Raw genomic sequence first — 1,153,433 nt, 5'->3', positions numbered from 1 at the left:
CTGTATTCAGGAGATACCGCCCTCAGCAGAATCTTACTTTCATCCTTTGTCTTTCCGTGAATACGTTGTCACTTCTCCATTTTAAGCTCCTTCAGCATACCCTACAATAACACAAAAGTGAAGCCGAATATCAAGACGTACTTTCCATTTATACAAGGTACATTGAATAAGAAAATTTCAGCTGACAGCCTAGCAGGATGGCTGTCCTGAAGACAGACCTACGCAGGTGGTTACAAACAAAAATTTGGGACAGGAAGTGCATTTGTAGATGCTGGGAGTAATCAAGGAGGCAAACTGAAGCTCCCAGAACATGCGCCAATAGTGACTGCGGCACTCTTAGATTTTTTAGAGGGATTTCAATACGGAAAATAAGCGCAAGAAGAAAGAATCAGAATTTTATCAGATTTACGCTCATCATCGATCGCGTTAAAATGCTTTCATGTCTACAAAATAAAAAATATCATCTAGTACATCGCATTATAGAAGCAGCGAAGAAGCTTTCCCACTTAAATAAGATGACCAACGTGTTATTTTTGAAAGTGCGCAGCAGAATGAAGTCGAATGAAAAAGTAGATACTCTGTCAAAGGAACCTGTATACACTGGCTGAGTGAAATATGATAAAGAGCAACTGGACGATCATGTTCATATGTAAGGCCTACTATCAGGCCGTGATGGAATGGAAACCTTGAGTTGTCTTATGGAATGGACACTAAGCCGCAATGGTGCCTAATCTCCCATCACGTCCTTGGTACCAGAGTTTGTAGTGACAACGGCACCACTTCGATACAACTTGATCACATCTTCATGTGAACGCGATAGTGAGGGAGACGGTAATCACATTTTTCTTCAGTTAACACAGAATCTTCCAAGAAACTACGAAGCCAACACAGGATGTAGTGATCTATGGAAGTGCTTTACTAACAAATATTGAAACTCTTTCAGAAACAGAAGACATAAAACTGTGTAAGCTCACAAACGATTTTATAGCACAAGGTTAAATAAGAATATAGAAAAAGAGAGTTTTTCACATTATAGTATAGCTAATAAAGTAAAGACTGGATGCATGGGCGATGCCCAAAAGCCATTAATAAGTTTTAGAGAAAGTGGTAACACATTACGCGCCACATTTAGAAACATTTTGAGTGAATGGTTTATTTTGTCCTCGTCTAGTGACATTGCTCGATGTCACAGTTAAAAAATCGTATTGATACAATTACTCTGTTTAACTGGTGAATAAAATTCCTAATGTTTCTGGCTCTGACCGAATCCGTTCATTAAATCCTAACAATGAGTGCCAAACACAATACAAGCTCTGTGAAGTAGCTATGGGCACAAAGAGCTTCGAATGACGTGGTCTGAACAAGTGGTTTAAACAAATCTTGTATGCACTCAGATCTGACGAGAAGCACTGGTTTTGAGATCTGCATTTGACTGGAACTCAGCTAGAAGACCATAAACACTACTGAGCATAGGGAAAATCTAACGTGAAATAACTTATACATCATAAACCGCACAGAAATTGCTAGATCGTGAACCAAATACGTGAAAGTTTCGCGTGATTTTCAGAGCCCTATGACAAGCTCATCAGCCACCGTAGAAATATGTGTGTGAGTTGTGGTACATCAGTTCTCTTGAAGTACTTGCTGAAAAGGTTTATTGAAACTAATGTGGCCAGATGTAACCCAGATCGACGTAGATACTGCATGCAACATTGCCGGAAACCGCATACCCCCACAGCTTTATTTTTTGGTCATCAGTCTCCTAACTGGTATGACGCGGCCCGCCACGAATTCCTCTCCTGTGATAACCTCTTCATCTCAGGGTGGCACTTGCAACGTACGTCTTTAATTATTTGCTGGATGTATCCCATTCTTGGTCTTCCTCCACATTTTCTGCTCTCTACAGCTCCCTCTAGTACCATGGTAGTTATCCCCTCATGTCTTAACAGACGTCCTATCATCCTGACCCTTCTCTTTATCAGTGTTTTCCCCATGTTCTTTTCCTCTCTGATTCTGCACAGAACCCCCTCATTCTCTACCTTACCAGTCTACCTAATTTTCAGCATTCGTCTGTAGCACCACATCTCAAATGCTTTGATTCTCTTCTGTTCTGACTTTCCCACAGACCATGTTTCACTACCACACAATGCTGTACTCCAGACGCACATTCTCATAAATTTCTTCCTTAAACTAAAGCCGATATTTGATATTAGTAGATTTCTCTTGGCCAGGAATGCCCTTTTTGGCATTGCTAGTCTGGTTTTGATGTCATCCTTGCTCCGTCCGTTATTGGTTATTTTACTGTCCAGTTAGCAGAATTCCGTAACACCATGTACTTCGTGACCATCAATCCTGATGTTAAGTTTCTCTCTGTTCTCAGTTCTGCCACTTGTCATTACCTTTGTCTTTCTTCAATTTACTCTCAATCCATACCCTGTACTCATTCGACCATTCCTTTCAGCAGATCATGTAATTCTTCTTCACTTTCAAAATGGTTCAAGTGGCTCTGAGCACTATGGGACTCAACTTATGAGGTCATCAGTCCCCTAGAACTTATAACTACTTAAACCCAACTAAGGAAATCACGCACATCCATGCCCGAAGCAGGATTCGAGCCTGCGACCGTAGCGGTCTCGCGGTTCCAGAATGTAGCGCCTAGAACCGCAAGGCCACTCCGGCCGGCTCTTCATTTTCACTCAGGATAGAATGTCATCAGCTAATCGTATCACTCATATCCTTTCACCTTGAATTTTAGATCTACTCCTGACCTTTCTTTTATTTCCATCATTGCTTCCTCGATGTACAGATTGAAGAGTAGGGGTGAAAGGCTACAGCCTTGTCTTACACCCTTCTTAATACGAGCTCTTCGTTCTTGATCGTCCACTCTTATTATTCCCTCTTGGTTGTTGTACATATTGTACAAGACCCGTCTCTCCCTATAGCGTACCTCTACTTTTTTTAGAATTTCGAACATCTTGCACCATTTTACATTGTCGAACGCTTTTTCCAGGTCGACAAATCCCATGAACGTGTCTTGAATTTTCTTTAGTCTTGCTTCCATTATTAACCGCAACGTCAGAATTGCCTCTCTCGTGCCTTTACCTCTCGCAAAGCCAAACTGATTGTCATCTAGCGCATCCTCAATTTTCTTTTCCTTTCTTCGGTATATTATTCTTGTAAGCAACTTGGATACATGAGCTATTAATCTGATTGTGCGATAATTCTCGCACTTCTCACCTGTTGCCGTTTTCGAAACTGTGTGGATGATGCTTTTCCGAAAGTCAGATGGTACGTCGGCAGACTCATATCTTCTACACACCAACGTCAATAGTCGTTTTATTGCCACTTCCTCCAATGATTTTAGAAATTCTGATAGAATGTTATCTGTTCCTTCTGCCTTATATGAGCATAAGTCCTCCAAATCTCTTTTAAATTCTGATTCTAATACCTGATTCACTATCTCTTCTAAATCAACTACTGTTTCTTCATCTATCATGTAAGACAAATCCTCCCCCCCCCCCCATACAGGCTTTCAATGTATTCTTTCCACCTATCCGTTCTTTCCTCTGCATTTAACAGTGGAATTCCTGTCGCACTCTTAATGTTATGACCCTTGCTTTTAATGTCGCCGAAGGTTGTTTTGATTTTCCTGTATGCTGTGTCTGTCCCTCCGACAATCATTTCTTTTTCGATGTCTTCAGATTTTTCGTGCAGCCATTTCGTCTTAGCTTCCCTGCAATTTCTATTTATTTCATTCCTCGGCGACTTGTATTTCTGTATGCCTGAGTTTCCCGGAACATTTCTGTACTTTCTCCTTTCATCGATCAATTGAAGTATTTCTGCTGTTAGCCATGGTTTCTTCGCAGTTACCTTCTTTGTACCTATGTTTTCCTTCCCAACTTCTGTGATGGTCCTTCTTAGAGATGTCCATTACTCTTCAACTGTTCGTCATTCCTATTCCTTACTACTTCAGTATACCACTTCTCTGCATATTGATTCTTCCTGATTAATGTCTTAAACTTCAGCCTACCCTTCATCATTACTATATTGTGATCATATACTATATCTCCTCCTTGGTGCGCATTACAATCCAGTATCTTATTTCGGAATCTCTGTGTCACCATGATTTAGTCTAACTGAAATCGTCCCGTAACACCCGGCCTTTTCGAAGTATACCTCCTCCTCTTGTGATTCTTGAACAGAATATTCGCTATTACTAGCTGAAACTTGTTACAGAACTTAGTCTTTCTCCTCTCTCATTCCTTATCCCAAGTCCATATTCTCCTATAACCTATTCTTCTTCCCCTACAACTGTATTCCAGTCCGTCATGACTATTAGATTTTAATCCCCCTTTATATACTGTATTACCCTTTCAATATCCTCATACACTTTCTCTATCCCATCATTTTCAGTTTGTGACGTCGGTATGTTTACCCGAACTATCGTTGTCGGTGTTGGTTGGTGTCGATTCTGATAAGAACAACCTTGTCTCTGAACTGTTCACAGTAACACAATCTCTGCCCTACCTTCCTATTCATAACGAATCCTACTCCAGTTATCCTACTTTCTGCTGCTGTTGGTATTACCCTATCCTGATGTGACAAGAAATCCTTGTCTCTTTCCACTGCACTTCACTGACACCTACTGCATCTAAATTGAGCTTTTCCATTTCGCTTTTAAGATTTTCTTGTTTCCCTACCACCTTCAAGCTTCTGACATTCCACACCCCTACTCGTAGAACGTTATTCTTGCGTTCTTTTTCTCATGGTAGCCTCCCATTTGGCAGTCCCCTCCCGGAGATCCGAATGGAGGACTATTCTGGAATCTTTGCCAATGGAGAGATCATCATCACACTTCCCCAATTACTTGCCACATTTCCTGTGAATATACGTTACGTGTCTTTAATACAATGATTTCCATTGCCTTCTGCATACTCACACCGTTGATCATTGCTGATTCTTCCGCCTTTAGGGGCAGTATCCCACCCCTAGTAAAAGAGAGTGCCCTGAACCTGTGTCCGCTCTTCCGCCCTCTTTGACATGGCCGTTGGCAGAATGGGGATGACTTCTTATGCCGAAAGTCTTCTGCCGCCAATGCTGATCATTAATCAAAATTACTAGCAGTGGCGGGATTTGAACCCGGGACCGAAGACGTTTTGATTATGAATAAAAGACGCTACCCCTTATTTTTAATCACCTTTTGTTCTATGTTGTTCGTTTAATTTGTTCGGGACGGACGTCCGATGACACCCATTTTAGGTTCTTCGTTGATCCATTCACTCTGTTCTTTGTTACAGAGGGTAGTTAACCCTCTGAAGCTTTATAGGGCTCCTATTTCTATCCCTTGTGACTTATCGCGGAATAGGAGATTAACATAAGCTGCAGTCAAAGAATTGGTGATTCTGTTCTCTTGAGGAGGAGGCTTCACAGAGGAGGCAAGAGGTGCTGATCCGATCAGGAGTGAAACCAGCATTCGCTTTAAGATCCGTAATGACACCACAGCATTATGTGGGTGAGAGCTGATGATGCCAAGCAGGTCGCCCCAGAAGTGGGAAATGGCAGATGCCAACGACCTAAGCGGCCTGTCTTTGCAAACCAGACTACGAACGAAGGTAAAGTCGTGATTAACGTTATGGATAAAAGGCGAAGACAAGAATAAGTAGTGAAGTTCTTACATTTTGTACCGCAAGTACTTTAATTTTGTCGTAGAAATCGTAACAATTAACGAACCATTAATAAATAGATAGTGCGGTGGGAAAAATGGAACTTCATGAAAGGTGTTCTTGGGAAACTGATGGACATCGTCAAGTGGTAGGAATGGCCACTTGTCCAGCTGATCTGGAAGGAGGAGGACGTATTTTTGCTTTAGAACGAAAGCGTGAAGTCTGACTTAAACATTTTGGCAGTAAATCTGATAGGTTTGAACTAGACTCTCGCTAATCCGATCCTCCTTAGTCCGGCCTCTCAGTAATCCGACGCACATAGAAAAACACGTGCACAATGAATTACCGTGCGAAGCAATGCCTATAAACTGTGTTTGAAATTGCAGCTTTCTTTGGAGTTCTGAATCATGTCTTCTAAAAGGAAACAGGTTATGCTATACCTCAAGCAGAAACTCGAAATTTGAGATAAGTTAAATCGAGTTTCTTCGCAGAAAGCCTTTACTGCTGAGTTCAATATTGGACGAGCAACTATTTATGACATAAAAAAAAAGAAGATGTTATTCGATAGTACTCAACACGAATGGATAGTGAGTTTGTAACCTCCCCCTCACTTATCGACCTTAATGACAGTGGAAAATTAAACCGTGTGTACCTAATGGAAATTTGGGAAAAGCAATCGTCACCGAAGTTAATCTGTCGGTAAAGAGGGAGGAAAGGGTTACATCTAAATGAAAGGAAAAATGCAAATGAAACTGGTGGAAATTAATTTTAAAAAGGGGTAACGTTAATTAAGAGTAAATGTGCGGCCGTTACGTTAACAATTAACTAGCGGTAATTAGATATTTGGGATTTTGGGGAAATTACGGTCGCCAGTCCTAAGGACCATTACTACAGTAACTGAAAAAGAAAGTTTATTACACATATAATTAGCACTAGAAGCGTGGCAACTGAAGGTTGACACGTGTAGTGTGAAAATTGAATGTTTGTCAGAAGAAATAAATTTCGCTACACTCTGACTTAATTTAGCAGAAGAATTAATAAAACCGGAAAATCGAAAGTTAATTTAGTGACTGAAGTTAATAGTGAGTTTTCTTTCTGAAGCACATCGAAATTCAGTAAAATACGGTTAGTCTTGGACTACCTCAACAATCATTTCAAAAGCTACTTGAATCTACACAATTTAGAAATAAGAGATTTAACTTTGAACTTGAATTAAATGATTCTGATCAATTAACAATAGTAAAATTTAGTACGTACCAAGCTGAGCTGCAGTCACAGGTAAGCTAAAATACGGTAACAAAACTCGCATTCTTATATTGTGCTTGTGTAATCTAAATATTGTAGCCAGCTATGAATACCTTGACTGAACTTTGAAATTAAAGCAGTGAAATCGAATGATGCTGTCGTTTGAATTTCAACGACACTCGGGTTCATTCCGGAAAAGGAAGGGACCCTGCTTGGTAATGCAATTGGGACAATGAGCAACAAAGGTTCATGCTACGTTGCTGTAATTTTGTGATTTGAACAGTTTGAAAAGCTGAGGTCTGCCATACAGTTCTAAAACTTTACGTGCTTCCAGTCTTCCTTGTTGGTTGATTGAAGGTTTGAAGTCGTCGATCGAGGAGGTGGCGGCAGTCACTCATTGTCGGCCGTCGCTGTTGCAGAAGCTGGATTTGGCACGCCTTCTTCTCGACACGGTCACCAGACGAAACGGGCTCTTGATGTGCGCCAGCTAATGCTTCCCGTCCGCGACGCCATGTCAGAAACTATTATCGCAAGTCGAGCGCAATTACATGCTGCCAAACCCCGAAAGCGCGGCAACTCGCGGGAGCTTCACACAACACACCTGCTCCACTGCACCACCCCAGCCAGACTCTCTCTGCCCTGTCCGCGCTCCACGCGGCAGAGTTAACACTACCAAAGATCCTAAACACTTTGGTTCTCCACACGACCTATCGATGTAATGGTTCGATAGCATAGTTTCCCTAGGCCAGACCCAGCGTAAAAATACAAATAATCTTTACACAACAAACCAATTATCCATCGACATAAATGCATATATATATATACAAATAGTAAAACAATTACAATATACAAAGACACAGAAACGTCATATATTCAGGTAACAAAATAAGGAAAAAAAATTATAGTACAATAGATGGAAATACGGGGATATGCATTTCCGGCGTTACAAGTTGTGAAAACGAAAGGTTATGCGAAAGAGTGAGAGTGAACAACTGGACGTAGCTGTTTATAGATGGTTCATACAACAACGCAGTAAAGGAATTCCAGTCAGTGGGCCGATTATAAAGGTAAAGCAGCTGCATTTAACAGACAACTTGGCGGTAGTAACTTGTTTGCAGGGAGCGAAGGTTGGCTAGGAAACTGGAAAAAAACGTCATGGCATTTGGCAGCTGACAGTCACCGGGGAAAGTCGCTCACCTAACGGTAAGGATGCTGTTGAGTTTGGAAGCAAGATACGGAAGATAATAGAGGAAGAAGATTTAACTCCTGCTGCCTTGTACAGTGCTGGTGAAACAGGACTCTTTTACAAGATGCTTCCTTCAAATCAGATCGTAACATTAATGGAGTGTTGTAATGCAAATGGGAGTCATAAATTACCGCTTACGGTGATTGGAAAATCCCAACATCCACATTGTTTTCAACACACTGACATAAATACTCTACCAGCGCAGTATTGCGCTCAGAAGAAAGTGTGGATGGACAGACAAATGTTCTCTCGGTGATTCCATGAAACGTTTGAACCAGCCGTGAGAAAAGAGCTAAAGAAGTAAAGCTTCCACTGAAAGCTATCCTTATAATAGACAATGCTCTCAATCATCCGTCAGATGTTTGTCTAAAGTCCGATGGTATAAATGTACAAGCACTCTTTCTCCCACCCAATGTGACGGCTCTAATTCAGCCTATGGACCAGGGGATTTTGGAATCAATTAGGCGTCATTATCGCTATTCACTTCTCGTCTGCTTGCTCTACAAAGGGGAAAACTACTCAATCGAGACTATGCTGAAGGGGTGGAAACCAACTGACATGCTTGATTATGTTTCCCAAGCAGCCGGGCGTGGGGTAAAGTGGAGAGCGCCGCCATAATGAAGAGCTAGAGAAAATTGTGGCCATCCATTGATGCCGAGTTGGATGCAGCAGCGAGTGACAGCGATGAGCCAGTCAATTCGGAATTCTCAATTACTTTATACACTGACATGTTCTACAACCTTCCAGGACGAGAAGAAATTGACGATGAAAGTGTTACTAAGTGGCTGAATGAGGAAAACTGTGATATGGACCAAAATTTAACAGATGAAGAAGTAATCAGAAGCGTGCAAGAAAGTAATGATGAAAGTGATGAAGAAGAGGACACAGGAGGAGAGAGCATGAAGCTGAATCTGTCGAGGTCTTCCTGGAGTACATTATGCAACAACCAGATACATGCAGTACCGATGTAATGCTTGCAAAGCCGTTGCGTGATAAAGCATCCCACCATCATGGTATCATCATTGCGACAGTTAAAAATTAGGAACATATTCCATAGTGAGTGATACGACTGTAAAATTATGTACAGTATACACTCAAGGACCAAGTTTCCTTCGAAAATTAATGTATTTTTGGATTTAATAATGTATATCCTCTATGTTTTAAAATTGTATCCCTCGGTTTAATTAAAGTACAGTACACTCTATCCCCTACGTTTTCAAAATAAATAAAAAGCAAAATAAACGAATAAATTAAATTTCAGACACTCAATAATCCGACACTTCCGCTAATCCGGCACCCATACGTGCCAGGAATGGCCGGATTAGCTTGAGTCGAGTGTATATGATCCGATTAAGATACGTAATGTATTATAAGTTCTAATTGTTCAGTATACACTCCTGGAAATGGAAAAAAGAACACATTGACACCGGTGTGTCAGACCCACCATACTTGCTCCGGACACTGCGAGAGGGCTGTACAAGCAATGATCACACGCACGGCACAGCGGACACACCAGGAACCGCGGTGTTGGCCGTCGAATGGCGCTAGCTGCGCAGCATTTGTGCACCGCCGCCGTCAGTGTCAGCCAGTTTGCCGTGGCATACGGAGCTCCATCGCAGTCTTTAACACTGGTAGCATGCCGCGACAGCGTGGACGTGAACCGTATGTGCAGTTGACGGACTTTGAGCGAGGGCGTATAGTGGGCATGCGGGAGGCCGGGTGGACGTACCGCCGAATTGCTCAACACGTGGGGCGTGAGGTCTCCACAGTACATCGATGTTGTCGCCAGTGGTCGGCGGAAGGTGCACGTGCCCGTCGACCTGGGACCGGACCGCAGCGACGCACGGATGCACGCCAAGACCGTAGGATCCTACGCAGTGCCGTAGGGGACCGCACCGCCACTTCCCAGCAAATTAGGGACACTGTTGCTCCTGGGGTATCGGCGAGGACCATTCGCAACCGTCTCCATGAAGCTGGGCTACGGTCCCGCACACCGTTAGGCCGTCTTCCGCTCACGCCCCAACATCGTGCAGCCCGCCTCCAGTGGTGTCGCGACAGGCGTGAATGGAGGGACGAATGGAGACGTGTCGTCTTCAGCGATGAGAGTCGCTTCTGCCTTGGTGCCAATGATGGTCGTATGCGTGTTTGGCGCCGTGCAGGTGAGCGCCACAATCAGGACTGCATACGACCGAGGCACACAGGGCCAACACCCGGCATCATGGTGTGGGGAGCGATCTCCTACACTGGCCGTACACCACTGGTGATCGTCGAGGGGACACTGAATAGTGCACGGTACATCCAAACCGCCATCGAACCCATCGTTCTACCATTCCTAGACCGGCAAGGGAACTTGCTGTTCCAACAGGACAATGCACGTCCGCATGTATCCCGTGCCACCCAACGTGCTCTAGAAGGTGTAAGTCAACTACACTGGCCAGCAAGATATCCGGATCTGTCCCCCATTGAGCATGTTTGAGACTGGATGAAGCGTCGTCTCACGGGGTCTGCACGTCCAGCACGAACGCTGGTCCAACTGAGGCGCCAGGTGGAAATGGCATGGCAAGCCGTTCCACAGGACTACATCCAGCATCTCTACGATCGTCTCCATGGGAGAATAGCAGCCTGCGTTGATGCGAAAGGTGGATATACACTGTACTAGTGCCGACATTGTGCATGCTCTGTTGCCTGTGTCTATGTGCCTGTGGTTCTGTCAGTGTGATCATGTGATGTATCTGACCCCAGGAATGTGTCAATAAAGTTTCCCCTTCCTGGGACAATGAATTCACGGTGTTCTTATTTCAATTTGCAGGAGTGTATATTATATATATGAGACACACGCAGGGGACCTCGTCGGTGCATTGTAACAATAGTTCTCACAAATATTTGTATTAATAAATAGATTAGTCACTCGATTTAAGAGCGTGATCATGACGATTTATTCCATTGTGACTTTTTGTATGTAACCGTTTCGCCATGGGTAGAAGTGTAACGTAGCTTTGTTTCAAATGATGATCTCATACTGGGATGTATCACAGCGGCTACTTGCAAAGCACGTGATACGAATATTTGCACTGTTCGAGCAGCATTTTCCATGGCCACACCACCTAGTCCGATTTCGATATTCCCCTTAGTGGAGTTTTCGAATCTTGCGTCATTAACTGCAACCACAAAACCACCCATTTTCAAATAAAATGAACACTTTAGTTTATGCAAATGTTAGACTGTTAAAAGGAGGTCGCTTTTGTGCTGATTAAAATGACTCGAAACACATAATTATTCGTTCACCAGTATACTCAACATCGTTTATTAAAATCGGAAGCTATTTCGCCGTTACCACAAATTATTTCGTAGCGAATGGACTGTCAACACTAGTATCGAAAATTCGAGCTCGTAGATTTGTTCAACGACTGCCATGTATTCTCTCGCAACATTCACAATTGTAATTGGAAAGAGAGGAAATTTTTTGGGTAGCTCTGGAATGTCATCTTGAGGACAGCATGTTTTGCTGAGGCGATAATAACTAGAATGTTTTTGTTAGGCAGTAGTGAAATACTGTTCTTGAACGGACAGCTACATGTGAGACACGAGCTACACGTAGTTTATTAGCAGCAACAGCTACGTGAGGTCCAGTTAATTTACGACATTAAGGTACCTGTTGTAACATCCACAAGATGAATTTTAGCTACAGTGCGACGAGAGAAAATTATGCCTCTAACAGTTATAAACATTATCCAACCGACATATGAAAAAACAGTGAAATAAATATTAATTATTTGTATAATATTTTACGATGTAATTGGACATATCGATATGTATTATACAAAGACAATGGTAATTGTAAATTCATTTTATGATCTGCGTTTGTCTTCCTTTGTTTTTACCTTTCGTTGGTTGGCTTTTGTAGGTTACGGACGCAAAACGCATATCAAACTGAGGCCTGTTAAGAAATTGTAATTATTTGTTAATTATTACTTGAGAATAAAGTTCATTATTATTATAAATATGAGTGACTAATTATTTGTAACTTTAATTCCTCTCTCAATAAGCATTATCTGTGGTAATTACTTCTTTCCCCTGCAACGAGCGCAGCCATTGATGATAGCGATTTGTATCGGGTTTCTATCTGTGTTTCTTACGAAAGTATCAAAGGTTTGCTTGATGAAAATTAGTCTAAATAGTGCACCATATGAAAGCAAAGTTTAATAAGCATTTCAAATACTTATCCTGTTAAAAGGAAATTTGCTCTAACAATAGAAAGTCTCTATCAATTGTCTGCCGGAATCTTAACAATTATCTCAGCGTCAAATTCAAATCACGCAACTCTGCAGACATAAATGCCGAAGGTAATAAAAATGTGTAAAAATAAATGTGCATCGGTGGTCCCGAACTCATTTTAATTAAAATAATTCGAATCACATTGGTTCTTTAAAAAACAGTGCTCGTAGCACGATCCATATGACAAACTTTTCTTGCTGATGTATGGAGCCGAAATTAATTACACACGAGTTGCGAAGAATATTGTTTCAGGTAACATACGTCAGTGTTGTGCGCGGCTGATACGCGGTGGTTTTAATGATCATTTTGCTGAAGATAACTGTTTCCATCATAATCAGTTGTTGTATAGAATCTGTTGTATGAACTGTGATTTAGTGACACTTACACAACTTACAGACAACACCTTAACACAACGTTAACTTGCAGTTCTTTAGCAACTTGACCAAATCTTTAGCCAGGAGAAAAATTATTTAGCAATTACTCACTGTAATGAAGTAAGACTATCATTTTCATTTCCAAATTACTTAAATACCAAACCACTGAATAACACAGCGAACGCCACACTGTATCAAAGAGACACGCAGCTAGAGCACTCTCTTTCTTCAAGGAAGGCGAAAACTCGCCGAATTCGACTACAGAGGCACCCATATGTGCCAGGAATGGCCGGATTAGCGATAGTAGATTGTATATGATTCCATTGAGACACGTAATGTATTAATAGTTCTAATTGTTCAATATATATTAGATATATGAGACACACGCAGGGAACTTGCGGAGTGCATTAACAATAAAATAAATTGGTTGAGGAAACGAGACGATTAGCTATGTAACAACACATCACGGAGTGTCGAGGAAGCGTATCGACGGAGAGCATGCTGCAACTTCGCTGCCTACGTGCATCTGTTTGAGTTCTGCGTGGCTGTGCAGGGCACGCCAACGGTTTTGGCATTATGTGCGATATTGTCTGTCATACTGGATAACTTCCGCCAGCACACTAGCGTCCGGCCATCCTGATTTTGGTTTTCGGTCATTTCCCTAAATCATTTCAGGTAAATGCTGGGATGGTTCCTTTGAAAGGGCACTGCCGACTTCCTTCCCCATCCTTTCCTAATCCGGTGGGACCGATGACCTTGCTTTTTGGTCCCCTCCCCGAAAACAACCAAGTGTATTCGGCCTCTCACTCGCACACTGCAGCCGAATGAACACAAAGGGAAACGGGCACGCGCCTGATCTACATACGACAAGTGAAAAGACAAAGTTGTATAGGATGAAAAAAAACGTACCACTGCAGAAGAATCATCTTAAATTCAGCAAATAACATGTAAATCTTCTCCAAGAGCCTTTCTTAAGCTCGCAATGAGGCATCACCGACGCGTTACAGGCATGCACCAGATTATGTTTGCATTTACTTCCGTCGAAACTGTATTTGTATCTGTTCATGATTTGAGTCCGTGATAAAACATAGGGACTTCTCATGTCAGAACTGAATTGGAGTTCAGGACATGAGCAAAGAGCTATGCATATCACGTCAAGAAACAAAAAAGGGGTCACAGTTCGGGACCATATTAGCACCAAATTCGGTGAACACCTATCGCAGTGTCCATCGAACTGAACGGAAGTGGGACTGATAGGCACTGTTATCCAGAAGGCAAGAAGCTCAGTGTCCGTGTAGAGGAACATTATTTGATTGCGAGAGTGGAGGTAACTCCGCCTTCAAGGCGCAACATTTTACAGTATATTCCACATAGGAAGAAAAGTCAACTTTGAGATGGGAGTTTTTCTGAGCTGTCACAGACTTTGAATGATAACTTTTTTACAACCAGCAAGCCATAATGTCTGAAACACCTGCAGCTGACTTCATTAAATGTTTATTTCAGTAGCTTCCTGCAATCACCGATCCATTTTTTCAGATAGAAGACACATTGGCTATCGGATCGTTTTCCCTGATAGGTGGCGACCAAATTAGGTAAGCTGTGCCGAAGAAAGGGCTGTATCATTTGAGAGAGGCGAGAGAGTGTGTCGGCACTTACCCCAGCTCCATGTCATCATAAAACCCCTGTGCGTAGTATTGCACCATAATTTAAGGATGAAATCAAAAATTAGAGTTGCATTTTCAAACTTTGTCAACATATGCTCCAACATATTAATGTTTAAATTGCTAAATCTTGGACTGATCAGATGAATATGTTTCCCCAAATAGATCGTTTTAAATAAAAAGCAGGTGGTGGTAAATAATAAAGCTAGAAAGGCATGCTGCTACCGTTTTTCGTGTAACTGTGGAGTACTTATGGCCTGACGCGATCAGTAGTAATCGGCCATCTTGACCTTCAATAACTCATGTACTATTCAAGTCACATGCCTGAAATTCGTACCAATTCAGGTTTACACTAATAGCTTTCTAAAGACACGTCGAACGACAAAATCGGATGAACTGCTTAGACTTTGGAAATTCGTTGCTGGGTGTTACTTGTATAATTTACAGTCAGATACTAAACTTTCAACTAATAAAGATATTGAAAATCTGATTACACCATCAGAATCGTCGTGCAAATAATGGTAATGTTCCTGTTTTTTTTTCAGGTATCGTGATTCCTCTGGCTATTATTAATTTCTACACGAACTGTGAAATGTCTGCCATTAAGGTTTCACAAAGTCTGCCATCTTTGGCACTCCCGGCATACAAATCTCCTTCATCAACACAAAGCACAGTCCTCGACACAGTGTCATCATGGAATTCCCCACCACGCGGTCGGCCTGGGGCTACCCCTCCTGCTGTGGCTAATGTTCAGCACGACATGTTTGCTGACGAGCCCCGGCTTGCCGAGCGGTCCGTGTGGCCACGACAACTCCGAACTTGCCAGGTGTACCGGTATGAAATGAGCGTTATTTTGTGAAAATGAAACACTAATTTTGAACTGAAAAGTAAAAACATTTTATTGAAAGTACTGACCATTGCTTTCTATACATTTTGACCACCTTTCTGGCAATTTGTGGACACCCCGCCAATAGAAATGTTCGTCTTTTGAAGCAAACCAGACACCCAATTTTCGACTTCTTCATAGGAATCGAAGTGTTCCTCAGCCAATGCGTGTCCTATTGATGAAAACAAATGGTAGTCGGAAGGGGCCAAGTCTGGTGAATACGGCGGGTGGGGTAGCAGCTCCCAGCCAAGTGTTTTGATTGTATCCTGAACCAGTTTTTCTTTGTGTGCAGGTGCATTGTCGTGTAAAAAAATTACTTTGCCATGTCTTCCGGCCCATTCTGGTCTTTTTTTCGATCAATGCATAGTTCAAATTCGTCACTTGTTATCTGTAGCGATTAGTATTCACATTTTCACGGGGTTTCAGAAACTCATGATACACCACAACTTTCTGATCCACCAAACACAGCGCATTGTCTTCTTGCCGAATCGATCTGGTTTTGCAGTCGATGTTGATGGTTGTACCAGATTAACCCATGATTTTTCCCTTTTAGGATTCTTAAAATAAATCCATTTTTCATCGCCAGTAACAATTCGATGCAAAATTGATTTTCTCTCATGTCTTTGAAGCAAATTGTGACAAATGGTTTTTCGGTTTTCCATCTGTCTTCCTTTCAATTCATGAGGCACCCATTTTCCACACTTTTGGATCTTTCCCATAGCTTTCAAACGGTCAGAAATTGTTTGTTGTGCAACATTTGATATTGCTGCTATTTGCATCTGACTCAAAGTATCATCTTCATCCAATATTGCTTGCAATTCGGCATCTTCGAACTTTTTTGGTGGTCTTCCACGTTCTTCATTTCTTACATCAAAATCATTATTTCTGAACCTTTGAAACCATCTTTTGCATGTTGCTTCTGATAGAGAATGATCACCATATGCCTCGACAAGCATTCGTTGCGACTCTGCAGCAATTTTTTTCAAATGAAAACAAAAAATTAATGCTTTCCGCAAATCATCACTTTCTGGTACAAAATTCGACATTGTTAACATGATGGAAACATATGATGTTGTTTGTTCCATGACTTGATGTATACTAAATGTCTTTGACAGATGTCATACCAACGAAACAAAAAAAATTAAGGCTCGTTCACAACATATGTTCCCTATCGACACATTTGTATTTTAACGCTCATTTCATACCGGTACACCTGGTAGAATAGCTTCAGGGCGCCACAACGCACCCGTTACCTCACAAGGGCAAGAGACCATTCAATGGGAACTTACCGTACAGGTCGTCTCTGTATTGCTCATAGTGCTGTTTATGGTAGAGCCATCTTTATTATTATTGTTGTTGGGAATAACACTATGTTGTGCTTGTGAAATTTTATGAAATACATTAATTAGTTACAAGTCAAAACTTTCATAGTTCCTTATCCCGCTGAGTAAATAGAAAGTAGAAACGTTTCTTTCAGAGAGCAAAAGAAGACTGGGGATTTGAAGAGTGGAAACTATTGTCAATATGTTCTCCATCGCTATCTGGCTGACTGCAAAAATAGTTTTCGCGCTCTCGTATAAGATGGCGAACAAAATATATTCTCATTTTATTACTTACCCGCCGCCCTATATATGATTCGTATCGTCTCGGAAGTTGAACAGTGAAAGTGATCATCACAAAACAGCGAACTCGATAGGCACTAACAGGATACCGAAGTGAAGTATGTAGAAGTCAGTGCGAGAAGAGTGCTAACAAGGGAACCTCCCCATCGCACCCCCCTCAGATTTAGTTAGAAGTTGGCACAGGGATAGGCCTTGAAAAACTGAACACGGATCAATCAAGAAAACAGGAAGAAGTTGTGTGGAACTATGAAAAAAATAAGCAAAATATACAAACTGAGTAGGCCATGCGCAAGGTTCGCAACATCTAGGAGTCTGTCAGCTTACGAGCGCCATGGTCCCGTGGTTAGCGTGAGCAACTGCGGAGCAAGAGAGCTTTGGTTCAAATCTTCTCTCGATCGAAAATTTTAATTTTTTATTTTCAGACAATTATTAAAGTTCAGGCACTCACACATAATCAACTTCGCTTTCCAGAATTCCAGAACATGTTTAGATTTGCTTGGACATATGAAGGATTTGACGGTCTACACACGGAAACATTTGAAAACGTAAAAAACATATGTTTTGACAGAGCACAGGGAAAACTGTGCGACTGTGAAACTGTTGCATTCATTTGTTCAGTTTATGTGACAACCTCTTATGTTTTCATCACTTTTTTGGGAGTGATTATCACATCCACAAGAAAACCTAAATCGGGCAAGGTAGAAGAATCTTTTTACCCATTCGCCAAGTGTGCAAGTTAGGTGGGTCGACAACATATTCCTGTCATGTGACGCACATGCCGTCACCAGTGTCGTATAGAATATATCAGACGTGTTTTCCTGTGGAGGAATCGGTTGACCTATGACCTTGCGATCAAATGTTTTCGGTTCCTATTGGAGAGGCACGTCCTTTCGTCTACTAATCGCACGGTTTTGCGGTGCGGTCGCAAAACACAGACACTAAACTTATTACAGTGAACAGAGGCGTCAATGAATGAACGGACAGATCGTAACTTTGCGAAAATAAAGAAAATAAAATTTTCACTCGACGGAGGACGAGAACCAAGGAACTCTCGTTCAGGAGCCGTTCACTCTAACCACGGGACCACGGCGCTCCTCAGCTGACACTGCCCTGAAGTTGCCTATGTTGCACATGGACTACTCAGTTTGTATATTTTGCTTATTATTTCATAGTTTCACACTTCTTCTTCCAGTTTTCTCGATTTATCTGTGTTCAGTTTTTCAAGGCCTATCCACTGCGTCAATTTATAACTAAATCTGAGGGGGGTGCGATGGGGAGGTTCCCTTGTAAGATTTGCTCGCGAGTGTGGAAACTAAGCTGTGAATTTCAGCCACAGTAACCTTGATCGTGACGGTGGGAGGAAAGAAGACGACACTAGATCGTGGCTACCACGGGCCTGAGGTTAGAAAGAGACGGTGCGTCATAACGGAACTGAGTGGCCCAGCGAACTACCTAAAACCTATTGCGCGCGCTCATCGGTGCCCAGGCACCCCCGGAGCTACTGCAGTAGGCGACACTCGTCGCCATCCTCACCGCCACAGCTGCTGCTGTTGCCTGCATTAAAGTCGCTGCACATCGCATTACGTTTGCTGCTACGCCGCACCGTCATCGTTTGTCGAGGTCAAACAATTAAGCTAAGTCAAGAATATTTAAAATATTTGATAACTGTTTCCAACAGGCTACTAACAATGGAGAATACTAATGAGAATAATGTGAAAGTGCAGATGAAACCAGTCACTGATGACGCATCCTCAGAAGCAAAACCTGAAATTAATGAGGATGGTTCCGTCAAAGCAATAAATCCAAAATCTGAATATGATTTCTCAAAGGTAGAGTCTGAAATGAATTTCAACGTTACTGCAAAGTTAGAATCATTTTGTGATTGTGAAGTAATTGAATTGGAGGTCAAAAAGGAAAGAGTAGAATTAATAGAGTTACCAGATAATGAAACTGAGTTCAATATGTCTGAAATTCAGTCAAGTTAGGGAATGTTAGAAAGTCCTTTAAAAGCGGTGGAAATACCAAGTGGCAATCTAGAGGCACATGACTATAGGCAATCACCGTTTGCTAAACTTGAACTGCATCATAAAGAATTGATCAATAAGATTGAATCTAGTAGTAAAGGACTAACAGTAATAAAGAGCTAAAGGAAAATAATAAAGAATAGAATAATAAGATGGAATCCGTTAGTAAAGAACTAAAGGATAAAATAACCCCAAATCATCATAAAATTGATGATAACCACTATCATCTGCAAGTCAAAGTAGGGCAGTTGCATAGTACTTTTAAAAGCGAAGACAGTAAAGTTCGCATACATTTCGAAGACGCACATGAATTTACGAAAGGGAGGTTGTCAGAAAGAATAGGAAACGAATCCAAATTTCGCCTCAATCGATTTAAAAAAGTAACCAATAGAGTAAATGTTCGTCAAAAAGATATTAAGAAAGTGAAATCAGACTATGTGAAATTATGTGAGGATGTGGGTAAAAGATGTTTTGACTCAGTGAAAGCAGTAGAATAACAAGTTGAAGAACTAAGTACTAGCGTTACTAACATAGAAAACAGAGTAACCTCCAGCAGTTCTAGTAATGCTATTCTACAGCTTGTTGCTTCAGTTGATGCCGCTTTCATTAGATGTCGTCAGTTTTTACGTTTTGATCCAGACAAACGAATTGACCCATTAGAGTTCTGGAATGATTTTGAGGATGTTTTGCCCAATGCATGTTCGGAATGAGAGAAAAGTTCTTTCTTAATAAGTCATTTGTCAGGAGATGTCTTGCTGTGGTCAGCTGACGTAATGATTAGATTCCAAACTCTTTCTCAATTTAAATTAGCGTTTGTTAATGAGTACTGGTCACACAACAAACAAAACGATATCTTGAGAGAGTTTTGGAGTGATAAAAAGTTTTCTCCAGATCGTAAGTCAGTAAAAGAGTTCCCTACGAAGTAGGTTTCACGGGTGTCACATCTGACAGAAAAGGTGAAACCGGAAATCATTATCATTGGGCTCGATGGTAAGCCGCCTTAGTACTTGCAATGAAGAATCATTTCCGTTCCTAGAGATAATGTGGATAGGTTCGTTGAATACCTGGAGCGAGTAGAAAGAGCAGCTGCAGCCGAGGAGCAGGTGCTAAATAATTACAGGTCTTCTAACAGTCAAGTGAACAACAGAAATAATGACAGTGGGAACGTGAATGTTAATAGCAGCAGATTCAGAATACAAGATCTAACTACCGTAATCAAGGCCGTGATAGGGGAAGAGAGTGTAGAGTGCCACCAAGCTTTCGCAGTAATTATTGTGACGAAAGCAGAAATGTATCTAATGTGCCATTGAGAACAGACGTAGAGCGGTATGCTACCCTATCCAAACAACATGTCTTGTGTGGGAAACTAAGTCCCGTCTAGAGAAAACTGGAACTCACAAAGTGGAAACTGGAAAACGGCCAGCAACGAGAACTCAAATCACAATCCGTGAGCACACGAAACCGATAACAGGGGTGATGAAATGGGAACAGACAGTATTAGTGAAGTGCTAAACCACTTGCCTTACATAGCTGACAGCATTTTGGACACTTTAGAAAAATGTGTCAAGGAGGACAATGAAAACGCTATAGATAATAGGGAGGAAGATGTTATCAGGTTTGAACCAAGTAAGGGCGAAGATGAAATAAGGGCTTACATCTTCGACAATAATGACAGCCTGAAAGCTAAAGTTACGGCAGAGGGAGTAGAGTCAGTTTTGCAAGGTTTTGAAGAGGAGGAACTGATGGGTGAGGGGTGTAGCTATAATAATGAGGTCAATGAACCTATTGCAAGTAGGATGTTTAGGTTTTTATGTTGGTAACGCCATGTAGCGCTCTATATGAAGATCACTGACTGTGCTGTGTGAAGTCTGTGGCTGGTCTGCATTGTTGCAGTATTGCTATTGTAGTGTTGGGCAGTTAGATGTTAGCAGCGCGTAGCGTTGCGTAGTTGGAGGTGAGCCGCCAGCAGTGGTGGATGTGGGGAGAGACATGATCTGGACTTGTGCCCATCAGAAACAGTAAATTTGTAAGACTGGATGTCATGAACTGATGTATACACTCCTGGAAATGGAAAAAAGAACACATTGACACCGGTGTGTCAGACCCACCATACTTGCTCCGGACACTGCGAGAGGGCTGTACAAGCAATAATCACACGCACGGCACAGCAGACACACCAGGAACCGCGGTGTTGGCCGTCGAATGGCGCTAGCTGCGCAGCATTTGCGCACCGCCGCCGTCAGTGTCAGCCAGTTTGCCGTGGCATACGGAGCTCCATCGCAGTCTTTAACACTGGTAGCATGCCGCGACAGCGTGGACGTGAACCGTATGTGCAGTTGACGGACTTTGAGCGAGGGCGTATAGTGGGCATGCGGGAGGCCGGGTGGACGTACCGCCGAATTGCTCAACACGTGGGGCGTGAGGTCTCCACAGTACATCGATGTTGTCGCCAGTGGTCGGCGGAAGGTGCACGTGCCCGTCGACCTGGGACCGGACCGCAGCTACGCACGGATGCACGCCAAGACCGTAGGATCCTACGCAGAGCCGTAGGGGACCGCACCGCCACTTTCCATCAAATTAGGGACACTGTTGCTCCTGGGGTATCGGCGAGGACCATTCGCAACCGTCTCCATGAAGCTGGGCTACGGTCCCGCACACCGTTAGGCCGTCTTCCGCTCACGCCCCAACATCGTGCAGCCCGCCTCCAGTGGTGTCGCGACAGGCGTGAATGGAGGGACGAATGGAGACATGTCGTCTTCAGCGATGAGAGTCGCTTCTGCCTTGGTGCCAATGATGGTCGTATGCGTGTTTGGCGCCGTGCAGGTGAGCGCCACAATCAGGACTGCATACGACCGAGGCACACAGGGCCAACACCCGGCATCATGGTGTGGGGAGCGATCTCCTACACTGGCCGTACACCACTGGTGATCGTCGAGGGGACACTGAATAGTGCACGGTACATCCAAACCGTCATCGAACCCATCGTTCTACCATTCCTAGACCGGCAAGGGAACTTGCTGTTCCAACAGGACAATGCACGTCCGCATGTATCCCGTGCCACCCAACGTGCTCTAGAAGGTGTAAGTCAAATACCCTGGCCAGCAAGATCTCCGGATCTGTCCCCCATTGAGCATGTTTGGGACTGGATGAAGCGTCGTCTCACGCGGTCTGCACGTCCAGCACGAACGCTGGTCCAACTGAGGTGCCAGGTGGAAATGGCATGGCAAGCCGTTCCACAGGACTACATCCAGCATCTCTACGATCGTCTCCATGGGAGAATAGCAGCCTGCATTGCTGCGAAAGGTGGATATAGACTGTACTAGTGCCGACATTGTGCATGCTCTGTTGCCTGTGTCTATGTGCCTGTGGTTCTGTCAGTGTGATCATGTGATGTATCTGACCCCAGGAATGTGTCAATAAAGTTTCCCCTTCCTGGGACAATGAATTCACGGTGTTCTTATTTCAATTTCCAGGAGTGTATATTATGACTTTTGAACACTATTAAGGTAAATACATTGTACGTTCTTTATCAAAATCTTTCATCTGCTAACTATGCCTATCAGTAGTTAGTGACTTCAGTAGTTAGAATCTTTTATTTAGCTGGCGGTAGTGACGCTCGCTGTATTGCAGTAGTTTGAGTAACGAATATTTTTGTGAGGTAACGCATTCATGAAAGGTATAGGTTATTGTTAGTCAGGGGCATTGTTTTGTAGGGATTTTTGAAAGTCAGATTGCGTTGCGCTAAAAATATTGTGTGTCAGTTTAGTGGATCAGAATAAGTAAAGAGCGAAATGTCTGAGTACGTTCAGTTTTGCTCAGCTGTTTGATAATCAAATAACGTAAGGGGTTTAGCAGCACAATCATTCATAAATTTTTCTAAGGGGACTTTTCACTATTGGCTGTATTGACTTACCACAAACTGGTAAAGCCGACGACAGTGTCGTAGATAGCAATGTTGCGCAGGGTCGCAGTTGTTCTAGGGTAGAGAAGAGTTTAGGTGATGTGCAGCAAACGAAAGCAGAGTAAGTCATCAAGTGCTTTGATTTAAAATTGGCAGACTGGTTGAAAGTGGCACCTGACAATGTAGCGACTGATGACCCCGCCTGAATGTACTTGCAACTGAATAAAATTGCTTTAGCTATAACCAGATTGAAAAGAATTTTTAGAAGATTTTTATGAGGAACCTGTCCAACGAAAAGTAACTCATTCTATTACTGACATCTCAGGAGCAGCAAAGCGTGTCTTTCTTGATAACGGCAGTAAAGCAAGTGCCTTGTCCAAGAATTCTTTGATTCCATTCATGGAAGGAAGTGCTTTAAGAATAACAGCTGCCGGTGAAAAAAGTTTTAGACCAGTATACCACGAGGCTTTGGTACCAGTTGGTATAGCCAACATAACAATATGCTAAATTTCTGATAAACAGAGAGGCAGTAATAATAAAGCATGGGAACTGCCTATTACAGTAATAAGGAATAAGGGATACTTGCAGGAAGATACTGAATTCAGTAATAACATGCAACATGCTAATGTGGAAGGGACCTATACAGTGGAAGAGACAGAGGCAAAAGTACAGCCAACAAATCGAATTTTGACAAAAGAGCATTGGACAGAAAACGAAGGCATGACGCGAAATCCCTTGCTAGTTTTAGCATTGGTGAACTAGTGTTGGTCAAAACAAAAGAAAAACCTAAGGAAGTTTCATTAGGAATAAAGAACTTTATGCATGTTTATCAAGGACTATCAGGACGATAAATAACGACTCAAAAAAGACAGCAAGTAGTTTCTGTAGGGAGTGTGCCACTCTTTGGCTGACACACAGTTTGATGTAGTATGCGGTCCCGGCTGGATGGAACTTTATTTCACTTTAAAATTTCATCCTCTTCTTCAGTCCTATCATAGTAAGTAAGGAATATATGTCTTCATGTAGCGACTATGCTATTAGTCTGTAATGTTTCCTTAGTGAATAAGAACGATTTCCGAAAATGACTATACCTGAAAAGTGTCTTACATAAGACTGTGAGAGATAGTTTGCAGTAGTAAATTCTAAATTTTAAAATAACAATGGGTAACTTTTGAGCACCAATAATAATTAAATCATGGCTGAAGTATATAAGTAATAAATAAGATCCGTAAAAAGTGTTTAGTAACTACGAAATACGGAACACCTTGCATTACGAATGATACTGAAGTTGGAAATTTCTAAAATCTGAAACAGTAAAATCTATATAAATTAAAAATTTTCAGTTGGAAGTAAGGTTGTCTGAAGGTAAGAAAGGGTAATAAAATGGTGCTACTAGAGGCAAACCAAAGGGTTTAGACATTAATTAAGGGAGATGTGTGGAAGTGGTGTGGGGATCACACCAGAAATATGTCTAATAATGAGATGATTAGGCTGATGAAGATAAAATGGAGAAAGGGTCGTCGAAATAGATCAATGAAGGAAACTAGAGACAAATAGGAGTAATGAAGTCAGTAGGCTGACTATATGATGAAAAGGTGAAAAACTAATGAGTAATTCCCTCACGTCTCGTAAAAAGATTTGAGAAACGCGTAATCCTACTTAAGACAGATGGTCAATTAACAGATAAATACAGGCAAAAAAATACAGGTAAACGATTGTGACAAGAAATGCAGATCGTAAAGCATTGATATGTTATGATAAAAACAGCTTTATAATTAAGTGTGTAAAATAGGAAAGTAACTGCTGTCGAACAAATGACTTCTTTAACATACTAATCCGTAAAACAACTAAGCCATATCAAGATGGAACATACAAAGGTTACTCTATTTTCTAAGTAAATCAACATCTAAAATAATAAAGTAAATTGCAAACTTGTTCAATCTGTAACTATTTAAAAACCTACATCAACTTGAAAATAATGAGAAAGCCATAGTTTACAAAAAAAGGAATACTGTAAAGTTTGTGATTCAGTAATGAAGTAAAATGCTACGATTTTATGAAGCAACGTATTGTCAATAATGATTTTGAAAAAGTTAATAACAGTTTCCCAAATACTAAAAGAAAGGAGAAAATAAATTCTTTCCTGTAACTTCTTAATTCTTTATTTGAACTATAGAAAGAAAATAGAATATAGAATGTGTTTTGTCCTCCCTTAGATATAAGTGATAACAGAAGCTTAGGCGATGTTATCGGTTTCTCAGGGACATGGAGGCTTTATGAATGGCATCCTGCAAGCTGTAGTGGAGAAGGAAGCGAGAAGGACACAATCTACAGCGACTCCGCACCTTTCCCTTTTGTTAATTAGAAAACGTCATAAAATAACTTCCCATTCTCTACCTCTATTGTTTCTGTGAAAGTGGTTCGTACGGACGCTCACAGGGGTGCCTACGATTGTGATTAAATAATTTTTATGTGTTCCTCTTTCACGTAAAGACTGAAAAATTTATGTAAAAAAGTAATGGTGTAATAATCAAAAATTTTATTTCATTTTTCTGTGCAATCTATGTTCATAATTCATAAAAATCCATTACGTCATATTTTTCAGTGTTTATATATATGATTACTTTGTGAGTGTAGTATAAAGGAAAATTTTACCGAAATGAACTTTATTTAAAAGAAGGTCAACTATAGTACATCCATGTTTCTAATATTTAATTTTGTTTAAAAATAAAATTTTTAACAAAAATAAATAGGGAGTGATGCAGTGAAACAAGCGCTGTATCATTTGAGAGATACAGAGGCGAGCGAGTGTGCCGGGACTTGCCTGCTACTAGCGCCACTTCATGATAACGCGCCTGTGCGTAGCATACAGGTATTGCACCATTATCTAAGGATGAAATAAAACATTAAAGCAACTTTAACGAACATTGTCAGTATATGCTTCTATATATTAATGTTTAAACAGTTAACACTCAGAGTGACCAGGTGATTATGTTTCCCTAAATACGTTATTTACAGAAAAAATAAGTGGCGTTACATAATTGAGCTAGAAAGCCAAAAATAGTTCAGAATGTGTTAATGTGTGTCAAAATCAACTGTTACAAGTCTCACCTTGATCGGAGAAATAGTTGGTTCGAAATCGGAGTTTTTACGAAAATCTGAAGGCGCTAAATGTGAGACTTGAAAAATGAAAATTGTTATAAAGCGTCAGTTTGATATAAAAACCTTAACTACGTGACCCCATTAAGCTACCTCTACTAATTTTCAAGTAATTTACTAGAGACAAAATCTGAAACAAAATCGTCTGTATTTGTAATAGATTAAGTATCATTTATATTAATGATAGAAAGTTTCTAGTACATCACTTGATTACATCCATTAAATAGTGAAGATATAACAAGTTTCAAGATTTCGATGTAAATAAAAACAATACAAGAACAATTAAAGAAGTAGTTCAGAGGTCATGTTCTACTGTCGACTACGTTCTCAAAATTCTGACCGGAAAACTTCAAATGGAGTCGAGGTAAAATTTTTCTGTAATTAAAGCCAACTCCAGTAATCTAAAAATTACGAAGATTTTAAATTGATTCATGACCTACTTACTAAATAATGTGTGTCGGAGAAAGCCACCGTTTAGATGCTACTACCTGGGCTTAGAGCGCATGACGGCAGATGTTCCGCCCGGCCATCTGCTGCGCTCCGTAAATACGGCCAGAGAGGCAGTAACAGGCATACCACCCACCCAGCTATCACTGTGTTAGCGTCAGTGAAACGCCGCCTTACGCGCTGCCTCGGATGACGTCATAGCCAGGTTGCTACTTCACACGTTTTCTGTAACAATAGAAAGTGCACTCGCGAGGGCTGTACACCGTCCCGGATCGTTTGAAAGACACTCTTCGCACCCACTCTGTCAGCGTCACTCAAACCCCGTCATACGTACGGCCTCTGATGACGCCACAGCCAATCTGCTGCTGAACGCATGTTTTCGGTACAAATAGGAAGTGAAGTCGCGAGGTCTATACAGCATCCTAGATTGTTTTGATTCCACGGAAATAACTATCTGTGCGCTGCCCGTAATGTTAACAACACCGCGTGGCAAATGGTGGTATTATTTTCCACTTCTGTGCTTGTTAGAAGTCAGGGCGAAAGACCATCAACGGGAGCTTAGGGGAGAGGTCACCTCTGAACTGTTCATAGTGCTGTTTGTGATAGAGAATTACTACTACTACTACTACTATTATTATTATTATTATTATTATTATTATCAAGAATATTATTGTGCTGCGCGTGTGAAGGTTTACAAAATACATTAATCAGTTAGAACTCAAAACTTTCATTTATAATCATAGTTCTTGATCCCGCTGAGTAAATGGAAGGTAGAAACATTTCTTTCAGTGAGAAAATGAAGAATGTTGACTTTCAGGCTAGAAACAATGGTCAGTATGTTCTCGATCGCTTCCTGGTTGACCACAAAAATAGTTTTCACGCTCTCGTAAAAGACGAAGAATAAAATATGTTCTTATTCTATTATTAAGCAGCCGCCCCACTAAGCTAGTGTCGATTTCGATGCGGAACTGGCGATGGAGCAAACGGTAGTTGCAGACGGATTGCATGTTAAGGGAGAGAGGCTGAACCTTCTCGTATTTAAGGGTTCTAACGCGGTAGGACTGATTCAGCATATGGGAAAGTCAAAACAACGTTCGGTAAAATTAAAGCCAAGGGTGGTTGCATAAAGAGTGCAATCGGAATTCCACTGTTTAAGTGTAGAAAAGAGAGCGGGTACGTGGAAAAAGTACTCTGTGACCCTATGAGGGGGAGAACTTGTTTATGGTATGGTAGAAGAAGAAATAGCAGTCGACATGAAAGAGATAAGCTTTCCAGTATTAGAGTCCGAAATTTAAAAAGTCTTTGGTGGACTTAAGGTCAACTAATGCAGAAGGAATTTATAACATTCCATTTAAATTTCGAGAATCATTGTTGAAGTGGAAACAAAACGATTACCCACGTTGTTGTACAGAACATATGAAACTGGCGATATACTATCAGACTTTCTGAAAAATTTCATCCACTTTCGATAATAGCAAGTGCCAACAATTGTGACAATTATGGCACAGTCAGCTCATGCGTCCACATTGCTGACAAGAATAATATACAGAAGACTGGAAAAGAAAATTGAATATGTGCTGCATGACGATCAGTTTGGTTTCAGGAAAGGTAAAGGCACCAGAGAGCCAATTCTAACGTTGCGGTTCATAATTTAAGCATGACTGAAGAAAAATAAAGGCAATTTTATAGGATTTGTCGACCTCGAAAAAGTATTCGAGAATGTAAAATGGTGAAGATGTTTGAATTTCTGAGAAAAGTAGTGGTAAGCTGTAGGGAAAATCGAGTAATATATAATATGAAGTAGTGGTAATCGATATGGAAAGATGTGTAATATATAATACGTATAATAACCAAGAGGGGACAATAAGAGTGGGAGATCAAGAACTAAGTCCTCGGATTACAAAAGGCGTAATACAGGGATGCAGTCTTTTGCACCTACTGTTCAATCCGTACATCGAAGAAGCAATGACGGAAATACAAGAAAGGTTCGAATGCGGGATTAAAATTCAGGGTGAAAGGATATCGATGATGGTTCAAAAAACCATCATGAACTATAAATGAAAGCATCGTCTGATGAAACTGCTCTTCTTTGTGAAAGTGATGAAGAATTATAGGATCTGTTGAATGGTAAGAACAGTGTAATGGGTATAGAACAGGACTTGAGAGTAAAGACGAAAGTAATGAGGCGCAGCAGAAATGAGAACAGCGAGAAACTTAACAGCAGAATTGGGATCCCAGAGGAGATGTTGTTAAGAAATTCTACTAATCCTGATCTCGCCCAGTGACCACTGTTTCTGCAGAATCCCCATCAAACCTACAGCTTATCCCATCTGCAATAACAATGTCAGTCTTCAAATTGCTCTGAGCACTATGGGACTTAACATCTGAGGTCATCAGTCCCCTAGAACCTAGAACTACTTAAGCCTAACTAACCTAAGGACATCACACACATCCATGCCCGAGGCAGGATTCGAACCTGCGATCGTAGCGGTTGCGCGGTTCCAGACTGAAGCGCCTAGAACCGCTCGGCCACACCGGCCGGCAATGTCAGTCCTCACTGAAATGTGTGACCTCGTACTGAACACCTGAATATCATGTAGCCTGTGTGACAACGTCGCCCTAGTGCCTCCCTGCACCAACACCTAAGAGCTTGACTTCGGGTCTCTGAGTGGATGGCCTTATGTTGTAGACACAACCTGATTTCTTCCAGGCTGAACGTAACTGCCAGTACCTCAAGTTATGCTCCAGTGGTGTTAGTCCTCTATAAACATATGATCTGAACTTATCCCTTCTGGATACTTTTTAAGTAATTTAACGGCCATGCCGGCCACTGAGGGGTCTGTTTGCATGAAGAATTCTTTGTTAAAGTCTGGTATTGCTGCCAAAAACGCCACTGCCAAGGCCTGCTTCAAGCCTTCGAATATTGCTTATTGTGATTTGCCCCACTCGGAATTGCAACAATTTCTCCTTAACTCACTCGATGGCCAGGCCAGCAGCGCCATATTCGGTGCAAATTTCCTCAAAAAATTAAATGCTCTGAAAAATCTTGCTATTTATGTAGCATTTCTCGCTGTTGCTTTGGTGCATCTAGGATCAACTTTAATTTTGCCCGCCGACACGACATCCCCTAGAAACGACATGCCAGGGAACCCAATCCTCAAATTTTCGGTTTTGTGTGTCTGTCACACCTTCTTAAAGAGCGATGAATACGTCCCTCGAGTGTTCATATGCTCCTACCTATTTTTACGAAAAAATCACCGCATCGTCGAAATAATATCACATGACTTTAACTTGGTATTTGATACCAACGTATCCAAGATGTGGGATATCACTTCTGTACAAAAACACCCCATTAAACGCAAGCAGATTCCAATTAGTGGCAAATTTCATGACTCGCTTCCACTCCTCGTCCAACCGAATCTCATAATATTCCTGGTTTAAATCCAAATTAAGTTCTCTTTAATCTACTACCAGCCTCAATTTCCCAGACAATTTAGGCTCAAGAAATGTGAGAGCAGTGTAAGATGGTTTGGAGGGGTGAATAATTCCGTATTGGCATAACTATTCCACAGGGCCTTTCAATTTCTTCACGTCCAGTGGCCGTAGGTGACACGGTAGCCTCCTAAAAGACACAGAGTCCGTTAGTTCGTCACCGTGTTTAGTTAAGGTAGCCACCCCTAATCTCCCCGTTAGCATATTGTCAAGTTCACTGTACACTTGCTGTGCTTGTTCCCTGTGACTAGGTAATAGACGATCAAATTGCATCATATCACCTCCCCCTTCCCTTTCTGAACTGCCGCTAGCAGCGGTGGAAAATACAGGAAAAAAGAGAATGTCCCATTTCTGCAAAACTGGGAAGTGAAGTGATCTAGCGTCCCACTTCGGATTAATCCTATTGACCTAAATACATCGGACACCAGAAGCAGTTCAGCAGACAGCCCTTCCGCTACCCTTCACTTTATTTCCGATGTATAATCCCACATCGTCAACTTAGCAAAATCCCACCGCAACATTTACAAGGCACTAGAAGAGGGCGTCATATATGGCGTGTCATCCTAATTCATCTTCGACCACCTGCACACTACCTGGTGTGTGCGAAACCACTTACCACACACTACGTCGCTACCAGTGTCCAGTGGCCCACACATCGGTTCATGATGCATTTCGTAGTCAACCATCGGTCAATGTCACAGATGGACAAATTTGACCTAAATTCTAATAGGGACAGAAAAAGAACTGACACCTTTTCCTACACCATTAGTGCACCGTCAACTATTAATATTCAACCCCTTCTTCTGCTGTATGTATTCTCTCCAGAAATTTGCCACATCACAGAGGAAACAATCCTTACCTTTTGAACCTCATTCTCACGACACATTTCCATGTATTATACTTTCTGAGGGCTCGTATTGCCACATTTGGTCCATATAACTAAACCCTTTGATATTATGTACTAGTCCTTCCAAATCCATAAAGGTACAAGGGGGCTGAGTGAACAATCTGCTGGTATAGGGCTTTCTACGATAATGGCCGTCACCTTGTCCTCGGTGGCCAGGAGAGGAAATGCATGCTAGACTGTGCAGATCCTTTCAACAAAGTCTCCATGCGGCTCATCTATTCCCTGTCCGCGTCTGTAATGTAAATCAATGAGTTTTCGCATTGCCCGGAGAGGAACTGCTCTGCTACACAACCGTTTCGGAAAATTCGCCATGGTATCCATTTCAACTCTCGCGCTCACTACACCTAATATGAGGACACATTTTCCACTAAAGTTCCAAGTTACTTAATGCAAACACTGCCTTCTGTTCCTTCAATAATGTACGAGCACCTTACAGTATGAGATATTTGAAATTCCTTGTTACTAAACACCGCTGTTAATAGGTGGGGATTCCCAGCGAACTGCGTCTTCCACGATTTACCCTCACATTCTGACAGCTCAGTCTTATACTGCTGCTGCACCTCGTCTTCCAATACTAACAAGGGAAGGCCTCGAAGTTCTGATCACGGATTTCCTTCAAAATTTGTGCACTTCTATTAGTGTACACCTGTAATGCGCTAGTAGTACGACGTACTACTTAAGCGATCTTCAGGAATCACAAACAAAGTTTCAGAAACACTTGGTGTACTATTGTGTTGCGTCCCTGAACAAGAAATGGCGGCGGACATGTGGTTAGCTTTCAAGCCCATAATCAGTGCATCGATCGATAGAGTTCCGCTTACGCTTTTGTGATACTTAATTTTTTTCAATATTAGGCATATTATTCACACATTATACATTTCAAAGTTGAAAGGATGAAATGATAGGTGTATTTGCATGAACTTGTATTGAATTTCCAATGTTACTCTTTTGTCAGCTAATTTTTATTAACACAACAAATATTACATTAATAATAATCGACAAATGATTTACGAAATCCCTTATAAATGCAACCGGGTAAGCTACTGAGAACTGCTTTACACCTGAATATTTCCATTTTCAGACACAGGTTTTAACGACGAGCGACAGACTTGGAAACCGCAAGTCAAACAACGATAAATAAATGTGTAAATAAGATTCTTCAATACTACATTGAGTTGCAATAAGCCAGAATATGAGGGTAATGTACGATTAAATCGTTAGACGTGCTTTCCGCCTCACAAGTTGAAGGATGAAATTTTCGTACAGTCATGGAAAACATAAATTAAAACGGCATCCAATACACTGAATAAATGCAGCTCTAACGCTTGCACAAGGAATCTTCAGAGTTTCTAAGAAGAAACGAAGCTCAATGATAATTTTAAAAATTCCCATATCTTCTGTCCATTTGGATGAAAACCAGGCGTAACCAAACATTTGCCGAAAATTGGCGATGTACAATCGAATGTATTTTAACAGTATCGTCTCGAGAAGTAATTTGTCGTTCGCTGTCAGTCAAATATGCATGACTGAAAGCTTTTGATACAATTTTTAACTTAACTATAGAAATCTCCATATATCACATTACCATATGACTGCCATCGGCTCGTGCTCAAGTTCATAAGGCATCGGTACATCATTGACGCATAAAGTTCTCTTGCAGTTTTAGTGAAATGTCTATGTAGTACACCTTATTACTTGTACATTATGTTGTTCTAATGGACTATTAAAAGTGTACAAAGTCTGAAGTAAATCCGTGGTCAGCAAGTCGTGATCACCCTTTCTAACTTTAAATGAGTTCGGCCAAATTTCGCGAAAGATGTTATGAACAAAACATCAGTTATAATTACTAAATTTGTCATTCTGTCTCGTAGCTCATTCGACACAACACTAATCTGTCAGTCTACTACTTCAAACAAATCATTAATCCCATTCAAATAATGTGCGGTCCGTGCTAGTAACCCACGCATCTGGTACCAGAAGCGTGATTCACGATACAGGGATTGCACTACTAAATCCAATTCTGAGTACGCCCACCGTATAGTGCTGAAGCACATGACAAGGTAAGACAGTCTCACGTATCTGTTTGCTGATGCAATGCTGGCACAATGCACAAGAATGCTCTGCTTCGAATTATAACGTAGGATTTGCGAAGAGTGGGCATTGGGCTGAAGTTCGAGAGGGCGTTGGCTGAGTTTGACAAAGAATTTATTTAACATAAAAATATCCTTGACAATGGAAACATAATAAAAGAATAGAACTTAATTTGCAGTCTAATTCAGTACCATAAGACAGAGTCCAACAAAATAACAGCATGAAATACCTTTGTTATGATCTCCAGTCCAAAGACTGGTTTCATGCTACTCTCCATGCTACCCTATCCTGTGCAAGTCCTATCATCTTTGATTAACTGGTGCAATCTACAGCCTTCTGAACCTGCTAAGCCTATTCATCTCTTGGGCTCCTTCTACTATTTTTACGCCCCACACTTACCTGTAGTACTAAATTGGTGATCCCTTGACGTCTCAGAATGACTCCTGTCAGCCTATCCCTCTCTCTAGTCAAGCTGTGCCCCAGATTTCTTTTCTGCCCAATTCTATTCAGTACCTCCTCATTAGTCATATGATCTACCCATCTAATCTTCAGCAATCTTCTAAAGTACCACATTTCAAAGTCATCTATTCTCTTCTTGTCTATACTGTCTATCGTCCAACTCTCTCTTCCATGCATGGCTAAACGCTATACAAATACTTCCAAAAAAGATTTCCTTACACTTAAATCTATATTCGATGTTAACAAACTTCTATTCTTCAAAAACCCTTTCCTTGACATCGGGAGTCCACGTTTTATATCCTTTCTACTTCAGCCATCTATAGTTATTTTGCTGCCCAAATAGCAAAACTCATCTACTACCTCAAAACTGCCTCGTTCCTTAATCTAATTCCTTCAATGTCACCTGATTTAGTTCAACTACATTTCATTATCCTTATTGAAAGAATATCATTTTCATCGGGAAACCTCAAATTTGTATTTCTTCTCACTCGACTTTACTTTCTACTGCATTTTTTTTTTCATTTCCGTTATTGCTTGCTCAATGTACAGACTGAATAACACCGGGGATGGGCTACAACCCTGTCTCACTCCCTTCCCAACCACAGCTTCCGTTTCATGCGCTAGTCTCTTATAACTGCCGTCTGGTTCCTGTACAAGTTGTAAGTTGCCTTTCGCAGCCTGTCTTTTTGCCTTGCTACCTTCAAAATTTCGAAGAGGGTGTTCCACTTAACATTGTCCGAAGATTTCTCTACAAACGTTATAAACATAGGTTTTCCTTTCCTTAACTCATCTCCTAAGAGAAGACGTTGAAACCGTATTGCCTCATGTGTCAGTATATTTCTCTGAAATCCAAACTGATCTTCCCCGAGGTCGGCTGCTACCAGCTTTTCTATTCTCCTGTAAATAAACAGTTCGTGATAGTATTTTGCAATCACGAACTTTTAAAACGATAGTTCGTTAATATTGCACTTGTCACCACCTACTTTCTTTGGTACTTAAATTATTATATTCTTCTTGAAGGCAGAGGATATTTCGCCTGCCTCATTCATCTTGAACATCACATGGAAGAGTAATGCCATGACTGGTTCTCTCAAGGCTAGAAGTAGTTCTGACGGGATATCGTCTACTCTCTGGGTTTGTTTCAGCTTAGGTTTTTCAGAGCTCTGTCATATCTCCTGGCAATATCACGTCTCCCACCTCATCTTCACCTACGTTCTCTTCCCGTTCTATAATGCTGTCTGCAAGATAATCTCCCTTGTATAGTACCTCTATATACCACTCAGCTTTCCCTTCTTTGCTTGGGTCTGGTTCTCCATATGAGCTCTTGAAGTTCATACAGCTCGTTCTCTTTTCCCCAAATGCCTTTTTAATTTTCCTGTAAGCGTTATCTATCTTTCTCCTAGTGAAATACGCTTCTAAATCCTACATTTTTCCTCTAGCCATTCCTCCTTAGCTATTTTGCACTTCCTCTCAGTCTCATTTTCCCGATGATTCTATTCTCTTTCGCATGCTTCATTTACTCCATTTCTATATTTTTCTCCTTTCATCAATTAAATTCAGTATCTCATGCATTATCTAAGCCTCTAAGGATTTCTACTTGACTTGCCTTTTTACGTATTTCATCCTCTGCTGCCTTCCCTATTTCATCCCTCAGAGCTACCCATTCGTATTCTACTGTACTCATTTCCCCTGTTCTTGTTAAGCGTTCCTCTGAATCTCTAAACAACCTCAGGTTCTTTACTCTTACCCAGGTCCCATCTCCTCAATTTCATGCCTCTTTGAAATCTGTTCAATTTTATGTTACAGCCCATAACCAATAAATTTTGGTCAGAACTCACATCTGCCCCTGAAAACGTCTTGCAATTCAAAATATGGTTCCTAAATCTCTGTCTTACCATTATACAATCATTCAGAAACCTTCCGGTATCCCTAGGTCTGTTCCACGTGTGGAACCTTCTTTCGTGATTCTTAAACCAGGTGTGAAGTGTAAGTTGTACCTAGGAGCAGATGTAGAATCAGATCACAATTTAACAATGATGAAGAGCAGACTGAAGTTCAAGTGAATCTTCCGAACGATTTAATATGCAAGGAAGTGCGGAACTGAGGTAATGAGGTACGCATTCTCTGAAAATTATTTCGATAAATTTGTTCATGGGCCTACTCGAATAGTAAACGGTTATCAAAACACACTTGACCTCTTAGCAACAAATAATCCTGAGATAATTATGAGCAGTAAAATGGATACATGGATTAGTCAACACAAGGTTGTCGTAGCAAGACTTAATATCGTAACTCCTAAATCAAACAAAAATAAACAAAAATATATCCTTTCGTAAAAACCGAGAAAAATTCGCTTCAGGCCTACCTGCGAAATAATGTTCACTTCTTCCAGATTAACAATGTAAATGTACACCAGACGAGGCTTGAATTCAAAGAAATAATATCGACATAACTGAGACATTTATACCATATACGTTAACAAACGACGTGTCCGAGCCCCAATAGTATACAAAATAGTTGAAAACACTGTTGCAGAAACATGACCAATTTAAACGAACGCAAAACCCCCAAGATTGGCTCTCTTTTAGAGAAGCTCGAAATTTAGTACGGACTTCATTGCGAAATGCTTATAATGGTTTCCACGTCGAAACTCTGTCTCGAAACGTGGCGGAATGTCCAGAGAGATTCTGGTAGTACGTAAAGTTGGCTACCGGCAAGACACAGTCAATGCCTCCTCCGCGTGGTAGCAATGAAGATACTGTCGATGACAGTGGTGCTAAAGTAGCCTTCCGAAATTACTTCATCAAACAAATGGAAGTAAATATTCCAGAATTCGAATTAAGAACTGCTGCCAAAATGAGTAACTAAGAAATGGATAGCCGGCCGAAGTGGCCGTGCGGTTAAAGGCGCTGCAGTCTGGAACCGCAAGACCGCTACGGTCGCAGGTTCGAATCCTGCCTCGGGCATGGATGTTTGTGATGTCCTTAGGTTAGTTAGGTTTAACTAGTTCTAAGTTCTAGGGGACTAATGACCTCAGCAGTTGAGTCCCATAGTGCTCAGAGCCATTTGAACCATTTTAAGAAATGGATATCCTCGGAGTAGTGAAGCAACTTAAATTGCTTAATAAAAGCACAATAAAAGCAAGCCTTCCGGTCCAGATAGTATACAAACGTTAGGCTGCTTTCAGAGGATGCTGATGCAGTAGCTACATACTTAACAATCATAGACAACCGCTCGCTCGAAGAGAGATCGGTACCCAAAGACTGGAAAGTTGCACAGATCACACCAATCTTCAAGATAGGCAATAGGAGTAATCCGCTAAATTACAAGCCAATATCATTAAAGTCGAATTGCAGCAGGATTTTGGAACATATATTGAGTTCGAATATTATGAAATATCTCGAAGACAACAGTCTATTGACACGTAGTCAGCACGGGTTTAGAAACATCATTCTTGTTAAACTCAACTAGTTCTTTTCTCACATGAAGCGTTGAGTGCTATCGACGAGGGATTTCAAATTAATTCCGTATTTCTAAATTTCCAGAAGTCTTTGACACCGTTCCTCACAGCGGCTTGTAATCAAATTGCGTGCTTGTGGAATACCGTCTTAGATATGCGACTGGATTCCTGATTTCCTCTCAGAGAGCTTACAGTTCGTAGTAACTGATGGAAAGTCGTCAAGTAAAACAAAAGTAATTTCTGGCGTTCCCTAAGATAGTGTTACAGGCCCTCTCTTGTGCCTTATCCATATAAGCGATTTGAGAGACAATCAGAGCAGCCGTCTTAGGTCATTGGCACATGCACCTGTTAAAAAGAGCAGATAAAAATTCGCTTGACAGCTTCCTGAGAGACAATCTCAGTTCCTTCCAAATTGACAATGTAAAACACCAGTTAGGTTCCTTTCAGAGCATGTGATGCAATAGCTCCATATTTAACAATCGTATACAACCACTCGCTCGACAAAAGAGCAGTACCCAAAGACTGGAAAGTTGCATAAGTCGCACTAATGTTCAAGAAAGGCAGTAGAAGTAATCCACTAAGTTACAGGCCCATATCGTTAACGTCAGTTTGTAGCAGTATTTTGGAATATAATGTGTTCGAATATTATTAATTACGTCGAAGACCGGTCTATTGATGCATAGTCAACACGGATTTAGAAAACATCGTTCTTGCGAAACACAACTAACTTTTTACTCATACGAATTGTTGAGTGCTATTAACAACTGATTTGAAATTGATTCCGTATTTCTAGATTTCCGGAAGGCTTTTGACTCTTTACCTCACAAGTGGCTTGTAGTCAAATTGCGTGCTTATTGAATATCGTCTGACTTATGTGACTGGATTCGTGATTTCCTGTCAGAGAGGTCACATTTCGTAGTAAATGATGGAAAGTCATCGAGTAGAACGGAAGTGATTTCTGGCGTTCCTCAAGGTAATGTTAGATCCCCTCTGCTGCCCTTATCTATATAAACGATTTAGGAAACGATCTGAGCAGTCGTCCTAGGTTGTTAGCAGATGATGTTGTAATTTATCGTCTAGTAAAGCCATCAGAAGGCCAAAACCACTTAAAAAACGATTTAGATAAGATATCTGTCTGGTGCGAAAATTAGCAATTGATCTTAAGTAATGGAAAGTGTGAGGCCGGCCATTCATATGATTGCTAACGGGAATAGTTAAAATTTGGCTACACGATAAAGCAATCAAATATGAAACCCGTAAAGTGAACTAAATACCTAATAATTACAATTACGAACAACTTAAATTGGAAGGCACTCATAGAAAACGTTGTGGGGAAGGCGAACCAAAGACTGCGTTATATGCAACAGATCTCCTAAAGAGATTGCCTACACTAAGATTGTCTGTCCTACATTGCAGTACTGCTGCGCTTTGTGGGATTCTTATCAGATAGGTTCAACCGAGTATATTGAGAAAGTTCAGAGAAGGGTATCATACTTTGTAGTATCTAGAATTAGGGAAGATAGTGTCGCGGACGTGATACAGGCTTTGGGGTGGAAATCGTTAAAAAAAAATACCTTTGTCGTTGCAACAGGATCTTCAAGACATTTCAGTCATTATCTTTCTCCTTCGAATGCTGAAATCTTTTGTTAACGCCAACACACATAAGGAGAAACGATCATCATAGTAAAATAAGGGAAACCTGTGCCCGCACAGAAAGATATAGGTGTTGGTGTTTTCTGCGCTCCGTTCGAGATTGAAACAATAGAGAAATATCGTCAATGAGGTTGGATGAACCCCCTGTTAGGCAAGTAAGTCTGATTTGCAGAGTAGCCATCTAGATGTAGATGAGAAATAACGAGACGCATTTGAGGTTCGCTAAGGATGTGATACTGCGATCAGGCACCTCAGAATAGGCATTCCAGTTGAAGAGAAGTAGAAATCTCTGAAAGGGCAATCACAGTTGTAAGAAAGACAAACACAGGCAGTAGAATGGTAAATGCGAAGGATCTGTGGGTAACAAGTGGAAGAGTTCAGACGATCGACGGAAGGAGGAACTACAAAAATGTTCAAGGAGAGGCAGATACGGAGCAAAATATATCATTTAGGAATTATATATAATAGCAAGTGCAATGCAACCAAGGCGAAATGGAGGCAGGAAAGACGTGAAGAAACCGGAATAGAAATTATGGTCGGGAGGACTGACTCAGCATACAGAAAATTCAAAACAACTGCCGGTGAAATTAGAAGAAACGGTGTTAACATTAAGATTCAATGTGAATTCCAGTGTTAATCGTAGGAGAGAGAGCAGATGGATAGCAAGAGCACACGGGAAAGGCCTCTGTGAATGGCAGAACTCGTGTGAAGACCCGATAGGAGGAGAAACTGGAGTCGATATGAATGACGTGGGGGATCCATAGCAGAGTCAGAATTTACAAGAGCTCTAAAAGACTTGGAATCAAATAAGGGAGAGGGGATGGATAACATTCTATCGGAATTTATGAAACCATTGGGGGAAGTGGTAACCGAACGACTGTTAAATTTGGTGAGTGGAGTCTATGAGACTCGCAACGTACCATCAGATTTTCGGAAATATATAATCTTTTTTTTTCAGTTTCAGCATTCTGTTGACAGGAAACAAGCAAATTCATTACATTCCAGTTCATTCTGCTTGAAATCTGTCGATTGTAACATTCATTCTGCAAACATTTTACAAAGTTTGTGTTGTAACTTTGATTTTCATTAGTAAGATCAGATACATTGATTGCAGCCTCAGTAGACCAGGCTTGAGAATGAACCTGTAACGTTTGAAAGTAGTCGGCAGATATAAGTACTGCAACTATTGATAGGTTCGCTGATAAAAGCTTTAAGAAAAATGTCATCTACACAATTTTGAAGACAGCTGGTCAGGAACGTGCGAAAACTGTCGCACAATGAGCTTAACAAGTCATGCTTTGAAGCTGCTGACAAGAATAATATAAAGAAAACTGGAAATGAAGATTAAGGATCGATTAGTTGAGATCAGTTTGGTTTTAGGAAAGCTAAAGGTAACAGAGAGTCAGCTCCCATGCTGCAATTGAAAATGGAATCCACGCTGAAGCAAAATCATATCACATTCAAGCCATTCGTCTATCTGGAAAGCACGTTCGACAATATAAAATGGTGCAATAAGTTCAAAAATCAGAGAGAAATTGGAGTAAGCTATAGCGAAATACGGGAACGTACAAGAACAAAGAGGGTACAATAGCACTGGAAGACCAAGAATGGAGTACTCTGATTAAAAATAGCCTAATACAGAATCGTCACCCCCAACTGTTCATCGAAGAAGCAATGATGGATAAGAAAGAAAGATTGATGAGTGAGATTAAAATTCAGGGTGAAAGGAAACCAATTGTAAGGTGACACAGCAATCCTCAGTGAGTGAGAAGAAAAATTATAGAAGCTGCAGACAGGAATAAGCATTTTAGCGAGTACCTAATATGAATTGAGAGCAAACCGGAAGAAAACAAAGGTAATGAGGTGTTGCAGAAATGCGAATAGCGAGAAACTTAACATCGAAATTTGTGGTCACTAAACACACAGAGTTAGCGAATTTTGCTACCTTTGAAGCAAAATTACCCCTGACGGAAGAACTGAGGTGATAAACAGCTGGCTACCACAGAAAAAGGGGCCATTTCTGGACAATAGAAATCTACTTGTGTCAAACATAGACTTTAATTTCAGGAAGTAATTTCTGAAAATGTACGTTTGGATAGTAGGAAGACCAGAAGAGCAGAGAAAGGAACTTTGCAGATGCGATGCTACAGAAGGATGTTAAAAATTAGGTGACTGATGAGGAGGTCAACGGCAGAATCGGCGAAGAAAGGAACGAATCGAAAACACCGACAAGAAAAAGAAACAGGATGATGGGACCGTGTTAAGGCTTCCGGGAATAACTTCTATGGTAACAGGTAACAGGGGGAGCGGTACACGTGTAAAAGCTATATGGAAAGACAGAGACTGCAATACATCCAACAGATAATTGAGAACCTAGGGTGGAAGTGGTGCTGTGAGATGAAGAGATTGGCGTAGGAGACAAATTGGTGCGGACCGCCTCAAAATTGTCAGAAGACCGATGGCTAAAAAAATTAGCTCTTTCTCTCGCTTTTAGAACAAACATCCGCACGCCCAACATCCATAACAACAACAAGCATAACACGCAACTCTGCACCCATGAACCTTTCTTGTGTAACATTACCGATCATCCAATACACGCAGTGCACAGCGTGTGCTCTTCACTGTACACTCCGTTGCGTCACTTGACCGACCAAAACAAAAGTTGTCTGCCACTAAAGGGCGCAGTCAGTACTTCTCTTCCATCTTGAAGTCTCACTGGAATCGTCATCCCGTCGCCCAGGAAAAAAGACACACCCTGAGTGGCTGTGTTCTTGTGCCCACACAGTGGCCGTGCCCTGTGCGAACCAATAGAGAGGTCCCATACTGAGCCCCATGGAAAAGCCAGTTTCGACGACGCTTCCTGTTCTTGGCTCTCCACCAAATGTCGGCTCAATTACAGCTGCTTCAGCCTTGGCCCTAGCGGCACTCGCATCAGTCACGTGTGTGTGTAGCCCACCCTGTAATGGTAACAGCACGACAAGCTGCCTAGCATAGCTCTCGCACAATACGGCTCTGTCATATGACAGAACTTTTTGAAACGACGCACACGTGCAGAAATTTTAAGCACGAAAACATATATTTTCCTATATACACTGAAGAGCCAAAAGAGCCAAAGAAACGTATACCTACCTAAAACCGTAGCTTCTCCCCCCCCCCCTCCCCGAAAGCACGTTGAAGTGCCGCAACACGACGTGGCATGGACTCAACTAGTCTGAAGTAGTGCTGGAGGGCTCTGAAACCATAAATCCTGGAGGGCTGTCCATAAATCCATAAGGGTGCGAGGAGGTGGAGATCTCTTCTGAACAGCACGTTGCAAAGCATCCCACATATGTTCAATAACGTTCATGTCTGGAGAGTATGGCGGCCAGTGGAAGTGTTTAAACTCGGAAGAGTGTTACTGGAGCCCCTCTGCAACAACACAGGACTTATGGGGTGTCGCATTGTCCTGCTGGAACTGCCCAAGTCCGTCGGAATACACAATGGACGTGAATGGATACACGTCATCAGACAGGATGCTTACGTACATGTCACCTGTCAGAGTCGTATTTAGACGTGTCAGGGGTCCCATATCACTCCAACTGCACACGCCCCACGCCAGCTTGAATAGTCCCCTGCTGACGTGCAGGGTCCATGGATTCATGAGATTGTCTCCATACCCGCAGACGTTCATCCGCTCCATACAATTTGAGACGAGACTCGTCTGACCAGGCAACATGTTTCCAGTCATCGAAAGTACAATGTGGGTGTTGAAGGCCCAGGCGAGCGGTAAAGCTCTGTGTCGTGCAGTCATCAAGAGTACACGAGTGGACCTTCGGCTCCAATAGCCCATATCGAAGAAGTTCCGTTGAATTGTTCGCAAGCTGACACTTGTTGATGGCCCTGCATTGAAATCTGCAGCAATTTGCGGAAAGGTTGCACCTCCGTTACCTTGAACGATCCTCTTCTGTCGTCGTTGATCCCGTTCTTCAGTATCTTTATCCGGTCGCAGCGATGTCGGAGATTTGATGTTTTAACGGATTCCTGATATTCATGGTACACTCATGAAATGGTCGTACGGGAAAAATTCCCACTTCATCGCTAGCTCGGAGATGCTGTGTTCCATCGCTCGTGTGCCGACTGCAACATCACGTTCAAACTCACTTAAATCTTGATAACCTGCCATTGTACCAACAGTAACCGATCTAAGAACTGCACCAAACCCTTGTTGCCTTATATAGGCGTTGCCGTCCGCAACGCCTTATTCTGCCTGTTTAAATATCACTGAATCTGAATACGCATGCCTGTATCAGTTTCTTTGGCGCTTCAATGTATGTTAACTGCTATAGTAATGTTGGGTGATTAATTACTAAACCACCATCATATTTTACTGTCTCATCCATTTGAGAAAACTACCTGGACTCGGCAATTACCAAGGACAACGGTTAAGCAAACTGTACGATACAGTTTTCCTGCCATTTACTGGACATACTGATAGGAGTGACTATAAGGAGAAGTTATTTGACACGTCGCAGTCTATAGTCGCAATTGGTAAGAACCGATAGCAGAGGATCTGTGCTTCTAATGCGTAAATGGTGGTGGTGGTGTTGGTGGTGGTAGGGTGGCGAACGACAACATTTATGCAAGCGAAATAGGAATGCCCGCTACGTTACGACTCAATACCGTATCTAGACGTGGCCTCTGTTGTTACCGAACCCAGTAACAACAGAAAACAAGGCAACAGCCTCGCGGGCAAATGAATGCTGAGTGACGCTACAGAAACGCTGCACCGCTGGGAAGACGGGCGGACAATAAGCGGGTATGGAGGGGAGCGCCGCAGAAGTGGCCGGAGTGTGGGAGAAACGGCGCGTCCCGTGAGGCACCCCAAGAGTACAGTTGCGCAAACATTTATGTAGCAAACGCCACTAGTACCGGCTTGCGCAAACTAGCGGCGTTAACACAGGAGCTGCAGAGTCCGCTTTGAACTCGCTGCAGTGTTCGTTGTGTTTCCTCAAATTTCGGAGGCACAAAATTTTGTTAAATATGCTGACGCACGGAAACACAGACATGCAGACTGTAGAAAATTAATGCTAATGAAAAGCAGCGTCTCTGTTTTAAGAATTACGGCATTCGAGTATTAATCAGCTGACTACCGACACTGTACTCCGTGAGCAGTGTTTAGCATATTTTCCTCTGTTTTTACACGCACAACTGTGAGTTGGGTCTGATTTGCTGGAATTTCTACCTCTCTCTATTCTCTCTCTTCTCACTACGTATGTTTTTCAGTATTCTAATTTGAACGAAATCCAAACAGAGAAGAACCGTGATGTCTTCAAAGTAATTAATACAATAAATAAAAAGAAAGTGAAGTTGTTGTAGAAGTCGACTGTGGTATCGATTTCTTCTAGAGTCTTACAACGTATTTTGAGGTGAGGCATAATGAGACGTATCGAACTGACATCCTCCATGCCAACAAACATGGATTCCGAAAACATGCATCATGTGAAACCCAATTCGCAGTTTGTCATCTGACATATTGAGAGCTTTGATTCAAGCTCGTCAGGTAGATGCAGTATTTAGAAAGCTATTCGACTCATTAGAACATCTACGCTTATTATCAAAAGAATGATTATATGGGGTATGAAGCGAAATTTATGATTGAATTGAGGGTTTTTAGGTACGGACGAGGCATAAGGTTACACTTTCTTTGCAGATAATGCAGCTACCTATAACGAAGCACTGTCTGATAGAAGCTGCATGAATGTACAGTCAGATCTAGATAAGATTTCAAAGTGATGGTGAGATTGGCAGAGATGTAAAATTGTGCATTTCGGAAAACAAAAAGAAGTAGTATACCGTGAATGTAATATCAGTGAGTCATAGTTGGCTAAGTCATACATGCGCTGACTAACCGAAACATTATTACCACCTGCTGAACAGCTTGTTCGTCCGTCTTTGGAACGAAAGACATCACTGATACTGCGTAATAGAAATCCGAGAATTTGATGGTAGGTTTGTGGAGGTATGTGCCATTAGATGACTACGGACCGATCATGTAATTTGCGTAAATAACGGGCTGCAGATTCCTTGTAGGCCGTGATGGCGCCCGATAGTGACCCAGATGGAACCTGTAGGATTTACATCAGGAGAATTTGGTCGCCGAGACATCAACGTGAGTTCACTACAATGCTCCACAGACCACTGTAGCACGGTTGTGGCTCGGAGACAAGGACCATTATACTGCTGAAAAGTGACATCGCCATCGGGGAAGACATCAAGCATGCAGATGGTTCGAAGCTGTCAGCATTATTGCCACAGGTCCCGTGCAAACGCAGTTGAATGTCTCCCGTAGCATGATAGTGGACCCACCTTCCTGTGTCCGTGGCGCGCTGCACGTTTCGAGCCGCCATTCTCCTCGATGATGTAGTTTATGGAGACGATCATCGGCCTAGTGTAGCAAAATGTGATTCACCCAAAGAGGCAACACGTTCCCATTGATCGACGGTCGAACCCCGATGGCCCCGTGTCCACTGCAATCGTAATTGACCATGTCGTTGGGTCAGCATGTGAACACGTAGAAGTGGTCTGCTGCTTAGCTCCGTGTTCATCAACGTATGATGAACGGTGTGCTTTCAAATACTTGTGTGTGCACCAGCGTTGTGCTCTTTCAGCAGGGATGCCACATATCACCATCTATCCTACTTCACAGAGCAGACAAACTGTCGAACCTGGCGTTCTGTGAACAGTCGTAGACCTGCAACCCTTTAACGCCTAGTGGTAGTTATAGTGTGCTTCTACCTCTTTCCGTAGATTCTCGCGACAATAGCAAATGAACATTCTACCAGATTAGCCGTTTTTGGGATACTCGTTCGCAGGCTCTGCATCATAATTATCTATCCTTTCTCAAAGTCTCTTATCTCAATGGACATCCCCAGTTGCAGCACATATCTTCGGCTGGGGTGATCCCTCGTTTGTATCTGCTACGCTTACATACCTTCCTTGTGAGTCGTGTGCCCGGAACGTCACTAGGCGGCTTCCAGCATCGCGCTGGGCAGTGTCATAATGTTCTGGTTTCTCAGCGTACATCTGGATGTAACACTTTGCAGAGATACGAAATAGAATTCTCACATAGACTCACTCGTGGGTAAAGCGAATGATTGACTTTGGTTTATCGGTAGAATACAGGGGAAATGGAGCCAATCTACAAAGGAGATTGCTTTTAAGCAAACGGGATGAACAGGGGATATTGAACGTGTACAATGAAGGGCAGCGCGAATGTTCACAAGTTTATATTATCAACCGGAGAGTGTCACAGAGATGCTGGAGAAAGTGAACTTGCCTACTCTTGAACATAGATAAAAACCATTCTGAGAAGAAAGCCTACTTGCGAAGTTTCAAGAACCGGCTCTAAACGAGTTTTACACTGAATACAAAGGACCTGTCATAATTAGCCGAACTGCTCATGATAATGCTGTGGAACTAATGAACCCAAAAACAAGCAAAACCTTAGGACTTCACCATGTGAGCCATATCAAAAGGTTTGAAGATTAATTTTATTACTGGCAAATAATCAGCGCAATATTTCAAGATTATGTTGCAGATAAGATCGTCAGGAGAAAGAAGAATGAAGAGAGAGGAAGGTGGGAAAAAGAAAGTAGTTTGAATAAAAACAAAAACAGAAATAACACCAATAGTACCATAGATTAAGGTGAAGGGATAAAGCATAGATAGTCTAACACCATGAAATACTAAAATGCTATACACCACGACACTACACAAAAATTAAAACGAATTTGAGGTTTCTTGTATAAGTTAAGACTCAAAATATCTTAGAATTGTAACATGGAAAGGGTGCCAAAATTTGTAAAGCTTTTTAAGAAGGCGTAAAACAATGTAGGTATTAGACATGTTAGATGATTATAAGTAAAGCTTTTTGTAAGAACCATTGTAAAAACTCCAGCAAGGATGAGATGCAACGAACCACAAGTTGCAACGCGAGAAGTATCAAGAAAGAAAAGGAAGTAATTAGCAAGACACGATTCCTACAAGGCAGAAGTGTCGAGAGAAGGGAAAGGACAGCAAGACCAACAGAGGGTAGCTGAAGTGGGCTGTATATCTGCTGAACCACAGGGTGGCGGAACCCTGCTGAGACAGAACACGGAACCACAGAGTGTCAGAACACAGAAGGGACCGGTGCAATTACTGACAAGCAAACACCAGCGGACTTTCACCGCTTGTAAATCTCTGAGTGCTCCCACTCATCGGAGTGAACAAAAAACGGCCTGACGAGAAGACCACTTGGCCAAGCCACCACTGGCAAAAAATATGTGTAAAAGTCACACTACTGCTATTAAACAGCATGCTGATGCACGAAACTGAAGAAAACATCCACAAAGTAAAAATGACACGCCCAAACAATTTATCAAACTGTTACTAAGAGGAAAACTTCAAAGCGACTAGTTATCAATAAATATTTCCATATCCTGCCCAGAGAAGAATGAAGAATCAAGTAAGAAGCAGAGAAAAAGCAGGAAGAACAGAAGTTGAAGATTCGCAAGATTGAGACCAAGAAAGAAGATGGGTGAAGAATAGACGACATACCTTCCCAAATCCCTATCCTATTGTAAACTAGTCATGTGCGAAGTATTACAACGAAAAACGACCGCTTTCAGCGACACATAACGACGACTTTCACGCATACAAAGCCAGTAAACCACGAGATTCTGCACTCACAGCTCCATTCCATTATGGGACCTCCACAACAGCAATGAAATGAGTGTCTAGAAACAAAAACATTTTACTTGTACATGATATTTAGAAAATGTGTTAGGAATAGATTTTACTTAATTAATACATTTATAAAAACAATATTTCTAAGAAATTCGATGTGAAACACTCCTCACTTTCAATAACAAACTTCTTAAAAAACAAACTTCACACTTAAATAAAGAAAGAAAATAATTAAAAATTAATAATAGAATAAAAATATTCTTCTCTTGTCATTTTTAATTATAATGTGGAAGAATATAAAAATATAAATTAGTAATACAAACTAGCATGGAACCAGAATAACGTGGCTGAACAGTAGGCAACAAAATTTAGATAAAGCAATAGTTTTTGACTGACTTAGACAACGATTCAATCATTGCCTAACTTCAGTGCAAAAATTAAGTTCAAAGAGTGGTGATATGTAAGGTGTCAGGCAAATCCAACACCTTCCATGAAAACCCTGACATGATAAGCAAATCCAGTAGTATGTCACATAGCTCCGAATAAATCGTGACATTAAATTAACCAAAGTAATACGACTAACGAGTGAGCAAATGGAATACCACAGACTAACACAAAAATGCCTAAATGTATGTCATACCTTCCCACCGTGAGACAGACACAGTTCCGAGGGGAGAAACGAGAACAGAAGCCAAGTGCAGAACCGTGTTAAGCTGGAAGGCCCTACGATAAGGGACAGACGGACACCCACGTCGCCAGCTAACTGCTAGGACCACACCACCCGCAAGGTTAAGCGTGAGCATTTTCGCGTCTCTGTCACGTTAGGACCACCCGCCAGCCCATGTTAAAAGCTAGAGCCCTCCAGAAGAACAGTATCGATCTTACGATAACATGAAAAGGCCTACACCACTCGCAAGTTTTAGCGTGAGACTTTTTCGCGTCTCTGTTACGTTAGGACCACCCCCAGCCCATGTTAAAAGATAGAGCCCTCCAGAAGAACAGTATAGATCTTACGATAACGCTAAAAGGACCACACCAGCTGCAAGTTTTAGCGTGAGACTTTGTCGTGTCTCTGCTACGTTGCAAACTTTAAAAACATTGCCCCACCACAAAAAGTATAACGTTTCTCATTAGATGGACAGAATTTTTGTAGGTGGAGCTTAAGGTTAACATTGAGACCCTGATTGGTCAGATGAAAACACAGCCAGATAGTTTTTTTTTTCTAACCAACTTCGGTAAATTGTAGTAAGGAGAAGTTAGGAGGGAGTTGCTTGAGAGTTGCTTCGGAGATGGCGAGGTGAGCAGAGCTGTGCAGTCCGCCGCCCCCTGACGAACACCGACAAGGTAATGAACGCACGTGATGCCGCATTTTTGAGCGCATAAGGCTTCACTTAGAACTGCAGAAGTCTCATCTGTTACATCCCCTTTTTGCGTAATACTAGTGTCGGTCGTCAATTAAAGCTCATGGTGTTCACATTTGCCACTTGAAGTAAAAATCTGAAACGCAATGATTTTTCTGTTAGATAGTTATTGAGAAGCCACATCAGCCACTGTAATTTACGACAAGTTAGGTAAGTAATTAAAGATAATTGAGGGTCACTGTAGACCATTTTGATAGTTTTCTCTTTTGGGAAACTTAATTTAAACCTATATTATAGATGTGATATGGCATGGGTCATCCTTCGATCCATTGTAGAACTTGGAAACCCATTCGGGGAATATTCGTTCACATTTTTGTTGAACGCAGTTGGTTTTTGCCATCCTGTATTAAAACATTTCCTTTTATCAATAGTGCAATTTATAAACGATGTTTTGTGAGTAGAATAAAATTTCCAATGGTAAACTGCTTTTCGACGTTATTTTACCAGCTAACTAAAAATAGGAAATCCTTGAACCCCTTCCACTAAAGTTAGTTAGTATTAAGATTCCTTTACAGGGAGTGCAGTGGAGCTGACGCTGAAATCATTAAGTATTTGGTTATATCATCGCTAGTCTCACTGAACTCTTCTGAATTCTACATGTCATGTGTGGTCTGACGTCTCCTTACCAGCAACAGGTCCCAGGTTCAAACTAGCCAATTCCCTAAAAAACACGCTAAGAGCGTCGTTGCGCGAAAGTGGTAGGGAGACACGATGTAGAACAAACAGACACCACACAGAATGTTTAGAAAGTCTATATAAGGGATCTGAAGTGCAGCGTATTAGGTGCATTTGTCTCCTTACAGCGCTACAGACCAGAAGTATCTAACCACTATCGTTGACAGATCCGCAAACGTGCTTCTCTGTAGGGACCTGAATGCAACATATTTCACTTGTAATTATAAACGGAACTAGCATAAATGGGCAAAACTGTGCGACAGAGAAAGAAAGACTCATATAATTTTATACGGCAAGAAGGAACCAACACACATACACCATAACAGGGATTACTGGCCACATGTCCTTGACATCACAATTCTAAACAACCAGAAGTTTTAGCCGTGGCATAGGACAATAAATGACTTGACATCCGACGACTGCCCGATGATCTGGCGGACAATGAATGGAGCGAAACTACTGTTTCTCCAGAATAAGAAAGTCAGCAACTGGGACCACTTTGAGAAGCATCTAAACAGCAATATCAGACCTACAATGAATGTGGGAAACAAACGTGACACTGATGTAGCAATCAACTCAGTAACCAAGGAATCACGAAAGCTCGTCGACAGGGTACTGTACTCACAGCTCTTGAGTCACAATACCAAGAGGAATCTTTTCCGGTGATACAAAATTTAAAACCCTGAAGAGCAGAGTTCGCTAGCGGTGGTTACGGTTCGGGCATCCATAAGACAAGATGGACGTAAAACGTCTTACTAGGGAGTTTTGGAGACGGGCAGTCTAGTGGAGGAAAAAAATGAGGGAGGATTGCAAGGATTTTCTTTTTCCTAGAAACAAGTTACGACTGGAAGTTAGTAAGGTCATTAACTTGCCCAAGGTCACAAAAAATGGTCTTGTTAGCCAATTCAGGTCTAACATTTGAGCTATTTGCCAATACTTACGAGGCACAAAACAAGTTACATCCACGAAGGCCTCGGTATTGAAGATAAAGATAAATAGTTACCGTAGAGGTACAAAGACAGACTTCCACATATACCAATCCCGTACTAACAACGCCAGCAGAGGTACGTAATTCAATGTAGGGAAATTCAGCCCAGGGAATAAATTCAGCTTCAGATCCTGACGGAGTATCTAACGAGCAGCTCCAACACTTACCTAGGAGGCCCCGAGTATTATTAACCAGGGTATTCAACAGCTGCTTCCTGAATGCTTGGAAGGAGTCAAGCATGGTGCCAATTCCCAAACCGGAGGAACACCAAAGACTGCCGGTGAATCTCAAACTGATCAGCCTGCTGCAAACAATGTCTAAGACCTTTGAAATGAAACTATTATGCGGATTAAGGCAGTCACTTCCGGAAAATGCTATCAGAAGATCTGAACAGATGGAATTCCAGACACATTTGTCCTCGGAGTGACAACTACTGAGCCGGCGGAAGTGGCCGTGCGGTTAAAGGCGCTGCAGTCCGGAACCGCCAGACCGCTACGGTCGCAGGTTCGAATCCTGCCTCGGGCATGGATGTTTGTGACGTCCTTAGGTTAGTTAGGTTTAACTAGTTGTAAGTTCTAGGGGACTAATGACCACGGCAGTTGAGTCCCATAGTGCTCAGAGCCATTTGAACCAAGTCAGATCCTTTGGTGTCTTACTAGACAATAGACTTACTTCCAAGCAACACATATAAGCGAAGAAAGAGAAGATGATTAGACTAATTCATGTTTTGTATCAAGTACTAGAAGGCGAAAACATGAATGTCAACACAAAAATAAGACTTTATAAAGCACTCAGTATTTCTCCCACGACATACAGAAGTTCGTCTTGGGGCACAGCATACTAGGAAAATAAATGAACCCCAAGTGATACAGAACAGTTGCATGACACTCATTTCAAAGCACCACGATAGAATAGAATCAATGACCTGCACAATGAACTGAACATAGTCATGACAGGCGAGTTGATAAAACAACGTACCTGGAAACTGCATGTGAAAGTTATTAGACCAGTCTCACGACACTTAGAACAAAGGGGAACAGTGGATCCTGAAAGGTGGCACCGCGTAAGAGTTCCACGAGACTACATGCAGGAATTGATTGTGACCGAAACCACAGCAGGCAATAGGGCTGGAGCGTAATGTTCTGTTAACGTCCAACAAATGCTAAAACGATCGCGAGACATATCAATTAGAAGGCGACCCTTCAAAGAGCGCTGGATTTCTGTGTAACGTGAAAAAAAGGGTTCCTGTCACTCCAAAGTCAACTCGCCGGCGATTGGATTTACTGTAGATCTTCAATGTCTCGTGCTCTGACGAGGCACTGTGGCGTACGTTCGTCAGAACTCGTGGTCGTGCTGTGGCATCGTTTACCGGGTGTGGCAAAGTTGTCTCTGTGATATTTATGACCCATCTGGGACACTGTTGACTCCAGAAACCGGCATTCTCGTGTAATCCTCGTTTTTGGTCTTGTATCTATCAACCTGAAACGTTCGAAGTCAGTAAATTCGCAAGGTGCAGCATGTTCGCCTGTCTGTAACAGCCTGATCACATATCGTCACTGCACTCGAACCATACACCGCATTCAGCCGTAAAATTCAAGCGTCTACATGGCATATCCTCAAAGAGGAAAATCCTTCCAGTAGCTGTTCCCAGCAGCGGGATTTCACATGTGAAACCAATGCATTCGATAGTGCAACAGTGAATTAAAGCCACGTGTCACTGGCGGAAACGAGTTGCTCTCGACGTTCGGAAAAATATTTGCTTTTCCTGCGGCAAAGGTATACATTCTTGAGAAATCTCAGACACACATGCAGCGGGCATGAAAGTAGTGGAGAGCTTATGATCGGAGTTTGTTACTGTTGGTTTTACATTCCACGGGAAATACACTCCTGGAAATTGAAATAAGAACACCGTGAATTCATTGTCCCAGGAAGGGGAAACTTTATTGACACATTCCTGGGGTCAGATACATCACATGATCACACTGACAGAACCACAGGCACATAGACACAGGCAACAGAGCATGCACAATGTCGGCACTAGTACAGTGTATATCCACCTTTCGCAGCAATGCAGGCTGCTATTCTCCCATGGAGACGATCGTAGAGATGCTGGATGTAGTCCTGTGGAACGGCTTGCCATGCCATTTCCACCTGGCGCCTCAGTTGGACCAGCGTTCGTGCTGGACGAGCAGACCGCGTGAGACGACGCTTCATCCAGTCCCAAACATGCTCAATGGGGGACAGATCCGGAGATCTTGCTGGCCAGGGTAGTTGACTTACACCTTCTAGAGCACGTTGGGTGGCACGGGATACATGCGGACGTGCATTGTCCTGTTGGAACAGCAAGTTCCCTTGCCGGTCTAGGAATGGTAGAACGATGGGTTCGATGACGGTTTGGATGTACCGTGCACTATTCAGTGTCCCCTCGACGATCACCAGTGGTGTACGGCCAGTGTAGGAGATCGCTCCCCACACCATGATGCCGGGTGTTGGCCCTGTGTGCCTCGGTCGTATGCAGTCCTGATTGTGGCGCTCGCCTGCACGGCGCCAAACACGCATACGACCATCATTGGCACCAAGGCAGAAGCGACTCTCATCGCTGAAGACGACACGTCTCCATTCGTCCCTCCATTCACGCCTGTCGCGACACCACTGGAGGCGGGCTGCACGATGTTGGGGCGTAAGCGGAAGACGGCCTAACGGTGTGCGGGACCGTAGCCCAACTTCGTGGAGACGGTTGCGAATGGTCCTCACCGATACCCCAGGAGCAACAGTGTCCCTAATTTGCTGGGAAGTGGTCCCCTACGGCACTGCGTAGGATCCTACGGTCTTGGCGTGCATCCGTGCGTCGCTGCGGTCCGGTCCCAGGTCGACGGGCACGTGCACCTTCCGCCGACCACTGGCGACAACATCGATGTACTGTGGAGACCTCACGCCCCACGTGTTGAGCAATTCGGCGGTACGTCCACCCGGCCTCCCGCATGCCCACTATACGCCCTCGCTCAAAGTCCGTCAACCGCACATACGGTTCACGTCCACGCTGTCGCGGCATGCTACCAGTGTTAAAGACTGCGATGGAGCTCCGTATGCCACGGCAAACTGGCTGACACTGACGGCGGCGGTGCACAAATGCTGCGCAGCTAGCGCCATTCGACGGCCATCACCGCGGTTCCTGGTGTGTCCGCTGTGCCGTGCGTGTGATCATTGCTTGTACAGCCCTCTCGCAGTGTCCGGAGCAAGTATGGTGGGTCTGAGACACCGGTGTCAATGTGTTCTTTTTTCCATTTCCAGGAGTGTAGTAGAACTGGTCAGCGTTCAACGATTGCTTGGCCCAGCAGACTGCAGCAGACACTTTGCAGGCACAGGCAGGACAATAAATGCAACGGAACGTCGTGATGCACCATTCTATATTGTGACACAACTGGAATTTACTGTTCATAACTGTCTTTGTTTATTGCACATACAAAAAAGAATCTTCGATGTAATAACGAGTTAATTTTTCAATATTGACTGCTCATGCTGTCGAGAGCGACACCATGAGAAGTCAGAAATTCATTCTATATCTACGTCAACATTTACATAATTCTAAAGCCACCGTCAGCGAAGGGTACCTTCTAACACTAGCAGTCATACCCTTTCCGGCTAAACTCACAAATAGATCAAAAGGGAAATGGCTGTCTATTTACCTCCATACGAGCCCTAATGTCTCTTTAATCACCTTCGTAGTTCTTATGCAAAATGTACGTTTGTTGTAGTAAAACCGCCGGCCGGTGTGGCCGTGCGGTTCTAAGCGCGTCAGTTTGGAACCGCGTGACCGCTACGGTCGCAGGTTCGAATCCTGCCTCGGGCATGGATGTGTGTGATGTCCTTAGGTTAGTTAGGTTTAAGTAGTTCTAAGTTCTAGGGGACTGATGACCTCAGTAGTTAAGTCCCATAGTGCTCAGAGCCATTTGAACCATTTGTAGTAAAACCTTTCCGCAATCAACTTTAAATGGCTCTTCTCTAAATTTTATTGATAGTGTTTTGCGAAAACAGTTGCCTTCCGTTCAGGGATTTCTATTTGAGATCACGAATCATCTCCCCAATACTCACGTATTGCTCGAACCAACCGGTAACAAATCTACCAGCCTGCCTCTGAATTTCTTCGATGTCTTCCTTTCATCAGAGCTGGTGGGGATCCCAAAAACTCGATCACTACTCAATAGATGACCTACACTATGCTAGAATTCTCCCTCCACCCCTAACTGGACCATTCACCTTCCCTACTAATGTCTCTATGTTCTCATTCAATTTCATACCGCTTTGCAACCTTATGCCTAGACATTTAATGGCCATAGCAGTATCAATCGGAACACTACTAGTGCTGTATTTGAACGTTATGGGTTTGTTATTCCTACTCAGCTGCGCTAACTTGCATTTCTCTACAATTACAGCAAGCTGCCATTCATAACACCAATTATAAATTTTGTCTAAGCTACCTTGTATCCTCCTACAGTCACTCAACGACCACACCATCGTGTACACCACAGGCATCATCAGCAACCAGTCGCAGTTTGCCACTCACCCTGTCCGTCAAATCACTTATATATACGTAACAGCAGCGGTCCCTGGAGCATTCCTGACGATAACTTCTCTCAGGTGAACAACGTACTGGCATCTGTTACTTAGAGTCATCAAGCCACTGACATGTCGGGGAACCTAATTGTATGCTCGGACGTCCGTTAAAAGTAATCTGTGTTGCTAAGCTGTTGACGGGGTGATTCTCCTAATTGCATGTAGCCTATCACAATGATTCCAGGCGCAAAATAATATATTTTCCAAAATTTAAAATGCTCTCATAATCCACTCATTCAGAGACGTAATCTTATGTGAGAATTTTAACACAGTAAGTCACACATTACAGTTAGGCATTGTGTATACATCTTGAGACAGCATAGCTTACGGCACGCATATTATGCATACTATTTTAGTCCAGTATTTGGGAATAAGTGCACTTAGAGAGTCGCAACTACACAGTCACACCTTTAAGTAACTTTTTATCACTGAAGATCCACACAAAATGGTGAAAGAAAAAATGTTTGTCGCTTACTACAGTTTCATTGTTCATGAAGTAAAATTGCTGCGTGAAGCATGACATTTTAATCTATTATTTCCTTTCCTCAAAACATTTATTAATGGTTCTGTCAACAGTTGCCATCAATAAATACTGCAAAACACACGCTTTAAGGAATTTAAATGAAGTTGCTGTTCCCTTCAGCGAAATGTTGAAACTGAAGAAAAGTATTACTTCTATACTACTAAGTGTATTCGCAACATGTTTTTCAGACATTATTCACATACAGAACTGAATGTACAAGATAAATTATGTCATTGAACGACGCATAGTTCAGGAGACTTGTCATTGTAAACACTGAGAGCGTAAAAAACTGCAGCACCAAGCAAGATATTCGCAACATTACTAGACATTATCTGTATGTGTCATTGAATGTACCTATGAAAATATACCATTGTACGACACGATGTTCAGGAGATATGATGTCAAATACTGATATGTGTGAAAAACTGCCGCATCATGCATGACATTTCTGATTATTACTCCTCTACTACCAATTTTATTCTCAACACTTTTCGCAGAGAATGTCCATACATGACGCTGAATACGTATGCAAGTATATATCACTGCACGACACATAGTTCAGGATATATGACGTCAGCAACACTGAGACGCGTGAGAAACTAATGCCTCTTGCATGAGATTTTAATTATTACTTCTTTACTTCTGCATCCATTCACAACATATTCCACAGTCAGCAGCCACTTATACCACTGGATACACTTGTAAAATTATACCACTGTACAGCACATAGTTCAGGAGATATGAATTCATAAACACTGGGCTGCTTGGAAATGAAACTACACGACGAAATTCGGTAGGGATAAAGGTAAATGCGTGTACAAGTATGTGTAAAATAAGTTCAGCATGTGTAAAATATATTCGACATGTGCGTACGTGGGCTAATCGATGAGCATAAAGCTCATCCTAAATCCCTGGAACAATACCCATCAAATTTCGACACATTTTATTTAGGACCTGGAAAGAAATGTTGTGGGAGTAAGAATCATCAACCTCCTATTGGGTAGAGCGTGATAATGTGGAGAGAGAACAGGTGCAGAGGAGATGGGCAGACAGCCAAGGGGAAGGAGGAGATTTGTACAGATTTAGGGGAGGAAGGTATGGACAGACAGCGGGGAGTGGAAGTGGACAATGAAAAGAGAGAGGAGGAGATAGACAGAGGAAGAAAGGAGGAGGAAATGAGCAGGCGGAGTAGAGAGAGGGTAATGGATGGAGATAGGAGGAGGAGACCAGATAGAGGGGAGAGGAGGAGATAGACAGAGGTGCGAGGAGCATATGGTCAAAGGGAGGAGGAGCAGACTGAGAGATAGAAAGGGGTACGAGGAGATGGACAGAGAGAAGGGCAGAAGGAGATGAACAGAGTCGGGGGTGGGATTGTGGAGGAAGTAGACCGAGACTGAGGATGGAGGGGATGGACAGACAGTGAGTGAAAGAGGACATAGAGAGAGAGTAGATGAAGGAGGAAATGGACAGAGAGTGGGGGAAGGAGGAGGTGGACTGGTAGAAGATTGGAATAAATGATACCTGGGCAACGCCGGCTAGTGAGCTAGTAAACAATGAACTACCAGCAGATTACAGTCCTACGGAATAATCAGTGAGGCGCCCTCACACTTTAAAATGTACAATTTTTGTAATGTTGTCATTTAAACTTTTATTTGCCACCACTTTTTATTTTTTTATCATTTTCAACACTTTACAGGCAGACGATGCTAAGGGTGTAGATTGTAAAGCCATTCCAAATGCCAGCTATCTCAATCGCAACAAATTCGGGAGATTCATACAATTCAGTATGCACTCGTTACGTTTTATTACTGTCGTTGGTTGGGCCCAAAAGGGTTTTATTTCTGCTCTAATTGCTTATTACAGCAGTTCACATCTGGGTATCGTGCACGGTGGACCTTAGCAAGAGCGCAACAAATCTCTTCCATTAGAAATTATCTTAGAAAACCGTATTTCTTTAGATGCATACGTACCTATAGCCACTGTGTATGTGGATATCACTAGGAACTTTGGAGCCACATAAATGAATCGTTTTATGTGATATTCATAGTACATATTCCATCACAAAACAATCGATATGGATTACATCTGAACTCAATCCGCTGCGTATTACTAAGCGACATGTATTGGACAGTACACTCTATTGCTGCGAAACAGAAGAAGAATTCTGGTCACAGTCTAGCCACGGTACTTACAGATTTTCAGTGCCTCCGTCATCTCGTGTTTTATGTTTCAAGGAGAACTGTATCTACATCTACATCTACATCTACATTGATACTCTGCAAGCCACCCAACGGTGTATGGCGGAGGGCACTTTACGTGCCACTGTCATTACCTCCCTTTCCTGTTCCAGTCGCGTATGGTTCGCGGGAAGAACGACTGTCTGAAAGCCTCCGTGCGCGCTCTAATCTCTCTAATTTTACATTCGTGATCTCCTCGGGAGGTATAAGTAGGGGGAAGCAATATATTCGATACCTCATCCAGAAACGCACCCTCTCGAAACCTGGCGAGCAAGTTACACCGCGATGCAGAGCGCCTCTCTTGCAGAGTCTGCCACTTGAGTTTATTAAACATCTCCGTAACGCTATCACGGTTACCAAATAACCCGGTAACGAAACGCGCCGCTCTTCTTTGGATCTTCTCAATCTCTTCCGTCAACCCGACCTGGTACGGATCCCACACTGATGAGCAATACTCAAGTATAGGTCGAACGAGTGTTTTGTAAGCCACCTCCTTTGTTGATGGACTACATTTTCTAAGCACTCTCCCAATGAATCTCAACCTGGTACCCGCCTTACCAACAATTAATTTTATATGATCATTCCACTTCAAATCGTTCCGCACGCATACTCCCAGATATTTTACAGAAGTAACTACTACCAGTGTTTGTTCCGCTATCATATAATCATACAATAAAGGATCCTTCTTTCTATGTATTCGCAATACATTACATTTGTCTATGTTAAGGGTCAGTTGCCACTCCCTGCACCAAGTGCCTATCCGCTGCAGATCTTCCTGCATTTCGCTACAATTTTCTAATGCTGCAACTTCTCTGTATACTACAGCATCATCCGCGAAAAGCCGCATGGAACTTCCGACACTATCTACTAAGTCATTTATATATATTGTGAAAAGCAATGGTCCCATAACACTCCCCTGTGGCACGCCAGAGGTTACTTTAACGTCTGTAGACGTCCCTCCAATGATAACAACATGCTGTGTTCTGTTTGCTAAAAACTCTTCAATCCAGCCACACAGCTGGTCCGATATTCCGTAGGCTCTTACTTTGTTTATCAGGCGACAGTGCGGAACTGTATCGAACGCCTTCCGGAAGTCAAGAAAAATAGCATCTACCTGGGAGCCTGTATCTAATATTTTCTGGGTCTCATGAACAAATAAGGCGAGTTGGGTCTCACACGATCGCTGTTTCCGGAATCCATGTTGATTCCTACATAGTAGATTCTGGGTTTCCAGAAATGACATGATACGCGAGCAAAAAACATGTTCTAAAATTGTACAAGAGATCGACGTAAGAGATATAGGTCTATAGTTTTGCGCATCTGCTCGACGACACTTCTTGAAGACTGGGACTATCTGTGCTCTTTTCCAATCATTAGGAACCCTCCGTTCCTCTAGAGGCTTGCGGTACACGGCTGTTAGAAGGGGGGCAAGTTCTTTCGCGTACTCTGTGTAGAATCGAATTGGTATCCCGTCAGGTCCAGTGGACTTTCCTCTATTGAGTGATTCCAGTTGCTTTTCTATTCCTTGGACACTTATTTCGATGTCAGCCATTTTTTCGTTTGTGCGAGGATTTAGAGAAGGAACTGCAGTGCGGTCTTCCTCTGTGAAACAGCTTTGGAAAAAGGTGTTTAGTATTTCAGCTTTACGCGTGTCATCCTCTGTTTCAATGCCATCATCATCCCGTAGTGTCTGCATATGCTGTTTCGAGCCACTTACTGATTTAACGTAAGACCAGAACTTCCTAGGATTTTCTGTCAAGTCGGTACATAGAATTTTACTTTCGAATTCAATGAACGCTTCACGCATAGCCCTCCTTACGCTAACTTTGACATCGTTTAGCTTCTGTTTGTCTGAGAGGTTTTGGCTGCGTTTAAACTTGGAGTGGAGCTCTCTTTGCTTTCGCAGTAGTTTCCTAACTTTGTTGTTGTAGCACGGTGGGTTTTTCCCGTCCCTCACAGTTTTACTCGGCACGTACCTGTCTAAAACGCATTTTACGATTGCCTTGAACTTTTTCCATAAACACTCAACACTGTCAGTGTCGGAACAGAAATTTTCGTTTTGATCTGTTAGGTAGTCTGAAATCTGCCTTCTATTACTCTTGCTAAACAGATAAACCTTCCTCCCTTTTTTTATATTCCTATTAACTTCCATATTCAGGGATGCTGCAACGGCCTTATGATCACTGATTCCCTGTTCTGTACATACAGAGTCGAAAAGTTCGGGTCTGTTTGTTATCAGTAGGTCCAAGATGTTATCTCCACGAGTCGGTTCTCTGTTTAATTGCTCGAGGTAATTTTCGGATAGTGCACTCAGTATAATGTCACTCGATGCTCTGTCCCTACCACCCGTCCTAAACATCTGAGTGTCCCAGTCTATATCTGGTAAATTGAAATCTCCACCTAAGACTATAACATGCTGAGAAAATTTATGTGAAATGTATTCCAAATTTTCTCTCAGTTGTTCTGCCACTAATGCTGCTGAGTCGGGAGGTCGGTAAAAGGAGCCAATTATTAACCTAGTTCGGTTGTTTAGTGTAACCTCCACCCATAATAATTCACAGGAACTATCCACTTCTACTTCACTACAGGATATACTACTACTAACAGCGACGAACACTCCACCACCGGTTGCATGCAATCTATCCTTTCTAAACACCGTCTGTACCTTTGTAAAAATTTCGGCAGAATTTCTGTACCTATAACGATTTCAGCTTCGGTGCTTTCTATCAGCGCTTGAAGTTCCGGTACTTTACCAACGCAACTTCGATAGTTGACAATTACAATACCGATTGCTGCTTGGTCCCCGCATGTCCTGACTTTGCCCCGCACCCGTTGAGGCTGTTGCCCTTTCTGTACTTGCCCAAGGCCATCTAACCTAAAAAAACCGCCCAGCCCACGCCACACAACCCCTGCTACCCGTGTAGCCGCTTGTTGCGTGTAGTGCACTCCTGACCTATCCAGCGGAACCCGAAACCCCACCACCCTATGGCGCAAGTCGAGGAATCAGCGGGACCATTGCTGACAAGTATTTATTTTGAAAGGACACGCTCCACGGCTAAAATGTTTATGTTCTAGTTATTTGTCTATCGCTCTTGCTACTCATTCCGAACTTGTAGTTCCATTTTCAAGGAATCAGTCCTGAGATGCTGCCATCAGCTATCCGGAATCACGGCTGAACATAGCCAAACTACATTTACTTGGGGAGCAATCAGTGATGACTTCCAACGGCACGGCTGGTGGCAGCAAAAACAGAAGAAAATCGGGCAAGGACTCGATTACTAGTATCAAGAATGAAAGACATATAAATGAAGTAAAAACTGTGTAGGTATGGGGCGTATCCCTCCAAATCAGATTTTATAGGTTTCCCTACCGCGTCCTTACCAGTATGAGATGGCGCTCCAGCTATAGTCACCATGACTTTACTGACCATGAGGACAGCGAGATATTAATGCACGGTGTTCCTTTTCCCCTAAATAAATAAAGAATACATCATCTACGCTCAGAGCAACAGGACTAAAACGACGAAAGTGACAGTCGGCAGCTTTGCAAACTGGTGCTCGGTTCAGCTACATACAAGTAGGTATGTTGATTCGAAGAAGAGCATTCTAAGCCGTTTTAGTTTGGTTATAATATTCCAGGTACGTGGCCTGGCGCCTGTATTTAAGCTCACCAGCTAAAATATAAGTCTCTTCTACTAAATTAACACACTAATCACACTGGAGCTCTGTACCTGTCGTAGAGGTGGTACCAGGTGGTCGTGTGTCACTCCACCGCTGATTTAAGTCACGACAGTGAAGTTTTTAGCATGTGCCAGAAGGTTGCAGAGGATCAGTCACTAGGGCAGGTCGACGTGCAGACGTGGTAGGATGATAGAAGGGAGTTATCGTGTTTGGTCGTGCCCATAATCACACCGTGAATGAATTTGCCCGATTTTCTGGTGTATGAGGGCGGATTTTCCAACGTGTCTACGGGGAATGGTGTACCAGTAGCCGCATAAAAAAGTGATCGAGAAAAATCCTAACCAATAGTGTCACACAGAAGTGTGCTATCAAGCGACAGGAATTGCAGCTGTGTCTCAGTGCAGGTCCATCTCACTAGTCTCCGACGTAAACTACGCCTAAAGTACAACTGAAGTAGGGTACTTCACAAACCCCACTCCTCATACCGCCACATAAGGCTTCACGTCTGGAGTGATCCCTCATAATACAGAAGGTGGATAGTAGTCGACTGGAATTATTAAGTATCCACGTAGTTCTACATCTACACCTACATGGATACTATGCAAAACACAGTCAAGTTCCTGGCATAGGTTTTATCGTACCACCTTTACAATAATTCTCCGTTATTTCAGTCTCGAACAGAGCGCGGAAAAAACGAATACTTTTATCCTTCCGTGCGACCTCAGATTTCCCTTATTTTATGATGATTGTTTCTCCCTGCGGAGGTAGCCGTCAGTAAAATATGTTCACGTTCTGAGGAGAAAGCTGGTGATAGAAATTTTGTGAGAAGATAGCACCACAACGAAAAACATCTTTGTTTTAATTATGTCCACCTAAATCCTGTATCATGTAAGCGACAGTCTCCACCTATATCTCGATAATACAATACGTACTGCTCTTCTATGAACTTTCTCGATGTGGTACGTAAAATCTGTCTGGTAGGGATCCTACACCGTGCAGCGGTACTCCAAAAGAGGATGGACAAACGTCTATTTAGTGGAACTGTTGCATCTTCTAAGTGTTCTACTGATAAAACGCAGTCTCCTTTTCGCCTTCCCCGTAACGGTTTGTATGCGTTATTTCCTATTTAAGTTGTTCGTAATTGTCATTCTTCGGTATTCTTTTCAGTTTACGGGTTTCATATTTGATTGCTTTATCGGGTAACCAAATTTTAACGGAACCACTTTAGCACACATGTGAATGACCTCAAACTTTCCATTGCTTAGGATCAATTGCCAATTTTCACACCATACAGATATCTTATGTAAATCGTTTTATAATTGGTTTTCTTGTTATGATGGCTTTACTAGACGATAAACGACAACATCATTTGATAACAACTAAGACGGCTGCTCAGATTGTTTCCTAAATCGTTTATATAGACAAGGACAGTAGACGGGCTATAAAACTACCTTGGGGAACGCCATAAATCACTTCTGTTCTACTCGATGACTTTCCGTCACTTACTACGACCTGCGATCTCTCTGACAGGAAATCACGAATCCAGTCAGATAAGTCAGACGATATCCAATAAGCACGCAATTTGACTACAAGCCGCTTGTGAGGTAAAGAGTCAAAAGCCTTCCGGAAATCTAGAAATACGGAATCAATTTCAAATCAGTTGTTAATAGCACTCAACAATTCGTAAGGATAAAAAGTAGTTGTGTTACACAAGAACGACGTTTTCTCAATCCGTGGTGCCTACGTGTCAATAGATCGTTCTCTTCGACGTAATTAATAATGTTCGAACACAGTATATGTTCCAAAATCCTACTGCATTTCGACGTTAACGATAAGGGCCTGTAATTTAGTGGATTATTCCTACTGCCTTTCTTGAATACAGGTGTCACTTATGTAACTTTCCTGTCTTTGGGTACGGATCTGTTGTCAAACGAGCGCTTGTATATCATTGTTAAATATGGAGTTACTACATCTCATGCTCTGAAAAGAAGCTAACTGGTGTCTTACATTTTTAATTTGGAAGGAATGGAGATTGTCTCTCAGGAAGCTGTCAAGTGAATTTTTATCTGCTCTTTTGAATAGGTATATTTTTCGTTTATCTTTAGAAGATTTTGGAGTAACGATATTCAATCTCGCTTCGACAACCCTGTGTTCACTAATCCTTGTATCCTTTTCGATGCTCGTTATTTGTTGCTAAGAGGTCAAGTGTGTTTTCACAACCGTTTACTGTTCGAGTGGTCTCCTGAATTAACTGCTCGAAATCATTTTCAAAGAATGCGTTTACCAGAATTTCGGAAGATGTTTTATGCATACCTCCGGATTTAAACATATATTTTCGTCAACATATAACTGTATGAACGGGTACACGTTTGAAATTAAACCCAAATTTTCTTTCAACCTTCCAGCAGGTCGGTAAAAGGATCCCATTATTATTTTATTCCGGTTGCCTGGAATGACCTCTGCTCACACTATCTTACAGTAACTCTACTTCAACTTCCCTATTTGATAAACTATTTCTATCAGTAATAACAGCAGTAGGGCAAGGTTCGTGTGGCCCCACTCTGCATTGTTGCCAAATTTATTCAAGATGCGACGATGACGTCATCCAAGATGGCGGCACGTAGACCTGGCAACAGCGCACAACGTCATCACCGAGCGAGGTGGCGCAGTGGTTAGCACACTGGACTCGCATTCGGGAGGACGACGGTTCAATCCCGTCTCCAGCCATCCTGATTTAGGTTTTCCGTGATTTCCCTAAATCGTTTCAGGCAAATGCCGGGATACTTCCTTTGAACGGGCACGGCCGATTTCCTTCCCCATCCTTCCCTAACCCGAGCTTGCGCTCCGTCTCTAATGACCTCGTTGTCGACGGGACATTAAACATCACTAACCTAACCTAACAACGTCATCCAAGATGGCGGCTTTTGGCGGGAAAATAGGTCAATTGTGCTACGTCCACTAACCTAACCTCAGGAAAAAATGGCGGGAAGTTTGAATTTTGGCGGGAAAATAGACCAATTGTGCGATGTCAACTAACCTAAGCCCCCAGAAGAAAAAATGGCGGGAAGATTTAATTCCAACAGGATAGTGCATGCCAAAAACCGTACTTATCTTTATTATTATTGATTATCATTTATTAACTTTCATTATCATTTATTATTATTTATTATCATTTATTATTATTTATTATCATATATTATTATTTATTATTATTGACCTGCCTCCACTACAAAATTCCCTCCAAATTCAAATTCCAACACGATAATGGCTGCAAATCACTTCCTTTAGGTTAATATTATTCATTATTATCCATTATCATTTATTAACATTCATTAACATTCATTGTCATTTATTATCATTCATTATAATTTATTATCATTCATTATCATTTATTATTATTTATTATTATAGGCCTACCTCCACTAGAAAATTGCGTCAAATTCAAATTCCAACACGATAATGTCTCGAAAACTGTACTTCTATTTATTAATATCATTTATTATTTATTCAAGATGTCCGATTTTCTCTGCGAGAAAGCCATTTTCCTTACAATCATAACAAAAATCTATTACAAGTTCAAATCCCAACACCATAATTGATTACACGTACGAACTTTCTCCGCCACTTATCTTTTTTCACTGGTAGCCTATCATAATCGCATCAAATAATAGACTACACTTCTATTAACGTAAGTCACGTCCTTTGATTTTGCAGGGGGGAAGGGACTGAAGACTTTATTTCAAGCAGTACGGTCATCACTTGTTCTCCAACACAGTCAGCACACACATCTTTGATATCGCAGTGCAGTCACCACGAAGTCCGCGCACCAACTGAATTAGTTCAAATCCTCGCCATCTCCTGGCCAGCGCGCGGATAGACTGCCGCCGTCTGTCACGTGAGGCGGCCGGCCACTCGCGCTGCACTGCCAGTACGCTGGGGGCGAACCCAGCGATCGCTCCTACGTCGTAAACATGTTTTCGCTGGACAGGCTGGAACTTGCCGAGTTTGACGTCAAAGAGGTACCTTGTCTGCTCACCACGTGTATTCGTCGCCTCCGCACGTTTCTCGCCAAAAGTGTTTGCCTCGGAGCTGAATCACACAACGGTCAGCCGTTCCCTGCCACACTTTTGGCGCCAAAGTTGTTTTCCTGGGCACATTCAAACCTGTCGATGCCGACCACTCACCATCCACCACATGTCCTCGTGCGAGCGAGCGAGAACGCAGTGCTACACTTTTGGCGGCAAAGTTTGCTTGACAGTGGAATCTGCCATGACTACATAACAGCACGTTTGGTCCGCACTGGAAAGCTCGCTAATTGACTCTCTCTCACGCGCGCATAATAACAGTACAATTGCTGTGCCGCCGGCCTGCTTATGTCACACACCCTCCATACACGCAACGGACATAGTCTTCTGTAAATACCTAAGTACTTAATTCCATTTCGTTTTTTATCATATTAAATAATTCAATTTACAATTTCATATGCGTATGCGAAGGTGTTCAACTACTTCATTTCAATTACTGTTCGAGGACCAGACAGCCACCTCTCCCTAGGAACCAGCGCCGAGTTTGATTTCTGGCAGTAAAGAAATGTCACTTCTGCTTTCTCTCCCAACCTAACAAAATTGTTGGAAAGAAAGGGCACTTGTACTAACCTTAGCCACCCGATCGCCACTTCTTCCTAGGAACCAGCGCCATCTTTGAAATCTGCCATTAAACAAAGCTCACCCAAGAAAATTGTTGCAAACCAAGCTCATCACCGCTAAACTAAGCCACCAGCACTCAACCTCTTCATACACGTTTCTGGTAAAAGGACTCACTTTGCACTAGGTCCATGGATGGGGGAACCAATTTACTTTATTTACGAATGGAGTATATGTATCACACCTACATGTTCCAAACCATACAGACCTGCAAAACACTCCTACATAATTCATTTATAATGCTCTAGATACATGCTTGCTAATTGTAAACAGTTAAAAATAACTCATAGCACAGCCTACAGACATGCGAATCACTCGTAAATAATGCAAAACATTTACGTCCAAATAGCCAAACAACTCATACTTTTCGGAATTAATTTCAGTGCATAGGCTGATGGAAGGAGGAACGAGAGTACTTCATTTATTTGCGACATATTTTTTTGAAACTTTTGCTTCTCATAGGGTAAGGCTGACCTACGGAATGTTCTGAACTCCAGTACTGCACTACACTCGGCAACACAACCACACCAACTCCTTGGCCTCCCCCAAACATGCGCCCAACACCGTAGAAGTTGATATCGCCTTTGTGCCTTAGATTACGCTTCAAGACAGGGCCAGGCCGCGCACGCGCGTTGTCGGCTGGGGGAGGGTGTTCCAGAGCCTTCACTTGCTTGCAAAAGAGATGGTGACGAAAAACCAATCATTCTGATCTGTACTGCATGCGCGTGTAATCATTGAGAACACTCTATTTATTATTTCAAACAACTTATTTAACCATACAGTATATCTATCACGCCATAACAAAACACCCACCCAAATGTGCCCTGGGCCATGTTGCACAGCTCACAGACAAGCACCCAATCATTATTTTAGTTCACACTACAGCAAACTGCTACTAAATAATACTTCACGCAGATGTGTAGATCAGCTCAGTACTCGTAAACTATCCTAATAACGCATAGCAGAGGGTGCAGACCCGCTCGAAAATTTCTCACCAGACGTGCGCAGGTACCCCCCACCCCGCACCCAGCCCACAGGATCGTGAAGTCACCCATCCGTCTGATTTCAAACCTCACACAGCCCCTGCTCGGCTTTCGCAAGCGTGACTTGGCGCGGTCAACGCGCTCGTCAGTGGTTAAAGCACACACATACGTCCGTCCAGGACCGCGATCCCGAGCCGCTGCCACCAAGCGCGGGTGAAAGTTAACTTTATATCAACGTAGCATAATTATCAAAGCGCAGCCTTCATACGCTAGACACATCATAGCAGCACAGGTCTTTACCTCCTATGACACGGTTGCACACCGCATTGCTCCTCACACGACATTACACGGCCATTTAACTAAACATAACTACACATCCCTGCTCTCGCCTCGTCGCGTGACCAGCCATCTAAAACCTTCTCAATATAATTCTTACTTTACAACATTTTTTTAAAAATAAGATTTAATTTACACCTCCCACTGCACCTAACCTCACATCCGTCCCACAATCAACATACGCAAACGTCCTCAACCCTGTCTTGACACCCATACATCGCCCCACAAACCATGCCCATCAATCAATTTACCATTCTCATCGCCTCTTTTCGAATTCCGAAAGTAGCCTTTATCTGAACACCAATCTACTTGTCTTTCTCGCACTTTCAACACTAAAATTAATTTTTCACACATTCAGAAATACCAAAAGTAATTACAGAGGCAAACTTTTATACAGTGCATCAAGCACATAGGACACTCAACTAATATTTAAAGCCTGGTCCATATTTACCACCTCCACCTTGAATTAAATATTATTACCATTGCCGCAACATTCTGCCAGCGCTCGATTTGTACCTATTTTTTCCGCTCTTAACTGTTGTCACTAGCAGGCGAATATCACTATCTATAGATTGCATAAATTTCCACATAAAAAAAATCTCGCCCCGCCGTTTAGTGACTCCTATATACGAACACATAGCATCATTCAACAACTATCACTTGCTCTTATCTAATAACTCATCCATCAGGTCTGGGGGAAGGTACACTTTTCTTTCTTTCTTTCTTTCAGCAACAGACAGCTATTTTTTTACAGTGGTACCTAAATTGCGGAATCAACTTTACATCACCATTCGCAAAACATATCTTCAAATACGTAAACTGACTTAATCAACTACACAGCGGTTTCGCTGAGGACATGACCTTTAATATTACTGTTCTTAATCAATAATCAACGAAAAAGGACTAAATGCTCAAACTAATCACATAGCGCCTTACAAAGCGAGTGTCCGAGCGCCGGCGGCGGCATGTAAAAGCCACATAGCTGTCCATCTAAACAGCCATCCACTCAGCCCCTAGGACCAGAATGCTGAACTGGGCTCTCCCTATACCTGCTCTCCAGCTATTGTCTAACGACATGCAGTGCACAAACGGATTTCTGAATAGCGCAGATCTCTGTCTCCCCATTGCATCTCCAACAGGACATGTAAAAAGTATCTCCCCCAGTCAGCGAACCTGAGGTCATTCACCCTCTGCTGACAATTTCCACTCACAAATCTTAAACACGTGCATATATAAAACCATATTCACTCCTGCCAAAACTCAGTTAATAATAAAAAAGCATTCTCCTTTTCTAAGCATAGAGTATGTATTTATCTTCACCATTGTGGTCTCTGAAATTAATGTCAGAGAAAGACATATCTATTACCTTCTGAAACCTGTCTATAAACAGAACGATCTCGGTTACTACAACACGACCTTGTTATGACCATTCGCCGGAAATGCGTGCAATGTTGTACGCCTCAACCGAGGTAGAAGTACAACAGATCCTCAACACCCTGTCATCATTATCCTCTACCGTAAAACAGTGAGAAAGTCAAGAAGGTACCAATTCGATCCACCTCCAGCACGGACAAACGTAATTCACATTACTCCATCAGAATAACTCAGAGTGTGACCATCCAAGAATTCCTAACAGCTCGCCAAGTCCGACACATCAAACTACACATGCCTATATGAACAAGATCATATTAAATATATACACGCTGCAGAGAGCCCTTTAAAGTTTGATCACCCATACTCTAAGTGAATGAGAAGCTGCCTCTGGCCCTTGTTCAAACAGTGTTTTCGAACACGCTTTTGCACACTGAAGAGCATTTCGTCTTTCCTTCGCGACTTCGAAGTCATTGTCTGATTCTGAACAGACATTAACACGGACTGATGCACAGCATCTCACAGGAAACTATACCTTGCACCTTGTAAATCATATTCTTACAGTCGATAACGTAACATTGAATGATTTTAAATAAAGGACAGCCACAACACAAGGAAACTAGAAGAGCCTGATGGCGTTGTAGGGACTTCCCTGGAAAGTGATTGACCACCTCTACATTTAAACTCATATGTTGCAATGACCGAATAGTTTATAACTCTGCATTCCATTTCTAGTGATTGGTCATTTTTGGAAACAAGTATGGATCACCGTTTTCGGTGCTAGCATCATCGGAAGTTGCGGTCCATCAACCAAAATTTGTCCCCAAACTCAAGCAAGCATTGTCAGTCAATCATTATGTCGTACCCAATGCACAGATGCGATGGATAAGACACCACCGATCTACTGTAATACTATCCATCACAGCTGATATCGCAAAACATTTTACAGTACGTCCAGCACTGGCCAATCACGTGACAGCTTGTTTTCTTAATTTCAGAATCATAGCTAAACCTCACATCATTGCGAACATTCATAGATGACTGCTCAGCACGTCCCCCTTCACACTTAATTCTCGAACACATAAAGACGATCAAATTATTCCAGACAACGGTATACATACACTCCTGGAAATTGAAATAAGAACACCGTGAATTCATTGTCCCAGGAAGCGGAAACTTTATTGACACATTCCTGGGGTCAGATACATCACATGATCACACTGACAGAACCACAGGCACATAGACACAGGCAACAGAGCATGCACAATGTCGGCACTAGTACAGTGTATATCCACCTTTCGCAGCAATGCAGGCTGCTATTCTCCCATGGAGACGATCGTAGAGATGCTGGATGTAGTCCTGCGGAACGGCTTGCCATGCCATTTCCACCTGGCGCCTCAGTTGGACCAGCGTTCGTGCTGGACGTGCAGACCGCGTGAGACGACGCTTCATCCAGTCCCAAACATGCTCAATGGGGGACAGATCCGGAGATCTTGCTGGCCAGGGTAGTTGACTTACACCTAGTAGAGCACGTTGGGTGGCACGGGATACATGCGGACGTGCATTGTCCAGTTGGAACAGCAAGTTCCCTTGCCGGTCTAGGAATGGTAGAACGATGGGATCGATGACGGTTTGGATGTACCGTGCACTATTCAGTGTCCCCTCGATGATCAGCAGTGGTGTACGGCCAGTGTAGGAGATCGCTCCCCACACCATGATGCCGGGTGTTGGCCCTGTGTGCCTCGGTCGTATGCAGTCCTGATTGTGGCGCTCACCTGCACGGCGCCAAACACGCATACGACCATCATTGGCACCAAGGCAGAAGCGACTCTCATCGCTGAAGACGACACGTCTGCATTCGTCCCTCCATTCACGCCTGTCGCGACACCACTGGAGGCGGGCTGCAGGATGTTGGGGCGTGAGCGGAAGACGGCCTAACGGTGTGCGGGACCGTAGCCCAGCTTCATGGAGACGGTTGCGAATGGTACTCGCCGATACCCCAGGAGCAACAGTGTCCCTAATTTGCTGGGAAGTGGCGGTGCGGTCCCCTACGGCACTGCGTCGGATCCTACGGTCTTGGCGTGCATCCGTGCGTCGCTGCGGTCCGGTCCCAGGTCGACGGGCACGTGCACCTTCCGCCGACCACTGGCGACAACATCGATGTACTGTGGAGACCTCACGCCACACGTGTTGAGCATTTCGGCGGTACGTCCACCCGGCCTCCCGCATGCCCACTATACGCCCTCGCTCAAAGTCCGTCAACTGCACATACGGTTCACGTCCACGCTGTCGCGGCATGCTACCAGTGTTAAAGACTGCGATGGAGCTCCGTATGCCACGGCAAACTGGCTGATACTGATGGCGGCGGTGCACAAATGTTGCGCAGCTAGCACCATTCGACGGCCAACACCGCGGTTCCTGGTGTGTCCGCTGTGCCGTGCGTGTGATCATTGCTTGTACAGCCCTCTCGCAGTGTCCGGAGCAAGTATGGTGGGTCTGACACACCGGTGTCAATGTGTTCTTTTTTTCCATTTCCAGGAGTATATTTCTAAGACCTTGCGCATAGTACTCGATCAATCTCTCTGCGCATGGTGGTCACAGAGCTATATAGTCCTCTCACGTTAAAAGACCACCCTCACCTCGGCATTGACCAACCTACCCTGCAACATCGCTACCCAATTATTCCTCAACCGAGCATAAGAATACAGCTACACTCCACCTCCCTTGGCTGAATAGAGCTTTCATAGTCCTAACCCCTCCAAGTGCACCACATTTCTCGAAATGTAACCAAGTAACCAAGCTTAGCACACCATATCGATCTATAGTAACAGATCTCAAAGTGCTAGAATGAGGTTTTCACTCTGCAGCGGAGTGTGCGCTGATATGAAACTTTCTGGCAGATTAAAACTGTGTTCGTGTCTCGGTCCGGCACACAGTTTTAATCTACCAGGATATTTCAGATCTCAAAGTGCCTTAATTTAATAGCATAGAGTTAAGAAGAACAAGAACGGAGCGATATTTATACACAACGTAGTTCGATACATTTTTAAGTAAATCATCCAGTCTATCATGTGTGAAGTTTTGCTCTAGAGTCCATGATCGGTACATTGAAGGTTCCGGTAGGAGAGAGAGAGAGAGAGAGAGAGAGCGAGAGGGAACATAAACACACACACACACACACACACACACTTCTAAGGCTAGAACGTTCAGCACTTAAAAACTGGGCAATAACCTTAGATTTGTTACTTTTCCGTCCTGTCAGACATATATCCTTCTCCCAGGTCACCCTACGCTGAGCTATCTCTACCCCAATCGTAAAACTTTTCCTTTCTATAATACGAGCCCAATATAACCCTGCGGACACGTCTAGTGCCAATGATCACACCAGATCACGAGTCAGAAATGATAGTATTATTCCATCAGGTCTATATAAAAATGATAGTTATTACCAGCCGTTACATCCCACAAGCAAACAGATACAAATAACAGCAGCGTCCAACATGTGAAAATTACCAGTCATCCCGCCACCAACTCTGTAAACACCCGTCTGTCGGGTAAGTGTGTACACACTGATTACAGCCCCTCACAAATACCCACAGCTAACTTATATATGACGCTGAAGTCTCGATTTTACACCAAGCATACGACAGGGTGGGGGTCGCGTAAATCAAAGTGCGTTTAGAGGAATGTGTCAACTTTCATCACACATGAGATGGAAGTCCTCTGGTGACCGACGGGTTCACTGTTAACGATCGCAAGTAGACATTGCTTTAAACCACATACCGAACACGTAGCCGCATACGACTAGAACGCTGGCTATATCACGTGACTAAACCATCCAAATAGAATACTGGGAAAAAAAGCTACCTTCAACAACTTGTCCTTCTCTAAAATAAATGAGTCAACGGTTGAATCGTACGACGATAACTTATGTCGCGCTCGCATGGATGGATCTGACATAAAATCGTAAGAAATGCGAAAACTGATTAGCGCATAGATATAAACTAACCTAATATACACCGAAATGCGGTGAAAATGAGAACGTACTTGCTTATCTTCTGGTTCGCAGGGGGGGGATTTGTAGATGGAGTCAAGTATGCGGCAACAAGAGGAATGCAAGAAAACGATGACATCGAAGCGAGCGGAATAAGGAAGGCAGTCAATTTTTTCTTGTTGAGTTCGTATTATAGTGTATGTCTACTGAGCTAACAGTGATACACGCAAGTTGAATACTGTATTTGATGCTTTTCAGGAGGGAATGATTCACGTCTAAACTTACTATCATCTGTGTTAAATGATAACAGAGTGTGTACGGGGTGATCGATTGAAACAGAGCTGCAACTAGGTACGATTCAAACGTTGACTCATTTATTCTAGAGAAGGACAAGTTGCTGAAGGTAGATTTTTTTCCCCAGTATCCTATTTGGATGCTTTAGTCACGTGATATAGCCAGCGTTCTAGTCATATGCGGCTACGTGTTCGGTATGTGGTTTAAAGCAATGTCTACTTGCGATCGTTAACAGTGAACCCGTCGGTCACCAGAGGACTGCCATCTCATGTGTGATGGAAGTTGACACATTCCTCTAAACGCACTTTGATTTACGCGACCCCCACCCTGTCGTATGCTTGGTGTAAAATCGAGACGTCAGCGTCATATCTAAGTTAGCTGTGGGTATTTGTGAGGGGCTGTAATCAGTGTGTACACACTTACCCGACAGACGGGTGTTTACAGAGTTGGTGGCGGGATGACTGGTAATTTTCACATGTTGGACGCTGCTGTTATTTGTATCTGTTTGCTTGTGGGATGTAACGGCTGGTAATAACTATCATTTTTATATAGACCTGATGGAATAATACTATCATTTCTGACTCGTGATCTGGTGTGATCATTGGCACTAGACGTGTCCGCAGGGTTATATTGGGCTCGTATTATAGAAAGGAAAAGTTTTACGATTGGGGTAGAGATAGCTCAGCGTAGGGTGACCTGGGAGAAGGATATATGTCTGACAGGACGGAAAAGTAACAAATCTAAGGTTATTGCCCAGTTTTTAAGTGCTGAACGTTCTAGCCTTAGAAGTGTGTGTGTGTGTGTGTGTTTATGTTCCCTCTCGCTCTCTCTCTCTCTCTCTCTCTCTCTCCTACCGGAACCTTCAATGTACCGATCATGGACTCTAGAGCAAAACTTCACACATGATAGACTCGATGATTTACTTAAAAATGTATCGAACTACGTTGTGTATAAATATCGCTCCGTTCTTGTTCTTCTTAACTCTATGCTATTAAATTAAGGCACTTTGAGATCTGAAATATCCTGGTAGATTAAAACTGTGTGCCGGACCGAGACACGAACACAGTTTTAATCTGCCAGGAAGTTTCATATCAGCGCACACTCCGCTGCAGAGTGAAAATCTCATTCTAGCACTTTGAGATCTGTTACTATAGATCGATATGGTGCGCTAAGCTTGGTTACTTGGTTACATTTCGAGAAATGTGGTGCACTTGGAGGGGTTAGGACTATGAAAGCTCTATTCAGCCAAGGGAGGTGGAGTGTAGCTGTATTCTTATGCTCGGTTGAGGAATAACTGGGTAGCGATGTTGCAGGGTAGGTTGGTCAATGCCGAGGTGAGGGTGGTCTTTTAACGTGAGAGGACTAGATAGCTCTGTGACCACCATGCGCAGAGAGATTGATCGAGTACTATGCGCAAGGTCTTAGAAATATGTATACCGTTGTCTGGAATAATTTGATCGTCTTTATGTGTTCGAGAATTAAGTGTGAATGGACGTGCTGAGCAGTCATCTATGAATGTTCGCAATGATGTGAGGTTTAGCTATGATTCTGAAATTAAGAAAACAAGCTGTCACGTGATTGGCCAGTGTTGGACTTACTGTAAAATGTTTTGCGATATCAGCTGTGATGTATAATATTACAGTAGATCGGTGGTGTCTTATCCATCGCATCTGTGCATTGGGTACGACATAATGATTGACTGACAATGCTTGCGTGAGTTGGGGGTCAAATTTTGGTTGATGGACCGCAACTTCCGGGGATGCTAGCACCGAAACGGTGATCCATACTTGTTTCCAAAAATGACCAATCACTAGAAATGGAATGCAGAGTTATAAACTATTCGGTCATTGCGACATATGAGTTTAAATGTAGAGGTGGTCAATCACTTTCCAGGGAAGTCGCTACAACGCCATCAGGCTCTTCTAGTTTCCTTGTGTTGTGGCTGTCCTTTATTTAAAATCATTCAATGTTATGCTATCGACTGTAAGAATATGATTTACAAGGTGCAAGGTATAGTTTCCTGTGAGATGCTGTGCACCAGTCCGTGTTAATGTCTGTTCAGAATCAGACAATGACTTCGAAGTCGCGGTAGAAAGACGAAATGCTCGGCAGTGTGCAAAAGCGTGTTCGAAAACACTGTTTGAACAACGTAGAGTATGGGTGATCAAACTTTAAAGGGTTCTCTGCAGCGTGTGTATATTTAATAGGATCTTGTTCATATAGGCATCTGTAGTTCGAGGTGTCGGACTTGGCGAGATGTTAGGAATTCTTGGATGGTCGCACTCTGAGTTACTCTGGTGGAGTATTGTGAATTCTGTTTATCCGCACTGGAGGTGGATCGAATTGGTACCTTCATGACTTTTTCACTGTTTCATGGTAGAGGATAAAGATGACAGGGTGTTGAGGATCTGTTGTACTTGAACCAAGGTTGAGTCGTACAACATTGCACGCATTTCCGGCGAATGGTCAAAACTAGGTCCTGTTGTAGTAACCGAGATCGTTCTGTTTATAGTCAGGTTGCAGAAGATAGTAGATATGTCTTTCTCTGGCTTAAATTGCAGAGATCAGATGGGTGAAGATAAATGCATACTCATCTAAACTAACATAGGGAGAATGCTGTTTTATTATTAACTGGGTTTTGGCAGGAGTGAATATGGTTTTATACATGCGCGTGTTTAATATTTGTGAGTGGAAATTGTCAGCGAAGGGTGAATGACCTCGGGTTCGCTGACTGGGGGAGACACTGTTTACATATCCTGTTGGAGATGCAATGGGGAGACAGAGATCTGTGCCATTCAGGAATCCGTTCGTGCACTCTATGTCGTTAGACAATAGCTGGAGAACAGGTATAGGGAGAGTCCACTTCAGCATTCTGGTCCTGGGGTCTGAGTGGACAGCTGGTTAGATGGACAGCTATGTGGCTCTGACATGCCGCCGGCGGCGCTCGGACACTCGCTTTGTAAGGTGCTATGTGATTAGTTTGAGCATTTAGTACTTTTTTCGGTGATTATTGATTAAGAACTGTAATATCGAAGGTCATGTCCTCAGCGGAACCGCTGTGTAATTGAGTAAGTGTGTTTATGTATTTGAAGATATGTTTTGCGAATGGTAATGTTAAGTTGATTCCGCAATTTAAATATCACTGTAAAAAATAGCTGTCTGTTGCTGAAAGAAAGAAAGATAGAAAAGTGTACCTTCCCCCAGACCTGATGGATGAGTTATTAGATAAGAGCAAGTGATAGTTGTTGAATGATGCTATGTGTTCGGATAATAGGAGTCACTAAACGGCGGGGCGAGATTTTTTTTATGTGGAAATTTATGCAATCTATAGATAGTGATATTCGACCGCTTGTGACAACAGTTAAGAGCGGAAAAAACAGGTACAAATCGAGCGCTGGTAGAATGTTGCGGCAGTGGTAATATATTTAACTCAAGGTGGAGGTGGTAAATATGGACCAGGCTTTGTTTATTGGTGTGAGTGTCGTATGTGCTTGATGCTCTGTATAAAAGTTTGCTTCTTTAATTGCTGTTGGTATGTCTGGGTGAGTGTAAAATTAATTTTAGTGCTGAAAGTGCGAGAAAGATGAGTAGATTGGTGTTTAGATAGAGGCTACATTTGGAATTCGAAAAGAGGTGATGAGAGTGGTATATTGATTGATGGGCATAGTTTGTGGGGTGATATATGAGTGTCAAGATAGGGATGAGGACGTTTGCGTATGTTGATTGTGGGACGGGTGTGAGGTTAGCTGCGGTGTGAGGTGTAAATTAAATCTTTAAAAAAAAAAAAAAATGTTTGAAAAGTAAGAATTATATTGAGAAGGTTTTAGATGGCTGGTCACGCGACGAGGCGAGAGCAGGGATGTGTAGTTATGTTTAGATAAAGGGCCGCGTAATGTCGTGTGAGGTGCAATGCGCAGTGTGCTACATGGTGACAGAAGGTAAAGACCTGTGCTGCTATGAAGTGTCTAGCGTATGAAGGCTGCGCTTTGATAATTAGGCTACGTTGATATAAAGTTAACTTTCACCCGCGCTTGGTGGCAGCGGCTCGGGGTTGCGAGGGATTGCGGTCCTGTGTGTTGTGTGTGCTTTAACTGCTGACGAGCGCGCTGACCGCGCCAACTCACGCTTGTGGAAGCCGAGTAGGGGCTGTGCGAAGTCTGAAATCAAACGGATGGGGGACTTCACAATCCTGTGGGCAGGGTGCAGAGTGGGGGGTACCTACGCACGTCTGCTGAGTTATTTTTCGAGCGGATCTGCAGGCTCTACTATGCGTTATTAGGATAGTTTACGAGTACTGAGCTTATCTACACATCTGAGTGAAGTATTATTTAGTAGCAGTTTGCTGTAGTGTGTACTGAAATTATGATTGGGTGCGTGTCTGTGGGCTGTGCAACGTGGCCCAGGGCACATTTGGGTGAGTGTTTTGTGATAGCGCGATAGATATACTGTATGGTTAAATAAGTTCCCAATGATTACACGCGTCTACAGCACAGATCAGAGTGATTGGTTTTCTGTCACCATCTCGGTTGCCTGTGCGTAGTAAACGTTTTCCCGGCTGCATTAATGATGTGTGTCAACGAATTATGGGCTATTCTGACAATAGACTTGAAGGCAGGTCCAGACCTGAGACGCCAGCGGTATACATGAGAAGAACAATGCAGCTTTGACATGTGTCGGAGGAGAGTGCCCTTCCTGGTTGGCTGTCAGGACTGCTTGGAAGCTGAACTTGAGTGAAGGCTCTGGAACACCCTCCCCCAGCCGACCACGCGCGTGTGCGGCCTGGGCCTGCCTTGAAGCGTAATCTAAGGCACAAAGGCGATATCAATTCTTCCGGTGTTAGGCACGAACACGACTGTGTTGAGGTCATGTTTGGGGGAGGCCGAGCGGAGACTTTATAGTCGGTTTGGCATCTGTGGGTGTTTGGGCACATCTGTTGCACTATTTTGCGAGCATATCTGTGCTTTATTTGGAGAGTTTAAGAGTACAGAGCTCTTCTGCTGATATTGTGTACTACATTATTTAAGAGCTGTTTGCTATTGTGTGGTGACATTAGGAGCTGTTTACGTGTTTGTGGCCTGTGTCAGATGACCACAGTCGGGTCAGTGTGGGTGTTTTGTGACAAATTTAATGCACTACTAAATAAAAGGGCTCCAAATAAATAGAGTGCAGTCCTTCCTTACTTCCCCGAGCAGCACAGCGCAGTCTGAGCTGTTTTTGCGCAATAATCGCAAACTGGTCAGACTGTGAGTGAGTAGACAAATAACTGGACAAATTTATCTGTAGAGGAGTTACAGGTCTGGATTGAAATGAATATCTTGATGGGTGTGGTTGTGTTGCCAAGTGTAGCGCAGTACTGGAGTTCAGAACATGCCTTAGGCAGCCTTACATGTCAAAACCTATGAGAAGCAAAAGTTTAAAAAAAAATGGTCGCAAATAAATAAAGTACACTCATTCCTCCTTCCATCTGCCTATGCGTTGGAATTATTTCCGAAAATTATCAGTTGTTTGGCTATTTGGACGTAAACGTTTTGCATTATTTACGAGTGGTGCGCATGTTTGTAAGCTGTGCTACGAGTTATTTTTAACTGTTTACAATTAGCAAGCGTGTGTCTAGAGCATTATAAATGAATTATGTAGAAGTGTTTTGCAGGTCTGTATGGTGTGGAACATGTAGGTGTGATTCATATATTCCATTCGTAAATAAAGTAAATTGGTTCCTCTATCCATTGACCTAGTGCAGGGTGAGTCCTTTTACCAGAAACGTGTATGAAGAGGTTGAGTGCTGCTGGCTTAGTTTAGCGGTGATGAGCTTGGTTTGCAACAATTTTCTTGGGTGGGTGGCGGAAGCGACAGTGAGCTTTGTTTAATGGCAGATTTCAAACTTGGCGCTGATTCCTAGGAAGAAGTGGCGATCGGGTGGCTGAGGTTAGTACAAGTGCCCTTTCTTTTCAACAATTTTGTTAGGTTGGTAGAGAAAGCAGAAGTGACCTTTCTTTACTGCCAGAATTCAAACTCGGCGCTGGTTCCTAGGGAGAGGTGGCTGTCTGGTCCTCGATCAGTAGTTGAAATGAGGTAGTTGAACACCTTTGGATACGTATATGAAATTGTAAATTGAATTATTTAATATGATAAAAAACGAAATGGAATTAAGTACTTAGGTATTTACAGAAGACTGTTCGTCGCGTGTATGGAGGGTGTGTGACGTAAGCGGGGCGGCAGCACAGCAATTGTCCAGTTACTACGTGCGCTCAAGAGAGAGTCAATTAGCGAGCTTTCTAGTGCATACCAAACGTGCTGTTATATAGTCATGGCAGATTCCACTGTCAAGCAAACTTTGCCGCCAAAAGTGTAGCACTGCGTTCTCGCTCGCTCGCGCAAGGACATGTGGTGGATGGTGAGTGGTCGGCATCGACAGGTTTGAACTTGCCCAGGAAAACAACTTTGGCGCCGAAAGTGTGACAAGGTACCTCTTTGACGTCAAACTCGGCAAGTTCCAGCCTGTCCAGCGAAAACATGTTTACGACGTGGGAGCGATCGCTGGGCTCGCCCCCAGCGTACTGGCAGTGCAGCGCGAGTGGCCGGCCGCCTCACGTGACAGGCGGCGGCAGCGTATCCGCGCGCTGGCCAGGACGTGGCGAGGATTTGAACTAATTCAGTTGGAGCACGGACTTCGTGGTGATTGCACTGCAATATCAAAGATGTGTGTGCTGACTGTGTTGGAAAACAAGTGATGATCGTACTGCTTGAAATAAAGTCTTCAGTCCCTTCCCCCCCTGCAAAATCAAAGGACGTGACTTACGTTAATATAAGTGCAGTTTATTATTTGACGCGATTATGATAGGCTACCAGCGAGAAAAGATAAGTGACGGAGAAAGTTCGTACGTGTGATCAATTATGGTGTTGGGATTTGAACTTGTGATAGATTTTTGTTATGATTGTAAGGAAAATGGCTTTCTCGCAGAGAAAATCGGACATCTTGAATAAATAATAAATGATATTAATAAATAGAACTACAGTTTTCGAGACATTATCGTGTTGGAATTTGAATTTGACGCAATTTTCTAGTGGAGGTAGGCCTATAATAATAAGTAATAATAAATGATAATGAATGATAATAAATGACAATGAATGATAATGAATGTTAATAAATGATAATGAATAAAAATGAATAATATTAATCTAAATGAAGGGATTTGCAGCCCTTATCGTGTTGGAATTTGAATTTGGAGGGAATTTTGTAGTGGAGGCAGGTCAATAATAATAAATAACAATAAATGATAATAAATAATAATAAATGATAATAAATAATAATAAATGATAATGAATGTTAATAAATGATAATCAATAATAATAAAGGTAAGTGCGGTTTTTGCATGCATTATCCTGTTGGAATTCAAACTTTCCGCCATTTTTTCCTGAGGTTAAGTTAGTGGACATAGCAAAATTGACCTATTTTCCCGCCAATAGCCGCCATATTGGATGACTTCATCGCCGCACTCTTGAATAAATTTGCAAACAATGGAGAGTGGGGCCACACGAACCTTGCCCTACTACTAATAACCACCCCACTGCGAACTGTGTGTAGCTTATCCTTTTTTACACCTTTAGGTCCTTCGCAAAAATTTCAGCCAAACTTACCTCCGGCTTTAGCCAGCTTTCAGTTCCTATAGCGATTTGAGCATCAGTGCCTTCTATTAGCGCCTCCAGCTCTAGTACTTCCTCAACACAACTACAACGGTTTACAGCTGTTATATCAATGGTTTCTGTATCTACGTTCTTACTATGTTCGACCTGCATCCTTAGGGATTGAAGACCTTTCTTTGTTTTCCAGAGACCTCTAACCTAAAAGACCGCCCAGCCCACGCCACACAGTTCCTGCTAACCGTGTAGCGGCCTCCTGCGTCTATCGGGTTCCTGGCCTATTCAGCGGTAACCGAAACCCATCCACCTTACGGCGCAAGTCTAGGAATCTTCAGAACCATTTGATTCACACTCTTCACTCGACCCTGTAACAAAGCTCCGCAATCGGTTCTGTCGACTACGCTGCAAGACTGGCAGCCCTTACTTCCGGATATCTCAAGAAACTTGTGGACTGTCTTGCTTGCCGAACCGAGGGCAGTTTCTAGATAGAGACTATATTACGTAGTACCACCGTAATGTATCGTGGGGTGACTAATTTTTCTGTTTGATTTAATTATTTTCAATAAATAATGGTTAATTACTATACAGGCTGCTTGTTCTGACCTCTGTCACGATGTTGACTGTCTACATCTACATCTACATCTACATTTATACTCCGCAAGCCACCCAACGGTGTGTGGCGGAGGGCACTTTACGTGCCACTGTCATTACCTCCCTTTCCTGTTCCAGTCGCGTATGGTTCGCGGGAAGAACGACTGTCTGAAAGCCTCCGTGCGCGCTCTAATCTCTCTAATTTTGCATTCGTGATCTCCTCGGGAGGTATAAGTAGGGGGAAGCAATATATTCGATACCTCATCCAGAAACGCACCGTCTCGAAACCTGGCGAGCAAGCTACACCGTGATGCAGAGCGCCTCTCTTGCAGAGTCTGCCAATTGAGTTTGTTAAACATCTCCGTAATGCTCTCACGGTTACCAAATAACCCTGTGACGAAACGAGCCGCTCTTCTTTGGATCTTCTCTATCTCCTCCGTCAACCCGATCTGGTACGGATCCCACACTGATGAGCAATACTCAAGTATAGGTCGAACGAGTGTTTTGTAAGCCACCTCCTTTGTTGATGGACTAAATTTTCTAAGCACTCTCCCAATGAATCCCAACCTGGTACCCGCCTTACCAACAATTAATTTTATATGATCATTCCACTTCAAATCGTTCCGCGCGCATACTCCCAGATATTTTACAGAAGTAATTGCTACCAGTGCTTGTTCCGCTATCATATAATCATACAATAAAGGATCCTTCTTTCTATGTATTCGCAATACATTACATTTGTCTATGTTAAGAGTCAGTTGCCACTCCCTGCACCAAGTGCCTATCCGCTGCAGATCTTCCTGCATTTCGCAACAATTTTCTAATGCTGCAACTTCTCTGTATACTACAGCATCATCCGCGAAAAGCCTAGTGCCAGAACTGTCATCCAAATAAAAAATAATTGATAGAAAAAAATGTATTCCAGCCACGTTAGTATTCACCAGGATGCGTTACATTTTTCACCCTTACAATAAAATCGCCAGCTCGTAAATGTTGTTACATTTCGCCATATGAGATTAATTCTCGTGAATTTTGCAACCTGCCAATTTTTGTGACAATGATATGGTAAGATTCTCTGATGACATTCCTATCCTCAGTGAAATTGAAGAAGAATTTCAGGATGTGTTGAATGGCATGAACAGTCTAATGAGTGCAGAATATGGACTGACAGTAAATCGAAGAAAGATGAAAGTAATGAGAGGTACCAGAACTGTCAACAGCGAGAAACATAACATCAGAACTGTGTATCACAAAGTAGATGAAGTTAAGGAATTCTGGTAGCTGGGCAGCAAAAGAATGCATGATGTACAGAGCAAGGTGGACATAAAAAGGAGACTAGCACAGGCCAAGATGGCACGCCAACCTAAGGGGCGTCTACTAGTGTCAGACATAGGCCATAATTTCTGGTAGAAATTCCTGTGAATGTACGTTTCGAATACAGTATAGTATGATATTCAAACACGGACTGTGGGAAAACCGGAACACAAGAGAATAGAAGCATTTGAAGTGTAGTGATTCAGAAGAATGTTGATAATTGAATGGTCTGACAAGATAAGAAAACGAGCTGGTTCTCTGCATAATCAGCGAAGAAAGAAATATATGAAAAATAGTAAGAAGAAAGGACAGAATGACACGACGTCTGTAAAGACGTCAGGGGTTAACTTGTATGGTAATAGAGGGAGGTGTAGAGACTAAAGCTGTAGGGGAAGACCGAGAATGGAATACACCTCGCAAATAATAGAGGATGTAGGCTCAAAATGATTGGCGGAAGAGCTAACAAAAAGACTATTCACGTTAGTATGTAGAACAAATGAGTCTGATGAAGTACTAGCTGACTTTCGGAAAAATGTCATCCACGCAATTCCGAAGATTGCAAGAGCTGGCAAGAGCGAGAATAATCACACAAACAGCTTAACAGCTCAAGCATCCAAGTTGCTGACAAGAATAATATACAGAAGAATGAAAAAAGGAAACTGGAGATGTGTCAGATGACGAAATGTTTCGGATTAGGGAAGGTAAAGGCACCAAAGTGGCAATTCTGAAGTTGCCGCTGATAATGGAATCAAGAATAAAGGGAAAAAAAGGATCTCTTGACCTGGAAAAGCGTTTCACAGCCTCAAATGGCCCAAGATGCTCGAAATTCTGGGAAAAATAAGAATAAGCTCTAGGGAAAGATGGGTAATATACAATACGTACAAGAGCCAAGAGGGAACAGAAGAGTGAAAGACCGAGAACGAAGGGTGTAAGGCAGGTATGTAGTCTCTCGTCCCTATTGTTCAATCTATACATGGAAGAAGCAATGACGGAAATAAAAGAGAGGTTCAATAGTGGAATTAAAATTCAATGTGAAAGGATATCAATGATAAGAGACGCTGATGACATCGCTATGCTCAGTGAAAGGGAAGAAGAATTACAGGATCTCCTGAATGGAAGTAATAGTCTAATGAGCACACAATATGGTCTGAGAGTAAACAGAAGAAAGGCGAAAACAATGAGGAGTAGCAAAAAAGAGTACAAGAAGAAACTTAACATCAGTATTGGTGATCACGACTTAGATGAAGTTAAGGAATTCGGCTAACTGGACAACAAAATAACCAATGACACACGGAGTAACGAGGACATCAAAAGCAGACTAGCGCTGTGGAAATTGGCATTCCCCACCCCCCAAGTGGAGTCTACTTGTATCAAAAATAGGCTTAATATTGAGGAAGAAATTTCTAAGAATGTACGTTTGGAACCCAGCATTGTCTGGTACTGAAACATGGACTGTGGGAGAAACGGAAAGGAAGAGAACAGAAGCATTTGAGATGTGGTGCTACAGGTGGATACTGAATATTAGGTAGACTGATATGGTAAGGAATGAGAAGGTTCTGCGCAGAATCGGCTGGGAAAGGGATATATGGTAAACACTGATAAGAAGAAGAAACAGGGTGACAGGACATGCGTTAAGACATGAGGGAATAGAGGGGGGATTAGAGGGTGAAACTGTAGAGGAAGATATCTAGAAAATAACTAAGGACATACGTTTGCTAGTGCTGCTCTGAGATGAAGAGTTTGGCGCAGGAGAGGAACTTCGGACGGGCCGAATCAGACCACTTAGAAGACTGATGGGAAAAAAAGGTGCTAGAACTGGTCTGAGATGAAAATGTTAGCACAGGAGCTCGTGTTGTACCGCATCAAATCAGTCAAAACACTGATTACTATAGAAATTAAAAGAAATGGAAAATATCTACAAAATATGAAATTACCTACTGGAACTTATATCACAAAAATGTATGAAATTTGATTCAGTACGATTAAGTATTGGTAACATATCCACATTTCACCCAACCTTTATCCCAATGTAGGAAAGACCTCTCACAAATTTCCGTGTAAGTGAATGAAACCCACTGAAACAATACAGCCCACGCACGGCTCACAAATTTCCGTGTAAGTGAATGAAACCCACTGAAACAATACAGCCCACGCACGGATATTCACAACGGTGCACACTGGGTTCAAAATTTTCAAACGCCACGCACGTTTTTATGCCCAGTAGGCAGCAGGCAGCCGTCACCACCGAGCTCTCCGTGATTCATTAATTTTCGTCTGCAGTGAATTATCAGGGAGCGGATATATCCATTAGCGGCAGGGATTGTTAATGCGTGCGATCGCTGCGTGTGACAGGTCTCACGACGCTTTCAGGCCACCATCGGTTCAGAAATGTCATCCAGGTGGCTTTGTTTAGTCTGTTCGGTATCGCACAGCAGCTGGCCTTTGAACCTTTATTGGTGAATGCCCTTTGGCAGCGAATACTGGACGCGATGAGCATGTCGAAACTGTGCATCCTGATTTGTTTCTCTTGGCAATGATATTTCTTTAACAATTGTTATAAGGCATCAACGTATTTTCAGAAAACATAGCGTCAGACTGGTCACTCCAGTGTTGTAAGGTGAACGGTAAATCCCTGAGAAGGAGGCGAAACTGTTTACGAGCAAGTCTTAATCGAACGAAACGATGTTCTATGTTTTCTACTTTCGGAGAATACAGATCATATCTCTTCTTTTCGTCTGAGTGACAAACCGTGATCCAGTGCAACATGGTTTATTTCTTCTATCTCCAAGTTCCAATAACACTCGTAAAAAATATTACGAACTTTTCTAAGCAAACATCATGACATCTAATATCTATTGTGAGAATAACAACACAGAAAAGTACCTAATTGCTCCTTTGCTAGTTTTACTAGCCAGACGAGTTGTAGCATTCCTAACGACGTACGAATGCCTATATTCCACTGGCAGTTTTCACATTTAAGATAAATTTGAAATTCATCCAATATTGTCTTTTCATCTAGGTTCAGATATTTCAAAAACTGTAGTTAGCGTTATTTATGATCAACACACTATTCCATAAGAAAATGATTCAAAGAGTGATGAAAATTTCTAGAGTTTTTGGTTTAATGTATTCTTATTGTTCAGAAAGTTCCCCTCCGAAGTTAATTATCGAATTCGTATTTGTTAATGTCAATTTTATCAGTTTAATTAATTTTGGTGGAATACGAAATGTCTCAAAATTTTTAACAGTGAGGGTCTTAAAATCTATAAACGTACCTGAGAGAGGCTTGTTTCATTTGCAGTAATAAACCACAATTAATTTAAGAGTAGTTATTTCGATTTGCACAGCTTCTCCAAAGACTGAAGCCTCCCTAGTATTCCTCTAGTTCCTCATCCAATTGTTCTCTGATCCTACTGTGTAAAATCTTGGAAAATATCTTGTAGTTACAGTCCAAGAGCGACATAACTCTGTAGTTGTCTGGACTACCTTCGTCTACTTTCTTATGAAGTGCGTTAATTATAGCTGTGGTCCATTCTTCCGTGAATTTTTTTGTTGCCCAATTTTTTTTCTAAAATAATATATAAAGAGGTATGAGTTGTTTTATCAGCATACTTCCACATTTCCGCAAACGCTTGGTTTTCACCACATGCTTTGCAGTTTCTCGTTTCTTTAAGCGCAATTTCTATTTCTTGAACTGTAGGTGTGTTTTTATTTTCTGGTTTGCTTTTTATGGGGCAGCTTGTGTCTATCACTGAAAGCTTTTCAGGTTCATCACAGTTCAAGAGCTTGTTGAATGCTTCTGCCATTATTTCTGCGTTTTTCTTGTTATTATGGGCTAGTCTTACGTCTTTATTTGTCAGCAATAGCGTCGAAAGGTTGTAACTACGTAATTGTACATCAAAGGCTTTGAAATACTCTCTGGAATTGATTTTTTTGTATTTTTCTTCAATGGAACTCAATACATACTTTTGATATTGCCACTGTGTTTTTCCGATAATTTGAGACTATTCCTTTCTGATGTTTTTGAGGGTAGTTGGATTTCCTTCTGTTTTGTGAGTGAAATTTTTTCTACCTCGATGTCTTTCATCATGAATTTCGTCACATTCCGCAATCCAACATGAATGCTTTTTACGTTGATTTGCTGCGACCGTTTTTTCAGCATGTTTCAAAATTGGTATTAATTCCTCAAGATTATCCATTAATGTAGTACTTTGGGTGGTCTTGTGATGTTTGCCATTTCTGATTAAGTTATATAGGGCATACTTCCTTTTACCTTCAACTGCTCTGTCTTTTTTTCCTTAATGGTGTGAATTTGACCTTGATTTTGATCAAATAATAATCTGAAACTGTGTCTGTTTCTCTCAGTACTATAACATTTAGAATTTCTTTGTGAAAGAATTTGTCCATACCGACATGGTCGAGCTGCCACTCTCCTCCTGTTCAGTCAGGAAGTTTCCAAGTCACAAGTTTGCTTGGTTTTCTTTTAAAATACACTCCTAGAAATGGAAAAAAGAACACATTGACACCGGTGTGTCAGACCCACCATACTTGCTCCGGACACTGCGAGAGGGCTGTACAAGCAATGATCACACGCACGGCACAGCGGACACACCAGGAACCGCGGTGTTGGCCGTCGAATGGCGCTAGCTGCGCAGCATTTGTGCACCGCCGCCGTCAGTGTCAGCCAGTTTGCCGTGGCATACTGAGCTCCATCGCAGTCTATAACACTGGTAGCATGCCGCGACAGCGTGGACGTGAACCGTATGTGCAGTTGACGGATTTTGAGCGAGGGCGTATAGTGGGCATGCGGGAGGCCGGGTGGACCTACCGCCGAATTGCTCAACACGTGGGGCGTGAGGTCTCCACAGTACATCGATGTTGTCGCCAACTCTCAACAAGCATGTAGTGCCAAAATAAAACATAAACGCATTAACTAGATTGCAACATATACCATAAACTTTTCATTTACAACTGGAAAGCTCAAAGACCTCGCAAATGAATTGGACAGACAAAACATCATTATAGCGGAGCTCCAATAAATGACAAATACAACAGAAGACTCATTTGAATCTCAAGATTATAGAATTTATAATGGAAAACCAGAATAAAGAGTTCAGAAAGACTGCACACCATTCGGATAAACACAATCAAGACCTATGATGAAGGTCCATACCCCTACCAACGAAAAAAATGTTCTAACAAGATCAATGGTAGAAGTAGAAAAAGTTGAGATTTTTTTTGGATCAGACAGTAAAGCAGGTCAATAAAGGCAACATAGAGATCTAATTAGGGGATTTTAATTCTCAACTGGGAAAGAAAAAGAAGTGCAGATATATCACCATAAAATGGGCTCTACATAAACAAACTAATAGAAACAAACAAAGACTTGTTGAAACTTGCAGAACACATGGGCTCATCTCTATATCCAAATACACTCCTGGAAATTGAAATAAGAACACCGTGAATTCATTGTCCCAGGAAGGGGAAACTTTATTGACACATTCCTGGGGTCAGATACATCACATGATCACACTGACAGAACCACAGGCACATAGACACAGGCAACAGAGCATGCACAATGTCGGCACTAGTACAGTGTATATCCACCTTTCGCAGCAATGCAGGCTGCTATTCTCCCATGGAGACGATCGTAGAGATGCTGGATGTAGTCCTGTGGAACGGCTTGCCATGCCATTTCCACCTGGCGCCTCAGTTGGACCAGCGTTCGTGCTGGACGTGCAGACCGCGTGAGACGACACTTCATCCAGTCCCAAACATGCTCAATGGGGGACAGATCCGGAGATCTTGCTGGCCAGGGTAATTGACTTACACCTTCTAGAGCACGTTGGGTGGCACGGGATACATGCGGACGTGCATTGTCCTGTTGGAACAGCAAGTTCCCTTGCCGGTCTAGGAATGGTAGAACGATGGGTTCGATGACGGTTTGGATGTACCGTGCACTATTCAGTGTCCCCTCGACGATCACCAGTGGTGTACGGCCAGTGTAGGAGATCGCTCCCCACACCATGATGCCGGGTGTTGGCCCTGTGTGCCTCGGTCGTATGCAGTCCTGATTGTGGCGCTCACCTGCACGGCGCCAAACACGCATACGACCATCATTGGCACCAAGGCAGAAGCGACTCTCATCGCTGAAGACGACACGTCTCCATTCGTCCCTCCATTCACGCCTGTCGCGACACCACTGGAGGCGGGCTGCACGATGTTGGGGCGTGAGCGGAACACGGCCTAACGGTGTGCGGGACCGTAGCCCAGCTTCATGGAGACGGTTGCGAATGGTCCTCGCCGATACCCCAGGAGCAACAGTGTCTCTAATTTGCTGGGAAGTGGCGGTGCGGTCCCCTACGGCACTGCGTAGGATCCTACGGTCTTGGCGTGTATCCGTGCGTCGCTGCGGTCCGGTCCCAGGTCGACGGGCACGTGCACCTTCCGCCGACCACTGGCGACAACATCGATGTACTGTGGAGACCTCACGCCCCACGTGTTGAACAATTCGGCGGTACGTCCACCCGGCCTCCCGCATGCCCACTATACGCCCTCGCTCAAAGTCCGTCAACTGCACATACGATTCACGTCCACGCTGTCACGGCATGCTACCAGTGTTAAAGACTGCGATGGAGCTCCGTATGCCACGGCAAACTGGCTGACACTGACGGTGGCGGTGCACAAATGCTGCGCAGCTAGCGCCATTCGACCGGCAACACCGCGGTTCCTGGTGTGTCCGCTGTGCCGTGCGTGTGATCATTGCTTGTACAGCCCTCTCGCAGTGTCCGGAGCAAGTATGGTGGGTCTGACACACCGGTGTCAATGTGTTCTTTTTTCCATTTCCAGGAGTGTATTTTTGAATCCATTGTCTAACTGTTTTATGTAACAACAAACACTGGCACTGATCTCGGCTACCTAAATATTTTGTGCTGTCATGCACATGCAACTACTAATACCTCATACAGAGTTAAGATACGCTGAAGTAATAGCTGAAGTAGTTGAATCTGACGTAACGTTTTCAGTGAAAGGTCAGAGGAAACTGTAGAATAGGAAGGAAACTACAATATCCCTGTGGCTTTGGACGGCAGTTGACAGAAGAGAGGGCATATTTTTCAAAATATTAAGTTACCTTTGCCACCCACAGTGAAGTTGCAAGGTAGTGGACTGACAGAATTGTGATACTAGTAAAATAAATAAGTGAATAAGTAAATACCAACAAAAAAATAACATGAAGAATCAAGTTATGAATTGGATGCAGCTACTGCTACAAAAGATTTTAGCTGATCTAAGACAGAGAGAGGTGCGAGATACCCATTGTTTTCAGGGTGTAGTTACAGTGAAGCTTACAGCTTTGTTCTGGTTCTAATCCTTGTGGAGAATATAAAATTTGCAAATTTGCCGATCTGTTTTGGTCACACACAAAAGCGAATGAGCATTAGGAAACTGGGACAAGCAGTGAAACGTAATAAACCGTCTGATGAGAAAACACTGAAATGTAAGCCACCAAGTAAATCAACGGAAAAAAACTGTAGCCACGAATCAGAAACAATATCTCCAGTCGGGAATATCATTCCCCTGGCTGTCAACAGATTAAAACCCAAATCACGGTAATCGCCCAGTATGACTATAAATGTGGCGTAAATACACAGCAGCTAAAATAAGTGGTACAGTATTAGTACTGGGACGCTTCATTCCTCTGGCTGTGATTAGGTTAATGCCAACTCGATCTACCACAAAATCCAAATGAATAGTTCTATAATCTTATGTGTACTCCCGTACCCTAAAAATGAACATTGGATGTGAAAATACTGATGATGCAAAGTTAATGCTCAATTATAGTACTTTATTTTCTATTCCCTCCATGAACAAATCCGAATTTGTCACTAGAAGAGCACTGAAGGAAAGACAATAACGAGAACAAGATAGTCCAGGCGAAGTTTCCTGTTTTTGCTGTATAGCTCTAAGTATAGCCATCAGTTATAAGAGTTGAGGGGCATGAAAGGAAAGCAGTGGTTGGGAAGGGAGTGAGACAGGGTTGTAGCCTCTCCCCGATGTTATTCAATCTGTATATTGAGCAAGCAGTGAAGGAAACAAAAGAAAAATTCGGAGTAAAAATCCATGGATAAGAAATGAAAACCTTGAGGTTCGCCAATGACATTGTGATTCTGTCAGAGACAGCAAAGGACTTGGAAGAGCAGTTGAACGGAATGGATAGCGTCTTGAAAGGAGGATATAAGATGAACATCAACAAAAGCAAAACGCGGATAATGGAATGTAGTCGAACTAAGTCGGGAGATGCTGGGGGTATTAGATTAAGAAATGAGACACTTAAAGTATTAAAGGAGTTTTGCTATTTGGGGAGCAAAATAACTGATCATGGTCGAAGTAGAGAGGATATAAAATGTAGACTGGCAATGGCAAGGAAAGCGTTTCTGAAGAAGAGAAATTTGTTAACATATAGATTTAAGTGTCAGGAAGTCATTTCTGGAAGTATTTGTATGGAGTGTAGCCATGTATGGACGTGAAACAGGGACGATAAATAGTTTGGAAAGGAAGAGAATAGGAGCTTTTGAAATGTGGTGCTACAGAAGAATGCTGAAGATTAGATGGGTAGATCACGTAACTAATGAGGAGCTATTGAATAGGAACGGGGAGAGGAGAAGTTTGAGGCACGACTTGACTAGAAGAAGGGATCGATTGGTAGGACATGTTTTGAGGCATCAACGGATCACCAATTTAGCATTGGAGGGCAGCGTGGAGGGTAAAAATCGTAGAGGGAGACCAAGGGATGAATACACCAAGCAGATTCAGAAGGATGTAGGTTGAAGTAGGTACTGGGAGATGAAGGAGCTTGCACAGGATAGAGTAGCATGGAGAGCTGCATCAAACCAGTCTCAGGACTGAAGACCACAACAACAAACAACAAGGTCTAAAAGGGCACTGACGGTTGATGTCTCCTTGGAAACGGAAGATAATGCACGTATGGCGTGGCGTGCCTGCTCTCCAAACTCCAATCCTATAGCGTATATCCATATGCAGTAGGGAGACGGGGTGCTTCACGTCAGCATCCACTAACCACTCTCCAAGACTTCGTGCAGCTCTGCAAGAAGAGTGTGCGTTATTGCCTCAACAAGCGATTGATGACATCATTCGGAACTGCCAAACTGACCACACTGATCAGTTGTCAGAATGTGTGTGCATACCCGTTAAGTAGGAGAAAACGAAGAACCTTTTTGTCTACCGTTATGGATGTTCTGTATTCTTTATATTGTTTCTACGTTACGGTCACCTGGTTATACTGTTTTGTGGCAAAATACGCGCAACCTTCTAACATTTCGATTTAATGCTTTAATTTTGGACACCAGTATATTTTTTGTCTAAGAAATGTTCATCTTCATTGCTTCTTTCGGTTTCGTACTTCCTTCTGTGAACCATTAATTCCGACCTGGAAAACAGTTCTAGGGAAACACAGAGATGCAGCAGGGGGTGAAACTATTATGAGTAACTTAGTAAAGCACAATAAATATCAAGAACAAGAACAAGAACAAGAAATACCAAATTATAGGTTTTTTTTAATGAAAAAGTGGTTTTACGGAATTACAGCGAGCTATCTATGGAAAACAGCCTTATAGTTGGAAGAGTGGAACAAAATTCCGCATCGTTGTAACAAACTGCCAGAGATGGCGGACAAAGACAGCACACAAATATAAGTCTTAAGAAGCCTACATCAGTGCTAGAGGACAAAAGTTTAACAAGATCATCTTAGACAAGTTTCAGATGTGAAATGCTTTTTATGTCCTGAGAACAGTGTAAGAAAATATACTTCATCCTGATCACCATATCTGTAATAGGGATTAAATTGTTTTCAGTCCAGTCCAAGAACAGTGAAGTGTTTGCACTTAAAGAACACATCAGTCCAGTGCCATTACTTCAGTCAAATTGGGGTTGCTGTCCATTTGCAGTGTATGTATGTCCACACTTGCCATTTCACCCTCTTATGTTAGGAAAAGCGCCCACTATATAAGTAGGGTGAAGAGCTGGCTGGCACCCCAAGTACCATTATATAGGATGACGGTGATGACGTCATCCAAAATGGCGCCTTTGATGTCATCTGATGATGTCAACTAAAATGCCAACTTTTGGCGAGAATACTGAATTTTGGTGAGAAGGTAGGTCAATTGGGTTACCTCCACTAACCTAACCCCATACGTTCCCCTCCCCAGAAAATGTAAGGAAGTAAAATTCCATCACAACAATGCAACACACCACGGTTACCTCCACTAACCTAACAAAATGGTGGGAAAAAAGGGCACTTGGACTACCTTCACTAACCTAAGTCATCTGACCACCACCTCTTCCTAGGGATTTGAGGGAAAATTTAATTTTGGCAGCAAAGAAAGGCCACTAGGGCTATCTCTATTAACATAAGGAAATGGCAGGAAAATAGGTCATTTGGGCTGCCTCCACTAACATAAGTCATCCGACCACCACCTCTTCATAGAAAATGGCGGGAAGAGGACTCGACCTATGCTGGACATAAGTGATTATTTTCCATTCATTCAGTATTTGTTTAAACAATTTGAGGCAGTACAGAAATCCAGTGTGTTCACCATCAGGTCTGGAGTCCAACTGACCTAGTACACAGTACCACCACAAGAGGGTACTCTTGTCGACTCCAGGACATAATCCTAGATGGCAGTCTGGGGAGGGGGAAAATGTGGTGATACAGTGTGTTCGCCATAAGGTTCAGGCCTAGTACACAGTACTGCCACCAGAGGGTGGTGTCGTCCCTTACATGACGTTATCCAAGATGGCAGTCTGGTGGTGGAGAGGAAGGGTATCATAACAGGAAATTCAGGGGTATATTGTCTGTTTATAAAAAAAATCCATTTGAGGGGGTTGAATTTCTCTTGCTCATCATTCTCTGCTGTTTGGAAACATGTAGATCTTGTAAAAAGTAATTACATGGAGCAATCATGTTGCATAACCTAATGTTTGGCACTGTACTTTGTGTGTCTTAACTTAATGTTTGACCCTTTGTCAGCACATAACCTATTGTACTGTTAAGTGGTGTTCCATGACACCCCTAATTCGTTAAACTATTGTACCCCCTTTGATACCAAAATAAGTAATTAGTTATGTTCTCCCACCATTTTATAGTACACTTTCCGAATTTCACATGCTTTTGAACGCCGTACTGGCACATTCTTCTTTGTCACCCACTCCTAAAACTACTGTACTCCATTCTAGAATAAAATTATGCAAATAAACCTAGTGTTCTGCACTTAACCTGCTGCTCTGCTCCATTTCACCCACTCAAGCACACCCTCCTCTTATGTATTGTACTGCTAACAACACATTGACATAAAAAATTTATGCAAATTAATTAAACAGATATTTTTCACATATATGGATTAGTCTTTTTTAATTCGAAGCATCCTAATGGAAATCGATGGAATAAAGGTTTCAACGAAAGATCGCTACCACTCCCATCACTCGACACCCGCCGCCGCCACCGCCAATGTCGCCACTGCTGCAACTGGCCACCACCCTGCTCCAGATGCGGCCGCCACAGCATTGCTCTAGCATCCATGGGGTGCCCGGCCTCAGCTTAGTGGATTAGGGTTGCAGCAACCAAGCTGCTTGCAGTGGCCCAGTTCTGCAGTGTCTCCTCCTCTGGCGTCACATCCTTGCTGGTCATATGAGGTACAACACACACACCTGTCCACCTTGCCACAGAACTCCATTGCACACTCACACTGATCCCATATACAAAACGCCTCTCGGCAGCACATATGTTTACCAATGCTGACACTATACCTGTGGATACTGATGTCACAGATCGCGCTATAGAAATCTGTGTGAGAGTAGCACAGGTGGCTTTCTCCATAGCAATCCTAGCGAGACATACGAGATGCGTCCAGCCATGCTTAGCTTGTCCGCATGGAAATTCTTGTCCTAACACAACTGTTTACGAAAATAGTGCAGAATAACACTGAATGAATTCCTCCTGATGGTTCTAATGTGGCACCCCATCCATCATGTCTTAACCTACTTGTTTTGAATGTACACTAACGTTCACACCTCCGTGTAGAGAGTCCTATATCCCTGCAAAAAGGATGCCTTGTGAAAGAATGGGGGATTATGATTGGCTCTTATCAAATTTGCCCACCGAATTACAGATGCTGCCAGTGTGGAAGCACCATCACCGTTTTTTTTCTTTCTGCAGATGAGACTTTCAGCTGTAAAAAACTATTTTATACAAACAGCCATACTGTATCCACAATTAAAACTTGCAAAATGCCCTACAATTTGTCAAATATGGAAATACTCTTACTCAGTTACACTGCTATCTGACTGCGCACAGGAGCTCAAATATTAGAGGGCGAAACTGATCTACAACCCAGCAATATATCACTGCATACCGTGTCGATGTAGTAAACATAGAATTCATATCCTTCACCATACAAAATCGCCAGTTTTACATCATTCGTACATATACCGTGAACACAGACAGCATAAGCACATGCACCACAGGTATAATCGCCACACTAGATATTTCCCAGGAGGTCAGGTCGTTATCTAATCCCAATACATGACCACAGCGTCCATATTGGATCGAAGTCACTCTCAGAACTGTTGTGCAAAGACTGACTTGTTTTCTCCTCAGCACAAATGCGTTACTGTTTCTGGTCCAGACCTGCTTGCTTCCTTGCTTTCCTACACACGTCTCCAGACCCTGCAATTACAAGAACATATCAAACGTCACTTGGTTTGCTAGAATGTCATACCATTTTCTCGGTGCTTCTCGATATCAAACACATATCAGTATTGCTTGCATAGCAGTACTGCTCGTGCGATGTAATTCTGGATAGCCGGCCGAAGTGGCCGTGCGGTTAAAGGCGCTGCAGTCTGGAACCGCAAGACCGCTACGGTCGCAGGTTCGAATCCTGCCTCGGGCATGGATGTTTGTGATGTCCTTAGGTTAGTTAGGTTTAACTAGTTCTAAGTTCTAGGGGACTAATGACCTCAGCAGTTGAGTCCCATAGTGCTCAGAGCCATTTGAACCATTAATTCTGGATATAGAAACTGGAAGTTATTTCTCTAGAAACTCGAAACTTTAGCTAGGTGGAGCATGCTGTAAACCATAGAGTAAATAGAAACTTATCCCATCTGTAAAGACCTTTACGTGAAGACCTCGACAAAAAAAATTAGAGTAATGTAATATTCCCGCTTGTAAAGTCGATGTCAGTGACGTAACAGATTCCAAATCACCCCTATAATTTACAAAGTAAAATAACGTGGTTCTCATATCTAGAGAACCACTCAACACGTCTGCCACCTGCTAGATGCAAACAACACAATCGATGTTCTCTCAACAAAACAAAGACGCGAAATGTGAAGAACTAGTCAGCTGAACAATTTACATGGGCGGGAATAATGGCCCAGTGCAAACACACATCCATATTGAAACTTCTTAGGCTTTCACGCGGTCACAAAAGCTGTCCAACACATACTAACTAATAGTTCGCTATTTAGCCATCTAGAGGACTACACGGTATCGTCAGCTACATTCCTACACTCCAACAGGGTTGCCATTTGGACAACTCGTACCGTTAATAAGAAACGTGAACAACTCCCGTCACTGGCGCTATATGCCAAGCATGCATAAGCAGAATCATCCTAGAAAACCGGTCACATATATCTTTTATCATTGTACTTACAATTAAATTTTATGATCGCAGTCTCTACCGAACGACATTCGACAATGAGCGAAGTATCGGAAATACACCCTGTTGATGGCTGTGGGTCTGGTAATAGAAATATATGTACCATTCTTATGACATTACATACTCTTCCGTCTGCTGTCTCAGTATTCCACGTCAATTTCACACCTTCCTTTGCACATGTCTGAACACAAACACATACTTTATGAGCCTGATGCTCAAGGCATACCTATCACACATCTCCTACTACTAAGTATAATACCTCATCAATAACTGATTGTCAGTGATACGAAATAATACTGATCGAAAATGAACCATTTGTGGGCATGTCTCGTAAGTCTGTCTTGCGAGTGGACCACTGCGTCTTACAAAGAGAGGCATATCGTCTTACACACCATCAGAAGCGGTCGTGGTTCTACAGTTGAACACAAGTATCCGTGTTAAAAGCTTTACTCGCTTTATAAATCGAGGTACGGCTTTATTTCCGAATGAATTGGTTTTTCCAAATGAATACCAAGATGGTGATTGTAGGAGTGTATATTATCAGACCAGCAGTCCGGTTACAAGTAGCTGACGATGCAACCTCATGATAAAATCGCTGAATTTTGAAAGTGATTCGACTAAGGAACATGGTATCAAACTGGTATATGCAACTCCCTCACGCCACTACATATTTCTCCAGTATTCGTAACGCATTCTGTCTCAATACCATGTCAGAGGTTCGGTGATATATCCACTGAGTCATAGGCGATGACTGATTGAGAAGGATCACAAACAGTAGTAGATTTTGTGCTGATTGACGTCGTAAGACGTGAACACTAGCTTTTCAAGTCTCTAGTGTCATGCTATCCACTAGAAAATATGTCAATGATCTGGAATCAAGTCCCTCCATTCAAGCACATACCTGGGTTGGATCCTACAGAGGAGTGATTTAATGATTATAGCCACTAGTTAATCTGACACTTCCATATCTCGAAACGAGTCACCTCTCTCGAACCGATCTGCTACAGTAAAATTGCAGCCACGTTTTAGGTAGTAGATGTGCATCATCCAACAGCCCTCTGAGACGCTGCGCTACCACCCCTGCAGCTTTGCGCATGTGATCGTTCCAATGTAATTCGGAACTGAGTAGTAGTCGGTTGAAACTATGTCTACCACCATCTGCATACCGTGTAGAAACAGGCTAAGCTGCATTACTGCGACAGGACCGTATTTTGACCATTCTATGGAAACGGGAACTGAGAGAAGGAGGCGGATTTTTGCTGTTGTCCTGTGGTGCACCCCCAAACTACATACAAGTACTACTGATCAGCGTACATTCACATCTATCTCCTCAAAAGGCTATCTTCGGTATTCTGTACTATCCATCAGAGAAAAATTACGAACTATAAAAGCTTAACTAACTTCATTCGATAGAGAGCTAGATAAGATTTTTACCGCATCTCTCTCCTCCCATATATCGAAAACAGATACTGAATGTGTGCAGGCATCGAGGACATGTGACAATCGTATTAAATATACAGGTCAACTGCACAGACCAGTTTAAGGTTTCATCACCTATCCTGTTGGAGGATGATCGGATCCCGCAGACTATATTGTAGACAAGGGGCGCCTCCTGTGGCCCTGTCTTGTGGTTTGAAACATGTTTTTCTGCTCTAACACACTTTGTACATTGCCAAACATTTTGTTTATCTGCCACGAGGTCTGTGTCATGTTCTAAATTGACAATAAGACGTTATGATCCACGACCTCTCCCAAACAACAAGGACATCGCTCCTAAGTACCGTTATCCAAGACGCCACACTGTGAAGTGATTGACGTCATTCAAGACTGCTGCCGTGACATCAGCTGATGACGTGAATACCGTTACCCAAGATGTCTGTAAACTGCCACTTCCCGTGCCAAGTCCCCCTGGCCGGGAGTTCGAGTCAATTGGGTTACCTCTAGACGTCGTACGGTGTAAATCATATTGTTACTGCTGTTACCATAACGCACCACTCACACCGGATGATTTTAAATAAAAGAATTTACAACATAAGGTAACTGGACGAGTTTTGCGGGGTTGGCGTGGGTATCCAAACGACATTTAAACTCATCTGTCACTGTGATGGAATAGCTGATTGCTCTGCATTCCATTTCGACTGATTCCTCATATTACAGTCATGTATGCGATCACTGTTTCAGTGCTATCGATCCCCAGAAGGTGTCACCAGCCCACAAAACTCTTTCTCCAACTCAAATGAGTGTTGTCAGTCAATCATTATATGGTAACCAACAGCGCGCCAGTGGACGGATGGGACTGAAAAGACACCTCCGATGTATTGAAATAATAAGTTGATAGTGCGAAAATATTTTAGCAATTTTACAGTAATTTCAAGACCGTCCAATGATGTGACAGCATGTTTCCCAGTTTCAGTATCATAGCTAAACTATCACCTACCCACTTTGTGAGTATCACTGTAAATGTGGATCGATGACTGTGCAGTATGTCCATGCATTGTTAATTCTCGAACATATCCATCATCAAAGTAGATCCGACAGTGCTCTACATATTTCTAACATTTCGAACATAGTGTTTAATTGACGATCTATCTCTATGTTGATGGGAGTCACAGAGCGTTCTCACACTCTTAGGGTAAAATTAGAGACTGAAAGAGCCCCCTCACACTGCCATTGACCAACCAACCCAGCAGCACCGTTATTTAATCTGCAGTCGACCAGAAGTAGAGGGCTACATTCCACACCTCGTTAATGAATGGAGCTTGCCAAGTCCCCGCCCATCCAAGTGCACAAGGGTTCTCGAGATTCTCCCATGTCCAGGAGGTTAGTCTTTATCAATGTATAGCAACAGGTTTGAAAGTGTTGTGATGTAACGGCAGACAACGAAGAAGAAACGAATGATTTTTATGCGTGATGGAGCTCCAGACAGATGAAGTTCGACGAATTTTTACATAAATAAACCAAGCTATCAATTTTAAAGCATTATTCCAGAGTCTAGGATCAGCACCAGGAAGGTACTGGTAAGAGAGAACATAAACACATGCACGCCTAAGGCTACAACGTTCTGCACTTAAAACAGGCTATAATGTTAGATGTCTTCTGTTTCCGACCTATCAGTCGTATGGAATGCAGCGCTGTTAATATTCCAATGTAAGAAATAGATTTCAAATGCAAGACATACATCCTTCTTCCCGCTTTCTCTACAATAAACTATGTTATCGAACCGTAAAACGAAAGAATTACTTCCTTAAAACATTGGCTCTGTGTGATACCAGCACAATAAAGGGTTGGATTGGGTTGATTGGGAGGGGGGGGGGGGGGGAGAGGAGACCAGACAGCGAGGTCATCGGTCTCATCGGATTAGTGAAGGATGGAGAGAGAAGTCGGCCGTGCCCTGTCAAAGGAACCATCCCGGCATTTGCCTGAAGCGATTTAGGGTAATCACAGAAAACCCAAATCAGGATGGCCGGACGCGGGATTGAACCGTCGTCCTCCTGAGCGCGAGTCCAGTGTGCTAAACACTAGGCCACCTCGCTCCGTGAGCACAATATAACTTTCCAGAGATGTATAGCATCCACTGTTCACATCCGATCACATTTCAGAAATTAAACAATGCTTAAATCGGCCCTATATAATAGTATTATCAGTAACGGGGAATACCTCTTACAAGGAAACAGATAAACGCATAGCAGCAGAGTCCGACATGTGAAAATTACAAATAATTCTTTCACTAACTCTGTATACAGCACATCTGTCAGGCAAATCTATACACAGGGATTGCACTGCCTCACAAGCACCTAACGCTAACTTATTTATGAAGCTGAAGTCTCGATTTCACACCCAAGATGCGACAGGAGGATGGAGGACATCACAAAAATCATAGTTCGTAACATGTCACGTTTCGTCACACATGAGATGGAAGTCCTCTGATGATCGACACTTTTACCGTTAACGATCGCAAGTAGACAGTGCTTTAAATCACATGCAGAACACGTGGCTGTATACGAGTCGAACGCAGGCTATGTCACGTGACAGATGCATCCTGTCAGAACTGTGAAAGAACTGACCTAGAGCAAATACTCCCTCTCTAGAATGCATCATCAGCCTCCATGATTCCCTTCGCTTCCATGTCGATGTTTTCATTGATTCCTCTTGGCGCCGCATACTTTTTCCCCTTGTACAAATTGCTCAACACCATCCAGAAGATATGCAAGAATTTCCTCAATTTCAGTGAATCTATACCTATCCCCTCGTCATTTTTCGCAATTCTATCGGTTTTATGTCAGTTCAATCCATGCAGTCATGACATAACCTCTCGTTCTGTGTTCTAAAAATAATTGTAAATGTAGTACAGCTGCAACACCTAGCCCAAATGCACTGATCAGGGGAGGTAGTATAGCCCTGTACTTCATTGTATCCAGTCACCTCCACACTTGAAAAAAACGTTTGCTCTGTTTTCTGTATGTCTGTGTATATGCATGTGTCTTCCCTTCAAACTTCAAACATCCCTCCAGGGGGGGTTGGCAGCTGGGTGTGGACTTTGCAGCCATCTTAGGTAATACTACTCGCGTCACCTTCTGACGTCACTGCAGCCACCTTGAATGACTTCAATCGCATCACAGTGTGACATCTTGGATGATTGTACTTTGGCGTCATGTCCTTGTTGTCTGTGTGAGGCCATGGATGAATGATGTCAATCGTGTCATCACCTTCTGACATCACAGCAACCGTCTTGAATGACGTCAATCGCGTCACAGTGCGATGTCTTGGGTAGAGGTACTTTGGTGTGATGTCCTTGTTGTCTGCGAGAGGTCATGGATCAGAACGTCTTATTGTCAGTTTAGAACCTGACACAGACGTAGTGGCAGAAAAACAAAATGTTTGGGAGTCTACAAAGCGTATTAGAGCAGAAAACTAATGTTTCAAACCACTAGAGAGGGCAACAGGGGGCGCCCCTTGTCTACAATATAGTCCGCAGGATCCGATCATCCTCATACAGGACAGGTGATGAAACCTTAAACTGGTCTGTGCAGTTGATCAATACTTGTATATTTAATAGGATTGTCACATGTCCTCGATGCCTTTCAGTATCTGTTTTCGATATATGGGAGGAGAGAGATGCGGTAAAGATCTATTCTAGTTCTCTATTGGATGAATTGTATGTTTACTACATCGACATGGTATGTGGTGATATATTGCTGGGTTGGAGATCAACTTCACGCTCTGATGTTGAAACCCCTGCCCTCAGTCGGATAGCAGTGTAATTGAGTAAGAGTCTTTCCGTATTTGACGATATGTTGGGGACTCTGCAAGGTATGATTGTGGGTGCAATATGGCTGTCTGTATAAAATAGATTTTTGTGGCTGAATGTCTCGTTTGCAGAAAGAAAAAAAAGGTGGACAGAGCTTCCAGATCAGCGGCTTCAGTAATTCGGTGGGTAAATCATAGTCCCCTATTCATTCACAAGACATCTTTGTGCTGGGATATAGGAGTCTCTACATGGGGATGAGAGCTTTTGTGTATGTTGAAGCAGGAAGCTAAGCTGTGATGGGTGGGCTGCCACGTTAAGACAATTAGGAGGAATGCATTCGGCGTTATTCCGCACTATTTTCGTAAACAGGTTCTGTTACGACAAGAATTTCCATGCTGTCACGGTGGGACAGGTAAGCATGGCTGGACGCAGCTCGTATGTCCCGTTAGGATCGCTAGGGAGAAAGCAGCCTGTGCTATTCTCGAATAGATTTGTGATGTCAGTATCCACAAGTATACCGTAACCAGTAAACCAACGTGCTGCCAAGGGGCTTTTCGCATACAGGATCGGTGTGAGCGCGCCTTGGAGTTTTGTGGTGAGGTTGACAGGGGTGTGTGCTGTACCTCATGTGGTCGGGGAGGACGTGACGGCGGAGGAGGACACACTGTGAAGTTGGGCCGCTGCGAGCAGCCTGGTTGCTGCAGCCCTAACCCACCAGCCTGCGTGAGCGCAGCCCGTGGATGCCAGAGCGATGCTGTGGCGGCCGTGTCCAGGGTTGTGCAGGATCCGGGGGCAGCGACGGCGGATGTAGCGGTGGGAGCAGCGTCGGCGTCGGGCATTGACTGGTGTAATGTGCCTTTTATTAGCTATCTTTTGTTTAAACTGTGTTCCATTAACTTCATTGACCTGTGGGATGCAGCGAATTAAAAAAAAAAAACCAGCCCATACATGTGAAAAATATATATTTAATTAATTTGCAGGTTAAGTGCGGAACACTAGTTAATTTGGATAATTTTTTTTTTGTAAAACGCAGTATAATAGTCAAAAGTGTGGGTGACAAAGAAGAATGACCCAGAAATGGCGTTCAGAAGCATTTGAAATTCGAAAAGTGTAACATAAAATGGTGGCAGGACTTAACTAATTACTTAATTTGGTATCAAAGGCCGTACAATAGTTTTACGAAGTATGGGTGTCATGGAACACCACTTAAAATATCAATAAATTAAGTGCTGATAAAGGGCCAAGCATTAGGTTAAGACAAGCAGAGTACGTTAGGTTATGCAACATGTTTGCTCCATGTAATTACTTCTTACAAGACTTACATGTTTCCAAACAGCAGGGAATGATGAGCAAGAGAAATCCAGCCCCCATAAACTGTTTTTTTTATAAATAAACACTATACCCCTGAATTTCCTGTTATGAGGCCCTTCCTCTCACCACCAGACCGCCATCTTAGATTACGTCACAGAAGGGATGACAGTGCCCTCTAGTGGAGGTACTTTGTACAGGGCCCAGACCTCATGACGAACACACTGTTTCCCACAATTTTCCCCACCTCAGACCACAATCTTGGATTACAACACAGAACGGACGACTGTGCTCTCTGCTGGTGGTACTGTGTACTATGTCAGTTGGACTCCGGACCTTGTGGTGAGCACACTGGATGGCTGTACTGCCTCAAATTGTTTAAATAAAGACTGAATGCAAAATAAAGACTTATATCCAGCATAGGCTGAGTACTCTTGCTCCAATTTTCTAGGAAGAGGTGGCAGTTGGATGACTTAGTTTAGTGGAGGTAAACCAAGTGACCTATTTTCCCGCCATTTCCTTGTGTTAGTAGAGATAGCCCAAGTGGCCTTTCTTTACCGCCAAAATACAAATTTCCCTCAAGTCTGTAGGAAGAGGTGGCGGTCGGATGACTTAGGCTAGTGGAGGTAGCCCAAGTGCCCTTTTTTCCGCCATTTTGTTAGTTTAGTGGAGAGAGCCGTGGTGTGTTGCATTGTCTGGATGGAATTTAAACTCCTCACCATTTTCTGGGCGAGGGGAGGGAAGTTAGGTTAGTGGAGATAGCCCAATTGACCTATCTTCCCGCATTCAAACATTTCCCCAAAAGCCACCATATTGGATGACGTCATCAGGTGACGTCACAGCTACCAGTTTGGATGTCATCATCGCTGCCATCTTGGATAACGGTACTGGGGTTTGACAACCGCCAAATCCCCCTACGTATGTAAGGCATCAGGCAAATCGATATAGGTTCTCTTCGTTATACGTTTTCTTACCTGTATATATTCGGTACGATACCTAGTAAAATGAAGACTCAAATTATTTAAGCGACAACCTTCTGTGAACACCCATAGGGTTTCATTAGAGTAACCACCGTACCTCACACTTCCCTGCATATTTTATGTTTTGTGAGCGTTTCTGAAAGGCGACCCAGTAACGCAAAGGAGAACTGTTTCATGATTAAAATATGGAGTAGTTAAAAACTCATTCAGAATATTTTCAAAACCAGTCATATTGGTCAGTAACGAGTGTTAGTCGACCCCGTTACAGGAATTACGGCTACGTTCTTACGTCTAATTTACTAGTTTCTGGTACTTTCGTTCATCTTCGGATCATTCAACAGTTCTCTCGTGATTTTCAGCCGCTGCACATAAATCTGAAGGTCCTCTTGTACTTTTAGATAAGGCTTCTTTGGAGCCATGTGTAGTGTCTTCATCTACTCGCTTTGGGTGTATTATGATGTCTACTACTTCGTATATGAGCTCAAACTCCCGTGATACTGTTGTACCGAAAAGGATCCTCATAACCAAATTTGAAATTCGGCCTAGTTGACTTACGTAAAATATGTTTCGCTCTGCAGATTTATTTTTGTGAAGTCCACAATTATTGTACTGGTTCTTATTTATTGTGCTTAGTTTATGCTATAATCTTTGCGTAATTTGCCCCCTCATTTCGGTAGGTACCCCTTCGCTTTCCGGAACATATTTGGAAATTATTTCTGACGCTTCCCTTTGCATGTCAGAGTGACTTCTTTTTTTTTATTCTTTCTTTTTTAGTTTCTCAGGTGCTTCATTTGCTCTTCCAGCTTTGCTTTAGATTTTCTTAAAATTACACATGATACCTTGTTTCCTACGTCAAACTGATGCTGTTACCTGTTTCAAAACTCCCAGTTTTCGTCGCAGTTTGTCTTCGGCAAGTGACAGTCTGTTTAAAGTGATGAAAAATAACATAGTAGAACTGACGCAGAAGCTAAACAAGCAACTTCCGAAAATGTCTTCCTAGACTGGTCCTTCAGACGAGAGAGAGGATACGTTCAGCGTCTATAGGAAATCACTTTGATGTGCAACATTGCTCAAAACTGGAGAGCAAAATTTTACGCCTTGTGCAACAGCACCATCAGACGTTTTGAGTGTGCATATAAAAAATCCTTTTATACCTGTAGTGGAATCTCAGAAATATCGCAGTCTTTGTTTGTTCTAACTTTTAATTTAAAGGGACTGCATACAAGTATGTTTTATGCATTGTTTCTATAAGGCGTGATACTGTGCAGTAACAATTAGGAATTGAAAGCGTATGACAACTTCTTTAGTTTTGTTGTACCGAAACGCAGCCTTAGAAAATGGATTTATTGACTTTTTTCGTTACGTATTCCCAACAGATCTGGTCATTAACGATAGTGCTTGAAGCAGATAGAACTAAGTCAGTAAGAAAGCGATCTATTTTCACTCACTGTGTCAGAATATACAGTGCAGTGATGTCGATGGCATAGGCAGTAGGCGCCCGCCGCGACGCCCAGCCACGTCCTGGCGAGCTGTATTTAGCGCCGGCGTAACTGCGTCACTTGCCGGCTGCCCCGCTGTTGACGTGACGCGTCCATAAAAACTGTACGGCCGCCTGCATGCGGAAGCGCGCAGCGGCACTGGCCCGGAAGCTTGTGCTGACTGCAGGCTGCTGTTGCAGCGTGTGCTGCCAGCTACGGAACCTGCAAAGTGCGTCATATCTGTGAGACACCACACACACACACACACACACACACACACACACACACACGCCCACAGCTGTTACCACTCCACAAAGCTGCCGAAGTGGTTTAACATTCATGTCTAGAAAGTATCCAGGTGTGTATTGCGTACGACAACAACCAGTGGCTGTCATGCATGGCGATCTGTCTTTACAACTATACTTCAAAGTACTTGTTCTTACTACACGGCAGTCATATCAACAACTGACGTACAGGAACTGAACAAAATATGCAAACACCACGAACACAGTACATTATCATAATACAGTGTAGGAAAACCGTTGGCAGTCGAAACAGCTCCCTTGTTGTCTTGGAATAGATAAATTCAGGTCCAATATGGGTCTCAAAGGGAATCTTATACCACTCTTCATGCAGAATAGTGGCAAGTTCAAGTAACGATGATGGAAGCGAACGGCCATTGAGCACCCTCCTCCTCAAAGTAGACCACAGAGCCTCAGGAATATTTGGATCTGGTGATGCAACAATTCATCAAACCAGTTCTGGTCGATGCTAGCTGTGTGAACAAGGGGTCTGTCTCCTTGGAACACAGCATCACCACTGGGGGAGAAACATTCTACCATGCGATGGGCCTGATCAACTAGAATCTTTGACAGCAATGTGGCCATACAGAGGAACTGCGTGGGCCGTGAAATACCAAGATATCGCTGCCAAAATCATCACCGAACTCACGACTGTTCCGCTCTTCGGACGTAAACTTCGCCAGAATTTGGATACAATGTGAAAAAAGACTGTTACGACCTAATGACATTCTTTAATTATTCCAGAGTAAGATTTTATGGCCTCAGCACCACGTTTTCCCATTGCGAGCATTTGTCTCAGTGATGAGTGGCTTAAGATGGTTCAAATGGCTCTGAGCACTATGGGACTTAACATCTGTGGTCATCAGTCCCCTAGAACATAGAACTACTTAAACCTAACTAACCTAAGGACATCACACACATCCATACCCGAGACAGGAGTCGAACCTGCGACTGTAGTGGTCACGCGGTTCCAGACTCAAGCGCCTGTTACCGTACGGCCACACCGGCCGGCAGTGGCTTAAGAATCCTCAGCTTATGGATCTCCCTTCGTGTTAATTTGGTGCGCAAAGGATTCACGAATGCGAGAATCAGTCCTTCGGTGACTTTTGGAGCTGTCGTCCTCATGTTTTTCGTCAAAATCATCTTCGACGACCGTTTGACACCACACACACAATTTCGTCCACCTTGTAACTTAACGGATGAAGTTTCCTGCTTCCTCTGTATGCGATATAGAACTTCGATATCGTGCCTCTTGAAACAAACACTTAGGCTATCTTGGATTCGGAAGCGCTTCCCATACGAGCCTCAGCAATTTGCCCACGTTCGAAGTCAGTTACCTCCGGCATAATGCACCCACGACTAGACAGTACACTCTTCTGTCCACTACTGGCACTTAAAACGTATTGAGGACATTGCTTGCGGTAAAGTACAACAGCATAACCTGAAGACTTGGCTAGCATCTGCATTTATGTTCTCGCAGTGTTTCTCTATTTTTGTGCAGCCCCTGTAGCAAACTAACTGGGGTTAGGTAATAGGGTCAAACGAGTCGGGAAATAGGGTCTCATGTCTGAATCCAATTAAAATACTCGTGGACCAACTTACGTCAGGACGGCATACAAGGGCCTCGTGACAGCCTGCCCAATCGAATAAGTGTACGTACACGAGCCAGTGAGGTTGCCACATCGTACTCAGAAGTGGACGCTCATACTACACGTTCTTTGCAAATTTGTATTAAATGTATGTTTGACCACCAGTAGCCTTTTTATTTAGAACCCAAATATCTACTGGTTTCAGTCACAGACCATCTCCATGGATTAGGGTTAAAACAGTTTAAGCCACAACATTACACCTGTTATAATGACAGATGTAAGCTTGTGGCTTAAACTGCTTCAAGCCTAATCCGTGAAGATAGTCTACGACTGAAACCGACCGATATTTGGGTTTTGGCTGGTTCAAATGGCTCTGAGCACTATGGGACTTAGCTTCTGAAGTCATCAGTTGCCTAGAACTTAGAACTACTTAAAGCTAACTAACCTAAGGACACCACACACATCTATGCCTGAGGCAGGATTCCAAGCGGTGATCGTAGCGGTCGTGCGGTTCCAGACTGAAGCGCCTAGAACCACTCGGCCACTCCGGCCGGCATTTGGGTTTTAAACAGAAAGGCATCTGATGGTCAAACATGCATTTTATACATTACTTGATGGATATTAATACTCACCTTACAAAAATCTTGGCAAATATCCCTACATGTTGTTGTCACTTAAATGACATCACATATCTTCCCTATAGACGAAGTTTCATTTCGTTTCCTCCTCTTTTCAAGGCTTTTCAGCAGGCACTGTATGAAAGAGACCGTGTGCAGAATAACAGTGCAAGCCATTTTTTAGAAGTGCTCGAGCGTTTGGAATCTATGTCACATTAATGGAGGACACCGAAGCAATTCAGGGCGTGCTCCTAGATCTGTTACCCGCAGGCTGGACCATCATGTATATATTACATGAACACTCCGTGAACTGAAATGAGAACCCATTGGGGAAAGACGGCGTATTTTCGTGAAACACCATTGATACATGTTATTTTGTCTATGTTGGATCTTATTGAAATCCGAGGCCTTGAACAATGGTTGCTGAAGGGTGCCAACATCTTACAATATTTTAAAAAAGGTTTATTTTATTGCCGTAACTGGTTTCAGACTATCATGTCTATCCTCAGATATCTAACGTTACTAATTACTTTAATGTTTACCATCAGTAGCAAGTCGTCCAGTCATGCACTGCTCAAGAATATTTAAATATTTAACGGAACATTATATATTGCTTTGACAGCTTAATCATGTTAGAGTGCCTGCATTAGTTTAGGTATAAGGTGAAATAGTTGTGTACCTTTTCATATATTCCAGTGGGTGGCGCTTTTTCTCGCATCAGTCTCTGGGTTTTCAGTATCTCCCTGACACTCTGCCAAGATTAAACTATTCCGTAATCGATCATGCTGTCTATTTTGAGTATTTCCTATATCCCCTATTAGTCCTATTGTGTATGGCTACCACACACTAGAGCAATATTCTAAGAAGGAACAGACAACTGTTTTTGTAAGTAGCCTCCTTTACAGACTTGCAGCAGTTTTCCAGTATCCTAAAAATGAATCGTAGGGTGCAGAATGTTGTGTCTATCATTGAACCTAAAGATCATTTCAATTCATATTGCTAAGTTTTCTGCGTGTGCTTGCCGTAGCCATGATTTACACGGATTACACGAAGCTGAGAGTTTTCATGAAGCGGATACCTTTTTCGGAGTAATTCATCAACTTTAAAACCTGTTCAGCTGCACTCTAAAACGATGGGAATTTCAGGAACGGTGTGTTGGTGTTCTTTATACTCCATGTCTGATAACAGTTGGAGTGCTCTGGTTGCTGCTGTAAGACCTTTTCCAGTTCAGTTGAATAAGATTTCTATTGTTGTTGAAACTCTCTGTAAGTTAAATTTGCAAACTGAAACATGTTCCTTGACATTGGGTGTTCTGGATATTGTTATTGTTCAATTATGGCATCAATTTGACTAAAATTGCGGTTTTCAATTGACTACAGAGGCAAATTACGCAATCTCCAAATACTTCCATTGATGTTGACTTAAGAAACGTCGAGAGGTTATTAAATAACTTAACATATCTTGACCAAAATTGTGACACCATACTCTCTGAATCCAATGTTTTTGCCAGTGAAGTTAATATCGATTCTCGGTTTCCGGCGATGCACTCTAGAAAGAGGAAATCATTTCATGATGAAGCCATAAATGAAGTGACAGAGACTAATTCAGAAAATTTATGAAATAAATGATTTTTATGTTATTATTGTCATCTAGTATCAAACTTGAGTACCCGAAATGAAACTGTGAAGAATTTAGATGAAACATGTGGATTTTTATGGAAGTACTCAAAGATGGTAGATGACCAGGTCTCTGAGACATTCAACTTACTTATCAATGAGTACCATGATTTGTGAGAACAAATTTAGAACAAGGAATTAAATACTTGAAGAAATTCATACTTTCGACTTTGAAGACAGTACTTTGGAAACATTGCACTTCTTGATCAAGCACGAGTTTAAAATTTCAAACTAATTTCCGAAAGAATGTGTAGTTTTGCACATTTTCGCCTGTCTTTCAGTGACTGTGGCTGAAGGCCGGGGTGGCTGAGCGGTTCTAGGCGCTACAGTCTGGAACCGCGCGACCGCTACGGTCGCACGTTCGAATCCTGCCTCGGGCATGGATGTTTCTGGTGTCCTTAGGTTAGTTAGGTTTAAGTAGTTCTAAGTTCTAGGGGACTGATGACCTCAGAAGTTAAGTCCCATAGTGCTCAGAGCCATTTTAACCATTTTTTGAACTGTGGCTGAAGCACCAAGCACATACAGCTGTTTTTTCTACGATATTATGACAATCAAATAAAATGCCGAAAAAAATTAGTATACCTTGAAACATGAAGTCGATTTTGATCCGATGAAGGCATATGCCACCTGGGGTATAGTAGATGTGCTGATAATGGTTTTAACATTGTCAGCCAATAGAGAGCATAATGGCATAACTACCAGAGCGCTATCCGTGTCTGTCCAGTAATAGGAAATGCTCATAGTCAGAAGGCTCAGTGTGGTGCAAATGTGTGAAGCAAGCAGGCAACCGCGCCACAGAAACGCATTCGTGCTTCCTACAGCTAACTGAGCGAGTTTGAAAGGGGTCAAAGTGTGGCCTTTCAAGTGGCGTGGCGGTCCTTTCGGAAAATTGCCACAAAGAAGATACTGCCTGCACTCAAGTGATGGTCGTTCGTGCGTACGACGTAAGCCTGGTGAGAGCTGTCTCGTAGATTGCATTCGTCCGAGGCCCCATCCTAGGCATTGCGGTCTGCGGTGCAGTAAACTACATCTTTCTTTCAACTTTGGTGTTTCTGGAGGGGACGCTAACGAGTGCTCGATGCGTGCAGAACGTTGTTAGACCCGTTCCTTTGCCGTTCTTGCAACGGGAAGGTGATGTTTCAACAGGGTATGGGCGCCCACACATTGTCCATGAAACTCAACTTGCTCTGCAAAATGTGCCGCTACTTTCCTAGCCAGCACCATCTCCGGACTTGTCTCTAGCCCAGCATTTGTGGAGTATGACGGGAAGAGTAGTGACTCGTGCGACTCGTCAACCAAAATCTCTCAAGTAACTACGTGAACAGGTCGAACTGGAGTGTCATAATGTATAACAGGACACTGTTCGCCATCTCTACAATCGACAGGATGCCAGAGGCAACACCTAAATTGCCGCCCATGGAGGCTATACCGCTTATTAATTTCGTGTTTTAGCATCGGTAGACACCTGGTACCTTATAGGCACTTGTACTATTGACATGTAAATGTAATCATTTCATGTACCGCAAAAGCACTGTCGCAACAATACATGTTTAGTGAACTGGAAATGTCCAAAAGGGTGTACTATTTTTTTTTTCCAACAGTGTGTAGGTAAAATTGCAAGCATATTTATAAATACAATTTAATTTGATAGGTGCTGCCACATATTCTAATTTTGAGCAAAAATGTGTCTGAAAATCATAACCGCTAATGAAAAAAATGTGTTTGGAAAAATAATTATGTACTGAAGGCAGGAAATTTAATTTTCACTGTCAGTTCTGTTGTTAGTAATCCTACCTTTTCGCCCTTTCATAGAAAAACAATTTTATGCAGTTTAATACCCGAAACCAAGCAAACAAATTTTGTGACCTAACGTCATTAGCTCATTGTTTCCATCATAAGAATAACCCTGAACCAAAAGCATCTAAAATCCGAGTGATGAGCGTTGGCAGCTGCGGGCACTGCATTTGATAAGTAAAGTCTATGTTCAAGTCCTCTATGAAATCAGAAAATTAAGAATAGCTATTCCGATTCACGTCTATATAAAATTTCTGCACTGACTCGGAACGTTTCGCGTCATTTTTTGGAGGCGTCTGCTTTTCAAATACAATGCAATCACAACTCACAATCTGCATAATTTCCTCAAATGTTTATACGCTGTGCTTTACTGAATAACACTGCATCCAACATAAAAACTGAACTTTACTGCTATTAGTAGTGTCTCGGCGATACACGTGTGTACGGCACCGCGCCCATTGATTCGAGCTACTGTGCCATAAGCAACTGTTAGTTCGCTCGAATTCCTCTGGAAACATCTCATGCACAGTATAGTACGATAGCGGAAATAGCGTTTGTGTACAGATATTTATTGTTTAGTAAGAAAATATATTTATTCTATATTTCATGCTAAAAAGTATTTTTGTGTATTTCCAAAATTCCCAGAATTAGTTTTAAAACATGTCAGACTTTCTTTAAAACCAAAATTTGGATTTCTGTATCTGGAGATGGGGTCCAATCAAACATCTTACCTCGGACTTACTTCGCTACTGGAGGCGGCGTAGAGCGGAAAACGATTGACGGCATGGGCACCCAACTTTGTAGGAACGTAGTTGAGTCTGTAAGCTGATGGATCTGCGTTCTTAATATGTTACTATCATGACTTGCCGTTAGGAATTACGACTGGTACCGCAACGTGGGATTGAAACACAAACGTCAGTGCGCCAGCCGGTGTGGCCGAGCGGTTCTAGGCGCTTCAGTCTGGAACCGCGCGACCGCTACGGTCGCAGGTTAGAATCCTGCGTCGGGCATGGATGCGTGTGATGTCCTTAGGTTAGTTAGGTTTAAGTAGTTCTAAGTTCTAGGGGTCTGATGACCACAGATGTTAAGTCCCATAGTGCTCAGAGGCATTTGAACCATATTTGAACAATCGTCAGTGCGCATTACAGTTGCACAGAGCCGACTTGATTCTAGACAATGTGAGCTGGGGTTCACTCGTGAAACTGAGAAACATTTTTATCAAAACAACAACAGTAGCGCTGCTGCTCTTTCCGACTATCGACACGTTAATGAAATACGGAGACGTCATGTTTCCGCACCGTAGTTTAAGAACATGATTTGGATGTTCGAGTTTACTGGTGGTAAAGTGCTCTTGGAAGAAGTCGATGGCCAATTGAGCCACAAAGCGTTGAATAAGTTACTGTTCCCGTGGCTGAGAATGCCAGACGGAATGTGCGATCTCCAAGCAGTGCAGCAGTTGTTTCACAACAGCTGAACATTCCGTGACACTTTGTTCGAAAAGTACTCTGAAAAACTGTGAAACAGTATCTCTAATGTGGTTCCAGGCTGTCGTGGATGCGTATGGTGCTCACACTGAACAACGTTTTTGACTTGGAACGTAAAATCGGTACGCAAACAACAAATACTGCCCTCTTATGTGGAAATTACAATGTGTTTGATTCACAGGTTTATTCTTTATTTCTCTTCCTCGTGTCCTTACAAGTGTTTACAAAAGGTTTCATCGTCGACCGATAACTCGTTTCTCATCGGGGCCCTCTCTGATACGTCGTGTATGGGAAAACTTAACCAAAATGTAAGTAAAGCAGAGCTCAAAGGCTGCAGGGAGTGAAAGCGTAGACTCAAATGAAGTTTCAGTTTCAAAAAAAATTTAACTTTATTAAACATTAAAAAACACTTCTTCAGTGGTACATATACATAAAACACAATAAATTTTTTTATACTCCAGGCCTGAAGCGCCGCTGAACATTCACAACTGTAATGTCACAATGACAACCTTAAAATTCAACATAAGGAGATAATCACCATCTGTAGGATCCAACACTTTTAATTATTGACCAATACAATAAATTACTGAAAGGAATGACCTTAATCATTCGGCCAGAAGGGCCAATCAAATATAACCACATATGCTGTTTTGATAATGCTACAAGAATGCAAAACCAACAGTTAATTTACTTCGTCCAAAGGAGCAGTAAAGACCAACAGACAAATTCATATACCAAAGGTTTTTTTAATGAAACAAGCTAACAAGATAAAATTAATAACCAAAAAGCGGTAGTGATGTCGCCACTCGGCCTGAGGGGCCTGAATATCAGTAGTAATAAATATTTGAGAATGGTTGAAGTTAGTGAGTTAGCACTTAAAACCAGCCCGTGCTCCTCACCACCAGGAAAAATTTAAAGTCAGCTGTGCTAGCACTGCCTGCTTTAGCAATATGGCACAGACCAGCAGAACAACTAGAAACTTCACCAATGTGGTGAATCGTCCACATAGGTCATGACAGCAACTCTCTATAACACATAAAATAAAAATTACTAAACATTGAAACACATGGTTCAAAATATAACGCCTATCTAGGCAGGAACTGTTAATGATGCCCACTGGCCTTTGTAAATCTTCAACTTAGTAAATGTGACGGCCAGTACTAAATAATAATACCACTCAACAAATTGTAAACTACAAGATCGTTATTGCACTTGGGTCAGAGTAAAATTTCAACCACAGATAATATTTTAGGTTCAGTTATTAAGGCACGGAGAGTTATCACTCTTTTCTTGTGATAGTTACACTTGACAATATAACAGCATATCACTGAATCGGAATTTCGGGCGCGCCAGAGCCTACTAAAATTGCGAAACACCATGGCACACGACCTTAGAGCAAAACACACCCGACGACACGGGCAGAAATTGAGTGAGACACATCAAGTCAATAAATTCTCACCGTTTGTACAGAAGGCAGACAAGCTTCGGCGAGAGGCTGCAACCAGCACCAACTCGAGTTACGTCAATCGCCCCAGTTCCGCCGTAGCAACGCGGACACGCCGCGTCAACAGTTGCCACGCCGAGCTTCCTTATCACACAGCCCGTCCAGAACGACTGCTGCCGTCCTGAGTACACACGCTCGTAGCAATCACGTGCGTTCACAGGAAGTCATACCACCTTTCCCGCAACATTGCGCTGGCACACAACCGGAAACTAAACTCCCCGCCTCACTCCGGCAGCAGCACTCGATACTCTCGTCGTCAGCACGTCTCTCCCCAGAACGCAGCGCCCTCCGAAATTTAAAAGCAAACTGACCAATCGCGACAGAGCAAAGCCAAGGTTCCGGAAGACGACACACCACACCTAGACAAAGATGAAGATGATACGGTTCACTCTCAAGTAGTGGAAATTATAACCACCCTGTATACGAATACTAATGGTACTTTAAGTAACAACGAAGTGTGGACAAAACGTTGAGGAAATTACCAGAATGTTGTACGTACAATACAATCCTATCGACCTACAATGTGACATCTTTCCTAAGCGTTTGTTGGAACGCCTGTGTCTTGTTTAAAGGTCTGCAGCTGAAAACTGTAAGACGTCTTGCACGTCCAGAGTTTCTCTATGGGTAATATGTACAGCCGCACTCAATTTTACTCAAAGTGTTGAATTCCCTTATGTCTAAATGGGGTTTCGGTAGTAAATTTTTCAGCACAGAACTTTCTTTCTACGCGTGTTCTAGTATTTCCAAGATACGATCTAGGCATTTCGCTTGTAAAAGTTGCATTTGTCAAATGCCGCAGTAATTGTGCACAGCTGCTAAAATTCTCAGGCGCAGTTTTTCGGCGCCCTGCAGATACGCCGCGCAGCTGTACGCTTGTGCAGCATTACACCTGCGGCCAGCGTTTAATAACGTCCGGCGGCTCCCCGCCGTTACTGTGCCGGGCGTCACGTCACCAGAGTCACTTCCGCAGGCCAGTTTATTGGCTTTCCTCCGCTGTTTGCTTCTGCAGCATCAGTCAGCCCTCAAAGGCACTGCGCCCTGGTGCATACAAACAACACCGGTGTATGCGGCTCTGATCGTAGCCGCGATATTCTGAACTTCTACCAGAGACTAATTTCACACTAACTTCGCTGTCAAACTGGGACTACGGAAGCGAAGGATATGAGAATTTCACTGGCTACATATTAGCGCGAATCTTCACATCTAGTCCGACCACCTCCTCAACGGTTATGCACAGTCTATAAAGTCGTACGAGAGAAATAATCGCAGGCTGGTATAGATATCAAATTATGTAGATTAATAAAATTTTCTGCGTTAAAACAACGGTCTACTCCACAGTCAAATCTAATATAAACTGTGGACGATTGGAACGTTCAGAAAACTGCTCTAAACTCCTGCGGGCATTGTTCATTAACAAGGGTCAAACTCGCATGTAACAGTTTATGCATCATCCTCCACTTGCACTGATTTACGTTAAAAATATTGGTGCAGCTGCGGCTACCTTACCGGTTGTCATGACCACACTCCTCCCTAACGTAATGCAAGTCACACGAAACCCCACACACTACGTGATGGTATTTTTAGCAACTTTCTCCCCTCTCCCAGAGGGAGCACCTGCCCACCAAACGCATATACACATTTACCTAAGACAAGTCTCAGACCAACTGAGACAGTCCATAATGAATGTGCAGCAAAAATCGAAACATACACACAGGGACGATCGGACATAATGGCCAATGCGGACATGACTGCCATTTCAATTTGTGAGTTCTTATCGCGTTGTCTCGCAGTACTTTCTTTGTTGCTGAGACATGATCTATAGTAATTTCTCGCTTCATTTAATTATTAGAAATTTATATAACCAGTTAAATTTATGTAGTATAATTATGTTGAAAGAGTGGATCCTTAGCGACAAATTCCCCGTCGACGATCGTTTTATCGGAGACATCGCTAACCACGTAACTACTTCTTCTGAATGGCAGCTGGGCGGGCTCCATGGCCTTCCCAGAAATAAGATTTTTCTGTCTCTCACTTTTATTTATTTGAACAAAAGTTGAATGTATCTATCCTAAACGGTGAATCATAATAAATAATAGTAATTTAAGTGATTAATAATAAGTATCATAATTAGCCTTACTTTACTTTACTTTACTTTACACGTGGCTAAGGCCTTATCGACCATACACCTGCTCTACGAGCCTCTTTTCAATGTATTCTTTCCACCTATCTGCTCTCTCCTCTGCATTTAACAGTGGAATTCCCGTTGCACTCTTAATGTTACCACCGTTGCTTTTAATGTCACCAAAGGTTGTTTTGACTTTCTTGTATGCTGAGTCTGCCCTTCCGACAATCATATCTTTTTCGATGTCTTCACATTTTTCCTGCAGCCATTTCGTCTTAGCTTCCCTGCACTTCCTATTTATTTCATTTCTCAGCGACTTGTATTTCTGTATTCCTGATTTTCCCGGAACATGTTTTTACTTCCTCCTTTCATGAATCAACTGAAGTATTTCTTCTGTTACCCATGGTTTCTTCGCAGCTACCTTCTTTGTACCTATGTTTTCCTTCCCTACTAATGTAATGGCCATTTTTAGAGATGTCCATTCCTCTTCAACTGTACTGCCTATTGCGCTATTCCTCATTGCTGTATCTATAGCGTTAGCGAACTTCAAACGTATCTCGTCATTCCTTAGTACTTCCGTATCCCACTTCTTTGCGTATTGATTCCTCCTGACTAATGTCTTGAACTTCAGACTACTCTTCATCACTACTATATTGTGATCTGAGTCTATATCTGCTCCTGGGTACACCTCACAATCCACTATCTGATTTCGGAATCTCTGTCCGACCATGATGTAATCTAATTGAAATCTTCCCGTATCTCCCGGCCTTTTCCAAGTATACCTCCTCCTCTTGTGATTCTTGAACGGGGTATTCGTTATTACTAGCTGAAACTTGTTACAGAACTCAATTAGTCTTTCTCCTCTTTCATTCCTTGTCCCAAGCCCATACTCTCCTGTAACCTTTTCTTCTACTCCTTCCCCTACAACTCCATTCCAGCCGCCCATGACTATTAGATTTTCGCCCCCTTTACATACTGCATTACCCTTTCAATATCCTCATACACTTTCTCTATCTGTTCATCTTCAGCTTGCGACGTCGGCATGTATACCTGAACTATCGTTATCGGTGTTGGTCTGCTGTCGATTCTGATTAGAACAACCCGGTCACTGAACTGTTCACAGTAACACACCCTCTGCCCAACCTTCCTATTCATAACGAATCCTACACCTGTTATACCATTTTCTGCTGCTGTTGATATTACCCGACACTCATCTGACCAGAAATCCTTGTCTTCCTTCCACTTCACTTCACTGACCCCTACTGTATCTAGATTGAGCCTTTGCATTTCCCTTTTCAGATTTTCTAGTTTCCCTACCACGTTCAAGCTTCTGACATTCCACGCCCCGACTCGTAGAACGTTATCCTTTCGTTGATTATTCATTCTTTTTCTCATGGTAACCTCCCCCTTGGCAGCCCCCTCCCGGAGATCCGAATGGGGGACTATTCCGGAATCTTTTGCCAATGGAGAGATCATCATGACACTTCTTCAATTACAGGCCACATGTCCTCTGGATACACGTTACGTGTCTTTAATGCAGTGGTTTCCATTGCCTTCTGTATCCTCATGTCGTTGATCATTGCTGATTCTTCCGCCTTTAGGGGCAATTTCCCACCCCTAGGACAAGAGAGTGCCCTGAACCTCTATCCGCTCCTCCGCCCTCTTTGACAAGGCCGTTGGTAGAATGAGGCTGACTTCTTATGCCGGAAGTCTTCGGCTGCCAATGCTGATTATTTATCAAAATATAGGCAGTGGCGGAGATCGAACCCGGGACCCAAGACGTTTTGATTATGAATCAAAGACACTACCCCTTTTTTTTAAAAAAAAAATCTTATTTTGTTCGTTTAATCCGCTCGGGGCGGACGTCGTAAGACATCCGTTTAAGTTCGTTGTTGATCGATTAACTCAGTTTTTTTATTACAGAGGGCTGCTAACCCTCTGACCGAACACGCTGAGCTACCGTGCCGGCGAAAATAAGAAAAGGAAATTTAGGACCTTCTCATACTGTTTACGAGAGGATTATTGACAAGATACTTAAGCACGCGCGCTGTGCAGGGCTTTAACTTGCCGATACTTCAGAATTTTATAAGGAGCCAGAACGACTGGAAAGAGCTGTACTGTTGATCTCCGCAAAAGATTTCCTACATGAAGTTTGAGGTGAAGTGCCCAAGATGTGCAACATGGCTCACGAAATGTGCACGGCTATTGGTGAGAACGAAAATGATTGTTTGTGCGAAAAATATACCTAACACTTTGCGACTCACTTCAATTTATTTTTTCTCTTTGGTAATAATGAATTTCTTCAGGAAAAATTGAGAATTATAAAATGTACTTAATTTTTTAATCTCAGCATATAGTTTGTACTGTTAATACACTTTATCAAATATAAACGTGGCTTTCTCAATTTAGTTAGTCCTTTTCAGCCTATTCGTTCTGCCACAATGATCACTCCGACGTTTTTCCATATACTGATTATAGAGGTGTTTCCCTTTCAAGAGACTGAAAAAAAAAATCATGCAAATAGGAGGACAGTCTGACTGCACACCTTGTGACATTATAGTTTGCAGCTTAGCTAGAGAAATCCCCAGACCTTAGTATGGTCGCAATACCCAACTACCCTCTACCTATATGCAAACATACAAACATATAGCCAGCCGGGATGGCCGAGCGGTTCTAGGTGCTACAGGTCTGGAACCGCGCGACCACTACGGTCACAGGTTCGAATCCTGCCTCGGGCATGGATGTGTGTGATGTCCTTTGATTAGTTAGGTTTAAGTTGTCCTAAGTTCTAGGGGACCGATAACCTCAGAAGTTGAGTCCTATACCTATAGTGCTCAGAGCCACAAACATACAAATATTTCCAAATCCTATAAGGTGCCTTGTGTTCGTACACACACACACACACACACACACACACACACACACACACACACACACACACACACGAACACACACACGAACACAATAGTGCAGATACTGTGATCATTGGTGTCTGACTTAAGTGTGTTAGTTGTTTTTCTGTGCATCTAACAGTTGTCCTGCCAATTAACTGCCTAATGGTTTCTACGCAGTCGTAACTGCTGACTAAGTGGATTATCGAGATAACATAATCGTTTTAGTAAGACAAAGTACGCCAGATCGTTACGAATTTGCAAAATATTATGAGCATTCGGCCGCGAAATGGTCTGTTTCAACGTCCAGACTAGTCATACTGGATTACCGTTGCTGACCTACCATGAAAGTGTGCAAATTTAGCAATGCGTGAAGATTCATGACGAAATTCGGTTAAAAATCATTCAGTGCCACACTTAAGTCAGTTCAATTATTAACAGAAGCGGAAAAAGTAGGCAGTAACAAGTACGAAATTCTACAAGAGTTTCATATCGACATCCACAGGGCGCCGGTACAGAATAAAGGTAGCAATAAAACGTATTGGGGGCGCGCGAGTTCGTTAAAATTCCTTTACTGATAGTCTATCTGCCTCCATCGAGATTAGAACCTCCCTTGCAGTAGCAAACACCCTTTCACTACACCAGCAGACAACCCAGGCAAAAGGCCCTCTATTATTACCCCAGACATGAATAAGCCGGCAATTTCTCAATAAAATGGCAAAATGATCCGCAGTTTCTGTTGCATAGAGCTCTCTGGATTCAAAAACATGGATTGTCTACCTTTATGTCACCGCTTATGTGACAATCATTCGGGATGTTTATGGAAATAACAAAAAACTGTTATTAGCGAGTATATTTAGTAGGATAATTCTGCACCACCCCAGGAAATAAACGGCGACGTGGCTGTCAAACGTATTCTACAATGTTTCGACTTCTCCATTACACGTGCCACACCCGAAAAACGTTCATTAGCCGAAGTGTTCCTTAAGGTAGCTAGCAATGGGAATGCTCGCACATCTAAAACGCGGTGGCATTAACAATGGGATCTGAATTACCACGTGTATAGGGAAATGAATTTTATTTGCATTCTTGTAAACGTGATTTGGATCGGAAGCGTAGCTACGATTAATATGCTGCTGTATCGACTGCAACTGGAACGTTTCGAATAAAGAGTAGGGGAAATTATTATGCGGCCCTCATCTTCAGAAACTTTGGTAGCTATTTTCTGCCGTCCGGAGTGGCCGAGCGGTTCTAGGCGCTTCAATCTGGAACCACGCGACCGCTACGGTCGCAGGTTAGAATCCTGCCTCGGGCATGGATGTGTGTGATGTCCTTAGGTTAGTTAGGTTTAAGTAGTTCTAAGTTCTAGGGGACTGATGACCTCAGCAGTTAAGTCCCATAGTGCTCAGAGCCATTTGAACCAGCTATTTTCGTTGTTAGGATTTCATCACTTTCTTGACCGTCTGTATGTATACCCAACCATTAAAACCCGTTTACCTCGAGTACGGGTGGACATAAAAAGCGGAAATGTATCGCACTTCCTGCGGTATGCGGTCCCTTGGTGGTGTAAAAAAGTGAGCTATGTCAACGCAATCTAAACACACGGCCGATTATGTAAAGAAAATTTACGCGAAAGGTCAAAATCTGGCTCTGAGAACTATGCTACCAAACTGCTTAGGTCATCAGTCCCCTAGATCTAGAACTAGTTCAATACCTAACCTAACACACATGCATGCCCGGGGAACGATTCGAGCCGACGGCGCAAGGAGCCGCGCGGTCCGCGATATGACGCTGTTGAGCACACGGCTAACCCGCGCCGGCAAGCTGTTAATATCATCTGGTGTTACTAAAAAGTTATGCACTTCTGGTGAATGATTGTCTGCGCAGTTCATATTTGATGTTACGGATGAGGAAGGACGCCTAATTCATTTCCCCTTGTCTTTATTTGAGATTTTAGATTCTCAATCTCCGCTTACGTACTATCCATAACCACACTTTAGATCCAAGTCATAGTCACAGATATGCGAATATAACACATTGGCTTATACTCGTTTCCCATGAAGTGGTGGCAGACGATGCTGTGGCTTCTTCGAAGCGCGAGTTTCTCCAGTGCTAGCTATCTCAGCACATCAGCTGAGCGAACTTGCATAGTATGTTGGTAGCACTTTGTCGCATTGCCTGTTATGCTGTGTAGCAGACTTCAAAGCTGTGTGGATCAGCATAACGAAAAGGCGAGGGGTCTCGCTCGTTTTGTCCACGACTGTACATGGAGGTACTAACCAACCCAAAAGTCATACTACTTCTAATAACTACACCTACTATTTTGCAAATGAAGTAAATAGTCATGTAATGTTGTTCTGTATAGTATCGACAGTCATTTATAAAAAGAACTGAACTTAATCCCCTAAAACCCCGCATATGTATATGCAAAAAGTTAATTCCCATTCGCGATTCCATGTTGTGTCAACAGAGTCACTCGTAAAGATCCACGTGGATTAAACATATCGTCAGACTATGTTTACAAATGCTTCATTACTAACCATACCAGTCCTTCCAAACGTTGTACCTTTCCGCGTAATTCAAGTAAAATCACGGCTTGCTTCAGCATGAGGTACAAATTCATTCTACACATAATAACTTCCTCTAAAATCTCCAGTTGGGACCGTCATACCTTTAGACAAGTCCATGTCTTCGGCCTCAATGTTACTATTCTGATGGAGACTATTTTCATACCGTCCAATTGCTGTATGTCTACCACACTTCTATGTGACAGACGGTAGGTGGTGAGCTTTAGGTTCTAGAACTTTGTGTAGTCTGCCACCGTTTCCACCAGACAGAGGCTTTCCGGCAACGCTAGTAAATAGCGAGTGCGTGAAATTAGTGATGGGCCAGAGTCTGTCGAGTGAACGTATACTGAAAGAGTCGCGAGATAAGAATTTAATACTGCATTGAGAGGAGTGTCTAATTTAAACAAGAGTGTCCAATCGTGAATGGTGGCAGATCCTTTGGGCTTGTCTTTCTTCACCTTATTTAGTCAGTTCATGAAGGCAAATGTAGTTAGCGTAGTAATATCTAAATCTGATGACCCTGTGATCAATAAAACACTTATTAATGAGTGTTGAAAAAGTTGAGTTCAAAGTTCATTAATAATTTACTGCACGGATTAATTGGAGGTTTTGGGACAACGATTATGTCCACCTGCTCCCAGTGGAGCTTATGCTGGCAGACACAGACAGAGCAGCGTGGGGTCACAGAGCTTCGAGAAGACAAAGGCTCTTGGTGGGCCTCAATGGATTATCCCAGAGGCTCTAGACTGAATTTTTACAATGTCTTTAGTCGAGTCGCAACGGCCCGGAAGCTTGAGTATTTATCTAAATCTCCAGGTATCCAGTTGATGTTTCCTATGGATCTTCCTGCCGAGATCAGTATCTGCTAGGATCATGAAAAACATTTCGACACAGAGGCTGACATTGGCCTGCAGGGGACGACGTGCGACATAGAGTTGTGGGACGGCTCTTGAATTTTTTTGTTTGAGTCACATGGGTTCCCTCGACAAGCATACATACATACTTGGAAATACAGTTTCTTGTCTGGGACGCCGACAGTGACGTCAGAGAAAGTGTTCGTGGGCACCTATTCCTTGTCATGTATAGCGACGGGAAATGAGGAGGAAAATTTGTCCAACTTGCGGAAGGAGCCAGTAGAGACAGCGGAGAATTCTGCGATTGGGATGAGGATGCGCTGATGCATTATTACTGATCGTTTTAGATTTTGAGAATACTTCATATGGAGTGGTTTCGGAAAAAACTTAGTGGAGAGGTGCAGAGGATGTTTGGGCAGATGAGTAAGATTCGGACGTAGGTCGCAGAAGCTGTTGCATCGAGTTGTCAACCAAGTGTCACAGCAGACATTACGACAAAGACTTGGACGCAAAGAACGGGACAGTGGTCCAGCGTTTGAGTGTATGCAGACGCGTACTGCTCACCACATTGTTATCTCGAGCTTGTGACTGGTGAGCATTCTGCGACTCCAGCGCTTTCTGACAGCTACGTTCATTGTCCAGTTTGTACACCTTCCATCCAAACAGACGCACTTTAATCGTTTGTGACTTGTTCGGCGGGAATGAATTTTAGAATATATCACTTTCATCAAAGTGAGTGAGTACGACGCAGTTTGGTGTGTTTTTACACTGACGGAGAAAACCACAGCACCCAAAAATAATTAATCTAGAGTAATGAAATTTCGGGAATACATTTATCTAGGTAACATATTTAAGTGATTAATTTTGCAAGACCACACGTAAATGTAAGTGTCAGATAAGGTATTGCTAGTGTGAATGCTAGCACATTAATAACTGGCTGTGCACCTGATCGGTCAATACTGGAACGCTTAATGCTGTTTGTGGATGTTGCTGGAGCTCTCGACCGATGATGTCTCATATGTGCTCCATTGGAAACAGATCTGGTGATAGAGCAGTCAAAGATAACCATTTGACACTCTGTAATAGCATATTGGGTTATAGCAGCAACCCCTAGAATGCTTTTCACGAATTGTTGTCCAACTGGTCGAATCACCAGAGTGACGTACAGATTTGCATCAGTGTATGTGATATAACTACGAGGCTGCTAATGCCGTCACACAAAATTGCACCCCAGACCATAACTCCAGGTGCGTGTCCAGTGTGTCTTAACGCGCAGACAGGTTGGTTGCAGGACTCCAGCTAGCCTCCTTCTAACCAACACATGGCCGCCACTGGCACTGAGGCGAACCAGTTTTCGTCAGAAAACACAACAGACCTCCACACTGTCCTCCAATAGGCTGTCGCCTGACCCCACTGAAGTCGCAGACAGTGCAGGTTTGGGGTCAATGAAATACACGATACAGGGCGTCTGTTTCGGAGCTGTTCTTGAAGTAACCGATTAGTAACAGTTCTTTCTTTTGCTGTGGTGCAAACTACTGCCATACACCGAACACGATGGTCTTCACTCTTGGTTGTGCCACGTGGCGGTCCGGAGCCCGGTGTTTTGCGATCGTTCATTATCTTGACCACCACTGGCAGCAATCGTCTACTATGACTCCATTCCTGGTAAGTCTTTCTGCAATATTGCAGAAGGAACGGTGAGCTTCTAGCTTCTCATAATCGCATTTCACGGCCTCGTTCAAGATGTGTCGTCGATGGTCTCTGGGTTCCCTTAAAGGCATTCTTGAGTAAGATCAACCCACGACGTCCATTCTCAAACGTTACTAACGCTTACGACCATTAAAGCGCGCATTTAAAGCAAACCTGATTTGAATATTCATAGTGACGCAACAAGACACACCCTTATGCGACTGGCGGGAAATAGGAATAGATATCGTCTTTCTAATGTAGGAAAACGCCTACCAACTTTCGTTTACGTCGCATCACCCCTTTTTGGTGATACAAATATTTCCATGAGTATATATACAAATAAAAATGAAGATGTACGTCTGTTGAAAATGGTATATTTCCGAAAACTGTTCACCGATTGCTTGGAAAGTTTGACACAACGTTGTATTAAAAACATTCTTGTTTATACTGACCTACTGGAGTGTCATATGTTATATAAGTATACAAGATGTCCCAATGAAACACCTGCAACGTTTTGTAGGTTGTTTGAAAAGGCAAACTGATCGGTTTTGGAGAAGGGACCTATATCCAGAAACATACTGCTTGGGTGCTGGAGAGCGGCGAAGTCTGAGTACGAACGGTTGTGACAGTTTGTACAAATGAGTCTTGACGTCTGAATGCGGAAGGAATGCAACCGTTTAACCTTCCGTATACTGCCGGTGGACGACCGGAGCCTAATAACATTCCTGTCACTGCGGTACATTCTTCCACGCAGCCGCTGTGTGCATCTCACTGCGGAGCTCGGGTGGACTACCAGTGCAGTAACGTTGTTGACAGCACCTCGACATGTACCAGTACACTGCTGCTTGCATATATGGTGCTTGCATACAACAAAGAGCAATGCAGTGAGAGGGCTGCTGCTAGATTTTATACGGAACATTAACCAAACGGATGTAGGCCACATCAGTCCGCATTCGCCGCCGTCGATACACGCCTCAGAAACCAGGAAAATTGGATGTAGGCATTTATTGCCTGAGGAGTGTCTATTGTACAGTAAACTAGTCGCACTTTGTGTGGCCTAGGGGTAGCATCTCAGATTAGTCATGAAAACTCCCTGGGGCCCGGGTTTGAATCCCGTCACCACTAAATTTTGAATAAAAACCATTAACAATGGCGGCTCTAAACTTCCGGAACAAGAAGTCAGTCTGCTTCAGTCAACGGCCTTGTCAAACAAGAGGGAGGAGCGGACAGAGGTTCAGGATACTCTCTTGCCCTTGGTTGGGAAACTGCTCTTAAAGGCGGAAGCACCAGCAACGTTCAACGGCATGAGGTTGCAGAAAGCAGTGGAAATCACAGCATTCAAGACACATTATGTGTTTCCACAGGACATGTGACATGTAACTGAAAAAGTGTCACGATGAACCCCTCATTAGCAAAAGATTCTGGAATAGTCCCCCATTCGGATCTACGGAAGGGACTTCCAAGGGGAAGGTAACCGTAAGGAGCAGACGAAAAGATAACGTTATGTGAGTCGGGGAGTAAAATGTCAGAAGTTTGAAAGTGATAGGGAAGTTATAAAATCAGAAAAGGGAAATGCTTAGGCTCAATCTAGATATTGTGGTGGTCGGTGAAGTGAAATGAAAAGAAGACAAGGTTTTCTCAGACGAGTATACGGTAATATCAACAGCAGCAGAAAATGGCATAACGGAGTTCAAAATGGTTCAAATGGCTCTGAGCACTATGGGACTTAACATCTTAGGTCATCAGTCCCCTAGAACTTAGAACTACTTAAACCTAACTAACCTAAGGACATCACACACATCCATGCCCGAGGCAGGATTCGAACCTGCGACCGTAGCAGTCCCGCGGTTCCGGACTGCAGCGCCTAGAACTGCACGGCCACCGCGACCGGCCATAACGGAGTCACGATCGTTTATGAATAGGAAGGTAGAACAAAGGGTGAGTTGCTGCGAACAGTTCAGTGATAGGGTTGTTCTTGTCAGAATCTACAGCAAACCAATATAGACAACGATACTTCAGGTACACATGCCGACGTCGCAAGCCGAAGATGAAGAGATAGAGAAAGTATACGGCGATACTGAACTAGTCACTTAGCAAGTAAAGGGAGATGAATATCCACTAGTCATGGGGGATTGGAAGGCAGTTGTAGGGGAAGGTGTAGAATAAAGGGTTGCGGGAGAATATGGGATTGGCATAATGAATGAAGGAGAAAAAAGACGAACTGAGTTCTGCAATAAATTGCAGCTAGTAATAGTGAATAGTCTGTTCTAGAATCTCAAGATGAGGAAGTATACTTTGAAATACGTGAAGATTTCAGTTATATTACTATATTCAGAAATCAGATACTGGATTTTAAGGCATATCCAGAAGCAGAGGAGGACTCACATCACAATGTAGTAGTGATGAAGAGCAGGCTAAAGTTCAAGGGATTAGTCAGGAAGAATCAATATTCAAAGAAGTAGGACACTTAAGTATTAATACCGCTCTTGAAGTTTTCTGAGTATACAGGTACTGTGATAATGAATAGCTTAGGAGACAGTTCAGCCGAAGAGGCCAATCACAGATGCTGGAAAGAAAAGGAGAGGTACCACGAATGTAGCTGCGACGAAACCACGGGTAATAGAAGAAATACTTCAGTTTGTTGACGAAAGAAGGAAGTACGATAACGTTCAGGAAAATTCAGGAATACGCAAATATGAGTCAGGAAGGGCAGGGAAGTTAAGGCGAAATTGCTACATGGAAAATGAGAAGAAATCAAGAAAGAAATAATAGTCGGAAGTACTGGCTCATGCTGCAGAAAAATCAAAACAATATTCGTTGAAATTAAAAGCAATGGTGGCAGCATTAAGAGTGCAACGGGACTTCCACTATTAAATGCAGAGGACTGAGAGAATAGACGGAAAGAGTACATTGAAGGCCTCGACGAGTGGGAAGACAAGTCTGATGATGTGACAGATGAAGAAATTGAAATCGATATAGAATACATAGGGGTTCCTGTGTTAGAGTCAGAAATTAGAAATACTTTGAAAGACTTAAGATTGAGTAAGGCAGAAGGGACAGATAAAATTCCATCAGAATTTCTAAAATCATTTGGGAAAATGATAAAAAAACGACTATTCGCGTTGGTTTGTAGAATGGACGAGTCGGGAGATATACCGTCATACTTTCGGGAAAACATCATCCACACAGTTCCGAAGGCTGAAAGAGACGACAAGAGCGAGAATTATCTTACAAAGAGTTAACAGTTGTCGAAGTTGCTGACAAAAATAATATACAGGCGAAAGGAAACGAAAATTTATGATGTACTAGATAACGGTTAGTTTGACTTTACGAAAGGTAAAGGCAGCAGAGAGGCAGTTCTAACGTAGCGGTTGATAATGGATTCAAGACCAACAACATTTTACACACGTTCATAGAATTTGTCGACCTGAAAAAGGCGTTCGACAGTGTCAAATGATGTAAGAATTACAATATATGCCGCATGGAGTAAACAGTTTAATGAGTACAAAATGTGGATTAAGAGTAATCGAAGGAAGACGGAAATAATTAGAAGTAGCAGAAATGAGAGCAGCGGCAAACTTTTAACATCAGTATTGGAGATCACGAAGTAGATGAAGTTAAGAAACTGTGCTATCTATGCATCAAAGTAACCTTTACCGGATGGCGCTTGGAGGATAAAAAATTTGTCTACAGCTGACAAAAAGACATCTTTGTCCAAGAGGATTCCACTAGTATCGAATGTCGGCCTTAATTTTCCGGAAAAAATGTACGCATCGAACACAGCATTGTATGGTAGTGAACCATGGACTGTGAGGAAACCGGAAAGGAAGAGAATCGAAGTATTTGAGATATGGCGCAACAGAAGAATGTTGAAAATTAGGTGGACTGATAAGTCAAGCTTTGAGGAAGTTCTCCAGACGATTGAGAGGAAAGGTATATATGGAGAACAGTGAAAATAAAAAGAAACAGCATGGTAAAACATCTGTCAAGACATTGCGGAATATCTTCCATTATACTTGAGGAAGCTATAGACAGTAAACACTGTAGAGGAACACAGAGATTGGAATACATCCAGCAAATAATTGAGTATGAAGGTTGCGAATGCTGCTCTCTCAGAGTTGGAGGAGCGTGTGCTGATAACGTTCGAAGAAGACCCAGCTAGCAGGACTCGGCGGGTGAAACAGGTGCTGCCTATGGGTAAAAGTGCTGTGTGGCGTGTTGTCCATTAACACTGGCACCATACATACCATCTGTAGAAAGTCCAGCCACTGAGGGAGGAGAACGACCCAGAACAGGTTCAACTGGTGCAGTGGTCTTTACAACAACGCGTATGCCAGTCACAATCCCCGAGCTTGATGCTGTTCACAGATATATACATGTTTGCAGGAGACGGCATATTAACCCGCCAGGTTACCCGAGAGCACTAATGCGCTGCTTCCTGGAATCGGGTAGGTGCCCAGCCAGGTGGTATTAATGGCGAGGGACGGTGTGCCAGCCAGCCTGGATGTGGCTTTTACGCGGTATTCCACATCCCACTAGGTGAATATTGGGCTTTTACCCACATCCCACCTCAGTTACACACCTCACAGACATTTAAAAAATGTTTGCATTATTTCATGGTTTACTCCAGATGCAGACAGCCGGGGTACACTTATTCTGTCGGGTGGGGGAGGGGGCCCTTGGGGGGGAGGGGTTATGAGGTGGCGACAGGAAGGGCGTCTCGACACCCCTTAAAATTAACCATGCCAAATCTGACTTTAACCAAGCCGACCCTGCGCAAACATGCAGGCAAAGGTACTAGCAAAAGAAAAAGAAAATGAGACGGCATATTAAACATGCATAACATACATATTTTGATGGAAAATAATTTGAGTGTGCCGGTGATTCAAAATCAGCAACACAGGATCGATATTAATATCTGGACTGGGATAACTGGTGAACATCTCATTGGGCTATATCTACTGCCAGACATACTAAATGGACTGATCTACATCACATTTAGTAGAGACGTTTTGTAAGCTCTATTGGGTATAGTGCCACTAAATGTTTGGACAGACATGTGGCTGCAGTGTGACGGAGCTCCAGCACACTTTGATGTTGATGTGCAGAGTTACCCCAACGTCGCACATCACAATCGATGGATTGATGGAGGTGGACCAGTTCCACGGCCACTGCTGTCGCCAAATCTGACAACTCTCCACTATTTTCTATGGAGTAGTGTGAAGAATATTGTTTATGGCACACCTGTAACATCATCAGAGAACCTTATTGCTCGTGTCCATGATTGAAATACTTCAAAACCAATGGCATATATTGGCTCATGTACATGAGGCTCAGAACCGCGAATGTAGGTTCTCCATCAATGTAGAGGTACGCAGTTCGAAGCTTGTCTGTAATGTAGAGAGCACGATGTGTTACTCATGATTAGTTTATTGATGTAATGGAGCACATAGCCATTCCAGATGTCGACATTTTCCAGCGCTCAAGCGTTTCTGCACGTTGGTTCCTTCTTGAAACCTGATCATTGTGCTTTCCAGGTAAACATACTGTGAATTACCCTTTTACCTTCTTTCTTAGGTACCCCATACATATAATACATAAAGGGGATACGTTGTTAATAAAAGTCTCATGCATATTTTTTCAAAATCTTGTATCTCCTAAAGTTGTTAACCGATTCCCTTCAAACATAACGTTGTAGGTTTGCGCTTTTATATACCTACAGAATCAAAATATATTGTGTGCAAAGATATACACAGTATTATATTCTTATTCTGTATGTGAATGCACCACATGTTGCTCTCAAAGGTATAAAATGCCTGCTTATATTCGAGGCTTACATTGTGTTACTATTTCAAAGCAATAAGTGATGCACTTCTGGAGTTTTGAGTTTGACGAAACGAACCTATATGTTTGTATACATGAAAATGTAAATGTTCGCTTGTTTGTAAATCTCCAAAAGATCTTCAACGATAGTTTTGAAGCTCTGACACAACATTATATTTGAATACGTGCATGTTGGCAAATACCTATTTTAATATATATAATACATAAATAAATATGTAATATGTAAAGGGGAGCCGGCCGGAGTGGCCAAGCGGTTAAAGGCGCTACAGTCTGGAACCGCGCGATTGCTGCGGTCGCAGGTTCGAATCCTGCCTCGGGCATGGATGTGTGTGATGTCCTTAGGTTAGTTAGGTTTAAGTAATTCTAAGTTCTAGGGGACTGATGACCTTAGAAGTTAAGTCCCATAGTGCTCAGAGCCATTTGAACCATTTGTAAAGGGGAAAGGTTGTTACCAAAAATATCGAAGAGTTTGTAACTAATTTACTTCAGTTTTTCACACAATAGTCCATTTATCATTCATACAGACATAGGAGGAAAGCAAAACAAGGATAATGGAATGTAGTCTAACTAAGTCGAGTGATGCTGAGGGAATTAGATTAGGAAATGAGGCACTTAAAGTAGTAAAGGAGTTTTGCTATTTGGGGAGCAAAATAACTGATGATGGTTGAAGTAGAGAGGATATAAAATGTAGGCTGGCAATGGCAAGGAAAGCGTTTCTGAAGAAGAGAAATTTGTTAACATCCAGTATTGATTTAAGTGTCAGGAAGTCATTTCTGAAAGTATTCGTATGGAGTGTAGCCATGTATGGAAGTGAAACATGGACGATAAATAGTTTGGACAAGAAGAGAATAGAAGCTTTCGAAATGTGGTGCTACAGAAGAATGCTGAAGATTAGATGGGTAGATCACATAACTAATGAGGAAGTATTGAATAGGATTGGGGAGAAGGGAAGTTTGTGGCACAGCTTGACCAGAAGACGGGATCGGTTGGTTGGACATGTTCTGAGGCATCAAGGGATCACCAATTTTGTACTGCAAGGAAGCGTGGAGGGTAAAAATCGTAGAGGGAGACCAAGAGATGAGTACACTAAGCAGATTCAGAAGGATGTAGGTTGCAGTAGGTACTGGGAGATGAAAAAGCTTGCACAGGATAGAGTAGCGTGGAGAGCTGCATCAAACCAGTCTCAGGACTGAAGACCACAACAACAACAACAACAACAACAACAGACATAGGCTACATATTTTAATATACATAATAAATAAATATATATGTAATATATAAAGCGGAAATATTCTAACCGAAAATTTCATAAGGTATTCGACAATTTACTCAAAAATTTTGCATATTACTATAATAAACAGCCGGCCAGTGTGGTGGGGGCGGTTCTGGGCGCTTCAGTCTGGAACCGCGAGACCGCTACGGTCGCAGGTTCGAGTCCTGCTTCGGGCATGGATATGTGTGTGATATCCTCAGGTTGGTTAGGTTTAAGTAGTTCTAAGTTCTAGGGGACTGATGACCTCCTATGTTAAGTCCCATAGTGCTCAGAGCTATTTGAACCATTATAATGAACATGTGAACACCCATAGGCTATATTTCGTTATAACACACTACATAGTGGAAGTGGTACAAATGTGGAATAGGGGTAGTAATAATTAATACAACGACTTATTGCCTTGTAAGTGCTGTACTTTGGGTAGATGCTTAAAAATTAGGTTCACCAACTGTAGACTGCTTTGGGATGCATTTGTATTACATGTGGCAGCCATTGTGAGTGTGTAGCCGTTTCAGCGAATTCGCTAAGACGCAAAATTGTTGCAGTTTGCTGATTTTCAGTTTCATTCTTGTCATAACGCATAAATGATTAGTATATTTTGTAAACAGACGTTTAGCTAATACATTAAGCCGTAAAATGGCGTGTATTTAATTTTCTTTTTTATTTGTGCTCCTAAATATCATGAAGGCTGTGTCACTAATATGAAATACTAGTATTCCATATTTGTACCCTAGTATTCCATATTTTTCCGTACTTCGAAAACCTGTTTTACTTATAGGTATTGCTTCGGAAATAACTTCACGAGCTCGAAAGCAGTGGGAAAAGTCTGCTATGCAAACAGCAATTAAGAATGTTAGAGAAAAGAAATGGGCCACTACAGAAATCTGGACTTTATAAGTCTCGCACTCCGAAACCATGTTAAAACCTTGTGTCTGCCTCCTCATGCCACCCACAAAATGTAATCGCTGGAGAGAACTTTCATGAATCCTGTGAAATCCTCTTATTCTGAGTTGGTACCCGTGTGGATGAGGGAAAATGCAGGTCCAGTAACAAATACGGACATCGTCGAGCTGAATAGGAAGGTCTACCTCAAATACCGGACTGAGGAGATAGCAGTCAACGGATTTATGGTGACAGAAATATTTCCATTAAATCGTCGTATTTTAACGGATGCACATTTCATTGAAGCAATGAAGGAATAATTAAGGATTTACTAATCATCCACTCAATGAACCATGTGTAGGAGCTGTGGCTTCCAAAAGTGGAAAGGCTAATATTGAAGTCGAGGAAGGAACATCTGCTGACACATCTGAGATTACGTCTTCATAAATGAATAGAAGAAAAGCAGGTCCTTCAGCCGTCCTAATCCTGTCTCCAGACCGAGATCTCTTGAAGTATCGTTGACAGCAACAAATAAACCGGAGACAAAGATGCAGACACCACCAAATCCTGGGAACCAAGAATCATCTGATTCAGAGGATAATGTTTTTAATATGAGAGATGACTTGTCCACCATTAGTAGAGTTCTATACATCAGCGTACCCACTAATGAAGCTGGCTGTCTCTTTTACTCAGGTAAATTTTCGCAGATCAAGGTATGGGAATGCGCGAAATGTGGGGGCACACTGAATCTGCGCTTTATGATAAAGGACAATACGTGTGTGACTTCGGCAAGTGAAATTACTTGGAGCAAGGAATTTAGTAACTTAAAATGGTATAATTAGTGTGTTTTTCTGCTGTGGTATTATGTTTTATAGTGTTTTCTTTGACAATGCATGATTATATTTTCGTCATTTGTTTCAACTTAAGCAAACTTGAAAGGCGTGGAGTATTCCATGTTTGCACCTTATAATCTGAAAGGCCAAAAATGTCAGACTTTGTGTTAACCCTAATTTAGAAATGTTCCTAACGTTGTACGTATTGGGAAGCACAGGAAGCATTCCAATGTATGTGCTACAGATATTTGTTAGCTTAATCTGAAAAACAGAAATTTACGAACGGAAAAAATTTCTGTTCCATATACCACTTACTTTCTCTCTCTCTTTCTCTCTCCTTCTCTCTCTTTCTCTCTCTCTCTCTCTCTCTCTCTCTCTCTCTCTCTATATATATATATATATATATATATATATATATATATATATATCAAAACATTGTTAAGAAAGAGCAAATTTACATTTACGTTATGGCGTCTCAACTTATAATTGAAATACTACTACAGACATTGAATTTTGCAATTACAGTAAATAAGGCTCTAGGTTATAGAGAGAGGAGAAAAGGAAATGGACATAGGAGTGCTAGGAAATGAACATAGAAAGCGGAAGGGAGGAGACAGACAGAGAGGAGGGTATAAGGAGATGGATAGCGAGGGAAGGGAAAATGAACATAGAAAAGGAGGAGCATGTGAGGGACAAAGGGAGATGGAGAGAGGGGGTCATGAGAAGATGAAGTCGGAGGGCAGAGGAGATGATAGAGGGAGCAACAGAGAAGAGATGACAGGGAGGCAGGGTGAGAGAGGGATGGTAGGAGGAGTTAGAGAGAGTGGTGATGAAAAGATGGTCAGATAGTAGGGAGAGAGTTGATGGGCAGAGAAAGGAGGAAGGAGGAGGAGATGGACAGAGAGAGGTGGAGGACGGTATGGACAGAAACAGGGGAAGAAGCAGATTAGGATACATATCATATTCTCACACATAATAAAAATGTGTGCTTTCTCTTTTCTCTATTTCTCATTTATCCAGACTGAGCCACAGGTACACAAGGCTGGGAACAGCTAGTTGTAAAAAGATATTGTGGACACTGTGTATGTATGTATATATTGTTTATACAATTCACATTTTTGTTTGTGTTTATGTATGCTTTTTCTTTACTTGCTGCTGCAAATCCATGCATTCCCCATATATTGGGTATCCTGAGATATATAAGAATCAGCAAAGAAATTAATTAAAAGTGGAAATACTGTATATTGTTTCGTATGAAACAGACTCATAGTTAGTTTTTAGCTTGTATACGGAATTAAATGTAAATATTTAATATAATGAAAAGAGAAACATCGTTTTATTAGTTTTAGTTTAAAAAAGGTGAATACAAATTGTAAAATATAGTTCCTGATTAAATGAAATACACAGAGTATAGCATCTTCACTAGTTTTTGTTTTAAGAAATGTGTGGCGTATCTTTTACAAAAAGATTGTTAGTGATAGTCATTGGTTATTTTCTTATATCATTGTTATTGTACACAACAGAACCTAGTACCTAGAAATGACTGGACTTGTGTATTTGTTGAAATACAAGAGAGATGGAATTAATTTGCTAGAGCAAAACTATAAGAGGTGGCTAATAATTTACAGTGTGGAGTGACATCTGCTTTCCAGGCGAACTTTCTACAAGAATAGTTGCATTTACACATCAGTATAAGTAAATACCAAACTGCACTGCATAAAAGATTAAACAAATGTTTAATTATAACATTTATAGCTACAGCAACTTAATGAGTAATTTCCTACCTCTGATGTACAATGAGTGTAATTTTTCATTCCTTTTTGGAAAATGATTGCAGTTGCTCTGATGAGATGAAACCTAGCGGGCAGTGGTCCGAGGCTGGCACGTAGCCCACATTGAAATCCAGACTGTGGTTATCTCCCTACCAGGTCAGGTTGATCCTGCCAGCAGTGGCTGCATGTGGCTACTTGTGTGTGTAGCAGCAGTGTAACGGCGTGGAGTGAGGTTGCACCAGCGTCCATCTTGACGCCACCTGGATTTTGCAGCCCAAGGTTGGTGCGGTGGTGGGAGGGAGGGATTTCCCTCTTGCCCCACCAGCTGCACCATGGGTGCTGACTGTGGTGTCACCGCCAGACACCACACTTGCTAGGTGGTAGCCTTTAAATCGGCCGCGGTCCGTTGGTATACGTCGGACCCGCGTGTCGCCACTATCAGTGATTGCAGACCGAGCGCCGCCACACAGCAGGTCTAGTCTAGAGAGACTCCCTAGCACTCGCTCCAGTTGTACAGCCGACCTTGCTAGCGATGGTCCACTGTCTACATACGCTCTCATTTTCAGAGGCGACAGTTTAGCATAGCCTTCAGCTGCGTTATTTGCTACGACCTAGCAAGGCGCCATATTCAGTTACTAAAATTAATATCTTCAAGAATGTATTCTGAACAGATAATATTGTGAATCATGTACCGTCAAGAGCGACGTTCATTATTAATGGATTAAAATTTAGTATCAAACTAATTACGTCCGCTTTCTCAATTCTCATTCCTTGTAATGTTCCAGACCTCACGTCAGTATTGTTATTCCCTCCTCATGCCAGCCTGCGTGAGCTAAAACGTGTGGATTTTGGCCTCCACTCTTAACACGATGTTGGCTCTTCTGCTAACACAAAACTGACAGCTGCGCTACATGCTGGAGTGTTAGTCATACTAGTCAATCGAAGGGCACTGTGTGCAGAAGTGCACAACCTTGCGAGTAAGCTCATAATAAGCATTAGCAGTGACTGTTAGTATGTTTATGTCCATTTGAATGACGAAGACTGAGATGGTGTTGGAGAGAAGAGTAATTTTTGTATTGATTTATTCGATTTACAACTCTCATTGTATGTAAATTGAAGGTGGAGAGGGGAGAAGGGAAAGAAAGGGAGAGGCCACTGCTATCAGCTGCACCAGGGCATTACGTGGAATGCTTGGCAGGCAGGAGATCCCAAGTTTGGTTCCTGGTCCGGTACACATTTCCACTCGTCGGCGCAGATTCCGCGTAATGTCCTGATGCCGCTGATAGCAGTGATCCCCTCCCCTTCCTTTCCTTTCCTTTCTTCCCTCTCCACTTTCAATTTACATATGATGTGTAACAGCTGCGGATTCTGCATGGTGTCTGTTCTTTTGGACATGTCTGAAAGAATAGACTCTTGCATTCATTTAACTCTCATCGTGTTGAGCAATATTTTCCAAACAACTGTCTTCTATAAGCCTTAAATTCTGTCTGTATAGCATTCAGTCCAGCACCAGCCACAATGTATATAAGAATATCATCCATGACTTCAGCTTCAATGGACCTTATATTTATAGGTTCACATTTGTACACTTTGGAAGTGGCAAAATACATGCATTTACATAATTTTCTGATTGCTCAATATTTAGACTGTTCTCATGAATAATTTCACAAAATCACAATATGTGCCTCTGACATATGAACACCTGCATGTTGATTTGTCTGTGTCACTCATTAACATAAAGTATGGATCATTCAAATAAATTCAATAGTAGAGTGTTTTATGAAATTGTGTATGTACTCTGAAGTTAATTCAAGCTCAGCTTACCCATTTCTGTCACTACCGAAAACTTCTGAATTATCTGAACTCTAATTGGCGTATGAGATTGATCATAATCCTCTGTCGTCATCTTCCCTATTTACTCCTTTAACTTGTACTGATAATTCAGCTCGTACTATGAATACTGCACTTTAGCCCCAACACATTGCACAATTTCTGCCTCCATTACTGCTACAAAGTCTCTGACAGGTACTATCCACACATTCACACATTTTGTTCCACAGGCAGTCAAGTTATATGTGTTGAGGAATAGCAGTATTTTTGTGGACCTTAAATGAGGTTAGGTGAGTTGAGGATGCTCCACTGATTGGTATGGCGGTACAGAATGGTCGAACGACAGCATGTCCAAAAATTTGGAAGGCCATCTGTTGGTTACTACTGCATTTCAGCCTGGGATAGTTGTGCTGCTGGAAAGAAAAAGCCATGACCGGATATACAGATATTAATAATTGATGGATAAATTCTTACTTTCAGTTCTTGCTGAAAGCACCTCATGAAGATCCTGTCATTCTGTGTACGAACGTGGAGTGATCTTCATTGGGCAAAATCGAAGGGGGGTGGGGTGGTGAGGGGAGGGGAGAGAAGGAGTGAAGATGGAGGGGAGAGGAGGGAGAGGGGAAGGGAGGGAGAGGGGAGGGCAGGTGAGGGGCAAGGTTTGATTATAGCAAGTCCAGTTGCATATCAGCTGCAATATGACACCAAACCACCAAACGTCATTTAAAGGCTGACCAGAACCGACACTGCTACTTTATTTGTAGGTAGTTGCAAAGGCCGGCCGGGGTGGCCGAGCGGTTCTAGGTGCTACAGTGTGGACTGGGGCGACCGCTATGGTCGCAGGTTCGAATCCTGCCTCTTGCATGGATGTGTGTGATGTCCTTAGCTCAGTTAGGTTTGAGTAGTTCTAAGTTCTAGGGGACTGATGACCTCAGAAGTTAAGTCCCATAGTGCTCAGAGCCATTTGAACCATTAGTTGCAAAGAGTAATCGCGAAATACTTATTTAATGTAACTTACGCAAGATAAATAAAAATAGAAAATAATCGAAAGGTAAAGACCAGACATAACACTAAGCTGAGGCATAAGCATTAAAAAATCTCTGAATGATACCTTTGTAATTAATTAACTAATACACTACTGGTCATTAAAATTCCTACACCACGAAGATGACGTGCTACAGACGCGAAGTTTAACTGACAGGAAAAAGATGCTGTGATATGCAAATGATTAGCTTTTCAGAGCATTCACACAAGGTTGGTGCCGGTGGCGACACCAACAACGTGCTGGCATGAGTAAAGTTTCCAACCGATATCTCATACACAAACAGCAGTTGACCGGCGTTGCCTGGTGAAAAGTTGTTGTGATGCCTCGTGTAAGGAGGAGAAATGCGTACCATCAAGTTTCCGACTTTGATAAAGGTCGGATTGTTGCTTATCGCGATTGCGGTTTATCGTATCTCGACATTGCTGCTCGCGTTGGTCGAGATCCAATGACTGTTAGCAGAATATGGAATCGGTGCGTTCAGGAGGGTAATACGAAACGCCGTGCTGGATCCCTACAGCCTCGTATCACTAGCAGTCGAGATGAAAGGAATCTTATCCCCATGGCTGTAACGGATTGTGCAGCCACGTCTCGATCCTTGAGTCAACAGATGTGAACGTTAGAAAGAGAACAACCATCTGCACGAACAGTTCGATGACGTTTGCAGCAGCATGGACTATCAGCTCGGAGACCACAGCTGCGGTTACCCTCGACGCTGCATCAGAGACAGGAGCGCCTGCGATGGTGTACTCAACGACGAACCTGGGTGCACGAATGGCAAAACGTCATTTTTTCGGATGAATCCAGGTTCTGTTTACAGCATCATGATGGTCGCATCCGTGTTTGGTGACATGGCGGTGAACGCACATTGGAAGCGCGTATTCGTCATCGCCATACTGGCGTACCACCCGGCGTGATGGTATGGGGTGTCATTGGTTACACGTCTCGGTCACCTCTTGTTCGCACTGAAGGCACTTTGAACAGTGGACGTTACATTTCAGATGTTTTACGACCCGTGGCTCTACCCTTCATTCGATCCCTCGAAACCCTACTGTTCAGCAGGCCAATGCACGACCGCATGTTGCAGGTCCTGTAGGGGCCTTTCTGGATACAGAAAATGTTCGACTGCTGCTCTGGCCAGCGCATTCTCCAGATCTCTCACCAATTGAAAACGTCTGGTCAATGGTGGCCGAGCAACTGGCTCGTCACAATACGCCAGTTACTACTCTTGATGAACTGTGTTATCGTGTTGAAGCTGCATGGGCAGCTGTGCCTGTACACGCCATCCAAGCTCTGTTTGACTCAATGCTCAGGTGTATCAAGGCCGTAATTACGGCCAGAGGTGGTTGTTCTGAGTACTGGTTTCTCAAGATCTATGCACGCAAATTGCGTGAAAATGTTATCACATGTCAGTTCTAGTATAATATATTTGTCCAATGAATACTTGCTTATCATCTGCATTTCTTCTTGGTGTAGCAGTTTTAATGTCCAGTAGTGTATGTGACTAATAGAACAAACAAAACCTTTTAATTACTGATGCAGTATTTAATATTTGTAATTGTCAATACCTTCACTTGTATTTTTCTGAAAGCACTGTGAGCTGTTTTCTATTTGATAGAAAATGGAATCTTCACTGGAAGTAGAAGTCGCAGCCAATTTACTTAACTGCTGTATTGTGTACCTACGGAAAAATTGATGAGTTTGCAGTAGGATGAGTGGAGATTCCCTTCCCTCACGTGCCCATGAACCTATCAGTGCCGGTGACCCCAATTAATTTGACAAAGTAGTGGCGAGGTGGAGAAGCTGCTCCAGGCCTCCGCTAAGATGTATGCTCCATCGATTTCGGATCGTCGGCGGCGTAGAAGCGTAGGGGGACGAGGGTGCGGTACAGCCGAGCCATTATGAAGGAAGACACATAGCATGGTTTCCCACAATAAGGAGATAGTCATCAGCGATCTTCTTTCACATCGAAGAATTATCGTAGAGAGAAGAGGAAGTACTCTAGTGGGGGTGGGAGGGGGCGGGGACGGCACAAGAATGGCTTATAGAAGCTAGCACATTCTATGACATTTAAGTTGATGTCCCACGATTAGTTTGATCAGTGTCACTGAAGTGGAGTGAGTTACCGAAGGGTATCCAAAACGCTAGAATCATGTAAGTGTTCCGAGGAAGCATCTGCTAGAACGCGTGGTGTGTAAATGCCATTGCAGTGTTAGAACAAAATGAGAATACGATTGTTCAGATACGTGACAATTTTTACTTAATTAGGACTAGAGAAATGTATATTAAATCTTACTTTAAGATAGAAATATGGTGTAAAGCTCACATACGTGGGCTCAGGGCCGCTAGCATGGAAGAAAGAAGGTTTGAATATGTTATGAGAGAATGTTTTTCTATGTGGTACATACACAGACGGAAAAAAATTGCAGCGCCAAGAAGGAGTTGTGCTATTTAAACGACAATCGGTGATGTATTTCTACATCTGAAGGATGATCTCTAGGCCGTGCAGTTCTAGGCGCTACAGTCTGGAACCGCGTGGCCGCTACGGTCGCAGGTTCGAATCCTGCCTCGGGCTTCGATGTGTGTGATGTCCTTAGGTTAGTTAGGTTTAAGTAGTTCTAAGTTCTAGGGGACTGATGACCACAGCAGTTAAGTCCCATAGTGCTCAGAGCCATTTGAACCATTTGATGATCTCTATTCCAGTTTCTCGCCAGTCGCACAAGATTGGCGCTAGTAGTATCTCTGTTAGGATGAAAGTCAAGTTTGCTTTAAATGCACGTTGTGTCGGTCGTGAGCGTCAGTTACCTTTGAGACTGGACGTGGTGAGCAGATGCTAGTCAAAAAAGCCTTTAGGGGACAAAGTTGCCATTATCAACATATCACTAAGTTTGAATGAGAGCTTGTAATACGGATCTTCTGCAATAGTCTAGAAAATCTTGGAAGGAATATAGTCACTGTACAGGATTGGTGGCAGTGGTAGTCACGAGAATGTACAGTCGCAAGAAGACTAGACTCCGGACTGCCACCTGGTACCACCGAGAGGGAAGACCACCGTGTTCGGTGTACAGCTCTAGCGCATCATACAGCATTTACTGCATCAATCTGAGCAGCAGTTGGCACCGCAGAGACACGAGTCGTTACAAATCGGTTACTTCAAGGACAGCACCGAGAAGGATGCCTTGCAGTGTGCATTCCTCTGACCTCAAACCACTGCCATTTCTGGCTTCAGTGGTGTCAAGAGAACTCATTGGAGGCTAGGGTGGAGGTCTGTTGTGTTTTCTGACGAAAGCTGGTTCTGCCATGGTGCCAATGCTGGCAGTGAGTTGAGGACCTGCAAGCAACCTGTGTGCATGCTAGACAAACTGGGCCTACACCTGGAGTTATGGTCAATAGTGAGCTTTCATACGACCGCAGGAGCACTCTAGTGGTTATCTCACGCACCCTGACTGAAAATTTGTTATGTCAACGACTCTCTGTTATTCATCAACAATATTCCAGCAGACGTTTTCCCGCAGGTTAACGTTCGTTCATATAACGCTGCTGTAACTCAATTTGGTCTACAAAGTGTTGACATGTTGCCTTTAGATGCTCGATCGTCAGACCTGCCTCCAATCGAGCACATATGGGACATCATCGGCCGACAACTCCTGCGTGAACGACAGACAGCATTAACCGATCAAGAGCAACAGGTATGGAACGCCACCCGACAAACTGGCCTTCTGCTCCTGTACAACACAATCCATTCATGATTGGATGCTTGCATGCTACATCATGATGATTACACTGGTTATTAAAGCTAGGGTTGGAACTTCAATAGTGGTAACTATTTATTTACTGCTCGTACAAAATAGATACGTATTTCAAAGTTTCACTGACCTTCAAAGTAGTCACCAGCATTGTGTATAACCCGTTGCCAGCGATGTGGAAGTCGTAGGATACTCTTAGCACTGCCAGTTGTGTTGACACTTCGAGTGGTGCGGTCTATTGCCCGACGAATTTGTGGCAGTTCTGAAGCGAATACCGTGATGTGTTTCCTTCGGTTTAGAAATAGAGTTGAACTCACTAGGGCTTAAGTCAGGCGAGTGCAGAAGGTGGTATAGCACTTAGCAGCCCCATCAGTTAAACAAATCACTAACAGCTTGCACTGTACGTGCTTGAGCATTGTCCTGAAAAATGATGGTCAGGTCCTGCAGAAAGTGTCATCACTTCTAAGCTGGTCCTAGGTTGTGTTCCAAAAATGAACAGCAGAGAGACAGAAGTGATGACACTTTCTGCAGACCTGACATTGACTTTGCAAGACAATGCTCAAACACCTACAATGCAATATGTTTCTTTGACTGATGGGGCTGCTAAGTACTATACCACCTACTGCACTCTCCTGACTTAAGCCCTCATGAGTTCAACTCTATTTTCAAACTGAAGGAAACACTTCACGGTATTCGCTTCAGAACTGCTACAAATTCGTCGAGAAATAGACGCGCCGCTCGAAGTGTCAACACTACTGCGCTGCTAAGAGTATCCTACGACTTCTACATCGCTGGCAACTGTTTACACACAATGCTGGTGACTACTCTGAAGGTCAGTGAAACTTTGAAACACGCATCTATTTTGTACGAGCTGTAAATAAATAGTTACCACTATTGAAGTTCCAACCCTCGTATACTAGCGTTTCACATTTTGAGTGGCTTATCTCGCGCTTACATTAACCTGTGATCTTCCAATGTTAATCACTTAAATATATTACGTAGACAAATTTATTCCAGAAATTACATTCCTGTACAGTAATTATTTATTTGTGTTCCGACTTTTTTCGTCTACGTTTACATTTCTACAAGTCCTCAGCAATAATCCTTGCAAATCAGGGACCAACCATATCCGAGTTTAGTTGGGCTATGCATCAAAATATATACAAGCCAGTGTAGAGATGTTACACCTCGTTTCTCGAAGATAGATTCTATGATACTCTCCACATGTAGCTGAACCATATTTGGACTATGTGTCACAATACATGGAAGCCAGTGTAGAGATGGTACACCTCGTACTTTGAAGAAAAAGTCCATGATACTCTCCACATGTGCCTGAACATTGCCCTGCTGATATATGGTGTGGAGAATTTCCTGACAATGGTACAACACCTAGGGTTGTAAGATTTATTTGATGTAGAGATTGCACTTTGTATGTAAGTAGTATAATTAAGAATGCGAATTGTTCCAGTGGGCTCCTAAACCATCACATGTGTCGTTTGCCCTCCTTGTTGCTCAAAATGTACGCTGCGACACTGTGTGAATATGTCAGCATATCAATAATTGTGCTTCAGCCGCCTATTTACCGCTGTGAGGCATATCCAAGGTGCAATATCTAACCTCTGAGAATACTGCAGAAGGTCTTCTTGTAATCGTCATGGTATGCTGCCAGCGATAGTATTGGAAAAAACCAACAAAGTAACGTAAATAATTTTTGTATATTCGCAACGAAATGTGAGCAATCTTGACAAGCGTTAAAATCACAGTGTTGCAGTTGCCAGCACACATCTAGAAGAGCCGAATCAGAAGGACGCAGCCCACTGATAAAATGGAGTACATTGCGGTAATCTGATTTCTTCATTCCATGATGAAGAGCTTTGCAATAATGTATGAGTTTATTCATGGCTGTAATTTTCAACAACTGTAGGATTATTTTCTCAGGGTAAATTTCAGTCATCAGTTGCAAATAAATTTTAATTTATGAAATGACTGAAAGTTACATTGAAAAACTACATTAATCGTTATATTATTCGTAAAAAATTAGGTTCGTCAATATCACTTGTAAATTTTGTAATTGACTATCGGTTTCGCCAGATCTGTGCTGTCATCGTCGGATGTAGAAGTTTAATGAACAAAAACTCCAAGTCAAAGTGGCTAATACACATATGATTTAATTTAAACGTACCTCTTAATATATTAACAGAAGTTCATGATCTTTACAGACATGCAAGCCAAATAGCTATGTTGCGTCACTACACATTGAAAAAGTTGTTAAGAACATCAGCATGTGAAATATAAAATGCCATAAATTTAAAAGTCAAATCACTTTGTGCTGATGTCCTAGATCACTTAACGCCACAATGGTGTCTGAACTAGTAAGGTATTTGCACAGATGAGTGCGTATACAATCGTTAGTATTGCTGTTGTCGACTATCGATATGCACTCGTGTAAATTTCGCACTACATGTGCAAAATACAAATTTCTTCTTCACTACAGTCTCATTAAAATTACTTTTGACAGAATTAGGCAACGTTTTTTGTTTAGGGATTTACCATATTTTGAAAATATTGTATGTAAATTTACGGTAAAAATATAATTCACTATATTTTTTTAACCGCAGTATGTGCATCGACACCATTTGACAGAAATCGATAACTATTGTAACTGTATACAAAATAATATAATCACAGCTGCACAGCAGATTGAATACAAGATATTGCGGAGCTTGTGGTATAAATTCGATATGGTGCCTGATATCTACTCAAGACTACATCCACTGAAATATATGTACGGTATGGCAACCAGCATGAATAACGTAGAACCAAGTGGCGGACCATTTCTATATGAAGAACCGGGCCCAACAACAGAAGTGGAAGCCATGGTCCACGAAGGCCGTAGTATTACAATCGAACGATAGTGGAAGTATTAAAACCTTGCGCTGCATTTTCAACATGTCAGAGGCCACCACCCACTGGTTTCTGTGACTTCTCGCACCTACTAAAAGGGTCCACTGAGCCGAGGCAGCAGTGAAAATGTTGTAGGTGTGTGAGACCAGTCCAGATGACTGCTTTAGCCGCTTTGTCACCAGAGACGACCAGTGGCGCTATCACTATGAGAGGAAGACGGAAGAGCAAAGCAACCAGTGGAAACATGTGAAGTCACCACCGCCGAAAGAAAGCAAAGACCCAGCCTGCATCGGGCTTGGTGATTCTGAGTGTTTTTTGGGAATGACATGATGTGGTGCTAACGGGTAAAGCCTGTAAGGGGGCAAACCGACAAAGGATCGTACTATGGAAGTGTCCTACCTTCCTTACACGAAGATACCAAGAGGAAGCATCGCAGAAGACTGTCTAAGACACATTTCTGCTCACGAGCACAGCCCAGCTTGGTCTGCGCAGAACATTGTCGCAGGCGATGCTTCTTTGAGTTCCTTAATTCTGCCTCCAGAAAGTTGTTTTTCTTTCCTTGGGTGTTGGAACAATTGCGTGGGAGGCATGTCCAGAATGACGAGATGTGATTTTCGAGTTTGAACGTTTCCTAAACAGGTAAATGGCTGAGTCCTATAACCAAGCAATGTATCAAACAATGCACCGCTAGGGTGGAGGAGGATATTGGTGTTTAACGTCCCGTCGACAACGAGGTCATTAGAGACGGAGCACAAGCTCGGATTAGGGAAGGATGGGTAAGGAAGTCGGCCGTGCCCTTTCAAAGGAACCACCCCGGCATTTGCCTGGTGTGATCTAGGGAAATCACGCAAGACCTAAATCAAGATGGCCGGACGCGGGATTGAACCGTCGTCCTCCCGAATGCGAGTCCAGTGTGCTAACCACTGCGCCACCTCGCTCGGTGCACCACTGGGAATATGTGCCTTACTGAAAGGCGAGTCAGTAGAGAAGGACTAAAGAGAAGGACTAACAGCGTCAGCGAAAGTCATGTTCGCAACTTGAACTTCTCGAGGTGCCAATGAAAACCGTACCACTTAGTAAATAACATCGGAAGTTCCCTGAGACTTTTAGCGCATGCTGCTGTTGTATACAGAGAAACTGTATTGAAATACTGGAAGACTTGCAGAGAATCGCCGCTTGGTGCAGCGAATGACAATTGACCCTCAGCTTAAACAAAAGCAGCGTTTAAGAGTACATAGACAGAAATAACCTATACTGTATAATTATACGATCGCGAAACAATCACTGGAAGCTGTTACTTCCACAAAATACCTAAGAGTATCCGTACAGAGCGATTTGAAGTGGAACAGCCACATAAAATTAATCGTGGTTAAGGCACACGACAGACTGGGATTCATTAGAAGAATCCGCACGAAATTTAGTCCAATAACGAAGAACGTAACTTAGAAATTACTCCTTTGCCAATACTTGAGTTTTGTTCATCAATCTAGTATCCATTCCAGATAGGACTGATAGAGGAAATAGAGACGATTCCAAAAAGAACAGCAGGCCTCCTTGCAGGTTTATTTAGTGAGCGTGAAAACGCCACGGAGATGCTATGCTCATCCATCCCCAGTGGCAGACGTTGCAAGAGAGGTCTTTTGCATCATGGTGCGGGCAGTTGGTAAAGTTCTGAGAGCGCACCTACCTGTAACAATCAATCAATATATTGGTTTTTCCTATGTATATCTCGCGAAAAGACTATTGATAAAAACTTCTAGAGGTCCAAACACACATGGACGCTGACCAGCAACTCCATCACAAAAGCCTTGTAGTAATCGACTCGTCCTGCAGCGATACTGGAAAGCTAGAGACGAAGAGGAATGGTTCGCCACTTGTAGATAATATTTGTCTTTAACTGTCGGAACATGTGACTATAGGAAGAATAACTTTATTCATCAGTATTAACACATTATGACGGGATTTACATGGAGTACTTATACATGTATTCAAAAACCCTGTTTCATCCTAAATACAAGCTATTACACGAGATTCTGCGCAACATTGACGGAGGAAGCTACCACACATTTAGCGAAAGCAACGATATTCCACCACCACAGAAAGTAAGGCCAAACAATATGCATATTTGACATCAGAAGAAAACCAGAATCAGATGTGCAAATATTTTTGTTATGGGCATTATATGAGAACCTGTAACGTCCCCCCTTCTCTACTATCGACAATGTTATAAATACATGACCGTGTAAGCACGTGCCTAAACAATTGGAATAACATTTTGAAAACGCCATCGTTCCGAAGATTCAATATAAAGTCGATAAATGAGGGGGAGGTTAACAACAAGATGCCTTCTAGGATTACTTATTCTGCCTACTTAATTACTGTAAAATTTAGTATGGTTGTTCGAAAGGTTTGTGCTATCATTCACGTAGTGTGCCAACGAGAAGGGTAACCACGTGGATCGGAACAGAATAATAAGTGTTACTGAAATAATTATAGCTAATAAAAGTACGGTCGCCAGCCAATTGGCCGACCTCCCTTACCTAAACGCTCTCCTTCCCCTCCCCAGGGGGTGACCATGAATGTAGCATGCACAACTGTATCAGCTGTAATACGACACCAAAGGTCTTCTGAAGGTTGTCCACATCTGGCCCTGACACCCTACTGCTATATTTAGCTTAAGAAGATTAAAGCTCTGCAAAAATATTTGTTTGCTGTCAGGTTTGGAAAAGTGCCACGCTAGATAGCTAAAACGTAATGAATTCGAATCGACTGACGGATTGATATGCAGATGGCCACACATTGATGCCAGATTGTCGTAAGTTAATACAAAAAATTAATTACTAATGAAGTCACCTTGGGCGCGACGCCTAAATGTAAGTGTTGAATGAGCGAGTGACCTGCAAATAAACGGATCCTATGAGCAAAAATGTAGTAAAGTAATAAAAATGTAACAAATACATGGAAAGTTTATTATTATTATTATTATTATTATTCGTGGATAATCAATGCGTTTTCGAGTTGTCAAGAAGGCTGTAATCAAAGAAAGAAACCAGCTTGTTTGTAACAATACTTCCTGTACACTTTGGCCCAAATGTCTCCAGTTCTCTGGGGCTTCGTCTGTTGTCCGACGGTAATTAAACAGCATAATCCCTTCAGAGGAAGGCAAATACGTCAGCTAAACCATGGCAATCTGAATGTCAGGGAAGGTTCACTACGCAAATTTGCAGCTTAAGTGAAGCCTTTTTGCCCTGACGGGCTGGCGGCGAACTATTACGCAACTGATGTGTAGTAAGCTACGTGCAGCCGAAATAGATGATAAAAGATTTTAGTCCACTAAGTATTACTATAATCCCTACAGCACGTAAATCGATAGTATGACTATTAACTGAAGAAAATTGCTATAATATTATTATAAGCATGACATCATAATTACAATCGCCAGCGAAAATAAACGCGAGGAATGAACAGCACCTTTCTATCGCTTAAGATGTTTACTCGATTACGAAAATTATTTGGAAAATGGAAATGGAAGTTTTCCGTTTGTATTGTTAGACTTCAACCTATGCCTGGTCGCCTTCTCACACTTTTATTGCTATTCTTATAGTATTTGCTGGCATATTGACTATCTCCTTCACTCCCTCTTTAGTTTCAGACGATATCTGCTTTCTTAAATCAAATTTTTTCAGCGTTTAACGACATAAGTTGTCAGTGTGAAGTAATACCTTTTATTGCAAATCAGTTCTGATACTGGAGAAATCTGCAGTTACTTGAGCTTACAAGACCTCCTATATCTTGTTGCTCTCATCTCTTTGGAAGCTCCAATTTCGAAGAATAATCAGCTTTTCACACGGATCAGGCACGCTAAGGGCAATTCACCTACATTTACATCTACATCTACATGATTACTCTGCAATTCACATTTAAGTGCTTGGCAGAGGGTTCATCGAACCACAATCATACTATCTCTCTACCATTCCACTCACGAGCAGCGCGCGTGAAAAACGAACACCTAAACCTTTCTTTTCGAGCTCTGATTTCTCTTATTTTATTTTGATGATCATTCCTACCTATGTAGGTTGGGCTCAACAAAATATTTTAGCATTCGGAAGAGAAAGTAATAGATCTCGCTGCGACGAAAAACGTCTTTGCTTTAATGACTTCCATCCCAACTCGCCTATCATATCTGCCACACTCTCTCCCCTATTACGTGATAATACAAAACGAGCTGCCCTTTTTTGCACCCTTTCGATGTCCTCCGTTATTCCCACGTGGTAAGGATCCCACACCGCGCATCAATATTCTAACAGAGGACTAACGAGTGTAGTGTAAGCCGTCTCTTTAGTGGACTTGTTGCATCTTCTAAGTGTCCTGCCAATGAAACGCAACCTTTGGCTAGCCTTCCCCACAATATTACCTATGTGGTCTTTCCAACTGAAGTTGTTCGTAATTTTAACACCCAGGTACTTAGTTGAATTGACAGCCTTAAGAATTGTACTATTTATCGAGTAATCGAATTCCAACGGATTTCTTTTGGAACTCATGTGGATCACCTCCCACTTTTCGTTATTTAGCGTCAACTGCCACCTGCCACACCATACAGCAATCTTTTCTAACTCGCTTTGCAACTGATACTGGTCTTCGGATGACCTTACTAAACGATAAATTGCAGCACCATCTGCGAACAACCTAAGAGAACTGCTCAGATTGTCACCCAGGTCATTTATATAGATCAGGAACAGCAGAGGTCCCAGGACGCTTCCCCAGGGAACATCTGATATCACTTCAGTTTTACTCGATGATTTGCCGTCTATTACTACGAACTGCGACCATCCTGACAGGAAATCACGAATCCAGTCGCACGACTGAGACGATACCCCATAGGCCCGCAGCTTGATTATAAGTCGCTTGTGAGGAACGGTGTCAAAATCTTTCCGGAAATCTAGAAATACGGAATCAACTTGAGATCCCCTGTCGATAGCGGCCATTACTTCGTGCGAATAAAGAGCTAGCTGCGTTGCACAAGAACGATGTTTTCTGAAACCATGCTGATTACGTATCAATAGATCGTTCCCTTCGAGGTGATCCATAATGTTTGAATACAGTATATGCTCCAAAACCCTACTGCAAACCGACGTCAATGATATAGGTCTGTAGTTCGATGCATTACTCCTACTACCCTTCTTAAACACTGGTGCGATCTGCGCAATTTTCCAATCTGTAGGTACAGATCTATCGGCGAGCGAGTGGTTGTATATAATTGCTAAGTAGGGCGCTATTGTATCAGCGTAATCTGAAAGGAACCTAATCGGTATACAATCTGGACCTGAAGACTTACCCGTATCAAGCGATTTGAGTTGCTTCGCAACCCCTAAGGTATCTACTTCTAAGAAACTCATGCTAGCAGCTGTTCGTGTTTCAGATTCTGGAATATTCCATTCGTCTTCCCTGGTGAAGGAATTTCGGAAAACTGCGTTCAATAACTCCGCTTTAGCGGCACAGTCGTCGGTAACAGTACCATCGGCACTGCGCAGCGAAGGTGTTGACTGCGTCTTGCCGCTTGTGTACTTTACATACGACCAGAATTTCTTCGGATTTTCTACCAAATTTCCAGACAATGTTTCGTTGTGGAACCTACTAAAGGCATCTCGCATTGAAGTCCGTGCCAAATTTCGCGCATCTCTAAATTGTAGCCAATCTTCGGGATTTCGCGTTCTTCTGAACTTCGCATGCTTTTTCCGTTGTCTCTGAAACAGCGTTCGGATCTGTTTTGTGTACCATGAGGGATCAGTTCCATCTCTTACCAGTTTATGCGTTATGAATCTCTCAATTGCTGTTGCTACAATATCTCTGAATTTGAGCCACATCTCGTCTACATTTGCATAGTCAGTGCGGAAGTAATGGAGATTGTCTCCTAGGAAGGCTTCTAGTGACACTTTATCCACTTTTTTAAATAAAATTATTTTGCGTTTGTTTCTGGTGGATTTGGAAGAAACGGTATTGAGCCTAGCAACAACGACCTTGTGATCACCAATCCCTGTATCAGTCATGATGCTCTCTATAAGCTCTGGATTGTTTGTGGCTAAGAGGTCAATGGTGTTTTCGCAACCATTTACAATTCGCGTGACTAACTGCTCGAAATAACTTTCGGAGAAAGCGTTTAGGACATTCACGGAAGATGTTTTCTGCCTACCACCGGTTTTGAACAAGTATTTTTGCCAACATATCGAGGGATGGTTGAAGTCCACACCAACTATAACCGTATGAGTTCACTGCACCGGGAGTAATGAATACGAATCGGCCCTTCCAGTCTAACCCAGGCCTCGGGCATGACAAGAGCCTTCCGCTGGAGAGGTGGACTGTGGGTCAAGTTCAGACAACATGGGACGGGAGGCTTAGGAATATGGGGAGGAGGAAGCCTCTTGAGTTCCTGGCTTGCCCCAGGGGGTATGAGTGACCGCTTGCTGAAACTGCCATTTGTTCCTGTCGCTGAACAGCCCCCCAATTCTGATATATTGCCACAGCTACACGCGAGAAAATTTTCACTTCGTTTACCCGTGGGAACGACAGACCGAAAAATACATCAATTCACAAGAAATCCCAGAATGGTAGCTTGGCCTTGAGAATATGGTTTCCGGTCTTTCCAAAGTGTGAAACCTCGTTTCTAATAGGCGTTCTGGCATCTAAACTGTTAGTGGGAGACAGTGGCCTCGATTCCGGTCCCTTCTTTGGGGGGACAGCAGACCTTTTCGGTTAATGGCCGCATACAGAACTCTGAGTGGATACACCAACGTTTTAAAGGAAGTCAGAGTTTCTCTGAGAAGATTCACGGAGACTTCGCCCTGGGTACTACTCGCAGGACCACCGCGACTTCGATAAACAGATTTGGACTTTGGCCTTAAGCCAAGTGGCGTGAGTTGGATTTAGCAGTTCTCGGGACTCAGAGAAATTTCTCGCGATCGCGTCTGAGAAGATGTATACATCCCGCGGCAGCAGCCGCTAACAAAATGCTTTAGCACTACCGGCAACATAGCCTACGGCGACGTCTTTCAGATTCATTGCAGACACGTAAGACGTACTGCAAAGCGATCTGTCGACAACAGTAATTTCAGTTGTTTCAGGAGGGAGGGTTTCATTACTACCTTTTAGCTTCCGCTAGTCTTATAATGTAACATGCACTTCGTGCAACTGTTCGCATACTTCTTTCTTTTACTGTCATTTTAAATTAGGGCAGAAAAATTAACTAAGTCTCACACGAGTATCGCTTACAGTGATGAATAATTTCTTTGAGATCATGCTGTATTGATGATTACCTTCTTCTTACGCTCATAGAGATGTTGTGCACTCAGATGACGGTCTTGCCGTTTGTTTGATGATTTGAGTTAAACCAGGGTTGAACTGATTTTCTTGCTCTGGCAGTGCCTGAACGATAATTGAGATAGTTTTGTCCAGCAATATCCTGGTGGCGACAATAGTTTGAATTTTTGAAAAATTTTGCAACTTAGCTTGTGTTGTAAAGTCAATGCCTGAAAAACCTTTTTTCCTCGTGTTTTTCTTGTGTTCTTCACGAACTAATAAATATATGGTTTTAGCAGACCAAACTCTATGATTCAAATGTTCTGCCCACCGTCATAATTCAGTTCCCAACATCCTCCAACCACATACACTTAAGTGAGGCCTTCTGATGAAATCGGGGTTTAAAGCAACATTTCCTGCAAGCGCTACAGTTGTATAGATAATCACTCTTAGTGTTTCATTGGGATATGCTACCACTTTCTGATCTGCGATGGTAGTACTGGCAGCTCAATTTATTTGCCTACCCATGGAAAAGTTGCTGGTAGTATTTTCGAATAAGCCCAATTTCTGGCAGTATGGGGCTATATATGTAAAATAATTATGAAATGAGGCAAGAAGAGAAACAAAATTGTGATTTCACGGTGCAGTGTGATACCTGATGTTAGTATATGCTAGTCGACTTTGGGTAACAACCATGTCGGAGAGTGTAGCCCCTTCACAGTAAAGATATAAAAATTGTAAGAGTGTCAATGGGATGGACAAAATAAGGTGGAATAAGGAATGAAGATGAAGTATGGGATGTGAAAGGAGCTCGAAATTCCAGTGCTGAGAAAAATAACGACAAAACGATATACATTTGTGGAAAGAGTGGAAAACAGTCATCTATTATCAAGTAGATGTATGTAGAAATTTACGATGGCGACCAGAATGATGGCGAGAGACACTGCGAAATCTGAATAAGCAGATGCCTACAACGAAGTGGTGCTGATAGTGTTAAGGAGTGGCTGAACTTAGATTAGTCATGTTTACCCTTGTTTGGAAAGCAATACAATAATTAAAGTAACAACTGCAGATTACATTGCAAAGTGTCATATTGCCATATACGTCTATTTGAGTTTCACACAAATACAGGATTAAATATTATCTTAACGAGTCAACATAAGATACTTTAAGGGTGTGTTCATAAGTACCGCTAATTATAGGTCAGAGTTTAGCACTCTGCGTGATCCAGTCCCATATGTATGATGAGAACTATTTGGTGCTCTCTTACAGTTGCACCCTGTATCGAGATATCAGATTCCCGGCCTTGTGAGGCCAGAAACTTGAAAGCTTCTTTCTTCTCGTCTAGCGTATTTAACACCTAACTTTAACACACAGTGTGAGAGGTATCATAAAGTTTTAATCATCACCTCGGAAATTAAACAGTGGCCATGAAATTTGGTGAAGGTGTTACTCTTTCTACGTACATTTACCCTTAAATACGACACGTTCTTATGAACAATGTTTGACTTGGAGGAGACCCATTTGTGGAAATCCGTATTTTGTCTGTCCAGGGCAAGGTCGGCCTCGAAATTTACCTCGCCATATTTCTGGAAATCTCTGCCACAGAATTATTTTTTCGCACGAGGAAGAAGATACTGAGTGCTCTATCGGGAGAATAAGAAGGTAGGCAGGAGGGGTGCAGAGGTGCACATTTATGTTTCATAGCGTGTGTTCTTGTCCTGTGCAGAATGAAACTGGGTATTGTCCTGGAACGTAAATATCCCCTTGCATACTTTTCCGTCACGATTCGCCTTGACTACCTTTCACCGGGCGAGATGGCGCAGCGGTTAGCACACTGAACTCGCAGTCGGGAGGAAGACAGTTTAAATTCCCATCCCGCCTTCCAGATTTAGGTTTTACGTGATTTCCCTCAATCACTCCAGGCAACTGCCAAGATGGTTTCTTTGAAAGGTCACGGCCGATTTCCTTCCCCATCCTTGACACAATGCGAGCTTGGGCTCCATCGCTAATGACCTCGATGTCGACGGGACGTTAAACCTAATCTTCATTCCTTCTTTCTTTTGACTGACTTTCGTAAATTCTTCAAGAAGTTTCAATAGTATGTTTCCCTTACGATCGTGATATGTTTGGACCACAACATGGCAGTCCCAAGAGACACTCAGCATCACCTTGATCGACGATGGTTGGGTTTACGCTTGTTTCAGTGATGGTGAATTCACGTTTATAGTCTGCCTACTCTGTTTCTTTGTCTCTAAGTCAGTGGTAGTAAAACTACGGCCCGCCATCCACATGCGTCCGTAATCAAGTGCGCGCTCGGCCCGGGTTTTCCAGACGCATTTTGTCATACTATTCGTGCAACGACAAACAACCCAATCCAAAAACGCCAACTAACGTTGAGAGCTATTTAGCAGTGTACTTTTCCCGCTCAGTGAGTAGAAAATATAATTATAGGGGCAGTAATATCTGAAGACTGCTTTGTGGTGAATCGACCGTGAGATAAGTAATGATCACACTCTTTTACCTGGCCACTGAGCGGAGGAGTCTGGGAATGGGAGCTTGCGATCGTCTGGTAGTACACTGGCTGCTAATTGAAGCCCTACCTCCTCCTCCCAGAGTAGCGAGCTTATAGCTTATAAAAGAAACGAATATATAAACTTCTAATGTGTCACAGAAAGGCACGAAATTTGATGGTGAGTCGATATAAGAACCAGGAATTGCCACTAGCTCAAATGGATCAAATGGCTCTAAGCACTATGGGACTTAACATCTGAGGTCATCAGTCCCCTGGACTTAGAACTACTTAAACCTAACTAACCCAAGGACACCACACACATACATGCCCGAGACCGGATTCGAACTTGAGACTGTAGCAGCAGCACGGTTCCGGACTGAAGCGCCTAGAACCGCTCTGCCACAGCGGCCGGCCCTCCATTTCTTTTAAATTGACAGTGACTACGTACAACGTCGCACATGGATCATCACTAAGTTCCTCACAGATACTTACTGATACGGTGCGCGATATAGTTACGTAGCTAAGGTTACTAACGAGCGTAAATATTCTCGAGTGGCACGAAGTTAGTCGACTTGCACCGGTCACAGAGGGGCCAAGATAAAGTGTGTGGGCACTAAAGCTGCCCACTTACCTCTGAGACAGAGGGTTAGAGAATATGGGAGTGGGAATGTTTTTTTATTTGTCTTCCAGTAGTGACAACTCAAGGGTGTGGGCGAACTCGAACTGCTCAGTCGCTATTGCGTAAATATTGACACGGAAATGACATTGATTCGTGAGACGCTCATGTTTGATTCATGAATGCCCATTACAGAGATGCTCATTTCAAATGCGGTACTGATTTGTACCAGTAAACTTTCAATATATTTAGGTAGTTGTAATACAATGTAGTGAGCAGAAGGAAACTGACATCCATATCATTTATGAGTCCCATGTTCAACAGTGCATTTAAATATAAGTACAAATACCAATATTAATCAAAGTCATTCGCATACGTAGTAAAACTACAACCACCCACCTACAGTGTCACAACTCTCAGATCGCTGAGGGTGGGAGTAACATGAGTCACACATCTATCGACACGAATTGTTCAGAATGGTGCCGAACTTTAATGACCGGTACTTGGGAGCCAGCGGCAACTTACGGAGCCCGTACTATAGCTAGTGTATTGAGAGCTCATAATATATTAATTACCAAATAATGACAAATTTTTCCCTAAATCGCTTCAAGCTAATGCCGGGATGATTCCTTTGACAGGGCACGGCCGACTTCCTTCCCTAATCCGATGAGACCGATGACCTCGTTGTATGGTCTATTTCCCCAAATCAACCCCAACCCAACCCAACCAAATAACAAATTCCTCACAGTCGCGCCCCGAGGTGCCGCTACACGACGTCAGAGTTGCCTCTTGAAGAAAGAAGTTGACGACCAATGCTCTAAGTCATAGCGATAGACCAAGTATTCGTCTACGATGATCAGGAGTGGGCTCACACAACATCAAAATTCGAGTTCCTTCGTCGGTTCAGCGGGTTTTCAAAATGGGTGTGAGCATTACCGGAAGCAAGTAGGCAGAAACCATTTTCTTATTCAAAAAGCCGTTGAGAGAGTTGGAAACTAATTAATGACTGATCTTCAGTTTTTCCTAATCGGCTATTGTGATACGAATATCTACGATCACATGAACTTTCACTTCTCGTGTGATCCCCTTCTCTTCACAGAGAGATGGTCTGTCATTTTGTTCTGAGTCATTCAGACATGTCTGGCCACACTAGAAGCTAGTGCGCCACACCAACTCACCATGGATTGCTAGAACGTTAACCCCATTTAAAAGTAACAACGTCACCTCACGATACTCCACTTTGTCAATTGGCTGCAATATTTTGTTTGGGACGTCTCTAGTAGAGTGCTACTCCAGTGTGGCACGGGGAGTTTAATGTGTAGCAGGGCTACAGAAATGAACCTTCAACCAAACAAAAAAATTAACACCTACCTTTATGTTTTCAAGGTGATAATTAAGCCTTGGGTACTGCTACTCGTGTAAATGAATTGGACGATTAAATGGCAGATGCAGTAGGGCATGAACGCTTTTCTGAGTCAGGAAATGTATACCGATTTATTAATGAAAACGACATCGAGTCGGATTCTTTCTAATTACACGGCATCAGTGAAAAGTTAATTTCTTGAAATTCACAGCGGGAGAACTCATTACGGCACGGCGCAGCTTCGGCAGTGGGGGTGGAGGACGCCGGCGGCCTGTGTGGTCGCCCGAGCTGCGGGCACGGCGCGCCGCCTGCGTCAAACCGCTGCTCAGCCGGCCGACCGAGATCAAAGGCGCCCTACCGGAAGCCCTGGCCGTTTACCCGGTCGCGGCCGCTGCCGGTGCCGGCTCGCGTTTTGTCCCAGCCCCGATCCTCGGCAGCGCCACCGAGGCATTCACGGCACGTCACAATTGCCGAACACTCGGAATTCCGTCGGTAAACGTCATCGGCGAATTCCTCCCGCCACGGCAAAAGGGCTGCGCCGCCGAGTAGAGTTCTCCTCCAAGCAGCGTGCCTACGCTTGCACGCTATCGGCAGATCCTTCGCATTGACTGCATGCCACGATTTGGGATCTCATCTTGAAATTCAATACTCTTACGACCAGCGTTAACGATACATTGCTGACTTCATTCATTGAAAATCGTATTAATAAGGGTGGATTTTATATATATATATATATATATATATATATATATATATATATATATATATATATATATATCCCCCCATGAACCATGGACCTTGCCGTTGGTGGGGAGGCTTGCGTGCCTCAGCGATACAGATAGCCGTACCGTAGGTGCAACCACAACGGAGGGGTATCTGTTGAGAGGCCAGACAAACGTGTGGTTCCTGAAGAGGGGCAGCAGCCTTTTCAGTAGTTGCAAGGGCAACAGTCTGGATGATTGACTGATCTGGCCTTGTAACAATAACCAAAACGGCCTTGCTGTGCTGGTACTGCGAACGGCTGAAAGCAAGGGGAAACTACAGCCGTAATTTTTCCCGAGGGCATGCAGCTTTACTGTATGATTACATGATGATGGCGTCCTCTTGGGTAAAATATTCCGGAGGTAAAATAGTCCCCCATTCGGATCTCCGGGCGGGGACTACTCAAGAGGATGTCGTTATCAGGAGAAAGAAAACTGGCGTTCTACGGATCGGAGCGTGGAATGTCAGATCCCTTAATCGGGCAGGTAGGTTAGAAAATTTAAAAAGGGAAATGGATAGGTTGAAGTTAGATATAGTGGGAATTAGTGAAGTTCGGTGGCAGGAGGAACAAGACTTCTGGTCAGGTGACTACAGGGTTATAAACACAAAATCAAATAGGGGTAATGCAGGAGTAGGTTTAATAATGAATAGGAAAATAGGAATGCGGGTAAGCTACTACAAACAGCATAGTGAACGCATTATTGTGGCCAAGATAGATACGAAGCCCACGCCTACTACAGTAGTACAAGTTTATATGCCAACTAGCTCTGCAGATGACGAAGAAATTGAAGAAATGTATGATGAAATAAACGAAATTATTCAGATTGTGAAGGGAGACGAAAATTTAATAGTCATGGGTGACTGGAATTCGAGTGTAGGAAAAGGGAGAGAAGGAAACGTAGTAGGTGAATATGGATTGGGGGACAGAAATGAAAGAGGAAGCCGCCTGGTCGAATTTTGCACAGAGCACAACATAATCATAACTAACACTTGGTTTAAGAATCATGAAAGAAGGTTGTATACATGGAAGAACCCTGGAGATACTAAAAGGTATCAGATAGATTATATAATGGTCAGACAGAGATTTAGGAACCAGGTCTTAAATTGTAAGACATTTCCAGGGGCAGATGTGGACTCTGACCACAATCTATTGGTTATGACCTGTAGATTAAAACTGAAGAAACTGCAAAAAGGTGGGAATTTAAGGAGATGGGACCTGGATAAACTAAAAGAACCAGAGGTTGTACAGAGATTCAGGGAGAGCATAAGCGAGCAATTGACAGGAATGGGGGAAATAAATACAGTAGAAGAAGAATGGGCAGCTTTGAGGGATGAAGTAGTGAAGGCAGCAGAGGATCAAGTAGGTAAAAAGACTAGGGCTAGTAGAAATCCTTGGGTAACAGAAGAAATATTGAATTTAATTGATGAAAGGAGAAAATATAAAAATGCAGTAAGTGAAACAGGCAAAAAGGAATACAAACGTCTCAAAAATGAGATCGACAGGAAGTGCAAAATGGCTAAGCAGGGATGGCTAGAGGACAAATGTAAGGATGTAGAGGCCTATCTCACTAGGGGTAAGATAGATACCGCCTACAGGAAAATTAAAGAGACATTTGGAGATAAGAGAACGACTTGTATGAATATCAAGAGCTCAGATGGAAACCCAGTTCTAAGCAAAGAAGGAAAAGCAGAAAGGTGGAAGGAGTATATAGAGGGTCTATACAAGGGCGATGTACTTGAGGACAATATTATGGAAATGGAAGAGGATGTAGATGAAGATGAAATGGGAGATATGATACTGCATGAAGAGTTTGACAGAGCACTGAAAGACCTGAGTCGAAACAAGGCCCCCGGAGTAGACAATATTCCATTGGAACTACTGACGGCCGTGGGAGAGCCAGTCCTGACAAAACTCTACCATCTGGTGAGCAAGATGTATGAAACAGGCGAAATACCCTCAGACTTCAAGAAGAATATAATAATTCCAATCCCAAAGAAAGCAGGTGTTGACAGATGTGAAAATTACCGAACTATCAGCTTAATAAGCCACAGCTGCAAAATACTAACACGAATTCTTTACAGACGAATGGAAAAACTAGTAGAAGCCAACCTCGGGGAAGATCAGTTTGGATTCCGTAGAAATGTTGGAACACGTGAGGCAATACTGACCTTACGACTTATCTTAGAAGAAAGATTAAGGAAAGGCAAACCTACGTTTCTAGCATTTGTAGACTTAGAGAAAGCTTTTGACAATGTTGACTGGAATACTCTCTTTCAAATTCTAAAGGTGGCAGGGGTAAAATACAGGGAGCGAAAGGCTATTTACAATTTGTACAGAAACCAGATGGCAGTTATAAGAGTCGAGGGACATGAAAGGGAAGCAGTGGTTGGGAAGGGAGTAAGACAGGGTTGTAGCCTCTCCCCGATGTTGTTCAATCTGTATATTGAGCAAGCAGTAAAGGAAACAAAAGAGAAATTCGGAGTAGGTATTAAAATTCATGGAGAAGAAATAAAAACTTTGAGGTTCGCCGATGACATTGTAATTCTGTCAGAGACAGCAAAGGACTTGGAAGAGCAGTTGAATGGAATGGACAGTGTCTTGAAAGGAGGATATAAGATGAACATCAACAAAAGCAAAACAAGGGTAATGGAATGTAGTCTAATTAAGTCGGGTGATGCTGAGGGAATTAGATTAGGAAATGAGGCACTTAAAGTAGTAAAGGAGTTTTGCTATTTGGGGAGCAAAATAACTGATGATGGTCGAAGTAGAGAAGATATAAAATGTAGGCTGGCAATGGCAAGGAAAGCGTTTCTGAAGAAGAGAAATTTGTTAACATCGAGTATAGATTTAAGTGTCAGGAAGTCATTTCTGAAAGTATTCGTATGGAGTGTAGCCATGTATGGAAGTGAAACATGGACGATAAATAGTTTGGACAAGAAGAGAATAGAAGCTTTCGAAATGTGGTGCTACAGAAGAATGCTGAAGATTAGATGGGTAGATCACATAACTAATGAGGAAGTATTGAATAGGATTGGGGAGAAGAGAAGTTTGTGGCACAACTTGACCAGAAGAAGGGATCGGTTGGTAGGACATGTTCTGAGGCATCAGGGGATCACCAATTTAGTATTGGAGGGCGGCGTGGAGGGTAAAAATCGTAGAGGGAGACCAAGAGATGAATACACTAAGCAGATTCAGAAGGATGTAGGTTGCAGTAGGTACTGGGAGATGAAAAAGCTTGCACAGGATAGAGTAGCATGGAGAGCTGCATCAAACCAGTCTCAGGACTGAAGACCACAACAACAACAACATATATATATATATATAGCAGCCATCACGAAGTACCTGAAATGCACTCGCAGCTGCGAATACGTACAACCATCAGCTGTATAATCAAATGACGACAGTGACAACTTGTTCCGGACCGGAAGTCTTACCCGGATTTCCCGCTTATCGCGGGCGATCGCCTTACCATTAGGCTATCCGAGCACGCTCCACGCCCTGACGTACGGAATTTTGCGCCTGTCCACAGGTTAGAGTCCTGGACCGGCGCAAATGTTCACTGTCGTCATTTCATTACGCAGCTGATGTTCGCCCGTATTCGCAACTGCGAATACATTTCTCTTGTCTTATTATTTTGTTTCGTTAGTGGACGCCAGCAACTTGACACCGAACGGCTTATTCGTAGACGCAATAACTCGAAACAAAACCAAATACACAGTTCCATCTTCTAGACCGCGGCTACGTGTTGAAAGAAAATATCTGGAGCACCATCTTCCTTCTGAGGCCTTTACACTTCAACAATAAAAATAACATTGTTATGAGTTTGCAACTTTTAAAATTTCAGTTCTCTATGTACTTCTGGCGTGTTACCAGCTATGTATGAAATGTGTACTGTATAGACCCCTGAGGAGTAAAATGAAATTTTCTGATGGATAAAAGCAAAACGATTCGATTCCGTTTCAGTCACGAAACTAAATTATTTTCAAAATATCTTTACTATTATCACAATTTTGTAAGACTCTAATAGTGATTATATAAGTTATCAGTAATTGCTTTTTCTCAAATAGTAGCATTAATGCCATGGAGGTTATAGGTTCCTGACAGCACACATACGTTGTGCTTTGTCTCGTACATCCTTGACGATAAAAGTGAGACGTATATGTAACAAATGCTAAATATCTGGGGAAAGATCTCTTCTTCAAGTTGTAGATAGTACCCGCAGTACACCAGAAATTGCTTCGTCACTCGCTTCGAAACAGATAAATGTACTGATCGACAGCACGATATAGCAGTAACTACATAAGGACTACTATAGTGCTGCAAACTGTTTTATTATTATTATTTTTATTACTGGCGTAATAAACAGAAAAGGTCAAGGAAAGGAAGATTTTGAGAAAGATCATAGATCCCATTAAAGAGAATGGGGAATATAGAAGACGTCATAGTTATGAACTGTATTCCCACATAGAGAAGATAACCGGCACCATCCGAAAAAGAAGGATTATGTTTTATGGACATATGACTCGAATGAGCCCTGGAATCGTATGATCACCTACTTTCAGAGGAAGAAAACAAAAAGCGTCTCGTTCACAGAGGTTGAGAAAGATCTTAAAGAAGTGGGGATCATCCATGATGACATCTTGGAGCGTGGAGAATCTTATGGAGTGGTGGGATTTCCAAGAAAAGCCAAAACTAAAAACAGGAAAGGCTTGGAGCCAGTAGAGGAAGGAGAAACACCGAGAACGAATGCGGGAGCACGGGGCAAACATCAGAACACGTAAAGCAAGACGGTTAAAATAACGTGGTCCAAAGATGGCCTGTACGAAATGAATGAATGAATTATTGGCGTGGGTAGACACAAAGCATTAACAGCCGTCCAATTTCTGCCAGTTCGGAAGTAAAGAGTGCAGCAATCAAGTGATTTACGAAGAGTAAGCATAGTGCACAGATTTTACCCTGGCTGATTTTAAATGGGTGTGCAGTGTGCTGAATACTTAGTTTCCTCTCCTGAGAAGGAGTTTTGGGTAGCACTTGCGATGCAGCACGAATTCCTTCGTCATTCATTCTAACATACAAACACACACACACAAACTAAATAATACTCTTCTTCATCTTTTTAAAAATAACAGTATTCCAAGAAATATCTTTCATTGTACAGTTTATTTAGGCGCTAAAGTTGGTAAGAATGTGGGAGAAATGAGTCGGCAACAAATGGGAGGTTGAGGGGAAGGGCGAGGGTACCAGCTAATGTCTGATTATAAAAAAAAATCAAATGGCTCTGAGCACTATGGGACTTAACTACTGTCATTGGTCCCCTTGAACTTAGAACTACTTAAGGCTAACTAACCTAAGGACATCACACACATCCATGCCCGAGGCAGGATTCGCAACTGCGAACGTAGCGGTCGCGCGGTTCCAGACTGTAGCGCCTAGAACCGCACGGCCACTCCGGCCGGCTGTCTGAATGGACTCAGGGGTAATGGTCTAAGAAATATTGGGAACCAGTGGTACAGGCGTACGTACCACGCGAGTCTAGTGTTCTTTTAGAACACTTCATTGCCAAAATCGCAAGTTTTGTTACATAAATAAACAGTTTCAGCCAGTTTAATGGCCTTCTTCATATCCATAATCCCAGAAATTGCAACATACTGAATATTTTGTAAAGTACTGGGCACTGTCATACAGAGAGGAAAAAAAAAATTACGCTAGATACCATGCGTTTGCTGAGAATGCTCAGTGCTGTGTACAGTGTACAATATGTTGCACGTTTTGGGTCTGAAGCCGGCTGAAGTGGCTGAAACTGGTTATATGTGTTACAATATTTGCGGTCTAGGCAATAAAATGTACTGGGAGGATATCAGATTCTCAAAGATTGCCTCCTGCTTCCAGTGACGACATGAGGTAATTGTGTACTATTATTTCAATAAAACATATACATCTACATCTACATTCATACTCCGCAAGCCACCCAACGGTGTATGGCGGAGGCCACTTTACGTGCCACTGTCATTACCTCCCTTTCTGTTCCAGTCGCGTATGGTTCGCGGGAAGAACGACTGCCGGAAAGCCTCCGTGCGCGCTCGAATCTCTCTAATTTTACAATCGTGATCTCCTCGGGAGGTATAAGTAGGGGGAAGCAATATATTCGATACCTCATCTAGAAACGCACCCTCTCCAAACCTGGCGAGCAAGCTACATCGCGATGCAGCGCGCCTCTCTTGCAGAGTCTGACACTTGAGTTTGCTAAACATCTCCGTAACGCTATCACGGTTACCAAATAACCCTGTGACGAAACGCGCCGCTCTTCTTTGGATCTTCTCTATCTCCTCCGTCAACCCGATCTGGTACAGATCCCACACTGATGAGTAATACTCAAGTATAGGTCGAACGAGTGTTCTGTAAGCCACCTCCTTTGTTGATGGACTACGTTTTCTATGGACTCTCCCAATGAATCTCAACCTGGTACCCGCCTTACCAACAATTAATTTTATATGATCATTCCACTTCAAATCGTTCCGTACGCATACTCCCAGATATTTTACAGAAGCAACTGCTACCAGTGTTTGTTCCGGTATCATATAATCATACAATAAAGGGTCCTTCTTTCTATGTATTCGCAATACATTACATTTGTCTATGTTAAGGGTCAGTTGCCACTCCCCGCACCAAGTGCCTATTCGCTGCAGATCTTCCAGCATTTCGCTACAATTTTCTAATGCTGCAACTTCTCTGTATACTACAGCATCATCCACGATGATCCTGATGATCCTGATGATCACTGATTCCCTGTTCTGCACTTACAGAGTCGAAAAGTTCGGGTCTGTTTGTTATCAGTAGGTCCAAGATGTTATCTCCACGAGTCGGTTCTCTGTTTAATTGCTCGAGGTAATTTTCAGATAGTGCACTCAGTATAATGTCACTCGATGCTCTGTCCCTACCACCCGTCCTAAACATCTGAGTGTCCAAATCTATATCTGGTAAATTGAAATCTCCACCTAAGACTATAACATGCTGAGAAAATTTATGTGAAATGTATTCCAAATTTTCTCTCAGTTGTTCTGCCACTAATGCTGTGATAATAAAGAGTTCATCGTAAAACTGCCAGTATGTGATTGATAAAGACTTTCGAAAAGTTTATATTAGAGGAATTTCTGGCGAAATGGAAATATAGTTCACGTTTAAATATGAATGATGAAAAACGTGCAAGGAAATCTTTGTCGGTAGAATATTCCGCAATCTAGTGAACTAACATTAAAGAATTATTTTGCGGAAACGCAAAAACGTTTGTTGCAAGCAACTTTAAAGATAAAAAGGGGGCAGTCACGTACAGTAAATGTTAACCAATTTCTTGGGACTTAAACTTTACCTGTTGTTATACTCACGTTTTGGTTATGTAGGTCAGAGGTGCTGGGATTTAGTGGCTATGAAGATTTGGTTGATCTGGTGCACTGAATTTAAAATAGTCTTAGTGTGAAGAAGATTTAATGTTATAAAAAATCTACTTCCGTTTGTATAGCAGTTGAGACGGGTAAACAGGTTTAAAGATATCGTATGATGATAAGTTACAGAAAACGACAATTAAGCTGTTTCCTAAACTTCGTCGAATGAATAACATTGCATCTCACAGACAGCAATAGTCAACGAGAGGTCAGGCTATAACATCTCCGGTAAAGTGAAATTTCGATTGCCAGCAGGCCAATTAGTTTTTACGTGAGTTTAATGGGCACGAATCACCTTATTTAGGAAAAGCAGTGAACGAAGGAGACTGTTTAATAAGATTTACTATACCAATTAAGCGCCGACCAGTGACACATTAAAAGTCAATAGAAAAGAGGTTAATGCTGGTAATGAAACTGAAGCCATTTCTCGCGTTCAGATCTTCGCCGGCAGACTCGAATGTGCTAATATTCGTAATTATTTAGGATAGAGCGGGAGTAAGATTTCATGTAAGTGTAACATGCAAACTACATGAAAAGAAAGTAAGACAGATCAGCTACAAAATATTAACGCTTACGTAATTACACTACGTGGTCAACGACTTGTACCCTGTGTTAGTGTTCACGTAGTAATGTGGACGATTGGTCGTTGCACAGTGGCAATGTGCAGTGCACCACGTATCTCTCCGATCAGTAGAATTTTTCGTCGCGCCTATTTGTAGCGTGCGCCTTGGGGTGTGCGTACAATGTTTTTTGTTGATTTTTTAATGGTGGTTTAGGCTATTTAGCTACTTAGTGACCGTTATGGGTGACACATAACAATCACGGCTAGTAATGCGTTCAGAAGTAACAGCGATAGTTTTCCGAGGATACAGGACGAAAGCCAGCGAGTTAGGCCTAAAATAATTACTCATGGAATCGACTGATTGAGTGTACAATAAAAGGTCAAATTTACTGATCATCGGATTACATAACAGTGACCCAAAATATAAATAGCACAACTAGAACAACGTAATGACTGCAAGTTAATGTAAGAATGAGTAACAAAAGAAGGCTACTAAAATTTGATTTACCATCATGGTCATTTACAGAGGTAGATTTGTTGCAGCAAAATCTTATCTAAAGAAGTTTCTTAAACAACAAAAAAATCGTTCCCTTAACATCCATAATATAGTTTCTATTAATCGAAGACTATATAGCATGATCGCAAGACAGTAATATCTCAAAACAATAAATACTAAATCAAAAATTAGTTCGTTTATAAAACCATAATACGAGGGGCGTTCAATAAGTAATGTAACACATTATTTTCTCGGCCAATTTAGGATTGCAAATTTCTTGTGAGACATTGTGGGATATTCCCGCTTCAGCACCTACAGTTTCATGATACTCCCATAGATCGTGGCGCTATACGCAGCCTTCAAACTGGTATCTGTAACGCAAGTGCCTTCCAAGCAGAGACTTGTCACTGAGTTGGTTTAACGGAAAACCAGAGCATCGCCGATATTCGTAGGCACTTGCAGAATGTCGACAGAGACCTGTCAGTGTACAAAAACACGGTGAGTCATTAGGCGAGACGACTGTCACCATCGCAACAAGGTCGCGCAAACCTGTCTGATGTCCCGCGTGCCTGCTGGCAGCACACAGCTGTGGCTCCTGCTATGTGGAAACGTGCGGACACTCTCATTCGAAGTGACCGACGGATCGCAATGGAGCACATCGCTGCACAACTGAACGTCTGTGTTAGGACTACTGATACTCTCGTCCACCAGTTGGGTTACTCAAAGTTGTGTGCCCACAGGGATCCTCACAGCCTAACAGAAGACCATAAAGAGCAACGAAGGACCTGCTATGTGGAACTGCTTGCTTGTTAAGAGGCTAATCACGACCATTTTTGTCGAACATCGTCACAGGCGCTGAAACATGGGTTCATCTCTTCGGAGAAGAAACGAAGCGGCCTTTCATGGAGTGGCACCACAGAGCCAGTTCTCCGAAGGAAAAGTTCAAAGCTGCTCCCTCAGCTGCTCAACTCAGGGTGACGGTCTTCTGGGACTCTGGAAAGGTTACTCTGTTTGACGACCTCCTTCATCAAGAGGGTGCAAAGATGAACCCCGAACTTGAGGAAGCCACTTCAATGTGTTCAAAATGGTTAAAATGGCTCTAAACACTATGGGACTTAACATCTGAGGTCATCAGTCCCCTAGACTTAGAACTAAGTAAACATAACTAACCTAAGGACATCACACACACCCACGCCCAAGGCAGGATTCGAACCTGCGACCGTAGCGGTCGCGCGGTTCCGGACTGAAGCGCCTATAACCGCATGGCCACACCGGCCGACCAGACAAGACTAGTAATACGTTAAGAAACAATAGTGGTAGTTTTCCGCGAACGCTGAAACGGTTTTATATATTTACTAATACATAGCGGCTTTAAATGAAATCAGACTGAACACCTATCTCTGTGTACTACACAAATTAATACAATCCTGTAAGAAACCATGTATACCTACGCTGCATGCAACGATTCTATGTGAACCCCTAACACCACTTGAATTATTAAGATTATGACAACAGAATGTGATTTAACGAAGCCTGCAAGCTGGCTACTAATATTGTAGTTGAACTGCTACATTCAACAGAACCATTAAGCCCTGAATTAGTAAACTTATATTTCATTATAAATAACTTCACCCAATGAGCAATTAGCCAACGCTACCTGGCTACATGCCATCCTACTACCCTACATACAGTCGTGTGCGGCGAGTGGACACCTGCCTCAACAGCTCGCTACAGAGACTCTGACGATCGCAGGAAAACAATCCGACGTACACATAAACATGCGGGGATGTTTTCTCTCCAGTCTCGGGCGGTGGTCACTGTTCATTGACGAGCGAGCCTCACGAAAGGTGGCGCTGCAGACGCTGGTACTATATTGCTATTGCCAGTCATGTGTCTCCAAGCGCTGGTTCCTCTGTCCTTCCGAGACCCGACTATATAGGTCGTCGCATCGGCCGATCTACATCTACATCTACAGTTGCACATCGAGACTCACTGGGTGGACAGGCGCCAATCGTCTACGGTCCCTCAATACGGCACTCTATTCCTTCCGGTTTGACGATCGTCCGCTTCCGAAGACCATCGCTGGCTGTGTGTCAAACCGTTGGGCTATCACAAACTGCCTCCTGTGCACCACTTCGTGGGACATCACCTCCGACATGACCTCCTAGGCAATTCCTCACAGGTCCCCACATGCTAGGGACTTTGCACAGATCTAAAGACCATGGAGCACGTCGCAGGTCATGTCACCCACAAGGCCATGCCTCCTGTGCATCTCTTCGTGGCACAGCGCCCCCATCATAATCTCCAAGCTCTCTGACTTGCACGACTTCATCCAACCAGTGCTTGCGGCCATCTACAACGAGTTCAAGTACATTCCAGTCTACAACGACACAGTCGAAACCTGCAAGTTACCTGCCTAGAGAGTAATGTTACGTTATTCACTGTCCACTGTGTTGCGGACCAAGCTACTATTGCTATGTTTGTCTTAAAATAGATCAATTCTCTGGCTACCTGGGCTCATATCTAGTAGCGTGTCGTTTCCACTTGGCCACGAACACAAATGAATGAACTGAACTGTACACTAGTTGAGGTGGAAAGCACTAAGACATTAAGGCGTTTCTCGTTGCTGCAGGATTTTCTCACGATATTTCGGTCACCGATTTCTCCCCAAAGTGTGAAAATATTTTGTTAGTGCCTAGCTAGAAAGGGAGAAATAGTCACATAATCAAATAAGAGAAGTCAGAGCACGCACAGAAAGATTTAGATGTTCATTTATCTCTGTCGCTGTTAGAGACTGGAACAGTAGAGGAACAACCTGGTGGTGGTTCGTAACTGTAAGCCTATAGTGAATTCACAAAAACACAGTTTTCAAGCCTTATGTCTCTATAGACTGCTTAGCTGCATGAAGACACATATCTTTCATAGCTGAAAGACATGTTGCTTTTTTTCTGACCCGAAATCTTCCCACAAACACGTTGCATGATTTACTTCCTGATTTCTTGTGTATGGTCGTAACTGCAACAATAAACAGACTACGGCTGTCAGTATAGGTTAACCGTTTTGCTTCTGCAGGTCCACACTTCAACACCTGACCTGCAGCCTTAGGGTACATAAGCATTAATGACTTGCTCTTGCCACGTGTACTTGAAACTACTAACCAACCTAAAAACATACTATTCCTAACAGCTATAATCATTAGTCTGCAAATGAAGTAAATTCTAATGTAATATTGTTCTTTTAAAAACTGTTCTTATTCACCAATAAAATTATCTGCACTTATTCTGGCCACACAAACACAAACTACATATACTACTAAGGAAGTAAAAAGATAAAAAAATGTAAATTTGGATAATTGTTCTGACTTTCACTCACAACATACTTTTAAAAGAGCTTTGATGAGTAACTACAGTCCTGAATCTGGATGTACTGAGTATGACTTTCATTTTCAAAGTGGACTCTATTAGTAAGACTTAAATTTCTGGGCTAAGTTTAACTGAAATCTGTAAAAACATTTGTGGAATCTGGATGAAGAATTTGTTAAAAATAATAAATAATTTTTCCACAATTTCGTATTATAAGGTATCTGACTGTACTGCAATATTTTCAAAACGTGGACATAAAGTACCCTTCCCCCAACCCACAGATATTGCGAGGGTTAAAATAATTATTCTCAGCATCTCGTTGTAAATGTGACTCTGATGGTACAAACTGCTTCGACCAAATTACTATAAAAGTCCTACCATGTGAACACATTGATTGATGATAAATGAAAAATTCTCCATTGGGAAGTATGATACAAAACACAATTCATCTACATCTAAGTGATTACTTTGCAAATCAGAATTAAGTGCCTGGCAAGGGGTTCATTGAACCACCTTTAAGCTACTTCATTTCTGATCCACTCTCGAACAGCGCACAGGAAAAACTAACTCTTAAAATTTTCCCGTGCGAGGTCTGATTTCTCTTATTTTATCATCATGATCTTTCCTGCCAGTGTAGGTGGGTACGAACAAACTTTTTTGAAGCTCTGAAGAGAAAGTTGGTGACTGAAATTTCATGAGTAGGTCCTGCCGTAGTGAAAAGCACCTTTGTTTTAATGATTGCTACCCCAATTGGTGTATCGTATCTGTAGCATTGTCTCGCCTATTTCTTAATGTTTGGCAAGAAAACCAACATAATGAAAAGCAATTATTTAAACAAAGAAATTTTTTAATCAAATTTTAGAATGAGATGCATGTGGTCGAAGTTTAGACAATAACATAGCAAAATTGTGAGACATGAAACTGCGTCCTGGAAAATATGGCTTGCAGAGATTCGGGTTACCTCAAATATACATGACAACGAGTATTTAAGAAAGCTACCATAGCAATCTGGAATGGACTGATCGGATGGGATGTACACGACGTACTCAAGTCAGACCATGAAACTGGACCGCTGTCGTTAACAAAATCTCATTAAATAGGAAACATAGCTCCGCTTGATTACATATATTGAGACTATCGGCCTACTTTTCTGATGTGAACATATAGAATACTGTAGAATTATTATTATATTATTAAAAACCACCACCTGCTTCGTTGAAATTTCCTGAACGAGTCGTTCTCCGACACACAACTCCATTTATTTCAATCAGCCATGTGACCGGTAGAATGGCGAAGTTATTGCCACATCACAAAGACAATGTAGTAGTGAGTCAGAAACTCGTCATCGTCTGCCGGATTCGCACACATTAAGTGAGAGATGCTGAAACAGCAGCTACTTTTCAATAAAAATTTATCGAAGGAGAGTCAGAAGCAGGGACAGTGAACTGTACTGCCAGTTATCAGAGTAGGCAATGGCTGAGGGTGTGGTGTCGGGCGGTGGCAGGGAGACGGGCAGGACGCTGACCACACTCAGCCCCTCTCTCTGAGCGGAAAACCTCTCGCACCAGTCTTCACACTTGTACACCGTCATAAAAAGTTTTTTAGAGAACTTGTCGCTGTCACAGGACATTTATAATGTTTTTTACCGGTAACTTTCATCAGATATCCCTACAATGTGGAACATACTTCTAAGGGTCATATTTCTGTTTATGAAGGGCACTGCATAGTTTAATGCACCTAATTTCTCTGTGGCGATGAAGCTTATGTGATCAACCGCACTTGCACTGTGCTCTGGTAGAGATAAAATGCTTTTGTTCAAACTAAAACAAAGGACACGAAAGAACGCCTCGTAGAAACACAAAACATGGAATGTTACTGACAGTACTGTGTTTCACAACTGTGATTCAACTCGTACGTCGTAGAAGCATCGAAAGAAATATTCTGAACGGGAATATATGTTAAACGGTCACACATGACAGGTACCATCACCAATATAGTTTAGGTGGTACCGCAGATTGGTACGTAAATGAGGAAGAGGTAACTGAAACTATAGCTGTCCACCGCTGCATTTTACGGAAGGAAAATATGGACCTATGGAAATATGAATAAGAAGAAGACGGAAGGAAGGTTATGGTTTAATGTCCGGTCTACGCTGAGGACATTAAAGACGGAGCACAAGTTTGAAATGTTTCAAGAATGAGGAAGGAAATCGGCCATGCTCTTTCAAGGAACAAACCCCGCGTTTGCCAGGAGCGATTTACTGAAATCACGGATAGCTAAATCGGGATAGCCGCGTGCGTATAAACTGCTGTCATCCCGAATGCGAGTCCAGTGTGCTAAACACTGCTCCACCTCCTTCGGTGATAAGAAGGAAGTGGAAGCAGTGTACTTTCAAGAGAGCTGGCACAGTTTGTTGTCGTATTTACGCCAGCGTCGTCAAGAGGTGACCCTCTTTCACATCTGGCTTTCAAGCTTCCAGTCACACCTTGCCCCTCACCGGCCGGAGTGGCCGTGCGGTTCTAGACGCTACAGTCTGGAGCCGAGCGACCGCTACAGTCCCAGGTTCGAATCCTGCCTCGGGCATGGATGTGTGTGATGTCCTTAGGTTAGTTAGATTTAAGTAGTTCTAAGTTCTAGGGGACTGATGACCTCAGAAGTTAAGTCCTATAGTGCTCAGAGCCATTTTTATACCAGTTTTTAACTAAAAATTCGTCAATGCAACAGAAGAAACTCTCCAGGAGGGAAGATTTTAAATTGCACTTAAAACTTGCTTCGCTACCTGTCAGACATTTTATGTTATAGGATAAATGATTAAAAAATCTTTTATCGCTGTGTGTTGTACTCCTCTCTGAGCCCCTGACAGCTTTAACAATGGGAATAAAGGTCATTTTTACCTGTAGTGTTGTATGCATGTACACCAACGTTTTTTTATGAAATTGTGATGGATTGATTGTGACGAATTTCACTAGTGAACATATGTTTTGTGACGGCGCAATTAAAATGCTTAGCTCCTTGAAGAGGCACCTACAGGATGTCTGTGACTGAACACCACATACTACGTGTGAAGTGAATACTTTCATTTTAAGTGATGAGTTATCCCAGAAAATTATTCTGTACTACACTACTGAGTGGGTTCAAAATAACTCAGGAGATAGAGTTGTTTGACAGTTGTATGAAGAGCTCCTCCCAGTCCAAGTTTTTATCAGTATCCACACCTGAAAATTTGGTGAGTTTTACTGACTCATGCTCATGTGCTACATGAATTGTTGTTATGACTATTCATTGTACATGACTGAAAGTAGTATGTTTTTCTTCAAAATTTAGGGAAAATATTATTTACTAACTCATCTGTTGCTTTTGCTCAAATGATACTTATGATATCACTATAATTGTATGTAAAAAGTACCAATTCTGCATCTTGAATGTGAAGTAGAATGTCATTCACTTGTAGAAGGAATAGGAGTGGACCCAAAGTTGAATCATGTGGAACTCAATTTTGTGATGTTTTTACCCCAGTCACCAAAATTTTCTGCCTTTCCAACTTTCTTTGAATTATTCAGAACAACCTCTTGCATTCTGTTTCTCAAGTATGATTTAATTTGCTGAAGAGTTTCGACGCACTAACAGTTTCCCCACCACTCTGCCGTCACCCCCATCATCATCGCAACCCAGTAGACTCGAGATTCCACGCCTGTCATGTGTAATTTTCTTAAAATTCATCTGTGTTCTGCGAATTTAGACATGCTTAATGTGAAAAACGTGTATGTCACTTTTAAATAGTTGCTTACAATAACTAAATTAATACAATGAGTTACATCCCTTGTCCATTCCAATGTATTCTGTAAGTTAGATATCAAAATGCGAAGTTTTAGTGAACTCCAATCCAGCTGTTAGAACGATAAAGAGTCAAGTTTTAGTATCAGGGCATTTCACTGCCGAAAAAATTTTTACCAGAGCTTAAAGTAGATACCTGTTGTGCCATCGTTAAAATACAATTACTTAAGGTCTCACTTTCAATAGTCTGCTCCGTAGCTCAGTGTTCAAAGTGATTGACTGGCATGTGGTGGACCCACGTTCAGTTTCTGGAATTTCCAGGGATGTTTCATTGGTGGGAAAACTGTACCTAGGTCCACTCAGCCTTGTGGTGCCAATTGAGGAGTTAGTTGAGTGAGAAGTAGCGGCTCGTAAGCCGTAAGCCGGAAGAGCGGTGTGATGACACTATACCCCTCCATACCACAGCCAGACCACGTCATTGGCTGCGGATAACATACAGGTCGGTTGGTCCTGACTGGCCCAACTTAGATCAGAGGAGCGGAACAATATTTCACTTTATTTAACACAGCATGCTCGATAGGGACAACACCTATCCATGCAACAAAGGGAGGGGGTACTCGGGCTCGGGTGCTGTCACCGCCACTGACATCGCCACCAACTGATAAAAAATGGCAAATCAAAAGTGATATGAATTTCTATAAATTCGGATAACTTAGCAGTCCACTTTCAAAGGATCCAGTTTCCAGTAATTTTAGTGAGCAGTATTACTACTAATAAAACTATAGGGAAAATATTTCAGTTCTGTAAAACGAAATTTTAGAAAATTATCCTTTATCATGCTGTGCAGGGAAAATAAAATTGGCCACAAAAATTTCACGTATCTTAAGATAGGGAACCCAACTTACATCATCCTCGTAAGCTAACAGAATCTAAAACTCTACCATTCACAGTAAGTGCAAGCTTCATTCTATGCTGAGATCGGAAGTCAGCTTTTGTTATGGATTGGTCCTCAGTTTACTATGTATGAAGCCTGTTTCATCAGAGACGTAATACCAACAGCCACTATAATCATGTACGACCAGTTGGTAATCACCATACTGCAGTCGTGAAGAACTATCAACTCATTTGTAGTGAACATCTGAAGAGGCATAGTGAATGAATGGATAGCAAGCCCGTATGTGCTTCCCCTGCTCTTCGATATAACAGTGCACACTGTGCTTCTCAGAGGGATTGTTGAGACATCCCACTTGATTTTTAATTTTCTTTGCTCTAACATGACAAAATCCCAACTCACTTTACACATCTTTCTCATGAACTCTTGTGTGATGCATCCCATGACAGATGGACGAAGTAGTTCTATTTCATGCCCAGCCCATTCACTTCACCTGGTCATTTTTTATTTCTTCTTCTGAGGTCATATGAAAGTCTTGCGTACGAAATACATGACATGACAGGAAAAGGCGTCCTGTCAAGAGCTCTTGTTGTCTGTCGCATGGTTCGAACAGCAAGTAAACCCGAAAATTATGGTACTCTACATAGTCAAGTTAAATTATTCAGAGAATGTGTTCACATGTTTTTTTGTCAGCAGTAGCAGCAGCCAAGACTAAATTTGAAATTTTCTCGTTTTCATGTGCAAATTTCACCTCCTTTGCTTTCGCACCAGATTAATGAAATGTATCTGTAATAGGTTCATCCTCCGCTGTAGCCAGTGAGGGGGCTATACATGTGTATATGAGACACATATGTTAAAGTGCGCGTCATTTACGGTGGCGGCCGAGTTTAGGTTCGTTCTGCGCATCTGACGTCACAAAACACAGTCAGCCAATGAACAGAGAATGACGTTGCCACAGATTGACTGCAGTGCAGACCACGGACGAGTGGCTTCAGTTTTAGAAACGTTCAGTCATAAATAAAGTAATTGAACAAAAGAAATGTCTTGATAGCAGACTTTCTTTTATAGAAAGTTTGGATAAAGCATTCTTTATACGAATTGCTTCATATACTATTAATTAATTAAACCAAACAAGCAATAAGCCTCCTAATTCAGGCCATAGCAAGGAAAGGCGTTTGTATCATTCTCACGAACCACATTTTCGCAATAAAGAACAGTGGTAATTGTTTATTTCCTATTGTACTTCGACGAAACGTGAATAATTCATAGTCGTACCAACAGTGTTTGTCGGTATTTTGCGTGACATGTTAGACTCCTCCAGGAGTTTATTCGACAGACGAGCTGCGTTAGCGTAGTGGTTAATGTGTTTGACTACTAAGTGAAAGGTTCTGAGTTCATACCTTGATCGGTGCTCAATATTTTGTTTATTTAAAAACAATATTGAAGTGTCTTACTTCAGGAATTTTATTCGTTGGAATGTTAACTTTTGAAATTTCTAGTTCTTTGTCTCATCGTTATAATCATAATAAGTTTTCGGTTTTTCTAATTTTGTCCTCCAATATTTCTTTTAACAACAATTAAAAACAATGAAAAGGCACACATACAATATTCATGTTATCTGTTTTGTTTGTATATCTTCTCTTCCACAGTCGCTGTTTTACTATTCATATTGAAATATGTTCTTTGCGACAGTATTAAAAGTATTATTTAGATCAGAATTTTGGCTCGTACGTTGCCGAGCTACTTGATTGTCTGACGCATTTCTTTGCTTCGCTGCTTCGGCAACATCATCATATTCAATGTTTTCGTCAACTGATCTATGTTTTGACAAGTATTTGCTGTCCGTTGTGACAAACAAATTTTTTGCGCGTTGCGCCTCACTGTCAATATATTTTAGTTTCTATGTTTTATTACGTCCACAATTCAGTTTTGTGTTCTTCGCCAATTTGTTTTAATCAGAACTTTTTATAAAAAAGCGAAATGACTCTGGTATAAATAAAACTTTTATTAAAGTCGCGAAAGACGGAATATTTCTCAATATTACATACGACACCTATCTGGTTCTTAAATTAAATGAGATATTGTTATACAGTAAATTTTATATGAAATTAGGTATATTGTCCATATTTCATTGTCAACATTGTGGCAACTAAAATCGACCATACAGAAAGTTTACGCTATGGACTTTTACGTCTGCAAACTCTTCAAAATTTCGTGCAATGGTTTACTACATTTAATGCTGCACAATAACTGCGTTGAACATCGAAACAAAATTAAGTCATTTATGGGGGGAAGGTATCAGTCAAGAAGACGTGTAAAAATCAAATATTTGGGCCAAATAGATTTGTGAAATCGAATGATAAGTGTGTCAAAGCAGTCGGAACACCATGTGTCAGCACAGGCGAGCAGTGCAGTGATGACAAAATCGCACACAGCGCGGAATGCGGGGAGCACGTCTCTGTAGCAGCGAAAGGGTTAATGCGCCCGTGGTGGCTTTACTTCATAAACTGAGCGCTATGGCGCTGCTTCCCTTGGTGTGTGCGTCGTTTGCAACTGGCAACGTAGCAATCTCCCGCGTATGGGCGGGCACGCGCGAGCCACCAAGATAAAGGAATTCAACTGTAGCTAACATAGATAGTTGGTGTCACAAAGATTTTCAGTCACCACTTTAATTAAACCCAATTGCATCTTCGTTATGTGCAGCATGTAATAGGTCTACTAAGGATATGGTTCTTGTGACATAATGTCCAGGCATAGAGCACCATACCTGTAATCAATTTTGAACAGTTTACACTAGTATGCTGATGATTATATAGGGAAACAACACACTCACATATGACTCACAAAATTTCACTGACCTAATGAATTGTGCACGTATCCATGCGTGTGTAATATGTAGTGTTAATTTTGAACAGTTCAGTTCACATATTGACTTTGTAGCACACTTTAGGGGTATCATTCGCTTTTTGTACATTTACAAACAAATCCAATAATGCCAGGAGTAGGGTTTTCGCTGGAAACAATGACGCAAACTATCAAGACAGAGGCTAAATGATATATTCTGTGCTGTGGTAGATAATGCTTAACAAAATACGTGGGGTCTCAGCTTTTTAACACTACATATTACACACGCATGGATACGTGCACGATTCATTAGGTCAGTGTAATTTTGTGAGTCGTATGTGGATGTGTTGTTTCCCTATATAATCATCAGCATACTAGTGTAAAGATACAGTTAATATAATGAGTGTATGAGAAACACCTTCACAAGGACATCGTAGTAACTGACTAGTTGTGCAACAACATATAAGAAAAACACTAAGCCAAACGGTTCAGTTCTAGTGTTGTTAGTAACTCATCCTGACAGACTTCACTTTGAACACGTTAGCATTAAAGAAATTTTAATATTCCTACCCAAATATCAAAAATTACATGAGATACTGCCAGGTATTGAGGGCCTAACGTATAATGAATGTAAAAGTGATAGCATGTCTATGAGACTGCTGACGAAGTAAAACTGATTTTACGCTTTACATCTGATTTCATAGCTTCTGAAAAACCACAGCAAATAAGAAACTGTTTCCACTTTGTCGGACATAGAGTTATTGATGTATTCTATATTTTTAAAACATACTCATGTGTCGCTAAACCCGTGCGGTCTAAGGCGTTGCAGTCATGCACTGTGCGGCTGGTCCCGGCGGAGGTTCGAGTCCTCCCTTGGACGTGGGTGTGTGTGTTTGTCCTTAGGATAGTTTAGGTTAAGTAGTGTGTAGGCTTAGAGACTGATGACCTTCGCAGTTAAGTCCCATAAGATTTCACACGCACATTTTGTCGCTAAACAGATGGCGTTTGTTAACGCAAATCACATTATCGCCTTAAAACAAGGTGACATGAACATATAGCACAGTTTTGAAGGTTTTTTTCAGTAGATATATTTTTCAGTGCTTCCAGGGCATTTGTGTAGGTTATGGTTTCTTACTTAATGATGATACAAGAAAACTGAATGACTGGTGATGCAAAAGATATTTTGAGGATTTTTTTGGAAGATGATGTATTAATTTGTAAGTGTATTACACCATGGAAAAATATGGTTAATTAGCCAGAAATGAAATTTCAGTGTTAAATTAAGAAATATCCTTGTAGTTACATGTAAAATTATTAAAGAGATTAATAAAAAGCACGAATCTACGATCAGTACGCCACAGAAGAACTTAATGTGTGAACAGACCAAGTGATGGATCTTCAAATTAAAATTTATTATACATGTTGAAAAAAAGATATAATTACACCATGATACATCATACAATGCATGCACGTAGGATATTGAAACATAGAGGGTATATAGAGAGAATATCTGCTCATATGTAAATGCAAAAATTGAAACTATCAGCAAACGTCTCAAGGACAGAAATGCTCAGAAAGAAAGCCATAGTAATGCCGTTTTGAAGTTAATCGGTGTCTTAATTGCAATGACTTGTGTAATTGAAACCACACTAAAACAGCTGTAAACAAGAACCTCTTAATTTGAAGATGATATAGAACATGTACCAGACTGAATTTTCAGTCTGCAACAGTGTCTGCCTATTAGCAAGACCCACAAGTTATGTAGTTTGAGTTCAAAATTTGTTCGTTAGCTGCTATGCTTCTTCTATACTGACGTCATATTGAAGTTGTGAAATTTGTTCTTATTATATGAGTCTTCAAGACTTAATATTTGAACCGCAAATAGTCACACTTTTGTATCCCGCCTGGTAGACGGCGGTTGGGTTTGCTCCTGTAAACTGAAGGGTAGATCGAATGTAGGAAGGGAGTAGGAGCAGATGAGGTGAAAATCTCTCGTTACAGCTCTTATAAATGGCTTTACTATCTCGCTACACAATAACTTGAATTCATAAATTCTAACATAACATTGGCTAAGACGAGCACGTGGGTGCGAAGCTGTACATCAAATATAACATCGGCTAGAAGTCACAAAGGCAAAATCTGTAGTGGCTCGCCCACTATGAAATAGAAGCAATGTTGCTTGGTCGTCTACTCGGAATCAAATGGGCAGAATCTGGAGCGGCGCTCGTAGAGCTGCACAGGGCCGGCTAGAGGGCGCTGTCGTCGGTGTCGGTGTCGTAGTGCCAACCTACGAACTTGTACCTACGCCGTGGCATCGTAGTTATCGATACTACACGCGCAGTGACTGAAATCGATTTACTGGAATAAATGGTTTCAAACTTATTATGACGGATGCTGCCAGTTTTCTTTTTTGCAATACCAATATTGCCGTTACCAATATTTTGGTCGTTGAGCATGTGGTTCTTAATGGAATCCAACTCACACAAAATTGATTACACTTCATCAAAAACTTCCCAGTCACACCGATACTGACATTTCCAATAGCTGTGATACTTTATTTCAAACATTATTTAAGTTAATTAAAAGAATACTCCAGCTTTCAGAATGAAATTTAAGCGCACTACAAAGCAAAAATTCTAAGCTAAATTCAACTTGTCAGATAAAACTCCAGTTACCTTACGTCAGTTACCTTATGACTTAATTTAATGTCTACCATGGAAATAAAAGATTTCATTACCGAACTGTCTACACACATTTTTTCGCACAACTTACGGGAATTCAGCCAGGTAACATTAACAGCGACCGCCGATATTTCGGCGGAAGCACACCCCGCCATTTTCAAGGCAAGGCAGTTTCCCGTAAGTTGTTTGAAAATAGTATACGCGAGGAGAAACTCAGGTCTAACATAATCTACACAGAAGACCGACAGAGTCCCTCATAACGTAACAGTTGAATTCATTGCCTCTGGAAGACTAACATAGCATCAGTGAGAATTCCTGCTGTGTACACCCATATGTCAGAACCCTTCACAGTTCTCATTTCGTTTGTGTTGCCTTACTTCACACATATGATGGATGCATGTAGGAGAAACGCTATATTGAGGAGTGTACCGAATTTACGACTCTTTCTATGGCGATTTACGTTAGGTATCATTTTACTAGACTTTGAACAAGAGATCTCTGCATGTAATGAAACAAAGTTCGTTGCATCTCCAGAGGTATTCGACTGTGTTTGAAATTTAGGAGTTCAGCTTCAGAAACGTGAATTTGCTTTTTCTTTTATTTTTTCCGATTCGGTTACACTGCTCAGTTATATGTGGGAAAAAACCTGTCCATTTGTATGATACGCGAAGATTAAAGTGCATCCACATGTGTGATTTTTGCCTTCCGTTCAAACGTTTCCTGAAGCAAACATTCATTGGGAGCATATTGCCGTTCTCATCCCAAATTTCGTTATAGGCTTTAGTAATTAAGGAATAAATTGTATAAAATTCATAACCACACACTAGAGAAGTTTGTCGGAACTCAAAGATCTGGGGCTTCAAACAACACAGGTTGTATAATACAGATGACTGATTGAGAGGTAATTGCAACTACACACATACACAAACACACACACACACACACACACACACACACACACACACACACAGAAGTTTGTCACTAGATCTTGTGACATAACACAGTGAGAACTTCACCATGGAAATCACTTGCAACACAGTGGATCATTAAGAGGCGGAACTATTAAGTCAAGATATTAAGAAATTGAGGTTTCCTCCGCTCTATAAATTTAACAATCCAGTGGCATCCATTCTGTATCTCTGCTTGTAAATGGTCTGTATGATGCGTACTCAGATGGATTCTAAAATTCTTATGAGAAAGAAAAAGTTGAAGTCTGTATGTATGAATTCATAATATTAGTCAGTACTTAATAACAGTGGGTGTTATGGACTTGCTGATCATTCAGTGACCATGCGCATAAAATGAGCTAGTAACATTACGCAATTGATTGTGTTGTACAATATATGGTCTAAGATTTTAACTATCTAAAATATATCAAATTGGATTGCGCCCTCATTAAATTATCTTTGCGCTTCTTTTTCTTAGAAAATCTCACACCTTGACTGCCACCATGATTGTAATTTTTAGTCCATTTTGTAACCTGAAGTCATAGGTAACGCGGTGAAAGGAAGGCTGATGCCTGCTTAATATGGAGAGGCTGCTAGCTCTTACCCCTCACCCCACAATGATTCTTTCCAGACAGTAAGTGACATATGAACCACGTTTGGATGAAATTGGTCCAGTGATTTAGGAGGATTTGTGGGACGTAAGTACATACATACACCCAATTTTGTTATATGTATGGATATCTATGTTGCTGTATTTGTGGTGTTTTCAGACTGGAGACTGGTTTGAGGCAACTCTCCGTACTAATCTATCTGACGCAAACCTCATTATCTCTACTCAACTCAAGGGCACAGTAAGTTATTGAGATTTTGTCATTTCGCAGTGGAGTCTCTAATCTCATCCAGGAGCCAGATATGAACCTTCAGCGCACAATTTTCTACGTTAGATTCTCAAGATACGGTAAGATAAGTGTAAATAACAATGAAAAATTCGAATTCAAGCCAGCAACATAGTCACCTGATGGTAGGAGATGGCTAGGAAAATAACGTAATACAAAATAGAGATTAAAATGCTGACTCTTATGACACTGCATATGAGAAACAAGAGAGGCAAAGTTTGGTTTCTTTTTCATGTACAAAGTGCAAGTAAGTGAAATCTGGACAAGTAATATTCGTCTACAATAAATTTGAACAAACCATTCACAACACTGACGTAAATATCACATGTTACCTATCTTGAAACGTACTTGAGATTCTTAACTCACGGACAAAGAATGTTACGTGAAATGTGTTCCTATTCTACTGCTTAGTTTCTCAAATTTATAGGTACGCGCAGTTCATACAATGCAGCAACAGAGAAAATTTCCTGTAAGAAGAGGTTAGAGTCAGTTCTTGTTGTCATAAAAATGAACATTCTACACGCTATACCACAGGCCCGTTTACGGTTGATTCATTCTTTAAAATTAATACATTGTTTAGTGTAAGTAATTTGAATTCAAGCCACACAAGCACACAAAGGGGTCAATTATGCTGCCACAAAAATCTTTGGTCAGTTACCAAATAGCATTAAAAGTCTGACAGATAGTATTTAAAAAATCAAAAGAATTTCGCCGCAATCCGTTGAATTTCACCTCAGTAAACTATTTTTAATAATACAAAAATGAAAAAAAAAACATTGTAAAGTCCAGCGCCCTAGCTTACGAGACAGAGAGGCTCGTGATTGAGACTGGAGTCGAACCGGCGCGGCGAATAAGCGACCGCTGATTTGGTACGGCGGCCAGCCTGGGTGTGAGTTCTAGGCTGTAGGCGACTGTGTCTTTTCAAATGTCGAGCTACCAATCCACACCTGAGTCCACTGGAGGCCGAAAATTCAGAAAAATGAGAACAAAAATCCAAACGAAGATTACAGTGAACTTGTTGGTGTTTGGAATTCTGGTGGCAGTGGCTACACTGAGTGGAAATACATGGAAGGAGTGGTCCTTAAATTATTTTATTTTGTTTTTAAATGCTGGTTAGCCATCTGTCAGCCTTTTAATGCTATTTGGTAACTGACCAAAGATTTTTGTGGCAGCATAACCCATCCCTTTCTGAGCCAAACTCAGATTTAACACTCTTTGGCACACAAAGGGGTCAATTATGCTGCCACAAAAATCTTTGGTCAGTTACCAAATAGCATTAAAAGTCTGACAGATAGTATTTAAAAAATCAAAAGAATTTCTGAAGGACAAAACCTTCTACTCATTAAACGAATTTTTAGATACTTTCCACATAATTAGAAACGTTGTACTCATGATTAATGGAACAAGTATTAATTTAATGTAATGAGAATAGCAAGGTTATGCAAAGGCTGTAGGTTACTGAGCAGTCATCTAGCAGTAACTACGCAGGTGATATCTGCCCTGCTTACTTTGAAACACGTCGATAGAAGGGACGTCCTCACCTCGGAGCAGCAGTAACGCTGACGACAGCTGCCCTCCCTTGAGACACTATTTTGGCGAATTCAGCTTGTACGTTGTGAATGGGAACGCAGGAGAAATTACAGGTAAATCTGCACCTTAACATGTTTATTTAAATTCGCTTATATCCTGAAATTTTAGCAGTGAAGAATTACGATAGCTTAAACTTTTTTTTTATTTGAATAGCGTCCATGAACAAGTTCACTGTTCTTGATCCATAATACCTCTCAACGAGGCATTTCATTCTGGTTTATGATGAATTAAAACACCGCTGAAAGGCGGTAAAACATGGTTTCAACTGAGCACACTACCGTTTTTACGGCTTACAGCAACATCTTTAGGTCCAACGTACATATTTGAAAACTGAATTTTCTGCTATTGTAGATAATTATTTGAAGACCTATACTCAGAAATTGTTACAGCAATCTACCACAGGTCAATCCAACATTGTTAGTCAAAGCATTGCCATGCTGAGAATATTGTCACTATTTAAAATACTAGCCGAACGAAGGGTAATTGAGAAGGAGGCCCATATAACATCGTCTAAGAATGTATTTTATACATGCTTGCATTTGCAGGTATCTACAAGTGCAGAAGGCTACAACCAATTTCGAAGACATATTTCGTAACACGTGAACGGCGAAAATAGTGCAAGACCGTAGCTATAAGGTAGAATAACCTACACACGCCGCTTTCTTACCCATCTTAAACCAGACAATGAAAGTGCAACTTGCAAAAGTAGGTTCTACCTTCCCGAGCGACTGGGAAACTCTAACTGGTCAGATAGTTAATGGGTATTACGTGGATGTTGCGTCGCATGTATAGGTGACTAACAACAATGGGTCACTTATTTATATATAAATATAATACTGAATGTTCTTTGTTGTACATAGTTAATCGTACAAACAAATTTTGTCAGAACATTATGATGATTGACGTCCAACAGACTATTCAACATATTGTGTATACAATATTTTTCCCATCTAAATATTTTCACTTTCTGCAAAAGTTTCAAAATCTGACCTTTTTTCTTTTCTATAGAAGATTACAAGATTTTCACCAACACTTGTGATACTATGACCCTGTTCCCGTAGGTGCGAGGTTAACGTAGATTTGGAATTTGTTAAATGAAGATGTTCCTGGATTGTTTAACTGGAGAATCTACCAATTTTCCCTATGTATTCTTTCAGACAATTGCTGAATTTGACACAATAAACATCCACTGAGATATATTTGTTCCAGGAAGCGCTTTCTGTGCGTCTATGTTTTCAGTCCACGTTAGAACAAATGAAATATGCAGGAACGATGTTTCTGGATCTCATGGAACGGCCAATTTTCTCCGATAAGGACTAAAATTATGGGAGACATCAGTTTTCTTTTTTAATTTAATTGCGTTGATAAATTGTACTTCAAATCCATTTTGATTCTTAGTGTATTGTAAAGTGCGTATTCTTTGCTTTAGACCTTTAGGCTGTTTAGGTTCTTATATTGGTAACGCCACGTAGCGCTCTGTACGAAAATCACTGGCTGTGCTGTGTGCAGTCTGTGGCTGGGTCGCATTGTTGTAATACTCGCTATTGTAGTATTGGGCTGTTGGCTGTTAACAGCGCGTAGCGTTGCACAGTTGGAGGTGAGCCGCCAGCAGTGGTGGATATGGGGAGAGAGATGGCGGAGTTTTGAAATTTGTAAGACTGGATGTCATGAACAGCTATATCTATTATGACTTTTGATGACTATTAAGGTAAATACATTGTTCGTTCTCTATTAAAATCTTTCATTTGCTAACTATGCCTATCAGTAGTTAGTGCCTTCCGTAGTTTGAATCTTTTATTTAGCTGGCTGTAGCGGCGCTCGCTGTATTGCTGTAGCTTGAGTAACGAAGATTTTTAGTGAGGTAAGTGATTTCTGAAAGGTATAGGTTAATGTTAGTCAGGGCCATTCTTTTGTAGGGATTTTTGAAAGTCAGACTGCGTTGCGCTAAAAATATTGTGTGTGTCAGTTTAAGCACAGTCATGTATAATTGTTCAATGGGGACGTTTCATAGTGTTTAGAATATTATTCAAAATTTTTCAATTCTTAAATACATACATTGCTCCTGAAGATGCGGCTGCGAGCTTTGAAACAGGTGGTGTCGCCAGTTGGAACCAAGTTTTTCTAGCTACCAACGATGTTTTCATTCCACATGACCTTCAGCAGCTGCTGAGTCCCTCCATATAAAATAATTTGTGAGCTCTTGTTTAACTTTATTAAACGCTGTTTTCTGTGTATTCCTTCTACACACATGTTCTTTTTCCAGAAGAAACTTCATACTAGTAAATTCGCTATCGCTACTGAAACCTCATCATCCATGAGATTGCCAGTAGTCGGGAAACAGGCGTGCCCCCCTGCTCTGAATGTTGCCAAATTTATTCAAGATGGCGGATACAATATGGCGGCCATGGATATGGCAATTTTGCAGAGATGTCATGAGGAGAAATTCAAATTTTGGCGGAAAAATCGTTGATCGGGCTCTCTTCACTAACCTAACTCCATCTCTCTCCCCTTCTACCCTCTCCCCTCCACCCTCCCATCCTCTCCGCCATCTGGACGTTGGTGGGAAAGGGACTCAGTTTGTTCCAGGCTGCTGGATAGAATGTAAGTAAGTCTTTATTTTGTATGCATCTTTTCTAAACAATTTGAGGTGTCATAGACAGTAGCAGCACACAGTGTGTTCACCATGAGGCCCGGAGTCCAACTGATGTAGTTAAGAACACCACAACAAGGGGGCGCTGTCCGCCTTCCCACCTGCCCTCCTGTGGTGTAATTCACAATGGCGGTCTGAAGAAAAATTGGTGGAAAATTCGTTTATTCTGTGTCTAGCTGCTGGACTAGGAGATATATTAGCTGTAATGAAGTAGCTGAGGACGGTGTCTATAGCCACCTCGAAAATGTTTGGAAAGCAATGATGTTTCCTTTATGTGTCAAGAAGCCGAATACATTTCATCAAAGAATAAAAAAGTAGCAGGATGGGGCTAAATTACACTTCACAACACATGCTGGTAAACGCACGTCCTATAACTGTAGATTATTCAAAATGGTTCAAATTGCTCTAAGCACTATGGGACTTAACATCTGAGGTCATCAGTCCCCTAGACTTAGAACTACTGAAACCTATCTAACCTAAGGACATCACACACATCTATGCCCGAGGCCGGATACGAACCTGCGACCTAGCAGTGGTGCGGTTCCAGACTGAAGCGCCTAGACCCGCTCGGCCAGTAGATCATTTGATGAAAGTCCAGTCAGTCCAACAAATCACAAGAAGTAAGACGTTCACCCACTCCAGCACATGGCCTCTTCCAGTGGATGCAGAGACTCTTGGGAAGGGAGTGTGCTGGCCCACAACACCAGCACGTGGTACCCGCAGGACTGCCGCGTGCCAAGTACTACCTCACCCATTGGAAATACCTGCAGCTTCCCACCTGACTTCTCGCCCACGGATACCCTCTGTGTTGAACACGAACTGCTTCAGATGTTATTAAATCTGGTGTTGAAGCAATGTGGCGAATACTGTCACATACAGGGTGTTTCAAAAATGACCAGTATATTTGAAACGGCAATAAAAACTAAACGAGCAGCGATAGAAATACACCGTTTGTTGCAATATGCTTGGGACAACAGTACATTTTCAGGCGGACAAACTTTCGAAATTACAGTAGTTACAATTTTCAACAACAGATGGCGCTGCAATTGATGTGATAGATATATAAGACAACGCAGTCTGTGGGTACGCCTTTCTGTACGTCGTCTTTCTGCTGTAAGTGTGTGCTGTTCACAACGTGCAAGTGTGCTGTAGACAACATAGTTTATTCCTTAGAACAGAGGATTTTTCTGGTGTTGGAATTCCACCGCCTAGAACACAGTGTTGTTGCAACAAGACGAAGTTTTCAACGGAGGTTTAATGTAACCAAAGGATCGAAAAGCGATACAATAAAGGATCTGTTTGAAAAATTTCAATGGACTGGGAACGTGACGGATGAACGTGCTGGAAAGGTAGGGCGACCGCGTATGGCAACCACAGAGGGCAACACGCAGCTAGTGCAGCAGGTGATCCAACAGCGGCCTTGGGTTTCCGTTCACCGTGTTGCAGCTGCGGTCCAAATGACGCCAACGTCCACGTATCGTCTCATGCGCCAGAGTTTACACCTCTGTCCATACTAAATTAAAACGCGGCAACCCCTCAGTGCCACTACCATTGCTGCACGAGAGACATTCGCTAACGATATAGTGCACGGGATTGATGACGGCGATATGCATGTGGGCAGCATTTGGTTTACTGACGAAGCTTATTTTTACCTGGACGGCTTCGTCAATAAACAGAACTGGCGCATATGGGGAACCGAAAAGCCCCATGTTGCAGTCCCATCGTCCCTGCGTCCTCAAAAAGTACTGGTCTGGGCCGCCATTTCTTCCAAAGGAATCATTGGCCCATTTTTCAGATCCGAAACGATTACTGCATCACGCTATCTGGACATTCTTCGTGAATTTGTGGCGGTACAAACTGCCTTAGACGACACTGCGAACACCTCGTGGTTTATGCAAGATGGTGCCCGGCCACCTCGCACGGCCGACGTCTTTAATTTCCTGAATGAATATTTCGATGATCGTGTGATTGCTTTGGGCTATCCGAAACATACAGGAGTCGGCGTGGATTGGCCTCCCTATTCGCCAGACATGAACCCCTGTGACTTCTTTCTGTGGGGACACTTGAAAGACCAGGTGTACCGCCAGAATCCAGAAACAATTGAACAGCTGAAGCAGTACATCTCATCTGCATGTGAAGCCATTCCGCCAGACACGTTGTCAAAGGTTTCGGGTAATTTCATTCAGAGACTACGCCATAATATTGCTACGCATGGTGGATATGTGGAAAATATCGTACTATAGAGTTTCCCAGACCGCAGCGCCATCTGTTGTAGAAAATTGTACCTACTGTAATTTCGAAAGTTTGTCTGCCTGAAAATGTACTGTTGTCCCAAGCATATTGCAACAAACGGTGTATTTCTATCGCTGCTCGTTTAGTTTTTATTGCCGTTTCAAATATACCGGTCATTTTTGAAACACCCTGTACTTAACTGAAGATGTCATAGGAACTAATGGTACCACCGCACAAAGAGAGAAGGAGAGCTTTGCAGATGACGCAACAATATTTAAACAAATTGCGATGTAAATATACATTTTATTCCGAGGAATACCACCACCACACTTGAACACGGACTCTAAAATATATCGTGGCACACTTGTGAAACCGTCCCTGAGACAGTTCGCGCGCTTTTGTGGGAAATACCACATCCTTCCCTTACCTTTGAGCATAGGCTGTTTCAGGAGTTCATGTTGTCTCTAAAAACATTTTCAAGAAACGATCTCTGCACAGTAGATTGATTCAATTTTGCGATGTATGTCGCCACACTTGAACACAGACTCTAAAAAGGCCGCTGCATACTTGTAAAACATGCCTGAGGCACTTCACATGATTTTGTAGGAAATAGATCCCGAAACCGATTTCAGCTGCAATGTCTGATTTTACATAATAAGACGACGATATTTTGAAGTCGAAATGGACGTCTCAGTAACTCTAAACAGGACACTCACCGCTTTTCGAGTTTTAGCAGCTTGTTTGAAGGATCTGCCAAGGAGGCAGAAAAGTTCAGAGTCCTTCAGCTGCTGTGGTGTTCATCACTTTTCTGAAACGGTGAGTGGACTTACTTTATATTTTCTGCTGGAATCAGGGAAGCTATTTTCCTCACTTCTCAGAGCACGCATAGGTGTCTAAGTACAGTCGGGAAAATCAGAACAATTACACAAACAGAATTCGAAGCACTGCCCTACAGACAGCTGGAATTTCAGGTAAATCTTCAATACCCTACAGCTGCTGGTCTGGAAATGCTCTGAAGCCACAATGGCAGCTGGAAGACAGCATCCCACTTGTCCGAACCAGAGGAGGGTGGTTTGCTTCGACTTGTCTCTGAACACACAAACAAAGAGGACATCACGTCACTCTCAGATGTCATGGAACTTTCCGTACATACCTTGCCCCTGTCTTGTTCGAAGCCAGTCCGTAGAGGCTCATTGGCCAACACAAAGAATGTCTAGTGTTTCTAGAGATCTAATTTCCACTCCTTAACTTTGGAATTATACTGTGCAAGTGGTCAGTCACATACTGCTGTATGGCTGATATCGCTAACTATGGCTAACTATAGCATACCATTTGAAAATACATATCTTCTTGTAATCTCAGAGTCTGGAGATGGCTGTAGAAATCATGGCAGCAAGCAAATAAGCAGTTTGGGACTGGAAATCGTAATGCCTTTGTGCCTGGTGGGAATCAGCACAGCCTTTGTACGCTTGTTCGCAGAGTGACTACACTGAGCCGAGGGCGCTGTGGTCGCGCATTGGGCCAGCATATGCGGGGCAGTTGACTCGTGAGCGTTGGCTGCGGTGGATGATAGACCAACATCGAACGAAATATCTAGGGCTGCTACTGTATACAGCACACGGGTGTATGTTTCTTGTTATCTGTCTGTCTTCACAGTGTATGTATGAGAACCTGGTGGTCGATAGCTATATACAGGATACAGAAGTGATGATTTTGTATGACGTAAAATACTAATTATCTTTACTACATCGCTATGGAAATCGCTTGTGTTGATATAGCCTAGTTCGTGGTCGGCTTCACACCGAAAAATTTAAGCTTTTCTCGACACTATCAGAACAGTGTATTTGGCGATTATTTCCGTATTTCATGATCTGTAGACCACATTTGTAGGTTTTATCTGTCAGAGCAGTATGACTACTGCATTTTTTTCGATCTGTACATATTAGTTTTGCAGCAGAAAGTCTTGTAATTTATCCATCTCCAGAAAATGGCAGAAAGTGCTCCCACACTGGCAGCACTTTGGCAGGTAAATTCAGTAAGAACCAATCAGAATGCGCTATTGACGGAAAGTTCCATGATGTTAGAGAATCACAAGACATCCTTTGTGTAGGGAATAGGAGCCTCTACGGACTGGCTTCGAACAAGACAGGGGCAAGGAATCTACGGAAAGTTCCATTACAACTGAGAGTGACGTGATGTCCTCTTTGTTTGAGTGTTCAGCGACAAGTCGAAGCAGACCACCCTCCTCTGGTTCGGACAAGTGGGATGCTGTCTTTCAGCAGCCATTGTGGCTTTAGAACATCTCCAGACCAGCAGCTGTAGGGTACTGAAGATTCACTGAAAATTCCGGCCACTTTTCTTCCTCGTCTGTAGGGCAGTGCTTCGAAGTTTGTTTGTGTAATTGTTCTGATTTTCCCGACTGTACTTAGACACCAGTGTATGCTTCGAGAAGTAAGGAAAATAACTTCCCTGATTCCAGCAGAAAATATGAACTAATCCCACTCAGCGTTTCAGAAAAGTGATGAACACCGCAGCAGCTGTAGGACTCAGAAATTTTTGTCTCTCTCTGGCAGTGCCTTCAAACAAGCACTTAAAATTCGAAATGCAATAATCGTCCTGTTTAGAGTTACAGATACATTTATTCAGACTTCAAAATATCGTCGTTTCGTCGTGTAAAATCAAATGTTGCAGCTGAAATTGGTTTCGGGATCTATTTCCCACAAAAGCGTGTGAAGTGTCTCAGGAAGGTCACACAAGTGTGTAGCGATCTTTTCAGATTCTGCGTTCAAATGTGGCCGTATACGTCGCAAACTTTGGCAAACTACTGTGCAACGTTTTTTTTTGTATTATATTTAGAGACAAATTCAATTGAATTTAGTAACTCTTGAATTAGCCCGTTTTCAAAGACAAGGGAAGGCTGTGGTATTTCCCACAAAAGTGCGCGAAGTGTCTCAGTGATGGTTTCACAAGTGTGCCACGATAGTTTTTAGAGTCCGTGTTGAAGTGTGGTGGTAATATTCCTCGGCACAAAACGAGTATTTACATCGTAATTTGTTTATAAATTGTTGGTCATCTGCAAAAGCTCTCTTTCTATCTTTGTGCAGTGGTACCATTAGTTCCTATGACATCTTCAGTTACGTATGTGACAAAATTCCTCGCATTGCTTAAACACCAGATTTAATAACACTTGAAGCAGTTCGTCTCCAACACAAAGGGTATCCGTGGGCCAAGGGTCAGGTGGGAGGCTTCGGTTATTTCCTTCGCTTGGCTGCCCTGTAGCTACCACTTTTGGAGCTGTGGGCCGGCGGCGGTGGCCGAGCAGTTTTAGGCGCTACAGTCTGGAACCGCGCGACCGCTATGGTCGCAGATTCGAATCCTGCCTCGGGCATGGATGTGTGTGATGTCCTTAGGTTAGTTAGGTTTAAGTAGTTCTAAGTTCTAGGGGACTGATGACCTCAGAATTTAAGTCCCATAGCGCTTATGGGCCCAGCACGCGCCCTTTGTGGGGCGGAGGGTAGAGCTAATCATTTGTTTGTTCGCCGTCTTATTCAGGTGAGCTTGGCAACAAATTCTGTGGTCAGCCAGAAAGTGAAGGGAAACATACCGCCCTTCGTTTCCAGTCTTCACGGCCACGTTCTGCTCCCGCCCACTGAAAGAAATGTTTCAATCCTCCTATTTCTATGCGGGATCAGGAGTAGGATTTTTAATTAAAAGTATGAAGATTCAATCAAAAGTATATTGCATAAAGTTTGTCACAGACAGCACTTAGAAATTCACTATTATCAATTGAAACCAAGTCTTTCTATTCTAACAGCATCCTTAGCACTTCAGAGGCGACCTCTACGGTATATTCCTACCAGATTGTCTTTCGCCCGTACTAAAATTATTCAAATGGAAGTTTGCAATAAATGCTCAGTGTTAATGCTCGCCGTAGAAGTGGAGTTAAAGTCACCACTTACCACGCGGAATTGTAATTCACACGAACGGCTCACTAACAGTTACTCTGGCGAATTCTAAGCGATCCAGGACGGTGTACAGTCCTCGCGAGTTCACTATCCGTTTTTACCACAAAATGCGCGCTTTGACACAGTTCGTCTCTGACGTCATCAGTGGCAGAGCGCGATCCGACGTTTAACACACGTGGATCTTATAGCAGTGGAATGCGAACTGAACCTTAAGACTGCTCGCTCGCTCGCTGTAAAACACTGGCGACATATGCCAGGAGTAGAGGCAGTGTAAGCAGCGGAGTTGCTGTTCCTGCGCTGACCTATGGTGTTGGCAATGGGACCTATCTTGACGAGCTGTTCTCAGTGAGCGTCTCCGGCTGTAGTGAAGCCCTTTGTATCTTCATCGGGACTGCGGGAGAGCACTACTCCCGCAGTAGGTCGGCCAACGTGTTGTCGGCCTGTGGTGGACCTGTTGGCCCAGCCCAAGAATTAGATGGCTGTCAGAGTGTTCTGCGTTGTTGTAGAACACCCTGGCGATTTGCCGGAAGCGATCCCCCAGGAAATCGATGCCTGCTTCCTCATGGAGCAGACTCGTAGAGTAGCGAGGCGGCTTGTGGAGCGCAAGTCGCAGCGCCCTATTTTGGACGCGTTGGAGCGTCGCAGTATGCGTCGCTGCTGCGTTGCACCACACCACTGCCGCATATTCCAGAACTGGTCTTGCCAAGGCCTCGTACATGAAGAGGCCGTGGCTTGGAGGTAGTGTAGACGAGGAGTTGAGCAGCGGGTACAGCACACGTAGTCTCCCCACTGTTCAACCTCTGACGTCGCGGACGTGGGGCAGCCACGTCAGGTGCCTGTCCAGTGTGACCCCGAGGTATTTGCCGGTCCGCAACCATGGGATGGGGGCCCCCATGATCGTGACCGACGGCAGGTCCGGAGGTAGTCTCTTCCTCCTGAAGACGACAGCCTGGCTCTTGGCAGCGTTCTCCTTTGGGGCCACTTCGTGGACTGGGCGCCTACGACGTCACATCCGAGCTGGAGGCGGCGGCACATCTCGGCCGCATTCATGCTGCGGGTGAACAATGCAGTGTCGTCAGCATAAAGCGCTAACTCCACGCATGCCACCCGCGGGGCGTCTGCGGTGTACAGGGAGTACAGCAGGGGGCCGAAAACCGACCCCTGCGGCACTCCCGCTCGAATATGCCGGTCGGTGGAGGTGCCAGCATCTGATCGGACGTGAAATGTGCGGCCCGAGAGATACGAGCGCAATAGAACCATGTGCAACGTCGGTACTCCGTGTACAAAAAGTTTTTACACGAGGCCGTCATGCCACACGCAGTCGAAGACCTTGGAGACGTCGAGAAGCACCGCCCCTAGGTACTCCAGCGCTCGCATCCCCTGCTCCACGAGGTGGAACAGCTGCTGGGTGGTTGAGTGGCCGCTTCTGAACCCAAACTGTTCCTCCAGGATGAGCTGCTGCTCCGCCACTCGGCGTAGCAGCCGCTCCATGTACATACAGCCTCTCAAAGACTTTTGAGAGGGACGGGAGCAGGCTGATCGGCCGGTAGTTCGCTGCCTGACATGGGTCCCTGCCGCTCTTGGGGATGGCAACCACTTCCGCGTGTTTCCGCAGTTAATGACACCATTCGTGCCGCCTTCTTGGTGTTGAGGCGTCGGAGCTGCAGATCGACTTCTGCACCCGTGATTTCCTCTACCCTGTTGTCCTCCTCACGCGCAGTGAAACCGGGAGGCGCTCTTCCACAAGGCGGACGTGGTCGGCATCGAACACGCCATCGGCGGGCTGGAAATTTTCCGCGAACGTGTCCGCGAGAATGCTGGCTTTCGCATCCGGCTCGCAGACAACGTTCGCACCCACGTGGAGGGGCGGGACACGCTGTTGACGGCGAAGAAAGTGCCTGGCCGTCCGCCAAGCACTGCCATCTGCGTCTTTAGGGTGGCCACAAGGCCCGCCCAGTCACGATTCCGGTGATCACCTACGGCGGCCGGAATCTCGCGGCGCGCCTTGTTGAGACGGCGCTTCGTCTCGGGCAGCCGCCTGAGCTGCCACTCTCGAGGGAGGCGATTTTTGTTTGTGACCGCCTCAAAGAGGTGCGGCGGGAGTTGGCGCGACATCTCTCGCGTTTGATCGGCAGCCTGGGAGTGGCCGCCTCTGCTGCGCCGAGAGTGTGCCGAGTGAAGTAGGCCAATGCTGCGTCGGCTCCCTGTACATCCGGATCAGGCGCGCCTGCTAGGCGATCCAAGATCTCGGCACGAAATCTGCCGCGGAAGAGGCGGTGGTCGGTCGGAATAGAGGCACCAATGGCGTGCATGTCGAAGACCACCGGAAGGTGGTCGGACGACATGGCGCAGCTAACGGTGGCAGACGTGAAATGGCCGACACCTTTCAGTACGGCGACGTAGAGCACGTCAGGCTGGTCGCGATGGGGGAAGACGGTATGGTCGTAGGGCCCCAGTACTATCGCGCCAAGCCGTTGTGTGGCGCGAAGGAGTCGCCCACAATGAAGATCTTCCCACGCAACGCCAGCAGGCATCGAAGTCAGCCTCCTGAAGTAGTACCCTCGGCGGCCTGTAGGCCGCAACGAAGGTGATAACCCCCGCCGTAGTGGTGACAGCCACCTCAGTGGCCTCCACCGCAGTGAAGGGCGGTAGCTGGACTTCGTGATGTTTGAGGGACGCCTCGACATAGATGGCCGTCCCGCCACCGTGGGTCAGCATGTCGGTGCTGTAGCTCTGATAGCTGGCCGCCTTGACATGAATTCCCGGCTTCAGGAAAGTCTCGCACACGAGTTAAATGTCAATTGCCTCGTCGCGCAAGAACGCCCTGAATTTCCCTTGCTGGGGGACCTAGCTGTTCGCGTTGCAGGCGCAAACGGTGAGACCACGAATGAGGCGATTATCCATGGCGGGGAGAGGTAGCAACGCCGGCCGCGTTGACGAGCACCGGGAGTTCTCAAGCAGCTGGCTCAACGACCACAAAAGCGATCGGAGCTCAGCTGCGTCGGGAACCGAGGGGGCGGCGGGTGCCGCTGGGGCGGCCTCCGCTACGGGGACGGCTCGTTGCAACCCCTCCGTAGAAGACGTCTGCCGTGGAACGTCGGCAGCTGGTTGCAGTGGCGGCGCAACACGAGTTGCCGGGTGCTGCAGCGGCAGATTGGCGGCGGCAGTCCGTTGCGCAGCGGCAGGGGTGGCGACGCCTGCGCGGGGCGGCATCCCGCGCACCAGGCGTGGGTGTGGCGGTTGCCACCGCCCGGTCGAAGACGCGGACGGTGTAGTCGGATGCTGCCTTTCGCCAGCCGCCTGCTCCGTTCGCTGACTGGTGCCAACAAAGCTTGGTGGCGGCAACAAAGCTGGTGAACGGGTGCACTTTACGATAAGGAGCAGCCCTGCCCCGTTGCTGGTTTCTGCCCCGTTTGAAGGGCGAACAGTCTCTGTAACTGGCAATGTGCGGCGCCGCAGTTGCAGCACGTCGGTTTTTCTTCTCGGGTGAGCCCGTAGGATTTGCTCTGTCGCTGTCACGCGCACTTTACGCAGCGGGGCAGCATGGAGCAGTAGCGGGAGACGTGGTCCAGCCTCTGGCATGAGACACACTGGGCCCTCTTGTCTTTGGCCCGAAGCGGCTCCACCGCGACCTTGACACGGCCGACCCACTGTACCTGGAAAATCTTCCGGTTTCCCAGGTTCTCAACGAGGACAACCTGGTACAACGGCATGTCTCGGTGAGTTCGAGCGGATGTCAAAGCCCATGTCCTTGAGCTCCTCTCGGAGACAGTCCGCGCCAAACTTGAGGGGAGGTTGGCGGAAAACCACCTTCAGAAGTATGAGCGGCTTGGAAGGGTGCGTGAAGCACGGGAGGCCATCCGTGCAGATGGTGTCCATCACCGCGCGGTGTTCTTCATTGGACGTCACTGTGACCTGGTAGAGGTCAAGGCCGGTGGCCTTGACAGTAGTGGTCGTGGCCACCCTGTCGAGTTTCTGCTGGAAATCCTAGTAGACGCTATTCCATTGGATGACGACAGGCGGTGGGGGCGGCGGCTTCTTCTGGGGCGGCGCCAGAGGCGCGTCGCCGACCTCCGGCGCGTCTACGCTGGCGCCCACAAACGTGTTGGCGGTCGTCAGCGGCTGCGTTTGTTGCAGCGCAGCAGCTCTGGTGGTGTGCCGCCTGGGTGGGGCAACAAAGCCGTCCGCATCAGGCTGCCAGGAGACAGCAGGGGAACGAGGGGGTCACTGCGCCTTCATTGTCAATCTCGGCTTGGCGGTGCTCCGCGGGGAGCCTGCGACCGTCTTCTCAGTCTCTGTGGTGGAGGCACAGGAGGCCCTAGATGCCTTCTTCCACTGCCTCGCGGTGTCAGACGTCAGGGAGGAGTTGTCGGAATCGTCTCGCGTCGCAGCCCGGCGCCTTCTGGGCGGGTGGGCATCGTCAGGGTCGATGTCGGCAATCTCCTCAGCAAAATCTGCGTCTGGCAGTTTGATGGCATGCATCTCTGTGGCCTCTGCAGCTGATTGTGCCTCCGTCCAGGCCGCGGGGTTTCCCCTAGCGCAGAACGGGGCATCAACTAGCGCCGCCACGGGCCCTTCCTGTGTCTGTGGGGCCAGAGGGACAACCGGGGGTAAATCGACCTCTTGAACGGTCGAGTCCAGCGCCGCAACACCCGACGAGGCCGCCGCCGCCGGGCCCGCAAACTCTTGCAGTGCGCCCGGCGAGGCTCTCGGTGGCACACACGACTCTTGCTGCCTCGTGTGCAGTAGTGCAGCAACCTTCCGAATGTTACAGAAGGCGAGTATGGCCGCTTCATCATCTTCTCGGCTAAGGTAGGACCCCCCGTGAGCGAGCTTGTTCATCAGAATGAACGCTCGGTCACTAGAGTGCAAGTCAGAAGTAAAAGAGTCATCCTTAGCATAGTCAGGAGTCGGTAGCTGGTTCGACATAGTTGGGGGACCGGATGGGGCCGCCACCGGGATCAGCTCAGTCGCCTGAGCTGGCCCGGACGGACGACGATCCGCCACACCCTTACTACTGCCTCTCGGGCTGCATTTATATAGATGCCGGAGTGGACGACCCAGGGAACATCTGTTGTCTACAGCTATCTGCATACTGCAGCAGCCTGTGAACGACTCCTTTCTTGGGCACATGACCTTCAATACTATAGTTACAAATTACTTCAAAAGCCTCTTAATTTTTATTTGTTTTCAGTTTAGTTGTTATAAAGCATAGAACAAGTTTCAGCTTGCTAGAATGAAAACTTTGCCTTCAAGATTTTTTACAGTGGAACTAACGGTAGATCGTTACCCCTGAACCACATCTTTACTAGATGTTATGTCGACAATTATTAACACTACAACTCTCAAATTTGGTATAGCTCTGTCAATTGTTCTATTTTATCATCCACTTTAACCAAAATTCTCTATCATTGAAATTACAGGTACTTAATCTATAACAACTGGGTACATTTTATATACAAAACTGGTTTTTACTTACTTAATCAAAAACTATAAGACGTAGCATACCGCGCTCTCTTAGAGGTGAACTGAAGAATGAAACAAATTTTCAAGTTTCTAAATCCATTATTTAGCGCCTCAGATTTTTCCTATAAGCGTGGATTCTGGAGTCAATTTTTGTTTTATGGTTTTGAAAACCTGAACCACTTTCTTATGAGTTCTAAAGACACCTTCTGACCAAATTCTGGCTTTCTAGCTTTATTATTTAGCGCCACTTATTTTTCTCTTAAAATGACATTTTTGCGTAAACTATTAAGTCTAGAACATAAGGACTTGGTATTTGGAACATTACAACACTAAATTGTTGTTGTTGTTGTGGTCTTCAGTCCTGAGACTGGTTGATGCAGCTCTCCATGCTACTCTATCCTGTGCAAGCTTCTTCATCTCCCAGTACCTACAGCAGCATACATCCTTCTGAATATGCTTAGTGTATTCATCTCTTGGTCTCCCTCGACGATTTTTACCCTCCACGCTGTCCTCCAACACAAAATTGGTGATCCCTTGATGCCTCAGAACTAGTCCTACCAACCGATCCCTTCTTTTAGTCAAGTTGTGCCACAAAATCCTGTTCTCCCCAATTCTATACAATACCTCCTCATTAGTTATGTGATCTACCCATCTAAGTTTCAGCATTCTTCTGTAGCACCACATTTCGAAAGCTTCTATTCTCTTCTTGTCTAAACTATTTATCGTCCACGTTTCACTACCACAGATGGCTACACTCCATACGAATACTTTCAGAAACGACTACCTGACACTTAAATCAATACTCGATGTTAACAAATTTCTCTTCTTCAAGAACGCTTTCCTTGCCATAGCCAGTCTTCATTTTATATCCTCTCTACTTCGACCATCATCAGTTATCTTGCTCCCCAAATAGCAAAACTCCTTTACTACTTTAAGTGTCTCATTTCCTAATCTAATTCCCTCAGCATCACCCGACATTCCATTGTCCTCGTTTTGCTTTTGTTGATGTTCATCTCATACCCTCCTTTCAAGACACTGTCCATTCCGTTCAACTGCTCTTCCAAGTCCTTTACTATCTCTGACAGAATTACAACGTCATCAGCGAACCTCAAAGTTTTTATTTCTTCTCCATGGATTTTAATACCTACTCCAAACTTTTCTTTTGTTTCCTTTACTGCTTGCTCAATATACAGATTGAATAGCATCGGTGAGGGGCTACAACCTTGTTTCACTCCCTTCCCAACCATTGCTTCCCTTTCAAGTCCCTCGAATCTTATAACTGCCATCTGGTTTCTATACAAATTGTAAATAGCCTTTCTCTCCCTGCATTTTACCCCTGCCACCTTCCGAATTTGAAAGAGAGTATTCCAGTCAACATTGTCAAAAGCTTTCTCTAAGTCTACAAATACTGGAAACGTAGGTTTGCCTTTCCTTAAACTTTATTCTAAGATAAGTCGTAGGGCCAGTATTGCCTCACGTGCTCCAACATTTCTACGGAATCCAAACTGATCTTCCCCGGGGTACGCTTCTACCAGGTTTTCCATCCGTCTGTAAAGAATTCGCGTTAGAATTTTGTAGCTATGACTTATTAAACTGATAGTTAGGTAATTGCCACATCTGTCAACACCCGCTTTCTTTGGGATTGGAATTATTATATTCTTCTTGAAGTCTGAGGGAATTTCGCCTGTCTCATACATCTTGTTCACCAGATGGTAGAGTTTTGTCAGGACTGACTCTCCCAAGGCTATCAGCAATTCTAATGGAATGTTTTCTACTCCCGGGGCCTTGTATCGACTCAGGTCTTTCAGTGCACTGTCGAACTCTTCACGCAGTATCGTATCTCCCATTTCATCTTCATCTACATCCTCTTCCATTTCGATTTTGCCCTCAAGAACATCGCCCCTGTATACACCCTCTATATACTCCTTCCACCTTTCTGCTTTCCCTTCTTTGCTTAGAACTGGGTTTCCATCTGAGCTCTTGATATTCATGCAAGTGGTTCTCTTTTCTCCAAAGGTCTCTTTAATTTTCCTGCAGGCGGTATCTATCTTAACCCTCATGAGATAAGCCTCTACATCCTTACATTTGTCCTCTAGCCATCCCTGCTTAGCCAAACTACATCTTAACAAAGTTTTAAACATAAATTTTGATTTTTAATTTCATACTTAATTGTGGTGCAATACTTGCGCGCTATGCGCTGACGATTTAAGGTGACGTGGTGCTGCTAGCAGTGACCTGGGGTAAATCCCGGCACACTTGCTAGCCTCTGTATCTAACACATGATACAGCGCTTGACTTACTTCACCTATGATACAGCGCTTGACTTACTTCACCTTCCTAGAGTCTCTATGTTCACTGGAAGGAACTACGCGCTGGAATGAATGAATTTCTTCCCTCTTGTGCTTCGGACATTCATCGAATTAATTACTGTTACAGCACATGTATTGATCGGCATGGCTTGCGACCGGTAACTTAGCACCATCCTGCTATGTCTTCATTATTTGATGAAGTGTATTCGTTTCCTTCAAACGTGCACCAAATATCATTGCCTTCCAAACATCGTGCAGGTGGTTATGGTCACAGTCCTCAGCTGCATAATTAAAGCTAATATACCTGTTAAACTCCCCCTTTCTCTAGCACAGACCTCTCACCCATTGAGCACATAGTACACACAGTAAATAATTACGTCCATGTTATCAGTCCAGCAGCTAGACGCAGACTGAGCGAATTTCCAGCAATTTTTCCCCAAAATTGCCTTCTCGGATTGCATCACAGGAGGGATAAGGGGGAAGGCCGATAGTGCCATCTGGTGGTGGTGTTGTGGATAGGTCAGTTGGACTTCAGCCCTCATGGTGAACACTTTGGATGGGGCTACTGTTTAAACAAACAATGCATACAAAATAAAGACTTACGTCTGCCCTGTCCAGGAGCTCAGCATAGACTGTCCTTTTCCCACCGATTTGCTGGTGGGGATGCCCGCCGGTATGACCAGTCCGGCAGCAGAGTTTAATAGTACGCTGTACACTGTCTGTCCCCGAGCCGGGAAAGACAAAACCCTGTGGTGGACTACTCGCAATAGTAGCTCTGTAACACGCAATGACGAGAAACATATGTTAGCGATAAGAACTGCGGAATTCTCTTCTACTTCAGTTTAAGTTTCGTATATTGATCACGTTTTTATTAAATAGTTTTATTTATTTTGTTTAAATATAATCATTTTCTAATCCTGATTTATCTCATATACAGAGCGACACTTCCAAATATGCTGTTACACACTGCTTTCTAATTCCTGGCTTGGTACAGTAGCGCATGTATAGTAGTGACTTGCGTAGGATGCATACAGCACACAAAACTGACTGGTCTCTGTGCAACCACAATTGTTGTTTACAATCTTACATTTGGCACATATGTGCTTCAGATTAGTTATGTAGGGGCAAACTCAGCACGTCTTCTGTTGATTTAAGAAGTCTGTAAATATGCAGTGTCTGAGCGAAACCGGTAGTCATTGTAAATACATATGCCGCGATAGACAGCAATAAAAATACAGAATAATATAATGCATTACCGACGTAAATCACTTTAAGTTTAATACTTCGTTGAATAATTTTTAATGTTGTTCTTAATTCATTTTTCGCATCAAAATACGATGAAAAGTTGTCCTTTATTTCCGATGAGGGATACTTCTCGTTTGACCCTGTCAGACGATTGTCATTTACTTAAGGAAAATTTAGCAACTTAAAAGCCATCTTATTTCTGGGAAAATATTTGCTCAGTAAACACTCCAGAGGTTTTATTTCAATAATAACGGCTCCGTCTTAACTCCTCGGATGTAGAATACGTCCTGAATCTGATATTTCGCGCTGTTGCCCTACATCGTGCGTTTAAATTTATCTTGCCGGGAGCTTCCCGTTCCATTACGCTATGCTGTTCGTTCCGAGGAGACGATAAATGGAGCCACTTCTCGGGATAAAATCACTTCAGAGGTCGGGTGCCTTGCTACTCACAGCTATACCCGCTGCTGTGAGAAGCTTACGTCTCCTTTCCGGATATCTCTCGGAGTGTTTTTGCTAACACTATTTAGAAGCTTACGTCGAGGACTTCGTGCTCTACGCCGTTGAAAGATTTTTTTACGTGTTTTACGATTCTCAGTAGCAACGGCTGAACTATGGAGGATGCTTGAAGCCGAGATTAAAATGCCGTTGTCGCTACTAAGGAAATGGAAAAAAAAACAAAAACCAATGGACTGAAGTGGACTTGCCAAGCCCACTTGTAAGACGAAACATTGCTTCAAATTGCCAGTTCATTACTTCCTACCTACGGCCGGCTGGTGTGGCCGTGCGGTTGAAGGCGCTTCAGTCTGGAACCGCGTGACCACTACGGTCGCAGGTTCGAATCCTGCCTCGGGCATGGATGTGTGTGATGTCCTTAGGTTAGTTAGGTTTAAGTAGTTCTAAGTTCTAGGGGACTGATGACCACAGCAGTTAAGTCCCATAGTGCTCAGAGCCATTTGAACCATCCTACCTACGGATATGCTTTATTAGTTGCTTTGTGAAATGCAACATGAACATCCACAGCAGGAGGATAAGTAACAGTGTAGTCTATTGACTGACAGTTGTAAGGAATCTGAATGTCTTCATTAACTGTGTTGTCAGTGACTAGTAAATAAATCAACAAAAAATTATTACTCGTCACTTTAAATAAAACTGGCGTAATCTTACTTATGTTTTCGTTATTTTACAGTCTGTACTGCATTACACTTCTACTACAATATCTTCTACAGTTTTACGGTTGTTCACATTTTTCGATTACTATCATCGCCGATTTATTCTATTATTCACAGAGGATCCTATTTCCTGAAATTCACATTAATATCGAATTGTCAGCATAACATTACATATTTTAGAGCTGGTAGTATTTATATTTTAATAATAATAACTAATACTTCAGCTTCAACAAAACATAATCGATATGGGCTTTTGGAGCAGAAGACCGACTCGTGTAGCCTTGATGCCTGAAGACACAAAGCTTTACGCCTCGCCTGGGCCCGTCAGCACCGACATTGGCCTGTTAATGACTGGGAACATGTTGCTTGTTCGGACGAGTCTCATTTCAAATTGTATCAAGCGGATGTGACTGTACGGGTATGGAATCCATGGTTCAAAATGGTTCAAATGGCTTTGAGCACTATGGGTGTTAATACCTGAGGTCATCAGTCCCCTAGAACTTAGAACTACTTAAGCCTAACAAAACTAAGGACATCACATACATCGATGCTCGAGGCAGGATTCGAACCTGCGACCGTAGCAGTCGCACGGTTCCGGACTACAGCGCCTAGAACCGCATGGCCACCGCGGCCGGCACGAATCTATGGACCTTGCAAGTCAGCACGAGACTGTTCAAGATGGTGGAGGCTATATAATGGTGTGGGGCATGTGCAGTTGGAATGATATAGGACGCCTAATACGTCTAGATACAACTCTGACACATGACACTTAGGTAAGCATCCTGTCTGATCAACTGCATCGGTTCTTGTCGAGTGTGTATTCCGACGGACTAGAGTAATTGCAGCAGGGCAATGCGACACTCCACACGTCCAGAATTGCTACAGAGTGGCTCCAGAAACAATCTTCTGAGTTGAACCACTTGCGCTGGTCACCAAACTCCACAGACATGATCGTCATTGGTCGTATCTCGAATGCCTTGCAACGTGCTTTATATATAAAACCTGGTAATTAAGGAAGGCAGGATTGGGTTACGATTGTGGGCGGGGCCCGAATCAATTACTATTGGTTTGCTTTGCAATTTCACTCATTTATTTTAATAACTAATTTTTGAAAACAAGACAATGAGGTCGCAATCAGACTTTTAAGGCACATAACCACACCACGGCTGAAGACCTCTAACGCCCAAAATGGCAATTATTAAAATTTAACAAATACATAAAATAACAGACAGCCAGTAATTTTAAAGACAAGCCAATGTGGTTGCAATCAGAATTTTAAGGCAAGTAACCACAATCACAGCTGAAGACCTGTAGCGACAGAATGGCCATTATAAAAAATTTAGCAAATATACTGTCAAACGCCGAATGGCATAGCAAAAGTTAGTTAAAAAACAAACAATAGATCGCCAAACAGGTGAAAGAAATGATGGTGACTTAATAATTCAATAATAAAATAAAACCCAAGGGCCTGTGACAGACGGTGCTCCAGGAATCGACCTCTGAGTAGCTCACACCAAAATCACTTTCACAAGCGAAGAGAAAGGCAGCCAAGAGTTGCATTCAGATCACAAGATGGTAACTCGGATTAGTGGCAATATAACGAGCATCTAATGATAATCTTGGTGAGGCAAATTGACATCCAACAAAACAAATGCGAGATATAAAATTACGCCAAAGCCGGAACCCACGGTGTGGGCTCCGTCCACAGAATACTGTGCTTAGAGCGGCTGGAACAAGAGGGAATGACTACGACTAAGGAAGAAGAACGCCACGCAAACTACAATCAAGAAGCTGTCAAACTTACACGCCTCACCGGACACCGGACATACTTTAACTCCCAGGGCAGGTAACTGGGGCGTTAGCGGCCGCAAGGCAGAAAAATACCGCTGGTTGAACTTAACAATGTAAGAGGCTGAAAACAGTAAATAGTAATTAGAAGCTCAGGGAGGCTAATCAGATCCGCCTTCCCCAGGTACTCCACTCGCTGCTTTTCACCTCAGCGACACTGCGAGTTGCAACACGAACCCAGATCACCGGAGAATCGCGAGATTTCGCAATGGTGGAGGTTTGTCTACGCGAATTGCTACGCACTCAACTTAAAAATGCAGGATCCGGTTTCGATGAGGTCGTGCACCCTCGTGCCGACTGCCCTTCGATCTGGCAGTCCATACGCGCCTCCAGCGGTCCCGGCGTGTTGTCGCTCTGCGCGGACATCACAGCTCCTGTGTCCCCAACCGAACTCTACACTCACACCACACAGAAGAAGAACGAGGACGCCCCAAAGATAGGGCTGCAGAACTACATATCGATAAGCGCCGATGCTGCTACTAGCGTAGAGGCAACGCTAAAGAAACCGAGTGGCGCCAGTGAACACGAAAAGAAGACAAACAACGCAACCATGCCAACTAAAGAATACTTTCTGACAGGAACCTAGACAGGGCACCGACGCGAGCCGCAGCACGGCTCAATATATAATGAAAATTGCATCAGGTGAATGGACATGTATGGGTATGGAGACAATCTCGTGAATCCACGAACCCTGCATGTCAGCAGTGGCTGTTCAAGCTGGTGGAAGGTCTGAAATGGTGTGGGGCGTGTGCTGTTGGATTGATATGGGACCCCTAATGGGCAATTCCACCAGGGCAATGTTACACTCCACACGTTCAGAATTGCTACAAAGTGGCTCCAGAATTGTTACTGAGTGTTTCTCTAGAAGCATCTCACTTCTGTTCCACGAATTATGTTGTGGTGAGCCTGCGATTATGACAAGGTAGATTTTGTAACTTTTGAAGGGAGGTTAATATGGATGCTACTGGGGAAATGAAATACCCAGGGTGAACCAAATACTAATGCCTAAATTTATTAATGTTTATATAAAATTTTCACAAAATTTGATATAGCCATTGACTCGCCTTTCGTGCTCCACGCTTCATTCCCATTAGCGTATTGTGTGTTTTGCAATGAGGTCCACGTGGTCCGAAGTGAGGGAGTTGGGAGTGTCATCAGCGGTGTACTCATATCGTACTGGGTATGGGTTAGCAAATGTTTGCGTTACTGCTATTAATGGTCGCGATTTATCCACTATTTGCGAAACTTTGTTCATCTACCTTGAGTTGATACAGACAGGACAAGGTTAGCGGTGCTACAAGCCATTCTTGTGTAATTTTCAGGCGGTGTCCTGTGGTGTTATATTATTCAGTGATGCTCTTCATCTATAAACAAATCATTATCTTTAGTCGCTTAACTAAAATTTCCTTTAGTTTTGACTCTGATACCTGATACAAATACTCTCAAGTCTAACACCATTATCGTTATGAGTTCGAGATAATTACGAGAGGCCTTCAATAAGTAATGCAACACATTGTTTTTCTCTGAGAGTTTCGCCTGAGAAAACGTGGAATTTGTTGCGTGACGTCGTGGAATGCTTTCGCTTTCGCCCCTATAGTTTCATGAAGTACTGCTAGGTGGCGATGCTACATGTAACTTTCAAAAAGGCGTCTGCAACAGAGGTGTGTTCCAAGCAGAGAGCTAATATTCAGTTTCCTTTGGCGGAAAACCAGCGCCTCGTATATATTCATAGGCGCCTGCAGATTGTCTACTGAGATCCGACAGTGAACAAAAGCATAGTGAGTCGTCCTGGGAGGCGTCTGTCATAATCATCAGAATGTCGCGCAAACCTGTCCGCGTGCCCGGCGGCAGCACACTGCTCCTCCTCAATGCACTGTTCTTCCTCATCCACTCTGCATCCAGGATCTCGTACGTTCCCTATTCAATCTGTTTTAGCCGGCCGAAGTGGCCGTGCGGTTAAAGGCGCTGCAGTCTGGAACCGCAAGACCGCTACGGTCGCAGGTTCGAATCCTGCCTCGGGCATGGATGTGTGTGATGTCCTTAGGTTAGTTAGGTTTAACTAGTTCTAAGTTCTAGGGGACTAATGACCTCAGCAGTTGAGTCCCATAGTGCTCAGAGCCATTTGAACCATTCAATCTGTTTTACCCAGTGGAGGGCGGCCGCGGTGGCCGTGCGGTTCTAGGCGCTGCAGTCCGGAACTGTGCGACTGCTACGGTCGCAGGTTCGAATCCTGCCTCGGGCATGGATGTGTGTGATGTCCTTAGGTTGGTTTAAGTAGTCCTACGTTCTAGGGCACTGATGACCTAAGATGTTAAGTCCCATAGTGCTCAGAGCCATCTGAACCATCTTACCCAGTGGAGGACCAGTACAATGCGAGGATACGCACCCTTCCAGTAAGGTGACGTCAGGTCATCGCATTGAAAGGAAATCAGCTTAAAAAATAGGGTTTTGTAGCGGAAATAGTGGTGAGTAAATGTAAATGTCGTGTGACTCGGGCCTCCTGTCGGGTAGACCGTTCGCCGGTTTCAAGTCTATCGATTTGACGCCACTTCGGCGACTTGCGCGTCGAGAGTGGTGAGGAATATGGTGTATTGAAATTCTGAATAAAGCCACCTTGGTTCCAGGAAAAAATAAGTGTTTCGTTACTTATTACTTACTGAACGCCCCTCGCTCTACAAGCAATACAAATAAGAGAAAACTGAATTTTACGACGTATCCTTTTAGTGTCATCTCCACAGATGTCTGAGACAACGACGTAAACCACTGCCTATGTCATATAAGAAGTTCTGCCATCTCTCGCGATGGAGATGCAGCCCATTCACTGCGCAACGGCGACTGTGAGAGAATCCGCCAACAATAGCTGGAACGGAAGGGGGCGACTTGGGCCGTTGCCGGGCAGCAGTCCGGAGCAGTATGAGAAAGAGGTCGCTGCGTCTGGACAGAGTCTCTTCTTGCCTAAGCTATGAGGACATGAATTTAAGAGCGGTAAGCGTCAACGCTACTTTTTACATTTTCTACTTGCGCTACCTCTTGTTCCTGTTTCATACTGTGAGTGCCGAGGGCTGAAACGGAGGGATAAGAACAGCAGAACTCGCTGCACGAACACGACATAATTCATGGGCTCCTCTTAATGTCACGTAGATGACTGGCCGGCATTCATGCACACCCGTTTCCGTCTGTGATTCTATCGGGAGCGAGAGGAAAACCTCAAGAATAGGGTGCGATTTTGCTTTTGGACGCCGAGCAGTAACGGCGTTTTGGGAACTGTGACGGACAGCCAAGGTCCGGTGTCAGCCAGCAAGCAGAGCACGTCTGAAAGGGGCTATTACCCGGGTGGCGGCGCCGTGGCAAATATCGCCGGCGTGGAAAGCGACGTTACTGGGAAGCCGTTGGTGCTTTTTCCGCTTGCTACACGTCGGGATCTGCTGGCTTCGTCGAACAAGCAAGAGGGTAAGGGCCTTGCTTGTCCTGTAAATTGTGGTCGGATTCCACTACTGGATTCTGTGCAGCTGACTGTATTTTCTTGGGCGGCCGTTGCTACTCCTACTGAGTCTGGCCTTCAATGTGTTGATTTTAATTGGTTTAATACGTAATGTTTTAAGGCGTATGTGGTGTGATTAACATTTACGAGGGCCTGGAATGTTGAAACATTCCGTTGTAGATCCCTACTGCCAAAGTTTAACCACCACTGAAAGCAGTTTGCTGGCCCTTGTTTAAGTACCGCCTGGTTATTATATTTATATCACACCACGGAGTTAAGATGGCCAGTCGCTATTGATATATATAACATTACGTATCAGTAGTTTCCTAAATTCTTACCAGTTATTGAGAGGTCAGTTGTTACTGTGTGTTTAATAGCCTGAAATGGATTCTAATGATGGTGGTACTAGAATTCCTTCAATGACAGTAGATCGATATTGTAATTAATTTCATGTATTAATTTTACTGATGATGTGTTTAATGAGTTATTGTGTTTCTAGTTACTTAAGGCAGATGTCAGTCCGTTGTAGATACCCACTAATTCTGGGATTTTCTCGTGCCCATTCGTGACAGTTGCTGCTCCCGGCTGGGGGTCCATGGCGAACCCGTATTGGAAACAGCTGAGCGGGCAGGCGTCAGTTTTTCTGAGCGTAGTTGTTGAATCTCACGAGTTTGTTTGCTCACATGAAATTTTATATTTTATGTGCTAAACCATGTGGTGCCTACCATTTAAGTAACCTGTTGTGTGCCATGGTATCTGATTTTTACCTGAACTCTGAATTGTTTTGGTAATAACAATCACTGTCGTAATGAAAGAGTACATTAGCTAAATTTTAGTAAATTGTTCTTCAGCTTGATTACAATTTAGAGTATATAAAATTCAACTCATTTCAGTAAATGTGTAATAGGACATAAGTGCCACGTTTTTATGAATGTTTAAAATTTAAGTAATTTATTTTCACCTGAATGGTAATTTTTAAAGAGGTGTGGTAGTTTTAAACATGTGATGGCTTTATTTGTCAAGTTCTCTTGTTTAAAGGTACCAAATTAAATGTTTGGTGCAACTGTCGATGATGATTGCTGATGTCTTACTTTGGTCCAGTCCTACCACCCTACAGCCTATTGTGTTGAGTTTGTGTCGTTGCGTAAAAGTTGGAATTACATGTTGTTTCGACACTTCATATGCCTCTTTGATACTCTTTTGTTCCTGTCCACCGAACTAACAAGAATTAATAACACTAACTGTTCTCAAGTATGCCCAATAACTGACAACTTATCTTTCTGTGTTTGACTCTTTACAATGATATACCACAATAGAAACGCAAAGAGCGCGTTAGATCATAGCTTCTTCAGTAGGTTAACGCCTCTATAGAGAAAAACGTTACTTTAATAAAAATAGTAACTGTAAATTGCGTATCGGGCACTGTCTTTTTAGCCATCGCCATTTGTTACGTGGTGTTCCCCAACCACTTCGTGTTCATTGCGCTAAACCTTTGACGGTCCGCCATTTCCTGACAGAATGCCGTTTTTTTTTTTTAACCACTTGCGTTCCCGTTTGTGTTTGCCGTCTGAGTTATCGGTCGTTTTAGCGCACGACGCGCGGCCTGTCGACCGCGTTTTACCTTTTATCCGTTGTAGCAATATGATGAAAGACATTTAATTTTTAGTTCAGGACCTCCGTTTATCAATGGCGCATTTTATAGACATTTCTCCACGTCCCTGGTCTTAGCTGCCTTCGCTTCCGTCGATTGGGATTAACGTGTAGTCGTTTTTAACTCTTCTCATTGTCTTTGTGTTCTACTGTTCTGACACGGGCGCGTATGACCCGAGTTGTTTTCTCGCCCTAAAACAAAAGTAACAAACAAATGCTTCAATTAGTCATTATTCGACTGAGAGAATAAATTGCAAATGTGCCATTTTTATTCTTAATGCGCTTCCATACAGTCATTTCATGTGCTCAGTTTGAAACGATCATTCCACTGCGAAAAATTCCAGGTATGTTTAAGTTTTTCTGTCACACACTTTAATAAGGTATGTTATCCAACATACTAGAGATTGCTGCCAGTTGCCCGTCATGTGGAACGTGTGCAGGTATCTACTCCATCCCCACGGCAGTGACCATCCCCATAGTAGATACTGTCGAGCTAGTAGCGGCTGAACCAATCCGACACTGATTTTTACAGTTATACATCGAAGAGAAACACAACGAAAGTCATTGGGACCATTATGAAAGCCAGCTATATGTAGGCTGCTCATGCTCACCATTCCATTCTACTGTTCAAATGACGTTGCTTTTTGAACAAAATCTTCTCGGGTAGCAACCACATATAGTGTGGCTACAACTATGTGTTTTCGGTCGACCTCATTGTCAAGCATCGTAAGGCTTCGAGCATCATCAACGGAAATTCTTGTGTACTTTGTGACGAAGTTTTAGCGTTCAGTTTATTTCCTTTACGTCTGCTCTAATTGTAGTTGCGTAGCGACGACTGTCATTACTGTAAATGTCTTTCAACGTGTGGTCGCTGCCCTCTTCCTTCTACGGGCGTGGTGCTGGTTGTGATGCCATCGGCGCTCAGTCAATTTCTGTGAATTTTCGTTCCACATCTCCTGCACTCAATTTAACCTCGCAATGACCGACTACCTGGGTGGGTTGAGACTTTAGCCATCGTCTTTCCTTATGATGTTATCAGATATGTTGATATTTACAGCTTTATTAATTACGCTGTCCCAGAAACCGTTAGCCTTCGTGATGAGAGAGCGTTGTTGAAGGCAATTCTATGTCCACTTCCAACGCATGTCCGGCTACCGCCGGATTCTCAAGACAGTGTAAACGCATATTCCTCTCAACCTCAATCCGATGCTGTTTCATCGTGCGTACGATCTGCGTGAAGCATTTCTGTTCCCATTTTCGCAATTTTTATAATCGCCGGGATTACTGAGACCTACACTGTCGTCAACAGCATCCGTAAGCTACTGTATTTTAGCTGCAGCAGTGAAGGTTGGCTTAATGTTGCGTCTTTACAGGAGCCAATTATCCTTCCCTGTCACTGAAACATTCTGGGTGGTTATAATTAAAAGGCAGTTACTCACAGAGGTCAAATATGGACTGTGATTATCGTATGGCAGCGGCACTCGGTAGATATGGTAATTTGATAATGCGGAATCAGTTTACGCTGGAAAAAAGCTAGCTCCTCTTTTTGCCAGCAGGTGCAAAGCTGGTGTTGTGAGTATAAGAATGATGTATAGATATGATTCCATAGGTAATGGATAACGAACAGGTCGTGGGCAAAAACAGTGAGCAAGTAGGATTGCATAACGTTGATGTTATTATTAACAACCGCTCGCACAATTTGTTCAATATTGCCACCGGTAACATCGACGAATGCTGCATCCGTAAAAGGACATGATCAACAGTTACTCGCAGCACCTTCGATGGAAAGTAAGCAGCGTGTTCCCGTGTGCTGGCCTTCACATCAAGTAAATAGCGTACGTTTCCCATGTAAATGCGTTCATTTAGACATCCTCAGAGCCAAAAGTCACATTTATTCAGGTTATGTAATCTTGCAGACTATGTTTTTGGAAAACCTCTAGAGAGTTCGTGGTTGGTTGCATTAAGCAGATCTTTCACTCAGCGAACGACATGACGTGTTGCCGCATCTTGGGTGAAAACAGTGGTTTCCACACAGCTGCGCTCTTCCAAAGCACGAATCGCGTGTTATACGAGGTCTCGATAACGTGTAGACGTCAGGAGCTCTGGGTGTATTCTCTTCAAAGAACAGAACGAGAGTAACGCTGCTTGTAAAATCACACCACAGTCACAAACTGCGAATGCACTGGCTTTTCGTGCACAAGACGCAGTTTAACAGTTCCCCAAATTCGGCTGTTCCGTGTATTCTTTTGCATCCTGTAGAGTGAAACGTGCCTCGTCACTCCATAGAATATTTTCCGGTCACATATTGTGAACACACACCGAAGAACAAATTCAGGCCGTTGCTGCGGGTCATGAGGTTTCAGTTGCTGCACCATATGGATTTTGTACTGGACCAGTGTAATATAGACTGCTAAACTTTCCGTACTGTTGACCATGGGACGGACAATCCTCGTGACACTGCAATAGCACTAGCACTAGTCCAGACAAGTGCTGTATGGTAAGTAACACCAAAAGCAACCTCGTAAACAACTTCCAGCGGGGTAGGACGTCCTCCTCTTCCCGGTGCCACACCATGCTCACCCGTATTTCCCAAGGTCGTCATTATCTTCTTCAAGCCATTTAATGACATTGACCCTCTCGTCAGACCTTCCAGTCTGCGAAACTCTCTCAATGCAGCACTGTAACTGCTGCCGTTCACATAAAACAGTTTCACTAACAGCGCACGGTCTCTCTTCTCGCTAACATTACTGTTCACTCACTTTATGTCTTGTCAAACGACACCGTGGATGTTATACCCTCACATGAACAGTCCACAGCGCCGGAATTTCACCTGGTCGCCACACTGGAAGTAGTTTGTTTTCCAGCATAAATCGGTTCTTTATAATGTATTAGCATATCTACCAAGATCTGCTGCCATACGATAATTACAGTCCAAACTGGACTTCCTTGAGTGGCAGCACTTTAGTTATAATCACACGCTAGAATTACAAAAGCAGGAGCTCCTCTCCTTCTGGACTGGTGTTGTGTTTGCGGACACTTCCTGAAATTGACTGTGATATTTTTTGTTGTAGCCGTCCTCAGGGAAGATTTTTCCTGGGAGGTTCAGTTTTTGTCGCAAGTTTTTGGCACCAGAGACGACTTCGGCTCGATGGACTAAGGTCCTTAGAATAGCGTGCTTTTGGACCGGATGGTGAAGGCAGACAGCTTGCAGATAGCCAGCGTTTTCTTTGTGGAAGAGTCTGTGAGACAACCACTGGGTTTCTTGTGGATGAGGACGTCTGGAATGTGCTCAGCACCATCTTTTACAGCCTCCACCTTGAACGTGATGTTGTCACGGGTGTAGCTGAGGCGTTCCGAGAACTTTGCCAGCTCTACGCGCTTGTGAGGCTGAACAACGATGGCATCGCGGACACAGCGGGAAAAACAACTCGACTTTGCGGGCCCTGCATCCAAGGCGGAATCTCAAACTATTCCATCAGCGGGTTAGATTTTTGTTTGGGACTAATTGGCAGTACATGGCAACAACATGTGTTGTCTGATTGAAGCACTCTACGCCTTTTTTTAAAAAAAAAGGAACCATCGACGCCATAGTTTACTTGAACAGATCAACGGCGTCATGTTAAAGAACTAAGAAATTTTAGAAATTTGTGGTAAGGTCTTATGGGACCAAACTGCTGAGGTCATCGGTCCCTAAGCTTACGCATTACTTAATCTAACTTACACTAACTTACGCTAAGGACAACACGCACACACCTATGTCCGAGGGAGAACTCGAACCTCCGACAGGGAGAGCCACACGGACCGCGAAAAGACGCCTGAGACCGCGTGCCTACCCCGCGCCGCAAAGAAGTAAGACAGCAGATTTGAAGACAGTATGAATAATGATTTCACATCAGTACTGACCATGTCAACACCTTCTACCTTCTCCAAGATGAAGACGCTTCATTTGGCTAGCAGAATTATCTCAACGCGGTACGCGGAGTGGCCCACATGTCGAGTAAAGTAAACTGGTAGGAAATATTTCCAGGCTGTGCTTCGACGATGTTTGCTATATGCCGCAGCAGCAACTCTTTCATGGGTATCTTTGGCAGACCATAAACTGAAGGCAGGATCTCTTTTCTATGGACGATTCCTTGAGTAGCTGTGACGACTTCGTCATTATTCTTGAGATCGGACACGTTGAAATATTCGATAGTGTCTTCTTCCGGTATGGACAATATGGATAGAAGTTTGGATCATAATGAGCTTGTTTCGCAACAATGGCTGCACTGGCGTTGTAAGGTGGCAGGACAACGATGACAGGATCGTTGCGGAGTTTAAGGAAACCGACGTTATCAAATCTTACAAAGGTAGGAGGTGGTGGTTTGGCCTTTAAAACGATCAGGTTCGATTCAGCTTGTTCCGCAACAACGGCTGCACTGGCCTTGTCAGCTGCCAGGACAACGATGAGAGGATCGTTGCGGAGTTCAAGGAAGCCGACGTTCTCAAATCTTACAAAGGTAGGAGGTGGTGGTTTGGCCTTTAAAACGATCTGGTTCGGTTCAGCTTGTTTCGCAACAATGGCTGCACTGGCGCCATAAGCTGGCAGGACAACGATGACAGGATCGTTGCGGAGTTCAAGGAAGCCGACGTTCTAAAATCTTACAAAGGTAGGAGGTGGTGGTTTGGCCTTTAAAACGATCCGGTTCGATTCAGCTTGTTTCGCAACAATGGCTGCACTGGCATCGTAAGCTGGCAGGACAACGATGACAGGATCATTGCAGAGTTTAAGGAAGCCGACGTTATCAAATCTTACAAAGGTAGGAGGTGGTGGTTTGGCCTTTAAAACGATCCGGTTCGATTCAGCTTGTTTTGCAACATCGGCTGCACTGGCGTTGTAAGCTGGCAGGGCAACGATGAGAAAATCGTTGCGGAGTTTAAGGAAGCCGACGTTATCAAATCTTACAAAGGTTGGAGGTGGTGGTTTGGCCTTTAAAACGATCCGGTTCGATTCAGCTTGTTTCGCAACAATGGCTGCACTGGCGTCGTAAGCTGGCAGGACAACGATGACAGGATCGTTGCGGAGTATAAGGAAGCCGACGTTCTCAAATCTTACAAAGGTAGGAGGTGGTGGTTTGGCCTTTAAAACGATCAGGTTCGATTCAGCTTGTTCCGCAACAACAGCTGCACTGGCCTTGTCAGCTGCCAGGACAACGATGAGAGGATCGTTGCGGAGTTCAAGGAAGCCGACGTTCTCAAATCTTACAAAGGTAGGAGGTGGTGGTTTGGCCTTTAAAACGATCTGGTTCGGTTCAGCTTGTTTCGCAACAATGGCTGCACTGGCGCCATAAGCTGGCAGGACAACGATGACAGGATCGTTGCGGAGTTCTAGGAAGCCGACGTTCTAAAATCTTACAAAGGTAGGAGGTGGTGGTTTGGCCTTTAAAACGATCCGGTTCGATTCAGCTTGTTTCGCAACAATGGCTGCACTGGCATCGTAAGCTGGCAGGACAACGATGACAGGATCATTGCAGAGTTTAAGGAAGCCGACGTTATCAAATCTTACAAAGGTAGGAGGTGGTGGTTTGGCCTTTAAAACGATCCGGTTCGATTCAGCTTGTTTTGCAACATCGGCTGCACTGGCGTTGTAAGCTGGCAGGGCAACGATGAGAAAATCGTTGCGGAGTTTAAGGAAGCCGACGTTATCAAATCTCACAAAGGTTGGAGGTGGTGGTTTGGCCTTTAAAACGATCCGGTTCGATTCAGCTTGTTTCGCAACAATGGCTGCACTGGCGTCGTAAGCTGGCAGGACAACGATGACAGGATCGTTGCGGAGTATAAGGAAGCCGACGTTCTCAAATCTTACAAAGGTAGGAGGTGGTGGTTTGGCTTTTAAAACGATCCGGTTCGATTCAGATTGTTTCGCAACAATGGCTGCACTGGCGTCGTAAGCTGGCAGGACAACGATGAGAAAATCGTTGCGGAGTTTAATGAAGCCGACGTTATCAAATCTTACAAAGGTAGGAGGTGGTGGTTTGGCCTATAAAACGATCCGGTTCGATTCAGCTTGTTTCGCAACAATGGCTGCACTGGCGTTGTAAGGTGGCAGGACAACGATGACAGGATCGTTGCGGAGTTTAAGGAAGCCGACGTTATCAAATCTTACAAAGGTAGGAGGTGGTGGTTTGGCCTTTAAAACGATCCGGTTCAATTCAGCTTGTTTCGCAACAATGGCTGCACTGGCATCGTAAGCTGGCAGGACAACGATGACAGGATCGTTGCGGAGTTTAAGGAAGCCGACGTTCTCAAATCTTACAAAGGTAGGAGGTGGTGGTTTGGCCTTTAAAACAATCTGGTTCGAATCAGCTTGTTTCGCAACAATGGCTGCACTGGCGTCGTAAGCTGGCAGGACAACGATGACAGGATCGTTGCGTTGTTAAGGAAGCCGACGTTATCAAATCTTACAAAGGTAGGAGGTGGTGGTTTGGCCTTTAAAACGATCCGGTTCGATTCAGCTTGTATCGCAACAACGGCTGCACTGGCATTGTAAGCTGGCAGGACAAAGATGAGAAAATCGTTGCGGAGTTTAAGGAAGCCGACGTTATCAAATCATACAAAGGTAGGAGGTGGTGGTTTGGCCTTTAAAACGATCCGGTTCGATTCAGCTTGTTTCGCAACAATGGCTGCACTGGCGTCGTAACCTGGCAGGACAACGATGACAGGATCATTGCGGAGTTTAAGGAAGCCGACGTTATCAAATCTTACAAAGGTAGTAGGTGGTGGTTTGGCCTTTAAAACGATCTGGTTCGATTCAGCTTGTTACGCAACAATGGCTGCACTGGCATCGTAAGCTGGCAGGACAACGATGAGAAAATCGTTGCGGAGTTTAAGGAAGCCGACGTTATCAAATCTTACAAAGGTAGGAGGTGGTGGTTTGGCCTTTAAAACGATCTGGTTCGGTTCAGCTTGTTTCGCAACAATGGCTGCACTGGCGTCATAAGCTGGCAGGACAACGATGACAGGATCGTTGCGGAGTTCAAGGAAGCCGACGTTCTCAAATCTTACAAAGGTAGGAGGTGGTGGTTTGGCCTTTAAAACGATCCGGTTCGATTCAGCTTGTTTCGCAACAATGGCTGCACTGGCGTCGTAAGCTGGCAGGACAACGATGACAGGATCATTGCAGAGTTTAAGGAAGCCGACGTTATCAAATCTTACAAAGGTAGGAGGTGGTGGTTTGGCCTTTAAAACGATCCGGTTCGATTCAGCTTGTTTCGCAACAATGGCTGCACTGGCGTCGTAAGCTGGCAGGACAACGATGACAGGATCGTTGCGGAGTATAAGGAAGCCGACGTTCTCAAATCTTACAAAGGTAGGAGGTGGTGGTTTGGCTTTTAAAACGATCCGGTTCGATTCAGATTGTTTCGCAACAATGGCTGCACTGGCGTCGTAAGCTGGCAGGACAACGATGAGAAAATCGTTGCGGAGTTTAATGAAGCCGACGTTATCAAATCTTACAAAGGTAGGAGGTGGTGGTTTGGCCTTTAAAACGATCCGGTTCGATTCAGCTTGTTTCGCAACAATGGCTGCACTGGCGTTGTAAGGTGGCAGGACAACGATGACAGGATCGTTGCGGAGTTTAAGGAAGCCGACGTTATCAAATCTTACAAAGGTAGGAGGTGGTGGTTTGGCCTTTAAAACGATCCGGTTCAATTCAGCTTGTTTCGCAACAATGGCTGCACTGGCATCGTAAGCTGGCAGGACAATGATGACAGGATCGTTGCGGAGTTTAAGGAAGCCGACGTTCTCAAATCTTACAAAGGTAGGAGGTGGTGGTTTGGCCTTTAAAACAATCTGGTTCGAATCAGCTTGTTTCGCAACAATGGCTGCACTGGCGTCGTAAGCTGGCAGGACAACGATGACAGGATCGTTGCGTTGTTAAGGAAGCCGACGTTATCAAATCTTACAAAGGTAGGAGGTGGTGGTTTGGCCTTTAAAACGATCCGGTTCGATTCAGCTTGTATCGCAACAACGGCTGCACTGGCGTTGTAAGCTGGCAGGACAAAGATGAGAAAATCGTTGCGGAGTTTAAGGAAGCCGACGTTATCAAATCTTACAAAGGTAGGAGGTGGTGGTTTGGCCTTTAAAACGATCCGGTTCGATTCAGCTTGTTTCGCAACAATGGCTGCACTGGCGTCGTAAGCTGGCAGGACAACGATGACAGGATCATTGCGGAGTTTAAGGAAGCCGACGTTATCAAATCTTACAAAGGTAGGAGGTGGTGGTTTGGCCTTTAAAACGATCTGGTTCGATTCAGCTTGTTACGCAACAATGGCTGCACTGGCATCGTAAGCTGGCAGGACAACGATGAGAAAATCGTTGCGGAGTTTAAGGAAGCCAACGTTATCAAATCTTACAAAGGTAGGAGGTGGTGGTTTGGCCTTTAAAACGATCTGGTTCGGTTCAGCTTGTTTCGCAACAATGGCTGCACTGGCGTCATAAGCTGGCAGGACAACGATGACAGGATCGTTGCGGAGTTCAAGGAAGCAGACGTTCTCAAATCTTACAAAGGTAGGAGGTGGTGGTTTGGCCTTTAAAACGATCCGGTTCGATTCAGCTTGTTTCGCAACAATGGCTGCACTGGCGTCGTAAGCTGGCAGGACAACGATGACAGGATCGTTGCGGAGTTTAAGGAAGCCGACGTTCTCAAATCTTACAAAGGTAGGAGGTGGTGGTTTGGCCTTTAAAACGATCTGGTTCGATTCAGCTTGTTACGCAACAATGGCTGCACTGGCATCGTAAGCTGGCAGGACAACGATGAGAAAATCGTTGCGGAGTTTAAGGAAGCCGACGTTATCAAATCTTACAAAGGTAGGAGGTGGTGGTTTGGCCTTTAAAACGATCCGGTTCGATTCAGCTTGTTTCGCAACAATGGCTGCACTGGCGTCGTAAGCTGGCAGGACAACGATGACAGGATCGTTGCGGAGTTTAAGGACGCCGACGTTATCAAATCTTACAAAGGTAGGAGGTGGTGGTTTGGCCTTTAAAACGATCCGGTTCGATTCAGCTTGTTTCGCAACAATGGCTGCACTGGCGTCGTAAGCTGGCAGGACAACGATGACAGGAACGTTGCAGAGTTTAAGGAAGCCGACGTTATCAAATCTTACAAAGGTAGGAGGTGGTGGTTTGGACTTTAAAACGATCCGGTTCGATTCAGCTTGTTTCGCAACAATGGCTGCACCAGCGTCATAAGCTGGCAGGACAACGATGACAGGATCGTTGCGGAGTTTAAGGAAGCCGACGTTCTCAAATCTTACAAAGGTAGGAGGTGGTGGTTTGGTTTTTAAAACGATCCGGTTCGATTCAGCTTGTTTCGCAACAATGGCTGCACTGGCGTCGTAAGCTGGCAGGACAGCGATAACAGGATCGTTGCAGAGTTTAAGGAAGCCGACGTTATCAAATCTTACGAAGGTAGGAGGTGGTGGTTTGGCCTTTAAAACGATCCGGTTCGATTCAGCTTGTTTCGCAACATCGGCTGCACTGGCGTTGTAAGCTGGCAGGACAACGATGAGAAAATCGTTGCGGCGTTTAAGGAAGCCGACGTTATCAAATCTTACAAAGGTAGGAGGTGGTGGTTTGGCCTTTAAAACGATCCGGTTCGATTCAGCTTGTTTCGCAACAATTGCTGCACTGGCGTCGTAAGCTGGCAGGACAACGATGACAGGATCGTTGCGGAGTTTAAGGAAGCCGACGTTCTCAAATCTTACAAAGGTAGGAGGTGGTGGTTTGGCCTTTAAAACGATCCGGTTCGATTCAGCTTGTATCGCAACAACGGCTGCACTGGCGTTGTAAGCTGGCAGGACAAAGATGGGAAAATCGTTGCGGATTTTAAGGAAGCCGACGTTATCAATTCTTACAAAGATAGGAGGTGTTGGTTTGGCCTTTAAAACGATCTGGTTCGATTCAGCTTGTTTCGCAATAATGGCTGCACTGGCGTCGTAAGCTGGCAGGACAACGATGAGAAAATCGTTGCAGAGTTTAAGGAAGCCGACGTTATCAAATCTTACAAAGGTAGGAGGTGGTGGTTTGGCCTTTAAAACGATCCGGTTCGATTCAGCTTGTTTCGCAACAATGGCTGCACTGGCGTCGTAAGCTGGCAGGACAACGATGACAGGATCGTTGCGGAGTCTAAGGAAGCCGACGTTCTCAGATCTTACAAAGGTAGGAGGTGGTGGTTTGGCCTTTAAAACGATCCAGTTTGATTCAGCTTGTTTCGCAACAACGGCTGCATTTTAGTTGTAAGCTGGCAGGATAACGATGAGAAAATCGTTGCGGAGTTTAAGGAAGCCGACGTTATCAAATCTTACAAAGGTAGGAGGTGGTGGTTTGGCCTTTAAAACGATCTGGTTCGATTCAGCTTGTTTTGCAACAATGGCTGCACTGGCGTCGTAAGCTGGCAGGACAACGATGACAGGATCGTTGCGGATTTTAAGGAAGCCGACGTTATCAAATCTTACAAAGGTAGGATGTGGTGGTTTGGCCTTTAAAACGATCCGGTTTGATTCAGCTTGTTTCGCAACAATGGCTGCACTGGCGTTCTAAGCTGGCAGGACAATGATGAGAAAATCGTTGCGGAGTTTAAGGAAGCCGACGTTATCAAATCTTACAAAGGTAGGAGGTGGTGGTTTGGCCTTTAAAACGATCCGGTTCGATTCAGCTTGTTTCGCAACAATGGCTGCACTGGCGTTGTAAGGTGGCAGGACAACGATGACAGGATCGTTGCGGAGTTTAAGGAAGCCGACGTTATCAAATCTTACAAAGGTAGGAGGTGGTGGTTTGGCCTTTAAAACGATCCGGTTCGATTGAGGTCGAAATTCATCAGCTCTTTAAGTGAATGTAGTGCCAACTGCTTGTTTCATACTGCTGGTTTAAATTCAGCGTACAGAAAGCAATCCAGTTTTAAGAATTTATGAAAAAGTAACATCCGATGCTTGGGCTCCAGCTGTATAACTGAGTAAAATGTTCTCGGGTTTCCTACCGCATGAAGTGTATGTAAAGCCAAGAAATTTTGGCCTATCCGTGGCAGGGGTTCAAAGTTAAATCTTTCCTTAGACAGTATAACAGCACGTGCATCGACTCTCTGGCTGTCGAGTAGATAACGATGTGCTCTGATGATCCGCGGACGATACAGCATTGCTGTCGCGAAAGTCGTGCGCATTTCCGTTTCTGTTTATCTGTAGTGATATTTCTCGCACGCGTTTCGCCGCACTGATCCCGTCTCATTGATGTAGCATATTCACTCATAGAAGGGCATGGCTGGCACAGCGGAATATTCTTCTGGCCGCAGTAGTGCTGATATGATGGTCTACCAAAGCAAACCTCAGGAGAGGAAGAACTCTCGTGCACGTCTAACTACTTGACGCAGATGGAAGACCAAGAAGATGTTATTTAGTCATACTACAGTACCACAACTCTGTTAACGATCATACATATTCTACGTGTATTACGAAGTTTGCTTTATTAGTTGCGCTCAATATTATTCTTGCAAATATGTTGTCATGTTAGAAATGCTATTTGTTATTTAAGAAAGATAATACGCATGGAATGTTAACATTTTGTTAGTAGACACGCTGGCCTGGTCAGGGAAAAGATATTGCCAAAGAGTGTAATAAATTATAAATGCATTATCGCTGGGTATGTGAGGACCCCAACAAAGTGGCAGTTCGGGGTCGCGAGGTGACGGTTGGTGTCGTTGGTTTTGTGGTTGAGCTCATGTGGATATGCAAAAGTGCGGAGACAAAGAATCTGTTTCAGAAGGGCGGAGCAGTGAAAACTGAAATGGTTGATTTGGCGGATGTTTGATATGGGCAAGCTATAGCATTTATTGGGCTCAGTACTAATGCAGCAAGAGTAATTCACATAACTTCAGGAGTACTGCGGGCCCTTGTTATTGGCTATGGTTTGGCAAGAAGATCAACCGGTGCCCTATTTTACCGCTAAATGAAGCCACTGGACAAACAGCATCATAAAGTGAAGTAATATCTACACTTTTTATAACTGGAAGTGTAATAGGCTGACCAGCGTAGTTGGAATTTTATTACTTAAATAACATTTTTGTCTTGCATATTGTCAAGTAAATAATATTCCTAAGTCATCATCCAAGTTGTATCCACCCTACCCCTTAATATGAACCGAGACAATCAGAAAATGAACTGAAAATGAAGTGAATATTAAATTACTAGATTATCGAAACATAAAAACTTTTCGACAATTACATAATGATTAAATCTTTGGCTGTAGTATGGATAATGTCAGAAATGGAATGATGCAAAAGCCATTATTAATATTTTTGCTAGAAATCTCGTAACTTTCTTACAAAAAAAAGTGGTAGTAAAAGTTTACGTAACTTGGATGCTGAATTTCATTGTCAAAGCACAGTTCTAATTAGTATATTGTGGCATAATATATAACTTTTATTGCAGAGGAATATCTGAGGAGACTGTAAGAATAAATACGTAGGCTGTTAATAACATTTGTTTTATTTGAAAAGAGATTTCACACAAAAAATCGGAGGCATTACCATACAGCACGCCGTCGTAGTTTAGCTTTATTGCGAACCCCGCAACCCGTCCAGATAATCTAGTCATTTTCATTATGCCCATAGAATTTTAACCTCGGTTTTTCATGTACGATTAAATGTTTGTATACCTTTCAGTTTTCTTAGTTACTCTGAGTCTGCATGTTCGTTCTTCGGTGTAATTTCCACCTCAAATTATCCTGATTATTGTCGTTCTCACTTTTATGTTGTCTTTCTCTTGTTGATTTTCTCGGCTTTTATTAAAGTGACTGTTCCTCATTACATTAATTATTATAAATATGATCTACAGAAGCCATAACCAAGTAGACGGAAACAAACATAACATGGCAGCTGTTGTGAACCAGGTAGCATAAGCTCCGTAACGAGTTTTCAGTGGGGGTTCGCATTCTTTCTGTAAGACTGCCACATTCTTAATCTGATGACACCATGGAATTTAAAACGTTAAAGCAAAGCGTCGTCCTCATTCAACGCTTTTGTGTATGTGTGCTGTACCTAACGTACAATCAGCAGAATTTTCGCAGATAGTTGTTTACATCCTCATTTGGAAACAGTTCACGAGGCACAAAAACAAAATTAACTGCTCGCAAACACCATAAACGTGTTTACAGTAAACATTACCATAAGCACGTGTTTGTCTGTCGGGATGCGGGCGAGTTTTTGTTCGTCCCCGAACCGTTGTTTGTCACTGCGAGGAGCGCTCGTAAGCTGAAGCTGGAAAAAGAGCACGGTTCCGGAACACAAAAATATTCTGTTTGTTTCCATGAAATACGTGCGGCGTCCTACAAGCATTCCACTTGCGCTGCAACAGGCGCGACAGTCCCACGCTAGCTCTCCCCGGCTACCAAACACACACAGCAGCCCTCGGATGGGGGCGTGCATTCTGCAGCCGCCTTTGAGTGACCTGCGCCTCCGGTGGGCGGGGTGGGCTCGTTTTGTACTCAGGTAATTAAAGTAATCCACGCGCTTTGTTTGCGCCCGTGGCATCTGCGAGGCACGAGATCTGTCTGCAGCCGATAAAAGAAGCGGAGCCTGCATCGAAAAGCCCCTCCGTTCGTTTAGATAGCCACGGGTGGGCTCGCTGTGCAGCGTACACTGGTCCAGACAATGGCGGAACCTCGACCCGGCACGCTGCGGCAAGCAAGGCGCGGCATCCGATGTCCTGCACTCTCCTTGCTGAAAATTTCGGCTTTTCGCTGTCCGTGTTTCCCCTGTACGTGGTGCTCTTTCTAAAACAGCAGCAGTCAGATGGGCAGTGGCGGCTGAAGCAGTTCTTTGCACCTTGCTCTTCACAGTGAAACTGCAGCTCTAAATTACTGTTTCCACAGGGGGAAACAGATGACTTCGTCTCATTGGTCCCTAAAACAAAACAAAAAATTATTGACATTCCCTTAGCTGTAGTTAACGTATCTTAGTGATGTATCCGTCTTCTGTATTCTAGCCATATCCTAAGTTGGTCGAAGATGACCGCCATTATTGTACAGGTATTGGAATCTGATAAAGAATATAAGGTCACATACTGTACATTGAAATAAAAGATATTAATAGTGACTAAAACATAATCAAAATTCGTGGCTTCTAACCGTTCCAATTAATTTTTCACACTCACATTACTGTTCTAATCTGCACCCCCAACAGCACACTAGCTGAACACTCGGTGTCTTCTCCGTGCGTCCAGCAGACCCGATTGATAAACAGTCAGCCGGCCGGCGAGGCCGAGCGGTTCTAGGTGCTTCAGTCTGGAACCACGAGACCGCTACGGTGGCAGGTTCGAATCCGGCCTCGGGCATGGATTTGTGTTATGTCCTTAGGTTAATTAGGTTTAAGTAGTTCTAAGTTCTACGGGACTGATGACCTCAGATGTTAAGTTCCATAGTGCTCAGAGCCATCTGATAAACAGAGTCAGTGCGAACAGAACCAAAGATGTATGAAGTAAGCAGGCATAGATCTTGTAAAAGTATCTCCTTAGAGCACATTGTGGAGACAGCCGCGCGTTTCATTTTTTAAAATTTTATTTGCTGCCATTTATTAAAGAACTACGGCCTTGTTACTAAGACAGCTCGCATTTTCACAATAAGAAATTCTACGTGTGCAGTATGTGAAACTATTTTGATATTTCTTATTTGTAATAAGTATTAATACTATTTCCACTTTAAATACATCGAGAATTAAAAATAATTGAGATATGAAAATATTAAAATTAAAAACTTATGAGTGGAAGATAGGAATTTAGAAAGATAAAGAGAGTTTATGACATACCCACCAAGATAGCCGAGAACACCAACACGCTGCTTCCTGGACTCGGGTAGGCTCGCCGGCCCCGAATCGAATCCGCCCGGCGGATTAACGACGAGGGCTGGTGTGCCGGCTAGCCTGGATGTGGTTTTTAGGCGGTTTTCCACATCCCGTTAGGTGAATACCGGGCTGGTCCCGACGTTCCGCCTCAGTTACACGACTCGCCGGCATCTGAACATGTTCGCAGTATTCCATGAATTACATTAGACGCAGACAGCTGGGGTACACTAATTCCATCCCGGGGGGTAAGGATGGCGGCAGGAAGGGCATCCAGCCACCCCTTTATACTAACCTTGCCAACTCCGTTCCTAACAATGCCGACCCTGCGTCAGTGCGGGACATGGCACCAGTGAAAGAAAGAAAGAAAGAAAGAACGAGACTTTATGGCATATTATAACTTTATGACATATTATAACTTCGGAAAAAGTTTTTAAATGCCAGGTATTATTATCAGTGAGGCTGACAGCATCATCACAGTTAATTTGGTCGTCTGCGATACCTATCTCTGTAGGTTGCTTCAGCACTGAGTACCATATGGATGTTACGAAGCTCGAACCTTCGACATAGCTGTACCTCATGAAATGGTCCTTGGTGATATAGTGACTAGCATTGTTCGGTTGCAAGAGTAGGTACCCTATTATCGACAGCTTGCTACGACGATGTACATGTTGTTTGCCACATTTACCGGTAATTCTGCAGAAGCCTGTAACCGGGAAAAATATTTATTCAGAACATAGAAGAGCCTAAATATGAAAGAGAGGCTTTATGTGGTGTTTCTTAATTATTTTATCTGAATTCGAGAAAAATATCCTATAGACGGCAAAACAGGAGCTTTTCTGTTTTGTCTCTTGGGTACAGGGTCTTTGAGATGACGTATTTTTCTCAATAACTTGCAAAGTAATAAAAAAAATGGTTCAAATGGCTCTGAGCACTATGGGACTTAACATCTGCGGTCATCAATCCCCTAGAACTTAGAACTACTTAAACCTAACTAACCTAAGGACATCACACACATCCATGACCGAGGCAGGATTCGAACCTGCGACCGTAGCAGTCGCGCGGTTCCGGACTGAGCGCCTGAACCGCTAGACCACAGCGGCCGGCTGCAAAGTAATAAGTGAACGGAATATTTATTTAGATGGGTAATCGTAAGAAATGTTACTTTTTTCGAGGTGTTATGAATATATAGATCAGGTTAACTTACAAACATTCAAAGTGTCAGGGTACACGCAACCACGTGTATATAAAGTAGCTGGTGTAGCGACCACATTTCTCGATTCATTGTCTGACGTCATGTTCGGTTACAGTGCAGAATGTTCGCTCAAGATGTCATGTAAAAGGCAGGTCTGAATGCATCAATACGAGTAAATGATATTCGGCTTGCTACGGATGTCGACGTGGAATAAACATGGCATCCCCTTCCAACGAGTAAGCTGACATGTTGCAGGTGTTCGGCGAGTGCGACACTATGCCAATGAAGCAACGGTCGCTTATATTGTGAAATACGCTTGTCGAAGAGCTCCATCAATCATTACGGGGCCGGCCGAAGTGGCCGTGCGGTTCTAGGTGCTGCAGTCTGGAACCGCGAGACCGCTACGGTCGCAGGTTCGAATCCTGCGTCGGGCATGGATGTGTGTGATGTACTTAGGTTAGTTAGGTTTAACTAGTTCTAAGTTCTAGGGGACTAATGACCTCAGAAGTTGAGCCCCATAGTGCTCAGAGCCAATCATTACGGTCTGAAGTGTTGAATACCGACTTCAGGAAACAAGTATTTTGAGAAGGCGCCGGGGTAATAACCGAAGACCAGAAAGAAGTGAGGATACGGAAGTGTCTGCAATACAGAACATGTCAGCTTCAGATATGTTGCTGCAGTCACTGGTGTCATCCTTACTTCCATGTGGCGAACAGTACCCGGTCACAAGTTTCACATGTACCGTCTATCATACAGGAACTGCATCTGAACGATTTCAAGTAGTGAGTTACTTTCCGCGAATACGCCGTTAATAATTTCACTCTCGTGTCTTATAAAGTGTTATGTTCACTCGTGCATCCACATTCACTAATAATGGTGCAGTAAAATGCCATAATTTGCATTACCGGGCCACAGAAAGTCCTAGCTCGGTATGTGATGTCGTTTTTCAGAGTAAGTGATCCATTAATGTTTGGCGTATAGTAGCTGGATCTGAAATCATTAGTCCACACTACTTTACAGACACTTTGGCAGGTGAGATGTGTCAAGTTTTATTGCCGAAACTTTAGATAATCTCCATGTAAATGCCGATCGAGACCCGAGAGGACGTATGGACACCCAGTCCATTTTGCACGTATTGTAAAGCAAGAATTAAACAGTGCATTTCCTGGAAGATGATTAGAACGCCATGGTCCTCAGGAATGGCCCCCACGGTCCCTTGATTTAACATCAGCAGATTTCTTTTCCTGCGAATAGTTGACAAATAGTATTTATGCCACTGAACCCATAACCTCAGACGACTTCAGTAAGCAAATGCAGGAAACTTGTTACCTCGTATTGATACCAATTGTGCCTAGTGTTGTAACTGCGACGAGGACGGTGGCGGGGTAGCAATGACGGAAAGCGCGGCGGGACCGGCGGAGAGGCCGGCGAACAACAACCCAACGGGAGAGGACGGACACGACCGACGAAGGACAGAACGAACAACAACAAGATCGAACAACGGAGTCACAGGGAAACAAACACGTACACAGAACAAGGAAGTAAGCTGTCACGCGCAAAGCCAGGTGTAAACCGACATCGCGTGGTTAGACTGACTGGCTGAGCTTTTTTTTTTTTTTTGTCCTTTATTGTAATTCGATTCCCCCCGAAGGGGGCGGGCTGGCAGCAGCTTATTACGCTGCTCTGCAGCCTACGGACTTTTTAAAACGTAAGAAGAAGTTAAGAAACAATAAAAACAGGCGATAAAATGGGGACTTAAATTGTAAAACGGCGGAATATTGTGGAAAGTTAAAACATAAAGCAAAGGGTTGGGAAAGCGAATAAAATACACAGGATGCAGACAGGTAACATAGTAGACACACAATTAAAAAACATGGCGACAGTCCGGTTTCTGTTCGGAAGAGATATAAAATCACACCCAGCGACAGTATGATGGCCGTTCGCAACACTTCGGAAAAGACACACAACACTGAGCACTCACTGTAAATACTGCACTAAAATGTTGGCACAAAGAGGACACACCATAGCCTAGGGCAGTTGGGGGGGGGGGGGGTGTTGGGGGACGTGGACCTGGACAGATAAGGGGGAAAACAGGGAAGGAGGAGGAGAAAAACGAAAGGGGGGGACCAAAGGAGGGAGAGGACTCATAAGGAGGTGGGGAGGGGCAGGGCAGATGCGAGAGGGAATGGGGAAAGGCAGAGAAGGGAAATGCAAAAGGACTCAGGGGAGAGAAGGGGGGCAGAGAGAAGGTAGATGGGGAAAAATGAGGATGGAAGGGGGGGGGGGGAGAGACTGGCTGAGCTTTTTTTTGTTGTGATTTCATTCAGCTGCCCCATATGGGCAGGGGAGGGCTGTCAGCGGCACAATACGCCGCTCTTCAGCCGAGTGACATAACAACTGAAAATAAGAATAAAATTTTACATACATAAGGCGAGAAAGGGGAACTTAAAACGCAATAATGGGAGAAAATGGAGGTAAAAGATAAGAGTAACATGGAGACGTTCATGGAGGACAGTTAAAAAGTCACCAGAAAGTTAAAAAACACAGCTGGTGAGTCTTCAAAACTCAGAGAAGACACTGAATGGACAGACTGGCTGAGCACGAGGCAGGCGCTTAAGTACGCTATGGGGGCACCGCTAATGGCCGCTGGGACCATGTGTTCCACTGTGGTGCTCTCACACTAAAAGCGGGCCAGGAGGCGCGGGACGCCACAGCTTACGGCGCAATGGTGCAGAGACCTCTAGGGGTCTTCGACGTCCATGACGTCTTGTGCGGATTCAAATTCCGCGGCGCGCGGTACCAAACGTAGAATATGTTGCATCCACCCCTAAAACTTTGAACGTATCTAGCTCCATAACTAAACGTCATAGAATATTTTGATTTAAATTCATCCGTCTACAGTTAGTTTAAACACTTTTGATAATGATGGAAAACATTATCTCCTGATTAAAATATTATAATTCCTTGTACAGGTGTCTGAACAAATAAACTATAAAACTATGTGATCAAAAGTATTCGGACACTTGGCTGAAAATGACAAAACTTCCTTGCACCCTCCATCGGTAATGCTAGAGTTAATTATGGTGTTGGCTCACCCTTAGCCTTGATGACAGGTTCCACTCTCGAAAGCATACCTCCAATCAGGTGCTGGAAGGTTTCTTGGGGAATGGCAGCCCATTCTTCACGGAGTGCTCCACTGAGGAGAGAGCTATCGATGTCGGTCGGTGAGACCTGACAGGAAGTCGGCATTCCAAAACATCCCAAAGGTGTTCTATAGGATTCATGTCAGGACTCTGTGCAGGTCAGTCCACTACAGGGATGTTATTGTCATGTAACCACTCCGCCGCAGGCCGTGCGTTATGGACAGGTGTTCTATCGTGTTGACAGATACAATCACCATCCCTGAATTGCTCTTCAACAGTGGGAAGCAAGAAGGTGGTTAAATATCAGTCTAGGCCTGTGCTGTGATAGTGCCACGCAAAACAACAAAGGGTGCATGCCCCCTCTATGAAAAACACGGCCACACCATAACACCACCGCCTCCGAATTTTACTGTTGGCACTACACGCGCTGGCAGATGACGTTCACCGGGCATTCGCCATACCCACACCCTGCCATCGGATCGCCGCGGTGTCTACCATGATTCGTCACTCCACACAATGTCTTTCCATTGTTCAATCGTCCAATGTTTACACTCCTTACACCAAGCGAGTCGTCGTTTGGCATTTACCGGCGTGATGGGTGGCTTATGAGCAGCCGTTCGCCCAAGAAATCCCAGTTTACTCACCTCCCGCCTAACTGTCATAGTACTTGTAGTGGATCCTGATGCGGTTTGGAATTCCTGTGTGATAGTCTGGATTACACATTACGACCCTCTTCAACTGTCTACGGTCTCTGTCAGTCAACACACAAGGTCGGCCTGTACGCTTTTTTGCTGTACGTGTCCCTTCACACTTCCACTTCACTGTCGCATCGGGAACAGTGGACCTAGGGATAATTGGGAACGTGGAAATCTCGCTTACAGACATATGACAAGTGACACCCGATCACCTGACCGCGTTCGACGTCCGTGAGTTCGGCGGAGAGCCCCTTTTTGCTCTCTCACGATGTCAAATGACTACTGAGGTCGCTGATACGGAGTACCTGGCAGTAGGTGGCCGCACATTTAACTTAATATGAAAAACATATGTTTTTGGGATGTCCGGATACTTTTGGTCATATAGTGTATATTCTTAACCCTGTGGGTCGCTGATACGGAGTACCTGGCAGCAGGTGGCAGCACATTTAACTTAATATGAAAAACATATGTTTTTGGGATGTCTGGATACTTTTGGTCATATAGTGTATATTCTTAACCCTGCGGAGAAACCCACTTTCCTTTCATTTATCTGCTTAAATAAACAGCCCTTTCACTAAATATTTTTTTTATTTTACAAAGTTATATGAAATAACTTGCATAACCGCTTGCCTTTCTTTCCTGAGTGACATTCAGGGGAGCAGGACTCAAATCGCCATTCTGACCGTACTGCTTTAGATTTTCCGTGGTCTCCATAAATCGATCAAGGATAATTCAGAGCGGTTTCTTTGAAAGGTATACATCCATTCTCCTACTTTACCAATACGTTTCCCATGTTTGTGTTCCACCCCTAATGACTTTGTCATCTACAAAACCCAGAACTATGATCTTCCGTGCTTTGGACTCCATTTCTAAAACATTGCTTATATGACATGTAGATTTTTCTTTTCCTGCTACCTGTTGAAAGCTAACACTGCCAGTAATAGTGCTTACCACGTGTACCAGGATTGTGATCCGTATCGTGGCTAGATATCAGCTCCGACTCCGTGGGTGCTTAGGTAATCGTGCATCCTCCTCCCCCCTCCCCCGCACCACCACACCACAAAAAAAAGACTCTCACTCGAATCTGTTGAGGTGCTCAGCACCAACATAGGATTTTGAGAAAGAAATTAAAAAAGAGCTAAAAAACAGAGAAATTGGGGAATAATTAAAAGCTGTCATTTATGCCAATTTTGACGTTGCGCTCTTTCGTTGGCTCATGAAAGCACAGCCTGGCACTTGCCAGTCCTCCAGAAACAACTGCCAAGTTCTCAGCGCTATTCTCTCACGGACACGTCACGAAAGGTTTTGAACGTTCCGTCCAACGGGCAACGGCCGCAGAGATTTAGACGGCCTGCTGTGCGTCGATATTCTCTCACTCAGTACCGTTCTTTGTGGAGCGGTAAGTTTTAGATTCCATTTCCCCCTTGCGTAACACAGTATAATTTACAATCATTTATAGTTAACAATTTATTTTGACTATTTTTTTGCTGTAGTAGGTTTTTGTTATAGATAAATTCATTGATCGCTCGTCAGTGAAAAACTGTGATTTAGCAGCGACGTATACTGGTGACTGATTCAGCTGCTGCATCGAATGAAACAAAGAGAACTGATCATGCCGGTTTTCACCGTTCTTTTGAAAAACAGTGGAGAGACAAATATAAGTGGGCTTTATAGGAGGAGAAGTGTGGTAAAGTGTTTTGTTCTGTACGTAAGGAAATGAGTTCGTCTAGTGTGCCTAAAAGAGCTAAACAAGACGAAGGTAGGGTAAAAGCATTCATTAAAGTCATGTTTCCTTCTTGGAACAAACCGTTGTAAAGGTTTGATTATCAAGAAAAGTCGAATTATCATGTCTTGCTGTCGTAGGAGGCAACGGCTTTGCCGCAGTGGATACACCGGTTCCCGTCAGATCACTTAAGTTAAGCGCTGTCGGGCGTGGCCAGCACTTGGATGGGTGTCCATCCGGGCTGCCATGTGCTGCTGCAATTTTTCGGGGTGCACTCAGCCTCGTAATACCAATTAAGGAACTACTCGACCGAATAATAGCGGCTTCGATCAAAGAAAACCATCGTAACGACCGGGAGAGCGATGTGCTGACCACACGCCCCTCCTATCCGCATCCTTAGCTGAGGATGACTCGGCGGCCGGATGGACCCGATGGGCCACTTGTGGCCTGAAGACGGAGTGCTTTTGCTGTGTTTAATGTCCAAGGGTCAGAATCGAGAAATGACGTCTACAAGATTGGCTGTATTGAGAATGTTGCCTTCACTGTGTTATCTCATGGTGCAGAAGTCCGGGATCACACAGATAAAAATTCTAATTATAATGGATTGTCAGAGTTAGTTGCTGAGGATAACTCTAATTAGTCCTCTTAGCTTGAGCGTACAATGTACAGACGTCTTTCGTACGATATGCCCCATGAAGTAGCTTCTATTGTGGCTAATGAAGTCTTACATAGTTTGATAAAGTTTTTAAAATATTCCCAGTACTATTCAGTAATTGTGGACCTACAGGTGCCAATTTAGATTTGATTTCGTTGTGTCAGTGATGACAATTTTCTAATGATTGCATAATTTTTTTCGTCTCTATGATACTGAATGTACTACAACTGAATAACTGTTGATAGTTTTAATGCATGTTTTCACTTATTTTTCTCTAGATATCAAGTCATGCAGTGGCAAATATTACAGGAGCTTTTCCTGGGTTAAAAGCTAGAATCAGGACACTGAGTCGAGAGTTTTACATGTTCACTGTTTTTCCCATTCTCTGATCCTTTTGCCCCAAGAGGCAAAGCATAATGAGACCAGGGTGAGAGACGGTCTTTCAAATGTGAAGGAAATGTTCAATTTTGAACGGGGTCCCCCAAGCGACTGGCAAAGTCTGAGTCTCTACAACGTGCCCAGAGAGTTAGCTACATTCATCCTATAGCTCACATGCATTGTAGAATAAGTTTGTTGAAAACTATTTTGCAGAACTATGGACAGTTAATTCTGTTCTTCGTGGAAGCACAGCTCAAAAAATCTGATGCCAGTGCTAAGGCTACAGGTTTCTTAAATTTAATGTGTTCTTTTGAATTTATCTTTGTCACTACACTTCTTGCTAAAATTTTAGAGCCAGTGGAAATTCTGAACCCTATTCGGCGAAATTCCTCTCTACAGCTACAAAAAGCTATGGGCAATATTAATTGTGCCCGAGGTTATGTGAATTTATTTCGAACGGAGGAAGGTTTCTGTTGCTTGGAATTGACCAAATAATTTTATGTCGAAGATCGGAAACTTGCTAAAGTTCGAAAGATTTCTCGAAACCTTGATGACGACGCTGTACTCTACGATTTTGCCATACCGCGTAATTATTATCGCAGCCTTTTTAGACATTGATATTCAGCTACTATGACTCATTTCAGGTAAGTATTAACATTTCTTCTTTTCAAGACTGAAGACTGCATTGAAGGAGTAGAGTTTCAAAAGGATGACTTTGATCCAGAAAGATTAACTTTGCACAGAAATATGATGTTAGATGTATGTAAAATTAAAATTTATGTTGTTGGAAGTTAGGAAGTTTTAGCGCGTTTCTTTTCCTCAAAGATACACGTCGGCGAATTGATTTCACAGGTAACGAAGTTAATAACGATCGCTTTAACTATAACAGTTTCTACACGTGCAGCAGAACGTTCTTTCCATACTCGTAGAAGATTAAAACCTGCGCAACACCAAGATGCAAGAGGACTTGAACGACAATGCTACCATGCATGTCCATAAACAATAAGGAAAAAACTGGAACCTTGACACTGTGGTGAACGTTTTTATCAAATTTTCCGCTATTCGTAAGAACACATTCTTTATGAGTAACAAATAAAAATTACACCAAGATTTGAAAGAAATAGAACAGTTCAACGTGGATTGTTGTTTACTTTTGGTACTAATTATTTAGTGTGGTAAATGGACTTAATAAACAACAGTTTGCTTACCTTTATCAAGTGTTGCTCATTCAGAAATACCTGAAACTGGAATTTGAAGAGGGGTTGATTTCAACATTTGTGAAAACTGATTTAGAGCACCCACAATGATTTGCAAAAGCCAGTGCCCCTGGTTGTAAACCAGGAATACCTAATAGTATGGAGATCCCCAATTATCTAAAATTTAATTCTGTATGAGATAGACTCAAATGGGTATGTGTGTGTGTGTGTGTGTGTGTGTGTGTGTGTGTGTGTGTGTGTGTGTGCGTGTGTGTGTCTTTATGAGTAAGTGACTATTACCAATATTTTGGGGAAAGTGTTGCTTACGACATTTTCTCTGCACATAACATTTTACTGTTTTACAAAGTCTTATGGAGGGTGTTGTATTTGCGACAGACTGATTTTGTTTTTGGCTGTTCTAGAATATAAACACTATGGCGGACCATTCGTAGACTGTGTGGAGAGTCCAAATCTCTGGCAACGACATCTGAGTCCACACGTTACAAGAAAAACTAGGAGATTTGTCGAAGTACCTGAGAACGAAATTTCAACATTAGCTCACCTGCAAACACAGAAACTTACATATTATGCACTTCTGCGAAAGTGTCAAAACTCACAACTTCTGTCTATCCGTAGAACTACAGGTTAAAAGTAATTGTTTGTCGTGGGATTAAATACAAAGTGTAACCGAGGTACTTTACTTAGCAGTAATCTACACAGACACCTGTAAACGATGTTTAACAGTTGTTAATGGATTGTTTGTGATAGAACAAGCGTCAGAGAGGAGTTCAGTGGGTGTCGACGATGGGTTGCTATTGAGTGCGCAACTCGTTAGGTGATGCGATGCGTAATGGAACAGCAAATGGAGCTCGCGACCTAAATGCGAGAATTAGCACCAAGTGGACTATGATCGTAAGGGTACCCGATGGAGGGCCGTCCCTGGAATATGCTGACTAGTGTTGGATTCGTGCATACAGCAAGGGCTCGTACAAGCGCTGCGTTTGCAGAAATGCAGAGCTCCGTTCACGCAACAGCAGCAGATGTTACACAGACGTTCTGCTTGATGCGAGCACGCCCTTAATTTTCTGTCAACAACACTAGTGATCCAAATTTTGTTTCAGAACAGAGTTAATTTTTTTAAAGAATCCCCCAGAGAATTCTCACTGTCCTGTGGCTAACAAGGGTAGCATTCTCGTAACGGTAGTTCTTACGTTTTTCGCTCTTCTAGTACTTATTTGGATGTAACAAATGCTGCTATAGCACAGCTTTCAAATGTTTTTGAGAAATCATCCTTCGAGGCTCTACAATCCCGCTGAATAACACACGAGTGGGCCAACACTCGAGCACCGGCGTTTGCGCAACTGGCCAAGGCGTGCTGCGTTCCTGATTCGTCATATTGTTTCTCCTCTAATCTTGTATCGCTTGATGAGTCAAGTTTCTCTGGAAAGGTACAATAATATTAATCACAATCATTGCCGTACATTCTTTGGGAGGTATGATCAGCACACTAAGGGACAGTGGTGAAATGAGTATTTATTTTTCGCTGATTGAATGGCGTAACGCACTGAAGTGATAATCGGCTTTGCAAATACACTTTGTTTATTTGCTTCAGTGTATAATAAGTACTGAGTGATTCAAAACAAAGAACAGATTTCAGTTGTTTATTGCAGACAAACCATAAAAGACAGAAACACATTGCGCATGTAACTGGATAGAAGAAGGTTCAAAGTTTTGACAGAGCTGCGCTATTGCTTGTTTGTATGGACAGGGTGACTACACTGCAAGAGAAATAATTGTGTGTGTGTGTGTGAGAGAGAGAGAGAGAGAGAGAGAGAGAATCTGTGTGTGTGTAATGGAATTTACGCAAAGTCAGCCCATTGTTCAAGTACAAGAAACAAGAAGCCGCCTCTGCACAAGCAGATTTATGACTGGCGTAACAAATTCTTCTAAGTTGGTTGCATATGTAAAGGGAAGAGCACTAGTCGGCCACGAGCGTCTCATGAAAATGTCGAGCGTGCCTCAAATGCGTTCTCACGATGCCATCTGAAGTCCACAAGAGGGGCGGGCTACGAACTTCAGTTTCCTGAAACAAAGATGTGCCGTGTTCCGAAACCATGCCTACATATGAAGCCATACAAGTTGCTGTTACTGCAGCAATTTTGTCCCTGAGGCAATTACAGAAGTTACGAATTTTGCATTTCAGTTCTTCAGGATATGGCAGAGAATACTTTTTCGAACGGTTTATCTTTTCGGACAAATCGATTTTTAACTATCGAGTAAAGTATACCACCATGATGTACGAATTTGCGAGTCACAAAATCCTGGCGCCGCCGTCGAACATGAAAGAGGCTTACCGAAAGAAGAAGTGTTTAGTGCCGTTTCTGTGACAGAAATCTCACATCTGGACTATGTGATATTATTGGATTTCAGACATTTTGCATATGAGAAAAGGACAGCCGTCGAGCTGGAGTTTGTAATGATACTAAGCATGACAACGCGAGAGTAAAGAAACGAAATCTGTTTATAACGTGCGCCTATACCAAGACGCGCGGCCAGCGTTTAAAAGGTACTTTTAAACACAATGACTCGCTGGGCGCAGATATTTAAAATCACTGCCGCAGCGCTTGATAGCAAGAAGCTGCGAAACAGAAGAAAGAACAATTTATCATTTGTTAGGAAAATTCTAGAGTCTTTATAGTTAATTGTACTTCTGGTCGCCGATATGTTAACATGTACTTCATTACCTTTGATGTTTGGTCGCCGACTTGTTAAGACGTGTTGTGTAGAACCACTACAAGTTATATTTCATTTAGTGTGAAAAACCACGTTATCACCAAAAAAAAAAAACGCTTTTGCAAACCTTGTGACCATAAAAAAATACTTACGCGCACGCCAGGACATTTAATTTTTGCAAAATATCGCACATACAAAAGCAGCGATTGTTGGACTGCTCCATGTATGAGAAAAACATAAAAATGTAAGTTTTGTATTTATTGTAAATTTGTTAATGTTTATAGTTTAACGCCTTCGTTCTTTGAGAATATATTGATGCTTCACTGTACAGAAAATCTATGCTTATTCTTTTCTTTAAATTAACCACAAATAATGTTCATGTTTAAATGAACTTTGTTACAGGTTCGCTCTTTATCGTGGTGTCTCGATTGTATTTGGGAGACCATTAATGTGTTCAATTTCCGATCTGACAACATTTTTTACAAAATTTCACTGTTTTGCATTCATTTCCAATTTTTTTTTTTATTATTCAAACAGGTCCCTTAGGTAATTTCATTGAAGAGTCTGGTTGCGTGAAAGCAATCCGGGTTAAGAGGTCATTTGAGAAACTATTTTCGCGCAATCAATCTGTACGTCTCTTGAACACAATCGAGAACCGACGCATCGGCGATCATTCATTAGTTTTTCTCTGTTTCCAAGTCGTACCAAAAAAACGGCCAAGGAGAACTGCCGTGAGTACGCAATCTAGTGTTAAAGGTTGCATTCTTTATCTTGTCGGCAAACATTGCCATAAATTATCATCATCAATGTTATATTTGGTTAAATGTGAATAGCAAAACCATTTAACGCTGGAACTTGCTGTAAAATAGGTTGCTTCCTCAACTTCACGAAGATTCCAATGAGTTCATTTTTATGTACGATGGTGCCCCGCCTCACTTTCACCTTGAGGCGCAGTGTGATAAACCTTTTCCATTTCTTTTATGTTTTCGTCTTCTTTAAAGGCAAAGAGGGAAGATGAAGCGATAGCCCATCATAGAGCCTATGCCTACCGTCATGTATTTTTGACTTTCAGTTGTTAAAAAAGAGAGGAGATTTTCTTGTACCAGTAGGAGGAAAGAAGGATCCGCGCTCAGCTAGGGAACGAGTGAGAAGTACGCCATTTTAAGTGAGTAATTGTAGACCGCCATTTTGGGGTCGCTATGAATAAGTGAGGAATATGTATTTCATATGTGCACCATATAGAAAAATAGAGTATTGTTTCATTAACAGAAAGGCCGTATGAGTTTTTATTTCAAATAGTACGATAATTACAAGAACTGAAGCCCACCTGTGTACTTTGGAAAATTACGAAGATCCGATAAGCTCAATGGGAACCCGGTCAAGACTTCGAAGGTGAACACGGTGGCCAGACGTAGCATTATCAAGAAGGGTAGGCACAAATCTACACCGGAGAAAGAAACTACTTCCCCCTGCAAAATAATATGAACTAATACGAACTTATTTGCAGGCATAGTTCAGCTTATTGTGCTTGTCATTCATGCCGAACAATTAATCTCATTAATTCAATACATTTTAAAAAGCCACGCATTTCAACATTTTATTATCATCTATTCCATTATTTTATTATAACTGTTATCTTAATAGCAGCTCACAACGTTGGATAGGAACACCTTTCCGACCCAGTCAGAGGAATTTTCTATCCAACATAGCCATACGACATTTACTCGTACATCAACAGTACATGTTGGAGTAATCGTTGAATATGCTGCCGACCAACAAAACCCCAGACATATTTGATGGTCTGTATCTCAAGTAAATGGTGTATTGTGTGTATTATAGCGGGGACCTAGAAACGATGGAGAGGCTTCGTCCCGCCGTGGTCCTCAGTGGTTCACAACAGGTCACAGCAGTCCACTCACCCTACCGTAGCCCCACATCGAACCCTGAGTTATTGTGCACATTTGGCCCCCCACTAGACTTTTCACACAGGAGCAGAGAGACAGCGTACATATACTTGGAGATCGTTGGAACTTCCTAAGTGAAAAGAATCAAGACTCTTCTTTTTTTAAAAAAAAATTCAAGATATAGGACACGTTGTTGCTTTGAAGATCCTTACAGTGGGAAAAGATGATCAGTTTTTGATCTGCCACCAGTTGAAAGGAACGACAAAGTTTATGCATGGAATCATTCATCAGTTATCCAAGAAAGAGAACATATGAGCGAGCGCAGGCAACCAGTAACAGATGATAGTGAAACGAATAACAAATTCAACAATTAATTGACTACGCGTTAATGTACGTAAAATACAAATTTTACTCACGAATGTATGTGAAAATAAAAGAAAATTAAAGTTCGCAGGTAACTCATAGCTGATAAATTTGCACATATTTCGGTTCTTTAACTTACTACGGAAAAGGGCAGGAGAAAGTGTTCATGAAATGCGTGCTGAATGTCTTTTTAGTTCAATCATTAGTTTCTCTCACAACAGTATAAAATATGACCACTTTTAGAAGTACATGTGATCTGATTGAAAACTATTTGGAAATAGATGTCCTGTATAAGATATATCAGATGATTAGTAGTTATATTATTTGAATTAACAGCAAACTTTCTTCTCTAAGTACCATATGATGGACTACCTTTCCATGTTCCATGAAGATCCGTCACGCGAAGTGAATGGAGACATCCACATAAGTATTGAAAAATTTAATGTTCCGTGATGAAGTTGAATTACGACCACAAGAAGAGACTGCATTTTTGTCGCATTTTCTTTACCAGTATGTAAGTCTAAGCGTGATCTGATGCCGCTTCAGAAGCCAAAGCGCCATATTTGGATTTCAAAACGTATTGCACATTTATATTAGATCGTCAATAGCGATAGCAGCGTGTGGCTTTGCAAAAACTGGAAAATTATTGATGTTCCCTGTATCCTGTTTGCTTGCCTTAATCTTGCAAATCAAAAATGAAAACAGTTACTGTACTGAATCCTTAAAAACAACCAACAGACGAAAATATATAAGGATTCAAGTAGGAATTGATCAAATTCAAAAAAATATGACTAATGTGACTGAACAGTTCCTTTCCAATAAAATATAAGGGTCTTTAAACAAATGTGATTTCAGCGACAAATTCCTTAGGACAGATTATTAGCAGTTACATGAAAATGAATGTCATCATCGCTCTACACCTAGTTCTAAATTAAAGGTTGTAAATTATCTGGGCCTGTCAGGGACCAAGCTCATGGCGCACTATGATAAATGGTTTACGCAAAATATGGACAGGAAATATGTATATTTTGGGTTGTGCCCGATTACACTCGTAAGGTTCCAGGGAAAAAAACAGACTATTATTGAGTATGCTTAAAATACGCTGTTATTCTCCCGTCATATTTGCCTCACACTCTTAGTAAATAGTACGTTTGTAGATTGTATTATTAATGTTAATGGAGCAATGTGGCGTTAATAAGTTGAGAATAAAAAACTAATGTGTTAAAGAGCCACTTCTGAACAATGATATTAAAAATTATTAAATGTTATCTTGAAGACTAGTTGTTAAATCAAGCAGACGAAGCTTAATCTGTGAATATAAAACCAATGTATACTCATTTAATTGGTTAAACAACAAAAAAACTCTGCCTTGTGATAAATATGTGTTGAATAGCTAGTGAAAAGCCCTAGGGTTTCAAACCAGGTGGCAGTGTTAAAATATTGCGACGTTTTGACGAGTGCGATACTCATCATCTTCGGGCAAGATATCTAGATATGCGGTTTCTGCTATATTTATACTACTGGAGTGCCCCTATCCACCTGACTATGCGCGGCAATGCATTGGTGGACCGGCGGGCAGAGAGGGAATGGTGGTGGGGGTACCTGATGCTCCGATCCCATCTCTGTGTCGGAATTCCGGCCGCTTCCCGCTAATTGGACGGTGCTGGACGCGCTCTCGTGTACTGCCGCTAACGCCGGATTCCATGCCAAATTAAGTTCGGCACCCTTATTCTCTGTCGACAAGACTGTAGTGAACCCATACTTCAGTAGTGTTCTTTATGAACCTGTTCCAGCAAGCGATTGCCCAGCAAAGCACCTCGGTGTTTACAAGTCAAAGGTGTGGTCTTCATTGACGCTATGCTCTGCTATCGCTTCCTTTTTTTGTCTGTCTCAGTCGCACAAGCCTGATGTACTCCTCGCAGCGTTTAGAAATACAGTGCTTCGTTCGCCCTATGTGCTGTTGGCCACCTTTGCAGGCGATGGTGTATATTCCCCGTACGTTCAATTTCCGTGGGCCATTGACAGAGCGAAGCCACTCTTTCTTCTTCGGCGGTCGTCGGCAGACGACTTTTATATTGGATTTTTCGAGGAGCTTTGCATTCTTCACTGAGTGAGGTCCTAGGCACGAGACGAAAGCGATCCTATTGTCTTATTCTTCCTCTCCGCAGTTTTCAGTGTCACGTCTCTTCTTGAATACCCTACTAGTGTGCACTTCACTGTACCCGTTTTCGCGGAGTACGCCCTTCAGGTGTTGTTGTTCGTCAGGGAGGCTTTCCTTATCGCAGATTGACGTGCGCCCTATGTACTAGGGTCGTCAGTCTGTGTGCCGCTTAGCGCGATGGTGGCAGCTCGTTGCACGAAGTTGCTAGTTGAAAGGTCTCTGTTGGATTCCTTTCATGTTAATTTCTTAAATCTGTTGTCATTTACGGCATAAATTCCTCTTCTAAGTTTACTGTGGTGTTTCTGACTATCTGGGAGGACACTGAGCAGTGAAACGTGTTTCTTTTACACATAAACAAGAACGATCTGTCACACTACTACACTTTAAAACACAGTTTATATGTAATTCATGTCACACAGTCTCATACGGAACCTGCATCTGCTTTCTTTTATATACTGTATATGATAAGATACTGTCATCTCCCTTCCCCTCTGTGTGAGAGGATGAATGAGCAAATGTATTTCTAGTTGCATGCTGGATGGTAGCAGACAAGCCTGTCTGCTAGAGAACAGTAGGACCAACGTCGGAACAGGTAGCTACGCTTTCTAAAAGCAAAGAGGTTTCTGTTCTTAGTATGGTCCTGTCCGTCCCTTGTCATGTTAGTATAGGGAGCTGCCTCTCTGGTCACTTCCGTTAGTATTTGTGAGGCACCCTCAGGAAGGGACCAGGGCAGTCGGTCCGCGGCGAGTGTCTGAAGTGGTAAGATCTCCGGCTAAGCACATGTCTGCTAAGTCCGTAGGACAATGGATTTCTTAAGTTCTGAAAATTTAATCACCTTTATTTCAGGTTTAGCTCTAAAATATCTAATGTTATCTTAAATTGCAACGCTGTGTAATTCGAGTTTGAAGTTCAGAATATATTCCGGTAGTTGCTTTGTCACTACTTTGTGAGTAAAGTGGAACCACGTGTTGATCAGTAACTCTAACTAAGTTCATCAATCTTAAATGCGAATGTGCTTGAGATTATAACGTATCATCTTGACAATATTTTTCAATATAGCAACTTTTCTTTATGTTTTACCCACATGGGGTGTACTTTGTGAGACCAGTACCACGTGCTTATACAATTGTTTGACCCATCAGGTTAATAGTAAGACGATAGTAACCAGTTCGAGGTTTTTCTTTTGTAAATTGCTTTTCGATCTAATTTATTTTAATTATCAAAATTATTGTGGAGTACACTCTTTGTGTAAACCAAGTTGACCACGTGAAGCATGTGGTGTAATCATCAAAGTAGCCCTCAGCTATTCTTTTCGGGAAGATTTCACAGGGAGTTAGTATGAATTTAGTATACCAGTGTGTGGTAATTACATGACGGACAGGATTGCGCTACGAACGTAACTTCTTTGGGTGAAAATTGAATCGGTTGGCTGTGGTTAATTTCCTCTTGCTTATGTTTCAACGTTCTTCGTGTGTTATTTTATGAATGCAGTGTTGTATGCAGGCTCCCACTCTTGGCTCCATATTTGATGTGTTCCGTAAGATTACAATCTCACATTTTCGCAATCCTAAATAAGGCACCAGTTTAGTTATGAATCAAGTTTAAGATGCTGAAATTTCAATGATCAATGTTAAAATAAATTTTCAAATATAAACTGATTTATTTCTTTTTATTTAAATTCTCTTTATATATATATATATATATATATATATATATATATATATATATATATATCACCGGTTGTCATATGACTATTAAAAGATTATAATTAATGTTAGTCTGGTTGGGAATTTGGTAAGCTAGACTGGATACACAGGTGAAACAGTTGCGCAGTAATGCAAGGTTAACTTCCCCAGACAGCTCACAGCTTTTAACCCGCTTTTATTGTCTATCAGCACCGCTTTCATAGCAAATTATACCAATAACATTACAATGTCTGTGTGTGCCTTCTTCCTGTATATTGAATGGCCTAGCGTACCATCTGACTTATATGTTTCTAGCTTGTCCAGGAAAGGGAGATTGCCTTTCTTCCCTACTACCACAGTGAAAGTAGTGTCATGATTGATGCTGTTAAGGTGGTCCAGAAACTTTTACGGTGCCTGTCAGTTATGCTCCCATACGACAAATGTATCGCCGACGAGCGAAAGAAGTGCTTGGATTTCTGGTGAGCGGTTTGAAGAGCCGCCCCCCAAATTGTTCCATGTAGAGGTTTCGGATCCCTGGGGGACATTGGGTATCCCATAGCCATTCCATCTATTTGTAAATAAAATTCCTCGTTGCACACAAAGCAGTTGGTCGTCACTGTATGTTCAAAGAGTCTAACTATTTGCGGCCCGAAATACTGAGACAGTTGCGACAAGGAGTCTTGCATAGGTATTACCGCGAATACCGATTCCTTATTTATTTACACGTCAAGTTCCGTAGGAACAAATTGAGAATCTCGAAGGTCACGGAAAGTATCAGTACATGAAATTACAACATCTCAGAGGGCCATAGATACGGGTTCACAGGTAGATGCCGTGTTTCTTGACTTCCGCAAGGCGTTCGATACAGTTCCCCACAGTCGTTTAATGAACAAAGTAAGAGCATATGGACTATCAGACAAATTGTGTGATTGGATTGAGGAGTTCCTAGATAACAGGACGCAGCATGTCATTCTCAATGGAGAGAAGTCTTCCGAAGTAAGAGTGATTTCAGGTGTACCGCAGGGGAGTGTCATAGGACCGTTGCTATTCACAATATACATAAATGACCTTGTGGATGACATCGGAAGTTCACTGAGGCTTTTTGCGGATGATGCTGTGGTGTATCGAGAGGTTGTAACAAAGGAAAATTGTACTGAAATGCACGAGGATCTGCAGCGAATTGACGCATGGTGCAGGGAATGGCAATTGAATCTCAATGTAGACAAGTGTAATGTGCTGCGAATACACAGAAAGATAGATCCTTTATCATTTAGCTACAAAATAGCAGGTCAGCAACTGGAAGCAGTTAATACCATAAATTATCTGGGAGTACGCATTAGGAGTGATTTAAAATGGAATGATCATATAATGTTGATCGTCGGTAAAGCAGATGCCAGACTGAGATTCATTGGAAGAATCCTAAGGAAATGCAATCCGAAAACAAAGGAAGTAGGTTACAGTACGCTTGGTCGCCCACTGCTTGAATACTGCTCAGCAGTGTGGGATCCGTACCAGATAGGGTTGATAGAAGATATAGAGAAGATCCAAAGGAGAGCAGCGCGCTTCGTTACAGGATCATTTAGTAATCGCGAAAGCGTTACGGAGATGATAGATAAACTTCAGTGGAAGACTCTGCAGGAGAGACGCTCAGTAGCTCGGTACGGGCTTTTGTCAAAGTTTCGAGAACATACCTTCACCGAAGAGTCAAGCAGTATATTGCTCCCTCCTACGTATATCTCGCGAAGAGACCATGAGGATAAAATCAGAGAGATTAGAGCCCACTCAGAGGCATACCGACAATCCTTCTTTCCACGAACAATACGAGAATGGAATAGAAGGGAGAACCGATAGAGGTACTCAAGGTACCCTCCGCCACACACCGTCAGGTGGCTTGCGGAGTATGGATGTAGATGTAGATGTAGAAAGTAATAACATTTAAAATAAAATGCTTATGAAACTGAAAAAAGTCAAGCTATAAGTTTAAGTAAACGCAATCAACAATAAAATATAGGCCTAACCCAGACAGACTAGGAGTGACCCATGAAAATCTCTTCAGTTTCGGTTTGAAAGTGCATGGATTACTGCTAAGATCTTTGCAATCTTTGTGGTAGGTTATTGAAAACGGATGCAGCAATATACTGCACACCTTCTTGCAGAAGAGTTAAGGAAGTGCGATCCAAACGCAGACTGGATTTCTGCCTAGTATTAACTGTGGGAAAGCTGTTAATTCTTGGGAATAAGATGATATTGTTAACAAGAAACGACAGTAATGAATATATATAAAGGGTGGTCCATTGATAGTGACCGAGCCAAATATCTCACGAAACAAGCATCAAACGAAAATACTACAAAGAACGAAACTCGTCTAGCTTGAAGGAGGAAACCAGATGGCGCTATGGTTGGCCCGCTAGATGGCCCTGCCGTAGGTCAAACGGATATGTGCTGCGTTTTTTTAAATAGGAACCCCCAATTTTTTATTGCATATTCGTGTAGTACGCAAAGAAATATGAATGTTTTAGTTGGACCACTTTTATCGCTTTGAGATAGATGGCGCTGTAATAGTCACAAACATATGGCTCACAACTTTAGATGAACCGTTGGTAACGGATAGGCTTTTTAAATTATAATACAGAACTTAGGTACGGTTGAACGTTTTATTTCGTGATTATCTGTAAATACCACATTAATGCAATAAATGCTCAAAATGATGTCCGTCAACCTCAGTGCATTTGGCAATCCGTGTAACGACATTGCTCTCAACAGCGAATAGTTCGCCTGTAATAGTCACAAATGTATAAGTACGTGGTATCACATTCCGCCAGTGCGGTCGGTATTTGCTTCGTGATACATTATCCGTGTTCAAAAGGACCGTTTACCATTTGCGGAAAAGGTCGATATCGTGTTGATGTATGGCTGTTGTGATCAAAATGCCCAACGGGCGTGTGCCATGTATGTTGCTCGGTATTCTGGACGCCATCATGCAAGTGTCCGGACCGTTCGCCGGATAGTTACGTTATTTAAGGAAACAGGAAGTGTTCAGCCACATGTGAAACGTCAACCACGACCAGTAACAAATGATGATGCCCAAGTAGGTGTTTTAGCTGCTGTCGCGTCTAATCCGCACAGTAGTAGAAGACAAACTGCGCGAGAATCGGAAATCTCGAAGACGTCGGTGCTGAGAATGCTACATCAACATCGAACGTCGTGTACAGTTCTGCCACTGGGTACAAGAGAAATTACGGGACGATGACAGATTTTTTGCACTCGTTCTATTTAGCGTCATTCACCAACAGCGGTAACGTAAACCTGCATAATAAGCACTATTCGACAACGGAAAATCCACGATTGCTGCGACAAGTGGAACATCAGCGACCTTGGCGGGTTAATGTATGGTGGGGCATTATGGGAGGAAGGGTAATTGGCCCCCATTTTATCGACTGCAGTCTAAATGGTGGAATGTATGCTGATTTGCTACGTAATGTTCTACCGATGTTACTACAAGATGTTTCACTGCATGACAGAATGGCGATGTACTCCCAACATGATGGATGTCCGGCACATAGCTCGCGTGCGGTTGAAACGCTATTGAATAGCATATTTCATGACAGGTGGATTGGTCGTCGAAGCACCATAATACCATGGCCCGAACGTCCACCGGATATGACGTCACCGGATTTCTTTCTGTGGGAAAAATTGAAGGATATTTGCTATCGTGATCCGCCGACAACGCCAGACAACATGCGTCAGCGCATTGTCAATGCATCTGCGAACATTACGGAAGGCGAACTACTCGTTGTTGACAGGAATGTCGTTACACGTATTGCCAAATGCATTGGGGTTGACGGACATCATTTTGAGCATTTATTGCATTAATGTGCTATTTACAGGTAATCACTCTGTAATAGCTTGTGTTCTCAGAAATGATAAGATCACAAAGGTACATGTATCACATTGGAACAACCGAAATACCTGTTACCAACTGTTCGTCTAAAACTGTGAGCCATATGTTTGTAACTATTACAGCGCCATCTTTCACAAAGCGAAAAAAGTGGTCCAACTAAAAAATTCATATTTCTTTACGTACTACACGAATATGTAATAAAAACCGGGGGTTCCTATTTTTTTAAAAAACGCAGTCGATATCCGTTTTGTTCTATGGTAGCGCCATCTAGCGGGCCAACCACAGCGCCATCTGGTTTCCCCCTTCAAGATAGACAAGTTTCGTTCTTTGTAGTTTTTTCGTTTGACGCTTATTTCCTGAGATATTTGGCCCGGTCAAGATCAATGAAGCACCCTGTATAATGAGAGGCCAGTATCAGAATACTCAGAGTAGTGAACAGGGGTTGACAAGAGGTTCGCCAACTTACACCACTTATTGCCCGAACAGCCCGGTTCTGAGCCAAAAATATCCGTTGAGAGTGGGAAGTTACCCGAAAATATAATACCATGCGACATTAGCGAATTAAAATAAGTAAAGTAGACTAATTTTCGTTTCGAACTATGGAACCTCGAACCTTGCAATCATGTCAGCTCTTTGTAATCGTACATCCTTAAATATTGGCCAGGTGGAGGGAGTCACTCCACTGCTAAAAATATCACAGAGTCCGCGTATCTTATTTCTTTGCCAGATGATAATAATTAATGTGACGCTCGTCGAAACATCATGGTATTTCAACAATGCCACCCCACCCAGCGGGAACCGAAGAGCCTTGCACCAACAGTATATAGACCCAATGGCATGTGTATTGCCAGTCCAGGCCGCACACATATTGAACGTGTGCAGACGGGTGCTAAAGAAACATTAAGCGTAAAATTATAATTTAGTATTACGTTTAAATGAGCTTCTTCCAAAGTATATACTTCATGCAAGAAGTTTGGATTACTTTTGACTATTTTCCACGCCATCAACATTGGAGGACAGCAATTTCTTTCCGGTAATTACAGAATGTCTGCATTCTGATGTAGAAGAAATTACTGAGCGTAATTTGTGCTAATACTTATGACATAGAGATCAAATATCAACCGTCTAGCTCTGGTAGAGGTAATCTTCCGAATTTATTTCATCCTTCATAAACGGCTGTTCTTGAAAGCCTGCAACCACGTCAGTTTTGATTCAGATAATTAAATATAGCACCAGATACGTCTTTTTTATGCATAGAACAAAGTATTTCAGGAATTTATTCCTATTTGCTACTGCTGTAGGAGTTTTCATTAGTACCGGATGTGACGTCTGTGTGTGTATTGTCCTGTTTCCTCTTGTTTACAGTCATCTTTCTATGTTCTGCCGCGCGGGATTAGCCGAGCGGTCTGGGATGCTGCAGTCATGGACTGTACGGCTAATCCCGGCGGAGGTTCGAGTCCTCCCTCAGGCATGGGTGTCGGTGTTTGTCCTTAGGATAATTTCGGTTAAGTAGTGTGTAAGCTTAGGGACTGATGACCTTAACAGTTAAGTCCCATAAAATTTCACGCACATTTTTTCTATGTTCCCATTCGATTCGTATAACCAGGAAATATGTTTTGGATATTTAGATGCTGACTTTTTATGATGCGGTGGTATTTCTTGTACATCTTCTAGTACGTATTGTGCCTCCTGCTCCACACACAAACTAACACACGCGCCATACATCTTTCACATAATTTCGTATCATGTGGTATTAAAAAGACATTGTGACACTATTGTACACTAATAACAATAACTGTTTTAAATAACAATTATTATTCCTTTCTACTTTATGCCATTTTTTTCTCTTTTCTATTATCATACTTGTTAAATATCAGAATTATTTATGAACATTGAATATATTTATTGATTTATTCCAGTTATTGCATGAAAAAGAAAAATTTCAAATAAAGTCACTTTTTAGCATGACATAAAACCTTTGTTTCCCTTCACTGTTTGCTGCGTACAAGACCTGCTAATTCCTCCATTAAGTAACTTGTTTATGATTTCTGGAAGCGATGTCCTATTTAAAAACTTCTTCTACCATTATGAAGGTGAGTCCAGAGTTTCTAATCTGTGTTGCTGTGGTTCATTTTTGAATATGTCATGAGTGTAACATTTAATGGCTTCTTTTTATGTAACACCAAAATTCCTGGATGAATTCTTACCTTACAATGGGGCGTACATTGATTTGAAACTTCTTGGCGGAGTGAAACTTCGTGCCAGATCTGGAGTTGACACTAAGCACTTTTGCCTTTCGCGGGGAAGTATTCTACTGACTGATCACCGCAATCAAATCCCACAACCCTTCCTCGCAACTTTGCATCCACCTGTACTTTGTACGACCGAAGACTGATTTCTGTTTATTTGTCAGACTATTCTTATTTCTGATACATCCTGGCAGATCAAAACAGTTTTCCCGACCGGTACTCAAACACAGGACATTTGATTTTCGCGGGCAAGTCTCCTAATGACTTTTTATCACCAAATTGACTTAGTAAATCCATGAACATTCAGTCAACCATCGTCAAAATTATAAAGCAATATAAGCTGCACATTGAGAAAACCACGAACAACAACAAAACAAGAGAAAAAACTCCGAGTTTCTATCTCAAGAGCGGCATTTTTTAATTTAATTTTATTTTATTTTCTTTTTTATTTTATATATTTTCATTTTTTTGTGTATAAAGAAGAAAACTGAACAAAACAAGGTTGGGATTGGGTTGTTTGGGGAAGGAGACCAGACAGCGAGGTCGTGGGTCTCATCGGTTTAAGGAAGGACGGGGAAGGAAGTCGGCCGTGCCCTTTGAAAGGAACCATCCCGGCATTTTCCTGGAGCGATTTAGGGAAATCACAGAAAACCTAATTCAAGATGGATGGGCAACAAAACAAGGCTTCGCATTTCTGGTCACCAGAAACAGTTCGGAATCAAATACCACAGGGAAACTTAACCAACGTCCTGTCGATTAAACACCAGGAAAAGCATATTTGCATTAAGTGCCGATAATGTGGGAGCCGCATACATTTACGGTGCGTGGTCTCCGGATACTGGTGAAGGACACTGGGGTCAGTATCGTTCCCTCCTTGAACAGTGTAGTGAACCTAGTGACACAGGAGCCAGATGATCGGATTCGTTTTTGTCCGGGGAAGAAAGGAAACATCTGGATGAATAAGAAATTACTCTTAAAAAGTGTATTAAGACCCTCGGGAAAGGAAAGCCAACTGTCGACGAATGCGGAGCCAATGATCCCGTCCGCAAGAGACCAGCCTGCGAAACAAAGTATCGGTGTGATGACATTAGCCACATTGATCAGTTTGGAGAAGGCCTACGTGGAAAAGACGATCACCGGTCGGTAGTAAACGAGGAATAATGATCCTATACCAAGACTATGCAATCTCCGTTGGTAATATAAGACTATGATAACACCACATAGTTTTCCAGGATGTTAATGGGGACGCTGTTTCTACAGGCAAGAGGCAAGATGAATGACCCCAGCAGGATAACAAGTCTCCAGCCTTTGAAAAGATATCAGCGCTCAAGAAACATAATTGTAAAATATTCGAGGATATCGCAATTTAGGATTAATCAGCCAAACATCAACGGGAGGAGTCACACTGACAGGCTGGAGACAGGAAAGTAAACGAGATGTAATGAAATACGGTGTCTGTATACATGTTGAGACTTTGCGTAGTACAAACAAGATGGACACCTTCGGTATAATATCGGGAAGATCTAATTTTCCGAACTTGCAAGACGTGACCATCACTTCATACTGAACTTGAAAGATGTGTCGTTGCCACAAAAATCGACTGGACAGCTATTTGAGTCTGCGGGACATCATCGCTGGAAGCGGGAATATCTGCGAAATTTAATACACTTTACTGAATATATGGATGTCTAAAACCCGCACTTGATGAAGGAGGCTAAGAGAACGGCGTTCGTGTTCAAGAATCGCCTCCTTAACACCAGTCGTAACCTCTCTCCAGTCAAGTGCTGCCATTCTGGTAGAATTGCGATCTATTATGATCCCTAAAGTTCTGTGGCGATCGACCACCATTGCACAAGGAATTATCACTTGATTAAAATCCCGCAACGATAGGAATGTGCATTTGCGATCATGAACATGGACAGCAGCAAGGCGACAAAAGGAATCCTAAATATCCTTAAGCCCTGAAATTTCGACAGCATTTCGTGCTAAAATCATGACATCATCGGCATAAGAGCGGGTCCAAAATCATTCTCCCAATGAAGTCCAGCCACATAGTTGCCTGGTAATATGCCGAAGCACGGATTCTACGAACAAAACAAAGAGTGAGGCGGATAAGGGGCTTACTACGTGTGGACCCCCTTGGATCCAAATCCAGGAGAGGGGGAGTAAATTGGTCGTTCGCAACACCTGAGACATGGATACCAGTGAACACATTGGCTTGGACCTGGCATTCGTCGTGAGTAAAACGCAAAGTGGTCAATACACTCAACTGTCACTGGCGCGGTCAAATGCCTTGTGTAAGTCAAGAAAAAGCAAGGCCCCCGAGATATTAGACACCGCAGCCACAAAAGCAACATCTCGACATTCGATAACAGTATTGTGTGTCCAACCACACAATTCCCGGGATTTTCTCAGGTACCTTAGAGAGACGGGTGCTTATAGCTGGAGCGACAATTTCATAGTGGACGTTAGGAGAGTAATTGGACAAATTCGAAATTTGGAAATTGGAAATTTGTGGTAAGTACTTATGAGACCAAACTGCTGAGGTCATCGGTCCCTAAGCTTGTTGTTGTTGTTGTGGTCTTCAGTCCTGAGACTGGTTTGATGCAGCTCTCCATACTACTCTATCCTGTGCAAGGTTTTTCATCTCCCAGTACCTACTGCAACCTACATCCTTCTGAATCTGCTTAGTGTATTCATCTCTTGGTCTCCCTCTACGATTTTTACCCTCCACGCTGCCCTCCAATATTAAATTGGTGATCCCTTGATGCCTCAGAACATGTCTTACCAACCGATCCCTTCTTATGGTCAAGTTGTGCCACAAACTTCTCTTCTCCCCAATCCTATTCAATACTTCCTCAAGAGTTATGTGATCTACCCATCTAATCTTCAGCACTCTTCTGTAGCACCACATTTCGAAAGCTTCTATTCTCTTCTTGTCCAAGCTATTTATCGTCCATGTTTCACTTCCATACATGGCTACACTCCATACAAATACTTTCAGAAATGACTTCCTGACACTTAAATCTATACTCGATGCTAACAAATTTCTCTTCTTCAGAAACGCTTCCCTTGCCATTGCCAGTCTACATTTTATATCCTCTCTACTTCGACCATCATTAGTTATTTTGCTCCCCAAATAGCAAAACTCCTTTACTACTTTAAGTGTCTCATTTCCTAATCTAATTCCCTCAGCATCACCCGACTTAATTCGACTACATTCCATTATCCTCGTTTTGCTTTTGTTGATGTTCAACTTATATCCTCCTTTCAAAACACTGTCAATTCCATTCAACTGCTCTTCCAAGTCCTTTGCTGCCTCTGACAGAATTACAATGTCATCGGCGAACCTCAAAGTTTTTATTTCTTCTCCATGAATTTTAATACCTACTCTGAATTTTTCTTTTGTTTCCTTTACTGCTTGCTCAATATACAGATTGAACAACATCGGGGAGAGGCTACAACCCTGTCTTACTCCCTGCCCAACCACTGCTTCCCTTTCATGTCCCTCGACTCTTATAACTGCCATCTGGTTTCTGTACAAATTGTAAATAGCCTTTCGCTCCCTGTATTTTACCCCTGCCACCTTTAGAATTTGAAAGAGAGTTTTCCTGTCAACATTGTCAAAAGCTTTCTCTAAGTCTACAAATGCTAGAAACGTAGGGTTGCCTTTCCTTAATCTTTCTTCTAAGATAAGTCGTAAGGTCAGTATTGCCTCACGTGTTCCAGTGTTTCTACGGAATCCAAACTGATATTCCCTGAGATTGGCTTCTACTAGTTTTTCCATTCGTCTGTAAAGAATTCGTGGTAGTACTTTGCAGCTGTGACTTATTAAACTGATAGTTCGGTAATTTTCACCTCTGTCAACACCTGCTTTCTTTGGGATTGGAATTATTATATTCTTCTTGAAGTCTGAGGGTATTTCGCCTGTTTCATACATCTTGCTCACCAGATGGTAGAGTTTTGTCAGGACTGGCTCTCCCAAGGCCGTCAGTAGTTCCAATGGAATGTTGTCAACTCCGGGGGCCTTGCTTCGATTCAGGTCTTTCAGTGCTCTGGCATACTCTTCACTCAGTATCGTATCTCCCATTTCATTTTCATCTACATCCTCTTCCGTTTCCATAATATTGTCCTCAAGTACATCGCCCTTGTATAGACCCTCTATATACTCCTTCCACCTTTCTGCTTTTCCTTCTTTGCTTAGAACTGGGTTTCCATCTGAGCTCTTGATATTCATACAAGTCGTTCTCTTATCTCCAAAGGTCACTTTAATCTTCCTGTAGGCAGTATCTATCTTACCCCTAGTGAGGTAAGCCTCTACATCCTTACATTTGTCCTCTAGCCATCCCTGCTTAGCCATTTTGCACTTCCTGTCGATCTCATTTTTGAGACGTTTGTATTCCTTTTTGCCTGCTTCATTTACTGCTTTTTTATATTTTCTCCTTTCATCAATTAAATTGAATATTTCTTCTGTTACCCAAGGATTTCTACTAGCCCTCGTCTTTTTACCTACTTGATCCTCTGCTGCCTTCGCTACTTCATCCCTCAAAGCTACCCATTCTTCTTCTACTGTATTTCTTTCCCCCATTCCTGTCAATTGCTCCCTTATGCTCTCCCTGAAACTCTGTACAACCTCTGGTTCTTTCAGTTTATCCAGGTCCCATCTCCTTAAATTCCCACCTTTTTGCAGTTTCTTCAGTTTTAATCTACAGGTCATAACCAATAGATTGTGGTCAGAGTCCACATCTGCCCCTGGAAATGTCTTACGGTTTAAAATCTGATTCCTAAATCTCTGTCTTACCATTATATAATCTATCTGATACCTTTTAGTATCTCCAGGGTTGTTCCATGTAAACAACCTTCTTTCATGATTCTTAAACCAAGTGTTAGCTATGATTATGTTGTGCTCTGTGCAAAATTCTACCAGGCGGCTTCCTCTTTCATTTCTTAGCCCCAATCCATATTCACCTACTACGTTTCCTTCTCTCCCTTTTCCTACACTCGAATTCCAGTCACCCATGACTATCAAATTTTCGTCTCCCTTCACTATCTGAATAATTTCTTTTATTTCATCACACATTTCTTCAATTTCTTCGTCATTTGCAGGGCTAGTTGGCATATAAACTTGTACTACTGTAGTAGCCGTGGGCTTCATGTCTATCTTGGCCACAATAATGCGTTCACTATGCTGTTTGTAGTAGCTTACACGCATTCCTATTTTCCTATTCATTATTAAACCTACTCCTGCATTACCCCTATTTGATTTTGTGTTTATAGCCCTGTAGTCACCTGACCAGAAGTCTTGTTCCTCCTGCCACCGAACTTCACTAATTCCCACTATATCTATCTTCAACCTATCCATTTCCCTTTTTAAATTTTCTATCGTACCTGCCCGATTAAGGGATCTGACATTCCACGCTCCGATCCGTAGAACGCCAGTTTTCTTTCTCCTGATAAGGACGTCCTCTTGAGTAGTCCCCGCCCGGAATTCCGAATGGGGGACTATTTTACCTCCGGAATTTTTTACCCAAGAGGACGCCATCATCATTTAATCATACTGTAAAGCTGCATGCCCTCGGGAAAAATTACGGCTGTAGTTTCCCCTTGCTTTCAGCCGTTCGCAGTACCAGCGCAGCAAGGCCGTTTTGGTTTTTGTTACAAGGCCAGATCAGTCAATTATCCAGACTGTTGCCCTTGCAACTACTGAAAAGGCTGCTGCCCCTCTTCAGGAACCACACATTTGTCTGGCCTCTCAATAGATACCCCTCCGTTGTGGTTGCACCTACGGTACGGCTATCTGTATCGCTGAGGCACGCAAGCCTCCCCACCAACGGCAAGCTCCATGGTTCATGGACACACTACTTGATCTAATTTACGCTAAGGACAACACACACACCCATGCCCGAGGGAGGACTCGAATCTCCGACGGGGAAATCTACGCGAACCGTGACAAGACCCCTCGGACCAGTTCAGTCAGGGCAAGATAGACCACTGACTTTCGGGATGAGGACATTTTAACCTTCCTTGAAAGGAGCAGAGAGCGAGACACCCCGTTTCACCTCATTGACCATTGTCCTGCGTGACACACACCTGGTAAGGACATAATATGTAACACCCTCGTGGAAATTACTCGAAAAACGTAATCAATTCAGAGGTGACGACGCAGTCCAGCAAAGAGGAAAAGTCGTCAGGATAATTTTCAACCCGAACGTGGGCATCATACAGCTCACGAACGGCAAGGTCCATGGTTCATGGGGAAGTCAGTAATGTAGTTAGAAATTAAATTGAAAATGTCATGGTGAGACGCTGGCACTCTGTCATCAGCGTTAACGAGGGATGCAATGCAAACGGGTTTCCTGTACGCCCACATACGGATAACATGTTATAGTGAAGTCAGTTCATCTTGTAAAATGGAACGTGATTGAGATTATGCCCGGAGTCCTTCCATGTGAAATTGTTTTAACTGTATCGATTTGACTTTATTTCACCGTACATCCTGAATCCACAGGAGAGCTTGCCTAGCACTATCACAAAGCTGACGTAATACGGAGTAATAAAATTCTTGGTCCGCAGGACTTCTTCTTCCCTTGCGGCACCAAAACGCATGAGAGCCTAACGGAATTTGTGGCGTGGCTTGCAGTGTCCACCATTCCACAAAAGACGAGTACCGTGCTATAGCACGACAGCAACGGGTACGCACTTCTTGAATGACAAAACCAAGGGAATGGTTTTGTATATAAGATATACTGAGCATCTATGAAGGACGGTGCAGTTTTACAGGCAGCCGCACATAGTTAGATGTGTGACGACTACAGCACAATGATCACTAAAACAGGTAGGTGTCACGTCAGCTTCTAAAAGCTGCTCGCACAAGGAATCAAGAAGGTAAAAACGATCAAATCGACTGCTAGAGATGGCAGTAAAGTAAGTATATCGGACAAGTATAGGATACTGACAAAATCATGCGCCACGTAGGTCCAAAGAGTGTGCCATGTCATTGAGTTCTTTACTAAAACTAAAATTAAGAGACTGATCAAATGGTTCAAATGGCTCTGAGCACCTTGGGACTTAATATCTGAGGTCATCAGTCGCATAGAACTTGGAACTGCTTAAACCTGACTAACCTAAGGACATCACACACATCCACGCCCGAGGCAGGATTTCAACCTGCGACCGTAGCGGTCGCGTGGTTCCACACTGAAGCGTCTAGAACCGCTCGGCCACACCGGCCGGCTAGAGACTGATCAACCGCTGGTGAATACATTTACAATTTACGAAGTAGGTAAACAGCTTCCTCTGTAAAGAAATGCTAACTTTCCATGGAACGACCAGCGCCAGAAGGGACGTAGAGACGAAGTAAAGTTACATCACAAAAGATACATCGATGCCCCTACCACATCGACAATTCGTAAATCTTGTAAAGCAATTGCTTCCCTACAAATCAAGGCAGTGCCAGCAGAAAGTACGAAAGCCACATTAAAAAACGTTAAGTACCAAGAATTGAAAACCTGTCAGGTAATACTTCCTGTAAAAAAATTACGATTGCACCGGCGTCAAATACAAACTGTCGCAAAGCGGTGAGAGGGAGTTCAGAAACAATACTGTTAGTATTGAAAACGATGAAAGTATATGCTTTTTTAGACAATTGAACGGGAACAAAAACTAAAAAATAAGAACAGCATAATCGAATGGAGCTATGTACCAGTGTCGATGGCAGAGTCAATGGATGAAACGGCGGGAGCAGAAGTGTGAACATCTCCCCCATCTCCCAACGGTTTGTTCTTCTTTCGTGATGCGACTCTCTCAGGCTCCTTGGAATTTCCGCTATCTCATGAGGCTGTATGTGGGTCATACAGAAAATCCGTGTCAGACTGGGAGGGAGAGACCTCCGCTCCCCACACGTCGACGGACAGGGGATCGCGTATCGAGATTTGTTTGGTGACGATGGTGTCCTCCTGCTCTTGGGAATAAATCAAGTTATGCATATCAAGAGGTTGTGACGTGGAGGCCGCGAAAGAGGGCGCAGGCAAAAGTAGTTTGGGAAGCCGAGACAACCGGAAAGCTATCGACAGAGCAGGGGGAGACAAAGTGGGCTCCTGAAACAGATTCCCTAACAGGTGGCGCCGAGGAGGCGGCCTGGATGCCGGGAGAATCGCCAGACGACGTACCAGTAACCATCCAATCAAGCGCAGGAGCACCCACGGCTTACTCGCTCTCGAACTCATGCCGGAAAAGAGGGTTCTTCAACGGAGGGCTGTCCGAAAGGCGAGACAATGGAAAAGTCTCCACGAGTGCCCCATCGTCTTGAGTTCTGCGACGTTTGTTTTGAACAACCGGGGGCGGCACCGTGTGAGTAACGGCGTCAATGTTCCTATGCGTGGGCATCGGGAGAAAATCACAAACGTTGTCTCGAAGGTCCACTTTGATCCTTAATAACTGGGGTTAGCTCAGCTACAGAATCATATGGGAGAAGATCCGCTAGCGTCAATTTTTTACGCTGTTCGTATGCTGGTTTTAATGCCATGACACGACGCAAACAATTTGTATGGATGTGGCCGCTCTGATTACAAACGGGTTCCTTTCTTGCTGGTATGAGTAATATGAAGCTGATGATCCCGTATATGCAAGTGAGAAGGAATATTCTTTCTAATCACCATTGCCGGCGGATGTGGTCCAGCTGTTCTATACGCTGCACTCTGAAACCGCGCGACCGCCACGGTCGCGTGTTCGAGTCCTCCCTCTGGCATGGAAGTGTGTGATGTCCTTAGGTTAGTTAGGTTTAAGTAGTTCTAAGTTCTAGGGGACTGATGACCTTAGAAGTTAAGTCCCATAGCGCTCAGAGCCATTTGAACTATTTTTTAATCACCATTTCTACCGACTGAACACCACTATACACCTGTAAGCGGTGCTGAGCAGACCACCGTTCTCTTCGAATATGTCGTACATCCACATAACGGAGCAGGATGGACCTGAAAAAACTGTCATCTACCTTGGACGGAAGATTAAAAGCCCCAACATTTATAAAAACCACTTCTGCATTCGCCAAAAGAACCATGCTAGTGGAACCATCACCGTGACGTAAAAATATCCCGTCAGTCTGAAACGGGTCAAGAAATTTAGTAAAATACGCTTAAAATTCCGAATCAAAGTTCGGATTATGCATTTGACCTGTGGTAACCTTGATCTTGACCACCAACGATCTCTTCAGAACCGGGCGGGGATTTATCAAAACTGTAGCTGACAGTACCTGTTTGTGGAACAGACGTGGGAACCTTGTTGGACATCAAGGCGCGGGACAACGCAGTGTCAGGAAGGGCTCCACAAACACCAGACACTAGACGACAAACAGCAAAGCGATGCGCACGAGAACTCACACGACACTAAACGTAAGCAAGTAAGACGCGCGGTGCTAACGGTTCAAATGGTTCAAATGGCTCTGAGCTCTATGGGACTCAACTTCTGAGGTTATTAGTCCCCTAGAACTTAGAACTAGTTAAACCTAACTAACCTAAGGACAACACACACATCCATGCCCGAGGCAGGATTCGAACCTGCGACCGTAGTGGTCTCGCGGTTCCAGACTGCAGCGCCTAGAACCGCACGGCCACTTCGGCCGGTGGTGCTAACGGTAAGAGGTGGAACAGAACAACCTACTACCCGGCATGTGACGACCAATTGCCGACTGAGCTACTCAAGCACAGCTCACGACTCCTCCTCACAGCTTTACACCCGGCAGTACCTTATCTCCTACCTTCCAAAATTTCACAAAAGCTCTGTCGCATATTTTGTGGGACGAGTACTCTTGAAAGCAATGATATTGCAAAGATATGGCTTACCAAAGTAAATCTCGAAGGTAAGAGATGTACTGTGCAAGTAAAGCTATGAGGATGGGTCGACATAACGTTTCCTTGTTCTCCACCATGGTCTTTCCACTGCTTGTCTGTTTGTTGCTCAGCATCCTTCGTGACCTGGCAACATATTGGCATGTACTTGATGCAGCACTTCGTCTTTGAATGCCATCGGAAGCACTTTCCGTGGTCCACATTTAGTTTTAGTGCAGAGCAAGCCCTCATGCGATATGAACTGTTGTACTGGAGCGACTGACAGGTTTAGGTGGTCACTTGTGCTCTGTTCCACTGTGTTAAACTTTTGTGTAGTGCGTTTAGAACTGCAACTTTCCTGCTTGACGCATCTACATTTGTGTGATTTCTACCCGGTTTATGGGCCACCACATAATCAAACTTACTGTTTTTGAATGCCCATCTTGTTAACCTACTTGATGGCGTTTCAGCTGCAACAGTCATTTTAAGGAATAGTAGTTCTTGATAACCTTAAACTTCTTTCCATATACATAATAACGAATGTACGCTATACCATGTTTCATGGTGAACATCTCTTTTGTCAGTAAAAGAATAATTACACCCGGGTGTGGCTGGCACTTGGATGGGTGACCATCTGGGCTGCCATGCGCTGTTTCCATTTTTCGGGGTGCACTCAGCCCTGTGATGCCAATTGAGGAGGTACTCGATCGAATAGTAACGGCTCTGGTCAAAGAAAACCATGATAACGACTGGGAGAGCGGTGTGCTGACCACAAGCCCCTCCTATCCGCATCCTCAGCTGAGGATGGCACGACCGTCAGATGGTCCCGATGGGCCACATATGGCCTGAAGACGGAGTGCCTAATAATTACATTCCCCCTTGTTCAGTTGTCTTGATGCATACACCACTGAATGCTACAGTCCACCGTTATTCTGACTCAAAATATAACCTGGCATTCCATTTCCAGCGTGACAGAAGAGGATGAATTCCTTCTCAAAATCAGAAAGCACTAGTACTGGATAAGAAACTATGGTTCTTGTCAACTTGGATAACTTCAGTATGGACATGCTTAATCATAATGATTGCCACATTAGAACCATAAATTCACCACACACATGCTATGCTTCTTCACATGAAGTAATATGTTCTAGTTCTTCATTTTCCGTGAGTTATTTGACCACATGTAATGCTTCACATGGTAAATTAGCATCAATGGAGACCTACACTGACTTCCCCACACCTGCGGATATTTCACCATGTGATCGCAGTTTAGTCACAAGGACCTTGATTAGTTGTGAACATGTGACATTGCCTTGCTTGCAGCCGTACATCCCAATGAAAACCAAGTCCTAGTGATTTCTACTGTACAACGGGAAAAATCGATTTTGGCGTGATGTTTGTGTGACATTTCTGTTAGGAAGTCACGTATCCAATCCCACAATTGAGACATACTCCATAGGCATGCATTTTACAAGAAGTCGCTTGTGAAGAACGGTGTCAAAAGCGTTTTGGAAATGTACAAATATGGAATCAGTTAGAGAAATCTAGCGCAAAAATTGCTGAATACCCTTCACCAACGGATGGTAACAAATATAATCTCGGAAATCCCTAGTTCCCACACGGAAACTGAGTAGTGTTGTACCTGAGGACTCTACAGTGTTAACACACACTCGACGCAATTTATAACGTGGGGACCTCAGTCTGCTCCTGTCTATGAGGTTCAGGCTGGCAACTAACATGTGGGGACCAGTGTCATGAGAGGCGTGCTGACCAGTCAATCAAAGTAGTGTATACGTGTTTACTTTTGCGATTAAAGCTATCAAAACCTTTACTTATAAATTTAAGAAACTAAGAGAAATAACAGTAGGACAGAGAAACGGTCAAATTCAACTAAATATCTTGGAATCACAATTACGGACAACTTAAATTGGAAAGAACACACAGAATATGTTGTGGGGAAGACGAAAAAAAGACTGCTTTCTATTGGCATGAGCTTAGAAGATGCAACAGACCTACTAAAAAGGCTGCCTGCACTAGGCTTCTCCGTTCTCTTTTGGAGGACTGCTGCACGCTGTGGGATCCTTACAAGACAGGGTTAACGGAGTACATCGAGAAAGTTGGGGGAAGGGCAGCATGTTTTGTATTATCGAGAAATAGGGGAAAGAGTATCACGAACATGACACTGGATTTGGGGTGGACATAATTAAAACAAGGGTGTTTGTCCTGGACCCTCGTGAGCCTTCTGCCAGCTACTTATGTGTGATCTGCAGAGTGTCCATGTAGATGTAGATGTAGACGTACCGTTGAGTACCCGTAAAGCACTTCGAAATACTGCAAGGGACACCCTATATGTAATATAGAGTGTTTCAAAAAGTGCACTACAACTTCAATGTGTTAAAGCCACCCAAAGTAATTAAGATATTCACATCAAGTTTGGCTTATGTGATAAACAAGCTCACGAAGGTTTGTTTGTGTGTGTTCCAGGTTGTCGTGAATAAAGCATAATGACAACGGTTCAACAAAACTCTCGGTTTGTCGAATAGCATATTCAGACCAAATCGACGTTGCAGGTTGACTGTATCTCCAAACACGGCACAGGAAGCAACCACCCTCGCAGACATTTTATGCAGACAGAAAGCGTTGATGTGAAGCTTCGTGCTCCGTGGGCTGGAACAAACGAAGACGGCACAGAACTGAGGTACGGCCTGCTTTTCAACGTTCACCGTAGAAGTTTAATCGTGGGGCGTCGCAGGAGCTGTAGATCACCAGGGTTACCGTGTGCCTTCCCTTTCGGAAACGTTTGAAAATGAATCGAAACCCATTGCTACTTTTGCTTGCATTGAAACCAGACGATAAGCCACAATGTACGCAATTCGCTGTAGATGTTCTTCACCGTTTGGGCGAGGATGAAAATTTTCTAAGCAATCTAGCATTTTATGACGAAGTAATATCAGCGCGAATATAATTCAGAGCTTTTGAATACTTGTGAGCACTCTGTGAGGCACTTCGCGTGTGTGTGTGTGTGTGTGTGTGTGTGTGTGTTTGTGTGCGCGCGCGTGTGCTTGTGCGTGCGCTTGCGCTTGCGTGTGCATACTTACGAATTTTTCTTGTAAATACCATGAGAAATTAACGTGGATACTTCTGAACATGGAGGGCTACGACAAAAATTTTCCTGATATCACCAGCTCGCAATTTCTTTTATATTAACACCTACCGCAACTTTTAATTTTTTAAATTTCCTGCCATCTAGCATCTTGATGCCATCATTAACGAGGGGACGTGGCTTGTGACGTCACAAATGTAAACAAATTTAAAATTTTTCACTCGGTGATCCAAAGAATTGGTTGCCCCACTGTTATCACTCGTACGAAATTCAGCTTGCCTGTTTGTTGCACAATATCATGCGAATCATGGATCAAGCGCAAGAGACATATTCCATGTCCCAGTAGTTCCAGAAAGCGTTTGGTGGACTCCCCCGCTATAGATTGTTATCGACGGTTACAGTGAACAGAATAGGCTCTTTCGTACATGTGTGGCTCGAAATCTTCTTAAGTAACAGAATCCAGTACACACTGTCCTGGAAGGTAAGTGTTCACAAAGAGTCAAGCCTGTCGTCATGAATGCCACAGGGAGTTGTGGTAGGACCGTTCTTGTTTCCTATGTAAATAAACGAGGTACTAGATACGACGAGTAGCTGTAGTGTAAGAGCAAGTGTCATCAGTGAATCATTGTAAGAGAATACAGAATGATCTGGACAGAATTTCAATTTGATGGAATGAGTGGCAACTTGATCCAAAAGTAGAAAAATGTAGAAAAGAGTCGGAGAAAATTCTTTATTGGTGGTAAGCAGCGTCCCGTAATGTCGCTTAATTCTTTTTTGCAGTGTCTTTATTTTGTATTGTCTCTCGAATTGGATGGAAACATAGCTGAAGATCCACACCATATTAAATACATGAAATGTTTTCGCAAATTGCGAATACGATTGTGCATCAGCTGTACAGTTTACTAGAAACACGTGAAAATTTGCGTCGGACCGGGATGCGAATTCGAATTTCCCGCCTATCAGGGGCAGGAACCTTAACTACTTCGGTTATCCGAGCAAGCCTGCAAGACTGATCCAGACTCCCATATGTTCCAGTGTCTTGTCTTATAATGTGATTTTATGTTAGGTTTGCCTTTGCTTTGGCATGAAATACAATTATTGTAGTGTCTGTATTTTACAGTGTTCGATGCAAATACCGGAACGGACACTGTTGACCATCTACTGCCGTATTAAGTACACGAAATATACTCGCAGACTACAAATACGAGCACACATCAGCTGAAACCTGGTTCGAGTCCCAGTCCAGCGCAAATTATCATTTGTTATTAGTAAATTTCACAGCTGATGAATGACCGTATTCGCAATTTGTGAACGCATTTCACATAAATATTTAGGCGGCAATTTGCAAGGCGAAATGAAATGAACGAGCAGGTAAGGTCAACAGTAGTGAAGGCAAATGGTCGATTTCAATTTATTGAGAGAATTCTAGGAAATTTCACTCATTTATAAAGGGAACCGCGCACAAAAACTTGAACGACCCATTCTTGAAAGGTATTCCAAGTCGTGGAGTCCGCATTAGGTCAGTTACGCGAAGATATCGAAGGAATTCAGAGGCATACTGCTGGACGTGTTGCCGGTAGGTTCGATCAGCACGTGAGTATTGTAGAAATTCTCCGTGGATACAAATGAAAGTACGTCGAGGGCAAACGACGTTCTTTTGGGGAAACACTGTTGACAAAGGCAACTGTGCTGCAAAGTGGTTCTGCTGCCACCAACGTATTCTGGCATAAGGACCGCGAAGACGGGTCAGGAGTAACGAAGCCTCGTACAGAAAGATGTAGATCGTCGTTTTTTCCGTCGCTCCATTTGTGAATGGAACAGGAACCAGACATCGTACGTTGACTTGCCGATTATATGCGTAGATGCAGCTGCAGACTAGCTCAGGCATTTTTAATAAATCGAGAGGCTGAAGGAATGAAACAACACATAAAAACACAACACTGTTCCGGTGGCGCTAAGCTTCGGAGAGTCGTGGTCGAAATTTGTTGCGGAACAAAGGGAAAGCGGGAGGACAGACAAATTTTTGTTGATGGCCTCCCAATTACTCTCCTCCCCCCACCCTTTCCCACTCAGTTAATCCATTCAGTTAACTGAATGGATAGCGGTGACGAAAATAAGAGAGCGAATAAAGGGAGGGGTAATTATGTCAGAGATAAATAAATAAAGGGCGCTCAAAAACACGCTCCAGAGATCGAGTCGGCATTCAATTGAATTTTTCCGGCCCAGTGCAATCGAGATCTGTATTTGGAATAGGAATGAGGTATCCGCGTTTTTTAATTATTTTTAGCCATCGGGCGTTTACGCTTTCGTATGTAAGAGTTGTTTGGTTAATGATATCAACAAGTAAGTTCTACTTTTCTCATGCTGATCTACTAACATTTTTTGCAAAAATATGTAGCAGCATAGTCGTTCGCGTAACCTACTTCTAGCAATGGGTGAGTGTGGTTTCGAGTAAATTTTGCTGATTGCAAAATACTATTGAGTGTTAAATCCTTTCGATATTTTTCACGTTGTTGAACATAACTTTTAAAATAAAGTTTCATTTTTTTCCAGTTTATCACATTATTGTGTTAGACATGATGCCCTTTCAATTTAAGAACTATTCATTTCGTATTTTATTCTTTTACTAGCGTGAGTGTAATTTATAATACTTATTGAACCTCATCATCTCATTTTTATTTATGTGGCTTGTAACCATATATTTCACTGTTTTCTTTGCAATGCTGATGTTCATACTACAACTTCCTCTGAAGCCCCTATACATTCTATTCAACTGTTTTTTTCAAGTACTTTGCTGTCTCTGACACTGTTACAATGCCAACGGCAAACCTCAAACTTTTCATTTGTTCTCCTTGAACTTTATTTCCCACTCCAGATTTGTCGTTGGTTTATCTTACTTCTTGCTCAATGTACGAACTGAATATTATGGGGTAGCTAAGACCATGCCTCATTCCGTACAGAACCACTGTTGTTCCACAAATATAGCTGCCGTCGGTATTCCGTAGGAGTTGTAAAAATTCGTTTGCTCCCTGTGTTTTATCCTGGCTACCTTCAGACGTTCAAAGAGTGTATCCCATTCAACGTTGAGAAAATCTGCGTGTAAATCCACTGAAATTAGGAATGTAGGTTTGTCTGCCTTCAACCTATCTTCTAGGATAAAGTGCTTGGTCAGTATTATTTCAAGTGTTCCTATATTTCTTCGAAGCCTCGATATTCTATCAGTTTTTCCAGGCTTCTGTAAATAATTCGTGAAAGTTCTTTGCAACCGTGACTTTTGAAACCGATAGTTCGACAGTGTTTACACACAACCGCATGAGCTTTCTTTGTAATTTGAGTGATTAAATACTTCTTGAAGTCTGAGAGTGTTACACCTGTCTTATAGATCTTACTCACCAGCTAAATAGTTCTCTCATTGTTCGCTCTCCCAAGGAGTACAATAATTCTGAGTGAATGCCTTTTATAGGATCTTCATTCGACTTTCCGTAGGTCTTCCACTGCTCTTTGAATTCTTCTTGCTGCGTCATATCTCACAAATCATCTTCATCTTCTTGCTCTTCTACTTCTATGGTATTTTGTTCAAGCAAATTTCCCTTGTACACACACCAAAAAATGTTTTGCATCACGTTAGTTCCGAGAGTTCTGGAACCTCTACAGAAAATTGGAATAGAGATCAACATAAAAATAATTTCCGCCCTTTTTGTTGCTCATTAAAACCACACATTACGTGTTGCACCACCATACAGCGAGACCTTCAGAGGTGGTGGTTCAGACTGCTGTACCCATCGGTACCTCTAATGCACAGCAGCACGTCCTCTCGCATTGATGCATGCCTGTATTCGTCGTGGGATACTATCCACATGTTCATCAAGGCACTATTGGTCCACATTGTCCCACTCCTCAACGGCGATTCGGCGTAGATCCCTCAGAGTGGTTGGTGGGTCAAGTCGTCCATAAATAGCCCTTTTCACTCTATCCCAGGCATGTTCGATAAGGTTCATATCTGGAGAACATGCTGGCCACTCGAGTCGAGCGATGTCATTATCCTGAAGGAAGCTATTCACAAGATGTCCACGATGGGGTGCAAACTGTCGTCCATGAAGACGAATGCCTCGCCGATATGCTGCCGATATGGTTGTACTATCAGTTGGAGCATAGCATTCACGTATCGTACAGCCGTTACGGCGCCTTCCATGACCACCAGTGTCGTACGTCGGTCTCACATAATGCCATCCCAAAAGAGCGGGGGACCTCCACCCGGCTGCACTCGCTGGACAGTGTGTCTAAGGCGTTCAGCCTGATCGGATTGCCTCCAAACACGTCTGCGACGATTGTCTGGTTGAAGGCATATGCGACACTCGTCGGTGAAGAGAACGCGACGCCAATCCTGAGCGGTCCATTCGCAGGTTGTTGGACCCATCTGTACCGCGCTGCATGGTGTCGTGGTTGCAAAGATGGACCTCGCCATGGACGTCGGGAGTGAAGTTGAGCACCTACAGCCTATTGCTCACAGTTTGAGTCGAAACACAACGACCAGTGGCTGCACGAAAAGCATTATTCAACATGATGGCGCTGCTGTCAGGGTTGCTCCGAGCCATAATCCATAGGGAGTGGTCATCCACGTCAGTAGTAGTCCTTGGCGGCATTGCCGAGGTATGGTATCGACAGTTCCTGGCTCTCTTTATCTCCTCTATGTCCGATCAACATCAGTCCGAGACGCCTGGACACTTCCCTTGTTGAGAACCCTTCCTGGCACAAAGTAACAATGCGGACGCGATCGAACCGCGATATTGACCGTCTAGACATGGTTGAACTACAGACAACACGAGCCTGGTGGAATGACTGGAACTGATCCGCTGTTCTACCCTCCTCCGTCTAATAGGCGCTGCTCATGCACGGTTGTTTCCACCTTTGGGCGGATTTTCTGACATCTCTGAAGAGTCAAAGAGACTGTGTCTGTGATACAATATCCACAATCAACGTCTGTTCTCAGGAGCTCTGGGAACCGGGGTAACGCAAAACATTTTTTGATGTTTGTATATCACTTCTATGTAGTCCTTCCACGCTTCACTTCTCCCTTGTTTCCTTAGTACTGGTTTCCCATGAGAACTACTGATATCCATACAGCAGCTTCACTTTCCTCCAAAGCGTTGTCCGTATGTACTATACCAGAAAGAATGCATGATTTCTTATGTGCTGCCACTGGGGGTGGCCGCGCGGTTATAGGCGCCATGTCACTAACCGTGTGGCCCCTCCCACCGGAGGTTCGAGTTCTTAGAGTTAAGTTAGTTTAAGTAGTGTGTAAGTCTATGGACCGATAACCTCACCAGTTTGGTCCCTTAGGAATTCACACACACTTATGCGCATACGGACATTTCGAAAGTTAGTACACAGAGATGCTAACCGTTGGACAAACAGCGCCTTTGGCTATCTAGTGAAACTGAGCTTGGATGGGACATACTCGTTCATTGTTCCATGTGGTTTCAACTTTATGCCACATTTCGTCTATTGTATTAACCGGCGAGTGGTGACGTACATGTCTCTCGCCGGGAGATGACATGATATTTCCAGTGGATGAAACATCAGGAGATCGTGCTGTCCCAGTGAGCAGTCGAACATGTTTTATACCAAGGTCTCTGAAATCAGCAGAGGCATTACGGTGTCTTGTGTTATTTTGTTGCAATGTGAGGTGACGAGGACCCTAGAGACTGATCAGAGCTACCGGCCTTAATGCGACAATTACGTGACGCCTCCAGTCCTAATTATGGATTACGTGAAATGTAGGTGATCGTAATGTTTACCCAGTGGCAATCACAAATGAAACATGGCATGTTCGCTGCCCTCGAAGCCCCCACATGAAGGTGCTTTCAATACCATGCTGTAGTCAAAATGGGACTCTTGTAACCGGAGCGCCACTGCTGGTGCGTCTCTCTTTGAAGTCGCGTCACTGATGTCACAATAGTTGTTGCAGTACCGCCAGTTACAGTGTTCCAGACGCCATCGTACTGCCACCTTAGATACTTGTCTTACTGCAAACTATGTTAATTCCTAACTCAAAACAAGTGACGTGCACGGTCGAAGAAACATCATGTCCTATCGGGCCCTGGTCACGTGGAGCTGCAGAGATCCTGCACGGTATTGAACAGGGCCCTCTTCAATCTATCTGCTCCATGTTTTGTGTTGCAGACGTTGGGTCCCAAGTAATGCGAGCAACGGTATCGCGGAACGATACACCACTGTATCGATGGTACACGATCCTAGGGTTATCGAATTTCGACATTTGCTGATAGACGTTTCCCCTTCTCCGACGAGGTATAAAACAATATTCTCATGAAAAACCTACATACAAATGTGTTTTTTGAGTGAGAAATCTGGTGTGTAATTTTTCTTTATATACAGAACGTAGATAAAATTATTCCTACTTATCTTCCAAGCACCTGGTGTGATGGTTTGAGGTGCAGTAGTGTATACCTAGTGCCGTATTTGAGTGTTTCAGTTTTAATGGCCAGCTGTACATACGTAGGATGTAACTAATGCGGACAGTATGTCAAGCGATATCGAATATTTTCGTCTATGCGCAGATTAAAAAACTGTAGATGTTGGTCCATTATGGAATAGGAAGTGTGATTCAAAATAGGTTGCTCTCATACTTGAACACACAAGAAGAGGTTATCTCCCACATTACTGAGAACGACTGTGAGGTAGCGTCTGATTGGGGCAAGATTAAATGGAGAATGCCTCAGGGGTCAGTACTGGGGCCACTACTGTTTCTTATACGCAATCCAGTCACATTAATGTGACCACCGCCTGTGTTCGACGTCAGCGTACAACAAACAATGACAAACGGCAGATGGCAGAACAGGCTGCCGTACAGGGTATATAAAGCATGTCGTGGGGAGGGAGGACGTAGAAAACAGCGCAGTCGTTGCCGTAAAGCGGAATTAGAGCGATTTATCTGACGTAAAAAAGGACTTCATCATCGGCTTTCGGGCCAAGGGTGTAATTATTTCCGAAAAAGTTTATAAAGTGTTCGCGTGCCGTCGTGGTTAAAGTATGCAATGCACGCTATCCAAAACCGGCACCGACGCAACTGTAGTACGCCACTGGCGGTGTATGACAGGACTGACCGACGGCTGCAGAGATGTGAAAGGTCGAAAAGACGTGTAACTGTTGAGAATGGACCACCCAGATTACCCGAGGAGCCACGAACAGTGTCTCCTCAACGGCCGTTCAGCGAACATTGCTGTATGAGGGCTTTCATAGCAGGCACCCATCCTGATTGCTCTTCATCGGCGATGAACGATGAACTTGGCACGGCAATACCACAACTGGATCGATCTGTGTCTTCCTTCACTCACGTGACATGCTTCGTCGTAGTCTGAATTTTTTAAAAATCTGTTATGGTTCACCGTCATCTAAACGTCATACTTGCCTAATTTTCCGTATCGTTTTATCCAAAGAAGTATCAAGTGGACTGGATAACCCAAAGGCCTATTACGACTTTTAAATGGGTTTTCAGTCTGCACGTAGCATTACCTTTCTTGAATAAGATCAAAGAATAGCAGTACCAATTGTTATCTTATATGTGACAGCATCAGTCCTATTTACATTTATGTGGGTAGCCACATGATCTTTGGTATAGCAAAATGTTGACGGAGCACTTTCTACAGTTCATATTGCTGGATTATGGCTATATAGTTTTGCAGAATCCTTTATTTACACGATGTCTCGCTAGATGGTTCACCGAACACAGAGGCAGAATCCACCAGTTCAGAAATTACACTATTAATTTTGATAACATAATTTCCGTGTCGAATGTGAACTACGAATGACTGCTGAACGAACCTGTTCGACTCGTTAAAACTGCTTTGACACAGACATATTTTTCGAGAAGTTGGTAGCCAAACTTGAATTACTGTATCCGCTATTTGCTGCGAGAACTGTCATTCGACCTCCGTCATATGATAATTGAATAGAGTGGTTTACACGTCTAAATGACACAAAGTTTAAAATTTTAGTTGAATCTGCAGATATAATGGTCATTGTTACAGCTAAAATAAAACAATGAAGAATCAGTGTTACTTGTGTCACTACCGATGACTCAGTTTTTGACTGTAGTGAGCCATTTTAATCGTTACTGATTACTTGAGCCTTAAGCGTCGTCCACGCCGAGTACTGTTCAGGTCTGATAGGGTCACTGAAAATTGCGATATTTGACCAGTTAACAGTATTTTGATCATATAATAGCGTGGCCATGTGGAACAGTCGTCCATTACTGGTGACTATTCCATTTATGCAGGCATTCTAAAACTCTTGTATCTATAGCTTTAAAATTGACAATATTCTGAAGACAGTCCAGCGTTCATTCAAAGTGTGACCTCAGGGCGGATATAAATCCTTGAGTTTGTTGACCCACTCAGTTTTCTCAAATGTTAGTATTTATCGAACCAATTTTTTGAGCAGGCGAGTTTTTACTACTTCCCCCAATGATTGCACAAAACCCTGGCTTATTTGACCGTAAACACACCAGAGCCCTGTCAAAATCTGACTCCTATACTGAATCCTCTATATTATCCAAACTGACTCCCATTTCTTCCTCTGTCACGTCATCAGTCAGTCCTTGCCAGTCGTAGATGCCTTGAGTGTAATCTAACCACATATCCATTACGCCTCCAGCGTTTAAAAGTGCAGTTCCTTTTGCACGCTTCATGTTGACGCCTTTGATCTTAAATTCACAGAAGATTACTTGAACTTTTAATGGCTAAGTCTGTTCTCCTGACAGCCATTGCCTCTTTAGTATTCTTACGTTTTTCATGCAATCATTTCGCTTTAACACCCTGCACTTCCTATTGATTTCTTTCTCTGTAAGTTATATTTTTACTGCTGTCTTCTTCAGCTGCCTATTATGGTATTCGTTATCATAGTATCTACAGTCTCACAAGGGGACTGCCAGGGTTGAGAAATGAAGTTCGGAGTGGGATGGCGCGTGTTTGCAGCACTACCCCATAGTGTTACAATGTCCCAGCCATACGGCCAGATGGCCAGCCTTTCACGAAAAAAACACTCCGAAATTTTCAGTCCTGCAGTATATAATACCCATGCGTCTGCTCACTGAAACGAATGGTGCAGAGGCCGATGCAATATTGGTAACAATTCGTGCCTTGTAGTTTCAAAGTATCTATTTGCTTTTCCTTATTGAAAAAAAAAATACAATGATGTTCAAATTGAAAACTGTTGTTCTTTCAACATTTTCAACTTTTCCAACCAAATTATTTCCTTCAGATATTCGTTCGTATTGTATACTGGCAATATTTCATTTCTATCATGTATATTACACATAACATCCGTCGAACAGGAGCGTACGGCCTCTATCCAGCTAGTTCAGGTACACGATCGACTTCAGCATCATGAGACCGCTATAAACGAGGGTCCCCACAACGGGGCATTTGACAAGCTTGGAGAACGAAGCGACAGCCACTCATCCACGCTCCTTGCACTACAAACAGGGAAGAAGAACCTAGCAGTTGCTTTTGTGCGCTTGGAACGAGTACACGTGTGTGAAAGTTTTTCCTGTTGTTAACGTTTTGTGGTTACAATGCTTCGAAGTGAACACGTCGCGAGTTCTGAGAGACTTGTAGAAGATATTACCGACGATTCTCTATACAGCGAGAAATCGAAGTTGCGGATTAAAGATGCAGTTACCCATTTCAATGCACTGCTAGTTGAAAACGATTTACTAGCGTCAGAAGGTTCGCCGTCAATTCCACGCGAAGCTATGCTGATGGCACAGAAGTTGCACAACACTGTGATAGATTTCTTGAGTGAAAACACTATCGTTGTTGATGAAGAGTTACTTCACGAGAATGAAGGTGGTGAAGATGTAAGATTCGAAGAGGTTACAATAGACGACTCTTCGGACGAGTATGAACCCCCAGGGAAAATATCCAAAGAGACTACGTATATTCCGCTAGAATACAAAATACAATGCATCAACATTGCGAAAGCACATCCTCGGTGGAGTCTGCAGGCACTGAAAGGTAAAGGATGTCATCGTTTAAAAAAAAGGAATATTTATCACGATGGAATTAAAAAAGGTGGATCTGTATTTGACAAATACACAGCCATAGATTCGTGGCTTACGATCGTTTTGTCGAAGCTAGGCACAATTACCAGCAGGTTACCACTCGAAATATGCAGCAATGGGTTTTAGCAGCGGCCGCACAATATGAAAACTTTGAATTTAAAGCTTGTAGTCGATGGATGGCGAGATCTAAACAACGGCACAGAATTCGTCAACGGAAAGTAACAAAATTCGTATCACGAAAGGGAACAGTGACATTGGAAGAAACCTTGGTTGTTGCAGAAACTTTCAGGCTACAAACTCGAAATTTAATCCCACTTTTGACAAGGACTATATTATCAACACAGATCAAACAGGTATGTGACACAAACTGAAATCACATTCTATAAATGGTATTTGTAACAACGAATACCCATTTGAATGATTCTCTTATATACTCATGTAATTGTACAATCGTTTCGGTTATTAAATATCGTGCTGTTTCATTTGCTTCCAGGATGTCAGTACCAGTCTACTTTCAACCGGACTCTCACCCACAAGGGAAGCAAGTCCATACTGGTGAAGAGGGTGGACATGAAGAAAGTTACGCATTCATATACTGCACAATATGCTGTTACTTTTTCTGGACGTTTCCTGACGAGTGTTTATGCCTGCGGAGACAAAAGGTGCATTTTGACCCCGAGTCCAGAAGACGATCAATGAATACGCCAAAACATACAAGAACGTCATTATGACGTCATCAAAATCTGGAAAGCTGAATACAAACACTCATCCGCGCTCCCTGCACTGCAAACAGGGAAGAAGAACCAAGCAGTTGCTTTTGTGCGCTTGGAACGAGTACACGTGTGCGGAAGTTTTTCCTGTTGTTAACGTTTTGTGGTTACAATGCTTCGAAGTGAACACATCGTGAGTTCTGAAAGACTTGTAGAAGATATGTCCATGAACCATGGACCTTGCCGTTGGTGGGGAGGCTTGCGTGCCTCAGCGATACAGATAGCCGTACCGTAGGTGCAACCACAACGGAGGGTTATCTGTTGAGAGGTCAGACAAACGTGTGGTTCCTGAAGAGGGGCAGCAGCCTTTTCAGTAGTTGGAAGGGCAACAGTCTGGATGATTGACTGATCTGGCCTTGTAACAGTAACCAAAACGGCCTTGCTGTGCTGGTACTGCGAACGGCTGAAAGCAAGGGGAAACTACAGCCGTAATGCAGCTCTACTGTATGATTAAATGATGATGGCGTCCTCTTGGGTAAAATATTCCGGAGGTAAAATAGTCCCCCATTCGGATCTCCGGGCGGGGACTACTCAGGAGGATGTCGTTATCAGGAGAAAGAAAACTGGCGTTCTACGGATTGGAGCGTGGAATGTCAGATCCCTTAATCGGGCAGGTACGATAGAAACTTTAGAAAGGGAAATGGAGAGGTTGAAGTTAGATATAGTGGGAATTAGTGAAGTTCGGTGGCAGGAGGAACAAGACTTCTGGTCAGGTGACTACAGGGTTATAAATACAAAATCAAATAGGGGTAATGCAGGAGTAGGTTTAATAATGAATAGGAAAATAGGAATGCGGGTAAGCCACTACAAACTGCATAGTGAACGCATTGTTGTGGCCAAGATAGATACGAAGCCCACACCTACTACAGTAGTACAAGTTTATATGCCAACTAGCTCTGCAGATGACGAAGAAATTCAAGAAATGTATGATGAAATAAAAGAAATTATTCAGATAGTGAAGGGAGACGAAAATTTAATAGTAATGGGTGACTAGAATTCGAGTGTAGGAAAAGGGAGAGAAGGAAACTTAGTCGGTGAATATGGATTGGGGCTAAGAAATGAAAGAGGAAGCCGCCTGGTAGAATTTTGCACAGAGCACAACATAATCATAGCTAACACTTGGTTTAAGAATCATGAAAGAGGGTTGTACACATGGAAGAAGCCTGGAGATACTAAAAGGTAACAGATAGATTATATAATGGTAAGACAGAGATTTAGGAACCAGGTTTTAGATTGTAAGACATTTCCAGGGGCAGATGTGGACTCTGACCACAATCTATTGGTTATGACCTGTAGATTAAAACTGAAGAAACTGCAAAAAGGTGGGAATGTAAGGAGATGGGACCTGGATAAACTGAAAGAACCAGAGGTTGTACAGAGTTTCAGGGAGAGCATAAGGGAGCAATTGACAGGAATGGGGGAAAGAAATACAGTAGTAGAAGAATGGGTAGCTTTGAGGGATGAAGTAGTGAAGGCAGCAGAGGATCAAGTATGTAAAAAGACGAGGGCTAGTAGAAATCCTTGGGTAACAGAAGAAATATTGAATTTAATTGATGAAAGGAGAAAATATAAAAATGCAGTAAATGAAGCAGGCAAAAAGGAATACAAACGTCTCAAAAATGAGATCGACAGGAAGTGCAAAATGGCTAAGCAGGGATGTAGAGGCTTATCTCACTAGGGGTAAGATAGATACTGCCTACAGGAAAATTAAAGAGACCTTTGGAGATAAGAGAACGACTTGTATGGAGCTATGATGGAAACCCAGTTCTAAGCAAAGAAGGGAAAGCAGAAAGGTGGAAGGAGTGTATAGAGGGTCTATACAAGGGCGATGTGCTTGAGGACAACATTATGGAAATGGAAGAGGATGTAGATGATGATGAAATAGGAGATACGATACTGCGTGAAGAGTTTGACAGAGCACTGAAAGACCTGAGTCGAAACAAGGCCCCCGGAGTAGACAACATTCCATTGGAACTACTGACGGCCTTGGGAGAGCCAGTCCTGACAAAACTCTACCAACTGGTGAGCAAGATGTATGAAACAGGCGAAATACCCTCAGACTTCAAGAAGAATATAATAATTCCAATCCCAATGAAGGCAGGTGTTGACAGATGTGAAAATTACCGAACTATCAGTTTAATAAGTCACAGCTGCAAAATACTAACACGAATTCTTTACAGACGAATGGAAAAACTAGTAGAAGCCAACCTCGGAGAAGATCAGTTTGGATTCCGTAGAAACACTGGAACACGTGAGGCAATACTGACCTTACGACTTAACTTAGAAGAAAGATTAAGGAAAGGCAAACCTACGTTTCTAGCATTTGTAGACTTAGAGAAAGCTTTTGACAATGTTGACTGGAATACTCTCTTTCAAATTCTAAAGGTGGCAGGGGTAAAATACAGGGAGCGAAAGGCTATTTACAATTTGTGCAGAAACCAGATTGCAGTTATAAGAGTCGAGGGACATGAAAGGGAAGCAGTGGTTGGGAAGGGAGTAAGACAGGGTTGTAGCCTCTCCCCGATGTTATTCAATCTGTATATTGAGCAAGCAGTAAAGGAAACAAAAGAAAAATTCGGAGTAGGTATTAAAATCCATGGAGAAGAAATAAAAACTTTGAGGTTCAATGATGACATTGTAATTCTGTCAGAGACAGCAAAGGACTTGGAAGAGCAGTTGAACGGAACGGACAGTGCCTTGAAAGGAGGATATAAGATGAACATCAACAAAAGCAAAACGAGGATAATGGAATGTAGTCGAATTAAGTCGGGTGATGCTGCGGGAATTAGATTAGGAAATGAGACACTTAAAATAGTTAAGGGGTTTTGCTATTTGGGGAGCAAAATAACTGATGATGGTCGAAGTAGTGAAGATATAAAATGTAGACTGGCAATGGCAAGGAAAGCTTTTCTGAAGAAGAGAAATTTGTTAACATCGCGTATAGATTTAAGTGTCAGGAAGTCATTTCTGAAAGTATTTGTATGGAGTGTAGCCATGTATGACAGTGAAACGTGGACTATAAATAGTTTGGACAAGAAGAGAATAGAAGCACTCGAAATGTGGTGCTACAGAAGAATGCTGAAGGTTAGATGGGTAGATCACATAACTAATGAGGAAGTACTGAACAGGATTGGGGAGAAGAGAAGTTTGTAGCACAACTTGACCAGAAGACGGGATCGGTTGGTAGGACATTTTCTGAGGCATCAAGGGATCACCAATTTAGTATTGGAGGGCAGCGGGGAGGGTAAAAATCGTAGAGGGAGACCAAGAGATGAATACACTAAGCAGATTCAGAAGGATGTAGATTGCAGTAGGTACTGGGAGATGAAGAAGCTTGCACAGGATAGAATAGCATAGAGAGCTGCATCAAACCAGTCTCAGGACTGAAGACCACAACAACAACAACAACAACGACTTTCTTAAAACATCTTTGAAGCCCTATGTTGGGAACAAATGGTTTCTCCTCATCGTCGACTACTGGGGAGGGCAAACACAACCACAACTGTACGACGAGGTTTTCCAGGACGACGGACAACGTCCCACCTGTACCCTCAAAGTTATTCCACCGAAGTGTACACCACTAGAGCAGCCATGTGATGTTTATTTTTACAGACATTTGATAAATTTCATTAAATTCCTGCAAAATAGCGCCACGTAAATTGAACAGGCGCGAGAGATTAATTCACGAGAAAATTGTATTAAAATTCACTCGATCGTTCATCATCAGTTATCATCTGTTTTTCACAATATTATCCAATACGCATGGTTCGCGTGGAAACTAACCGCAGAAAAACACATCTTTAGAAATGTTAACGAGGTCTGCTTTTCGATAGATATCCTTAAAACTCGCTGCTCGTGTAAAAAATCTTCATTCAATCAAGGCGCATATTGTTCAAACATCTTTTGTTTCGAGTGTTTTTATGAAAAATATCGTTCTGGCTCTGGTGTAATTTCGGAATCCAGCTAATAAACATATCATTATTCGTAGTCTTCACAATATGAATATTATTCTCCCATGCACACAGTTTTCAATATACAATACGAACGAATATTTGCAGGAAATAATTTGAATGGAAAAGTTGAAAATGTTGAAAGAACAACAGTTTTCAATTTGAACATCATTGAATTTTTTTAATAAGGAAAAGTAAATAATACTTTGAAAATACGAAGCCCAAATTGTTACCAATATTGCACCGGCCACCTCGCCATTCGGTTCAGTGAGCAGACGAATGGGTATTTTATGCTGTAGGACTCAAAGTTTCGGAGCGTTTTTCTCGTGAATGGGTGGCCATCTGGCCGTACGGCTGGTGCGTTGTAACTATGGGGTAGTGCTGCAAACACGCGCCGTCCCACTCCGAACTTCACTTCCCAACCCTGGCACTCCCCATGTCAGATAATTTCAGATGCACGTAATCCGTCAGTACTGAATCATCACACTTCCTTACACAATAAAACTGTCTGAAGCCTTTAACTCCACGCTAACGTGCATTAATGACTTTCCGACTAGTGTTCATCATGGAGAAAAATCTCTCCTTGTTGATTACAGTAGTATTATAATCACTGAGAAAACAAGAGAACTCCTTGTAGAGAAACCCTCAAGGAAGTTTGCATTTGGTCTCTACGCAATAAATTGATATTGAGCACCGAGAAAAGAAATTGCATGAATTTCAGTTTGAAGAGAAATAATGACACTAGTCAGTAAAATGTAGGTGGCATCTCTACAGACAATGTAACAATTGCAGAATTTCTAGGAATGAATACTGATTCTCAGTTGAAGTAATGTGAAGAAACAAAGATTCGTTCAAACAGAATGTCACCACATGGTAGAGTACTGTCATCAGTTTGTGGTAGCTAATGTCTTTTAGTGAGATACTGTTCATATATACACTCAATATAGCTATGGCATAGTTTTCTGGGGATCAAATGCACAAAATATGAACACAATTTTCAACTACAGAAAATAGCCGTAAGAATAGCAATAAAAATAGATTTCGATCTCATCGTAAAGTACTGTTTAAAACACTGGCGATTTTAACGGCACAGTGAAAATACATTTACCAAACAGCTGAACGCATCAAAAATAACATTGGTAATTACAGCTCTGTACAAGACCATGGAACAAGATCTATGCTGAACTTACATTTACCAGGAATGAATAAACGTAATACTCAAAACAACATTTCTACCAGGGAATAAAATCACACCATATTTTACCCTCCCTTTTTTCCTCTCCGTGAAAATTTGCTCCCAAGCTATGCATATTACCGTCCTACTGAGCCCAACGTCTTACTCGTTATAGAGGGCTGCTGATTTAGTTTTTCAGGCGAGTAAATGGGATGTTGCGGTGATCAAATGGGTCCTGATATTAGCTGACTGTGTGTGTAGCGTTATGAAACAATGAGTGTGTAGTGGCTGGGAGTGAGAAAAGGATGAAGTGTAGCATTAGCCATTACTGAATAACTTATTTGTAAAATGGCATCGTACACTTTTTTAAACAGAGTGGCCGTATTTTCGGGAGGGAAGAGACTCCAGTCTTCATTCAGACATTTTAATTTAGGTTTCCCGAGATTTCCCTAAATTATGTCAGGCAAATGCTAGGATGGTGCCTACAGTAAAGCAAAGTCGACTGTCAGTCTGTTAATTTCTATGTATGTAAATTACTTTATTCTATTATTCCTGAATTGTATCCAGTCTCCTTGTAAAAGACATCTACAGATCAATGAAACATCCACAGCTATTACTACTACTACTACTACTACTACTACTACTACTACGCAAATCTTCAGTCTTAATCACTGCTAAATTGTTATCTCAATTTGTACCTGCTGCTACGTTTACCTTACAGTCCAGTGCCTGATTTCGGAATCTCTGTCAGACAAGAATCGCGTATGTCAAGGCATTTACAAGTACTACTCACGTGATTTTTAAACAGTGTATATGCTATTACTAGCTGAAATTTCTTGCAGAACTCAAGATAACTTCCGCCTCTCTCTTTCCTGCTACCTAGCACGTATGCTATCAGACCAAAAATATTCTTGGCCACTATGTAATGCAGAACTGACCACATAGCCGGCCGAAGTGGCCGTGCGGTTAAAGGCGCTGCAGTCTGGAACCGCAAGACCGCTACGGTCGCAGGTTCGAATCCTGCCTCGGGCATGGATGTTTGTGATGTCCTTAGGTTAGTTAGGTTTAACTAGTTCTAAGTTCTAGGGGACTAATGACCTCAGCAGTTGAGTCCCATTGTGCTCAGAGCCATTTGAACTTCAGAACTGACCACTATAGGTCACGAGAGAAGAATCCGCAACTATAGAAAGAAGCGGGGAGTACTGTACGAGGGGCGATTGAAAAATCCGTGCAAAAATAAAAACTACTTACGTGTTTGGGGTAAACTTTTTTTATTTTTCGACATAGTCTCCTTTTAGACTTATACATTTCGTCCAGTGCTATTATAATTTGTTAGTCCCTTCCAAATAATAGGCATTGTCCAAGTCTGCAAAATAGCTATTAGCTGTCGCAATCACCTTCTCGTTTGAATAAAATATTTGTCCTACCAGCCATTTCTTCAAATTGGGGAACAAATAGCAGTCGAGGGAGCGAAATCTGGAGAACAGGGGGGATGTGAAACGAGTTGGAATCCTATTTACATTAATTTTGCGACCAGAACTGCCTCGGTGTGTGCAGGTGGATTGTCGTGATGGAAAAGGTATCTTTTGCTGTCCAATCGCCGGCGTTTTTCTTGCAACTCGGGTTTCAAACGATCCAGTAACGATGAATAATATGCACCTGTAATAGTGTTACCCTTTTCCAGATAGTCAATGAGGATTATCCCTTGCGAATCACAAAAGATAGTCGCCATAACCTTTCCGGCCGAAGGAATAATCTTCGCCTTTTTTGGTGCATATTCTCCCTTGGTAGCCCCAAGAGTATAGTAATGTATCCATTTTTCATCCACAGCGACGAAACGACGCTTAAAGCCCTGTTGATTCTTCCTGAACAGCTGCAAACCATCCTTGCAACACTTCACAAGATTTCGTTTTTGGTCAAGCGTGAGCAATCGCGGAACCCATCTTGCGGATAGCTTTCTCATGTCCAAATGTTTATGCAAAATATTATTTATCCGTTCATTCGAGATGCCCATAACACTAGCAATCTCACGCACCTGAACTCTTCTGTCATCCATCACCATATAATGGATTTTATCAGTGATTTCTGGAGTCGTAACCTCCACAGGGTGTCCAAAACGTTCAGCATCACTTGCGCCCACATGGCCACTCCGAAAATTTTGAAACCACTTATAAACTGTTCTATAGTCTAATTTAAAGTAGTTGTCACTTGACGTTTGCGCTGCGAAGTTGCGGCGTTGTCACGTCAAGCACTGGCTGGAGGCAGCCGCCTCAGCGCATCGCTACCCCCGGCGATAGAAAATCGTTTTAAAGCCTGTATCTTCTACAAAAAGTAAGTAAAAAATATCTAACCCACATGTGATGTATATCTCTACAATGTCTCTCAATCTGTCAAATATCTATTCTTAATTTTAATTAGGACAAGAGTTACGTTAATTTGTTTGAAACCATATAAATTCTCGATTTCGCAAACAGCTTCTAACTTATCACGTCATTACTGAAAAGCTATTGGTGTCACAGCAAAATATTTTTTCCATTCATTACCAAAATAATGCACTCGGCAAAGAATCCTTAAAAGTTTTCGTAGTGCATCACGTTTCCTGTATATAAATTTCTGAAAACAGCATTTTTAAGCAACCCTATCAATACTGTACTAGAAACAAGTATGAGGTTTAAAATCTCTGTCTCCTATAAATATTATGTAAATATTTTGAAATTTACGTACAGTATCGGTCTCAGTGCTGCTTTAAGCAAATCAAATACCTTTTCTTAATTTTAATTAGGGCCGTTGTTACATTAACTATTGAAGTGTGAGAAATTTTCACGTCCGGAAAAGTTTTCTTCTTTAGATTGCAAATCTCGAAAACTATTACACACATTGAATAACATCTTGGTGTACATAAAAAATGAAATAGAGTTAAAATTCAGTCTAACTTACCGTAAGGAGATGACGAGAGCTGCCCAAACAGTATTTCTTAGTCTCACAACAAAAATAAGAATTAATCGAAATAAATTCACAAACACAATATTTAATGGCAGTAAGTACACTACACACTAATCAGACAATGCGAAAACACCGCTTAATTCGCCGGCCGGTGTGGCCGAGCGGTTCTAGGCGCTTCAGTCTGGAACCGCGCGACCGCAACGGCTGCAGGTTCGAATCCTGCCTTGGGCTTGGATGTGTGTGATGTCCTTAGGTTAGTTAGGTTTAAGTAGTTGTGAGTTCTAGGGGACTGAGGACCTAAGATGTTAAGTCCCATAGTGCTCAGAGCCATTTGAACCATTTTGAACCGCTTAATTCAGAGTCAGAGTCAGTGGAACTATCCGTCTCGCTGCTCGTATTGACAGATATAATTAAGTCTTCGACACTTTGTTGTAAGGTACCTTCATTGTTCCATGCGTCCTGCATCACTCCTTTCACGTGATGTACTACCTTCTGCCAGTCTTCCGGTGTCACAATTTCAACTGCCTCTTTCAAAAGGCGTTCCACTTGGGTTAATGTGAATTTCTTATTTTCTGCAGCAATATGCCGTTTAACGTGAGCCCAAATCAGCTCTATTGCGTTGAAATGGCAGTGGTAAGGAGGCAATCTGAGCACTTTATGCCAGTATTTTTTTGCTACTTCATCCACAATGTAAATCGGGTTCTTTGGCTTGTGCTGCGATACAAGTTCTAATAATTCTGCCCTTGTAAAATTACGATCGAACTGCACCTTATGTTTCTGTAACCAGCTAACAATGTCGTTTTTCCTAGTTGCCTTTGTGGGTGCTTTGTCTTGTATTAGTGAATGATAAGGAGCGTTATCCATAAAAATGATAGAGTTGGCTAAAATGGCTCTGAGCACTATGGGACTTAACATCTGTGGTCATCAGTCCCCTAGAACTTAGAACTACTTAAACCTAACTAACCTAAGGACATCACACACATCCATGCCCGAGGCAGGATTCGAACCTGCGACCATAGCAGTCGCGCGGTTCCGGACTGAGCGCCTAGAACCGCTAGACCACCGCGGCTGGCTCAATGATAGAGTTTTTTGTTAAGTTCTGGAGCACACAGTCTTCAAACCATTTCACAAAAGTATTGTGGTTCATCTCTTCGTGGTAGTCGGAGGTCTTATTTGAATAGCAGCAGACAATTTGGAATGAAACCTTTTGAATTTCCGGCACGTGTTACAATTATCCTTTTTCCTCTGCCGATCGGAGCTGCCATACTTCCGCTGATGGTACCGTCTGTCCAGCCTTTTTTTTAAACGCTGTCCTGCATTCACCCACGTTTCATCAAACCAAACGATATCATCAAAATTTGTCCCCACTAATTCTCTAAGAAAGCGGCATCGCCAGGCTGCAATATCTTGGCGTTCCATTAGTAACTTTCTGCCGGAGATGGATTTATAGCGGAATCCTAACATTTTCACGACTCGTAACAAAGACGATTTACTACCCTGAAACAGGTCAGCCGCTGTGAGGGTTGCATGTAGTTTTTTGAGTGTCGGATACTCCTTCCTCGAATAAAATGCGTATATTTGACGACGAATGTAATCTTCCTGAAAAGAGTCAAGTTTTGTGACCCTCCTCTCCAGTCGCCTCTTTTTCCCAGGTGTATCCAATTTAGATGATTCACTTGAGCCTTCTTTCGTGAATTTCTCCTTGCAGATTCTTATTACTGATCGTTCGCTAACTTGCAGAGCAGCTGCAGTTCGCTCCACCACCTTATCCAAAGGAATAAGAGGTCCTCCTGCATCCCTCTCTCTCTCAAAATACTCCCTTAAGGAACACACGTATTCACGCACCTGACTGCGTATAACGACGCCATGTCCGCCACTTTTTGGATCTTTCCGAGGAGTGTGCAGCCTCGGCCTCCCTCTCTTGCGACTGCTTTCACCAGACATCGTAAACACGTGAAGCTACAAGTCACTCAAATCTCTCATCCGGACGTCTACAACGGCTCGCTGAGGACTGGCTGGCACAATGCCTTAGTAAGCTCTGCAGAGCGAAGTGGCAACGCAGTGGCAGCCGACAGCGCCGGCTGCCATTGGTTTATTGGTGGCGGGAGCCCTGCAGCCCGTTGCCTGTCAATTTTTTTTTTTTTTTTTTTTGTAATTTTTATCACCTTACACAAGGCGGGCTGTCAGCAGCTGAGTACGCCGCTCTTCAGCCTTGAGATTTATAATAAGTAATAAATAGATGGGACACAGAGAATACAATCAAAAATGGCGGGCAAAACAATGTGGACACCAAAAAACAAAAAACACGGAGTCGTTCACGCCTGACGAGAAAACAACACACGGCGCACAAAACAGGGATGATGGCGATTGTATACGTGAACACTGGTGGCGTTTCGGCGAACTAACAGTAAACACAAACGAAGGCACACACACGAGACACTAATGGTGATGATCTCCAGCGCGCGAATGTTCACTATGCGTGTGCAAGTCCGGGGACCTGCCAAGAGAGGAGGAGGAGGAAGGGGAGTGGGAGAGCGAGAGGGGAGAGCAGAGATGCCACGGGCAGGGGAGATAGGGGGGAGGGAGGAAGGGGGAGGGGAAGCCCGGGGGAAGAGGGGTGGAGGGAGGGGACGGGGGAAAAGGAAAGAGAAGGGAAGGGAAGAGAAGGGAGGGAGGGTGCCTAAAGGAAAGGACACCGGAAGTGGGGGGTGGGGCAGGGTCAAAGTTGATAGGAGGGGTTGATGGAGGGGAGGAGGTCATCATCAGGGAGGGGGAGCTGGCGGAAGCCACCTTGGGAGAGAGTAAGGAGGGTGGAGAGATGGAGACCGGGTGGGATGTGGGAATACAGGCGCGGCAGCGGGCGGGGGTGAGAGAGGATCAGGGAGATGAGCGGGTGAGGAGGATCGAGTTTACAGGAGGTGTACAGGATCCGTATCCTTTCAAGGAAAAGGAGGAGGTGGGGGAAGGGGATGAGATCGTACAGGATCCACGTAGGGGAGGGGAGACGGATGCGATAGGTGAGGCGGAGAGCATGGCGTTCAAGGATTTGGAGGGATTTATAAAAGGTGGGGGGGGGGGCGGAGATCCAAGCCGGATGGGCATAACAAAGGATAGGGCGGATGAGGGAGTTATAGGTGTGGAGGATGGTGGAGGGGTCCAGACCCCACGTACGGCCAGAGAGGAGCTTGAGGAGACTGAGTCGGGAGCGTGCCTTGGCTTGGATTGTCCGGAGGTGGGGAGTCCAGGAGAGGCGACGGTCGAGGGTGACGCCAAGGTACTTAAGGGCTGGAGTGAGGGCGATAGGACGGCCATAGATGGTGATGTAGAAATCAAGGAGGCGGAAGAAAGGGGTGGTTTTGCCTACAATGATCGCCTGGGTTTTGGAGGGATTGACCTTGAGCAACCACTGGTTGCACCAAGCAGTGAACGGGTCAAGATGGGATTGGAGAAGGTGTTGGGAGCGCTGTAGGGTGGGGGCAATGGCAAGGAAGGCGGTGTCATCAGCGAACTGGAGAAGGTGGACGGGGGGTGACGGCGGCGGCATGTCCGCCGTGTACAAAAGGTACAGAAGGGGGGAGAGGACGGAGCCTTGGGGCACACCGGCAGAGGGGAAAAAGGTGTAGGAATCTGCGTTATGGATGGTGACATAGGAAGGACGGCGGGAGAGAAAGGAGCCGATCAGACGGATGTAGTTAATAGGAAGGGCGAAGGTTTGGAGCTTGAAGAGGAGACCGGAATGTCATACGCGGTCATATTCACGTTCGAGGTCCAGGGAGAGGAAGATTGCGGAGCGACGGGAATTAAGCTGATCGGAAAGGAGATGAGTGAGGTGAAGGAGAAGGTCGTCGGAAGAGAAGGACGGCCGAAAGCCACACTGGGTAACGGGAAGGAGGCGGTGCTGGCGGAGATGCTGGTGGATGCATCGGGTGAGGATAGATTCCAGGACCTTGCTGAAGACCGAGGTAAGGCTGATGGGATGGTAGGAGGAGACGGTGGACGGCTGTTTGCCAGGCTTAAGGAACATGAGGATACGGGAGGTTTTCCACAGGTCGGGGTAGTAACCGGTGGACAGGACTACATTGTATAGCCTGGCCAGGGTGGAGAGGAAAGAGACAGGAGCTTCACGAAGGTGACGGTAGGTGACACGATCGTGACCAGGAGCGGTGTTGCGTTTTGTGTGGAGTGTAGCAATGAGATCCTGAGTAGTGATAGGGGCATTGAGTTCCGTGTGTGCAATGTTGTCCAAGTACTGAAAACCAGGAGTGAGGGGAGGGACAGAGGTGTCAGTTCGATCGCGGATATCCGGGAAGAGGGAGTAATCGAACTGGGGATCATCGGGGATGGAAAATACATCGGAGAGATAGGAGGCAAAGTGGTTGGCCTTACTAAGGGCGTCAGGGAAAGGGTGATCATCATAGAGAAGAGGATAGTAGGGGGAGGGTTTAGTTCCGGTAAGGCGACGGAAGGCTGACCAGAACTTGGACGAGTTGATAGGTAGGGTAGCAGTTAAACGGGTGCATGTCTGTCGCCAGTCCCGGCGTTTCTTAGCCGCCAGCAAATTACGAATGTGGTTGCCTGTCAAGTGACAACTACTTTAAATCAGACTATAATCAAAGGTGCAGAGTCACCGTAATGTATATCAAGCTTCTCTTTAGTCTCCTGAGTCGTTTTGCCTTTAATAAATTAATGTTTAATCACCACACGAAACTCTTTTTCGTACATTTTTTTGACAATCACTCGATTTCCTTGATTCACACGTATGCCAAACACAAAGAAATACTAAACATGAGCTCAATACGCACCGGTGGTGCCATCTCTCGGACTTTGCACGGACTTTTCAAACGACCCTCGCATTGTGAGTAGAGTAGCAGCACCAACAGAATGGTTTGATCAGGAGAATTCAGTGACTTGGAACGTGGACAAGGACTGGATGTCACCTCAGTAACAAATCTATCAGGAACATTTCAGTCGTTCCAAGCTGCTCACTTCGACTGTTGGTGATGCGAAGAAGCAGAGACCAGGCAATTGTTATTCACTGATGAACAGGGACCGTCGAGCATTGTGGAGGGTGGTTCCAAATAATCACATGAAATCAATGGAAGAAATCACTCGTGATTTCCAAAATACTCTCAGAAGTCTAGCTAGCACAATAATTGGAAAGAGTGGCATAAAAAGCTCGAGCAACTCCTCTTCTGTAGTCAGAGTTAAGTGACACTTCAGGTGGTCTCAAGAGCGACGCCATTAAACAGTTGGTGACCGGAAACGAGTGATTTGGAGTGATGAATCACCCAGAACCCTGTAGCAATCTTGTGTAGAGGTTTAGGTTTGGTGGTTGCCTGGAGAACTTTACTTACCATCATGCGTAGTTCCAATGTACCTAGTCGTATAACAGTATCCGTTGGCAATGAGTTATTTACAATAATTTTTCTTGAAAGAACTGACCTACCCAGAGTCCCGACTTGAACCCAACTAAACACATGTGGGATGAGTGAGAAAGTCAAGTTCGTTCCACACACCTGTATCCAGCATCACTACCTTTCATAGTTTCGGGTTTTAAGTAGGAACGGGCTGTCATTTCAGATTAGGCATTCAGATACCTCATTGAAAAGGTCTGTGACAGTGTTCATGTCATTATAAGGGCGAAAGGTGGACACACGCGATGCTGATGTCCCCTAATAGGTGTCTCGGTACTTTTGATCAGATAGTGTGTGCGTGAATTATTGATGTAGGCGTTAGTTTCCTGTCGATACTAATGGAAATAAATCTATCACTGAAATTATCGCAGTAAGACACGCTACGCACAGCTTCCCTACTCATAGCAAATCCTACTTCAGCTGTATAATTTGTTTTTTTGTCTGATCAGAAATCTTTATCCTCTTTCTATTTGACTTCACTTACCCTAACTGCATCTTGACTGGGCCTTTGTATTTCACTTTTCAGAATTCAGAATAGCTATTACATTCGGAATCCTCAAATTTCACGCACCGACTAGTAAAATGTTATCCTTTCGTTTGTCATTACCTCACGAAAATCTGAATGTGGGGCTATTGTGAAATCATTTTCCAATGGAGAGACCATCATGAGAATTTTCACTTACAGCCCACATTTCCTGTGGATGCACCTTATTTGTCTTTAATTCAGTGGTTTCTACTGCCTTCTGCATCCTCGTGCCATTGATCATTGCTGATAATTCCGCCTTTAGTATCCGTTTCCCTCACAAGAGCATGATAGTGCCCTGAATCTCCGTCTGCCCCACTGTCCTATTTGACAAGGACGTTGTTAAAAAGAAAGTGACTCGTTATAATGGAAACCTTAGTTCTCCATTGCCATTGACTTTTAATCAAAACTTACATAGCGCCTGGGATTGCACCATGTACTATGGACGTTTTCATTAGTACTGCATAAGTTATGTTACATCAGGCTGACATAACAATACTTCAACGGTACTATAACTCGCTGGCAATGAGTGTCCTCGAAACTTTAGTTCACAGTGTTAATAATTATCAGTCTCCATGACTAACTAACAACCTCTAAGGACTACACTTCATAAAAATGCTGTTCCGGTGCAGTTCTGTCTACAGCCTTACTTCCATACACGTAAGCATTTCATTAAAAACAGCGAGACTCATAAGGTAAATATTGCATCAGAAGGATGTGTCCAAAACATCCACCATCTTCTGTTGACGAAATATGCCTTCAATAGGTTTGAAACTCGTTCACTGTAGAACGGCTGACATACGACTGTTAAACAACGTAATCGACCGGAACGGGTATTCTCATTTTAAAAAAAAATAAATAAAAAAAAATAAATAAAATAAAATAAAATACGCCTAGATCTGTTATACATTCTTACAGGAATTTTTGTTATGAAACCACGTCACCTGAAAATTTGAATGCTCAATCATCTAGTGCATAATCATTGTTGATGTGCATTTGCCTAGCGTTAATGCGTAACAAGGCACAAATATTTCAGTTAACAACACTCCTTGATAGACGTAATGCGTATGTGGTTTAAAGCTCTTACACGAATGAGGAAACTGTAATATGTTTGACGCGTTCTCGAATTTTGATTAAGTACCATCATTATTGTATACCTGACTGAAACTGCCTCATTACACATTTAAAGAAATCTTGGTCACATGTATGGCAAGCATACAATAAGAGCAAATGCAACGTAAATTAGGTCTTGAAACTTGTGGGAAGTATTAAGAATAGTCCGATCTGCCAGCTTTTTAAAGATGTAGTAAACGCAAATCAGAAACGAAGAACTACGCTATGTGATCAAAAGTATCCGGACACATGGTGTTGGCCCACCCTTAACCTTGATGACAGCTTCTACTATCGCAGGCATACGTTCAATCAAGCGCTGGAAGGTTTCTTGGGGAATGGCAGGCCATTCTTTACGGAGTGCTCCACTGAGGAGTAGTATCGATGTCGGTCGGCAAGGCCTGGCTCGAAGTCGACGTTCCAAAACATCCCAAAGGTGTTCTATAGGATTCAGGTCAGGACTCTGTGCTGGTCAGTCCATTAGAGGGATGTTATTGTCGTGTAACGACTCCGCCCCAGGCCGTGCATTATGAACAGGTGCTCGATCGTGTTGAAAGGTTCAATCGCCATCCCGAATTGCTCTTCAACAGTGGGAGGCAAGAAGGTCCTTAAAACATCAGTGTATGCCTGAGCTGTGATAGTGCCATGCAAAACAACAAAGGGTGCAAGCCCCCTTCATGAAAAACACGACCACACCATAAAACCACCGCCTCCGAATTTTACTGTTGCCACTACACACGCTAGCAGATGACGTTCACCTTGCATGCGACATACCCACACTCTCCTATCGGATCGCCACGTTGTGTACCTTGATTCGTCACTCCACACAACGTTTTTCTACTGTTCAATCGTCCACTGTTCACGCTCCTTACACCGAGCGAGACGTCGTTTGGCATTTACCGGCGTGATGTGTGGCTTATGAATAGCCGCTAGAACATGAAATCGAAGTTTTCTCACCTCCCGCCTAACTGTCATAGTACTTGCAGTGGATCCTGATGCAGTCTGGAATTCCTGAGTCATGGTCTGGATAGATGTCTGCCTGTCACACACTACGACGCTCTTCAACTGTCGGCGGTCTCTGTCAGTCAACAGACGACGTCGGCCTGTACGCTTTTGTGCTGTGCGTGTCCCCTCACGTTTCCACTTCATTATCAAATCGGAAACAGTGGACCTAGGGATGTTTAGGAGTGAGGAAACCTCGCGTACAGGCGTATGACGCAAGCGACACCCAATCACTGACCACGTTTGAAGTCCATGAGTTCCGCAGAGCGCTCCATTCTACTCACTCACGATGTCTAATGATTACTGAGGTCGCTTGTATAGAGTACCTGGCTGTAGGTGGCAGCACAATGCACCTAATATGAAAAACGTATGTATTTGGGGGTGTCCGGATACTTTTGATCGCATAGTGTATTACTCAGATAGCTTGTAATATGATTCTCTTTGAACTCTGCGTTATCTCTCAAATACCTGAACGACAGACTTTTAAAAGTGGGCGCAAGGATGTTCTGCATGCAGTTTAAGAAACTATATGGTTGAATCCGAGGAATAAAAATACGGATTAAGAAAACTGAAACTTCTGTTTAATGTATTTATTAAAGGAAATTCGAGAAGCGAGAAGAATGGACGAGATGAGATGGATAAAATCATTCATTGTTTTGAAGAGATACCTTTAATCGCGTCACTTTTATAGGTTACAAAGCGGTGGACGGATAAACACATGTAACAGATCCATTTAGTGACAGTTTCGGCCACTTTAAAGAAAAGTACAGTTCTTAAACGAAATAAGGTTCAAGCTTGTTCGTGTGATAATCATAACAGTGTAGGTCAATATTATTTACATCTAGCGGTTCAAAAAAGTGGTTGTAAGCGCTTTGAGACGTAACATCTGAGGTCATCAGTCCCCTAGACTTAGAACTAACTAACCAAAGGACATTACACACATCCAGGCCGAGGCAGGATTCGAACCTGCGACCGTAGCAGCACCGCGGTTCCGGACTGAAGTGCCTAGATCCAGTCGGCCACAGCGGCCGGATAACACCTCGCGGAAGAGACACGAGACATACAACTTTGTTGATGCTATGTTAGTTAATGGTATAAAACTGTGCAGGTGGACGTTCATCAAACAAGATCTGTACACACTTCTTTTCAATGTGTCCTCTGTTTAACCGGCTATTTAATGTCAAAGAGCACTTACGCTTTTCGTCCTTTGTTTGATCGGTAACGTTTTGTCAGAGAGCAGGCTGAAGTATGCCAGTGTGCATTCCATGTAAGCATAGTAATATGCAATATGAAATACGTAATATTTGGGGAAAATAATGTCTGTAGAGGAAGCGGAGGGAAAATTACATATAGACAGACATTTTGGACACGATCTACATATGAAAATGATCTTCACGTTTTTGTCCATAATGTTGTCAAAAAAACATACCATAGAAACTTTTTGTCGCTTTTTCATAGAGTTGACAAAAGATTTTATGGAAATCATAATACGGAAAAAGCTTTTTTGCATATTAGGGTCCCATATTGTTACAGGAAATAGTACAGGTGCACTGGTGCAAAACAGAAAAAGTGTTTTAGTAAAAATATTCCCAGAAACAAATACATGTCGACATATGTTTCATTCTGGCCTTGATAGCTATCTGTTTGTTGCGAGAGCAGGAGTTGCTGAATGTAGTTACGTCTCATTCCTTCAGCACTCTTCCTCAAAAAATGACAGACTCATGCGAGCAAACCTGACTGCCTCTAATTTGTTCACATGCATGGAGAACAGCCTTCTGTTAAGTCGATGTTGATGGGTGTGACATAAGCTAATTCTTCAAATGTGCCTGTTGCCAGAAATGTAAAGCATTAGTATCAGATTGACGGGGAGACCATGCTACTGGGATGCTGCCAGCTGTGCGAAAATCACATCCTCTGTTTTTTGGAAGACTGATGTTCGGCAGCAGGGCTGGTAACTCATACCACATAAACAGGCGATAAACAGTAACTGTTAATTTGCCGGGTAAAATATATAGTCGCATGAGTCCGTCACCCACAGTTCCTGTCCACACATTGACGCTGAAGTGGGGATGGTACCCAGCTTCAACGATTTCTGGAAGATTTGGATCTGCGCCCATGTAATTATTCTGGCAATTTATAATTGTATTTTGCGTGAACACTGCCTCACACACAAATGATATTGAAGCTGTGAACTACGGATCTCCAATGCTCCATCTTAAAATCGCTTAGGGGAACTGTTATATGGCGTGGTGGTCTTACTTATTTTGCACCCTGTAAGTGACAGAGATGAAATGGGAGATACGATACTGCGTGAAGAGTTTGACATAGCACTGAAAGACCTGAGTCGAGACAAGGCCCCTGGAGTAGACAACATTCCATTAGAACTACTGACGGCCCTGGGAGAGCCAGTCCTGATACAACTCTATCATCTGCTGAGCACGATTTATAAGACAGGCGAAATACCCTCAGACTTCAAAAAGAATATAATAATTCTATACCCAAAGAGAGCAGGTGTTGACAGATGTGAAAATTGCCGAACCATCAGTTTAATGAGTCACAGGTGCAAAATAATAACGCGAATTATTTACAGACGAATGAAAGAACTGGTAGAAGCCGACATCGGGGAAGATGACTTATCTTAGAAGAAAGATTAAGGAAAGGCAAACCTACGTTTCTAGCATTTGTAGACTTAGAGAAAGCTTTTGACAATGTTGACTGGAATACTCTCTTTCAAATTCTAAAGGTGACAGGGGTAAACTACGGGGAGCGAAACGCTATTTACAATTTGTACAGAAACCAGATGGTAGTTAAAAGAGTCGAGGGGCGTGGAAGGGAAGCAGTGGTTGGGAAGGGAGTGAGACAGGGCTGTAGCTTCTCCCCGATGTTATTCAATCTGTATATTGAGCAAGCAGTAAAGGAAACAAAAGAAAAATTCGGAGTGGGTACTAAAATCCATGGAGAAGATATAAAAACTTTGAGGTTCGCCGATGACATTGTAATTCTGTCAGAGACAGCAAAGGACTTGGAAGAGCAGTTGAACGGAATGGATAGTGTCTGGAAAGGAGGATATAAAATGAACATCAACAAAAGCAAAACGAGGTTAATGGAATGTAGTCGAATTAAGTCGGATGATGCTGAGGGAATTAGAATAGGAAATGAGACACTTAAAGTAGTTTTGCTGTTTGTGGATCAAAATAACAGATGATGGTGGAAGTAGGTAGAATATAAAATGTAGACTGGCAGTGGTAAGGAAAGCGTTTCTGAAGAAGAGAAATTTGTTAACATCGAGTATAGATTTAAGTATCAGGAAGTCGTTTCTGAAAGTATTTGTATGGAGTGTAGCCATGTATGGAAGTGAAATATGGACGATAAATACTTTCGAGAAGAAGAGAATAGAAGCTTTCGAAATGTGGTGCTACAGATGAATGCTGAAGATTAGATGGGTAGATCACATAACTAATGAGGAGGTATTGAATAGAATTGAGGAGAAGAGGAGTTTGTGGTACAACTTGACAAGAGGAAGGGACTGATTGGTAGGACATATTCTGAGGCATCAAGGGATCACAAATTGAGCATTGTAGGGCAGCGTGGGGGGTAAAAATCGTAGAGGGAGACCAAGAGATGAATACACTAAGCAGATTCAGAAGGATGCAGATTGCAGTAAGTACTGGGAGATGAAGAAGCTTGCACGGGATAGAGTAGCATGGAGAGCTGCGTCAAACCAGTCTCAAGACCGAAGACCACAACAACAACAAGAGACATGGACAAGCTAACTTTTAGTTCAAAACACACCATACAAGAGTAAACTGGAAGGAAAGAGCAAAATAAATTTTGTACAGAATTTTATGTATGTTTGTGCGTGAAACATTACTGAGAAACTTGTGAAAATGAACGAGGAAAGCAGTACATTCTATGAACGTCAATACCATTTTCTCAGACGCAAATGATATCGTTAATTACGTGTTGTAGAAGCGGAGATACCACAGCAATACTTGACGAGCGTCGCAGAATGGTTTATGTGCTAAAAAATTTAATTTGCTGACAAAGGGTCTCGATCATCTGGAGAGTTTTAGGTGTCAGATTATTACTGGGGCATTTTAAACTGTTATTTAGATATACAGAGTACTCATATGCGACCAGTTCTTATGTATTTAGCTGAATTTAATGCGATCGAAGTACTGCGTTTGATAACTTGTAATTTACTTAAATGGCGGCAATAAGAGAGCTGCTTGTGTTTTAATAGGCAATACAGACAGTTTAGATCCAGAAATCTTTAATTTGAAGATCCATTGTGCTTGCAAAGAGCGCGAAATTTACATATAACCCAATGTTATTTTGCGTTTAGCTATTGTCTTTTAATGTTTAGCATTCAACGATTTGCTGACGCTTACATTGACTTGCTGGATGCTACGGACTAGAAAAGTCTTTGGGAGGTTTCTGAAGATATGTAGCACCAAACGTCTACGCAAAAGCTAAACAATTTCCGTTAATTACGGATAGGAGTTTGTGGGCGTTGGTGTCCGATAGCGTCCCAGAGCTGTTTCAACGGTTTCAGATAAGAAGATTTTATGGCCAACACAACAAAGTGAGTCCGCTATCGTGCTCCTCAAACCACTGTAGCGAAACTGGGCCTTGTGACATGGGCAGTTGACTTGCTAGAAGATGTTATCATCGTCGGAAAAGACTTACAAGCCGCGCGGTGTAGCCGTGCGCTCTCAGGCGTTTTGTCACGGCTCGCGCGGTTCCCCACGTCGGAGGTTCGAGTCCTCCCTCGGGCATAGGTGTGTGTGTTATCCTTAGGATAAGTTAGTTTAAGTTAGATTAAGTAATGCGTAAGCTTAGGGACCGATAATCTAAGCAGTTTGGTCCCATAGTCCTTACCACAAATTTCCAAAGACTTTAAACATGTGGTTTGCAGTAGTGTCCACTTTGTCCACAACTGTCTTGCTGTCTTCTATTACTAGCACAGGCCTCATGGATGCCCAGGGAAATGCAACCCACTGCAAAATACTGGGCTAAGCAACATGCATCCATTTTGCAGTGCATGTTTCGACCATTCATTCGTTCTGATGACTACATACGCCGACTTGACCATCGACCTCGCGTAAGTAGGAACGTGATTCATCCGATCATGCAACAAGTTTCCATTGATCCAAGTCCTAATTACGATGATGCCGTACTCACTGAAATAGTAGTTGACGATGTTATTTGGGCGACAATGGAACACGCCGGGGTCGTCTGCTACGTCCCTCTATGATCAACAGTGTGCCCTGAACGCTTTGCTCCGCAACACCTTCTCCAGGTGTACTGCAGATCGCTACCTATCCCCACTTTGCAGAGAGGTCAAGCCTTCTACCTCCACGTTCTGCAGCGAGGCTAGAACGTCCGACACCCCTGTCGCCTACTTGTGGCTTAACATCACTCAAGCAATTTTCATAGATGCTCGCGACAGCATCACGCGAACAGCTGACCAGCTTCTCCATTTCCGAGATGCTCGTTCCAAGGTGTGAGACCATAGCCATCTGTCCTTTGTCAAAGTAAAGTAAGTCAACGGTTTCCCCGATTTGAGGCCAGTATCGTCGCTGGAATGGTTTCCCATTCATCACTGCTCCATGTACACACTTTTGTCTCGCGTCACGTGGTCGTAGCGCATCCAGGCTGCACACGGCTTATATACACGCTCGGCAGGCCATTTTACAGTGCGTGGCAGAGGAAGCTCCTCGTACAGCTATCTGATCCTCCCTTCTCAGCTCCATTCACGAATGGTGCGGGGAAGTATTAACTGTCGCTAAACCTCCGTATCCTCGCCTTTTATCAATGTCATCATTTTGCAAGGTGTACGGGGTGGTTCCGTGATGATGTCACAAACTTTCAGGGATGATGGAGAAGGCTAAATGTATCTGTATGAGGTAATGGCCCTGATGCAGGAACGACTGCGTCGTAAGTGATAAGCGAAGTCGTTCTGATACTGCTGACAGGGGAAAACATGTATCGGTTCTCTTGTCGCTAAAAATGTAAGGCAGGCTAGTTTCAGAGGTGGCAGTACCGACCAAAACAAACACGGGCACAAAACTTCATGCCTTAAGAACTACGACAACGCGTTCATCTTCGATACTGTGAAATACATCTCCTCTACTACAAGCTCTTTGCTTTCCATACTTTTGGAAGAGGTTATAGGGACCAAAACAAGAGAAAAATTTCCAGTAAATATTGGCTCTAAAATGTATACCTTAAGAGCTATGGGCATTTGTTCAGTACTTTCGCTGTAGCGTAGTTAAACTTCTAAAAGCTGCCTACCCTACAATCTTAGAGACAACAGCATCTGCAGATGTATTCCACTGCCAGAGGTTTTAGAAGGATTTTCCCTTATGACTTTAGACTCAGTCGTTTCTGGACCAGGGTTCCTAGCCTCAGATGGATACATACATGTTTAAATGTGTGTGAATTTATAAGGGAGCAAACTGCTAAGGTCATCGGTCACTAGACTTACACACTACTTAAACTAACTTATGCCACGAACAACACACACACCCATACCCGAGGGAGGACTCAAACCTCCGGCGGGAAGGGCCGCGGAGTCAGTGACATGGCGCCTCTAACCTCGCGGCCACTCCGCGCGGCAGATGGATACATTTACCCTTCTCCATCGTCTCCGAATGTTTGCATCATCATCACGGAATCACCTTCTGAAATGAAGTGATAAATTGTCCGACTCCTCCCCGAATGTATTCTATCGGAATTTCAATACCAAATTTCTCAGTGATGTAAAAGTCCTTTCTAGTTTCATCTGCCAGTGGAGTGTGTTGAGCGCCTCTGTAACGCTCTCGTGTCGATTAATCCATCCCGTAGCAAAACTCGCCGCTCGCCGCTCTCCGTTGGCTCATGCCTATCTCTCTGGTTAATCCAACATCCTAGGAGTCCCAGACGATTGAGCAGTCTATCGAACAAGTGTTTCGTAAGTCATGTAGATGAAGTTCCTGAAGACTCTTCCTATCGATATCAGACTGGTTTATGATTTGTGCTGTTTGTTTTATTTAGTCATTCCACGTTAGGTCGCTTCGGCAAGTTAATCCTAGGTATATTATTATCGTTGCTGTTTCCAGTGATTAGTTACCAACAGTACAATTGTAGAGTAGTGGATTTATTCCCCCGTTTACGAGTATATTATATTTATTTATATGCACGGTCAACTGCCAGTCCATGCACTATTCATAAATCCTCTGCAGTGAGATGTTGGCATAATGTTTCAGCGAAACAATGTAGGTTCATCAGCGCTCCATCAAACTTTTCTTGCAGTATCATATCTCCCATCTCAACTGCGTCTACTTCCTTTATCCTTTCTAAAATTTTATATTTAATTTTGTTCACCTTGTGAGCCTTTCCACATATTCCTTATACTTTGACCCTAGTTTATTTGCTTTTCATGGGCCTGTCATCTAGGCTCATAATATTCTTTTCTTACCTGATCTGTGAACACGCTTTTCTCCAAATATATCTTTAATTTTCTTAAAGACGGCATATGTCTTGCCCCTACTCATGTGTGCCCTTACAGATTTGTATTTCTCCCAAAGCCATTACATTGTTTTGCACTTTTCCTCACAACTTTCATAAACGACTGTATTCTATTTTACTTGCTTTATTTGCTGTATTGTAACTTGTTCTTCTTTCGGCGATTAAATTCCATATGTCGTGTGTTATTCAGGGATGTCTGCTGGTCGTTGTCTTTTCTCAGAATTGATCCCATGCTATAATCATTATTTCATTTCTCAGTGCTACCCATTCGTCTTGAAGTACATTCTTCTTCCCTGTCTCAGTCAATCGTTTCCTAAGGCCACCTTTGAAACTCTGAACAACCAGTTAAAATGGCTGTAAGCACTAAAGGACTTAACATATGAGGTCATCAGTCCCCTAGACTTAAAACTACTGAAATCTAACAAACCTAAGGACATCACACACATCCATGCCCGAGGCAGGATTCGAACCTGCGACCGTAGCAGCAGCGGGGTTACGGACTGAAGCGCCTAGAACCGCTCAGCCACATCTGAACAACCTGTGTTTCTTTCAAAATACTCCGATCTCACTTTTTAATAAATTTTGTTCTCCGCCCACATTTTCATCTGGAAATGTTTTCCAGTTTAAAATCTCGTATCGAAATCTGTGCTATACCATTACAGAATGATTAACTAAAACACTATGACCACGGCTAACAACGAGAATGAAAGCTTCCTGGTAACGCTGCAGGCACGCAACGCGCTGGGGTAAGTGCACAGAGTGCTCAGGAACAGTCTTAAAAGCTTGTAAGGACGTTTTAGAGAATGTTGTGTTCAGAAATAATTGTTCAGAAAAAAAATCGATTCGTTGCAAGGTTTCAGAGTTAATTAGCATTGAAGTTAGCCAATCAGGGCGTTGCACGCGTAAATTCAAGCGACCGGCCAGATACAATTGCTGTCACTTGTTCTCATAACGTAGATGACAGTGCAAGAGACTGATCAGCATTTGATGCTGCTTCGATCCTTACTACTGTCCTACATCCAATTTTTGTATCCCTCTCTTGTTCGGTGTAATGAAACCTAACCGAGAACACCTTTGGCGACATCGTCTCTGGTGGACCGCTTGAATCTGCAGGTACAACGTCCTGATTGGCTAACTTCAGTACTCATTAATTCAGAAACGGCGTGAATTATTTTAACAATCATTTCTTAGCACAACGTACTCCGCAACAGCCTTACAAGCTCACAGACTGTTTCTGACCACCGTGTATAAACGGAGCAGAGACGAATGGGGAAAATTTCAAGCGATGATAGGGGGCACAAACGGGGGAATCCACAGCCATGGGAAACTTTGACAAAGGACTGATTGTCATGTCCCGATGCCTGGGAATGAGCATCTCGAAAATGGCGGAAGTTTTTTGTGTGTTCGCGTGCTGCTATCGTGAGCATTTATAGAAAGTGGTTAAAGGGCAATGAAACCACGAGCAGGCGACAGGTTGTTATACATCTATGCTCCATCACAGAACGTGAAGATCGGAGAGATGCACCTTCTGTTAATAATGTTGGGCGGCAGTTGTGGCCGATCTGATGTCTGAGTACAATGCTGATGCTGGTAAAAGTGCTTTGGAAAACACCAGTCAGTGAACATTGTTAACCATGTAGTCACTTACAATTACAGAGGGCACGAGATCGTGCAGACTGGCCCACGGGTCAACGGACTCGCGTCGCATGATGGGATGAATAACGATTCTCGTTACATCAGGTCGACGGTAGTGTGTAGGTACGCGGTGGCCCAGGCTAACGGATACTCGAAGTATGCACCACGCCAGGGACAAGGGCCAGTAGAGGCAGTATTATCCAATGCGGGACATTTGCCAGGGCATCCATGGAACCTATGACAGAAACATATACATGATAGCTTTGCTGTGTAAAATTCATCTTGGACGCTGTCGGGCACAGGCCCATCGCTCACACACCATCACCCAGTAATTCGGGGAACTGTGTGACTTAGACATCTAGTACTAAATATCTCCGGAAAATTGCCGATGCCTTGTCCATCCACGCAATGTAGAATTGTCGCTGCACTGCTTGCCACATGTGGGCACATGCTATTAAGCTGATGATCGAAAATGTCTAAGGTTATCATTGTATAATCTGTCCGAAACCCTGCTTTGTTTCCAGGTCTCTTCAGGTGTACAACCTTTTTCCTTTTCTATAAATCAAGTGCTACCAATGACTAAACTGTACTCTGAGAAAATTTCTTCCATTCAAATTCCCATTTCATTCCTTTCCTCCAACCTACTTCCTCCTATTAAATCTCTTCCTTCCTTTTTATACTACTGAATTACAGGCCCATCACCACAGTTATATTTTTGTCTCCCTCAATGATCTAATATTTGTTTTCATTTCATCGGACCTTTCACCAATATCTTTGCCGTCCTGGGAACTACTAAACACACATACACACATCAAAAACAGTTTTTCATCGTCCCGGTTCCCAGAACTCCTGACGATGGACGTTGATTGTGGATATTGTATCACAGATACAGTCCCTTTGACTGTTCAGAGATGTCACTAAACCTGCCCGAAGGCGTAAACAAGCATGCGTGTGCAGCGCCTATTAGACGGAGGGGGACCGACATGCGATCAATTCCAGTCATTCCATCAGGAAGGAGGTACATGGCTCGTGTTGTCTGTACTTCAACCATGCCTAGACGGTCAGTACGGCAGTCCGATCGCGTCCGCATTGTTACTTTGAGGAAGGGCTCCCAACAAGGAAAGTGTCCAGGCATCTCGGAGTGAACCAAAGCGATGTGGTTCGGACATGGAGGAGATACAGAGAGACATGGACTGTCAGTGACATGCCTCGCTCAGGCTGCCCAAGCGCTATTATTGCAATGGATGACTGCTACCCACGCATTATGGCTCGGAGAAACCCTGACAGCAACGCCACCATGTTGAATAATGCTTTTCGTGCAGCCACGGGACGTTATTTTACGACTCAAACTGTGCATAATAGGCTGCATGATGCTTAACGTCACGCTTGACGTCCATGGTGAGGTGCATCTTTGCAACCACGACACCATGCAGAGCGGTACAGATGAGCCCAACAACATGCCGAATGGACCGCTCAGGATTGGCATAAAGCGTTCTCTTTGCCGATAAGTGTCGCATATACCTTCAACCAGACAATTGTCGGAGACGTGTTCGGAGGCAACCCTGTCAGGCTGAACGCCTTACACACACTGTCCAGCGAGTGCAACAAGTTGGAGGTTCCCTGCTGTGGTCATGGAATGCGCCATAACGGCTGTACGATACGTGAATGCCATCCTCCGACCAATAGTGTAACCACATCGGCAGCATATTAGCAGGACATTCGTCTTCATGGACGACAACTCGGACTCTCATCGTGCACATCTTGTGAATGACTTCCTTCAGGATAACGACATCGCTCGACTAGAGTGGCCAACATGTTCTCCAGACATGAACCCTATCGAAAATGCCTGGGATAGACAGAAAAGAGCTTTTTATGGACGACGTGACCCACCAACCGCTCTCAGTGATCTACGCCGATTCGCCGTTGAGGAGTGGGACAATCTGGACCAACAGTGCCTTGATGAAGTTGTGGATAGTATGCCACGACGAATACGTGCATGCATCAATGCAAGAGGACGTGCTATTGGATATAGGAAGTACCGGTGTATACAGCAGTCTGGACCAGCACCTCTGTATGGTGGTACAACATGCAATGTGTGGTTTTCATGAGCAATAAAAAGGGCGGAAATGATGTTTATGTTCATCTCTGTTCCAGTTTTCTGTATATGTTCCGGAAGTCTCAGAACCGAGGTGTTGCAAAACTTTTTTTGATTTGTGTACTTGTACTAATGTGATGGGTCTTGGTTTTACAGTAATAGTTTACAAATTTGGATTTCTTAGCTTTCTAGAATAAAAAAGATCCGAAAAGAAAGTGTATTCTGAATATAGAAAACTGGAAAGAAAGATTACTGGAGCAGAATAGATTTGGTCATATCTAGTTACAGCCATATAAGCTGAAAGCCAGTTGGCAAAGATAGGTAAATTAATTCTAGAAGTTATAGTACATATAATTCGCAGATAGCGTAGGTCATTTACATTCGTAGATACGGAAGACTGTGTTACTGAGGAAACTGATTAGCATCGGGTCTATGAGTTCAGTGAATCTAGTATCTCCTAAAAAAATTCTGTCTGACAGTAAATTTGTCATATGGACTTTCTGTTGTATTATAATTCGTTGTATGAAGGGACTATATAGAATCGTGTTACACATATTGCAGTGTATAATTCTTCAAATTTTCGAAGGTTATTGTGGAGTCTATACATATTTTGCGACGGTCAATTGTGCGAGACAACACATTTGATGTATTAAACTTGAGATCGTGAAACGAAAGTACACGGTTGTCGTATCTCATTTTGCTACGCAGAGAAGGTCCCCTATCGAACATAAATCACTTTCCTGTGCATGGATCAGCGGTGGTGTCGGACTATTCTAATTGTACTGCTACTCCTAGAAACAACCGTTCTGTAAAAGTCGATATCAAAGTCCGCTGCTGTATAAGTCTCGAGTTATTTGGGTTTGTTAGGGAAGTGATCTGCAATCCGCAGTGTATGCTGCCGTATCTGCGGATCACTGCGCCGGTTGGTGGTTGTCCAGCGCTCCCTGGTAGAAACTAGCTGTTTCGAAAATCTGTTCAAATGGTTCAAATGACTCTGAGCACTATGGGACTTAACTGCTGAGGTCATCAGTCCCCTAGAACTTAGAACTACTTAAACCTAACTGACCTAAGGACATCACAAATATCCATGCCCGAGGCAGGATTCGAACCTGCGACCGTAGCGGTCGCGCGGTTCCAGACTGAAGCGCCTAGAACCGCTCGGCCACTGCGACCGGCGAGAGTTTGTCTGTAAAAACAAACAAAGACTAATTGTTTGAGAGTCAGGTCACATACAACGGTGAAAAGGGGCTCTCTAAATGACGTAGCTGTATTGCATGCGATGTATGGATAGCCATTGCCAACCTCAGCACTGTATTCTGCCTGCTTACACATCTCTGTATTTGAATATAGATATATGTAAACAGGCAGAATACCGTGCTGTGGTCGGCAACGCCACCATACGACTCCAAGTATCTGGCGCATTTGTTACACCGCCTACTGCTGTTACAATATCAGTTTTCCAAGATTTAAGTGAGTTTGAACGTGATGTTATAGTCGGCACACGAGCTATGGGACACAGCATCTCCAAGGAAGCGATGAAGTGGAGATTTTTCCGTGAGACCATTTCACCAGTGGACGGTGAATATCAGAAATCCGATAAAACATCGAATCTTCGATGTCGCTGCGGCCGGAAAAAGATCCTGCAAGAACGGGACCAACGACGTTTGAAGAGAATCGTTCAACGTGACGGAAAACAAAAGTCTAGTATTATTTAATTATTTTCGGAGCGGTGAAGACATAATATCAGAGTTTTCACGTACAAACTGTCGGTATACGGACAGATGAAGATAATTTCACAGAGGTTTGCCTCAAGTTGCTACATAATCGTGACTTATTTAGTTTCATAATCGAAAACATACCTTTGACACAAATACATCGATCGAAATATTGTAGCACTGTAGCAGCCTCATTCTGGAGACTTGGAAATTCTACCTGAGGAATATATTTAGATATCCTGGACAGTCTTAACGTAGATATATCTGCCATTAAAACCAGAACTACTCTGAAGATCAATCAGTTACATCTGCACACCGCAGGAGCCCTTTCAATTTAAAAAGGCAAATGGTCTTGAAAGCAGGTTGGAAGCAGGTGTAAGACTGACAGTATTCTCAAAACCCTTATCAAACTATGCTTGTAATTCTTGCAAGGCCACAATGAATTCTTCAGACCTCGTGTTTTCTTTAATTCCAGTGATCTTAAGGAACTGGACTGTCTTTGTCAGGTTATATCCCTTCTACGAAGTGAAGCATCCCCATCAAATTATAAAGAAGTTTGTTTGCAATGTCTTACTGCAAGCAGGGTGTAGTCAGGTCCACTTAACATGGGAAGTCGGCAATCCATTCCAGATGCTCTAATTTTCGTTCCTGCCATCCTTTTTCCCTCATAATTTCAACAAATGAGAGTTATAAATCGAAAGATCGTTGCAGGCATGGCTCTTGACTTAACCTAAGTGCTTTGCAGTAATATATAAAGTCTCCACACTCTTTGTTCTGTTCCGTTGAAAACTGTTGCAACTGACATTGGAATAATCCGTGCGACTTCAGAAATTTTATTATTCGTACTACCAATGTGCTCCAGGCCCGTAAATTCGGCACAACTAAATCTTTTAATTCTTGCTGAATGGTATCGTAGTGTTTCATAGCAAATACGCAGTGCCTGTCGCTTATGCAAATTGAGAATTCTCATTCGTCTCTTCTGTCATTCCCATTCGTTTTAAATGATTTTGATGATAGACTGCTAGAGTGCTCCCTTTTGTACAAGCAGCCACTGTACCTTTGAACGTGTTTCATATCACAAAAAATAGAGAAGGGTAAATGACGCGGACAACACAGTTCTGCCAAACTCAAAAAGTTATTCCGACCGAAAAATGCCGCAACGCAGTGCTAAATGAAATGTTGGGCTGTTCCAAGTATTTCGGAGAAAGAACGAGCAAAGCCGAGTGACAGGCCGTGCCTTGTTCCGTCCGAAGTCCGGCCACGCTGCTGTCGTGAAGTTCGACGCGCTGTGGCCTCCCCTGCACAACAGCTTTCTCGCGCGAACACAGTCTGCAGTCTACAAATGTTATCTGAAAACAGAAATCATTTTATTAATCTATAGGATATTTCACATGGAGTAATAGCGCAGGTTTTATTCAGTTTTACAAAGTAATAAAATGTTAGACGTTTGAAACAAAGATTTAATTTAGTCACTTGTTTGTGGTCACTTTTTCTTGCAATGGTTAGTAAATAAACCGAAATAAAAAACATAGGCTGTTACTCCTTGTGGAATTTGAGATGTTGTACTTTCACACTGCCACAACGCGTCACATAAAACACTGATCTGAGCAATGAAAGAGGCGAAGAGCCAGTTATTTGCTTATGTAGGCTATAATATTTAACTACGCATTGTAATGATGTATTTTGACTATTTACAAGATGAAATGAATCAAGCGCCACTGACGCGCCTAAGAAACTATACCCTAATTCAGCGCGCATGTAAAAACATCGATATTAAACAGACTCTGAAGACATCTTAATATCTCCTGTATAATACGGACGCACCATTACATAAGCGTCATTATAAGATTTGTAATTTGTTTAGATCTACAGAGATATACTGTTATTTTGTTGCATGTCAGACTAGTATGTGTGAAAACCGCAGAGTGGTTAATGAATGAAGATTTATACGTGATTTATAAACTTTTCCAACCACTCAGGCTCTGTCATTGTTAGTGACGTAAGTGTTAACATGTTATATGTATTTTACATTCAAGCTCGTAATTATAGTATCAATTACTCGAAATTTGTGTTTACTTTTTGATTGTTGGACAACCTTAATAATTTGCTTTCTATGTGCCAAGATTTTTTTCACAGAGCCAACCATGTCCGAAGTGTCATTGTGTGGACAGAACAGTTGAGGCCGACGTTAACATACTACTTATATTCCCCCCTTGTAATATTCTTTGACCTCAGTTTTAAACTGGCACTTAGGTACATTTTCAGCAGGAGTGATGTCCGAGGATTTCTTAGCAAGCTTCACTTCTCAAATCGCACATCGCTCACACAAAGCCTCGCTGTTTTACAGTGGTACGCGGCACTTTCTAAACGGGACAGGGAGCCACACAAGTATTTGTTGCTTCCCTTTCTCAATCTGATGATTAATAATAATAATAATAATAATAATAATAACAATGATATTTCCGCCTGCTGTGTGGAGAGCGAGAACTCCTACTGGATTCTCGTGATCCACACGCAATTCCAGTGATGTTGTAGTTGTACACGGTACATGCCTTCATGTAAATTGTGAAAATCACAAATTGCCCAAAGAATAATTCAGCCAAATTTCAAAGAGATTAAGGAACCAGGTTTTAAATTGTAGGACATTTCCAGGGGCAGATGTGGACACTGACCACAATCTATTGGTTATGAACTGTAGATTAACACTGAAGAAATTGCAAAAAGGTGGGAATTTAAGGAGATGGGACCTGGATAAACTGAGTAAACCAGAGGTTGTACAGAGTTTCAGGGACAGCATAAGGGAACAATTGATAGGAATGGGGGAAAGACATGCAGTAGAAGACGAATATGTAGCTCTGAGGGATGAAGTAGTGAAGGCAGCAGAGGATCAAGTAGGTAAAAAGACGAGGGCTAGTAGAAATCCTTGGGTAACAGAAGAAATATTGAATTTAATTGATAAAAGGAGAAAATATAGCCCGCATCTCGTGGTCGTGCGGTAGCGTTCTCGCTTCCCACGCCCGGGTTCCCGGGTTCGATTCCCGGCGGGGTCAGGGATTTTCTCTGCCTCGTGATGGCTGGGTGTTGTGTGCTGTCCTTAGGTTAGTTAGGTTTAAGTAGTTCTAAGTTCTAGGGGACTTATGACCACAGCAGTTGAGTCCCATAGTGCTCAGAGCCATTTGAACCATTTTTTGAGAAAATATAAAAATGCAGTAAATGAAGCAGGCAAAAAGGAATACAAACGTCTCAAAAATGAGATCGACAGGAAGTGCAAAATGGCTAAGCAGGCATGGCTACAGGACAAATGTAGGGATGTAGAGGCTTATCTCACTAGGGGTAAGACCTTTCGAGAAAAGAGAGCCACTTGTATGAATATCAAGAGCTCAGATGGAAACCCAGTTCTAAGCAAAGAGGGGACATCAGAAAGGTGGAAGGAGTATATAGAGGGTCTATATAAGGGCGATGTACTTGAGGACAATATTATGGAAATGGAAGAGGATGTAGATGAAGATGAAGTGGGAGATACGATACTGCGTGAAGAGTTTGACAGATCACTGAAAGACCTGAGTCGAAACGGGGCTCCGGGAGTACACAACATTCCATTAGAACTACTGACGGCCTTGGGAGAGCCAGTCCAGACAAAACTCTATCATCTGGTGAGCAAGATCTACGCGACAGGCGAAATACCCTCAGACTTCAAGAAGAATATAATAATTCCAATCCCTAAGAAAGCAGGTGTTGACAGATGTGAAAATTATCGAACTATCAGTTTAATAAGCCACACCTGCAAAATACTAACACGAATTATTTACAGACGAATGGAAAAACTGGTAGAAGCCGACCCCGGGGAAGATCAGTTAGGATTCCGTAGAAATGTTGGAACACGTGAGGCAATACTGACCTTCCTACTGATCTTAGAAAAAAGATTAAGGAAAGGCAAACCTACGTTTCTAGCATTTGTAGACTTAGAGAAAGCTTTTGACAATGTTGACTGGAATACTCTCTTTCAAATTCTAAAGGTGGCAGGGGTAAGATACAGGGAGCGAAAGGCTATTTAAAATTTGTACAGAAACCAGATGGCAGTTATAAGAGTCGAGGGGCATGAAAGGGAAGCAGTGGTTGGGAAGGGAGTGAGACAGGGTTGTAGCCTCTCCCCGATGTTATTCAATCTGTATATTGAGCAAGCAGTAAAGGAGACAAAAGAAAAATTTGGAGTAGATATTAAAATCCAGGGAGAAGAAATAAAAACTTTGAGGTTCGCCGATGACATTGTAATTCTGTCAGAGACAGCAAAGGACTTGGAAGAGCAGTTGAACGGAATGGACAGTGTCTTGAAAGGGGGATATAAGATGAACATCAACAAAAGTATAACGAGGATAATGGAATGTAGTCCAATTAAGTCGGGTGATGCTGAGGGAATTAGATTAGGAAATGAGGCACTTAAAGTAGCAAAGGAGTTTTGCTATTTGTGGATCAAAATAACTGATGATGGTCGAAGTAGAGAGGATATAAAATGTGGACTGGCAATGGCAAGGAAAGCGTTTCTGAAGTAGAGAAATTTGTTAACATCGAGTATAGATTTAAGTGTCAGGAAGTCGTTTCTGAAAGTATTTGTATGGAGTGTAGCCATGTATGGAAGTGAAACATGGACAATAAATAGTTTGGACAAGAAGAGAATAGACGCTTTCGAAATGTGGTGCTACAGAGTAATGTTGAAGATTAGGTGGGTAGATCACATAAGTAATGAGGAGGTATTGAGTAGGATTGGGGAGAAGAGAAGTTTGTTACTCAACTTGACTAGAAGAAGGGATCGGTTGGTAGGACATGTCCTGAGGCATCAAGGGATCACAAATTGAGCATTGGAGGGCAGCGTGGAGGGCAAAAATCGTGGAGGGAGACCAAGAGAAGAATACACTAAGCAGATTGAGAAGGATGTAGGTTGCAGTAGGTACTGGGAGATGAAGGAGCTTGGACAGGATAGATTGGCATGGAAAGCTGCATCAAACCAGTCTCAGGACTAAAGACCACAACAACAACAACAACATCTTTATTAGTGTGCTCACAATCCACTCCATCAGCTTGACATGAATCTCAAGTTGAGAGAATGCTGACTGATAAGCATATCTATGTGCTGTTACTCCGAACACAATATGCTATGGATTAAGAAAATTGTTTTCTTTTTGATTTCAGATAAGATTTGCAGGCTGCCGGATTTCCATCACGGTCACTCCTAACTTTGCTTAGAGCAACTTTTAACTCGTCAGATTGGGGTTAAATAATGACTGAATTTCTGCTATGTTTGGTCGGTTTCTGATTTTTTCTTTTCAAAGCGTTTCCCAGATAACATCCGGAGTTTTATTGATAGGAAACAAAGTGAAATGACAGAAATAGAATCACTTCAATAAAAGTAAACAGCATAATAAAATTCATGTACATAAAGAAAAATATTGCTTCAGTGAGTTTAGGAATGAAGTGTTATTCTTTTACACTTTAGACCATAATCAGAAAAATTAATACAATCGTAGATGACGCAAGCTTGCATTTTTACAAAAAACACGTCCCACAAGAGCTAATGCTTGAGCAACTGACATGGCAGATGTTGATTTCAAGTTTCAGACATCACGACAACACCCCCTATTATACCTTCCTTACCCAAACCGTCAGCCATTGTTAAGACCATACAACCTACGCAAATCTTTGAAAAAGTTGCTTTGGATGAAAAAAGTCAATCTATGTCGAAGCCTAAAAATTCTATACAATCACTAGAAACCAGCAGACACAGAGACCAACATATTAACTACACTACATGAGGTGGTACTGCATACTACGTAGAGCCACCTGCTCGACTTGGGTGTCAGATAGCACTCCGTCTTCAGGCCACAAGTGGCCTATCGGGACAATCCGACCGCCGTGTCATCCTCAGCTGATGATGCGGATAGGTCGTTATGATGGCTTTCTTTGACCGGAGCCGCTACTATTCGGTCGAGCAGCTCCTCAGTTGGCATCACGAGGCTGAGTGCACCCCGAAAAATGGCAACAGTGCGTGGCGGCCACGATAGTCCCCCATCCAATTGCCCTCCACGCCCGACAGTGCTTAACTTCGGTGATCTGACGGGAACCGGTGTATCCACTGCGGCAAGGCCGCTGCTCCTGTGTGTCATATAAGCAACGATAAATGGCACCGAGCAGTCGGTAAACGATTGTTTGTGACTGGGCGCCGTCGACACCCCTCCCGACAACATACATGTCAATGGCTCATAAAGACACCACTGACAATGAGACTCCAAAAAGATACATCTGGGCAGAAAATGCAGAAGTTGAATCAAAAATTCAAATCTGGAAGCGATTTCACAATTCACGGTTATAATTTTTCTACACTTCAGCACACTGGCTGTTTCGTTTTGTTTAGTACGACGCCTTATATCAGGGCCTGCCATGGCGTGCCGAACTTCATGTGTCCAGCGTGTGCGGGCCGCAGGCGGGCCAAGGCCTTGCCTGTCACACGGCGTTGCTCTGTCCGTCTCGCAAGTGTCCCGGACAGAACGGCGCTCCACTTACCGCTGTGTTACGGCATTCTGCGATCGGTGCAGGTCTCTGAGTTCGGCAGAATCGTGGTATCAGCGCTCTTTACCCTTCATCATTTGTTCGTGGTTTAAGGACGCTCTCATGTCCAGTGGTTAATTCCACAAAAAAATGGACTGTCCAGCGATCTATCGTAACAATCCTTTAATGAATGGGAATGACAGAAGAGAGGCGTGAGAACTCTCAATTCGCATAAGCGACAGGTGCTACTTCCTTGCATGAAGCTACGTTATAGTACCATGCAGAAAGAATTTGAACTTTTAGGTAACAATGAAATTAAAAAGTTACAACGATCGACACGTGGGATTCACTATTCTGAACATCAAGAAGCACTTTGTGCTAAACTTGCAGGCACAGGTTACGTAAAGAAATTGATGATACAAATAGTAACATCTGTGAAGCTGCACCCATTATTCGATTTTCAGCTGCAACAGTTTTCAGTGGAAATCAACAAAGAGTATGGGAGAACCGTATATCACTGAAAAGTACATTGGTTAAGACAAAGTGTAACACGCCAGGGGGTGCAATGCGTGGGGTGGTACCTTTAAACTGTTTGTCGTTTCGGACTGTTGCTTGCCCGTGCGCCCTGTACACTCCATGTACCTGATAATCCCGAGACGGTCGTACTGTTCTGCTCCACACTGCTGCTGGCTTGCGTGAAATTATCTATCAAAACATGCAAGCGGGTTTAGGGGAGCCACTCAACGTCAAGCGCAACACTGTCCTACGTCTGGTATGAACATCCATATTCTGAGGCGATAAGGAATCACAGGTTGCACTGTTTGCATTCTAAGTCGTAAATGTTTATCCCAATTAACAATCTTGATGATTATCTGTCCACAATATCACTCGAGACGAGCGTACGCGTAACCGACACGACGCTGGTGATTGTTGATGATGCGGAAGCCGAATGATCGATCGAAAGTTCTTACGCTCGTCACACATACAGATATCTGGTAATAGTCCTCCTTGACACTAGTAATGATATAACACTGTTCGTAAAGTTAATTTTTTAGTTTCTTAGTTCTCACTTGTACGGGCGTCCGCGTAACCGTCCTCCGCGTAACCGTCCCGGCGCGGCTGATTGTTGACAAATGCGGAACGCGAGGACCGAACACACGTTCTCACGCCCGCTACAACACACTAGCACTTGACTGCACTCTTTTATGGTAACTAATTTTTTCTGATTCACATTAGTTCAATCCGGGAGACCGAATACGGCGCGGATGATCGATGCTGTGCGACACGCAACGAGAGGATACATAAATACATTATTGACGGTACTGCTCATTTTCAATTACTTCTTGACGCACTTTCCATATATCATCACTTAACTGTAATAGCACTTGTAGCAACACTTCAACTTCCATGCTAACAATGCCTCTCACATGCAGAGCTACACACTACACAACATAGCAGTCCCGTGTCCCGCGCTTGACTCTACAGACGCGGCTGCCCGCAAAGATATTCCACAACTAAGCCAGCGTTATGACAATACGCTTACAAAAGGGCATGTCTGGAACGATTTAAATCATGCTATTGCACAATTTACCAAGGAAAAGGAGTGCAGAAGCGAAAATTGGAACATCGAGAAAGGATTGCAGACTTCACATTTTGCGTGGACTTGACTGCACACTGACCACTGTAAGACACTGCCAGGTAGCTTCTTTCTAATTTGATGCAGAGACATTTAAAAAGAAAATCTGACAACGACAATCAAGTTCTGCAAGCTTACTGGCGTTCAAGAAATCGCAAGGTTTGAAGATTTCATTGAGGCGTTGCAAGAATTATGACGATAGTTTTATAAAAGTTTTGAAGACACTATCACACATCTGTTTCCGAGTGGTTTTCGAGGCCATTTGCCATTTCATTTGAAAGCACCCCTGTGCATGTGGAAATGTATCTGGTTGACCTGAAAAGTAATTCCACCTTTAAGTACAAATCTTTTTTTTACGTTAAAACTGTCCAATTAGGCGTAATTGGTTTTATCAGGTATATTTTACAGGTCTCCATAATGAGATTGCAAAAATTCTACAATATTTCGATCGACATATTTGTGTGAAGGACACTTGCTCCATAATGAAACTAAGTAAGTCACGACTGCGTGGAAACTTGAGGGCGGAACTCTGTGAAATTGTCTGTGTCTGTCAGTATGTTGGCCATCCGTACCCGATAAAAATTACAGTGTTTCTTTATGGAGCCTGAAATAATTAATTAATCCTGAAAACCTATTTTGATTGTGATCTGTGTTGTTGAGAAATGTGAAACATAAAACCAAGTCGTACACAGTACGACTGTACTGCCGTTTAAATTCGGTGAGTTCGCTACGTTCCACTGCACCCCTCCCCTCGCTAAGACAGCGTGCGTGGCGTTGGGGGAAACATGAAGTGAAAGTGAGCGCTTTGGCCTGGGTATGACCCGCAAGCCCAAACCTTGGTCACCCTTGCTATACATCGTTTGTGTTTTACTTTCGAGAAAATGTACGGATTAAAACAATCATATTAATCTGAAAATGTGAAGTCACTACTAAAAATGCATAAATAAACCACCTCCATCAACTCTACATCTAAATCTACATCTACATGGATACGCTGAAAATGACATGTAAGTGCCTAGCAGAGGGTTCATCCAACAAACTTGACGATAATTCTCTGTTATTCCAGTCTCGTACAGCGTGTGGAAAAAACGAACGTATATATCCTTCTGTGCGAGGTCTGATTTCCCTTGTTTTATTATGATGAACGTTTCTCCCTATGTACGTCGGCGTCAACAAGATATTTTCTCATTCGGCGGAGAGAAATGGTGGCTGAAATTTCGTGAGAAGATTGTGCCACAATGAAAATCGCTTTTGTTTTAATGATGTCCACCTCAAATCCTGTATTATTTTAGTGACATCCTCTTCCCTATTTCGCGATAATGCAAAACGTGCTGCGCTTCTTCGAAATTTCTCGATGTACTCTGTTAATACTATCTGGTAAGGATCCCACACGGCGCAGCAGTATTCTAAAAGAGGACGGACAAGCGTAGTGTAGGTAGTCACTTTAGTAGATCTGTTGCAGTTTCTAAGTGTCCTGTCAATAAAACGCAGTCTTTCGTTAGAATTCCCCACAGTACTTTCTATGCGCCCCTTTCTATTTAAGTTGTTGAATTTATGTGAATTTATGGCATCTAGATTTGACTGATTTATTGTGTAACCAAAGTTTAACGAATTCCTTTTAGCACTCATGTGGGTGACCTAACACTTTTCGTTATTTAGAGTCAACTGCCAATTTTTTCACCATACAGATATCTTTTCTAAATCGTTTTACAATTTGTTCTGATCTTCTGATGACTTTACTAGTCGATAAATGACAGCACCACGTGCAAACAACCTAAGATGGCTTCTCAGATTTTCTCCTAAATCATTTATATACATGAGGAACAGCAAATGGTCTATAACACTGCCTTGGGCAATGCCAGAAATCAAGTTTGTTTTGCTCCATGACTTTCCTTCAACTACTACGAACTGTGACCTCTATGACGGGAAATCACGAATCCAGTCACATAACTGAAACGGTATTCCATAAGCACGCAATTTGACTGCAAGCCGCTTGTGAGGTACAGTGTCAAAAGGCTTCTGGAAATATAAAGGTATGGAATTAATTTGAAATCCATTGTCAATAGAACTCAACACTTCATGTGAGTAAAGAGCAAGTTGTCTTTCACAAGTACGATGTTTTGTAAATCCGTGCTGACTATGTGTAAATAGACTGTTCTGTTAGAGGTAATTCATAAAGTTCGAACACAATACGTGTTCCAGAATCCTTTGCATATTAACCTTAATGATATGGGCATGAAATTTAGTGGATTGCTCCTACTACCTTTGTGAGTATTGGTCTAACCTGTGCAACTTTCCAGTCTTTAGCTGCGGACCCATCGTCGAGCGAACGGTTGTGCGTATATAATTGATAAATACGGACCTACTATATCAGCATATACTTAAAGGAACATAACTGAAATACAGTCTGGACCGGAAGACTTGCTTTTGTTAAGTGAGTTAAGTTGCTTCATTACTCCTAGGATATCTACTTCTACGTTACTCATGTTGGCAGCTGTTCGTGATTCAAATTCTGGAATATTTACTTCTTCTTCTTTTGTGATGGCATTTCGGAAGGCTGAGTTAGTAACACTGCCTTGGCAGCACTGTCGTCTATAGTAATGCGCAGAGAAGGTACTGATTGTGTGTTGCCTCTAGCATACTTCACAAACGACCAGAATCTCTTTGGATTTTCTGCCTGGTTTCGAGACAAAAATAAAATTCGGTGTCGAAATTATTGTAAGCATTTGGCATTGTACTCCATTTTCTCGTTGTTTCTGCGACAATGCTCTGACCCGTTTTGTTTACCAAAGAGGATCAGCTCCGCCGTTTGTTAATTTATTTGGTATAAATCTCTCATTTGCTGTCGATATTATTTCTTATATTCAAGCCACCTCTGGTCTACACTTACATATTTGATTTGGAAGGAGTGGAAATTATCTCTCAGGAAGGTGTCAACTGAATTTTATCTGTATTTTGAATAGGTGTATTTTTCGTTTATTTTTGGAGGATTAGGAGGTTACAATATTTAGTCTTGCTAAGACAGTCCTGTGTTCACTATTCCCTGTATCCGGTTTGATGCTTGTTATTCGCTGAGGATTATATTTTGCTAAGATTTTGCGTTCTTTTAGATTTGCTATGCTTTCTTCGTTGTTTCGGAAACCGTGCTCTAACCCGTTTTGTCTACCAAGGGGTATCAGGTCCGTCGTTAGTTAATTTATTTTGTATATCTGTCTCAATTGATAGTATTTCTTTGAATTCGAGTCACAAATGAGCTACACTGACAGTGTTCATTTGGAATGAAAGGAGTTCTTCTTTCTGGAAGCCATCAAGTGAAGTTTTAATTGCTCATTTGAATAGATATATTTTTCGATTATTTTTAGAAGATTTTGGATTTATAACATTTAATCTCGCTCGACAACTCTGTATTCACTAATCCCCGTATCTCTTTTGATGCTCGTTATTAGCTCGGGAGTATTTGTTGCTATGGGGTCAAGTATGTTTTGACAACCGTTTACTATTCGCCTGGACTCATGAACTAACGGCTCGAAATAATTTTCAGAGAATGTATTTACACAATTTCGGATGATGTTTTATGCGTACCTCCGGATTTAAACATGTTTCCGCCAACATAACGATGATACATTAAAGTCACCACCAAATGTAATTGTGTGAGTCGGGTACGTGTTTGAGATTAAACTCAAATTTTCTCTGAACCGTTCAGCAAGTGTATCATCTGAATCGGGAAGTCAGTAAAAGGATCCGATTATTATTTTATTCCGTTTACTAAGAATGACCTCTGTCCATATTAACTCATGGGAAATATCTACTTCAATTTCACAACAAGATAATCTAGTGCTAATAGCAACAAACACGCCATCGCCAACGGTTTTTAACCTATCTTTTCGGAACACTGTAAGATTTTTCGCAAAAATTTCACCCGGACTTATCTCCAGCTTTAGCCAGCTTTCAGTGCACCAAACATAAAAACTGTACGTAGCTTAGACGTATGATGTAGAATTTTGATGCAGTCTCCAGTTGAAACACGCGAGTGTAAGATTCCTTCTAGATGTTAAAAAAAACGAAAGCGTATTATAAAACTTTAAAATTAGCGTATTTAATCGTTTTTACCAGACTTGACGTAATATTATTAGAGGAAGTCACAAATGCAGGTATAGAAAAGATACCGGGCTGTTGCACTCACTGAAATGTACACCCGGAAATTAAATATGGAACTGGACCCGTGATTTTAGTGAAACTGGAGCTAGATGTTGCACGTGTAACCTACGTAACTACTGGCAGAGCGACTGCGCGTTGTTAACGTCCTTGCGCCCTCAGCACAGAGCAAACAAGCTCGAGATCGTTTCTTCAGTAGAGAAGTCTGCAAACTGCTTCAAAGCCACAATAAGCGAGCCATCGAAGGAGACGACTTTAGCTGTATGCCGTCCGAGGAAGACCAGAACCAAAAAGCATACAAATGTCGCGATATGCAAACTTTGGTGGACAGATTGCACGTGGCATACAAGTACCGACAGCTCCTCCTACACGACACAGAGTTCACCTTCCAGTACCCACAAAGGCGAAGCAGAATCGACCATTTCTAGGTATCACAATGGTGTTCCCGAGAAACATCCCACTGTCATATATTACCGGCTAGTACCTCAGATCACTGCCCACACTTCTGTCGTGTATACGTTCCTAGCACTGTAAATACCGCGAGCATGGAGTCTGCACAGTAAACATTCGACGTCATCAAGACGCTAATTTCCACAATTTGATTTTCTGTTCGTGGGAACAGACTTTTTTTAAAAAAAAAGGCGTGACATATGGCAGCTCTCTGAAGTGGTGACTTTTTGTGCGAAACTGGCCATACGACAAACTATTACCAACGACAGCGAAGAAAAAGCTTCTCGCGGAGATACACTTAAGGGTTGCACATGCAATGCCTGCGAGACGTACTAAAGACCCAAGCAGAAGCAAACACAGTTATGTTGACACAAAATAGAGACGGCCTAAGCAAAACTGATACACGATAGAGTTGTTTAAAAAGAACTATCGCAGTCTTCTAAAAAAAAAAAAAAAAACTTTTCGTAGCCGCATTAGTTGTCGTTAGTTCCTTTATGAAAGGATCGTACACAATTACTGTTGGTTTCGGGATCTTTTAATCGCACCCCTAGGTGCATACATAGCAAATTTAACATTGGTTCCTTAAAAATACACGGTCTCCCAACGTCCGGATGGCGTTCGAATGGCTAGAACTGCCTAAATTCAACGGTTACGAGAACTTCGGGGACCGGTAGTTTTAACGAACCTATGTGTAATTACTTACGTATTCTCCCGAGGATGCGATTAAATCATAGCGAAACCTGTTTTGCATGAGGTGACTACTAACAGCCAACGCGGCTAACAAAAGTTTCTTAGACGGTTTTAATAGTTTTTCAAAAACTTTTTAAAAACATTTACGTATCTAAACTGTAGGTGCCCAAACCGTAAAATCAAGTGAAACTATTCCATGTCAAACAATTGGATACGTAAGGGATGAGACTTAGAAGTGTATTGCTCAGTTCTTTTGACGAAGAAGACAAATGGATATACCACTTAGATCGCGAGAGAATGAGGCAATGACGGAAGAAAATCAAGAAGCTACGCAAACCGAACTGGGGAAACATCGAGACACTGTATGATGTTAAATATTAAATACAGCAGTAATTTACAGAAATCTTCCGGTGGAAGACCTATGAGAAGGAGGCGATTGCTCGTCTCCTTCGGGGCATGCCACCGATCCATTATGGACACGGGCAGGCTCCAACTCAAAGAAAGTTTCATTGACGTGACTTTCACCAAGTACTGAAGGCTAATCTAAAACGAAAGTCACCCGGTACTGACAGCCTTCCAGTGGAATCGTACGTAGAATTCTATGTCAAAATAAGTACGAAACACAAAAATTTCTGTCCTTCACATTTCTAAATTGCGACTGTAAAACCGTAGCCCCATGCTTTTCCCGACGTCTCAAGACTGCCATCAATAAAATCAACAAATACGAGCGAGGCTTGTGCTCTACTCATTAATACGCAAAATTTCCTCATCCTGCACGGGTCTGAGTGAGGGAAACTCACGCACAGGCTCTACCTTACGCAGGTGATGTGGGGATATTTATTACGGATTTCCATGACTTTGACAAACAAAAGTAGGATTTAAACAGATAAAAAGAGCATCATTTATAGAGATAAACTGTACGAAAACTGCGCTCATACCCGTAGGAAGAAAAAAAAATTCTAGCAGCCTTGGTAAGTGATAAAAGAGACTCATAAAATCCCGTATATGTCCAACCAAATGTTTAACAAATGGCTGCTTAAAACTGCCGAACAATATTATATTCTTCCAGAGCACTAACCAAAGGAAACCCAACGAGGAACCTAACTTTGACAGAGAAGTTAAATTTAGTAAACCTATATTTAATATCAGAATCTCGATTTATGGCCCAAATTCTAAACCTACCCAAAGAAATGGGTCTAGCTGTAATACAAGTGGTCTCCAGGCTACTGTGGCGTCGAGAAATATTTAGAGTTGCATACACCATATGCGCTCTAAAACCAGAGGCGGAACGGCTCGGCCTAATCTATTTGTATGTCAAAGTGCTCTGCTCTGCTGATACAAAGGAGATACAAAATCAAAGAAAACCCCCACCCAGTCCGCCAGCGGTCTTGTTCCACAAAAACAGACCAGATTCCGAACCTGCGTCAGTGTACCACACAAAGATTACATTTACAGTCGGCTACATGCGACATTACTATACACAGTAGAGCTGCTCTCTTAAAGGAGACTGCAAAGAAAGTATATCACACAACCAGATGCACTCCATTCAAGAATACCATTGAGTGCAAAATTTCCACAATACCGGCGGAACATCGTATGGCAAAAGTTCTCAGAGCAGTCACTGGAAGTCTGCAACATGTGGTACGAGGTTATTAACAGGATGATCCGACCAGTGAAAAACTAGCGGGCATACACTTTATGAAGACAGACACCTGCGGCAGATACAGTGAATCGGACACTCTGTAGCAAATTATGCGATGAACAGTCGCACACCGGAGTTTAGAAAACTAGGATACTAACACTCAGTCTTATAGACAGAATTGCGCCGACGTAGTTCGCCGCAATGAGAATACGGGCACCAGACTTTATAATCCCTACATTGCCTGCAAGAGATGTGCGGTCACATAGATCGTCGCCCACACAGCGCACTCCATCTGTCACCTGCGACACACTGAGGAATTACAGTTTCTAACTTGTCTACGGGACCAACACGAGAAAACAAGGAAAATGTCAAAACATTTTGTGAATTTTTGATTCTTTGCATTAGACCCAGTCTGTAGAACAACTGAAACTTTGTTGAACGTCGGTAATCAGGCCGGTCAACATACTGTTTGACAACAAGAACAAACCGACAGGAGCTTATCAACAACAAGACACAGCCAAAAATTGCATGCAGACTTGGGTAGGAAGGAAGCTGAACGAACGAGTCACCCCTTTACACAAAATCGTCCCCTCAGTAACATCCAGTACAAAGCACTGTATCAAGTGTCAGTTTATTTCCAGTATATAATGTTATACTATGCAGGTGCGGCTGATTGATTTCATTGTTTAGGAATTCTGAGAGCGGGCAAAACACAATCTGTGTTCCCTACATGGAAATCAGCATTGTAACCCGTATTGGAATCTAAAAACCAAGCAACAATATAACCACAGGAAGACTGCCTGAGCACACAGATCGAAGAATTCAAAATCAGCAAGAAGCAGCCCGAATACGGTGCACATATGTTTTCTCGTCTTGGAAAAGAAGTTCAGTATTATTTCAAAGCAGTAGACTGGAAAAGAGCATATGTGCACTGGTTCCGTCAAAGCAATGGCTGCTCCAGCGCGAGAATACTCGCGGTTACACAGCTAGTGCGCTGGCTGATATGACAATGGATAGGTGCACTCACCAGATCTGTTTCCCTGTCTTCCATTTTCCATAGAATGAAAAGGAACCACAGTAGGAAACTTTCTTAGAACCTGAAGAGGTTTAACAAATATCGCTGGCGGAATTAAGCAGCATATCTTCAGAAGGATTTGCAAATTGTTTCCATCATTAGGTGAGACTTCGGGATACATGCATTGCGTCAGATGGACCATATTTTGAGTATGATGTTTTATACAGGTTTGTCTAATACAAAATGTGTAACTGAATACCCTTGTAACAGTTTAGTGCCAACATGTATTATCCAGAAAACTACGGACATTGCGGTATTTTACGTTTTCGACTCATACCTATACAAGTACCATAGGCCTGGAAACCTTCCTCAATAAAACAATTTAGAAAATCATTTACATCGTTACCTTGTCAAAAGTCAATCTGTCTTCCACAATACCCAGAGCTAACCAAATTTTCCAACAATTTTGGCACTACTATCCACAGATGACTATGCCGACCGTCTAGGCATCAGGAAATAACGCCCTACTCCAGTTCGATATTATTAAAAGCTCTCTTTAAATGCAGTGTGATATTCTTTAATGCTAAAGACGATATAGCCATTTATACACGGATTTCTACTAAAAGCGACTGCCTTTTATTAACAGAATCTGGTATGCTAATTACTCGCCCGCAGGACGGACTGAAATTTGCATTAATTGTAAATTCCTAACCGTCGTGTAATCAAATTTCCTCCGTGTGTAAAGGGATTTGCAGTCTGCTTCCCCGGTAGTGAACAAACTGATTTCCTTTGCCGCACCCAGACGGAAAGCATATTCTTCAAAGCAAAATCTAACTACATTTACATACGAAACTACGTGTTTCACTGTTGACGCGGATCTCCATAATACAACCTGTACTCGCTGTAACTAACAAAACAAGGCCATAAGTCTGTTACAGCTAACTAAATATACTTCTCTAGGGGAAGTTGAAACGAAATGAAATATACATATGACTGAAATGTATTTACTAACACAAATTATTAAATGACCGTACACAAATGGTTATAATCATTAAAGTCTAGCATCTATGAATTTATGAATTCAGTACGGTATGTAGAATTTGGAATCTGTAAATGTTGTGGCTTATAATTAGAGAACGCCAGTTAAAGTTTCTGGGAAATCTTCAGTCAGGTAAATTGGTTTCAGTCAGCACAGGAGCACCACATGCTACTGTGACAAACTACAAGGTACTTAAAAATAAGAGATCTTATTTCTCAAGCCTCAAGCCTATCTGTTCTTTATGAATAAAGACAAAAACTTGAACTTAGGCATAAGAATACTTTTTCTTGTTTTTGTTTTCTGCGGAACCATTAGCTTTTACAAATATATCTCTTTTCATGCATGCCTGTACAACGTTGAGGTACTTTTTACTGTAGGGTTTAAGATCAAAGTTTTCATTTACCATTCGCATATGTTTAATGCGTGTTCCACACACACGACGTACACCTAAATGATAGTATGCGGCGCGCAAGTTGTTGGAATGGGAGGCACACACACAGAGTCTTCCACCAAGTCTCATAAGAAAGGCAGATATACGGAGTTTTCCATATAGCGTCATAAAAAAGGCAGATACTGGTACCATGGGATTAGGCAAACGTGAAGACTGAAGATGAAACGTGGTATCAGTATTCAGTACACTCCTTAGGGCCAGTGCGTCGTCAAGGCAGCGCACTGTTACAAAACGCTCTCGCATGCAGACACCATTGCGTTTCGTCGCGTCGATATATGAAATTTTCTGTATGTTCTCGCAAATTTGAATCGAAAAGAAAATATTTGTACTAGTTAAAAATATGAAATTTCGTTGCTCTGACGCCGAACGGAGTTTCTGCGGAGATTAGGACACGCAAAAACAAATACAATATATGTCTAAGAAACTGAGTTTTTTCAAAGTTACGAGAAGTTAATACCACTTTTCGCACTGTAGGTACCTTACTCTTAAATAATGGATTGTTTAACACTTCTGTCTATCCCATAACTTTATGTGTCTTATGGATCACTCTTACATTAGAAAACCACCAGCTACACGCTAGTGGGAACGGTTGTTGTTGTCGTCGTCAGTCTGAAGACTGGTGTGATGCACCTCTCCAAGTCAGTCAACTTCCTGCAACGCTTTTTATATCTGTACAGCTGGTCTCATTCTACGATTCCTATCTGCATTATTCCTCCCCATTACCAAAGTAGCTAATCCTTGAGACCTCGGATTGTGGTCTATCAACGAAGCATATAAAATATTAAATCATTTCGTTGATTTATTTACTTTTCTTGCTCTCTTTAAATAATGCTTCACATGGTGGTTCGCAGCAAATCTAGACCATTTATATGTTACGTCTTTCACTTCTGAGTGCTACATGATAGTGCAGACATTGTAGGGGTTCTACATACTATTATTTCTTCGTTTGTTGATTGTCCTCGGTGTCGACGTACTGCATTGTTACACTGGCTGAGAAATGGGGTTTGTAATTTGGACACTAACTGCGGTAAATAATGTAGCTGAGTGATACACAGTTACGATTCACAGTACTTTACTTTCACTGTTCACTACCCCCACAATAACACACAGTTATTTGGCCGGTGCACTGTTGTTTAGCTATCCATTAGCCTTATTAACAGTTAGCAAGTGAACCTCCACATACTGCTGCAATAGTTTACCATTGAACATCTACGAGCAGTGAAACCTAATGACAAAGTTCACAGTTCTTGAAGAATAATCAGGTATGTATGGAACAGACACTGTTACTGTTTTTACACACAGCCTAATTGTTTAACACTTATTCCATTGTTCTTGTTGTTCAAACAAGCACAGATTACTTGTCTGAAACTCGGCTGTGGACTGACTGTCTCGGAACCAAAAATCGGGCCCTTATATATCATCAGAATAATAGGTACTGAAACTACACATTGTTCAAAGTTTAATTTACAGAAATTCCAATTAAAACTTAACTCTTTAAATTACTTGTATACACCGAAAAATTCTGTCTTTTTAAGTTTTTACTGCTCCAAGAGGTAAGCCGAATTATTAGTTTAAGTCATGAAATTAACATATACAAGTATGCAAACAATACTTTGCAAAAACTGTTAATTACTTTCGAATTATTTAAGGGCTATCTCTAACATTTTTGTGAAGAGAGTCAAATGTTTGCAATTATTACAGAATTTGTATTTGTTTATATGGTAACAGTAGAATTTAAGTTACGAAACGATTACTGATTTCACTCTATAACAAAAGATACTAACTAAGAATAGTCGAAATAAATTAGAAGATTTATTACATACATACTGCTAAGCACTAAATTAGATCTGGTGTTATATTCTTTAAAACTGAGTGCTAGCCTTGCTCTATTATGAAACTAAGGATTATACTCACGTATGTTAATGGTAATTAGTTCAAAAATGAAGAAAAAAACGAATTTAAGTAGGCAGATGACAAAACAAGAGGGGAATTAAAAGTATCTCAGCTTGCTTCATCACATCACCCCCTCATTGGACTGATCAGGTAAATATTGCAAATAGCTATGGGGGCGATTCAATGACCACAAGTGACACCACAAACTGGGTATAAAATCTAGACACAAAAAAATTTACGTAAGAAATCTTATCAAAACTACAGTACACGTTTTTTTTTTTAAATTTATACTTATACTAACTGGCCATATGATAATCCTCATACAAAATATTTACATGCAATGTATTGTACATTTACACAAAAATTCTACAAGTTACACTTTCATTAAAATCTAGGCATCTTCGTCATAAGCGATGAACTTTTGGGTAAACAAAGATTACATTCAAAGATTCCTATCACTTTTTATAAGTCCTGTCTTGCTTAACAAAAATTAATCCTCATGTGTAGCAAAGAAGTTAAATTCCACTGCATATTGCAGTTCATGTTTAGAAAAAAAATTCACTTGCTCAATGTTTAGTATTTATCACAAGCACTTAAGCTTTCTGAACGAGCTTTAACATATTTTCTCACCAAGCTGTCCATGCCTTCAACAGGTCCAAGTAGCAGATAGTTAGGAAATGCACTGTGATCAGTTCCCTTGAAGGCGGTTCTCCTGCGCCACAGTACATGACAATATGATATAAAATGTCCTACTTTAGTACACTTACTATTTTCTTCTAACTTAAGTCTCAGAAGAATGTTTCGCTAATGGCAAATGATAGTCGTTACTTCATAAATGTATACATTACATAGTTCTTATAATATTACAATACTTAGCACTAAAATTGACTATAGTATGAAAGGTGTGGCTAGTCAAAATTCAAAATCTAGTTCACCTTACACCACAAAACTTTACTTTAAGTCATAATTGTCTGTGACTGTTAAACTTGAAAGACTTCTGTTTCTTCCCCACTTGCAAAATATCACCTAAAATATGTACATTATCTCTAGTAAAAACTATAGATATTCAGTAGTATTGATTTACTAATCATTACATTATGAAAAAAGAATAGAGTCACCATTACAGAGCTTAATTACTATTCAAATCAAAATTAAGGGGATGAAAGGTGTATCAATTCATAGCTGTATTTCTCTACTCAACTCTGAACACTACTCTCATTCAACTAAAAAATTACAGCCTCACCAAACCCCAAAATGTTACCAAACAGCTGAGCTGTCAGAAATATTCACTTCAGTCTAGCACCACAGTTATCAGATAATCAGCAAAATTATTGTTCTTCATCCCAGTGTTACCACTTCAAGCTCATAGTTCCTCAGAACACAAAAAGAAGTTATCTGATAACATATAGGTCCAATGATGCATCATTATATGACTTGTAAATATTGCTCTTTCTGTTAATCTCTCACTTTAGCTGCAGTGTCATGAACTGCACAGTATAAACAGTTTCTAGTGTGGCCCAGTTGAAAATTTAGATCTTCAACACAGTTATACCACATTTGTTTGTATACAATCATCTTTTACATTGATCATGTCTCTTAGTATCGTTATTTCATTTACATTTCTTACCTTGTTAGGTAGTGGTGTGCATTTTCAAAAAATATCCCTACTGCAGAGACAGGCTCCCTAACCATTAAGACCTTAACATTATTCATTGTTTTATTATTTCATTACTGTTTCACTATCTAATAAATAAACAGCTGCCCTGCTTATCTAACGCAAAATTGACTCTACTGAAAACACTTCACAGTAGTAGATCCCCATGCTAAGGCAAACTTAACTCTCATCACCGATCAGACAAAATTATCACATAGAAAAAATATTATTTCACTGTATTCTAGTCTGAAGGGTGATATACATACAAACTGTGTGTTATTTCCACACACATTACTCCAGGCGACTATGTTTGAAGTTGCAATTCCTTTATGGTAGGACAGGCTGTACCGTGACAGATAGTTATCTCCATGTAGTGAGTGCACAGAACATAAAAAAATCTATTATACCACAATTAATATTAAGATGTCATATTTACGATGGTTTTTTACTGCATATTGCCGCTGCTACTACAACCATGAGCTGATTACTCCAGATGCTACGTATCCTCCACATATGCTGACACCTTTCATTTTCTGTTTACCTTACCTCTTTGTTTGACTGAAATTCTTTTTAATCATTGTACCAGTTGACATTCTTCCATCCTCTTATGATTCTATTACTAATAATTAACACAATATATATATATATATATATATATATATATATATATATATATATATATAACACTAGAGAAACCTTTTCTACAATATTTCATACTAAATCATCCAGCTGTACAAATCATGTGACAGTCAAGAAACAATGTTTCAGATTCGCTTATAAACTACAGAGAGGGTAGGAGAAGAGTTTAAATGCCTCAAGAAACACGAAAAATGAGACAGACAGCTGGGGTAACCATTATCACCACATAATGAATCCATCACAGAATGTTGAACCCCTACTTGCGAATTGCACAAGAAATTAGTCCCAAGCACTACATCACTGCTGAAATTTTGAAACACCAACAAATTGCACTCTGACAGCTGTTCTGCCATTTTTTCACAATTAATAGTACCTCTCGTGTCACACACGGTACTAGCTTACCAGTAGCACTAATAATTCTTATTCCAGAAACATGCATTACTATTATACCCTCAGTGTTCTTAATAAATTCCAAATTTGCCTGTGAAATACCATTCAGGTCACTACCACTTTCCAGTAAACGCTTAACGTGTATACATTGTACACTTGCTGTTATTACAGGGTGATACACTTCCTTTTTGTTTACCATGTGATCTAGTTCATACATCAAATACTCATTAATCTTTTTCCTGGAAAAACTATCATCCTGCTCATAAAATTGATTATCAGACACAGTCAAATGACAGATAGCATGGTCCTCTTCCTTATTACCACTCTTAAACTTTAACTCTTCATTAGGGCTAACATTATCCTAATTTATTCTTTCCATAATTAACACACTGCACTCATTATCAATTATAAATTCAAACATCTCATACGTATCACTAATGGAATCGTCATTGCTATCATCATTACACTTATAGTCAGTATTAGACACACTTTCACTTACGCTATGCTCTAGATTTGGTACCTCTTCCACTTTTTTCCTCTATTTCAGTCAATTTTGAATCTACAATTTCACTTACATTTTCCAGTTTTTGCTCTACTATTACTGCACACTTGGTTTCTACCTCAGTTTCTGAATCATTTTAATCTGATCGATGTGTTTTTCAAGTTTAACCCTGTTTTCAGCAAACTGTTTCTCGTAAACCTCAACCTTCATACTTTTGTCATCACAAAGTTTCTCTCTCTCTTCTATACCTTTACTACTCAATGTTACTCTCTCATTAGTGTTATCACAATCTTTTTTTAGACTATTTTCTCACATCTTCATACTACTTCCCATCCTATTGGTAATACTCCCAATTTGTCTCAACATCGCTTCCACCTCTCCGTAGGTCAGAAAATTTTGCCCTTGACGATTTTCGCTATTAGATTCCTTCTTCTTAACCTCAACGATCTCATGCACATCAGTACTGTTTTTGTCCAATCCGCTCACCTCACCATACACTGAAGATGATGCTTTTATCAATTCATCTACAATACGACTTTCGTCCCCATCATTCAACGTTACATTCATATCAGATTTATAATTACTAGCGTCCACAGAACCAGTTGTACTTACGTCCTTCTGTTCATTTAACAACTTAACCTCTACAGCTTTGTCCTCAGTTTTGTTCGTTAAGGTCACTCATTATTCGTCACTTAATGGAAAACAGCTTTTGCAATGAATTACCTTATTTTTAATTACTCGTCTTCTGCCGCTCTGCAGCCGCTGTTGTTGCAGTTGTCATCTCGATTTTTCGTCTGCTGCGCGTTGTAATTCTCTCGGTGAAGCGTCTTGTCTATCCCGGTCAGGTGTATCCACCTGTGTGCTGGTTGGCTGCTCCTGTGCTCAATGGCTGCTTCCTTAGAACCCGCTCGCTGATTGGCTGCTGCTCCTTCTTCATTGTCAACCACTGTTGATTTCACTGTTCAAAGTTCACAAGTCCGTGTTTATTGTGGTTACGTGCAATAATCTTCACCCGCAAGAGCACCACATGTAGCGGTTCCACCTGCTTTATTTCCTCGTTTGTTGATTGTCCTCGGTATCGACGTGCTGCGTTGCTAACTGGCTGAAAAATTGGGTTTGTAATTTGGACACTGACTACGGTAAATAATGTAGCCGACAGATACACAGGTACGTTTCACAGTAATTTAGTGTCACTGTTCACTACTCCCTAATAATTCAGTTATGTGGCCAGTGCACCGTTGTTTAACTTTCGTAAGCCTCATTAATACTTAGCAGGCGAACCTCCACATACTGCTACAATGGTTTACTGTTGAACATCTACGAGCAGTAAAACCTAACCACAAAGTTCACAGTTATTGAAAAAAAAATCTGATATGTATGGAGCAGATATTCTCACCGTTTTTACACACAGCCTAGTGGTTTAACACTTATTCCACAGTTAATCTGGAGCATTGTTGTTGTTCTAACCAGCTCAGATTACTCGTCTGAAACTCGACGTGGACTGACTGTCTCGCGACCTAAACTCGGGCCATTATATATCATCACAACAAAAGGTACTGAAACTACACATTGTTCGAAGTTTAATTTACAGAAATTACAATTAAAACTTAATTCATTAAATTACAGTACACATCTAATAATTCCGTCTTTTTAACAGTCGCTTCTACTACAATAGTTAAGCCGAATTATTTGTTTAAATTACGAAATTAACATATATAATTACAAAAACAATACTTTAGACAAAATTTTTAATTACTTTCGACTTATTGAAGGGCTGGCTTTGCTAACATGTTATCGAAGAGAGCCAAAGAGATACATTAAGATGACTAGTATTTAGTCTTCCAAATGTCTACAATTATTACAATTTAAATTTGTTTGTATGTTAACAATAGAAGTTAAGTTACCAGACAATTACTGATTTCACCCTATAACAAAACATACTAACTAGGAATAGTCGAAATAAAATAGAAAATCAATTAATACATAAAACTAAACACAAAATTAGATCTGGTTTTATATTCTTTAAAATTGTGTGCCAGCCTTTCTCTGTTATGAAAATACAGATACACATATGTCAATGGTAATTAGTTCAGAAATTGAAAGACAAATTTAAGTAGGCAGATGGCACAACAAGAGGGGAATTAAAAATAGCTGAGCTTGTTTCGTCTCAATATCGGTGTGCGTTTGGGACGCACCAAGCAGAAGTGCCCGCCGTGCTGAGTATCATGTGGCACTAAGCGCTACAGTGCCTGCTGCGCTGAGACGTTATCATCGCGGGTTCGTCTTCACTTATTGCCACCAATAAGTTATTAAAATACACTACATTTGAATTTTTTTTATTGTTGAAGTTCCTAAACGTAGATAACATTACAAAGGAGCACATTTCAGTGTTTTCTTTGTTTTTTATGTACGAAAACTATCGAGAAAGTAACACACATTTTGAAATAAAAAGTTAGCAATAGAGATCAATCAAATTTTACTATAGACATTTTAAAAGTACACTCTTAAGGTATTTTTCTAGGTAATCGGTGTTCAAATTGAGGCAAAAGTTTTTCAGTACTCCCTGCGTAGAAATCTACCACCTTGCGACTGAAACTGCTGGTTTTTACCGGCATGCAATGCGGCGTCTATAGCACAGTGATGTGTAGCGAGCCATGTATTCGTTGCGGAAAGAGGTGATAGTCATTCGCTGCCAAATCCAGGCTGTAGGGTAGACGAGCAAACACCGTAGGCCCTGTCGGTTCGATTGTCCATGTTATCCTGGAAAACCAAAAGTTTTGCACTGAGTTTCCTCCGATGCTTTTTTCGTATCGTCCGGCTTCACTTTATCACTGTTTGACAATACCTCTCTGAGTTAACTGTTGCGCCTCGTTCAAGGAAGTCAACGACAATCACTCCCTTGGAGTCCCAAAACACAGCAACCACGTCCTTTCTTGCTGACAACTTTTGCAAACACTTCCTGGTTTCTTGGGAGATGTTGTGTGTACCCATTCCGTCGACTGCCTTTATGTTTCACAACTGACGCGCTTCACCTAGGTCTTGTCCCTACGTAGAATACGATCAACAGCTTTGTTACCACTTTCCTCTTAATGTTCGAGGAAAGTCAGTGGCAGCCAGCCTGTTCTTTGTGGTCTTCCGTTAGGATTTTGGGAAACCATCTCGCACACAACATGTGATAAGCAAGCTTCTTCAGCACAGTTTCATGCGCCAAACTCCACGAAATTTGGCGAAAATGTTGTGAAAGCTCTGTAATCATGTAACGACGGGTTTCACGAAATTGGTAGTTGATTTTCATCACCAGTTTTGACAGTCACAAGGCTAGGCCTACTACTGTGATCCTCGTTGTGAACAATGGTATGGACTATTAAAAATAAAAAAAATCTGTGCCCCGTTGCCTCACTCGGCTTCCACCGATTATTCCTGTTCCGTACACATCACAAATGTCACGATAAATTACTGCTGGTTTGAATTTTTTTCCAACAAAAACCTAATCACAGAACGAATCTCATAACTGGTCACAAACGGTGCGATTTTCTATGGCAGCGCACATTTGAATACGTTTCAGAAAGCAAATTCGTAGGGACACAGAACATAGGCTACCAACACAGCTGAATGCGTTCTGAGTGTACAAACGTTAAAGATGGCGCCTGCAGGCCCACGCACTGCCGCAATGGACCAAAATTTCTGTTACCTTGTGGACAGCCCTCGTATTTCGGAACAATATACATCAAACAGTCCCACATCATTATGTTTGCAGCAGTGATGCTTTTCTTTGCTTTTTTGTTTTTGCTGCATTTGGTCCCTACAGTTCCTTGTTGTTTTACTGACGATTCGACGGCGCTTGGAATGTGCCTTTCTCGAAGCTGCAATGTCTCATCAACTGCTTCTGATGCTTTCTTAGTGCCATGAGTGAAATGTTCCGAATTCGCTGAGATGAAATTCGGTGACTGAAGTATTCTTTCCGGTATGAACTTCCTAAATAACGTGGAAATTAGCACGAACATGACCAAGGGAGTATGACAGGGATGTAGTTTATCTATACGTAGAAAAAACTATAATGGAAGCAAAAGAAAGTTTCAAGCGCGGAATTTAAATTCAAGGTGAAATGGTATCAGTGATATGGTTCGCTGATGACATTGCTATCCTCAGTGACAACGGAGAAGAATTACAGGATCTGCTGAATGGAATGAAGAGTCTAATGAGTGCAGATACCGACTGAGAGTAAATCGAAGGAAGACGAAAGTAATGAGAAGTAGCTGAAATGAGAACAGCAAGAAACTTAACGTCAGGTTTGATGGTCACGAAGTACATGAAGTTAAGGAGTTCTGCTTCCTAGACAGCAAAATAACCATTGACGGATGGAGCAGGGAGGACATCAAAAGCAGACTAACACTGGCGAAAAGGGCATCTCTAGCTAAGAGAAGCCTACTAGTGTCAAATATAGGCCTTAACTTGAGGAAAAAACTTCTGACAATGTATCTTTAGAGCACAGCATTGTATGGTAGTGAAACATGGTCTGTGGTGGAACCGATAAAAAAGAGAGTCGAAGCATCTGAGACGTGTTGCTACAGACGAATGTTGAATATTAAGTAGACTGATAAGGTAAAGACCGAGGAGGTTCTGCAGAGAATCAGCGAGGACAGGAATACGTGGAAAACACTGACAAGAAGACGGGACACGATGACAGAACATCTGTTAAGACATGATGGAATGAGTTCCATGGCACTAGAGGGAGCTGTAGAGAGTGAAACCTGTAAAGGGAGATAGAGACTGGAATACATAGAACAAATAAATGGGGGCGTAGGTTGCTACTCTGAAATGGAGAGATTGGCACGACGAGAATTTTTTTTGATCATTTAAGTGCTTTACGAACACATTCCGCTGAGCTAAGCTGAATATCGTGTTTGTCAACTGCACTCACATACTTGCTGTAGTCCAGCGAAATTTTGTGAGGGACATTTTTTATCGCTGGCATGCGAGGAGTCGCGCTGTCAAGCCCGAGTGCGCGAATTTCGCTTCACCCTGTATACGTTGCCAGTAGCTGAAGGGTCACTGGCTGCTGTATTTCTTCTGTTTTTTTTTTCTTAGTAATTTTCACACTCCCTGACGCGGGACCCTTTGATCACAGAGTAGTAGCATGCTCACGAGGGCATTCCCCTGTTCTGTCAGCTGAGAGGGCGTGATCGCCAAGCGCGCTCTGTGCAGAGCCCGGAAGTCGGACATCACAAGGGAGGAGGTGGCTCAAAACGCGGCCTACGGACGTCAGTATTCGTCATGTTCACACCGACAGCATTTTGCTGACAGACGTGAATGTCGAAGTAGGAGGGCAGGAGGTGGCCGAGTTTGACTGGAAGCACACGATGCGGTGTGGTCCACGCTCCTGTGTGTCCGCTGCGAAAACATGCTGGCACCTAGTGAACATTTCACAACGAAAATCACAATAGAAATTGGGTGAAGCATGATAGCTGTGCTGTTATCACATGAAAGATCTCGACGAGACAGAACAGATAATCCTACGCTGCTCTTCGTAGTACAAATGGATTAGGACAGTCATAAAGAGTACGTATTATGGTTATTTAAGAAAACTAATAACCTTTATATTATTAACGGTGCAAAGCTGAACGACGGCTCAAAGTAAGAGCAATGCAACACGTAATGCCGCTACAGTACCAAAAGGCAGAAATTAGAATTTATGTTTAAGTTATTGGTATTGTCCACATTTTGAATAAAATTCGAGTAGAAACGTTGTTAACGTAAATAAGAAATTAGAAAACCGCTGCAACATGGTAAAGTAAAGATAAAAGACAATTTGATTGGGATGCGGCAATCTATATTGCAATCCCTCTGCCTCGAGAAAAACGATAATAAGGCGCATCCAAAATAACCTTATACGTTATTTGAACAAAAGTACCCGAGCACTCCTATGTAATGCAGAATTGACCACTAGATGTCACAGGAGGCAGAGCCACCAGAATAAAGGGATACGGTGGGTATTATGTTGTTTGTAAGAAACAGTGACAGCAAAATGTATCTTTCAGGAGTACTCAGTGACTTCGAACGTGGACGAGTTCTTGGACGTCACCAGCGTAACCAAAGCTTCAGGGACATTTCAATCCCTGTAATGCTTCCCGAGTCGTCTGCTGACGATATGATTTTGGAGTGAAGCTCCGTAGGAACAATCACAGATAAACAAAGACGGGTAGACCTCGTGTAGGCTTGGGTATGTCGAACACGGTGGGGGTGATTGTAATAAAATGCACGAACTGAGCAGAAGGAATCACTCCTGAGTTCGAAAGTATCATCAGCAGTCCAAATAGTGCCACTGCTGTGCGAAGGGAGCTACAAATGGCGGGGTACTACGGTCAAGCAGCTACCCACAGGAGACACATTTGTGTAGCCAGTGTTAAGCGACGTTTAGGATGACGTAAAGAGCGACACCACGGACAGTGGGTGACTCGAATCGGATAATTTGGAATGACGAATCACGCTAGATCCGTATCAATCTGATGGAAGGGTTTACATTTGGTAAATACCACCTGTAGAACATTATACAGGGTGTCCCAGCTATCGTGTCCACCCAAAATATCTCTGGAACAATGACAGCTATTGGGAAACGACTTTCACCGGTATCAGTGTAGGGCTGGGGTCCATGAATGTACATATTTGGAAACATTCTAAAACGAAAGCATATGTGTTTTTTAACACAAACGTATGTTTTTTAATTTTAAATGGACCTCCTATATTTTTTCTTCAGCAATCCATAGCATGACAAAGCACATACACAATGGCGTTGATTGCATCGCAATATTCCCATTACATCTTGAGATATTGACACGCGAAGTTGACGCTTGAAACACCCGACATGCGCTGCTAGCGCACGTCCTGAGGCTCAGGCGTGAACCCCATGCTGCCCGTAATCGCGAGGTGATTTACATGCGTAATCACACTTCCATACTTATCAAGAGGTCCGAAACGAATAATACGGTCTGCTGCCATCCTGCATTAACGTCGTACATTCCAGCAGGTATTTATCCCATAGGCTAGGGGTGATGCGGTTCTGTAACATATCTGTGTACCGCAACGTTAGTCACAAAGTTAACTTCGCTTATCGTTAATCCGTTACTAAAAAGGTAATGCCGTTCAACGTTAAAACTTTACTTTACTGTAGATCTAGCGCAAGTGACAGTTAATCATTCACTCGTAATAGTAAAATTCATGTTGATGGTTTTAGTGAAACGAGCAAGTGGACTAAAAGTTTTACCGTTGTTTAGGTAAAAATGTTTTGATTTGGGAAGTTCAGGTAGGACATTGAAGATGAATGTAAACATGTTTAACCAATTAGTTTTATTATCACATAATTATCAATGTTATGTTAATTAATGCGTTAAATGACAAATTGTTGCAAACAAATGTTTCTTAACATCACTGGGTAAAATGGCCCTTTGTAGAAACTTCCACTGTGATACCAGCACTACATACTAAACATAGCGTTCACATCTCATGCTCAAAGTGATGCCCATTGGCTTGCATACATAGGGTCACTCTGCGGATGAAGGATGCCCTACTTCGTGCTACTGTTTCCTCTTTGATGGCTGTACAAGCATCAATAAAGCGTTGCTTTATGTCCTCTGGTGTTGTTGGTTCATGTTGGTAAACAGCATCCTTCACTGCTCCCTAAAGAAAATAATCCAGCGGTGTAAGGTCCGGAGATCGGGCAGGCCACCTAACTGGGCCACCTCGTCCAATCCACCTACCAGGGAACTTACGGTTCAGAAGTCGTCGTGCTCGTAAGGCGTTATGTGCAGGGCATCCGTCATGCTGATACCACATGACCATTCTCTGGTTCAGAGGTACGGTGTTCAAGATAACAGGAAGATTGTGTCGTATAAATCTGGAGTATTGTCTGCCATTTTGGATGCCATTTATAAAGAAAGGTCCGATAATGGTATCTCCAATAATCCCACACCAAACATTAACTTTCCACGGACGTTGATTCTCTACCTAACGGAGCCATTTTGGATTGTCTGCGGACCAATAATGCATATTCCTCATATTGACAATTCCGTTGTTGGAGAATGATGCCTCGTTGGTAAAGAGAACATCTGCAAAAAAATTTGGATTAATCAGAAGTTTTTGCTGAGCCCACCGACAAAATGTTACCCTACTGCGGAAGTCATTTCCATGAAGATCCTAGTGTAAATGAACATGGTAAGGATGAAATTTATGACGTTTAAGAATACGCTGTGCACTTGATTTCGACACACCAACTTCACGTTCAATTTGACGTGTGCTGATTTGAGGATTCACAGCTATGGTAACGAGCACAGCAACTTCAGCACGTTCATCTGTGCGTGTTCTAGGACGATGTCGAGGTCTTGGATTTAAGCTTCCCGTTTCACGTAGACGAGGTGTGAGACGACCAAACATCCGGCGCGAAGGCGATGTCTTGTCAGGGAATCGTCTTCTGTACAGTCGTTCTGCCTGACCTACAACAGGGTACAGGACAGGTATGTAGAGTAGGGTAGAAAACAGACATATTAACTTAATAATCATAATGTTCGCTAACAGTACAATCAACAAAAAAGCAATCTCATAACGTATTTCCCGTCAACGTACATTCTCCATAGATCAGCAGCATTTCTACCATATCTTCATGTGTGTACATTATACTGTACAGTATAAGTTCCACAACACAACGTTTATTCACAATGTGTACTACCTCCGTGCCGTCACTAGATTACTCTGATGCACGACTACATTGGCAAGCGGTGTACTGCACGCCAAAGCAACAACAAATGGGATGCTCGGAGGGTGGTGGAGTACAGGAGTTTGCATCGGTCGCAAATCATAAACAGGGCGAAGTGGTAACTGTGGCAGTAGTGGGAACTACGTTGGACACTTGACTAGGTAGAGCCAGGCCCTGCGCGACAGGCACAATGGGTCATATAACGCAAATGGTTCAAATGGCTCTGAGCACTATAGGACTTAACACCTATGGTCATCAGTCCCCTAGAACTTAGAACTACTTAAACCGAACTAACCTAAGGACAGCACACAACACCCAGTCATCACGAGGCAGAGAAAATCCCTGACCCCGCCGGGAATCGAACCCGGGAACCCGGGCGTGGGAAGCGAGAACGCTACCGCACGACCACGGGCTGCGGACTCATATGACGCATTAGATAAACCTTATTTTGGGTGTGCAGGATAAATAAGACAAACTGACGGGTGTACACAGATCGGTACTGGTAGATACGTAGATACGTAAAACGTGCAAGAGGGAAACCATTATGTGCTTATGAGAGTTGATGGCAGCAGACCGTATTACTCGTTTCGGACCTCTTGATAAGCATGGAGGTGTGATTATACATTTCAATCACATCGCGATTACGGGCAACATGGGGTTCACGCCTGAGCCTCAGGACGTGCGCTAGCAGCGCATGTCGGGTGTTTCAAGCGTCAACTTCGCGTCTCAATATCTCGGGATGTGATGGGAATATTGCGATGCAATCAACGCCATTGTGTATGTGCTTTGTCATGCTATGGATTGCTGAAGAAAAAATATAGGAGGTCCATTTAAAAAAATAAGTTTGTCTTAAAAAACACATATGCTATCGTTTTAGAATGTTTCCAAATATGTACATTCATGGGCCGCAGCCCTACATTGATACCGGTGAAAGTCGTTTTCCAATAGCTGTTATTGTTCCAGAGATATTTTGGGTGAACAAGATAGCTGGGACACCCTGTATATCATTCTGATTAATGCCAACAATGAAGCATTTAGGAGTTAGTGCTACGGTAGGCGAGTATTTTCACGTCTACATCATTACTCTATAATTTAGAATTAATTGTCCGACAGACGGCTTGTTGAACCACCTTCAAACTATTTCTCAACCGTTTCACTCTCGAAGAGTGCGTGGGAAAGAAACGAACACTCAAATCTTTCCGTGCGAGCGAAGATTTCTCTTACTTTGTTACAATGATCATTTCTCTGCATGTATGTGGGCGACAACAAAATATTTTCACACTCTCTAGAGAAAGCTGGTGATTGAAATTTGGTTACAAAACTAACTGCCCTTCTTTCAACTTTTTCTATGTACTCCGTCAATCCCGTCTGATGCGGATCCCACTCCACACAGAAATATTCCAAAAGAGAGCGGATAAGCGTAGTGTAAGCCGTTTCTTGAGAGACCCGTTGCGTTTTCTAAGCGTTCTGCCTGTAAAGTGTAGTCATTGTTTTGCTTTTCACACAATATTCAAAATGGTTCAAATGGCTCTGAGCACTATGGGACTTAACATCTATGGTCATCAGTCCCCTAGAATTTAGAACTACTTAAACCTAACTAACCTAAGGACAGCACACAACACCCAGCCATCACGAGGCAGAGAAAATCCCTGACCCCGCCGGGAATCGAACCCGGGAACCCGGGCGTGGGAAGCGAGAACGCTACCGCACGACCACGAGATGCGGGCTCTCACAATATTATCTATGTAATCGTTCCACTTTAAGTTATTCGTGATTGTAATCTCTAAGTATTCTGATGAATTTTCAGCCTTTGATTGGTGGCGTTTATCGCATAACCGAAATTTAGCGGATTCCTTGTAGTTCTCGTGCGAATGAGTTCACATTTTGTATTGCTTGAAGTCTATTACCACTTTTCGCACCGTACCGTTGTCTTTAACCAGCAGTAAATAAACCAAACTCCGTATTTTCGTCTTTGTTCTTACAGAGGTAACCAGTTTCGGCATTTCATTATGCCATCATCAGGCCCTCAATGGTGACGCAGTGTCTGAGCTTGTATCGCCAGAGAAAGTATCATGCGGACGCGAACAAGCAGCCGCATCAGCGAATGTAACACGGCTGTACGCTCGTAAACATTCTGAGGACAAGGAGAGAAACCGGAGAGAAAGCTTTTCGTGAATGTTAATGTCTACAATGCGGGGCAACAGCACAGATAAATTTGCTGCACCGCAAGGTCAGCAGTTGTCAGAAGAACGAATAAATGACGCAATCTCACAATCGACGATGATGTGTTTTAGGCCCTGATGTTCTCAGATCCTTATTTGTATGTGCTGTATTGCATATTGTCATTTCTCAAAAAATGGCTCTGAGCACTATGGGACTCAACTGCTGAGGTCATTAGTCCCCTAGAACTTAGAACTAGTTAAACCTAACTAACCTAAGGACATCACAAACATCCATGCCCGAGGCAGGATTCGAACCTGCGACCGTAGCGGTCTTGCGGTTCCAGACTGCAGCGCCTTTAACCGCACGGCCACTTCGGCCGGCTGTCATTTCTCACTTGATTTTACTGGTGTCTCGTAAGTTGCATTCACCCGTAAAACTGAGGGAAGTAGGCTTACGGTAGTCGGCCAGTATGCAAGATACCTAAGAAAGAAGTCGAGAACATCAGTTATGGGGGCCCAATGGATACTAACTTATGTTTTACTAGTGAATATCGCTTGAGTTTGCAGTGTTAATCACTTCGTTAATTCGTCTGAAAATGAACGGGTGCCAGTAAGGTTACAGAAAGCAGCAGTCAGTGTCACTTATCAGATATGTGGTTGGTCGCCTCTGTCTTCTCTGGGGCGATAATACCTATCCAAGCTGAATTATTCTGGCGGGTACGTTTCTAACGGATGGAAATATCCATGGAGTGGTATCTCCACATCTGCCTACCATAGCGCACATATCGGGTCCATTGAAAACATGAATTGCATAGAAAGTCTTGCTGCAGTACAGTACAGAAAGTAATTGAAGGAAATACACTATGAGACGAACAAAAATGACTCTTTTACTCAAAGACAATTACTACCCTGCAATCACCGCGGTTCATAACGGTCCCTGTAAGCTATAAAAGGCGGGACTTGGTTTCCTTATAGAGTGTGTTACGCTCTGCTACGTGCTTCTATGATGGCCTCAAGGTTGTTAAGGGGTTGCTGAGGTTCGGCGTTTCGTACCTCCACCACCGCTGTTGACGACTGCTGGACGGCCGCAGCTGCGTGTGGGCGTGCTAAAACACGTCTGCCCAATGCATTCTACACATGCCCTATGAAATTTAAGTTAGGGAACGGGCAGGTCAGTCCATTCGCGAAATATTCTCTTTCCTAAGAGTTCCTCCACCTGCAATGTTCGACGAGGTCACAAGTTGTGATCCAGAAAAAGAAAGTCAAGGTCGAAAGGTAACTAGACGATGTACATGGGGAAGCAGTACAAAGTCACAATTACGCTGAACAGTCAGTGCACCGTGTTCAAAGACTGAGGTCAGCACGCCCATGGAACATTATGCCTCCCCACACCAGAACTCCTGGACCATCAAAATCAGCATCTTCGACAATTATCTTCGGTGGATAACGTGTTCTCGCTGCTCACCATACGAGGGTACTTCCAGCTTTGTCGAAAATAATCATTTTGAAGATCCAGCTGTTATGGTGCGGGGAAGCATAATACTGCATAAACGTACTAGCCTCCCAATCTTTGAAGACACCGTACTCAAGGGTAAACGTTATTGTGACACAGTACTCTTTCTCTGAGTAAGTATTTTCATGGAAATACTCGGCACTGGTTTCATTTCTCTGGATGACAATGCGTTCAAATGGCTCTGAGCACTATGGGACTCAACTGCTGTGGTCATAAGTCCCCTAGAACTTAGAACTTCTTAAACCTAACTAACCTAAGGACATCACACACATCCATGCCCGAGGCAGGATTCGAAGCTGCGACCGTAGCGGTCGTGCGGTTCCAGACTGTAACGCCTTTAACCGCTCGGCCACTCCGGCCGGCAGAAGACAATGCGTGACCGCATCGCACAGTGCAGGTGAAAGAGATTTTGAAAGGGGAGGATTATCGGGGAATGGACTGGTCTGCCAGTCCCCCTGACTTAAATCCCATCAAACTGTGTGGGAATGCCTTAGAAAGAAGTATTTTAATAGGTCTACAACTTTGCTTCCGCCGTTTTTTCTCGAAGTTCGGGACTTTATTGTGAAAAACTTACAATAAAATTATGATTCATAGTATTGCCCATCGCTGGCTACTACATACTCCCATCTTTCGGATAGCATACGAATCCAGTGGCGGAAGAACTGGGCGTCTATTGTGGGGATCCATGAATCGATTGAATTTGGCACTTGAGCATATGGTCGGAAGTGCTGCTCAGCCAGACTGTATGCCGCAGATTGAAAAAGGTGGTAGTCAGAGGGAGCAACGTATGAAGAATACGTCTCCATGTATATTTTGACGTGTTTTTAGACATGGGATCGAGCACTGACCTGCTGCAAAATTACCTTTAGGTGTCTATCGCTGTACTGTGGCCGTTTGTGTTTCAGTGCTGGGCTCGAACGCATCAATTGCTTTCGATAATGATGTCCTGTGACTGTCTTCGTCTGTTTCAATAGCTACGAAAACGATCTGTCTTTCACAGCCGTGCCGGTCTTCGACATCAAAATCACCGTTCTTAAGGTGTTGAAAACATTCTGTGCACGTTCTTTCACTAATAGTTCCCTCACCATTGGTCGTACCCAGCATTTTAAGAGCCACAGCCGCAGAAGATTTCTTCATGTTAAAGCAGAAAATTAAAACTTCCCGCAAATGGCCAGAAACGAGTACGTAAGTTGTCGTACTTCATAGAGAATAACCTCATGATTCAATCACAAATCGACTAATATTTTTATGGCATTATGTTTACAGGAGCCTAAACTTATTCTAATACAAATTTGACCAACCACCTGAACCCCACTTGCCACTACTGTCGTCTGTTGCAAAACGGCGGGAGCAAAGTTGTAGACGTAATAGCATATCTACATGTACAATTGACCATCCATCTGTTATCAACTGCACTGGCTGAGGAATGGGACCCTACCACTAGAACTCTTTACTATATATGTGTCAAGTGTGGGAGGCTGTTGAAGAGCCTTCATTGCCGTCCGACAATACCTTTCACCACGGACAACATGGTAGCCGACGACCTTCACTTAACGCCCGGGAGCAGCGCCCTTTGCGAGGAGTTTTCAGTGCTAACAGACAGGCAACAATGCGTGAAATAACTGCAGAAATCAATGAGACGTACAACGAACGTATCATTGAGGACCATCCGGCGAGCTGTGGCGTTAATGGGCTATGGCAGCAGACGACCAACGCGAGTACATTTGATAACAGTCCACCTGCAGTGCCTCTCCTGTGCTGGTGACCACATCGATTGGGCCTCAGACGTCTTGAAAACCGTTTCCTGTCAGATGAGTCCCAATTTCCGTTGGTAAGAGCTGATGGTAGGGTTCAAGTGCGTCGCAGATCCCACGAAACCATGGACCCAAGCTGTCAACAAGTGACTGTGCAAGCCGGCGGTGGCTCCACATTGGTGTGGGCTGTGTTTACACATAATGGGTTAGGGCCTCTGGTCCAACTGAACCGATCGGTGAGTGGAAATAGTTAAGATCGGCTACTTGGAGACCATTTGCAGCCATTCAGGGACGTCTTATTCCCAAACAACGATGGAACTTTTATGGATAACTGTGCACCTTGTCAACGAGCCACAGTTCTTTGCTAGATGTAAATTAAAGAGGATCACAGCTGTCAGCTGCAGCGGAACATTACGCGGAATCAGCAGCGACGAGGGAAAATGTGTAACGGACCGGGATTCAAAGCCATGCATCCAAACTCATACAATTCTTTGCTACTGGTTTGAAGAATATTTTGGACAGTTCGAAGGAACCACTTGGCAGCACATAACGCCTGAAGAGAATCTCATCGGACATCTAAGCGACGTAATCGAGAGGTCATTTGGTGCACAGAATCCTGCATCCGCAACACGTTCACAGTTATCGAAGTCTATGGAGACAGGGGACTTCCAATGACTTTTCCGCGGCCATCATCACAGTCCATAATATTTTTCTAGGTTTGTGACCGCACTGTCAATATGTAAAACTACTGAAGTTTCGGTCACTGCTGCAAGTGACTTTCTACAGGGTGTGTTTGTTTACTGATACTATGTTTCTTGTATACCTGCAGACGTGATTGTTATCTAATTCTGACAGGCTGTTAAGAATGAAGGGGAGGGATGTTAGAAGTTATTCATTGGTTTTTTTATTGTTTCTTTTCATTGGTGGGAACCCGGCGTTTTGATTGGTGTTTGCATTACTGCTTGTGACTGCTGAAAATGGTGGTGGTGGTGGTTAGTGTTTAACGTCCCGTCGACAACGAGGTCATTAGAGACGGAGCGCAAGCTCGGGTTAGGGAAGGATTGGGAAGGAAATCGGCCGTGCCCTATCAAAGGAACCATCCCGGGAATTGCCTGAAACGATTTAGGGAAATCACGGAAAACCTAAATCAGGATGGCCGGAGACGGGATTGAACCGTCGCCCTCCCGAATGCGAGTCCAGTGTGCTAACCACTGCGCCACCTCGCTCGGTTCTGAAAATCGGCGAATGGAAAACCGTGTGGCAGTTGTGGCGTGGCGTTGTTTTCCCGCTTTCTCAGCGCGTCAATACCTATGAACCTGCGGCCGTTACGGTCTCACGCGCGCCTGTGTGTATTGCTTCACGTGAGCTGTCGTCCCGTAACGTATTCAGACAGCCGTGACGTCGGACGTCGGACGTCGGTTCAAAGTGGTTCAAATGGCTCTGAGCACTATGGGACTGCTGAGATCATGTCCCCTAGAGCTTAGAACTACTTAAAGCTAGCTAACCTAAGGACATCACACACATCCATGCCCGAGGCAGGATTAGAACCTGCGACCGTAGCGGTCGCGCGGTTCCAGACTGTAGCGCCTAGAACCGCACGGCCACACCGGCCGGCTGGGAAGTCAGTACCCGTCTTCTCTGTTCATGTTGGTGGATGGCTTGGCTATTTCTGTTGTCTCTCTAATCTTCCTCCTGAAAGCAAGAGGCTGTATAGCCAGTACGCGAACTTCACCAAAATCATTCTGTTTTGCTGCACTCACCCTGGTGTTCTGCCACCGCTGACTTGGTGTGTTGTCTTAGATGGATACATCTTTTGTGTTCATATATCCGTGTGCTGATGGGTCGCCCCGTCTCGCCTACATACACTAATCCACATTCGTACCTTATTTCGTGAACTGCCCGCTACGGTCGCAGGTTCGAATCCTATGATGTCATTAGGTTAGTTAGGTCTAAGTAGTTCTGAGTTCTAGGGGACTGATGACCTCAGATGTTAAGTCCCATAGTGCTCAGAGCCGTCTGAAGCATTTTGTAATGTTTTGGAAACTATTCTAGCAGTAAACATTTGCATTAGTCTCAAAGTAATTCTTTGAGAGGTGGAAGCCAATGTTATCAGTAAGAAACACTCCCATGATCACACGTCTCTTGATGTCCATGGAACACAAGACTAACAACAAGTTTTTTAGTTTTTTTTTTTTGTTTAAATCAAGTAATCTCTTTTCGATGTTGAAAATTTTCGCCCCAGCAAAATCTCACTATCTCCCAAAGTAACAACAGTTTCGTTACAACATTGAACACACGCTAATAGAGCGATATTTTGTGCTTTCGTCTGCTCTTCTCTATTGCCTACATTCTTTGTCGCCATGGTTTTCTCATTCAGCAGTAAACGAAAACAGTCTGAAGAAGTTCACTTGAAACAGTGATCGTAACGTCGGTAGTTTTACATATTGACGATGCAGTAACAAACCCTAAAAAAATGGCCGGCCCGAGTGGCCAAGCGGTTCTAGGCGCTACAGTCTGGAACCGCGCGACCGCTACGGACGCAGGTTCGAATTCTGCCTAGGGCATGGATGTTTGTGATGTCCTTAGGTTAGTTAGGTTTAAGTAGTTCTAAGTTCTAGGGGACTGATGACCTTAGATGTTAAGTCCCATAGTGCTCAGAGCCATTTGAACCATTTTTGAACCCTAAAAAATGTTGTTGACCGATTCCATTGACTTGTTGAGTCCATGCCACATCGGGTTGCTGCACTACGCCAGGTAAAAGGAGTACAGACAAGATATCAGGAGGTACCCGATGACTGTTTTCACGAGAGTGTATGAAATGCTCTTTCTTTAAAAGTGCTGGATGTAATTGGTACCTTGGCCTCACCAACACGAGCGTGAATCGTTATGGGGAAGGCCGTGATTTGCAAAACGTTTCCGGTGTCGACAGAGAACCGCGGTCCTTAATTGGCCCCGTTGCCGCGGTATCGGACACGGCGGCCCGTGTTTAGCCCAAAGGGAGCGGCAGCGGTCGCGCTGTCCGGCAGAGCCTGGAGCTGGCTGCTGCTGCCGCCGCCGCCGTAATGGCCGGCCGCGCGTCCATTAGGGCCGGCGCGGCGGGGCCCGGCCAGGGCGGCTAACCTTATTACCGCGCCTCGGACGCCCCTTGCCGGCCTGCAGTCGGCAAAGAGCGGATCGCGGCCCGCCGCGCTCCCCAGCCTCCGCCACCCACAGCGGGCCGCTCCCAGCTAACTTCGGTAATTTGCGCCCCAGGTACACAACCCACACACGACTTCCGGAATCTGTAATGCGCTACCCCCCCCTCCACACCTCCCTGCGAGGTCACTGGTCTAGGCTACTTGCTTCCGGTTCCCGGGGTCAAGGATGCAATTTCCAATGTATCGGCACAAGCTTCTGCCCAGAGACGCTATGCAACAACGTTAACTGGGAATTCAGTTCAGTCACACTGTAACGGGACATCCTCCGCTAGCATTACTTCACGCCTACAGTAGTTTTCGATACCAGTATCATTTTTCGAATTTTGGACATGTCAATATTATATCAGTTGCTTTTCTGAAAACTTTCATATCATTTTATACACATTATGTTATATTTCAAGGTAAAATTTATGAAAAGGGATTACTTTATAAAATATTTTAGTTTTGATGTTATACTCATTAAGTATTAGTTCTGAATGTACAGTTAAAATTACTTTTTTTTACAAACATTTGAAATTACGAATTATTAGAACACACATAATTTCTATTATTAATTACACCTGTTCAGTTCGCATTGTTTATTTCTGAATTCATTATAAAATAATAATCTAAATTAATAATGTAACGAAAATTGGTTGGAATTTATTTGTTAAGAAAAATTGTAAACCGTTAGGAATATTGTTATTTCGGCAGAGTGTGAGAGATGTAAGCTTGCCACTGATGTGATCAGACGTATTCTTGGTGCAAACAATGTAATTTCGGCTTTTATAATGTGAGAAATCAAAATAATGTATGACATACTAAAATGTGAGATTATCAGTAGAATATATGTTTACGTAAAAAAGTCTCCAACAACAACTTCCAATCAATTTAGTTCAGAAATGTGAGACTATCAGCAGAAAATATGTTTACGTTAAAAATTCTCCAACAATAATTTCCAATCTATTAAGTTTAGACCAGCAGTGAGCACCTGACTTTAGATTTTCACCTTCAAGAATGAGACCTCTAGAAAAGAAGAACTGGAGGCATCTCAACATGACTAGCTATGTAAACTTCCAAATTAATTCTAATCTTTGCTCCTCTCAAACCTTCATAAAGGACTTTGCTTATTAATTACTTGGACTGGCCACTGTTTAATGTGGAGAATAGATGGAAGAAGGAAGGAGGGGGAGATTACAACATACCAACTGAGCTTGTAAGTATACTGATAGCTATTACAATTGCAACAGCAGGAAGGATAGCAAAAATTTGAAAAGTGCTTTTGCCTGTATACAGTACAGCAGAAAGAATACGAGGGATGTCCACAAAGTAGAACAGCATTCTCTTTCTCAGCTGAAAGCAGTACTACGAATGTGAAATGTTACACTTGTATTACTTTAACTCTCCTGACTGAGTGCACCAAGTTTCCGACAACTCCGACAGATAGCATAGGTGCAGGACAGATTCAAAATTGTAGTGGGAAGAAGTAGAAGGCACTGTATTAAAACTCGGCGAGAACTTTCCAAGTGATTCATTGTTTCCAACTACAGTGCCCTCGTTACTGTTGGTCTGTGTCACAGGGCCCCACATTGCTGAGGAAGCACCCCAGCAACCCGTGCAACACAATGCTGTGTCGTGCCAGCCTTGGACAGCTGCAGAATTGTGACGGAGTCAGGATGCTCTGACAGCTGGCTCAGGGGTCAGCATCCCTGCCAACTCAGCACTGCTCGGGGTGACCCGCAGGTGGCCAGCTGCTGCTTCTTCTCACCGGCATGGCGGGGATCACGACGACGACAGGCGCTGGCATCCAAATCTGTGGCCCCCGCCTCGGAATGCCTCAAGCGTGTGTTAGAAGCCAGGACAACTGCGCGCGGTAGCCAGCCCTGGAGTGGCCCGCTTCTGGCTGGCTGTCTACAGACCTTGCATCAGCCCCAGGGGGTTGAACCACGACCTGCTGTGGACTGGAACGCTGGCGCCCCATCTGCTGCTGTGTGTAGCCAGTGGCGTGACACACCCCACCATCCAGGAGAGCTGCCACACTTAAATGAATCTCATTAGAAAATTGCACCTATTTATACTTGGCTTTGCGCCTCTGTTTTTACAAGTGTACCGCTTCATGTCATGTACTCATAACACGCTAGGTTGGCTAGTGGGCCACTTCTGCCTGCGACTTGCGACATACAAAACAGCTATGTATAGTTTTTCAGCACTTTGAACGCCCTGTGCCCTACACAGGGTGATTCAAAAAGAATACCACAACTTTAGGAATTTAAAACTCTGCAACGACAAAAGGCAGACCTAAGCACTATCTGTCGGCGAATTAAGGGAGCTATAAAGTTTCATTTAGTTGTACATTTGTTCGCCATTTCAGCCAATAAAGTTTTTGGTCCCTTTTTCTTCGAAGGTGCTGCTGTAACTGGACTACAGTATCTGGAGATGTTAGAGAATTGGCTGTTCCCTCAGCTCGAACAAGAAGCACAACAATTCATATTTCAGCAGGATGGAGCGCCACCACATTGGCACTTATCTGTCCGTAACTACCTGAATGTCAACTACCCGAGGCGATGGATCGGCCGCCAGGCAGCCCGTGACAGAGCACTTCATCACTGGCCTCCAAGAAGCCCTGATCTTACCCCCTGCGATTTTTTCTTATGGGGGTATGTTAAGGATATGGTGTTTCGGCCACCTTTCCCAGCCACCATTGATGATTTGAAACGAGAAATAACAGCAGCTATCCAACTGTTACGCCTGATATGCTACAGAGAGTGTGGAACGAGTTGGAGTATCGGGTTGATATTGCTCGTGTGTCTGGAGGGGGCCATATTGAACATCTCTGAACTTGTTTTTGAGTGAAAAAAAACCTTTTTAAATACTCTTTGTAATGATGTACAACAGAAGGTTATATTATGTTTCTTTCATTAAAAACACATTTTTAAAGTTGTGGTATTCTTTTTAAATCACCCTGTATTCTACTTCGCAACTGTTGGTATGCTTAATTAACTGCAATCCGGCCTGCACCTGTCTGTAACTTGTGCTCTGAATACTGCACAAAACTAACTTTTCCTATCCTAAACGGTGATGCCGCTACAAAATGGTGTCTGTAGGTCATGTACGTTACCAGCAACGTTCTGTCATTTCATTTCTCACTGCAGAGAAAGAACCCACAAGGGATATTCACAAACGCTTTTGCCAAGTCTGTGGGCCATCTGCTATCGACAGAGTACAGGTAGTTGCTGGGTATGAAGGGTGAAGTCATCAGAAGGCGGTTCAGCAGAGATTCAAAATTTGCAGTGGTCAGGGAGACCATCCACGGCTGTCACATCTGACATGTGCAGCGATCTGATGTTGTGATTTGCGAGGACAGACGCATTACGACTCGATAGTTGGTGCTGCATCTGTCAGTCAGCAATGGAAGTGTGGGTGTAATTATCCAGTGTCTTAGATATTCAAAAGTGTGTTCAAGATGGGTCCAGCGGTGTCTAACGATGGACCACGAAAATATCATTTGTCTTAATTTGTTGCAACGTTTTGAAGCTGAGGGGGAGGCCTTCTTATTCCAGACTATAACAAGTAATGAAACCTGGGTTCACCATTTTGAGCCCAGGACAAGGATTGGTATCGAAAGGGCATACACGCCCTTGTTTCGCGCTGGAGGAAGCCTATATAATGGGATGGAGATTACGTGGGAAAATACAGTGTGTAGGTGAAAACAACATTCTTTTGTGTGTGTAATTCTCATTATGTTCAATAGAGATTTGTTGAAGAAAAAATACGGTGCTTTACTTTCTGTGCAACTCTTGTACGTGATACATAGGGTGAAACGTCTGAGATGTCAAAAGATTATTATGCTATATTTATTAAATTAATATATTGATCTCTGAGTAATTTTCTGTAACGTATGTAAAATCATGAGAGTTAACAATGACTGACCATACTCTGGGGGCCCTGATGTTTCATAGACCTGTACGACTTTATCAGCACATTGTTTTCTGCAGAGGAAAACGTTCGTGCCGTCGGTTACCTTGAAATGGACGAGCAGTATGTGGTCCTCCAATTACAACGAGATGGGATACTAGACATTGGGCTCTCATAGTGGAGTAACAATTAAACCAGATATTCCTCGACCGCTGATGTGGGCATGGCCTTCTTATAGCCCTACTTAACGCCAGCAGATATTGCTAACGCTACAACTCAACAGTCTATGCTCAGAAAACACAGAATCTGGCCAAGTTACGGAGGCAGATTACAGCGGCCATTCAACAAATCACTCTAGAAATGCAGCGAACACATAGCACAACATGGACACGAGATATGGTATGTGCCTCTTTCGTGAATGGCGTAGACTTTGAGTGCTAATGTTCTGTAACTGAAACTTCACACACAATGTTCGGGCTCTCTCCTACACATGGATGTATCACTAACCATCAATAAAATTACATTGTTTGTTGTATATAGTGGTGCACTATTCTCATATCTCAAGCAGATCACCCTGTGTTTCGTAGATTTGGGGGAAAGTACTGTGTGTGAAAATTAGTCCATAGTGTCGTGAGCGCTGGCAGCTTCGACGGCTCTAACGTGGTGAGGTATGGAACGGAACAGATCTCGGTGACAGGTACATCATCCCATGCTGCCTCAACTCTGTGCCATGGTGGTCAGCGAGTGGTGGCGTGTCAGTTTACTGGCAACAAATGTTTTCATTCATTGATAGTTCTGGAGTATACGATAGGGAGAGGGGGGTGGAGGGCAACAGTCAGACATTCTCTTTCTCCAGGTAGGCCAGGACAGGACCCATAAATGCAGCCTTGCGTTATCTTGTTGAAAGATAACCACAAAGGGACCTCGAAGATAAAGAACAGCCATTAGGCTTAACATCTACATCTACATACATACTCCGCAATCCACCATACGGTGCGTGGCGGAGGGTACCTCGTACCACAAGTAGCAACTTCTCTCCCTGTTCCATTCCAAAACAGAACGAGGGAAAAATGACTGCCTATATGCCTCTGTACGAGCCCTAATCTCTCTTATCTTATCTTTGTGGTCTTTCCGCGAAATGTAAGTTGGCGGCAGTAAAATTGTACGGCAGTCAGCCTCAAATGCTGGTTCTCTAAATACCCTCAGTAGCGATTCACGAAAAGAACGCCTCCTTTCTTCTAGAGACTCCCACCCGAGTTCCTGAACCATTTCCGTAACACTCGCGTGATTATCAAACCTACCAGTAACAAATCTAGCAGCCCACCTCTGAATTGCTTCTATGTCCTCCCTCAATCCGACCTGATAGGGATCCCAAACACTCGAGCAGCACTCAAGAATAGGTCATATCAGTGTTTTACAAGCGGTCTCCTTCACAGATGAACCACATCTTCCAAAAATTCTACCAATGAACCGAAGACGACTATCCGCCTTCCCCACAACTGCCATTACATGCTTGTCCCACTTCATATCGCCCAAATATTTAATCGATGTGACTGGGTGAAGCGCTACACTACTAATGGAGTATTCAAACATTACGGGATTCTTTTTCCTATTCATCTGCACTAATTTACATTTATCTATATTTAGAGTTAGCTGCCATTCTTTGCACCAATCAGAAATCCTGTCCAAGTCATCTTGTATCCTCCTACAGTCACTCAACGACTACACCTTCCCGTACACCACAGCATCATCAGCAAACAGCCACACATTGCTATCCGCCCTACCCAAAAGATCATTTATGTAGGTAGAAAACAACAGCGGACCTACCACATTTCCCTGGGGCAATACAGATGATACCCTCACCTCCGATGAACACACCATCGAGGACAACGTACTGGGTTCTATTACTTAAGAAGTCTTCGAGCCACTCACATATTTAGGAACCAATTCCATATGCTCGAACCTTAGTTAGGAGTCTGCAGTGGGGCACAGAGTCAAACGCTTTCCGGAAGTCAAGGAATATGACATCCGTCTGATACCTTTCATCCATGGTTCGCAAGATATAATGTGAAAAAAGGACGAGTTGCGTTTCGTAGGAGCGATGCTTTCTAAAGCCGAGCTGATGCATGGACAGCAACTTCTGTGTGTCAAGGAAATTCATTATATTCGAACTGAGAATATGTTCTAGAATCCTGCAACAAATCGATGTTAAGGATATTCGACTGTAATTTTGAGGATCCGTCCTTCTACCCTTCTTATATACAGGAGTCACCTGCGCTTTTTTCCAGTCGCTCGGGACATAACGTTGGGCGAGAGATTCGCGATAAATGCAAGCTAAGTAAGGAGCCAATGCAGTAGAGTACTCTCTGTAAAACCGAATTGGAATCCCATCAGGACCCGGCGATTTATTTATTTTCTACCCATTCAGCTGATTCACAACCCCAGGGGTGTCTATCAGTATGTCCTCCATTCGGGAATCTGTACGAGACTCAAACGGCGGTATGTTTGTACGATTTTCCTGCGTGAAAGATTTCTCAAATGCTAAATTTACAATTTCAGCTTTCGTTTTGCTGTCTTCCGTTGCCAGGCCAGACTGATCAGTGAGTGACTGGATGGAAGCCTTCGAACCGCTTACCGATTTTACGTAAGACCAGAATTTCCTCGGGTTTTCAGCAAGATCTTTTGCTAAGATATGATGGTGGTAATGGTTGAAGGCTTCTCGCATCGCTCTTTTTACAGCAGCGCGAATCTCTACTAACTTTTGCCTTTCCTCATTCTCCCGATCTTTCTTGTACCGCGAGTGTCCTTTCCTTTCCGGAAACGTTTACTTAACAACTAAGCGCTCTCTTACCTTTCTAAGTTGGCAAAGCCTCAATAATTAGCGACCATTTCCGACTCTACAGAAGTGTTTACAGCCATTGTAACAGCTGTGCTTTCTTTTCTCATGAAACAGCATCCGACACCCCATTTAAGCTCTTCTTTTTAGCACTGGCGAACCATCATCATTAGCGCTACTTTCAGCAGTGCTTGGGCCAACAAACTCCATGGCCTGGTGGCAGAGTGTCGCACACCAGCTTTCTACAAACTGTGGCCGACATTCCACAACTTTCTTGGACAACCAAACATTATAAGCGAAGACAGAGTGTTGTGAATGAAACTACAAAAAGGACAACTTTGTTTCCGCAGCTTTTTCCCCAACATTTGAGGCCTAAAAAAAAAAAAAAAAAAAAAAAAAGATTGGTTACACATGTATCATTCAAAGTATTTTCCATCGCTGGCCACTACCTGCTCCCATCTTTCGGGCAGTGTACGAATCCTGCGTCGAAAAAGTTGTTCATATTTTGAGCTATCTACGAATCGATCCAATTTGTGACTTCTTCAAGAGATCGGAAATGTTGGTCAGCCAGGCCATGCACCATTGATCTAAACTGGTGATGGTCAGAGGGAGCAATGTCTGGTGAATACGGCGGGTAGGGAAGGACTTCCAATTTTAACCTTTCCAAGTACCTGTTGACCTCTTTTGCAACGTCGGGTTGAGCGTTGTCGGGCTGAAAAATCACTTTATCGTGCCTCTCGCTGTATTGCGGCCGTTTTTCTTTTAATGCCCTGCTCAAACGCAGTAATTGCGTTAGATAACGAGCACCTGTGATTGTTTCACTTGGTTTTATGTCCTCATAGTACACAACGCCGAGCTGGTCCCACCAAATGCAAAGCATCATCTTGGAGTCGTGAATATTTGGTTTGGCCGTCGACACGGAAGCATGGCCGGGATATTCCCATTATTTTTTACGTTTAGGGTTATCGTAATGAACTCATTTTTCGTCCCGGTCACAACGCGGTGTAGAAATCCCTTCCGTTTTTGCCTCTGAAGCAACTATCCACAAACGCCGTTCAACGTCTCATGGTTTCAGCTTACACGGGACCGAAGTTCTTTCTTTCTAATTCATGCCCATAGACCTGAGACGTTTTGAAATGGCTTGCTATGTCTCTCCCACTAATCGTGCCAATTCTTCTTGAGTTTGACGTGAGTCTTCACTCAGCAATATCTCCAGTTCTTCATCTTCGAAAACATTCTCTCTTCCACCACTACGCCGGTCTACGACGTTGAAGTCACTGTTGTTGAAACGTTGAAACCACTCACAACACGTTCTTTCACTAATAGCGTCCTTACCATACGTACTTGAGAGCATTCGATGAGACTCAGCCGCTGTTTCTTTCATATTGAAATAAAACAGTAACACCTCCCGCAAATGACGAGAATTAGGCTCGTAAACGGACGTTTTCAATCAAGAACAACTTTATGATGCAGACACAAATCGACTAATGTTTGAATGAGGTTATGTTGACGGAGGTCCAAGCTAACTGCCTGACGTCTGCGATCTCTTTCTTTCGACCGCTACTAAACGTTGTCGCCACGTATTGGCAAACGGCGGAAGCAAAGTTGTACACCTTGTAGTTTCTTAACGTTAAAATTATATTTTGCACCATGGAAAATATTAAGTACAATAAGTAATTAAGGTACACAACATTACAGGTCTTTAGCACCATGCCCATGTAATATAAGGAAAGGCATGCAATAATCTTCCTTGAATTTATAAGGTCAATTGTATTAGTGACATTGTCCGTACAGTGAAATGTAAGTATTCACGGCCAAATATGTCACACACATTAAGATATTCTTGAGCATTACGCCACGGTTTAGTGAACTGCTTGGAGTAACACGACAGGTCGTCCCTTTCAGTCAGCAGCAAGCCAGGGTGGTAGTTGTATCTTCATATAAGCTACAACGTCTTCTCGAAAATTCATTTGTGTGAGGGGCAAAACATTTGATTTCTCCAAGAAAAACATTTGGCTGCAGTGTGATAGCCACTGATATTTTATAAGTGATCGTTCATACTAACAAGTTCGATCTATTTTAACAACTGCAACTGATAATTGAAGGGCGATGCACATTCTAAGGAAAAACAAAACTATGCACCACGAAGGAATCATCCGAATGGGACAGAAATCGGTTGATGCGCTGTACACGATGGAAGGCCAAGACGTAACTGGAGACCTCACGGATAGCGGTGGGATATCATCCTCACTGTCGCCCACCATATGGCCGGACAACCAGGACAGATGTTCTGGGTGCCATTTTTTTTTTTTTTCGAGCAGCATCTCTTTGGTTGTCATCCGCGACACCATAGTAGTACGTCGACTATATTCTATGCTCATTTTTGTTGCCCTTCGTGATCAGCCATCCTGAGCTTACATTTCAGTAAGATAATGCCCACCCCCAAACGACGAAATATTCTACAGATTTTTTTTGTGCTTGTCGAACCCTTCCTTGGCCAACAAGGTCGCCAGATTCCTTCCCACTTGAGAAAGTTTGGAGTATTATGGGTAGGGCCCTCCAACCACCTAGGGATTTCGACGATCTATTGCGCCAGTCGGACAGAATTTGACACGACATCTCTCAGCAGCACATGGAACAACTTTGCCAATCGGTGCCAAGCCGAATAACTGCTTGGTTAAGAGCCAGAGATATACCAACGCCATACTGTCTTTCTGAATTAGTGAAACTCTTTCTCGTGCATAAATCATCACATTTTCCTGAAACTGTAATCATTTGTTTCTCTGTAAATGTGCGTCACAGCTACCAATTTCAGTCCCACTCGGATAATTCTTCGGTTGCGTCTTTCTTTTAATTTTTGACGAAAGTTACACCACGCAGAGAGAAGTTACCACAACGGTTCATAACAGTCAGAACAGTCAGAATGAGGAGTTCTATGTGCCATAGAAGACGGGGTATTGTACTTCCATTCACATCAAAAGTCTCGAATAACTTCCGACGTGTAAAGTATGGATGACAGTTTTCGTTATCTGGAGCAGCTACTAATCTGTCAAGTAGATTCACAAACTGGCATCATAAGGCCGAGTGCGTCCCGTTCCAGTCCTCCGGCAATGGAAACATCCCTGGCAGTACTTTCACCATTGCAACACAATCAGCAATCGTGATAATCTAATATACAAGAAACTATCAGCCTCGATTGCGGTAATGCAACCAACTTTTACCTAGGTTTCAGCCCAAATAATTGAGCCTTCTAAGAAGATATACCTGAATCTATAATTTGTCTAGAAATAAGTTTTATTTCGAGACCATGCTCTCTTAGACAAATTATAGTTTCAGGTATATCTTCTAAAGAAGGTTCAATTATTTGGGCTGAAACCTACGTAAAGATTGGTTTCATTACAGCAGTCGAGGCTGATAGTTTCTTATATATCTCTGCCAGTACTGGGAATCGAATCCGGATCCTCCGCAAGGCAGTCAGCTGCGCTAACTGCTCAGCAATGGAGGCGGGCTGACAATGGCTAGAGTGTGGTGTGCTGACCTACACGCCTCCAGTGGCACCACTAGCAGAGGGTGACACGGCGATATTTCGGTTCCGATGAGTCCGTTACACAGAGAGTTTTAATACATGGGAGACGGTCTCGTTTTCTTGGGAGACGTCATCCTACGCCAGGAAAAATCTGCTTCTTTGAATAAATGTGATCACCTGAAGAAGATTAACAACGTTTAAGACTCATTTACCGCATCGTTGTGCTCCTAGGACCTATTAGGAAACAGAAGATATTGAAATTAGATCCGAAAAATCTGGAGAGTTGTGACGTTAATGATGTGAAGTACGATTTCAGAATTTATAAGGAACTGTCTGTGTCCGTTTGATTACGAAGCAATAAATTAAAGTCCTTGTGCAGTTATGTGTCTCTATTTTCTAAGATAATATATCCAAATGAATATAATAAAAAGCTAAATCCGCAAACTGTAGCTTCGAATTTGAAACTGAATATTACGTGTTGCATTTAAGTATCACCACTGGATGTTGTGTGATAAAGTACAGTTTTCCAAGTGATGATAAACAATCTACACTTTAGGAAAACGACGAAACGCCTTTTAATATAAGTCGAGGAGAGACGTTGGCTGCACTATACAATTTACCATCGCCTCTGGAGTCAACAGTTTCCTTTATTGCTGACTTTGAAAGCTGAAGGCACTATAGACCATTGCTTGCAAAAGGGGATCTGATGAGAGAGGGTACTCCTTTATGCTTTAGTGAAAGCCGTGCACACTCACTGCAGGGAACTTTGAGAACTTCCATACTTGTCCACCCAACAGCGTCACCTGCAAAGTACTGATAACAGCTGCGTGCTTGTGTGCGACTCCGCATGAATAGGTGGTTTAGATTTATAGTGAGCTCACATTCCGTGCTGAAAGCAAGTCTGAACCAAAAAGATAAGAGATAAAGCATAAGTACGTGCATCATTCAAAGTCTGTTTCGTTATCTGATTCTTATTAAGCGAAACTACACTGTAGCACCAAATCTGAGACATTCATGTCACGAAAGAGTTACATGTATCACTTTTAACATAAAAAATTAACAGCTTCTTTTCTAATGCACTTATTGTGAAGACAATTTCGCCTCATTAAATATCATATGATATATAATAGATAATTATCAAGTGAACTATACCATATTATTACTGATAGACAAAGTACCATAGTGAGTCTCATATTTGCGACTAGCATGTTTCTTGAAACCGTATTCATAATAGATGTCTTAATGCATTCAGCAAATTTAACCAACCTCCCACTTCTGTCTTTTCCTTCATCTATTCCATATTTATCTATAAATGAATCATCTTACTTGTACTTTCCAAGTTCGGCATTAAAGTCACCAATTATGAATTTAGCTATCCCTTTTTCTTTGAGAACCCATAGAACGATTGTATCTCCTCTTCCGAGATGCATATGCTTCAGCTATTTGGATTTTATACCTTTCTGGTATTTTTAGAACCAAACGTGCAATTCTGCCTGAAATTCCCTCTAGTACTGCTGTTTTGTCTACTATGATTATTTTTTACTAAAAATCTGCCTCCATTGAGTTTGCCATTTGGTTCACCACAGATGTCCTGAATTCAGTTGAAGACAGTCCTCACCGTTACCACCTACATCACTTAATCAATGCTCCAGTTATTTTATTCTCTTCTATTTCCTATTCTATTTCTGTCAATCTGTAGTTTCCCGATAGCCAACAACACTGTAAGTGCTTATTTGAATGCATTTCTTTTATCGTTTTTTACATTCTGGATTTTGTGATACTAATGCAACTCAAACCCGAGATTCAAATGTGGGGTTAGTTTATTTTTACTTTACTGTCGTCTGTTATTACTCAAAGGTGAGAATCAGAAGCGCCACATTTACTTCAGAACGGATTGCCGCTCTAATTTTCCAGATCACCCCTAATGTGGAGTACAGATGCCTCTGGTCGGCCGCTCCTCTGGAGTACACAAACCGCCTATGTTGCTAGTTTCGTTTCTCAGCGGGTGTTTCATTTCGTCGGTGCTAACCATATCTGGCAGAATTTCCTCGATCCGCCACCTACGTAGGTGGCCGATGGGTGACTAGCAGCACCGCACGAGAAAGAGGGATTTCAAGAAACAATTCACAGAAAATTAAAAGAATGTGAAATAGAAAAAGTAACAAAGGTACTGGTACTAATCAAAACTGCTGAAGAAGTGGATGGCCTGCGCATATCTCAAAATGAACCGAAGAAGAGGAAAAATAAAACGATAACTATAATCGACAAGAGAAGAAAAATGAAAGTAAAAATTGGCAAGTTAAGTTAGAATATACAGAACTGTGCAAAGCTCTGAGAAACAGCGTTAAAGAAAATATCAAGAAGTATGAAGAAGATACGCTAAAAGCCAGTCCTGACAATACACATGGTTTAAAGATGGCCAAGTGGAAGTTTATGGTAAGAAAGAATCATGTAATAGCGTTAGGCACACATCAAGGGCGAATTACAGATAAGAAATAAATACTCGAACACATTGGGAATTTTTACAGTAACTTGTACATTATGGTAAATAATGATACCTTGATCCTTGACACATTGGATGCTTCTGTCTCCCAAATCCCCGAAGAGCTCCCCTCAGCGGTCAAACCTACGACAGATAAGATGAACAAGAACTGCTCCAGGTAGTGATGACCTGTCAGTCGATATTTTGAAGCTGGTTGATCAAGAATCTACAAAACATGTATCTAAAATAATTTCAAGTGATCTGTAGAGAGGTAAACTACCAAGAGACACGAATAAAGCCAAAATAACAGTAAAATATTAGTAAGATAGTATCAAAGAAATAAAGAACCATCGCCCTAGAAAACATTTTGTCCATTCTGTAGGAAGTTTGTACAAGAATTTTGACTACCAGTTTAGGCACTCTGGCTCAACCTACTGAGCAAGCTGCGTTCCGCTCGTGATTTACCACAATTGACTATATCCTACCCGCAAAAGTTAGTAGAACAAGTCTCTTTGTCTCGCCTTTACAGACTTTGAAAAGCATCCTCTTCGGTGAGGCACTTTACTGTGTCCGGGGTTTTGACAGAACAAGGAATAGAACAGGGCTATATTAAAGTCTTATACAACACCTACAAAACCTCCAAAGCATTTATGAGTGTTGTTGAAGAAGCCAATACATTTCCCATTGAAATGGGTGTAAAATACTTGAAAACTATTTTTCAGCAGTCCTAGAGAAAGAAGTGTCTAAACTGAGTTGGAAAACAATGGTAATTCTAGTGCTGAAAGAGAGATGAAATAACCTGAGGACATGAAGTGGACTGTTAGAAAGCCAACAGTAACCCAATGAGGAATTGAGATATCATTGTTTAGCTACACAAAGAAAGACAGAAAGAAAGCAATTCATATCAGACCTAAAACAAAGGCCTGTGACATATTGGAAAGAGTGAATCCCTTGAAAAGGCAGTGGGATGGTTACGTCACTGGAGCAAAAGAGGCTGATGGTATAAAAAGAACTTGATTTCAGCCCACAAAAGACCAAATACCAATTTGAAGACAGATGAGATAGAGACTTAAGAATAACAGACCGATTGTATAGGTAAGGGGGAGCTCTAGATCGGTTGAAATGGAAAGAACCTGCTGGAATCCTAGGTTGCACGTCGCGCCAAAGAGTCTACGTCACCAACAGATCAAACTGGCTGATGATGATAATGATATCAAGAGAAAGAAATGTAAAGAAAATTATAGTTATTCTGTTTGCAACGGAATTCACAGATAATCACTTACTTCTGATACACAGTCGCCGAGTCCTTTTATCTGACAACCATTGAGCGAGTTGTAGAAATGGCTAGCACACTGGACTCGCATTCGGGAGGGCACTTTAGACCCGCGTCCTGCCATCCAGATTTAGGTTTTTCGTGATTTCCCTAAATCACTCCTGGCAAATGCCGGGATGGTTCCTTCCAAGAAGCACGGCCGATTTCCTTCCCCATCCATGACACAGTCTGAGTTTGTGCTCCGTCTCTAATGACCTCGATGTCGACGTGAGCTGTACCTAGGCTGATGAGCGCATTGACTAAGTGTAATAGCTGAGCATAATTTTGGCGAAACTCTTATTTGCAACCGAAGTAATGACTGTTTCTTAGAATTCCTCTAGGCATCAGAGATACTGCTCAGAATCTGGTGGTGTGACCATCTCAAATATTAGCTACCACTCAGCAATAATCTCTATGTACTTAGCTCCTAAGCTTAACTGAACTGTCGCATACAAAATACATATGCCATCTATTTCAATGTGAACAGAACTTGCTCTATGCGACTCTGAATCTGATCATTTGCCAACTGCCGGTCACGGTCTGACTTTACAGTAGAGATGAATGTTGTACCTAGAGAATAGTCTAGCTAGGAATGCATGATGTAGGTTTCGCCAGTTCTTCAGTATAGTAACTGGTTTTAAAATCGCACGAAGAAACGCGAAATAAAGCCCCCCACAAGGGCTTTCCGCCATTTTTTACAGTTTTTGTTATTACTAGTCATGAGGTTATCTTTCTTGCACCATTTTTAATATACACTCCTGGAAATTGAAATAAGAACAACGTGAATTCATTGTCCCAGGAAGGGGAAACTTTATTGACACATTCCTGGGGTCAGATACATCACATGATCACACTGACAGAACCACAGGCACATAGACACAGGTAACAGAGCATGCATAATGTCGGCACTAGTACAGTGTATATCCACCTTTCGCAGCAATGCAGGCTGCTATTCTCCCATGGAGACGATCGTAGAGATGCTGGATATAGTCCTGTGGAACGGCTTGCCATGCCATTTCCACCTGGCGCCTCAGTTGGACCAGCGTTCGTGCTGGACGTGCAGACCGCGTGAGACGACGCTTCATCCAGTCCCAAACATGCTCAATGGGGGACAGATCCGGAGATCTTGCTGGCCAGGGTAGTTGACTTACACCTTCTAGAGCACGTTGGGTGGCACGGGATACATGCGGACGTGCATTGTCCTGTTGGAACAGCAAGTTCCCTTGCCGGTCTAGGAATGGTAGAACGATGGGTTCGATGACGGTTTGGATGTACCGTGCACTATTCAGTGTCCCCTCGACGATCACCAGTGGTGTACGGCCAGTGTAGGAGATCGCTCCCCACACCATGATGCCGGGTGTTGGCCCTGTGTGCCTCGGTCGTATGCAGTCCTGATTGTGGCGCTCACCTGCACAGCGCCAAACACGCATACGACCATCATTGGCACCAAGGCAGAAGCTACTCTCATCGCTGAAGACGACACGTCTCCATTCGTCCCTCCATTCACGCCTGTCGCGACACCACTGGAGGCGGGCTGCACGATGTTGGGGCGTGAGCGAAAGACGGCCTAACGGTGTGCGGGACCGTAGCCCAGCTTCATGGAGACGGTTGCGAATGGTCCTCGCCGATACCCCAGGAGCAACAGTGTCCCTAATTTGCTGGGAAGTGGCGGTGCGGTCCCCTACGGCACTGCGTAGGATCCTACGGTCTTGGCGTGCGTCCGTGCGTCGCTGCGGTCCGGTCCCAGGTCGACGGGCACGTGCACCTTCCGCCGACCACTGGCGTCAACATCGATGTACTGTGGAGACCTCACGCCCCACGTGTTGAGCAATTCGGCGGTACGTCCACCCGGCCTCCCGCATGCCCACTATACGCCCTCGCTCAAAGTCCGTCAACTGCACATACGGTTCACGTCCACGCTGTCGCGGCATGCTACCAGTGTTAAAGACTGCGATGGAGCTCCGTATGCCACGGCAAACTGGCTGACACTGACGGCGGCGGTGCACAAATGCTGCGCAGCTAGCGCCATTCGACGGCCAACACCGCAGTTCCTGGTGTGTCCGCTGTGCCGTGCGTGTGACCATTGCTTGTACAGCCCTCTCGCAGTGTCCGGAGCAAGTATGGTGGGTCTGACAAACCGGTGTCAATGTGTTCTTTTTTCCATTTCCAGGAGTGTATTTTCGCGTTCTGCACATGTATGTGTTATATAATATGTTACAGTTGTTAATTCTCCAGGTAAAGAGTTTTATGGTGAGCTAAATGCGGTATACTACGAGAAATGTTTGTATAACATATGGAAAATTTAACAATACGTACTTTGTAGGTCGTGCACCTTTTGGTACTTTGAAACGGAAGGTCTATTACCTTCGATACTTACAAATGAAGAGAGTTTCTTTAAACTCTCAAAAGTTTCATGTGTCTTTAAATTAAAATCTGTCCTATTTTATAATAGATTTTGTTTCAAAATTTGTTTTAACTCTGTTTTTGATAATACCTCTCTTTAATTTGATTTCACTCACAGACTAATGGAGTGCAGCAGTGGTAATACACTGCGGTGCCAAGTCATGGGATAGTGTTATACGCAGACACAGATGGCGACAGTATCGGATACACGTGGTACAAAAGGACAGTGCACTGGCGGTGCTGTCACTTCGGGAGAAGAGCTTTCCGACGTGATTACGCCAGCACGACGGGAATTAACAGACACTGAACACGGAACGACAAACGGAGCTAGACGCACGGCAGATATAAAACTCGGAAATTTTTAGCGACTTCAGTACTCCGAGATCCACAGTGCCAACAGCGTGCCTGGAATATCAGAATTCAGGCAGTGCAACTCACTACGAACAACGCAGTGGCCGGCGGACTCCACTTAACAACCAAGAGCAGTGACATTTGTGTAGGGTTGTTTATTCTGACAGACAAGCAGCACTGCATGAAATAACCGCAGAATCAATGTGGGACGTACGACGAACATATCCTTTAGGACAGTACGGCGATATTTGTCATTAATCGGCTATGGCAGCAGTTGACCGACGCGCGTTCATTTGCTAACAACATGGCATCGCCTGCAGCGCCTAGTACGTGGCGTAATGGGCTGGTGACCACATCGGTTGGACTCTAGACGACTGTAAAATCGTAGACTGGACAGATGAGTTCGTAATGCATTTGGTAAAGGTAAAGGTTCGAGTGTGGCACAGATCCACGAAACCGTCAACCAAGTTAACAACAAGCCACTGTGCAAGCTGCTGGTGGTTCCATAAAGGCGTGGGCTGTGTTTATACGGAATGAACAGGGACCTCTTGTCCCACTGAACCGATTATTGACTGTAAGTGGTTATGCTAGGCTACTTGGAGACCATTTGCAGCCATTCATGGACTTCATGTTCCCAAACAACACTGGAATTTTTACGGGTGACAAAGCGCTATATCACCGGGCCACATTTGTTCGCTATTAGTGTGAAGGACATTGTGGACCATTCGAGCGAATGATTTGGCCACTGAGATCGGCTGCCATGAATCGTATCTAGCGATTTAGGGGACATAATCCAGAGTTTAGTTCGCACGCAAAATCCTGGACCGGCAACGCTTCTGCAATTACTGACGGTTATAGAGGCACCAGGGGTCACTATTTCTGCAGGGGACGTCACATGGTCTGTTTAGTCCATGACACTTCTTGCTGCTGCATTACACCTGGCAAACGGAGGTCGGACACGATATTAGGAGGTTTCCCATGATTTTTGTCACCTAAATGCAAAAAGCGAATACCATAATTTAAAAATGGAATAACGTAATATATTAAAGTTCTACTTCAGGGTGAAATCCTGAAATTTGTATCAATGTAAAACACTCTCTTTATCAACCAAACTATTCCTCTGTATACCATGTTCCTGTTGTCATCCTTTCTTGCCACTGGGAAAAGAAACTGAACACACTGCCAGACGATGGTGTCCACAGCTGCATAGCCATGGTTCGTGTCATTCATTGGTTCTTCGAATTGCGCGGCTCCACGGCGCTATCTGCACCGCTCGTTCCTTATAGCTTAGCTGCGGCTCACTGCGTACTGTTAATCCTGCCATACCCATGGCATAACGAGAGGGGCCTGATATCCACAACAGACCAGGCGCCACCTCCAGAGATGTCAGCTGGTAGCACCATAGTTCCCGGCGGAGGCTCTAGTAGTCGTTGCCGCATCGCTTGCTCCACTTCCCAACACTGCATGTCCAGTCGCTTCCGCAAACAACCTCGGCCTTCGACTCAACCTCAGACACCCTGCGAGTTATCGTCCAGCGACATGCTGCAGTTTTCACGGCCGCTCCACCGCAGGAGATGTTGATCATTCGTAGTGCAGCAGGCTATTGACTTTCCTCCATGCAACAAACACCACCTCAGCTCAGCTTCTACATCTACATCTACATCTACATTGATACTCCGCAAGCCACCCAACGGTGTGTGGCGGAGGGCACCTTACGTGCCACTGTCATTACCTCCCTTTCCTGTTCCAGTCGCGTATGGTTCGCGGGAAGAACGACTGTCTGAAAGCCTCCGTGCGCGCTCTAATCTCTCTGATTTTACATTCGTGATCTCCTCGGGAGGTATAAGTAGGGGGAAGCAATATATTCGATACCTCATCCAGAAACGCATCCTCTCGAAACCTGGCGAGCAAGCTACACCGCGATGCAGAGCGCCTCTCTTGCAGAGTCTGCCACTTGAGTTTATTAAACATCTCCGTAACGCTATCACGGTTACCAAATAACCCAGTGACGAAACGCGCCGCTCTTCTTTGGATCTTCTCTATCTCCTCCGTCAACCCGACCTGGTACGGATCCCACACTGATGAGCAATACTCAAGTATAGGTCGAACGAGTGTTTTGTAAGCCACCTCCTTTGTTGATGGACTACATTTTCTAAGCACTCTCCCAATGAATCTCAACCTGGTACCCGCCTTACCAACAATTAGTTTTATATGATCATTCCACTTCAAATCGTTCCGTACGCATACTCCCAGATATTTTACAGAAGTAACTGCTACCAGTGTTTGTTCCGCTATCATATAATCATACAATAAAGGATCCTTCTTTCTATGTATTCGCAATACATTACATTTGTCTATGTTAAGGGTCAGTTGCCACTCCCTGCACCAAGTGCCTATCCGCTGCAGATCTTCCTGTATTTCGCTACAATTTTCTAATGCAGCAACTTCTCTGTATACTACAGCATCATCCACGAAAAGCCGCATGGAACTTCCGACACTATCTACTAAGTCATTTATATATATTGTGAAAAGCAATGGTCCCATAACACTCCCCTGTGGCACGCCAGAGGTTACTTTAACGTCTGTAGACGTCTCTCCATTGATAACAACATGCTGTGTTCTGTTTGCCAAAAACTCCTCAATCCAGCCACACAGCTGGTCTGATATTCCGTAGGCTCTTACTTTGCTTATCAGGCGACAGTGCGGAACTGTATCGAACGCCTTCCGGAAGTCAAGATAAATAGCATCTACCTGGGAGCCTGTATCTAATATTTTCTGGGTCTCATGAACAAATAAGGCGAGTTGGGTCTCACACGATCGCTGTTTCGGGAATCCATGTTGATTCCTACATAGTAGATTCTGGGTTTCCAAAAACGACATGATACTCGAGCAAAAAACATGTTCTAAAATTCTACAAGAGATCGACGTAAGAGATATAGGTCTATAGTTTTGCGCATCTGCTCGACGACCCTTCTTGAAGACTGGGACTATCTGTGCTCTTTTCCAATCATTTGGAACCCTCCGTTCCTCTAGAGACTTGCGGTACACGGCTGTTAGAAGGGGGGCAAGTTCTTTCGCGTACTCTGTGTAGAATCGAATTGGTATCCCGTCAGGTCCAGTGGACTTTCCTCTATTGAGTGATTCCAGTTGCTTTTCTATTCCTTGGACACTTATTTCGATGTCAGCCATTTTTTCGTTTGTGCGAGGATTTAGAGAAGGAACTGCAGTGCGGTCTTCCTCTGTGAAACAGCTAGCTGACGACCAAACACCGCCGCTCAGTGGCGCCGAATCCCCAAAACGTTGCCACAGCCCCGAAAAATGAGTTTTCGATTCTGGGAATTTGGAGGGGTGAGTTGGGTAGGGGAAGGATTGGTGTATCTTAGCTCAAAAGGATGGGTCCCTACCTCCCATGCTTGCCGAACTACGTCAGGTCAAAGGCGACCTTGGTCGACAGCACACGCATCGCTGTGACAACTAGGCAAATTTAAGCTCAGGTACTGAGTGGATATTTACGTAGTGAAGTGAAAATCTTCAGTTCTACAAGATGTAAATGATTATTACAGGTATGTAGAACATTTTCATACACTAACGTAGTCCAAATCTCATGGTTATCCGATTTATATTATATCTTTTTCGACACTTGTACAAAACGCCCATGCTTTGCCGAGCTGCATTTTCAAAGGGAGCAAAAGTAGCATATACCACAATATACCGCGGAATTATAACTCTCAGACTATAGAATGGTCGGTGCCTGATGGAATTGACAAGAATCAGCTTCCTAAATCTGCCTATTCTCTTGTGTGATGCATGTTCCCTCGGGCCCGATATGTTATGAAATGTTGAAAGACTTGCAAGCAATATTGGAGAATGGAAACTGCTTGTTAACCTACAGCTACTCTTTGGAAGACATAGTGTGTGAAGAGAACGAATGTGTGACAGACGAGTGGCGTCTTATCATTCAGAGTTGCTTCCACGATAGAAATTTTGTCTCCCCAAACCTTGCTGATATATTCGACAGTCGGATGTACTATGCGAATCTACAGTAAATCAACGACAATGATGTTGACGTATAATTCTGTACACCATAACCGTTGCTTCACAGGGTTTTCCAAAAATGTTGCGACATACATGGAGGGGTTGTAGAGGGTATCTTGAGGAACAAATAGAAGATAGGAACCCGTGTCTGGAACCGTCATCCAACGAAGCTACAGGGCGTCGAAGTTGCAGGCTCCGGCGCATACTATTAGGGGATTCCTTCGGCCACAAATGCGACTTTGTACGCTGACGTATCGTAGACGGAACGTTTTGCAATGTTTTATGTTATTCAGTGATTGCGACTGATTACCAAGATAGTCAGTGGAGAAGATGGAGCTAGCTGCAGCATGCCTTGGTGAACGAGGGTTTCGGACACGGATTTCCACCAGCAGTTTATTTTTCTTCTACATACCGGAAAACATTCGAGATTTTAGAGAGTTACACAAGTAAAAACCCGTATCCGAAACAATTATCCACCGAGGCAACAGAGCATCACATTCTACGCAGCAGCTAGCTCCATCTTTACCATTGGCGATCGTGGAATCAGTCGCGATCATTGAATAAGGAACGACGTTGCGAAACGTTCTTCCTATAGCTAGTTAGCACTCAAAGTCACGTTTGCTGCCAAAGGGGTGGCCTTGTGGCAGGCGCCTGCAACTTCGGTGCTTTGTGTCGTCATTGAATGACATTTCCGGCCATGGATTCCTATCCTCCATTTGTTCATCACGACTCGCTTTACAACCCTCCTAAGTTTCCAGAACATTTCGGGGATACTTTGTCTATGGCAGTGATCTGCGATTCTTTACAGTTACATGGGCATATTCACTGAAGTAGAGTTTAGAATAAGATTTTCTGTTCATATACGAGGGCTATTCGGAAAGTAAGGTCCGATAGGTCGGGAAATGGAAACCACGGTAAAAATCTAAAATGTTTTATTTGCAACATTTAGATACACCTTGCAGCTACTTATCTCCATAGTCGCCGATCCGACTTAGACGTGTATCGTAGCGTTGTACCAACTTTCCAATACCCTCGCTATAGAAGGCAGCCGCCAGTGCTTTCCGCCAATTCTCTACGCTGGCCTACGGCTCGTTGTCTTGTGCCAAAATGTTGTCTTCATAGCCAGCGGTTCATGTGACCAGAGATGAAACTCAGAGGAAGACAATTACGGGCTGTATTGTGGGTAGTCAAACATTTCCAATTGAAAACGATGCAGGAGCATCTTCATTGCCCCTGCAGAATGCGGCGGAGAATGGTCTTGAAGAAGAAACAGCACGACAGTTATGTAATGTTAGCTGCATAGCTTCAGGCGAAATTTCTCACCAGGCCCTCGTACTTGGCGGCAGACACTATTTTCTAGACATCTTTACGCACTCACTGCGAGCTCAGAAATGGGAAGAGCGACGTGATGGTAACTACTGGGGTTATACTAGAGACACTACCCAACACATCTGTGCAAAGCTTTATCGGATTGTCATAGTCGTTTCCATTTCGCGACCGATCGGACCTTACTTTCCGAATAGCCCTCGTATATATATATATATATATATATATATATATATATATATATATATATATATATATATATATAAAAGGGGCTGGTGCAGAAGTAGTAGCCTTACCTATTGTGAGTAAACATTGCTTTATTGACTGTCTCGAGTGTCAAAAGTAGAATCATCTACGATTATCAGATACTGGTATTAGACGCGTCAACAACAGTATTCGACGACAGTGAAATGATGATTGATAAATCTTCGAAACTGTGTGGACGGTGCAGATGGGGCGGAGGGCATTACACACGACATTCTTTATGGAGCCATTCTAAAATTTACTGCGGTTTCTCAGTGCAGACGTGGGTGGGATGAATGAGGCCGACGAGATAGGAATCACAAACGAGGGCAGCGACACCTCGTTCGGCTGCGGGGAGCGTCCAGCCGCCGGCCACACGTCTGGCGCCGCTCAAGGGGCGACGTCGCGGCGGAGAGCCGATAAGGCTGTGAGGACGTGCCCAGAGTCGAAACGCCGGCCGGCGAGGCGCAGACTGGACCTCACCCCAACGTCCCCCGCAGCGCTGTGGTACGCAGTCGTCTCCAGCTGCCCTTGGCTGTCTCATCTCGATACACGGGCTGCTGGTGCTGCAGATGAGGCGTGACCCGTTCGCAACACAGGGCATGCCTAATTGCGTGTCGTGTAATCTCGATAACTAGGCAGCCAAAGCGTTAGGTACGATATTCGTATTTTATGATTACGGAGATGTGCATTTCGACAGATACGTATATTGGCCAGCATTGCAACTTATGCTGAAAAGATAATAAAGGAATTTAAAAGAGTAATCGAATTATTACACAGGAAGAAAAAAAATGTTCAAATGTGTGCGAAATCTTCTGGGACTTAATTGCTAGGGTCATCATCCCTAAGCTTACACACTACTTCACGTAAATTATCCTAAGGACAAACACACACACCTGTGCCCGAGGGAGGACTCGAACCTCCGCCAGGACCAGCCGCACAGTCCGTGACTGCAGCACCCTAGACCGCTCGGCTAATCCCGCGCGGCTACACAGGAAACAAATACCAGTTCTACGATTTGAAGGCGATATGGCCCTTCTGGACTTACCAAAGGCAGAAGTACACAAAGTTTGTAACGACATAGATATCAAATACAGCATTTGGAATTAGTTGAGGTTCGTCGAAGCAAAGATTATGATGAAAATTAGTAGCAATAAGAAAGACTAATCTGTTACCATGAAAATGGGTAATGACGTAGAAGTAAAAGAAGTGAAATGAATCATACACTTTGAAGGTCAGAATTTGTAGCGATGTCAAAAGAGAAATAACAGCCGAATTCCAAAAGAAGGATTCTCAACAACTTATCAGGAGAAAACAGTTAGTGAAAATATACATTGTAGTTTGAAAGTGAATCGTGAGGCACAGGAACGCTAAACAAGAAGAAACATGAAGAGTTTTCAAAGCTGATAGAGGAATGTTAAGGTTTAGTGGACTGGTAAAGTATGAAGTGAAGAGGTTGTGAGCGTGTGGATGCTATTCTGTCATTCTGCGCAACAGATTAATCTGAGATGTACCCTTTACCCTGTGGCTCCTGTAAGATGCAATTTCCACCCACCCACACTACTACAGAAGTCAGACAGACGCTTCTAAAGTTCTAAAGAGAAATGCCTGAAAAACTTTCAGCAATAAATATCTTCTGGAGTCGTCCGCTGTAAGGAAATGACACAAAAATTCACAAAATTTCTTACGTAACTGGTGGGATACTTGGGTACTGGAGTAGTGCTAATTAGTATAAGAAAAACACGAAACTAACGAAAATTAGTATTTATTTTGAAAAAATTCTGAGAAATCACAATGGCACGTTTAGTTATGAACTGAACAGGTTGTTTCCAGGATCTTTTTGGAATGTGAAGTTACCTCTTAAGGATAGGATTCCCTAATGAAATTTCTATACAAAGTTTAAGATTGTTATTGATTTGGCAGAATGGCTGAGAGCTGCGTCTACTCAACTTGAATAATTATCCGTTAGAATGTTGCTAGGTATGGTCGAGGCTGTCGTGTGTGAAATGCAGTGAAGTGTACTGTTGTGGAGGAAATATTGGGATCGCAAGAGCTGTAGTGCACAATACCATAAGCTGCAATGACTGCTGTCTGTGCCCCTCGCTGCTGACAAATGAGATAACTCTCGTTCTATCTGGATTGACCTTCGCCAACCAAATTCTCCCTACGCCTCGATGAAGTCAAGGGCTCCTATTCGCCCCTAGTCTAACTGTTGGCGTGGTACACCGGTCAGATAACCAGTCCACCGCGATGCCACTCAAAAATCCGCTTGCAGGCGTTTAACTATAACTCTGTCCGTTCACAGCGCACAATAAGTGTGGTGGCCAACACAGTGAACAACGCTTAATCACAAGGACTCAATATACAGTCGCACTCCGATTCGCTCTCGACAGAGGTGCTCTCCCAGTGAAGTAATGAGGAGAGACTTGTTCGTCGCTCTTTGAGTACACGTATGAGCGCACACGCTCTCGTTATTTGATCTCGCTCCAACAGCGACAACAGAACAGCCCCTCTCCATGCCAGACGTGAAGGGCTATACCTTTTGGTCTCTTCCATTACTCCTTCCGTCTGCCAATCAGCATTGCCCTTCTAAACTGGGAGAACGACGTTTCGTTTTTAAGTGACCAATCCAGAAATCTGTAACATCGGCGTTTGGCGTTTGCTGTTTCCCTGTGAAAACCTCTGAAACTGCATGCTATGTTTGTAAAGAATGCATAGGCTGGGCGCTCCCACACAATGTAGCGGAATTTGCTTTTAAGCCGAACACGGGGTCGTTCTCCCTTTCACTCGGGCAAACGCTGTCTGCTCTATGGGCGGTCGCCAGCTGACCTAGATAGGTTGACTCATCCTCTGAAGCGACCTGCCTCCTGGCATGCGGTTTGCCTCTCCTGAACTAAAGCTTTTGTGACAGTCATGTCTTGAATGTGTGTGTGTACGCCAGCCTCGAGTATTTCAATCTCGGTGCACACTTCCGATTTATTTGGTATTTGCATATCTTATACATGAATTCATACAACATTGAGTTTATCTTGCCGACTTTGGGTTCGAATGAAGCGTCTTGATGTGCGGAATATGATTGTGAGGACGGAATATGTAAGCAATGAAGGTCAGGAGACCACGATGTCTTACAAGGTGGCAAAAAGCAGTAGACCAGGAATGAAGTCAGTGGAAAATTGTCACTGGAAAAGAAAGCTAATCTAGGACGAGTTTTATTAGGTCACCAACGAACTGTTTATTTTTATTTGGAATAGGAGAGGGGTAAATAGGTCATTCTTGACCAAACCTAGAATATTCAAAAGAGATTACAAAAAATGTTGAGTGTAGTACCTATGGTTGCTTGAAGACAGCTAGTTCTAAGGATACTTTAAGTTAGTCAAAAGATGATGACGAATAGTAAAATATTCTTTTACTTTTATCAACGTGTTAATCCTAAAGATTTCTACTGGGATATTTTCATTGGATTCATGATAGAATACGTAATACAAGTTGGTGCTCCTGATGCAATTTAGTGGCCCCCAATGTACAACACTTTTCTAATTTACAAAAATTAAGGCCGTCAGATTTCGAATAGTTTTACTCAGTCCTCCATCTGCTCCTCTCATCCTTCTCTCCATATGTGCTACGCTCAACTTCGTCGGCATATTGAAATTGTTATCTTAATCTTCAATGGGTCTCCTTCCGTAGGACTATGCGAAATGACAGTAGAATGGTGAAATTTTCCTTGTATGTCATAGTACGTTACAAGAAATCTTAAATTTTTCCCATCCTTCTGCTCACAGATCAGCTTCCAACAAGAGATTTTCTCACAGTGCTGGGGCACATACCAACTTCTTGATGCCATAGTGTTTTCCAGCGAACGTTTCTTTTTTATTGTTTCATTATGTTTTTCCGTATATATATTCCTTCATCTTATCTTGTCACTTTGTCCGTCCAAATAATTGCTAACATTCCGCAGCAAGACATCTCCAAAACGTTTTTATTTTTCTTCTTCAGTTTTCCCGTGCTTCCATATAATACCGTTTCGCTTATGGAAAGCTGTGGAGAGTTTTCGCGTATTTCATCGAAAATACAGTTCAGTCTGAGATAATTTTCGATTAAAGAAATCTTTATTCTCCAGCTTTAGTCTCCATCTGATTACTTCCTTGCTTCAGTTAACATACATACTTTTCCTTCCACAACTGTATTATTCTGTCAGTCTTAAACTGTCCCCCTCCATTTTTATCAAAATCGGTGGTCCATGTTCTACAACCCTCTATCGATTTCCTCTTGGTAAAATGTACACTCCATTCAACATATTTTATATGTTCTCACTGCTGTAGGTGAGGAGGTCTATCATGCAGGTCTTTTCTTACATAGATATTCGTCTACATTTCGTTTTAATACCTGTCTAAAATTTTGCAACATTGCCTCTGTTTGGTTTTAGACATGGACATTGTCTGCAGTAACCGTATACCGTACTACTGTCTTACGTAGTTATTGACAGTCGTTACAATGCACGATTAATTACCACCAATACAGCGTACGAATGCACCCTGCATTACTTGCATATTCAAATTTTGAGACTACATAACTACCTAGTCACAGTAAAGTACAAAAATGGAGTTTTAATTCCTTCCTTCTCGTGCTCCAGTGTCATCCCCTGAGATCCATATAGTGTTGCGCTTATAAAAGGAACGTATATGAAACTACTCGTAACATGAGCCAGGTGCATGCAGACTAATATCCTTCAGTAAATAATACTAATATATGGACTTTATTTACTTACAATATTGGATTGTAAGTATGCATTGTAAGTGATGGTCACTCCTTTAAATGTGCGTAAAGAAATTCTGTGACTTCACGAGTTAGAAGAAAAGAAACTGTTGAAACTACAGAGTATTTGTTGACAGCATATACATTCAACTGCGAAAACAAACTTCCACAGCAGGGGAAGAATTGCTGTGGCAAATGCGCAACCACAACCGTAATAAACATACACGATAAAACATTTTAAAGGAGTGGTAGAAAATTGCACCTTTGAAAATTGATGCATAAAAACAGGAGTAGCTCAACCCACATATTTCGCCTGGGAACATCAAAGCGCACATCAAAGGTGCTGGATAGAATGATGGAGAGCTTGAAACAAGTCATTTCATCTATCAGTATGACTATAATTTCAAACGATCAAGCTGGTCCATAACAAATTTCTATTTAAAAATGGGAGTGAGTTAATTTACCTTATTTTACTTGATAATTCAAAACTGAGTGAGAGCAACACACAAGATAAGCTTGAGTTGATGTTCACCAAGAGCTGTGAGAGGTGAAGCGAAGATTGCACATCAGTGTTACCCTTTGGTCATCTCTTAAATCTTCCGCTTTGTATTTCACTTTCCTTTGCGTCCCATCCGCAATATCTGTGTACTCAGTGATATGTCGGGCGATGTAAGTACTTCGGCCAACTGTGTTGCCTCTGTGGTATCACGTGTTCCCATCTGATCGGCGACGTTAAGCGCTGTCGGGCTAGGTTAGCACTTCTGTAGGCAGCCGTCCGGGTCTGCCGAACGCTGTTGGCTGTGAGTGCGGTGTGCTAACCAATTGCCACTCCATATTCGCGTACGGTGACGCCTATGGCCTGAGGATCACTGGATGGTCCGTCTGTACCGTTGGGCCTCCAAGGCCTGTTCGGACGTAGTTTAGTTTTGGGTAAAACTGTTTCGAACAAGTAAGTATGACAAAAATAATGTTCTCACTGTAACGGCTCTAGAGCAGTTTCCTCTCTTCCAGATTGACTCTGTCAATACCGGCCACACTTTTAATGAATCGCTCGATACCATTATTGTCAATAATCGCGCAATTCTCGGCTTTTGCAGGACGTTGCTTTTTATTGTTTTTAATCATTATATGTATTCACACAGCGTTTTGGATAGTTATGGAAACATTCAGTGTGCTTTTGTACGAAAACAGGCGCATGCTGAAAAACTAGTCATCCCTATATTCAATTCAGAGAGAATTGGATAGAAAATAATTATTAATTTCAACAGAAGTTACATTTTATGATAATACATGAACTTCTATTTGTCTAATGTACAAAATTAGGCCCACGTCCTTGCTAACATTAGTTGATGGAAGATCACCGAGCTTAAGCGCTGTGCGGCTTGGTTACCACTTGGATGGGTGACAACACGGGTCTGCCGAGCGCTGTTCCTCAGCGGGCTGCACTCAGCCCTTGTAAGGCCAATTGAAGAGCTACTTGGCTGAAAAGTTGTTGCTCTGCTTACGAAAATGATAACTGCCGATAGAGCAGTGTGCTGAGCACATGCTCCCCCAATCCGTACCGTGTGATGCCTATCGGTTGAGGATGACACAGCGATCGGTCGGTACCATTGGTCCTTCAGTCGCCTGTTAGGCCTAATGTACTAATGTATAATATTATTGTCTTAGAATCGACCAATGTAACTTCTCCGTGTATCATTTTTGACATATGAGAATCCTTGGTTGTAATTTGACTTGATGTGCAGCGGTTTGTGTTTTGTCTCTGGGTCAGTCTGCCTTAAGTTACAGTTATGGCGACACTCTGTTTAGTTTCTTCTCGGTGTTGTGAATCTGATTTGAAGAAACTATGTTACGAAAGGCTTGACAAGTATTACGTTTGGATTTAAGAAAGTCGGAGAGAATTAAAGCAGCTACAGCGAAACACAGTTAGTGTTTGCCATTTCATAAAAAGACCGGACCTCATTTGCCGAATATCTGAATGGACTTTCACTGCTACAGAGGTAAGCCGTAATGATTTTTTTGTCTTCCCTACCACTGCTGCTGCTACCATATTCACGTTATTGCAATAAATATGGTTAATAAATAACACGCAATCCTAACAATTCTTCACAGCTGGTTACTAATAATAGCTCAGCATGTCCTCAGTTTTCTGTCTCTGCAACGGGCACTGGTCTCAGAAACCTTCAGTTTCATGTTGGCACTTGTCATTTGCTTCGCCATTCCTTCCATAACAACCTTTCATATCTCGTTACTGTAACTACTTTCAGAAATTCCATTTGCATGTGTTTATCATCAGTTTTACAACTGTCTCCGCATTTATCTACATTGCTTTTCACGTCTTTGTATAGAGTGAAATAAATTTTTACTGATTGTTTATTTTGCAATACTGCTTTTCTTAAGATCAAATTTCTCGAATAATCTTGATTGCTTTTCAGATTTTCAGTTTCAGTAAACTATTGTTTTGTGAAGATACCACAGAAAAAATTATTTTGAAAGGAATTGGTAAGAAATTAATTCACGCCACTATTACATAGTTGTGACAATCGGATTAAAATACTTCTATACTTCTATAAAAACTGAAGAATACTTTATAGAGTGCCAAATTAAAACTAAAAATACTCTAAGAAGCGAATGTAACTCAGATTCCTTTTGTTTCCTGAGTAGAAGTTAGGAGTAAGAAACCCAGTTCCGTGTGCACAAACATTAACAATTTTCTTATGATGAAAGGAAGAAGAAAGCTTAGCACAAGGGAAACAAATAATTTAGTCCATTTCTCGGTGAATCTCGAAAGCAAAATTTGTGTGATATTTTCTTATTTTTACCTATTCTTCCGGTATGTTGTTGTTGTTGTGGTCTTCAGTCTAGAGACTGGTTTGATGCATCTCTCCATGCTACTCTATCCTGTGCAAGCTTCTTCATCTCCCAGTACCTACTGCAACCTACATCCTTCTGAATCTGCTTAGCGTATTCATCTCTTGGTCTCCCTCTACGATTTTTACCCTCCACGCTGCCCTCCAGTAATAAACTGGTGATCCCTTGATGCCTCAGAACATGTATAGTTTCACAATTACAAACGAAACAGCAGGAGCTTTAGCGTTTAAGTCTATGGCTGCCAATACAGCTTACCGTATTGAATATTCATTAAGCTCGCTACAGAACCGTTGCCAGTTAAGTGACACAGATCAGTGACAGACTGTGTGGGATGTTGATATTGTAAGGTACACCCACTGTCCACTGCAATACACTGAAATGGTGTCCACAAACGTTTTGTACTGTGCGACTCACACGTATCAGTAATATCAAATATGTCGAAGTGTGACATGTGTAAAAGATGTATTAGAGACAAAGTCTAGTGGTGTTGACTCTGGGACGTTGTTATTACTTTCATCGCTCATTAAAACTGATTACTTATAGAACACTTACCATCAACTGAGTGAAACAGTCACAAACTTTTTAAAATGGGCATTCGGTGATGTGAATTTAGCATACTTGTAAATGGCTCTAGAGAAAGTATGTAATGAGATGAGTGGGTTGCTAGATTTTGTGAAGAAATCTGTGCAATTTTTAAGAAGATAATGCGTCATGTCACAAGGCAAAGATTGTGATGGAGTGATTCGAGGAACACAGTGACGAGCTACTATTTATGTGCTGGCCCGCCCAACCCACCGCATATGAACCCGATCGAACAGATCTGGGAAATGTTTGAACGTGGTATCAGAGATAATTGCTACCCTCCCCGGAATTTACGGGAATCAGGTGACCTGTGCGTACAGAGATGTGGTGCCAACCCCCTCCAACGATCAACCAAAGCCTCATTGTTTCCATGCCACGACGAGTCGCCCCTGATATGCGTGCCGAAGGTGGACATACCGGCTGTTAAAGAGATTGTCACAACATTCTGGCTGATCAGTATACGCGTTTGTGCAGTAACAACAGTAATCAGTTCCTATACTACGAACAGGGCACTCCTAGAGAGTGTAGCTTTAGAAACGACTAGTTTCTAGACCAGCAGCTGCACAAAATGTAATCAGAGAATGGAAAAACTCCAGGGAGTATGCACGCTGCGGCCCGTGCAGAATTAGCCAACACTGACGGCTTATTATATAACGCTCCGAAAAACACAATTAGGTTGTCTCAGATCCAGTTTACAACTACTTCGGGGCTGCAGTTTATGCTCTGGTAATATACAAAGGTAGGAAAAGTATCATTTTCAACACATTTCCTTTCTTTTGGCCTGAGTGGACAGACAGCGCTTTTTGCAGACTAAGAAAGCTATTGATATTTGCACAGAAGTTTACAAATTTTTTTGTATGATTAGTGGGAATGTAGGTTAGCGAAAGCCAATGCCAGAAGCAGGAGATATTTCTTTCATTTTGGGTTAGCAGTCGTAAAATAGCCCTCGAGATGTTTATTTTAGTTTTATTTTCAATTTCGTCGTAGCTAGAACTTAGGGCGGTGAACGTTTAGGATTCATCATAAACGAACAACGATGCTTAGTAAAATATCTGAACTTGTATACTATTGACTAAAACCAATAGAAACTAAATACTTGTTGACTTCCAGAGGAAGACGTTCGTCATTATTTACTATATTAAGAACTTTTAATTTTGTTTCCGATAAAGGCATTATTATCAGGAGTTTAAACTCAAAATTATTTATCTCTCATAAATAATTATCGTAGTTGCTAAGGGATAAGACTACGTATTTAAGGCCATTGGTTAATGACTAGCCGTACACTGTGGCATTCAGCAGAAACAACAGCAAAATTACGTGATCCCAAGGAGTACATGCGACAATTGCGAAAATCAATATCCCAACCTAAACATTACTGAAGAGAAAGCACTATTTAGATTACTGTCATAAGGACTGAAATAGAATAACGCCGTCACACACCACTTTTCTCAGATTTCCATTTAATTTTATATAAAATAACTGAGAATATTCATAAGGTACAGCCGGATGCGGAAATAGGACGACGAACAAAGCATGGAACTGCAGAAATACTCGTATTTCATTTTGTCGCCTCGAGTGAGACAGGACGTGGAACTAAAGAAATGCAACTAGACTGCGCAACGGAATTAGAGGATCACTTCTTTGAAGCCTCGTAACTTTTTCTCATTGCAACGCATAAGTTTCAAATTTTGTCCGAAAGTGCCTACAACTTTCCTCTCTAATGGCGCCACGGCGTGGCGTACTGCGACGCCACCCTCGGATTCTGTGACGCTTCAAACAGTAAGATGTTGATGTATGAAAACAAAGGCCAAAGCTCACAAATTCATGTGACATGTAAAATGGGTTAATAATGTACCATTGACACCAAATGTCATCAAATTTCTACCCAAAGCCACTGTGGACGTGGCACTCGATGGGACGGTCGATACACCCTGTCTTACCCACGTTTCACTCCTTCTTTTGACGCCTCTGCGACAGAAGTGAAAACCGCGACGCCCAGCGTTGAAATCACGTAGTTTTCTTATGAGTGGCCTAGAAAACTATTTCTTACACACCTCCGCTCAAGATCGACACGAAGAGGCTACAGGGGGGGGGGGGGGGGGGTGGCATAAATGGCACCAATGGAACCTTTCCTTTCCTTGGGACGTTGATTCCCACACATTTTGCGCTCGAAAACAACAGTTTGCAGTGAAATGAGCAACAAAAAGATCTCCTTGACAAACTTCGATACTGTTGATATCACTCTTACGCCTCAACACCTCTCTACGGACATCGGAGTGTAGCAGTCACAGTGAACGTGATCTCACCATTTCGGAGTGCAGTATGACAACAGTTTCTCTTCTGACATACAGAGTGGAACACCCGGGACATTTCAAAACCATTCGACAAAATTTGAACGTAATCCAAAGGAGCAAAGGATTCTTATGCTTTTACAGTGCTCCTGGTCACGCCCTCGTGTGGTGTGGTCGCGGAGGGCTGCGACACTGGCATAAGAGCGAACAAAACTGCAAAGAGTCACTCTAAAGCTCCCCATTTCGACAGTAACCACGGTGGTACCTTCCCCACCCCAATTTTACTATCGAATTTTTAAAAAGTGTCTTTACAGAGAATACTTTCGATGTAGTGCTAGGCGCTACAGCAAGGCATGTGGGACCGGACGTGTGCAACATGGTTGCATACCTTCAGGCACCAACCACTGTTTCGAAGTTTTTCTCTTTAAAGGCACATTCTTAAAATTCTCAATAAATATGGGCAGGTGCCACCGAGGTTCCTGCCTGACTGGGGAGCCTTAACAGTGACTTTTTTGCCGGTTTATTCAGTCATGTGTCAATGTGATTCCTCTCTGTGATCGCACCAATGTATGACGTAAAACATGAGCACTGATGACTGGGTGTTCTGTGATGTCCTTAGGTTAGTTAGGTTTAAGTAGTTCTAAGTTCTAGGGGACTGATGATCGTAGATGTTAAGTGCCATAGTGCTCCGAGCCATTTGAACCATTTCAACCATGAGCACTGAAATAGCATAAGAACCTTTTGTTGCTTTAGATCACGTTCAGATTTTGTCATATGGTTTTGAACGGTTCCTAGTGGTCCCACTCTCTACACCAGCCCAAAAATAGGGTCACACGGCACTCTGAAGGAGTGAAAATATGTTTATTCTGGTAGCCAAACCAAAATGTACTTAGAGATGGGTTGAAGCCTCAGGGAGATGTCAGTAGTATGAAAGAGTATCAAGAGAGTTTTCCTGTTGTTCATCACAATGCAAACTGCTGTCGTTTTCGACAGAGAAATGTGTGGCAATCAACGTCCGAAGAAAAGCAGTGGTTTCATTGGCGTCACCACTGAGGCCTTTTCACGTGGATTCTGAGCGGCGGCGTGTTTGAAATAATTTCCTTGGCCACTCATAAGAAAACCGCGTGATTTCAACGCTAGACGTCGCTGTTTTCACTCCCGTCGCAGAGGCGTCAAACACAGTATGAAAGAGTATCAAGAGAGTTTTCCTGTTGTTCATCACAATGCAAACTGCTGTCGTTTTCGACAGAGAAATGTGTGGCAATCAACGTCCGAAGAAAAGCAGTGGTTTCATTGGCGTCACCACTGAGGCCTTTTCACGTGGATTCTGAGCGGCGGCGTGTTTGAAATAATTTCCTTGGCCACTCATAAGAAAACCGCGTGATTTCAACGCTAGACGTCGCTGTTTTCACTCCCGTCGCAGAGGCGTCAAACACAGGAGTGAGATGTGGGTAAGAAGGGCTGTGATGAACTTCCTATCGTGTAACGCATCCATGGCAGCGTTGCGTGGAATTGTGTTCAAATTAGATGCCACTGTAACGTCATTAACCCACATTACATGCTACATTAACTTCTGATCTCTGATTTATTTCTCGCTTTTGTTGACACCTTGCTGTATGAAGCATCTTCGGGCCCAGGGATTACGTCGCAGGGCGCTACACTTTGGCGCCGTTATAGAGGAAGGTTGTAGACACCATCGAGCATTTCAAACTTACGCTTCGCAATGAGAGACCATTATGCGGTTTAGAGAAAAAATGATCCTTTAGTTCTGTTGCGCCGTGTAGAAAAAGAGGAAATACCAATTGCATTCATCTCAGAAATAGAGAAAAGATCCTAAAGGCACGAAAGAACTTGAAAAGTAGACGATTTTGGTTGTGTTGCACAGGGTGTACAGACAACATCTTGGAGAGCTATATTTTTAACAAAAGTTGACAATAGAGAACAGACAATTACAAGTTCTTATATCAGAGGCTTATCTCTGTGAGACTAAGCCTAAGTAGAGGCCAAAACTAAAGTAAACTCAGTCCGAACAGGCCTCGGAAAGCCTAATGGTACCGACCCACCACTACGTCACTCTCACCCGATAGGCGTCATTGGATGTAGATATTGAGGGGCATGTGGTCAGCGTACCGCTCTCCCAGACACCGTCAATTTTCGTGACCAGAGCCGCTACTGCTTAACCAAGCAGCTGCTCAGTTGATCTCAAAAGGGTTGAGTACACTCTAGCCAACAGTCCCAACGGTAACTCATCTAAGTCGTAGCCAAGCCTGACAGCATTTAATTTCGGTGACCCAACTGGAACCTATGTTACCACCCACGAAAGACCAATTGCGCATAAGTAGAGGGTACCTAACTATAATAGGCAAAGATGCTCCCGAAGACGGGAAGAAAGTACAAACTGAAAAACTCTATGAAAAACGCCGATGGGAGAAAAAACTAATATGAATAGCCACATAAAAATACGTGGAGATTTTAGTACATTAGTGCATGGGCGCCTAGTGTGGATAACCCAGATTCCCTGGACAAGCAGCTGGCACATTTTTACGAATTATTAAAACGTAGATAAAGGCCATTTGTTTGCTGAATTCACAGATGTTTTAGGGCAAAATGTGGACTCACCAACCTGTTATAATATCAGATTGAGTTGACACATGGTGTCACCTTTAAGAAGGCCACAAACAGTCTGTCAGCCCATGGGATGAAGATATTAGAGGTTCTTGTGGATTTTATGGTAAAATAAGCAGTAATTTGTCCTTACAAATCACCTTACGCTGTGCCGAAATTTCTAGTTCCAAAATCTAATCAATAGAATTTCCCAGTGGTGGACTATCTAAAATCTAACAAAAAAGTAGTGTTAAGATTTTTTCTGCTGCCCAATATGCACCCATGTTTGACTTATTGAATTGAGTGCACGAATTTTCCACCCTTGGCCTCAATCAAGCACACAATCAGATTCAGTCTGAGGAAGGTTTGAAGGCTGTTGAAGCATTTTTAACATATTGAAACATTTTTTAATTCAACCTGAACCTCTTTGGTTTGCTCACAGAAGCGGCTATGTTCTCCCAGTTAATGGACAGTGTGTGTCTAACGTTAAATTCCAGTACGTCTATCACTGGATTGATGACTTGTTAATACATACCAGATATACATATTCAGGAACATACACAATATGAGGATTCTAGGGAGTTAACGTTTCGTACAGCTGTCCACTGCAGATTTTCAACAGTGACCGGCAAGTGAACGTTTAAGCACATGAACAACTCATGAAAAAATTCATCAACAATTTGTGAGCATCCAGTTGTATTTGTGCTGCTATTAAACTGGCCCAAAATAGTGACAAAGGTTATTTAGCTTCCAAGCCGCTTCATAAGGCCTTTCAAAAGACGCAGGTCCGATGCCTAGATCAAAGTCACTACACTTTAAAACTGGGTACCGGACCGAGACTCGAAGTCGTGACCTTTGTCTTTGACGGACAAGTGCTCTACCATCTCAGCTACCCAAGAACGACTCACGACCCGTCCTCACAGCTTCAATTCAGCCAGTACCTCGTCTCTAACCTTTTAAAATTCACATAAGCTCTCCTGCAGACCTTGCAGAAGTAGCACTCCTGGAAGAAAGGATAATGCGGAAACATGGCTTAGCCACAGACTAGGAGATGTTTCCAGAATGGAATTTTCACTCTGCGGCGGAGTGTGTGCTGAAATGAAACTTCCTGGCACATTAAAACATGCCAGCGAAGGGCAAAGGTCCTGAGTTCGAATTTCGGTCCAGCAAACAGTTTTAATGTACCCAGAAGTTTCACATCAGCGCACACACTGCTGCAGAGTGAAAATTTCATTCCGGAAACATCCCCCAGGCTGTGGCTAAGCCACGGCTCCACAATATCCTTTTTTCTACGAGTGATAGTTCTGCAAGGACTGCAGAAGAGCTTCGTCGTGCATCGGTAGCTCAGATGGTAGAGAACTTGCCCGTCAATGGCAAAAGTTCCGAGTTCTAGTCTTGGTTGAGCACAAAGTTTTAATCTGCCCAGAAGTTTCATATCAGCGCACACTCAGCTACAGGTGAAGTTTCCAGAGACGATGAGCTCTGACGCCACATTTAGTCACATCCGAGATATGTTCGATCGTGTTCAGATCTGGAGAGGGGGAGGGGGTGGCGGCAGCACGTCAATTGAAACTCGCCACTGTGCTCTTCGGGCCACTCCAGCGCACTCCTGGTCTTGTGACATGGCACATTATCTTGCTGAAACATGCCACATGATTGTCATGATGGAGTCTACGTGGTCTGCAACCAGTGCGTGGTACTCCTTCGCCTTCATGGTGCCTTGCGCGTGCGCGTACTGAACCCATGGATGCCCATGTGAATGTTCCCCAGAGCATAATGGAGCCGCCACTGGCTTACAGTACAGGTATTAAGGAATGTTCCCCTGGGAGAGGTCGGACTCGCACCTTCCGTCGACATGATGAAGAAGATACCGGGATTCATCAGACGATGCAACTCTCTGCCACTGCGCCAAAGTCCAGTACCGATGGTCACGCGCTCATTTCAGTCGTAGTTGCCAGGTAATTGTGTTAATATTGGCACAGGCATGGTTAGTTGGCTGCGGAGGCCCTTCGTTAGATGTGTTCGGTGTACTATGTGTTCAGACACACTTGTACTCGTCCAGCATTGAGGTGTGATGATAGATCCTCGCAGTTCGCCGCCTGTCCTGTTTTACCACCTGCCAATCCTACAACCGCCTACACTTATAACTACGTAAACTTAACTCACCTAATGACGTCACATACATCCACGCTCGAGGCAAGATTTGAACCAGCGACCGCAGCAGCCGCGTAGTTCCTCACTGAAGTGCCTAGAACCTCTCGGCCACAGCGACAGGCCCCGTTCTACACACGGACAGCACGTTGACTGATGCTACATGTACCGTGCGAGTGCATAGCAGTCATTTGTCACCTGATGACGCTGCTGGCGCCTGGAAGAATTTATATCGATAGCAGGTTTTGGTCATAGTATTCTGGCTGATCAGTGAATGTCTCACCAAGACCGATGTTTGGATTTCCAGTCTAGGCACTATCAGATCCCGTGTAGCAGTCACTTCCTGTAGCTTACCAACCAGCTATACCCTTAATTTGTACTTTCGATTCTCTTGATGGTTTGGCTTCCCTTCGCCATTGGAGCTCAATCCACCCGTATTAAAAGCTCGGCGAACAAGGAAAATATAGGAGGGTGAACGACAGCCGGTCAGTCACTCAGTACATCCAGTGCCTCCTATGGAAAAGGAACTGGAAAGCGACTGGTAGCGTCCAGACTTATCTAAATGGCACCTGGGAGGAAGCTCGTGCGGCAACCGAGACCCTACCTGTACTACTAGCTATGCTGCTTCCGGCATAATCTTCAGCAGCTCCCACACAAAGTTATCCTCTTGAACAGCAGTAACGCATTACGTTCTAGCATATATGTACCACAATTCATCGTGGTTCGAAAAATGTAGTTCATGCCATACTCTATGGTTGTGGAAACTAGACTGTCCCTGCAAAATATTACGAAAGGTTCGAGTCACCTAAAGTAAAATCTTGAGAAATATTTTTACAGGCATCCACATTATATCATATCAGAAAGTATTGTTTAACAAACGAAAAATCCATCGGAATAGCAGACAGCTATGTACACGGTCAAAAGGCGAACTATAAGGGTCAATCAAATGGAGATCGAAAACCTGCCTAAATGGGACCATTTATTGGATTCATTGAAAAGTATTCTCTACACACGTTAAGACATGTATCCCACTGGGAAATGAGATGGTCAGAACCTGTTTCGTAGAACGCGGTCGGCCTCTGACAGATCCACAACCACATCCACTCTTGCACGTCTCCTCCAACTGAAACCGACGTCTACGCATGCCTTTCTTCACGTCATCACTTAGTGAAAGATTCGGGCTGTACAGAGGATGTTGTGATGTTTCCTAACGATTGGTGGTGTGGGGATGGGCGTTATTGTGAAACAATATCATTCCGTCCGACAGTGTTTCTGGACGTTTTGACTTTAAGACGCGTCACAATTTCTGCAGAATGTCTCATAGCGCTGCGTTTTGACTATGGTTTCACGCTTGAGGAACTCGATGAGCAGTGGGGCCCTGTAGTCAAAGAAAATCTTATCCTGACCAGATCGGAACTTGTGTGAACAGTTTTGGATTTCATTGGCTCGGGACATGTGGGATTTTTCCACTATTGGCTTTGTTGTTTGATTCGTTCTCACGAAGGTGGTACCACTTAAGATCATGAAGACCTTCTTCGACTGCAACAGCCCTTGCTCGTCGATTTCCTCGAGCGTGGAACAACAATCAATGCGCAGGGCTATGAAGACACTTTGCAGAAATTGTGATGCGCCATGAAGTCGATACGCTCAGGAATGCTTTTGAACTGGATCATCCTGTTATACAATAATGCCCGTCCCACATTTCCAACCGGACAAAGACTATGCTTAAACAAACTTCGTTGGCAAACACCGCAGCCTGGAACTCCCACCATGTGATTTACACGTCTTTGGTGACATGAGGAAAGTCATGCGTGGATGTCAATTTCAGTCGGACGATGAAATGAAAGTGTTGGTGCGGTTGTTGATCCGTCAGAGCCCGGCTCCGTTCTACGAAATAGGCATCTGTCGTCTCATCTCCCAGTGGTAAAAATGTCTTAATGTGTGTGATGATTACTTTTGAATGGTTCCATTGAGGCGGGTGTTAGGTTTTCATTTGACTGCACCTCGTATTTGCCGTTTATAGAAAAGCATAGCCATCGGCTGCCGAGCCACGGGCTTGGGCGGTTAGTGCGTTTACGTTCCAAGTGCTCGTAGTACATTCAAGTGCCTTGCACAACTTATGACAACTGTCATTGAGGCCGCCACCTAAAGTCCAAGAGTATTTCACAAAATTGTTGTGTCCCACCAAACAGTCCACTTTGGCCTAGACAAGGTTGCCTGGGCCAGACTGACAGTTAGGAATGGCAAACATAGGGATTGATACGTTTCGCTGATGACAGTGTTATCCTGAGTGAAAGTGAAGAAGAATTGCATGATATGCTGAATGGAACGAACAATCTAATTAGTACAGAATACGGATTGAGAGAAAATCGAAGAAAGACGAAAGTAATGAGAAGTAGCGGAAATGAGAACAGCGAGAAACTTAGCATCATGGTTGATGGTCACGAAGTAGAGGTTTGATGGTCACGAAGTAGACGATGTTAAGGGATTCTGCTACCTAGGTAACAAAATAACCAATGACGGATAGAGCAAAAGGGGACGTCAAAAGCAGACTAGCCCTGGAAAAAAAGGGCATTTCTGACCAAGAGAAGTCTACTAGTATCAAACAAGAAATTTCTAAGAATGTACTTCTTGAGTACAGTATTGCATGGGAGTGAAAGATGGACTGCGGGAAAACCGGAACAGAAGAGGATCGAAGAACATGAGATGTGGAGCTACAGGCGAATGTTGAAAATTAGGTGGACTGATAAGGTAGGGAATCTGGAAGTTCTTCGCAGAATCGAAAAGGAAGGGAATACGCGGAAAAATCAACTACAAAAACACGAATATTTTCAAATAGAAGAATAAGGCGATGACTATGGAAGTAAAGAATCAGACGGAGATACCCAAGAAATGGAAAAAAGAAGTAAAATCAGGCAAGACACAATAGCATTGGCATCAATGGGTGAGGAATTATTTACCATAGTCAAATACAAAAGTCAGCACAGAGCATGCGTACCAACATTTCCAACGAACGAGAGTTGCAGAAGAATAGGAAACAAGTGACAGGCTAAAACTCAGAATGTCAACTGCCACCTGAAAGAGGAACCAATAAAAGAGTAACACAAAACTCATATCACCAGTCACGAAGCAGAAGATGAAAACGCATCACAAAGTCGTGCAAGAGTACTATCAATCATACACTATTATACACAGAGATATACAGAACTCAGCGGAAGACTACCAGTCCATATTGAAGAACTAGTCAATGCCAACTTTCAAGGAGACAGAGTTGAAAATTACTTTCTCTGTTATCATCACCAGAAAAATGAGATTAAATTATTGAAACACCACAAAATCAACTGTTTTACGTATCAGCCACTGTAAGACAAATAACATTTTGGCTTAAAGGTCGTCCAGTAGAAGTCAAAGGAGATGAAGTAACTCCAGCAACATGAGAAAAGGGATTCCATGAAGCATCTGTACACCAGTACAAAAACAGAGATGAACAAACAACAGAATTAGTAATGTTGCCCATATAGGCCCATCTCACAGTCCTACCAGAAAACAAAAACAATGATAAAACCTACAGAAAAAGATAAATACTGTACACATGGGTATGGGTGTAAGACTACTTATCTAATAAGCGATCTCCACAAAGTAAGAGATGCCAACTGCATGGACACACAAAGAAATTTCCAGCGCAATGTGTTCAATCGCTGGATAAGGAAGAGTGTTCTACCTCAAGGATAGTGAGCCAAGTAACATATGGTGTTTCCTAGTCAGTGTTTCAGTCTGGTGACCGATTTTGGGATCACAGGTAGGAACGCACATTAGAAATCCCCATAAGCATTTTCACAAAAGAAACCCGTAGAAATGCTGTTTTTGTTGTTGTGAAATATGAGGTTGTGGATGTGTAACATTTGCAGGATTTACGAGTTCTACATATTTAAGTCGTGTATAATTTATTACAGCACACATCTCTGAGGGAACAGCTACTGCTGACCTACAGCTGTACGAAATAAAATAAAGAAATGTATTCGCAGTACATAAACGCATGTCTAAAGGACATTTCATAGTAGACCATTAAAAAAAACACAGCAAATAAAACAATATTTGCATCATTAGGCAAAGGCCACGATAATAATAAGTAATTAATGTAGATAGAAGGTGGAGGGTGAGAAACGAACTGGTGATGGTCAACTGGAACGGGACTTTATGCGGAATCAGTGGCAACGAGTCAAAATGTGTGCCCACCAATGTTCGAACCCAGGATCTCCTGTTTAAGAGGAGTTGCGCTACCTGGAGATACAGTCTTTTCTTTTTCGAACTGCACCGACTACCTCGACACGCCTCTTGTCGCCACTAATCCTCAGTCACTGTCCGTATCCTCCACGCTCGCTACTTTGAGATTCCCGCAGGACGTCAAATATAATTGTGCATCCACAGTGAAAAAGATAGATTCGTTGTCCACCGAGGGTAATCAGTTACACAGGATGAAGAAAAATAAGAGCACTCGCACTTCGCAGCGCAATTCCTCACATTTAGAAATAAAATAATATCTGTAAAATTTCGCTTTCGCATATTTCCGGGAGTAAATGGTCGTTAAAAACTGACAATCTGGCAACGTTGTAATCACTTGTGTGGTACCTATCTTTGCCAGCATACAGTAGTAGCCCCTTGCCGTTGGTGCAATGGATAGTGTTTTGGGTTAGCATGCCGGAGGTCGAGGTTTCGACTGTGTTTCGAAGCGTATTTGTTTTTATTTTGTAAAGAAAAATATAAGAGCGTGGGACAGTGCCTGGTGTCTGAAACGTGAGACAACGATTACAGTAGGTCTTCTACAAAACATTTGCACATTCATGCTATGAACACAGAAACATGTTTTCATTAGTCACCTTTTAAAGAAACATGTCACTGATGCGAATAATTTCGTGCTACTGGCCTTACTAGATTAGAAATATGTTTTCTGTGTACCCTTCCCCAATGGTCCCATCGATTATTGTTAACTATTATCCTTGCCAGGTTGCTCGTTGTAACATTTTTCATTGCGTTAGGCAAATGCTTTGAGACGAATACGTGATACCTTCGTGCAGTCAACCGGTCAGAGAACAAATAGGGACCCAAACTCCTGTCTCCCAATATTCCGACCCAGACGTTGGCGCCAAAGGAAACGTGGTATCCACGGTCGCGGGAGACATGCGGGTTAACGTCACACCACTGGTGGGAATTGTGCATATCGAAGGCACCCTCACGAGTGAACCCTGCTTCAACTGACGATATTACAGTGTTTACGTAGTCGTCATTGCCCTGCTGTTGTTGTTGAAACCAGACGGCGGTCTGCAGGACGCAGGCGTTGCGTTAAAGAGTAATGATAGAGGTGCAGCCCATTCTCGTGCAGTACGCCAACGGTGGTGCATTCCGAGACAAGCAGCTGCCTCGCTATGCTACGTGTACTTTGCTGGGAATCTTGCGTTTTTCTAAAAAGTGTGGCAGACGTGTGGCATACACAGACGATGAATATACTTGTGGTCTTTGTTCCATCTGATAACTGGGCTGGTGTTGTTTCTCGTGAATATGCTGTTAGAAATTCCGATCGACATCATCCAGATAAAAATGTGTTTCGTCATATGGAGCTTAGCCTTCGGGAGACAGTTTCTCTCCTTCCACCATCGCGTGACACAGGTCGTCCACGAACTCACCGTGCTCCAGCTACTGAGGAAGCTATTCTGAAGCTCATACACCATACATCATAGGCGCAGATCTCGAAAGTGTTCCATGATACATCCTTCTCCCCTTCCACCTACCATGAGACGGCACGATGCCAGTGACAGAACGACCAAATTCCAAAAACTTCGAACAAGATCGGCCAGTCTCTTGGGAAGGCTCCTCAAAACAACAAGACATTCTGATATAATAACAACGTCAAGCAAGCATGTAAAACCAAACATAGCAAAAGATGACAATAATACCACCAAACTGCAGAGAAGCATCACCAACAACCGAAGAGATGATGTAGCAAACTCAGCCAGTGCACCAAATTCAACAACCCCAATACCATCACAGGCTGTGTCACTACCACACCCCACGACCATGAAGGATATATGAACGTATAGTGAAAACCGAACAATATATAAGAAACTATCAGCCTCGATTGCGGTAATGAAACCAACCTTTATCTAGGTTTCAGACTAAGTGATTGTGCCTTCTTCAGAATATATACCTGAACGTAAAATATGTCTAAGAGGGCATGGTCTAGAAATAAAACTAAAATAGCCTGAATAGGCGTAGTGACATTTTAAAAATGTGGTACATAAGTACTAACTCAGCACCAAGACTTAAGCTCTGGCGTGCACCTTTCTCCATCTACACCGTGCGGTGGGCCTCGGGAGCCCTCTTAGACATATTATAGATTTAGGTGTGTCTTCTGAAAACGGCTCAATTACTTGGGCTGAAACCTATTTAAAGGTTTGTTTCATTACCTCTATCGAGGCTGATAGTTTCTTATATATTAGATTATCACGATTGCTGACCGTACTGAAATGTTGAAAATACAAAAATGAACAACACCAACACACAGCAAAACGTTACTTCACAAATAACATGGAACATTTCACACCAGAACTATCAGACATCACAGACTACTCATCAAGCCCCAACGGAAGGGTTTCAAGTACGCTAGCAGTAATAACAGGTATTGCGCCATTAAGTGGACATCAAAAGACGCACCGTCCTCTGACGTTTCCCCCGAACAATAGCACCACCACAAGGTATGTAGGTGCCTAACCACCAATAAGATAAAATAAGAACAAAACCGAACAAACAGTAAACACGTATACCCCATCAAAAGCGAAAATGACCCACCTGCGAGGCCGTCTGCAGTGAAAGTAAAGTAAACATTTTCACAACCAGCCCTCCCAGAAGCACATACCGCAAAGGGGCATCAGCAAATGCAGTGCAACACAAAAAAGGTCACCGTGTGACTGGGCAAGCCAGTCAACAACGACTGGCCAGTGACAGCGGCAGGCAGAAGACGACGGAACTGTCAGCTCCGCTTACTCCGTAGGCGCCGCCAGGGGCGAACAGCTGATCCCGAGTCCTCGCCAGATTTCTTGCGCCCACTGTTAAACTTGGTTCACACTGAGGCGATACGATATGCGATGCGACACGTCATGTGACTCACGATACGACGCAGAAGGTGCCCGCATCGGCGGAACGCATAGAAGCACAGTTGAAATGACTTAACCGGTTCACACTGAGACAAGATCGATACATATTTCCGTCCTACCGCTCGTGGCTGCCGGGACTACCTGCGTCGTACGATACATGAAAAGGGAAATTTCAGGTCATCACATTTCCCAAAAGAAAATGGCTTTTTGCAGATGAAGCAAAAACACATTCGTCTTTGTAGTTAGTTTCTTAGTAAAACTAGTACTTTTTGAGAAAAAAAATTTAAAACCACTGTTTTTGGAATCTCGAGTGTTCTCCGCTATCCAGTCTTCCTCTTTTGATTTTGAAGAATTGATTCGGTACAAAAAATTGTTTTGTCATCTTATAGTCTGAAATCACAGCTTGATAATGAACTTGTTTTCATTTCGTTATTGCTCATACTTATTTTGATACTTCGCAAGTAAGTTGAAGACGTGAACTGAAGTTTCTGTTAGGGAGGGCACTGGACCGGAGTAATCCGTGCAACTGCGTCAGCTCAACCGCTGCTGCGATGTAATGGCTAATACAACCACCAAGTAAGCAAGGAGACCAAGGTTCAACTGCCGGCCGGACTACAAACTTGATATCATTTCTTGAGCTCGTATCATTATATTTTCTAAAAATTTGCAGTGAATAACGTAATCGGCTGGCCAGTTTACCTATGGTGGGTTTTAGGTCTTATAGAACTGCGTGCGAAGTGTAGATAATAACAATTTATTAATTTCTGGTCATAATTTATATGTAACGGACAATCAAAATTTTCTGTTCGAAGGTCACACTAACAAGTTGCCTACGTGTCAGTGCTTATATGCTCCCATCGGAATCCTGTCGGGTTCCATATATGCTGCGGTAACGCTCCCAAATCGAAATCTTTTGGTCACCACTTATATGGTCCATTTTAGGAGGTCTTACAAAAACTAAACTTTTCATGAAGGCATTTTTAACGCAATTCACACATTTTCACCAACTTACTTTTCAGAAGCAGAAACAGCAATTTTGAAAATCTGGGTCGTGCTTTGTAAGAGTAGCTGATATTAGTTGCTCCAAAAACAAGAAAGTATCCACTAATTCTGAGGAATGAGTGGACTTCACGACGAACTACAGCCGAACTGTGTTTCACATTTATAGCTTTGTATGGATGCATCCAGGTTCTTTTCCACTTTTTTGAGCTTTAAATATGATCACAATAACGCCCCCTTTAGAAGAGCTCTAGAGTGCAACCGAAACTGAAACACAAATATAGTACGTTGTAGCGTCGTACGTCGCACGTCCTTTCCTGCAACGTGTCATATCGCATATCGTACCATCTGAACGTGATCAGCGCCTTAAGGATTCTACGAGACCGCAGCTTTGCATGTCGGCCAACTCCAGTTTCAAACTCCACTTCGCCGTCGGACTCTGCTGTGAGACGTTCCCTGGCCACTAATCTTATTCTTTTTCTCGTTCCACTGTCTCGCATTAGCAAAGGGTCAGCATGGTAATTGATGGGTGCATCATGCCTAATTTAAGGGATGCCCGGATACTTTTCCTGTCTCCATCCCGTTACTCCTCTGGACGGAACACAAGTCCCCCGATAGGCGGCAAATAATACACTACTGGCCATTAAAATTGCTACACCACGAAGGTGACGTGCTATAGACGCGAAATTTAAGCGACAGGAAGAAGATGCTGTGATATACAAATGATTCACTTTTCAGAGCATTCACACAAGATTGGCGCCGGTGGAGACACCTACAACGTGCTGACATGAGGAAAGTTTCCAACCGATTTCTCATACACATACAGTAGTTGACCGGCGTTTTCTGGTGAAACGTGTTGTTGTGATGCCTCGTGTAAGGAGGAGAAATGCGTACCATCACGTTTCCGACTTTGATGAAGGTCGGATTGTAGCCTATCGCGATTGTGGTTCACTGTATCGCGACATTTCTGCTCGCGTTGGTCGAGATCCAATGGCTGTTAGCAGAATATGGAATCGGTGGGTTCAGGAGGATAATACGGAACACCGTGCTGGATCCCAACGGCCTCGTACCACTGGCAGTCGAGATGACAGGCACCTTATCCGCATGGCTGTAACCGATCGTGCAGCCACGTCTCGATCCCTGAGTCAACAAATGGGGACATTCGCAAGACAACAACCATCTGCACGATTAGTTCGACGACGTTTGTAGCAGCACGGACTATCAGCTCGGAGACCATGGCTGCTTTTACTCTTGACGCTGGATCACAGACAGGAGCGCCTGCGATGGTGTGCTCAACGACGAACCTTGGTGCACGAATGGCAAAACGTCATTTTTTCGGAATGAATCCACATTCTGTTTACAGCATCATGACGGTAGCATCCGTGTCTGGCGACATCGCGGTGAGCGCACGTTGGAAACGTGTATTCGTCATCGCCATACTGGCGTATCACCCGGCGTGATGGTATAGGGTGCCATTGGTTACACGTCTCGGTCACCACTTGTTCGCATTGACGTCACTTTGAACAGTGGACGTTACATTTAAGATGTGTTACGACCCGTGGCTCTACCCACCATTCGATCCCTGCGAAACGCCACATGTCAGCAGGATAATGCACAACTGCATGTTGCAGGTCCTGTACAGGCTTTCCTGAATACAGAAAATGTTCAACTGCTGCCCTGGCCAGCACATTCTCCAGATCTCTCATCAATTGAAAACGTCTGGTCAATGGTGGCCGAGCAACTGGCTCGTCACAATACGCCCGTCACTACTCTTGATGAACTGTGGAATCGTGTTGAAGTTTCAAGCTCTGTTTCACTCATTGCCCAGGCGTATCAAGGTCGTTGTTACGGCCAGAGGTGGTTGTTCTGGGTACTGATTTCTCAGGATCTATGTACCCAAATTGCGTGAAAATGTAATCACTTGTCAGTTCTAGTAGAATGTATTTGTCCAGTGAATACCCGCTTATCATCTGCATTTATTCATGGTGTAGTAATTTTAATGGCCAGTAGTGTAGTATTCATGTAAAAGTATGAGAATGTTTTCTAAAAGTTTGCAAATTGTGTAACAGATGTGACACTGGGTACCAGCCCTGTATTCATGGAGTTGGATGTGGAAAACTGCCTAAAAATCACATCCAGGCTGGCCGGCACACCGTCTGGGCCGATTATACCAGGGGCAGGCGGACCTCCCCATCCCGGAAGCGACGTTTCAACGCGTGCGGCTCTCCAGTGGGGTCTCTACGGCTGTTAATATACCACGAATCAGGATAGCTAACAAGTTTTGAGTTAAAAAAATTGATTTGGCAAAGTAAGCTTCCTATGTTGCCCGTCAGCAAAGGCAATTTTTTGTTAATAACCGGAAGCTGACTTTGTAAGTTTTGTTATTTCTGGACACAGCATCATACATATTCCATATTTTGTCCCCAATGGTCTTCATCTCGGGCACAGACCACCTGAAAACTGTCGTTTTCAAATAGATTAAACTACAGCTGCTGTTCGACACAAATGTATTGAATTTCATAACTTGTTCAGTCTTCAAAACATGAGCATTCATCTCTCATAGCTCAAAACTTGTTGTGCTTGACCACCTGGTAATGAGCAAATGGGCCGCGCGGGATTAGTCGAGCGGTCTAGCCGCTGCAGTCTGTGACTGTGCGGCTGGTCCCGGCGGAGGCTCGAGTCCTCCCTCGTGCATGGGTGTGTGTGTTTGTCCTTAGGGTAATTTAGGTTAAGTAGTGTGTAAGCTTAGGGACTGATGACCTTAGCAGTTAAGTCCCATAAGATTTCACACACATTTGAACATTTGAATGACCAAATGGGATGGTACATTGATAACACGTTGTACTGACATTTGGGACAGAGGCTGTAACTCACTCCTGATGATACGGAAATGCTAGTTACAAACCCCCTACTGCAGTAGTCTCGATCGTGGATACTGCTTCTCTTTTATATAGTTTCCTCAGGTATGACTCGCTATGTTGAACGCAACTGAATCGTGATTAACTACGAAAGCTTTACCATGAGCGTAGTAATTCAGAGAGTATGTATTTAAAAGACAGATTGGAGCGCTGCAACATTTTATGATATCAAGATGTTTTCAAGCAACTGCAGCTGTTGTTTGATTACATCTCTCTTAACTCACGTGGGGTCGAATTACGGGAAGAACTACAGTCAGAGAATTGGCTACTAAGCAAGTCTATAAAAACCTAAAATGATTATAAAATCAAAATATAAAATAATGAACTAAAACGTAATCTTAAAGATAGCTGGTGTGAAGCCTACTATTATTGGTATCCTAACGGTGCCCACTCACAAAACAAAAACTTTTGCAAACTCCTTCTCAGTTGCCGCTGTCCGCCTCTGGAACAAACTGCCCCTTACCTTGCTCAAAATTCGATCTCCTGCTGCTTTTAAGAAGAAGTTGAAGCATTTCCTACTATCATCCTTACAAAGTTCTCCACAAAATTAATGTACAAGGACAATCCCCTCATCTGTCAAATAGCAAAGCTAGCGTCTCCTATCTTGCTCCTGAGATGCCTTCCTCTTCATCTATCTCTATTAGCCACGCAATCATCTTTTCCTTTATATTTCCTTAATTATGTTTCATCATGTCTCTATTCTTCTCCTCCCTTCACCATGAGTCTCCCTCATACTCCCTGCTGCCAGCACTCCTATCTAAAATCTGTCTCTTCAATAATGTCTAATTATAACAGTACTTGTGACCTAAGAATATAAACTCTATTTGTATGTATTTCTCCATGTGTACCTTTCAAATTGTTTATTTCACTTTTTGTACTAGATGTAGTTTAACATGCCTACTAAAACATATGAATGTAAAATAAGTAGAATGCCTGGTTAGATGTAAGAGAGGGCCTGATGGCCCTAATCTTGCCAGGTTAAATAAATAAATAAATAAATAAATAAATTATGTTTCAAAAGGCAAATTATAGGTTAACGGAAATTGAAGGTTGGGCCACCAGTACGAACGACGGAGGACGAATAAAAAAAGATCTTATACGTAGGTCGTTAAATTCAAGAAAGCAGAAGAAAACATTGAAATATTTTGGAAGAGAACTGATGGGTCAGCTCAGAGTTTGAAACAATATTGTACCATTTTACTGGCTGTGCAGGAGGATAAATTTATCGTCATGTTTACACTGCTAGTGGTATAACGTGAGGAAAATAACACGTTATTTTGCCACTGCCGGTTGAGCGCTTGTTTGCGAGCAACTGCGATGTAGCAGGGTTTGCAAACAGCCGCGGGTTACTTTGATGTAGCGAGCGCACTGCCGTAATATCGAGCCAACACGAGGAACGTAGCATCACCCGAAGCCTTGGTGTTTTGAAGTCTGCGAGAGCACTGCTGCCCCTTCCTGAGATTCGAAAGATTAAACTTGACTATGCAGGAAGAGTATCCAAGTGCCGTTTCGTGATATGATGCTGACCAAACTGCTGTTTCCCATAACTTTCCCCTTGAAACTATGTAAGGTACGGCCGAAAATACAGTGCCACAAACTAAACAACACAGTGCAGTATTCTTGAACGAAACGAGTAGCAGCATTGCGCTGTATAGCAAGCATCAAACTCGACGAGCAATCAGTTATATGCAGACAAAAGCTTTGCTCTATGCCTGTCATTGTGTGCCGATCTTACCATTAAATATTTCCCTCACTTAGTTCCTACAATAAGCTGAGCTACAACATTATGAGATTACATTTATTTTGCTACGAAATTCAGTTATAAAATAAAAAAGATAAAATAAGTTGGTTCCCGATGTGCTGGAGACGAAATTTATATGAAAATTACAGAGGAAATTTCAGGCCAGAATAATTTTAACGCAACGCCTTTCAGACTGTAATTATTGGAGGTCACAGAGACAGCGGTGAAAGTTATAGACGCTCATTGGTTCAAAGAAGAACGCCAGGAACGCAGGGATATTTTACTGAGAGGTCTTTGGCGGTTAGGACCAGTCACGAAATGACAACCTGAGAGATCTGAAGAGATCCCTCAGAACCTGCTGCTAAGACGGACATAGCGTTTTGTAGAAACGTCGCTTAGGATGAGAATAGTCAGCTGGTTCCTTACTGATTCCAAGTTCACGCACACCCTCAGTTTCGTCGCATCTTGGAGCAGTCATCATGTAGGGTCTGCGTAGTCACTGTGCTTCAGGCAGGACTTCTTGGTAGGCGCCATGTTGGTGCAAGTCAGGCTCTATACCTTCACACACTTATAGGTACAGAGAGAACCTTATTAAATTGAGTATAGCCGGTGTGGCCGAGCGGTTCTAGGAGCATCAGTCTGGAACCGCGCGACCGCTACAATCGCAGTTTCGAATCCTGTCTCGGGCATCGATGTGTGTGATGTCCTTAGGTTAGTTAGGTTTAAGTAGTTTTAGGTTCTAGGGACTGATGACCCCAGATGTTAGGTCCCATAGTGCTCAGAGCCATTTGAACCATTAAATTGAGTACGACGCTTTCTATTCGTGAGATGTAAATAATGTGCGTGGTACACGCGATCTGAAACAATCACGGACCGTCGTCTCCATAACACGGTGAGAAACTATGGCCAACAGGCTAGGTGACACGTCATCACGTTACAGTGTTATTCCTCACTGCCGACATTTCTCTCGCTCATCCTATAGTGACCTCTTTGATATCATGTTCTAACTTTTAATTTTAACTGATACTTAATCGTATATGAAACCTATTATGTAATATTAATTCACTCTTTCCTCCAAATTTGAATCTTAAGTGCAGAATAAATTACGTTATGAGACGAATTTGGGCTCCTCCCATTATTAGGATTATGGTTGGTTGGCTGGTTTGGGAGAGCGGACCAAACAATGAGGTTTGGGGAAGGTTGCCGAAGGAAGTCGGCCGTGCCCTTTCAAAGCAGCCATCCCAGCATCTAGGGAAATCAGGCCAAAACTAAATCACGATCGCCGGAAGCGGGTTTGAATCGTCGTCCTCCTGAATGCGAGTCCAGTGTGCTAACCACTGCGCCACCTAGCTCGGTTTTTGATTATGGTACGACTCTTCCTGTTAACCTATATCTACTGTTTCACTGCCCGATTCACGCCTGTCTGTATGACAGAGTCAGATGCTTCTCAGACCACACGGTAGGGTATCGCCTTCTGCGCTTGTGAGAGGACGCGGAAGGCAAGCAACGTGTACCACCACAAACGCCACTGTCTACGTAGTCGACCAATGTAAGACAAACGTCTCATCCAGATCTGTTACATGTTTTACTGTCTTCAGTTGTACACTTTCATATTCTTCCTACCAAGTTTTATAACGTCGTCTACTACCCTTCCATTACGTCGTCTTGTCGATCTTTCGCTGTTTCTTGGAAATACATCTAAGGTCCAGCATCAAATCCTTTCATCAGTCTATTTGTCCTACCCACCATTGCATCATTTTCATTACTGAAATAATTATGTCTCCCACTTCAGTCTGTTTCTGTTGTTTGTTTCCTCATGTCTCGCAGCAACTCCCAACTCTTGTCTCTTCATTGCTTATTGAACAGCCCTGAATTTTTGTGCAGTCTTCACATTTAAATTGTACGTCTATTCAAAAATGATGATACACTGGTACAGTAAAGTTACCGCTTCAGCCCTGATGATACCTCAATTTTTAAATCTTAATTTAGCAAAAGCACCCAAGGCTAATTTTGCTCCTCTGTTTATTCTGCTGCCCACATCCAGTCCCTCTATCCTGCTGCCCAAAGTTCACTAACTCCTCAAACAGCTCTTCGACCTCACTGTCGTTTAGCACTATTTTCTCTTGTATGCGTTACCTGTGCTTTAACTTACTCCTCCGATAATCGATTTCCTGGCCTTCCTTCAAACTTGTGTTATATGTTCTTCCTTGAGTTGCCTCTCACTTGACAACTCCTCCATACTTGATTATCTCACTATCGTGTTGAGGCTCAAGAGAATCTCTGACGCATTGTTTACCCATATTTCTGACATATGCAGAACCAAAAGCTTGCTTCTCGAGACCTGTTAGTGGATTTTGTAGAAACTGAATTAAATTCCTTCTCATTGCATACAAATATCAAGTAAAGTGATAATACATATTCACTGATCCGTTCCTAAATCTCTTTCACAGTTTCCAAATGGCCAATTTTGCTACAGCCTCTTCTCAAGTCAGATTGTTCCTCTACTTGATCAAAATGCGGTGTTAGTGCCGTTCAGATGACAGTTCTTTTAGTGACTCTCTTGTACATTAAAGATGGCAAGTTTGATAGATCTATAATTTTCCTTGAGTTTTTTCTATCTACCTTCTTCGGGCGACAACTGCAGCATTATTGCAATTTTGGGAAATTTTCTACTCTCGCAAATATTCTGTGAATAAATTTGTTTTGTATTTTGTTTCCTCATGCTTTTATTATTTCTAGCGGAACGTCACCTCGCAGTACTTACCCTTTCTATATATAAACATATTTTCGAGCCCACAGATCCAAAAGCTCTCAAATAAAGTAATTTAGGCTCCGATAGTGTATGTCGAATAACTTTGTTTTCACATAAAAACGACTCGCGTAGCCGTACCGTAAAACCCAGCAGCTTCACACACTAACTGCGACATCTTTGGATTGGATGGGCTCACGGCCGTCAATGCCGGCTTCAGAAGCAAGAACTCAAAATTCTTCTTCATATATCTCCTCGGTGGTCTTCACTCATGTACTATCATAACGGAAAAATCTTTAGCTGTACCAGTCGTCGAATCCGTGTCCTCCCTCTCTGAATCAGGTACGTTATCTGATCATAAATATTATTATTAAACGTTAATATCGTGTGTTTCAGTCCTCCCCCTTTATGATGGCGTGAACTGCGTTGCGAACACTTGCAGTGAGTGTCTGAACATCTGTGGATTAATGGCAGCCAGGTCTTTCTCAAGAGCCGAAACCAGGGAAGATAATGTCTGAGAGCTGGTGTTAACTCGACGTTCTGACTCATCCCGTATCTTTTCCTGTGGATTCAAGTCGGGACTCTGGGCAGGTCACTCCATATCAGGAATGTTGACGTCCACCAAACATTGCCTCACAGATGCTGTTTTGTGACAAGTACGTTGTCATGCTGATACAAACAATCATGGCCTCCGAGCTATTCTCGTACAGTACGCAATGCACAATTCTATGCTGGTGTCATTCTACAATGAGAGCTTCTTTAAGAACAACGAGGGGACCACACCAAATCCACGAAAAACAACCCTATTCCACAACATCACCTCCTCCGTACTTCACTGTTAGCGTGACACAGCGCTAACCTCCAATAATCAGCATAAAGTATGAGGTTGCTCTCCGTTGTTACCCATGGTTGCCCACCTATACCGACTGTAGTGGCTGCGGAATGTGAGTATGAAGACGAAGCTGCTGGATTTAATTGATGTTGACCTTGTGCTGCTGAAAATCATCTTCAGTCTTTCACTCACCACTTCAACCCTTCGCCATCCAATAGCTATCATGCTTTATGTCGTGTAGATGCGACATCTCTGAACTTTATTAGATTACGTATTTATAATGTTTCCACAAATATTGTGTTTTTGTTGACTTTTGTTATTTATGAATATGGGCATTTTCCCCTCTTATTTTTACATCTACCCTTTGACATGAGGCAATGAACATAGAAATAAAAAACATGGAACTTCACCCAAAATTAGTATATGAAAGTATAAAGGGTATCAGAGGTGAAATGGTCAATATTCAGGTTATGACAGGAAAGATCATTCGAAGCAAAACAGGCTACTTAACACTGGTTCTAAAATGCTCACTTTAAGAGCCATGACCACTTGTTCATCTTCACTACTGTGAAACGTCCCTCTAATACTGAGCAAGTGCTCCTCGTTCTTAAGGTATGCATTGTACAGCCCATAATTACTAGACAGTTTGGCTTTGAATGATCGTTCTTGTCATACTCTTGAACATTGATCATTTTTCCTGGGATACTCCGTCTTCCCGTTCTCATTAGTTCTTCTTTTTCTGGCATGTTTGTCCCATATCTGCGCAGGGTCGGTACGCTTACTTGCGATTTGGCATGGTTACTTTAAGAAGCCTTCGGATGCCCTTCTTGTCGGCACCGCTGCCGAACGCCTGTACTCCAACTGTTTATATGTGGTGATATTCAAGTGAAAGTGTGTGAAAGTTTTCTAAGTATTTGTGAATTGTGTAACAGAAGCAGGCTTGTGTGCCAGCCCGGTATTCACCTAGTCGGATGTGGGAAACCGCCTATAAATCATATCCAGGCTGGTCGGCACGGCGAACCTCGTCGTTAATCTGAAGGGTGGATTCGAGGTGGGGCTGGCGCGCTTCACACTCCCAGAAGTGTCGCTTTCATACGCATGACTGCCTCGGCTTGTTCATTCCCACCAGTACATTGCCATGAAATTGTACTAAAATGACCATTATCAGAATCCAGGGTGGTCACCTCGAAGAGTAGCTTTGCCTCTTCATAAAGCAGAAGTCAAGATCTCTACAACAAGCTACGGCATGTTGTATATACAAAGTAGGTGATTAAAAACTATAGCCTTCAAAGTGGCAGAACAGTAAATTGGTTGTGATCATGTGAACAGCACCAGTCATGTAAGCAAATTACAGTAATAACGTGGTACTGTGAACACGGATGGAAAGATTATATGACCATGCAGGCAGACGCAAATAAGGACAAGTAGAGATCAGTCGTAAAAATTTGCTTTCTACACAGTTATGGGGGGTGACCATTTATTTTGTGTAAAAATGTTCCTGTACCATGCCAACTTCTATAGCTAGGCAATATGTATTAATCATTTGTGATTAAATGGGTGAATGATGAAGAAATTCTAATGTCAGGTAGGCGAGAGGCTACTTCTTCGTAATCGACACTTGGTGTGGTTTTAGTAAATCTTAAATCTTTCAGTTATGAAACGCAAGAGGATGCAGTACTTCTCCACTGTTAGAGGTTTTCCTTGTGACAGCCAGAGCGAGAGCACCAGCAGCAGCGAGTACTGTTTGTATAAAGCGTTTGTTTTGCATTTTGTTTACGACCTTCCACTAAGGAAGGGATTCTATTTGTGTTTATCTTCTCTGCATAGTAACTAACAGTTCTTGATAAAACTTTACGTAGTTTTCGTGTTAGATTTCTTAGTGTTTTCTTGATCGTTTAGAACAGAAAGCGCCCTAAAACCGTCTTTTGTTTGTTTCGCGGCCGTTAGCCACTAGTCACTTGAATCAGCAGTTGTCTTGTGACAGCCAGAGCGAGAGCACCAGCAGCAGCGAGTACTGTTTGTATAAAGCGTTTTTGTACTTATTTGCTGCGCTTAGCTTTTAAATAGTTTTTCTGGGAAAACCTAGCGTAGTTTTCGCGTCTCGTATTTCAGTGAGTGTTTCTTGATTATCAGAGTAGCTCATCAGAAGATTATCTTGGGAATTTGTCACCGTATAGAGTAGGGTAAACATAGTCATGTGTAGGGACTGTGGTTGTTGTGAGCGGACGCAAGGAGAATTGGCCACTCTTCGGGGGCAGGTGGAGGCTTTGTCTGTTAGGCTCATCGAGCTCGAGGCGCAGGCGTCGGCTCGTAGTGGCGTTGGGGCAACTGTGGTGAGACCTATGCCAACTTCGGTGGCCTTGGAATCACATGGAACCCCTGATGTAGCTGCGTCTTCCGGCAGTGAGCATCTTACCGGTCAGCCATCACTCCAGGGTGAATGGCGGACAGTGGTGGGCTCGCGCGTGCCTGGCCGAAAGGCGGAGGTGGGATCTGGCCGCGTGGCAGCTGCCTTACCCAACAGGTACGGGGTGCTTCCTAGTGGTGATGACATCGTTTCCGAGCCACCACAGGATGCCTCGCCTGTTGGGCCAGTGGCCGATTCTCCGGCAAGGTCCCGACAGTCACAGAGGGCGGGCCTATTAGTTATAGGGAGCTCCAACGTTAGGCGGGTTATGGAGCCCCTCAGGAAAATAGCGGGTAGGTCGGGGAAGAATGCCAGTGTGCACTCGGTGTGCTTGCCGGGGGGTCTCGTCCGTAATGGGGAGGAGGCCCTTCCGGCAGCTATTGAACGCACTGGGTGTGACCGGCTGCAGATAGTAGCACATGTCGGAACGAATGACGCCTGCCGCTTGGGTTCTGAGGCCATCCTTGGTTCCTTCCGGCGGCTGGCTGATTTGGTGAAGACAACCAGCATCGCACGCGGAGTGCAAGCTGAGCTTAATATCTGCAGCATAGTGCCCAGAGTCGATCGCGGTCCTCTGGTTTGGAGCCGTGTGGAGGGTCTAAACCAGAGGCTCAGACGACTCTGCGACTATAATGGTTGCAAATGCATCGACCTCCGTTATTGGGTGGAGAACTGTAGGGCCCCCCCTAGACAGGTCAGGCGTGCACTACACACCGGAAGCAGCTACTAGGGTAGCAGAGTACGTGTGGCGTGCACACGGGGGTTTTTTAGGTTAGAGGGACCCCCCCTTGGGCGAAACGATAAAATACCTGACGGCTTACCAGAGAGGACATTATCATCGTTGATAAAGAACGTCCGTCCTCAGAGACGAAAAACAGGAAAAGTTAACGTAATATTGGTAAACTGCAGGAGTATCCAGGGCAAGGTTCCTGAATTAGTATCTCTTATTGAAGGAAATAGTGCGCATATAGTATTAGGAACGGAAAGTTGGTTAAAACCGGAAGTGAACAGTAACGAAATCCTAGACACAGAATGGAATATATACCGCAAGGATAGGATAAACGCCAATGGTGGAGGAGTATTTATAGCAGTAAAGAATTCAATAATATCCAGTGAAGTTATTAGCGAATGCGAATGTGAAATAATCTGGGTTAAGTATCAAAGGTGGGTCAGATATGATAGTCGGATGCTTCTATAGACCACCTGCATCAGCAACCGTAGTAGTTGAGCGCCTCAGAGAGAACCTGCAGAACGTCGTGAAGAAGTTTCGTGATCATACTATTGTAATAGGGGGAGACTTCAATCTACCAGGTATAGAATGGGATAGTCACACAATCAGAACTGGAGCCAGGGACAGAGACTCTTGTGACATTATCCTGACTGCCTTGTCCGAGAATTACTTCGAGCAGATAGTTAGAGAACCAACTCGTGAAGCTAACGTTTTAGACCTCATAGCAGCAAATAGACCGGAACTTTTCGACTCCGTGAATGTAGAAGAGGGTATCAGTGATCATAAGTCAGTGGTTGCATCAATGACTACAAGTGTAATAAGAAATGCCAAGAAAGGAAGGAAAATATATTTGCTTAACAAGAGTGATAGGGCACAAATCGAAGAATATCTGAGTGACCACCATCAAACGTTCATTTCTGAGGAAGAGGATGTGGAACAAAAATGGAAAAAATTCAGAAACATCGTCCAGTACGCCTTAGATAAGTTCGTACCGACTAAGGTCCAAAGCGAGGGGAAAGATCCACCGTGGTATAACAATCATGTACGAAAGGTACTACGGAAACAAAGAAAGCTTCATCATAGGTTTAAGAGTAGTCGAATCATAGCTGATAAGGAAAAGCTGAACGAAGCGAAAAAGAGCGTAAAGAGAGCAATGAGAGAAGCATTCAACGAATTCGAACATAAAACATTGGCAAACAATCTAAACAAGAACCCTAAAAAGTTCTGGTCATATGTAAAATCGGTAAGCGGATCTAAATCCCCTATTCAGTCACTCGTTGACCACGATGGCACCGAAACAGAGGACGACCGAAGAAAGGCAGAAATACTGAATTCAGTGTTCCGAAAGTGTTTCACTGCGGAAAATCGTAACACGGTCCCTGACTTCAGCCGTCGCACGGACGCCAAAATGGAAAATATTGAAATAAACGATATCGGAATTGAAAAACAACTGCTATCACTTAGTAGCGGAAAAGCATCCGGACCAGACGAGATACCCTTAAGATTCTACAGTGATTATGCTAAAGAACTTGCCCCCTTTCTATCAGCAATTTATCGTAGATCGCTGGAAGAACGTAAAGTACCTAGCGACTGGAAGAAAGCGCAGGTCGTTCCCATTTTCAAGAAGGGTCATAAATCAGATGCGAATAATTATAGGCCTATTTCGCTTACGTCAATCTGTTGTAGAATAATGGAACATGTTTTGTGTTCTCGTATTATGACGTTCTTAGATAATACAAATCTCCTTCATCATAACCAACATGGATTCCGCAAACAGAGATCATGTGAAACTCAGCTCGCCCTATTTGCCCAAGAAATTCACAGTGCCGTAGACACTGGCGAGCAGATTGATGCCGTATTCCTGGACTTCAGGAAGGCATTTGATACGGTTCCGCACTTACGTTTAGTGAAAAAAATACGAGCTTACGGAATATCGGACCAGGTTTGTGATTGGATTCAGGATTTCCTAGAAGAAAGAACACAACATGTCATTCTTAACGGTTCAAAATCTGCAGATGTAGAGGTAATTTCGGGAGTACCGCAGGGAAGCGTGATAGGACCTTTATTGTTTACAATATACATAAATGACTTAGTTGACAACATCGGTAGCTCCGTGAGGCTATTTGCAGATGACACGGTTGTCTACAAGAAAGTAGCAACATCAGAAGACTCGTACGTACTCCAGGAGGACCTGCAGAGGATTAATGCATGGTGCGACAGCTGGCAGCTTTCCCTAAACGTAGATAAATGTAATATAATGCGCATACATAGGGGCAGAAATCCATTCCAGTACGATTATGCCATAGGTGGTAAATCATTGGAAGCGGTAACGACCGTAAAATACTTAGGAGTTACTATCCGGAGCGATCTGAAGTGGAATGATCACATAAAACAAATAGTGGGAAAAGCAGGCGCCAGGTTGAGATTCATAGGAAGAATTCTAAGAAAATGTGACTCATCGACGAAAGAAGTAGCTTACAAAACGCTTATTCGTCCGATTCTTGAGTATTGCTCATCAGTATGGGACCCTTACCAGGTTGGATTAATAGAAGAGATAGACATGATCCAGCGAAAAGCAGCGCGATTCGTCATGGGGACATTTAGTCAGCGCGAGAGCGTTACGGAGATGCTGAACAAGCTCCAGTGGCGGACACTTCAAGAAAGGCGTTACGCAATACGGAGAGGTTTATTATCGAAATTACGAGAGAGCACATTCCGGGAAGAGATGGGCAACATATTACTACCGGCCACATATATCTCGCGTAATGATCACAACGAAAAGATCCGAGAAATTAGAGCAAATACGGAGACTTACAAGCAGTCGTTCTTCCCACGCACAATTCGTGAATGGAACAGGGAAGGGGGGATCAGATAGTGGTACAATAAGTACCCTCCGCCACACACCGTAAGGTGGCTCGCGGAGTATAGATGTAGATGTAGATGTAGATGGAATAGGAGAAAACTGAATCCACAGTCACGAATATGCACAGCACCTTGTGCCACCATGCACCTAAGTGTTGTCACATTCTACTTTCAAACATTGTTCCTCCCCTCCCCCCATTCAAAGATACAAAGACAGTGACTTCGTCACCATAGTTGTTCTTCATTCTGAAAAATGATGTGCTCTAGGTCTCCGTGCTAGTCTATCTCGTACAGGCCTGTTAGTCTATACAAAACTAGAGCACCCTACGTGCATTTGAACCCACCTACTGCAGCTAACGTTTGGTCTCCAATTATAATTTTTACCTCCCTCCCTGCCCATTTTTCTCCATAGACAAACTGACTATTTTCTGATCCTTCACGATATCACCTAAGAGCGGATGTGTTCTTTTAATCAAGTTGTACAATACATTTCTTTCCTCCACATTCGATTCAGTGCCTCGTAATTAGTGACCTTATCTGTCCACCTGTTCTTCAACATTCTTCTGAAGCACCACACTTCAACAGGTTTCATTTACTTTAGTATATTGACGACATCATCAATCTTATCAGTGATATCATCATCGCATGAAAAGCCACGCCCCCTCCTCTTTATTCCCTTCCCATTTCCCCATCCCCTTCCCTTCTTCAACGAATAACAGTGTTGCATTAAAAAGAGGCAGCAAAGAAATGCAACCGTGGCCACTCCCAATCACTGAATTCGACCCACACGCGCCAGAAAGCGAACCGTGTAGCCGCAACTGGGCAGAACATGTTATACAGGTATGCGGGGCTTTCCAATCACCGCATTATTTATTTATTTCATTAACAGTACAGAGTAACCCAGCGCCTTGAAATGTAAGGCGGGGTGGATACTTCTGAATCCATCAGCAAACATTTCTAAATATTACATTGTTATTGGTAAACAGTTGTTAATGCTTTTTTAAATAATATAAAGAACACAATATAAAAATTTCTCTAACGTTACAGCGAACTGAGTGCGTAACAATTGTTAAAATGGTTCTAACAATTTGTTTCTGCCTAGGTCATGAGAATATAATTTATACATGCAAATGTCAAAGAAAATTGAAAGAAAAATGTAATACAATGAGTGTGGTTGAAATAACTTTCATTGTGTAGGGGAAGTGATATACTCTATCTGTATGTGTAATATAGCCTATGTAGCATGTTGGTTGGTAATGGCCTATTTCTACCTATTTCAGGCAAGAAGATCTTGGTAGAACGTCGAGTTATTCTCATCTGAAATAGTTTGTGCTTATGTATGTTTACTGTGTTTGTGTGTATTGGTATATTACTGGGAGAGTTACCAGTCAGGACACTGCACGATATTCAACATCTCTTTGTTTGTCCTATTGTTGTTAGTTGCATTATATTCTATGTGATACCTCAGACACATACGCCTGGCATTATACAGATAAAATACTGACAGCATTTGATACGTGGAATAAATTAATTTTAGCTTTTCATGAGAAATACACTTATGCTTGTAAATCTGTTAGTAGAAAAAGAGTGTAGTTCATTGCTACTTGAATGCATTAGTCCTAAAATAACTTAATAGATTACATTTTTAATTTTATACGTACTTTATACAGAAAATACATTTGACGTAGAAAATTAATTCATTGTAGCTTTAAATAGATAAGAGAATGTACTTCTGTTTACACATAATAAGGCGAACAATACATTACAGCTTGTGTGCAGTATACTTTAAACACTTTGAAATATGTCGTTGGGGAGTAGGAACCTCGGAATAAAAGTTCTTCGACCCTTCTCCTACCAAGCGACGTTACGTTATTGCTAGAGTCTTAGTAAGTAGTGTCGGTGTTTGTTTGTTTTATGATTGTTACTGCCTGTTGTGTCTTTTGTGATTGTGTTGTGGCATGCAGTGTCGTGCGTTGTTGGTTTGGGTCCCTTAGGTGCTGATCCCTTTTGTGTCGGTTCCTTCCTCAGTTTCAGAATCTCTGGTCGTGCTTGTGTCCTCCCATGTGGTTTGTTGTTTGTGCTTGTCTACGCCTCTTTCCGTGTGGGTTTTGGCGCTTGTATTCTTCATGCAGTGTGTTCGATACAATACCGGCTACGCTATTTATTGTGTTCCAATCATCGGGATTACGTATTATTCTGGCGATGTCACTGTCGTTCTGTATAGGTCTCACTTGTGCAAGCGTATTGCATAGCAATGTAACATGTTTTGGTGTCCTTGTTTCTCCACAAACGCATATTTCATCGTTAGTTAGTCCCATGCGGTTTAGATGTACCAGATACGTCCCGTAGCCTGTCAGTAAATGAACCATCCCCCGGCTTGGGTCGACATGTTTCAGTTGTAATCTTTCTCGTATGTCAGGAAAGAAAGAGTGTAAAAATTGTTCAAATGGCTCTAAGCACTATGGGACTTAACATTTGAGTTCATCAGTCCCCTAGACTTGGAACTATTTAAGTCTAACGACACCACACACATCCATGCTCGAGGCAGAATTCGAACCTGCGACCGTAGCAACAGCGTGGTTCCGGACAGAAGCGCCCAGAACCGCTCGACCACAGCGGCCGTCCAGAAAGGGTGTACTCGACGACCCTCGTGGGATGCGTCCCACTCTCTCTGCCATGTTTGATTCTGCCATTGCTCCATTTGTGTTTTGTTTATAATGTTGGTTCCTGTAACTTCGGTGACCTTGTCAAGCCTGTCCCTCTTAAGCCAGTAAAGTGCAGCTCTATACCGTATTGTTATGTGTATAGGACAGGTCCCCATCACAACGAAAAGTGCCCCTAGTGACGTGGTGTTGAAGGCTCCGCTCATTCTCAGGAGTACGCCCCGTTGACCTCGTTTTGCAGTTGTCTTGTTAGTCTGTATGTTCAGTCTGTGAGCCCACGCACTTTCGGCGAAGCATGCAATGGATTCAAATATCTCAATGTGGTATGTCCTTATTGTGTTAATAGGTAATGTACTGAGTTGTGTCGAGTCTTGCTAGTTTGTGCATAATTTTGGAGGCTTTGTCAGTTGTCAATTTGATGTGATAGTTAAAAGACTGTTTTTCGTTAAGATGCTGTCCGAGATAACTTATGGCTTGCTTCCTCTGTATGCTTGTATAGTCTAATTTTAGAACTGGATTTCTCTGTATTGTCCCTCTGAGCAGTAAATATACAGTTTTGTTGGGAGCGATTTTTAATTTATTTTATTTGCACCAATTGCTAATTTTCTGAACCAGTTGCGTGCATTTTGTCTCTAGTGCTACTTTCGGGTTGGCTGACATCACTACGAGCAGGTCATCTACATACACCACAACACCTCTTAGCCTATCGCCACCGTCCAGAGTGTTCAGCAAGGGCTCAATTGCGATATCCCAGAATATTGGTCCGCAGATGGAGTCCTGTGGACATCCCTTCGTTATTCTCTTGACAACCTTGCGTGTAAGAGCCCTACACTCCGCCAGTCTGCCTCTGCAGTAGTCGAGGAGGCTATTGTAAAGAGAAGCTGACAGCCTCATTTCCCTTAACCTGACGTAGAAGGACGGCCACCACAGATTGTCAAAAGCCCCGGCTATGTCGATTAGTATGGCGGCCACGTATTTGTCAGTGCTTGGTTACGGCGTCTTTTATTGATCTACCTTCCCTGAAGCCGAATTGATGGGACGGTAGCCCGAGGAGGTTCTGTGCGATTGTAAGCTGTCACCCAAGTGCCTTTCCTGTATCATGGCGAAAGTGTTTAAGTGGCAGATGGGTCGGTATGTTTTGGGGTCTGTTGGCTCTTGTGATTTCCTGATTATTACTAAATTAGCAGTTTTCCAGAGGTTTGGAACTCTATCTGTTAGTAGTGCTTCGTTGAACATCTTAGTAAGAAATGGCGTGATTTGTGTTACTGTTTGTTTTAATGTTTATGAAAGTGTTTTGTCTGGGCCGGATGCTTTTCGGTTTTTAAGCCTCCTGATTGCCGGCGCGACTTCTTCTTGCGCGAATGGCGTGGTTACACTGTCACTGATGTATGGTTGCCTCATGCTCTCTCTTAGGTCAGGGTCGTGTCGCTTGTTTTGTGTGGGGTCGTCACCTGGGAAGAGCCTTTTCGGAAGATATTCTGCTGTGCTTCTCCAACCTCTGGTCATTGTGCCGTCAACTTGTTTTAGTGTTGACAGAAATGTCGCTGTCTTAACTCGTTCTGGTTCTATTGTCTTTAGTTGTTTTTGGTATTTCTGTTTAGCGTCATGATAAAGGCCAAGTCACATCTGTCTTTCAGGAGCTGTCTTTGCTTGTTGGTTGTTCTTTTGTCCCGTGAATCCTTCCTTAGTCTTGCCAGTTCTGTCAAGCACGGTTGTTTTCGTCTCCACCCAATTTTTGCCCGTTGTGTAGCTGCTTCCTGTGCTCTTTGTAGGACCTCTGTCAGTACTTGAGTTTTGTAATCTATACTGCCTTGAACAGTACGTAGCGACGACGCCTCAACAATATCTGGAACTTTTTGCCAGTCGGCTCTTCCTGTGAGTAAATGCTGCTGCTCATGATCCATATTATGTCTATTGACATATCTATCTGTGGTTATAACGGTTGGGTTATGGTCACTGTGTGTGACTATCCAACACTCTCCATGTGTTGACTAGTGGAAGAGATTTTAAATTCACTAGAGAAAGGTCTACGTAAATTATTCCACCGGCGTCTCGGTGGTAGGTAGATGGCTGGCCCTCCCTATTCAGTATGAAGAGGTTGCATTCATTTACCACGTCAACCACTAGTTGTCCTCTGTCGTCAGTTCTACCTGAATTCCACAATGGGGAATTTTGTGTTGGTTTCGGTTAGAATGAGTAGCCTTATTCTTTCTGGGTGTCGGGCAATGTCTTTTATTTTGTCTAAGAAAGGTTCTATATCATTCGAGTACTGAGGGTACATAGACGACATGAGCCATATCCTGCCCGTCTATTATTTCTGTTGTGGCAATGTGTTCGGAGCGAAACTGGGCGATCTGTGTTACTATGAGGTTTTTATTAACTACTATTATCGCGACTTTCACGTTTGTTGTGTCTGCTATTGAGATGTAACATGAGGCGAATCCTGAAAACTTCCCTCTCAGCAGAAAAGGTTCCTAAACGTAGGCGATGTCTGCTTTTGTTTCTTCTAAGAGCCTACCTAGTTCCATGTTTACTTGGGTACTGACCTGGCAGTTTAGTTTTATTACCTTCATAAGGGATGTCTGGTGAAGGAGAACCACTTGGGTGTGGTTTCTTTACAGTCCAGAAACACACGTCCATGTTCCCTCACGAAGTTCTTGTATACCTTCCCTAGGTTTAGGTACTTTCCCCTTCGCGCACATGCCTTCCCTAAAAGTTTATATAGTTCTTTGGGTTCGTTGGCAGATTTTCAACTCTTAATATCATCCTGTCAGTTTGTGCTGCTGTTGGGAATCATATTTTATCCCCGCGATACACCCTGCTAAACCCGCAGGACAGGACAGATAGTTTAAATTGTGGAAAGGAGCCAAAATAACAAGCTGTCAGTCACACTCGAACATACAACTTCATTTATTTGGCCAAACATTACAAGAGCCAAGAAAATTTTTTAAAAAACACAGCATTAATTTCTGGAACTTAATTACCGACTGAATGCCTTAATGGCAACACCACTTTAATTTAAAATCGGCTGAAAGCCAAAAACTTAAGACTCAAACCAAAATCAGAAATCTAAAAGGCAGAAGGCCTTATCTTAAATTAGTTCTTTCAATTAGGCTGAAGGCCCAAACAGCCTCACATCTTAAGAGCAAAACAACTTCAATTTTTAAAAAAAGTCGGCTGAAGGCCCATCTCTTAAGACTCAAACCAAAATCAAATTTTTTAAAAGGCAAAAGGCCTTATCTTAAAACAGTTCTTTAATGAGGCTGAAGGCCCAAACAATCTGACACCTTAAGAGCAAAACTAATTTAAAAATAGGCTGAAGGCCCATCACTTTAGACTCAAATCAAAATAAATTTTTAAAAGGCCAAAGGCCGTACCTTAAAACAGTTCTTTAAATTAGGCTGAAGGCCCAAATAATCTTACACCTTAGGGGCAAAACAACCTTAATTTTTTAAAAAGGTTAGAAGCCATACAAATACAAACAACAAGAACAAATAAGAAAAGTCAATACACCCAAAGGCGCTCAGAAATTTCTGAGGGCTGGCCTGGAATTCAAACACTAACACTCGCTTAGGTGAGACAGGCAGTCGGCTCAACCATCCTCGATCCGACGACAACCCAACCGACAGACAGTGAACTGACCCACCGACAAGATAACTTCCAATCGACCCAACCAGAAAACAACAGTGAGTTCAGTGTAACAACGTAGGAAGTATTGGCGCCCACAACCAATTATACGTTGAACTGTCAAACTACACACCTTGCTGGACAGCGACAACGCCATGAGGAACAGCGACAACACCATGAGGAAAATACACTTCCTGAATTTATGTCAATGGCCAGGGCAGGTAACCGGAACGTTAACGGCCACGAGGCAGAAGATCCCGCTGGTGCACTTCAATTCAAAATAATCAAGTACAGTTAAACTCCACGCGAGGGTGGCAAAATATGCCAACTTGAAAACACACGTTATTGCTCGCAGGAATGTCCGAACAGCCGACAACGACACACTGTGAACAGTCGTGACTTGCTGGTAGATTAAGTCAAAAGTCAATTTTCGTGTCCAGCATCAGTGAGCCACGGACTTCCTAGGAATGGGAACAGCACCACACACTCCGACCGCACGTAGACGCCGTCAGCGGCCCCAGCGAAACCACGCGCCACAGAGATTTCCTCGCTGCTCCACATCAACCGACCAACTTCCCAGACCTGGAAACGGTGAAAGGACGAAATATACGTCGGCCAATGAGACGACCAACCGAACGACCTACCAACGGCCGTCCCACTCCAATCTCCCTCCGTCAGACATATTACGTGTGTCGCCAGCGGTCGGCGAGCACTGGCTGTCGGCGCCTCACCGGCGCTCCGTCCACGACTTCACTGCTGCTGCGTCCCGACTGTACTGCTGGTCCGTCTCCAACTGACTGCCAGACATGCGACGACACGGAAATACTATCGGTTGCTCCAGAGGTGGTACAACAGCGCACTTATCGATACGCCGCTGCTGCCGCTCACAGGCAAGTGAGGCAGGAAGTTAGTGTCGCCAGTAAATGGAGTAAGAAAACGAGGTGGCAGTACGGTAATAGAAGATGACAAACAATAAATGGCACGAACATGAGCCGTGCACAACTCACCCCGTTTTCGTGCTTAATTCGTATTACATAGCGAAGAGCTGTTTGAAATATATCCTTGTGTCCTAGGCTGCTAAGCCATAGGTTAGCTTCTGGGCTTTCGTAGTTTACGTGATTTACGGTATTCAGCTGGGGGTCCTTGGTTGTGTCTGGCTGGTGTTCTTGACTGTTTGTTTGTTGCTACGTTTTCGAGTAATTCTGTAGTGCAACATGTTTTCCTGTCTCATGGTTTCTGGTAATGTGGAGTTTCATGTGTTTTCGCTGAGCATTTCTCCTGATAGTGACTTGTTGTTTTTGATCTCTTCTGTTAACTTGTTCGTGAAAAGTGATTGTTGAATGTCCGTTTCTGGGGTGGTTGTGACTGGTGTTGTGCTGGTGCAGGATGTGTCTCTCTGTTCAGCTATCTTACTGTTTTATTTTTCGTAGTGACTGTGTGTGCTACCCCTATAAACAAAATGAAATGGTGTAATATAGGGTCTAAATTTGGTTGTATCATATTCTACTAGTTATGCGAGTAGTACACAGTTGTCTTTGTCTGTGTTTGCCTGTGGTGTTGGATTTCTTGTGAACTCTGTGACATCTTCATTCTCAGAATGTTCAAGGATGTCGTTACATTTCTCTGAACTATTTCATACTATTTCGTCTTCCAGCTCGCCAACTCGCATAAGGAGACCAGCCTGGAAGATGGCCCAATCAAACATGTGATGTTTCAGGTGCCTTGCCACTTCATATTCAGTTGCTCCCTGCATGCGCATATCGTCTATATAGTCGGTAATGCTGAAGTACCTAAATTGTATTGGCCTCTCAGAACTGAGGCTCTACATTAGTATTAGAATCTGCGTTTGGTGGTTGTAATAACCCCATGTGTTGCCACCAGGCAGCCTCTCATCCTAGTCGACGGCGATTTGTACCTTTGCCTGTTTGCGTTATTAGTTATGTCTGTCCCTGCGTGTGTTAGGGGGGTGGGTTTCTGACAGTTATGGCAGCACTCTTTATTAATGTACGTTGTCCAGAACATCATACTCGGTGCGCCCTATTTGTCTTTCGTAGAGCTGTTTATGCGTAGGACACTCTGCCCCTCCCCCTCTCCCTGCCTTATCGCATGTTCTATTTCTGTGTTTGCGTGGTATACGGCCTACAGGATTCTGCTGCCTGTATTCTGATTTTTTGTGTCCCGGTTTTGCATATCTCGCGCATACTAGGTCCTTGTTGCAACACTTCGACGGGTGACCGAAGCCACATCAGCTAAAACATTTTTGTACAGCAACAAAGTCATTGATATACAAAGATTCAAATTGAAAAAAAAAGGACTTTCTTTTTGAAGCAACAATAAGTGTACTTTTGGCGACATGTCTAAAATATTGTTTACTTTCCTTTTGCCCTTTGGTCCTGTTTTAAATTTTCTTTTAACCTCGCTATCGAACTCGTCTTTAGTTATGTGCTCACTCAGGTATATTTCGTAGAGCTCTTTAAAGCGTTCCTGGTCAGTTTAATATTTTCAGACATGGTGCACTGAACTTCCTGGGTTCTTCTCACCTAATGTCCTTGAGCTGTGCTGTTTTTTTCTATTATCTTTTTCTTGTCTACTTGTGATTGCGGATGGCGGAACCGGAGGCGAACTCCACTCCCACAGCAGATAAAAGGCCAGGCGGGACGCAGACATCGCTGAAGGCGGCGACAGCAGCCATGCTGAGGCGCCTGGCATTCACAACTCGCCGTCCAGTCAGTAACACATATGCTGCGAGAAGTGATACATCAGCACCCTGGTCGCTCACAGGAATACTCGAACATAAAATTTGCTATTACTACTACTACTACTACTACTACTACATTCGCTGCCAGGCCGAGAAAAATACACTTTTCTCTCTTAAGAAGCTCTCCTGATCTTGTGACGTGGTGCATTATCTTGTTGACAAATGCCACTGCGTCGGCAAACGTTATTGTTATGAAAGTGTGTATGTGATTTGCAACCAGTGTACGATACACCTTGGTCTTCACTATGCCTTGCAAAATCGCCTCTAGACCCATGAATGCCCAAGTGAATGTAATGGAGTTGCTGCCAGCTTGTCACCGTCCTACTGTACAAATGTGAAGGAGCTATTCCCCTGGAAGACAACAGATTTGCGCCCTCCCATCGGCATGATGGACCAAGTATCGCAATTCATCAGACCACGCAACGCTCTGCGACTGCGCCAACGTCCAATGTCGATGGTCACGTTCCCATTTCAGTCATAGTAGCCGATGTCGTGGTGCTAGCACATGCATAGGTCGTTGATTGTGGAGGCCCGTCGTTAGGAGTGTTCAGATACGCTTGTACTCTGCCCAACTTTAATATACCATGTTAACTGCATCACATTTCGCGCATCTGTCCTGTTCTACCAATCTGTCCAGGCTACGACACCCGACACCTGTAATGAGGGGTGGCCACCCCACCCCACGACGTCTGGACATAGTTTCACCGTGGTTTCACCACGCGTTTTATACACTCACCACAGCACTCCTCGATAATCCGACAAGACGTGTACTCTCCGAAGTCCATGCGCGTCTTCCCCTACTTCATAAAAGTAGGCACATTACGTTGTTCTTTATTCAAGGGTCAAATATCATACAAAAGGGAATACGTTCAGGACGTATTGCTGGAGTCATAACTTTCTATGCACGAACAGGAAAACTCATAATGTATTGCTATGTTTCAATCTGGAAAGCAATATAATCTAAAAGTTTCAGATGTGGTGTTACACAACGATACTGAAACTTTGGAGCATTGAAACAAAAGAAAACGAAAAGGCTCTTTGCAGGATACTCGAGGAATGGAATATGTGGGAAACACTGATTAGAGGAAGGCATATGATGGCAGGCCATGTGGTGGGACGTCAGGTTATAACTTACATGGTAGTAAAATGAAGATGAAAGATTTAGGTGATGACTGGAATATCTCCAACAGATAATCGAGGAGATTGGGTGGAAAGCTACTCTCATATCAAACGAAGTCGTGGCCGGCCACATCAAACCACCCAGAAGGCTGATTATTGAAAAGTCGATTGCTTTTCATAGTAAAATATTTTCTATAGTCTAAAAGTTACATCATTATTTAAGGTGAAACGAGTGGTTGACTAGCTTATACTCCAACATGGTTGTTGCTCTTCTGGACATCGATTGCGTTACCACATCTTTAGTTGCGCATTTAGGCAGCGTACAGTGGCTCGTCGGCACTCTTTCAGTAAGGATGATTTTCTTTATTTCTTAGCGGGTTTAATTACAGAGTCATGTAAATTCAGTGACTAATGCAGCGTACTCGTACGGCACACGGTCTGCAGTCTGCTGACAGCAAATCGCTATACCGTGAGCTGCCGCAGAGCCTGGAAGCGACGACGACAAAGCGCACAAAGCCGAAGCGCAGCCCTGCGCTGTGTGGCGTGTGCACGTAATGCAGGTTAAAGGCAAACTGAGTACTGACAAAGGGGATCGAAAGGCTGCGAGGAATCTGGCACAGCACGTGTCAACATACGAGATTAAAGCGCATCGCGACTCCAATGAAGATGGATTTTCTCGTTTTGGAAGCACCAGAAGCCAATTATAACACATTCACGTACGATTCTGTGACAGGAAATAGTACGAGAAACAATTAGGATCCAAATCTACCTATAAATAAAGTTGACATTTTACCATTAGTAACACCGTCCTTTGCGTTACGTATTGTTTGTGAAAATTTGTTCGACATCTAAGAGTACTTTACATCAGTGTAGATACAACACCTGCTGCTTTCTATATCATACAGGATGACATAGATGAGACAGGCCACCACAAATATATCCAGGAAATAAAAATGTGTAGTGGTACGGTTTTCAACACGTTATGGAGAACAATGTGACATAAACCGAATTATAACTACGCCTAGTCTTAGTAGAACTATTTTTTTTTTTTTTTTTTTTTTTTTTTGTGGCACCAGAAAGAGCCTTCGATCAGGAACTTCAACTACATTAAGCTCTGTTGCTTGATCAAATAGCAACTAAATATTCATACGTCAAAGTACTGTCCCAAATTCAGGACAGGAAATCCCATAGCGGACTGCCATACAGTAGCAAATACAAGCAAACATGTGACAAGAACGCTTCAGGTGATTGTTATGACTGTCATACCAAGTGCTCAAAATGTGGGCCTTGAGCTGACTTACAACTATAAAATTATTCCAGCACACCATGCTCAACCTTGTATTCCATTTGTACTTACTGTAGTACACGCAAGTGTCATATCTTATTTCATTTTTTCAGGACAATTGACAGTTCCTGAACACCACTCGTTTTAAGATCCCACACGGATGGAAGTCCAAATGCGTTATGTACACTACTGGCCATTAAAATCGCTACACCAAGAAGAAATGCAGATGATAAACGGATATTCACTGGACAAATATATTGTACTAGAAATGACATCTGATTACATTTTCACGCAATTTGGGTGCATAGATCCTGAGAAATCAGTACCCAGAACAACTACCTCTGGCCGTAATAACAGCTTTGATACGCCTGGGCATTGAGTCAAACAGAGCTTGGATGGCTTATACAGGTATAGCTGCTCATGCAGCTTCAACACGATGCCACAGTTCATCAAGAGTAGTGACTGTCGTATTGTGACGAGCCAGTTGCTCGGCCACCATTGACCAGACGTTTTCAATTGGTGAGAGATTTGGATCTGGAGAACGTGCTGGCCAGGGCAGCAGTCGAACATTTTCTGTATCCAGAAAGGCCCGTACAGGACCTGCAACATGCGGTCGTGCATTATCCTGCTGAAATGTAGCGTTTCGCAGGGATCGAATGAAGGGTAAACCCACGGGGCGCAACACATCTGAAATGTAACGCCCACTGTTCAAAGTGCCGTCAATGCGAACAAGAGGTGACCGAGACGCGTAACCAGTGGCACCCCATACCATCACGCCGTGTGATACACCAGTATGGCGATGGCGAATACACGCTTCTAACGTGCGTTCACCGCGATGTCGCCAAACACGGATGCGACCATCATAATGCTGTAAACAGAACCTGGATTCTTCCTGAAAAAGTACGTTTTGCCATTCGTGCACCCACGTTCGTCGTTGTGTACACCATCGCAGGCGCTCCTGCCTGCGATGCAGCTTCAAGGGTAACCGCAGCCATGGTCTCCGAGCTGATAGTCCATTCTGCTGCAAACGTCGTCGAACTGTTCGTGCAGATGGTTGTTGTCTTGCAAACGTACCCATCTGTTGACTCAGGGATCGAGACGTGGATGCATGATCCGTGGCAGCCATGCGGATAAGGTGCCTGTCATCTCGACTGCTAGTGATACGAGGCCGTTGGGATCCAGCACGGCGTTCCGTATTACCCTCCTGAACCCACCGATTCCATATTCTGCTAACAGTCATTCGATCTCGACCAACGCGAGCAGCAATGTCGCGATACGATAAACCACAATCACAATAGGCTACAATCAGATCTTCATTAAAGTCGGAAACGTGATGGTACGCATTTCTGCTCCGTACACGAGGCATCAGAACAACGTTTCATCAGGCAGCGCCGGTCAACTACTGTTTGTGAATGAGAAATCGGTTGGAAACATTCCTCATGTCAGCACGTTGCAGATGTCGCCACCGGCGCCAACCTTGTGTGAATGCTCTGAAAAGCTAATCATTTAATATCACAGCATATTCCTCCTGTCGGTTAAATTTCGCGTCTATACCACGTCGTCTTCGTGGTGTAGCAGTTATAATGGCCAGTAGTGTACGATGAGTGTGCAGGCTATTCGTGTTTCCCTAGGGAAGGATCCAGCAACATTCAAAAGTTCCATTAATAGGGTGTAATTATTCGTAGGAATAGGCGAGACATCCGTTTTTTGTGCCATAAAGATTGCCTTATGCCCAACAAAATCCAAAAACTATGGCAGCAATCCGCTTCATTGGCAGGGTGATCATCTCGTCTGACTGCCATGTATTAGGTTCGGTTTCAATTCCCGTCTGGGTCGGAAATTTTACCAGCTCGGGGCCGGGTTCTGTGCTATCCGCATCATTTCATCATCAACAGCACTTAAGTCACCCAGTGTGGCATCATCTGGAAAGACTTGCAACTCAGCGGCCGAACAACCACATGTGCGGACTCCTGGCTTCAATGCCCTACGATCATTTCATTTTTATTCATTTATTTTTCATTTCACTACGGTAGCATATTTGTTACAAATTGCAGATACTGTTCAGCGTCCCATCAATATAACAGGGATACGTTTCTTGACAAGATCTCACCAAGCGTTGGCAGAAGATGACTGTCATTTAGCCGCCTCTCTCAGCCAGGACGTATTATCAACCGGATACAGGCGCATATTGCCACAAACTGCAGTGCACACATGTGGCGAAGTGGTTAGTATCACGGGCTGGTATGTCACAGGTCGTCAGTTCTAACCCGACTACCTGTTATTCACAATTTATCATTTCTGGAAGTTTCTTGGAGTATCTAATGTCTGTAGTTTTTGTGTAATCTGGAATATTCGATGTATGTGGTGTACATAAGAGCATTCTGGAATATTAGATATTTGTTCCTTCCAAGAGGTAAATTTTACTTTGACTGTACGTTGAATGTGTTTCTAGTACTAAGTGTTGAACTTCATTAGTGACCCATACAGTGGCTTTGTTATGATGTTCCTCGATGGAGACACCGGCTATCGATACCAGCGCCTCTTGCAAGCCAAGAAAGCGCTCTACCACCTGAGCTAAGTCCCCTGGCGACTGCGACAGGAGTTCACACGGATGCTGTCGATTTTAGAACAGGGGCAGTTCTAGGATAAATTCAGGGATGTGGTAAACAGCTTATGCTTCAATAGTACTCTCTGAGTTCGAAATGAACTACTCTACAGCCAAGATAGCGTGTGATGATGTTGTTTGGGCTATAAAAACGTTTCAGACCTATTTATTGGACAAACTGTTAACTGTTGTGACCCCCATTCACTCCGTTGGCTTCTTCGCCTGGAGGATCTATCTAGTCGATTGGTAATAATCGTAGTAGTAGCTTTATTTGTGCATAGATCTCTTTTTACAAGGATATAGGACATGTCAAAGTATTTACAAGTTTAGACCAATTTAAAATAAGCTAATTCGTATACACATACAATTACAGACTTCTAGTTAGAGACAATCATTAAATTTACTCCTGGTACACAATACCTTTTTTTAAAAAATAACTTATTAAATAATGTAATGCCACACTGTTCACTCGCATCTCACTGTTAGTCACTGCACACTATACACACATTGTTTCATAACACTTCACTCACTACACACAAAAACACATACACACACTGGTGATGTCTGCACCATTTTCTGTATCACAAATTCCCATTTGCTATCCTGAAAAACTGAGTCAGCATCCCTCTATAATGAATGAGATGTTGAGCTCAGAAAGAGGAAGAGGTGTTACTGTTGTGCTATGCACAACTTGGCGGTAAGTATTTCTAGACAGGAAAAAAAGAAGGAAAAAAGCATAATGTGAAGGTGTTATGTGAAATAATCATTATTATTATTTATTTGTAGAACAATTTTCTTATCAAACCCCTACTCTGTTTTATCTAAGTAATCCTTCAATGTCTAAAATGTATTGCATAACAGGTACTTTTTAGCTGCCTTTTTAAACAAGAGTATTTTTCCAGTTTCTTTAATCTCTTCTGGCAATTTATTGCATAGTTCTAGAAAATGCTGTTTTGAGTTTTATGTTTATTTTTTCTTGGTAAATGTAAGATGAGTCTAGCTCTTGTTGCATTGATAGAGGTGTTTGTGTAGTAATTACCAATGTTATTTTTGATGTGTACAACTGACTGGTAAATGTATTCACATGGTACAGTTAAAATCCCCAGTGTTTTGAACAGATCTTTACAATGAAATCGACTAGAATTTTTGCCTATTATTGTTATAGCTCTTTTCTGGAGTTTGAAAATTGTGTTCATATTTTGTGCGTCTGCTCTCCAAGAGAGAATGCCATAGCTAAGAACTGATTGTGCATATCAACAATATGTAACTAAAAGATACTGCATGTTACACACCAATTATAGGATTCTAAGGGCATAACATGCAGATGACATTCACTTTGCAAGTACCTTTGTGTGTTCACACTACTTCAGCTGAGAACCAATATTCATTCCTAGAAATTTTGCATTTGTTACACAGTCTATAAAGATGCCATCTACATTTAATTTAACAATGTAATTTTTCCTCTTCGAATTCATGGCATTAGTTTTCTTTTTGTTCATTGTCAGTTTATTGCTTATTGACCAATCACAAACTTCCTTGAGAGTGTCATTTGCTTTCTCTGCAAGGAGTTCTCTTGTTTTCTCAGTGACTATAATACTGCTATCAGCAGTGAAGAGAATTTTTTTCACCATGAGTAACACTACTGGGAAAGTCATTGATGTATATCAGGAATAGTGTTGGTACAAATATGCTAGCTTGCAGAACCCCTATAATAATGTATTTTGGTTCTGATAAGTGTTTTTCTAAATGTTTAGATCTATTTGAAGTGTTTGTTATCTCTACTGTTCGAACCCTATCTGCTAGGTATGATCGAAACCAGTCGTTAGCTACCCCTCTTATTCCTAATGCTTCTCATTCTGTAATGAATGAGATGTTGAGCTCAGAAAGAGGAAGAGGTGTTACTGTTGTGCTATGCATAACTTGGGGGTAAGTATTTCTAGACAGGGAAAAAAAGGAAAAAAACATAATGTGAAGGTGTTATTTGAAATAATCATTATTATTATTTATTTGTAGAACAATTTTCTTATCAAACCCCTACTCTGTTTTATCTAAGTAATCCTTCAATGTCTAATATGTAATGCATAACAGGTACTTTTTAGCTGCCTTTTTAAACAAGAGAATTTTTCCAGTTTCTTTAATCTCTTCTGACAATTTATTGCATAGTTCTAGAAAATGCTGTTTTGAGTTTTATGTTTATTTTTTCTTGGTAAATGTAAGATGAGTCTAGTTCTTGTTGCATTGATAGAGCTGTTTGTGTAGTAAGTACCAATGTTATTTTTGATGTGTACAACTGACTGGTAAATGTATTCACATGGACAGTTAAAATCCCCAGTGTTTTGAACAGATCTTTACAATGAAATCGACTAATATTTTTGCCTATTATTATATAATCTTGTGGTCGACTGTATCAGAGGCCTTAGAAAGATACCAAAAATATGCCCGTGACAAACTCATCTTTATCATGAGCATCAAGTACAACTTTTGTGAATTCTACTATGGCAGGCTCTGTATTGTTGTCACTTCGGAAACTAAACTTTGATTCGCTTAAAAGATTGTATTTTTTCAAGTAATTCATTAATGTGTCTTTCATAATTGCTTCTGTTATTTTTAAGAATGGTGACACCAGGAAATGGGCCGGTAATTTTCTATGTCTTCTGTATTACCTTTCTTAAGCATAGGTACAAATCTTGCTGTTTTAACTTCTCTGGAAATGTCCCTGATGTGAAGGATTCATTTATTATAATTGTTAAGGGGCCCTGTATAACGTGATACTGAGGCTTCAGGAGTACGATGTCACGGTGGTACACAAACGTGGATGTAATAAGAAGGACGTTGACTGCCCTACAACAAATCCTTTAATATTCAGTCGGTGTCCCCATGTTTCTGTTAGTTTTTATATGCCACTGCAGACAACGCTTGGGGGGAAGCTGCTATCGAACTGCAAATATTGTTTTACCTAACTGAGGAACATTGTAGAGTGATAGCCCTTCTCTGTCAACTTTCGGACACTTTCAAATGAGGAGTCGAGGGGAGACAGACCAAGGACCCCTGGTAAAAGACCATATTAATAGCGCAGATCAACCACTAATTAACTGGCCCTCGTATAACTTGGGTGCATCCATTCATGCTTTACTGAATGGTCGAGCAAAAGCCGATGTGTAGGTTGAAAATGCAAAGAATGCCGTCAGCTGTAATTTTATCTCCAGTTTATTTGCTGCTGGTTTGAGCATTACAGTAGGTCATCACCAGGCCCTTAAATAAAATTATTACTATCAGGAATTACATCCAAGAAAGGTACAAACAGTAGGCACACGAAAACATATTTCTGATTAACGATTCTATCAGAGCAAGTCTGAAAATAAGATCATCACAAGCGTGTGCTTGTTTGGAGCTTGCGGCAAGATCGCCAAGTGGAGATATTCCACAAGCGATGTTTCTCATCGTCTTTTTACATAAGGAACACAGTTAGTGAAATATGCATACGTGGTGTCCTTATTTTCAGACCTGCTCAGATAGGATCATTAATGACAAGTATGTTTCCATTTGTATACTGTTTGTACCTTTGTTTTATATAATTCCTAATATTACGGGGAGACGGTGGCAGAAATAGTGAAAAATTTACAAATTATTTTTATTTGCTTATTTGATAGAAAATATAATTAAGATTATTATCCCAAAATTTTTCCTAGAAATTCGAACTGCAAACGGCATAAAAAAATTAAAACCCTAAGCAGTGTATTGCGCCAAGCCCGCTTTTCAATGTACCAAATGGAGGAAAAATTTTATTGCAGAATTTGGCCTGTGAACCCAGAAAATATGGCTTTAGAAGGCTGTGATTTTTTGTATACATAACAGCAGTGTTGTAAAGAAGGCTGTGGAGACATTTTCTGGTTCAATCAGTTTGGTATAGAAGGCTGTGAACTGTTGTAAACACGTTTTGTGCTGTTCAGTGGAATCTGAATAATGCTTGATTTATTATGACATTCTTTGTGCAAGGTTGAATCTATTGATCCCTTTTTACAATGCCTAGGCCAGATAAAGTATTTAAAAAATATAGTAAGTCCAATATTTCCAATATAAAGCGAAAAACTGACAATGAGATTATGGTCAGGCCTGCAGATTCAAACATTAGCTTGTCTCCAAGTGCATCTAAAACAAAACTTGGAACAGGGATTGTGTCAGAAGAAACAAATCATGACAGAAATACGGGTTTCAGAATTGTGGATCTGGAAATGGTGGCAGAAGCACTTAGAAAAGCCTGCAAGTGCTCCGTTTGTGGAGGAAATGTGAATTTGGTTGATGATGGAAAGAGAAAAGGTTTGGTTTGCACATTACACATTTTGTGTCAAACTGGTGATGCTGACAGACCATTCAAGACATCAAAGGTCAGTAATAGAATTTATGAAGCCAATATGAGATTTGCTTATTGACTGAGATGTATAGGAATTGGAAGAGCTGGTGGAAACCTTTTATGTGGTATTATGAACATGCCTGGTCCTCCCCTAAAATTTTCTGCGATGAATACTGCTCTCCTCCATGCAGCTGCAGAAGTAAGTGAAGACAGCATGAAAATGGTAGTCCTGGGGGCAATTCAAGAACATTGTGAAGCAACTAATAGCAACGATATAACAGTTTCCTGTGACAGTTCCTGGATGAATAGGGGGCATACTTCACTGCATGGAGTTTCAACAATCATTAGTGTCGAGACAGGAAAAGTATTAGACTTCGAGGTGATGTCTAAATATTGTTCTGCATGTTCCTCGCACAACAAATATATTGATGCAGGTAAAGAAACCGAATGGGAAGAAGCCCATAAAGCTGTTTGTAGCAGAAATTACGAAGACTCCAGTGGTGGGATGGAAGTTGCAGGTATGAAATTCATTTTCCATAGATCTTTGCAAAAGTATGGAGTAAGATACGTACAGTATTTAGAAGATGGGGACTCTAGTGCTTTCAAGAATGTATCTGAAAGTCAGCCCTATAGAAAACATTGCACTATTGAGAAACTGGAGTACTTAGGCCATATTCAGAAGAGGATGGGTGCACAACTGCGACGACTTGTTGCAGACAATAAAGGCAAGCTACTAGAGAATGGGAAGCCACTGGGAGGTAAAAACAGACTAACAAAGAAGAGAATTGACAGCCTACAAGTCTATTATGGTGCTACAATTAGAAGTTGCCACACAAGCTTGGACAATATGAGAAAAGCAGTATGGGCCATTTGGTTTCATTACTTGTCGACAGAGACTACACCTCAACATGGCCTCTGTTCTAATGAATGGTGCAAAGTTTTGAAAAGTAAGGAAAGTGGGGAAGCTTATACCCATAAAAATAACCTTCCTTATGAGGTATCAATGGCCATTAAACCAACTTTTAGAGCACTGGCTTCACCAGACCTGCTAGAAATATGTCTGCATGGGAAAACACAGAACCCAAATGAAAGTTTCAATGCTCTTATTCGGAAAAGATGTCCAAAGACTGTGTTTGTTTCCAATTTGGTGGTGAAGATTTCTTCTTTGGAAGCTGCAGCAGTGTTTAATGATGGGAATGTGGCAAGACTTCACATCCTCAGCAAGTTGGGCTGAGGCTTCAGTCCAGAACATACAAAAAATTGCTAGACAAAGGAGCAGAGAAGCTAAAAGAGCTGTAGAGGATGAGGAGGAAGAAATAGAATATGGATATGGGCAGTTTTAGCTAAGGTATGGTCTTTTTTTTTTTTTTTTTTTTTTGGAAACTTTAAAATTATTTTTCTGCAACTTCAGGTTTTCTGCTTTCAGGAACACATATATCAGAAACTACTGGAAGGACTGCAATGAAATTTGGCACACCTGTTCTTTTACATTGAAGCAATATTTAAGTGGAACAATTTTAATCGAGACATTATACACAGTTTTGTGGTTGATAATATATTGAAAAGTTTGCTTGTAACAATGTTCAAATCCAAAATATCACAGAAAATAATAGCATTAATTTACCAAAAAGTTACTGCATTGTACACCTATTAGTGTAGATTATTTTCCCATTAAAAAAATTTGCCAAATTTGCCTCGAAATTATGAAAAAGTGTACCTTAAAATAATAATGCAATAAAAAATTCAAAATTTGTCTCACTGCATTAGATTGTTATTACAAATTCTGAATTTTTAAAAATCATATCAGATCTCTATACATAAGTGTGCAAAATTTCAATGAGATTGAACAAAAAATGGCAAAGATATGGATTTACAAAAATATCAGTGCAAGACTGCAAACGTTTCCCCTTAATATGGCTGGTAATTTTGTTGTTTAAGGGCCTGGTGTGTCGAACCGTAACGCTGATATTGGTAGCCAATAAACTGGGTATGGAATTACAGCAGACGACGTTCTTGTCATTTCTAACGAAGGCATACGTTGGCACCGCCTCAACGACAGATACACAGGGAGAATGTGAAGTTAATAATGCAAGATGACATTAATCTTTCAGAGAAACCTTGATCCTCTCCTTTGGCCCTTGTGAAAAAGAAGGGCAGGATAGTACGATTCTGTATCAGCTACCGACAGCTGAACAAAATCACAAAGAAGAATGTCTATCTATTGCCATATATAAATGCCAGCCTAGACTTCTCGAAAGGAGCAAAGGATTTTTCTGCTATAGATATGCAGTCGGTTACAGTCGTACCTGTGGTAGGTTGCCCACCACCGTACCCTGGACGAGGTCACTCCCCCACAAGCCATAACGTTTACCTATCGCCCTATGCAAGTACCAGGCTTTCGCCAAGCCACAAACTTCAGGAAAACTAAGCGAGACGACTATCTATGGAGATGAGGCCTCTACAGATCGAAACTCTCCATGGACGATAGTCTCAGAGATGTAATGAAATCTCATTGCATTTGTCATCGATGGCAAACTGTCCGGGTGCTAGTCGACTCAAGTGCTGCCTTTCCTGTAACGAGGCTTATCCTATTCAGTCAAAGAAAGATAAGTGACGGCGACGGTTTTGAAAATTGCGAATAGGAGTAGAAGAACATGTATTGCAAGAATAACTATCAATGGCAGAACACAGACCTTGGAATTTATCATTTTAACAGAACGCAATCGTAATGTTCTTCTCAGACGCGACTTCTTGGAGGCATCACAAGCTGTCGTAGATTGTGGAAGATCAGAGCTCCAGAGTGACGAAGAGGTATTCCAAGAAGCACACACAACACAGATTGCTATGGGTGGTTGTGTGGTTATTTGCCATTGAAGACGTTATACATCCATCATTATGAAACGTGTTCCAGGTTCTCTGTCAAACTGTCAATCCTTATACTTTGGCGAAAAGGTGCTCAAGCCCACAAGGGAAATCTACATGCCAGCAACAATCATAAACACTGTAGACAGTCAAGGGGAGCTTTGGAACAGTAACTGTCACAAGCAGACAAAGCTCATCTCTAAAGCTATCTGGAGTGAGACAGCCGACTCAGTCCAGGAAGAACAGCTTGAAACGGGTGTGTTTACCTCTTGATGGTGGTTATTTATCTTTGGCTGGTCCTCTACGATCGTTTGGGGTTGCATTTAGGTTCGTCTGCGTCACATTCACAATCCTCCATTCCCCTCACATTAATTAGGTTAATGTTACTGAACTGGCCCATTAATAAAGAAGTTTATTATTATTTTCATGTGCAACAGATAACTAGCACGGAACTTATTTATTTTTCGGTGTCATGGGGGAGAAGAAGAAGTTGACACCATGGATGATATTTTAGTTTTAAGTTCATTAAATCGCTTCTTAATCGTGACTGTTTCTCTATGCAAGGTACACACATGGGCATCACGAATAACGACATTTCGTGGCGTGCATATGGTACTGATTTGAAGTTCACATTGTGCAAGATGGACATACAAAGGAGTATAAACTACTTTCGTTGATCACAATACTAATTTATTGTGCAAGAATGAGAATTTGAGTCAATATGCCATCAGAAAGTCACCTCTCTGCTCAATACCATACATTTTCAGGATTGAGGTGGGTATAAGGATCAACTAACAAATGAATTCTATGACAAATTATTCTCTAAGCGGTCCCTTAATATGCACACTGGGAGGTAAAAACTCAGATCGGTTTAAAGAACTGAGAGGAAAACATGATAAGGGAAGCAGAAAACATACAGTCGACTTGTATACAGATGCATACGGAAACCTAACAACATCCACATCTACTATTTACTACCATTAACTTAATCAGAGAGCAACTGAGATTGTCAGTGGCGTGCACCAGGCCCGACGAGACGTGTCCATGGCCATCACGTAAAAGGGAACAAAAATATAGAAATGAGAAACTAAGAGATGTTTCTTGCACAATTAGTCAGTCATTATACTCAGGATTACACGTCTTATAATTTGATTTGCTCCATGTAACTGTAGTAACCAGTTTCGAGGCACATGGTGGGCTGAAGCCAAAACAATTTATAAGGAAAACCTGAAAACTTGATAAACCCTATGATATCCTGTTCGTGTATAGGCATTAGTTGGCTTCATTTCCTTGTGATCTATAACTTGAACAACACCACCTAACCCTAGCACCAAAGAATCTACATCTACATCTACATCTATACTCCGCGAGCCACCTTACGGTGTGTGGCGGAGGGTACTTATTGTACCACTATCTGATCCCCCCTTCCCTGTTCCATTCACGAATTGTGCGTGGAAAGAACGACTGCTTGTAAGTCTCCGTATTTGCTCTAATTTCTCGGATCTTTTCGTTGTGATCATTACGCGAGATATATGTGGGCGGTAGTAATATGTTGCCCATCTCTTCCCGGAATGTGCTCTCTCGTAATTTCGATAGTAAACCTCTCCGTATTGCGTAACGCCTTTCTTGAAGTGTCCGCCACTGGAGCTTGTTCAGCATCTCCGTAACGCTCTCGCGCTGACTAAATGTCCCTATGACGAATCGCGCTGCTTTTCGCTGGATCATGTCTATCTCTTCTATTAATCCAACCTGGTAAGGGTCCCATACTGATGAGCAATACTCAAGAATCGGACGAACAAGCGTTTTGTAAGCTACTTCTTTCGTCGATGAGTCACATTTTCTTAGAATTCTTCCTATGAATCTCAACCTGGCGCCTGCTTTTCCCACTATTTGTTTTATGTGATCATTCCACTTCAGATCGCTCCGGATAGTAACTCCTAAGTATTTTACGGTCGTTACCGCTTCCAATGATTTACCACCTATGGCATAATCGTACTGGAATGGATTTCTGCCCCTATGTATGCGCATTATATTACATTTATCTACGTTTAGGGAAAGCTGCCAGCTGTCGCACCATGCATTAATCCTCTGCAGGTCCTCCTGGAGTACGTACGAGTCTTCTGATGTTGCTACTTTCTTGTAGACAACCGTGTCATCTGCAAATAGCCTCACGGAGCTACCGATGTTGTCAACTAAGTCATTTATGTATATTGTAAACAATAAAGGTCCTATCACGCTTCCCTGCGGTACTCCCGAAATTACCTCTACATCTGCAGATTTTGAACCGTTAAGAATGACATGTTGTGTTCTTTCTTCTAGGAAATCCTGAATCCAGTCACAAACCTGGTCCGATATTCCGTAGGCTCGTATTTTTTTCACTAAACGTAAGTGCGGAACCGTATCAAATGCCTTCCTGAAGTCCAGGAATACGGCATCAATCTGCTCACCAGTGTCTACGGCACTGTGAATTTCTTGGGCAAATAGGGCGAGCTGAGTTTCACATGATCTCTGTTTGCGGAATCCATGTTGGTTATGATGAAGGAGATTTGTATTATCTAAGAACGTCATAATACGAGAACACAAAACATGTTCCATTATTCTACAACAGATTGACGTAAGCGAAATAGGCCTATAATTATTCGCATCTGATTTATGACCCTTCTTGAAAATGGGAACGACCTGCGCTTTCTTCCAGTCGCTAGGTACTTTACGTTCTTCCAGCGATCTACGATAAATTGCTGATAGAAAGGGGGCAAGTTCTTTAGCATAATCACTGTAGAATCTTAAGGGTATCTCGTCTGGTCCGGATGCTTTTCCGCTACTAAGTGATAGCAGTTGTTTTTCAATTCCGATATCGTTTATTTCAATATTTTCCATTTTGGCGTCCGTGCGACGGCTGAAGTCAGGGACCGTGTTACGATTTTCCGCAGTGAAACAGTTTCGGAACACTGAATTCAGTATTTCTGCCTTTCTTCGGTCGTCCTCTGTTTCGGTGCCATCGTGGTCAACGAGTGACTGAATAGGGGATTTAGATCCGCTTACCGATTTTACATATGACCAAAACTTTTTAGGGTTCTTGTTTAGATTGTTTGCCAATGTTTTATGTTCGAATTCGTTGAATGCTTCTCTCATTGCTCTCTTTACGCTCTTTTTCGCTTCGTTCAGCTTTTCCTTATCAGCTATGATTCGACTACTCTTAAACCTATGATGAAGCTTTCTTTGTTTCCGTAGTACCTTTCGTACATGATTGTTATACCACGGTGGATCTTTCCCCTCGCTTTGGACCTTAGTCGGTACGAACTTATCTAAGGCGTACTGGACGATGTTTCTGAATTTTTTCCATTTATGTTCCACATCCTCTTCCTCAGAAATGAACGTTTGATGGTGGTCACTCAGATATTCTGCGATTTGTGCCCCATCACTCTTGTTAAGCAAATATATTTTCCTTCCTTTCTTGGCATTTCTTATTACACTTGTAGTCATTGATGCAACCACTGACTTATGATCACTGATACCCTCTTCTACATTCACGGAGTCGAAAAGTTCCGGTCTATTTGTTGCTATGAGGTCTAAAACGTTAGCTTCACGAGTTGGTTCTCTAACTATCTGCTCGAAGTAATTCTCGGACAAGGCAGTCAGGATAATGTCACAAGAGTCTCTGTCCCTGGCTCCAGTTCTGATTGTGTGACTATCCCATTCTATACCTGGTAGATTGAAGTCTCCCCCTATTACAATAGTATGATCACGAAACTTCTTCACGACGTTCTGCAGGTTCTCTCTGAGGCGCTCAACTACTACGGTTGCTGATGCAGGTGGTCTATAGAAGCATCCGACTATCATATCTGACCCACCTTTGATACTTAACTTAACCCAGATTATTTCACATTCGCATTCGCTAATAACTTCACTGGATATTATTGAATTCTTTACTGCTATAAATACTCCTCCACCATTGGCGTTTATCCTATCCTTGCGGTATATATTCCATTCTGTGTCTAGGATTTCGTTACTGTTCACTTCCGGTTTTAACCAACTTTCCGTTCCTAATACTATATGCGCACTATTTCCTTCAATAAGAAGCCCTTGGTGGGCTGAAAGCCCAGAGATACACTTTCTTTGAGATATTCTAAAATTGCGAAATTGACGAAACTTTGCATAAGTGTACCAATACACTAGATTTGTTGTTTTGTGATCTATAGTTTCAATAACACCACTTAACCATACAAACAATGTGTGGGGCATATAGTGAGCTGAAGACCAAGAGTTACACTATCTTTAAGAGATTCTAAAATTCCACGCAAATATAGATCTACATAGGATTTGTTACTTTGTGATCTACAATGTGAATGGCATTAATTAAGAGTAACAACTAAATTTAGGGCACATGAGGGGGGGGGGGGAGGCTCATGGGTAAAAGTTACGCCACCAGACACAAAGATAACTCCATAAGGATATCCTTAAATGAAGACTCATAATTCAGCACGCAGACTGGCGAGAAAATCAAACCAAACCACCAATATAATCTGTGGTGTCACCGCCAGACACCACACTTGCTAGGTGGTAGCTTAAATCGGCCGCGGTCCATTTAGTACATGTCGGACCCGCGTGTCGCCACTGTGAGATCGCAGATCGAGCGCCACCACAAGGCAGGTCTCGAGGTACGATATAGCACTCGCCCCAGTTGTACGACGACTTTGCTAGTGACTACACTGACGAAGCCTTTCTCTCATTTGCCGAGAGACAGTTAGAATAGCCTTCAGCTAAGTCCATGGCTACGACCTAGCAAGGCGCCATTAGCCTTACGTAGTTTGATAGTTAGCGTATGAAATGTCTCAACAAGAAGAACGATGTATACAACAAGAAATAAAAGATAAGTATTCGAGGAGCTGCATACTTTTCTTATTAGAATTCACTACTTAAACTGTTCCAGAATTCACGCCCGTCTGCGTTAGATAGCGTGCCTTTCGGCCTCCTTTATCTACAAGGTATTGGCACATTTACCAACACATCATAATCATTGACGATACTTTAATTTTTGCTCAAGAACACACTCACAGTGGCTCCTCTACTGAAAAAAACGTATTATTCGAACTTACACGCATGCCTACGAAATTACGAGGAAGTGCAAGTAAAGGGGATCTCGTATCACTTGCCCGTACACTGCCACTGAAATAAATTAAATTAATCATCGTCTTGAGTTAAAAAATCTTTGTCGTATTACCAGAGGAAGGTCGTTCAAGTGTCGAATTCTTACAGAGCCTAATGTGAGGGTGCTTCGAGCTGCTCTCGTTCGAAACATCTACTCTGTATTCAGTGGTAAGGACTGTTCTCAATAGAGGAGAGACATACAGCCAACTATGTTCCTCTAATATACAAATCTATCTTCTGACCATTCACAGACAAAAATTTTTTGGTTCCTGGTTTTCCTATCTACAAAGTTTGATTGGTAATGCTATCCCTCTGCTCTATAAACTCTGGACACACCAGAGGCATTTTTGAAATTCTCCCATCCTCATTTTCAGTCACTCGCTCACATTTACAGTGCAGGGTATTAATTAAACTCGCTCACATTTACAGTGCAGAGTAGGAATTAAACACGCTGTGCAGAGGCGAATAAACAAACAGAACAGCTCCTCCCTTTTCCCAAAGGCTATGTGTAGCTGCCACATAGTTAAACGTCAAGGGGAATAAACACTGTCACTATGCTAGAGCGCCAAATGCACCTAACATTCATGAAACGGGTTCAGGTGACCTGTTTCAAGCTTAGTGTCATCGACAAAATACCGTTCTCCGCCAACCACTCTGCCACACTGCGTGCACCACTGTTTGCGGTACGGTATGACCTCGAAGAAAACGATTTACCGACACACAGTCAGCACGGTTTCAGAAAATGTCGTTCTTGTGAAACCCAACTAGCTCTTTATATTGATGAAGTAATGAGTGCTATCGAAAGGGGGTGTCAAAGTTATTTCATATTTTTAGATTTCCGGAACGCTTCCGATACCATTCCTCACAAATGTCTTCTAACCAAATTGCGCGCTTATGAAATATCGCCTAGTCGTGCAACTGGAGTAGTGATTTCCTGTCAGAAAGGTCACAGTTCGTTGTAACAGACGGAAAGTGATCGAGTAAAACAGAAGTAATACCCCCAAGGAAGTGTTTTAGGGCATCTATTGTTCCTGATCTATATTAACAACATAGAAGACAATCTGAGTACCCGTCTTAGATTGTTTGCAGATGATGCTGTCATTTACCGTCTTGTAAAGTCATCAGATGACCAAAACGAATTGCAAAAAGGTTTAGCTAAGATATCTGTATGGTGCGAAACGTGGCAATTGACCCTGAATAAAGAAAAGTGTGAAGTTATTCACATGAGTACTAAAAGAAATCCGCGAAGTATCGATTACGCGGTAAGTCACACAAACCAGAAGGCTGTGAATTTAACTAAATACTTAGGGATTGCAATTACAAACAACCTAAATCGGAACGATCATATAGATAATGTTGTGGGAAGAGCAAATCAAAGACTGCGATTATCGGCAAAACACTTAGAAGATGCAGCAGGTCTACTAAAGAGACCGCTTACACAGCGCTCGTCCGCCCTATTCTGGAGTATTGCTGTGCGATGTGGCATCCGCATCAGGTGGGACTGACGGATGACATTGAAAAATTTAAAGGAATGGAAGCTCGTTTTGTATTATCGTGAAATAGGGGAGATAGTGCCACAGGCATTTTTCGTTGCGACGGGATCTTCTCATGAAATCTCATTCACCAGTTTTCTCCTCCGATTGCGAAAACATTCTGTTGGCACCCACCTACATAGGGAAAAATGACAATCACCATAAAATAAGAGAAATCAGGGCTCGCACAGAAAAATTTAAGTGCTATTTTCTCCCGCGCTCTGTTCGAGAGTGGAACGGTAGAGAGACAGCTTGAAGGTGGTTCATTGAGCCCTCAGCCAGGCACTTCATTGTGAATAGCAGAGTAATCACGTAGATGTAGATGAATGCCGAGAAATACCTTCAAACTAGCGTTAGTGATTTTGGAATAGGGGGAGTTCTAGTGTGAGTTAAGGAAAATGCTGGGAATGTGAGAGAATATGCTTCCGTGGTACTCTCCAAGTATGAGGGAACAATTCTACTTGCAATTGTTTGTGCCACACCTTAGCTGTTTAGTGTGACGTGCCTCGTTTTCTAATTGTAACAGATCAGCTTGGGCGATTGGCATCATAACATATTGAACGGCAAAAACGTAGCTAAGAATCAACTGTATGCTAAATTTAAGTCTGGGTAGGGTATTTCTAGTATGCAAGGATTGCTTTGTGGAGAGCGAGCGTGCTACGTGGCGCGCGATTCGCGGAAGCGCGTGGCGCGCCAGCGCTAGCTTTGCTACGGTCGGTGGCCACTTGGCCCGCAGCATGGGGCATTGTTTGGTTTTCCACGCATTACGCGAGAACTATGTAACTTTACGGGGAAAAGCGATGCGTCAGTGGATTGTGGTCGGAAAAATGCACCTTCTGAAAGATCGATCTTTATTTCAAGTCACAAGACGCAAAAGTTATAGTAACCTCAAAATCTCTTAATATCACAAATACTGAAAGTTTAATAAAAATAGTAAATAACAACTTACAGGGATGAGCGAGCACTCATTAAAAACGTTTCGTCATAGCGGATCGAGTGTCGTAGTCATATGTTAAGATTCATAAATAATTAAGTCCGTAAAGAGAAATAAACAAAGTTTGAGGGGAAATTGTTTATGAAATTCAATACAAAATCCATGACGTAAAGAACGGCACTATATAATATTTTGGCTGGCATCACACGTATTTTAAACTAGTTAAGTTATACTATACTCTTAACTTTCAATGGTTTTCATTGTTTGCAAATTATTATTAACGTTTATCGTCCATAATTAATTAATTATTATAGATATGAAGATTTTGAGCAGTGTAATGTGTAGATCGCTATAGATTACGTCTAAAAACGGTGCTATATGCAGTTCTATGTCAAAACTTTGCAGCACAGATGTCAACAAACAATTTTCCACTAAATGGCGAAATTTTGCAAAAACTAAAACTTGATTTATGGGTCATAGAATAATCACAGAAATTAATGTAAACACAGTAAATAAGATGTACTTTTTAGCGCGGTTCCGATTTGTAACCTGAACTGGTGAGATTGGTACTTGCATAACCAGGGGGATAGACGTCCGAGCCTATATAGGCGGGTGGCCATCTTGGAAAGGGGTCAGTTATTGGTCAGTCGTTTTGGAGGGTGGGTGGCGAGCAAGCCCACTTGAGGGTGGCCCATGTGCTCATTTAAAAATTTTTTCTGTCACCGATTTATTTCGACAAAGAGTATTGTTTAATAGTGCAAGTGTGCAAGCATATATTTGGTGAACTGGAAGTGCTACGATCATTTGTGTGAGTGCGAATTACGAGGTATACATCGGGGCAAGTGAACATGTGGCGATCTGTGATTTCGCGCCAAAACTGCTAGAACAAAGAGGGCAGTGGGACTTGTGGTTCTGTTCGAGATGATTTGTGTATAGCAACCTACATTACTGTTATTGGGGGTTCGGAGTCAAATTATTATTAAAGTAAAACTGTAAACCATCTCACAAGTGCTAATTTAATTGTGTGAAGGAAAAGGACAACGCCAATAAATGGTGATTGAACTGTGTCAGGAAAAAACTGATTTTTCTATAATAATCGCCTAGCATAAACTGTACTCATGTCTGGGTGAATAATTAATTAAAAAACTATAACAACTGCGCGGTTGTGGAACAGTATAACTAATGCACCAAGTGTGGAAATCATCCACCGAGACTTACGTGAGAACCAAAATTTGCAATAACATCTTTTAACCAACATTTGTGTATGCACATTCGTGTGAACTCTGCAACCCCACTTCTTCATTATTTTACCGCCCCGTCACAGGTTGTTGTTACGAAACATTGTTTTTTCCTTGCTGTAACTGCTGTTTGTAATATGTTCTAGAGTAAAGAGAGCTGAGAACTGTGCGAGTGAACGTGGTGACAATGTGAAGTTCCCGCAGGAGCCCCATATCTGCCGAAGGAATAACCGAACAGGAGTTGGTCACAGAGAAAAGCATAGAAGACCGATTTTTACAGTATGGATATTGTTCAAGTACCAATAGCTGTTCGCTTGTCAAAATTTAATTGTTCTCCTTTCTGGACAGTGCGTATTTGAAGTTTGAAAAGAACAGATGAGAGCAAAGGTATTAAAGTAATAATGAAGAGTCACACTATTGAGTGCGCATCTATTAGCTGATCTCGTCATTGAAGGAAAGCGGTCCATGGTTAACAGTTAAGTGGTAATAGAAATATAAATCTTAATGGGATTGAGATTTGAATGTGAAAGTTAATCAGTTGGGTCTGTAATTGTTCACTGACTCTGATAATATCCCACGATAGTGGAATGACTGGCAGGTTAGCTTCACGATTGATAGTGGTATTGTTACTGTGTTTAGAAATCCGTGAGCTGTCTTATATATCTTGATGTCGTAAGCATTTTTGTTAGATTTTGGTAGACTGGATGTCCATTTTGTCGAACAGGGTTTCAGCTGAGTACGGGAGTGGAGTAGTTTGTGCCTTGACTGAACCACATTCATACTGAGTGCATTCTGTTTTCTGGGGTGTGGTAGATTATTACGTGTTGCACTGGGTGCTCATAGTAGTCTCAATAGCTATAGCCTTCTACTGAGCCTACATAGTGTTAGTTACTTTCTTATGGACTTTCTGCCGATATCTGGATGAAGACTGCTTATTGAACGAAACAGGTTTTTCCTGTATTACTGAAGCTATTAAATATATGAATACAGAACTATTAGTTTCTGTCATCGCTGGATCCAGACTACATTCTCACTACTTACTTCACATACATTAGCATAGAAAAATGGTAAGAACTCGAAGTAACAGTCCTGTAATTATATACATGTTCTATTAGTATAATGATAAATGATACTGGATGGATAGATATGCTCAGTTGACATTAAAGCATTTGATTTTGCAACGGAAAGTAACCCATATATATATATATATATATATATATATATATATATATATATATATATATATATATATATATATAGAGAGAGAGAGAGAGAGAGAGAGAGATGCAGGTGGTCGACTTTTATGCACATGAAATCCTACGATTTTGCTAGATCATGTTAAAAGCCACTTGTCGACTTTTTTTACAGCCAGTAAGATTGTGCTTAGCGACAAGAATAGAAACTCTGCACTGGGATTAGAGACACAGCAACAGGGAATATCGTCCAATCTACCAGGACAGTATAGAATTTCGATCCTGCTTTTACAGGATGTGTTTAAACAAAAATACATTCTGGTGGTCTCCTTAACTGTCAGTAATAGGACTCAGTTAATTTAACATTTTATTGTGTCATAAATACCAGTCTATGTAACCTTGAGAATACATAGATTTGCGAACTTTGCTGCTAGTATTTATACAGATATAATACAATAAATATTTAGTTGTATTTTCTGATGTAGCTTAGGAGCCAAATAGAGTTTCCACAGTCATGTTATATACGAATTTAATGAATAAGTTAGGACCGAGATTTGTTTAAATAAGATATTTTGAGCTGAAATGAGATGAAACTATAAGTTTTGTCCCGGATGAATAAGAAGAGAAAATGGCACAGTACTTTCAGAGCGGTTAGAACATCGAGGTGTCACAACTGAGCACTGGCAATACTACAACACCATGTATGGGAAGTCGAATTGACAAGTAATAATTATTCAGGTACTGGTAGGGGCATTTATCACATTCTTCTATTGTACAGCTGATTTGATCTTGTTGGGAAGGTAGCATATAGATATTTGCGGTCATAATCTATTAGTTGGGAATTATTTATTAGTAGCAAATTAGTAATAATGATTACATTTGTAGTTAGTATATTTGATGGCGGAAGGTGGAAAGAAGCATTTTTAGGTTGAGAAAATTTCTTATAACAGTTATTGATAATCGTTAAGAATACATTAATCAGTAGAAATGGATGAAATGTTGAAGGTGGAACATATTGTAGCAGGACAATGAGGATTGATGAAAGAGCTCCAGGATGATATGAAAAAGGTTGCAGCTGGGAGCAGGACCAGACAGGAGGAACGAAAAAGAGAGAGAGGAAATTAGGAAATATTGTGATGTTGTTAGAAGTAACATTCTAGCTTCAGACGCAAAATTGTGAGAAATGGATCGCTGGCAGGAGTGGCCGAGCAGTTCTAGGCGCTTCAGTCTGGAACTGCGAGACTGCTACAGTCGCAGTTTCGATTCCTGTCTCAGACAATGACGTGTATGATGTCCTTAGGTCAGTTAGGTTTAAGTAGTTCTAAGTTCTAGGGGACGTATGACCTCTGATGTTAAGTCCCATAGTGCTCAGAGATATTTGAACCATTTTTCAGAAATGGATTCACTTCCTGGTGAATGGACAAATGTCTAAAAGTCCCAGAATATGCCCATTGATCTAATGCAGATAAACATTACCAAGCAAACCGATAAACACTGTAATATTTTAGCCCAAAATATAACGTATCAGGAATGGAAGTTATCTCACATAGATGGGACTTAGAAACAAATGCAATCGCTTAACAACAATTTAGGTGATGTTGTGGAATGTTGAATAGAGGAATCCAATATGTGAATGATGAAGAGGATGAAACAAGGTAACATTTTCCTAGGTGAAGTTAATTTTTTCTGAAATGGAGAGTAATCCTCAATGTGATGATAATGCAAGTGGTGAAGATTATGTAGCTTCTACTCCATGTAGTATAGAGAAAAGTTGTCCTTGTAATAATAGTGCAAATAATTTTGCAGTGGTACACAGGTCACTGAATAGTAAGAGTGATCTGAATCAGGTAAACAAGGCTGCAAATAATAGATGGGACTAGGTGTAGGATAGTGGGAATAATTTCCCTAAGTTCAAATCGAAATGGTCAGTTCATCCAGTCATTTATAAAATCGTTACAAGAGCTCTTCTTCAGTCATGAGACAGCAAAAAAACTGTGCAATTCGTTATTAGTCATTCAGAGGAAGATGCTTCTCAGTGAGCTTCATTAAACTTCAGTCACATTACCACTATTGAAGAACTTATTGGAGCCTTCAAGGCCAAATATTGGCCAGCAAACACACAGAATAAACTGAGTCTTGAATTATTTGGTCCTTAGAGGTCAAGTGATAGTTGGAATCGTTACACAAACTTTGTTGAGAACCACCTGAATCAGGTGTTATATTTAGATAAACTTGTAAATAAATTTCACCTCATTGAAGTATTAATAACCAAATTACAAGATACTGTTATAGAATGTTTAGCTGAGAAAAGGTGGTTTCAAGTTCAGGCTTATTTGGAGTTACTACCTCAATAATGCCAAAGATAATCCTGAGACCAAAGTACGTAATTTGGTGGAGGTTAATAGAATTCGTAGGAAGCGAAGTCATGGGAAGAGTCGAATCAAAAGGAGAGATGATACATGATTATAATGGCTGCAGAGATTCCTATTAACTATGGTGAAGAGGTAGAAGAAGCCTTAATCGATGAAAATGTAATAATAATAACCATAATATCTCTAATAATAGCGATAGAAGAGATGGTACCAAAGTGCTTAATACTAATGTAAATGCTAATCAAGCCAGTCATCAAGTTGATGAAGTAGTATTTCTGGAAGTTACTGACAATACAAAGCTATTCCTGAATCTAGTACATAATAAAATGATTATGGATTCAGAAATGATACACTCCTGGAAATTGAAATAAGAACACCTTGAATTCATTGTCCCAGGAAGGGGAAACTTTATTGACACATTCCTGGGGTCAGATACATCACATGATCACACTGACAGAACCACAGGCACATAGACACAGGCAACAGAGCATGCACAATGTCGGCACTAGTACAGTGTATATCCACCTTTCGCAGCAATGCAGGCTGCTATTCTCCCATGGAGACGATCGTAGAGATGCTGGATGTAGTCCTGTGGAACGGCTTGCCATGCCATTTCCACCTGGCGCCTCAGTTGGACCAGCGTTCGTGCTGGACGTGCAGACCACGTGAGACGACGCTTCATCCAGTCCCAAACATGCTCAATGGGGGACAGATCCGGAGATCTTGCTGGCCAGGGTAGTTGACTTACACCTTCTAGAGCACGTTGGGTGGCACGGGATACATGCGGATGTGCATTGTCCTGTTGGAACAGCAAGTTCCCTTGCCGGTCTAGGAATGGTAGAACGATGGGTTCGATGACGGTTTGGATGTACCGTGCACTATTCAGTGTCCCCTCGACAATCACCAGTGGTGTACGGCCAGTGTAGGAGATCGCTCCCCACACCATGATGCCAGGTGTTGGCCCTGTATGCCTCGGTCGTATGCAGTCTTGATTGTGGCGCTCACCTGCACGGCGCCAAACACGCATACGACCATCATTGGCACCAAGGCAGAAGCGACTCTCATCGCTGAAGACGACACGTCTCCATTCGTCCCTCCATTCACGCCTGTCGCGACACCACTGGAGGCGGGCTGCACGATGTTGGGGCGTGAGCGGAAGACGGCCTAACGGTGTGCGGGACCGTAGCCCAGCTTCATGGAGACGGTTGCGAATGGTCCTCGCCGATACCCCAGGAGCAACAGTGTCCCTAATTTGCTGGGAAGTGGCGGTGCAGTCCCCTACGGCACTGCGTAGGATCCTACGGTCTTGGCGTGCATCCGTGCATCGCTGCGGTCCGGTCCCAGGTCGACGGGCACGTGCACCTTCCGCCGACCACTGGCGACAACATCGATGTACTGTGGAGACCTCACGCCCCAAGTGTTGAGCGATTCGGCGGTACATCCAGCCGGCCTCCCGCATGCCCACTATACGCCTTCGCTCAAAGTCCGTTAACTGCACATACGGTTCACGTCCACGCTGTCGCGGCATGCTACCAGTGTTACAGACTGCGATGGAGCTCCGTATGCCTCGGCAAACTGGCTGACACTGACGGCGGCGGTGCACAAATGCTGCGCAGCTAGCGCCATTCGACGGCCAACACCGCGGTTCCTGGTGTGTCCGCTGTGCCGTGCGTGTGATCATTGCTTGTACAGCCCTCTCGCAGTGTCCGGAGCAAGTATGGTGGGTCTGACACACCGGTCTCAATGTGTTCTTTTTTCCATTTCCAGGAGTGTATTAGTAGTATTTAAGGGCTGGGAAGATCACTTAGTACTTTTAGAATAGTTGTTGTAGAGATTAACGAAAATGGGGGTTACTACAAGGTTTCAAAATCATACTCTAGATGCAGTGAGATAAAATTCCTGGGACGTATAGTTAGCCAACAAGGTATTTGTCCAGATTCAGAAAAGACTGTTGCAACCGAAAACGTTCCACCTCCAAAAAGCAAAGGCAGTTAAAATCCTTTCTTGGATTACTTCGTTTTATAAGGAAGGAAATTCCATGTCAGGTAACGGTCTGCATCCCTCTTAAATCGCTGTTAAAATTCAAATCACGCTAGTCGTGGAATAACAAATGTCAAGAAGGATGGGATGCAATTAAAAGAGAGCGTAACAGCCCACAAATATTCAGTCATCAGCACATCCTGATTTCACTCTCCAGCCACTGGTGATGTGGATGTCTGTATTCAATAACCCTTTTCTGTACAATTCACAGTGTCCAGAATTATTGCATTGGATGTAATTTGTGACCGATTTGTGATTCAGAATCCACACCTTCTCTGCCAAACACTTTTCTGTTGCAATGGAACATCATAGGTTGCTATTTCCCTGTCAGATCTCTTCCTTTTGCCCTGGAACATTAGAGGTCGCTGTCTTCTCATCTGAAACATTGGGAGTCACGTTTTCCACGTTCTCCAGTATCACTCACATTCTTATACAAATTCTTGTTTGTGGTCGCCATTTTGTATCCATATTCCTCAGATGTTGCTATAAGATGTAAGAAACTCAGAGAATTTATCAGTAACTTTATTAGTCTTTTATACTGTTGAATTCAGTTTTCATATTCCCTGGATTATGCATTACCTTAAATCTCAGTTGAAATTCAAGTTTAACACAAGCTTTTGGTTTTCTTGTCACATTTCACTATTCTTACAACTACTATCATTACTGAAGGAAAACGCACCATGATTGTCTACAAAAACTCCGAAAAATCGTCTGTGTTCAGAGGGTTAGGCAGAGTTTTTTGTTGCACTAGATGTGTTGGGAGACGTAATTGGCTTGGAGGTGTTTCAAGAACTTTACAAATAAGGAGGAGAAACAAAATTTAACGCTATTTGCTAATGTATATTCACTACATGTGAACATAATTATTCTGATACAAAAAAGGGGACCTTAGTTGTAACTGTGCTGTTAAGAAGGTTAAATATTTATTTTATAGGCATGAATTATAGTGGCTCAGAGCATCAAGTCTTAAAGTTCTCAAAGACTAGACTGGATTGATGGATGCTCTTCTTATAGGATTATCACTTGGAGATCAAATGTATGGCATGTGACACTATTTGTATAGAGACAGGAAGAGAGATATCATTGTACAAGGTGAACAGCTTGGAATACGAAACGGAGCTGAAATGGTTAATGAAGAATATAGCAAAGGAACAACAAAATGGTCATTGGCTTGATAGCATTCATTATATACTGCTGTTGGTCAATGATAGTAGATACTGGAGAACATACTGTAGTTATTACAAAGGTGTTTCATTTAACAACTCTTATAAACACTCAGTTACATGCTGAGTTTGTGTACCTAAGTCGTATACCTACAAACTGATACGATATACTCATAATTCATGTGGTCATTATGGGATTAAGAAGTGTTTTTCCATATCCAGAATTTTGGTTTTTGTTGTGTGAAAGGAGTTAACAACTTGTAAAGGTGTCAACAAATGAACCATAACTTTGACAATTCGATGCTACTATACTTACAGGATTTATCTTCAATTACGTCTTTTGGATTTCACTCTGAGGAACTGGGGGTATTATTTATTTATATGGTCATTCTATTTGAAGTTTGGTCCACAATTCTGAAACTGTAACTGGTTGAAGTACGAAATAATGAAACAATCATAAACACATTAATTATGGATTATTTATTGGGCAGGGGTGGTTGCAAAATTTGATTACAGATAAGAGACAGCATTTTACATACATCTAATGTGCACCATTTACTGATGTAAGATACCATCAGCAAACAAATGTAGCGGCAAACCAAGGAAAGAGTTAAGACACATGGGAGGAACATACTGTTATAACAAACATACCAAGTGATCCCTATTTACAAAAGAATATCAAATTACCCCACTCATGACGATACAGAGATTCTCCCCAGGGAGAGCACTGAGGAGTTAGATTACTAGATAAGATCGAATATCTTCTCAGGAAAATGGTCTGGAGAGATAAATATATAAATTCATGAGCAGAAGTTTTAAGAAGAATGCTTTAAAAAGGTCAGAAATGTTCAGTGTATCACAAATCCTAATTTTCTGATAGGTGATCAGGTATTATGGTACTGAATGAACATTTTAAAAGAAAAAGGATGCTAAACGCTTCATTAAGTTTTTATTTTTGTGATAGGCAAAAAAGATACTCCATATCCTACTACAGTCATCTTATAGGTTCTTGATTCTGGTGAATAAGTAGGGATGTACCACGTAAATGACGTAAATAAAAATAACGAATGTTTTGTATTGGAACTCATTCTATGTGTGAGGAAACTTGAAGCAAATCCTTTGTTGGAAGAGACGAATCCTTATCAGAACTATTTCAAATGGTTACTGGTACGAGTTTATCTAATGATGTGAACATATTGGTTAATGCATATAAAGGATCTGTACCCATTATCATTGAAGAATTGGGTAATTCTATAATAGGAAAACCATTATGGTTATAGGTAGTGAAATTGGTGTCAACAGAGTGTGAAGTGGTTTTGAGTTGAATCCAGTGAAATTACAAATAATTTCATTGAGCGACATTTACTTAACGACTTTCAGGTCATGTGTGCACCAAAGACAAAATCAAAAATATACAATTAAAAAAAAGAAAAACACACAACATTTAATACACAGAATCATCACTCAATTAAAAAACATAAGGTCACAGCATTTGCAATAAATTCAATTAAGAAATATTGACAATGAAATATGTTTACTTTAAAACTATACTGAATGACTGTAATATTAGCATGCATGAGGCTGGTGGTAGAACACCTTTACATTTATGTAACTTTTATTCTTCAAAAGGGTCTGTGATCAAATTGCCACAAACGTTTACTAACAGCAGACAGCCCCAAAAATTTCTCAGTAAGCATGACCTCTTATATTTAGGATGAAGTTCCTATTGTTATACAAAATAAACAGTATTTACGACTTCCACCAAGACAATAAACATAGAAAGAACCTACCAGAACAACCATAAGACCAGAGTATACAACAGGCAATAAAAAGAAAACGAATCCTAAAACATTATATTAGTAACTGATGTTAATATATAATTACAAATTTTCGTTGAAAGAAAGCGACAATTTTAGTCTGATGGCAAACAGCAATAGTTCAAATTATTACTCTAATAATCGTTTAAAAATGCAATACCTTTGGTTAATAGGATTTCCAATACAATAATTTCTAATCACAGCCCATTGGCCAAGATGGTACATAGCCACATTTGACATAAAATACAGCATACTGAAAACGATTAAAAATGGAGTATCATTTTCTAAGGCAGCCTTACTGGTACACAACATAATATGTATGATCAGTAGGCCAAGGTAAGACATTAAGTAGTTCTGAAAATATTTGAAAAAAGACACTTGAAATTAATGATGTAGTTATAAATTTTAATACAGTTAGCAATTCAAGTGACATGATAGTTTAATTGGTGTGCCAAAATTATTATTATTATTACTATTATTTCTTTTCCACTAAAGTAAGATTATCAGATGTGCTTAAGTTTGACATATGGCAACAGTGACAAGACCCAAAGATAATCATGCAACAATTTTGCCATGCTTTCTGTGCGTGGACTAATTAGGTGGTAGTATGAATCATATTTGTTGAACTCACTACAATAGGTCACTTTGGCACCAGTGACTCAGTAAGTGCTATTAAAGCTCACACAATACAATCACAGAACCAGATGAATCTGAATCAAAGAATCTTATAGTAAGTTTCATAATACATGACGGGTACATCTACATCTACATGGATACTCTACAAATAACATTTAAGTGCGTGGCAGAGGGTTCATCGAACCACCTTCACAATTCTGTATTATTCCAATTTCGTATAGCACGCAGAACGAATGAATATCTAAGTCTTTCCATACGAGTTCTGATTTCCCTTATTTTATCGTAGTGATCATTCCTCCCTATGTAGGTCGGTGTCAACAAAATATTTTCGCATACGAAGGAGAAAGTTGGTGATTTGAATCTCATGAGAAGATTCCGTCACAACGAAAAATGCCTTTCTTCTAATGATGTCCAGCCCAAATCCTGTATCATTTCTGTGACGTTCTCTCCCATATTTCGCGATAATACAAAACATGCTGCCCTTCTTTCAGTTTTTTCGATGTACTCTGTCAGTGCTATGTGGTAAGGATCCAACTCCACAGAGCAGTATTCCAAAAGAGGACGGACAAGAGTACTCTAGGCAGTGTCCTTAGTAGATCTGTTACATTTTCTAAGTGTCCTGCCAATAAGACGCAGTCTTTGGTTAGCCATCCCCACAACACTTTCTATGTGTTCCTTCCAATTTACGTTGTTCGTAATTGTAATACCTAGGTATTACAACTACATTTCTTCAACAATTGACAAAGAGCAATGAACCTAAATACAAATAAGCTAATCACTCTTGCAGAGCTACAGCTGAACACAAGCAAGACTGCATATGTCAAGGTATTCCACCACCACCAATAATAATAATAATAGTAAATCATATAGTACTGACACTTATCGCCAGGAGAGAATGTGAACAGAATGACACAGAATGACTGTGCAACATTCACCTTTTAATCGACAGTGACTACCAAACTTCAAGCTCACACAAGAGGAATGGCGAAGTTGGGCCAAGAGATTACTCACCATTACAGTCCTTCATTCTGTGGTGAAATTGTGGTGTCCGCTTTCTTATGAAGTCCTGCCCAGCGCCGTATTATAGAATAGTAATTATAGAGCAGGTTGGATGGCTGATAACATGCACTGTCTCTTACGTTATAGCCAACGGCACACTGCTGGTATCAAATGTGTGTGAAATCTTATGGGACTTAACTGCTAGGGTCATTAGTCCCTAAGCTTACACACTACTTAACCTCAATTATCCTAAGGACAAACACACACACCCATGTCCAAGGGAGGACTCGAAACTCCGCCGGATCAGCCGCACAGTCTCTGATATCAACAAGCCACAGACCGTTATATAGAAATCAACTATTGATGGGTATGAAGCATTATGATATTTGTTATAAGTGCATTTATACTGGTATTTTTTTAAGTATTGGCTCAAATAAGTTAGGTTGCAGGGAGTGAAATCTGCAGTGTTTATGGTAGTGTATAAAATATTCAGCGGATAGTCGGAGAGAGGTAGCTGTATAGCGGATATCCAGTAATGATGTATCAGCGCTACTTTTCGGATCACAGTGATGTGGAGCTGGTGATCACCATTCTGTGGGGAAGATGGTCATATTTACTCTCCTGCTCCAGAGAATAACATTCCAGGGAGGTAGTCCTTGGAATGGGAGTAGGGATTGGAATCATTTTTTGTGGAAGTATCATCTTTTCTTCTTCAGCTCTACTCTCTTCCTCCCTATATTTCATCTCTTTCTTCCTCTATATTTAGAAGAACTGGATTGAATTACTCACTTCCCATCATGCAAAGTGTTATGGAGATAGCCCTCCTATTCCCACCTATTAAAATATCTCATAGCGAAGCTAATTAATGGAAGCGAGGCAAATATTTCAGCAGACGGGATGAAGATTTTTTTTTTTTTTTAGTGGTAGTGGGAATTTTTGGTTGTCCAGTTAATCTGACACCTAGTCAAGGAGAAACCTTCTGAGGTCGAACATCTGAATCTTAGAATTTAAAGCAAGAAGTAGGGGTTGATGGAGGTCACCCATTGTTGGTAATTGTGTTTAAATTTTCATATAATGGTAGTACTAAATTTAAACAATCCGTAATATATTATGGTGGAGGCAGATATGAGGTTTGTTAAAATGTATGAATTTGTAAGAGTTTGACCTCTGGACCTACTAGCTAAAAGTTGGCGTTAAAGGTGCTTCTTTTTCTTTCTAAAATTATTACTCGTTTTTTCATCTGTACACATGTTTCATAATCTTATCTCACAATTTTTTTTAGGAGGAGGCAGTTAAATTTAGTTGAGTATCACACAAAGTCTTCTTCTCAAACAGCTTATTTTGAAGAGAACAGTTGATATGAATAATAAAATTCATTTGATAACGTCGATGCTATGTGTATGTTAATGGCCTTATGGCCTGTTAAAATTAGGATTCATTGGCAGATGTTCCGTAATAAGTTGGGTTGAGGAGGAGGCTCTGTGAAAGTCTGAAATTGTGTGGTCAGCATCACAAAACATTATATCGCCCAAACGCAGTTAAGCATCGTCCGTATACTCATTTTAAATTATAACAGGGATGGTGTTACGCAAATTTATTTTTCTTTGTTATAATTTCTGTTTGTAATATGTTGTAGACAAAGTAGAGGTGAGAGCACCTTGTCTGAGTGCGGTGACGAATAGAAACATCATATGGACACCATGCCACTCACAGAATAAATAAACTGAAGCTGACCACAGAGAAAAGTTCAGAAGACCAAGGTTTACGATGTGGATATTATTCGAGTAGCAGAAGTTATATAAAATATACTAACTGTATTTGCATAAGGCTGATTTCCAAAATAACCCAGTTTTAAATCGAAAACACGGAAGAACGAAAAGAGGAGCTTCAAAACTTAGTAAAATGAGTAATTATTTTGTTGCCAAAATTTAATGGTATAGATCTCAGTAGGACTGTGAACGAAGATGATATGTAGTCACCAAAAGGGAGTATCGCCATATTGTGCTCTAATCACATCGTAGCCGATTCATGTCATCTAGAAAGAAGCAGTGGACTCCCTGCAACGTTATGTGTCATTCCGCAGCACTGATCGGAGGTCAGGGAGTTGCTGGGTCTAGCGTCGGCTGCCAGTGGCATCACAATAGAATCAGTTTTATCAGGGTGATGAAATGAATACAGTCGCTGGATACAAGTGTCTCCCTGTGGAATCAAACATAATGAAACTATTGCCTAGCTGGGCAAGTGCTACATACTATAAATATAAAGAATACTCGCTTTAAACGCTCTGGTTTAGTCTTTCTTGGTGTTTTAACTTACATTTTCTGCCCTGAAGAAGGACACACAGTTACTGAAATGTAGATATGCAACAAACAGCACTGCGACTGATTGCAGCACTCTTCACTACCTCATTTGGAGTGCTGCAGTGACAGAAAAGAACGCGTGCCTGTTGAAAGACGTCGCATTTTGTCCACCGAGGAATCGCGGTTGAGCACTACCCTGGATGACCGTTCGCAAGTATGGCAGCGGGCTGGGGAGAGGTTCCATTCTTCCCATATGTTGGAGAGGCACAGCTCGTAACTTCTCCTGGCGTCATGGTAGGGAAGCCATCGGGTGTGACGTCAGGAGACGGCTGGCGGTGACTGAGGAGGGAGCTGTGACGACACAGCAGTACGCCACGAACATCCTGCACTCTCGTGTGTTATCCCTCCTGTGGAAGTATCGTGGTGTCATATTTCAATTGGACAGTTCACTTCAGCACATAGTGCGTGCCTCCGTGAACAGTATATCTGATATTGATGTACTCTTGTGACCAGCAAGATACCCAGACAGTTCCTGACAGAACACAAGTGGCACCATCTCGGACGTCACCTTCGTTCCGGTGACAGTAGTCGAGGAATCAAGTACGTTACAACAGTTGCGGGCCAGCTTCCCTCAGGAGAGAATGCAACAGCTTTACGACACGCTAACCAACGGAATCTGTGGATGCATCCAGGCTAGAGGAGGTGCAATGTCATACTGACAAGTCTGACAAGTGGGATCATACTACCAAGTTCTCAAGTTCTTTTGATTTTGTGATCACTGTGCAACGTAACCTTCCAGTACTGGTGGTGGTAAAAGTCTACCTAAGTAGGTAGATTACCGTCGCTTTGACATGCCCTACCGCTCCTACAAGCTACCGTCTGTAGTAAATGGTTTCTCAAATTCGTGTGGTCCACGAAATTACTGTCCCCTGCGAGTTATTGCTGCGCGTTAATAATTTCTAGCGGAAGGTTTTAACGAACCGGTAAAAATTTGAACGCAACGGATATCGCATTTTTTTTAACCACTACAGAAGGCACCTATATAGGGCTTAATAGACAGTATATAGCTTTTATTTGCTTTCATGACCCAGAATTCGACAGTAGTACTGACTGCCACCTATTCTTTATGATGGATGGAGTAAATAATCAGTCGAGGGTAGAGATTAATTGATATTTACTCAGTACCGATGGTATTTCAACAACTAGTCGTGTTTCTCTTGCAATGTACATCATCAAAACCGGTCTCTAGTTAACATGGTTCAGTTTCACCACGTAATTATGGAATGGGACAGAGGAGCGCAGACCTGGCTTCAATGTAAATTTATACAACCGCACAATTATACCTAAACCCACGGTTATTACATTCAGTTGCTATAGATTACTCAGAACAAGTTCCGCAAAGACACTACAAGCAAAACTAGGTCAGGGTGGAAGAGTATTTCGCAAATCCTTATCAAATTAGTGGGCATTAAAATCCGATACTTTTCCTAGTGGCACGAGTATTTTACTTAACGCACAACATCGCCAACAAATCAAATCGTTATGGGGGTGCACAAGAAACATCACTTCAATGCTGTTCAACCCACATGGCCAAGTTTCAGTAGCCAACATAAACCCAGAAAAATGTGGACACACACGATTATTCCTTCCCTATTTTACACTCGCTCACTATCGTATGATTATTCATCGTGTACAATATATTTTCAGACCGAAACTACAATTTATCAATGCGGCGGTTGCTCCAACCGACCACGTGGCGCGAAAGCAAGTTCACAAAGAAAACATATGGAAAATAAATAAAAATCACCAAAATATTACTGTAAATGGAGGATCAGATTAAAATACATTGAATGAGTGGATTTCCGTTAAGCACAGAGCAATAACGTGACCGTGAGCTTAAGGCACATGGTGCGTTGCCTGAACAAGGCACTAACGCAAGGTCTACTGAAAATCGAGTAAATTAAGAAAATCAATTCCCTTATGGGGTTCAGTGGCAATTTCGCACCTGATTTCAACATCTGGACTTCATAACAGAGCAGATTTCAGACAATCTAATACCTATGTTAACATTACCAAAACGAGAGCTGCGTCTCCATGTCTGTCCAGCACCACGACCCAGGAACAAGTGGTCTTCCAACCGAATTCGCCTAACCGTTCTCTTACAAACGTGGTGGGGATGGCGCGCCAACCTGACAGAGCCAATTCGAGCGCCTATGTGTCATCTTTGCCCAGACCTGCAAACTTGGTCTCTGCTAAACTTGTTCACGCTTGTGGGGTTAGTACTACCCTACCCAAGAACGACCCTTCATGCAGTGTTACAATCTGTGCCTAAAGCTTTCTGCTAGTTCACACATTCACTCATTTATACCGTCCAGGCCGCACAAAGGAAAGGAAAATGGGAAACGTGGTACACAACAGAAAAAAATTCAATAAATAACACTGTTTAGTCCATTCTCTTCTTTTGGACACCAGCTGAGGTATTACCTGCAAGGGAAGAATTTAATAAAACATTGGAACGGTACAACAAGTTCCGTTTCGACTGAAATAACACGGCATACCCTTTCAGTTCGTAAAGAATCATTTGGTTCCCTCCTCCACTTTTGGTGCTTCTTTATCTCTCTCTCTCTCTCTTCCTTTTTTTTTTGTCGTGTAGCTTACGTTATGAATTCCTCAGAATTTTGTTAAATTAGACCTCAAGACACTTTATCTCCCATTCACAATGAACGAATAGAAATTTTTCTCTACGAACAGATAGCGTTAAGCAGGTAACACATAAAACATGTCTTTCGTTAAAATGTTATAATAGCTGTAGCTGCGTGTAGTCTGTAGCAGAGTCACCGGTGAGGCTGTTGAAAACTAAGTCATTGCTCCAGTGTGCTACACAAAAGATCGAAATCTAACAACAATAACCACAGTAATAATAATATATTCAAGAAGCTCTTCGGCTTGATATTGAGATTCTTCTTCTAAATCGTTTCGTAATTTCATCTTTTCAACACATCGACGGAATTTTGCTGTGCGTCTGCAATATAATACACTGAGATGACGGAAGTCATGGTACTATGTTATGCACTTATAGAGATGGCAGTAGCATTGCGTACACAAGGTATAAAAGGGAAGTGTCATTTGTACTCAGGAACTTAATGTAAAAAGCGTTCCCACTTGATTATGAAAGCACGACGCGAACTGACAGACTGTTGTGTTTACATAGATGGACCCTCTGGTCCAACTGAACACATCATTGAATGGAAATGGCTATGTTAAGCTACTTGGAGACCATTTCCAGCCATACATGGACGTCATATTTCCAAACAACGATACCATTTCACCAGGCCACAATTGTTCACGACAGTTTTGAAGAACATTCTGGACAATTCTAGCGAATTATTTGGGACCCAGATCGCGCGACACGAATACCATAGAAAAGAATGGGACACTTATTGAGATATCAGTTCGTACACGATATCCTGCACATACAACGCTTTATCAATTAAGGACGCTATAGAGGCATCACAAATCAAAAGTGGAAGAGGTATACTTGCAAAACGCTGGGAGGTCCAAAAAGACTTCGGTTAGATTACATCATGGGCGAATAGAGATTCCGAAAATGCTTTTTTATTCCAGTCTCTGATCACAAATGAATTCTTTAGACCATGACCGGTTTCAGTCTGTAATGAGCATCCTCAGATCATTTTTACACCATGTCCTAAAGTGATATGGCCATAATGGCATAACGGTCATTACAGACTGGAATAAAAAAGCATTTTGCAGTATTGGATCACTGTTTGTATACACGATTATGTCGCAGTTGGTGAGAGATTCCTAAATTACATACTGAACTGTAATGCGTAGCCAGGAGCACTTATCGTATCACAGTTTAGTAGTGCTGAAGAGTAGGCTGAAGTTTAAGAGGCTAATCAGGAAAAATCAGTGCCCTAAGAAGTGGGATGCGGTAGTATCAAAGAATAAAGATGTACGATTGAGCTTCTCAGAGGATATAGACACTGCGATAAGGACTAGCTCAGCAGGCAGTTAAGTTGGAGAGGAATGGACATCTCCAAAAAGGGAAATCACGGAAGTTGGAGAGATAAATATAGGTACAAAGAATGTATCGGCAAAGAAACCAAGGGTAACAGAAGAAATACTTCAGCTGATCGATGCAAGAAGAGAGTAGAAAAATGTTCAGCGAAATTCAGGAGTACAGTAATACAATAGGCTTGGGAATCAAATAAATACAAATTGCAATGTACCTAAGGCGAAATGTCTGCATGGAAAATGTGAAGAATTCAAAAAAGAAGTGATGGTATGACGGACTGACGCAGCACATACAAAAGTCAAAAAAATCATTGGTAAAATTAAAACAAAGGGTAGTAACATGAAGAGTGCAATAAGAATTTCACTATTAAATGTAGAGGAGAGGGCGTATAGGTGAAAGATGGTACTGACGGCCGCTCTGACAAGGAAAACGTGTCTGACGACACGATGGAAGAGGAAAGAGGAATCGATATAGAAGAGATAGAGTATCCATTATGAAAACTACAATTTAAAAGATCGTTGGAAGACATAAAACTGATAACGCAGAAGGGATAGATAACACTCTATCACAATGTCTAAAATCATTGGAATGGCAACAAAACGACTATTCACGCTATTGTGTAGAATGTATGTCAGGCGATATAGTATCTGAGTTTTGGAAACACATCATCCCACACAATGCCGAAGATTCCGAGAGTCGACAAGTCCGAGAATTATCCACAATCAGCTTAACAGTTCATGCGGCGAAGTTGCCGACAACAATAATATACACAAGAAAGGAAAAGAACACTAAGGATCTGTTAGATGACGATCAGTTTGACTTTAGGAAAGGTAAAGGCACCAGAGAGGTAGTTCTGACGTTGCGCTCGATAATGAAAACCTGACTGAAGAAAAATCAAGACACGATCATAGGATTTGTCGACCTGGAGAAAGCGTTCGACAAAGTCAAATGGTGCAATATGTTAGGAATTCCGAGAAAAAACGGGGAAAGCTATAGACAAGACGGGTAATATACAATATGCACAAGAACCAAGAGGGAATAATAATAGTGGAAGACCAAGTACGAAGTGCTCGGTTTAAAAAATGTGTAAGACAGGGAGATTCTCTTTCAACCCTAATTGTTCAGTCTATACATCGAAGAGGCAATGATGGATTTAAAATAAGGGCTCAAGAGTGGAATTAAAATTCAAGGCGAAAGGATATGAATGATAACATTCGGTTATGACACTGCTACCGTCACTGAAACTGAAGAATAATTACGGTATATGCTGAATGAAATGAAGTCTAATGAGTACAGAATGTGGATTGAGAGTAAATCGAAGAAAGACGAAAGTAATGAGAAATAGCAGGGATGAGAATAGCGAGAGAATTAACATCAGAATTGGTGATCACGAAGTAGATGAAGTTAACGAATTCTGCTAGCTAAGCAACAAAATAACACATAACGGACGGAGCGAGGAAGAAATAAAAAGCAAACTAGCGATGCCAAAGAGGACATTCCTGGCCAAGGGAGGTCTGCTAGTATGAAACATAGGTCTTAGTATGAGGATTGAATTTCTGAGAATGTGCGGTAGGAGCACAGTATTGTTTGTTAGTGAAAGTGAGAACACCGGAACAGAAGAGAGTCGAAGCATTTAAAATATGGTGCTACAGAAGAATGCTGAAAATTACGTGGACTGATGAGGTAAGGAGTGAGTAGAGTCTCCGCAGAATCAGTGAGGAAAGGACTGTATGGAAAACACTGACAAGAAGAGGGAACAGGGTGGCATGACATCTGTTAATGTAGGGAATAACTTCCATGGTACCAGAGGTGGCTGTATAGTATAAAAACTGTAGAGGAAGACAGAGTTTGGAATACATCCGGCAAATAATTGAGGACGTAGGTAGCGAGTGCTACTCTGAGGTGAAGATGATGGTACAGGAGAGCAATTCGTGGGAGCCGCATCAAACCAGTCAGAAGACTTATAACCCAAAAAATAATAAAAAGTAAAAACAAAGTAAATATAAAAATGCATCATGGCTCAATACTTCTGCAGGGGACTTCCAGTGACTTGATGAATCAAAATAAAGTCGGGTTGCTGCACTACGCCGGGAACAAGAAGGTCTAGCACGATTTTACGGGGTAGGGCATGGATTTTTTCACCTCGGTATACGTTAATCGTACCTGCACATGTATTGTTTCCATGTCAAGCATCGGTTCTCTGAAAGATGCTTTATCACTCCACGTCAACGTACGCCTCTTTGCGACTTATTCTCATGATAGGGTATAACTCTCTGTCGCGGGTAACTCGAGAGAAACTCCTTCTGTGGTTATCTGGGAAAAATGATGACATCTTCAGAACTGAAATGGAAAGATAGGGCGTACCTATTATCGTTAAACACAGTTTTCGGGGGTGAGTATATTATGGCGTATCTATTTTGATATGTCCTGCTAATTCATCCATTTCATCACACAAATATTCTCGCACCGACTGATAAGTCATGACTTAATGAAAAAGCACAGAAAGTTTTCACTGGAATATATGTGAGCAAGATTTGTATTTTTTTTATTGTAATAAGGAAAAACTTGTTGTTTCTCTACCTAGTACAACATTTTTCATGATTTTAACAACAAGGCATTTTAGATTTGGTAGCATTATGTAACCTTTCAACTTGAATATTACTAAAAGTTACATTTAATCTTACTGGGACATGTTTCCCGGTCGACAGACGTATTCATAAAAAAACTTCTACTCTAGATGCAAGAAGACAAACGACGTCATTACGTTTGAGGAAACACATTAAAGAAAGAGCGTTCCAGCCATACACAATACAGTATACGAAGTGGTGGACAAATTAGAGAATCACGTCGCTGACTGGTAAATACAGAGTTAAATTTTCTGAAATACCAAAACTACTCGTATACAGAGCATGCCTGATTTCTCGAACTACCATTTGGTCCTGTTGGTGACTGTTGGTATTCTAGATTATTAGCGTTGACGCCAAATAGGCAGATAGCCGTTAATTGGTTGTATAACCAGTGGTGAGTTAACGTAGAAACAACATCTTCCACTAGCGCAAAGGCCATTTGGAAGATTTTCTTGAAGCAGAAGACAACTCAGTTCATAAGGATTACTGAAGACAGCTGAGTCTCTAAATTCTTTTTCCGAACATGTGCTTGCTTTATGTGTATAAGAGTCAAAGATGTTGCAATGAAAGTAGGTAAGATGAGTCTGGTAAATCCATTAACTTCATGCCTCTTCATTTCTTGTCTTTTTTTTTTTTTACTGTACCCTCTAGGTAATATATTTCAAAGTGTGTGAAATGTAAACAGTGAGGAGATTGGCTACGAGGGTTTATTTTCGATATATCTCATATTTAAACCAACATTTTACCCCAGATATGAAAATCGAAACCGTATGTTACAGAGTTGTCATAAAGACATGAAAGAAATATAGTCGAGACTCAACGTGTTTGTATATTAGTTTGGGAGAAATAGTCCATAAGATGGCCAGAATCTGTATGATAGAGATACAAATCGAAAAAAAACATTATTTTACAATTAGTCATTTTATGGACAAGACGAAGTCATTAGAGGCGGACTGTGGTAGGCTGGGGAATCGGCGGTGGCCTAGTTGAAGATGGTGGTATGCCCTTTAAATGATTTGTGGAAATCAGGGAAGGCCTTCCAGGGATCTGAGCCATTCTTGACTCATTAGCCCACATCTATATCCTGGCAAATACTGCTATCTTTCTCACTACAGTACGTGAAACAGATTTCTCTCTCACTCCTGTACAAGTAAGGCTATAAAAGCTGGGACATGGATAAATTTCAGCTGGTATATTTAGTAATCCGTATGTTTTAGTGGCCATAAAGACTGTTAACGTCGCAAGGAATAGATCTACTTTCTCAATCAAGCTCTTCAGTGATTCTCATTTATTCTGCAATCTACATTATGTGCTTCTCCAACTGTTCCTGATGGAGGAACACGTACATCTGAAACGTCTGCCCTGCCATCCCATTCATCTGCTTGTGGATGCGTTCTTCTGTATGTTTATTTACAAATTAATCTAGTTTCTCAGATAACGTAGCTCATCAGGGAGGATGAAAAGATTAGCGTCCCATCTACGTCAATGACATTAGAAAACAAACACAACTTTTTTATGGATTTTCAGCATGCTTCAGTAATTGTAGGGCAGCAACTTGTGTTAACCAGTTCGATACATAAACAGCCAAAGTTTCAAGATTCACTTTTTATTTAATTGATGACTATTTGCGGTTACCTGGACCCAGTTTGAAATCATCCCGCGAGACGGCAAGTTAAAATACCATTTATCCAATAAACTGTTACAAAACCTGTTGTGTGCATGTAACAAGATTCAGAAAGTATAGTAACAGGATATACCTAACGGAAAGAAAAAACGGTAGTTTCCGAAATATCATGTAAACCTTGTCAAAATTATACATATAGGTGTAACAAAAATAAGTTTAACCATGAATTGTGACAAAACAAACGTATAACTTATAATCTACTTCCTCCGCTACCACAAGGAAACCTCAGGTAGGAGGCGCTCTGATAGCATGTATTGAATGCCTTTATTACAACTTCCAATCGTCAAGGATAAAACAATTAATGCAATAAAAGTACAACTCCAAAACCACACTTAAGATCTTTCAGGTTTTGCAAACTGCAGGGCACCTAAAACCATCGAACAGTAAACAGCACATATTTTGCGTATCTGATATATCTATTTTACTGTTTTATTGTATTAATGCATCAAGTTGTTAAGTGCCGTAAAGCAGCATTACATTTGACGCAGTGTAAGAGACAACCTAACGCTTTAATTTCTGTCTATACTTTTGAAGTTTCATTTAAAAGGGATTTTATAGATATATATACCCTTAGCTTTGTTTCTGATTCAGTATTTTACGAGTGTGATGTATTTCGAAAGGTAGTCATGATTTTTCGATGTCATACTATTTTGATGTCTTTCCACACTATTTTATGGTTCGTAATAAATGATATTACGTGTCACTATAGCCACGATTTTCATTTATGTACTTCTTTACGCCGTATGTGGCGCTGATGCTGTTTACTGTCTGTTGGTTTTCAATGCTCTGCTGTTTTTGAAAAATTTTAAAGAGCTTCAGTGTGCTAGCAGACTTGTGCTTTCACTGTATTTGCTGTTTTGTCATTAATGATTGGAGGTTGTAATAAAGACATTCCATACATCCTCATAGGGTGTCCTTACCTAAGGCTACCTTGTGGCAGTGGAGGAAGTGGACTATAAGTTATATGTCTGATCTTTCACAGTTCGTGGTTAAACATGACTTTCTGTTTATATACGAGGGCGGTTCAGAAAGTAACCTCCGATTGGTCACAGTGCAGGTTGTGGGGGGATTAGCGACGCCATCTGTGCGTTCACGCACTCAACAGGTCAGTCGGCATCAAGCCGTGGTCGAGTGAACGTCGTACCTGCGCTAGTTTAGTTTTTGTGGCAGTTTGAAATGTGTGCTGCAATAGAAAACCCCACCAAATGTGAAGTGCGTGCTGTCATAAGGTTTTTTACAGCCAAAGGATATTCTGCAGCAGCTATTCATCGTGAGCTTTGTGCCGTGTACGGACCAAGAGTTATGAGTGAAGGAGTTGTCCGTGAATGGGTACTTTTATTTAAAAGTGGACGAGAAAACGTTCATGATGAAGAGAGGAGTGGTAGACCATCATTGGTGACTGACGAACTCGTTCAGACAGTTGATGCAAAAGTTCGTGAAAATCGACGTTTCTCAATGTCGGAGTTGTCTACTGGTTTTCCACAGATTTTTAAGACTCTCTTGTACGAGATAGTGACAGCAAGATTGGGTTACCGTAAGTTCTGTGCACGATGGGTGCCCAAAATTCTTACCGACCACCACAAAACTCAAAGAATGGCCTCTGCATTAGACTTTCTGTCACGTTATGAGGACGAAGGAGAACCATTGTTAAACAGAATCGTGACCGGTGACGAAACCTGGATTAAGTACGTCAACCCTGAGACAAAAGAACAATCAAAGATGTGGGCACATTCAAATTCGCCTACCAAACCAAGAAAAGCCTCGCAAGATTTTTCTGCCAGAAAACTGATGGCAACGGTGTTTTGGGATGCCAAAGGGGTGTTGTTGGTTGAATTCATGGAACATGGTACGACCATTAATCAAGACGTGTACTGTGAAACATTAAAAAAGTTACGACGGGCTATACAGAACAAACGCCGTGGTATGCTGACTTCCGGTATCGTTTTTTTGCACGATAACGCCCGTCCTCACTCTGCTCGCAGAACAACGGCCCTTCTTGAGTCCTTCAAGTGGGACGTTATCAACCATCCACCTTACAGCCCAGACCTGGCGCCAAGTGATTATCACCTCTTCATGCATTTGAAGAAATGACGACGAAGAGCTCAAAGATGCGGTCACAGGCTGGCTCCAGGCACAAGCGGGTGATTTTTATGCAGAAGGAATTTCAAAGCTTGTGAAGAGATACGATAAGTGCCTCAATCGCTATGGAGACTATGTAGAAAAATAGTGCAAAGATGTAGTTGTAAGATGTATATATTAAAATATTTTTATTTAACTTGGTGAATTTTTTAAAATCAACCGGAGGTTACTTTCTGAACGGCCCTCGTATAATCTTGACTTTGCCTAATTGGTATTTGGGAAGATACTGTTTTGTCTGTCTGGTGCACATAGCCTAGTATTATACGTTCTGTATCCTGTAATATACCCTCAGTAATGTTAGTAACAGCTTATTGGAGAAATTGTAAGTTTAACATTCTGTCTCGCAGTGTAGTTTGAAAAAGCATTCAGGCAACTCGAATATAGTGGTCAACTAAATAAAAAGTTAACCTTGCAAGTTTGGCTGTTTCTATAGCGAACTGATAAACGGCAGCTTCTTCTGCACCGAGCTGCGAAAGAAAATCAGCCTTTCCTCAAACATAAATTATTCTCAATGGTCCAGTCATAGTAGAAGTCTTGGAAAGGCAATATTACAATGTTTGTCTATGAACTCGAACACGATTTCTCCCATCTATCTGCATTTTAATCTAGTATCTTGACCACAGAGGAGCGTCAGGTTTTGTTACAAGCGCAGCGTTCAAGCGTGTATGTTAATAGCAATTTATTGTAGTATAATAAAATTTCCGAGTAATGTTTCTATATTTAATTCATCTAAAGAGTACCAGAACGTTCCCTGAAATTACGAGAATAGACACAAACTCCGTTACATAAAGCTTATGTCTATGTGAATAAGAACCAGTTCACTATCGTGCGGAAACTGGTAGTTCCCTAAACGTGTGGTAGTTTTAAAAAGGTCAAGTACTATTACCAAGCTTCACGTTGTCGCGGATAGCGGCTTTCCTCATGGCGAAGGATGTGAGACGTCAATTCCTATTAGAGTTTTTCCTTATAGGGTATAATCTCGTTTTCCTCATTTTATATTTCAGTCGAAGAGCATTTCACTGAATGAAGAGTACGCGCGCTTCTATATAATCTCACAGAAATGGAGATGTTACTTTTGAATACCAAGGGTATCTACATTTATATGAGAAAAAGCAGTGAACGATTATATTTATGTTCAACGGAATTTACTGTCAAATGTGATTTTATGAATGTTTCATATTTGTGATAACAGTAACTAACATGATCTTGAAACTGCCACATTAAAGGCGGATAATACAAGAAGATTCCAAGCGTATTTCTCTTAACTACAATTTGCACTGTGACAGTAACGAAATTCTAGGTAGAAACAAACCTGTAGCTCCACAGTCTATAGTGCATAGTTGTAAGATTACAACGAAACTGAGATATTACAGTTTTTTTGGCTGAGTGAGAAATCAGATCGGAGAGTCACTTATCGCGGAAAATGGTCTTACCGACTCAGCTACCCAGACGCTAGTCTGCCTCTGCATTCACGGCTTTAATTTTGATAGGAAATCTTTTCTATTTTCCAAGCCCAATATACGTTTTGAATTTGGCAGTCTGAACTACCACCGAGGAGAACGTCTGTACCGCTTTCAAATATGAGGTATTTGCCGGTGAAGTTAATGCAGTGAAAGCAAGCGGGCTACACGTATCTGGGAGGCTGAGTCGGTTGAACACGAGCTTACCAGCAGCAGTACCTGCCCGGCACTCAATGTAAATTTCAAGAAATTTTGTTTCCTTGGTAGACCTTGACGTTACTGCAAAGGCTCTAATTTTCAGCATCCCATGACCACAACCTAGTTAAATTTTTAGTAGTGGATGCAAACCTTCGTCCTCGTGTGCAGAACAATGGCTCGTAACGGAAACAATTTACAAATATTTTCTCCGTAACTTTTTTCATAGCTTCATTTTCGACCTATTCTCCTCACCCATGATCATACATTCTTCCCAGGATCTCGATAAATTGACTAGAAATCTTCTCGTCATTAAAATTTTGTTTTAGTCATATTCAGTTATTCTGTACCTATAGAAACGTATAACGATTCTCTAATTTCACTGTACAAAGACATTCCATAAATCATATATCGTATCTGATATGTTACTACCGATTTTTACTTCCACTAATGCAATTATTGATTACAGTCTTTGTCTGTATCTTCGTAAACACAAGTAGGTAAGATTGACTGACTTGGATTATTCATTTCCTGTCATTAGTTAAGATGCTTTTAATCCCTGAAAACATATTTCACTGGTCACTTTATTTTTCTACGGAAATGTTCATTCATAGTCTTCGGATATTTATAGCGGTAAATTTTTAAATTTTCCAACGCTTCTCTCATTCAGCGCACAAAGCAAAATTCTCGTGCGTCACATTTATTGTATTCTTCACCTTAATCACACATAATACACAATAATTTTTTTTCTGCATTGATTAAATGTGTTGCTTTCAATACTATTAACAGCTTTCCAGATGAAGCAGATCTTAAAGTACGGCAAATGAACATAGGCCTTACGATCACACAACACTTCGTCCATAGAAAACAATACATTTCTTTTTCTTTAAAAATGTACATGAATAAAATATCAGCGACGTAGACGAGTTTAGCGCCATCATCTGCGGGTTGATTGTCGGCTCATATGTTTCCAAACGGGCCCTCCTATTCGTGAAAAGCAAGTTTACACTCGGCGACGTGGCTGACGGGAGCAACCGCAAACAGATTTCCCATTTATGGTCGCTCCCATCAGCCACTGCGCCGTGTGTCAACTTGGTCACGTGAATTAGTAATCAGATCCGCTACAAAGGGAATATGCGACACTGGTCTCCTCTGGTCTCGTGTAGTGAGATGCAGCAGACGAAATAAACACAATTATGTAGTTTCATCTGATAATTTGACCTTAATACATTAAAGATATTACGTAACTCACCTAACGTCACCCAGCTCTCCAGGATACTAGCGCGCCATAAATTTGGCACACTAAACTGGTACACAACTTTCTTTCGTGGTAATGATTAATTAGTCGTGGTATACTATTTTCTCCCTCAAAAGTACAATCGTCACAGCTTCATAAGGACAAATAGTAGTCGCACAAGAGTTGTTTAATGCCTTTGAGCATCATTCATGTGTACAGACAAATAACATTGTGAGAGATCGCAAATACCTTGTCGTTTCCCAAATATAGGAAACTCTCGGAAAGTAATCTACAGAGGTCACTCAGCTTCACGTTCGTAACAGTTCCTTGCTTTCTATTACTTTTCCGTCATTTGCGGTCTTGTAGTGTTTGTCGTGATAAATTGTACTTGATATAAAAATACTACTTCTTTCTTTATATTCATGACTGAATGTTCATTAAGGTAATTAAGATAACGGACACTGCGTACATCACATTCTTACTAAAATAACAGTCGATGATATTTCACATACGATTGTTTATTACTGTTTGTAACTAGATTTAAATCACTGTTTCCTACTGTCCAGCTTTTGCAAGAATCCTGATGTGGATGCTTTTTTGAATACTCCAATAGCAGACCACATAGTATTCCGAGATAGAGACTGGTTTGTAAATTCACCCTGTACGCTACTAGGCTAAGATGTGCGATCACTAACTGAAAAGCGATTGCTCATCGTTGATGTCATAGTGCCACAACACTCTTTACTTCTTTTTGTCGCGCTTCGTACCAGTACAGAGTAGGTCCTTGAAGTCTGCAAATTATCGTACTTGTTTCATGGGATTTACTCTACAAATGATTATATGTATGTTTGTGCAACCAGCACAAAGTCAGTAGATTGAATGAATAATGCAATTTATCATTACGCGTAGCATTCAAATCAACGTCGCCTAAGAACTGTTTTTATTTTTGCCTAGTTGCAGGTCCTCTAGCTGCAGTTTCCTCAGATTATGTTAGGTTCCATTTACACGAACTCATACTAAAATATTTAGCGAACACAGGTCTTGTAACACTGTATAAAGTTTCTGATGTAATCATGGCTTAATGTAATGTATACAAATTCACAATCACAACTGTTCATGTGTAAAATTACACCTATGAAGAAAGTTAGCATTAAGCCCTTAGTAATCTTCACTCGCGAAATATTGAAGTAGCGTAAGAAACTTGAGTGAAAGTCTAGTTTTTTTCTTTTTGTGCAGCGAACGTGACAAAATCCACATCACCCTCAGTGAATATGAAATCCCGCACAATGTTACAGGCTGTTGCCTATATTTTAGTTTACCCCTCGTGGAAATTTCAGTGTAGCATTCACGAGCATTGCTCTAAGCTCAACTTGCAAAAATTTATAAGATTAATGTCACAGGGATTCACTCAAAAGCTGACCTCGGTTTGAGGAAGGCCGGCGTGTACCAGATTCCGTGTCAATGTGGCAAGTCGTATATTCGTCAGACGATGCGTACCGTCGAGGATCGATGCCGTAAACACCAGAGGCACACTCGACTGATGTATCCGAGCAAGTCGGCGGTCGCTGAACATAGTTTGTCGGAAAATCACGCCATGGAGTTCTCGCGTCCGTCGGCCGTCGTAATTTAATGTATATATTATTATTGTTATTATTATTTTTTGATTGTTGCCGACTTACGTGGTGGGCCTTCATAAAAATGATATTTAAGTTGAACAATGTAATAAACTTTTCATATAAATTTCCTCGGCTAGTCAGTTGACGTTAAAGCAAAAGATCTTTAGTTATTAATTACAATTGCGGCCCACACACGCGCAAGAGTATTTTCTTACCTCCGTTAACCATTGTATTGTAGTCAGAGTCCTGGCTCTGGGTCTCGGCTATGCTTCTGAAAATAAGAATCTTAAAGCTAAGTATTTCTGCAACTTCGTGCGGCTGTGGAGAAAAATTAATATTATGCTAATAGCGGGCGAGTTTTCCGCTTCCGCTAATTTTTCATAAGTTAATATCGCCACGTAATGGCGTCGTTGGCTGCATCGGCCGCTGCGATTGTTGAGCTGTAAATTACTTGAATGCAGGTTAATTCAAGGAAGGCGGACATGAAATCGGGATCACCTCTTACAAATTAAAAGTGCACAATAATATTAAATAGTTATATTATATGTTTAACTCATACAAATATGCGTACATTTGTCAGCACACGCAAGATGTCCCTCTAGACACATTCAAGACAAGCGAAGAAGTAAGGTCGACTAAAAAAATTAACAAAAGAGTGTAACTTGTCGTCTTTTTAGATCATTCTGTCATAAATTATTTCTTTGCAATCTAAACCTACACAGAGAAATTATTATTTTACGGCTACATGATAAAAATTTGGCACTGGGGACGCTATATTGCCCCCCGAAATGTTTATGTCATAAAAAATGTTCGTGTTTTTTTTTGACATAAATATTTCCTCTTTCATGTCCACATTGTCCACACGCAGATTTTTCTTTCACAGTTTACATATGTCACATCGTATGTTGTAATTACTGAGGTGTGTTGCACACAAAGTGTAATACAGATGAAGTTATCTACATAACAATATAATATACAATTGGTTACGTATGCAGTCATGTACAAAAGGACATAGAATACAACTAGTTTTATTTTGGTTGCTTCTTCTTAGGGTTGCAACTTTTGCAGTGTTCAAAGGTATACAATCACGAGTTAGTCCATAAACTTGAAGTCCCAGGGGTGTCAACTGTTCGCTCCCCATTTGGCGCGGCCGTAGGGAAACCTGGGGAAAACCTCGGCGGAGCGACAGACTAACTACTTGGGTCACTTTCACTTAAATGTTTCTGGGATGTCATTGGAGTACAGGATGTGCAAATAATGGTTTGTTGCACTACGCAAATAAATGAGGTCATTAAAACAATTGATTGCGGTGTCGTTGATGATCTACGCCGCGACGTTTGGCTCGCGACGGCGTCGGTTGGTGTGTTCGGTGCTCGGCGTTCGCGGCGGCTGCGGAGAGGTCAACGCCAGCTCGACGCCAGCGTGTGTCTCGACGTCGCGGAACGTCAGAATCAGCTGATCGGCTGCACCGTTGGCGATGCGCTTCTGTCTCGGCCGGGCGTGGCGGAGTGGGATGATATCCGCCCCCCGCTCTTGTTGGCAGGAGTTAGCTCTGCTACGCATCTCCGACGTAGTACATGAAACACATACACAACCAACGTAATATTTGTTTCCCGCTGCAGATGGTTACGCTAGTGGGAAAGGAGCATTTATTAGTGCGGCAGTTGTTGTTAAGTTTTCGCCAGTTTCCGAGTGTCAAGCTAGCACTGTCTTGCAGAAAACATGACATGGACCTTCTCCCGTGAATGCAGTTTTGATGCAATACTGTTTCCATTACACATCAGTTTTTGTCTTGATAAAATTATTTATGTTTTCGCCGCACTCGCAGGCACTGGTGAGTGTCCCAATACGAGCTTAGCACAAACATTCGCCGTTTCTGCGGTCGCTGTTTTGCAACAGTCCACGCATCGCATTCCAATCTCGCATTATTGTGCTCACTGAAACTACAGTCTGTCCCAAAAATATTGACTGTGGGTTCACTTCACGTTAACAGTTCACATTTATAAGCAAATTCACAGTTTTTCGTGCGTAATATTGGCGTTTGGCGTCCTCACCGCTGTTGAACGTTCAATACTAGCACTTCACTGTCCATATCACAGTTTCACCTTCACAGTTTTTCACACTGCTTAAAGTAACTGTTTCGATTAGTTCACAAACATTAATGTATTTCATTCAGTCTGAACTGGATTTTGGCTAGTGCTGGATTTTACCAGTCTCTCGCACTAATTATCTCTTTTTATTTTCCACTTAGAGTCGTACTTGCCTTCAGATTTTTTGACTATACAATTGTATTTCCGTCTCATCTGAGGTAAGTCCCCATGTCATGTCTGCCCACTCATTGCGTACTTGCTCTCCAGAGCCAGGCTCGACTTTACAAAACTTTGCCTCTCGCATTATTGTAGACATTTTATAATGTAGGCCTAGCGTGCAAGTTCCTAGATTAATGTTAGATTTGTGACTTTTGTTTGCACTACAAATTCGTGCAAATCTCTGCCTTAGCAGATGGCAATATATTTTAACAGTGCTTAGCGGTAGTCGCGTTTATTGATTTGCTTTGTACCTTGTCCACAACACATGAGGTACCTTGGGTGATGTACACCCTGCACTCATGTTGTTTAGTAAATTATGATTGAGCATATTTCAAGATCGGTATAGACATAAATACGTGGAACAACATATACATTATAATATTAAATTTTCATAAGTTTCATTACTACTACAGTTCAAAAACATTCATAACACTAATGAAAAAATCTGTCATCATTACATGCTATGGAAATTTTTTTTATATATTTTTTTTAGCATTTTTCAACATGAAATTTTTAAAATATTCTTAAACCTACGTTCATTTTTTTCTTCAAAATGCAATTGCTTAAAAATACTATTATTCCTTAACATCTACAAAATTGAATCGCACTAATCTTGTGTGTCTCATTGTCTTTAAATATTACACTAAAATCTTAACATTTACACACAGAAAAAAATACACTATAAACTTAACCTACTACACACAAATGTAAACGTTGCTCTACTGAGCGAACTTCTTTAAGTCTTTGTAATTATTTTTCTTGTTTCTTTCGTAACTGCCTTCTTATTTGACCACGGGATGGTGTAGTTTGCGTGACAGAAAGTATCGTGAGGTACCACTTCGATGTTATAGGTGTAGCCCTCGATAACACCGGGTTTTTCCGAAAACACATTCTCATAATCTGTAAGTAGGTGAGTCAATTCGTTTTGTTGTGCTTCAGTCAAATGTTCTGACTCCCTAACTTTCATGGCTATCAGTTTCCTTTTTTCCTCTTTATCTTCAGTAATAAATTCTTTATAATACGCTTGTCTTGTACTTAAGTCAGAATATAAATTCATTACCTGTATTCCTTCGAATCTCGTTTGAAAGCTCCGGCAATATTTACCGTGCACTTCCCGTGTCCTCAACAACGGCAAAACTACACGTCTATCCTCATTCATAAGGCTTACTTTCCCGCACAAGAGGTCGATTTTTGCGTCCCTCTGGCGTAAAAATTCCATCCCCAGGATGCAAGCAACACCTAATCCCTTAACTACTAGGAACGAGCTTTTCATTGCTTCATTTCCTACCGTAAACTCGACTTGCACCTGGTGCTTTATGATATGAGATTGTGCACCTATTGCACCTGTTACACGACAATTCTTCACTGGCAATACTGGTATTCTATTATTTTGACTCAAGTACTTGTAAAAATTTGCACTCATGACATTGGTTGACGCACCGGTATCGACTATTATGTGTATTGGTGCTCCATACATATCTGCTTGCAATATAGCCTGCACAACACTTTTGTCGGTTCGGTTACATTTCTGCGGTATGTCTACAAGTTCCTTTTCTATTTTTGTTCCTTCATTGTATCTCAGCATACAAAGTTTATGGCTGTCATCCGTGAATGTGCCCTCACTACACCATCCTGCAGCCAACAACGGAGAGCGTATTGTGGCTGTCTTTAGTTTAACGGATGAGCATTAGTGGGTTGACAGTTGTCTGTCACTTCCACTAACCTCACATTGTGGTTCTGGTTGTTGTTGTTGCTACTGTTGGGTTGGCCGCCCTGCCTCCCCGATGGTGTATTTTGATATTGTGTATGGCTCTGGTTTTGTGGTGGTCGGTTGTAACTCCCTGACATGTTCTGTGACGGACCTGGGTTGGCGTTCCATTGTGGCGCTGTGTTTTGTTGCCACTGTGGTGTCGGTTCGTTACGACCACGCCACTGGTTTCGGTTGTTCCGCCATTGCGGATTGCCGTTACCATTATATCCATTACTCATGCGTCCATCATGATGTCTCTTTCGATTTTGACGACTATAACCGTTGCCGTTATAACCATTGCCATTGTTTGTGCCTCGATTCTGTTGCCGGTGCTCTTGCCTATTCCCGTTACCATTTGGTACTAAGTTACTACCGTTACTGTGGCTGCTATTGTAATCGGCTTTTTGTTGATTACAGCCTGCATGGTTCCACTTGTTTTCGGTTTTCATGTCTTCGATCAATAGGTCAACAGAATCCACTATTTCCATGAATTGTTCTACATCGTATTCCGGCACATTGATGAAATATCTTTTAATTTCACTGGGCAACTTCATTTTTATTAATCTGATTATGTCACGATCGGACATTGGCTCGTCCCAGTACCTGGTTTTGTTTATATACTTTTCGAAATATTTGCGTAACGTTCCCATCTTAGGATTGTACATTTCTGGACTGTACAACTCCTTTCGTAGTCTTTCTTGGACGCTATCGGACCAGAATTTTTGCAAGAATGCACCTTCAAACTGTTGCATCGTTAGACATTTTTCGGACACGTCGGTGGCCCACAGTGCCGCGTCACCTTGAATAAAGGAGACCACGAACTGTATCCTTTGTCTTTCCGTCCATGTCCTGGGAAACACATTCCTGAAGCTCTTAATAAATACAACAGGGTGGACATTTCGTTTTTCGCTATTGAAGGGTTGGAATGTCCTGTGTTTTATTACATTGTCCTCTTTTTTGCACGTCTGATTGCTACATTCTGGGACATTCATCACTTCGTGATATGCGCTGCACGGTATCGCATGTTGTTCGTGCTCATAATTCGCATTAGGTTGCGGTTGCGCACTCGCACCCTGCCCACCGTCAGCGTTATTACAGTAATCAGTACGCGGAGTCGGATTCATGATCTGTCCGCCACTGTTTACATTGCTTTCCAACGCAGACAGTCTCCGCGCGACCTCCTGTTGCCAATTTGGCAACTCCGCAGTCACACGGGACTTAATCTGTGTTAATTCGGCATGTAGTGCGGCAGCGCTGGCGTCAATATTTACACTCGCGGCCGCAGTCGCTTGTTCTACAGCTGTTTTTACGTCGCTTTCAATCTTTGCAGATATCTCGCGATCCTTTACTTCTAGCCATTCATTTAATTCTTTTTCTACTTTTTGAGCTTGCACTTCCAAATATGCGTCAATACTTTTCCGTGCATCTATCTCCACATTATCTACGCGGTTGGTTAAAATCTGGACATTATCTTCAAGCCTAGCCTGCGATATCTGTAATTTTTGCATTTCGCCGGCTAAGCTTTGCGCAAGATCGGGTATTTCTTTGCACGCATCCCGCATCTCGGCTAGTTCGCTTTGGATACTGTCGAGTTTTGCTTCACTGCGCTGCTCTTGCTCAATGAGCTTTTGCGTTAATTTTTTCTCCTGCTCATGCAACATCTGAGCCAGTTTTTCGTCTCTTTGTTTTTCCCTCTGTTCTGACATTCTTTCCTTTTCCCTTTCTTTCAATTCTCTTTGTTGCTCTTGCTCATGGAGCATCTGAGCCAGTTTTTGATCTCTTTCCCTATCTCTTTCTTCTAACCTGCGCAGAAATTCTGCAAATGGGTCTGCAATCGGTGAGCATACTGGTGCCCCGCTTAATCTAGCACTCGATTGGCCCCCCTGCCCAGGCAGTGGAGTTGTTACTCTATTCCCATTCTGCTGTGGAGCGTCATTCACCGTCCACAGATCCTCGCCCCCCCGCTCCGGAAATTATCCGAGGCGGTGGCTTGGGATTCGTTTACGTATTGCAAATGATCCTCACTTTCCATATTAACAGAATTTTGTTCTTTTGGTACGGATGCTTTAGGTTGTCCTATCTTACCCATACTAAATTCACTTTAAGCCACTGACGAATCTTTAACACTGATACACACACGATTAATTATCCCCTCCAAAAATAAACACATAAATACACAAAACGAATAATTATCCCTCCAAAAATAAACACATAAATACACAAAACACCGAAGGTATCTCATGTGCACATGGGTTCGATATTCCGCGCAGAGCAACACAGGATGCTTGCACAATAGGCCTTACCTTACTTATTTTTCTTTCTCGCAATCCTTTTTCTTTTCTACACTTTTTCCTCTCCAGATCTCCTCAGGGTGTGGTTTTGTTGTTGTACATGTAAAAGAATTCATACAAGCATTAATATTTTACAACAATTAGACACATACATAATTACATTCATTACAATAGAATCATATTAATCGGGCCCCAAAGTTGCGGCGCCAATCTCGCGTCCGTCGGCCGTCGTAATTTAATGTATATATTATTATTGTTATTATTATTTTTTGATTGTTGCCGACTTACGTGGTGGGCCTTCATAAAAATGATATTTAAGTTGAACAATGTAATAAACTTTTCATATAAATTTCCTCGGCTAGTCAGTTGACGTTAAAGCAAAAGATCTTTAGTTATTAATTACAATTGCGGCCCACACACGCGCAAGAGTATTTTCTTACCTCCGTTAACCATTGTATTGTAGTCAGAGTCCTGGCTCTGGGTCTCGGCTATGCTACTGAAAATAAGAATCTTAAAGCTAAGTATTTCTGCAACTTCGTGCGGCTGTGGAGAAAAATTAATATTATGCTAATAGCGGGCGAGTTTTCCGCTTCCGCTAATTTTTCATAAATTAATATCGCCACGTAATGGCGTCGTTGGCTGCATCGGCCGCTGCGATTGTTGAGCTGTAAATTACTTGAATGCAGGTTAATTCAAGGAAGGCGGACATGAAATCGGTATCACCTCTTACAAATTAAAAGTGCACAATAATATTAAATAGTTATATTATATGTTTAACTCATACAAATATGCTTACATTTGTCAGCACACGCAAGATGTCCCTCTAGACACATTCAAGACAAACGAAGAAGTAAGGTCGACTAAAAAAATTAACAAAAGAGTGTAACTTGTCGTCTTTTTAGATCATTCTGTCATAAATTATTTCTTTGCAATCTAAACCTACACAGAGAAATTATTATTTTACGGCTACATGATAAAAATTTGGCACTGGGGACGCTATAGAGTATGACCGCACGAGGATTCTGGTACAGACGTCGAGATACTGGGACAGCGTTGTTAGAGAGGCCATCGAAATTCGCACCAATGACGACCTCATAAACCGTGACTGCGGCTATAATCTTAGCAAGGCTTGGGAACCAGCGACTGGGTTAATCAAGAGTAAGTCGAGCAAACGTACAGTTGTGACGACCACGGCGGACAGAGCCATCACACCGACGTCATCTCAGACGCTGTCGCAATCTGTTCCACCGCGCGACCGTGGCGCGGGGCGCGGACGGCGGAGGGAGCGCGCCACGGGCGGAGGGTATTTAAATCGGCCGCCGCCGCGACCGAACCCAGTTCCCTCTGAGCAGCCATAGCGTACGGATCTCCGTGCCGGCACGTTCACAGGAGCTCAGTCCGTCAGTTCACCTGATGATGGCGACATGTATGATCGCCGAAATATTGTGTCCGTTGGACACTATAGACCGGCAGCACACCCGTGGATATTTTGATTATCAAATACGCCGGGAGAAACTCAAGAATCACATGACTTCTTATGTTTTGTAACTGACCAATGAGTGCCAATGATTACTATAACTAAGTGAATTATGCTAATACTATGCCATTCATAAGCTCCTGTTTTCAATGATGACTCCTGATTTCTGTAACTGACCAATGAGTGCCAATGATTACTATAACTAAGTGAATTATGCTAATACTATGCCATTCATAAGCTCCTGTTGTCAATGATGACTTCTGATGTTTTGTAACTGACCAATAAGTGCCAATGTTCTCTGTAAACTGATGATTTATGAACATTATTCTGTAATACTACATACATGGTACAGAAATGTTCAGTAACTGGGCGATGAGTGCCACCAATTACTCAAATCAGTTGTTAGACTAGTGTAATTCTCAATGAAGACTACTATGTGACTTAATGTCCTTCACCTTCTGACCTAATTACCAGAAATTACTGCACTATCCGTTTGTCCTGTCTATCCTCATGCTCATGGAGCACTATATTTGGTTTTTGCACTAATTCTACGTTGATGTACTTTACAAGAACATGGTGTTGACACGACATGCTGTCCACCACCTTGAGAGATGGAGATGTTATTATGGTCCCACTGTTTGGTGTACCTATTGTACCACCAAAATGATAGCGTGGAATATTATTACGACACTTCAGTGTTTTGGCTACACTGATTAATACCTCAAGGAAAAGAACTTCAAATTGTCTCACTTGGTGTTGTGCTTCTGTAGAAAGATATGGACTTTCAGTGCAGCTGCGTGCAACCTAAAGTGCTACAACCATGACGCATTCCTTCCCGTTCCTTTCCTAGTTCTTGTAAAATGGTAAACACTTATACAACGCGTTTAAATTCTTGTAAAATGATAAAGACTACTACAGTGCGTGTGCACTTTATTTCACTTCTTGATGTTTATTTGTTGTAAAAATGCTAGAGAGTTTTACAGTGCGTGTGCACTTTATGCCATTTGTTAATATGATTTGTACTCATTACGTATACATTTTGTGATATGTTCTGTACTACAGTGCGTGTGCACTTTATGTCATTTTGTTAACATGATTCTGAACTACAGTGCTTGTGCACTTTATGTCATTTGATTTGTACTCATTGTGTATACATTTTGTCTTTGCTTGATATGTTCTGTATACAGTGCGTGTGCACTATATTTTATTTCATGTTCTGCACTTATATATACGTAAATATTCTGTGATTGTAAATTTAGTTAATTAAGAAAAATTTGTTGCTCATGGCAAGTCCAATTGACTCACCATCGCTGCCAAATTTTTGGCCCCCCAGTGGAGGGTTATGTAAGACGTCTGCTTTGCCGGCGATGGGCGATGCATGACAGAGTCTCTGACCAGAGAGTAGTATGTCGTTAGTTGTTGCTTGTCGCTAGTCTGCGCTTGACTGCGCGAGTCGACAGTAGTAGTCGGTCGGCATTAGTAGCGAGTCGTAGTAGTCTGGTGTAGTCTGCGTGAGTCGGCGGGAGTCGGCATGCGTCGGCTGTGTGCTCTGCTCGGGACTCTGGTGGATGAGTATTGTTGTAGAAGGTAAAGAAGCAGCCTTGCGCATATTTAATAATGTATGTTAATTGTAATTTAATTTGTTCAAAAGAAATGCCCCAATAATAATTTTTATAATATAAAATATCTCGTGTACCATTGCAGGAATCGTTGTTGCTCATTAGCGAGAAGCTGGATGGGGAACTTTTAGAGTTATTCCAACATGTGATCACCTCGACATACTTTTTATTTAATGGACAATACTTTGAACAGTCTGACGGCGTCGCAATGGGTAGTTCCCTGTCACCCGTTGTGGCTAATCTTTTCATGGAATACTTCGAGGAGAGAGCGCTCCAGACGTCGGATTTGAAACCTACGTGTTTTTGGCGATATGTGGACGACACCTTTGCTATCTGGCCTCACGGCATTGCATCGCTGAATGTTTTTCTTGAGCATCTTAACTCGCTTCATCCCAACATCAAGTTCACGATGGAGATGGAGAAAAGCGGCGAACTTCCGTTCCTGGACGTGTTGGTACGGAGAAAAGAAGATGGCACGTTAGGTCACTCAGTGTACCGTAAACCAACACACACGGACTTATACTTACAGGCTACCAGCTGTCACCATCCTTCGCAACGAAGTGGCGTACTGAGGACGTTGGTCCACAGAGCACGAGCCATATCAGACTCAGACAGCTTATTCAATGAGCCACTCCATCTGCGTACCATTTTCCAACAAAATGGATACTCCGAACGGGAGATTCGTCGTGCCTTACAACCAAAGCGGGTTACCCAACGTGAGGAAGTGGAAGAAGGCGAAGAACAAAGGGGAATGGTCATCTTGCCATACATCGGCGGTGTCTCTTCAAAAATAGGGAGACTATTGAGGAGGCATAAAGTTAAATGTGTTTTTCGTCCGCCGGCAAAACTCAGAGCTCTCTTGGGCTCATCTAAGGACAGCCTTGGCCTAGGAAGACCCGGTGTTTACGAGATTCCTTGTAGCTGCGGCATGTCGTACATCGGACAAACTTGTCGCACTGTAGAAAAGAGATGCACTGAACACCGACGCTACACTCGTCTGGAGCAACCAGAAAAGTCTGCAGTGGCCGAGCATTGTCTCAGTACAGGCCATTCTATGAATTACCTACATACAAAAATTCTCGCATCGACGAGTTCGTACTGGGACAGTGTTATTAAGGAAGCAGTGGAAATACGTAGCTCGACGAATCTTGCAAACAGAGGCACGGGCTTTCAGCTTAGTTCAGCATGGGATCCAGCACTGGCCATATTGAAGTCGCTTCGAGCAGAGAGGAATACTATTGGTCATAAGACGGACGACGATTCGCCAGCAACATTAATATTCTGTTGACAATGGGAGGATAATCAAGGCGCCTACGTGGACGCGCAGTATTGCTTGCGGCTTCCGACAGAGGTCACTGGGGCTGCCGATGGCAGCGCAGAGCAGCGGCGGCAGCCTCCGCGCGTGCGCCGAAGTATTTGGTTCTCCATCCTGTAGGTGGCGTTACTGTCCTTCCAGCTATCAGTTGATATCGTCGCTATTGGCCATCGAATTTGGCGCCTCCACGCATGCGCACTTCCTGCCTGGCATAAATGGGGAGCCCTGGTCCTGCCATAGCAACACCGCTCCTGGTCACGATCGTGTCACCTACCGTCACCTTCGTGAAGCTCCTGTCTCTTTCCTCTCCACCCTGGCCAGGCTCTACAATGTAGTCCTGTCCACCGGTTACTACCCCGACCTGTGGAAAACCTCCTGTATCCTCATGTTCCTTAAACCCGGCAAACCACCGTACGCCGTCTCCTCCTACCGCCCCATCAGCCTTACCTTGGTCTTCAGCAAGGTCCTGGAATCTATCCTCACCCGCCGCATCCACCAGCCTCTCCGCCAGCACCGCCTCCTTCCCATCACCCAGTGTGGCTTTCGGCCGTCCTTCTCTTCCGACGACCTTCTCCTTCACCTCACTCATCTCCTTTCCGAACAGCTTAATTCCCGTCGCTCCGCAATCTTCCTCTCCCTGGACCTCGAACGTGCCTATGACCGCGTATGGCATTCCGGTCTCCTCTTCAAGCTCCAAACCTTCGCCCTTCCCATTAACTACGTCCGTCTGATCGGCTCCTTTCTCTCCCGCCGCCCTTCCTATGTCACCATCCATAACTCAGATTCCTACACCTTTTTCCCCTCTGCCGGTGTGCCCCAAGGCTCCGTCCTCTCCCCCCTTCTGTACCTTTTGTACACGGCGGACATGCCGCCGCCGTCAGCCCCCGTCCACCTTCTCCAGTTTGCCGATGACACCGCCTTCCTTGCCCTTGCCCCCACCCTACAGCGCTCCAAACACCTTCTCCAATCCCATCTTGACCGATTCACCGCTTGGTGCAACCAGTGGTTGCTCAAGGTCAATCCCTCCAAAACCCAGGCGATCATTGTAGGCAAAACCACCCCTTCCTTCCGCCTCCTTGATTTCTACATCACCATCTATGGCCGTCCTATCGCCCTCACTCCCACCCTTAAGTACCTTGGTGTCACCCTCGACCGTCGCCTCTCCTGGACTCCTCACCTCCGGACAATCCAAGCCAAGGCACGCTCCCGCCTCAGTCTCCTCAAGCTCCTCTCCGGCCGTACGTGGGGTCTGGACCCCTCCACCATCCTCCACACCTATAAATCCCTCATCTGCCCTATCCTTTGTTATGCCCATCCGGCTTGGATCTCCACCCCCCCCCCCAACTTTTATAACTCCCTCCAAATCCTTGAATGCCATGCTCTCCGCCTCGCCTATCGCATCCGTCTCCCCTCCCCTATGCGGATCCTGTATGATGTCATCCCCTTCCCCCACCTCCTCCTTTTCCTTGAAAGGATACGGACCCTGTACACCTCCCGTAAACTCGATCCTCCTCACCCGCTCATCTCCCCGATCCTCTCTCACCCCCGCCCGCTGCCGCGCCTGTATTCGCACGTCCCACCCGGTCTCCATCTCTCCACCCTCCTTACCCTCTCCCAAGGTGGCTTCCGCCAGCTCCCCCTCCCTGATGATGTGCTCCTCCCCTCCATCTATCCCTCCTATCAACTTTGACCCTGCCCCGTCCCCCACTTCCGGTGTCCTTTCCTTTAGGCACCCTCCCTCCCTTCTCTTCCCTTCCCTTCTCTTTCCTTTTCCCCCATCCCGTCCATCCACCCTTCTTCCCCCGGGCTTCCCCTCCCCCTTCCTCCCTCTCCCCCCCATCGCCCCTGCCTGTGGTATCTCTGCTCTCCCCTCTCGCTCTCCCGCTCCCCTTCCTCCTCCTCCTCCTCTCTTGGCAGGTCCCCGGACTCGCACACGCATAGTGAACATTCGCGCGCCAGAGGTCATCGCCATTAGTGTCTCGTGTGTGTGCCTTCGTTTGTGTTTAGTGTTTGTTCGCCGAAACGCCGCCACTGTTCACGTGTACCATCGCCATCATCCCTGTTTTGTGCGCCGTGTCGACTAGTGTCAGTGTTGTTTTCTCATCAGGCGTGAACGGCTCCGTGTTTTTTGTTTTTTGGTGTCCACATTGTTTTGCCCGCCATTTTTGATTGTATTCTCTGTGTCCCCTCTATTTATTACTTTTTGTAAATCTCAAGGCTGAAGAGCGGCGTACTCAGCTGCTGACAGCCCGCCTTGTGTAAGGTGATAAAAATTACAATAAAGAAAAAAAAAAGACCTGCCTTAGCAGTGTGTTCCGTCGCACCTGAAGATGTCGGCCAGTTGCGCTGACGAAATATTGTGGAGTTTTCACTATGACATCCGACGTCTCGCCCGAGAACCATATATATAAAATATTTCTTTTAAAGAAAAGCATTCATTTCAATTTAAAGAATTTTTCCAATGCATTATCATTGCTTCCAAGAATCAAAAAACATATACGCCAGCATTGCACGAAGCTGTGTCGAAAAATGACTAATTAAGAGCAGATATAATTGCAGTTTTATTGAGGTAAGAATTTTTGCTTTTGTTATTCAGAATACAGGGCCGAAGGTCAGCGGCGCTGTCCTTATAAATTCATTAGGTTACAAAACTCCTTTATTATTTTGGTGTTTACGAAATTTTCTGTTTCGAACTTGACATTAAATGAGAAAAGAATTTTGTGGGAATATTAAGTGTGAATCCATTTCTGTGCACAGACTATAAATCGGAGCCAATTTCGTTCAGAGGTCATAATATTAAGAAAAATTCATTTAATTACTATTATTTTGTGGCGAGTTTACGCTTGGCACCATTATTATTTTTATTTAACATTTCTGCGCACAGACTATAAATCGGAGCCAATTTTGTTCAGAGGTCATAATATTAAGAAAAATTCATTTAATTATTATTATTTTGTGGCGAAATTACGCTTGGCACCATTATTATTTTTATTTAACTTTTTTTTTTTTGTGGGAGTTTACACTTGGCTCCATTTCCATTCTAACATTTTCTGCGGGGAAGTTACAGTAGTGCGAATGCAAGTGGGTGCTGAAGTGTTTGACGTGCCATTTTTTATATGGATCTTCGTCGCTACTTTAGACGTATTTCAATCAAACAGCGTAAAATTTAGAAACAGCCTAGTTATTTAAATATAGGAAAATGAGGTTCAGTTCTGCTTCTTTTGTTCACAGTATTCTTGACTCACCTCATCCACTGTGTGACCCAATGTTGGAGATGCCTTACTTAATCTGACGACGGCCAGACCGTATATGCAGGGTATGTGACTGTTGGTTCTGTATTAACAACGCTTACCACAAAGCACGAGGAATTAACACGTTAAGCAGAAAGCGGACTGCCAAAGAAGGGATCCTGCTCCCTGAAGCGGAAAAATTCTCTTCGCACTTTATTTCTCACCAATCCATTTGCAGGAAAGCGTTCGCGTGACTACGCCATTATTCGAGCCAAACTCTCCTGAAAATCCTCGGTTTCCACCTCAGTTTCCCACATTATTCCGCTTTAAAATTCGTTTGATGTTTCATTTTTGCTACACACCAGAGATTGCTCTTCAGAATTCAGTCGGCAGGAAATTAATTAATGGCCGCGCTGGACGTTTTAACTTCCGGCTGACCGCTGGCGCTTTTAACTTCGGGAAACGACAATTAGTCCAGAGCGTGGAAATCGCTCTCTGTGGGAAAGCTGTTGGAGGGGGGCGTGGGGGAGGGGGTGAGGGCGGCACACATGCGCTGTCCGAGGATGATGTCAGCTGCACGCAGTGTGCGAGAAACTGTCACACGCTGTCGCTCTCCCGCTTCAAACTTTTCCATTAAACGTTTAACACGGAGATCTATCGGTGTGTTTCTTCTCCCTATGAATGTGCTTGTGATATTCATTCCACAGCATAAGACTGGCAGACGGCCTACATCTCAAAATACCGGCCTACTACTAGTGTTACCAGGCCTAAAGCAAGGTTTAGAATTGACTTCTCGTCGACAACGAGTTTTACATCTACGTCTTCTTCTATACTCTGTATACCACCTTATGGAATGGAATTTGTTTACTGGTGTCATTTACCGCACTCCCGGTCCACTCGCGAAGATTGTACTAGTAAGATGATTGTCGGTGTTTTTCAAAAATACTGGAAAAAGTAATTTACCTACGAATAGTCTCACACTTAAGTAGGAACAATTTGCGTAGCATATCACAGTGTGGAATCCAGAAGGGTTACTTGTCTGAGAACGCTATTTATACATTTACTCATCTTACAAGGTGTTTAATCGTGTAGATCATGTTACTCTCCGAGAAAAACTCAAGGTTTTTTTTTTTTTTTGAAACTTATATCTCTCTACACAAATGGTCTGAACCAAACATAACAAACAGAAAGCAAAATGTTGTGCTGAACAATTCAAGCAATGTTTGAAAAGTAGAACATTTTAGTGATTGAGGATAAAACACAAAGAAAGTCCAACAGAGTTCAATTTTGGATCCACTCTGTTCCTTACATAAATGTGGATGACCTTCCACTTAACATTCAACAAGCAGAATTCATACTGTTTGCAAATGACACTACTGTTATAATACACTAATGGCCATTAAAATTGCTACACCACGAAGATGACGTGCTACACGTGACAGGAAGAAAATGCTGTGATATGCAAATGATTAGCTTCTCAGAGCATTCACACAAGGTCGGCGCCGGTGGCGACAGCTACAACGTGGTGACGTGAGGAAAGTTTCCAACCGATTTCTCATACACAAACAGCAGTTGACCGGCGTCACCTGGTGAAACGTTGTTGTGATGCCTCGTGTAAGGAGTAGAAATGCGTACCATCACGTTTCCGACTTTGATAAAGGTCGGATTGTAGCCTATCGCGATTGTGGTATATCGTACGCGACATTGCTGCTCGCGTTGGTCGAGATCCAATGACTGTTAGCAGAATATGGAATCGGTGGGTTCAGGAGGGTAATACGGAACGCTGTGCTGGATCCCAACGGCCTCGTATCACTAGCAATCGAGATGACAGGCATCTTATCCGCATAGCTGTAACGGATCGTGCAGCCACGTCTCGATCCCTGAGTCTACAGATGGGGACGTTTGCAATACACCAACCATCCGTACGAACAGTTCGACGACGTTTGCAGCAGCATGGAACATCAACTCGGAGACCATGGCTGAGGTTACACTTGACGCTGCATCACAGACAGGAGTACATGCGATAGTATACTCAACGACGAACCTGGGTGCACGAATGGCAAAATGTCATTTTTTCGAATGAATCCAGGTTCTGTTTACGGCATCATGATGGTCGCATCCGTGTTTGGCGACATCGCGCTGAACGCACATTGGAAGCGTGTATTCGTCATCGCCATACTGGCGTATCACCCGGTGTGATGGTATGGGTTGCCATTGGTTATGCGTCTCGGTCACCTCTTGTTCGCATTGACGGCACTTTGAACAGTGGACGTTACATTTCAGATGTGTTACGACCCGTGGCTCTACCCTTCATTCGATCCCTGTGAAACCTTACATTTCAGCAGGATAACGCACGACCGCATGTTGCAGTTCCTGTACGGGCCTTTCTGGATACAGAAAATGTTCGACTGCTGCCCTGACCAGCACATTCTCCAGATCTCTCACCAATTGAAAACGTCTGGTCAATGGTGGCCGAGCAACTGGCTCGTCACAATACGCCAGTCACTACTCTTGATGAACGGTGGTATCGTGTTGAAGCTGCATGGGCATCTGTACCTGTACACGCCATCCATGCTCTGTTTGACTCAATGCCCAGGGGTATCAAGGCCGTTATTACAGTCTGAAGTGGTTGTTCTGGGTACTGATTTCTCTGGATCTATGCACCCAAATTGCGTAAAAATTTAATCAAATGTCAGTACTAGTATAATATATGTGTCCAATGAATACCCGTTTATCATCTGCACTTCTTCTTGGTGTAGCAGTTTTAATGGCCAGTAGTGTAAATACCATCAGAGAGAAAGCAAAAGAAGAGATGGTGAGTGATATTTTCGAAATATTTATAAAGTAGTACTAAAAACATGAGTAGGAATTAGCAAATAGAATAGGCAACTTAAAAATTTCTGAGTGTGCATATTTATGACGTATCGTACTGGAAGGGTATTACGGAGAACCGCAAACAGTTAAGTTCAGCTATTTTTCTCTTCGTGTAATTGCTAACCTGGTTAACAAACGAATTAACATTGCGCTAGATTTTGCCAATTTCCACCGAATGATGTTTTATTGAATCATTTTCTGGGGTAACTCGTCACCTGGAAGGAAAGTACTGATAGTATGAATGAGAACAGCAAGAATAATATATGGTGTTCACCCAGAGGCGTCATGAAGGCACGTCTTCAAGGAGTTAGATATCTTAACTTCGCCACCATAATACGAAATGAGATTCGTCACAAATAATTCATCACAATTTCAGTAGTAAAGTGATGTTCATACCTACAACACTACAGGGGAAATTACCCATCATTAAAGGTTTCAATACGTAGCAACAAAAATTTTTGATCATTTGCCCAATACCATAAAATGTCTGACAAGTTACAAAGCAAATTTTAAATCTAACGTGAAAGGATTTCTCGATGAATAGAATCAAAAAGTAATGTGTTCGTCAATGTTAACACTAATCATGTATGTATATCCTGTAAACTGACTTTCTCCGCAGCATTTCGACAAAAGAATCCCTCAAAAGATTTATGTAACTAAATAACTCTGCGTGAGGTGGAAGATCGATTTTACCTTTATGGTCTTTTCCTCAGACAAATGTACAATTTATTAACATATAGTATGGTTCATCCAAAAACATACGCTCTCGCAAAATTAACCTTAACTCATAAATGCTCCGTAACCCCTCTCTTGTAGCGTCTGCCACTGAAGTAGGATGATCATCTCCATGACGCTTTCTCTCTTACTAAATGAGCCTATGACGTAACACACTGCTCTTCTTAGGATCTTTTCTGTGTTTTCCATCGACAAAGAGCGTTCAAAAAGTTTTGCACAGTCGTCTCTAATTTTTTTTACAGGTTGAGAATGAAATATTTTGTGAACATTCTTGGAACATTTAGCTATACGTTGAGCCTACTCAATGTAGCATCCATCAGCTGTGACGCATCTGGCCCAACGTTCTATCCATGATGAAAATGCACTTTGGTAAAATTCTGGGGATTGACTTTTGCACCATCGCTTGGCACAAGACATAAGGTCTTTCTCACTATCAAATGTTTTACCTCCCAGGTGGGCCTTCAGACGACTAAAGAGGTAAAAATCAGACGGAGCAGAGTCCGGATGTAGGGTGGATGAGGAACCATTTTCCAACTCATTTTCCTGATTTTCTCCTGCGTCATAAGGGCTGCATGTGTCTTGGTTTTGTCATGGTGTAGTCTGATGAGCTGACCCTGAAGCTGCGGTCTGTGTATCTTGATGGCACGTCGCAGCGTGTCCAATAAACAGTAACGGTCCCGGTTACTTGTGGAGCCAGGTTCCAAAAAGTCAATGAAAATGGCACCACACTGATCCCGAAGAAGGAGGCCACCACCTTCCGCCTGCTGTTCGTCAAAGTCTTGGTTTCCTGTTCCGCGGGGAGCTCAGATGACGCCACTCCATGGAATGGGTATTGCTCTCAGGTTCAGACCAAAACAACCATATTTCATCTTGGGTAATGACGCCGTGAAAACCCTGTATCCACTCTTTAGGAAAGGTCTTCACGAGACCCTCGCACACACTCTTCCTCGTCGTTTTCATTTCTCTTGTCAATAATCTAGGCACCCAACGTACACAGATTTTTCTTTACGTTAGTGACTATACCAGTGATACTACACTACCTAACGACAAACGCGTCATTTCAGTAAGCTGTCGTGTCGTCACTCATCTATCATTTTGGATGATTTGATCAATGGTCTCCTTATTCACCTCACTCACTGCCGTCGATGGTCAACCGCATCGTGGATTGTCCAGTAGAGAGAAATCACCTTCTTTAAATCTCCGCAACCACCGCTGGATACTGCTGCGATCCACTGTGTCCTCCCTATAAACAGGGGGCAACTTCCTGCGAATCGATGTGGCAGAGTCATCGCCGGTCTTGAAGAGGAACTCCATCGACGACAGTTGTCGCAACCTGACATCTACTTCACGGTCCATTATGGCTCGCCTATAAGTAAAAGAAAATTTATATACCAACTTATAGCTAAATGTTCCAGGTTCACAAAAAATTACAAAGTCCTCCTGCAAAAAATTAAAAAAATTAGAGACTGTGCAAAACTTTTTGAACGGTCTTTGTACCTTACCTGCTAAGGGTCCCATATGCACGAGCAGTACACAAGTATCGGTGGAACGAAATCCTTCTAAGATACTTTCTCCATCGGTTCTACATGTTGTATGGAATTTTCTAATGAATATCGGTCTAGCATATATATTTCATGCAATAAATGCTATGGGACTGTTCCACTTTAAATCCCTTCATAAAAATACTCTTTGATATTCAATGCATCTGACTGCTTTTACTGATTGTTCGGCAATAGTATTGCCATATAGTAATTGGTCTTGCCGAATATTTACACGTGAGACGTTACGTTATTTATGTTGAACATCAGCTGCCAATTCCTGCACCAACCACCGATCGCCTGGAGGTCGTCCTGCATTTATCTAAAGCTTTGTAACGTTGTCACTTCTTTATACCCTACATCATCTGCCCTATTGATCGAAAGACATAACTGTACCATTTACGGGGCCAAAGCCAGGTGACGCTTAGAGGTGACGCTGTGGCTAAAATATTAAACCTTCTATGATTCACAGACTGTAGTAATATTTTCGAAGCACAGGACAGAAAATTCAAGACCAGCAGTGAACGACAGAAGGGGAATACGACTCGTGCCTATGACCGTCTTTGCTTGAAAAAATTTGAGCGCTATTCAATCCCATTTGTGATCTGCTGTTACTGCAGAGTGATATTGTCGGGAATGGTGCCTCATAAATGTACTAAAGTGAAGCGTGACCACTCACGAGAGTACAGCCCACAGTTCGGCGAGAGAAAGGACATTATATTCGGAGCTTAAACTTGTAATGTGACGGAAAATTTCCTTCACAAATGAGCCGCTGTTCAGTTTTCAAAGCATGGTCAGATATGCTCTAATTTATTGATTATCCGGAACAAGTGTGCATCTGTAAGAGCGACGATATGAAAGGAGATTTTGTCTTTGGGTAGTAAGTATTTAGATAATTTCAGGAACTTAAGTTTCGTCCATCTACGTACGCTGGTATTCAGGTATACATGGTCAGAAACAGTCTGAAAAGCTTGTAAGTGTGTTGTAAGGTAGGTTGTGCTGGGAGATAATGTTAAGAAAAATTTGATACGAAGGGCCGTTTCCAAGCTAATTAGCATTGAAGTTAGCCAATCAAGTCGTTGCACAAGCCAATTCAAGTGGCCCGCCAGATACAATTAATGTCAGTTGATGGGGCGGTGGGTTGATTTCAGATATTCGTCTCCACTTTTTAACAGCCTGAAAACTAGTTTTTTTTTTTTCCTGCCAGACAGGAAGCTATGGATGACACACTGATTGTGAACATTCTTCTTTTGCTCACTGAAGGAAAATGTCCCTACTGCTATTTACTCAATGTAAATAAAAATTTTGAGTTCTGACTGACTAATCTATTCGGTAGTTCACATGCATAAACATAATAATATTCCTGATAATAATAATAATTATAATAATGTCCCTATCAGAAAGAGCTCTATTAGCAGTTTAGAAGTGACCTCTATAGTAAGTTCCAAGTCTATCGTCCTGACTTCTAATCATCAAAGTTAACTGCTCGCAACAAAAGTGGAAAATAATTTCATCACTTTCCACGCTGCTTTGTCAACATTACAGACGGCACAAAAACAGCAACTTCCGTGAAAAGAAAGCGCTCCAAAACGGATTACGGACCTCGCGACTTCGCTTCCTACTTTTAATGGACGCGTGTTTGGTGGGTGCCAAGCTCTGACGTCATTCTAAGCAAAGCGTGTATCAGCGTTTGACTGACACTCACAGATCGGTAGCTAGGTGCGAAGTGTCTCTTTTACTGCCTCTCCCGTCGTGTTTATATATGGGCTCAGCCGACCGCCGAACGGAACACCTGCTATCAACCTCCCTAGATAACGGTAGTTGCATCTTAATGGCCCCTATTTCGGTCACATAGTAATTAATATCTCCTTTGTTCAGTAATTTACAATCTCCTTAATTTTATATGAATGGAGTTAAGTTGGCTTGACTTACTAAAAATGTTTTAGCTCAACTGCATTTAAACTTTTCCTGCTAGAATTTTTAGAACGGAAGTGACACTAACATGACTTCTGAACTTCAACTTTAGGAGACCTTGTATTGATTCTTATTTAGACTAATGGCTTGAAACTTGGTACAGCTGTATTGTGTAATGAATGTAATTAAGTAGTGTAATTATAACTTTCTATAACAGTTAAAAATGATACTTAAGCTATTATCAATAACTATGTTTTTCTTCCAAATTCAGTTTTCAGTAAATTATTTGAGAGCTATTACAGGTAGCTTAATGGAGCCACACAGTAAATGTTTTTATATCAAACCGAGTCTACGTACGAATTTTCATCTTTACTGCCTTCAATTTTTCGTAAAAACTTCGATTTTGACCAAAATGTTGCTTCGATCAATTTCAGGCTTGTAACTTTTGACTGTGGCATAAATGTGCACATTCTGAACAAATTTTGGCTCTCTACTTTCATCATTTATCGCCACTTATTTTTTCTTAAAATAGTATATTTAACAAAACTTTTCATCTTATCATTATGAGATTCAACAATTTTAACATTAATATATTGATGCGTACACCAACAGAGTTTGGAAGGCTGTTTCAATTTTTAATTTCACTCTTAGATTATGTAGAAATACTTCGTACGCAACGCACCGATGCACAGGCACATTATGATGACATGGCGCTGGTAACAGTGAAGCACTTGTTTTGCCAAATCACCTTCTAATTATTTTGTGAAAGAATTAATTTTTAGACAAAATTAAATATTAGAAACAAGTGATGTCACTATAGCCAAACTCTTCTAAATGAAGTTGATTTTAGTCAAATTTTCCTTAATGCCACACTTTAAAAAATTAACCTCCAATTTAGTTCATTACTTTAACTATTGCTTCGCTTCGATAATCGAGTAACCCTTGTAAGTTCTGCCTTCTTATGCCTCAATTATCGTACAGTTTAGTATACTAAAGAAGTCATTTGTTTGAAAACATTTACTTTCCTTTGTTACGCTCACTATTAAAAAGCTGTTTTGTTGTACTATACCAAAACTCTACAGTCTGCGTTTCTTAACACATCTGTTTACCTGTATTGCTGTCAGCGTGTTCAACGTTTATCTGTTAAACGACTGTCTGCCTTAAGCAAGATTACACGTTTCTCAATCGTTTTATGAGACGTGAGGGAATTACTCATAAGTTTTCCACCATTTTACCACAAATGTAAGCCTATTGACTTCATTACTCCTATTTCTCCCTATTTTCATTTATTCATATATTTCGATGCTTCTTTCTCGCTTTATTTCTTCTTCATCCCACTGACCTCATTACTGAAATTTATTTTTGTTGTGATCCTACACCACTTCTACATATATCTTTTAATTAATATCAAAACACTTTAGCTTTCCTCTAGTGGCACCATTTTATTAATCCCTCTTACATACAGACATTCTTATTTTCCACTGAAAATTGTTAATTTATGCAGAGTTTATTGTTTCAGAATTTAGAAATTTTCAGCTTGAGTTATCACTCTTATGGCAAAGTATCTGTATTTTACTGTTGCTAATCCTTTTAGTGGATTTCATTTGTTGTTTATTTACTTCAGTCATTACATTTCTTAAATTGATGCTTTGAAGATACCCACGGTTAGTTCAAGATTTAGAATTTTACCAGTACAAACTATCTCTCATATTCTCTCGTAAGTCATCATTCAGATATAGTCACTTTTGGTAATCGCTCTTCCTTACTAGGAAGACATTACAAGCTAATAGAATGTGTTCAACATGAAGAAATATATTACTTAGTGTAGACAGAACAGAAGAAGTGAATGAAACTTGAAAGGGAAATAAAGTTTCATCCTGTTTAGACCGCACGGTATGCCAAACTTTGTATCTGCCAAAGAGTGGCCAGCTCCTTACATAATGTAATTACTGTTATTTTAAGCAGGTTTCAGGTCTGCAATGTTTCGTGGAACTAGTTCATACTTACTTCTCGGGTATTCCAAACGACGTGCGTTTGCATGAGGCTTACTTATCACCCTGTTTGTCATTGACAAACATGCATAAATTTCTTTGTTTCTGCTGAAATTTTTATAGATTTTTCTTTAGTTTCATCTAACACTAGTTCACCAATGATAAAAGTAGTAGAGGAAGCTTTTGTGGCATGCCTTATTTTTCTGTCCAAGGCCTTTGCGAATGTTTGCCCTTGCCTGTGCCTTCCTCTCATCTATAGAGTTCTGAGATACGACTGGAAAATAAACTTGTTTGGAAGGATGTTATGAGGTTTCTGATTAGACATTGGTTCACAAGGAGCAAAGCCTGTTGCATCATGTTTAAGAGTATTGACGATTTCTTCAGTTTTTGGTATGACCGGCCCAAGTTGATTGCTTCCTGGCACAGTACAAACCGTACACAAACTATATAGGTCACACGTAACCCTCTCGCTCATATTTCCCAGTGGAAAATACGCCGAGATCCTTATATGGCAAATTCTGGTCTTTTCTTGTAGTGCTTCAAATTTCCCAGATACAAACCGCGGACCTTTATGCGATAAGAAAATCTTAGACTTGCCAATTTTTACAAAATAGTCCTTTTCCAGCTTGTCTACCAGTGTTTTGGCATTAGCTCTCTTTACTGGATACAGTTTGACATACTTGCTAAAAGCGTCAGTCACCACAAAGACATTGGTACTTCCCCCTTTAGATGTGGAAGGGGGCCAAAACGATCGGCTGCACATTATTCCAGCGATTCACGTGGTTCTACATTGTGCATTCTCCCTGCTTTAAACTATTTATTGTATATACTGTAATCTGTGGGGCACACATCACTCGTTAACGCCTGTGCTATGATAAGTCAGCGGGGTTCACCTTATGAGAAAGGATTTTCGCATAGTTATCGACCGCGTGAGCCCGAATGGTGGCAAATCAGACTTACATCCACTCTGTAATAACAATGATCCGTCAAGTAAGTTCGAAATGCAATTACACGTCAGGATGGCTCAAAAGATGCTACCAATGTGATAATAATACGGTCTCCAGCCTAATTAGGCGTTAACTGAGCTTCTTCCCTGTACAAGTTGGTATATATTCATGCGAAACAACAAGTTGTAACACTGCACAATATAGTAGAATTTTAGAACCAGAAAATCTATTGAACTGATAATTTCACGTTCTGTACTGATATGGAAAACCATGAATACCTAACACTACACTATAATGCATACTACAAAACTTTATACTGTCTATTAATCTGATTAAAATCGGGCATAAGTTATCCTAGAAATTGCACTTTCGTGCCACACACAAAATGTCAATTTTGATAAAGATAAAACACTGATAAATTTTGAATTTTATATTGACTTTAACTTTTGCTAGTCAAACCTATTTAGAACACTTCAGAATTCAAATGAATTAAAGGGGGGGAGGGTGCCTGAAACTGTTATGATCGCTGTATTAAAAAAAATTACTACTGAATTTATTATGCATTCAAGATTTCCAGTATATAAGTTACAACTCTTTTCATCTTATTTACTGCTCATTTAAATACCTTTATATCTCTCTCGAAATAATAAACTTCATTAAAGTTATCTTTCAACTTCGTTAGACCTTCGTTATTCACTTACTGGTTCATTAACAAAACATTTCTTTAAACACCATTCTACCTTAGCTAGGTCTGACAATAATTATTATTAACACAATATTTAATTTTTCATTTCGGGACACTCGGATTGCACAATACTTGGAAAGGACCCTGTCTAGGTTAGTTGTGAGGATAATTAAATGATGGGAAAGTTCTGGTGAAATTTAGGTTATTATTGCACAGTTCACTCTCTGATGATCGAATACAGTACCTAAAGTTTCAACCTGCTAGTATCGGTGCGGCGGTTGGCGAGCGGCGAGATGGCGAGGCACAGAGCACACATACAACCACAGCTATTGCTCTTGATATATCGGCACTTTAATTCTTCTTAGCGTCGCAATACTTTTCCATTTAGTGCCTATGGAATTTTGCCATGCTGTGTGGGCGTTGGAACGGCATACCCGGTGCTCTGTGAAGCTATGTCTTCCAGGAGAGACTCCTCGCTCCAGAAGGTGTTACTCAAACCAGTGCCAAACTCCAACTACTACTGCTGCTGAGCCCGTTGTGCCGTGTAGTGCCCGTGCGCATTTTCCCTCGCTCGCCTGCCATCCACCTTTTACCGCTCCCTTACAGACAGGGTATTCACTCGATGTTTTGCATTCTACATATCCTAACACATTGCCTACGTATGGACCACACGCACAGTTACAATTTTAAACATCTTACAACAGTTTCAACATTTGTTACATTTCAATTCTATTACAATATTGTTTGACATTTAACATAAACTTTAATATTCACATTGATACTTATTTACAGTATTCTTAACAAAATGACATGAAACAAAAAAGAAATGAAATCAGAACATCATTTACACAGGTTTATCGAAAAATCAGAAAAAAATTACTTATATGTACAATAGTACTTCGTCGTTGTTGTTACAATACCTTCTAACAAACAACACAGAATGCTAACCTTCTTGCTACTCTGCGATGCATTTTGTCGAAAATCAGTGTCCAACTGAGCTTAGCAATACATTTGTTGGCCCTATAAAGGCCCTATCGTAGATGTACGTAATCTGTCAACAGAGCCACATGCTGTAATGGAAAACGGAAGTTCGATTCAACAGAATGGAAAATTCTTTCGGAATAAAGTCCCTTTGTTTAGGCAATAGTACTGCGCTACTTTTTGATAATTGTTGCCCCCTCAACTGATCATCCTCAGCTTGCTACCTTCGTAAGTTTGTACATACTTTCTTCAAGGACTTTCCTCCTTGAGCCCAAGTATGGCCAACATGCACAACTGATGTCTGTCTACTAACGGAACTCTTGAAATGCTACAAGACTGCTCTTCCCTTATGTGTATTTCATCCAGAGGTCGAACTGCTGAAGGTTCATAGCCCACCTGGTTATTTTCGGACGTCTCAATCTGCGAATTTTTAAAACCGTAAGTTCCTTCTGATCACCATACAGGGTGTTTCAAAAAGGGATTTACAGATTTGAAAACTGATACAAATTAATTCGTAGTACCCTCAGGGATGGTTGTAGTGTCAATTTGCAGGGAAATGCATCAAGTTTTGTCTCGCGTACTTCGCTAGTGCCGAATCGCACCGTAAGGCGCGCTAGCGGGAACTGTGTTAAAGGTATCTGTCTTCACTGAACCTGACCATGCTAGCTGTGTGTTTTGGATTGAAGAATCGAAGTCGGCGGCAACAGTTCAGCGTAATTTCCGTACCAAGTACGCTATAGATCCTCCTGATAGGCCTACAATTTATGAGTGGTGTTAATGTTTTGTAGAAACAGGGTGCTCGATAAGACATGGGACATCATCAGGTCGTCCAAGCAGATCTGACGACGACGTTGAGCAATTGAGACAATGTTTTGTCCACAGCCCTACGAAAGCGACCCGACGTGCATCTCGCGAACTGCAAATCCCACAGACGACTGTTTGCCATGTGTTGGGAAATATTTTGCATCTGAAACCATACAGATTGACGATCGTACAAGCAATAAAAGTCACTGATAAAATTGCTCTCAAGAGCTTCTTGGACAAACTCATCTTTTCTGATGAGTAGAAGGTTAGCAGGATTTGGGGTAGCGAAAATCCACATCAAACATTGCAAATTGTTCGTGATGGCCCTAAACTGAACGTTTTTTGTGCATAGGGCAAGAACGAAGTGTACTACCCCTTTCTTTCCCATGAGAGAACCATCAATGGAATAGTGTACCTGGATACGTTACAACAATTTTTGGTACCACAGATCGATCAGGATGACCAACAACGATATGTTTACTTCGTGCAAGATAATGCACCACCCCATTACCTAGCTGACGTCCTGGATTTTCTCAGTGACCACTTTCCAGATCAATGGATCGGCCGTGGTGTGCCAACTGCATGGACACCACTGGACCTGTCACCACTCTATATTTTTTTATTGGGATTCATCAAGGGTATCGTGTTTGTACCTCCTGTGCCGGCTTCTCTAGCTGAACCTAGAGCAAGAATTTACGCTGCCACTGAGTAAGTTACACCTGCAATGCTACAGCGAGTTTGGGAAAAAATTGACTTCCGATAGGATGTGTGCAGGATAACCAACGGAAGCCACTTACAATATTTTTAGTTTAAGGTAAAAACAATTTCATGTGATTCCCAACAAAATAACACTAAACCCAGATCTATACCTTCTTTCAATAAATTTATATGAATTTCTAAAATTGAAAATTCTGTTTTGAAACACCATGTTCCCTTGTGATCTAACAAATAATGCTCAAACTTTTTCATACGAAAGATGAAAACCATTGTCTCTAGTTCCGAAATTCCATATTTCGCTCAGCAGGTTGCAGTGAAAGACTCGCAAACGCGATTGTTTTATGTACCTCTTGGCCGCCTTCTGCTTCCGTCTGAAGCACCTCTTTTGCAATTCCATAGCCATTTGCGTCAACTGACATGCAAAAGGGGTTCGAAAAATCTGGATGCTGTAAAATCAGATTACTCATCAAACAGTTTTTTAGTTCTTCAAAGCGGACTGGCACTCTTCAGCGAAAAACTATAGGGTATTCTTCTTCAAAAAGTGGAGCGAACAAGGTACATTAAAGAACTGGTTTTTAACAAAACGGCGGTAGAATCCGAATAAACCGAACATTGACCTGAGCTGCTTTTTATTTCTGGGCGCTTCAAACTTTTCAATGACTAGTAGTTGCGCAGAATCAATTGATATACCTTCCCCGCTAATTTCATGGCTCAAGAATTTTATTTTGTCTTTAACACGCTCAGTTTTGGCTAACTTTATTTCATACGTCTTTCTATCTATAGCTTCTAGCACCTTGTCCAGTAGACCGGTATGTTCTTCCCATGTGGAAGTCGCCAACGGTACATCATCTACATAAATAGTTACCTGATCTAACAGTTCCTGCCACAACACATGAGCCACTACTCTTACAAAGGCACATGCAGAAATAATTAATCCAAATGGGACTACATTATGTTGGTAGCAAACTTCCTCATAGAAGAAAGCCATATATTTATGTGAATCTTTTGCCAGGGGCAAATCCCAGCATCCGTAAGTTATGTTCAATGACGTAAAAAACAAAAACCCTCGGAACAACACTCCATGCCAACATATGCTGAATTTCTTTTTTATCCGCTTGCTTTATCGAAACATATATCTGATAAGGTTTCCTGAAAAATACCTGAACAAGCTTTACATTCAAATGGCACTCATACCCTTTTAATTCACCAGGCATATTCGAGAATAAGTTGTGGTGAGTTGTTAATACTTCCCTTTATTCCACTCTCTGTTTATCAGAAATTTTATTTGTTGACTGTGCTTTTGCCTCTATTTCTTCCAGAATGTAGTTCTCTTACGCATTATCATTTTGCACATTATTACCGAATTCAGTATCTTCGCGCAAGTATCCCTTATTACTTATTACTCTAATAGGCAGTCCCGGCCTTCATTATTACTGTTTATATAATTTCTTATCAAAGATTCTGTAATAACCTGAGAATCAGACGAAGTTAGTACTAAGTTTCTCTGATCAAAGTCAATCCTTCCTTGATATTTCGTTTAGAGTTCTTTCCCAGTTAACATCTTGACACTTAAACTGAGCTCGATTAAACAAGTATGAACTATTATTATGTCACCTGCACCAGTTGGTGTGAAATAGTTTCATGATATTTACGTCGCTCTTGTTAGAAATAGGATGCTTGGGGCAAACCACTTGCTTCATGCCACTATCAAGAAGACAACGCACTGTGTCTCCAGAGGTGTTAGTTTTTATAGTAGTATCAGTTATTCTAGTTTCAAGGGGTTCCTCTTTAAAGTTGTTTAATAAATCCTTTTTGAAACTGTTTCCAGCTAAAGTAATTTTGTTCAGTTGCAAGTAAATTTACACTCAGCTTTGCGAGCATCGATCTCAACATTCAGCTGACTTTCCTATACTTCCCACCAGTTTTAAATCAAAGCACTTGATGACTTCCTCTGCTTTCATTTGCTGCTCATAAGCTTAATTACTATCTACCTCTGAGGAACTGCGTCCCTGCGGAACATTGCTATCTAGAACATTGTCGTCTGCTTTTACAGTCTGTGGCAAGTCAACACAGCTAAGAGGTTCCTTGGCCTCATTATTATTGCTACCCCCTTCATCCATCAACTCCTCCTCTTCAGAACCTTGCAAAACTGAATCTAATTACTCTACCGAAACTTTAACCTTCAGATTGCCATTATTGTCGAAGATGTAAGGGCCTACTTCATCTTTGTCCTTGTCTGATTCAGACCCGTTAATTTGTTTCTCCCTATTATCTGTAGCGTTTCCCTTTTCCTTTTCAGTCCATTTTTCTAAATTGTCCGCAATGCTGTCCGCTACACTACTGGCCATTAAAATTGCTACACCACGGAGATAACGTGCTACAGACGCGAATTTTAACCGACAGGAAGAAGATCTCGATCCCTGAGTCAACAGATGGGTACGTTTTCAAGACAACAACAATCTGCACGGACAGTTCGACGAAGTTTGCAGCAGCATGGACTATCAGCTCGGAGACCGTGGCTGCGGTTACCCTTGACGCTGAATCACAGACATGAGCGCCTGCGATGGTGTACTCAAAGACGAACCTGGGTGCACGAATGGCAAAACGTCATTTTTCCGGATGAATCCAGGTTCTGTTTACAGCATCATGATGATCGCATCCGTGTTTGGCGACATCGCGGTGAACGCACATTGGAAGCGTGTATTCGTCATCGCCATACTGGCGTATCACCCGGCATGATGTTATGGGGTACCATTGGTTACACATCTCGGTCACCTCTTGTTCGCATTGACGGCACTTTGAACAGTGGACGTTACATTTCAGATGTGTTGCGACCCGTGGCTCTACCCTTCATTCGATTCCTGCGAAACCCTACATTTAAGCAGGATAATGCACGACCGCATGTTGCAGTTCCTGTACGGGCCTTTCTGGATACGGAAAATGTTCGACTGCTGTCCTGGCCAGCACATTCTCCAGATCTCTCACCAATTGAAAACGTTTGGTCAATGGTGGCCGAGCAACTGTCCTGTCACAACACACCCGTCATTACTTTTGATGAACTGTGGTATCGTGTCGAAGCTGCATGGGCAGCTGTACCTGTACACGCCATCCAAGCTCTGTTTGACTCAATTCTCAGGCGTATCAAGGCCGTTATTACGTCCAGAGGTGGTTGTTCTGGGTACTGATTTCTCAGGATCTATGCACCCAAATTGCGTGAAAATGTAATCACATGTCAGTTCTAGTATAATATATTTGTCTAATGAATACCCGTTTATCATCTGCATTTCTTCATGGTGTAGCAATTTTAATGGCCCGTAGTGTACATAATGAGAGTGGTTCAACACTTGACTGGTACTGTCTGTTTCCATTTCGTCATCCCTGTTATCCGTTCGCTTGTGCTTATGAACTGTGGTCTGTGTTTTTGTTCTTGGTGTAACTGTTTCCGCCAGGTGAGCGGCAGTCTCCTCATTGAAGGGACTTAGTTTTTCCACGGATGATCTGCTGTGTTCATTCGATACAGATTCAGATAGGATAGCATTATGCTCTCCATCTTGTCTCAACGGCTCGTTCCTTCCATTTCTGCTTTCGTCATAAATACTATTGCGAAGGCGCGGTTGCTGTCGACTCCCTCTTCCTCTACCACGGCCTCGACCGTGATAATTAGGTCTTATATTCTGAACTTCCATACTTCTAACTTTAATGTTCTCACTGTAATTAGTTGGGTTGTTTATGCGATTGTTAGACAGATTTTTTACCTGCTGGCGCCCGGGATTAGCCGAGAGGCAGCCGGCACGGTAGCTCAGCGTGTTCGGTCAGAGGGTAAGCTGCCCTCTATAATAAAATAAACTGAGTTAATGGACCAATAAAGTACATAAACAAGCGTAATGGGACATCCGCCCCGATCAAATACAACGAATATTAACGAACAAAATGAGAGGGGAAAAGAGCTGTCTAAGGCGCTGCAGTCATGGACTGTGCGGCTGGTCTCGGTGAAGGTTCGAGTCCTCCCTCGGGCATGGGTGTGTGTGTTTGTCCTTAGGATAATTTAGGTTAAGTAGTGTGTAAGCTTAGGGACTGATGACCTTAGCAGTTAAGTCCCATAAGATTTCACACACATTTTTTTCACCTGCTCCTCAACTGCAGATACTCTTTCCACTCGCTCAAGGTACTCAATGAACTTGTCCACATTATCTCAAGGTGCGGAAATGATTCTTTTCTGCGAATACCAAGGCAGCTTACCTTCTAGTCCCATGACTATCGTTTATGGCTTCATCTTTTCTGTCAGATGTGACAACCGTTAAACCCACTTTCTAGAAAACTCTTTTACTGACTCACTACCTGGAGTAAACTTTTAACCACTCCAAAACTCTCTCAAAAAACGTTTTGTTTGTTGTGTAACCAGTAATCGTTAATAAATGCAGTTTTAAATTGAGAAAGCGTTTTGTATCTGATGGTTACGTCGTCTGGCTATCGCAAAGCAGCTCCTGACAAATGACTTCGTATGAAACAAAATTTCTCTCGTTCTGTCCATATGTTAGGCAAAACATACTCAGAATCATCACGGATTAGTGGGTGAATTTGTTTGTGTGGATGAAAACGTAAAAATTGACGACATACGATGAAAGCGGCGTCAACTGAAGCAACATGTTGTACAGTAGTATTACAAGTGCTATCAGAGATTAATATATTTTCTATGTCAGTAATACTAGTATCTAGTCCTTCAACTTGTAGTTCTACTGCATCCACTATGTTAGAAATTTTTTATCAACATCCTCTTATAATTTAACACAGTCAGATTTTATTTTATTAATATCCTTTTGCAAACATTCAGTTTAGTACTTATTTCTTGAAATCGATTAGAGCGAAGTTTGGAGTCATTGTCTATTTTTCTGACAGCCTCCTTCCATAAGTTCATCTGCATCTATGAAATTTTTGCAAACTTAGCTAATTTGTGTTATGAAAAAACTATGTAACTTAGTTAATTGTGGCTTGCAGATCATGGTGGTTAGAGTCAGTTTTATAATCCAAGCTATTCAGTTTAGAGGTCGTTTCATTCTTTAGTTCTGTATTAGCATCTTTTAGTTCTTTATTAATAGGTTCAGTCTTACTGTTCAGTTCTTTGTGATGTGATTTAAGTTTTGTAAATAGTCATCATCAGAAACTGGTTCTAACTTGCAGTAAAATTGAAATTTACCTCCTATTATACTGTGGACAAGTCACCTTCAGAGTTTGGACTTATTGCTTTGACGGAACCTTCCTCATTAATTTCAGTTTCCATCTCTGAGTATTCATCGTCAGAGACTGGTTCCATCTTAACTTTCACATTATACTTTTCATCAGATTCCATTTTAATAGCCTGTAGAAGCAATCGACAAATACTTGAAATATTCTTGACTTAATTGCTTGATCTCACGACTGATGCCGGCGCGGTGTACCAGCAAACGTGATGCGGCACGTTGCGGTGTAAAGCAGGCAGCTCAGCAGCAACAACAGTGGTAGCGAGCACCGCCTCAAGCGATACCTCCGGCGGAGGTGGTTGTGGGAAGGGTGGGGGGGTGGGAGGCGTGCGGCTGGCGACCGGTGAGCATGCGCACCATCGTCTTCACTAGGGTCGTTGCCTTCCCTCCTTCCGTCACGATCAAGGTTTCTGCGGCTAACATTCACAGTTTAGTTTACACACTCGTGATCAGATCTTAGCACTATTCTCGCACTGGTTTCCGTATATTACACTTCAGTATCCTGTTGGTGCCAACCGAGTTCCTTGTTTAGTACTGATCGCTTTCACTGTTCAGTTTCCCGGTCGATGCACCTTATGAGGAACGGCGGGTGGATTTAAAATATTCGTCTCCGCTTTTCAAGGGCCGGAAATCTATTTTTCGTGTGCAATTAGAAAGAGACGGAGAAGATGCTGACCATAATTTCCATTCTGCTAGTCCACATTCTTTTGTGCTCACTCAAAGAGATTGTCCCTACTTGCTATTTACCCTGTGAAGTAATTATGCCTGTAGATAAAAGTCTTGAGTTTTAAGTGATCAATATATTCGGTAAAATTCACACAAACATACAGAATAATATTCCTGATCATAATAATACGCGTCAACATTACGGGTGTCACACAAACAGCTGCTTTCGTGAAAAGTAAGCGATCCAGGACGTTGCACAGTTCTCGTGAGATCACTTGATTCTTTAACCGAACACACGTTTGGTAGGTGCCAAGCTCTGACATCACCGAGGCAATCCAAATGCCGCCGTTTGACTGATGCGGACAGATTGACACCTGGGTGCGAAGTGGCTCTTTTACTGTCTCTATGGCTATATTTATATATGGCCGCAGCGGACCGGCTAACGGAACATCTGCCATCAATCGTAGGATCATTTAAATGGTCGCTAAACTGAAGAGCCAAAGAAACTGGTACACCTGCCTAATATTGTGTAGGGCTCCAGCCAGTATGCAGAAGTGCCACAACAAGACTGGAGGGAATTGACTCCATGAATTCTGCACAGCTGTCGATAAATCCGTAGGAGTACGAGGAGGTGGAGATCTCTTCTGAACAGCGAGTTCCTACACATCACAGATATGCTCAGTAATGTTAATGTCTGGGGATTTTAATGGCCAATGTGAATGTTTAACCTCAGAAGAGTCTTTTTCGAGCCAATCTGTAGCAATTCTGGACGTGTGGGGTGTAGCATTGTCCTGCTGGAATTGCCCAAGTCCGTTGGAATGCATAACGTATATGAGTGGATGCAGGTGATCAAACAGGTTCCTTGCGTACCTGTCACCTGTCAGAGTCGTATCTAGACGAATCAATTGTCCCATATCACTCCAAGTGCACACGCCCCACACCATTAAAGGGCCTCCACCAGCTTCAACAGTCCCCTGCTGGCATGGAGGGTCCATGGGTCCATGAGGTTGTCTCCATACCCGTACACGTCCATCACCTCGATACACTTTGAAACGAGACTCGTCCGACCAGGCAACATTTGTCCAGACATCAACAGTCCAATGTCGGTTCTGACGGGTCCAGGCGAGGCGTAAAACATTTTTTTATAATCCAGTCCCAATGATTCATCATCCTTCCTCCTAACCAACACGTAAAGAAAGGGAAGGCAAGCATCCTCTTCCACCTCCATCCTAAAACGAATGTTCGGGAGGATCGAGTTAAGATGTTCTGGAAAGGTATTGGAGTTGGCAACTTTGAAACCCTACAGTTTCTTTAGATATGTTGACGATACCTTAGTTGTTTGGCCTCATGGTAGGGAGAATTTGACTGCCTTTCTAGAACATCTGAACTCGATCCACCAGACCATTCGTTTTGCAATGGAGGTGGAGGAGGATGGTTGCCTTCACTTTGTTTACATGTTGGTTAGGAGGAAGGATGATGGATCATTGGGACATGCAGTCTACAGGAAACGTACTCACACCGACTTGTACTTACAGGCTAATAGTTGTCACCATCCGGCCCAGCGTGAAGGGGTACTTCGTACCTCGGTACACAGGGCACATGTCGTTTCTGACGCTGAGACTTCGGCAGCTGAGCTGTCCCATCTTGAACATGCGTTTAGTCAAAATGGTTATAATGCTAGACAGATTGAACGTACGTTGCGCTATCGACCAACTGTACATCGGGTGATTGATGATAATTCTGAGTCGACACCTAAGTCTACTGCCATTTTGCCTTACGTAGAAAACACTTCCACCAAGATCGGTTGTATTTTGCGGAAATACGATGTGAAATGTGTTTTCCGACCTTCTTCTAAAATTAGAGAACTTTGGAGTTCTGTTAAGGATGATCTTGGTCTGCGTAAGGCCGGTGTATATCGCATTCCTTGTAGCTGCGGCATGTCATATATTGGTCAGACTATCAGGGCCGTGGAGGACCGATGTACTGAGCACAAACGGCACATACGATTACAGCAGCCAAGTAGATCTGCTATTGCCGAACATTGCCTGGACACTGGTCACTCCATGTTATATAATAACACTGAGATATTGGCATGCACGTCCAGATATTGGGATAGTGTTATTAAGGAGGCAGGTTAGATTAAATTAGCGAGCAACCTCGTTAACAGAGATGGAGGTTTTTGTTTAAATTTGTTTGGAATCCGGCTCTCTCCCTTGTCAAAAAACAGAGGGACAGAGTCAATGTTACCTCGCCTGCGAGTTCGTAGCGTGACTATTGATAGCTCTGACTTTGGTCATCTTTGATGGCACTAGTGTTCAGTGTGTGTGTGTTATCTTTCCTGCATCAGTCCGAGAACAGAGTTTTTAAATTTGCATGTACGTCGCCTGTTCATTGCAGTTTGCCATGAAAATGGCGGGGTGTTCTCCCGCCGAAATGTCGACGGTCGCTGAAAGTGTTAGCTGCCTGAATTCCCGGAAGTTATTTGAAACATCACAGTGGCAAGAGCTCATAAAGGGAAGAAAACATTCCTGATCAATAAAGAACAACAAGTATAAAAACTAAAGATTTCATCTCCCCTTACATATCACAAAACTGAAATTTGATCCAGGAGCATGTTTTCAGATATACATAAAGAACATCATCAGAGACATCAAACACATACTCACAGATAAACAAAAACAACACCTCACACAAAATAATCCAGATGCACCAACACTCAGAAGCCAACCCAAGGGTCACAAACCCCTTATTGCATTGAGGCCTGTTATTAATTTCGTGAACGCACCATCATACCACGTGGCAAAACACATGAACGGAACCATAATGCAACATTATGAAATGAAGACTAGCGGAACAGTGGAAAACATAAATAAATTCATAACACAAATAAAAGACTTACACATCATACAAACAGCATCATTCATCTCTTGCGACGTAGAGAACATGTACATCTCAATACCCACTGCAGACACAATAAAACTAATTGAAGAAAACTAATTGACATACAACGAACTACCTGCAGACAATATTAACGAAGTGACTAAAACCCTCAAAGCAATTACATTCCAAAATTACTTCCAATTTGAAAAGGAAATTTACTTACAAGAACATTGACTTCCATTGGGATCACTAATATCAGGAATATTGACAAACATATTCATCAACGATATAGAAAACATAATTTTCGACACACTCATCACAAACAGAGGATACAAAATTGTTTACTGGTACAGATATGTGGATGACATAATGTGTACAGCAGACGAACCAACAGAGAAACCTGACAAACTTCATACAGACATCGCTACGGTCGCAAATTCTAATCCTGCCTTGGGCGTGGATGTGTGTGATGTCCTTAGGTTAGTTAGGTGAAAGGAGTTCTAAGTTCTAGGGGACTGATTACCTCAGAAGTTAAGTCCCATAGTGCTCAGAGCCATTTGAGCAATTGTATGTATTGTATGTTAACCGGGGACCTAGAAATGACGGAGAGGCTGAGTCCCCGTCGCAGCCGTAGTGGTCCACAACCCCACGATGACTACCACAGTCCACTTCACCCCTCCATCGCCCCACACCGAACGCAGCGTTATTGTGCGGTTCGGCTCCCGGTGGACCCCCCAGGGTACGTCTCACACCAGACGAGTGTAACCCCCATGTTTGCGTGGTAGAGTAATGGCGGTGAACGCGTACGTGGAGAACTTGTTTGCGCAGCAATCGCCGACATAGTGTAACTGAGGCGGAATAAGGAGAACCAGCCCGCATTCGCCGAGGCAGATGGAAAACCGCCTAAAAACCATCCAGAGGCTGGGCTGTTCAGAAGACCTCGACACAAATCCGCCGGGCGGATTCGTGCTAGGGACCAGGCGCTCCTTCCCACCCGGAAAGCCGTGCGTTAGACCGCACGGCCAACCGGGAGGGCCTCATTTGAACCATACAGACGTAAACAATTTACATAAAAGCAATCAGTTTACCCCAGAAAAAGGAACACAAAATCAAATACATTTTTTGGATACAACGGTAAAGATAGACAATAATTAACACACATTTAACATCTTCAGAAAGCCAGCTGCCACAGACACAACTATACATGCTTCATCCAACCACCCGCAAAATCGAAAATCAGCAACCCTACGACACAGGGCATCCCACTCTCAAAGAAAACTATGAAAGATAATTACAAACAATACAACTTATAGTCACAAACAATAGTTACAATACCCACATAATACAAAAACTCAACCAAAAAATTAAAACAGAACTAAAGAAAATGAAAACAGGCGGTGAACACAAAACCAAAGAATCCGACAGACATTACAGCACACATGGAAACACAAAACAGTAACACTCATGACAGGAGGAATAGAAAATATCGTACAGTTAAACATACAAACACAAAGCAACACACAAGATAGCAAATATATTAAAGAAGCAGAAATTATACTTTTCTTACAGAACAAAAAAAAAAAACACTCCAGTCACATTTACAAATAACAGACAAATCAGATAAATAGCAAAGAGCAGACATATACCAATTACAGTGCCAATACTGTAAATCAGTATATCTGGGGATGACAGGTAGGAACTTCAAAACCAGATATAAAGAACTTGTAAGAAGTTGGAAGGATGAAAATAGCCATCTACCTTGGTCGAACGAGTGATAAAACGTGGACGTGAACCATCTAACATGGAACAAGACGTAACAGTTATTAGAGTGAATAATCACAACAAAAAGCTCTTGATATTGCAAGAAAACTTTCACAGCCGTTGTAATGAAAATAAAGGTACTCAGTGACCAAATCCATGTAAACAATAACTCTATGATCATGTTAGCCACTAAAACAATAACAACCAGACGTAAGCAGAATAAATAATTAATGAATCTTCCTCCCCCAACTTCTCTCTCTCTCTCTCTCTCTCTCTCTCTCTCTCTCTCTCTCTCTCTCTCTCTCACACACACACACACACACACACACACACACACACACGCGCACACACACACACACACACACACACAGATATCAATTTAAAAAAAAACACACTCTCACAAAGGACACATTTACATACAACAAAACACATACACAAAATGAAAATATCACATACAACTCAGACAAAAGACGAGAGACAGACACACAGCGACAGTTGACAATGCTACACACCGAAAACATACAGCTGTTTAACACAAAATATATCATACAAGTGATTTACGCGATGTGTAGAATCAAATATGGGTGAAAGAAAGCCGGAAATCGGCCAGCTGTTGCTCGGAGAATAATGGACACATCTCCAGGATCTCACACATGGGCTGAAAGCGCTGGAAATCGTAAGTAACACGGAACGATAATTTCAAATGGTTCAAATGGCTCTGAGCACTATGGGACTTAACATCTGAGGTCCACAGTCCCCTAGAACTTACAACTACTTAAACCTAACTAACCTAAGGACATCACACACATCTATGCCCGAGGCAGAATTCGAACCAGCGACGGTAACGGTCGCTCGGTTCCAGACTGAAGCGCCTAGAACCGGATGGCTACAACGGCCGGCCCCGATAATTTCACGTCACGAAATTTATGCTGCAAAAGTTGATTCTAATCTAAAGCAAGAGAAAAACATGACATAAATTAATACAGCTACATAAAGCAAAGTACTACAAAATGCATTTCCTATATGTATAAAAAGAACCATGCATTACAGTCCAATGAAGATTCTTCACAAAGAAAAGAAGCGACACGCGTTTGGCAATAAATAAATTGTCTTCAATTAGCTGCAAAGACGGAACATACCTACACGAATTTTGAAGCAAGTAGGGAACGAAGGAAAACAGAGACGACGACATTTTATGTTGCTGTAAAATACTTCGGTTAAGTCACGCATCACGCTCTGAACGATTTTTCGATTTAAAACACGCAACTGTTGAATTTTCAAAGGAAAAACGAGCGCAAAAACGAAAATTAGAACATCCAGAGTTGATTGCATTCCTCGCATTTAAGTGAACTTACCTGCACAGTGCCCACAGTAAGACACTGCAAGGCGAGGAACAACTTATTTCTGATTTGATGGAGAGACATTTAAAAATATAATCGTATTTTAGAACAGACAAATTCTGACAAACACAGTCGAGTTCTCTAAGTTCACTGACGTTAAACAGAACGATATGTTTGAAGAATTCATTGGGGCTTTGAAAGAACTACACGGATAGTTTTCTAAGCGTTTTGAGGTCACTGCTAGTCTGACATTTGTTTTCGAGTGGTTTTCGAGAACGTTTGATATTTCATTTGAAAGAACCACTTTTCATGTGCAGATGGAGCTAACAGATCTGCAGTGTAATTCCCGTTTTAAAAACAAATCTTTTTAGGTTAAAACTGTCCAGGACGTCCACATCGTTTTCCACAGGTAGAATTTCTATTTGTCCGTAATGAAGCTACAAAAGTGCTCCTATATTTCGATCAACGTACATGTGTGATTGACTTTTTTTCGATTAAGATACTAAATAAGTCATAATTACGTGGCACCCTCAGTGCGAAAATCTGTAAAACTGTATCGGTCTACATGCCGACAGTTTGTAGCAGATAAAAATTATATTATGACTTGAACAACCCAAAATTAATTGAAGAATACTGAAATATTTTTTTTGTTTGTTTGTTGAGAAACTCGAAATCTAAGACCTAGTCGTATACAGTGCGTTACAATGCCATTTCAGTGCGGCGCATTTACGGTTTCCACCTCTTCCTCCTCTCCTCCTACTCGACCTCTTCCCTCAAGGTGGCGGAGGAAATGTGCAGTCACGCTGAGCGCTATGGTCATCGGGCCAGGACAGGGGTTGTGAGCTCAGTTGTCGGCCACTCCTGATCTATAAGCTACAGAATCCAGGTAGCGAGGAAACTTGTGGGAAAGAAGTTGTAAGATTGCTTTACCGATTGTCCATTTGTCTGGTAGTGATTATTTCACACAAGAGATATAAATTTGTCTTCAGATCTACTTCCTGGACTGGTTTCGGAATTACTCTGGTAAATTCATTCCATATTTTCATGTTAGTCAGATTAAGTGTTGTGAATGATTCTCACACCAGACATGACACAGGTCTAGCAAATTTATGTCTTTGGGCCCAGAGAGCTCGTTTCAGCAGACAATGCGTCTTAATTCGCCATATATGTTGCGATTTCTTCTTCTTGGCCATCCCTGTGATATCCAGGGAGCGACGTCTGCTAGAGTTGTATGTTACATTAGCGGTAAGCTGTTCGCCCTTCTGTGGAACGACGGCTATAGCTGTCTGTTATAATCCCTGTGAGACAATATCTGTACCTCTTCTATGAAAGAACCATTAGCATTCAGATCGAAAGTCAGTAAAGAAACCTTAAGGCAACTTCTCCCTCATAAGTTTTGCCCACCTTCATTCTGTACGCTGTAGATCTAAACGTGAAAATCTTGCTGAATTTCTATCTTGATAGTGTTCGATTTTGTAACGACTTAACTGTTGCACTCAGTTTATTTGTTAACTGGATTTCGTTATGTATTCACCGCTTTTACCACATTTGCGTACTTTCGGAGTAGTCCTTCATGTAACGCCACTTTAGTGTGACTGGACTGAACGTAGGCACAGAGCATTTTGGAGCCGAGAAGGCGTATTATCATCCTAATTGATGACAATTTGAAATACTTTGTTTTATTAAAAAAGTAAGACTTCTTTATAACGTAATCATGATCAGTTTTAATTAATTTGTATTATAGAGTGCTTATTAAATAGCGTTTATTTATTAGTTCATTCAATATAACAGATAAACGTAACAAATAAATAAATCAGCAGCCATATAGTGTGCCACAATATCTAAAGCAGTCCAACAGTACTTGGATAGTTTTGCGACTTCACACCTACACACACTACGTTGGTAGCACATCGCCGGCCGGAGTGGCCGTGCGGTTCTAGGCGCTACAGTCTAGAACCGACCGGCCGCTACGGTCGCAGGTTCGAATCCTGCCTCGGGCATGGATGTGTGTGATGTCCTTAGGTTAGTCAGATTTATTTAGTTCTAAGTTCTAGGCGACTGATGACCTCAGAAGTTAAGTCGCACTGAAGCTGTGCAGTTGAGCAAATCGATAAGGTGAAGGGTCTCGCAAATTCTTTCATCGACTGTACGTATTTTATTTTCTCTGTTGATACATCGTGGATACGGGACAGCAGTTGGTCAGATATTTGCCAAAGAAAAAGCACCAAAAAAATGCCTGTTTCCAGAATGAAATTTTCACTCTGTAGCGCAGTGTACGTTGATATGAAACTTCCTGGTAGATTAAAACTGAGTGCTGAACCGACACTCTAACTTGTGACCTTTACCTTTTGCGTGAAAGTGCTCTACCCATTGTGCTAACCCAAGCGCAACTTGGGACCGCTACTCGCAGCTTCAGTTCTGCCAGTACCTCGTCTCCTAGCTGTATGTTTCCAAAATTGTTATTTTATTTATAGGATCACTTTCGGCATCTCATTAATGCCATCTTCAGGTGTCTGTGCGCTCCATCTATAGAGAATCACATACATCCATACATGCGTAAGCACAGGTTTCAATACCTGGATTCTGTGACATTTTTGCAAAGTGTATACTTCGAATACTTGACAATAACTGAGCACTTTCTTGAACTGCTGGTGTGGTCAGTTGATGTCAAGTCTTCAATGTACACACTTCACAAAAAATTCACGGAAACCAGGTACTGATGGTTCCGGATATGCCTGCGTCGATGTATATGATTCTCTATAGATGAAGTACATAGAGGCCTAAGTATAGCATTAAAGAGATGCCGGAACTTGTCGTGTAAATAAAATAACAACGTTTGAATACATAAGGCTGTTTGGTGGTTTTTCCTTGGTAAATAAGTTGTTATAGTTCTCGTTACTTCGCCACACCTACCGTAATCCACTAAGAAATGTGGACAGAGATTGTAAATGAGCTGCACAAGCTGCGAATCTGTCGCTATACCTGTTTACTTTTCAGAAAATCAAGTGGGTAAAAGCAATTAAATACAGATGTTTAAGTAGTTCAGTTTGGAGACTTTCATGTCTCTCATCTGGAAATTCATTACGTGCCTCAGTGCGACAGCCAGCGCCTTTTGGGCGCAACAGCAATTCTTCATTTCCGCTCCCCCCCCCCCCCCCCCCCCCCCCCAACAGCCACGGCAAAGATGTCGCCATGTTTTTACGCGGCGCGAAATTAAAAAGCGACACGTCTGAGAAACCGTTGCGAGTGCTCTTTACAGCTAGGAAAGCGTCGAGAGACTAAAGAGACGTCAAAGTAATACACAAGCAAAGGAATATTTGTATTTTGCGCTTTTGTCATACAGAATTATCCAAGTTTCCCTTTCACCTGTCTCCTCTTGAGCAGTTAATAAAAAAGCGAGAACACACTAATATTTTAGAGCCCAGAAAGTATGTTAAATATTACAACGGAATGTACATCTACGTAGGTAGGCGGAAATTCACCGTACAGTGAGTGGCGGAGTGTGCCCTGTACGACTCGCAAATAGAGTGAGTGAAAAACAACTGCCTATACGCCTCCGTACGCGCCCTAAATTAGTGTACACGCGATGTATGTTGGCGGCAGTAGAATCGTTCGGCAGTCAGCTTCAGATGCCGGTTCTCTAAATTTTGTCAGTAGTGTCTGTCGAAAAGAACTTTGTCTTCAAGCTAGGGAAACCCATTTGAGCAAGCATTTGCCAAATTGTATCATGATGTTCACAATACAGAGCATTTGCTGAAAGCGCAGTGTGCTCAGTACCATCATTATATGGATCACACATACATTTTATGAGGAGATAATGATGAGTTCCTCTTACATTTTTAACGTCGGCAATATTATTCCAAGAATCTCTCTGATGCATACATGTCATACAGGACTGATAGACCGATATCTTGCACAACATTAGTACAGATGAAGTTCATTACACATGTAGAAGTACATTCTTCTGTCCATGCGTTTTTTATTTACTGTCATGGTTAGTTTTTCCGTGTTTCGTGGATTATTTGTACGATTAAGGGCAATGATGTGGAATACACGGAGTGTCTGTGTTCCGTTACGACTGCCGGGGTGATATTCCAAATTTCAGCGAGTTGTAGTTTCAAGAACAGCTGTGTAGGCAGTCAAAACGGTAACATTGCAGCAGCGGGCGTCCTGGACATCAACGTAACAGTGCGTGTCTGACGCTCATCGGAAAATGGCAGTGGGTCAGTGAGAAAGCATCAAGTTCCGTGAGTCCTCCAGCGTTTATTGAAGAGAATTTGACCAGAATAGCAAGAGGCAGATTCCTGGTTTCTACTTCATGAGGACACCACAGACCACAAAGTGAAGACTGAATATGAACTTTTGGCCAGCAAATGGACCATAGTTCCGGATGACCCACCGTATTCGCCAGATTTGATCGCACCCGACTTCTGATTGTTCTCCAAACTGAAGTTGGCAATGAAAATCCACCGTTACGACGCAGTGAAGGACATCCGAGGACATTGTATCCCATTAGCAAGTATAACTCCAAAACAACACTACCGTGGCTGCTTCAAAACACTTTTCATACGATTTCAGCTGTGTTTTCATTCAGGGGAACACTATTTTCAACAAACACAGTAATTTTGTAAACATCACCCATGATTTTTATTTTTCGTAGTCACAGTCTTAACGGAACTGCGACGCACTATGTAAGTAATCTTACATTCACATGTAGCGTATTGATTGTATTGGGTTAAAAACTAGGGCACAGCGGAAGTGTGTTGCAACAGATCCAGCCGCAGGCAGGGAAGAGTGTTACGCGTTGCGAAGCTAACCAGGGCTGACAGGCGTTGCATAGCTTAGCAAGCTGGTCACCGTACAGCAACGCCTGACGCTGCAATACACTAGCGGAAGGTCGGAAGCCTTTCCTCACTTGCCGCCGCAGAATTGTTTAGAGTATGCGCCTCAAGCCCTAAGAAAACGTAGTCTGGTACCCAGCCTTTCGTATACTAAGATATTCTCGTCTCAGTATCATGGCCGACACCATGTGTCTGCGCCACTCAGAGTGAAATCCTGGATCAATTCAATGATGGGACAGGGCAGCCTGCCCTGCGTCACATAAGCAACTGCTGCCAGAGCAGAGATCCGCTTGCTCTCTGGAGGGAGGTCATGGTCACCTCAACGGTACTACTAGCCGCGCTCCCATGCCGCCACCACGACCGCAGCTGGAGAAGTCACTGACAGTGGCATCGGAGCGCTGACACACTCGGACCTGCTCTTTGCACTGTTGCAGTGCTGTACGTCTATTGCTTTGCCTGAGAGGGAACTGGATGCCTCCACCAATCTGTTCCTGATGTACTACAGCCTAGGGCTAGAATAAGATAATTAAATAAATTAATTAAAATAATTAATTAAATAAACTCATGGGTCCTGTAACACTGGTGCCACATCATTGACGACGCCACTTAAAGCAACGTCTGAACCTACAGCCTGCAGTACTGAGTCCAAAAATTTTGATTGTATTTTGTTCATGGAGGAAAGATTTCATGGTCGGGTATTAAGATATTTCCACGTTTTAATAGAGAATTTGTTTTATCTTGTGATGCATCAAACCATGCCCTTGGCTCTGTATTTTCACAAGAGGTAGAGGATATACACTCCTGGAAATGGAAAAAAGAACACATTGACACCGGTGTGTCAGACCCACCATACTTGCTCCGGACACTGCGAGAGGGCTGTACAAGCAATGATCACACGCACGGCACAGCGGACACACCAGGAACCACGGTGTTGGCCGTCGAATGGCGCTAGCTGCGCAGCATTTGTGCACCGCCGCCGTCAGTGTCAGCCAGTTTGCCGTTGCATACGGAGCTCCATCGCAGTCTTTAACACTGGTAGCATGCCGCGACAGCGTGGACGTGAACCGTATGTGCAGTTGATGGACTTTGAGCGAGGGCGTATAGTGGGCATGCGGGAGGCCGGGTGGACGTACCGCCGAATTGCTCAACACGTGAGGCGTGAGGTCTCCACAGTACATCGATGTTGTCGCGAGTGGTCGGCGGAAGGTGCACGTGCCCGTCGACCAGGGACCGGACCGCAGCGACGCACGGATGCACGCCAAGACCGTAGGAGCCTACGCAGTGCCGTAGGGGACCGCACCGCCACTTCCCAGCAAATTAGGGACACTGTTGCTCCTGGGGTATCGGCGAGGACCATTCGCAACCGTCTCCATGAAGCTGGGCTACGGTCCCGCACACCGTTAGGCCGTCTTCCGCTCACGCCTCAACATCGTGCAGCCCGCCTCCAGTGGTGTCGCGACAGGCGTGAATGGAGGGACGAATGGAGACGTGTCGTCTTCAGCGATGAGAGTCGCTTCTGCCTTGGTGCCAATGATGGTCGTATGCGTGTTTGGCGCCGTGCAGGTGAGCGCCACAATCAGGACTGCATACGACCGAGGCACACAGGGCCAACACCCGGCATCATGGTGTGGGGAGCGGTCTCCAACACTGGCCGTACACCACTGGTGATCGTCGAGGGGACACTGAAAAGTGCACGGTACATCCAAACCGTCATCGAACCCATCGTTCTACCATTCCTAGACCGGCAAGGGAACTTGCTGTTCCAACAGGACAATGCACGTCCGCATGTATCCCGTGCCACCCAACGTGCTCTAGAAGGTGTAAGTCAACTACCCTGGCCAGCAAGATTTCCGGATCTGTCCCCCATTGAGCATGTTTGGGACTGGATGAAGCGTCGTCTCACGCGGTCTGCACGTCCAGCACGAACGCTGGTCCAACTGAGGCGCCAGGTGGAAATGGCATGGCAAGCCGTTCCACAGGACTACATCCAGCATCTCTACGATCGTCTCCATGGGAGAATAGCAGCCTGCATTGCTGCGAAAGGTGGATATACACTGTACTAGTGCCGACATTGTGCATGCTCTGTTGCCTGTGTCTATGTGCCTGTGGTTCTGTCAGTGTGATCATGTGATGTATCTGACCCCAGGAATGTGTCAATAAAGTTTCCCCTTCCTGGGACAATGAATTCACGGTGTTCTTATTTCAATTTCCAGGAGTGTAGAAACTTACACATCAAGACAACTACATTCTGCAGAAAGAAGTTATTCAATAACGGCGAAAAAGAGGTTAAGCCCTGTTTATGGAATTAAATATTTCAAATCTTATCTGCACGGTAAAAAGTTTAGAGCAATAACAGATCAGGCGGTATTAAAATAGTTATTGGGGTTCAAGGAACCTTCTAGTAGGCTGACGCGATGGCCGGTAAGACTAAGTGAATTTGATTTTGAAGTCATGCGTAAACCTGGGAAGAGGCACGGAAATGCGGACGGCCTTAGTAGAAAAATAGCAGTATTATATATTGGGGGTTGTGAGCATAATGAATGGCAAATTGCGCAGAGAGGGCATGAAGAATGTAGGCAGTATTTTAAGCATTCACAGTTTTGTATGCAAGATAGTTTGTTAAGCAGAGAAATGAAGTTCGAACCACTGGTAGCGGTACCAGTGAAGCTCAGGAACAGGGTGCTACAAGAAGCTCATGGTCACATATTAGTGATCATGGAGGTTGCACTTCTACCAACAGAAGAGTAACAGAAAGATATTGGAGATGGACGTAAACCAGTATATGATTGAATTTGCTTCGCGCAAGAGTTCCATTGCAGTGGTTACCTGAAGCATTAGCAACATTCGAATTTCTGGGAGCTGATGATTTAGGTTCATTCGATAAAACATCTTCAGGGAATAGATACGTACCCAAAACCACAGACCATTTTTCGAAATATTTAGAAACGGTCGCGATGCCAAACCAGCAGGCAGCAACAGTAGCATAAGCACTTGTGAATCATTAAAGTCTGGAGTACCTGAAAGAATAATAACTGACCAATGAACGAACTTCATGTCAGATCTATTCAAGGAACTGCGTAAGTTATGGAACGTGAGGAAGTTAAGCATGAGTCCTCGTCATCCACAAGCCAATGGAAGAACTGAATGAATGTATAGGACAATCGGAAAATTGCTTGAATGCTACGTTGACTCACATCACTGCGATGTATATTTGAAGTATTTTGTCCCGCCTGCAACTCAAAACAGCATATGAATACAGGTCGCAAAATTCCATCATCGTACAGTACAATGAAAAGGAAGAAAGTGAAGACTGGAGAGGCTGTTAAGGAATTGGTGAAAGTGATTAGTGAAATTTGGAATGGAGTAAGGATGGAAAATACACGAGCACTGGAAAAAGAGGAAGAAGCAATGGGCTGTTCAGCAAGAATACTACAGTATGAGGTTGGTCAGTGGTTTACGCAGTCAACGTCATACATGCAGAAGGGAAAGACAAAGAAGTTTTTTGCAAAGTATCGGGGGCCGTACAAACTGATAGAGACTACGTCGCCAGTAAATTTCAAAATCCAGTAGCCGACAAGAACGACAACTGTGCATGTAGGACGGCTGAGACCGTTTCAAATGAGTCCGGAAGTTATTCCAGGGATAGGAGACGTGGAATGCAAAGGAAGAATAAGGAGAAAGGCATCGGAGATAAACAAGAGGTTGTGAATGAAACGGTAACGAAGTACCCATATGGATTAAGGAGTAGGAGATAGCCATTTAATATTTTTTAGGTTACAGATATATTTAGGGTAATTAGTATAAGCAGCTGCGGAGTTGAAGCCTTAGATTGGGAAGTAGTGTTGACAAAATGGTTTCAGTCCGTAGAAGATAGTGTTTGGGAAGCACAAGGGAAAGCAACATAACTCCAGGAGGCTATGTAGAAGGCTGTAACAGGTTAGCTAGGGATAAACTTGCTGTCGCCAGAGCAGTATTTAGAGGGTCTAAGGAAAGTGCAGAAGCAACTACCGCCGGAGTTGGGGTTGGTTTCAGAACCCGAGCCCAAAGACTTATCTTTTTATTTCAAGGCAGCCGCAGTATTAATGAGAAATGGTGGAGTGAAGGTTTACATTTTCGTATCTATACCAGAACCAGTGGAATTAGCACGTTATGAGTGCTCCATAGTTCATGTGCGTCCAGTCAAGTGCACACTATTAAGGACATTTGTGAGAGTAGAAACGCAGCGACTATTATGAACTGCAAAACACAAGGGAAGATATGTAGAAATCGAGGAAGCAAAGTTACAAAAACGTTACTGAGGAGAAATCACAATGTCACAATATGGCAGTAAGAGAGGGACAGCATTCCTGCGCAGTGAAATTGTTAATGGACTAAAGGAGGTAAGAGAATGCAATAAAGAAGTGATCGAGCCCGTATAGTACTTTCAGTTGGTTGAGATGCGTTTGTTGTGCTATGCCTTTGACAAGATGGTAGTAGTGGCTAATTGTTTCGAGCAGGGGAAGCTGCCGTCATCAAAGAGGCTAGAATTACACGGGAGTGGTTTTCTATTAAATGGAATAGCGTGCTAGATAATGGGGACTACTTTCCATCTGCTCGCCGCGATTTCAGAGATAACTCAACTGAATATTTCACAGTTTCGTTTGTATTGGCCGCAGGAAACCATGGAAGTGCTACTTGCTGCATATCTAACCAGCTTAAATCAAACTCTAGAGCAAGAATTAATGCAGTCTATAACCACGCTTCTGAGCCATCAGGAGGGACAAGTCTCCGGGAAATCTGACTACAGCATGTAAATTTATATCGGGAAAATTAGTACTGGAAAGAGACAACACTGACTATTGTCATATCAGCCACCTGTTTTGCAGAGCCTAGTCCTGGTTTTGGTACGTAGAAGATGAAGCACAGACTGAAACCGGACCCAACCATTATTCTAATTCCAGCTGATTTATTACCCCGAACATAAAGGCAGCAAAAGAGGGTAATATTAGGATAACTGATTCATTTTAGCTTGTAAGCTTGGAATAGAGGGTTAGAGGTTGTTGTGCAAGAAGCCTAGCATTGAAATAAGTTTCATGGAGTTTGAGTTATGGAGCAGGGCAAGGGGCCCTGAAGAAATGTGTAAGATTAAGTGATGGGGTTAAGCGACCAATTATTAGAATAATTGTTAAGAGTTGAATCAGAGCAAGAAGGACCACTCACCAGGAACTCTAGTGTAAAGGATAATCTAATTAGGTTGAAATCAGGGACCAGATCTTGATAAAAAGGAGGGCAGTGCGGCATATCGACAGTATTCGGTCAAAAACTACGCCAAAGAGGAAGTCAGTCGCAACACAGCCAGCTGCGGGCAGGCAAGAGTGTTACGAACTGCGAAGAAAAACGCGACCGACAGGCGTTGCGAGACAGAGCCAGCTGGGTGCGGTGTAGCAACAGCCAACGCGGCAGTATGCTAGCAAGACAGAAGACTTCCTCACTTGCCACCACAGAAGTGTTTAGAGTACATGCCTTAAGGCCTAAACGAGCTAATTGGTTCGAGCAGGGGAAGCTGCCGTCATGAAAGAGGCTAGAATTACACGTGAGTGGTTTTCTATTAAATGGAATAGCGTGCTAGATAATGGGGACTACTTTCCATCTGCTCGCCGCGACTGGAGCGTGTAAGTACTCAGCTATTAGTCTGCTAAAACAGTCTCGTCCCAGTATCACAGCCTTCATAATGAGTCTGTGACACCCAGAGTGACATCCTGTTATGAACTTCGACGTCCGCTGTTTGACCACGGGTTAAGGCAGCCTGCCCAGAGTCACAAAAACAGTTGTTGCTGACGCTGATGTCTGCCGAATCGCTGGAGAGTGACACCACTCTTTGTGCTGTTAGCAATGCTGAATGTTTCTTGTTTTGCATGAGATGGAACTGGACGCCTCCACTAAGCTGTTCCTGGTGCGCTACAGACGAGGATCGACATAAAGAAGTTAAATAAACAAATCTGCTGCCATCTTGACATCTCGTTTCACTCTCAATGGGTGACAGTCCGTGGGTAATCTAACACATAATATACATTCACACATAAATAAGTATACATGCTGACTAACCAACACATTTTACGTATTACATATGTAGAAATTTTTTTACTAAATAAAAGGAGTCGTCAACAGAAACATTTGAGTTTATTTCCAGTAAATTTTGTTGTCTGGCAGCCATTTTATATTACTGGATAAGCGATCAAAACTTTTAGTGGCATCATTGAGCACACCTTTTTGCTAAAGATCTTAGTGGGAAATAACGAATACCATTTTTCCTGGTTTCGTAACAATGTACATAACTACTTATTTTGAACTGTAGTGGGTTATTTACAATTAATTTCGTGTGGAAACAAATATACTGTGAAGCACTTGCCAAATCACCTAATACTTAAAAGAGTTCTCTGCAACACAATTGTGGATAAGCACCACCTATTATTCTTACAGAATATTTCTGAGTAATTAAAACCTTCTTATTAAATGCGAGGTAGCCCAGATATTATTCCATAATAAATTATTGAATTAATATGTGCAAAGTGTATTAATATACTTATTTGTTTCTCCAAAGATTTTGCATGGTACGAAGAAAAGATGTGGCTGAACTGAATTTTTTTAGGAGTCCAAAAATGAGTCGCTTCCGATTCAAATTCTGATCAGCATGCACATCTAAGAATTTTAAAGTTTCCGTACTACTGATCATTTCCTCACAATCTGTTACATTTAACGTTGATGTAGTAACTCTAGATGTGAGGAACAGTATATGTTGTGTCTTTTTGAAATTCACACCACTCAATAAAACTATTAAGAACATTACTTACCACTTCTTCTGTCGCTGTATATATGTCTCGAGTGATTACAGTGCTAGCGTCATCTGGAAAAAGAACTAGTCTTGCTTGTTGTACGTTAGAAGGAAGGCCACTTACATATACGAGAAACAATATTGGATCTTACGTTGAGCCTTCTGCAAGCCCATGAATGATTTCTTCCTCGACCAGAAGAATCACCCCTGGGTACAGTGGTTGAATTATCAAGTCCAACTTGCTGCGTTCTTTTTGTTAGAAATGACATTACCCATTGGTTAGTAATAGCACCAATTCCATACAATGTATATGAAGACAGTAACTGTTCTCGAAAGAATAGATACCATTGATGACTGTGCAGCTTCTCTAGAATAAATTATAATTAATTGAAACCCTCAGCTGCCGACAGGTGTGTTGCTATACCTCTATGGGGACAGCTGAAAATGTGTGACCCAACCGGGACTCGAACCCGGGATCTCCTGCTTACATGGCAGACGCACTATCGATTTCTTTTTTTTTTTCTTTTTTTTTCGTTGCATCTGTTCTGGGCGAACGTCGCTATACATCCGATTAAGTTCATTGTTGATCGATTAAGTCAGATTTTTTTTTTAATTACAGAGGGCAGCTAACCCTCTGACCGAAGACGCTGAGCTACCGTGCCGGCAAATCTGAGCCACCGAGGACACAGAAGAATAACGCGACTGCAGGGACTTATCCCTTGCACGCTTCTCGTGAGACCCACATACCCAAATGTCCACCGTCTGTTGTAGTATAAGCCCGCTTATCAGTATATCGCTGCATTCTCTCTGCTCTGGATTTATGCACTGCAAATATCTATTATGAAGATTACGTATGTAGATTGTGGACAGTTGGGAATGTGCGTCTCACGGGAAGCGTGCAAGGGATAAGTGCCTGCAGTCGCGCTATTCATCTGTGTCCTCGGTGTCTCAGATGGATAGGGCGTCTGCCATTTAAGCAGGAGATCCCGAGTTCGAGTCCCGGTTGGGACACACATTTTCAGCTGTCCCCATCGAGGTATCACAACAACACCTGTCGGCAGCTGAGGGTTTCAATTAATTATTATTAATTCCATAAAACTTCAGTTTATCCAGGAGGCTAATGCGATTCAGTCAGATATCTTGGATACACCGCCTGGCAGGAAAAGGCGAATCACCCAGAACGGGAAGAGGAAACGAAATGGAATTTCAGGGATATTTGATGTTATTGCAGTGCCTACAAAATCGAATTCTGTTGTAGTGTAAGCCCGTTTATCAGTATATCGCTGCATTCTTTATGGTCTGGATTTATGCACTGATTCGGTTTGCAAGGACGTCATGAAGCTTTTATCGCCTCTCCTGAGAGAAGCTGGGCCGCAGCTGTTGTAATTCGTTCCACACATTTTCTATCAGGATCTGGGGAACATGTTGGCCACAGGATATCTCAAAATCCCGCAGACAGTTCATAGGGACACGTGCCATGTGTAGACGAGGGGTGTAGTGTTGAAAAATAGCACCACGATACTGTCGATCTGAGAGGCAGGACGTCCGTTCGTGCCATTTTGCCACCAGAGTTCGCTATATCACTACTAGCCGTCACCTGAAGTCATAGCTGATGGCTCGTCACACAATAATGCCAGCAATAACACGGCTCTGCCTCTACAAAACAATGGAAGAATCGGACCTCTCCCAGGCTCGCCGACGTACTAGCCGACGATGGTCATTCGGAATAGTACAGACGTGATTCATCGCTGAACACAATACAACGCCATTCAACAACATTCCATGCTTTACGATGACGGCACCACTCGAGACGCCTACGAAGAATGGGACGGTAATTCGTCGTCTGGCTGATGTTACTTTCCGACGAATGGTGCAGGGAGTCATCTACTTGTTCTCGGACGCCAGGTGCAGATATGAAGAGACTGTGGTGTGGCAATCGTCCCTGTAGTGGTCAGACGTGTTCGAACGGAACCTAGACGACTAGGATATCTACGCTAACGTTCCCTTGTAGTCCAATATCGGCTAAATGTCATATCCAGTATCGGGATATGTCACAACTGCATGCAGCACAAACCTGGATATTATACGGTTTGACCAGCCGGCCAAATCGGGACCCACAATGAGGCCCTTTTCAAACTCTAATAACACTGTCTCCCACTAGCACCACCTATGTGCTAGTCATTGTCATCACTCAATATCTGACGTTGTTCAAGCGCTTTATATACCTTACCAAGCCTGGTAACAACACTAAACACGAACAATACTAATGCACTGTGGAAACTGTTGTAGCACCCACAGAGAACTACAAATCTAATTGTTTACATACCCACCGATTGTGTGTATGTGTACCAAACTATGTTGACACACGACCTTGTCTTCTGGTTGCCTCACTTTTTTGCCAGACAGTGTAAATCCTAGAAAATACAAACCGGTGCTATTTCGTTATTTAGTGTTCGTGAAATTTGGTGAGTGAATATGTAAACAGCATTCTCAGTTGAGAAACTCTTCTGACCTGTAAACTTTTACTGAAGATAATGTTATTGCTCAGGTAGTTCAAATGTGTGTAAAATATTATAGGACTTAACTGCTACGGTCATCAGTCCCTAAGCTTACACACTACTTAACCTAAATTATCGTAAGGACAAACACACACACCCATGCCCGAGGGAGGACTCGAACCTCCGCCGGGACCCGCCCCACAGTCCGTGGCTGCAGCGCCCCAGACCGCTCGGCTAATCCCGCGCGGCTGCTCAGGTAGTATATGATTCTGGAGTGCATAACCTTCCCAAATGTTTTGGAAAATAATGTTAGTAGTGGAACAGATCGATAGTTATTGACCTCTCGCATGTTATCTTCCGTACACAGGGGATTCGCTATGGCGTATTTGGCTATCTATAAGATAGCGCCCCGAGTTAGAGAAGCATTACATAGTTTCGAAAATACAGCAGATAGTGTATAGGAACAAGTCTTTAGTACTCTGTTAGGAACCCATCAAATCCAAATGAAATTTTATTGTTGACAGGATACATACTCACAGAATGAGCGTAAGGGAGCAGGTGTGGGAATCCAGCATCACTGTTCATGAGAAGGTGCTAGAGGAGGTGGTTTTCCATTGCCTTGTGTCGAGCTGTTATGAAGGGCGGAGTGAGTATCTGTGTCGTGCGGAGAAGTGATGAGTGCTTCTATTGTGCAATTTGTGTAATGTGGTGTTAGTGTCATTATGGATGAAGGGAAGGGCACAAAGCCTACTTCTTTCGATTATCACCAAGGGAACTTCCGAGCTTAACGTCCCCATCGGACGTATGGGTCACCATCAACGGTGTCATATGTCCTTACTTCAGTAAACACTGCGGAGCGGTTTGGAATTTAACCGGGACATCAGCGCAAATATTGGTGATCAGGAACTGTATTCCAACACTTCTTCTGTCCTAGCCGGCAAAATGCTGGCACTGAAAATTTTCCACCAGTGTTCTAACCGGCATACCTACCAATCGAGTGCTACCGCATATGCTTGTGTGGGTTGTCTTCTAAACATATTTGATTGAGTTTTCTCTTGAACTTATTCCTTCTGTATCGTCTGCTACGTTTGAGAAATGTTTATTAAATATGACTGCCATCTGTAACTAATCATTTATGGCCCATACATCTAAACAAATCGTGACTTTATCCTGTTCTGTGGCCTTTTATCCTTTCTCTAGTTTCACTAAATTTCACGTATATTCAAGTCTGTCATCGTAAATACTGATTTCTGACACGGTGTGCATTTTTCTTGATTTTTAATAACTTTTATTAGTAGTTTTGAGTAGTTTTGTAGTGAATAACTACTGCAGGATCTTAATTTGTTCTTTCCAAAAGATACATTTTCCCTTTCCTATCACGAGATACTGTAATTCCTGTAGTGATCCATGGTTTCTTACATGCGAATGTCCAATGCCTTTTCTCTCTGGTTTATGACGGAATATACTGAGCTAAAGATATGAATTCAGTGCGAAATTTTTACTAAGACGTCAAAATAAATGGACCCTAAACATTTTTTGTAGCTATTTCCTTCTAAAGATACCTGAAAGTTTTAATACCATTAGCTAATTCAACAGTTTCGATTACATGTTGCTTTTTCTCTTGGAAACTAGCGACATGAAATTCTATTACTTTTGTACTGAGATAAAAGAAGAGTTGTTAATCATTATCGCCTGTATTACACTACTGTCTTCGTTGTTAACACTTTTTGCAATAGCGTTTTTTTTCCACTCTTGATATACTGTCTCTGCATCTGACGTCTAGCATACAACCTAAATCACACTAGCTATTGATATTTAATCTCCTCATTAGTACTCTCACTAAGTCATTACCGATCTGAAACGCCACTACTCAGTTATCTTTGTAGCATACACTGTCACAAATTACATACTCAGTGATCTGCATATTATGTACCTCAACCTTATACCTCGATGGTATTCCTTTCTCTTTCCATATCAGTGTTATAACAGCTTGCTAATAACAGTTCAGTGATCTTATAGACATGCTGTGTGCCGAGCTTCTGGCAACCTCGGAATAATGTTGGTAGGATATCGAGTGGTCAAATGTATCGTGCTGTATAGTTCCACAAGTGTTTAACTGGATAAATATGTGTTTTGGGGACACTCAGTCTGATGGAAGTGTTCCTTTCGTTCTTGAAAAGAGTTCTACGTAGGAGCAGCATGATGCTTAGGTGCGATTTAATCTTGGGAAACATCATCCCACTTTGGAATAATTACTGGCATGTTATGGTACCAGAATACGTTACACGTCAAGAGAGACAAAAAATAGTAAGGAGCAGTTCATGACTTACGACGCCGAGCTCCGCCTCCTCTGTGTTAGAGACGCGTTGGCGCACAGAGTTTCGTTGAAGTTCCTTGACATGGGTCTTCATTTACACTCTGCGGCTGGTTACATAGTGCAGCATACTTACACAGTGTAATATTGTTAGTATTGAACTTATTTTATGTAGCACAACATTTTATTTGCCTTCTCAACCGTCGCACATCAAAAATAACGTATCTACTTTAATTTATCGATTCTGAGTCTGATTAACGCTTACTGAATAATTGTAATCTCTGATAGAATCATAACAGGTCTGTATAGCCCACGTAAAAGAGTACTGGGAATTCTCGGTAAACTTAAATGACAATTTTTGGAAGACGTTGACGTAGTTATCGCGGAAGCGTGTTGGGTAAATTTAAAAAACACTTTTCTAGGAAGACAGTGCGACCATTACTGTACCACCGTCGTACACTTGGCTCAGGGATCATGAGAGTAAGATCAGACCGCGTCCAGAGGAATATAGGCGGTCAGTGTCCTCCCGCCCAATTGGCAAATGGAATAAGAAACAAAATCAGTGGTAAAAGTATGATACACCCTTCGCTGCGCACTGCGCAGTTGCAGACCACTTGAAGTGCATGACAGAGGGTACTTCCCACTGTACGAGTTATTAGGGGTCCTTTCCCGTCCATTCGCGGTCTGTCAAAGCATAGTTTTCCTCCAACCTCAGGTGTCTGCATTTTCAGTTTCTTCAGCATCTCTGTGACTGTCCCAGATGTCAAACAAGCGCTTGACCATTCATGCTGCTCTTCTTTATATACGTTAAATTTCGCAATCCTGTTTGGTGAAGTTCTCACAGACATGAACAATATTCTATTTTCAATATTCTTCTGTATCCCATTCTCATTTCTAAGATGGCCCGCACGAGCGTTTTGTAAGCCATTTCCTTTGGAGGCTGACTGCATGTCCATAATATTCTACCATGGAAGCCGTGTTTTACCTATTTATAAAGCTATGTGATAGCCACATTGCACATCCCTACAAATTGTTACATCCTGTTATTTGTATGAGTTGACCGATTCCAGATGTGACTCATTGAAATTGTAGTCACGGGATTCTTCGCTTTAACGTTTTGCGATGTGCAAAAAAATACTTTTACGGAAATCTAAAGCTTTACTGAAATCCTCAAACGTCTTTTATATCCTATAACGATTCGACTGTAGATCTGTAAATGCAGATGTAAATTTGATTCAAACCAGGACTTCGACGTGTCATGTTTAAGGGGGGTGGGAGTGTAGAAAATTTCCTGTTGGTTGGCTTTTACATTTGCTCGCTGCTCTTTGATCAACAAGGATCTCATTTCTAATGGGCGATCAAGAATATTCCGTTTGAGGGCGTTGCTTCAGTGGATACGGAACGTAGCGCGACTCCTATGTGGCTGTATAAGCATAGGTATAGTCGGCAAACGATTAGTGTGGCATTTGTGTCTCTCTGACGTGTATGTGATACATGCGGAACGTCAATTATGGCGAAATTATTAGCAAATGCCGTGCGTTGTAGCCGCGCGGTCTAGGGCGCTTTGTCACGGTCCGTCTGAGGTTCCATTCCTCCCTCGGGCATGGGTGGGTGTGTTGTCCATAGCGTAAGTTAGATTAAGTAGGGTGTAGGCTTAGGGACCGATGATCTCAGCAGTTTCGTCCCATTAGTTCTTACGACAAAGCAAAAGTATTAGCAAATGCGTCTGAAAGGGGCAAACGTACTGTTACTTTTTTCCTTTACGTCAAAGGACCAACACCGGTAGACATTCTTGGGAGAATGACGAATGAAAATGTAGTCAAGGCGAGAGGCCTGGGAAAACAGTGACAAGGGATGCTGCAGCTTCATAATAAATCACGTCTCCATATCGCAAATGTCGTAACGGAGAAGTTATGTCAAATCACGAGAGAGGCACACGATAACCCGCGCTGTAGCCGTGATGTCTCCCTATACAATTATCACACCTTTAGTAATTAGTGATTTAAAAAAAAAAAAAAAAAAACTCGAAGGATTGACGATTCCTGTAGGACGAGGGTGTGAAGCAGGCAGTTAGGGATTTCTTCGGGCAGCAGAACACGGTGTTTTACTAAACGGGTATCTTCAACCTGGAGCATCGGTGCTATGATTGCCTCAGTACTCAAGGCGATTTTTCCTGATCGGCGTACTGATTCTGGACTGTACGGCGTTCCAACCGAAACTTTATGATCGCCCCTTATACGTCCGTGTATGTCACATTCACAGCCCTGCAATCCCATCAGGCTAATTAGGTTCATTCTACTGCATTCTACTGAACTGACCCAATAATTAATTGTTATTAATTTTGTCCACTATGGGTATGTAGGATGCACTTGTCCGTTCTTCTGTAATCATGTGTGGCGTAAATATCCCCCCTCTCTTCATTAAATATCTTTTATAGTTTATTTGGCGGCTACTGGGTTATCATAATCAAGTATGGGAGCCTAACAGAGAGATCACACTTCGTTACATAATTAACATGACCACGTGCGTAAAACCAACACGTTTCTCATACGTTTTAAATGCAGAGGTTACTTGATTATAGAACGAAATACGCCAGTTTGAAATAATAACAAGTCAAGTCAAATTATTGGGTTTCTTTATGCTTTTGCAGGTAGTACACTTCCCTAACAATGCCAATGTTTATACAGTTTCTTTTAACAGTTATGATAGTATCAAATTCACAATGAAGTAAACATTGCTACGTTGCCTTTCTACATTAATTAAACACGTAATCACTGATCGCAAAAACCTTTTCATTTACGTTCTACTCTCAATATGTTTCACCATAACAATGAGTGATTATAAAACATGGTACAGTGCGACCCATGAATCCTTTAATTAACCTCGACCCTTTTTGGCGAATTAGCTGAAATGCTCTACTCCTACAAACTGACGCAACACTTTTAATTCCATTTTCTACCAGAATCTGCTTACTACTTAATCACGATGCGGCAGCGACCGACGGGTCCGTATGGAAGCTCAACAACAGCTCTTCTTAACCGTGCCATGACTGCGTATGACCACTAGTACCGTAGCATAATTGTCATTATATATTGAGTTGGCAAAAGTCATTGGATACCTTCTATTATCGTGCTGTACCTTCTTTTGCCCTGCATAGTTCAGCAGTCCGTCATCGCTTGGACTCAATAATTCGTTGCATAAATATTCATCCATGCTTTTATAGCCGTCCATAATTGTGAAAGTGTTGCCGCTGCCGTATTTTGTGGATGAACTGACCTCTCTATTATGTCCCACAAAAGATAGACGGGATTCATGTCGGGCGATATGGATGGTCAAATTATTCGCTCAAATTGTCCAGAATGTTCTTCAAACCAGCCGCCAACAATTGCGGCCCGCTGACGTGGAACATTGTCATCTATACAAATTTCATCGTTGTTTGAGACATAAGGTCCATGAATGGCTGCAAATGGTCTCCAAGTCAATGATCGGTTCAGTTGGACCAGAGGACCCTGTCAATTGCATGTAAACACATGATGGAGACCCTACCAGCTCACATAGTGCCCTCCTGACACCTTGCATCCATGGCTTTGTGGGGTCTGTGCCAAATTCAAACTCTACCATCAGCTCTTAGCGACTGAAATCAAGACTTACCTGACCAATCTACGGCTTTTCAGTCGTCTAGGGTCCAACCGAAGTGATCATGAGCCAGGAGAGGCGCTGCAGGCGATGCTGTGCTATTAGCAAGGGCACTTGCGTCGGTCGTCTGATGCCATAGCTCATTAACGCCAAGTTTCGGTGTCCAGTCCTAAGGGATGCGTTAGTCGTACTTCCTACATTGATTTTCTCGATTATTTCAAGCAGTGTTGCTTGCCTGTTAGCACTGACAACACCACGCAAACGCTGCTGCTCTCGGTCGTTAAGTTTAGACCGCCGCGCCGGCCACTGTTTTCCTCTTGGTGAGAGGTAATGTCTGAAATTTGGTATTCTCGGCACACTCTTAATGCTATGGCTCTCGAAATATTGAATTCCCTAACGACTTCCGAAACAGAACGTCTAGCTCCAACTACCATTCCGCGTTTCAAGTCTGTTTGATTCACGTCGCCCGGAAATAATTTATTCAGGAAATTGTCACATGAATCGTCTTAGTACAAATGACAGTTCTGCGGCTGCACTGTCCTTTGGTACCTTGTGTACGCGATACTACCGTCATCCGTATGTGTGGATATCGATATCGCATGACTTTTGTCACCTCACTGTACAGCAACACGATGCTTCTCAGAGATAAGGCGTGCTCGGCTGCGAAAGTTCCAGGAAACAGCGATTAGGTAAGGAGTACAAAACCGTTACGTTATGGCGTCGGAGGTAGCACTACTGCTTTCAGCGGGGAGAAAGGTCACGCTAGGTATAATGATTATATTTCAAGTGCACTAAATTACTTCCCAAGTATGATTCTTTACCTAATCCTGAGCATACACTTATGAGTCATGCATGTCAACGCTTTGGATCGTCATTTGGAAGGGATTAGGAAATGAGTTTGTGAAGTACGAGGTGTATTAAAATACAATGCGATTAGTTAATCACAATATGAATTTATTAAGCAAGAAAAAATAAGGACTTGCATCAATATATCGTCAAAGGATAGATACAGGAATGTAACAACATTTACATCTACACTATGCTGTACTTCAGAGAGATCAGAGAGCAATCGAAAATGCCAGAGATGCTTGACGGGCATGGCGAAACATGTAAGTGAACATCACATAAAATGCAACGAACATATACGAATCAGAAACACAGAGAAATTTTCCACTTAAGCTGGTACCCACTGCAGTCACGATTTCGCGCAGTCTAAATGGTCCCCTGACGAATCGCTCCACTCATGATTGGATTTTGCCTATATCTCCCATTAATCCAACGTAACAAGGGACACAGATTAATGAACAGTATTCAAAAATCAATGTATCGAGATTACTGTATACCACTTTCTTTCATGGGTGAATTACATTCCCATATGATACTTAAAATGAATCATACCTTGGCATTTTCTATTACTGCTACTGGCTGTTGTATGTGCTCAATTCTCCTCATGTCGCTCTGGAAGGTATCTCCTGGGTATTTCAGCGTATTTGCTGTATCCAGTGAATTGCGGCTAAGAGTGTATTGGAACGGTATTGAATTCTTTCGTTTGTATATGTTACACTTATTTATATATGATACATTTATTTACGTTAAGAGTCAACTGGCAGTTAAAACGCACCAGTCATGAAAACTCTGAAGGTATCCCGCAACACGCCGTGGTATCCTTGTGTTGTAGCAACACTGTAAACAAAAGTATCGTCTGCCAATAGTAGCGTGGAGCTTCCAAAGTTATCCACTAGATCATTGGCATGCATTGTAAACAGGCCCTTTCACGCATCCTTGAGGTACTCCTCAAATTACTTTTAGATTTGTCGATTTTCTTCCGTTGAGTGCGACAGGTGGAATCCCGAATTCAGTCACAGTAATCCGTTGAATTGTAGACCCATATTACCGACATCGATTGGCGGTAGGATTTAGGAACATATGAGGGGTAATCAAATGAAAACGAGACAGATGGAAAAATGAAATAAACCTTTCACTTGAGAGAAGGTGAACTTCTTAGCCAATATCGCTTGCAAACGACCTTTATTGTCGATTACCGACCGGTTTCACTATCATGATTACCATCTTCAGCTCTCGATAAAATATTGTTGCATATCAAGATCGTTGGTAACCATGCTCACCGAAACCAGTAATCCGAAATATACGTTTTTTACGAGCGACCTTGGCTAAGAAGTTCACCTCCTTCAAGTAATTATTACGCACAGCTCCTTACCACTCAAGATGAATAAATTAATGTTTATTATTTCAAATGTAATCATCATTACTGTTAATATATTTATTCCACTGTGAGGCAAAGTAGTCAATTCATCCATCGAAAAATGTTTGCAGTCACGTACTGAACCATGATTGTACACAAGCGTGCAACTCTTCGTCCAAAGCAAATCGATGGTCAAAAATGTAATTTTTCATGACTCCGAAAATACGGAAATCGCAAGTGGACCGATCGAGACTGTATCAAGGACATCTAATGGCTTCCCAGTCAAACTTCTGAAGTGATATCTGCCGTTCCCAATATAGTGTTACAGACCCTCAGAGGTTTATAATCTGTCTAAACAATTTAGGAGATAATCTGAGGAGCCCTCTTCATCTCCAGATGAAACCGACGTTTACCACCTGGTGAAGTCATCAGAAGATGAAAAGGATTTACAAAATACAGGGTGTTTCAAAAAGAATATACGTATTACAAAGTGTAATTTTGTCGTAACTATCGATCGCTGCGCCTCGGCTCAGCTGTTGGAAAAACGAATACATAGTCTAATTTATATTAATAGCTGCTATATGTCAGTTGTCTTCTTTTGTGTTCTCGAGTTTGCGAAGTGAAATTCCGTGATTACAGCGCAAAAGATGTCTCAGGTTGAGGTACCAAATTGATCCTCCAAATGGGTGGAACATTCGCAGATGGCATCGACAGTTTCTAGACACTGGATGTGTATGCAAAGGAAAGAGTCCTGACCGCCCTCGTGTTCTTGAAGAAAATGTTGCACGAATTCAAACTGCTATGCAACGTAGTCCTTCAAAATCAACTAGTCGTGCCAGTCGGGAGCTACAACTGCCTAGAGCAACAATTTGGCGTGTTTTGAGACGTCGATTGGTTATGGAGCCGTACAAGTTACAGCTGTTACAAGCTCTGCGCCCTGATGACAAACGCAAACGTGTGGCATTTTGTAACGAGATACTTGATGCTATGGTCAATGATAACACTTTCGCACAACGCATCGTGTTCAGTGATGAAGCGACTTTCCATGTTAGTGGTCAGGTAAACAAACACAGTGTTCGAATTTGGGGCCTGCAGAACCCACATGCAGCCACTGAACAAGCACGAGATTCGCCCAGTGTCATTGTGTTTTGAGCGATATCCCGATCATCTGTTTACGGCCCATTCTTCGTTGATGAAAACGCGGTTAACAGTCAGCAGTATCTCGCTATGTTACAAAAGTGGTTGTTTCCGAGACTGCACGAATACCACTTTTCAACAAGACGGGGCACGCCCCTCACCGGAGTCGCCAAATGCTTGAATATCTGAATGAACGTCAAGGAGCTGGTGACTTAGCATATCTCAACTGGGCTCCACGGTCACCAGATTTGACACCCTCTGACTTCTTCCTGTGGAGTTTCGTTAAAGACTACGTTTATATACCACCCCTCCCACAAAACCTGGAAGAGCTGAAGAACCGGATTCGTACTGTCATAACATCAGCGACGAAGGACATTCTCGCCCGAGTATGGGAGGAATTTGAGTATCGATGTGATATTGTTCGTGTCGGTGATGAAGGACATATTGAACATCTGTAATCTGAACTTCAGAGATTCGTAGATATGTGTGTAAAGTTTCACATTCGTATGTCTTAAAGTTTAATAAATATATGCTTTTGAAATTCGTATATTCTTTTTGAAACGCCCTGTACTTTAGACAAAACGGCGCCAAAGGAGGCAACGAACCCTAAGCAACAAAAAGTATGGAGTGTTCGACATAAGCACTAAAAATATTCGTAAAATATACGGTACTATTTGCAAAAAGTGAGTCACTCAGAAGCAATGATCTGTAAAACGTCACGATGAGAGCACGTGCAGAACAAAAGAACCATAGTAAGTGATTTAAATAGCAGAGAGCCTGCGTGAACGTAAGCCCAGCAGCGCTCTTTTGTGTAACTGGACAGTTCGATAGGCCAGTGGTTCAAAAATGGTGCAAATGGCTCTGAGCACTATGGGACTTAACTTCTGAGGTCATCAGTCCCCTAAAACCTAGAACTACTTAAACCTAACTAACCTAAGGACATCACACACATCCATGCCCGAGGCAGGATTCGAACCTGCGACCGTGTGATCTTGCGGTTCCAGACTGTAGCGCCTAGAACCGCTCGGCCACCCTGGCCGGCGATAGGCCAGTGTAACGCATCACTCAGACGGTGCGGAGCTGTCATTCGAAATGGAAAGTGTCAATATGCTTCGCGTGGAATATCTGCATGTGAGAACGATCGAACGGGGCGGAATGGTTGGTCTCCGAGAGGCGAGTTTGTCGTGCCGTGACACTGTGGCTCGCACAAGGCAAGCTGATTCAGCAGTGAGGCGTATGTGGATCCAAAGGAGAGAAAACGACAGTACACAACGCCGATAGGATGCTGGACGACACAATGTGATCACAGCGCGAGATCGCTGCTGTCTTGTCCGTTTGACTGTAATGGGCACAACAGCTTCGGCCAAAGTGTTGGTGCGACGTTGGCGTACTTTCGACGCCGTCTTCTGCGGTCTGCACTGATAGTTCGCATACCATTGCGTCGGTTTCCATTGACCAGAACCCACTAACACAGCAGGATACAGAGGGCACGTGAACGCCGACACTGGCGCACTGAGTTGCAAAATGTAGTGCTTGCGGACGAGTCCCGCTTCAACTTATCCTCCTGCGATGGCCGCATACGCGTTCGTCACCGCCGTTGTGAACGCAGTCAGGAAAACTGTATTGTTGAATGGCGTAGTGGGCAAACGCCAAGTGTGATTGTTTGCCTACAACACGCGGTCCCGCCTCCTACGTCTTGAGGGCGGTCTGAAGCTTAAAGGAGCACAGCACTGCCACTTCAAATGGTTCAAATGGCTTTGAGCACTATGGGACTTAACATCTATGGTCATTAGTCCCCTAGAACTTAGAACTACTTAAACCTAACTAACCTAAGGACATCACACAACACCCAGTCATCACGAGGCAGAGAAAACCCTGACCCCGCCGGGAATCGAACCCGGGAACCCGGGCGTAGCACTGCCTCTCCCGCAGGCGGTTCCACGTGACATATTTCATCAGGACAACGTCCAGTCGCTTGTGCCGAGGAATGTGCAAGCCTTCTTCGAGGAGCAGTGAGTACCACTGCTTCCCTGACGTTCCTATCCGCGTGACAAGTCGCCCGTCAAAAATATCTGTCGTATGGTCGGTCGGCAACTTCTTCGTTCAGGTCCTTCTGCAGCCACAGTTGACTCTTTGTGGACGCGCCTACAAACCGCGTAGCAGAGTACTCCCCAGCAGCGTATTCAGGTGCTCTTTGATTCCTTACCGCGAAGTCTAGCGGCTCTGGTAGTAGAACGTGGTGTCCGCTTCTCTGTACTTGATTTCCACAATCACGCTGATTGTACAGATCTGTAATGCTAATCATTTGTGTGGCGTCACATTCCCAATCGATGGAATAAATTTCATTGTGACTACGGCTCTCGATCTTGGTGTTTTACTTATTCCAAACAGTAGTGTAGATTGTGCGTCTAACGGCGCAGATATAAAGGACGTCGATTCAACTAAATAGCTAGGAATTACAATTACGAAAATCTTAAATTAGGGGTACCACACAGAAAATGATGTGGAGAAAGCGAACCAAGGGTTCTCTGTTATTGGTAAAACGCTTAAAAGATACAACAAACCTACTCAAGAGACCGCCTCCACTACGCTTGTCCTTTCGCTTCTGGACCATTGCTACACGGATTGGGATCATTACTGGATAAAATTGACAGAGGATATCTAAAAAGTTCAAAGAGGGAAAGATCGCTTTGTATTATCGCGAAGTATTCGAGAGTGTCACAAAGATCATTTCAAAGCTGAGAAAGCTGTGGGCCCAAGTAACTTCTCCGAATAAGTTTAAATATATCCTTCTAAAACACCAGGACATTTAGAGAAATTGAAAGGCTTACTTAAGTAAAATTGCAATATCTTCTCGGCTGAAGACCGAAGTAATATTTCTGATCAGCTTAGGAAACTCTTTAAAAGCCAAGCATTTACAAATTTTGGCTAGCGGTCATATTAAGGACAACTCAAATTAATTGTTTGGCTGAAAGCCCAATAATTTTTTTTTAACGTAATAAAAGAGAGGCTTTAAGGACAAACTTTTACACAGTACAACAGAAGAACATCTTAAGAAAACTTGGAGTATCTTGTCAAATGAAGTTCCAAACAATTACTCAAAATAATTAAAGGCAACCGTATGATAAACATTTGCAGAACGCGGCTGAACACCGTTTCAAGAAGGCTTACAGACAAGGATTTGCATATTAAAACCACAGATTCTGAAACAAATGCGGCTGAAGGCTTAAGTACAGAGCAACAAGAATTTTAAATAAAACACGGCTGAGGGCGTAAACTTAAAATAGTTGACATGAAGTTCGACTGAATGCCATATACTACATATAAAACAGACCAAATTTAATACACGGCTGAAGGCCTGGCACAGTATCTGCGACCAAATAAAATGACATTCACAAACAACAAACAGTGGTTCTCAGAAGTGTTCCAAGGGTCAGCTTGGGGAGGGAACTCTAACCATAGTTTAGGTGAGACAGACAGCCAAGCGTAACACTAAACAATCGGTTGGCAATACGACCTAGGGACGGCTGAAGAACCAACCAACAGCCTAATCGATTCTATCAATTCCCTTCCACTCGAGACACTCGCTTCTCTATTTCAACCGACCGACTGACTACTCCAGTACGCAGACAGTATTAATCTGCTCAGTAGAAATCACAGAAGCTGCACACGGTTCCACGTAAACACACTTGCACAAGAACTCGAACAATCGTAAAAGTAATCAATGTGGGACAAGAAAGACGAATGAATTCAACACACAGAGGGTCTCCACAAGCGGTCGGTGACGAAATACACGTCGTCCGATGAGACTGCCGACCGAAGGACCAACACGGGTCGTTCCCACTGAAGTTACGTGTGTCGACAACGGTGGGGCGAGTCTTGTCTGTCCGAAGCTGACTGCAGTTTCAACGTGACTTAATTCGATGCCCGTTCGGAATTCGGAGACACAGCGACCCAGCACACTCGCTCGGACCCAACCATGCAGAGGGATCACTTGCCCATTGAGCACCTGACATCTTTGCACAAGGAAGGAACCGACTCACATCCTGCAAGATGACCCACTGACGAGGCCCAGAAACGGTAAAAAGACCAAATACACGTCCCCCGATGACCGACCGAACGACCAACCAACAGTCGTCCTCGCTCCAGTCTCCTCCGTCGCACAGTTCATGTGTGTGGCCAGCGGTCGGCAAGTACTGGCTGTCCGCGCCTCACTGGCTCTCCCTCCCGACTGAACTTGGTTCAAATGGCTCTGAGCACTATGGGACTTAACTTCTGAGGTCATCAGTCCCCTAGAACCACTTAAACCTAACTAACCTAAGGACATCACACACACCCATGTCCGAGGCAGGATTCGAATCTGCGACCGTAGCGGTCGCGCGGTTCCAGACTGTAGCGCCTAGAACCGCTCGGCCACTCCGGCCAGCCCGACTGAACTCCCGACACATCACGAGCCGGAAATACTACCTGCTGCTGCCACTCACGGTCAGGTAAGACAGGAACTTAGTGACGCCAATAAATCGAATAAGAAAACGAGGCGGTAGAATCGTAAAGAGAAGAGGACAAACAATAAAGGGCATGACCACGAGCCTTGCACGGCTCAGGTATGACTCAATTATTAAGGGAAATTAGGGAGGAATGAATCATTTCACCATTCATCACATTCGACGACGGATGGAAGAGCACCTATGTGCTCTTGCTTCCGTGCTGCCGCACCAACTGTCTCTTCACTTCTCATCAACCTGGTAAGCTCAACGACTCCTCCAAATTGTCCTCCTCCAAGAGTTGTCATAGACAGAGTAAATTTGCAACGTCATCCAATGACTGATCGCCGTTTCGTGACAAGGCCTCCCACTGCAGGGTGAAAATTTCTTATCTTGCGTGGGCTCGTGTGTGAGTCGAGAATTGGCGTCCTTCTCGCATTTTCACTGTCAAGGCTGTTGCCAGCGTTGGTCCCACATTATTTCGACGTTTTGTGTGAAGGCAGCCACACAACACTTCTGATTGGGTGACGTCTGGACAGTCTTATGTTTGTGCACTGTCGAAGACTCTGCTGGTGTTCGTGACTTATAAGCAACCTCCTTCCTGTTGGGGGAGGAGGTACTGGCGGAATTAAACCTGTGGGGAGGGGTCGTGAGTTGTACTTGGTAGCTGAAATGCCGCCGGCTCGGTAGCTCAGCGTGTTCGGTCGAGGGCTGGTTGCCCTCTGTAATAAAAAATCGAGTAAAGGAATCAACGATCTCCTTGAACGGATGTCGTGTGACGTCCGCCCAGACCAAACACAGCGAACAATACCGAAAAAAATTAACAGAAGTGAAAAAGAAAGAAAAGATGGTAGAGCACTTTGCAGTGAAAGGCAAAGGTCCCGAGTTCGAGTCTCGGACCGGCACACAGTTTTAATCTGCCACGAACTTTCAACCTCCTTACTGTCCAGCAAACATTTTTTAAGCAGGCTGATTTCTTCCACAGGTCTTTTGTTCCACGCGCCTCCCTGTGCGAATTTTTGGTGCTTTGTGTATGTTCCGTCCCAGTGAGTATGGGTTGCTGGAATATTCGACTCGATATCGGTTTCTAAGGCAGACAATAACGGCTACTGCGAGTAAGAAGACCCACACGCCTCCACGTGTGCATTCTTGGTTCTTTTGGGTCTATTCTCCGCCCCAGTTTTCCGCACGCTTCTCATTTTCCGCCAGGCCCTTCGCAAGGTGTCCATTCGTAAGTGAGGCCCTCTGTACGGCCCCTGTACGTCCGCAGAATGCGTCTCTTACGCTCGCCCTATTGCGTTCGACTTTCCCCTTGTCCTGGGGCGTTCGAGCTGTGAGTTGGCGAATTTGGCCCCCGGAAGAGGTATCACAATATCTTATCCGATAACCTGTTTATGTTTCGATGTTCTTCAGTGACTAGATAAATAGTTTTTACTTTGTGTGGAGAAGATTAAGCCCAGAAAAGAGCAACTAATCCGCATTACTTACTGGTAGAAGCATTCTGTTATGGTGTTATATTTCCTCAATTATTACTCACAATCTGTGTTTAATTTGAATTGAAGTAAAGGTTAACGTACGCTGCAGCTCACGGTGTTTGCGTGTGTTGTGTGTGTCAGCCGGAGTCGGGGCTCCGCTCAGGCAGCCAGCAGAGCGCGGCAATGGCAGCCGGGCGCTCCCGGCGGCTGCCTGCAGGCAGGGGGAACAGACGCCGCCGTTGCTCGGCGTAAGCTCGCCGCCTTATCCGCTTACCGCCTACCTTCCCGCGCAACACAGCGCCGCCCTCGCCCGCCGCTCTCACACGTTTAGGCTGCTCCGTGTAGCGGCCCCTGCCGCTTCCCGCGTCTCAAATTTTCGACACGCCCAGCCCCTGCTGCGTCACTTCGCTGCGTCAGATGAGCCACTCACCTCTCTGCCTTTTCCACACGTGCGCTGCACTCTCGCCGAAGGAAATAATTCCCCTCCTTCCAGGGCAATTTCGGTCCACATCGACGTCCAGAGCATGCAGAGGTTACTTCTCATCCTACCATACGTTACGGTCACATATCGAGTGCCGTAAGAATGACAGACTAAACGCCTCTCTGAACGTTCTAATCTCTCTCCACCGTCCCCGCGGGAGATATAAATTAGGACCTATAGTGTATTATACTGACAAAAAAAGTGAAGCACCCAGAAACGTTGTCGGAGGTCGATGTAACTTCCAACACGAACAAACCAACGGCAGGTATTGGTTAATTTAGTTGTTTATTGAAAAATTAAAGACATGTTATCTGATATTTTAAAGCGGGACGTACATGTTATAGTTTTTGTTTGTAACCTTTTTATAAGTTTTTTGTTTGTTTTGTTTTATCTACAGTATGTGGTAAAGAATAACAATTTTCAAAATAACAATAATTTAAGATTGAAATATAAACAAACTTTTCTTCTTTTAAGAATAATGTAAAAAGATTGTAGGATAGAGGAGAGATTTGTTAGTAACGGGCGGTTTCTTCGAGAATGGTTTCTTCGAGCTATTGACCGCCAGTCATAACAAAAAGGTTTCGTTACTAGTAGAGAATAGTGCTGCTATTTCCATCTGTGAACATTAGGTGCTCATCCGTGTGAAACATTTTCTATTTTTCCTGTGCTCTTGGCTAGGTCGCCAACACCTTACGCTTGTTTATTTACTGTTACATCTCGTCTTCCGCCTCCTGTTCCACTTCAGTGTCATTGACTTCGCTGTTACTGTGAGTGTCGCTGTCCACCCTCTGGAGAGTATTGTTGCGTTGCATACAGGTATGTCCGTTAGGTTGGGTTCGCAGGTACTCTTCGTTGTTTTTGCAGTTCTGTTTGTAATTTAGTGGTACCCATTGTTCTTCGCCTCTTATTGCTGCGTATATATGAAGGGCTTCTTTCAATAGTGGTACAAGTCCATTACCTCCACTTTTCAGCCTATAATACTTCTCAAATTAATGATCCAAACAAACAGAAAGAAAGGTTCATCTCTAGCAAGAAACCATATGCTTGAATGTTCCTGGTATCTCAACTGCAGATTTTTGAGCGCTCATTTAACTTCAGGACTCTGTATCTCAAAGTGAACAAAAATGGACTTGTACCACTGTTGAAGTAAGCCCTTCATATGTACGTCTGTTTCTGTATAGCTCGATGCAGTGTATGTCTATTGTGCTCGTATTTCCCGCACAAGAAGACAGTGTGTTCTGGGGAAAATTCTTCCCCGCATGAGCATGTAGGTTTCTGTCTAAGACACGTGGTTTAAGTGCGTGGGATACGGTCTGTGTCCAGTTGAGAAATGTATCATACCACTGCTGGTATCGATATGTTTCATTCTCAACGCTCCCTTATGTCAGGGAGGGAGTCGTGCAGTCTACGTCCCTTATCAGTTACACGCCACTCACCTTACCATGTATCCGAATGCCAGCTTTTAAGGTGACGTGTAGTCTGTATCGGTGCACTAGTTATTGTGTGTTCGTTACTGTGTCTCCACATCTGTAACCACTATCTTGCAGCTCAGTATTTGATCGTGATATCTAGTGGACATATTCTGAGCAACACACACTGACGTGGTGCCGAAGGCTCCTGGTGGACTAGGTAGGACACTTCTCTACATTCGTCTAACTGATGCTTTGTTGGTGACCACGTTCAGTCCTTGTACCCACGTGCTGGCTGCAATGCTGAGTACTGATTCGAAGAGCGCACAGTGGTATATCCGTATGCCGTATGACTCATAGAGTTAGTCCGTACTGTTTTAAATTTATCCTCACCAGTTTATGAGTACTTTTTCTCCTTTGTCAATTGGTAGCCTTATGAGTTCGTGGAAATTGAATTTCTCATCTACGTGTACCCCAAGAGGGGGCATAAAATGTGCTCGTCTGATTTTTGTGTCTCCTATTTTAACTGAAGGGTTCCTTTAGGGTGATCCTTTCAGTAATGTATATTTTGTTTCGTTTCCGGCTATCCTGATTTTGTTGTTGTGACACCATTGTGTTATTATTTGTAGTATTCCACTAGGTTTCTCTTCTAGCTGGCCTCTGTTATCTGCAGTGGTTACAACTAATAAGTCATCTGCGTAAGAGAAAATTCCATCTGACCTGTCATATCCATCTATAAGTTGTAGTAGGTTCGATTGTTATGCCCCAGAAAATGGAGTCGTAGATTGATCCTTGAGAACAGCCTTTGGTAATTCTTTTAATTACTTTCCTACTGTCCATCTGCCATTCGACTACTCGGTCTTGACAGTGGCATAGGAAACTGTTGCACAGTGATTGCGGTACCTTCAGATGTCTTAACTTTTGGAACAATGCAGGCCAACAAAGGTTATCAGTTGTCCCGGCAGTATCAATTATTATTGTCATGCTGTATTTCAGTACAGTAGCATTAATTATGTGTAGGGCATGGTTGATGGCATCATCTATTAATTTGCAGTCTCTCAAGCCTATTTGTATTGGCTCATGCTCTTGAGAGCGCTGTGGGTTTGCAAGCCCTTACACAGTAGCTACTCCTGAATCTTTGCTAGAGTTTTAATTAGATAAATTTGCCTGCAAGTCTTTGGATTTGAAGGGTTCCTGTCTGCTGATTTATTAACAATGACTGCTTTGGAGGTTTTCCATTCTGTAGGTACCATGTTCAGCCGTAAGGCACCGTTCAGTAACATTGTAAGGAACGGCGTGATCTGCGATACTGGTTTTTTCAATGTTTCCGAGTGAATGAAATCTGGTCCAGGCACCTTTTTGTTTTTGAGCTCTGAGATTACTAGCGCAGTCTTTTGTTGGACAAAAGAACAGGTGGCAGTTGCAATGTTGCATTGTGCGTATACGTCTTCTCTTAATGTTGCATGATATTGTGTGTCTATTTAGATCACGTCGTCAGGGAGCAGTTTATACAGTAGAAACCCCGTTATGTTCTTCCATTCCCTCGTAATCATGCCGCAATCCTGCCTTAGCGTTCCCAGAACTAGTGGGGCTTTTATCTTCTCTGGCAGTATTTTGCATGACTGCCCGCATAAATTTTGCTCTGTTTCTGTTGCTACAAATCGTTCCCCATGTTTTTTACGCGTCTTGTGTAGGGCTGTCTGTATTATTCTTGTAGATGCCTAAATGATCCAAGTCATATGTGTCAGTCTCTATCTAGTTTCACCATTTTATATAATTTTTGTTTGCCTCTTGGATTCTGTTTGAGTCTCGTGAGTTTGGTGGTGGTACTGGTGAGCGTTTTGTGTTCTTTGCTGTGGGTATTGATGTGTTTTGTGCATGTTGTATTACCTGTATTAGTTTCTGTGCTCCGCAATCGATGCCTCCAACCATGTTTTCTAGATCGTGTTGTATAATTTCTGTTCATTTGTTCCACTCTGCTTTGTGGAACAGTAAGTATGTGGTATATGATTTGTTAGTTGTGTTTCGAGTGCGAATTAGTGTGTATGTTATGACACTATGGTCACTACTGGTTATGTTGTCATCGTACGGTCCAGTTTGTTACTTACGCCATTGCTTTATTATCTGCTACCGTAAAATCAATACTACTGGTCGTACCATCGAACCCTGTGTATGTTGGTATTGGTCTCACTGTGTTCATCACATGTAATTGTATTCCTTATATTAGAAGGAGGAGGAGTAGATAAGTGCTTAACATCCCATTGAAAACGGGGTCATTAAAGAGGGAGCGCAAGCTCGGATTAGGGAAGGATGGAGAAGGAAAGCAGCCGTCCCTTTCGAAGGAGCCATTCCTGCATTTGCCTTAAGCGATTTAGGGAAATCACGGAAAACCTAAATCAGGATGTCTGTTTTAGATTTGAACCGTCATCGTCCCGAATGTGAATCCACTATGGTTTCTTGTGTTAGATCGGTGATTACGCGTCCTCTGTCATCTGTTCTGTCTGAGTCCCAGCAAGTGTGTCTTGAATTAATGTCAGCAATTATCACTAACTTTTTACTTCTGGCATGCATTGCTAAGTCTCTGATGTGGCCTGCTTAAGGTTGTATTTGAGGGCTGTAATGGGCATAAATGGATGCAATCGCCCATCTAACATTCTCATTGATTATCTCTATGGTAGCTAATTGTTGATTGCATGACGTTGTTACCTTATTTATGTCATAAGTTCTATTTAAAATTGCTATTGCTCCATTACAGTCATTGCTGCCTGTTATTATGGTAGCATGTTTAAGTAGAAATATTAGTTGCCCATTTCTATTATAAGGTTCGTGTAAGCATATGATGTCTGCCTGCAGGTCTTGTGCTATTTTCGGGATTTCCGTGCTAATTGTAGTTCAAATGGTTCAAATGGCTCTGAGCACTATGGGACTTAACATCTATGGTCATCAGTCCCCTAGAACTTAGAACTACTTAAACCTAACTAACCTAAGGACAGCACACAACACCCAGTCATCACGAGGCAAAGAAAATCCCTGACCCCGCCGGGAATCGAACCCTAATTGTAGTACTGCGTAATGTATTATGTCGTAAGATACTCATTTTTATAAAGTGTTCTGGTTGTTTTAGATGTACAAAGTATTTACTGCTTGTCTGTCAGTAATCTAAATATGTCGTCCCTGTGCTCCTATATGATCTGTATGTATTTTGTCCAACTCGAATGATTCTGACGTGCGCAGGAAGAGCTGGAGTATGAGGTCGAGCACTGGCTTTGCTGATGTAGGAATATTCTCTGTCCTTGGAATTATTCCGCCTGTCTGCTCAGTTACTGGAAAACAGAGAGAATTACCTTTGAAAGGTACAATCTAACAAGGAGAGGCCACGACGTTTGGAACGCGGATTTACTGCAAACTTTGTACACTTGTAGTACTCCATTAGGACAACAAAATGTGTAAGCAGTAGCGCGTACTTCTCAAGCGTTATTGAAAAAATCGCAAGAAAATTTCGGGCGTCAAAATTCATGGCCATTTTTACCAGGAAGCACCGGCAGCCGAGTGGTTAGCGTTCAAGTCCCGCAATCGCTGGGTCGCTGGATCGAGTCCCACTAGTCAGTTTTGTTGTTTTTTTTTTAATTTCTAACAGTCATTTTCTTTACTATTTATATTACAATTGATGTAATGGGGAAAATACGTGTAATCGGATGAACTTTTATTAAAGTTACAATGTTGTTTGGCAGTCTACAAATTTGTATTATCACAAATAACGTAATATTCATAACTAACGACTAGTAAACGGCCAACCGCATAAAGTGATACTGAAAATGTATGCCTATGTAAGACAACATGCGTCTGGCACAGTTGTTAGATCGGTTACTGCTACAATGGCAGGTTACTAAGATTTAAGTCAGTTCTAACGTGGTGTTATTGTCGGTGCACGAGCGATGGAACACAGCATCTCCAATGTAGCGATGAAGTGGGGATTTTTCCGTACGACCATTTCACGAATGTAGCGTGAATATCAGGAATCCGGTAAAACATCAAATCTCGGACATCGCTGCGGCCGGAAAAAGATCCTTCAAGAACGGGACTAACGACGACTGAAGAGAATCGTTCGACGTGGCACAAGTGCAATCCTTCCGCAAATTGCTGCAGATTTCGGTGCTAGGCCATCAACAAGTGTCAGCGTGCGAACCATTCAACGAAACATCAACGATATGGGCTTTCGGAGCCGAAGGCCCACTCGTGTACCCTTGACGACTGCACGACATAAAGCTTTGTGCCTCGCCTGGGCCCGTCAAGACCGACATTGGAGTGCTGATGACTGAAACATGTGACCTGGTCGCACGAGTCTCGTTGTATCTAGTGGATGGTCGTGTACGAGTATGGAGATAACCTGATGAGTCTATGAACCCTGCATGTTAGCAGGGGACTGCTGGTGGAGGCTCTGTAATGGTATGGGACGTGTTGGAATATGGGACTTGAGATACATCTAGAAAGGACTCTGACAGGAGACAAGTACGTAAGCGTCCTGTCTGACCATCTGCATCTATTCATGTCCATTGTACATTCCGACGGACGCCGTCAATTCCAGCAGAACAATGCGATACCCCTCACGTCTGCAATTGCTACAGAGTGGCTCCAGGAACACTCTTCTGAGTTTAAACATTTCCGCTGGCCACCAAACTCCCGAGGCATCAACATTATTTAGCATATCAGATATGCCTTGCAAAGTGCTGTTCAGAAGAGGCCTCCAGGTCCTCGTACTCTTACGGATTTATGGACGTACCTGCAGGATTCATGGTGTCAATTCCCTCCAGCAGTACTTCAGACATTAGTGGCAGCTCTGTATGCTCGAGGGGGCCCTACACGATATTAGGCAGGTGCATCAGTTTCTTTGGCTCTTTAGTGTATTTACCAACTTGATAAGCAACAAACACGCTTCCACACATCAAGCCAGTTTACAAACAGGCGCGGGGATCCCTCACACGCCTTCGGGTCGACAGCGTCCTCTGCTATCGAAGCCCGGCTGGAGCTCACTTACTTGGGTTTCCTGCTAATGCGCGTCTAGCGGACGGTCTCTTCTCCAGGTTGCTGAACATTTCAACGTTATCGCTGCTGTTGCAGTGGCCCATGGCGCCGCCAAAAATTAATAATAAAATCTGATCATTTTACTCTCCTTTGTTTAGTTTCCTTCACGTAGCAATGATGTTAATTTTTATATGTCTGTTAGCTTAACTCATGACCCATGGTGTATTTTGTGTGTTAATGCTTTTCTTAATAATTTTACACGGTTTTATAGGGTTTAATGTGTACTTGCGCTTCAACTGCTGCAGACTTCATTACAGCTTGTATATACAGTAGCGGTTCCACTTTGTATATAGGCGTATGCAATACCCTTCATGTTACCAGTATGTTGACTAACTTTCGTCGCACATATTATGAACGATTTGGACGTTTCACAGTTCATTGTTTGCTACTCATCACACAGACCATATACTTTCAGCGATGTCACTCTATTTCATTGTTTCTATAGCAAAGGTATGTTGTGGTTCTCAAGGTAACCTATTTTACATTTCTTTTAGCAAACCCGTTTTACTTCTGCTGTTTGGTATTTGTACGTTTATTTTCAACATACTTGCTTTATGTGCTTTTTTTTTTTTTTTTTTTTTTTTTTTTTTTTTTTTTTTTTTTTTTTTTTTTTTTGCCAATTCTATGTAGGAGACTACTGTCCGATTCTTATTTAGACGTCAGCTTAACGATGATCTTCACTTCTGAAGATGACAGCTGAGACTGTTGAAGTTGATAAAGTGACCTTGTACAGCTGATGGCTGACTTTTCATCTTTGTTTTCTATTAATATCCTGCCGCTGTTGCACTACAGCTATGAACAACATTTTGATAACTGACTCTGGAGTAACGAGTAGTTTAGCCCTGATTGACATTTCAAAACTTCCCTTGCGACTTGTACATCGTCTTATTTTATGAGTGTGGCAGTGCAGAATATTGAACCGGGTCAAAAAATAATCGTGTCCGATTACATCTGCCAAGCAGCAGGTCGTCTAATATTTGTCTTGCTCTCCACACATCACAGGGAATATGTAGCATCTGGCCGCGGCTGCGAGTGTTACTCCGCGTGCGACACATAATCTCCGAGGACGAACGAAAGAGAACATATCTACTGTACCACCGTAACACTTTCTTTTGAGTTGTAATGAACTGAGGTAATGATGATTATTGAGCTGTTTCACTCCGTTGTGGACGTTACCCCGCAAATATTCACATTTAAAGTTAGCTTCCATTACGTACGCGAATTGTAAATTCTGTCTCAGTTGTTCCGAATATCTTTATGTTCATCCAACGAGCAATAACATTAACGCCGCCTTTTGCACTCTAAACGAACGATAAGAGAAAATGACAATAGTGCGAGGGGATCTCAAAAAGCAGTGAAAATCCTGTTCTTTTTGAGGGAAGCAGCCCAAAGCATTTCACCCATTACAAAAATTTGTTGCCCCGTTTGGAAGCGGCTTCCTGCGGTGGGCACGATGCCACAGTGAACTGAGAATGTATTAGGCAATTACCGGCCGGCGGTTATCTGTGTGGGGGTGTGCGGGGGCGGCAGAGGGCGGGAGGGGGAATTCTCGCGGACACAACTCGTGGAGCGGCTGCCTTTGTTCAGTGAAAACTCTGCCAGTAGGCGGGCGGACCGTCGGAGGGAGCAGGGGATAAGCGGGGCTCGTTGCCGGCGCAGGCACAGCTCAGGCCAGCTACAAGGCTCCACACATCCGCATGGAGTTAGTGGCGGCTGCGTTTATTCTTCCTTGAAACAACAAGACAAGTCAAAACAAACCACCTGTCATTTCATACAAAAAGGAACTTATGTGTGGACAGGTGTCACATATTCTGTTCAGGTGGTGCCTTGCACCTTGTAAATATTTGAGGAAAAGTCTGCTCATGTCACTATCCTTCGTATCACATTAAACGGCTGTGGAGCCAAACCAAAGTGACGTGTGTGTTTTTAAAGCCTTATGACAAAGCCCTACGATATTGGTCTACTACCTTCAATTATGCATGTTAAACATTGATATTTGTGTGTGACATGCAATGTACTACACAGGAGACTTATAGTTTCAAGATACGTTTATGTCAATATTTGGTTTCACAAGTCCACTTTCCTTCCGAAAACAAATTTTTATTTGTCAAAAACACGGTAAAAGATTAATAAACTTTTAATTCTGCGATTGGTTATCCGTCATTTTCCAGTCGTCCCAAGTTTATACTTGCACCGTTGCTGAAGCGCAGTCACGTTTAGGAAAAAAGGAAGGAAAGTCATATTTCAAGAAGACGGCGAGCTGTCTATGTTATATGTTGACTATCTGTTTCAATCTGCTGATCATCCTCAGGTAACATAAAACTATTTACAACTTGTTGTATGGCAACGTTCTTACCATGGCATCAAACAACATTAAACCCACACTGCTTTAATATTCAACAATATCAGATGCATCATATGGTTACCTGTAAGATGGACTGATATAGTTCACTAATCATATGCTCATAATCGGTTCCATTGTTCTGTGTTGAGTGCAGTTTACTTCCTAACAATTGCCAATAATAATATTGTTATAAATGCTGCTGCAAGTAATCTCATAACAAGTGAAGATGATCAGCTGGTGCAAACTAGTAATTGATAGTTATCAGCATTCTTGGTGATCTGAGTCATAAATTTTCAATCCCTATCATAACGAATTTCTGCTTTACACGTTTGTAGTTAATTCAAGGAGATCATTATATGTCAATAGATCAACAGCTACTGAATATATGCCGCCTGCTACCATCATACTTGTTAATTTATTTCCTACCTTATGAACTCCACAATACTTTCTGCAGTGAATACTGCACAGAACTTCGCTGACAGAAAAATTTGAAAACCACCAAACCTGTTATACATGGTGAACCACTATTAATAGCGTAACTGATACCAATGCAACTGCACGATAACAGAAGCAAAATCGTTGCGGCAAACACGAGTCAACAGGTCATCTGTGAGATAACTGTAAATGTGCGGCTAGCCACCGAATTCAATATCAAACATCGAGCTAGTAGTACGAATGCAGTTGAAATTAAAACCTTTCGTACACTTCCCATCTAATTCGTCTCCAATTTCATCCACAACATACCTTGAAAAGAAATACAATACTACTCCATCAGGTCACGTGTTACAATCTACAGTTCAATGTAGCTGGTAAATGAGGCGTTACATGTGTCGTCCTCGCATCTGAATGCAACACTGTTCTTGCCTCTGCAATGGGTTACAAATTCTTCGAAACACCCCCGAATTATCTCGGAAAGATCGACAAGACTGTACAACGTAATGGTGCGATGCTTGAACCATATAAACAGGAGTGCTATGCATTTATCTCTTGAGATGACCCCTGACAGAAAAACTTATAGACGAGGAAAATGATTTTGGGAGCGAAGGTACAATGTTGGTGCGTTAGATGTTCTGTTACATTAGCAGCAAAATGCACCGTTATACACAATGTCGGTGACTACTCCAAAGGTCAGTAAAACTTTGAAACACTATTCTGTACGAGCTGTATATAAACAGTTGCCACTATTAAATTTCTAACCCTCGTATTATACAAAGTCCCGTAATTTCATAAAAATTTTGCTGGCCGTTAATCTTTCTCGCTTCCTCGAAAGAGCCTTTCTAGTATCATCCATAGCAAAAGTTAAATAACTCGGTCTAAGATAATACGAAGTATAAATGCGGTACAAATTTTAGCATTCAAAAAAGAAACGGTAAACACACAATAAAAAATTTTCACACATAAAATTTCACATATAAAACACAATCCAATAAATATTCTCCAAAATACAGAATACAGAAAATACGAAAAGCGAAATGAAGCACCATATTCTCAACCCTAGCAGTGACTGTGCTATAACCGCTGTGAGATGCACAATCAAATTGTAGGAAAATATATGGTGGCTACAGCTCCTGTGCCTTACGATGCTTATCAGTGTGATGCTCTGACAACAAAACACATAGGCAACCAGCTAAAACTATCACGAAAGCTAAGGTCACCATAAAACTAATCTGCATTAATAAGAATTTGAGATCCGAAATAAAATCCTGTGAGTGCTGCAGAGCCGTCGCCACAATAGACAATTTTTAAGTCATAGAACAGTCCACTAATAATTTAGTCACTGTGCACAACGGAAACACAAACACACTGAACACAGCACGTTAATGTGTTCCTGATTATATTCGTTAATGAGAGATCGCCTAGTAATAGGAGAAATGAACAGGAACTAGGGTTCATAAATGAAAATCTGTTTCACAAGTTACTAAGTTTTTATTCAAATTTAAAAACAACATGGAATCTAAGTCCAACTAAGTCCAGTGCTAATCTTTGGAAACCAAAACACATACAATTAACACAAGAAAACAGACGCTAACAACATGGGACTTCGACTGACATCGTTAGGAAGACTGAAAGAAGAGTTCCTAATTTGAACCACTCTCATTTTCAAATTAACAAGAGAAATAACCCAGTGAACTCCGAATCCAAGATGCACAAGCAAGACAAATGCGAACTTCTCAGAGTTCGGACCCTGATGTACGAAACTATCGCCTCGTGCTATAGCAAGAAAGGAGCCTTACACTTTCAGACGCATAGTCAGCACGAGACGACAGCCAGGATGACAGATAGTTTTCCGAGGAAACGTATAATCAGAATGATAGGAAAACTAAATTCTCTGATATCCACCCAGCGTCCGTTGGAGGAGCGACAGCATGCTTGTAGCCAACATGAAGAACAAAAAAGTGCCTCAAAGACAGAAAATAGAGGTGATTGCCGCAAACACTTCCTTGACAAGGTGAACAAATACTCGTCAACAATTTACTGGGATGGTACCGAATTTTAACAGTATTTTTCTATTGGTTGAAGAAGCATAAACAGGGTCCAGAAGAGGAAGCAATACATAGGATTCGACGGACATAAATAATGTTAAGCGAAATACCTCTCCTGTCATGGGAACGGAAAGACAGGGTTCTTGTTGACATTAATGCCGAAAATATACTTGCTACATCTATAGTGGTCTCGAATGAAAAACAGCCCACAGTTGCACTAAATTATGATTATTTTACACCTTGACCATGGTTTCTGCTATAATAATATAGCCTTCTTCGGAAGACCTAAAAATGGACAAAATAACATCCAGACCAGAATCGAAACAAACTTCAAAATTAGGTAAATGATAACATATTACTTACATACACACTAATAAATAAAACATGTCTTAGCCTAGCGACTGGGTCGAGACCAATAAAATAAGTTCAGTAGACATAAGACTGTTTCAGACATAAGTAAAATTACATATGGCACAGTATGTTCTCCGCCACTACAGCTGTTATACTGAGCGCAAGGTCGTGACATGTGCTGTAAACCGCGCACCGTGGGTGGCGCTGACCACAGTGAGCTCCGTCTCACCGTTTATCAGACAGCTAGTCAGTATGTACAACAATAAATTAATAACAAGTCTACATGTGCAAATCAACGACCATATACTATTAATACGAATGTCCAACAGATCAAATACTGTTGCATACGATCACTAGTGTGCTAGAACATTAACAATTTCATATGATAAAGTGAGCTATATGATTGTATAATTATCTTTTGAGATAAACGGGGCGACGGAGCTCACTGTGGCGAGCGCCACCTACGGTGCGCGGGGTGCACCACATTTGACAACCGTGCGCCCAGCGTAACAGCGGTAGTGGCGGAGGACATACGGTGCCATATGGAATTTTACTTATTTAGAAGCCGGCTTATGTCTGTTGAAGTTATTTGGTCTTGATGCAGCCCCTGGGCAAAGACATTTTTCATATATTAGTGTGTATGTAAGTAATGTGTTATCATTTACCTAATTTTGAAGTTTGTGTAGATTGTATCACTGGTCTGGATGTTATTTCGATCATTTTAGGACTTATGAAGAAGGCTATACTATTATAGCAGAAACCATCGTCAAGGTTTAAAATAAACATAATTTAGTGCAACTGTGGGCTGTTTTTCATTCGAGACAATTTCTTAACGGTTGCTGTTGTCGCTGCCATGACGAAAATAATGAAATATGTACCTTACCAGGTAGTGAAGGCAGCATATAGGTATATGATAGTCTTCAAAAATTATACAAACAGATATGGCAATAAAATACATTAAACAGTGTTAAGAGAGAAGTGTGTTGCCTACCTTTGTGAAGGATTTCGTCAACTACAAACAGTCTTATGGGGCGTCTAACATAAGAGCTAAATTCGAGAATTTGGTTCTAAATAGTAGAATAGCTCAATTAAATATCGTTAAAGATGGTTTAAATGAAGTTTCATACAGTTTGTATTTGTCAGTAACGAAAGCTTTCAAGGACGTGTATAATTTGATAGTTTCTGGATTTTTGTCAATGAATGACTGCAGAATCGTAAGGAGGAAATCGCGATTCGCCACGAGAAAAAACTGGCTCAGTTGGTTTGTATAAAGGAACCTAGGAAGCCATGTAATGTACGGTGGAGTGAGATAAAGTTCTACGAAAGGATTGTTAATAAAACGGAAATTATGTTTTCTTCCACAGAAAATAACTTGTTAAACAATGGGCTTAAATATAACGCTACACCTAAGCTTGATGACGAACGGTCGATAGAAAATTTAGTGGTCGATTTGAAGGTTGGATTAGATTTTGCGAATGTTGAGGAAAGTAAACAGGTGCGTATTGCACATGGAAGTTCAAAATTATTAGAAAAAGAGCTTAAGAAGGCTAGCAGAAATAATGAAGAATACAGGAGCATTAATATGAAATTGAAGCAACACGGGGCCATTATCACCAAGGCTGACAAGGGAAACTCGATTGTTGTAGCGTATGTTAACGAGTATATTGACAAGATCATGCAATTTTTTTTTATGGGAATAACATTGTACAGCTCGAGGTAGTCCCCACGAATAGTTTGCAAAAATGTATCAGGGATACTCTTAGTAACACAAAGTGCCTTATAGGCGAATACAAAAAGAAGACTTTAATTAACACGAATCCCAAGCCGCCTAAGTTACATAGCCAATTTAAGGTTCACAAAAGGACCACCCGATTCGTCCCATCGTTGAGAGTCCCCATAGTGCTCATCATAAATTAGCTGGTTTTCTGCAAAATAAGTTCAAGGAAGTGTATGTGTTCGAACATGTTTACTCGATAAAATATTCTTTGGAGTTAGTAGAGAGGCTTAAAACTATCTCATGCTCATCTATGACTAAATTAGAGTCCTTTGACACAGTTAAGTTATATTCCAATATCCCAGTTGACATCACGCTCGACATCATAGAACGAAATCTGCGGTATCATAAAAAATAACAGCACAGGAAGCCAGTGAAAGAATGACGCTCTTACGTATAACGCTCAAGTACAATTATTTTGAATTTGATGGGAAGATTTATGAACAACCGTATGGCTTGGCCATGAGCTGCCTGCTTCCTGGGCTTATGGCCGACATTTTTATCAGATCAAAAGAAATCAGTTTTCTCAATAGCGCTATGGACGTCAAAGACAAAATTAGATTCTACGCACGATATGTTGATGATTTATTGTTTGTGATAGATTAATCCCGTAAGGAGCTGGAGCAGTTACATACTCACTGATTACAATTGGATGCATGAAAAAATGAAGTTCACTATGGAACTAGGGAATAATACTAGAGAGAGTAATTACTTGGATTTAACTTTACAGGTAGTTAGCGATGGGATAGGGTTTAATATTTATCGAAAGTCTACGTTTACAGATTGCGTCATTCCCAACAGGTCCTCGCATCCATGGGCGCAGAAAATGGCTTTTTTTCAGTTAGAGTGTACACAGGGAAATAAGTTTACCTCTTACCCAGCCTAACTTTCGGAAAGAAGTGTGTACCCTAAAACAGATTGCCGGTAATAACGGTTATAACCCCAACATAGTCGATAATATAACTGAGAGCAAAACAAAAAAGACAGTTTCCACGTTGATGAGGTCCGTGAACAACAGGGATGAACGTAAGGGAATTATAGCTATTCCGTTTCTAGCAAACATACAAAATGCAGCGAGTGCTAGATGAACACGACTGTAATGTATCATTTTCCACCAAAAATAGCTTAAAACGGAATTTTGTATGGTCCAGCAATAACAATTATAATAAGCTATTGCCATCAGGTGTTTATAAATTGAAATGCAATGGTTGCCAGCGTATTACATAGGACAAACGGGTAGGTCTAAAGCCATAAAATATAAAGAACATATGCCGTCGAGGATGGGTATGAATAAGAATGGGTCAACGTTTGCTGAACACATCACTGAAGAAGTACATACGCCCCAACCTGTTAACGACACCAAACCATTGTGTAAAGAAGCAAAGGGTATGAAATTAGATTTGTCGGAGGAGGTGCAGATATACAAGGACAAAAAGTTTGACAGTAGGAATTTACTAAATGACCAGTGTTACTTGAAAAATTCTAGCTTCCTTGAAGGTTTCAAGCCCGTATTGGGCGTAGCAGATAGGTACTAGTAGTTACTCGATTGTGCCATATTATTGTATGATTATCTTTTGAGATGAACTAATGTTTTAGGATAATACTCCAGTAGGAATTTGTCATAATGAGTCATGACTGCTTTTATGTTAACAGTGGTTTATGTTGAGACAGATATGTTAATGTGCCCTAGTCATCGTGTACAATGTTACCGCACTCATGCACTAGGGTGCTAGTCGTAGAAATAATGTCAATCATTCGTTCAAATGGTTCAAATGACTCTAAGCACTATGGTACTTAAACATCTGAGGTCATCAGTCCTCTAGAACTTAGAACTACTTAAACCTAACTAACCTAAGGACATCACACACATCCATGCCCGAGGCAGGATTCGAACCTGCGACCGTAGCAGCAGTGCGGTTCCGGACTGAAGCGCCTAGAACAGCTCGGCCACAGTGACCGGCCAATCATTGGTAGTGTGGCTATGTACAACGACTACGGTCGGCTGGCAGAGTTAGCCCTACAAGCTATTAGAGCGTATAATGTAAGATGAAGTTATATTTCCATATGATAGTCTCGTTTCTGGATCGTGCATCAAATAGTGATAGGACAAGCTTTGTCATATAAAATTGTTAATGCTCTACCACTCTAATGATCATATGCAACAGTATTTCATCTGTTGGATATTTGTATTAATATAATTTAGTGCAACTGTGGGCTGTTTTTCATTCGAGATAATTTCGTAACAGTTGCTGTTGTCGCTGCTATGATGAAAATAATGAACTATAGTCGGCACTTGGGGCTAAGGCACCGCTGTGGCCGTACCCCGCGTTTTAATTTCCGAAAAGTGAAACTTCAGAATGCACTCATCAGGCACTGGAAACCATCTCAGAATTCCGAAGGAGATAGAGCTGAACTTATACGGCACTGCGAAGCGATCTGTGCCAGTCATGTTACACACCTTATAAAGATAATTTTTCAACTCGAGGATGATCTATGATAAAAATTAGTCGTAAGTATTAAAATTACCTAAACAGATGTTCCACAGACCTACACTTCTCGTGCTGAATGTTCCCGATGGACATTTCTAGTTCGTAATAATTTAATACTTGATCTGTACACATAGGTTTTTACCTCTGTCTGTAGAATCGTATTTATAATGGTTCTACATTTCTTACCTCCAGTCTTTCATGCCTCCTGTTCGACTTTCCCAAGGCGCTGTAATCAAATCTTACAGTTTCCGTTCATTGTCTATGTTTAATTTAAAAAGAGTGGGTCTGATACAGAATGCTTCACTTATTTGTGCCAATCTGTTGTTAGTGCCTCCCTTACTTAAGGAGTCCTGCGTAAAGTTGCTCACTGAATACTAGAGGTCATTCCCAAATTCGATTATTACGAGCTGCATTTTGATGATTAGGAACGCATCACTTTCTTGTTAAAGAATCCTCATCACTTAATTCATAACAATAGGTATCATATTATTATTAATGTTATTGTTTCTTTTCGGCATATATTGTGTCCAAACACTTCTTGTAGTTGAAACTTCCTGGCAGATTAAAACTGTGTGCCCGACCGAGACTCGAACTCGGGACCTTTGTCTTTCGCGGGCAAGTGCTCTACCATCTGAGCTACCGAAGCACGACTCACGCCCGCTACTCACAGCTTTACTTCTGCCAGTATCTCGTCTCCTACCTTCCAAACTTTACAGAAGCTCTCCTGCGAACCTTGCAGAACTAGCACTCCTGAAAGAAAGCAAGGTTCGCAGGAGAGCTTCTGTAAAGTTTGGAAGGTAGGTGACGAGATACTGGCAGAAGTAAAGCGTGAGTCGTGCTTCGGTAGCTCAGATGGTAGAGCACTTGTCCGCGAAAGGCAAAGGTCCTGAGTTCGAGTCTCGGTCGGGCACACAGTTTTAATCTGCCAGGAAGTTTCATATCAGCGCACACTCCGCTGCAGAGCGAAAATCTCATTCTGGAAACATCTCTCAGGCTATGGCTAAGCCATGTCTCCGCTATATCCTTGTTTCAGGAGTGCTAGTTCTGCAAGGTTCGCAGGAGAGCTTCTGTAAAGTTTGGAAGGTAGGAGACGAGATACTGGCAGAAGTAAAGCTGTGAGTACCGGTCGTGTGTCGTGCTTCGGTAGCTCAGATGGTAGAGCACTTGCCCGCTAAAGGCAAAGGTCCCGAGTTCGAGTCTCGGTCGGGCACACAGTTTTAATCTGCCAGGAAGTTTCATATCAGCGTACACTCTTCTGCAGAGTGAAAATCTCATTCTGGACTTCTTGTAGTTTTTGCTAATGATTGTGATCTTCCCACCTGTTCCTTGGCTGGCTTATATCTCTTCTATCGCTTGACTGTGAAGTATGTTCCTTTCCAGAAATAAAACTGTGGCTCATATTAGATTACTTACTCACTTTTCTCTATAAGTTTGTATGTAAGCTGTTTTACTTTTTAGCCGTAATTTCGTCCTTATTCCTATCTTCTTTCTCTTCTTCAGCACCTTTCAAAGGGCACGGCCGACTTCCTTCCCCGTCCTTCCCTAATCCGATGAGACCGATGACCTCGCTGTCTGGTCTCCTTCCCCGAAACAACCAACCAATCTTCTTCAGCACCTGCCTTCTTTTCACGAAGATGGTTTCTCTTTAAAATAAGACTTTTTCATTCTATTGTTTGAATCCGTATACATTCACAAAACAGAATAGTGACAGCTACAGATTTAGTTTAATTTATCTTATTCTGTGGGGGTGTGCCATTATGAAAAGGAATACGAAGTTTTATTCCGAAATGTAAGCTATGACCCACGCAACAGAATTGTTCTGCTCTTTAAATATTTTCTGTTTATAGTAATATTGAGGAACTAACAGTCTTGATAACAATATGACCCATGTTCTAGGTGTAGCGTCTTTGACTAACTAGCAAAGCATCATGGGTCCTGGGTTGAGATTGCGCTGCTGCTTAACTTGTGAATAAAAATCATCAGCAAAAGGGTGGAAGATTTCCGGCATAAGGAGTCACCCTCGTTCTCGTTCTGTCAACGGCATAATCAAAGAGGGCGGAGGAACGGACAGGGTTTCAGCGTGCTCTCCTGCGCTTGCGGAGGGAATCTACTCCAAACAGCTGGAATAATCAGCAAAAAATCGACAGCATGAAGCCGCAGAAGGCAATGGAAAGCACAGACCACTGCATTAAAGACACGTAACACATCCACAGGACATGTAGCCCGTAAATGAAAAAGTGTCTTGATGATCTCTCCATTGACTAAATGGGGGGAAGGGACGCCAAGGGAGAGGTGACCATGATAAAAATCTGAATAACCAACGATGGGTATCGTTCTACGAATCCGAAAGTGGAATGTCAAAGCTTGAACGTGGTAGGGAAAACAGAAAATAAGAAAAGGGAAATGTTAATACTCACTCTCTGTATAGCGTGGGCCAGTGAAGTGAATTGTAAAGAAGCAAGGATTTCTGGTCAGACGAGCATAGCGTAATATCAAGATCAGCAGAAAATAGTATTACGGGAGTAGGATTAGTTATGGATAGGAAGATGGGGCAGAAAGTAAGCTACCGTGAACGGTTCAGTGATAGGATTGTTCTCATCAGAATTGACAGCAGACCAACACCAACAACAATAGTTCAAGTACACATTCCGACGTCGCAAACAGAGGATGAGGATACAGAGAAAATATGTGAATATACTGAATGGGTAATTCAGCACATATGGGAAGATGAATATATAACAGTCATGGAGGATTGCAGTGAGATTGTAGGGGAATCAGTAGAAGAAAGGGTTAGGGGAGAACATGGGCTTACAGACTAGGTTGTCAATCCCTTCATTTTTCTTACAAAGTTACAACGACTAATTTTTGTTATCGATAATGAGTATTAACGTGTTCTGCGTTCATCATTTTATTTGGTTCTTTGTCCTACTTCAATGCGGGGTTGGCAATGTTGGCGTCAGAGTGTGGCCACATGCTCTTCCTGTCGCCACCCCGTACCCTCCCACCGGGAGGGAATTAGTGCACCCCAGCTGTCTGCATCTAGTGAAAACCTTGAAACTGTGCGAAGTTTTCAAATTTCTGAGGCGGGACGTGGGTACCAGCCCAGTATTCACCTAGTGGGGAGTGGAAAACCGCCTAAAAACCACATGCAGGCTGGCTGGTACACCGGCCCTCGTCGCTAGTTCACGTGATGGACTCGATCAGGTGCCGGCGCGCCTACCCCAGTCCAGAAAGCAGCGTACTAGCGCTCTCGGCTAACCTGGCGGATGAATGTGTTCTGCATTACGGATATATAATTTATAGCTGGACTGAACTTCAAAATAGATAACGCCAGGTTTCTCTAACCGGGAAGATCTTGGCCAGGGTAATCAAGCCAAAGTTCGTAGTTTTGATTGTTTATTTATAGTTTTCATTGACTGCAATGCTTTTACACTTATTTAACATACCCGTAAACACGTCGAGTTTTGTGCCTACGAGCTACAATTTGCGGACAGCATTGGTTTTCTGTTGGCATCTGAACAAAACTTCTACACAACCGCATCGAATGCTTGTCGAATCTTTCGGCGAACATGCTCTTGGGAAAACACAGCGTTCCGAGTGCGTCAAAAAATTTAAAAGTTGTGATTTTGACGTGAGAAATGACGAACGCGGGAAAGTTCGAAGACAACGAATTGAGGCCTTATTGGATAAAGATGATACTCGCGGAACAGTTGAATGTGACGCATCTTTGGTTGAAAGCTATGGGAAAGGCACAGAAACTGGGAGAATGGGTTCCGCATGAACTGAATGAAAGACAGCAAGCAAGTTGAAAGAGCGCTTGTGAAATGCTGCTTGCCAGATACAAAAAAAGTCGTTTCTCCATCGAACAGTGACAGGTGATGTAAAACGGATTTAGTTTGAGAATCATAAGTGTCGTTAATCATGAGTGAATCCAGGCAAACCACCGATTTCCACTGCAAGAGCAAAACGCTTTGGAAAGAAGACAATGCTCTGCGTTTTGTGGGATCACAAGAATGTCTTCTGTTACGAGCTGCTAAAACCTGGTGAATCTGTTAACACTGATTGCTGCTAACAGCAAACAATCGATTTAAATCGAGCATTACGTGAAAAACGACCGGAATATGGAAAAAAGGCTCCATGATAAAGCCCCATCACGCACAGCATAATGGGTCAGACAAACGATGCGTTTAGTTGGGAAATACGAGGGCATGCGACTTATTGTGCAGACTTGGCTCTGTCCAGTTATCATCTATTTGCATCACTGGGACACGCTCTCGCTGAACAACGCTTCATTTCGTACGAAAATGTATGAAAATAACTCGCTGACTAGGTCTCTTCAAAAGAAGAACTGTTTTTCTGGCGTGGCATTCATGGCCTGCCAGAGAGTTGGGGGAAATTAATAAATAACAGTGGAGATTATTTTGGATAAAGTACTGTTTTCAAACAACAGGTGTGTAATTAATGCTACCAAATTCCGGTTTCATACTTCTACACCTGGTAGATCCCTTATTACAGCTCTTTCGTATTGTATAATGTCTCCGAAGTGAATACATCTATTAACAATAGGGACTCACGTTCCAATTTGTCCACACTCGCAGTTACTGTTAAGTCGTCATCCCATTCCGTATGCATCTGTTAATGTCAGTAGCATGTTCCTCTACGCTGTGCATAGCCTTTGATATGTGGTCACACAAGTGCAACGAACGAATCACGAAAGGATAACATATCTTTACGACACAATCTTTTGGCGTCTAGAGGTTATAGTTCATCTGGGAATCGAACTGTTTTTTGTTCTTATAGACGGGTTGCTTCTTTTTTCTCCTTCGAGAACCGTGTTACGTTTTATATGTGTCTATTTTCAGCTAGTTTTCTAAACTCTAAGTTGGACCAGTGCCATAATGTCTCGGCTATTTTCTTTCAGCTATGTTCTAGAATTCTTTGTCACTACAACTGTCAAGTTGTCGACGTATGTGAAGCATCCTTTGGCTTGCAGTAGGTAACCAGTACAATGTAATGAATTACCTATGCCAATATTTAAGAACTATTGTCCAAATAAATCACCCTGTGGACGAGATTTAGATAGTTGTCTTTCAGCCATTCTCATTACACAAACGGTCTGGCTACGTCTGTTATTAAGGCAGTTGCATACTTTAATATGTTAATCATTTTTAACGTCTCATTCACGGTGTCGTCTGGGGATTTGCCTTTCCTCAATCAGTCTAGGATTCATTCATAACGATTTAGTTTCTATAGCCTTTCAGTTTATTCCACAGTAGATATTCCTTTATTTTCCATAACGTATTTAAAAAACGATGGTCCTTTCATGAGCCCACTCGAAGCGTAAATGGTTGCGAAAGCATACTTGACCTTTTAGCAGCTAATAATCCTGGACAAATAGTGAGTGTTGTGACGAATACAGGGATTAGCGACCACAAGGCAATTGCTACTAGTCTGAATACCCGAACACCTACAACCATCAAAAAGAAATTTAAAGTGTATCTATTTAAAAAAAAAGCTGATAAAAATGCTCTTAACGCCTTTTTAAAAGTGAGTCTTCACTCCTTCCGATTTGCTCATGTAAGTATGGAAAAGTTGGGGAATGTTTTCAAAGAGATAGTATCAACAGCAGTTGAGAGATATATACTACATAAATTAATAAGTGATGGTACTGATTCCCCATGGTACACAAAACGGGTCAGATCTTTGTTGCAGAAGCAACGAAAAGCATGCCAAATTTAAAAGAATGCAAAATCCCCAAGATGGGCAAGGTTTTACCGAAGTTCAAAATATAGAGCGTACTTCAATGCGAGATGCTCTTAATAATTTCCACAACGAAATTCTGTCTCGAAATCTAGCAGAAAACTCAAAGAGATTCTGGTCATACATAAAGCACACCAGTGGCAAGACGCAATCAATACCTTCACTGCGCGATAACGACGGTGAAGTCACTGATGACAGTGCCACTAAAGCAGAGTTATTAAACACTTTTTTCCGAAACTCCTTCACCGAAGAAGTAAATATTCCTGAATTCCAATAAAGAACAACTGCCAAGATAAGGAACATAGAAGTACATATCCTCGGTGTAACAAAGCAGCTTAAATCACATAATAATGGCAAGGCCTCCGGTCCAGATTGTATATCAGTCATGTTCCTCTGAGAGCATGCTGATAAAATAGCTCCATATTTAGCAATTATATACAACTACCCGCTCACAGAAAGATCCGTGCCTAAAGACTGGAAAATTGCTGAAGTCACACCAATAGCCAAAAAGAGAAGTCAGAGTAACCCGCTGAATTACAGGCCTATATCACTAACGACGATTTGCAGTAGGGCTTTGGAACATATACTGTATTCGAACATTATGAAGTACCTCGAGGAAAAAGGTTTATTGGCACATAGTCAGCACGGATTCAGAAAATATCGTTCTTGTGGAACACAACTAGCTCTTTATACTCATGAAGTAATAAGTGCTCAGGTCAGGGGATGTCAAATTGATTCCATATTTTTAGATTTCCAGAAGGCTTTCCTCACAAGCATCTTCTAACCAAACTGCGTGCCTACCGAGTATCGCCTCAGTTGAGGGACTGGTCGTGATTTCCTGTCAGGAAGGTCACAGTTCGTAGTAATAGACGGAAAGTCTTCGAGTAAAACGGAAGTAACATCCGGCGTTTCCCAAGGAAGTGTTATAGGCCCTCTATTGTTCCTGATCTATAGTAACGACATGGGAGACAATCTGAATAGTCGTCCTAGATTGTTTGCAGATGATGCTGTCATTTACCGTCTTGTAAAGTCATCAGATGATCAAAACGAGTTGCAAAATGATTTAGATAAGATATCTGTATGGTGCGAAAAGTGGCAATTGACCCTGAATAAAGAAAAGCGCGAAGTTATTCACATGAGTACTAAAACAAATCAGCTAAATTTTGATTACGCGACAAGTCACACAAATCTGAGCGCTGTAAATTAAACTAAATACTTAGGGGTTACAATTACAAATAACCTAAATTGGAACGATCACATAGATAATATTGTGGGTAGAGCAAACCAAAGACTGCGATTCATTGGCAGAACACTTAGAAGGTGCAACAGGTCTACCAAAGAGACTGCTTAGATTACGCTTGTTCGCCCTATTCCGCATCAGGTGGGACTGACAGATGACATTGAAAAAGTACAAAGAAGGGCAGCTCGTTTTATATTATCGCGAAATAGAGGAGATAGTGTCACAGACACGATACGTGAATTGTAATGGCAATCATTAAAACAAAGGCGATTTTCGTTGCGACGGGATCTTCTCATGATATTTCAATCACCAGTTTTCTCCTCCTATTGCTCCGCCCCTGGTACCTGAGTGGTCAGCGTGACAGATTGTCATACCTAACGGCCCGGGTTCGATTCCCGGCATGGTCGGAGATTTTCTCCGCTCAGGTACTGGTTGTTGTGTTGTCCTTATCATCATCCTTTCATCCCCATCGACACGCAAGTCGCCGAAGTGGCGTCAACTCTAAAGACGTGCACCAGGCGCCAGGTCTACCCGACGGGAGGCCCTAGCCACACGGCATTTCCATTTGTTCCGATTGCGAAAACATTCTGTTGGCACCCACCTACATAGGGCGAAAATGATCATCACGATAAAATAAGAAAAATCAGGGCTCGCACAGAAAAATTTTAAGTGCTCGTTTTTCCCGCGTGCCGTTCGAGAGTGGAACGGGTAGGGAGACAGCATGAAGGTGGTTCATTGAACCCTCTGCCAGGCACTTTATTGTGAATAGCAGAGTAATCATGTAGATGTAGATGTAGACTTAATTTCCTTTAAATTTCTGTCTTCTCATTTACTTACAATGATATTACTTTTCCCTGTTTTCCACATTCGAGATATTCTTCCTTGCAGCAAGTATTCATCTATCGAGGGTAAGGAATAGGGCAAAGGATGCTCAGTGTTCTACGATCTCTTAAGCCTTCTCTGCCACCATTCATTTGTAGGTAGGTAGTCACAGTTCTGGCACCAAAGTAAACACCAGTAATGTTATCTATGACGGCATCGAAAAGATATCGTATTCCTCCGTTCACCTCCTCCTCCCATCCGACAAACACCAATTGTCCTATACACAAAATAGTGCGAACTCAAAATTTTGGGGGGGAAATTAAAAAATATCGCGCGTTTACCCCGATTTCTATGTCATAACTGTCCAGGTTTGGCGTTTGTTCTATGTAGAAACTGCCAGGGAATAGAAAAATCGAGGGTGAGACATTGTATGCTGGAATTAAAAATATCTGATATGAAATACTGGCACTGGTTCTATGACGTCAGAATCCAAGACAGTGACCCAGGATGGCGGACCTGGAGTACTGGCACAGTGTATCAGGCGATTCAGGATGTCTGACCTGGAATACTGGCACAGTCTCCAGATTTCCTGGCATTATCCTCCTGAGACAACAGATGTTTGTTTCTCCTACACTGATGCTGGTTCAAATGGCTCTGAGCACTATGGGACTTAACTTCTGAGGTCATCAGTCCCCTAGAACTTAGAACTAGTTAAAACTAACTACCCTAAGGACATCACAGACATCCGTGCCCGAGGCAGGATTCGAACCTGCGACCGTAGTGGTCGCTCGGTTCCAGACTGTAGCGATTAGAACCGCTCGGCCACTCCGGACGGCACTGATTCTGGAACCAGGGAAACGTCATGCTCACCCCCAGCCCCATACCAGTTTAACGACACGAAGTGTTTGTTTCCCTGCTTGTCTGGGCCTGTCTGTTAGACAAAGGATGCCAGTCTGATGACTTAATTAACATGTTTCCCCAAAGCCATTATTCACTGAGATCACTTGTTACAAGTATGGAATTCAGAATTACTATCGGACTCTCCCCTGATGTTACCCACCGCCTACCCCATGTTGAAGTACAACTGTCCAAAGTTTAAACAAATCCCCCTACCCCGTGACATCATGGTTTAAACAATTAAGTTTGGAGTTCACTTGCCTTAGATTTACTTCCACTCAGGATGCCGTTACGCCCAGCAGTCCAGTATACCACCAACAAGGAGCTGCATCACAGTCAGCCAACCAAGTCCGCATTTAACTCTGCTGGACCAGATTGGGTCACGAGCACTGAATCTCGCTCACCCTGCAGTCAAGTCAGCATCCACAGCTCTGTGCACAGAGGCGCCACATGCTTGTTATTGGTATAACTGTCTTAAGCAAAGTTTAGATTAGAACTTCTGATATTCAGTATTACTGTGCTGTTTTTGATAACACTGTAACCACAGTCCATATAAGGTAGGGTAAATTTGAAAGTGAGAGCGTCATGCATCTCTACAAATTGATTTTATCCACTGTGAACAAACTCTAGGACTTGATCGGTGAGAGGATACGGAAGAAAAGAATTATAACGAACTTTATGTCCGGAAATGCATGGTTTCCGCGCTAGAGACCATTTATTCAATCATACATTGTTACAGACAGTGCGATCTAATATGCGCTGTACCACGCAGTCACAGTTACAGTACGTGTTGAAAATGGTTTCCATGTGTCTCAACGCATGTGTGTACGAGGCTGCATCCAAACAGTGTCAAACGCAGAAAGAATACGCTGCTCCAGTGTCTCCACAATTGGAATCGGCTCTGCATATACAATACCTCTGAGATGGCACCATAACCAGATATGGCACGGGATGTGATCCGGCGAACAAGTAGGAAACGCAACTGGACCCTCTCGTCCGATCCATCGACCAGGGAAGACACGAACGAAATGCGTCTGGACGTTAATGACGAAGTGGGCTGGAGCACCATACTTCCTATCATCAGTGGCATTTATTCCTGCACCGAAGGCAAAGTCACCCGCAACAAACGCCGATAGTTCCAACCTATTCAACAACGTGGAAGACTGGTCCCAAAATACAGTGGCCAATTACCCCGGCCCATCCATTCTGGCTTCACCGAAGCTGATGATTCGCTGTCTGCATATTATACTACATATGACTGTTATTAAACTTGAAGATACCACTCCGCATGAAGGTGGCCTCATCTGTGAATAGGATGGATGACGCAAGTCCAAGAATCGTGGTTGCCTTGTGAAGAAACCAGTGACAAAACTGCTCCTGATGAGGAACGTCTGTCGCTTCTAAGCTCTACATCTACACCCACACTTCGCAAGCCACCCAACGGTGTGTGGCGGAGGGCACTTTACGTGCCACTGTTATTAACTCCCCTTCCTGTTTCACTCGCGCACGGTTCGCGGGAAGAACGACTGCCAGAAAGCCTCCGCGCGCTCGAATCTCTCTAATTTTACATTCGTGATCTCCTCGGGAAGTATAAGTAGGGGGAAGCAATATATTCGATACCTCATCCAGAAACGCACCCTCTCGAAACCTGGACAGCAAGTTACCCCGCGATGCAGAGCGCCTCTCTTGAAGAGTCTGCCACTTGAGTTTGCTAAACATCTCCGTAACTCTATCACGCTTACCAAATAACCCTGTGACGAAACGCGCCGCTCTTCTTTGGATCTTCTCTATCTCCTCTGTCAACCCAACCTGGTACGAATCCCACACGTATGAGCAGTACTCAAGTATAGGCCGAACGAGTGTTTTGTAAGCCACCTCCTTTGTTGATGGACTACATTTTCTAAGGACTCTCCCAATGAATCTCAACCTGGCACCCGCCTTACCAACAATTAATTTTATATGACCATTCCACTTCAAATCGTTCCGCACGCATACTCCCAGATATTTTACAGAAGTAACTGCTACCAGTGTTTGTTCCGCTATCATATAATCCTACAATAAAAGATCCTTCTTTCTATGCATTCACAATACATTACATTTGTCTATGTTAAGGGTCAGTTGCCACTCCTTGCACCAAGTGCCAATCCGCTGCAGATCTTCCTGCATTTCGCTACAATTTTCTAATGCTGCAACTTCTCTGTATCCTACAGCATCATCCGCGAAAAGCCGCATGGAACTTCCGACATTATCTGCTAGGTCATTTATATGTATTGTGAAAAGCAATGGTCCCGTAACACTCCCCTGTGGTACGCCAGAGGTTACTTTAACGTCTGTAGACGTCTCTCAATTGAGAACAACATGCTGTGTTCTGTTTGATAAAAACTCTTCAATCCAGCCACACAGCTGGTCTGATATTCTGTAGGCTCTTACTTTGTTTATCAGGCGACAGTGCGGAAGTGTATCGAACGCCTTCCGGAAGTCAAGGAAAATGGCATCTACCTGGGAGCCTGTAACTAATATTTTCTGGGTCTCATGAACAAATAAAGCGAGTTGGGTCTCACAGGATCACTGTTTCCGGAATCCATGTTGATTCCTACAGAGTAGATTCTGGGTTTCCAGAAATGACATGATACGCGAGCAAAAAACATGTTCTAAAATTCTACAACAGATCGATGACAGAGATATAGGCCTATAGTTTTGCGCATCTGCTCGATGACCCTTCTTGAAAACTGGAACTACCTGTGCTCTTTTCCAGTCACTTGGAACCTTACGTTCCTCTAGAGACTTGCGGTACACGGCTGTTAGAAGGGGGGCAAGTTCTTTCGCGTACTCTGTGTAGAATCGAATTGGTATCCCGTCAGGTCCAGTGGACTTTCCTCTGTTGAGTGATTTCAGTTGCTTTTCTATTCCTTGGACACTTATTTCGATGTCATCCATTTTTACGTTCGTGCGAGGATTTAGAGAAGGAACTGCAGTGCGGTCTTCCTCTGTGAAACAGCTTTGGAAAAAGGTGTTTAATATTTCAGCTTTACGGGTGTCATCCTCTGTTTCAATGCCATCATCATTCCAGAGTGTCTGGCTATGATGTTTCGATCCATTTACTGATTTAACGTAAGACCAGAACTTCCTAGGATTTTCTGTCAAGTCGGTACATAGAATTTTACTTTCAAATTCACCGAACGCTTCACGCATAGCCCTCCTTACGCTAACTTTGACATCGTTTAGCTTCTGTTTGCCTGAGAGGTTTTGGCTGCGTTTAAACTTGCAGTGAAGCACTTTTTGCTTTCGCAGTAGTTCCCTAACTTTGTTGTTGAACCACGGTGGGTTTTACTCGGCACGTTGCTGTCTAAAACGCATTTTACGATTGCTCTGAACGTTTTCCATAAACACTCATCATAGTCTGTGTCGGAATAGAAATTTTCGTTTTGATCTGTTAGGTAGTCTGCTAAACAGATAAGCCTTCCTCCCTTTTTTTAAATATTCGTATTTACTTCCATATTCAGGGATGCTGCAAATGCCTTCTGATCACTTACAGAGTCGGAAAGTTCGGGTCTGTTTGTTATCAGTAGGTCCAAGATGTTATCTCCACGTGTCGGTTCTCTGTTTAATTGCTCGAGGTAATTTTCGGATAGTGGACTCAGTATAATGTCACCCGATGCTCTGTCCCTACCACCCGTCCTAAAGATCTGAGTGTCCCAGGCTATATCTGGTAAATTGAATTCTCCACCTAATACTATAAAATGCTGAGGAAATTTATATGAAATGTATTCCAGATTCAGTTGTTCTGCCACTAATGCTGCTGAGTCGGGAGGTTGGTAAAAGGAGCCAATTATTAACCTAGCTCGGTTGCTGAATATAACCTCCACCCATAATACTTCACAGGAAGTATCCACTTCTATTTCACTACAGGATAAACTACTTCTAACAGCGACAATCACGCCACCACCAGTTGCATGCAATCTATCCTTTCTAAACACCGTCTGTGCCTTTGTAAAAATTTCGGCACAATTTATCTCTGACTTCAGACAGCTTTCCGTACCTATAAGAAGCTGTAAGTGATTAGGGTAGTAACAACAGTCATGGAGAATGTTCTTCTGCACGGTCGTCTGGCTTACCATGTACTGGCGGGCGAACTGCCTCGTGCTGACGCAGCGGTCACCGTGCACTGTGTTAACCACTTGTTCCTCCAAGTCTGGTTTCCGAACATTTCGGCTACGTCATTTATGATTGCCTTCTTTCTGAAACGACACTGTCTTAGACAAATGGCGAAACACTGTTCCAAACAATAAATGCTGTTGTTGATGTTGGCCGGGGTGGGATCAAAAAATGGTTCAAGTGGCTCTGAGCACTATGGGACTTAACTTGTGAGGTCATCAGTCCCCTAGATTTTATAACTACTTAAACCCAACTAATCTAAGGACATCACACACACCCATGCCCGAGGCAGGATTCGAACCTCCGATCGTAGCGGTCGCACGGTTCCAGACTGTAGCGCCTAGAACCACTCGGCCACCCGGCCGGCTACGGGGGAGGGGGGCTTCCTGATACAATCTTGCTGCCCGCCGCCCGTTGCCATTTGCCTTACCGTAAGTAAACACCATGTCGGCAAGCTCTTTATTTGAATACGAAATCATTCTGTACAACGCTGTATCACATCCACTCACAATGTGAGTCAGCAAGAGAATTGAATCGAACACGTTACTAATTACTATGGGAGATGAGGGTGCTAGGGCATGATGTATGAGAGACAATGCCACCTTGTAGGAGGAAACCATGCATACTATAACTGTAGATGCATGGTATAACGAGTATTAGACCGCATTCTCTGTAACAAAAGATGATTGAGCAAGTGATCTGTATAATGAAAAACATGCATTTTCGGTAGTAAGTTGATTATAACCGTCTTGGTCCGTATCGTTTCATAAATGAATCCCTATAGTTTGTACACGGTGGAAAAAATCACTATACTTATCCACATCTACATCGATATTCCGCAAGCCACCATTCGGTCATTCGGTGCACGGAGTACGGTGTCATGTAACTTTACATTTCATTCCCTCCTCTGTTCCACTCGCAAATACAGTGGGGGGAAAAACGACTGACTATATGTCTCCATAAGAGAGCGCTAATTTCTCCTATGGTATCTTCTCGATCCTTGTGTTGCGGGCAGTAGAATCGTTCGGCAGTCAGCATCAAATGCCGATTCTCTAAATTTTCTAAATTGTTCTCCTCGAAAGATTGTCGCCTTTCCACTCAGGGTGCCGTTACCGCCTCGTAGTGCAGTACACCATCAGCAAGGAGCTGCACCACGATCAGCCAGTCAAGTTCAGTTACCCCACACTGAAAATGGCGGGAAAATTCAAAAATGGACTAGATTTAAAATGAGCTGTAGCCCACACATATGTGTGCATACATTCCACATGAAAATTCACTTGTCTTCTCCGAGAACTAGTGCAAATGGCTTTCAAGCCAACATAACAGATTCAAGTACTATGCTCGTAAATTTCATTACAAAATGTTTGTGTTTGAGAAGGGTGACAGCTATAATGATAGCTATGGTCGCAGCCTGCCTAGTTCTCGACGTTGTTATATGTAACAGCCACGTGTAAGCAATCTGAGACTCAGACAAGTTTATACTTACAAGTTGAATCGGAACCATCTAAAATGCGGTAAGCGTAGACGATAAAAGAACACTGATTCTTACGTGAGTAAATGACCCATACCCTTACTATCAACAGCATCTCAACACGAAAAACTCTCACCAGTATCAGACACTAGACCACAGCACATCCTATCGACACCGTTTGGAGATTGTAGGTGAACAAAGGACCCAGTCATCCGTCTAACGGCCAATGACGCTGTCACCATAGAGAGGCTATGATTTAAGCAGCTCGGGCCGATGTGCTGGTAGCCCGTGGCTGTCGACAAGGGAGCCCTACACAAACCTGCGGGCCAGCAACGTAAGTGGCGCGGCTCCCCGGTGACGTGCACACCGTTCCAGTCATGAAATATTAATGCAAAAGTTTACAGAATGTACAGTTGCCACAGATCAGTTGGAGGCAAACATGTGAGTACTGCATGTGTACCAGACCTTCCTCACAACGTAGAAAATGTAATTTATGGAAACACAAAGTCGCTTCCCTCCCACCCTTCTCCCCACCACACATCACTTCATCTGGGAGGACTAAGAAAAGGAACAACTATAACTGTAATACGTTGTGCTCCATATGCACTGCATAAAGGTTTTCAGAGTACTCATAGTTGCTTTTTAAGGCTTATAGTTTGCTACTGTCACTTTTAAGGTCTTTAAATATTGGAATAACACATGTTCCTTAAACACCATTAAGCTGTAGATATGCCTTGGTGTGATGCAAATTTGATATCGATGTAGACGGAACGTTACAATATTCAGGACAGATTTGGTTTCTCATAATTAAGAACAACATGCTATTTGCTAAGAATCCTTCAATTCAGTCATCAATCCCGCGTGATATTCCATGTTTTGGTCATGTGGTAACATCTTTGAACTATCGAACACTCACCAGAAATTGGGGAAACGGTATCTACCACCTTCTGGGTCTCGTGGACGAACAGAGTGAGCTGAGCTCTACACAATCATATACGTATGAAACGATTGTTGCCTTCCTTTCAGCTACGTAGTTTGAACTACTGTTCATCATAAATAATTACTGTTCACCATAAACAGTAGACATTTTAGGGTATATGGGCAGGATATAAAATACGAAACAAATACTTTTGTACAAAATCTGTATTAGCTGGCCGCGGTGGTCTAGCGGTTCTAGGCGCGCAGTCCGGAACCGCGCGACTGCTACGGTCGCAGGTTCGAATCCTGCCTCGGGCATGGATGTGTGTGATGTCCTTAGGTTAGTAAGGTTTAAGTAGTTCTAAGTGCTAGGGGACTGATGACCGCAGATGTTCAGTCCTATAGTGCTCAGAACCATTTTTTTCAAAATCTGTATTAGTTCCTGCATACACGTTTACACACACAAAACAATCCCTTATTAATTTGGCATAGTTTGAATGAAATCCAGCTCAATTCTTAATTTATAATTTAAATCCATGTCTCAATTGCATGTATTTCCTTTTTTCAAGCCAGCAACTGACAAGTTCATAGAAGAGATATACTCTAATTAGAAAACGAATTTTATCTTTTCTCCTGTAAACTATCTCTTTTATGGCTTTAACAATCAGTTCTGTTACTTCTTGCAGTTCTTCTAGGTGAGAGCAAGAGCGGATTTTAATTTTACCTCTTATTTCTTGCATAATACTGTTGTTGAAACACTTCACATGTTCGTGCGCGTACACTACCATCTCTTCTGCTACACTTTCGTGAGGAATCCCCATATGAAACTCTAATTTTACAATTTTTCCTCATTAAATTTTGTTATTGTATCGGTTTTAAACTCTGAAAATGGTTCTTTGTTTCTAGGTGCAAAACATCCAATACACCACGTTTATATGAAATGTAATCATCCTTTTCAAGCAGATCCAGATGAGGTTAGAGCCTTATAAACAGAGTTTTCGTGGTTCCCTTACTGTAGTAGACTTGCTGAAGTTCATAATTTTGGCCATTAGGTTACTTCTACGCATGGCCAATTACCATTTCAATTAACAGTAACTGCAATATCTTATATTCTCCACTTCATGCAGATTTCTCCACCCACTGTGTTTTAAGTGATTTGTAAGTTTTGGCTGTACACGTGCAATGGCTTCCGCCTTTACCAGCAGCAGCCCGTATTCCTCCTTGACTGCAGTTCTTTTTGCTGTGTACTCCAGTTTTCAATTTTTCGTTTCATTTCTTCATTTTCAGTTTTCTTTATCGCACACATAATACACACACATCAAAAAAAGCTTTGCATAACCTCGGTTTCCAGAGTTCCGGAACCTCTACAGAAAACTGGAATAGAGAGCAACATAAACATCGGTTCCGCCCTTTTTATTGCTCATGAAAACCACACACTATAGAGCGAGACCTTCAGGGTGGTGGTCCAGATTGCTGTACACACCTCTAATATCCAGTAGCACGTTCCCTTACATTGCCTGTATTCGTCGTGGTATACTGTCACAAGTTCATCAAGCCACTGTTGGTCCAGATTGTCCCACGTGTCAATGGCGATTCGGCGTAGATCCCTTAGAGTGGTTGGTGGGTTACGTCGTCCACAAAAATCCCTTGTCAATCTGTCCGAGGCATGATGGATAGGGTTCATGTCTGGAGAACATGCTGGCCACTCTAGTCGAGCGATGTCGTTATCCTGAAGGAAGTCATCCACAAGATGTGCACAATGGGGGCGCGAATTGTCGTCCATGAAGACGAATGCCTTGCCAATATGCTGACGATATGGTTGCACTATCGGTCGGAGGATGGCATTCACGTATAGTACAGCCGTTACGGCGCCTTCCTTGACCACCAGCGGTGTACGTCGGCCCCACATAACGCCACACTAAAACAGCAGGGAACCTCCACCTTGCTTCAGGCATTCAGCCTGACCAGGTTGCCTCCAAACACGTCTCCGACGATTGTCTGGTTGAAGGCAAATGCGACACTCGTCGGTGAAGAGAACGTGATGCCAATCCTGAGCGGTCCATTTGGCATGTTGTTAGGCCCATCTGTACCGGAGTCGTGGTTCCAAAGATGGACCTCGCCCTGGACGTCGGGATTGAAGTTGCGCATCATGCAGCCTATTGCGCACAGTTTCAGTCGTAACACGACGTCCTGTGGCTGCACGAAAAGCATTATTCAACATGGTGGCGATGCTGTCAGGCTTCCTCCGAGCCATAATCCGTAGGTAAAAGTCATCCACCGCAGTAGTAACCCTTGGGCGGCCTGAGCGAGGCATGTCATCGACAGTTCCTGTCTCTCTGTATCTCCTACACGTCCGAACAACATCGCTTTGGTTCACTCCGAGACGCATGAACACTTACGTTGTTGAGAGCCCTTCCTGGCACAAAGTAACAATGCGTATGCGACCGAACCGCGGTATTGACAGTCTAGGCATGGTTGAACTACAGACCACACGAGCCGTGTACCTCCTTCCTGGTGGAACGACTTGAACTGATGATCTGTCGAACACCCTCCGTCTAATAGGCGCTGTTCGTGCAGTGTTCAAAAATGGATCTGAGCACTATGGGACTCAACTTCTGAGGTCATCAGTCCCCTAGACCTTAGAACTACTTAAACATAACTAACCTAAGGACATCACACACATCCATGCCCGAGGCAGGATTCGAACCTGCGACCGTACCGGTCCTGCGGTTCCAAACTGTAGCGCCTAGAACTGCACGGCCACTCCGACCGGCTCGTGCATTGTTGTTTACATCTTTGGGCGGGTTTAGTGACATCTCTGAACAGTCAAAGAGACTGTGTTTGTGATACAACATCTACAATCAATGTCTGTCATCAGAAGTTCTGGAAACCGGGGTGATGCAAAGCTTTCTTGGATGTGTGTTTAAACTGCACTTAAAATAGCTTCTTTAATGGGGATGGTTGAATTCTGTGTGATACTTTTATTCTGTATCCTAGGACTTTCGGGATGGCATTATTCATGGAAACCAGATGTAATTAGGAAATATCTAGATCTGGTTTTACTGTGGAAAAGAATGTCTTGTGTTGTGAGAAATATACCTGCTTTAATACAGCTCATCTGTATAATATTTACAGAGAGGTGATGAAAATCGTAGGACAGCGATATGCACATTTACAGATGGCAGTGGTATCCTGTGCACAAGGTACAAAAGGGCAGTGCTCTGGCGGAGCTGTCATTTGTACTCAGGTGATTTACACGAAAAGGTTTCTGATGCGATTATGGCTGCACGACGGGATTTGACAGACGCACGGGGCATTCCATTTCGAAAATCGTTAAGAAATTCAATATTTCGATTCTACAGTGTCAAGATATTGTCGAGAATACCAAATTTCAGGCACATGCTCTCAGCATGGGCGACGCAATGGTCGGCAGCCTTCACTTAACAACCGAGAGCAGCGTCGTTTGCCAACAGACGAGTAACACTGCGTGAAATTACCGCAGAAATCAATGTGGGACGTACGACAAACGTATCCATTAGGACAGTACGATGAAATTTGGCGTCAATGGGCTATGGCACCAGATGACCGACACAAATGCCTTTGCTAGCAGCACGACATCGCCTGTAGTGCCATCCTGGGCTCGTGACAATACTGGTTGGAATCTAGACGACTGGAAAACCGTGGCTTGTTCAGACAAGTCCCGATTTCAGTTGGTAAGAGCTGATGGTACGTTTAGAGGGTGGCGCAGACCCCACGAAGCCATGAACTAAAGTTATCAATGAGGTACTGATCAAGCTGATGGTGGCTCTACAACGGCGTGGGCTGTGTGGAACGAACCGGCCCAGCGGAACGGATAAGTGACTGTAAATCATTATGATCGGCTACTTAGAGACCAGTTGCAGTCTTTCGTAGACTGTGTGTCCCCAAACAACGATGGAATTTTTATGGATGACAATGCGCCGTCTCATCGGCTCACAATTGTTCGCTATTGGTTTGAAGAACATTCTGGACAACTAGAGCGAATATTTCGGCCACCCAGATCGCCCGACACAAATCCCATCGAACCTTTGTAGGAGATAACCGAGAGGTTACTTCGTGCACAAGATCGTGCACCGGCAACACTTTCGCAATTATGGACGGCTATAGAGGCAGCATGATTCAGTACTTCTGCAGGGGACTTCCAACGACTTGTTAAGCTCACGTCCTGCATTACGGCAGGCAAAAGGAGGCCCGGCACGATATAAGGAACTGTCCCATGACTCTTGTCAACTCGGTATATACGTCTGCCGGCCGCTGTGGCCGAGCGGTTGTAGGCGCTTCAGTCCGCTGCTGCTACGGTCGCAGGTTCGAAGCCTGCCTCTGGCAAGGATGTGTGTGATGTCCTTAGGTTGGTTAGGTTTAAGTAGTTCTAAGTCTAGGGGACTGATACCTCAGATGTTAAGTCCCATAGTGCTCAGAGTCGTTTGAACCACTTGTATATCGCCTCTCCTGAAGTCTGTGTTATGAATCTCCACGTAGTTTGCAGGTAGATAAATAAAACTGTTTGCAGACAGAACATAGTTTATAAGCTTTTCTCCGTCTTGGGTGTCTGGTAGGCTTACTTGTACATCAGTCAGCTTTCGCATATTCTTATTACCGCAGCAAACTGCAAAATGCTGCTAAACACCACACACACTTGTTCTGCAAGTTATTAGTTAACTGACACCACCTGAAACTGGTATGGAGTACTGTGGACACTCTGCAAATACTGTTTGTTGGTGTTTAATACACTTAGTCTTGCACAGGGGCAAACACACGATTCATTCTGTGATGTATATTGTAGCCTTCAACTTGTTGATGCCATGTTCTTCAGCCTATGAAGACGTAGAATACCTAAAAGTTTCTTTTAGTTTTATGTATGAACACTTTATAAAATGTGTGAAGGGGTTTCTGATAACTTTGTTCACTCTCAGGTTTGTGATTTGATACATAAATTTTTTTTCCCCCTACAACTGGAACTCATCTACGTTATAGAGCCAATCTCAAGTGTCTTATCGTTGTACACAACGACATTGCTGTTATCCTGACTGTCTCCCTCGATGCAGAGGTCGTAGTTTGATATTAGGTACTATCACATCCTCAGTTTGTTGAAAATCCCAGCAAAATCTTGTGTTATATACAAGTCGAAACAGTGATAATCATCTGTACATAGCTGGTACAATATTGCAGGCAATTCTTCCATTACAGTATCCATTTTAAAGTCGGCTAATTCCAGTTTATAGTATATGGCCACAGGATTTTTATATTTCTTCGGAATAGTTTCCATTGCTTTCTTGACGATTTTTCCCAATATTCTTCTTGCTGTTGCACTGTCATCCCGGTGTAGGAGAAATGGTAGCTTTACATTGATACTATGTCACGTAGTATAGAACTTAGAGAATTTACTTCGTTGATAGTAGTTATATGGCATACAGATCTCCTTCTTTAACATTACAAACCGTTCCTTTTCTAATTGTTCTTGATAGTACATTTTACTGCAGATTTTATGTACGTAGTGTTATCGTTAAACAATTTTGAAATGGGTGTAAGCACATTTAAACTCTTCTTCCTAAGGAGCATACCATTTTAGGTACATACAGGTTCTCCAGTAATAACCACAAGCCAACATTTCTATTCTGTGGCACCACATTTCGAAAGCTTCTATTCTCTTCTTGTTCAAACTATTTATCGTTCACGTTTCACTTCAATACATGGCTACACTCCATATAAATACATTCAGAAACGACTTCCTGTTACTTAAATTTATACTCGATATTAACAAATTTCTCTCCTTCAGAAACGCTTTCCTTGCCATTGCCAGTCTACATTTTATATCCTCTCTACTTCGACCATCATCAGTTATTTTGCTCCCCAAATAGCAAAACTTCCTTACTACTTTAAGTGTCTCATTTTCTAATCTAATTCCCTCCATATCACCCGACTTAATACGACTAAATTCCATTATCCTCGTTTTGCTTTTGTTGATGTTCATCTTATATTCTCCTTTCAAGACACTGTCCATTCCTTTCAACTGCTCTTCCAAGTCCTTTGCTGTCTCCGAAAGAATTACAATGTCGTCGGCGAACCTCAATGTTTTTATTTCTTCTCCATAGATTTTAATACCTACTCCGAATTTTTCTTTTGTTTCCTTTACTGCTTGCTCAATATACAGATTTAATAACATCGGGGAGAGGCTACAACCCTATCTCACTCCCTTCCCAACCACTACTTCCCTTTCGTGCCCCTCGACTCTTATAACTGCCATTCGGTTTCTGTACAAATTGTAAATAGCCTTTCACTCCCTGTATTTTACCCCTGGAATCTTTAGAATTTGAAAGAGAGTATAATCAGTCAACAATGTCAAAAGCTTTCTCTAAGTCTACAAATGCTAGAAACGTAGGTTTGCCTTTCCTTAATCTTTCTCCTAAGATAAGTCGTAAGGTCAGTATTGTCTCACGTGTTCGAATATTTCTACGGAATCCAAACCGATCTTCCCCGAGGTCGGCTTCTACCAGTTTTTCCATTCGTCTGTAAAGAATTCGTGTTAGTATTTTGCAGCCATGGCTTATTGAACTGATAGTTCGGTGATTTTCACATCTGTCAACACCTGCTTTCTTTGGGATTGGAATTATTATATTCTTCTTGAATTCTGAGGGTATTTCGCCTGTCTCATACATCTTGCTCACTAGATGGTAGAGTTTTGTCAGGACTGGCTATCCCAAGACCGTCAGTAGTTCTAATGGAATGTTGTCTACTCCCGGGGCCTTGTTTCGACTCAGGTCTTTGAGTGCTCTGTCAAACTCTTCACGCAGTATCGTATCTCCCATTTCATCTTCATCTACATCCTCTTCCATTTCCATAATATTGTCCTCAAGTACATTGCCCTTGTATAGACCCTCTATATACTCCTTCCACCTTTCTGCTTTCCCTTCTTTGCTTAGAACTGGGTTTCCATCTGAGCGCTTGATATTCATACAAGTGTCTCTCTTTTCTCCAAATGTCTCTCTAATTTTCCTGTAGGCAGTATCTATCTTGCCCCTAGTTAGATAAGCCTCTACAGCCTTACATTTGTCCTCTAGCCATGCCTCCTTAGCCATTTTGCGCTTCCTGTCGATCTCATTTTTGAGACGTTTGTATTCCTTTTTGCCTGCTTCATTTACTGCATTTTTATATTTTCTTCTTCCATCAATTATTCAATAATTCTTTTGGTACCCAAAGATTTCTACTGGCCGTCGTCCTTTTACCTAATTGATCCTCTGCTGCCTTCACTACTTCATCCCTCAGAGCTACCCATTCTTCTTCTCCTGTATTTCTTTCCCCCATTCCTGTCAATTATTCGCTTATGCTCTCCCTGAAACACTGTACAACCTCTGGTTTAGTCAATTTATCCAGGCCCCATCTCCTTAAATTCCCACGTTTTTGCAGTTTCTTCAGTTTTAATCTACACTTCGTAACCAATAGATTGTGGTCAGTGTCCACATCTGCGCCTGGAAATGTCTTACAATTTAAAACCTGGTTCCTAAGTCTCTGTCTTACCATTATAAAATCTATCTGATACCTTCCAGGGTTCTTCCATGTATAAATCCTGAAGATGCCTCAAAAGGGCGAAACTCATGAACAAAACTTCTGCTGTCATTGCAGCCTAGAATGGTTTTCGTATTAAAACCATATCATGCTTGCTGCACAATGGCCATAGAGTGGGAGCATTTATATAACCTTCCACTTATGATTGTACCTACAATCCAATTGTAAATTCCTAGCCCATTTACAACATTTTGTGTGTTGTTTTCTCATTGTCTATATTTAGGCGCTATTTGGCGGTTACGTTTCGACTTTTAAATAAGTATAATCGGGGCTGATTATCAAAATTTCCTTATACATGGCTGTTACATATAACAACGCCGAGTTAATAACAGAACTCTGCTGTGAGGGTTTGACCATACCTACTATCAAGCTCTCAACCTTCCGAAACATAATTTTTGATGGTGAATTCCACCTGAACCAACATTTTTGGCTCCAAAGCTTTTTGTACATTATCTCAGAGAGGACAAGTGTGCATCATTCCATGTTTCTGAATTTCCCTGTAGAATGTACATACTCATATGTGTCGGCAAGAGCTAATTTTCGGTATGGATTAAGGTATATGTGTGTGATACTCTCGTTTTAAAATTTCCCCCACACATTAACTCAGGTCACATAGGTTGTGGGTGCAGCGTGAACAACAACAGCATTATACTTGTATCCTCCACTTTGGTTATGACAGTTAAATCAACAACGTGAGTGTCATGTCTCCGTGCATGGAAATGTGTGTGGTGGATCGAGGTGCGACTCGGGGTCGAATGGGACTCAGCTCTCATGGCCCAATTTGGTCCTGCACAGCTCAGTGTCAATGTGGCCAGTTGCCGGTGGTGCAGATCGTGGCTGATAATGTGCTGGACTGTGAGGTGGTAGCGCAGTCGTCAATGGAAAAAAATTTAAAGCAATTGAGCTCCAGATTTAATTGTTTAAATCATGTAATATGGGTGTGGGGGAGGGAGGTATTGTGTAAACTTGGGACAGCTGGAGTTCAGCTTGAGGCAGGCAGTGGATAAGATTTGGGGAAAGCCAGTAAACATCTTGAATTCTACACATATAATAAGTGATCTGTTTGAACAATACCTTGGGAAAAACATGATAAATAAGTTAGCAGATTGGCATATTTTGTCTAATAGACAGGCCTGGACGTGCAGAGGAAACAAACCGCTTTGGTCCTAGGACTGGTACAGTGATTGGTACAGGTGGGAGATGGGAGGGTGTACTTTGTTCCTGTTGCAGAACCACTGGACTGCACCTGTAGAAGAAACAAATATGCTTCGTCTCAGGGGGAATAACCAGGAAACACACATCATATAGACTGTATCATTATTTCAGGTCAGACACCTCAGTCGTCATCTTGGATTCTGACATCGTAGAGCGTGTGTCAGCATTCCAGATCAGACATCTTACATTCCAGAATACAATGCGCCATCTGGGATGTTTGAATCTCCTGGAAATTTGCACTTGAGACAACAATTATAACTGCACAGTGATGACATAGGCGAAGGGGGAAACCCCGACAGTTATATTATTGGACTCGCACCCAAAATTTTAATTTCCCACCATTTTGTACTCAAAGCAATCTTTGTCAGATTGTTTTGAGGAGGGGGAGTTTGAGGGGAGAGCCTAATGACTCATTTATGATGTAATTGATGACGTCATCTGTGACATTCTTTGTGGCAGACCTGTCACTGCCTATGTACTTGTGTTCCGTCTCACTTATTAATACAACAAGTACTTCTTCTTCTGTTAACCTTGTTATCTTTCTGTAGTTTGTACAGGAAGGCTTCATTTCCACATTAACTCATGCATATCATCGATTTCACAGGCAAGAGGGCCTTCATTATCATTTTGACTGAAGATTCTCTTTGAGTTGTTAATATCCAATCGGCTGTAATCACAGTGGAAAAGACAGTGACTGATTTTGTGTCTTACAACTTTGGTGCTAGGCCGTTGTGTACTTTTCTTGTGGTGGAGACTGTAGCCTAGGATAATAACTAGGCGTGTTACATTAGTTAGATAGGCCCCAGATTCTATGGTTGCGGTGGGAAGAGACCAGAAATTAGATTACCGTTACTGGATACCCGTCAGAATGCATGTGACCAATTAATAAGCACACTCCTCGCAAATTAAAACTGTGTACCAGACTGACATTCGGACTTGGAACTTTAGCCCTTCAAGGGCAAGTACTGTATCGACTGAGCTACACTTAACTAAAACACCATCCGAACAGGCGTCGCAAGGCCCAGTGGTACCAACGGGCTGTCGTGTCATCCTCAGCTGATAGGCATGGATGCGGACACGAATGGACATACGGCCAATCACCGCTCTCCTGGCGGTAGTCAGTCTTCGTTACCGGAGCCGCTACATCTCAGTCCAGTAGCTCTTTCATTGGCCTCACATGGACTGAGGCACCCTGCTTCTCAACAGCGTTGGGTAGACCCGAATGGTCACCGATCCAAGTGATAGCCAAGACCGACAGTGCTGAACTTCGGTGATCTGACGGGAAACGGTGTTATCACTTCGGAAAGGCTGTTGGCAAGCCGACTGAGCTATCCAAGGAAAACTTACGATCTGCCAGCACAGTCTTTCTTCTGCCAGCACTTCACTTCCTGCCTTATAAGCCTCACAGACTTTTTTCTGCATGGCTTGCGGAACTAGTTCACTTGTAAGCGGGGCTATAGCCAAGAAATGTCTTAGCCAGACCATCGGAGATTGTTTCCAGAACAAAATTTCCATCTGCAGCGGTGTATGTGTGGATTTAAAACTTCTTATCAGATTCAATCTGTGTGCTGGACAAATAAACGGAACTGGGAAAGTGCTCTGCCCAAGCATTACCCATTACATACCCTCACACAGCAGTAAAAAGAGTGCAGTGGGGAGGGATGGCGTCGTGTGCCGTAGTTACATATCTCAGTTCGTAAACACTTGTAGCAAACAGTAGGAGTGCGATGGAGAAAGAGACTTGTCCACTTAAGGAGACCACGACAGAACTACAGAGCACAGGAAGTAAGGATTGGATAGCAAAAACCGAATACAACGTATTACATCCTTGCCTGTGTAGTGATTCTGTTCGGTATTGTGAATGCCAGGGAGAAATGGAAAATTGAGTATCTGATATTCGAGGTTTCCGTTTATTTTTTGAGATCCTCTTTAATGGAGGGATGTTGCATGAGCCAACTTGACTGTCTTAGGTGCTAGTGGTTTCTCCCGACGGTAGATATTTTCCAGCAAACGTGGCAGAGGTATTTCTGAAAGTCCTGGCAAGTGGCAGCATATTAAATAAGAGCTTTATTTGTGGGAGCAGAGAACCGCCAATGAAAATGCCTACTATCTGCTACTGAGTTTGGCTTGTTGAAAGGGATCTGTGTTAAATTATTTGGTGGTGTGGTTCTGAGCTCAGAAACTAGAAAGTCTGGTGTTAGTCCTCATGGGGTACGATATTCGTCATGTAACTGTAAGATGGAGTTCTGTTTTGATGTGGTTATCATTTTTGGCGGCCGAAGGCTTCTGGCATAATAAGTCACCCTCATTCTCCTAACTGACGTGTCAAACAGTGTGGAGGAGCGGACAAAAGTTCAAGGAACTCTCTTGTTGTTGAGGTGGTAAACTCTAAAGGCGGATGAACCAGCAGTGATCAACGGCATGAGGATGCAGGAAACAATGGAAACCACTGCATTAAAGACACGTAACGTGTGTCCACAGGACATGTGGCCTGTAATTGGAAAAGTGGCGTAATGATCTTTTCATCGGCACAAGATTCCAGAATAGTCCCCGGGCAGCCAAGGGAGAGATGACCATGAGAAAAAGACAAAGTACTAGTCATTAAAGGTACACTGAAGATTAAAATGTCAATCAGGAAGAATCAATACGCAAAGAAGTGGGATACAGAAGCGCTAAGGAACGACGAGATACGCTTGAAGTTCTCTAATGCTATAGATACAGCAGTAAGGAATAGCTCAGTAGGCAGTCAGTTGAAGAGAAATGGACATCTCTAAAACGGGCAGTCACAGAAGTTGGAAAGAAAAACTTAGATACAAAGATGTTAACTGCGAAGAAACCATGGGCAAACAGAAAAAATACTTCAGTTAATAGATGAAATAAGGAAGTGAAAAAATGTTCATGGAAGTTCAAGTATACTGAAATACAATTCACTTAGGAATGAAATAAACAGGAAATGTAGGGAAGCTAAAACGAAATGGCTTCATGAAAAATGTATTAAAATCGAAAAAGAAATGATTATCGGAAGGGCTGACTCAGCATATCGGAAAAGCAAAATAACTTTCAGTGAAATTAAAAACAAGGGTTAAGAGTGCAACAGGAATTCCACTGTTGAATGCAGAGGAGACAGTGGATAGATAGAAAGAGCACATTGAAAGCATCTGTGAGGAGGGGAGGGGGGGGGGAAAAATTTGTCTGGCGTGACAGAAGAAGAAACAGGAGTCGATTAAGCATTCAGTATTAGAATCAGAATTTAAAAGAACTTTGGAGGGCTTAAGATCAAATAATGCAGAATGGATCGATAACATTCCATCAGAATTTCTACATTATTTGGGGAAGTGGCAATAGAACGACTAGGTTGTTGCGTAGAATGTATGAGTCTGGCGACATACCATCTAACTTTTGGAAAAATACCATCCACACAATTCCGAAGACTGCAAGAGTTCGCAAGTCCGAGAACTATCGCACAATCAACTTGACAACTCATACGTCCTAGTTGCTGACAAGAATGATATACAGGAGAATGAAAAAGAAAACTGAGGATGTGTTAGAAGACGGTCAGATTCGCTTTAGGAAAGCTAAAGGCACCAGAGAGGCAATTCTGACGTAGCGGTTGGTAATGGAAGTAAGACTAAAGAAAAATCAAGACACGCCCATAGGATTTGTCGATCTGGAAAAAATGGTCGACTGGGTAAAATGGTGCAAGATGTTCGAAATTCTTAGGAAAATAGGGGTAAGCTGTAGGGAGAGACGGATAATACACAATATGTAAAAGAGCCAAGGGGGAATAATAAGAGTGGACCACGAAGAACTAAGTGCTCGGATTACAAAGTGTGTAAGACAGGGATGTAGCCTTTCACCCCTACCGTTCAGTCTGTATATCGAAGAAGCAAGAAAGGAAATAGAAGAAAGGTTCAGAAATGGGATTGAAATTCAAAGTGAAAAGATATCAATGATGCCATCCGCTGATGACATTGCTGTCTTGAGTGGAAGTGAAGAAGAATTACAGGATCTGATGAATGGAATGAACGGTCTAATGACTACAGAATATGGATTGAGAGTAAATCGAAGAAAGACGAAAGCAATGAGAAGTAGCAGAAATGGCAGCAACGGGAAACTTAACATCAGGATAGATGATCACGAAGTACATGAATTTAAGGATTTCTGCTACCTAGGCAACAAAATAACCAATAAAGAACAGAACAAGGAGGGCATCAAAATAGATCAGCACTGGCGAAAAGGGCATTCCTGGCCAAGAGTAGTCTACTAGTATCAAACATAGGGCTTAATTTGAGGGAGAAATTTCTGAGAATGTGCGTTTGGAGCACAGTACTATGTGGTAGTGAAACATGGACTCTGAGAACACCGAAACAGATGCGTACTGAAGCATTTGAGATGTGCTACAGTCGAATGTTGAAAATTAGGTGGACTGATAAGGTAAGGAATGAGGAGGTTCTGCGGAGAATCGAAGAGGAAAGGAAAATGTGGGAAACTGACAAGAAGAAGGGAAAGGTAAATATGACATATGTTAAGACATGAGGGAATGACTTCCATGGTACTAGAGGGAGCTGTAGAGAGCAAAGACTGCAGGGGAAGACAGAGATTGTAATACGTCCAGCAAATAACTGAGGACGTAGCTTGTAAATGCTACTCCGAGATGAAGAGGTTGGCACAGGAGAGGAATTCGTGGCAGGCCACATGAAAGTAGGCAGAAGACTGATGACTCAAAAAAAAAAAAAATCATTTTGGAAGTCGGAAGTCAGTAATTCTTTGTGATGACCTAGATTGCTTTTACAATACAGACTGCCTTCAAGGTTTGGGAAGAATGTTCCTGCTTGCGGGTGTGGAGTTATACTGAGGTACGTTCAGGTTTTCTGGGCGAGTGTTACAGTTTTGCGAGCTCGCACGTCCTCTGTAAATATGTCCCTTATATCAGATGAAGCCAATAGCTAGCGGGAGGTGTTACCTTTTATTTTATTTTATTTTTTTAAGTCATCAGTTTTCTGAGTGGCTTGATACGGCCCAACAGTAGTTCCTCTCCCGCACCAACCTCTTCATTTCAGAATGGCACTTGCACCCTACGTTATCAGTTGTTTGCTTGATGGATTCTGGTCTCCGTCTCCCACTACAGTTCTCTGCAGTTATATATAGTACCATAGAGATTACTCTCTTATATCGTAACAGACGTGCTAGTATCCTGTGCCTTCTTGTCAGTGATTCCGATACGTTCCTTGCTCTGCCGATTCTGCGGTGAAACTCCTCGTTGTTTATCTTATCAGTTCACCTGATTTTCAACATTCTTATGTAGCAATACAACTCAAACGTTTCGAATACCTTATGTTTCGGCTTTCTAAGTGTCCATAATTCACTACCATATAATGCAGTGTTCTCTCTACATTCTCATAAACTTCTTCCTTAAATTAAGGCCTACGTGTGATGATAGTAGACTTCTCTTGGCCGCGAATTCCCTAGTTGCATATTCTACTCTGCTTCCTATGCCCTCTTTGCGTCGTCCGTCATGGATTATTTCGTTTCTCAGGTAGCGAAATTCCATATCTTCGGCTACTTCGTAATCACCAAATTTGAAGTTAATTTTCTCGCCACTCTTTTCTGCTACTTCCAATTACTCGTCTTTTTCTGGTTTACATTGACTGTCCATTCCATAGAACAGAGCCTGTAATTCTTCTTCGCTATCACCGAGAATAACAATGCCATCAGCAAATCTTATCGTTGATATCCTTTCATGCTATATTTTAATCCCACTCTTGGCTCTTTCATTTATTTCCGTCATTGCTTCTTCGATGTGTAGACTGAACAGCCGGGGTGAAAGACTGCATCCCTGTCTTACACCCTTCTTAAACCAAGCCTTTCGTTCTTGGTCTTCAGATCTTATTGTTCCCTCTTGGTTCTTGTGCATATTCTAAATCATCTGTCTTTCCCTGTAGCTTCCCTCTACCTTTCCCAGAATTTCGAGTATCTTGCACCATTTCACGAACGCTTTTTCTGGGTGAACAAATCCTATGAGCAGAGTTTGATTTTTTTCAGTCTTCGTTCCGTTATCAAGACGAAAGTCGGTACCACCTCACTGGTGCCTTTCCCTTTCCTAAAGCCAAGCTTCGTGTTATTTAACACTTTATTAATTTTCTTTTCAGTTCTTGCCTGTATTATTCTTGTCCGTACGTTGGATGCATGAAATGTTAAGCTGATGAAGCAACAGTTATCACACCTACTGCCTTTGCCATCTTCGAAACTGTGTTGTGGGACATTTTTCCGAAGTCTGATGGTACGTCGGCAGCCTCATAGAGTCTGTACTATAATTGTAGTCGGTGGTTGCCATTTACCCCATTGATTTCAGAAGTTCCAGTTGAACTGTATGGCCGGCTGGAGTGGTCGTGCGGTTCTGGGCGCTACAGTCTGGAGCCGAGCGACCGCTACGGTCGCAGGTTCGAATCCTGCCTCGGGCATGGATGTGTGTGATGTCCTTAGGTTAGTTAGGTTTAATTAGTTCTAAGTTCTAGGCGACTGATGACCTCAGAAGTTAAGTCGCATAGTGCTCAGAGCCATCTGAACCATTTGAACTGTATGTTATATTTCCGTTCTCCTTTCTTTGATCGTAGGTTTCCAGAGCTCTTTTAAATTCTGACTTAAGAAATGAACCCCATATATCTTACTTACCAACTCCAGTTTCTTCTTCTGTCGCGTCATCGCACAAGTTATGGAGTATTTCAATGTACTCCTCCCACATACGCGCTCTTTTCTCTGCGATAAACAATGGAATTCCCTGTGCACTCTTATTGTTACCACCTTTGCTTTTAATTGCACAGAAGGTTTTTTTGACCCTCCTACATGCTGAGTCAGTCCTTCTGACGATTATTCCCTATTCGATTTCTTATTATTTCTCCTGCAGCCATTTCGTCTTGGCTGCCCCGTACTTCCCTTTTATTTCATTCCTAATAAGTTTATATTGATTTATTCCAGTCTTTCCCTGAACGTTTTTGTACTACATCCTTTGTCGAATAATTGAAGTATGTTTTATTTTATCTAAGGTATCTTAGGAGCTATCTTGCTTCTACCTATGTCTCACTATCCTACATCTTTAATTTGTCTTTTTACAGATGTTCGCTACTCTTCAGACGAACTACCTACTGTGCTATTCCTTATCGCAGGATTCACATACTTAGCAAATTTCAACCGCATTTTACCATTCATCAGTATTTAAGAATCTGGCTTTCTTCCGTAATGATTCTTCCGTTCAACTCTTTTAAACTTGGAACCACTCTTCAGCGTTACTAAATTTTGAGTTGAGTCTCCATCTGCTCCTGGGTACACCAGACAGTTCAGTATCTTTCTGACGATGATGTAATGTAACTGGATTCTTCCCATGTCTTCGTACCTTTACCAAGTATACAACTTCCTCTTGTGATTCTTGAACAGAGTATTCGCTATTACCACCTAAAATTAATTACAGAACTCAATTAGTCTTTCTGATTTTTCATCCCTACTACCTAGACTACATTATCCCATAATCCTTTCTACCATCCCCTCCTCCCTAACGACGTTCCAATTACGCATGATTATTAGATTTTCGTCTTTCTTTACATACTGAACTACTCGTTCAGTATCCTCATACACTTTCTATATCTCTTCATCTTCTGCCTGAAACGTTGGTATGAAAACTGAACTGTCTTTGTCGATACTGGTTTGCTTTTGAATCTGATGAGAATAATCACATAGCTTAAATATTAACGGTAACACACTCTCCGCCCTACTTTCCTATTCATAACGTTTCCTACTCCTGTTTTGCTGTTTTCTACTGCTGTTGATATTACCTTATATTCGTCTGGACAGAACTGCCTATCTTCTATCCATCTTCACTGTCGTTCACTATATCTGTGCTTAGCCTTTGCATTCCCCTTTTCAGATTTTCTGTCTGTTCTACCGCTTTCACATTTCTGATATTCCATTTTCCGTCTTACAGAATGCTACCCGTCCATTTACCATTATTTCTTCTTTCTCTCATGGTCACAGCACCCTTGGCAGCCCCCTGAATTAGACCCAGATGGGGGACTAATACGGGATCTTTTGTCAATGGAGAGATCATCATGACACTTTCATGCAATACTACATGTTCTGCAAATACACATTAAGTATCTTTAGTGGTTTCCACTGCCTTTTGCTTTGCCATGCCTTTCATCAGTGCTGATTGTTCTGTATTTTGGGGCGTTTCCCACCCAAAGAGCAAGAGAGTGCCCTAAAACTCTGTCCGCTCCTCCGGCGTCTTTAACGATGCTGCCGTTAGAACGAGGGTGACTTCTTATGCCGGAAGTGTTGGGTCGCCATTGCCAATGATTCTTACTCAGAATTTAAGAAGTAGTTGCGTTCAAATCCGGGACCCATGACGTTGTAACTGTTAGTTACATACGCTACCCCTAGTCAGTGTGTGACCCTAAATATACGAGACAGAATTGGTGAGGATTAACTGAAGTCCTTAAATTATATTACCTTTTCTGAAAGCTAGGACTGCCGTGCTTTTGTGCGCCTTTTGACTCTTTGTTGACTCACTGACATTGTACTGAGTTCTTGTTTCGCTGTTGTGGACATCATTGGCGGAAGTTTGTAGTAGTCAGCTGAAGGCGTTGTGTAAAGTGTCTCGTACATTTTCCAATCTAGTGGATGGAGGTGAGAATCGTTTCTAGGGTCCCGTACCTTAACGGGTAAAACCGGAACCCCTGTAGGATCACTTTGTCGTCTGTCTGTCTGCCTTTCCGACTGTTAAGACCTCGTTTTTCTCAGGAACGAGTAGAGGTATCAAGTTTACCTCACAGATGAAGATCTACGGCCGTTTGGCGATGTGGAGCAGTTTAGTTTCTATGTCAATGCAGTCAAAAGGCACGGTCATTTATTTCAGATATTTGGATACTCGCAAACTCACGCACCAAAACCTACAGCTGAACTCTTGTATATACTGTACATGTTTTGCTGGTGGTCTACTGGTGGAGAGAGGGGAGATTGCTAGCTTTGTGCCGCACCACAGCTGTTCCTCAGTGCCGTTTCTGTCTTCTCATGAGTCACATCGTTGTTTGGTTCGTAAAGTCGATCATGGTTTCCCAGAGTGTTCTGAGAAAAGGTACAGCCAGTATTAGTTTCGAGCAAATCGACACGTTCTGCACACTCTGGATCTTCGGAGCTTCATAAGCGACTCGTTATAACATTGATGTAACACCAGATCAGACTGGTACTGCCTATTTTGATTCTGTTAACTATGTCTTTACTATTAAGTTTTTGGATATCCTTCTTGTAGACAAGTTGCTTTTGCGACATGGTTCTCACTTTCCCTTTAAGCGATGTTTCCATAAATATGGAGCTTCTTGCTAACGAGAAACTCGATTATATAAATGCCCCAGTGTTCAATTCCCTGCCGGAGGTTGGAGACAGTTTAATTAAGGAGGATTTTCCCCCTTATGGTGATCTGAGGGGTATACGAGGAGAACACTGGTTCACTCAATACCGGTTGCAATGTTACACCGACATCCGTCAAGGGGAGGTGGTAGTCTAAAGTAACATATCTTCCCTTCTGCGGGTCTGTGGCTAGTGCATTTACGTAACGTATCGTGGACAAGTGAGGAAGTGCTTTCTCTGCAATGAAAGAGGCCACCATAGATCTAATTGCCCTCGACGAGTATTTGCATTGAAGTTCTCATTTTAATAGCGCCGACAATAACGATAGCTTATATCGTTTTTCCTTCTCATGAAGTTGTTGCCACGTCTTCCCCGGTTGAAATGGAACAACAGAGAGACGTGCTTTTTGCTACTCCCGAATTTCCGCCGTTTTTCTCGCTGCTCGTTTCTGAAATTGTAGTTACCAAGCCGGCAGTGTCCGCAGTGCCGCATAAGAGACGTCACGCGAGGAGTTGGATACGTCTTCTCCTCACGAACCCCTCACTGTTGATGTTTCACGTGGTGATGAGTCCTGCACTCCTGAGGGGACCGGTGGCGCGAACACAGCTGCTGAGGTCTCTAAGTTTCTGCTATTACTCCTTCAGTGGTTGAGATAACTTCCCCACAACCACCCAAGGGCCAATGGTTGAGAAGTCATTGACCTGTTGTTATTCCAGTGATTCAACAGCAGGAAACTGAGGAGCCCCTAAACTCACCTGTTCCCTTGATGTCACCATTCAGGTGAAGCCCGAAGGAGCCCCTGTTTTTAATCCCGTGGAGGCGACTGGCGTCCAGGGAGCCCTACCTGTTGACCCAGATGTTGTGATGCATTACCCTCCTCTTGTACGTTGATCTGAATTGCAAGGATCCCATTCTACTGAGTGGGACTCTTAGACTCCTTGTTTGTCACCTATTCCGCCTAATGTCCAAAAATACCTATGACCTTGGTAGCAGGTGCTTTATTGCCTCGTAGTCACTGTAATCAACATGTCCAAGCTGAGCGCACGACGGCTTCTAAAAACAAGGAAATAAAAATTCCAGATGCGGGGGCCCAAGCACCCACTCTCGGACTCGTCCTTGGACTCGGCAGTGGATCTGACGTACGATTTTGACCTAATTTAGTCAGCAGATAGAATTTTGTTTCTTGTAGCTGAAATATTCAGGTTTATAGGTTTCTTTCTTTGGATAGTAATCGGGTGGAACTATGGGTCGCTTCTTTGGGTCAGTTTATCTATAGTTCCTCTGTTATGGGGGCCATTCCCATTAAATGGGTTGAATTCTTGGTAACATTAGAGGAATATAATGTACTTTACTTTAGCTAATCTTGATTCTCCTCTATGGACAGTCCACAGCTGAACGCACTTTGGACTTTACAAGGAAAAGGTGATTCGTTTGTTACAAAAAGGTCTACAGAGCATTTTGTTAGGTGGTGATTTTAACTGTGTTTTGCGTACTGTCTCAGTCTCCCAATTTTAATTTCTCTCAAGAATTGCAAGACTTATTTTGTTCTTTGAAACTGCAAGATTTTTGGGTCTGTAAATATCCGATTCCTGTCAAATTTAGCTATTTTACTGCTCCTTCTAGCAGTAAGCTTGAAAAAAAAATTCGTCTCATTCGACGCGTGATAGGATTTTGGCAGCAAGTGTCATCCCCGACATCTTCACGTACCACTGCGCAGTGACAGAAGATGAAATTGTTTCGACTGCCTTTCGTGCTGCATTTGGCCTACTTGAAGAACCCCTCTCTAGATGAGGTGATGCAGGAAGTGTGGAACCATTGTATCCCTTCAACTGCGCGATACAACTTCATTTTGGAATGACAGGTTCACCTGGCAAAGCCGAGGCTGCGACAAAAGTTGATACGATTCTGCGCTAATACATCGTGGTAATTTCGGAAGACGTAAGAAGTTTACTACTCTCTGTATCTTACGTTAGTGTGCTCGTCAGACTCCACTACCGGTTGCAGACATCAGGCGTGTAGAGGCGCAGTTGTTACGGCTGTAGCGGTGTCTAATGGAAAGGTTAAGGATGCGATCCAAACCACATTCCTCAGCAGTCGATGAATTTAGTCCTCTATACATCTGATTCGTCTCAGACTCGTAGGCGTGCGTGTGTCATGTCTTTCAAGACCGAGGACAGCAATGTTGTGTCAGCACAGAAGGACATATTACATGCTGTACATCAATCCTATGTTGGTCATTATATGAGATACTAGTTCCTATCTATATGTCCCCCAAGTGTTTCTTCGGGCTCTGTATCGTAGATATACACCTGCACATCATGGTGTTTTTTTTAGATGCTTTTCAATGTGGCGATGTTTATGACCTTATTGTCAGATTGCCTTCTCGTAAGTCGCCGGGGTTGGATGATCCGCCAAAAGGAGTATGATGTGCATTTTTGGCCTTTGTTTTGTACTCCTTTAACATTGCTTTTGAACGAAGAGTTGAGAGGCTGGTTTTTCCCCGATTTGTTTGAAGTACGCAAAATTGTGTTAATTCCTAAAAGTTCTGGCCAGGCAGCAACTGAAAAATGTGCCTATTATTTGATAGTAAGACTGTTGCGAAGGGGACGAATTGCCGGCTATCTGCATTTCCTGGTCGTACTATTCTGATTCCAATAGCTGAATGTCGTGTGGATGTATTAGTGGCCGCTGTTACCTCTGCTCATGGTGCTCTGGAGTTTTTTGATTTTGACAAGTCGTTTGACCGCGTCAGCCATTGTTTCCGTTGCAGCTACTGCAAACAGTTGGATACACAACTGACGTGTACAGGGTCTTGTCCAATTTGCTTATGGGTATCCAAGCTTCGGTGGCTGTCAGTGGTCAACTGGAACCCCCGATTAACAGCTAGGCTCTCGGGCGAAACGATCTAGGTGTTCGCATACGCGGAAGATGTGATAGTTTTACTCCGTTTTCCCTTTGAGTTTCCGTTGCTCAAGGCTACGTCGGATGCCTTTTGCCTTGTCTCTGGTGACCACATCAGCGAAGACAAATGTCAGTTGATTAAATTACGGTGTTTTGTGGGCGACAGTGGTCGATAGAAAGAAATCTTTGGTACTCATAATTGACTATCCTCCACTCCAAATGGCTATTCTTAACTGAATGTTGGTTACGGGCAACATACAAGGTAAATCCATTGAACATGAAGGGCGTTACCTTAACCTGCTTGAGAGAGTTCGTTTCCTGAATACCATCGTCTTGTGCAAACGCTAACGCTCTCCCCATCCCATTCTGATGTCTAGGAATCTGAAACTTCTGTCAAGTCGTTTTTCAAGTAAGTATCATATTTTTCGATTACTATACGAACTGGTAGTTCGTGCACGTTCTACTGGGGCTTGGGACTTTGCGATTTCCAAAGGAAAGAGTCTGTTATTTATTCGGCGCACCATGCTGACCATCTCTCACGCTATCCACACATTCATGCCTCCGTTATTTTCCTGTCTACAGCTGGGCAGTCTTGACCTCCCTGTCGGTGTTGCCTCGAATAAAGTTCCAGCTACGACAAGTCCGTGAATTTTATACTGCTTTTCGTTGTTTGGGATTTATACAGAGGCACATCTCACGCGCAGCGAAGGGATTCATTGTACGGCGCCTGTTGAACGGGCATCTCAGCAAACTTCTTGGAAGACGGTATAGTTTCATCTTAGCTTTGCTGTTCTACCAATGGCGATCGCGTCCTCTTCGTATCAAGTGGTACATGACCTGTTTTCCACTAAAGAGCTCCTATTTTCCATTGTACTTAGTGTCAGGGATCAGTTCAGTCTTTGTCCCGCCATAGACACGGTAAAATATACAATTACTTGTTATGCTCACGAAGCAAACTGGCACTGTCTTGAAACATAATACTTTAACGTTTCTAACTCTATAGGGCGAGACTGCCTTCTCAGCTTGTATCGTTTTGAGTCGAGACTAATATTTTCCGAGTGCAAAGACAAATACAATTGCTTGGCTGTTGGGCCACTGTGTTCATTACATTGTAGATGGGGGCGGCGATATGGAACCACTTGCCTTCCACCGATGTATGGGCTCTGCATGCTGGAAGTGTTAGCGCCTGCCACGGTACCGCGACTTATTCGTCAATATGTTGAACCTAGTATTTCGTATCAATGTGTCGGTTGAGTTAGGCTCAAATGGCTCTAAACAGTATGGGACTCAACATCTGAGGTAATCAGTCCCCTAGACTTAGAACTACTTAAACCCAACTAACCTAAGGACAGCACACATATCCATGCCCGAGGCAGGATTCGAACCTGCGACCGTAGCAACAGCGCGGTTCCGGACTGAAGCGCCTAGAACTGCTTGGCCACATCGACCGGCTCGGTTGAATTACCTGGTCCTTGTAGCATTCTAGTCATGCCTCCTTTTCGGGTATATTGTTTCGTAGTTTATTTCATTTTGTGGCCCTGTTGATGTTTACAAAAGTAAAAAAAGTGTAGTAAATGTCGCGCGAAGTGAATATGGAGTCGCGAGTTCGGGTCCACCCCTTGCAGGCAATCTTCGAAACGGAAAAGGAATAGTAGCAGGCAACGACTAAAAAGGTATAACGTCTTCAAAACAAATAAAGCGGTGAAGAGTGTGTCTGTAAATAGGTAGGAGGTCGAGAGAAACATTGATAAAGCTCGGTCTGGAAACCTACATATTGCGGGATCAATTTTCGGTCGAACCACACATTTCTCAGCCTCCGTTTCCAAACTAGCCCTCACATCTCACCGATGCGAGGAGTCGCCAGAAATAACACGTGGTTCAGATTTCACATTAAAGCGTACGTCCCAGTTAGATAACTGGGGTAGGTTGGAGACACGTAAGTCGCTTAATTGGCGTCCAGTGGTAAAACTTACACTAAGTCATTGAACCATAGGAAATTATATTTACGTATATGCGTAATTAAGTTTGTACGGAAGCCTCAGAGTGCGAGTGCTACTTTCACCTGCCTGTTTTGTGAAGTAGTGAGTTAGCCACTTTGGTGTAGTGAGAAGTCTGTGTCTCCCGGGACTAAATCCTTACTGAGAGTGATTCAATCTAAAGAATTAATATGAGTCTCTCACTAATATGTTTCCGAATAAATCTGCAGAGAAGTACTTTGCTTAATTTGGCCCGCATGCCGAACATCGGTAAGAATTCAAATTATGGCCATGGTAGCTAGAAGAATCATCGAAAGCTACGTCTCAATATTTCCAGGCATTCAATTCGATGGAGATCCTTCAAATGCGGTCTAGGCAAGTAGGGGTGTGACAGAGGACAGACTGATATCAGATAACGAGCTAGCAGGAATCCGCATCTCATCACTTGGCTTCACAGGTGTGAGGGCGGTCAGGACCAGCTCTTTCACGCCGCAAACTTGGGACGACTAGGGGGCGCGCGAATTGAGGCGACCTTGCCAGGTTTCAGAGTGGAGGAGGTAAGGGGCGGTTAGCAAAGCCGCATCACATTGGTGTGCGAGAGAGAGCTGGGTTCTGCTCAGAGCCACAGGGGAAACTCCGCCATGTCTCTCCTGCTCCACATCTCTTGCTCCCTGTCCCCCTCTACACATGCTTCGAAGTGATGTACATTCATGTGGGGATTCAAATTCTGCATCTAATGCTCTTTATAAAAACTGACAAGAAAACAAGCAAGGGTGATGTAGTTCAGCGCACAAAACAAGAAGCGTTTCCTTAGAATCAGTGATCACTGACATCAAATGTGCACTAAAATGAAAATTGTTAAAAGTCAAATTTCCATGTCGAAACATCCGTGAAAGATGGTACAGGCAGAGTGATGTTGCTGTCTGTTCTGTCACTTGCTAGCTTTCGTATCTGCACATCTTTTAGTCACTGGCATAGTATGTATATATTATTCTAGTACCTCGCGCAGTACTTTTATGATATTGCATGAGAGTAAGAGTGCTTGGGAGTCCGAAACAGGGCAGGTAAAGGCAGCCAAAATTTACCAAATGGAAGAGGAAAATTAAATTAAGATCTACAATATTGCCGTAGGCATTTGAAACCAAATATGGGAATATAGGGAGTAAGTAAGAGAGAGAGAAGTAGAACGAACTTACTCTACAGATTCAGCTTATTGACCTAGAATTGAGCAAACGGAATAGTTCCTAAACCTATAAAAATTAAATACCTAAAAAGAGCGTGGAAGAAGCATGAAATGAAAAACACATTAAGGACTGAGAATAGACTAAAAGAAACAGTAAAAAGATTATGAGCACCAAAAATACCTTTACATTCATAAACTGATAGCCATTTTTAAAGCCCACCTACTTCGTCAAATATTAAAAAGACTAGATGAGACAGAGAAATTCTCCACAGCGACGCAACTGTATACCTTCTGTAGATTCTGGAGCCAGCACGAGAATTTATCAAATAAATTCTGTTGAGTTTCCTAACGAGTCTGGTGAACAGACAGCAAACTGCTAAAAGAAACAATATCGATGGCACATCTGCAACTGTCCACAACACTTGCATAGGAAAATAAGATTTATAGGCTATTTCCTACAGTACAATTCTAAACTCAAACTGAAATTCAGGGAACCATTTTCGTCCTAATCTCTGTAAGAGAAGTTTAAATGAGCAGTACTGAAAGACAGATTAATGTAGGTATTGTATGAGATCGCAGGACAATTCAAATCGCAGCTTATATCACTGGCCGTGTTTTTTGGGATTAAGTGTCGACATAAACAAATAATACAGGGTGGAGCAGAGCAACTTACTTACTTATAAATTCAATTTAAGAAACATCAGGCGATCGTGCTGGCCAATGCAGATCACCCCTCAAGGTCATGAGGCGTCCTGGGAAGTGTTCTCGCAAAACAGCCATTGGCACACGTGCTGTGTGTGCCGTGGCATTTTCTTGCAGGAATCATACTTTATACATCTCCCACATCCATCTCGTTCGGTGCTGGCACGATAAACTCCTTAACGATGTCGAAATTAGAGTCATAAGTCGCCGAAACTGTCCGTTCTTTTTCTTCAAAGACCATCGACGATGGTGTGCACCAGACATTTACACGTTGTTAATTTTGGTGACGCTGATGAAGTTATCGGGATTGTCAGGATTCCAGTAGTGCGAATTATGCTTATTTACAGATCGAAATAAGCCTCACAACTGAAGAAAACAAGTGTGCCGTGAGGCAAGCGGAGAAGTGCCTCTTAAGCATTTCTCAAGCAACAAGATCGCTTTCAGTAAGTTCCTGTGCCACAGCCAATTTATAGGGATGAAATTTAGTACTTTATGAACAATTCGCCTCAGAAAGGAAGCAAACAACAGCAGCTGCTTGTTGGAGGTCACAGCGCTGATGGGATCGCAAATCACAAAGCCTTACCATGTCAATATTTTGGGGTGACGTTGTTCGTGGAATCCGATATTTTCCTGAAGTTGTTTACCCACCAAACAGCTAACTGTTGTTCGTGGAATCCGATATTTTCCTGAAGTTGTTTACCCACCAAACAGCTAACTCTAGGTCAAGAATACTACCACGGGGCCTAATAATAACGATGTGGATACGGAATGCACACTGAGTGGCGATGGCTGAACGACCGTTAGAAAAGCATACCTCGACAGCGAATGCACACTCCACCTTCGTCCGCTTCATAATTCTAACTACACCAAGTGCAGCTTCAACTTTACAGCTTTACGCCCTGCCATCTTGAATGTGCTTATTCCTACCCACCCCAGGACAACCATATCTTGACGAATTGAAATTCAAATAAGGAAGTTGCTCCCTCTCGCCCTTTATTCAAAGGGAAAAAAATAGGGTACAGGTATTCTTCGTCACACTGTAAACGAAAATAGAGCCGTTTTTACGAAGGACACCTATTTTACTGATCATTGGAACTTCATAAATATGAGAATACGATATATTATTGCAGAGAGAGAAATGATTCTGATGCTCTTTCTATCTTGTGTCCGAAGCAGCGATAATCATCTGGAGAAACGTTTTGCTGTCAAATCGTTAGACTAGCCGGCCATAGAACATAAAAGGAACGGATAGGCGGAACAGGTCCTGCACGACGTATTGCAGACTACTATGTCATAACAGCAGGTGACCTAAAGACCTAGAATCTGTTTGTGAAACTGTGTGGAAGCGTAAGGTGTTTCGAGTTGTTGGGATCAACCTCACCTGCACATAGCTGGTGCTGGCCTCTAACCTGAGAGCATTATCCGCAGCATATTTCCATTAACTGCAATCAACCTTGACTGTCTTAGGTGGTATCTAGACGCCACCTTGAAAGTGACACCCTTTCGCCGGCAGCAACTAGTTGGGAAAACCTTTACGTGCTGCAGTGGCAAAAATAATAACACTGCGTTTCAAGAATGATCACTATTGTAGTGATAGACTTTGTTAAGTGATGGAAAGGTCGTGAATGATAGTAACACTTACTGACTACAAATTATGTAGCACCTTATTGGGGTATTAGCAATTGCCGACTGGCGTGGCCGAGCGGTTCTAGGCGCTACAATCTGGAACCGCGCGATTGCTACGGTCGCAGGTTCGAATCCTGCCTCGGGCATGGATGTGTGTGATGTCCTTAGGTTAGTTACGTTTTAGTAGTTCTAAGTTCTAGGGGACTGATGACCTCAGAAGTTAAGTCCTATAGTGCTCAACGCCATTTGAACCATTTTTTATTAGCAATTAATAACAAATAAAAGATTAGTTTTTTCCACTGTAGTCATGTAAATAGAGTATGTTACAAGCGCTTTACTTCCATAAAGTGTATATGTTAGTGCTGTTGTATCGGACGAATATAGTCTCGTCGGTACAGTGGTGGGTTCTTAACTTTTCACTGCGGGGAGACCGAGTGGATAATATAACACATAAAATACTAGTTCGCTTAATTAAAGATATATAAGATGAATTACTTATGGTTGTAAAATCACTTCTCACAGCAATGTATTTAGTGTTTACAACTGTCTCTGAACATTAACGTATCACCTGATACAGACGAAATACAAGTCTCTGACTAAGAATACATTTAACAATAACTTTCACGTTGAGTTCTGCCTAACATATTGATCATACAGCTGGCCCAGTAGAAGACAATGCGTTCGTCTTAGTCGATGACTGCGTACTGGGCTGGGACGTCCTGTACCCGGCCGTAAGTAGAAGAGCAGATGCGGCGGCGCAGTGAAACGTTTCTGGGCATGGCTACTCCGGTGTCGACCATTCCTCGTCGATGTGGTTTGCAGCGACTCTCTTTTCTTGTGGTTGCGTTTCGAGGTACCACCATTAGTATATCGTTCTTCGGATAACACCAGAAAGACAGTGGCTAGATTGACTACAGTTACCCTCTAGAGAACTTATTGTGATACGTTTAATAGCTTTCCGTCGTATTCCACAATTAAAAAGATGCAGAATGAACATTTCATCCTGGAACATAATGTATGCCGTTTAATAACTTCCCAGCAGATTTATCTATAGGTTGGACCAGGATGCAAACCAAAACCTAGATGATAACTGAACAACCCATCATGACACTTGATCCAGCATTACACGTAGTAGATGTGAAAACGGGTCGCCATTTCTGTCTGGATGCATCAGCAAGTGCATATTCCGCGAAAGAATAGGTTTTACATGGTTTCACTGATTACTGTGAGACAAAAGAAACTTTGGAGGAGTACAGTAGTGTAGTACAAAGCAGCAGTCCTCTGCTTCAGAGTGAATGCGGCGTCCAGAGATAGTTCGCAGCTACGCTGGAGGCTTCGAAATGGAGCAGATGTTAAAGAGGAATGTCTTAGACTAATGGTGGCTACACTCAGAAGTAAAGTACTGCTCAACTTCAAAGCAATAGACGAAGTACCCTATCTGACGCCTATCAGTAGGACGTCTCCCTTGAAGCCTAACAGCATAGTCTTCCACGTTAGGAGGATCATTTTCCAATTTTTCTGCGGCGCGGGGTAGCGGAGCGGTTTGAGGCATCTTGTCATGGTCTGTGCGGCTTCCTCCAATGGAGGTTCGAGTCCTCCCTCGGGCATGGGTGTGTGTGTGTCGTCCTTAGTGTAAGTTAAGATTAAGTAATGTGTAAGCTTAGGGACCGATGATCTCAGCAGTTTGGTCCCGTAAGACCTTACCATAATTTTCCAAATATTTTACCAATTTTTCTGCACAAATTGCAAGGAATGTGCACATCCACCTGTTTAACTAGCCAGAATTATTTGGTAGCAAGTTTGGTAGCGATCGCTGCAATTGTGTTGCTTCCTCTTTTCCCATGCTGAAAGACACCCGCTCACTAACCAAGTTCCTCTGTATAAACACTCTGGTTTGACGTAGAGTGCTGTCAATCCTTTTTTTTTTTAATCTTCGATCACTGTTTTCTGCTCGTTACTCAGTATTACTGGCCACTTTGTGGATGTCCACTTTATTGTTTATCTCTAGCGTTGTCAGCCAACAACATTTGTAAGGTGCAGAGTCGTCCTTTCCAGTCATGCAAAGGCACATCGGGCTCTCCGGAGACTGGCGCAGGTCGGTGGGAAGTGTATATACCTTTCCCAAGATTCTAAGCCGTTTGGTGCCTATCTGACCGACATATTACAGTGGTATTGTTTTCCTTACTCACTCGATTACAGCAGGCTGTACACAACACAACCACAGTTTACTAAATATGTGACTTTCAATTTGAACGTTTTCAGCACATTCATGGTCTTTCAACTTGCCTTGTAAGCTGACTATTTGCAAATAAATTCGTGCAAAACCAGTCTGAAACAGCTTGGATGTAAGAAATCTTTGATATTCCTTGAATATATCCCAAAATAATTGCCATCCTTCCAATAACAGCCAAGGAACGAGGATTATGTCGCATTATTTTCGTATAATACTTCGCGTAATATTTGATGGCAAGAAAAGAGTGATCTTATATAGTTCATGCAGCTCTCATGATGAATTTTCTTTTGAATGAGAGCAAATTGCCACTGGTGTTCTATAGGATTTAATTCTGTACCACTTCAGCTTTTGCTATGTGTAAATGAATTTGCATTATTAAAGAAGTAACAATGCTCTTTTCAGATGGTAAACAGAGTTTCAACAACAGAACAAGCGATAAATTATTCAGATATTGAACATTATAAATTGGGTTTTATTCAATGTTTTAGCCTAACACAAAACTGACTTTAATTCGCCTTTGGAGAATGTAAGTTAACGGAACAGTAACTGCAATAACGTTATCTTATTTGAATACGAATTTATGCAGTACCGTAAGGTAGTACGTTTAAGCGACATGTTCTCTGTAGTAAAGGTTGTCCGTGATTAAAAACTGCCTAATCATTACTATTTTTATTGTGTTTATAGGAAGATGCAGGTCCACCCGGGCAGATGATCTCTGTAGGGACAGATCGATATCCTGACAAGAACCCATCTTCCCGACAGATGTTTTCTGGTCCAGTTAAGGGGAGGGAACTTTCAGCTCAGAACAACGCAATCATCATAGAACTCGCACAGACGAAGCCTCTTTTGTCTTAATTTCACACGTGAGCATACGGAAGCTGGAAAAGGAGTGAAACCAGTGTACTATATCGTATTCTACCATGCCTCCAGTTCCATCCTCATCATGTGCACCAGCGGAAAGAATTGCGTGGTATTGATTTCCCGAATCGTGTACAGTTCTGTCAGTGGGAACAGCAGCAAATCCTCGTCAACCAGAACTTCTCTGATGTTGTTCTTACCAATGAATGCCGGCCGTTGTGGCCGAGTGGTTCTAGGCGTTTCAGTCCGGAACCGCGCTGCTGCTACGGTCGCAGGTTCGAATCCTGCCTCGGGCATGGATGTGTCTGATGTCCTGGGGTTAGCTGGGTTTAAGTAGTTCTAAGTCTAGGGGACTGATGACCTCAGATGTTAAGTCCCATAGTACTCAGAGCCGTTTGAACCGTTTACCAATGATTGTTTTTTGTCAAACGAAGCACAGGTAAATACAAAGAACACATTGGTCCAGCGGAAACTCACGAAGGTTTCGACATGTGGAACAACAGTGTCAACAGAGGCTGACTGGTGTGTGATTCTTGCTACTGCAATTATTGGCCCTTCTTTCGCAAAGGGTAACCTAAATGGTGAGGCATCTCCAACTCTCTCAAACGAATTCCTCCTTTTCTTCTGTATCAAGTGACGCTATGAACCAGAGTGATTATGTTGTCCCAACACGAAGGATGTCCAACACCTAATGACCTTCCTGCGCATGGTGTTGATTGGTCGTGGAACAAAAGTGGATTGGCCTCCTAACTTAACAGACTTTACAAATGTTGTATAAGGGGCGATCAAAAAGTTTCCGTTTAAAGGCCGTACAATCCAGAATCGGTATGCCAATCAGGTAATATCGCCATGAGCATGAAAGCAATCACCCCATTGACGCACCAGTTTGAAGGTATCCGTGCTGCAAAACACCGTGTCCTGCTGCGTGAAGACACCCGCACTGCTGCTGCACATCTTAGTCCTACAGGATCCGTCAAGCCATAAAGGTCTTTTTTAAGGGACCGAAGGCGTGATAATCGCATGTGGGGAGATAACGACTATTGAGCGGGTGCTCGAATGTCTCCTGCTTGAGTTGGCGTAACTTGTGCGTTAGGAGTTTTACGGGATGGGGACTTACATTTTATGTAGCAGCAGCAAACCTGGTCGCAATTTTTTCTGACGGCGGTTTTCGACACACATACTGCTCCTTACACATTCCTCATTGTCCGATGGACGTCTACCAGTGTTTGCCACTCGGCAGCCACGAAAAGAATAAAAGCACGTTTGTCCTTTTAGGACGCATTTCGTAATAACGTCGCCATAGTTCACTCACGTACCATTTACCGCACACATTTCGGAATGATACGAATGCGACACGAATCCATTGCCTACAAGTCGGTTCTTATACACCCGTATCTTAGTTGCGCTACGCTGCATACCCGCTGCAGCAACGCCCTTGAAAGGAAACTTTTGGCACTCCTGATACTCCGCTATATTCGCAACAGTGAGAGCAGGAACTAATTATTTCATGCTACAACTGGACCAGTGTATCACTGTCCACGGTCATCACTCTCTCAACATTTTAGTGTTCTATCTCTTTTTGCTCACAGTGGATTACACTACTAAACATGGAAATAAACAACTACGTTTTTATTTATTATGAAGGTAGATGTGTTTTTACGTGGATACGTGATATTCTTTTGTAGAGGTCTTGAGGAGATGAAATATATCACCGAATAAAAAACTGCAAGATGCTACTTGAAAAAGACGTACTGCTGTTCATATCTCCGTAACGAGGAAAGCTATAAGGAAGGCAATAATGTTGATTAATGTGCCCCTGGTAGCTACGCAACATTTGCTTGATACGTTTTATATTTTCGTATTTGGAGTGGTCATATACGGAGCACACATTAGAGACAAAATATTACCTGCGCAGAAACCTGGTGTAAGGATAATATCTGGTGTCCATTCTCGATCTCCGTGTAGCGAGATGTTTAAAACGTTAGGCACACTAACAACAAGCTCTAGACACACTGGCTCTCTTGTGAGGATTATTGCGAAGGATCTAGGCTCAATTTGGAATAAATAGTGGCATTAATAAAGACAAAAATAGCATCTACTGTCCAAAGGTAGCCTTACTCCTGCATAGAAAGAAGCAAAGTATGCAGCGCAAAAATAACTGCAGACGTTCATTTTGAATTTAAGGGGCTAGCAGATAATCAAAGTTTCAAAAAGAATTGAAATCGTTTCTACTTTACAGTTTCTTCTGTCGCACAGATGAATTATTTGGTAGGTAGTATATATGAAAATATGTTACATTTTTCAAAAGTTTCTGTAATTAAAGGTTTAAAAAGTCGAGTTACGCAAAAGCCCATTACGTAACAACGCTTCTACACAAAAATGTATGTTGTTTTTAAGCCCCGTGACACTTCTCCCTCTATTGGAGGGTATCACGAATACGATCCACGGAACATGCAAAAACTGAACATAACCAAACAGTCAGTGGGTGATGGCCAGTCTCTTGTAGTGGCTTACCAGCTGTGGGGCAGTAACTCGGACGGGGAAGCTATTTCACCCTGTGGGCCACTAATGATTTATAAAGTGGGTGTTTGAAGAGATATTTGTTGCATAAAAAAGAGTTAATTACATAAAATATCTTCAAAACATCACGGGAACGACAAGACAAGTTCTATTCAAGATATAAATGTCGACGTAACAGGGAAATCATATTTAATTTTTAGAAATAAAAAGAAGATTATACGGCGCAAATGGGAGAGCATGGGAAAGTGGTTGGAGAATATGTATAATGAATCTGTTAGAGAAAGACAGTCAGTGAGGTAAGGAGATGAATAAATAGCTAGCGTGTACATTGGGTAGAGCGTAGTCGTAATGTTGGCAGAAGACTGGATCGATGTTTCTGCTAGAACAAACTACAATAGAAAGTCGAAGATGATGAGCTACTGTAGAAAATTCGTGAATCATAATCCCATATATTCCCGTCCATGACCCAAGTGAGCTCATTACAGAAATTGAGCTCCAATGGTGAAATGAGATCAAACGAATCGTTGAAAATGTAGACACTTTCAGTAAACAAACACGTACGTCGCGAATTTAGCTCCATCCAAATGGGCTATTATTCCTTGTGGCTGTTATTTGGTATGGTGGGTTGTTAAAAAGTAATATACACGAGCCATAAATAGAAACTACTCTGAAGAGCAAAAGAAACTGTACACTTGCCTACTATTGTGTAGCGCCCCCGCGAGCACGCGGAAGTGCTGCAACACGACGTGGCATGGAGTCTACTAATATCTGACGTAGTGCTGGAGGGAATTGACACCATGAATCTTGCAGGGATGTCCACAAATCGGTAAGAGTACGAGGGGAGGAGAACTCTTCTGAACAGCACGTTGCAAGGCATTCCACATATGCTCAATGTTCATGTCTGGAGAGTTTGGTAGCCAGTGGAAATGTTTAAGCTCAGAAGAGTGCTCTTGGAGCTACTCTGTAGCAATTCTGGACGTGTGCGGTGTCGCATAGTCCTGCTGGAATTGCCCAAGTCCGTCGGCATGCACAATAGACACGAATCTACATCTACATCTACATCTATACTCCGCGAGCCACCTTACGGTGTGTGGCGGAGGGTACTTATTGTACCACTATCTGATCCCCCCTTCCCTGTTCCATTCACGAATTGTGCGTGGGAAGAACGACTGCTTGTAAGTCTCCGTATTTGCTCTAATTTCTCGGATCTTTTCGTTGTGATCATTACGCGAGATATATGTGGGCGGTAGTAATATGTTGCCCATCTCTTCCCGGAATGTGCTCTCTCGTAATTTCGATAATAAACCTCTCCGTATTGCGTAACGCCTTTCTTGAAGTGTCCGCCACTGGAGCTTGTTCAGCATCTCCGTAACGCTCTCGCGCTGACTAAATGTCCCCATGACGAATCGCGCTGCTTTTCGCTGGATCATGTCTATCTCTTCTATTAATCCAACCTGGTAAGGGTCCCATACTGATGAGCAATACTCAAGAATCGGACGAACAAGCGTTTTGTAAGCTACTTCTTTCGTCGATGAGTCACATTTTCTTAGAATTCTTCCTATGAATCTCAACCTGGCGCCTGCTTTTCCCACTATTTGTTTTATGTGATCATTCCACTTCAGATCGCTCCGGATAGTAACTCCTAAGTATTTTACGGTCGTTACCGCTTCCAATGATTTACCACCTATGGCATAATCGTACTGGAATGGATTTCTGCCCCTATGTATGCGCATTATATTACATTTATCTACGTTTAGGGAAAGCTGCCAGCTGTCGCACCATGCATTAATCCTCTGCAGGTCCTCCTGGAGTACGTACGAGTCTTCTGATGTTGCTACTTTCTTGTAGACAACCGTGTCATCTGCAAATAGCCTCACGGAGCTACCGATGTTGTCAACTAAGTCATTTATGTATATTGTAAACAATAAAGGTCCTATCACGCTTCCCTGCGGTACTCCCGAAATTACCTCTACATCTGCAGATTTTGAACCGTTAAGAATGACATGTTGTGTTCTTTCTTCTAGGAAATCCTGAATCCAATCACAATCCTGGTCCGATATTCCGTAAGCTCGTATTTTTTTCACTAAACGTAAGTGCGGAACCGTATCAAATGCCTTCCTGAAGTCCAGGAATACGGCATCAATCTGCTCGCCAGTGTCTACGGCACTGTGAATTTCTTGGGCAAATAGGGCGAGCTGAGTTTCACATGATCTCTGTTTGCGGAATCCATGTTGGTTATGATGAAGGAGATTTGTATTATCTAAGAACGTCATAATACGAGAACACAAAACATGTTCCATTATTCTACAACAGATTGACGTAAGCGAAATAGGCCTATAATTATTCGCATCTGATTTATGACCCTTCTTGAAAATGGGAACGACCTGCGCTTTCTTCCAGTCGCTAGGTACTTTACGTTCTTCCAGCGATCTACGATAAATTGCTGATAGAAAGGGGGCAAGTTCTTTAGCATAATCACTGTAGAATCTTAAGGGTATCTCGTCTGGTCCGGATGCTTTTCCGCAACTAAGTGATAGCAGTTGTTTTTCAATTCCGATATCGTTTATTTCAATATTTTCCATTTTGGCGTCCGTGCGACGGCTGAAGTCAGGGACCGTGTTACGATTTTCCGCAGTGAAACAGTTTCGGAACACTGAATTCAGTATTTCTGCCTTTCTTCGGTCGTCCTCTGCTTCGGTGCCATCGTGGTCAACGAGTGACTGAATAGGGGATTTAGATCCGCTTACCGATTTTACATATGACCAAAACTTTTTAGGGTTCTTGTTTAGATTGTTTGCCAATGTTTTATGTTCGAATTCGTTGAATACTTATCTCATTGCTCTCTTTACGCTCTTTTTCGCTTCGTTCAGCTTTTCCTTTATCAGCTATGATTCGACTACTCTTAAACCTATGATGAAGCTTTCTTTGTTTCCGTAGTACCTTTCGTACATGATTGTTATACCACGGTGGATCTTTCCCCTCGCTTTGGACCTTAGTCGGTACGAACTTACCTAAGGCGTACTGGACGATGTTTCTGAATTTTTTCCATTTTTGTTCCACATCCTCTTCCTCAGAAATGAACGTTTGATGGTGGTCACTCAGATATTCTGCGATTTGTGCCCTATCACTCTTGTTAAGCAAATATATTTTCCTTCCTTTCTTGGCATTTCTTATTACACTTGTAGTCATTGATGCAACCACTGACTTATGATCACTGATACCCTCTTCTACATTCACGGAGTCGAAAAGTTCCGGTCTATTTGTTGCTATGAGGTCTAAAACGTTAGCTTCACGAGTTGGTTCTCTAACTATCTGCTCGAAGTAATTCTCGAACAAGGCAGTCAGGATAATGTCACAAGAGTCTCTGTCCCTGGCTCCAGTTCTGATTGTGTGACTATCCCATTCTATACCTGGTAGATTGAAGTCTCCCCCTATTACAATAGTATGATCACGAAACTTCTTCACGACGTTCTGCAGGTTCTCTCTGAGGCGCTCAACTACTACGGTTGCTGATGCAGGTGGTCTATAGAAGCATCCGACTATCATATCTGACCCACCTTTGATACTTAACTTAACCCAGATTATTTCACATTCGCATTCGCTAATAACTTCACTGGATATTATTGAATTCTTTACTGCTATAAATACTCCTCCACCATTGGCGTTTATCCTATCCTTGCGGTATATATTCCATTCTGTGTCTAGGATTTCGTTACTGTTCACTTCCGGTTTTAACCAACTTTCCGTTCCTAATACTATATGCGCACTATTTCCTTCAATAAGAGATACTAATTCAGGAACCTTGCCCTGGATACTCCTGCAGTTTACCAATATTACGTTGACTTTTCCTGTTTTTGGTCTCTGAGGACGGACGTTCTTTATCAACGATGATAATGTCCTCTCTGGTAAGCCGTCAGGTATTTTATCGTTTCGCCCAAGGGGGGGGTCCCTCTAACCTAAAAAACCCCCGTGTGCACGCCACACGTACTCTGCTACCCTAGTAGCTGCTTCCGGTGTGTAGTGCACGCCTGACCTGTCTAGGGGGGCCCTACAGTTCTCCACCCAATAACGGAGGTCGATGAATTTGCAACCATTATAGTCGCAGAGTCGTCTGAGCCTCTGGTTTAGACCCTCCACACGGCTCCAAACCACAGGACCGCGATCGACTCTGGGCACTATGCTGCAGATATTGAGCTCAGCTTGCACTCCGCGTGCGATGCTGGTTGTCTTCACCAAATCAGCCAGCCGCCGGAAGGAACCAAGGATGGCCTCAGAACCCAAGCGGCAGGCGTCATGCGTTCCGACATGTGCTACTATCTGCAGCCGGTCACACCCAGTGCGTTCAATAGCTGCCGGAAGGGCCTCCTCCACATTACGGACGAGACCCCCCGGCAAGCACACCGAGTGCACACTGGCATTCTTCCCCGACCTACCCGCTATTTTCCTAAGGGGCTCCATAACCCGCCTAACGTTGGAGCTCCCTATAACTAATAGGCCCGCCCTCTGTGACTGTCGGGACCTTGCCGGAGAATCGGCCACTGGCCCAACAGGCGAGGCATCCTGTGGTGGCTCGGAAACGATGTCATCACCACTAGGAAGCACCCCGTACCTGTTGGAAAGGGGTAAGGCAGCTGCCACGCGGCCAGATCCCACCTTCGCCTTTCGGCCAGGCACGCGCGAGCCCACCACTGTCCGCCATTCACCCTGGAGTGATGGCTGACCGGTAAGATGCTGACTGCCGGAAGACTCAGCGACATCAGGGGTTCCATGCGATTCCAAGGCCACCGAAGTAGGCATAGGTCTCACCACAGTTGCCCCAACGCCACTACGAGCCGACGCCTGCGCCTCGAGCTCGATGAGCCTAACAGACAAAGCCTCCACCTGCCCCCGAAGAGTGGCCAATTCTCCTTGCGTCCGCTCACAACAACCACAGCCCCTACACATGACTATGTTTACCCTACAAGCGAACGGTGTACTCGCCTTATTAGCAGCAGGAAATCGAAGTGCTCTCTCACTGACGGTCTAACCGACACTGAGCTGTTCTAACCAAACAAAAGCCTGTACAATACGAGGGTCGATAGCAACGGCGATACTGTACACTACACTGTTATTAAAATAAACGGTTGTGTCTGGTAGGCACTCAAACACGCAAGAAATTACAAAAATAAAATAGTAACTACCCAGATAACTGAAAATAAGTTGTACCTGTTTGAAGCTCGTAAAAATGTGTAACAAGCGAACGGTGTACTCGCCTTATTAGCAGCAGGAAATCGAAGTGCTCTCTCACTGGCGGTCTAACCGACATGGATGCACGTGATCAGACAGGATGCTCACGTATATGTCTCCTGTCAGAGTCGTATCTAGACGTATCAGGGGTCCTCTATTTCTCCAACTGCACATGTCTCACACCATTACAGAGCCTCCGCCAGCTTGAACAGTCTCCTGCTGACACGCAGGGTCCATGGATTCATGAGGTTGTCTCCATACCCGTACACTTCCACCCGCTCGATACAATGTGAAACGAGACTCGTCCGACCAGGCATCATGTTTCCAGTCAACAACAGTCCAATGTCGGTGTCGATGGGCCCAGTCGAGGCGTAAGGCTTTGTGTCGCGCAGTCATCAAGGGTACACGAGTGGGTCTTCGGCTCCGAAAGCCCAAATCGATAACGTTTCATTGAATGGTTCGCACACTGAGACTTGCTGATGGCCCAGATTTGAAATCTGGAGTAATTTGGGGAAGGGTTGCACTTCTATCACGTTGAACGATTCTCTTTAGTCATCGTTGGTCCCATGGTCCCATTCTTGGAAGATCTTTTTCCGCCCGTAGAGACGTCAGAAATTTGATGTTTTACAGGATTCCTGATATTCACGATACATTCGTGAAATGGTCGTACTGGAAAATACTCACTTCATCACTACCTCGAAAAATGCTGCGGCCCATCGCTCTTGCTTCGGTGGTGGCGTGTTTGTCGCTGTTAGTAGTAGTTTATCCTGTAGTGAAATAGAAGTGGATACTTCCTGTGAATTATTATGGGTGGAGGTTATACTCAACAACAGAGCTAGGTTAATGATTGGCTCTTTTTACCGACCTCTCGACTCAGCAGCATTAGTGGCAGAACAACTGAGAGAAAATCTGGAATACATATCACATAAATTTCCTCAGCATGTAATAGCCTTAGGTGGAGATTTAAATTCACCAGATATAGACTGTGACGCTCAGATCTTTAGGACGGGTGGTGGGGACAGAGCATCGAGTGACATTATACTGAGTCCACTATCCGAAAATTATCTCGAGCAATTAAACAGAGAACCGAATCGTGGAGATAACGTCTTGGACTTACTGGTAACAAACAGATCCGAAATTTTCGACTCTGTAAGCGCAGAACAGGGAATCAGTGATCATAAGGCCGTTGCAGCATCCCTGAATATGGAAGTAAATAGGAATATAAAAAAGGGAGGAAGGTTTATCTGTTTAGCAAGAGTAATAGGAGGCAGATTTCAGACTAACTAACAGATCAAAACGAAAATTTCTGTTCCAACACTGACAATGTTGAGTGTTTATGGAAAAAGTTCAAGGCAATCGTAAAATGCGTTTTAGACAGGTACGTGCCGAGTAAAACTGTGAGGGACGGGAAAAACCCACCGTGGTTCAACAACAAAGTTAGGAAACCGCTGCGAAAACAAAGAGAGCTTCACTGAAAGTTTAAACGCAGCCAAAACCTCTTAGACAAACAGAAGCTAAACGATGCACACTTAGCGTAAGGAGAGCTACGCGTGAAGCGTTCAGTGAATTCGAAAGTAAAATTCTATGTACCGACTTGACAGAAAATCCTAGGAAGTTCTGGTCTTACGTTAAATCAGTAAGTGGATCGAAACAGCGTATCCAGACACTCTGGGATGATGATGGGGTTGAAACAGAGGATGACACGCGTAAAGCTGAAATACTAAACACCTTTTTCCAAAGCTGTTTCACAGAGGAAGACCGCACTGCAGTTCCTTCTCTAAATCCTCGCACGAACGATAAAATGGCTGACATCGAAATAAGTGTCCAAGGAATAGAAAAGCTACTGAAATCACTCAACAGAGGAAAGTCCACTGGACCTGACGGGATACCAATTCGATTCTACACAGAGTACGCGAAAGACCTTGCCCACCTTCTAACAGCCGTGTACCGCAAGTCTCTAGAGGAACGGAAGGTTTCAAATGATTGAAAAAGAGCACAGGTAGTTCCAGTTTTCAAGAACGGTCGTCGAGCAGATGCGCAAAACTATAGGCCTATATCTCTGACATCGATCTATTGTAGAATTTTAGAACATGTTTTTTGCTCGCGTATCATGTCATTTCTGGAAATCTAGAATCTACTCTCTAGGAATCAGCATGGATTCCAGAAACATCGATCGTGTGAGACCCAAATCGCTTTATTTGTTCATGAAACCCAGAAAATATTAGATACAGGGTCCCAGGTAGGTGCCATTGTCTTTGACTTCCGGAAGTCGTTCGATACAGTTCCGCACTGTCGCCTGATCGCCCAGGGGCTCAGCATTCATTTGCTGAGTACGGGCTTGGCGACCCCGGGGTCCTGAGCTGGGGACTGGTCAGCGCCGCCAGTCTCCTGTCACCGTAACCCCCGGACACGCTTCAGCGACCACCGCATGGCGCGTCGGTGGAATGTTGTGTGCTGCGGGGAATGGTAATCTTGGCTTGACCGCCTGGATTGCGAGGAAGGTAAACCTCTACAAAAACCCCTCAATCTTACGGTGTGCTGCGTGCCTATAAGATGCATGGCTGTTGGGGTGGAACAGTCGTAAGCGGGCAACCTCTGGGGCACCTGCCGCACCCCAGTTGTATAAGGCTTACTCAGGCACGCGGGGCTCCGTCTGAGCGGACCTTTAGTTCCCTAGCTGCTCGTGCGACCACAATGGACCCTTCGACCTCTACGTTTCCCCCTACCAGTGGATTGGGTGGGCCACTGGTAGGAAAACACACCCCATCGAAAAAGCGACTTCGTGCTGCGAGTCCTCCAGCGCCTGGTGTTACTAGAGATTTATCAGACTGTCGTAACAGAGCACATGCTGATAACCAGAATGTGTTTTTGATTGTCAAACGGAAGGAAGGTAGCTTTGAGAGAGTTTCTCCCTTTTACACCCACAAGGGTCTTGAGGGAATTGCAGGAACACTGAAATCTGTGAAGCGACTACGCAATGGGACTCTGTTAGTTGAAACTTCTAGTTCCCGTCAAGTCACTTCTCTTCGGAAAGCAACCTGTCTCGGAGAGTATGCTATCGAGACCGAGCTCCACTCCGCTTTGAACCATAGTAAGGGGGTTGTGACATGTAGGGACTTGGTGGATATCCCCGAGGACGAGTTGAAATCTGAGTGGGCTGACGAAGGTATTTTCGACGTGCAGCATATTATGAAACGAGTCGATGGGGACCTAGTCAAATCCGACTCGTTTATTCTCACGTTCAATTGCCCGAGACTCCCAGAGCATGTTAAAGCGGGTTTCTTACGTTTGCCAGTACGGCCATATTTCCCCAACCCAATGCGCTGTTTTAAATGTCAGCGCTTTGGGCATACTACGTTGGGGTGCAATGGGATACCCACTTGTGGTAAATGTGGTCAGCCTGCCCATGAAGGAGCCGATTGTTCATCACCTGTGAAGTGCGTGAATTGCTCTGGGAGTCACCCTGTCTGAAGCCGGGTCTGCCCCATCTATCTCGAGGAACGGAAGATACAGGAGATCTAAGCGCATCCCCTATGGTGAGGCCAAGAAGCTCTTTAAGGCCACGCAGCCTCCTGTGTTTACAACATCTTTCACTTCCGCTCTGCAGAAACCGGTACAGTTGGCCACTGTTGCTACACAAACGGATGTTGCTAGTGTCAGCACTAATACCTGCGTTTGCCAGTGCACTTGTGCTGCTGCGGTTGTTTTGCAACCTGCAGATCTCCCCACAACGTCGGACAAGGCCGTGGTTGCTGACATTGGGGTACTTCCTGCCCCTCCCCATATGGCACCTTCTGCCCAGGCGAGTAAAGTTCCAACTGTTGACAAGGTTCTGCATTCTAAGCCCCCCAAGACGAAGACGCCGAAGGTGAAGATTTTGCCACCTGAGGAGACAAGTCAGGGTCAGTCCGATGACGATGCCATCGTACTGTCTGAGATCTCCCTTGGGTCGCCATCGGAGCTGATGGACATTGATGTCGACCGGGGGCGATATTCTCGCCCCAGGAATAAATCTCTGGCCAGTACGGGCTCTCCTCCAAAGCACAGAGGCAGCGTGAAAATTCAGCCACCCTGATCACTGGCTCCCACATTACAGTGGGACCTGAATGGGTTCAGGAAGCATGTGGCCGAATTACAGCTCCTTGTACGAGAGCGCCCCTTGTGCTTATGTCTCCAAGAGAAACATTTTCGGGCCACTGATGCTCCTTCTTTACGGGGCTACACCGTGTATCGAAAAGATGGAGGAAAGGGCAAAGGGTGGTGTTGCGGTTTTTGTCCGTGACATGCACCACGCATCTGAGCTCCCGCTCGTTACGGACTTGCAAGCAGTTGCAGTTGACCTTCTTGTGGGACGGAGGCTCACAATCTGTTCCGTTTACTTATTGCCTCAGGATGCAATAGACTCTGAAGCTCTCACAGACCTTATTAGCCAACTCCCTCGCCCATTTCTTCTTCTGGGGGACTTCAATGCTCGTAATGTCTTATGGGGCTCTACGACTACTTGCCCCAGGGGTAGCATTCTGGAAAGCCTCATGGCGTCCGAAGAACTGTGCATTCTCAACTCTGGTGCTCCCACTCATCTCTGTACTGCTTCTGGGTCGTCGTCAGCTATTGACCTTTCCTTTTACTCTCCAGCACTCGCGGATTCTGCTCTGTGGGAGGTTGCCGCTGACCTCCATTCTAGTAACCACTTCCCCGTTTGGATTCGCCTCCTGGATGAGACTGTGGCATTACCAGTGCCGCCCCAGGTGGCACCTCTGCAGAGCTGACTGGACACTTTTCAGCCATTTAGCTGTTTTGGAACACCGTGCCAGCGTCCACGAATGGGTCGACCATGTTACAGCCGTGATCTCCCATGCTGCTGAATTGTCGATCCCACGGTCCTCAAGTCATCCCAAGAGGCGTCCTGTCCCTTGGTGGACCACTGAGTGCCGATCAGCCATCCGAGCCCGCCGTGCAGCTCTGCGCGGCTTCAAGTGCCATCCCTCAGCTGACAATCTTGCGGCCTTTCGGGTGGCAAGGGCCAAGGCGCGGCGAGTGATTAAAGAGAGAAAACGACGGTCATGGCAATCGTTCTTGAACTCCATCTCCCGCTCCACTAGTTCTACGAAAGTATGGAAAGCCATCAGGAGGATTTCCGAGAAACGCAGCCAACTACCTGTCACGGCATTCCTGCATCAGGGTTGTCTACACACGGCGCCGAGAGACATTGCCCAGATGCTGGCCATGTATTTTGCCGAATCTACAGCCACTATTAACTGTGATCCAGATTTCTGCCGCTACCGCACTACCATCGAGAGGGATCACTTGGACTTCCGGTCTTCAAATTCTGAACCCTACAACTGCCCCTTCACAATGTGGGAACTGGATTCGGCGCTGTCTGTGGCTCATGATACTGCGCCAGGTGATGATCAAATCCTGTACAGCATGCTGCAGCACTTGTTGCTGCCATCCAAGGAAGTTCTCCTGAATTGTTTTAATGTGATATGGTCATCCGGCACGTTCCCTGACTCTTGGGTGGAGGCGATTTTGATTCCCGTCCTCAAACCGGGGAAGGACCGAATGCATCCCAGAAGTTATCGGAGTATTGCTTTGACGAGCTGTGTCGGGACGACATTGGAACGCATGATCAATCGTCGCCTGGTTTGGCTGCTCGAGACCAGGCAGCTCCTTAGCCACTCTCAGTGTGGCTTTCGGAGATGTCGTTCAACTATAGACAACTTGACCCTGCTTGAGGCGGCCATCCAGCAGGCCTTCCTACGTAACCAGCATTGTCTGGGTGTATTATTTGACATTAATAAGGCGTATGACACTACTTGGCGCCGCCTTATCCTCAATGAACTCCATCAGTGGGGCTTTCGTGGCCATCTCCCCATCTTCATTCGGTCATTTCTTTCCCGCCGCCTCTTTCGATATCGGGTTGGTAATGTGCTATCTGATTTGTACGTGCAGGAGAATGGTGTTCCTCAGGGAAGCGTTTTAAGTGTCACCTTTTTTGCCATCACCATTAACAGTATCACGTCCACTATCCAGAGTCCTGCCCAGTGCTCCTTGTTTGTGGACGATTTTTCTGTTTTCTGTTCTTCCTCCAGTCTTGTCACTGCTAGTCGGCAGCTGCAGCTTACGATAAAGCGATTAGAGGCATGGACTGCGAAGACGGGTTTTACCTTTTCTGCAGACAAATGTGTGTGTGTTCATTTTAATCGTTCTCGACGTGCTTTTACCTCCCTTGAATTGCGTCTGAGGGACACCATTCTTCCTTTAAGAGACACTGTGAGGTTCCTGGGCCTCACTTTTGATTCCAAGTTGTCGTGGTTGCCGCACCTTAAAGACCTCAAGGTGCGGGCCCTGAAGACGCTGAATATTTTGAAGTGTCTGAGCCATCGGTCCTGGGGAGCAGATCGGGCGCGCCGGCTGCAGTTTTATAGGGCTTTCGTCCGGTCGCGTCTTGACTATGGATGCACCGTGTATGGGTCAGCGAGGACTTCGTATCTGAAGATTCTTGACGCAGTACACCATGAGGGCATCAGGCTCGCCACTGGTGCCTTCCGTACCAGTCCCATCCCCAGCCTGTGTGCTGAGGCAGGGGAACCGCCGCTCGCCATCCGGTGGAAACTCCTCATGGTGCGACGGGTGTGTCAATTCCTTGCCTGTCCTACCTCCCCTGCGTACCCTACTTTTGCCCGACCGCCTATGGAACGTCTCTTTTCCAGTCGTCCAAGGGCAACAGGACCATTTGGGATTCGTGCCAAGCATTTGCTTGAGTCCCTTGGTGTGGAGCGTGTGGCAACCCAACTCCAGGGTTTTACCCGCCTGCTTCCCTGGTTGTTCCAGAGCCCCAGCGTCCTTTTAGACTTGTCAGAGTACCGGAGGAGCTGCACTCCTGCGTTTGTTTTTACCTCCTTATTTTACGATATTTTAAACCAGCATCCCGACCATGTACCAGTATTTACGGATGGCTCTAAACAGGGGGACTCTGTTGGTTGTGCTGTTGTTTTCCCTGATCGACTCGTCAAGTTACGGCTTCCTGCGGCGTTTACCATCTTTGATGCCGAATTGTTTGCGATCTTGCGGGAATTGGAGCAGATGAGATGTGTGCCCAGTCTTAAGCTTCTCATCTGTTCTGACTCCCTGAGTGCCCTTCAGACCATGCAACACTTGTACCCAGCGGATACGGACGTCCAGAACATCCATGATGCCCTACTCCACCTGCAACGGCAGGGGAAGGAGGTTTCCTTCTGCTGGGTGCCGGGGCACGTGGGTATTAGGAGAAACGAACTGGCGGATGTGGCTGCCAAAGATGCATGTTCCCTCCCTCAAGTTGTTGAATGTGCCGTCCCCCTCCATGCTGTTAACTCCCTTTTGCGTTTTCGTGTTATGCGTCGATGGGAAGAGGAGTGGCTGGCAGTCGGTGAAAATAAGATGCGTTTGGTCAAGGCCACCACGCGGCCATGGCGTACGTCCTACCAGTCGTGCAGGCGGGATGAGGTTCTCCTCACTCGCCTTCGCATCGGGCACAGTCCCTTAACGCATGGTTTTATACTCCGGCGGGAGGACCCCCCAATCTGCAGTGCTTGTGGCGTCCAGATTACTGTCCGCCACATTTTACTTGACTGTCCTTTATTCTCTGACCAGAGGGCGGTGGTTTCCTTGCCACCGGATTTGCCCTCTACTTTGCAAGACGACGCAACGACTGTGGTTAAGATCTTACGGTTTTGTGTCCTGTCCAATTTGTTGCCACGGATTTTATAGAGAGGATTATAATGCACTTCTGGGTGACTGGCTCACCCAGATTTTAGGTAAGAGGTCCGTCAGTCACGATTACCTACTTGTTTCACTTAGATTTCTGTTCTCTTTTCCTTGTGTTTCCTTTCCTTTTTTAGTGCGTTTATTTTGCTCTTGTTTTGGCTCTGTATGTGAGGATTTGGAACTGCGTCAGGCCTGTGTCTTTTAGCCGTTCTCCTTGTTCACTGTCCGTCTTCGTCCCTTCACCGCATGTGTTCCTGTTTCTATGCGTTTGGGCACTGATGACCACGCTGTTTAGCGCCCGAAAACCTCAAACCACACACACACACACACACACACACACACACACACACACACGCACACACCTGTCGCCTGATAAACAAAGTAAGAGCCTAAGTAATATCAGACCAACTGTGTGGCTGGATTGAAGAGTTTTTAGCAAACTGAACACAGCATGTTGTTCTCAATGGAGAGACGTCTACAGACGTTAAAGTGACCTCTGGCGTTCCACAGAGGAGTGTTATTGGACCAATGCTTTTCACAATATATATAAATGACCTAGTAGATAGTGTCGGAAGTTCCATGCGGCTTTTCGCGGGTGATGCTGTAGTATACAGAAAAGTTGCTGCGTTAGAAAATTGCAGCGAAATGTAGGAAGATCTGCAGCGGATAGGCACTTGGTGCATGGAGTGGCAACTGACCCTTAACATTGACGAATGTAATGTATTGCGAATACATAGAAAGGAGGATCCTTTATTGTATGATTATATGATAGCGGAACAAACACTGGTAGCAGTTACTTCTGTAAAATATCTGGGAGTATGCGTACGATTTGAAGTGGAATGATCATATAAAATTAATTTGTGGTAAGGCAGGTGCCAGGTTGAGATTCATTGGGAGAGTCCTTAGAAAATGTAGTCCATCAACAAAGGAGGTGGCTTATGAAACACTCGTTCGGCCTATACTTGAGTATTGTTCATCAGTGTGGGATCCGTACCGGGTCGGGTTGACAGAGGAGATAGAGAAGATCCAAAGAAGAGCGGCGCGGTTCGTCACAGGGTTATTTGGTAAGCGTGATAGCGTTACGGAGATGTTTAACAAACTCAAGTGGCAGACTCTTCAAGAGAGGCGCTCTGCATCGCGGTGTAGCTTGCTGTCCAGGTTTCGAGAGGGTGCGTTTCTGGATGACATATCGAATATATTTCTTCCCCCTACTTATATCTCCCGAGGAGATCACGAATGTAACATTAGAGAGATTCGAGCGCGCACGGAGGCTTTCCGGCAGTCGTTCTTCCCGCGAACCATACGCGACTGGAACAAAAAAGGGAGGTAATGACAGTGGCACGTAAAGTGCCCTCCGCCACACACCGTTGGGTGGCTTTCGGAGTATAAATGTAGATGTAGATGAAACACCACGTTCAAACTCTCTTAAATCTTGATAACCCGCCATCGTAGCAGAAGTAGCCGTTCTAACAACTGCACGAGACACCTGTTGTCTTATATAGGCGTTACCGAGCGCAGCGCCGTATTCTGCCTGTTTCGTATCTCTGCATTTGAATACGCATGCCTATACTAGTATCTTTTGCGCTTCAGTGTAAGTGATCAACTACGGGAGTGAGTTAACAGGGACGATTTCACGGGTGCCTGTATGATATTGACAAGTACGGTAGTTGTGACGGTTTTGTTGTGCAGTATCGACGTTGTACATTGTCTACCTCAAATGGTGCGTGACACGTCATCACGGAAGAAGACGCTTCTATGAGCAGCCCGCAGTCGCTGCGGCGAGTCTGGCTTGCTCCAGAGCTCGTCGCCTTTAGCTGGTGGCGCCACCGGCACCATCAGAGGATGCAACATTCGCTTCAGCTCACTGCATGCAAATGTAGCGCCAAGCTCCACCCAGATCTCAGAGGACTCGTAGTGAAAGTAGAAGGGTCTTGCACGATGTCACGAATCTGCTAACAGCTGGCAAGTGACTGCATAGAGTAACCGCTAGCCAGTTGTAACGTAGCAAATTATTCCATGCCTTTACACGTTAGAACGAAGCAAGCGACCTTGGATTGTGTCCTGCGTAGCAGCCAGGAAGAGAGTAGCTTTCTCTCTTCTCACATACGCGCAGCTGTCGGTCTGAACGCTGGGGCTGTGAGCTGGCCTACCGAGTGCGTACGATCTGTTGCCAAACTCCCAATGATTCGAAAGAATTTGTCCAGAGGTTTAAGGTGGATTGAACTGCCATGTCACCCACTTTTGAATAGGGATCGTCATCATCAGTGTTCTGCCAAAAGACAGGTTTTCACATGGTAGTTCTCCAGGCTGTCTGGTCTTCTGCCATCCTCTTCAGGTCCGCATAATTTCCTCTTCCCTTTATGTCGTCTATCATCTTGTATTTCCTTCTTCCTCTAAGTCTTCCCCCACAAACGAATCCTTCCAAAGCATCTGCTAGCAAGCACTACCTTCTCAATGAATGTTCCAACCAGTTCTTTTTCCTTTCTCTTACAACTTTCAGCAGACATCTTCTGCCACCAACCCTTTCCATTACTCTTTCATTACTCACTCTTTCCATCAAGCTTATTCTCTCCATTCTCCTCCACATCCACATCTCAAATTCTTCTAACCTTTTTTCATCCTCTCGTCTCAGCGTCCATGTTCCTGCCCCATATAGTGCCACACTCCAGACAAAGCAGTTGCCAAGCCTTTTCCTTAGACCTTTATCTAATTTACCACATAAGAGTCTCCTCTTTCTGTTGAATGCCTCCTTCGCTATAACAATTCGAGTTTTCTGCTCCTGGTGACATCTCAAGTCTTCATTTATTGTGCTTCGAAGATATTTAAATGCACTTACTTGGCTAATCGTAGATTGTCCTATTTTAATATTGGACAGTCTGCGTCTTGTACTAATGACCACACTCTTTGTATATGCTGTGTTTATTTGCATACCATATTCCACACAAGATTCATTGAGATCTTTGAGCATGTTATTCACTGTCCGCTGGTTTTCTGTCTGCCACTAATACTATGTCATCAGCAAATCTTATACATTTTAATCTCTTTGCACCAATACATATTCCTCTTTTCCCATCTAAACTTTTCGCGATAAAGGGTCGATTCCGCTGTTTGGTATGCAGCCTCATGTTAACGCTTTGTCTGAAATTGCATTAAACAACAGTGGGGAAAGGCAACAACCTTGTCTAACACTTCGTCCAATGCTGATTCCTTCTGACATTTCATTTCTAGTCCTTATCCTTACTTTCTAGTGTAAACATAGATTCTGCATCAGTCTTCTCTCTTTCCAATCAATGGAAGACTTTTCGGAAAAAGCACTGCAGTCGGCAAGTCTCAAACCTTCTTATTTTTGGCGATATGTAGACGATACTTTTGTGATGTGGCCCCATGGAGTAGAGACATTACCTGTGTTTCTCCGACATCTGAACTCGCTACATCCCAATATACAGTTCACTATGGAAGTGGAAAAGGATGGCATCTTACCATTCCTGGACGTCTTAGTCAGAAGAAGAGCTGACGGTACATTGGGACACAGCGTACATCGCAAATCAACTCATACAGAGCTATATTTGCAGGCCACAAGTTGCCATCATCCTGCGCAGTGCGGTAGTGTCCTATGCTCTTTGGTGCACAGAGCACATGTAGTCTCAGTTACCGACAGTCTGCCTGGTGAGCTACAACACCTGAGAACAGTATTCCAACAGAATGGCTATTCCGAAAGGCAGATATGCCATGCATTCCGTTCTCAGCAAACTCGAAGCAGGGATGTATATGAAGATGCGGAGGCACCCACTGCAACAGCATTCTTGCCCTATTTTGGCGGCATGTCTTCGAGAATAGAAAGAATCCTCAAAAAGCACGACGTCAAGTGTGTTTTTCGGCCACCAGCAAAATTGAGGAATTTATTGTGCTCTGTCAAAGACGACGTTGGCCTCAGAAAACGTGGCGTGTACAAAATCCCATGCCAATGTGGAAAATCTTATACTGGACAGACATGCCGAACCGTACAAGAACGTTGCGTCGAACATCATCGTCGTACACGCCTGGGGCAACCTGATAAATCAGCGGTAGCGGAACATTGCCTGGACACGGGACATCGTATACTTTACGAACAGACGGAAATTTTATCCCCAGCGTCATGTTTCTGGGACTGTATTATTAAGGAGGCCATACATATTCGCACTGCGGACAGTCTTATCAACAGGGATGCAGGTTTTCAACTGAGCGCCGCCTGGTATCCAGCACTGGCTGCCATTAAATCAAAAAAAGGGAAAACAAGAACTTCCGTTTCCTCAAGTGACGCAACGTGTAGCTGAGATTTAGTTCAGACTTTAACCGCAGGAGCGTCCGGCAGCACAGTTATTGCCCATAGCTCACGCGTGGATGGCCTTTCTGCAGCTCCCAGTAGGGAGCACCAGGAGCGCCGCTTTCTCCAACTATGTGCGTCTTTCCGTGCACGCGCATTGCCTGCTCCCGTCATGATAAATTCCGACGCCGGCGCGCGATAATCATCAGTCGCACCTTGCAGCAGTGACAGCAGCAGCTATCACCACCTGATGATGTCGACCAGTTGCATCGAAAAAATATTGTGCGATTTACATAATACGATCCGGCGGCAAACCCGAGAAGCGTATTTGCAACAGATCCGGCGGGAAAGCATGAAGAGTCACATCTACTCCTTTCCTCTTCAAAATATCCATTAGCTTGTTCCACTGAACTCTGTCAAAAGCCTTTTTTAAATCTATAAAAACAGCAAAGGTTTCTCTACCTTTTTCCATATATCTTTCTCCTACAGCTCTTAACAGGCCAATAGCACCTCTTATTCCTTTTCCTCCTCTAAATCCGAAATGCTCCTCTTCAGTCTCTCTATCCAGCTATCAGGAGGGATAGTTTAATGTGAAATGCAGATTTTTATATGCAGACTAGGAGTCAAGTAAAGCTCGTTATTTTGACCAGCTATTGGGAAAAATCAGTGCTCATATCATAGCTGTAGATCTTTCATGTCCATTTTCCCACTGTAGCTTAGTTTGAGTAGATATTCCCTACTGCCCCTGCAAGATGACGTTACACGAGAGAGAGTCGTAAGGGGCAAGGCACCTCCAACATCTCGCAGCACAATTAACAACTTACCAGCAAATTTACCACCCTGATTAACAGTCGGCATAACTGTATACAAATGCATTAAGGCATTGATGATATACAAATCTCTTCGTACTTCTAATTTCCAGTGTTCTTTTCAAATGAATTTCTTCTTCAAATCTTGATTAGTCGAAGGAAGCACAGCCGGCCAGAGTGGGCGTGCGGTTCTGGGCGCTACAGTCTGGAACCGAGCGTCCATGCCTGGGGCATGGGTGTGTGTGATGTCCTTAGGTTAGTTAGGTTTAATTAGTTCTAAGCTCTAGGCGACTGATGACCTCAGAAGTTAAGTCGCATAGTGCTCAGAGCCATTTGAACCATTTTTGAAGGAAGCACAATCCTTACTGAACGATGGGACAAGTTTTCTTACTTCATCCATAAATTTCCGGGTCGATTCTGCTGTTTTCTATGCATCCTCATGTTAACGCTTTGTTTGAAATGTCGTCATCTTACGTCTGTCAATGTTATACGTGTAGCACTGTTTGAAGTTATGCAACCATCCACTGCTTCCCTTGATATCACTATAATCTATGCCGCGCATAATTTGAAATGCATAATGTAGTAGACCACTACCCTGCTCATCCTATAAATTGTATGTAGCTACCATGAAATCACGAACACCAGTTTTTGTAACTAATGTGTCTTGTCGTCCCCTGAATATCCATAGTTTTTCTTAACCACAACCCTGTCATATTGCTGCCTATTTATTCGAAATACGTTATAATTGTTTTTGTTCTTCCTGTGCTGTGGATGATCTTCCATGCACGTAACTGTGAGTAGAGGAGCTAGGTGGTTTCTAGGACTGCATGCATTGTTATGTGATGTGTTCTAGATGGCAGACAGAAGATGGCAACGTAGATGTGCAATGTCGCACTGACGTCATAGCAGGAAATTCAGATCTACGCAGAAAAATAAGTCAGCTGGGCTACCTGCACCAACCTAACTTCCCTACCCTTCTCCTAATACTACGACATAATATCCATAACCTCCCCGCCCCTGGAAACGGCGGAAAATGGTCAGCCTCAGTTTAGTTGCTTGATAGGAAGGTTAGTAAATTTTTGCTGAAGAGGAACGTAGAGTCTTCAATTTATTTATTTATTTATTTATAGCACAGTTCGCCAACCTCCAGTAACCTAACTCGCAGATTTGTCTGTTCCCTTTGATGTTCGAGGACTGACTGAGCTAGTTCACACTACATCTAACAGAGGACGCTGTTGGCGTTCCCCACCCCTTCCCCCAATTTCTGTCACCTCATCCACTTCCCACTATCACCTCTCGATTGGAAAGCGAGGGAAACATTCAGTCTCTGTCCAGCTGCAAGAGAGGTGGTCAGTTTATTTATTTGTGATGGAAAACTGATTTAATACGGCTCCTAATTACACATCTACATGCGTAGCGTTACACAATGAGTGCCTAAAATCACAGTACGGCTCAAATACGTCGATATCACAAAACATGTGTTATCCTGTTGGAAAAATTATTAACAGTATCACTAGAAACTAGTAGCAGTTGGACTCAAAATAAATAATAACTCTAATAGGGCACTCCCATCACCTACAAGTCGAAATAAATGAATAAGCGGGAAAAACGCTCAGTTTAAAACCATAACTGAAACAACCCCTAAACTGGTACACACCAGAAATTACGGAAAAACGCGAACTGCGACGATGTTAAATAATCCGAATACACATACCTGCTACTGTGGTGTTCATCACTTTTCTGAAATGCTGAGAGTGTTTATACTTGCTGTTTGAGTCAGTGATGTTGGGGCACTTATTTTTTATTATCCTGGCTTTTCGAAGCACAGTTCTACAGCAGGAAACCCATATGGGTGTCTACACACAGACGGGAATATCAGTACTATTATATATCTAAAAAGTTCATGACATATTTGCAAACCCACAACAGGTCAAAAAAGAAAAAGAAAAAAAAAAAAACAGAATGCAGCGGATCAGATGTGTAAAAGATTCTCCTAGAATTTGAAGCACTGTCCTACAGACGAAAGAAATGGCTAGAATTTTCGGTGAGTTTTCGATGCCCTACAACTGCTGGTCTGGATTTGCTCTAAAACCACAGAGGCAGGGGGACGTCAGTAGCCCACCTGTCCAGCCCAGAGCAGGCTGGTCGACTGGCATGTCTCTGAACACTCGAACAAAGAAGGAATCACAGAACTCTTTGTAGATGTTTTGTTCTGCCTCACTCTTGTACGAAACAGTCTGTAGAGACTCCTATGCCCCCCGCAAAGAATGTCCTGCGGCTCTCTGACGTCATGGAACTTCTTGTGAATGGAGCATCTTGATTGGTTCTTCCTGAATTTACCTGCGAAAATGCTGCTGCTGGTGTCAGAGCACTGACCACCTATTTCTACAGACGGACAAATTACGAGGATTTCAGCAGAAAACTGCTTCTGTACAGATAGAAAAAAACATGCAGCAGTCATATTGCACTGACAGTTAAACCATGCAAAAGTGGTCTGCAGATACGGAAACCATTGCCAAAGACAGTTCCACTGCTGAGGAAAGGCTGAATTTTTCGATGTGGAAGCGTCCTCCAACCAGGCTATATTACCACAAACGATTCTACCGCCATATCGCTACGTCGTTGTAGTAATGTACATCAATGATATTTCTTCAGTGATTCACTCCTGCAACTACCATCTATATGCCGACGACATCCAACTGTACATAAGTGCAAGCCCCAAGAACATTGCTGACGCAGTAGCGAGTATGAACGCAGATCTTTGCTCTGTTTCTCGATGGGCACAGAACCTAGGTCTGAAACTAAACCCCAAGAAATCCCAGGTCATACTTATATCTCATCCAAAGTTAATCAGTCGGTACTTTCGCGAAACAGTCCCTCAAATACTCCTCAATGGTACCCAACTACCATACCAAAAAACAGTAAAAGACCTTGGAATAATCTTGGATGAACACCTAAACTGGGAAGAACAAACAGTCACAGCTTGCCGGAAATCGCTCTCCTCCCTACATGCAATTCAAAAATTTAGAAAAATATTTCCAACCCATGTTAAACAAAAATTAGTCCAAACACTAATCTTTACTACTGTGATGTAGTTCAACATGGCACAAATAATGAAAATTCGAGATGCCTCGAGCTGGTGATGAATGCTTGTGTTAGATAAGTATGCAACATACGGTTGCATGATCATATCAGTCCTTCGTACTCCCAGCTAGGTTGGATACGCCCACATAAGGCACGCGATCTCCACACGATGTGCTTACTTCATCGATTTCTTAGCCACTGGTGCCCCCAATACTTATTTTCTCACATTAAACACCTATCATCATTCCACAACCGCAATACCAGATCGGATACGTCTAGCATCTTGGCTGTACCTTTACATAACACAAAATCTTTCTCTGTGTCATTCTCCATCTCAGCCATACGACTATGGAACGCGCTCCCCTGTGATCTGCGTCTTATCCAAAACCACTCAACATTCAAGAGGGAACTTAAGACTTACATATTAGGGACGGTATAGCCACCATTGTTGTGCCCCACCTCATCTTTTTCTTTCTCCTCTCCATCATAGCTTCGAATTTTACCATTCTATTTCTCTTCCTCTAACCTATCTACCTCTTCTATATCTCTTTCACCCCATTCCATCGTCTTATGTCTCTGCTTGATGAGAATAACTCACAAGCTGCAAGAATATAACGAGAAAATTCCCAACTAGCAATAGGACTGACACTCATAAAAGAAAAATGTTTACTTTCATATACATAGTCATTATTATTATTATTATTATCATTATTATTATTATTTTTATTATTCTTGATTGTTATAATTATTTTTTGATTGTTATAATTATCATTGTACTACTTTTATAATCTCTATTTTTTTACTTTAACATTAATACTGTATAACATGTTATATGTCCTAATTTTTCTGTAGACACTGAAATTTGTTGAATCTGAGTATGCCTGGTTAGGTGTAAGAGAGGGCCTGAAGGCCCTAATCTTGCCAGGTAAAATAAATGCATAAATAAATAAATAAACACAAACCATACGCTGCGTCATACGAAGTCATAACTTCTGCATGTAGCTATCGACCGGCAGGCACTCCTACACATACCGCGAAGACACACAGATCCCAAAAATAAAACCACTTGCGCCCTATGTAGACGCACTGCTAGGTATCCCCCAGCCAGGTCAGTCTGTTATCCACCTTGGCCAGCGGCCACGATCCAAATGCCACCCCTCCCCCCTCCACTGGCTCGATGTGGCGACAACTCCCCAAACTGGTATACGAAGACTGGACTGGTTCCTTTGGTACGAAAGCGTCTGATAACAGTACGGTCTCCGGCCAGGCCTGCTTGATGCAGTGGTTTCTGCAACGAGATACGACGATTTCCGAATTCTGGGATTACAATAATATTTACTACCTGAGCTCTGTCGATGAGAAATGCTTCCTCAGTCGTGAATGAATTTATCGATCTCGAAACCACTGTCAGCTGCAATATCCTACCTTACACGTTAATAACGATGATATTTGCGTCACTGTTATGCTGAAATCGTCGAGTAGCATATGGAAATTTCCAGAATTTCATGTATTTTCACATGGTTTGCCGGAATATCGTTTTCTCAACACCAAGCACATACCAGTATGCTACCGAACGCTTGCACAGTATAATTCTGAAGGTAGAGAGCGTAAATTATATTTTTAGAGACCCGAAACTTTAGTGTGGGATATGCTGGAAACCATTGGGTTACTAGAAACTTATCTCGTCTGTAAAAATTTTTATGTGAAAACTCGAAAACTGAGGATACTGGTAGTTTCAATAGTATTTTTCTTTAACAAATACCAATGTCAGTTATATAACAGATTTCAGATCATCCTTGTGCTTTACAAAGTCAACTAAGTTTTAATACTCATAATCATGAGTTTCTCATGTTTAGAGAATCGGCAAATGTCTCTTCCTTCCACCTGTGTTTCAACATCTCAATGCAAACAACGCATCGAAGTCGTTATTTGCTCAACAAAATAAAGACGGAAAATGTATTCAATGGCAGTATTCCTCACAGTCGAAGAAGAGGCTTCTGGAACTCTCGGATGTACTGGATGGAGAGAGGGAGACGTGTCACTACAACCCCAACAAAGATGTGTGATGTCACACAACCTCTCAGTCGAACAAGTGGTTCCGGTTTCCAGTCTGCAGAAATCAGTCACAGATGGGCAAAGGACTCAAGAACAGAACGCTTCCCGTAAGCCTTTAAATCCATTCCCCGGAAAAGTCTGCTTCCCCTCCCCCCCCCCCCCCTCCCTCTCGGCGCCCCAAGAACAATAGCGAAACATTCCAAATGTTCTGGATATCCCGACACTATATGACGGTGGTGCTCAACTAAGAAAATCAGTCTGATGTAGGAAAAACATTAGGCTGTTTAAAGCTACTCTTTCATGTTTCTCACTGCAAATACCTCTATTCCTCCTTCATACCTGTACCTGCCAAAAACTTTTAGCACTGAACAATTCGTCGGTTTTAATATTATGTGTTAAACGAGTGTTATTTCATGTTAAGGTTCTCCACAACAGTTTCTCTGCAGCCCTCCAGCTAGTATGTTACTCTGGTCAAAGCTGCTCTTTGACGCTTCACAGTTGTAACCTCCGTAAAAGTTTATGGTTTGTCGTTTGCTGGATTTAGCTCACGTGGGAAATGTTCACAATATCGCTTTCGAAAAAATTTACGGCAATGTTACAGGTGGTAGATTGTAAATGCGCTTACGAGATTTTTTCTCTATTGCCATTATTGGTCTTGCATTCAATTATGATTCTAGACTGCAATTCTAGACGTGTAAATTTTTACTAAGGTCTAAAATATTATTCTTTCCGTTATAAGTTAGAAGGTTATTAGTTTAATTAACTTAAACCCATATGAATTTGACGACGGAGTTAAAAAGTTCATCATAAATAGATCATGCTCAAAGACTGCACAGAGTCGGCCCGAGTCTTCGACAGCGGCTGGCGGGCGTGGCCTCTGCTGCCGGCTGAGACGGTACGCCGAGTGCTGTGGTGATTTCGCAAGAGTGACGCTGTTCATTCCGTGGTATCCAAGCAGAAATATGCACTCAGTCTCACGTGTATAGATGGACGAGAGTAAACACGAGCTGTGTGAAGTGATGTACCCTCCACCATGCACTGCGCAGTCACTTGCAGTGTATTTGTTTTCGATGTGGCATGTTCGTAGGTGACTGAGTTGCCCGCAGGTATGCAGGAAGATCTGTGGTGGAGGTTATGGTTGACATGAACGTACCTTAGTCTATTGCACATTAATATGAGGGTTGGAGCTTTAATAGAGGCAACTGTTTATTTACAGCTCGTACAAAATAGACAAGTGTTTCAAAAATCTACTGACCTAATTACTCACCAGCACTGTGTATAACACGTTGCCAGCGATGTCGAAGTCTTAGAATACTTTTATTTTCACAAGTCAGTCTTGTTCACACAGATTTATTTACATTTTATGACCGGTTTCGGCTTATCGCCATCTTCAGATCTGTTGTAAATACAAATACTGCGTAAGCGACCAGGTTCAATTAATTAAGATTAAATCTGTACCGGTCTTAGTGATGCATGAAATATAAAATATATATAGCCATGTATGGCAGTCATACATACCGTTAAAATATTCTGATACAAATCATCGTCAAGTTAAACATGTGCATGCTGATACTAAGATTGAGTAAGTATTTATACAAAAACTTAATGCTAGCAGAGGGCACTTTAGCCAGAGTACATAGTAAACCAGTGTCGTCAATATAAAGATTAAAATGCCGTATGCATTGTTTTTAGTTAAAATTTCTTCTTCCCCTTGGTTAAACAAGCGTCTGTCATTAAAAACATACACTGATATACTATATGTGAAATTAGACTCATACTTGAAATGCATAAAAAGTATAAATAATATACAATGCAACCCTTAGCCTGGTTAGGTGACGTACAACTTTTATGAATGCCAGTATAAAAAGTATAAAATAAAAAAATAAAACTAAAAAAAAAAAATCACAAAATCTTCTATCCTAAGATCAGTTAACAGTGAACGAAATCATAATACATTAAACAAATTAGTGACACTTACAGAAATAGAAAATTGATAATCGATATTATATTAGAGTGCAGTATCGATGGCGAATATGTCGTGGTTTCTCTGCATGAATTCCTTGTTTCCCTGCGATTGAGCTCACGGAGGACGGCCCAGTCTCCTCGTCGCCGGCTGCCGGCACACGCCAATCCGCTGGGTTGCTTCACGCTACTCAAACTAGAAGGTCTTTTTTTTTTAAAAAAAAAAAAAAAAAAAAAAAAAAAAAAGAAGCGGGTGGATCAATACTTCGAGGAAATACAGCCCGTGATATACTCCTGTACTGGATTTTCACGACAAAAATCAAATGGCTCTGATCACTATGGGACTGTGGGATTTAACATCCGAGGTCATCAGTCCCCTAGAATCAGAACTACTTAAACCTAACTAACCTACGAACATCACACATATCCATGCCCGAGGCAGGTTTCGTCCCTGCGACCGTAGCAGCAGCGCGGTTCTGGACTGAAGCGCCTAGAACCGCTCAGTCACAGCGGCCGGCCTACACTTAGGATGGTGTGGTCAGTAGACAGATACTTTGCTATTGCTTACGGGGCCAGCATGAGTCGTTATGCAGAAAGCATTTGCCTCAGCCCTCAAGAATGTCTCTGAAGGCAGAACTTTGAAAGGTTCATGAGATATTGTATACAGGAATTTTGTCTATGAAGAACTGTATGGTTTCGACAGGTATTACCTCCCTCTCTCTCTTTCTCTCTCTCTCTCTATCTCCTGAGGAATCTTTCAGCATAAACAGCAGAACGTTCTGGAAATAGCCTTATGACCACAGCAGTTGAGTCCCATAGTGCTCAGAGCCATTTTTTTTTTTTTTTTGAAAGTTTTAGGGAGGTTGGGGAGCTGTATCTAACTTTGTCTGTGCAATTGATGGATAGAGTTCGTTAATTATGATCGGAGAATACCGCTGGCTGCATGCCAAAAACACACACACACAGGTGTTGCGAAAGTATGCTGTTGTTTTAGATCGGCGACGCTCCTGTTTGCTCTCGTCCATCTACACATGTGCATATGTGCATATGTTGCGATAAGTTGCTCCTGCGAAATCATACCATGATTCCGTGTGTTGTCTGAGTCTTCAGCTGAAGCCAAGCTCGCCAGCCACCGCCGCCGCAAACGCGGAGCCAGGGCAGTGCAATCTTTGCGCACAACTTGTTTAGGGGAGCATCTTTTTTTTTTGTGAACTCTGCCGTCAAATTGATGTGGACTAAACTATGCAGCAATACAACGTTCCCATCTGCTTTGTCAAAAGCAGTATTGTCAACGTCTCTCATCTGATAATAAATCCAACGAACGCCAGACGATAAAAGTTTCATGCAGGCATAGGTGTGAAGGCATCTAGCGTGCCAATCGTCAGAGAGAAGCGAGAGAAGCCTTGACCAGTGTAACTCACTAGCTGAAGGGCTGCAGAGAAATTGTTCCAGAAAATCTCAACACTAAATAACACTCATTTAATTAATACGAAATCTGACAAATAGGAATATGTACAGGAGACCATATGCCAGCGCTAAAAGCTACACACTAAAAGATATACAGTATGTGATCAAAGGTATGCTGACACCTAGCTGAAAATGAACTTAATGGCGCCCCCCACCGGTAATGAAGGAATTCGGTATGGTGTTGGCCCACCCTTTGCCTTGATGACAGCTTCCACTTTGGCAGGCATACGTTCAATCAGGTGCTGGAAGGTTTCTTGGGGAATGGCAGCCCATTCCTCACGGAGTGCTGCATTAAGGAGAGGTATTGATGTCGGTCGGTGAAGCATGGCACGAACTCGGCGTTCCAAAACATCCCAAAGCTGTTGTATAAGATTCAGGTCAGGACTCTGTGCTGGCCAGTCTATTTCAGCGATATTATTGTCATGTAATCAATCCGCAACAGGCATTGCATTATAAATAGGTGCTCGATCGTGTTGAAAGATGCAATCGCCATCCCCGAATAGCTCTTCAACAATGGGAAGCAAGAAGGTACTTAAAACATCATTGTAGGTCTGTGCTGTGATAGTGCCACGAAAAACAAAAAAGGGTACCAGCCCCCTCCATGAAAAACACGACAACACCATAACACAACCGTCTCCGAATTTTACTGTTGGCACTACACACACTGGCAGCTGACGTTCACCGGGCATTCGCCATACCCATACCCTGCCATCGGATCGCCACATTGTATACCGTGAAACGTCACTCCACACAACATTTCTCCACTCTTCAATCGTCCAATGTTTACGGTCCTTACACCAAGCGTGGTGTCGTTTGGCATTTACTGGCGTGATGTGTGGCTTTGAGCAGCCGCTCGACCATGAAATCCAAGTTTTCTCACCTCCCGCCGAACTGTCATAGTACTTGCAGTGGATCTTGATGCAGTTTGCAATTCCTGTGTGCTGGTCTTGATATTTGTCTGCCTATTACACTTTGCGACTCTCTTTAACTGTCGGCGGTCTCTGTCAGTCAATATAAGACGTCAGCCTGTACGCTTTAGTACTGTACGTGTCCCTTCACATTTCCACTTCACTAGCACATCGGAAACAGTGGACCCAGGGATGTTTATGAGTGTGGAAATTTCGCGTACAGACGTATGACTCAAGTAACACCCAGTCACCTGACCACGTTCGAAGTCCGTGAGTTACGCAGAGCGCCGCATTCTGCTCTCTCGCGATTTCTAATGACTACCGAGGCCACTGATATGGAATATCAGAGAGTAGGTGGCAGCACAATGCACCTAATATGAAAAAAGTATGTTTTGGGGGGTGTCCGGATACTTTTGATCACATAATGTAGGTGTGAGGAAGGAATAGAGGTACCAGCAGTGACAAACATTAAGAATAGCCTGATGTTTTTCCTATATGAGCATTATTTTACTTAGCTACGCACCACCTACAGACAGTGCCGGCACATTCTCAACCTTTGATAGCACACCATTGTTGGTAGCTCAGCTGTTCAACCATGACATCAGATATTTTGTTATTGTTTCGTTGGGAGTGGGGGCTCAGTCTTTTTCCGAGGTAGTCATTTAAAGGCTTGCAGGAAGTATTCTGTTCTCGTGTCTTTTGTCCATCTATGACTCTTTCTGCTCACCAGAAACAGAGGACTCTTTTTCGTGTGTGAGATATAGCGCAATTCTCCATACTTCCCGAATTTATTTGGTTGAGAGAACATAGACTGTGATGTGTTGTTTGCATCTAGATGGCGAAACACTTGTGAAAGTGACATTTTCTGCTTCTCTATAGATAAGAAAACATCCGCTCGATACAATTTGAAACGAGACTCGCCTGACCAGGTGACATGTTTCCAGTCATCAACAGTCCAATGTAAATGTTGACGGGCCCAGGCGAGGTGTAAGGTTTGGTGTTGTTCAGTCATCAAGGATACACAAGTGGGCCTACGGCTCCAAAAGCCCATATCAATTATGTTTCGTTGAATAGTTGGCGCCGGCCGGAGTGGCCGTGCTGTTCTAGGCGCTACAGTCTGGAGGCGAGCGACCGCTACGGTCGCAGGTTCGAATTCTGCCTCTGGCATGGATGTGTGTGATGTCCTTAGGTTAGTTAGGTTTAATTAGTTTTAAGTTCTAGGCGACTGATGACCTCAGAAGTCGCATAGTGCTCAGAGTCATTTGAATAGTTGGCATGCTGACACTTGTTGATGGCCCGGTATTGAAATCTGAAGCAATACGCGGAAGAATTGCACTGCTGTCACGTTGAACGATTCTCTTGGGTCGTTGGTGGTCCCGTTCTTGCAGGATCTTCTTCCGGCCGCAGCGATGTCAGATTTGAGGTTTAACAGAAATCCTGATATTCACGGTACACTTGTGAAATGGTCATATTGGATAATCCCCACTTCATCGCTATCTCGACGATGTTGCATCCGAGCGGTTCCAGGCGCTTCAGCCCGGAACCGCGCCATCGCTACGGTCGCCGGTTCGAATCCTGCCTCGGGCATGGATGTGTGTGATGTCCTTAGGTTAGTTAGGTTTAAGTAGTTCAATGTTCTAGGGGACTGATGGCCTCAGATGTTAAGTCCCATAGTGCTAAGAGCCATTTGAACCATTTCATGTTGCGTCCCATCGCTCGTGCGCCGACTACAACACCACTTTCAGACTGACTTAAATCTTTATAACCTGCCACTGTAGCAGCACTAACTGATCTAGCAACTGCGCCAGACAATTTTTGTCTTATATAGGCGTTGCCGACAGTAGCGCCATATTCTGCCTATTTACATCTCTCTGTAATTGAATATGCATATAACAGTTTCTTTTATGCTTCAGTGTAAATGTGTAATTAGGAGCCATCATTACTTCAGTTTCCTCCCACTCAGGCACAAGAACGGAAACTGACCATTTTCTGAAATTCTAAGGTCGGGGTGGTGCGTGGATGTGACGTCATAGTAGTGGGGGAAAGGATGGGGAAGTTAGGTTAGTGGATGTAGCCCAATTGACTTATTTTCCAGCCAAAATTTGAATTCCCTGCCATGACGTAAGTGCGACATTGCGACAGCTCTTGCTAATATTTCACCTGCCACTTCCTTCTCACTCTTTGAAATTCCTTGGGTTCCTTTCTGACTAAATGTCAACTTCAGCAGCCGTTGTTGTAGATATTACGCAATGTTTGCTTTGTTTATCATTGCCACTGGTCTACTTTGTGTCAACACCACCAGCACGGGATCCCTGTTGTGAGTTTCTCGTCGACTAAGCAGTTCAACTATGCCCTGTTACCTTATGCTGTGCTCACCATTGGACACCCCGAGTCTCGTCTCCTGTTGCCATTAGCAGCCAATATTGTGGTTGCATGTTAGACAATACGTGGGACCCCAAACGCCATAAACATCACTGGCCTTTAGCGCTCTCGCACTCAAAGCTTTCTGGTTAGTTAACATCTTCGACAGTTTCCGAAATATAAATTTTTTTCTCAAACCCATAATTTTTCTGGCATTAAGAAACTGATCTAGAGACTGTAATGTACTCATCTCAATTTAAGTTGAAATTGCAACAGAAAAGAATCAGTTCATAGAAGATATCGTTCTAGACTTTGCTTTGCTTTCTTCACAATACCTACTGATGAAAAAATAACCACTTTCAAAATTGTTAATTAATTAGGTGTTGCTGTGCGAATATTGTGGAGATAGTTTGAGGGTGTATGAACGGCATACATAAAGTGAGGATGTTTTATTTTATTAAAAAATTGTGTAATATATAATCATGGGAAGGTTCATGTCCAATAATGAAAATCATGTGACGCATGTTCTAGTGTGCATGCTTTTGTATCGAACCAGCCAGAAGAAAAGTTACGTGTTAAAGCAATTATTATTTAATTTATGGGTATAACTCGCATTTTATATTGTTTGAATTAAATATGCTTCAATATATTCAGAATTTCTATTATAATTTGCTTTCGGCAATGCTGTTGGATGACTTCGAAATTACCACAAATATTTAAGGACAAGAGCTATTCCTACTGGTTGCCTGAAAGGCTGAAAGGGAGGGTCGATGAGGGGGGGGGGAGGGGGGAGGGAGGTCAACTGGAGACCGAACCGCACAATAACCCAGGGTTAGGTGCGGAGCGGTGGTGGGGTGGGTGGTCTGCTGTGGCCTGTTGTGGGGTTGTGAACCACTGAGGGCTACGGCGGAACGAAGCCTCTCCGTCGTTTCTAGGTCCCCTGTTTAATACACAATACACACACACCATTTCCAGATAGGCAAATAAATATAGCCACTTCTTCTTACTTGGAATTCTGCTGCTTAAGATCCACTGTATTGGTGTCGGTAGCAACTTTTAACTCGTTAACTCCAGTTGTTCTTCGTGTAAGCTCACTTTACTACCAGACACCGTTTTATTACAAATTCGCTCTTATAAAGCCGTACTCAAGCTGTTACAAGCAGCGGTAATCTTTCTTGCCGCCAATTCATATGCGGTGGTTCCCCTCAACTTCATGATTTAAAATTAAAGCTATGAACACCTACATAATTGTTTACATTGTCACAATACATTTAGAAATATAAAAATTCTTTTACAAATAATATTACGCATTAGACAATTTATTATTTAAGCAATATCGCTTCTAAGTAGTCGTCAGAGGTTAGATCGCACTTTTTTTCAGTGGCAGCACCCTTCAGCCACTTCTAGCCATTTTTTTTAATTTCTATACTATGGTAGATAGTAGTGACCACGCTAGGCGCTCACTGTCGCCTTGCTGCCTACTATATTTGAGCATCCTCTTTTGTTCGGCGTACGTACGTGATAAATAAAGTTACTATGAAGATTTATTTGCATAGCTTGGAACTGTCTGTTGGGTTGCAATGATACTTGTATCTCTACAAGTATGTCGCCTTTGTTTAGTAGGTATTTAGTCGGTGTTCCTGCATCAATGCTTTTCATCGGATGAGTGAGTATGCAACAACAAAGAGAGAAGAAGATGAACAGCAAGAAGCCTATCGAAGGAGGTGGACTGAATTGTTAGAGGTGATCAAGTTGTAGACCGCCTCGCCGTGCAGTGATCCATTGTATAGTAATGGATCACTTGGAACAGATATACCGACATAGTTATGTATTTATCTCATTCATTTGTAAATATTGCAAATAGTGTAAATAAATAACATCGTGTTTTACCCATTTAATACATGTTGAAGTGTCTGTACCGTGGCTGTCTCGTTCAGCTATGGACACAGCAAGCTTAAACCCTCGAATACGTGTAACGTGGTGTTAGCTTACTGAGTAATGGCAGCCTTACATATTGTAGAGATGAATAAACATGTGTAGTCCTCATCTAAAACATGACACTATAGGCTAGATGCAAACTCCATTGTTAGTGTAGACTCCACCATAGGAGTCGAGATAATTTACAACTGGAAAAATGAATTGACGGGTGTTAGTGTGACCTTATAAATTTCTTCAGTTACTGAATACGCCATTAAGATTTCTTCGGAAGAAACGGTCAATACAATTCGAGGTATTAGTGCAGAAGCTAAAACGTGGATCCATAACCATAAGCCGAAGTCGAAGTTGCAGTACGAGATAATGTCTTGACAAAATTGAAAGTGCGCCGAAAATATCGGAAACATTGTCATCAAACAGTCTCCTGATGGCACCTGTTTTCTGTAACACGCAGAGCATCACGACATTTGCTTAAAAAAGAGTAGAACAATGACTTGCTCTTATGACATAATATAGGCTGCAGTTTGGTGCAAAGAAAACCAAGATTAGCACTCCAAAACTGCTCTTCCACCAGGACAAGAGGCATGGTGACGAGTCCATCATGTAATCGCAAAAACTGCACTGCGCGAGTTACTGTATTCTCCAGATCACGCCTCTGTGAATTGTATGTTACCTAACATTAAAAAATGCATTTTAAGTAAGAAATTATCGGCGATTAAAGAGGTAATCGGTATTATAATCTGGTACAATGCAGGGCTGGACAGAAATTTCCTTCCCAAAGGACAAAAATTTTCGAATTACACATTAATTCAAAAGGAAATAATGCTGAGATATATATTCCTTGTATTTACCAAAAAAAGAAATCGCCGTAAAGGGTGTATCAAAAATAATCATCCGATTTAAAAAAAATCATAACTATCATGTCATTTGAGATATGTGGGTGAACAACGTGCTGTTGGAAAGAACAAACTGTCGAGTTTTACATTGTTCTGCCTAAGTAGCAGCAGTGCGCGTCCACTTCAGTTCCAGCAAAAATGGAGTCGGGACAACAGAAAGCGTTTTGCCTTCTACGTTTTGCACAGTCAGTGTTAGTAATAACTGTTCATCGTGACTTTCGTGCTAGGTATAGTGTGGATCCTTCTACAGCATGGAGCATTAGACGATGGCATGTACAATTCCGAGAAACGGGTTGTTTGTGTGAAGGCAAATCGCCAGGCCATCCCCATATATCCTCGATATGCTTGAGAACTTCATTTTCCCACAGATGGAGACTGATTCAAACGACTTCATTTACCAACAAGATGGGGTATCGCCGCACTGGTATCTAGAAGTGCAGGAATTTTTAAATCGAAGGATTTCTGAACTATGGATCTGTCGTACTGGACCAAATAATTCAGCCTTATATTACTGGCGTCCAGGTTCATTGGACCTGACTATATGTGAATATTTCTTGTGGGGGGTTTATAAAAGACTCTTTTTATGTGCGTCCATTACCAGGAAGAATGAATGAACTGAGACATCGCATAAGAGCAGCTGTGAAAGCTATAACTCAAGGCATATTCGCTGCAGTGTGGGAAAAATCTGAATTTTGAATTGACATATGCCGTTCATATTGAACACCTATGAAAAGGTATGAATAAAATCTTTTTGAGTCTCCAGTTCATCAAAAAAACAAAATCATAATGTATGTTTATTAGTTTGAGACATATAGATATGCGAAACTGGATGATTCTTTTTCGTAGACCCTGTATTTTAAACAACTATTCTGATGGGTATATAATAAGCAAGTCAGGAAGTCAAGCTGAGATTCTGAGAGTAAATTTATCAGATTCCCTGACCTACTTTCAAGTAAACGAAGCTTTATAACGACCTAATCCCCTTTTTAGGATATTCTAATGCTTTGTTTTGCTTATAACATTTCAAAATGATGGCGTCAGTAGAAACTAAATGTTGATTAACGCAGTCCTGTTCACAGCACTACGCATGGACGATTAGTAATCTTGCTATTTACTTTACGTAGTGTGTGAACTTTGAAGTACTGTTTCTGTGCTCTTTTTTTTATTTTTTTATTTTTTTCGAGCAACAAAATAATAGGTAGAGAAAGCTATAGTTCAGAAAGCGCACTCAAATTAATTCGTTGAACATCTGCAAATATGAAAATGAGATGGAATGGAATGAACATATGGCCGCGTTTCGCCATTTTTCAAGTCTGGACTGTATGGCGTCTGATCTGACTGCCAGCCAAGCACAATCTAGCGAGACCCTTTCGCGACATCTCTGGCGAACGTCTCCCTTTGGGCTGAATGGAAAGACGAGCGCTGGTCCCCAGCAAAGACTCGTAATAGCAGCAATTCTGGCCAATATCGTCGTGCAATATTATTACGTTCATAACTTTGTGATGTCATCTTCAGAATCTCTGCGGAATGCTTCCAGTATATGAAGCTACTACTGGCCGTTACGAGGAGTGACGTTCTTACATTGTCTCTCGGGAAAGGCGGTCACGACCTTTCTAACTGTAAGACCGTTGACATTTGACACAGTATGTTCCCAAAGGTTACTGCGTTCCACTCATTTCGAATCTTCCAATCGTTCTTGACAAGTGCAGGATACTATGGGAGAACAATCGCTGCAGGAGGTAATAACTAAAAATCTGGTGCAATCAATCAAGGCCTGTGCTACTCAATAATTATAACTTCACTGCAATAGCTAATGTATTTTACCCCTGAATCTATTTAAGTATTCTACAAGACACTGTAGGTGCTTGGCGAAGGGTACTTCGTCACAATGTCATAGATTTTCTGTTCTATTACGTTCGCGAATTGAGCGACAAAACGCTTACTGTCTACCTCCCCCCTCAAGCTTCCTAATCTCTCTATCTTATTCTCACAAACCCTACCAAAGATACACAATGATGGCAGTTCAATCGTCACACCGTTTGCTTCGAATATAGGTGTTCAAAAGCGTTTAACGAGAACTACACTACTGGTCTTTAAAATTGCTACACCACGAAGATGACGTGCTACACATGCGAAATTTAACCGACAGGGGGAAGATGCTGTGATATGCAAATGATTAGCTATTCAGAGCATTCACACAAGGTTGGCGCCGGTGGCAACACCTACAACGTGCTGACATGAGGAAAGTTTCCAACCGATTTCTCATACACAAACAGCAGTTGACCGGTGTTGCCTGGTGAAACGTTGTTGTGATGCCTCGTGTAAGGAGGAGAAATGCGCACCATCACGTTTCCGACTTTGATAAGGGTCGGATTGTAGCAAATCGCATATGCGGTTTATCGTATCGCGACATTGATGCTCGCGTTGATCTAGATCCAATGACTGTTTGCAGAATATGGAATCAGTGGGTTCAGGAGGGTAATACAGAACGCCGTGCCGGATCCCAACGGCCTCGTGTCACTAGCAGTCGAGATGACAAGCATCTTATCCACATGGCTGTAACGGATAGTGCAGCCACGTCTCGATCCCTGAGTCAACAGATGGGAACGTTTGCAAGACAACAACCATCTGCACGAACAGTTCGACGACGTTTGCAGCAGCACGGACTATCAGCTCGGAGACCATGGCTGCGGTTACCCTTGACGCTGCATCACAGACAGGAGCGCCTGTGATGGTGTACTCAACGACGAACCTGGGTGCACGAATGGCAAAACGTCATTTTTGTTTCTGTTTACAGCATCATGATGGTCGCATCCGTGTTTGCCGACATCGCGGTGAACGCACATTGGAAGCGTGCACTCGTCATCGACATACTGGCGTATCACCCGGCGTAATGGTATGGGGTGCCATTGATTACACGCCTCGGTCACCTCTTGTTCGCAATGACGGCACTTTGTACAATAGACGTTACATTTCAGATGTGTTACGACCCGTGGCTCTACGCTTCATTCGATCCCTGCGAAACCCTACATTTCAGCAGGATAATGCACGACCGCATGTTGCAGGTCCTGTACGGGCCTTTCTGGATACAAAAAATGTTGGACTGCTGCCCTGGCCAGCATATTCTCCAGATCTCTCACCAACTGAAAACGTCTGGTCAATGCTGGCCGAGCAACTGGCTCGTCACTATACGGGTCACTACTCTTGATGAACTGTGGTATTTGGTTGAAGCTGCATGGGCAGCTGTACCTTTACATGCCATCCAAGCTCTGTTTGACTCAATGCCCAGGCGTATCAAGGCCGTTATTACGGCCAGAGGTGGTTGTTGTGGGTACTGATTTCTCAGGATCTATGCACCCAAATTGCGTGAAAATATAATCACATGTCAGTTCTAGTATAATATATTTCTCCCATGAATACCAGTTTATCATCTGCATTTCTTCTTGGTGTAGCAATTTTAATGGCCAGTAGTATACGCGTCTTTCTTCCAGGCACCCCAATTCGTTTTCTGAGTATTTACCTTACACTTTCTTATGTACTATACTGACTCGTTGGGCTCCTATCAGTCTCTTAGCAAGTTGTATGTGTCTTGTCATGTAAATTTCAGACACTGGAACAACACTCTAGTGCTGATCACATTACTTGCTTCTACGCAACTTCCCGTACAGGTGCACCGCACTTTCCCAGAACGTATCCAACAGGTCTAAGTCTCCCATTCGCCTCCCTTGACAATGAATGTGCTTGATGAACCCATTAGGTACTGTCTCTTAGTTTCACATCCACATAGAAGAGGGTTGTGACAAGTACTTCAATACATTTTTTCTCAGACAATTTTGGTTGACAATATGCCTAATTTTTGTTCTGCATCGTGGAATATTCCCGCATCAGGCCTTATAGTTTTTTGAAGTTCCAGTAGATAGCGACGCTAGACGTAGCCTTCAAAATGCGTTTGTCATGGAGGAGCGTCCCAAGCAGTAAGCTTTCATCGATGTTATTTTGGCGGAAAACCATAGCGACGCAGACATTCATCTGCGGCTGCAGCACGCCTACGGTGACCTAGGCGTAAAGAAAAGCACTGTAAGTCGTTATGCGAGATGTCTGTCATCATAGCAACAACATCGCGCAAACCTGTCCGATCTCCGGCGTGCTGGCCCGCCCAACACAGTGGTGACTCTTGCAGTGTTGTAATAAGCGGACCCTCTCATTCGAGGTGATCGACACATCGCAGTGAAATACCTCGCTGCGTAACTGGACATCCCTGTTGGTTGTGCTGACACACTCGTCCACCAGTAGCGGTGCTCTATAATGTGTCCCCGCTGGGTTCCTCGCCGCGTAACAGATGGCCATAAAGTACTACGAAGGACCATCTGTGCGGAACTGCTTGCGCGTTACGAAGATGATCATGACAACCTTTTGTCGAACAGACTAACAAGCAGTTCATCACTTCGAACCAGACATAAGATGGCAATCGTAAAGTGGCGCCACCGCGCTTGTCCTCCGGAGAAAAAGTTCAAAGCCGCATCTTCAGCCGTTGAAGTCATGGTGACGGTCATCTGGGTTTCTGAAGAGGTCATTCCGCTTGTTGCCCTTGTTGCCACGACCAACTCAGAAGTGTACTGTGCTACCCTCACGAAATTGAAGTAACTTCAGCAAGTTTAGTGCCAAAAAAACGCAAAGAATTTTCTCCTCCATGACAACGCAAGTCCTAACAGAAGTCTGCGCAGCCGAAAGGAGCTACAAAATTTGATTGGCCTGTTTTTCGTCATCCGCCATGTAGCCCGGAACTCGCGCCTTCCGATATCCATCTGTCTGCCCCAAGGAAGGATGCATCCCGCGTGAAGCAGTACGTCGATGATGGGGTAGTTACTGATGCAGCAAGACATTGTCTCTGACGTCGACCAATAGAATGCTACCATTCTGTCATGCGTGCCCTCCCATTATGCTGGCGTAAGGCCGTCGCGTTGAACAGTGATTACGTCGAAAATCAGAGCCTTTTAGCGAAAGGATTTAGGAATAATAGTATTGCAATCCTGAACAAAACCAACATGTTTACACAAAATAAATTTCTTTCATTACATATCGAACGATCCTCGTCGTTGTACAGTATGACGTGCTCAAGATGTCCACCACTAATCTCATAATGCCATTACATCAGGTTCTTTCCATCTGTTATAGGCAGTATCTCACATACGTCCACAATTACCTTTTCCACATTGATTACACCAAGTATAAATCGTCCAAGAAGAATACGTGCAGACACTGCGGCGCCATCGAACAAAATTAATATGAAAAATCCCCTGAGTATACTGAGAACTATTAGAAGTCTTGTTATGCATCCTCGGGGCACACCCGATGTCACTTTCCCTTTTGCATAAGACAGCCGTCGATTATGACATGCTGTGTTCTGTTAGTGAATCACGTATTTCCGAAGATATTCTGTACGACTGTATGTTAGTTAACAGCCAATGATACGGTACAGTATCGAAACCCTTTCGGAAAAAACAACATCACTGTTTCTCACGAGTGCATCGTCACTAAACCTGTGCCGATTCTTTGAGAGAAATTTATTTTCTTTCAGAAATGTTGTATTGTTCGTGCTCGCTCTAAGATCCTTCAAAACGCTGAAGTGTACGGTATTGGGCTGCAACTCTGTGCAACAGAGAATTTAGTCTTTTTGTGAACAAGAGTGACCTGCTTGCAGTCGCTCACGACCGTTAGTTCAATAAGAAATTCTGGATAAATATAAAGAAATGATTCCTTGATGACTTAAGCGTAAAATCTAAGTGGATTTCCGCCAGGGATCGGTACATTGTCTGTCGGTACCTGGGGGGCAACTAACCTTGCCTCACATGTGAGGAGATGCGGCAGTCAGTCATTGATGTGGTAGAAAACTCTGTAAAACAGGCTTAGAAGGGTGCAACGATACCGACCGCCATGTCACCCTCACTGATAGGCGTCACTGATTTCGGATATGGAGGGGGTCCTCTCTCTCAGCCGTTGTCAGTTTCCGTTACCGGAGCCACTAATTCACTTCAGTTGGCCTCGCAAGGACTGAGTGCATCCCGCTTGCCAACAGCACTCAGCAGACTCGGATGGTCACCCATTCAAGTGTTTGCCAAAACCGGCAGGGCTTACTCTCGGTGATGTGATGGAAACCGGTGTTGCAATTCCGGCAAGGCCATTGGCCAGTGTGGTAGTTACATCTGTAAATAAAATTTTAAACATGTAATTCAGTATTTCTGTTTTCTGTCTTCAGTCTTCAGTTTCGACAACATACCTCGATATTGAATGGAAGCTTTGGACCCGAACATTGACTTTACAAAGAGCAAAACTTTGTAGTCTTTCCTGATATACAGACTTATTTTGACTGTATCTGACTGTGAAAATGATTGTAGGTTTCAAGTATGCTCATTCTACGACAGTGGTTTCATAGCTTTTTTTAAACCATTATCTCTGAGTGCAAACAGGTATTAGCTAGTATCCCCCTCCTCCCTCCCTTCCCCATCATCATCAACATCAGCGGCTAAGTAAAATGAAAAGGAACGTTTTTTGAACGCCTTTATTTTTAAAATCACGAAAGATAAATGATACCTAGTACCTGTAGTAATGATCGCGTACTAACGGGCTAGTGAAACATTTGGAACTACTTATTTCTAACAACTTTTGGTCACAGAATGAAACAAATCACAGTGTGTCACGCGTGCTATCTACACCTCCTTCTCATAAAAGAAAGCTAAGTGTCCGCATTGAAGACAGACACGTGTTACAAAATATATTACATCTGCATCATTTATCTCCCCAGCGACACCTGATTCACCCCAAACAGAACAAAACAAAACTTACTATCTCTTGATCGTCTGACTCCTTACTGGTAAAGTGGTAGGAACGGGAAGATATGAGAAAGCCACTGTTTTGTCTGATCACTGCCAATAATAATAATATTAATGGTAATATTGATAATAGTAATGATTTTTTTAAAAATGGTTTCGTGGATGGAATACGATTGATACAGATTGCTTTTACCCCTCAGAAAGTTACCTTTTACCCCTCAGGCACCAACTGCCTCCAGGAAGGGAACCACTGTTCCAGTGGATGCACGTGTTGCTATCAACATTTCTATATTAGAATCACTAATGTTTCTTTTGTAACGAGGGTACAGTAGCCTGTGTTTTCACAAAGTACTTCAAGTGGTGCAATTAAATTACGCTGTCTTAGCCATCTTCTACTGCTTTTCTTGGTACATACTTGTATAAAGTGATATTGGCTATAAAAATAACTGATAATTCCTGCTGGAGAGTTCTAGTGTAATATAGAAAGAGAAGTTCAGGAGAAACATTTTTAATTGGCATTATAAAATGTTTCTGCTAAATGTCGTACATAGATTTGATAAGATTATTAAAGCTGCATATTTCACCTGTTTCTGTACCAATATTAGATTAATTAAAGAGCAATACAGACCATTTTTCTTCCTAGCATTCTACTTCAATATCTCTGTTATTCCCAAACTCAGATTGATTGTTCATAACTAATTTCATAAGTAGATAAGTGAACCGTGAGGCTATGGTTGACATATTCCATCAGATTAAAGAGATATGACCAATATATACATGTGTGAAACCTTCATAACTTTAACTTCTTTTATGGAATGTCTACATTTTGAATAAATGGTAAATTATATCAGCGTATGATAGCATTAGACTTCAGTGAATGAAAATTTGGAAAATATATTAAGTAACTGTCACATGCATCCCCAACGTTGGCAACTAATTTCTGGGAAAAGTAGCCATTCCAAAACGTTTTAGCAGATATACCGTTTTTCCATTTTATATTTTCATTACTATGCACACCGAAACACTTTGTATTCTATTTATTATTTCTTGTTGGCGAGCTAGTTTAATAGGAGGTGGAGCAGTACTGACAGCACAAAACTCAATCAGCCGCGGTTTTCAAAATTTGTATGTAGCAAATTTGTGCAAAAACAGTCAGTAACTTTCAGAAACACATCATTTACCATTCCCTCTTTTGATGTTTCCTTGGATGGTCCACAAAAATTCTAGTATCACTTGCAAACACAACTAATTCTGTTTCCAGATTCAAATGGAAAACCTTGTCATCATATAAACCAGTAGTGGGCGAATGAGCGAACGCTCTAGGACCTGTTGGACTCACATGGTAATCTGTCATCATGCAGACGATGTGGCACCCTGTTTACATTTCTTGAACAAGCCAGAGTAGTATGACTATAGCATTCCTGGATCAGTTCATTTACTTTTGTGACCTCAGTCACTTACCTCGATTTATATTCTAGCCTACTTTGTTTAAATCACAAGACCTAGGTCACTGACCTCTCCATGTTGATGCAACAAACCACTCTCCTTATCCATGACAGAATCAAACCCAAACACCCTTCTGCCCGTCCCCTCACATCGCCTCCCAACCGCATTGTCCTTCATCCAACCACAGTCTGACAATAACAGAAAACATCCAAGATGATGTAACGTCAGCCGGCCGGGGTGGCCGAGCGGTTCTAGGCACTTCAGTCTGGAACCGCGCGACCGCTACAGTCGCAGGTTCGAATCCTGCCTCGGGCATGGATGTGTGTGATGTCCTTAGGTTAGTTAGGTTTAAGTAGTTCTAAGTTCTAGGGGACTGATGACCTTAGAAGTTAAGTCCCATAGTCCTCAGAGCCATTTGAACCATTTTTTTATGTAACATCCAAAATCGCGAACATTAAAAAATGAAAACAGACTGCCGACCCCATCCATTCTCCAGCCAATCACAGTGCTGTATTAAAATGAAACGTAAAATGACAAAGTGAAAGATACATATGGCTAAGATATATGCCACACACACACACACACACACACACACAGGGTTATCTCAAATACCGTTACCTCAGCATCAAATGTCTTTGATTTTAAGAAGTACTAGATTTCATGCTTAAACACTTCACATTATGACAATAAACATCATCTGTCTCAGTACTTCTCTCTTTCTCTCTCTCTCACACTCTCTCTCTGTTTTAATGCTTCATACTCCACTATTGTTTATGGCAAATATGGTAATACCTAATCATCGGTATAATACACAGCGAATGGGAAAGAATTAAACTCTCAAACAAGAAGAGAGTCTAGATAAAAAAATTATTGTTGTTGTTGTTGTTGTGGTCTTCAGTCCTGAGACTGGTTTGATGCAGCTCTCCATGCTACTCTACCCTGTGCAAGCTTCTTCATCTCCCAGTACATACTGCAACCTACATCCTTCTGAATCTGCTTAGTGAATTCATCTCTTGGTATCCCTCTACGATTTTTACCCTCTACGCTGCCCTCCAAAACTAAATTGGTGATCCCTTGATGCCTCAGAACATGTCCTACCAACCGATCCCTTCTTCTGGTCAAGTTGTGCCACAAACTTCTCTTCTCCCCAATCCTATTTAATACTTCCTCATTAGTTATGTGATCTACCCATCTAATCTTCAGCATTCTTCTGCAGCACCACATTTCATAAGCTTCTATTCTCTTCTTCTCCAAACTATTTATCGTCCATGTTTCACTTCCATACATGGCTACACTCCATACAAATACTTTCAGAAATGACTTCCTCACGCTTAAATCTATACTCGATGTAAACAAATTTCTCTTCTTCAGAAACGATTTCCTTGCCATTGCCATTCTATATTTTATATCCTCTCTTCTTCGACCATCATCAGTTATTTTGCTCCCCAAATAGCAAAACTCCTTTACTGCTTTAAGTGTCTCATTTCCTAATCTAATTCCCTCAGCATCACCCGACTTAATTCGACTACATTCCATTATCCTCGTTTTGCTTTTGTTGATGTTCATCTTATATCCTCCTTTCAAGACACTGTCCATTCCGTTCAACTGCTCTTCCAAGTCCTTTGCTGTCTCTGACAGAATTACAATGTCATCGTTGAACCTCAAAGTTTTTATTTCTTCTCCATGGATTTTAATACCTACCCCGAATTTTTCTTTTGTTTCCTTTACTGCTTGCTCAATATACAGATTGAACAACATCAGGGAGAGGCTACAACCCTGTCTTACTCCCTTCCCAAGCACTGCTTCCCTTTCATGTCCCTTGACTCTTATAACTGCCATCTGGTTTTTGTACAAATTGTAAATAGCCTTTCGCTCCCTGTATTTTACCCCTGCCACCTTTAGAATTTGAAAGAGAGTATTCCAGTCAACATTGTCAAAAGCTTTCTCTAAGTCTACAAATGTTAGAAACGTAGGTTTGCCTTTCCTTAATCTTTCTTCTAAGATAAGTCGTAAGGTCATTATTGCCTCACGTGTTCCAGTATTTCTACGGAATCCAAACTGATCTTTCCCGAATTCGGCTTCTACTAGTTTTTCCATTCGTCTGTAAAGAATTCGTGTTAGTATTTTGCAGCTCTGGCTTATTAAACTGATTGTTCGGTAATTTTCACATCTGTCAACACCTGCTTTCTTTGGGATTAGAATTATTATATTCTTGTTGAAGTCTGAGGGTATTTCGCCTGTTTCATACATCTTGCTCACCAGATGGTAGAGTTTTGTCAGGACTGGCTCTCCCAAGGCCGTCAGTAGTTCCAATGGAATGTTGTCTACTCCGGGGGCCTTGTTTCGACTCAGGTCTTTCAGTGCTCTGTCAAACTCTTCACGCAGTAACGTATCTCCCATTTCATCTTCATCTACATCCTCTTCCATTCCCATAATATTGTCCTCAAGTACATCACTCTTGAATAGACCCTCTATATACTCCTTCCACCTTCCTGCTTTCCCTTCTTTGCTTAGAACTGGGTTTCCATCTGAGCTCTTGATGTTCGTGCAAGTGGTTCTCTTATCTCCAAATGTCTCTTTAATTTTCCTGTAGGCAGTATCTATCTTACCCCTAGTGAGACAAGCCTCCACATCCTTACATTTGTCCTCTAGCCATCCCTGCTTAGCCATTTTGCGCTTCCTGTCGATCTCATTTTTGAGACGTTTGTATTCCTTTTTTCCTGCTTTATTTACTGCATTTTTATATTTCATCGATTAAATTCAATATTTCTTCTGTTACCCAAGGATATCTACCAGCCCTCGTCTTTTTACCTACTTGATCCTCTGCTGCCTTCACTACTTCATCCCTCAAAGCTACCCATTCTTCTTCTACTGTATTTCTTTCCCCCATTCCTGTCAATTGTTCCCTTATGCTCTCCCTGAAACTCTGTACAACCTCTGGTTCTTTCAGTTTACCCAGGTCTCATCTCCTTAAATTCCCTCCTTTTTGCAGTTTTTTCAGTTTTAATCTACATGTCATTACCAATAGATTAGATTAGATTTTAGATTAGATTTACTTTCATTCCAATTGATCCGTAGTGAGGAGGTCCTCCAGGATGTGGAACATGTCAGAAAAACAACAATACATGACAAATATTTAAACTAAAACAAATAAGCTAATGTACCATTCCACAGGTCCCAAGTGGAATGATCGTCATTTTTTAATGAACACTAAGAGTCATTTTACAAATACTATTGCACTGAATTTAAAATAAAAAAGTTTTATATTTATTTATAAGGTAAGAAACATGTAATACAACTACTGTAATACTTATTTACAATGAACACATTACTGCACTGAAATGGTGCAGAAGTTAGATTATACTTACACACACACACACACACACACACAAATTTTCAGTGAACACATTACTGCACTGAAATTGTGCAGAAGTTATGTTGTACTTATATACAAATCAGTTGGTTTTCCTCAGAAATTCATCAATGGAGTAGAAGGAGTTGGCCACCAATAAATCCTTTAGGCTTCTCTTAAACTGAATTTCATTGGTTGTTAAGCTTTTTATGGCTGCTGGCAAGTTATTGAAAATGTGTGTTCCTGAATAATGCACACCTTTTTGTACAAGACTAAGTGACTTTAAATCCTTGTGAAGATTATTCTTATTTCTAGTATTGATTCCATGAATTGAGCTGTTGGTTTGAAAAAGTGATATATTTTTAATGACAAATTTCATTAAGGAATAAATATATTGGGAAGCTGTAGTTAGTATCCCTAGTTCCCTAAACGGGCTTCTGCAGGATGTTCTTGAGTTCACACCACATATGATTCTTACTGCACGTTTTTGTGCCCAGAAAACTTTAGCTTGGCTTGATGAATTACCCCAGAAAATAATCCCATATGACATTATGGAATGAAAGTAAGCATAGTATGCCAGCTTTTTCATTTTTATATCCCCTATGTCTGACAAAATTCGCATTGCAAACAGAGATTTGTTAAGACGCTTCAGCAGTTCTGTGGTGTGCTCCTCCCAGTTGAATTTATTATCAAGCTGTAATCCCAAGAATTTAACACCGTCCACTTCTTCTATCTTCTTGTCATCATATGTTAGACATATACTCTTGGGACACCCCTTACAAGTTCTGAACTGCATGTAGTGTGTTTTTTCAAAGTTTAGTGACAAAGAATTGGCTAGGAACCAGTGATTAATGTCTACAAATATTTTATTGGCTGATCTTTCTAAGACTACACTTGATTTGCTATTTATTGCAATGTTTGTATCATCAGCAAACAAAACAAACTTGGCATCTGGTAATGTTACTGATGAAAGGTCATTGATATACACAAGAAAAAGTAAGGGCCCCAAAATGGAACCTTGTGGGACCCCACATGTAATTAGTTCCCAGTTGGATGATGCCTGATAGCTTGATACATGTCTCTTTCCTAATAACACCCTTTGTTTCCTGCCAGAGATATAAGATTTGAACCATTTTGCAGCATTTCCTGTTACACTATAATATTCTAGTTTACTTAAAAGGATATTGTGATTTACACAGTCAAATGCCTTTGACAGATCACAAAATATACCAGTTGCCTGCAATTTTTTGTCTAATGAATTAAGTACATTTTCACTGTAAGTGTAGATAGCCTTCTCAATATCAGAACCTTTTAGAAATCCAAACTGTGACTTTGACAGTATGTTATTTGAGATAAGATGGTTATAAAGACGACTGTACATTACTTTTTCGAAAATTTTTGAGAATGCTGGCAACAGTGAAATTGGACGGAAATTTGATGCTATTTCTTTATCTCCCTTCTTAAACAGTGGCTTAACTTCAGCATATTTCAGCCATTCGGGAAATATTCCACTGATAAACGACTGGTTACACAGATAGCTTAATATGTTACTTAGCTCAGAATCACATTCTTTAATTAACTTTGTTGATATTTCATCATACCCACTAGATGTTTTTGATTTTAAAGATTTTATGATGGACATTATTTCTGTTGGGGTAGTGAGGGTCAAATTCATATTATGGAAGTTACTTGAAATGTCTGGTCTAAGGTAATCCATAGCAGCATCTACCGAACCTTACAACCCCATCTTTTCAGTAACAGTTATAAAATGTTTGTTAAAAAGTTCTGCAACACTATACACATCTGTCACCAATGCATCATTTACTCTTAATGCTATTTGTTCCTCTTCATGTCTGGTTCTACCGGTCTCCTCCTTCACTATATCCCATATTGTCTTTATTTTGTTATCTGATATGACTATCTTTTCCTTGTAATATATTTGCTTTGACATCCGTATTACAGTCTTTAATATTTTGCAGTATTTCTTATAATGTGCTATAGCATCAACATTGGAAATGTTTCGGATTGACAGATACAGTTTTCTTTTTGTTTTACAAGATACCCCTATTCCTCGAGTAATCCATGGCTTCTTTGTAGACTTTGCTCTAACCTTGGTAAGTTTTGGGGGAAAGCAGTGTTCAAATAAGGTAAGCACTTTATTAGCAAAAATGTTATATTTTTCATTCATGCCATGAGCACTGTAAACATCAGTCCAGTGAATGTCTCTCAGGAGTGTCCTAAAATAATCAATTTTTGGCTTACTGATTACCCTCTTGAGCTCAGATTTAACAGATTTTATATCCTGTTCAGTATTAACATTTAACAGAAGGAACTGCATGTCATGGTCTGAGAGGCCATTGACTATTGGTTTTGTAATATAATTTTGTTCATTTGACTTTTCTATAAAGATATTATCAATGGCTGTTTGTGAGCAAGTGGTTATCCTAGTGGGGAACTTTACTGTGGGAATTAAGTTGAATGATAGTGTTACTAACTCAAATAGGTTCTTATTGGGAGAGTCTTTAAGGAAATCTACATTGAAATCACCAGCAACCACTATTTCTTTGTTTTTGGTTGTTAAATGGGCCAGTACAGCTTCAAGGTGGTTTACAAACAGATTAAAGTTACCTGCAGGTGCTCGATATACACTTAATATTATGAAAGATTTTTTGTGAAAATCTAATTCTGTTGCACATGCTTCCATATGCTGTTCTAGGCAAAATTTATGAATGTCTATGTTCTTAAATTTATGATAGTTCCTGATGAATGTGGCAACTCCTCCTTTCTCCATTTCTGATCTACAATAGTGAGATGCTAACCTAAACCCTGTAACACTTAAAAGTTCTATACCAGTGGTCACATGATGTTCAGAGAGGCAGATTATGTCAGCTGGGTTTGAAGACTCTAATTCATCTATGCAGATAGTTAATTCATTAATTTTATTTCTCAGTCCTCGAATATTTTGATGCAATAAAGATAGCTGACATTTCACATTGACTGACTTAAAATTAGATGGAGTTAAAATATCTGCTGACAGTTGAAAATTCTTAACCAATGGCTGTTTATGTTGATGTAATAAGCTGGAATTATGTTTTTTGATTTCTTTCTCAAACTGAAGGTTTGTCTCAGTTCTAACCTCTCTTAAAATTTGTTTTCTTTCTGTCCTCCCTACCCTAAAAAAGGGTCTTTTCTGAATCCTATAACCACTGGTATTTTACCACTCATGACAGTGCCTCCCCCCTTTAACTTTCCTGCTATTTCCCCAGCCAATTTACCCTTCCCCTTCCTGTTGAGGTGAAGGCCATGCCTAGTATAATCCCACCTACTGACAGAATCAACATGAACCACACCAATGTGTGACCCCGCACCCGACATGAGCAGCCGTTCCAGCTCCAAATTAACTCTCTTGACAGAAGAGTTCAAATAAGGTCGGTCATGGCGCCCAAGAACAGATACAAACTCAACACTGGTATGCCTCGATGCTGATGCAATCTTCGCCAGGTCACACTCTATGCTGTACCCAGGATCTCTGTCAATACTGTTACCTGCCCCACCCACTATAACCACGGTGTCTTCCTTAGTGAAATCTTTGCAAAGTGATCCTAAATCCTCTGTCACCTGCTCCAGACCAGCACTAGGTTTAAAAAAATTGGTGACCTGGTATTCTGATCCTAGTTCATCCTGCAAGAGTTGGCCAACACCTCTTCCATGGGAACTACCTAACAACAACACTTTCTTTCTCTTTACTGATTTCCCTACATTCTTACTTTTCAATTTGCTGCTGAAAGTTTGTTGTGCCCTGTCTACACCTGTAACTGCTTGAGGCTCACCAGCTTCTAACTGAAGCAACAGGTCAAATCTATTTTCCACATTCACCATAAAGCTGTCAGACAAAGTTCTAGGCCTGTTCCTCCTGTTGCCTGTTGCCACTTCCCACCTCTCTTTACCCTTCTCCCTCCTTAACCTGTCAAGATCTCCCCTGGCCTTGTCTAACTCAGCCTGAAGGGCAGCAATTTTCCCCTCCTGTTCCAGTATCTTCCTATCTCTACTACAAATCCTACAAAACCACTGATGAGTCTCATTTACTTCCCCTATTCCCACGTCACTACAGTCACCCACATGGAAAAAACTACAGCACCCATCACACCAAAGCCCCGACCTAACAATTCTACGGCAAGTCAAGCACTTTTCACTCATGATAAACGTAATAATTTATTAAGAATAAGTCAGTTAAATTACAGATAAACACGAAAATATGGTTACACAAATTTGGCCTATACGCAACTGTGTGTAAACAAAAACAAAAGTGCAAAGTTTCTGAAACAACAAGTTAAACTTTACGCTACTTTCCGGAAATGCTAGTTAAATAATGAAGAGGTACGCTAAGTTAAATTGCTGGAGAGAGCAAGGAACAACTAAACGAAATTCTATAGATTTGCTGCAGCAGAACGTAAACAGAAAATACGACTGTACGGTCTTTTCGCGTTTTCTGCTATATTACGTAATGAGAAATGAAACCTTTAATGGTACACTTAAACGGCACACTAATACACTTATTTACCACGTAATCAGTACTAATCTATGTGTTTTATAATCTAAAATAACTTATCTTTACGAGAACACCAAACCTCGCGCTAGTCGCTTGGCTGCAGGGCTGCCAATTGTTGTCAGAGTCCACATCTGCCCCTGGAAATGTCTTACAATTTAAAACCTGGTTCCTAAATCTCTGTCTTACCATTATATAATCTATCTGATACCTTTTAGTATCTCCAGGGTTCTTCCATGTATACAACCTTCTATCATGATTTTTAAACCAAGTGTTATCTATGATTAAGTTGTGCTCTGTGCAAATTTCTACCAGGCGGCTCCCTCTTTCATTTCTTAGCCCCAATCCATATTCACCTACTACGTTTCCTTCTCTCCCTTTTCCTACTACCGAATTCCAGTCACCCATGACTATTAAATTTTCGTCACCCTTCACTACCTGAATAGTTTCTTTTATTTCACCATACATTTCTTCAATTTCTTCGTCATCTGCAGAGCTAGTTGGCATATAAAATTGTACTACTGTAGTAGGTGTTGCCTTCGTATCTATTTTGGCCAAAATAATGCGTTCACTATGCTGTTTGTAGTAGCCTACCCGCATTACTATTTTCCTATTCATTATTAAACCTACTCCTGCATGACCCCTATTTGATTTTGTGTTTATAACCCTGTAGTCACCTGACCAGAAGTCTTGTTCCTCCTGCCACCGAACTTCACTAATTCCCACTATATCTAACTTTAACCTATCCATTTCCCTTTTTAAATTTTCTAACCTACCTGCCCGATTAAGGGCATTCCACGCTCCGATCCTTAGAACGCCAGTTTTCTGTCTCCTGATAACGACATCCTCTTGAGTAGTCCCCGCCCGGAGATCCGAATGGAGGACTATTTTACCTCCGGATTATTTTACCCAAGAGGACGCCATCATCATTTAATCATACAGTAAAGCTGCATGCCCTCGGGAAAAATTACGGCAAGGCTGTTTTGGTTATTGTTACAAGGCCAGATCAGTCAATCATCCAGACTGTTGCCCTTGCAACTACTGAAAAGGCTGCTGCCCCTCTTCAGGAACCACACGTTTGTCTGGCCTCTCAACAGATACCCCTCCGTTGTGGTTGCACCTGTCTGTATCGCTGAGGCTCGCAAGCCTCCCCACCAACGGCAAGGTCCATAGTTCATGGGAAAAAAAAGATTATTATAAAAATATTACATTGCAAATGAAGTTAGTTCCACAACTCGATGACAGTGCTCATTTACACATGGGATATTTAGAATTGAATTTGAACTGGTACGTTAAAAAACTAGATTTAAAATACACTACTGGCCATTAGAATTGCTACACTAAGAAAAAGTGCAGATGATAAACGAGTATTCATTGGGCAAATATATTATACAAGAAAAGACATGTGATTACATTTTCACGCAATTTGGGTGCATAGATCCTGAGAAATCAGAACCCAGAACAACCACCTCTGGCCGTAATAACGGCCTTGATACGCCTGGGCACGCCTGGGCATTGAGTCAAACAGAGCTTGGATGACGTGTACAGGTACAGCTGCCCATGCAGCTTCAACACGATACCACAGTTCATCAGGAGTAGTGACTGGCGTATTGTGACGAGACAGTTGCTCGGCCACCACTGACCTGACTTTTTCAGTTGGTGAGAGATCTGGAGAATGTGCTGGCCAAGGTAGCAGTCGAACATTTTCTGTATCCAGAAAGGCCCGTACAGGACCTGCAACATGCGGTCGTGCATTATCCTGCTGAAATGTAGGATTTCGCAGGAATCGAATGAAGGGTAGAGCCACGGGTCGTAACACATGTGAAATGTAACGTCCACCGTTCAAAGTGCCGTCAATGCGAGCAAGGGGTGACAGATACGTGTAATCAATGGCACCCCATACCATCGCGCCGGGTGATACGCCAGTATGTCGATGACGAATACACGCTTCCAATGTGCGTCCACCGCGATGTCGCCATAGACAGATGCGACCATCATGATGCTGTAAACAGAACCTGGATTCATCCGAAAAAATGACGTTTTGCCATTCGTGCACCCAGGTTCGTCGTTGAGTACACCATCACAGGCGCTCCTATCTGTGATGCAGCGTCAAGGGTAACTGCAGCCATGGTCTCCGAGCTAATAGTCTGTGCTGCTGCAAACGTCGTCGAACTGTTCGTGCAGATGGATGTTGTCTTGCAAACGTTCCCATCTGTAGACCCAGGGATCGAGACGTGGCTGCACTATCCGTTACAGCCATGTGGATAAGATGCCTGTCATCTCGACTGCTAGTGATACGAGGCCGTTGGAATCCGGCACGGCGTTCTGTATTACCCTCCTGAACCCACCGATTCCATGTTCTGCTAACAGTCATTGGATCTCGATCAATGCGAGCATCAATGTCGCGGTACGATAAACCGCAGATGCGATTTGCTACAATCCGACCCTTATCAAAGTCGGAAACGTGATGGTGCGCATTTATCCTCCTTACACGAGGCATCACAACAACGTTTCACCAGGCAACACCGGTCAACTGCTGTTTGTGTATGAGAAATCGGTTGGAAACTTTCCTCATGTCAGCACGTTGTAGGTGTCGCCACCGGCGGCAACCTTGTGTGAATGCTCTGAAAAGCTAATCATTTGCATATCACAGCACCTTCTTCCTGTCAGTTAAATTTCGCATCTGTAGCACGTCATCTTCGTGGTGTAGCAATTTTAATATCCAGCAGTGTATATCAGGTACATGACACTGAACAAAAGTCGGAATGTTCAAGATTGTGAATGTGTCATGAAATGAGTGAATGTCGAGGCCGAGACTGGAGCATCACTACGAGTATGTACTCCATCATCTAGAAAAGAAGGAAGACATTTTGTGACTGAATACTGATACGAAAGACAGGTAAGTTTTCTTGTGTACCATCTATGTATGAAGAAATACCTGTACTGATACCATGTGTGCAGTTATTTTGCTCATGTCCATTTGGCTATTGGTGTCCCAGGAAATCTTTCTTCGGCACTAAAAAGCCCAGGTGAAGGGTCCAGAGCATTTAAAGGTGCACGCAAAGGAAAGTCCAAACTCAACATTGAGTTGACTGAAATAGTTGAAATGAAGTGGTTAATGCTGTAGTAGGGAAAAGTTGATCAGTAAACAAGCAATCTCAGCTGGTCCAGCGAGTGGTACTGGAAGGGGCTCCTCGAAAATCTTCTTCGTCTTATATTATTAAATTTTCGTCAATGTAGGAGCCCGACCCTCCTCATTGGCGGCACTGATTCATGTAGAACAGACCTGGTCATCTACACTCATACTGACCTTGGATATCTGTTTGCATTTGCAAAATATGAGCTGAAGAAGCCCACTGGTTTCTGTGTCGTAATGAGATCCAACGCAGTTGTTGTGAATCTCCACCGTCACAGCTCTGTATCCAAGTAGTGTGTGTGCGATGCGGACTTTTTGTTGCACAGATTGGTATCATCGATTTGGTGCACCTCTGAATAAACCTCTGAGTCGTACATTCGTTATGCACAAAGTAAGTACAGTCAAAATGCAAAACATGTGTTCGATAGGTACTGTTGGACACAAGTCTACTATGCCCATGGGGAGTCTGAGGAGGTTGATCAAATATTAGTTTGTATCGATAAAATTTTGCAGCACCATAACACCTGCAGTTTCACTAGTAAATTCCCTACAGATAACGAAAAACAAGTCTACGCTAATAAACATGCTGATGACTTAGTGAAGTGGAAGTGGAATCGCCTCCACACAGGCAGCTGATGATGCAGATACATTGGTAGAGAGTATGGCAGAATCCCTGGCTTCGGCTCACAAGAATGTCGAAACTGCGGGAGAATGTTTTGACCATCAGGTTGTAATGTGGGTCTCCAAACTCCCCCCAGCTCCCATCCCCAATGAATATTCCTCAAGTCAGGGTGAGGTAAAGCCCCTCGGTTTCTCAATCACCCAGGACGTGCAGTGGAAAGAACGTTGCCAACCACATGGTTTCCCACCACAGAATGAGCCGTTGACTACGTACAAGTCATTCAAGCAAGACAAGGTAAAATTTCCCAAGACAATCTTCAAGAATCTGGGCCTCAAATCACAAATTACTAAATCCACAGATCCTTCAGCCCATTCAAAAGTAAAAAACAGCTGCTGCTGAGAAATTTTTGATTCTCATTTATAGTGTACAGTACCAAAAAAACAATCAACAAACTGAAGTATGAGTAATATGTAACATCAGTCTACAGGACATCAGCAAACACAGCTGCCATATCTCCCACTGAAGCTGCAGCTCAGCAACACCTTCAGAGTTTTCCAACAAGCGCAGCACTGGACTGAAAATTACTTCGATCAACAGTAGTGGCTATTCAAAGAAATTGGTTTGCCTTCCACCCATATTGAAACCCCTGGCTTCCAAATGGTTCAAATGGCTCTGAGCACTATGGGACAACATCTGAGGTCATCAGTCCCCTAGAACTCAGAATCACTTAAACTTAACTAACCTAAGGACATCACACACCTCCATGCCCGAGTCAGGATTCTATCCTGCGACCGTAGCGGTTGCGCGGTTCCAGACTGAAGCGCCTAGAACCGCTCTGCCACAACGGCCGGCCCCTGGCTTCCAAATTCGAGACAGTTTGCCTACGTCTGAGTGGATGTAGGCAAGCAGGACATTCTGCATGACTGTGCCACCAATGTGATGCGTCGTAGCCCTGTATCGACTTTCTATGTACAGAAGACAGAAAAGACCTAGACGACCCTTTCCAGTACCAGTGGCTGAGGCAGCTGAAATGAGAGATTGCTGCGTTATGCATCTTCGCCAGTCAGCTTTCCCCTGTCATAACATTAATCATTCGATTACAATTTCAACAGTCAACAAACTTTCCAACTTGGACTTTCCGCAGCAACTCATGCTTTGCATTGACCTTTCGTTGTCCAAGATACTTCACCTTGACTTGGCTTCAGGAAATACAGGGTATTACATAAAGGTAGGGCCAAACTTTCAGGAAACATTCCTCACACACAAAGAAAGAAAATATGTTATGTGGAAATGTGTCCGGAAACGCTTACTTTCCATGTTAGAGCTCATTTTATTACTTCTCTTCAAATCACATTAACCATGGAATGGAAACACACAGCAACGGAACGTACCAGCGTGATTTCAAACAATTTGTTACGGGAAATGTTGAAAATATCCTCCGTTAGCGAGGATACATGCATCCACCCTCCGTCGCATGGAATCCCTGATGCGCTGATGCAGCCCTGGAGGATGGGGTATTGTATCACAGCCGTCCACAATACGAGCACGAAAAGTCTCTACATTTGGTACCGGGGTTGGGTAGACAAGAGCTTTAAAATGCCCCCATAAATGAAAGTCCAGAGTGTTGAGGTTAGGAGAGCGTGGTCCATGGAATTGGTCCGCCTCTACCAATCCATCGGTCACCGAATCTGTTGTTGAGAAGCGTACGAACACTTCGACTGAAATGTGCAGGAGCTCCATCGTGCATGAACCACATGTTGTGTCGTACTTGTAAAGGCACATGTTCTAGCAGCACAGGTAGAGTATCCCGTATGAAATCATGATAACGTGCTCCATTGAGCGTAGGTGGAAGAACATGGGGCTCAATCAAGACATCACCAACAATGCCTGCCCAAACGTGCACAGAAAATCTGTATTGATGACGTGATTGCACAATTGCGTGCGGATTCTCGTCAGCCCACACATGTTGGAGGCGAAAATTTAGAATTTGATCACGTTGGAATGAAGCCTCATCCGTAAAGAGAACATTTGCACTGAAATGAGGATTGACACATTGTTGGATGAATCATTCGCAGAAGTGTACCCGTGGAGGCCAATCAGCTGCTGATAGTGCCTGCGCACGCTGTACATGGAACGGAAACAACTGGTTCTCCCGTAGCACTCTCCATACAGTGACGTGGTCAACGTTACCTTGTACAGCAGCAACTTCTCTGACGCTGACATTAGGGTTGTCGTCAACTGAACGAAGAATTGCCTCGTCCATCGAAGGTGTCCTCGTCGTTCTAGGTCTTCCCCAGTCGCGAGTCATAGGCTGGAATGTTCCGTGCTCCCTAAGACGCCGATCAATTGCTTCGAACGTCTTCCTGTCGGGACACCTTCGTTCTGGAAATCTGTCTCGATACAAACGTACCGCGCCAACTGCTATTGCCCCGTGCCAATCCATACATCAAATGGGCATCTGCCAACTCCGCATTTGTAAACATTACACTGACTGCAAAACCACGTTCGTGAGGAACACTAACCTGTTGATGCTGCGTACTGATGTGCTTGATGCTGTAGAGCAATGAGTCGCATGTCAACCCAAGCACCGAAGTCAACATTACCTTCCTTCAATTGGGCCAACTGGCAATGGATCGAGGAAGTACAGTACATACTGGCGAAACTAAAATGAGCTCTAACATGGAAATTAAGCGTTTCAGGACACATGTCCACATAACATCTTTTCTTTATTTGTCTGTGAGGAATGTTTCCTGAAAGTTTGGCCGCACCTTTTTGTAATACCCTGTATACGTAGTGTAGCGTGGGGGGAGTTTGGAGATCCATCACAATGACCTGAAGGTCAACATATTCCCCCATAGTTTCGACATATGAGCCGAAGCCAGGGATTCACAGTCCGCACTCCTAATGCGTCTGCATCATCAGCTGCCTGCTCGGAGACGTTTCCACTTCCACTGCACTACGTTATCAGCAAGATGATTGGAGTACCCTTCTTTTTTTGTGTTTTAGAGAAAACTTGCTTGCTAAATTTTATCTACACAGACTACTTTTTCGTCAGCCTCCTGAAGCGTTTCATGAGTATCGCAACCTTCTGTCTGTCAGTAGCCATCGAACACAATTTTCGCATTTTAACTGTATTTACATCGAAGATAACGAATGTTCAAATGGTTCAAATGGCTCTAAGCACTGTGGGACTCAACATCTGAGGTCATCGGTCCCCTAGACGTAGAACTAATTAAACCTAAGGACATAACACACAGGCATGCCGTGGCAGGATTCGAACCTGCGACCGTAGCAGCAGCGCGGTTCCGGACTGAAGCGCCTAGAACCGCTCGGCCACAACGCCTGTCAACGAATGTATGAGGCACAAATTTGTTCAGAGGCATGCCGACTCGATAACATGAATCTGTGCAACAAAAAGACTCCACCAATCACACATTACTTGGATCCAGAGCCTTGAGAGTGGATATTCTCAATAACCAGGTTTGCTCTTATGACCAGGCTGAGAGCCACGTCTCCCAAGAGGCTTCTTCAGGTTATACCTTGCAAATGCAAACAGATACCCAATGTCGGTGTGGATGTAGATGAACAGGACTGTTCTGCACAAATCAGTGCCGCCAATGTGGAGGATCGTACTCCAACATCGACAACAATTTTAAAACAGAATACAAAGAAGACGTAGAGGAGCCCTTCCCACTATTACTGTCTGGAGTAGCTGATCAGCTTTTTCCTATCATAACATTAATCATTCAATTACAATTATTTCAGTCAACTCAATGTCCAACTTGGATGTTCCACATCCCCTAATGCTTTGCGTGGACCTTTTGTTGCCCAGATACATCTTTCTATCCTCCAAACGGACCAGCACTGGCACTTCATATTTGGGGTTGATGCATTTCGTGCCCAAGCCTGGATGTCTTTCTCCCCTCTCCAATCTAACAGTATCTCGTTGCGTGTTGTCCTTCTAGCATCACCCAGATGCTTCTATAACATCTAGGCAGAAGGATCCGTGTTTTCTTCAATAATAACAAGTAATTGATGAGCAAGATATAAATTTTATTATTAGTCGTAGCGGTGCATATTAGACTCAAATTTTTTTTCTAATTCACAAAGGACAGCAACAACAGCACCATTGTATTACTTCTACTGGTTGCCCTCTCGTATCTATACACACATTCTTGCTGAGTCAGCATTTATTGAGGCGCTCCAAAAATAAGAGGTACTTAGTCATGGACTCAATACCTTATCACTATAGATCAGCGAAAATGCATATGTCCTTTTGCCAGAAAAAGTTGAGGTACGTAAAAAGGTGTAGTTGGCAAGTTGAGACTCGCAGTTGCGTAATCGAAAGGTATGTCATAATATCCAAAATCAATAGTCAAATCCAATGTCTAAATAAAAGTGCAGAGGCATCAAGGATGATTTCGTCACTTTAACCTACATTCATAGTATTAAAAACAATGGAGCATTATTTAAACATCTCACAAATGATTCGGAAAAGTTTTGTAAAATTCATATGCTTCTGAACGTGTCTGTTTGCCCAGTGCAAGGGGTGGTTCAGCGGGACGACTTTCAGCATATCGTGCTGCATACCACCGTGTGTAATCTCAGCTCTGTGCCGGTCAGCTCCCTCGTTTCAAAGGTATCGCACTTGGGTTAAGCTGTGCAGCCTTGCGAGCATGCTGTAAACTTATTCTCGAGAGTTTCCTACTGTGTCTGCATATTCATGTCGCGTCATTTCGAAATTCAAACAACATCTTCTGAAGTTGTGAGTTACTTTGCATAATAGCGTAAGCTTGTGACACAATTTTTTTTCTTTATTGTGATTGTAATACCCATAGAACAGGTAGGCTGGCAGCAGCACAATACGCCGCTCTTCAGCCAAAGATATTACAATGATAAAACAGAGAAGACACATGAGTTGGGACAAAACGGCGGGGAAAAAACACATGAACATAAAAAACACGAAGCCGTTCACACTCGATGACAACCCACACTACAAACTGTTGACATGAAGCACAAACATTGAAGATGTCGATGGCACTGGTGAACGATGGAGTGTGACGGTGAACACTGAACACTAAACACGACGGCACACACGAGACACTGATGGCGATGATCTCCAGCGCGCGAATATCCACTTAGCGTGTGCGAGTCCAGGGACCTGCCAAGATGGGAAGAAAGGTGAGGTAGGGGAGAGGGGAGAACAAGGATGCCAATGGCTGAGGAGATGGGGGGAGGAGGAGAGGGACAGGGGAGGGGAAGCCTGGGGGAGGAGTGAGGAGAAATGGAGGAGGGAGGGAAGAGGGAGGGAGGATCAAAGTTGGTAGGAGGGGTAGATGGAGGGGGGGGGAGGGGATCATCAGGGAGAGGGAGCTGGCGGAAGACACCTTGGGAGATGGTAAGGAGGGTGGAGAGATGGAGACCGGGTGGGATGTGGGAATACAGGCGTGGCAGCGGGTGGGGCTGGGAGAGGATGGGCGAGACAAGTGGGTGAGGAGGATCGAGTTTGCAGCAGGTGTACAGGATCTGTATCCTTTCAAGGAAAAGGAGGAGGTGGGGGAACGGAATGAGATTGTACAGGATCCGCGTGTGGGAGGGGAGATGGGTGCGATAGGCAAGGCGGAGAGCATGGCATTCAAGGATTTGAAAGGATTTATAAAAGGTAGGAGGAGCGGAAATCCAGGCCGGATGGGCGTCACAAAGGATAGGGCAGATGATGGATTTATAGGTGTAGAGTATGGTGGAGGGGTCCAGACCCCACGTAAGGCCGGAAAGGAGCTTGAGGAGACGGAGTCTGGAGCGTGCCTTGGCTTGGATTGACCAGACATGGGGGGTCCAGGAGAGTCGACGGTCGAGGGTGACGCCAAGGTACTTAAGGGTGGGGGTGAGGGCAATAGGACGGCCATAGATGGTGAGAGAGAAATCAAGGAGGCGGAAGGAAGGGGTGGTTTTGCCTACAATGATCGCCTGGGTTTTGGAGGGATTGACCTTGAGCAACCACTGGTTGCACCAAGTGGTGAACCGGTCAAGATGGGATTGGAGAAGGTGTTGGGAGCGCTGCAGTGTGGGGGCAAGGGCAAGGAAGGCGGTGTCATCGGCAAACTGGAAAAGGTGGACGGGGGGTGACGGCGGCGGCATGTCCACCATATATAAAAGGTACAGAAGGGGGGAGAGGACGGAGCCTTGGGGCACACCAGAGGAGGGAAAATAGGTGTAGGAATCCGTGTTATGAATGGTGAATCAGGAAGGACGGTGGGAGAGAAAGGAGCCGATCAGACGGACGTAGTTAATGGGAAGGGCGAAGGTTTGGAGCTTGAAGAGGAGACCGGAATGCCATAATGTCATAAGCATGTTCGAGGTCCAGGGAGAGGAAGATTGCAGAGCGACGGGAATTAAGCTGTTCAGAAAGGAGATGAGTGAGGTGAAGGAGAAGGTCGTTGGAAGAGAAGGACAGCCGAAAGCCACACTGGGTAATGGGAAGGAGGCGGTGCTGGCAAAGATGCTGGTGGATGCGGCGGGAGAGGATGGATTCCAGGACCTTGCTGAAGACCGAGGTAAGGCCGATGGGACGGTAGGAGGAGACGGCAGACGGCGGTTTACCGGGTTTAAGGAACATCAGGATACAGGAGGTTTTCACAGGTCGGGGTAGTAACCGGTGGACAGGACTACATTGTAGAGGCTGGCCAGGGTGGAGAGGAAAGAGACAGGAGCATCACGAAGGTGACGGTAGGTGACACGATCGTGATCACGAGCGGTGTTGCGTTTCGTGCAGTGTAGCTATGAGATCCTGTGTAGTGATAGGGGCATTGAGTTCCATGTGTGCAATGTTGTCCAAGTACTGGAAACCAAGTGCGAGGGGAGGGTCAGAGGTGTCAGTTAGATCACGGACATCCGGGAAGAGGGAGTAATCGAACTGGGGATCATTGGGGATGGAAAAGACATCAGAGAGGTAAGAGGCAAAGTGATTGGCCTTACTAAGGGTGTCAAGGAAGGGGTGATCATCATGGAGAAGAGGATAGTAGGGGGCGGGTTTAGTTCCGGTAAGGCGACGGAAGGCTGACCAGAACTTGGACGAGTTTATAGGTAGGGTAGCATTTAAACAGGTGCATGTCTGTCGCCAGTCCCGGCGTTTCTTAGCCGCGAGCAAATTTTGAATATGTCGCTGGAGTTGCCGGTGGCGTCGGAGTGCATCCGGGTCACGTGTGTGGAGGAAGGCATGGTAGAGACGGCAAGATTCAAAGAGGAGGAGGACGGCCTGTGGGGGTAAGGTAGGACGATGGGGGTGGATGGCGACGGTAGGGATGTGGTCCTCCACGGCCTCAGACAAGGTCTGCTGAAGAAAGGAGGCGGCATGGGTTACATCGTCAAGGTGGTGGTAGGTGAATGGGTGGCTATTGACCTGGGTGGAGAGGGTATCCCGGTAGGCATTCCAGTTGGCACAGGAATAGTCATGGACGTACTTTGGGGGATGGTCATTACGAGGGTTCGGGTGGGGGCGACGACCATCTGAAATGGTGAGGACGACAGGGAGATGGTCACTACCAATAGGCTCCAGGACATCCACCGTTATGCGGCCAAGGAGGTTAGGGGAGGAAAGGATAACATCGGGAGTGGAGTTGGATTCGGGACAGGTGTGCTGGGGGGTGGGGATGAGGTCGCCTTGAAGGGAGGATAGGAACCGATGCCACCGCCGTAACTGAGCGGCAGAACGACTATGGATGCTGAGGTCGGCGGTGATCAAGTAGGGGAGAAGGTACGGTCAATGTGGGAGAGGAAGTCGAAGGGAATAGGGGCGTTAGGGCGGACATAGATGGTGGCGCAGGTGACGGTAAGGCCGGGGAAGAAGAGACTAAGGATCACATGTTTGGTGGGGTCGGGAAGGAGAGGTTGGAGCCGAACTGGGATCTGGCGGTGGTGACCAATGGCAACTCCACCATGCGCAATTGGGAGGGGATTATCGGAGCAGTGAAGGAGGTAGGGCGACGTGTGGACGGTGCAGTGGGGTTGGAGGAAGGTTTCATTGAGGAGGAAGGCATCCACGCGGTGAGTGGCAAGGGTGTGCAGGAAGAGGTTCTTGTCGGTGGGATGGGAGCAGATGTTGTTGAAAAGGACACGGTGCTGTCGCGCCATAACAGGGATTGGCTCTGAGCACTATGGGACTCAACTGCTGTGGTCATAAGTCCCCTAGAACTTAGAACTACTTAAACCTAACTAACCTAAGGACAGCACACAACACCCAGCCATCACGAGGCAGAGAAAATCCCTGACCCCGCCGGGAATCGAACCCGGGAACCCGGGCGTGGGCATAACAGGGATTTAGACGAGGGTGTCAAGATGGGAGAAGGTGAAATGGGCCTGGTTGTTGGAGTAGGTGGCATACATTTTGCGGTGAAGATGGAACGGGCGGCGAGGGAGACCTGTTGGAGGGTGTGAGGGCGCTGGAAAGGGTGGACGTTTTGTAGGACAATGGTGAGGTACCTGATGATGTCCTCAGTGGTGGGGGGGGGACGAAGGGAATTGCCAGGAGGGGTGGGGGCGTCCAGAGGACGGACAGGGACGGTGAGTTCAGGAGTGGTCGGCAGAGGTCGGGCTTTACTCTTTTGGGAGTAGGTGGGATGAGGGAGATTGCAGGTATTACAGGAGGGAGGGGATTGAAGGTTAGGGCACTGCTGGAGGAAGTGCGCTTGCCTACAATGCGGAGGAGGGGAATGGGAGGGGTCGACCTTATAGCGCTGGTTGAAGAGGAGGGCACCCTCCTTCAGGAGACGGCCAATGGAGAGGGCGTCCTCGGAGAAAACCTGCATAAGGCGGGTGGGGCCAGCCGAGTTGAAAATGCGGCGGACCGCCCGCACCTCCAGCGTGGGATGCACCTTGATCTCTGCCAACACCTCCTCCTCTGTGATCGTGGACTGAGCCGAGTGATCACGGCAGTGAGGGTCGGCGGGTGACGCGGGTGTTGGGATTGGCAGGGTGAGGGAGGCGTTGGGGCCAAAAAGGGTGATGGGGAGGCGGGAGGGGATGTCAGTATGGAGGGTGGGGCTGGGGGAGGAGATGAGAACGGAATCCTATCTGGGACTGAGGAGTGAGATGGGGGCACCAGGGAAGTGTTGGCAGAGGAGGAGGGAGAGATACTAGGCCTCGAGAAGGGAAGGATTCGGATGGGAGAGGAGGTATTTGTAGAAAGGGGGGAGGAGGAGGAGGTGGAGGGAGCAGGGCCAGGCGGGGAGATATCCATGGCATCCTGTGGGGGGGAAGGAGGACGAGGTGGGGCCTTTTTGGGAGTGGAGGAGGTGGTGGTGCCACTAGGGCGTTTAACGGCGGCAGAAGGGTGGGTGGTGGCATGAGGGACGGGAGCTATAGGGAGGTGGTGGGAAGGGGCAGGTCCCGGCGTGGACCCAGCAGTCAGCGCCGGAGATGGTGACGGTGAAGGCGACAGCGACAGCGACGGTGGTGGTGATGGCAGTGATGGCAAAGGCGATGGGGAGAGTTGGGCATGGGCAGTGGCCCGACAGTCCACCATCCTAGCTGGAGCAGCAGTGACAGGCTGGGAGAGTGGGGGGAAAGGATCAGAGGGAGAGGAGCGGGAGGAAGAAGCTGGAGAGGGGGCGACAAAGAGTGAGAGTGAAGGGAGAGTGAGAAGAGGAGGAATGGAAAGAGGGGGTTGTGACTGGGCACATCATGTAATGGTGGTGGTGGCGGCGGAGGGCGACGTGTTCACAATGGCAGTGGTGGTAGTAGTGGCAGTGGTGGTGGGGGCTGACATGACGACAGGGAGAAACAAAAAGGCACAGGACGAAAAGGAGAGGAAAAAACTTGGAACAGACGAAGATCGACGAAGACGGATGAAGACCAGAGTCCCACGCTGCTGGCGCTGGCTCTGGCAACGGCTGGCAGGAATGCCGCAGCTGCTCCTGCTGCTGCCGCGGCCGGGGCGGGGCCGGGGCCGGGGCCGCTGCTGCTGCTGCTGCTGCTGCTGCTGCTGGAGGGTTGGCTGGCTGGACTGCTGCTGCTGGAGGGCTGGCTGGCTGGCTGGACTGCTGCTGCCGGCTGGATCGCTCCTGCTGCCTGGGACCGCTGCTGCTGGCCGGTACCGCTGCTGCTGGCCGGGACCGCTGCTGCTGCTCGGCTGGACCACTGCTGCTCAGCTGGACCGCTGCTGCTGGCTGGCTGGCTGGCTGGCTGGCTGGCACCTGAAACCTTAGAGTTTTGATTAGTGCTGGAAATGCACAATCGAAGGGCGGTATCCTTTCGGAGCACTGCCCGGGATGTGACACAAGTATTTGCTAGCTTTTTCGACAAAATTTATCTCGTACCAGTTATGAGAGCTGTAAGTGACAGTCTTAAAGACGAGAGAATACGCATTTGTCCTAAGTTTTCAGTTATTTGGCTAAGACTAGCACTTTTTTTACAAAATTTGTGGACTAAATTTTTGTATATTTTTCTCCCCTTGGCCTTCACCTCTCCCACAATTGCTACCTAGCAGCAAAACTCTGTTTCACTTGAGTTACTGCAAGTTTTTAGTATTTTTCTGCTGAACCTACAATCCTCTATATGTGTATGAGGATCTTCCTTCTCTAATTCTGGTATTAGAGGGTATCTATTCCTTAACCGTACTTCGAACTTGACTGTTTTTTTTCGCAACCTTTCCCCAGGAGCCCTTCACTTTTTTGCTTTAGACTGTCGTAATTGTGATTTAGCGTCTTCTGATTTTTTATGAAGGTTGTAAATCTTTGGCTCCTGTACCTTTACTTTCACGTCCTTCTGGAATTCTTTACAGATCGATGGAAGAGTTTCATTGATCACCACATTTTGTACTCCATTGTAATCGGCCCAATAAAACCACGACCAAAGATTTTCGCAAAACGCTCCCTGGTTAATTAATCTACAACAAGATACATATCACATCTGACTGTTTATTCAGCTTTAACACTAGGTATAATTAAAATAAATAAATGTGACGAAAAATAATTTTATGCTACACTCCTCATATGGTCCTCGCACGTAATATCAAGGGTTACTTTACGAACGAGTCCACCAGAAGAAAAATACACTTTTCACTTCGTTTCACCTAATTTAACTACACCTGCGTTATATTTCTTACAGTAAGAAACATTTAAAAGCAATTTTTGGGCCCTTATGCACGTAATAATTTACGAGGGCAGAGTTCCTAATGATCTCGTGAGTGCAGTGTTGCCAACCAAAGACGTTACTTATAACTTCATTCAGAGTTAACCACCATTGTTCCGATTTTACCGTAATTGAAGTAAATGTTCGCAGTTCGTCCATTAAGTAAGTTGTATTGCCTATAATTTTGACCTTACGTATTTATTCTCCCAGACCTCTTGATCGCATTTCCGTCTTTCGTGAGCTTTTTCTTTGGTGATACCCGACAAGCTCGGATGAGTTTGCAGCCAGAAATGCTAAAATACACACATCGAAAGAAGTTTTGCATGACCCCAGTTCCCAGAACTCCTGAACATTGACGTTGACTGTAAATATTGTATCACAGTCACAGTACCGTTGACTGTTCAGAAATGCCCCTAAACCCGCCCAAAGATGTAAACAACCATGCATCAGCAGCGCCTATTAGACGGATGGGGTCAGATAGCCTATTGGCTCTAACCATTCAACCAGGAAGGAGCTACACGGCTCGTGTTGTCTGTAGTTCAACCATGCCTACACGGTCAATACCGCGGTTCGATCGTGTCAGCTTTGTTTACTTTGTGCCAGGAACGGCTCTAAACAAGCGAAGTGTTCAGGCGTCTCTGAGTGAATCAAACCGATGTTGTTCGGACATGGAGGAGATGCAGAGAGACAGGAACCGTCGATGACACGCCTCCCTCTAGTCGCCAAAGGGCTGCTACTGCAACGGATGACCGCTACCTAGGGATTATGGCTCGGAGGAACCCTGACAGCAACGCCACCATGTTGAATAATGCTTTTCGTGCAGCCACAGGACGTCGTGTTACGACTCAAACTGTGCGCAATAGGCTGCATAATGAGCAACTTCACTCCCGACGTCCTTGGCGAGGTTCATCTTTGCAACCACGACACCATGCAGCGCGGTACAGATGAGCCCAACAAAATGCCGAATGGTCCGTTCAGGAATCTAATCACGTCCTCTTCATCGATGAATGTCTCATATGCCTCCAACCAAACAATAGTCGGAGACATGTTTGGAGGCAACCCTGTCAGGCTGAACGCCTTAGACGCACTGTCCAGCGAGTGCAGCAGGGTGGAGCTTCCCTACTATTTTGGAGTGACCATATGTGGGGCCAACGTATGCCGCTGGTGATCATGAAAGGCGCCGTAACGGCTGTACGATACGTGAATGCCATCCTCCGACCTGCCGGCCTGGGTGGCCGAGCGGTTCTAGGCACTGCAGTCTGGAAGCGCGCGACATCTACGGTCGCAGGTTTGAATCCTGCTTCGGGCATGGATGTGGATGATGTCCTTGTTTAAGTAGTTCTATGTTCTAGGGGACTGATGGCCTCAGAAGTTAACTCCCATAGTGCTCAGAGCCATTTGAACCATTTTTGGAGCCACCCTCCGACCGATAGGGCAAACATAACGGCAGCATATAGGCGAGGCATTCGTCTTCATGGACGACAATTCGCGCCCCTATCGTGCACATCTTGTGAATGACTCCCTTCAGGATAACGATATCGCTCGACTAGAGTATCCACATTGAACATGCCTGGGATAGATTTAAAAGGGCTGTTTATGGATGACGCAACGCACCAACTACTCTGAGGGATCTACGCCGAATTGCCGTTGAGGAGTGAGACAATCTGAACCAACAGTGCCCTGATGATCCTGTGGTTAGTATGCCACGACGAATACAGGCATGCATCAAAGCAAGAGGACGTGCTACTGGGTATTAGAGGTACTGGTTTGTACAGCAGTTTGGACCACCAGCTCTGAAGAGCTCGTTGTATGTTGGTACAACATGCAATGTGAGGTTTTCACGAGAAATGAAAAGGGCAGAAATTATGTTTACGCTGATCGCTATTGCAATTTTCTGTACAGGTTTCGGAACTCTCGGAACCGAGGTGATGCAAAACTTTCTTTGATGTGTGTATGTAAGTTACATAACACTTCAACCAGTCACTTTTTTGAATAATTATGTTTTATTCCATGAACCGGTTTTCAAATCTTATCAGGTTCATCCTCAAATGGTTTCAGGAAGCTACATCATTATTTCTAGCATAATGCTGGGTGCTGGCTCTGTGACCAAAAGATGGAACACGCTTTAATGTATCGTCATGACTATTGTTTATCCGTCGATATGGATGTCAATTTAGTTTTTTCTTACTGCGACAGTATGAGCGGTTTTTTCCGTTAGTGTCCATCTGTCTGTCTCCATTTTGATAGCCACGCTTTCACACAATCTATAATAATTTACACTCTGACAGCGAAGTTTTGCCAGCATCCAGCATGTCCTATACAACTGTTGCTTGTAACAAAGATCTTGACAAAAAGATATGGCATAAGACAACTTTGCATAGAGGTGAACAAATTGCACCTCTGTAATAGGGCACATGTAAATTAACTAACAGTCAATCATTCTAAGTATTCTTGTTGATCATTCTTTTATGCAATCTAGTTTACTGACAGACATGAATTTCAGAAAGATTAAAATCAGATTTCTAAAAAGTAATTTGTATAAATAAGTTCACGTCCGACAGTAGGGTAGTTATACCAATCCTAGATCTGAATCTGTAATAGGACTTTAGAAATCAGACAGTTTTCGGATTGTAAGCGAGAAATTCAGTTACATATAGTTTCAGCATTAAATTAACAATATTACTGACAAATTTCAACCTATGTATTGTTCAGGGCATTTTGGTGCTATCTACTCAGTCACCACTATGCCACTGGAAGATACCAGGTTACTACCTCCGTCCACCACGGCGTATTACTGTGAATGTGTACTCGAAGTATTTCAGCGCTGTCGAGTTTAGGCTGTCGTTGATTCTACAACCGATATGTCATAATTCTGGATACGATATTCCTCATGAGTAAAACCTTCTGTTCGCAGCATCCTGCAGCGTTCGTGAAGTTAGCATTGAAAAGCGCGCCGCAGCGCGTAGCGTGATGCAGTCGCCCTCCGTTTTCTAGCAGTGGCGCCTTTGTCGCAATTAAAGGCTTCGGTGTCTCCCTCTAGCGGAAAAGGGGAAAAGTGGGCTGTACGCGTGGGTTTAGGAAGTGGCTGTATGGGCTCTCGTGGAGAGTTGGCAGTCGGGGCATCAAGAAGCGACTTCTCTGCCGGTGCTAGAGGGACAGCACGCAGACCGCGGCATCAGCGTAAGCGACGCGAGCAGTGGCTCCGTGGTATGGGGCGTTAACTGCTCGTCGCGAATGGAATCTTCCTGAGTGATGGTCTGTAAAGGGCCTAATCTTCAGTTCGGCCGTATGCTGTCGACCGGCGAGGATGTTCTGAAAATCGGCGCGCCTTCCTGCGTCCGTTGAAACGGCTGGCAGCGGGCGGCTCGGCAGAGCATTTGGAGGTGCTGCGTTGGAGTCGTAACGCACTAGAAGTTGAGTATTGATTGTTAAGAGATTTTATGAAGTTTAACTGAATTCAGTTTACTTATTCTTGTTAATTATACCAGCGGTACTTTTGGGGTGGTTTCCCGTCATTCATTCTCGTCCGCCCACCCGCGGGAAGGTGGTAATATTAGAAAGGGTTGTCCGTTTGTCCCCTTTTGAGGACAAAAGGGGGGGGGGGGGAGTGAGAGAATAAAGCTGTGGTTCGGATTGCTTCTTTCCCTTCCCAGCTTACCTACAGGTTTATTCGACTGTTAGCCTCTGCCATATCTGTGAAAGTCTAAGGCACCAATGACTGTACTGTTTAAAATGCAAGGCACTAAGACCTGATACATTCTCTCGTCTGCCATAACTAGTATTACTAGACTCACGTGTAAAAGGTACTCTACGAAAGAAGAAAAATTCCTTTTGCCTCGTGATAGGAACTAGTCAATTGCATAACGAATTCCTGCTCATCTGGAAGCTGTAACTTAACGTAAATTTGTGTATATGTATATTTGGCTATAATCAAGCAAGGTTGTTAATGTACGCCGTAGTTGATTTTTTTATATTGTTTCTAGTCAGCAAAAACTGTTGTGTGTTTTCCATTTCAATACCTTTTAAGGCTTTTACTCAACGTGCTTATGTGTTTTATACAAGTAGTTGGTTATTAGCGTGTTTTCTTGCCATGTGAAAGTTTGCCATTTCATTACGGGTAGAAATTGTTGCCTTGAAAGGAGAATGTTGGAAAAGTTCCCAAGTCCTACCTGGCGATCGTGTGTGTTTGCCGTGTAAGTTAACTGGCAGAAATTTGTAAAATTTGTTTTTTATTTATTTTGGGAATGTTAATATTCTTAACTGTGAGTGTCTCCCCCGTGTGTATGACTCATGCCTTTTGGTTTTTCTATTTTGAGAACTTTTGTAAACAGGATTGTCTTTATAAGTTGCAGACAAGTTAGATTCTGCGCCATTTAATGAATGGAGTGAAATTCACCTGTAATTTAGCTGAGCTTGAAATACTATACAGCGTCGCGTTGTGTACGTTAAATTGCTTGCCTGTACTTGCCTTTTACTGGCGTGAAATTTTTTATAATAATTTAATAATTTAAAAGTCATTTCCTATCGTAAATTGTGACTTATTTGTTAAATGACTGTTGGTCTTTTTTAAAAATATCGTAAAGTCTTACACCTAATTTGAATAAAGAGTGTTATTGAAAATTGTGTGTGATTTCACCAGTTATTCCACTTTACACTTTGTGTATTGATTGAGATTAATAACCTTTGGTGAACCAGTAGTAATTTTACTGTTCAGACATAACGCATTTATTTTACTTATTTATTTTATTTTATTTTTACATTTTTAGTCATCATTCTTCTGAATCCACATCCTTTACTTATTTACTGGCTGTATCTCAATCTCTGTCTTCCTCCACAGTTTTTACCCTCTACAGCTGCCTCTAGTACCATGGAAATTATTCCGTGATTCCTTAACAGTGTCCTACCATCCTGTCCCTTCCTCTTATTAGTGTTCTCCATATATTCCTTTCCTCGCCGATTCTCTGGAGAACATCCTCATTCCTCACCTTATCAGTCAACCTAACATTCAACATTCTTCTGTAGCACAACATCTCAAATGCTTCGATTCTCTTCTTTTCCAGTTTTCCCACAGTTTGTGTTTCGCTGTGTTCCAAACATAGAATCTCAGAAATTTCGTCCTTCAGTTTGATAGTAGCAGGCTTCTCTAGGCTAGGAATGCCCTTTTTGCCAGTGCTAGTATGCGCATGATGTCCTCCTTGCTCTGTCCGTCAGAGGTTATTTTGCTACCTAGGTAGCAACATTCCTTAACTTCGCGACCACCAATCCTGTATTACGTTTTTCACTGTTCTCTTTTCTGCTACTTTTCATTAGTTTCGTTTTTCTTCGATTTATTCTCAATTCAAAATCTGTACTCACTAGACCGTTCATTCCATTCAGCAGATCGTGTAACGCTTCTTCACTGTCGCTGAGGATAGCTAAGTCATCAACGAATTTTATCATTGATATCCTTTTACCTTGTGCTACAATTCCACTCTAGAACCTTTCTTTAATTTCCATCATTGCTTCTTCGATGTATAGACTGAACACTAGGGCAAAAGAATACAACCCTGTTTTACACCCTTCTTAATACGAGCACTTAGTTCTTGGTCTTTTATTGTTCCCTCTTGATTCTTATACATACTACATATATTACCCATGTTTCCCTACAGCTTACGATTGTTTCTCTCATAATTTTGAACTTCTTGTACCATTTGACTTTTTCAAACGCTTTTTCCAGGTCGACAGATCCTATGAACGTGTCTTTACTTCTCTTTAGTCTTGGTTCCTGTATCAGCAGCAACTTCATAACTGCTTTTCTGGCGCCTTTAACATTCCTCAAGTCAAATTGATCATCATCTAACTTACTCTCGAATTTCTTGTTGATTTTTCTGTATATTCTTCTTGTAAAAACTTCGATACATGAGCTGTTAAGCTAACTGTGTGATTCTCGCACTTGCCGTCTCTTGTAGTCTTTCAAATTCTGTGGATTAGGTTTGCCTGAGCCGATCTCTTCATTCCTTGACGCTTAGGTATCGCACTTCTTTATCCATTGATTCTTCCTGTCTAGACTTCAACCTAATCCTTACCACTGCTAGATTGTGATATGAATCTGTATCTCCTCTTGGGTACGTCTTACAATCGAGTATCTGATTTCGGAATCTCCGCCTGACCATGACTCAAATCTTTCCGTATCTCCATGTCTTTTCCAAGTATCCTCCCTATTTTATTCTTGAACAGAGTACACACTATTACTAGCTGAAATTCATTGCAGAATTCAATATTGTAGTCTTTCTCCCCTCTTATTCCTAGTACCAAATCCACATTCCCCCCGCAAACCTTTCTTCTACTCTTTCCCTTACAACCGCAGTCAATCCCCCACGACTATTAGACGTTCATCTCCTTTGACGTACTGAATTACCCGTTCAGTATCCTCATGTACCTTCTCTACCTCTTCATCTTAGGCTTGCGACGCAAGCATGTATACCTGAAATATCGTTTTCGGTGTTGGTTTGCTGTCGATTCTGATGAGAACAATCCTGTCCCTGAAATATTCATAGTAACTCACTATCTGCCCTAACTTTCTATTCATAACGAACCCTACGACAGTTTCACCACTCTCTGCTACTTTTGATATTACCCTAAACTCACCTGTCGAGATATCCTCGTCTTGTTTCCATTTCGCCTCAATAACCACCAGTATATCCTGGTTGAGCCATAGTATTTCCCTTTTCAGATTTTCTAACTTCCCAACCACGTTCAGACTTCTGATATTCCGCAGTAGAATATCATCCTTTCGTCACTTATTCAATCTTTTCCTCATGGTCACGTCCAGCTTGGCCGTCCCGTCCCGGATATCCGAAGGGAGGACGAGTCAAGAATCTTTTGCCGATGGACAGGTCATCTTAACACTTTTTCAATTAAAAGGCAATGTCCTGTGAGAACACATTATGTTTCTTTAATGCAGTGGCTTGCATTGCCTTTTGCATCCTCATGCTGTTGATCTTTGCTGATTCCTCCACATTTGGGAGCCGTTTTCCACCTCAAGGGCAAGAGAGTGTCCTGAACCTCTATCTGCTCCTCCTTCCCCTTTGACAGGGCCTTTGGATGAATGAGGGTGACTTCTTATGGCTGAAGTCTTTGGCCGCCACTGTTGATGAGTTTTATTCACGCTTTAAGCAATGGTGGTCTTCAAATCCTGGATGTAAGACGTTTTGTTAGTTAATCAGAGACCCTATCCCTAGGCCACTAGTTACTTCTACATTATTTATATGCAGTTATAGATAAGACGGCTTGTTTAATTTCTGTAGGACTATTGACGACGGGATGTAGCTTGATACTGGTCCAAAATGTAATTAAATAAATGAGCAGCTTATCCAGGATGTTCCAAAAAATCTCCTACAACAGTTAGTATGTTGTGTGGGATGGTAAACTGAACGAATTTCGATAGGGATCCCTTACCCAGAAAGTCACGGCCTTAGCGCTGGAGAGCGTCGAAGCTTATGAACAAATGGTTGTGACAGATTATTGTGATTCGTTTTGGTGTCTGAATGCAGAAGGTATGCAACCGTTAACCACATGTGTACTGCGAATGGACGACCTAGGCTTAATAACACTCCTGTGCGTACGCTAGATTCCTCCACACAACCATTGTACGCATCCTACTGTGGACCTTGCGTAATCTGCCAGTGTCGTAACACAGCTGCAGAAATGACTGACATGATGTGGAACGTTTTCCAAGCGGACCTACTCCAAATCATTCCACGTTCATGGTCGTTGATAGACACTTTAGAGAAGCTGGCAGGTTGCACACAGGTACATCCTGCCTGAGATTTATCCGTTGTACAGTAAACTAGTGGCACTTTATGTTTTGTACTTGCAAATACTCCCCTCAGTCTACTGTTTGCCCTTTGGTAGGTGCAAAAGCGTGATGCTGGACATCCACACGACGTTCAAACACTATCTTTGGAGCAGGACGTGCTGACAATGTTTGAAGAGCACCGGCCGCGTGGGGTAGCCGCGCGGTCTAGGACGCCTTGCCCCAGTTCACGCGGCTCCCCCTGTGCTATTTATGGATGAATGCTCATTTACTACGGAGCACATATTAAACTTACGCAAAAGCATGTTTGGGTGCACAAAAATCTGCTTGTACAGCTGATTCAAAATCACCAACACAGGGTTGGTATTAACTTGTGGACTCAGATAGTTGGTGAACACATCTTCCACAAAGGCTAATGGAACTGCTGTGACTCACATTTATTAGAGATGCTTTGCCTACCTTTTTGGATGTAGTGCCAGCAAATGTTTGGATGTGGGTGCAGCACACTGTGATGTCGATGTGTGGATTCAGCTCGACGCCGCACATGCCAGTCGATGGATTGATAGGGGTGGACCAGTTCCATGTCCAGCATTATCACCAGATGTGATACCCCTTCTGTGGTGCAGTATGAAGAGTATAGCATGTGGCACACTCACAATACCAGAGGAGGATCTTATTGCTCTATTCCGAGGAGTGACTGAAAAAATAATTCAAAGGTAACTGCACATATTGGCTCCTGTTTGGTCAGGAATCAGAATGGAATAAATTGTCTTCAGTAACAAATCCAGCTTCAAACTCAGCCCCCATTAACCAGAAAGACGTGTCTAAAGATGCCGCAGACAGTGGTGGGAGAGAAGCCCACTATACAGTCCAATAGCCAGGAGTGATGGTCTGAGGCACCCTTGTATTTCTTAGTAGGACCTCATTGGCTGTCATCTGCAGCACCCTTACTGCACAATGGTATGTCGACGTTTCGTTGTACATCTTGGAAATCCATCTTGGGATATATTTCAGCAAGCTAATGCCTGCCCAAGAAAGGCAAGGGTTTCTACTGCTTGTCTTTGTGCTTCCTAAACGCTACCTTCAATAGTAAGTTCGCCACATTCCTTCCCAATTGAGAACGTTTGGAGCGTTATGGGCAGAGCCCTCCAACCAGCATTTCATTTTCATGATCAAAGTGTCAGTTGACCACAATTTCTCAAAATATGCCTGAGAAGGAAATTCAACAATTCTGTCAGCCAATGTTAAGCTCAATAAATGCTTGCATAAGTGCTAGAGGTGGACCAACATGTTACTGACTTGCACATTTGTGAAGCTCTTTCTCCCATCGTGGTTTGTCGCCTCTTTTCTCTAAGAGTGTATTTATAAAGCAGGTCGACTTTTTGTGTGTTTGTCTGGGATCTTCTCTCTAACCCCTGGATTGATTTCATCCAAATTTGGCACGCAAACAGAAAACTGCACATGTAGCAGCATTATCGGTTTGTAACCTCCAAGCTCCAACAGAATCAGAGACATGGCCGTAAACATGTTTTTTCAGCCCCTGTTATACTGGGTGCCCTGGATGTCAGGCATGTCATGCAAGAATGCTATAAGCCTGGCTTTACAGGAATTCCTACATATTGAAGTGAGGGAAAACTTTTGTAGCCCTCAACATGTAGGCTGCCCTGCAGTACAGGGAAGTCGTGTTAGTGTGCAATGGACCTGCTTTGTAACTAAATTCCCTTGAAAAGGTTTGAGGACAGGTTCCTTACACCGAAACAAGAAAAAATGTCTAGTAAACAGGGGCTGTGAAATGCATACCTTAAGAGCTACGAGCGCTTGTTCATCTTCGATACAGTGAAATACGTATTTTCAGTCTTGTACTGAACAAGTGCCCTTAGCTGTTAAGGTATGGATTTTAGGTTTCCTTGCCAGTTTTTTCCTTTTTTTGGTCCCTGTTCCTACCTCTGAAATGTTGTGAACCCTGCAGTCTTAGCAACAATAGTACTGGTTGATGTGTGCCACTGTCAGAGATATCAGTATGATTTTTACAGATAACATTCGACTCGTTTGTGGATCATGGTCTCTTAACTCCAGTTCATACGTCTTTCCCTCCTCCATCATCCCTGGAAGTCTGTGATACCATCTGGGAATCAGTCGTTCATCCACTCATGAGTAAAATATAACCCAACGATACTTGTTGAAACCCACGACGCTACGTGCAGTCATAACACACATGCGTTTTCCATTGGACTTAATAAAGTAAAGCGGCTGCTGGAATCAGATGGAGATGAAGACGTTGGCCCTTCCTAACTCGACTGTGAGGAAGCTTCCTGTACAGTGGCCTGCAGTGTGCCGCCCCTGGGAGCTGGTGGTTAGCTCCCGGGAGAAGCCGCACGGAGTCCCAGCGGTGCGGCGTGCGCCTGCGATGTGTTTACTACTCCCCAGGCGGCGAGGCTCTGGAGGGGCCTACAGCCGGCCTAGCCGGGCAGGCAGCAGAGGAGCATCGATTAGCGCTCTGGCCCGGCCCGTTAACGGCCGCCTCTCACACCTAGCCGCCTGCAGGGCGTGCCTCCGAGTGATCCAGGCTCACTTGCCTCCAGGAGTTGGCCTCCACTCCAGGTATTGCCACCATACGTCAACGGCGTAGTTGATCACCACACGCTGTTATCATGTTGAGTCGTATTTGGGCCAGTGTTCGGTTGTAGCGGATCCTAGGATTAGTAGTGGCTAGAAGTGTCAATTACGGCCGAAGATCGTTTCCACAATTATCAGTAGTTCTAAGACGACGACACACACAGTAAAGTCTACCCTTTAATACTGAGTCCTCCTATACTCAAAACTTCCCATTTTGTACCAAGTTACATGTTTTTAGTATCGAGTGAGGGCAATGTTGTGATAACCACACACAATGCAGTCCGCGTGTCATTAGGTTATAATTTCCTTTTGCGAGATAACTCATTTGACATGGTTGCAACGATGCTGTTAGACAAGCGGAAGTCCATTCTCGTCAGGAAATGTAGTCGTCGACAAAATGGGTTCAAGGAAGTAAACACAAGGGGCGTTCAAAAAGAAATGAGCCGGAGTCTGGAACGTGCAAACTAGAGACAGGATAGTAATATCGTGGCGTGTGTAACAAGGTGTGGGCGCTACAGTCTGGAACTGCGCGACCGTTACGGTCGCAGATTCGAATCCTGCCTCGGGCATGGATGTGTGCGATGTCCTTAGGTTGGTTAGGTTTAAGTAGTTCTAAGTTCTAGGGGACTGATGACCTCAGAAGTTAAGTCCCATAGTGCTCAGAGCAATTTGAACCATTTAACGAGGTGTGGTTCCGACCAGAGCGTGGAAGCCCGTCGCTCGAGGGCACACGTGCACGTGACTATACAGAGCTAGCAGCAGCATGCATCATTCGTCCAACGCTGCCAGTCTGACGTTCTTCTTTGACCGAGATGGCCCTCTTCTGATTCACTTCCTGCAGCACGGGACAACAGTGAATAGCCAGCGTTACTCGCAAACCTTGACCACCCTTCGCCAAGCGATCATATCAAAACGACCAGGCAATCTCACCCGTGGGGTCATTCTGCTCCACGGCAATGCACAAAGCCTCACACGGTCAACACAGTCGCGGCACTCGTGCAGAAATTCAAATGGGAGGTTTTCGGCCACCCTCCATACAGTCCGGACCTCTCTCGCTGTGATTACCATTTTTGGTCTCCTTAAAAAGGCTCTGAGGAGCAAACGTTAATCTGCACGTGCGGAACTGGTTAACATCGCAGCTTCGGGAATTTTATGAGGCAGCCATTCACAGACGGACAAGTGTCTTAACAGCCAGGGTCAATATTTCTAACATACAGGTACTGGTGTCTCTAATTATGCCTCCAGCTTGTTTCTATTTGAACCCCCGTTACAATATTCGCTGGTTACATACAGACAGTTTCAATAATTTCTGGGAATGTTTCTTGTTACACAAATGTCTTTCTGGTACATGTACGTTCTATCACACAGTGTTGGCTTTCGTTGTTCCCAGCTGCAGTCAGAATGTGAAGAAGTGCTTGTTTTTCTGAACACTATGAAAAGCCTAATTTCTCTGAAAAATGTGGGGAACAGAGTTAGCACGAACAACATTTGTAAGAAAGTTCTTTCTTCCGAAACTGTACCAAAAGTAACATGAGAGACGATTGGGATCTTCGGTCAAAATTCTATGAAATTATAAATGTGGCATTTCTTGCCAATCGCCAACATATTTCTGTCCAATGATAATCAAATGTCCACTATTGGTCATTGATGAAGGTTTCCCCGAGCTCCATTGCTAAAGTAAATGACATCGTCAATAATGGTAGCTCAATTCAAAGTTACCAGTTTTCTCAAAAATCAATAAATTTTGTACAAACTACACAAAATTGTAAGAAAATCATTCATTATTTGTTGTTACCTGCTCGTCATAAACAAAAACAGTATTTTAGTTCATTTATTTCTTTATTATTTGAAACGCAAACTGATGGTAGCTGTATACAATTATGTGTTCCTTTACAAGTTCTAATAATAAATAACTACAATAATGATGTATAACTAACATAATTAGTTCTGCGTATTGGTGACTGACGTTTGAAACACTTCTTCCAATATATGCAGTGATCGTGGACCAAGTCAAGATTCTCTAGAGGCACTATGCTCGCAAATGGTCCCTACGGCTACAAATTGGATCTTATATAGAGGCATCGGGGAATCGTCAGTTTAGTAATGAAAAGAAGTGTAGTAACAGTTGTACAGGGTGTCAAGGAAGTGAACATAGCAAGTAGTTCAAATTAATGTCGCCAGCAGCCGCACGGAGTGGCCGTGTAGTTAGAGGCGCCATGTCACGGATTGCGCGACCCCTACCGCCGGAGGTTCGAGTCCTCCCCCCAGGCATGGGTGTGTGTGTTGTTCTTAGCATAAGTTAGTTTAAGTAGTGTGTAAGTCTAGGGACCGATGACCTCAGCAGTTTGATCCCTTAGGAATTCACACACATTTGAACATTTTTTGTAGCCTGTAGTAATTATTTGTGTATACCATAGGCTTGCACAGTATAGATTAGTGTTCAGAGCTGCCTCAAACCAGTCTTCGGACTGAAGACCACAGAAGCAACAGTTTATTAAAAATATGTTAATTATTTCCTTTAGCGTAAAAAGGACAATTACTTTCAGTCCCTTTTGTGTTGATCGACAGTGCTACCACTAGCAGAATCGGTAAGGTTTCGCTTTTGCTTGCCAAAACCCTTCCGCAGACAATGAAGGTCTGTCAGCTAACGCTCCTACGTTAAGTTCATTGTAATAGCCTCAGGTAACGTTGTTAAACATAGAGAGAGACCTGGTTTTGTGGATCTCACCCAACCCTTTAGGCAAGGATGGGCACGGCGTCCCGAACTGCATACAAGGAGCACGTGCTTCGAGGCTCGACCTGCCTCTGCTTTGCTCGATACTTACCGGAAACACTCAACAGAGCGCCTCATTTCATTTAACAGCGTGATACGAAATTTTTCGGTCGGCACGACTTTCTTCAAATGGTTCAAATGGCTCTGAGCACTATAGGACTTAACATATGAGGTCATCAGTCCCCTAGACTTAGAACTACTGAAACCTAACTAACCTAAGGACACCACACACATCCATGTCCGAGGCAGGATTCGAACCTGCATCGTGGTTGCAGACTGACGCGCCTAGAACCGCTCGCCCACAGCGGCTAGCCATCAAAATAATGATCTGTGGTAAAATGTGTTGTTCACTTTAGGCCTAATCGAAAACAAATATGCTGCGTTAAGTGGTCACAGGAAAAACAATTTTGGGGCATTAATTCTTCTCCTCCCTGTGTAGAGATTTACGAGTCAGGGATTGGCTGCTTCTTCAGTAGGGAAAAGAATATTATTAACTTTGGTTAAGATTGGCCAGAAGGTAGAGTAGATGAACTAGAGTGGAGACATGGCACTCGTGGTGTCTTGTGATAGGCACGAAACCCTTGTGGGGGCATTTTCATAGGTGCACTTTTCAAGTTTACTGAGATTTCATGAAAAGTGTGAGTGAGAAATGGGGCTTCTGATTCAAAGTACAGTTTAGAAAGGAGAGTTGGGTATTGACTTGTTATGAGTGCGTTGTGCTTGGAACACTCGTCTTGCACTGACACTGGTCTAGACTGGGTGGCCTGTTGTGGAGTCTGACAGTTTAGACCTATCATATCTGACAACTCGTTGTGCCAAGGACGACCTTATTCGTATCAGGTCTGCCTCCTTGCCGTTTGATCTCATTGTGTCCACTGCCGTGTAAGTGTATTGTGTTGGTGCATGATACGACTGGCAATAGGAGTATCACACGCTGGAATCTGCCGAGATTTCGGGGCTCCATGAAAGCCGAACTTTCTAACAAGCGAACTTTCTAACAGATCGCCTGCCCACAACATTGAATGATTTGTGCCCATCAATAATGCGGGACAGGCGCCGGAAATCGCTACTCTGTAGATGCTTGATGCTTGCACCGTGGTCGCCACCTGTGACATCACTGTGCATTCAGAAAGGGGTAAAGTATTGCTGCTCTAGCTTGTTAGAGTAAACAGCCACCGTCTCACCACTTGTTCTCAGCTGCACCAATGTAGTATGACTTCTCTGTAGAAGAAATCCATCGAAGTTTATTCAGCGTCAGCCGGCCACGGTGGTCTAGCGGTTCTAGGCGCGCAGTCCGGAACCGCGCGACTGCTACGGTCGCAGGTTCGAATCCTGCCTCGGGCATGGATGTGTGTGCTGTCCTTAGGTTAGTTAGGTTTAAGTAGTTCTAAGTTCTAGGGGACTGATGACCACAGATGTTAAGTCTCGTAGTGCTCAGAGCCATTTGAACCATTTTTTATTCAGCGTCAGATAATTTCAGATTATGGTATCCATGTTTTGTGCCAGGATAAATAGAATAAACAGGTAAACCTTAGTCTTTGCCAACCAAACGCCACCCAGTGAGGTGCTAATTGTTTGTTGCTTCTATTTGTATTGCCAACAGTTCACGATTTGTTTGTCATCTCGCTTAACTGGCGTATAACCTATTTTATGGTCAGTAAACTCTTTCCTTTTATTTGTAAAAGATTAATCCGTTGTTGATGTGTTAATCACCCATCAATAATTGACTGAAATAAAGACACAAGTCACTATTTCATTAAATTATTTCAGCATTCAAGTTTTATTTAAGTTTCTAATAAAAGCGATAACCTCTAACGCAGGCTAGCAACAGCGACCACCGTCAGAGGGAAAAATCAATTTACCAGACGTATGGCCAGGTAGAAAAGAGGAAGGCTTGCAAGTTAAAGTGGTTGCTGTCAGTTTGTAAACCTACAGTCACCTGTAGCCTTTCAAATCAAACCACAAGACCAGAGTATTCTTGTAACACCTGCATTTACTTATGCTACTTAATCATAGATTTGATAAGCAAACGGCAGTCCGTCTCCATAGCTGGGCAGTCAGTGTGAATGATTATAACCTTTCACTAACCTAGCCAAGGGATCTTCCTTGGTGGGAGGACTGGATGCTATTTACCTCTTCGCAATGAGAGATGCACAGAATTATAGAAAGTGCAACTAGAGTGGTATGGTGCTGGTGTTATTACAGTAAGACCGACCGCCAATAAATAAATGTAAAAATGTGCAAGCGAGGAGTTACTTGAAAGAAGTTCATCTGCTTTGCGTCCCAGCGTCACCATTAACGGTAGTAAGAGTCGTCCAGCGACGTCTTCTCCTGGGGGTGAAGCACCGGTCGCACGTTACTGCGCGCTCATCTATGTTTCATTGCTGTTTTATCTTTTCTTTTTCATCTGTTCTAAGTATGAAACTGTAAAAATGAGTGCTGTAGTACAACAACAACCAGCACTGGCCACATTGTTTCAAAGAAGCAATTGCTACAGCCATTGGTTAATATTACGAAAGTGCTGCAGTAGTGTAATAAAAATTGTTACTTCACTTTCTTGAAAAAGTAGCAGTAAAAAAACAAGGTATTGTACGGTAATTTCTAAACCATTATTTCATCACCTGTGGACAGTATCTACAAGGATCGTGCAGCATGTTCTAATACTTCTTTCCTTTGCAGGCTGACTGAAAATATTTCGGCATTCTGAGCCGAATCTGTACACATCATTATGCAATTATTCAAGCACGGCACTCAGTCAAGGGTGCCTTCAGATGGTACTGGAAGACAGAGAAATTGCAATACGTAGCATACGATGTCACGGGCTAGCAAAATTCCGAAAAGTCAAAGTTGAAGCGAGGCTTTCGATATAGATTAAAGTTATCCGCAAAGCAGAGTTGCTGTTCTATAAATGATGTATGCAGATTGAGTACTTAGCACATCCATCTTGAACTATGCAAGAGAACTGAAAGCTTTACTCTGGAAACTTCGGTTCTTCAGCAACACATCATTCACTTAGGGATAAGAGAGAGTTAGGGGCTCAAGCACAGCTGCTGCTTCCGTAAGTTATTAAGTTAGTTGGAACCCACTAAAAGCTTAGTACCAGACTAATCTTCCTAGCTCTGCTAAACGCCCCAATCCATTACGGATCCTGAAATCTCTATCCGTATCGCTACAGCTATTTCAAGGAGGCTTTTCCACTCGCCTCAGCTCACATTTTCGGTGGTAGACTAACGTTCCTTGCAGACCTTCTTTGCTAGACGTTATGGGAAGAAAGGAAGCAGTCTCTCAATGATCTGTGGTGATACTACCACGTATATTTGTCTGATTTAACCCTGGTTCATATATCCTAGCCCGTTGATTACAGTAGCTCTGCTATGTGTAATTAGCTGGTAATAGGAGTAATACCGCTTCAATATCACAGGAGGAGGTGTAATTGGTGGAGACCAGGAGACACAGAAAGATACCAGCTAGATTACACCATAGTGAGACGAAGATTCCGCAGTCAGATGTTAGACTGTAAGGCGTACCCAGGAGCAGATAGACTCAGATCACATTTTAGCAACAATGATGAGTAGCATGAAGTTTAAGAGATTCGTTAGGAAAAGTCAACATACGAGGATGTGCGATACCGAAGTACCGAGCAATGACGTCCATTACAAGTTCTCTGACGTCGCAGATACTGCGAAAATAACAGCAAGATAGTAGTTTAGTTTTAGGAGGAATGGGCATCTGTGAAGCGGATAATTACATATTACAGCGAAATATTAGTTTAAAAAAGGTAACGACGATGAAATTAAGCGCAACATAAGCAGTACGTCAACTGACCGACGCAAGAAGAAATTATGAAAAATTTCGGCATAATGTTGAACTCAGCATTGCTTCCAGAATGAGATTTTCACTCTGCAGCGGAGTGTGCGCTGATATGAAACTTACTGGCAGATTAAAACTGGCATCAAGCAGTCAGGCCTGCAAGATGAGTGGTCTGCCAAGCGAGTGGATTCATTCTTATTTATCGAGTAACATGAACTCTAGTACTCACAATTAAGTCACAAATTATTCTCCTGTATGAATATCACGCAACGGATAACGCACATCTGACTATTAGTAATTTACACAACTCTGACTGTTCACTACGCACTGGCAATACCACATTTTCTTTCTTATTTAACGGCTTTTATCAACACGTGGCCATCGCACTGAATATGAATGGCGCACACATTATAAATTCTGGATATCATGACAACATACAATTCGAAGGAAAAGGCCACCAATCTTTTTCTTTTCACTATCTTATTTATTCCGATAAATTCTATTACCTAAACACACAAATTCTATAACCTACAACAATAACACATGAGAAATTTCGCCCAGTGGGCATGGCTTTACATTGATGATTCTCTATCTTATGGTCTCTTAATTATTTAATGCTACAGTGCACTTTCTGGATAGGATGGTGGATCTTTTGCTATATCTCACACTTCGACTCTCACAACCATCATCATGAAACTTTCCTCCAGACCGAGCGGTACAAAAGGAACATGCATAACCCACTACCTCTGAAACTACCTTGCTTCTCTCCCATGCAAACCACACATACTTAAATTATATGACATACAGCACACTGCAACATGGAATACAACACAAGGCGTAGTCACAACATTATAATCAGATCACTTTCAGCTTTCCCACTTCAATTAGTATTTATCCCAGTTTCAGACGACACTGCCCCACTTCGTAATTTTTCTTCCCTACTATGAACTCTGGAGGATATATGCACGTCTTCCTGTGCAATGCAAGCCAAGTGGCGTTGCTGACTCACCTTGCTTCTCTCTCAAAGTATTATAGTTTGAATCAAGCGTCACACGGAAACATAACACGCAAAGTAATATTAAGAACATATTCATCACACACGCGAGTCCTCAACTGATACCATGGACGAGTACTTCTCTTTATCCTTTGTCTCATACACAGATTGAGACTCACACAGTACTCACCACATGGAAGTACTCGTCTCTAATTTCAAGTCCTGCACACGCCATTTCTTAAATATTTCCAACTTATAGTACACACGCTAGTAATTCAGCTTAACTTAAGCACTCGGAAGTATTTCAACTTATTGCTACACGTGGTTTCATTGTGACCGTTGGTCACTTCCGAAGATTACTACGATCCCCTTAATATTACCTGCCTGACATTTAATTCTCCCCACAAAGGTTCCTGAAATAGAGAAATTATTATTCTAAACTACTCTTAAGTATTTCACATGCATACCATGTCTCCACTCTTTTGTCCTTACGGAGCACGCCTAAGACAGGTCTTACCAATACTAGATCCAGCGGCAGAGTGCTGAAACATGGCCGTTCTTCAGGTCCTCTCGCACCTCTGCCGAAGTGGGGGAGCACCTTGCTACCGTATTGGTCAGCCACATTTCAGGCGCTCAAAGCTCAGGTAAATTTCATCTCTTTGGCCCCACCAAAGGTGACCCAAGTACCGTCTCAAAGATGATGATATATTCACATTCACTATCTGCGGTTAGCAGATGACCATACATTCATTCATTTCACAGATCTCACCAAACTGGATGTAGGAATTTATTTTGTGGGAGTGCACATGTGATCAATTAAATAAATAAATTGTCATTCTTTCCCACACTGGTATCCGGCTTCACTGTATTAATTGAAATTGAGTTATTATTAGAAAAAATATGTTGTTCTGATAAGAATAACGAAGAATGTTGTACCTATTTTCAATGTAGGGCGGTACTGTACCCTTTCAATCTAAGGCCAAAGTACAGGCAAAGGGTTGGCAAGAGTAAGAAGATGTCACAAGGGTGAGAATGGCCGCGAACGTAACTCCCGAAATAGGTTCCTATCTGATATGGGAACGAGATATGGAGATGGAGGCAGCAACATTGGGCAGTGAAGCAGCTACTGTGGCGTTGAATAACTGATATCCGCGAGGCGCTGTTAGTAAGATGAATATTCTATACAGCATGGCTTAGTTCTCAGAGGAATGCTTGACTTCCTCAGCACGCCAAGAACTGCTAACCATATTTGTGTAAAACAAAGACTGCTGCCCTACGTCAACAACCGTCGTTCCAGCGGGCGATCTCCGTTTTCCTATACCAGGATCTTATCAGGACAAATCGTAGACAGCGAATGAAAGTGAGGGGAGGTGTGCTTACGGTTTTAGTAGCTTGGTGTGAGAAATAAGAAGGAGACTGCCTGAATCTTGAAGTTACTAAATTTCTAGCTATGATAGTGCTAGCATGTGTATTCATCCGCTAAACCCTGAAAGCTAGCCGGCTAGCCACATCTCATCCTTTAATAAAGAAAGGGAGGATGAAGACGCTATTGACAGACAGGATGTCGTAAAGACACCTAGAATTGTAAGGTCGGAGACAGCATTGCTAACCATCCGTGCATGCTACTTATTTACTGCTACTCTGGATCTGGAGGTGTAAATAGTCGGACACTCGGTTCTTCGGGGCAGACAATAATTAGGCAGAGCGGTACCTATGCAGCGGATGATCCCTCGGGAACCCCGCACCAGTGTAGCACAGCATCCGCAAGCGTACGAGAAGAAATAGGGCAGTGGGGCGAAGGAATTCGGAGAAACGTTCTCCCGCCGTATAGGAATATGAGTCACAAGGGGCGATAACAACTTAGAAATCTGACCAAAACACACTGCTAGCTCGGATGATATGACGATGGTTCAAAAATGGTTCAAATGGCTCTGAGGTCATCAGTCCCCTAGAACTTAGAACTACTTAAACGTAACTAACCTAAGGACATCACACACATTCATGCCCGAGGCAGGATTCGAACCTGCCACCGTAGCGGTCGCGGGGTTCCAGACTGAAGCGCCTAGAACCGCTCGACCACAGCGGACTGCTATAACGGTGGGATTGACTCTTCCAGGCAATAGGTTAGTTCCGTAAGAGAGTGCAAAAATTTAGCAGGGCATAGAGGATGCACCATTAAACAGTTCCAGGTAGAGAGCCTGGGGTAGGAGAAGCCAGCTTAAGGAGATAACAAGAATAAAACCACAGTACTATGTACTTTTTTATTTATATTAGTTACAGTTAACTGCAAATACCAACATTGACACAGTGAGCTTACCATTTGTACTGTATCTTGCAAAATGTGCTAAAACTGACGGCCATCAACCTTAATGCAAGCATGACATCGGCGAACAAGATTCTGACGCACCTTGACAAATACCCCTAGCATGTTTTGAATCACATCACAGGCAGGTACAATTCTAGCAACTAATTGCATCTCTGTATCCACCGGGATCTCATGTACAGGTGGCCATAGATATCCCCATAGGAAGTAATCAAGGGGATTCAGCTCAAGTGACCTCGCAGGCCATGGATTAGGACCTCCTCTTCCAAACCAGCGACCAGGGAATACAGCATTGGGATGGTTGCGGATACTCACAGTGAAGTGAGGCGCTGCACCGTCATGTTGTATCCACATCCTCTTGCGAACAGCAAAGGATACATTCTCCAACAACTCAGGTAGAACTCTTTGCACGAACCTCAAGTACGGATGGCCATTCAGACGGCCAGGTAAAAGATAGGGCACAAATAGTTTGTAGCCTACAATATCTGCTGTTCGAAGTACCACGACGATCAAATGAAGCTTCATCAGTAAACAGCATGATTTGGAGGAAATCTGGTATATCAATCCATTGTTGGAGCACACATTCCAACCCTCGGTGCAAAGTCGGTCATGGGTGTTGCATGGATTTGTTGTGGGTGATTTGAGTGTAATTGTTGCTCGTGTACTTCTCACCACACGTTACTATGTGCAGCGCCCATTTCACACGCTTTACGACGAGTACTTGTAGTGGGGTCGCTGCAACACGCTCCAGCACCTCCTCTTCAAAATCGGTTGTGCAAGTGGTCCACATGTTACCAGGTCCCTCGTTTCTCATTTCCCATGAACCATTCTCCCGCATTCGTCGATCGAGGGAAATAAACACTCGTCGTGACGGATGATGCCCGTCAGGAAATAGTTCCCTGTCCAGCCTCTCAGCAGCGAGAACATTGCAACGTACCTACCCATATACAGAGTGCATGTCAGTGAGTTCTAGGAAACTGTACCGGTACTGTTCCATCGTATTGTACTTTACGTCTCTGAATAGCACTGAGTAATGAGTACGATTCAACAGAGCGACCTTCTGAACACGTAAAGTAACGAAACCGGCATCATGACTTCCTAGTAATCAATCTCGTCCTCCTTGTTTCCTTACAGGAAATAAATAATGTAAAATAAACAGCACATTACGTGTACACTTGTACAGATGTTAGTTGTAAGTAAGCTGGATAACAGTAATGCTAGAGAAAGCTGTACACAAGTTTACTTCCATATCCCCTTAAGCGGATTTCTGCGATCCCAGGTTCTCTACCTCATATTGTTAATGGAGCATTCTCTAGGTCCTGTTACATTTTTGCAAATTCTTACGGAAAAACCCATTTTGTTATATGTGGCGTAGGTGTTACGTCCCAGTTTTCGAGCAGATGAACTCGCTAAACAATTGAACTGGGCGAAGTGTTAATACGGACCTAATGGAGGAAGGAAGAGAGATCTTAAAAAGTTGATAATACTAGCGGTCATGGGTGACAAAGCGACAGACTAGACAGGAGTTGGAAGAGGCGTGCGAAAGCTGCGGTGGTCAGCCGAACCATGGACTTGGAAGACATCAGTCTAGTGTCGGCGATTCAGGATTGAGAACTGGATACTAAAGATAGGAACGGCGCCATCCGTGGACGCAGAGAAGAACACAAAGAATATTATTCAGATGATAGTCAGTGAGTAGGCGAGATTAACATTCGGGCCGAGAGAGCTCAGTGAGGTCAGCAGAACACACATCCCACAGCAGTGATGATGGGCCACCACGAGATCTACCGCTGTTAGAACAATATTTGGCAGTGCCATGCACGGAATAGAAAGGCGTAATGATTGGTCAGTTCGAGGAGAAGCGGCGGGCTCTGTTGCAGTCGTTCTGTCCCAGCTAACATTCGCGGTCAGTTCAACGCCGCAAGGTAACTGCTTACCCACCACACAGTTTGGCGTGCTTCTGGTTGATAGGTTGGAGCACATCCTCCTCAATATGCTTACTTGTCACCAAACCTTGCCAACGAGTAATGATGACTACTTGCGTGAACTTTTGTCTAGTAATTGATATGCGATTGTGAACCAAAATTGTTAGCACTTGCATACTATAATGTTATTATTATTGTAATAAATTCTGGCTTCTGTAATTGATGACTTTGATTTCATAGCTATTAAATCCTCTTTTACAGTAAAAACCTAGAGAAGAATTCAACGACCACACTCATGATATGTTACGTAGAACCTACTACACCAGATCCCGTTATTCAAAAATCCATTGTGCAAAATTATTAATTTGCTTTCTACCCTGAGTAGAGTCATGTTTCAGGGTCAGACCCGTTACATCTGACTGTAGAATCCCGTCTGAGGTTAAAGTTGTTCTATCAGCGGGTGGGGTCTAGCAATCTTGAGGACGTTCAGTTGGCGCCAAGCTTTTAACAAAATTTCATCCTAGTTGGACGATGTTTGATTCTCATTAGCGATCTTATGTGTTTTAATTACGTAAACAATGGCTAATGCTGTCGAGCGGCAACTTTTGGTACAGTGACTCCTGTATCTGGGAAGGTTATTCATTGCTCTAGTTACTCAGTTAAATATCATTCAAAATGGTTCAAATGGCTCTGACCACTATGGGACTTTACTTCTGAGGTCATCAGTTCCCTAGAACTACTTAAACCTAACTAACCTAAGGACATCACACACATCCATGCCCGAGGCAGGATTCGAACCTGCGACAGTAGCGGTCGCGCGGTTGCAGACTGTAGCGCCTAGAACCGCAGGGCCACCCCGGTCGGCCCAATGTCATTAAACATATAAGGATTTAATAAATGTAAACTAATGGAAAATATAAGATTTTATCTGATTAAATGGGGCTAGTATCTAATATGGTCGAAATAGGACTAATTGTGTTTGTAATGTAACGAAATTTATTTTCTAGTAATTAACTGCAATTTATTCGTATGTAGATTGTTCGTTCTTACATTAACACTACACAGATTATTATTTCTTACATGAATACTATAAGGAAAAGAGTAAGGAAGGGCAAAGAGGAAGTATAAGGGAATTAAACCCACAGTGTGACTGTCGTTCTGTCACATAAAGTTATCTCAGAGGCGAAATGTTTTGCGTTACACAATCTGAAATATAGATTCGAAAACCGCAGTTACAGCTCTCATAATTATTCGGAATTACGTTCAGTGCACATTTAAATGAATCTTTCAAAACAACAGCCGGCCGCGGTGGTCTCGCGGTTCTAGGCGCGCAGTCCGGAACCGTGCGACTGCTACGGTCGCAGGTTCGAATCCTGCCTCGGGCATGGCTGTGTGTGATGTCCTTAGGTTAGTTAGGTTTAAGTAGTTCTAAGTTCTAGGGGACTGAGGACCACAGCAGTTGAGTCCCATAGTGCTCAGAGCCATTTGAACCATTTTTTTTCAAAACAACAATAGAATCATTTTCAATGTCCATATTACACCTAATACTAGGTCTACGCAAAAATATTTTCTATTTAGTTCTTCGACTTTCAGTCCGAGCCCTTAGTGTACTTCATGGAGGCACAGCGTAAACTAAACTAAGTTTCCGTACAATAAGTGAAGTCGTAACAGTTCAAAATAAAGAAAACTAAAAATTAAGGACTAACTGTAAATTTTGTGGTAACGGTGGCAAATGAACATGAAGTAAGTTAGGCTTACTCTTAGACAAAAGCAAGTGAAAAAACTGCGCCAATAAACAGCGTTATGTAGAGTCTGTGTTGCCGCCAAAGGCTTCCTTACTAAGATGTTTTGTTTTCCACTGCTGACAACTGCAAGGACCTAGTAGTGGTGGCATTGTAACTGCCCCGTATGCATGTGTTACTGCAAGTGAGCCATCTACAACACTTAAAGATGAACGTCTTTTTACTGCGATTTCACGAAACGTTGCTACTTTCGTATATCATTTCTGCTATAGTGCCTCATCGATATGTGGGGTAGAAGTTGGTAGCAGTGTGAGAACAGAGGAAAGTTTTTACTTCTACTAGCGGCTACGTGCACATATGTTTCTTCTATTTCCTATTTCTGTGCACACATGCAGCAAAATACGTTTAGGGCTACCCAAGTTTCCCTGGTCTCCTTGTATAATTAATATCAAAAATCGGTACTTCAGTTTTCGGTGTTCGCGTTATTAATATTAGGATGACCATTCACGGAAAGCTCTCGATATTCGAGGTGCTTTAAAACGAAAGAAATACAGAAACATAAGTCATATAGGAATAAAATCAATAGGAAGCGCAGAAGAGCTAAAACGAAATAACTGCTGGAAAAATGTAGAGAAGTAAAAAGGAAACGATCATGGGAAGGACAGATTCAGTATAGAGAAAAGTCAAAATAATTTTGGAATAATTGAAAACATAGACATTAACATTAAGAACGCAAAATAAATTCCAGTGCAAGCGCAGTAAGTGACCACCACGCTATACTTTTTGAGAGTATGAATACAGATAGCGTTCTGTGAGATGCCAGAAACGACGTTTTAGTTGCCATTTTATGACGATCGTGTAAACAGTGAAGTACTACTGTTTCAGTGATAAGCAGATATAATACTGCGCGTGATAAACCATTCTTTTTAAACGACTTAACTTCTGATAATATAAAAATAGATGAAGTGCATTTTAAGGAAGTTGTCAACGATTGTGAAGTGTGCAGAAGAACTTTAGCGGTTCCGTTGTAATTGATCTGCGTCAACGACGTATAAAACCATATACAGCCGAGGAGACTATGGCAATGTTTACAATGTCGTTTTCACTGTTCAGCGCCTGAAGGTACTTGAGCTTGCTGGTGCTGTAAAGATTTTATTAGGCAGTGGCCATCACACTTTAGACGAATTTTTGGGTATGAAAAAGCCTGCCTCTTTGACAATCAAGGAGAAATATACTCGAATTAACATTTCTTAAAATTTTTTATACTTTCTTAAACTAAATTCCAGCGTCCTTAATATACGAAAGGCGCAAGGTCCCGTCCAGCCATCCAGGTTTATTGTCACTCGACAGGGCGTTCATTTTCCTTCCTCTCCAACGTCTCTCAAAGCAAATGGAACATGGAATCGTCATTAAAAACTGCAGACAGAAAAGTTATAGAAACTGCAGGTGATGTAAGTTGGAAGTGCACCAAACAAAGCCAACACGCCATTGTCTGCTTGAAAATTTTGCTTAGCGCTTTTGGGAGTCTCGTAGCACCGTGTTCAGAAACTATTTGCATAAAAGCAGAACCAGTATCATAAGGATATTTTTTTCTCTCCTGGGCTACCTGTTGGATGCTATTGCAGCTAAACGTGTACCTCCCGAAAAGAATAACACGCTGCCTAGCATGCCTTATATTCTGTCTACAAAACTGTATATTTCTCCAGTTTATGATTGAATTGTTTTAAAGGTCACTCGTACTTAATAACTCAGCTAAAATTTATGGTCTCCTGCGTATTGTGGCTCATTAACAAAAGTAACTCAGTCTAATTCGTAAATGAAGCACCAAAATGGAAGAGTTGTACCAATGGAAAATAGTGTTATTCCAGTGTCGCGAGCTGCGCTATTGGCCGAGGCAGATGGAACAGTACAGAGGGTTTACTGGTGTAACCACCAGGAGAGTGACAACAAAACCATTTTACAAGGTCAAAATATGCGTCAGGTATCCGCAGGCTCTTGCGAATGAAGAAGTGGCGCATCCATCACATAGTGGATTACCTCATACGGCTGAACAACGGAAGCAAATATCCGTCAAAGAGGCTATGTTGTGATAGCTCCTAAGATTTCTCTGACCAGAGCCAGAAATTAAAAGCGGCGTAACTCTGCGAAAGAGTTCTTACAAGGGAACCTCCCCATCGAACCCCCCTCAGATTTAGTTATAAGTTGGCACAGTGGATAGGCCTTGAAAAACTGAACACAGATCAATCGAGAAAACAGGAAGAAGTTGTGTGGAACTATGAAAATATAAGCAAAATATACAAACTGAGAAGTCCATGCGAAGATAGGGAACATCAAGGTTAATCTCAGCTCAGGAGCGCCGTGGTCCCGTGGTTTACGTGAGCAACTGCGGAACGAGAGGTTCTTAGTTCAAGTCTTCCCTCCAGCGAAAAGTTTTTCTTTATTTTGGCAAAGTTATGGTCTGTCCATTCGTTCATTGACGTCTCTGTTCACTGTAATAAGTTTAGTGTCTGTGTTTTGCGACCGCACCGCAAAACCGTGCGATTAGTAGACGAAAGGACGTGCCTCTCCAATGGGAACCGAAAACATTTGCTCGCAAGGTCATAGGTCAACCGATTCCTTCACAGGAAAACACGTCTGATATATTCTATACGACACTGGTGTCGGCATGTGCGTTACATGACAGGAATATGTTGTCGACCCACCTAACTTGTACCCTTGGCGAATGGGTAAAAACATTCTTCTACGTTGCCCGATTTAGGTTTTCTTGTGGATGTGATAATTACTCCCAAAAAAGTGATGAAAACATAAGAGTTTGTCACATAAACTGCAACAAATGAATCCAGCAGTTTCGCAGTCGCTCACTTTCCCCTGTGCTCTGTCAAAACATATGTTTCAAATTTTTCCGTGTGTAGACCGTCAAATCCTGCCTATGTCCAAGCAAATCTGAACATGTCCTGGAATTTTGGAGAGCGAAGTTGATTATGTGTGAGTGTCTGAACTTTGATAATTGTCTGAAAATAAAAAGTTAAACTTCTCGCTCGAAGGGGGATTTGAACCTAGGACCTCTCGTTCCGCAGCTGCTCACACTAACCACGGGACCACGGCGCTCCTGAGTACAATGTATCCTTTATGTTGCTTATCTTGCACATGGACTACTCGGTTTGTATATTTTGCTTATTTTTTCATAGTTCCACACAACTTCTTCCTGTTTTCTCTACTGATCTGTGTTCAGTTTTACAAGGCCTATCCACTGTGCCAACTTGTAACTAAATCTGAGGGGGGTGCGATGGGGAGGTTCCCTTGTTAGCATTATCTGCACATGAGTGAATATCGTGTCCTACGAGAAATTTACCCACATGGACAGGGTAAATAGCATTCGATGAATATATTCTTATGAGTAAAATACAGACACCCAACTTTGACGAACGCTGCACAACTGGTGGGAAATTAATTAGCCTCATCATAGCGATTGTGTAGCCTTCACCAATACGCCTGGGAAGCCTCTGTAATACCTTTAAATATAGATTTACGGGTGCTTTATTTCATTCCTATGTAAAATGACAAATGTTCTATTTTCTACCTGCGATTATTTCTATATATGTGGCGTCTGTTCTTTCGGACACGTCCAAAAGAAAAGACACCACGTATATAATCAAGGTGAGGCTGGTCAGTGATACCTTAGGTGCAGGTAAACACCACGCTCGAACTCTTACGCGAATCGGCGAAATGCCGCGAGCAGTGTGTACAGTTAGCAGGGGCACTGCGTCAGTAGTATGTGGATAAGTTGAGATTTTGGGTCTGACCGGAGGCCTGCTAGACTAGTCCTTGCAGGTGCGATGACTGTTGTGTCCGGGTGGCTTCTGGCCAGAGCATCTGCCTAGTGCACTGAAGATCCACGTTGGAATCCCGGTCCGGCAAATATTTTCAACTTTCCACATTCATGTAAATCAATGCCCACTAGCAGCTAGTTGTCATTCATTGCCGTGTGTTGTGATTCGTTCATTTTATTTCTTTTTTTCCTACATACTGTGTGATCGAAAGTGTCTGACCGCCTGTCTGCATTGTGGAACTGAGCAATAGACGTCATGAGAGGCGGGGCCGCCTTACAGAAAGAGGCGGGGATTACTGTGTTGCCAGCAGAGAAGCAGTAAGAGCAGAATGGGCCAGTCAGGTGAGATGAGCGACTTCCAGCGTGGTCATTGGCTGTCACGTGAGTAACAAATCAGTCAGGGACGTCTCAACCGTTTTATAGCTACCCAGGTGGACTGTTGGTGATGTGATTATAAAGTGCAAATGCACAGAGACAATCACAGCTAAACCAGGATCAGGTAGACCTCATGTACTGACGAACACGGACCGACGAGCATTACGGATACTGTGTAAAAGCTTGCATGAGATCACTCGAAGGAATCGCTCGTGATTTCCAAAGTGCTACCAGCGGTCCATCTAGCACAGTGACCGTGTGAAGTTAGTTAAAAAAAGTGGGGGAAAAATGCTCGAGCAGCTCCTCATAAGCCACACATTTCTGCACTCTAGTCTAAGCGACGCTATAGGTAGTGTAAAGAGATACGCCACTGGATGATGAGTGACTGGAAATGAGTGCTTTGTAGTGACGGATGACGTTGCATCCTGTGGCTATCCAATGGAAGGGCTTAGCTTGGGTGAATGCCTGGAGAAAGTTACCTGCCGTGATGTGTAGTACCGACACTGAAATACGGATATGGGCCAGGGTGTGGTTCCCCTATAGTGCTTTAGGAAACGCTGGTAGTGGAATGATGTGAACACAGCATTATGAACTGCTTACGATGGAGGTACAGTTCCAAGACGATGACTGTATATATGAGAATAACAACGTACCCTGTCATAAAACAGCTTTTGTGAGGCAGTGGTTCGTGGACAAAAGCTGTCCTGAAATGAACTGGCCTCCCCAGAGTCCACACCTGAACTCATTGTAACACCATAGTGATGGAACGACGACTGCGCTCCTGAGCCCTGCATCGAACATCACTACCTTCTATAATTTCGGTTGGTGGAGAAGAATGGGCTGCCCATCCTCCACGGACATTTAGAGTCTTCATTTTCAGAGCCCATAGAAGAGTTTCTGCAGTCATAAAGGCGAAGTGTGGACACGCTTCATGTTAATGTCCTCCCGCGGTTGCCTGGATGCTTTTGATCAGGTGCTGCATTACTTTCATTCCATTGAGGTCAATATTCCGAAAATGCTGCTCCATTTTTTCACGCACACATTTTTTCGCCAGACAACCCCATTACAGTGATTATTTACTGAAGGGAAGAACTGTCATGCAGAAATATAACACGACCACCTCTAATCGTCAATACATAATAAAGTAAGTTGGAGATGGCGCCATTGACATCGATGTCGTTAACGGTGAACCATAAGCTCAACAGGAAAAGACTGTTTCCTCTATGGTTGACAGGTGCAGAAACCTGCGTCTTGTTTCTGTTGTTATTGATGTCTCAAGCAGCTCGCCATGCTAGTCTTTCACGTGCAAGCCTCTTCGTCATTGCATAACTGCTACAATTTAGATCAGTATAAACTTTCTTGCTTTAATCACGTCCTAGACTCTCTCGATATTTTGATCACGCCCCCTTCCCAGACCCGCCCACCAACCCACACCCACCCACCCACCAACCCACACCCACCCACCCACCAACCCACAGACACACACACACACACACACACACACACACACACACACACACATCTAAGGTGGTCCATTGATAGTGACTGGGCCAAATGTCTCACGAAATAAGCATCAAACGAAAAGAACGAAATCGTCTAGCTTGAAGGGGGGAAACCAGATGGCGCTATGGTTGGCCCGCTAGATGACGCTGCCATACGTCAAACGGATATCAACTGCGTTTTTCTAAATAGGAACCCCCATTTTTATTATATATTCGTGTAGTAGGTAAACAAATATGAATGTTTTACTTGGACCACTTTCTTCGCGTTGTGATGGATGGCGCTGTAATAGTTACAAACTAAGTACGTGGTATCACGTAACATTCCGCCATTGCGGACGGTATTTTCTTCGTCATACATTACCGGTGTTAAAATGGACCGTTTACCAATTGCGGAAAAGATCGATATCGTGTTGATGTATGGCTATTGTGAACAAAATGCCCAATGGGCGTGTTCTATGTATGCTGCTCGGTATTCTGGATGACATCATCCAAGTGTACGGACCGTTCGCCGGATTGTTACGTTATTTAAGGGAACAGAAAGTGTTCAGCCACATGTGAAACGTCAACCACGACCTGCAACAAATGATGATGCCCAAGTAGGTATTTTAGCTGCTGTCGCGGCTAATCCGCACATCGGTAGCAGACAAGCTGCGCGAGAATCGCGAATCTCAAAAACCTCGGTGTTGACAATGCTACATCAACATCGATTGCACCCGTACCATATTTTATGCACCAGGAATTGCATGGCGACGACTTTGAACGTCGTGTACAGTTCTCCCACTGAGCACAAGAGAAATTACGGGACGATGACAGATTTTTTGCATGCGTTCTATTTAGTGACGAAGCATCATTCATTAACAGCGGTAACGTAAACCGGCATAATATGCACTATGGGGCAACGGAAAATCCACGATGGCTGCGACAAGTGGAACATCAGCAATCTTGGAGGTTTAATGTATGGTGAAGCACTATGCGAGGAAGGATAATTTGTCCCCATTTTATCGAAGGAAATCTAAATGGTGCAATGTATGCTGATTTCGTACATGTTCTACCGATGTTACTACAAGATGTTTCACTGCATGACAGAATGGCGATATATTTCCGACATGATGGATGTCCGGCACATAGCTCGAGTGCGGTTGAGGCGGTATTGAATAGCATATTTCATGACAGGTGGATTGTTCGTCGAAGCACCTGTTACGTTTCCTGCACCACTTGCTAGCAGCAGACACAGTGGCTGCGCCAAAGACTGAGACGGTGTGGAGTTTCACAATTATTTACTGAACTTTCTTTACAATTTCTCCCTGCCCAGTCCTGCAGATCCCTCCACCTGGCTGCTGCTGTGTAGATTCTCCGACAATGCGCACAACGCGCGCCGCTGATCGCCCTCAGGAGCCTCAGGCCACCAGTGCTCCACTGAAGCCAGGATGCCGTATGATTGAGATGAACTCGTCGCCGCTCGGCGCCCCAGTATGGGCACGCCCACGGAGCCACATCGCCGTGAGGTCAGCTGCTGACACCCATTGCACTGGTGGCTGTGAATCCGTCAGTCACGATATCCTGCGAGGCCCCGTCATGGACGGACCATGCGCCATGGGCTGGGTTGCCGTGAAGTCCGGGCGTCAGTCCCCGGTGGCGCCTGTGACCAAGACCGCGCTGCGGCCGGTCCTGCTGGAACGTCTCGCTGTAGTTAGCCAGCCATGGTGCCGACCGAACTCGGGCCGACCTCCATAGCTGAAGTTGACATCTGGCGGCAAATGGATGACTCCTGCGAGCTGGAACAGACTTCCAGAATCGTCACCTACGAGGATTGAGGATTCGGACAGGGACCACGTCCGTCGTCAGATCCGAACTGCTTCCTAATGGCTTCTGTCTGTTGCTGCCTGCGCTCCACTATTTATATCTGGCAGGAGGACGTTTTCTACCCCCGCTGGTAGCTTTTTGTTATTACTTCTGCTGCATATTGCAGCGTAACTTAGCGTGCTGGCCTCACTTCCCCTTACTCAGCACTCTCCATGCTTCGCTCGACACTTGGTCTGTGTGCGTCCTTGCGTCAGCCTGTTGGTAGACTGCTGCTCTTAGCGAGGCTATCTGTGCGTGCTTACTTTGCAACGCCTACGTCGCCGGCGTGCCTCTGTTTTGCCATTCTCCACTGCGTAAAGCAACACTTACAACATGTGGCCGCAACACTGACTCCATCTAAAAATTAAATTCGTCCCCAAATTTACCCTATACGCTAACTCTAGTTCTATCGTATATTCTACTTCTTCCCTATGTACATCCAGGTTGCCCTGACTCATGCCCTACTGGGAATCCATTCTACAGGAATCTCATGGAGCGGTCTTGCATTAACATGCTGAGTCCTCAGTTTCAATAAGACATATACCACACCGATAAATACAATCAACACGGTAATAGTACTGGTTGTAATACCAACGGTCACTCTGCTATGTTTCTGCCTGGTATCGTATTCCTTGACATGCCTTAATAATTGCTGCATTGAAATTTGACCTTTTTCCGAATCTACTAGTTTATTTATCGTTTGAAATAGTGTAGCATACAAGGTGTTTCTAATGAATATCAAATTTTCTCCTGGAGCGATGCTGAATGACGCATCTGGTGGGTACAGTGTCAGATGAGTATCTGTAATCTTGGTGACTCCAATGACTGTCGCTGGTAAGCTGAAACGATCCCCTACTATTTAACAATTTGTCCCATTGATTAGCAAACCACTGTCCCATAATCCCATCTCCGTGGTTGCTGTCCAATTCCCATTGTCATAACACTTGGCTGATATCCTCTCTGTAGCGCATACTGAATACAACCAATGCCTCCCAACTTGCTGAAAATGTGGCGTAGGCTTCACTATTATTCTCTGACACTCCAAAGCTTCTGCTTCTGCCCTGAATAACTAGATCTCACACGACCCCTTGCCCGTGAAAACAACCCGTGAAGGACAAATTGAAACTGACTCCGTTACACATCTACTCAACTCTAAACTCGACATAGCAGCATGAGTATCCCCCTCCTTATAAATTAATAAAACCTCCTTTGTCCCGAACTGTACGCCCTTCCCCACGCGCTCCCATCTGATTGGATAAGGATGCACTGTGTAACAATGATACTGTCTCCCCACACTAGTTATTGGAAATCTAATCTCTATATACATCTTAACTAGATCCTTTGTTACCTTAATCCTAGACATATGATAAAAAAAAGTGACGTGCTCGCTTCAGTTATCGGCACTGGAAACTCTCCCTCTCCGTCTGAATTTTTCTGGTGACATCAACGTCACACTCAACTGCCCGTGCAATGCGTGATGTACCGCCTCTCGCAATTCATCCATCCTCACTCGTGCATCACCATTGCAGTTAACCAGTTCCCGCAGCAATTTAGCCATTTCCAGCTCTCTTTCCACTATATCCAATCACGTTTGTACCTGTTCCAGAACCGTATTCAATCATTTCTGTGTTTTTTCTATATATGATCGTACCCCTGTAGCCATCCCACGCACCACGCATGTCACATTCAACAACTCTGTACCTGATCCCTGTACTTTGTAACATCCACGAGATAAATTTTTGGCTACAGTGCGACGAGAGGAAATTATGCCTCTAACAGTTATAAACATTATTTATTCGACATATGAAAGAATAGTGAATTAATTATTTATATAATATTCTACGATGTAATTGGACATATCGATGTGTATCATACAAAGACAATGATAATTGTAAATTCCTTTTATGATCTGCGTTTGTCTTCCTTTGTTTTTACCTTTCGTTGGTTGGCTTTTGTAGGTCCAGCACGCAAGACGCATATCAAACTGAGGTCTGTTAAGAAATTGTAATTATTTGTTAATTATTACTTGAAAATAGAGTTCATTATTATTATAAACATGAGTGAATAATTGTTTGTAACTGTAATTCCTCTCTCAGTAAGCGTTATCTGTGTTAATTGTTTCTTTCCGCTGCAAGGAGTGCAGCCATTGATGATAGCGATTTGCGTCGCGTTTTTGTCTGTGTTTTCCTTAGAAACAAATCAAATGTTGGCTTGATGAAGTCTAAATAGTGCACAATACGAAAGTAGAGTTTCTGTAATGTTCAATAAGCATTTAAAATACTTATTTGCTCTAACGATAGAAAGTCTCTATCAATTGTCTGCCGCCATCTTCACAATTATCACAGCGGCAAATTCAAATTACGCAACTCTGCAGACATAAATGCTGAACGTAATACAAATGTGTAAAAATAAATGTGCACCGGTGGTCCCAAACTCATTTTAATGAAAATAATTCGAATCAGATTGATTCTTTAAAAACAGTGCTCATAGCACGATCCTTATAAGAAACTTTTCTAGCTGATGTATGGAGCCGAAGTTAATTACGCACGAGTTGCGAAGAATATTGTTTCAGGTAACATATGTCAGTGTTGTGCGCGGCTGAGATTCGGTCGTTTTAATGATCATTTTGCTGAAGGTAACTGCTTCCATCTTAATCAATAGTTGTATAGAATCTGTCGTATCAACTGTGATTTAGTGACACTTACGCAACTTACAGACAACACTTTAACACGACGTTAACTTGGAGTTCTTTAGCAACTTGATCAAATCTTTAGCCGGGAGAAAAATTATGTAGTAATTACTCAGTGTAATAAAATAAGATTATCATTTTCATTTACAAATTAGTTAAATACCAAACCACTGAATAACACAGCGAACGCCACAACTTCTGTTGTGTGTATATGCACTAACTTCCCTGTGCTTTCCTCCCTGTGGTGAACAACTGTTAAAGAATTGTTCAAACCCTCAATATCGTCTCTATCCGCTGTTCCAAAAATTGTTTTCAGCAACTTCCCACCTGCATTCAACAAATCCCTCTTTACTCTCTTTCTCCTCCCTGGAATCATGCTCACGACTTGGTGCAGTTGTTCCCTCATTTCCTTACATGACCTATCCAAAGCCTCGTACTCTTCTTGCATGTCCCGCAATATTCCATTCTTAGATGCAACCGTTTCCACACTCGATACCACCTCCTGTAGCTGCCGCATCTCGTTTCTTACCTGCAGGATGCTGAGTGCCAGCCGAAGCATCCACTCATGACTCGTGAGGACCACATCCGGTTGTATCCCGAACAACACCCCACTTCGCAACGGCATATCCTGTACCTGGCCAGCTTGTGTCAGCTGTCAGAGGACCACGCCCTGTACTATCCACTTGTACCCCATCCTGCGTCACCTACAGAATGGAGAGAGAAGGAAAGACCTCCTATCACTACCCCTTAACACCAATAAAATAACCCTAGTCCGTGCACAAAAATAATACACAAATGATAATTACTGCTAACTACACATCCCTCGAACGCAACTTATACTCATTACCTGGATTACTGTCTGCTTCTGGTGCTTCTTTTTGCTTTCTGCCAGAGGGAGAAGTACATATACACAGATCTACTACCCCCTGGAACGGCTTAACTCTACTAACGTGAACCACCATTGTCTTGGTAGGCAATTGTAATTTTACATTGACAGGTGATGTCATTTCCACTACCTGGTACAGTCCATGGAACTTGTTTGTGAACATCCTGGTTCTCCCTTTTGGAACATACGGATTAGCTAGTAGCACCCATTGGCCTACTCTGTACTGTAGCAACTTCCTCGTTGTGCCTCCCATCCGTTCCTGTCATTCCAAAGCTTTCGTGTTAGCTCGTCTAACTTTCTGCCATGCTTCCTTAATGGTTTTCGCAAATTGCCTTACTTGCTCGCCCTCTGCTTCCAGCTTTGGACAAAGCATGTCAGAAGGTGATGGCATCTTCCGCCCATACACCACTTCATAGGGCGACAATCCTGTCGACGTATGTACCTTACTACACTCCTGGAAATGGAAAAAAGAACACATTGACACCGGTGTGTCAGACCCACCATACTTGCTCCGGACACTGCGAGAGGGCTGTACAAGCAATGATCACACGCACGGCACAGCGGACACACCAGGAACCGCGGTGTTGGCCGTCGAATGGCGCTAGCTGCGCAGCATTTGTGCACCGCCGCCGTCAGTGTCAGCCAGTTTGCCATGGCATACGGAGCTCCATCGCAGTCTTTAACACTGGTAGCATGCCGCGACAGCGTGGACGTGAACCGTATGTGCAGTTGACGGACTTTGAGCGAGGGCGTATAGTGGGCATGCGGGAGGCCGGGTGGACGTACCGTCGAATTGCTCAACACGTGGGGCGTGAGGTCTCCACAGTACATCGATGTTGTCGCCAGTGGTCGGCGGAAGGTGCACGTGCCCGTCGATTTGGGACCGGACCGCAGCGACGCACGGATGCACGCCAAGACCGTAGGATCCTACGCAGTGCCGTAGGGGACCGCACCGCCACTTCCCAGCAAATAAGGGACACTGTTGCTCCTGGGGTATCGGCGAGGACCATTCGCAACCGTCTCCATGAATCTGGGCTACGGTCCCGCACACCGTTAGGCCGTCTTCCGCTCACGCCCCAACATCGTGCAGCCCACCTCCAGTGGTGTCGCGACAGGCGTGAATGGAGGGACGAATGGAGACGTGTCGTCTTCAGCGATGAGAGTCGCTTCTGCCTTGGTGCCAATGATGGTCGTACGCGTGTTTGGCGCCGTGCAGGTGAGCGCCACAATCAGGACTGCATACGACCGAGGCACACAGGGCCAACACCCGGCATCATGGTGTGGGGAGCGATCTCCTACACTGGCCGTACACCACTGGTGATCGTCGAGGGGACACTGAATAGTGCACCGTACATCCAAACCGTCATCGAACCCATCGTTCTACCATTCCTAGACCGGCAAGGGAACTTGCTGTTCCAACAGGACAATGCACGTCCGCATGTATCCCGTGCCACCCAAATGCTCTAGAAGGTGTAAGTCAACTACCCTGGCCAGCAAGATCTCCGGATCTGTCCCCCATTGAGCATGTTTGGGACTGGATGAAGCGTCGTCTCACGCGGTCTGCACGTCCAGCACGAACGCTGGTCCCACTGAGGCGCCAGGTGGAAATGGCATGGCAAGCCGTTCCACAGGACTACATCCAGCATCTCTACGATCGTCTCCATGGGAGAATAGCAGCCTGCATTGCTGCGAAAGGTGGATATACACTGTACTAGTGCCGACATTGTGCATGCTCTGTTGCCTGTGTCTAAGTGCCTGTGGTTCTGTCAGTGTGATCATGTGATGTATCTGACCCCAGGAATGTGTCAATAAAGTTTCCCCTTCCTGGGACAATGAATTCACGGTGTTCTTATTTCAATTTCCAGGAGTGTATTATATGCACTCGTTACGAATTGCAAGTACACATCCCAGTCAGTGTGTTGACTATTTACATAGTGACTCAACACCTTAGTGATCGTGCGATGCACTCTCTCCATTCATCTGTTTGCTGGCGGATGGTATGGACTAATCCATAGTTTCTTTACCTTCAGTAACTTACACAGTTGCTTCATCATATAAGATGTGAAATTTGTACCTTGATCCAAGATTAAGGACTGAAGTATCCCATACATGAGTAACCAATTATTAATTAAAACTTGTGCCACCGTACTTGCTTTCTGATCTGGTAATGCGATCACGACTAAATACATAGAAAAGTGGTCAATCACTGTTAACACATCCTTATTCCCTGTTGCACTCCTATTAATGGGCCTAATACATCAATTCCGATTTGTTGGAAAGGTCTGTCTGCCTCTGGTAATCTTTGAAGCTGAATCTTTTGATAGTTCAAGTTCGCACGATGTGCGCATGGCCCACAATTCCTGAAGTACTCGCCCACATCTTGACGTTGTATCCTCCACCAAAACTTCTCCGCTATCCGGCTATCCGTAGTTCTTCTCCTGCCATGTCCTGAAAGAAAATGGTCATGCGCCTGTTGCAAAACTTCAGATCTTAACGCTGCTGGTACGACGACGCGCAGGCCGCATTTCGTCGACCTCCAAAGTAACCCGTCCTCTACTAGGAACTGCGGTTGCTTTCTGAACAATTGGCAACGGCTTGTACCCTTTTCCACTCATCTTCAGTCACCCCTGTTACTTGTAATACTGCCACTTTCCTGATCAATGCGTCAGCATTGGCATGTTTCACACCTGGCTTGTGTATTACCTCATAATCGAACTCACTGAGTTTCAGCGCCCACCTCACTAGCCTACTCGCTGGGTCTTTCAGACCTAATAACTATTTCAGAGCTGAATGATCCGTCACAACCTTAAACCTTCTACCGTACTGATAACATCGAAAGTACGAAATCCCATATATTACCACTAACAATTCCTTCTCCATGGTGGAGTAATTTTGTTCCGCCTTGTTAAGTTGACAAGATGCGAACGCAATCAGATGTTCTTTGCCATCAATTTCTTGTAAAAGTACAACCCCAAGAGCTTGATGAGATGCATCACATTGTAGTATAAACTCCTTCGAAAAGTCTGGAAACTTCAAAACTAGATCTGATTTCAGTATCCCTTTCAACTCTTGAAATACTTTCTCGCACTCTGACGTCCACTGGAAGGTAACACCTTTTCTTAGCAACTTAGTAAGTGGCCCCGCTATTTCTGCGAACCCCTGTACGAATTTTTGATAATAGCTTGCAAAACCAATATACGATTGCAGTTGTATAACCGTTTGCGGAACCGGAAAATCTCGTACTGCAGAAGTGAGACGAGGATCTGTCCGTACCCTGTCTTGATTGATAACATGCCCGAGATAATTTACTTGTGCTTGCGCAAAATGGCATTTGTCCAAACTTAATGTTAACCGTGCTGCCTCTAATCTTTTAAACACCTACTCTAACCGTTCCACACGCTGCTCTGTATCTCTTGAAAAAACTATGTCATCCAGATACACCATCCATTTTTTCAGTTTTAACCCGTGAAGAACTCCATCCAATAACCTCTGAAATGTTGCTGGAGTGGTTTTTAGTCCAAACGGCATTCTTTTATACTTGAAGTGACCACAATGCGTCGTAATGCTGTTTTTGGCCTGTCCTCTGGACATACTTCAATCTTGTGATAGCCGCTTCGCAAATCCATCATGGAGAAAAATTTACACTGTCCTAGGTTGTCTAACGTTTCTGTGATATTCGGAATCGGATATACGTCCGCCACTGTCCGTTCATTCAAATGTCTGTAATCGCAACAAAACCGAAATTTTTTGGACCCATCCGGTGTCTTCTTCGAAATTAGGACAACGCTACTAGACCAAGGACTATTACTGTGCTGGGTTATCCCATCTTCCAGTTGTTGCTCTATTAATTGCTCTACTACTGGTTGGAATTGTTTCGGTAGTCTGTATGGCTAACGATACACCGGAGCGTGATTCCCTGTCAGAATACGATGCTGTGTTATCGGTGTAGCAGGTAACGTACCCTGTGCTTCAAACAATGCTTTATACTTTAGTAATAATCCGTCCATACCCGAACAATTACTTCCTGTCAAATGATTTACCTTGTCATGAAGTGCAAACGTGCTGATGGTTTACTTTACATCATAGTCTAGCCTCGAACTATCGATGTCCTCTTCATCCATTAACTCTACTGTGGCTATTACTAATCCCTTTGGCAGATCGATATCATCCTGCCCAAAGTTATCTAAACCGACCGGAACCATAAACTGCCCATTTATGCTCGTTACCCGTGATACACTCCTACGAATAAAGCAATGCTTTTCGTCTAAAACCTCATTACTCGGTAGTGGCTCTACCCTGCTGTGCCACATCGACATCCACTGGTACCCATATCAACTTCCCTGTACCTGTTCGTACTTTGTCACACAAAATCACCTTTAATGCACTTGTACGCAGTTTAGTTGGTATCACCTAAGCTATCGGTGCACCTTGCGACTCTGAAACATTTGCAACGCCTGTACCCATTGAGAACAAGTTCCCATCGAGTTCCAGCGTATGTTGCGAAAGGTCAATTTTGGCGTGATGTTCAATCAGAAAGTGTGGTGTCACCGTCAGACACCACACTTGCTAGGTGGTAGCTTTAAATCGGCCGCGGTCCATTAGTACATGTCGGACCCGCGTGTCGCCACTGTGTGATCGCAGACCGAGCGCCACCACAAGGCAGGTCTCGAGATACGGACTAGCACTCGCCCCAGTTGTACGGACGACGTAGCTAGCGATGCACACTGACGAAGCCTCGCTCATTTGCAGAGCAGATAGTTAGAATAGCCTTCAGCTAAGTCAATGGCTACGACCTAGCAAGGCGCCATTAGTAACATTGCATGTATCTAAAGAGTCTCACTTGTATCGCCACAATCTCCAGATGTAGCAAAAGGATGGATTAAAATTAAGTATTCCAGAAGCTACGTACTTTTCTTTATAGCATTCATTACGTATCCTGTTTCAGACCTCACGCCATCCTGCTTTAGCTTAGCGCGTGCCTTTCGGCTCCCTCTCATTGTGTCTAGGCTGTCTTGTCTAGACACAACAGAAAGTCCAACCCAAGTATCGCTGAAAATTCGTGTCCCACAATTGACAACACTTCCATTCGCTCCTGGAACCACACGTTCCCTATCTTAAACTTGAGCTGTGCTGTCCCTTGTGCATCTAATTCTTTATCACCTACTGCGCGCAATCTGTATCTCGGAACTTCCAATCCTTTCTTGCCCACGAGGTCCACTCTCACAACTGATACATGCGCTCCAGTATCCACTAAAACTCTTTGCCACTTATCTTTCATCCAAACCATCAAACTACAATCCGCCTCTTCGTGCACTCTCTGAGTATCTCTTTTTGCTGGGAATGCCTCTCGACGGAAGGAACACTGCCTTTTTCGTTTAACAGCCTTTTACCTGCTGTATCATTAACCCGTCTTTTGGCTTTACACTGCCGTGCCTTACGCCCTATTTTCTGACAATTGAAACATTTCGGTTCCCGACATTGTCCCTTAAAATGACCTTGCTTCCCACAACGTTAACACTCTTTGGAAGACGAAAAAATTTTCTTGTCATTGCGACTTCTAGTGGCGCTATCCACTTCCTGCAAATGTGTAGATACGCGCAATTTTGCTGCTAAGTCACTTGGATTTTCCATCTGTATCTGGCGTGAAAAATCCGGCGAGACCCTCGCAAAAATGCGTCTAAAGCTCAATTCTCTGCTTCTTTCAATAGAGCTTCATTTGTACCCACATCTTGCGGTAACTCATATGTGTGCGCATTCTTTCTCCTAATTCTGTCTGAAAATTCTTCTACCGTTTCACCCATTTTTTGCATCATCCTCCCCAATTTTTCTCTAAAAATCTGGCACTGTTTTGTTTCCTAAACCTTTGCAATAATCCCTCAGCGAACTCTGTGAACGTAGTAGCATCCTTTAACCCTTTGTGGTATGGCACATAAGTCTTTGCGTCACCTACTAAACGTAACCTCGCCATTTGCAAACACATTTCATCCGACCAGCCACACAGTCTAGCCGTACTATGTACGTCACCAATGAAAACATTCAAATCCTCTGATATTTTACCCGAGAAGGAAGGTACCAAATTAGCCACTGAACAGTCTGCCACACCGGAAAAGACAGTACCCTTGCATTCTACACTATCGCTTCCTGAGCCTGATTGAGTATTTTGCAACAACTGTTGCTCCATCCTCTGCATGTGTTGCTTTTGCAACTTATTTTCTTCAGTCAGTTTCTTAACTTGCTCTGTCAATGCGACTACGGCGTCACTTGTCCTGGTTGCACGTGTCTCTGGCATTTTCCATGTGGTATACCTCACGTCACAAAAATAAAATTGTATTACCCAGAAGCAAGTTCATTCCTAGCACGTCTAATGGCAAGCCATCTAGACTTACCACATTGCCCAACTACATAACCATAGAAGCCACACACATCACAAGGGCTTGGTACAAACCTATCGCAAGGAGTGATGTGACCTGTTAATCCACACACTACACATTTAAATGGTACTAAGTTAACGTGACAATCATTCCCATCAAACTTCAATAAGTCTACAGGGCTGCTAGGCCTATCAAATGACACTCTCACATCCCTTAACGTTACCCTCGACATGTCTAGCTACACAGAAAACATAGAGAGAAGGCAGTTGCTGGACTCACCCTATTCGATGTTTCTTCGTTGTTCCGCACAGTGCTAGTCAAAGTCTTGGCGTGGGTGCGCCTGACACCACTTGTTAAGTCTTCTGCATCACTTGTTAGTAGCAGACACAGTGGCTGCGCCAAAGACTGAGACAGCGTGTTGTTTTACAATTATTTATTGAACTTTCTTTACAATTCTTCCCTCGTCGTCGCTGCCCAGCCCTGCGAATCCCTCCGCCTGGCTGCTGCTGTGTAGATTCTCCGACAATGTGCACAACACGCGCCGCTGATCGCACTCAGGAGCCTCAGGCCACCAGTGCTCCGCTGAAGCCAGGATGCCCTGTGGTTGAGATGAATTCGTCGTCGCTCGGCGCCCCAGTACAGGCATGCCTACGGAGACGCACTGCCGTGAGGTAAGCTGCTGACACCTGGTGCACCGGCGGCTGGGAGGCCGTCAGTCGTGATGTCCGCAAGGTCCCGTCAAGGACGGACCACGCGCCGTGGTGCCGGGTTGCCATAAAGTCCGAGCGTCAGTCCCCGGGGGACGGCACCTATGACCAAGACCGCGCTGCGGCCGGTCCTGCTGGAACTTCTCGCTGTAGTTAGTCAGCCATGGTGCCGACCGAACTCGGGGCGACCTCCATAGCTGAAGCTGATATCCGGCGGCGAACGGATGACTCCTGCGAGCTGGAACAGACTTCCGGAATCGTCACCTACGAAGATTGAACATTCGGACACGGACCACGTCTGTTCTCAGATCCGAACTGCTTCCTAATGGCTTCTATCTGTTGCTGCCTGTGCTAAACTACACTCCTGGAAATTGAAATAAGAACACCGTGAATTCATTGTCCCAGGAAGGGGAAACTTTATTGACATATTCCTGGGGTCAGATACATCACATGATCACACTGACAGAACCACAGGCACTTAGACACAGGCAACAGAGCATGCACAATGTCGGCACTAGTACAGTGTATATCCACCTTTCGCAGCAATGCAGGCTGCTATTCTCCCATGGAGACGATCGTAGAGATGCTGGATGTAGTCCTGTGGAACGGCTTGCCATGCCATTTCCACCTGGCACCTCAGTTGGACCAGCGTTCGTGCTGGACGTGCAGACCGCGTGAGACGACGCTTCATCCAGTCCCAAACATGCTCAATGGGGGACAGATCCGGAGATCTTGCTGGCCAGGGTAGTTGACTTACACCTTCTAGAGCACGTTGGGTGGCACAGGATACATGCGGACGTGCATTGTCCTGTTGGAACAGCAAGTTCCCTTGCCGGTCTAGGAATGGTAGAACGATGGGTTCGATGACGGTTTGGATGTACGGTGCACTATTCAGTGTCCCCTCGACGATCACCAGTGGTGTACGGCCAGTGTAGGAGATCGCTCCCCACACCATGATGCCGGGTGTTGGCCCTGTGTGCCTCGGTCGTATGCAGTCCTGATTGTGGCGCTCACCTGCACGGCGCCAAACACGCGTACGACCATCATTGGCACCAAGGCAGAAGCGACTCTCATCGCTGAAGACGACACGTCTCCATTCGTCCCTCCATTCACGCCTGTCGCGACACCACTGGAGGCGGGCTGCACGATGTTGGGGCGTGAGCGGAAGATGGCCTAACGGTGTGCGGGACCGTAGCCCAGCTTCATGAAGACGGTTGCGAATGGTCCTCGCCGATACCCCAGGAACAACAGTGTCCCTAATTTGCTGGGAAGTGGCGGTGCGGTCCCCTACGGCACTGCGTAGGATCCTACGGTCTTGGCGTGCATCCGTGCGTCGCTGCGGTCCGGTCCCAGGTCGACGGGCACGTGCACCTTCCGCCGACCACTGGCGACAACATCGATGTACTGTGGAGACCTCACGCCCCACGTGTTGAGCAATTCGGCGGTACGTCCACCCGGCCTCCCGCATGCCCACTATACGCCCTCGCTCAAAGTCCGTCAACTGCACATACGGTTTACGTCCACGCTGTCGCGGCATGCTACCAGTGTTAAAGACTGCGATGGAGCTCCGTATGCCATGGCAAACTGGCTGACACTGACGGCGGCGGTGCACAAATGCTGCGCAGCTAGCGCCATTCGACGGCCAACACCGCGGTTCCTGGTGTGTCCGCTGTGCCGTGCGTGTGATCATTGCTTGTACAGCCCTCTCGCAGTGTCCGGAGCAAGTATGGTGGGTCTGACACACCGGTGTCAATGTGTTCTTTTTTCCATTTCCAGGAGTGTATTTGAATCTAGCAGGAGGATGTTTTCTAACCTCGGTGGTAGCTTTTTGTTATTACTCCCACAGTATATTGCAGCGCAACTTAGCATGCTGGCCTCGCTTCCCCTTACTCAGCACTCTCCACGCTTCGCTCGGCGCTCGGTCTGTGTGCGTCCTTGCATCAGCCTGTTGGTAGACTGCTGCTGTCAGCAAGGCTATCTGTGCTTGCTTACTTTGCAACGCCTCAGTCGCCGGCGTGCCTCTGTTTTGCCATTCTTCACTGTGTGAAGCAACGCTTACTACATGTGGCCGCAACACCCCATACCATGGCCCATACGTTCATGGGATCTGACATCCCTGAATTTCTTTCTGTGGGGCAATTGAAGGATATTTGCTGTTCTGATCCACCGACAACGCCTGACAACATGCGTCAGCGCATTGTCAATGCAAGTGTGAACATTATGGAAGGTGAACTACTCGCTGTTTAGAGGAATATCGTTACACGTACTGCGAAATGCATTGAGGCTGATGGACATCATTTTGAGCATTTATTGCATAAATGTGGTATTTACAGGCAATCACGCAGCCGAAATAAAATGTTCAAAGGTACCTACGTTCTGTATTTTAATTTAAAAAACCTACCTGATGCCAACTGTTCGTCTAAAATTGTGAGACATATGTTTGTGACTATTACAGCGCCATCTGTCACAAAGCGAAAAAAGTAGTCCAACTAAAACATCCATATTTCTTTATGTACTACACGAACATGTGATAAAAAATGGGGGTTCCTGTTTAAAAAAAAAGCAGTTCATATCCGTTTGACCTATGGCAGCGCCATCTAGCGGGACAACCATAGCGCCATCCGGTTTCCCCCTTCAAGCTAGACAAGTTTCAAGTTTCGTTCTTTGTAGTTTTTTTCGTTTGACGCTTATTTTGAGAGATATTTGGCCCGGTCTCGATCAATGGACAACCCTATATATATATATGTGTGTGTGTGTGTGTGTGGCACACCTTCACTAAAAAAAGATATAAAATGATAGAACTGCGGCATCATATATATACAAAATTCTATTCATTCCCTAACAGAAAGTTCCCTTGATGCCTCAGTTCCGTCATTTTATATCTTGTTTTAGTGTAGGTGTTCCACACAATTCTTTATTCCCCAAATCGATTCAATACTTCGTCATTAGTTATCGGATGTACCCATATAACCTTTAATTTTCTTCCTCAGCATCCCATTTCAGACGCTTCCATTGTCTTGTTGTCTGAACAATTTATCGCTTATGTTTCACTTTCATGCATGCAAAACCCATTCACTATTAATATTGCCTGTCCACATTTTACAGCCCCTCTGCTCCAGCCGCCGCGAAATATATTGCTGCTACTTTTAGTGTCCCTCGAAGTCACCTTATTTCTTTCAACTTCCTTTCAGTACCCTCCTTTTGCTTTTATTGACATTCATCTCTCAAGTTCTATTGGAGAGCCATCTAGTTTGTGCAGCTGATCTTCGAGGCCTTTTTCTGTCTCTGAGGACTTACAATCTAACCTCAAAGATCTTATTTCTTACCTTAATGTGTAACTGCCTCTTTAAGTTTCTTCTTGGTTTCGTATACTGCTTCCTCAATACAAAAATTGAGTGCCATCTGGCTAGGCTACAATCATATATCACTCCCTTCTCAACTACTGCTACCTTTCTTTGTTTTTCGACTATTATGGCAACAATCTGGGTTCGGAGGCGACAGTACTTAACACTTCGATTCACATATCTTATTACTACAATATTTTTATAGCAAATAATGTATTGCAATCAATGTCTTACACCGAAGCGCCAAAGAAACTTATATAGGCATATGTATGCAAATACAGAGAGATATGTAAACAGGCAGAATACGGAGCTGCGGTCGGCAACGCCTTTATCAGATAAAAAGTGTCTGTCGCAGATGTTAGATTTGTTAGACTGCTGCAATGGCAGGTTATCAAGCTTTAAATGAGTTTCAAAGAGGCCTTACAGTCGGCCCACGAGGGATGAGACACAGCATCCCCGGAGTAGCGATGAAGTGGGTATTTTCCCGTACGACCATTTCACGAGTGTACCGTGAATAACAGATAACTGATAAAACAATAAATCGCCGACATCGCAGCGACCGGAAAAAAATCCTCCAAGAACGGCACCAACGACAACTGAAGAGAATCGTTCAACGTGACAGAATTGTACCCCTTCCGCAAATTGCTGCAGATTTCAATGCTGGGGCATCAACAAGTGTCAGCGTGCGAACCATTCAACGAAACACCATAGATATGTGCTTTCGGAACTGAGGGCCCACTCGTGTACCCTTGATGACTGCACGACACAAGGCCTTACGCCTCGGCTGGGCTTGTCAATACTGACTGGATTGTTGATGACTGGAAACTTGTTGCTTGGTCGGACTAGTCTCCTTTCAAGATGTATCGAGCGGATGGACGTGGACGGGTATGGAGGCAACCTCTTGAATCTATGGGCCCTGCATGTCAGCAGAGGACTGTTCAACATGGTGGAGGCTCTGCAATGGTGTGGGGCGCGTGCAGTTGGAGTGATATGGAACCCCTGACACGTCTAGATAAGACTCTGACAGGTGACGCGTACTTACGTATCCCGTCTGTTCAACTGAATCCATTGATGTCCATTGTGCATTCCGACGGATTTGGCCAATTTCGGCAGGACATTGTAACACCACACAGGTCCAGAAGTGCTACAGAGTGGCTCGAGGAACACTTTTCTAAGTTTAAACTCTACCGCTGGCCACCAAACTCTCCAGACACGAACATTATTGAGCATACCTGATATACTTTGCAACGTGCTGTTCTGAAGAGATCTACAGCTCCTGGTAATCTTACGGATTTATGGACAGCCCTGCAGGATTCATGGTGTCAATTCCCTCCGGCACTACTTCATACATTAGTCGAATCTATGCCACCTCGTGTTGCGGCATGTCTGCGTTCTCTTGGAGGCCCTACACGATATTAGGGAGGTGTACCACTTTCTTTCGCTCTTCAGTGTATAAAGGTTTCCAGTATTTGACAAACGCTAAAAACGAAGGTTAGCCTTTGTTCGCATCTCGAAGCCTTATTTAGTAATTGTATGTGTTATGCAGATTGTTACTGATACTGTATTTGTTGTTGAAACTGACGTTTCAGGTATCAGAATCGTAGTTTTTGTCCTTATTTATAAATGTCATGTAATAAAAATTTTCTTGACGTTAAAGTTATATTGCACCATGTAGACGGCATGTATGGACTGTTTGGCTGAAGAAAGGAAGGAACGAAGAGACGAAGATTAGGATTTAGTGTCCCGTCGACGGGAAGAAACAAAAAGGGTTGTGAGCACTATGGGACTTAACTTCGGAGGTCATCAATCCCCTAGAACTTAGAACTACTTAAACCTAACTAACCTAAGGACATCACACACATCCATATCCGAGGCAGGATTCGAACCTGCGTCCGTAGCGGTCGCGCGGTGCCAGACTGTAGCGCCTAGAAACGCTAGGCCACCCCTGCCGGCTCGACGGGGAGGTCATTAAATATGGCACATGAACTTGTATGGCCAACAATGATCAAAGATATCTGCCATGTCTTAATCCAGGAAACCGTACCTATTTTCGTCTTAGAAAAACAATTAAGAACTAAAATTTGAACTACCAGGCGGGGATTTAACCCTTCTCTTCTAGAATGCAAGTAAAATTCCTCATGGCTACAGGAGACACAATTCACTAGCGGTGTTTGAATAGAGGTCAGCATCTGGACTGTGTGTCTGGACTATGCATCTTAGTTCGTGTGACGTTCTGCTGGCGTGAAGGACACAGCTGTGCAGTGTTGAAGTTCTGGCGTCAGAGTTTCCTATTCATTCGATGGCCGCCACTTATTAGTGACGGTAATCAGAAACTGCAGACCGGAGATCGGCGCCTCCCCGACTGGGCAATGACTCCAGCATTGCTGGCGCACCTGGCAATGTCGAGCGGTCCTGCGCAGTGGCCCTGACAGTGAGAGAACCACCACACCCCCTGCCGGCGCCTGGCACAGCCCTGCATAAGACGTCGCTTGCCGAAATACTGCCGAGAGGCCCTCGCGCCGGGCCGCTGCCTCCGACGTGCCTGTCACGGCCACGCCAACTCCACACAGTCCAGTGACCCACGCACGAACAGTTAGCGGGACACGCGTGCTTATTCACTTCGTCGCCGTAAGGATGTCATGTGTCGTTGAGAGTATACAGTTCTGTACGAAAGCTGGCACACCAGGTGGGCTGCTTCGGCAACCCATCTCGGCGTCTGCACAATGACTTCCACAAAAGCTGTTTAAGAAATGACGAAAAAAAATTGGGAGGTCAGTATAGAAATAATACATTGAAGCATCAAAGAAACTGGAACAGGAGTGAGTATTCAGACACAGAGATATGTAAACGGGCAGAATATGGCGCTCCGCTCGGCAACGCCAATACAAGACAACAAGTGTCTGACTCAGTAGCTAGATCGGGTACTGCTGCCACAAGGCAGGTTATCAAGATTTAAGTGAGTTTGGACGTAGTGTTATAATCGGCCCACGTGCGTGGTGACACAGCATCTCCGAGGTAGCGATGAAGAGGGAATTCCACTGCATGACCATTTCAAGAGTGTACCGTGAATAACAGGTAAATGGTAAAACATCAAATCTCCGACATTGCTGCGGCCGGAAAAAGATCATGCAAGAATGGCACCAATGGCGACTGAAGGGAACCGTCCAACGTGACGGAAGTGCAAACCTTCCGCAAATTGCTGCAGATTTCAATGCTGGGTCACCAACAAGTGTCAACGTGCGAGCCATTAACCGAAACATCATCGATATAGGCTTTCGGAGACGAAGGCCCGCCCGCGTACGCCTAATGGCTACACGACACAAAACTTTAAGCCTCGCCTGCACCCGTCAACACCAACGTTGGACTGTTGATGACTGGAAACATGCTGCCTGCTCGGACGAGCCTCGTTTCTAATTGTATCGGGCGGATGGACGTGCACAGGTATGGAGACAACCTCACGAATCCATGGACCCTGAATGTCAGCAGGAGACTATTCAAACTTGTGGAGGCTCTGTAATGGTGTGGGGCCTGTGCATTTGGAGTGATATTTGACCCCTGATACGTCTAGATATGACTCTGGTAGGTGAGATGTATGTAAGCATCTCTCTGATCACCTACATCCATTCATGTCCATTGTGCATTCCGACTGACTTGGGCAACCCACAGCACAAAGCGACACCCCACACGTCCATAACTGCTACAGAGTGGCTGCAGAAACACTTTTCTCAGTTCAAACATTACCGCTGGCCACCAAACTCTCCAGACATGAACATTATTGAACATATTGGGGATTCCTTGCAACGTACTGGTCAGAAGAAATCTCCATCCCCTCGTACTGTTACGGATTTACGGACAGCCCTGCAGTATTTATGGTGTCAGTTCCCTCCAGCACTACTTCATACATTTGCGGAGTCCATGCCACGTCGTGTTGCGGCACTTCTGCGTGCTCGCGTTGGCCTGCAAGATATTAGGCAGGTGTATCAGTTTGTGCGGCTCTTCAGTGTATAAACCAAATCCTAGCATTTTAATTCGGTTCATCGAAATGAATGGAAACAAGGCTCAGAATTTGTGGGAATGGTTTATCCTAATTATATACACACTGCATGACACAAAAAAATCAAGCAACCAGACGACATACACGGATGCCAATGTAACTCTGTACTTGTACAAAGCACCAGAGAGATTGTAAATGGTTGGAGTTCAGTATAATCTTCTCTGTGCATTAACTTGTGTCATTGCGAATAAAACACTGTACGTTTCCACAACTGTCCTCGTCATCTGGCGTTAATATTACTGACTGCAGAATCTGGCGCATTGTTCTGCTTATATAGATGAAGCAGCAGCGTCTGGTACCTTCCAGAGAGCGACCAAGTAATGAGTGCTCGGAATACTAGTTGGGCAGCTCATACCAGCTCCGTCCCGCTGTGGGTCTGAGTGGAGCACGGGCTGGTCTCACCGCGGACTTCTAGTACTGAGCCACACACAATTGATTTCATCAAAGTGTACGGGCCTGAAGATGGCGTTGACCCAAAGTCGAATCTAGTAGCCAAATAAATATAAAATCTTAAGTATAGCTGGAGGAGTTTCATTTTTAATAAAAATTCGCATTCTGGAAGCATGCTGGAACACCGCTCGTAGTCCATGTCTCTTCAGCATGCGCCTTACCTTGCTGGTCGTAACTCCACAGTATGGAAGGAAAACAGCCGACTTGGCCTCTTCCGCCGAATCACGGTTCAGCTTGGTGTCCAAAGAGGACCTCAGATCAGTTATTAAGTTTTGCAACCAACAACTGGATAACAGACCTTTTGCAGAGGCGAGTAAAGGCCAAATTTTTCTCTGCCAATATTGGATACTGTTAGTGGAATAAAGCAGTGCATCGGGTGTCTCTTGCACGACACAGCTGAGACATCAGACTGACTGCCAGCTATATCCTAGCGAAAGCCAAGCCAACAAAATCCAATATTAGCCGGGAAGAACGACATGTCCTATGCCTATTACGCGAGAATGAGGACTTGTTTGTCTTGCTAGCCAACAAAGGCATTACCAGTGTGGTCCTGAACACTGAAGACTATCACCTGAAGACACATCGAAAGCTTTGTCACTATCCAACAAAGATCATGGTCAGAAAGGCAATGAAGTTAATAAAGGACTCTGGTATGCCAAAGGGAGTACAGAAGAAATCAGCACCACATGCGGCCAGATCTCCCAGGATTTATGGATTGTTGAAGATACACAAGAAAGGTGTCCCTCTGAGGCCTGGGGGCACTGCAAACAGTTCGCCCTCCTACAGATTGGTAGGGTTGTTAGCACCCAAAATGAGACACTTCGAATAAGACGTTTTTAACTCGCAGTCACTCTTTGCGATCCTGTTAGTCTGGTCGTTGTGTCATTTCTCACGAACGTACCAGTACAAGACGTACTGGATCTTTTGCCTAACAGTTTCCACCTGGAATCGTCAAGCTGCTCCACCATTCTTTAAGAATACGTATTCCCTGCATCGCCACGAATGTTAAGAGACAACGGATATCTATGGGATCCCCATTGTCTCCAGTCGTCTAAAAGTTCTTCATGGAGCGCTTTGACGAGCAAGCTCTCAATCCTGTGATGTTGCGTCCATCTTGGAAAAATTGGAAATTTGTGGTAAGTTCGATGGGACTAAACTTCTGAGGTCATCAGTCCCTATGCTTAACAGTACGTAACGTAACTTAAAGTAACTTACGCGAAAGACAACACACACTCACCCACGCCCAAGGGAGGACTCGAACCTCCGACGGGGGAAGCCGCACGAACCGCGGCAAGGCGCCCCAGACCGCACGGCTACCCCGCGCGGCCTTCCATCTTGTTTCCTACGGTACGTTGATGACACTTCCTAATATGGTCTCATAGAGAAAATGCAATGAAACGGTTCGAACGATGTCCACCCCAACATTAAATTTAGAGTTGGAGAGGGGTGGCAAGATTTCATTAGTATTTTAGTTGAGCGGAAGTTAGCAAGCCAGTTTGGCCAGTCATTGTAGTGAAAATCCACGCACACTAGCCGGTACTCGAAAGTCAACAGTTTTCACCATCCTGTACACGAGAAAGCGGTCCTGAACTCATTAGATTATTTCTGCCGAGGTCATCTAGAGTCTGAATTCCAGCACTTGAAGGGCTTGTACATGGGAAATTGTCACAGCAAGAGAGAAATTGCAAAAGCTTTCAGGTGACATCGACGAAAGAGGCCTCATGTAATGGCGCAAGAGGCCGACGTGGCTACTTCCCTTCCGTACTGCGGAGCAACGATTGGCAAGTTAAGACGCATGCTGGAGAGACAGTGTACTGGTCTACCTGCGATATACTAGATAAGTTAAGGATATCAGGTGAAAGCAATGACGGAGACTTGACGTTTCCAGGGAGGTGGAAACGGCATTTTGAAGCGCGGCGCCAGCTCTCGCGCCACCTGATGTCGCTCGGTCCCATGGCGTGGTGGAATCGGTAGCAGCCACCAACATTCCCTTCCGTGCATGCGTCACGTCAGCCCTCTCTGGAAAGTTCAAGACGCTGCTATTGCATTATATTAGTAGAACACCGTTCAGCCCAGCAAAAAAGTGTTCAAATGTGTGTGAAATCTTATGGGACTTAACTGCTAAGGTCATCAGTCCCTAAGCTTACACACTACTTAAACTAAATTATCCTAAGGACAAACACACACACACACATCCATGCCCGAGGGAGGACTCGAACCTCCACCGGGGCCAGCCGCACAGTCCATGACTGCAGCGCCTGAGACCGCTCGGCTACTCCCGCGCGGCACCAGCCCAGGCAGTAAGTGATTTTAACGTCAGATGGCAATGGTGGGTACAGCTGTCGAAAGTTTGTGTGTTTTATTCGAAATGACGCAATTTGTAAATCTAGAAGATTTTATTGAAGTGCGCCATCGCAAAAGGCTCGGAGGATACAGTGACTATAATTGCACTCTCTTTGACAGGTAGGAGTGCGCTAGTTTAGTTCACGTTTAGCCTTCTCAATAGGCCTGGAAAAGTACATAAAGGGTGTGAACAGTGTCAGGTGGCGAGAGATCACTGTGAAGATTCAGGATGTTCTGCGTATTCATCTGAGACTGCGCTAATAACATCTGACAGTGATTGAAAGTGGTCTCAGTGTAAGTTTCCATTTGACCAACTGGTCAAATCGTGTAGCATTCAGATTTATGGGGCATTGAGACGAGACAGCGGCCATATGTAGAACTGCAGAAGTACGTGATGACAGGGATACTCGTCGTCAATGTCCTAATCGACTACGTCTGATGACGCCAACTGAGGCCCAGGGCATTGTCTTCACGTTTGTGTCAGCCATGTCAGAACAAATAAAGGACTGACTACAACATTCTGTCATTCTACATCATTGTTTAGAAGCTAGCAGCAGAGGACTACATTCCCATGTGAAGGTTTTTGTTTGCGCCAAAACACAAGTGGCTTTATTTGGGCTTGTGCCGTGGCTAGGAAGTATGGACTACTGATGAAGGGCGTCGCTTGTGTTCAGCAACGATTTGCAGTTCTTCACGACTCAGGATCATCACTGTAGGCAAGTATGGCGGCTACCTAGGAAGGGGTCCAGTTCACAGCAGTGTTACTTCTGGTATAATGCTGTTCAGAGCCGTCATGTATGACTTCAGGTCATGCCTGGTAGTGGCAAAGGGAACTATTTAGGTACAATGGTATGTAACTGACATCATGAATCTTCTTGTACGGTTCCACACCAGTAATAATTACTAGCATACCGACCGTATCTCAGACAAGGATTGGAAGGATTAAGGAAGCACAACATGGACACGCAATTACTCACACAAACATCCTAAAGCAAAGTTCAACACTTTCCGTTACTAACGGGTCATCAAAAGCAACATGAGACTCACAACAAAATTAATCGTGACTATCAACTGGGTACACGTTACACCAAGTGCTTCGGGACCAATCAAACACCGAATTCAGTTCCACTAGAATTTATGTGATACTATACTGAAGTCAAGACTCGCGGGAAATCCGCTCTGCTCCTAATGATGTAGTTTGCTTCTTTGCAAGGGAACCAAAATTGAAATCGAAATTAATTCCCATCCAGAATCACTATGTACTTGCTTTCTGCAACTGGTTTTGTCCGCCTCTTGGCAAGTTCCTCACAAAATCCAAATGCCTCATTTCTGTTTACAGAGAGCGACCAAATTTGGTGGGGGTGTACTGGTGTATCACCAAGAAGCTTATACGTGTAAGAGCAGACATTGCCTCCAGTAAGAGAGCCGGAGAGGAAGAAACCGCTTCTGTTGGCTTAACATTTCTGAAGGGTCATCACTGCTATCAGCTGCTGCGGGACATTACGCGATATCAGTGGCGACGAGCGAAAATGTGTACCGGACCGGGATTCGAACTCGGGATCTTCTGCTTATCATCCAGCTGTGGTAATGACTGTGACATCCGGGACACAGCGTCATCGCAACCGCAACCAGTATCTCGGTACGCCTGACAGCCGCTCCACACTCCCGTCGAGCGCCACCTTTCTGCAGTCCCTGTCCATTACACTGCTGTTCACTACTTAGGGATTGCCACAGGATATCGGATGTACTTGTGCATTCGCAATGAAGAAAGTGGACCCATTGGCCAGCCAGACTTATCTGTCATTTGAATGCATGCTGTTTGTTTCTTCGAAAGAACAGTCCCCACGCAGATCCCTCAGCGGTGAAAAAACTATATGTACTTTTGAAGGGACAGGCACCAGGCATTTAAATAACTGATGAGTAGGTCCACTTTCTTCAGTGCGAATGCACAAATACGTCCGACCTCCTGTGGGAATCTATAAGTATTCAACAGGAGTATAGTGTACAGGGACTGCGGATAGGTGGCGCTTGATAGGAGTGCGGATCGGCCAAGATGCGTACTGAGATAGTGCGTGCAGTTGGGATAACGCTGTGTCAAGGATGGAGCAGTGGTTACCACACCTGGCTAATAAAGAGGAGATCGCGGGTCCGAATCCCGGTCCGGTATACATTTTCGCTCGTTGCACTGATTCCACTGAATGTCCAGCTGCAGCTGATAGCACTGATCCCCGTTCAAAGTGCGTGTAGTATTTCACAGCTGATGGGCCTGCATGGCGTCTGTCCTTTCGAAGGAACAGACACCATTCATTCAAATAATTGAAATTTTGTCTTGTGTTCAGTGGCTGAAAATTGAGGACAGCGTCCCAGCACATGCAGACGCGCTGCCATGTCTGGTGACACATGGTCGCGCCAATTTGTAGCCACCGGAGGTAACTTCGAAAGTGGCATTCAGCTACCCTTTAGGCTGCTACTGCAAAGCTAAGCCAAAATCTTCCGCCTGAATTTGCCTACTTGCATGCATTTCTTATTATACCCCCATTCATTCCAAGTGAGAGAACATCCATGTTTGGGACAGGTTGTTACAGTTACATGCTGTGCATATTGTAATGAAGGTGAGAATAAAGGCACACAAATCCGTGTTCCCAGTATGAACTTCCTTCCAAGCATGGAAAATAGGAACATGAAAAATAAGAACAAATGCAGGCACAGGAAAGATACTCAGCCACCAAAATTATATGAGAGGCAGATTGACTGACGACTTTATTTGCTTCTGATGCAGGTTACAAAACTCACGCCGGACCTGTTATTACAGTTTCATTACAGGGCTAATTAATTTTTACATGGTTATTGTCTTACTTGCACCATCAAATTCAAAGTACAAGAATACAAGAGGGAACCTTCATCTCTTATAATCTGCACAAAAATTTCTGTACCAAAACTATTATTTGCATAATGTTCTGTAACTGTCTCCTGACATTTTCTATCTCGTGATTCCCAAACATAATAGAGGTGTTCATATACCTAACACAAATAGGAAGCCGGCCGGGGTGGCCGAGCGGTTCTAGGCGCTACAGTCTGGAACGACGCGACCGCTACGGTCACAGGTTCGAATCCTGCCTCGGGCATGGATGTGTGTGATGTCCTTAGGTTAGTTAGGTTTAAGTAGTTCTAAGTTCTAGGGGACTCACGACCCCAGAAGTTAAGTCCCACAGTGCTCAGAGCCACTTGAACCACAAACAAGAATTTGGGATAGTACTTCCACCTAGAGTACTCCTAAAATCAAGGAACAGCAGAAAAATATAACACGCAAATGATTCTCTCTAAATTTATAAAAACTGATACCAGTTAGGCCAAATGTGCCCCAGAATATTTTACGTCCCAATGTGTGGATTTGTTTATATGTCACAAGAAATGGTAGCTTTCAGGTCAAGATTAAAAATACAAGGACACTATTCGTAAATACTGCATGAAATAAGAAAAATGTACTTCCTGAAATAAAACATAGATCACAATATTCTAAAAACATAAGTGTGTGTCACTGTATCTGTTACACAAATAACAGATGTCATAACAATTGTGTCACATCAAAAATGCAGAAACATTATCTAAATGACTATTGAACTGAAATGGAAGAACAGATCTAAAGAAAATCAGAAGCCTGTTCAAATACAAAACAAAAAGAAAATACCTGTTTAGATCTGAGGTATCACGCAGTGTATGTTTAAACATTTCACTAGTTCTTCCGTCATATGCAAAAATGGGGTGTGCTTTGGGGAAAGGGGGAGGATATAGTTTGTATGGGTCTCATTGTTTTTCTCATGGAGTCATTCACTGGACGAGGATGGGATGCGGGGTAAACGGCGAGAGGGCGTCTACACAATTCGTTCCTTCAATCTTCTCCAACATTTCTATCAGGACGTCATGTCAAGGCCACGCGAAATTGTAGACTTACATCGTCAGTCAACAAACCACTGCCCTGTCGCGAATACTGTCTCACTAATCTATTTTCACAAGGTTTTTACAATGTCAGTCTGTAGTGGGCCATTCCCTTCCATTATCAAAAAAAAAAAAAAAAAAAAAAAAAAAAAACTTCTTAAGATGAGGACATCTCACTGCTCTTGTTGCTCTTTTCTAACACGTGTAAAGGCTGCTTCATCCACCAGAGAGAAAATTAAAGTCACCACAACTTCTCACTCCAAACGTGGTCACGTTTTGTTGGGCTGCACACTTCTATAGACAGGTGTTGAGGGCGGCTCGCCCTGCTGAGTGACGGCACTAGGGCGATGTACCCAATTTAGATGCAGTGGCGGCCGGCCACAGGGGCGTGGTAGCGGCTCACAGCGACCCATCTTATGCCAGTTACGTCGGCATGGGGGCTACACTACTGGCCATTAAAATTGCTACACCAAGAAGAAATGCAGATGATAAACGGGTATTCAATGGACATGTATATTATACTAGAACTGACATGTGATTACATTTTCCCGCAATTTGGGTGCATAGATCCTGAGAAATTAGTACCCAGAACAACCACCTCTGCCCGTAATAACGGCCTTGATACGCCTGGGCATTGAGTGAAACAGAGCTTGGATGGCGTGTACAGGTACAGCTGCCTATGCAGCTTCAACACGATACAACAGTTCATCAACAGTAGTGATTGGCGTATTGTGACGAGCCAGTTGCTCGGCCACCATTGAGCAGAAGTTTTCAATTGGTGAGAGATCTGGAGAATGTGCTGGCCAGGGCAGCAGTCGAACATTTTCTGTATCCAGAAAGTCCCGTACAGGACCTGCAACATGCGGTCGCGCATTATCCTGCTGAAATGTAGGGTTTTGCAGGGATCGAATGAAGGGTAGAGCCACGGGTCGTAACACATCTGAAATGTAACGTCCACTGTTCAAAGTGCCGTCAATGCGAACAAGAGGTGACCGAGACGTGTAACCAATGGCACCTCATACCATCACGCCGGGTGATACGCCAGTATGGCGATGACGAATACACGCTTCCGATGTGCGTTCACCGCGATGTCGCCAAACACGGACGTTTTGCCATTCATGCACCCAAGTTCGTCGATGAGTACACCATCGCAGGCTCTCCTGTCAAGGGTAACTGCAGCCATGGTCTTCGAGCTGACAGTCCATGCTGCTGCAAACGTCGTCGAACTGTTCATGCAGATGGTTGTTGTCTTGCAAACGTCCCTATCTGTTGACTGCACGATCCGTTTCAGCCATACGAATAATATGCCTGTCATCTCGACTGCTAGCGATACGAGGCCGTTGGGATCCAGCACGGCATTCCGTATTACCCTCCTGAACCCACCGATTCCATATTCTGCTAATAGTCATTGGATTTCGACCAACGCAAGCAGCAATGTCGCGGTACGATAAACCGCAATCGCGATAGCCTACAATCCGACCTTTATCAAAGTCGGAAACGTGATGGTACGCATTTCTCCTCCTAACAACGTTTCACCAGGCAACACCGGTCAACTGCTGTTTGTGTATGAGAAATCGGTTGGAAACTTTCCTTCTGTCAGCACGTTGTATGTGTCGCCACCGGCGCCAACCTTGTAGGAATGCTCTGAAAAGCTAATCATTTGCATATCACAGCATCTTCTTAAATTTCGCGTCTGTAGCACGTCATCTTAGTGGTGTAGCAATTTTAATGGCCAGTAGTGTATTTATGCTCTGCTGCGAGGCCGCTCGCAGATACAGTGAGCGTAAAACGCTGTGGCCACTGGACGCGCAGTCAGCTGGGGAAGCATGGGAAAAGCGCAATTGGTGAGGGGCCACGCAGAGCGCTGTAGAGGAAGTGATGGACGGGAAGTGCCGTTCTAAACTGAAGCCTACACTCACATTTTTTGTAAATATTAAGTGGAACCCCTCCACGCCCACACTTGAATGGTGACCATTCAAGACGATCTACTGTCACCTCTACTTTCTTTAGTATCTGAAAACAATTTTTCCAAAACTACAGTGAATTGTTTTCGACTGGTTTATTAATCGTTTGTAACTTTCAGAAAATCATCATGAGTGTCGAATTTTGAGAAGAATTCCGTGTTAAAATTTGCTTCCTTTGTCAAAACACAAGGAGTTTACACTGTCTCACCTCATTAATATGTACAGACACAGCTACGAGAGAAGTCTGAAACAGTGATTTATTAAATTTATTAAGTGAGGAACTGAGAAAAAGTAGCTTATGAAAAATTACATCCTTGCTCCAAAGAAACATGTAATGTCTTCACATATGCTGTTCTAAAACACATAGCATTTCTTGTTTCTCCAGCTATCGATGGCCCTTAAAAATTACATTCCTTCATCAGAAAGTTATTGGAATAGCATGGTAGATAACGAAGTTATACATGTTATGATGTGGTAAAATACTCTCCTCACTGCGTGCTATCATTTTCCAAAATCTCATTTCGGTACCTGAAACCGTTTGTGAAATATGAGTAAAACTGTGGATACTTCACTCTGGCTTTATAGTTGGCCAGGCGCGATCGCAAATGAGTGTGCTACATGATATCAATTTTCTCGAGTTGATGACAATCGATACCTGTACCCAAGTGTAAATAAAAATTCAATATGTTAACTAAATTTCATAAGCAACAACGTATTGTGTAATATGCACCAAACTCAATATCATAGCAACCTCTATTTTTCGTTACACACTTTTCTGAATTTTGTGCAGTGTCTTACCTCCACGTAAATATCTCAACAACTATGATTAGCTAAATGATGGCACATAATCATGAACCTGACATATGAAGTTATAAGTAATGCAGAAATGAAATAAATGTATCTAATCGTTTCTGTAAAATCGTTTGATAAAAATTTCGGGGTGCACGCTTCGATTCGGTCATCAGTGACTGGGTGAAAGATGGAAAATACTTATCGGCCTCCCCTTCCGAGATAACGAATGAAGTCGCCCAGCACTTTGGACGAAAATCGGTCACTGCACATGGGCCACTGTATACTGCATGAGCTGTAGCTGGCAGCAGCAAAGAGGAACTAGCAGGCAGCCACCACGGTTGGCACGAAGGTGGAATCTGTCCAGCCGAAGTCCAATTGGAGTTAAGAAGGTTTGTTTCACGGGAAACAGCATGAGGCTGCGGCCTCTGATGCCACATGAACCATCCCCAGTGGCCTGCGGCCCTTCCTCTCGGCCGGCCATTGTGGCCGTGTGGTTCTAGGCGCTACAGTCTGGAGCCGCGCTACCACTACGGTCGCAAATTCGAATCCTGCCTCGGGCATGGATGTGTGTGATGTCCTTAGGTTAGTTAGGTTTAAGTAGTTCTAAGTTCTAGGAGACTGATGACCTCAAATGTTAAGTCCAATAGTGCTCAGAGCCATTTTTGAACCTTCCTCTCGTGACCAGGTGACCAAGTCTGGCTATCACGTGGCTGCAAGTACGCTCGCGCTCAGAATTGCCCAGAAGCCCCGGCCTTCACAAGAGGCAGGGAGACCAGTTGGCTGCCGCTTTCCCACATAAGGTGGAATGTGATGGCCGTGGCTTATCCCAGCCCCACACAACTGGCGCTCGCAATTGGATCATAGAGTTCCCTGCTGACGCTGCTTTAACACAGCTTATACCATCTATATACATGAATGTTTACGTGTAACTTCAGCATTACAGATAGTAGATTACAACAGTGGTTTGCTGGTAAACCATCCATAGACATGAATACCTAAATTGGACCTCAACAATACAGATAATAATTTCTTGCGTCAGACATCACTTGGTTGTTGTTGTTGTGGTCGTCAGTCCTGAGACTGGTTTGATGCAGCTCTCCAGGCTACCCTATCCTGTGCAAGCTTCTTCATCTCCCAGTACTTACTGCATCCTACATCCTTCTGAATCTGCTTAGTGTATTCATAAATGGTTCAAATGGTTCTGAGCACCATGGGACTTAACATCTATGGTCATCAGTCCCCTAGAACTTAGAACTACTTAAACCTAACTAACCTAAGGACAGCACACAACACCCAGCCATCACGAGGCAGAGAAAATCCCTGACCCCGCCGGGAATCGAACCCGGGAACCCGGGCGTGGGAAGCGAGAACGCTTCCTCACGACCACGAGATGCGGGCATTAGTGTATTCATCTCTTGGTCTCCGTCTACGATTTTTACGCTCGACGCTGCCCTCCAATGCTACATTTGTGATCCCTTGATGCCTCAGATCATGCCCTACCAACTGGTCCCTTCTTCATGTCAAGTTGTGCCACAAACTTCTCCCCAATTCTATTCAATACCTCCTCATTAGTTATGTGATCTACCCACCAACCGGAATCACTTGTAATAGCATATTATGACCGATAACTTATATAGAAGACTTGATTATAAAATAAATAAATACTTCATGAAACATGGATGTCAGGGAAGGAACTTATTAAAGCTTCTTGGTTATCCATTAATTCTACTGGTGGCAGCACATGCATCTCTAGTTTACTAATGATGCACACTCATACACACAGTGTATGGTCATTTCCTGCCACCGTCCTTACTAAACGAAGAAGAGCGAGATAAACTGCAGTAAAATTTAGATTACCACGGATTAAACTTTAACATGCAAGGAAGATGCATTACTTTACACTCCTCTTCACCGAGTCCCCTTTCTGAATGCTGTGAACAGTGGTGTAAAAGACAAAATAATAGTTATGCATACCACAAAACATCATCACATCGATATTGACACATACATGATAGTGACAATGTTCATATCTCCTCGTTTGCCTTTCGCCAAGACTGTCTCTCTCTCTCTTCCTCTCTCTCTTGCCTATATTTCACTTCATTTCAGAATATGCACTGTGGACTCATGCTTCAAGCTCACACAAATGGTTAGGTAAAACAGCAAACAACACCATTGTTTTCGTAGGCCTATCATTCTGTACGTTCATGGAGATGGGTATACGCCACTTTATTAGTCCCAAACAACTGTCCTCTCTTTTCCCCTTATCCGTTTCGTAGGTCTAATTACGAGGGTTGGAACTTTAACAGTGGCAACTATTTATTTATATCTTGCACAAAAGAGATACGTGTTTCACAGTTTTACTGACCTTCAAAGTAGTCACCAGCATTGTGTATAACCCGTTGCCAGCGATGTGGAAATAGTAGCAAACTCTTAGCAGTGGCAGTTGTGTTGACAGTTCGAACGGCGCGGTCTATTGCCCAACGAATTTGTAGCAGTTCTGAGTCGAATGCCGTGAAGTGTTTCCTTCAGTTTATAAATCGAGATGAACTCACGAAGGCTTCAGTCAGAGGCGTGCAGTAGCTGGTATAGCACTTAGCAGCCCCAGCAGTCAAACAAATCAGTAACAGCTTGCGCTGTACGCTATTGAGCATTGTCCTGCTAAATCAGGGCCGGCCAAACGCTGCACAGTGTACAGGCGTGCTGAAGTGCTGCACTTGTGCGCACGTGTGCGACAGCGAGCGACAGCGACATCTGTTATCAGATATGTGTCCTAAATGAACGGCGGCGGCGCCACTTCCTGTTTATGTGGTACAAGCAAGAGCGCAACATACCCAGTCTCGTTTACCCCTGGTAACCGTAACCTTAACAGAGAAGTACTGAGAAATGTTCTCAGTCGTTTAAAAATGACTGGGAACTGCAATTCTTTTTTGTAGCCGTTGGTGAAAACTCACAGTGTTTGCTATGGCGCCGAATAATAGGCGGCCAGCGTAAGTTTCCAATTTAAAGACGCTACAATACATATCACAAAGACGAGTGTAGTGTACTCGAGAGTGAAGAACGGCAAGCAAAATTAAATGTCCGTAAGAAAATGGATGAGACACATCAACTCGATTATCATTTCTCATGACCAGTGATAAACGTGTTTGGATTTATTCCTTTTATAATTAAAAATTATTGTTTACTAACTGTGCATTGTTGCCTCATTCTGCTCCTTGTTACATTATTATCAGGAAAGTTGGTCATTAAACCGATTGTTCCAATGAATACTTACATTTAGGGTTTTTTTTTATGTGTGAAGGGCTACGCTCAGCTGAAGTCGACAAAACGTAACATTCATCTAATTGTCGGTTATTATGCAGATTTCAGACGGAACTGATGAAAGATATAGCAATAATGGTATTGAAATAACGGGTGATCATCGAGAGATCTGCGGTTATCATTCTGTTCAGAGGTCAGTAGACAGAAATTATGTGGGTGTAACTGAGGGCACCGAGAATTAGTTATAGGAAACCTTGCATTAGTTTAAGGTTATTTGAAATCATGAGTAAGGTTCGTTAGAAGTCGCTAAGTGCTCTCTTTCTTAAATACTAGATCAAAAATATTACGCATATTTGCGTGCCGTCAGTCAAGCTGCCTTAACCCACGGCTGTTAACTGTATTACTTGTCTTACTGGATTAAACTGTTAACATAAAAGTAGACGTCGCAATGAGTAGACTGTGATAGTGTTTTAAATGTTTAATACGCGAAATACCTTCCCATGGTTGGCTTGCAAGATGTGGAAAGAGCACTAGAATGCGCCGGTACAGAGTATCCCAGCAAGTGGATAAAGCGACATCTGTGGGTAGAAACATGCACTACATGAACGGTGACGGCTGCGGTGTGCACGCTGTGACCCGGAAGTTGCACATGTGCAGGAGCACCGCACGCGTGCAGAATTTCTGGCCGGCCCTGTGCTAAGTGATGGTCAGGTCCTGCAGAAAGTCCCTAAGCTGGTCGTAGGTTGTGTTCCAAAAATGAACAGCATAGAGACGCGAAGCAGATATGTCAAGGTAAAATATTCCCTGTAAAGTCTTCACAAAATAGTGTTTTGTGACAGAGTATGATGTGGTTCTCCTAAGATACTGCGTACAAACTACACACTTATCTCGGTAATCAGCCTGCTATTTTACTATCAAAATAAGTCTCAGCCATGAGCTTAGTAGTTCCTCTTTGTTAAAGGTAGAGACGTTTATGCAATCTTTTTTGTGGCTTATTGTAATCATATCGTAACGAAATAGAAACAAAGTTGGCTCCAAACCTACGTCGCTTGACTAAACAGCTCTTTATGTGAGTAACATTCTAGATTTCAGTTGAGGGCTGTAGAGTACCCGTGAAACAGAAACAAACGAATAATATTTATGTTGGAGACAATCCTTTTGTCAGTAGTTAATAATGCAAATGTGGTTCTGCATTGAACAAACAAAAATTCTTCTTCATCAACATCGAAATACGTGTCGATGATGTTTCACCACCCTCAGCGAGGTCATTTATTTTCGTAAGATTACGTATTGATGTTTGTGTGACTGTGTGTGATTTGTAGTGCACCTAATATTTCGCTCCATTTTATCATTTGGGAATGCCTAGCATGGCTATGAGATATTTATCTTGTGGACAGACAGCCATGTAAACATCAGTATGTTATTGTAAGGAAATAAATGACCAAGCTCACTGTGGTGAAACATCCACCTAAACTTGTTTCAGTATTACAGGAGAATAATTTGTGTTTGCTCAAGGCAAAATTGTGTTTCCTTACTTATATGTATGAAAGACAACACTGACTCAAACTGATCTTCAACCACAAGATGGATATCTTATGTCAGTAACTTTTCTACCCCGTTGGTAGAGCACTTGCCCGCGAAAGGCAAAGGTCCCGAGTTCGAGTCTCGGTCCAGCACACAGTTTTAATCCGCCATGAAGTTTCATATCAGCGCACACTCAGCTGCAGAGTGAAAATCTCATTCTGGAAACATCCCCCAGGCTGTGGCTAAGCCATGTCTCCGCAATATCCTTTCTTTTTGAGGAGTGCTAGTTCTGCAAGGTTCACAGGAGAGCTTCTGTTAAGTTTGGAAGGTAGGAGACGAGGTACTGGCAGAAGTAAAGCTGTGAGGAGGGGGCGTGAGTCGTGCTTGGGTAGCTCAGTTGGTAGAGCACTTGCCCGCGAAAGGCAAAGGTCCCGAGTACGAGTTTCGGTCTGGCACACAGTTTTAATCTTCCAGGAAGTTTCAGTAACTTTTCTGTTTTGTGAAGACTACAGAGACTGACAACTGGTGTGCTGTACATACATTTCCAGTGAGAAGACAGCGTTTAGGTCAGTCGAGCAGTACACACAATGTGATAAAGTGTGGAGAATAGGTCCCTGCGGCTAGAGTTATAGGCACTCCGGACTCTCAGGGGACAGAGTGGAGATCACCTTGCCACAGATGACGTAGCTGGCAGAGGTCTGACGTTGTCCCCGTTACGAGGATAGCTTTATGGCGGGCTGTAAAGGAGTTCGGACCACCCGCAACTAAGTGAGCTGGACGAACACTGTTGGTACTGAAGGACGATCGGCTATAAAACTGTTGATCAAAACCGGTGGTAAAACACTTCATCATTTCCTGTTCGCCCAAGGGTAGCAGAACGTAAAACGTAGCTGCAGAATGCCAGTGGCAGGGTTTGTTGAAATTAGAATTACATCATATGGAAATTCTACATAACGTTAGCAGCTTAGTACCACAAAATGTTGCTTCAAAATATGGGCAAATAATGCGATTGAACACAAAACATTCCTTTCAAATCAAAAATCTTCTTCCTTTTCCGGACAAATGGTCTTTCTAAGAAGTAGTTTCAACGACTCAGGATGTCATTTGCGACTTTACCCAAGAACATATCTGAATGTAAATACGTCTCCACTTCGTAAATCTGTGAGTTATTGTCTTCGAGTATTTCATCAATTGAGATGCGTTCCTCCTGTTGGTCTTTACTTCTGACCTCTTACCACAAGATGGAATAGCTTGTGTTTCGAAAGTTTGTCATGGTTTTCTTGTACGGATTTGTTTTTCCAACGAATAAGAAACCTTCATAGAATTTTTAGAACAGCCGCTTTTGCTTCGTTTCGACCTTTGGGAAGTACTCATTATAATTCTTCAAAGTATCTTAGAGTGCCACCGAACGAGGTGGTGAGGTGGCTACCACACCGGACTCACATTCGGGAGGACGACGGTTCGAACCCGCGCGCAGCCATCCTGACTTAGGTTTCCGTGATTTCCCTAGCGAGCTTCAAGTGAATGCAGGAATGGTTCCTTTGAAAGATTACGAGCGATTTCCTTCTCCATTCTTCCGTTATCTGAGCTTGTGCTCCGCCTCTAATGACCTCGCTGTCGACGGGATGTTAAACACTCCTCCTCTTTAGAGTGCGAACTGTTATTCAACTTCATTGGCTTCCAAGTGACTACCAATCAAATTCAGCCAGGCAGGTACCACATCACCTTTTGGTTGTTCAGCGTTGCTGTGATTTACAACATCAGATTTGAAAAATCTTTTAGCTCAATTACTATGTTATCTACTTTCACCAACAAAAAGATCTTCGATGTGCACTATTCGAAAATTTTCCTCCAGTACCCCAGTCGTTATTCAGTTTTGTTGCCATTTCCATTATAGACTTTCAACATGTTTTTGTAACGTCCAGACCAGCATTTAACAAAATCGGTTTCTTCAGTTCGCTTTACTTGTAATCCTGTGATAAGTCTTTCTCATAACATATAGTGTTTCTTTTGAGGAAAAATTTTTGAACTGCTGATTGACAAATGTGGGACTCATTTACTAAAATTACTCCCTTATTTCAACACTGAGCGAGATGGTGCAGTGGCTAGCAATTGGACTCGCATTTGGGAGGACGACGGTTCAATCCCTCGTCCGGCCATCCTGATTTAGGTTTTCCGTGATTTCCCTAAATCGCTGGACGCAAATGCCGGGATGGTTCCTTAGAAAGGGCACGGCCGGCTTCCTTCCCCGTCCTTCCCTAATCCGATGAGACCGATGACCTCGCTGTCTGGTCTCCTCCCCCAAACAACAAAACTCCCTTATTTCAATCATAGAGGACGATAGATAGGCTTAGGAAGTGGAAACTGTGCGTGTGTTGTTGGTACTGGGCAAGATGGAAGTTATTTTCCATGAGTTTTTCCTCTCTTCGTTGCAGTCATTGTGTGCTGCTACCCCACTCACTAATTCGACATTATTGAAATTGTACTACTTGCTGGGAAGACGTGGATTGCCGATAGGTATGCGCAAATGTTCACTGCCATTTCTAAACAACGTTCACTGCTAAGCAGAGAAACATCTCCATGGAGATACCATCGGGAAAAGAATTTTACTGACTGATTTTTGCGTGATGATTAATATTAAAAAATACTAGTTGAATGATCCACAATAACTTAAATTTTAGATTTAAATACACACTCTGTATAGCGCCGTCGAAACTTCGATCACGCGGAAGATATTGACGCTGCCTAACAACCACGAAGATTTTATCTTCAGTGACAACCGACACGAAAGTCTGCAGATTTGCCGGATGTGTACTGACAAAATAAAATCACAACACAAAAAAATAGTCTACTGTAAAGAAATTTCGGTAATACATTTGTCTAGCTAACATATTAATGTATTAACATGGGAGGATCACAGATTAATTTAAGCAGAAGATAAGTAATTGAAAATGTGAAATGCTGGTACATTAATATCCAGTATAGCCGCCAGAATGAGGAATATAAGCATATAAACGTGCAGGCATTGTGTTTTGCAGGTGCCTGATGTCAGTTTATGGGATGGTGTTCCATGCATGTTGTACTTGGTCGTCAATACAGGGACGGTTAACGCTGTATATAGATGACGCTAGAGCGTTCGGTTGGAAACAGATCTGGCGATCGACCAGGCCAAGGCAACATGTCAACAGTCTGTAGATCGTGCTGCGTTACAATTGCGCTATGTAGACGAGCGTTATCCTGTTACAAAACAACCCTGGAATGCTGTTCATGAAAGGCAGCGCAACAGGTCGAATCACAGGACTGACGTACAAATTTACAGTCAGAATTCCGAAAATAGTGCACCCGTTGTCATACGAAATCCCACCCCAGACCATAACTCCAGGTGTAGGTTCACTGTGCCTAGCATACAGACAGCTTTATTGCAGGCCCTCAACTGTCTACTTCTAGCCAACAACGAAGCCATCACTGGCACCTAGGCAGAACCACCTTGCATCATAAATCACAGCAGACCTCCATTCTGCCCCCGTGAGCTGTCGCTTGACATCACTGAAGTCCCAAATGGCGGTGGCTCAGGGTCAGTACAATTCACGCTACAGGCAGTCTGTCTCGGAGCTGTCCTTGAAGTAATCGAATTGTAAAAGTTCTTTTTGTCACTATGGTGCCAGCTTCTGCTCAATTTGCTGCTGAAGACGCAGTGGGTGCGAGAGCCATACGCCGAACACAATGTTTTCTCCTTACGGTAGTGCCACGTGACCGTCCGGAGCCCAGTCTTGATGCGGCCATACATTCCCGTGACCCCCACTGTCAGCCATCACATACAGTGGCTAATATTCCACCAGACCTTTCTGCAGTATCGCAGAAGGAACATCCAGCATCTCGCAGCTCTATTACACGACCTCGTTCAAACACCAGAAAGTGCTGATAACGGCATCTTTGCCGCCTTACAGCCATTCGTGACTAACATCACCTCACCAGACCGATCTCAAAGGTAACTAACGCTCACAACCGTTACAGTATGCGTTTAAAGCAAATCTGATTTGCATACTCGTAACGCCGCTACTAGGGCCACTCTTTTGTCACTGGTGCGAAATTTGAATAGACATCATCTTTGAAAATTATGTAGAAACACAGCTATCAGCTTCCGTTAATGTCGCAGAAATGCTTGCTGGTGTTGCGATTTTTGCATGAGGGTACTTGATATTAGCATGTCACATTGGTTTGGTGTGTGTGTGTAGGTGGGTGTGGGTGTGTGGGTGGCAGTGGGTGTGTGGGTGTGGGTGGGTGGGTGGGAGTGGGTGTGTGGTTGGATGTGGGTGGGTGGGTGGAAGTGGGTGTGTGGGTGGGTGTGGGTGGGTGGGAATTGGTGTGTGTGTGTGTGTGTGTGGGTGTGAGTGGGTGGTGGGAGTGGGTGTGTGGGTGGGTGTTGGTGGGTGGGTGGGTGTGAGGGAGGTTGTGGGTGGGTGGGTTGGTGTGGGTGGGTGGGAGTGGGAGGGTGGGTGGGAGTGGGTGGGTGGGTGGGAGTGGGTCTTTGGGTGGGTGTGCATGGGTGGGTGGATGTGGTTGGGTGGGAGTAGGTGTCTGGGTGGTCGTGGGTGGGTGGGAGGGAGTAAGTGTGTGGGTGGGTGTGGGTTGGTGGGTAGGAGTGGGTGTGTGGGTGGGTGTGGGTGGGTGGGAATGGGTGTGTGTGTGTGTGTGGGTGTGAGTGGGTGTTGGGGGTGGGTGTGTGGGTGGCAGTGGGTGTGTGGGTGTGGGTGGGTGGGTGGGAGTGGGTGTGTGGTTGGATGTGGGTGGGTGGGTGGAAGTGGGTGTGTGGGTGGGTGTGGGTGGGTGGGAATGGGTGTGTGTGTGTGTGTGTGTGTGGGTGTGAGTGGGTGGTGGGAGTGGGTGTGTGGGTGGGTGTTGGTGGGTGGGTGGGTGTGAGGGAGGTTGTGGGTGGGTGGGTTGGTGTGGGTGGGTGGGAGTGGGAGGGTGGGTGGGAGTGGGTGGGTGGGTGGGAGTGGGTCTTTGGGTGGGTGTGCATGGGTGGGTGGATGTGGTTGGGTGGGAGTAGGTGTCTGGGTGGTCGTGGGTGGGTGGGAGGGAGTAAGTGTGTGGGTGGGTGTGGGTTGGTGGGTAGGAGTGGGTGTGTGGGTGGGTGTGGGTGGGTGAGTGGCTGGGTTGGTGGGTGGGTGGGATTCACATACAAAGAGCTGAAGTAATGACAGCAGGAGAGCAGCGTTTTGGTTCTGCCAGAGCTGTGGCTTGTTCAAGATACGTATATTACATCTTGGTATCAGACAAGCCCCTTGATTTGAGCAAGAAATTTTTTAGAATGTATGTCTGGAGCACACCATTGCATGTAAATGAGAAAACTGAGAAGGAAGAGAATCTAAACCTCTAAGATGTGGTGTTACAGAGGAATGCAGAAAATTAAGAGCACTGATAAGGTAAGAAATGAGAAGGGTCTCCAAAGAGTCAGTAATGTAACGAATGTGCGGAATATCTTTACCGGAAAACGTATAGAATTATAAGACGTATGTTAAGACATCAGACAAATCGTATGCTACTGAACGAAAGCGTAGAGGACAAAAAGTGTAAAAAAACAGAGCTGTGAATATATCTAACACATGGCTGAAGGTATTGGGTGTAGGTGCAGCACTGTGATTAATAGGCGGGCGTAGGAGGCCAAGTCATGGCGGGCTGCATCAAAACAAGCAGGAATACTGGTAACTTACTCCCCCTTTCACACACGTAATGAAATAAAATTATTTGTTCTTGCCTGTCCTTTTGTGCATATGTCAGTTTTGATGGGTACATCAATGACTGAGCCGTTAGCATCGCGAATGACAGTTCTCATTTCACCAAAACCCACCTCTCCTGACTGTTGCAGTCAAAACTCTCGAAGCAATTGAATCACATTACTGCGATTTCTTAATTTGTCCAAATTTACTCGCCCAGTTTAATGTGAATCAGTGGTGCTCAGTTGTCCCCGGATTTGTGGACGAGATGGATCACTGCACGATGACATTGCAGAATGTCACTTTACTCATCCATTTATGCATCATTTGCATTTATGCATCAGTTACATGATTAAATGAAATGTGAGGTAACATTATTTTTCGAGCAGCCTTCGTCTACAAAACATCTTCCAGTTATCCCAGAAAGACTACAGCATATGTCTGTAATCTGAAATAAATGCGAATCAGAAACACTTTTCTAAAACGCAACTAATTATTTCCCTTTGAATGCAGGCCTCTGTGCTACACCATAAAAAGTAAAGGCTTTTCAGAAGCCTTAGAAGTACCAATCATTAATATTACAGGTCAGTGTATTTCGTTAGTGACCGAAGTTATTCTAGATTTCTTAACAGGCACTCTATTAAGGTACATGCCTCATATTTCGTCATAGTATATATGGCAACGCTTCAAACAGCACATCGTGAAGCTCTATTTGTGATGTCCATTTCTGGGGCGAGTCTGGATGGTACTGATTTTTACGGTGCGCTTTTTCATTTTATTATTAAAACAGCCGCGTTTGAGAGACAAATTCGCCTCAGCCTTTAGAGTCGGCATCTTTTTGATCAGAACTTCTTTTCACCCACAAGGGATGAAATGGAGGGGACTCTCCACCGCGAAAACACGACGACGCTCCAACCAGCTGGCTCAGTAGAGCGAGCGGGAGGGTGGGGGAGGGGGCAGTCACGTTTCTGACATTCCTCAAACACTGCGCACAAATATTGTCAGCTCACTCTGACATACTTCCACCAACGCAGTTTTCTCTAAGAATGATCGGTTCGTGCCCCATACACAGGACAATGAGGGTGACAGTTTTACTTTACGGAAATTTCGTTATATTGGCAGCATTATTTCAAAGATTTCGTTTGCGTGAATTTACGTTATCTAGAACGTACAGTTCTCGCATATTGGTCTTTACATAGAAGTTCTTTCACTCAGTTTACTTATATGGAAATAATAGCACAAACTAATGACTGGAATTTACAACAAAGCAAATAACTTTAATAAAAATCTGAGAAACTTTTCTCAAGTTTCGCAAAGTTTAATATTAACCCCGAGCGTCATATATTGTAATGGCACTTGCTATATATTTCCAAAGAGGTATACGTAAGGTAAGAAAGGAAGCTATAAGCTGCAGCAGAGATGCCGTTAGATGAGAGAGATGTGACTGTCACATTTCTTTAAGTCGGCAGAAAGCGAGGCGTCTGTGGTGTCTTGATGATGAGAGGAGGCGAACATTTTTATCGCTCTTCCGTTGTGAGAGTTTTGTTAATAACATTGGTTTTTAGGTTAATATAAATTACTTGAAGTGAATTGTGGTGCCTGTCTATTTACTTGACAAAAAGTTCATCTCGCCGCATCGCAATGTAAGTTTCTTTCTTTGAAAGACACGTTCAACGATTAGCAACTGCTACGCCAACCAGCTGTATCCGAGACGACCACCGCACCAGAAAAAGTAAAGTTGCCCACTGAGAAGAAAATACAACTAAGAACATTCACTATTAAATTTCCTAGAAAGTTTGTTTCAGATTTGTTTTGTGATGTGTTTAAATTCTTCATTTCTGTCGCCATATTGCCCTTAGTTCTTTTATAATTCCTGAGGGTATTTCCCTTCCATCGTTACAACTACAAGAAAATGCATATTTTTCCCCAGACTCGTTTCACTTCATTGCTTTACATCAATAAAGCGAAAACCGTCTGATGAAACAAACCACACATTTTCCTGAAGTTGCAATGACGGAACGAAAATACCCCCAGGAATTGGTAGTATCTGTTTATCAGCCGGCTGTAGAAGCACTTCATTAACTTATTTTATTAACTGCCATTTATGTGTGTGTGAATAAATGTGTGTGAATTCCTAGGGGACCAAAGTGCTGAGGTCATCGGTCACTAGTCTTACACACTACTTAAACTAACTTAACACCAAGGACAACACACACACCCATGCCCGAGGGAAGACTCGAACCTCTGGCGGAAGGGGCCACAAGATTAGTGACATGGCGCCTCTAACCGCGCGGCCACGCCGCGCGGCTGCCATTTATGACCACAGTTAAAAGTCAGAAAACATTTCCGATTCAAAAACTCTAATTCATTATCCAGCCAGCAGTAAAAAAAATACAATATAATACACTTGCGTCGAAACAGGGACCAGATCCCGCAACCTCCAAATCGTAAGTGAAAAATAATGTGATTGTAACAGTGATTGTTGCAATACTAATTCTATTTTGTATTTGTTCCATTTATTCGACAATGCGTATGCAAAGAGAAATGGAGAACTTTTCCAGTAAAAACGGAATAAAATCATAGAAACTGGAAAACATTTTCTCCAAAGACAAGCAGTGGCGACTGTTGTGTAAGAGCACAGGAGCACGTGAACATTCTAACTTTTGACACCTTGCGGATTTATTGGTTTTTTTTTTTTTTTTAATGTTGTCAAACGTAATGTAGATGAGGTAATCTGAGATACATGGCACTAAACCTACAACGCTGTTCTACATTGTTTCTCTAGAGACGGTGAAACTTGGTATCAGGGTCGCGAGCACACTTTCAGTTGTGCTCGTTTTAAGGAGCTTTTGCGTATGCGCAACTGGCGTGACGTAATAGCCTTTTTGCCCAAATACATGCGACTGTGATAAATAACAAGCACGGCTCATGGCGTGCACAACCAACCCTTACCTCTCAACTACAAATTTATGTCGGTGTTACTAGGAGCCACGCTGCAGTAGACTATGATCCCCATTCGCTTGGCATAAACCCTGCTAGACGATAGCACATTCCTCACATAAGACAATTCGTTCACTATGTAGTAAAGTTAGATCGCACATCAATATATGTTATAGTGGTGGAAAATATATTTTGTTATATTCTGAATGAGATACGGTATATTAGGTTTTGGATTTTATCATACAGTAATCCATTTGAGGCGCTGGGAACCATAAAACATAAAGCATGTTATCGTCGATTGTGAGACTGTAGCATTTATTCATGATTCTGACATGTCTTCATATTATGATGGGTTAGGTTGATTTGTACTGTAGGCCCACGTAGTACGTACACCAGGTGATGAAAAGTAGGCCTATCCGGACACCTGGCTGAAAATGACTTACAAGTTCGTGGCGCCTTCATGCTGGAATTCAATATAGTGTCGCCCCACCCTTAGCCTCGATGACAGCTTCCACTCTCGCAGGCATACGTTCAGTCAGGTGCTGGAAGGTTTCTTGTGGAATGGAAGCACATTCTTTACGGAATGCTGCACTCAGGAGAGTTATCGATGTCGGTCGGTGAGGCCTGGACGAAATCAGCGTTCCTAAACATCCCGAAGGTGTATAGGATTCAGGTCAGGACTCTGTGCATGTCAGTCCATTACAGGGATGTTATTGTCGTGTAAACACTCCGCCGTGCATTATGAACAGGTGCACTACACACGCTGGCAGATGACGTTCACCGGGCATTCGCCATACCCACACCGTGCCATCGCATCGCCACATTGTGTACCGTGATTCGTCACTCCACACAACGTTTTTCGGCTGTTCAATCGTCCAATGTTTACGCTCCTTACACCAAGCGAGGCGCCGTTTGGCATTTACTGGCGTGATTTGTGGCTAATGAGCAGCCTCTCGACCATGAAATACAAATTTTCTCACCTCCCGCCTAACTGTCATGGTACTTGCAGTGGATCCTGATGCTGTTTGGATTTCTTGTGTGATGGTCTGGATTGTTGTCTGCCTATTACACATTACGACGCTCTTCAGCAGACGAGGGCGGCCTGTACGCTTTTGTGCTGTACGTGTACCTTCACGTTTCCACTTCACCATCACATCGGAAACAGTGGATCTAGGGATGTTTAGGAGTGTGGAAATCTCGCTTACAGACGTATGACACAAGTGACACCCAATCACCTGACCACGTTCGAAGTCCGTGAGTTCTGCGGGGCGCCCCATTCTCTCTCTCTCACGATGTCTAATGACACTTGGCAGTCGGTGGCAGCACAATGCACCTAATATGAAAAACGTATGTTTTTGGGGGTGTCCGGATACTTTTGATCACATAGTGTGTATATGAACATTCACCAAAAGCTGTCTCACTGGTTTCTCCGATCTTCACTTAAATGTGCGGTCGTAAACGGCGTGCTTTCTTGGTCCTTATGGTTCTCGGAACCTCGTTTGTATTCTAGTCAAGTGACCTTATTGGTGGACAGTGTTACTTGAATTTAAGCGTTTCCGCAAACGGCAGTTTGTGTTTGGAGTAGGTTGTTTACTGTGCAGTAATCGGCTTTCCTGTACTGTGTCAACCTGAACTCTTTTGAATCTGTTTTAAGTGCCAGCAGAAAATAAAAATACCAGGAAAAGTTAGACAGAAAAGAATTGGGGCCACCCAGACCACATCCGTTGTCCGAGAAAGTGACGAAATTATGTAAGACTGACTACAAGTGAACATTTACCACAAAAATGTGTAATAAGCGTAATTTGTTGTGTAAACGCAACGTAAGGATGCCTTATTTTCATCCTGGAAGTTAATTTGTTTACTAATACATGTATTAGGGATCTTGTACATTTGTCTGGCGAAATCGAAAAGCATGAAAACTCCCACTTACACAAAAATGCGATACAGAGACTAGTGAAAGCTTACATATTATTTAGTTCTTGCCATAAACTGCACATGATTAAGCACAATACAACAAAATTGCTTAAAACTATTCTTTCTTTCTTTAGGCAAGTTATACATATTATTATTATTATTATTGACAGGGGTTGAAGTTGTATAAATATGTTGATAAGCATAACTGTTCTAAAGGAGACGTCATTAATTTCATACTCTCTTATTTATGTGAATTTAAAAATTTGTCAACATCCAAAATGTATATTTACCAGCCGCCACTGGGGACAAGTGATTGAACTTTACACAACGTGAACAGAAGTGGGACCGAGAATATTCAATTCATAATTACGTGCAGTAGCAATTCTCGCTACATTATCCTGGTCTTTAACCTGCTTGAAACCATTTCGCAAGAAACAATATTTATGTAAGAGTTGATTTTCCATTGCAATACCAAAGGATTTTCATATACATAATTGTGACAACAATGAGACGCCGTCTTGAGACGAACGTATACCAAGAGTGCAATTTACCACAATTACTGAGTTTCTGTTATATGCTTCTCGTTATACAGATACAACAATGTATGGAGGACGCTACATTTTTCTAAGCTCGTCCTTCAAAGTTAAACTTTCCTGAGCCGGCCGCAGTGGCCGAGCGGTTCTAGGCCCTTCAGTCCGGAACCGCGCTGCTGCTACGGTCGCAGGTTCGAATCCTGCCTTCGGTATGGATGTGTGTGATGTCCTTAGGTTAGTTTAGGTTTAAGTAGTTCTACGTCTAGCGGACTGATGACCCCACATGTTAAGTCCTATTGTGCTTACAGCCATTTGAACCATTTTTTAAATATACCTGAAGAGTGAATGGCGCCTCCCTCCTGAGCTGAAGCTGCACAGCAGGTAACAAACACGCAAGGAGCCTCATCGCAATGAGATTTTTGTAAACTTTTCGTATTTATGGTGCTTGAAGTTCAGAACACAAATATTAATCGACCGTAGCAGTTCGATGCAACTCTAATAAATTCTGGATAGAATTGACTTTGAAATTTTCCGAGGGTCTTTAATGCAGCACCTCATACGCCATTTTGTCGACGGGCTCATGGTTCTCTAGGAGAATGTTTGCGCGTAGCATGGGCGGTCCAGATTCGGTATCCAGCCAACACAAAATTTTTAACAGTGGTACATATTCTGCTAACATTTCGATAAACCGTAAAATACATAAAGACGAAAAAAATTACTTAGAGTTTTCTTTTTAAACAATGTTTTATAAAAGATAACTAATTAACAATTTTTTGGATAATATGTAACTAAAATGGTAAGTCATGCATTTTTAATAAAAAAAATGACAATTAGGTATGTGTTAATCTCCGTATATTTGATGAATTTCGTATTTAAATGACCAAGGAATTAGCTCTGAAAGGGAAACACGACAAAAATGAGAGCGGAAAATAGACTCGTACCAGCGAATATCAGTTTGGAACACTACCGATTTCTTTTTTCTTTTTCAATTTTACATATTTTACCCTTCACAGAAATGCTCATAGAACATGCGCCATTATTTACGGATTTGCACTGGCCGGGAATCTAATCCACACAGCCCACGTTGCAGGCGAGCAATCTACCAAAGAGCCGCCTAGGTTAGCCGCGTGGTCTAGGCGCCACGCTACGGTTCGAGGCCCGCCCCCCCCCCTAACCCCACCCCTCCCCCCACCGCCGTCGGAGGTTCGAGCCCTCCCTCGGGCACGGGTGTGTGTTGTCCTTGGCATAAGTAAGTTTAATTTAGATTAATTAGTGTGCAAGCCTACGGACCAATGACCTCAGCAGTTTGGGCCCATATGAACTTACCACAAAGTTCCAAGCTTTTCTACCAAAGAGCCATGGACCCGCGGACGAAAGTGACCGAGACAGACCGAATGAAAGAAACTCGGAAAATTTCTAAGCTGATATTCTCCAGAATTTTTGGAAGGTATATCGAGCAGCTTTGGGTGGTCGATATTTGAGTTCTGAACTTGATGTACTATAAATATTAAAAAATTATAAAAAATGCCTTGTGGTCCGCTTGTCAGCATCACAGTGCACCCTAGATGTGTCAGTGATGGGGAGGACCCGAGCAGTCAGCTGTACCTCGAAATTGGAGATGAACCGGTCCAGTGGCTCCAGACGAGGTTCGATGCCGGACTTCGCTGGGTCTCTTTTAGCTATTCCTACCCCCTGCCCTCCCCCTACCCTCCCCCCCACCCCCAGCTGCAGGGTAAACCGTGGCGGCAGCCGCGGAGCGTCGGGCCGAGGCGCCGCTGCGCCGCCCGCGCTGATGAAAGGCAAACATGGCACAGCTAATCTGGTCGCCGTATGCTGCTCCACAGCGCGCCGCGGACCATTACTCTGCGGGTCGCGGCCCGCCGTCGCTCACTCGCCGACCCCGCCCGCCATATTGTTCTTCCATCAGGGCCGCGTCTCGTCAGGGGACACTTCCGGTTAAACGCGGCCCACTCCACTTTCGTCTGCTTTCCATCTCGCCTTTCCGCCATCTTAATTACAGTGCTGTCGTCATTTCACTTCCCTCGTCGTAGGGCGGAGAAACTTTTATCCTTCCATTAGCATATCGACTTCCTCGGCTACTGGGCTCATTCCTTATCGCTGTCACGACCTCTTTCTTTCAGCAAACTGCATTCTGGCGGATGAAGGACTGCATCGATGATGCGCCCCTAGAGCTAAGGATGCTAACGACAGCTGTTTCAAATTCCTATGAAGAAAGAACTTGTCATCACTGGAATTTGAATGACTGACACTTTAAACATATCTTCTCCCCTCGCTACGTTAACACGAAGGCTATTCGGAAAGAAAGATCTGACCGGTCGCGAAACGGAAACCACTGGGAAAATCAAATGTGTTTTATTTACAACAGTTTGCTACGTATTCCAGCTACTTCTCTATGTACTCGCCGCATTTGTCGTGGCGTTGTATCGACTTCCCAATGCCCTCGTCATAGAAGACAGCCACCTGTGCTTTGCCGTGCTCTGCATCTCGTTGTCTGTGCCAAAATGTTGACTTCATAGTCAATGGGACATGACAGTAGAGATGGAAATCAAGGGCAGCCAAGTCCGCGTTGTATGGTGGGTGATCAAACACTTTTCACTGAAAACGTTGCAGGGGATTTTTCATTAGCCCTGAAGTGCGGCCGGCCGTTGTGGCCGGGTGATTCTAGGGGCTTCAGTCTGGAACCGCGCGACCCCTACGGTCGCAGGTTCGAATCCTGCCTCGGGCATGCATGCGTCTGATGTCCTTAGGTTAGTTAGATTTAAGTAGTTCCAAGTTCTAGGGGACTGATGACCTCAGACGTTAAGTCCCATAGCGCTCAGAGCCATTTGAACCATTTGAACTTCAAGTGTGCGGCCAAGAACTGTCACGAAAGAGGAAATACTTTACAGTTACGTCATGTGGGCTGCATGAAATCGGGCGGAATCTCTCACCAAGCATTCATATTTGACGGGAGACATTATTTCCTGACATCTTTACGTGCTTAGTGTGCGCTCAGATCTGAAAAGAGCGTCGATGACGCCAAACACATCTCTGGAAAGCTTCATCGGGTTTTCACTGTGGTTTCCATTTCGCGATCGACTGGACATTACTTTCAGAAGAGTCCTTGCATTTGTTTAGTGGTCGACTTTTGAGCAAAGGATACCAAAAATCATGTACTCTGGTGTGGAAAGGTTACATATAACCGAACAAGGCAAGTTAAGACCAGTGATGCGATGCTTGTCACTAACCCCATGTTGCTGTTTCGATCTGTAACTACCGTTTGGAGCACTGTTCTCTGTAATTTAATTTATACTACACTGTCCAGACCCGTTTGACCTCCTGTAAAAAGCCTAAATAACCACGTTGTGGACATCAGTGAGGTTCTGGAGGGTATCGACAGGCATGTGGAAACATGCTGACTCCAGTTCTCGGTTCAGGATCCATGGCGGAAACAGCCCGATCGAGCTGGTCCCAAAGATTACCGGCTGGGCTTTATTTCGGGGAATTTCGTAGCCGGCCAAGAACACTAAACTCATTCCAGTGCTCTTCGACGTACTTACGTACTCTGTGAGTTGTGTGGAACATTGTGTTGTCCTACTGGTAAATGCCGTCGTGCTAAGAGGGAAAACAAAGTGCGTGTAGTTGTGGACATGGTCCCCAAGGGTAGATGCATACTTGTATTGATCCACTGTGCATTCGGCATTGACGATATCTCTCGCGGAATGCCAGGAAAACGTGCCCCAGACCATAATGCTCACACCTCAAGCTGGACCCTTCTGATGATTGTTGCATGACCGTGCATGCCCATGGCTGATGGAGCATAAAATGTAATTCATATGAAAGGCACACCTGCCACTTCTCAGTTGACGTCCAACTGCAGATTTCAGCTTTCGCCGATGAATTGCGGTCAGCAATGGTGCATCAACCAGGCGCCTGTTGCGGAGATCCATAAGTACCAACTTTCACTGAACGGTCGTTGAGGAGACACTGTTGGTAACCCGTTGGTTCATCTACGCGATCAGTTACCCAAACGTTGGACGTCTATTCGCCTGTACGTATCTCTGCAGACGTCCTTCTCCGCTGTCATCTATGGCCAGTGATTCACCATAGTTGTCTCGACATCTTTTTTGGATAGTGCCAGTTCGGCATACTTTAACCACGGTAGCACGCGAACAGATTACAAACTTAGCGGCATCGGAAATACTTCCACCCTTGACCCGAAAGCCAATAATCAAGCCCTTTACGACGCCATATAAATCTCTCCGCTTCCGCAATGCAACTGCACTGTTATCCGCGTCTCCCAAGACACTTTATATATCCTCCACTACTAGTGCTACGACCTGCCGTCTGTGAGTGGTCATTGCACGTGGAAGTCGAACACAGGCGTGGTCACGTTAATGTGACTGGACCGTTCATAATGTCCTTGGCTATATTTAGTAAGTGACAAGTCACACTTGTGATTAAAGTCGTATTAGATAATTTTGAGTCTAATAATATTTCAATCTGCACTCATCATTCTATTCAATAGCTAACTTTAGTAACCTTTACACAGTGTTGGGCCCCAGTCGTATAATGCTATTTAAATGAAAGTTCCGCCATTTGACCGCATAAATTGTCTGTTCCATTGTACAATCATGATTTCGCCCTTTTCAAATATCGCAATGTTAAGCATGATAGGATTTCTGTAAACGAACTAATACTAGAATGCATTACTTAATGGTAACAAGTTTAATATACTTCGACGGCGACTCCGTTTACAGAAGTCTGATCGTGCTTAACTCTGTGGTACTTCAAAATGGCTAAATGCTGAAATCACGTACAATAGAATAAAGAGTTTATACGGTCAAATGACGAAACTTTCGTTTAAACGGAACTATTTTTACTTTGACGGGCGTCACTTTCGAATATTTAGCACGAAAGTTGTCGAAATTCGAACCAATCACTAGGTCTGCTATCGTGTGTTATCATGCGCTGACGATTGTCAATCTTAAGACGTGTGCAGGCTGACTCGATGTAACTTCCTTCATAATTTCTTATTACATTACCTTCGCCTGAATTCTTTAATTGTTTTTTATCGCACTTCGTTACCTTAGCTTCCGTCGTTTATCTCACTTCCAGTAATCACAATGTTGGACATAACCCTGAGTAACATTCTCTCTACCTCCGCTCCCGGCACGTTTCCACGCCAGCTTCTCGCCTCCTTCTCTGCGGTTGCTTGAAAACGCGCACGCACTCTGATGAAAAACTGGCGCTGTCGAAGCGACAGTGCCATCGAATATTCACGTACCAAACAACTTGCCACCCTGCTCGATTTTACCCTAGTCGACTGTATTTCAAGTTCCACCCAATTTCTCACATCGTTTCTGTGCTTGATCTTTTCATTCTGCTACTTTCAGGTTTGTCCGTGTCTCATCAGCTCATATAAGTGTCAAGCAATTTAACTATGGTCCGCCATTCAGAAGCGATATTACCACGGAAACTTGGGGGATTACATATCCTGATATGTTACGTGGGATCGAGGAAGGGACCAGGATGCTCTCACAGGTAGCTATTGTCAGCGCATGTAGAAGGCAAGGAGATCATGTCATGAAATCCAGGCCAGGGGATGCTCTCCCAAAAATTCACTCACTAATCTACCAGACAGAAGGTGAGAAACGTCCAAAAATACTGAAAAGTTAAGAAAAGGAAATGTAAGAAAAAATAGGCAAAGGGAATACCAAGATACCAAATACCATTTTCGACTTGGTACTGCCAGTTTATGGCCGACGACTGGCCAAACCAACGATTATAAGCAGACGACGTAAGAGCTACAGAACTTTTCTCTTATGAACATAGTAAATGCTATGGCTTTCAAGGCTCTTTACACACATGGCACAGCATTTTCAGCCGATTATAAATCAAAACTGAATAGCTTTCCTTACAGTAGTTCCGTAAATAATACGAAATATATTCCGAGACCTATAAGTGTGTTACAGATGCTTATTTCTGCTACAATCTGTTTAGGCGATCCTTCACAATTTTGATTCTCCGGCAAGGGAAAGCCGCAACATTGGTGATTAACGCCCGTCGAAGATCGGATCATTACAGATGCTGCACAAATTAGGATAGAAACCAAATTGTGTTCTTTTTAACGAAACCATAGCAACATGAGTGTGAAGTGATTTATTAATACTTCAGAAAATGTGACTATGAATGGCGAGACGGTGTCTGAATTCCTAATCTCCACAATGCGATTTCGAAGCTTTATGGTGTGAGCGTGGGGTTGATCTGCTATTCTGTTATTCTGCGCAACGGATTAATCTGAGATGTACCCTTTACCCTGTGGCTCCTGCAAGATGCAGTCTCCACCCCCACACTACTGCAGAAGTCAGACAGACGCTCCTAACGTTCTAAAGAGAATTTCCTGAAAAACTTTCACCAATAAATATCTTCTGGAGTCGTCTGCTGTAAAGAAATGACACAAAAATTCACAAAATTTCTTACGTAACTGGTGGGATACTTGGGTACTGGAGTAGTGCTAGTTAGTGTAAGAAAAACATGAAACTAACGAAAATTATTATTTATTTTGCAAAAATTCTGAGAAATCACAATGGGACTTTAAGTTATGAATTGAACAAGTTGTATCCTGGTTCTTTTCGGAATGTGAAGTTACCTCTCAAGGATAGGATTCGCTACTGAAATTTCTATACAAAGTTTAAGATTGTTATTGACTTGGCAGAATGGCTGAGAGGCGCGCCTACTCAACTCGAATAATTATCCATTAGAATGTTGCTAGGTACGGTCGAGGCTGTCGCGTGTGAAATGCAGTGAAGTGTACTGTTGCGGAGGAAATGTGGGGCTGTAGCGCACAATACCGTAAGCTGCGATGACTGCTGTCTGCGCCGCTCGCTGCTGACAAATAAGATAACTCTCGTTCTATCTGGATTGACCTTCGCCAATCAAACTCTCCCTATGCCTTAATGAAGTCAAGGATTCCTATTCGCCCCTAGTCTAACTATTGGCGTGGTACACCGCTCAGATAACCAGTCCATCGCGATGCCACTCAAAAATTCGCTCGCAGGCGTTTAACTATAACTCTGTCCGTTCACACCACGCAATAAGTGTGTCGGCCAACACAGTGAACAACGCTTAATAGCAGGGACTCAATATAGAGTCGCACTTCGATTCGCTCTCGACAGAGGTGCCCTCCCAGTGAAGTGCTGAGGAGAGACATGACCTCGCACCAAGAGCGACAACGACACGGCGCCTCTCCACACCATACATGAAGGGGTATATCTTTCGGTCTCTTCCATTACTCCTTCAGCTCAAGGCGTCAGAAATATCGTCTGCCAATCAGCATTGTTCTTCTAAAACGGGAGAATGACGTTTCGTTTAAGGCGACCAATCCGGAAATCTGTAGTATCAGCGTTTGGCGTTTGCTGTCTCCCTGTCAAAATCTCTGAAACCACGTGCTATGTATAAAGAACGCGTAGGCTGGACGCCCCCACACAATGTAGCGGAATTCGCTTTTAAGCCGAACACGGTGTCGTTCCCCTTTCACTCAGGCACACGCTGTCTGCTCCACGGACGGCCGAGATTGACTCGTCCACTGAAGGGACCGGCCTCCCGGTGTGTGGTCTGCCTCTCTCGAACTAAAACCTCCTGTGACCGTCGTGTCTGGAATGTATGTGTGTACACCAGCCTCGAGTATTTCAACCCCGGTGCACACTTGTTATTTGCATATCGTTTACATGAATTCATACAACATTGGCTTTATTTTATCGAGTTCAGGTTCGAATGAAGCGTCTTGATGTGCGGAATATGATTGTGAGGGCGGAATACATAAGCAATGAAGGTCAGGAGACCATGACGTCTTACAATGGACTGCACCAACTGTCCTTTGAACCAATATAATGAATTCGTTACCTACTATGCATTTTCTTAAGCGACAGTATGATAAACTCAAGCAAAGAAGTTAGCAACATTGGAATAAATATCTTATGTTGGTCCCACAATATTTGAAGTGCAGAGAAGGCGTATTTTGTACATAGTTTAACAATGTAATACTGTTACTGCATCGAAAATCATAACAATAGTAAACTTAGAAATTGCCATCTTATGTACAAACTATACATATTATTTGATTCCCCTTCTTATCATTCATTCACTTCAGATAAATTTCTCTGTTCTACATTAAAGAGTGTTAAAAAAAAGTATACCTCAGCCCCCCTCTAAGTCCATCACCTCCCTGCGCGTTTTTGTACATCTCCTCCTCCCCCTCTAAGTCAATCTCCTTCTCCCATCCCTCTCCTACTCGCCCTTCCCACTGCCCATCTCCTCCTCCACACCCTCTCGGTCGATGTTCTCCTCCCCCTCTCCCTGTCTGTCTCTCCCCTCTCTCTGTCCATCCCCATCTGCTCCACCCCTCTCTAAGTCAACCTTCTCCTCTCATCCATCTCCTCTTCTCTTTGTCCATCTCCTCCTCTTCCTCTGTCAGTCCATCTTCTTCACTTCCCCACCTTTGTCCTTTTCCTCCTCTCCCTTCTCTCTGTCCTTTTTCCTTTTTCTGTCCATATCCTCCTCCCCTCCCTCCATCTTCCCTCCCCTCTCTCTCTGTCCATTTCCTTCTTCCTATCTCGGTCCATTTCTCATTTTTATTTTCTCTGTCGACCAGCTCCTCCCCCCACTGTGCATCTGTGCGATCTCTCTCTGCCCAAGTCCTCTTCCAATTCAATCTCCTCCTCCTGTCCACCTGCTCCTTCCTACTGCATATATCCTTCTCTTCCCTCTCTCTGTCCATCTTCTCCTTCTCCCTGTCTCTGTCCATCCCTTTCTTTGCTCTGACTCTGTCCATCTCCTCCTCTATTTCTTTATCCATCAGCTCCTTTCCGTTCTATCCATTTCATCCTCTTCCCATCTAAGTCCATCTCCTCCACACCCTCAATATCCTCCTCAGTCTTTCAAAGTCCATATTCTTCTACCCTCCCTCTATGTCCATCTTCTCCTCCCTCCTCTATATGTCTCATCATTCTTCTTCCCTCTCTGTCTATCTCCTCGCCGTGCGGTTAAAGGCGCTGCAGTCTGGAACCGCAAGACCGCTACGGTCGCAGGTTCGAATCCTGCCTCGGGCATGGATGTTTGTGATGTCCTTAGGTTAGTTAGGTTTAACTAGTTCTAAGTTCTAGGGGACTAATGACCTCAGCAGTTGAGTCCCATAGTGCTCAGAGCCATTTTTTTTGTCTATCTCCTCCTCTTCCCTTTCTCTGTATGTGTACTCTTCTTCCCTCTCTTTGTCTACCTCTTCCATTTCCCTTTCTCTATCCATTTCCCTATTCCCTCTCCCTGTATATCTCCTCTTGCCCCACTGTTTGTCTCTTTTTCCCCCTCCCTCTCTCTGTTCATATCCATCTCTTTCCTGTCTCTGTCCATCTCCTCCTCTTTCCTGTCTCTGTCAAGCTCCTCCTCTTCCCTTTCTGTCCATTCCCTTCCCCATCTTTCTGTCCATCTCCTCTTCCTCCCTATCTATGCCCATCTTCTGCTAGCACCTTCTCTCTCCATGCCATCACTCATACCCCAACAGGAGTTGCTGGCTCTTAATATCACAGTATGCTATGTGTATGAAGTTCTGTTGACATGAATCCAGTGGTTACAGAAGAGAATGTAACCTTAGGATTTGCCTACATACACACATGCAACATTTATTTAACATATTTCACACATATTTGTGCACAAGGTTCACTTACATCTCAAGCGAATTTCCACCTGCAGTTTCGTTTTCACACTCCTCATTGTTTGTCATATCTCCTGAACCATGTGTCGTGAAATGAGACAATTTTGTGTCACAATTGTGTATTTGTGAATTCTTCCTGCAAAAAGTGTCGCGAATGCAGTAGGTGGTAAAGAAGTAATAAAGTAAAGCTTCATGTCTGTGGGGCAGTTCTAGTGTATGGACAGTTAAAATGCAGTAAGTGATGAAAAAATTTCCTTTCATCGTTTTGAGAGGGTTGTCACCGAACAAAAGTTTCGTAACGGTTGGTAATTATTTATAAAGTTTGTTGCAAGTCACCACATGTGCTCTTTGGATCAATAAAATCTAGGTATTCACGCTTTGTGGGCTACACTACTTTTTCATTCCCAACCCATCCACTTTGATAGGTAGGTGGTTCTTACCCCTGCAAAAATTCTTCCAAAGATTACGTGATATGTGTACCAGGCCTGGCTGAAATCGGTTTGTTGGCTTAGAACAAGAAGTGGAACATACATACGTACATATGTACATAAATTGTTATAATATCTGTGGATAAATAACTAATTTCACCCTCAACAGCTGTCTTCAAATATCATTATGGTAGTTTTGTAAGCCGAGATCTTTTCCAGGACTTTAATTAATTAGTGGAAGAAAATATTCACTTTGCCATTTCGTGATGGTATACATACAGAATGATCAGCTTTTATAGATGTCTAGCTTTGTTTCTTAGATGGTTTCCAATTATGATTTTTTATCTGTACTAACTGTTATTATATCCTCTCTAACTTTAAACAGTGTGCTATCTCAGATGAAAGTACATACACCACCCTTTAATGTAGTTCTACAATAACACGTAGAGTATTGAAAATATGGCAGGACCAAGAGGAATGAACAATATTCATTGACATGGCAGGAACCATCGTTTGAAGCACAAACTTCGTATCAGAATTTGCCATATTGCGAATGGTTTCTGAGATAGAAAACATTTAATATACATTGTTATTTATTTTCTGTTTTGTTCAATGCACTGTCAGGTGTACACATTTACACATGTTTAAAAATTAATAAATATTACAACATGCCTTTACAAAGTATCAATTGCGAATACATATTTTTAACACATTCACCTCTAAGAATTGTAGTACACGTCACATTGCAACTGTTGTACAGTTCACAGTGCATCTTCGAGTATACCACCGTAACTTCAGTACATTTGTGCACTGGCAGCACCGAAAAAGCAGTCAAAATACCTTTTGCACCATCTAAAATCTTTCGGCGTTTAATATACGTTGAAAACTTGTACAGTACTTCTAAATCGGAACCTGTGGTCTTCATTACAGAAATTATATTTAATATGTAATGGATGTAATAGTGTATTTATTTATGAATGTATATAATCGATTGTAATTGTAAACTGCTGGTTTATAACCATGGAAACTTTATTTTTAATGTGTCCTCTGAGTCACTCGCGACGGCATACTTGAATAAAACGTTCTCGGTTTTGCAGCCGCGTCAATTCGAATAAAATCCTCGAGCTTTCGATGGCCATCTCCGCCATCGTAATCAGTGAACAGAAGAAAACCGACAAAGTTTTATTTATTTTTAATGTTTCGATACCAACGACACAATGGCGGTACCTGCGCCATTGCTTATCTTTGCATGTGGGGCTCTGCCGTGATGCGAGCAGAGAGAAAGCAAATCAGCTTGAGTCATGAAAGAGCGCGGAAGTGTTTGTTGGGCGCTGCCGCAGACGACACGTTGTAGAGCAACGATCGCGCCAGTGTAGGCTCGCCTAATTCGTTAACCCGCACGGTAGGACAGGACAGGGGGAGGAAACTGCAATTCTAACTATCGCCTGTCCCATAATTATCCGTTTCTCCAGTAGATGACCCGTGGTTCTCAACCAGCAACAGCGACAGTAGCATGTCAACATTGTCGTCAGCTACATTCTTCGTCGTCCGCACAGCTACAACATCGCAAGACTGTTGAGTGACCAAATATAACTAATACTGTAGAGGCATTACCTTGTGGCATTTTATTCACAGAGTTCGAGTAACCTGAATAATAATCTGCAATAGTTAAAGCTTTATTTAGAGCACCTGTGTTGTCATTGTTCTCAGATATTATTAACAAGCAGGGTTTCTTTCCACGCAGTCGCCCACTGTTGTAAAACTATGAAATTTGATTAACTATTTACTGCCAGTTTTGTTTATTTGCTAATGACCAGTTTCTGCCTCGGTAACTGTTCATTCTTGTATTGCATATCAGAGACTTAACTTATTTGCAATTTTGAGTATTAACTTCAGTCACTTAAAGTAACTTAAAATTTCACTGTCAAAACCAGTAATTAAGACACAGTGCAAATTAAAAGTGCACAATTTAATTTATTCTGTATTTAGCTTAGCGAGTAATTTCCGCTGGCTTGGTATGTATTTTATTGTTGTTATATTAAAAGTAAATTCAGTTGCTCGTTCTCTTACAGTACAGTCAGTTCGATCTTGCAATAATAAAAGTAGATTGCTTGCCTTTATCTAAATTGGTTCAAATAGCTCTGAGCACTATGGGACTTAACATCTGAGGTTATCAGTTCCCTAGAACTTAGAACTACTTAAACCTAACTAACCTAAGGACATCACACACACCCATGCCCGAGGTAGGATTCGAACCTGCGACCGTAGCGGTCGCGCGGTTCCAGACTGAAGCGCCTAGAACCGCTCGGCCACTCCGGCCGACTTATCTAAATTCTGTATTGCGTTAGACTGAGTTACTGAAAGTCATTTTTACATAATAAAGTTTTAGTTACAGTCAGTAATTTATTTAACTCATTTAATTTAATTAATTAATTTATTTTTTAAATAATTCATTTAATTTCGCTATCAAAATTTAATGTTTCAGAATAAGTAACTGCAGACTCAGTGCTCTCTCATTCAACCTTCTGTTGCCACACCAGTGATTATTTGTTTGAATTTCTTTGCATTCTCTTTGCTAAGATTCTGGAGATTCATTGCCCTAGTGGCCTGGCGACCGCTTCATTATTCCCTTTTTAGTTAATCAGTATTTTCTGAATTAAATATTATGTCGTATCCTTCTCCCCCTGAGTGATTCGTGAGCGATTGCATTATATTCCGCCCATTTCAAAATTATCATCAATATTTAGATTAGGGTTAGAATAGGTTCTTCCTTCAAATAGGTCTCTTGTACACTTTTCTGCTACTAAAAGATATTATTTTCCTTGGAGAACGATAGCCTTACTGACTGGAAAATTTCATTTTTAAATAAGGACTCCATCAGGAGTATTGTACACCACTACCACCACATCAGCATTGAAAACGAAAGGAGGGTCAGCATTCGTCGTTGAAGTAGAAACCTTCGTTTCTGAAACTTCCTGGCAGATTAAAACTGTGTGCCGGACCGAGACTCGAACTGGGGACCTTTGCCTTTCGCGGGCAAGTGATCTACCAACTGAGCCACCCAAGCACGACCCACACCCCTTCCTCACAGCTTCAATTCCGCCAGTACCTCGTCTCCTACCTTCCAAACTTCACAGAAGCTCTCCTGCGAACCTGCAGAACTAACACTCCAGGAAGAAAGGATATTGCGGAGACATGGCTTAGCCACAGCCTGGGGGTTGTTTCTAGAATGAAATTTTCACTTTACAGCGGAGTTTGCGCTGATATGAAACTTCCTGGCAGATTAAAACTGTGTGCCGGACCTTTCTTCCAGGAGTGCTAGTTCTGCAAGGTTCGCAGGAGAGCTTCTGTAAAGTTTGGAAGGCAGGAGACGGGATACTGGCAGAAGTAAAGCTGTGAGGACGGGGCGTGAGTCGTGCTTGGGTGGCTCAGTTGGTAGAACACTTGCCCGGGTAAAGCAAAGGTCCCCAGTTCGAGTCTCGGTCCGGCACACAGTTTAGATCTGCCAGGAAGTTTCATTTCAGCGCACACTCCGCTGTAGAGTGAAAATTTCATACCTTTGTTTCTGTTGCAAACCGATTTCAATAACTGCTTGACCGTGATCTGTGCTAGTATTCAAGTCCTGTGGACCCACAAATACAAGTAGTACAACTGCAATGTCTACACATATGAATGAAGAGTACTAGCACACTGGTGGTAGAAACGCAACTGCCACTCGCATTTGTTCTTTCGGCCTGACAAGTACTCTCCGTTTATACGTTCAGGTGTTGCAGTTGCACTGCTGTATTTATGCGTTCTGGGACGTAAATGAGCTCTGGAACGTTTAGTGTGTAGGCTATTCCTTGTGCCCCCGCTTTGTCGCGGTGCGATTGATAGCGATCGCCTATTTAGGCTATCTGCTACTCCTGCACTTACAATACGAGGATCCTGATAGGGGTCTGTACTGCGTGGACGTCAGAACCTCTTTTACGAGTCTGAGAATGTTCACGTGACACATAGCAGCATCTTTGGGCAACTGATGCAGAACGGCCATCTCGTGTAGCAGTTCTCTGAAAGGACCATCCTGCCACTAGAAAGCACACGTGCACCACTCTGAGCCTTCTGGCTGTGAGCATCGTCTAAGGACAAACTCCGATGGCGCTCTGCTAGCTATACGCTACGCTGTCTGTTGGACGACAGTGAAACCATTATCAGTACATCTGTACATCTGCTATCCCCTAAGTGGCATATGCCGTCGTCGGATTAAAATTTACGTCTTATTTTCAGCCGACAGTGTGTCTTCTGATGTATTTTGCCGTATTCCTGAAAAGTAGTGCATGAGAGACATTTTCCTATTAGAAACCACAAGTATTTATTCCCATTATTGTCCAGCACTGCAGTGGAATCACAGAAGGTGAGCTGACGAGTATAAAAAGACTATATATAAGACTTAAACCGCAATAGAGTGAAATTGAACAGAATGTGAAAGTGTCTTATCGACACATGAACACGAATATTTGAGGATCACATGAAGGTGGTGGACTGAAGCAATTATAAAGTCAAAGAATTAAGTTTCAGCTCAAAAATGCTGTGGACTGAAACTAGAAAATAAAATATTCTTACAGTAGGCGACCCGTTATTAACAGAAACATTTACTGTCAGTAGAAGAAACCTATCCAATTAGTAAGAGATTATAATTTAGTCGTAAATTTAATTTCATTGCATCTGACAATTTAAATCATTCCCCATGTGAGTTAAATTCTTTAATTGCACAAAACGGTGTAGTTTACAGCATATGTGAGTTTTCCTGCAGAAATCATGTTGTTAATGCGCAAGTATAAGGAAAAATAGCTCATCCAGAAACCAGGAAACGAACTAAATGGGAGATTGTATTTTCATTGCTTCTGCGAGGGCTTGCTGAAAAGTAATGCCTCAGAACTTTTTATATGAATACTCTTAGAGCTCTTTGAATAAAACAAACGTTATTAACATTCTAGATCTTTGTTCTTCATGTCTACATGATTACTTCTCATCATAGTCACCCTGACGACGAAAAGATTTCTCTTAACGAGAGACCAGTTTGTTGATACCGTCGCTGCAGAATTTTTGACTTCGTTGACGGAGCCAAAACCTCACCTCCGCATGCACCGCTTCACCACTGTTAAAGTGATGTCCTCGAAGGTCTAGATTCGAAACTCGATTACAGGATACTTTTTTCACGCACCGACGTAGTTACGTTACACAATGCCATGTTACAAGCTACAATCCGTAGACCTCTGGCCCCAGAGGGCTGTAAATATGTAGGGCTGTTAATATGTATACTATAATAACAAAGGTATGCACTATTGATAACGTATTCTTTATTCAAAAAGCTTACAGAGTTTTAACAGAAAAAAATTCGAAGATATTACTTTTTAACACGCTCTTATATTAAGACTCTTTATCTGTCCTGGTATCCTTTTCAGATGAAACTTCATGGCAGATTAAAACGGTTTACCGGACCAAGACTCGAACTCGGGACCTTTGCTTTCTGCGGGTAAATACTCTGCTATCTAAGCTACCCACGCACGACTCACAAGCTTTCGTCAGAGCTGTAATTAATCCACTACCTCGCCTCCTACCTTCCAAACTTCACAGAATTTCTCCTGCAGAGCTTACAGAGCTAGCATTCCTGGGAGAAAGGATATAGGTCTGCAGGAGAGCTTGTGTGAAGTTTGGAAGGTAGGATACGAGGTACTGGCTTAATTAAAGCTGTGAGGTGGGGTCGTGAGTCGTGCTTGGATAGCTCAGATGGTAGAGCACCTGCCCGCGGAAGGCAGAGGTCCCGATTTCGAGTCTCGGATCGGCACACAGCTTTAATCTGCCAGGAAGTTTCATATCGGCGCACACTCCACTGCAGAGTGAAATTTTCGTTCTGGAAAAATCCTATTCGGATATTTTCTGTTGTTTAATTACGTCTTTCAACGCACGAGATTTTTGCACTATCAAAAGAGAAGAACATATCGTAATTACGTGCATCAGGCGATGCAGAGAGCAATCAGACTGCTGCCACACGGGGTTGGAAGCCTTATGCAGTATGCAACGGGGCGGCGTGTCAAACAACCCTCAGACGTGCGACTGCCGTGTCTGCTAGCTGGTGTCTCGCGGGGTCCACACACACACACACACACACACACACACACACACACACCCACACACACACACACACATGCTATCTCTTGCGACCGCACCCTGACGGCGTTACTTTTTGCAGTCGCGGCAGCTTGCACAAATTACAGCCCGGGGAGAGACATAAAACCTGGCCGGGTTGTGGCTCAGCAAACGTCAGCACACAGGTCTGCCCGCCGCTGCCTTTTATTTATTCAGCCACGTAGCTGCGGCACGCGGGCGTCTCGCATTATTTGTTCTCTTTTTCCTGAAACTTGTCGTCTGCCATGGCCAAGGCTGACGGTATTCCCCTCTGGCTTGCAGCCACCTCAGACCACACTTCATGTTTTCTGAAATATGTCATGCCGGTTGATGTATGTCACACCAATACAAGCATTGCAGAAAGTCTGGAGCAACAAAATGCTTCATGAGGTGCTTAGAGAAGATCAAGCTACGTATCGGCAGTGTTAGCAGTGCTACTATATAATCCACATTTTGATATTTCCAGCGAGCAAGATTTAGAAAAATGGTTTGTTACTGTCATATCTTTAATACTGAGAAAAATGGGATATTGTAAGGAAATAAGCAAGATTCCTATACTATCTACGTTGTGTAAGGTTCTTGTCTGGATATCGTATGTACCCTCTGTTGGCAAAGTCGGGGCGAATACATTAATGTTAATAAAGTTTGTAATTAGCTCTTGCAGCGTCGTCTTTTTTGAGATGCGTTGTGTGTTCATTGAGTCTACGAAATTATCCTTGAGAAAATTGTCCTTGTTGCTGTTGAGTAAAGAAATACCGCCTTTGTTTGGTAGACATATGGATTTATTGGCTGATAGCTTTCCCCCTATCCAGATTTTCCATTGCAACAGATTTTCTGATATTGCACAATCCTGTTACAGAGCCAAGTACACATACGTCTGATTTCAGGAGCATTCATTTTACATGCGTCTCTCAATTCAGAAATGCTTGGTGTCTTTGGAGAAAGTCCAAAGTCAACTCGTTATTTACAATACTAATTTTGGGTACTAATGTTAAGATGAGTTTAGAATACGGATGAAATTTAATATACATATTGATCTCTTTTGTGCATAAATTGGATGTTATAGTATTGGTGCTTAAGATGCGGGTATGGGTTTACAAAGCCAGTTGTAACTAGTACATGTAATTAGACTAGCATAGTGTACTTTGGGAGATGTTGTCAACAGAGATCTTGTCGATACTGATATTCTGTTTTTCGTGTTATCTAATTAATGTGGCTGTATAGAAATGTACGCGAAGATTTGAATCTGACAAAGATGTGAATCAGTTGCGTGTTGAGTAAATTATTTACGAATTAATAAAATTGCTACCGTACTGATATCGAGTATTCCTCAGTCTATCAGGTTTGAAGGAAGTACGAAAATGCTAGGATTACTCGCCGCCTGAGCAATCTAACGGGATAAAACTTCAGATTTGATTTACGAATTTTCATAAATTTTGTGTTACTTGAAATTAACTGTTGTTTCCATGTTTTGGAGGGTTTGAAGCTTGTTTATCTGTTGGTGTTGTTTTATTACGAAGTTACAGTTATGGTAGGGATTTTGGCTTTTCATTAAAAGTCATTATATGAAAGAGAAGACTTCATTTTTTACACGTAATTTCATACAGTATGTAGAACATTATTATGTCAAGTAAATTTATTGAGACTACTTCTGGCCGGCCGGTGTGGTCGAACGGTTTTAGGCGCTCGAGCCTTGGACCGCGGAACCGCTACGGTCGCAGGTTCGAATCCTGCCTCGGGCATGGATGTGTGAGATGTCCTTAGGTTAGTTTGGTTTAAGTAGTTCTGAGTTCTAGAGGAGTGATGACTTCAGATGTTAAGACCCATAGTGCTCAGAGCCATTTTTTTAGGCCCCTTCTGATGAAATTAGTTGTTTGGCTATCGGCTGAAGCTGTAACTTCAACAAATGGTAAAAAAGGTAAATAACATTTTCTGAACAGGAATAAAATTTCAGTGGAAGCATTTGCTAATGCTAAAATTCACAGCAAAAGCCATTATAATTTTTGGGTTGAGAGTAATGATGTCACAGAATAACTGTTCATTCGAATGGGGAGCTCAGTGCGGAATGTGAGCTGAGTATGAAGGGAGCAAGAACGGAAGTGAGAAGTGTGGCAGAAACGAAAGCAGTGATTGCCTAAACAATGAAACTGAAGAAGACGTAGTAGAAGTAATAGGGCCCATTCCGGTCCGTAATACTGCATGCTATTTCTTATGCTTGTGTATCTATCTTTTCTATAGCTTCACCTATGTTTGACAAGCTTCCGTTCTGATCTGTGGCGGAGGGTTATTCTGGTACCACTATCCTCCCTATTCCAAATGTTAACTTTAAAGTGGAGAACGACTGTCGATAAACGTCCATATGAGTCCTAATTTGTAATATATATACATACTGTAAATGGCAATGCCACTCTTACACAGCTATTGGGACCTCCGAAATTATTTTTACATACATCGATTTTATCTCATTAAGAGCAACGTGTTGGGTTTTAAACGCTAGGATATACTGAATCCGGCCTATTATCTGGTCTGATACGTGGTAAACGCATATTTTGTATAATAAACGGCAGTTTTGAATTGTATCGAATATCTTCTGCAAGTCTATCCCTATTTATCCTCTGTTTTTGTGTATCAAATTATTTTTCTAAGAAAGCCGATTTCCACTATAACATAGCAGACTGAGAATAGCAATCATTTTGTTAAGCTGGATCATGGTCTGTACTGTGATCTTTTTCCCTAACCTCCGTGATGTTGGTCATAAATGCAGTGTAGTCTCACTTTTTACTTTCCAGTGTCACAGCAGAAGAACCTAATTACGTTAAGCACACCTTATTTAAAAAGATGCATCCATTAACTTAAAAAGAATGGAAAATAGTATTATGCAACAAATGCTTATCACGAGTCTGTTAACAATCTTATGAAAGAAGTTAGATGGATTGCAACATTTTATTCTGAAATTAATCTCTGGAACCATTACTCTAAGAAGAAAAAAAGATCCAATTTTACAAGTGTCATTTGTGGTTCTTTTTATATAAAGAAAAGAAAAATTTGATTTGTCCTGATAATTTTTCAGAAAGCAAATTTCTTGGTTAAGGAATGATTCCAAGCTCCAACCTAAATAAAGTCTGTGAATCCTCAAAGTTATCTTCATAGTTTTTAAGGGAATGATACATGTTCAGGTTGAGGATATGATATAAGACATTGAACATACAAAAAGTTTCATAAAACTATCTTAGAGTTTATAAAGTATCATGTTCACAAATTTAAATTTAATGCTTCATCCTTTGTCAAACAATCATTAAATTTATTATAAGATCAGATGGGTAATACTGCCTTGTTTTCCTAGAACTTATACTTGATTCATTTATTTTGGACTGATTTTCATACCTAAAGCTAGACTGATCATGGTAGTAAAGGTTTAACACAACATTATTATCTAGAAGTTATTTCTACACCAAAAGAAACGATTGTATGTAATAAAGGATTTGAGCAGACAAACGTTATAAATAATTAATATATGAAGTCCTTCTATCACTATACATTTCAGTTGCAAGCTAATGTTGCAACACAATGTTCAAAATAAAAAAATGGAATTTTTATAATTAATACTACGTTCTTGAAAACAGACTCTGTGGAGGAATCTTTCAGTTATATTAAAGATCTGTGAATGTAAATGATATTCATTTCAAGGATTTCAAATAACATAATGCACGAAATTATTTCATATATTTACATAATTATGTTTCAGTATTCTCAGTACAAGTAGTAGAATGGTTTAATAATGCACTCTTTGGATACACACCTAAGTCAATTCTGAATATTAAAATACATTAGATGAATCACTAGAATATTTTCAGTCTCTGTAGAAAGTAAAATTATACCTACAACAAAAGCATTACAAATATTAATTAGTAACACTATGAAACAAAACCAAATAAATTGCTATGTGCATTGCATAAATCAATATTTGTCTCAGTAAATACAGGTATCATTTACAGAGGTAAGAGTTACAAATATTGATTAATGTACGGGCTGCAATAAATTGAATTATTGCTAGTTTCATTCGCCAATTGTGATCAATTTCAGATGTTCTCTGCATTGACAGAAACATGTTAAACGTTTAGAGATACACTCAGCATCATCATCGTCATCACACAGTGGTGTCATCAAACTGGCGAACTTGTATGATGATCACTGTAACTGATGTAAATACTCAATTGTTCCTAGAGGAAGAGTATGATCCTTGAACTAGAAGCTGAGGAAAGAAGGAAGTTACTATCTGCAAATGGTTGATCAGTGGTTTCTGGTCCAATAGAATTTATTCATCACATTTGAAAACTGTAGTTAGACAAGGGTTCTAAATAAATTGTTAATGTTCTATGTTTCATGTAGTAGGAGTTAATATTTCTTTCTGGTAGCTGCTAGTTATTTATTTTGATGTAGTGGTTCATCCTCTGTTGTAAATGATCAGTCATAAGCTTCAAATTACTTCTTATCTTCTACACCAAAAAATGCTGACCATCTGCAGCCAATCCCTTCTGTAACTAGAAAAACTTAATGTATGTATTTTTATAAGTAATTTATGCATAACAGCTACATAAACCTATATAATTTTTGTGTATATATTGACTGTGCCACTGCTATGGTATCGACATGTCTGTCATAATAACTAAAAGCCACTGATATCACTTATGAGTCCTCTATTGTAGGCGAGGCTATAAGTTGATAAGTAGTAACGTCTTGTAACGACGGCATCAATGTAGTGTCAGGGACAATTACGCAAATAACTAATCCGAGTACAAGATATGCATTTATTAGATACTCACGTGGAAAATAGATACAGCTCTGGTACGACTAAATACATATAGCATTTCCAGGAACAAGTCCACAACCTGTCATACAGTATAAGTGTAACAGCTCTTGTTACAGGTCCGTATTTACCAAGACATTTTCCATGATGACTTCCTGTAGGTCCACTGATGACTACCATATGTGTTTTCTCACTGGCTTCTTAGCATGGACTCCACCCATGAACTAATCGTGCCGTGAACTTGCTGTGAACTCGCTGTGAACTTGCAGTTAACTGACTGAAGAGACCCAGCGGAGCTGGTTATCTTATCAGGTGAACGAGTAAACACAGTCTACGTGACTGGCTGTCAGTTGCTAGGCTCTCTTGAGGTTGGCGGGACTGTCAGGCTTGCCAAACAGCCATGTCTGTTGATTACGCAGCCAATCACACAGTGCTGTACAAAGGGACGTCGTCTGGCGGACGCTGGGGGACATAACAACAGCCAGTGTTTTCTGTTAGTATGAGTTAACTCATTAATTCGTCCACTGACGACTTGCAAAGCAGACGACCAATCTTTAGTTTAAAACACTCTTTAGGAGATGTGTCAGTACATTTCACCAAGCAAGGTAACGCAGTGGCTAGCACACTGGAATGCATTTGGGGGACGACAACTCAAATCCCTCTCCTGCCTTCCAGATTTAGTTTCCCATGTTTTCTAAAAGTCGCTTAAGGCTAATTCCTGAATGATTCCTTTGATAAGGACATGGCCGGCTTCATTCCATATCCTGCCCTAATCCGAGCTTTTCCTCCATCTCATTGTTGATGAAACGTTAAACTCTATTAACTCTTTCCTTCCTTCCGTTATCCTTCAGTGCATATTGCTCCAATAAACTATTCTTGGTTCAAAATGGCTCTGAGCACTATGCGACTTAACTTCTGAGGTCATCAGTCGCCTAGAACTTAGAACTAATTAAACCTAACTAACCTAAGGACATCACACACATCCATGCCCAAGGAAGGACTCGAACCTGCGACCGTAACGGTCGCTTGGCTCCAGACTGTAGCTCCTAGAACCGTACGGCCACTCCGGCCGGCTAAACTATTCTTCGGCGACCTTCCGTTCCAAAATGTGTATATACTTGTTTGGTCACTAAAGTAAAGTTCAATACATGAAAGAGTCGATAATTACTGCCATCTTTATTTTTCTTCAACTAGTGCTCTGCATGTTATGTTTTCCAAAGTTGATAATTCGCAAACAAAATAGATATTGTAACATCGGAAACTTCTAGTGTGTGTGTGGAAGGGGGAGGGGGGGGGGAGGGGGTTGTTTGTTGCATTTATCGGAGACATGTTTCGAAATACGAGACTACACGTTCAAAAGTTTTTGAAATATCTGCATTAATTTATAGCCCTACTGTTTATTCCCGGTTCTGATGGAAAATCTGGTATTTCAAATTACATTTTATCTCTATTTTTTGCTTTTATGCGTGATTGTTTTCTATGTTTCAGTAAATGTTACAGTTCCTGCGGTTTAATTTCAAATTTTCTCACTTATACTTGGGAGCGTCATCTTGGATTTTTTAACCAATGAATGTTTGATAATCTTAAGTCCAGTGCCTAATGATAAACCTCGTAATAGAGTTCAGGACTTAACATGTTTTCTATATGTTTCGAGTCGCAACGCCCTTTCTGGTTCGAGAAAATTTTGTATCTAAACACTTTGTTACCTTTCTTGGGGTGGCGAAGATAAACACAAATAAATACCAAATTGTGGGGATTGTTTTAAACTAAAAAATTGTATATTAATACACTTTCAAATCGTCAGTCTTTCGACAGCTTTGATGATGTCGAGCACCTTTTGATATCCTGAGCTAATATTTACATCTCTACGGAACGACTACAACCATCATTGTATGTAATCGATATTGTTCATCTTATTCTTTATATTCCCCTATTGTTTCTACCATCTGGTGCTCTTATTAGCATAAAGTCTACAGCCGATTTTCATGACCGATATCCGTTAACCTGTTGCTTCTTCTGGTAAGTTTCTTCAGTAGACCTCTTTCCCCTGTAATTTCGTTTTAGTATTTCTTCACTTCATTCATCTATCTAATTTTCACTATTCCTTTATAGAGCCTAATTCCAAATGCTACCAATTTCTTCTTCTTCTTTGGTCTTCCGATGGTCCACATTTTGACTTCTGTCCAAGGCTGTGTTCCAGACGGAAAATTTTAAGAAATTCTTTCTCATTTAGATACCAATATCTGATTCCAGAAGAGGGCTGTTACTCAGCTTCCTTAGCTTGCGTCATTCTGTTTCCGATATCTCCTTTGCTAGAGCCACTCTGCGTTTTCTTGAGTCCAACGTACGTGTACTCTTTTACTCATTCTACTGTGGTATCATTAATTACTTTGATGTTAAGCAAGTCGTTACTCCCCTTTCTACTACTTTTCACAACTTTCGTCTTTTTTTTTTTATTTTTTTATCCTGAAGCCATATCCTGCGCCACATATACCATCGATTCGTCTCAACAAGTTTTCTATGTCTCCTTAGATATGGCAAAACGCCTATGTAATTTGTGACGCTAGCATTATACTTAGTACATCATCATCATCATCCATAATGTTAGAATGTTCTATGAATTTCCAATATTTTTCATATGATATTTCAACTGCAGGTCTTACAGTTCAGCTAAGAACGCCGTGAAAATATACAGATATTAAATACACATTAATTGTCCTTCATATCCGCCTGAACTCTATACATGCTGCTACACAGCAATTTATTTCCGCTAACGAAGAATAGATCGTAGTTTTGCCTACATCACCTGAGCACTATTTTAAATACAGCCACTCATTCATATTCACCTCAATGCATTTCACATGTCATCTGTGTTCCCTTCAATTTTAAGTTATTTCGTTCTGCTTGTTAGTTCTGTCCAATATGTTCATATTTCAAACTGAGGCTTGCTGTGGCTTTTCTTTCCACTACTCTTAAATAGTCCATAATCCATACGTTTAGTTGCTTACAAGCACTACTGTTTTCCCTCAGTTCCAATTGCACCTTTCGCATTTGCCGGAATCATTATAAAAACACAATAAAATATTTCGTTATGACATTAATTATTGGCATTTTGTTAGAAACCTGTTACTCAAGTCATATATTTTAGAGACGTTATTTTAATTGTAATCGATGATATATTGCAAAAGTAGTATATGAAGTTAAAGCTTTTGGCTGCAGTTCGCATGTGAACTATTGTTCTTAAGTGGGGCTGTGTTGATATTTCCAATTGAATTGTCCTATCTGGTATATATTTGAAATCACAATTTCCAAAATAATTACTTTAACCTAAAGGTCATGTATCACTTCATTCCAGAAAAGCTGACAGACCTGAAGGCGAAAAGTTTCGGATGATTTGAATTTACGAATAACTGTTGATACTCATTAATGTTAATTATGTAACAAGCTGCGCAATGAGCATGATGAATACCGCTTAATGTAGTGCTTCGGTGTATCAGCTACGTGCAGCATATCTTTAAAAGGTGATTAATATAATGTTCTTGTTGGCACTAATTGGTAGTCATGGTTTCAGTTATATGAAAAATGTTTCCACCTAACCACGCTGACTTTACGCTCACGCTACTGGCAGCTATCCCAAGAGCTTCGATCGATTCCCTGGGCTCAAGGGCCGTAGAGATAAATCTTCTATCCAACATTTATTTTCTTTGCCGCCTGGCACCCGTTCATCCGGAGTGTCAGTGATTGATCTTCAACCAACTGTAACCCATTTTTTTCCATCGGAGATCTCCCGATATGTAATTGAATCCTAAACTACGTTTCTTGTGAAACACTGCCATTGTAGTACCATCTTATGATGGCGAGTGAGATATCGTAGCAGAAAAATGCCTCGTTATTTATGACAGGAAGCTGCACTAGACAGCTTCCTCGGGTATTGCTGTTCTTTTTTTTTCTTTTTTTAACACAAAAAGCGTCTAATGTGGGTTTCATTGTGAATTTGCGTCAAAACGCATCGTTGCAGAAGTAGCGCGTTGGTTGGGAAAAGACACCGTGGCATGGAAACAGAAAGTTTCTGTTGTAAGATAAGCGAATTTCGAGCCTAAAACAGATAAATGCGTGAGAAAAATTAAAAATACCAGTTGATGCATACATTTTTTTTCCCTAAGATACTGAAACTAGGTTGCTCCCTCCCAGTTACACTTTTTCAGCTACACACACACATACACACACACACTCACTCACTCACTCACTCACACACACACACATACACACACACACACACACACACACACAAACACACAAAGAAATTGTCTCTTCACGGATATTCGTTTCTTAGTTTTGCCTAGCCCAGCTGTCTCTCTTTCTTTTTATAACTCACCAGAATGATACTGCTACGTCACGGCTGGTGTTATTTACTTTAAACCAGCAATTCCGGAAAACCACAACAGTCAATCCGTCCAAAATTCAAAATTAACTGTAACATCACTCTATTACGACAGAATGATGATACTACAAACTATTAATGTGCTTCAATAAATTATACAAGGATGTTCTTTAAAATCTCAACAGAAATTTTTTTTCATCAAAGTGTAGCTCACTGTGTCCCTGAAATATCTAGTTTACAAGAGCAAATTAGAGTTTAGTTAACTCAGACAGGAAAGTCTACAGTGAAGACTGAAGATATTGTAGCAGCTAACATGCTGGTTTGAGATTCAACACAAGTGACATCCCAGGCCTTACTCAGCTGTCTTAACATAGATTTTCCGTACGTTCAACAGACTATCCGACGTAAAATTCTCCGTTAGACTTTACAGTGTCCCTATGAAAGATTCTTTCCGCTACTCCTTTAGGACACTACAGCAAGGAGTCGAACCACATACAGTCATTTTCCGATAATACAGACGTTTCTGGCAAAAATAAATGTATATATTTACCATTACTGCACAGTAGTACACTGTGATGTTCTCATAATCGATCGGAAACTTCACGTGAGCAACGAACGTGCTAAGGTCAGAAAACAGAACAACAAGAATGGCCGACATGGAGTTTACCGTTGGGTAACGCATCGTGTATTGAATTGAGACTGCAAATAACGACAGCGGCGGGATAAGTTTAGAACTCAGAAAAAAAAACGAAATAACAAAAATTGTGATATAGAATTTAGACTGTGTCATTCGGGCAATCGGACCCAAAATTTTTGGGATGAGTCAAAATTTATCATATAAAGACCGGATGGACGAATAACAATCTGGCAGCAGCCCAACAAAGAGCTGGAAGAAAAAAATATGCAAACTACCGTTAAACATGACTGGGGCCATGTTATGGTTTGGAGTTGTATCTCGGCTCAGGGAGTGGCTGAGCTGGTCTTCGTTGACGAAACAATGGATAAAATTTTTACCTGTAATTTCTAAGGAACAATCTGAAGAAGAGCGAAGAAAATATGGGGATTGGAGACTTTCAAATTTTATCAAGACAACGATCCCAAACATACCGTCTGTATTGTACGGTTGTGGCTCCTGTACAACTGTCCACAGTTGTCAATCCCCCTCCATAAAGTTCGGGTATGAACCCCATGGACAACATATGGGATGCGTTACAAAGAAATACTCGAAAAGTCTCCATACAGTCCAAACACGACGTCAGGAGACGAGTGCAAAAAGCGTGGAAAAACCTAAGTATTTCGTACTTAGAAAAGCTTGTGCAAAGAGTCCCAAAACGGCTGACACAGGTGTTACAATGTCGCGATGGAAGTACAAATTCGTAATTCCTCATTATTTTCTAGCTTTTTGGGTTATTTCTGCACTTTCTTCCATAACTTTTTCGAATGCAGATCTATGTTATTTCCTATAAATATGAAATTATTTGTATGTTGTGAGTCATTAAATGAAGTAAACTGTTCAGTTCATTGCTCTGTAAATATCATTCTGTCTGCTGGAATAACAAACATAATACTTTTAATTGTTTGAATACAAAACTATTCTGTTTGCCCCAAAACGTACGTAAGACACTGTATGTACTAGTATCTTAGAGTCCGCCCCCAGTAGCTGAGTGGAATGCCGGCACGGTAGCTCAGCGTGATCGTTCAGAGGGTTAGCTGCCCTCTGTAATAAAAAAAAAAAAAAATGAGTGAATGGATCAATAACGAACTTCAACGGGCGTCAGGTGACGTCCGCCACGAACAATTCAATCGAACAAAAATGAACAATAACGAACAAAATGAGATTTAAAAAAAAGAAGTGGTCAGCGCGACAGAATGTCATTCCTAAGGACCCATGTTCGATTCCTGGCTGGGTCGGAGATTTTCTCCGCTGAGGGACTGGGTGTTGTGTTGTCCTGATCATCATCATATCACCATTTCATCCCGATCGACGCGCAAGTCGCCGAAGTGGCGTCAAATCGAAAGACTTGCACCCGGCGAACGGTCAACCCGATCGGCGGCCCTAGTCACACGACATTATTATAGTATCTTAGAGAGAAGTATAAAGCTTGTCATATGATGGTGAATGAAGAATTGTTACCCTGGTCATATGATGGTGAATCAAGAATTGTTACCCTGGTTGAATAAGCTCCAAATAGAAGAAATTCTAATGTTACTAATCTAACATCAGTACATGCTTTTAACTGAGAAAAAATCTCCAAACGAAGTTTTATGTTACTATGTAAGTTCAGGCCAAAGCCTATATGTGCTATTTTTAATCATTCAGCTGAAAACAACAAATTTGGAAAGATAATATTCTCGCGCTCTGCAGTGCTGAAAACGAAAATATTTAAATTACTTCACGCTAAGCTGCGCGTCTTTGACGCAGTTGAAACGATGGTAAATGGCGGTGGCTGCAGCTAGCGTGCGATGTTCCTTCTGTTGCTGCAAACGGAGCCCAATTCTGATATTTGTAGCTTTTACACACCTTTTGTTGTAAAGAAGTCTTTACTAATTATAGATTCGACGGATCACAGAAGCAGCTACGAACTGAAAGAGCGAACGTTTTTAATGACACTCTTAATAATGTCAATAACATGAAGATCTGAGATAATACGTAACTGTTCTTTCTGCGACTAATAGTACAGCAGTGCGTTTTTTTTGTCTGATACATCATATAGTAACGATTATTATTATTATTATTATTTTCGAACAAAAGTGTCTCTAAATGGTTCAAATGGCTCTGAGCACTATGGGACTTAACATCTATGGTCATCAGTCACCTAGAACTTAGAACTACTTAAACCTAACTAACCTAAGGACATCACACAACACCCAGTCATCACGAGGCAGAGAAAATCCTTGACCACCCCAGGAATCGAACCCGGGAACCCGGGCGCGGGAAGCGAGAACGTTACCGCACGACCACGAGCTGCGGACAAAAGCGTCTCTCATATTGTAAATGTCACATAATTCGCATCATAGACGCGTCATTCTTGTTGACGGCTTTTTAACACAAATTCACACGTCCTTTTGTATGGGACGCTACGTCGCCCCGTGGCATGCGAGGATCACATATTTCTAATGTCTGTGACTAGCATGTCACAATAGCGTTCACGTCACTTTGATACGGTAGCCATTTAATTTTATAGTGTTCATGAATATTAAATGTTCGTTACATATATTCGAGTTACGTGACAGCATAAATAGATTCACGACATTGTTACGTAGTTGGTGTCATGTAGATTTGACTCTGTGGCTATTAAGGATTGGTATTTATTTTCAGGTAGTTCTTGCTCTGTAAAAGTTGTAGGAATAGTTTCTATTTTTACTTGACTCCTTATTTGGGACAAATAAACTGGCTGCTCCCCCATTCTGGTTATGGTCACTAAGAAACCCAAGGGAGAGACTAGGACAGAGCTTCAGAATATTCCAGTTTGACCTTGCTTTTTACATACTTTTGACATATACAAAGAAAACCACAACTACATGGTGTAACATCACTTTACATTAGAAAAACACAAGGAATTAGGATTTGCATTGATATTCTTTTTGAGACTTGCATCACCATTTGGCACACATGTTTTTAAAAGTTCATTTACACAAAATAGATAAATCTCACAATAGTTTCTCACATAGATCCGAGACAATTCGTTATTATTCGTTTACAGGAAAAAATTCGATGTTCTGTTTTGTGTATGCAGTATATACAACTAGTTCTGCTCATACAGAGCAATATTTCTTCGCTGTTTGGCGTCGCTCGTCGACGCTGTCGAAGGCGTGACGTCCTGTCGCATCCGGAATACGCCGTTCTCGGTTTCAGTCATACTCATCTAGAATACTGTGCCGGGTTTCGATCCCATGACTCTCAGCGTCGTTCCTATGCTGCTGTTACCTACGCCGTGGTTCTGCAGGCGCCCCCTCTCCAATATTCGGTTAGCCTGGACAGCTGCTCCACACGATCGTGGAATAAAATTCACACAGCAGCATTACATTCTATTTAATCGCTGATGTGGATTTACTGCGAAAAAAGACGCCAAATCAGTTAGTAATACTGTCGAGTTCAGAGCCAGTTCTGTGCGTATTCATACTGTCAAATGGCATGGTTGCTCTTCGTTATTTTACGCGACACTGCCTGCACAGTTCGTCACAGAGTTTGGCGATCACATCTCTTGTTTGTCAACACACACGGTTATGCCACAAATAGGCTTAACATTAATGTCTAGCTATTATGGGGACAGTATATTGTGGCAGTCGGTCGCGACCATAACAAATAAGCCCCTCCTCCCTTTCGAAGGGCTGCCATCCTACGTCCGCGCTCTGTGCTCCGACGAGAGCAGAACTGACATAACGGTCTTAGTGATCGCTGACTCCTTTTGTTGCGGTGACGGTCTCATTCGAATACCTTTATGCACAAGGATTAGACTCTTCACTCATTTCAAAATAAGAAAAAAATCAACCTGCAATACCAGGAAAGTTGGACTAAGAAAGGATTTGGTATTGGCTACAGTGCAATTGTCGGCTGCGGTTGGCAGTGGTGGTTCAGGGCCGTCTCTACCGGTATCTTACGCAACCACAGTTTAAAACACTCCCCGCTTGAAGCTGTCACAATATAGTGCCTGTAAAATATAAGTGAGTGAGCTCCCATATACCCTGTCCTGCAAATATCCTGCGAAGCTACCACGTACTGTTTATGTTTCAACGTCAGCCGCACGTGAGGAATTTTCATTGTTTCCCGCCCAGCAACCACTGTTCGTTCAAAACTATTGACTATGAGATTTTGTCCATCATGCCACTGTCTATACACTTAATCTGTTCCAAGTCACTTGACTGTCTTGCACGTTTAATGTTCCAAACTGAAACGTTAAAGTCATTGCACATTACTTTCAAGTCCTACTGCGTTTCACCTTTTCTTTCTTTTTTTTGTGCTTATATTGAAGTTGGTTTGCATTCAGCCTTTATGCTGCACTCACAAACTTTGAATATCGTGGTCTAGTACTTAACAACTGTTAATAAACACTCACAGTTAACACATTTCATTGCTTAACAGATTACTAACATACTTTCCATATAGTTTATGTTAGCACACGCCTTCCGTTTTGAAGCACACTTCGTAGTACAAATTCATGTCACATTATTACATTGACATTTGTTACGTATTCTGTACCTCAGATACTATATATATATATATGTATATTATTCGATTACTAACTGCATTCCATATGACTTTCCTTGCAAACTCTAGCCTGACTTTACAGGAACGTTTGTAATTAGATTTAGCAATGTGATATATTGTATTTCAGTTCTACATGATAATATCTTATGTAGGACCGAAGTGCATCTTCTCTTGGTATAAGCTAAACACGGTTATTGGTTCCTTGATTTTGAAAAGATACGTTTACCTTACGCTTCAACACTGGAAGCTTAGCACGCCTCTAAAGCGTTCCTTCGTCCCTTTTTGGACATCGACCTTGTATCCTAGTTGTGTCGGCACGTAAGATGAGTGTGCTACCGAGTACTAACTGTTCACACATATCGAACTCTGATATTTAAACTTACTTATTTCGCTCGGTTACAGTCTGTCTATGAAAGGATTCCAACACGTCATGGCAGTGAGCGATTTGAATAACTTTCTTTCTACCTGTGTCTTTGACATTGAAATTCAAATCTAGCAAGGAATAAAAAAATTTATCTAACGCTAAGATTTACTTACAACTTCATATTGCACTAATTGATATATTTTCAACATTTCATGCTGAAATTTTTCATAATCAAAACACATTATTTCATGTTACAAGATTCTACATTCTGATCAGATTCTGCTGCAAGATCTTCCGTGCGCTGCTAGAAGTTCTTATATCTGACATACATTATGCCATAAATGAAAAATATTTGTCTCATTGCTTACGTACTTAAGGTACTCATGAGATGAGAAATGAAAATAAGAACACAACTGCTAATTACAAATACTCATATTACTGTATTCCAACAACAAACACTGAAAATATATTGTTCGAGTCTTTATAAGGGTACAGGTCGTTTGCTTTGCCTTTTCCTACATCTGCTAACAAATAACTGCAGCCGAGTGGCATGCCAATTATTGTCTATGGTCCTATGAAGCTTAATCGCCATTTTTTATTTCTTCTATTAATCACATATCACTTGGGATGTGTTTTAAATAAAACCAAGTCGCCAATTCGCAAGCGTTGTATTTTCTTTCACTTGTATAATGTATTTCCCTTTCCTGGCTTGAGCACACCTCATTTTGTTAGTGATGCTTCCAGTTTGGTCGATGGGACGGAGTAAATATCAGTGTAGAAGATTTCGTGAGGTACTGCTTCAATTTGGTATTTGTATCCTTTTATACTACTCGGTTGTTAAGAAAATACATTCACATATTTTTTTTAGCAGCTGATGTAGCTCATTTTCTTGGCCTGTTGTCAGCTAATCGGATTTTTTTACCTCTCGATCTCATTAACTGTAACCTAACAGGTACATCTTCTTCTGTGTCTTACTAATAGTGTTCTCGGTCTGATAAGCAATTACTAATGTGCAGTATTTTTAGCCACTTACATTTTATATGAATATTCTGGCAATACTTGCCACGTGTTTCCTTTGTCTTGACCATTTCTAACATTACCCTCTTACCTCTACTTTCAGTATTAAGTTCACCACTCGAGAGGTCAAACCATACCTTTCTCTCTCGTAGGAACTCGTACACGAAAATGCAGGTCACTGTCAATCCGTAACTATAAGAAAAGCGCACAATGTCGCTTATTTCCTCATCATTACTTCGATTTGTACATGACGCTTTATCAACTGTGACAGTTTGGAATTTCTCACTGTAGAGGTCGGTATATTTCGGTCCTTACTTATCCTTTTAAAGAATGCGAATTCAAAATATTCGTAGACGCTCCCTTGTATACGTCATAGATTTCTGCTTTGACCACAGCTTGTACTGTATGAGTATCTGGTTGTTTAAATGTACGAAGTTCGGTTAACAACTCTTGTTCTATTCGTTTCCCTTGTTACATCTCAACATGTCGATCGTGTTTCTGTATTGCTGTTTCTGCTCTCACTCTGTCTGACGGACGACAATGGAGAGCAAATTGTGGTTGTATTTAGTTTGTTTGGTGTGAGGGGTCGGGACTGTTATCGTTGCTTTTTTGATTTTGCCGTGGGTGAGAACTGTAATTTAAATTTTGTGGTGAGTTATTACTTTCATTCCTATTCGCACTATGATTGTTCGGAGGTGATCTCTGTTTCTGATTCCATTGAGTTGGGTATCCACCCTGCCAAAGGTTCCTAGTGTATTTCCTCTTGGAATTACCATTATAATCCGAATTATACCTGTTGTTGCGTCTACGTTTTCTTCTGAAAGGTCAGTGATTATTGCCGTTTGACGATTTGCCATTGTTTTGTTTATATTCGTTTCTCGTATCATTGCCATTATTATTACGGCTTGGTGAGTGGTTTCCTTTTTCATGGTTTGTCATTTCCATGCTCACCACTCTGTTTCATGTCCTCTTGTAAGACGTCTACTGAATCAGACATGAAATGTTCTGGATCTTGTTCAGCTATGGTAATTAATTTTTCCGTAACATTATTTGGCAGACGCGACTTCAGCAGCCGAATTAGATCCCTGTTTGAAATGAGTCCATCGAATACTGGTATTTTTTATGTACCATTCGAAATATTTTCGTAAATTCCCATGCTTTGAATTATACACTTCAGGGCTATAAACTTCATTTCTTAATCTATCTTGAATGCAAGGTGATCAGTATTTTGATAGAAGTGTTTTCCAAATGGCTCACATATATGGCAACTGTCAGCAGCTTCCATTGCCCACAGGGCTGTGTCACCTCTGTTACATGAAATAATAAACTGCATTTTTTGCCTCTCTGACCAAGGACTGAGTCAAATATTTCTAAAACTCTTTATGAAAACGACCGGATGAACTGAACGTTTGTCAGTTGTGAAAATTTGAAATTGTTGGTGCTTCATTAGACTTTCCTTTACCATCGTATTAGGCATACTAGGAGCTGCCCCAACAACATGAATTTGTTTTTCGGGTATTGGGCTAGTATTAGTCATTGGCAAATCAGTATCTGCAGTTATATGCTGTTCGTCTATCGCTTCCTAATTCCTTTTACAGTTCTGCGGTGCGTTTCGTAGCATCTGTCTGGGAACGCTGTATCTCAGTATTTATTTTACCTTTAATCTGATTTATTTCAGTCATCCCAGCCTCAGCATTTTCATTGTTGCCAAAGGTCGTTCCACTGATGACTTCCTGGATAGTATTCTGAATCACAGAGTCAACATATTTGGCTCTTTCAGTGTCCTTACTTTCTGATCATTGATTCGTTTCTTCTTCCACCTGATTCGCCTGATGAGATATGTGCTGATCAGTATTCTGTTTAGCATCAAGCTCTAGGTTCTCTAATAGACTAAGCAGGTTCTGAACTTCATCTTTCATCCAAGTATGTGCCAGCTGCAATTTTTACATTTCATTCGATAGTTTAGGAACCAAGTATACTATACCCTCGTATGCTTTCTTCATCTCTTTTACGTCGTTCTGTATTTTTGATAACTGTCATTTTAATTTATTAAAGAAAACTTGGCCGCGCGTTCATCTAAGTTTTATTCTAATTGACTAATTCGTTCTTTATCACATGCAATCAACTTTTGTTCTAATGTCTATTTCGTTCTTTATCGCGTGCTTCTAGAATACGCAAACATACCGCAAAAGTAAAAGGAACAGATGAACAGACGGTTACCTTCTCAACATTATCATCTTCTGTAGTGGGCGATGACTGATTTGCTCTTTCAATTTTCTGCCTATCAGTATGTACAACTCTTTGTTCTAAACTCATGCCTCCTGCACCCGGCTGTACATTTACCGTTGCAGTGGTTATTGCATTATGTTCGTCGTTATCAAAATCATTAATATTCCCTTGCGAAAATATATGGGAGGTAGCTACGGTATCTTTCTACCAAGTTTCACTATGTAGAGTTATAGACTAACACGCTCATATATATATATATATATATATATATATATATATATATATATATATATATATTATTTGCGCCCCACCCTATTGGGCGACATTTTATACCGTCTCTCCAGCTTCTAGATATAATTCAATTTTTAAGTTATTTTTTTAAAATAGTCTTTAATCTTGACTCTGCATGAGATTAATTCTTGAAATGAAAATAATTTCCTTCCTTTATAGAGAGAGATTCTCTTTTACATGGTTCACAATATACGTGTGTTGGAGAGAAGTATTAAGCTTGTCATATTCTCATGGATGAAAAATTGTTATCCTTCTTGAATAAGCCAGAAATATTAGCAATTCTGATGTTACTAATCTGATTTCCTTATTTAAATGCTTTCAACTGCGTAAAACTCTCCAAACGAAATTCTACGTTCCTATGTAAGTTCAGATGAAAGCTAATATGTGCTATTTTCAATCAGTCAGCGGAAAAGAACTAATTTGAAAGGATGATATTCTCCTGTGCTGCGGTGCTGGAAGAGAAAATGTTTAAATTGCCTCACTGTAAGTTGCGCGTCTTTCACACAGTTCAAATAATTTCCAATGTACCGCGTAACGGCAGCGGCTGCAGCTGGTCAGCGATATTCCTTCTGTTGCTGCAAACGTTACGAAATTCTGAAAAGGGCTGCAATATTTGCCATGAAATTTTAATTTAAGCGCGTATTTTAATACGTATATTGAAATATTTGTAACTTTTACAGACCTATTGTTCTATGGCAGCCTTTACTTACTATACATTTGATCGATCACAGAGACAGCTACAGAACGAGAGAACCTTTTTGATGCTGCTTTTACGATATGAATAGCATGAAGATCTCAGATAATAACTGATCTATGTACGATTATTATAACAGCAGTACATGTTGTATTCTCTGGTACATCATATAGTAATGATTACTGTTATTTTCGTACAAAAGTCTCTCGTGTTATAAATGTCACATAATTTGGATCACACATACTATAATTTACCTCATACGCGCGTTATAATTATTCTTGTTGATTGTTTTTAGCGAATATCACACGTCCTTTCGTATGGGGACGGTGCAGAGGGTTGTAAAGAATCATATGAAATCAGCTGAAAGAATCATTTGCGAGTTGAAAAACACTTCTGGCAGTCCAGCTAAAACGCTGTCACTTCGTAGGGAATTAAAAGGAATGTTGTACAATGATCGAGCAGCTCGTCTTCGCACACATTTCTATTGATGTGTTGGCAGAAGAGCCAACACCGTGTTGCTAGAGGAGGCCGAAATGCACGCTTTTAAGCTCACGCAGTCTGGCGTGAGGTCTGGAACAGGTCAGAGAAATAAGACTAGCAAAACAGGAGGTAACTGGTAGAATACTTAACTTTAATCCATAATCGGTATACATCTCGCTTGACTGTACATAATTTCCATTTCAATATACACTGGTAATGGCGCCTTGCTAGGCCGTAGTAAATGACGTAGCTGAAGGGTATGCTAACTATCGTCTCGGCAAATGAGCGTATTTGTCAGTGAACCTTTCCTAGCAAAGTCGGCTGTACAACTGGGGCGAGTGCTAGGAAGTCTCTCTAGACCTGCCGTGTATTGGCGCTCAGTCTGCAATCACTGACAGTGGCGACACGCGGGTCCGACGTATACTAGCGGACCGCGCCCGATTTAAAGGCTACCACCTAGCAAGTGTGGTGTCTGTCGGTGACACCACATTCCTTCCCCGAAAATCGGCGAACGGTCGTGTTATAAGGCTTCCGCCCACCGTGGGGAGGACCCCATGTTGACGTATGCGACGAGGTGGGGAGCCTAACAACAGGCGAGGCTGTGCCACCCGCACCCGGCCATTCGGTCCAAGGGGAGCTAGGAAACGCCTGAAAACCTAGTCCAGGGTGCACGCCAACATGCGGTGTATGCGCCCGTAAAGAGACAGGAGGGGCCGAAGATTCGACCTCCATCGGGGTGGGGCAGCCGACGGGCGAAGACGACATCTGGTCCGGAGCGGGCAAGAGTTCCACGTCGGAGGACAGCTGGTCACGGGATGCGATCGGCGGCGCGTGACCCAGGGAGGCGCTTAGCGACTGTAGCGACGCGTCCACTGCGGGCGGCGCCGGCGGGAGGACCGGCGGCGGCGGCGGCGGCGGCGCGTCGCCATGGGGCAAAATGGAAGGTATCGTCGGTAACACCTGGGGATGAGGCGAGCCAGTAGATGGGTCCCCAGGGTGCTGACCGGACGGCACCGTCGCTGAAAGCAGACGGGGAGCGGTAGAACCCGTGCGATGACAGAGGCCCAGCTGATTGAGATGCCGACGCACCTCACCAGAGGCCCCCAAAACCAGATACATAGCGCGGCCGAGGCGGCGAAGAATGTGCCCTGCGAGCCAACGCCGTGAACCTAGATAGTTGCGCTAGTATACAACGTCGCCTGGAGCAAAAGCAGGTGGCTGCCGCTGCACAGGAACCTGATGCGGCGGATGTAGCAAAGACATCAAGGTACGATGAGGACGACCGTGGAGCAACTCAGCCGGCGAGCGACCATCTCGGGGCTGAGAGCGATACGAAGACAAGAAGAGCAATAACGCGGCCTCCCGAGAATGCGACTCTTTCAACTTCAACATCTGTGACTTGAAAGTCCGGACCAATCGTTCAGCTGCACCGTTTGACTGAGGCGAAAACGGCGCGGATGTCAGATGTTGAATACCATTGGCCGTGCAGAATGACTGAAATTCTTCGGACATGAATTGTGGGCCATTGTCGGAAACAATAGTCTGCGGAAGACCTTCAATGCAAAAGATAGCGGATAACGCTTGGACATCCGTACAACAAAAGGAAAATTACTGAAGGCATCGACCACAACCAACCATCGAGCATTCCAGAATGGACCAGCAAAATCGATGTGGAAGCGTTGCCAAGGGGAAGTGGCTTTCGGCCATGCAAAGAATTTCCGCGGCGGGGCGGATTGTTGTTCAGCACACGCCATGCAAGAAGCGCACATATTCGTAATCGCAGCATCGATTCCGAACCAAGTACAGTGCTGACGAGCAAGTTGTTTCGTTCTCACTATACCCCAATGTCCTTGGTGGAGAAGCCGTAAGACAGAGGACTGTAACAAACGTGGGACAACGACCCGGGACTGATCATTATCAGAACGCAACAGCAAAACACCACGTCGTACAAAAAGTCTCTCCTTGTGGGCAAAAAATCGTTTAACGTTCTTGTGACCTCATCACGCAATGCGTGGGGAACATTGCGCGCTCTGAAAAATTTCGGTTGCGCATTTACTTTCAGTTCCAAATGTGCTTTATGGTTCTTAGCGCAACCAAGGCCCAGTGCAAAAAGTCTGCAAACTTCACATAGACGAGAAACACTGTCTGAAGGCACAGTCTGGTTCACTGATAGGACCTGATTTACTATAGACAAATTAAACAACTGAAATAAATCGAAACCAAACAAGTTCACTGCAGAAGAAGAACGAAGTATGTAAAATGACACAAGTTTTGTTTGTCCCTTGTAAGTTGCAATAAGGCTGCACTGTCCTAACACAGGGATATTCTGACCGGAATAGCTAGCTAACTTAACATTTGCGGCACGCAACGGAGGTGTGCCCAGTTGTTTGTACGTGTCGTGATTGATCAGTGAAACTGCAGCTCCGGTATCGAGCTGGAATGGTATCACGCGGCCATGAATGTCCAGGTCTACAAAAAGTTTATTGTCCTGCTGACGACAAGAGCGACTGTCTCGTGCAACGTGAACAGACACTGGTACAGTTTCACTTGCGACTTGACGCGATATCCTGCGATGTCGATGCACACTATTTGTGGGACGAACACAGCCACTGTTAGAGAGATTGGCACTGGGTGGAGTGGAATGAACTACATGAATTTCCATGGGCGAAGGTTCACGAGCCTGTGTATTCTTGGTTCGATTCCAGCGCGAAGCAAGGGGCCTGGAATGGTTGCGAGTGTCCGTTCTGAGCTTTTTCTGACAAACACTCTGAACATGTCCTTTTTTATTACATAAAAAGCAAATAGCTTGGCGTGATGGGCAATTATCATGCGAATGTCTAGTAGCACACCACGGGCGTGATTTTAGCACTGCATTTGCGTGCTTCCGCGGCACATGTAGCGGAGAGCTTGGTGGCAGCTGCGCAGACGGGCGCGAGGGCTGTTTACTGTTTCGAGCAGCTCGCCCGATGGGCTGGTTAACTTGACACATGGCTGGCGAAGTTTCAAATGATTCCTGAGCAAAGTCAAGTGTGTCCTGCCGATCCAATATGTCTATCACTTGTTGAAGGGAGGGACTGACTAGTTTCAAAATTTGCTCCTGTATACGAACATCAGAAACGTTCTGTGCAATTGCATCACGTACCATAGTAGCTGAATAAGGGAGTATACATTCACACTCAAAAGCACAATCCCTAGTAAGGCCTTGCAAAGTTGCAACCCACTCCCTATTAGTTTGAACGGCCGTACGTTTGGTACGAAAGAACGTATACCTTTTTGCAACTACATTGACAGATTCTTTGAAATATGGATCTAATGCAGACAAAATTTCGTCGTAGGACAGAGTTGCTACTTCGCATCAGGGAAATAATTTCACTATCACACAGTACGTGTGCACCCCGACGGATGCTAACAAAAAGGCTGCCGCTCGTTACCTTGAATTCTGTAGGCGGCGAGATGGAATCCAAATTGGCGTGTCCACTCCGTCCAGCTTTGCAGTGCCGCATCAAAAGGACGAAAAGGTGGTGCAACTGTGTGTTGTGGCTGCGGTAGCGGTGAAGCGGCGGCGGCCGCATCGTTTTGCATTGCACGTTGACCCTGGACGAGCTGTCCAAGGGCATCCAATAAGGCCTGCGTCTGCTGATTCTGCTAGCGATAAAATTCGGACAGTACATCTGGAGATTGTGGCGAAGCCATGACACAAGTAATTTAGGTAAGATCAATTGGTACAAACGATAGAGATAGTATGAATAGCAACGCCAGTGGACCATGGATGAGGGGAAACGAGCGATCTGATGTGATGAATCACACTATACCCTGTGACAATCCGATGGAAGGGTTGGAGTTTGGCGAGCGCGTGAAGAACGTCACCTGCCATCATATATAGTGCCAAACAATGAATTACGGAGGAGACAGTTGTTACTGTATAGGGGTATCTTCATGGTAAGCCTGTGATCCTCTCATTGCACTTAAGTAAACGTTAATTGCGGAGGTATATGAACTCATTTACAGTACTGTGTTTTGCGTACAGCAGAGTATCATTTCGGAGACAATGATTGTTTACATCAGCATGTCAGTGCAACCTGTCATAGAGGAACGTGTGTTAGGCGTTCCTCAAATGAAGTGGCCTGCCTCTCCTACCTAAAGCCAATGGCAGTCCTTTGTGACGAAATAGAACGTCGACTTCGCTTCTCAGATTTCGACTCTTGAGAACGAATGGACCGCCATTCTTCCAGAGACATTTAGATACCTTATGGAAATCAGAAGAAAATGAGATAGGGCACAAAACAGTAGGCAGTGATGAAGAAAATTCGTTGTTGAAAGGAACTACTAGAGAAGTTAAAGAAACTAGAGGAGTTACCGAAACCACAGAAGAGCAGAAGAGAATATAGTCCCAGCAAACAAAGCAGAGTGTGATGATGACGTAGACCTGGGGCAACGAGAGAAGGACAGACAGAATGTGGAGAAGAAAGAAGTAGGATACACAGCGAGATGTTAAAGTAGGATGGAGTTCGTGACAGGATCTTGCAAGAGAGATAGACTTGTTGGAGGAAAGTGAGGAAGACAGGAAGGAAGATACAAGGGCACAAAACATTCTTCTCATTGAGGTTTATAAGGGCAAACTGTACGTACATTTGGACACTGGAGCTCATATTAGTGCCATTTGGAATTCATTCTTTGATATCGTCATGGATCATCTGGTTGCAGAGATCATGACGGTAATAGGTAATAGACGTCAAATCATATTCTCTCCTGGAAAAGTGAATAAGGCAATTAAATATAAATTATTAACGGACTTCAAAATACAGTGACAATCGTTCAGTTATGTATTCCAGGTGATATGTGAGGTGAGTGCAGAAACAACCATGGTAACAGAATGGTTGGTCAAATGAAAAACGATAACTGACTGTGATCGAGAAACACATACCACGCCGAGGGGAAAGTATTGCGCATTCCTTTGGAAGGAGAGAAAACTTAATCAGATAGAATAAGGAATATTGACTAAAATGATGGACTAGATGACATATATCAAAGGTATCACGTACAAAGTCCCCAGTGTAGCCTAAATTCGTCTTAGACGGACAGTAAATCACACTGACAGAGTCGAGATCAGTAACAGAACATCCATTAGCGATTGTGGGGAAACATGCAGTACTATAGGAATGATAACTGATGCTTGGTCACTATATAAAACAGTGAAAAGAGAGACTGACCATCCAGACAATACTCACGAGTTGTTGCAGAAGTTTTTGGTATATGTCACATGTCTGCCTTAGAATAACTGCGGGCTGCTGGCAAGTTCTTGAGTACTGGAATCACAAAAGAATATGACATTCTTTTTTTCAGGAAATTTTTACCATTACACACTAGTCCCTTTTGGATTACATACTTATGTCTCTCTATTTATCAGAGCATTAGATAAAATATTAGGTAGCAAAGTAAGTTTGCATGTATCTGTGAATGTCGACCAAATGACTATAACAAAGACATTGCAGGAACAGTTATTTTTATTGGATACGCAGTTGAAATTTCTGATTAGGAAAGCGATGTGCTTAGGTTGAAGAAATGTGACTTTATTGAAAAGGAGAAGAATACCTGTGGCACGTATTTACTTCAATTGACATTCCAAAAGATCCTGAGGTGATAAAAGGTATAAAGAATTGCTTAAGACCAGAATGCTGTTCTACCACAAGTATGTGAATGACCAGGCATTCAGCTATCCAAACTTGAACAATTTGTTCAAGAAGTACAGTGCATCCATCTGGATCAGCTAATTTGAAGCTGTATTTAATCAATTAAGTCAGTAAGGCAAATAACATTATATTGTTTCATTTGGATCTAAGTGAACCATTTCACATGACTACGGATAGCTCTGGCTATGGATTAGGTATTTCAGTACGTCAAGAGATACAAGTAGATGGAAAAGTCATCAATACGTCGATTGCTTTGCCCTATAGAACCCAACTAAATTCTACAATAACTGTGTGGTATCTGAAAAGGTGGCAATATTAAAAGTGTGTTGTCTGTGCAAGTTAAGAAGCGATCTACATGGTAATAAAACGATTACCATACAGTCCCCAGAGATTTAACATTTTTGAGAGATTGTTGATTGTTACACAGTGAGCGCTTTTTTGTAGCAGTTCGGTATGAACATTGGGTACACTGAAGGTATTGAAAACTTCATACCAGATAGTTTCTCAAGACAGCCAGAAACTGTGGAAGTTCCTAATAAATGAGAAGATAACTACGGAACATTCAAAATGAACTATTGCATTAAAGTAGAAGTTAGAATTAAAGGAGTATGTCATAATATGAGATGACATCGGAATGATGACGAGAACCGCAAGTTTGATGAGACCGATGCTGGAAATACAAAATCGTCTTCTATTACTTACAAAGGACTTTCGTATTTTTTTAAAAAATAAGTGCTGGCGAATGTAGTCTGTGTTGGGCTTCTCAGTACATGAATGAAGTAATCGATTACTTTCATTTGGCACATGTAAATTCCAGAGCAAAAGGAAATGTGCTGAGAAACTCATTGAATGCATCTTCCCAATAGATACTAAAGGTACAGCAGACACTTAAAGTCTACAATATTTTTGTGAGGTCATAAGTGTCAAATGTGACCAGTAGGGGATCAATGCAGTCCATAAAACATGATCATGTAATAGATGGAGATTTCAGTCCATTACCAAAGACAGAAGGAAATTTCTCACTTATTTTGGTAGTAGTGGAGCTATTGTTCGAAGTTCAAAAAATCACACCCATTAAGAAAAGTGACGCCTTAGGCTTTGTACAATGAGATGGCTCTAGATTATTTTGTAAACTTGGGTAAGCCAGAAAGAGTGCTGTCAGATATGGTACTCGATTCCGTTGGAAGAGATGGAAGGATAGATGACTGAAAACCAAGTAGAAGTAATACATGTGCTACACCCAAGGGTACTATCCATGGCAGGTACTAAAAATTCGTCCAAGATATATCTAGGCAGATCCCGAAAGATGAACGACCTGCATGGTTGCAGCAAGAGGAAAATGCTGAGGGAGTAGTGGCAAGCATGGAAGCTACTGCAGCATGGGGGAATGACAGAGCTCCGAAGTCTGCAAGCAAAACGTGATGACATCATGGACACCGAGAGGTACCACCATACTAGTGACAAAGCAGACTTTCGTAAGAAAGCCTAGGTACAGTGCAACAGTAAGTATTCAAGAGCTGAGTTAGCAGAAAAAAGCCTCTGAAAGGTAAAACTGCGGAAGTCTGAAGTCACTAGAACAGTTGACAGTGGGAGAAAACCAGGACACGTGACTTCACAGCCATACTCATTGCCGCAGAGTGCGACTATTAAATACCTCGCCCTTCTTAACAGATGTCTGAATGCCAAGCGTCCAGTGCATAGTGTCAGTTGCAACTGTCCAGTATGAGGGGGGGCTATGGAGGTCTACCTTCGGCCCTCCTAGTTGTCATTGATTGTCTACGAAACCGTGAGTCTGGACGGAAGGATGCTACTGCTCCCAGGTGCACTGCCGACTTCCAAAGCAACACTGATGGAGTGCAGAGGCCGCCATAAACCCGCAGGTCTGCTGGAGGCTTGACCTATGTGACCTGGATGCTATGAGTCATCCGCCTTCCAGTGAGTGGGCACCAGTGCTGCTCATCCCGTTCCCGTGGCAAACACAGATGCTTATGGTTGCTGTTTCCTAAACACCAGCTGTGAGCCAACCACTATGAGCCAGCAAATACATTAAGTGGACCTGTGGTGGGAATGCTGAGTGCAAATTTTTGACATCCACGAGAGCACCTCGGATATCGGTACACAGAGCTGAAGGGTGCCAGAGGCCGCAGTCGACAGCAGGTCAAGACACAGCAGCCGCCACTCGATTGCTTTGGTGTGCTGGCGATATTACAAGACGAGAAGATGCCACCCTTCTGCCTCTGACTACTCCACAGGTTGGTTGTGGCAAAGGGCTTTGGAAGACAATCCCGCATTCCTGCTTAGCAACCATGTTATTGAGAATGATTTTGTCTGGACACTCTCAAGTGTATTCAGGACGTCACCACTGCATTCTGCCCATCCCTCTTCTGGTGTTTGTAGGAGTCTGGGGTCAAAACCTATACATGCCTCGGCTTATCTCCTTTAAAGCAACCTGGCAGGATGCTACATGAAAGAAATAGGACGTTTATGTCATATCTATTGCTTTGAATATTATTGATTCTGGGGCAAATATGTTGTGGAGTTCAAGCAGATAATGAATACATTGATCTGTGAGAGAACTTGTTTTACTGCAGAAGAAATCTTGAGATAGGAGAGAACAAAATGTTTAGTAGAATAATCATCAGAATTTTCTCTGCAGAATGTAAGTAATGTTACTGAGAAATACAAACAGAGAAATCTGAAGATAGGATTTGTAGCCACAATATTTGAAAACTTTCTAAGTTCCAAAATAGTGTCTTGGATGTAATGAAAATTCATGAGAAATCAAATGAAAACACAAAGCAGCAAATTTAAACTCATTTACCATGGACAATTTAAGATTGTGAATGTACCACATGCAAATGTGCATTACTTAAAATATCTAGTCTCAGGAAACCCACTTAGGTGTAAGATGCACTGTAGATCTAAGATGTAAAGAAGTATGAATCAAGAGATTATCAGAACAATGCTGAGATATAAAGATCTGAGAAAAATGATAAAAATATAAATGTCTGTTTGCTTGAGATAACAGCAAACATGAATTAGTGGACTTGTCATATTTATTAATTTGAGATAAGTTTCTGTAAAAAGACTTGTAAAAAGTAGATTCTAATATACTTTCCTTTAATTACAAAAAAGAATTTTATCTAATTAGACGTAAATATCCAATAATGATCTCCTTCAAAAGCCGTAAAAATAAAAATTTTTAAAAAAATAGAACAAAGTGTTTGACTGTGTTCACAACAACCAGTGCATGATCAGAGATCCAGTAGCCAGGTAATATGTGTGAAAGACATGTCGTGAGCAAGAGACCTTCCAGGGGATATTGTTCACTTGAAAAATTTCAAATTCAGTTTTATATTTAAAACTGTACAATATGTTTAGTCATATTTTTGCGAGTAGAATTAAATGTGATCAGTTACGGAATTATTATATTGACATTATATAAAAGACACTTAACTCAGATTGACTGATGACACGAATTTACACAATGTTATAACTGTTTTTTGGAACAGTTATATATCTTATTAATTAAAAGAAGTGTTTAGCAATGTTCCTATTATGCATGTTCTGTGTAAAAAATTTGTCATGTTTTTGTAAAATATTAATGTGAAGGAATATGTTTTTGAAGATCAGTTGTTACATTTCTTTGAAGTTATCCTGCTACCATAATGCAAGGGAGAGTGAGGCATATGTGATATATGTTACATAAGAGCTAAAATTATAACGAACATTTATAAAACTTTTTGTTTTCTCTGTGAAATCTTACACTCTAATGTGGATGTGTCAACTATTCAGCAACTCAGTACTCTTTGAGATCATCTAAACGAAAATGGAAGAATAAATCATTTGGTTTTGGTTTTAAGATTACTATAATGCACAGTTATTGAATATAAACTGACTGTAACTTTCCTTGGCTACTGCAGTATCAAAGAACAAATATATACAAAATGAAGCAATGCGTGGATCAACTATGGGTTTTATCCCCGCGATGTACCTGGATGACGCAGCACTGTGTGGCGAGCAGGCAAACAAATGATAGAACCCACAGGCAGGCTTTAAAGAGGGCAGACGCGGGCACCTGTACGTCCGAACACTTTGAGGAGATATTTTACATGTAATTCGTTGTCAATATTTGATGTTGCTACATCATTTGTATGGAAAATCGTCTCTCAAAAGTATAAGTCGCGGAATGCATGATTTGGCGGACGTAATCTCAATGGAAATGTTCGACATAGCAACGGCAAGCGTAATGTCAGGGCAGGACACAATGGCTTATTGCATTCTTTCCCATAATTTTTGAGATATTAAGACCCAACAATCAGAAACTAAAAAACATTGACAGCACCATACCACCACTTACATATAACGCAGGAACTAATCAGTAATTTTCAGAGATTTATAACTGCAGAAAATTACAGTCAGTCATTTCGATTGATGTGGTGCAATACTTTGCTTCTAAATTTCCTCTGTTCAAATTATTTCTGAAGTTATTTACCTAAATTCAGTATATATCCCGTTTCCTAACCACAATATTTTGAAATTGTTTCGTATGTCTCTTTACAGCTACAATTGTTATTGCAATATCTTTTGTTATAAATTCAGTTTCCAGTCATAGCTCCTTCAGAGCTAACCTCTTTCATTTGCATACGATGGTTGCGTTGCTTTTCGTCCGTTTTGTTGTTGAGTGATTTCATTTCAGAATCAGACTAGATAATTCTTAATAAATAACAACATCACTCGGTGTGTAATTTAACTTCAAGACGGTGGCCATAGTGCTACGTAAAAATTCCAAAGCTCTGATGGACACTGAGGTGACAAAAGCCGTGAGATATCACCTCATATCGTGTGAGGCCGCATTTTACCCAGGGCAACTTATTGTGGCATGGACGCAACATGTTGGTGGAAGTCCCCTGCAGATATATTCGGCCATGCTGACTCTATAGCCAGCCATATTTTTTGCAAAAGTGTTGCCAGTGCAGGGTTTGTGCTTGAACTTATCTCACGATTATGTCCCATAAATGTTTGATGAGTCATGCCGGGTGACATAGGTGGCCAAACCATTCGCTCAAATGGTGCAGCATGTTGTTCCGACCAATTTTGTGCAGCCGTGGCCAGGTGACACGGCGCACTGGCACCCATAAAAACTCCATTGTTTTGTTAGGAACATGAAGTCCATGAATCGCTGCAAATGGTCTCTAAGTATGTGACTACAAAGGCTTTCCCGGCGTAATAATTGATAATATTCTTCTTGGGTATGCAGCTGGATGATAACGTCTTCATGACACAATATTTCCGCGGTCCAACTGGCCGCCATCTTCAGGTGAGAGTGCTGGTGCACGATCTCACCGGAACTGACCTCCCAGCGCTTGTTTTTTTTTTCTTTATTGTGATTTTAAAACCCGTAGAACAGGTAGGCTGGCATCAGCACAATACGCCGCTCTTCAGCCAAAGATAGTACAATGATAAAAACAGAGAAGACACATGAGTTGGAACAAAACGGCGGGGAAAAAACGGTAGACACATGAACATAAAGAAAACATGAAGCTATTGACACTCGATGACAATCCACACTACAAACTGTTGACACGAAGCACAAACACTGAAGATGTCGATGGCACTGGTGAACGATGCAGTGTGACGGTGAGCACTGAACACTAAACACGACGGCACACACGAGACACTGATGGCGATGATCTCCGGCGCGCGAATGTCCACTTATCGTGTGCGAGTCCGGGGACCTGCCAAGAGGGGAATAAGGGTGAGGTGGGGGAGAGGGGAGAACAAGGATGCCAATGGCTGAGGAGATGGGGGAGGAGGAGAGGGACAGGGGAGGGGAACCCTGGGGGAGGAGTGTGGAGAAATGGAGGAGGGAGGGAAGAGGGAGAGAAGGGAGGGAGGGTGCCCTAAGGAGCAAACACAGGAAGAGGGAGGATCAAAGTTGGTAGGAAGGGTTGATGGAGGGGAGGGGGGCATCATCAGGGAGAGGGAGCTGGCGGAAGCCACCTTGGGAGGGGGTAAGGAGGGTGGAGAGATGGAGACCGGGTGGGACGTGGTAATACAGGCACGGCAGCAGGCGGGGGTGGGAGAGGATGGGCGAGACGAGCAGCTGAGGAGGATCGAACTTGCGGGAGGTGTACAGGATCCATATCCTTTCAAGGAAAAGGAGGAGGTGGGGGAACAGAATGAGATCGTACAGGATCCACTTGGGGGAGGGGAGACGGATATGATAGGTGAGGCGGAGAGCATGGCGTTCAAGGATTTGAAGGGATTTATAAAAGGTAGGGGGGAGGAGATCCAGGCCAGATGGGCGCAACAAAGGATAGGGCGGATGAGGGATTTATAGGTGTGGAGTATGGTGGAGGCGTCCAGACCCCACGTACGGCCAGAAAGGAGCTTGAGGAAATGGAGTCAGGAGCGTGCCTTGGCTTGGATTGTCCAGAGATGGGGGGTCCAGGAGAGTTGACGGTCGAGGGTGACGCCAAGGTGCTTAAGGGTGGGGTTGAGGGCGATAGAATGGCCATAGATGGCAGGCGGAAGGAAGGGGTGGTTTTGCCTACAATGATCGCCTTGGTTTTGGAGGGACTGACCTTGAGCAACCACTGGTTGCACCAAGCGGTGAACCAGTCTAGATGGGATTGGAGAAGGTGTTGGGAGTGCTGCAGGGTGGGGGAAGGGCAAGGTAGGCGGTGTCATCGGCAAACTGGAGAAGGTGGATGGGGGGTGACGGCGGCGGCATGTCCGCCGTGTATAAAAGTTACAGAAGGAGGGAGAGGACGGAGCCTTGGGGCACACCGGTGGAGGGAAAAAAAGGTGTAGGAATCTGTGTTATGGATGGTGACACAGGCAGGTCGGTGGGAAAGAAAGGAGCCGATCAGACGGATGTAATTAATGGGAAGGGCGAAGGTTTGGAGCTTGAAGAGGAGACCAGAATGCATACGCGGTCATAAGCATGTTCGAGGTCCAGGGAGAGGAAGATTGCAGAGCGACGGGAATTAAGCTGTTCGGAAAGGAGATGAGTGAGGTGAAGGAGAAGGTCGTCGGAAGAGAAGGACGGCCGAAAGCCACACTGGGTAATGGGAAGAAGGCGGTGCTGGCAGAGATGCTGGTGGATGAGGCGGGTGAGGATAGATTCCAGGACCTTGCTGAAGACCGAGGTAAGGCTGATGGGATGGTAGGAGGAGACAGCGGACGGCAGTTTACCAGGTTTAAGGAACATCAGGGTACGGGAGGTTTTCCATAGGTCGGTGTAGTAACTGGTGGACAGGAGTACATTGTAGAGCCTGGCCGGGGTGGACAGGAAAGAGACAGGAGCTCCACGAAGGTGATGGTAGGTGACTCGATCATGACCAGGAGCGGTGTTGCGTTTCGTGCAGAGTGTAGCAATGAGATCCTGTGTAGTGATAAGGGCATTGAGTTCCATGTGTGCCGTGTTGTCCAAGTACTGGAAACCAGGTGCGAGGGGAGGGACAGAGGTGTCAGGTCGATCGCGGACATCCAGGAAGAGGGAGTATTCATACTGGGGATCATCGGGGATGGAAAAGACATCAGAGAGCTAAGAGGCAAAGTGATTGGCCTTAGTAAGGGTGTCAGGGAAGGGATGATCAATATGGAAAAGAGGATAGTAGGGGGAGAGTTTAGTTCTGGTAAGGCTATGGAAGGCTGACCAGAACTTGGACTTTATAAGTAGAGTAGCATTTAAATGGGTGCATGTCTATCGCCATTCCCGGCGTTTCTTAGCCGCGAGCAAATTACGAATGTGTCGCTGGAGTTGCCAGTGGCGTCGGAGTGTGTCCAGGTCACGCATCTACATCTACATCTACATCTATACTCCGCGAGCCACCTTACGGTGTGTGTCGGAGGGTACTTATTGTACCACTATCTGATCCCCCCTTCCCTGTTCCATTCACGAATTGTGCGTGGGAAGAACGACTGCTTGTAAGTCTCCGTATTTGCTCTAATTTCTCGGATCTTTTCGTTGTGATCATTACGCGAGATATATGTGAGCGGTAGTAATATGTTGCCCATCTCTTCCCGGAGTGTGCTCTCTCGTAATTTCGATAATAAACCTCTCCGTATTGCGTAACGCCTTTCTTGAAGTGTCCGCCACTGGAGCTTGTTCAGCATCTCCGTAACGCTCTCGCGCTGACTAAATGTCCCCATGACGAATCGCGCTGCTTTTCGCTGGATCATGTCTATCTCTTCTATTAATCCAACCTGGTAAGGGTCCCATACTGATGAGCAATACTCAAGAATCGGACGAACAAGCGTTTTGTAAGCTACTTCTTTCGTCGATGAGTCACATTTTCTTAGAATTCTTCCTATGAATCTCAACCTGGCGCCTGCTTTTCCCACTATTTGTTTTATGTGATCATTCCACTTCAGATCGCTCCGGATAGTAACTCCTAAGTATTTTACGGTCGTTACCGCTTCCAATGATTTACCACCTATGGCATAATCGTACTGGAATGGATTTCTTCCCCTATGTATGCGCATTATATTACATTTATCTACGTTTAGGGAAAGCTGCCAGCTGTCGCACCATGCATTAATCCTCTGCAGGTCCTCCTGGAGTACGTACGAGTCTTCTGATGTTGCTACTTTCTTGTAGACAACCGTGTCATCTGCAAATAGCCTCACGGAGCTACCGATGTTGTCAACTAACTCATTTATGTATATTGTAAACAATAAAGGTCCTATCACGCTTCCCTGCGGTACTCCCGAAATTACCTCTACATCTGCAGATTTTGAACCGTTAAGAATGACATGTTGTGTTCTTTCTTCTAGGAAATCCTGAATCCAATCACAAACCTGGTCCGATATTCCGTAAGCTCGTATTTTTTTCACTAAACGTAAGTGCGGAACCGTATCAAATGCCTTCCTGAAGTCCAGGAATACGGCATCAATCTGCTCGCCAGTGTCTACGGCACTGTGAATTTCTTGGGCAAATAGGGCGAGCTGAGTTTCACACGATCTCTGTTTGCGGAATCCATGTTGGTTATGATGAAGGAGATTTGTATTATCTAAGAACGTCATAATACGAGAACACAAAACATGTTCCATTATTCTACAACAGATTGACGTAAGCGAAATAGGCCTATAATTATTCGCATCTGATTTATGACCCTTCTTGAAAATGGGAACGACCTGCGCTTTCTTCCAGTCGCTAGGTACTTTACGTTCTTCCAGCGATCTACGATAAATTGCTGATAGAAAGGGGGCAAGTTCTTTAGCATAATCACTGTAGAATCTTAAGGGTATCTCGTCTGGTCCGGATGCTTTTCCGCTACTAAGTGATAGCAGTTGTTTTTCAATTCCGATATCGTTTATTTCAATATTTTCCATTTTGGCGTCCGTGCGACGGCTGAAGTCAGGGACCGTGTTACGATTTTCCGCAGTGAAACAGTTTCGGAACACTGAATTCAGTATTTCTGCCTTTCTTCGGTCGTCCTCTGTTTCGGTGCCATCATGGTCAACGAGTGACTGAATAGGGGATTTAGATCCGCTTACCGATTTTACATATGACCAAAACTTTTTAGGGTTCTTGTTTAGATTGTTTGCCAATGTTTTATGTTCGAATTCGTTGAATGCTTCTCTCATTGCTCTCTTTACGCTCTTTTTCGCTTCGTTCAGCTTTTCCTTATCAGCTATGATTCGACTACTCTTAAACCTATGATGAAGCTTTCTTTGTTTCCGTAGTACCTTTCGTACATGATTGTTATACCACGGTGGATCTTTCCCCTCGCTTTGGACCTTAGTCGGTACGAACTTATCTAAGGCGTACTGGACGATGTTTCTGAATTTTTTCCATTTTTGTTCCACATCCTCTTCCTCAGAAATGAACGTTTGGTGGTGGTCACTCAGATATTCTGCGATTTGTGCCCTATCACTTTTGTTAAGCAAATATATTTTCCTTCCTTTCTTGGCATTTCTTATTACACTTGTAGTCATTGATGCAACCACTGACTTATGATCACTGATACCCTCTTCTACATTCACGGAGTCGAAAAGTTCCGGTCTATTTGTTGCTATGAGGTCTAAAACGTTAGCTTCACGAGTTAGGTTCTCTAACTATCTGCTCGAAGTAATTCTCGGACAAGGCAGTCAGGATAATGTCACAAGAGTCTCTGTCCCTGGCTCCAGTTCTGATTGTGTGACTATCCCATTCTATACCTGGTAGATTGAAGTCTCCCCCTATTACAATAGTATGATCACGAAACTTCTTCACGACGTTCTGCAGGTTCTCTCTGAGGCGCTCAACTACTACGGTTGCTGATGCAGGTGGTCTATAGAAGCATCCGACTATCATATCTGACCCACCTTTGATACTTAACTTAACCCAGATTATTTCACATTCGCATTCGCTAATAACTTCACTGGATATTATTGAATTCTTTACTGCTATAAATACTCCTCCACCATTGGCGTTTATCCTATCCTTGCGGTATATATTCCATTCTGTGTCTAGGATTTCGTTACTGTTCACTTCCGGTTTTAACCAACTTTCCGTTCCTAATACTATATGCGCACTATTTCCTTCAATAAGAGATACTAATTCAGGAACCTTGCCCTGGATACTCCTGCAGTTTACCAATATTACGTTAACTTTTCCTGTTTTTGGTCTCTGAGGACGGACGTTCTTTATCAACGATGATAATGTCCTCTCTGGTAAGCCGTCAGGTATTTTATCGTTTCGCCCAAGGGGGGGTCCCTCTAACCTAAAAAACCCCCGTGTGCACGCCACACGTACTCTGCTACCCTAGTAGCTGCTTCCGGTGTGTAGTGCACCCCTGACCTGTCTAGGGGGGCCCTACAGTTCTCCACCCAATAACGGAGGTCGATGAATTTGCAACCATTATAGTCGCAGAGTCGTCTGAGCCTCTGGTTTAGACCCTCCACACGGCTCCAAACCAGAGGACCGCGATCGACTCTGGGCACTATGCTGCAGATATTAAGCTCAGCTTGCACTCCGCGTGCGATGCTGGTTGTCTTCACCAAATCAGCCAGCCGCCGGAAGGAACCAAGGATGGCCTCAGAACCCAAGCGGCAGGCGTCATTCGTTCCGACATGTGCTACTATCTGCAGCCGGTCACACCCAGTGCGTTCAATAGCTGCCGGAAGGGCCTCCTCCACATTACGGACGAGACCCCCCGGCAAGCACACCGAGTGCACACTGGCATTCTTCCCCGACCTACCCGCTATTTTCCTGAGGGGCTCCATAACCCGCCTAACGTTGGAGCTCCCTATAACTAATAGGCCCGCCCTCTGTGACTGTCGGGACCTTGCTGGAGAATCGGCCACTGGCCCAACAGGCGAGGCATCCTGTGGTGGCTCGGAAACGATGTCATCACCACTAGGAAGCACCCCGTACCTGTTGGAAAGGGGTAAGGCAGCTGCCACGCGGCCAGATCCCACCTTCGCCTTTCGGCCAGGCACGCGCGAGCCCACCACTGTCCGCCATTCACCCTGATGGCTGACCGGTAAGATGCTCACTGCCGGAAGACGCAGCGACATCAGGGGTTCCATGTGATTCCAAGGCCACCGAAGTAGGCATAGGTCTCACCACAGTTGCCCCAACGCCACTACGAGCCGACGCCTGCGCCTCGAGCTCGATGAGCCTAACAGACAAAGCCACCACCTGCCCCCGAAGAGTGGCCAATTCTCCTTGCGTCCGCTCACAACAACCACAGTCCCTACATGTGGAGAAAGGCACGGTAGAGACAACGGGATTCACGGAGGAGGAGGACGGCCTGCGGGGGTAGGGTGGGATGGTGGGGGTGGATGGCGACATTAGGGACATGAGCCTCGCCGGCCTCAGACACGGTCTGCTGGAGAAATGAGGCAGTATAGGTTACATCGTCAGGGTGGCGGTAGGTGAAGGGGTGGCTATCGACCTGGGTGGAGAGCGTATCCCAGTAGGCATTCCAGTTGGCACGGGAATAGTGATGGACATACTTTGGGGGAGGGTCAGTATGAGGGTTGGGGTGGGGGCGACGACCGTCTGAAATGATGAAGAGGACAGGGAGATGGTCGCTACCAATGGGCTCCAGGCCATCCACCATTATGCAGCCAAGGAGGTTAGGGGAGGAAAGGATAACATCGGGAGTGGAGTTGGATTCGAGATGGGTGTGCTGAGGGATGGGGATGAGGTCGCCTTGGAGGGAGGAGAGGAACCGATGCCACCGCCGTAACTGGGCGGCGGAACAACTATGGATGTTGAGGTCGGCGGCGATCACGTAGGAGGAGAAGGTATGGTCAATGTGGGAGAGGAAGTTGAAGGGAATAGGGGCATTAGGGCGGACTTAGATGGTAGCGTAGGTGACGGTAAGGCCGGGGAAGAAGAGACTGAGGATCAGGTGTTCGGCTGGGTCGGGAAGGAGAGGTTGGAGCTGAACTGGGATCTGGCGGTGGTGACCAATGGCAACTCCACCATGCGCAATCGGGAGGGGATTATCGGAGCGGTGAAGGAGGTAGGGCGACGAGTACACGGTGTAGTGGGGTTGGAAGAAGGTTTCATTGAGGAGGAAGGCATCCACGCAGTGGGTGGCAAGGGTGTGCAGGAAGAGGTTCTTGTTGGCGGTAAGGGAGCAGATGTTGTTGAAAAGGATATGGTGCTGTTGCGCCATGACGGATTTAGACAAGGGTGTCACGACGGGAGAAGGTGAAATGGGCCTGGTTGTTGGAGTAGGTGGCATACATTTTTAAGTGGAAAATGGAACGGGCGGCGAGGGAGACCTGTTGGAGGGTCTGAGGACGCTGGAAAGGGTGGACGTTTTGTAGGACAATGGTGAGGAACCTGATGATGTCCTCAGCAGTGGGGGGGGGGACGAAGGGAATTGCCAGGAGGGGTGGGGGCGTCCAGAGGACAGACAGGGACGGTGAGTTCAGGAGTGGTTGGAGGGGATCGGGCTTTACACTTCTGGGAGTAGGTGGGATGGGGGAGATTGCAGGTTCTACGGGAGGGAGGGGATTGAAAGTTAGGGCACTGTCGGAGGAAGTGCGCTTGCCTACAATGCGGGCAGGTGGGGGCCTCGCGGCACTCGGCTGTTAGGTGTGCATTATAGCGCAGACACCTCTGGCAGTGCAGGGATTGAGGAGGGGAATGGGAGGGGTCGACCTTATAGCGCTGTTGAAGAGGAGGGCACCCTCATTCAGGAGACAGTCAATGGAGGGGGCGTTCTTGGAGAAAACCCACATAATGCGGGTGGGGCTGGCCGAGTTGAAAATGCGACGGACTGCCCGCACCTCCAGTGTAGGATGCGCCTTGAGCTCCGCCAACACCTCCTCCTCGGTGATCGTCAGACTGAGCCGAGTGATCACGGCGGTGAGGCTCGGCGGGCGACGTGGGGGTTGGGGTTGGCAGGTAGGAGATGGAGAAGGAGCAGGGGTGAGGGAGGCATTGGGGCCAAAACGGGTGATGGGGAGGTGGGAGAGGACATCAGTATGGAGGGTGGGGCTGGGAGAGGAGACGAGAACGGAATCCCGTCTGGGAGTGAAGACGGAGATGGGGGCACCAGGGAAGTGTTGGCGGAGGAGGAGGGAGAGATTCCGGGCCTCGAGAAGGGAAGGATTGGGATGCGAGAGGAGCTATTTGTATAAAGAGGGGGGGAGGAGGAGGAGGAGGAGGAGGAAGAGGAGGCGGAAGGAGCAGGGCCAGGCAGGGAGACATCCATGGCATCCTGGGGGGGGGGGGAAGGAGGACGGGGCGGGGCCTTTTTTGGAATGGAGGAGGTGGTGGTGCCACTAGGGCGTTTAACGGCGGCAGAAGGGTGGGTGGTGATATGAGGGATGGGAGCGATAGGGAGGTGGCGGGAAAAGGCAGGTCCCAGCGTGGACGCAGCAATCGGCGCTGGACATGGTGACGGTGAAGGCGACGGCGACGGCGACGGCGGCAGTGATGGCCGTGATGGCAAAGGCGATGGGGAGAGTTGGGCATGGGCAGTGGCCCAACGGGCCACCAACCTAGCTGGAGCTGCAGTGACAGGCTGGGGGAGTGGGGGGAAAGGATCAGAGGGAGAGGAGCAGGAGGAAGAATCTGGAGAGAGGGCGACGAAGAGCGAGGGCGAAGGGAGAGTGAGAAGAGGAGGGATGGAAAGAGGGGGTTGTGCCTGTGCACGCCATGTAATGGTGGTGGTGGCGGCGGAGGGGGAAGTATAAACTATGGCTGTGGTTGTAGTGGTAGTAGTGGTGGTGGGGGCTGACATGACGACAGGGATAAACAAAAATGCACAGGACGAAAAGGAAACGAAAAAAAAACTGGGGACAGATGAAGACGAAGATGGATGAAGACGAAGACGGATGAAGACCAGAGTCCCACGCTGCTGGCGCTGGCGCTGACGCTGACGACAGCTGGCAGGAATGCCGCAGCTGCTGCTGCTGCTGCCGCAGACGGGGCTGGGGCCGCTGCTGCTGCTGCTGGAAGGCTGGCTGGCGGCTGCCGACTGGACCGTTGCTGCTGGCCGGGACCGCTGCCACTGGCCGAAACCGCTGCTGCTGGCCGGGACCGCTGCTGCTGCTGCTGCTCGGCTGGACCACTGCTGCTCGGCTGGACCGCTGCTACTCGGCTGATTGGCTGGCACCTGAAAACCTAGCGCTTCGATTAGTGCTGGAATGGCACACTCCAAGGGTGGTATCCTTTCGGAGTACCGCCGGAGATGGGTTCCCAGCGCAAGCGGCGGCCCCTATGTAGGCCGCAGAAGACCCACAACGCGTGCGCGAGAAGGTGCCGAAACTGCCCTCTAGCGCAGTATACATACCGCGCCCCCAGTAGTGGAAACAGGCGAAATCGAGATATCGCGTTTCAATGTTAAAATTTTTTTTTTAAATTTTATTCCGACGATCGAAACACAGACCGTTGTTTTTTAATGTCAGATAACACCGGCTCCCAAGTCTTACTTAAAAGATAACCTTGGTCTATATTAATAAGATTGTCAGATAAACGAATCTCAATGGATTCTTCTAAAACACAGTCCCAATAGCTCGTCATATAGCATTCTGTGTCCCTCGGTCAGACAGTGTTCCGCCACTGCAGATTTCTCGGGTTGAAGCAGCCGTGTGTGCCGTTGATTCTCAATACAGCGGTCCTGAATGGTCCGGATTGTCTGACCAATATAAGCCTTCCGACAGTGGCAAGGGATCTTGTACACACCGGGCTTCCTCAAACCCAAGTCATCTAATCGTGGTTGGCGGACGAAAAATACTTTTGATATGATATCTTTTCAGAATTCTTCCTATCTTCGAGGAAATGCTCCCAGCAAAAGGCAGAAAAGCCACCGATTTGCAGGTATCTTCTGGTGGTTCAGGCGAAGCTCCAAACTGGAAAGCACGACGGATCTGTTTATCTGTATAGCCATTCTGCTTGAACACAACCTTAAGATGGTGCAATTCTTGTGTCAAGCTTTCTCCATCTGAAATGGCATCAGCTCTCTTCGCCAACGCACGCAGGACCCCCGTACGCTGGAACGATGGATGACAGCTAGAAGCATGTAGGTAACCGTCCGTGCGCGTAGGCTTTCGATAAACACTGTGTCCCAGTGTTCCTTTCTGTACACCAGAACATCCAGGACCGGAAGCTTTCCATGACTTTCCACCACCATGGTAAACTTGATGCTAGGATGCAGGGAATTGAAATGATATAGAAGGCGGTCAAGAGCTTCTCTCCCATGAGGCCACACCATAAACGTATCGTCAACGTACCTCCAGAAACAGGTTGGTTTTAAGGACGCCGTCTTCAGCGCCATGTCCTCAAAATCTTCCATAAAAAGATTGGCGACTATTGGGGACAATGGGCTCCCCATAGCCACTCCGTCAGTCTGTTCAAAATATTTGTCATTGAATAAAAAGTACGTCGTCGTCAGCACATGGCGACAAAGCCTGGTTGTTTCCTCATTCAGTTTCTCACCAATTAATTGCAAGGATTCTTCCAGAGGAACCGGGGTAAAAAGCGACATGACATCAAAGTTCACAGGCAAATCCCAGGGACTAAGAGACAAGGACTTCAATCTCTGAATAAACACCATAGAATTGGGAATGTGATGTTCGCATTTACCGATGTGAGGGCCAAGAACAGGTGCTAAATACTTGGCTAGATTGTAGGTAGGAGCACCCAAATTACTCACGATCGGACGAAGCGGGACCCCTTTCTTATGAATCTGGTGTAGACCGTATAATCTCGGTGGCACGGCAGCACGAGGACGAAGTTTTTTGAGAACGTCGTCAGGTAAAGAACTCTTCTTCAGCAGTGAAAGCGTCTTCCGTTTTATCCGTTCAGTTGGGTCGTCCTGCAATGTTCTGTATGCTGCGTCCTCAAGTAAGAGATCCATCTTTCCCAGATGGTCATCACGTGACAGAAGAACCGTTGCGTTGGCTTTGTCCGCTGGTAGAACTATCAGATCTTCGTCTCCTCTAATGGACCGGATGGCTGCCCTTTCAAGAGAGGAGATGTTTCTCCGTGGAGGCGGCGCCGCAATGTATGTGAGACCTCTTGCCTAATCTCTTCAGCTTGGTCCTCCGAAAAGCTGGACACTGCTTGTTTGACTGCGCAGATGAATTCGGTGATAGGCACATTCCTCGGTGTAGGGGCAAAATTCAGGCCTTTCTCCAACACTGACAGCATGGCGTCGTCCATTTCTTTACTCGTGAGGTTAATCACTGTCCGTCGAAGAAGAGTTCTTTACCTGACGACGTTCTCAAAAAACTTCGTCCTGGTGCTGCCGTGCCACGGAGATTAGACGGTTTACACAAGATTCATAAGAAAGGGGTCCCGCTTCGTCCGATCGTGAGTAATTTGGGTGCTCCTACCTACAATGTAGCCTAGTATTTAGCATCTGTTCTTGGCCCTCACGTCGGTAAATGCGAACGTCACATTCCCAATTCTATGGTGTTTATTCAGAGATTGAAGTCCTTGTCTCTTAGTCCCTGGGATTTGCTTGTGAACTTTGATGTCGTGTCGCTTTTTACCCGGATTCCTCTGGAAGAATCCTTGCAATTAATTGGTGAGAAACTGGATGAGGAAACAACCAGGCTTTGTCGCCATGTGCTGACGTCGACGTACTTTTTATTCAATGACAAATATTTTGAACAGACTGACGGAGTGGCTATGGGGAGCCCATTGTCCCCAATAGTCGCCAATCTTTTTATGGAAGATTTTGAGTACATGGCGCTGAAGACGGCGTCCTTAAAACCAACCTGTTTCTGGAGGTACGTTGACGATACGTTTATGGTATGGCCTCATGGGAGAGAAGCTCTTGACCGCCTCCTAGATCATTTTAATTCCCTTCATCCTAGCATCAAGTTTACCATGGAGGTGGAAAGTGATGGAAAGCTTCCTTTCCTGGATGTTCTGGTGTACAGGCAGGATGATGGGACACTGGGACACAGTGTTAATCGAAAGCCTACGCACACGGGCCGTTACCTGCATGCTTCTAGCTGTCATCCATCGTTCCAGCGTACGGGGGTCCTGCGGACGTTGGCGAAGAGAGCTGATCCCATTTCAGATGGAGAAAGCTTGACACAAGAATTGGACCATCTTAAGGTTGTGTTCAAGCAGAATGCCTATACAGATAAACAGATCCGTCGTGCTTTCCAGTTTGGAGCTTCGCCTGAACCACCAGAAGATACCTGCAAATCGGTGGCTTTTCTGCCTTTTGCTGGGAGCATTTCCTCGAAGATAGGAAGAATTCTGAAAAGATATCATATCAATAGTATTTTTCGTTCGCCAACCAAGATTAGAGCGCTTCTTGGCTCTCTAAGGATAACTTGAGTTTGAGGAAGCCCGGTGTGTACAAGATCCCTTGCCACTGTGGGAAGGCTTATATTGGTCAGACAATCCGGACCATTCAGGACCGCTGTGTTGGGCATCAACGGCACACACGGCTGCTTCAACCTGAGAAATCTGCAGTGGCGGAGCACTGTCTCACCGAGGGACACAGAATGCTGTATGACACACAAATGGTTGCCCCTGCATGTCGCTATTGGGACTGTGTTTTAAAAGAATCCATTGCGTTTCGTTTATCTGACAGTCTTAATAACAGAGACAAAGGTTATCTTTTAAGTATGACTTGGGACCCGGTGTTATCTGAAATTAAAATACAACGGTCTGTGTTTCGATCGTCGGAATAAAAATTAATTTTTTTTTTAAATTTTGACACGCGATATCTCGATTTCGCGTGTTTCCACCACTGGCGGCGCGGTATGTATACTGCGCTGGAGGGCAGTTTCGGCACCTTCTCGCGCACGCGTTGTGGGTCTTCTGCGGCCTATTTAGGGGCCACCGCTTGCGCTGGGAAGTCAGTTCCATCGAGATCGTGCACCAGCACTCTCACCTGAAGATGGCGGCCAGTTGGACAGCGGAAATATTGTGTCATGAAGATGTTATGATCCGGCCGCATACCCGAGAAGAATATTAGGTCTCTAAGTAGCCGAACATAACCATCCCCAGTCAATGATTGGATCAGAGCTGGACCAGAGGATAGAGTCTGTTAAATGTAGAAACAGCCCACATAATTATGGATCCCTCACCAGTTTTCATAGTGCCTTGTTGGCAACTGTGGCAGTCCACGGGCCGGGGGGGGGGGGGGGGGGGGGGCTCTGTCACATTCAAATCCCACTATCACCTCTCTCTTACCAAAGGAAATCGGGAATCATCTGACCAGGCCACGGCTTTCCAATCGTCTAGGGTCCCACCGATGTGGTCACAAACCCAAGAGATGCGCTGCAGTCGATGTCGTGCTTTTCTCCACCGCACTGTCCTAACGGATACGTTTGTCGTACATCCCATATTGATTTCTACGGTTATTTCACGCAGTGTTTCTTGTCTGTTACCACTGACAACTTTACGCAATCGCCACTGCTCTCGGTCGTTAAGTGGAGACCGTCGGGCACTGCGTTGTCCGTGGTGAGAGGTAATGCCTGAAATTTGGTGTTCTCGGCACGCTATTGACACCACTCAGAATATTGAATTCCATTTCGCCAATGCGCTTCCCTTTTATACCTTGTGTACGCGCTATTACTGTCACCTGTATGTATTCGCGTCGCTATCCCATGACTTTTGTCACATCGTAGAATGTTGTCTGCAAGTGAAAGTCCTTCAGACTGAGCACAACTGTTACTCTGTTTAAACTTAATTCATGTTCATTTGTGATACATTAAACACATATTTTCCCTTCGGAGCAGGCGAACTATTTTTCGTATTTACAGTTCAATTTCAGAGGGACTGTCAGAAAATGAGTTTAAAACAAACTCTCGTCGAGTCTACGTACTACTGCGGTAATGATTAAACCAGTCATAAAGACTATGGCTAAGGCAGGTAATGGAACGCACAAGTTAAATGTATTTGTGTGTCTACCGCAATTAGAAATCGATCCCTCCTATTAACATTGAGCTTTGGACAAATTTCGTCTAAATGTGACAGCCTTAAATAAAGACCAAAATTCCTTTAGGATACACATGTGAAATGGTTAATTCAAAAGTTGTAAAAGATATTTATTGAGCAAGTAACATTAGGTTCGTTAAATGCTGAATGTGGTGCCAATACTCTACTAAGTGTGGCGAGAAACATTGGCTGACAGGAAACAGCTTATTTTTAATAATTAAATTATTCAATTAATTTGTATTTAAGTTAACTTAATATAAAGTTAATTTTATATTAATAACATATATTAATTTACATATTTGTATCACTTTACGGCAGTTTTTTGTGGTGAGGAGATGGACTGCGTGTCAGTAACAGCACAAAATCGGTGGGATAGCGTTCATTTTTGCGTTCACAGACCTCACTTGAGCAGCGATTTCCACACGCTAAATTTAAATTATGTGCTGTCTTCAAAAATTGCTAAAAGCAAAAGCTAGATAAGCAGAGGAGCTTACACATCTCATTTCGTGGTTAAATTTAGATTGCCACCTATGGAATAATTAATGATTCGCTCTTACACAAACAGTGCAGAACCTTCAGATCGGTTTCACATCAAGAAGCAATGAGCCTAATTATACCGTCGTAGGTTTTCCACTTTGACTCTTCTGTCTGTCAGAATGGCAAAGTGTAACGTTTCTGAGAGTGTTAGCTTTCCAAAAGAGAGTTTTGCTTTTGCTTTTCAGTGAAATCTTCAGACTTAAACTGATTGGGTACGTGATGTGACGATATGCTGAACAGTGGTTGCATGAAAACCATACCTGAACTACATATGAAGTTTCCGTGTTTAACGAAGCGATATGCATTATTTTGAACATTACATGCAATCCTTATGAACAGTACGCATCAGATTTTCTTTCCCATACACGTAATCTGTTCGTATATTCTCTTAAGCTCTTGCCTATGATGTTGATTAATCGTCATTTGCGCATCCTTGAAACGTTACAACGATTGGAATTTCTCAGAATCGGTAAAGGGGATTGGTTCATTGTTACCGGAATGTTTACGAGTGTTGTCAGGTTCTGCCATATTTCTAAGTTCCTCTAACTTTTGTAACTGTACTCAAATGTTAATTAATTTTCAAAGACTCAGTTTTCGTTTGTAATTCAAGCGATTCTACTTCATGCTCTAATTCTTCTATAATAGAGGTATACTTTCTCCCTTACTTTTTAGCTTCGTGATTTCAACAGTTTCAGTCTCTTCGGTTCTGGATTCCATTTTATTAGTACCAGGTTTGGACTCCTCACGCACTTCTCGTTCAGTCTAAAGCAAAAGTTCATCCTTAACCCTTTTATTACCTATCTTTATCTCATTCCTAAGCCTTTAACAGTATTCAGCACCCAGTGTCTTGCATATCTATTGGAACTATTTGAGTGCATAAATTTAATGGCAAGCGTGGTAAATTTGATAGGGCATGTACAGTTAGGCACATGCTCCCATTTTTAATCGTTAGGTGCGTGTTCCGTCGGAGTAAGATGCTCACTCTTAGCTGTGCAGCATAATCGTTGGTCCGATCGCCATAGTTTTTTCGGAGAGAAACTTGACAGTGAAACGTCCCCTTAGAATAATTAGTGAATTACTGTGATGGTAAACCCCTTACGTTATTTGATTTTCAAACAGCTGAGCAAAACTGAACGTACTCAGACATTTCTCTCTTTACTTGTTCTGTTCATTACTAAACTGACACACAATATTTTTAGCGCAACGCAATCTGACTTTTAACAATCCCTACAAAAGAATGCCCCTGACTAACAATAACCTATACCTTTCATGAATCACTTACCTCACAAAAATGTTCATTACTCGAACTACTGCAACACAGCGAGCGCCAGTACTGCCAGCTAAATAAAATATTCTAACTACTGAAGTCAGTAACTACTGATAAGCATAGTTAGCAAATGAAAGATTTTGATAAAGAACAAACAACGTATTTACCTTAATAGTGTTCAAAAGTCATAACACATATATATCAGTTCATGACATCCAGTCTTAAAAATTTACTATCTCTGATGGACACAAGTCCAGATCATCCACTCTCAAAACTCCGCCATTTCTCTCCCTACATCCACCGCTGCTGTGGGCTCACCTCCAACTGCGCAACGCTACACGCTGTTAACATCCAGCTGCCCAACACTACAATAGCAACTGTTTCAACAATGCCCACCAGCAACAGACTGCACACAGCACAGCCAGTGATTTTCAAACAGAGCGCTACGTGGCGTTACCAATAAAAAAAACCTAAACAGCCTACTTACATAGCCCCCATGCTCCCCACAAAAAATGTTACTAATTATTTTGGGCAGTAGCCAATCCATATTAGAAAAAAAATTTTATAATTGCAATAACAAAGAAATCAAATGCAGATACTTATTGATACACTGTTTGTCAAAAGCAAAAATTGTTCTCATAAAGACAGTCCTCATCATTCATCACAATATAATTACATTGAACAAAGTCTGATCAGTAAAAGAAAATGCACACGGAAGTAGTGGATTTCCATGCTGCCTTGAAGAAGCAGTGTTGTCCTTCTAATGGAAAGACAGTGCTGACTCTTGACATGCAGACAGGGAATGGGCTACAACAGAGCAAACCTATCGCAGAGTCAGTCGACGTTTTGAAGAATTTTGGTATGTAGGTCATCATAGAGCAGACCCACTGTAGTCCTGGTAGAGGGTATGGTATTGATGGGCCACCAGAGGTGGAGACCCACTGCAGTCCTTGTAGAGACAGCCAGCTGCCATCTGTTGCGACTGTGCAGGTGCACAATATAGTACGTCCATGAACCACCACTTGTGCACTCACAAAAAATTTTTTTTTAAATGTCCTTAGAACCAGCAATGCTGTTAACCACTCCCTTGCTGAATTATTCACATACATGCAAGTGCTAACAGTCTCCACTTTTTTTCTCGCATATTCTGTGTGTACCATGACCAACAAAAACGTGTGCAGTGAAATGAAACTTAATTTGAAGAACTGGTGTCTATACAGTTATAAATTTACAACATAAGAGTACAATTACAAAGGTACAAAATACATCATTAAAGAACATAACAATACAGATAACATTTTTAGTAATATGGGCTTTACAAAAGAATCGAAATAGACATATACATCAGTGTTACAGGAATTATGACATAGGTAAATAAAGAAAATAATGAGAATAGTTTTTGAAACATTAATTTCACACATGAGAATTGAAACAGATCAGAATTAATAATGTGTAAACATCTCTAGAAAGAAAATGACATATTATTAATGCAAATTATATTTGAGGATAACAGTATTCCTTATCGTAGTGGATGTAGCTTAGTATTAGCAAAATTCTACAACATAAATCTTATTAGCTAAACACATAAAGACAGGAGAAACACAAATATACATAGTTGAATAACACAAAAGGAAAGGACAGGGTTCGTTTTTAGTGCAAGATTTGGTACTGCAGTCCAACCCGAAACTTCATTCCATAGATCTTTCCTCTTATTTCAACATTTATTTCCACAAAAAAAATCCTATCCAAGCATGCTTTCTGTATTCTATTAATATCCTCTTTGAAAATAGTTATTCTTCACTGTACACTACTTTTTTGGCCAAACCATTTTCTTATAGTTTCTCAATGCATTTCTTCCAATTCATCACAACTCATTCTCTTATATAGCCGACCCCCCTCTTAAGCTAACTTAAATCTACTGAGCTCATATGTATATACTAAAGGGATGAGGCAATGCAACAACACAAAACAATTAACACAAACAGCAATGACCAAAAAAATGCAAATTGGCAAAGCAAGCACCAGTATATCTAAATTAGCAAAGCAAATGCAATATTACAACTAACATAAGGCAATGTGCAGCAAACATGAAAAATTAATCAGTAGTAAAACTGGCTTAACACAAGGAAAAATTCAGAAGGACAATGCATGACAAACAGCAGCAGCAAATGCAGTAACTTATACCTAAACATGACAAAGCTCAATCAGAAAAAATATTACAGTAAAGACAGGAAATGTCTGAAGCCTATGTCAGATCTTAACACTAGAGTGATGCACCACCTTGACTTACTCTACAAAACAAGTTACCCAGTCATTGACAAAAATTATGTATGCAATTCCTGTGAAGGGAAATGTCTATTTGTGCTCTCTTTTCTAAGAAAGTACATCATATAATTATTCTTTACTGGGTCTGTAGACAGAAAATAGTGATATTAGTACATATATTAAATTTTATTTTCACCAATGCTGCAGTGCAACTAGAAACTAGATATTTAAAAAAATCAGCAAATAAATACATAAAGCAAAGGGTGAAACGTCTTTCACTAGCCATATGGCATTTCATAAGGCAGTAAAAAATCTCTCAACTAGGAAGACAATAGCCATGAAATGTTTCTCATCGTTTCATTAGTCATTTCAGTAAATATCTAAAAGTGTCGTATTTGCGATGCTTTCTACAAAGTAATGTCAATATCGAGGTTAATGGTCTCCTTTTTTTTCTCCACCTAATGGCTTTTTCTCCAGGCAGGTGGCACAGCTGGGCGCCCACAACACATTACATGAAGGTCACTTAACTTTCTTACTGCAATATTTATGACAGAATTGACAGTCTCATATAAAAAATTTCACAGGGCGAGAATTTGCTTTAAAAATGTGTAGAAACAAAATCCTATAAATATAACAGTGTCCAAAAAATTTTCGCCGGCATTGTGATAAATTCACGCATTTACACACATATCATAACTCTTAAAGTATGATTCTTTGTTTCCAACATCCTTTTTCACAAGTCAGAGTCCCTAACCACTACTCATTATTCCTTACCTTATTACACATATACATATTCGTCGACACTTCTTCAATATTTCATCATAATAAATACGTAGCATAATGAAATTCCTCACATAGCATCAGCTTATTGATCATAAACATACCTCAACAGCATAATACACATCGTCGTCATAATAATAACATCGTAACACCTCAGTCACATCTCAGGATCGTTGTAGCTTTATTTAATAATTTCAAAACCTAAAAAAAAAAAATTCTTTGCTCATTTAAATATTGTCATCTATCTCAAATATATTTTAAAAATCATGATCCCATACCAAATACATCATTCAAAGCTCTCATAGTATCACAATAGTTCACAAAAAATATCAAGAGTTCACAAAGTACAGACAAAATACAATTTCGTAACCATGGAGTTATCCAACTGTGTAATTGCATAAACATGTGTCACTGACATAATAAAAAAATGTTTGTCTCTCTCTGTGAAATGATCAGATAGCTGTGTAATTACGTGTTAGAGAAATATGGTACCAATGCATAAAGTTGTATAAGCAAATACCATATTAGCTAAGGCTCCTTGTGCTTGCCAAACACATGGTACACAAAGTAATCATGTACCCCACTGAGGACTAATGTAATTATACCATCAGGTGTTACGGATTACAGAAATGGAATGAAATGTATCACAGAAAACCTTAGTATCTTCATAATTCAAAAATCTTTAAAAATAAATGTTTTAAGTACAAAATTAATCTCTCAAATACGTGTACTGTTGTGCTAAATTGTGCATCTTGTTGTAAGATAATCTCTGTCATTACTTGAGGGTAAGAAATGTGCCAAGTGTCGTAATTATCGTCGTCCATAAGCAACGTTATGTAGAAGTCAATGTACTTACATTGTAATAAAAAAAAGTGAAATGCTTTGCCTATAGATATCGTAGTTATTACGCTTATTGCCGTGATGAAGTAAGTACTGTACTGTAACATATTGTTGTGCTATGGAAAAGGCTGTCTCATTGCAGAGACCACAAAGTTACTACTAAAACATGTTTTACTTTCCAGAATAATACAGAAAAACTGTGCAGATATAAAACAGGTACACCGCAAAAGCAACAATGTAAATTGTGCCACATATTAGTAGCATCGTGATATAATCGTGTAGCTATCAAAGAAACCAAATGCTAAGTTATCTTTAATCTCACAGAATGTACTTCAAATAAAGAATATCTTTTCAAGTAAACCAAAATGTTGCATTAAAATCTCATTAGCAGTATATGTTTTAAGTATGTAAGCCATATATTCGGCATGTAATCGTGCAACTAACAAGCAAATTGTACAAATAACAACATTGTGTCGTCTGTTCACTATAACAATGCATTCGTAATTTCTGTTTAAATAATTTCTCTTGGTTCTTGACAGGATATTTAACTTCAAACATTGTTGCATGTTAACAGATTCTAAGTCTGACAAACCATACTAGTAATGTAAAGTGAAAATTTTTTTTAGCAAAGACTAAGTTAAAAAGCAGATTATCTCTCAATAAACGGTTTTACATGTGAGATGTGGAGCAATTCTTTGCTCTTCATAATACTCAGAGTTTCAGCTTGAACGCAATTATCATGCGGTATATGTCGGTAAAGAATACTGGAATTTTTGTCAAGGTTAGCGACTATGTTATTTTTCTCTGAGTCAGTCGGCGCACACGGCTGCCTGCGGTGCGAATCATTGTCTGTCTCTTTGTTGGCGTGCGTCGTTATTAGGATTAGGAGGCCTAACTTCTACAAATTCGCCTTGTTGAGAGGGCCCAGCCCTGTTTGAATCTCGCCAGTTCTGATGAAATTCAGGTCTGTCGTTTTGTCAGTAGTTTACATAGTTTCTTTTTTGTCGGTCATGTGGTGGAGAATTTCTCCTGGAATCTGAACTGCGCGGTAGACCGTTGTGTCTGAAGTTATTCTGTCTCCTTTGATAATAATTATTTTGGTTCCCATATTGTCTGTTTCTCTGATTGTCTCTGTCATAGTCATTACTGCGGAGAGGTGATCTTTTCCTGTAATTATTACTACTCTGCCAACGGTTTTCATATGTGTGGTGTCTGTTTTGGTCACGATTTACGTTGTAAGAGTAGCCTTGTCGTGTCCATTTATTATCTCTGTCATCGCAGAATTGTGAAGGATGTGACCTGCAATTGTTGTGTTCCTGTTTTCGCGTTCCGCGATTGTCAGTGTCAATTTCCAATTCTTTTAAGAGTCCCTGAAAAGCTTCAATGTCGTCTTTGCAACGTCCTGCCAAAATAATGTGTCATAGATGTTCACGCAATTTGATTAAGCAAATGCGGATGATTTCTGAGGAACTGTATGGGTTTGACAGGTACTGATTCTTGTGGAACATGTCTTCAAAATATTTCACAAGACTAGAAAATTCCGATTGTTCGAAATGTTTCATCATTACGATGCTATGTTTTACTCGGTCTTGTGTAGCTTGAGACCAATATGCTGAGGAGAAGGCATGATAAAATTCTCCTCCACTGTGACAATCGTGAATGACCGATTGCATTCTTACAGCTGGTTCATTCTCTAAGTAGCCACACATAAATTCTAATCTGTGCTCTAATGACCGATTGGGAGGAAAACAATGAGAGAATTGATGAAGCCACGCTTGTGGATGAATGTCGTTGCCAGAATTCTTAAATGTTTTGAATTTACGTGTAGTAATGAACAGCTTATAGTCAAAATCATCGTGTCGGCGAGTCGCATATCGGCGGTTCCATCTCAAATTTCGGTGCGCCTTGCCAATTTCTTTCATGATTTTCGAAATGCCCTGTGTTATTATTTTGTGGCTTTTCTGTATTTCTAAGTCCCTCTTCCCGTGTTGGAGTGCGAGTGTCCTCCGAAATATGTAATTCTTGTATTACTTGTGCCAACTGACCTTGTACTTCCCAGATTCCTCTTTTGTGTTGCATATTAATTTGTTTCTGATTTTGTTTGAATTTCTTAATTTGTTCACACTCTTCTGTGTCAGTGAAGGCTACAGGTCTTGTGTCATTCAGATCATCATTCACCTTTGTAGATAAGTTAGAGAACTGATGCGAAAGTTCGGCTACTTTCTCCAATAGTGAACTTATTTCCTTAGCGTGTTTTTGTGAGCCAAGTTTCAGAGTGTTCATTTGTGTTGAAATCGTATCTACTGTATCCTTTAAGTTTTCCTGAGTTTTTGCAAGTTGCGTAACCGAATCGGTAGATGCAACTGAGTCAATTTTAGCTAGCAAGGTGTCGTGATTTTCATGAACTACAGTTTGCAGTTCCTTTATGGCTGCTTCGTGATTCTGTAATGCATTTTCATGACGCGAAAAAATATGTTGGAAATGCACACAAATTTGTGTTTTTATGTCATTACAGACTTTTTGACATTCCGGTTCTATTTTAAGTATCTCAGCAGTTAAGCCTTCACGTGTTTGTTCAAGCGTGGTATCCAACTTTTGCAGCTGTTGCGGTGTTTGTCTCTGGTGTTGTTCCATTGTAATGTTGTTGCTTTAATTTCTTCTGAAAGTGGTGCTGATAGACAATAAAAACGGGTTAAAAGCTGTGAGCTGTTTGGGGAAGTTAACCTTGCATTACTGAGCAACTGTTGCACCAGGTATCCAGTCTAGCTTACCAAATTCCCAACCAGACTAACATTAACTATAATCTTTTAGTACTCATCTTACGACAACCGGTGACATATATATATATATAAGACAATTTAAATAAAAAGAAATAAGTCAGTTTATATTTGGACATTTATTTTAACATTGATCATTGTTCCGTTAAAATTACAGCATATCAAACTTGATTCATAACTAAACTGGTGCCTTATTTAGGATTGTGAAAATGTGAGTTTGTAATCTTACGGAACACACCAAATAGGGAACCAAGATTGGGAGACTACATACAACACTGCACTCATAAAATAACACACGAAGAATGTTGAAACATATGCAACAGGAAATTAACCACTACCAACCGATTCAATTTTCACCCAAAGAAGTTATGTTCGTAGTGCAATCATGTCTGTCATGTAATTACCACACACTGGTATACTAAATTCATACTAACTCTCTGTGAAATCTTCCCAAAAAGAATAGCTGAGGGCTACTTTGATGATTACACCACATGCTTCACGTGGTCAACTTGGTTTACACAAAGAGTGTAACTCCACAATAATTTTGATAATTAAAATAAATTAGATCGAAAAGCAATTTAAAAAAGAAAAACCTCGAACTGGTTACTAACGTCTTACTATTAACCTGATGGGTCAAGCAATTGTATAAGCACGTGGTACTGGTCTCATAAAGTACACCCCACGTGGGTTGAACATAAAGAAAAGTTGCTATATTGAAAAATATTGTCAAGACGAGACGTTATAATCTCACACACATTCGCATTTAAGATTGATGATCTTAATTAGAGTTACCGATCAACACGTGGTTCCACTTTACTCACAAAGTAGTGACAAAGCAACTACTGGAAGATATTCTGAACTGTACACTCGAATCACACTGCGTTGCAATTTAAGATAACATTAGATATTTTAGAGCTAAACCTGAAATAAAGGTGATTAAATTTTCAGTTAGGCTGAACTTAAGAAATCCATTGTCCTACGGACTTAGCAGACACGCGCTTATCTGGAGATCTTACCACCTCCGACGCTCGCCGTGGACAGACTGACCTGGGCAACTACCAAGCGTGCTTAACAGATACAAACGGAAGTGACCAGAGAGGCAGCTTCCTATACCAACATGACAAGGGACGGACAGGACCATACTCAGAATAGAAACCTCTCTGCTTTTAGAAAGCGTAGCTACCTGTTCCAACGTTGGTTTTACTGTTCTCTAGCAGACAGGCTTGTCTGCTACCATCCAGCATGCAACTAGAAATACATTTGCTCATTCATCCTCTCACACAGAAGGGAAGGGGGATGACAGTATCTTATCATATACAGTATATAAAAGAAAGCAGATGCAGGTTCCGTATGAGACTGTGTGACATGAATTACATGTAAACTGTGTTTTAAAGTGTAGTAGTGTGACAGATCGTTCTTGTTTATGTGTAAAAGCAACACGTTTCACTGCTCAGTCTCCTCCCAGATAGTCAGAAACACCACAGTAAATTTAGAAGAGGAATTTATGCCGTAAATGACAACAGATTTAAGAAATTAACATGAAAGAAATCCAACAGAGTCCTTTCACCATTCTGTCTAACTTTTGAAAATTTTGTCCCATTTTTTTCTGATTTTGTTCAAGCGTTGTGTCTACCTTTTGTAGCCTTTGTCCCATTTGTTGCATTAACTGTAATAACATTGCACTGGTATCTGAAACATGTTCCTCAGTGCTATTTGGCAGTGCATTTGAACCGGTAATATTCGCATTTTGAAAAGCAGAAAATTTGTCTTGACTTATTTGATAAAACGGTGAGGATGCAAAACCTGAATCTACAGTATTTGCAAGATTGTGTCCTGTCATTCCGGATTCCTGAGGCGAGCTGTTGCCGACCGATCGATCGATAATGCTTCCCTGTTCACTAATTGTTTCACTGTCTACACCATTATTTGCAGCCCGCTCCATTTCCCTATACACAATTACCAGATTACTACTTTGAACATTAGTTAATTCATTACTCGGTGGCTCTAACACACTACTTTCATCTTCACTGTCATTTCTCAGTCTGCTTTGGAGCCTAGTATTACGTTTTCACAAGCCATTATTGTCACAATATTTCACACGATAAGACATAAAAGCACAATTTGAAGAGCAAAATAAAAAACACATTAACATAGCACTGAAAAAATTCATCGTTAATTGCTAGTGCAGCTGCGAAATACGTGGTGCAAATCTACATGCATGCCACAACTGCTTTACTGTACAACTACAAAGGAAAGGCTCTCTATAATTACGCGCTAGCAATAAACAATAGCTACACTAATTACACAAACTACAAGAAAAAATCATAAGATTCCAATGAGATATCCTCGGCTAAGGGTCGACATATGAAACGTCCCCTTAGAAAAATTAGTGAATTACTATGCTGGTAAACCCCTTACGTTATTTGATTTTCAAACAGCTGAGCAAAACTGAAAGTACTCAGACATTTCGCTCTTTACTTATTCTGATCATCACTAAACTGAGACACAATATTTTTAGCGCAACGCAATCTGATTTTTAATAATCCCTACAAAAGAATGGCCCTGACTAACAATAATCTATACCTTTCATGAATCACTTACTTCACAAAAATGTTCATTACTCGAACTACTGAAATACAGCGAGCGCCAATACTGCCAGCTACATAAAATATTCTAGCTACTGAAGTCACTAACTACTGATAGGCATAGTTAGCAAATGAAAGATTTTGATAAAGAACAAACAATGTATTTACTTTAACAGTGTTCAAAAGTCATAATATATATATATATATATATCAGTTCATGACATCCAGTCTTAAAAATTTACTGTCTCTGATGGACACAAGTCCAGATCATCCGCTCTCAAAACTCCACCATTTCTCTCCCCACATCCATCACTGCTGGCGGCTCACCTCCAACTGCGCAACGCTACGCACTGTTAACATCCAGCTGCCCAACACTATAATAGCGACTATTTCAACAATTCCCACCAGCAACAGACTGCACACAGCACAGCCAGTGATTTCCATACAGAGTGCTACGTGGCGTTAGCAATAAAAAAAAACCTAAACAGCCTACTTACAACAGTGATAGATACGAATAACGCAGTAGGCATCTCTCACCTTCCATGAGATAATAGTTGCAATCGGTTGCCGTATTTCATTCAGTAGCCTCCTTGCATCACTGACTTTTGAGTGTCGCAGCTGCTATGTTAATGATTTGCATGGAAATAGTAGTTCTGCCTGTAAATTATTTAACCAATTGACTTCCCAGAGCAATAATAACTCAACTGGTAAAATACTTTTCAGCTTGACTTCACACAGCAAAACGCAAGGCCACGCAACATCAGAATGCACGGATTTCATAATCCTCTAGAAAAATATTCTCTACAGAAAATGTGTTAACAATTGCGAATTTTGAACCTCCATTGGCTATACATTGGAAAGGCGACAATGAAAACTTCTGGTGGACCGGGACTCGGACACCTATTTCTCGCTTTACACAAGCAGTCGCCTTAACCTCTTAGGCTATCCATGCACGAATCACGGCCAAATTTCCATATGACGTTGTTCATGCATCACAGCTTCCACGTTACGTATGATCCCGTCCAGGATGGACACATGTATTAAGACTCGATGGCCTGGTATTGGTGAATAAAAACGAAAAAGCAGTGTCTGTATTATTAAGCAGTACCATGCAGTGTAGCATAGTACGGTTCATATTCGCAACTGCAAAGACATATTCCTTATTTCTTGACGGCTGTAGTCGTCGGAGTGCATGTTCCTTCGGGCATTCATATAAGCACGGTACTTGTTAATAATACAAGCACTGCTATTTCGTAAGTATTCTCTAATAGGGAAGGGTGTTGTATCTTCACACATTTTTCTAGCCAGTCCTGTATAGAAGTTTAACGTATTTTTATATTACATTTTTTCATGTGCTGCGGCCCTTTTCTGTAATTACAAAAATTGCTCCGGAAAATTATGTTTTTCCAAACGTGTTCCAAGTTAAAACATTTGTCATGTACATTGAAAGAAAATTTAAAAGCGCTAAAATCGAGAAGAATTTGTCAATACCATATTTAACAGTCTATCTGTTACACTAGCGCCGCGCGGAGTAGCCGCGCGGTTTGAGGCGCCATGTCACGGACTGCGCGGTCACTCCGGGTTTGAGTCCTCCCTCGGGCATGAGTGTTTGTGTTGTTCTTAGCATAAGTTAGTTTAAGTAGTGTGTAAGTCTAGGGACCGACGACTTCAGCAGTTTGGTCCCTTAGGAATTCACACACATTTGAACACTTTCTTCTGCTATACACCAATGATCAGTAAGTGAAACCAAATTAAGGAGACGTATTACAAAAACAAATTACAAATTCAATACATTCTAAAACAGCATCTATTGGAAAGTAACGAAAGTTTCCTTTTTCAAGACGGATAAAACAGTCTAGATATTTAACTCTTGCTGTACCATTTAGTTCGACGAAATTCATGTCCAAGCGACTAGAAACGACGCATGTGAATGGGGCCACACCGATGTGCGAGACAATCGGAATATGTGCCGACGAACGGATGTCTGTTATGTACGTACACGTTTATTTCTTTCACGTGATACTGCACTTTTCTACGTTCTTCTTGCACATATTTTTGTAATAACACAATGTTTCAAACAAAACTTTGAAATTTAAGGATAATTTTTTTCACATAAGCACTGTTTTAATTGGAATTACAAATTTAATGTTCTTAGGTGTCGTTAGATGTGACTCCTTCAGAAGTAATGCAGTAACACGACGCATAGAACCTAGATATTGTCAACAAATAGTGTAATTATATGGAAAAACGCCCACTTTGAACGAATTTCTAATAGGAAAATACCAATGACAAAAAACTAGTAGTCCTGTATAGCATTGCGGTATCCGTTACGCCACTTTACACTCGGCGCGTTCCCACCTCATTTAGCTTCGTACTTTGTGTTTCATGCAGACTTTTCCCATTTTTTCCCATAGGATCAACACCTTTTGGGAAACGGGCCTAATATAGCGCTTCGAATCGAAGATGTGTTTCATCCCAAGAGCGACACTCACGATGTTTACATTTGGTCCGCATTTCTTTCCACGAGTCGGACACATCAAAGTACGGCAAGGTGTTAAAGAAACACAATTTATTCAGGTATTACGTCTTCTGTGGAAAGAATCGTCTGCTTCAACGTGCAATATGGTGCATGACAGACGAATTTTGCCCTAACTGTCCACATTTTATAAAAATATTTCTAAAAATAAATAGCATTTTTCTCATCATAAAGTTCTGTACCTGAACAATTAACATTATATTCCAAATAGATTTAACATAATATACAGCACTTAAATGTATAGAAATATAAGCAAATGCTGCAGAAAATAAAGCGTCTTGTCTAAGAACAACAAAGTCTGTAGAAAATGGCGGAAACTGTTTGTGGTGGTCTCTACTTCGTGTCTTTCATGTGATTCTAAAATCAGTCACTAGCCTTAAATACCGACCAAAAGGCCTCTTGCTAGGAACACTATCCCCTAGGTACACTAATCCTACAACAGTCTCCCATACATTTTAAAATTCTTTGTTAAACAATGAACTCCGAATTATCAATCGGCACGTCACTTGCTGTGCATGATTTCGAGCATCAATCAAAGGCCCAATCAATGTTTCTCTAATCTATTTTATTTCTTGCATTTAGATAAATCATTGCAGAAAAATTTGCCCTCTTTAAGATGTATAAAGAAAATATAAGAAATCTAAGTATGCCTAAACATACGTAGAAACGTGGTGCTCGTTACAACATAGTGAACTTAAGTGCACATAAAAAATGAATTTAGCTATGATTAAGTCATTTGTTTTCTGGGCGTTTGGTGAACCCTTGTGTTTGTTTGGAATATGTACGTGTATTTTCCGTGTGCCTCTTTTGTTAATATTTAGAGAGTGCAATCTGCGCTTTCCTGTGTGATTCGTCATATTACATTCGTATTATTGTAGCGTCTTAAATTAAACCAGAACGTCGTCTGTGGCAAGCAGGCAATAAAGAGAGACATTTTTGCTTAAAAAGTCGGAAGTTTCAGCGTCGTAGACCAATTTGCTTAACTTTTGCTTGCAACACTGGTAAGGTCAATGAGCTCGTTACACCCGAAGAAAGAGCTTTAGAACAAACGGTGATTTCCATTCTCCTCGGAACGTGGTTTAACTTTTAATGATTCTAGTAGGAAAGTTTCAGTTGGGACCCAGCTGCCTTTGTACTCTAATCAGGCATCGTAGCATGTATAATGCCATTTTTGCACAAAGGACCGGGTTAAAGTATACGCCAGCCATTCGAAAACGACGTTATCCAAGAGGCAATGAAAGGCAGCTAGAAGGAATAAATTTCAGGTAGCTGATTAGGAGAAAAAGGAATTGAAGACACCACTGGTACTCTGATGAGATTTACAGGGAGATGGTTACGCATGTACAGGAAAATTGAATGATCAAATGAATAGAATAAAGAGATTCTTTGTTGCGTTTCTCTTCACGAAGAACTATATAGTGCAAAGTTGGCAAGATACCACCAAGTGGAAAGCGTAATACGTTCAGATGCGTTATCTATAAGAGTGCTAATCCATGTGGGCTACTCAGATGCACATTTCAATAGTACAATCTCACGCCTCTGCTTAAGTGGAAAATAAATTTCACCATCTCACAGACTTGCATCCTTTGGGGCGTGAGAGAGTGTATTTATTCGATCGAATTTTAGTGATTGTGATTGATATGACTAGTTCATCAGAGAGCAATTAGAACGTTACTGTGTCACATAGTAGGCGAGAAGCTTTGAGACATTTTACATGCTGAGTGCGATATATCAGTGCTTTTTTCCACACGTTGTAAGTGATCTACAGCACATTGTCACATTCGTATAATAGGTCATGAACGGCCGCGAGGTACAGACGCGCAATAAGATGGTTGTAATTTACAAAGGAAAATGGCTACCCGAACAGCATTAAGTCGGAGTGACTGAGGTACACTGGACACACGGAGTAGAGAGAACTGTGAACCAGCTGCTTGTGGGGGATTTCGGTTACGTGTACCACTCGTCGCACTACCTCTTAGACCACATACCAGCATTGCGTGTCTCATTAGTCTTCTCAGTGGTTTAACGCAGCTCACCATGAATTCACGGATTCCTCTCTACTGCCAACATTTTCCTATCTGAGTAGCACTTTTATGCTACGTCTTGAATTATGTGTTGGATGTTTTCCAATCTCTATCTTGCCCTACAGTTTTTAACAACTACAACTCCTCTGGTGCCATGAAAGTCTTAAAATATGTTCTATCCTGCTGCCCTTCTTCTTAGCAGTTCTTTTCCATATGGTCTTTCCATCGCCGATTACAGGGAGCAGTTCTTCATCCCTTATCATTCAATCTGTATGTTGAGCAAGCAGTAAAGGAAACAAAAGAAAAATTTGGAGTAGGTATTAAAATCCATGGAGAAGAAATAAAACCGTTAAGGTTCGCCGATGACATTGTAATTCTGTCAGAGACAGCAAAGGACTTGGAAGAGCAGCTGAATGGAATGGACAGTGTCTTGAACGGAGGATATAAGATGAACATCAACAAAAGCAAAACGAGGATAATGGAATGTAGTCGAATTAAGTGAGGTGATGCTGAGGGAACTAGATTAGGAAATGAGACACTTAAAGTAGTAAAGGAGTTTTGCTATTTGGGGAGCAAAATAACTGATGATGGTCGAAGTAGAGAGGACATAAAATGTAGACTGGCAATGGCAAGGAAAGCGTTTATGAAGAAGAGAAATTTGTTAACATCAAGTATAGATTTAAGTGTCAGAAAGTCGTTTCTGAAAGTATTTGTATGGAGTGTAGCCATGTACGGAAGTGAAACATGGACTATAAATAGTTTGGACAAGAAGAGAATAGAAGCTTTCGAAATGTGGTGCTACAAAACAATGCTGAAGATTAGATGGATAGATCACATAACTAATGAGGAGGTTTTAAATATATTTGGGGAGAAGAGGAGTTTGTGGCACAACTTGAGTAGATGAAGGGATCGGTTGGTAGGACATGTTCTGAGGCATCAAGGGATCACCAATTTAGTATTGTAGGGCAGCGTGGAGGGTAAACATTGTAGAGGGAGACCAAGAGATGAATACACTAAGCAGATTCAGAAGGATATAGGTTGTAGTACGTACTGGGAGATGAAGAAGCTTGCAGAGGATAGAGTAGCATGGAGAGCTGCATCAGACCAGTCCCAGGACTGAAGACCACAACAACAATATCATTCCACCTGGTTTACAACATCGTTCTATAGTACCACATCAAATGCTTCGATTACTTTATTTCCAGTTTCCCCATTTTCCTTAGTTTACTACCATATAGCGTTGTACTCCAAATGTATGTTCTCCGAAATTTCGTCCTCGAGCTAAGGACAATGTTTGGTATCTAATAGCTTTCTTTCAGCGAGGAATGCCCTCTTTGCTTGTGCTGGTCTGCTTCTTATATCCTCCTTGCATCGTCGTCATGGGTTTGTTTGCTTCCAACCTAGCAGAGGTCGTTGACTTCGTCCACTTCGTGCTCATCAGTTTAGATGTTAAATTAACCACTAATCTTGTTTCAGCTATTTCTTTAATCCCAGTCCTTATTTTGTACACGTTACAATTTATTACCTACATAACTCCTAGAATTCTTCTGATCTGATCCATTCTAAATTGTTTTTGAAAGGCTGTGACTGTGAAAACAATAGGTTTGTTTATAAATAAATCTTCTACTAGCAGTCACAATTTTTCTTTATTTACTTTTCGCACGACACGTTTCGGGAAATTATTCCCATTTTCGAGTGCGTTGTTGTGTATATTAGACCATTTATATTGACGTTGTCGCTATGTGAGAATGGGCTTCATTTCATTGAGTTTTACTACAATATACGAGAAACACGCGATTTTAAGTTCGATTCTTTTGGTGAAGTTAGTGGCGAAATTTAGAAGAATTTGTACTTACAGTTTTCTAATGGTCCATTTGTGCAGAGTCTCACACACACACTAAACATCACACACGACTTGTTGTACACTTTACACATCGAAAATATCTTACATAAGAAAAACAGTATAAAGATCTTCCTACAGGTAGTGCACAGAGATAACATTATAGGTCTTGTACAGATTATGATATGCTTTTTTACAGAGGTTATTTATCTTAACAATTTGGCTCATAAATTACTTATATAGATTCTATAGTTGTGCTTAGTTCTATGTTTTACTATTTTTATTTGCGTATGTAAGAGGGCAAGAACTATGCCCCTTACATGAAGTCATTAAAGATCACCAAACTCACGTTGAGCGAACAGTAGGGCTGAACAAAATGACTGACAAGGCACAATGCATCTTGTAGAGGGTATAGTATGGACATAGTGGAATAATTAATGTCAGGTGATAGTTTTAAAGTAATTCACATGACATGAAAACTTTGTGGAAACGAGTCGATTTACTGGACGCTAGTTTACCCCAGGGAAGTATTTAGAATTGCCCGTGGCCAGATGGGGAACAGTGAAGGGAAGCAACAATAGGGAGCTTAGGGCGGCTCAAGCTCTGAGAAAGCGGTAACACGGCGTGGCCTCCAGCCGCCTTAAGATGGGTGACAGCATGGGTGGCTGACCCCGACCCCAAGCTTATGTACCGGGAAACAGACAGAGAACTTTACAGCTGTTGATAAATGTCCTTCATCCCGTTTTCTGTGAAACATGTGAGAAATCCGCGCAAAGCTACGGTGGAGCGGTCAACAGAGGTCAAAATATGCGTGTTCATGACCATAGCAACTTCACGGTGAATTCACGATCCAAAGAGCCTGAAGTAAATCAGGAGACGAGTGACAGCATGAAATATGATGGCCTCCGATGGGAATGTAGGACCAAGGAATTTGAAGTACTCTCCTGGGAGTCAGAATACCAGAAAACTTGGTGTTTGTGCAGACGCTAACCTTGATGGGTGGCCTGAGAGGAGCTATATAGCAGAAGTTGAGAAGAAGGGAAATTTTTTGGGAATTTGTTCACTTCCCAGAGGAGGCATTGGTCGGCGCTGGGAAACGACGCATAATTAACGCGACTTGCACTGCAATTGGCGTAAGTGATTTTTCTGGAGGTGAAACCGAGGCGAATAGCGGACTGTGAGAAGTCTCCGTAGAGGTCTTTTATTCCCAGCTTGCCTAGAGTGGGGATGTGGCGTTCTTTACTCAGCTTGCCTGAGAAAGAGTGAGCATCTCTGCAGTTTAGGACTTAGCAAATGAAACGATTGAGCTTGGAGATAGAAAGTTTTGGTTCAGCTATGTACTGAGTAAGATACCTAGGAGTGAATAGATGAGCGCAGCCTTGTAGCACCACGAGGTTGGCCGACGTCCACATAACGACGCCACTCCACCACGCTGTATTCGGTGATATTGTGCCCGCTCCGGCCACTGATTAATTTGTTGGATCACGTCGGCTAAGTTTCCACGAGGGTTTCATGGTTCATGTACTGTAGAATTCTTCTCACACTTCGCATTATCTCTGAGTCAGTCGATAAGAATTAGTTTTGAGTTTTCGAGTTCTACTCCATGCAAACGCAATTTATTACCACTGCCTAGTAGGAGAGTCATGTAATGTGATGATTGAAGGTCATGAGTCAAAATAAATTTGTGATAATTGACTGCATCTGTTTTCAATCAAGTAGTTGAAATCCCTAGTCACTTTCTTAATTAATTTTACGTTCAACATTTGCATCTGGTGTTCAATAGCTGCATATAACATCAATGTGCACCCCTTTTTAATTAAAAGTGATCAATTCTGAATCAATTAATGTCAACACTGCCACCGCAGTTCAATCAGGAGTCACAGGGCCTTATTACTTTCTTTGTGTTATCTGATATTGCAGCAGTTTTGCACTCTCTGTTGATCTGTTAGTCAATTAGCTGGGGTGAACACACGCCAAAACCAGATAACTGATGGGTGGGGTGTTACAAGTATACTATCGAAAAATCTGAAGAAATTCACTGATTCACTTTCAAGTTTTTCGTTTAATATTTTTTCTTAATGTAATGTGAATGTGCCTCCAGTTCTTCTAGCCGAAATTTCAACACCAGACACACAGAGCACATTAAAGCCTACACACACAACAAACATACTACGTCATCAGTAGATACACACATGCATAATACAGGACACCCATTTGAATAACAGAGCACAATATCAAAGTACTGCACCGACTAAATAAAGGACATAAAACGGATTTGCTAGAAGAACTGGAGATATATTCACATTACAGAAAATATAAAGGAAAATATTAAACGGAAAACTTGAAAATGAATCAGTGAATTTCTTTAGATGTTTTGATTGTATACTTAAATAAAAATAGTAAAACAAAGAAATAAGCACAATTGTAGAATCTATATAAGTAATTTATGAGCCAAATTGTTAAGATAAATAACCTCTGTAAAAAAGCATATCATAATCTGTACAAGACCTATAATGTTATCTCTGTGGACTACCTGTAGGAAGATCTTTATACTGTTTTTCTTATATAAGATATTTTCGATGGGTAAAGCGTACAACAAGTCGTGTGTCATGTTTAGTGTGTTTGTAAGACTCTGCACAAATGGACCATTAGAAAACTGTAAGTACAAATTCTGCTAAATTTCGCCACCGACTTCACAAAAAGAATCGATAACCAACTAAAAATCGCATACATTGCAGTAAAAGTCAACGAAATGAAGCAGACTCTCACACACTGACAACATCCATAGAAATGGCTTAATACACACAAAAAAACGCACTCGAAAATGGAAATCGTTCCCCGAAACGCGTCATTGCGAAAAAAAAAAAAAAAATCGCGACTAGTAGCAGAAGATTTATTTATAAACAAAAGTATTATTAGAATTCTTCTCTCTTTTACTGACGACAGCAATGTCATCAGTAGCTCTCATCGTTGATATACTTTCAACCCAAATTTTAATCTCACTCTTAAATCGCTCTTTATTTCCGTCACGGATTGACGAGTTTTAGACTGAACACTAGTTATGACAGAGATTCCCTTTCTTACACCCTTTTTAATCCGGCCACTTCGTTCTTCGTCTTCCACTTTTACCGTTATTTTCGGTTCTTGTGCGTATTGTATGTTAACTGTCTTTCCCTATAGCTCACTCCTATTTTCATCAGAATTTCGAACATATTGCCCCATTTTACTTTGTCGAACGTTTATTCTAGGTCGGCAAATCCTATCAATCTGTCTTGATTTTTCTGAAGTCTTGCTTCCACTATCAATCGAAACGTCAAACTGTCTCTCTGGTGCCTTTACCTTTCCTAAAGCCAAACTGATCGTCATCTAACAGATCCTCAGATTTCTTTCCCATTTTTCTGTATGTTATTCTTATCACCAACTTTGATGCATGAGCTGTTAAGCTGATTGTGCGAGAGATCTCTCGCTCATCTGCACTTTCTAACTCTGAGAATGCGTGGATGATAATTTCCGAACATTCGATAGCATTGCATTAATCTCATGCACTTACACATTATTTTGAGCAGACGTTTGGCTGTCTCTTCTGCCAATGAATTTAGAAATTCCGAAGAAATTTTATCTATCCCTTCTGCCTTTTTGACGACAAGTTTTTCAATCCTCTGTTAAACCACGAGTAATACCTGACTCCCTGTATCTTCCATACCGACCCCATTTCTTCTTCTAGCACGTCACCAGACACATCCTTCACACCGTATAGACCTTTAGTGCACTCTTTCAACTTATCATTCCTCTTCTCTGAATTTAACAGTTGAATTCCTATTGTTCCTTTGTTTTTAACGTCACCGAAGGTTGTTTTTAATTTTCTGTATGTTGAATAGGTCACCCGACAATCAGTTCTATTCCGATTTCTTTCATTTTTTTTCTGCAGCCATTACGATTTCGCTATCCTGCACTGCCTATTTAACTCATTCATAAATGACGCATGTTTTTGTATTCTTGTCTTTGCAAGGAAGTTTTTGGATTTCCTTCTTTCGTTGGACACTTGAAATGTTCCTTCTTTTTCCGAAGATTAGTGGCACATTTCTAGAATTCAGAATCATACATCCAGGATCATGTGTTGGCACACTGGTAATATTGCAGAAGAATGGAGATGCGCTAAATTGATTTCACTGTTTAAAAAAAGAGGCAGCGGTAACACATCTAATCAAAAGGAATCAGTCTTCTGGCTGATTCTTTTAAATCTGTAGCAAAATAATTATTGAAAGGCTTAGAAAAATCTGTTATTCAGATTTATTACAACAGTAAGTTGACTTTCGTAAAGGAATATACACTGGGAATGATGTTTTCATTATGTCAAGGTTTAAATAAAAACACCACAAGATGTGACACTAAAAACAGAGATAAAACAGAGAGCACAGCAAGTCTGTAGTATGTCACCAACAATTTACAACGTTTACATCAACGAGCTGGTCAGGGAAAGGATGAAGGGCAAAACACCTGAAGGTATAAGAACTGGCATGGGTAAATTTCTAAATACGATGCTTTAAGCTAGTGACCAGGTAATCATACGGTGTAGACAAATTACAATTAGCGACATACGGATTAAATCATATGGGCCTAAGTTGTAATCTGAAGACGTCAACAACAGAAACGATATCAGTGTTCTTTTTAGGACAACACCCTATAAGAAATATCATCAGCAACACAAATAAAAAAAAAACAGTTTTCTCGTTTACAGTACCTAGGATGACATAAATTTGACGAGAGAAAAACGTAAATAAGAAAATTAACGCCTGTCAACAAATATGTAGTAAAACGAGGGGAGAAACCAAACTGAAATTTGACGAAGTCGTGGCTCTACCCACAGTAAATGGAGCAGAAAGCTGTATATTAAGATCAAGACATAAGACAGCTTAGAACATTAGAAGTGTAGTTCCTTAGATCAGTGAAAGGCTGCACAAAGGAGGACAAAATAATAAATGAAGAAATAATTAAAGAACTGGGGTTACATCCATTAACTGGAAAAGTAATCAAACAAAAGCAGAATCATGTATTTTGTTTGTCACTTCACACGATTCTTCGATAAGCAGTGGAATACAATCTTATTGGAAGGAGGAGTATGGGAAGGGCAAGGAAGAGATGTTGAGGCTGGAACAGACCATAAGGCCTAACCCTGTATTGATAGTATAAGATCCAAGGTCTAGTTCTTTGGCTGAAAAAACATAATGAAGTCATGTTATATTGACCATAACATACTAGTTCTCAGAATATGTAGAACCTGAACACGTATAGGACTTGGTAGGGGAGCTGCCAGGTTTGTCTATTGCTATCATAGACATTACCGAGTCACAAGATCTGCAATACGATTGAGATAGTTTATTGGAGGGTGCCTTTTACCACCATAATGTTTTATCGGCTGCTTGAGAGAATGTAAGTTTGTGTTGCAGCCTGGGAAGAGGGGCAACCAGGAGAAAGAGCTGAGGGGAGTGCTCTCCGCTGTGGGTGGTCATTTCTATACCACCCCTCCCACCAACATCCTCTGTCTTCAACATTGAATTAGGTGAAGCAGTGATTAAGATTATTGCTTTTTTCGGTGGTATACGAATGGTTGGCCGAGAGATAAAAGAAATGTCACTAAGATAGAATATATATTTCGTAGAGTGAGATTTTGAAAACTGAACACTAAGTCTTGTCCTATGGAGTACACTGATTGCTAACGTGGTAACAAGCGGGTAAATTTTTAATAAGACACCGGTAGTGTATTTCGCAAGTGCGAAACGTAACTTTCAGATATAGTGATGTTATGAAGTATTACTTCTCCTTTTTGCTGTGGCCGTGTTACTAAAGTGACTTATCTGACATTACTTCTATTCATGCCTTCATAAAAATATATATAAAAAATATAAACCACCCATGAGCAATAGTATTAAAGGCTATGAATTTGAAATGGCTCTGAGCACTATGGGACTTAACAGCTATGGTCATCAGTCCCCTAGAACTTACAACTACGTAAACCTAACTAACCTAAGGACAGCACACAACACCCAGCCATCACGAGGCAGAGAAAATCCCTGACCCCGCCGGGAATCGAACCCGGGAACCCGGACGTGGGAAGCGAGAACGCTACCGCACGACCACGAGATGCGGGCTCTATGAATTTCAAAATGTGTACTATAAATTAAATAATGGCAGTGAGATACCGACGATACCAGCTTGTTATTTCGCCTTTCATGAAATACGCGAGATGCAGGGCCAGCTCTGCCTGGACACTGAGCGTAACCAAGTAGTGACGTCAGATGTAACAACAGCGGATGCTCAGATACCTGAGGTATGTGTGAGTCTACGCGTCCACTTATTGTGTACACATCATGGAATAAGTTTTCTGGTCAGCATATACAGAGAAGAATCTGCCGTTTTCATGTTTGAAAATTATGTTACACCAGTTAAATTAAAGAAGGTTACGCAAATCAAATGTAAAACAAATACGAAGTCTCCCTTTGTTTTAGCACTGCTGTTGAGGGTGACGAGTATTGCTTCACTAAAATGAAGCGATGTATAAGTAATTCAGATAATTATTGAAATTTTTTTCGTAATTAGTAATACTGATGCTCTGTTGGATGGTACTAATTAATGAAGAATTTGAAATCAGCCACAACAGTGACTAAGTCGTCAGTTTTGTTAATTGTAAATAATTTGTATAATTTCGATGCGAAGTATCCACTGTATAAAATTTTTATACAGTGGTCATTATTTATATACAGGGTGATTCTTATTAGCGTTTAAAAACCTCCGAAGTGACGTAGATGACGCTGAGCCAAGTAATTTAATATATGACATATGCCGCCGGAAAAGTCTGGAAACACCTCAACAGTCGATCACAAATGTTGAATATGTGACTTCATCGGATGGCGTACCTGGCCGCACGTGCGGCTGTTGAGCCTATCGTCTCTTGCACCGGATCATCCCAACCCAAGCCAAGTATTCACGTCGGTGTGGGTCCGTTGGCGTGTTGTTTCGGGGTTCGAGTCTTGTGTCTGGCAGGCAGTATGTTTGTCACTGCGTTAGACAATAATATCTTTACATTCATGTAAGATATATTATTTTATTTACCGGTCACCGCTGGTTTATTGCGAAGTGCAGTTCAACAGAGACCTGAAGTATTGCGTCAAAAGAAACTGAGTTCAGCTTCCGAACAGCAACTTTACCTACAAATGACGTAAGTTTTCATCACTAAATAATGTCCTTAAAAGAAAAAGGATAGTCAAAAGAAAAGAGAAACACGTTAAGAACAGCTTTTACTTGCTAACAGCGAAGACAACTTTATAATTTCTATGGTTACAACATTTACGAAAGGTATTAGAAATCTGCACCGTTTGCTCTAATGCAAGTACTGCATCGTCCCATTACCCCTTTACGCCAAATCTCTGCACATGCGGCGAGGTACGTCATCTGGTGACGTCAGATGTTCAACATTTCCCATCCCTTTTTGGGGTGTCTACCACCACTTGCGACCCCATGGGTCTTATACGAAATTACTTGTCTCAGCATCATCTGTGTAGCTTCCGGCAATTTTAAACGTTAAGATCCCTGTATGCACTGTAAAGGCAGTGCATAATTCGTGTGAAAATGTACCTTCTTAATACTTATTTTTCTATTTAGAGAACTGAACTATAACTTTACGGATCGCTGTGGCGGGGCAAACAAACGCCCACTATCTGTTACTGAACCATTTGTGCAAATCCCACTGTTTCCGAACAGACAGAATCCTTTGCAGCGCAGGAAACACTTTTTTTTATGTGGCGTTATTTCGGGGGTGACACTCGACGAACAATTAATTTAACGTTGATTTGAGCACGAAAACAAAGAAAATACTCAGTCTGCTGTAGAAGAGTCTCTTGTCACGCCGCGCAGCTTCGTTTGAGCACATACTGAGGAGACAAAAGACATGGGATGGCGATATGCACATATATCGATGTTGGTAATATCACGTACACTAGGTACAGAAGAGAAGTGCGTTGGATGAGCTGCCATTTGTACTCAGGCGATTCACGTGGAAAGGTTTCCGACGTGATTACGGCTGCACGACGGGAATTAACTTACTTTGGAGGCGGAGTAGCAGTTGAAGCTAGACGCATGGGACATTCTGAGACCCACAGTGTTAAGAGTGTGCCGGAATACCAAATTTCAAGCATTACCACTCACCACGGACAACGCAATGGCCAACGGCCTCGACTGAACAACCGAGAACAGCGGCGTTGCCGCGCGGTGTGGCAGCGCGGTTTGAAGCGTTATGTCACGGACTGCGCGGCCTCTCCCGCCGGAGATTCGAGTCCTCCCTGGGGCATGGGTGTGTGCGTTGTTATTAGCATAGGTTAGTTTGAGTTAGTTTACGTAGTGTGTAAGTCTAGGGACCGATGACCTAAGCAGTTTGGCCCCATAGGAATTCACGCACATTCGAACATTTTTTGCAGCGGCATTTTCTTAGAGTTGTGAGTGCTGACAAACAAGCAGTGCTGCGTGGGGAAACCTCAGAAATCAATGTAGGTCATACGACGAACGTATCTGTTACGACAGTACGACGAAATGTGGCGTAATGGGCAATGGCAGCAGACGACTGACGCGAGTGCCTTGGCTAACAGCACGACGTCGCCTGGAGCAACTCTCCTGGGATCGTGACCATATTGATTGGACCCTGGGCGAATGGAAAACCGTCGCCTGCCCAAATGAGTCCAGATTTCTGTTGGTAAGAGCAGATGGTAGAATTTGAATGTCCTGCAGACCCCACGAGCCAAGCTGTCAACAAGACACTGTGCAAGCTGGTGGTGGACCCATAGTGTTGTGTGCTGTGTTTAATTGGAATAGACTGGGTCCTCTGGACCAGCTAAAGAGATCATTGACTGGAAATCTTACGTTTGGCTACTTTGAGACTTTTTGAAGCAAAACAACTATGGATTTTTTTATGGATGACAATGTGTCGTATCATCGGGCCACAGGCGTTCGAGATTGTTTAGAAGAACATTCTGGACAGTTCTAGCGAATGATTTGGCCACCTAGATCGCCCGACATGAATCCCAGGGACCATTCATGGAACATAATCGAAAGGTCACTTCGTACACAAAATTCCGCATTGGCAACACTTTCGCCATTATGGACGGCAATAGAGGCAGCGTGGCTCAGTGTTTCTGCATGGAATTTCCACAGACTTGTTGAGTTCTTGCCACGTCGAGTTGTTGTACAGCTCCGGGCTGTACCCCATAACTTTTGTCAGCTCAGTGTGAAATCATGCTTCTGTATCTTGGTTTTCCCACGACTAATTGGTACCATTTATTTCTCCACTGTAAGGAGCGTCGTATAAGGCTCAGAACACACGGTAACACATATGTAATTTTGTGTGTCTTGGTTTTTAATGGCCTAGTGGCCTCAAGTTTCTTGCGCAATATTTTTGGGTTTGCCAGTTCAGACAGATGAACAAGTTTCAATAATATTCCATTATACGCTATTGGATATTAACAGGTTCAGTACAGCCACGTTATATACTTTGTGTTTAGGACTTAAACCTTCGATACATCATTTGTAGTAGATTATACTACTGCTTCCAGCCAAGTGCTGAACGTACACTCACTGAGTCGTGTTATATGTTGCAGTTTCTCTATGAACTTCTCCTCTCAGACATTCCCGATGAAAAACTCGTTTTGGGGTAATATTAGGTGGTAATGGCAACTACAGAACATACTATGAAAGTCCAGTACATCAGTCAAGAAATGTTGTATATGGGTCAAGTATTATCTGACGAGCAGAATTTTCCAGGACTTTATCGTAGTGAAAGTATACAGTAGGCCAAGTTAAACACTTCTCGGTGGGACAACCTAACACGTTTAGAGAGAAGTGTTGTTGTAGTTGTGTATTCGTAACGTCACCAAAGTACTGCCTGTGATTTAGCAATTATTCGCTCCGCAAATTCATATCACCAAAATTAATCACTTGCTTGAGGGCATTGCTCCCATCACTCATGACAGTAATGAGCAACATGTGTGAGGGAAACTGCAATGCATTATAGAACTGGTCATGTGCTTGTTGGTCTACTTTATCAGATTTTTGGATATTTGTCTATTCGGAAGAAATGTGTGGGGTTGGAAACGTGCTGGTCTCAGGATGTTCGCTTGAATACTGTAATCGCTCCCAGCTTTACGAATGTTAAGTGGAAAGTCATTCATAAGGAGTAGGATTTCACTCAAAATTGAATCTTGTTAGATATCCTCCATGATTTCCAAACAGGCACTAAAGTTTTCTCTTCTTCCAACGTTATTTGGATTATTCGGCACAAGTTTTGCCTTCTGTTTAATTTATAATTCAGGTTAGTTGTATGTAAAGCCATCAGTTACACAAAACATAAATTTTTCTAAGAAAATAACATAATCGACGCAATCACACGTCTTCTGAAGATCACAAAAAATATCAACTGGTGATATTTTATTAATTAAGGCGTTTAGTATTTTGTAAGTCAATTTATGAATACTTTTCTCAGTCAAGCAACCCTTCCGAGGTCCAAACTGTGATGTCAAGTAAATTGTTTCTATTTCAATGTGAGTACATCCTTTTTCTAATATTTTGGGGTAACTTTTCAGTAAGGAAGTTGAAAGATAATTATGTAAGTCCTTGTTACCTTCCTTATAAAAGGGTATAACAATGTCAAATTTTCATCTGTCTGAAAAATTTCTTGCCTTGGGTTACAACAGCGGTATGTTGGTGAGCGTTATCTTGGTTATCTTGTCTACAGAATTCAACTTTGTAAAATTTTCGAGCACGAAAATACGTTATCCTCGTGTATTTATAGTTGCTGAACACGAATCTTCCCACAGCACCCACAATTTTTGTGTAAATTGTAATATCTGCTGTCTAATTGTATTCGCTTTCTGTGCTGCTTAAACAATATGCTATCGACTGTAAATGCTAATTTATCAACACAAAGATCATGAAATGCTAATGAAATATGTTCTCATACATACCTAAACCATTTTTAGACATTTGCTGCGCCTCTTATTTGTGGCACTGCTATCCTGCATAGCGTCCAACAGTAGTCAGTCATCATACTTGTTGCACATTGCCGCTGACAGCGTTGCTCCATTTTAGATATTGTTTGATTAAATCTCCCCCACTTTCATTGCAGACTTGTCCAAGAGCACCAGCAGGAAAAGAATCCAAGTGTGAGTGAAGAACGTGTAGTTTTAACAAGTTTCAATCGAGATTCAAATGGTTCAAATGGCTCTGAGCACTATGGAACTTAACAAAAATGGTTCAAATGGCTCTGAGCACTATGGGACTCAACTGCTGTGGTCATCAGTCCCCTAGAACTTAGAACTACTTAAACCTAACTAACCTAAGGACAACACACACATCCATGCCCGAGGCAGGATTCGAACCTGCGACCGCAGCAGTCGCACGGTTCCTGACTGCGCGCCTAGAACCGCGAGACCACCGCGGCCGGCGGAACTTAAAACCTGAGGTCATCCGTCCCCTAGAACTTAGAACTACTTAAACCTAACTAACCTAGGGACATCACATACATCCATGCCCCAGGCAGGATTCAAACCTGCGACCATAGCAGTCACGCGGTTCCGGACTGAAGCGTCTAGAACCGCTCGGTGACCGCGGCCGGTGCAATCGAGATCACGGCAAGTTCACTGACGCGGGTAAGTTCTCTGATTAGCACATCACTCTTGTCTGCTCTATTGTTTTCAAAGAAATCAGAACACAGCTTTTTGAAAGAACTACAACCCTCCAGTTCAAGAGTGGTCAAAGCTGTGAAAAAATCAGGCTCTTGAATAAGCTGTCTAATTTGAGGGCCCACAAATACATCTGATTTCAGTTTGGCTTCACTCAACACAGGAAATTTTTGTCGTAATTACATAAAACCAGGTCAATATTTCTCCATTACAACAAATAACGACTTCACAAGGTCAAGTTTTAAGTAAAGTGTTGGTAGCAAAATCTCTTTCAAATTCACCAGAGGAACGTTCGCAACTTTCTTCCAACCAGATTCCATTTGTGAATGGGCAGGCCAAATCCATCTGTCGTAATGACTCTTCCGATCACGGCTATACTTTGTACACATAGGCTGCAATCCTGTTAGAACCCCCAATTATTCTGAAATCGACACAGATTTGCCAATTTTATTCAACGAAAGTTCCATACTGCTGTATGTTTCCTTCAAAATAGTGGCATAATCTATGGGAACATGAGAATATATACATTGCTATTGTGAAGGACTACAGCTTTGAGGCTAGTTTTGGAATCATCAGCGAACAGTCGCCATTCCGTTGATATATGTTTCATTCCTACAGCATTCAACAGACCGTTCACGGCACTACAGTAACAGAGTGAGTGTTCCGTATCAAAGAATGGTGCGAAGGCAGCCTGAGATGATAAAAGGAATTCCACTGTATCAGACGCGAACTCAAAAATTCAGCTTGTGCCTTAGAAACAATCAGGTCCCTGACATGCTCATTCAGATCATTTTGTGACAGGAGATGTGGCGTCATTTCTTCGTAATCGTAATCAGAGCTTGCATTCTCCCCGTCAGTACTAGATTCGATCTCGGTTTCAACTTTCAATGACCATGTGTCTGGAGGAATGAGTGCAGGTAAGGAAGAGCCATAAGCTACGGGTCGAATGTCTGACTTGATGGAGGGAGGTATACTTGATCGTCGTTCTATCCCTGCCCTTCAGCCCTACTATTTTAACCATGTGGAAATAGCAACCATCTACGTAATTGGTCGGTTCCCTCCGTTTCATCGGAACAACAAAAAGCATTGCGGCTTTAACATTTTTCTTCTGTCAACCATTGAGACGAGACGAACAGTTCATACAGATAATATGTGGTGCCCATTTTCAGTCCTGATCACCTAACTTGCACCCTAAATAAAGGTCACTGAATTTCTGAAGAACTAGTTCTCACGTCGTCTGCGTGGTTTAATAGTGCTTTCCCCACAGATGTAGCAGAAAGTATTTGGACGACTTCATACAATTTCTTCATTACGAATGCCTCATGTCTGCACGTTTTAATAGTGCACTCCCCACAGACGTAGCGAAAGTGACATCATACAGACGCTAATACCAATACGCACTATATTAAAAAAAAAAGAAACACTCAGCACAAGGTATATTTAGATCGCACTACTCACAATCATGAATCCACAACCAAACAAAGGATGCGTATCTTCACGACTGATAAGAACATGGTGTCCAGAAGCAAAGACAACAAATCACACACGCTGTTTCCATGTTGTGAAAGATTAATTATAAGAATCCGCGTCAGGAGGCTGGTCTTAATAGGCTGCATTTCTTAAGAAATCTGTTTGCTTTTTATAACTTTTCTTACGTAACGAAGCATTTTTAAAATTGAGAGATATACCAAAAAAAGACGAATTTGGTGGTTGGGGGATCAAAATAATAAGAAACACCCTTTTCCATTCCTGAAACTTTTTTTGTTGAGCAGTGTGATGTCCCATATGTGTTCGATTGGAGACAGATTTGGTGATCGAGAAAGTCGATGAAACATGTCCACACTCCGTAGAACATGTTGGGTTACAACAGAAATATGTTGGCGAGACTTGTCTTATGGAGACACCTTCTGGAATACTGTTCATGATTGGCAGCACATCAAATCGAATAGCCAGACTGATACACAAATTTGCAGTCGGGGTGCAAGGGATAACGACGAGAGTGCTCCTGGTGCCACACGAAATCGCGTCCTAGACCATAACGCAATATGTAGGTCCACAGTGTTTACCATACAACAGGTCTGATTTCAGGGGCTCACCTGGCTTCCTTTCAACCAACAAACCTCCGTCATTGGCTCCGAGGCAGCACAGGTTTCCATCAGAAAACACAGCAGACTTCCATCTTCAACAGTGGGAAGCAAGAAAGTGCTTAAAACATCAATGTAGGCCTGTGCTGTGATACTGCAACCCAAAACAACAATTCCTGCAAGTCCCCTCCATTGAAAACACGATCACACCATAACACAACTGCCTCCGAATTTTACTGTTTGCACTACACATGCTGTCAGATGACTTTCTGCGGGCATTTGCCATACCCGCACCTTGCCATCGGATCACCACATTGTGCACCGTGATTCGTCACTCCACACAACGTTTTCCACTGTTCAGTCGTTCAATGTTTACGCTCCTTAGACCAAGCGAGGCGTCGTTTGGCGTTTACCAGCGTGATGTGTGGCTTATGAGCAGCCGCACGACCATGAAATCCAAGTATTCGCACCTCCCATATAGCTGTCATAGTACTTTAAGTGGATCCTGATGCAGTTTGGAATCCCTGTGTGATGGTCTGGATAGATGTCTGCCTATTACACAATACGACCCTCTTCAGCTGTCGGCGGTCTCTGTCAGTCAACAGACGCGATCGGCCTGTACGCTTCTGCGGTGTACGTGTCTCTTCACGTTTCCACTTCACTATCACATCGGAAACAGTGGACCTAGACATGTTTAGGAGTGTGGAAATCTCTCGTGCAGACGTATGATACAAGTGACACCCAATCATCTGACCACGTTCGAAGTCCGTGAGTTCCGCGGAGCGCCCCATTCTGCTCTCTCACGATGTCTAATGATTACTGAGGTCGTTGGTATGAAGTACCTGGCATAGGTGGCAGCACAATGCACCTAATATGAAAAACGTATGTTTTTGGGGGTGTCCGGATACTTTTGATCACACAGTGTATGTGGCAACGAAGGCCTTCCTTCTCGGTAGTGCCACGTGACTGTCCGGAACCTGGTCTCCTTGAGACCGTACCTTTCTGTGACCACCACTGCCAGCAGTCATGTACAGTGACTACATTCCTGCCACGTATTTATGCAGTATCACATAAGCAACATCTAGCTTCTTGTAGCCCTATTAAACGACCTCGTACAAATTCAGTGAACGGTCAATAGTGGTGTCTTCGTCATCTTAAAGGTATTCTTGACTAACCTCAACTCGTTACGTCCACTCTGAGAGCTAAACAACGCTCACGATCCTTACAGTGCATATTTGAAGCAAAGCTGGTTTCCATGCTTATAGTGGCGCTACTAGCGCCACTTTCATACGACTGGCGCGAAATTTGAGCAGACATCTTTCAGATGTAAAAACACACCTAGCGACTTTCGTTTCTCTCTCACAACTCCTTCCTGGTGTTGAAGTATTTAATCTCCTCGGTTTAGTATTTTCCCACCTCTATCTCACCTCTAGACTACAGTGTGGGATGAGAAGCTGAAAAATTAAAAGTTTTTAATATGTCGAAGGAAGTGAAGAAAAAGTAATTCCAGTTCTCGTAATAAGGTAACGCTAGTAGAATTCCAATACTCTGCATTGTCTGTTCCTCTCTCGTTCAGGTTTTCAGAGAGGAAACGGCGAAGCGAATACCTACAGGAGAAGTAAATTTGATCCCAGAGGAAACGTGACGTCAGCGGCCCCTGGGCTCGAGAATGCCCTCTCGTGTCCTCCACGCTCTGCCTTCCACACAGCGCGCTGCCTGATGCGGAGCAGAGAGATTCTCCAGGGACTCGTCCGCTCCTTCCAGCAATCACCTCCAGACGAGGAAGCCCCGCCGTGCCCTGTAGTCACAACGCCGGCAGGCTGCGCTGCTTTGCAGGGACCTTGGTGTACTCAGGTTGTCAGCGCCCCTCACTTACTTCTCAGCTACATTCAACGCTTTGTCTTTACAACTATGCGAAGGTCTTCCACACTTGCAGTTACAAGGTCATCGTCACTAAAGGTTCGAGTGTCACTCCTGTGAAAGGTTTCTATCGAGTGGTAACCTGGTATGAGACTCCGATTATCTCCGCACACATGGTTGTGTATCACCCTTTAATATTGGAGAAAATAGATACCAACAGTCGTAATTTTATTTAATAATTTTATTTAACTATCGATGCCTCATTGGCAACATCTTCAGGCTCCTCTGCAAATCGATAAAATCATCAAGCTTACAACAGACAACGAATTTGTTATGCAGCACCAGTTGTCACTATTTAAAATAAATCTGCCTTAGCCAGGTATTAGTCAAAATTATAAAGAGATAGTTAAAAGTATCAGGGCTGTTAAATGCACTTTATGACACACAAATGTAGCTCACTGAGTTGTCCTGTTCCCATTAGATGTATTAACAACTGGCTCTAAGCACTATGGGACTTAACATCTGAGGTCATCAGTCCGCTAGACTTAGAACTACTTAAAGCTAACTAACCTAAGGCCATCACACACAGCTATGCCAGAGGCAGGATTCGAACCTGCGACCTTAGCAGCAGCGCGGTTCCGGACTGCAACGCCTAGAACCGCTTGGCCACAGCGGCCGGCAGATGTATTAACAAACACCGTTTAAACGAAATGCAATACTTACATAACATTACAAAATCCAGTAGTAGTTACTATATTGTAGTAATATGAAAAGCCTTCACTGAAAATTATGCTGTCATGTATAAACGAAGGTATCTTATACAGTGGTCATACTGTAGCGAAACTTCATCAAGAGAAGGAATCTGTCTGAAAATACAAATACTGAAAAATAAGAAAACGAAATAGTGACTGTATAAATGTGATAAAGGAAGAAGGCGGACCGACTGTAATGGTGTAATTGAACTGTGAAGGAAAGCAAGAACCACTAAAAAGGACTGAAAACCAGAAATAATTTAGAGCGATACATTTAGGTTAAAGCATGTGCCTCAGAACTGAAACTTTTTTCTTATAGTACGCAGCTGTCAACGTGTCCTATTACTCGTGGGTCATATCCACCAAATGCCAGATTTCAGACAATGTTACCAGAGATATAAGATAGAAAAGAAAATATGAAGCCATAAGTAATTAAAATAACGAACTCTCAAGCTGTGTATGTTGGTGTAGGATCATAGAGGGATGTGAACTATTAAACTCAGTCAACGCTTACAGTAATTATGACTACATAAAGTAATATGAGAATTATTGTAATAAAAACCTTGTCAATCGTTTTACACTGTAATAGCAAAGAGTAAAACAGTTTAGGAGAAAAGTTGATATGCTAAAAGATTATGAATTGATCCTTAATAAAACGCGAGTATAAGAACAAATGACCAAGAGAGACTGAATAATATTAGTAAGACTGGACATTAACGAAAATCTATGAAATAGCAGAAACGCTGCATGGGTATCGAAGATTAGACAAGAGTCTTCGACCAGCTGCAGTCCCATTCCGTTTAAAAAAGATGGAATTACAGAAACCTATTAATATGGCCCAGTACACGAGAAAGTAGACAGAAAACGGTTGGAGAATAACGGTTATGCGAAGAATGGCGGGGGGGGGGGGGGAGGGGGGGGAGGCGATATGTTGACTGTCTGGACTGGTGTGTCGTAGCGCCCGCTCTGCCAGTCTCCGCCTGAGATAACTAACTGCCTCAAGGATCACTAATTACTTCAGCCGACCGTACCCAGATATATATTTGAAGTAACTGAGTGAACTATGGCCGCCATATAAATATTACTTCTCTTAAAGAGCAACAGCAAATATTAATCGAAATAGTGTTCACGAAATGCTTAGGACCAGTGGACATTGGTTCTACTCAACTGGCATGGTTGAAGAGCAATACAGAATCAGTTACTTGTCCTGGTCATGCAAGAGGACGTACTAGCGGTGAAACTCCATGCGACAGGCGTTCAATAAGTAATACAACACATCTTTTCTCAGCCAGTTTCGACCGAAGAAATGCAGAATTCACTGTGGGACATCACGGAATAACCCCCTTCAACCCTTATAGTTTCATGAAGTTCCGACAGGCGGCGACGCTGTAAGTAGCTTTAAAAACGACGTCTGTAACGGAAGTGGGTGCCAAATAGAGACCTGTCATTGAGTTTCTTTTGGTGGCATACTAGAGGATCGCAGATACTAACAGGCACTTGCCGAATGTCTACGCAGACCAGGCAGTGAACAAAAACACGGTGGGTCATTGGCCTAGGCGTCTGCCCTCATCGCATCAGGGTCACGCAAACCTGTCAGATCTTCCGCGTGCTATCTGGCCGCATACAGCTGTGATAGCTGAAATGCTGGAACATGCTAACACTCATTCGAGGTGATCGACAGCAGCAAACGATCTTCTTCTTCTCCATGACAACGCAGGCGTCGCGAGGTTATGCACCCGAGAGGGGCCCACAAAAAATTCACTGGACTGTTCTTCCTCATTCAGCCTACAGCCCGGATCGCGCACCTTTCGACATCCATCTGTTTGGCCGAACGCAGGACGCACTCAGTGGGAAGCAGCACGTGTGTGACGTGGAGGCTACTGATGCAGCAGGACGTTGGCTCCGACGCCGGCCTGTCGAGCGGTACCGTGCGGGCACACGAGCCCTTCCGGTAAGGCGGTGTAAGGCCGTCACATTGAACGGAGATTATGTTGAAAAACAGGGTAAAGGAGCAAAAAGAATGTGAAATGATATGGTGTTTTGTAATCCTGAATAAAACCAACCGGCTTTTTGAAAAAGTTCGTTGCATTACCTAATGAATATCACCCTATATTCTTAATTACTTTCAGTGCACATGCTAGGACGAGAAGAACACACAAAAGTTTGTTCAACGTGGGAGGAAGCAGGGGAAAACTGCTCAGTGTTTTGCACTGAGACTTTACTGGCATAATGGAAGATGGTTTACTGCGGCCACACTATCCTCAGTGGTGCCCACAATGGTCACCGAAAACAGACGTACTTCTTTATTGGAGACTGCTGTATGACGCGTCTCCTCTCTAGCACTGCTCGTCTACAAGTGACCTGTTGTTTCACCACGAAAACAGTTTGCTTTTCTTCAGTGAATGGCTTCTGATGATCTCCTGCACTCCTCATGTTGCCGACCCTAACGTTCTTGTGGGCATGTTCCAGTTTCAGGAATGACGGGCTGTGTTAATTTCCATGGTAAAGTTGATTTAGCACGAGGCATGTGACTAATTATCTCATTCTTGGCCGAGTTTGAACTTAACGGCCACCAACCCGAAGCAGCGACCATTGTCCAAAATCCTGCGGCCCCATCGGTCCCTCCCGACAAGCAGTCAGAGCCATGTGTCACTAAATGTGTCCATGTTGTTGCTCTGTTATGAGCTTCCCTCATGTCATTGACTCTCAAAACTAATCCAACAAACTAATGAACACAGCATCACTCATCCAGCTGTATCGTTACGAATCGAAATGTCAGTAGTAAGACACTTGTGGTATTGTTCATGTGGTCTGCGTCCCATCACGCAAGGATATGGTTTCCTTAGTATCAGGTATTTTCAGTTAGCTAAGTACTCATTTCATAGTTCATGTTCATCAAAAAGACTGTCATTCTGGTTAATATGACAACGCCAAGTGCTGCTGAAAGCTCTTGGACCGTCAGCGCTGGCAGATGCGTCATTAGCTCACTTGGGACAGTGGCTGTGTCCATCAAGTGACGCAGGTGGTCTGTCTCCAAGACAACAGCGGGCACTGCAGCCACAGTATCAACTGGAAGGGCTGACTTCTGGTACGACAATGCGGGTCCGGCAACCTGAGTGCATCCGCACTGAAGAAGATCATTGGCCGGTAAGACTTATCTATATGAAGATGGTATCTGTTTATCTATTTTTTATTTTATTTATTTATTTATTGTTCTGTGGGACCAAATTAAGGAGAATTCTCCATGGTCATGGAACGAGTCAATACATGAAATTATAACACGATATTAGAAACAGATAACACTGCACTCCTTTCTGCACAAGAGTCAAGGAAGTGCATTCCACATGCACATTGGATTTCTGCCTAGTATTAACTGAGTGAAAGCTGCTAACTCTTGGGAATAGGCTAATACTGCTAACAACAAACGACATTAAAGAAAATATATACTGTGAGGGCAATGTCAGAATTCCCAGACTATTGAATAGGGGTCGACAAGAGGTTCTCGAACTTACACCACATATAGCTCGAACAGCCCGTTTTTGAGCCAAAAATACCCTTTTTGAATCAGAAGAATTACCCCAAAAAATAATACCATACGACATAAGCGTATGAAAATATGCGAAGTAGACTACTTTTCGTGTTGAAGTGTCACTTATTTCAGATACTGTTCTATTGGTAAATAAAGCATCATTTAGTTTCTGAACAAGATCCTGGACATGGGCTTTCCACAACAGCTTATTATCTATCCGAACGCCTAGGAACTTGAACTGTTCCGTCTCGCTTATAAGATGCCCATTCTGTCTGATCAAAATATCGGTTCTTGTTGAATTGTGAGTTAGAAACCGTAAAAACAGAGTCTTACTGTGATTTAGCATCAAATTATTTTCCACAAGCCACGAACTTATTTCATGAACTACATTATTTGATACTGTTTCAATATTACACACAAGATCCTCCACTACCAGGCTGGTGTCATCAGCAAACAGAAATATTTTCGAATCACCTGAATACTTGAAGGCATACCATTTATATAAATAAGAAACAGCAGTAGCCCCAGCACCGACCCTTGGGGAACGCCCCACTTAACAGTGCCTCATTGGGACTGAACATCACTACCACTCTCAATATTGCGGAGAATTACCTTCTGCTTTCTGTTCTTAAAGTAAGAGACGAATACATTGTAAGCTACTCCCCTTACTCCATAATGGTCCAACTTCTGCGGTAATATTTTGTGGTCAAAGCCTTCGTTAAATCAAAGAAAACGCCTAGCGTTCGCAACCTTTTATTTAATCCGTCCAAAACCTCACAGAGAAGAGAGAATATAGCGTTGTTAAACCATTTCTAAAACCAAACTGAATATTTGACAGCAAATTATGTGAATTTAAATACTCCAGTAACTTTGTATATACAACCTTCTCGATAACTTTAGCAAACACCGATGACATAGAAATAGGTCTATAATTGTCAATATTATCCCTGTCCCCCTTTTTATAAAGTGGCTTCACTACCGAGTACTTTAATCGGTCAGGAAACCGACCACACCTAAAGGAAAAGTTACAGATATGGCTAAGTACTGGGCTAACATACAGAGAACAATACTTCAGTATTCTGCTAGATACCCCGTCATATGCATGAGAGTTCTTGGTCTTTAGTGATTTAATTATTAACTCAATCTCCCTCTTGTCAGTATCATGGAGGAGCATTTCAGGTAACAGTCTCGGAACACTTTTTTCTAAGAGCGCTACATGATTCCCTGTTGGGACTAGGTTTCTATTTAGTTCACCTGCTATATTCAGAAAGTGATTATTAAATACTGTACATATATGCGACTTATCAGTAACACGGACATTCCCACTACGCACTGATTCTATATCCTCGACCTGTCTCTGCAGACCAGCCACTTCCTTTACGACTGACCATATGGTTTTAATTTTATCCTGAGACACAGCTATTCTATCTGCATACCACATACTTTTTACCTTCCTGATAACATTTTTAAGCACCTTACAATACTGTTTGTAATGGGCTGCTGCATTTAGATTCTGACTGTTTCTAACGTTTTGATATAATTGCCACTTTGTTCTACAAGATATTCTTATCCCTCTAGTCAGCCACCCAGGCTGCCTGTTTGTGCTAGTACCCTGTTTTGAACGTTCTAACGGAAAGCAACTTTCAAAGAGCACGAGAAAAGTCTTGAGAAAAGCATTATATTTATCGTCTACTGTATCAGCGCTATAAACATCTTGCCACTCTTGTTCCTTGATAAGGTTTACAAAGGTCTCTACAGTAACTGGATCAGCATTCCTAAACAGCTGATGACTATATTTAACACGTGTTGCAGCACAACAATCTTTTAGCGTTAAAATTTGTGCATCATGATCTGAAAGGCCATTCACCTTTTTGCTAACAGAATGCCCTTCTAGTAATGAGGAACGAACAAAAATGTTGTCTATGGTTGTTCTACTGTTCCCTTGCACTCTCGTTGGAAATAATACGGTTTGCATAAGATTATATGAATTAAGGAGGTCTACCAGCATCCTCTTCCTTGCACAATCACTTATACAATTAATATTGAAGTCACCACATATAACTAACTTTTTGTATTTCCTATAAAGTGAACCAAGAACCTCCTCTTGCTTTAGCAAAAATGTTGTGACATCAGAGTCTGGGGATTTATAAATAACAACAACTAGAAGTTTAGCTCCATTAAATTTAACCACACCTGCACAACATTCAAACACCTATCAGTGCAGTACTTTGAAACATCAATTGACTCAAATGGGATGCCGTTTTTCGCATACATCGCTACTCTCCCACACCGCAAAGAGCTCCTCGAAAAGCTGCCAGCCAACCTGTATCCTGGTAAAGGAAACCTCTGAATTATCTCCTTATTTAAGAAGTGTTCATCTATAAGCAATTCACTAACTTTATCTCTAATACCTTGTATATTTTGATGAAATATACTAATTGCCTCATTACTCGGATACCTAAGCTTTGTCAAAAGTGGTTCCTTTGTTAGAGAGACTTCCTTTAAGCAGGAGTACCTATCAGCTGACTTCAATATAAAAAAGGTGCTGCTCCAACACCCACTACTGCAGCAATTTTCCCATGAGTGATCCCACCAACCCCACCTATGCTGTCACCTATACGCTTTGCTAACTTCCCCTTCCCATACCTGTTGAGGTGCAAGCCATGTCTAGTGAAACCCGTCCTGCTGATAGACTCCATCGACACCACTGAAATGTGACCCATGCTTTCTGTCATCAGCGCACCCCCAAGTCTCATGTTATTACGCCTGACGGCTGTATTAAGATGAGGCCGACATGTCCAAAAGAACAGGTACCATCTTCATATAGATAAGGCTTACCGGCCAATGATCTTGAATGCGGATGCACTCACATTGCTCAAACTCTTATGGGAAACGGTAGACTGACTCCCGCGAGTAATGAGCATAGTGGGCAGGGGCACTACAAATGTAGTGTGTGGACAGTAAGTTGGAAGTGCGGGTCTCACGGGGAGCATGCCAGAGACAAGTCCCTGCAGTCGCACTAGTCTTCGGGGGCTCAGTCCGATAGAGCGTCTGCCTTGTACGCAAGAGATCCCAGGTTCGAGTCCCAGTCGGGGCACATATTTTCAACTGTCCCCGTTGGTATTAATCTGCGCCTCTAAGCAGCTAAAGGTCTGGATTTCATTGTAATTTCATTCTTAGAGAGCTGCAAGATCACATATGGTATTTGTTTTTTTCGCAAATGTCAGAAAGAACAGATACCATATTCATACATTCATATATCGTGAGATTGGCTATCCTTTAAAGCATTGCTGCAGATAGTGCGATAATATGTTTTTTAGGCGCGGCAAAAACAAACATCCAGGGGTTGAATTTGTTCAGTGGTTCCAGTTGGTAGTAATTGCAATGTGACACACTTTTCGGAAGAGATAGGTTTCTCTGAAGTTCTATGATTTTTATAAGCTGACCAGTAATCAAGCAAAAACAAGATATTTTGATCACCTACTGCCCAAAAGCAGTGCTCATGTCATAGTTGTAGTTCTCTTACGCCCATTTAGCCACTCTTGTTTGCTGTGACGTAAATATTACCTACTGCTCTTGCAAGATCATGCATACGAGAAAGGATGCGGGGCACCTCCCAACTCCTCGCAGGACCGTAAGACGATAGATAATTTTTCAGTCAATTTACCGTCCAGATTAACAGTCGGCATAGCTGTATACGAATGCTCTAAGGCACTGATGTTACTTGGTCTTCATACAATTTTCTTGATACCTCTTATTTCGAGGATTCGTTTCATATAAATTTTCTCTTCAAATCCCAATTGGTCGAAGTTGAAATCAAATTCCTTACTCAAGGGTGGGATCAGTCTGTTTATCTCATTTACACATTTTTTGGCCGTCTCCGAAGTTTGCTGCACATCTTCAAGTTTACACTTTGTTTGAAGTTTCGTTATATCTTCCAATTCTGTAACACTATTTAAGTCATGCAACCATCTAATGCTTCCCGTAATATCACTGTAATCTCTGTTCCGTGCAATCTGATTAGGTCACTATCTTGCACATCCTGTAAATTTCATCGAGCATCCGTGAAACGTGCCAGTGCCAGTTTTTGTAACAACTGAGCCTTGCTCTCCCTTGTATATCCGTAGTTCTTCTTATGCACTACACGGTCATATTACTGCGAAAGTATTCGAAACCTGTTTATAATTGTTTTTACTATGCTGCAGATGATCTTCCATGTACGTAATTATGTTCAGTACCCGCTCCTTTGACAACGATTTGTTACTTCCTGTCCGACAAGGATGATGAACTACATGGCTTGACACCTCTTTAAGTAGCATTTTCACTTCTTAAGCATGTATCGTCACCACTGTATCCTCATGTACATTGTCAGCACACTCGAGCCTATGCGACGCCACACATTCCACTCACTTGTATAGAAACGCTAATATTTCATCTGCCACTTCTTTCTCGCTCTGCGAAACTACTAGGGTTCCTTTCTGACGAAATGTCAACATTGGTGACTGTTGTTGTAGATACAATGCAATGTACGTTTTGCTTATCACTGCCATTGCTCTTCAAAATGGTTCAAATGGCTCTGAGCACTATGCGACTTAACTTCTGAGGTCATCAGTCGCCTAGAACTTAGAACTAATTAAACGTAACTAACCTAAGGACATCACACACATCCATGCCCGGGGCAGGATTCGAACCTGCGACCGTAGCGGTCGCGCGGTTCCAGACTGAAGCGCCTAGAACCGCACAGCCACTCCGGCCGGCGTCATTGCTCTGCTATATATCAAAACTACTAACACTGTAACACCGATGTGAGTGAGTTACTCGTCGACCCAGCAACTCAAGTACGGTCTGTATCCTCATGCTGCCGGCCGCTGGTGGCCGAGCGGTTCTGGCGCTACAGTCTGGAACCGCGCGACCGCTACGGTCGCAGGTTCGAATCCTGCCTCGGGCATGGCTGTGTGTGTTGTCCTTAGGTTAGTTAGGTTTAAGTAGTTCTAAGTTCTAGGGGACTTATGACCTCAGCAGTTGAGTCCCATAGTGCTCAGAGCCATATCCTCATGCTGCGCTCACCACTGGTTACGTCCAGTACCGCCCCCTGTTGCCTTTAGCAGCCAATGTTGTAGTAGCGTGGTAGACAATATGTGAGGTGTCGAATGCTGTGAATGTCGTTGGCCTCTTGCAACCTGGCACTCAAGGGACTCCTTGCCAGTATTTCAGTGACACCGAATTTGTCTCTCACGTTTGGAGGTTTCAGATGCAGTCCTGGCATATTTGGATGGTTCTCGCTTCTAAGATGAAGTACCGCGCCCTTTGTCGAATAGCCTTTGTAGTACAGTGTTTGCAATTGCTCTTTAAGAGAAGTAACATTTATCTGGCGGCCATAGTTCATTCAGTTACTTCCAATATCCATCCACGTGCAGTTGTCGTGTAGTAAGGATGCAAACGACAACAGGGAGGGAGGCAAGACGCTGAATGTAGAGATGAACCGGGAGCTGTAACTGTGAAGGAAAGCGTACTTCCGACCGTACTCCACCATCCGGCTTGCGAGGCAACAGGAACATCGTCCGGAAAACCGCTGCCAGTGCACGCGTCCAGGCCTGAGGGCGTCTCCTGGGGCGATGACGGCAACGGCGATGGTGGGCTCCACGTCTATCGGGTCGGCGAGCAGGGAAGGCGTAGGCGACGGCGCATCGTCCAGCCACGCCTCCTGGGGTACCCTAGTGGCACCGGCGGGCGGCTGCGGAGGCCGTGGGGCTTCGTGAGGCCGTGAATCTGGGGGTAGCAAAGCAACAGAATCACGCACGAATCTGGTCTGGAGGCGGCGCTGCAAACCATAGGGACCCGCAATCAAGTACATGAAAGAGCCAACGCGTTCCTGGATCACGTCTCTTTCCCAGGGCCCACGGTTGTCATAGACCCTGAAAAGAACAAGATCGCGCGGCGAACAGCTACTGTATACTTGCAGACCATTGGTGGCGCCGGATCTGCTGTCTGTGTAGCAAGTGTAGCAGCGTCTGATGGCGGCGCCCGTGCAGAAGTTCCGTCGGCGATGGTCCGTCTAGTCACTCTAGTTGGTGGGTGAAACAGGAGACGAAAAAGAATCGTAGTGCCTGTTGCCATGTGCGGATGGTGCGAAGCTTGGCCATCTGTTGTTTAAAAGTGCCTATGAAGCGTTCTGCTTTTCCGTTGGACTGCGGGTGATATGGAGCATTTGTCAGATGATGAATGTCATTTCGTTCACAAAACTGTTCAAAATCACGTGAAGTGACCTCTTGTCCGTTGTCCGACACAAGTACTTCTACCAAACCTTCGATGGAAAATATGGTGGACAATGCTTGAATGGTGCTACGTGATGTGGTAGAAGCAAGTAGGTACTTGCTAAAAGAGTCTGCCACTATGAGCCAACGAGCGTTCCAATATGGTCTTTCAAAGTCCATGTGCACTCTTTTCCATTGCGATTGAATCTTAGGCCAAGCTGAGAATGTTGCGGCGAAATTGAATGGTGTACCGCGCATGCGCGACATTGTGACGTCATCTGTTCAGTGTGGGTTCCATGTCCAGCCAAGTACAGTGCCGTAGCGCTAACTATTTGGTGTAAACAATTCCCCAGTGTCCTTGCTGGAGCAATCGCAACACATTCTTTTGCAACACTTTGGGAATAAGCACCTGCGATTGTCCACTGTCATTTTGAACTAGAATCACACCCTGTAGAACTGAAAGGTTATGCCGACGATTGGTCAAAACATGGTCCTGTTGCACTAACTCAGGTCGTTCTGTGTCTACACGGGTTCTCCGACTTCTGCACAGTTCCAACTTAAACTGGAACGATCACATGCGCAAAGCTGTAGGAATGGTCCGGCCGTGGTGGCCGAGCGGTTCTAGCGCTTCAGTCTGGAACAGCGCGACCGCTACGGTCGCAGGTTCGAATCCTGCTTCGGGTGTGGACGTGTGTGATGTCCTTAGGTTAGTTAGGTTAAGTTTTTCTAAGTTCTAGGGGACTGATGACCTCACATGTTAAGTCCCATAGTGCCCAGAGCCATTTTTTTGTAGGAATGGAAGCAGTTGCAAGATGTGTAGGGGGTGACTAAAACCAAGTTGGAATTTTACTGTAGTAGCTAAGCTCGTGAAAGGTGACTCGTTTCGAGATATGGGAGTGCCAGAAATATGACCGAGTAGTGGTTGTAATCATAAAAGGAATTGTCAATAGGATCCAACACAGGTACGTGCTTGAATGGAAAGACCTGTTTCCAAATACCAGACATCATTTCTAGCGGATAGCGTAACACTAGAGATCTGAGAAGCTAGTGCACATTTTACTATGACCTCAGTCAGCACATCATCTAGCACTAGTGTTTGTGTTCCTTCTCAATCAGTCATCGCCTATAACTTAGTGGATATATCGCGGAACCTCTGATATGGTATCGAGACAGAATGCGCTACAAATGCTATAGAAATATCTAGCTGGAGCGGTGTGAGGGAGTCGCAAATACTGCTTACATACCACGTACCTTAGCTGAATCACTTTCAAAATGCAGTAATTTTATCACTAGTTTGAATCGTGGGCTACATTTTGGTCTGATAACACACATTCCTACGATCTCGGTCACAGTATTTGTCTAGAAAAAAACCACCTCATTCAGAGGTAATGTCATACCTCTATCTGTAAAGCGGGTACAGCTTCTAACATGGATACTTGTGTGCACCTGTAGAACCAAGACCGCTTGTGACAGTAACATACAGTAGTGGTTGCGATCTGGTTATTTAACATCTGGCCAATTACATCTCTCTTTCAAAGACACAATGGTAGCACTCACAAGAAAACCCTAAGAGACATACCCAACCATCGTTGATTTTCGGTCAGTATTATTTTACATCGTGTGTAATCATTTATTGGACAAGTATTACACTTATTAGTAGTGGGGGGGGGGGGGGGGGGGTGCGTGATATGTTCACATTTGAGCATCAGGTTTATAATGTATATGTTTGTGTTCCGACATGTATAAAGGAAATGACTATGTCCAGTCGTAAGGAAGGTACAGATATTTACATTTCCAGAGCCACATACTTCCGCTCATTGTCAAAAGCTGTTCAATTGAGACCGCGATCATAACATTTAGTTGTACGTACAGGGATAAATAGTATTTGTGACCGATTTCTTAGGATGATTGATTCTACCTGTGCGTGCTCGACCTGCAGCGCCAGTGACCTGTGTGGGAATGATTCAGGTTTTCAGTTAACGGCAGCAGCCGTCCGAATTCAAAGGCCTGCAGGAGTGTAGGAATGTATCTGAGTTAACTTTGCCGTCCTCTAGACGACCGAACAGCAAACTAATATGTTGTATGTGTTGGGCGGCTTTCGTGATCAAGTGGAGATTTGATGAGATTGTGATATAGGTGCGTTTCCACTGGACTGTTATTCCCTCATATGTAAATTGTTCAGTTGACTGCTACTGTATATTTCGCACCTTTATTTAGTTGAGAGAAGATCGATTGTGGGGTGTGCATCTAACGTGTGGAAGACACGTTTGTCGGTTCTCTAGACGTGACAAACACCTTAGTTGCACTTGTACATTATAGGGATGATTTCGAATCTGTTACATCACCGAGATCAGTATTCACGTGTGGAAATATTTTTCGTCGGTTTCTTTCTAGTTACTCAGGGGTCTAGAGTATGCACTACCAACCTTAAGCTTCAGGGTTTGCATAGAAATAACTCCCAGTCTATATCTTCGGAATTACATTGCGTAAGCGATCGGCAGGAAGCTGCCTAGTTCTTGCTATCGAGAAGTACCGCGAAAATGGTATAATATTACGGTGAACTATGCGAAAATACGTGTTTTCTTCTAATCCCGAGTCTGGAGATGTGTGTAGAAAAGTGAACTAACAAGGAAGCAGGTTCAATGCAGAAACATTAACGTGTTTGTGCCGAGGAGAAACGGTTTCAAGTTTGTAGAACAGTTCTGAGAGCGACTTCGGCCTGTTGAGGGTGCTATGATCGCGTGTTGGGGGTGGACGATCGGTGTTCGTTGGCTGCGGGAAAATATCTAGTGCTGAGAGGAGTACATATACAGCACTGCCCGTCTTCGCGGTATATGTGCGAATGATGTAAAAGGGATGATTCTGTTTATCACAGAACGCGAATTGTATGTTTACTACATCGACACGGTACTCGGTGATATATTGCTGGGTTGGAGATCGATTTCACGCACTAATATTTAATCTCCTGTCCTCTGTGGGGCAGCAGGGTAATTGAGTAGGACTACTTCCATATTTGACGTTATGTAGGGCACGTGGTGATATATTGATGGATTGCAGGTCGGCTTCACGTTCTAATATTCAAGCTCCTGTCCTCGGTGGGAGAGCAGTGTAAATGAGTAAGAGTCTTTCTGTATTTGACAATATGTATGCTAGTTTGTAAGATTTAGTTGCCAGTGCAGTATGGAGATCTGTGTAAAATAACTGCTGAAATTATCATCTGCAGAAAGAAAGAAACAGCGGATGGTGATTCTATACTGGTGGCATCAGTAATTCGGCGGGTAAATTCGATAGGAGCCAATCATAAAGCTCGATTCATTCACATCCTTTGTGCTGTGATATAGGAGCCTCTACATAGCGGAGGGAGCGTTTGTGTGTGTTGAAAGCAGGAAGGGTAACACTTAATGGACGGTGTACCACGATAGGTCCGTGAGGAAGACTGCATTCGACGTTATTCTGCGCTTTTTTCGTAAACAGGTTCTGTTAGGGCAAGAATTTCCATGGCTACAAGCTGAGACATCAAGAAAGCGCGCATTAACTGTTTCTGGGACACTATACAATTTCCACGACGTCGACTCGATTCTTATTTTTACATAGTCATGTGACATCAGTGTAAGACTGAGAATTTTGTTAGATGCACTTGCGAGGGTTTGTAGCTACGTGCGCGCACTCTGCAGCGTTGCGTCAGTCACACTGGGCATTCAAGCATGGCTAGATGCGTCTCATGTTGCACAAGGAACGATGCACCATGTGCTATTCTGGGAAGCATTGGAGCATCTCTCTCGGTGCTGGACCGTACCACAGCTATGCATCATCACGTACAGGACCAGCGTGAGCGCACGTTCGAGTTCTGTGATGGCAGTATGACACTCAAACGATCCCAACTGTATAGATGAAAATAGACCCAACTTTCACCTGCAGGGGTGTGAGAGCGATGGCTCGCGCTTTCTTGTGTCCGGCGGTGGCTGCAGTGTCAGCGTCGGGTGTTGAGTGGCGGGATGTGTTTTTTATTATCAACTTTGGTTGAAGCTTTATTCCATCGATTTCACCGACCAATAGGATGCTGCGAATTAAGAAGACTACCCCATACATGTGAAGATTACCGATTTAATTAATTTGCATAAATTTTTATATCAATGTGGTGTTAGCGGTACTGTTGAGTGGTACTTAAGTAAATAAATTAGTGAAATCAAAGTGAACTAGAAATTAGAATATAAATGGAAAACTTGGTTTAGTTTAGAGAGTTACATACTGACATTCAGCGGGCGGAACAGCAGAACAGAAGAGACAATGACCGTGAAGTCAGCGAGTTCCACATAAGCGGGCGCTGTCGATTCAGCCGTCAGGGCATCGCCCGACCGGCTCACGTGTTTCTCAGTTGTCGCATGTGAGCAAAGGCCCTCGCCTACATTCCAAGAGCCAATGACCGACGTCAAGAAGATTCTTCGAGAAGCTTTTCAACGTGACGGAAGAGGCAATGACCGGCTCACGTGTTTCTCAGTCGTCACATGCGATCAGAGGCCCCCGCCTACATTCCAAGAGCCAATGACCGACGTTAAGAAGATTCTTCGAGAAGCTTTTCAACGTGACAGAAGATGCAATGGCCGTGAAGTCGTTCACCTCCAGTGAACTGAAGTGAATAAATACGCGAGACGCGGTGGGCCCGACAGATGAAGACAGATGAAGACAGAGGAAGACAGATGAAGACGGGGACGAAGACGAAGACGGAGACGGGATCGGAGACGAAGACGAGAGACGAAGGAAGAAAAGAAGAGCAGCAGTAGTTTTCAGTCAGTTTCGGTGCTGAAGACCGTCATGCAAGAAGAGACTGCATCATGCACAGACGCACCAAGTCCGCCGCTGTAATGGAATAGCAAGCAGCAGCCGCAGCGCCAGAAGACAGAAGTTAAAAGGTATTGGAAGTCTGATTTTTACGTACCCGGGTGACTCGTGAGGACGGGAAGGAGACGGCCTCACCTCAGCAGTCACCTGTGAGCTGGGATAAAGACCTGACAGCCGAAGACTGGCAAGCGGGAGTCTGTGGTTCGAGTTCGGGACACTGGCCTTGCCCCGCCGCGCCGCTCCGCTGGTCGACGCACGACACACGCAGCCGCTTAGAGAAGAGAAACACTGGGACGCCACACCCAAGGTATCATCCGATGCACGACTTCGCTCGCAATAGTTAAACCGGCCACCTCGCGCTGCGCGTCTCCGGTCAGCTGGGCGAGACGGCGACACGAGATACACACCGCTACGCGTAATCAGACGCCGCCGCCGCCACCGCCGCCACTGCCGCTGCCGCAGCAGAAGACTTCACAAACGACACAGCCGCCGCTCTCCGAACCAGAACATCCCATAAGATACATTTGTATAAATCTTCAATAAAAGTCATCTTATGTAAAAATGATGTTTCATTCGACCTCATACCCGAGCCAAGGAAGAACCCACCGTGCCCACATGTTGTTAAGAGAGAAAAGTTAATTTATTTAATATTTTCACCCTGACAGAATGCTTTATAATGCTCATCCTGACAATTGACAGCATCAATAGAGAAAACACAGTTACATTGAGTGACAGAAGTGTCACATGTAGTAACACAACTGTTACATTAATTCAGACATAAAATTAGATCCCTGATCTGTGACAATAGCTTCAGGTACTCCAAATTTAAGTATCCAATTGTTAACTAAAGCTTGGGCAACTGTATTTGCTTGCTGATCTGGGAGACTCACCATAGCTAGATAGCGTGAAAAGTGATCGATAATTGTAAGAACATACTTATTACCAGCAGGTGTTTTATGAAATGGCCCGTAGAGATCCAATCCGCAGATTTGAAATGGACTTGAAGCCTCGGGGAGCCTCTGCAAGGGTATTTTTGAACGACAAAGTTCAGCTTGTTGTGCGCACGCAATGCAATTACGAACGTACTGCGCAACATCCTGCTTTCTGGTTTGCCACCAAAATCGCTCTGCTACTCGTCTTTCGGTTGTCCGCTGTCCACCGTGTCCTGTCCTGCAAGGATATGATCGTGGGCCTCTGCCATTATTTCTTGTCTAAGGTGTTGGGGAACAACAATTCGCGGTCCAAGTTTTGTTTTACGGCATAATACACCATCTTCAAAGCAAAATTGTTTTTGAGTTGCGTATTTTTTACATTCTGTATCCTCATCTTGTGCCTTTCTCCAGTCCTCAGTATCTCGGCCTGTTGCTTCCAAAAGTGCTATTTTCCGACTTAGGCAATCTGCATTCGTGTGTTTTTTGCCTGGTTTATGGATAACTTCGAAATCCATTTCGGAAAGACATAGGGCCCAACGGGTAAGACGACTAGATGGATCTTTTAATCCAAGCAACCATTTTAAAGCTGCGTGATCTGTAATAACCTTGAATTTTCTACCATACAAGTAGCATTTAAAGTATTTGATACCATAAATAGCACTTAACAATTCTCTCTCCGTTGTGGAATAATTTCTTTCTGCCGTTGTTAGTTGTCTCGAAGCGTAGGCTATGGGGTGTTCCACGCCATTAATATTCTGACTCAAAACAACTCCTACTGAATGACCACTTGCATCACAGGATAAAATAAATTCTTTGTTATAATCTGGGTAGGCTAATACAGGACTGTGTGTTAACTTATCTTTAAGGGTTTGAAATGCTGATTCACAATCTTCAGACCAATGAAATTTTGCACCCTTTTTCAATAATTGGGTTAAGGGTCGGGCAATTTCAGCAAAATTTTGAACATATTTTCGGTAATACGATGCGAGACCAATGAAACTTTGTACCTCCTTAACGCGTTGTGGTGTTAGGAAGTCCTTAACTGCCGAAATTAATCGAGGATCTGGTTTAATTCCTTTTTCACTGATGACATGCCCTAGGTATGTAACCTCTGTCAATGTAAAAGTACATTTTTCCATATTTAATGTTAATTTAGCTTTTCTAAGTCTCTGAAAAACATTACGCAGACGCACAGCATGTTCATTAATGTCTCTGGAGAATACAATAATATCGTCTAGATATACACAACATTGCTGAGTTTTGAGTCCTCGCAATACTCCATCGAGTAGTCTTTGAAAAGTTGCTGGTGCATTTTTCAAACCGAAAGGCATTCTTTTAAATTGCCAGTGGCCTCCAGGGGTAGAAAATGCTGTTTTATGCCTATCTTCAGGAGCAACTTCCAATTGATGATATCCGCTACGTAGATCGATTGTTGAAAAGTATTTACTGTTACCCAAACTGTCAATGATATATGTAATGTTTGGAAGAGGATAAACATCTGAGACAGTTTGTTTGTTAAGGTGTCTGTAGTCACAACAAAATCTATATCGTTTCGTACCATCGGGAGACTTCTTTGGAATAATTACAATATTTGAATTATAAGGCGAATCAGAATATTCTATAATTCCATCTTTTAGATGCTGTTCCAAAAATTCATCCAGTACTGGCTGTAAGTGATGCGCAACTCTATAAGGCTTCCTATAAACTGGGGGGCTATTTCCTGTTGGGATCCTATGCTGTGTGATGTCTGTTGCTGGCAATGGACCTTCTGCATTAAATAAATCTTGGAACTCAACTAAAACTGCTTCTATCGTGTCTCTATCCTTTCCTTTCAAATGCTCAATCTTCTGGCGCAATGTGGTTTTATAGGCGTCTGGTTTCTGACCATCATTAATATCTGACCAAATGAAATCTTCTTCTTCAAAAGTACTGACTGTAGCTACTAATATTCCCTTATGCAACTCTTTGTCCTCCACTCCGAAATTGTCAATATGTACCGGTACTTTTCTTTCTCCCTCAATGTCTTGAACCCGTACAACACTCCTACGTACAAAACAATGTGATAAATCTAATTCCTCATTTTCCTCTAAAGGCTCCATTAGACACACTGTATCTGTAGGTACTTCGTGGTCAACGGTCATCCAGAGAAGTTTTCCTGAGCCAGATGGTATCTGATCCCGCGAATCAACCTTCAAGGACGTTGCACGCAGTATTGTTGATTTCGCCTTCCGGTTAGGGAAATCTTGCGGCAGAGGGCCCTTTGCAGCGGTGTCACCTAGCTGAAACACTATTCCGCTAAGTTCTACAGTTTGCTGTCTGAGGTCGATTTTAGCGTGATGTTTATTCAGGAAATCCAACCCTAGGATCGCGTCGTACCCGTCAGTTACCTTTGTTACCACTTCTAAACATTATGTTAAGACACCCAGAGTACAGCGCCAAACATTAGGTTATGCATCATGTTTGCTCCATGTAATTACTTCTGACAACACCTACATGTTTCCAGACAGCAGGGAATGATGAGCAAGAAATATCCAAACCCACAAACTGATTTTTTTATAAATAAACAATATACCCTTGAATTTCCTGTTATGAGATCCTTCCTCTCCACCAATTTCCATATAATCCATAAAATGCCTTGAATCCCATAAATTCTTTAAATAAACAATATTCCACTCAATGTCTAAATTACAGTATTCCATACACTACAGTCGAATACCCTCTAAATGTTCGATCAACTGAGTCATGCCAAATTCCTAGGAAGAGGTGGTGGTCGGATGACTTAGGATAGTGAAGGTGCCATTTTTTCCCACCATTTACTTAGGGTAGTAGAGGTTGCATTGTTCTGATGGAATTAGAACTTCTGACCTGGGGGTGTGGCACTTTCCCACCAGAGAGGTTAACTAATTATTCAATTTAATTAAGTAGTCAATCAAATTTAAAGTAGTGACATGGCCTATTACAATAAATCAGTCATGAAAGTGTACCTCTGGTAGCTATGGGCAGGGGAAGGTAGCTGGGGGATCAATACATTAAGGGCAGTGACATGGAAAACCACTTAACAGGACAATAGGTTAAGTACCTGTAAATCAAAGGAGAACCATAGGTTCGCCCCTGAGTGCATACCTACCCCTGATGTAGGCAACCCGCACTAACAAAATGCACCAGCTCTCTCCTAGCCCCCCTACTTCCCACCATTGCAATTTTTGAGCAGTGCGTGTAGGAACTGGCTTTGACAGATGAAACAAGGGCTTGTAAAGGCTTGTAATCTGTCACTAAAAAGAACTTGCAATCACACAAATAGTTATGGAAATTGGTCACTCCATATACAAAAGCGAGAGCCTGTTTTTCTGTTTGTGAATAACTGCACTGAGTTTAATAACTTTGAGACAAAAGCAGTGGGTCTGTCTTATGGGCCAATTCTGTGCGAAAGCTCGGTGCCGATTCCGTAGGAAGAATCGTCGACCTGCAAAACTACTGGCTTGGCAGGGTCAAAATGTACTGAACATCTGTCACTAAGCAAAGCATTTTTGAGTTTCTGAAATGCGTCTTGACAGTCTTTAGTACATTAAAAAGGTACATTTTTGCGACGCAAGCTATGAAATGGAGCCGCCATCCGAGCAGCACTCGGTATGAATCGGATGTAGTATGTCATCTTGCCTAGTACTGACTGCAGTTCAGACACATTGCGAGGGACAGGAAGGTCACGGATTGCAAGCAAATGAAATTGGAGGGGAGTGCACACTCTGACTCTTCATCACATGACCTACATGCTGCAGTTCAGAAAAATCGCACTTTCAAGACCACACTCGATTCCTACTTCTAAGAACACTCGAAAAGCGTACGCAAATTGGCAGTGTGTTACTCTGGTGTAAAACCAAGGTAGTTTAAAGAAAATGGCACTTTTGCAGTCAGCTGTACCAAGTAACGTTGAAAAAAGATGGGGGGGGGGGGGGGGCGAATGCACTGCAGAAAGGCAAACACAAATACTTGAATAATCCTAAGGGCGTGTTTACAACAAACACTTTCTGAAATTTACAAGTAGGCATCGCGCAAATCTATGTTAGAAAAGTAACATCCTACACCAAGCCTGTCCATGAGTTTCACAGGGCGAGGTAACGGGTAAGCGTCGACTACCGTCTGCGGGTTGACAATAGACTTGAAGTCAACAAAATGCAAATGCAAACAGAAGGCGTAGGCAACAAACAAGAGGACTGGTCCATTGGCTAGCTTGAATGGGAGCAATTGCACCATTATCTTGCTATTATTCCAGTCCACTGGCTACTTTGTCTCTTGAAGCAATTACAACGGGGCAGGCCCAGAGAAACTTAGGCTGTGCATTGTCTTTCAATGTAATATGCGTTGCAAAGTTATTAGCTTTTCCCAGTCCTTCTGAAAATAGCTCAGGAAATTCTTTGAGCAAGCAGGCAACACTGTTTTTAGGTGCAAAATCCGATACGGAAAGTACGTTCTCGTGGATGCTCAGTCCAAACAAATCAAACGCATCCAAACGGAAAATGTTCTCACTGCCTCTTGACCTCAACACAGTGAGATTCACTGTCCTAATGTGAGACTTGTAAGTCCCGGTAAACTACATTGTCTAAGCACTGGAATTTCCTGCCCATTGTAAGCAGTGAGGTGCTTGCTAGATTTAGAAAGGCGTGGTAAGCCTAACTGTTCGTACTTGGGACGATTAAGCAAAGTTACTGAGGCACTGGTGTCTAACTGTAAGTTCACACGCCCGTCAGCAATTCGTAATGAGACAAATAATTTGTTAGAACATCGTTGCACAGTACTGTGGCGAGAGGGAGGCGCAGCTTTATCTTACTTTTATGAGAACCTGTTGTAGGTTTAGAAAGCACAGCGTTCACTGCACGTGCACTAGCCTGTTTTTTCTGGGAAAAATTGGCGTTTTTGTGCCGTTGCGAACAAACTGCTTGGACATGGCCCTTTTCTCCACACGTGTAACATGTTGCGTCATGTGATGGGCTGTCTTTTAGGGCGAGCAGAACATCTAGGGCAAGACGTCATTAAATTCACTTGCCTGTCTACTCGTCTACGTGGTTGTCCGCGCGGCTGTTTACCCGCTCGTTGTTGTGGCTGCTTGGGTCGGTTTCGAAAAACGGGCGACTCGATCAGACAAATCGGTCTTGGTCAAACATAACGGCAGCTAAGGCACCCGAATAATATTGCTGTAAGATCTGCAGTACTTGGGGAAGTGATGGATCAGAGTACTTTAAGATCTGTTCCCGTATTCTACTGTCTAGGACACTGAATATTATTGCATCGCGGATCATTAAATCACTGTTAAAATTGCCACAGCTACACTTAAATTTTCACTTCCTATTCATGGCCTTTAATTCTGTGTACCACTGGTGCTATGTCTGTTCCGGCTTTTTCTGCAAAAGAAAGAACTGATATGTCTGCAGCTAATTAGATTTGCTGATCATAGAATTGAGTTAATGCAGCGATTACTTGGTCATAACTGGATTCGTTACGAGATGCAAGCCGGCCGCTGTGGTAGAGCGGTTCTAGGCGCTTCAGTCCTGAACCACGCGGCTGCTATGGTCGCAGGTTCGAATCCTGCCTCGGGCATGGATGTGTGTGATGTCCTTAGGTTAGTTACGTTTAAGTAGTACTAAGTCGAGGGGAATCATGGCCTCAGATGTCAAGTCCCATAGTGCTTAGAGCCATTTGAACGATTTCTGGGAGACGCAGTTGGGAACAACTTTTGTATTAACCTTCACACCGGGGACCCTGCAATCGAAAGCAGATACTTATATTTATATGTTTACAGTACCTTGAACATGATAAACTTGACAATGTGCTTGGAAGTAAGTCCGATATTCGAGCCATTCCTCTTCTGTGTCCTTAAATTGCCGGAAGGGTGGTATACTGTTCTGCGGCACTTGTTGGGCTGGTTGGTCGGTCGGTTCTGCTTGTGCAGCCGACGCAGCTTATGCAACCAGTAGTAGTTGTACCGACGTCAGTAGGGTAGCAATTTGTTTCCTCTGAATCTGCGACTGAGGCGCGGGGGCAAGGGGTGGAGGGAGTGGGGTAGCCATGGTTTACACAAATACGTCATAGCAAAAAAGCAAGCAAAGCTTCTGTAAAGAGAATTTTTTTTCTGCGGCTCCTTTCCTGCAATACATGCAAGAACACAACAAATTAGGAATTAGAAACACTTGAACACAAGCACCCCTGAAAGCTAAAACACAAGAGAAGCAAGCAAAATCTTCAGCCTAGTTGATTATCTTCGATCGCCACTGAATTATCCTCGATCGCCACTGTAGTATCCTCGTCGCCACTGTAGAGTCTGGACCCGCAAGGAAGCAAGGAAGAGGATGTTGTTATGGGTGGCCGGTATCCTCTTGGTACAACACAAATGCACATGTGGCTTCACACGGTTCTTTAGTTACAAAAACTGGCAGTTTTACTTAAGTCAAATAGAGTCCATGTTCTGTGGTACAAGCCCATCGGTAATAGACCTCTTCCAGACAATCTCGGTAATCTTGTTATATTCACAAATCTGGTTCCTATGTACTGTTGTAGCCTGTGTTGTGAACTGAACCTGCTCAGCAAATGTACTGACAGGAGGCCAAACTGGAGGAATGAGACAGTGAGGCCCTCCAGTCAGAGGTGGCGGCCTAAATACATGCTGTCGAGAGGGCGTTGGCGGCCTGCTGCCTGTCAGTGTGTCTCTGGCCTCTCTCGTGATAGGCACGTGACCAGTGCTTGCTATCGATCTTCGTGCTACATCTTTCTCGACCGGTTTGCTGGCGACAGCTTACGCCAGCACAGCCTTCTCATAATGACAAATCCCTCCTCGGATGAAGCCCATTTCTTCAAAATGACCTCCCCCTCGCAGACAGGCAATCAACAGTGGAAGGCCTCTCTGATGTCTGCTCTTTACTGCCAGAGGCTGAGGCATAACATTGTAATGGTCAAACAGCTGGTTCGACTGCCGCAGTGTAGACTGTATCTGATAAGTCGGCTGTGGACCAGCGTGTATGTTTATTGTGACAGCCACCTATCAGATGGACTGTGACAAGTGAGCTAAGTGCAGGTATGGGCGTCTAGCAAGCCAAGAGACTCTTGTGGTCATCGTAGTTTTGTCGGGCACAAAGAAGTGTGTTCTAATAATGGACCAGATCTATGACCTGGAATATCAACACTATTGCAATTTTAATGAAATCTCTTAGCATGCTAGGAAAGAACCAACGACTGCTTTGGAACTGCCGCAATGGGACGAGCTCCCTGAACATAAATCAATGTCTGAAGCTTTAACAGCTAAAAAGTTACAAAGATAATTACTATGATTGTTTATAGTAAGTTGTAACGACTGAACCCAACACCAAAGTCACACTGACGGTACACCAGATGAAAGAGGAAAATACCGGCAATATAATGATTAGATTACTTTATTATTAAACAAAGATACAAACATTTTATAAATAATTCAGTTTATTTACATAGATAGAGCCATAACTGTGGTGTCACCGCCAGACACCACACTTGCTAGGTGAGAGCCTTTAAATCGGCCGCGGCCCGTTAGTATACGTCGGACCCGCGTGTCGCCACAATGAGTGATTGCAGACCGAGTGCCGCCACACGGCAGGTCTAGTCTAGAGAGACTCCCTAGCAATCGGCCCAGTTGTACAGCCGACTTTGCTAGCGATGGTTCACTGCCTACATACGCTCTCATTTGCAGAGACGACAATTTAGCATAGCGTTCAGCTACGTCATTTGCTACGACGTAGCAAGGCGCCATATTCAGTTACTATGTCTTCTGAACAGATAATATTGTGACTCATGTACCGTCAAGAGCGACGTTCGTCATTAATGGATTAAAGTTAAGTATCAAACTAATTACGTCCGCTTTCTGAATTCTCATTCCTTGTCATGTTCCAGACCTCACGTCAGTATAGTCCTTCCCTCCTCACGCCAGCCTGCGTGAGCTAAAACGCGTGCATTTCGGCCTCCAATAGTAACACGGTGTTGGCTCTTCTGCCAACACAACAATAACTATGGAATCCTCCGCAGCGACAGAAATGATGTCAGCAGCATGAGGTTCCTACATTAATATTACAATAACTTTCGAAGTTTAATTGATTATAGTTGTGATTTAGGAAATAGGTCAGCTCTGTATTTTGATTGAAGTGCCGGCTGTGGGGATTTATATGTTTGAGATCTGTTTGAAATTGTTGAAATTTTGGATAAGTGGGTTTATTAAGAAGTCACAGACTGATCAAAGAGATCTGCCATACGTTTTATCACAAGTATCTATATGAAATTATTGTGAAAAAATGTGTTTGTTGGTCAGGATGAAAGTATCTGCACTCAACCGTGGACTGGTCATGTAATCTGACCTTCAAATAAGCGTCCAGGGCAGATTCCGTGCTCTTTCGTCTCTCGTCTTGCTTTCTCAACGAGATATTTTCGTCTTGGTTTCGTCTGAAATCGGTAAAGTTACGCGTAAATCGCGAATGTTACTGTCGTGCAGCGGAACTTAGAATAACCTTCGACGCATGTGATAACTTGTAAATGTCGGAACTCTGACTTCAATCTTTAGAGGCAGTTCAGTTGGTGACGAGATCTCGTTTCAGTGACTTTAGTTTCCATTGTGTGTTATTAGTAGCAATTGAGGTCAATAAAATTTAGAATCTCCAAGAATCATAAGGCTCAAGCTAGTAGCGAACGCTGGGAGCGATGTCAGGTTTACGAAAGCTTATTGCGCTGATGTGCTTTTATTATTTTACGCATGCTGCTGGATGTAAATGCTACGTTTTCACAGTTCCGATGCACTATTAATAGATATTAAAAAGTTATTCAGTGATGTATTTGTATGTGGTCACCAATCGCAAACATTGTGTATTTCTGAAAAATAAAGGGATTTACATCACCTCAGCCCGTCTTTTATTAAGTTATTCGCTAGTGTGCCTCACTCCTAGTGGAAGATTTGGTATAAACATTATTATTTTGACGTTGTACGGCCAGTCCCCACTGATGATGGCGAGCCACACTCAAAGTTAATGGCCATACATTGCCCAGTTTCTGGCGGAACTTACTACTGCGTCGTAATTGTTTGTATCGCAAGGGGTTACGACGAGGGAGTAGGAGCAAGACGCATGGGAGTAACGTCGTAGCATGTTGCGGAAAGGCTGGGACCACTCTCAGTATATTTCCTCCGTTTCTCTCTGACTTCTAGGAAGCAGCTCTGACTTTCCTCGCTCTGAATACGGACTTAAATAACATCATCAGGTCAATTACTAAAGGGCGCGCGTCTTCTCTTTCCTCCAGTGTAGATCGATCACCTAACGGTCGCGTGTCGGTCAGTGCCAAGTAAGCGGAGCAAGAGTCGATCAGTATGCAGTTTACCATTCCCGCGAAGAACTGTCTTACACAATTTTTCCCCATCTGTTTCATTACTTTTCCATTTCAGTGCAGTTAGGCAGCGTCGACATCGTTGATCCCTTGCTGCTCACTTCCCTTCACTCTCCATCTGCTTTCGTGTCGTGATAACTGTATAAACGGTCTGACACGAAAACGTGGAAACAAACTTGGATGTAGAGCTAGTCGACTTTCGTAACATCAGAACGTGGAATTTCTCGTGGCGGGGCATTGCCAAACGTAGAAGGCAGAAACAGAAAAGCAGGATTTTGCTTCGTGATCAGGGGCGTGACCAACCGCATGCAAGATCGCTTTTACCTCAAAAGCAGAACCCAGGAGGTGCCGTATTCGATCACGCTGTTAGCTGCTAAAGGCTGTATTTAGTGGTTTTTAACTTACCTCCTCGAATATATGCAGTTTAAAAGCACCGGCATGTGGAAGAGCTCTTGAAAATGCGACGTATCTTCACGTATTTGGTGCTTCTCGTATTATTTATAGCTTGAGTACTATGAAGGTATTCCGTTCCAAAGCACTAGCGCACCGAAGATCTATTGAAAGCGTTTAGTTATTGGTTCCAAATATTACAATTTATTATATCAGTTAAAGACATAACGACGGTTTAAGGCTGCACGAAATGGAAGAATAAAGACAGAGCCATGTTATAAACGTATCAACTTCAGTGGCTGCATCAACACATGTACAACAACATCTAAGCACAATAAAAATCTTTCAGAAAAGAAATTAGTGTTGTGGATATACGCGTGGATTATGAATTCATAGTTTTCCGGACCGAGTTCCTTTTTCTCCGAGGGTTTTTCTAACTTGATCATGCTGAGTGATAAGGGGTGATTTGTAAATATTCAAATCGATGACAGACAACTTCTTAACATTTGTAAAATCTCTATTTACGATGACCGGTTTCGGTAAACAGAATTACCGGCATCTGCCATTTATTAACCTGTACTGAGATCAGAAGATGGTAACCCTGTTTACCGAAACCGGTCAGAGTAAATAAAAGTTTTACAAATGTGATCTCGGCTCAGAAATTCCCTCTCTTCAGGTTACGTATTTTTTTGCTTGGAAATATCTCGGGTATGCAGCCGGATTGATTGATCGTTTTAGAACGAATGCACATTCGGACAAACCATTTGCACAACCGAAGAAAGGTGCACAGAACACAACTGGCACACCGACCTCCAGCAACCCACATAATCAGCAATTACTGAAATTGCCTTGAAACAAATTACAAAATTAAATTCGAAAACACAAAAAAAACTCTCCACAACACATCCTACTACAGGTGTGATGTCGTCATCATACGACCACACCGCCGCCTGAGAGATCGGTCCGCCGGATGCGATTCTCTCGATAAACGGAACAGAAGAACGGCTGTGCTAGCCAACGAGTACACAGCCAGTCGCAGTACTCATGCTCGCCGCGAGGCGTCGCTAGGCCACTTCATGTGTAGCAGGAGAGTAGTGCAGTTGTGCCAGTCTGCAGTTCGTAGCCGAGCTCAGTGGTCAGCCAGCGCCGATGTTGGTCAGTCATCGTCTGGAGCCCAGTCATTGCTGCCATCAAGTCTTTGTAGCTCAGTTGTAAAGTTCTATAATAGCACTACAGTAAAGTCACAGTAATAAGTTGGCAGTTATAAACAATTCTGTCATGTCGACAGCCAATTTAGTCTTCAAATTCACCGGATTTATAGTAGAACCCACGTTTCCACATCCTTGGCTACCTCGTGTTTGCTACCTCATGTTGATGGACTCGGTTATGGTGGGAGATCGAGAGCCATCAACAGGAACTGTTTCTCGGCTATATGAGCACCTCATCAACAAGGACAATGGATTTCAACTTAGTCAAGCGTGGGCTCTGCCACTGAAATTTCTCCAAATACAGAGGAAACGGAACACCGAGCGCGGCGAAGGTGGAACGCAGATCGAGGACCGTGGGGTCAGTGGAGCAGGCGAGACGACCGCTATATATATATATATATCATCCACTGGTCCAGGATGTCAGTCAGCAGGAGTAACCCGATCATTCCATAAATTATCTGGGAGTAGGCATTAGGAGTGATTTAAAGTGGAATGATCATATGAAGTTGAACGTCGGTAAATCAGATGCCAGACTGAGATTCATTGGAATAATCCTAAGGAAATGCAATCCGAAAACAAAGGAAGTAGGTTACAGTACACTTGTTCGCCCACTGCTTGAATATTGCTCACCAGTGTGTGATCCGTACCAGATAGGGTTGATAGAAGAGATAGAGAAGATCCAACGGAGAGCAGCGCGATTCGTTACAGGATCATTTAGTAATAGAGAAAGCGTTACGGAGATGATAGATAAACTCCAGTGGAAGACTCTGCAGGAGAGATGCTCAGTAGCTCGGTACGGGCTTTCGTTGAAGTTTCGAGAACATACCTCCACGGAGGGGTCAAGCAGTATATTGCTCCCTCCTACCTATATCTCGCGATGAGACCATGAGGATAAAATCAGAGAGATTAGAGCCTACGCAGAGGCATACAGACAATCTTTCTTTCCACGAACAATACGAGACTGGAATAGAAGGGAGAACCGATAAAGGTACTCAAGGTACCCTCCGCCACACACTGTCAGGTGGCTTGCGGAGTATGGACGTAGATGTAGATGTAGATGAGGGCATGTTGAAAATTCGTTCGACAATTATCAATCAATTCGGCTGCGTGCTCCAGACACATTCAAGCAGCATATTCGCCGGGAAAACCTACGAAAACACAAATATTTTTTATTTCCCTCACGTTTTCTATAAATTCCTGTGGCGTTCTTGCTAGTTGAACAGAATTATCGTCTTGAATATTCAGCGCTAGGTACAAATAATAGCTCTCTATGTTCACGGGTGAGTTTGTTCGATTTTGTGAACGTGCCAATCAAAAAGAACTAGTGAATTCCAAGATTGCTCTCTACCTCACTGGCTCCCACGTCAGTGCGGTGTATACTACAAACAGAACAACATGCTGACATATGGGCAAAGAAGCAAACGTGCGTTTTTAATTGACACAGTGAAAGAGAAGCAGCGTTTGTGTAACGGTAAGAGTAACATACAAAGGATTAATCTACAATCAATGCGCTGTCCAGTCCATCGACGTGTCCAGAATTTTCTTTCCGATTTCCTCCACTGATCTTTTACTATCCCTAATATAGTTAACAAAGCTACATCATGCGCATTCATTTCCTTAAGCAAACTTTGCGGTTTGGGTGTCAGGCACTGCAAACAATTACCACCGGAGGGCAGTACGGACGTAGATGACGTTGAGGAGCACGTCACGTTTGACGTATAAGCTCGTTTCTGGGCATACACCAACCACGTTGCAAAACACGTTTGGCGTGCTTCACGATTGGAAACACGTCCCGTGTGACTACGACAAATCCAGAGAGTTTTACTTCGTCCCAGATACAAGTAGCGTGAGTAGCAACGATGGCGAACGGTACTGTAACAGCGAGCGATGCGGGCTCTCCTCTCGTAGGCCAAACTGGCGCCAGTCACTCCCCAGCCATGTATCTGCACCGTCTCTTGAGTAATCCTTCATCTCTTTCGACTGCGAAATTTCAGCCGGATTATACAAGGAGAACGGACTCAGGGCGGCTCAGCGCTGTCCATACCATACAGAAAATAAAAGAATAAAGGTCACCATTTTATACGGCTGCAAGTCAGCGGCTGATACGCTTCCCAGCGGCACTGGAGCGCTTTACTCAATTTTTCGTAAGTAACTATGATGCAGCACACACAGTAACATTACGCTGACGGACACGAAACACTAGGAATTAACGAGGCAGCATTAATACATTTACTTGCACCAGTAAAGAATTTCACAATAAAATATCACGATTTTTATGTAAAGAATGGTTTGTTATTGAACCATTATACATTAATCTCCTTTTCGTATCACACACACACACACACACACACACACACACAGAGAGAGAGAGAGAGAGAGAGAGAGAGAGAGAGAATAATGGAAAGGCAATTACTGACGACAGTTAATTTTTTCATTTTTTAACTAAAAATTGTTTCGACGCTCTTGTGCCGTACGTATTTGCTGCTGTTGTTGTTAGATCCCATTGTCATCATAAGACTCATACCGTGTCAAGACAAAATTACTCGAATTCGTTTGTGACTTTAGAGTACATTGTGCTATTAGATTCACATGCAGCACGTCGTATTGTCTGCCAGACATGCAGACTTTCATTAACTTTCATTTCACAGCCTGGCGCTTCCGATACGTTGCCTATTGCAAAAGAAATAATATAGTGGCTGCAATAAATAAGGTTCTTATTGCCTAACGCGTAGGGTGCCGTAAGACCAATCATTGAATATTTGCTGTGATTTCATAATATTTTTCTTATTTCTGGTCATATTCCGTACCTTCACGCAGCAGGCACGTTAAATTGGATTTGCCATCGCAGTGGTAGAGGGTGGCCAGATGGCCTTCCAGTCGCCAGTTGTGATTTCGTAATGTTTTCAGATACCTATGCTTCAAGACCAGCGGTTTCCAACCTTTCTTAGGCCAATACCCTTGAGTGCAATCAGACATTAGCTAATACCCCCCCCCCCCCCCCCCCCCCCCCCATCGCTCCGCGCCATCTGTTGCCCCCTTCCATCCCCTACGTTACGACCAAATTTAGCACCTAACTTACCTATAGAATGAAAGATTTTCTTGGAACACTTCTTTTTTTTAATAATGAAACACTCGAAATGGAATGACATTTAGAGTGTAAGTGCGTGTGTTTGTTTGTTTGTTTGTGTGCGTGTGTGTGTGTGTGTTAAAATGAACGATGAGCTGTTTGCAGTGCATCACAAGTGCTACCCGCAATTCCTTCTGAGATAAGGAAGCTAGTTGTTCAGAGTGAGGGTAGGCACTTGCTACCAAACATACTTCCCCTGCATTACTCCTCTCCATTCCGAAGCTGGCTTGACCTGCACACTGTAACCCCATTTAAAGTCAAACAAGTAGAGATGTGTGCACTGTGCTTACTGATTGTGAATCACTTGGTTGCTGGACCTCTTACTTCTGAACTAGCACAAACTGGATGACATCAGGTTGTTAACGCTTTGTGTCTAACCAGTCTAATCATTATTATTAATATTATTATTATTATTATACTGTGTACAGCCTTATGTAGTTACTGCTGAGCCCGTGCTGTCAGTTCATTTTTCTCTTTCGAAGCGAGTAATGAAACAATTTCTGGACGACTGCTGGTACCATCTACAACTTGTAGCAGACTTTTCTTGAGATGTGTAGCTTTTGTTACGTGTAAGTCTCACTTTTATCATCAGCAATGTACAGAACAAGGCACAATGTATGTGTGTATGGGTGGACTATGTTAGTAATCTGTAAACTCCACTGGATTAATGCTACTAATTGAGAAAAGTAATTATTGATAACTTCTATAAACAATATTAGTCCCAACAAATTGTGATAATAGTAACGATCTTTTGAAAATAATTTAGTTTCGTGATTGAAACGATCGAATTTCTTAGTTTTTACTCCTCAGAGAAGTTCATTATACTCCCCAGGTCGGGAACCACTGTTCGAGACTTTATTTATAAAAGTTGGTAAATGAAGTTCATACGAAACACTCTTGAATGCTTTATGTCTGATATTCATCATTTAGTACCATAGTTCAAGTTGTCTGAAAATGAAAAATTTCAATTATTCGTGGAATATTCTTTACCTGCTTGATTTGGGAAGTATTTAATTGGTGCAATTCGTAGCATATTCTGTTATTTATTTCCGCTGCATTGTATGAAAGTGCATTTTCTAACTAATTTTAAAATGGTGCACATTGTCTTGATATTATGAAACAGATGAACACATAAAAAACTTGATCAGCTGAAAATTTTTGTTTCCCTAGGATAGGCAGAATACCAAGCACAAGTTTGACTCAGGTGCACCACGGTATACGGCTACTTCAGTGTTGAGAATTGAACCCTTAAAAACTGCTTTTTTACTTTTCTCCCTTGGTCGTTCTTCTCCTCCCATGACTTTAGTGACATTTGACGGCGCATTATCGAAGGTAGATTGCGTACACTCCCGAGCACCATTTGCGTATGGTACTAACAGATGGTTCAGAAATGTAAATGTTTTCAAATCTGTCTGTACCCTTCTCCTTAAATCCTTGCAGGATTCTTCGTCTTGCATCCGAGTTACGGACACAAACTGAAGGGAAAACCACTTTCAAAATCCAACATACTCTCCTCCTCGAATGTTAGAAGCTGTTGGGAATATACATGTCAACAGTCAATTATTTTACAAATTTGTACAAACAAGCTATGCTAAACACATTATTTCTATGGACTGTTTTGCAAAATATCCCCAATAGCGTCCCCCTTTCTCCCGTCGTATTGTTACGTATGGGGATGTACTCTATTTGCTGTCTTGATGTTCTGTTGATCCAGCTTCATATGGAATCTTACAAAGACAACCAGGTAAAATTTTTATATATAGGATGCTTTTTACATTATACGTCCAAAAGAAAAGTCACTAGTCTACTGGATTACAGTCACATTGTCTGGTAACATGAAATGTGGAGGCAGAGTGCAGAGTTCTTGGGGAAACATCGCCTGACAGACTACGGTGGACGCAATTCCCAACAACGACAGAAGAGCATAAAGACTGACTATTGCCTGTATTGCGAAAATGTTTCTCACTGAGATGACTGATAAGCTTCACACATATGTAGGGATCGCTGTTTGAGTGAAATAAGAAAAGTGCGATTAAATCTTCATAAACGAATAATTCAAGGCAGACCTACAATTGCGATTCCTCTTGCATCAGGTGACAAGAAAGAAGATTTCAGTCGTATGAGCACAATAAAATCTGGATTATCAACCAGTAATGTTGTACAAGGAGCCTAGTAATGTTGACTGTGTGTTGTATAATTTGAGCTGAATATCAAGAGCAGCGTACGGTAGAAACAGTCTTGTTCCGCCTCTGAAAGATCTTCTTCACTTCATGGGCCCTACGGTAACAACAGGAGGAATGGGAAGGAAATAATAAAGTTTAGGGGAGCTAACATTGTTCCGGCCTGCAGCTTGCAGCTCCCGAGTCAATAGCGCCGACGATCGACAAACAGAATCTCAAGGACATGTTTTATAAACATGACGATGAACACTGTTATCATCAATAAGTCGTAAAAACTCAGTTTCCTGACCACTCTTTGTTCACATGCGTGGACTAACATGAGAATTAGACAGATTTGGACGTCAGAGTGGTCGTACACTACAGTGAAAGTGAAAGAAGTTCCGAGTACAGTGAGGGTCTCTGCAAGAGGGGGGGGGGGGGGACGTGAGGGGCAAGGGGTTGGGAAGAGAGTCTGCTGATGTATCAGAAGAGGAAATATGTGTCGATTTCCATTACAAGTTCTTAAATCAGTGGTGGGAGTGGAGTGGCAACCAAATAATTACTCACGTTTATCGTGTAGAATTGAATCGGAAAGAATCTTACTTGCAAGGAGGGAGGGTGTGGTTGGCTGTGGTAAAGGCTTAAAATGGAGAACATCTTTAATAGTTTATTAACCTGAAAACCAACAAAATTAAAATCGGCTGCTGTGAAACTGTATTTTTATAATAAGAAAGAATGTTGTTCCTACTGGATAATGTACCTAGGGACACATGATGATTCCTGATCGGTGTTTCAATGTGATGACCGATTTTAGAATCACATGAAGGAATACGCACTAGCTACCGCCATCACCATTTCCCGATATTTATTACTGCTTCTGTTGCGAGCCATGAGGTTTTGTGTTGTACAGCAATTGTAAATATTGTTTACCGGTAAAATGTGCCAACAATAAGGCTTTGGACAACATGCAAGTAAACTGCCACAATATAGGACAGGGCAGTTGGTTTTGCTAGAAAACCCTTATACCCCAAAGGGCGAAACAAAAAAGATCTTTATGAAGTATCAAGAACCACACCAGGCTGTCGAAATGACTTCACTAGTAAATGTAAAACTACAGCTACCGACTAAAATGTCTGTAGTTCAAGACAGTGTAGTGAAGATGTTTTATGGAGCGTTTGGCGCATTAATGCAAGTTCCTACACTGTTACCAGAAAACGAAAGGGAAAGATACACATAATGTACTATATGAATTTAGATCTAAGGGAAAATATGGTGAGTATACACGTTTTATATCTTATGTGTAAATAAATTATGTTTTGATACATGTTAGGGTAATAAGGTTAACATTGGCTTTCATTTGCCTGTCTTTGATTCTGTACCTTTAAGCCGATCCGAAGGAGGAAGGGAATTGACGGTAACCCCTTTTCTCTTAGCTGGTGTGCCAATGACGATGTCCAGATTATCTTGGACGTAATAATACTACTTTTCCAGAGGAGGTGCGATTCGGAACAAGCCTCTGAATACTGGGATTTTGTTCTCAAGGCAACCAGATGTGCTGCTCAAAATTCATGAAGTGTTATTGGTTTTCAAAAAGAAAAGGTGCTTAGATACTTATTCCCATAGCGGATCTAAAGGTCTATATCAGAGAGAGTGATTACCATTTGGCTAGGCAGGGAATTCAGACCGACGATCAGGCATGTGAAATGCTAGTGTTTCCTGGAAAATGGTTTTGTTTCTTTGTTTTTTTTGGGGGGGGGGGAGGAAGAGACCAAACAGCAAGGTCATCAGTCTCATCAGATTATGGAAGGATGAGGAAGGAAGTCGGCCACGCCCTTTCAAAGGAACCATCCCGCCAGGGGCAAAAGCAAGTGTCTGCTGCTGCACAGGAACCTGATGTGGCGGATGCAACAAAGACATCAAGGTTCGATGAGGACGACCGTGAAGCAACTCAGCCGGCGAGCGACCATCGCGGGGCTGAGAGCGATACGAGGACAAAAAGAGCAATAACGCGTCCTCTCGAGAATGCGACCCTTTCAGCTTCAACATCTGTGCTTTATAGTTCTGAGCGCAACCAAGGCCCGGTGCAAAAATGTCTGCAAATTCTTCACATAGACGAGAAACACTGGCTGATAGGACCTGATTGACTATAGACAAGTTAAACAACTGAAATAAATCTAAACCAAACAAGTCCACTGCAGAAGAAGAATGAAGTACGTAAACTGACACAAGTTTTGTTTGTCCCTTGTATGTGGCAAGAAGGCTGCACTGTCCTAACACAGGGATCTTGTGATTGAATATGTAGTTAGCGTAACATTTGCGGCACGCAACGGGGGTGTGCCCAGTTGTTTGTACGTGTCTTTATTGAGCAATGAAACTGCAGCTCCGGTATCGAGCTGGAATGGTATCACGTCGCCATTAATGTCCAAGTCTACAAAAAGTTTATTGTCCTGCTGACGGCAAGAGCGACTGGCTCGTGCAATTTGAACAGACACTGGTACAGAATCACTTGCTAATTGACGTGATTTCCGGCGACGTCGACCCACACTTTTTGTGGGACGCACACAGTCACGTGTAGAGAGAGTGTCACAGGGCGGAGTGCAATTAACTACATGAATTTCCATGGGCGAAGGTTCACGAGCCTGAGCATTCTTGGTTCGATTCCGGCGCGAAGCAAAGGGCCTGGAATGATTTTTAGTGTCCGTTCTGAGCTTTTTCTGGCAAACACTCTGAACATGTCCTTTTTTAGTACAGAAAAAGCAAATAGCTTGGCGTGACGGGCAATTCTCACGCGAATGTCTAGTAGCACACCGCGGGCATGACTTTAGTACCGCATTTGCATGCTGGCGAGGGACACGTGGCTGCGCGGACGAGCGCGAAGGCTGTTTACAGTTCCGTGCAGCTCGCCCGGCGGGCCGGTTAATATGACACACAGCTGGCGGAGTTTCAAATGAGTCCTGAGCAAAGTCAAGTGTGTCTTGCCTATGCAATATGTCTATCACTTGTTGAAGGGAGGGACTGACTAGTTTCAAAATTTGGTCCCGTATACGAACATCAGAAACGTTCTGTGCAATTGCATCACGTACCATAGTATCTGAATAAGGGAGTCCACATTCACACTCAAAAGCACAATCCCGCGTAAGGCCTTGCAGAGTTGCAACCCACTCCCGATTAGTTTGACCAGCCGTACGTTTTGTACGAAAGAACGTATACGTTTTGCAACTACATTAACCGATTCCTTGAAACAGGCATCTAAAGCAGACAAAATTTCTTCGTAGGACAGAGTTGCTACGTCGCGTCGGGGAAATAATTTCACTATAACACGGTACGTTTGCACCCCTACGCACGCCAATAAATGAGGCTGCCGCTCGTTACCTTGAATTCTGTAGGCGGCGAGATGAAATCCAAATTGGCGTGACCACTCCGTCGAGGTTTCCATCGCCGCATCGAAGTATCGAAACGGTGGTGCAACTGCATGTTGTGGGTGCGGTAGCGGTGGAGCGGCGACGGCCGCATCGTTTTGCATTGCACGTTGACCCTGGACGAGCTGTCCAAGGGCATCCAATAAGGCCTGCGTCTGATGATTCCGCAAACGATAAAATTCGGACAGTACATCTGGAGATTGTGGCGAAGCCATGACACAAGTAAATTAGAGCAATACGACCATCCCATCCTCGTCGTCAAAAATGTTGTGGACTGACAAGGCAGCCAGTCCACAGTGACGGGTAACCGAAAGGCACGCGCTTAAACTCACGCCAGCCTGCGTGAGTTTAAGCGCGTGCCTTTCGGTTACCCGTCACTGTGGATTGGCTGTCTTGTCAGTCCACAACAGCATTATGTGGGGCCGACGTACGCCATAACGGCTGTATGATACGTGAATGCCATCCTACGACCGCCAGCGCAACCATATCGGCAGCATATTGGCGAGGCGTTCGTCTTCATGGACGACAATTCGCGCCCCCATCGTCCACATCTTGTGAATGACTTCCTCCAGGATAACGACATCGCTCGACAAGAGTGGCCAGCATGTTCTCAAGACATGAACCCTATCGAACGCGCCTCGGATAGAATGAAAAGGGCTGTTTATGGACGACTTGACCGACCAACCACTGAGGGATCTACGCTGAGTCGCCGTTGAGGAGTGGGACAATCTGGACCAACAGTGCCTTGATGGTCTTGTGGATAGTATGCCACGACGAATACTGGCTTGCATCAGTGCAAGAGGATGTGCTACCGGGTATTATAAGTACCAGTGTGTACAGCAATCTGGACCACTATCTCTGAATGTCTTGCTTTATGGTGGTACAAAATGCAATGTGTGGTTTTCATGAGCAATAAAAAGGGCGGAAATAGTATTTATATTGATCTCTATTCCAGTACTCTGTACAGGTAGCGGAACTCTCGGAACCGAGGTGATAAAAACTATTTTTGGTTGGTGTAATTCCATATGTAAGTTTACGAACAGGACATGGGCAGAAAAGGTTAAACAAGCGAGAAAGGCGTAACATTATTTTATTATTAAACGTCACATTCACAATTTGTTCAATTTTATCACCGGAGATGTCGACGAGATGGTGTGGAGCACTAGATATGCAGCTTTAGCTATATCTACCAATTTTCGCTTCCATGCGTTAATTATAGCCCACAGTGATCCTCTGTGAGTAGTTGCAATTTAATTATAACCACCTAGTACAAGAAATATTGGAAAGCAATAAGAATGGAGGACCGAGGGAAAAGTGCTCGGACAAAAAATGACGTTAGGCAGGGATGCAATATTTCTCCCCTTCTACTGGACCCTTACAACATAGAGGCGGAAACAAATTTTATAGATTGAGATTATACTTCGTGGTGAAAGGAAATCAATGATGAGATTGGTACCATATTGTAAAGAAGTGAAACATGGAGTGCGGAGGAACCCTGTATGAAGAGAACCCGAACGTTTCAGGTATCATTGCACACAAAGGTGCTGAAAGTGAAGTGTAGTGATAAGAAATAAAGACGTCCTCCGCAAAATCGGTAATGAATGGACCAAGTGGACAATACTGCATATAGGAAGGGACAGGATAATAATAAGACATGTGTTACGACACCACGAGTCAACATCCAAGGTACTAGAGGAAAAAATACAGGGTAAGACATGCTGGAATATATCCAACACAGATTAAGAGATTGGGTGTGAGTACTGTTCTGAGACGAGGAAGTCTAGGAAAGGATGTCGTCCTGGGCCGCACTAACTTAGTCAGAAGATTACTGGCAGAAATATGTAGCAGAGTGTTTAAAAAGATTCATTCGGTTTCACGAGACTATATCTTCTGGAGTCTATGTCCTCTGTGATTTCAATAAATAAACAATATCCTCTACATGAATGAAGACAGAAATTTAGGGTGAAAAAATAATAAAAAAGAGTAAAATATTGCCAGAAGTGGCGTTATACACGTATCGTTCCTTCTTAATCCATTTTGTTAGTTTCGCGTAAAAAAATTACCAGCTGGCAACGATAGAAATTCAAGAGGAAAAAGAAGATCGCCAACAGGATTACACTTCGCAGTCAGTAGATAAATTCCATATCCTCCCGGCCTCTGAGCGCCTCGACGATAACGGAACCAGCTGCGGCGAATCTGTCTCAGGTTTAATATTTTCCTAAATGATGTAAATGCATTCCGACCGAAAATTGGAAGCCTGCTTGATATAAATAAATTATTTTCTAAGCTGTGCAATTACGGAAGACACTGTTTACTTAAAGACTGGTGAAACATCTACATCTCTTGTATCGTACCCTGTATTAAAACAATCATCGGGCTACAAACTACAAGAATACATTTAAGTAAACGGAACAAAATAAATTTAATCTCCTCTGATTACCTTACCACACTAAAGAAAAGCAGAAAACAGTACATACGGAGAATGGATTGGATTTTCCACAAGTGTTCGTAGCTCCGTCCTATTCCTTTGTACAGCAGACTGAGTACATCTTTGAACGGGTTGATTTTATCACTATAATGTATGCCCAGCATTATAGCTCGAATAAAATAACTTTCTAATTGACAGATCGCGATGGCGGAGCAGCAATGTTGCCAGCGTGCAGCCAGCCACGCCTGAAAACCAGCGAGCATATGGCACTCTAGAAAGAGCTGCCATTGGCCGGCGGCTAGTCCCTATCAACTGACTCACTGTAACGTCAATCACAGAGTTATTTTAATACAGGCATATAAATATACAATCACAGGCGAATGTGCAGTTCCGAGGAACAATTTCAGTCGTACGTATATCAACATGTTCTCCATGATATATGTACAGTGTTCCTGGTATTATTTTCTTTATTACGCATTTAATACTCAGTCTTACCGTTGAATCAGTATCGGAGAGTTACATAGTCATATAGGAGAAGCATAAACAACTAGTTTCTCGAGAATCCACACAGGAAACCTTCACATTTCCTGCTGAAGTTGTCGCCAAGCCAGTTTCCAGTTACGTCAATAGCAGATCCTTCACCGCTGTTCAGCATCTCTCAGCACATTGCCTGAAATTTCGTCTGCTGATGGGCGAGCCTCAAGATTCTAAAGAGTAACGCTTTATCCATAACTGTGATCATTTCTAATTTTCTACAGTCATCTAATAAAGTCTAGATCAATAGAGATAAGTTGGTTTTCGGACATCATGGCACCGTATTCTGTCACCTTCAGTTCATGGTTCTGGAAAACAAATTATGTCTTCTTCCGATATTTATCCTGGCAGCCCCATTGCCGTCTTCAACGTGACTCGTTGACTGAATTACAAACCCTATGAAGCTGTGGAGTAGAAAGCGTGTGCGTCATAGATGAGATAACACTGGTCAACACTCATTTTCTTGCCAAGGATATTTGAGTGGCTTTAGGATGGGTTAGTGGTGCTGAGGACGAATATAGCAACCATTTATGCAGTTTGGCTCTAGTTTTTGAGATAATGCATGATTTATTCAAAAAATTAGAAAAAATTGCTAATACTGAACTCGAGCGCTACAAACTACAATGAAAAAAGAATATAATCTTTATAAATAGCTTCTATGAAAACCTGATGGGCATTTGTCCACGTATAAAACATAATTGAAAAGTTTCTCTATATCATTTTCCGTCCATGACGAACCGCTTCCTGCACGCTTTCCTTTTATAGGTCTCTTCAGAACAGTCACGTTGCAGATTCCAGCAATAATCTGCCATCATATGCCTGTCCCATCTTCCTTTATATCTTTCCTCTATTCCTTTCATATCTTGATGGAACCGCTCTCCTTGTTCCACACTGAAATCACCTAGATTACGAGGAAATCGATCCAAGTGGCTGTGAAGGAAGTGCAATTTTATGCTCATGTTAGCTCCTAAGTTTTGAAAGTTAGTGAGCATGTTTTTGACCAGTTCCTCGTAATTGGGAGCTTTATGATTGCCCAAAAAACATTTTACAACAGCGACAAAACTGTTCCAGGCCGATGCTTCAGTGACAGTCATGACACTTGTAAAATTGGTATCGTTGATGAGCCTGCGAATTTGAGGACCATCAAATATTCCTGCCTTAAGTTTTTCACTACTGAGTCCAGGGAACGTATTGCAGATGTATGTGAAGCAATTACCATTTCTGTCTAAAGCTTTGGTGAATTGCTTCATTAGTCCTAACTTAATATGTAATGGTGGAAGAACAATCTTGTCCCTACTAACCAGAGGTTCATTAATGATGTTTGCTTCACCAACAGCCATATGTTCCCTTGGAGGCCATGTTTTCTGCTTCCAATGTTCGTGCTTTGCCCTACTATCCCACATGCAGATAAAACATGGGTGCTTTGTGTATCCACTTTGTTGTCCAAGCAAGAAATTCACCATTTTCAAATCAACACAAATCAACCACTGGTGCTGCATATACTGAATTTTCTGCAGAACCATCTTGATGTTAGCATATGCTTCACAAAGTTTTGTTGAGTGGGCAATTGGAATAGATGCGTAACGATTGCCATTGTGTAGGAGAACACATTTTAAACTTCTAGTGGAACTGTCTATGAAGAGACGCCAGTCCTCTGGTCTATATTCCGGCAGCCCCAATTCAAGTAAAAGTCCAGGTGTATTGCTGCAATACACTATAACCTCTTCTTGGTTGAAGTATGGAAGAAGGTTTTCTTCTCTCGTCCGGTAAGCTGTTATTTTAACATTTGGATGAAGACAGTTCTTTTCCTTAAGCCTGGATGCTAAGAGTTCTGATGCTTGCTTTGAAAGATTGAGTTCTCGTATCAAGTCACTGAGCTCCTTCTGGTCGAACTGCTGGGGTTGTGTCTCACGTCCTTCGTATTCCGAACCACTACTTGTACATTCCTCGCCGTGCACATCGTCATCTGATGATGTTAGCGTGGGTAATGTTGTGAAGGTTGGTACAGGAACATCGTTGCTGTGCACCACCGGTCTTCTTGCTGACTCCAAATCGGGATATTCCCACTTTCGTTTTTTGAACCTATTAAAACCTTTCACATTAACAATGCAAAAATAGCAATCATCTGTATGGTTCTTCTGCTCTCGCCATACCATAGGCACTCCGAAGTTTAAGCTTTTCCTTTTTCGTTTTGTCCACTGCCGTAAGCACTCCACACGGCATTTACAAACTTTATGGGGTGCCCACGCCTTGTCTTGATCTCCAAGTTTAATTCCGAAATATGCCAGATACGCTTCCTTCACAAAAGGAGTGATATTCTTCCTGTTCTTTTGAAGAACGTATTCACCACAAATGTAGCAGAACTCATCTGGATGGTTCACGCAAAGACGGCGTGAAGAACTCATGTTTTCCTAAAACAAAATTGCACAAATACTACATATTATGCAGAACTTTCTTGTATTTGCATGTCAATCACATCCAACAAACATCATTAATTGTTTTGTGTGAAATGAATACTCACCTCTTATTTGCTACGTCACGATGAAAAGGTTCTATCTCCTTGAAGCTGCACTGCACATGTGTGTGACTTTCGACCATCGCCATTTTTCTTGTTTACACTGAACGCTACCTATCGGCTGTTGCGGGGATTACCTCGGCCAACAAATGAATGTCGAGTACCGCCGAATTCAAATCTGCACAACCCTCAATATCTTCAACACACGCACCGCACAACAGGACTGAACACATGCTGACAGTGTGATGTTTGCATGATGTAATCCTCAACCACACAGATGCACTCCCTGAGCACAATTGTTTAATAAAGATAGTACAATATCACTAATTAAAAAACAGGTAGCAAATACATTACACCATATATGGACCCTGCAGACGATATTATCCACATGAAACTCTCATTTCCACAAATAACCTATATCTCAAAAACCAGAGCCAATTTGGAAAAAGTACAAATATACTCGGAATGAGTATCACAACAATATCCAATTTTCGTTCAAACTTCCCTGGCAACGAAAAAAAAATTTTATTTTGTAGAGCTGTGTAATCGGTACAAAAGCGTTAACCTTAAATAAAACTTAATGCATCCAAGAATAAATCTACATCGATACTCTGGAAATCACATTCAAGTGCCTGGCAGAGGATTCATCGAATCACCTTGAGAATAATTTTCTATCATTCCAATCACGTACATCACTAGGAAAAAACGAACACCTATATCTTTCCATGCGAGCTCTGATTTCCCTTATTCTATTATGGTGGTCGCTCCACCCTATGTAGGTCGGCATCAACAAAATATTTTCGCATTCGGAGGAGACAGTTGGTGATTTCGTGAGAATATTCGCCGCAACGAAACACGCCTTTGTTTTAATTATGTCCACCCCAAATCCTGTATCATTTCAGTTACACAATCTCCCCTGTTTAGCGATAATACAAAACGTGCTGCCCTTCTTTGAACTTTCTCGATGTACTCCGTCAATCCTATCTGGTAAGGATAGCACACACTGTGCAGAAGTGTTCTAAATGAGGACGGACAAGCGTAGTGTAGGCAGTCTGCCTAGTACATTTGTTACATTTCTTGGTATCTTGCCAATAAAACGCAGTCTTTGGTTAGCCTTCCCCACAACATTTTCTATGCGTTCTTTCCAATTTAAGTTGTTCCTGATTGTAATCCCTAGGTATTTAGTTGAATTTACGGCCTTTACATTTGATTGATTTATCGTGTAACCGAAGTTTAACGGATTCCTTTTAGCACTCACGTGGATGACCTCACATTTTTCCTTGTTTAGATTCAACTGACAATTTTCGCAACATACATGTATCTTTTCTAAATCGTTTTGCAATTTGTTTTGATCTTCTCATGACTTTACTAGTCCATAAAATACAGCGTTATCTGCGAACAACCTAAGATGCCTGCTCAGATTTTCTCCTAAATCGTTTATATAGATAAGGAACAGCAAAGGACCTATAAAATACCTTGGGGAATGTCAGAAATCACATCTTTTTTACTCGATGACCTTCTGTCAGTTAATACGAACGGTGACCTCTCTGACAGGAAATCACGAGTTCAGTCACAAAACTGGGATGATATTCCACAAGCACGCAATTTTACTACAAGCCCCTTATGTGGTACAGTGTCAAAAGCCTTCTGGAAATCTAGAAATACGGAATCAATGTGTAATTCCTTGTCATTAGGACTCAACTCTTCCTGCGAGTAAAGAGCTATTTGTGTTTCACAAGAACGACATTTTCTAAATCCGTGTTGACTGTGTGTCAACAGTACGTCTTCTTCGAGGTCATTCATAGTGTGTGAACACAATTCACGTTCCAAAATACTGCTGCATATAGACGTTAATGATATGATCCTGTAATGTAGTGGATTACTCCTACTACCTTTCTTGAATATTTGTGAGACCTGTGTAACTTTCCAGTCTTTGGGTATGGTTCTTTCGTCGAGCGAACAGTTGTATATGATTGTTAAATATGAAGCTACTGTATCAATATACTCTGAAAGGAAGCTGACTGGTATACAGTCTGGACCGAAAGACTTGCTTTTGTTAAAGGATTTAAGTTGCTTCACTATTCCGAGGAGGTCTACTTCTACGGTACTCATGTTGGCAACTGTTCTAGATTCGAATTATGGAATATTTACTTCGTTTTCTTTTGTGAAGGCATTTCGGAAGGCTGTGTTTACTAACTCTGCTTTAGCAGCACTGTCTTCGATAGTATCTCCATTGCTATCGCGCAGAGAAGGCATTGATTGTTTCTTGCCGCTAGCATACTTCACATACGACCAGAATCTCTTTGGATTTTCTGCCCGGTTTCAAGACAGTGTTTCGTTGTGGAAACTATTATAAGCATCTCACATTGAAGTCCGCGTGAATTTTTATCTGATTTTTTAACAGGTATATTTTTCCATTTAATTTTGGATGATTTGGGGGTTACAATATCCAGTCTCGCACAACCCTGTGTTCACTAATCCCTGTATCCACTGTGATGCTTGTTATTAGTTCAGGATTACTTGTTCTTAAGACGTCAAGTGTGTTTTCACAATCCTTTGCTATTCGCGTGGCCCATGGACTAACTGCTCGAAACAATTTTCAGAGAATGGGAAAAATTGGAAATTTGTGCTAAGGACTATGGGACCAAACTGCTGAGGTCAGCGGTCACTAGGCTTACACACCACTTAATCTAACTTAAACTTACACTAAAGAGAACACACACACCCATGCCCGAGTGAGGATTCGAACCTGCGACGGGCGGAGCCGCGCGAGCCGTGAAGGCGCCCTAGACTGCACGTCTGACCAGCGCGGCTTTTAGAGAATGCATTTAGCACAATTTCGGACGATGTTTTATGCATACCTCCGGAATGAAACAGGTATTTTCAGGACATATCGAGGGTAAATTAAAGTCATAAAGAACTATAACTGTATGAGTCGGGAATGTCATTGAAATGAGACTCAAATTATCTTTGAACCTTTCAGCAACTGTATCATCTGAATTGGGAAGTCGGTAAAAGGATCCAATTATCATTTTATTCCGGTTGCCAAGAATGACCTCTGCCCCTGCTAATTCACTGGAACCATTACTTCAATAATGCGACAAGCTAAACTACTTCTAACAGCAGCAGACGTGTCCTTTCGGAACACCGTTAGGTTCTTCGCAAAAATTTCAGCTGAACTTATTTCCAGTTTTAACCCGCTTTCAGTGCCTATAACGATTTGAGCATCATTGCTTTCTATTACTGCTTGGAGCTCTGGTACTTTACTAACACAGCAACGACAATTTACAACTGTTATACCGATGGTTCCTGTACCTATGCTCTTCCTGTATCCGGCCTGCGCACTTTGTGACTAAAGCCCGTTTTGTGTTTTACCGAGACCCCCTAACTTAAAAAACCGCCCAGTCCAGGCCACACAGCCCCTGCTACCCGTGTAGCCGCCTCTTGCGTGTAGTGGACTCATGACCTATTCAGTGGAACCCGAAACACAGCCATCCCTTGGTGCAAGTCGTGGAATGTGCAGCCTACACAGTCGCAGAACCGCCTGAGCCTCTGATTCAGACTCTCCACGTGGCTCTGTACTAGAGATCCGCAATTACTTTTTAATTCTTTATTTATTTATTTTTTTAGGCTGTGCTCCAGATGGTGAGCTCTGCTTTGATCTCGCAAGCAGGATTGGCAACCTTTACCACTTCTGTTAGCTACTCGAAATCAGAGAAAATATCCAAAGCGACACATATCACAGGTACTTATGTGAGCCACCACCTGCAGTAGGCTGCATCCTGTGTTCTTCATAGCATCCGGGAGGATCCATTCCACGTCTGGAATGACTTCACCTGGTATGCACACGGAGTGCTCATTGGCTTTCTTCCCTCCTTGGTAGCCATGTCCCTAAGGGGACCCATGACACGCCTGACACTGGAGCTCCCAGCTATCAATAACCCCACCCTCTGTGATTGGACTGGTCTTTCAGGCTGAGAGGTTTCCTCTGCAACAGGATAGGCGTCTGTATTTGGCTGAGCGACAGCGTCAGCCGCAGATAGCACCTGAAACCTTTTTGTCAGACTAACTGGGGACGCCTTATGTGCGGCCGCCTGGGAAGGCTTTCGCCACCTGCAGCTCCCCGAGGCGACCTCCCACCCGACCACGAGTAAGGGGTGAACCTCAGTGCGAGTAGTAACTGGGCTGGCCACCGGTGAGAGCAGATCGGAGGACTCTGACGTACTGGACGTCCGTTGGATCTCTACGGCAGGCCAACAACAGTGGTCCCCATCCACTGCAGCTTCAAGCTGTGTAACCGAAGCCATCAGAGCATGGAGCTAACAGCGAAGTGTCACCATCTCGGCTCGCATCCGCACACGACAATCTCATTTCAGTCCTGGAAACCTACACTACCCAGACAAACTGACTATCGACACGTGCTGGGGAACCCTACTGTAGAACCTGACGAAAACACAAGAATTAATAAGCGGAGATTCGAAAACCGAGGTGAGACTAAGCAGTTCGCCCCTGATTGGGAACTTGTTATATGTCACAAAATCGGTTTACTTTCCGACGCAAACTAAAACAGGAGAACTGTGTCTATTAGACACTCAAGAAACTCAAGAAACTAAACTACCATAGCACACAGATGAAAAATTGCAAGTGTAGAGTCAGTAATTGGATATTACATAATTAATGATTAAAATGAACATTTATTGGAATTCCAGGCAGCAGAAAGTCAGAACAATAACTTCTCTGAAAGCACAAACGTGAAAAATGTTTCCATAATTCGTTGAGATGGAAACCCTCGTCTCGATTGAGCAAGTGGTCTTCTAATTGTATCTCCATAGCTTTCTTGGCCACTGAGTTCCAATACAGTGACTCTGTGGCCTGACCTTCCCTCACGCCAGTGTATACACAATTTCCAGCCCGGTTTGTTGGTTTGCAGGAGGCGGTGGTGCCAGTGTTCACTGTACCGTTCTTCTGTAGTCCTCATTGCTTCTTCTATGTAACGTATGCTACACGGCCAAAGAATTTTATAAGCACCGTCTGGTTATGAAAGCAGATCACCTCTCGCACTTTCCAGAAGATCTCATCCACTTTACGCTTCTTCATTATTATGGTAGTTTTTAAGCAAGTTCATAGCATCAGTGTGACGTCTTAAACGTAGAACAGATACATTAATTATGTAATCAGGGAAAGAAATTACGTGCGTCCTCTAGCATTTGTGAAGTCAAAAATGATTTACGAAGCAAAAAAGAAAATGAAAAGTATAGGAAAGTCACATACCGCATAGAATTAATAACAGCAGCATTGGCGTTAAGTAAGAAGAAAACGACTACGTGTCCAATTGTGAAACTGCTGTCACTCACATTTATTACTTGCCAAATTTAATGCGGAATAGTTCCAGTTTTTCAGGCGTCTGGTAGTGCTGTTTCCGAGAATTCATGTGTGGAAGCAGAAGTTGAACACCGTCGCTGGCTTCTGCAGTGATGTCGCAGGGCTCCACACGCGCCAACATTTCTAAAGCTTTTCGGATATACTGCACGAGTTCCTTCTTTGAAAATAAATTCCTCTTGCTACCTTCATATTTTGCGAATGCACCTAGAACTCTCTTCCAAATACCGTTCTGTGAACATTTTTAACATCACGGAAATAAATTCCCGTTTGCAGCAAGATGTGGCCCTTTGTCTGTGGTTCCGAGTTCGCTTTACAAGCGCGCATAAATAGACGCCCTGGATCTGACATAACGCATTTCCACAGCACAGTGCGCGGCACTGAAAATCACCGCCAGCCGGGTGTTGGCGCCGCGGCTTTTTGCCGTCGCACAAGGAGAAGAGGCGCGCTTAATGAAGGCGTTCGCAATTACCGGCCTGTTAGCAGCCAGCTCCCTGAAAAGCCAGCAGGCCGACAAGCAAATGCGTGCGAAGGGTTGCGGACCTCACAGGCGTTAGGAACTGTGCGGAATATCTACTCACAAGGAAGTTCAGATGAGCAGTAAGTGTAGAGCGCGAAACTTGCCAAGTAAGCGTTATTCACGGACGTGTGTAGATCAGTAACTTGTATCACATTCAATTTCTTTTCAATGTGCTTGTTAAATTTAGGAAACAAAGGTAGATATAGGTACTCGACACTCAATAAGGAAGCTAGACACAGCATATGTCTCTATCAATACCCGTAAGGCGTATTTTCTGTGGTACCTCGGAAGATACTGGTACTTTCGATCTCATTTTTGCATATTTCACGTGACGCACAGTTGTAATGCCACTCTCTCTCAGGAATGCGGAAATCAATCTTAAAAGAATGTAAACTGTGATTAAAGTGTAGGAGACCTCTCAGGACGAAAATAACACAGAAATTTATATTTATTAGTGAGTAATTTACTTGTTTTATCGATAGTACTTAGGATCGATGGCACATGAGAGATACTGTATACCTAATAGGAATACAGGTGTTTTCATAATTTTTGTGGATCGTTACTCCATTTCATTTGGCGAATATGGTGTTTCTCATTAAAAGTAAGGCCTCGTGGGAACTCACACAGGACCCTCGCGCTTGTATTCACCGCAGGGACTGTGGGGTTAAGGTTCGGGAACCGCTGTGTGCTGCTCCTTTATTGACTTAGCATGTCCATTTCTTCTTTGCATTGTCCCACAACTTGTTACATCAAGATGTAACTAAGACCATATTGCAAGCCAACCGGTAACTCTGAAATATGAGATAAGTAAATTAAATGTGGTACACCAGGGTCAGCATTAGGCTTTACTACATCGAAAAGAAATACGGAAGTCCTATTGCTATTCATGTTAAGTCAGAGCAGCGTGTCAACTTTTCTAACAGTGCATTATCAACTGGAGATGTTATAGGTTATGATTATACTTTTTCATTGTGGGGTACTATAAATATTCACTAAAGTTAAATTAACATACATTTATCACCACACACTAACAACAACATTCTAAAATTACTGAAATGGGTGAAGAAATGACAGCAGACAGTAGGCGCATCTAAGCTTGTGGACTTCTGTGGAAGGTTTACTCGTCGTCAGCTGTACTCGGCCAATATCTTGGAGGACCTACGGTACGTCCCTCCTCTGGCAGATCGCAGCCAAGATTCAGGTCACACTCCAGCGGCTTCAGCGGCTTAACGTCCGCACTGAACTCTACGGCACCGTTTGGGACTGAGCCAACAGCCGGTCTCCTGATCGCCTCCCACAGTTCTGGTCACTTCTCCTTACTGCAAGATACTGACTTCTCATGGAACATTCAAACAATATGCAACTCACTTCAATAGGAGCCTTTTTCTTTTAATTTCCTATTATTTAAAAGCACTCACTGCGCTAGTGACTCGTAATTTAGGACTCACTGTTTCACGCTATAGTCTCTTCCCACAGTTACTCTGTTTGTTCTATATCTCTCGCCTCTCGAGGACGGATAGTGTGACACCAGCTCTGTAATGGCTCCTTCGAAGATAAAAAAAAGACACCTCATCGTAACTGGAATGTGCACACCGAGACGGGCAGCTTTCTCTAGCCGACAGATGCTCAACCCCCCCCCCCCCCCGGCCCCTCTCACACTTCTCCTCCCTCCCCCCTCACACCACACACACACACACACACACACACATACACGCCAGGCGCCGAGGTAGACTTTCTCAGTTGAAAGAACAATCCGACAATGCAGTTTCTTTGCAAACTCTTACTAGGTGGTTTCAACTACCAGGAGGTGACACTTTCTGGCAACCTAATCGGGCTCAGGAGACTTCCCAAAGCTGTGAAAATGTAGACAGTTAAATCGACTGTAAAGGTTGCACCTCTCTCAAGAACCGTTTGTTTCCTTTGAGAGCCCGGATTTTAAATAGTTAATGATCTTCTACAGGCGACACGAGTATTCTGTGGTTAATGCAGTCAGCTTCCACACCACGTGAATCTAAAACTCAGGTTCAGCGGCATGTCGCAGAGTTTATCTGATGCCCAAGGCCTAAGAAATTCTAGAGAAGCTGTCGATATTGCAGAGTAAGACTGTTATAATTTCGTGGCTCACAAGTAACGGCAGTTAGATACTCTCTAATAACGATGGGCACTCTAAATTACTATCACATCCGGACGGCAGATGTCAGTATGCCGTCAATAAAGTAGTCTTCAACGTTCTACTGCCGTGTGCCGTTTCTCTCACTCGCCAATATTTTTTTGTGTTCGATTTCTATTTTCATATATGTTCCATGAGTTATTGTGAGTGATTTTTCCTTATTGACCAACTGCTGTCTACCAGTCTCTTAACCAATGGTTCTCTATAATAACAACTTTGACACTAATTTAGTGCTGTCTGATTTACCAAATGTGTGAGCTTTCTTATAAATATATTACATGTTTCTATACAACAATGTATCGCTAATAGCGTCTGTAGTCGGCTCTTGTTTAAGCAGAGTTATGTTGTGTCCCCATCCCCTTAATTTTAATCATGTATAGCCACAATCACTGTGACCCAGTGTGAGGCCAAGACGAAGTAAGCCTTTATGTAATGGTCGGTTCATGGAGCTGGTACATTGAAGTTCTGGTTTGAAGTTACGACAGTGGACACGGGAGGAGTTTCACACTGTGTCAACCGAAATCGTCGGTTTCTTTCTCACTACCTGAAAATTATTTCAAAGGCATTTTTGATGTGGACATTCGATACTGCGGTCGTAAATTAGTCTCGTGCAAAGTTAGGTATAACGATAAGTGCTCCAACATTCGTCATAATGGTAAACATTTATTCGCCAGGTCTTCTTTGCCCGACTAACTCCGACTAATGTGTCAGCCCGCGCTGCACACTATCTGCTATTGCCATGAACAGAAACATTCGGTAATTGCTGAAGAACTGGCTATTCTTAGTGTTTCGCTATCCTCTCAAGATATACGACATTCTTCCCAAAATGTTCAATAATATTCCCTTAAAAGTCACAAAAGCTATCATACATCTTAATGTATGCTACTTCGCAACATTAAAGTAGTCTACTCACTTTTGTATGCACCGCTTCCAGTGATTTTCCTGTAGTGTAAAGCTGTGGTAGAAGACACCTTGCTGAATATTTTTAAAATTGTTTGTGATTCCAATCGTTTCTCTTCCATGGGGTCAAAACGCTGACTTTCAACTTCAGTTTCATATTTGGTTAGGGGAAGAAATTGCACTGGGATAGATAAGGCGAGTAGGATGAGTGAGGGACAGCTGCATGTTGTTTTGTGCCAGAAATTCCCTGACAATGAGCGACATGTATCTAGGTGCACTGTCATGATGCAGCAAACAGTATTTGTTGTCCGGCTCCGAGGCAGTTTGCTTCTAAACATTTCCCTAAATCTTAAAGCATGTAAACACAACTCCCCTGTAACTGTCTGACCTTATGGACAATTCCGAGAAAGTCAAAAGCACTAGCATCTACTTACGTTGCCCCTTACGGGGCAGGTCCGGCCACCTTGGTGCAGGTCTTATTACATTCGACACCATATTGGGCGACCTGCGCGCCGGATGGGGATGAAATGATGATGAAGACAACACAATACTCAGTCCCTGAGTGGAGAAAATCCACAACCCATCCGGTAATCGAACCCGGGCCCGTAAGACGGCAAATCGTCACGCTGACCACTCAGCTATCGGGGCAGACTACGTTACTATGAACCTGGCGTACTCTCTGCACCGCGGAAAGGATGGTACCTTCCACGGTTCTCGTTTCTCTGCAGATTCATAAGCGTACACCCATAACTCGTCGTCAGTTAGGACTCCGTATAGAAAATCTGGATCACCGCGACATGTTGTTAGCTCTTCAGTGGACACCTGGACCCAATGATCTAGTTAGCGTTAGCCATCGTCCAAAAGACGAGGAAAGAACTCCGCTGCACCTTGTCTCACGTTTATCAGCTGGAACGCATTTATATTCCAATAATTTCATAACCATCACGGATTGCCTCGCCTCCTGGCCTTGTAGGTGACGTCCCGCACTTTCGCGATAGTTTCCGGAGTTGTGCATGACGACGGTCGGTCCGAGAGTTTATCATCCTCCGCAAACTCCCGGGCATCTTTAAACCAGTTACACTCCTCAAATGTCCTTTCTTGGCTCAAAACTTGCTTACCAAAACCCTCCCATAACGTTCGATGGGTTTGAGTTGACTTGTGGGAAACTTAAAATAAAACTTAATGCTGGCTCTTTGTTCCTTCAAGTCGACAGCAGAACCGCAAAACACCGGTGTCATCTCACGGAACGCCACGCACTGTCGTAAACCTGCCTGACTAGAATTTGGAGGAAGGAGCCATATCGGCCCTTTAATTTCACTCTGACGCCGCACACTGTACCTATCGTGGAGTTCATTAGTGGGCTGGGCCAAGTGACGCAGCATCTCTCATGACGACGCCCACGACGTAAGACTTACTACCAGTCGCATTTTAGCCTCAGCCATGCCGCCCAAATCTAGCATCAGTAGAGCGGAAGGAGAGGAGGTCCGTGCATTGCGGAATCATGATCTTCTGGTACTCCATGCTGAGAAGGGAAACGCCACAGTTGTTGACAGCATATTGGTATCGTTGTTGGATGATACCAAAGTCTAAAATGGGATCCAACTCTGTCATGCAGCAGAGAAACGGTGGAGCTTGTGAAGAATTCTGGTCTACCAGAGGATGTCATCAAAAATCTTAGAGCACAAGCTTCTAGACCTCCTAGGCTGCACAGATTACCTAAATTCTATAGACAGTGTATTCCACTGGGGCCAACTGTTAGCGCTATCGGTTCTTCTACCTACAGGCTAACCAAACACTTAACTAAGTTGATGACTGCGATAACTGGCCGCCGGCCGGCGTGGCCGAGCGGTTCTAGGCACTTCAGTCTGGAACCGCGCAACCGCTACGGCCGCAGGTTCGCATACTGCTTCGGGCATGGATGTGCGTGAAATCCTTAGGTTACTTAGGTTTAATTAGTTCTAAGTTCTAGAGGACTGATGACCAGATGTTAAGTCCCACAGTGCTCACAGCCATTTGAACCAAGCCATTTCATAACTGACCGCTGTGAATATCACATCAAAAACACTCAGATCTTCATTGAGAAAAATTAAAAAGATTAGTGATGACCCAAATGATATTTTACTTAGCCTGGATGTGGTCTCACTATTTACAAAAATTCCTGTTTAAGACACACTGAAACTGTTGGCAAAGCACTTTCCTCTTGAAATGATAAAGTTCTTCCGATATGTTATGACGACCACCTACTTCTTGTAAATTTTATGAAACTACGAACGGAATGGCTATGGGTTCTCCGTTGTCTCCAGCAATGGCCAACATTTTATCGAACTTTTTGAGGAAAGTGCATTAAATTCGGGCCCCCTTCGCCCATCTTCATTTTATCATTATTGTATGTTGGCGATACATTTATGGTCTGGCCACATGGCGTAGAAGCTCTAGAGCATTTCCAGGAATATATGATCAGCATGCATCCAAGCATCCAGTTCGCCCTCCAGACAGAGAAAGAGGGAAGACACCCATTTTTAGATGTTCTCGCACAACTTAAGTCAGGTGGACCTCTCGGCCACTTAGTGTACCGCAAGCGGACGCACACTGGTTTATATCTGAGCGCCCAGAGTTTTCACAATCCAGTCCAGAAGAGAGTAGCTTTCAATACATTGGTAGTAAAGCAGAAACCGTTTCTGACGAGCCACTTAGATCCTGAAACGGATCACCTGAAGTCAGCGTTCTCCAAGAAAAGGGAACGTGAAAATGTTGAACACGATGAGCCACCGATTGCATTCCTTCCTTTCTGCACCACTACATCCAGCAAAACAGGCAGAGTCCTGGGAAGACGAAGTATCAGATCTATTTTCCGACCTCCTAAGGAGATAAAGCAGGTGCTACGCCCTGTTAAGGACAGTCTCGGCCTCAGGGATTTACAACATACGCAATGAGTGCAGAAGCAATAACATCGGTCACTCCATCCGTACCGGTTCCAACCGCTGTGCAGAACATCAACAGCATATTAAAAATGGAGAACAGGAGTAATCTACAGTCGCTGAGCACAACCTGACAAACATAAAATCCGGTTTGACGAATCAGAAGAGTTGTCTCCGGCATCCACATACTGGGACTCTATAATTAAAGAGGCCGTAGAAATGATGTGTAAGAAAATCTTCAACCGTGACGGCAGATATAATTTTAGGAGTTCATGGCAGCGAGCTCTCAGTGCAGCGAAGAGACACAGATATTGGTCGCAATGTTTACATTACGGCGGGAGCAGCGACGCCACCAGGGCAGACGCTGACGCCATCTGCGACAGCATGACGTATTTACCGACCAATCACAAGCCATCTCTAGGCTATATAAGGACGCCATGGCAGCAATTTTGACAGTAAATTACTCCTGACGAAGAAATCGTCGAAGGTTTTACCCCGAACTGACGCGGAAAGATGTCCGAGAATATTGTATAGAGCAGAATATGGTGTACAGATACTAGCAACAACGTTCACACCGATGCTCTGATACTGACGCTTCATGGCAGACAGGCAGTTGAAAGACGCAATTGAAGGCGCACAGCTATGGAAGTCAGTACCTCTCACCGTTTGTGTGCAGTTTTCCAGTTCTCGAAAATTTTGGGCAGCACCTCATACTGCACAATGGAACATCGCACTACACTAATTTTGGACCACTGTGTCTAACGGACAGCTAAAGATACGAGATCACTGGGACGCGCTGCACAAGCTGAACAGTGGAGAACGCAGCCAGTATTGTCGAGGGCGCACCAGTTCCGGCCCTCTGAAGCTGGTCCTGGTAACGGCTCAGGTGAAATCTGCTACGTTTGGAGAATTTTTTGAAACACTAACCAGTTCTCTTTCTGTAAATGATGCCCTGATGTTTTATTTCATTCCCATGAAAACAAATATTCTTGTTACGTGTTAGAGTTGGTGTAATAAGTAAAAGAAAGACTAACCAGTGCATTTGAAAGCAAGTTTGATTTTTTATTTCAAAAAGTCTGATCTTCTGCCAAGCCTCTGCCGTACAAGGATCTTTCGTATCGACAGATAGACCTTGCACGGCTTCAAAACTTTTATTTCTCTTTTTCCGTTTACTTGTACTGGAAAATATTTTCTTACGTACGTGTCTTCCTGTACTGCTGTAGGCTAATCTCCTCCTGGGTACGGTCTTACAGTGGTCTATATTCTATTAGACAACAGCCGGTTGTTTGTCTTTATTAACTTCAGATTTGTCCTTATTAGCTTCAGATTCGATTACTGTGCCGGACTTTCCATGCCCTGCAGTTCCTTTGGGAATACTGAAACTCTTATTTATTTCATACTTTAGAATTCCTTGATAATTTGTCCAATTTCATTTTCTCGCGTTCCAAACAGCCACGCTTTTATGCCTATAGTGTTGAAAACAGACTTAACATTGGTCATGCTATAACAAGTAATGAAGTTATCTTCACCATAGTCTTATTACATTACTGGTCATTAAAATTGCTACACCAAGAAGAAATGCAGGTGATAAACAGGTATTCATTGCACAAACATATTATACTAGAACTGACGTGATTACATTTTCAACCTAGCCGGCCGCGGTGGTCTAGCGGTTCTAGGCGCGCAGTCCGGAACCGCGCGACTGCTACGGTCGCAGGTTCGAATCCTGCCTCGGGCATGGATGTGTGTGATGTCCTTAGGTTAGTTAGGTTTAAGTAGTTCTAAGTTCTAGGGGACTGATGACCACAGATGTTAAGTCCCATAGTGCTCAGAGCCATTTGAACCATTTTGAACATTTTCAAATAATTTGAGTGCATAGATCCTGAGAAATCAGTACCCATAACAACCACCTCTGGCCGTAATAATGGCCCTGAGACGCCTGGGCATTGAGTCAAACAGAGCTTGGATGGCGTGTACAGGTACAGGTGCCCATGCAGCTTCAACACGATACCACAGCTCATCAAGAGTAGTGACTGGCTTATTGTGACGAGCCAGTTGCTCGGCCACCATTGACCAGACGTTTTCAATTGGTGAGAGATGTGGAGAATGTGCTGGCCACGGCAGCAATAGAACATTTTCTGTATCCAGTAAGTCCCGTACAGAACCTGCAACATACGGTCGTGCATTATCCTGCTGTAATGTAGGGTTTCGCAGGGATCGAATGAAGGGTAGAGCCACGGGTCGTTACACATCTGAAATGTAACGTCCACTGTTCAAAGTGCCGTCAATGCGAACAAGAGGTGACCTAGACGTGTAACCAATGGCAACCCATACCATCACGCCGGGTGATACGCCAGTATGGCGATGGCGAATACACGCTTCCAACGTGCGTTCACCGCGATGTCGCCAAACACGGATGCGACCATCGTGATACTGTAAACAGAACCTGGATTCATCCGAAAAAATGACGTTTTGCCATTCGTGCACCCAGGTTCGTCATTGAGTACACCATCGCAGGCGCTCCTGTCTGTCATTCAGCGTCAAGGGTAACCGCAGCCATGGCCTCCGAGCTGATAGTCCATGCTGCTGCAAACGTCGTCGAACAGTTCGTGCAGATGGTTGTTGTCTTGCAAACGTCCCCATCTGTTGACTCAGGGATCGAGACGTGGCTGCACGATCCGTTACAGCCATGCGGATAAGATGCCTGTCACCTCGACTGCTAGAGATAAGAGTCCGTTGGGATCCAGCACGGCGTTCCGTATTACCCTCCTGAAACCACCGATTCCATATTCTGCTAACAGTTATTGGATCTCGACCAAAGCGAGCAGCAGTGTCGCGATACGATAAATCGCATTCGCGATAGGCAACAATCCGACCTTTATCAAAGTCGGAAACGTGATGGTACGCATTTCTCCTCCTTACACGAGGCATCACAACAACGTATCACCAGGCAACGCCGGTCAACTGCTGTTTGTGTATGAGAAATCGGTTGGAAACTTCCCTCATGTCAGCACGTTGTAGGCGTCGGCACCGGCGCCAACCTTGTGTGAATGCTCTGAAAAGCTAATCATTTGCATATCACAGCATCTTCTTCCTGTCGGTTAAATTTCGCTTCTGTAGCACGTCATCTTCGTGATGTAGCAATTTTAATGGCCAGTAATGTACAAACTTTATACGCCGCTTACATCGTGCGATAAAGTTTCTACCAGTTTTGCTGATGCACACTTTGTCGCATTCTATTACTTAAGTATCACCTACGCATTTGCTAGCACTCGAAACAGTAGTGAATGTGTGTAGTGTCGTAGACCACATTCACACTCTGTCTTCGCAAGTGTAGGAAAATGAACCAATTGAGAGTACCTGCAGTGTTTGTCATTTAGACATTACTGCAATGTAAGAGATGTGTAATGTTCGGTCTAATGCACATTTTTGGCTACCAGGGCCCGTAACACTGATAGATAGTCGTTACTTAAACAGTGTGCTGTTTATTACCCAAAAATGCGAAAAAAGAGTCAGTCATTCTGTCGCTGTACGTCCAACCGGAACTAATGAGTTTAAGATCAGTTTCTTCCAGTAAGTTAATTCAGAGGCCCATATGGCAGCAACATTGAAATCAGATTTGATATTGGTCATGTTGTAACACTGATGACGGTTATCTTCACCATAGTCTTATCACAACGTTGATATGTTGCTGCCATCGCGTGATAAATGTTCTGCCCGTTTTCCTCATGTACACTTTGTCACATTCCATTATTTAATTATCATCAGTGTTGTTAATCTGCTCAGTTACCTACTGTGCGTCCCGTCTACCTATTTCTACATCACGAATATATACAAGAAATGATGCTACAATTCACAAAGAGTAACAAAAGAACTTTTGTTTACAAAAAGTGTTAAATGCGTGTGGGTGCAAAAATTGTAGTGGTGAATAAATGATGGTGTCTCCTGCAAGCGGGTTACAGGCTTAAAAAGTAGCGAAAATGATTCATAATTGCAAATGAAGTTTCATGATACCTGAAAATAAGTGTGACTGCAGTGTCGGTCAGCAAACTTAATTTCACTTGCATTATATACATTATTAAAAATGTAACATTGTTCAGTCACAGAGAGATAACGTCTACATTATATGCTGTGTTGATTATAAATGTAATGCGAAAAACTGTGATAGAGCAGAGTCAGAATCCCAGTCGTTGCCTTTCACGTACCACGCCCTGCTAATCGCCTTGTAATCTGTCACACTGTTCAGTTTCTTACTGTAAGGCAACTTTTTTTTTTTGTTTTCGTTCCTTTTTGTGTAGATTCGTCGATGAACTTGATACATTTAGTGATGAATATCGAGTTTTACTGAAATTTGTGCCAATTTGAAAACTTGACTTTGTGACAGTTAATTTACCTTATGCCCCAATTCCTTCGTCAATTTTGGCTGTCCCCCACTTCAGTCGTCACAGTGAATTTCATCGTCCCTTGAATATTTTCACCCTTCAGCAAAATATTTTTGACTAATTCCTTTCTTCCTACAAGCCTCTCAAATCTGAGGGCGAATAATAGGATTGCAATTAAACATCTACCGGCATCTTAATACATGCGGAAATCTCATCTATGTCGTTCAGATTTGTTAATGCCGGGAACCAGACGTAAAACTAAATGCAAATTGTGAAAATTCCTAGTCGCAACATTAACATTTGTGTATCAAATCGCTAACTCCACCGCACTATTCGGAGGAGATATCAACATAACCAACTTCAAGGGGTTATTTGTTGTGTATAAACTTTTTCAGGATTTATTGCAGACTTTCAGAATAGTTCACCAGCATTCTCTTATGTTTTAGGCTTCTAGAGTGTAGAGAATGGCGGAGGGATCTAATACTCCTGTTACTGTGATACTTGAATGGCGAAACTGTGTGAAATAGCGTGTCTGTGGTGGAACAGCTACTAAAGTACGCTTCACTATCCGGCAGAAGCTTGCACAAAGAGAGAACGTAGCTTCATCAGTGTTCAGAAATGTTTTTCCCCTGTCGCGAAAAGCTAATTCGGTTACACTGCTATCAACGTGGGTGATGTTGCGCAAGCGTTCCATAATTGGCTGGTGGTGAAGGAAATAATTAGGTTAAAATGAACGCGTTGTGGCAATTTGAGGTAACGCCGTTCTCTGTATTCTCATTACTGCGAAGTACCTCCGAACTAGCACTCCCGCAGATAAAGGGGGATGACGCACCGACCGCCAGCTCACGTTTAATCTTTTCCTATCTATGTACGCCAAAAGGTTTTACATGATCCTACTGCGCCACAGTAATAACCCTTTGCATATGTTCTGCGGTGTTGCAAGGGTCTTCATCGGGGAAATTCTTTTCACTACTTATCTCACATTCGAAGCTTTTGATAAAATTTCTTTATTGAACAACCAGTTTCGGCCCACAGACCGCCATGAGTTTCATACAAGCTTCTACAACATCATTCCACGCGATAAAATCAATGGCGTCAAATCATAAAATCCCTAAGTTTGACACTGTTGTTAAATGGTTGGAAATGACGTCATCAATCAGAAAAACGTTCCATGTGCTAATGTGTGCATAGCGTCGTTGCTAAATCTGGTTGCTCACTAAGAAATTTTATAAGCCGTTCATGGTGGTAAATTAAGACATTCTTCAAATAATCACTAGCTGTGGGTCACCACCTTGTTACAATACATTCGCTTCTCAAATGCATTTCAGGTCCCCCTTCGTGAAGATAGCCATCATTCGATCGGTAGCTCATTGTGGTCAGTAATCTGTTCTCATCACAAGCAAATTATTATGCTTTCTGATGTACGCATAACTTCGTTCATAAATTTGACATCGGTTATTCGACAGAGGTAAGCAGGATATTTAGTTCCGCTCCTTGCAGAAACTGAACTGATGGTCGTGCCAACACTGGTACGTGGGGTTTCATCGTAATAATATCATATAGAATTATCACTGTTTTTGGCTACCGGTTCAACACCTTTCTGCGAACTACACTGAAGCACCGAAGAAACTGGTATGGGCATACGTATTCAAATACAGAGATATGTAAACAAGCAGAATACGGCGCTGCGGTCGGCAACTCCTATACAAGAAAACAAGAAACTGGCGCAATTGTTAGATTGTCGGTTAACGTTGCTACAACGGCAGGTTATTAAGATTTAAGTCAGTTTGAACGTGGTGTTGTAGTCGGCCCACGAGCGATGGACAGGGCATCTCCAAGGTAGCGATGAAGTGGGGATTTTCCCACATGACCATTTCATGAGTGTACAATGAATATCAAGAATCCGGTAAAACATCAAATCTACGACGTCGCTGCGGCCGGAAAAAGTTCCTGTAAGAACGGGACCAACGACGACTGAAGAGAATCGTTCAACGTGACGGAAGTGCAACCCTTCCGCAGATTGCTACGGATTTCAGTGCTGGGCTTTAAACAAGTATCAGCGTGCGGACCATTCAACGAAGCAACATCGATATTGGCTTTCGGAGCCGAAGGTCCGCTCGTGTGCTCTTGACGACTGCACTACGCAAATCTTTACGCCTCGCCTGGGCCCGTCAACACTGATGCTCGACTGTTGACTGGAAACATTTTCCCTGGTCAGTCGAGTCTCGTTACAAACTACATCGAATGTATGGATGTGTACGGGTATGAAGACAACCTCACGAATCCTTGGACCTCGCATGTCTGCAGGGGGCTGTTCAATCTAGTGGAGGCTCTAAAGTGGTGCGGAATGTGTGCTGTTTGACTGATATGGGACCGCTGATACGTTTAGACACGACTCTGGCAGGTGATACGTATGTAACCATCCTATCTGATCACCTGCATCCATTCATGTCCACTGTGAATTTCGAAGCACTTGGTCAATTCCAGCAGGACAATGTGACGCCCCACACGCCCAGAACTGCTACATAGTGGCTTCAGGAACACTCTTCTGGAATTAAACAATTCCGCTGGCCATCAAACTACCTAGACATGAAAATTATTGAGCATATCTGGGATACCTTGCAACGTACTGTTCAGAAGAGAACTCCAGCCCCTCGTACTCTTACGGATTTATGGACAGCCCTTCAGGATTCCCTCTAGCACTGCTTCAGACATTAGTCGAGTCCCTACCACGTCGTGTTGCGGCACTTCTGCGTGCTCGCGAGGGCTGTACGCCATATTAGGCAGGTGTACCAGTTTCTTTGGCTGTTCAGTGTCTATTCATATAAATTAAGGCCACAAAATGGAACGCCGGAAGAGAAGCAGAATTTGCAAACATTACCTGCGTAAAAGTGCCATGAACAAGCTCTACTTTCCAGTTCTTTGGACAGTAACGGCCAGGAAGACTAACTGCTCTATTCGCATGGAGTTAGACAAACGGAAAGAAAATTCCATACAAATTATTGCTCCTGTAAGATTTAATTTCGGAATCTGATACGAGTGGCAGGGCAGAATTAAACAATTGGATTCTTACGAAAAATCGTCACAGAGGCGATATATTGTGGTTTATGTATATGAGGTGGGGATTCCCAAGTTGCCCGATTGCATGAGCGGTGGCAAAACGACAACAACGTATGAGGTTGGTACCAAAGAACGTTAATCGTTGTTATATTTCTGAACACTCTCCTGATTAAATGACCTTAATTGAAAACAGCGAAATTCGTATTGGCAGTAAATAAACAAAAGGGTTTCGAGTTTGCTAGAGTTACGTTAAATATCTGAATAGGAGCGGTGTATTATGTTACAAATATATGTGATAGCTACAAAACTGAAAACAGAAATTACAAAGCATCAATAAAACAGAAAGCTTGGCATATAAAGGGAAAGTTAAAGTCACGATGGTTCCGTTAAAGCAAAGGAAGGAAATTCCCTTAATGAACCAAAACGTTTTAAATACTTATACCGTTTTATAATTGAAAATGGAAGCTACTGCAGAGACGTAATCTATGTATGAATGCAGGAAAGACTTTTGGAAAGCTGAAAAGCTTGTTTGCAGTAAATATGAGTATCTATAGAAGGATGAAAGAGGCGTGCAAAGTGCTTCATCTGACATGTGCTATTGTATTAGATGACAGTGGACTATGGACAGTCAAAAAGAAAGAAAAAAAGACTTCAATAGTTTGGAAATTTAGCTGTCGAGAAAAGTTCTCAATTAAACGTCTACTTCACAGTCTTTGTCAAATTCTAATTTATCTGAACAAATAACCGGTTTCGTCTTTACAGAGATTACGAGATGTTACAGAGGCAGCGATGCAGAGAACTCTTAGTATTGGACGATGTTTGCCGGTCGCTGACACCGCAACTTCTGCGTCCGTGCTCTTATAAAAGCTTATGACGTTTGTCTATAGGGCGTGGACAGACATATGGAAGAACCGCAAGAAACTCATGTTTAACCTAAGTGAAGAGGCTATCCGAGCCTGCACATTACAGTGCTGTATTTGATTGCGAACGGCAGCTTCGTAAAGTTCTCAATGCAATGCGAGGGTCAGTCGTTATCAGAACAGTGTTCTGCGAAGTTGTGAGTGCATTATGTCGGAGGTCAGTCCTAACGAGCTCCAAGCGTTAATCCTCGTCGCTTCGTGCTTCCGTAACCAAGGTAGCCGACGTGTCTGGTGTTTCAAGAGGCACCGTATCAAAGATTTAGACCGGATACAGGGAAACAGGAGAAACATCATCCCCTACGTCACAACGCGGACGGAGGTGTGTGCCCAGCGATCGTTACAGATGGTCATTGACAAGGAGGGAAACGAAAAATATACGAGCTGGCATTCCAAAAACACTCGTCAGCGATGCAGATGCCCGTAACAGCAAATGTGGTACCGAAGGCGTGGGACTATAGAGTATTGGAAGACAGTCACATGGTCGGATAATCCTCGTTTCATACCATTTCCAACTTCTGGTGGAGCTTACGTCCCAGGAACGAAATATTAGATGGGTTCCGTGATAATTGGGCGTCCATGTGGGGTTATTCCATAGGCCCCTATGCTTACACTGTGTGGTCGCATTACCGCAATGTATGATGTAACCATTTCGGCTGATCAGGTCCGACTCGTGGTATAATGTTTGTTCCTCAAAGACGATGATGTGTTCCAAGACGACAAGACGGCTATTCACACAGATCGCATTGTTCAGCACTGGTTCTGCAAACACGAGGTGGAATGTCGCATCTTTCATGGTCACCACAGTAACAAGATCTCAGTGTAACTGAGCCTTTGTGGTTTTCTTCGGAGAGATCAGCACGTGATCGCTATCCACCTGCATCATCGTTAGCTGAAATTAGCACTGTTTTGCAGGAATAATGCTATAAAATTCCGTTTAGTACCATAGGGGACCTGTATTGAGCCATTTCAAGACGACTGGATGCCGTTTTCAACCCCGATTTTTTTCCAATCCCGTACTGGTAGGCATGGCAGTATACTGTGTTTTGGTGCTTTCATATTTTGCTCCAACAGCTATGTATTACTAAGATACTGTCCCGAGACACGAAACTCTGACTTAGTTACAGGTTGCTTTTCTGATGGCTTTCAAGGCAACAGGTTTGATTTTCAGAACTTGATATAAATAGTTACCGAATGCAAAAAATTAAAATCGTAACATAATGTACTCATTAACAGGTATAATATGTGAAAAATTCAACAGTAAGAGTAGGTTTACAGTTATAGACTGTGCATGGTCTTTAGGCAGCGTTATTCACCGCGCTGAAATTCCCAGATTATATTCATCCAATATTCGAGAACGAGAACATCTAGTCGCTTTGCAACAAAAATTTGCACATATTTTCAGACCTTTTCATAACTTTTTCTCGCTGCCATCCCTCGAAAAGTTATGAAAGGAAAAAGGTTCATCGCTTATTACATTTTCGCTGGTCATGCAGGCAGTAAAAGTACTGCATTAGGCATGACGTTTTAGTTTATTTCTTTTTTGCTGCTAACTGTATTTGCAGTACATTTTACACAGAATGTACCTGCGTATTACAACACTGAACGACACATGGTTCAGGAGATATAATGTCAAACATCAAGCGCCGTGAAAAATTACCTTTATCATAATAGCGTTCCATAATAAGACCACTTAACAAGTGCCTACTAACTTTAACCATGATTTAAAATGTTTTCTAAATTTTCTCTCGCTTACATGTTAAACGTAAAATTTTTAACACGTTAAATCATTTGTAGAGTTATCAGAAGACTGAACCTGTTTTATAAATGGTAGTTCGATCCTTTAAAGAACTGAGGGTTCACTTATAAAGATGAAACCGATTATCCGTGGAAAAAAGTCAGAAGGTGACAAAATTGTACAGATATTATGTAGATGTCGAGATCAGTGGTCTCCGCCAGTGACATTTCAAATACAAATGCTTAAATTGAAATGGTCTAGTAGATTGAAGAACCAAAAAATACTTTTTAAAACTGCAGAGAAAAGACGACTAATAGATGCGGTAAGAGAAGTATCACGCTTTGTCTGGAACATGTAAGTCCACCACCAGCAATGGAGCATGAAACTTTGAAAATGTCAGCCACTCGTTCTAGCGAAACGTCAGAAAATTTGTCAAAGAAACGTTGGCCGAAGAAGCCGAGAAGAAGTCAACAGGCAAAATGTCAATAAGTGGCTACAAAATACTTAACAGTTTTGTATAGCAAAAATAATTGCCTATTCCGAAAAAAATGAATGGAAGGTTGCAGATAAGAGAGACAGCAAAAGAGTACTTGGCGTTCTAGATGACGCTAGCATCATATTGAGAAAGAAGCACAGGAGAGAGGATAGTTGAGAGCGTCTAGACTTATACCTGCGGTGAGACATATCTGCCATATAGGAAGAAGGTACCATATTTCGTGTGTTTTGTTTGATGGTAAAACTGAAAGCGTTCGGATGGTACGCACACAAGGAAAACCTGTTATTATCATGCACGACAGAAATGATCAGAAAATAATTCAGAAGCTGCTGTTGGTGAAAGTCGTGACATTGTCGCAGAAAAACCACTTCCCGGATACTTCTAGCGAGCCATCAAGAATATCAGGGAAAGAATGACGTATGTCCTGTTTTTGTCCTTGCAGTAGTTGAAGCGTAATATAGCCTCATTGTTCTATTTCTAACAACATCGTAGTTTATATCTGCACTTCTGTTTATGGTTGCTACTCTCGCTGGAACGAAAGTTGTCTCTTCAGGTAAAATCTGTGTGACGACCTTTTAACTTCTCTCCCCATTAAATTGAAGTTACATTATGATGACTGAATAAATCTGGTTATTTAAATGGAAACTCTTTGGCGAGAGAAATCAACACTCCCAGCGTTAATTTAATTGCTGTTTGAATTCACAAGTCTGTAAAACAAAATAATTAATAGTACGCAAAGGGCAGTCACAGTTTGTAATCGTACTCTGTCTGTCTCAGGATGTCGAATTCAGCATCTGGAATAAAAATTCTGTGGCTCTGCAGAATTCCGGAGATCATCACCTCTGGGAGTTCTTAAAATATCAGAGGCACAATCGTACGCCGTGGGAAGGCCGTCGTCAATGACATGACATACTCAATGTCCTACATGGGAATCAGTGCACATTTTGTGTATTAATTTCGATAAAAGTCCAGAAACTAAAATCTCAGACGAGATCAATGACAGTGGTGCAGGTTTTACTGATTTCCCAGGATAAACAGTTCCTTACGAGTTACAACGCACCATACAATATTCCGAGCCATAGACAAGGGAGAAGTTAAAATAGCAAGGGATTAAACGTACCTTTTCCATTCCTGAAGTTATATTTTTCTGTAAATGATCTTCATAGCTACATTTCAGGATAAATCATCCTCTTGCGTAAGATGGAATGTTATCACAATCAAATTAAATTTCGCATTTAAATGGGCAGCTTGCAACAATCCAGCTAATTACAGTTCAGCTGCGATCATACCATCCGATTCCTCTCCGCAATCGCTAAGCCAGAAGTTAGTAAGTCTGTAGTACAAGAAATGTTCCACATTATATCCACAGAGTTTTTATATCACGAGTCAGATACAATCTCTCTCTGTCACCTTCTCTCAGTCGTAATAAATCTTTGATCCATATAGAACACATGTGCAGTTACGTGTAAAAACTTGTGCTAAAAGAGAAAAAGTGTCAGGAAAAGGGAGATACTGCAACCTGGATGTATTTACCTTACTTCTCCCGTGACAGAACACATGCTACGTTGAATAACTTGTATATAACCTAAGGCGACAAAAGTCATATGATACCTCCTAGTATCGTGTCGAATCTCCTTTTGCCCATAGCACTGCACCAGCTAGGACTGAACAAGTCAAAGGATGCATGCAAACATAATGAACCATTTTATCTGTATAGCCGCCCACAATTGCGAAAGTGTTGCTGGTGCAAGATTGTGTGCACGATGTCCCATAAATGTTCGACAGGATTCATGTCGTACGATCTGGGTGGCCAAATCATTCTCTCGAACTGTCCAAAATAATCTCCAAACCATTCGCGAACAACTGTGACCAGTGACATGGAGCATTGCCATCCGTAAAAATTCCATCGTTGTTTTGTAACATGTCCCTGAATGGCAGCAGATGGTCTCCAAGTAGCTGAACATGACCATTTCCAGTCAATGATGGGTTCAGTTTCATTAGAGGATCCAGTCCATTCCATGTAAACACACCGCATACCATTATACAAGGTGTTACTAAAAGGTACGGCCAAACTTTCAGGAAACATTCCTTACACACAAAGAAAGAAAAGGTGTTATGTGGACACGTGTCCGCAAACGCTTACTTTCCATGTTAGAGCTCACTTTATTACTTCTCTTCAAATCACATTAATAACGGAATGAAAACACACAGCAACGGAACGTACCAGCGTGACTTCAAACACTTTGTTACAGGAAATGTTCAAAATGTCCTCCGTTAGTGAGGATATATGCATCCACCCTTCGGCGCATGAAATCCCTGATGCGCTTATGCAGCCCTGGAGGATGGCGCATTGTATCACAGCCGCCCACAATACGAGCACGAAGAGTCTCTACATTTGGTACCGGGGTTGCGTAGACAAGAGCTTTCGAATGCCCCCATAAATGAAAGTCAAGAGGGTTGAGGTCAGGAGAGCGTGGAGGCCATGGAATCGGTCCGCCTCTACCAATCTATCGGTCACCGAATCTGTTGTTGAGAAGCGTACGAACACTTCGACTGAAATGTGCAGGAGCTCCAACGTGCATGAACCACATGTTGTGTCGTACTTGTAAAGGCACATGTTCTAGCAGCACAGGTACAGTATCCCACATGAAATCATGATAACGTGCTCCATTGACCGTAGGTGGAAGAACATGGGGCCCAATCAAGACATCACCAACAATGCCTGCCCAAACGTTTACAGAAAATCTATGTTGATGACGTGATTGCACAATTGCGTGCGGATTCTCGTCAGCCCACACATGTTGACTGTGAAAATTTACAATTTGATCACGTTGGAATGAAGCCTCATCCGTAAAGAGAACATTTGCACTGAAATGAGGATTGACACATTGTTGGATGAACCATTCGTAGAATTGTACCCGTGGAGGCCAATCAGCTGCTGATAGTGCCTGCCACGCTGTACATGGTACGGAAACAACTGGTTCTCCCGTAGCACTCTCCATACAGTGACGTGGTCAACGTCACCTTGTACAGCAGCAACTTCTCTGGCGCTGACATTAGGGTTATCGTCAACTGCACGAAGAATTGCCTCGTCCATTGCAGGTGTCCTCGTCGTTCTAGGTCTTCCCCAGTCGCGAGTCATAGGCTGGAATGTTCCGTGCTCCCTAAGACGCCGATCAATTGCTTCGAACGTCTTCCTGTCGGGACACCTTCGTTCTGTAAATCTGTCTCGATACAAACCAACCGCGCCACGGCTATTACCCCGTGCTAATCCATACATCAAATGGGCATCTGCCAACTCCGCATTTGTAAACATTGCACTGACTGCAAAACCACGTTCGTGATGAACACTAACCTGTTGATGCTACGTACTGACGTGCTTGATGCTAGTACTGTAGAGCAATGAGTCGCATGTCAACACAAGCACCCAAGTCAACATTACCTTCCTTCAATTGGGCCAACTGGCGGTGAATCGAGGAAGTACGGTACATACTGACGAAACTAAAATGAGCTCTAACAGGGAAATTAAGCGTTTCCGGACACATGTCCACATAACATATTTTCTTTGTGTGTGAGGAATGTTTCCTGAAAGTTTGGCCGTACCTTTTTGTAACACCCTGTAGAGTAACCACCAGCTTGCACAGTGCTTTGTTGACAACTTGGGTCCATGACTACGTGGGGCCCGCGTCACATTCGAACCCTGTCAACAAAAAATGGCTCTGAGCACTATGGGACTTAACATCTTAGGTCATCAGTCCCCTAGAACTTAGAACTACTTAAACCTAACTAACCTAAGGACATCACACACATCCATGCCCGAGGCAGGATTCGAACCTGCGACCGTAGCAGTCGCGCGGTTCCGGACTGAGCGCCTAGAACCGCTAGACCACCGCGGCCGGCGAACCCTGTCAACAGCTCTTACGAAATAAAATCGGGGCTCGTCTGACCAGGCCAGGTTTTCCAGTCGTCTAGGACCCACTGATATGGTCACTAACCCAGGAGAGGCGCTGCAGGCGATGACTGCTGCCATAGCCCATTACCGCCTAATTTCACGTCACTGTCCTAACGAATAGATTGTCGTGCGTCTCGTAATGATTTTTACAGTTATTTCGAACAGTGTTGGTTGTCTATAAACGCTGAAATTCTACGTAAACGCCTGTGCTCTCGGTCATTATGTGATGGCCCTCGACCACTGCGTTGTCCGTGGTGAGCCTGTAAATTTGTTAATCTCGTCACACTCTTGGTACTACGGATCTCGAAATATTTGGTGCCCTAACGATTTCCGAAGTCCCATTCGTCTTGCTCCAACCACCTTTCCGCGTTCAAAGTGTGTTAATTGCGATGTACGGCCGTAATGACCTCGAAAACATTTACACATTCCTCACCAGATCACAAATGACAGCTCCGCTAGTGCGCTGCCCGTTTATATATTGTGTACAAAAGAATCTTGGACAAGTATAGACACACGCAGAAAGTCATAAGAAAAGAGATAAGAGCAGCAAAAAATAACTGGCTGAAACAATAATGTGAAGAGTTGGAAAAATTGCAGCCAACACACGACAACTTGAGCCTACACAGGAAAATAAATGAAACGGCTAGTACAGCGTAAAAAAAACCTTCTCAGGTATAGAAAATGACCAAGGAGAATGAGCACGGGACGATCTGAAAAAGAAAACTGTCTTGGAGGACTATACTAACAATCTCTTTGCAGATGAAAGACCTGAAATAGAAAATAAAGTTGACGAGGGTCCATCGGGTCCTGGCATTACAATTGTCGAAATTAGAAGAGCAATAGGGACGGAAATAGATTGGAAAGCAGTCGTTCCAGATCAATTACCAGTTGAAATCCTGAAACTACTAGGTGATAACAGTATCTTAGTTATCCAAACAAGTATTTAATCAGATTTATAACACGGGTAAATTTCCCGACAAATGGCTGATGCCATACTTCATCTCTTTCCCCAAGATGGGCAATGCAAAAAAAGGGGCTGAATACTGACTAATTAGCCTAATGATTCGTGTCCTAAAGATATGTCTCAAGAGAATTTAATATAGAGTCACTGCGAATTGTGAAAGAGGAATGGGATCTCCACAGCTTGGATTTAGACGGGGTCTAGGTACGAGGGAAGCATTCGTCGCAATTCAAGTATTGGTTCTGAAGTCCTACGATCAGAGGAAGAATGTAATGCTCTGCTTCTTAGGTAACAAAAACGTGTTTGACAAACTGAAACGCCATGAACTTGTACAAATTTTGATAAGACTCGAAATGGACGGAAAAGATATTCATTGCCTAGTAATTCGTTATTGTAATCAAACATCTGAGGTTAAAATTGACAGTCGAGAGAAGGAAGCACGAAGTATCGGTAGTGGAAGTAGACAATGACTCTCGCTCTCACCACTCGTCTGTTCAAATGGTTCAAATGGCTATGAGCACTATGGGACTTAACATCTGTGGTCATCAGTCACCTAGAACTTAGAACTACTTAAACCTAACTAACCTAAGGACAGCACACAACACCCAGCCATCACGAGGCAGAGAAAATCCCTGACCCCGCCGGGAATCGAACCCGGGAACCCGGGCGTGGGAAACGAGAACGCTACCGCACGACCACGAGATGTGGGCCCGCTCGTCTGTAATCTATACTCAGAACATATATTCCAAGATGCTCTTGAAGACCGTGAGATTATGGGTACAAACGTAAATGGGGTATGGATTAACAACATAAGATATGCGGATGACAGTCTTCATTGCTGAGAACATGAGCGACCTACAAAACCTTCTTAATGTAGTGGGAGAACGCAGTAGGAATATGGGCTTCAGTATCAAAGTCTAAAAGACAAAATTTTATGACAGTCGCTCGAAATTCATATGAACATCAAAATGTAGAACTAATGCATAACAATCAAACCATTAAAGGGAGAATAGATTCGATTATTTAGGGACGTTCTTATGAGAAAATTGGTCGTGCTGCATGGAAATCAGATGTAGAATAGAGAAGGAGCGCCTTACATTTATGAAATTTGGTAAAGTGTTTAGAAGCACTGACTTCATCTTAATCTTAGAATAAGATTTATAAAGAGCTATGTGTGGTCAGTACTTTTGTATGGTGTGGAAAGTTGGACGCTGAAAGTAAACACCATGAACAATACAGAGGGCACTGAAAATGAAACCAAAAGAGGCCACAAAGAAAGCAGAAGAAGATGAAGAAACCTTTAAATCGATGGCCTTCCTGCCATATGTGGGTAGCCTCTCATCAAAAATAGGACGCATTCTCGGCAAACACAAAGTAAAAGTGATTTTTCGTCCTCCACCCAAGACAGCTGCACTCGTGGGCTCCGTCAAAGTCGATTTGCTGCTCCGAAAATCTGGAGTTTACAAAATTCCATGTGAATGTGGCCTTTCTTACATCGGACAAACAACTTGTACTGTCCAAGAAAGATGTACAGAACACCAGAGGTACACACGACTTTTGCAACTTAACAAGTCGGCAGTGGCAGAGCACTGTATTGATAATGGTCACAGTATGTTGTATGACAATTTCGAAATTTTGTGAACTACATCATCCTTTTGGGACTCGATAGTGAAGGAGGCAATTGAAATTCGCTTGGCGACGAATTTAATTAATAGAGATAGTGGTTTCAATCTTTATAAATCATGGAATCCGGCACTTGCTGTAATAAACTTGCAAAGACGTCGTCACAGTGCAGCTCACAATGATATATCGATATGCCAACACATATCGACTGCGGAGTCATAGATACAACTCGCACATTATGCACGTCTCTGTCGCCGACCAACGTCTCTGGCGCATTTGCATCTGTGACCGAATGCGCAGTCGCGAGGTACACGAGTATAAAGGGACGAAGCGAGCACTGGAGCGACATTCGAGGGTTGGATTCCCTCTCTTCTTCATCGAAGAGTTTCACTGCCTGGGCTACCCTCAGGGTGCGCCTTCGACGTGGAAGATCCTTGCCGTGTCGTCTGTTTGCCGCCGCCGCCGCTTGGTCGCCGCCTTCCGGTCCTTGCCGCCGCCGCCGCCGCCGCCGCCGCCGCCTGCCGGGGCTCGTCGCCCGTCGCCCCCGCCTGGTCGCCGCCTGCCGGGGCTCGCCGCCCCCGCCTGGTCGCCGCCTGCCGGGGCTCGCCGCCCCCGCCTGGTCGCCGCCTGCCGGTGCTCGCCGCCGCCGCTGCCGGTGCCCGCCGTCTGCCGGTGCTCGCCGCCGCCGCCGCCGCCGGTGCCCGCCGCCGCCGCCGCCGCCGCCGCCATCCGGTGCCGCCTGGTCGCCACCATCGCCGCCGTCCTGACCCTGGTCTACGGCCGTCTTCGTCTTCATCCGTCTTCGTCTTTGTCTGTCCCCGGTTTCTGTCCTCTCCTCTTCGTTCTGTTCGTTCTTGTTTCTGTCTCCCGTCATGTCCGCCCCCACCACCACTGTCACTACTACCACCACCGCCATTGTCTATACCTCCCCTTCCGCCGCCTCCACCACTATAACTTGGTGTGCCCAGTCCCACCTCCCTCCTTCCATTCCACCTCTCCTCACTGTCCCTTCACCCTCTATCTTTGTCACCCCCTCTCCCGCTTCTTCCTCCCGCTCCTCTCGTTCTGATCCCTTCCCCCCACTCCCCCAGCCTGTCACTGCAGCTCCAGCTCGGGTGGTGGCCCGTCGGGCCACTGCCCACGCCCAGCTCTCCCCGTCACCTTCGCCATCACCGCCGCCGTCATCGTCATCGTCGCCTTCACCGTCACCGTCACCATCTCCGGCGCCGACTCCGGCCCCAGGACATGCCCCTCCCCGCCACATTCCCGTTGTTCCCATCCCCCACACCTCCTCCACCGCCGTCAAGCGCCCCGGTGGCACCCCTGCTTCCTCTGCTTCCAAAAAGGCTGCACCTCGTCCTCCTTCCCCCACCCTTGATGCCATGGAAGTCTCCCCGCCTGTCCCTGCCCCCTCATCCTCCTCCTCTCTCCCTTCCTCCTACCGCTACCTCCTCTCCCATCCTGATCCCTCTCTCCTTGAAGTCCGGAACCTCACCCTCTTCCTTCGCCAGCATTGTCCTGGTGCCCCCATCTCCCTCCTCACTCCTCGCCGAGATTCTGTTCTCATCTCCTCCCCCAGCCCAACCCTCCATACTGACATCCTCTCCCGTCTCCCCATCACCCGTTTTGGTCCCAACGCCTCCCTTACCCCTGCTCCTTCTCCATCTCCTACCCGCCAACCCCAACCCCCGCGTCGCCCGCCGACCCTCACCGCCGTGATCACGCGGCTCAGTCCGTCGATCACGGAGGAGGAGGTGTTGGCGGAGCTCCAGGCCCATCCCACGCTGGAGGTGCGGGCGGTCCGCCGCATTTTCAACTCGGCCGGCCCCACCCGCCTTATGCGGGTTTTCTCTGAGGACGCCCCCTCCATTGACCGTCTCCTGAAGGAGGGTGCCCTCCTCTTCCACCAGCGGTACAAGGTCGACCCTTCCCGTTCCCCTCCTCAATCCCTGCGCTGCCAGAGGTGTCTGCGCTATAATGCGCACCCCACAGCTGAGTGCCGCGAGGCCCCCACCTGCCCGCATTGTCGGCAGGCGCACTTCCTCCGGCAGTGCCCTAACCTCCAATCCCCTCCCTCCTGTAATACCTGCAATCTCCCTCATCCCACCTACTCCCAAAAGTGTAAAGCCCGACCCCCTCCAACCACTCCTGAACTCACCGTACCTGTCCGTCCTCTGGACGCCCCCACCCCCCCTGGCAATTCCCTTCGTCCCCCACCCACCGCTGAGGACATCATCAGGTTCCTCACCATCGTCCTCCAGAATGTTCATCCCTTTCAGCGCCCTCACACCCTCCAGAAGATCTCCCTTGCTGCCTGTTCCATCTTCCAACTCAAGATGTACGCCACCTACTCCAACAACCAGGCCCATTTCACCTTCTCCCGTCTTGACACCCTCGTTTAAATCCCAGTCATGGCGCGACAGCAACGTATCCTTTTCAACAACATACGCTCCCTTCCTGCCAACAAAAACCTGTTCCTGCACACCCTTGCCACCCACCGCGTGGATGCCTTCCTCCTCAATGAAACCTTCCTGCAACCCCAACACACAGTCCACACTTCGCCCTACTTCCTCCACCGCTCCGATAATCCCCTCCCGATTGCGCGTGGCGGAGTTGCCATTGGTCACCACCGCCAGATCCCCGTTCGGCTCCAACCTCTCCTTCCCGACCCCACCGAACACCTGATCCTTAGTCTCTTCTTCCCCGGCCTTACCGTTACCTGCGCCACCATCTATGTCCGCCCCAACGCTCCTATTCCCTTCGACTTCCTCTCCCGCGTCGATCGTACCTTTTCCTCCTACGTGATCGCCGCCGACCTCAACATCCATAGTCGTTCCGCTGCCCAGTTACGGCGATGGCATCGGTTCCTCTCCACCCTTCAAGGTGACCTCGTCCCCATCCCCCGGCATACCCGTCCTGAATCCAACTCCACTCCTGATGTTATCCTCTCCTCCCCCAACCTCCTTGGCCGCATCACGGTGGATGTCCTGGAGCCTATTGGTAGCGACCATCTCCCTGTCCTCCTCATCGTTTCAGACGGTCGTCGCCCTCGCCCCGACCCTCGTACTGACCCTCCCCCTAAGTATGTCCACGACTATTCCCGAGCCGACTGGACTGCCTACCGGGATACCCTTTCCACCCAGGTCGATAGCCACCCTCTCACCTACCACCACCCTGACGATGTCACCCATGCCGCCTCCTTTCTCCAGCGGACCTTGTCTGAGGCCGTGGAGGCCCACGTTCCTACTGTCGCCATCCAACCCCACCGTCCTCCCTTACCCCCACAGGCCGTTCTCCTCCTCCGTGAATCCCGTCGTCTCTACCGTGCCTTCCTCCGCACGCGTGACCCGGACACACTACGACGCCACCGGCAACTCCAGCGACACGTTCGTAATTTGCTCGTGGCTAAGAAACGCCGGGACTGGCGACGGACATGCACCCGTTTAAATGCAACCCTACCAATCAACTCGTCCAAGTTCTGGTCGGCCTTCCGTCGCCTTACCGGAACTAAACCCTCCCCCTATTATCCTCTTCTCCATGATGATCACCCTTTCCCTGACTCCCTTAGTAAGGCCAATCACTTTGCCTCCTACCTCTCCGATGTATTTTCCGTCCCCGATGATCCCCAGTTCGATTACTCCCTCTTCCCAGATGTCCGCGATCGAACTGACACCTCTTCCCCTCCCCTCGCTCCTGGCTTCCAGTACTTGGACAACATTACACACACGGAACTCAATGCCCCTATCACTACACAGGATCTCATTGATACACTCCGCACAAAACGCAACACCGCTCCTGGTCACGATCGTGCCACCTACCGTCACCTTCGTGAAGCTCCTGTCTCTTTCCTCTCCACCCTGGCCAGGCTCTACAATGTAGTCCTGTCCACCGGTTACTACCCCGACCTGTGGAAAACCTCCCGTATCCTCATGTTCCTAAAACCTGGCAAACCGCCGTCCGCAGTCTCCTCCTACCGTCCCATCAGCCTTACCTCGGTCTTCAGCAAGGTCCTAGAATCTATTCTCACCCGCCGCATCCACCAGCATCTCCGCCAGCACCGCCTCCTTCCCGTCACCCAGTGTGGCTTTCGGCCATCCTTCTCTTCCGACGATCTTCTCCTTCACCTCACTCATCTCCTTTCCGAACAGCTTAATTCCCGTCGCTCCGCCATCTTCCTCTCACTTGACCTCGAACGCGCTTATGACCGCGTCTGGCATTCTGGTCTCCTCTTCAAGCTCCAAACCTTTGCCCTTCCCATTAACTACGTCCGTCTGATCGGTTCCTTTCTCTCCCGCCGTCCTTCCTATGTCACCATCCATAACACCGATTCCTACACCTTTTTCCCCTCCGCCGGTGTGCCCCAAGGCTCCGTCCTCTCCCCCCTTCTGTACCTTTTGTACACGGCGGACATGCCGCCGCCGTCGCCCCCCGTCCACCTCCTCCAGTTTGCCGATGACACCGCCTTCCTCGCCCTTGCCCCCACCCTGCAACGCTCCCAACGCCTTCTCCAATCCCATCTTGACCGGTTCACCGCTTGGTGCAACCAGTGGTTGCTCAAGGTCAATCCCTCCAAAACCCAGGCGATCATTGTAGGCAAAACCACCCCTTCCTTCCGCCTCCTTGATTTCTATCTCACCGTCTATGGCCGTCCTATCGCCCTCACTCCCACCCTTAAGTACCTTGGCGTCACCCTCGACCGTCGCCTCTCTTGGACTCCCCATCTCCAGACAATCCAAGCCAAGGCACGTTCCCGACTCCGTCTCCTCAAGCTCCTTTCCGGCCCCACGTGGGGTCTGGACCCCTCCACAATCCTCCACACCTATAAATCCCTCATCCACCCTATCCTTTGTTACGCCCATCCAGCCTGGATCTCCGCCCCCCCTACCTTCTATAAATCCCTCCAAATCCTTGAACGCCATGCTCTCCGCCTTGCCTATCGCATCCGTCTCCCCTCCCCCACGCGGATCCTGTATGATCTCATCCCCTTCCCCCACCTCCTCCTTTTCCTTGAAAGGATTCGTATCCTGTACACCTCACGTAAACTTGATCCTCCTCACCCGCTCGTTTCCCCACTCCTCTCCCACCCCCGCCCGCTGCCGCGCCTGTATTCGCACGTCCCACCCGGTCTCCATCTCTCCACCCTCCATGCCCTCTCCCAAGGTGGCTTCCGCCGGCTCCCTCTCCCTGATGATGTCCTCGTCCCCTCCATCTACCCCTCCTATCAACTTTGACCCTGCCCCACCCCCCACTTCCCGTGTCCTTTCCTTTCGGCACCCTCCCTCCCTTCTCTTCTCTTCCCTTCTTTTCCCATCTCCCTGTCCCCTCCCTTCCCCCTCTTCCCCCGGGCTTCCTCTCCCCCTTCCTCCCTCCCCCTATCTCCCCTGCCCGTGGCATCTCTGCTCTCCCCTCTCGCTCTCCCACTCCCCTCCATCCTCCTCATCTCTTGGCAGGTCCCCGGACTCGCACACGTATAGTGAACATTCGCGCGCCGGAGATCGTCGCCTTTTGTGCTTCGTGTGTGTGACGTCGTATAGTGTTTTTGGTGTCCGCCGTCCCACTCCTACGTTCACTTGTGCCGTCGGACTCACCAGTGTTTTGTGCGCCGTGCCAACGTGTTTTCAGTGTTGTTATCGTCACCTGTGAACGACTCCGTGTTTTTTATGTCTCTGTGACCTCTCTCTTTTGCCCGTCACTTTGTTCGTTGTCATTCACCATGTTTCATACTCTTGTAAAACGCTATGGCTGAAGAGCGGCGTAGTGTGCCGCTGCCAGCCTACCTGAATTGTACAGGTTTTAAAATAACAATAAAGTAAAAAAAAAAAAAAAAAAAACACTGGAGCGACAGTCTTGCGGCTCACTCTTAAGATGGCTGAACGTTATACAGCCGAAATATTAGAAGAAGAGGAAGGAGATTTCTTGCGGCTGCACACCCGAAACTTAATGGAACACCATGAACAAGTTAGAAGCATTCGAGATGTGTTTACATCGACGAATCCTTAAAATTCCGTGGACTGCAAGGAAAACAAATGAAAAGATTTTGAGGAATGTAAAAAGAGACCGAGAACTGCTACCACAATTAAACGAAAGAAAATAGCTCACTTAGGTCATGTGATACGAAATGAAAGGGGTCACATTCTTCAAGTGATAATCGAGGGGAAGATTAAAGGAAAGAAAGGAACTGGTGGGAGGAAGGCATCATGGCATCGCAACGTGGGACAGTGGACAGGAATAAGAAGTTCAGGGGAACCTGAACCGTTGTGGAAGAGATAGATGACTGGGAAAATGTGATTGCAAACTTCCATTAGTAGATACGGGGCAGAAGAAGAAGTACGCGATACTACTACAGCTGTATATGTGCACATCACCATCCCATGACTGTCACCTCAGCGTATATAGAAAGGCTGAAACCCACACAATAGGCAGTCCAATGTATTTACCTTGTTTGGAGTAGGATGGCCGCAACGAAACGTCCAAAACGATTCCGACTGATAGCGGCACAGAGAACTGTGCTCGCCGCGGACAGCCGACTGCAGCTCAAGCCTCGTGCCTCCATGGTCTTAACGACAGTACTATCAACTGGAGAGATGAGGCACGGTATACGAGTCCGTAGTTATATTTTACAGGACTTTATTTACATCGGAAGAACAGAACTCCAATATGTCACTGAAGTAGAAATTTATTTTATACGAAGAACGCTTCCAAATGGCTTAGGCCGAAAATTGCAATATTTTGAATTATATATTACACGGAGCAATCTAGACTGACAACTGCTAACAAATTAAGGACGAAAATTTACTGCCAGCTGAAATGGGACAAACCCTACGGAGAGAATACCATTAACACTACACTTCGGACGTGTGCGACCAATATCAAATTAATTTAGCTAAATACCTGAAAGAAGCCATCTAATCAGTCAGATCACATACACAATTTATTTTCATAGGGTAAACCAAAAAGAAATATCAAAACATTTGAAATTGTTTTCTATAATGTCTTTAAAACATAATTTTGCATAACGAAGGCGGAAACATACAGCGTGGGGCAAATAAAAGTGAACCGGACGAGTGGATACGATTGGACCTGAATGTATGCATATAACCAAACCCCGTGACGCGCACACAACGTCTACTCCCGCCACGTGACCCACACCGGTTCAGAGCGTAGTGCGGACTGTGTCACTGTGAGTGGAGCAAAGCAAAGAGACGGTGGTACTCACAGTGGAGCAGTGGGTGTTCGTTGTGGAAACGGTGTCAAAGTGCCAGCAAAGAGTGTCATGGAACGCTTAGACCGAAAATGACGTCAGACAGAATTTGTTTTGATCAAGTCAAAAAACATTATGAAACGTGCCCTCACACGAGAAAATGTGGCTGCAGTCCACGAGAAAATGCTTCAAAGTCTTATCAAATCAACCTGACGCCTGTCGCAAGAGACTGTCAATCCACGTCGATCATGTGGACATACAACTCATCTGGACCTGTACATGCATCCATAGCGAGTGTCTGTTGTTCACGCGTTAAAACCAGAAGATACTTCTTAGCGCCTCCAGTTTTTTAAGTGGCTGTTCACTGAGATAACAATGAATGGCCTGGACATGGATTTGTTCTTTATGTCTCATGAAGCATGGTTTCACCTGAGTGGTTTTATCAACTCACAGAATCACAGATTGCGGACAGCAGAAAATCCGCATAACGTCCACGAAACACCACTGCATGACAAGAAAGTTGGGGTGTGTTGTGGAGTGTCTGCACGCCACATTTCAGGTCCCATCTTCCATCATCAGTCACTGACTTTGCCGCCTTACATTGCCAACATTTTCAAGCCATTTGTGGAAACATCAACGGAAGAGGAAGAGACCTACGGTCACCCTGGCCACCCTGGCCACCCAGGTCAGCGTACAGTTCCTTTGTATGCCCTGCTGGACAGGCCCCAAAAGTGCCAAGAGATGAGTAGTATCGCTTTTAAGACTTGATGTAGTCAGATCAGTACTGTATTTCCTTTCATCTTCTCTGGGCCACTTTTATTTATCCATGCTGTACTTTGTAAATCCTTAAAGTCTCGACCTTAAATGCCGACTACAAGTGTACCAGTCGAGCTGTAACAGATACTGCTTCAGCATTACAAAACCAGCACCTTTCACGAAAGTGATAATAAGCAAGACATTGAATTTATATGGAGTGAGGCTCAAAAACCTAAAAAAAAAACAGTGAAAAATGCTCGAACAGTCCACGAGTGTACTGCCGGTCCATGGTGTCCAACGGGCACAACATTTCGGCGAACATACATGTCGCCATCGTCAGGTGCGCTGACGAACTGAGTTCCTGAGGGTAGGCGGCCACCTTAAATCCCCTCCCCCTGCGATGCTTTCTATCCGCGGTTCGCGCCCGCGCGTCAGCGGTTGCTGAGACGCTGACATCGGTGTCTGTTGTGGCGTCGGTGCAATTGCCTCGTCCACCCTGGTTGCCCGTTCGTTTTCTTTGCTGAGCGTCTTTTTAATTAGACTCAATGCTGGTTTCCATGCCTTACTGAGGTTATAGCCGCATTGAGTGTAATTAAAAAGGCGCTCAACAAAGAAAAACAACGGACGACCAGGGCAGATGAGGCAATCACACAAGCGCCACCACAGACGCCGATGCCAGCAACTCAGCAACCGCCGACGCGCGGGCGCGAACCGCGGAGAGAAAGCATCGCAGGGGGAGGGGATTTAAGACGACCGCCCGCCCTAAGGAGCTCAATTCGTCAGCGCACCTGACGATTGCGACATGTCTGATCGCCTAAATACTGTGCCCGTTCGACACTATGGACCGGCAGTACACCCGTGGACTGTTCGAGCAAGAAATACGCCGGGAGAAACTGAAGAATCACACAGAGAAAAATGTTTTTATTAGGTATACAAGAGTAGAAAATTAGACGTTGGATTAGACGTCCTTGGAGAAATACTTAATATATACCATGAAATTGTATGTTACAGAAAGTCTGTGCCGGTTTTTAAGCAATGGTCTATAAATGTCATGTTTATGACTACAGCTTCGTGCTACATGAGTATTTTAGAATATCTGAAAGAAAAGTTGGCCAGTCAGTCTAACTAATAGTTTCTTGAATTTTCTGAGTTCAGTGTTCCAATCACTGTGACGGAATGCCAAATAAGTTTTCTTTCGCTTGGAGGGGACGCAACTGGAAACTTCAATTCCAAAGCCTTTATGTTAACTGAGTATCGTTTATGCAGTTTATCACTACTCTGTTAAGTGTTGAATGGTACTATATAGATTTATTATCAATGTAAAATTTTTGTATTTGCATAAATTAAGTGAGCTGTCTATTCACAATGAATGAGACTGTTACACAGACATTTAGAGTTCTCGAAAAAAACAGGAAGGTTTTTAGTTCATCAGCCCATCGACTAACTCGGCGTTAGAAACTGATGTAACCTTTGTCTGTATATATAAACAAAATAACGCTACACGGAAGAAACGAAAGAAAACGATTAAAGGACACAACTGTTGACAGAAAATCATGCGTGTAGACTGACAGGCACCCCTTCGTTAGGATTGGTTCAAATGGCTCTGAGCACTTAGGGACTTAACTTCTGAGGTCATCAGTCCCCTAGAACTTAGACCTATTAGAACTATTTAAACCTAACTAACCTAAGGACATCACACACATCCATGCCCGAGGCAGGATTGGAACCTGCCACCGTAGCGGTCGCGCGGTTCCCCACTGTAGCGTCTAGAACCCCTCGGCCATTCGGGCCGGCCCTTCGTTAGCGACTGAGTGCTTTGATGTCATTCACGAAGCGGTACGGGGCTGCAGACCGCAGAGCACTGTTCAGGCCGACCACTTGTAGGCTGCAATCAGCGCCTGTCTGACGGGCGAAGCATGCTCGAAGCAGCAATTGGAACAGGCGACCTCTGCAGAAAAATTCTTTCAACTGTTTTCATTACCACTAGCGCACATGAAGATGGAAAACTATACTCTTTATTCTTCAGTTGTCACAGCATTTTGAATTTAATGACCACTTGGCGTTAAAGTGGCTTGCATTAACACATGAGATCACTGGAAACCCGTGGAATACTTTGTCCGCACAGATCATGAGGCGTGAGAATAGAGCGTTGCTGTATTGTAAACACTATCCCTACTGTTAAAAGAATACTGCCTAAAACATTTAGACATTATTTTTTGAGAGATGAACTTAAGAACATGACCTTTCAACTGAGTCCATCAGATATAAGTACAACTGCGCTAAACTCCGTCCGAACAGGCCATGGAAAGCCCAGAGGTGCCCACTGGCCTCCGTGTCATCCTCAGCCCACAGGCGTCACCGCATGCGGATATAAGGGGGGGGGGGGGGGGCATGTGGATAGCACACCACTCTCCCTGCCCTATGTCAGTTTACGAGACTGGAGCCGCTACTTCTCAATCAAGTAACTCGTCAGTTTACCTCACAAGGACTGAGTGCAGCCCGCTTGCCAGCAGCGCTCGGCAGACCGGATGGTCACCCATCCAAGTGCTAGCCCAGCTCGACAGCACTTAACTTTGGTGATCCGAGGGGAACCGGTGTTACCACTGTACCTAGGCCGTTGGCTCGGTACGACTGACTGCATGCACACTAATTCAAAGCTCCAATGGTGTACCAAAGCTGATCTTACAGCTTCTCGACGTATGTCTAAAGAAAGAAAGGATGGTAAGCTTCATTACTTTTTTACATAACTCTGATGAAGGAGCGCCGTCACAGGGACGTTCAAAGTGTTTCCGACTTCTCAGCTACCAAACTGCGTTACTGATGGGTAAACAGATGATTAGTAGGCTATAAGAACAGTTTTGTTGGCAGCATTTAATTCCATTACAGGCATTCCATTAAACAGGCAAATCTACACGACCGCTGGGCTCATATTGAAAATTACACCCTTGTGGAAATTGTTTAGAGCCGTCCTTAGTAGAGCTGAAAAGTCGTAAACAACCTTTGCTTCACCTAATCACATTCAAATTTCGTCGAATTATTTTGAACCACCTCTAAGGTTACAACCCCGTATACCAGAGCAAAAATTATGGTCGCACTGCTCTCCAAAGCGGCCATATTATGCTGAATGTGGTTTTAGCCCCACTATTTAGAGAATGGTGAAATCGTCCTGGAGGTGTCAGGAGTGTCAAGGTTGTCAAGACCGTCCTTCTGTACCGCATCGCATTGCAAACTGGCGTTTTCACTCGTGAAATGTGCGTAAATGAACGGTCCACGCAGAGAGATGGTTTCACTGACTCCCTTTGTGCGACCTCCTGAGACGTTTTCATGTCGTGATAAAATGGAACACCAACCATCCTTACGAAGTTATTTATTATATGGCTACCAGTTTCGGTGCTTCATTACACCATCTTCAGTTCCTAACATTCTAAATTTTGAGTGTTTCTCCATTCATTTGGTAGTTGATGATTGGAGTTACAGGTAGTCTGCGGAAGACATTTCATAGATGTTGTCCACTGACTGAATCATGTAATCCCTTCAACCTCAGTTATGGCCTGAAGCACCGCAACTGGTAGTGATATAGCAAATAACACCGTAAAGACGGCTGTAGGCGTTCCGCTTTATTACATGAGTGAACAGCTGAAGTTCTTCAAACCTCCAATCAGGAGGATGGACATACAAAAGCTTTTCATTTCGATTCTGCGCGGTGGTGTGTCTGACACCTTTTCCTCGGCCACCCATAAGAGAACCGTGTTTCAATGCTGGGCATCGCAGTTCTGACCTCCATCCCAAAGGCGACAAGAGAAGGGGGTGAAATGTAGATAATGGGGATGTGACGACCTTTCCATCGTGTGCCATGACCGCGGAGGCATTGGACAATTGTGTTGGAATTTGGTGCCAATGTGTGCTCTTTAACCCGTCCTGCACGTCACATGAAATTCGGAGCTCTGGCATTCTTTCATGTGTGCCGACACCTTGAAGTCTGATGCTTCGCCGAGCTTGAGGGCAATAGGGTTTCTCACTTTCACAGAGAGAAGTTGTAAGCTCCTCTGAGTCAAATTTCAAATTTGTACGTCGCAATTGTGGAAAATGACGGAGTTTCAAAAGAGTGGCCCTTTAATCGGGTTTTCCAGTGTAACTGCCTACAGGGCATCGGCCAGGTATGAAGTGGAGATATTCTCATGTGGAGGATTACTTATGGACAAGCAAAGAAGCTCAGACATGTGCGATTCTCTGGTATCTGCGACCGATACCCCTAAACTAGTGTCCAACAAAGTGTTGTCACGTTATAAAGTATCCGAACGACCTGAATTGCATTTCGCCTGATTTTTATACACATCACATGACGTACACTCCTGGAAATGGAAAAAAGAACACTTTGACACCGGTGTGTCAGACCCACCATACTTGCTCCGGACACTGCGAGAGGGCTGTACAAGCAATGATCACACGCACGGCACAGCGGACACACCAGGAACCGCGGTGTTGGCCGTCGAATGGCGCTAGCTGCGCAGCATTTGTGCACCGCCGCCGTCAGTGTCAGCCAGTTTGCCGTGGCATACGGAGCTCCATCGCAGTCTTTAACACTGGTAGCATGCCGCGACAGCGTGGACGTGAACCGTATGTGCAGTTGACGGACTTTGAGCGAGGGCGTATAACGGGCATGCGGGAGGCCGGGTGGACGTACCGCCAAATTGCTCAACACGTGGGGCGTGAGGTCTCCACAGTACATCGATGTTGTCGCCAGTGGTCGGCGGAAGGTGCACGTGCCCGTCGACCTGGGACCGGACCGCAGCGACGCACGGATGCACGCCAAGACCGTAGGATGCTACGCAGTGCCGTAGGGGACCGCACCGCCACTTCCCAGCAAATTAGGGACACTGTTGCTCCTGGGGTATCGGCGAGAACCATTCGCAACCGTCTCCATGGAGCTGGGCTACGGTCCCGCACACCGTTAGGCCGTCTTCCGCTCACGCCCCAGGAGCCACCAGGAGCCAGGCAACTGTAACGGCATACAGGAAGAGCCCCACCAGTACATCTTTGCAGATTACGGCCATTCATACTTCAAGAATAAGGGTAGAAAACAGAAGACTTTGCAGTCACTCAAGAAATAAGAGGACTGGAATGAACCGAATAAAATTACTATTAATTAACCTAAGTAATAAATTAGGTATAACCCATATGACTGTTGCGAGTGCTGAGGCACTTAACAAACCATTAAGATAATATAACGTGGACTTGACCAGGACCCAAAAAAGAGAGAACATCACATGTCAAAACCCCATTTCACGGGCAGAACAAGTTTAATATAATTTAAAGTATAAAATAGTTGTTTAACTAATAAACTAAAACCTCATAGATAACTGGATAAACAAGTTACACAAATGCAAATTTAAATCACATTTATCTTGGTTGCTTGACGTGCGTCGTGAGTGGTATGGGACGTGCTGGTTATCGATTCAAACAAACCCAGGACTCACCCACAAGACAACAAGAATTCAGAATGAGATTTTCAGTCTGCAGCGGAGTGTGCGCTGATATGAAACTTCCTGGCAGATTGAAACTGTGTGCCGGATCGAGACTCAAACTCGGGACCTTTGCCTTCGCAGGCAAGTGCTCTACCAACTGAGCTGCCCAAGCACGACTCACGACCTTTCCTCACAACTTTACTTCTGTCAGTACCTCGTCTCCTACCTTCCAAACTTTACAGAAGCTCTCCTGCAAACCTTGCGGAACTAGCGCTCCTGAAAGAAAGGATATTGCCACGGCCTAGAGGATGTTTTCAGAATGAGTTTTTCACTCTGCGGCGGAGTGTGCGCTGATATGAAACTTCCTGGCAGATTAAAACTGTGTGCCGGACCGAGAGAGTTTGAATATTAATATTGGTTAAGCGCAGAACACTGTTCACAATGTACTACACTTCAATAATGTGTGTGCAAGATGAGTACCACGTCCGTTGACTGCCAAACTGAAAGATTGTCACATCGATGACTGGGAAGATCTTTTGCAAAATTGCCACGTTGAAGGTTAAGCATTTCTGGAAAAAATGTCTACAGATGATGAGACTTGGGTCCACCATCACCTACCAGAAACTAAAAGGTCAAGCAAGGAATGGCACTACAGCTCACTGCCACAACCAAAAAAATTCTACTCTCAACAAACTGTTGGAATGTCTTGCTCATTCTCATCTGTGATGCAAATGGAGGAATTTTGGACCAATGCGTGGATAGGGATGCGGTGGCAACCAGTAATTCTTATTCAAACTTGCTGAAAAATCAAGTTGCCCTCCAACCAGGAGTAAACAACGAAGACTTCTGTCGTCAGGAGTATTGCCACAGTATGACAGTGATCGGCCACATACAGCCCTTAAGACAGTTGAGACTATTCAGGAAATTAAATTTGAAAGCTCGATACATCCTCCATATTCACCAGACCTTCCTCCTGGTGACTTTCATCTGTTCGGTGCACTCAAGAAGCAGATGTTTCAGAAGTGATGAAGAGTTGAAAACGTCAGAGCATAAGTGGCTACACGCACGGCAAAAACAATTCCTTCATCGTGCTATCCACGCAATTCCAAAGCGGTGCAATATGTGCATTCAACATAACTACATCGAAAAAGACGTGTAAGATTTTTTCATTATTTCAATTAAAAATATTGTAGTACTTTAAAGCTTTTCATTTGAATCACCCTCGTAATACTCGTCATTTTCCTCTGTTGTGGACTTAGCGCCCTCCAGCTATTGGGGCACCTCCAAGCTCACTTCAGCCATAGCCAGCCTCCTGCTCAAGAGAGCAGCTGTTCGAGACCAGAACAGTGCAGCCACACAGCCTTCTGCGCCTGTGTGGGCAAACTCCACTTGCCAGGGCAGACACCACTGCTGGGGGCTGTTTTCCTCTACAGTAACCACTATTGGTTTCCATGCCTTCCACCATTCTTGCCCTGAGTTGTGGAGCTGTGTCCAGAGGGTACACATGCACTTCTGCATACTCCTCATATCAGCGTTCCTGCCACTGTGGCGATCGCAGCAGACTGTTGGCTGCCTGCTTGCATCATTGTCCCCACACTTACTGCCTTCAGCAGATGTCCAAGGGCGACGTTTTCACCACAGATCGTCGCTGTAAGTATTGTAGTTTGATCTTCAATAAACTGTATGACTAATGTTGATGTTTCTATGAGCAACCATCCTGACAACAACCCATCGCCTCAAGTCAATTCAGATACTATAGATGACGTTCACAGTGAGCCTCTACAGAGTCATTTATTTCACTTCAGTGCAATTAGTTGGTTTCATATACTCCATTGCCCAACACAAGACTGAATGAAACCTGGTGGCGTTGTGGGCAAGTAAGATGGTAAGAAACATGAGAGTGGAGCAGTGACAAATGGGGAATCATTATAGAGACGATACTGACCCCAAATTTGGATATCCACTGACGTAAGTGACTTTGAGAAATTGCACAATGTTAGGGACTGTCCTGGCTCGACTGCTGTTGCTGCGCTACTGTTGTGAGCGTCCATAAAAAGTGGTTGAAGGACGGTAAAACCATGAGTAGGCGAGAAGATGTTGGACATCCACGTCTCATAACATAATGTAGAGGTTGGAGACTTGCCTCCTCTTTAAAGTAGGATAGACGGAGATCTGTAGCAGTTCAGACTTCAGAGCATAGTGGTGGTGCAGCCAGAATCATTTAGGTGTTTAAGAGCAAGTCGTTCAATGCACATTGCTGAACAATGTAAGCAGACGTAAGCTCGTAAGCAGACGACCACTCTGTGTCCCGAAGTTCACTCAAAGACATCGTCAATTGCGACTGTAGTGGACCCGGGTTCGACAAGACTGGAGCTTATATCAATGGAAATGTGTCGCATGGGTGGATGAATCAAGTTTCTTGTACACCAGGCGTATTGGTCATCATCCAGGTGAAAGTTGCTCGAAACGTGCACAACACCATGGTCAAAAGCACTGGGATATAGTATTGTACGCAAATGAACTTTAGCTGGGCCTCCAATGCACTTGTGTTAGTAATCGAAGGCACGATGACACTGGTGAGCAACGTGGACACTGTTGCGAACCGCTTGCAATCCTTTATGCTCTGTGTCTTCCTCAAGGACGATGGCATATTCCAGCAGAATAACTATCCGTACCACAACGCCAGAATCGTACTACAGTGGTTCGTGGAAGGTGATAGGGAACTCACTTTGATGTCTTGTCCACCACATCCACCTGATCTAAAACCGCTAGAACACGTCTGAGATGCTAACGGGCGCCAGTTTCTCGAGCACAGATCACTGGCCCATAGTTTAAGGGAATTTGGTGACCTGTGCATGGACATCCAGTACCAGATACCACTGGAAACCTAGCAAAGACTTGTAGAATTCATGCCATGCAGAACCATTTTGCATTGTGCCGCAAAGGTGGACCAACACCCTACTGAGCTGGTGGTCATAATGTTTTGACTGAACAGTGCCAGGGTAAGCAGAAGGCCTCGCTCCACTCCGTTACCCTACTGGTTCAGTTCTCCCACGCCGTGCACCACGTGGAAGAACTTAATGTACTACTGATACGGCATCGTAGTAGGGAACATCACTAACAATGAACGCATCAAGGTACTCCTGGAGGCGTTCTCTGAAGGCCTATTCGATAAAGCAGCTGTCGAGGCTGGAAGGAAATCCTAATTCGATTTCCAGTCTGCCTAAGATTTTCAACTGTCACAAAGTGTTCACTGAAATAATTCGGTTGAGTAGTTGTATAAAGAAGCGCCTATAAACTACGACATGGTATTTTATGTGCCCTGTTATTACTTTTCTTGACCCTTTCTATTTTTATGACAGAAGTCAACAGACGCCACATCATATTATTCGTGAGAAATTTGGTATTTACGTTAGATTATTAAATTTTTATGATTTCCTAATTTGATTGTCATACATTTTTACTGATTTCTGATAACAGATTTCCATTTCTTCATTTAACCACATCTGGATTCTCTGATGGGTAGAGTCAATTCAAACGGTGCGCTGAAACGAAACGCTCAATGGACGGACACAGATTGGGTTGCAGTGGGAAGGCATAGTGTATAGAAGACGATAGTGATACATATTTTATCAATTAGTTGAGCGAATAGAAGATCTGAAGCTAAATCTAATGTTGAACGCTATAGACATCAAATGAAATACACAATTATGTGAAACTAGCTATTATTAAGCTACTCACAATGCGTTTCGAAGTGTTACATTCAAAAAAATTGGACTAATTTAACGAAAACGTGAGTTGCCACGAATGTTGATTTTGTTACTCACTTTTTGTGGGCTACAAGTGATGTCTTGAGGTAGAGAGGGCACACATCGTGATTACAGTACAGGACTCCGAAAGTTTACGATGACGTGTGTGCTTACAACACATTATTAGTCAGCGAAATGATTCCGTTTCAGGGTTTATAGATTGATTTTGAGAATGGTAAATCGAGAAATGGGTTACTTTCGCATATAATGGGGTTCAAGTCCATACATTGATTATTGAGGCAGAAAGTTTTTTTTTTCTTATTAACCTCTATACAATCAATTCTCAAATGATCACTATATCAACAGGACATTAATCATCAGAGTCGTTTCTGAGCTGTCTACATGCTAAAGTTTACACCTTCCATTAACTGACTGGATTATAAAACCAAATGCTGCACGATCATCTATATTTATCTCTACTAATAAGAAATTGTAACACTATAATGTCTGCGTACTGAAAATACTTGCCACAAACTGGCTGCAGCTGATGTAAGGAGTGTAACAGACTACAATACGACGATTTTTGAAAACTTTTTCTGTCTATTTGAACACGCTAATATCTGGGCCGCTGTTTTATCTTTCCGAATAGAAACTAACATCAGATTTACTTGTCTAGGATATATGTATTTATTGGTTTCGCTAGGCGTATTAAAAGCTTAACGAAACTTCTTGGCTTCTTTCGATAATTTTTATTTATGTTTGACGTCTTGGCTAGGAAAAACGAATTTATTGAATTTGCTTTGTGATTTGCGTGTCTGCTAATTTCGTTTTGCTTACAAAAAAAAACACCCAGTATTTCTCGTTGCACTTGCACGGCTGAAAGACTGAGGAATATGCGGTCTCAGGAAGCGAATGAAGATCGTGAGACGAGGCTTTTACTGTTTCGAAAACATCAAGCTTTATCTCGCTCCTTGGAAATTCCTTCCGAAAGCGAAGCATGACGTACTTCTGTTCGAGAGCATCCAGCCTTACCTCCCTCCTCAGAAACGGTCACTCAAATAGAAAACCACACAAGTTCTCAACGTGTTTGCACAAATCTCTCTCGATCTCTTGAAAGCATCGAGAAACGAGATGCGCGGCTGAGCACTGATCGTCAGTGCCACATATTGTCTCGAGCCTTGGAAATTTTTACCGAAAGAGAGCCCCACTTAAGTCTCAGCGTATTCATACAGCTGCTTCACGGTCTCTCGAAAGCAGTAACCTACAGGTAGTGTTCAAAAAAATGGTTCAAATGGCTCTGAGCACTATGGGACTCAACTTCTGAGGTCATAAGTCCCCTAGAACTTAGAACTAGTTAAACCTAACTAATCTAAGGACATCACAAACATCCATGCCGGAGGCGGGATTCGAACCTGCGACCGTAGCGGTCTTGCGGTTCCAGACTGCAGCGCCTTTAACCGCACGGCCACTTCGGCCGGCCTACAGGTAGTGTGACTGAGCTCTGATTGTGAGCGCCGTTCTTTATCTCGCGCTTCCGAAACGTTCATGCAGCGTCAGAAGCACTTAAGTAATGATCTAGATAGCCACTTTATTGCTAGAGCTTATAATGTGACGACGAACACCAGCGGCGTGTAGAATTACCTAGGGATGGTTACGAATGCACTTGTCAAAGTCGTAAGAATCTAACAGTGAGTAAAAGGGAGAGAGTAGACGCTGTGGCAGAAACAGAAGAAATGCGCCAAGCTCACCTAAACGCTGATCGGCTTTGACGCTCGCAAAATTAAATGCAATTTTGTGTGAAGTTTAAGAAGAATCTCTGCATTTACATATGATCCTATGGTTGATTATGTCTTTGCTCAGTGGTGACCAGCCACAATCAAAACAATTTTTGGATAACGTCCCTACGTACAATAATGCGTTTCAAATGACATCTTTTGGAGCGAAATAAATACTGTTCATGCTTACCGTCAACATCTACATCTACATGACTACTCTGCATTTCACACTTAAGCACCTGGAAGGAGTTCCAATTTCTAACGGCGCTAGGGAAAAGTGAATTCTTTAATCTTTCTGTGCGTGCTGTTATTTCTCTTATTTTATTACGGTGATCATTTCTCCATAGGCAGGTTGGCCACAATAACATATTTTCGCATTCAGAGGGGAAAGTTGGTAATCGAAATGTCGTGAAAAGGTATCGCCGCAACGAGAAACGCCTCTGTTTTAAAAATTGCCACCCCAACTCGTCTCATGTCATATCAGTGACACTCTCTCCCCTTTTTCTGCTATAACACAAAAGGAGCTGCCTTTCTTCGAACTCTCTCGAGATCCTCTGTCAATCCTACCCGGTAAGATGCAGCACAGCAACATTTTAGCAAAGGACGGTAAAGCGTAATGTAGGCAGCCTCGTTAGTGGATTTGTTGCTTCGTCTAAGTGTTTTGCCAATAAAACGCAGTCTTTGGTTTGCCTTCTCCACAGCGTTGTTTATGTGATCATTCCAATTTAATCTGTTCGTAATTGTAATTCCCACATATTCACATGAATTGACAGCATATATATTTGCGTGATTTATCTTGTAACCGAAATTTAATGGATTGCATTTCTTACTTATGTGGATGACCTCTCCCTTTTCCCTGTTCCGAGACAATTCCCACGTTTCGCACCCTACAGATATAGAGTCTAAATCATTCTGATATTGCTCTTGATTTCTCATGAGTTTAATAACGGTAAATGACAGTATCATCTGCAAACAATATAAGAGGACTGCTCATATTTTCTCCTAAATCTTTTACATGGATTAATAACAGCAGAGTGCCTATAACACTTCCTTGGGGGGGCACCAGAGATCATTTGCGTTTTATTAGATGATTTTTCGTCGATTACTACGTACTGTGAGCTTTCTGACAGGAAATCAATAATCCAGTCGCACAACTGAAGCGATAACCCCTAGGCACACAATTCGATCAGAAGTCGGTTACGAGGAACGATGTCGAAACCTTCCGGAAATCTAGAAATATGGAATCTGAGTTCCCTTGTCGATATCACTCATTAGTTCACGTAGATAAGAGCTAATTGTGTTTCACATGAAATATATTTTCTGGAGCCGTGCTGAGTATATTTCTATAGACCGTTGCCTTTGCGGTAATCAAAACTTTCGGACAAAGAGTTCGCTGTAGAGTGAAGATTTCATTCTGGAAAGTATGTGTTCCAAAATGCTTCTGTGACATGGGTCTGTAATACATTGGATTACTCCTGTTTCCTTTCTTGAGTTCTGTTGTGACGTGCACAATTTTCTAGTCTTTTGGTATGGATATTTCGCCGAAAGAGCGGTTGTGTATGATTATTTAGTATAGGGCTATTGAATCAGCATATCCTGAAAGGAATCCAACTGGTATACTATCTGGACCAGAAGATTCACTTCTATTAATTCATTTAAGCTACTTAGCTACACCGAGGATATCTGCTTCTAAGTTATTCGTGTTTGTAGCTGTTGTTGATTCGAATTCTGGAACATTTGCTTCGTTTTCTCTGGTGAAGGAATTTCTGAAATCTATCGTTAATAACTCTGCTGTACTGGCGCTCTCATTGATAATATTAGCATTGCTATGGCACATTGATGGTACTGATTGTATCTTGCCGCTTGTGTACTTTAAATGCGACCAGAATTCCCCTGGATTTTTTGCGAGATTTAGAGACAGAGCTTCTTTGTGTAAACTATTAAACGCATCTCGCATTGAAATCCACGCTAAATTTTGTGCTTCTCCAAAACTTTGCCAGTCTTGAGAATGTTGCGTTCTTTTAATTTGTCATGGTTTTTTCGTTGCTTCTGCAACAGTTATCTGACCTATTTTGTTTACCAAATTGGATCAGTATCAACTTTTGTTAATTTACTCGGTATAAATATCTCAATTGACGCAATGCTATTTACTTTAATTTAAATTGCATCTGATCTACACTTACATACTTAGTCGCGAAGGAGTAGAGACTGTCTCTTAGCAAAGTGTCAAGCGAATTTTTCTCTACTTTTTTAAATAGATATATTTTCTTTTACTTTCTGGGGATTCTTATGTTGCGGTGGTAAGTATCCCGGCAACGACCTTGTAGCCACTAGTCCCTGTGTCTGTCATGATGTTCCCCATTTGCTCGGAATTGTTTATTGCTAAGAGGTCAAATATGTTTTCGCAACCAATCACGCTTCGAGTGGTCTCCTGAATAAACTGCTGAAAATAACTTTCGGGGAAAGCGTTTAGTACGATTTCGGAAGACGTTGCATAACTACCACTTTCCTCAACATATCTAGAGTAGATTGAAGTGGAGATTGAGTGGAGTACCCATTTGAGACGATAAGTCTTCTTTGAACTGTTCACCAACCAAGAACGTGAGTTATGGGAGTCGGTAAAAGGAACCAATTATTTATTTATTCCGATTGCAAAGTATAACCTTTATCCATACTAACCCTCAGCATCTGTCTACTATAGTTTCGCTACAAGATATATACTTCTAACAGTAACAAACACGCCACCATTAACTATATTGAAGTTATCCATTTCTCAACATCTTTAGATCCTTTGTAAAAATTTCAGATGAGTTTATCTCCGGCTTTAGCCAGCTTCCAGCAACTATAACGAATTGAGCTTCAATGTTTTCCAGTAGCATTGAGCCTTTAAGGTTCAAGGTCTGGGTTACCACCTTACAGGTGCTCTGCAGTCTGTAAACATGCTCATGTTTCTTGTGCTATATTTTGTTTCGGGTTATAAAAAACTACAAATATTATAAACAAAAAGTTCCTATAACTTAACAATGATCTGACTGCTCTGCTTCAAAACGTGTTGCATCAAGTGAATCCATGTATTCCAAGTTTTAAAACTAGATTAGACTCTATTCCGTTTGGACAAAATAATGATAATAAAATTGCCATTACTGCAGATAAATGACCCATTGCTGTACATCGGAACAGGTGCAATGCCCCAGTCACAAATTAAGCTGCAGCTGTTTTGGCTGTCCAGCAATGTACGCACTCGAAATGATCGTACGTATTTGTTAGACATGTCGGTCTTACAACACGCTTCAGTACCCCTTAATTTATTGACAAGAAGAAAATGGGTATAATTTTGGACTGCAGCAAGTTACCCAGGTCGTAAGATTGCCGAACACAGACAAAAAACGTCACACTATTTCAAACGTTGTATACAAAGACGCTTTGTAAGTCAAAACACACTCAACGTGTACAAAGTCTCGGGCATACCTGTAAATAACACTCGGGCAACTCCAGGTTCTTTAGCTAGTAAGTTATAAGAATGCTGCTAAAAACATAGCAAATAGAAGAAAATGCATTTGCATTTTACCAGAGGTCGAAAACACCGCTTTAGTGGTAAAGTTCTTTTATTATGACGCGACCGATTTCGGGCTCTTATAAGCTCATCTTCAGGTGTCGTAACGTGGTTCTGTGACCTCCGAGCACCGCTCTGGGCGTGTACTAGGCCCGGTGTGCTGCCTACGAGCGCCGAACTCCTGTTCTGAGCTTATAAGAGCCCGAAACCGGTCGCGTGATAATAAAAGAACTTTACAACTGAACCGGTGGTTTCAACCTCTGGTATAGTGCTCAGCTGCGGATGTTCCACCAGAAGGATTGTTTGTATTTGCATTTTAATTTCACTTGTGTGCGTATGTGTGTGTGTGTGTGTGTGTGTGTGTGTGTGTGTGTATGTGTGGGTGAGTGGGTGGGTGGGTGTGTGTGTTTGTGCAAGTGTATGATAGAAAAAAGGAGTGAGATAGAGAGACGCGGTGGTTGGGGGAGGGAGGCAGAAGAGAGAGAAAAAGAGGAGGCTGGAGAAGGGACAGATGGAGAGTTCTCCCGCCGCACTAAAACTGCGAGCAAGACCGCATCTGGAACCGGAAAATTGCCTTTTGTGGCAAAGCTCCTGCCAGCTGGGCTTTCTACCTTTCTTCCCCACTTCAAGTAGTACCTCGGCGCGCCCTCACAGGTGCACTTTGCGGTTAACTATCTACTAATTACGTCGACAGGAAATCTCAGGCGTGTCTAGCTGGAGTAGCACACACATTGTAACACCCCACCTGTTTTGCCGTGTGTTCACCCCAACTAATTGACTAACAGATCAACAGAGAGTGCAAAACTGCCGCAATATCGGATAACGCAAAAAAGTAATATGGCCCTGTGACTCCTGGTTGAACTGCGATGGCAGTGTTGACATTAATTTATTCAGAATTGATCACTTTTAATTAAAAAGGGCTGCACATTGATGTTATATTCAGCTACTGAACACCAGATGGAAATGTTGAACATAAAATTAATTAAGAAATTTCAACTACTTGATTGAAAACAGATGCAGTCAAATTAGCACAAATTTATTTTAACTCCCGACCTTCAATGATCACATTACAAGACTCTCCTATCAGGCAGTGGTAATAAATTGCGTTTGCGTAGAGTAAAGTGCGATAACTGAAAAGTAATTCCTATCGACTGACCCAGGCGTAATGCAAAGTCCGAGAAGAATTCTACAATACACGGCCCATGAAACCCTCGTGGAAACTTTGCCGATGTGATCCAACAAATTAATCAGTGGCCGGAGTGGGCACAATATCACCGAATACAGCGTGGTGGAGCGGCGTCGTTGTGTGGACGTCGGCCGACCTCGTGGTGCTGCAAGGCTGCGCTCGTCTATTCACTCCTAGCTATCTTGCTCAGTACATAGCTGAACCAAAACTTTCTATCTCCAAGCTCAATCGTTCCATTTGCTAAGTCCTAAACTGCAGACATGCTCACTCTTTCTCAGGCAAGCTGAGTAAAGAACGCCACGTCCACACTCTAGGCAAGCTGGGAACGGAAGCCCTCTACAGAGACTTCTCACAGTCCGCTCTTCGCCTCGGTTTCCCCTCCAGCAAAATCACTTACACCAATTGCAGCGCAAGTCGCGTTAATTATGTGTTGCTTCCCAGCGCCGACCAATGCCTGCTCTGGGAAGTGAACAAATTCCCACAAAATTTCCCTTCCTCTCAACTTCTGTTATTTAGCTCCTCCCAGGCCACCCATCAAGGTTAGTGTCTGCACAACACCAAGTTTTCCAGAATTCTGACTCCCAGGAGAGTACTTCAGATTCCTTGGTCCTACGTTCCCATCGGAGGCTGGCGTATTTCATTCTGTCGCTCTTCATCTGATTTGCTTCAGACTACGCGGACCACGAATTCAGCGTGAAGTTTCTATAGTCACAAACACGCACATTATGACCTCTGTTGATCGCTGCACCGTAGCTTTGCGTGGCTTTCTCGCATGTTTCACAGAAAATGGGATGATGAACATTTATCAACATGCATACAAGTTTTCCATCTGTTTCCCAGTACACCAGCATGGAGTCAGCATCGAGTCGTGGTCAACCACCCACTCACTGTCACTCATCTTAAGGCGGCTGAAGGCCACGCCCTGTTACCGCTTTCTCAGAGCTTGAGCCACCCTAAGCTGCCTATTGTCGCTTCCCTTAGCCGCTCCCCCGTTGGCCACAGTCAATTCTGAGTACTTCCCTGGGGTAAACTAGCCTCCAGTAAATCGACGCGTTTCCTCAAAGTTTTCATGTCGTGTGAATTACTTTAAAACCATCACCCAACGTTAATTATTCCAATACGCCCATACTATACCCTCTACAAGATGCAATGTGCCTTGTTAGTCATTTTTGTTCAGCCCTACTGTTCGCTCAACGTGAGTTAGGTGATCTTTAATGACTTCATGTAAGGGGCATAGTTCTTGCCATCTTTCATTATAAGAAGCGATTTTGCTAAGAAAAGGCTTAGCTACATACAGCCAGAGGAGTGGACTCCAGAAGGAATCTTCGGTTTGCTCTGAAACATAGTTTACTCTGTTCTAAACATCTGGGCCTTTTCTCTGTAATATCCTCTTATTCAGTTTCCCACTGAGTACTCTCCTGCCTCGAGAGTGCTTAATGCTGTTAATGCTACGCCCGTTTTTCCTTTTCTTTTCCAGTCTTCTGAGTGTTTTGACGTGGCCGTCAATGAATCCCTCTCCTGTGCCATCCTCTTCATCTCAGATTAGCACTTGCAACCTACGTCCTCAATTGTTTGCCGAATGTATTCCAATCCCTGTCTTCCTCTACCGTATATTCCCTCTACAGCTCACTCCAGTACCATAGAAGTTATCCCCTGAAGACTTAACAGACGTCTTACCATCGTGTCTCGTCTTCTTGTCAGTGTTTTCTATACATTCCTTTCCTCGCCAATTCTTCAGAGATCCTCCTCATACTATATCTTACATTCTCAGTTCATCTTATTTTCAACTTTATTCTGTAACACCACATTTCAAATGCTTAAGTTCTATTCTCGTTTTCCTTCAGTCCATGCTTCACTACCACACAATGCCGTGCTCCAAACGTACGTTTTCAGAAATTTCGTACTAAAATTAAAGCCTATGTTTCAAACCAGTAGACTTCTCTCGGCCAGAAATGCCCGTTTTGCTAGCCCTAGTCTGATTTTTATGTCCTCCTTGCTCCGAACGTGATGGGGAACTTTGTTGCCTAAACAGAAGAAATCCATAACTCCATCTGTTTCGTGATCACCAACCTTGATGTCAAGTTTCTCTCTGTTCTTTTTTCTGCTATTTCTCATTGCTGTCCTCTTTTTTCGATTTACTCTCAATCCATATTCTGTACACATTAGACTGTTCATTGCATTTAGCATGTCCTGTAAGTCTTCTTCACTAGCAATGTTATCATCGAATCTTGTAGTTGATATCTTTTATCCTTCAAATTTAATTTCATTATTGAATCTTCCTTCTATTTCCGTAATTGCATCTTCGACGTACACATTGAACAATAGGGGCGAAAGACTACATTCCTGTCTTACATCCTTTTTAACCCGAGAACCTCGGTCTTGGTCTCCCACTTTCATCGTTCCCACCTAATTCTTGTACATACTATATGTTACCCGCCTTTCCCTATAGCTTGCCCCTACTTTTCTCAGAATTTCGAACATCTTGCACCATGTTACGTTATAGAACGCTTTTTCCAGGTCGACAAGTCCTGAGCTGGTGCGCTCCTGGCGCCAGTCTCCATCGATTCTCATCACGATCGTCTGAGTCGATTTCCGATGCCTGCTTGGCTTCGTATCTTTGGCGGATGGCTGTTTAACTGCGGGGCGCGCCCTCACTAGGTCTTTAGTTCGGGTATCAGCTGTGTCAGCGACAGTCACGTGTGGCGTTGTGCCTACATCTACATCTACATCTACATTTATACTCCGCAAGCCACCCAACGGTGTGTGGCGGAGGGCACTTTACGTGCCACTGTCATTACCTTCCTTTCCTGTTCCAGTCGCGTATGGTTCGCGTGAAGAACGACTGTCTGAAAGCCTCTGTACGCGCTCTAATCTCTCTAATTTTACATTCGTGATCTCCTCGGGAGGTATAAGTAGGGGAAAGCAATATATTCGATACCTCATCCAGAAACGCACCCTCTCGAAACCTGGCGAGCAAGCTACACCGCGATGCAGAGCGCCTCTCTTGCAGAGTCTGCCACTTGAGTTTGTTACACATCTCCGTAACGCTATCATGGTTACCAAATAAACCTGTGACGAAACGCGCCGCTCTTCTTTGGATCTTCTCTATCTCCTCCGTCAACTCGATCTGGTACGGATCCCGCACTGATGAGCAATACTCAAGTATAGGTCGAACGAGTGTTTTGTAAGCCACCTCCTTTGTTGATGGACTACATTTTCTAAGGACTCTCCCAATAATCTCAACCTGGTACCCGCCTTACCAACAATTAATTTTATATGATCGTTCCACTTCAAATTGTTCCGCACGCATACTCCCAGATATTTTACAGAAGTAACTGCTACCAGTGTTTGTTCCGGTATCATATAATCATACAATAAAGGATCCTTCTCTCTATGTATTCGCAATACATTACATTTGTCTATGTTAAGGGTCAGTTGCCACTCCCTGCACCAAGTGCCTATCCGCTGCAGATCTTCCTGCATTTCGCTACAATTTTCTAATGCTGCAACTTCTCTGTACACTACAGCATCATCCGCGAAAATCCGCATGGGACTTCCGACACTATCTACTAGGTTATTTATATATATTGTGAAAAGCAATGGTCCCATAACACTCCCCTGTGGCACGCCAGAGGTTACTTTAACGTCTGTAGACGTCTCTCCATTGATAACAACATGCTGTGTTCTGTTTGCTAAAAACTCTTCAATCCAGCCACACAGCTGGTCTGATATTCCGTAGGCTCATACTTTGTTCATCAGGCGACAGTGCGGAACTGTATCGAATGCCTTCCGGAAGTCAAGAAAAATAGCATCTACCTGGGAGCCTGTATCTAATATTTTCTGGGTCTCTTGAACAAATAAAGCGAGTTGGGTCTCACACGATCGCTATTTCCGGAATCCATGTTGATTCCTACATAGTAGATTCTGGGTTTCCAAAAACGACATGATACTCGAGCAAAAACCATGTTCTAAAATTCTACAACAGATCGACGTCAGAGATATAGGTCTATAGTTTTGCGCATCTGCTCGACGACCCTTCTTGAAGACTGGGACTACCTGTGCTCTTTTCCAATCATTTGGAACCTTCCGTTCCTCTAGAGACTTGCGGTAAACGGCTGTTAGAAGGGGGGCTAGTTCTTTGGCGTACTCTGTGTAGAATCGAATTGGTATCCCGTCAGGTCCAGTGGACTTTCCTCTGTTGAGTGATTCCAGTTGCTTTTCTATTCCTTGGACACTTTATTTCGATGTCAGCCATTTTTTGTTTGTGCGAGGATTTAGAGAAGGAACTGCAGTGCGGTCTTCCTCTGTGAAACAGCTTTGGAAAAAGGTGTTTAGTATTTCAGCTTTACGCGTGTCATCCTCTGTTTCAATGCCATCATCATCCCGGAGTGTCTGGATATGCTGTTTCGAGCCACTTACTGATTTAACGTAAGACCAGAACTTCCTAGGATTTTCTGTCAAGTCGGTACATAGAATTTTACTTTCGAATTCACTTAACGCTTCACGCATAGCCCTCCTTACGCTAACTTTGACATCGTTTAGCTTCTGTTTGTCTGAGAGGTTTTGGCTGCGTTTAAACTTAGAGTGAAGTTTTCTTTGCTTTCGCAATAGTTTCCTAACTTTGTTGTTGTACCACGGTGGGTTTTTCCCGTCCCTCGCAGTTTTACTCGGCACGTAGCTGTCTAAAACGCATTTTACGATTGCCTTGAACTTTTTCTATAAACACTCAACATTGTCAGTGTCGGAACAGAAATTTTCGTTTTGATCTGTTAGATAGTCTGAAATCTGCCTTCTATTACTCTTGCTAAACAGATAAACCTTCCTCCCTTTTTTATATTCCTACTAACTTCCATATTCAGGGATGCTGCAACGGCCTTATGATCACTGATTCCCTGTTCTGTACATACAGAGTCGAAAATTTCGGGTCTGTTTGTTATCAGTAGGTCCAAGATGTTATCTCCACGAGTCGGTTCTCTGTTTAATTGCTCGAGGTAATTTTCGGATAGTACACTCAGTATAATGTCACTCAATGCTCTGTCCCTACCACCCTTCCTAAACATCTGAGTGTCCCAGTCTATATCTGGTAAATCGAAATCTCCACCTAAGACTATAACATGCTGAGAAAATTTATGTGAAATGTATTCCAAATTTTCTCTTGGTTGTTCTGCCACTAATGCTGCTGAGTCGGGAGGTCGGTAAAAGGAGCCAATTATTAACCTAGCTCGGTTGTTGAGTGCAACCTCCACCCAAAATAATTCACAGGAACTATCCACTTCTACTTCACTACAGGATAAACTACTACTAACAGCGACGAACACTCCACCACCGGTTGCATGCAATCTATCCTTTCTAAACACCGTCTGTACCTTTGTAAAAATTTCTGCAGAATTTATCTCTGGCTTCAACCAGATTTCTGTACCTATAACGATTTCGGCTTCGGTGCTTTCTATCAGCGCTTGAAGTTCCGGTACTTTACCAACGCAGCTTCGACAGTTTACAATTACAATACCGATTGCTGCTTGGTTCCCGCATGTCCTGACTTTGCCCTGCACCCGTTGAGGCTGTTGCCGTTTCTGTACTTGCCCAAGGCCATCTAACCTAAAAAACCGCCCAGCCCACGCCACACAACCCCTGCTACCCGTGTAGCCGCTTATTGCGTGTAGCGGACTCCTGACCTATCCAGCGGAACCCGAAACCCCACCACCCTATGGCGCAAGTCGAGGAATCTGCAGCCCACACGGTCGCAGAACCGTCTCAGCCTCTGATTCAGACCCTCCACTCGGCTCTGTACCAAAGGTCCGCAGTCAGTCCTGTCGACGATGCTCCAGATGGTGAGCTCTGCTTTCATCCCGGTAGCGAGACTGGCAGTCTCCACCAAATCAGATAGCCGCCGGAAGCCAGAGAGGATTTCCTCGGATCCATAGCGACACACATCATTGGTGCCGACATGAGCGACCACCTGCAGATGGGTGCACCCTGTACCCTTCATGGCATCCGGAAGGACCCTTTCCACATCTGGAATGACTCCCCTCGGTATACACACGGAGTACACATTGGTTTTCTTCCCCTCTCTTGCTGCCATATCCCTAAGGGGCCCCATTACGCGCCTGACATTGGAGCTCCCAACTACCAGTAAGCCCACCCTCTGCGACCGCCCGGATCTTGCAGATTGAGGGGCAACCTCTGGAACAGGACAAGCAGCCATGTCAGGCCGAAGATCAGTATCAGCCTGAGACAGAGCCTGAAACCGGTTCGTCAGACAAACTGGAGAGGCCTTCCGTTCAGCCCTCCGGAATGTCTTTCGCCCCCTGCCACACCTTGAGACGACCTCCCACTCTACCACAGGTGAGGGATCAGCCTCAATGCGGGCAGTATCAGGGCAACCACAGTCGTAGTTCGATCGGTGGATGCGTGGGACGAGCTGGCCGTCCCCGACAAACCCCCATCCGGAACCCCACAGTGATGCCCATTGGCAACAGCCTCAAGCTGTGTGACCGAAGCCAACACTGCCTGAAGCTGGGAGCGAAGGTATGCCAACTCAGCCTGCATCCGAACACAGCAGTTGCAGCCCCTATCCATGCTAAAAATTGTTGTGCAAAGAACGTCTAAACTAATCTACAGAGAGCGCAAACAAATCGACACAAAATTTAAACGGTTATTAAAATACAAGATTGCCTAGTAAATGCAGTAATGCTGCTACTTGCGCACTGCTGACACACTGCTCGGCGGCGGAAGGAGACTACGCGATTTTACACTATTCAGGTGCTAAAACGCGATGCTACAACTCTCACATACTATAATACGCCCGAAATTTATGAATTAAACAATGCAAGTACCAAAAACACGCAAAGAAATTAAGAATTATACTATGTAACAAATGAGTGAGCTAGGAGTATACGACTTGCTGCTGCAGCTGCTTATCCAACGACGGCAGGGAGCACACTGACTGTGACCAACCGACACTGGCCGTTCAAAACAAAAACAGAAGACAAACGACTACGCGAATTTACACTATTAAGGTACTAAAACGCGATGCTACAACTCTCAAGTACTATAATACGCTCGAAATTTATGAATTAAACAATGCAAATACCAAAAACACGCAAAGAAATTAAGAATTAAACTATGTAACTATGTAACACTTTCAAAAGTGGGCCGAAATATTTTCCCTAATTCCTTTTCTACTTTATTATTTTATTTGTTGTTTTAGATGTTGTCTAATCAAATCTTAACAGCCACTGTCACGCATGTTAAGTCTGTTTAAGGTTCATTTGTGCCACGTAGAATTAAAGGTTTATTGATAACTGTATGGGTAATATCCTTGTGTATCTGTTGCGTCAGAATTTTGTCTGCCGCTGATGTGTTTATGTTTCAGATAATTGGCAGTGGTCGATGCGAGCAAGCTCCGATCGGGGTATCACGGTGAAAGAGTGAAAATTAATTACCTGGTTCGATGTCGATGGTTACGTTGTTAACGTGCGGCAACTCCATGTTGCCGGTGGAGAGTTGTGGTTTTCCGCAAGTTTAACTGTAGATCAAAGTTGAGTATAGTTTTATTTCACTTTATGGTCTGTGCATCTCCTGTGTCTGTTAGAACCTTTCGGTTTGCTCGCGTCCATCACCAACGTATCGTAAAGCTGAGGTGGTCCCATGTTAATACGATTTCATATGTTCTTACTATATTGAATGTATTATAACCCTGTTAAATTGGCAGAACTTTTAAGACCAATTTTGGAAAGATGTGAGCTTATTGGACTTAAGTGGATTAATGTTCTTAGCTGGGTCCGGAGTTACATGAAAACCAGTTTCTATGTTAGTTGAAGCATGTTTGAGACTTGATTAATTGCGGTTTTATGAATATTGTTTTAACTAATGAAAGTCGGCTGATCAAATTTTGAAAGATCTGTATTTATTTTACTCAATGCATCCCCTTAGTTGTGGAAGTAATTTTGGAGTTTTGACGTGAATTATATGAAAAAAAGTTTCAATGTAAGTTATGAAGCTTGTGAGGTTTAGTTATGGCAGTTATATTTTATTAATAATGGTTCTATAAATATTGTTTTATTTAATGAAAGTTTGTTAAGCAAATTTTGAAAGATCTGAGTTTGTTGGATAATTAATGAAGTTTGGTTGAGACAGTTTGAAAAATATTTGGCAAGCACCATTTTATAATCGTTGTTACTGTTGATTTGATAAAAGCAATATGTTTGTAATAAAGAAGTGTGTGGCAACTCCACACTGGTTATGTGTTTAATTACGAGGTGTCGAAAGATATCCACACATCAGTCCTTTGAACGTTTCTTGCTATTTCTTTACCCTTGCTTCCATTATCAGCTGCAAAGTCAGAATTGTCTCACTGGTGTCTTTATCTTCCCTAAAGCCAAACAGATCGTCATCGAGCAGATATCCCATTTTCCTTTCCATTCTTTTGCATATTATCCTTGTCACCAACTTGCATGCATGAGCTGTTAAAGTGATTGTGCTATAATTCTTGCACTTCTCGGCTCTTGCAATCTTCGGAATTTTGGGGATGACATTCTTCCGAAACTCAGATGGCATATCGCCAGACTCATATATTATACACTCCAACGTCAATAGTCGCTTTGTTGCCACTTCCCCCAATGATTTCAGAGATTCTGTTGGAATGTTATCTATTCCTTCTGCCTTACTCGATCTTAAGTCTTCCAAAGCTCTTTTAAATTCTGATCTTAACAATGAACCCATTATCGCTTCTACACTGAAAAGCCAAAGAACTTGGTACACCTGCCTAATATCGTGTAGGGCCCCTGCGAGCTCGCAGAAGTGCCGTAACACGACGTGGCATGGACTCGTCTGAAGTAGTGCTGGAGGGAACTGACACCATGAATCCTGCAGGGGTGTCTATAAATCCGTAAGAGTATGAGTGAGTAGAGATGTTTTCTGAACAGCACGTTGCAAGGAGTCCCAGATATACTAAATAATGTTCTGTCAGAATCATATCTAAAAGTATCAGGGGTCCCATATGACACCAAACGCACGCACCCCACACGATTACAGAGCCTCCACCAGCTTGAACAGTCCGATGCTGATATGGAGGGTCCATGAATTAATGAGGTGATCTCCATATCCGTACACGTCCATCTCCTCGATACAATTTGAAACGAGATTCGTGTGACAAGGCAACATGTTTCCAACCAACAACAACACTCCAATGTCGGTGTTGACGGGCCCAGACGAGGCGTAAAGCGTTGTGTCGTGCAGTCATCAAGGATACACGAGTGGGCCTTTGGCTTCGAAAGCCCATATCGATGATGTTTCTTTTAATGGTTCGCCCGCTGAACCTTGTTGGTGGCCCAGCACTGAAATCTGCAGCAATTTGCGGAAGGGTTGCACTTCTGTCAAGTTGAACGATTCTCTTCAGTCGTGGATGGTCGCTTTCTCGCAGTATCTTTTTCCGGTCGCAGTGATGTCGGAGATTTTATGTTTTACCAGTTTCCTGATATTCATGGTACACTCGTGAAATAGTCGTACGGGAAAATCCCCAGTTAATCGTTGCGTCGGAGATTCTGTGTCCCATCACTCATGCGCTGACCACAAACCACTTTCAGACTCACTTAAATCTTGAAAACCTGCCATTGTAGCAGCAGTAAATGATCCAACAACTTCGTCAGACACTTGTTGTCTTATATAGACGTTGCCGACCGCAGCGTCGTATCTCTGTATTTGAATACGCATACCTATTCCAGTTTCTTTGGCGCTTCAGTGTATGTCGACTTCTGTTTCTTCTCCTTTCACTTCATCAGACAAGTCTTCATCCTCATGCAAGTCTTCATTGTACTCTTTCCAACTATCTGCTCTCCCCTCTGCATTCAACAGTGAAATTCCCATTGCACTCTTAATTTTACCACCCTTGCTTTTAATTATACTGAAGGCTGTTTTGACTTTTCTGTGTGCTGAGTCAGTCCTTCTGACAATAATTTCTTTTTTCATTTTTTCACATTCTTCTTGCAGCCTTTTCGTCTTAGCTTCCCCGCACTTCCTATTCATTTCGTTTCTAATTACTCTGTATGCCTGGATTCCTGAATTTCCCTGAACATTTTTGTACTTCCTTCTTTCATCTATCAGTTGGATTATTTCTTGTGTTGCCCATGGTTTCTTCGTAGTTACCGACATTGTACCTATGTTTTTCTTTCCAGCTTCTGTGACTGCCGTTTTTGGATATGTCCATTCAACTAAACTGCATACTGAGTTATTCCCTACCGCAGTGTCTGTAGTCTCAGAGAACTTCAAGCGTATCTCTTCATTCCTTAGTACTTCCGTATCACACTTCTTTGGGCATCTCTATTGTATCAACTTCAATTTCTGTTTACTTCGGGATTGTTCACGTTTTGAAAAATTTTGTTTTTACGTAACTATCTTTCAGTAACACTGTTTATCGGAATCTGAACTCTGCCCTTTCACGTACAGTGGAGTTTCTCTTAGTGGTGACGAGGAGCTTCTCAAAAAAATTCAAATAAATGCAGGATGTTACCAGCAGTGATGCTCAGGTCTAAGTATATTATATACTGAGGTAGAGAAAGTCATGAGATACATCCTCGTATCGTGTTGGACCTCTTTTGCCCGGCCTAGCGCAGCTACACGACGTGACTTGGACTCAAGTCTTTGGAATGTCCTTCAAAAATATTCAGCCATGTTGCCTTCTATAGCCGTCCATAATTTCGAAAGTGTTGCCGCCGCCTCTCTGTTATGTCCCACACATCTTCGATGAGATTCATGTCGGATGATCTACGTGGCCAAATCATTTGCTCAAGTTGTCCAGAATGTTCTTCAAACCAATAGCGAACAATCGTGGCCCGGTGACATGGCGCATTCTTATCCGTCAAAATTCCTTCGTTGTTTGGGAACATGAAGTCTACGAATAGCTGCAAATGGTCTCCATATCGCCGAAAGTAACGATTTCTAGTCAATGATCGGTCGGACCAGAGGACTCAGCTCATTCCATGTAAACACAGCATACACCGTTATTGAGCCACCAGCAGTTTTCACAATCTTGTTGACAGGTCTGTTACATGGCTTCGTGTGGTGTTTGCCACACTTGAACCCTAGCATCAGCTCACACCAACTGAAATCAGGACATATCTGACGAGGCCACGGCTTTTCAGTCGTCTAGGGTCCAGCCGATATGCTGACGAGTGCAGGAGAGTCGCTGCAGGCGACGTCGTGCTGTTAGCAAAGGCACTCGGGTCCTTTGACTGCTGCCACAGCCCATTCGTTAAATGTAGCTTGACACTGTGGATCTCGTAGTATTGATTTCCCTAACGATTTCCATGGAATGTCCCAAACGGCTAGCTCCAGCTACTATTCCGTGTTCAGTATGTTAATTCCTGTCGTACAGCCATAGTCACACCTTATTCACGTGAACCACCTGAGTACAAATGACAGCTCCGGCAATGCACCGCCCTTTTGTACTTTGTGTACCCGATACTACCGCCATTTGTACACGTGCGTATTGCTGTCCCAAGGCTTTTTTTTCACCTAAGTGTATACGGGGTGTAACAAAAGATATGGCCAACTTTCAGGAAAAATTCCTCACACATAGAGGAAGAAAATAAATGTTATGGACATGGGCTGTATTTGAATGTTAGGACTCATTTTCTACTTCTCTTTATAATCACGTTTATCATGGGAAACACACAAAAATACAGCGTATCAGCTTTACATGAAACGTTTTCTGAAATGAAATATTCAAAGAACTCCCCCCCCCCCCTCCACACACACACCATTACGTTTTGTTAGAATGTACAGTGAGCTGTATTTCTTACATACACCGCCAGTGATTATTGTTGCAACTGAACGTCAGTAATGTTGAATTGTGACTCATTTCACTTCTTGTGTTGAGATGCGACTAACTTCATTGCTCTACTAGCCTAGTAGATTCCATGACAGATGGACGTGTAGAGGTGGACCAGTTCCTTGACCTCCACGCTATCCGGATCTAAACCCATTATACTTTTACTTTGTGGGAGCATTTGAAGGCTCCTGCGTGCAGAACCCCAGTACAAGATGTACAGTGTCATTGATATGAATGCGTTCTTTCCAACATGTCCGAAAGATTTTTGTTATTCGGACCTGTGCAGGTTATATTTTAAACCTTAATTCGCTATAATTCGTGCAGTTGTAGGCTCTTCTTGGTTCCACATTCTTTCAAAACATTGCTTTTTATAATAGTCTAATCTTTAAACAAACAGACAACTGGCCATAGTAAAAATATTGAAAATATTTTTATTTATTTGTTTCACTTCGACCGCAACCTGGTGCCTCTATAGTTTTCAGATACGAGAAACGTATCAGCTGAGTGTCATATTTTTTCTAAGATCTGTGGTGTCCAGTTTAATATTGGTTTGCACGAACGGTAGACCTGTTCCACCTTCAATGCAAAGCGACAGATCGGTAGCTCCTTGGTAGCACGTCAGCATATTGTACTGGTAGCTTGGTAGCTGTAGTGCGTGTCGTATAGAATCTCCCTGCAGCTCTATTTTTTTATCGCGTCGCAAATATTTCGTGCTTTACTTACTTTTTGTTATTAAATTATATATTCTTTCTTTTACTTTTTTCAATATTCTCTTCAGTAAATAACTAATTATGGTTTGTGAATTTGATGTCGAAACATAATCTTTGCCGGCCGAAGTGGCCGTGCGGTTAAAGGCGCTGCAGTCTGGAACCTCAAGACCGCTACGGTCGCCGGTTCGAATCCTGCCTCGGGCATGTATGTTTGTGATGTCCTTAGGTTAGTTAGGTTTAACTAGTTCTAAGTTCTAGGGGACTAATGACCTCAGCAGTTGAGTCCCATAGTGCTCAGAGCCATTTGAATTTGAACATAATCTTTCTGTGAAATAATCGTCCTTGGAGAGTGATATTCTCAGACCTCCCATAAAAATTAAAATAACCTTCTTGGATGGTGATATTCATTTGACTTCCCATAAAAATACAAATAATACAGTAACGAGTGTATTTTTATTTTGAAATTAATATTATTTGCCTAATAACTATGCAGGCTTTTTACAAAAAAATAAAATAAAATGAAATGAAGTGTAGGCTACGTACAGCTTCAGTATTTTTTCAACATACCCTTGGCTTCAATAACAGCTTGGATCCTTCGATGCACAGATATGACAAGTCTGTAGAAAACCTCCTCATCCAAGGCAGTTCTCTCCCATGAATAATGAACCAAATCCGATAAGGCATTCACAGTTCCCGGAGGAGGGTCTGTCAATTGTATCGCAGAGTTTTCTTAACGTCAGCCCCTACGTGCTCAATGGGACCGAGATCAGGTGACTTCGGAGGCCACGGGAGGCACTGAATAATATTCTTGTCTGTTGAAACTAGCTCTGAATCCTAATGCTAGTGTGTGACAGATGATTATAATTTTCGTAAGTGAGACATCCTTCTGGGTATCAAAGTCGTGCTTCAGACATGATTACATTTTCAAGGAAATGTTCATGGCCTATTGAACTGAACTTGCCTTGGGTATGTTCTAAAGTTCCTGCATCCACGTAAGGCATCCAGCATGTAACACTTATTTCGATTAGAAATAGGTTTCAGTTATGTAACTATATATGAAGAAACAAAATGATTTGTTAAAATAATGAATTTTTTATAATGTGTTTATTGGAAGCTGGTTCATGCTTTGGTAGGGCACTTGTATTCTAAAATGTAAAAGATGTAGTGAAGTCCCTCCGCAACGGAAATGGCATGACGCGATGTAAAAGGTGGTTTAGGCTGTCAAACTGGGAGGCTTCTTGGTGGGAACGGTACGCAGTAAGTGGCTAGCCGTTGCACAGTACACTTCGACGGTGCCAAGAGAGGCAATTGGAAGCTGCTTAGCAAGGAATTTTTGCTTCGGATGTGGATCTGGCTATTAACTGGTATTCAAGGCAAAAAGGAATAGCTCTAATATGTTGAAAAATCCGACGCCAAGAAGAGATTTTATAGAGCTTTCGAACATCAAGAGTCGTGAGTACAGTTATCCGCCAAGTCTCTTGCCAACAAAACTTTGCCACCGCTACAATAACATCATGCATCCGGATATGTATGTGGGCATGGACCAGCTAATTTGTGTGAGTGGTTTTAATAATAATCCAAATCCTATAAGTCTGTGTTCGGAACCATATCTTCTGCCCTCATCACGAACCTGTGCAGGGTCCTCTCCTAAGTGTTACTAAAACTGAGTATCCTGTTTTAAATGAACTATTCTTAGTTTCCAAGTGTTTTCAAAGTTGTTTATTTATATTTGTCAAATGTGAAGGGAGTAGCAGAAGTTAAAGTTAAAACAACAAAAGTGAACTCAGACAGGATTTTGCTAAAGTGCTCTTAGTTTCCAGAATGAGATTTTCACTCTGCAGCGGAGTGTGCGCTGATATGAAATTCCTGGCAGATTAAAACTGTGTGCCGGACCGAGACTGAACTCGGGACCTTTGCCTTTCGCGGGCAAGTGCTCTACCATCTGAACTACCCAAGCACGACTCACGCCACGTCCTCACAGCTTTACTTCTACCAGTACTTCGTCTCCTACCTTCCAAACTTTACAGAAGCTCTCCTGCAAACCTTGCGGAACTAGCACTCCTGAAAGGAAGGATATTGCGGAGACATGGCTTGGCCACAGCCTAGAGGATGTTTCCAGTATGAGATTTTCACTCTGCAGCTGAGTGTGCGCTGGTATGAAACTTCCTGGCAGATTAAAACTGTGTGCCGTTACTCGAACTCGGGACCTTTGCCTTTCGCGGGCAAGTGCTCTACCAGGTATCAAAAGCTTAATGGCAAATAAATTAAACACTTCAAAGGCGGACCTCTGCAGTCTTCCTTAAATGCTCGAGATACAAATTGCGGCATTTAATGGCACTGGCAGACGTAGACTGAAAAATTACTGACCTGTGCGCATCCTGTATTATTTTCTCAGGCAGACGTTCAGATATCTAGGATGAAGGCTTGCGAAGACAAAGGAGTAATTTGGAGCAAGCTGTATCTCTACGTACTCGAACGAAGAAGGAAGCAAGACTAGAGTTTAACATCCCATCGACATCGACATCATTAGACACGTAGCAAAATTAAAACAATGGGGAGTAAAATTGGCGGTGTCCTTTTAAAGGAACCACCTGCCATTTGGCAGGAGCGTTTTAGAAAATCACGGAAAACCTAAATGTGGATGGCCGGACGTGAATTTGAACCGTCGACCTCGCAAATGCGACTAAAGTGTGCTAACCACTGCGCTGCCTCCATCGGTCACGTACTCGAAGTAGCTTCAAAGTATCCAGAATGAGATTTTCGCTCTGCAGCGGAGTGTGCGCTGATATGAAACTTCCTGGCAGATTAAAACTGTGTGCCCGACCGAGACTCGAACTCGGGACCTTTGCGTTCCGCGGCAAGTGCTCTACCATCTGAGCTACCGAAGCACGACTCACGCCCGGTAGCTCAGATGGTAGAGCACTTGCCCGCGAAAGGCAAAGGTCCCGAGTGCGAGTCTCGGTCGGGCACACAGTTTTAATCTGCCAGGAAGTTTCATATCAGCGCACACTCCGCTGCAGAGTGAAAATCTCATTCTGGAAACATCCCCCAGGCTGTGGCTAAGCCATGTCTCCGCAATATCCTTTCTTTCAGGAGTGCTAGTTCTGCAAGGTTCGCAGGAGAGCTTCTGTAAAGTTTGGAAGGTAGGAGACGAGGTACTGGCAGAAGTAAAGCTGTGAGTACCGGGCGTGAGTTGTGCTTCGGTAGCTCAGATGGTAGAGCACTTGCCCGCGAAAGGCGAAGGTCCCGAGTTCGAGTCTCGGTCGAGCACACAGTTTTAATCTGCCGGGAAGTTTCAGCTTCAAAGTACTTTATGATTATTGACTTCATAATCAAAAGGCAACGAGAATGAATAAACGTCCATACAGAGGGTTAAAGACAAATTTAGTTCTCTGACTGCGAATTCCTTGGCATCAACTGTATTAGGAACAGTTCTGGTTCAAATGGCTCTAAGTACTACGGAACTTAACATATAAGGTCATCAGTCCCCTAGAACTTAAAAGTAGTAGCGGTCGCGCGGTTCCAGACTGAAGCGCCTAGAACCGCTCGGCCACATCGGCCGGCTAGGAACAGTTCTAGTGACGTTTCTGGCACATGTCGCTATGCGACGATTAATGATTTTATTTCCATATTTCTCAATACGCACAAGGCGAGGTATGTGGTTGCAAGGCTTGAAAGGTGGCTACACTGAGCCACAGCGCCAGAGATTGCGCCAAAGAGTTTTATTCCGCCGCCTCCACTGGCAATTCTTGTCGAGAAGTCGTGGTGGAGAGTGCTTGTTGAGATGTAGCAGTGGTGAGTCGTTGTTGAGAAGTTCCCATGGAGAGTGCTTCTTCAGATGTTGTCATATTGTTTTGATGGGCTACACACCAGATATTGTTGGATTGGGGATGCTGTAATGACCAGAGTGTGCTTTTCGTCAATATATATGAAGGTAAAAAAAATTCCTTTTTTTATTATTTCAATGTCTTAAACAATAATGCCTCTTGGTTAGAGGTTCAGTCAACAAAGCATCTGGCTCGTGTTCTTGTATTAGACTGTATTTCTGGTTTCTATGTGCAATTATAGTATTTCTGTGTTTTTTTTTATTACTTCAGTATATATGGTATTTAAAATATCTTGTCGTGTTGAGGAGGAACCGTGCCAGATGTGTACGTTGAATCACACTTCCACACACAGAACAGCTACACTTGTGTTTTGTTGTTTCGTAGGTTTTATAGTTGCTGGGGACTTAATTAATTAATTGTGTTAACGGAAGTTTCCTTTCAGTCCTTGTTGTTATTCTATGCAGTCAGATTGCGTACTAATACTAGTCAGGGCCAACCGGTTACGAGACTGCGTAACCGGACAGTCAGCTACTAAAAATTTAAAAGAATTTGCATTCATTATATAATTAAGCCCCGCATGCACGTGGCGACCGCTGCTTCGGATCGTCCCTTGGAATTATTCTGATTGTAAAAATAGCAGACAGTAGTATTGTTGTAGTAATTTGTAGTTTAGTAATTGTAGTCTATATTGCATGTGTAGATTTGGTAATTGTCATTCTTCTAATGGTATTTTTTGCAGAATTTAACTTTTGTTGTCTTGTATACGGGTTTGACAATTTTGTGCAATTATGAAGATTTCAATTGTTCGTTAATCGTGTTTGAGGGAAGCATTTCGTGTGAATGATATTGTTGGTGATAAAGAGTCATTGTGTGTAATTTTCGTATAGTGACGAGTTTTGTATGTTTTGTAAATGATTACGCGATCGATGAAAAAGGCAAAAATGATGGATAGTGAGAATGACGAAATTGTTAACATGGCGAACTCGCCAACACAGGAGAACAGTATGATGAATAATGAAGTTGAAAACAATTTAATAAGTCGGGAAAATAGTCCGGAACCAATTCAAAATTTTTCACAATCAAAAAATTTTCAGAGTTCGAGATTAATGACAGAAGATTCTGGAATAGTATCGAACACAGATAGCTTCACGGCTATGTCGAAAGAAGTTGGTTTTGCGGGAAATGTTAGGGGCGAAAAGAATTTCGAACCAGTTAATATGCAGCAGTTAATGGGTGCTATACTAAATTTGGGATCACAAATAGGAACAATTAAAACAGATATAGGACCAATTAAAACCGAGATGGAAGCAATGGCAACACGGTTAAGCTCACGAATAAGGACATGTTTCAAAAACATGAATGATGAATCAAAGAAAGAAATTAGAGAAGAAGTACAACCGATTTTGAATGCTCACAATAATAGTTTAATTTCAATAGGAATTAGACAAGAGGAACAGGACAGAGAACAGGAAGAAAGAGAGCGCGCGATAGTACAAAAATTTTCAGAGTTAAATTTACAACTTGCACACGATAAGGAAGAAATTCTTGAAAGAATCGAGGAATTCGTACCAGATGACAGAATCAATAACTTAACGCAACAGTATGAACAGTTAACTACTAAATGTGACAATACTGAAACCCGAGTCGCGACACTTACGGAAGACGTAAATAAACAGAAAGAACAAATAGGTGACTTATCGGAAAGAGTTGAGGAGATTGCAGATAAATTGACAAGTCTTAGTTTAAATGGGGACAGAGATTCAGATGATACAGCTCCATTGCCATTTGCAGAAACAGAAGAGTACCAGAACATAAATAAGCATGTTGAAAAACAGGGAAAATTTAATGAACGCGTTAAAAGGGAATTTGAGGCATTACAAAAGCAAGTTAAACAAATTGAAGGCGAAATCGTAGGAAAAGACAGCAGAAGAAATTTAGAATCACAGATAGCAGAGGGCTTTGAAGACATAAATTTATTTCATTTACGGGATGCAACAAGAGAGCGCCGGGCGCGTGAACTTGACAATAATCGACAATCGGACTAGGACAGACGCGGTAGGTCTTTGTCGCCACGAGGAGAAAACTTTGACTATAAACACTTCTTAACTGTTCGGAAATTTAAGATCTTTCGCAATTCTAAGAATGACATACATCCATGTTCATGGTTAGATCAATTTACGTACGCACTTCCGCCAAGTTTGCCACTAATTCACAAACTGGAATTTATGTGCCGCTATTAAAGTCCTCAGGGGATTCACTACGCTAAGTGAATATGTGCCGTAGCGTGCACAGGGCCCCGAGCTGTAGTGGTGCTATTTCCCTTTTAGTTTTCTGCACTGCTGCCTACTCTTCTACTATTCTTTGTATCTATCAAAACAACTCTTCTACTATCAATCTATCTAGAGAGTCGCTAAAGAATAACCGGACATGACTATTTTACCCAAAAGTGATTTTGGAAACTACCATTTGGACTTACTGTATCTTCATCAGCATTCATTCGCAGTTAAAACGAAATTTTACCTGTTTATCTTCGTGATAATATTACTTCATATGTTGACGATATTCTTATTGCTAAACGTTCTTGGAGTGAGCATAACAAAATTTTGGATTCATTATTACGTATTTTTGCAAGAGTTGGCATTACAGTGAACTTGGAAAAATCTGAATTTGGTCTTTCTCAGGTGAAATTTCTTGGTCATATTATTTCTACAGAAGGTATTCTTCCCGATCCAGAGAAACTAGACGCGATTCGTAATTATGCTGTTCCTACTACAAAACGTGATGTTCGTAGTGTCCTTGGTGTCTGTAATTTTCTTAGACACTTCGTTAGATTGGACGATTTGGCCACATCTCGTTTATGTGAACTATCTGGAAAGAATTCTAATTGGTGTTGGGATGAGGAAGCTCAATCAGAATTTGAACAACTTCGTGATGCTTTAGTTGCTGCTCCACTTCTTTCACATCCGGATTTATCTAAAGATTTTTGTTTGGCGACGGACTCATCATACAAAGGCCTAGGTGCACACTTATTTCAAGAGATAGAAGAAAACAGCGTTGTAGTACAGAAAACTATTGCATTTGGAAGTCGTGTTCTCTCTAAATCAGAAAATAATTATTCGATTACGAAACTTGAAGCTTTGGCTGTTGTATGGGCTTTCACAAAATTTCGGACATTTTTGTTTGGCAGACATACTAAGGTTTACACCGATCACCGAGCTCTGGAATTTCTTATGTCAACAAAATTAACACATGGAAGACTGTCACGATGGGCGCTGTACCTACAGGAATTTGATTTTAGTATTGTTTACATACAGGCTTCTTCAAATATTATTGCTGATGCTTTATCACGTGCACCTATGGGTTTGAAACAAAGTGCTGAGGAAGACTGCAAAGAAAACAGTTATTGTTTGATGTATATTCAAGGTGTTGCGTTTGAGAATTTTATTTCGTCTTCGCTCCAGGACATCGCTAAGGAGCAAAACAAGGATCCAATCTGGAAGGACATTAAGGAGAAGTGGAGGAGAAAGGAAAGCGTAGCGATTAGACAGTATTATTTAGTTCGCAATGATATTCTTTTTAAACGAAAATCGGTCGACAACTCTGTTTGGTTAGTTTGCATTCCTGATGAGTGGGTTAATAAATTGCTTGGGTATACACATTTCAGTTATGCACACTTTGGTCCCAGAAAATGCTTTCATAAATTACGAGGAAATTGCTATTTCAGTAATATGGAAAAACGTATTCGATCTGTTCTTGCCAAATGCAAATTTTGTCAAAAGGCTAAGCCGCCAACTATTTCTCACAGAGCACCGTTGTTTCCTATCATTCCAGCGAAATTAAAGGAGATGGCTGCCGTCGATTTGTTCGGTCCAGTGGTTCGTTCTACTAATGGTTTTGCGTGCATTTTGGTAGCAGTGGAATTGACATCAAAATATGTGTGTTTTACACCTTTACGCAAAGCAACAACTCGTTCAGTATCTAACGCTTTCATCAAACATTTTCTTAAAGAAGTGGGTCATGTTGATAATGTTATATCAGATAATGGATCACAGTTTCGCTCTAAAATTTGGCTTCGTACTCTAAGGCGTTGTAAGATTAAACTAATTTTCATTTCACTTTTTCACCCTCAATCTAACGCTTCAGAGAGATGGATGAAGGCAATCAATAAATTGTGTCGTCTTTATTGTCATCAGAATCACAAAACGTGGGATCAGTATCTTCATATTTTTCGAAACATTCTGAATGAACTCCCTAATGATTCAACTTCTTTACCGCCAATATTGATATTAAAAAATAAAGCACCGACAAATCGCATTTCTGAAATCGTTCCTTTTCCACCTTCACGGAAACTGCGGCATTCTGAAGGTGTCAACCTGGCTCTACGAAATATTGCATCTGCGGCTGCTAGAAGAGAGAAATCAGCTAGACGTCCTGGTCGTTTAAAAACCTTGTCAGTTGGTCAAAAAGTGTTAATTAAGCCTCACCGTTTGTCTCACAAAGGAAAGGGCTTGTGTCGCAAATTTTTTCTGCTTTATAACGGTCCATATAGAATTCGCAAAATTATTCATGATAACACTGTCGAAGTAGAAACTCTTAAATCTCGGCGCTCTAAGGGAATACATCATATATCGAACGTTAAAATTTTTGTGGAATGACATGCTTTTGAGAAACTAACAGTTATACATAAACACACGGAGAGTACAAGGATACCGCGCCGTGTTCTGGCGGCGGCACATACTCAAAGCAACAGTCAAGTCTGCGCGCCGCACAAGGCAGTCGTTGACCGCAAACAATTACTTCCTACGTCACGCGTACCTACAGTGCGCTCAGTGCAAATGCACTGACAGCCGTAAACAAATACACAGTTTAATTTCTCTGATTAAATTCAGTATAAAGCTATAGTGACTTGATAAATTATGTTATTAACGTTCAGTATTTTTCAGGATACGGTTGTATAAAATATTTAAGAACTTCAGGTAAATTCTGTGTGTCTCCGACGTTAAGAGAACTTGCTATGGAGAAAATTTCAGGAAGAATGTAATTTCGAAGAAAAAAGTAATAAATCAAAAAGGTAACTGTTAATTGAGTTTATTTTTCAGGTAACAAATTTCCACTTAGGTACGTACTTTAGACGTAATTTGCTGCTTGAGATTACGTGATTCATACTTCGTGTTAACTGATATTGACAATGATTGATTAATGAACAGGGTTGTTACTTGTGTATATTATGCATCGCTTGGCTGCACTGCTTTTTCACTGATGTCATATTTTTTATTATGTGCCTGCTGTGCATATTTATTTAAATTATAATTGTCACCTGATTAGTTGTGCTGATATGGTTATGTATGTAGGTTACACTTTGAGATTTATCTGCTTGCGCCTTCATGTTTACTTATTAAGATTACATATGAACATTTATTTGCTTACGTTGATATGATGCTAATGACCTGTTTATTATGTAAGATACATATTTGCTGCTTTGCGTATGGATTGCATATTTATACATTTCCGTTGTTGTCATAACTACTCTTTATTTTGGTATATAGAAATGCTGATGTACAGTGCACGAACATGGAGTTTAGGTCACACTATGGTATTAATTATTGTTCGCTTGGCAGAGCCTCGTTGTAGGGATTGTGCTGCATCCACTTGTTGACATTGTGTTCCCTACTGGTATATTTACTCGCTATTGCATGTTTTGCTTACGCTTAGTGCCTTATATTTTTAAGATAAGAAAATGAACTGCTATAACTCGACGAACGACATTAGTACAAGAAACTTCATTGAAGTCACATGAGCTGGAGGTTTTATGGAAGCTGTATAAATTTATGCTAATAGGAAGGAAGCTAACGACATGACGTACCAACAATATGTTTAGACCATTGATAGCTATTACACTGCATTCTTCGTGAGCAATTGAAATAGCAAGTGACACTTGACACAAGAAATACTCCACATGTTTGCTTCTGTTTTGCCGTGATTCTTGAAGTGGTGTACACACTGTAAAAAATTATTATCATACACACTCCATACTCGTACTTACTTACTGAAAGTTATTCGAACTAAAGGCTGTTAGAGGTCATGTATGCATTTCTTTTATTTTATGATGGACAAAGTAACCAAAATGTATTTTATAATTCATAATGAGTTGAAGATTTGGCTCAGGTGAACTACACGGAGGTTGTGTGTGCACATTGTGTCTTCGGATTGCATGGGATGATAAATTGAAGTTTGCACTAGGATTTTATCTGTACTTGTTCGAGGAGACTGACTAGAGGAAAGAGTTGTTATGGAAGTGAAATGATATTTGTAATAAAGTTTATATGTATCGACGTATTGAAGAGGTATTATTGAGGTATTGAGATTGTGTGAAGTTGATGATTATTGGAGTTTTGATGGACAAGAGGTAAGATAAATGATATTGATGATAAGGTTTATATGTATCGATGGAAGAGGTATTATTGAAGTATTAAGATTATGTGATGCTGATGATTATTGGAGTTTTGGTTGATAAGAGGTAAAGTAAGTGAGGAGCATAGTTTTTTGTTGGTTTATATGGAAGAAGGAGGATGAAGATGGCAGACTAGAACACTCAAGTAGAAGGAAGATTGTCTACACACACTGTTAAATCACTAAGCAGTATATACTTTTTTTTGGAGAGAGGATGTATTTGCATATCTTGGCACACTGACAGTTGTTCAGAAACCGTACATTTTGATTTGGCTTGGCAAACATTGGTTTTGACATGATGACTATGACGTTGACTAACTATTATTGACTGTTATACACTGCTGCCATTACTACTTGATAGACATGTCGAACATGTGTTTGTAATATTTAATATGACAATTATCTGATATCAATTGTGTGTTTATTATATTTTGTATGTTTGGTGTAAGAGCATTGATAATAATTTTGTAAAAGCAATTGTGTGTGCCTTCAAACTGTTGTTCGTGCTTGCACCTATTCAACATTGCTGGGTGCCACTTGGAAATGTTTAATTTCTGCTGATAAACTCTGATGAAGTGTCTAATTAGTGATAGTGAATATTACGGACTGTCACGTACACTTGCTCAACGTTACTAGGTGTCACTAATGGAACTGCTTCTACTGAAATGATGTCACTTGTTGGTGTCTGCACCAGTTCAACATTACTGGGTGCCACTGATGGACTGCTTCTACTGAAATGATGTCATTTGTTGCTGGCTGCACCCGCTCAACATTGCTGGGTGCCACTGTTGGAACTGCTCAACCAGTGATGAGATGTCACTTGTTGCTGTCTGCACCTGTCAACATTACTGGGTGTCACTAATGGAACTGCTTCTACTGAAATGATGTCACTTGTTGGTGTCTGCACCTGTTCAACATTACTGGGTGCCACTGATGGAACTGCTTCTACTGAAATGATGTCACTTGTTGGTGTCTGCACCTGTTCAACATTACTGGGTGCCACTGATGGACTGCTTCTACTGAAATGATGTCACTTGTTGCTGTCTGCACCTGCTCAACATTGCTGGGTGCCACTGTTGGAACTGCTCAACCAGTGATGAGATGTCACTTGTTGCTGCCTGCACCTGTCAACGTTACTGGGTGTCACTAATGGAACTGCTTCTACTGAAATGATGTCACTTGTTGGTGTCTGCACCTGCCCAACATTACTGGGTGCCACTGATGGAACTGCTTCTACTGAAATGATGTCACTTGTTGGTGTCTGCACCTGTTCAACATTACTGGGTGCCACTGATGGACTGCTTCTACTGAAATGATGTCACTTGCTGGTGTCTGCACCTGCTCAACATTGCTGGGTGCCACTGATGGAACTGCTTCTACTGAAATAATGTCACTTGTTGGTGTTTGCACCTGCTCAACATTGGTGGGTGCCACTGATGGACTGCTTCTACTGAAATAATGTCACTTGTTGGTGTCTGCACCTGCTCAACATTGCTGGGTGCCACTGATGGAACTGTTTCTACTGACATAATGTCACTTGTTGTTGTTTGCACCTGTTCAACATTACTGGGTGCCACTGTTAGAACTGTTTCTACTGAAATGATGTTACTTCTTGCTGTCTGCACCTGTTTAACATTGCTGGGTGCCACTGATGGAACTGTTTCTCCTGAAATAATGTCACTCGTTGGTGTCTGCACCTGTTGACCATTGCTGGGTGCTACTGCTGTAACTGTCAACTACTTGTTTATTGAACTGTGGGAAGCATTTTATGTGAACATTTGTATAAACTGATTTTTTTGTGTATTTACTGTTTGTGAAATGTTATGAGACTCTTACCTACAACTATTTGACATTGTTGGTGCCATTGATTGAATGGTACTTGTGTAAACTATTATGTAAAATCATATGTATGCAAGCATTTGTATTCCTTACTGTATTTTATATATTAGGTTATTGAAGGGTCAGTGCAAAGCCAAAATTTATTTAGTGAAGTGATATTTACTTATTAATTTTATCTTTTATTTTTGTCTGTATTTTTTTTTTTGGACGAATTTGGTGGTATTTTCACCACCAATACTGGCAAAAATACCATCAAATTCTGGCCCGTGGAGGAGGGGCATATGAAAGGTGGCTACACTGAGCCACAGCGCCAGAGATTGCGCCAAAGAGTTTTATTCCGCCGCCTCCACTGGCAGTTCTTGTCGAGAAGTCGTGGTGGAGAGTGCTTGTTGAGATGTAGCAGTGGTGAGTCGTTGTTGAGAAGTTCCCATGGAGAGTGCTTCTTCAGATGTTGTCATATTGTTTTGATGGGCTACACACCAGATATTGTTGGATTGGGGATGCTGTAATGACCAGAGTGTGCTTTTCGTCAATATATATGAAGGTAAAAAAAATTCCTTTTTTTATTATTTCAATGTCTTAAACAATAATGCCTCTTGGTTACAGGTTCAGTCAACAAAGCATCTGGCTCGTGTTCTTGTATTAGACTGTATTTCTGGTTTCTATGTGCAATTATAGTATTTCTGTTTTTTTTACTTACTTCACTATAAATGGTATTTAAAATATCTTGTCGTGTTGAGGAGGAACCGTGCCAGATGTGTACGTTGAATCACACTTCCACACACAGAACAGCTACACTTTTGTTTTGTTGTTTCGTAGGTTTTATAGTTGCTGGGGACTTAATTAATTAATTGTGTTAACGGAAGTTTCCTTTCAGTCCTTGTTATTATTCTATGCAGTCACATTGCGTACTAATACTAGTCAGGGCCAACCGGTTACGAGACTGCGTAACTGAACAGACAGCTACTAAATCAAAAAATTAAAATTATTTGTATTAAAATTTAATTAAGCCCCCATGCAGGCTTCAGCAGTAAAAGCAAAATTTTTCCTCGAAACGCGGACCCACGTGAAAGCTTTGGTCGTCCTGGACGAGGACTACAAGAAATACTTGTCCCAAGGGGAAAATGGCGGATTCGGAGAATCGAGCAGGCAGGTGTGCGTGCGTGATTCTATCGGAACGACCCTGCAAGCCTTTGAAGCTGTCCCCGCGTCGGCGGTGGGTCCCTGGGGTGTTGTGGAGCGTAGCGAATCGCACCACTCTGTTTCGACTGATGCAGACAATATCCTTGCAATTTCTTCAATTTACTGCTGGACGATGAAATGTTTTTTCGGCTCCGGAGTGAGCATCCAATCGAATTCCTTGGCTCTTATTTGCACTCTGACGCGAAAGGCTCGGCCAATGAGTGGGACTCTGTCTTTAGGCCCATACCGACCTCTACATGGAGAGTTATACTTAGTAAGAGGACAAATGTAAGGATGTGGAGACTTATCTCACTAGGGATAAGATAGATACTGCCTACAGGAAAATTAAAGAGACCTTTGTAGAAAGGAGAACCACTTGATGAATGTCAAGAGATTTGATGGAAACCCAATTCTAAGCAAAGAAGGGAAAGCAGAAAGGTGGAAGGAGTATATAGAGGGTCTATACAAGGGCGCTGTACTTGAAGATAATACTATGGAAATGGAAGAGGATGTAGACGAAGATGAAATGGGAGATATGATACTGCGTGAAGAGTTTGACAGAACGCTGAAAGACCTGAGTCGAAACAAAGCCCTCGGAGTAGACAACATTCCATTAGAACTACTGATAGCCTAGAGAGAGCCAGTCCTGACAAAACTCTACCATCTGGTGAGCAAGATGTATGAGACAGGCGAAATACCGTCAGACTTCAAGAAAAGTATAATAATTCCAATCCCAAAGAAAGCAGGTGCTGACAGATGTGAAAATTACCGCACTATCAGTTTAATAAGTCACAGCTGCAAAATACTAACACGAATTCTTTACAGACGAATGGAAAAACTGGTAGAAGCCGACCTCGGGGAAGATCAGTTTGGATTCCATAGAAATGTTGGAACACGTGAGGTAATACTGACCCTACGACTTATCTAAAAAAAAAGATTAAGGAAAGTCAAACCTACGTTTCTAGCATTTGTAGACTTAGAGAAAGCATTTGACAATGCTGATTGGAATACTCTCTTTCAAATTCTGAAGGTGGCGAGGGTAAAATACAGGGCGCGAAAGGCTATTTACAATTTGTACAGAAAGCAGGTAGCAGTTATAAGAGTCGAGGGGTATGAAAGGGAAGCAGTGGTTGGGAAGGGAGTGAGACAGGGTTGTAGCCTAGCCCCGATGTTATTCAATCTGTATATTAAGCAAGCAGTAAAGGAAACAAAAGAAAAGTTCGTAGTAGGTATTAAAAATCCATGCAGAAGAAATAACAACTTTGAGGTTCGCCGATGACATTATAATTCTGTCAGAGACATCAAAGGACTTGGAAGAGCAGTTGAACGGAATGGACAGTGTCTCGAAAGGAGGGTATAAGATGAACATCAATAAAAGCAGAACGAGGATAATGTAATGTAGTCGAATTAAGTCGGGTGATGCTGAGGGAATTACATTAGGAAATGAGACATTTAAAGTAGTAAAGGGGTTTTGCTATTTGGAGAGCAAAATAACTGATGATGGTCAAAGTAGAGAGGATATAAAATATAGACTGGCAATGGCAACGAAAGCGTTTCTGAAGAAGAGAAATTTGTTAACATCGAGTATAGATTTAAATGCCAGGAAGTCGTTTCTGAAAGTATTTGTATGGAGTGTAGCCATGTATGGAAGTGAAACATGGACAATAAATAGTTTAGACTGGAAGAGAATAGAAGCTTTCGAAATGTGGTGCTACAGAAGAATGCTCAATATTAGATGGGTAGATCACATAACTAATGAGGAGGTATGGAATAGATTTGGGGAGAAGAGGAGCTTGTGACACAACTTGACTAGATGAAGGGATCGGTTGGTAGGACATGTTCTGAGACATCGAGGGGTCACCAATTTAGTATTGGAGGGCAGCGTGGAGCGTAAAAATCGAAGAGGGAGACCAAGAGATGAATACACTAAGCAGATTCAGAAGGATGTGGGCTGCAGTAGGTACTGAGAGATGAAGAAGCCTGCACGGGATAGAGTAGCATGGAGAGCTGCATCAAATCAGTCTCAGCACTGAAGACCACAACAACGGCAACAACAACAAGAGCACGAAGGTAAGTTTCGGCGGCTTTCCCCTGCAGTTTGGAGAATTTTAGCGAAGTCTCGATTGTTACTGTGGCGAAAGTTGGGAATACTCCCCTCCAGGTGGCCTGGTGGTAGAGAGGAAGCGTGTCGGAGCTGGAGAGGAGTCGGCGATGGCTGTTGCCCTGCCACGGAGAGACGATGGCGCCTACCGCGTCTTCGCCCCCGCGCGTGTTGCTGTGTCTCTTTGGGTAAGTGCCGCACTTTGCGTCTCGCATTACCCGCTCTCTGCGTAGCTCACATTTGTCATAAAATTACGCAACTTGTGTTGCTTTTGTATCGCATTTTGAAGGCTCTTTACCTAATTGTGAGACGCGCAGAATCGGAAGTCTATCATGTATCCTAAACACTCTTTCAGCTATATTAGAACAATCATCCGTCTGGGTAGTTCTGTCACATACCAGTAATTTACTATTGTGTTTAATTGTTTGCTAAAATTAGTGAATCTAAGATTCGTACAGTGATATCTGAGTAACAGTGTTTTGATGAATTTATGTAGACCACTGATATAAGGAAACGCTTATCATTTTTCTGTAAGTTTTTCAGTCTCATAGTCCTACAACAGATTCAGACTAGGCGACCCTTAACTAATAAGTGTAGTGAATACAGTTCTGTATTGTAGTCTCACTGTGACGGAGTTGCCGTTGCAATACCGGTGCCCACCCTTTGAAGACTGTAAATGAATTGTTCAATTATTGAGTAATGAGCCCTGCGTTTGCTGACATTCGCTGTTCATGTCGTAAGAGTGGTAGGCAAACAGCGCAGTACACTACCGTGTCCCAGTACAACGCAGAGGTAGAGTCTCCCACACTGGTTAAGAGACGGACGGACTCTTAGCTTAAAAGTTTCGACCTACTACCCAGTAGCGACATACGAAAATTTGTGCCAGGTCGGGACTCGAACCCGGATTTCCCACTTATCGCGAGCTGTAGCCTTAACCACTTGGGCTATCCCTGCACGCTTCAGCGAATTAATTTCGAAAATATTTCTTACAGTGATGGAGCGTCAACGGTGCTTGTTCTTTTAGACATGCATGGAAATATTAAAGAGAAAAAATTTTCTCCTGCTCCTATAGTAAACAGAACAAAACAGAAACGAAAAGTTTCTACATCATTGTTCCCATCACCGAACACTGAACTGCTTACGTAGGTGTGAAAGCGCATGGCACAGAAATGCAGAAAATCAAAACAAAGAGACCAACAGGTGAAAATCGTATGGAAAAATTCGGATGTGACTGAAATGTTTATTTGTTCACTTGTCAGGATTTTAGGCGTCAAGCCGGCATGAAGGGCTTTGTTGGCGGACGCGATCAATGGGACAAAGAAACGTTTCCAGTCTCACATAACGAACAGCGATATATATATGAAAGATTATTTTCAGAAAAATCAACTGTCAAATTACTGATATTTTTAGAAACTTCAGTAACACCCGCTTTACATCAAACAACTAATTGTCCAAGATTTTAAACGAAATTCTCTGCCGAATAATTTCGATTGAAGTCCGTAAATAATAGGTGTGCTGTGCTGACTGCTGCATTCGTTCTTTTTTCTAGCTTTTACGTTTCCACCAGTGACGAAGCGTCCATTAAGGCTCTAAGACTGAGCCTACGCAAAAAGTTCCAAAATAATTCATCCAAACTGAATTTAATCCCCTCTGATCACGTCCCCTTGTAAATGTTTTCAAATATTTTACCAATAGCTGCTCGGAATTCTGTGCTTGTTGTTAGCACGAGCAGTAAGTCCTTTCCTTTCACGTAGCGGACTGGGGTTTGTACAGCGTGGATACCGTTTTAAAAGCTGATTTGTTTCTGTTCCTCGCCAGCTGGTGGATCCACGCGTAAGTGTAATGACACGTCATTCAGCAGTTCCCAAGCAGATCGCGCCTCTTCGCATCGTCTAGCACCCTGGCAGCAAGTCGGGCAGAATGTGAAACAAATTAGCTCTTAATTTAAGTTTTTATTTAAAGTACAAAGAACAAGAACACATTCATAATTCATAGAAAATAAACGTGAATGCATCATTGGATGTTGTTGCAAGATGACAGGAAATAGTCTAAGCAATTTCATTGTTCCTCAGATTAAACTAAGTAGTCTTACTTATTTCAATCGTTGGTAGTCCTGTAGCGTGTCTGTAGGGATTTCATATCAATATTACGAGTTGTGCTTATGGTGAAAATTCAGACATAAATTTTGTAGGTCAAATGTTGTAAGTGGGGACAGTGATTAACTGATTACTGAAGTATATTTCGGTGTGTCATGTCACGTGTGGCATCATCTGTCTTGACATCGTGTTGTCAAATATTTAAATAATTGTGTTTCAGAGTATGGTATTTCCGACTACCTCAAACTCGCATGGACGCCTTTATTTCATCCACTGAATTTTTTAACTGAAATCCCTGCATTCTTCTTTTATCTTCCTTGGAAAAATAAACTGCTGGTAAAAGAACGAAAGCGGAGAGCAAGTTGGTTTATTAAAAAATCCCATGGAAAATTTGTAAGACGTTTCCAAACACAACGGCACAATTCAAAACCGTTGTTAAGTGACAGCGTTGTAAGGAACGAACTATTTTGTTTTTACTGTGTACGGTTTGGAATGGGTATTGACAGTGAATGGCGTATCGTGGGGAGGAGACAAAGAGAGTCTTCAAAATTTCCTGTCGAAAGCTGAAAAGCGTGAATGTTCCATTTCTCATATCATAGCAGCTGTTAAATACAATCATATAGGCACAGTGAGAATCGTTCACACTCTTTCAGGAGCAACACGGGGAGAAGCTTAATCGAAACAGAAGTATAATGAACTTACGTAAAACTCACAAGAAAGAGTCAAATCAAAAGGGAGTAAATTAATTAATAAAGAAACGCTGCGTAGTTGAACTGCTTAGTCGACGAGTAACTCACAGCAGTGCTACAGTGCTACGGGTGTTTACACACAGCAGAGCAATGGCAACGATAAATAAAGTAAATATTGCATTATAACTACAAAAACAGTTGCCACTCTCTTGACATTTCGTCAGCAAGAAATCCGAGCAATTTTGTAAAGTGAGAAATAATTGGCAGATGAAATATCAGCGTTTTTGGAAGAAGAGTCATTGGGATGTGTGGTACTGTATACGCTCGACTATGTGAGCAATGTACGTGAGGAGTACAATGATGATGATCATGCTTAACAAGTGAAAGGAATATCGAAACAAGTGTCGAGCCATGCGGTTCATCATCTTTGTCAGACAGTGAACAACAAATCTCGTATCCAGTAAAATGTAGTAAAGGACACCCGTCCAAAGAGCGGGTACTAAACAAATTACATACATGGGAGGTAATCCGAAGCGTATTAAAAAACAATTTCATAGAAATATGACGTGTAGTACATAAGAAAAACTACGTGTATTCAAGGCAGAACAAGGCACACTTGTTACAAAAACTGGTGTTTGCGCGTTTCAGGGATGCTCGATACAGTTTACAGCGTGTGCATGATGGTGACCTACTACGTTATGCACATGAAATTTCACGCTACATAGATTACAGTTACTTCAACGGAAGCAGTGGGTGGTTACATTGCTTCAAACGATGCTGCAGAATTGGAAAACAACGAAATTTCAAACAAAGCAGCACCTTGACCACTCTCAGCAAACTGCAGAATCGGACCGAAAATTTGTAAAACGGCCGGAAAATTTGTAGATAAGATAAACAAACTTATACCATCGTTCAGTAAGGGGTTTGTTTTCAACATCGACCAATAGAGATTTGTAGAAGAAATGCATATGGAAAGCACCCTGGAAATTAGAGGTACCAAAAGAATTGCATCAAAATGTAGTAATACCTAAATGTATTTGTACACAGTTGTACAGACAGTTAATCTGGATGGTAAATTGGCTGGAAAGTTACTTATTGCGCTGTGAGAAGTTGGAGGTGTCCTGCTCCATACGATTCTTTCTCGTGTGCGTAATGTATCAAGGACAGTAGGGAATATTTACGTCACACTAAGCAAGAGTGGGAAAATTGGCGTAAGAGAACTACAGCTGTAGTATGAGTACTGCTTTTGGCCAATAGCCGGCCAAAATAATTTGCTTTTCACTGATTCTTAAAAAAAGTGGCTCTGAGCACCATGGGACTTAACATCTGAGGTCATTAGTCTCCTAGAACTTAGAACTACTTAAACCTAACTAACTTAAGGACATCACACACACCCATGCCCGGAACAGGATTCGAACCTGCGACCATAGCAGTCGCGCAGTTCCGGACTGAAGCGCCTAGAGCTGCTCGGCCACCACGGCCGGCAGCCACGCCTTAAAGGATAGCTAGTTTCGCTATAAACTCCTGGACAGACTGTTTTGCATTCGGTTGCATGCCACCACATTCCATCAGCTCTCTTCACCCCGTTGCGCCAATATGATTCTACATTAACTCTTGAAGAGTGGATACCTAGGTGAGTGTACTGTACAGTTTGTAGCTCCCAAGAAGTTCGCCTCCGATTTTGGGGATGCGAATCTTTGTGATCACTATGATACCCCCTTTTTCATTCGGTGTCCATGGTGCAAGTTAATGGTTTGTTCAAAACGTTTCTTGAATGTCGAGGATATGAAGTATTTATCCCACAGACGGTTTACCTTTGCATTTCCGCGACACTCATTTTAGTCGCCCTCGTGATGCATATGGTGAGTCGTTAGCAGGTAATATCTTTCTTGTCGTAATTTTTAATCTGATACTTTCAAATGTGTCTTACTAAAGATTTAACTTGTGACCTCACACTCAATGGGTACCCTGTGTGTTGAAATTACTTACAAACAGAGTAGGGTTGTCGATAGAGAGCCAGTGACTGATCTTGCAGACTCTTCACCGGCCAGTAACAGATCATGAGTATGGTGAGATCCAACCATAACATCGAAGTAAACTGTATAGAGTTCATAACGAGTAATTTCAGTCTTCTCGTCGAAAATTAGTTTGCTGTTGGAGATTCAACATTCTTTTAGCTCCTTTTGCAGTATTTTTTATTTCTCTGCACTGATCTTCACCAATCGCAGTACAACTTCCCAGAATGTTTCCAGAATGAGATTTTCACTCTGCAGCGCAGTGTGCGCTGATATGAAACTTCCTGGCAGATTAAAATTGTGTGCTGGACCGAGACTCGAACTCGGGACCTATGCCTCTCGCGGGCAAGTGCTCTACCAACTAAGTTACCCAAGTACGACTCACGCCCCGTCCTCCTCCTGCGCAGGAGAGCTTCTGTTAAGTTTGGAAGGTAGGACACGAGGTACTGGCAGAAGTAAAGCTGTGAGGAGGGGGCGTGAGTCGTGCTTGGGTAGCTCAGTTGGTAGAGCACTTGGCCGCGAAAGACAAAGGTCCCGAGTTCGAGTCTCGGTCCAGCACACAGTTTTAATCTGCCAGGAAGTTTCTTCCCAGAATGTATATACTTTGTCCAGACATGCGTATACTTGAATTACATTTCCACATCCCATATCCAAGTTTACCGAGGAGTTAGTTTACTTATTTCAATGATTTTTCAGTTTGTTTTGCGTAAATTTGTTTATGTACATGTAATAAAGTGTGATCATTGAGTTCATTGTTTAATTTTGTACTCAGATGAAAGACTTTATTATTGGTTTTATTGGTGATGGTACAGTTATTTCAGATATTAGAGGGCCCAAATTAATAAATTTAACTAAAATTCCAAGTCAAGTATTCTACCCAGAGATTGGGCAGGGGATAAAAAACACCTTAAACTTAAGTTACCTAGTAGGACTTGGTAAGGAGCATCATCAACCTTATTTTCTTTTTCAATGAGAAAAATCAAGTTTCAATAGTGCAGGAGGTTTTAGAATTTTACAAGGTATACTGAACCTTCGCAACAACTGATCTCTTGACTTAAAGCTAACACTGCATTAATATTGTCTTATTTGATTTCCATCTCTAAGCGAATTTTAGCTATTCCTAAATCCTTTACTTTTAACTCCAAACTTCGCTTATGTTTCAAGAATTCAAGCTCAGATGTGTCATTTGAAAGAATATTCAGATCATCAACATATAAAGCTTTCATACTCGTAGTAACTAAGCCTTTAAAATAAAGCAAGTCTCTAGGCTAGTCTTTTGTCAGCTAACGATTTAAACCATCATTTACTCTTTTATTACACACTCTGGATGGTTGTTAAACCTTTTCTTTAGCATTAGAATGATTAAAATTTCCAGACTGCTTTAGAAAAATTTGTCTTTGGTAGTACTATTTTAAAGATGTGCGTTGTTTGAATCTAGTTCTACAGATAAAGCCATTAGAACTCTAAGTACAGGAGAAAAGGTTTCTTCATAATCAGTTTCCGGTTTGTGAGTGAATCCTCTTGCCTCTAAACTAGTGAAATGCTGTACTTTACCTTCACTGTAGACTTTCTTCTTGAACACGCACTTACACTGCACAACACTAGCACTTTTCATGAGATTTGCGGCTTCCCAAGCGTCGCTGTCATCAAAAGCTTGTATCTCTTCAGCCATAGCACTTTTCCATTCTTCGGCATCAGGTCTCGAAAAAGCCTCCTGCTCTGCTGTTGGATACACGATCTGACCTGAAGCTCCAACAGAAAATAAATCTTATAATCACCAAACCTTCTATTTGGTTTGAACCTTCACAGTGATCTTTAAATCTCTTCACTTCATCGTCCTGTGAAGTAAGTCTTCTGTTATCAGTTTTTCGTCTGACAGATCTGAGTGTTCTGAAGCATCATGTAAGTCTTCTCTTGATAGGATCCTCTACCAAGAATGGGTTTGGTTAGTGCATGTGCAGTGCTGCGTTGTATTCGTATTGCTATGTATGGTTGTAGAATTAAGTGGGAGGATGAAAGAAAAGCCGTGCAACGGCCCATTCCTTATTCTCCCCTTATAACAGCAGAACGATCGCTGGCGTTGACGTCACGACGTGACGAAGGGATCGCAGTTAGGGCTGTCACGTATTCTCCATCGTTGAATAACCGTGGAGAGGTCCGGGATTCGACCCGCGGCACTGGTACATCGCCTAGCATGCTGGAGCACCCTCTCCTCCTTTATGCCACCGAGCAATATGGCACAGTGGCCACCGCTCCGCATTCGTGTTCAGGAGCACCTGAGTTCATATCAGCATGAATGATTCCTTAGTACAGGACACATATGATTTCCTTCTCCATCTGTGTACTGTCTGAAGTGAGCTCCGCATGTGATTACCCCGTTGTTGACGGAATTTTAAAATATTATTTTATTTGCAGTGTAAGAGCGTGATGTTCCTCGTGCAGTGTCAGTTTGACTACAACCGTTTTGGACATTATAAATTTGCGAACTTCGATGTGACTAAGGTGACGTTTACGTTGGCGAAGCCAGGAAACCAATTTTCACTCTGTAACAGGTCCATGGCTAAGGAATTTGTTACTAGCGCACTCGAGCAGATGTAACTTCGATGGACTGCTCACGCGCTGTCTGCGATGTGTAAGCTACAACAGAATCGCAGACCACAGAGCAGTGTTGGTAGCAGTAGTAGTAGTAGCTCGCACTCGGACGGTTGGGTCAGGTCGCTCTTAGAGAGCAGTTGTCGAGTTGTATCGCTCACAGAGAGCACTTGTGTCCTGTGTGGAATTACGAAGGCCGGTCGTTGAGAACGATGGCGGTGTCTGAGCGATGTAGTATAAGGTAAAAGCAGAAATTACTATTATTTATTTCCCAAGTGTAACCTCCGAACAGTTTTAAATTCCGTAACCTCACAATAATAATGGCGACTAACCTCTCAATAAAATTGTGGCTCACATATAACATTTCAATAATTAACTGGCTGTGAATCTAAACTGGACGTCAGCAATGCTGCGTCATGGCCCTGAAAAGTCATTCTGAATAAACTGAAAATTCTTATCTCAATGAAGTCAGCCGGATAACGCGTATATATCTGCTCCTATAAGAAACTTTTCAGGCACAGCTCAGTGCAATGCTGGCCACTAGATTTTGTTATGTATGAAAAACAACTGAATTTATGTATGATAACTGGCATGATAATGGATAGGAGAAATTAGTAAAAACTTTAAATTCAGACGAATGACTGTCAAAAATTATCTTTATAAGAAAGACTATGATTGAAAAATTATTGAGAAATATTTACATGTGACTTTGATATAACAATAGTACAAAATGAGTTGTTGCACGCAGCAATAAATAATAATAAATTTTGCTTTTACCTTATACTACATCGCTGAGGCACCGCCATCGTTCTCCACGACCATTCCACCTTATTAACTTCATGTATTCCCTTCAGATCAGGTGAAGGCAGCATAAGACTGTTGAAACCGGTCATCTTGGAACAACAGAGGTGTCTGCCCAGCGGACGCGCCCTACAAAGTTGTTCTTTTTCAATTGAACAGATCTACATCTACATCTACATCTATACTCCGCGAGCCACCTTACGGTGTGTGGCGGAGGGTACTTATTGTACCACTATCTGATCCCCCCTTCCCTGTTCCATTCACGAATTGTGCGTGGGAAGAACGACTGCTTGTAAGTCTCCGTATTTGCTCTAATTTCTCGGATCTTTTCGTTGTGATCATTACGCGAGATATATGTGGGCGGTAGTAATATGTTGCCCATCTCTTCCCGGAATGTGCTCTCTCGTAATTTCGATAATAAACCTCTCCGTATTGCGTAACGCCTTTCTTGAAGTGTCCGCCACTGGAGCTTGTTCAGCATCTCCGTAACGCTCTCGCGCTGAATAAATGTCCCCATGACGAATCGCGCTGCTTTTCGCTGGATCATCTCTTCTATTAATCCAACCTGGTAAGGGTCCCATACTGATGAGCAATACTCAAGAATCGGACGAACAAGCGTTTTGTAAGCTACTTCTTTCGTCGATGAGTCACATTTTCTTAGAATTCTTCCTATGAATCTCAACCTGGCGCCTGCTTTTCCCACTATTTGTTTTATGTGATCATTCCACTTCAGATCGCTCCGGATAGTAACTCCTAAGTATTTTACGGTCGTTACCGCTTCCAATGATTTACCACCTATGGCATAATCGTACTGGAATGGATTTCTGCCCCTATGTATGCGCATTATATTACATTTATCTACGTTTAGGGAAAGCTGCCAGCTGTCGCACCATGCATTAATCCTCTGCAGGTCCTCCTGGAGTACGTACGAGTCTTCTGATGTTGCTACTTTCTTGTAGACAACCGTGTCATCTGCAAATAGCCTCACGGAGCTACCGATGTTGTCAACTAAGTCATTTATGTATATTGTAAACAATAAAGGTCCTATCACGCTTCCCTGCTGTACTCCCGAAATTACCTCTACATCTGCAGATTTTGAACCGTTAAGAATGACATGTTGTGTTCTTTCTTCTAGGAAATCCTGAATCCAATCACAAACCTGGTCCGATATTCCGTAAGCTCGTATTTTTTTCACTAAACGTAAGTGCGGAACCGTATCAAATGCCTTCCTGAAGTCCAGGAATACGGCATCAATCTGCTCGCCAGTGTCTACGGCACTGTGAATTTCTTGGGCAAATAGGGCGAGCTGAGTTTCACATGATCTCTGTTTGCGGAATCCATGTTGGTTATGATGAAGGAGATTTGTATTATCTAAGAACGTCATAATACGAGAACACAAAACATGTTCCATTATTCTACAACAGATTGACGTAAGCGAAATAGGCCTATAATTATTCGCATCTGATTTATGACCCTTCTTGAAAATGGGAACGACCTGCGCTTTCTTCCAGTCGCTAGGTACTTTACGTTCTTCCAGCGATCTACGATAAATTGCTGATAGAAAGGGGGCAAGTTCTTTAGCATAATCACTGTAGAATCTTAAGGGTATCTCGTCTGGTCCGGATGCTTTTCCGCTACTAAGTGATAGCAGTTGTTTTTCAATTCCGATATCGTTTATTTCAATATTTTCCATTTTGGCGTCCGTGCGACGGCTGAAGTCAGGGACCGTGTTACGATTTTCCGCAGTGAAACAGTTTCGGAACACTGAATTCAGTATTTCTGCCTTTCTTCGGTCGTCCTCTGTTTCGGTGCCATCGTGGTCAACGAGTGACTGAATAGGGGATTTAGATCCGCTTACCGATTTTACATATGACCAAAACTTTTTAGGGTTCTTGTTTAGATTGTTTGCCAATGTTTTATGTTCGAATTCGTTGAATGCTTCTCTCATTGCTCTCTTTACGCTCTTTTTCGCTTCGTTCAGCTTTTCCTTATCAGCTATGATTCGACTACTCTTAAACCTATGATGAAGCTTTCTTTGTTTCCGTAGTACCTTTCGTACATGATTGTTATACCACGGTGGATCTTTCCCCTCGCTTTGGACCTTAGTCGGTACGAACTTATCTAAGGCGTACTGGACGATGTTTCTGAATTTTTTCCATTTTTGTTCCACATCCTCTTCCTCAGAAATGAACGTTTGATGGTGGTCACTCAGATATTCTGCGATTTGTGCCCTATCACTCTTGTTAAGCAAATATATTTTCCTTCCTTTCTTGGCATTTCTTATTACACTTGTAGTCATTGATGCAACCACTGACTTATGATCACTGATACCCCCTTCTACATTCACGGAGTCGAAAAGTTCCGGTCTATTTGTTGCTATGAGGTCTAAAACGTTAGCTTCACGAGTTGGTTCTCTAACTATCTGCTCGAAGTAATTCTCGGACAAGGCAGTCAGGATAATGTCACAAGAGTCTCTGTCCCTGGCTCCAGTTCTGATTGTGTGACTATCCCATTCTATACCTGGTAGATTGAAGTCTCCTCCTATTACAATAGTATGATCACGAAACTTCTTCACGACGTTCTGCAGGTTCTCTCTGAGGCGCTCAACTACTACGGTTGATGATGCAGGTGGTCTATAGAAGCATCCGACTATCATATCTGACCCACCTTTGATACTTAACTTAACCCAGATTATTTCACATTCGCATTCGCTAATAACTTCACTGGATATTATTGAATTCTTTACTGCTATAAATACTCCTCCACCATTGGCGTTTATCCTATCCTTGCGGTATATATTCCATTCTGTGTCTAGGATTTCGTTACTGTTCACTTCCGGTTTTAACCAACTTTCCGTTCCTAATACTATATGCGCACTATTTCCTTCAATAAGAGATACTAATTCAGGAACCTTGCCCTGGATACTCCTGCAGTTTACCAATATTACGTTAACTTTTCCTGTTTTTGGTCTCTGAGGACGGACGTTCTTTATCAACGATGATAATGTCCTCTCTGGTAAGCCGTCAGGTATTTTATCGTTTCGCCCAAGGGGGGGTCCCTCTAACCTAAAAAACCCCCGTGTGCACGCCACACTTACTCTGCTACCCTAGCACACAGCGAATGTACCTTACAAAATGTTGGTTTTTAACTGAAATTATTGAGGGAAACCGGGTTATACTCAAGTAATTACGGTCGGACGGGGATTTTAAACCCGTTCCTCTTGAATAGGTGTCTACTGCCTTCGCAATCCGAATAAGCTCATTGACAGTGGCGAAATACGAGGAAGAAACCTGAGCACAACCGCCTGCTCACTCTCTTCTGTGTGCCTTTCAAATACACTTCCAAAAGAACTTGTTATGGCGCCACGTATCTGAGAAAGCCTTCATGAACCAAGAGGGAGACCATTTAAGTGTCCCACCTACTTTGTGACTACTGCTGTCCAAGGTCTCATGTTCCTGTTTACTGTCTACCATTCTCGAACACTGAGAATGTGTTGCAGTGAAGAAACATAGCATTTACTTATGTAGCAATAAATAAGTTTTAATTTGGCTGAATGTACTTTTAATTAAGAGTTTTAATTTACGGCTCACATGCCTTTTCGTTGTTTCGCTACGTAACAGGAGCTTCGGTTCGCTGGCTGAGTACCTAAGGGAAAACTGAGTGCAGTCTCTTTAATTATGAGACTTTCAGACTCGGAAATGAAATATTTTGAAAGGGTAACGTTTCGTCAGTAACTACTAGCAAACCTTTCAAAACGGGTTTAATTATACCATCATGTAGGTTTTCTTAATTTGCCAAATTAATGACGTATTACATCTGTAGGCGTCGTTTCTTTAGCATCTAATTTCCAGTTCTTCACAGCCCTGGGGAAGGGAGGGGAGGGGAGGGGGCGGAATAGTTACCGAGCGAATCTTGTGACAACCATTTCTATTAGGGATGCGATGTTGCAACGTTTTCTCGTGGAGAGATGAGCCTGGGCATGGGCATCATTGATTTGGGGTCAGAGGGGGGGGGGGGGAGGGTGGAGGCGGGATGGTTGCTTCCCAAGGGAATGTAGTGGCACCCTATTTCTTTTGGTATGCGATGTTGCAATGTTACGTCGTTGAGAGATCAGCCTAAGCAGTCACTGAATGTTGGTGGAGGTGTGCGTGTGTAGGAGGGGGGAGCCCAGATAGTTATCAAGAGAATCTTGTGACGTCCTATACCCCTATTTCTCTTTGGGATGCGATGTTGCAACGATTTTTCGTGAAGGGATCAGCCTCGATAGTCACCATCTGAACTCAGCGTCACCTTGTGTTTGCTACTCTCTAATCTGATAATTAACGCGAGTATAACAGTTATTCGGACAACGTTAGTTTCTTCTATTTTTAATGGGCTGATTGTATATTAATTCAGTAATATAAACTATCCACACTGAAGTACGATTTTGACCACAAGAGTAATAACAAGTTAAAATTCAGCTTCAGTGAACATTAATGAAAGTGCATACAGGAATTTCGATTAAGCAGTTCACCTACAGCAGCGAAAGAAACGAGGTCGCTGCATGCGAGAGAAGTAAAGTCTCATCAACCTGCAATTTTAACAGAAATTCTGCTAACCACAACAAGCCAAATATTTAAGTTTGTTTACCATCCCCTCTTTTCGAGAATCGTACATACGCTTAGCTCTCACACTGGGCTAAGTACCGCCTTGTGAGAAGACTACAGACCCAAATTAATAAGTGTTAGACATTGTATTCATTTCTCTTTGCAGCAAGAACGCGATGATCCGACACTCGATAATTCAGCAGACCTGATAGTCCGACACGCTTCACAAATGTTCCTGTATTTTTTGCTCGGCGCTGTTGGCAGCTGAAGAAATGTCGGAATCGTTCGTCGTGGCGCCTCGCCAGTAAAACTGTCTGCCTGATTAAGAGATTATATTCTAGCGAAGATATGGTAGTTGCTCTGGCCTTTACTGGTCGAAGAGACCGAGATAGATTGTGACGTAAATAATGATGAGTCAACAACTGCTAGCTCCGACATTTTATGGGAGATATATTCTCCATCCAATATGAACAGAGTGCGTTTCCAGCAGTAGAGCTTGAGGAATGGATCGACATGCACGCATATTTAACCTGTATTATTACAAACGTGTTTTCAACCCACACGAAGCTCCAGAAACTGAGAGTGACAGAGAAGAAACGGCTGCAGCTCATATCTCTCAGGCTGAGGCTTCAGAAGACTTAAACAGTTTTTTCAAATTTTCTGAGACTAACCAACAATACAACGCTTCTGAAGTTATGAACCTGCACTTGATAGAAAATAATTTTTTTCTTTAAATCCGCGTCCGACCATCCACAACTAGGTTTTCCGGGATTTCTCTAAATCACTCGAGGCTAATTCCGGGATGGTTCCTTTGAAAAGGACGCCCATGCTCTTGTAATCCAAACTTGTGCCGCTTTTCTAATGACCTCTGTGTCGAAAGGACGTTAAACTCTTATCATTCTTTTTTGTTTTCAAAGCGACACAAGCTGAACATGTCACGCAGCTAACACATTGTAGAAGCTCCTCTATAATCATGTAATTCATCTATTGCTCTCAATCTCTATTTCTTAAGTTATAATCGAGTGGTTAACCGATGAAGTCTGAGACATTTCAGTGGACAACGTGGTGGATGAATGGTAACGCCACGGATGAAGCACCCGTTGTGGAGATAAGAGTATGCTTCCTACATCAAGAGGATGCGCACTGAAGTTTTCGAAAACACCTCCAGGAATGTTTTGCAGCAAGCGCTAGTCTTCAGTGTTTTGTGGACCTGATAGTGCACCTGCAATTCGAAGGAGTCAGGATCAGTGAAAACACTCGGACCACGCTAAACGATCATTCGACGTGACGCTGCCCGGTGTCCTACTTCTGTGAAAACTATTGATCACAGCAATGAGTGCTATCCACCGCTTTCTAGTTGCAAGTGTCTTTGACATGGCGCAACTCATACGCGCCGGCCGAAGTGGCCGAGCGGTTCTAGGCGCTACAGTCTGGAACCGCGCGATCGCTACGGTCGCAGGTTCCAATCCTGCCTCGGGCATGGATGTGTGTGTTGTCCTTAGGTTAGTTAGGTTTAAGTAGTTCTAAGTTCTAGGGGACTGATGACCTTAGAAGTTAAGTCCCATAGTGCTCAGAGCCATTTGAACCATTTGAACTCGTACGCATCATAAGGGAAAACACATATGTAGTCCAACACTAACCATGGGGGTGACAGACAATTGCTCACGTCTATCTCAGCTCCACCAGCGTCGCAATATCAATACCATATGTACACAGATCAAGCTATAGTAATCGCCAAGACAATCGACTAACATGAGCGAGAAGCAGAATGAGGCCAGCCAGACTTTTATTGTTCTGTGTTTTTTTTTAATTGATTGAGACAGTTTTTTACCTTTTCCCATCTAAACTTGTATTTTGTCTCTAAGAATCTGGTTTAAAATACAAGGATGGCTCCTACTACTTTGCATTTCGTGTCAGAAACATTAAATTAAACTACCTATATAGTTTGCCAACGTCCTGGCCTCAGTGACATCACCGGTTCCCGTTGGGTCGCCGAAGCAGGACTGGGTTAGCACTTGGGTAGATGACGGTGCGGGCCGCCATGCGCTGTTGGCAAGCAGGGTGCACTCAGCCCACGTGAGGCCAATAGAGGAGCTACTGGAGTGAGAAGTAGCGGCTCCGGTCACGAGTACTAACAACGGCCTGGAGAGCGGTATGCTGGCCACATGAGCCTCCATCCAGGGATGCCTGTCGGCTAAGGACGACGCAGCGGTCTATCGGTACTGTTGGGTCTTCCAAGGCCTATTCGGACGTAGTTTCTTACGTACACTGATAAGTAATTTTGTAATATATAAGCTCTCCCAAATCTTTTATGTCAGAATTACACAGTGGTAGAAGATCCTAAACTGATCACTTTGAGAAAAGGAACTAACAGCCGGAAATGAATATTCTTTTTATATATATATATATATATATATATATATATATATATATATATATATATATATATATATATAATTAAACCCTGTAGATACAACGTTAACTCATAGACACAGTTTAAAAAAGGACTCACTACGTGCATTAAATTGCGGCATAAAAAAGTTACACATTTCCTGAAATATCCTAGTTCTCTGCTGTAGTAAGAGACAGACATCTGTGACTGATCCAATCAGTTCCACCTCAGTGTCTTCCAACCTTTTCGACGCCGTTTACTAGATAGGAGCCGGCCGCTGTGACTGAGCGCTTCTAGGAGATTCTGTCCGGAACTGAGCTGCTACAACGGTTGCAGGTTCGAATCCTGCCTCGGGCATGGATGTGTGTGATGTCGTTAGGTTTAAGTAGTTCTACGTCTGTGGGTCTGTGGGATTGATGACCTCAAATGTTAAGTCCCGTAGTGCTTAGTGCCATTTGAACTCGATAAGAAAATAATCTTAGGAGAGGCATCCATTAGTCTTTTAGGGAATTACGTTCAACTTAATTGCTTTCCTACAAGTTCCTGCAGTAAGTAACGTTCCCACAACCCGTCAAGAATTGTAGAAGGTGGTACACTTTACTGTCAGTACACCATTCTTATCCAGAGTATCGCCATAAACGTTCCGAGAAACCCTGTACGAATGTACGTTTATTTTTATATGTAACTTGTGGAATATTACACCACACGCGGAACAACCTAGGAACTGCTCTCAAGATGCGCATGCTAATACCAGAACAGTTGCCCAAGAACAACGTACACTGTTTAATTGCTCTGAAGAAAGACTTTCAAATGCTTTTCGATTGAAAATAGTAATTAACATTGCGGATTACTACTGGAAATTCTTTTTGGGTAAAGTGGATTTTCACATAAATGTGAAATGAGTTCAGCAATGGCACGATTAATAAACGACTAAAGCAGGCTCCAAATATGAGAGATTGCATACTGTTGAGCTTAAAGTATTCAAGTGAATGTCTTGTTCAAAATGAGCTATGATCTTTTGTATGTCTTTCTCTTATAAAATACTATATTGGCATTGCTGACGTAGTGTCATGTGCACCATGTGCGTGTTGACTGTTTGTTGTATATCATGTGGCACTGAGTGCGGTAGAATGTGCGAGTTCCACAGCATGAAGTGGTCTAATAAAGTGGTAAGTCGTATCGGTACCAACGATCTCAATAGAAGTACATAGCCGGTGGAATCCACGTGTGACAGTGCTTTCAGCGGATTATGAGTCCCATGTATTCAGATAGCCTTCTGCTATTGCAGTTAAGTGCTTGGCAATAACGAGTCGTTAGCACTATTGTGCTGCAGAAGAATTGTTTTACTTAACGAAGATGGCAAACAATTATTTCAGTAACGTGCAGAAGCTGAAAGTACGTAAAAACTACGGATACTGGACATTTTCAATCAAGAATGTCGTTTTTCTTGAAGGAGAGTTAAAACAGAGGATGCCAAGACCTAAACGAGAATTCCTACTTTCAATCCGATATTACACACATCGGAAAATGTTTAGCATCAGATTGTTTCCCAGACTCCCCGAACCTGTACAAAAAATTGGAATAGAGATTAACATAAACATCAAATGGTTCAAATGGCTTCAAGGACTATGGGATTTAACATCTGAGTTCATCAGTCCCCTAGACTTAGAATACTTAAACCTAACTAACCTAAGGGCATCACACACATCCATGCCCGATGCAGGATTCGAACCTGCGACCGTAGCAGCAGCGTGGTTCCAGACTGAAGCGCCTAGAACCGCTCGGCCACAGCGGCCGGCCATAAATATCGTTTCTGTCCATTTTATTGCTCATGAAAACCGCACATTGCATGTTGTATCACCATACAGCCAGACATTCAGAGGTGCTGTTCCAGATTTCTGTACACACCGGTACCTTTAATACCCAGTAGCACGTCCTCTTGCACTGATGCATGCCTGTATTCATCGTGGCATACTATTCACAAGTTTACCAAGGCACTGTTGGTCCAGATTATCCGGCACCTCAACGGCGATTGGATGTAGATCCCTCAGAGTGGTTCGTGGGTCACGTCGTCCACAAAAAGCCCTTTTCAATCTATACCAGGCATGTTCGATAATGTTCATGTCTGGATAACATGCTGGCCACTCTAGTCGAGTGATGTCGTTATCCTGAAGGAAATCATTCACAAGATGTGCACGATGGCGGCGCGAATTGTCGTCCATGAAGACGAATGCCTCGCCAATATGCTGCGCTATCAGTTGGAGGACAGCATTCACGTAACGTACAGCCGTTACGGCGGTTTTCATGGTCACCAGCGGCGTACATCGGTCCCACATAATGCCACCCCAAAACAGCCGGGAACCTCCACCTTGCTGCACTCGCTAGACAGTGTGTCTAAGGCGTTCAGCATGACCGGGTTACCTCCAAACACGTCTCCAACGATTATCTGGATGCAGGCATATGGGACACTCAGAGGTGAAGAGAACGTGACGCCAATTCTGAGCGGTCCAATCTGCATGCTGTTGGGCCCATTTGTATCGCGCTGTGTAGTGTCGCGGTTGCATAGATGGATCTCGCCATGGGCGTTGGGATTGAAGTTGCTCATCATGCAGCCTACTGCGCACAGTTTAAGTCGTAACACGTCGTCCTGTGGCTGCACGAAAAGCCTTATTCAAAATGGTGGCGTTGCTGTCAGGGTTCCTCCGAGCCGTAATCCGTGACAGCGGTCATCCAGTGCAGTAGTAGCCCTTGGGTGGCGCGGCATGTCATCAACAGTTCCAGTCTCTCTGTATCTCCTCTATGTCCGAACAACATCGCTTTACTCCGAGACGCCTGGACACTTCCCTTGTTGAGAGCCCTTTCTGGCACAAATTAACAATTCGGATGCGATCTAACCGCAGAATTGACCGTCTAGGCATGGTAAAACTACAGACAACAAGAGCCGTGTACCTCCTTCCTGGTGGAATGATTGGAACTGATCAGCAGTCGGACCCCCTCCGTCTAATATGCGCTGCTCATGCATGGTTGTTTACATCTTTGGGCGGGTTTAGTGACATCTCTGAACAGTTAAAGGGACTGTATCTGTGATGCAATATCCAGAGTCAACATCTGTCTTCAGGAAAAAAAAATGGCTCAAATGGCTCTGAGCACTATGGGACTTAACTGCTGTGGTCATCAGTCCCCTAGAACTTAGAACTAGTTAAACCTAACTAACCTAAGGACATCACAAACATCCATGCCCGAGGCAGGATTCGAACCTGCGACCATAGCGGTCTTGCGGTTCCAGACTGCAGCGCCTTTAACCGCACGGCCACTTCGGCCGGCCTGTCTTCAGGAGTTCTTGGAACTGGGGTGATGCAAAACATTTTTAATGTGTGTATATGTAGACATAAAAGGCGTAGAACCGACAGTGGACATGTGGTAGAAACTGAAAATCACAGTTTGGCGACTTTGGGGTTACTAGGCAAACTACAACACATGCAATTAAAAACAAGATTCTCGATATGGGAAAGATGTCACCACTGGAAGTTATTTTAGAGGAAGAAGTTGGCTTAGCAAACAAAAGCATTATCTGTCTAGTCATTGAGAAATAACGCTGAACCTACATTGCAAACTCGTGTGGACACCAACATCAATGCAGGAAAGAAGTTAATTGCTGGAGGTGCATGTAACCCAGGCATTTTAAAGTTAAGTGTCATAGCAGTGAGAATAATGATATCAGACAAAACAGAACTTCAATTATCTTCAGTGCAGTGTTTTGCAGCGGTTCCTTTAAAACAGTATGCTGATTCTGTACTGTCTGCCATCGGGTTCCCCTAAATGGCAGGCAGCACCGCATAACAGCCACGCTATGAGGGAAACAAACCAACAGCCAAACAGGCGAAGATATCAGGTAAACACGCCGAAGATTCCAGTCGATTAATAGGAACCTTTCCTTGCAGAGGTCGCCGCGACATATCCAGTCTTCGTCCGCTGCTAATGGCAACCGCTATAGCAGAGTCTCCGAGAAGATGTCATCGAAGCCACTGTACTGCACCGCCGATCGAAGTACCAGCCGACCGAGAGGAACCACACCTCCGGCTAGGTTGACGGTCGTCTACATCTACTGTACAGCCAGCTATTGTATTGTAGAAAACGTTACTTTCAATAAACTGTTGGAGAATACAACAGTGGCGACGAGTAAGGATTCGACAACCGAAAGAAGATGGAACCACAACAACAACAAGCACAACCACAACAGCAGAATCTATCATTGCAGCAGGTACTGAATCAACTTTTTCAACAGTTCTCGATACTGCAGCAGCAACTGATTGCCGAAATTCAAAGTCTTCACCATCCACCGACACCGCCAGTGTTCCCGGCATTCGATGGAGACACTGAAGATCGGGAAACATACGAAAAGAGGAATCGTCAACATTTCCAGATTCATGAGGTATCCCAGGAAAATGATCAGTGAGCCTATTTTCTTTCTTGGAATGTCTCCCGTATGTATGTGCTCCTGACGAAACTCTAGCCACGTGATCCTGACAGTCACACCTTCACCGCCATATGTGAGTGTCTCACCTCCTACTATCGCCGCAGATATCACGTCATGGCAGCAAGAGTGGAATTTCACCAGAGTCGAAAGAAACCCGATCAGACGTATCAACAATGGGCTGCTGAACTCGAAGGTCTCGCTCGGAAGTTCAACTTTGTCATCCGCATATCCCGGGAATCTTACGCTGATGACATGGTCCGGGACCACCTGATCCAAGCAGCCCCTGACGCGGCTTTTCGCCACGACGCCTTAAAGTTGGAGGACCGTCGCTAGATCAAATCATAGAACAGTTTGAAGTTTCCACTGCAGCTGACCACAGATTGGAAACGTGGGCCGACGTCGCAGCTATCCGAGAAGAGACTTCCGACGTCTAGGAGGACGTCGCGGCCATATACGCACCTTCACGCCACACTCCCCAGCGCAACACCCTGGCATCTTCTCGGCATACGGAAAAGAAAAAAAACGGTCGTTCCAGGAAGACAACCAGCAGCCGCCGCCGGGCCAGCAACGCCGCCGCAGGGAGCCCCTGCGCCTCCCATCTTGTCTGGGATGCTAGTCCCAGCATGAACGCGAGGATTGTCCTGACCGCTGGGCGACACGTCGCCGTTGCGGCCGGGACGGGCACCTTGCATCTGTCTGTCGCTCTGCCACGGCGCCGATCTCCAGGCGCTTCAACACTGAGGCGTCCATGGACATCAACCAAGTTGTGTCTTCGGCGTCCCCCAAATTGTATATTGATTTCACCACATTGTGTAAGCCAGTTCGACTGCGGGTCGATACAGGGCCTGCGGTATCCCTGCTCAATTACACTACCTACACCGTTTTGGGAGCGCAAAGCCTTCAACCGACTCCTCGACACCTCCTTACGTACAACAGACACGAAATTGCTTTGTTGGGGCAGTTCACGATGGTGGTTTCTTACAAATCTGTCAGTCGTACAATTTGTTTTCTGGTAGTCATCAGTTCCGATGCTGCCGATCTGTTTGGGTTGGATGCTTTCCAAATGTTCAGGTTCACAATCGACGATCATGTACATCGGGTTTCTCCAAAGGTGCCGTTTCCCGAAGTTGACTCTCTCTGCACCGAATTCCAGGATCTTTTCTCCCCCGACACTGGGTGCGCCAAGGGGTTTGCAGCGACCCTCCACCTCCGGCCGTCAGCCCTCCCTCGATACTACCAGGCGAGGCAGGTCCCTGTGGCTCTCCAGTAGCCGCTGCACGACGAATTGGACCGTCTGCAACAGGAAGAGGTGCTATGGCCTGTTCAGTTCAGCCCCTGGGCCACGTCTCTCGTCATCGTCCAGAAGCCAGGCAGGCGTCTCCGTCTCTGTGGGGACTTTTCAGCGACCTTCAACCCCCAGCTCCAGGTGGACGACTTTCTGCTCCCTCGGCCTGATGATCTCTTCCATAAATTGGCTGGTGGTCGTTACTTTACCAAAATTGATCACGCTGAGGCATACCTCCAGGTTCCTTTGGATGAAGCTTCTCAAGCCCTCACCATTCTGAATACGCCCGCTGGCCTGTTCCAAGTCACACGCCTCATGGTGGGCCCGGCTAGTGCCCCAGCCATTTTCCAATGCTTCTTGGAACAACTTCTGCAGCACATTAACGGTTGAATTAATTACCTCGACGACATTGTCGTTACGGGCCCTACTGCTGCAGCCCATCTTACCAACTTGCATCAGCTGTTTCTTAGCCTCTGCCTCTGTCAGGCAATAAGGAGAAGTGTTCCTTCTTTCAACCTTCTATTTCCTATTTAGGACATGTTATTTCACATAAAGGCATCTCTCCGTCATTTTCCTATGTGGATGCCATACACCGCCTGCCTCCCCCACGGGACATCCATCAGCTGAAATCCTTCCTTGGAAAAATGCCTTATTACCGGAAGTTCCTTCCATCAGCCACTCAGGTGGTGGCCCCCTTATATCACTTATGCTTCAAAAATGTCCCCTTCAGTTGGTCCCCGACCTGTGAGACGGCCTTTTCCAACCTCAAATGCCAGTTGCAATGTCTCCTGTCTGATGCCGTATGATCCATCTCTGCCATTGCTCCTGGCCATGGACACCTCTGATTACGGGGTTGGGGCTGTCATCTCCCACAAGCTTCCAGATGGGACAGAATGTCCGGTGGCTTTTCTATCCAAGGCCCTAACTGCCACCCAGCTGAAGTACTCTCAGATCGAAAAGGAGGCATTGGCTATCATATTCGCCTGTTCCAAACTCATGCCTTTTTTGTATGGACGGGCCTTTCAAATCGTCACTGACCACAAGCCCCTCCTCTCCCTAATTTCCCCGGAGGCCCGGCTTCCTACGAAGACGTCTCAGGGGCTTCAACGATGGGCCCTGTTCCTCTCGCAATTCCATTACACCTTGCATTTTAAGTCCACCTACCAGCATGCCAACACGGATGCTCTCTCCAGCCTTCCTCTTGGTCCCGACCCTGCGTTTGACTCTTCAGACATCCTCGTGTTCCAAGTTGATGAAACGATCCACGCCACCCTGCGCAGGTTTCCCATCACGGCCTCCACTGTGGAAATTGACACCACACATGACCCATTGTTGCGCCGTGTTCGCTCCTATGTTCAGTGTAGGTGGCCCAGCTGTGCCCCCACCTGTGACCAGCAGCACCTTCACTTCTTTTTTTCTATCCACCATCAGCTGTCGGCGGTGGATGGTGTCCTATTGTGGGTAGACCCTATGTCCACTCTGCGTGTCGTCGTTCCCCAACATCTAAGGACTGAAGTCTTGCATCTCTTACATCAAGGCCATTGGAGAATCGCTCGCACCAAGGTGTTTGCCTAGCGTCACGTCTTTTGGTTCAGACTTACCAGGGACGTCACTCACATGGTTCAGAATTGCTCCACGTGCGCCCAACAGCTGTCCCGGCCCCCTCAAACCTTCCTCGCTTGGCCTAAGCCGGAGGGACCCTGGGATCGCATTCATTTGGATTTCACTGGCCCCTTCCTAGGCTGCCAATGGCTTCTCATCACCAATGCCTTTTCACATTTTCCGTTCGTTATCCGTTGTACCAGCACTACTTCAGAAGCGAACTTCGCTGCTCTCCATAAAGTTTTTTCCTTGGAAGGGTTGCCACTAACAATTGTTACCGATAACGGTCCTCAATTCAGGAGCCAGGAATTCTGCCAATGGCATCCAACACATCCTCACTCCGCCCTTTCACCCGCAATCGAACGGGGAGGCCGAACGCCTCATCTGGACATTTAAAGCCCAAATGACAAAATATGCCTCCACCCACACTTTGGACGAGTCACTGAAGTTGTTCCTCAGTTCCTATCGGTCGACGCCCATCGGGTCCCGTAGTCCGGCGGAACTTTTGCATGGCTGGCAACCTCGTAGCCTTTTGCACCTCCTAAACCCTGGACCCAAACAACAGGTTCCGACTGCACAGGCTCCCTTTGTTCTGGGATCTCTTATCTGGGCGCGAGGTTTCGGCCCGAGAGCCAGATGGAGTCAGGGGGTGATCGTCCGGGCGTGAGACCGTCAGCTCTTTGACGTCTGTATCGCCGACACAGTGGTCCACTGGCACCACAACCAATTCCGGCGCTGGTATCAGGGTTTTCCGACCACCTCTTCTTACTGGCAAGCTGCTCCACCGCCTTCTTCCGGCCGCCCGGATGTGCTCCCTTCCACCAATGGTCGGCGTACAGCGGCGCCAGATCCTGTCCAGCAGCACCAGCCGTTGTCTCTACAGCGGCTGTAGGCTCCACTGGCTCCTCCGCTGGCCCGACCGGCTGCGCCATCCGCCATCATTGGCGATGCCCCCATGCCCTTGGCACCGCCGCCGCCGACATCGCAGCTTAGCCAGCGACGCCCGCACGATCCACTTTACAGGCAGCATCCCGCGGACGTTGATGAACCTATACCCCTGGCGCCATCGCGGCCGGCTTCCCCGCCTCTTCCGCGACGCAGCTCCGCCGTTTGGCCCGCCACGCCGCAGCCTACTCTGTGGGGGCGAGTTTTTACCGCCTCTTCCACGAGGCCGCCTAGGCCGAGCAGGACGACGTCGCCCTCCTCTCCCTCCCTCCCCCTCCCCACCGGGAAGCAAGGTGTGTACTGTCTGCCATCTGGTTCCCCTAAATGGCAGGCAGCACCGCATAACAGCCACGCTATGAGGGAAACAAACCAGCAGCCAAACAGGCGAAGATATCAGGTAAACACGCCGAAGATTCCAGTCGATTAACAGGAACCTTTCCTTGCAGAGGTCGCCGCGACATATCCGCCCACGGATTCCTATGCCAGGTTTCTATTGGCTCCAGCTCACTATATAGGCCCGGCCAGTCGCTGGCAGACCAGTCTTCGTCTGCTGCTAATGGCAACCACTATAGCAGAGTCTCCGAGAAGATATCACCGAAGCCACTGTACTGCACTGCCGATCGAAGTACGACCTGACCGAGAGGAACCACATCTCCGGCTAGTTCAATGAACGTCTGCATCTATTGCACAGCCAGCTACTGTTTTGTAGAAGTTACGTTCAAGAAACTGTTGGAGAATACAACAGATTCTGGAGCTAGTGTGCGTCTAACAAAAAATAAAATTTTGATGGAAAATATAGTGGTCAACTGATGATATTATTAATTGTGTCTAAAAGATTAAAACTAACAGGAGTAGCAATTTTAGGAGTAGTTACTGCATCTAATTGACATAGAGGATTAGAGTATTTAAACTCAAATGCTGTTATAAAAATGAAAAATAATGCTGTTGAAGGAATGGTGTATGAAGATGTTACCATCAATGTTAGTAAGCAAAGATGTGTGGTATATACGAAGGTAAGCAAACAAGAGAGCCTTTTGGACATGAGGGCACTATAGCAACTAAGCCACTTAAAGCTATAAATGCGGACGAATGGAAGTTATGTCATTAGATCGCGCAAAGTGTTTGCTCTTTCTGAAGATGCTTGTATGTGAATGGAATTCATGTATTTCCTAAAGACGAACAATGGGAATTGTGAAAAATTCCAAGAACTTCAAAAAAAAAAAAAAAAGGCTGAAGATCAGTTAGAAATATCCCCCATATCTCTCCTCGACCTTAACGCTCTTGTCTGCACGACACGGCAGAAACACTCATTCCCATCAGAGCAAAATCTTTTCTGTCCCACTGTACCATTGTCCCTGTATGCACTAGTTAGCCTTGTATATCCTTCTTTCCAACAAGGTTTCCCCATTTTCTAATGTTCTTAGATGGTAGTCTCCTGAAATTTCTTTTCCTTCAAACTCGCTGTATCAGAAAACATTTATTTTGTACGCCTATAAATTCTTTTTAGATCTGCCACCAACATTATTATGACTATTATCACTGTTAGGGGTAGCAGCAGCAGTCATACAATTACTGCCGGTATTAACTTTACTAGTTCACAGTTAGTATTACTTACTTATGTTGTCACTATCGATAATCAGATCATTTCAATACTGTTTCTCATATCAAAATTATTACTGCTCAGGTAACTACTCGTATTATATAAAAAGAATACTGTGTTTGTGAAACTCTGGTCCTTGTGAGACAGGGTATGGTAGCCCTAAAGAGTACAGATTAAATACATAAATAGATAAATAAATGAAGATCGTCCGAACTGTGGATTGGCAAGAAAGCAAACATTAGTAATCTCAGGATAATTGGAAGCAAGGTCATGACGCATTTTCGACGAAGTTAAGAAAATAAAATGCTGTAAAAAGGCAAAACACATGAGCTTAGTGGAATGTAGCAACACCACTAAAGGCTATAGACTTCATAATCGTGAAACATATGATGTCGTGATAAGCCGATAGATGTGACTGTAATGGAAAATGTCAACGGTTGTAGAAGCTGAAATAAGGAATCACGACGAAACCAGGAGTTCAGTGACGGAAGATGAAGAAAAGGAGAAGGGTGATTCTATATGAAGAGAAGACTTGCATGATGCTTCAGAAGACTCACTTATGTCAGTGGAAGAAACTGATAATCAGAAACTAGTCTCACAAGAAGATGAAATGAATAAGATTACAAGATTACAAGGGCAGTAAAAGCCAAATAGAATATTTGATAATCATGAGATTTATTTTTCTGCTGGAGCTTTAAGTCAGGTAGTGTGCCCAACATCAGACCTGATGCAGAGGAATGAAAACATGCAGTTGTTGAAAAGATACAACCTTTTGAAGTCAACGAAGCAAGGCAAGCAGTAAATCTACTGAAAAGTGCTAGTGTTGTGCGATGTAAACGGATGTTCTAGAAAAAATTCAACAGTGACAGCAAAGTGCTAGAGGATCAGATTGAAACCTGAAACTGAGTATGATGAAGCCATATCTCCTGCGGAGAGTAATTCTACGCTTATAATTCTAATGGCTTTATCTGTTGAACTACACTTCACATCGCGGACAGCTGTGAGACGTGCAAGAAGAGAATCAGAGATTCTCTGGAAGGTACTGACACGGAAGTGGTATCAGGCTGACCCCAGGGAAATGGCAGCTATCCTGGGTTTCTCGGCTGTGGATTCACAGCGAACAACCTGATCTAGGTTGTCCCACAGTCCATAGATTGGGTTCAAATCCGAAGAGTTTGTGGCCAGGGGAGTACGATAAACTCATCCTGGTACTCTTCGAACCACGCACGTGCGCTGCGAGCTGTGTGACACGTGGCATCGTGGGCTGGTAGATACTACTGTACCGAGCGAAGACAGACTGCATGTAGGAGTGGATATGGTCCCCAGGGATAATTACATACTTGTGTCAATCCGTTGTTCGACGAAACCATTTGGAAACTCATTACAGATGTGCAGATGTGATTGTTGAGTACACAATCGCGCCGTTATGGAATGAACATCAGAAACGGCGGCTTGTTTATACCCAGGGCCAGGCCACTGCACTTGCGCGAGAAGCGGAAGGGCTCCACCTGCGAAGCGAAGAATTTCAGCGCTACTGGCGGAGGAAGCTGGCGAAGGTGATAAATCGTAAATTATGATGTAGCAGGTCGAAAACCAAACCGTTGTTGTTTTATACCAGATAAAACAGGGTTCCATATCTTGCTTAAAGAAACCCTTTTACCTGTATTAATAATGTCATCAGATAATCGTATTTCGATGGGTTCCTTGAACACACAATCCCATTAACGAGAAGCCGGAGCAATAATTTGCGCCTCTTTAAACGACATTGAGACAATGTTCGGCGACAGCAGATTTTTCAGGCTGGAGCAAACGTATGTTCCACACATTGTTCATGAAGAGTCTGTCCAATATAGGTCTTTCCACAATGACAGGGAATTTTATAAACTCCTGGCTTTCTCAATCCCAAATCATCTTCCACAGATCCAAACAGGGCTTTAGTCTTGACCAATGGCAAAAGAACACTTTTTATATCATATTTACTGAGAATTCTATAAATTTTTGAAGAAATGCTTCCAGCAAAGGGTAGAAAAGCAACTGATTTACTAGTATCCGGCGCTGGTTCACCTGACGGTCCAACTGAAAACTACGATTAATTTGATGATCGGTATGTTCGTTGAGCTTGAAGACAGCCTTAAGATGATCCAGTTCCTGTGTCAAATTTTCGAAATCAGAAATGGCATAAGCTCTCTTGACCAATGTACATAGAACTCGCATGCTCTGATGTGGTGGATGACAGCTCGTAGGACGAAAATAGTGTCCGTATGTGTGGGTTTATAGTATACGCCATGTCCCAAGGTACCATTTTCTTTTTTATGTACTGAAACATCCAAAAAAGGTAATTTGCCATCTTTTTCAATTTCCATCAAAAATTTGATTCACGGATGAAGTCAATTAAAATAATCTAAAAACCGATTAAGAGCTTCCATTCCATGTATGTTGCTCTCATTTTCTGTACACATTTTGAAGGAATATTCAGGGCCTAGTGTGTACAACAATACCAAATAGCTGCAGAAGACCGTTTCCAATAGTATTTTTGTAGTACGCTTAGTAGAACACAGACGGTTTTAAACTTTTTTTTTTATTTAAGGTCGTAACAAAGAGACAGAATGACTATTGCTAGCTTTGCATATAGAAGAGTTTAGAAAACACTTTTCATTATTATGTGTGACTCATGAAAATAATTAACTTTCATTAGGGTAAACAGATTGAAGTGTTGGTAAAAGTAGCTACTTTTCTCGATCGGACGCAACACTAGCATTAGAGGTTCACAGATGAAACTATCAAACTGAAAAAAAAAACAACGAAGAACTTCATTTGTAAGCCAAAACGCGTTTATTAAACATTGATACTGTGCATTGGTATCGCCTCTCCTCCCTCCATGAACCACGGCCCTTGTCATCAGTGGGGGCTTGCTTGCTTCAGTGATACAGACAGCCGCTCCGTAGATACAACCGAAACGGATGGGTATCTGTTGAGAGGCCAGATAAACATGTGGTTCCTGAAGAGGGACTTTCGGCTCTACTGTATGGTCAAACGATAATGGCGTGCTCTTGGTTAAAATATTATTGAGGTAAAATAGTCCCCAATTTGGACCTCTGGGCGGGGACTGCTCAGCAGGATGTCGTCATCAGGAGAAATAAGACTGGCTCGGAGCATTCGATGTTAGATCCATTAATCGGGCAGGCAGGTTAGAAAATTTAAAAACGGAAAAGGATAGGTTGAAGTTACATGTAGCGGCAATTAGTGAAGTTTTGTGGCAGGAGGAACAGGACTTCTGCCCATGTGAATACAGGGTTATAAATACAAGGTCAGATGGGGATAATAAAAGAGTGAGTTTAATAAGGATTAAGAAAATAAGAATGTGGGTAAGCTACTACGAACAGCACAGTGAACGCATCATCGTAGCCAAGATAGACACAAAGCCCAGGCCTACCACAGTAGTACAAGTTTACACGCCAACTAGCTCCACAGATGAGATGAAAGAAATTATTCAGATAGCTAAATAAGACGAAAATTTAATGTGATGTGGGACTGGAATTCTATAATAGAAAAAAGAAGAGAAGGATAAATAATAAAAATAATAGGTGAATATGGACTGGGCGAAAGGAATGAAAGAGGAAGCCACCTGGTAGCCGCCGGGATCAGCCTCACAGTCCATGACTGCAGCGCCTGACCGCTCGGCTAATCCCGCGCGGCACACCTGGAGACATTGGAAGGCTTCAGATTAATTATATAATGGTTAGGCAGATCTCGAGGAACCAGATTTTAAATTGTAAGACATTTCCAGTAGCAGATTTGGACTCTGACTACAATTTATTGTTTCTGAACTGTAGATCAGAACTGAAGAAATTGTAAAAAGGTAGGAAATCGAGAAGATGGGAGTTGAATAATTTGAAAGAATCAGAAATTATTAAGAGTTTCAGAGAGATCGTTAGGCAATGGTTGATTAGAACAGAGGAAAGGAGTACTGTAGAAGATGAATGGGTAACTTTAAGGGGTGAAGTTGTGAAGGCAGCAGAGAATCAAATAGGTAAAAAGACAAGAACTGGTGGAAATCCTTGGATAGTACGAGAGACATTGAATTTAACTGTTGAAAGGAGAAAACTTAAAATGCCGCAAATGAAGTAGGCGAAAGGGAATATAATCGTGCAAAAATGAGATTGACAGGGAGTGCAAAAATTGCTAACCAGGAATGGCTAGAGGACAAATGTAAGGATTTAGAAGCGTATTACACTAGCGATAGGATAGATGCCGCCTTCAGGAAAATCAAATTGGCCTTTGGGGGAACGAAAAGCAGCTGTAAGAATGTATAAAGAGCGCCTATACAAGGGAGAAGAACTTATATTATAGAAAGGGAGTCGGACGTAAACGAAGATGACATGAGAGCTATGACACTGCGAGAAGAATTTGACTAAGCTCTGAAAGCTCTAAGTCGAAACAAGGCCCCGGAGGTAGACGACATTTCGTCATAATTGTTGATGGCTTTGGGAGAATCAGCCATGACAAAACTAAAAAGATGATTCAAATGGCTCTGAGCACTATGTGACTCAACATCTTAGGTCATAAGTCCCCTAGAACTTAGAACTACTTAAACCTAACTAACCTAAGGACATCACACACACCCATGCCCGAGGCAGGAGTGGAACCTGCGACCATAGCAGTCCCGCGGTTCTGGACTGCAGCGCCAGAACCGCACGGCCACCACGGCCATGACAAAACTCTTCCATCTCTTGTGGAAGATGTTTGAGACAGGCAAAATAACCTCAGACTTCAAGGAGAATGTAGTAACTCCAATTATAAAGAAACCAGTTAATGACAGGCCTGAAAATTACCTATTATCAGCTTAATAAATCATGGCTGTAAATTACTAACACTAATTCTTTACAGAAGAATGGAAAAACTGGTAGAAGTCGACCTCGAGGAAGATCAGTCTGGATTCCGGGAGACGTAGGAACGCGCGAGGCAATACTAACACTACGACTAGGATAAGGAAAGGCAAACCAACGTTTATAACATTTGTCGACTTATAGAAAGCTTTTGGCAATGTTGATTGGAATACTGTCTTTCATATTCTAAAGCTGGCAGGTGTAAAATACGAGCATGAGTGTAAGAGACTGGTTGAAAAGGGAGCGTTGCAGGGTTGTAACCTATCCACGATTTTATTCAATATGTACACAGAACAAGCAATAAAGGAAACCAAAGAAAAATTTGGTATAGGAATTAAAGTTCGGAGAGAAGAAATAAAAAACGTTGAGGTTTTCCGCTGACAGTGTAAGTCTGTCAGATACAGTAAAGGACTTGGAAGAGCAATTGAACGGTATGGACATCGTCTTGAAGGGAGATTATTAGATGAACATTAACAAAAGCAAAATAAGGATAAAGGAATGTAGTCAAATTAAATCAGGTGATAATAAGGGAATCAGATCAGGAAACCAGACACTTAAAATAGTAGATGAGTTTCGTCATTTGGGAAACAAAATAACTGATAATGGTCGCAATAGAGAGGATATAAAATGTAGACTGGCAATGGCAAGAAACGCGTTCCTGAAAAAGAGACATTTGTTAACGTCGAATATGGATTTGAGTGTAAGGAAGTCTATCTAAAGATATTTGTCTGGAGTGTAGCCATGTGTGGAAGTGAACATCGACGATAAACATTTTAGATAAAATGAGAGTAGAAGCTTTCGAAATGTAGTGCTACAGAATAATACTGAATATTAGACGGGTCGATCGCGTAACTAATGAGGAGGTCCTTAACAGGATTTGGTGGCAAGAAATTTGCGGTACAACTTGACCAAAAGAATGGTGCGGTTGATTGGACGCATTCTGAGAACTCAAGGGTTCACCAATTTAGTAATGAAAGGGAGTGTGGGTGGTAAAAATCGCAGAGGGAAACCAAGAGATGAATATAGTGAGCAGATTCAGAAGGACGTAGGTTGCAGTAGTTATTCGAGATGGAGAGGCTCGCACGTGATAAAGTAGCATGGAGAGCTGCATCAAACCAATCTTCGGACTGAAGATCACAACAACAACAAACATTATAGAAAAATACTACTGAACGTATAAGTTAAAGTGTGTGCTGGACCGAGATTCGGATTCGGAACATTTGCAAAGTTCGAGTTCGTGTTTCGGCCCGGCACACAGTTTTAGTCTGCCAGACGTCAGTGCACACTCCGCTGCGGGGTGAAAATTTCATTCTCAGTAAATGACCGTCTTTTCGGCTAACAGCAGCATTATTCAGGGCAGAAAATATGTAGTTACCACTTTTACCGCGCTGACCTCTTTACCCCAGTTTCACCTACTAATCTCTCACCTCATACACCATGTTTTCTAACAGCCTCCGTAAGCCCTATCTCTTTGCATCATGGAGACGTCTTTGCCTTTCTAGACAACCATAATTGTGATAACTCCATGGCTTCCTACATTTGTAAACACAAAAAGACAACTGCTGCATTTCTCCCTCGTCTTATCAATACTTACTCAACAAAAACAGACTTAAAAACACCAACAAAAGCCGACTACATTAGTACGGTACTCGAATGGAAATACGACGTCAAGGGTCCCGCCTGCAAATTCTATGCTGCCTGAAAGGACATCCGTCGTATTTCTTGTCAACACTCACCTCATTGTACAACACAATGTTCTATACTTTCCTCTCTCTTCAGTTGTGGAATAACTCTAAAATCGGTAAAATCATATTGTTCTTGAAAACAATAGATCGAAATTGAAATTTCATTACCCGTTCCGTCAGACTAGAGTACATCAAAATTCTTAAATACAGCGATGACAATTGAAACACCAACACTAGGAAGGGTAAAAATTAACGAAAATTTCTTTATTTTGTGTAAACAATATAGGAGGAAGAATAGTGTTTGTGTTATTAAATTTGCAGATGACTTGATGGTATACGACAGAGGTGGCGAAAACTTCGGCTCGTGGACCATGCCCTGGCGAGAGTGACATAGCGCTCAACCTGGCTGGCACGTGTACGACACTGCCGCGCCACGTTGTCTGAGTGTGTGGAGAGGAAACTGGGAAACTCGCCGCGTTTAAATGGCAATGCGGTCGCACTTTGTACCACTTAGTTTTATATTTCACATTTCTCAGTAACAGGTAAAAGAGCAAGTTTTCGGTTTGTCTAATGATTTTTGGCGTGATGAAGAAATACAGGGCTTATCAAAATAACCATCCGATTTGGTACGTCAGTATTTCTAAAAATAACAAACATATTCGATGAATTTTGTTTTTTGATGAACGGGAAACTCAAAACTTTTTTTCATATCTTTTCTTAGGTATTCAATATGCCCCCCCCCCCCCCTTGAGGAGCATGGTATATGGTATATGTCAGTGAGTATTCAAATTGTTCCCACACTGCTGCAGAGAGCACGTCCTGAGGTACAGCTTCCACAGCTGCTGTTATGAGATTTCTTAGTTCATTCATTGCTGGCCGTGTGACCGAGCGGCTCTAGGCGCTTCACTCTGGAACCGCGCGACCGCTACGGTCGCAGGTTCGAATCCTGCCTCGGGCATGGATGTGTGTGATGTCCTTAGGTTAGTTAGATTTAAGTAGTTCTAAATTCTAGGGCACTAATGACCTTAGATGTTAAGCCCCATAGTGCTCAGAGCCATTTTTGAACCAGTTGTTTTGGTAAAGGAGGCGCATAAACAAAGTCGTTTATAAACACGCACAAGAAATAATCACATACTGTCAGGTCCGGCGACCTCGGAGGTCAGTAATGTAAGGCTGAAACATTTGGTCCACTGTGACCGATTCATCGTTAAGTACTCCTTTCACTTAGAAACGTCCGCACTTCCAGATGCCAGTGTTGCGGTGCCCCATCCTGTTGATAAATGAAGTCTTTCGAACCAGTCTCCAACTGCGAGGAAAGAAAGTTCTCAAGCATATCGAGATGTGTGCTTCCTGTAACAGTGTTCTCGGGAAAGAAAAACTGACCATACACTTTTTCTCGTGAAACTGCACAAAACACATTAAATTTTGGAGAGTCCCTCTTATGTTGTACAACTTCATGTGGTTGTTCCGTAACCCATATTCTCACATTATGACGGTTCACCTTTCCATTTAAATGGAATGTTGCCTCGTCACTAAATACTAAGTATGGAAGAAAACTGCCATCCACCATCTTGCCAAGAACGAAATTACAGAACTCCACACCTTATTGTTTGTCACCTTCACGAAGAGCTTGCAGTAGCTGATTTTTGTATGGTTTCACGTGTAAACGTTGACGCAACACACACTACACGGACATCGGGGGCATGTTGAGCAGTCGAGCTGTACGGCGAACGGATTTCTGCGGACTCCTTGGGAAACTATGGAGGATGCGTTCGACGTCTGTGTCAGATACTCGGGGACGGCCCGGCGCTTTGACTTTACACGAACAACCTGTTTCTCGGAGATGTTCATGCCATCGTCTAATGCTATGGGATCCACACCATACCTAGCAAAAAAGTCACGCTGAAAAGTTATTACTGACGTGCATTACGTAAAACGTAGAACACAAAACGCTTTCTGTGGTCCCGATACCATTTTTGCCAGTTTCACATATTTTCGCATTGAAGTTGCCACGTAATCGTGACTTATTTAGTTTCATAATCGATAAAACGTCTGTCAGTCACATGTTGGTCGGAATATTGTAGCACTTTTGCAACCTCATGATGGAGACACAGAACCTCTACATGAGGGAACCAATGTTGATATCTCGGACAGCTCTAACGTTAAATGGATTTGTCTTTCAAAAGGGAATTCCCTGCAGATCAATCAGTTACATTTAGACTTGCACAGGGACACTTTCCACGGTAAACAGTCTCGAAAACAGCGCGAAACAGATGTAAGATTGGCAGTGTCCTCAAAACGTTTAGAAACTATTCTTGTAAATCCTTGTAATCTTTTCAAGGCCACAATGAATTCTTTAAACTTCGCATTTTCTTTAATGCCAGTGGCCTTAGGGAACTTGACTGTGTTCGTCAGAAATTGTCCCTCCTACTATGCGATTTTCTATTTAAATCCGCCCCCATCAAATCAGAAATAAGTCGTTTCTCTCATTTCAATGTCTAAACGCGAGGTCTAGAATCTATTACTGATGTTCTAATTTTCGTTCCTGTACTCCATTTTTCCTTCAAAAGTTCAAAAATAGTGAGTTTTCGATCGAAAAATCGTTCAGGTATGTTCTTCGACTTAACCAAGTACTTTGCAGCAATACAGAAAATCTCCATACTATTCGCTCAGTTAAATCGAAAATTGTTCCAACTGACAGTGGAATAATGTGTGCGAGTACATAAATTTCATTATTCGTCCCACCAATTTCTTCACTTGCTCCATGTCAGCAAATTTAGCAGAAAGTACTTCTTATAAAAGAACCATGAATCCCGTTTGTCAATCACTGTAATTTTTTGCTCTTTCATTGCCAACTGTCTCTTCCGTGGTACTGTAATGTCGTTTCACAGCAGATTTTCGGTAACCCTAGCTTTTGCGGCTATATAATATATGTTACCTCTTCTCCTTCTCTGCGGTCATTCCCTTTCATTTTTAAAGGCTTGTGACAATAGATCGCTAGACTTTCTCTTTTTTTACCAGCAGCCACTGGACTCGTGAACGTCTTCAATAACACCAAGAAATAGCGAAGTACATATAGCACTGTCACTACGATTCTATCGAACTGAAGAAAGTTGTGGCGACCGAAAAACACCAGAGCGCAGCACTCAATACCACGTTGCATCGTTTACTTTTGAGGAGGACCTAGCAAAGTCGAGTGACAGGCCGCGTCTAGGCTGCCCATACACTATTCACGCGTCATGTCTGGCACGCCCTGGCCAGAGCTGGTACTCTTTTTTTTTTCCATCCGTCTTCTGCCAGGTTCTGCCCTCTGCAGCTCCCTCTACTACCGTGCAAGACATTCCCTGATGTTTTAACAAATGTACTATCATCCTCCGCGCGACCTCTACGGTCGCAGGTTCGAATCCTGCCTCGGGCATGGATGTGTGTAATGTCCTTAGGTTGGTTAGGTTTAAGTAGTTCTAAGTTCTACGGGACTGATGACCTCAGATGTTAAGTCCCATAGTGCTCAGAGCGATTTGAACCATTACTATCATTCCGTCCCTTCTCCTTGTCACTGTTTCCCCCATATTCCTTTAATCACCAATTCTGCGCAGAACCAATTCATTCCTTACCTTATCAGTCCACCTATTTTTCAGCATTCGTCTGTAGCACCACATCTCAAATTCATCGATTCTCTTCTTCTCCAGTTTTCCCGCAGTCCGTGTTTCACTACCATACAGTGCTGTGCTGCAAAGGTACATTCTCAGAAGTCTCTTCCTCAAATTAAGTCCTATGTTTGATACTAGTAGCTTTCTGTTGGCCAGGAATGCCCTTTTTTCCAGTGCTAGTCTGCTTTTGATGTCCTTCTTTCCCCGTCCGGCATTGGTTATTTTGCTGCCTAGATAGCAAAATTTCGTAGCTTCATCTACTTCGTGGCCGTCAACCTTGATTTTAAGTTTCTAGCTGTTCTCATTTCTGTTACTTCTCATTACTTTCGTCTTTCTTCGATTTACTCTCAGTCCATATTCAGTACTCTTTAAACTGTTCATTCCATTCAGCAGATCATGTAATTCTTCTTCACTTTCACTCAGGATAGCAAAGTCATCAGCAAATCGTATCATTGATATCCATTCACCTTGAAATTTAATCCCAGTCCTTAACTTTTCTTTTGTTACATCATTGTCTCTTCTCTTTTCACTTCTGATACTTCTCATTACTTTCGTCTTTCCTCGATTTACTCTCAGTCCATATTCTGTACTCTTTAAACTGTTCATTCCACTCAGCAGACGATGCAGTTCTTCTTCACTTTCACTCAGGATAGCAATGTCATCAGCAAATCGTATCATTGATATCCATTCACCTTGAAATTTAATCCCAGTCCTTAACTTTTCTTTTGTTTCCATCATTGTTTCTTCGCTGTGCAGATTGAACAATAGGGGCGAAAGTGTGCGTCCCTCTCGTTTTTAATCCGACCATTTCGTTCTTGGTCGTCCACTCTTATTATTCCCTCTTGGCTCTTGTACATATTGTATATTACCCGTCCCTACCTATGGCTTCCACTATATTTCTCAGAATTTCGAACATCTTGCACCATTTTGAATTATTGCCTTCGTTATCAACAGCAACGTCAGAAGTGCCTCTCTCTTGCCTCTACCTTTCCTAAAGCCAAACTGATCGTCATCTAACACACCCTCAAGTTTCTTTTCCATTCTTCCGTATATTATTCTTGTCAGCAACTTGGATGCATGAGCTGTTAAGCTGATTGTGCGATAATTTTCTTGCACTGTTCGGAATTGCGTGGATGATATTTTTCCGAAAGTCAGATATTATATCTCCAGTCATACATTCTACACACCAACGTGAATAGTTGTGTTGCCGCTTCCCCCAACGACTATAGACATTCTGATGGAATTTTATATATCCTCTCTGCCTTATTCGATCTCCAAAGTCCTTCAAAGCTCTCTTAAATTCTGATTCTGATACCCTATCCCATATCTCTGCTAAATCAACTGCTTCTTTCACATCAGACAAATCTTTCCCCTCATGAAAGCCTCCGATATATTCTTTCCACCTATTTGCTCCCTCCTCTGCATCTAACATGAGATTCGAGTTCTTAATGTTATCACCCTTGTTTTTACACTGAAGCGCCAAAGAAACTAGTATAGCCATGCGTATTCAGATACAGAGATATGTAAATAGGCAGAATACGGCGCTGCGGTCGGCAACACCTATGTAAGACAACAAGTGTCTGCCGCAGTTGTTAGATCTGATACTGCTGCTACAATGTCAGGTTATCAAGATCTAAGTGCGTTTGAACGTCGTGTTATAGTCGGTGTACGAGCGATGAGGCACAGCATCTCCGAGGTTGCGATGAAGTGGGGATTTTTCCGTGTGACAATTCGACGAGTGTACCTTTAATATCACGAATCCGGTAAACATGAAATCTCCGACATCGCTGAGGCCGGAAAAAGATCCTACAAAAACGGGACCAACGACGACTGAAGAGAACTGTTCATCGTGGCAGTAGTGCAGTCCTTCTGGAATTTGCTGCAAATTTCAATGCTGCACCATCAACAAGTGTCAACGTGTGATCCATTCAGCGAAACATCATCGATATGAGTTTCGGAGCCGAAGGAGCACTTGTGTACCCTTAATGACTGCACGACACAAAGCCTTACGCATCACCTAGGCCCGTCAACATCAACCGATGTTGCCTTGTTGGACGAGTCTCATTTCAAATTGTATTGAGCGGATGGGCGTGTATGGGTTTGGAGACAACCTTATGAATCCGTAGACCCCGCATGTCAGCATGGGATTGTTCAAGCTGGTGGAAGCTCTGTAATGGTGTGAAGTGTATGCAGTTGGAGTGATATGGGACCCCTGATACGTCTAGATACGAATCTTGCAGGTGACACGTACGTAAGCATCCTGTCTGATCACCTGCATCCATTCACGTCCGTTGTGCATTCCGATGGACTAGGGCAATTACAGCAGGACAATGCGACACCCCACACGTCCTGAATTGCTACAGAGTGGTTCCAGGAACACTCTTCTGAGGTTAAACACTTTCACTGGCCACCAAACACCCTAGACATGAACATTATTGACCAGCACGGGGCTCTCAACCCGAACCACCCGCCACTGTTAAGCACTGATGAAGGACTGGGTCCCTTACTTCGATTGCACATAATTCTTCAAGGTCAATCCAACACATTTATTTCAAATAACATAAATGAAGTTACATTTATTTGACATTAAACAGGAAATAAAAAACAACAATTTCAATATCAGCTGATGTAGTGCGTGAAGCGCGAGTTAAGCCAATAACCAGACAAACTAAACAATTCTCCGTAATTCAAAAGAAGTAGAAAAACAAAATTGAATCAATACACCCCACTGACAAATATCCAAGAAATTTTACAATACTACTCAAAAGAATACACTGAAGTGGGGAGCAGTCATTCACCTGACAGAACACTTCAAAATGAGTTCAATGACACAGCTGCGTCCCCCAGAAAACTGCAAGAAATTAAATACACTTCATTTGAAGAATAACAAATACTCATTAACATTACGCCACTCCTGTTTGAACTGCAGTATCCCAAAGAAACAGGCGCTTATTCTGAAAGAACAATTTTTTTATATATGTTTAAATTACAGCATTAAGGAATTCCAAAAAATGTCCAATCGAAGCCCCCCCTTTCAGTTGAGGCACAAATCTTTCCCCTTTCTAGGCGGAGGCTGAGCCAGAAACACAGAATGCCACAAAAACACAGTTTTGCTGTGAAATCTTACAGGATACCCGGAAGCAGTTACAGACAAGGGGTCGGCACCCACAAATAACACAGGCTAAGAGTCAGGCTGGGAGCACATCCTACGAGAACTTGTTCACACTATGCCCACCACAAACTGTAGACATTCCGGCCGAACATCCGCTTGCGGCGGCTGCCAGAAGGTCGAAGCAACCAACAGGCCCACACCGTGATTCTCACACAGGCACCTCAATTTGTACAAACATCTAGGCCAACACCAACTCCGGACTCCCCTCTCACTGGCACAGTTTATATGAAATGCCTTCCAGGCAACCAGTAACCGCCGCAGGAGTTTCAGGATTAGCTAACAGCCCCAGCGTAACAGACGTCACACATGTGCTTACGCCCGAGTCACAACTCCGCCAGTCTCACCGGCCGCCCCAAACCGACTACCTCTCACCGTCCCGCGCGCCGCAGCCGAAAAACGCAAAGATGCTCATGCCCAGGGACGCGCCAAAGATAACAAGCCGATCGCTGATGATCGACCAGCGATCTGGCTCAATCTGGGATGCCCTGCAATGTGTTATTCAGAAGATCTCCACCGTCTCGTACCCTTAGGGATTTATGTACAGCCTGGCGGACTTCATCGTGTCAGTTCCCTCCAGCACCACTTCAGACAGTCGAGTCCATGCCACATCGTGTTGCGGTAGTTGCGCGTGCTCCCAGGGGCCCTACACGATATTCGGCAGGTGTCTCAGTTTCTTTGACACTTCAGTGCAATTTCACCGAATGTTGTTTCGGCTTTGCTATATACTGAGTCAGTACTTCCAGCAATCATTTCTTTCTAGATTTTTTCATATTTTTCATGCTGCCATTTCGTCTTAGCTTCTCCGCGCTTCCTTATTTATTTCACTTCTCAGCGACTTTTATTTCTGTACTCCTGAATTTCCCTGACAATTTTTTACTGCCTTCTTTCATCCATCAACAGAAGTATTTCTTCTGTTATTCGTGGTTTCTTCGCAGTTACCGTCTTTGTACCTATGTTTTTCTTTCCAACTTCCATGATGGCCCTTTTTTGAGATGTCCATTCCTCTTCAACTGCACTACCTACTGAGCTACTCCTTATTGCTGAGCCTTAGAGAACTTTAAGCGTACCTCGTCATTCCTTAGTACTTCATTGCCTATTGATTCTTCTTGACTAATCTCTTAAACTTCAATCTACTCTTCGTCTCCGCTAAATTGTGGTCTCAGTCTATATGTGCTCCTGAGTACGCTTTACAATCGAGTATCTGATTTCTAACTGAAATCTTGCCGTATCACCCGGCCTTTTTCATATATACCTACTCCTCTTGTGATTCTTGAACAGAGTATTCATTATTACTATCTGAAATTTATTACAGAACTCAATTAGCCTTCCTCCTCTCTCATTCCTTGTCCCAAGCCCATATTCTCCTGCAACCGTTTCTTCTGATCCTTCCCCTACAACGGCATTCCAGTCCCCCATGACTATCAGATTTTCGTCTCCCTTTACTTACTGTATTACCCTTTATACACCCTCATATTCTTTCTTTATCTCTTCATCTTCAGCTTGTGACGTCGGGCTGTATACCTGAACTGTCGTTGTTGGTGTTGGTTGCTGTCGAAATTTATCAGAACAACAAGATGCCATTCCTGGCAACAACAATGGCTCGAATCCTACTGGGCGTCGCATAGAACTATATTCGGATGACAGTACGTCGTTCCATGCTGCTTCACCTCTGTGACACAATTTAGCACTTGCAGAGGATCGCAAGTGGTGGTGTTCCAGCCTGTCGGCAACCCGTCACCAGATGAAAGATACGGAGAACTTGTTGATAAGGACAACAGTGGAAGACACACACAGTGTAGGCGGATTAGGATACCACAGGCATCACGTGGTCATGCATTAGCTTGTTGAATGATGACGTCACTTCGATGATATGGAAAAGCGTTAATGGATCAGGAATGTAACTTCCCAAATTACCTGTTACGCAAACTAGGGGTGAATGATGTGCCACGTGTACAATGGCACCTCAGGTGATAACGCCAACAGTTGTGTCTTCATGAGATGGTAAACGCAATGCTCGCTTTACCGGAAGCCTCAACATTTCCATGGTCATGCTGTAAGCAGAACCGGTACTCGCCTGAATGGGCGAAATAATATCACTCCTGCGTCCACATTTATCGAAGCCGCGTATCCAGTGAGCGCGGCAGCGGCCCGCGGTAGCTTTCGGAACTGTGTCACGCTTAGCTGATACTCTTTCGCATCCTGAGGCAGTTGCGTTCGAACTTGCCGGGCAGCTATCCTAAGAAGAACAGTCTATCGTGCAGCGGCAAAGAGATTTCAGAGTGCTCTGCTCGTGCAGTGGACACGGCAGTTCTGCTGTTCCTTCGCGGCTTCTCCTGTCTTACCCTGACAGAGTTCTGCACAGTAAAGTGGGCCTCGTGGAACTAAGAGCGCAAATACCACTACAACAAAAATCCGCGGCAGAACGCATGGAAGGATAAAGTAGTGAAATGAAGATGCCAGATCAGGAACTGAAGAAAAGAGCGTCTTTACTGGCTTCCTACAGAAGAGAGAAGAACTTTTGTTTCACAGAAATCACTTCTCGAAACTGCACGACTGTTTTCCATATTTTTGCTTGATCATCGCATTTACTTGTTCGACATTATATAACGACAATAGAGTAAAATTTTTAGTTGTATTTTGCGCTATTTATAAACTTATATTTTTTGTAGGTCTGTTTCCATAGCGCTTTTTATGGCGATATAACTCTCTCATCCCCAACGCAGTTTTCGTTTCGGTTTCCTATTCTTTTCGATGTCATACACCAGTATCAAGGCAGCTACTGCACTTATCATATGGATGGTGCTCTCCCACGCACTGAGGGAATATCATTTTAAGTCTCAATAAACGATCTTGATGAAACTTGGCGGATGTATAGAGGGTGCAAAATAATAATGCGATACCTGGTTTTCGTTTGTGCCCAGTTTCATTTTTAAGGGAAAAACACAACCCTTACGTAATTTGGCACATTAAGGGAGGGAACCCCCCCCCCCCCCCCCCCCCCTCATGAACCATGGACCTTGCCGTTGGTGGGGAGGCTTGCGTGCCTCAACGATACAGATAGCGGTACCGTAGGTGCATCCACAACGGAGGGGTATCTGTTGAGAGGCTAGACAAACGTGTGGTTCCTGAAGAGGGGCAGCAGCCTTTTCAGTAGTTGTAAGGGCAACAGTCTGGATGATTGACTGATCTGGCCTTGTAGCACTAACCAAAACGGCCTTGCTGTTGTGGTACTGCGAACGGCTGAAAGCAAGGGGAAACTACAGCCGTAATTTTTCCCGAGGGCATGCAGCTTTGCTGTATGATTAAATGATGATGGCGTCCTCTTGGATAAAACTTTCCGAAGGTAAATTAGTTCCCCATTCGGATCTCCGGGCAAGGACTACTCAAGAGGACTTCGTTATCAGCAGAAATGAAACTGGCATTCTACGCATCGGAGCGTGCAATGTCAGATCCCTTAATCGGGCAGGTGGGTTAGAAAATTTAAAAAGGGAAATGGATAGGTTAAAGTTGTATATAGTGGAAATTAGTGAAGTTCGGTGGCAGGAGGAACAAGACTTTTGGTCAGGTGAATACAGGGGTATAAAAACAAAATCAAATAGGGCGAATGCAGGAGTAGGTATAATAATGAATAACAAAATAGGAGTACGGGTAAGCTGCTACAAACAGCATAGTCCACGCATTATTGTGGCCAATATAGACACGAAACAGGTTTATATGCCAACTAGCTCTGCAGATGATGAAGAAATTGATAAAATGTATGATGAGATAAAAGAAATTATTCAGGTAGTGAAGGGAGACGAAAATTTAATAGTCATGGGTGACTGGAATTCGAGAGTAGGAAAAGGGAGAGAAGGAAACAGTAGGTGAATATGGATTGGGGCTAAGAAATGAAAGAGGAAGTCGCCTGGTAGAATTTTGCACAGGGCATAACTTAATCATAGCTAACACTTGGTTCAAGAATCGTGAAAGAAGGTTGTATACATGGAGAAACCCTGGAGATTCTAAAAGGTTTCAGATAGATTATATAATGGTAAGACAGAGATTTAGGAACCAGGTTTCAAATTGTAAGACATTTCCAAGGGCAGATGTAGACTCTGACCACAATCTATACGTTATGAACTGTAGATTAAAACTGAAGAAACTGCAAAAAGGTGGCAATTTAAGGAGATGAGACCTGGATAAACTGACAGAACCGGAGGTTGTACAGAGTTCCAGGGAGACCATAAGGGAACAATTCACAGGAATGGGGGAAAGAAATACAGTAGAAGAAGAACGGGTAGCTTTAGGGATGACATAGTGAAGGCAGCAGAGGATCAAATAGGTAAAAAGACGAGGGCTAGTAGAAACCCTTGGGTAACAGAAAAAATATTGAATTTAATTGATGAATGGAGAAAATACTGCCGGCCGAAGTGACTGTGCGGTTAAAGGTGCTGCAGTCTGGAACCGCAAGACCGCTACGGTCGCAGGTTCGAATCCTGCCTCGGGCAGGGATGTTTGTGATGTCCTTAGGTTGGTTAGGTTTAACTAGTTCTAAGTTCTAGGGGACTAATGACCTCAGAAGTAGAGTCCCATAGTGCTCAGAGCCATTTGAACCATTTTTGAGAAAATATTAAAATACAGAAAATGAAGCAGGCAAAAAGGAATACAAACGTCTCAAAAATGAGATCGACAGGAAGTACAAGATGCCTAAGCAGGGATGGCTAGAGGACAAATGTAAGGATATAGAGGCTTATCTCAAGAGGGGTAAGATGGATACTGCCTACAGGAAAATTAAAGAAACCTTTGGAGAAAAGAGAACCACTTGTATGAATATCAAGAGCTCAGATGGAAACCCAGTTCTAAGCAAAGAAGGGCAAGCAGAAAGGTGGAAGGAGTATACAGAGAGTGTATACAAGGGCGATGTACTTGAGGACAATATTATGGAGATGGAAGAGGATGTAGATGAAGATGAAATGGGGGATATGATACTGCGTGAAGAGTTTGACAGAGCTCTGAAAGGCCTGAGTCGAAACAAGGCGGCCGGAGTAGGCAAAATTCCATTAGAACTGCTGACAGCCTTGGGAGAGCCAGTCCTGACAAAACTCCACAGTCTGGTGAGCATGATGTATGAGACAGGCGAAATACCCTCAGACTTCAAGAAGAATATAATAATTCCAATCCCAAAGAAAGCAGGTGTTTACAGATGTGAAAATTACCGAACTATCAGTTTAATGAGTCACAGCTGCAAAATACTAACGCGAATTCTTTACAGACGAATGGTAAAACTGGTAGAAGCCGACCCCGGGGAAGATCAGTTTGGATTCCGTAGAAATGTTGGAACACGTGAGGTAATACTGACCCTACGACTTATCTAAGAAGAAAGATTAAGGAAAGGCAAACCTCCGTTTCTAGCATTTGTAGACTTAGAGAAAACTTTTGGCAATGTTGATTGGAATACTCTCTTTCAAATTCTGTAGGTGGCAGGGGTAAAATACAGAGAACGGAAGGGTATTTACAATTTGTACAGAAAGCAGATGGGGGTTATAAGAGTCGAGGGACATGAATGGGAAGGAGTGGTTGGGAAGGGAGTGAGACAGGGTTGTAGCCTCCCCCCAATGTTATTCAATCTGTATATTGAGCAAGCAGTAAAGGAAACAAAAGAAAAGTTCGGAGTAGGTATTAAAATCCATGGAGAAGAAATAAAAACTTTAAGGTTCGCTGATGACATTGTAATTATGTCAGAGACAGCAAGGGACTTGGAAGAGCAGTTGAACGGAATGGACAGTGTCTTGAAAGGAGGATATACGATGAACATCAACAAAAGCAAAACGAGGATAATGGAATGTAGTCGAATTAAATCGGGTGATGCTGAGGGAATTAGATTAGGAAATGAGATACTTAAAGTAGTAAAGCAGTTTTGCTATTTGGGGAGCAAAATAGCTGATGATGGTCGAAGTAGAGAGGATATAAAATGTAGACTGGCAATGACAAGGAAAGCGTTTCTGAAGAAGAGAAATTTGTTAACATCGAGTGTTGATTTAAGTGTCAGGAAGTCGTTTCTGAAAGTATTTGTATGGAGTGTAGCATGTATGGAAGTGAAGCGTGGACTATAAATAGTGTAGACAAGAAGAGAGTAGAAGCTTTCGAAATGTAGTGCTACAGAATAATTCTGAAGATTAGATGGGTAGATCACATAACTAATGAGGAGGTATTGAATAGAATTGGGGATAAGAGGAGCTTGTAGCACAACTTGACTAGAAGAAGGGATCGGTTGGCAGGACATGTTGTGAAGCATCGAGGGATCACCAATGTAGTGTTGGAGGGCAGCGTGGAGGGTAAAAATCTTAGTGGGAGACCAAGAGAGGAATACACTAAGCAGATTCAGATGGATGTAGGCTGCAGTAAGTACTGGGAGATGAAGAATCTTGCACAGGTTAGAGTAGCACGGAGAGCTGCATCAAACCAGTCTCAGGACTGAAGACCACAACAACAACAACAACAACAACAACAACAAGCGAGGGAATATCTTCGAAACGATAATATACAAAAAATGTTTCTCATATAAAACTTGGTATGTGATTAACATTATCGAAAACTGTATAATCGAATTTTGTAATTATCTGAAATTTTTCAAAATACATATACAAGCCGTCACGCTACAAATTTCCGTGTTAAAGCTGGTTTCTGTAATACAATATGTGTAAAATAAGATGCATACAACGAGCTGTTAGAGTACTTTGAACATACCTAATCAAAATATCTACACTTTCATTATTAGTCTAATTATTTATTTTACTTGTATTTGTTTTTTGTTTTAAATTACTACTTACTTTTTACATTCATGATTTTTTTTTGCTTTACCGTTTCATATACGATTATTTTGTTAGTGGAACACAGTGTACAACTCATTATTATGATACAAAATCGTTACAATAACGGCAATTGTACATAAATTGTTAAAACATGACATTTTCGTACACCTTGATTATAGAATAAACGAAATTCCTCACATAAATGCACGACAGAGAACACAATATGAAATATAATCCAGCAGGATATAAGATTGCCAAAGGTGACCCTCTAAACATCATGATTTTTATGATGAATATTGCAGTACATTGGTGCAAAAATGGTTCAAATGGCTCCGAGCACTATAGGGCTTAACTTCTGAGGTCATCAGTCCCCTACAACTTAGAACTACTTAAACCCAACTAACCTACGGACATCACACACATCCATGCCCGAGGCAGAATTCGAACCTGCGACCGTAGTGGTCACGCGGTTGCAGACTGAAGCGCCTAGAAACGCTCGGCCACAACGGTCGGCCAGATTTCGATGCTGTCGCAAGGACATTCGGGGCTTTAAAAAGAGATTTTCGAATTCTCGGTTCAGATTCGCCATCGATTTCTTTTAAAACTTTGGATGACGATGTGGTCAGCGTGAAAAAAGCCGTTTTGACCACAATACCCGAGGTCAAGGAACTTGTTGATCCAGTGATCCCAGGACCAATGACCTCGCTGTTTGGTTCCTTTCCGCAAATCAACCAACCAGGGAATCCAAACGAGTCGACGGCTCAGGTACAGACGTAGCACTTATACGACTTCCATTGCTGGAAGAATCTTGCGAAAAGATTTTCATATCTAGTTCTGTTGAGTTATTTTGATGTCAGTCTCCACCCGAAGAACAATATAATCAAACTGCAGTCACTAGTAAGTAATAAATTCTTTCACCACAGCTTACCAATTTACTGAAATACGCCTCATACAAATTGGGGTATTTAAAGGATCACTCATGAAATTTTAAATCCTGCTGAATTTTGTTTTATGTCGTGCTTTCTATCGTGTATATTAAGTGAAAAATTTTCGTTCATTTTATGTGCATGGTAAGAAAACATTATGTTCTAAGCATTTATTTAGTTATTAGGATTACTTTCGTGATTTTGTATCATAATAATTAGTTCCTTTTTATCTTCAAATAAGACAATATACATATGTGAATCGGTAAAACTAAACAAAAACAACAAAAATGAATGTGAAACGCAAAATAACAATTTAAAGCATAAAACAAATATAAGTAAAATAAATAACTACACTAATAATAAGTGTTTAGATATTGTAATTAGGTATTTTGGAAATACTCTGACAGCACATTGCGTAAAGCTTATTTCCCAGAAATGCTAGCTCAGAAACCAGCTTTATTAGACATTGATGCGTGTAGCTCGAAAGCTTCTTTAATTTATGTTGTAAGAAAAGTTCTCATTTTTCATAACTAACTAATGGTAGTGGAGTACTTTGAAAAATTTCAAATTACTACAAAATGTGGTTATCAGTTTTCAAGAATGTTAATTACATATCAAGTTTCATAGGGCAAACGTTTTTTATGAATCATCGTTTCGATGATATTCCACCCGAAACGTAATAGGCCAAATTAACGTCTGGGGTGTATTTTATCCCTTAAGAATTAAACTGGACACAAACAAAACTGCATTGTTCTGCCCCCTCTACACACCAGCCAAGTTTCATCAAGGTCGTTTATTGACAATCGGGAATGTTCCCTTGTGAGGAAGCAGCCATCAGCAGCGAACACCCAGCACTGACTGAAGCCGCGTATCGGCAGAGTGCATTCTACCGTCCCACGGCAGAGAGATTTCGGAGTGCTCTGCAGTGGAGACGGTAATTCTCCTGTTCGATCACGGTAAAAATGAACATCGATACGCGTTTTGCACTGGTAAGAGTACTACACAACAAGACAGGTGTTGTGGAACCCAAAGCACAGAATCCGTATAAGAAGACATGTGAGGGCTTAAGGAGCGAAATGAAGATGTCTGTTCAGGAGTTAAAAATCGACATCATTACTGGCTTCTTACAGAAATGAAAAATTGCAGCGAAACGCAGGAAGATCTGCAGCGGATAGGCACTTGGTGCAGGGAGTGGCAACTGAACCTTAACATAGAAAAATGCAATGTGTTGTGAATATATAGAAAGAAGGATCCCTTATTGTATGATTATATGATAGCGGAACAAACACTGGTAGCAGTTACTTCTGTAACATATCTAGGAGTATGCGTGCGAAACGATTTGAAGTGGAATGCTCATATAAAATTTATTGTTGGTAAGGCGGGTGCCAGGTTTAGATTCATTGGGAGAGTCCTTAGAAAATGTAGTCCATCAACAAAGGAGGTGGCTTACAAAACACTCGTTCGACCTATACTTGAGTATTGCTTATCAGTGTTGGATCCGTACCAGGTCGAGCTGACAGAGGAGATAGAGAAGATCCAAAGAAGAGCGGCGCGTTTCGTCACAGGGTTATTTGGTAATTGTGATAGCGTTACGGAGATGTTTAGCAAACTCAAGTGGCAGACTCTGCAAGAGAGGCGCTCTGCATCGAGGTGTAGCTTGCTGTCCAGGTTTCGAGAGGGTGCGTTTCTGGATGAGGTATCGAATATATTGCTTCCCCCTACTTATACCTCCCGAGGAGATGACGAATGTAAAATAAGAGAGATTCGAGCGCGCACGGAGGCTTTCAGACAGTCGTTCTTCCCGCGAACCATACGCGACTGGAACAGGAAAGGGAGGTAATGACAGTGGCATGTGGAGTGCCCTCCGCCACGCACTGTTAGGTGGCTTGCGGAGTATAAATGTAGATGTAGAAAGAGAAGAACTTCTGTCTGACGTATGGAATCTGGGCGTCTGTTTTCTTTTCACATTTTTGCTCGATCATCGTGTTTACTTGTTCGAAATTACAAAACTACAATAGCGTAAAAATTTTGGTTGTATCTTCCGCCACTTAGAAATTTATATTTTGCATAAGTCTATTTCCATACTGCATTCCTTGGCTATACAATTCTCTCATCCACCAACACAGTCCCTTACTGAAGAGCCAGCGATTAGCAGCAAACACCCACTACTGACTGAGACTGCGTGTCGATACGTGTCTGCTCATCACAGTGGGCGAGCCTCTCTCTGTGAGGGCAAGTGAGGGCACGTCGCGAGGAAGGTTGCCCTGCTGGCAGCCTGTAGTGTTCCAGAGTGCACTTGTTTTACTGCGGAGAAGCGTATTTCCTGAGATAATGCATGTCACCGGGCTATACGATCCTACAGAGCAAAGCACATAATACCGAGCGAGGTGGCGCAGTGGTTAGCACACTGGACTCGCTTTCGGGAGGACGACGTTTGGTCCGCTCCACCAAACCAACAAACAAAGCACATAATATATCATTTCTGTCCGGGAGTAATTGCTAGGTGCCGCTGAAGTCCTGCTTGCCACTGAGTATGGCTATCCTGAAACCCATCGCTGTCATATTCATATGGCAGTGCTGACATCACAAACAGAGTGAAGCACAATACAGCAGAACGGTAAACCCTGCCACTGTCGAATTCGAACCGTGCTGCCAGACGTTCCTCCTTCTTACACAAGGCGTAACATGATCCTCTCACAAACAAAATTTAAATGCTGTTTCTGCGTGAGAAACACATTGCGTACTTTTTTGCTTATGTATAGGATAAAAATCGGGTTACTTCAACGTACCCTGTCGGCCACACTCCTTCTAGTGTACTTGTCTGGCTTATCTACAGCAATAATTCAGTAATTTTGTACTACATTCCACGTTGTGAAGATCTTGATTCGCAATCAATTTTATATTGTGAATGTTTTAATCTTAGATTTTTAACACAACCCTTGTAATACCAAGGCATTTTCCATAATGCCACTGCTAAGGGCAGTACTTTATGTCCTCCCTAAAAGAATTTTCAATGAAAACGAAGTTCATTAAATGTTGTTGAATTATATAAACAATATACCTTTGAAACAGGCATTGACGTGAAAGTAGGTTCCAAAACCTGAAAATAACTTTTAGCACACTTTAAATAAAAAGAGGAGGGGAGAGGAAGTAAAGGAAAGGGAAGGAAGTATTGACATCAGTTGCATCCGGATTGTGTGTGGCATCAACGACGACGACTGAAAATGTGTGGCGGACGGTGTTCGAACCCAGGGCCTGCTGCCTAGCAGGCAGTTGCATTAACCTTTTCTCCACCCATACACATGGTCTATCGCAATTGCGTGCACTATCCCGGCACGCCTCTCGGTCGACCTACATTCCCACATACCGCCACCTGTCTGCAGTCCCTGTCCATGTCCTCCTTCCTTCCCGCAGGAGGTCTAACATTAATATGCATCCACACAGAATGTGATGGATATGTTGCCCATCGAGTTGAACCAACTATTTGAATGCGTGGTGTCTGTTCTTTTAGACTTGTTCGAAAGAATGCACTCCATACATTCATATAATTTTAGCACACTCTTAGCAATACCGACACACTTTCAGTAACGTGTACTACCGACTTTATCACCACCACAACAATATGCAAATGCAAATATCTTTCATTGTTATTGACTTTTACTCCCAACATACCTTTTAAAGGGATATTGATGTATAAGCAAGGCCCTGACCCTGAAAATTCTGAATACGACATTGATTGGGTAAGTCCCATCTACTAATGACACCTAAAACTATGGCTTAACTTAAAAATTTTAAACATGTGTGCAATCTGGTATAAGAATTCTTTCAAAACAATCAACATTTTAAAACATATATTAAGTGATTAGATTATAATATTTTCAAAACCTGGGCATGAACTATATCCTCCTATGATCTTCCCAGGGTTAAGTGTTGCCAACTTTAAACTATTACATAACCAACTGCGGTCTGCAGTTCCAACAATTAAGTTGCAAATGTGCTTACAATTTGTGTGCCTCTCCAGACCTGTTCAGTTGACGAGTTAACATGCAATGCACCTATAGTTGTATAGCCTATAGAAGTTAGTTTCAACAGTAAACTAGTTTCTTAGTATTTTACTATTCCTCCTTTTCCTTTCTTTTCAACCACATCATCTAATGTTGTTGTTGTGGTCTTCAGTCCAGAGACTGGTTTGAAGCAGCTCTCCACGCTACACTATCGTGTGCAACCTTCTTCAACTCCAAGTAACTACTGCAACCTACATCCTTCTCAATCTGCTCAGCGTATTCATCTCTTGATCTCCCTCCACGATTTTTACCCTCTTCATTTTCCTTCAGTTTTAAATTGGTGATCCCTTGATGCCTCAGAACATGTCCTACCAACCGATCCCTTCTTCTAGTCAAGTTGTGCCACAAATTTCTCTTTTCCCCAATTCTGTTCAATACCTCCTCATTAGTTATGTGATCTACCCACCTAATCTTCAACATCCTTCTGTAGCACGACATTTCGAAAGTTTCTATTCTCTTTTTGCCAAAACTATTTATCGTCCACGCTTCACTTCCATACATGCTACACTCCATACAAATACTTTCAGAAATAGCTTCCTGGAACTTAAATCTACACTCGATGTTAACAAATTTCTCTTCATCAGACACGCTTTCCTTGCCATTGCTAGACCACGTTTTATATCCTCTCCACTTCGACCATCATCAGTTATTTTGCTTCCCATATAGCAAAACTCATTTACTACTTTAAGTGTCTCATTTCCTAACCTAATTCCCTCAGCATCACCTGATTTAATTAGACTACATTCCATTATCCTCTTTTTGTTTTTGTTGATGTTCTTCTTATATCCTCCTTTCAAGACACTGTCCATTCCGTTCAACTGCCCTTCCAGGTCCTTTGCTGTCTCTGACAGAATTCCAATGTCATCGGCAAACCTCAGGTTTCTTTTTTTTTTCTTCTCCGTGGATTTTAATTCCTACTCCGAATTTTTCTTTTGTTTCCCTTACTGCTTGCTCAATATACAGATTGAATGACATCAGGGATAGGCTACAATCCTGTCTCAATCTCTTCCCAATCACTGCTTCCCTCTGATGCCCCTCGACTCTTATACTGCCATCTGGTTTCTGTACAAGCTATAAATAGCCTATCGCTCCCTGTGTTTGACCCCTGCCACCTTCAGAATTTCAAAGAGAATATTCCAGCCAACATTCTTAAAACCTTTCTCTAAGTCTACAAATGCTAGAAACTTAGGTTTGCCTTTCCTTTATCTTTTAAGATAATTCATAGGGTCAGTATTGCCTGACGTATTCCAAACTGATCTTCCATGAGGTTGGATTCTACCTGTTTTACCATTCCTCTATAATGACGTCGTGTTAGTATTTTGCAGCCGTGACCTATTAAACTGATACTTCGGTAATTTTTACATGTGTCAACACTTGCTTCCTTTAGTATTGGAATTATTATATTCGTCGTGAAGTCTGAGGGCATTTCACCTGTCTCAAACATCTTGCTCCCTAGATGGTAGAGTTTCGTCAGGGCTGGCTCTCCCAAGGCTATCAGTAGTTCTAATGGGCCTGGGGCCTTGTTTCGACTTAGGTCTTTCAGTGCTCTGTGAAATTCTTCACGCAGTATCATATCTTCCACTTCATCTTCATCTACGGCCCCTTCCATTCTTCATAATATTGCCCTCAAGCACATTGCCCTTCTATAGTCCCTCTATATACTCCTTCCACCTTTCTGCTTTCCCTTAATTGCTTAGAACTGGTTTTCCATCTACCTCTTGGTATTCATACAAGTGGTTCTCTTCTCTCCAAAGGTCTCTTTAATTTTCCTGTACGCAGCATCTATCTTACCCCTAGTGATATGTGCCTGTACATCCGTACATTTGTCCCCGAACCATCCCTGCTTAGCCATTTTGCACTTCCTGCCGATCTCATTCTTGAGACGTTTGTATTCCTTTTTGCCTGCTTCATTTATTGCATTTTTATATTTTCTCCTTTCATCAATTAAATTCAATATATTTTCTGTTGCCCAGAGATTTCTATTAGCCCTTGTCTTTTTACCTACTTCATCCTCAGCTGCCTTCACTATTTCATCTGTCAAAGCTACTCATTCTTCTTATACTGTATTTCATTCCCCCGTTCTTGTTAATCGTTTCCTAATGTACTCTCTGAAACTCTCTACCACCTCTGGTTTATTCAGTTCGTCCAGGCTCTATCTCCTTAAATTCCCACCTTTTTGCAGTTTCTTCACTTTTAATCCACAGTTCATAACCAACAGATTGTGATCAGAGTCCACATCTGCCCCTGGAAATGTCTTTCAATTAGAACCTGGTTCCTAAATCTCTGTCTTACCATTATATAATGTATCTGAAACCTTCCAGTGTTTCCAGCCTCTTCCACGTATACGGCCTTCTTTCATGATTCTTAAACCAAGTGCTACCTATGATTAAGTTATTCTCTGTGCAAAATTCTACCACGTGGCTTCCTCTTTCATTCCTTACCCCCATTCTATATTCATCTACTACTTTGCCTTCTCTTCCTTCTTCTACTGTTGAATTCGTGTGCCCCATAACTATTAAATTTTGATCTCCCTTCACTATCTGAATAATTTCTTTTATCTGACCATACATTTCTTCAATATCTCGGTCATTTGCGGAGCTAGTTAGCACATAAACTTGTACTACTGTGGCAGGGGTGGTCTTCGTGTATATCTTGGATACATCTAATCATGACGTAGCAACAGCTTAAAATATGCAGTGAATTCATTTCAATCAACTGGGGCCGAAATACGTATCTCACTCTCATGATCTGTTTGCGAAATATACAATTTCGGTAGCGGAATGATTACACAGTCTTCCTCGAAAAGAGATTCTCTGAATTCAGCCAACAGGATTTTGTGAGAGCAACGTCACCATCTCGGCTACATACGTTTTTCTGAATGTGGTACCGACTTATTAACATCCTAGCAGTGCTTCTCTAAGTTCGATCGACGTCTGTTGCCATGCCTACTTGATAAGAGATCCAAACACCGAAACAGTACTCTCAAATTCACCTTGTAGGAGGTCCATGATTAAGGAATTTGTTGCTAGCGCACTCGAGCAGATGTAATTTCGATGGATTGCTCACGCGCTTCCTGCGATATGTAAGCTATAAGAGAATCTCACACCAAAGAGCAGTGTTGTATGCAGTAGGAACTGTGTAGCAGTAGCAGTAAGTTGTTGCTAACAGTCGTGTGTGTGGAGTTGGCTGGGCCCGTCGTAGGGGAGCGATGGCGGTGCCTGAGCATTGTAGTATAACGTAAAAGCAGCCTCGCGCATATGTAGTATTGTTATATAAAGTCCCACGTAAATGTTTAAAAAAAATCTCTTAATAATAATCTTTTTTATAAATATTAACTTTTGACAATCATTCAACTCAATTTAAAGACTATACTAATTTCTCCAATCCTTGGGCATCCTGATTATTCTAAAGAAAAATCAGTTGTTTCTTTTTATACATGACAAATCTATCGGGCAGCATTGCACTGAGCTGTGCCAGAAAAATTTCTTATAGGAGCAGATAGATACGCGTTATCCGGCGACCTTATTGAGGTAAGATTTTTCTATTTATTCAGAATGATCTTTCAGAGCCATGACGCAGCACTGCTGATGTCCAAAATTTGTTGTTGTTATTGTTGTTTTGGTCTTCAGTCCTGAGACTGATTTGATGCAGCTCTCCATGCTACTCTATCCTGTGCAAGTTTCTTCATCTCCCAGTACCTACTGCAGCGTACATCCTTCTGAATCTGCTTAGTGTATTCCTCTCTTGGTCTCCCTCTACGATTTTTACCCTCCACGCTGCCCTCCAACACTACATTGGTGATCCCTCGATGCCTCAGAACCTGTCCTACCAACCGATCCCTTCTTCTAGTCAAGTTGTGCCACAAACTCCTCTTCTCCCCAATTCTATTCAATACCTCCTCATTAGTTACGTGATCTACCCATCTAATCTTCAGTATTCTTCTGTAGCACCACATTTCGAAAGCTTCAATTCTCTTCTTGTCTAAACTATTTATCGTCCATGCTTCACTTCCATACATGGGTACGCTCCATACAAATACTTTCAGAAACGACTTCCTGACACTTAAATCAATACTCGATGTTAACAAATTTCTGTTCTTCAGAAACGCTTTCATTGCCATTGCAAGTCTACATTTTATATCCTCTCTACTTCGACCATCATCGGCTATTTTGCTCCCCAAATAGTAAAACTCCTTTACTACTTTAAGTGTCTCATTTCCTAATGTAATTCCCTCAGCATCACCCGATTTAATTCGACTACATTCCATTATCCTCGTTTTGCTTTTGTTGATGTTCATCTTATATCCTCCTTTCAAGACACTGTCCATTCCGTTCAACTGCTCTTCTAAGTCCTTTGCTGTCTCTGACAGAATTACAATGTTATCGGCGAACCTCAAAGTTTTTATTTCTTCTCCATGGATTTTAACACCTACTCCGAACTTGTCTTTTGTTTCGTTTACTGCTTGCTCAATATACAGATTGAATAACATCGGGGAGAGGCTACAATCCTGTCTCACTCCCCTCCCAACCACTGCTTCCCTTTAATGTCCCTCGACTCTTATAACTGCCATCTGTTTTCTGTACAAATTGTAAATAGCCTTTCGCTCCCTGTATTTTACACCTGCCACCTTCAGAATTTGAAAGAGAGTTTTCCAGTCAACATTGTCAAAAGCTTTCTCTAAGTCTACGAATGCTAGAAACGTAAGTTTGCCTTTCCTTAATCTTTCTTCTAAGATAAGTCGTAGGGTCAGTATTGCCTCACGTGTTCCAACATTTCTACGGAATCCAAACTGATCTTCCCCGAGGTCGGCTTCTACCAGTTTTTCCATTCGTCTGTAAAGAATTCGCGTTAGTATTTTGCAGCTGTGACTTATTAAACTGATAGTTCGGTAATTTTCACATCTGTAAACACCTGCTTTCTTTGGGATTGGAATTACTACATTCTTCTTGAAGTCTGAGGGAATTTTGCCTGTGTCATACATCTTACTCACCAGATGGTAGAGTTTTGTTAGGCCTGGCTCTCCCAAGGCTATCAGTAGTTCTAATGGAATGTTGGCTACTCCCTGGGCCTTGTTTCGACTTAGGTCTCTCAGTGCTCTGTTAAACTCTTCACACAGTATCATATCTCCCATTTCATCTTCATCTACATCCGCTTCCATTTCCATGTTATTGTCCTCAAGAACATCGCCCTTGTATAGACCCTCTATCTACTCCTTCCACCTTTCTGCTTTCCCTTCTGTTCTTAGAACTGGGCTTCCATCTGAGCTCTTGATATTCATACAAGTGGTTCTCTTTTCTCCAAAGGTCTCTTTAATTTTCCAGTAGGCAGTATCTATCTTACCCCTCTTGAGATAAGCCTCTACATCCTTACATTTGTCCTCTAGCCATCCCTGCTTAGGCCTTTTGCACTTCCTGTCGATCTCATTTTTGAGACGTTTGTATTCCTTTTTGCCTGCTTCACTTACTGCATTTTTGTATTTTCTCCTTTCATCAAGTAAATTCAGTATCTCTTCTGTTAGCCAAGGATTTCTACTAGCCCTCGGCTTTTTACCTACTTGATCCTCTGCTGCCTTCACTATTTCATTCCTCAAAGCTACCCATTATTCTTCTAGTGTATTTCTTTCCCCCTTTCCTGTCAATTGTTCCCTTATGCTCTCCCTGAAACTCTGTATAACCTCTGGTTCTTTCAGTTTATCAAGGTCCCATCTCCTTAAATTCCCACCTTTTTCCAGTTTCTTCTGTTTTAATCTATAGTTCATAGCCAATAGATTGTGGTCAGAGTCCACATCTGCCCCTGGAAATGTCTTACAATTTAAAATATGGTTCCTAAATCTCTGTCTTACCATTATATAATCGATCTGAAACCTTTTAGAATCTCCAGGGTTCTTCCATGTATACAACATTCTTTCATGATTTACCAGTTTTAATTCACAGTAAATTATTGATAGGTTATAAGTGAGTCACAATTTTTTTATTGAGAGATTAGTCACATTTTATTATTGATAGGTTACGCATTTTATTTTTTGGGAGGTTACGCTAAATGTCAATGTTATAGTTATATTTTTTACTGTTGGGAGGTTTAGGAACTTTTACTGTTGGGATGTTACCCTGAATGTGAATATTATTCATATTATTTTATTGTGGGGAGATGACAACCTCACTGGAGTCTCGTATATTATGTCCTTTACAACATCGTTTCTCAACCTTTCAGTATTCGCGACCCAATTTTCAGTCATAACTTTCATCGTATCCCTCTATCCTTTGCCCCATATTATAACTGTATATATATATATATATATATATATATATATATATATGATGCATTATTTTGAGTATTTTGACGCTGAAACTGCAAAATTATAAACCTTACAGATTCCGAAGAAGATGTAAATTTGTTGCTATTTCGCGTAGTCGATCAGCTACATCGACTAAAATCCATGGCCGTCTATTGGTCTCTGTCTCACAGGTAGTGCTCAAAAATACTTCCGAGGTTCTCTCAACTGCCGAAGAAGGAGTCTTCGTAGATTTCACAGCAAGTAGCGAACTCAAAAGACATTTTAGTAATAAATTACTCTTTTAATTTTGGGCAGCGTGGATTGATGAGTTTTCTGTACTGAAAACAAAATAATTTCGTATTTTATTCCCATTTTCAACATTCACTCTTTGTAAAACCGGATTTTCTGCATTCCTTGCTTTGAAGACAAAATATAGATCTCAGCTGCTCATAAAGAAAGAACTAAGAGTGTCTGCTTTAAACGTCAAATGCTCTTTCGAATAACTTTGCTTTGCAAGTCAGGCCTAAGTAAGTCACTTAGAATTACGAAGTTTGTTATTAATTTAGTATTTAAAGGTTAATTATTAAAAATAGAGGCCCATTATATCAGTGTAAATGTGAATTTCATCTTTTTTATCGTCTCACAATGTATTTGCTTTGCTTTTTTATTAATTGATCAATTTCTTAATTCATTTCTTTTCTTTTCGATAAGCTCACATCTTCTATTTGGTATTATGATGACCCTTTACGGAAGCCCGCCCGCCCTTCAAGCTGAGAATGACTGCTTTACAGATTCATCGCACTTTTCCAGAATGGTTTCAAGAAAACTAAGTGTTCAATTTACCTACCCAGACATTAAATTTTTTATTTGTCCGGAGGCACTGTGATGTTTTGTCAGAATTTGTGGTGCTGCACAGTGAATTAGATTGCTGGCGAGCGTTTTACGCCATTTATATTCGTAGAATTTATACGCATACAAAGTATTATAGATCAGAACTCTGTCTTCATCTCATTTACGAGCACTTAAGTAAATGTGAGAGCTTTTTAACAGATAACACATGTATTATCCCCTATTATGTTATAAATAAATATTCCCATCCTATCCTACTGTCCATTACAATCATAGCACTATTTAGTAAGCTATATGATGTCGACAGATGAAAAGATTTTACGATATAAAGCTTATAGGTTGTATCCTTGGTGTGCACTATCTTTGCTACGTGCACAGGCAGTATCTTTAGTAAATGTATTTTCACTCCAACTGACTTAGCTCCACATGTTGTCAGTGCACCTGAACTTGTATGTGTGATAGATTATTAGAACGATGGTAACATCGACAGGTCAGTATATATTTAACAACATATTGCGATGTAATAAGTGTCGTACTCATCGGATCTTGTGGGACTCTCACAGTCAAAAGACTGCAGTTTGACGACGACATGTTCTCGTGACAGATACTTTTATATTCTGACAGAAAGTAAGTGATGTCCATTTATCTCCAATTTTTGTAACTGAGTCACTTTCTTAATGAAATTTTTGCTTAATTATGTTATATCACCCTGTGCTTCAATTTTGTATTTTTGTGTTTAGGTAACTTTGCAGTGTTACTTGAAAATGGCCATAAGGACGAAATTGCAATAGTAACAATAAATATTTTATACAGTCAACGGCGACTGTGATGTCTTTTAAGAAACTGACTTTAAGTATTCGTCCCGTTTCATATCGGTTCTTAGTATTACGCAGCAATACTTATACAGGTGGGCACAATAAAACTAGCCCGGAATGCAATGTTTTCTGTTGATCGAAGCATTATCGTATAGTTAATGCTTTTATTCCTCCATAGCCTGTTCACGCCATTTGGCCATTATGGTTTGCGATGCAGACTTTGATGGAGGTATTTCCAGCGCACTTCCAGTCTTAAAATCTTACACAAAACCACGTCACATACCGTGTTCCACATATTCTGATTCGCATAACACTTGACAATGAACACACGAAGTTTTATCGTGAGCACTGAATTTTTCACTGATCACGTCTACCCCTCTGACTTACTTGGACGTGCTGACTCAGCATAATAGTCGGCGCGGAACATTTGGGAGATGCGTATGCACTGAAACGTGACGGCAACGGATTAGTGCATCGAAATCACGATTTGTTGCATATTCTGCGACAAGCTGTTCTCCTCTTTATTAACAAGGATCAATTTCAGGTCAGTTTATACATCACAACCACAGGTGGAAGTATAAGCGCCCAAATACTCTACTACCTAGGGCATAACCATCCATGGCAAGCTAACAAACACCAACAAGCGATAACGTCGGCAAGCCCAGCATCTCTGCAACGTTGACTGGATACGCCAGCTGCTATTAAAGCCGACCAACAGGCTACAGCGGGGAGACCGACAAGCCCGCACATTGACGGACAAAGAACCCGCCAACATTACCCTACACTGTGCTTCTGGTACATGACCTATGGGACACAAAACGATGATGAACTTAACTGTTACAGTGACGCTGACGCTGACGCTAACCGAGAAATCAACAGCGGCAGCCCCCGAGCAACAGCACCGTACAACGTCAAATGTATCGACATGCGCCGGCCGCGGTGGTCTAGCTGTTCTAGGCGCTCAGTCCGGAACCGCGCGACTGCTACGGTCGCAGGTTCGAATCCTGCCTCGGGCATGGATGTGTGTGATGTCCTTAGGTTAGTTAGGTTTAAGTAGTTCTAAGTTCTAGAGGACTGATGACCACAGATGTTAAGTCCCATAGTGCTCAGAGCCATTTGAACCATTTTTTTTATCGACATGCCTGATACCCATTACTAACAAAGCCTACCCTTGCATGATCTGTGGCAGGCAGCAATAAAACCGCTACTGCTCTTACAACCCGACCCAACTATCGCAGAGGAATTTTTCCCTTGGCTCTTGCCTTGACACTTTTTTCCCCTCTGACCTTCAAACCGCTACCCTTCGTTCAACTTTCGACGCAACCTATCTCCAGATGAGCGAGCATTAATGGTTAACCTTAACCAGACGTACGTAAACATCGCAGTACCCACATGCTGCGAGACCTCACTTTAGTGAATAATAATGACATTGGTGGCCGCGAGACGCCTCGCGCGGCGGTTCGGCTGCCGCTCCATAAGTTCTTTAACGCCACTACGGCGACTTGCGAGTGAATGAGGATGAAATGATGATGAAAGACACACAACACCCAGTCATCTCGAGGCAGAGAAAATCCCCGACCCAGCCGGGAATCGAACCCGGGACCCCGTGCGCGGGAAGCGAGAATGCTACCGCGAGACCACGAGCCGCGGACACTTTAGTGAAAACTAACCCTTATGCAGAGGTGGCAGTAGACGTTTTGTGTTGGCCATCATGACGGTGTGGGCGTGGAAGGGCTCCACCTCCCTAAAAAAAAAAATCAGTTTATAAATATTTTCTGAGTCACTTTTATTTTCGCCACCTTGTATTATGTGGCTATTCTCGATGTACACCATTCGGCTTAAAAGCGGATACTACTGGGGTATCATTCTTGTTATAAGAATTTTCTTGCTGTTATCTACGTTTAAAAGTAGGTGTCATTCATTGTACAAAATGTAAATTTGGTCCAAGTCTTTCGATATTTTCTTAGAATAATTCCTCGAAGAAACTTTCCTGTATACAACAGTCTTATTAGTGATCAGTCTGATGGATCTACTGATAATACCTGATGAATTGTTTACACATGCTGAGAATACTAGAGGTCACAGTGCTGCTCTTTCAGATATGACCCATGTTACTTTCGTGTGTAATGAATATTCACAGTAGAGAATACAATACTGTGTTCCATTAATCAAATAATCATCGAACCAGTCGCATATCTGCCAAGATATTTCTTATGACAATATGTTGGTTATAGGGGTATGCACGTAAGATCGCCGGTGGAAGATGCGCAGTTGCAAGTGGAAACTTACCATGTGACGCTCCAGCCAAAAGTGTAATTTTTTCTCGTCTGCCTGGAGTGCGCGCTACTGGGTGCTCCAGAAGGAAAGAAGGAAGAGTATGGTTTAACGTCCCATCGATATTAATGTCATTAGAGACTGAGCTGAAGTTCAGAGGTAATCGGCCGTGCCCTTTGCAGCTGTTTTCTTTGCTTTGTTCTGTGTACTGGTCTCCCATTCTTAACTTCGTGTTTGTATGAACTATAATGTGAACGTTAGGTCAAGTGATGAACAATGCAAGTGATATGCTTACGTGAACATTATCTGATGAAATGAGTCACCAACCTATCTGTAATTGTGTTACTGTACGCCTATTGAATCTAATTAACAATAAAAATAAAACCTAAGACTGTACGCTAAAGAAGCTATCGTGTGAAATAGGGTACTACGCAGTGCAGTAAACAGTGCTGCAATTTGTGATATCTCAGTACGTGTCTTTCAATTACAACACACAAAACTAAGATAGTAAAAATCATGCATAAAATTACAAACCGAAATTCGAAAGAATAAACGTCCAAAACGCTTCTGTTAAAAAGGCCCTGCAAATTTATGTTTCCAAACTAAGTAAAATTCCGAACACTGAACGACAAACATGCGAAAATGTAATAATGCACTTTAAGAGTAAGACTATCAGAAAACACAAATTTTATCTGAACCGAACTTTAACTGGACTGACCCTGATGAAAATTTGTAAATGCAGTACTTGAGTAAACTAGCTCATTGGGTTGAAACAGTGATCTTAAACTGGCCTTGACAAGGTTTCATGCCTTGCATTCTGGCAACAGAAACTCGCTACAGCTCGAAAGTATTGAATATGGAAACGCCGTGCAACAGCAAACCAGCTAAGGGAAACCTTCTCCAGCTACAACGCAAGGAAAACCAGCTATGCTAAACACATCATAGTGAACTTTAACTTTGTGTTCTGCCTTACGACAGGTCCTGTCATGGGGGAAACCTCGCCAGAGAGGCCCACCGCATGGGCGTCTAGGGAAGTGATTCCAGTGGTGGTTTCCCGTTGCCTTCCACTGATGATGATGAAATGATAATGAGGACAACACAACACCCATTCCCTGAGCGAAGAAAATCTCCGACTCAGCTGGGAATCGAACCCGGGCCCCTTGGCGTGACAGACCGTCGTGCTGACCACTCAGATATCGGGTCGGACAGAGGGCAGTGAATGACACTTGTGAACTTATTGAATGATACAAAGAGGACTAGCATCTCAAATATGTATTATGAATCTAACTTTTATCTATTACAACAATTTTTACAAAAGTCACTCGTTATACTAAAAGATATAACTCTGCCACATAATTCGTTAATGAAATACTAAAGGAGTCATGACTCTGTAACTCTCAGTCCAAGGAATGTAAGCAGACAGTTTTGTTAAATCACGTCTAGACGATGAAACTAACCGAACCGAATGAATAAACAAAACTCATACTGAAAATGTACGTTTCTCAAACTCATTAATTACGCGCGAGCAGTCAATGCAGCGACAACACTACCAGAATATCTTCAGACTTCTAACTTCTGTCCTTACAAAACCACGTTTCTAGAAATAAAGATCCTCTGCATTTGCACTTCTGTGTTCTACTAGTTACTCCAAGACCACTCAGCAATATTTCTGAGTTACTACTCTTGCATGCCACACTGGCAGTCAAATTACTATTGGCAACCAAAGAGCGCATTACTTGCACTCAGAACCTCTGAGGCATAACATATCTATCTGAAAGACATCTGTGTCAAATAGTAAGAAGCGTACAAGTTCTTCTGTCGCGCTGTTCGAGAGTGGAACGGTAGAAAAATACCTTGAAGGTGATTCGATGAACCCTGTGCGAGGCATTTAATTGTGAATTGAGGAGTAATCATGTAGATACAGATGTATGGAGCATGGCTCATCGAATAAAAATGGAATTTACATCACTCTCAGCGAACACCAAAAATAAGCTAGAAATGTTACACCTTGCGACGGAACCATACTGCCGACTGTCAGCGAAGCTACAAGTACACGAAGTATGTTCCCAGATACGTGAGTGGCTCAAAGACTTCTTAGGTAACAGAACCAAATACATTGTCCCATGACGGGGAGTGTTCATCAGAGGCGCGGGTATCGTCAGCTGTGCCCCAGGCCAATGTGGTAGGATCGCTGTTATTTGCTGTATATAGATGAATAATGTGGCGGGAAGGGTAACCAGAAGTCTGCAGCTGTTTGCTGACGGTGCTGTGTTGCACAGGAAGGCGAGGTGTCGAACTTGAGTGACTGTAGGAGGATATAAGACAACTTAGACAAAATTTCTAGTTGGTGTGATGGATGGCAGTGTAACGTCTCCTGGCAAAACACATATTATATGTGGTAAAAAAGAAGAAAAGAATAATTGAACTGGATGATTGTAATTGCGTGGACAAAGATTGTGTGAACTTTATGTATTAAAGAGAAAGCATTATGTGTCATGCTTTGTTCTTGTATAGAATTATGTACCGATTTTTTTAAAGATAATATCTGTGTCGGCTAGTACTGAAACCGCCACAGACGATACTTATTAAATATCAAACAAAGATGAGAATATGTCACAACGAGTATAAATAGTGACCGAACGTTAATTTCTCTGTCGTCTTCTTGGAGTTACGTGACGTTATATTGTATGCTTGTGTAGCATTCTTTTGTCAAGATTGAGAGACGTACGCCATTAGGTACTGATTTGTAAAGGTGTCTAATAATTTAATCTGTCAAAGTGTTTTGAATAGAGTTACTTAGTGAAAACTTGCATTATGATTTGTAATAAGCTTGCCTGGTATTTTATCCCATCCTTTTAAGATGTTTTCAGCGATTTAAATGTTATTCGTGGTGCAGAGTTGCGCTACGAACGAAGGAGCCGCTGCCGCGGCGCATTCAAACTCCATTAAATGAAACCAATCATACCGCAAAGAACCGGATAGTTAATAGTGAACTAAAATTATTTCTTTCAGCTTTCGGAACTGCAGGGCAGAGCAGCAGATTTTATTATGTGTTTTGCAGGTAGACGCGGGCTGCGGATGATATATTATTAACAGTGTAAAAAGATAATATAAAAGAAATCTTGCTGTGCGTAGTTCTGTTCTGGCAAACATTATAGTAAAAACATCTTTTTCTCTCATAATAGCCTCATGTTCTCGGGTTAGTCGCAGTACTTATTGGTGCTGTACTGTTAACGAAAATCCACTGCAAAATTTTGATGTTGAACAAACATTGCGTACTGTCACATCAGTATTGATAACGAAGTAATTTTCAGTAACCTTTTCAATAACTGCAAAGTAAGGAAGATATCTTGAACTTTATAGCGAGTTACAGTAACGAAACAATGTTCCTTCAATAGAAAGCCAGATCCAGAATAATAAGAACATAATATATTTTGTTTTGTTGAAAATTAATGATCCAAAGAAAGTCACAGCACAGCATCCCTGAAAAGTATTTCAGGGCTCTTTTCGTAGCAACATACACTCCTGGAAATGGAAAAAAGAACACATTGACACCGGTGTGTCAGACCCACCATACTTGCTCCGGACACTGCGAGAGGGCTGTACAAGCAATGATCACACGCACGGCACAGCGGACACACCAGGAACCGCGGTGTTGGCCGTCGAATGGCGCTAGCTGCGCAGCATTTGTGCACCGCCGCCGTCAGTGTCAGCCAGTTTGCCGTGGCATACGGAGCTCCATCGCAGTCTTTAACACTGGTAGCATGCCGCGACAGCGTGGACGTGAACCGTATGTGCAGTTGACGGACTTTGAGCGAGGGCGTATAGTGGGCATGCGGGAGGCCGGGTGGACGTACCGCCGAATTGCTCAACACGTGGGGCGTGAGGTCTCCACAGTACATCGATGTTGTCGCCAGTGGTCGGCGGAAGGTGCACGTGCCCGTCGACCTGGGACCGGACCGCAGCGACGCACGGATGCACGCCAAGACCGTAGGATCCTACGCAGTGCCGTAGGGGACCGCACCGCCACTTCCCAGCAAATTAGGGACACTGTTGCTCCTGGGGTATCGGCGAGGACCATTCGCAACCGTCTCCATGAAGCTGGGCTACGGTCCCACACACCGTTAGGCCGTCTTCCGCTCACGCCCCAACATCGTGCAGCCCGCCTCCAGTGGTGTCGCGACAGGCGTGAATGGAGGGACGAATGGAGACGTGTCGTCTTCAGCGATGAGAGTCGCTTCTGCCTTGGTGCCAATGATGGTCGTATGCGTGTTTGGCGCCGTGCAGGTGAGCGCCACAATCAGGACTGCATACGACCGAGGCACACAGGGCCAACACCCGGCATCATGGTATGGGGAGCGATCTCCTACACTGGCCGTACACCACTGGTGATCGTCGAGGGGACACTGAATAGTGCACGGTACATCCAAACCGCCATCGAACCCATCGTTCTACCATTCCTAGACCGGCAAGGGAACTTGCTGTTCCAACAGGACAAAGCACGTCCGCATGTATCCCGTGCCACCCAACGTGCTCTAGAAGGTGTAAGTCAACTACCCTGGCCAGCAAGATCTCCGGATCTGTCCCCCATTGAGCATGTTTGGGACTGGATGAAGCGTCGTCTCACGCGGTCTGCACGTCCAGCACGAACGCTGGTCCAACTGAGGCGCCAGGTGGAAATGGCATGGCAAGCCGTTCCACAGGACTACATCCAGCATCTCTACGATCGTCTCCATGGGAGAATAGCAGCCTGCATTGCTGCGAAAGGTGGATATACGCTGTACTAGTGCCGACATTGTGCATGCTCTGTTGCCTGTGTCTATGTGCCTGTGGTTCTGTCAGTGTGATCATGTGATGTATCTGACCCCAGGAATGTGTCAATAAAGTTTCCCCTTCCTGGGACAATGAATTCACGGTGTTCTTATTTCAGTTTCCAGGAGCGTATTTTATCTCAAATATTAGTTGTTACGCGAGCAATAACAAAGCAAAGAAAGCCGGCGAAAGCAGCTAGCTCTAAATATAGAAAAATGTAAGTTAACGCAGGTGAGTAAGGGAAACGAACCCATAATGTTAGAATAATGCATTAGCAGTGTGCTGCTTATCAGAGTCGTATCGATTAAATATCTGGGAGTAGTGTTGCAAAGCAACAGGAAATGGAATGAGCATGTGAGGATTGCAGTAGGGCAGGTGAATCGTCGACTTTGGTTCGTTGGGATAATTTAGAAAAGTGTGGTTAATCTGTAAAGGAGACCGCATAAAGGAGACTAGTGTAACCCATTGTTGTCCGAGTGTTTGGAATCCGCACCAGATCCGTTAAAGAAAGACACCGAAGCATCCCGGAGGCGGGCTGTTACATTTGTCACCGGTATGTTCAAACCACACCAAGTATTACGGAGATGCTTCGGGAGCTCAAAAGGGAATCACTGGAATAAAGACGACGTTATTTTCGAGGAGCACTATGCAGAAAATTTAGAGAACTGGCGTTTGGGGCTAACTGCAGAACGATTCCACTGCCACCAACGTACATTTCGCGTAAGGACCATGAAGACAAGATTAGAGAGAATGAGATTTTCACTCAGCAGCGGAGTGTGCGCTGATATGAAACTTCCTGGCGGATTAAAACTGTGTGCCCGACCGAGACTCGAACTCGGGACCTTTGCGTTCCGCGGGCAAGTGCTCTACCATCGTTTTTTTTTTTTTTTTTTTTTTTTTTTTTAAAAAAAATCTCATTTTCTTCGTTTTTGTTCGTTGTATCTGCTCTGGGCGGACGTCGAAAGACACCCGTTTCAGTTCGTTGTTGATCCATTAACTCATTTTTTTTTATGACAGAGGGCACCTAGCCCTCTGACCGAACACGCTGAGCTACCGTGCCGGCTATCCATCTGAGCTACCGAAGCACGACTCACGCCCGGTACTCACAACTGTACTTCTGCCAGTACCTCGTCTCCTACCTTCCAAACTTTATCTGCCAGAAAGTTTCAAGATTAGAGAGATTGGTACTCTGTTTGGAACTGGAACAGGAAAGGAAATGAATAGTAATGACGCAGGCCACACTCCGCCACGCACCATACTGAGGATTGCGGGGAATGTATGAGGATGTAGATGTAGAAGATCGTCTTTCAGTTTTAACAATCAGTTTTTAAAATATTGCGCGCTGGAGTACTGGACGTAATGATTCGATAACTCGAATTCTGTTCCTGTCGGCGTATGAAGCGATCGTGGCTCCCCAGGCGCCGTAAAAGTGCCGGCCTTCACCCTCTGAATACCAATAATGGCACTATTGTGGTTCTAAGGTTATTGGTCGTTTTCCAGATGGGTTCCAAAGCGTATTCTGACACTCGCATGCAAAGATACTTTGCTGAGCTGACCTTGCAGACAGCCGCCGGAATGCTGAGGGCGCTGTTAGCCTTGCCCTCAGGCACGCCGAGTATAAGAGCGCAGTCAGACGCGCGGGGCTTCCAGCGCGAATCAGAGCAACTGCTCGGAAGTCACAGCTGGGACGTGATGGGGCGGAGCGCAGAGCGCACGGTATGCCGGAAGTGCCCCATAAACCAGGAGCGCGCAGAGCCGGCGTCTCGTAAAAGTACGCTGCCGTCGGATGATTGCAGCCGTCGACCTCCCGCCAGTCTCGAGTCATTATCAGCTTAACAGCCCAGCTATAGCGAAGCGACGTTGCGATCATTAGCGAAACTGCGCTGTATTTTCTCGGAGTGGTCCGAGAAAGTCACTGCCTCGTGTCAGGGCAACACTCGACCACTCTGCCTTCACACAGTAGCTTAGACGGTGTCTCACAAAGCAAGTCTAGATTTGTAAACAAATTACTTGGACTACAAGGTTCGTCGCTTTACATCTGTATTCCAGCTTTAAAACGCGGGGTGCCCACAAAATATCGCTACAACTCTAAACTCTGACAACCTTAACCCTTGGACGCGCAGCTGGGGTCCTTTGGACCCGGAAACCTTCTGTTTTATGAATAAACTTCCTAACAACCTGTTTTATTTTAGTTTACGTTCGGAAATACAGTTTCTTTGGTTAATGGAAACATTATTTGACGCAAGTAAAATTAATTACTTTTCTTTTTTTAATTTTGTATTCTTATATCTATCAGACCCTTACTGAATAAGCCATCTTTGAATAGTTTACGGTGGAGGTTCGAGTCCTCCCTCGGGCATGGGTGTGTGTGTTTGTCCTTAGTATAATTTAGGTTAAATAGTGTGCAAGCTTAGGGACTGATGACCTTAGCAGTTAAGTCCCATAAAATTTCAAACACATTTGAACATTTTTGAATAGTTTATTTACCTTTGGTCTGAATGTTTCATTACTTTGGCGAAGTTGCCGATAACATTTACCAAGTCACGTAAGTGCAGTGTTCAAATGTCAAAAGTACTGCATAAGCTACAATTGGCTATTCTTTTGATTCATAATTGTATTTCTTTACGACAAAATGGCTTCAGGTAAGCAAAAATTTAGTTTCATAAACAGAATAATTGTGCGAGATACTCTGAACTTATAGCAGGGATTTCATATTATCATCTGAACTCAGCAGAAGTGATTAGAGTTTTGATTTAGCAATTCGTGAATAGCTTGATGATTTAAGCTCTTTTTGATCGGGAAGATGGCAATGAATTAAATACTGGAGATCCCAGGACAACGAATACATGTCCCTTAGGATTCCAAGTCAAGACAGAGATGCGTTTATAACTCCTAGTCGAAACAGAACTCAGTGAAATACAACACCATAACGATGCAGCAGAATTTGAGTAACAAGATACCGACAATTCCATGTGATCCAATAAAGGTTATGTAACTGTTGCTCTAAGAACACATGGGGGTGCACGGGTGATGAACGCACAGATGTAAATTTGATATCAAATTGATATCAAATTAATAATGCAAATTAATTAATTTATCAATTAATCATCTCCACCCTCTGATGACATCATGGATTGTCCCCAGGCAGCACGTGGCTCCCTTCCCCACTGGCATCACTGACAATGGGATCGAAGACTTCCGCTGTGACCCGCCCAAGGAGGTCGGGGGAAGTGAGGACAACATCATGGGTTGTGTTACTTTTGGGATGGGTATGCTGAGGGAAGCGGACAACGTCGCCTCGGAAGGTGGAAAAGAACTGATGCCACCATGAGAGGTTGTGGCTATGAATGTTAAGTTTGGCAGCAATCACATAGGTGGAGAAGGTGCAGTCAATACAGGAGAGGAAGTCATAAGGAATGGGAATAGCTGGACAGACATATATTGTGGCACAGGTGACGGTGAGGGAGGGGAAAAAGACGCTGAGGATCAGACAGACAGGTATCTGCTTAAGGTAGTCAATAGGGTTCCCACTGTAAGTGGTGCGGATTATCAGATTGGTGAAGGACATAGGGAGGAATATGGACAATGTGGTAAGGTTAAGGGGAGCTTGTTGGTAGGGAGGAGACCATGTACTGCAGGAAGGAGGGGAGGCAACTTTGGGACTGTTTGAGGAAATGAGAGGCTTTGCAGTGGGTGACAGCTGGGAGGATTTTTACAGGTAGAGGTAAGGTAGTTATTATAGACCAGGCACTTTTGCATCAGCGGAGGGGAGGGGAACAGGAAGGGTCAACAGGGTGGCGGCAGTTACAAATAAGGGCTCCCTGGATGAGGAGGTGGTCAATGGAAGAGGGGATTCAGTGAAGACATGCATAAGGATGGTGGGTCCAGTTTCATCGTAGGTATGGCAGGTGGAACATATTTCGAGGGCAGGGTGGGCATTCAGTTCTGCCAACACTACCACCTCTGTGACCATAGGGCTGAGCATCATGATAACAATGGTGAGGGTTGGAGGACTGGGAGGCAGATGGGACTGGAGGGGAGAGGACAGGGTGAGGAAGGGCGTAAGGGTGGCATGAGGACAAAAAGTGGCATGGCAGATCTTTTTGAGGAGATCAGTGTGGAGAGAGGGATCGGAGGCTTCGATAAGGATGGAGTCCTTGCAGGGAATGAGTTGGGATATGGAGCATTGGGGAAGTATTTGCGGATTTCCAAGGTGAGGGCGCAGCATTGGAGAACATGGGGTCAAAGCGGGAGAGGATGAAAGTGTGCATGGTGGGGGGTGGGTATGCGGGAATAAGTGTGGTATCAAAGACGCTCAGAAGGGGTGGGTGTTGGTTGTGGTTTTTTGGTAAAGGGGGCAGAAGTATGGTTGACACTAGGTCGTTTAGAAGGTTTTTGGTGACTACAGCCTGACGAGAAGCGTGAGGGATAGGCTGAAGCGGGAAGTGATGAGAGGCAGGCCCTGGTTGGAGTGTCGAAGTACCAACAGAAAATGGTGTCAGGGCATCACTGGAGTGGCGACTGCGGCCTAGCGGACTGTGATGCAAGCGACTGGGGAGAGGGGAGTCATGACGACGAGTGGCAGGAGCGGGAGCAGGAGGGGGAGCGGGAGTGGGCTGATAAATGTGGAGACAAAATTGGGGAGGAAATAGAGTGGGACGAAACAGTAATAAGGGGAGGCCGAGCATAAGGACGGGGGCCGGCGGAGGCACTCTATGAAGTGAAGGTGGGAGCAGGTGAGGGGGAGGTGTAGGTAATGATGGTGGTAGGAGTGTCCATGTTGAAATGGGGAAGCGTGGAGTGGCGAAACGGCACAGAAGAGGTGAAGGCGAGAACGAAGAAGGAGAGACGGCGACGGCGACGGAGATGGCAGACAGCCGGCAGCAGTCCCGAAGCGGTGGGCGGGAGGCGGCGGACGGCAAGCGACCGACAGGTGAGCAGCGGCGGTGGAGGCGGCGGCGGCAGATGGACATAGGGCAGCGCAGCCTCGACTTCTGGCCTCTCAACCACTCCAGACACTGACTGTGGCACAATGTGGCACACCTCGGACTAACAACAGTCCCACCGCTGCCATAGGCTCCTTAACTCAAAAAATCCGAAAAGGGATGTTGTTTTGTCAATACACCTCGAATTTTTCACGCGAAATGTAGATTTCTCCCGTTTATATGAGTTATTTTGAAGATAGAAGAAATAACTATTCATAGGTTGTCACATCTCTAAATTATCATTACTTGTTGTGTGCTGTACAACATTATGGCATACGCTATATTCCTGGGTATTTCCAGAGTACATCAGAGCGTACATACAGAAGCGCGTGAAATCCGTGGCAGGCAGACCAGCACTTACTTGTCCTGTGTGCTCAGACTAGCATTCATCAGCACGTAGGTAGGAATGCCAAACTCCTTTTGATTCCCTGGGTGAAATGGCGGGTAGGGGACAGAGGTTATATAGATTCTCTTCGTGGTGTAGTCATTCTCATTCTGTCATTGTTAGTTCGCCTGTGTGTTTGGTTACGTGTGTTCGCATCAGTTCTTTTTTTTTTCCAACAATAGCATAAGAATCAGCAGCAAGCGTTATAGAGTATCAAGACTGCGAAATACCATGTATGTGAATAACAATTTGTCTTTGTAAATAAGTGGTTATGGTGTAGAAATCGTGAAAAAAAAATTTGCGAGTTGAAATAGTGTCATCAGTAATTCCGTTTCTTTTCTCCTATCGCAGTGTAACTCCAGGATTTTATCTTGAAATGTGGGAAAATACGGGAGGAGGGGCAGTGAACTCCCCCAGTGGAAATCCCACAGTTGGAACTGCCATGTGAGTATATATAAAAAATTCTTCATGGTAGCAGTGTAACTTATTCTTGTATTGTATCAGTGGTTCCTTCCTCGTTCTTGTTACGGCTTATATGGCTGAAATGGAAGGCTGAAGTAGTAACGCCAGCCACACGCTGTGGAACAGCCGACAGCAAAGAAAACATAGCAACAACAGATGCATAAGTATAGAAAAAAAAGTACCTATGCAGTAGTAGTAGTAATAGCTGTATAATTTAAAAATATATGCTTCCTCTTGTTACAGCAACAATTCTAGACGCCACAGACACACATCCAGAGACTGTTCACCAGCTGCAAAAGTCTCCAGCACCCAATGAGACAGATGAGCAGCTGTATATACAGTGGCGGTCGAAATAATAGAGCCACCTCTATTGACGAGATTAAGAACTAGGATATCTATTAGTTCGCGAAATCGCCACGAGTGCCGTGTTGTCAGTCCCTTGTAGACAACATCAGGGAAGACGTTGCTGCTATCTTTAGTCGTCCGAAAGGAAGCGTTTGAGCTAGACGTGTGAAAAGAGGCATAAAGGTAAGAATCTTATGGGTCAAAATAATAGAGCCGCTTTACACATGTGCCTTTAAATTGATTTTTATGCAGTTGTTTTGTATGTAAATTGACGTGTGGTTTTGTTTACATTCGTCTAGATGGGCAGAGCAAAGCATACCAGTGAAGATGAGCGTATAGTAATGTTCCGGATGTTCAAAAGTGGGATGTCCATGAATAAAATAGCCAATGTCTTGCACGTTTCGCGAAAACGAGTCCAGAACGCCATGAGACGGTCAAAATAAACAAAGCCGCAGGTGGAGAACAGGGGGCGACCTCGTGTAACTACTCCTCGCGTAGACAGACTCATCACTAGGGAAGTGAAGAAAGACCCATTTTTGTCAACACCACGACTGAAAGCCATTTTGTTTAGCGACGAACATGATGTTCAACCATCAACCTCAACGATTCAAAGACGACTGAGATCTGCAAAATTGAATGGGCGCATTGCAAGAAAGAAGCCACATGTTTCACAAGCTAATGTTCGGAAAAGGTTAGCCTTTGCCCGGAGAAATGAACAAAAACCTAATACTTGGTGGAGGAACATCCTTTGGTCCGATGAATCCAAGTTTAATAGGTTTGCCTCAGACGGAAAAGTCTATGTGCGCCGCCCACCAAACCAGGAATTTAATCCCAAGTACACTTTAAAAACTGTGAAATACGGTGGCGGAAGTGTTAGGGTATGGGGATGTTATTCGTGGTACGGCATTGGTCCAATACACCGTATCAACGCCATAATGAACGCAGAAATGTACAAAGACATCTTGGCAAATGTGATGCTGCCTTATGCTGAAGAGGAAATGCCGCTGAAATGGAAATTTCAGCACGATAACGATCCAAAGCATACTGCAAGGATCATAAGGCAGTTTGTTCAAGAGCACAATATCGAAGTATTAGAGTGGCCACCTCAGTCCCCTGACGCATCACCCATTGAGAACTTATGGGAGATCTTAGACAAGAGAATTGACCGCTCAAAAGCTACATCGTCAGAAAAACTGTGGGAAGAAATCCAGAGAGCCTGGTATGCGATCAGTAGTGACGAATGCAGGCGTTTAGTAGACTCTATGGGTAAGAGGTGCAGGGCAATCCTCAAAAATAAGGGTTACCCCACGAAGTACTAATGCAGTCCTATGCAAAAAAGACTGTTCCTGTACGTTTCATAAGACTGAGATCAAGTACAATATATTTGTTTCAATTGGCTCTATTGTTTTGACCCTGTGGTCTGGTATTCTTTTGAATATTATCGATTATTACTGATTATTTTGTTGTGTTATCGATATAACTGACTATAGTACAATGTGACTCGGTTGTAATGGTTTCCATCATAGTTCAAACATGTCAAGTAATAAATGTGCACTTTATTCCAAACCTTTGCCAGGTGGCTCTATTATTTTGACCGCCACTGTATATCTTTTTGTCTTTGTTGTAGGCGATATGTAGCAGTGGCACGATACAGATTCTGATGACGATAAAATGCCTGAAACGGGTCAAGGAGATGGCTCTAGAAGAATAATTACACAGGCCGTGTGACCTGGCCCTTTTAGCGGAGGATGACATTGTTGATAAAGTGCTCACACAGTGGACCCAGAGTGGAAAAGCTAATAACTCACTTTGCTTGTATATAATGACAATGTGTTCTTTCTTTCCTTGCAGCAGCAGCAGCCGATGCACTATTTTCTTTTATTGTACAGCAGCCACATCTCGACTGATGCAGCATGCCATGGTGCAGATACTAGTGGCGGTTCAGCTTATCTCGCCAAAGCGTGGCTTGGTGAGACACGCCTCATTGTCAGGTGCGCCACTCCTTGCGGCGCGAGAGGCCTCGGCCACTGTCGCCGCAGCTGGTGCCCCAGCACCGCTCTGGAATCCGTGGGTCGCACAACGAGGTATCATCCCTCAGGTTAGAGGGGGCAGGCCCACAGCACAGCAACGGGAGCCGACCCGAAACCAGGCTGCTCCCACTGGCCTGACCCGGTAGCGCCGCCTCATCTTCCTCCTCATCCTCGTCAGAATCGTCGACCTCGCAAAGTATGTCTACCCCAACGAGTACCCATGTATGCCTCACCGACTATCATCAACAAGGTGGACGGCATCCTGTCCCACACTACTGGCCATTAAAATTGCTACACCAAGAAGAAATGCATATGATACACAGGTATTCATAAGACAAATATATTATACTAGAACTGACATGTGATTACATTTTCACGCAATTTGGGTACATAGATAATGAGAAATCAGTACCCAGAACAACCACCTCTGGCCGTAATAACGGCCTTGATACGCCTGGCCATTGAGTCAAACAGAGCTTGTATGGCGTGTACAGGTACAGCTGCCCATGCACCTTCAACACGATATCACAGTTCATCAAGAGTAGTGACTGGCGTATTGTGACGAGCCAGTTGCTCGGCCACCATTGACCAGACGTTTTCAATTGGTGAGAGATCTGGAGAATGTGCTGGCCAGGGCAGCAGTCGACAATTTTTTGTATCTAGAAAGGCCTGTACAGGACCTGCAAGATGCGGTCGTGCATTATCCTGCTGAAATGTAGGGTTTCGCAGGGATCGAATGTAAGGTAGAGCCACGAGTCGTAACACATCTGAAATGTAACGCCTACTGTTCAAAGTGCCGTCAATGCGAACAAGAGGTGACCGAGACGTGTAACCAATGGCACCCCATACCATCACGCAGGGTGATACGCCATTATGGCGACGACGAATACACGCTTCCAAAGTGCGTTCACCGCGATGTCGCCAAACATGGATGCGACCATCATGATGCTGTAAACAGAACCTGGATTCATCCGAAAAAATTACGTTTTACCATAAGCGCACCCAGCTTCGTCGTTGAGTACGCCATCGCAGGCGATCCTGTCTGTGATGCAGCGTCAAGGGTAATGCAGCAATGGTCTCTGAGCTTATAGTCCATGCTGCTGCAAACGTCGTCGAACTGTTCGTGCAGATGGTTGTTGTCTTGCAAACGTTGACTGTTGACTCAGGGATCGAGACGTGGCTGCACGATCCGTTACAGCCATGTACATAAGATGCCTGTCATCTTGACTGCCAGTGATACGAGGCCGTTGGGTTCCAGCACGCTGTTCCGTATTGCCCTCCTGAACCCACCGATTCCATATTCTGCTAACATTCATTGGATCCTGAGCAACGCGAGCAGCAATGTCGCGATACCATAAACCGCAATCGCGATAGGCTACAATCCGACCTTTATCAAAGTCGGAAACGTGATGGTACGCATTTCTCCTCCTTACACAAGGCATGACAACAACGTTTCACCAGGCAACGCCGGTCAACTGCTGTTTGTTTATGACAAATCGGTTGGAAACTTTCCTCATGTCAGCCCGTTGTAGGTGTCGTCACCGATGCCAACCTTGTGTGAATGCTCTGAAAAGCTAATCACTTGCGTATCACAGCTTCTTCTTCCCGTCGGTTAAATTTCGCGTCTGTAGCACGTCATCTTCGTGGTGTAGCAATTTTAATGGCCAGTAGTGTAGTATTAGCAGCAATAGAAATGGTCCAGTAGTGAAGGATATCAGATCAGTGACAGCACAATGCAGTTAGAATACTCGAGGATTGCAGACGCTTTGCAGAGCGAATCTCTTTCACAAGGATCGAGAATCCGGCAGCAGGGTATCGCTATCCTGTGGGGTTTCTAAGAGCATGCCTTCCTAACATGGAAATGGAGCTCTTCAAGGTAGTCGATGATCCATGGTACTGCACCATTAAATGTGGTGCAGTGCTGTGCATTGTACTGCCACGCCCTCTCCAAGGCTGCCTCTCGCACTGAGGACACAAGTGTTCTTTATCTTTGGCGGAAAATGGAATGATAATGCAGAGTACATCAATCGACGATTGGTTTTGTGAATCCATCTTGACAGCTATACTGTCCCGTTTTTCCGAGATGGATGTTAAAAAGTCAGCTAAAGCACTCAGCCAGATACTACACCTGGACACTAATGCACATGTCTATGACTGGGTAAGTGAATGGTCTAGCTATATAGAGCTCCCTAAAGAAGCAGTAGAGAGGAATGCATGCCTTAATTTGCAAAATAAAGAGGATAAGACTTATTTTATATGGTGAATTCTGGCTTGCAAGACAAATTACATGAAACATCCGCAGCATACAGGTAAATATCAGTTGCACAAAAAATACGATCACCAGGGTTATAACTTTGACAGTACTGTGTTCCTTGTCAACCTAAGTTTGAGGCGCAGATTACTGCAATATCTGTTCATGTTTATGGGCTGGAGAAACGCAACTCAGATGAGTAGAACAAGCATATAGTCCGAGTTCGAGTCTCGGTCCGGCACACAGTTTTAATCTGCCAGGAAGTTTCATATCAGCGCACACTCCGCTGCAGAGTGAAAATCTCATTCTGAAAACATCCCCCAGGCTGTGGCTAAGCCATGTCTCCGCAATATCCTTTCTTTCAGCAGTGCTAGTTCTGCAAGGTTCGCAAGAGAGCTTCTGTAAAGTTTGGAAGGTAGGAAACGAGATACTGGCAGAAGTAAAGCTATGAGGACGGGGTGTGAGTCATGCTTGGGTAGCTCAGTTGCTAGAGCACTTGCCTGCGAACGGCAAAGTTCCCGAGTTCGAGTCTCAGCCCGGCACACAGTTTTAATCTGAAAGGAAGTTTCATATCAGAGCACATTCCGCTGCAGACTGAAAATCTCATTCTGGAAACATCCCCCAGGCTGTGGCTAAGCAATGTCTCCGCAATATCCTTTCTTTCAGGAGTGCTAGTTCTGCAAGGTTCGCAGGAGAGCTTCTGTAAAGTTTTGAAGGTAGGAGACGAGATACTGGCAGAAGTAAAGCTGTGAGGACGGGGCGTGAGTCGTGCTTGGGTAGCTCAGTTAAGGCCGGTTCCCACTAGGGCTGCCGCGCGTCAAAACCGCGCGTCAGCGGCGTGGTTGCCATGGAAACGGCGTCAGCGGCATGGCGCGGCGGGCTCTGCGTCGCGGCTTGACCATGTCGAACCGCTTCCGCTGCCGCGTGCCGCGCTCCAGGGGCGTGCCGCCAATCACAGAACGCGCTGAGCGTGATGTCAGGTACGGAACCCCGGGCCACGCGAACTTTCGCCGAACCGCTGGCGCGGATGCGGCGGCAGCTATGAAATACTTAACATCCGATTCCAAGGAAACTATTCGGTAGAAAAATTTGATTCTTGGGCATGTTACAGCCCGATATCTTCTCTCGATAAAGAACCGAATTTCTTTTCGTTATTCGTGGTGGTTACTTGCTGTATCGCATTTACGTAAGCCTTTACACGAAATTTTAATGAGTGTGCAGAGGTAAAAACGCATTGCGTGGACTTTGCGTACAGTTCATTTTAGGTAATACATTTTGCGTATGAAATTTAGTCAACATATCGAAATTGTTTTTAAAGCTGAGAGCAGATCGATAGCTATCACCGTTCTCGAGATATTGACTGATATGTCGGCGGACACAAAGGAAACAAAAGAAAAATTCGGAGTAGATATTAAAATTCATGGAGAAGAAGTAAAAACTTTGAGGTTCGCCGATGACATTGTAATTCTGTCAGAGACAGCAAAGGACTTGGAAGAGCAGTTGAACGGAATGGACAGTGTCTTGAAAGGAGGATATAAGATGAACATCAACAAAAGCAAAACGAGGATAATGGAATGAAATCAGGTGATGCTGAGGCGATTAGATTAGGAAATGAGACACTTAAAGTAGTAAAGGAGTTTTGCTATTTAGGGAGTACAATAACTGATGATGGTCGAAGTAGAGAGGATATAAAATGTAGACTGGCAATGGCAAGGAAAGCGTTTCTCAAGAAGAGAAATTTGTTAACATCGGGTATAGATTTAAGTGTCAGGAAGACGTTTCTGAAAGTATTTGTATGGAGTGTAGCCATGTATGGTAGTGAAACATGGACGACAACCAGTTTGGACAAGAAGAGAATATAAGCTTTCGAAATGTGGTGCTACAGCAGAATGCTGAAGATAAGGTGGGTAGATCACGTAACTAATGAGGAGGTATTGAATAGGATTGTAGGTTGCAGTAGGTACTGGGAGATGAAGAAGCTTGCACAGGATAGAGCAGCATGGAGAGCTGCATCAAACCAGTCTCAGGACTGAAGACCACAACAACAACAATGTCGGCGGACGGGCTGTGCCGTGACTGCGCACGGGTTGCTCACGACGCGACCGGTACTTCGTCCTGCTCGTCGTAAACCATGTGGTTGTATCAACCGCAAATTTCGTAAACGGTCCAAGAAATCGAAATGTTTTTTGTTTTTTGCAAACGAGAACTTGTGAAGAGTCATGTATTTCGTCGCATGATAAATATCCTAAATCTGTTTATCTGCCGAGATATGAAAGTAACTACAATTTTTTCAGAAGGGATAGATGAATTTTTTTAAATGGCATTAATAGCATGTTATAAAATAAATAACAAATAAAAAAAATGTTGTTATTTTGAATATGATGGTGATTGTGATTGCAATTGTATTTGCTTATCTGGAACGTGGACGTTTAATTTTCGTTATCAGACACTTGACAATGGCTTTTTCGTAAAGGCAATGTTACTCGTAGTTGACCGTGAAATAAAACTGAAATAATCGGACTTCGTAATTAAATCGTTTCCAAAGACTGCTGCGGTAGGTGCGGACTCATAATCTAAATCTCAATATTTCAATAATTTGCCAGCCATGCCAATGCGTCGTACAGAGGTGATTGTCTACTAAACATAAAAAAGTTACACAGTTAGTTAAATCAGATATATTCAATGAATAAGCCTACAGTTCATAATCCTACTTACTTCTATAAATATAAATTCTTTACAGAATCGAGTGCCTAGTGTGGTTGCAACTCGCAGTATTCTTCTATAACATGAAATATGGCGGTGTGCCAGACAATAAAATAAAATACGTGCTTCTCGCACCACTTCAACCAGAGCTCTCCCTTTCTTAATCAAACATAAGAGTAACGTAATTGTGCTTTTGTTTTATCAGCGACACAGCGCTGCAGTTGTGTGCCATAGGCTTTATTTATTTGTCACTGATTATTTATTTAATTAATATTTCGCGTTTCCGAGGAAACTCACGCTCGGCATGCAAATGTGCCTTTATATTGCCCCCTGAATTGCGATGCGAAAGGACACACCTGCAGGCGAGCAATTCACCTAAAGGCACAAGAAAATCTAAGTTATCTACAACTATTTACATGACTTACATTACACATTATACACATTATATACAAAATTTGAATGACGCGGGTGCGCCGTAAAAGTTCTAATGTTGGCAGATAGAGTGCGTGCATGCGCAGAAGCGTCTGTGTAACTGCGGCACTGCCATTATATCGTACAGTTAGATTCACGCGGCACAGTATTGCAGATCATATTGTTCGTGTGCGCGCGTTTTTCAGTCGTTGCACAAAGAAAATATTCAACCAAGATTACATATGAAGACTACATTCTATGACAGGTAACTTAGTTTTAAATTTACAATATTTGTTATAACACAATACAACTTAGATTGTTGAATGTTCTTAGTTAATAGTATTGTTTTGAAATACTTCAAAGAAAAATGTCCGTATTTTTCAGGTGCGTTGACCTATACACATCGTGTCGTTATTACAGTTCATATTCATCCGCTGCACAATAATTTTTTACAGGTTAGTATCGTCGTGGTAAAGTTTTTTGATCACAGTAACATCGTTGTATAACAACGTGATTAATACATAAGCGTGTCCATTTCTCATTTCCATTATAGTCGTAGTGATGCAGTTCGTTGTGACTAAAAGCATTGCTTATTACAGATCAGACGTGACCCGTCGAGTAATTGGTCCACGTGCAGTTCGTTTTTTACATTCCGTGGAAGCTTGGTTGCAGAACCTCGGACGGCACATAGCTGGCGTCGATCCTTGGACAGTCCAGGTAAGAGTGTCCGTCACATTTCGAGAACATTTCATTCCCTGAAGTTCCAACCAAAATTCTTCCACCCGTCGTGTTGTTTTCTGGACAGGCACTTTGTGTCCATTTAATCCAGTTAACATCTTGAAGTTGGGTACTGTAGTAATATCACTAGACGATGCACGAATTATGCACTTCACATTTTCAGTTTTTTGCTGAATATAGCTCACCTAAATGTTCGTAGTTATTAATCAAGGAAATCGTTCATCGCGTTTACATAGATACGCTGCATAATGAATGGCATTAACAGTTTCTTTCACATAGGTTTCCGCGTAGTTGCAGAGTTAGTAATGTTCGTTAATGTCCGTGAACAGTGGTTCACTATGCAATGTCTTTTTGGCACTCGTTTTGTTCAAATTTTTACATAGTAACAGTTACACTATACATCAGTTAAAAAAATAAGTAATTATACATACACACGTCACATATTTTCTTAGCATAAACATAATATAGTTGCACATAAACATGTTTACATCATCATTACATCGCTATAGGTTATTACATTGTGTCACATTTGATTACATGAATTGCAGATATTTACATCCTCTTTAGCGGTTTTGCTGGGATATTATCGATGTTTTTTGTGATGTCATCTGAAATTAAGATAGGTTAGACACAACATTCATTACATCAGTAGGCAAGACCAGGCGTTTTCACTACTCAATAAATATTCAAAATAGTAAGAGAGAGAAAATGTTCGATTCCTCGCGTTTTGTGCGTGAGTGTAGAGTGTCTGTGTGGCCTTGACTACTGATAGATGCTTTTCGTGTTGAGAGATGTGCGTCTAATCTATTTCTCAAAGTAAAAGATCGCTTCACAGATGACGTCTGTCAGTTCGTCAGGTGTCACACCAAGTCAGTGGTACCTTCAGTTCCGTGAAAAATTAATATGTCATCCACTGCTACGTAATCATAAATTTTACTTTAATATTCCGTCTTTCAGGTGGAGGCGCGCGCTGAAAGAAGAGTTCTTCTGTCTTCAACTGCGTCACTGGAACCGCTGAAATGAAAATTTCTATACTACTTATTATCTGTGTTGTAACAACAGAGTTTTTCGAGTTGCTTAGCAATATTTTGATGGGTATGACTTTGACATTATTCAGCATGAAATGCTCTAAGATCTCGGTGTGCGTATAGCCCAATAATTTTGTTAGTTCTAGGATGTTGTAACAGATACGCACCAGGATGCGGTATGTTAACAATTATATAAGGTCCTTCATATAGCAGACGCCACTTAGCGTTGCGTCGTTTGAGTGCTACAGATTTATGATGAGTACGAAGTAGTACAAGCATTCCTACCTCGAATTTTTGTTTTCTTTTTATTATGTTTCTGTGATGTTTGTTTCGTATTTGTGCGTGATGTGTCAATGTAGTCAATACTTCTTTTATTTTCTGTTCAGGTGTGATTTCCTTGTCTGACAACTTAGGTAATGGTTCTATCCACTGATCATTCTGTTTGCAATTGAACATGATCTCGTTAGGTGTGTAATTCGTATCGTAAATATTTAAGTTATTGTGTACGTCTTCGAAAAGACTTAGGTAGGACACCCAATTAGTATGTTTTGATGAAATATAGGTCCTCATGAAACGGTTTAATTCTCGGAAAAGTCTCTCAGTCGCGTTACATTGTGGACTAAACCTCGAAATAAATATACTTTTAATGTTATTGTCCTTCAAGAAATTTCTCCATTTGTACCCAGAGTAGTATGCTGCATTATCTGATAGAATTGCTTTAGGTTTTCCCACGTGCGTCAGGTAATCACTTGAGAATCTTCGTATTATCGCATTTGCAGTGGCGGATTTTAAAGCATAAAGTTTTACATGTTTAGAAAATATATCGTAAAAAGCTAAGATATATTTGACGCCTCCAGAGCTTGCTGGATGCGGTCCACTGATGTCAGTACACAGAATTTCCAGGGGTTTACTAGGTAAAATAGAATGTAAATCTGTTTTTGTGGATAAATTCTGAGGTTTTGATTTTTGACATATGACACATGTTTTTAGTTCCCTGTAAATTTTTCTTCTCATATTGCTAAAATAACAGTATGTACTGAGCTTTGCCAAACACTTTTTCGTCCCATAATGACCCCAAACTAAGTGTGTGTGCCAAATTAGATTACGTTCAGACTCTTTGGGAATGCATACACACCAGTTAGTAGCATTTGGATGTCGGCGGTAAAATAACACATCATTGTGTAACTTGTAATACTTAGTCAAAGGATGATTGTGTTTTTCTACCAGTAATGTTATTATCTTATACCAGTGAGGATCAGATTTTTGTAATTCAGCCATGTTTCTGCACATATCAATATAATATTGGTGATACTGCTTGTCTTGCATTAAGAGAATCCTGTAGTCATTTATATTTTCTAAGTCACTGTTGGTATCATTCATACCTTGTGGAAGTCTAGACAAAGTGTCTGCAATGGTGTTGTCCTTACCTCTTATGTACTTAATTTCAAAAGAGTAGTTCTGAAGTGTAACTGCCCATCGTGATAGTCTAGGATGTACAAGTTTACAAGTTAACAAAAATGTCAGGGCCTGGTGATCGGTGTAAATTATCGTATGTTTTCCAAATAAATAATAATTGAATTTCTTGAATGCCCATACTATGGAAAGTGTTTCTAACTCAGTAGTGGAGTATGTACGCTCACATTCAGTTAGAGTGCGACTCGCAAATCCAATAATTCTTATCTGTTCCTCCTCTTTATTCTTTACAACTTGAAATAAGCAACAGCCCAAGCCAGTACGTGAAGCGTCACAAGTCATACAAAAATCTAAATTGAAATCTGGATGGGTCAATATGTTAGCATTCACTAAAGCATGTTTAATTGTATTAAAGTCATTCTGGCACTGTTCCGACCAGATCCAAACTTGATTCTTTCTGAGTAGATTTAGCAGATGTTTACTGTTCAAAAGTGGTTGTGGCAAAAAAGTCTGAAAAATGAACATAGCCCAAGGAATGATTTTAACTGCTTTTTAGTTCGAGGGCTAGGAAAGTTTCTGATAGCATCTAATTTACTGGGATCAGGACGTATGCCCTGTGAATTAATGATATGTCCTAAATATTTTATTTCACTGCAACCAAATTTTGATTTTCTTAGGTTGGCTGTGACTCCAGCTTGTGCAAATTTTTCTAAAATTCTTTGAAGTGTGTCAACGTGTTCATTCCAAGATTGTGTAGCTATCAGTATATCATCTACATAGTGTGTGACTGTCTCAACTAAATCGTCGCCAAGCACGGTATCCAGGGCTGTAATGAATACCCCAGAGCTGACATTCAGTCTGAAGGGTAGAACACAAAACTGATAGGTTCGCCCCCCGAACACAAATGCAGTATATTTCCGAGAATCAGGAGTGATACCCACCTGCCAAAACGAATTAGCGAGATCTATTGTGGAAAAATATTTTGCATCTAGAAATTTCTGTAATTGCTCTTCTAAATTTTCAGGTTTTGTGTGAACCGGTAAAATTATTCCATTAATAGCTCGTGCGTCTAACACTAACCTAATGCTTCCATTTGATTTTTTGACAACAAGTAGAGGACTACAATAAGGTGAGGTGGATGGTTCAATGACCTTCCAGTCTAACATTTGTTTTAATTCTTGCCACACAGCAGGTCGTTGAGATAACGGTACGTTATATGTCTTATGGTAGAAGATCTTGTGAGGCTTAACTTCAATCTTGTACACATACGTGTTGATAACACCTAATCGTTTGGTAATAACTTGTAAATATTTGGATAACACTTCCTGTAGTTTTATACGTTCATGTACACTGAGAGCTGTAGCTTCACTTATCTTATGATCAAGCAATGTTTTCAAGTCCATTAGCTCTGTGTCAGATGAGTGTGTTTGCATGTCTTGAATGTCATTGTCAAGTACTAACTGAACCTTGTACCCTGTACAGTGTTTGTCATGCTTTAGAGTTCTCCTGTCCAAATCAATAATAATTACACTGCCTTTATCATTTAAAATACATTTACCTTTGGAGAAGTCTATAATGCAGTCCTTCTCGCTCATAATATCTATTCCTAATATGCAATTTGTCACAAGGTTTTGTACAACCAGGAATGGCCATTGTACGGTTCCATTACCTATTTTAACGTTTACAAAAACTTGCTTCGTAACCCTACATGACTTATTACCTAGTGCAGTAGTTATTTTACAGTTTTGGGCAGGAAACTCAGGCACAGGTTCCAATTCACACATCTTTTTATAGAAATTAAAAGACAAAACGCTCACAGCTGCACCTGTATCTAGGATAATAGTAGTTGGAATCCCACCTACTACACCAGTAGTAGATGCTAAAACAATTTCATTTGTGTTTAAACGACATTGTGTACTGTCTTGTAAAAGTTCATCTGATATATTGTTATTGTGGTTGTATCTTATAAATAAAACAGGTAGTTTTTGTTTAGAATTACTCGGCATATCATTATTCTGTTGTTCAAGTGTGGTGTCAAATAACTGATTAACATTGAAGTCGCCCCCCAAGAATTCTTCAGCCACGACCTGGGGCAAAGTAGTGACTGTTTCTAGTTTGTTGGATTATCATTTGTACTAGGTACTGACACAGATTGAGGTTGTGCATCAGGTGTCATTTCTATTATATTCACATTCGGATATTGCCTATTATGATCTCCAAACTTTTGCGGTTGTTGTTGCTGTTGCGCATTATAACTTACCTGTCGGTCGTAAGGTATGCTCCAATTTTGTCCTGGTGGCTGCTGTGGTAAAGCAGAGTTTGAATGAAAGTACTGATCGTTACGAGTCCAACCTTGATGCTGTCTTGGCTCGTAGTTATTATTATTTCTAATTCTGTTTGTGTTTTTGTTATTACCTTTGTATCCGTTGTTACCGTTGTAGTTATTAACGCGGTGCCTTTTGTATGGATTGCCGCATGAAATGTTATTACTGTTGTAACTATTGTTTGTATTGGAATACGCGTGTTGATTTTGATTTCCGTACTGAGACGGCATGTGAGTTTGCTGTTTTTGTTGTACCGCGTATCCAACTGTGGGCGCGCCAGAATTGTGTTGGCAAGCCTGCATGTTTTGCATACCACTAGTGTAAACATTGTGGCTGCTGTTTTGCCGCGCGAAGCGCTGATCTTCAAGTAACATGTCAACCGAATCTAAGGCTGTTAAAAAATAATCTGAATCGTCATCCGGGATATGTAGGAGTTTTTCTTTAATGTTGAAAGGCAATTTGGCCTTCAACGCACGGAGTATATCACGCGTTGCGACTGGTTCGTCTAAAAAGTGTCCCATGTTCAAGTATTTTTCAAAATATCTGCGTAAGTTACCATTTTTACTGTTAAAAGTTTCAGGTTCTAAAATTTGTCTTCTGAGTCGCTCCTGGACGGATTGCGACCAGAATTTGCTCAGAAAAGCACGCTCAAACTCACTGTACGTGGTACATACGTCAGCTTGACTGTGTGCCCAGACAGCTGCATCGCCTTGGATGTAACCGACAATATATGAAATCTTTTTCCGGTCACTCCAAGTGCGTGGAAATGCGTTACTAAAAGATTTAAGAAAAATCACCGGATGAATGGTTCGTTTTTCTGGGATAAAAATCTGAAATTGCCTGTGTTTCATTAAGCTTTCATCTTCCTTCGCATTGTGATATGGATTTATTCCACTGTAATTACTAGTATGTTCAGCTGGCGAGTAATTACGTTAATGTTGCTGTGGTTTACCATGATAATAGCTTGTGTTTGTGTTTCCACATCGTGGTATGTGTTGTAGTCGTGGTGTGTTTTGTTCTTGTGTATTTGTCGTGTGCGGAATGTGTGTATCATACTCGAATGTATATTGGTTTCTGAACTGTACATTTTGACTGATATTTTCGTTACATTCAGACTGTAGTTGATCGGTGAATTGTCTCATGGGTGCAGTGACGGATTGTACTGCGTCACTGATCAGCTGTTTGTTATTAGTAATGTATTGCGCTACGGAGTCGTGCACAATTGTTGGTAAATTTTCACGTAAGCATCTATCAAAATGTTTGTCTTTGTTCTCAACCCAATCATGAAATTCTTTATTAATATTTTGAAAATGAGCTGTGGCATCTGATTGTAAGATGTCAGTCAGGTGTTGTTCAACATTGTCAAATTTATTCTGTACGTCAGTAATTCGTTTTTCAAGATTGTCATGTACTGAAGGATATGTTTGAATTTGTTCAGTAAGAACTTCACACGTGACATTAAGGTTTTTTACTTGTGTCTGTAAAAGTGCTACGTCAGTTGTAGTCTTTTCTTGTCTCGTATTGAGCTGGGAAAATTTAGTACTGAGTTCGGTCATCTGTTTGGTCAGTGTGGCGTCTATAAGTTCCACACGTTTACACAAAGTGTCATTACGTATCTTGATTGCTATGAGATCAGATTTGATTTCGTCATTTTGTGTTTTTAACTGTTCATTTTGTGTCTCTAATTGTGCCTTTAAGGTTGCCATGTTTTCTGCGTTTTGTTTCATTAGCATTTGTAACATGTCGGCAATGTTTACCGTTTGCAAGGTCTCTGCCCCCGCCGCGTCATTAGACGTGACGTCATGCATTAACATGGGCTCTGATTGAGATTTTGAAATTTTTGTAGTGGACGGCCTATTGTCAAAATTTTCGTCAACACTTGCGTCAATGTTTGATGAATCGTCACTACCGGTTGCTGTCGTAAAGTCATTTTCTAACACTTGTCTCACGTCCGTGTCGGATTGCGTCTGAATAGTACGTCCTTGCTGTTCCATTTTTGCGTATTGTTTTCTAGTTATTACCATGCCACACGTGATATATGTTTCAAGAAAATTTTTGACACTGATTTTAAAATAAAATGTAGTTGAGCATGAATCGCTCGTAGCAACAATGGCTGTCTGTTAATTTAAAAATATAAACTGAATTTGAGATTATTGGTAATGGCTGCTAGCCATGTTACATGATATCGTACAGAAGTCGGCCATATTGTACACTCGTGTATTGGTATTGTTGCATACGTTATTGTTTAGGGAAAAGTACTGAGAATGAAATTTATCACTGAAACTGTTATGCAGAAAAGAAACACTACAGAATTTACTGAAAAGCTAATACACTGAATTATACGTCTGGTCAAGCCTACCAATGCAAAGATGCTGCGTCTTACCTTATTTTGCTGGAAGTTTCATTGCGTCTTCCCGCAAAATTTCAGAATTGGAAAATATCTTCAGATTTTGTTATCTCTCATACATTGACATCCAGGTCCAGAAAGTTGATTTTTTACATGAAACAAAGAGAACAATGTAACAAATGACAAAATAACAAGTCCTGTCACGGTCTCCAATATAAAATAAATAAAATAAATAAAAAAATGTTGTTATTTTAAATCTGTTAATTATTCTATCTGTATGATGGTGATTGTGATTGCAATTGCATTTGCTTATCTGGAACGTTTAATTTTCGTTATCAGACGCTTGACAATGGCTTTTTCGTAAAGGCAATGTTACTCGTAGTTGACCGCGAAATAAAACTGAAATAATCGGACTTCGTAATTAAATCGTTTCCAAAGACTGCTGCGGTAGGTGCGGACTCATAATCTAAATCTCAATATTTCAATAATTTGCCAGCCATGCCAATGCGTCGTACAGAGGTGATTGTCTACTAAACATAAAAAAGTTACACAGTTAGTTAAATCAGATATATTCAATGAATAAGCCTACAGTTCATAATCCTACTTACTTTTATAAATATAAATTCTTTACAGAATCGAGTGCCTAGTGTGGTTGCAACTCGCAGTATTCTTCTATAACATGAAATATGGCGGTGTGCCAGACAATAAAATAAAATACGTGCTTCTCGCACCACTTCAACCAGAGCTCTCCCTTTCTTAATCAAACATAAGAGTAACGTAATTGTGCTTTTGTTTTATCAGCGACACAGCGCTGCAGTTGTGTGCCATAGGCTTTATTTATTTGTCACTGATTATTTATTTAATTAATATTTCGCGTTTCCGAGGAAACTCACGCTCGGCATGCAAATGTGCCTTTATAATGTCGAGTGAGAAGTTAAACCGAAAGTAATTTGCTGGTATGTCATAAGATGTAATTTACTAAATATGTAGAGCTATTGATTATTTCCTTTCTTTTTTCTTTATCCAGTGTACTTTACTGATTCAAGACGCGTTTCGCCTTTTACTTTAAGGCATCTTCGGTGGAATCTAGAATGACTCAGTTTTGTTTTGATCTGTGATACTTGCAGATTATAAAACAGTTCACATCTTTTTTTACGTGAATGACTGATTACTTACAGTGAATTGAGTTTTTGGCGGACATATAAGCTTCCCCTCACCTGGTCACATGCTAAAGGTTGAACTAAAACTTAGATTATGGAACATAAGCACATTTTCATGTTCGCTCTTTTTTCTTCTGTCACTAGCAGTAGACGTTTTACCGAAAACTCTGATTTGAAGTCGTAACTACAGTGTGTTCACCTCATGTCCCTTCCTGTCTGGTTTGTTTATGTACATGTTGCCAACCTGCAGAATTATATGCTGAAAACTAATGTTTGTTAATTTTTGTTCTCCTTATATCTGTATGTGTGTGTGGCTAGCCAGTGATAGTTATAGAATGTTGAAAGTGAATCCAGTAGGTGTCAGACAGTGGTTGAAAGATTTGGTGTTCAGCGGATTTCAGTTTTGGTTTAAATGTTTTGTGGAGGAGTGCATGGAAGAGTAAATTCACTGCTTACATTAATAGATAAAATAGTGGAATAGTATATCAACAGATGATTATTATCAGAATACTATCACCCAACCCCTTTGTCCTCACTCTTTGACGCCCCATAATATGTCCTGTCAACTAACCCCTATTGTTGTCAAAGTTGTTCCGTAATTTCCTCTTCCTCCTCTATTTAATTCCGTACCTCTTCTTTAGTCACACGATCCTCGTATCTAATCTTCAGCATTCTTATTGATCACCACGTTTTGAAAGCGTCCATTGTCTTCTTGACAGAACTGTTCATCGTCCACGTTTCACTTACATACAAGGCTGCACTCCACACAAATACCTTTGTAAAATAGTATCCAACCATTACAATTTATATTTGGTGTGAACAAATTTTCTTTTTCAGAACGCATTTCTTGCTATTGACAGTCTTCAGTCAGGTTTGCGTCTGGACCAGGAAATTCCTTGCAATTTAAAATCTGGTTTCGAAAACTCTGTTCCAAAGATATATTATTCTTTCATGATTCTTAAGCAAGGTGCTGGCAATGATTACATTATGCTGTGTGGGAAATTCTATCAGGTGGCTTCCACTTTCATCCCTTCCACCTATCCTTTGTGTTCTTACTGTTTTTGTGTACCTGCTACCGTATCACATTTTAAATTTTTGTCTCGCTTAACTATCTGAATAATCTCTTTTATCGTACATTGTTTCTATGTGTTAGGAGATAGTGAACAATCTTGAACGGTAGTCAAGAAATCTGTTTATGTTGAAATGAGAAAACATGAATAATGAAATATGTGAAAGAGTACTTGTACAGAAAATGAAAAATTGGTATGTCTTCACCCAACTTCGTCTTTCCTTCATGTAGGTGTAAGATATAGATAATCAAACGCACCGTGTGTTTCAGTGGGTCCTGCCCCGTACCTCAGTGGCTGTCTGTCATTGGCTACCGCTAACGTCTGCCGCTTCCAGATGGGAACGCCAATTCCGCAAGCCGCCGCGTCAACGCGGAAAACGCTAGCCGCTGCCGTTTCTGCACGCCGCGCTGCCGCGCTCTAGTGGGAACCGGCCTATAAGGCCGGTTCCCACTAGAGCGCGGCAGCACGGCGTGCGGCAATGGCAACGGCAAGCGTTTTCCGCGTTGACGCGGCGGCTCGCGGATTTGGCGTTCCCACCTGGAAGCGGCAGACGCTAGCGGTAGCCAATGACGGACAGCCACTGAGGTACGGCCTTGGACCCACCAAAACGACCGGTGTGTTTGAATAACTATATCTTACAACTGCATGAAGGAAAGACGAAGCTGGGTGAAGACATACCAATTTTTCATTTTCTGTACAATGTACTCTTTCACATATTTCATTATTCATGTTTTCTCATTTCACCATAAACAGATTTCGTGACTACCATTCATGATTGTTCACTATCTCCTAACACATTGAAACAATGTACGACAAAAAAGAGATTATTCAGATGGTTAAGCGAGACAAAAATTTAAAATGTGATATGGTAGCATGTACAGGAAAACAGTAAGAACACAAAGGCTTGGGGGAAGGGATGAAAGTGGAAGCCACCTGATAGAATTTCGCACAGAGCATAATGTAATCATCGCCAGCACCTTGCTTAAGAATCATGAAAGAATAAAATATTTTTGGAACAAAGTTTTCGAAACCAGATTTTAAATTATAAGACATTTCCTGGTGCTGACGCAAACCTACAATAATTTATTGGTTACGAGCTGCGGTTTACAACTAAAGAGACAGTAAACGATAGCAAATTAAGGAAATGGAACTTGAATAAGTCAAGACCCACAGTTTTTCGATAACCTTAAAGTTACCATAATGCAACGACTGACAGAAACAGAGGAAGGAATCCGCTAGAATACGAATGGATATCTTTGAGAGAAGAAGTGGTGAATGCAACAGAGTACGTGAACGGGAAGAAGGTACAGTAGAAATCGTTAGATAAAACGTGATATATTAAATTTGACACGAGGGAAAAATATAAAAATATAGCAAATAAAGTAGGCCATCAGAAATAGAAATGTCTAAATATGACGTTAACAGAAAGTCCAAAATTGCAATGCGATTTTGCTCTTGGAAATCATATGGGGATGAAATATGAGAAAGAACAAAGAAAACTTTGCTCAAAGGAGAAGCAACTGTCAAGAACTCATTTGGCAAAGCCAGAACTAAGCAAATGAGAGAAGGCTAGAAAGTGGAAGGAATATGAAGAGAGGAGAGGGGGAGGGGTTGTACAAACTAACATAAGCACAATGTTAGATTCCTGTGAGATGAGATGTCTGAACACGCAAGGCAATACTGATCCTACCACTTAGCTAAGTAGACACACTGAAGAACTGCAGAACTGTGTTTATAGCATTTGCATGTTTAGAGAAAGGTTTTGACAATCTCAATTAAAACATTCTTTGAAACTCTGGAGATATCATCGATAAAACACAGGGCCACAAGATTATCTACAACTTGTACAGAAACCAAACTGCATTTCTAAGACTTCAATGACTTGAAAGGGAAGCAGTAATTGAGAAGGCAGAAGTAGAGAGGATATAAAATGAAGACTGTGAATAACAACAAAAGCATTCTGAAAAAGAAAATTTATTCACATCAAATATAAATTCTAATGAGTGGATTCTATTTTACAAAGGTATTTGTGTGGAGTACGGTACTTGTGTGGAGTGCTGCCTTGTATGTAAGTGAAATGTGGGCGATGAACAGTTCTGTCAAGAAGACAATGGACGCTTTCAAAACGTGGTGATCAATAAGAATGCTGAAGGTTAGATATGAGGATCGTGTAACTAAAGAAGAGGTACGGAATTAAATAGAGGAGGAAGAGGAAATTATGGCACAACTTTGACTACAAGAGGGGTAAGTTGACAGGACATATTATGGGGCGTCAAAGAGCGAGGACAAAGGGGTTAGGTGATAGTATTCTGATAATAATCATCTGTTGAAATGCTATTCTACTATTTTATCTATTAATGTAAGCAGTGAATTTACTCTTCCATGCACTCCTCCACAAAACATTTAAACCAAAACTGAAATCCGCTGAACACCAAATCTTTCAACCACTGTCTGACAACTACTGCATTCACTTTCAACTTTCTATAACTATCACTGAATAGCCACACACACACACATACAGATGTAAGGAGAACAGAAATAAACAAACATTAGTTTTCAGCATATAATTCATTAGGTTAGCAACATGTACATAAACAAACCAAACAGGAAGGGACATGAGGTGAACACACTGTAGTTACGACTTCAAATCAGTGTTTTCGGTAAAATATCTACAGCTAGTGACAGAAGAAAAAAAAATAACATGAAAATGTGCTTACATCCATAATCTAAGTTTTATTTCAACCCCCAGCATGTGACCAGGTGAGGGGAAATGCAGATGTCCGCCAATAACTCGATTCACTGTAAGTAATCAGTTATTCACGTAAAAAAAGATGTGAACTGTTTTATAATCTGCAAGTATCACTAATCAAAACAAAACTGAATCATTCTAGATTCCACCGAAGATGCCTTAAAGTAAAAGGCGAAATGCGTGTTGAACCAATAAAGTACACTGGATAAAGAAAAAAACGTTTGTTACTTCCAAAGGAAATAATCAATAGCTGTAGATACTTAGCAAATTACATCTTATGACATAGCAGTAAATTAGTCTCGGTTTAACTTCTCATGCTATTAAATGCCATTTAAAAAAATTCATCTATCTCTTCCGAAAAACTGTAGTTTCTTTCATATCTCGGTAGATAAACAGATTTAGGATATTTATCATGTGACGAAATACCTGACTTTTTACAAGTTATCGTTTGCAAAAAAACACGTTTCGATTTCTTGAACCGTTTACGAAATTTGCGGTTGATACAACCACATGGTTTACGACGAGCAGGACGAAGTACCGGTCGGGTCGAGAGCGACCCGCGCGCGGTCACTGCACAGCCCATCCGCCGACGTATCATTCAATATCTCGAGAACGGCGATAGCTATCGTTCTGCTCTCAGCTTTAAAAACAATTTCGATATGTTGGCTAAATTTCATATGCAATAATGTAGTACCTAAAATGAACTGTACGCAAAGTCCACGCAATGCGTTTTTACCACGACGAATAACGAAAAGAAATTAGGTCCTTTATCGAGAGAAGATATCAGACTGTAACATGCCCAAGAATCAAATTTTTGTACTGAATCGTTTCCTTGGAATCGGATGATAAGTATTTCATGGCTGCCCCCGCGTCCGCGCCAGCGGATCGGCGAAAGTTCGTGTGGCCCGGGGTTCCGTACCTGACGTCACGCTCAGCGCGTTCTGTGATTGGCGGCGCTCACCTGGAGCGCGGCACGCGGCAGCGGAAGCGGTTCGACATGGTCAAACCGCGACGCAGAGCCCGCCGCGCTGTGCCGCTGACGCCGTTTCCATGGCAACTACGCCGCTGACGCGCGGTTTTGACGCGCGGCAGCCCTAGTGGGAACCGGCCTTAATGGCCTTGTCGTTCCGCAAATCGACACTGAAATTTAGTTTTGTTAACGAATATGCTCGATCGAAGGCTTACGAGATCGAGCGTTATTTATGGGACGAACCTGACGTTCTAGTTGGAATACACTTATCTATAGTCAGCAGCGTGGTCTATTATGTCAAGCTCATAAATTAAGCGGCCTGTGACGAACTACTACTCCGACACCGATAAGGACTTCGTTTCTGTCATTCGGACGGGAATGTTGCAGCGGTAACAGTTGAAGACGCCGGCATGGGACTCCGAACGATCCGCGTCTTTGAGCTTCCATTTGAAGTGCCAGAAGAATTGGTGACAGACGCCCTGCGTCCTTACGGAACGGTCCAACCCCACGTGGCTGAAAAGTGGGCGAGTTTCAGGACGTATCCTGTCCTCAATGTCGTCAGACAAATACGGATCGAACTCCGAAAACACGTTCCGTCATACTTGTACATCGCTGGTTGTAGGGCGATTGTCATCTACGACGGACAACCAAGGACGTGGTCTGGGTGTGGGAAGGAGGGACACGTACGTTCTGAGTGTGCTCAACGGAGGTTATTACAGCTGCCACGGGATGGTCCACCCCTCACGCCGCATCCGACTGTGCTCCCCAAGACTTACGTCGCCGCTTTACGCGATGACGTGGGCCGCGAGACAGACGCATACCAGAACACACAGACAGCGGCAGATCGTGGCGAGTCACGGAAGGACGACGTTGCGCTGGATCGCCTGCAGCAGTCGCAGGACGCCCTCTCTTTGGTGCCGCTTGCGGCCCCTTCAGATAAGGCACTTGGAGACGTCGATAATACGACGGCGCACCATTCCAACGTCCACCACGAACAACTGGAGACCATGCTGATCTCTGATTCCGAGGCTCGGCAACGTAAACAGCGATCACCAAAACGCCGGAAGATGCGCCGCCTCACGGTGGAGAACGACCACTCTGATCTAGCAGACAATTCTGAGACGTTTACAGGTACAGAGCAGACGACCATGGATACAGAAGAACTGCCTATCGTGGATGCAACGGTGGCCAGCGGGACGGCGACACGACCTACCGCTGACGATGCTCCAGACACAGCGAAGGAGTTCGATCGACGGCAACAGGCTACTGAGGAGGCTACGGCGCCTGCACCGCACGACAACGATGGGACACTAGGGGACTGGTCAGAAGAGCTACCCCCGTGGGGAACAGATGATGCCGGACGAACTGCTCCCACGCACTCTCCCGGTGTAAGACCGGAAGAGTGCATGGAATAACGGCAGACCATATGAAGTGACGGCGGTGGACGTTAGTACGACAGCAGCCTATGTACAGAAGAATTAGAGACCGTACGGTACCCTATCTCCGTTGACAGCCATGCAACAAGCTTGTCGGATAGGGTCTGTTAACATCAATAGCATTCGGACGCCGGTAAAAATCAAGATGCTCAGTGACATGATAAAGGCTGCGGATTTAGACATAGCACTATTACAGGAAGTTCGGGTACTTCCCCCCTCGGACTTTTACGGTTACGACATTTACTGTTCCCCGTGTGACGAGAGAGACGTTGGCACAGCTATACTATTAAAGGAAGGGCTATGTGCTGACGAAGTAGAGTATTTGCCTTCTGCCCGTGGTACAGCCGTGACCATAGGTACAATACGTTTGATCAACATATACGCACCGCCAGGCTCGGATAAGAGGAGGGACAGAGCAGATTTTTATGCCCATGAGGTTACACCGTTGTTCCAGGGTCGATACGATGGATGCATACTCGGCGGAGATTTTAATTGTGTGCTCGACAGAAAGGACCAACAACCTAAACATACTACTAGCCAAGAACTTAGGGAGCTGGTCCACGGGATGGAATTAGTCGATACATGGGACCTGAAGTATGGCAACCAACCAGGATATACATTTTTTACTAGCCACTCTGCGAGCCGTTTGGATCGGATTTACGTTTGAAGGGCGTTAGCAATGTCAACGGTGGACGCAGAAATATGGCCGACAGCGTTTACAGACCAAGAGGCATATATTTGTACGGTTACCCTCGATAAACAGCAGGTATGGAGACGGAGGGGTAATTGGAAGATGAACGTCTCCCACCTGCGAGATGCAGAATGCAGACGCATGGTGGAGGACGCGTGGCATGACTGCCTCCGTCGACAAAATTCTTTCGGTTCTGTCCTGCAGTGGTAGATCGAGTGCGCGAAGCCAGCTTTAAGCTTTACGGAGGACGTTAATAGGTTACGGGAAGGAGGTTTCTCAATGGCAGCGCACGACCACTGAGTTTTACATTACGGCTCTCCGGGAACTGTTAGCTCAACCACCGACACCAGAACGCCAGACGGCCGTCCACCGATTTAAGGCGAAGCTGGCACAACTTGCGACGCAGAGGATGGCAGGTACGATGATACGCGCGAGGTATACAAGGACAATGAAGACGGTGACATATACACAGATTTACCAAAGTCTTTATTTGCAAGTTCTCCAATATGATAGGTGCGGTAGGCAATAATGTCTCTATCAACAAAACTTGCAAGGCCACCAACAGACGGAACTCCGGTACCACCTCGTACAATGGCTACAGCCATCCATTGCCATGCATAAAAGTATCATTAATATCAATACTAAAATTAAGTCTGCAACCACAGAATACACAGGGTCCGTCGACAAGTGCAGTAGCTGCAGTATTCTTCACTGTATTCTTCTTCTTGTCTGCAGCTGATGTGGTCATCTCGATGTTCTCGATTGTTTTGCCGCACACGCAACTGCATTGAACGCCGCCACGATGCCTTACAGGAGCATTCGTCGTCGTCCTAAACAGACAATTTACAAAACAATCGAGAACATCGAGATGACCACATCAGCTGCAGACAAGAAGAAGAATACAGTGAAGAATACTGCTGCTACTGCACTTGTCGACGGACCCTGTGTATTCTGTGGTTGCAGACTTAATTTTAGTATTTATATTAATGATACTTTTACGCATGGCAATGGATGGCTGACTGTAGCCATTGTACGAGGCGGTACCGGAGTTCCGTCTGTTGGTGGCCTTGAAAGTTTTGTTGATAGAGACATTATTGCCTACCGCGCCTATCATATTGGAGAACTTGCAAGTAAAGACTTTGGTAAATCTGTGTACATGTCACCCTCTTCATTGTCCTTGTATACTCGTAGTAAGAGAAAAATATCTGTTAATGAGACTGTTACAGGAGAATTTGTCGTCGTCCTAAACAGACAATTTACAAAACAATCGAGAACATCGAGATGACCACATCATCCGCAGACAAGAAGAAGAATACAGTGAAGAACATCGCTGCCACTGCACTTGTCGACGGACCCTGTGTATTCTGTGGTTGCAGACTTAATTTTAGTATTGATATTAATGATACTTTTACGCATGCCAATGGATGGCTGACTGTAGCCATTGTACGAGGTGGTACCGGAGTTCCGTCTGTTGGTGGCCTTGAAAGTTTTTTTGATAGAGACATTATTGCCTACCGCACCTATCATATTGGAGAACTTGCAAGTAAAGACTTTGGTAAATCTGTGTACATGTCACCTTCTGCATTGTCTTTGTATACTCGTAGTAAGAGAAAAATATCTGTAAATGAGTCTGTGTTCATTTGGTGTAAAGGTAAAGGAGTATGCGAGTATGTAAAGTTTGTTGGTGATTGTACTTTGTATTTCCATAAATAAAGTGATCTGTAGCGTAGCTGAGAACCGGACAAGGGTACATCTAGAACCGGGGGCTCAAGGAGGCAACAGCATGTTCCATGTTAAAGTTCTTATCAGTTTGACCTTTGACCCCCAGCGCTCGAGGCTGGCTTACGCAATCGTGGCGGCGCGTCAGTAGCGGAGGTTCCCTCGATGCATTATGTGATAAAGGAAAGACGAAGATGCCGCAGTAATTTAATACATGAGATCGATCTCGGCGATGGCCGTCGTTTTACAACACAAAGGGGCATAGCACAGGCGTTCACGGATCATTTTAGCAGATTCTATGCGAGCAACGGGGAGGGTCAGAGGGAGCTGGGGAACGTCCTGGAAGAGATCCCAGACGCGACGAGTGTGAACGGGGAAGCGGACGGGTTATCTGAAATTACGTGTGAAGAGCTGGAGGAAGCGATTACACGAGGTGCCTGCAACAAGTCCCCAGGTCCAGACGGATTCCCGTTGGAATTTTACCGTGCCTTTGTTACCATTATGACACCGATGTGGCCATGTATGTTTAATGAGCTTCTGCGCCAAGAGGTACCGGTTCACATTCAGTTCACGGAAGGGCTCATGGTACCGATACCGAAGCCCCGTGGTGGCAAACGGCCTTGTGATTATCGCCCCTTGACCCTCCTTAATAGTGACTACAAGCTCTTCATGCGCATCCTGGGCAGTCGTATCAAAAAGTCGCTGGAGAATCGAATACATGCCGATCAGACTTGTCTTGGCGGCATCGGTAATATCCACACTGTCTTGGGAGACTATCGTGACGTCGTCGCCCTCGCGGCTGCATGCCGCCTCCGGGGGGCGATGGTTGCAGTAGATTTCGATTATGCTTTTCATCGCGTGGATCATGTGTACCTCGCGGCGGAGATGAACAGGATGGGTGTCTCGCCTTTATTGACCAATGCTGTGATGCGGCTGTTGCACGGCGCCAGATCAGCGATGGTGGTCAACGGACGGAGAACTGAGTATTTTAAGATATTAAGATCAGTGAGACAGTGTTGCTCCTTGTCGATCCTCCTTTATGCGATCGCCTTAGAACCGTGCCTTGCAGGCCTTCGCCGCCGTCTTACCGGGATCTCCCTTCGGCATTTATCATTCAAATGCAGAGCATACGCGGATGACATTGTGTTCCTCGTACGGAATGAGGGGGAGGCTCAAACGGCACTGGACTGGCTACAGACGTATGGGAGGGCAGCTGGAAGTGTGGTCAACTACCGAAAATCACAATTCATGCATGTGGGGTGTGGACTAGAACCAGGAACGGAAGGACCCTTACCTGCGGTGGAAACCCTCCGCTGTTTGGGTATCACCTTTCATAAGGAGACAGCGGGAACGGCTGCTGACAACTACCGAAGGCTTTTACTCAGAGTCCGCACGGCAGTACGACTAAACGCCCTACGGTCAATGGATATGCAGCAGCGAGTGTTACTCGTCAACATTTATCTCGCGCTCATGATGTGCCACCTGACACACCTTCTCCCCTTGACGCGCACGATGGCTATGAGGATTCGGGCGGCTTTTGGGTACTATGTATGCCTGGGATAGCACTTTAAAGTACAGTACAACACGCTTACCCTCCCAGCGCGAGAGGGAGGCGTTGGTTTAGTGAACGTGCACGAGAAGGCGCGTGCCATGTATATTAATACTATGCTCAAACGGTGGTGCAACAGGAATCACTCGCTTACGGGGACGATCATCGAAGAACTAGTACCAACATCGCATCTTCCTACAGTCAGTGTCGGCCATATATCGCCCCCGTTAACGTATATGCGCACGTTCATCGTGGAACACAGTTACATTCGAGAGCGTTTACCGACAACCCGACAGTCGACATCGAAGGATGTGTACCATCTGTTTCTTCGACAGATCGCCGGGAAAAGGGTGGAACGGAAACATCCAGCTGTTAATTGGCATGTGGTGTGGCGCACGGTCCACCACCCCCACCTACCTACATCAGTCAGATCAACATGGTACATTGTCGTGAACCGAAAGTTCCCTACGAACGATAAAAAGTACGCAATACCTTTGGCGGATTCGCCCTTGTGACAGAAATGCGGCGCGCTGGATACGGACGACCATCGGCTGCTCTGCGGCGAGGCATTGGCTGTCTGGACTCTCGCAAGAAAGATAATAGCGTTCATGCGGCGCACTATCTATACAGCAGTCTCTCCTGACATAATATTTTTTCCAGAGGACACGTATTTTCCGGGTCATAAGACGAACGTAGTGGCGTGGATCACAGGTATGGCGGTCCATTACATCTATAGAGACACACGTCAGAACGTACTGAACGTCCTGGATTACTGGCAATACTTGCAAGATGGACACACAAAACTATTGCGGCTACACAAGTACAAGGATTGGTATGCCAATTTCTTTGTAACGGTTTTTGCGGACCCGTCATATACTTGGGGTGTGCCGGTTGTGCAAAGTTGAGCGGAGGTGCTGTCGTTGGGAAAAAGACCAAGTAAAGTGATCAGCTAAGGACACTATGCGAGTATACGACCTAGGAAAAACTAACGCTTGCACAGTTAGCAAATGGATGTAATTCAAATTTTGTTTTCATATCTATAAATACACTCCTGGAAATGGAAAAAAGAACACATTGACACCGGTGTGTCAGACCCACCATACTTGCTCCGGACACTGCGAGAGGGCTGTACAAGCAATGATCACACGCACGGCACAGCGGACACACCAGGAACCGCGGTGTTGGCCGTCGAATGGCGCTAGCTGCGCAGCATTTGTGCACCGCCGCCGTCAGTGTCAGCCAGTTTGCCGTGGCATACGGAGCTCCACCGCAGTCTTTAACACTGGTAGCATGCCGCGACAGCGTGGACGTGAACCGTATGTGCAGTTGACGGACTTTGAGCGAGGGGGAATAGTGGGCATGCGGGAGGCCGGGTGGACGTACCGCCGAATTGCTCAACACGTGGGGCGTGAGGTCTCCACAGTACATCGATGTTGTCGCCAGTGGTCGGCGGAAGGTGCACGTGCCCGTCGACCTGGGACCGGACCGCAGCGACGCACGGATGCACGCCAAGACCGTAGGATCCTACGCAGTGCCATAGGGGACCGCACCGCCGCTTCCCAGCAAATGAGGGACACTGTTGCTCCTGGGGTATCGGCGAGGACCATTCGCAACCGTCTCCATGAAGCTGGGCTACGGTCCCGCACACCGTTAGGCCGTCTTCCACTCACGCCCCAACATCGTGCAGCCCGCCTCCAGTGGTGTCGCGACAGGCGTGAATGGAGGGACGAATGGAGACGTGTCGTCTTCAGCGATGAGAGTCGCTTCTGCCTTGGTGCCAATGATGGTCGTATGCGTGTTTGGCGCCGTGCAGGTGAGCGCCACAATCAGGACTGCATACGACCGAGGCACACAGGGCCAACACCCGGCATCATGGTGTGGGGAGCGATCTCCTACACTGGCCGTACACCACTGGTGATCGTCGAGGGGACACTGAATAGTGAACGGTACATCCAAACCGTCATCGAACCCATCGTTCTACCATTCCTAGACCGGCAAGGGAACTTGCTGTTCCAACAGGACAATGCACGTCCGCATGTATCCCGTGCCACCCAACGTGCTCTAGAAGGTGTAAGTCAACTACCCTGGCCAGCAAGATCTCCGGATCTGTCTCCCATTGAGCATGTTTGGGACTGGATGAAGCGTCGTCTCACGCGGTCTGCACGTCCAGCACGAACGCTGGTCCAACTGAGGCGCCAGGTGGAAATGGCATGGCAAGCCGTTCCACAGGACTACATCCAGCATCTCTACGATCGTCTCCATGGGAGAATAGCAGCCTGCATAGCTGCGAAAGGTGGATATGCACTGTACTAGTGCCGACATTGTGCATGCTCTGTTGCCTGTGTCTATGTGCCTGTGGTTCTGTCAGTGTGATCATGTGATGTATCTGACCCCAGGAATGTGTCAATAAAGTTTCCCCTTCCTGGGACAATGAATTCACGGTGTTCTTATTTCAATTTCCAGGAGTGTACTTTCTTTAGGGTGCCGGAGGTGGCCCCACTTTAATTTCGTTGTTATTTCATGCTGCATGGTAGGACGGCAGCGAGGTTCCTTCCAGGACAGTTATCAAATCAGGATGTACTACGTTTATTTTGTGAATAATAAAGGATTCTGTTCCTCCTACCTTCCTTAATAACAAATAATAAAAATAAAAAACACTCATTTCTGGAACAAAAATGTGGTTCCCCTGTAAAAAAAGGGGGGGTTGGTAGAGCACTAAAAAAAAAAAAAGAGTGGTCAGCGCGACCTAATGTAAAAAAAGAAGAAAAAAAGTTGCTAGAGCACTTGTCCGCGAAAGGCAAAGGTCCAGAGTTCGAGTCTCGGTCCGGCACACAGTTTTAATCTGCCAGGAAGTTTCATATCAGCGCACACTCCGCTGCAGAGTGAAAATCTCATTCTGGAAACATCTCCCAGGCTGTGGCTAAGCCATGTCTCCGCAATATCCTTTCTTTCAGCAGTGCTAGTTCTGCAAGGTTCGTAGTAGAGCTTCTGTAAAGTTTGGAAGGTAGGAGACGAGATACTGGCAGAAGTAAAGCTGTGAGGACGGGGCTTGAGTCGTGCTTGGGTAGCTCAGTTGCAAGAAAACTTGCCGCGAAAGGCAAAGGTCCCGAGTTCGAGTCTCGGCCCGACACACAGTTTTAATCTGGCAGGAAGTTTCAAGCATATAGTCGTGACCTTCTCCATTTCTCAAAATTTACTAGTGAGCGGAAGGTGCCTTTGCCATGCTCTTACGCTCCAACGAGGAAAATCAGGAGAAAGGCAGTGATCATTGTCTCTAGATCAAAGACTTGTCCCGACTTTTACTCTCACGCAGTTGCATAAATACAAGTGTAAAAAGCATATTTCCTTAAGGTGTGTCAGTGCATTTTCAAGAAGTGAGTACTTAGCAATGCATCTAGTAGATTGCGCTTCCAAGGACCAGGTACATATCATTACGCCTACAGGGGAATACAAATACATTAAGTTTAAAAATGCTCACTATCGGAACCGATGCCTGTTGTGGTGCATGCCGACTTCAAATGCCTCCTCACTCGTGTGACCCGTGTGAAAGTGACCCTATGGTCCCACACACTATGTTCACAAAAAAAGACATGCCAAATTGTATTGTTCTATGATTGAATCTTATGTCGGGGATAATCGTCCAGCTTGTCTTCTCACTGAGCTCGAAAAACCTTTATGGCATGGTGATAAGCATTACAGCTACAACATTCCAATGACCAAATGGAAGCTAAATAGAGATTCGTACAGCAATGTGGTTGACTGTCATATTTTTGGGCTGCCGTTAGACAGAAAAGCGGAAACGCCTCGTAGGGACCACTGTCATCTTACGGAGAAGTCCGTGGTGCAGCTCACAACACATGCAATTCGATATACCAGTTACCAAGGCACATACCTGTTTTCTTCCATAAATGACGCTCACTTTCTTGTTGAGCACTTGACTGATTTCGGCATGGAGAAAGTTCGGGTCAGTATCCCACCCGAGAGCATCGAGAAATGTATTTTATTCTTCAAACGAGTAGCGCCAAGAATTACGCTCTGTTTCCTTGAATCGCTACGTTTTATGCAGGCGCCACTCCAGAAACTCGTTCAATCTCTACCTCGGGAGGATATGCGTCACCTGAGCTGCATTTCTCGATGAGGAAAGGTTTCAACCTGTGACTAAGAAGGCGTTTTGCCATACTAGTATCTGGAGAGTACGGCAAAACTTAACGAAACCACGTTATCCAACATAACTGCATTCTTCAGCAATCTTACAGGCGATGCCATAATGAATGCATAGTATGACCATACCATGAGCGTCTAGTGGTTATTCAACATTTCCACTTTAGGAGAGTACGCACTGCTTTACATGGACACAGACGGGCACTTGCTTGCGGATGTTTTCGAGATATTCTCTGGATCACGCCTTTTACTACACAGCTCCTGGGTTGTCCTGGGACGCAGTTCTCAAGAAAATGAAACACAGCATCGAACTATTGACCGATCCCGACATGCTTCTTTTCCTTGAGTGAGGGATCCATGGGATCCAATGTGTCCACAGGCACGCCATACAATTAACTTACGGATGGCTGAAAGGTTCAATGCATCCCTTTATTCGAGTTACATCATGTACTTTGATGTAAATAACTTATACAGTTATGCAATGCAACAGCACAGCTGACTGGGGAGTTTCGATGGGTGCCTGAAGACAAATTCAAGGGATTTGGTGGAAAAATCAAAAGGGGTATGGCGGCTGGTTCTGAGTAGGGTATGTGGTGGAAGCAGAACTCACACATCCTATTTGCATGGTGCGCATGCCAATTAGCAGATGCGTCCGGAGCAACTAGTTTCACCTCAAAATTGATGACAACGTTGGGGAATAAGCGGGCATATATTATTCATTACCGTAATCTCCAGCAGTGTCTCAGCTTGGAGATAGAGCTGGTTAGAATCACCCTGGCTGTCTCTAGGTTGAAGGAGTGTATTGATTTGAATATGACACTGAGGACTTCCGCAACATTTACCTTAGAGAAAGATTTTTAAAATTAATGAATCATTTAATTTTTGACTAAACAATGGAGAATTTGAGGGAATGAAGTGATAGTTTGCTTAGAAGCGAATGCGATGGGCCTTATGGCATAAGAAAATGCACTGTCAGACCAAATTTTAAGCCACCAAATTCAGTAAGAACTTTGTCGCCACTATGAGTTTCTGAAAACTCAGTTTGCAGATCGTAAATTGCTTTATAAGGATACAGAAAACTTAATCTATCGGGCAAAGAACTGCAATCAATATGAAGCAATGAGAGAACACGGTAATGAATTCGACACATCCTATCCCTATGGTATTGTTGCACGGAACAAGAAGGTTATTGGGCTCATGAAAGACGAGGCGAATGCATTGCCGATTGTGGAGTTATCCTAGCGCATTACGTTCTCCCATGGTAGACCGTCAATGCACAGTATTACTGTTCGTGTTTGGAGCATCATCTGCGACCAACTTTGCGAAAGAAGCGGCGACACATTCTGCGAAACCAACCCATCATTTTGTATGACAATGCGCGGGATTATGCAGCGCAAGCTTTGGCTGCTCTGTTCAGCTGATGGGACTGGGAAGTACTGTACCATCCACCATACTACCCGGACTTAAGTCCTTGTGACTTTGCTTTGATTCCGAAGATGAAGAAACCACTTCGTGGCATTCGCATCAGAACTGTTCTAGAGATTCGACAGGCAGTAGACTGCTCCATTCGCACCATCAACAGAACGGGCTCTGCTAACGGTATACTTCGCCTTCCACATCGCTGGCAATGGGTTCTACACAACGCTGGTTGTTACTATTTAAGTTCCAACCTTCGTATTTATTTATGGACACTATATGTGTGCTGGGAAAAAAGGTTTTCAAAGATGTAGAAAGCATAAAAAGAAATATGTCAGTATTTCTACTGCTGGCCATCTAAATATTTACTTATTTATACACACCGTGTATACTGTATACCATGTGCGTCATGTAAATTGAAATAGTTTTTAAGTTTCACCTACCACTACACATCGAATCCTATTAGTTTTTAAGTGTGGATGTAAATAGATCCACCTGCTTCAATGTAAGTTATTTCGTCGTTTTGGTGAACGTGTAGATCCATCCACTTCATTGTAAATTGTTTTGTCTGTCTGGGTGGAAAATCTTTAGTATTAGTGTAAGAGAAAACAGCACCTTTGTATTAGTTATAGTCTTTTTAATCTGTGATCTGATTCAAAATATTTCTGATTCAAAATATTTCGACCAGTACCACTCTGAATCCCTGATATGAGTCAAAATATTTCAAAGAGTGTGACTTTCAATCGGTGATGTGGGTCAAAACATTTCAATCAGTAACACATTGAATCTTTGATGTGTACGAAAATGATTCTGTCAGTAAAATATTTCAGACAGCAGCTGTGATAGCTGTGATGTGAACCAAACTAACAGTGTAAAATACTTCACATTATATATATATATATATATATATATATATATATATATATATATATGAATCCCCCCCCCCCCCCCCCATGAACCATGGACCTTGCCGTTGGTGGGGAGGCTTGCGTGCCTCAACGACACAGACAGCCGTACCGTAGGTGAAACCACAATGGAGGGGTATTTGCTGAGAGTCCAGACGAACTTGTGGTTCCTGAAGAGGGGCAGCAGCCTTTTCAGTAGTTGCAGGGGCAACAGTCTGGGTGATTGACTGATCTGGCCCTGTAACACTAACCAAAACGGCCTTGCTGTTGTGGTACTGCGAACGGCTGAAAGCAAGGGGAAACTACAGCCGTAATTTTTCCCGAGGGCATGCAGCTTTACTGTATGATTAAATGATGATGGCGTCCTCTTGGGTAAAATATTCCGGAGGTAAAATAGTCCCCCATTCAGATCTCCGGGCGGGGACTACTGAAGAGGACGTCGTTATCAAGAGAAAGAAAACTGGCGTTCTACGGATCGGAGCGTGCACTGTCAGATCCTTTAATCGGACAGGTTGGTTAGAAAATTTAAAAAGGGAAATGGATAGGTTAATGTTAGATATAGCGGAAATTAGTGACGTTCGGTGGCAGGAGGAACAAGACTTTTGGTCAGGTGAATACAGGGTTATAAATACGAAGTCAAATAGGGGTAATGCAGGAGTCGGTTTAATAATGAATAGAAAAATAGGAGTGCGGGTAAGCTACCACAAACAAAATAGTGAACGCATTATTGTGGCCAAGATAGACACAAAGCCCACGCCTACTACAGTAGTACAAGTTTATATGCCAACTAGCTCTGCAGATGATAAAGAAATTGATGAAATGTATGATGAAATAAAAGAAATTATTCAGATAGTGAAGGGAGACGAAAATTTAATAGTCATGGGTGACTGGAATTCGACAGTAGGAAGAGAAGGAAACGTAGTAGGTGAATATGGCTTGGGGCTAAGAAATGAAAGAGGAAGCCACCTGGTAGAATTTTGCACAGAGCATAACTTAATCACAGCTAACACTTGGTTCAAGAATCATGAAAGAAGGTTGTATACATGGAAGAACCATGGAGATACTAAAAGGTTTCAGATAGATTATATAATGGTAAGACAGAGATTTAGGAATCAGATTTTAAATTGTAAGACATTTCCAGGGGCAGATGTGTACTCTCACCACAATCTATTGGCTATAAACTGTAGATTAAAACTGAAGAAACTGCAAAAAGGTGGGAATATAAGGAGATGGGACCTGGATAAACTCACTATACCAGAGGTTGCACAGAGATTCAGGGAGAGCATAAGGGAACAATTGACAGGAATGGGGGAAAGAAATATAGTAGAAGAAGAATGGGTAGCTTTGAGGAATGAAATAGTGAAGGCAGCAGAGGATCAAGTAGGTAAAAAGACGAGGGCTAGTTGAAATCCTTGGGTAACAGAAGAGATACTGGATTTAATTGATGAAAGGAGAAAATACTAAAATGCAGAAAATGAAGCAGTCAAAAGGAATACAAACGAATCAAAAATGAGATCGACAGGAAGTGCAAAACGCCTAAACAGGGATGGCTAAAGGACAAATGTAAGGATGTAGGGGCTTATCTCATGAAGGGTAAGATAGATACTGCCTACAGGAAAATTAAAGAGACCTTTGGAGAAAAGAGAAAGACTTGCACGAATATCAAGAGCTCAGATGCAAACCCAGTTCTAAGTAAAGAAGGGAAAGCAGAAAGGTGGAAGGAGTAAATAGAGGGTCTATACAGGGGCGATGTTCTTGAGGACAAAACTATGGAAATGGAAGAGGAGGTAGATGAAGATGAAATGGGAGACATGCTACTGCGTGAACAGTTTGAAACAGCACTGAGAGATCTAAGTCGAAACAAGGCCCCAGGGGTAGACAACATTCCATTAGAACTACTGACAGCCTTGGAAGAGCCAGGCCTAACAAAACTCTACCATCTGGTGAGCATGATGTATGAGACAGGCGAAATTCCCTCAGAATTCAAGAAGAATGGAGTAATTCCAATCCCAAAGAAAGCAGGTGTTGACAGATGTGAAAATTACCGAACTATCAGTTTAATAAGTCACAGCTGCAAAATACTAACGCGAATTCTTTACAGACGAACGGAAAAACTGGTAGAAACTGACCTCGGGGAAGATCAGTTTGAATTCCGTAGAAATGTTGGAACACGTGAGGCAATACTGACCCTACGACTCATCTTAGAAGAGTCTTGTGACAGCCAGAGCGAGAGCACCAGCAGCAGCGAGTACTGTTTGTATAAAGCGTTTATTTTGCATTTTGTTTGCGACCTTCCACTAAGGAAGGGATTCTATTTGTGTTTATCTGCTCTGCATAGTAACTAACAGTTCTTGATAAAACTTTACGTAGTTTTCGTGTTAGATTTCTTAGTGTTTTCTTGATCGTTTAGAACAGAAAGCGCCCTAAAACCGTCTTTTGTTTGTTTCGCGGCCGTTAGCCACTAGTCACTTGAATCAGCAGTTGTCTTGTGACAGCCAGAGCGAGAGCACCAGCAGCAGCGAGTACTGTTTGTATAAAGCGTTTTTGTACTTATTTGCTGCGCTTAGCTTTTAAATAGTTTTTCTGGGAAAACCTAGCGTAGTTTTCGCGTCTCGTATTTCAGTGTGTGTTTCTTGATTATCAGAGTAGCTCATCAGAAGATTATCTTGGGAATTTGTCACCGTATAGAGTAGGGTAAACATAGTCATGTGTAGGGACTGTGGTTGTTGTGAGCGGACGCAAGGAGAATTGGCCACTCTTCGGGGGCAGGTGGAGGCTTTGTCTGTTAGGCTCATCGAGCTCGAGGCGCAGGCGTCGGCTCGTAGTGGCGTTGGGGCAACTGTGGTGAGACCTATGCCTACTTCGGTGGCCTTGGAATCACATGGAACCCCTGATGTCGCTGCGTCTTCCGGCAGTGAGCATCTTACCGGTCAGCCATCACTCCAGGGTGAATGGCGGACAGTGGTGGGCTCGCGCGTGCCTGGCCGAAAGGCGAAGGTGGGATCTGGCCGCGTGGCAGCTGCCTTACCCCTTTCCAACAGGTACGGGGTGCTTCCTAGTGGTGATGACATCGTTTCCGAGCCACCACAGGATGCCTCGCCTGTTGGGCCAGTGGCCGATTCTCCGGCAAGGTCCCGACAGTCGCAGAGGGCGGGCCTATTAGTTATAGGGAGCTCCAACGTTAGGCGGGTTATGGAGCCCCTTAGGAAAATAGCGGGTAGGTCGGGGAAGAATGCCAGTGTGCACTCGGTGTGCTTGCCGGGGGGTCTCGTCCGTAATGTGGAGGAGGCCCTTCCGGCAGCTATTGAACGCACTGGGTGTGACCGGCTGCAGGTAGTAGCACATGTCGGAACGAATGACGCCTGCCGCTTGGGTTCTGAGGCCATCCTTGGTTCCTTCCGGCGGCTGGCTGATTTGGTGAAGACAACCAGCATCGCACGCGGAGTGCAAGCTGAGCTTAATATCTGCAGCATAGTGCCCAGAGTCGATCGCGGTCCTCTGGTTTGGAGCCGTGTGGAGGGTCTAAACCAGAGGCTCAGACGACTCTGCGACTATAATGGTTGCAAATTCATCGACCTCCGTTATTGGGTGGAGAACTGTAGGGCCCCCCTAGACAGGTCAGGCGTGCACTACACACCGGAAGCAGCTACTAGGGTAGCAGAGTACGTGTGGCGTGCACACGGGGGTTTTTTAGGTTAGAGGGACCCCCCCTTGGGCGAAACGATAAAATACCTGACGGCTTACCAGAGAGGACATTATCATCGTTGATAAAGAACGTCCGTCCTCAGAGACCAAAAACAGGAAAAGTTAACGTAATATTGGTAAACTGCAGGAGTATCCAGGGCAAGGTTCCTGAATTAGTATCTCTTATTGAAGGAAATAGTGCGCATATAGTATTAGGAACGGAAAGTTGGTTAAAACCGGAAGTGAACAGTAACGAAATCCTAGACACAGAATGGAATATATACCGCAAGGATAGGATAAACGCCAATGGTGGAGGAGTATTTATAGCAGTAAAGAATTCAATAATATCCAGTGAAGTTATTAGCGAATGCGAATGTGAAATAATCTGGGTTAAGTTAAGTATCAAAGGTGGGTCAGATATGATAGTCGGATGCTTCTATAGACCACCTGCATCAGCAACCGTAGTAGTTGAGCGCCTCAGAGAGAACCTGCAGAACGTCGTGAAGAAGTTTCGTGATCATACTATTGTAATAGGGGGAGACTTCAATCTACCAGGTATAGAATGGGATAGTCACACAATCAGAACTGGAGCCAGGGACAGAGACTCTTGTGACATTATCCTGACTGCCTTGGCCGAGAATTACTTCGAGCAGATAGTTAGAGAACCAACTCGTGAAGCTAACGTTTTAGACCTCATAGCAACAAATAGACCGGAACTTTTCGACTCCGTGAATGTAGAAGAGGGTATCAGTGATCATAAGTCAGTGGTTGCATCAATGACTACAAGTGTAATAAGAAATGCCAAGAAAGGAAGGAAAATATATTTGCTTAACAAGAGTGATAGGGCACAAATCGCAGAATATCTGAGTGACCACCATCAAACGTTCGTTTCTGAGGAAGAGGATGTGGAACAAAAATGGAAAAAATTCAGAAACATCGTCCAGTACGCCTTAGATAAGTTCGTACCGACTAAGGTCCAAAGCGAGGGGAAAGATCCACCGTGGTATAACAATCATGTACGAAAGGTACTACGGAAACAAAGAAAGCTTCATCATAGGTTTAAGAGTAGTCGAATCATAGCTGATAAGGAAAAGCTGAACGAAGCGAAAAAGAGCGTAAAGAGAGCAATGAGAGAAGCATTCAACGAATTCGAACATAAAACGTTGGCAAACAATCTAAACAAGAACCCTAAAAAGTTTTGGTCATATGTAAAATCGGTAAGCGGATCTAAATCCCCTATTCAGTCACTCGTTGACCACGATGGCACCGAAACAGAGGACGACCGAAGAAAGGCAGAAATACTGAATTCAGTGTTCCGAAACTGTTTCACTGCGGAAAATCGTAACACGGTCCCTGACTTCAGCCGTCGCACGGACGCCAAAATGGAAAATATTGAAATAAACGATATCGGAATTGAAAAACAACTGCTATCACTTAGTAGCGGAAAAGCATCCGGACCAGACGAGATACCCTTAAGATTCTACAGTGATTATGCTAAAGAACTTGCCCCCTTTCTATCAGCAATTTATCGTAGATCGCTGGAAGAACGTAAAGTACCTAGCGACTGGAAGAAAGCGCAGGTCGTTCCCATTTTCAAGAAGGGTCATAAATCAGATGCGAATAATTATAGGCCTATTTCGCTTACGTCAATCTGTTGTAGAATAATGGAACATGTTTTGTGTTCTCGTATTATGACGTTCTTAGATAATACAAATCTCCTTCATCATAACCAACATGGATTCCGCAAACAGAGATCATGTGAAACTCAGCTCGCCCTATTTGCCCAAGAAATTCACAGTGCCGTAGACACTGGCGAGCAGATTGATGCCGTATTCCTGGGCTTCAGGAAGGCATTTGATACGGTTCCGCACTTACGTTTAGTGAAAAAAATACGAGCTTACGGAATATCGGACCAGGTTTGTGATTGGATTCAGGATTTCCTAGAAGAAAGAACACAACATGTCATTCTTAACTGTTCAAAATCTGCAGATGTAGAGGTAATTTCGGGAGTACCGCAGGGAAGCGTGATAGGACCTTTATTGTTTACAATATACATAAATGACTTAGTTGACAACATCGGTAGCTCCGTGAGGCTATTTGCAGATGACACGGTTGTCTACAAGAAAGTAGCAACATCAGAAGACTCGTACGTACTCCAGGAGGACCTGCAGAGGATTAATGCGTGGTGCGACAGCTGGCAGCTTTCCCTAAACGTAGATAAATGTAATATAATGCGCATACATAGGGGCAGAAATCCATTCCAGTACGATTATGCCATAGGTGGTAAATCATTGGAAGCGGTAACGACCGTAAAATACTTAGGAGTTACTATCCAGAGCGATCTGAAGTGGAATGATCACATAAAACAAGTAGTGGGAAAAGCAGGCGCCAGGTTGAGATTCATAGGAAGAATTCTAAGAAAATGTGACTCATCGACGAAAGAAGTAGCTTACAAAACGCTTGTTCGTCCGATTCTTGAGTATTGCTCATCAGTATGGGACCCTTACCAGGTTGGATTAATAGAAGAGATAGACATGATCCAGCGAAAAGCAGCGCGATTCGTCATGGGGACATTTAGTCAGCGCGAGAGCGTTACGGAGATGCTGAACAAGCTCCAGTGGCGGACACTTCAAGAGAGGCGTTACGCAATACGGAGAGGTTTATTATCGAAATTACGAGAGAGCACATTCCGGGAAGAGATGGGCAACATATTACTACCGCACACATATATCGCGCGTAATGATCACAACGAAAAGATCCGAGAAATTAGAGCAAATACGGAGACTTACAAGCAGTCGTTCTTCCCACGCACAATTCGTGAATGGAACAGGGAAGGGGGGATCAGATAGTGGTACAATAAGTACCCTCCGCCACACACCCTAAGGTGGCTCGCGGAGTATAGATGTAGATGTAGATGTAGATGTAGATTAAGGAAAGGCAAACCTACGTTTCTAGCATTCGTAGACTTAGAGAAAGCTTTTGACAATGTTGACTGGAATACTCTCTTTCACATTTTGGAGGTGGCAGGGGTAAAATACAGGGAGCGAAAGGCTATTTACAATTTGTACAGAAACCAGATGGCAGTTATAAGAGTCGAGGGACATGAAAGGGAAGCAGTGGTTGGGAAGGGAGTTAGACAGGGTTGTAGCCTCTCTCCGATGCTATTCAATCTGTATATTGAGCAAGCAGTTAAGGAAACAAAAAAAAAAGTTCGGAGTAGGTATTAACATCCATGGGGAAGAAATAAAAACTTTGTGGTTTGCCTATGACAATGTAATTCTGTCAGAGACAGCAAAGGACTTGGAAGAGCAGTTGAACGGAATGGACAGTGTCTTGAGAGGAGGGTATAAGATGAACATCAACAAAAGCAAAACGAGGATAATGGAATGTAGTCGAATTATATCGGGTGATGCTGAGGGAATTAGATTAGGAAATGAGACACTTAAAGTAGTAAAGGAGTTTTGCCATTTGGGGAGCAAAATAACTGATGATGGACGAAGTAGAGAGGATATAAAATGTAGACTGGCAATGGCAAGGAAAGCGTTTCTGAAGAAGAGAAATTTGTTAACATCGAGTGTTGATTTAAGTGTCGGGAAGTCGTTTCTGAAAGTAAGTGTATGTGGTGTAGCTATGTATGGAAGTGAAACATGGACGATAAATAGTTTAGACAAGAAGAGAATAGAAGCTTTCGAAATGTGGTGCTACAGAAGAATGCTGAAGATTAGATGGGTAGATCACATAACTAATGAGGAGGTATTGAATAGAATTGGGGAGGGGTATGTGGCACACCTTGACTAGAAGAAAGGATCGGCTGGTAGGACATGTTCTGAGGCATAAAGGGATCACCAATTTGGTACTTGAGGGCAGCGTGGAGGGTAAAAATCGTAGAGGGAGACCAAGAGATGAATACACTAAGCAGATTCAGAAGGATATAGGCTGCAGTAGGTCCTGGGAGATGAAGAAGCTTGCACAGGACAGAGTAGCATGGACAGCTGCATCAAACCAGTCTCAGGACTGAAGACCACAACATCAATAACATATATATGAATAAAAGCGAATTCCTTACCATACAGCTTTGTTGTTATTTCACAAGTTCCTACGCTCATAAATGTACATAAAGGCTTTCTAACATGCACAAGGTATTAGTCTGAGGCATGAGGGAGATGACATTTAAGATGGAGAAAAACAAAGTGCATGAAATGGTGACATGGAACATTGCTTATCGAACTGCCCATATTGGGTAATGGGAGCAGATAGCATGTGATCGTGTCCATTCCAAATAGGTATAGTGAACATATCTAAAATTTTATCACCACCATTTGAGGAAAATCACACGCACAGTATCAGGATTAAACTACATGTATCAGGGTGAAATCATTAAAAAAGGATCCCACATATTATGAGGTAAAAGTTTCTTCATTTCTCATCCAACTTAACTGTAATTTTTCATTTTCGTAAACAGATGCAACAGTATTTTCACACAGCATCATCTTCTCTTTGAGTCGATGGAGAGCAGGATACCTGTAGAATTACAGGTCTTGAATAGCAGCATACTTGAAAATCCGGTGGCTCCATGTCATCTGATCTTGGCCCTTGACGTAGACAATGGTGCTAGTGCGATCAAGTAATCAATGCGATGCCACCATAGGAGACACGAGGAATGTCCCAGTGAATTCTATGGTAGAAACATGTTAGCCACAATGCGCTCCTCTGTGATCTATCATACTTCACATCCTTGAAAGGCTTTGGTAATGCAAATACATGCTGAGTATGTCTCTATTATGCCAGAATCTTCTGTGTATGAAATGATGCAATGTCTTCAAATATGAATCGTTTCCGCTGATCGTGGAAACCTTTATCGTCTACATGAAATGCATTAGATATAGTACAACATTTGGTCATTTATACAGCACATTGCACAACACCAGTGAAAGGGCAAAGTTTAATCTGTCACGTAGAAATAGATCATATGCAGCAGTGCGACCTGGGAAATTTGGTGAGGATTGAAATTCAATTCGTATATCTAACAGTTTGGGTTTAATTACCTCGTTCCGTTTAGAACAGCTCCTAGAATTTCTGTGGACTGAGTAGACATCTTCCTTCTTCTTAGTATGAAGCACGGAACCTCTAATACATGTCATATGCTAGACTGTATACAGTTTCATCCCATTGCAGAAGTAAATTGTCATATGGATAGAATTCGGAGCTTAGGTAGACTCTGGCATTAGTTAACTTGCAATTATGTAATTTGGTGGAATCATTTGCTATACTCCCTGTTCCATTGGTCTGAAAAACAAGTGTGATGAACCTGGGCGCTTCCAGTTGAGCGGAGGCTTTAATAGTTCACGTTTGTCTGCTTGCAGTTGGTACCACTGTTTACTCGAAAACCTCCCATGAACGGAAAGATAACAGTAGAAATAAATTGGCATTCAGAATTTTTCAAAGCTGCGCTTCTTCAGACTTACTGATTTAAGAAACTCATTGTTTTTGCCACGCTGGGTAGCCGAGCGGTCTTGGGCGCCTTGCCACGGTTCACGCTGCTCCCTACGTCGGAGGATCGAGTCCTCCCTCGGGCATGGGTGTGATGTTGTCCTTAGCGTAGGTTAGTTTCATTTAGATTAAGTTGTGTGTGGGCCTAGGGATCGATGACCTCAGCTGTTTGGTCCCATAGCAACATACCACAAATTTCCCAATTTCCAAACTCATAGTTTGCACGTGTTATCGCCTTTCTTTTCTGTTTTGAAGTGCCACGCTGTGCGTTATGCACTTTGGTTTTATACCTTACACCCATCCTGTCTTTGTTGGCCATACGGGGACGCTGCGATCCTGACTGCTTGTTGAAGTGCGCCACCGATGCTTCCGGTCCAGTATGTTACAGGCTGTCGATTCCGTCTCCAGCAGGTCTCGTCTGGTTGAAGGCCACCACCGCTACTGGATCTGTGCACGTTCAAGGTTTCTGCTGATCCGCTTCAGATGTAGCAGTAGAGTTTCCTCGCTGCGAAAATCAACAAGTTGATTATCCTGGTCTGCATTATGTAGTTCCGGATAGTCCAAAGCCTGAACTGTTACTGGGAAGTAAATAGCGTTGGTAGGGGTCTCAGTGATCTTATTCACTATTCCACTGGTGGGAGGAAATATTTAAATTCACAATTCTACATTCTTCAGATATCCACATAGTCTTCGGTAATGTATCCCACAGAAACACGCCACAGTGTCTTGGAATGATGATTTTTTTCCGACATACTTGAGCAGATCTGTATTTGTAAGCTGTCTATCCGGTAGGATAGTTAACAGACTTTTTTTGTTTATGAAGAGACGTAGTCCTTTCTTGTATGATTTCAGCTATGTCCTTTTCCGATAGGTGCTGTTTCAATCATGTGGTTATGTCTTCTTGTTTCCTCTAGCCTCTTCTGGGAGTTCTGCGCTTTCTTCACTGTTCTGCCAATTGCTGCAGCAGCACCAGCCAGTGAACCCACCGCTGAGAGACACACAAGGGCAGGAATGAGGAAGGGGATAATTCCACTTGGATGCTTTAACCGGTCCTTTACGCTTCAGTGCCCTTTTAGCAGCATACATCGGTGTCAGGATAAAGTTTTTCAAACACTCCTTCTTCTTAATTATCGTTGTCTTCTTCTTCTCCTTCTTCAGTGCACGATGTGCAGTGTTCGTAACTTGCTTGAAATTCACACCCAAGCCCAACTTAGTTTTACCACTCGTTGTTTTATCGACTACAAATGACGAAATGCACTGTCCTTTACCAACATCCTTTCTCGCACATATTGCCTTCGCTTTATCAGCTACAATTCGATATGCAGCGTGACGTCCTGGTAGATCTTTAAGTTTTGCTTATGCAACGTCTCGTTCCAAACACGTCTCGTCAAGCAGGTTAATCTTTGTACCAGGTCCACAGTAATTATGCCCCGTAGTGTGCAATTAGATGGGAGTTTATTGAGAATACCACTGCCTCCTATAAGGTCTCTCCTATCACGTATGTTATACTACTGTGCCGTTTGTGCTCTGTGCACCCCATTAATTAAGAAATCTTCAGCGCCAATTCAGCATTTTTCTGTTGCGGGAAATCCAAACCATTTAACTGGTGCTCCATCCCCTCGATGTCTCAAGACACGCTCTCTAAGAAACACGAGTGGATCTGAGCTCTCCTGCATTTCCTCAGTGTAAAAGCATTCTGATATTTCATTCCCACTGCTATCCTTTAAGATGTAAGTCCTGGGATTTGTTCTCAGCGTTTTGAAAACTGAATATCTCACTCCACCTGTTCTGGAAATATTACTTCTCAAATTCTGCCTTGTGTTTAGAGATACGTACCAAATCACCCACATTAAATTTCTGTTTACGTGGATCCAGCATTTTAAAATGATAGTAGACCTTGGCCATGAGTCAGTTATCATGAACATCGATTATTCTCATTTTTATTGTGCTGTGTTTGATTCTATTATACTGTGCAATTATTTCTGCGAGGAAATCTATTCTTTCGCATGAGCCGCAAATATTAAAACGCATGCACATTTGTCATTTTATTGTTCTGTTCAGACGTTCCATGATACTCGCCCTCAGGTTGGTGAATGTTGAGTATTGATGTATTTCAGACCATTGCATCACGGTCTTGAAATACTTGTAAAATTCTCCACTGCGACTGGTTTGGAGGTTATCCAGGCATCGATTCGTCCCTGTCTACAACATAGGCGTCCATGACGTTTCTCACCAGTTTTGTTTTAACAGATAATGCACAGGCAGATTTGGAGTATGTATCAATAATCATTAAGGTATATTTGAATCCATTAGTCTCATGCGAATATTCCCTCATGTTGACAGGATCAGCTTGCCGTAAGTCATCCAAACCTTTAATCATAACATTCCCACGATGGTATGTTTTGCTTGCTGGTTTCTGCAGTTCTCAAACTACCGCCTCCATGCTCATTCGATTATACGTCTCTCTCTAAGGTCTGACATTATTTAGACAATCTCATTCGAATGAGTGGTATTGCCCACAGCAGTTGATGCCATGAGTTGTCATAGTCAGTCTATTGTTCATTGGGGTCGTAGTAGGGGGTGATTGGTGACTCTTTCATAGTGAATTTCAATACCATCACCACTGCTATACCAGCAATCTTATAATAACGGTTTTATAATGTCTCTGTATTTCACACTATTGGCTTCCTGCTTTCCTGTGTACACCAGTCAATTGCAGTATTTCACCACATATCTCCAGATCTTTGAGTGAAAATTTTACTATTTTTGAGGGTTTTAGGAAAATGAGGTTCTGTTGATCTAATGTTCTTTGAAATTCCAATTTTTTCATTTAAAGTTATAGCTGAGGTTTTTCACCACTCACTGAATGTTTCGCCTATCCTAGCATTGCTGTGATGGTTAATGAAACTGGCAATAGCATCATCATCATTGCTGTGGACTTCGCTTAAAGTTCATCGAGCGATTCGGTAACTGGTTTAAATGTTTCTCACAGCGGCTGCTCTTGAATTAAATGCCCTAACCTCAGTGACCATAACTTCTGAAAGGCCTTCCATACAGTGATGACCTTATGCATAGTTGACATCTTGCTTTATACTATGCGGCCTGCTTCACAGGCTGCAACTTATATACATTTTGGTCAACCTTTACAGTTATGCCAAGCACTTTCTTTTCGATTCCATCAATCTTTACAGCTAGGTCCTGTCCTTTCTTTTTCATTCATGCACAAACACATTCCCTGTCTATGTACACCTGTCCACTCAGGCTGAGTGTCTGACATACTTGCAAACTTGTCCGTGGCATGTTGTATACTAATACACTCAAAACTTTATATATATATATATATATATATATATATATATATATATATATATATATATATATATATATAGTGTCTGACATACTTGCAAACTTGTCCGTGGCATGTTGTATACTAATACACTCAAAACTTTATATATATATATATATATATATATATATATATATATATGTGTGTGTATTCCATCTTTACTGACTGTCATTCAGTAAGAGTCTCTCACCTCTTTTCCAAAAGTTGTTTTCAGAAATTAGTTCAGGAGCCCACACGATGTATAAATGATTGTGATAACATCTAAATTAGAAACTATCTCGAGCAACTAAAAAGTGTTGTGGGAGGTGTGAGTATTAGCAACCACATAGTTCCTGTAGCAAGATACAGTACAATAGCAAGTAAAAGTTTTGTGACAGACATAGTTATTAGCAATCAAAAAACATGTTGCAAATTGCTCTAAGCACTATGTGGCTTAACATCTGAGGTCATCAGTCCCATACACTAAACCTAACTAACCTAAGGACATCACACACATCCATGCCCGAGGCAGGATTCGAACCTGCGTCCGTAGCAGCAGCGCGGTTCCGGACTGAAACGCCTAGAACCGCTCGGGCACAGCGCCGGCCTGTTAACAATCACATAGTTGTTGTAGCAAGATTCAATACCATAGTAAAAAAGTCATCCAAAAATAAATGCAAAACTTCCCCATCTTGAGGCTGAAGCTCACTCTTGTGTCTATGACTGATTGCAAATGAATTGCTTTCTGGGTAGCTTCTGCCTTGGGCAAATACGTTTTTTCTTCTTCTTATCCAGATGCTGAAATTACTTCATAATCTTCATCAGTGGGTTTCTAATTCAAATGGTTCAAATGGCTCTGAGCACTATGGGACTTAACTTATGAAGTCATCAGTCCCATAGAAATTAGAACTACTTAAACCTAACTAACCTAAGGACATCATACACACCTATGCCCGAGGCAGGATTCGAACCTGCGACCGTAGCGGTCGCGCGGTTCCAGACTGTAGCGCCTAGAACCGCTAGCCCAACCCGGCCGGCGGGGTTTCTAATTGTCAGACGATAAACTTTGAGAGAAAAATAGCTTTAACAAAAAAATCTTCAGCATATCATAATGAGGTACATACAAAAATTTTGTTCATTATAAATTTTCTGAATACTTTTCTTAAAAACTGAAATTTCATTATGTACATGAAGCAAAAAGCAATTATTCTCTTTTTCACAGAAAGAAAATAATAAACCCCACTGATGGTGCTGTAACTTCAGCGAAACATGACTGAATGAAAATAAGAAAGAGTTGTGTTTGCTCTAAGTGGAATCAATCAAAAAGTATATTAATTTAGAAAGTCAGATAAATTTCACTTCATGACTTTCTAACTTGAAAGGCACTCGATAATTGAGAGTTTCATGTGAAGTAAATTATAGGAATCGGATCCCGCATCTTACGTAAAACACGTTGGAGCACGACCTTAAAAGCAATGAAAAAGAAACAAAAGTCTCTAGGATTGGGGAAAACTTACAGATGCTTTAAACTTTGTGTGGACTTCAAAGGGATATCCATTCGATCCTTTCCACTACGAAACTCTCTCGAAGCCTGGTAGAAAACCCAAGGAGGGGTCTGGTCATATCTTATATTTATCAGTGGCAAGACACAATCAATACTTCCACTGCATAAGAGAAATGCTAATGTACCAAACGACAGCACCGCTTACGTGAAGTTAGTAAACACCGTTTGTCAAATTTTCCACCAATGGAGATGAAGTAAACGTTTCCGGTAAGTGAGTAACTTGGAAGTAGACACCCTCAATGTTTAAGTGACTTAATAGAGGAAAGCCTTCCAGTCGAGCTTGTATGCTAAACGCATTACTTTCAGAACATACCGATTAAAGAGTTCTAAACAATTTAATCCTTCCCCCCCCCCCCCTCCCAAGGAACATGGACCTTGCCGTTGGTGGGGAGGCTTGTGTGCCTCCGAAATACGGATAGCGGTACCGTAGGTGCAACCATAACGGAGGGGTATATGTTGAGTGGTTGCAGGGGCAACAGTCTGGATGATTGACTGATCTGTCCTCGTAACATTAACCAAAACGGCCTTGCTGTGCTGGTATTGCGAACGGCTGAAAGCAAGGGGAAACTGCAGCTGATTCCTGGTCAAGTGAATACAGGGTTATAAATACAAAATCAAATAGGGGTAATACAGGAGTAGGTTTAATAATGAATAAAAAAAAATTGGAGCGCGGGTGAGCTACTACGAACAGCATAGTGAACTCATTATTGTGGCCAAGATAGACACGAAGCCCACGCCTTCCACAATAGTACATGTTTATATGCCAATTAGCTCCGCAGATGACGAAGAGATTGAAGAAATATATGATGATTAGATGGGTAGATCACGTAACTAATGAGGAGGTACTGAGCAGAATAGGAGGAGTAGAGGTTATGTTACAACTTGACTAGAAGAAGGAATCGGTTGGTAGGACATGTTCTGAGACATCAAGGGACCACCAATTTAGTACTGAAGGGCAGCGTGGAGGGTAAAAATCGTATAATAGGGAGACCAAGAGATGAATACACTAAGCAGATTCGGAAGGATGTAGGTTGCAGTAGTTACTTGGAGGTGAAGAAGCTTGCACAGGATTGAGTAGAACGAAGAGCTGCATCAAACCAGTCTCTGGACTGAACACCACAACAAAAACAAACTACTTTAGCAATTACATACAACCGACTGATCGACTAATTATCTGTACATAGAAAAATTGAAATTAGCGCAGGTCACATCAATTCAAAATAAAGGACACATAACTGATCTACTGAGTTATGGAATCATATCATTTGCAAAAATGGCGTTCCTGGCCAAGAGAAGTCTGCTAGTATAAAACAGAGACCTTAATCTGAGAAAAAATTTCTGAAAATGTGCGTTAGAACCACAGCATTGTATGGTATGAAACATGCACTGTGGGAAAACCGGAAGGGAAAGGATGGATTTGAGATGTGGTGCTGCAGAAGAATATTAAAAATTAGGTGGACTGATAAGGTAAGGAATGTGACGGTTTTCCGCAGAGGGACAGGTCAACAGGACCTCTGTTAAGACATCAGGGAATAATTTCCGTGATACTACTGGGAGCAGTTGAGGATAAAAAACTGTAGTGGAAGACAGAGATTGGAATACACCAAGCAAGTGCTACATCTGAGATGAAAAGGTTGGGTCAGGAGGGAATTCATGGTGGGCTGCATCAAACCAACCAAAACACTGATGACTGAAAATGAATATATAATAAATAAAAATAAATTGTTCTGCAAGTTAATTTTAGTGCCCATATGAAGTCTGAAAAGTATTCCTTACGGAATACATCGATTTATACAGTAGTAGGACTTTGGAACATATATTGCATTCCAACATTATGAAATATCCAGATGTGAACGACCTATTGACATATCACCAGTCCGGATTCAGAAAATATCTGTCTAGTGAATAACAATTGTCTCATTCTCACACGACATAGTAAGTGCTGTCAAAATGGGATCTCAATTTGATTACACATTTTCAGATTTCCAGAAAGCTTCTGTAACTGTTCCTCGCAAAAGGCTTCTAACCAAATTTCATGCCTCTTTTGTATCGTCGGAGACGTGTGGATTACTGATTTCCTGTCAGAAAAGTCGCAGTTCCTTGTAACTGACGGGAAGTCATTTAATGAAACTGAAGGTACGTCTAGAGTTTCGCAAGGCAACGTTATGGATCTCTATTGTTCTTCTTATACAAGGTGTTACAAAAAGGTACGACCAAACTTTCAGGAAACATTCCTCACACACAAATAAAGAAAATATGTTATGTGGACATGTGTCCGGAAACGCTTAATTTCCATGATAGAGCTCATTTTAGTTTCGTTCTTCCACCTACGCTCAATGGAGCACGTTATCATGATTTCATACGGGATACTCTACCTGTGCTGCTAGAACATGTGCCTTTACAAGTACGACACAACATGTGGTTGATGCACGATGGAGCTCCTGCACATTTCAGTCGAAGTGTTCGTACGCTTCTCAACAACAGACTCGATGACCGAAGGATTGGTAGAAGCGGACCAATTCCATGGCCTCCACGCTCTCCTGACTTCAACCCTCTTGACTTTCATTTATGGGGGCATTTGAAAGCTCTTGTCTACGCAACCCCGGTACCAAATGTAGAGACTCTTCGTGCTCGTATTGTGGACGGCTGTGATACAATACGCCATTCTCCAGGGCTGCATCAGCGCAACAGGGATTCCATGCGACGGAGGGTGGTTGCATGTATCCTCGCTAACGGAGGACATTTTGAACATTTCCTGTAACAAAGTGTTTGAAGTGACGCTGGTACGTTCTGTTGCTGTGTGTTTCCATTCCATGATTAATGTGATTTGAAGAGAAGTAATAAAATGAGCTCTAACATGGAAAGTAAGCGTTTCCCGACATGTCCACATAACATATTTTCTTTCTTTGTGTGTGAGGAATGTTTGCTGAAAGTTTGGCCGTACCTTTTTGTAACACCCTGTATATACGATTTAGGAGAAAATCTGAGCAGCAGTCTTACGTTTTTTGTTGACGTTGTCTTAAGCGTAAGACCTAATAGATTCATGAGAATATCAAAACTAACTACAGAAGATTTATACAGGGTAGCTGTATGGTGTGAAAAATTGTTACTGTCCTGAACAGTAAAAAGTGCGAGGACCTCTTCATAGGTACAAAAAAAAATCATTTAATTTCAGCTGTACGATAAACAACACAAATTTAAAGATTGTTGATTCAGTTAAATACCTAGAGATTACAATTAGGAGAAGATCGAGTAAGCTGACGAGGGTCTAAGATGAAGGATTCTTAATTCGTCCGACAGCACTACAGATGGTACTTCGTGCTCTGCGGTATTGCTTTCTCGGTGTGCACTGCACGTATGTCAAATTAGACTCGCTTGGTCTGGTTTTTACTGTGGTTTAAATAAGTGTCGTGTAAGTAATTACTTCACATTATTATATTCCTCTCAAGCTTTATACATTTATTGATGTTTTAATAATAGTTTAAAGGAAATTTTTCTACAAAACTCTTTCTCCTTAAGTCTGTATCTAAAACGTCGACTGATGTTAAGACGGTGACTTATGCTGAGGTTAAGGTGGCGACTTCGTCATCTTACCTGCCTCTCTCCTTTACTATGTTTCTAATTCCTTTGTTATTGTATAGTCGTGTAGCTTTGAATACAGGCTACTTAACAGGCATGAGAAAAGTATATGTAAGAAAGACAGATCGACAAAAACGGAGCAAGGAATCAACGAAAGAGGAAATGCAAAATCCTGTTAATACCACGGCTAGGAAGTTCAACCTCCCTAAAGCAGCTGTAAGTCGCTAAAACCTATTTCATTTTCATTAAACGTTTGATTAAAATAAAATTTTTGTCATTTAACTTTTTGTAAAACTCTAATAATTCATCAAAAGCAGACTATGGCAAAAAAGGCATTTCTGGCCAAGAGAAGTCTACTAATATCAAATACCGGCCTTAATTTGAGGAAGAAATTTCTGAGGATGTACGTCTGGAGTACAGCATTGTATGGTAGTGAAACATGGACTGTGGGAAAACCGGGACAGAAGAGAATCGAAGCATTTGAGATGTGGTGCTATAGACGAATGTTGAAAATTAGGTGGACTGATGAGGTAAGGAATGAGGAGGTTCTACGCAGAATCGGAGAGGAAAGTAATATGTGGAAAACACTGATAAGGAGAAGGGGCAGGATGATAGGACATCTGCTAAGACATGAGGGAATGACTTCCATGGTACTAGAGGGAGCTGTAGAGGGCAAAAACTATAGAGGAAGACAGAGATTGGAATACGTCAAGCAAATAATTGAGGACGTAGGTTGCAAGTGCTACTCTGAGATGAAGAGGTTAGCACAGGAAAGGAATTCGTGGCGGGCCGCATCAAACCAGGCAGTAGACTGATGACAAAAAAAAAAAAAGAATAATTCACTTTGCTTATTTTGTTTCAGGATTTGCTACAAAATGTGGGCAGGTTAAAAAAACATTGGTGATGACCAGTTACAAGAAATGGAGCAATACATCATCTATAAGGACAGAAGAGCTTTGGAACTGACTTCGCTCGAATTGTCCACAATTCAGCAAAGCTAAAAGGATGGTGTGGAAAGATTTTATTCAAAATTTCATGACACGGCTCAAGTTTTCGTAAACCAGAACCTACCCTGGCAGCTACACTGCCTGCATTTAATAAAGAAAATGTAGAGGGGTTCTTTAGGTTACACAGAGAAATAAGAACAAAATATAAATTTGAGCCCATCAGATATTTGATGTTGATGAGACAGTATGTTCAACAACTCCCAGAAAGTTGCCACCAGTACCGAGACCTATTGGTAAGACAGGTAACGAAGGTTTCCATTGTTGAGGGGGAAACAAATGTCAGCGTTACTTGCTGTGTTAGTGCCGCAGGTCGGTCCATACCTCCATTTTTTATTTATCCGAGGATTAGAATGTAGCCAGAGTATCTTGATGGGGAACCCCCTGGATCTGTTGGAGTTGACTCAGAAAAAAATCCAATACTTTTCTTTATGAAAAATCGTACTTTTTACGTCACTTTAAAGCCATTACTCTCTCCATAGATAATTTCATAACCCCTCTAAGTTTCCCACTTCACACAAGCTACAGATTGTAAGCATGGATGTTTCATTTTACGGACCTCTCAAAACTGCCTATTGCATAGCATGTGTGACTATCTTGCTAGTCATCTAGACAAAATGATAACAACATAAGTCATTGCAAGTTTGTTCAAAATTGCCTTGTGCAAAGCTGCAACTAAAAATTGCGCGACCAAGGGCTTTATAGGTAGAGGAATTTAGCCATTAGATTGACAGGTATTTAGAGGTAAAGATTTTGTGCCACCTCTAACAACAGACAATGGAGTCAATGAAATTCTGTCCGGAACAGATGCTCTACCTGCGATATCAGCAAAGCCAACGGCAGAAGTTGATATACTGAAAGCACCTTCATCTAACTCTACAGATAACTCGTATTTCACCTGCTTGTTACCCCAAGCGGAATCTCTATCAGGGCCTTCATCTATTCCCACACCTATTTCTGTTTTATCTCCATTACCACAAGCAGAACTGCATTATCAGAGCTATCACTTACCTCTAATTCCACATCTACTTCTGTTTACCTCCGTTACCCAAAGCTGTTCCTAAAGGAGGTCCAAGAAAACGAAAAAATAAGTTACCATCTCTACACATAAGCAACACAGCTGTGAAAATTGTTCCGGAAGAAAAGAGGACAATGAGAAAAAGAAACAAGAAAAAAAAATGAAGAGAAATAAAACAATATAAAGATAATGTCAATGAATGCAAATAAAAGAACAACCACGTAAACTTCCGCTCGGCGTAGGTTTTGGAATGTAAGAAGGAAAGGGTCCTAGAGTAGACTTCCGCGACTCATCTTCAAACTACCCAAAGAAGTTGAGTACGTCGACAGTGATTCCGATTATGTCGATGAAAGAGACTGCATCAATAGTGAGACTGGAAAGACATAAAAGTGGTGCCAATATTCCCGATCCAAGGACTGGGCTCACGCTCAGGGTACGGGCTTAAACTACAGAGAAGCAAAGGGTAAATGTAATATTTGTGACTTTTATGGTAAAATGGCGACCAACAATTGCAAGGTGGCGTCATTTTACAATCCGTGTTATATACAATATGACACAAACAAGCCCCTTCAATGATATGATCATTCAGTAAAAACATGTATGTGACTGACATAGCCTAGTACACTTCATTTATCATAGAATGTCTGCATGTTGGGTGACTGGGAAACGAACAGAGCTGTGAAACTCGTGGTAGAACGGAAGGACACAGGGAGCCCACACATTCCTTCTGACAATAGGACTGTGCAGCCGCTTCCGGTGCTAATCTCGGGATGCCCAGGAGCTGGACACCTGCAAAACGGGACCACGTGTCCGGCGGGAAGGCGTGAGAATGCAGCGGGTCCGCCAAAAACACGTGGCAGCAAGTATTCGCGGACTTTCCTATGGACGCAGAAAGAGCTTCCAGAAACTTCGGTCTGGATTCTAAACTGAGATTGGTCGGCGTTCGGAAACGAGCGCCTCCAGAAATATGAGGTTCGTTTGAGCAGTTACCAGAATGCGCCAGACAACAGGCTGTACTGCGCATGCGCATCTACGATGATGTAGGCAGCCCGTGCTTGGTGCTTGCTCTGCTCATACGCTTTTCGTCGTATTTCTGGTGGGGCATCACGTGACCATATGTAGCCGTGCCGCCCGTGCGACTTATTTTTGAGAGGACATACTGAATTGTACTTACAGCAATTGTTTTATCATATCCCACACAGATAAAGGATGCAAATAAGGAAGCAGTTCTTGGCTTTTGAGTCATTTCAAAATTAGACTCCACAGCTCGAAGTACCATAAAATTTTTGACAGATTTTTTTTTTTTTTTTTTTTTTTTAAATTCGTGCTCTGCAATGTTGTTATGTAGCATTTCCAACACGTTTACATCTACACATCACTGCAAAAAGCTACTAGGATGGAATACAAATTACTTGCAACAAAAAAGAGAGAGTTTCTTGTGTAACTTACACCGGAATGAAGGACAATAAATTTCATGACTATTTCAAAATGTGAAAAAAATAACACCGTTGTCTATGAGGCAAAGAAACTGTACAACTGACAGTTTATATTCTACTCTAGGAATAAATATGAAGCCATGTGGGGAGTTAAAACGATAAAACATGGTATGCTTCCAGTCTAAAATTTAGCATAGAATGGCATTCTATAAATTTAAGACGTAAACACAAATTAAGAAATAACTTCAGGCCCAGAGGAAGTCCGAGACAAGTGCCTTGTGATCGAAAAACACTTTCACAGAAGGCAGACCTATAAAATTCTGCTACAGCTATCATTATATTTGAAACAAAATATTTAGTTCAAAACCACTGACCAAATTTGCCTACTTAGCTTCAAGTCAATGTTTACGTATGCTCGTACGTATATAGCATTAAGAGATCTTACAGTGTCATACAAGGAACAGGACATCAGAGACTACTCCAGCAGCATCGGAATTCCATAAAGCATACTAAATGCTTCATTCCGCTCTAATTGCACATTTCTATGTCCAGATGCACGCGGAAGTTCCGGATATTCAGCTTTTCATGTGGTTCTCGTGATACAAATTTTCTTGGAGATCCAGTACTGTATTCTCATATTTGGTTCTTTATTATGGTAAACGTCATTCGTCCCAGAAAATGAAAATTTGCACTTTAAATTGAACGAGGTTGAAAGTAGCCAACAGCGCGGAATGAAACACTTCGTTTCGTTTCAAATAAACTAACTGCCTCAGCGGAAAAAAAATTAACTGAAGCAAATTTCTCTATAAAACAGACAGAAATAGCTTCATTAAGACATTAATGGTTGATTACTAATAACCTGGAAATAATATAAAATCAGAAAATTGAAACTACTAACTTATTTTGGTCTTTCATGGTTATGAGAATGTGTATTAATTCACTTGCTGGCTCCCGGCCACAGAAATCTGTTTTGTTTTCATTTGACGTGGGAGCTGTAAAAGAAGACACGGCCACGGGTCACGTAAGGAAGGACCCCCCACTATAACTCAGCTTGCTCTGCGCATGCGAGAATCTGGCAGCTTGGGCGCGCCAGGAAAATTTTTCCGGGTAGCTTCTGGCTACTTGCTGCTACTGCTCGTACACCAAACATCCACGCTCCAAGTAGCCAGAAGCGTGAGGAAGGCGCTGCTCATACGCGAATTCAGCTCTGCGCATGCGCACGAGCCCGCTGGCAACTGCTCATACGAACCCATGATTCGCCAACCAAATTTAAGGGGGCAAAAAAGACTTTGAGCTGGGAAAAAGTGGAAGAAAATCAGGTTTGTCGTTCCTGGGGCATGGAGCTGAGAGGTCGTTCCTTGGGCGTGGAGCTACAGAGTCGTTGCCGGGTCGTCAGCGGCAGTCGACGGACGTCTTCGTCTGTAATTTTGGTGAAGTACAAATTTACTATTATCTCGCTGAGGCGAGAAGTTCTGCGGCTATAGCGTCTGATCACTACGGTGATCTTGCTTATGCATCGGCGTGTAAGAGAATAAATTAACATTGCTGAATCGCGTGTTCTACTCCGTTCTGCACTGACGTTTCACACTGCTCATTGAGGTAGTAGTTCCTTCTTGCTATTTAGTACAACGGGGGATGTCAGTTACTCCGCGCCTAATCACAGATCGCGAGTGCATTATGGGGCAAATCCAGGCAGTTTAAGGGCCAATTTTAATTCAGGGAGAACCTGAGAGTTGTAATTATTGCTTAGTGTCTTTGAATTGTGTTTATGATGAATAAATATGTTAAAATCACGGCACTTATCCTTTAGTAGATAGTATTTTGCTGTGATAATTAATCTTGTCACTTGTGTACGTTTTGTACATGTTTTAACTTATTCGTTAAAAGAGAACTGGATTTGTCGGCTTATCCTGACATTCAATCGCATCCACAGAATACGATTAGGAAACAGTTAGGCTATCACACGACAATTGACTTAACTAATGAGAATAACGAACTCCTACTAGGGAACGTATAAGTGTCAGGGCGACTGCAGTCGTGTTAAAATATCCGTTGAGCAAATTATCAGTTGTACGTCCTCGTGACAAGTCTCCGCCACCAATATCCAATAGTAGAAGAGGTAGAGATACGTTAGATAATAACGAGTTTTTGTTTTCTAAATAAAAGTTCATTTTGTCATCTTATCCTTAACCCAAGGTGTAAGTTGACGAATGATACTATGACTAACAAAACAAAGATCTACCTAAAAAAAATGATTCAAATGGCTCTGAGCACTATGGGACTTAACTTCTGTGCCCATCAGTCCCCTAGAACTTAGAACTACTTAAACCTAACTAACTTAAGGACAGCACACACATCCATGCCCGAGGCAGGATTCGAACCTGCGACCGTAGCGGTCGCGCGGTTCCAGACTGTAGCGCCTAGAACCGCTCGGCCACCCCGGCCGGCTTCTATCTAAAAAATCTTTCTTCTGCAAGCAACTGAAGTATGAACCATTACATGAAAATACTGCCGGGAAAGCGAACCAATGAATGCGATTTTTTACCAGAACTTTTGGATATCTGTACCGTGCCGTAATTGTAACCAATACGTTTCCAAGTGACATCAGACCTGTCTTAATGTTTGGACCAACCTCGTGCCGGCACGAGAGACAGACTTAACATTACCATTTACTTGAGACTAAAGGCAACAGCCGTCTATCTGTACTTCTCAAAACCTCGCGTGTCAGGTTTTAGAAGCCCAGAGTACTGTCAGAGAAAGTTTAAATAACCTTAACGATTACTGTTATAATTAACATGCAACATTAATACGATCAGAAGGGGCAAGAAAATCATCTGCTCACGATGTCAAAACTGTACACTAACTAGGAAGCTTTTGTCTTTAATCACCAACACTGTATATACCAAATCATGCAAAGTAATGTGAGTGCACAAAACCGACCCTTGATATGGTAATATTCTGCATATAATTACCTCGCTATCACTTAACAGTGTAGAGGTTGTACTCCCATGTATTTATGATACAGTCTTTATGCAGAACGAAGCACTTTAATTTTTCACGTTTAAGTACGAACATTAAACTCTTTAAAGTGTTTCTCTCAGCCACACACACATTCCGCTGCAATACTAACACACTTTAAGCGGTAATTTCAGTGCTTAAAATTCGCATCTCCGCTTTCAAAATGTGATGTTAAATGAAATAAGACTCCTTAAAAATAGACTCACTGTACTCCTTAGATAACTTAAGTTCAGTATACACACAGATTTAGTTTTAAAATTATAGAAGTACTCAATAAAAGGTTTCTCGTCTACACCAAACATAAATGTGAACCTGTGTCAGCGATAACGACTCTGTTGTGCATGTATCTAATCCTTTTTCTTTAGATAACATATTTTCCTTAATTTTCTCTTTTTTTCTTTCTAAAATACATCTGGTTAATTACTAGTGTAAAACATCTCAGAGCACCCCAACTGTGTCCTCATAATTATTCTGTTAATATTTCAATGAAATTATTTGTAAACTGATTTAAATTGCTTCTGTCAGTTCTCTGAGTCAGTTGCGTCTCCACCGCTGTTTGGGTATAAAATTAGAATAATTCTTTCCAAAATTCTGCTTCTTCAGGCGTTGGCTGTCGCTGTCCCTCTATCAGATTCTAACATTTTGCGTGGTGTCTGTTTGTTCTAAGTCGTGTCTCCCTACCACTTTCGCGCAACGGCGCTCTGAGCGCGTTTTTTAGGGAATTGACTAGTTTGAACGTGGGACCTGTTGCTGGTAAGGAGACGCCAGACCACACATGACATGTAGAGTTCAGAAGAGTTCAGTGAGATTAACGATGATATAACCAAATACTTAATGATTTCAGCGTCAGCTCCACTGCACTCCCTTTTAAAGAATCTTAATGCTAACTAAATTTAGTGGAAGGGGTTCAAGGATTTCCTATTTTTAGTTAGCTGGTAAAATAACGTCGAAAAAGCAGTTAAGTTAACCATTGGAAATTTTATTCTACTCACAAAACATTGTTTATAAATTACACTATTGATAAAAGGAAATGTTTTAATACAGGATGATAAAAACCAACTGCGTTCAACAAGAATGTGAACGAATATTCCCTGAATGGGTTTCCAAGTTCTACAATGGATCGAAGGATGACCTATGCCATATCACATCTATAATCCAGGTTTAAATTGAGTTTCACAAAAGAGAAGACTATCAAACTGGTCTACAGTGACCCTCAATTATCTTTAATTACTTATCTAACGTGTCGTAAATTACAGTGGCTGATGTGGCTTCTCAATAATTATAGAACAGAAAAATCATCGCGTTTCAGATTTTTACTTGAAGTAGCAAATGTGAACACCATGAGATTGCTCGCCGTCTCGGAATCAACTCTCTCCTAACTTCTCCTTACTACAATTTACCGAAGTTGGTTTAAAAAAAACTATCTGGCTGTGTTTTCATCTGACCAATCAGGGTCTCAATGTTAACCTTAAGCTCCGCCATCAAAAATTCTGTCTATCCAATGAGAAGCGTTATACTTTCGTGGTGGGGCAATGTTTTTAACGTTTGCAACGTAACAGAGGCGCGAAAAAGTCTCACGCTAAAACTTGCAGCTGGTATGGCCCTTTTAGTGTTGTCGTAAGATCTATGCTGTTCTTCTGAAGGGCTCTATCTTTTAACATGGGCTGGGGGGTGGTCCTGGCGGTTGGCCGGTACGTGAGTGTCCATCCCTCATCGTAGGGCCTTCTTGCTTAACACGGTTCTGCTCTCGGCTTCTGTTCTCGTTTCTTCCCTCGGAACTGCATCTGTTTCACAGTGGGAAGGTATGACATGCATTTAGGCATTGTTGTGTTAGTCCGTGGTATTCCATTTCCTCACTCGTTAATCGTATTACTTTGGTTAATTTAATGTCACGATTTATTCGGAGCTATGTGACATACTGTTGGATTTGCTTATCATCTCAGGGTTTTCATGGAAGGTGTTGGATTTGGCTGACACCTTACAAGATACTAATTTAATTTTCACTTGTCACAAAAAAATACTGAAGCAATGCATGTAATCATACAGTTTACAACTATACCCAGCTACCTTTGAGTATGCCCTCTAACACACCAACAATCAGTCCTAAGGCCCGATCTACTGGAGTGTGCGAAAAAGGAAAACGTGAGGACTCTGTGGATATTCTCAGTCCAACAACCGAATCCAGTAACAAAGATCATAAGGCACCGATTCAACACTAAAGTTTCGTACAATTATTAAACCCGTTCCATCCAAGAGTACTGTGGCCCTTGCCATCAACCATAGCTAAATCTTCAAAGAACCCAAACTGACAAACGTTCAGTCGAAACTTTCATACCTGACTTTTCGATACTATCTTTCCACTGCCACAAAATTCATTCACCTTACACATGTACATCACTTGCGCCGTAGGTTTCGCCGAAATTATATGAACCGCAGAACTTATACATCGAATTAGCCACCTATAATCTTGTCTTAAAAGTCTCCAGCAGTAACTCACCGACCTTGGCTCTCACTATGCCTCTTCATCAGTAACACTATCAGTACCATTACAACCTAAGACAAGCAATTCTTCCTCACAAACGTGTGGCGTTGCCACTGATTCTAGCAATTGAATTTTGGCATTTGCTGGTTGTCGCATCTTCTTATTGTGGCCAGCTTACCAAGGATGATATGTTTGGTGCGCTCAACGGCTGCTGACGACCAGCAATGCATGCAATATTTTTGCCGTCACTCTGCAATGGTTGTGCGCTCGCACTCGTACTAGTATTCTGAAACATACATGTCCACTTGAATATTAGTTACAACATATTTGAATAGTATACATGCTTCTCCTCGACCTACATCTTTTTTCAGCTGTGATCGCAATAGGTTGAAACAAAGAAAAATCTGTATCATTCTACCCATTACATAGTCCAACAAATATACTACAAACATCAAAAAAAGTTTTGCATCACCCCGGTTACCAGAATTCCTGAAGACAGAGCTGACTGTGGATACTGTATAACAGACACAGTTCCTTTGACTATTCAGAGATGTCACTAAAACCGCCCAAAGATATAAACAACTATGCATGAGCAGCGCCTATTAGACGGAGGAGGTCCGACAGTCGATCAGTTCCCGTCATTCCACCAGGTAGGAGGTACATGGCTCGTGTTCAACCATGCCTAGACGGTCAATACCGCGGTTCGATTGCGTTCGCATTGTTACTTTGTGCCAGGAAGGGCTCTCAACAAGGGAAGTGTCCAGGCAACCCGGAGTGAACCAAAGCGATGTTGTTGGGACATGGAGGAGATACAGAGAGACAGGAACCGTCGATGAAATGCCTTGCTCAGGTTGCCCAAGGGCTACTACTACAGTGAATGGCCGATATTTACGGATTATGGCTCGGAGGAATGCCACCATGTTGAATAATGCTTTTCGTGCAGCCACAGTACGTGTTACGACTCAAACTGTACGCAATAGGCTGCATGATGCGCAACTTCACTCCAGACGTCCCTGGCGAGGTTCATCTTTGCAACCACGACACCATGCAGCGCGGTACACATGGGCCCAACAACATGCCGAATGGACCGGCCAGGATTGTCATCACGTTCTCTTCACTAATGAGTGTCGCACATGCCATCAGCGAGACAATCGTCGGAGACCTGTTTGGAGGCGACCCAGTCAGGCTGAACGTCTTAGACACACTTTACACCGAGTGCAGCAAGGTGGAGGTTGTAACGGAACATATTAAAGGCTTTACTTTACCGAAGTATGCGATACCCTCCAAATTCAACCAGTTTAACGAGTATTTATGATTATAGAAAAGTTGTTGTGTATGTTAACAATGATTGCATAACATGTCTCCATAAACAGTCAGCCCATTAAATTATACTGAATAACTGACCCACACAAAAGTTAATATCACTTGATCACTGATACAGCAAATGTCATCATGTAAAAACACTAGGTTCATCTTAAATAATTAATATGAATTACGAAAAATAGTGGCCAACTTAGGTATTTTGGATCTCCTTAAATAAAAATCACCCAGTGAAACCTATTTGTTCACTAGGAGCGTTTCCACTCAGTATTCACGTAATCAATCCTATTTTAGACGAAAACCAATGCAATTCTCAATAATTAATGTTATTTACTTATTTATGCAAATTAGAGAAGTCAATTGACAAACTTCTAAAAAACGGCCTTTTTGCAACAAAGAATTATTCTCTCAAGTCAACAAATCTGTCTGTCATTTTAATAACATGTTAAATTATGTCACTCGATGCAAATTAATAACTTTTCTGCACAAATTATGATAACAGATGTACATGTGACTTATAAACTATATCTCTTTTTAGTAGTGCATTGACAATGTTATAAATACAAGCAGCAAGAAGGGTCGGGGGCGCAGTCGGAATGTCACTTTGGTAAAGTGTGTTTGTGTGTTATTGTTTGAGGTGGATAAACAATGCAAAGAACATGTGAAGGAAGTACTACTTTGTGTTGTGTCATGGTCTTTGGTGGACAGTGGAATTAAGATGGCCACCAGAGTAATAAATATTTGAAGTTTACATATTTGTTGGTTTCGCTCGTTCTTTATCATCAAAAGCACATACAAAACAGGGGACCTCATGTTTTTAACCCTAGGCAACCAGATTTAGAGCCAGCATCAGCATCGAGACACAGCAGCGATCCAGCAAGTAGCAGCGATTACCACAACACAATGCATTTTAATGGTGCCAACCTAACATCAAGTGCTAACAAGCTCCGTAAATGGGAGTGAAATAGTGCGATTATAGCAGTTAGCAATATCTACGACTAGGCGACTATTACAAGGTCCCCTGCTGTTTTAGGGTAGCATTATGTGGGGACGATGTACGCCGCTGGTGGACATGGAAGGCTCCGTAACGGCTGTACGATACGTGAATGCCATCCTCCGATCGACCATATCGGCAGCATATGGGCGAGGCATTCGTCTTCATGGACGACAACTCGCACCCCCATCGTGCACATCTTGTGAATGACTTCCTTCAGGAAAACGACACCGCTCGACTAGAGTGGCCAGCATGTTCTCCAGTCATGAACCCTATCGAACGTGCCTGGGATAGGTTGAAAAGGGCTGTTTATGGACGACGTGACCCAACAACCACTCTTAGGTATCTACGCCGTTGAGGAGTCTGACAACCTGGACCAACAGAGCCTTGATGAACTTGTGGAATACAGGCATGCATCAATGAAAGAGGACGCTTTACTGCGTATTAGAGATACCGGTGTGTACAGCAATCTGGACCACCACCTCTGAAGGTCTCTCTGTATGGTGGTACGACATGCAATGAGTGATTTCCATAAGCAAAAAGAAAGGGCAGAAATGATGTTTATGTTCATGTCTATTCCTATTTTCTGTACAGGTTTCGGAACTGTCTGAAGTGAGGTAATGCAAAACTTTTTTGATGTGTGTACAAAGGCTCTGTACAGTATGCTTATCCTTCCTCTTCGGAAGTATTGCTTCATTGTATGCTTCGCTTACCAGCTAGGATTTGCGGATCACATCATAAACAAAGAAGGGTAGGGCCCTTAATATTGCAGCTAAACGGGGAACGGAGTGTCACGAGTATGATATTTAAGCAGGGTTGGCAATCGTTAACATAAAAAAATCACGAACTTCTTCTTAAAGATGCTAAAACATTTAGTTCATTCTCACCTTCAACAGGACAAATGACCGTTATGGTAAAACAAAAGAAATTAGATTTCGCGTGAAAAAATTTATGATTTCATTTTTATCACTTGCTATTCGAGGGTGGAACGGTAAATAAATAGTCTGATAGTGATTGTATGAACCATCTGACAAATGCTTAACTCTGAATTGCAGAACAGTCACGTACACGTAGATATAGATGTACTTGTGTTCTGTAGGTTTAACTAAACATATTTTCCAGGGCTCGAAATTTTTTTGCTTTTTTATCAACTGGAGTACGAAATTGGTCAGTGCAGTAGCTGTCAGACGAGAGGGAATGAGGCTGCCTTTATCGTCCGCTTCAGCGCGCAGCGAGGGCGAGGCCGTGCCCTGGGGATCATAACCGCCACCCACAACTTGGCCACTCTCCAGGACAAGCTTCATAACGCCCGCTGAACAAGAACCAACAGCCGTGCATCCCGCGCTTGCAACTTGTTCGCGCGCGGGCCACAAGCTGCCTAACTCCGAGGAGCAAACTTAACCACAGCCACTCGGCAGCTAGTTCTCATCTCAGACAGACGTTCAGGATCTGTAGATACACCACACCGTAAAGCACCTTAAAGCTCCCGACCAAGACATCTCATTACTAGTTTAGGCAGTTTTTTTTTTTTTAGCATCTTGTAACTTCATATTTTTTGTGAAGATCATACACAGTAATACTGAATTCTACTTTTCATTTCCGCTTACTTACTACAGTTCTCACTGCTGGGTTCGGTGCCATTTTGATGCTATTCCCAGGTTTGGGCTAGATTTCAAAAGAATCTATCTTCCTGTCTTCTGGTGAGATGTCGATTCACTTTTTATTTTTCCATACTGAAGCAGTTGTACCATATTAACGGGCTTCTGTAAAATGTATTCGTATGACTGCTGTGTTTGTATGCTTATATACGAACTAAAAAGGATAGTGGTAGTGATTTGTAACATGTATTAGAAGCGCTAGCAACTGGAATTGAGTAACCAACGACGAGCATAAATGCACGAGATTGCATCTGACAAATATGGGCAGAAAAGTGGGTAGTTACCGGCTCCCCCTTTGCCGCAAAATAAGCATTAGCATACGCTGTTCACTCATCTCTTCTTTTCCGCTCATTGGTGTTTCGCTAGCCAAATGTCGTTGTTGTGATATGCATAAACGTAGTTCCTGGAACAAATGCTTTGAAACTCCTGTACTTTCTCCTGCTGTTTTACTGTATACCAGTCTCCAAAGTTAAGCATATTCGGAAAAAACAGACGATAAAATGACACAAGACCAAAACTGACGATAAACTGCTCCAACGGATGGCACTGTCCTGTGGAAAAAAGTACGCCATGCTATGTATAGGATGCTATCTAGACACAACGCCAAATCAATATCTAACCCGTAACGCCAAGGTAGTGTTTGCACTTTTATAGTGATCCTGGTAAGGTCTTTGGGTGAATGAAAGTCATGTCTAAAACACAAATACAGCTCTTAAATGACACTCTTCATTACGTTACGCTATTAAAACGGTAATACATAACATTAATATTACAGAATTATTGCGCAGATTTGTACTAACTATTTTAGTTTTTAGATGTCTATGCTCCTCCAAATACCGATGGAAAATTCCATAAATGTTACTGTATTCCCTGTACAATATCGTAATGAGGCTATGGACAATACAAAAACGAATGACTTAATCGTAAGGTGAAAACAAGAACAAATGGTTTGCAAAAACAGACATAATGTCTTATGGGATAACAGCAATCAGTGATTTTATAATGTTACTTTAAATCCGTCTTGATTGCAAATTTTTTTATTATTCATACGACCGGTTTCGGTTCATTCAGAATCATCTTCAGATCTGATATTTAAGTTTTTTATGTGACGTAGCATGTGAAAGTTGCTGAATTGGACGGGTTACTCCTGTAACTTAAATATCAGATCTGAAGATGGTTCTGAATGAACAGAAACCGGTCATATGAATAATAAAAAAATTTGCAATCAAGACGGATTTAAGGTAACATTATAAGAATAAATGGCAAAGTACATTTTGTTTATTATTGGTTCTACTTATACAGTAAATCACCTTTTACAATCAGTTTTGGTTTTGAAACTTCGTGGAAGATTAAAACTGTGTGCCAGACCGAGACTCGAACTCTTGACCTTTGCCTTTTGAGGGCACTTGCTCTATCGACAGAGATAACGAAGCAGAACTCACGACCTTCCTCATAGTTTTACTTCCGTCTATATCGCGTATCCTACCTTCCAAACTTGCCCGCGAATGGCAAAGATCACAAGCTCGAGTCTCGGTTCGGCACACAGTTGTAATCTGCCAGGACGTTACATATCAGGGCACACTCCGCTGCAGAGTGAAAATTTCCCTGGAATTATGGTCTATCACAATGCCTTTAGGTACCATACCCGAACATCAAACATTCGAAAACATTTGATTCACCAACATGAAGAGAAATATAGTCAATAACAGTAGATACCATGCCTTAATTACACTTAAAAAGTTATCACCACATCGTACACATGTTCATTTATGATTTACATATAAGTCTGTCAAGTTACTCTGTGTCCAATCTTCTTTGCAATGGCAACTGAACAAAACTGTTGGACTAGATATATTTAACGGGTGACTTGGACTGATCATATACAGTTGGCAAAAACGTGTAAACAGTTTACGAACACATACGTTAAATAAATTTGTTCCACCACTGATAAATTGCGTAGAAACACTTATCTCACGACACTTCGTCTCAATACTCTATTTCCATTCCCTATGATTTCTTCTCATTGAATCTGGAGACTTCCTGCATTTCAGCATAACTCAGAGCAATGCTCTCAACTACGTAATCGTATATCCTCCTTTCCACATTTTCTTATGTCGTTTTATTCCAATAATGAAGTGTAACTGGTTGTTTACCATCTTTCCTTTCGCTATCCTGTACTCGATTTCCTTGTTGCTTCCATCTGTATCCGAAAGGATTGTCCCTAAATATTTATTTGAATGGCTACACTTTACTGTAGATCCATCAAAGCAACAAGATCCCTTCCTATACTTCTGACAACCAAGTATTCAGTCTTTGTAAAGTTAATTTTCATGTCCCACTGCTCATATTCTTCTTTAATCTTTCTTAACAAATAAGACACATCGTCTTCGTCCTCGGCGAAGTTGAGTTGATCGTCGGCGAAATTTAGAGAGAACGTCATTACCAACTCTAATTCACGTGTTTTTGTACTTCCTTTTCCATTTTTTCAGTGCTTCGTTCAAAAACATTTTAAAGAGGGTAGGCGCTGAAGAGCAACCGTATCTCAGTCCTTTGCTAACCTTAAATTTTTGTGATAGTAACTTCCCAACTTTAACACAACAATTATTATCTGAATACAGTCTCTAATGGCTTGTACATAACATTTGTGAGCGTTCTGGTTTCTAATTGCTTCCGACAGTCGAGAAAGCGGTACCCTGTGATAGACCTTAAGCAAATGTATGAAAACCATGTGTGTCTCCAAGTTATGTGCCACTCAATTGTCAACCACCTACCTAGTACTCCAGATATTATCGATAAAAGGCCTTCCTGCCCAAAAGCCAGTCTGTTCTTCTACTTACTATACACTCTCGATACAGAGCTGAGAACTGTGATTCCTCGATAATTTGCGCAGTCATCCTTATTTCCGTCTTTAAATATGTTTGTGATGAACCCTTCTGCAAACTCGACATGGACTTCCTCTCTACTAACACAGTGGTTAGGTAGCTTTACGAGTTGTTCGAATAACACGATTGGCCCGTCCTTCAACAACTCCATATATTCAGCTCCAGGCCCTGGCGCTTTCCATTTCTGAATTGCTCCCTTGTATAGTTTACTTCCGCTGTTTTTATCTCCTGGATTTCTGTGTTGTGTTGGGTACCTTCAAAGAAGGATATATCCTCAAATTCAGAGCGTTTTCCTGAAAATATTGAATACGAGACTGATTGGGAAAAGTGGTATCTAGTACTAAAAATTATATTTTTGTATTAAGTTTAACTGGAAACTTAAGCGTTTATGGAATCTAGTGTAAGAATTCATTAACAACAATAAATATTTTTTAAATATTTTTATACACTACTGGCCATTAAAATTGCTACACCACGAAGATGACGTGCTACAGACGCGAAATTTAACCGAGAGGAAGAAGACGGTGTGATATGCAAATGATTAGCTTTTCAGAGCATTGACACAAGGTTGGCGCAAGTGGCGCCACCTACAACGTGCTGACATGAGGAAAGTTTCCAATCGATTTCTCATACACAAACAGCAGTTGACCGCCGTTGCCTGGTCAAACGTTGTTGTGATGCCTCGTGTAAGGAGGAGAGATGCGTACCATCAGGTTTCCGACTTTGATAAAGCTCGTATTGTAGCCTATCGCGATTGCGGTTTATCGTATCGTGATATTGCTGCTCTCGTTGGTCGAGATCCAATGACAGTTAGCAGAATATGGAATCAATGGGTTCAGGAGGGTAATACGGAACGCCGTGCTGGATCCCAACGGCCTCGTATCACTAGCAGTCGAGATGACAGGCATCTTATCCGCATGGCTATAACAGATCGTGCAGACACGTCTCGATCCCAGAGTCAACAGATGGGGCCGTTTGCGAGACAACAGCCATCTGCACGAACAGTTCGACGACGTTTGCAGCTGCATGGACTATCCGCTCGAATGCCGTGGCTGCGGTTACCCTTGACGCTGCATCACAGACAGGAGCGCCTGGGATGGTGTACTCGACGAGGAACCTGGGTACACGAATGGCAAAACGCCATTTTTTCGGATGAACGCAGGTTCTGTTTCCAGCATTGTGATGGTCGCATCCGTGTTTGGCGACATCGCGGTGAACGCACATTGAAAGCGTGTATTCGTCATCGCCATACTGGTGTATCACCAGGCGTGATGGTATGGGGTTCCATTGGTTACACGTCTCGGTCATCTCTTGTTCGCATTGGCGGCACTTTGAACAGTGCACGTTACATTTCAGATGTGTTACGACCCGTGGTTCTACCCTTCATTCGATCCCTGCGAAACCCTACATTTCAGCAGGATAATGCACGACCGCATGTTGTAGGTCCTTTACGGGCCTTTCTGGATACAGAAAATGTTCTATTGCTGCCGTGGCCAGCACATTCTCCAGATCTCTCACCAGTTGAAAACGTCTGGTCAATGGTGGCCGAGCAACTGGCTCGTCACACTACGCCAGTCACTACTCTTGACGAACTGTGGTATCGTGTTGAAGCTGCATGGGCATCTGTACCCATGTCCGTTCTAGTATAATATATTTGTCCAATGAATACGCGTCTGTCATCTGCATTTCTTCTTGGTGTAGCAATTTTAATGGCCAGTAGTGTATATAAAATAACTGAGTAGATTACCACATTTTCAAAAGGTGGGAATAAAGTATACCCGCCCCTCTCCCTTGGCATTGCGAGAGTTAATAAACTGACGTCTCTTATACGCCAAGAAAAAAATCAGGCACGAAACTTTTTGGACGGGCAGTGTATGGGTAGTTGCAACATAATCGTCTAAAATGTTTGAACTGCTCTAATTTTGAATTACTGATCGCAGTTTTTCTCCGTAGAGGGTGTTTACCTTTAAAAGCTATTGATTTAGGCTTGTATTATGAAATCATGATATGGTAATCTTAACAAATCTTATGTAATAAATATGTTCCCTTTTGTGGATCGTCTTCATCATCCACGGGAAATGTGGTATCGTAGGCATATAGAAGGTAATTTAAACTGGAATTTGTGTTAATCCTGCCCGATGCTGGAATTTGCTTAGCTACATGCAGCGTCACGCGAGGCGGACAGGCTGAAGCGGAGTAGCCAGATGAGGTGTCTCCCAATGTTAGGGGGAGCTCTTAGGCATAGCCTAAGCCTCCCTACACGAGTAAACCAGTCAGAGGAAATCGGACCACAAAGTGCCAGCTGCACTATCCAGCTGTAGCTGCGCAGGCGTTGTAACGCGGGCAGCTCCAGTTTCCCAATTACTTCTAGTACCCAAAACAGCCTCAGAAAACAGGAGTGCCGACGTCAATACACTTGTCAAGTCACATTAATGTGACCACCTGCCAAATGCCTGACTAACGACCGTTCTCAGTGCGATACGTTCTGGAAGGATCAGTGGCTCTGGAAGCTACCTATGGGAGTAGAGTGGAAGCTTTCCGAATCCACTGCTGTTGTCAGCTGCTAAAGGTTTTCCGGTAGAGGATCGATGGCGCAAACAGCCGAGTTGAGATGGTCCCACAGATTCGCGACTAGGTTTAAATCCGGAGAATTTGGTGGACAGGGGTATACGATGAACTCATCCTGGTGCTCTTCGAATCACGCACGTGCTCTGTGAGCTGTGTGACACTTTGCATTGCCCTGCTAGTAGATGCCATCGTTCCGAAGAAAAACAAACTGCGTGTAGGGATGGACATGGTCTTCAAGGGTAGATGCATAAATGTTGATTCATTGTGCTGTCTACAATTTGAGTTCACACAGGGAATACCAGGAAAACATTCTCCGGACCATAACCCTTCCTCTTTATTTGCGTTCAGATCACCACTTACTGCATCTTTATTCTTTCCCACAACTCTTCTTTTCACTGTTACAGTAAACATTAAGTTGCTTTCCAGATGTAGGAGAAAGCATCTCGAAGGCATCTCATCAATCTTCAGCCAGGGAACGCCACGCAAACTTTATTGAAACCATAACGCTCCCTCCTCTAGCCAGGATACTTGCTTTGAGCCGTGCCAATGGCCTTCGACCCGTTTGAGTATAAAACGTGATTCATCTGAGAAGGCCACCTGCTGCCACTCAGTGGACGTGCAGGTGCGGTGTTGTCGTGAAAATTCCAGCCTTGTCGCCGATGGACAGCAGTCAGCATGGGTGCATGAACCAGCTGTCTGCTGCGGAGGCCCAAACACGGCAACGTTCGCTGAACCGTCGTTGAGGAGACACTGTTGGGTGCGCCTTGGTTCATCTGGACAGTCAGCTGCTTAAGGGGAGGTTCACTATCTTTGGCCCGAAAAAAGCACGTTCTTTGAGAATTTTTTCTTTGGATGTGTTATAGATATCAATCTCAAATTTGGTCAGAATGTTTATTAATATTTCCTCTACAAACCGGAGTTTTTTCGAAGAGAAATGTCGAAGAGTAAAGGCGGAAGTGCCGTTGGAACGAAACAAAATTTCGATGAAGACCTCCACGCGCCGGCCGAAGTGGCCGTGCGGTTCTAGGCGCTGCAGTCTGGAACCGCGAGACCGCTACGGTCGCAGGTTCGAATCCTGCCTCGGGCATGGATGTGTGTGATGTCCTTAGGTTAGTTAGGTTTAACTAATTCTATGTTCTAGGGGACTGATGACCACAGATGTTAAGTCCCATAGTGCTCAGAGCCATTTGAACCAACCTCCACGCGCGGGATGTCACAAGTCAGCCGGCTCGTCTGAAATCAAAACTGAGTTGACGTTAGCAAAGTATATAAGATTCTTTAGGAGTTGTACCTCGCTTAAGTTATTTGGACTATAGGAAACAAAATGGAGGCCATTTTAAAAAATAGTGTTTTTTTCATCGATTTTTTAACTTCGTCGGCCAAGTAAAAATATTCATAATTGATGGATCAAAATAAAAGTGGTACAACTCCTAGACAATTTAGTTAGCTTCCTCGGAAACAAAGAATCATGCCAATCGGTTCAGTAGATTTGAAGTTACCGCGCGATAAAAAAGATATCATTTCGAGAAAAACGCGGTTGAAGTTTTGACTACATATAAATGCAATATTATGCAACGTACGTTCAATCTGCTATTCCGGGTCCATAAACTAGCCCTTCCTCTTCCTCATAGAGGGCGTTCTGCTCGATCTGGGTCATCCTGCGCTGCTCCAGAGCCGCTCGTACGGCCGGTGACAAGCGGTTTTAGGCCTCTTGAATCCAGTCGTCGTCCGAATGCTTGGCGAACTGCGTCCAATAGAGTCCCAGGGTGACGTCCTCAGAATTGCTGAATACTCTTCGTTGTAGCTGCTCGCTACCAGAAAAGTCGCAATCTCCACAGTCTTCGCACAAGAATGCAAATGCTTGGGGGATAACTTCCAAACACACGCGTTCAAACTTTCATTTGAATTTTGCGTGTTTCCTGCCAAGCACCGGTACAATAACTCGTCCTCCGAAAGAAAAGAACTGGTGCGTGAAAGAGGCCGATTTCAGGAAGGTGCATTTTTTTTTTTTTTGTTCAACCGCGAATAACAAACATTTCCGTTCCGTATTCGAAAAAAACCTTTCCAGGGGTGGATTCAAAACACTTTTATGGATCAAAAAATGCAATTTTAAAAAAAATCGTTTTTTGAACCAAGAGATAGTAAACCTCCCCCTAACAGTTGCACGTCTATTCACCCGTACACATCTCCGCAGCCGTTGTTCAGTCCTGTCTCGATGGCACGTGGTGCACCACAGTTGCGTCGACGCCGGTTTTGGATAGTGCTATTTTGCCAAGCAAGGTGAACTCTTGGTAAAACGAAGAAACTGGCAGAAGGGTCTTTCACTTGCTACCTAACATCAAAGAGCGACTTGAGATGACTTATTTTGAGCCAAGAAGGGAACTACTGGACTTTCTCACGGGACATGGGGCCTACCCGACATACCTATGTCGGTTTGGGAAAAGAGCTACACCAGCGTGCGACTGTGGCGCTCAAGACGGAACACCTATCATCTATGACTGTTTGTTATATGATGATGTGGCGCATGATCTACGAGCACAACTACGCGACAACGACACTTGTGCCCCAATACGACGTGCCGATACCTTTAGTATTCTTAACATACTGGCAAACGAGGTATCACAAAAGATCTTGAGAGACTTTCTAAGAAACCAAGACGGATGACATCGAACCCGGATTAGACTGAGATGTACTCGCCATACCGCCGGTTAGCGGAGTTGGCCAGTCTCCCATGACTGGAATCCGCCGCACTACTGGACCAGGCCAGCGAGTGCATCACCCACCAGGCTACGACAACTGCACTCTACTTTAGACATAGGACTAATTAATTAGTAGTAGTAGTAGATTAGAACACTAACAAATACTAACAAGTAGGGACTGCAGCGACAATACAGACTTGGCCAGCCCAGTGCCAGGGGCACGCTCACATGGGTTTAGCTCAATGAGCAGGCCTTTAATAGTAGGTTTATACATCAACTGGCACACTTGTAATCGCTGCAGAAGAAACTAGTGAAGTAGGATAGCCTAACAGATTAACCTTGCTCATAGTTATGCCGGTTATAGAACAGTGAAATGTAGAAATTGCTGTATTTTGTAGTAGTATAATATGTAGACCCACTAATTATTGAGGTGGTGGTTTATTTTGTATCTTATATTGTTTTGATATATTGTGTTAATAAAGAATTTAAAAAAAAACGTGTACTCTCGCCACGTGGCACGCGAACAGTTTACTAACACAGCCACTTCGAAAATGCCCTTTTGAACGTCAGATATATCGCCCCGTTTCTGCATCGCGACAACGACGGCACTGTTCTCCTGAAGTGCTGCTAATGCTGCTACTTGGCGTTTGTGAGTGAGTACTGCACATTGACGCGAACTTAGGCGATGGTCATATTAGTGATTGGACACTGTATTACTTGTGAGGAACACCAGAGGATGTTGCGCTGGAGGAGAGACGGAGACGCTTGCAGACACCACATAAGTGTGGTCAGACAAGACGTGGTCGGGCAGTGGAGGAACGCCGGGCGGCCCTCGTCTGCTGGGCTGCTCGTCTGTCTGGCTGGCCGGCCCGCGCGACGCCATGAAAAGGCGGCAGGAAGTGGCGACGTCGGCGGCCGGCCGGCAGATAGCGCGGTCGGGCCGCGTGCTTTACGGCTCGACACACGGCCCGTAAAGGCCCGGGGCCGCACCAGTCGTAAACATTTATGGCGGCCCGGCCACCACTCATAAGCTGACCGCGCCCGCACGCACACAGACCCACGCAGACGGAGCCGCTCGAAGCGGGATGAGGCCGCCCAGATAAGCGGGGGGCCGCGGGGCCGCCGCACCTCGTACGTGGGGCCGCTGTGGTCGTCAAACGCGGCGATCGGCTGCTAGGCCAGTCCGCGCGTCGCCTCCTTCTTTTTGGGGTCGTCTCGAGCCGACAGCTACTGCAGAGCACCTGAGGAGGCGGCCGGCGCTGCGCCGAGGGCGAGGCAGAGACAGGAGATGAAACACGACGTCGGCCGTCTGCTGCCTGCCTCACACGCTCTCTTATAAGGAGAGGTCGGACCTCTGGTACACGACTTTCAAGGAGCCTCGCCTTCCTACTCGCGGGCTACTCCAAAATCACTACTCTGGAAGGGTGTAGGCCGTTAAACTATCGCTTTCAAAATAACGTAGTTCAGATCTTACTCTGCAGGAAGTCTTCTGTAGCAACTGGAATCAGTAGGACAGTCACAACTAACAAGGGGACCTGCCCATCGCATCCCCCTCAGATTGAGTTATAAGTTGGCGCAGTGGATAGGCCTTGAAAAAACTGAACACAGATCAATCTAGAAAACGGGAAGAAGTTGTGTCGAACTATGAAAAAAAATAAGGAAAATACACCAACTGAGCAGTCTACGCGCAAGATAGGCAACATCAAGGATAATGTCAGCTCGGGAGCGCCGTGGTCCCCCCGGTTAGCGTGAGCAGCTGCAGAACGAGAGATCCTTTGTTCAAGTCTTCCCGCGAGTGAGGAGAGCCGTGGTCCCGTGGTTAGCGTGAGCAGCTGCGGACCGAGAATTCCTTGATTCAAGTCTTCCCTCGATTGGAAAGTTTAATTTTACTTACTACAGTGAACAGACAGCCGGCACGGCAGCTCAGCGTGTTCGGTCAGGGGGTTAGCAGCCCTCTGTAATAAAAAAAAACTGAGCTAATCGATCAAGAACGAACTTAAACGGATGTCTTACGACGTCCCCCCCGAACAGATGCAACGAACAAAATGAGATTAAAAAAAAAAAAAAAAAAAAGAGTGAAAAGTTTAATATTTTATTTTCAGACAATTATCAAAGTTCAGGCACTCACACATAATCAACTTCGCTCTCCAAAATCCAGGACATGTTCAGATATGCTTGGACATATGCAGGATTTGACGGTCTAGACACGTAAAAATTTGAAAACGTTAAAAACATATGTTTTGACAGACCACAGGGATAACTGTGCGATTGTGAAACTATTGCATTCATTTGTTGCAGTTTATGTGACAAACTCTTATGTTTTCATCACTTTTTTGGGAGTGATTATCACATCCACAAGAAAACCTAAATCGGGCAAGGTAGAACACTCTTTTTACCCATTCGCCAAGTGTATAAGATAGGTTGGTCGATAACATATTCCTGTCATGTGACGCACATGCCCTCACGAGTGTCGTATAGAATATATCAGACGTGTTTTCCTGTGGAGGAATCGGTTGACCTATGACCTTGCGACCAAATGTTTTCGGTTCCCATTGGAGAGGCACGTCCTTTCGTCTACTAATCGTACGGCTTAGCGCAGCGGTCGCAAAATACAGACACTAAACTTATTACAGTGAACAGAGACGTCAATGAACGAACGGACACATCATAACTTTGCGAAAATAAACTTCTACTTGAGGGGAGACTTGAACCATGAACCTCTCGCTCCGCAGCTGCTTACGCTAACCACGGGACCACGGCGCTCCTGAGCTTACATTATCCTTGATGTTGCCTATCTTGCGCATGGACTACTCAAAAAAAAATGGCTCTGAGCACTATGGGACTTAACATCTATGGTCATCAGTCCCCTAGAACTTAGAACTACTTAAACCTAACTAACCTAAGGACAGCACACAACACCCAGCCATCACGAGGCAGAGAAAATCCCTGACCCCGCCGGGAATCGAACCCGGGAACCCGGGCGTGGGAAGCGAGAACGCTACCGCACGACCACGAGATGCGGGCATCGACTACTCAGTTTGTATATTTTGCTTTTATTTTTTTCATAGTTCCACACAACTTCTTCCTGTTTTCTCGATTGATCTGTGTTCAGGTTTTCAAGGCCTATCCACTGTGCCAACTTATAACTAAATATGAGGGGGGTGCAATGGGGAGGTTTCCTTGTAAGAAAAGTTCTTGTAGCCATATTTACTCTAAATAGACCACGACTTTTTCAAAAATACAAAAATCTTTTGTACAGAGCGCTAACGAAGGAAAAAGTTTCTCGACTTACTTAATTACTTAATGAAACGAGATGTTTCGACGGACAAACCTCTCCTTCCCACTACTATGGGAATGGAATTTCTTAAAACGTTTTTTTATTGCAATCATAGCCTGACGATGAGGCTTGTTTTGTAAACCCTCGTCACCAGTTTTGTAAAGTCCTCGTCGCTACTGCTGGGTAGGCCGAGTTTGTGAGTTTGTGAAACGGCTTCTGGTGCAGTACGTCGCTAAGGCAATTTCTCCCTGACGCTATTACACAGCTATGCCCCAGAATGAGGTGACAGGATAAGAGAATGAAAGTCCTACAACATTCCAACAAATTAGTAACAATATACTTACATGGATATGGTGTCTGTTCTTTCGGACATGTCCGAACCATATCCATATAAGTATATAGCTCCGGCAATAACGGCCATGACCTTCTTCTTCTATGCGGATGCACACATATTCCCCGAGCTCTTACGGGACTTGGTAAGAATGGCTTCCACGAGTAATGAGTGTGTAGGGGTGGGACACTACGAATGTAGTGTGTGGACATACAACGTGAGAATGTCGGTCTCGCGGGAGGCGTGCGCGAGATAGTCCCTACAGTTGCACTATCCTCGGTGCCCTCGGTGGCTCAGATGAATAGAGCGTCTGCCATGAAAGTAGGAGATCCCGGGTTCGAGTTCCGGTCGGGGCACACATTTTCACCTGTCCCCGTTGATATATATATCAACGCCCGTCAGCAGCTGAAGTTATTAATATGCTCTGATTTCGAATTAGTAGCAATGTCTCACAAATAAGTTAAAAAGGTTTACTTATCTTTGTGACTAGTTGACTAAGGAAGTCTGCAACACTGCTTGTAATGCAACACGAAAAAAAGGCCTTCAATGGCTAAGTGCAAATAATCGTAGGTAAACTTCACAGTACATAGGAAGTGCAGTTTACAACAACTGTCTCTTAGCTTCCAAGTGTTCACTAAACGACGTTCCCTGTCTATGTTAGCCCTGGACGATGGCGTGTGAGAGCTGGTCTTCTATCTTCTGGGTAGGCTTCTGTCCGTTGTCGTACTGTCATTGGTGGATTCTACTCGCCCGGCGACTGGCCGAAACGAAGTCGATATCTTCGTCCTCAGCGCCGCCCGTGATTCTGGTGGAACTCGCTCAAGTGGCGAGTCTCTATGGTGCTGGCACCAGCTCGCACCTTTGCGCCTGTGGTGCTTTTACCCAGGCTGTGTCTTGTTCGGACGAGACAGCAGCTTGTACCTCGAAACAAGTCGCTTCAGTAAATAATTTAATGAGACAGTCCTCTCCGAACGCATGACAAATAAGTGATTTTGGTGATCTTTTTTTCCAAGTAAAATAAAAATTAATGCTAAATCCGATGTTATAGTTTCGTTCCTTACACTTTTTTCCTTAACGTATAATGTTTGTGGCCACATCGGGCGCTCCCTGCAAGCGCTGTACATGGTGTAAGGTCCACTTGCAGCCAGAACATTGCTCACTGGTGTGCATTCCCGAAGCGCTCCTACTGGATCTGTAGCAATATAATTTTGTTTAAGTTTTTTTTCAATACGTTTTCTATCGACTTACGTAGGTTACCTGAAAAATATTAATCTCTAACAAAATTGTGATCTGCGGAAGTAAATGTCACATTTTCCGTCCAAACAGTCGAGGCAGAAGCATTCACCGAAAAAACACTTTTTGAAGATATTACAAAATGGCTAAGTATGGCGATAAAAAATTCAGTGCAGAATTCCGGCAGCAAATTCCGATCAAAATCATTTGTATTGTTCTAAAGTTAAGTTTCCCGCCAATTCAAAACATACGGTTTCGAGAAAGACGATTTTAATATTATAGGTTACATTTACTGTAGTTAAGTTAAACATACCTCTAGCCAGTGATCCCAGGATCAAACAGCAATTCTTTCAGATCCAAACCGATGTCCATTTTCTTCGTCTCCATGGTGGTGGCGCAAGCCATTTTGACAGATTCTGTCATCCGCTGCTCTGCTCGTTCATTACGCTTTACGTCCGCTTTTGTAAAGAAGTTGTGACAGGCTGGTCCGATCTCAAGTTGGCGCACTTTCATAATGTGGACTGAGGGCGTCCTCTCTAATGAAAATCTCACTGCCGCTGAAAAAGATTAATATAGTTTTCCTGGTAGGACGGATGTGTGGATTCTAGGGCAGCACACACACAATGAAAGTAACACAGAGTAGTTAATAGTAATATATGTTACGCAGCTAACGCTGTTTACAGCAACTGTACATTGCGAAAGCCCATCTGTCCTGCGTTGACTACACTTCCATGAACACAAACCAAATAATGTTCTTAGAACTAAAGTCGAAAGAAGTCTAAATTTCTGTCTTGATGTATTATTCGAAGAACAGTTTTAAATAACCAGTACTCCATTAAATTTCTAGGCTGGCGGTCTCTGTCTGTAGAGACACTGTTCTATAGAAGACTAACCTCTGTCTATCTTTCGGCCACTGTTCTTACCTAACTCACCTACTAAAAGACACGATGATCATTGTGCAGGGACTCCCTAGCACAACTCGAAATTACTTGTAAATTACAACTCACAGCTTCTGCTAGTGCACAGCTAGTTAAGCGCGTGTCTCTCTTCCTGGGCCGGCCGTTGCAGCCGAGTGGTTCTAGGCGCTTCAGTCTGGCACATCGAGACCGCTACGGTCACAGGTTCTAATCCTGCCTCGCGCATGGATGTGTGTGATGTTCTTAGGTTAGTTAGGTTTACGTAGTTCTAAGTCTAGGGAACTGATGACCTCAGATGTTAAGTCCCATAGTGCTCAGAGCCATTTGAACCTTTTTTTTTTTTTTTTTCTTTTCCTGGTCGCACTGCCGCTCCAGGGGGCGTGATTCTCGCGGGCGGCGTGACTGGTTTGCGCGCAGCGGTGTTCCTGCTGCGGACGGACGTCCAAGGCACCGTCTGGTACCAACTGTCATAAATTCTTGTTGCGCGGTACCTCAGTACACTACATGTAATTTCCATAATGCCTGTTATGGCGTCGTTGAAATTACATGCTGTCACATTGGCCGCGATGTCGACTTTATTACTTTTTTTTTTTTTTTCTCCGCTGTGGATGGTTTTCGGAGGCACTTGTTGGCAAATCACCTTTTAACTCGGTAACTTAGTTTCTGGCGATCTGGGATGGAACAGAAAATAGACAGCCTAAGGAATGTATTTTTTTTTTTTTAGTTTTCGTGGTTGGCTATCCAGTTCAGTAAGTTAACAAAAATTATTTCTAAAAATCCTTTTCGTAAGGAAATTTTATTTACACATATAAGACTCGCATACTAGTACTTTCTGAGAAGTCGAAGAAATAATGATTTCGATTCGTTTCGGACATACTTAAACAAAAATGTCTTTCTAAACCGGGGGGGGGGGGGGGGGCGGGGAGGGCAAGTGGCGTAAGGCCTGCGTTCAGATCACAAAATGAGAAAAATACTGTGTTCGCCACTGAAATTGCAACATCACGAATTATATCAAATAGCAAGATTTTACTTACTGAAAGTATACAGTACAGTAGAATGCATAAATCATCTAAAGTTTTAAGCGATTTCGGGATGTACACGGTCCGATATTTAGTGCATTGCGGTGTCACCTATGGCAAAGACAACTGCTCTACCCGACTGAGCAGCGATCCGAGATGACCTTCGTTGACATACACATGTAAGTCATTCCTCGCTGTTTCAGCTCTATGGAACACTATATAAATTCCAGTGGCTCGCCAGTGGCAACGTAAGGATCTCTCGTCGAGCCATGGTCACAGTTTCCACTTGTGCAAGGCTACAGTCAGTTTCTCTGCATCGAGGTGAACAGCACGGGCAACATACAGTGTCGCGTTGTCACGTTGAAAATGACACAGGGACATCGAAGACAGAGCAGAGCAACCAATTTCGAGACGTCAGAAATGCAGTGGCTGCTGTCCAAATTATCGATGATCAGAACCAGAGGTGAATTTGTTGTGTACCCAACAGCACGTAATACCATCACAACAGATGCTGGGTTTGTATCAGTCTGTTTGCACTCCCTGAAGCCTCCACCCACGGAATGCCCATGGTGATGCTGTATGCAGGACCGAAACACTTTTGAAAAGACTATGTGGCACCATTGCTGCGTGCTTTGTTGTCGTTGGGCGCACCATTGTGTGTGGATCTCCCTTTGCTGCCGCGTCGCCGTGCTCGCAATTGGTGGTGCTCCGGACATTGTCTCACTGTCCCCGTGAATTCTCGGTTTAATGTCAGCAAACACATTTCCTGGATCAAGGTAAGTCACTAGGCTCTATCATCTTGCACAGCCAATGTGTCCGCCCTCCTACGTGCCAATCGCGTGGAGTCGTCGAGATCCTCCATGGCGATCACCATGGGCCTTCTGAACGTATCAATTTCACATTCACATGGTAGTCGTGGGATTCCTACCGAAGGGAGCACCAATATTGCTGGCACATAACCCACACGATCTTGCCGCTATCGAATTCTCCCGTGCATTGGTAGACAATTCTCCTGCTTACGTGAGGAATAACACCATCTTCTCACAAATAAAAACAACAACAAAAATTCAAACGTCATTGTTGAATCGGAAATCGGCTGTGTAATCGCTGATGATGCTGATATCCAGAAAATACACTGAGGTGACAAAAGTCATGGGATACATCCTAATATCGTGTTAGACCTCCTTTTTCCCGGCGTAGCGCAGCAACTCGAAGTGACATGGACTCAACATTTCGTTGGAAGTCCCCCGCAGAAATGTAGAGCCTTGCTGCCGCTATAGCAGTCCATAAGTGCGAAAGTGTTCTCGGCGCATCACTTCGTGCAAGAAGTGACTTCTCCATTATGCCCCGTAAATGTTCGATAGGATTCATGTCCGAAGACTGCGGTGGCCAAGTAATCAGTTCCAGCTGTCAAGAATTTACTTCAAAACCAATTGCAAATAACTGTGGGTCGGTGCTTGCCTTCGTTATCTGGGAACGTTAAGTCCATTAATGATTACAGTAGGTCTTCAAATACCAAAACATAACAATTTCCAGTCAGTGATCGGTTCAGCTGGTCCAGAGGACCCAGTCCGATCCATGTAAACACAGCTCACACCATTATAGTATTACCACAGTGCGTTGTTGATAACTTGGGTCCATGGCTTCGTGTGTCTGTGCCACACACGAAACCTACCGTCAGCTCTTATCAATTGTAATAGGGATCATCTGACCAAGTCACGGTTTTTAGGTCATCTGGGTCCAACTGATACGGACACGAGCCCAGGAGAGGCGCTGTAGGCGATGTCGTGCTGTTAGCAAAGGCACTCGTGTCCATCGTCTGCTGCCACAGCCCATTATCGCCAAATTTCGCCACACTCTCCTAATTGATACGTTCGTCATACGTCCCACATTTATTTCGCGCAGTGTTACTTGTCTGTTAGCACTGACAAATCTGTGAACCTATCGGCCATTGCGTTGCCGTGATGAGGGACAATTCCCGGAATGTGGTATTCTCGGCACACTCTTGACTCTGTGGATCTAGAAATTTTGAATTCCCTAACGACTTCCGAAATAAACTGTTCCTTCAACTACCACTCCGTGTTCAAAGTCTGTTAATTTCCCTCGTTCGGCCATAATCATATCGGAAACGTTTTCACGTGAATCTTCTGGCTATAAATGATAGCTATGTCAATACAATGCCCTTTTACACCTTCTGCACGCGTCACTATCGCCATCTGCATATGTGCATATAGCATCCCCCTTAACTTTTTCACCATAGTGTATATAGGAGTCAAGACGCATATCCTATTGGTTGTTGAGATTGAACTGAGCATGTTGTGGTGAATGGGAACTCTTCATGTTCGAGAGAGTGAAGAAAACATCGTTCACAACAAAACAGTTATGAATCACAAGAAGCGAATTGTCCTCGCCAAACGTTGGCGGCAGCTTCGTTAGGCCAGCATCGTGCACATGTGGTCAGCACAAGCGAGTGTGCATCGACGGAAGTTCTGTTGCGTCGGAGAAGTCTGGAGTGGCGGCCGTTAGGTCATGGCTCGGTTGATGGCCCCCAGGTGCCCGAAGGCGCGGATTTCACTGGAAATCGGTGGACGGCAGTCTCTGCAGGTTACCTCCGAAGCGCTCTCGCTGAGGACGTGCATCCAGGAGGCTCGCCCTGCAGCCAAGACTGAAGTACTCGTCTCGTATAATCCGGCACACGACTTCCAGGCAGAGGCCGGCAACGTCAGTGTCAGCTGCAAGAAGGGGACGAGCAGCACCTGCGGCTCCCACTCATGATGGCAGATGGTGTATAGGTTCCTGGCCCTGCCGCTGAAGCCCCCTGACACCGTCTCTGCACGATGTTGGCGCCGCAGCTTACAGTGGGGGTGTCTCTCCAGGGAGACGCGACTCCGAAGATTAAAAATGGTTCAAATGGTTCTGAGCACCATGGGACTTAACATCTTAGGTCATCAGTCCCCTAGAACTTAGAACTACTTAAACCTAACTAACCTAAGGACATCATACACATCCATGCCCGAGGCAGGATTCGAACCCAGTCGCACGGTTCCGGACTGAGCGCCTAGAACCGCGAGATCACCGCGGCCGGTGACTCCGGAGAAGATTGAGATTAGGCGCACAGAGTGTCAACTAACACAACCTTGCCTGTACCACGAGACTGATACAACTGAGAGTGAGATTAAAAAAGTTGTAATATTTATGCCGTAGCTTTCCATGCGCTCGGTTACGGTGGAGTTAGCAGTGACATCGCGTGTAGTAGTTTTCTAGTGTGGTCGGCTGTCCTAATGGCTTCACACTTCCGTAACTTTGTCTTGATGACGCTCTTCTCCGCTGAATCAGTGCCTGAGTAGTTACTGTTGCGTCATAACTGGGCTTTCTTGTGACACTTTGCTCTGTCACCAGTATGTCGATATCTGTCTGTTACAATGATGTCTTTGTGCTTCACTTGCGTAGAGGGGCGTTCAGTCGGTCCCGCGTGATGCAGTCCTTCCCATGTTCGCCTCGGCATGATTGGCATTTACTCTTAGCTGGCAGTTTCCTGGCTCGACTTATGGTGTTGCCAGTGAAGAACCTTTTAACAAATTTTTTGTGTTACTCTATGATACTATTCCTGGGTACAACATACAGACGACACTACTCTTACCGACTTTGCATGGCTACGCTGAAATGCTAAATCTTTTGCACCACCAAGCTCGCGGTGCACTTCATGCGAATGAAGTATATTAACTAATATCAAGGTCAAGAGAGAACAAACATATAAACAGAAACTTCAGCTGTATAACATTTCATTAACACGATCTCAGGTTGGTTGGCAATATACTTGGGGTACCTAACTGGAATTTACATGTAGGTAAGACTGCCTACTGTGAATGGAAGGATGTCAGTCTAGTCAAGCACACTCTGCTGAATCGTTTCACTGATTGGTCTCTCACGTCAAATTATACTTAAACGTGCAATGGACACTGGGAGTGGCAACCAATACTACAAGGCTGCTTTAAAAATAAAAAAAATAAATAAATAAAAAGAGAGAGAGAGAGAGAGAGATGGCCGTTAAAACGATTGATCAGCTGCTGAATTTGCCGAAACTGCGCAACGTTACCGATATAGCCGGTGAAAGACGAGATGCTATCGTCTGCGTGCGTGCGCTGCCGAAGCTGCTAGGTTTGGTGGCGCGCTGTAGTGTGGGAAATGACCCCTCATCCGACGGTGATTGTATCACGTATGCATAAATATAAACCTTCGCCTGGGCGTCCAGATGGGTTTACAACTAACTGCTCTGTCGGTAGAAACGCAAGAGTTGTAGCGACTGTACTCCGTAGCGGTCGAGAAGCAAGTCGATGCCTCTCCCTTTTGCTGAAAACATTCCGAGAAACAGCCGTTCCCCCAATGTTCTCGAATAAACCTGTCATAGCCCAGCAGTGGTTACCGTGCCAATCATGTTTTCTAGCAAGGAGACCTGATCTTCCTCAATCAATCACTGCAGTGCAGTACACATTCTGTTCTCTGCAAAAACAGCACACAATGACTGGATGTCCTGCAGCCAAACCCCCGTCGCTTTTCACAAGATGAAGGAAGCTTCCTAGTGAAAACAAGCTCCGTCTCGTCCATAAAACGGTTTAGTGGGCGCCGATTTGGCGGGGCGCGGAGGCATCTAAGAAACGCGACATCTGGATAAAATTCGTCGTCCCGTCTCACAAGGTACGCTGTTCTTGTTATAAACGCATTACCTCGGTGCCAGCTCGACACTGCTTTACCTAGACCTGCACACAGGATAAGGAGAGCCGACTTCCACACCATGTCCACTCGCTAATAAAGCAGTTACGCCAGCAACAGGATGCCCAGCGCTACCAGTTTCTAAAGAAGCGTCATTTCGCTTTCAGCCATGGCGTTTCCATCCTCTTGCTTGGCCACTAGCAGAACAAGGCCGGCCGCCAGAATGGCGACCCATAAACCACTGCCTGTCAGGAGCACGGACCACTTTGCTGACTACAAGGGAATCCACGAACTCGCTTGCTGCTCATGGAAGGTTCTAAATCTGCCCCGAATGTAATAGTCACCACCAGCGTCCAAAACTCTCCCTCTATAGCCGAGTTTAATTCTACTACTACTACTCAAGTCATGCAGGTACGGCCGGCCGGTGTGGCCGTGCGGTTAAAGGCGCTTCAGTCTGGAACCGCGTGACCGCTACGGTCGCAGGTTCGAATCCTGCCTCGGGCATGGATGTGTGTGATGTCCTTAGGTTAGTTAGGTTTAATTAGTTCTAAGTTCTAGGCGACTGATGACCTCAGAAGTTAAGTCGCATAGTGCTCAGAGCCATTTGAACCATGCAGGTACGTCAGGTCAATCAGTGGTTTACCCTAACTCTAATACTCCAGGAGATCAATATCAATCAGGGAAAATTTAGATACATCAAAGGCGAATGAAATTGTACAATAATCACCGATGCAAACTGAAAGAGGAAGTGCCTGGTGGGTATTACCACAGCAGTGGCCTGCCCGGAAGGCACCGCCCTCTTTCATAGTTATATTTTTGGGAGATATGATTCTCTGAAGATAACAGGTAGTTACTGTCGAAACTGGTAATGAAACAGACTGTCTCACATCAAGCAGCCTTGGCTTCTAATATTACTAACTAAAACAGTGTTCGTAAACGGAGTCCGTACTTCGCAACAGTGATGGAATTCTAATGTTGTCATTGAAGTGCTGGAAGTAGGATACATTCTTCGAGACAGAGGTCAAACAATCTATTAAGAGAGAAGCAGCCCTTTCCAATAGGTCTTTCGCTTTTATTTAGTGGTGGAGACTGATATTGAGAGGAAATAGTGAATGTACAGATGATTTCGCACGATATAAAAACGAGTAATAGACAATTATTCTATACAGTGTGCATTATTGATCAAAAGTATCCCGACACCTATCAGTTGACATTAATTTGATGTGTGAGCGCCCTTTGCCTTCATAACAGCCTCAGTTCCGCTGAAGGCAGTTACAAGCAAGTGTCTGGATATCTGTGGATGAATTACAGCCCACTCTTCCCCAACAGCCACAACCAGAGAAGGCGATGATGTTCGACGCTGGTGCTTGAAGCGAAATCGACATTTTAACTCCTCCCACAGATGTTCCATTTCGTTCAGATAAGTGCTCTGTGCAGGTTAGTCGATTTCAGGAATGTTATTGTTCACAATATATCGCTTCACAGGTTCTGACAGGATGCAGTGTCAGGTTGCATTGTCCTGCTGATACAAGGAATCTCCGTTTCCAAACGGATCCTCTACTGTACGCTGTACACAATGGTGTAGATGTGTTGATATTCTTCCGCATTTAGAGTTTTGTTAAGCACGATGAGGACACAATACACTAACAACGAAGATCTCTCCCATACCTGAAATTCACCACCTCCGTGCTTCGCTACTGGCGCTACACTCGATGGCATTTTCCAAACTCAAACCATTGCAACCACTTGCTAAAGCCTATAAACTGATTCATTACTCGAAATTACTCGTTTCCAGCCCTCCACTGCCCTGTGGCGTCGCCCTTTACACCACCTCAAGCATCACTAATACAAAATGTTGCTTGTGAGGGGCTGCTCTACCATTGTGCACCATACTTTTTAACTCCCTATTCACTAGTCACTGTGCTAGCTGGACTGCCGGTAGCACTTTCGAACTCACGAATGATTTTTCCCCTGACTTCACGTGGCTTTTTCAACCTCCCCCCTCCCAGCAGTGCACTCAACTTTCCCCATTTGTCAGCACATGAGAAGAGTCTGGTCTCGGTTTACTTGTGGTTGTTTCTTCGCATTTCTGCTTCAAAGTCACATCACCAACAGACGACTTGGAGAGCTTTAGAAGAGTTGAAATTGCCCTGATGTTTTTGTTACTCAAGTGACATCCAATGACCAGTCTACATTCGAAGTCATTGAGCTCTCCTGGCCGATCCATTCTGCAGTTACTGCTTCTCTACTCACACTCATAGGACAATACCACCTCCGACCCCCCCCCCCCCCCCCCCTCCACACACACACACACTAGCACACACCTCTTATTATCCTTGCGGGTCCGGCTCTAGTGACATGTGATAGCCAATTCCGCGTTACATGAGGGCTTCCGGATACTTTTAATCAGATAATGTCTTACTGCGTGTACAGAGTGCAACAAAAACCGTATGGCGGAACTTTAAAAGCATACCTCTCATACGGACAGAGGTCAGGAAATGCTGTATTTCCACACTGGAATTTATTTCCTACCCAGGCTCTTAGGGCGCACTCACAATTATTTTTAAGGGATTAAGCAACTTTGACTGCTAGAAAAAGGGCCTTTATCAGTGAAGCAGAACAAGCGTAAGTCATACGCGATGGAGCTCCTCACTTCAGCATCAACGCCCCCCGGCTTGGAAATAACTTGTTCCACAAAAGAATAATAAGAAAACAACGACCAATACTCTTGGCTCCCTCTACTCTGGTTCTGAACCAACTAGATCAGCGGTCGTCAAACTCTTTTTCTCAAGAGCCAATACTGCCATTCTGGAGCGGTACCTGGGGCCTCATATCTACTGATCCTATTATTAACTAATAAGCTTCATAAATTAGTATTTATGAGCTCCCAGTGAACTCGATACACTAAGAGTGCTTCAAGTTGGCCTCGCGTCGAAATACTGATTGTTAAACACGGTACGACTTATCTCTGTTTCAGATTGCTGCCACCGTCTGCGATTCTGAAGTTGTGACACTGTCATTGCATTGTAAGTATTACAACAGCATTAATTAAATTACATATTCCTTGCTCCAAATATGCACCGCATTTCAAGATGACCATTTCTATAATGTGTATTCACGGATCCATGATACTTCCATTTGAAATGTATACCATAGCGACTGCTCGGTACGAAGCACTCATTCTAATGACACGTAAGCAGTGGAAGACAAACGGGAGGGCACCGTTTCTATTCCGTTCCCTCGCCCTTCCATGACATATCTATCTGTGACATCACCCGCTTCGCCTCTGAAGTGGCCACCCAACCTTCCTCCTCTATATATTTGATTCGACGAATGAGTCCGGTATAACCAATAATTGAAAATCGTCAGCCTTTATTCTTCACTGCTTTATAACTTATCTTTTTTTTCAGAAGCAGTTAAGCATTATCACGTGTTAAAAATGGAAACGTATGTTCATATTGGTAAAGAACAGTTACTTACTATTTGCACGAATTAGCTCTATCTGACTCCTTCGCCGAATAAAATTATTGTGTAGTTGCTAACAGTCGTCAGCAATGTTTATCATATTAACACCGTCCAGCATAGGGAGTAAGATTTTTAATTTGCCGTGGGCCAGTATGACAACTGTCGGATTTCGAGGGCTGTAGTCACATAAGTCGACTGCTGACGGGCGCCGTTTTCACAGCCAGATTTTTAGTCATGTGTAGACTGTAAACTCTCTTTCTGGAAATTAATGTGCCGGCCAGAGTGGCCGAGCGGTTCTAGGCACTACAGTCTGGAACCGCGCGACCGCTACGGTCGCAGGTTCGAACCCTGCCTCGGGCATGGATGTGTGTGATGTCCTTAGGTTAGTTAGGTATAAGTAGTTCTAAGTTCTAGGGCCAGCCGCGGTGGCTCTGCGGTTCTAGACACTTCAGTCCGGAACCGCGCGACTGCTACGGTCGCAGGTTCGAATCCTGCCTCGGCCATGGATGTGTGTGATGTCCTTAGGTTAGCTAGGGTCAAGAGGTTGTAAGTTCTAGGGGACTGATGATCCCAGATGTTAAGTCCCATAGTACTCAGAACCATCTGGAACTTAATGTAACAATGATATTTCTATACCTATACGTATTTTGTTCATTACTGATAGAATAACTACATTCTTAAAAAAGTGTTAACGTTAGTTGATGTTTCTGGATTCGGCAGTAAGTTGCAAAATTCATATCACTACAAAATTCGGCTGAGAACTGCCGGCCGCAAAAATGCTTAATTCGACCCGCATGCTGTTCGTGGGCCGCAGTTTCACGACCACTGAGCTAGACTATTCCGAGGCATATTCAGAAAGTAAGGTCCAATTAGGCGCGAAATGTACACCACAGTCAAAATCCAATGGAACTTTGCACAGATCCTTTGGGCAGTGTCCTTAGTGTGCCTGTCGCTCGCTTAACGTCGCTCTTTCCAGTTCAGAGCGCAAAGTGATTATATAGAAATGTCCAAAACAACAATGTCTCCCCCAAAGTATGTGGATCTGTTGAGAGATTTCGCCTGAAGCTATGCAGCCGACATAACGTAAATGTCATGCGTTTCCTTCTTCAAGACAATTCCCAGCCGTATTCTGCAGAGGCAATGAAGACGCTCCAGCACCGTTTCAAATGAGATTGTTTGATCACCCACAAAACAGCCTTTAGTTGGCCCCCTCCGATGTTCATCTCTGCTCACATGAACCGCTGGCTACGAAGACAACATTTTGACACACATAACGAAAGGCAAACCAACGTAGGAAATTGGCGGAAAGCACAGGCAGCTGCTTTCTGTGACGAGGGGTCAGGAAAGTTTGTTGGACGCCACAACAAATGTGTAAGTCGTAGCGGTGATTAAAGAGCTAGCTGGAAGGTGTGACTAACTGTGGCGGAAAAATAATTTTTATTTTCACAGTGGTTTCCATTTCGTGACCGATCGGACTTTACTTTTCGAACAGCCCTCGTATTTTTAGGATCATTTCAAATTTCTTGTGTATCGAACTCCGGCACGAGGTGCAGAAAGTCTACGTGCCCGCATTGTGGAAGGCTGCAAAATCACACGCAGTAAGCAGCTGATACATCAACACGTCGGGGACTCAATGGGACGATGCTAACGGAGAACGTTTCGAACATTTCATGTAATAAACAGTTTCACATTGCGTGCTAGTGTTTTCTGTTCTTGTGCGTTTCTCATGATTCATGTACAATGAAGAACTCTATACAATGAGTTCTAACACGGAAGCCATCTCAGTAGAGAATTTTTTTTTTTCTTCTTCGTGTAAGGAATACTCCCTGAAATTTTTTACCCACCTTTCTGTTACAGCCTGTACGCCAGAGACTCAGTCTGTGTATTTTGGAACTTTCTCTGCGTATCCTTCGTTATACTAATGAATTTTCTTTCATTGTTTCCGTCTAGAAATGAATATTCACGAAATGCAGAAAGTGTGTGCGGCACCAGGAGCCGAACGCGAACCCCTGCCTTTCGGAGACGGCGCACTGACGGCTGGGTTCTGCCGGTACGCGCCGCGTTCCACCTCAGAGCTCACCACAGAGAATGTCGTCATTATTTCCCTCGGAAACCGCACAAAGACTCTTCTGATAAGTATGCAGGACTAGTTCCGGGATTCATTAAGAATTCAACTTCCGTTCCCGCTTGTTACGATTTGAATTTCACGCTCAGCGACCCCCGCTGCGGTTGTGACGAAATACAGTAGTGGAACTCCAAATTGGAGCCACACCCTGAACGCAAAGTTGAGTGTGAAACTCAGAGAACGCTACATGGCGCATTAGAAAGCTGCATTACGGGAAGAATAGTAATTGGTACGTGGGGAAGAAAAGTTCCGTGAACACAGATTGCTCCGTCACATGCTGGGATATTTTTCCTCTGTATTGAAAACATGATAGATTTATTGACGCTATAATCTACATCTACTAATGATTGTTCTGGAATGTCCTTTTCCATGGAAATAATGTCCTTATTCATCCGAATCATAGCAACAAATATTTCTCAGTTGGCATATCTGCTTGCCTGGCATGACTTTGCCTGAAAATGAATTGTTATTTTCGGTTTTGGCTGTGAAGACTCGGAAAAAATATGTGGGAGAGAATAAACAATAAACTGATGACTCAGATTACAGAGAACTGGTGAGTAACATTGCAATGAAATGCAATTGCGTCTTCGATTTGATGTATTATGCAAAACTTACATCGTTGGGCTGTTGGTAACGTTCTGGCGGAGTTGCCTTGCCATTGCCGCTTTACAAAGTACCTCACATCCTTTACGACCGACAGACAAAGTCCACTTTTGCAGATCGTATCATGGAGGAAAACCACCGCCCAAGCACTGCTGAAACTGATCTCAAGAGCATCAGGGAAAGCAAACGTCTCCACTAAAAATTTACAGCAGGGAGTTTTCCACATAGAAAAAGTGGTAATACAAGGAAAGAAGGTTTTTAATCGATACATGGCACTGGCTTACGCCACCTACGTCACACCTCACTGCGCATACCGCGCCAGAGGCCAGCAGCAGTATTGGTCGCAGCACACTGCCACAGAGAGACTACTTCAACCTGCAACAGATGCGTATGTGAACTGGTCAGCGCCACTGCATACCTTGTGAGGAATGCATGTGTACATCTCACTTCTTTCAACCGATAAAGGTTGTGTGCCTCTTCACAATCGACGCGCTCTAAATAGGATTTCCAAACGACGACAGGAGACATACATACAGGAACTCACCGAATTTTCGCGTCAACTTTATGGTGAAATCAGCGACTGAAGTATCGAAATTAATTAAACTTGTTCCTAAAGAGGTGTCAAACACTTTACAAGTGTAGCTTTAGCTCTTAAAACGAATATTACACTGAAACTGAATTTTGCCCTGAAAACTGTGAATATCTATTGAATTATAGCTCTAAGATGCACCCGCACACTAAAGTACCGTTACTTGCCATAAAGAGGTTAGATTTAAAATTATCCATGTTATATGGATGTTAAATGGTTCAAATGGCTCTGAGCACTATGGGACTTGACGTCTGAGGTCATCAGTCCCCTAGAACTTAGAACTACTTAAACCTAACTAACCTAAGGACATCACACACATCCATGCCCGAGGCAGGATTCGAACCTGCGACCGTAGCGGTCCCGTGGTTGCAGACTGTAGCGCCTAGAACCGCTCGGCCACCCCAGCCGGCTATGGATGTTATATGGAGGTTAGACACAGCTGTACTAGGAGAAGTTATGACACCTAAGACTATCAGTCAGAAGTTGTAGCATAGAGTAGGGTAGAAACGTTTATATACCTAAACGGTACTGTAGTTGAGATCGCCACACAGCGCACTCTCTGTTAACACCATCCAAAAGTTAGGAAAGGTAACTTTATGTTCCAACAAATACCACACAACGTAATCGAAGAGTTGTTTAAGATACGTCGACCATAGATTAAACTCTCTCCATATTGCAGAGTACCATTTGCACAGACTCATAACACTTGAATGCTTGAAGTTGCTTGACGGAGGTCCATATTCGTTCTTCCATTGCTCCATATGCAAGTGCAATAGCAAAAGACAGAGACTAGCAGTGATTTTAGATATTTTCCACAATGTATCGTATGCAGGCTCATTGCACATCGCGACTATAACAGAGCAAGGAAGCATCAAAGTCTTTAGCACCACACACAACGCAACCCAGAAACTGCACATCGTACCTCTCATTTCTCATGAACTGTAAGAGTACAGGAAAATATAGAATAGGTCTATAGCAGCGGAAAATTGCTTCCCAACTTCTAGATGCACAATATGATCTTCTTATAACCCCACAGACACTGTTACACAATCTACATCATACAAAGCATATGGCACAGGTTCTGGTTAAAATGTGAAAAATAAAATGCACGACATATCTTCTTATAACCCCACAGACACTGTTACACAGTCTATATCACACAAAGTACATGGCGTAGGTTTTAGTTCTTAATGTGAAAAATACCTGACAGTACCATGGAGCTGCAAATGGTTGCTTAATAATGAATTCGTTTTGTCGTGGAACTTCATAAATTCATCTATAGACGGCGACCAGTCTGAAGTCTAAGCTGAAGTCAAGTCAAGTCACAATACTGGCAACAGAACCAGGTATCAATGCTCTATGTTGGGAGGAATACCATGTAGCTAATGTAAGACCTGTTTCCAGCAATACACCTCTTACTAACGTTATTGATTGTGCATAACCCTTCCATTGCCATAACTGTCTGACCTACTTTCACGTTTAATGTTTGACGATAATAATGATGTAAGGAGGAAAGTACAATTATCTTCCTACAAGACACCACAAGCAGGAGTGATTTAAACAATCCAATATTAAATGCTCGTATACAGAATACTACATACACTGAATTTTGCTACAAATTTCCGCAATTTTATTGCGCTTCCTCTGCGGTGATGTTATACAGCATTATATAGAGAACACTCAAAACTGAGTATTATCAATATGTATCTGAATGGTCATGAACCGAAAGGTGTAAGAAATAGATCTTCTTTTACAGGTTTATACAGTTTCATTCAACAGAAGGCCAAAGTCGACTTCTTCTCTAGAGCATAATTTCCTGGTACGTGTTAAGCACCAGCGTTGCCACTTCAGGTGAGTCTTCACCTCAATTATGGGGGTTTTATTTAACTCATAAGACTCCAAACACGAGAGTGAACCATGCTATCAGAAGTCAGAGTCGTCCCATGCCGGTGAAAACTGGTGATTGAGATGTCATCTGTCTCTGAAACGACATAGCCGTATTTCGCGCATAAAAGAAAGGTTTCGTACACGCCAGAGAATGGAACATTAAGCGTTTAAATCTTACATAAGGCTAAAAGAAATCTTATAGTGTGTTCTCAAAATAAAAATTCTTTGTGTACATTCTATTCAAAACATTCTACATAATCGAGAAACATTCATCTAATAGAATACAGTGTGTTACACTACTGGCCATTAAAATCGCTACACCACGAGGATATCACGCTACAGACGCGAAATTTAACCGACAGGAAGAAGATGCTGTGATATGCAAATGATTAGCCTCTCAGAGCATTCACACAAGGTTAGCGCCGGTGGCGACACCTACAACGTGCTGACATGAGGAAAGTTTCCAACCGATTTCTCATACGCAAACAGCAGTTGACCGGCATTGCCTGGTGAAACGTTATTGTGATGCCTCGTGTAACGAGGAGAAATGCGTACCATCACGTTTCCGACTTTGATAAAGGTCGGATTGTAGCCTATCGCGATTGCGGTTTATGGTATCGTGACATTCCTGCTCGCGTTGGTCGACATCCAATGACTGTCAGCAGAAAATAGAATCGGTGGGTTTAGGGGGGTAATACGGAACGCCGTGCTGGATCCCAACGGTCTGGTATCACTAGCAGATGACAGGCATCATATCCGCATGGCTGTAACGGATCGTGCAGCCACGTCTCGATACCTGAGTCAACAGATGGGGCCGGCCGCAGGTGGCCGAGCGGTTCTAGGCACTTCAGTCTCGAACCACGCGACCGCTACGGTTACATTTCAGGTGTGTTACGACCCGTGGCTCTACCCTTCATTCGATCACTGCGAAACCCTACATTTCAGCAGGATAATGCTCGACAGCATGTTGCAGGCCGTGTACGGGCCTTTCTGGATACGGAAAATGTTCGACTGCTGCCCTGGCCAGCACATTCTCCAGATCTCTCACCAATTGAAAACGTCGGGTCAACATGCTCGTCACAATACGTTAGTCACTAGTCTTGATGAACTGTGGTATCGTGTTGCAGCTGCATGGACTGCTGTACGTGTGCACGCCATCCACGCTCTGTTTGACTCAATGCCCAGGCGTATCAAGGCCGTCATTACGACCAGAGGTGCTTGCTCTGGGTACTGATTTCTCAGGTTCTATGCGCCCAAATTGCGTGAAAATGTAATCACATGTCAGTTCTAGTATAATATATTTGTCCAATGAATACCCGTTTATCATCTGCATTTATTCTTGGTGTAGCAATTTTAATGGCCAGTAGTGTATAACAGCTCACTATAGTGGATATCTTCTCTGGAGTGTAATTTCTGATCACCAGTTAAGCACAACACTTGGATCCTGCAGCTGTCAGACGTCTGCTGCTGTTAATAATTTGTATTGTCACAAGTAACAGATCTTAATGAGGAAAAAATAGGAGCTAAACATCACAATCAACTAGAAGCGTGCAGAGGTACCGGCAGCTGGACTCATCACCCTGCCAAGAATGTGAAGGCTGCTAGACACTTTAGAGCAGAACAAGCGTATTTAACGAGTCACAATAATATATAAATTATCTTACAGATATGAATTAAACTATGAACAGTTGTACCAGATAAGGTTTGTATTTTAGGCACAGCAATGCTTTCTACATATTCGCAGAGCATGCAGGAGTGCAGCCATCTCGAGCATGCGGTTTGTAGTGGCTTTTATCAGGCAAAGTTATTTGTGTACGTTTCTCACTGAATAATGAGGTGACAGCAGCACTATTCTTATAGGCGAAAGTGTCCAAATTCTTATTGGTGCATCGTACGGTGTTCTGACTCATGGCCACCAGCAGGCTCTGTGCATGCTGAGTGTGGGGCAATGGTGGCGCGGTGCGAACACTTCACCTACAGTGGGGTAGCGGCGGCAGAGTGGTTGATAGCATAGAGGTGGAGAGCCGTCCACCTTCCTTCCCTAGTGTTTGTTTCAATAAAACGAAAATTACAACTATGTTCCTGAATCTCCGATTTTTGCATCGTTTTCACTCAGGCCATGTGAGCTGTGCCTGCAGTGCTGTCACAACAGCGTACTAGCATTGGGAATCGGAACATCTATACTGCATTTCACGTTAGGTTATCACATCGATATTATGTGTAGAGCGTCTTAGTTGTCACGGGCCAACATGTCGTGATCCATGGATAAAGAAGCCCATCGCAATAGTACAAGACGCCAATCGGCCAGTGGAGTCATGGCACAGCAATTGTTTCTTCTTTATGAGGAACTGACAAGGGGAGGCCGCCAATTGTGAAATTCAGAATCGATTCATACTGCGCATAATAAAAGCTCATGGCCAGAGGTGTAATGTGGCAAAGCACCAAGATGCACTTCTCAGCCGTTGTCGAGAAAATCGACAGTTAAAAGAAACCGTTGCGGTGAAATACTCTCTACGATTAGTGATTTTCTACAGCGTCATAGCGCAGCGGTAAGCGCTGCGGTGCGTAATCCGGAGGTCGCCGGATCGAATCTCGCGCCATGCAATATTTTTTTAATTATTAGTTTTTTGCAATTCAAATATATATATATATATATATATATATATATATATATATATATATATATAAACTATTAATGAATTGCTTATGCATGTTGGTGAAGGCGGATCGCTCTCCAGTTGTACCGCCTCCATTTTTCCGTTTGTTTAACAGGGTGTACCAAAGCTGTCCCGTCCGCACTGATTTTCGACGATGTTATAAGTTGCGCTAGGGACCGCATCTACCTTCTTCCGAAGTTAGCAGGCAACTACGCTGTTATGGGGCGGCTCGTTTCGGCCCATTCAACATCTGTCCTTCAAGTGTAACGAGGGAGTAACGGAGTTTATATTTCATACCTGCCACAGCAAGTTTGTGTTCATGGGGTCCCTATTCTAATTCGAAAGTTTGACTTACGCTATACGTATTCGTTTCTACGTCTTCCGTTAACTATACGTGGTTAACATTATGAAGACAATTAATAACATTTGTGAAATACCACTTTGTTTGCGGAAAACATAATGATGTTCGAAGTCGCCAGTTTTTCCACGACAAACGACTTTCAACAACTTATTATATGCATAATTGTTGCAACTGATTGCCGGGAATTTATATATATATATATATATATATATATATATATATATATATATATATATATAAATTACAAAAAACAAATACTAAAAAAAAAGTTGCATGGAGCGAGATTCGATCCGGCGACCTTCGGATTACGAACCCGAGCGCTTACCGCTGCACCACCACGCTGTAGAAAATTACTAATCGTAGACAGTATTTCACCGCAACGGTTTCTTTTAACTGTCGATTTTCTCGACAACGGCTGAGAAGTGCATCTTGGTGCTTTGCCACATTACACCTCTGGACATGAGCTTTTATTATACGCAGTATGAATCGAATCTGAATTTCACAATTGGCGGCCTCCCCTTGTGAATGAGAAAATGGAACTGCAAGTCATCGTGCAGAGCACATCAGACTCTGAATCCCATGCTACTCCACCCGTGGAGTGTCACAACCATTCCATCGCATTCCTGTAACACAACAGGAGGAAGACTTGTTCTAAAATTAGACTATTTTAAGTGTAAAATCGTGTCGCCTTAGGAATATACCAGAAAGCATGCAGAAGTTCGTGTGGACACACTGCTTTATCAGGCAGTAGGTAGACTGCTGACATAGCGTACACAGAATGTGGATCACTTGGCTGTGGTGTCTTGGTGGGGTGGGGGGGTTACTAAGCAGTGATGCCAGAACCGTTTGCGCGGGGCGCGAGGAGAGTTGTGGTCAGGGCGATGCAAAGCACCTCCAGCCACTAGTAGGCACCTAGTGAGTGTCAGCACAATGTGGTGGTGAGGTGCGGCGAGGTGGCGGAGGTGGAGTGCCTTCCACTTTCATCCCTGGTTTTTGTTTACTTAAGGATGCAAGTGGAGAGATCCAAACTTAGAGTTAGCAATGATCATACACCTCTGGGTGAACAGTAGCTTTTGGAGAGAAAGACATATCAAGTAGGCCAGCAGACAGGTCTGGACCTGGACAAACAACTCTTTGTCTCTGACGTCATAGTACCATTATTCCAGAATGTCGTTCCTGACATCATAGAACCCACCCTACTTCCTAAAGTCTGGAGCAGTATGCCAAAGTTATACACTGATACAAGAATAGCCAGACAGGTCGTAGCTGGTATATGACGTCTTAATTATACTGCCTTCGTATTCCATATCTGGAGCAGTAGACCAGAATTCTACACTGTTTATACAGCCCAATAGGTCTGAGCTAGATTGTACCTATTATCATTTGCACATGCAGGCACATGCAGTTTGACGTCATAGAGCCAGTGTCAGTATTGCAAGTATTGGATTCTGATGTCACAAAGCTTTTTGGCCACCATCTTGCATTTTTTAACTTTCTGCCAATGTACTTAGGACTACAACATGACCTCCGCAGTGCACACACACAAGTGCATGTGAGCTATTTTTGAATTTCCTGCTAAAATTAGAATTTCCTGTCAATATGGGAATTGTCCGCCAATTTATACATATGGTAACTGCCCTTTGTCAGAGTGGGGAGGAGAGACAACACACTGTCCGAGAACCCGATCAGAATACCTACTGTCATCTGCATGTGCAAGTACATAGTACACCTCATGCCAGTTTAATGGTTGATACATGCAGGTGTTGCAATCTAATTGGCAGCAGTGTACTTATTTGTAAGATACAGGGTATTTCAGGAGGAACAGCGAAAAAATGGTTCAAATGGCTCTGAGCACTATGCGACTTAACTTCTAAGGCCATCAGTCGCCTAGAACTTAGAACTAATTAAACCTAACTAACCTAAGGATATCACACACAGCCATGCCCGAGGCAGGATTCGAACCTGCGACCGTAGCGGTCGCTCGGCTCCAGACTGTAGCGCCCAGAACCGCACGGCCACTCCGGCCGGCTGATGAATAGCAGATAGTTTAAGAAGTGGTAGTACAGATTAACTCGAAGAAAAGAGTTTCATACGTCATTTGACCAATTTTTCTTGAAGTTCTTTTACGGAGTCAACGCTATTCATAATCCGAACGATCAGTTTGTCTCTTGTGTTTGCAAGTGACATGTAGGAGCTCATGAAGACCTACTGTATTTATATGTGAAAATAATAGTGCTACGGAACAGATACTGTGGTGCTAAAATCGGGCTCAAACAGGACTGCAAGTCATCGTGCAGAGCACATCAGACTCTGAGTCCCATGCTACTCCACCCGTGGAGTGTCACAACCATTCCATCGCTTTCCTGTAACAGCATATCCAGACACTCCGGGATGATGATGCCATTGAAACAGAGGGTGACACGCGTAAAGCTGAAATACTAAACACCTTTTTCCAAAGCTGTTTCACAAAGATGACCGCACTGCAGTTCCTTCTCTAAATCCTCGCACAAACGAAAAAATGGCTGACATCGAAATCAGTGTCCAAGGAATAGAAAAGCAACTGGAATCACTCAACAGAGGAAAGTCCACTGGACCTGACGGGATACCAATTCGATTCTACACAGAGTACGCGAAAGAACTTGCCCCCCTTCTAACAGCCGTGTACTGCAAGTCTCTAGAGGAACGGAAGGTTCCAAATGATTGGAAAAGAGCACAGGTAGTCCCAGTCTTCAAGAAGGGTCGTCGAGCAGATGCGCAAAACTATAGACCTATATCTCTGACGTCGATCTGTTGTAGAATTTTAGAACATGTTTTTTGCTCGAGTATCATGTCATTTTTGGAAACCCAGAATCTACTATGTAGGAATCAACATGGATTCCGGAAACAGCGATCGTGTGAGACCCAACTCGCTTTACTTGTTCATGAGACCCAGAAAATATTAGATACAGGCTCCCAGGTAGATGCTATTTTTCTTGACTTCCGGAAGGCGTTCGATACAGTTCCGCACTGTCGCCTGTTGAACAAAGTAAGAGCCTACGGAATATCAGACCAGCTGTGTGGCTGGATTGATGAGTTTTTAGCAAACAGATCACAGCATGTTGTTGTCAATGGAGAGACGTCTACAGACGTTAAAGTAACCTCTGGCGTGCCACAGGGGAGTGATATGGGACCATTGCTTTTCACAATATATATAAATGACCTAGTAGATAGTGTTGGAAGTCCCATGCGGCTTTTCGCGGATGATGCTGTAGTATACAGAGAAGTTGCAGCATTAGAAAATTATAGTGAAATGCAGGAAGATCTGCAGCGGATAGGCACTTGGTGCAGGGAGTGGCAACTGACCCTTAACATAGACAAATGTAATGTATTGCGAATACATAGAAAGAGGGATCCTTTATTGTATGAGTATATGATAACGGAACAAACACTGGTAGCAGTAACTTCTGTAAAATATCTGGGAGTATGCGTGCGGAACGATTTGAAGTGGAATGATCATATAAAATTAATTGTTGGCAAGGCGGGTACCAGGTTGAGATTCATTGGGAGAGTCCTTAGAAAATGTAGTCCATCAACAAAGGAGCTGGCTTACAAAACACTCGTTCGACCTATACTTGAGTATTGCTCATCAGTGTGGGATCCAAAGAAGAGCGGCTCGTTTCGTCACAGGGTTATTTGGTAACCGTGAGAGCATTACGGAGACGTTTAACAAACTCAATTGGCAGACTCTGCAAGAGAGGCGCTCTGCATCACGGTGTAGCTTGCTCGCCAGGTTTCGAGAGGGTGCGTTTCTGGATGAGGTATCGAATATATTGCTTCCCCCTACTTATACCTCCCGAGGAGATCACGAATGTAAAATTAGAGAGATTCGAGCGCGCACGGAGGCTTTCAGACAGTCGCGACTGGAACAGGAAAGGGAGGTAAAGACAGTGGCACGTAAAGTGCCCTCCACCACACACCGTTGGGTGGCTTGCGGAGAATAAATGTAGATGTAGACTACGCGGTCTTTTCCTACCACAGTAAATAGGTAAAAACATGGCGTCCTGAGCTGACAAGCAACCAGCGTCGACATCACCATTGGCCACGCCTTTCTGCCTGTCTCTACAGGCTGTCTTAATCACACGGGAATGCCCACTCGCTCTGTCAGCAAGTGGATAGCCGATTTGCATCTCGTACATAAGGCCTCCATACGTCGTTCTCGAATTCTCGCTATTCTGACCTATGCATTGAGTTGGAACTCTGTGTGATCATCTGGAACTCTGTGTTATCATTTGTTGCTGATGAAAACTATTCTGGCTTCGTTCATCTGTACTGATTTGAGATCACGTTGGATGCAGCCGTAACGTTCGCTCGACCACCATCTGAGCACCAACGTTAGTTTTCACACGGTGTGTGGCTCGCAGGAGTGGCCTGGTTGATGCCGATGAAGAGCCCAAGTCCTTGTGTGAACTAACAGTGGTGCAAGACGGGCGCAAAGTTTATAGGCCTGTGGGAGTAGCAGCAATAGCAGCAGCAGCAGCTGAGGCTCAATATAACAACAGCAGCAACAGCTGCAGCAGATTCAGAGACAGGTCAGGGTACAACAGAAGCAACGGATCGCCCTACAGAGCCCAAAATGTTCCGTCAGTAGCGTCAACAACAAGGATATGTACGCAGTCCTTCTCAACACCTACTTTTTCGCGCTTGATAATTCGATGGAATCTTCGAAAACGAATAAGCGTGCGGTTGCTGCTGCTTTTCAAGGCTAGTAACAGTTCTTGTACGCAAGTTCGTTCTCCTTTAATATCGTCTTCAGGTATTCACATTAACGAGCTGATCCTGGGAAATCGCTAAGGGTGTCTAAGGCTTCCATTAAGTGCCCTGTTGACCACTCTGGTGTGGCAGCTGAAGAGAGGAAAACGAAAGGCGAAGTTTTAAATTTCTCGTTCAAGAAATCGTTTACACAGGAGAATCGCGCAGACATACCATCATTTAACTATCGGACAGACTCCCATATGGAACGACGTAGTAATAAGCACCCCTGCGTAGAGAAACAACCGAAATATTTGAAAGCGAATAAATCACTCGGTTCGGATGGAATCCCAATTTGGTTTTACAATGACTACTTTACGGCATTGGCCGCTTTCATAGCCTGCACTTTTCTCTCTCCCAGCACGAAGTCCCAAGTTACTGAAAAAAAACGCAGTTGACTCCAGATGGATAAAAGAAAGGACCCGCAAAATTGCAGACCAATAACTCTAACTTTGGTTTTCTGCAGACTCCTTGAACATATTCTCATATAGAACATAGCAAACTTTCTTGAGACTGAAAAGCTTATGTCCAGGAATCAGTATGGTTTTAGAAAGCGTCGCTCTTGCGAAAATCACCTTGCCCTTTTCTCACATGATATACTGAGAACTATGGATGAAGAGCAACAGGCAGAGTCCATACTTCTAGATTTCCGGAAAGCATTTGACACAGTGCCGCATTGCAGATTGTTAACGACGGTTCGAGCATATGGAATAAGTTCACAAATATGTGAACGGCTAGAAAATTTCTTAAGTAGTAGATCCCAGTGCGTTGTCCTCGACGGCGAGTGTTTATCAGATACAAGGTATCGTTAGGGGTGTCCCAGTGAAGTGTGATCGGACCGCTGTTGTTCTCTATACAGGGTGTTACAAAAAGGTACGGCCAAACTTTCAGGAAACATTCCTCACACACAAAGAAAGAAAATATGTTGTGTGGACATGTGTCCGGAAACGCTTACTTTCCATGTTAGAACTCATTTTATTACTTCTCTTCAATTCACATTAATCATGGAATGGAAACACACAGCAACAGAATGTACCAGCGTGACTTCAAACACTTTCTTACAGGAAATGTTCAAAATGTCCTCCGTTAGCGAGGATACATGCATCCACCCTCCGTCGCATGGAATCCCTGATGCGCTGATGCAACCCTGGAGAATGGCGTATTGTATCACAGCCGTCCACAATACGAGCACGAAGAGTCTCTACATTTGGTACCGGGGTTGCGTAGACAAGAGCTTTCAAATGCCCCCATAAATGAAAGTCAAGAGGGTTGAGGTCAGGAGAGCGTGGAGGCCATGGAATTGGTCCGCCTCCACCAATCCATCGGTCACCGAATCTGTTGTTGAGAAGCGTACGAACACTTCGACTGAAATGTGCAGGAGCTCCATCGTGCATGAACCACATGTTGTGTCGTACTTGTAAAGGCACATGTTCTAGCAGCACAGGTAGAGTATCCCGTATGAAATCATGATAACGTGCTCCATTGAGCGTAGGTGGAAGAACATGGGGCCCAATCAAGACATCACCAACAATGCCAGCCCAAACGTTCACAGAAAATCCGTGTTGATGACGTGATTGCACAATTGCGTGCGGATTCTCGTCAGCCCACACATATTGATTGTGAAAATTTACAATTTGATCACGTTGGAATGAAGCCTCATCTGTAAAGAGAACATTTGCACTGAAACGAGGATTGACACATTGTTGGATGAACCATTCGCAGAAGTTTACCCGTGGAGGCCAATCAGCTGTTGATAGTGCCTGCATACGCTGTACATGGTACGGAAACAACTGGCTCTCCCGTAGCACTCTCCATACAGTGGCGTGGTCAACGATGCCTTGTACAGCAGCAACTTCTCTGACGCTGACATAAGGGTTATCGTCAATTGCACGAAGAATTGCCTCGTCCATTTCCGGTGTCCTCGTCGTTCTAGGTCTTCCCCAGTCGCGAGTCATAGGCTGGAATGTTCTGTGCTCCCTAAGACGCCGATCAATTGCTTCGAACGTCTTCCTGTTCGGACACCTTCGTTCTGGAAATCTGTCTCGATACAAACGTACCGCGCCAACTGTTATTGCCCCGTGCTAATCCATACATCAAATGGGCAGCTGCCAACTCCGCATTTGTGAACATTGCACTGACTGAAAAACTACGTTGGTGATGAACACTAACATGTTGATGCTACGTACTGATGTGCTTGATGCTAGTACTGTAGAGCAATGAGTCGCATGTCAACGCAAGCATCGAAGTCAACATTACCTTCCTTTAATTGGACCAACTGGCGGTGAATCGAGGAAGTATAGTACATACTGACGAAACTAAAATGAGCTCTAACATGGAAATTAAGCGTTTCCGGACACATGTCCACATAACATCTTTTCTTTATTTGTGTGTCAGGAATGTTTCCTGAAAGTTTGGCCGTACCTGTTTGTAACACCCTGTATACATAGTACAGGAAGGTGTCGAAGTTGAGTGACTGTAGGAAGATGCAAGACGACTCAGGCAGAATTTATAATTGGTGTGACGAATGGCAGCTAGCCCTAAACGTAGAAACATGTAATGCGAATGAGTAGGAGTAACAAACCACTAATGTTGGGACACAGCATTATTAGTGTCCTGCTTGGCATTGTCATGTCATTTAAATATCTGGCCTTAACGTTTCGAAGCGATATGAAATGGAACGATCATGTGAGTACTGTGATAGGAAGGCGAATGGTAGACTTCGGTCTGTTGGTAGCATTTTAGGAAAGAGTGGTTCACCTGTAAAGAAGATCGCATATAGGACGCTCGTGCGGCCTATTCCTCTAGTGTTTGTGATCCTTACCAGATCGGGTTGAAGGAAGACATCGAAGCAATTTAGAGGCGGGTTGCTAGATTTGTTACCGGTAGGTTAGAACAACACGTGAGTGTTACGGAGATGCTTCTGGACTTCAAATGGGAATACCTGAAGGGAAGAGGACGTTCTTTTCGTGAAACACTATTGAGAAAATTTAGAGAACCGGTATTTGAAGTCCATCGCCACATGATTCTAGTGCCGGCAACATACACTGCGTGCAAGGACCACGAGATAAAAAAACGAGAAATTAGGGCTCATACGGAGGCATACAGATAGTCGTTTCTCCCTCGCTCTATTTGCGGGTAGAATAGGAATGGAAATGTCTAATAGTGGTTCAGGGTACCCTCCTGAGGAGTATCTATGTAGATGTAGATGGAATCCTCGAATTATAACTACTCATAGAAGCTGAAGGCTTATCTTTCGACATTATTTGTAGTTTGTTGACTATTCATTCTGAGACACAAACGCATGCAATGGCTACTAGAATAAGTTTCAGTCAGTGCCAGAAGAAAGTGAACCAATCGCATGAATACTGGTTGGCCAATCTACTGGGGTCTTACTCGGCAGTGGAATTTTCTGAGCCCACAGTGTAGTACATATTATTCCTAATCTTTAATACTGACTCACGTTCAGCTTACGTCTCCCGATATGGAAGTCTGGGTTTGCAATCTTAGAAAATCTGATCCTAATTTAAGTAATGTTATTGACAAACCTCAGCCATTTGAAACTGCATCATTGAGACAACGTGCATTCGACGTTGACTCGTCAGCTGCACAATATGCATCCGACGTTGATTTTGGCTCGTATTACAGTGTAAAGTAACATTGTCGTATATCTGTTCAAAACACTTTTTGTAAAAAATTTGACTTTTTAATATGGGCTTTAGTCGTAGAAGAACTGCAACATAAACAATTTCGGTCTTGAAATTCAACTGATGGTAGGACAGCGACATCATCTGTACATTGTATGGCACCATCACACAAAGGTACAAATCAAATAGGTCGATTTGGAACGCAGTTAGAATTCTCAACATCGAATCAAGCAAAAATGTAGTTGTACTAGTAGTACTAGTGCAGTACCCCTTGTGTGTGAACTTCGAAATCGTTACCGAAGAGTACCTAAACTCCAACACACCCCTTAAGACCCAATGCTGACACATTTACATTTAGCACAATGGAAATTCGTTGTCTGAAATTTGTACCTAACATGAGATCCAAAGGTGAGGAATTGATATAACATCAGTTAATAACTATATTTTAAAAACAACTGGTAGTGAAAATGAGATGAAGGGAACACTACCTTCTTTAAATGAAATTCAAATCAAAATAAACTGGTGCTTTATTACAAAAGTTCGAAACAAGAAAACCAGCAGATCAACAATACGATCTAACATGTCAGACTATTAATCAGCACAAGTATGATGCTCAGGGAAGGATAATGGAGTCAGGCTGCACATTCCCCCAGTGATGTGAATAAACTGTACTAATATGAACCTTACTACGCAGTTGTTGGTTGGGCGAACTAAAATGGAAAGAACCAGTCTTCGAAACTGGAATCTAACGGAGCTGTGGCGTCGGTGTATCCTTGAAAAATGGTAAACCCCCACCTAAAGAGCGAGTGTTTGAGTGTTTCACAGTGTGAACTGAAGAGTGAGTGATCACGAGATCTGCACCAGCCCGGAATCTGTGGATCGCACTAATTCGTCAGCGTCACGTCCTACCACAGAACACCAGTATAATCGCCCCCTCTGCGATCAGACAGTTGAAGTCGCCTTTAGGATGACCCAACCAGGAGTGTTCGTGATCATGCGTCCCCGCATCCGTCTCCTCCGTTTGTTCCGATGCAGCAGCAAACCCCAATCAGGCAAAATATAATTCTGTCCAATGGCAGGAAACTGCAGTGTCAAATAATTTACCACCAAGGAACACTCAGGGCATACTATTCCTCAAAGTTTGTCGCTGAAATTCCCGACTGACATCAAGACCTGATACGAGTATCAGAACGTTGTTTCCACAACTCAGAATTTCCAGCAATCCAAGTGAACGCGACTGGAACTCCACCAGGTCCTGCTCCCACAGCAGCAGGCCTGGCCTTTTCAAGAACAGTGTGTTTGCTCCGGATGTTATCAGGTGGCTGGCCAGCCCTTATGACTTAAACCCGCTGGGCGGGCACTGGACAGTACCGTAAGTCATAACACCTAAATATCCCATCCTTTTTTGAGTGTCATGAGAGTCTTTCAAGCCTCGTTCGAGTAGCTCTACCGCCCTCGTTAGGCAGGGAGTTAACCCTCCGAGTGGACAGCGGACTGCCCCATTACCCCCAGCGTTGTGTGCCTCGGCCGTTCCCTCAATTTCTGGGGAAACCAATTGCTAGGTTCCCACGAATTCCCTTGGCCGCAGCGCCATATGTTCAGGCAGTCAGCTCCTGTACCTTTTATCAGATACAATACTCAGAATCAAGTACGGTAATCATAGATAAAGTGATGAGAATCATGTGTCCTGTACACCTCCAGTCATGACAAAAAGCCGAAAGTGTTACACTACTAATGGAAGGACACAAGCCAGACGGCTTGTATAACCTTCCGGTAGTAGTAGCGGCAGCAGTGGCGGCTGCTGTGTTAGAGCACAAGAGCACGTGAACACCCTGACTTTTGACACCTTGTAGATTTACTGGTTATTTTTCTTTCAGAGCTGTTAAACATAATTTAGATGCAGTGATCTGAAATACATGACACTATAAATGGTTCAAATGGCTCTCAGTACTACGGGACTTAACATCTGAGGTCATCAGTCACCTAGACTTAGAACTACTTAAACCTAACTAACCTAAGGACATCACACACATCCATGCTAGAGGCAGGATTCGAACCTGCGACCGTAGCAGCAGCGCGGTTCTGGACTGAAGCGCCTAGAACCGCTCGGCCACAGCGGCTGGCATGACACTACATCTGCCATGCTGTGCTACATATTTGTCCTCTAGACTCTGAGAAACTTGCATCAGTGTCACGAGCACACCTTCATTTATGCACAGTTTAAGGAGCTTCTGCGCTTGCGCAGCTGGCGTGACGTATTGCCTTATAGGCCAAATACATACGGATTTGATTATCAATGTGCACGGTTCATGGCGTACACTGCTAGCCCGTACAACTCAACACTTTACATTAGTGTCACCAGGTGGTAGCACAGTGCAGCAGCCGCCCGGGATTAGCCGCGCGGTTTAAGGCGCTGCAGTCGTGGACTGTGAGGCTGGTCCCGGCGGAGGTTCGAGTCCTCCCTCGGGCATGGGTGTGTGTGTTTGTCCCTAGGATAATTTAGGTTAAGTAGTATGTAAGCTTAGGGACTGATGACCTTAGCAGTTGAGTCCCATAAGATTTCACACACATTTGAACATTTTTGAACAGTGCAGCAGACTCTTATCTACGTTCGCCATAAGTCCCGCTAGACAGATATGCGAATTCACTCACTGTGTACTAATATTAGATCGGACATCAGGATACATTACAGTTATACTGATACAGAGACCTATTGTGTGGTATTCTGAATGAGATATAGTATATTAAGTTCTGGAATTTATCATAGAGTAATCCATTTGAGGCGCGGAGTACCATAAAGCAAGTCATCGTCGATAGATTGACTGCAGCGTAATTCATGGTTCCGACATCTGTTGATCTTATGGCAGGCTTGGTTTATCTGTACTGTAGGCCCACATTGAAAAATATATCTTAACATTCACGAAAAGCTGTCTCGCTGGTTTCTCTGATATTCACTTAAATATGGGGCGGTCAAAGACAGTGACTTTTCGGCCCTTACCGCTCTCAGCACCTCATTTGTATTCTACTCAGCTGACTTTTGTAGGTAGATAGTACTGCTTTAATTTAATCATTTACTCAAATGGCAATTTGTGTTTGGAGTTGGTTGTCTTGTGTGCACGGAGCGGCTTTCATGTGGAGTGCCAAGATGAACTTCGTTGAACTTGTATTAAGCACTAACAGAAAGAAAATTACGAGGGAAAGTTAGCCGCAGAAAAACTAGGGCATTCCAGACCAGATCCGTTCTCTGAGAAAGTGACGAAATCAAATAAGTGACTACAAGCGAGCATTTAACAAAGAACAGTATAACACACATAAGTTGTTATGTGAGTGCAACGTAAGAATGCCTGATTTTCATTTCAGAATTTAGTTCTTTAACTAGTACATGAAGTAGGTATCGTGTACATTTGTCCACAAAAATATAAAAAATTCACTAAAATTCCCACTTGCATAAAAATGCGAAGCGGAGAGTGTCGAAAGTTTTAACATTATTTCGTTCTTGCGATAAACTGTACCTAATTGTGTACAAAACGACAAAATTCCACAAAATCAGTTCTTCCATTTTCATACAAGTTATGCAAATTGTTATTATTATTACTATCCGAGGCTGAAGTTTTATAAATATATTGATAAGCGTAACTGTTATATAGCAGATGCTATTAATTTCACACTCTCATATTTACCTGAATGTAAAAGTTTGTGACCACGCAGAATGTATACCTACGAGCCGCCACTGAGTGGCATTTATAGAAATGACGGGTCATAAACTGTACTGAAAACAAGGGACACCTATACGGCATTGGCAGTGACAGCCGGACCAGTTTCCTGCAGCTCAACGCGCTTAACTTGCAACGAAAAAGGCATGTGGCCGATATCTTTCAAAGCAGCTACAGTCTTTGCCACAGTGAGGAACCATATAGCACAACATGAGGCTGGTGCCACTGGCCGATACCAAAACTTCGATCTCCAACGTCTCAACAACGGAAACGTGGATTTTCATTTGGATACTGCAGCCTCCGCCTCTCTAACATCCCTAATTAACCCTTAAACATAGTGGTTTATCGGCCTAATAACATTGGAGGCGACTAAACGTCGTCTCACTGTTTGCAGTAAGCTGCTTAATGTTTTCAAAGGTCAAGTGACAGTCAACATTACTTGTAAACATGTGCCTGTATATGGGCCATTAACATTTTTATTCTGTCTTCACCAGTAACAACAAACATTTTGAAACTACACCCCATACCAGTTTGGGTTTTCACATACAAGACTCAGTTAAGATCACCTCTATAAGTGTACTGTTTAGTGATTGGACGCTTTAGGTAAGGAATACCCTGGTTTATCTATACTTATTACTAAGTTAAAGCCACTCGCCCCGTTTATGAACAGATGTTCAAGCGTAGCTTGAACAAGACTCAGTATATATTATACAATGGGCTTTTTCCTAATTTTCATTGCCAAACGAGGAATGAGAAATGGAGAAATGGGGTATCAAATTGACTATCGTGAGGTCTAGTTTTGCAAAAACATATTTAATTGTTCGAAAGCAATCAGGGTAATTAATTTGTTGAAGAAAAACTGAAATATTTGTCGAGCAGCTGCTGTTAGCTAGGTATATGAAGTGCCAGAAAGTTCATTTCTTCAAGACCTAGCTGTTTTTAACATAAAGTATGCATTGGTGCGATATTTAACTGTCAAAATGGCTTTCATAGACTAAAGTACTAAATTAAGGACGTTTCGGAGGCAGAAGACGCCAAAAATGCAAATGAAATGTCAAAAAGATCATGTTTTCTGAACAAAACTTGAAAGTAAAAATTTTTTTGAGAAAAAAACCGGTCAAATGTTTGTGAATTGACTTGTCTGAAAGCAAGCTGTAAAATATATTAAAGAAACATTTTACACTTTCGAACGATGCTCGAAATCATGTCAGCAAATGAGGTGCGGAATGAGGATTTGAAGTTCACTGTTTAACGTACAATCTTAGAATTGGAAAGAGTGTTAGGGGATATTTGTCTGGTGGATTATGTAGATCGTAACGTCTTCTACTGTTTGGAATTGTCACATCATCTATGCTCGAAAGTACTTTTTCAGCCTCAAAAATTTGTCGATAGGCTGGAATGTTCCGTGCTCCCTAAGACGCCGATCAATTGCTTCGAACGTCTTCCTGTTCGGACACCTTCGTTCTGGAAATCTGTCTCGATACAAACGTACCGCGCCAACTGTTATTGCCCCGTGCTAATCCATACATCAAATGGCAGCTAGCCCAAAACGTAGAAACATGTAATGCGAATGAGTAGGAGTAACAAACCACTAATGTTGGGACACAGCATTATTAGTGTCCTGCTTGGCATTGTCATGTCATTTAAATATCTGGCCTTAACGTTTCGAAGCGATATGAAATGGAACGATCATGTGAGTACTGTGATAGGAAGGCGAATGGTAGACTTCGGTCTGTTGGTAGCATTTTAGGAAAGAGTGGTTCACCTGTAAAGAAGATCGCATATAGGACGCTCGTGCGGCCTATTCCTCTAGTGTTTGTGATCCTTACCAGATCGGGTTGAAGGAAGACATCGAAGCAATTTAGAGGCGGGTTGCTAGATTTGTTACCGGTAGGTTAGAACAACACGTGAGTGTTACGGAGATGCTTCTGGACTTCAAATGGGAATACCTGAAGGGAAGAGGACGTTCTTTTCGTGAAACACTATTGAGAAAATTTAGAGAACCGGTATTTGAAGTCCATCGCCACATGATTCTAGTGCCGGCAACATACACTGCGTGCAAGGACCACGAGATAAAAAAACGAGAAATTAGGGCTCATACGGAGGCATACAGATAGTCGTTTCTCCCTCGCTCTATTTGCGGGTAGAATAGGAATGGAAATGTCTAATAGTGGTTCAGGGTACCCTCCTGAGGAGTATCTATGTAGATGTAGATGGAATCCTCGAATTATAACTACTCATAGAAGCTGAAGGCTTATCTTTCGACATTATTTGTAGTTTGTTGACTATTCATTCTGAGACACAAACGCATGCAATGGCTACTAGAATAAGTTTCAGTCAGTGCCAGAAGAAAGTGAACCAATCGCATGAATACTGGTTGGCCAATCTACTGGGGTCTTACTCGGCAGTGGAATTTTCTGAGCCCACAGTGTAGTACATATTATTCCTAATCTTTAATACTGACTCACGTTCAGCTTACGTCTCCCGATATGGAAGTCTGGGTTTGCAATCTTAGAAAATCTGATCCTAATTTAAGTAATGTTATTGACAAACCTCAGCCATTTGAAACTGCATCATTGAGACAACGTGCATTCGACGTTGACTCGTCAGCTGCACAATATGCATCCGACGTTGATTTTGGCTCGTATTACAGCGTAAAGTAACATTGTCGTATATCTGTTCAAAACACTTTTTGTAAAAAATTTGACTTTTTAATATGGGCTTTAGTCGTAGAAGAACTGCAACATAAACAATTTCGGTCTTGAAATTCAACTGATGGTAGGACAGCGACATCATCTGTACATTGTATGGCACCATCACACAAAGGTACAAATCAAATAGGCCGATTTGGAACGCAGTTAGAATTCTCAACATCGAATCAAGCAAAAATGTAGTTGTACTAGTAGTACTAGTGCAGTACCCCTTGTGTGTGAACTTCGAAATCGTTACCGAAGAGTACCTAAACTCCAACACACCCCTTAAGACCCAATGCTGACACATTTACATTTAGCACAATGGAAATTCGTTGTCTGAAATTTGTACCTAACATGAGATCCAAAGGTGAGGAATTGATATAACATCAGTTAATAACTATATTTTAAAAACAACTGGTAGTGAAAATGAGATGAAGGGAACACTACCTTCTTTAAATGAAATTCAAATCAAAATAAACTGGTGCTTTATTACAAAAGTTCGAAACAAGAAAACCAGCAGATCAACAATACGATCTAACATGTCAGACTATTAATCAGCACAAGTATGATGCTCAGGGAAGGATAATGGAGTCAGGCTGCACATTCCCCCAGTGATGTGAATAAACTGTACTAATATGAACCTTACTACGCAGTTGTTGGTTGGGCGAACTAAAATGGAAAGAACCAGTCTTCGAAACTGGAATCTAACGGAGCTGTGGCGTCGGTGTATCCTTGAAAAATGGTAAACCCCCACCTAAAGAGCGAGTGTTTAAGTGTTTCACAGTGTGAACTGAAGAGTGAGTGATCACGAGATCTGCACCAGCCCGGAATCTGTGGATCGCACTAATTCGTCAGCGTCACGTCCTACCACAGAACACCAGTATAATCGCCCCCTCTGCGATCAGACAGTTGAAGTCGCCTTTAGGATGACCCAACCAGGAGTGTTCGTGATTATGCGTCCCCGCATCCGTCTCCTCCGTTTGTTCCGATGCAGCAGCAAACCCCAATCAGGCAAAATATAATTCTGTCCAATGGCAGGAAACTGCAGTGTCAAATAATTTACCACCAAGGAACACTCAGGGCATACTATTCCTCAAAGTTTGTCGCTGAAATTCCCGACTGACATCAAGACCTGATACGAGTATCAGAACGTTGTTTCCACAACTCAGAATTTCCAGCAATCCAAGTGAACGCGACTGGAACTCCACCAGGTCCTGCTCCCACAGCAGCAGGCCTGGCCTTTTCAAGAACAGTGTGTTTGCTCCGGATGTTATCAGGTGGCTGGCCAGCCCTTATGACTTAAACCCGCTGGGCGGGCACTGGACAGTACCGTAAGTCATAACACCTAAATATCCCATCCTTTTTTGAGTGTCATGAGAGTCTTTCAAGCCTCGTTCGAGTAGCTCTACCGCCCTCGTTAGGCAGGGAGTTAACCCTCCGAGTGGACAGCGGACTGCCCCATTACCCCCAGCGTTGTGTGCCTCGGCCGTTCCCTCAATTTCTGGGGAAACCAATTGCTAGGTTCCCACGAATTCCCTTGGCCGCAGCGCCATATGTTCAGGCAGTCAGCTCCTGTACCTTTTATCAGATACAATACTCAGAATCAAGTACGGTAATCATAGATAAAGTGATGAGAATCATGTGTCCTGTACACCTCCAGTCATGACAAAAAGCCGAAAGTGTTACACTACTAATGGAAGGACACAAGCCAGACGGCTTGTATAACCTTCCGGTAGTAGTAGCGGCAGCAGTGGCGGCTGCTGTGTTAGAGCACAAGAGCACGTGAACACCCTGACTTTTGACACCTTGTAGATTTACTGGTTATTTTTCTTTCAGAGCTGTTAAACATAATTTAGATGCAGTGATCTGAAATACATGACACTATAAATGGTTCAAATGGCTCTCAGTACTACGGGACTTAACATCTGAGGTCATCAGTCACCTAGACTTAGAACTACTTAAACCTAACTAACCTAAGGACATCACACACATCCATGCTAGAGGCAGGATTCGAACCTGCGACCGTAGCAGCAGCGCGGTTCTGGACTGAAGCGCCTAGAACCGCTCGGCCACAGCGGCTGGCATGACACTACATCTGCCATGCTGTGCTACATATTTGTCCTCTAGACTCTGAGAAACTTGCATCAGTGTCACGAGCACACCTTCATTTATGCACAGTTTAAGGAGCTTCTGCGCTTGCGCAGCTGGCGTGACGTATTGCCTTATAGGCCAAATACATACGGATTTGATTATCAATGTGCACGGTTCATGGCGTACACTGCTAGCCCGTACAACTCAACACTTTACATTAGTGTCACCAGGTGGTAGCACAGTGCAGCAGCCGCCCGGGATTAGCCGCGCGGTTTAAGGCGCTGCAGTCGTGGACTGTGAGGCTGGTCCCGGCGGAGGTTCGAGTCCTCCCTCGGGCATGGGTGTGTGTGTTTGTCCCTAGGATAATTTAGGTTAAGTAGTATGTAAGCTTAGGGACTGATGACCTTAGCAGTTGAGTCCCATAAGATTTCACACACATTTGAACATTTTTGAACAGTGCAGCAGACTCTTATCTACGTTCGCCATAAGTCCCGCTAGACAGATATGCGAATTCACTCACTGTGTACTAATATTAGATCGGACATCAGGATACATTACAGTTATACTGATACAGAGACCTATTGTGTGGTATTCTGAATGAGATATAGTATATTAAGTTCTGGAATTTATCATAGAGTAATCCATTTGAGGCGCGGAGTACCATAAAGCAAGTCATCGTCGATAGATTGACTGCAGCGTAATTCATGGTTCCGACATCTGTTGATCTTATGGCAGGCTTGGTTTATCTGTACTGTAGGCCCACATTGAAAAATATATCTTAACATTCACGAAAAGCTGTCTCGCTGGTTTCTCTGATATTCACTTAAATATGGGGCGGTCAAAGACAGTGACTTTTCGGCCCTTACCGCTCTCAGCACCTCATTTGTATTCTACTCAGCTGACTTTTGTAGGTAGATAGTACTGCTTTAATTTAATCATTTACTCAAATGGCAATTTGTGTTTGGAGTTGGTTGTCTTGTGTGCACGGAGCGGCTTTCATGTGGAGTGCCAAGATGAACTTCGTTGAACTTGTATTAAGCACTAACAGAAAGAAAATTACGAGGGAAAGTTAGCCGCAGAAAAACTAGGGCATTCCAGACCAGATCCGTTCTCTGAGAAAGTGACGAAATCAAATAAGTGACTACAAGCGAGCATTTAACAAAGAACAGTATAACACACATAAGTTGTTATGTGAGTGCAACGTAAGAATGCCTGATTTTCATTTCAGAATTTAGTTCTTTAACTAGTACATGAAGTAGGTATCGTGTACATTTGTCCACAAAAATATAAAAAATTCACTAAAATTCCCACTTGCATAAAAATGCGAAGCGGAGAGTGTCGAAAGTTTTAACATTATTTCGTTCTTGCGATAAACTGTACCTAATTGTGTACAAAACGACAAAATTCCACAAAATCAGTTCTTCCATTTTCATACAAGTTATGCAAATTGTTATTATTATTACTATCCGAGGCTGAAGTTTTATAAATATATTGATAAGCGTAACTGTTATATAGCAGATGCTATTAATTTCACACTCTCATATTTACCTGAATGTAAAAGTTTGTGACCACGCAGAATGTATACCTACGAGCCGCCACTGAGTGGCATTTATAGAAATGACGGGTCATAAACTGTACTGAAAACAAGGGACACCTATACGGCATTGGCAGTGACAGCCGGACCAGTTTCCTGCAGCTCAACGCGCTTAACTTGCAACGAAAAAGGCATGTGGCCGATATCTTTCAAAGCAGCTACAGTCTTTGCCACAGTGAGGAACCATATAGCACAACATGAGGCTGGTGCCACTGGCCGATACCAAAACTTCGATCTCCAACGTCTCAACAACGGAAACGTGGATTTTCATTTGGATACTGCAGCCTCCGCCTCTCTAACATCCCTAATTAACCCTTAAACATAGTGGTTTATCGGCCTAATAACATTGGAGGCGACTAAACGTCGTCTCACTGTTTGCAGTAAGCTGCTTAATGTTTTCAAAGGTCAAGTGACAGTCAACATTACTTGTAAACATGTGCCTGTATATGGGCCATTAACATTTTTATTCTGTCTTCACCAGTAACAACAAACATTTTGAAACTACACCCCATACCAGTTTGGGTTTTCACATACAAGACTCAGTTAAGATCACCTCTATAAGTGTACTGTTTAGTGATTGGACGCTTTAGGTAAGGAATACCCTGGTTTATCTATACTTATTACTAAGTTAAAGCCACTCGCCCCGTTTATGAACGGATGTTCAAGCGTAGCTTGAACAAGACTCAGTATATATTATACAATGGGCTTTTTCCTAATTTTCATTGCCAAACGAGGAATGAGAAATGGAGAAATGGGGTATCAAATTGACTATCGTGAGGTCTAGTTTTGCAAAAACATATTTAATTGTTCGAAAGCAATCAGGGTAATTAATTTGTTGAAGAAAAACTGAAATATTTGTCGAGCAGCTGCTGTTAGCTAGGTATATGAAGTGCCAGAAAGTTCATTTCTTCAAGACCTAGCTGTTTTTAACATAAAGTATGCATTGGTGCGATATTTAACTGTCAAAATGGCTTTCATAGACTAAAGTACTAAATTAAGGACGTTTCGGAGGCAGAAGACGCCAAAAATGCAAATGAAATGTCAAGAAGATCATGTTTTCTGAACAAAACTTGAAAGTAAAAATTTTTTTGAGAAAAAAACCGGTCAAATGTTTGTGAATTGACTTGTCTGAAAGCAAGCTGTAAAATATATTAAAGAAACATTTTACACTTTCGAACGATGCTCGAAATCATGTCAGCAAATGAGGTGCGGAATGAGGATTTGAAGTTCACTGTTTAACGTACAATCTTAGAATTGGAAAGAGTGTTAGGGGATATTTGTCTGGTGGATTATGTAGATCGTAACGTCTTCTACTGTTTGGAATTGTCACATCATCTATGCTCGAAAGTACTTTTTCAGCCTCAAAAATTTGTCGATAGAATATTTCAAATATCAGGTAAGAGACCGAATTCTCGATCGGCATCTCGTCTACTATGCGTGATTTTGAACTTCATTCAAAGGTGCATCAAATGTTACTCTAATCTTATTATTTCTTACTTTTAGACAAATAATTTCAGAAAAAATGTGATATATTTTTTTTCAATTTTTTCAATCCGTCTACATGTGTGCGCTAAGCTCAGAAACTACTATAGCGTTTCTGATGCGATTTTCACTAATAGACTGATACACGAGGAAGGTTTGTGTATGTAATTTATATACATTTCTTGCAAATTAGCTGCACTATTATAAATTAAAGTATATTGCTATCTGCATGAGAAGGCTAATCTCAGACACTACTGTAGGAATTTTGACACGGTTTTCACCAATAGACGGACTGAGTCAAGGGAAAGATTTGCGTCTGCAATATATTATGACTATAATACAAAAGTCGTCAGGCGTAGATAGTGCTATCAGCGTGACGCAAGCGAATCTAATAATGGCTGTTTTAATGAAAGTAAAATAATATATATATATATATATATATATATATATATATATATATATATATATATATATATATGTAAAATGAATGGATAAAAATGGGGAAGAAATGGATTTAAATATTTTTGTTATTTACTCTTTCAGTACGAACTTTGTTGTAGAACCCATTTTTTACGTGTGGTAATAAAAATTCATTTAGACAGAATTAAGCACATTTAAAATTACGTGAACTTTAGCAACCCTCTCATGCTGATAAATTCAAACTAACTGATTAATAACGTTTATGACTTAGAAAATTATTTAAATTAAATTTTTTGCGTATTTCGGCCTTGGCACACGTTTTCTAAATGCAGTGGGTTTTTAAATATTTACTGAATTCTTTCCCGGCGTTAGCTATGGAACACAAGGCTGTCTCTGTTAGCATAAAATGGTTAAATACTGCCAAGCCGACCTGAACGTTTAATCATCATTGACAAAACACACTTTACTATACGTTTAAGTTATTTGCTTCAGAAATTGAAAGAACCAATAGATTAACAACTTCAACGTTAATTATTCGCCTATGAATGCACAAATGTAAAACCAGTAATAAATTCAGTCAGCCTCAGGATCGCTGTAAAAGAAAAATATTTCGTAATTCACTGCTAATTTTACCTGCTCCCGATTTACGGGTTTGGTTAATTTTATAGCGGAACAATTTTTTAAATGTGTCGCCGCGGCAAATCGTTCGGTCGCGGCACAGCCCAGCAACACCAACGGTAATTGCTAAAAGTGCTGAAAATTCTTTAAAGGAATATTATAGATGACATGGGCAACCTAATTTACATTAGTAATACACAATTTTGATAAATTATAATGTATTTAGACCACAACAATAATTAAAATTACACACCTTTATAATTTCCCCTCTAATGGCGGCTAAAGACAGATACAGACAAAAGAAGTCTACTCATGCATATAACGCTACTTCACAGGTTCCTCTCTCTCTCTCAGCTCTCGAGGGAGACGACAAAGAATGCACATTAAGTAGTGCTATTTATACTATTGCTGATTATTAATATCTCTTTGTAATCGTACAACATTATTTTCCTCTGTGGCTATATTTTACATTTCTTCATCGCAGATATTAACATATTTCGTAATTACATAATGAGTATAGAAATATTACAATCATAAATACATCGAGAATATTATTACAGAAAATATTACAATAATAACCAACGTCCTTTATACAAAACTAAATAATATTTTTGTTAAACAATTACAGTATATACGAATTGCTTCATAGCGGCGTCATTTCAGTTTATTAACAGTGTGTGTGCTGCCAGGGAACGTTACACTGTACACACAACTTTTAAGCGCAAATATCATTAAAATCCAGTATTACTCCCCTTTCTTTCAGTGTAGACGTCGCCTGTTGCCTTGATGTAACTAGTTAAGGCGGAGGCCTGATTAGAGGCATCAGGGCTAACGACACTAATCATATCAAGCCGTAGTGGTAATTGAAAAACCTAGCAACACAATTGGGATTTGTGGAGATTTTAAAGCTTCTGTCAGTGTTATATAGATGTTTATCTTATTCCACATCCACAAGTGCTGCTGGCCTAGCTATTGGCGATTAGTTGCACTCTACGAGGGGTGTCCAATAAGTAATGCAACAGATTTCTTATGAAAGCTGCTGGACGTTTTTCAGAATTCCAATACACCATAGTATTTCCCACTCTTTTTCCTACAAAACCCTATTTTCAACATAATCTCCGTTCATTGCGACGGCCTTACGCCACATTACTGGGAGGGTCAGTACGCTCGCATGGTATCACTATAACGGTCGACGTAGGAGGCAACGTCCTGCTGCATCTATTGCCTCCCCATCATCCTCGCACTGCCTGTCGCGGGGTACATCATTCATTGGGACAAACGTAAGTAGGTCGGAAGATGCGAGATCCGGGCTGTAGTGTGGCTGAGAAATATCAGTCCAATGAAGTTTTGTGAGCTCCTTTCTGGTGAACAGACTTGTGCGAGACCTAGTGTTGTCATGGAGAAGGAGAAATTCGTTTGCATTTTTGTGATGACGAACGCACTGGAATCGTTTCTTCAGTCCAACACTGCACGGGTCACAGCTGTGTGCGGCCAGCCGGCAACTTTATTGCGATGATGACAGGCGCCTCACCCAACGACTCACTGCTCTTTTTTTTACTGCCAGACCTCCGTACAAATTGTGCGAGAGCCTATGAATATGTGCCAATCTGGCGTTTTCCGCCAAAAGAAACTCTGTGATAGCACTCTGCTTGGAACGCACCTCCCTTACAGAAGCCATTTTGAAGGCTATTTATAGCGCCGCTAGCTACTGGAACTTCATGAAACTGTAGGAGCTGAGGCGGGAATATTACACGCTCTCGCGTAATAAATTCCGTATTTTTTCAACCAAAATTGGCAAAGAAAAAAAATGTTTTGCATTACTTATCGAACGCCCGTCGTAAGATAGGTTCAGCTGACGCTCAGCTACATTTACCCTTAGACACAGGAAAAAGTCTTGTACAGGGTGATTCTAAAGTCACTATACGTTTCAGTGATATGATAACACAATATTTGTTTCTTGCAGGTACTACGACAGAGTTCTAACCAAAGAAGAATGAATCGCTGTTGTTTCTGCTCGTCTTCGTGGAATGACGAATGAACAGGATTCCGGAAAACAGGCCCCACCAGGCTTGCTATCAAGACCCTCGTCAATAAATTTCAGCCTACTGGTAGTGTTGCAGATGAAGAACGTCCAGGGAGGCCGGTCATAACGCCAGACACCGCGCAAAGTGTGCTGAATGCGATCACACGTAGCCCTTCCGCATCTACCAGGAGACTTAATAGGGAGCTTGGTATTCCTCAAACCACTCTATGGAGAGTTCTTCGTTACAAGCTACAAAAACATGCGTACCATATACAGGTCGTGCATAAGCTTGAAGCGGAGGACTACGCAGCCAGACAAGCTATGTGCCATGATCTGCTACAAGCTGTGGAAAATGATTATTTGTTGGAAAATGTCTTGTTCAGTGATGAAGCTACTTTTCATACCTGTAGTCATGTGAACAGACACAACTGCAGGACCTGGGCAAAAGAACAACCAAGTGTACTGCAGGAGCGGCAACGGAACAGAGCAAAAGTGAACGTGTGGTTAGGAATAACGAGGTCAACAGTGTACGGGCCCTTCTCCTTTGCAGAACAAACCGTTACTGGAACCACATACCTAGATATGTTGGCACAGTTTTTGGAACCCCAGTTCATATCTGATGGGATTATGGATGGATTGGTCGTGCCTCTCCACGGATGTGGGCAGCCCGCTCTCCTGACGTGACACCCTTTGACTTTTTTGCGTGGGGGTTTATCAAGCCTAAGATATACCAGGTTAAGATCCACAGCACTGAACACTTAACACAGCGCATTCGAGCGGCAGCTGTTGAGATTACACCAGATATGCTTGGGCAGGTTTTTCGGTCTACAATGGAGCACTGGGGGGTGTGCCTAGACATGCAAGGTGGTCATAATGAAATGTAATCAAATTATGTCCTATTGTAACATAAGCTGTAGTGACATTACGTATTGGTTAGTAAAATTTGTTTTAAGTACAAAATGTATAGTGACTTTAGAATCATCCTGTATTGTAAGCAATACTCCTTTCGGACTACAGCAGTGAAAAGATTATCTTTTGGTGTTTCGGGTATTCCTACAATGTTTCAAAAATACCACAAGCTACGAAAATTTTATATGACATTTAGTCACTGTATATTCGGCATACGGCATTTTACATGCAAGTATTTTCTCTCACATGTGCGGAATTCCAACATCACACAACAGGGAACGCAGAGCGTCCGGAAAGAAGGGATGTGCAAATAACAGACTTGTTTATCTTACGGGAAAGAGTAATAAAATGAGAAACACACCTCGCTGAATGCTGTTTCGGAGCAGAAACTACGGATATTCTTCTGTATGATGCATGTCACTACCATAGAGAATATGATGGTAAAATTAGACTTATAACAGACGTACACGTGTCATAATAAATCATCTCCCCAACCTTCCCTCATCGAATGGAATAAGAAAAATTTGTAACTGTGCCTAGAAGAGTACCGTTTGCCATAAACTACATAGTGACTTGCAGAGTAGAGCCGCGCGGGATTAGCCGAGCGGTCTCGGGCGCTGCAATCATGGACTGTGAGGCTGGTCCCGGAGGAGGTTCGAGTCCTCCCTCGGACATGGGTGTGTGTGTTTGTCCTTAGGATAATTTAGAGTAAGTAGTGTGTAAGCTTAGGGACTGATGACCGTAGCAGTTAAGTCCCATAAGATTTAACACACATTTGAACACTTTTTGCAGAGTAGAGATGTAGTTGTATATTTATATAAGACACTGAATATACCGAGTCAGTCAAAAACGTTTTGGGACTGAAGAAAAAAAATTGAAAATTAAGACGACGGTTTTAAAGCTTCATGTGTCCTACGTACCCCCTCCCCTCCAACCTCCCCCCTCCCACCACCGCCACCAACTGAATACTACTGATAGAACGTTCACGTAACCATGTGATACTATTAGAAAATCCTTCTTTGGGATGTCGTTCAACTCGAATGCCACATTGGCTTGAATGTCACTCATGTCGACAAATCGTTCACCTTTAATGTGTATTTCTACACTTTGTTGTTTTGTGGTAGGTTAGTATAGGTAACACGAATTTTCCTCAGCCGTGATGATTTTTTCCACAAAGTGATCGTCTGCATTTAAATAAAGTCGTGGCAGACATGCAACGCATCCTTGTTTTTCTTCAGTAATCAAGGTATCCGGAGTAAACTTGCGAACAATTTTCTGTGCTTCCAAACATTCTGGAAAACATCTTAAGCTCTTGATTTGTAGATGTTTGCTAGATTGTGGTTCGCGGCACAAGAACGTTGACACATTACAGCCTCACGTGCACTACTCACCACTGCCTGCTCACAAATGACTGACTGAATGCGCCTCTGTTCTTTACAGTTGTCGGTGCAAGCAGCCACTGTAGTTACTGCGCTGACGTCGCTTGTACGCCAGGAAAACCGTAAGTCCGGGAAATTTTAGAAAGGAAGGTGTACGAAGCTTTCCAGAAAGTAAGATCCGATTGGTGGCGAAATAGAAACCACAGTGAAAAATCAGAAACGTTTTATTTACAACAGTTAGCTACACCTTCCAGCTACTTCTCTACAAAGTCGTCCCTCCCATTTAGACAATTATCGTAGCGATGTACCAACTTACCGATAGCCCTCGCCATAGAAGGCAGCCGTCTGTGCTTTCCGCCAATTCTCTACGATCGTCTGCAGCTCGTTGTCTGTGCCAAAATTTTGTGTTCATAACCAGCGGTTCTTGTCAGGAGAGATGAAAATAAGAGGAAGGTGCGTCCGGGCTGTGTGATGGGTGATCAAACACTTCCCATCGAATATGCTGCAGGTGCGTCTTCTTTGTCCTTGCAGTGTGCGGCCGGGAACTGACATGCCAACGTTATGTGGGGTTGGGTGAAATCAGGCGAAATCTCTCGGCAGGCATCCATAGTTGGCGTAGACACTATTTTCTAGGCATCTTTAGCTGTTCACTGTGCGTTCAGTAATACAAATTGCAACGTTACACGATCGACGGCCATGCAGGAGACACTACGGAACACATCTGTGCAAAATTCCATCGGATTTTCATTGTTGTTTCCATTTCGCGACCGATAGGAACTAATTTCCTGGACACCCCTTGTATTATAGAATGGCGTACGATTTTCCTGATCCTTCTGCACTGGTACTATGTGTAGGTGTACTCTTACTATCATATAATGCTGCTCGGTGCTGTTCGACATACGTTCAGCGTGATACTTGTGGAAGTTTCGAATATTTATTTAAAAATAGAATCCTAGAGTATTCGGTCGTGTCCAGATTTGTAACCAACCTTCAGTCTGCATGTACATGAGGTCTTCCAAAAATCACTTTCATGATATCAAGGGCTACAGAAAAGTAGGCTGTGAAAGCAATCAACTGAGGATCTCCGGGGTCGTCCCTTTTCTCCCACCGTGTAAGCTTATTACGCGTGAATGATGGCACTGCAGATGCGCCGACGTGCCGCCGCCTGTGAAAAATGTGGCTCAGTTATCACCTCATGAATATTTCATACGTCAGAGGACACCAGCGACTCTTCCATCACATAAATAAATCATCGTTTGCCACTTTTTATTTCGTCGGCTTCTTTTACTCCACGAACGTAGCTGAGATTCGTGATCAGAATTTTTCAACAATAGCCTACGAATGAAAATATCATTATTTTCAGCATTTCCACGTGCTAAAAGGCTTGTAGATACCCTCTAAGATACAATTCGTTACGAGTCAAACGAATAGCAAGGCTATATGGGAGAAGGTTGTAGACCTGATGTGAACCATGGTAGTCAAGTGGAGTTTATGCCATTCATTTGTATGGAATCAGGGCAAGTAAGAGCGTTTAACGTAAAATAGTGAGAGAATGGCAGCAAGGAACAGTCGTGTTAGGACGTGAGCATACAGTGAGTGAAATTGTCCGATTTGTTTGTGAATCAACAAGGACTGTCCAGCGTTTCGACAAGAAATGTTGTTTCATTCACAGCCAGCAAGCATGGCATAAGACTATTGATCGTAAAAGGACCCTAACCGACACGGACCAGAGATGAGTGTCATTCCTTCTCAGTGATAATGCTTATAAAGACACATAAAGATCAACTTTTTCAGTGGACCAAATAGCGCATAATCTAGACAATAGATGATGGGAGGCGCGTAGTATTGGCAGTGAGTACCGATTTATCCTCTGATGCAGGTTGTCAAATGCTCAGGTGGCTTAAATAAGCTTTTAATCGGAGTACCAGCATTGTGTGGAGCTTGTAGCTCAGGCCAGAGGAGGTTCTGTGATATTTTGCGTGTGTTCTTCACGCCACAACTTGGGTTCACATCTTAAGATCGCCGTAAACAGGAAACAGGGCGTATACTGCAACTCTCTTGGTGACCAAGTGTTGTAATTTCTTCTATATCTTCATCATTAGTATGTGCTGATACAACCCATCTTCAAAATGTCGACACGGCTGCCCATGTGTGTTTATGTTTGAGGAACACTTAGGCATCTATATGTACACACATACTCCGCGAGCCACCGAATGGTACTTGGCGGAGGATACCTTGTAGAACCAACAGTCATTCCCTTGCCTGTACCATTCGCAGATGCAGTGATGGGAAAACGATTGTCTGTTGGAGTTCAGAAATGGAGCGAGTGCGCGTCTGATGTTGAGGGTTGCATACCTGAGAAATCAAGGCGCCACTGGTGTGTCAAAACTGTGTTGGGCTCTCTCTTTCCTACTGTAGTTCTGTGAGTACGATGAGTCTGGGAAAAGTGGCGTTGCGATCGCTTCCTACTCATCGACTCGTTCACTTCTACTAAAGCGCACAGGGGTGTAAGGCACTTTGTTGCTTACTACAGAAGTCCAGTGCAGGATCATGCTGTTGTAATGTGCGATTCACAGGGCGAAATGACCGATTGTCGGGATCAGATTGCCCCTAATAAAGCTCTGTTTTCTACTGTGTGGAACGTGCAAGGCCAAAATTAAGTGACGCAGTGTATACAATTACACATGTGCTCTACTACAGAAAGACTGATGTCTGGGAAAATGCCGTTGTCCAACTCTCCAATGAAAAACGTGCGAAGATGTTCCTATCCATATATTCTTCTTTATTCCACCTCCACCACAAGAAAACTTACATGCACCTTGAAACTAAAATAGGATACAGAGCAACGTCACTGTTATATCCTGCAACCAAAACGTGTGCTGTCAGTGTTTACATTTAGTCATGGCAACTTGGGTTGATGGGCTAATAGCGAGTTTGTAGCTTATCATCACTTCCTTAATTTTTTCGAGGACTGCTCAACGATATGTTTCAATAGTTAATTACCGTTTAGAGAACACAGTTCGGCATTGTGTCCTGTTACTTTTTACTGTTGTCACAGAGCCGCCAACATAACAAGAGTGTGTGTACAACAATGTACAGCAATCTTCGAATAAGTTTCATATATTAACATACATGCAAACATTCACATGTGCATGCATACATACAACATACATAGACACACTCGTACAGACATATATATAATAACATACATATACACAAATTTACAAATACAAGAAAACACACACACAGGGAATTGGAAGTGGAAAGAGATTGAGCCCAGTCTCCACAAAAACATTTCAAAAAAATAATTTAGTACAAACAATTTACATAAGGCAAACGCATATGACCTAACACTTTTATTCATTCTATTGAGCACTTGTAAATGATTTTTAAATACATCAAATACTACCAACATGAGAACATTTGAAGGTGTCACAGAAAAGATCTGTTAGAGTAACTCTCAAACAGGTGTTTAAAAGTGCCACTATTTAATTCATCAACTTAGCATCAACATTTGTTTTAAAAGTCACAGTGACGGAGCATGAAATTTAACAACAAAATCACTTCAAAATTCCAATAACTGGATCAGAAGTAAGAGTTAACAAAACAATTTACCCGTACCAATAAGCAGAATAAACGCTTAACACAGACAGAATTGCTGTAATGTGGCTCGAATTACAACTTGTAATTTATAGTAAAACTCCTGACCAGTAACCTTATCGTTAAAACTTTGTTCAGAATTTTATACAAAAGTATTTGTTTTAGCCACAGGTTCCGACAGGCCATCCCAGTAGATTTAAACGTACAATAGGACACTTAAGCTTTAGAACTCTAAAACAGAAAAGACAGCAATATGAACACCATACCATAACGCCTTAAAACAATTACGTAAAATTTATGAGACAATGTCAGTTTTGTATCTCTACCACACTTGTACAACACAAATACATGATCAAAATTAGTTGCGCTACTTCAGTAACTATATGGGTCCTTTGGCAGAGAAGCACTCATACAAACTGAGTGTCAGCTCAGACAGATCAGCACAAAATCCGTCTACTGCAAGACACTGCCTAGGTGGTGCAATAGTTACGGATAAATTTAAATCACCAAAATAAACATAAGGTACTGTCAGCACTCCCCTAGGGGGTTTAAACAAGGAAAACACAAATATGAGGCAGCCTAGTTCCCACGAGCGCTATCAAAATTAGTGCACAGCAGCACTATCACTCGCCTTCGAGCCAAAATAGGTAATGCAACAGATGGGAGTTCACCGTTAACGTCCATTATACGATGATCAGTGCCAGAATGGTCTCACAGCATATACACCTCAGTGAAGTACTTTCATGGCTGAACCAATGGAAATACCACGAACCAAAGGACGCCTTTATACGTGGCCACCCATCACAGAGCCAGTTTCAAGCAGGAAAACCTGCCGCCTTTCCAGGTTGCCACTCGCCACTTTCTTGGGCGACCTTCACATGTTCATGTCTCTGGCAGACCCTCTATCCAACCGTCCCTAGTACTGTGCCTGCGCGTGTTCATCAAACTTGGCACCTGCGGAAGTGGAACCCTCTCGCAGCATGCCAAAGAAACTCCAAGTCGAATCACCGCCGTCACCTCACCATAAATATTGACATCAATGTTTCAATATCTTACAGTTAATTCAGAAACAGGATGGTTATCCCAGTTTGTTTTATTCCATACTTACCAGTTTCTGCTATGGTGGTACCTAGTTTCAGCTACTCAAATGAGACCTTATTTTCTTATGCATTTTAAGGTCTTGGAGGAAGAATCTGACATGGGGAAAAAACTCCTAACGACCTTACATTGCCCGAAAACGGGGGCAACATTTTGCCTGTGATCCCTTGTGTCCCTTTGCATTGCCACCAGATATTCTCCACATAGATAATATCCACCACCATCACTGAAGCTACGCGTCTCCCTCGGTTATACCAACAAAAACCTCTCTCTTTTTTTCTTTCTGATGTCCAAGAGGAATGTTATTTTTCACCGCCTTCCATTTATCCCTGATGTCCTCAGGATCAATAGGCTCAGGATCAACAACCACGAACTACTCCACGGTGAATTGGGAGAGAATGCGAACATTAGTTTGGTAGGTGCTCTCTTATGTGCCTCTTGGCAGGCGATATTCAAGGTAAGATTAAGCCAATTGATGCAACTATCCCTGTGTTTCTATGAACGAGAATGATAAATTATTAAGACAGGTTTCATATTTCTGTTAATACAATCCACAAATGACGGCTGAGGATAATACGGGGCAGTTACCACGTGAAAAATTCCATTATTAAAACAAATTTTTTAATCCACGTGACGTAAACGTTTGATCATTTTCACTTGCTAAGACTTTAGGAGGCCCAAAAGTAGGAAATACAATATTAAGTGCCGGATACTAAAGGCGGCCATCGTTCCTTTAGTAGGCAACAGTCACACAAACCTTGAAAAGGCATCAACCACTACTAAAATACACTTAGTACTACTTTTGGATGTGAGAGGGACCACAAATAATATAGAAAAGATTATCTAAAGATTGATAATCCCTTGTGGTCTGCAAAAAAAGAAAAAAAATTCCTTCTGGTGTTAATGCTGGGCTTAGTGCTCCTACTTTCTTGACGTTGACCTACTAATCTCTTAATATCTGAGTTCATGCCTTTCCAAGTCAGAAGTCCTTTAATTTTCGTGCTAGTTTTGTAAAGCCCAAAGTGCCCCCGCACAACGAATGATGAATATCACTAAAAACAGCAAGGACTAAATCTTCAGCAAGAAAGACCTTGAGTTTCCTATCGTAACGACTATGGTAACATAATACTCCATTGCCCAAGGAACAGCCATCTATCGATTCACCTCCCTCCAGCCTTTGCCGAATCTCTACCAGCTAACTATCTGTTGTTGTCTCCCCAGACAGAGAGAACTGCTGCAGCTACCAACAAGTCCGGTGCCTTTGCTTCTTTAGCAGATTCCAGCACGTTCTCCCACTAAGCTCATCCGCGACTTGGTCTTGTGCCTCCTCGATACGTACTGCTTCAGATTGTGAGGCCGATATTCATACCGCCTGTTGTGCAATTCTTCCGGTCTTAGGGGCCGGACAAAAACCCAACTCAGCACTTGGTCATCAATTTATAATCTAAACCTATTATGCTCCAGGTAGAATTTAAACTTTTGTAAGGCAAAGAGGATGACCAAAGCTTCCAGTGCCTTAACAGAAAAAATTATTTCAGCAGCTGACCTAACTCTCAAAGCAAAAGCCTCCACTGTCCATCGCATTCTTTACAATGAAACGGTGGCAATGCCGGCATTGATCGCGACTGTCTGCACAATCAACAGCAAATTTATATCTTGCATAAATCGTACTGGAGCACTGCTCAATGTGTGTTACAAGGTATCAAAGGCTTCCCGTTGGTAGTTGATTTAACGGGGCTACAAGTTGCCCAGAATCGGATAAATTTGCAAGAACATTCTCCATGGCTATGAAACGGGTAATGCCCTTCTTGTCCCTGGGCAAAAGGAAGTTGTAAGTAGAATGAACATCGGCCTCATCTACACTAATTTTTCTGGCTGATACTATGTGCCCCAAAAACAAGATTTCACTATAGACCAAATTCACTTTTGGTGGCTAACCATTCAAGCCTGCCTCCCTTAGATGCCCCAACGCTTACCTAAGATGCTCTAAATCAGAGGTTCCCAAACTTCTGTATGTCACGCCCCCCTTCTGCCGAAAAGAAAACTTCCGTGCCCCCCCCCCCCTAAAAAAAAATAGGGATTTTTATTATTTATCAAGAAACTATTGAAAAATTTGTGATGGTGACGTCATCTAACATGGGGGGCTGTTAATGTATCGAGTCGCAGTTATTACATCAGTCTAGTCTAGTGATTATAAGCCACTCCTAAGGTAAAGAAAGTCCTTGGTAAGCAAGGAAAAATATTTGCGACCCTTGCAAATTAGTGGATGCGGGCCATTATTTTAAGTTGAGTGTAGCTTATTACTTTCACTCATGATCAAAAATAGTCGCTCAGTCACGGTGTTAACGAACATCACTGATTTGTACGCCTATAGCGCTCCACATTGTCATTGCGCATAGGTTGGCACTTGTGTCAACGACGACAGTTACCGAACGGCGACAAAGGCCCAGTTCCCAGAACCAGACAAAAAATAAAAAATAAGTTTTACGAAATAATTTTGCAGACTACACACAACTTTAAAAAATATGAATAAAACAACTTCCTTACCTTGATTACATTCCCTTGCTGCACACCATTTCTTGACCAGTATACGATTTTAGGACTACTCTTTGCTTGCCATATCTAGGATAAACTTTCGCTGTGTCTTCATCCAGAAGAAATACTATTATTAGTTTAAATAACATACCACACGTAACATCAGAATCCATAACGATCACACGCATTGTTTATACTTAAATTAGATTCACTATGTTTATTTTATATTGTTTCTTCGAAATAGTTTTTTATAATTTTACAGTATTACCTACATGTAAGGATAGTTAGGAGGAAAATAACAAGATCTCTTATAATGTGACGTATTTACTATAAAAATATTATTTCCACACACATATGGCAAGAAAAAAAATCAATGTGAACGATGAGCTTGCATATTTTTTACAAGACTTTGAATTCTTGGCTGAATAGTAGAAACTGCGCAACGTAAATCATTGGCAATACTGAGTTTGCTTCTAAGCTTAATTTTTATTGCCACTACCGCTGAAAATGCTCTTTCGCTCAAATAAGTGCTTTAAAATGGTAAATACAGTTTCAGTGCTTGTTTGGCTGTACTGGGATACACCGTGAGATATTTCACCCAAAATAAAGGCTTATCCATCTTCTCAAAGTCATACTTCGCTGCAGAATCATTTTTAATTTCTAAGACTTCCTCTTGTAGTATGTCTGGCAACACATCCACGTCAACGTGAAATGGATCCGTCGCTAACCTGTAATAAATCTTATCATCACAACTGTTAGGGAAGTATCGTTCGAATTCATCAATGAGGTGCTGCAAATGATTCGATATTTTACTCTTAGTATCAGTATCCTTAAATTCGTTTTGAAATCGGGCTTCTTCCAGGATTCGAAACAATCTGGGAAAGCAGGAATAATTGCAGGCTAAAATTTTACGTTTCCATAGTTGCAACTTATCAGTAAACGCTTTGATGGCACCCCGATGAAAAATTATGTTTGACACTCCACCTTGTAATTTCAAATTCAATGTGTTTAAAGACTCGAAAATATCTGACAGATAAGCCATTGCAACATGAACACCGGGCTTTCTAAATTCCACATACAATTCAGTTTGTTTGTTATTTTCCAAAAACTGCATCACTTCGTCTCGAAGTTCAAATAATCTTCTTAGCATATTTCCTTTTGATAGCCAGAGTACTTCTGCATGAAATAAGTGTTTTATACTCTGGTCCCAAGTCTTCACAAAGAGTCGTAAACAACCTGGAATTTAACGCACTCTTTTTAATATGATTCACGATTTTGATGCACAATATCAAGACATCATTGAGTTCCTCTGGAAGTGTCTTAGCTGCCAATGCTTGACGGTGTATTACACAGTGGATAGCAGTAACACTAGGGTTTTTTTCTCTGACCATCTGCACGAATCCTGAGCGACATCCAAGCATGATGGGGCGCCGTCTGTGCATACGCCTATCAGTTTCTGCCATGATAACTCATTTTTACAAAAGAATTCAGAGACGGCTGCCGTTATATGAATTGCTTCTCAAGTTGTCTTTAACTCTGTAGAAAACAGCAACTCTTCTTTAATTGCTTCATTTTCTATATAACGAACGAAAGCTAGCAGTTGGCAACATTTCGCAACATTGGTAGTCTCGTCTAACTGTATTGCGAAAAACTGCGATTGTTTGACGGCCGTATCTAATTGATTTTGTATGTCTTCGGCCATATCATCAATCCGACATTTCACAGTATTGTCAGAAAGCGGTATTTGTGAAAGTTTTTGTTTGCTTTCTGACCCAAGAACAATGTCAGCAGCTTTCAACAAACAGGGTTTGACTAGTGTCCCCGGGTTCGATTCCCGGCGGGGTCAGGGATTTTCTCTGCCTCGTGATGACTGGGTGTTGTGTGATGTCGTTAGGTTTAAGTAGTTCTAAGTTCTAGGGGACTGGTGACCATAGATGTTAAGTCCCATAGTGCTCAGAGCCATTTGAACCATTTTGAACTAGTGTCCCTTCGATAATATGACTTTTCTTGGTCCTTGAAATAAGTAGCGATAACACATACGAGGCTTCCAGTACCTTTTCTGATGTCTGAGCGAAGGATCCAGCAGTGTCCAACTTCATTCGTTTCAAATTATCGCATTTTGCAGCAAAAAATTCCTTCGGCTTCTCTTTCAATGCACCATGCTTTTCCCACAAATGGCGTTCCAGACGAGAAGGTCTCATGGAATAATTGCTCAATACCTCATAGCAAATAACACATTGTGGCTGATCAACACAATTTTTTTTGTATAGAAGCAATACCATATTTGATATAATCATCATTATATTTACGTTTTTTTCACGACACTCATGGTGAAGTAAAAAGAAAACAAGAAGTTAACAGTATAATTTCGCACTAACACTGATTTTACTGAGGCACAACTATGAAAGATTCAACGCGATTTCAGCAAAATCCAATACATCATATGTGTCAACAACTGCAAGCAACCAACTGAAATAAAGGAAAGCTACTGTCGTCTGTCGGCACCTCAGATGACTGCCTGTGAGGAGTGGAGCGAAGAACGGGGAAGCCCAGCCGCAGCGCAGGTAGTCAGTGCACTGTCTGTCTGCGACCTGGTGGCCGAGCAGGGCTCTTGCTGGGAGAAATTTCATGGATACACGTCACACATCGCTGGAAACTGTGCACAGTGCCAAGCAGTTATCTCTGTACTCGTACCAAAAGAAGCCATTGTCGCAGCAAAGAACGTACACTAATTTCAAACGAAATTATGCCGTATTTCAAAAAGGCAGAAGAAAAATAAGTGTTTTGTCAGATAAGTAATCCGAATGAAAGAGCTGTAGTACTGACCGTTCGAAAAAAAATAGCCTCACTAATGTACTTCATTCTCTACCCAGCTGGGTTACGTTTCATTATTCGCAGTCACGACAATGTTTCCAGAACGGCGTGAAGTACTCTGCTCAGAACGAGCTCTTGTACTAGTTTCGCATTGACGTCATGCACATTTTTCTGGTGACAAAGGGCATGATCCTGGCGTCCAAATTACGAACCCGCCAGTTCATTTGAAGCGTATACAGTCTATTAAAGTCACTGTAATCGCATCACATGGGGATCCGCGGGTTGACATGGTAATAAAACGGCATTTTTGCAGTTACGCAGTATAAGTGATTATTACTCTGATGAACATAGCCTACTACGGCTAAAAGTTATAACATGATTACGTTCAGTTCATGTGTACAAATGTACGGAATAGTTAATACCTGACTTTTCTGTTTTCCAGTTGTCAGAAGTAAGTTGTTTACAAATCTGATATATTAGAATTAACGCATATCGCCTTCGTAATTTTGAGAGTTTCTGTGTGTGACATTCTAAACGTGATCTTCAAAAGCTGTATGTTCTAGGATAGGTTATTGAGATAGGATTGCGGGAAGTGGGACGCCAAACGATTGCATTTAGCACCATAATCTATCATTAATACCTGCACATTCATTTTTATTAAACCCGCGCCCCCCTTGCAACATCATCACGCCCCCCCCCCTCCCCCCCAGGGGGGCGCGGCTCCCACTTTGGGAACCCCTGCTCTAAATAATCAGTAAAAGTTGCACTATAAATGACCGCATAAATTAAGTAACTGTGGATGCGAATAAACTGTAGGTCTTCTAATGCAGAATCTCAAAGGTAAGACAAAACCACAGCACCGGTGGAGAGGTCGAAAGGAACTTTGTTAAACTTATAAATGTTAAATGCGTAGCATCATCAGTGAGACGAATCTGCTAACAGGCTTGGTTAAGATACCGCACCGAAAAAATGCATGCCCCTGAAAACCATGCGAAGCAATTATGTAGGTCAGGAAGAGGGACAACGTCCAACGCCACCTCCCGGTTTAAAGCACAGCAATCAATGACCGCTCTGTACCCCGCTTTACTCTGTTTCGGCACCAAAAACTAAGGGGCCACGTAAGGAGAAACGGCAGGTCTAATAAAGACGTCACGTAACAGCTGATTTATTATTTTGCGTAACTACCGCATCTTTGATGGCGGTACAGAGACGGCCAGAGCGGAATCTTGATCAGTTTGTTGAGCCTGATACTGAATCTTGTTCGTAACAACTAACCTGTCAATCAGGACCTCAGGAAACTCATCTAGCAACTGTAATAATTGTGTGGCATCGATTTCTGCAGAGTGATCTACGATGAACTTAATATCACCAGCCAGAATATTAAGTACATCACCAGTCTTGTTGTGTCTACAGAATCTATGTTTTCGGTCTGGAATTTAAAACAAAAACCGTTACACGCATAATCCAACACACATAGTCCAACAATGCCTTGATAGTAAACCCTTTAGCGACAGTAAATTTTAAAGATGATTTTAAGTCTCCACTTCGTAATTTGAAACGAGCCTGCCCTACAGTATTTAACAAATCACCGAAAACAGAAAAGCAGTTCCATGAACAGCGAGCAGAGTAGGTAATTTTCCTATCCAGTGATGCGTGCAACTCCAGCGTTAATCAATGTAAGAAACATTACTACTGGAATTGAGCAAAGGATAAGTCAGTTCACAACGGAGGGTGCACAAGCAAAAGGGAGATGTTCCTTATCAGCTGTGCAATCACCATGACAAACGATCGGTGGCGGAATGCGACTTACTCATATGCGGCTCGCCACAGCTCGGTGATACAGCCACCCATCACAAAGAAATAATGAGAAATAATCAATAAAAATACTCGCACTGGGCTGCTATTTTTGCTAGCAATGATTGAACATTAGTAAAGAACACACACTAATTAGTACTGGCTATGACAACTGGCTCCCAAACTTGTCGCGGAGTCACAAAAGAAAACCCATAAAACGTTAAAATTGGTAACTTTAAACTATTCTGATTACTCTTCTAACATATATGACAGTTGTTAATGGCTGGTAACAGCCCGTAAAACTTTGAAATTTTATAGCCTAAGGCTCCTTTAGGTGTTCAGCGTTAAGTGCACCCAACACTATTACACAAAGAAAACATCATTAAAGCCACATAAAATGTAGAAACCTGTAAAGAGAAATGAATCATTTTATCCGCTCTGAGTAAGTTGAAACTAATGATTTCCAAACACAAAAGTGCGACGCTGGGAGTCAACACCACACACTAACCGTCATAACTACATTATTACAAACATCTACATTGCCAAAAACACGAAAATTACCACGACTTTAAGCATTTCCCCAATAATGTTGACTTTAACTAACACATTTCGAGAGTGGTCCAAGATAATGTAGTAAATTTTTCCCTAGCTTTCTTATCATACCAGTACACTTGACGTGGAGACATCCTCACTCTGGGCCCTTCAGCTACACACTACCTAAAAAGTGGTGCACCCCACGGCCAATATCTTACAGTTTGAACCTTTGGGGGCGGGAGGGCGGCGGCAGAGATGGGTGGAGGGAGGGGGGGGGGGAGGGTGCAATCTCCCGTTGGATGAGCTACCTGATGCTCTCTAAACTGCCACTACGTCGATACGTTGTGAAAAACTCTGCAGTTCTCTTTGATCAACCTTGTCCATAGATTGCTCTTCACAAAACCGCCACCCTCTACTCATCTCTCACTATTAGAGAGCCTCCACCAGCTTGAACAGTCCCCTGCTGACATGCAGGGTTCATGAATTCATGAGGTTTTATCCATACCCGTACACGTCCATCCTCTTGATACAATCTAAAACGAGACTCGTCCGACAAAGCAACATGTTCTCAGTCATCAACAGTCCAACGTCAGTGTTGATGGACCCAGGCGAGGCGTAAAGCTTTGTGTCATCATGGGTACACGAATGAGCCTTCGGCTCCAGAAGCCAATATCTACATCTGCATCTACATAGATAGTCTGCAAATCACATTTAAGTGCCTGGCAGAGGATTCATCGAACGACCTTCACAATTCTCTATTATTCCAATCTCGTATAGCGCGCGGAAAGAACAAACACCTATATCTTTCCTTACGAGCTCTGATTTCCCTTAGTTTTTAGTGGTGATAGTTTCTTCCTATGTAGGTCGGTGTCGGCAAAATATTTTCGTGTTCTGAGGCGAAAGTTGGTGATTGGACTTTCGTGAGAAGATTCCGTCGCAACGCAAAACACCTTTCTTTTAAAGATCTCCTCCCCATATCCTGTATCATTTCAGCGATACGCTCTCCCATATTTCGAGATAATACAAACCGTGGTACCCTTCGGTGAACTTTTTCGATGTACTCCGTCAGTCCTTTCTGATAAGGATCCCACACCGGGCAGCAGTATTCTAAAAGAGGACGGACAAGCGTAGTGTAGGCAGTCATCTTAGTAGATCTGTTACATTTTCTAAGTGTCCTGCCAATAAAACTCAGTCTTTGGTTAGCCTTCCCCACAACATTTTCTACGTGTTCCTTCCAACTTAAGTTGTTAGTAATTGTAATACCTAGGTATTTAGTTGAATTTACGGCTTTTAGACTAGACTGAATTTATCGTGTAACCGAAGTTTAACGAGTTACTTTCAGCACTCATGTGGGTGACCTCACACTTTTCGTTATTTAGGGTCAACTGAATTTTCGCACCATTCAGATAACTTTTCTAAATCATTTTGCAATTCGTTTTGGTCTTGTGATGACTTTATTAGTCGATAAACCACAGCGTCATCTGAAAAGAACATAAGAAGGCTGCTCAGATTGTCTCCAAAATGGTTAATATAGAAAAGGAACAGCAAAGGGCCTATAACACTACCTTGGGAAACGCCAGAAATCACTCCTGTTTTACTCGATGACTTTCCGTCAATTACTACGAACTGTGACCTCTCTGACAGGAAATCACAAATCCAGTCACATAACTGAGACGATATTCCATAAGCACGCAATTTCACTACGAGCCGCTTGTGTGGTACTGTGTCAAAAGCCTTCCGGAAATCCAGAAATACGGAATCTATCTGAAATCCATTGTCAATAGCACTCATACTTCATGTGAATAAAGAGCTAGTTGTGTTTCACATGAACGATACATTCTAAACCCATGTTGACTGTTTGTCAATAGACCGTATTCTTCGAAGTAATTCATAATGTTCGAACACAGTATATGTTCTCAAATCCTGCTGCATATCGACGTTAACGATATGAGCCTATAATTTAGTGGATTACTTCTACTACCTTTCTTGAATATTGGTCTGATCTGTGCAACTTTCCAGTCTTTGGGTATGGATCTTACGTCGAGCGAACGGTTGTATGTGATTGTTAAGTATGGAGCTAATGCATCAGCATACTCGTGGGTTGTGAGATCTGTTGACTGGAGTAAATTAATCCTACTGGTACTCGATACAAGTTCAGACACCCCAAGTTCCGTTTCAGCAGATAGGTGTCGCTCAGGCATGTGATCTTCCCTAACATTGTACGCCAATTGATAGATTTTAAGTGACGCGTACTGCATAAATCGCCTAACAGAATCAATAAATAAAGTGGACTTAAATCCGTAGCCCAAGGAATAATGAAATAAGGACACAACGTAACATATGGTGGACGTATAGGCAACAGAGGAAGATGACGCCTTCAGCAGTAGAGTTGTCTGTCCACAATGAGTAGGTTAACATGTCTTTAATGTTTTCAGAGTTCACATTCATACTGCTCTCTTAACCGGGTTCCAGAAAGGTAATTCGGAGAGGGAGATGATGCGAGAAGCTGGGTGCGATTATTCATTTCAAAGCCATTTGATTAAGACGTTCATTTACTGCTCCACATTACAGTCAGAAACTGTCCTCATAACTCATCTTCATAATATACAAACACCAATATAAATATTTAAAAAGTGTTTTATGGAACTGATCCATAACTTAATATGATCCCTGACAAATTAATGAACTTGGGAGGAATCTGACAACTAGATACAGCTCGCTTCATGGCGGTTTGTGGTCAAAGTAAAGGCATTAGAGTAAGTCACAAGCACGACACCCTCATACACGAAACATGCATCTAAGTATCTAAAAATTGGGAGGAATCTGACAACTAGATACAGCTCGCTTCATGGCGGTTTGTGGTCAAAGTAAAGGCATTAGAGTAAGTCACAAGCACGACACCCTCATACACGAAACGTGCATCTAAGTATCTACTGTACTCCCTCTGATTAAAAACTTGGCAAGACCAGAAAACATTCTTGGGTACTCGGGAAGTGCATTCATGAATTAATTAACACCGCATACCGAGACACGGATATGTAAAAAGTCACTGACTGGCAGATAATTCCCACAAATGTAGGTGACTATCCTTGTTTTGTTAATGGGTCTTATGTGCTATTCGATGAAGACTACAAATGCAGAAATACACACAACTTCATAAATGGCTGATGGTCACTAAATGAATCAGTTGCATAAAATTAAACAACCACAGAACAATTTAGACAAAAGTGACACGCGTGCAGACAGGTATTAATTTAACTCACTGGAGGAAAAGATAGATTCACTGGGCATAGTTATATGGAGATAGCTTTCAACTAGAGATCACGTGCTTGCTGACGGCCACAAAGTCAGTCAAACTGTAGGGAAGACGAAGCAGGTAGAAAGCATATGGTAACTCTGAGTAAGTTATGTCCTGATTTTTATATTGCAGAAACTATTATAAGACTAGAAGCAACTGCTATGAAGTTCTGCATACCCAAAAAATACGAAATATTCAAAACTCGTGAGGGCAGCTTCTCATCATCATGGTAAACTGTTCCGAGTTGGTTACTAAACCAAACCAACGTAATTTAACAAAATGCTTTGTCCATGAGCCCTGAGCAGAGTGAGCGAAACGTGTGCAACACTTACCCGATCCCAGCAGACAATACCTAAAAGCTTGTTCCAGCGGCACACCACAGGCTCGCATGAGTGGTGGCCGGCGGTGGCGTGGGAGGGGGGAGGACGTGGGTCAGAGAGAGAGAACCTGTTGCCAGTCCCTGCACCTGAGTTCAGGAGTGGAGCGTTCACTTCCTGTTAGTGAGCTATGTCTCTGGTCCTACCACAAGCAGTTGACACAAGAATCCCACCACCGTACGATACCCTATAGCTGCTGGGAGAGTGTCCTTCAGATCAATCGCATTCTACCAGTTGAACAGACTCACACACACTCAAGGGAAAACTGAGTAAGAAAAAAGGCTAAATAAAGGGATAAGAAGTAAATAATTCCAAGTGCACACTTCTTGACCAAAGGGGATGCAGTCCAA

This window comes from Schistocerca americana, chromosome 2 (genome assembly GCF_021461395.2).
Source record: "Schistocerca americana isolate TAMUIC-IGC-003095 chromosome 2, iqSchAmer2.1, whole genome shotgun sequence".
Classification (NCBI taxonomy): Eukaryota; Metazoa; Arthropoda; class Insecta; order Orthoptera; family Acrididae; genus Schistocerca; species Schistocerca americana.
This window is presented reverse-complemented; position numbering follows the sequence as displayed.